Source organism: Saccopteryx leptura, chromosome 4 (genome assembly GCF_036850995.1).
Source record: "Saccopteryx leptura isolate mSacLep1 chromosome 4, mSacLep1_pri_phased_curated, whole genome shotgun sequence".
Classification (NCBI taxonomy): Eukaryota; Metazoa; Chordata; class Mammalia; order Chiroptera; family Emballonuridae; genus Saccopteryx; species Saccopteryx leptura.
Genome location: NC_089506.1, coordinates 165,009,799 through 166,163,231, shown reverse-complemented (window position 1 = coordinate 166,163,231; position 1,153,433 = coordinate 165,009,799). Strand labels below are relative to the sequence as shown.

At 38.1% G+C, this 1,153,433-nt stretch overlaps 1 protein-coding gene, 5 non-coding genes and 1 pseudogene across 6 annotated transcripts; 5 read left to right on the top strand and 2 right to left on the bottom strand.

Moving 5' to 3' along the window:
• The first annotated feature begins 93,317 nt into the window (after positions 1-93,317).
• TRNAG-GCC (transfer RNA glycine (anticodon GCC)) lies at positions 93,318-93,393 on the top strand. Its single transcript has one exon. It is a non-coding gene; the product is annotated as a tRNA-Gly (tRNA).
• Positions 93,394-262,903: 169,510 nt separating this feature from the next.
• LOC136404274 (synaptonemal complex protein 3-like) lies at positions 262,904-263,653 on the bottom strand (annotated as a pseudogene).
• Positions 263,654-269,270: 5,617 nt separating this feature from the next.
• Positions 269,271-269,376, bottom strand: LOC136404630 (U6 spliceosomal RNA). Its single transcript, XR_010751351.1, has one exon. It is a non-coding gene; the product is annotated as a U6 spliceosomal RNA (small nuclear RNA).
• An 11,755-nt stretch (positions 269,377-281,131) lies between these two features.
• FBXL17 (F-box and leucine rich repeat protein 17) lies at positions 281,132-966,730 on the top strand. The gene is made up of 9 exons (XM_066381970.1): positions 281,132-282,261; positions 298,939-299,061; positions 302,456-302,713; positions 328,595-328,726; positions 498,955-499,062; positions 548,507-548,637; positions 760,777-760,853; positions 942,997-943,139; positions 963,845-966,730. The coding sequence occupies exons 1-9, from the start codon at positions 281,266-281,268 to the stop codon at positions 963,983-963,985; spliced, it is 2,109 nt and encodes a 702-aa protein (XP_066238067.1). The 5' UTR covers positions 281,132-281,265; the 3' UTR covers positions 963,986-966,730.
• Positions 438,886-438,992, top strand: LOC136404614 (U6 spliceosomal RNA). Its single transcript, XR_010751335.1, has one exon. It is a non-coding gene; the product is annotated as a U6 spliceosomal RNA (small nuclear RNA).
• TRNAG-GCC (transfer RNA glycine (anticodon GCC)) lies at positions 690,949-691,024 on the top strand. The gene has a single exon. It is a non-coding gene; the product is annotated as a tRNA-Gly (tRNA).
• LOC136404666 (small nucleolar RNA SNORA71) lies at positions 754,784-754,915 on the top strand. The gene has a single exon (XR_010751381.1). It is a non-coding gene; the product is annotated as a small nucleolar RNA SNORA71 (small nucleolar RNA).
• Positions 966,731-1,153,433: the final 186,703 nt, after the last annotated feature.

Here is a 1,153,433-nt window from a genome sequence, read left to right as displayed (position 1 = left end):
AAAGTGCAAGGATTTACAAAAAGTCTTTAAAGCAGTGGTTCTCAAAGTGTGCGCCAGGGCACACTGGTGTGCCCTAGATTTCCAGGTGCGCCCTATGGTATTTCAGAAAATATGTGCCTGTTGGGGACTAAAAAACCAACAGGATTTTTGAAGTTTAGATTTTTGGGGGACAGAGGTGCGGGGAATTGGCTGTAAGCTGATAGTCTGCCCAACCCCCCACCTCACTTGCCTGATTAGATTGCAAAAGGCTGTTAAGCTGTGGTGCTGGATTGTTTACACTATCCCTCATGTGCCCCGGAAAGACTAGAGACAAGTTTCTTCTATCCTTTGTTTGGTGTAAAATTAAGATGATATGTATGGTGGGGATTTTCTGCACTCAACACAATTAAGAGTAAAAAGAGAGGAATTCTTCAATGTATTGACAGGGAAATGAGAGTTTGCCTTTCAAATATAAGCCCAAACATTGAAGAAGTTGCTAGGACATATTAGGCTCATGTTTCTCATAAACATAAGAATGAAAAAATACATTCACTCCAGGACCTGCTGAATTTACTAAATCTTACTAAGAATGTATCTATATATATAAGTATATATATATATATAAAGAAAACATTTTTGTCATTTTTTTTATTTTTTAACCTCTTTTTTATAAATTCTAAACAGCATAACTCAAAAAAATGTAACAAAAAATGTTTTTTAATGTCAGAATAAATTTAATTTTGTCATATTTATTTCATTTAATTACCATAAAAGCATGCTTGGACTTTATATTTTTTCTTTAATATTTGACTTAATTATTATAACATATTTCTCAGAAATTTGTATATAGTGCACCTACAATTATTTGTAGGATTTTAAATGCGCCCTGACTTCAAAAAGTTTGAGAACCACTGCTTTAGAGTATCCCTCCTGACAGACAGGTGGGGTGACCAATCATCCTAGCTTGCCCAAGGCAAGGAGGTTTCCCAGGATGTGGGACTTTCAGTTCTACAACCAGAGAAGAAGTCCTGGGAAAGCCAGGACTGGTTTGTCTCCTTAGTCACAGTTTCCCAAACTGCTCAATCCAAGAGCCACACCTGGGTTTCACTGAAAAAATGATTTGGGGAGCTAAAATATATTCATATTATTTTTTTGGTTCACTCTGTTTTCTTATTAAAATTTCTCTTGGAGCATTCCAAGCTGTATTTGCTCTGTTATGAAGGAATGAATTTTTCTACAATTTTTCAGCCATCAAAGGAAGCAGAAAGACTCAAGAGACTAGGTGGGGTGGCAGCTTCAGGAAACCCTTAGGAGGCAAAAAGAAAAGTTAAACTCAGTAAAGAGGGGCCCTTGTTGCCCAGGGATCCCCTATAGAAAGGTTATCCATTGGAATTTTTTTTAATTAAGGATTTAATTTTTTGATAAAGTTTACCACACAAATTCTTATTATCCTTATCCTCACTTTCAGTTTTCAAGATCTGTTGTCATGACCACATCATGAGCTGAGTACTCAACCTTAATTTTAACATAGGCCATTCATGTACAGAGATCATGTGCAAAACCATTCCTTGTTTTCACAGAATTATACAAATAGATGCCTTCTATGTAGTAGGTTATACACAACCCTCTTCTTTTTTAAATTTTAATGTTATTTTATATTAGTTTCGGGTGACAGCCTAGTGGTTAGGCAATGGTATACTTTACAGAATGTCCCCCCCTCCAATATTTCCATTACTTACCTGGCACCATGCATAGTTATTACAATGTTATTGACTATATTCCCTATACTATACATCCCTATGACTATTTTGTAACAACCAATCTGAACTTCCCAACCTTTTATCCTTTTCACCTAGTCCTTCAAACCTTCCAACCCTCTAGCAACCATCAGTCTGTTCTTTGTAGCTGTGAGTCTATTGTATTTGTTTATTTATTTTGTCTTTTAGATTCCACATATAAGGGAAATTATATAGCATTTATCTTTTTATCTGACTTATTTCACCCATGGTGTTTTACTGGTAAGAGTTCATTCTTTTTTACTGTACATAGCCCTATTCTTTTTCACGAAATGTGATTATCAGAAAAGTCAAGAAAAGAACTTCAAATGTGAAAATCCTTACATAGCTAACAATACCATATAATCACTTAAGAATATGACAAGTAAAAGATTTTTTATACATAATACAGAGAAACAGAGAACAGAACAGCAAATCCCAGAGGGAAGGGAGAAGGGAGTTAGGGGGATGGGGTAAAGGGGGTATAAATAGGAAGACAGGGGTGGGGGTTGAGGGAGTTATATTAGGTGGGACACTTGAATCCATGTAAACACAATAAATTAAAGTTAATAAAACTTTTAAAAAAGACAAAGCAAAAGAGAGAGCTGGTATACTAACATCAATATTTGCTTTGAAACAGTGACCAGATAGAAATATATAAGCAATAAATCTCATTATCTCTCTTCCCCCAAATAAAGTTCTGTTTCTAAAGTTGAAAAAAAGAAAGTGAATGAAAAAGGGGCCATATACTAAACTTGACAAGCTCAGGGGTGGGCCTTACAAACTCTGAGACCAAAAGCAACAGGTATAATGATCTGATCATAAAAATTCTTAACTAAAAGGAAGTCATGGCAGGTAATCCCATCCTAGGCCTTTTGCTTCCTTGACAAAGGTAATCTTCACCTTAATGAAACCTGTCTATTGTCTTTTTGCATCTAAGGTAACCTACTTTTGACATGTCAGAGTAATTTCCTTTTCAGACCCCGCAGGACACAGCACTGCACCAGAGCAGAGACCACAGACCCTTCCTTGTTATCTTGTTCCCTGAAAACCATCTCTCTGTGCTGTAAATCAGTGGTAGTCAGCCTGGTCCCTACTGCCCACTAGTGGGCATTCCAGCTTTCATGGTGGGCGGTAGCAGAGCAACCAAACAGCTCCATGATTACGTACTAATCGACTAACTGTTGACCAGTGAAGATCAGGACAGTGGTCAGACTCTGTTACAGGGCATTTGTATTGGGAACACACCCGACCTCTTTCGCGACCACCTGGCCTGCATCCGTGAGTGGCCAGGTACCTGATTCCAGGTCCACACCCGCCGCCAGATCCAGCGGGCAGTTTATGACCAATATTGTCGCCCAAAGACTAGCAGTTTGTTGTCTTATTACCTCATAGACAAAGACCTCCATAGTTCGACGCTTCTTTCTATGACAGAGACTGCCGGACAATGGAGATACCAATTAACTCATATTTTCATCTCGATTCCCGGATTTTAGGGTAATAGGGTGACATTCTAGAAACCCCCCCTTGGACTGCCAAAACTAGCCAATGTCTCGCTACTTTGCCCCGATCACAAAGAAGTGATGCTATTGGCCAACACCCGCTACATAAAATTTTATAAAACACACAACCACGGATACTCACTACTTATTCTCATCTGGACAAACTCTCACTCAACCACGACACTTGTAACATCGCAACCACGCAACAGACTTCAAGCGCATAAGTTTTGTTCACGTTACGTAAGTGAAGCTAAATTGTTACATAATCGAAACTAAAGTCAGTACATAGTTAGATTTCTGAGAACAAGCACGTGCTTACAGCTTCAAACAAAATATTGTGAAATATCCTGAGCCCATGTCTCAAAAAAAACCAAAAAACTCACGCGGCTATTCACCAGAGTATCTGAAGATGGGTTTCATAGACTCTGTTGCAAATAAACAACATCCAATGTATTTATTGTGCCATAAAATATTATCCAATGAGGCAATGAAGCCAAGTCGATTGCGAAAACATCTTTCTACAAATCATCCAAATGACAAGGACAAGCTCATTGAATATTTTCAGGAAATATATAAAAAATTTCAAAATCGTTCAACTATCGTCGCATCATTTAAGAAACAACATACAATGAAGGAAGATGGATTAATTGCCACTTATCGCATTTCACAAATAATTGCAAAAAGTGGTAAAAGCTATAATATTGGAGAAACTGTAATAATACCCTCTATAAAAGAATTTATCTCAACAGTAATGCATCAGGATATACCTCAAATTTTAAAAACGTTGCCCCTAAGCGATAGCACAGTAAAGTGACGAATTGATGAAATGGCAGTTAATGCTGAAAACAAACTTATAAGTATTCTCCAAACTCTTCATTTTCCATTCAATTGGACGAATCTACCATTGCAGATAATGATGCTTTATTAATGGCATATGTACGCTATTTTGATGAAAACAATATATTTCGAGAAGAAATGCTATTTGCAATAAATCTCATCACAGACACAAAAGGATTATCTATATTTAATACTGTGAGAACATACTTTACAAAAAATAATATTCCTTTGAATAATATTGTTGCATGCGCTACTGATGGAGCACCATCAATGGTAGGTCGCTATCGTGGATTTGTTGCTTATTTGAAGCAGGAAGTGCCAAATGTTTTATGTATTCATTGTGTGGTGCACAGACAACAGCTTGTAGGAAAACATCTAAGTACAAGTCTCCATTCATCATTAACTATAATAATTCAAGCCATAAACAAGATCCAATCCAATGCAAAGAATGATAGAATGTTTCAGTAGCTTTGCCAGGACAATAATGAAGATTTTATTAAGTTTCTTTTGCACACAGAAGTTCGGTGGCTGTCAAAGGGTGCATCTTTGGCTAGATTTGTAGCATTATATGATAGTGTCATACAATTTTTTGAAAGTAATAATGAGACCAATCTGTGTCAACAGTTAAAAATAGTAAAGAATGATGCCTTTTACTTGGCAGATATTTTCAAGAGATTTAATGATGTCAATTTGCAGCTTAAAGGAGCTAATAAAACTCTTATAGGTTGCCCAAGTATTATGCTATTATTTATTGACAAACTTGAACTACTTGTCATAATTTATTGAAGAGAGAATTTCATCAGTTTCCTCAATTATCATCTATAAAAGATGATGTAACTCCAGAGGATATTGACAGATTCAGTAGCCACCTCAACAAACTTAAATTGGTCATGGAAAAACGATTTGAAGATATTTTGAAATTGAAGGTATATGACTGGATAAAAAATCCTTTTACCGCAAATATTGAAGAGGCTGATACAACTTGCCAAGAAGAACTGTTAGAAATTAGATATGATGAAGAAAGTAAACATAAATTCGACAGTGGTGGATATGAAAACCTATGGCAAAAAAACAAAAACAAAAACGCCAGTCTTATATCCAAATATGTGGAAAATGGTATTCAGTTTATTAATACCTTTCCCTACCTCATATCTTGTGGAATCAGGATTTAATGCTGTTTATCATATTATGACGAAAGAAAGAAACTGCCTGAATATTTCCGAAAAAGGAGATCTTCATTTGTTCCTCACAAAAATTGAACTGGATATTCAATATTTAGTTTCCCAGCATCAGCCTCAGGGATCTCACTAATAATTCAATTAACTAATGTAATTTCTATGTATGCAAAGTATAAATGAAAAGATAGATTTAACTATAGTAAGTTGTTTTATAAAGATTTATTCTGCCAAACTTAGCAAAAATCCAACATAAAGTACTTGGTAAGTAATTATTATTATATGCTTTAACTTGCTGTAACTCTGCTTTATAAATTTTATAAAGTAAAGTTACTTCCCTACTTTATAAATCACCATTACTGTGGAACCAGTGGGCAGTTAGAAAATTTTACTACTAAAAGAGATATAAAAGTGGGCGGTTGGTATAAAAAGGTTGACTATCCCTGTTGTAAATGTTCATTACTCATTATCCTGTACCCACCAATGCAGAAGAAGTGTGTGTCTCTTCATCTTACTTCCCTTTTTTGGATTTAATTAATTAATTAATTTGTTTGTTTGTTTTTTGTGACAGGGATAGAGAGAGAAAGAGAGAGGGTCAGATAGGGACAGACAGGATGGGAGAGAGATATGAAGCATCAATTCTTCGTTGCAGCTCCTTAGTTGTTTAGTGATTGCTTTCTCATATGTGCCTTGACCAGGGGGCTACAGCAGGCTGAGTAACCCCTTGCTTGAGCCAGCGACCTTGGGTCCAAGCTGGTGAGCCTTGCTCAAACCAGATGAACCTGCACTCAAGCTGACAACCTCAGGGTCTCGAACCTGGGTCCTTCATGTCCCAGTCTAATGCTCTATCTACTGCACCACTGCCTGGTCAGGCTTATTTATTTATTTTTAATTTATTATGTTGACATGATTTTAAGTGCCCCACTCACTGTAACACTATCTACCCACTGCATTGTGTCTCTCACGCTCCATGCAAAGTATCTTTCTACCCCCATTTCCCCCTTTGCCCACCCCCCTCTATTTTCCTTCTCTCTCTTATTACCCTGTTATCTGTATATATGTAGGTGTTATATATATATATGCTTTTAGGCCAATCCCTTCACCTTCTTTAATCTAGTCCTGTAGTGGAATTCAAATAATTTAACAACTGGTTGTCTGCCCTAATAACCATTTTAAGTATAGAAAAACAATATACTGAAAGGTAGTTTATTATTTCATGCATTTAATACTTAAATAAAAACAATAAAAAAGGTACAGAAAACTAAATTATAAGAAAAAGTTTTAAAATATTAATAAAAATATTAAATAATATCTGAAAAAACAATAAAACTATTATTTAAGATATTTCCATATTGCTTCTTGATTGGTGTCCTCACTTGTAATTTTTTTCACCTATGGACAGAATGAACATTACTACCAGTGCTTAGAATACACTGTTGCGCAGATGAACATTAAAAAAGAATAAGGAATGTAAATTTGTGATTTCCACATTGGGTGGCTGCGTAGGCACCCACCTTAGAGAGAACCCTGTTTACAAGTGTCATTTTAACAATCGGTTTGGCAAACTCAAATAAAGTTAGGTATTGGTTCTGCTGAACAGGTGCAAACTAGCTGGATCCCACCACTGATCTAGTCTCCTCTTGTTCTTTCTGACAGCTTCTATCTGTTCCCTGTGACCCTGCCTCTGTTTCTATTTTGTTCTTCAGTTTATTGTGTTCATTAGATTCCACATTGAGATCATATGGTATTTGTGTTTCTCTGCCTGGCTTATTTCACTTAGTATAATAATCACCAGGTCCATCCATGCTGTTGCAAAAGGTAAGGTTTCTTTCTTTTTTTACAGCTGTATAGTATTCTATTGTGTAAATGTACCATAGCATATTTATCCACTCATCCACTCATGGACACTTGGACTGTTTCTAGATCTTGGCTATTGTAAAAAATGCTGCAATAAACGTAACTGTACATACCTTCTTTTGAATTAGTGTTTTGGAATTTTTAGGATATATTCCTAGAAGTGGGATAACTAAGTCATAAGGCAGTTTCATTTTTATTTTTTTGAAGAAGCATCATACTATTTTTCACTGTGGCTGTACCAGTTTGCATTCCCACCAGGACTGTAGGAGGGTTCCCGTTTCTCCACTTGACCACAATGGTATGAAACTAGAAATCAACTAGAATAGAAAAACTGAAAAACATCCATTTTACTTTTTATCTAATCTCACAGATTTTCACACGTGGCTTTCTCCTGCTTCCTTAATCTATCACCAGTGGATTTCATGTAACCCTCTTTATGTCTCCTCCTTTTTATTCTCATATATAAAATAAGTTATGAAACTGCCACTCTCTGGAGCATTTTCTCAATCCATTAAGATTTTGCTTCCCAGCAATTGTCATCAGTTTGACTCAAGTAAACTCATAAAAATTCTCTACAGGTTTGGATGTTTCTTACATTGACAACTATAATTTCCAATATTGGATGCTACTGAGAGAAAAAAATGTATTTATTTAGATTTACTGCTCCAATTCAGTCAACGACACTAAATGGATGGTTAAACTCAGACTCTAATGATTTGAACTAATGAGATGTATTTTTTGTTTTCTTGAATTAGCATGTAAATGCACATTCATTAGCATCATAAGGTTTTTCATGTTTGTTGAATGAATCAGCCTGTTCCTTAGGATGTGGAGCAGAAAAATATGTTTGAGAAATTAACCTATATTATATTTTTTCATTTTTATTTCTTCTACTCCCTTTCTGTCCATTGAGGCTAAGTATTAGTTTAATAAAATGAAGAATGTGACAGAGATAATTATTTGGATATTTAGGCAGACTGAGTAATAGAATAGAACAAAACTCCAGAAAAAGAACTAAACAATAGGGAGACAAGCAAACTTCTAGATGCAGAGTTAAAAACACAGGTTGTAAGGATGCCCAGTGAACTCAGTGAGAACATCAATAGCATAAAAAAAGGACCAATGAGAAATGAAGAATATACTAACGGAAATGAAAAATAATTTATAAGGAGTCAACAGTAGATGAAGTAAAAAATCAAGTCAGTGATTTGGAATACTGTATAAGGAAGCAAGAAACACCCAGTCAGAGCAGCAAAAAGAAAAAAGAATTTAAAAATATATCAGGATAGTATAAGGAGCTGCTGGGACAACTTCTGGCATACCAACATTTGCATGATGGAAAGAGAAGAGATAGAGCAAGAAATTGAAAACCTATTTGAAAAAATGACAGGAAACTTCCCTAAGCGAGGGAAGGAAATAGACATACAAATCCAGGAAGCACAGGAAGTCACAAGATAAACCCAAAGAGGCTCAAACCAAGACACATCATAATTAAAATGCAAAAGATAAAGATAAAGAGAGAATCTTAAAGCAGTCAGTTACACAAAGGAGCTCCCATAAGACTGTCAGCTAATTTCTTAACACAAACTTTGCAGGCTAGAAGGGAGTAGCAAGAAATATTCAAAGTGATGAAAAGCAAGATTATTCTACCCAGCAAAGCTATCATTCAGTATCAAAAGACAGATAAAGAGCTTCCCATATAAGAAAAAACTAAAGGAGTTCATCACCACCAAACCAGTATTACATGAAATGTTTAAGAGTCTTCTTTAAGTAGAAATATAAACAATAAAATGGCAATTAATATATATTTCTCAACAATTGAATCTATAAAACAAATAAGTGAACAAACAGAACAGAAACAGAATCATAGATACAGAGATCATTTTGAGAGTTGCCAGATATGAGGAGGGTTGGGGGAAGAGATGAAAAAGGTAAAATGATTAAGAAATACAAATTGTTTGTTACAGAATAGTCATGAAGATGTAATGTACAGCATAGGGAATATAGTCAATAATATTCTAAAAACTATGTATGCTGTTAGATGTGTACAAAATTTATTGGAACAATCACTTAATAAGTTATGTAATGTCTAATCACTGGGCATACACTTGAAACTAATATAATAATGTATGTCAACTCTAAATGAAATGTAAAAATGTCCTGGCCGGTTGGCTCAGTGGTAGAGCATCGTTCTGGAATATGGATGTCCCAGGTTCTATTTCTGGTCAGGGCACACAGGAGAAGCATTCATTTGCTTCTCCACCCTTCCCCTTCTCCCTTTTCTCTCTCTCTCTTCTCCTCTGCAGCCAAGGCTCCATTGGAGCAAAGTAGGCCGGGGCGCTGAGGACAGCTCCATGGTCTCTGCCTCAGGTCCTAGAATGGCTCCGGTTGCAATGAAACAAATGCCCCAGATGGGCGGAGCATTGCCCCCTAGTGGGCTTGCCAGGTGGATCCTGGTAAGGTGCATGTAGGAGTCTGTCTCTCTGCCTCCCCGCTTCTCACTTCAGAAAAATACAAAAAAAAAAAAAAAACCCAACAAAACAACAACCCAAAAAACCTAAAAATGATTTTAAAATGGAAAAAAAAAATGAAAGATAGAGATTCTGTATGGAAGTTTCTGGGGGAGAATAGTATCCTAATAATAAACAATTAATACTGACTGGGCTGCTATTGTGCTGGGGCTGGTCCTGCCCCAGCATGGTCTGAGATGCTTCAAATGTCAGGTGACTTCCAGGTTCTTGAGTGGCCCAGAAAAAAATTTTGAAAACAAGTTTGAGTGAGAACAAAGCAAGTTTTATTCAGGTAGAATAAAAGAAAGAGGCCGGGGTGCAGGTGCTACTGTAAAACGTGAAAAGTACCATCTGAGTGGATGTGGGCCAACTCACGAGTTAGTTGTGCACATGGTCTGTTATTTCTTAGAACTTTATGCATTTCCAAGGTGAGGGGTTGTCTCTAAGCATTGTGGCACCAAGCTCCACCGGCTGGTTGAGAGAAGGTCTGATTCCTAAAATGCTTTGTTCCATAAGTGTCAAGGTCCCCTTCTACTTGTGTCAATTTTCATTATAATGATGGTATAATGAGCTTTGGGATTGTCCTCTGATCAATTTTTCCTCCATCTTGGATTAGTCTGAATCTGTTTTTTTGTTGTTGTTGTTACCTATTTGCCCGACTAAGGTGATTTAAACCATCTGCTCTTAGGCATCTACAGTTAGGGAGGAGAGGCTGTTTTGATTTATTAGCTGGCTATTAATTGCTCAGTCATTCAGCCATTTGTTCCACTATTTGTTTTCTTATTTCTCTTGCCAGGGAATTTTCCCAGTTTTTTAGTGACCTGCCTCAGGATGACCTATTCGCATTGACCAACCTTTTTTTCTAAAGTTTTCCAGTAGTTTTTCATGAGCTCACCCAGCATTTAAAAATCTTGCTTTTTATTTCTATGGAGTTGAGTTTAGTTTTCTCCTCTATTTCAACAGTCTCTCTCCCCTATTGCAATGCTCTTGAATAGTTTTCCTTGCCTATTTAACTGGTCTGACACAATGTTTCTTTTCTAAGACTCAAAAGTAAATAATTTAGCTGTCATGTAAAATTTCTTTAATATTATTCATTTTATACTTCAATTTGTGGCCAGAAATTTATAATCCTTAAAAATGGAAACATTTCTATTCTGTAGCTGGTCTCTGAAATATTGAATATTTTGTACGTTGGAGTAAGATTAAAAAAATAAACTGATTCCTTGCATACCAGCTTTGTTTTTGAAATAATATTTCTTATTTTTCTTATCATCAGAAATGGTTACTTTTCTCCCCCAAATTTGATTATTTACATTTTCTCTGGGATAAAAAAATTGCTTTGAGTATTGCAATTAGGATCTGTAAACTGAATCACACAGATCCTAGCCCTTGACAGCCACTCAGCCAATGCAGAGAGTTGCTGTCTTTCATAGAATGCCAATACATTCAACAGCCCATCAGAAAAAAAGGGAAAGTTCTAATTTTTGGACTTATTTTTCACAGCTTGAGGAAATTTATCTTTTAATTATAAATAAGAGAAGAACTAAAATGAAAACAGCTTAAACAGTAAAGCCTTTTTAAAGTCCACACAACAAGAATAAATGGTGTAAAAGTTTACTGTTGCTGGAAATAGTTACCACAAACTCAGTTTCATGTGTCCGAAGTCTAGGCACAGCATCTCCTTCAGGGCCTCTGCTCAGGGCCTCACAAGAATAAAATTGGGGGATTAGCTGGACTGGGCTATTATCTGGAGGCTCTTGGAAATATTCTGTTTTCCAGCTCATTCAGTTTGTTGGCAGAATTCAGTTCCTTAGGGATTACAGGACTAGGCTTCTTATTTCCATGATATGGACCTCTTCATCTTCAAGCCAACAAAAGCACATCGAGTCCTCATGCTTTGAATATCTAACTTCATATTCTACCAGCTGGAGAGATATCTCTCCTTTTAAGTGCTCATATAGCGTGCTTTCCCTCCCAAGAGCAAGCTCATGCCTTTCTTCCCTCTTAGGCACGCATCTCCTAACCTCTAAGTATCCCCATGAGACTTGTAACCAGGGGAGCAATGAACAGCAGCATCATCCTGGTGCTTACCCGGATTCTGTCTCCAAGTTTCCCTTTCCTTTGTCTTTTCAGTGAGCTTACAAAAGCCCTGCCTTGACTCACTTCTTTCACTGTGACTTTTACTTCTCAGTCAATTCACATAGCTCAGCATGACTTACTTCTTTCCTATAACATTTCTAGGGAGCCAAAGCAGAGCCCCACCTAGGCTCTCTCCTGTGGCTTCTTCTACCCTAAAGCCCTTTCTTTGTTTCACTGTCCCCAGTTTTACTAAATGTACTCCCAAAATTTAAAAAAGAGAGAGAAAAAGAAGAGCTCATGTAATTATATTGAAAAATCCAGAATAATCTATTTTAAGGTCATGTGATTAGTAATCTTAATTACTAATGCAAAATCCATTGAGTCATGTAAAGTAACATATTCACAAGAGTAACACCAAAGTTCATGGTGACCTAACTTCTGCCTACTATAGAAGAATTTGGAATATATTTTGAACGTAAAAGTGAAAAGACTTGCTTTATTTTTATTTTTTATTCAGTAAGAGGAGAGGAGGCAGAGAGACAAAATCCCACATGCTCTCTGACCAGGATCCACCTGGCAAGCCCACTGGTGATGCTGTGCCCATCTAAAGTATTGCTCTATTGCTCAACAATCGAGCTCTTCTTAGCACCAGAGGCAGAGGCCATGGAGCCATCTTCATTGCTTGGGGCCAACTTGCTCCAATAGAGCCATGGCTGCAGGAGGAAAAGAGAGATAGAGAAAGAAAAGCGAGAGGAGGAGGGGTGGAGAGGCGGATGGGTGCTTTTCCTGTGTGCCCCGACTGGGAATTAAACCCGGGACATCCACAGGCTGAGCCAATGCTCTACCACTAGGCCAACTGGCTAGGGCCAAGACTTGCTTTAAAAAGTGTTTAACGTTTTATCTAATAAGATATGTATACCGTATCCAGAAACTAATTCAAGGCCCTCGCATTTTCCTTTAGCCTAACCTGTAGTGGTTCAGTGGATAGAGCATTGACCTGGGATGCAGAGGACCCAGGTTTGAAACCCTGAGGTTGTCAGTTTGTGCATGGGTTCATTCACTTTGAGCACAGGCTCACCAGCTTGAGTGTGGGATCAAGCCCAAGGTCACTGGTTTGAGCAAGGGGTCACCGGCTCAGTTTGAGCCACCCCCCCCCCCCACTATCAAGGCACATATGAGATGCAATTAATGAACAACTAAGGTTCCTCAAATATGAGTTGATGCTTCTCATCTCTCTCCCTTCCTGTCTGTCTATCTCTCTCAGTAAAAAAAAAAAAAAAAAAAAAAAAGAAAAACAACTCTCATTCAAGAAAAATTTAAATATGGTAATAAGAATTGTGGTTTTTGCCTGACCAGGCAGTGGTACAGTGGATAGAGTGTCAGCCTGGGATGCTGAGGACCCAGGTTTGATACCCTGAGGCTGCTGGCTTGAGTGTGGGCTCATCTGATTTGAGTGCAGGCTCACCAGCTTGAGCATGGGGTCACTGGCTTGAAGCTCAACGTTGCTGACTTGAGCCCAAGTTCATTGGCTTGAGCAAGGGGTTACTGGCTTGGCTGAAGCCTCCTGGTCAAGGCACATATGAGAAAGCAATCAATGAACAATGAGTTGACGCTTCTCATCTCTCTCTTTTCCTGTCTATCTGTCCTTGTCTATCTCTCTTGCTAAAAAATAAAAATAAAAAAGTACAGTATTGTGGTTTCTGAGGCAAACACATAATGAGATTAAGCAGGAATTTTTGAGTTTCTAAGTCATTTTTTCCACTGTCTCCTTCTATATGGGCATGCTGGCATGAAGAGAAGAAGAAATAAATGAAGAGGAAGATGATATGGGTCTTGGGAGTCACATATCATATGTGAGTAGGAGAAACCAGAAGTGTATTATATTAAAGAAGGTAAAATGGCAAAACAGACTCAGGAAGTCAAACAAAGACCAAACAAAAGTAGAAACAGTGTTAGGACCACAGGATATCATTAACTAGCTAAGCTCTTTGGAAGAAAATTTATTGAAATGTGTACATTTTAAAAAGAAACCATTTTCTCCTGACCAGGTGGTGGCGCAGTGGATAGAGCGTCCAACTGGGATGCAGAGGACCCAGGTTTGAGACCCCGAGGTCACCAGCTTGAGCACAGGCTCATCTGGTTTGAGCAAAGCTCACCAGCTTGGACCCAAGGTCGCTGGCTTGAGCAAGGGGTTACTAAGTCTGCTAAAGGCCCATGGTCAAGGCACATATGAGAAAGCAATCAATGAACAACTAAAGTGTCGCAACGAAAAACTACTGATTGATGCTTCTCATCTCTCTTCGTTCCTGTCTGTCTGTCCCTATCTATCCCTCTCTCTGACTTTGTCTCTGAAAAAATAAAAAAACAAACAAACAAAAAAACCCAAACAAAAAAAAAGAAACCGTTTTCATAAAAGACATAATCTTACTACTTAGAATCAACCTTATCATTCGGAATGATATTCAACTACTTAAAGAGATCCTTGTCAAGTACATTGCATACAAACATACATACATGCCTACACACATATTCTTTGCGGGGGACTACCATTTTGGGAAGGAGAAAGGCCAAGTAAAGACTGAGTGAACAGCTTGATAAACCTAACACAGGAAAATACCTTAAACCAAAGGGCCCCTTGCAGTGTGCTCTTTTCCACTAGAAGTCCGGAGCCTCTGCAGAAAATATCCACAACAACCATAGAAAATGCACATTTTATTTTGTTGCTCTTTCTAGCAGATACTGTTTTGTATTTTTATTTATTTATTTATTTATTTATTTATTTATTTGTATTTTTCTGAAGTTGGAAATGGGGAGGCAGTCAGACAGACTCCCACATGTGCCTGACCAGGATCCACCTGGCATGCCCACCAGGGGACGATGCTCTGCCCATCTGGGGCATTGCTCTGTTGCAACCACGGCCATTCTAGCACCTGAGGCAGAGGCCATAGAGCCATCCTCAGTGCCTGGGCCAACTTTGCTCCAATGGAGCCTTGGCTGCAGGAGGGGAAGAGAGAGACAGAGAGGAAGGAGAGGGGGAGGGGTGGAGAAGCAGATGGGCGCTTCTCCTGTGTGCCCTGGCCGGGAATCGAACCTGGGATTCCTGCACGCCAGGCCGACGCTCTACCACTGAGCCAACTGGCCAGGGCTTGTTTTGTATTTTTAATGAGAAACATGCATGCATTCATGATCCAAATTTAAAAACCTCTAGGTCACTGTAAAAACAGATTAAGAGATTTTGCTTTTCATCCCCTTGGTTTAGCTAAAACAAGTACGCCCCCTAGGCTCTGGAATCTGTACTGCAAAGGCCATTTCACAGCATTGGCTACAGCTTTATCCTCCTCAACTTTGGTTCTTAAAGTCAAAAGTCAGCAAAAACATGGTATGTATTCACAAGGACCCCTCCAGGTATAAGTAAAGCAATTAATCTCATTTACCTGCATTAATATGGCTATTTTCAGGCTAATTTGTTCTCTTAAATCTACCAGAAAAATAAATTTAATTGCTTTTATGCTACACTTTTGTACTCATAGTTTTAAAACTTTACACATTATAGCAAAAACTACTCCCTAAAATTTGCTAAGTAGAAAGTCATCCATCAAATCCTAATAAAGGCACATTTATAATGACAAATTATGGATGTTGTCTGCCTGACCTTCATCAACCATCTGACATTTAGGATGCTGATCTTTAAAAAGCCACCTCAGCGTCTTTTAGCAATGCTTTGATTTGATCTATTTCTACTTCTTTGAGACCATCAGTTGCAGAGTTCTGGAAACACATTCTGTTTGCTTATTTGTTCCTTTGATCCCTCTATGTCCTGTCTGATTGCTAGGGCAGATCTACCCTTGCAAGAACTCAGCAGCAATCTCAGGAACAAGAATTTCAATGCCTTCATCTTCATCTTTGTTTTTTTTTCTCTTTGATTTTCAACAGCTCATGTATTTGAACACACTGACAACGTTTTGGCCAAATCTCTTTCATGGAGGTTTTTGAGAATACCTTTCTACCTAAAATGGATTGCTGCTAATTGCTCTGATAAACTGTAACACATGGTTAAGAGAGAAAAAATATTGAAAATAAACCTTAGTCAACCTAATTATAGTTCATGGACAAAGACATATGACCGGTCTATTTTAATGAGGAAGACCAGGAAAGAAGAAGAGGCAACATTCTGGGTCTTAAACCCAAGTGACTGATCTCATTTGGTTATTTTAAAGGCAACCTGAAAATAAAAGGGGAATGGTTGGAGATCTCTTCTCTGGTAAACAGAGGTTCTGAGTCACAGCAACGGCTCTGCGTACCTGGACATTTAGTGTCACACAAACGTCTGCATTTGATGTCTTTACCAGAGAGAACAAGTAAACAAACAGAAATCACCTTGGAGCTCTAAAAGCTTAAACTACCCTGGAGCCTTGAAAGATCTTGTCACTTCAGAGCTGGAGGAAGAGGGGTGCTCATGAGCAAGAACAGTTTAAAGCCCAGATGCCTATCTGCCCATGACTTAATTTTTCTTACATTTTCATTTTTCTTACATTATCTAAAATGCTAAACAATGAGAAATTCACTTTTATTACTGTCAAAGCCTCTTATAAGGATAGCACCTCGGGATGGTTAAGGTAATTGCTATCATTTACAAATAGATGTGTGTATATAACTGGGCATGATAGATTTAATAAATCTTTGAGACAAGAAGGGACATTTTTTCTTAGGTTTTTAAAATCATACCACATGATAGAAAATTCAGTACCAGCCCGGTTTAGGAGGCTCTCCTCTTCTCTAGCATGATATAAGAATCCCAAGTAGCTTGTGCTACTCAAAAAACCTGGGGAGGAGAGTCGCATTGAGCTCATCATCGTTGACTTATTATGGTTTTCTGCTGATCATGGCATCGGCTGCCTCTGCTCAGTTGTCAGCCACTAAGCCCTACCACATTTCCACTTCAAAGTTCTGGAAGGATCCATTCTCATGACTGCATTCTTCCCTCTTGTTCAGTCAATATAGTGCACCCTCCACCCCCATCCTGCTATTTAAACAAACAAACAAAATAAGGCAGGCTTTTTAAAACAAAAGGTTCTTAACCTTCCCTAAGGAAAGAAGGCTCCAGACCTCCTGGGCACTTGCCCTTTTGAGAAAGAAAAGGCAAAAGCCTCTTTAATAGAGAGCTACTCAGTTCCGGCTATCCATTGCTAAGGTAACAACCCATACCAAGCTGGCTCAAAAACATAGCAATTCTTTACTTTGCATTCAAATATGGGAGTTGACAGCTCAAGCAGTTTTCACTTGGGACCTCTCCTGTGGTTGCAGTGAAGTGGGGGCTGGGCATGGGGTCTTTGTGAAGGCTTTGTCACTTACACAACTGATGCCTGGGATGGGAATACTCCAACAGCTGGGGCTAGAACGGTCTGACTCTGTGGGCATCTGTCTCCCTCTCTGTGGTCTCTCCATGTGGTGTAGGGTAGCCGACTTCTTACACGGTGGCAAAGCCTCCCAGAGAGAGTAGAGCGAGTACCCCAGAAATGTCAGCAGAAGTTGGGCTTTTCTAATCTGGCTGCAACAATGACTCATGTATGTATACTGTATTCTGTTCACAAAGATCCACTCAGGTTCAAGGGAAGGCTCTACAGACTTCCAGCGATGGGAAGAAAATGAAAGAATCTGTGGTCATGTTTAAAGAAATAACCTAAGATCTCATAAAAAGAAAATAAGATGAAATGATCTTTTTATCAATTAGTTCATCCTCCTCCCTTGTCTCCACCCATGACTACCAGGCTGCCGCAAACTCGGGCTTGGAATTCACCCATCTTCCATATCACAGCTCCTTTGAAGAGCTCTCAGTTTTGGAACTGCTGTTCCAAATCCTGATAATCTCTAGATTAAGGTGGGTTGGGTTCTATTTCTGCAGCTCTGTGTCCTGAAATTCACGGGCAAATACCATTTCCACACTTGAGCAGGCTTCTGCCCAGGTTCCAGTGTGGGCAAGAAACAGCTTTGGTTTTCTAGAAAAGAGATTGAGGAAGTGTTAGAGGCGCTGAGGTTTGAAGTGAGCAGGTCTGAAGAAAGGTGTGCATATGGAAATGGCAACAGCTCTCTGAACTTCCTCCTCTGTGACTAAGAATTGGGTAGAGTTTCTCTGAGCTTCACATCTTTCCTCACAACTGCCATGGCCCTCTCACAGGACACAGAGTGGAGACGGGCATGCTCATCTTGACGGGAGCTCCAGTCATTTCCTCTTAGAAAATGCACAACCTTGCAGGATTAGGTGCGTAAAGGATTAGGTATCTGAAATTCCCATGGTGATATGAGTCTGGCCCATATTGGTTCTGTAGAAGTATGTTTCTTTAGTAAGATGTATCCTAACCTGTGAACTACCAACTTACAAAATAAATGGAGACAGAAACCCACTGTAAATCGGGTATTACTTGTAATAATAAGTGAGGGTTTTATCACATTGTGATTCTGAGTCAACTTTCAGCACAAATTCTTTTTGGCACTTTTATTGAACTGTTTTTTTAAAACAATTCACAAAATTTTGTCAGCTTAGATTAATTTTGGATTTTAAAAAATTGTTTTTTTCCACTGATTGGAGAGATAGATGGGGGAAAGAAGAAAGAGAGAAGCATCAGCTCATTTCACTTAGTTGCTCCATTTAGCTGTGTGCTCATTGATTGCTTCTTGTATGTGCCCTGACTGGGAGCAGGGCTGTCAAACATGTGACCTCTGGTGTGCTGGGCCGGCACTTCCTCCACTGCACCTGGCCAGAGCCTAATTTGGGATTTTTGTGTGTGTGACAGGGAGAGGGACAGATAGGGACAGACAGACAAGAAGGGAGAGAGATGAGAAGCATCAATTATGCAGTGTGGCACCTTACTTGTTCATTGATTGCTTTTTCATATGTGCCTTGACTGGGGTGATAGCAGAGTGAGCGACCCCTTTTTCAATCCAGCAACCTTGGGCTTCAAGCCAGTGACCTTTGGGCTCACAGACAGACTCATGGGGTCATGTTTATGATCCTACACTCAAGCCAGCAACCCTGTTCTCAAACTGGTGAGCCTGTGCTCAAGCCAGCGAGCTCAAGATTTCAAACCTGGGTCCTCTGCATTCCTGTCTAATGCTCTATGTATTGTGCCACCATCTGGTTAGGCTTATTTTGGATTTTTAAAATATTATTTAAATAAAATTCCTCCTCAAAGAAGTGCTTATTCATTACACATAATTCAGTGAACTATTTTTTTAGAGCTCTATAAAACCTTGTAGATTTATTTATTTATTTATTTATTTTTTATAAATAAATTTTTATTTTAATGGGGTGACATCAATAAATCAGGGTACATATATTCAAAGAAAACATTTCCAGGTTATCTTGTCATTTAGTTCTGTTGCATACCCATCACCCAAAGAGAGATCGTCCTCCGTCACCCTCTATCCAGTTTTCTTTGTACCCCTCCCCCTCCCTCTCTCCCTTCTCCCCTCCCCCCACCCCCCGTAACCACCCCACTCCTGTCCATGTCTCTTAGTCTCATTTTTATGTCCCACCAATGTATGGAATCCTGCAGTTCTTGTTTTTTTCTGATTGTGAACTATTTTTTTAAGTGAATGATTTCTTTTAGCTTCAATAGGAAAAACACCAGAAAAGTAATTCTGTTACCTCTTATGTAATGTAATAAATCTGTTCATATTTCTTGCAGATAATTTATTTGATTTTTTTTAAGTGGGAGAGACAGAGAGAGAGAGAGACATATAGGGGCAGACAGACAGGAAGGGAGAGGGATGAGAAGCATCAATTCTTCATTGTAGCACCTTAGTTGTTCACTGATTGGTTTTTTTTCTTAAGATTTTATTTATCCATTTTAGAGGGGGGGGGTGAGAAAAGGGGAGAACAGCAGGAAGCATCAATTCCCATATGTGCCTACCAGGCAAGCCCAGGTTTTCAAACTGGTGACCTCAGCATTCCAGGTCGATGCTTTATCCATTACGCCACAATAGGTCAGGCTATTGATTGCTTTCTCATATGTGCCTTGACAGGGGGCTACAACCAAGCCAGCGACCTTGGGCTTCAAGCCAGTGACCTTTAGGCTCAAGCTAGTGATCATGGGGTCCTGTCTATGATCCCACACTCAAGGCAGCGATCCTGTGCTCAGGCTGGTGAGCCTGTCCTCAAGCCAGCAATCTTGGGGTTTCAAGTGTGGGTCCTCTGTATCTCAGGCCAATGCTCTAGCCACTGCACCACTGCCTGGCCAGGCTATAGCTAATTTATTTAAAAATAATTTTTTTTAATGATGGCCTTAGCTATGCTTCTCATTGTCTGGAATGTTGTATGGGTAATAGTCCAGTCTCACATTTGCATAGGGCCAGCTGTCAAAGATGGTACCACAGGGAGCCCACTATTTTTAAGACATGTTGCAGAGTCACATATGTCCATAAATTTAAAATCACTATAATGCTTATAGAAACACAGTCATTATCAAATTTGAAAGTAAATCCTTTATTTTTATTTTGAACTTCACCCTTTACTTGACTGAAATTATCTTTATCAGCTAATGAATGAGGGGCCTCATAATAAGTGAACAAGTTTCCAGGAGCAATCTCATTTGCAAAACTTAAAATTCCTGTCAGAGCCCATTTTGAACATAGTCAGAACAATTATAGCTAGTACCTTTAAGAAATATTAACCTTGCTAATATTTGTGATATGTTATGGTTAATATGTAATGAGAACAATAGTCAAAACCATAAACTTACGTAAGTGCAGATTTAAGAAATAAATCCACATATATTGCCAAACACACTATGAAAATATGGTCTTGTTCCACACATAGCAAAGATTGTTGTACCTACCTATAAAACTACCGGTACTTACTTGATAAAAATCATTTTTATTTCTATAAAAAATAGACTTAAGCTTATTAAAGGAGAAGGAAAAAGTGGAATTCAAGTATTTCTTCATCAGTTCTTGAGAAGTTGATATAGTTCCTATTCATTTATTTAATCACCTAGGATCATAACCATGTAAGTCATAGTCTACCTTACAGCTACTCAGCTGACTGTGGGCAATTTACTTAAGCTTTCTGAGCCTCAACGTCCTCTGTAAAACCTGGAAACAGTAAGCCCCTCTCATAGCATGGCGGTGAAGGTTGACTGAGAGAATGTATAGGAAGCATCGGATATTCTGTTCAGCACATTATGAGTTGGATGAAATGCAGAAATGACATTGAGTAGTTCATGTTCCTGTCTTAGATGAGGGTCTCTCTTTAGGACAGAGGAGTGTCATAGATGGTCAAGAATATATTCTAAGTGTGTTTCATGCCTCATGAGGTGAGCTGGTCTCCTTTGTCTTTAAAACTCTTAGCCTCCTTCTTCCCTGACTCTCTCCTGTGTATTCAGTGCTCCATTTCTTCCCAGATTGCTGAGCATAGTTCTCCCCAGCTTGTACCCAAAGCTTTGAATTTCATTTACTCTCTCATCTCATCAACATTTACCTGTTCTGTCTGCCACCCCTCCCCTCGCCTTTGATTAGGGCCTTGCTGGGGAGCTATTTAATTAATCTGGTGAAGCAATTAAGGTCAGGGCATTAGAGGATGATAATGCTGCATTCCTCCTAGGGAACTTGCTATATTGCTATAGGAATCTCTTTAACTTGATGCAAAGGAGTGACTAATGGGCTAATTTCAGGACCCTTGCAAGGTCAACATCACTGGGACAACCACCTACATAAAATCCAATTGGAGAATAGAATGGGAGAGTGAGTACCAGACACTGGCTGAGAGCAGGGCTCTCCTGTCCCTTGAAGTTGACCCATATTTGCTGAGGGAACAGAGCTGCTTCAAGGCACACACCAAGCTGAACTGTGCAGTAGAGAGGGCTCAGATAGGCGTGCTTTGGAGCCACTGCTTTATTCAGGTCTCCCTGGCTCCTTCAATAGGTCTCTTTCTAGTCTTTCTTCCATACTGTTGATGGGGGACATTATTTAAAAAAATTTTTTTTTAATTTATTATGTTGACATGGTTTCATGTGTCCCACTCAATATAACTTCCTCAACCCCCGCCCCGCATCGTGCACCCACGTCCCATGCATAGTCTCTTTCCATTCCCATTTCACCCCCTTGCCCCCACCCCCTTTCCCTTCCCTCTGGGACTTGCTGCCCTGTTGTCTGTATCTACGAATTATGTACATAGAATTTGACTAATCCCTTTACCTTCTTTGATCCAGTCCCCTCTTCCCCCTTACCTCTGACAGCTGTCCAACTGTTCCCTGTGACCCTGCCTTTGTTTCTATTTTGTTCCTCAGTTTACTGTGTTCGTTAGATTCTACATATAAGTGAGATCATATCATTTCTGTCGTTCTCTGCCTGGCTTACTTCACTTAGCATAATAATCTCCAGGTGATGGGGGATTCTTAGAAGATACCATTCTGAGGTTGTTATCCTTTTACTTAAAATCTATTAGGAGGTCCCTATTACCTTCAAGGTAAAGTCTAAACTCCTCAACCTGACACATAAGCCCTTCCTGCCTGGCCTCTACTCCCTTGTCCAGGCTCATTTCCTGCTACCCCCACCACACACCCACACCCAGACTAACCCCAGCTCCTCCTCCTCCAGCAGATTGCCCCATGGGCTCCTATTCATTTTTTTCAAGACTCATCTGTAATCACAGCCTGATGAAGTCTTCAGTATCCCTCCACCCTCACTTCACTCTGGCAAACTGAATCATTTTCTCTTTTGTCTTACCAAAAGTACCTCTGTTATAATAGTTCCTCTTTTAAAAAAATAACTTGTTTTCTACATCCCATCTCACATTAGGGGAAAGCTCTTTAAGCATGTGGAGCATGTCCTATTAGTTTGAATCCTCAGCCGTGGTGATTCAAGGCGACCAATAAACGTGTTCTGGGTGAAATGAATATGGCTATGAATGACTAGAATTTAACTTGCATTCTGTATCTACCACATATTATTGGCCAATTTATTTCATCTCGTGGTGCCTCCATTTCCTATTTTGGAAAATGGGAATAAAACACTTACCTATGAGGGTGAAAATGAGGCTTCACGTGCAGGAAGTGTCCTGCCATGCCAGGCACAGATGGATGTCACGTTGGGCGGCTGCCCCCATCTTTGCCCACCTCTGTGTATATTGGTCTAGTTACGCTACAATACTTTTGAAGACACATAACTAGAGTCACCAGAGAAAACAAGAAACTTGGGGTGGGGGAGCCTTCATTTGCTGAGCGCTTTCTGTGTGCTTCGCCTCATGCTTGACATTTTACACACTGTCCCCATTTACACCCTGTTCCAGCTTGGGTCTCTGACTTGCTGACTGCATATAGCTGCAGAGTAATAGTGCTTGCTCAATGAACATTTTTATTTAAATAAACTGTGCAGAATCATTTTTACATTGACGAAAGAGTTTGAGGACCATTTTCTTCTGCTATACCTTCTCAGTAATTAAATTACAAATGTTCCTTGGACAACCACTATTATGGTGACAAATATATGTGCTGTTACTGCTGATTGCTGAAGACAGACTAGTGTCTTTCAGACTGGAATACATGTATGTGGCTCCCAGTTTTTGCTAGCTTTGTGAGTAAAGAATTCAAAGAAATAAATTTCTCCTGTAAATTAACATATTCTCTACTAACAACAAAGAGAGGAAATAAGAGACAAAGAGAGAAAAAGAGAGGTTCTTATAGGTGTGTAAATATATAAAGAGATAAAGCTCTCTTCCATTTGATAGCTATTCAGAACATATTACCAGCCTAGTATCTTGGAATAGCTTATTTGTTAAATGGTGGGAGAATCAAGGAACTGTAAGGGATTCCAGTAGCGATGGAATGTCAGTCTTTGAGATGCACTGTCTGCTCAAAGGACCTGACAAAGAAATCTTTCAGGAACCAGAACCAGAAGACCTTCTAGATGTAAAAGGAAGAATACTACAACAAGATATTGACTACTGAACACTTTGAAAACAAATAGAAGTGACAATAAAACATTATTTCCTTGGTTTTGCACAAATTCAGTAGGTCAGTACCTGGGCAAGACTCTTCAAGTCATTCAGTATCAGATACGAGTTGTAATATATGCTTTTACGTATTGCATACAGAATATTGTCTCTTAAAAAATGTATACCCCCCCCAAGGGCACATATCTAATCAATTTTGCTGATGTTTACTTTGTATATGTTTATGATTAAGGAGTTATTTGTAGAGTGCCATATATATATATATATGCCATATAGTGTTTTAGGCACTGGGTATATAGCAATAAGTCAATGTCTATTCTCATGAAGCTCACATTTTGAAGGCTGGAGCTAGGTAGGGGTAGATGGAGAAAAGATGGCTGTTAAGTAATTGATGAACAAGAAAAATATCAGAGAGTGAAAAGTGTTATGCACAGGGGAACATAAAAGTCCCTACAGTGGGAATAGGTTTGGTCTGTTGAAGGAACAAAGGTGACACTGTTAGAGAAAAGTGATAAGTGTAGAGGCAGAAGGCAAGGTGAAACACTAGACATGAAAAGCCTAGATATTAAATTTGGATTTTATTCTCAGTGCAACGGGAAACTGTTGGAGGGATTTTACTCAAAGTAGTGACAGAATATGAAAAACATTTAGAAATGTGGGTGGAGAACAGATTCCTGTGAGTCAAGACTGAATTCAAGCCATATTGTATGTCAACTGTAACTGAAAAATAAATTTTAAATAAATAAGATCTCCAGTTAGAAGGTATGATTTCGGGTCAGGGAAAACAAGATGGTGGCACAGACCAGGACGATACCAGTGAAGATGGAGTCAGTGGAAAGAGTCTACATTTGATTCACGTTTGCCTTCTGTTTATTACTTGCTCATGAAACTTATCTAAATAAATTAAGCATGGGATCAAAATCCCATGAGACTGTTCCAACTCTGCCCAAGGGATAGCAAAATAACTAGAATGCCTTTGTCTTTTTGACTAAATATTAAATCTAAGCAAACCATGTGAATTATGCTTTATTTTTTCTAATCCTCACTACCACCCTATGCAGGAGATATTATAATTATTCCTATTTTATGAAATGGGGAAAATGAGGCTTAGAAGCCCATGGTCACACAGCTAAAACAGCTATAATTAGATTTGTTTCTATATAACCAAATAATTTAAATTTCAGTAACTTAAACTGCCTTTCAAGATCTAAATCTATAACTTATTTGCTGTATAAATCTAGGACATTTTCTTCCTGTCCATCATAATTTTACCAAGGACTCTAGATTCTACCTTGAATAAATATCAGGGTCAGGAGCATATAACTTGAGTCTGTGGCCATGACTTTGGCATGAAACATAACAAGGCGGAGCAAGAAGTTGTCAGGTGGACTGTATGTTTCTCATAGGCTCTAAAATGGGGGCAGGTACCTCACCAAGACCCTACAAGACAGTCTTCTTAAGTCAGGAATTGCTGAACAATCCATGTTTATGTTCTAATTTTAAAATCCTGCTGATTCTATGTCAGGGCCTCTTAGCCTTTCAGCCATTTTCTACAGCCTCTTCCAATACTCTGCTTCAGGCCCTTATCACCTGGTACCTAATCAGAATAATATTGGCATTGCTTTACAGTTTACAGTACACCTTCTTACATTATTACCTCAATTCTTACACCATCGGGAGATAGAGCTCAACATATTTTGTTAGTTCTTGATACATTTTTTTTCACATTTTAACATATGCATTTGCAAATAGAATATGGTTTACCTCAATGGCAACTTATAATTGCTCTTGGCCTGATAGCAGTTATCCCGTATTTGTTATTAACTATGTTAGCTCAGTATGATTTTTTTTTCTTGGTGTTATGATATTTTTTTTCTTGGTGTTATGCATCGAACTCACTGTTCTTAACTGCTAGCTCCCGACAGACTGTTTAAGGAAGAAATATGAGTCTTGGTTATTGCCTAAAAACCTTTTATTGAACAACTTGCGAAGTTTTCCACGAACAAAATTTTCAGAATGAATAAGGCTTGAAAAACATTACAGAGACAATAGTGGAGCATGCTTTAAAAAATGGCACATCAATGCATCTGCGGCACCAAGAATGATGCTATATGGATAAAACATGGGTGCAGGCTACTCTGAATCAGAAAGTGATTCAGAAGAGTTGCACTATGAATATAAAAATGTTCAGGAATACCTTAAAACTCAAAGTGTTTTGAGTGGCATTTTTAGGGTCTCAGTGTTTTTTACACAGCACTCCTAGGCCCCAAAACATATCAAACTGTTTCATTTATTAAAGACATAGGTCCAATAACTTAGTAATCATTTGAAAAATAAATGTTTATTTCATTCTTAAATACATAGAATTATCTCCTAATGGGATGGGTGAGCTTTTTGGGCACTACCCAACTTCCAATCCTTGGAATCGAATTGTACAATGAAACCCATCTCCCCTGTTCTACATTATTTTTTTAAGTACTTGCTTTTATATCAGAGCAATTCCCAATAGCACAGCTTCACGAAACACAATGTCATCGAAGGAAGTGTGGCCTGGGAATAGCCTGAAGCTCATAGTTTGTATGTCCAGCAGATCTCACGTTATCACTGTTTCTCTTGAAAATACGAAGTGTCCCACAGCATCCCTGTGAGTCGCTGTGGCTCCTTGAGGTCGCCTGGTGCATGTTTTCAGAACCAGGGCCTGAACCCTTTCATTTGGCTCATAGTTTAGTTTTATGAATGCCTAAGAGTCATATATGATAAAAAGTCAGGCCTAAATACGTATATAAGAGTAATTCAATAAGTATAAAGTAAAAATTCCAAAGTGATAAGAAATCATTTTGTCACAGTTATATTGACAGAAATTTTTCAGTCTTTGGGGTACATAGTGCTTTCTATAACAGATGGCATCTTAGAGTCTATTTTAGAGAGCAAGGTAATAAGGCATCCGAACCTGCACCGATCTCCTCGTTTCTAGGCACTTATGCTGTACTTTGGTGCCAGGTCAGTTGTCCTAACTCATAACTTTCATTATGATACTTCCCTTATCAAAATACTCAATAATTTTCCTTTGCCTACAATAAAATCTAGGTTTCTCAATGTGACAAGTAATGTTCTCTGTAGTGTCTTCTAATGTACTTACCTTTATAGCCTTAGCTGAGGGAGTCTGTCAACCTGCATCTTCTATTAAATGGTAAGTTATTTTTCTACTGTAGGTCTCAATTTCCCCATCTATAAAATTAGAGATTGGATTAGGTCAATGGTTTTTACTTTTTTAAAATTGAATTTATTGGTGTGACATAGGTTAGTAAAATTATATAGGTCTCAGGTGGACAATTCTGTAACACACCATCTGTATATTGTCTTGTGTGCTCACCACCTCCAGTCAAGTCTCCTTCCATCACCATTTATCCTCCCTACCCTTCTCCACCTCCCCCTCCACCCTTTCCCTCTTGGAATCACCATATTGTTGTCTATGTCTATTAGCTTTTTTTTTTCTTGTTTAATCCCTTTATCTTACCTTTTAAAAAAAATTTGGACACTAACTTTCAGTTGCCAGAGTTTTAGTCTATGATTAAATTTTAATATTGATGGAGTTGGTCTATCTTAATAGTATCATGTTGCTAATAAAGTGAATTACTGTACAATGACATAAATAATAAGAAAAAAACTCAAAAAACTTAACTGTATAAAAAATAAGTTTATTGTCTTCATTTAGCTCTGGACTTTATAGATTGCTGAGCCCTGGTTCTTACACCAGCATTTGGAACCAACGAACTAGGCAGACACTTAGTATTTAAAACGGAGCCTTGGACCAGGAGCACCATATCACTTGGAAGCTTGTTGGAAGTGCTAAATCTCAGGTCTACTGAATCCAGTTCTGCATTTTAACATGATTTCAGGTGATTCATGTGCACATTAAAGTGTGAGAAGCCTCAGACTAGATGCTTTCGAGCAAGAATATTCTCTTTTATCTCTTATCCTCTTGTACAGCCTTGACACAGCTGCCAAACCACGGCTTGCGCTATGATTGCATCCAACTAATCTTGGGCTTTCCTTCCTCATTTCTTACTGCTCGGCCACCTCCACACCCTCCTCCTGCCTATTCTTCAATGGTTGCTTTGGCTTCCATCTTTGCTTCTCTATCCTGCAGTTCTGTGGGACTTGAGGATAGTCTATTTTCCAAACTAAGTCACAATATCCTCAGCCATAAAATGGGATAAAAATATCTATTTTACAAGGCTGTTGAAAAGATTAAATGACCTAACAGATGTAAAGTTTGTACCATAGTGCTTGGTATAATAGGGCCTCAATAAGGGGCATGTGTTATTGTTGTCCTTGTTCTTACTGTAGCAGTAATACAACAGGGTCCCAAAAATACAAAATCCCCTGCCCTGTGGAGCTTACTTTCTAATGAGTGTTGCAAAACAAATGCTTGCTGGATGCTGTAGTCACATTTTGACTTGCCATACAGTCTTTCATAGGCCAAGTGAGTCCCGGAGATTGTCGGAAAGCTAGCTGTGAGATTTTTGTATGCTTGTGATATTTACCATATTATATTTTTCATTATGGTTATTTTTGTATTTCCTGGCTCATCAAACTCTAAGTGCCTTGCTTCTATGACTTGTCGCTTGGCACACAGTACATATACTCTGTGAATGAAAGAATGTTAGGAAGTCTCTGTTACAGCACTCTGTCTTCCAGCGTGACGCTGCCGAAATGAGAGCTAAGCAGCCATCTTCAATGAGGCTGTTCTTGGTTCCATTCAGATACTGTTCTCTCTGGATTACACTGCTTGTCCCAGCTGTTAAAGATGGACATCTATATTTCTAGCCTCACTATCTTTAAGTTGCCTAATCACGGACGCTAATGGCTCTAGTGCAGTGGTCGGCAAACTCATTAGTCAACAGAGGCAAATATCAACAGTACAACGACTGAAATTTCTTTTGACAGCCAAATTTTTTAAACTTAAACTATATAGGTAGGTACATTGCTATTAACTTAATTAGGGTACTCCTAAGCTGGCCAAAGAGCTGCATTCAAGGGGCCAAAGAGCCACATGTGGCTCACAAGTGGTGGTTTGCCGACCACTGCTCTAGGGAATACTTCCAGCTAGAAAAGAACAATGCCAACTACAGGCTGGTGTTGAGTGCACAGGCTTTTTGTCCATTACTGCATATCTCCATTCTCTCTGACTTTCTCATGTGACAGTTCCTGTAATGTCAGATGACTATCATGAAAAGATCTTGGAAGCTTTTGGTTTAAATAAAAAATGGTCTCTAAAGCAATTTCAGGGAAATAAAAAACTACCATATGGCTCCTTCTGGCCACGTCTGCCCCATGATATAATTAATGTCCATTCTTTTTCAATTAAATCACTAGATGTGTTTTGGCAAATCGAAGGTAAATTCAACTTTTCCTGTCTCTACTACCCAATTTGGTAAGGTCAGGGCTGGTGCTTCTGAGAATCAATTTCCTGAAACTAGGTCAACGCCAGCAGGGAGGGCTTGGAAACCAAGATTTGTCTGGTTCACTGGAACAGCTTAAAATCAGCCCCAGCTGGGGTCCCCCTCCTCACTGGCATCTCATTATCAATGTCCTGATGGCTTCTCTTTATATAACAAGCCCCAATAAAGCTGCGTCACTCAGAAAACCCCCATATTCTCCACATCCTCAGGTCCACCGTCATTAATCCAGACATTGACTGACAGTCATTTATTCTCCCCCGCCCACCCACAAGTAGCGAGTTATGCTAAGTGCAGGATAGGAAAACTCAATAACTCAGGAAACAGGCATTCATTTTACTTCTAAATTTCAATCACCAGGGCGAAGGGTCAGGAAAAGCTATGACAGAATTCTTGCAGAAGAAAATCCCCCTGTTGCCCGGCAGCTGGTCATCTTCCTGCTGCATAAATCATTGTATTCATTCTGTGGAATGTCAGCTCCGGCTGTAATCAGAGTGCCCAAGAGAAAAGCTTTCTTCAGGGTTTTCAACTGTGACAGTTGTAGCCTGACTGATGAACAGCCTTTTCAAAATAGCAAGGTTCATGAAAGTGTCGCTCCTCCTCACTGGCTGGGTGCCGGCCCGGCCCACTGTGGGGAGAGGGGACCCGCACTGCTGCACAGGAGCTCGTCCTGTGCACACGTGGAGCCCTGTTCCTGTCCGAGGCCACCGGCTGTGGCTGTCCACAGGCTCCTCCCTCATTTCCTCTGGCAAGATACCAAAGCATTTAAAAGACAAGGAGGGTGCAGATTGTTGACTCTAATCTGAAACAAATGAACCAGCAGAAAGTCCAACAAAGCTAATTTTTCTAAAACAGATATTTCTGGACTACTTTAACCCCTTCTGTTCTTTTCTGCCCTCTGTACCATCAGGAAGAAGGTTAATAGCCAGGCGGGAGGCTGGCCTCAGGTACACAGAGAAGGGCATGACATTTGACTTTGACAACACTGTCCTGCCTTTCACCCCTCTCGCATATGGCACTATTTTCTTTTCATCGTCTGTTTTCCCAACTCACCTGCAGGCCTATGCTCATAACCCCTCCCCCACTGCCCCAAGATTTCCACTCTTGCACCTGTCCCCTTTACTATAATGTGCCAGGCTCTCTCTCTCATTATTTCTAATGACAATACACCCCACACCTCTATGTCCCCACCTTGGTCAGAACTAATGCTAATGTAGGTTGATTCATGAAGGTTGAGAGGAGACAGCAGCTCAGGGGTTTGGAAACTCCTTTTACCCTTCTCTGCTTCTGCACACTCGAATCTGGGGAAGGCCCTCGCCATGACAACAGCCTCACTGCACACTCAGTGACGGTGAAGGGAGGTCACCTCATTCTTTTGTCTGTCAGGTGCTGTGATCCCAGAGCTTGGGAAAGAAGCCCCAGCGGGAATGAAGTCAGTCCACAGTGGTTTCAAACTGAGCTGCTCTAAGTGATTTATGCAAGGTGAGGACATAGCTGCCCCATTTCCCCAAAGTGAAAACTTAAAGCACAAGGCAGGACCTCATTTGGCTGCAGATGCTTTACTATCAGTATTGGACCCCATGGGGTTCCCACAGGTAGGCCAGAAGGAATCTCACTCCATGGTGCCTCTCCTGACAGGGGCAGTAAGGATTTGTTCTAACTTATTTATTTATTTTTTTTATTTTTGTATTTTTTCTGAAGTTGGAAACGGGGAGGCAGTCAGACAGACTCCCGCATGCGCCTGACCAGGATCCACCCAGCACACTCACCAGGGGGTGATGCTCTGCTCATCTGGGGCGTTGGGGCGTTGCTCTGTTGTAACCAGAGCCATTCTAGCGCCTGAGGCAGAGGCCACAGAGCCATCCTCAGCGCCCGGGCCAACTTTGCTCCCATGGAGCCTTGGCTGCGGGAGGGGAAGAGAGAAACAGAGAGGAAGGAGAGGGGGAGGGGTGGAGAAGCAGATGGGTGCTTCTCCTGTGTGCCCTAGCCAGGAATCAAACCCAGGACTCCTGTACTCCAGGCCGATGCTCTACCACTGAGCCAACTGGCCAGGGCCTGTTCTAACTTATTTTAACAGTGTTCGCCATGTCCTTGAAGCAGTCTGCCTTTGGCCACCAGCAGGCATCCATAATGGGCAGCCAGACCAGAGGCTTGCCTGTGGTGGGATCCGAGTGCTGCAGGGCAGGAAGTTCATCCCTCTCAAACCCTCTCAAACCATCCACAACCCTGAGAGAACTTTCCCCAGGTCAGCGGCTGTCAAATGTAAGCATGCGCCAGAATCAGGGGAGGGCTTGTCAAAACAGAGATCGTTGGCCCCACCCTTAGAAGTGTTAGGTCAGTAGGTCTGAGGTGGGGTCTCAGATTTTACATTTTTTCCTAATTCCCCAGAGGTGCTGATGCTGCTGGTGCTGGGACTACACTTTGAGAACTACCATTATAGGTAAATGTAACAGGTTAGTGTAATAAAATTAGAGACTAATCACCAGCAAGGTTCTGAGGAAAGCGAAGCCTGGAGGAGGCGAGAGGTCCGGTTGGCCTTGGGCATGAGCCTGTCCTCTGCCTCTTCGGCAGCTCAGACAGTACCTCCTGCTCCGGACAAGAGGGGGTGCCATAAAGGAGCCAGCTTGGTTTTCCGGGCTCCCTCTCTTCTTTCCATCCTTCCTTTTTTTAATTAAAAAAATTTTTTTTGTTCTATTTATTCATTTTAGAGGAGAGAGAGAGAGAGGAGAGAGAGGGGGGGAGAGAGAGAGAAAGAGACAGAGAGAAGGGGGAGGAGCAGGAAGAATCAACTCCCATATGTGCCCTGACCAGGCAAGCCCAAGGTTTTGAACCGGTGACTCCAGCATTCCAGGTCGATGCCCCATCCACTGCATCACCACAGGTCAGGCCCCATCTTTCCTTTTTTAACTTTGTTTTCCTTCTTTTCTCTCCCTTCCTCCTTTCCTTTCAAAGTCACTTTATTTGAAATATCTTGTAAAAGACATAATCTCAAAACTAGATTTACAAATAAATCAGAATGCCATTTCAGCAACACATTTCAACTGAGATTGGGGCCCTAGGGAGAATGGTATGGAGGAGGGCCCTACAAGGAGTGAAATGAAAAATTCAAGAACAGTAAGATTGGATCTTCCTCCAGATTCAAACTCCTCCCTTACCACTTCCTTTTCACTAGGAGACACAATTAGTCCTGTTAAACACAACGCCGTTGCTTCTGCACCACAGGTATTGGACTCAGTCTTCACGACAAGGAGGTATAGTTACTCTTTGTTTTCAGATGAGGAAAGTAAGGATTAAAAAGGCTAATAACAGGGCACAGTCAACCAGCAACTTTGACCTAGAGCAAAGATCTTAGTCCCATGTCTGAGATGGCTTTCTTCACAAGACTTCCTGGAATGAATGTGACAGATGTGGGTGTTGGGGGTGTTGATAATTCACAGAGGAGATATTTTGACAAATAATTAGAGACTAGAGAATGGGAGGATTCTGCAGACTACCTAACAAACTTAGAGGACTGAAATATACATGAGGAATGAAAAGGAAGAAAGGGAAAGGAAGGAATGAAAACTTCCTTTGAATTTGTCCCCCTTGAATTTCCAGTTAGGTGGGCCAATGCTTAGTCCAATTTTAACTGAGCTGCCATCACGTCAACCTAAAGAATCCTGACCAACACTGCTTTCATCTATAGGGGAGAGATCAAGAAAAGACTCAGCGAGCCACACAGGTTTCCCTGTACTCTCTCGTTACCTCTGTTACCTATTCACAAGAACCGGCTGGGCAAGAGCCCAGGCCCTCAACTGCACTCCAGTGCCTGCAGGGACCCCACACACACCTGCGGGGTGTGAATATAGAAACCAGGTGGGTGGGCACTCCTGCTCCAGGACTGCTCTTGCCCTAGTCCCACTTTTCTGGCCCCTGGGAGTACCTTGGCATTTCCCACTGTATCTGTTTGAACTTGGCTCTGCTTCTAGGACCAGATGTCACCTCTCAGCTGCCTGATGAAAATCTCTATCAGGAGCACCACCTATCCGCAAACTCAGCAGTGCTGAGCTAAACTAGCTTTACGGCCAAACTACTTCTCCTGACTCCGATTTCTGCATTTGACCAGATTTGAAAACAGTAATCATTTTAATGCTTCCTTTTCTGTTCCACAGAATTCAGCCAATAACCAATCCATCACCTCCCAAACATCAGGGCTGCAATTGTAGTTTAGACCATCACTTTCTGTTTCAAACATTATCACTGATTCTCACCACCTTCAGTCACTCCCAATTCTGATGTGGTCTCCATTTGGGACTGCCTCAATCTGAATAGCTCTAATTATGCTGGTTTTCCTCATTAAAAGGTTCAATGGCTCTCCATAGTTGAATCTGGTGCATATTCTTCATATTGGCTCAGAGCCCCCAAAATACAGTCCCTGGAGGGGACACTTGCCATTTGTCCACCCAGAATCTAGTTCTTTTTTCTGGTAGGTGCCTTTACAATTCTTTATGGGGACCCATACCCTCCTTCCTAATCCACATGGATTGGTCTGACATCTATCCCTTCTCTTGGCTGTAGGAGTGAAGACAGAACAATCCTTCTAGACTCAGTCATTTATTCAGGGATAGGCAGAAATGACTTAAGTCAGACCAATTAGTCTCTATCCTAAAGCTTTTGTCTGAACAGCTGAGAAAGAGAAGCTCATTTTCTGTTGAAACTGCTAGAAGTAACTATAATAAAAGACTGCAGCTGCCAGGAGTTAACAAGTATAACATGATAATGAAGCCAACCGAGAGAAGAGCGGAAAGGTTTAGAGAGCCAGACGGGAGTACCTGGACCCAGCTCTGATTCAAGCCAGAACATCCCCCTTGAATTTCCAGTTAAGTGTGCCAATGCTTAGTCCAGTTTTAATTGAGCTGCCATCACGTTAATCTAAAGAATCCTCACCAACACAGCTTTCATCTATCTTTTCAAACATCTCCTACTCTTCTACAGTTATACTGAACTGTTTGCTCTTGTCTCAAAAGCATAATGATTTTATTGAATACATATTTGTGCTTTTGCTTGTGCTGTTCTCTCTATCCGGAATACAGTCTGCAGCCATCTTCAACAGCCCAATTTTTAAGGTCTCCTTCAAATGTTATCTCCAAGCTGTTGTCTTTTCTGCCCTTCAACCACATAGAATCTTGCCCCCATTTGAATCCCTCCCCCCGTGGAGTCTTCTTTGCCATAAACACAACATATTTCACCTATGGTCCATATTAGATGCTCAGTAAACAGTGTAAACTGAACCAAAGGGAAAAAAAAGAAAAATGAAGAGTTTTACACATAGAAATGAAGCTAACACTTGTTGGGTTAAATTGACTTAAACCTGAGAAAAATAACAGAAAATAGCTTGTTATACTTTCTGGCTTTTATTTCTTCCAGCAGACAGGTAGGCATTGTCACTGTGACTTCCTTAATCACACATGCCACTGTAAACTATAATTTTACAGCACAAAAGCACTTTAGTTTGAACCTGTGGGATGCAACAGAACTGGTTACAAAAAGGTATTTTATTACTTTAATATTTGTGCTTCCTTTACATAGAGACTTTGTTGTTGTTGTTTCTGTATTTGGATTTTTTCCTCTAAGCCAATATTGTAATTTATTTTACTAGCCATGTCAGTATTTCTGAGACTACTGTCTTGCTTTCTTATTCTGAGTATTACAAATTCTTTCAACCTTGTTGGTTTTACTCTGACACTATTCAAAAGGAATGTTCAGTTGCATTCAGTGTTTATATAACAATTGCTATTTTATCTTCCGAGTAATTTACAGCTCCTTTATGGCAGAGGAAAGTAAGGACACTGCAGTTCTGAGACAAAAAGTCTCTTTCTATAAACACTGACCTGAGTGGTTAACAAGAAAAAGCTAAAAACACCTTGAGTTTCTTGTCTATGTAATGACAAAGGCCCACTTTCCCCCCCCCCCCCCCCCGTAAGTTAAAATAGTCAATTTGATGTCACATAAACACAACCTATGGAATCAGACACTGAATTCCAGAGAAATCCTAGGACTGAAATCCAGACCTTTTTTCATTTACTGCCACAAGCTTCATCTGCTTGAAGAGCTTCTTTATAATTTAGCAGGAAAAAAAAATTCAGGAAGGTTATATTTGTCTGGCCAGTAGCTTAGAAAAGGAACTCTAGATAGTCTATGCATTTTTTCAACTTTCTGCACTGATATTATTTAATATGGGACTTCAGGAAAGGCTAAATCAGGGGTCCCCAAACTTTTTACACAGGGGGCCAGTTCATTGTTCCTCAGACCATTGGAGGGCCGGACTATAAAAAACAAACAAACTATGAACAAATCCCTATGCACTCTGCACATATCTTATTTTAAAGTAAAAAACCAATACGGGAACAAATACAGTATTTAAAATAAAGAACAAGTAAATTTTAATCAACAAATTGACCAATATTTCAATGGAAACTATGGGCCTGCTTTTGGCTAATGAGATGGTCAATGTCCAGTTCTATATTTGTCACTGCTAGCCATAACAAGTGATATGACGCGCTTCCGGAGCCCTGATGCGTACATCCCGCGTCACCGGAAACAGTACTGTACGTGAGCAACACCACGCTTTTCAGTACTCTCACTGACCACCAATGAAACAGGTGCCCCTTCCGGAAGTGTGGTGGGGGCCAGATAAATGGCCTCAGGGGGCCGCATGCAGCCCATGGGCCATAGTTTGGGGACCCCTGGGCTAAACTAAAGGAGTATGCTGTCCTCTTAAAAAAGGATCCCCCAAAGCCCCATCTAGCTTCTACCAGACCATTTGTCTACTTCTTATTTCTGTTTTTACTACTCCTGCTGCTTCCCAACTTCTTTTTCCTTCTTTCTTTTACATGGCTTCTGTTTATGGCCTCTCATTAGTCCTGATCATTCATCATGGACTTCCATGTCTTACCCTCTCTTTGTGTATTTCACTCTGTTCCCAAAATGAATGGTTCATTATAATGACTTACCTTCAGAACCCCTTAAGAGAGATATATTTAGGCAAAGCTCACATGTTGAACCCTAAAGTGTCTCCAACTGATGAGTTTCTTGATTGACTGCCCTGGTTCATTCAGCTGGGAACACATGCAATGGTGAGACAACTTTGGGGAGGATCTCTTCTGAAAAGGGCTATGGGTATGGCAGATATTGCAAACCTTGGCTCATCCAGGACAAGTCAGTCCAGACTGTATAACTGTACACAGTCAGAAATATAGCCTGGAAGAACATATTAGTGATGAAAGAAAGATTTCTATATTCTTATGCTATCAAGGGGCATTATCAACTCTTTTTAGATAAATTTGTAAAGGATTCTTGAAGGAATTTCTTTCTTTTTTTTTAATAAAGGAGATGGGGAGAAATGAGGAATCTCACATATTATTGTGGATTTATCCCTCTTCATATATCTTTACTATCATTTCCACAAAACATGGAAGAGGAAAAATAATTGTAGGTTTTTAGTCAACTTCCTAAATGGGCCAGCACCTAGTTCTACATTTTGATGAGCTTAGACCACCTTAACACCATTTATATCCGTGAAAGTAATATATTTCACAAAATAAATCTTCTTACCACTCTGGTATTATCACAGCATCATAATGAACAAGGAACTCTAAAAGAGGTCAACTGCATTGGATTGTCTGGTGAGGACCATAAGTCTTAGAGATTGGTTCTCAACATTGGCAGAATAGTCACCTGGAGAACTTTTAAAAGTCTTTGCACCAGCTCAATAGGATCATAATTTCTGGGGATGTTACACAGCCATCAGTATCTCTTAAAGCTCTCTAGGATTGTGAACTACATCCTTGGAAAAAATTGTAGCAAGGGAAGAGAAATAATGTCTAGTATAGTCAAGAAAAGATCCCACAACGAAGAGCATAGGAAGAAGGAGATAGACTTACATGTGAGGAAAAGCCTGGACAAAGGCAAAAAGCTGGAACTGAGGCTGGTGGGAGGTCAGCCAGAACACAAGCTGAACAATAGAGGACACTCTTGTTTGAGAAAAGTGCAAACATTTGAAGAGATAAGGTGAGTTGAATTGAAACTGGGATTTAAAATCAGATTTCACACCTATTGGAATGATGAAAATCCAAAATACCGGCCACACCAAATGCCGGCAGTGATGTGAAGCAGTAGGAATTCTAATTTCTTGTGGAGGGAATGCAAAAAGGAACAGCCACTTTGGAAGAAATTTGGCAATTTTGTGGAAAACAAATTGTATCAACATTCAATCCAATAATTATGCTCCTTGGGATTTACCCAAATGAGATGAAAACTTACGTCTATCCAAAACCTGTGCATGGATGTTTATAGCAGTTTTATTCATAATTGCCAAATCTTGGAAGCAACCAAGAGGTCCTTTACTAGTGAGGTGATGAATAAAGCTAAAAATAAGGAAATGCCATAGAGGAATCTTAAATGAATATTACTAAGTGAAAAAAGCCAATTTGAAAAGGCTGTTTAATGGATGATACCAACTATACAACACTCTGGAAAAGGCAAAACAATGGAGATAGTAAAAAAAACAACTCAGTGGTTTCCAGGGGCTAGGGGGAAGGAGAGATGAACAAGAAAGACTGAGGATTTTGGGGCAGTGAAATCACTCTATACAATGCTACAATGGTAATATACATCAACGTACATCTGTCAAAATTCAAGTGCACAACACCAAGAGTGGATCCTAATGTAGACTATGGACTTTGGGTGATAATGGTGTCTCAATGTAGACTTATTAATTATAATAAAGGCATTACTATTACTCTAGTGCAAGATGTTGATAGTGTGGGAGGCTGGGTTTGTGTGGAAACTTCTTTATATTTTCATCTGACTTTTGCTGTGAACCTAAAGGTACTCTAAAACAAAAGTATATTTTTAAAAATGGGGGCAGGGAAAGCCAGGATGAAAACTTGAAAGTTTAGACTAGAGTGGTGATTTTCAACGTTTTTCATCTCATGGCTCACATAAACTAATTACTAAAATTTTGTGGCACACCAAAAATATATGTTTTGCCAATCTGACAAAAAAAATTAGGTATAATTTTGATTAATTCACACCAGACAGCTACTGTTGTGTTGGCTGCTGTAATTTTTTTTAAATTTGTCAATCTAAGGGAAAAGAGTCAGTGGCCCTGACTAAATAGTCAGGTATTGCACTGACAGAAAACAAAACAAAACAACAACAACGAAAATTCTTGCAGCATACCAGTTGAAAATCAGTGGACTAGCGGCAGCAGGATGCTACTGTATTTTTTGAACAGGGAATAATGTGGTATGAGCAATGTTTTAAGGACACCTTGGTCACAATTTTTTTTTTTTACAGAGACAGAGAGAGAGAGAGTCAGAGAGAGGGATAGACAGGGACAGACAGGAACAAAAAGATGAGAAGCATCAATCATTAGTTTTTCGTTGCGCATTGCGACACCTTAGTTGCTCATTGATTGCTTTCTCATATGTGCCTTGACCGCGGGCCTTTAACAGACCGAGTAACCCCTTGCTCAAGCCAGCGACCTTGGGTCCAAGCTGGTGAGCTTTTGCTCAAACCAGATGAGCCCGCATTCAAGCTGGCGACCTCAGGGTCTCGAACCTGGGTCCTCAGCATCCCAGTTTGACGCTCTATCCACTGCGCTACCGCCTGGTCAGGCCACCTTGGTCACAATTTATAGAGTGGATCAAAACAGCAAGAGACTGTGGCAACAATATAGATGCAAGATAAGAAAGGTTTGGTGTTTCGGTGATAATGTGAAACTCATTGTGAAGGAAGCTTTGATGATTGACATCTCATTTTGAGCTTTATGTTTTTTTTTGTTTTTATTTTTCATTATCCTGACAGAGTAAAGCATTATTGAAGTTTTCTAAAAAGGAAGGACAATAGTGTGGTGATTGCCAAGAGGAGGAGGGAGATGGAGGTGTATATCAGGGGATAAATGGTAATAAATGGAGACTTGACTTGGGGAGGATAAACACACAATACAATGCAAAAATGATGTGTTGTACAATTGTGCACCTGAAATCTGTATAATTTTTAACCAGTGTCACCACAATACATTCAGTAAAAAGAGAAGAAAAAAAATAAAAGGGAAAGAGAAAAGTATGAACAAAGAGTTGAAATGTGCACTAGGCTCTGCAAATCTATACTTCAGAATGAGGCTAGAAGGGGGCATGTGGGAAGCACTTGAGTACATTAAAAAGCCACCATGTGAATTATTTTTAAAATCTAATTTGCAAAGGCCATTGGCATTACTTGGGTGCATTTGTAAATCAGGCAGTCACTTAAGTCATCTTTAACAGCTAAAGCTATAATTTCCATGAAAAGGCTCAAAATATTAAAACATTAATTGAAAAAGAGCACTTTGAAAATCCTGTTTGCAGAGTTCATTCTTCTGGGGCAGGACAGGGTCAGACCAGTTTTTCATCAGCAGAATAGGCTAAGCCTTTTTGCATGATTGCCCTGGAAAACAAATCCTTCATATGGTAAATGAACGACTCCTTGGTCTGTTTGCTTTATTAAAGGCTATCGCAGTCCTTTTTATTTATTATGCTCTTAGTTTCTACTAAACTCTCAAACTTGAATATAAAATGTCCTGTGTTATTTAATCTGCTCGCTATTGTTTATTCCCTCATCTAATGGAGCCAGGGCTGGCAGACTCAGCTTTTATTAAAATGACTGTAAAGTGTCTGTGGAATCTGTGATGAGGACCAGCCTGGCAGGACAGGGGTCTGCTGTTACCCGCTTTTCTCCTGCGAGCTAGCAGTTTGGGGGAGTGGGCACAGAAGCTTCCCCAAGTATTCCCTCCCATCCCCCAGCAGCTCCTGCAAACCTTGGTTCTCCTTTAGAGAACAGAGGGTAACTCAATGTCAGCGACTCACACAAGCTAATCTTTCCTCTGAGGCAGTTGACAAAAGCTGCTGAGAACAGAAGAGTGATTCTGGGCTCCCTCTCTGAAAGTCTTTGCTGATTTCAAGGTCAGGTAGGCAATGCACATGGTGTTTTAATTAGAGCAGACATTACAGGGGCTGGTAGGAAATAGAGAAGAGGGAAGAAGAGAACTAACATGCTGTAAAGCCAGTAGCCACGGCCACCATCACAGCCGCCTGGCCCATGCAGGTTCACATTAGATTCGGACAGATAGTAATGAAACAACGGAGTCAAAAACCGGTGGGCCATCATCTTTAATTCTAGCTTGCACCTGGCGGACAAATAAGAACACACACTGGGCTCCAAAACTCACTCATTCAGTGCTCACAAAGCTACTGCCTTATCTGAGTTTTCTAGAATCAAAGGTTTCTAGCTCACCAGCCTTATTCACCTCTGTTCCCCTTCTCCTTCTCTCTGCACAAACTCTGCACAAACTGGCTTCTCCTTCAGCACTCCGCCATTTTGGCTACCTCTCCTCTCCTCCATGTGGCCTTTCTCTGCTCTCCTCTCTAATGCTAATCTCAGGAACCAAGAGAGAGCAAGCTCCCATTCTGCCCCACTTTATAGTGTAGAAACCAAAACCTTTAATCCAATATACAAACAAGGAAGTCTTTGATAAAAAGTCACTTATCTGAGGCATAATGAGATTCCTCATCAAAAAGGGTGGGAAAGGCTTAGTCCCAAAACCAAGCCCCAGGCTACAAGGATCCTGCCTGCCCACAACCCGCCCCCAACACACATTAATATAATCATGCCCATCCCAAGCAAGAAGGGCAACCAATACCATCACCTGGGCGACGGGCTTCCACGTGGGCAGCGCCATCTTTAACAAAGTGAGCATAATATATTTTATCTGCCCAACACATGCCTATTCTGGTCCAGGTAATTGACATGAGCACATTTTATTCTCCTACCATCTTAGGAGTGAAAAAAACAATACATTTTCTTCATTTTATAGTTTTAAAAATTTTTGAAAGCATAGGGAAATAAAATAACCTGCAGTCAGGCATGGAGGTAAGAATTTACTAGTCAGATACTGAGCGGGGGTGCTAACCCAGGTCTGCCCAACTTCAGAGCCTGAGTACTTTCAATACACTGGTCCTTGTCTTGATTCTGTTGCCAGCCCATTTAGAGCCCCAGGACTCTGTGCCTTCCCTGTCTGTGTGACTCGTTCCAGAATTACTTCTGAGGTCCTTGGCTGAGTGGTAGAGCTGAAGGGCTCACCCATTGAAAGTTATTTCTCTGATCCTCCCAAACTGCAAGTCAGCTGGGAAGTTCTCATTCTTCTTACACACGCACATTCTTGTCAGCGGTAGCATTAATTAGCCCATTAAGCACCTTCCCATTAGGCCTGTGGCTTAAGTGAGGTGTCAAAATTTGATGTGTAACATTTTGTGAATTCAACTGATGTGCTACTTCTTTGAACCCTTTTCATAGCCCATGTTATGACTGTCTGGACACTTCCTTCTCGTGGAGTTTTGGGATGGCAGCCAAAGCAAGTACTGAATACTGAACAGATCAATATAGTTAAGTGCATTACCATAATCCACAGACATTAAAACGTCAATACTCATTCCCCTGACAAAACTTGTATCAAACAGAAGGCGCCCTGGCACAGTAGATAGATTCATTAGACTTTCACCTCTGGGAATGGGTTTCAACACAGCTTAGGTCACTTGAAAAATGGGTTTGATGTTAACTTTGCCAAAGTTTGTTTATTGGCATTTGGGCTCCTGGCATAATCCAATCAGGTTAACAGCTTTTCTTTACAAAAGAGGCACTCTCCATATTTACCCCATGAAACACACAATGTAGAAACAGGAATCCATTTGAGCTCTGTATGTCTGGTGTCCTTTTCTATTTAAAACATCTTCAAACATTTGACTGCAAAGCTTCACCTATAACCACATTGGTGCTTTAAACCAAGACATGAAGGATTTTAAAACTCAGGCACCTACTGTGTGCCTAGGGCTGGAGATGGAGCAGGGGGTGGGGATGGGAACAGATACAACAGACTAGGGGCTTCCTCTCACAGAATGTATACTGTAGTCAGGGAGACAGACAAGCAATCATACACGTAAGGTAATTTCGGTGCCTGTAGATGCTACGAAGAAAGCAGACATGAATATGGAAAGCGGGGACACACAATGTAGAGTAGTAAAAAAAACCTATATGGAAGAGAGTAGCCATGCAGAAGTGAAGACGTTAGTGGGGATGCATCCTAGATAAAAAGAATAATAAATGCAGTGCCCTGAGTTGAGAATAGGCTTAACTTACATGAAGAGCAGAAATAAGGCCATTGAAGGACCTTAAAGTCACAGAAGTTGATAGAGCCTTCCTGGATGGGGTAAAAACTTGGGGGTCACTGAGAGGTTTAAAGTAGAAAAGTGACTTTATTTTTTTATATTTTATTTTAATATTTTTATTATTAATTATGACTCATCTTAAAAATAAATATTGTTCTGGCTATGACAGCAGTTCTCAGCTGGAGTGATTTTGTCTCACAGGGTTCATTTGTCGATGTCTAGAGGCCTTTGGTTGTCACAAGTAGGGTATGCTACTGACATCTAGTGGGTAGAGGCCAGGCATTCTGCTAAATTATAATGCTGGGGGTAGCTTCCTACAATAGCTAGCCAGTCTAAAATCCCAAGCTGTGGTATGGAGAATGAATTGTTGGGAAAGAGTCGAAGCAGGAAGCTGAGGCAGGAACCCTGGAGAAATTATGGTCATTTGGTCTAGAATGGCAGCAGTAGGGTTGGAGAGAGGTAGAGTGATTCAAGACATACTTTGGAGATAAACTTGATAAAACCAGCAATAAGTTGGTTATGGGAAGTAATGAAACAAGAGTCCAAGATGACTTCCATGTTTTTAGTTTGAGTAACTGGGTCTACAGTGAAGTCATTTACCAAGATGGGACAGAACAGGCAAGGAATTGGGTGAGAGGGGAAAGGCCCAGAGTCTTGTTTTAGGCATGTTAGACTTCCCGGTGGAGATATCAAGTGACTGAATAGATGCATCTGAAGCTAAAGGTAGAGGTTAGTTATGAGCATGTAGGTAGCATTTAAGGCAGTGGGAGTGGATAAGATCACCTAAGAGAGATGGCTGGGAAGAGCACAGGGGAGAGTGATCTGTCCAGTATTTAGGGGCCAAAACGAGGAAGAAGATCCAGCAGTGAGCACGATGAAAGATATGTTAGGGAAGCAGGAGGAAAACCAGGCAAAGATGGTCTCCTGGTAAAAATGTGGGAGAAAGGGTCGGATAACGGAGCTGTCAACTATCTTGAATGTTTCTGAGAGGTCACATGAAATAAAAGGGGAAAAATTGACTCCAAATTTCTCTGGTTCAGTTTGGCCAAGGCAGTGACATCATAGACTAGAGTAGTTTTGGTGTTGTGGACAGTATTAAACACTGGTTGGAATGGGTTGAAAAAGCATGAGGTTTTAGGAGATGTAATCACAGAACATGAATTCTTTCAATGAACACTGCTGAAAAAGAGAAGCAAAGAAAAGGGATGGATGACAGAATTCCAATCGTAGAACAAATCAAGGTGTGGTTTTTTCCTCTGCATTGCAAGACAATGTTCCAGCCAAGCGAGCCATTCAGCCAGGATTTTTTTTTTCCTTTAATAAATCTTTTCTTTTGTAATATTTACTTACAAAATTAACCAATGTGAATTTATATGAATATTTTCCTAGTTTCTGAGGGGATGGTATATAACACATGTATTTTACTAAAATTAAAACGATTTTATGAATGAATTTTTTTTTAATCCCAGAACCAGTAAAAACCACTAAAATTAAAAAAAATTTTTTTTTAAGAAAATATATTTGGAAAATCACTGCCAAAATTAATTCAATTTAAACACAATTTCATGTGCCAGTCAGTAGAGCAGTAATAAGTTCTTTCTTCTGAAATTACAACAAAAATTTAACCTTGGTGCTGTGGAAAAAAGAAAATGCTCCTGAATTAGGGTAGAGAATTGTCTTTGAGATTCTAATCTATGCCTAGTACCCTTCCTGGGGTAGCTTCCATGGTGGTTGAACCCTATCTTTGAATATGAAGCTCCCTTGAGCTTTTGAAAACATGAAAGGCTCTAAACCAGCAGTTCTCAACCTGTGGGTTGCGACATACTTAAAAATACATATTTATTATACAACACATTTTTAAATAAAATATGTATTTCCGATGGCTTTAGGCGACCCCTGTGTTTTGGTCGTTCGACCCCCGCCGGGGTCACGACCCACAGGTTGAGAACCGCTGCTCTAAACTATCACACCAAGTCAGTGTCAGTGAGGACTAACTAGTCTGGTGGTACTTTCTGGAATGCAAATGTCTTTTATAGAAATTATTTTATTGGGAGCTTCCAAACTCACTTGGGTGTAAGGGAGTGGTTAGAAAAAGTCCACAATCCTTCCACATTATCAACATCTTCAGTACAAGACTTCGGATACAGAAAAGCTTCCTAAAGCTACAAGAAAGATGATTCATTCTTCAGGGGATGTTTCTCCATTTTTGGCATATTCACTTTCTGTTAATATCATTTTATCTGCCTTGGCATACTTTAACTTTCTTTAAAACATATATATATTTAAAGTTTCAGGCTGTGTAATTTTTAGCCTTGAGATAAAATTCACTTCATAGCCATTTGGCAGTGTCTAGCTTAGTGTTTATTTGCCAAGTCAAAAATGTTTTCTTGTCCCCACTTTACAATAGCAAAACATTTAGTATCTATTGAGTGAGAAATTGCATAATGACAAAAGCAGAAACATTTGAACACTTTGCAATAGCAACTGAACAAACTCACAAGTTTGAAAGGTGCATAACACACACTGGTTTTGTACAGAATGCAAGATAAGGCTTCTTTTAGCTTGACTTAATGAGACCTTGAGTTAAACCCACAGAATTTTGGTACCAGGAGGGACAGTAGGGCGTCATCTAGTTTTACTACCTTAATTCCCAAATAAAAATCTTTGCCTGACTGGTTGGCTCAGCGGTAGAGTGTTGGTCTGGCATGTGGAAGTCTTGGGTTCGATTCCCGGTCACGGCACACAAGGAGAAGTGACTATCTGCTTCTCCACCATTCCCCCTTCTCTCTCTCTCTCTCTCTCTCTCTCTCTCTCTCTCTCTGTCTCTCTCTCTCTTCCTGCAGCCATGGCTTGAATGTTCATTCAAGTTGGCCCCAGGCGCTGAGTATGGCTTGATGGCCTCGCCTCAGGTGCTAAAATAGCTCAGTTGCCAGCAATAAAACAGCGGCCTCAGGTGGGCAGAGCATTGCCCCATAGGGGTTTCGCGGGGGTTGGGGGTGGGGATCCCGGTTGCGCATGAGGGAGTCTATCTCTCTGCCTCCCTACCTCTCACTTAATTTAAAAAAAAAAAAAAAAAAAGAAGAAGAAGAAGAAAATAAAGCTTAAGGCCAAGGCATAGGAGCATCTGGCTCAGGACAGAAGAGTCGGACGGAACCAGGTCCTCCTTAGTAGCATTCTCCCTGGGCTCTCTCCCCATCTCCCCTCCTGGCCTGGGACTTATGTGCAGGGCAGCCTCTCCCTATGGCTGAAAGATTCTCCAGTGTGTCAGGCTCTGTCTTCCTTTTAGCACCCTAGCCATGTAACTCCTCTTGCCCAGAATCTATTCCGCTCTGCAATTACCTGTCAGAAATTTAGTTCATTTTCAAGAGTCAGCTAGAGAAGGGCCTTTGCATGAAGCAGTTTTAGACCCTCACAAGTCAAATAAAACATTGCCTCTTTCTGTTTCTACTATAGAAAGAATAATAACAGCTAACATTTATTAAGCATTTACTATGTGCCAGTAATATTACAAGTTATGTCTTGACTAATTTTTATACTATGCAATAGGAGCTATTATTTGTCTCCTGATTAAAAGTGAGTAAATTGAAGCTCAGAAAGATTAGGTAATTTTTAAGAAGTGCCAAAAGTGGTGCTTCCCCTGGCAGTGTGAGTCAAGCATCCACACGCTTAGTCACTGTGCTGTGTTACTTATTGTATAGCAGCTGTGGTGCAGCACCCATAACACAGAAGCGAACTAAAGTTTGATGTATCTCTCTTTCCCACTAGACCAGGCATGGCCAACATACGGCCCATGGGCCAAATCCAGCCCGTGTAATGAGTTTATGTGGCCCGCGATTAAATTTTTAATATTCTTCGCTACTTTAAAATCTCAGCTACTCAGAAGTGGAAGCGCCTTTGATTATTGTAAATCGAGATATTTAAGAAGATAGTGATACGTGGAAAAGAATTCCGCATGTGACTAATCTAGGGTTAACTTCCAATAATTGGTTGAATGGATTCATGATACTTCTTTATTTTTTTAAAAAATTCCATTATAAAGATTTACAACTTTTGTACTCGTCTGTACTCGATATGAACTGTTTGACATTTAGCGGTGATGTGAAACCCACATTCTTTTAGGTGGAGTTTGCCAGTGCGCACCCAAGGTCAAACAATTCGTTATTTTTGTGGTCAAGTGTGCTGAATCAAGTGGCATTGTAGCATAGACAATAGCTGCAGTTGATAACTGAAAATGTGTCCAGGCTGTTTGTAAAACAAAATAATTGTTTTATTTGCACTATAACCCCTTCAAGCTCATTCTATTAGTTAAATATTGTTTCAATTGATTGTGATACAGTTTGGATATTTATACGGTATGTAATTATATTTTTATTAAAATATATTTTTATTAAAATAATATTGTAGGCCCTGGCCAGTTGGCTCAGTGGTAGAGCGTCGGCCTGGTGTGTGGGGGACCCGGGTTCGATTCCCGGCCAGGGCACATAGGAGAAGCGCCCATTTGCTTCTCCACCCCCCCCCTCCTTCCTCTCTGTCTCTCTCTTCCCCTCCCGCAGCCAAGGCTCCATTGGAGCAAAGATGGCCCGGGCGCTGGGGATGGCTCCTTGGCCTCTGCCCCAGGCGCTAGAGTGGCTCTGGTCGCGGCAGAGTGATGCCCCGGAGGGGCAGAGCATTGCCCCCTGGTGGGCAGAGCGTGCCCCTGGTGGGCGTGCCGGGTGGATCCCGGTCGGGCGCATGCGGGAGTCTGTCTGACTGTCCCCATTTCCAGCTTCAGAAAAATATAAAAAAATAATAATAATAATAATAATATTGTATATTAAAATTTTTTTCACTCACATTTATTCATAAACAAATTACATAATAAAATTTTGTTTACTTAAATGAATCGTTTTTGTATTTAACATTTTTTAATTTTAATATTTCGTCCAGCCCGTGAAAAAAGTTTTCTTTCTAACCTGGCTCGGGGACAAGAACTGTTGGCCTCGCCTGCACTAGACTGTAAGCTATTCAAGGGAAGGGCTTGCGTTTTGACTTTTTTCTCCACATACTTAGCAGTTTCTGGCAGAGAGTAAGTCCTCAATACACAGCTGCTGAACGAGGGCATGCATGCATGAATGAAAGTCATTTCTCAAAGGTAGTTCTTAAAGTGCAGTTCCAAAACAGTCCATGCATAATGATCATTTTGAAATGAGTAGGTCGGACTAGTGATTTATCTGCCTGAATGATGACTTCCCCAAATAAACACTACAGATCATTGGTAAAAATGTCAAACAACTAAAAGGTTTTATATGTTAGCAAAATAAAATATTTCTATAGGTCGATATGAGAACTTCAAATTCCTTTCTCTCTTTTTTTTTTATTTCTAAGGAAGAAACTGCGGGCAAGAGGAAGCAGGGAGCAGTAGAAGTAGTATTAGAGGAGAGGTCAGTAGAGCTGGGCCCTGTTCTGCAGCCTCTTGGCCTCAGGTGGCACTCTGGCAGGGGAGGCAGCCTGTGAAAACAGCCCCCTCCGTTTCTAAGCAGGAATATGCTTCCATATGTTCTCTAAGGCCTTTTAAATGCAAATATTCTGGGGTTCTCAAATTCACCAGGTGTTCTGTGGGCTGATTCCAAATATAAGTTGTATGAAAAAACTGTCACTTTGGATTTCCCCGAAGCATAGATTTTCTGTATTACAGATTTGAAGCTGCTTTATAAAAGAAACATGAAGATTTAAAAAACTGAAATGGAAGCTATATTTCTTTTCCAGAGGCAAGACCTTCAAAGATTTTGTGTTTGTGGTGGTGAGAACAGCTAGAGAAGCTCTCACCTACAGGTGGTTTTCAGCCAGAAGGAGCTTTAAAGATGCTGTGACCCTGAACTAATCCTGTATGTAGCCTGTCTTGTACTACTTGTCAAATGGAAGGGTGGGAGCTCACTGAACATCTCTTCTAGGGCAATAGTTCCATGGTTTATTCCACTTACTCCTGAAATCAACTCATTGCCTCTCATACCAGTGATATGGGTGGGCACTGGATCAGAAGCCTCTGTACGACTTGCTACCACTTCTTCCACTGCCTTTCTATTAATATTCCAGCTCTGGTCACATCTATCATCTCTTCATGATTATTGTCAGTTCAAAGTTATTGCTTCTGGGTTTATTTTGTGTTTTATGTTTGTTTTTTTGTTTGTTTTGTGAGAGGAGAGAGACAGAAAGGGAGAGTGGGGAGAGAAATGAGAAGCATCACCATGTAGTTACTTCACTTCAATTGTTTATTGATTGCTTCTTATACATGCCTTGAGAGTTGGATGGGGGCTCCAGTCGAGCCAGTGACCCCTCGCTCAAGCCAGCAACATTGGGCTCAAGCCAGCGACCTTGGGATCTTGTTGATGATCCCGCACTCAAGCTCGTGACCCCATGCTCTAGCTATACACCTGTGGGTTTCAAACCAAGGACCTCAACATCCCAGGCTGATGCTCTATCCACAGTGCAACCATCGGTCAGGCTGTCTACAATTTTTATTAGATGATTGTGAATCACCTGAGGAAATACTAGTGCTCATTATGCCATCTTCTAGCCATGAATCTTGGGATTTCACTCATCTCTTACAATAATAAAAATACAATCCTCATGCATTTAAAATGTGATACCCTTTAAAAGGAAATCCTTAATTTCATAAGTAAATAGTTTATTTGGTTCAACATTTGAAATTATCTTGATTTTTAATTTTCATGGTTTTCCCATGATATGTATTTTGTTTTAAAAATCACAAGTAATAAAAATTTAGTATTTGAAATTAATTATAAATGCCCACTATTTAATTATGAAGAGGCTATGACATTTTCTGTGATAAGCTATGAAGCTCACAGTGTACAAGTTTCTGATAGATATTTTTGGACAAAGCATGTCAGCTGTTCTTAATATGATAAGCTTCCTTTTATGCTCTAACACCTTTCTTTTTGGGTTTGCTAGATATATCTGCAGAACATCAAAGTTTCCCCACAAGCTGTTTCAATTGCATTTTTCTCAATGACTAATCTGACAGACCAGATAGGAGATTTTAATTTTTTTGCATCTTAGTAAATGCTAACCAAATTTTGTTTTGTTTTTGTGAATTCTGAGAAACCTAGCAATAACCGACAAGAGACAGACAAAGAGTCCAATGTCTACATGTTCTCATTCTCAAGATGGCCATATTTTTGAGATTATCTTTTTTTGCAAAGTGGCAGTCCATCTTTCCACTTCAGTAACTTTGCTGTAATGGAAAGTCATACGAGTGTTGCCAGAATCAATACTTTAGATCCTTGCGTCTGTTCCCGACAGCAGGATCCACGGTGGTAATGCTGTATACCATGTGTTTCCATTTGAAATTATCTGAGTTTCTTATTTGTAGTTATGCTGCAAGAGGGTGTGATTCTGAGTCTACTTTCTCCAAAAGTGTTAAGTTATTTCATTGCCTTGTTTTTTAGAAGAATGTACTTTTTGTTTCTAAGGCATTGAGAAAATTATTTTATTTCTCTGCATTTGTACCAAGAAGAAGGAAGCAATTATCTATTTCTATTTCTACTCTGTCACATCAGTTGCCAAGCTAATCTTCCTTGTACTTCCAGTGGACGTTTGTCTACCAGTTATTTATAGTCAACTAATGAGCACTCTTCAGGAACTCTTGTCTGTGTTCCACATTTTCGATGTAATAAAGCAGTCATCTGGCAAGGAAGTTCAATGAGGAAGCCCCTCAAAAACTGGCTTCAGGATTTTCCACATTTATAGCTATTTAGAAATAGGACTCGGGAAGTATTCATTCCATCCTTGTCAACAACAACACATCAGGGATTTACAGTAACTGGAGGCATCCCTGTGTGAGAGGCAGTCAAAGTTCCTAAACGTAGAAAGACCCTGTCTCTGTATGCAATGGACTTGTGCTTTAGTTTACATACCTTGAGTAAGTTTTACATCTGACTGACAGGCTGATTCTTCTAGGAAGCCTTCACTGCAACACTGTAACTAGCCTTGTAAATTCTAGGGTGTATGTGTAAGGAGGTTGATAACATTTTTCCAACAACTGTTTCTTCTTTGAAGGATGATTTGTTTTCTCTCTACTGACATCTCTAAAGCAGGAAGAGAGTCATAAAGAACGAAGTAACACAATAATGTGTTTTTTCCCAGCACAGCCCCTTATCCAAGGTTTTCCCATTATTATCAACAACCATGTATCCTTCTTACGCTCAGATGTCCATCTGGAAATAAGAAAATTGTTCACTTGAAGGCAAGAGGGCTCAGAGTTTGGTAAGAAAACAATCCACTTAACATGAAGTATTCTGAAATAAAATGCTCATGAACGTAGGTAAGTGAACTGAGATTTCCTATCTCCTAATTTTGTGAGGCATTACCATGTTTTTAAACTTAGAAATTAAGTTTAATTGGGTGACATTGATCAATAAGAGCACAAAGGTTTCAGATGACCATCTCCGTGGTCCCTGAACTGTTTATTGCATTGTGTGCCATCCCCAAAGTCCATTCATTTTCCATCACCCTATATTTGCCCCCACTGCTCCCCTCCTCTTGCCCCTCCCTGTGGTAATCTCTTCAGTTTTATCTATGTCCATGAGTCTCAGTTTTATATCCCACCTATGTGTGAAATCATATAGTTCTTAGCTTCTTCTTATTTACTTGTTTCACTTAGTATAATGCTCTCAAGGTCCATTCTTGTTGTCATAAATGTCACTGTGTCATAATTTCTTATGGCTGAGTAGTATTCCATTGTACCACATCTTCTTTATCCAATCCTCTATTGAAGGGCATTTTGGCTGTTTCCATGTCTTGGCCACTGTGAATAATGCTGCAATCAACATGGGGGTACATATGTCTTTGTGTACCAATGTTTTTGAGTTTTTTAAGTCAATACCCCGTAGAGGGATTGCTGGGTCATATACAATAGTAGTTCTATTCTTAATTTTTTGAGGAACCACCATACTTTCTTCTATAATAGCTATAACAGTTTACATTCTCACCAGCAGTGAATGAGGGTACCTTTTTCTCCACAGCCTCTCCAACACTTATTACCTGTCTTGTTAATAACAGCCAACCGAACAGGTGTGAGGTGGTATCTCATTATAGTTTTGATTTGCCTTTCTCTAATAGCTAGCAAAGATGAATATCTCTTTATATACCTGTTGGTCATTTGTATATCTTCTTAGGAGAAATGTCTGTTCAGGTTCTCTACCCATTTTTTAAATTGGATTATTTGCTTGTTTGTTTCTGAGCTTTGTGAGTTCTTCATATATACATATTTTGGATATTATCCTCTTATCAGAGCTGTTGTTTGTGAATATCACTTATTTGGCTAACTTTTTGTTTTGTTAGTTTTTTGTTTGTTTGTTTTTGCTTTGCAGAAACTTTTTAGTGTGATATAATCCCTTCCATTTATTTTTGAGGCATTGACATTTTGTTACTAGTACATGTTGAGTTAATACATGAAGACATAAAAACTATTAACTACAACCTAATTGCAAACTAGAGGTTTTGTGTCTACTAATGTGACAGAAAAACTCTGAAATTTAGAGATAGATTTATTTGTAATCAAGAACACCTAGCTTTGTTAGCCACTGGTGGCCATCTGGCTACCATGAAGGGAGCCAGCTGAGGACCAAACCAGCACAAGGAGGAAGGCAGAGCCTTGTACTACAGAGAAATGGAGTCAGAGCCCTGATCAAACCCACACTTGAAACCAATAAACTGTTTATGATACAAGCCAATAAAACACTTTTGATTCTTTTTTATTTTTTTTTTTTTATTTTTTTTTTTTACAGAGACAGAGAGAGTCAGAGAGAGGGATAGATAGGATAGACAGACAGGAATGGAGAGAGATGAGAAGCATCAATCATCAGTTTTTTGTTGCGACACCTTATTTGTTCATTGATTGCTTTCTCATATGTGCCTTGACCGTGGCCTTCAGCAGACCGAGTAACCCCTTGCTCAAGCCAGCGACTTTGGGTCCATGCTGGTGAGCTTTTGCTCAAACCAGATGAGCCCACGCTCAAACTGGCGACCTTGGGGTCTCGAACCTGGGTCTTTCCGCATCCCAGTCCGACGCTCTACCCACTGTGCCACCGCCTGGTCAGGCAACACTTTTGATTCTTAAGCCACTGTGCATATTCAGTTACTTCCAACCAAATATACCCTAATGGACTCAGAAATTTGATCCTAGGTTAAGGTATTAAAAGTAATAGACTAAGAAACGAGAAAGTTGCTGGATGGAAATTAGGTAGCAGACAGTGAACACACCTTTATTTTAGACTGAGAAGCTAGAAATCATTGTCATATGATAGCAAAATAATTGGTTAAATACAGAGATTGTTCGGATAATGGTACTACCTTCCTTACACATCCCCCCTGGAATTAAAGATCTCGCTGCATTGCTTTCACTTTTATGCCAGCTCTGCAGGGGAGCCCTGGACACCACTTCGAACCCAGCACAGTTGTGTTTGCAACTCACAGCTCTTCCTACTCTATTCCTTGTTTGTTAAGACATAGGCAGGCCCATTATGGTTTTCGAGTAGAATTCAAACCACTTCCTTCATGTATAAACCTGGGTTAACCTAGAATGTCCGAACACATATTCAACTAGAAAGAAAATAAAACAGAGTATGAGGAAGATGCAGTCAGAGTGGTACTAGAAACTTACCAAGGCAGAGGTTCAGTCCTCGGTTCTGGGTCAGCACAGTGTGGACAGATGTAAAGAAGAAGGCCTGTGGCACAGCAGGAGAAAATGTTTTCCTCCTTTCTTTTTTAAATTTTTATTTTTTAGCGAGGAGGGGGCAGACAGTGACAGACAGACAGGAAGGGAGAGAGATGAGAAGCATCAACTCATAGTTGCAGCACTTTAGTTGGTCATTGCTGTCTCATATGTATCTTGACTGGGGGGGAGGGGCTCCAGCCAAGCCAGTGACCCCTTCCTCAAGCCACCGACCTTGGGCTTAAACTAGTGACCTTGAGCTTCACTCCAGGGATCTTTGGGCTCAAGCCTGGGACCAAGGGGTCATGTCTACGATCCCACGCTCAAGCCAGCAACCCTGCACTGAAGCTGGTGACCTGGGGGTTTCAAACCTGGGTCCTCAGCATGCCAGGCCAACACTCTATCTACTGCACTATCATGTTTTCCTCCTTCTTAAAATAAGTTCAGGAAATTCCAAAAGAGAAAGAGCAGTAGGAGGGAAATTTGGAAAAGACAACATAAATAACTCAGAAGTCTCAGCAAACAGTATTCGATTGGGTGGTTCAAGCACATAATTCTCTCTCCAAATGCCATTATTTAGAACCATACATGAAGCTATCTCCTAAAACTTAGCCTTTTCTAATCACAATGCCTTTTTTTGGTTTAGATGTCACAACTGAGCAGAGTATAGTCCGACACCGCCACAGTCGTGGCAACAGATTAATGACCATTCCTGCTGGAGTGAACACAGCTGGAGTTAAGTTAGTGGACAACCACCTAACTTGCTCAAGGCTCTGGTCCAAGGGCATCCAGGGTGTCTCAGAACAGCTCTCATTTCTCACCCAGGCAGTTATCCTCGACCCAAGCTGCTTAACTGCCCAACAATTTCACTGTATGATAAATACAAATTAGACTTTAGCTGTCCCAAACTTTCTCTATTATGAGCACTGAGGTAGAGCCAACTTAAGGCAATAACATTCAAGGGAAGAAACAGTTCTTGTATTATCACTGTGCACAAAAACAGGTGGCTGCAAATTTCTCACTTTATTGCTTTGTTTCATTTTCCCTCATCCAGACCTCTCTCTTTCTATAACCTATTTTTGTATTCTGCTGGTAGATCCAGCTCCTCTTCCCCTAAGAAAGAAAGTTAAATTGTTCTAGATAAAAATGTCATCTGCCTCCCTCAGAATGGGAAATTCAATCATACAATGGATTGAATGAATGACTGTGGAGGCTGGAGCTCCATTTCCAATGTGGTGTCACTGAGAACGAGATGTTCTTCAGCAGCTGTTGTGCAGTCTGATGGAGCTGAAAGCCCATGCAATCGTGGCGGATGCACCAAAGTGGCTGCTCCCTCCCTCCAACAAATCTTGTCAGGCTGCAAACTCTTAATTGTTAAGAGCAGCAAAGAAAGCAGACTGCATTTGGCAAGTCCGGTGCTCCAAGCTTGAAGTACAGGCCAGAGACATAAAATAGAAATGGTGACTTGCTGTGGGGTCTAGAGATGAATATTAGAACATAAAGGGTCTGAGAGCCATCAGAGGGGAAGAGGCCACAAGGCTTGGTGACATTCCAGCTGGCTTTAATCAAGTTTCTACTACCTCATTCTCACCAAGGGTTTTCCTGGGATGACTGCTCTTCTTTGTCTGATATGGTTTTTCAGGTAAATTCTGAACATGTCTTTAAGATCCATCCTTTTAACAGATAAAGTTTAAAGGCAATTTTAGTTTATGAAATACTATACCCATATTATTCAGACTAATGATTGGAGGGAAAGGGACTAATTATTAAAAACACCCACCAAGGAAACATTTAGTGGGGATTTCAGAATAAACTTTCTAGTGTGCTTAGATAACTGTTTTCCCCACAAGAATGGGAGCAATGAATTAAGTGTGTTAACTTCCTCATTTGGCATCCACAAAGATGGTGAAAGGACCAGAAACTTAGTGTCCATTTGGGGCCAGGACTCAGTGTGAGGAATTTTCATATGCCTTATCTTTTATAGTCCTTCAAAACCCTGTTAGATAGGAGTCATTATTTCCATTTTCACAGGTATGGATATTAGGCTGACCATATTTAAAGTGCCCAAGTTTCTGCACAGAGAATGAGTGAACTAGAATTTAACCTATCTGACTCTATGCTCTTTTCATTACATATTTCAATTTGGGGTATATCACTTGAAGAAAGTAGATTTCTATAAACTTTTGCCACCTTGGACCTGCTCAATTTTTAGAGAAAGTAATATATGGGACTATTATGGCTTCACGAAGCAAATTACTTATACCACAAGAATGAAAATCTCTCTTGTACTTCTTCTTTTGCAGTTTTCTCTTCCTTTTTCTTATATGTATTAGCATGGGAATTTGTAATAGAGTAAGAAAGTAATCCTAAGAATAAATGTGATCATATCCTTCCAGAAAATGCTAAAGTGATAGTCCAGGAGATCTCATATAATTCTTTCCTTTATCAAAAGTCATCCTTCCAAAACACAAGAAAAAAAATCAAAACACACACACACCCTTTAGAAAATTTTTGCATGTGTCTTCTAGTCTGGCTGTTGAGCTCCTTATGGAAATAAATCTTCGGTTTTAGATCTCATCATGAAATAAAGTCCTCTAATGAGGAGTGAATTGTGGTTTGGCTGGCTTGGCTACTGCTGAGGTTGCTGGTGTGGGTCTGAAGGTTTGTCCTGAAGGAGGCCAGGGTTCAGAGGCCAAGGAACAAAGCATGCTAGCTGACATTCTGCAGGAATGGAGAGAAGGACCAGAAGTGGGTTTGAAATTGAAGGTACAGAGCCCAGAGGTTTGAATCTGTTGGAAGCAGAGATCTAGGCAAGAGAAAGGCAGAAACGAGAGAAGACAAATTGTTCTGGTGGGTGGTGCAATGGATAGAGTGTCCTCCTGGAGTGCCAAAGTTGCCTGTTCAAGCCCCAGTCAAGGGTGCATATGAGAAGCAATCAGTGGGTGTACAACCAAGTGGAACAATAAGTTCATGCTTCTCTTTCCCTCCCTCCCGCCCTCTCTCCCTCCTTCCCTTCCTCCTTCTCTCCCTCCCTCATACCACCTCATCCTTTCTCTCTCTCTCAAAAAAAAACAAGAAAGAAAGAAAGAAAGAAAGAAAGAAAGAAAGAAAGAAAGAAAGAAAGAAAGAAAGAAAGAAAGAAAGAAAGAAAGGAAGAAAGGAAGAAATGAAGGAAGAAGGAAGGAAGGAAGAGCGAGTGAAGGAAGAAGGAAGGAAGGAAGAGCGAGTGAAGGAAGAAGGAAGGAAGGAAGAGCGAGTGAAGGAAGAAGGAAGGAAGGAAGGAAGGAAGGAAGGAAGGAAGGAAGGAAGGAAGGAAGGAAGGAAGAAGGAAGGAAGGAAGGAAGGAAGGAAGGAAGGAAGGAAGGAAGGAAGGAAGGAAAGAAAGAAAGAGAGAGAGAGAGAGAGAGAGAAAAAGAGTGAAGACAATCCCTTACCCAACAATTAACAACTCTATTCTTTCTTCCAGAGAGAGCACTTTGTCCCTGTCCTTTCTGTGAGAACAATCTGATTGGACCCCTTCTTGATGCACTCGTGTTGTTGCACATTATACATTTTTTCTTCCCTCCCATTTCCTGCCACATTTTCTATTATATATATTATTTTATTCCAAGTGTGCCTTGCATGCTTTTTCATTTTCTACTTAGTTTTAAAGTTATTTATCTGCCTATTTTTCACACAGCTCTCTAAAAAAAACATTATGACTTGTGGAAATAGAGCACTACTGCTTCTAAAGTAAAATGAAGACACTCAGAACATCAGCATCTGGACACTCAGAACAGAACCCTCTGGACATGCAGCCCAGTGGAAACTTGTCTTCCATCACAAACATTTCCCTTTAGTGTTATACAAAGAAGAATCTGGTACATGAGAGTCCCCTGGTAAATAAAGAAGCACTACTATAAACTTGCTTTGCAATACTTACATTGAAGTAAAAACATTGTTGGGCCTGCTGTGGTACTTAAAATAAAACTGATGTAATTCTCAAGCTAAAACTGAGACAATAAGTTGTTATAATCTAATAGTGAACTTGGGTTGTGATGGAAACCCACCCAGGGTGGATCACCTGACTGTTCACCCTTCCCTAGAGAAGCTTAGCACTTGGAACTATTTTTTTCTTGGCCAACGCACTCACATTCTGCCAAGAGCGAACAACAAAAAAAGTGCTCTTCAAATAAAAGTACCCCAAAGGGAATATCATGGAGGCAGAGGAACAGTCTGACAATCCTACCTCCTCTGTGCATCCCTCTCCAGAGAATCAGGGAGAGGTGCTGAGACCCTGGGGTCTGCAACTAGGTTAGGTTAATGTCAGCAAATCTCTGGCCCAACTCTGCATCCCATTTATGGAGAAAACCAGGTGATGATATTTTCTTCCCTCTACAGCTCTGGAGCTTGCTTTAATCAAATATCTCAAATCAAAACAAGGCAGGTCAATCTCTAAGGCTAAAATATGCTTGAGTCAGGTTGCTAGCATCTAGCATATTGAACCAAAAATTTTTATTTTATTATTTTTTTAGATTTTATTTATTCATGTTAGGAAGAAGAGAGAGAGAAAGACAAAGTCAGGGGAGGAGTATGAAGCATCAACTTGTATTTGTTTCTCATATGTGCCTTGACCAGGCAAGCCCAAGGTTTTGAACCTTTGACCTCAGCATTCCAGGTTGACACTTTATCTACTGCACCACCACAGGTCTGGCTTAAGCCAGAATTTTTAGATATTTTCTTTTGAATTCAAGAAACCTCCTGTGGTCTTTTCATTACATTATCACACAATCCTCTTAGTGACTTGTGGTTGGGCTGGTTTAAAGCAAATCTGAACACTATTTCCCTTAATGTATATGCTCTAGGCTGAGAGATTCTAACTCAATATTTGCTTTATTTTCAGATCTTTTTGGTCTCTTATGATTTGAAAATGGGAATGCACAGCTGCAATGTGGCAATCAAAGTGGGGAAGGTGATCACTTACATTCTAACGCACACAGAGACTCCATAGTCAAGGTTACTGATAAATCAAATAGATGTCATTTTATAAACACCTCCAAACAACTGTACTCCATTAATGAAATGGGAAGAAGTGTTGTTAATGGGTATCTAAGGACTAAAATCGATTTAACTTACAGGCACTCAGCTGCTACAACAGTTGTGAACATGTCTGAATGTTAATAAATACGGATTAGTATTAATATCATACAAGTCTTTAAATGTGACTAGCATGAATTTCCCAATCTAATGGACAGAGGAGCCTGTTGACAAAGATTTATTCTCTTTATTCACTTGTCTAAAAAAATTTTCCTTAGGTTTGACAATATTAACATTAGTTTCACAAAGATATTAAGGCTATTTCTTGATTTAGACATTATAACTCTCATGGAAAGAGAGAAAGTCGAACACTCATTTGTCACTCATTGTAATGATACAGAGCAAATCCATGAGCAGCAAGTGGAATGTAAAAATTAGGAGGAAAGACAGAGTGTAGATATGCAGACTGTGATAATATAGAACAGCTGGGGAATGAGGCGCTGTTCCTCAGAGAAGCTGACAGTAGCCATGACCTGAATAACAAGTGATAATGCTGGGAAATAGCTCCACTTTTGTTTCCTTTCAACATAAGTGTAAAGGATCAAAGTGAAGGGAAGTGAAACATCTTAATCAGCATTGCAAGGACGTCCGATTTTAACAAGTTTCATGTGAGCTCTGAATTCTGACTTCTTTCTATTTTCTCAATCACCATTAATTGCCTTGACTCCCTTATGAAATGGGATGACCGAACTCAGAGTAAGGAGTTAAAGTTAAAATTAATATGGATCAGTGAGTTTTTCTTGAATAATATCTATTATCTAGTATAGTTATATATTTAATATCTTTATTGTGATATAATTGACAAAAATTGTATATATTTAAGATATGCAACCTGTTTTGACACATGTATACATTGTAAAATGATGATCACAATCAAACTAGTAAAATATCCATCACCTCATATAATCACCATTGTTTTATTTTTCTTTTTTTTTACATGGCACAAACACTTAAGCACATTTCAAATATATAATACAGGATTGTTGACTGCAGTCAACATGCTGTATTTAGATCTCCAGAACCCATTCATCACAAAGGTGATACTGAAGTGCAGTGGGTGAAAGGAAGACCTTTTTATTAGTATTGGGTAAACTGGATATACATATGAAGAAAAGAATCTATATGTCCCCTGACCATATATAAAAATAAAGTCTAAGAGAGCTGCAGATTCAAATGAGAAAAATTCAAGTTTCTAGAAAATAACACAGAAGAATATTTTCATGACTGTGGGTGGCAAGGGAAAAATTGTTAAACAAGACACAAAAAGCATTTAACTATAGAAAGAAAACAATGTATAAATTGGTCTGTAAGACTAAGAACTGTGTATCACAGCCCATGGTGTGAGAGAAGATACTTGTAATACAGATATCTAACCAAGACATGAAAACATGTTTCTGCACAGAAGAGGAAACAGTAAAACAAACAAGACAACTTACTGTATGGAAAAATATATCTGCAAATGATACATCCAATAAGATGTTAGTACCCAAAATATATAAGGAACTCATATAACTCAATAACAACTGCAACAACATAAATAAAAAATCTGATTAAAAAATGGGCAGAGGACATGAGTAGATATTTCTCCAAAGGGCACATACAGGTGGCCAATAGGCATATGAAAAGATGCTCAAAATCTCTAATTATCAGAAAAATTAAAATCATAATGAGATACCACCTCACACATGCTAGAATGGCTATTTTCAAAAAGTCAACAGATAAGCTTGGTAAAGATGTGGAAGAATCAGAAAACCTAAACAGATAATTACATCAAAAGAGATTGAAACAGTTATCAAAAAACTCCCAACAAACAAAAGTCCTGGAGCTGATGGCTTTACAGGCGAATTTTACCAAATATTCAAAGAAGAACTAACTGCTATCCTTCTCAAGCTATTTCAGAAACTTCAAGAGAAGGGAAAATTTCCAAACTCCTTTTATGAGGCAAACATAATCTTCATTCTAAAATTAGGCAAAGACTCTACAAAGAAAGAAAACTATAGGTCAATATCTCTGATGACCTTAGATGCTAAAACTCTTAACAAAATATTAGCAAACCAGATCCAGCATTACATGAAAAAATCATACATCATGATCAAGTGGGACTTATTCTGGAGAGGCAAGGCTGGTACAATATTCTCAAATCAATCAATGTGATACATCACATAAACAAAAGGAAGGGGAAAAACCACATGATAATATCAATAGATGCTCAGCAAAGTGGAAATATAGAAAACATACCTTAACATGATAAAGGCCATCTATGACAAACCCACAGCCAACATCATACTCAATGGGCAAAAATTAAAAGCAATCCCCTTAAGAACAGGAACAAAGCAGAATGCCCCCTTTCACCACTCTTATTAACATAGTTCTAGAAGTCATAGCCACAGCAATCAAACAAGAAGAAGAAATAAGAGGCATCCAAATTGGAAAAGAAGACATAAAACTTTCATTATTTGCTGCTGACTTGATACTGTACCCAGAAAACCCTAAAATTTTAGTCAAAAAACTACTGGAATTGATAAATGAATTCAGCAAGGTGGCAGGATATAAAATAAATATTCAAAAATCAGTGGCATTTATATACACCAACAATAAACTGTCAGAAAGAGAAATTAAGGAAACAATCCCTCTCAGTATTGCAACAACAACAACAACAACAACAAAATAAAGTACCTAGGAGGAAATTTAACCAATGAGGTTAAAGACCTGTACTTGGAAAATTATAAAACATTGATAAAAGAAATCAAGGAAAATACAAACAAGTAGAAGCACATACTGTGTTCATGGATAGAAATAATAAACATCATTAAAATGTGTATACTACCCAATGCAATATATAAATTCAATGCACTTACTATTAAAATACCAATGGCATACTTCAAAGATATAGGACAAATATTCCAAAAATTTATATGGAACCAAAAAAGAACATGAGTAGCCTCAGAAATCTTGAAAAAGAAAAATAAAGCCGGGGATATCACACTTCCTGATATCAAGTTATAATACAAAGCCATTGTAATCAAAACAACTTGGTACTGCCATAAGAACAGCTATAAAGATCAATGGAACAGACAGAGAACCCAGAAATAAGCCCATGCCTTTATGGTCAATTGATATTTGACAAAGGGGGTAAAAGAATACAATGGAGTAAAGACAGTCTCTTTAACAAATGGTGCTGGTAAAATTGGACAAATGCATGCAAAAAAATGAAATTAGACCACCAACTTACACCATTCACAAAAATAAATTCAAAATGGATAAAAGACTTGAATGTAAGTCGTGAAACCATAATCATCTTGGAAGAAAACATAGGCAGTAAGCTGTGCTATATCTCTCCCAGCAATATATATGCTGATTTAACTCCATGGGCAAGTGAAATAAAGGACAGGATGAACAAATGGGACTATATCAAACTAAAAAGCTTTCGCACAGCAAAAGACACCATGAACAAAATAAAAAGACAACCCACACAATGGGAGAACATATTTGCCAACACGTCCAATAAGGGGTTAATAACCAAAATTTACAAAGAACTTGTAAAACTCAACACCAGGAAAGTAAACAATCCAATCAAAAATTGGCCAAAAGAACTGAATAGACACTTCTCCAAAGAGGACATACAGATGACCAATAGGCATATGAAAAAATGTTCAACATCACTAATCATTAGAGAAATGCAAATTAAAACCACAATGAGATATCACCTCACACCTATTAGAGTGGCGCTCATTCACAAAACAACACATAACAAGTGTTGGTGATGGTGTGCAAAAAAGGGAACCCTCTTGCACTGCTGGTGGGAATGCAGACTGGTGCAGCCACTGTGGAAAACAATATGGAGATTCCTCAAAAAATTAAAAATCGAACTGCCTTTTGACCCAGCTATCCCATTTCTAGGAATATATCCTAAGAATAACAAATCACTGATTCAAAAGAAGAAATGCACCCCTATGTTCAGTGCAGCATTGTTTACAATAGCAAAGATCTGAAAACAGCCCAAGTGTCTGTCTGTAGATGAGTGGATTAAAAAGCTGTGGTACATATATACCATGGAATACTACTCAGCCATGAAAAAGAAGAAAATCTTACCCTTTGTGACAACATGGATGGACCTGGAGTCTATTATGCTAAGTGAAATAAGCCAGGCAGAGAAAGAAAAACATCATATGACCTCACTCATATGAGGAATCCAATGAACAGTATGAACTGAGGAACTGAAGAGAGGCAGAGAAGGGGTCAAAGAGTCCAGAGGGAGAGCGGGCAGAGGGAAAGGGGATGAGAGGAGGGGATCAAAGAAAGGAAAGACATTAGTAAAAGTATATACACATAACACAGAGAAATAGAGGGCAGGATAGTAAATCATGGAGGGAAGGGGGGAAGGCAGTGGGGAGGGGGCAAAGAGGGTATCGAGGAGAACAAGGGGGGAGGGAAGGAGATATATTCAGGGGTACACTTGTAACTATGTAAACACAACAAATTAAAATCAATTAAAAATTTTTTAAAAAGAAAAAAAAAGAATGAAATCTTGCCATTTGTAACAACATAGATGGACCAAGAGAGTATTGTGTTAAGTGAAATAAGTCAGACAAATATCATGATTTCACTTATATATGGAATCTAAAACAAAACAAAACAAACAAAACAAAAACACACTCAGAAACAAATGTGAAAATAAGTGTGCTTGCTACTATTGAAATATGAATTCAATGCAGAGATAAGCAAAGGTAGTTTAAAATCCTCAACTTTCCTTCATTGCATTTAGAGATTTGGTGACTATCTTAAAGGCTGAATGATTTTAATGTCAAGACATCTACTTTTAGAGCTGATTTTCAACCCTTCAGACCTTTTGAAGACTAACTGAATGTCCTTAAACTTTCAAATTACTATTTAAAGTTATCTATACAAACTGTTAAAAACAGTTTCAAAAACTGTTTTGACTACAGGAGATCTATCTATCTATCTATCTATCTATCTATCTATCTATCTATCTATCTATCTATCTATCATCTATCTATCTATCATTTATTGAGAGTGAAAGGTAGACAGAGAGAGAGACAGAAACACTGAGCTGCTCCTGTATGTGCCCCAACCAGAGAATCGGCAACTCTATATTCTGGGACAATATTCCAACTCAGCTATCCAGCCAGGGCTTAATTTCTTTTGATTTATTGTTTCAGAGACAGAGAGAGGAAAGGGGACTTCTAACTTACACAAATGACTAAAATTCAATGCTACTAGAAGATGTATTAATAACCTTTCCTTAAGTATATGTGTATGTATGTAACAGATTATTAATAATCTTCACATATATACTTTATACCTAAGTGCAATGAAGGAAAGATGAGCATTTTAAACTGCCTTTGCTTATCTTTGGATTGATTTCATGTTTCAATGGAAGTAAGCACAGTTATTTTTATATTTGTTGATTTGTGTGTTGTTTTGAGGAATAAGTGAACTGTATGTGAAAGCACTTAGCCCAAGGCGTAGCACACGGTTGGTCATCAATAAATAAATATGGTCTGATTTTGAGTCTAAGATTTGCTTAATCAGATGGAAATGTGTATTAATTTTTTTAAAGTATTAGAGAAATACTGCCTGTCATTTCACATACATATTTTACAACTCAGCTAAACTATCACACTCACACATTTGAGAATTGGTCACAGGGTCCCTTAAGTGGAGTCATACTCACTCAGGGGATAGGTTCTCAATTCAGTTTTAAAAATGCATCTGGACATAACTGAAGTATAAATATCTCCTTAGTTCAATGCACAATACACTATTCCCATATATCTCAGTCCCCCTTACCATTATTCTCCTGCATCCCTCTCATCGGAGCCCATGAAAACTTGCAGGATGCCCCTTGCTCAGTTTTCCTCAGTAAGAATGTGCAAATGTGCAATCTTGCTGGCTCAGCGGTTGAGCATCTTCTAGCATATGGAAGTCCAGGGTTTGAGTTCTGGGTTTGATTCCCAGCCAGAGTACACAGAAGAAGTGACCATCTGCTTCTCTACCCCTTCCTCTTCCCCTTCTCTCACTCTTTCTCTCTCTTTCCACCTCCTGCAGCCATGGCTTGAATGGTTTGAGCAATTTGGCCCTGGGAACTGAGGATGGCTCCATGGCCTCACCTCAGGTCGCTGAAACAGCTTTGTTGGAGCAATGGAGCGGTGGTCTCAGATGGGCAGAGCATAGCCCCCCAGTGGGCTTGCTGGGTGGATCCCTGTCTGGGCGCATGCAGGAGTCTCTCCTTCTGCCTCCCCATCTCTCACTTAACCAAAATCAAACAAACAACAACAACAAAAAGAATGTGCAGCCCTGGCCCGTTGGCTCAGTGGTGGAGCGTCGGCCTGGCGTGCAGGTGTCCCGGGTTCGATTCCCGGCCAGGGCACACAGGAGAAGCGCCATCTGCTTCTCCACCCTTCCCCCTCTCCTTCCTCTCTGTCTCTCTCTTCCCCTCCCGCAGCTAAGGCTCCATGGGAGCAAAGTTTGCCCGGGTGCTGAGGATGGCTCTGTGGCCTCTACCTCAGGCGCTAGAGTGGCTCTGGTCGCAACAGAGCGATGCCTGGAAGGGCAGAGCATCGCCCCCTGGTGGGCGTGCCGGGTGGATCCCAGTCGGGAGCATGTGGGAGTCTGTCTGACTGCCTCCCCGTTTCTGGCTTTGGAAAAAAAAAAAAGAATGTGCAATCTCTGAGAGAAATTCCTTGGAAATTATTTTAATTCTCAGTAATTAGATAGAAAAAATTAATATGCCTCTTTCTTAGTTTCACACACTTGGGTATTAGTTCATTTGGTAGTGTGTGTTTTTCTCTGTACCCCTAATAGGAAATATAGCCTCCTTAGAGAAATGTTCTTCTTAAGGTATTTTTATTATCCACTTTATAAGTAAATAGCAAACATATTCTCCTTTTTAAAAACATACATAATGCAGAAACATAACAGAAAAGATCATAATCATTACTACTTCCCCCAAATTATTCCAATCCACTCTCCAGGGACAACAAACTACTCTTAAAGTTTTCTGAGTATCTTTCTAAACCTTTACTTTTTGTGTGTATGTATCATATATATATATATATATATATATATATATATATATATATATATACACACACACACACACACACACACACACACACATTAAAAATATGGTATTGCTTTTGTCTTTCTATAACAATACTGGAGTTATATAACAATGGCTTGTAGTTCAATTTGATTTTTTCACTTACAGATGTATCTTGATTAAACTTTCCTTAACCATGTCCCACCTTGTTTTATCAATCTTTTGTTGTTGTTGTTGTTGTTGTTAAAATTTCTGGTTAAAATAAAACTCTTGTATTATTAATGGATTTCCTCCTGACCTGACTACCCAATTCATGGATAGCACAGGCCCTTTCATTACCTTCAAATGACTATAATGAAATAGTCTTATTTAAGCCATCAAAAAGAAAGAAAGAAAGAAAGAAAGAAAGAAAGAAAGAAAGAAAGAAAGAAAGAAAGAAAGAAAGAAAGAAAGAAAGAAAGAAAGAAAGAAAGAAAGAAAGAAAGAAAGAAAGAGGAATCAAGTTAGTAAGCTCTCTCAGGGAACTAATGTGGATATGGAAAGAGCACAACCTCACAGAGAATAATGCAGTTTCCTGAGTGGATAACAAAGTGCAGAATGTCTTGTCAAGAGATAACATGGCTTAGGTTAGCCCATGATTTAAAGGAGAGATTTTTAAAGAATCAGATTTTGAAAGGGGCACATAAGTAGTTAGGTCAAACAATATATACAGCTTATATATACACAAATATATATACAAGTTAACTGTCCAACTCATTGAATAAAGTGTCATACTTGAACTAAATTTATAGTATACTAGTATGCTAAATGTATATAAGAGACCAGAGCATAAATGTGGCCCCTGAGAAAGTAATTGTAACTAACATATAGAACAGGGCGGAGAGCTGTTTCACCTGTTCTTTCAGCAGAAAATATAGTAAAAAGGATTAGAAGAAAAAATGTTTTAGAGAAAGCCAGGGCTTGCAAAACAGACCAGGTGAAAAGAATATTAATTCTAATATACAGGGCAAGCATTCAAGGATGAAGGACTAGAGATTGTAATCCATCCTTTTCTATGCCAAATTGAGTGCCATCCATACCATGCCAAGAAAATGTTCCATTTAGAAACATGAACTCAGTGGAAAATTGAGTAGCATCTATAAATTTTATTCACTCCTTTTTCCAGATCATTAAAGGCATTAAACCAGACCAGACCCAACATGAACCCTTATAACACCCCAGTACACATTGCCCTAGAGTTAATTATGCTATCATTAATCATTTGCCCATTGTTTATAATCACCCAAGCATTTTTAATATAACTAGATTCTTATTCAAACTGGTTTTAAATTAATTTTTCAAATAAGATTTGTAGGATTCAGATATAATGATCCATTGACACCTACATCCATCAATTAGGTAGCGTTCTCTCTCTCTCCTCCTTGGAAGTTTTTCTGGTTGGATGTGCCCTCTCTGCAAATCCAGCTTTATGTTAGATGTAGCTCCTCTCTGCCCTAGTTGTTTACAACTTTTCTCTTTCAATAGCTGCACCATAACTTTTTAATCTGTTGGTATAAAGACAACCAGCTGACGCTGACCCAAATTACACTTGTTTCTTAAAAATTGATTACACATCTGTTTTGTTCCTTATTCACTTTTTACCCATGATGCTACCCTTGTTTCAGCAGTGTGCCTTAGTTCTTCACTGGAGGTAACTTGTGGTTGTATTTCTTTAACACCATTTAGGTCCTTATATGCTTGAATGTATGTCACATACATTGCCATTTTGGATGTATTAAATATTTATAATGTGCTGAGACTACATTTTTAAAAATGCTATTTTTCTTATTTTTTCTACAGACTCTGCAACAGTTCCATACCTCCCCTTTTAAATAAGTTACACATCTATACATTTATTACTGGTACTATTTTTCTAGATTCTATTGTTTTCTAGCTCTCTGTCTCTTTTCTCAATCTTTAACTAAAAACACCTAAGTTTTATATGCACATACTTTAGAATCAAGGTTCTCAAGGGTTTGTAATGAAAGAGTAGCCCCCATACTCACCCCAGTATTTACCTCTCCAAGAGACAACAGATTTCAACTCTTAGCTGAATATTTTGGTATTTACTCCCATGACTCAAAATAATAGGCTTGAATTTCTACTACTGATTTTTATTTTAGACATTATCTATTGTCTTCCCACTATGGAAGATGGGGGGGCTTCATTTTTCTCCCTTAGTCCTACCACAGATGTGTTCCCTTTTCTTTATCTCATCCTTCCAATATGATTTATCACAATTTGTATTAGGTTAATATCAGGATTTATTATGTAAGTGCTTTCCATAGCTGAAAAAAATGGTAAACTCTAATAACTTTCCCTTTCTGCCTAACTTTTGGTTTTCTCTGTTACTTCAATCATTTTTAAATAATTGCTCAGAGCATTTGACCAAATTGCATATTCCAAATAAATTGGATTTTCAGGGTTAAATTTATTTATGAGGAAAAATGTCAGAGGAAGACATGATTTATAAGAAGGACAGAATGATGAGCTTAATAAAAGGGTTGGCTGGGTCCTCTCTAATATCTTCTTAAATTATGAGATTTCTCAACCCAGTTATCCTAGAAATAATTCAAAACTATTTTTTCCTAGAGAAAATTAAAAACATTTTCCTCTAAAACTCTTCTCACTTACAAAATGGATTTGGATACTCTCAATTTGCAGAATTACTATTTTGGAAAAAAATCATTACCTTAGTCATATCCAAAGGATTCTTTTCAACCTGGCTTACAGCAGAGAATTAATTCTGAGTCTCATGGTGAATGGATTTTGGAATTTCTAAAGTAAACTGTGTGTGTGGAAGTAAAACTCTACTCAAGGGCATGCCAGTTTTCTGGCAGCTCCTAGTCATTATTTCAAATATCAAGTCAGAGTGATTCTTTCAGATTTTTCTTACGTTTTTCTTACTCCCTGATTTTGAATTTCAGTATTTCTCATTCACAGTCAATGCTTTGTCCCACCACTAAGCCAACTTAGAATCCTAAGCTTCACTGGGAACATTTACTAGTGTTTTTAAAAAATTTGTTAAAGATCTGTAGTTGGAAGTTCTTTCTTCCTCCATGCTGAGGTTGCTAAGTGACAGGGGAAGAAGCTACGTTAGCATTCATTGTATGCCAGCGCTTCTTTGCTGAGATGAATGTGAGTCTATTGGTATCATGACGATTTTATTGTAGGTACTTTTACCATCTGCATGGTTTTTGCACTCGTGCTGATTACTTTTCTCAGCTTGAAATTTCAGCCTTCATTTCAAATTGGCAATGCAAAGATGTGAGTCACTGTGGTTTAACAGTCTGAATAATAGCCCCTCACATAGACTCTCTGGTCACTTCATGCTTGAACAGGGACTTTCCTTGCCACAATGGTCATGTAGACTATGCTCTGTAGGAAGCCAAGAGAAGGAGTGGGGCTTTAGATTAGGAATCTTCTTTTAATTGGGGTTGCTACCTCATAAGGAGAATATTCTCAACCTGGTGTTTTGTGAGTCAATGCAGCTTTGCAGTCTTTTTGAATAATGCAATTGAGTTCAATACCAAGTATTTAATTCAATACATTGACTGAGCCCTCAATCTGTTCTAAGCACTGCAGACTTAGGATACTGTAAAGGAATGAAAATGATCCTCTGACTTGTGTTCATTCAGCTGACTAGGTAAACTCTTGCCTAAATTACAGATCTCTCTAGCTGTTCCGTCTTCTCATTTACAGCTGCCTTAGGACAATGAGGTGAGGTGGTTGGGGGACAAGCAAAAAAAAAGGTATGTGTCAGGCTATAAATAATTAACTTGGATCTTATTTTTTCTTCTTTAAAATATTTTCCACTATTTCTGGGGCAAGAGAGCATATTCTTTCATCTGTAGGCTCTGATGGTTTACATTTATGGTATGCTTGGGGGTTCAGACTATTTCTGAAGTTACTCTACATTAATGTCACTTGCAGTTAAATGATTTTATATATGACTAGTTCTCTCTTCCTCAAACCCTCTTGTTTTGCAGGCAGATAATTTCTGTGAGAAACATGTGCCATACTCAAAATCAGCCTTTAGTCTTCATAAATCCTACAGACACATTTCAAATGGGTACTGTGTCACTTCTTCAGAATTTGAAAATATCACAAAGGTATATAACATTTTTTCACAAGCTGCACCTTTTAAATATACTTTGGATCATATTCTGAAAACAGATTTAAAATATATTGTCTAAACAACTGACATTGGTAGGGAGGGTTGTAACATATACATTATTTGTATTCTTTAATTCTTTTCGCATACTGTACAAGTTGGAGCCTCGCTGGGGCTTCTCTCTTTCAATTTTGGTTGATCCATCTACTTTTCACTTTGGCTTAGTGATTACCTGATGGGCCCAGCAGCCATTACCACGTACCACACACCCTTTTCATATCAGCCAATGTCAAAAATACATCCACTCATGCCTGACCAGGCGGTGGCACAGTGGATAGAGCGTCAGACTGGGATGCGGAAGGACCCAGGTTCAAGACCCCGAGGTCACCAGCTTGAGCGCGGGATCATCTGGTTTGAGCAAAAGCTCACCAGCTTGGACACAAGGTCGCTGGCTCCAGCAAGGGTTACTTGGTCTGCTGAAGGCCCATGGTCAAAGCACATATGAGAAAGCAATCAATGAACAACTAAGGTGTCGCAAAGCGCAACGAAAAACTGATGATTGATGCTTCTCATCTCTCTCCGTTCCTGTCTGTCCCTGTCTATCCCTCTCTCTGACTCTGTCTCTGTCTCTGTGAAATAAATAAATAAATAAAAATTTAAAAAAAAATGCATCCACTCTTATGTGCACCAATAAATCTCATGTGTTTTTATTTATTCAACTTTTTAAACCAGAAATTACAATTATTCTCCTTTTGCTAAAATTGTATCAAATTTCCACTGGATGTCCCTACAAGCTGGTTCCAGTGTTCTTTTAATGTACCTCTGTTAATCTTTGACTATTTATTTGCTTTCTGGCAAAACAACTTGTACCTTCCGTGCCCAAAATTTAGAAATCAGCTATTTCTCCAATTCACCCTGATTCCTATAAGTGGGAAGTAATATAGAAACCAGGATCTGAGCACTAGACATACTCATTGATATACTCATTGATTCTGGTAATTTATTCTCAGTAAACCAAGCTAGAAATTATACATATTTTAAAATCCTGTTCACTTTAAAATTTCCAACTCAAATATAACATCACAGGACTTTTTCCTGAATTCATTTGACTTTTATAATTTGATTTATTTTCTTTTATAATGAAAATCATTGTTTGTAATTATATATAAATATATAAACTCATATATAAATATATAATAGTTTCAGAGATACAATACCAATACTACTCCTGACAATATAAATAAAAACAAGGTTTAAAATTATTTTGTAATTCCTTTTTCTATTCACCCTGTAAGAATGTACAGTAAGAGTGTTACATAAAATGCACTTAAATAGTTACTGATTTGACTTATAGTTAAGTTCATTTATTTCACTTATTTTTAATTTGGGGGCTTTCTTTTTATTAATTTTATTTTTAATATGTAAACATTTACTTGGTTTAAAAGTCAAAATAAGTAAGGTATATTAGAGGAATATCATTTTTTTCTTTATCCTGTCCAATTCATATTCTCCCCATTAAAAATAATTTATTAGTTTCTGATTTTTGCTAGCTTTCTAATATTTAGCAAATATATATGTGTATTGTTATGTATTATATTGGGTTTTTTTTTTTTTAGGTGAGAGGAGATAGTGAAGCAGATTCCCACATATGCCCCACCTGGATCGACCAGCAATCAGTTGAGCTATTTTTAGCACCTGAGGGTGATGCGCTGGAACCAGCCCAAGCTATTCTCAGCGTCCAGGGCCATGCTCAAACCAATTGAGCCATTGGCAGCAGGAGAGGAAGAAGGAGAAGGGGGGGATGGGGGAGAACCATATAGTAACTTCTCCTGTGTGCCCTGACCAGGGATTGAACCCAGGATGTCCATACGCCAGGATGATGTTCTATCCACTGAGCAACCAGCAAGGGCCATGTATTGTATTCTTTTTTGTTTTATTTTTCTGAAGTGAAAAGCAGGGAAGCACACTCCCACATGCACCGGACTGAGATCCACCAGGCAAGCCCACCAGGGGGCAATGCTCTGTCCATCTGGGCCATTGCTCTGTTGCAACCAGAGCCATTCTAGTGCCTGAGGTGGAGGCCATGGAGCCATCCTCTTTGCCCAGGCCAACTTTGCTCCAATGGAGCCTTGGCTGTGGGAAGGGAAGAGATAGAGAGAAGGAGATAGGGAAGGGTAGAGAAGCAGATGGGTGCTTTTCCTGTGTACCCTTGCTGGGAATCGAACCCAGGACTTCCACATGCCAGTCTGATGCTCTACTACTGTGCCAGCCACAGGGCTGTATTGTATTCTTATACAAAATGTAACACAGTATATATACACCCTGTTTTACAACTTTCTTTTTTTTCTTGATAACATATACTAGAGATCACTTTATATGAGTTACTACTGATCTTAATTGTTTTTTAATAGTGAGATAAATAATTCTTTTTTTAAAAAGATATACTATAGTTTATGAAACCAATACTCTATTGATGAACATCTGAATTGCTCCCAATATTTTGAGATTAAAAATAATGCTGCAGTTAATAACTTTGTGCATATATATGTATGTCTTATATTTATGGAGATGTAGCTTCAGGATAGATTTATTTTAAAAAATATTTTGTTGAACTTATTGGGGTGACATTGGTTAATAAGGTTATATAAGTTTCAATTCTATAATACATCAAGTGTACAATTCTATAATATATCACCTGTATATTGTATTGCGTGTTTACCACCCAAAGTCAAGTCTTTTTCTATCACTATACCCCCTTTACTTTCTCCTACCTCCCCTTCCCTCTGGCAATCCCCATAATGTTGTCAATGTCTATACATTTGGGGGTTTTTTGTTTTTTATTTATTAATCCCTTTACCGTTTTTACCCAGCTCCCATACCCTCTCCCCTCTGACAGCTGTAAGTCTGTTTCAGGATAGATTTCTTAAAGTGGGTTGATATTAGTAATGTATAAGAATGCCTATTTCTTCAAAGCCTTATGAATAACATATGTTGGCAACTTCTAGATTCTTACCCATTTAATTCATAAAGAAAAATTTCTCAGTTTTGAGTATCTACTCAAAATAGAGTAGATTGAACCTGACCAGTCGGTGATGGCACAGTGGATAGAGTATCAGACTGGATGCTGAGGACCCAGGTTGAAAACCCCAAAGTCACCTGCTTGAGCACAGGCTCATCCAGCCTGGGCATGGGCTCACCAGCTTGAGCATGGGTTTGCTGGCTTGAGCATGGGATCATAGATATGACCCTATGGTCACTGGCTTGAGCCCAAAGGTCGCTGGCTTGAAGCCCAAGATCACTGGCTTGAGGGAGGGATCACTGGCTCAGCTGGACACCCCCCCCCCCCAGTCAAGGCACAGGTAAGAAAGCAATCAATGGACAACTAAGATACCACAATGAAGAATCAATACTTCTCATCTCTCTCCCTTCCAGCCTGTCTGTCCCTGTCTGTCTCTCTCTTGCTAAAAAAAAAAAAAGTTAGATTGAGCATCTCTTTGAATCTACTTCTCAAAGCTCTCAACATATACACACAGAAAACCCACACATGTGCCTAGAATAGGGGGCCCTAAAAATGGGGTAATTAAATGACTGTTTACATAAAAAAAGCAAACATTTTCAGACTCCAAGGATAACTGATCATTATGGGAAAACCTCTAATATGAAAGAGAGAGTAAAACAAGGAATCAAAAGAAAACAACCTGCAGGAAACAGACTCTTTAAGAAGAAATTTCAAAAAACTGTGTGTGTGTGTGTGTGAGTGAGAGAGAGAGAGAGAGGGAGAGAGAGAAAATGGTGGTTACCTATTTTGGAATATCACTGCATAGCTTTTATAATAAAAGTATTCAGATTAACAAAGAGCAATAAAAGTTATCCATAGCACATACCTACATTATAACTAGTAAACTGAGAAAACTGTAAACTTCAATTTACATATAGGTGAAGAAATAAATATTCAAGACAAGCACAGACAGCTTCAGATCACACAAAAATGTTAATTATTTATTTAAATTAATTTTATTTAGAAATTACATTTAAATGGGTGACATTGATGAATAAGAGTACATAGGTTTCAGGTAAACATTTCTATAGCATTTGAACTGTTGATTATGTTTCATACCTATCATCCAAAGTCAAATTGTTTTCTGTCACCATATATTTGTCCCTCTTCACTGCCTTTCCCCTACTCCCAGATCCCAAAAAGATTTGATGGTCAGGCAAGGATCATATGAGAGAGAAGAGAGTTCACCTCAAAAAGGTGAGAGTTGTACTTGCATGGGAAAATACTAAGAGTAATTCTGAGACCCAACTCTTTAGGAGTCAAAAGAAAGGGGTTGGAAAGTATATTAAAAACCAGAGGTATCACCTGACCAGGCAGTGGCGCAGTGAATAGAGCGTCGGACTGGGACATTGAGGACCCAGGTTTGAGACCCTGAGGTCGCCAGCTTGAGCGCAGGCTCATCTGGTTTGAGCAAGGCTCACCAGCTTGAGCCCAAGGTCATTGGCTCAAGCAAGAGGTCATTCAGTCTGCAATAGCCCCACGGTCAAGGCACATATGAGAAATCAATCAATGAACAACTAAGGAGCCACAATGAAGAATTGATGTTTCTCATCTCTCTCCCTTCCTGTCTGTCTGTCCCTATCTGTCCCTCTCTCTGACTCTCTCTGTCTCTGCCAAAAAACAAACAAACAAAAAACCAGAGGTATCAGTCTTGGAAGGGCACCATTTCTGGTTGAGAAGGAGATAATGTTTCTCACAAGCTTAGTGGTAAGGGCAAAGAAGAAAGTGGCTAAATATAAAGACCTATTATAATAAAAGAGGCAAACAGATATTTTAAAAGCAAAAGCTAAGGGATGTTTATTTCGTTGTATCAACAAAAGAAGGTATCTTGAGCTAAGAAATAAAGTAAGCCACCAAATAATTTTTTCCTTGCTATAGGATTGCTCATTATTTCTGTACCCAGAAAACGCACAAAAAATAATCATTAAAAAAAGAGCTTAGGATGCATGCAAAGTTACTGGGGGGGGGGGGGGGGGAATGATAAAAAACTTTACCACAAATGAAAACACTGAAAAATGAGCAAAGCAAAATAAAAAAATCCATAACTATGAAAAAGAGGAAAACTGAAACAAAATACCCCCCTATAAACTAAATATAATGATAAAAACCATCATAGATGTGAAGGAACACCACAAATCAGAAATTAAAAATTCAGAACTGACTTCTTTTCAGTCAAGATGGAGGTATGGGTGAAAAGGTACTCGCACCCTCCCATAAGCACATCAAAATTACAACTACAGAACAACCATCATTCAAGACCACTTGACATCTGGCTGAATGGAAGTTCTACAACTAAGGAATTAAAGAACAAGCCACATTGAGACTGGTAGTAGAGGCAGAGATGTGGAACTTGTGGGTCCCAACCCATGTATGGCAGCTTAAAATTGGGAGGGAATTCTCAGCTGTGGAAGCTCCCCCTGAGGAGCAAAGAGTTCCAGCCCTACACCCGGTCCCCCCATCCCAGGGCTCCAGTGCCAGGAGGAGAAGTCCCCATAACTCCTGGCTATATAAACCACTGGTGATTGCAGCTGTAGCTGAATGAGATGGAATGCTACGGGGGTCCCAGGCAGCTCCTTTTAAAGGGCCTGAACGTGGACCTACTTGGACTCACTCCCTCTGAGCTCCAGCACTGAGGCAACAGCTTAAAAGCAACCAGGGACATACAGGGAGGAACTAGATTGTTGGGCATCAAGGCAAGAGCTGGAGAGGCAGCTTTCTGCCAGACAAAAGTGCTGGCAGCAGCCATTGTTCCTTTTCTTTGACACTCGCACACATACACAGAGCTGGCAAAAGAGGACCGTAGCTGAGTTTCCATCAACCTGGCTCACATTGTTCACTCTGCCCAGTGATTCCCTGAGACCCGCTTACCCAATTTGCAGGTCCACCCAAACTGTTTTCAGTGGCTTTTCCATACAAACTGTCTGTCTTGGCTCATGCTTTAAATTTTCTTAAAATCTTTCAAACAAGCAATATGTGGCCTCTGCATACCAGATACCTCTTGCTCAGTGGCCCTAGGTCTGACACTAGTGGCAACCAGCCTTGGGATAGAGCTTGGCCTCTCCTGGACATTTCCAAGCCCAGCACTGGTAGAAGCCATCTGCACAATGCTCTGTGGTTCATGCCAGGTGGCCCCAGGAAGGGCATAGGTAGTAGTTTACCATGCACCTCCTAGGAGGTCCCAAAGCCAGTGCACAAGATGGTTAGCATCAAGCCACGTCATAGGACAACCTGATCAGGTCTGAAAGTGACACACTTAAAGGGTGGACTCAGAGAGCAGCACAAAGCCCCACTAAAACAAGTCCCATGCCGTAGGGTCTACTGCTGCTCAGCAGCTCCTCCACTACAGTCACAAACAGTCTTCAAAGCAGACCAGACTGGGAGTCAATACCTCCCAGTGACACTAACAATGAACAAGGCTCACCTGCAACGAGACAGTTCATACAGCCCGTACAGGGGCACACCTGGAGCAAGAAGCTTGAATGACGGGGGTAGCAGTGTCACTGGGCCTTACAAGCCATTTACTAAACAAGACCACTCTACCAAGTCTGGGAGATGTGGCAGCTCTACCTAACACATAGAAACAAACACAGGGGAGCAGCCAAAAAATGAGACAAAGAAACATGTCCTAAATGAAAGAACAGGAGAAACCTCAAGAAGAATAACTAAACAAAATGGAGACAAGCAAACTACTAGACACAGAATTCAAAACCATGGCTATAAGGAGGCTCAAGGAACTTTTTGAGAACTTCAACAAACAAATAATAAGCATAAAAAAGGACACAGAAACCATAAAAAGAACCAGTAGAAATAAAGGATACACTAACTGACGTGAAGAATAATTTACAGGAAATCAATAGTAGAGTTTATCAAGCCAAGAATCAAGTCAGCAATTTGACATATACAGAAGCAAAAACAGCAAAAAGGAAAAATAATTCAAAAAATATTAGGATAGTATAAGGAGCTTCTGGGACAACTTCTGGTATACTGACATTAGTATCATGGGGGTGCTAGAGAGAGAAAAGAGAGCAAGAAATTGAAAATCTATTTGAAAAAAAAAATGACAGAAAACTTCCTTAACCTGGTGAAGGAAATAGACATACAAGTCCAGGAAGTACAGAGAGTCACAAACAAGATGAACCCAAAAAGGTCCATACTAAGACACATCATAATTAAAATGCAAAAGTTTAAAGACAAAGAGGGAATCTTAACAGCAGCTAGATAAAAGCAGTTAGTTATCTACAAGGGGGATCCCAGAAGCCTGTCAGCTGATTTCTCTACAGAAACTTTGTAACCCAGAAGGGAGTGGCAAGAAATATTCAAAGTGATGAAAAGCCAGAATCTACATCCAAGATTACTTTACCCAGCAAAGCTGTCATTTAGAATCAAAGGACATATAAAGAGCTTCCCAGGCCTGACCTGTGGTGGCACAGTGGATAAAGCGTCGACCTGGAAATGCTGAGGTCGCCGGTTCGAAACCCTGGGATTGCCTGGTCAAGGCACATATGGGAGTTGATGCTTCCAGCTCCTCCCCCCCCTGTCTCTCTCTCTCTCTCTCTCTCTCTCTCTCTCTCTCTCTCCCTCTCTCTCCTCTCTAAAATGAATAAATAAAAAAATTTAAAAAAAAAGAGCTTCCCAGACAAGAAAAAGCTAAAGGAGTTCATCACCACCAAACCAGTATTATATGAAATGTTAAAGGGTCTTCTTTAAAAAGAAGAAAAAATAAAGATAAAAAATATGAACAATAAAATGGTGATAAATACACATCTATCACAATTGAATCTAAAAAAAATAAATGAACAAGCAGAACAGAAACAGACTCATAGACACAAAGAACATTTTGATGGTTGCTAGGCAGATGGAAGGGGGGGTAGGGAAAAGGGTGAAAAAAGTGAAAAGATTAAGAAGTAGAAATTAGTTGGTACAGAATAGTCATGGGGATGGATGTAAATAAAGTTCAGCATAGGGGAAATAGTCAATAATATTCTAATAACTATATATGGTGTCAGATAGGCATGAGACTTATCAGGATGATCACTTAGTAAGTTATATAATGACTAATCACTGGGTTGTATACTTGAAACATATAGTATTGTATGTCAACTGTAATTGAAAAATTAAAAATGACTTAAAATTTCAGAATTAAAATGAACAAGCAATAAGAGGATATGAAATAGGATATGAATAAAGTCAGGGTAATTTTTTAAAGACAAAACTCTTTCAATAATGAAGACTAAATTACTAAGTGCCTAGATGTAGGATCGAGTACAGAAGGGTCATAGAGGACAGAAATTAGAAAAGCCCAAGAAAATTAAAAGAAAATAATAGATACTAAAAACAGAAAAAGAAGATCCAAAATACATTTAATTGAATTTCCAGAAGATGAAATACATCACAATGGAATAAAAATATACTTTTAAAATAATTCAAAAGTTTTCTAAAGAATAAAATCCTGAATCTACATATGAAAGAATCTACTGTGTACCTGGGGAAATTCTCTCAGGTTAGTCAACTTAAAGGTATAGATTACTAAAACTCTTAGACCTTAAGAAATAGACCCACCTAACCAGGCAGTGGCACAGTGAATAGAACATAAGTCTAGGATGCTGAAGACCCCGGTTCAAAACCCTGAGGTCACTAATCTGAGTGCAGGCTCATCTGGTTTGAACATGGGCTCACCACCAGCTTGAGTGTGAGGTTGCCAGCTTGAATGTAGGATCATAGACATGACCCCACGGTCGCTGGCTTGAGCTCAAAAGTTGCTGGCTTTAAAGCCCAAGGTCACTCGATTGAGCCCAAGGTTGCTGGCTTGAGCAAGGGGCCACTGGCTCAGCTGGAGCCACCCGATCAAGGCACATATGAGAAAGCAATCAATAAACAACAAAAGTGCAGCAATGAAGAATTGATGCCTCTCATCTCTCTCTCCCTTCTTGTCTGTCTGTGACTGTCTCCCCCCCTCCCCCACTCTTGCTAAAAAACAAAAGAAAAAAAGAAGAAGAAGAAATAGACCCTTTGGGTTTTCCAGTCATTTACAAAAGAAAACAAAGTTGGCATCAAAATTCCCAACAGCAATAAATAAAGCAAGACAGTAGTAGAGAAACATTTTCAAGAAACTTAAGGAAACTATAAACCAAAGATTTTATATCCGGCTAGGTCTATGGGAAAAGAATTTTTAAAATGCAATCATTCAGGGAATTTTTTTGTATTCAAGATGGTCACAAATCCTTTGACAATCCTCCCATTGAAAAGTATTCTAAGTCTCCTCTTCTTGAATCTGGGATCCATGACTACTTTGACAAACAGAATATTGTGAAAGTCATGCTGTGTTCATTTTTAGGTCCAGGCTTTAAGAAATTGGCAGCTTCAATTACCTATCTCTGGAAAACTAGCCATTGCAGCTTGGGAGTCAAGTGTAGGAAGTCTACTACCCTCTTGGGTACACCACATGAAGAAGCCCTGAAACTATATGGAGAGAAGGAGGCTGAGCCCAGCCCTGCAGTCATCCCTGCCAAGGCATTAGCCATGTAAACAAAGGCATCCTGGACCTTCAAAAACTAGCTCAGGTGCCAGCTGAATACCACATAGTGATATCAGTCAATGCCACATGGAGCAGAAAAATCACTCAGCCAAGCTCCATTTGAATTCTTGGTCTATAAAATCATGAGATATAATAAAAAAGATGAGTACTTTTTAGCTACTAGGTTTGGGCAAAGTTCTTTATACAAAAAAGTAATAGTTAACTAGAAAAATATAGAACTCTTCTTAAAGAGTATATAGGTAATGAGTTTCATTCAACTAAGAGGTAATTGGAGAAACTTTAAGTAAAGAACAGAGGGTGAGCTTTGAAAGGTTTAATTTAAGATCTAAGATTAAAACAAGATAAGGATAAGAGTATAAAAATAGTATAAAAATGTGATATGTCTGACAAATAGAAATAATACAACTAAAAAAATGTGAGGAAAGGGAGAAAGTAGAAAAGCTTGTTAACAGAAGCTTAAGTAAGAAATGGGGAGACTAAGGTCATTGTGTATTGCAGATCAACAACCTCCCAGGTTTAAGACAGAAAAAAAATGTATCTTCCTCTCAGCAGAGTAGCAAAAAGTCTGATTACATTACATTAGCTCTGATTGGGTGTGTGTCCATGTCTGAACCAGTTATGACAGATTGAATGCAATTCTCTGATTGGCTAGATGAGTCCCATGAATTTCCTTGAGGCACATGAAATAAAAATGAAGTTGATGATCTAAGAGGATATCAAGATTTAGTGATCAAAGAAGAATAAATAAGTGTGTAAAAATAACAATAGTACAGCAAAGTTAACTAAAATGCACATTACATACAGAGCAATGGATAAGCTGAAATTTTCTAGTACACACTAGCAAAACACCTTTTGTAATTTCTTTCCTCCTATTGCTTTCCATCAAAAGAACAAATACAGAGAGTATACTATTCATAGAGAATTTTTAGCAATTCCATTTCCAAAGACAATATTTCCCCTCAAAAATTCAAAGCTATTCACAGAAAGTATTATTCTACTACTTCCACTTTTAAATCGTCAAGAAAGACTAGATGTAAATTAGGACTCATTTGTCCATTTTATACACTACATATAGAGCTAGGTTGACAAAATGTACAAGGGACAATGGTGAATCTTGCCTCAGTATAAACACACTGGCACAGAGTTCTTTGTACTTCTTTCTCCTCCCCCCACCCCAAACCAGTGCACAAACACATGTGTACTGCTTAAAGAAGTGGCCTAGCCATTTCTCCCAGAAAACACTTCATCTGGATTTTATCAAAAAAATATTTACAAAACATGCTATTTAACTATCTAGATTTTTAAATATATCAAGCACTTCCAAACACTTAGAAAGACTAGATATTCAAAAAAGCACATAGCACTGTCAACTATATACAGTAATGAGAAATAAAATGCACACACAAAACAATGATTATAATATGAAAATGTCCTCCAAATACAGCCAGTCTGGCATAGAAGCTTTTTCTCTCCTCACACAAGCAACATGAACATTCTAACTCTCTGTCATGCCACTCCTTGATATTTGTCTGACCACATAACCTGCTTGTCATTGATATTATCAATAACACTGGGGAACAAAATTTTTGTTGCATCCACAAAAACACTTGTTCTTGACTAATTCAAGTGTGCTGATCTCAAATCTGACATTAGTTTTTCTCTGTAAGCCACAGTTTGTTTGTTTTTTCAATTCAAGATTTTAGGTTTTCATCTTATTGTAAAATTTTCAACATTTAGTTTAACATAATGAAGTAGAATGTCTTCTTGGGCATCATCTTTGTGAAAATATAATAATTTATATAATGCAGTAAATACACTAAAAGATATGATTGCATCAGAATTTGTCTACAATTTCAAAATAGAACATATTAAAACACTTATTTTAATCATAAAATTTGTGCAAAACTTATTTAAATTCTATTCAGGCAAAAATTTGCGTTTGTAGCTCTTGCATTTGTGTACTTGTTGGGGACAATCTCGCTTGATGCTCCAGCAGTAACAGCTCCAAGACTTTTGGGAAACTTATTAAGGTGACTGTTCAGGAAATGAATCTTAACACTCATGTTTCATCCAATGTCGCGGAAAGCCAACAGCATCTTTTGAACCAGAAATTCATAGTTTTCTGCTTTTTTGTTGCCAAGGAAGTTCTTTGTAACTGCCACAAAAGACTGCCATGCTGTTTTCTACTCCTTATTCATCTTCCTGGCAAATTCTTCATCACGTATGAGGGTTTGAATTTGAGGTCCATCGAATACACCTGCTTTTATCTTCTTGAAATATAAGGAAGGAAAAGCAGAAATATGTTGAAAGCATTTACTTTCTCTATTCAAAGCCTGAACAAACTGCTTCATTAATCCATTTTATGTGAAGTGGGGAAAAATGATCCTGTCTCGATTACAGGTTCATTCACAATATTTTGCATCCCTACTTCCAGAGCTTCAAGTTTCGGCCACTCCTTCTGTGTCCAGTGTTTCTCCCGAGCTCGGCTGTCCCACAAATACAGAAAGCAAGGATACTTCATGAAACCTCTCTGTTGTCCTAGCAGGAAATTTACCATTTTAAGATCCACACAAATTATCCAGTTATGCTCCTCATACTTCAGAAAGTCGAGGACAATTTTCACGTCATCATAATCTTCTCGCAGATGAGTTGAATAACCAATTGGAACCGCTGCATAAACATTACCATTGTGTAGGAGAACAAATTTCAGACTCCGTTTAGAGCTGTCAAGAAATAGCCACCATTCTGTTGGACTGTAAGTGGTAACACCTAGCTGGCTGAGAAGACTACTGATATCATTACAGTAAACAAAGTGTTTGTCTTCGGGAAAAAAAGCCCACAAAAACTTGTTCACGCTTCCTAAAATGGGATACTCTAGCTAACTGGTGAAGTACATTCTTTTCTTGAAGCCTGAAGGCTAATAACTCAGCTGCTTTCTCTGATAGGCCCAAATCCCTTACTAAGTCATTCAATTTGGGTTGGCTTAACTGCTGAGGAGTTAATGAAGTGTTTCTGTTGAGAAGTTGGAAGTCATCCTTATGGGGGCTCCTTTGTAGGTGATAGCCTTTTTTTCTCTAGCAGCTTTTAATATTTTCTCTTTATCACTAAGCTTTGGTATTTTAATTATGATGTGTCTTGGTGTAGATTTCTTTGGGTTTCCTTTTAATGGAGTTCTCTGTGCTTCTTGAACTTGTGAGATGTTTTCCTGCCTTAATTTAGGGAAGTTTTCAGCTATGATATGTTTGAACAAAGTCTCTATCCCTTGTTCTTTCTCTTTGTCTTCCGGAACCCCTATAATGCAGATGTTATTTCTCTTCATGTTGTCACAGAGCTCTCTTAGAGTTTCCTCAGACTTTTTGAGTTTCTTTTCTTTTTTCTGCTCTGCTTCTGTGCCTTCATTTATCTTGTCCTCTAACTCGTTGATTTGATTCTCAGCTTCATCCATCCTGCTTTTAATTCCTTCCATTGTGTTCTTCATTTCTGATGTTGTATTTTTCATTTCTGACTGACTCTTTTTTATTATTTCAATGTCCTTTTTTATATTTGCTATCTCTTTATTTAGGTGTTTTTAATGACCATCTGTTGTTGTTCTAAAATCTTTGAGCATCCTAAACTATTGTTATTTTAAACTCTGCATCTGGTAATTTGATTATATGTGACTCATTCAACTCCTTTTCTGGGGATTTCTCTTGATTCATTTGTGTTGCATTTCTCTGCCTTTTCATTTTGTCTGTGTAAAAGAAGGTTTTGGCCACTGGGGTCCACTGGGTGTGGCCTCTGTGTTCCTAGGTGTGGTCTGTCTGCAGGCTCACAATCCCCTCTGCTGTTGCTGCCTGGGGCGTTCGGGTATGGGCGTTGCTGGTGCCTGCCCACTGGGGCCGTTGCTGTGGTTTCCACCTCTCCTTCACAGGAGTGGCTGTGATCATGTGCTTGGTGTACAAGCCTCAGTGGCCTTGGCCTTTACCCTGCCCCCATGGGTGGCATTATGTTCAGCCCTGAGGGCATAAGGGAGTACCTTTGCTCAGCTGTGGGTCTCCGTCTGACTCCAGGCTTTTGCCCTGCCCCTGCAGGAAGAGCCTGCTTGTGGGACGGCTACAGTCCTTGGCTCCACAGGTTGGGTGGGACTGCGTGCCCATGCTCAGTAGCAGGACTCCACCGGTTCTGGGTTTTTGGCTCCACCCCCATGGGAAGAGCCAGCTCCCAAGTCAGGCCACAAGCCTGGGTTCCATTGGCAAGGCAAGGCTGTTCTCCTGTGCCCTTGCTCAAGGGTGGGTTTCCACCCCTTCTGGGGCTTCTGCCTTTCCCCCTCACAGGCTGGATTGCAGGCGGCCCGCAGCTGGGCTTGACCACTTTCGCACATCCCCTCCTCCCCAGCCAGGCAAGACTGAGCTCACACCTGGGCCTCAGTGGTGGCCAGCCAGCTTCCACCCTTGCCAACAGAACCATGCTTCTGTGTCCTGCCGCCACCCGCCTTCCGGGGAGCCCTCAGCCATGTAGGTGGGGGCGCTGCAGCTCAGACCTTAAGACTCACTACTGTAGTCCCAAAAGCTCCCTCCTTCTAAGCGACTCTGTTCTGAGTGCCGTGGGAGAGCTTGTTTGGCTGGTGTCCTGCTTCCCTTTGCTGGTATTGCTGTTTCCAGGGGAAATATTCACTTCAGATTTGGGAAGTGACTCATCCCAAGGGTTAGGGTGGCTGTCTCCCAAAATGTTTCTCCCTGTGCCTCCTAGATTACACTCTCTTCCTGCTACTCCAGTCCTCTCCTCTCTCCCCATCCCCTGGAGCCCCAGATGAGTGGTTGTGAGAGAGGTTTTCTGCGTGGTCCCTTTAAGAAGAATCCTGGGTCCGAGAAATCAGTCTCTTTCTCACAAACAGTATCCTGCCTTGTTTTCAGCTAAATACTGTCCTTACGTCTCTTCTAGGCTCTGGGGCTGCAGGCTGGGGCTTTGTTCCTGGGGCTCAGGACCCTCCCCTCTCTGCTAAACTCACCTCCCACCATGCGAGTCTCTCCCAGCTTCCATTCGCTCTGGGAAGCTGGGCAGCCCTCTTCGTGTTTCCGCTTTTCCTACCAGTCTGTGTGGCTTCTTCAGTGTTCCTTGGTTGAAGAGTCCTCTTAGTTTAGTCCAAAGTTGGTTTTTCCAGATGATGGTTCTTAAAATCAGTTTGTAATCCACTTTGGTTCTGGGAGGTGGAAGTTGGTACATCCGCCTACTCCATCGCCATCTTGTCTCCTATGATCACCTTTTGGAGAAACTAAAGTTTAGAGAGGTAAAGCAATTTGTTTAAATGCATGCAACTAGTAAATAAGGGGTTTGGATCTGGAATTCATACCTTTCTTCTCCAAAGACTTGAGCGTAGTGAGCTAACTAGGCTTTTGCCAGAAGTGGCTAACCTCAGCAAAGCTTTAGAGGAAAGAGCATTTGGCCAAGGGAAGAACAAGGGCCTCTAAGTCAGGTATGAAGGGAACAGGACTGGAAGATGGGAACCTCAGACTTTGCCTGCCTGCATCAGTACTAGAGGGTGGGGGTGATTACCTATTCCTTTTGTTAGAACAGAGAGAGCCTAAGCAGTTAATTGTCTCTACCATACTCACTTTCCACATTTACATTTGCTCTCCGTTTCACTGATGGTCTAATTATAGGAGTTACTTTAAGGGACAGAAAAATCTGCATTCTACAATTCAAATGCAAAGCCCTCAATTTCTTTTTGTAGAAGGGCATGTGGATATTAGCATTTCCAACAGTGCCCCAGAGCAAAGATGGAGACAAACACCTCAGAAAGTTGACTTTTCATGTCCTTGAGCATATCATTGCAATGAAAACTTCAGTCCAATTAGGGCTTTTGCCATAGATCTAAGGTTCCAAAAAAGCTACTCAATTTGTAAAGATACTAAATTTGTAAAGAAGGTTCTGTTTTAAACCTGGTAGAAATATCAAGCTGGTATCTCCTAGGGTTTCTACAATACAGTTGTCTCCAAATTGGCCCTCTGTATTGTGCCCTAGGGCAGCACAGCGGTGTTGCAATTGTGTCTAATTAACCTCCTGCTAAACGCAAAATTTCAGAAAGGCAAATCACCAAACTGGAGCGAGATGCTGGGTTGTTGTTATTTTCAACAACAATAGAATTAGCTGTTTTAGATTTTGAGGCAACTACTCTGAAATTTAGCATTATATTAGTACTTTCATATCAGGATATCTGTATGTCAAAGATGAGATTTGAATAGATTTTAACTTTGATGAAGTCACATTTTAAAAACAGGAGTAGAGACAGACAGAGATTACTATAGCTGAATATTAATTTTTTAACCAAATTTGGTTTGATGCAAAATTCTGTTCTATGCATAACTCCAGGTGACTGTTGTACCTGGACTTTTTTTTCTTTTCTCAGTCATGTGGTAGCAAGACAGGGAGAGCAAAAGATTGCATTATAATTCAGTTGGAATGGGTTAAACTATGCTGCAGTAACAACTCCAAAATCAGTGTTTCTAAGCTTTATTTTTCAATGATACTACACATTCATTGGGTTCACTGGGGCCTAGCCTGAAGGAGGTAACATCTCTGTGTTGTCAAAATTGCCAACTAGTTTTCTATTGCTGTATATCAAATTACCACACACCTAGCAGCTTAAATCAACACACACTATTATATTTCGGGTGCTGAGATCCAGAGATCCAGGCACAGCCTACCTGGGTCCTTGGCTCACTGTCTCTCACAGGGCTGCAGTTAAGGTTTTAGCTAGAGCTAGAAGTCTCATCTGACTGAAGAAGTATTTATTTCCAAGCTTATATGACCACCAGGAGGATTCAGGACCTTACAGTTTTTTGGAATGGGGGTCCAGTTTCTTTTTTGTGGGTTTCTTCCTACATTGCTTTGCTAAATTCAGCAAGGAAGAGAAAGGGTTAGTAAGACAGAATTTACAACCTTATATAAAATAGATGTGACATCCTATCACTTTTGCTATATTCTATTGGTTAATATCAAGTTACCAGAACAGCCCACACTCAAGAGGAGGGCACTGCAATTATAGGATGCTGGGATCATTGGAGGCTACCTTAGAATCAGTGCACCACACACCAAGACAGAAAAAAGTAAATATGAGGAACTTGCACTGGCTCTTTGTTTGTTTTTTTAGAGAGAGAGAGAGAGGGACAGGAAGGGTGAGACATGAGAAATATAAACTCAGAGTTGCAGCACTTTTACTTGTTCACTGATTGCTTCTCATACATGACCTGATTGGGGGGGAAGTGACCCCTTGCTGAAGACAGTGACCTTGGTATTCAAGCCAGCAACCTTTGAGCTCAAGATAGTGACCATGGGATGTCAATGATCCTGAGCTCAAGCCAGTGACACCACACTAAAGCTGGTGAACCTGTGATCTAGGGGTTTTGATCCTGGGACCTCAGCATCCCAGACTGACGCTCTATCCACTGCACCACCACTGGTCAGGCCATGCACTGGCTCTTAATGACACATCACTTTTACTTATATCTCCCATCCAAGTACTAACCAGGCCTGACCCTGCTTAGCTTCCAAGATCAGACGAGATCGGGAGCATTCAGGGTGGTATGGCCATAGACTCTACTTATATCTCATTGGTCATATCAAGTTATATAATTATATCTATCTTGGGACAGGGGATATGCAAACCCACTATATACTGAGAAAGAAGAAAAACAAAATTTTTGCCAACAACTCCTATGACTACCTATTTTGTCTATAAAATGAAATCACCTTTGTCTCCGTAGAGGGATTCACCAGTTATAAAAAGATTAATGTATAAAAGTAACAGGTGAAAAGCTACCAAGAAAATTATGCCATTGTCTTAAATTGAGTTCCCTTAGAAGCAGACCCTGAGTACAAGTAGTTTATTCTGGACGTGATCACAAGGGAGGAGTGTGCAAGAGAGGAAGGGAAGAAAGCTAAGAAAGGGCATGATAGGAGAAAAAGATGGCAGCGGAGTAGGCGGATGCACAGACGCCCAGCTCTCACCACCAAACTGGAATACAAATCAATTTTGGAAAAATCAGCATGAAAAACCAACTCTGAACTGCAAGAACGGCTCTCAAAAACCAAGGAGCAAAGAGGAAATCACAGGAGTCCTGGTAGGGAGTGCCAGAACCTCCTCTGCTTGCCGGAACGGAGGGTGGGGTGGGGCTGAGAGCCCAGAGAGGATCTCAGAGGGAGGGGAGCAGAAACTACTGCTCACAGCCACTTGCCTGGCGACCAGGGAGCGAGGTGCGTTGAAAGGACCAGCTTATCTCCCAGGTGGAGAGGACAGGGAGAGGGACAGACTGTGAGGGGATAAGGAATGCAGGAGATGAGCTAAAAGGGCTGACTCATTCGTGCTGGAGGCGGCCATAGCTGGGGGAGGGACTGAACCTTTCACAAAACAGAGCTGAAGTGCTTCCGGATCAGAGATCTCCGGACATCTCTCCAGCTCCAATCAGCGCAACAAGACACAGCTGAAAACAAGAAGTGGGGAGGAGGGGCAGTAACTCAGGTCTCCATGGAGATCTGAGATACACCTCCTCCTACTGAAACTGAGAAAACACCCTGCCCCCAGTGAGTCTAGGTGGCTAAAGAGGCTTTCAGAGTCTCAGGTTACACCCACTGCATTCCTGGATACAGTTTCAAGGAAGCCCTCTGCTGAGATCAGTAAACAAGACTATCACCTGTTAAGAAAACAAACAAATCAAGACTTCAAAGCTGCCCCAATCTGAAAGTGGATTACAGATAACAGCTGATACCAACTCAAGAAGACTTAGAAATAACACAAGTGAAAACTGGAGGCAGACAACACCAAGCCTAGACTCAACCAACTCTACAAATAAAACAAAAAAAAGAGGATGAGAAGACAAAGGAGTGCAATCCAAATGAAACCACAAGAGACACTTTCGAGAGATGAACTGAGTAATATGGAAATAATCAAACTTCCAGATGCGGAGTTCAAAATAATGATTTTAAGGAAGCTTAGGGATCTTAGAACAACAATGGAGGGGCAGTTTGAAAACCTAAATAAAGAAATAGCAAGTATAAAAAAGAATCAGTTGGAGACGACAAATACAATATCAGAAATAAAGACCACAATAGAAAGAATTAAAAACAGGATAGATAGAGCAGAAGATCGAATCAGCGAGTTAGAGGACAACTGGAATGAAGGCATGAAAGCAGAGAAGAAAAGAGAAAAAAAGACTCAAAAAGTCAGAGGAAACTCTTAGAGAGCTCTGTGACAACATAAAGAGAAATAACATCCGCATCATAGGGGTTTCTGAAGAAGAAAAAAAAGAACAAGGGATAGAGACGTTGTTCAATCATGTCATAGCTGAAAACTTCCCTAAATTAATGCAAGAGAAACTCTCACAAATCCAAGAAGCACAGAGGACTCCATTAAAGAGAAACCCAAAGAAACCTACACCAAGACACATCATAATTAAAATACCAAAGCTAAGCGATAAAGAGAAAATATTAAAAGCTGCAAGAGAAAAAAAAGTTATCACCTACAAAGGAGCCCCCCCATAAGGATGACATCTGACTTCTCAACAGAAACACTTGAGACTAGAAGGGAATGGCAAGAAATATTCAAAGTAATGCAAAACAAGAACCTACAACCAAGACTACTTTATCCAGCAAGGCTATCGTTTAAAATCGAAGGAGAAATAAAAAGCTCCCCAGACAAAAAACAACTCAAGGAATTCATTAAAACCAAACCAATGCTGCAGGAAATATTAAGGGGCTTGATGTAAACCGATCAAAGTGGGAAAAGAATACAGCAAAAAAAAAAGGAATACACCTTTAAAGAAGAAAATGGCAATAAACAACTACATATCAATAATAACCTTAAATGTAAATGGATTAAATGATCCAATCAAAAGACATAGGGTAGCTGTGTGGATAAGAAAACAGGACCCATACATATGTTGTCTACAAGAGACACACCTTAGAACCAAAGACACACATAGATTGAAGGTAAAAGGATGGAAAAAAGCGTTTCATGCAAACGGAAATGAAAAAAAAGCTGGGGTAGCAATACTTATATCAGACAAATTGGACTTTAAAACAAAGGATATAGTAAGAGATAAAAAAGGCCACTACATAATGATAAAGGGAGTAATCCAACAGGAAGATATAACTATTATAAATATCTATGCACCTAATATAGGAGCACCTAAATATATAAAGCAGACTTTGATGGATTTAAAGGGCGAGATCAACAGCAATACTATAATAGGAGGGATTTCAATACCCCACTAACATCACAAGATAGATCTTCAAGAAAGAAAATTAACAAAGTAACAGCAGACTTATTGGACACACTAGATCAACTCGATTTAATAGATATATTCAGAACCTTTCACCCTAAAGCAGCAGAATATACATTCTTTTCAAGTGCTCATGGTACATTCTCTAGGATAGACCACATGTTAGGGCACAAAAGTGCTCTCAACAAATTTAAGAAGACTGAAATCATATCAAGCACTTTCTCCGATCACAACGGCATGAAACTAGAAATGAATCACAACAGAAAAGCTCAAAAATTCTCAAACACATGGAAACTAAATAGCAGGTTGTTAAATAATGAATGGATTAAGAATGAGATCAAAGAAAAAATAAAAACATTCCTAGAAACGAATGACAATGAGCATATAACAACTCAAAATTTATGGGACACAGCGAAAGCAGTGCTGAGAGGGAAGTTCATAGCACTACAGGCACACTTTAAGAAGCTAGAAAAAGCACAAATAAACAACTTAACCCTGCATCTAAAAGAATTAGAAAAAGAACAGCAAGTAAAGCCCAAATGTAGTAGAAGGAAGGAAATAATAAAGATCAGAGCAGAAATAAATGACATAGAGGCTAAAGAAACAATACAGAGGATCAATGAAACTAGGAGCTGGTCCTTTGAAAAGGTAAACAAGATTGATGAACCTTTAACTAGACTCACCAAGAAAAAGAGAGAGAGGACTCCAATAAATAAAATTAGAAATGAGAGTGGAGAAATAACAACTGACATAACAGAAATACAAAATATTGTAAGAAAATACTATGAAGAATTGTATGCCAAAAAACTAGACAACCTAGATGAAATGGACAAATTCCTTGAAACATACAATCTTCCAAAAATCAATCTGGAAGAATCAGAAAACCTAAACAGACTGATTACAGCAAAGGAGATCGAAACAGTTATCAAAAAACTCCCAACAAAGAAAAGTCCAGGGCCCGATGGCTTCACAACAGAATTCTACCAAATATTCAAAGAAGAACTAACTCCTATCCTTCTCAAACTATTTCAAAAAATTCAAGAGGAAGGAAGACTTCCAAGCTCCTTTTATGAGGTGAGCATAATTCTGATTCCAAAACCAGGCAAAGACAACACAAAGAAAGAAAATTATAGGCCTATATCTCTGATGAATATAGATGCTAAAATCTTCAACAAAATATTAGCAAACCGGATCCAAAAATATATGGAAAAAATCATACACCATGATCTAGTGGGATTTATTCTGGGGAGGCAAGGCTGGTATAATATTCGTAAATCAATCAATGTGATTCATCATAAACATAAACAAAAAGAAGGAGAAAAACCATATGATAATTTCAATAGATGCAGAAAAAGCATTTGATAAAATCCAGCACCCATTCATAATCAAAACTCTCAGCAAAGTGGGAATACAGGGAACATACCTCAACATGATAAAAGCCATCTATGAGAAACCCACAGCCAACATCATACTCAATGGGCAAAAATTAAAAGCAATCCCCTTAAGATCAGGAACCAGGCAGGGGTGCCCCCTTTCACCACTCTTATTTAACATGGTACTGGAAGTCCTAGCCACAGCTATCAGACAAGAAGAAGAAATAAAAGGAATTCAAGTGGGAAAAGAAGAAGTAAAACTATCATTATTTTCAGATGATATGATATTGTATATAGAAAACCCTAAAGTTTCAGTAAAAAGTTACTGGACCTGATAAATGAATTCAGCAAAGTGGCAGGATATAAAATCAATACTCAGAAATCAGAGGCATTTTTATACACCAGCAATGAACAGTCAGAAAGAGAAATTAAGGAAACAATCCCCTTCACAATTACAACCAAAAAAATAAAGTACCTAGGAATAAACTTAACCAAGGAGACTAAAGACTTGTACTCGGAAAATTACAAAGCATTGATAAAAGAAATCAAGGAAGATACAAACAAGTGGAAGCATATACCGTGCTCATAGTTAGGAAGAATAAACATCATTAAAATGTCTATATTACCCAAAGCAATCTATAAATTCAATGCAATACCAATTAAAGTACCAATGACATACTTCAAAGATATAGAACACATATTCCAAAATTTATATGGAACCAAAAGAGAACACGAATAGCCTCAGCAATCTTAAAAAAGAAGAATAAAGTGGGAGGTATCACACTTCCTGATATCAAGTTATACTACAAGGCCATTGTACTCAAAACAGCCTCGTACTGGCATAAGAACAGGCATATAGATCAATGGAACAGAACAGAGAACCCAGAAAGAAACCCACAGTTCTATGGACAACTGATATTTGACAAAGGAGGCAAGGAAGTACAATGGAGTAAAGACAGCCTCTTTAACAAATGGTGTTGGGAAAATTGGACAGCTACCTGCAAAAAAATGAAACTAGATCACCAGCTTACACCACTCACAAAAATAAACTCAAAATGGATAAAAGACTTAAATATAGGCCGTGAAACCATAAGCATCTTAGAAGAAAACATAGGCAGTAAAGCTCTCCGACATCTCTCGGAGCAATATATTTGATGATTTATCTCCATGGGGAAGTGAAATAAAAGACAGGATAAACAAATGGGACTATATCAAACTAAAAAGATTTTGCACAGCTAAAGACAACAAGAACAGAATAAAAAGACAAACTACACAATGGGAGAACATATTTGACAATACGTCTGATAAGGGGTTAATAACCAAAATTTATAAAGAACTCGTAAATCTCAACACCAGGAAGACAAACAATCCAATGCAAAAATGGGCAAAAGAGATGAATAGACACTTCTCCAAAGAGGACATACAGATGGCCAACAGGCATATGAAAAAATGCTCAACATCACTAATCATTAGAGAAATGCAAATTAAAACCACAATGAGATATCACCTCACACCAGTCAGAATGGCGCTCATCATCAAAACAGCACAGAATAAGTACTGGCGAGGATGTGGAGAAAAGGGAACTCTCCTGCACTCCTGGTGGGAATGCAGACTGGTGCAGCCTCTGTGGAAAACAGTATGGAGATTCCTCAAAAAACTGAAAATCGAACTGCCTTTTGACCCAGCTATCCCCCTTTTAGGAATATACCCCAAGGACACCATAGAACAGCTCGAAAAGGAGAAATGCAACCCCCATGTTTGTGGCAGCATTGTTCACAATAGCGAAGATCTGGAAACAACTCAAGTGTCCGTCAGAGGACAAGTGGATTAAAAAGCTTTGGTACATATATACTCAGCCATAAGAAATGATGACATCGGATCCTTTACAATATCATGGATGGACCTTGATAACATTATACGGAGTGAAATAAGTAAATCAGAAAAAAAACTAAGAACTACATGAATCCATACATAGAAGGGACATAAAAATGAGACTCAGAGACATGAACAAGAATGTGATGGCAACAGGGGTGGGGGTGGGGGGAGGGGGGATGGGGTGAAGAAGGAGAGAGGGGTTTGGGGAGGGGAGGGGCACAAAGAAAACCAGATAGAAGGTGACAGAAGACAATTTAACTTTGGGGGAGGAGTATACAGCACAATCAAATGTCAAAATAATCTAGAGATGTTTTCTCTCAACATATGTACCCTGATTTATCAATGTCACTGCATTAAATTTAATAAATTAAAAAAAAAAAGGGCATGGTAACAGTTGCTACAGTGTGCAACTGGGGCTCAGATACACTGGGAATACTCCTTAGAGTTATCCCACCTGTGGGATGAGTAAAGTAGGATATTTTTCTCTTGGCTCCATCTGTCATTGGCTGAGGGCTGTTCCCAGGGGCATTGACTCCTGGACATTTCTGAAATGCCCTTGATTGGCCTGAGAGAAATCAAACAAGCAAAGATTTTCAAGTGCTTACGCTGTCCACATGCACCAGCATTGTGAGTGATGAAGCTTTTCATGGGGTAGGCCCAAAAGCATGTGCTATAATAATTAGCCATATAGTATGTGTGGACTGAAAGTCAAGGGAATTGGATGGATTTCAGAATCATGTTTTTATACTATTTATAATTTGATATCTGTGTCAATGAAACTCTGTGTTCCTCTCTTACCCTGAGCTCAACTCTTAAGTTTGTTTGAAAATAAATAGTAATAAAAAGTAAACTCGCCCTGGCTGGTTGGCTCAGTGGTAGAGCGTTGGCCTGCCGTGCGGAAGTCCCGAGTTCGATTCCCGGCCAGGGCACACAGGAGACGCACCCATCTGCTTCTCCACCCCTTCCCCTCTCCTTCCTCTCTGTCTCTCTCTTCCCCTCCCGCAGCCAAGGCTCCATTGGAGCAAAGATTGCCCGGGTGCTGGGGATGGCTCCATGGCCTCTGTCTCAGGTGCTAGAGTGGCTCTGGTGGCAACAGAGCGATGCCCCAGATAGGCAGAGCATTGCCCCCTGGTGGGCGGACCAGGTGGATCCTGGTCAGGTGCATGCGGGAGTCTGTCTGACTGCCTCCCCATTTCCAGCTTCAGAAAAATACAAAAAAAAAAAAGTAAACTCTCAGTTTAGTGTAGATAATCAATACAGCTTATCTCTTAGTATTATTAGTAGTAATAATCAATAATAATGAGACTGAAAGATTGTGCATACTCTTATCACCACGGGAATACATTGCAGGAGGGGGACAATTTATTATCATTACCAACAACTTTTCTGACTTTTCCATCACAGACACATGTCTGCTGTATCTTGTAAATATCTTTGCCATAATTATGTTCTCCACAAGCATTTTTGCTGTGTAACTAATTGGCCATAAGGCAATTCTGCTATAAATTATAAAATAACTGGTTGACAGTTTGGTTTATACTTTGAAGACTTAATGCATTCTGTGGGTTTGGTTTCATTTTTTTATTGACAAAGAAGTTCTCATAGCATTCCCATTTTTATATTATATAAATCTTGGCCCTCATAATAGTCTATATAATGACAAGTAAATAGTGGTAGTCTCAAAATAGTGGATGATAACAACTATGTGTAAAACTAGATCACATATTGTTCTAGAAAATGATAACACATCAGTTTGCAAATCCTTCAGTGATCAATTAAAACCAAAAAACTTGGTTCTCTAATCTGCTGCTTCATCCCATGAAGAGTTGGCTTCTGTTTGGGGATGTGTTTATTCAGAAAATGACCCAAGATTAGAAGATGGCAGTGGAGTAGGCAGACGCACAGACACCCAGCTCTCACCACCAAACTGGAATACAAATCAGTTTAGGAAAAATCAGTGTGAAAAACCAACTCTGGACTACAAGAACGGCTCTCAAAAACCAAGGAGCAAAAAAGAAGCCACAACAAACCTGGTAGGGAGCGCCTGAATCTCCCTTGCTTACAGAAACGGAGGGGAGGGGGAGGCTGAGAGCCCAGAGGGGATCTCACCCCAGGAAAAAGAGCAGAAAATACTGCTCACAGCCACTTGCCTGGCGACCAGGGAGTGAGTTGTGTTGAAAAGACCAGCTTATCTCCCAAGTGGAAAGGACAGAGAGAGGGACAGACTGTGAGGGGCTAGGAATGCAGGAGATGAACTAAAAAAGCTGACTAATACATGCTGGAGGCAGCCATAGCTGGGGGAAGGACTGAACCTTCCACAAAACAGTACTGAATTGCTTCCAGATCAGAGATCTCCGGACATCTCTCCAGCTCCAATCTGCGTAACAAGACACAGCTGAAAACAAGAAGTGAGGAGGAGGGGCAGTAACTCAGGTCTCCATGGAGATCTGAGATACACCTCCTCCTACTGAAGCTGAGAAAACACCCTGCCCCCACAGAGATTAGTTGGCGGAAGAGGCCTTCAGAGTCTCAGGTTACACCCATCACATTCCTGGATACAGTTTCAAGGAAGCTCCCTGCTGAGATCAATAAACAAGACTATCACCTGGTAAGAAAACAAACAAATCAAGACATCAAAGCTGCCCAAATCCTAAAGTGGATTACAAATAATAGCTGATACCAACCCAAGAAGACCTAGAAATAACACAACTGAAAACTGGAGGCAGACAACATCAAGCCTAGACTCAACCAACTCTACAAATAAAACACCCAAACACAATGAGAAGACAAAAAAGTGTAATCTAAATGAAACCACAAGAGATACCTTCAGGAGATGAACTGAGTGATATGGAAATAATCAAACTTCCAGATGCGGAGTTCAAAATAATGATTGTAAGGATGCTTAGGGATCTTAGAACAACAATGGATGGTCATTATGAACACCTAAATAAAGAAATAGCAAGTATAAAAAAGAATTAGTCAGAGATGACAAATACAATATCAGAAATAAAGACCACAATAGAAGGAATTAAAAACAGGATGGATAGAGCTGAGGATTGAATCAGTAAGTTGGAGGACAACTGGAATGAAGGCATGAAAGCAGAGAAGAAAAAAGAAAAGAGACTCAAAAAGTCTGAGGAAACTCTTACAGAGCTCTGTGACAACATGAAGAGAAATAACATCTGCATAGGGGTTCTGGAAGAAGAAAAGAAAGAACAAGAGATAGAGACTTTGTTCAATCATATCATAGCTGAAAACTTCCCTAAATTAATGCAGGAGAAACTCTCAAAAGTTCAAGAAGCACAGAGGACTCCATTAAAGAGAAACCCAAAGAAACCTACACCAAGACACATCATAATTAAAATACCAAAGCTAAGCAATAAAGAGAAAATATTAAAAGCTGCAAGAGAAAAAAAAGCTATCACCTACAAAGGAACCCCATAAGGATGACATCCAACTTCTCAACAGAAACACTTGAGGCCAGAAGGGAATGGCAAGAAATATTCAAAGTAGTACAGAACAAGAACCTACAACCAAGACTATTTTATCCAGCAAGGCTATCATTTAAAATCGAAGGAGAAATAAAAAGCTTCCCAGACAAAAAACAACTAAAGGAATTCATTACAACCAAACCAATGTTGCAGGAAATGTTAAGGGGCCTGCTGTAAACAGTTCAAAGTGGGAAAAGAATATAGCAAAAAAGGAATACAGCTTTAAAGAATAAAATGGCAATAAACAACTACATATCAATAATAACCATAAATGTAAATGGATTAAATTATCCAATCAAAAGACATAGGGTAGCTGCATGGATAAGAAAACAGGACCTGTACATATGCTATCTACAAGAGACACATCTTAGAACAAAAGATACACATAGATTGAAGGTAAAAGAATGGAAAAAAACATTTCATGCACATGGAAATGAAAAAAAGGCTGGGGTAGCAATACTTATATCAGACAAATTGGACTTTAAAACAAAGGATATAGTATGAGATAAAGAAGGCCACTACATAATGATAAAGGGAGCAATCCAACAAGAAAATATTACTATTATAAATATCTATGCACCTAATATAGGAGCACCTAAATATATAAAGCAGACTTTGATGGATTTAAAGGGCGAGATCCACAGCAATACTATAATAGTAGGGGATTTCAATACTCCACTAACATCACTAGATAGATCCTCAAGAAAGAAAATTAACAAAGAAACAGCAGACTTATTGGACACACTAGATCAACTCGATTTAATAGATATCTTCAGAACCTTTCACCCTAAAGCAGCAGAATATACATTCTTTTCAAGTGCTCATGGTACATTCTCTAGGATAGAACACATGTTAGGGCACAAAAGTGCTCTCAACAAATTTAAGAAGATTGAAATCATATCAAGCACTTTCTCCGATCACAATGGCATGAAACTAGAAATGAACCACAACAGAAAAGCTCAAAAATTCTCAAAAACATGGAAACTAAATAGCAGGTTGTTAAATAATGAATGGATTAAGAATGAGATCAAAGAAGAAATAAAAAATTCCTAGAAATGAATGACAATGAGCATACAACAACTCAAAATTTATGGGACACGGCAAAAGCAGTACTGAGAGGGAAGTTCATTGCACTACAGGCACACTTTAAGAAGCTAGAAAAAGCTCAAATAAACAACTTAACCCTGCATCTAAAAGAACTAGAAAAAGAACAGCAATTAAAGCCCAAATGTAGTAGAAGGAAGGAAATAATAAAGATCAGAACAGAAATAAATGACATAGAGGCTAAAGAAACAATACAGAGGATCAATGAAACTAGGAGCTGATTCTTTGAAAAGGTAAACAAGATTGATGAACCTTTAACTAGACTCACCAAGAAAAAGAGAAAGAGGACTCAAACAAATAAAATTAGAAATGAGAGTGGAGAAATAACAACTGACACAACAGAAATACAAAATATTGTAAGAAAATACTATGAAGAACTGTATGCAAAAAACTAGACAACCTAGATGAAATGGACAAATTCCTTGAAACATACAATCTTCCAAAAATCAATCTGGAAGAATCAGAAAACCTAAACAGACTGATTACAGCAAAGGAGGTCGAAACAGTTATCAAAAAACTCCCAGCAAAGAAAAGTCCGGGGCCTGATGGCTTCACAACAGAATTCTACCAAATATTCAAAGAAGAACTAACTCCTATCCTTCTCAAACTATTTCAAAAAATTCAAGAGGAAGGAAGACTTCCAAGCTCCTTTTATGAGGCGAGTATAATTCTGATTCCAAAACCAGGCAAAGACAACACAAAGAAAATTATAGGCCAATATCCTTGATGAATATAGATCCTAAAATCCTCAACAAAATATTAGCAAACCGGATCCAAAAATATATGGAAAAAATCATACACCATGATCAAGTGGGATTTATTCTGGGGAGGCAAGGCTGGTATAATATTCGTAAATCAATCAATGTGATTCATCATAAACATAAACAAAAAGAAGGAGAAAAACCATATGATAATTTCAATAGATGCAGAAAAAGCATTTGATAAAATCCAGCACCCATTCATGATCAAAACTCTCAGCAAAGTGGGAATACAGGGAACATACCTCAACATGATAAAAGCCATCTATAAGAAACCCACAGCCAACATCATACTCAATGGGCAAAAATTAAAAGCAATCCCCTTAAGATCAGGAACAAGCCAGGGGTGCCTCCTTTGACCACTCTTATTTAACATACTCCTGGAAGTCCTAGCCACAGCAATCAGATAAGAAGAAGAAATAAAAGGAATTCAAGTGGGAAAAGAAGAAGTAAAACTATCATTATTTTCAGATGATATGATATTGTATATAGAAAACCCTAAAGTCTCAGTCAAAAAGTTACTGGACCTGATAAATGAATTCAGCAAAGTGGCAGGATATAAAATCAATACTCAGAAATCAGAGGCATTTTTATACACCAGCAATGAACAGTCAGAAAGAGAAATTAAGGAAACAATCCCCTTCACAATTACAACCAAAAAAATAAAGTACCTAGGAGTAAACTTAACCAAGGAGACTAAAGACTTGTACTCGGAAAATTACAAAGCATTGATAAAAGAAATCAAGGAAGATACAGACTGGTGCAGCCACTGTAGAAGGCAGTATGGAGATTCCTCAAAAAACTAAAAATCGAACTGCCTTTTGACCCAGCTATCCCATTTTTAGGAATATACCCCAAGAACACCATAGAACGGCTTCAAAAGGAGAAATGCACCCCCATGTTTGTGGCAGCATTGTTCACAATAGCGAAGATCTGGAAACAGCCCAAGTGTCCGTCAGAGGACGAGTGGATAAAAAAGCTTTGGTACATATATACTATGGAATACTACTCAGCCATAAGAAATGATGACATCGGATCCTTTACAATAACATGGATGGACCTTGATAACATTATACGGAGTGAAATAAGTAAATCAGAAAAAAAACTAAGAACTAGGCCCTGGCCAGTTGGCTCAGCGGTAGAGCGTCGGCCTGGCGTGCGGGGGACCCGGGTTCGATTCCCGGCCAGGGCACATAAGAGAAGCGCCCATTTGCTTCTCCACCCCCCCCCCTCCTTCCTCTCTGTCTCTCTCTTCCCCTCCTGCAGCCAAGGCTCCATTGGAGCAAAGATGACCCGGGCACTTGGGATGGCTCCTTGGCCTCTGCTCCAGGCACTAGAGTGGCTCTGGTCGCGGCAGAGCGACGCCCCGGAGGGGCAGAGCGTTGCCCCCTGGTGGGCAGAGCATCGCCCCTGGTGGGCATGCTGGGTGGATCCCGGTCGGGCGCATGTGGGAGTCTGTCTGACTGTCTCTCCCCGTTTCCAGCTTCAGAAAAATACAAAAACAAAACAAAACAAAAAAAAACAACAACTAAGAACTATATGAATCCATACATAGATGGGACATAATGATGAGACTCAGAGACATGAACAAGAATGTGATGGCAATGGGGTGGGAGGGTGGGGGGAGGGGGAATGGGGTGAGGAAGGAGAGAGGGGTTGGGGAAGGGAGGGGCACAAAGAAAACCAGATAGAAGGTGACAGAAGACAATTTGACTTTGGGTGAGGGGTATACAGCATAATCAAATGTCAAAATAATCTGGAAATGTTTTCTCTCAACATATGTACCCTAATTTATCAATGTCACTGCATTAAATTTAATAAAAGATAAAAATAAATAAAAATAAAATAAAATGACCCAAAATTACCAAAAATGCTATTGATTTTAAATTGATATAGATTTTATCATTTAAGATTTATAATTTCTAATAGTTAATAAATAATTCTTTATTTAAAAAAAAAACTTTACCATGCTATGGCAAATATAAGAGAGGTGGCTACTAATTCACAATAGTCTTGAGGAGGATTAATTGTTGATTCTTTAGTTGGAAATTAATACCTCTCTTGATATACGAAGGAATTGTAGTGAAAAAAAGTGTGATGTCAAATTAATCAAAAATCAAAAAGTATTTTATAATACTACAAACAAAAGACTTTGAAGACAATGTATTTTCATTTGTTACAATCAAGTCTTTAATTTTGTTATATATTTTTTCACTTTTCATTATATCCTTTTTAATGTCCCTCTCTTATTTTTATTCTTTTACCTTTTTCTGCAAAATTACCTGTGGCCAGTTACATGGTAAAAATGTTTGCAGTGAAAATGCTTGTGGCAAAGATGTTTACAGCAAAATTACCCAGAGCATCACAGATGGATGCTACTGAAGCTGTGGAGATAGTGGAGGCAAAGGCATCTGAGGCTGGGAGTTCTGGAGGAGGTGGGGATACAGGAACAGAAAGATAACCTTATATCTATGGTAACTTACAAATTAGGTGGCATAATCAATAGAAATCTATTGTCTCACAGTTCTGGAAGCTAGAAGTTTGAGATTATGATGTTAGCAGGGTTGGTTCCTTCTGAAGGTTGTGAGAAAGATCCTGTTCCATGGTGGTTTGCTGGCAGTCTTTGGCATTTCTTGGCTTGTAGAAGCATTGCCTGAAGCTCTGTCTTCATCTTTACATGGTGTTCTCCTTATGTGCCTGTGTCCAAATTTCCCCTTTTTATGACACCAGTCATATTTGATAAACTCATCCAAACTAAGTTCTAGAAGGGCAATAGTTCACAGTCTTATAGAACTTAAAAACAATCTTGGGCCCCATGCACATCTAGAGAAAATGCATATTGGGGATATCAAGTCTAAAAATCTGCGTGTTCATAAGCTTCTTTAGTGATTTTGATGCAGTTCTACCTGGAGGCCAGTTTTGGGGACCTTTAGAGTAGAATTCACTTCCCATTGAGTCTTTGGCCTCTGCTTGCCAAGTCCATTGTCATTGTTACATATTTCTAGCTCTTCTGGGCATTATTTTTTAAAGATCCTAAGCATCATATTATACCCATGATCAAATATATTTGGGAAATGCTGAGTTAATCACAGTAAAATAAACTGTTGGACTTCTCAAAAACTTTAGTAGGATAATGTACATTCTAAATTAGGGGAGAGAAGAATAGTATGCAACATTTTCCTATTTTATTTTACTAAAGAAATTTAGAAAACTAGAGAACTTTCTAAAACCATTCTTCTCAAGAGAGATTTTGGGAAATAAAATGAAATCTGGAAACTTTTTTAGGAGGCCTGGTTTCTAGCTCCAACATATTATTCAAAGAAACTAAAATGTTTTTTGAATCTTATTATTTTCCTCATCTACAAAATTGAGAAAACTTGCTCCAAAATATTATTTAGGTCTTATAAACATAATTTACTTATTTCTTTATTTTTATTTATTTTTTTATTCATTTTAGAGAGGAGAGAGAAAGGGAGAGAGAGAGACAGAGAGGGAGAGAGAGAGGAGAGAGAGACAGAGAGAGAAGGTAGGGAGGAGCTGGAAGCATCAACTCCCATATGTGCCTTGACCAGGTAAGCCCAGGGTTTTGAACCAGCGACCTCAGCATTTCCAGGTTGACGCTTTATCCACTGCGCCACCACAGGTCAGGCCATAATTTACTTATTTCTGAGTCACATATGTCATGATATTATTTAATATAACATATACTTTACCTTCATGCCTTTGATCCTTCCTATCACATTAGGGAGAAACTGCATTTTCACCAAATGAAGTACTTACTATTCCAGGCACCTTTGGGGAGATGTATGAAAAAGAGTCGTGGCATCTCTCCTTGGGAAAGTTCTCAGTTATTCAGGAGAGACTGACATGAACATCATTATTTCTTTCTCTCTTTCTCTTCCCTCCTTCTCTCTCTTTTAATATCACCCATGTCTGGCTTTGGTATTCAGAAGAAATATGTGAAGCGAAAGATGCAATAAAGTGCTATGTTGTTCTCTATTTATCTTTATTACCTGCAGAGATATGATAAGCCAACATGCAAATCAACGAAAGATTAACTGAATTTCTTTCTCTCTTTCTCTTCCCTCCTTCTCTCTCTTTTAATATCACCCATGTCTGACTTTGGTATTCAGAAGAAATATGTTCAAGAAAGATGCAATAAAGTGCTATGTTGTTCTCTATTTGTCTTTATTACCTGCAGAGATATGATAAGCCAACATGCAAATCAACAAAAGATTAATTGACCCTTTCTCCTAATACAGAAAAAGTTTTAAATTGTTTCTTAGAAAAATTTGGCCTTGGATCCTTTTGTGACTTCCTTTAAATTAAAATTAGCATAGAGAACTGAATGACAAGGAACTGCAATGCCACAGGCAAGTTTGGACTGACCCTCCAAAAAACAGAGTTTGTGGTATTAGAGAACTTCTGGAGAGTGGGCAGTGGATGACACATAGGGTAAGTGGCTGTGTCCTCACACCCTGGTGCCTGTCTCTCTTGATGAGATAACCCAGTGTACCCTGGGGTGATGTTTCCAGATGTTGGGAGTTTGATTTGATGTCTTGAACCTCAGGTGACATCAGAGAAACAACAAATTTTTTTAGTGAAAGTATGTCTTAAATATTGCACAGGAAATATTTATAATAAAAAATTTTGTTTCTCTGAAATTCAACTATAACAAAGCATCCTGTATTTAATCTAACAATGCTACTCTAGGGAGCTATTTCATAATTTGTGGATGGAATTTTGTCATCACAGTGATGGAGGGAGCAGGGAATTGTCCCACAGCCACATAACCTTTGAATATCCCACTGGCCACTCCTGAAAACAAAGCTGGGATGGTTTTAATGTAGAATAGTTTAACATGCAGTAGAATCTTAAAAATCAGAATACAACAACTTTGTAAGTTAAGGGGTGATTTTACTTTGTTTTGTTCAGCATGTTACTAAGAGCTATTCATCATTCCTGAAAACCATGTTATCTGTGGAAACAATGTTTGTGGTATGAGTCACCAGTATACTAATCTGGGTTATCTGTAGCTGTCAGCACCATCCTGATTCCTACATGTGTGTGCAAACATCCAATTCTTTGTTCTTATATATTCTTGAGCCCAAGTTCTTACATATGAAAATATAGTATTATAAATTACCTTCTTTGTATCTTTCTTTTACATTAAAATTAGGGCATTATCCATTATGCATGTTCAAAATATTTGTGGAGATAAGATTATGTTACCTATGAATTTGACTTCAGAAGAATAGACGGGCTTGGGTCTGATAGTGTTGATACCCATTACTGGAGGGGCTTGGATCATCAGGTTTGTCTACCATGCACCATGGATAGACTCAGGTCAAAAAGAGAACTTTGAAGAAAAGTTCTAAAATTTTAGAAGAAAAATCAAAATGGTGTGACTATGCAAACATATTGCAACCTCTTTTCCTCTTCCTCTTTCATCTCTCTAAATCTCCCTGGGAAGCATAGAAATTTAATCTTGATTTTGCTTTGAACATTTGAAAAATGTTATTTTTTTCCCCCTAAGCTTCTGGACACTAATTATATGTTAGATATATTTCTTTTAATCAAAGTTGTGTTTTATGAATCCTGAAGGATCTAAATGGAAAAGAAATTCAAACCCAGAGGCTGCTTAAGCTTTATTAATACTAATATGTCTGTCGGTATAAGTAATGATAATGTTGATTAGGACATTTTAAAAATCTACTGCTGAGTGAATACCTTGTCTCGCTAAGCAGTGGACAGACCTAAATCCTGAAGACATCCAATATAATAATTAAAATTAAAATTCTAGGCTATTAAGCAATTTGTCTGGCCATTAACTTTCTATATGGTATTTTAAACCACTATTATCATAATATAAAAAGCATTTGGGGAAAACCAGTATTGGGGGTTGTTAGGAAGAGGAAGGAAGAAAACAGATGTTAGTGATAAAGAGCAAAGACAACAATGAGCTGAAATGTTCTGATTATCAAATGCTGTGTAATAAACTCCCCTCAAAATTAGCATCTAAAAACAATAGTCAATTTAATTATATCTCATGATTTTGCAGGAACAAGAACTTATGTAGGGCTTATCTGGGTAATTCTTCTGCATCTAGTGGCATCTACCAGAGTCACTCAAGTGTTCAGTGGAAGGATGAACTAGTCTGGAAGCATCAGGATGACTTTCTTACGTGCTCAATGCCTTGACAAGAAGAGTTAGAAGCCGAGGCTTGGCTGGACTCCTTACCCACTTCATCTCATCTTTTCTGCAGGGTGACTGGACTGATTACTTGGTGGCTCAGGGCTGCAAGAATGTTTCCTCTGAAGTGGAAGGAGCCAGTTTCTTTGAGCTTTGGCCAGAAACTAGAGCAGCGTTATTTCTGCTCTATTCTATTGGTCAGAGATGGTGCACAGATTCAGAAAGAAGGAAAATAGACCTCACTGCTCAACAGAAAAAGGATCATAGAATCTGTGACCACTTAACCAACCGGGATTGAAGAATATAAAGAAGATGAGTGGGTCGATGGACACACATTATATTATCCCAGGCTTCAAAGTAGCATGTCCCTGCAGGAAAGACACTGAAAAGAGACAGAGGTGAATGGCGCCGTACAGGATGAACAAGGTCAGCAGAGGTACTGCTACTATGGTTCTGAAGAAGCCTGGTAACAGGTTAAATTTACTATGTTGGGAAAAGTTACAGCATCATGTGACAATGTCATGTCGGCTAATACAAAAAAGTACAAGCTAATATTTTTAAATGTTATACAATGCATATTTTATTTTTGTAAGATTACTTCTTCAGAGTGAGGAAAGAACACAGCAAAGACACAAGACTAAATGTTCCCATTTGGACTTCCAAGTTAAGTTTGTGGCGTCCATTTCATAAAAGAGTGTGAAAGTCAGGTTGTTTAGAGGAAGGTTGTAGTTTTAAATGAGCCTGAATTTAGGGGAATCAAAAAATTGAGGTTATAAAATGTACCGCAGGATAAGAAGGATATAATTGTTTTGTCAAGAACTAGGACATGTTATGCCATGTGAACAGTTATTTATCGATACTTTTATATGTGAATGCTGCAGAGACATGAGACATCTGGGCCAGAGAAGAGTACTTTATTGATACAACCAGAACAACACTGTAGCATGGGTCCTCCCCACCTAGTCCCACAGGCTTCTTGATGAAAGCCATGGAATCTTTTAACTCAAGTGGTGGGGTGGAGAATAATGGGTTTTCTCTGTTTACACAGAGGAGAAAAGCAGCTGCCTTCATTCTCCTCCCAGAAGAAGAAAAAGGAAAAACCTTTTATTGTCTTAAGATGGGGATAGTATGGACCCTAACTATTTGGATTATAAACAAAATCTCTCCAGGAGTCAGATAGCCCTGAATTCCAACCTAGAGAGATCCTGGCTTCATCTCTTTTTATATATTTATATAAATCCCTGGGAGCTAACCTAGATGCCTATCACAGGATGTCTGGCTTTGGGGGAGAAAAGAGAAGTTACATTATTCTTTCGGATCAGAGCAGTTAGCTACATCATTAGGGACACAAACCGCTAAAGATCTCATCCTTATGGTATGTGGAAATGTGTCCAGGGGAAGTGAAAGCTAATATTCTCTGTCTTTATGATGTTTGCATTTCTGTGTCTCAGGAGGCTAGTGCTTTCTACAAGAGCACTGAGGAATCCAGGGAAGTTTTATTTCCCTGCAATGATGTAACAGTGGTTTCCTGACATGTAGGATGGCAATGAAAACATCCCTTTGCTGCACTGGGGGGTATGGTGGGGGATGTGGTATAAAAGTTGGGAGGCCACATATATTAAAAGGCAGCAAGTCTAGGATAAATATAGTGCCCACGTTCATCAATTTTTATTGCTTTTAGCTGCATGTACAAGTGACCTGATCCCAGTGACATAGGTAAATATGGATTTGTTTACTAACAAAAAGTCTGAAGGTAAGTAGTGCAGGTCTGTATTCACGTCATCGGTGACTGGGATTCCTCCCAGCTTCCTACTGCCACCTGAGTATATGGCTTGCTGATTACAAGAAGGCTACTCTCGCTCCTGCCATCATGTATGCATTCCAATCAGCAAAAAAGGGGGGGGGGGGACAAAGGCAAAAGGTCCATGTCAGGTTTTTTTTTTAATTTTTAAATTTTTTATTTTTTTTAAGTCATGAAAACAATAGCTTTTGAGAAGCTTACCCAGTAATTTCCATTTATATCTTACTGCTCATCCCTAGTGAAAATAAGTCTAATAATGTGAACACTAAAACTAATAACATTGGTACTTTGAAAAAATTATCAGTTTCTTTTAGCAAAAGGAAGAGCTTTCAAATGGCAACCAGTAATGCCCCCCATCCCCTGGTCCTCAGTCTAAGGAAGGAGTACATCCCAGGTGGTTTGGGAATAGGCTGCATGTGGAAGAGGTTTCTGCCCAGGTCCCATCTGGAACTATGAGAGGAGACTTCCCCTTAGGGTGCTGGAATTGTCACAGGGTGAATGGAGTAAGGCAGGAAGGATGGAGCGGCATGTTTGGGGCAGAGAGAAGACCTGGGCACAACATGGGGGTCACTAGAAGTTCATGCCTCCCCTGTATGCCAACTCACAAGGACCATAACGGCCAGAGGACCAAGAGGACCCAGTCAGGGCGAGAAGGATGCAGAAGACATGGACCAGGGGCTCTGGCAGAATGACAAACATCAGTCTCATATTGCTATCCACACCCCCCAAACAGCTGTGGGTAGACCACACACGCAGTTCCCCTGGACCCCAATACCACTAGGGGGGGTAGAAGGAAAAGCTACAAACTTTAAACTGTGTTGTGCTAAATCCTGAACTGAACATAATTAACCAAGAGACTAAATTTTAAACTGAAGGTGTCTTAATTACCTTTAATCTGCAAAATCAACATTATTTTTCCCACCATCTAAAAAATGACAGGTGGGATAAGATGGGGTCCTGAGTCAGTTGAATTCAACATGGAGACATAAAAAAGTTACATTTCTGCACACTTGAGAAGTATGTAAAGTTAAGAGCTCCAGTCACAGGTAAAGCTATGATTATGGTGTAAAAGTTATTAAAAGTTATAAATAAGTGATCATTTCTGATATCTAAGCAAAGTGTGATGAAAAAACTAATTCTTTTACTCTTCAGAGCACAAATATTAACTAAGCCTCCCACAAACAGATGCCACGCTTCATGTGGGTGACCATATTTTAACTGGTAAAGTGGAGGTAGAGACTGCATCTGGGGCTCTCTGAGTGGGAAGGGGGCCCCACAAAGGTGAGTAAAGGAAGACAGCTTCTGCGTGTTCAGCTTCTGAGACTTGAAGGGTGTGTGGTAAGCTGAGGAATTCTCAGCAGTTTGGGGTAAGTTGCAAGGGACATTGTGGACAATATTTCTGCCTTACTACCTAGTCCACTCCAGGAGAAAAACCTAGTTGTCACTAGGAGATTTATAAGGAATGTTTAGGAGCATGTGATAAAAGAAGGAGGTGATACGCTATCACAAATACTTATAATAACTATTATTGGCTATGAATTTCTATTCTGTGGGAAAGATAAAAATGATATTTGTTATCTTCAATTTTTACAATTCTGGCATATGAAGGGAGATTAAGGCATTTATCCAGGGTCACTCAGCTAGTGATGGTCAAGGCTTTAAGCACAGGCAGTGCGTCTAATGCCAAAACAGGGCTCTCTTCCAAGGGCTGTGCAGCCCCAGTACATGTGTCTATCACACAGAACCGGGGTAACAGTCTTTAGCTACTTACCCAAATCCTCTCACTCTGAAAATGGGGGGAGGATGCTAGAAACAAGGAGTGGGATTTTACCCGTTCCTAGATACCCACCTCTCATTCCTGCCAAAAAAACAGTGGCTGAAGGTCTTTACATTTAGGTCTGGGTTCCTAAGCAACAAGATCTGGGTGCATAAGCAGAAGGAACAGAATCTTCCACAGACAGTTCTGTGGTAACAGCAAAAAGACTCCTGATTCCTAAAAGATGCAGTCAGTCTTCTTGGTATAAACACAGTGAACTTCTGAAATTCATAACGAATTACATCTGCATTTGGGATTTTTCCATTACATTCTTTGAGCAACTTCCTCTCAACCTCACAAGTGATGTCACCCCTGGGGACCACTGGAGATCACAGGGATTTCATGTGTCTTAAATCTGTGTCCAGATTACAATGGTATTCATCCCATTATAATATTTGCGAGTTATTCAACTCATTATTTTCTTTGAGTCACCAGAGTGTAGCACTAAAAAACAAAAAAAACACAAAAATCCAAATTTTAATTTTTGGTTTATTTCCCAGAATAGAATTCATTATGTCCAGAGTTTTATGTGTCCCTTTAGGAAGGTAAGGGCATATCTCATCCTACTCACCACAAAGAAAACAACCACTGGAGACACTCTGTGGCTTGCATCTCTTATATCTAACTTCCTCCTTTTGTCCAAATTCCTAAGGATTCTGTGGGGTGAAAGATAGCAGAACTTGGACGGAAAGGAGAGAACGATAGTGCAGGATGAGTCACCAGCCAACACAATGTAAGAAGAGCTGATGCTTGAAAATTGATCTTCCAAATATTTTGAGCTTTTGATATAAAACAAAGATAGTGGGAATGTGGCATTTATTGACATGTTTCATTAATTAAATTTAAAACTTTGTCTTGAACTAATTTACAACTTGGCCTACATTTAAGTATCCAATTAAAGATTTATAACAGGCTAATGCCATCTCTTGTGTTGCCCAACAGATCCTTACAAGTGACCCTGCAAGAAGGGATTAGCCTAAAATGGCAGGATCAAGGCTGGCATGATTTCACAGCAGGACAAATTCTAATGTTTTAGGGGGTCAAGCACATCTGGGCTTGATCTGGATTGGATCTGGCAGGTAAAGTTTGCCAGAAAGAATTTCTGGAGGAGACTGAGGCAAACTTAGCTTGATAGGACAAGACTTAAACCAAGGTTGAGATAGAACCTAAGGGGTGGGTCCAAGAACAGATTTCAGTCCCTCCAAACGGAATGGGAAATATTAGGCCGGGTTAGGGGCAGGGTTCTAGTACCCCTAGGACAAAATACTTTAAGAACCAAAAATAAAAGCCAAGTTATAAAGCAGCTTATACAAACAAGCTGAAAGAAAAGTCTAAAGCCTGAGAAAGCCTAGAGGCCCCCCAAGAGACCTCAGACCATACCACAGGGGAGAAAGGGGCTTTTCATGGTTCATGAGGCTGCTCATGGGTGAGCAAAGAGGCCCCCATCCCACAACTCCGAGGCTCATGTAACAGGCACCCCTTTCCACTACCCAGAGGACGGAACTCAAAGGGAAGCCCGTGTGAACAGTGTCTGCCGCGGTTGTCTCATTCAATGGCCCCGAATGGGCCATGTTTAGTCTGCACATTTGAGTCTTCAGAACCTTTAGCCTGGTACAGATAGAGCAGAAGGCACTGGCTGCAAATTTCTATTTATTTGTGCACATTTAAGACTGATTTAGAAATAATTCTAAAATATCTTGCTCCAAGTTGAGCATAGCATATTGTTGAATGTGAAGAGCCAGGGAAACAGATCCGTTGAAGCAAAAATTATTTGTCAGAGGTAAAGATCACCGAGTTTCAAATACCAAAGTTACCTGATTCTGATCCTTTGGTTTATTTGTACAAGTTTTTCACACGAACCTGGAAATTTTTACACAAGAGAGATGAACAGCCGTCTAAGCTGTGAAGCCAAGCAGGGCCTGAAAATGTGAACCTATAGCCTTTCCTTGCCAGAGACAGCAATGTCTGGCCGATGGAGCACATTTATTTCCTCCATGCTATGTCTTCAGGGCATGCCTATCCACAACTCCTCACAACGATAAACTACTTTTTTACTCTGCTGTCCAACTCACCTTCACTAAGCATGGAGTGATAAACTGCAATCTGAAGAGTTGTAAAGGTTTGCCTAGAAAATAATTCTCACTCAGATTTTCTTCTGGCATCTCACTTGGCCCCATGTCTGAGGCTATGATTGATTAAGGTTGGTCATGATGGCACAAAGCTGGATTTGTGATCGCTCAATGTCCTTTCATCTGAGAAAAATAAATCAAGAGGAAGAGCACCATGTGGCTGGGAAGTGAGGCATCCCAGAGCTCTTTTTGTGGCAGGCTGGGGAACAAGTCAGAGTCTCCCAAAGAGCTCCCGAAGAGCCTTTCTACTTTATTTTCATGATCAGGTAGCTACTTTTCAAAGGCGCACTGTAACACTTACACAGGGGAAACTTGTGTTATTGGGCTCAGCTATCTATGCTGACAGTGAAAGGGTTAGGAATGCACTTCCCCTCTCTTCTCCCTTCGTGAATTGAAAGGCACTTTGAAATTATATTTAGTGTCTTTGAGCATTTCTGGTTCACTGCTGGTAGTAACATTTATAGAAGCCACATGGTGATATAGAAGCCTTACTCTCCAAAGCAAGCTGAGATGAGTGAAAATAATGAACCAAATATTCTGTTGTAGGTTGGGTGACAGGGCAGGCTGAAATGTCAGTGGATCCCAGTGACCAGAAACCTAGCACGTCCCTTGGCAGTCTTCCTCTCTCTCAGTACCCCTTACTAGCAATCACTCAGCCCTAGCAAGGTTACTTCCTAAATATCTCTCGAATCCATCTACTGTTTCCATCTCTACCACTACACCTACTACACCTGGCCTTCAACTTTCACTGGGATATATATATATACACACATACACACATACACACACACACACACACACACACACACACACACCACACACTGCCCCCAACCATGGTCTCCTTCCTCTCATTTCGGGGTTCACACAGCCCAGTCTCCTACACAGTAGCCAGAAAGGCCTTTTTATAACATCATTCAAGTTACACCTTTATTGGCTTCCTTTCACACTCCAAATAAAATCCAAACTACTTACCATGGCTTTCAAGGACCTAAATGATCAGACTTCTGCTTTTCCATTTTCATTTCCTACAACTCTCCCATCATTCATGGTCCTCTAAACACACTGCCCTTCTTCATACTTTGCACTTATTTCTTTCTCATTCTAGTATGTGTTTCCTTCTGATCCTGGCCCTTATGCACTAATTAAGTAAATGTGCTTCCTTCTGATCCTGGCCCTTATGCACTAATTAGGTAATCAGATTAAATGTCTACTCCATAGAGAGTTCTTCCTGACCACCAATAGATTTTCACTCCCTGTCAAATCTATTTTGTAAATTTCTTAATCATTTATCCATTTATTAATCTCCAACAGACTACAGAATCCATGAGAACAAGTGTCTCACCTTTATGCCTAGTAGTACCTGGCATGCAGTAGGCACTCAATAAATACAGACAGCCCTCCACATCCATGGTTTCTGCATCCACAGATTCAACCAAGCTCAGATAAAAAATATTTTTTAAATGTTACATTGTTAGTGATGTGTACTGTGTAGTTAGAGCTAAGATGTTTGCTGCTGTATTGAACATGTACAGACTTTTCTTGTCATTATTCCTAAACAACATAGTATAACAACTATTTACATAACATTTACATTGTATTAGGTATTGTAAGTAATCAGCAGATAGATGATTTAAAGCACATAGGATGATGTGCATAGGTTATATGCAAATTTACCATTTTATATAAAAGACTTGAGCATCCTCAGATTTTGGTATCCAATGCAGGGAGCAGTGGTGGAATTCTTCAACCAATCCTCCATAGATACAGAAGGACAACTGTATTTACTAAATGGAATGGAAATGAATGAATGAAAAAATGACATTCTGGCTCCAAATCCCAACTCCAAGTTGCTGAGGGATTGTTCCAGCTATTAGGCTAATCTTCTGCCCAATATTACACTGGTTAAAGGCACTCAAGAGAGTTTGATATTTCACCTTCTGACCTATTCTTTGATTGGGTTCTTCTCATAGCAGGGGCCTGAGCCTATCTATGGGACCCTGACAGTGAGTACCAATGATAGTTATTTAAGTTCACTAGCCAGTAATGGAAAAGGATGGTGCAAACAATTAAAGATGGTCATAAATTTACTGACCTCCTCAGTGTATGATCAGGAGTACAGAATATGTCCATCTGTCTTGAATCTGGGTGTGTTCTGGGACTGCTTTGGCTGACAGAATACATTGGGAGTGATGCTGTACCAGTAACTAGGTCCAGGCCTTAACAGACACTTCCTGCCTTCAGGAACATACTCTCTTAGAGCCCTCAGTCACCATGTAAGAAGTTCAGTTACCCTATAGAAAGACCACATAGAGAAGCTTTGAAACTATAGGAAAGGGAGAAGGGCCCAGCTGAGCCCAGACATCAGTCAATACAAATTAGGTACCAGACATAGGAATGAATCCTTTCTGGAGCCTCCAGATCTCCAACAGCCCCCAGATGAATACAATTGAATGGCTCCAATCAATGTCCCGTGTGGCAGAAGAATTGCCTTGTTGAGCCCTGCTCAAATTCCTAACCCACAGATTTTGAGCTTAATGAAATGACATTACATTTTGGGTTGATTGATAAGTGACAAGACAAGCAGGTAGATTGTTTTGTCCTTCAAAGAAGGCATAACCCTCTACTCCTTTGAAAAAAGATTGTTGTAATCACTTGGTGATATATTATGCAAATACACAATAATCAATACTTGGGAATGAGGGTAATGAATGGTGACTTCTCAGTTTCAGAACTAGATGCCTGGCTGTTTTCTAGAACAACCAATCTAAACCATAATAATATCAAGAATATCTCACCAGCACATCCCATAAATGAAAAATACTATAAAAAATATCCAGTTTAATTCCAATCCAATTGTCCTCCAGGTCTTTCTAATAAGTCTATCCAAGCAGCCTGTGCTGTGGTAATGACAGGTGCATTTTATCAGACGCTGATACAGGATTAGATCACAATTTTAGGGGTGGCATTCTCAGAAATAAATTTCAAAGAACCTTCTAGTACCTTCTACAAACCTATCTACCAAATCAACTAACAATTGATAAGATAAAATATCCAGTAATTTTTCCTAGGGTCCAGACTTTCTTGAGATTGTCTAAATCTAATATGCTAGTTTCTGTCTTTTTAAATTATTATTGTATCTCCAGCGACTACAACAGGGCCTGGACATAGTAGGTGTTCAAGAATTATTACAGCCCTGGCCGGTTGGCTCAGTGGTAGAGCGTTGGCCTAGCGTGCGGAGGACCCGGGTTCGATTCCCGGCCAGGGCACACAGGAGAAGCGCCCATTTGCTTCTCCACCCCTCCGCCGCGCTTTCCTCTCTGTCTCTCTCTTCCCCTCCCGCAGCCAAGGCTCCATTGGAGCAAAGATGGCCTGGGCGCTGGGGATGGCTCTGTGGCCTCTGCCTCAGGCGCTAGAGTGGCTCTGGTCACAACATGGCAACGCCCAGGATGGGCAGAGCGTCGCCCCTGGTGGGAGTGCCGGGTGGATCCCGGTCGGGCGCATGCGGGAGTCTGTCTGACTGTCTCTCCCTGTTTCCAGCTTCAGAAAAATGGAAAAGAAAAAAAAAAAAGAATTATTACAAATAAAATAAGTTGCTGCATCAGAAAAAAATAAAGAGGTAATTCTGGGAGAGGTGGCCATTTTCTGAAGGCATCAGGCTACCACACCTCTTCAGAGCCTCAGCGTGCCAATGTTGTTCAGATTATGTCATCAAAATATTTCATTAAAAAAAATTTAAGGTGTGTTTTATATCATTTAAGTGATAAAAAAGGGGAATAAAGAATAGCATAACTAATACCCATGTACTACCTCCCAGTATAATGAGACAATACAGTGCTGGTAATGTTCACTCCACCAAGTGTGGCCCTTCTCATGGACCTTCCCTACTGTCCCTCGAAATACAACCACTTCACTTGATTTGGTGTTTATCAATCTCATATGCAGGGGTGGGGAAAAGTAGGCTTATAGTATAGAAAAAGACATGCAGGTTATGATTATTACAATAGCTTAACTGTTTCGTGTACTTATTACAATAAATCCACTTTTGCCCACTCCTATATCTTTCTAAAGGTTCTATGCATATACATGACACACATATATACAGACACACAATACATATTACTCTGTAACCTTTTTTTCTTTACAGTTTCTCATCTTAAAATATTTTACAATAAGCCTTGGCAGTGGGTCAGTGGATAGAATGTTGGCCTGGTGTATGGATGTCCTGGGTTCAATTCTAAATCAGGGCACATATGAGAAGTAACCATCTGCTTCTCTCCCTCTTTCTCTCCTTCTCTCTCTCCCTCTCTTCTTTCCCTCCCACAACTCAATTAGTTCAAGCTTAGCCCCAGGCACTGAGGTTAGTTCAGTTGGTCCCAATGTGTCAGCCTTGGGTGCTAAAAATAACTCAATTGATTCAAGGATCAGCCACAGATGGGTGTTGCCAGGTGGATCCTGGTCAGGGCACATGTGGGGGTCTGCTTCACTACCGTCCTTCCTCTCACTAAAAATATATATATATATGTATGTTTTTTTTAGTATATATATATAATGCAAAAAGTAGTATAACATGCAGTTGGATACACCTCAAGAAGTAAAACACTGCAAATACACTAGAAGCCCTATGTATGCCCTTCTTCCATTGTATTCATCTCTTCACTATCTCTCCTCTCATCCTCCCAAAGCCAGAATTGGCATTTGCATTTTGTATCCCCCCAAATATTTAATACTATTTATATGGCATTATCTTGTAGAAAGAAAAATACTGACTTTTTGAAGGTCTGGTCTTTCTGCAGGGATATCAGGTCCAACTCCCCACCCGGTCAGGCCCCTACGCCTCGTCTTAGACCCCTCCACAGCCATTAAACCTCTTTGTTCCTTGATTCTTCATGACTTGGGATGTCCCGGGGCAGTCTGAGGGCATCACCACCACTTGGGTTTTATATTTCTCTTCATTTTTGACACTTATGTATTTCCATTGTTTTATTGTGATCTCATCTATGCATTTTAAAAGATGTTTATTAGATATTACCTCACACCAGCCAGAATGGCGCTCATCAACAAAACAACACAGAATAAGTGCTGGCGAGGATGTGGAGAAAAGGGAACCTTCCTGCACTGCTGGTGGGAATGCAGACTGGTGCAGCCACTGTGGAAAACAGTATGGAGATTCCTCAAAAAATTGAAAATCGAACTGCCTTTTGACCCAGCTATCCCACTTTTAGGAATATACCCCAAGAACACCATAAAACGGCTCCAAAAGGAGAAATGCACCCCATGTTTGTGGCAGCATTGTTCACAATAGCGAAGATCTGGAAACAGCCCAAGTGTCCATCAGAGGACGAGTGAATTAAAAAGCTTTGGTACATATATACTATGGAATACTACTCAGCCATAAGAAATGATGACATCGGATCATTTACAATAACATGGATGGGCCTTGATAACATTATATGGAGTGAAATAAGTAAATCAGAAAAAACTAAGAACTATATGAATTCATACATAGATGGGACATAAAAATGAGACTCAGAGACATGAACAAGAATGTGATGGTAACGGGGGTGGGGGGGAGGGAGGGAAGGAGGGGGCGAGGAAGGAGAGAGGGGGAGGGGGAGGGGGAGGGGAGGGGCACAAAGAAAACCAGATAGAAGGTGACAGAAGACAATTTGACTTTGGGTGAGAGGTATACAGCATAATCAAATGTCAAAATAATCTGGAGATGTTTTCTCTCAACATATGTACCCTGATTTATCAATGTCACTGCATTAAATTTAATTTTAAAAAATGATTAAAAAAATGTTTATTTTAGCTTTATTTAGCAGAATACATTTTCAGAGTATTTTAGCTGCCATATTTTTAAAAGTAAAAGTCTCAAAAATATTTCCTACATATTCTAAATACATTGTAGTCAGTACAGTCATTTCACATAAAAACCTCGCAATTTGAATGACTGAAAGATACTTATACAACACCTGGATTTTTTTTTTTTAGGTATGTCATTTTCATCTAAGCAACTGACTGTTTCAGTGTTAATGTATTTATATGATCATTTTTGTTTACATTTTTTATAGTTTTCAAATAGAGAATAACAATACATGCCTAACAGGTAGGTGAAAAAACTAACACTTTTTCATTTGTTAGGATAAAATCATAGTGAAATCTTTCACAGGGAATTAGTAGAGTGGTTAAAAAAACACATACACAGAAAAAGGAAAGGGAGAATCTCCAAAGTGGTTAGGCCAGGTTTAATGAGAGAGAACATTTCTGAAATGAGTTGACTAATACAGATCTGTCGAGGGGCCCACTGTCCAGTAAAGAAGGTTTTAGTGATGACAGTATTAGCAAATATAACTCTTGGTTATAGGTAATGAAAAAAGAAGCTATGTGTAGACCTAGGAACTCTTTTTTTTTTAATTTATTAATTGACTTTAGAGAGACAGACAGAGGAAGAAAAAGAGAGAGAGAGAGAGAGAGAGAGAGAGAGAGAGAGAGAAGCATTCATTTGTTGTTCCACTTAATTGTGCATTCATTGATTGCTTCTTGTACGTGTCCTGTCCAGGGATCCAACCTACAACCTAGGCATTTAGGGATAACACTCACCTGAGCTAACCTGCCAGGGCTTACCTTGGGAAGTCTTGCTCTAGAACTACACACAGCAGATCAAGTGGACTATTGTTTCATCTAAGGTTCAAGTTTTGTGGTTATGATTGTATTTTACCCATTGTTTGAGGTAGTTTTTATTTTGCTTTGATACTCCTTCTACATTAGAAAATTCCTCTTGATTTAGTAAGTATCCTGGCTATCTTCCCTTTGCCCCTTCCCCATTATCTAGCCTTCTCTGCCCTGCTCTGGCCCCCAGAAGCTGATGTACTACCATGATGGTCTTTTTTGGATTCTGACTTTCAGTTGACATCGAACAATGAGAGGCCCTGGGGATGGGTCAGGTTATTTATTTCCCCAGAAACTGCCCTGACAGTTAGTCATGAATTATCTGCATCCATCTACCTAAGGCCACAGCACTTGTCAGGTAACATTTTCATATAGTTATCATGTCTTGGTTATGGTATTTCTTCCCCTTCTCGCCCTCACACATTCGGTGGTCCTGGGACAACCATACTATTAGCATCATAGGCCACTGACACTGGCCATATATTTATTAAGCTATCCTAAAATTATCCAATTTGATTATACCATGTAATTCTTGCTGGAACCCTCATTGATAGAGCTGGATAAATCTGGTGTGAGATGAGACAGAGAAAGAATCTAATATTACCAGATATGTTTTTTAAATTTTTTCTGGCTGTAATATAAAAAGAATGTAAAGAAACCAGAATAAATATGTATATATCAATTGGGAGACTTTATTAATTGCCCAAGAAAGACTAATAGTATTTGTCATGGATTAGATGAGAAAATAATAAAGATTACTTCCAGGTTTCTAGCTTGTATAACTGGATGATGTAGTGGCTGTAACATGGAGATATAAGATAGATATCAGTATTCACTGTTTCTTCACCCATTGACATTTCCAGATGGAGTCAAGAGCAGGTGTTTTAGTAGAAGTGGCCCAAGGATCCTCGATGCTTTGGCTGGGTGTGAATGATAACAATGTGGGAAAGAGTGCAAAAAAGAAAGGGTTAAAAAAAACTGCCTGGTCTGGAATTCTGCTGAGACCTTGATCAAATCTGACTAAAAAAAAATGAGTTGGGCATTTTGAAATACTGAACTAGCCTCAAAAAAGCTGACGTGTGCTTCATTCCTACTGCAGTTTGCAAGATTCTCCAAGCCCTTCAGAGCACACATACAGAGCATGTATTTGAATATCGACTGTGAGGATAATGCTATTGTCCAGGGGTCGAACAGAGGATTCCTGGTTCCTGCTACTTCAAATTCTGCTTGTTACAAGCAGGTGAAATTCTCTCACAGCAGGTAAAGGTCTTTCCTTGTCAGTTGAAATTCTCATAGACATAGTGGCTCTAGTTATTCTCTTAATCTCTGTACCCTTGATTTTATCATTTCATGATATTTTCAGGGTAGTTTTTTTTACACAAAGGGCATCACCCATAATGACAGTTTAAAATAATGCAGAAAAAAAGTTTTTGGTGTGTTTGCTATGTAAATCAGGCTAAAAAAAAATAAAAATTTCAGAATTAATAATTTTTCTTTATGATTCCCCAGGGGTTCAGCCAAAGCCCCAAATTAGAGCTGATCAAATTTAGGCTGAAATACACTGTTTTTCTACCTACTGTCTGGCTGGACTGCCTGACTTTGGAGCTTTTCTGTTCCTCATTTGTGATTTTTATGAGCTAGAAAGCTGCTATAATTTTGAGTATTTTAAAATCTGAGATGGGTGTAGGTTTGAATGCTTGACATATCAGGACAATGCTCAACCAAAATGAACATCTGTAGATATTGAATAATAAAGTTAAAACAGAAAGACAAAACATAATTGCATAAATTTGAGATTATGGCAGAATCATATTTATTCAAAGAAGAGTTCTGTTATCATTTTTTAAATGTTATCATTCTTAATAGCTATTAATTTTGGTCTAGGGTCAAAATCAAAGCATGCCTTTTTAAAATCAAGATATTTGAGGCCCTGGCTGGTTGGTTCAGTGGCAGAGCATCAGCCTGGCAAGTGGATGTCTTGGGTTCAATTCCTGGTCAGGGCCCAGGAGAAGCACTCATCTGCTTCTCCACCCTTCCCCCTCTCCTTTCTCTCTCTATCTCTCTCTTCCCCTTCCACAGCCAAGGCTCCATTGGAGCGAAGTTGGCCCAGGTGCTGAGGATGGCTCCATGGCCTCCGCCTCAGGCGCTAGAATGGCTCCAGTTGCAGCAGAGCAATGCCCCAGATGGGCAGACCATCGCCCCCTAGTGGGCTTGTCAGGTGGATCCCGGTCGGGTGCATGTGGGAGTGTGTCTCTCTGCCTCCCCGCTTCTCACTTCAGAAAAAGAAAAGATATTTGAAAGACTCTTTTTTTTTTTTTACAGAGACAGAGAGAGAGTCAGAGTGAGGGATAGACAGGGACAGACAAACAGGAACAGAGAGATGAGAAGCATCAATCATCAGTTTTTTGTTGCGCATTGCAACACCTTAGTTGTTCATTGATTGCTTTCTCTTATGTGCCTTGACCATGGGCCTTCAGCAGATCGAATAACCCCTTGCTCGAGCCAGCGAACTTGGGTCCAAGCTGGAGAGCTTTTTGCTCAAGCCAGGCTCAAACTGGCAACCTCGGGGTCTCGAACCTGGGTCTTCTGCATCTCAGTCTGATGCTCTATCCACTGCGCCACCACCTGGTCAGGCTGAAAGAGGACTTTTTGATGCTGTGTGTGTTCAGCTTTTAAATTTTTTCTAGAGTGTTGCTACCACAGATTCTCAGTGCTGAACTTAGCTGTTTCAATGATCAGTCCTTTATAACAGAATACTAAGAGTAAATGAGTATTTGAATGAATCATAGGCCCAAACAAGAAAAGCCTTCATATTATTTAAAAGCCTAAAATAATTAGCAGCAAACTTGAGTACAGTGAAACATCCCTAGATCTTTGCTCTAAGTACAAACTGTGAAACAGCATCTTGGGGTCTACCTAAAATTAACATTGTTCAAAGCTTTCTTCATAACACCTCCTGTAGGGTATGTTTTACTTCATCAGAGAAGAATATGAGTAAATGGTGTTAAAATATGCAACTTAGCCGGAAAATAATCATTATTTCTTACAATTTTCTGCTATTCTACAAAACACAACCTTTTGATATCACTATCCAAACACTCCTTATAATAATGAAAATTAAATTTTTAATGTCTATAACCTCTAGTTTGCTAAAAATTATTTATCTGTTTGAAAGCTCTATTTTTATATGGTGAAAGAAAATGATTTGACTTTGGGTAATGGGAACACAACATAATCAACAGTTCAAATGTTATAGAACTATTTATCTGAAACCTATGTACTCTTATTGATCAATGTCACTCCATTAAATTTAATTTTCTAAATAAAAGAAAATAAAATAATCTATTTTTATATTTCTTAAAATTAATAATATAGCCATGAATGCTAAAAACATATTCTTGAACTAAAGGGTGATTACATGAGTATCATTACTTTATAAAACAAAAAAATTATTAGCAAGTATGTTTTGTGCATATGCTATACCTCAATAAAATGTTTTTTAAAACTAGGTACTATGAAAGCTTCTACAATACATTTGGAAAAAAATTCCCAGTTAATAAATATCCTAGACCAAAGGTTAATTTTCCTAATAGATGTTATTATTTTACAATAGAAACATTTTGTAATCATTTTGCAATACATATACATATATCAAACTTTAAAATAGTAAGAGTAATATATATTTGTGTGTGTATGTATGTAAAAAAATTTAAAAAAATCCATAACCCAAGAAAAGAATGTGCAAAATATATGAACTTCAGTGAATGAACAACATGGGTTTGAACTACATGGGGGCCATTTATATGCAGATCCTTTTCAATAAATAAAGTCAGCCCTTCTTTATCCGTGGGCCTTGCATTCAGGGATTCAACCACGGGCAAATCACAAACAGTATTTTTGTATTCTTCACCATAGATTTTCAACTGCAGATATAAAATATTGTTTTCAATCTGCAGTTGATTGAATCTGTGGATGCAAAGAGTCAAAAGTTATATATGGATTTTCAACTGTGTGGGGTGGGTGCCCCAACCCCTGAGTTCAAGTGTATAGTTCATAGGAAAAAAATACTTGTGGGTTTTACACATATAAGATAATATTAAATCTGCCATGGCCAGGTTGAGCATCATCTAGATATGCTAAGGTTGTGGGTTCAATCATCAGTTGGGGCACACACAAAAATCAACCAATAAATGCATAAATAAGTGGAACAAGAAATCTATGTTTCTTTCCCTCCTCCTCTCTCTCTAAAATCAGTCAATAAATTTTAAAAACATTTAAAGACAATCTTAAAGTTCATGTATAACGAGAAATGCAAATAAAACTTTATAGAAACATCACTCGTTTACTAGCCTGTCAAGGTCAAAAAAGGTGATAACACTATGTGGCAACATCAAGATGATAAAGAGACACATTTCTATATTATAGGCGAATGTTAATTGGTATCATTTTCATAAAGAATAATTTGATGGTGTCTATCACATTTATAAATGAATTTCTGACAAAACAATTACACTTCCAAATATTTAAACTACAGACATGTTCAAGAATGTTGAAACTGACATTTAAAAAAATATTTATGGCAGCACTGCTTGCAAGAACAGAAGATGGAAAACAATCTAAATGTCTAGTCACAGTAGACTGGTTAAATAATGGTACAGTCACATGATGAAATATTCTTAACCCCCAAAAAGAATAATATTCTTTATGAGCTAATATAGAAAAATCTCCAAGATCTACTGTGAGTGAAAAATAAAAAGTGTGCAGGACAGTATATATCAGGGGTTGGGAACCTATGGCTCGTGAGCCAGATGTGGCTCTTTTGATGGCTGCATCTGGCTCACAGACAAATCTTTAATAAAAAATAATAATAACATTAAAAATATAAAACATTCTCACGTATTGCAATCCATTCATTTCCTACCGCTCATGTTCATGGTTGTAGGTGGCTGGAGCCAATCACAGCTGTCCTCTGGGACAACACCAAATTTTTATTGGATAATGCATAACGTACATGGGTCGTTGTATGGCTCTCACAGAATTACATTTTAAAATATGTGGCGTTCATGGCTCTCTCAGCCAAAAAGGTTCCCAACCCCTGGTATATATAATACGCTATCATATACAGAAGAGGGGGATAATATGCATTACTATTTGCTTGTATGTGCACAAAATATGCCTGCAAAGATACACCAGAAATTCATTATCATTTATTGCCTAGGAAGGGGAACTGGATAGCTTGGAAACAAAGATTCAAGAAGGACTTTTCATTATATGGCCTTTTGTACCTTCTGAATATTAAACTAAGTAAATGTATTATTTCCAAAACAAAAGGATAAGTTTTTAAAAATATGTCCATGATTTTCTGTCCTTTCAAGTTATCCTGAGATGCCATGCAGATTGGAATTGATCAAAAGCCCTGAGGGTGCACAGGGTGATCTTAGGCTGCTTTTTGAGGTTAGTAGGAGAGAGTCAATGTACAGGGTACAGTTATTTGGAAGTTCTAGAGATTCTGTTTTGTTTTGTGCGGTGTGCTGATTTTTAGTGACATTTTGTGTTCCTAGTGTGCCATCTTTGTTATTGAATAGGCAAAGACTATGAAAAAGGTAAAAGTTGTGGTAGAGAATTATACAGTCTCTTTCAATGTTAGTTCTATCACTCTAAGAAATCTCAGGAATTGGTCCTGGCCTGGTCAGTGGTAGAGCGTTGGCCCAGCGTGTGGAAGTCCCGGGTTTGATTCCCAGTCAGGGCACACAGGAGAAGCGCCCAACTGCTTCTCCACCCTTCCCCCTCTCCTTCCTCTCTGTCTCTCTCTTCCCCTCCCACAGCCGAGGCTCCATTGGAGCAAAGTTGGCCCTGGCACTAAGGATGGCTCTACCGCCTCTGCCTCAGGCGCTAGAATGGCTCTGGCCACAATGGAGCAATGCTCCAGATCAGCAGAGCTTTGCCCCATGGTGGGCATGCTGGGTGGATCCTGGTCAGGCTCATGTGGGAGTCTGTCTGACTGCCTCCCCGCTTCTAACTTCAGAAAAGTGAAAAAAAAAGAAGAAATCCAAGGAATCAAAGAAAGTGGTTCAAGTTCTAATTTAATCCTATATTGATTGAAATTTTGCTTTCTGAAGAATGCCCCTTACAGACTGTCCTAAGCAGAAGTTATAAAACATAAAAATGACAATTTTGTCATTAAGACAACCAGCTTGCTGGATTGGTTTTATGTCTTATTTTTCATTCAGCAGGTGTCTATTATTTAAAATAATCAAAACTGGGTTTTGACAGTTAATTATCTGATAGCAGAGCAGCACAATCTGATCAACTGTGACAACACCAATCATTAAAATAACTGAAAAATATCACACCACCTGTAGCAATGGCTTTAATTACCCCATTGTGGTAAGATCTATGTGTAGGGAAATCAATTAAGATTTCTATAATATTAGGGTAGAAAAATCATTTCGTAGTGATCACTTGTAGTTTTCTCCATGGAAAAAACTAAGCAGGAAATTGTCAGTTGCTGAGCCTACTATAGAAGACAGGGCATTTATTGAAGGTCTTGGCTCTGCACCAGGCACTTAACTTCGGCTGAGTAACTTTTATGACTACATGAGGTAAGATTAGTTATCCCCATTTTTAGACAAGGAAACAAAAACACAGAAATAATACATTTAGGTGCAGTGGAGTTAGCATTCAAACCAATCTCTGGCCAACACAGAAGACCAATCTTTTTCCACCACCATACTTTTATGTAAGTTACTGCCTATATTTCAAGTGAGCCAGGGGACCTAGACCACTCTTTCTCCTCCAGTACAGAACTGAGTCTAAGGCTGAAAAATTACATGTAATTGTCATCTACTTTAGCCTCTTAATCCGGAACATCTCTACAGCTTTTTCTCTCTTTTGCAACATCGACATTTTAAGAGAATATTGTACCTCTAAACACTTTTTTTGAAAAATAAAGTTCCTCTTTTTGTTTGATGTTTCCTCTTGATTCGATTAAGGTTTTACTTTCTCAGCTGGAGTATTAAAAATGACAGTGATGTGTTCAATTCCAAACCACTGAAACTGGGAGATGTTTCTGTCCTAAGCTGCAATATTTAATACACTTGGTCATGCAGCAATAGATAACTAATATATACATATGTATATATATATACACATGCATATTTACATTTTAGAAACCATGAGTACACACTAAATCTCCCATTTTAATCCCTTTGCACATTTCATATTTGTATGCCCCCTCTTCCTTACTGTATATTGTTTTAGAAAGCATATTTATTCATTTCCTTAAACTGACTATACAACCAAAGTTATTTCAGAATTGCTTCACCATACCACTAGATAACAAACGTATCTAAAAGAGAGTGTAATTTGTGTGCAATTCTCCTCTCTGCTCCACTCTCTTCTCTACCCCCAACTGAGGGGGTATATAATTCAATTCCATGAGCATAAATTCTTTTTTTCTCTCTTGTATGTAGTTTTATATTTATTTCATATAAAATTATAATAGAACAGTTAACTCTGTTCTAAGTTTTTTTTCTGTGTAACCACACTTATTAATTTTACTTTTTGCATGTGTAGGATACTGACATGTTTAAAAAGCCAAAAGTAAAAAGTTACTCTCAGAGAAGTGTTACTTTCACCTATATTCATTTTGCTCTACCATCCACACCACCTTAACAGTAGCCACTTTTTTTGAATTGATTTTAATTTATTGTGTTTACATAGATTCAAGTGTCCCACTGAATACATCCAACCCACGCCCGTGTTCCCCTCAACATCCCCCTTGCACACCTCCCTCCAATGCCCTCCTCCCTTCTCTCCAGGATTAGCTTTACTGCTCTCTATAGCCCTGTGTTATGTGTATATAATTTCACCAATCTCTTTGCCTTCTCTGATCCCATCTTCTCATCCCCTTTTCCTATGTCCACTTTCCCTCTGGTCCCTTTGATCAGCCTCCGCCTCTGTCCCGTTCCTCAGTTCACATTGTTCATTGGATTCCTCATATATTTTTCTTTCTCTGCCTGGCTTATTTCACTTAACATAATAGTTTCCAGGTCCATCCATGTTGTCGCAAAAGGTAAGATTTCCATCTTTTTCATGGTCCTATATCCATTGTGTATAAGTACCACAGCTTTTTAATCTATCGTCCACTGATAGACACTTAGGCAGTTCCATTTTTAATTTTTCTAGGAATATCCATACTGTTTTCCACAGTGGCTGCACCAGTCTGCATTCCCACCAGCAGTGCAAGAGGGTTCCCTTTTCTCCACATCCTCGCCAGCACTTATTGTGTTGTTTTGTTAACGAGCGCCATTCTGACAGGTGTGAGGTGATATCTCCTTGTGGTTTTAATTTGCATTTCTCTAATGGTTAGTGGTGTTGAGCATTTTTTCATCTGCCTATTGGCTGTCTGTACTCTTTGAAGAAGTGTCTATTCATTTCTTTTGCCCATTTTTTGATTGGATTGTTTATCTTCCTGGTGTTGAGTTTTACAATTTCTTTTTTTTTCTATTATTATTAATTTTAATGGGGTGACATTGATAAATCAGGGTACATATGTTCAGAGAAAACATCTCCAGCTTATTTTGACATTTGATTATGTTGCATACCCCTCACCCAAAGTCAAATTGTCTTCTGTCACCTTCTATCTGGTTTTCTTTGTGCCCCTCCCCTCCACCCACCACCTCCCTCTCCTTCCTCTCCACCCCGCCCCCTATAACCATCACATTCTTGTCCATGTCTCTGAGTCTCAGTTTTATGTCTCATCTATGTATGGAATAATAAAGTTCTTATTTTTTTCTGATTTATTTATTTCACTCAGTATAATGTTATCAATGTCCATCCATGTTGTTGTAAATGATCCAATGTCATCATTTCTTATGGCTGAGTAGTATTCCATAGTATATATGTACAAAGTTTTTTAATCCACTTGTCCACTGATGGACACTTGGGCTGTTTTCAGATCTTCACTATTGTGAACAATGCTGCCATGAACATGGGGGTGCATTTCTCCTTTTGAAAAAGTGCTATGGTGTTCCTAGAAAAGTGGGATAGCTCGGTCAAAAGGCAGTTCGATTTTTAATTTTTTGAGGAATCTCCATACTGTTTTCCACAGTGGCTGCACCAGTCTGCATTCCCACCAGCAGTGCAGGAGGGTTCCCTTTACTCTACATCCTCGCCAGCACTTACTCTGTGTTGTTCTGTTGATGAGCGCCATTCTGACAGGAGTTTCACAAGTTCTTTATAAATTTTGGTTATTTACCCCTCATCACATGTATTGTCGGATATGTTCTCCCATTGCGTGGTTTTTTATTTTGTTCATATTGTCCTTAGCTGTGCAAAAGCTTTTTAGGTTGATATATATTCCATTTATTCATCCTGTCCTTTATTTCACTTGCCCGTGGAGATAAATCAGGAAATATATTGCTACAAGAGATGTCGGGAGAGTTTACTGCCTATGTTTTCTTCTAGGATCTTTATGGTTTCATGACTTACATTTAAGTCTTTTATCTATTTTAAGTTTATTTTTGTGAATGGTGTAAGTTTGTGGTCTAGTTTCATTTTTTTGCAGGTAGCTGTCCAATTTTCCCAACACCATTAGTTAAAGAGACAGTCTTAACCCCATTGTATGCCCTTACCTGCTTTGTCAAATATCAGTTGTCCATAAAGGTGTGGGTTTATTTCTGGGTTCTTTGTTCTGTACCATTGATCTATATGCCTGTTCTTATGCCAGTACCAGGCTGTTTTGAGTACAGTGGCCTTGTAGTATAACTTGATATCAGGAAGTGTGATACCACCCCCTTTATTTTTATTTTTCAAGATTGCTGAGGCTATTCATGTTCTTTTTTGGTTCAATATAAAGTTTTGGAATATTTGTTATATACCTTTGAAGTATGTCATTGGTATTTTAATAGGAATTGCATTGAATTTATAAATTGCTTTGGGTAATATATACATTTTAATGATGTTTATTCTTCTTATCCATGAACACGATATATGCTTCCACTTGTTTGTATCTTCCTTGATTTCTTTTATCAATGTTTTATAATTTTCTAGTACAAGTCTTTAACCGCCTTGGTTAAATTTACTCCTAAGTACTTTATTTTTTTTGTTGCAATAGTGAAGGGGATTGTTTTCTCAATTTTTCTTTCAGACAGTTCATTGTTGGTGTATAAAAAGCCTCTGAATTCTGAATATTAATTTTATATCCTGTCACCTTTCTGAATTCATCTATCAGGTCCAGTAGTGTTCTGACTGCAACTTTTGGGTTTTCTATGTATAGTATCATATCATCAGCAAATAATGATAGTTTTACTTCTTCCTTTCCAATTTGGATGCCTTTTATTTCTTCTTCTTGTCTGATTGCTGTGGCTAGGACTTCCAGAACTATGTTGAATAAGAGTGGTGAAAGGGGGCACCCCTGCCTTGTTCCTGATCTTAGGGGATTGCTTTTAATTTTTGCCCATTGAGTATGATGTTGGCTGTGGGTTTGTCATAGATGGCCTTTATCATGTTGAGGTATGTTCCCTGCATTCCCACTTTGCTGATAGTTTTGATCATAAATTGGTCAATATTTGGTAGAATTAGCCAGTGAAGCCATCTGGCCCAGGGCTTTTGTTGTTGAGAGTTTTTTTGTTTTGTTTTGTTTTGTTTTTTTTCTGAAGCTGGAAACAGGGAGAGACAGTCAGACAGACTCCCTCATGTGCCCGACTGGGATCCACCCAGCACACCCACCAGGGGCAACGCTCTGCCCACCAGGGGGCAATGCTCTGCCCCTCCGGGGTGTCGCTCTGTCGTGACCAGAGCCACTCTAGCGCCTGAGGCAGAGGCCACGGAGCCATCCCCAGCACCCGGGCCATCTTTGCGGGAGGGGAAGAGAGAGACAGAGAGGAAGGAGGGGGGGTGGAGAAGCAAATGGGCGCTTCTCCTATGTGCCCTGGCCAGGAATCGAACCCAGGTCCCCCACACGCCAGGCCGATGCTCTACCGCTGAGCCAACCGGCCAGGGCTTCGGAGGTTTTTTTATAACTGTTTCGATCTCATTTGTTGTAATCAGTCTGTTTAGGTTTTCTGATTCTTCCAGATTGATTTTTGAAAGATTATATTTTTCAAGGAATTTGTCCATTTCCCCTAGGTTGTCTAATTTTTTGGCATACAGTTGTTCATAGTATTTTCTTACAATCTTTTGTATTTCTGCTGTGTCAGTTGTTACCTCTCTACTCTCATTTCTAATTTTATTTGATTCTTCTCTCCTTTTTTCTGGTGAGTCTGGTTAAAGGTTCATCAATCTAGTTTACCTTTAAAAAGAACAAGGTCTTGGTTTCATTGATACTCTGTATTGTTTTTTAGCCTCTATGTCATTTATTTCAGCTCTGATCTTTATTATTTCCTTCCTTCTACTTCCTCTAGGCTTTACTTGCTGTTCTTTTTTAATTATTTTAGATGCAGGGTTAAGTTGTTTATTTGAGCTTTTTCTTGCTTCTTAAGGTATGCCTGTAATGCTATGAACTTTCCTCTTAGGACTGCTTTTGCTGTGTCCCATAAATTTTGAGTTGTTATTGTTATATATTCATTTTAATTTGTTTCAAGGAAATTTTTTATTTCTTCCTTGATCTCATTGTTAACTCATTCATTACAGTGGTACCTTGAGATACGAATTGACCAACATATGAATTTTTAAGATACGAGCTGCAACTCGATCCATATTTTTGTTTGAGATCCGAGAGAAATTCCGATATATGTGTTGTGATTCAAGAAGCTGCTGCTAATTGCTACTTTTGCACACGGGTCCAGTATCAGTAGTTTGATATATGAGTTGACTGACTTACGAGCTCGGTTACAGAATGAATTAAATCATGTCTCAAGGTACCACTGTGTTTAATAACATGCTATTTAGTTTCCAAGTGTTTTTCATTTTTTCTGTTGCAGTTGATTTCTAGTTTCATTTTCATTGTGATCAGAGAAGATGCTTGATATTATTTCAATCTTCTTAAATTTATTGAGACTCATTTTCTGTCCTAACATATGGTCTATCCAAGATAATGTACATTGCGCATTTGAAAAGAATGTATATTCTGCTTCTTTAGGGTGAAAGGTTCTGAAGATATCTATTAAATCCAGTTGATCTAGGGTGTCCTTTAAGTCTGCTGTTTCCTTGTTAATTTTCTTTCTTGAGGGTCTATCCAGTAAGGTTAGTGGGTTATTGAAATCCCCTACTATTGCTGTTGATCTCACCTTTTATGTCCATCAAAATCTGCTTTATAGATATATTTAGGTGCTCCTATATTAGTTGCATAGATAATTATAATGGTTATATCTTCCTGTTGGATTGCTCCCTCTATCATTATGTAGTGAACTTCTTTATCCCTTACTATAACCTTTGTTTTAAAATCTATTTTGTCAGATATAAGTATTGCTACACCAGCTTTTTTATTTCCATTTGCATGAAATATTTTTTTCCATCCCTTTACTTTCAATCTATGTGTACCTTTAATTTTGAGGTGGGTCTCTTATACACAGCATATGTATGGGTCCTGTTTTCTTATCCATGCAGCTACCCTATGTCTTTTGTTTGGAACATTTAATCCATTTACATTTAAGGTTATTATTGATATGTAGTTGTTTATTAGCATTTTATTCTTTAAATCTACATTCCTCTTTTACTAGATTTTTTTCCCCTTTGTTCTGTTTACAATAGGCCTGTTAACATTTCTTGCAGCATTAGTTTGGTTGTAATGGATTCCTTGAGCTCTTTTATGTCTGGGAAGCTTTTTATTTCTCCTTCAGTTTTAAATGATAGTCTTGTTGTATAAAGAAGTCTTGGTTGTAGACTCTTGTTCTGCATTACTTTGAATATTACTGGTCATTCTCTTCTGGCCTCAAGTGTTTCTGTTGAAAAGTTGGATGTCATCCTTATGGAGGCTCCTTTGTAGGTGATTGACTGCTTTTCTCTTGCAGCTTTTAGTATTCTTTCTTTATCTCTTAGCTATGGTATTTTATTCATTATATGTCTTCGTGTAGGTCTCTTTGGGTTCCTCTTTAATGGGATTCTCTGTGCTTCTTGAACTTGTGTGACCTTTTCCTGCATCCATTTAGGGAAGTTTTCAGCTATGGTTTCTTCTATCACATTCTCTACCCCTTGTCCTTTCTCTTCTCCTTCAGGAACCCCTATTATACAGATGTTGTTTCTCTTCATGTTGTCACAGAGCTCTCTTTTAGTTTCCTCAGCCTTTTTGGTCCCCTTTTCTTTTTGCTGTTATGCTTTTGCTTATCTTGTCCTCTGAATCACTCATTCGTCTTCTGCTTCATCCAGCCTGCTTTTAATTCCTTCTAGTGTGGTCTTCATTTCTAATATTGTGTTTGTTTTGTCATTTCTGTCTGATTCTTTTTTATGATTTCAGTGTCCTTTTTGATGCCTGTTATCTCTTTGTACAGGTGCTCATTTTGTCCATCTATTGTTGCTCTAAGATCCTTGAGCATCCTAACAATCTTTATTCTAAACTCTGCATCCAGTATCTTGGTTAGTTCCATCTCATTCAGTTCTTTTTCTGGGGATTTCTCTTGTTGACACATTTGAATTGCATTTCTTTGTCTTTCCATTTTGTCTCTGTATAGACTGTTCCTTTGGATGTGTTGTTTGTGTACCTAGCTCAGTATAGGGTTGGTGTTGTCTGCCTCCAGCTTTCAGTTGTGTTATTTCTAGATCTTCTTGGGCTACCTTCAGCTGTTTGTATTCTGCTGTGGGCTACTTGTCTTCTGCTACTGCTCTTTTTGCTGTTTGTGACAGTATTTTCTATGCCTTAGCTGGATCAGATGTGAGGAGCCTGTTGTTTGCAAATATCATTTCCCATTTAGTTGGCTGCCTGTTTGCTTTGCTGTTAGTTTCTTTTGCTGTGCAGAAGCTTTTTAGTTTGATATAGTCCCATTCATTTACTTTTTCTTTTACTTCCCCTGCCTTTTGGGTCAAATTCATAAATTTTTCTCTATGGCCAAGGTCCATGATTTAGTACCTATGTTTTCTTCTATGTAATTTATAGTTTCAGATCTTATGTTTAGGTCTTTGATCCATTTTGAATTAATTTTTGTGCAGGGGGACAAACTGTAGTCAAGTTTCATTCTTTTGCATGTAATTTTCCCAGCACCATTTATTGAAGAGACTTTCTTTTCTCTATTGTATGTTTTTGTCTCCTTTGTTGAAGATGATTTGTCCTTATATATGTGGTTTTATTACTGGGGTCTCAATTCTGTTCCATTGATCTGTGTGTCTGTTTTTCAGCCAATACCATGCTGTTTTGATTATCATGGCTCTATAGTATAATTTAAAGTCAGGTAGTGTGATACCTCCAGCTTCATTCTTTTTCCTCAGAATTGTTTTCACTATTTGGGTTTTTTTTTTTATGGTTCCATACAAATCTTCTAATTTTTTAAAATCTATTTCTTTAAAATTATATTGGGAGTCCTGGGTTTGATTCTGGGCCAAGGCACACAGGAAAGCTCCCATCTGTTTTTCCACCTTTCCTCCACTCTTTTCTATCTCTCTCTTCCCTTCCTGCAGCCACGACTCCATTGGAGCAAAGTTGGCCCAGGTGTTGAGGATGGCTCCATGGTCTGCCTCAGGTTCTACAATGGCTCCAGTTGCACTGGATCAATGCTCCTGATGGGCAGAGCATCATCCCCTAGTGGGCTTGCAGGGTGAATCCCAGTCAGGCATCTGAAGGAGTCTATCTCTCTGCCTCCCCCTTCTCACTTCAGGAAAAAAAATGACATTGGGATTTGATGAGGATTGCATTAAATTTGTCTAAAGTGGTCCCTCATCTATTGCAGGGGTTAGATTGCAGAACTCTGCCCACGATAGGTGAAAATCCACAAAGTAGCGACCTTATATTTATTTTATTATTTATAAATATTTTTAAGGCTTTATAAACCCTCTCCACACTCTTATAAACCTTTCCATGCTGTTATTAACTTTTCCCACACTCTTTTTATATTTTCCATTCTTTTAGGCTAGAAAAAGTTTTTATTACAAAATAATTAAAATAATAAATATATAGAAATACCTATATACCACAAAATCCCACAATATAGCAAAAAATTTATGTTACAAAATTAGATATATACAATTTAAAAATCCAAGATACAGTGAGATCACGAAAAATGAACCACAATATGGCAAGAGACAACTGTATTGCTTTATAGCCATATAAGTATGGCTACACCTGCTTTTCTTTGGATATTATTTGCTTGGAGAATCATTTTCCAACCTTTAACTTTGAATCTACCTTTATCCTTGCAATTTAGGTGTGTCTCTTGAAGGTAGCATATAGTTGGGTTTTGCTTTTTGACCTAATTTGCTACTCTGTGCCTCTTTATTGTTGAGTCCAGTCCATTTACACTTGGGGTAATAATTGACACTTGAGGATTTCCTAGAGCCATCTTCTGTTTTGTTTTCTGGTAGCTCTGTGTCTTCTTTGGTTCTTTTCTTTTTTATTTCTGTCAGTTGTTTTTGTTTGCTGGTATTCCTTACTTCTTTCCTCTGTTTCTTCTTTTTTTAAGCTGTGTTTTTTAGTAGTGGCTTTTTGTCAGTGGTTACCATTAGATTATTAAGAGAAAAATGTTTATATGTACCAGAGTCCTTTGTCTTATGAGTGCTTCTGCATTCCATCCTTCTTTGCTACTGAAGACTTTATTCTCTCCCCTTTTATGTTATTGTTGTCACAGATTATCTTTGTTTTTATTGTAACTTTGTTGGAGATCTTATTTATTTTTTGTATTTTTTCTTAAGTTAGAAGTGGGGAGGCAGTAAGACAAACTCCCACATACATCTGACCAGGATCCACACAGTATACCCTCCAGGGGGCGATGCTCTGCCCATCTGAAGCATTGCTTCGCTGCAATTGGAGCCATTTTAGCACCTGAGGTGGAGACCACATAGCCGTCCTCAGTGCCTGGGCCAACTTTGCTCCAGTGGAGCCTTGGCTGCAGGAGGGGAAGAGAGTGATAGAGAGGAATGAGAGGGGGGAGGGTGGAGAAGCAGAGGGATGCTTCTCCTGTGTGCCCTGGTCAGGAATTGAACCCGAGACTTCCACACGCTGGGCCTACACTCTACTGCTGAGCCAACTGGCCAGGGCCTTGTTGGAGCTTTTATGTGTAATTTTCACTTGTTTTGTTATTTGTGTCTGGTCAAATAACACCCTTGAGTATTTCCTACATTGGGAGTTTTCTGGCGATAAATTCCCTCAGCTTCTGTATGTCTGTAAAAAGTTTTTATTTCTCCTTTATATTTGAAGGATAATTTTGATGGATATAGTATTCTTTGCTGTCAATTTCTCTCTTTCAGTAATTTGAATGTTTGGGCCTACTCTCTTCTGGCTTATAGAGTTTCTGCTAGGAGTCTGAAGATAACCTAATAGGCTTTCTTTTATATGTTATGTTCTTCTTTTCCCTAGCTGCCTTGAGGATTCTTTCTTTATCATTAATTTTTGACAATTTTATTATGATGTGCCTTGGAGTAGGTCTGTTTGAGTTGAGGTAACTCGGTGTTCTGTTTTCTTCCTGGATTTGAGGTTCTAACTCTTTCTACAGGCTTGGGAAATTCTCATCAATTATTTGTTTGAATAGGCTCTCCATTCTCTTCTTCCTCTCTTCTTTTTCATATATACCCATTAGTCTTATATTGCTCTTTCTGATGAAGTCACACAATTCTTGTAGAGCTCTATCAGCTTTTTTAATTTGTGAGTCTCTCTCCTCTTTTCTCTGTAGCATCTCTAGTTGCCTGTCTTCAATGTCAATGATTCTTTCCTCTATCTGGTTTGTTCTGTTAACTACACTTGATACCTCAGTCTTCAATTCATGTATTGAGTTCGTCATCTCTTTTTTTTTTTAAGTTTTAATATCCTTCGTGAGGTGTTTGTTTTGTTTTCTGAGCTCATTAAGTTGCCTGTTGGTGTCTTCTCACATCTTGTTGAGTATTTTCAGAACTTCAATTTTGAATTCTTTATCACTTATCTCCAAGGTTTCCACAGGGTTGAGATTTTTTTCTCTGGACTTTTCATTTTCTTTCTAAACTACATTTCTGTCTTGTGTAGCCATGGTATTCTATTTCCTCTTTCTTAATGGCATTTAAGAGTGGTTTTGTTAACAACCCTAACAAAAAAACAACTAAATAAATGAAAAATTAAAAAATACAATAAAGCCCTGGCCAGTTGGCTCAGCAGTAGAACATTGGCCCAGCGTGTGAAAGTCCTGGGTCTGATTCCCGGCCAGGGCACACAGAAGAAGCTCCCATCTGCTTCTTCATTCCTCTCCCTCTGCTTTCTCTCTGCCTCTCTCTTCTACTCCCATAGCCAGGGCTCCATTGGAGCAAAGTTGGCCCAGGTGCTGAGGATGGCTCCATGGCCTTTGCTTTGGGTGCTGGAATGGCTCCAACTGCAGCAGAGCAACACCCCAGAGGGGCCGGGCATTGCCCCCTCTCGGCATGCCCAGTGGGTCCCAGTCCAGCGCATGCGAAGGTCTGTCTGTCTACCACCCCCACCCCACTTCTCACTTTGGAAAAATACAAAAAATAAAATAAAAAATATAAAAGTTTAGCAAATTATGACAATTAAAAAAAAAAAACAACATAAAAAATATTCAAAACCAAAAAAAAAAAAAAAAAAAAAAACCCACCAGAAATGAAACACCCAGAAAAAGGTAAGAATAAAATATATTTTAAAATTTTTTAATGTAATTCAAAAGGGAAAAAGAGAAAAGAGAATAAGAAGGAAAAAAGGAGAAAAGAAAAAAAAAGAAGGAAAAAAGAAAAAATAAATTTTGGTTTTGAGAGGTTTCACCTAGTAGGTGTTCCTGTATTACATGTTTTAGCTCTGTTAAGTTCCTGGGCTGTCCTCTGCAGAGATATTGCTATTGCAATGATTTTGACGGGACCACAGTCACATTGGTGGGTGGGGCATGTTGTGACGGATTTATGGCTTCAGCTTTCTGGCTTTATGGCTCTAGCAATGATAATATCAGGCTTCTGGGTGTTCCTCCCCATGTCTCCACAGCCCTGGGGACCAGATACAGAGCACCTCTGTTCTTTAAGGGAGATGGTGACTCTGGAGAGCTGGCTGTAGTGTTTGTCTCTGCCACTCTCCATACCACTAGGTGAGGGAGGCAGTATCTTGGAGGCTGGGGGGTACACTTTATTTTTCTCTGTCTCTTCCAAGTGCAGGCTGCAGGCAGGCCATGGGAACACTGGCCATGACCCCACACTCTGGCTGCTTTGGTTTATCTTCCCTTCTGCCCCTCTATCTCACTGCCCCTCCTGACAGAAGGAGACCTGGTTACTCCAGATTTCCCTCTCCATACCCCTCAGACAAAATCCAAAGAGCCTGTGCTTCCATCCTCCTTATAATACATCAAAGAAAAATAAAACCCAGTCACTCTGGGTTTGTCTACTCTCCAGAGTCCACTGTGAGTGCATTTTATCTTCTGCTCCGCTTTTCACCCTGTCCCACCTATAGTCCATTCAATGTGTGGATCTTTCAGGCATGCCTGTGAGCCCAGCTGGGGTTCCTTCACTGCATTATAGTTGTTAAATTTGTTGAAATTTCAAGGGGAAAGATCAGGAATATCTCTCACAGTGCCATTACTATGACAGCATTCCCACAATCTCCTTTTTAAGTTATAGTCAACTATTAAAGACCTTCATTGCACCTATAATATCTTTTGTCATATACAATAGCATAATCATGAGAGTAATGCTCATCATATTCACAGGTTCAGACATTCTTAAATGAGGGGATTATGCAGGAGTTGTACACTAGGGGCTAAGAATCTTGATGACTATCTTATAATCCTGCTATAGGTACCACAGATATTTTATTTATTTATTTATTTATTTATTTATTTATTTATTTATTTATTTTGACAGAGACAGAGAGAGGGACAGCTAGGGATAGACAGATAGGAAGGAGAGAGATGAGAAGCATCAATTATTTGTTGCAGCACCTTAGTTTTTTACTAATTGTTTTCTCATATGTGCCCTGATCAGGGAGCTACAGCTGAGTGAGTGTCCCCTTGCTCAAGCCAGCAACCTTGGGCTTCAAGCCAGTGACCTTTGGGTTCAAGCCAGTGAGCATGAGGTCATGTCTATGATCCCATGCTCAAGACAGCGACCCTGCACTCAGGCCAATAAACCCATGCTCAAGGTGGTGACCACAGGTTTCAAACTTGGGTCCTCTGCATCCCAGTCCAATGTGCTATCCACTGTGCTACTGTAACACAAATATTTTAGAAAAAAAAACAAAAATATTCTACTTTTTTGTTGTTGTAGCATACTACAGTGGCTACAGAATTTGGGGAAGTGACATAAATGAGTAACCTGAGCCAGGTATGACAAAGTATCATGCTTTGTGTAGCAGAATAAACAACTACTCACACCTAAACAAATGTCACTCAAGGACATAGACCACTTGCCAGATCACCTGATTTTCTCAAGAAAGGCTAGAAATCTGAATTTGTATTTGTAATCTGTCATTTAAAAACATATTGGAAACTAGCTCAAGTTAAATACATGTACATGCTGTGGGCCAAACAATTGATCATTAAGACTGTATTCAGGCAACTACCTATTAGTTCACGGAACTGACCTATTGTGACCTCATGACTGTATAAGTAAAATAAATGAGGTTAGAAGATTTGCCCAAGTATCACCAAAGTACTTACTGTCAGGGTTTGAATTAGAAACTCAATTCTTGTTGTTTCTAACACTATTTTTATCTTAAGTAATTATAGAACTTGTTCCACTATTATGTATTCAAACAACCCACTTGAAATTCAAGTGATTTAAATTGGTTAGTCATTTCACTAGACATTTGCCTTTCAACCTAAAAACAAAAATCTTTTTACCTTTCTTTTATCTTGAAATCAAATACCATACCACAGGGCAGATTTTTATTCATGATTCTACTAAGACAAGGTATAATTTATCAAATTCTAGTAACATTTTGATGTATTGCTTTTGAAAAAAAAAATGTGCCAAGAGATCAGTGATATGACATCAAGATAAACAGTTGCCTTCAAGTTGAAAAGCAAAGATTTTTAATCAATTAACTTATAGCATGTTAGACATTTGTGTCAAGTGGTTGCTTCATGAAATTTGACATCAGGACAAATATTATTAACAGTAAATCTATTTTTCATGTACATTGTAAAATACAATGTTACTGTCTGAAGAGTGCTTTGTATGTAGGAATTGCTTTACAAATCCCAAGTACAATTTCTCATTAATAACCCTAAATACATTTAACATGAAACAGAACCACCCATGACAGTTTTGTGGTATAAATGATGTAATTATACAACTCAACAATTTTAACCAAATTTATAGAAGGAATAAATAGTGTAAATAAATGTATTTTGGAAATAAACACTAATTCAAAATAATTTTTTAAAAGCCAAGGATAACTGTTGTACAGAGAAATAAAAAATTTGGAGGGAAACAATAAGATTTTACTATTTGACTACTGCTTTGGTATAAAGTGAGATTCTCTTCTTTTTTAGAATTGATCATTTGACTTCCTGTGAAAACCCCAAAAGAATGAAATCAGAAAATTAACTATACCCTATGAATCCTTGCTGTGTTGGGTGATTCATGAAAACATCCCAGTGGTTTTAATTGCTTCTTTTTTTTTTAAATATTTTATTTATTGATTTTTTAGAGAGAGAGGCGTGAGAGAGAGAGAGACAGAGAGAGAGAGAAGGGGGAGGAGCAGGAAGCTTCGACTCCCATATGTGTCTTGACCGGGCAAGCCCAAGGTTTCGAACCAGCGACCTTAGTGTTACAGGTCGACGCTTTATCCCCTGCGCCACCGCAGGTCAGGCCAATAATTTTTTTTTTAATTGCTTCTTTTTTTCCAGTGGTTTTAAATAGGCATCTCTTATTATTAGGATAAGAAAAAGCCCCTTTTCAAAATGTTGCTCAGTAGCTTGGAATTATAACCACTAGAACTGTTAAAACTTTTACAACTCGATAATAAAAAGACAAATAGCCAATTAAAAATGAACAAAGGATCTGGATATTTCTCCAAAGAAGAAACACATATGACCAATATACACATGAAAAGATACTCTATCCTTAGCCATTAAGGAAATGCTGCTTTGAATTACAATGAGATACCATTTCAGACAAATTAGGAAGGTTAGAATCAGAAAGTCAGATAATGCTTGACCAGGTGGTAGTGCAGAGACAGAGCACCAACCTGGGACTCTGAGGGCCTAGGTTCAATACCCCGAGGTTGCTGGCTTGAGTATGGGTTCATCTGGCTTGAGCACAGGGTTGCCGCCTTGAGCATGGGATCATAGACATGACCCCCATGGTCACTGGCTTGAGCGCAGTGGTTGCTGGCTTGAAGCCCAAGATCACCATCTTAGGTCCAAGGTCACTGGCTTGAGCAAGACGTCACTGGCTTGGCTGGAGTCCCCTGGTCAAGGAATGTATGAGAAACAATCAATGAACAACTAACATGCCAAAACTATGAGTTGATACTTCTCATCTCTCTCCCTTCTTGTTTGTCCCTCTCTCTCTCTCTCTCTCTCTTTCTTTCTCTCTCTCTCTCTTGTTCACTTGGAAAAAAAGTCAGATAATAACAAGTATTGGTGAGAATATGGAGAAATCAAAATCTTCATACACTGCTAGGGGAATGTAAAGAAGCCATTTTGGAAAACAGTCAGAAGTTTCTTCAAAAGTTAGTTAGAAATAGAATACAACTTCACACCTACTAGGAGGCTATAATTTTTTAAAAGTGATAATAACAAAGGGGGCAAAGCTGTAAAAAAATTGGAAGACTCATATGTCATGGATAGAAATGTAACATTGTGCACCCACTGTGGAAAACAATTTGGTGTTACTACAAAAGTTAGACATAGAAGTAAAATATGACCCAGCAATTCCAATCCTCGGTTTAATCTCAAAAGAATTAAAAACAGGGACTAAATAGGTACTTGTATACCAATGTGTACTGCAGTATTATTCATAATAGTCAAAAGGTGAAAATGACCCACCTTTCCATCAACAGATGAACCAATAAACAAAATGTGTTGTATATCGACACAGAATATTACACAGCTATAAAAATGAAGTTCTGATACATACTTAAACATTAATGAATTTTGAACACATCTAATTGAAATAAGCCAAACACAAAAAGACAAATATTAAATGATTCCACTTATAAGAGGTATCTAGAATAGGCAAATTTATAAAGAAAAATAGTAGAATAAAGGTTACCAGAGGTTGGAGGAAAGGAATTAGGAATTATTGTTTATCACATATAGAACTTTGGCTTGGAGTGACAAAACGTTTTGGCAACAGATAGTGGTAACAGTTGTATAATACTCAGACTATAATCAATATCACTGAATTGTATGATTTAAAACAGTGGTCCCCAACCCCCGGGCCGCGGACCGATACCAGTCCAGGGGCCATTTGGTACCGGTCCGCAGAGAAAGAATAAATAACTTACATTATTTCCGTTTTATTTATATTTAAGTCTGAATGATGTTTTATTTTTTTTAAATGACCAGATTCCTTCTGTTACATTCGTCAAAGACTCACTCTTGACACTTGTCTCAGTCACATGATACATTTATCTGTCCCACCCTAAAGGCCAGTCTGTGAAAATATTTTCTGACATTAAACCAGTCTGTGGCCCAAAAAAGGTTGGGGACCACTGATTTAAAGTAGTTAGAATGGCAAATGCTATATTATATATTTTATTACAGTTTTTAAAAATTAATAAAATAACTTATAAGAAACCACTGCATTGTATATTTTGAATGAGTGAATTCTGTTATGTGAAATATAGTTCAAGAAAGCTGCTATTTAAAACACCTATTGTTGCCCTGGCCAGTTGGCTCAGTGGATTGAGAGTTGGCCCGGCATGCTGAAGTTCCAGGTTCGATACCTGGGCAGGGCACACATCTGCTTCTCTCCCCCCTCCATCCTCCTTCTCTCTTTCTTCTTCTCTTACAGTCAGTTGCTTGACCAGTTCGAGTGTTAGCCCCAGGCACTGAGGATAGCTCAGTTGATTTCAGCATTGGCTCCAGATGAAGGTTGCCAGGTGGATCCCAGTCGGGCTAAATGTGGGAGTCTGTATCTCTATCACCCCTCCTCTCACTTAAAAAAATCATAATAAAAATAAATAAATAGAATTTCAAAAAATTTCAAAACTAAAAAGCAATTGTTGCTGAAACCCATATACTTTTTAAATATCACTTACACACATGCACACAAATAAGGATATCTGTATATTGCATCTCTGATCTCCATCAAGCTTTCCTGAATGCTTCTCATATCACCGGAGTTAATTCCACACTCTTCCTTCATTGCACTAACCACAGTTGATATTTTCTCCCTTACTAGGTTTCTAGCTCCACAAGGGCAGGGTCCAAGTTTTCATTTAATTCACTATTGCTTCATAGTATTTAGCATAGTATATGAAACATACTGGTGTTGAGTGAATGAACGACTGGGTTTAGAGTTTGCATGAATAGCTGTGGTCTTGTGTGCTGATACAGTTAACACTTACAGAATCTATGGGTAGAAACCAAAATAGAGTTTATATAAAACAATGAGTAACATATGACTTTCAAAATTGCCCTATGAGCCTAGCCCAAGAGACATATCTATAAGCACACTAAAATACAATAGGTAGGTGAATTTGTTAAAGAAAGGTTTACCTAATTGTGAGTTGAAAGGTGATGCAAGGGTTTTCACCACCCAATAGTTAGGGTACTATTTTGTATTTGGATAAAACAGTCCTTTATATGTATGTGAAAATTGATTTTTAGAGAGGGAGTATTAAGAGAAACTAATGCTAGAAACAAACATATAAGCTGCTGGTATGAGAGGAAAACTACCAAAAAGAAGTCAAGAGATATGATTTATTTATATTTCAGAAATGACATTTCAGGGAAGGAAGGAAAGGAAGGAAGGAAGGAAGGGAGGGAGGGAGGGAGGGAGGGAGGGAGGGAGGGAGGGAGGGAGGGAGGGAGGGAGGGAGGGAGGGAGAGTGAGAGAGAGAAAGAAAGAGAAAGAAAGAAAGAAAGAAAGAAAGAAAGAAAGAAAGAAAGAAAGAAAGAAAGAAAGAAAGAAAGAAAGAAAGAAAAGAAAAGAAAACCTTAAAAATAGTGTCTGATTTCATAGAAAAACAGACTTTATATTGAAAAGATCTGAAGAACAGTAAAGCAAGAGTAAAGGTCAAACTCGAATTGAAATTGTGAAAATATTCCTGGAGCTTATTATGGTCAGAAAGTGGAACCATTTCTCTAAAGAGGTAATTATAGTAAACTCAATAGTGATGTTCAAATGGAAATTAAATGTTTATGGAAAATGTGGTGTTCATTTTTCTGATACAGGAAGTTCTACTAGCTGACTCACGAATTCATTAGCCTATTCTGTCTTCTACTTCTATCCATTTGCTTCCTATGAAGTTTTGCATCTTATCTGAGACTAGGTCTGATTGAGTGTTTTACAAATGTGTGCTTAGTCAGCATTTTATATTTTATAGGAGGCATTTATCTGAATGCCATATTTAAAACTTCATCAAGGTTTTACAATATGATTTTCTCAGCTTGAGTTTAGTGCAAGAAATTCTATTTTAGGTCAAAATTTCCCAACCTAAATGACAATGTCCATTAGTAAAATATTCAAAATCTCTTATTCAAACAGTTAACATTCTATACAAATATATTTATTATATATTTCAAAATACATATTGGGAATTCTTGTTCAAGTAGTAAATTTAGAAATCCTCTCCTATACTCCAAAAATATGACAATAAATAAACCCACATTATACTAATGGAGGAGAAATTTTTAGAAATTTCTGAAAGATAAGAAAGGCAGAGAGCCTGTTGATAGACCAAAGACAGTATAAATCTATACATGCTGTGGAGTGAGAGGAGAATGCTGATCCTTCTGGCAGAAGTTGAGGGTGAAGGAAAAACAACTTATTTACCTCATGTTCTTTTCTTCAACTATTCCCCAACCCCCTCATCCAGTTTCATGCTATCCCCATCTCTACCTTCCCACCTTTTGAAGGCCATTTAAACTAGACAATCAGGAAAAAGTAAGATTGAAGATTGAACAGCCACCATCTTAGCCAATGGGGCAAGACCCAGCCCAGGGCCCGCATTAGGAATAAAAACAGAACCCACCCCCCTGACCACAAGCTTGCGGGCCGGGTTTCACTAGTGGCAACAGGCCCTTTTGCAGAAGTTATTAAAGTAGTCGTGCCAAGGTATTTAGTCTCCATGAGTCTTGCTTAATTGCAACTCTAACAAGGGGAAGCAAGTACTATGGGAAGGTGAGCAGGAACCAAAAAGAGAAAGGTTAATGGACTATCTCCCAAACAGATCCACTGGGCAGGCAGTCTCCTCCCCCAACTCTCTACTTTTCTATCCAGGACACCCAGAATGTTATACCTAGGCCATAATCAGGAAAGGTTTCTCTTAAAAATTTAGCCTGAGGAGAATAAGATTATTAGGATAGCCTAATAACTGCAGCCCTTACCATGTTGACATTTGGAGCCACCCCTGCCCCATCGCCAGCTCCCTCTCCGCCCCTATTCCCCATATCTGCAGAGCTCCTGGTCAGCCATGATGCTAGAGAACAAATGAAAAACAACAGCACAGGAGCTCCAGACCAGCTATCTGGCACAATCAATGGAGTCAAGCAAGATCACAGACATAGGGAGAAAACCATCAGCATGGAAGAGATAGAAGAAAATATTGTACAGATAAAACAAAAATCATATGAAAAAGAGACCATCAGAAATATTCTTAGGCAAAACAGAACGACTCAAGACAATAAATAGCAAAAGAGAAAGAGATGATATTTGTAAAATGTTTGTTTGTTTTTTTGAAGTAACTGTTTCCTTCCGCAAGAAAAAAACAATTTAAAACATCAGAAAGAAATATGTAAAAGTCCTGGTACAAAAAAGCAAATTAAGTTATGGCTGGATTTGATGCAAAATATGGACACAGAATTTATGTAAGAATACTCATTTTAGAAATATTAGTCTTTGAGTGGTCCATGGGTCATGACATAGGAATCCAGCTCACTCTTTTCCTATTCAATGTACCATATATACATAATGGTTAATAATGTAAATATTCACATCTAACCTAGCAGATGTAAATAAAAATTCTTTAAATAAACAAATACTTTAAAAGAGGAATAGACAAGAGGTAATTTTTAAATAAATGTTCATATTCAAATATAACCAATACAAGAACTAAAATAATAACCACCAAAAAATTACAAGAAGTAAAAAATAAGCTAAGGAAAAGAAGTGATCTAAGTCCTCATCTTTCAAGTCAGGAAGTAAAAGACAATGACTTAATTGACAAACAAGAAAGCATTTGAGCATATTTAATGGTATAGAGATAATCACCAGGAAAAAACAACAACAAAATGTTTAGTTGGCTACAGCTGGGGGAAATGGGCTGGGAGATAGTCACTTTTCATCACAAGTAGATATACGACCTTTTTTTTTTTGGAAGGGAAGGGATATTCTTACTGCTGCATAAATATATTGCTTTGATAAAATTAAACCTAAAATTCTTTTTCTGGAAGTCAGAGCAGAAAATAGATGTCAGCCACTATCTTTTCATTCATGTAAACATTAAGTGGTCAAATAAACTGGGGAAAATGAAATGACCTAACACATTCATTAGGGCTTGACCCTACCCCCCAAGAAAATCAAATGACCTTAGGTCTCAAAGAAAGATTAAAAAACAAACCAAAAAACCCCCCAAAAAACCATCCAAGGACAATACAATGACTTAGAAAAAAATATAGCCACTACTTCAAAGTGAAGCCATTGCTGAAGCAAGGGAACTGGGCAGGGAATGGCCGCCATGGATGAAGAGGGTGTCAGGAAACCATTAACTGGGACTGCCCACTCAAAGGTACCATAGCCCAGAGAAGGCAGAGGCCTCACCTTGGATGAGATACTAGAACACAGTGGTGGGGGCTGCTATTTTAGACAAAATGGCCTGCAAGCCCCCTTAGATAAGTTGACACTTGAACAGAGACCTGTTAAAATTAGGTAGCAAGTCATGAAGGTACCTAAAGAAAGAAAGTCTCAGACAAGGAAATCATCAAGTGAAAAGGCTGTAGGGTAGAACCCATGCTCATTGCAAGACTTCTCTTTTTTTTCCAGTGTCTCAAAGGTGTATCTAATTTATTATGTTCCAAACTAGATAATATTGCCCTCTCAAATCAGTCATCTTCTAGCACTTCCAAACTTAGTAAGTGGCACCAGTGCACTGCCGCAGACCAGGAAGCTAGCAGTCATCGCTGATAAGAGCCTCTTCCTGTTTGCAACATTGAATGCATCTAATGCAGGGGTCGGGAACCTTTATGGCTGAGAGAGCCATACACGCCACATATTTTAAAATGTAATTCTGTGAGAGCCATACAACGGCCCGTGTATGTTACACATTATCCGATAAAAATTTGGTGTTGTCCTGGAGGACAGCTGTGATTGGCTCCAGCCACCCACGACCATGAACATGAGTGGTAGGAAATGAATGGATTGTTATACATGAGAATGTTTTATATTTTTAACATTATTATTTTTTTTATTAAAGATCTGTCTGCGAGCCAGATGCAGCCATCAAAAGAGCCACATCTGGCTCACGAGCCATAGGTTCCCGAAACCTGATCTAATGTATACTAACTACTCCACAGCTCATCAATTTGGGGACTCCTTCTCCATCCACGCTCCGTACACTCTCTCCCCTGCAGCTTGTAAACTGCAAGTTAGGGCATGTCAATCTCTTAGTAAATTAGAGCCATCCAGTGACTTCCCAGTGCTCCTGGATAAAGACTAAAATAATTTGTTGGGCCTTCAATGGACTGCCTGGTCTGCCCCTGCTGACCTCTCCGATCTGTTCTTGCACACTCTTGTCTGCTCTCTGCACTCTATTCAGAATGGTTTTCCTTCAGGTCTGAGAACATTAGCCTCACTCCTGCCTCAGGTGTCTTGTACCAGCTGACCAGTGTGTGTACCCATGTCTTCAGAGAGGTCTATTTTATCGAAACTTTTCATTTCATTTCAAATGTCACTTTTTCAGAACTTTCCTAATTAGATTAGACCCTAGTTCTATTACTTCTTGTGCTCTTCCTTCCTCATCAATCTCTTAAGTTCTCGAAATGAAAGGAACAGTGTCTATTTTGCTTATATCCCAGCACTTATAACAGTGCTTAGAATATAATTGGTTCTCAATAAAGTAAACCTTCCCCTCCCTAGCCGCTGTCCTTTCCTCAGGGTCTCTAACTTCCTCTTTAGTTCAAGAGACAGGAAAAGCCACACCAAACTTCTTCCCAGATAGTGGAAGGAAGGTCACCATTCCCTAGAGTTGGAGTGAAGAGAAAAGATATGCTTGTTTCCTCTATATCATCCAAGTGGTATCTTGCACTGTCCCATCCAGACTCCTCTTATTGTCCTCTGCAGCACTGGTCTGCACCAGAGCTGGTAATAGCAAGGGCCAGAGAGAAGAGAGGTCTCCTGGGTGAGCAAACCCTGGATACTGATTCCTGACACCCCTGGTTCGCTGATGGTAGAAGACCACCAGTGAGGCAAGACTTCCAGCCCCAGAGACAGAGCTCTCACCACCCATAGCAGGGGGAGTAAAAGGTACCAGAGGTCATTCAGAAGTTTTTTAAATAACTACAACAAACAATGAAAATATATTATTTACCATGAGACAGGAACTGAGATAAGCATTTCAAAAGCATTACCTTATTTAATCCTATCAGCAACCTATAAACTAGGAACTATTATTTTGCTCAATTTACCAGTGAGGAACTCCATTTAGAGAAGTGTAGTAATTTGTCTGAATCTCACAGGTAAATAACTGGCAGAACCGACTTGCAATGCAAACCACTGTGCTATAATATCTTGGCAACATGAACCTTCTAATGGTAAGAGTGGTGTAAGCTACTACAAATTGCAAAGTCAGAACATTAACTTGGCAGTCAAAACATGCCATTAGGCAATTTTTCTAACAAATATAAACTAGTGTCACTTTAAAAGAAAAATCACAAACTCAGTACCTTTGCTTCAAATATATTCATGGTTATGTTCATTCAAACATATATATGAACATAATATACATGATTTTAGTGCAAGATACTTCCATAAGAATTGTTATTCTAAGGCACAGTAGTTGTAAATGTGTTAGAGAGGACATGGGCTATAAAATGTCCCATTACTGAAGAGCATCGTCTGTGTCAACAGGTCAGTAAGCCCTATAAGCTAAGTCAATACTGACTATTTGATTGGCTTGCCACCAAGAACTTTTCTTGTGTACTACAATGTGCTGGAACTCCCAACTATAGGTATGTGCAAAGTGTGGAAATGGGTATGTGTCTTGTAGCTACTGACACCCCAACTATAAGCAGGTGAGATGGCCCTACCACTCCCAGGTGGTCCCTACCACTCCCAGACTTCAGTAGTTTCAGGGAATATGGTCTTGGACAGCACAGAGAAGTAGAGGAGTTCATTTCTCTTTCCCATAGGGATTCTGCACAACAGAATTTGACTTGGGCTTCTTGTTTTTTTCCAGTTTTCTGTTTCATATGGGTCTGCCTTCAAGTAACAAGAGAGGTCTGGCAACATGCCCTTAAGTCTATATACAGATGATGCATGCCCTCTCCTGGATGCCAAGACGACAACATATATAGCTAAAGCGACTCTTCAGGAAAAGGAACACTGAACTCTACCAAAACAATACCCTAAGGATCTACATGACTAGTTGACAAATTAACAGGATTATGTACTGGTTATAAGGAATTACTCTGTTTTTACTACACCATGCAATGTAATAAGAACACTGCAAAATTAAAGTTTTCTGTTACAAGGTCTCTGAGTACAAACTAAGGTTATGAAAACAGTTCACCTTTGCTTCATAAATGAGAGAGTATAAAGTCCAAACCACTTGTATCAAGCCAGATATTAAAATTAAGGCTTTGACAGACCAAAAGAATAAAATGTATTTTATAGGTTCTGAAGCCAGCAGGTTCTGCCATTTACTTCCTGGGCAAGCTACTTTACCTGTCTGAGTTTCAAATTCTGTAAAATGGGATCACATACACCACCTACCTCTTAGATCAGTGGTTCTCAAAGTGTGCACCAGGGCAGAGGTGCGGGGAATTGGCTGTAAACTGACAGCCTGCCCAACCCCCCACCTCACTTGCCTGATTAGGTTGCAAAAGGCTGTTAAGCTGTGGTGCTGGATTGTCTACACTACCCCCCATGTTCCCCAGAAAGACTGGAGGCAAATTTCTTCTATCCTTTGGCGTAAGTTAAGATGATATGTATGGTGGGGGTTTTCTGCACTCAACACAATTAAGAGTAAAAAGAGAGGAATTCTTCAATGTATTGATGAGGAAATGAGAGTTTTCCTTTCAAATATATGCCCAAACATTGAAGAAATCACTAGGACACATCAGGTTCATGTTTCTCATAAACACAAGAATGAAAAAACTTAACACATTTGCACCGGGACCTGCTGAATTTACTAAATCTTATTAAAAATGTATCTATACAGTGGTACCTTGAGATACAAATTTAATTCGTTCTGTAACCAAGCTTGTAAGTCAGTCAACTCGTATATCAAACTGCCAATACTGGAGCTGTGCACCAACGTGCCAACTAGCAGCAGCTTCCCAAATCACTACTCGTATCTCAGAATTTCGCTCGAATCTCAAACAAAAATACAAACTGAGTTGCAGCTTGTATCTTAAAAAATTCATATGTTGGTCTGTTCATATCTCAAGGTACCACTGTATATATAAAAAAAAAACCTTTTTTTTTTTTTTTTTAACTCCTCTATTTTAAGAATTCTAAAACGCATAAGTCAAAAAATGTAACATAAAAATGTTTTTTAATGTCAGAATAAATTTAATTTTGTCATATTTATTTCATTTAATTACCATAAAAGCATGCTTGGACTTTTTTTTTCTTTAATATTTGACTTAATTATTATAACATATTTCTCAGAAATTTGTATATAGTGCACCTACAATTATTTGTAGGATTTTAAATGCGCCCTAACTTCAAAAAGTTTGAGAACCACTGTCTTTGACTATGGTGAAGGTTAAATGAAATAACTGTGTTACCTAAAGCACTATCACAGACCCTTGCAGTATTAAGTACTCAATAAATGGCAACAATTATTGTGGTAATAAAAGTGATGTGAAGCAATGATCTCCAAAGGTCTTTCATCATCTACTTCTATCAGAAAAAGAAAATTGCATAGTGCATCCCTATACATGTATATTTCTTTATAAATTACATCCATATATACCAGTGTGTTATGTATATTAGTTAATTAAAAAGTAGAACTGTTTAGATATTACCTCCTTATCATATGTATCATTAGCAAATATATTCTATTCAATGGGTTGTCTTTTTTTTTTTCTTTTTTACAGAGACAGAGAGTCAGAGAGAGGGATAGATAGGGACAGACAGACAGGAACAGAGAGAGATGAGAAGCATCAATCATCAGTTTTTCGTTGCGACACCTTAGTTGTTCATTGATTGCTTTCTCATATGTGCCTTGACCGTGGGCCTTCAGCAGACTGAGTAACCCCTTGCTTGAGCCAGTGACTTTGGGGCCTGGTAAGCTTTCTCAAACCAGATGCACCCACGCTCAAGCTGGCGACCTCAGGGTCTCGAACCTGGGTCCTCAGCATCCCAGTCCGATGCTCTATCCACTGCGCCACTGCCTGGTCAGGCTGTCTTTTCATTTTGTTGATGGTTTCCTTTGCTGGGCAAAAAAAATTTTCCCCCTTCTCTCCTTTTTTTACAGAGACAGAGAAAGAGTCAGAGGGATAGATAGGGACAGACAGACAGGAATGGAGTGAGATGAGAAGCATCAATCATCAGTTTTTCGTTGTGACACCTTAGTTGTTCATTGATTGCTTTCTCATATGTGCCTTGACCGTGGGCCTCAGCAGACTGAGTAACTCCTTGCTCAAGCCAGCAACCATGGGTCCAAGCTGGTGAGCTTTTGCTCAAACCAGATGAGCCCACGCTCAAGCTGGCGACCTCGGGGTCTCGAACCTGGGTCTCCGCATCCCCCAGTTCAATGCTCTATCCACTGTGCCACCGCCTGGTCAGGCCAAAAACTTTTTAGATCAATATAGTCCCATTTGTTTATTTTTTCTTTTGTTTCCTTTGCCACAGGAGACAATCAGAAAAATATTGCCACAAGAAAATGTCCAAGATTTTACTGCCTATGTCCCTCCATGGTTTTTATGGTTTTGAGTCTAACATTTAAGTCATTAACCTATTTTGAGTTTATTCCTGTGTATAGTATAAGATGGCCTGGGTTTATTTTTTGCATGTATCTGTCCCATTTTCTCAACACCATTTATTGAATAGACTATCTTTACCCTATTGTATATTCTTTCCTCTTTTGTCAAATATTAATTGACTATAAAAGTGTAGGTTTGTTTCTGGGTTCTCTCTTCTGTACCATTGATCTATATGTCTTTTTTATGCAAATATCATGCTACTTTGATTACTATGGCTTTGTTGTATGATATCAGGTAGTGTGATTCCTCCAACTTTGTTGTTCTTTCTCATGATCACTATTCCATTTAGGGTCTTTGTGGTTTCCCATAAATTTTTGGAATATTTGTTATAGTTCTGTGGAATACGCCATTGGTTTCTTGATAGGAATTGCACTGAATCTAAGGATTGCTTTGGGTAGTATGGACATTTTAATGGTGTTAACTCTTCCTATCCATGAACATGATATATACTTCCACTTATTTGTATCTTCTTCCAAGTTTTTCTTTAGTGTCTTATAATTTTCCAGCTACAGGTCATTTATATCCTTGATTAAATTTATTACTAGGTATTTTATTCTTTTTGAAGTAATTGTGAATAGCATTATTTTTTTGGTTCCTTTTCTCACAGTTCATTATTGGTGCATAAAAATGCAACTGATTTCTGGATGTTTATTCTGTATCCTGCTACTTTACTGAATTTATTTATCAGTTCTAATATGAAAAGATGCTTGACATCACTAATCATCATAGAAATGCAAATTATAAATAAAAGTACAGTGAGATATCACCTAATCCCTATCATGACTGACTATCATCAATAAATCAATAAACAAGAAGCTTTGGTGAGAATGTGGAGAAAGAAGAACCCTTGTGCCCTGTTGGTGGGAATGCAAATTGGTTCAGCCTCTGTGAAAAACAGTATGGAATCACTTTAAAAAATTAAAATAGGACAGCTATATGACCCAGAGGGTCCACTTCTGGAAATATATCTGAAAAAATCTGAAACAGTAATTTGAAAGAATATATGCACTGCTGGGTTTACTGCAGCACTGTTTACAGCAGCCAAAATTTGGAAACAGCCTGTGTCCATCAGTAGATAATTGGATAAAAAGCTGTGGTACAGTTACACAATAGAATACTACTTGGCTGAAAAAAAGAAAATTTTACCCTTTGTGACAGCATAGATAGACCTGGAAAGTATTATGGTTACTGATGTAAGCCAGTCAGAGAAGACATGTACCATATGATTTCACTTACATGTGGAATCTAACAAAATAAACTAACAAACAAAAGAGGAAGACTCACAGAGATAGAGAACAAACAGATAGCTGTCAGAGGAAAGGAGGTTGGGGGGTTGCGTGAAAAAGGTAAAAGATTAAGAAAAATGTATAGATATAGACAACAGAATGGTGATTATCAGAGGGAAGGGACGGTGGGAAGACACAGACGAGAGTAAACGGGGGATAAATAATGATGGAAACAGATGAGTTCAGCTGCTGAACCACAATACAATATACAGATCATGTATTATAGAATTGTACACACAAAATTTTTTAAAAATAGAACCATTTGAAAGATAAAACAGAATAAATATAAATAAAAATTCTACAGTTTTTTTCTAATGAATTGTCTTGTGCAACTACTAGTGTATGTGCAGCCTACTAGAGACTACTGCTCTAAAGGCTCAAAATGAAAGGCTTCACAAAGGATTTAGGTCCAAGTCCAAGCTCATATTTCTCCTCTCTAAGCTCTAACTGTCCCTCTCTCTAGATTTACCTTCAACTGCTCCGAAATGTTAAGTCCTATAGACCAGTGTGGGGAGCTTTCTTCATAAGCCACACTCACTGCACTTGACAGCTCAGCTTACTGTCCCACCTATTTCCCAACACATGCCCCATTTTAGTAGTCCTGCCTTGACTACTGTTAGCCCCACATAAATACATATGTGCTACTTTGGACTCTACTCATTTGATATTTCTACATACCTTGCGTCTCCAGCAAGGCTATGAGACCTTAAAACAGGAACCATATCTTAGGCTTCTGGTCATCGCTGGTGCCCAGACAGTCCTGATGCTGGTGAATAAGATCTTTAAAAATGCACCTGTTGAAACATTTATATGCAATGCATTTCTATTTTTTAAAAGTATCCTGATGGCTTCCTTGTCTAAAAGTTTGTTTTACAACATAAATTAATCATAAAATCAAAGTCTTTTGCTATATGTTATTTAAATCTACTTCTTAAAATTAAACATTCTGAGAAGTGAAAACCAAGATTTGGCAAGATAAAGTGAATTCACCTTTTTAAACATTTTCCAATATAAATTTTCAGAGTTTGAGATAATTCTTGGCCCTGGCTAGCTGGCTCAGTGGTAGAGCATTCGCCTGCCATGTGGATGTCCCAGGTTCAATTCCCAGTCAGGGCACACAGGAGAAACACCCGTTTACTTCTCCACTCCTCCCCCTTTCACTTTTCTCTCTCTCTCTCTCTCTCTCTCTCTCTCTCTCTCTCTTTCTCTCCCACTTCTCCTCCCCTCCTGCAGCCAAGGCTTGATTAGAGCGAATTGGCCCCAGGCACTGAGGATGACTCCATGGCCTCCTCCTCAGGTGCTCCAATTGCAATGGAGCAAGAGCTCCAAATGAGCAAAGCATCACCCTCTAGTGAGTTTGCCAAGTGGATCCCGGTCAGGGCGCATGCAGGAGTCTGTCTCTGCCTCCTCTCCTCTCACTAAAATAATAACAACAACAATAATAATAATTCTTAATATATCTGAATTAAAATGTTTGGCATGGATGGGGAAAGAATTTATACTTTCTTTTTACAGCTTGGTTCAAATGAGATCATTTAGAACAGGAGAACTTTTAGTCTTTCTTGTCTCTGTACTTCATTTTTTTATGGCTCTACATATTTTATGCTGTGCAAAAGAACTATGCTTCTAAAATACACCCCCCCAAAAAAAAAATCAACTGCCCTTCTTATATTAGATACCCTGAGAATTGAACATAAGCAATGTGAGGCAGTTAGATGACCTAAGTGTAAGATGATGACTATTGAAAAGAGAAAATCAATTGCCTTTTTTCCCCTCTTCAGATAGTACCCTGCAGGGGATAGATAAGTGCAGACTGTAAATAGTTTATTACTTGGTAGTTCTTCCTAATGGCCAGGCAGCACTGAAGTTGACAAGGTAACAAGTAGTCATTCAACCAAAGGTCACTTTCTCTGGCCCAGCAGCGTTTTCACTGGGAAATACAACCTGGGTCTAATGTTGGTTTGAAATGAGAGTTCATTATACCACCCAGCTCCAGGCATCAACCTTCTAAAGGTTTCTAAAGTGTGCTTCTTTTAAAAAAGAACTCAAACCTGTGATATTTGTGCTTTATTGCTAGTGAAAAGAACTGATTACCGTGGTTAGTGCAACTGCTTTTATTGAGAAGTAGAAGCCAAGTAGTGGAGAATAAATCTTGTGGCTCGGTGTAGGAAGTCTGAAATAAAATTCATCACTCCAGTTAACTTTCAGAAATAAAAAGGGTAAAGATGAGACTCTGGTTTCTTTTGATTACGACTGTCTGTGCAAGCCGATAGGGAGACTGTGGGGTCAAAGGGTGCTGCCCTGGAGAGGGACACTGGGGACTACTGAGCAAAGGGGAGGAACCTCCAGACAGTAGAGGCTCTTGTACAGTAGCAACATATTAGTTCTGCATCATCCTGTACTGTGCAGAAAGACTAGGGCCCCAAAGACAGCTAGAGTTACATTTTCAGTTAAAAAAATAAATAAAAAACTACCATTGAAGTTAAACCTGAGCAATTTTGCTGGGACGGGGAAGTGGAACCAACATTGAAGATGTAATTTCTATTTCCTTCAGGGAATAGTACCCTTCTACTTCTGTCTTTAGTAATGATATTAGCGATGTTGGCCACAGCAAGTTCAATTGAAGTCATTTGGCATTGATTCAAGTTTGTCTCTCTTGGGGCCAATTAGCTCCAAATGGAATAATACTGATTATTACATATGACATGTTTTTCCTAATTATGTTCCCTACTTAATCTCTTGCACTATTTATATTCATAAATTTTATAACACCTGCTTGAATATATCTTCCATATCTATGGGTCTTCATAGCCATTCTTTATTTCTTTTTTTTTCTTCTTTTCCAAGTGAGAGGAAGGGAGACAGACAGACTCCCACATGCGCCCCAACTAGGATACACCCAGCAACCCCAGACTGTGGCTGATGCTCTGCCCATCTGGGTCCATGCTCACAATCAAGCTATGTTTGGCACCTGAGGCCAGAGGCTCCAAAGAGCCATACTCAGCACCTGTGGCCGATGTGCTCGAACCAATTCGAGCCATGGCTGCAGGAGAGGAAGAGAGACAGAGAGAGAGAGAGACTGAGAGAGGGGGAGTGGGAGGAGTGGAGAAGCAAATGGTCACTTTTCCTGTGTGCTCTGACTGGGAATTGAACCAGGGACATCCACACGCCAGGATGACACTCTACCACTAAGCCAACTGTCCAGGGCTACAGCCATTCTTAAAATAAAGCCAGACTAAGTGTTTATTTCATAATCCAGATCATTTTACTTTCAGAGAAAAAAAATGACACAGCCTCAATATATGTGCATTTCTATAGTTTACATTCTGAAACCCAACTATGCACAGATTATTTGGCATGTCCAATAATTCCTTTGGGAATTTTTCTTGGTTATGTGAATATACTTCAGAAGTGAGTTATTTGAGCTAGCTTAGATTTGTGTGCTGATCTTGTAATAATTCCACAATAGATTGGCCATAATTCTTTCAGCTGGACAGCCCCTACTAGTCCCACACTGCAGCAATGTGGCTTTATCTTGTAGTCATCACCACTGTCATCTCCATTCCTCAGAGGTACAGTGCTACAGGCCATTTTGAATCACGTCAAGCTGAAATAAGCTGCAGTTTCTATGTCGCCACAGAAAAATATGTTCCTCAGTTTTAAGCTGACTAAAATGAGCAAAGGGTTGGTTTTGCTTCACGGAGAGTAAATGCATTCACAACAATTTATGGACTAATTAAACCACAGTCTGGGGGGGAAACTGCCACAAATATGACAATAGGTTTATATCAGTATTATGAAAGGAGTAATACACATCAATAAGAAAAACAGTACAGCTCTAATAAATGAAGTACAAACTGTATAAAGATACAATCCTCAAAAGAACAAATACAGCTAGTAAACAATGCAAAGAAATGTTCGGTCCTGCCAATAATCCAATAAATGCAAATTTTAAAAATAAGATATTATTTCATTCTTTAAATCAGCAAGAAAATAAAATTAAAATAATACCCAATTCTGCTGAAGTGTCAGAGTCTATCATGCTAATATAGGCTGCCAATCACATCTTAATTGGCTCATCCCTTTAAAGATCATTTTGACAAACAAGCATTGAGAATGTTAAAACCATGCATACTTTTGGTTCAATACTTCCAAAGAAATTAATCTGAAATGAAAAAAAAAAAACTTATGCATAAAGATCTTCATTTCAAAATTATTTACATTAGCTAAAATTTTCAAAAAACTCAGTAATCAAAAATAGGAAAATGCTAAATGGCATATTATATAGGCATAGATTAATGCAGCCATAAATATTTATTCATACCTAAGAAAACTGTTTAGATTTCTAGTCAGTCTGACAGTTTGAGCTGTGTGAAATAGTCCTCCTCTACCTGAAATACAATAAAATCTAATTAAAAAATTCTTTTTTTTTGTGACAGAGACAGAGAGAAGGACAGATAGGGATGGACACACAGGAAGGGAAAGAGATGAGAAGCATTAATTCTTCATTGAGGCGCCTTGACAGGGGGGCTACAGCAGATTGAGTGATCCTTTGCTCAAGCCAGTGACCTTGGGCTCAAGCTGGTGAGCCTTACTCAAACAAGATGAGTCCACGCTCAAGCCAGTGACCTCGGGGTTTTGAACCTGGGTCCTCTGCATCCCAGTTCGATGCTCTATCCACTGCGCCACCGTCTGGTCAGGCTAAAATGTTGAATTTAGAAATAAGCTTAATATTTTTTAAAGCCTCGATACACAAGTTGAACAAGTAGACTAAAAATACAGTAATTTTCTCTTTTATCCTCAGTTTCACTTTCCACAATTTGTTACTTGTGGTCAATCATGGTCTACAATTTTACATGGAAAATTCCACAAATAAATAATTCATAATTTTTAAATTGTGTGCCATTCTGAACAGTATGATGAAATCTTGCACCATCCTGCGCAGGACATGAAGCATCCCTTGTTCAGTGTCTCCATGCTGTGTGCACTCCCCAGTTGATTATCAGATCAACTGTTACAGTATCATAAGTGCTTGTATTCAAGTAATTTTTATTTTACTTAACAATGGCCCCAAAGTGCAAAAGTAGTGATGCTAGCAATTCAGATATGCCAAAGAGGAGACGTGAAGTGCGTCCTTTAAGTGAAAAGGTGAAAGTTCTCAACTTAATAAGAAAATAAATTATACACTGAGATTGCTAAGATCCACTTTAAGAACAAATCTTCTATTCATAAAATTGTGAAGAAGGAAAAAGAAATTGGTGTTAGTTTTGCTGTTGCACCTCAAACTGCAAAAGTTATGGCCATAGTGCATGATAAATGCTTGGTTAAGACGAAAAAAGAACTAACATTGAGGACAGAAAACATGTTCCCATTGATGGCAATGTGTTGCCGTAAAAAAGACTGAGGTTATACAAAGAACTTCAGAAATTAATCCCCTTAAATGAGTGACGCCGAGCCATTGACTGCACATAGTGATGGTTACACAGATTCAGGAACAGGTTTGAACTGAAAAATATAAAAATTACTAGAGAGGCTGTGCCTGCCAATGAAAATGCTGCTTCCACATTTCTGGTACAGTTGAAGAAGTTAATTATTGAAAAGATACCATCCAAAGCAAGTCTTCAATTGTGGTGAAACCAGATCTTCTTAAAGATACCCAACAGAATGTGAACTCAAAAAGTGCAAAGGAGGCTCCAGGGCATAAACCATATGGAAGAACAGATTCACTCTGCTACCATGTGGCAATGATACAGGGTATATGATAAAGCCAGTGTATTGTGCAGAGCGAAAAACCTACATTCTCTCAAAAGTAAAAACAAAATTAATCTGCCCTTGTTCTGGCAACATAATCAGAAAGTGTGGGTGGCGACCATCGTATTTATGAAATGCTTCCACCAATGCATCACAAGAATAAGAATAGTTGAGTACAAAACAATAAGATAATTTGAGAGAGAGAACACATTTTCATAATTTTCATTATAGCAAATTGCTATAACTTTTCTATTTATTATTAGTTATTATTGTTAATCTCTTTTTGTGCTTCATTTGTAAATTAAAGTTTAGCATAGGCATGTATGTATGGGAAAAAAACATAGTACATATAGATAGGGTTTCCTATGACCCACAGTTTCAAGCATCCACTGGGAGTCTTGGAATGTATGCCCTGTAGATAAGGGGGGACTACTATATAGTCAAAAAAGAAGTACTGAATTGGGAGACAGATCTAGGAAACCCACTGAGCAACATAAAAAAAGAGAAAATATAAGAGACATTAAAAGACAGGGGGGAGAAAGATCAGGTCCAATATATATATAATTGAAGTATCAGAAATAAAAAATAGAATGGGAAGAGGCAATATTTAAATAAAAATGGTTCAGATTCTCCACTTGTAAAGAGACATAAGGTCTCAAGTGAAAGAGGCCCATCAAGTCCTGAAGAAAGTAAAACCAACACACATCTAATGGCATCATGGTGGAGCTGAGAATATCAAAATCACAGAGAATACCCTAAAAGCTATCAGAGAGAAAAATCATATTATTTATAAAAAAACAAAAATGGGCTCAGGTAACTCACCTCTGAAGTGTATCCACATTAAAAAGAAAAAAAAAATCAGAAAGGTATTACTGAAAATACTGAAGCCCTCCTCTACCAGTAATCGGGTTCCTCAACATTGCTTATGTTTATCTATATCGGGCATTTATTTCCATACAATTTTATACCCTGCTGCCTTACTGAAGTCTCTCAGTGTTTACACAGTTTTTCATTGATTCTCTTGAGTTTTCCATGTATATGTCACCTAGAAATAACACCACATTTAACACCTTTTTACCCATGTTTATTTATCTGGTTTCTTGGTTTTGTCTAATTGTGTTGACCAGAACTTCTAGAACAATGTTCAATAGCCTTGTCTTGCTCATTACTTTATGGACCACTTCCAGAGTACCATCTTACATTAACATAACATTATCGGAGGGTGGAGATGGAGTCTTCTTTAATGTGATAAGACATATCTATTATTTCTTGTTTTATTTATAGATTATAAATAAAGAATGGATGTTGAGTATTATTAAATACATTCTCAGCTTCTATGAAGATGATCGTATACTTTTTCCAATTTGATTTATTAATATAGTAAATTATATTCATAGTTTTTTTCTGATGTTGAATTATTCCTGCACTCCCAGATAAATACCTCTTGGTCATGGTTTAGTATCCTTTTAACATGTTGCTGAGTTTTGTTTGTTGATGTTTTAACTAGATTTATTACATGGATTTTTTATTTTTTTAATTGTTTTGTATTTTTCAAAAGTTGGAAGTGGGGAGGCAGTCAGACAGACTCCCGCATGCACCTGACTGGGATCCACGCAGCATGCCCACCAGGGGGCGATGCTCTGCCCATCTGGGGCATTGCTCCAATGCGGCTAGAGCCATTCTAGTACCCGAGGTGGAGGCCATAGAGCCATTCTCAGTGCCCGGGCCAACTTTGCTCCAATGGAGCCTTGGCTGCAGGGGGGGAAGAGAGAGATAGAGAGGAAGAAGAGGGGGAAGGGTAGAGAAGCAGATGGGCGCTTCTCCTGTGTGCCCTGACCAGGGATCAAACCTGGCATTTCCACATACTGTGCCGACACTCTACCACTGGGCTAACTGGCCAGGGCCTACATGGATATTCATAAGAAAAGTTGATCTGTCTTTTTTTTTCCCTGTCATATTTGGGTTCTGGTATCAATGTTTTCTCACTTTATGAAAAGGATTTGGAAGCTTTAGTTCTTTTCCTATGATCTGTAACAATTTTGATAGCATTAAAACTGTCTTTTAGGAACTAAATAAAATTCTCCTGTGAAAATATCTGGACCTGGTGATATTTTAAGGATTTTATTTTGACACATTCCACATTTCTTCTCTGGTAATTCTGTTTGTATTTTTAAGTCTCTTTTGAGATCAATTTGGGTCATTTAATTTTTCCTGTGGCATTAATTTTATTTTGATAGTTTTATATACCTTATTTATTATAAAGTCTCAACTGGCAAGGCAGTGGTGCAGTGGATAGAGAGTCAGACTGGGATGCAGAGGATCCAGGTTTGAGACGCTGAGGTCGCTGGCTTGAACACAGACTCACCAGCTTGAGCGTGGGGTTGCTGGCTTGAGTGTGGGATCATAGGCATGATTCCATGGTTGCTGGTTTGAGCCCAAAGGTTGCTGGCTTGAAGCCCAAGATTGCTGGCATGAGCCCAAGGTCACTGGCTTGAACAAGGGGTCACTCACTCTGTGGCAGTCCCGCAGTTAAGGCACATATGAGAAAGCAATCAATAAACAGTTAAGGAACTGCAACAAAGAGCTACAACAAAGAATTGATGCTTCTCATCTCCCCCTTCCTGTCTGTCCCTATCTGTCCTTCTCTCTGTCTCTCTCTCTGTGTCTGTCACACACACAAAAATATGTGTGTGCGTGTGTGTAAAGTCTCAAACTTACCGAAAATAATACAATCCAAACCTGTTTTTTTTCCTCAAACCTTTTGAGTGACTTGTTGACCTGATGCACTGTCATCCCAAACTTAGTATCACTTTCCTACAAACAAGGAAAGTCTCCTTTCTAACCAAAACACAAGCATCAAATTCAGGAAACTAACATTGATATATTACTACCATTTAATTATCAAACCCCATTTAGGTTTCACCAATTGTACAAAGAATGTCCTTTCAGCAAAATGATCTAGTTCAGAATCACGTGTTCCATTTAGTTATCACATCCCTTTAGTTTCCTTCAGTGTGGAAAGAGATTCATTCTTTCAGTGACTTTCATGATCTTGGCCTTCATAACATTACAGACCAGTTATTTTGTATAATGTCCCACAATTTAGGTTTGTCTAATATTTCCTTATGTTTAGATTCAGAGTAAGTGGCTTTGGCAGGAATATCACAGAAGTGATGGAAAAAAATTTTTATTTTTGTGGTTAAATTATCTCTCTTTTTTTTATTGTCTCTGGAGTTTGAGTCATAAATCCAAAGCCTTCCCCACACTATGATTAAAGAGGTCTTCACTCTTTTTTTGTTGGTACTTAAATTGTTAAAATCTTGCCCTTAGATCTCAGATGAATTTGATGTTTATTCTTGTGTGTATTATGAGGTCTAATTTTATCTTTTCCCAAATGGCTACCCAAGTCCATCTTTGACTCAGTGATTCAAGATGCCCTCCTTATCATATACTGAATTTCTGTATCAAGTAGGATCTCTGTCTGGGATTTCTAATCTGTTCAATCTTAGAACAGTCTGTCTGTCTATTCATGTATCACCACCACACTGCTTTAATTATAGGGACTTCGGTGGTGTTGTTTTCTGGAAATTTCTGGCATGTTTGTTTTTCCAAGAAAACTTTAGAAGCAACTTTCCAAATTCCGTATTAAAGCTTCTTTGTGCTTCTATTAGGGTGGCATCATATTAAAATTTTCACTTAAATAAATGTTATGAGTTTTCTTCTTCAAGAATAAAGAGTATACTTTGTGTCCAGTCTTCGTGTCTTTCAGTAGTATTTTAAGGTTTACCTTGTATAGGTTTTAGACATTTCTTAACTTTATTCTTTTTTTATTTTTTTAAATTCAGTGAGAGGAAGGGAGACAGAGACTGACTCCTGCATGTCCCTTGACCAGGATCCACTCGGCAAGCCCACTAGGGGCCGATGTTCTGCTCATCTGGAGCATTGCTCCATTGCTCAACTGAGCTCTTCTTAGAGCCTGAGGTGGAGACCATGGAACCATCCTCAGCTCTCAGGGACAGCTCACTCCAATGGAGCCATGGCTGCAGGAGGGGAAGAGGGAGAGTGAGAAGGGGGAAGGGTAGAGAAGCAGATGGTCACTTCTTCTGTGTGCCCTGACCAGGAATCGAACTTGAGATATCCACATGCTGAGCCAACATTCTACCACTGAGCCAACTGGCCAGGGCCAACTTTATTCTTAAATATTTGCTGTATTTATAAATGGGGTTATTCTCTATCATTATGTAGAGGAGTTTATTTTGAAACGTAAATTTGCCTCATATCTATAGTTCCCTCTCTTTTTTGTTCTACCTAAGTTGTATACTCTTTAAGTCATCCCTCTACGTGTACATCCATTTATCTATTTCTTTAAACAAGCTGATGACCCAGCATGTGCTAGGCAGGGTCACCACCTATGGTCTATGAAGGTGGTATACTGCCTGTCTCCAGGGCATATCATGTGCATTGCAATCTATGGCCGTCTGCAAAGGTCTTGTCAGGAAGCCCAAAGCATTGTCTCTATTCAGCATACAGAAAGGTACAGCATACAGTAAGGTTGATAGAGTGTGCCTTATCATTGAATTACATCTGGTAATATCTAACAAACATTAGCCACTTTGTTCTCTGAGCAACTCATATAAGCAGTTGCTTATATCTTGTAGTAAAATTACTTGATTATATGTCCATCTTCCTTCATCTGAATCTTTCTTAAGAGAAATAATGATTTAATTATTTATAAATTAACAGTGTTTGGCACATCATACTGGATGTCCAATTAATGTTTACTGAATGAATGAATGAGTGAATTGTGTCCATCACAAGCAGGCTCTGCTCTATATAAGACATAGGTGTTATGTCTTCTTGTGGTTTTATTTTCTACTGCACACAAGTTCAAACTTGAGAATTTTTTTCTGAGTTAGAAGAGGATATAATATTTTTATAGTATTTTTAGACCACTATGGTATAAGATGCCATTAAAGTGATATTTTTCCCTAAAGTAGTTGTTAGAGTGTGGTTACTCTTCCATGAATTGTTAGATTCTCCCAGTGTCTCTCTTTAGCAGGCATCTCAAAATATCAAAGCTGCTGGATTCCTTAGAGTGCTTTGCATGTTTTCAGACATCACAGTTTGTAGATTTGCTGTCACTATGAAAAATCCTCGAGCTAAGTAAGAAAGATTTCTAAGTATAAAAATGAAGGATATTAGAAAAAAGTAACTTTTAGCTGAAATCCACTAAACACAGCCACATTCTCTCACCCTCGATTTTACTCCCTCTACAACCTTAAATTTAACTCACAGTGAGTTTTTAAAGCTTCAGACGAATACAGTGCTTTCTGACACTTTCCTGGTTTCCTTTTCCAGGCAGAGTTGTTCAATTTCATTCTAAGAGTCTTTCAATTTGGCAAACCTCTTCACATAAACTAAGAATAAATGCTTCATACTTTTTATAAGCACTTTTCTTTCAAGAATCCTCAAGTAGTAAGTAAACAAAATCAATATTCTTAGAACTGATTATGAGAGGAAATAGATGTTACCATCAAATCTCTTCTTTCTTGGTGAAAATGAGACAGGAGAAGTTGAAGCAAAAAAAAAATGTCAAAGATTAAGAACCACTAGATCATCTGATCAAATCTGAATCTCTCAAGAAAGTGCCATCAAACTTTCAGAATCAATATCCTAATGGTTATTCATCTTCTGATGGGCTTGGGTTTTCAGTGTGTGTGAAAGAAAAATGTAAAGAAAAAGTGTGTGATGTCTAAGGCCAGCTTGTTTACATGGGGCTAAGCAGGTGGTAGACCTTCATTTCTTCAAATTTGTTGGGTAAATCCAATGCTTCTCAGGAAGCACAAGGAAGGGATATTACCACAGTAATTCTTAAGTCAGGAAAGAGGAGACAGCATTCCACTTTGTTGTGCTATGAGAAAATGCTCTTAAAATCATGAGACAAGAGGCCCTGGCCGGTTGGCTCAGCGGTAGAGCGTCGGCCTGGCATGTGGGGGACCCGGGTTCGATTCTCGGCCAGGGCACATAGGAGAAGCGCCCATTTGCTTCTCCACCCTGCCCCCCTCCTTCCTCTCTGTCTCTCTCTTCCCCTCCCGCAGCCGAGGCTCCATTGGAGCAAAGATGGCCTGGGCGCTGGGGATGGCTCCTTGGCCTCTGCCCCAGGCGCTAGAGTGGCTCTGGTCGCAGCAGAGCGACGCCCCGGAGGGGCAGAGCATCGCCCCCTGGTGGGCAGAGCATCGCCCCTGGTGGGCGTGCCAGGTAGATCCTGGTCTGGCGCATGCGGGAGTCTGTCTGACTGTCTCTCCCCGTTTCCAGCTTCAGAAAAAAAAAATAATAATACAAAAAAAAAATCATGAGACAAGAAACATCTACAAAAAACAGTAGAAGACATGCTGTAGAAGGTGGCTAGAGCCAGATTGAATGCAACTAAAAAGTGGCCCTTGTGTCACTTTTAGCCATAAAAATATAGATTCTTATCTCTTGTCCTATATCAAAAAGGTTTTTAAAGAAATGTCACTTGACAGAGCTTGGGAGAGAATATAAATCTCAGACTTCCTAAATCAATTTTAGCTCTATTTATATTAAAAATACAATTAAGTCATGACAATTATCTCCAAATATTAGGATCTGGGTTTCCTGTTATTTCAGAAAAAAAAAAGTAGACAATTTAACAGGTGATCACAGTGTAGACATGATATGTTTGGATGTATAATTATCTCTACAACCATTCTTCGATCTAAATATATCATTTTAGTTTAAAATGTATGATATCAAGGTAAAAAATAATTTCTGTAATTTAAGATGTTTTAAATATTTCTATAATTCATGTGGAAGCTAAAACTTTTCTTCAGATTCACCTCAAAAATTCTTGAAAAACACACCTCATGAGACTCATTTCTTTCTTAGAGAGGTTTGCACAGTCTGAGATCACTAGATACTTTAGAGCTGTTATTTTCTAATTGCCTGAGACTCTATAATCTTGTTCATAAGATTAAACGTTATCATCATCTTAATATGAAAAATAGGGTTTTTCCACAAAGAATCCACAAAAAGACTACTAGAAACAATAAGCCAATACAGTAAGGTCACAGGATACAAAATTAACATACAGAAGTCAATAGCCTTTCTATATGCCAACAATGAAACATTTGAGAACGAACTCAAAAGAATAATCCCCTTCACGATTGCAACAAAAAAAAATAAAATACATAGGAATAAACATAACAAAGAATGTAAAGGACTTATATAATGAAAATTATAAACCATTGTTAAGGGAAATCGAAAAAGATATAATGAGATGGAAGAATATTCCTTGTTCTTGGTTAGGACAGATAAATATAATCAAGATGGCCATATTACTGAAAGCAATATACAAATTTAATGCAATTCCCATCAAAATTCCAATGACATCAGATTTATATGGAACTATAAAAAACCCCGAATAGCCAAAGCAATCCTAAAGAAAAAGAATGAAGCTGGGGGCATTACAATACCTGACTTCAAACTATATTATAGGGCCACGACAATCAAAACAGCATGGTATTGGCAGAAAAATAGACACTCAGACCAATGGAACAGAATAGAAAGTCCAGAAATAAAACCACATATATATAGTCAAATAATTTTTGATAAAGGGGCCAACAACACACAATGGAGAAAAGAAAGCCTCTTCAATAAATGGTGCTGGGAAAACTGGAAAGCCACATGCAAAAGAATGAAACTGGACTACAGTCTCTCCCCCTGTACAAAAATTAACTCAAAATGGATCAAAGATCTAAACATAAGACCTGAAACAATTAAGTACATAGAAGAAGACATAGGTACTCAACTCATAGACCTGGGTTTTAAAGAGCATTTTATGAATTTGACTCCAAAGGCAAGAGAAATGAAGGCAAAAATTAATGAATGGGACTACATCAGACTAAGAAGTTTTTGCTCAGCAAGAGAAATGGATAACAAAATAAACAGAAAGCCAACTAAATGGGAAATGATATTTTCAAACAACAGCTCAGATAAGGGCCTAATATCCAAAATATACAAAGAACTCATAAAACTCAACAACAAACAAACAAACAATCCAATAAAAAAATGGGAAGAGGATATGAACAGACACTTCTCTCAGAAAGAAATACAAATGGCCAACAGATATATGAAAAGATGCTCATCTTCTTTAGCTATTAGAGAAATGCAAATCAAAACTGCAATGAGATACCACCTCACACCTGTTCGATTAGCTATTATTAACAAGACAGGTAATAGCAAATGTTGGAGAGGCTGTGGAGAAAAAGGAACCCTCATACACTGTTGGTGGGAATGTAAAATAGTACAACCATTATGGAAGAAAGTATGGTGGTTCCTCAAAAAACTGAAAATAGAACTACCTTATGACCCAGTAATCCCTCTACTGGATATATACCCCAAAAACTCAGAAACATTGATACATAAAGACACATGCAGCCCCATGTTCATTGCAGCATTGTTCACAATGGCCAGGACATGGAAACAACCAAAAAGCCCATCAATAGATGACTGGATAAAGAAGGTGTGGCACATATACACTATGGAATACTACTCAGCCATAAGAAATGATGACATCGGATCATTTACAGCAAAATGGTAGGATCTTGATAACATTGTACGAAGTGAAATAAGTAAATCAGAAAAAAACAGGAACTGCATTATTCCATACGTAGGTGGGACATAAAAGTGAGACTAAGAGACATTGATAAGAGTGTGGTGGTTACAGGGGGCGGGGGGAGAGGGAGAGTGAAAGGGAGAGGGGGAGGGGCACAAAGAAAACTAGATAGAAGGTGACAGTGGACAATCTGACTTTGGGTGATGGGTATGCAACATAATTGATCGACAAGATAACCTGGACGTGTTATCTTTGAATATATGTATCCTGATTTATTGATGTCGCCCCATTAAAAAAATAAAATTATTAAAAAAAATAGGGTTTTTAATGTTAAAATTATATTGATACCTTTTGGTTAACTAAAAATAATTCACCATTATAATTGTCTTTTAAATTGTTACAACCATTATTTTGACTTTTCCTATAGCGACAGAATTTACGGTCTCACTAAAGGAATGGTCATTTTCTCTACTCTGGTCAACTTTGTTTTAAGACTGTAAAAACAGCCTGACCTGGTGGTGGTGCAGTGGATAGAGCGTCTGATTGGGATGCGGAAGGACCCAGGTTCGAGACCCCAAGGTCGCCAGCTTCAGTGCGGGCTCATCTGGTTTGAGCGAGGCCCACCAGCTTGAGCCCAAGGTCGCTGGCTCCAGCAAGGGGTTGCTCGGTCTGCTGAAGGCCCGCAGTCAAGGCACATGTGAGAAAGCAATCAATGAACAACTAAGGTGTTGCAACACGCAATGAAAAACTAATGATTGATGCTTCTCATCTCTCTCTGTTCCTGTCTGTCTGTCCCTGTCTATCCCTCTCTCTGACTCACTCTCTGTCTCTGTAAAAAATATATAAATAAATAAAATTTAAAAAAAAAAAGACTGTAAAAACAATAATTAAATGAGTCTATGTTATTTTACACAAAAGTGCCAACAATTTCAAAATAAGATTTATGGGAGATCCATAACTACTTCTCCTAGTAACTGGAAAAAAAAGCAGAACATACAAGATAACCATAGAAATTCTAGATTTAAAACCCCTGTGTAACTATTGATCAGCAAAAATTGAACAGGTTATTCTATGGTTAAATTCATGTGATTGTTATGGTTAGCAACTCTGATATTAAACTGTTTCTGTTTACCACTACAGAGCCAATATTCTTAGTTATAGGGAAACAGCTGAATGAATTTTGCCAACTTTAGAGACTCAACTTATGACTTAAGTTCAATTTAACTATCATGGTGTAACTAGTACCTCTTTATTAAAAGCAGGAAACAGAGGCCCTGGCTGGCTAGCTCAGTGGTAAAGCATCAGCTCAGCATGTGGAAGTACTGGGTTTGATTCCTGGCCAGGGCACACAAGAGAAGCATGCATCTGCTTCTCCACCCTTCCCCCTCTCCTTTCTTTTTCTCTCTTCCCCTCCCTCAACCAAGGCTCCATTGGAGCAAAGTTTGCCCGGGTGCTGAGGATGGCTCCATGGCCTCTGCCTCAGGTGCTAGAATGACTCCTGTTGCAACGGAGTAATGCCCCAGATGGGCAGAGCACTGCCCTGCTTTCCCCCTTACTCCCCCACCCCGCTTCTCACTTTAGAAGAAAAACAAAAAAAAGGGCAGGAAATAGAATGCTATCCTATAATAAATATTAACAAATGGTATAAATATTTCTGTTCTTCAGTGACTGTGTCAGTTTAATATAATTTTAGTTCAAAGTTCCATTCATCTCTTCTTCTGTGTCAGAAACAAAAATTACTTTATTTGATTAACTATGAGAACTGGGAAGAAGTCTTCCATATGTCTTAATATTCAATCCAATGCATTCATTAAGAAGAAACAATTCCATAACCTCAGAATTATCTCAAAACATAAATGTTAATATCCAAATAGAATTTAGTGTGTTACATAAGCATGTGAAATCATCTAAAATTAACACTAATCATTTTGTATCAGAGCAATAATAAAAGGCAAAGTTTTGTCTCATTGTTCTCTAATGAAGCGTGACTAATTTGTGATTCATGTAAGCTTTTCATCTCCGAGTCTTCCATAGATTTTACCAATTTCACTATTCAAATTATATTTTTTTAGAGCACTTTAGCTACCCCAGAACTGATGACACTTTATGTACTACCTTCTGATGTCACTATTTGTAGATCTCTCTGTGTCTGTCAGCCCTCAGGCAAAGCAGAGTTTGACAAGTCTTAAAGGACAAAGGAAGAACCCAGGGCCTAGCCTTGCTTCAGGGCTTCCCACTCCCTGAATCTGGCCTGGTTCGTCTCCATATTCTCTAACATTTTCCCTGGATTCAAATCTTTCCTTGTTCAGAAGCATCTAATTCCATCTAGTCTTTACAGAAAGCTGCCTAGAGGGAAAATTTTAAATTATTCTCTTTTATAGCTGAAAACACTTAATTTTGGGGGGCGACATTGGTTAATAAAATTGTACAGCTTTCAAGTGTGCAATTCTACAATAAATCATCTGTATATGGCATTGTGTGTTCACAACCCAAAGTCAAGGCTCTTTCCACCCCACATATTTGACACCCTTTACCTTTTTCTACTTCCCAACGCTCTCCCTTTCCTTCTGGTAACTACCATACTATTGTCGGTGTCTATGAGTTTTTGTTTGTTGCTTTCAGTTTTATAACCGACATAACTGAAATCATATGGTTCTTGACTTCTTCTATCTCACTTATTTAGCTTAGCATGATATTCTAAAGATCCATCCATGTTGTCACAAATGACAGTATTTCATCTTTTCTTAGGGCTGAGTAGTATTTCATTGTGTAAATGTACCATACCTTTTTTATCCAATCTTCTACTGAAGGACACTTCAGTTATTTTCAAACAACACCTCAGATAAGGGGTTACTATCCAAAATATATAAAGAACTCATACAACTTAACAATAACAAAAACAATCCAATTAAAAAGTGGGCAGAGGGGCCCTGGCAGGTTGGCTCAGTGGTAGAGCGTCGGCCTGGCATGTGGAAGTACCGGGTTCGATTCCCGGCCAGGGCACACAGGAGAAGTGCCCATCTGCTTCTCCACCCCTCCCCCTCTCCTTCCTCTCTGTCTCTCTCTTCCCCTCCCGCAGCCAAGGCTCCATTGGAGCAAAGTTTGTCCGGGCGCTGGGGATGGCTCTGTGGCCTCTGCCTCAGGCGCTGGAATGGCTCTGGTCGTGACAGAACGATGCCCCAGATGGGCAGAGCATTGCCCCCTGGTGGGCATGCCGGGTGGATCTCAGTCGGGCGCATGCGGGAATCTGTCTGACTGTTTCTCCTGTTTCCAACCTCAGAAAAATACAAAAAAAAAAAGTAGGCAGAGGATCTAAACAGACCCTTCTGCTAAGAAGACATACAAATAACCAACAGATATAAAGCAGAGAATCTCAACTTCACTAGCTATGCAAATCAAAACCACAATGAAATACCACCTAACATCTGTTAGAATGGCTATTACCAACAAGACAAAAACAAGTGCTATAGAGGTTGTGGTATAAAGGAACCCTCCTACACTGCTGGTAGAAATGTAATCTGGTATAACCATGATGGAAAACAGTATTTTTTTCTTTTTGTAAAGATATATGTACCCCATGTTTATTGTAGCATTATTCATGAGAACTCCTTTATTAATAGCACTTTTTACTTCACAATAAACGCCCCCATCAATAGTGCCATCACTTCCATCCATCCGATATACTCATTCAGCAGACATTATTGAGCTCCTACTGGGGGTGATGTGCTAAAATCAGAAAAAAACATTTGAAGTCTGCCTCCAAGAAAAGGCAAAGGACCAAATACTAAAAGACCAGTGATAAGAGGTACTATCCTACATGGACAGGACACGTGGAAAAGTTTCCTGGAGGAGCTCTTTCACTTGTTCTTGAATACCAAGTAGGAGTACCCAGGTGATTGCAGAGGAAAGAGAATGAGGAAAAGAACTCTAGGAAGGAGAGATGAACACCCTCAAAAGTGGAGAGCTGTGAAAAAGAACAGAGGTTCCAAATTCTAGGAGTCAGCGTGGATGAGCAGCATAGGCTGAGTGCAGAGCAGCAGGAACTGGTGGGCACTGAACTGACAGGAGAATACGGGCTATTTTGAAGGCACCAACCTATAGCAGCTACACAGAGTGCCGGCCACAGAGGTCTCAAAAGCCAGAAATCTGGATTTTCATATAATATCTTGAACTTTTTCATTGTCAGAGACAAGTTTTTAAACTTATCACTCTGTAGACCACATTCAACATGTCTTTTATGGTAGGCCACAAAGACATCCAGGTACTCTTCCCTGGTACTTATAAATATAAATATGTTACATTCCATAGCAAAGGGGACTTGGCAAATGTGATTAAAGATCTTGAGATCGGGAGATTATCCTGGATTATCTGAATGGTCTCTAACTGTAATCCCATGTGTCCACAGGAGAGAGAAGCAGAGAAAGATCTGACTGCAGAAAAGAGGAGACCATAGAAACAAGAGGCTGGAGTGATATGAGGATGGGGTCAGGAGCTCAGCAATACAGGTAGTCTCAGAGATAGAAAAAGCAAGAAAATGGATTCTGCCCTAGAGCCTCCAGGAGGAACAAGCCCTGATATTACCTTGATTTTATGCCAGTGAAACTGATTTTAAAATTATGGATTATAGAGAATAATCCCTTCATTATAATCTGGGTTGCATTAAGCCACCAAGTTCTTGGTAATTTATTACAGCAGCAGTAGAGCAATAGCAAACTAGGACATTGTGTCCTGATTCAGGGCTTTGAGTTGACGGTTGCATATGTGTTTATGCCCAAGTAGAAAATGGCTTAATGTTAGACTATAGAAGTGACCCTGGACTAAACGCCTGGTAGTCTTCCTCTATCCAATTTGGAAAATATTTGTTTTTATGTCATTCTACCTTACTAGACTGTGAGTTCCTCAGAACAAGGACTGCCTCTCATTCTCATTATGTCTCCATTGCATACCAGAGCACTTGGCACATATTCTTTGATTCTTAAATAAATGAAAGGCAAGGCAGAAAGGGAAATTGAAGCCAAATAACCAAGGCTTATTATTGCCATGCCAAGAAATGTGAATTTTATCCTGAAGGAGATAGAGAACAAATGAAACATTTTAAGAGTATGAAAGACATGATCAGTTTTGCTTCTTAGAAATGGACATTATCTTAAGGACAGTTTTGGTTTTGGTTTTTGATTTTGAGAGAGAGGATGGGAGAGAGAGACAGGATCATCGAGCTGCTTGCTCCTGTATGTGCCCTTACTGGGGAATTGAACCCGGCAACCTCCTTACTCAGGACAACACTCCAACCAACTGAGCTATCTGGCCAGGGTTTAAGGGTAGTTTTAAAAAGCACAACTAAATCAGGACATTGGTTTGAAAGCTGTTTAAGTAATACAATAATCTTATAAATCAGGACTAGGTCAGTGGCAGTAAGTATATAAAGAAAATTAATCAGATAATGGAGTTTAAATTGATGATAAGAAGACTGATTCAATATTATAAAAGAAGGCAAAGGAAAAGTCTTGGATGGCTCACTCAGCTGCAGTAACAAAAGTAAGGTGGAAAAAAGGAAGTTTGAGGAAGATCAGTTTCATTTGACAGGTTAAAATTGTAAATCCTATGGGACACCAAAATGAAAATGTTTGGTTGATTACATTTTCTTGAGTTTGGCAGGGAAGTTTGAGGTGGAAAAAGAGGTTTTGTCAATAATCACTAGTTGGAGGCCCTGGCCGGTTGGCTCAATGGTAGAGCGTCGGCTTGGCGTGCAGAAGTCCCGGGTTCGATTCCTGGCCAGGGCACACAGGAGAAGCACCCATCTGCTTCTCCACCCCTCCCCCTCTCCTTCCTCTGTCTCTCTCTTCCCCTCCCGCAGTGAGGCTCCATTGGAGCAAAGATGGCCCCGGGCGCTGGGGATGGCTCCTTGGCCTCTGCCCCAGGCACTAGAGTGGCTCTGGTTACCCCAGAGGGGCAGAGCATCGCCCCTTGATGGGCAGAGCGTCACCCCCTGGTGGGCATGCCGGGTGGATCCCGGTTGGGCGCATGCGGGAGTCTGTCTGACTGTCTCTCCCCATTTCCAGCTTCAGAAAAAAATAATAATAATAATCACTAGTTGGAGCCACTAGTTTTGATGACATCATACAGAGAATGTGCATAGATCAGAAAGAGCAAAAGAGAGAAAGAGAAGAATGGAGAGGAGAAGCTCAAGGACTAGTGCCATCTAAGAGGAGATTGCAGAAGAGTAGCTCCTAAAGTAAATAAAGGGGAATCAGTGTAAGGAAGATAAGTTTTTAAAAAGGCAAATCACCAAAACCAAAGATACAAAAAGTATCATAAACAGGGTGTGGTTATCATATCAAAGATAGAGAATAATTGAGATTAAAATGTTAAAATTTGTCCAAGAAATTTGGCAACTACAAGAATTTAAGTGCTCTTATCAAGACAAGTTTCAGTGGTAGGGCTAGGTGAGGACATCAGGCAGAATTCAGATTGTAACTGACCGAGTCATAAATGAAAGGCAGGGGTGTGAGAACAGTAAGTGGGGCGGGGGGGGTAGCTCTGGACACTGATTGCAATCGAATTGGTAAGCATCCTAGAGGAAATCAACTCTTCCTGCCTGATTAAGTCTATTTTGTTTGTGAGGTGGGTGTTGAGGTTCTTTCCTAAGAGTAATGTGAGTGGGAAGGTATGAGATTTAAAATAGTCACCAAAATGATGGATAAAAAGAACTGACTAGGATAATTAAAATAAATTCCAGACAGCATGGAAAACCGGCATACGTTGGAGGCCATTAATCTGTAGAGGTTCCATATGAATCTAGTATGATTTTTCTCCATGGCTGGTACAGTCAAAACAAGGGGCCAAAGAGTTAAGAGTACTGTATTTATGTGTCATGGATCTCTGCCAGAAGGAAGGAAGTGAAGCCAGCACAGCCTGATGGCCTGAGAGATGATGAAAGGATTAAGGGACAGGATGCAGGGGAGTAAGAGAACCAAAATGAAAAGATGTTCTAGTCATGTAACATGTATGGGTCTAATATTTCAGTTGGATCCTCTCTGGTTCAAGGATCAACGATGAAGCCGCTCACTAACTGGGAGCTGGCAAAAGATTTTAGAGCCAAGGGGGGAGGAATCCCAAGACAAACGTGATCCTGGAAGAGTAGACACTGACATCACACAGAAGGACTGCAGGGGGAGAAGAATGCTGCATTTCAAAAAGCTTTTATAAAGTCCCATTTAGTGTCAGATACTGTAGGTAATTAGCGATGTCAGACCTTATATAACTAGAAGAATACACGATATTGTTCAGAGTAAAACTGGTAAGTATATCCCATTTAGTACAGGATACAAAGTAATCGACATGAAATACCCAACTATAGTGTGCCTACAAAGGAGAAAGTATAGTCAACCACTTGGTAAGTTCAGAGAAGACTTCACTGCCAGTTAGTAAAGGAAGTGTACTAGGAAGCAGACAAATGACAGTGATGAAGAGTAGTTAAGTGCATCCGGTCCTTAGGATGTGCAAGTGAGAACTGCAAACATAAAAAGTGTACAAGAGTAAAATCACATTTCGCTTCCAACATCCCCAGCTGCCCTAAAACCCACCTAATCCATTCAGCACACCATCACCACACCTACTGGCCTTAAATACACTTTCAACACTTTGGTTTCCTTATTAAATCCTTCATTTCTTGCCAGTTTCTTCATCATTAAAATAAAAAGCATCAACTTTTACATCACAAAGAAAAGAATGTTGTGAAGGCTGTTTGTTTTACTTACCCCACACCCCCCTGCCCATCTAATTTTCTACCACTTACTTATCATGCACTTCCACAATATGTCATCAGATTCCTTTCTCTCTGATTCATAATCACTCATGCTCATTCCCATGTTTTCTCCACTTGTTTTCCTTATCTGTAATATTTCTCCCAAATTTCCCTTCCAGATGAAGTCATCCTTCATGTCTTGGATGATGTTCCATGGCTCCCATGATGGCTTTCCTCCACTATTTCTGCATTACTTTACTACCTGTTTCTTAGAACGATGCTATCTCCTGGAATTCTCTAATAGTTCATGTTTGACTCATCTCTTCAAATAAAGTCTCTCTCCTCAGGGACCTTGTTGCATACCCCTAGATTCCCACAGTGGTTTGTCAAATGTTGAGCCCATAGTAGGTGTCTGACAGGCAAATTAGTGTGGTAGAAAGTAACTGAGTCATTTTTAATTCAAGCTTTGCCCCTTAGGTTGAATTCTCTTTATTTGTGAATGAGGAGCATGAACCATGATCACTCAGCTCCCTTTCACCTGCTGCAATCTGATTCCAGCAAATGCTAATCATTTTATTTGACCAGAAGCTGTGATAGTACATGTCATGCATACCATATTACTTAGATTCTGAGGTTCTATCAGATAGCATGCATCCCATTTAATAAAATAAAAACCAAATATGCGATGTATACTTTCATTGTAAGAGTCAAGCTCAATGTAGGGTCTAATATAGATATTCAATAAGTATTTATTAAATTCATTCATTCACTCAGCAAATATTATTGACACAAATATCTATTATGTGTCAGGCACAATTCTAGGCTCTATAGGACACAGTGGTAAATAAGATAGGTCTTTGCTCTCTTGGACCAGATAGTAAATAAATGTATAGTATAATGTCAGGTGTGCTATGTTACTTATGTCAAGTGCTATGAAGAAAAAGCATAAATAGTGGATAGAAAGTCATGGAGGTGGTTATAGATAAGGTAGTCATCTTAATTTCAATTTTATACAGTAAAGATATGGGTATTCCTGTAGACAAGCACATTGATAAGTGCATATGTAAACACAGAAACATGTATAGATATACAGATAAATACACACATAAACATTTTAATGTAGCACTATATGCCACATACTGAGCTCAGGTATGTCATATTCACTAGTTTATTTCATCTTTCCCACAATTCTTTGAGATGTACTACCCCATTTTACAAAAAAACAAAAAAATTCATTGGGAGCGTTTAAATAACATATCCAAAGTCACCTAGCCAGAAAGTGTCAGTAAGAGAAACAAATTGCCCTTGCATATATTTGCATGAGCAACCATATGTTGAGTTTCTTACACAAAAATCTTCTTCTAAATTAGAAGAAGAAGATACGTTATCATATATTCTGATTACCAGGAAAGGAAATGTAGTTTCATCTTAAATATGTCTTAGAAGGTTAGAGGCCCTTTGTGCATTTAAGAATTGTAATGGAATATAATACTACCATAAAAGTTAATAAAATAGATGAATATGAAAAGATTGTCAAGAAATATTGTTATATGAAAGAGCAAGGTGTAAAAGATAATATATTGTGATGCCATTTGTGTGCAAAAGTGGATGGATTTTTTTTTACATGTGTGTATATACATAGGATAACTTTAAAAGGATATGAAAGTATTGATAATAGTGGTTGTGCTAGAAATGAGTATAGAAGGCTTACTTTTCAATGTATATATGTTGTATACTCTTAACACTTTTCCTATGTAATTGTATTGCTTATTTAAAAATAAATTTAAAACTTTTGAATTTTTTTCAAATGCATTAATGTCAACAAGACACCCCAAATTGAAAGAATAATCTCATGCAATAAATCCTTTTCTTAACAGCACAGAAATTTCCACAAGAAAGCTTTCATTAACATGTGGCCACAGTGAAAACTGATGTTATAATAAGCTTGACCTACTTTTTGATTGTTGACTCATAACCCTCTATAACCATAGAATAAATGAACAGTTGGACAACACCTGGAGAGCTGGAAGTGATGACATAAACAATCTAAGAACTTCAGTTTGAAAGAGTAATTCTCTATTAGACGTCTAAAAAATGATAGATCCAAAAAGTTGCTTATAAGTCTAAGGGAATAAAAATTTGGATTAGTTTTCAAACCTTTCCTTCTATATAACATTTTCCCTTCAAACTTTCAAATCTCCACTGAGAACCCGTGAAGGAACATACTATTCACAAGAAAGTGGGAGGTAAATAAGAAAATGTCAGAAATGTCTTTGTATAAAATTACAAGAATGCCAAACACCCATATTATCCTGTTATTTAATGTACTTTAAGTATAAAATGCAGTTTATAATGATCATTTACTGTTGCTGCAACAATAAACTACTCAGAGACCAGATGAAATGCTCTGAGGGGCCAAGAGTAGGCAACAGTCTGGGACAGCGTTTAGGATAGTTTTATACACTGCTCACAAAAATTAGGGGATATTTTATTGCTTCATATTCACTTTGAAATATCCCCTAATTCTGCTCACAAAAGTAGGGGATATTATATCACTTCATAATCATTTTGAAATATCCCTTAATTTTTATAAGCAGTATACTTTATAGTATTATTGATTATAGAGAAAGCAAGACTCTTTATTTGTCCTTGACAGCCTTCTAGGATGACTATAGAGAAGGAAGGGGGATGGGCTTCTAAGCCACTTGGATTTTAAAAGTGACTCCCTTTTATTCCCCTTTACATTAAGGTTGTAGTATTACCCCTTCCATCTTTACAGCCTGCCCAGGGTCCAGAGAAGTGTAAATTCTCTTATTCTCAGGATTACAATAGTTTCCAGGTCTCTGGGAGAAGGCTTTAAGATATTTAAATGATCTAGTTTCTCTTTTTTTCTTCCTAAAATTACCCTCAGTTTTTTTTAAGAGCCAAATTAAGATTATCCTAGTTACAGTATTAAATCTAGTTTTAACTTGGCCTGATAATTTGCATAAACACAACAAGAATAGTAATTGATCATATTGGCTTTTTACAATCTGCTTTGCTGGAACTTTATAAGGAATTTTTAGATTGAGTTTTAATTAGCCTCTCAGGGCACACACAAAAACCAAGCTATATAGTTGCTTTGAGGCTCTGCCTGTAATCTTTCTGAAAATGTCCTTTCTTCCCAGAGTTGTAATAGTTTTGTGGCCTTGGTCACAGACTGTCTCCCTTTCCCAACCCTCGGGTCCCCCCTGAAGGCCTTGTCCTAAGGACTCTTCCCAGGGTGGGGGGGGAGTTGTTTAAGGGGTAGGGAGGGTTGGGTGAGGAGAATTTGAGTTTTTTAAGGGGCTCTGATTTAAAGGAACCTGACCCAAACCTAACATTCCAGCCTTTTGTTGTTTAAGGAAAAGGGGTGAAGGTCTCTTCTGTTACTACTTCCTGCTGGTTAGGGCAGTGAAATATCAAGGGGCTGGGCTGGTCTGAGGCCCAGGCTAGGTGGTGAGAACAGTTTTTACAAGCCCTTCCCAATCCCAAGAGGTCATTTCATATCCCATCCCGGTTGCTTCAACCATCCCCTTGGTAAAAGTGCTTTCCCAATCTTCTAAGTCTAAACTTTCCTCCTCCAGATACCAAGGGCATTGTTTTCGGATAGTGAGCAAGAGGGCAGTTAAATTCCAATCTGACATCCTGCAGCTCAGAGGAGTCCCTGTAGCTGTAACTTGTGACTCCGCTGCTCAGGGGAAAGGGAAATCTCCTGGCCTGACCCCTAAAAGTGACCTGCCACAGCACTCAAGGGCTATTCCCCTGCTGCTTGTGTCCCTTACCAAACAAGATGAGTGGACATCCTTTTCCTTTGCTAAGTTTTGGGAGGTCATTTCATTTCCTCTGGTTCCTCACATGGGGAAGTACTTGTCACAATGTCAATGAACTACTCGAAGTAGCAAACCTTACATTTTGTTCCTGATCCTCAATGGGGCACCGCTTGTCACAGCAACAATGAACTACTCAGAGACCAGATGAAATGTTCCAAGGGGCCAAAGAGAGGCAACAGCCCAGTCAGCAGACTGAAGGACTGAAGCCCCGTCCCCAGCCTTACTCAGATATTTATTAGCCAGTACAAATAACTCAAGGAAGCAGATAGAAGAAGTTTTCAGGGGTGAAGTAAAGGACAAGGCACATGCTAACTTCTAATCTCTGTTCTGAGAGCCTAAACATTTCTTATTGCTGAATCTTAGCTGCTGTTTTGCTGTTTCCAGTACAGAGTCAGAGAGGCCCCTGGACTCTCATCCACTCAGGGTTTTGCCACAGGGTGCCTCGCTGTCTCTGATTGTTGTGCTAACTCTGCATATTTTCAGAGTTTATTTCTACACATCCCCCTTTTTGTTTCAGTAAAGATTAATAGAGAGTAAGATGGTTAGGTGGTCGTAGTGAAAGGTAAAGGGCAAGCATAGAGAGAAACAGGTTTTTAGGGGTTACAGGCATGTTTGTATTTTACAGAACTTCTTCAGTATACGTGGTTAGATGTCTTAAAATGCCCCAGGTGATGTCAGGCACTCCCTGAGTGCTTGGGAGCAAGTTAAGTGTCCTCTTCTTTTTGGGTTCATTTCTGGAGGTGGATTACTATCAGCTCCTGGGTCTCTGGAGTCGGGTTGCTTTCTAGGGGCTGATGCCAACTCATGATAAGGTTTCACGTTTTTTGCTGGTATCCAAAGAGGACTTGTTGGTGACAAAATTGAAACATATCTTCACCTCCAGGTTAGTAATTTGACTGGATTCTGCTACTCAGGGCCAGCTAATATATTCTGGTATAACACGAGAGGCCTAGGCTATTGCTCGGATGGTATAAACCACCCCTTGGCTATAGTAAGTCCTGATGAAGAAATGTTAAAAAAACTAAGAGTAAAAGAGCCTTATACAATTGTTCTTGTGGGGTGTCTCTCCTCCTGACTCCCCCTTATTTGTTTGTGTATTTGGGGCTTAAGAAGGCTATTGGGCCTGACCAGGTGGTGGCGCAATGGATAGAGCATCGGACTGGGATGCAGAGGACCCAGGTTCAAGATCCCGAGGTCGCCAGCTTGAGCGTGGACTAATCTGGTTTGAGCAAAGCTCACCAGCTTGGACCCAAGGTTGCTGGCTCGAGCAAGGGGTTCCTTGGTCTGCTGTAGCCCCACAGTCAAGGCACATATGAGAAAACAATCAATGAACAACTAAGGTGTCACAACAAAAAAGTAATAATTGATGCTTCTCACCTCTCTCTGTTCCTGTCTGTCTGTTCCTATCTATCCCTCTCTTTCTCTGTAAAAAAAAAAAAAAAAAAAAAAAAAAGTCTATTGGCTCCTCCTTCTGTAACACCTATAAGTTTGGGTGAATTTCTCAAGCTCCTGAAGCCTCTAAAAATGTTCTAATGTTCCATTTTATTTTCCTTTCACGACAATCTTTTTTCTAAAGTCCTTCCTTTTTTTCCTTTTCTCACCTTTGTCTACTTTCTCAGTTCCTTCTCTGTTTTTTCTCTGTATAAACCTTCTACAACCTGCACAAATCTTCTGCAACTTACACAAGCCTTCGCCAATCAGAAATAACCAGCTTTCAGAACAATTTACTTTCTTCCTTTTCCTTTCAAAGGTATCTCTATACCTTATACCTTTTATCATCAAAACCATAAATTTCTTTCTAATTAATTGGAATTCTCAACTTCTAAAAATCTTAACTTTCAGTGACAACTAAGTCAGTAATAAGCAATTTTAGATTGATACTTTTATGAACATATTTTATGACCCTTAGAAACAGATTCTTTTACTGACAAACAAACATATTTTAAAAGACATAACAGAGATAACAGGAACCTTTTGTAAACCTCGGCAAAACACCCATATTTTTAAGAACTTTAAAATGTATTAATTAAATTAAACTAATATTGATATCATATTCCTACAGTTTTCCCTTTTGAGTCATAAAATGTAAGTTTTAGATGTAATAGGTATGATAAGAAGTTTTACCTAATTCAAATTCATGTCTCTTCATTAAAATAGAAGGTACAGTCCAGTACAACCTCAGCATAATCCACTGTGAATTCAGATCTGTCATTAGCCACTTGTTAATAAGATTCAATAAAATTATAACTGAGAAAGCATTTATTTAGCAATAAAAGCTTTTTACATATTATATTTGTTAGCTTTGGGTAGTTAGTCAAATCTGTAACTCTCCTTTATAAATAAGTTTTTGGGAAATACTGAGACAGATAAGGAAATCATGGCAGGTTGATGTTTTATGTCATTTTGTGGGCTAGTTATAGCACCAGAATGAGAAAAGTGCTGGGTAAACACAAATTGGAAAACAGCATTACAGAGATCTTTCATCTGAGGTTATTTAGAAAAAAATAACTATGGTTTGACATATACTGACTGTGCATCTATAGAAATGTGGGCTCTTCACTTGGAAACTTCATTCACAGTAGTAAGGCTGCCGCTCAGTTTTTTTCCTTTCTAAAGGGCCAGATAGATTCTGAGGTGGCTGACTACACTAAAAGAGTAGTGTGCATATCTAGAGCAGAAATTTTATCAGCATAAAACTAACTGGGCTGAAATGAGGCTCTTTATGCCTTACTGTCATTAGCATCCTGCTGTAACCAAACAACCCAGACACCTTCGAATCCTTCACTGGGTTCCATGATTTATTAAGTAGAGATTCTGAAGGCCTGCTGAATTAGTGATATACAGTGTATATTTTATTTCCAGGAAATATTTCATTCATCTCTACTAAATGTTAATCATCTTTGTGAGGTTAAAAAAAAACAATAACTTAGAATTTGTGTCAAGGGAGTAATGTGACTCATTAACAAGTGGTTAGAATAAGAGCAAAACAAACTTCATCCAGAATTTACAAGAATAAATAGCATAAATTTTCCATTAGAGTGTTTTTAAAACAGAGAGGAAATATACTAAAAAAGATTCCCTTTGATTAAATATATAGATTCAGATGGGCCCTGGCCAGATAGCTTGGTTGGTTAGAGCAGGGGTCCCCAAACTACGGCCCGCGGGCCACATGCGGCCCCCTGAGGCCATTTATCCGGCCCCCGCCACACTTCTGGAAGGGTACCTCTTTCATTGGTGGTCAGTGAGAGGAGCATAGTTCCCATTGAAATATTGGTCAGTTTGTTGATTTAAATTTACTTGTTTTTTATTTTAAATATTGTATTTGTTCCCGTTTTGTTTTTTTATTTTAAAATAAGATATGTGCAGTGTGCATAGGAATTTGTTCACAGTTTTTTTATAGTCCGGCCCTCCAACGGTCTGAGGGACAGTGAACTGGCCCCCTGTGTAAAAAGTTTGGGGACCCCTGGGTTAGAGTTTCATCCCAAAGGGCAGAGGTAGCCAGTTCAATCCCCAGTCAGGGTGTCACTCTTCCTCTTCTCCTTCTCTCTCTCTCCCTCTTTCTCTTGCTCTCTCTTTCTGTTTCTCTCTCTCTCCCTTTCCCCCCTCTCTTCCTCTCTCTCTAAAGAAAATAAATTTTAAAAAAAACATTGAGATGGAAATAACAGAATTATAAAGAGATGTTCTTCTATAGTTGGAAATATAAAGGGTCTGTGATTGGAAAGCTGTATTAGTCATATATCTGGACCATATGCTCGAGACAAGAAATCCACTATCTGAAAAAATGCCTGAAACTTGAGCCCTGGCCAGTTGGCTCAGTGGTAGAGCATCGGCCTGGCGTGCAGGAGTCCCGGGTTCAATTCCCGGCCAGGGCACACAGGAGAAGCACCCATCTGCTTCTACACCCTCCCCCTCCTCTTCCTCTCTGCCTCTCTCTTCCCCTCCCGCAGCCAAGGCTCCACTGGAGCAAAGTTGGCCTGGACACTGAGGGTGGCTCTATGGCCTCTGCTAGAGTGGCTCTGGTTGCAACAGAGTGGCACCCTGGATGGGTGGAGTATCGCCCCTGGTGGGTATGCCGGGTGGATCCCGGTCGGGCACATGCGGGAGTCTGTCTGACTGCCTCCCTATTTCCAACTTCAGAAAAATACAAAAAAAAAAAAAATGCCTGAAACCACCTGTTTACAGGTGGACCTGATATCTCACCTTTTATATATGCAACTAGACCCTTTGAGCCCAAGTGGTCTTCAAATCCTTATCCAGATGTACACAAGTAATCCAATAATCACTTTTCCTACCCACTTCAATGGAGCAAGACAACATCCAGACAGCTTTATACAAAGAAGGCTTTGTCAGGGGAAACAAAGATATGTGTACAAAGAAGGGCAACCAGTTTTGCTCAAATAAGTAGCCTTCCTGTGCTACTCTGTAATCCTTGACGGAATAGATGTCATTTCCCTTCTAGAAACCAGACATAAGACAAGATAATGGGAGGAATATGAAAAAGTTACTAGTGAAAAATAAAAAAAATAAAAAACAACAAAAATTCACTCAGAGCAGAACCTAGCACACTTAGAGGTAATATGTTTATATACTCCCAAATACAGAACAATAAGTGATAATATTTGATGTGTTCTCCAAAGAATGGAAAAGACTATGCAGTTACAAGCAGTTAGAATGGGGAGTGATTCATGTGGGCCAGAGCTTGAATCATGGTAACATTAGACAATGAGATCATTTCTGAAACATGAGGTTAAGAGAGGTAGGGAAATGTGCCTTAACTCAAAGTAACAATTTAAATATTGTGTACAGGCGAGAGCAAGCAAGGTTTATTCAGGAAACAATGATGAGGCTAATGATTGTCTTGGATTGGCTAGAGAAGGCAGAGAGGGTCAACTTGGAAGAAGAACAACTGATATAAAATAATAAAATCTGGATTTGTTCCTCTTGACATTAAACACCCCCATTGGAATGTCATGAGCAAGGGAAATAAATTATGCATGAGTGCAGAGCTTAGCTATATAAAAATTCCCTGAAGATTTAAATTTGTTATAAAAGCACTTCACTTAGCCAAAGGTCGCATCCTCATCTGGATATGGTTGAGAAAACTAGAAGTAAGAAATAGCAGCTTTGAATATCTAGGGGGGAAAAATCACACACCCATATATTAGGGTCACCTAATTTGCCATTAGAAAACTGACTCTCGCTCAGAGCCTGTTCACTCTTATTTTAGAGAAAATCCAACTCCCCTTTCCATTGCAGATTAGAAGCAAAAAATTTAAATGGGTAGCTTCTAGACTCAGGCAGTCTGACAGTTGTAATATTTGATCACTGACAGTCTCACAATGAAGAAGGAGGTAAAAAAAGATACTAAAAGCAGCCGTAAGATAAGCAATTTGGATACGTAATTATTTACTTAAAACTAAGATCAATTTCCTCAATAAAATATCTTCATTAAATTATTTTAATGTTCACTTTTCACTCTCTAATAACTTTGTTCCTGTGACAGAAGCTCATATTGTATAATACAAGCTAAAAAAGAATAGCTTAAAATATGCAAGAAAAGCAACTTTCATTTTCTGACCAATTAAAGATGTTACATCCTTTTACTTAGTTTCCCATTATAACATGTGGTTGTACTTACACTCTAAATCTATAATATTTGCTTCAAAGGAGCCAAACGAAGGCTATTGTGTGACTACAATATCTTCTTCATAATGCTGTAATCACATCTTTGCAAGGAAATAACACATTTTTAAATAACAATGTTGAAAGCCATATGTAGTCCAAGAAAACACTTTTTTTCTGGGTAGAGTTCTTGCCAACACAGTTTTCTTCTCATTGATTTCATATCATACAAACTGGTCTAAGTGAACCTATAAAAATGGAAATTGCCTCAAGGCCGAATACAATCCTGATACAGCAGTCATACTTTGTTGCTTTTCTGTATTAATCATTAATGCACAAGAAACTGAAACCATGCAGATATTTATCCTAGAGTCGTGTGTTTGCACCTTGGGCTGCCAGACCCCTATCCAAATGTGCCTGGAGCAGATGAGGATAGTATCATGTTGTGCAAATCTGGGGTTCCTTTCTGGGGCTACACGTTATGATACCTAAAGTTAAGAGAGAATAATAATTAACCACTATATTTTGAGTACTTATTATGTCCAGGGACTGTTCTAAGTTGTTCCTTAAATTAAACCATTTAATCTTTTTTTTTTAAAGCTCTCTTAGGCAGGATCATTATTATTCCTATGCTAAACATAGCAACTGTGGCTGAAATTTTAAGTAACTTGGCCATAATCACAAAGCTGTAAATTAGAGCCTCAATCCAAAAGCATGTCCAGCATGTAGAAACTCTTCAGCAGCTCAACTGGGATTTCCCCTTCTATTTATTAATTACTACATCTTTCAAACAAACACTACAAGATCTGTCTTAAGATTATAGAGCTGACAAGATGATATGGTACCAGCATTTCCATAACTATTGCTCTCTGCCACTCCAGTTTGATGAAAAGGATAAAGAAGAGCAGAGCAAAATTCTAAAACAGAGCAACAGCAACTTGGAGCACAGTTGCAGATCTTCAGAAACATGTTAACAGTTGATTTTGTGGAACCTCTTCTTGATATTAACAGAAGTCTGCAATATGATTGTTTACAGCCTTGGAAAGGCAAATATTGCCACAGAACTGCTCTTGAGATTTGGTTTGTGGTCATTCCCATTAACTTATTCCAGATTCTTTTGGTTGCAAAGGGATGACTCAACTAATTTAAATTAATGTAATTTAAGCTAATGTATTATTAAGGGTTTACTAGTGGTTTCAGGTAAAGCTAGATCTAGTGATTCAAACCTGTAGTTTGTATGTTTTTCATCTCCAGCTTGGCTTACCCCCATGTTGCTTTCATTCTCAGGATGACCTCAATTGATGGTAAATGGCTATCAGAAGGTCTAGGCTTAGCCATCTCAGAAAACAAAAGAGAATTTCTCTTTCACAATTATTTCAGCATGAAGTACTAATCTGCTGTTTATTGCTGTGACTGACCTGCTTGAGCCACAGGCCTACCTCTGAACTAATCTCTATGGCCAAGGCATATATTGCTCTCATCTGTCATGTACAAACCACTGGCTCCAGAGAAAGGTCGGCCCCAGCTGAATCATAGTCCTCAACTGAATGAGTGGAGGAGAGTGTTCCCCAAAGGAGGATAGTTTCCCCTCAATATAGGGAAATGGATGCTGAACATGGATAAACCATATATGTCCATTGTATCTATCAGGCCAGAAGAATAAATTGTCATCTAATCATATCACTTTGAGGAGATTTGGGTTTTCCATCAAACTGATTTTCCTACAATGAATTAACCTGTGGTGAGTCAAGGCAAAAGAGAGCCAAAGAATACTAACAAGATTTCATTGAATCATGTCAGTGCAGATGTGTAGATACAGCAGCAGCAAACTTAGCTGATGGTAGTAGCAATCAGAGATGTTGTGGTTGTTTGGGCAAAGGCAACCTAAACATAGAAAATAGAGAAGCATTGCTACTAAAGTACTTTGCCACACCACAGTCAACAGATCAAATTCACATAAATGATGCATATTATAAAAGTAACTGCAAGTATATACGTATCAGATTTTGTAGCTTTGCAAATATTCAGAGAGCAATATTGTCAGCAGTAATATCTTTAAATGCCAAGAACACTTTTTGGAAATAACATATGAAAGAGCTTCAATATTCTCCTACACAGAAGAGTTTTTCTAATTTAATTCAATTTGTCATGCTACGTAGGTTTCCATTGATTTGAAGTTGCAGTCACCCAATTGAGACAGTTCTATTCCTGTAAATGTATAAAGAAATTTCACAAAAATTCTCAAACACATGGAAACTAAATAGCAGGGTGTTAAATAATGAATGGATTAAGAATGAGATCAAAGAAGAAATAAAAAAATTCCTAGAAACGAATGACAATGAGCATACAACAACTCAAAATTTATGGGACACAGCGAAAGCAGTGCTGAGAGAGAAGTTCATAGCACTACAGGCACACTTTCAGAAGCTAGAAAAAGCTCAAATAAACAACTTAACCCTGCATCTAAAAGAATTAGAAAAAGAACAGCAAGTAAAGCCCAAATGTAGTAGAAGGAAGGAAATAATAAAGATCAGAGCAGAAATAAATGACATAGAGGCTAAAGAAACAATACAGAGGATCAATGAAACTAGGAGCTGGTTCTTTGAAAAGGTAAACAAGATTGATGTACCTTTAAGTAGACTCACCAAGAAAAAGAGAGAGAGGACTCAAATAAATAAAATTAGAAATGAGAGAGGAGAAATAACAACTGACACAACAGAAATACAAAATATTGTAAGAAAATACTATGAAGAACTGTATGCCACAAAACTAGACAACCTAGATGAAATGGACAAATTCCTTGAAACATACAATCTTCCAAAAATCAATCTGGAAGAATCAGAAAACCTAAACAGACCGATTACACCAAATGAGATCAAAACAGTTATCAAAAAACTCCCAACAAAGTCCAGGCCCGATGGCTTCACAACGGAATTCTACCAAATATTCAAAGAAGAACTAACTCCTATCCTTCTCAAACTATTTCAAAAAATTCAAGAGGAAGGAAGACTTCCAAGCTCCTTTTATGAGGTGAGCATAATTCTGATTCCAAAACCAGGCAAAGACAACACAAAGAAAGAAAATTATAGGCCAATATCTCTGATGAATATAGATGCTAAAATCCTCAACAAAATATTAGCAAACCGGATCCAACAATATATGGAAAAAATCATACACCATGATCAAGTGGGATTTATTCTGGGGAGGCAAGGCTGGTACAATATTCGTAAATCAATCAATGTGACTCATCACATAAACAAAAAGAAGGAGAAAAACCATATGATAATTTCAATAGATGCAGAAAAAGCATTTGATAAAATCCAGCACCCATTCATGATCAAAACTCTCAGCAAAGTGGGAATACAGGGAACATACCTCAACATGATAAAAGCCATCTATGAGAAACCCACAGCCAACATCATACTCAATGGGAAAAAATTAAAAGCAATACCCTTAAGATCAGGAACAAGGCAGGGATGCCCCCTTTCACCACTCTTATTTAACATAGTCCTAAAAGTCCTAGCCACAGCAATCAGACAAGAAGAAGAAATAAAAGGCATTCAAGTTGGAAAAGAAGAAGTAAAGCTATCATTATTTGCAGATGATATGATATTGTATATAGAAAACCCTAAAGTCTCAGTCAAAAAACTACTGGACCTGATAAATAAATTCAGCAAAGTGGCAGGATATAAAATCAATACTCAGAAATCAGAAGCATTTTTATACACCAACAATGAACAGTCAGAAAGAGAAATTAAGGAAACAATCCCCTTCACAATTACAACCAAAAAAATAAAGTACCTAGGAGTAAACCTAACTAAGGAGACTAAAGACTTGTACTCGGAAAATTACAAAGCATTGATAAAAGAAATCAAGGAAGATACAAACAAGTGGAAGCATATACCGTGCTCATGGTTAGGAAGAATAAACATCATTAAAATGTCTATATTACCCAAAGCAATCTATAAATTCAATGCAATACCAATTAAAATAACAATGACATACTTCAAAGATATAGAACACATATTCCAAAAATTTATATGGAACCAAAAGAGGACACGAATAGCCTCAGCAATCTTAAAAAAGAAGAATAAAGTGGGAGGTATCACACTTCCTGATATCAAGTTATACTACAAGGCCGTTGTACTCAAAACAGCCTGGTACTGGCATAAGAACAGGCATATAGATCAATGGAACAGAACAGAGAACCCAGAAATAAACCCACAGTTCTATGGACAACTGATATTTGACAAAGGAGGTAAGGAAATACAATGGAGTAAAGACAGCCTCTTTAACAAATGGTGTTGGGAAAATTGGACAGCTACCTGCAAAAAAATGAAACTAGATCACCAGCTTACACCACTCACAAAAATAAACTCAAAATGGATAAAAGACTTAAATGTAGGCCGTGAAACCATAAGCATCTGAGAAGAAAACATAGGCAGTAAGCTCTCGGACATCTCTCGGAGCAATATATTTGCTGATTTATCTCCACGGGGAAGTGAAATAAAAGACAGGATAAACAAATGGGACTATATCAAACTAAAAAGATTTTGCACAGCTAAAGACAACAAGAACAGAATAAAAAGACAAACTACACAATGGGAGAACATATTTGACAATATGTCTGATAAGGGGTTAATAACCAAAATTTATAAAGAACTTGTAAAACTCAACACCAGAAAGACAAACAACCCAATCCAAAAATGGGCAAAAGAGATGAATAGACACTTCTCCAAAGAGGACATACAGATGGCCAATAGGCATATGAAAAAATGCTCAACATCATTAATCATTAGAGAAATGCAAATTAAAACCACAATGAGATATCACCTCACACCAGTCAGAATGGCACTTATCAACAAAACAACACAGAATAAGTGCTGGCGAGGATGTGGAGAAAAGGGAACCCTCCTGCACTGCTGGTGGGAATGCAGACTGGTGCAGCCACTGTGGAAAACTGTATGGAGATTCCTCAAAAATCTGAAAATCGAACTGCCTTTTGACCCAGCTATCCCACTTTTAGGAATATACCCCAAGGACACCATAGAACGGCTCGAAAAGGAGAAATGCACCCGCATGTTTGTGGCAGCATTGTTCACAATAGCGAAGATCTGGAAACAGCCCAAGTGTCCGTCAGAGGACGAGTGGATTAAAAAGCTTTGGTACATATATACTATGGAATACTACTCAGCCATAAGAAATGATGACATCGGATCATTTACAATAACATGGATGGACCTTGACAACATTGAAATAAGTAAATCAGAAAAAAAAAAAACTAAGATGAATCCATACATAGAAGGGACATAAAACTGAGACTCAGAGACATGAAGAAGAATGTGATGGCAAAAGGGGCGGGAGGTTGGGAGAGGGGGGAGGGGGTGAAGAAGGAGAGAGGGGTTAGGGGAGGGGAGGGGCACAAAGAAAACCAGATAGAAGGTGACAGAAGACAATTTAACTTTGGGGGAGGGGTATACAGCACAATCAAATGTCAAAATAATCTAGAGATATTTTCTCTCAACATATGTACCCTGATTTATCAATGTCACTGCATTAAATTTAATAAATAATAAAAAATAAAAAAAAAAGAAATTTCATTTGTGAGTTAGTGCTTTTAAAGTTGGAGTCCATTTTCCCATTGAAATTTTATTATAAATAGTGACTGGGTTCCAAACTAGCCCATGAGTATTAATAAAGTAATTTGAATGTGCTTGTACAGTGCCTAGAACATTGTAAACACTAATAGATTATAACTATTATTAGCCATAATATGGTAAGCTTGAACAAAATGACTTTTAAAATAACAAATAAGAACCTTACCAGTGGTGGCGCCAGTGGATAGAGCATCAGCCTGGGACCCTGAGGTCTCAGGTTCAAAACCCTAAGGTTGCCAGTTGGAGCATGGACTCATCCGGCTTGAGTGTGGATCACAGACATGACCCCATAATTGCTGGCTTGAACCCAAGGTCACTGGCTTGAAAGGGGGTCACTGGCTCAGCTGGAGCCCTGCCCCCAGTCAAGGCACATATGAGAGGCAATCAATGAACAACTAAAGTGCTACAACTACAAATTGATTCTTCTCATCTCTCTCCCTCCTCTCTGTGTCTGTCTCTGTCTTTCTCACTAAAAATAAATGAACTAACAAATAAGAATTAAACTAATGAGCATTTAGAAAATGACAAACAGGGTTACTTAGTAAGTTACTATAAAAAAAATAAGCCCTATTTGTTTTAATTCTTAATTCTACTTCAAAGAATTCAAATTTAATATATTTTAGCTTAAAAGCTGTTTATTATTACTAAAAAATTTTTAAGAAATTATCTTAATATTTTTAAGAATTTTAAAATTATTATATTATAATTTTAATTTTGGGATTCTATGTAGTTAAAAAATTGAATCAAATATTGTAAGTATAACTAGACCCATAGATATGGGAATAATATTTAATGAAGACTTTTGTTTACCAAGAACTTTTCAGAATTTCTCCTTCCACATTCTTATATTCAGATACAATTCAATTTATAAATTGAGGACACAGTACATTGCTTTTACCAAAAAAGTACTGAAATGGGGACATAGCTATAAATGAATTTATATCTTAATTATTTACACTTAACATTCTTTTATGCAGCCTGAATATTCTATCCCTCGGAGTTGTTCTGCAGACAAAATAAGAGTCAGAATTAATAATGCAGACACTCTTTAGATTTAGGCAACAAGTACTTTTTGGTAACTTGCATAACTTCTCAGTAAAATTAACTTTATTTAAGAATTAATACCACTGCCCTGGCTGGGTGGCTCGCTGGTCAAGTACCTTGACCCTGGTCAGGGTACTTAAAAGAAGCAATCAATGAGTGCACAACTAAATGGAACAACTAAGTGAAACGACTTGATGCTTGTCTCTTTCTTTCTCTCTCTCTTCTCCCTCCCCCATCTCAAATCATTGGAATTTTTTTTAAAGAGTTAATACTATTGATCTATTATAGGATGACCTGATGCTAACTTTGATGTTTTTTAAATTATATAAATGCTAAAGCTATCTAACTACTATCATTTATCTGACCACTTTTACTTCAGTGACAATTTGGGGGAGACTTTTAAAAATTAAATATCTAAAATATAAATAAACATAGAAAACCATGGATATCTAAAAACTTCATTGAATTAGTGTCAATGAGACTGCCTCATTAAGGCTTGAACTGCTGCTTTCCAAATATCTGGCACATTGCCACACACAAAAATAGATTTATAGAGACATCAGATTGACTGAAATTTGCTTCATTTTTTCATTCAGTCAACAGCCACCTAATATGTGTCAGGCATAATTCTAGGTTTAGGAAGATAAGAGTAAACAGGATAAAATCCCAGTACTCCATGGAACTTATATTCTGCTTGAGGAAGACAGACAATAAATTATAAGGGAGTCTTATTTTTCCACTGAAGAAAAATAAAGCAGGGTAAAGATAAGGTGGAAGAGAGGTGTGGTGATCAAGGTGACCTATCCAAAGCAGTGACACTTGAGAAGAGACTTGAATAAAGAAGTGAGCTATGCAAAGGTCAGAGATGACCGAGAAGTAGAAAGGCCCTATCGTGGAACAAGTTCACTGTGCTCAAGAAACAGCAAGACTCGCATGGCTAAGAGAAGAAAGCAGTCAAGAGCGATAATGATAGATGATGAGGCCACAGACATGGAGAAGGCCTGTCCCTGGAAGGCATGCAGGTCATGGTACTAGTTTGCATTTACTGTAGTTGCAATGGGAATAAAGACTAACAATGATATGAAGACACTCTAAGGAGACAGAAAAGAAGAAGACACTCTAAGGAGACAGAAAAGAAGCCAGCCATTTCAGCAGTCCGAGCAAGGGCTGATACTACTGCAATTTTATAATATTGATCCTTTACTGCCTAATTTTCAAGATGAAAAATAAAAACTGTTTCTGTGCAAGTGGTATGTTGGGAACAGAAAAATCAGCTATTTAGCTGAAGTGGTACAAATGCAGCTAGAATAAAATATCTCTTCTACAATGACTGTGGAAAAACTGCTTACCCTAACTGCCAATTTACAGAAGTTCTTTGTGGATGGTAAATTAGAGAAGAGTGTAAAAAGTCAGAGTATTTTGAAATGCATCTACCACCTTGTCTCTTCCCTCCCCGTAGCAACAGCCTGACTCCTGGGTGCTGTTATGACTAGAAAAGCAGGATGAATGGGTACTACAGGCACTGCACACTTTCTTCCAAAGTAAAATGCTGCCATCTTGAGGTTCCTAGAGTATGAAAATAACGCAGAGAGCAAAAACCTGTTTCTGTTTGACACTTCTGTATGCAAGGTATTTGATATGGAAAAGAGATATATATAATATATAGATATAGATGATATAGATATAGATAATTACTGCAAAAGAAACAGGAAGTAAACCTAACCAATCTTACTCTTTTGATTTGCTTGGCCCAACCTGTATTCTATTACATGGAACCTGTTTAATTTTTTTTGTTTGTTTTTGTTTTTATTTTGAGGGGTCTCTTTGGAACAGAGACAGAGAGAGACAGAGAGAGGGACAGATAGGGACAGACAGGAAGGGAGAGAGATGAGAAGCATCAAGTCTTCATTGTGGCACCCTAGTTGTTCATTGATTGCTTTCTCATATGTGCCTTGACCGTGGGGCTACAGCAGAGTGAGTGACCCCTTGCTTAAGCCAGTGACCTTGGGCTCAAGTCAGCGACCTTGGGCTTCAAGACAGCGACCTTTGAGTTCAAGCCAGCGACCATGGAGTCATGTCCAGGATCCCACACTCAAGCTGGCAACCCCACGCTCAAGCTGGTGAGCCCACACTCAAGCTGGCAACCTCAGGGTTTCAAATCTGGGTCCTCTGCATCCCAGTCCAATGCTCTACCCACTGCACCTCCGCCTGGTCAGGTCTAGTTGATTTTGAAAACTTTCTTTTTTAGTGGGCTATTTATTACAGATAGAGCAAGTGTTTGTTTGGGGCGGGGTCCCCTTTTCTATAGCAACTAACACTAAACCTGGTACCTTTTCAAATGGTAAATATTCTGCATCTCTTTCAAGATTATTGATCTATTCAGGTTTTTTATTAAATTTTTATAAATTATATTCTTCTAGGAAAACATCAACAGACAGTTCCTGGACTGTCAAATTCATTGCCATAGAGTTGTATATAATACTTTTCTATAAAAATTTTAGTCTCTCATCTACACATGGTTTTTATAATTTTTAATCATTAGTATATCGTTTTCCTTTCTTTTGTTATCACAAGATTTTAAGCAGGAGAATGACCTGCAAAGAAAGGACTGCCTGTAGTAGCCTACACAGAATTCCAACCCGAGCAGTCTGACACCAGAATGCTTTCTCTTTCTCAATATTGCCTCTTAGTATAGGTAGGTCAATAGGGAAGAAAAATGAATTGCTAACACATTAGAAGATGACCTGATTTTGTAAAAATAAATTATAAAAAAATTATCATTGGCCCTGGCCGGTTGGCTCAGTGGTAGAGCGTCGGCCTGGTGTGCGGGGGACCCGGGTTCGATTCCCGGCCAGGGCACATAGGAGAAGCGCCCATTTGCTTCTCCACTCCGCCCCCCTCTTTCCTCTCTGTGTCTCTCTTCCCCTCCCGCAGCCAAGGCTCCATTGGAGCAAAGATGGCCCGGGCGCTGGGGATGGCTCCTTGGCCTCTGCCCCAGGCACTAGAGTGGCTCTGGTCACGGCAGAGCGACGCTCCGGAGGGGCAGAGCATCGCCCCCTGGTGGGCAGAGCGTCGCCCCTGGTGGGCAGAGCGTTGCCCCTGGTGGGCGTGCCGGGTGGATCCCGGTCAGGTGCATGCGGGAGTCTGTCTGACTGCCTCCCTGTTTCCAACTTCAGAAAAATAAAAAATAAAAATAAAATTAAAAATAAAATAATTTAAAAAAATTATTGTGTTTGTAGTCACCTAGAAAAAAGCCTATAGAAATATTCACCAAATGTTGACAGTATTAGTTATCTCAGTGTTGGGGAGCAGATTGAGACCTTTATCTTTTATATTGCATATTCTCTCTAAATAGAGCCAGCATAAAATAGCAAGTCAATGAAAGGTATAAAGAAGAGGAGGTGAAGGACAAAGAGGAGGAAAAGTTGAAAGATGAAACTGTTGTCAATGTTGGAGGCTGTCCAACGCAAACAGGACAAGGCTTTTGACACGGAGAAGTCTCCCTCTCACAAATTTGCTCAAGTGTCCAGCATCTTTCCTCTTTCAGCTCCTCTTCTTTCTAATATTCTCAAGTATCCCTTATCTTGATTTAAAAACAAAAAAAAAATTCCTTTTCCCTATGAATTCCTCCAGTTCCCATTTGTTTCTATTTTTCTTTCCTTTTTCAAAATATGGCCCAAGATTTCAAGTGAATATTCTTTTTCTTGTTTCTATATTCTCTCTGCCCAATCTTCCTTAACATACCATAAGCTCACTGTGAAAGCAGTATCCATGCTGAAATTGCTCTCTCGAAGATGAGCATGGGTAGCAACACAGCCTCCTTGCTCCAAAGCCTGCGCCCGCCTGTGGCCCCCTGGCATGGTCGGAGCAGCGGTGAGGTACAGGGCGGTTTGCACTGCGCTGAGACCTCGCTGAGACCCTGAGTCTAAGCAGCTGGGGGTTGGGGTGGGGTGGAAGGCCCCCACCTCTGGACAGGAAACTGGATCTCTGAAGGGCACAGGGAAGCAGAGGGAGGGAGTGCAAAAGAAGAAACTCCTAACTCCTGCGTGCACCCCGGCCCTCAGCTTCTCCCTGTAGGACCTGGATGTTTTAAGTTGCAGGATTGTGACCCTGGAAGGGGATGGCAAACTGTGTGTTTAAAAAGCAGGAAAATCTTGCCCAGTTCTTCTGACCTGTGCCACAATCATTGCAGGCTGAGCTATGGCCTTATTAAAGGAATCGACAGCATTTCCTTCCAAAAATGACATCATTATTACCAAATTCAATGGACTGGTCCCATCCTGCCACCTCCCAATGTGTATTACCATGAGGTAATCAAAATTTCCCACAGGGAAGCGTGGTCAAGCAGATCCCCAGATCTTACACAGGCAGAACCTGACTCTCCTAATCCTCCGAAGGAAAAAGAAAGGAAGAGCCTGGTTTAAGGAAACCCCTGTCCTCTGGCTTCACAAGTTCTTTCTCATCCAAAGCTGTCCAGAGTAGCAGCCTAAAGAAGAAAGCAAGCCCCAGCCGGAAGCTCAGTGGATAGAACGTCGTCAGGGGCACCTAGGTTGTGGGTTCGATCCCAGGTCAGAGAAGCAATCAATGAGTGCCCAACTAAGTGGAACAACTAAGAGTAACAACAAGTTCATGCTCCTCTCTCTCTCTCAAATCAATGGGAAATTAAAAAGAAAAAAGCCAGAAGCCCTGGTAGTTGCAGCAGCCACTGGGTCTTCCCTCCTCTACCCAGCCTTCTGGAGACTACAAAAGGATGGGAGTAAGACCCTGCTGGCTCTCCGGGAAGGGAAGGGAAAGACAGCTATTTAGAGAAGGGGCAAAAATTGCACCCAAGGCCATTTACCACAGAGCCAGGGCTTTAGGCAGTGATCTTGGGAAAGCAGGGTTTCCCAGGTTACCCCAAATTGCCTGGGCCCAGAGCAGAAAGGCCCACCCCGCTCTACAGGCCCCTTCCCCCTCAGTGGATATTGCCTAGCTTTCAGGCTGTGGGATGGGGCAGCTCTGGAAAAGAAAAATATCTGAAATATCCCCAGAGACCTTGGGATTCTGATGAGGGAAAAAAGAGCTTCCTGGAAATGGGATTTCCACCCTAGCTCTTTACATACCTGGACCCTTCGTCTCAGACGTCAGTTCATAGGTCACCTCCTCACTGGGGCTCTCCATGCTCACCCTGATGAGAACTTTGTGCTCAAACTCCTCTAGAATCCTGATTGTTACCACCTTTGGGTTCTGATGATAATCAGAATAAATTATTTTGTATAATTCATTTATTTCACTCATTCATTGCCTTTCTTTCCCAAGTGACAAGTTCCACAAGAACAGAAACTTATCTGCCTTTTTCCCTGCTGTCTTAGCTTGGTTTACTTCCCAAAAAGAAAATATTTGGTGATTGAGGTGGTAAACCCAAGTAATACTGGGAAGGAAGGAGCAGGGGAGAGAGGGAAGGGAGAAAAGCCAATAAAATGAGCAGGCCACCACTGGGGTCTAAGCCCTCCAAGGGTAAGGAGCAACCGTTGCCCCAAGTAGGAACTGTGTGCAGGCAGCCTCCAGTGGAGGCTAAGCGGATGTGGGCTCTGCAAGAACAGGGTAGCCTATGCCTAGTGTAGTATCAGTTCCCAGATCAGGCACCTGGAACACGCTTCATCAACTACAGCTGCATAAAGGGAGGACGAGACATAAATAAATAAAGGGATGAATAGGATTCTAGTAATCATAACGCTAGAGAAGAATGGATTTTCTTTCTTGGTGTTGGCTTTAATTTTGACCCATATTCTTAGATTTTTACAACCTCTCTCTGCCAGGCTGAGAAAGGTCCATCAGATTTTTTTTTTTTTTTCATTTTTCTGAAGCTGGAAACAGGGAGAGACAGTCAGACAGACTCCCGCATGCGCCCGACCGGGATCCACCCGGCACGCCCACCAGGGGCGCGATGCTCTGCCCACCAGGGGGGCGATGCTCTGCCCATCCTGGGCATCGCCATATTGCGACCAGAGCCACTCTAGCGCCTGAGGCAGAGGCCACAGAGCCATCCCCAGCGCCCGGGCCATCTTTGCTCCAATGGAGCCTTGGCTGCGGGAGGGGAAGAGAGAGACAGAGAGGAAAGCGTGGCGGAGGGGTGGAGAAGCAAATGGGCGCTTCTCCTATGTGCCCTGGCCGGGAATCGAACCCGGGTCCTCCGCACGCTAGGCCGACGCTCTACCGCTGAGCCAACCGGCCAGGGCTCCATCAGATTTTTCCTGCCGCATTCTCCTTCTCTTCCTCTTTCTGTTCCTCTTTGGCTCCTTGACTGTTGCTTAATATTCCTCCTTCTTCATGCTCATCCCACTCTCAGGAAAAAAAAAAAAAGAGCACTTTCCAATTGACTTCATCCATCCTCACTTTTCAGTGCGAAAAATATTGCTAGGTTTCTTGGAAATAAATATAGCATTATTATTGATCCAGTTTTCCTGGTATGTAAGCTATTGCGTATAAATTAGTTGGCCTACTTTTAGAAGTTGCATTAATTCTTTCGGGCCAGTTGAGTACCCTTTTAGTGCGCAAACAGCAAGGGAAGTTAAATTTACAACATTGCACACTGCAACCATTAATCTAGATCAATGCATACTAGGAACTACTTCCTCCATTTCTTCTTTTTATATACATACTTTTCATCTGGGCTATGAATACGACATATATCTTGTCCTGAGAAAAATAGTATTATATCCTAGGGGTATTGTATTTAAATTCTTGATTAATAATAGTCAAAATCTTTTCACTTGAAATGAATATTGCTGATGTGCATTCTTTTTGTTTTTTTCCTGAGAGCTCTTGGTTCACATAAGCCTGGCTTAATTTTATTACATAGCAAGTTTTCTGCAAAAGTGTGCTTTTATAACCATGAAAATAATAGTAATGAATTTGAAGTTACTAAACACATCTGATTATATTTCTAATTGTTTTCAATAAAACATCCTCACTCACGACCTGGCTGGCTGGCTCAGTGGTAGAGCACCAGCCTGGTGTATGGAAGTCCCGGGTTTGATTACCAGCCAGGACACACAGGAGAAGCGCCCACCTGCTTCTCCACCCTTCCCCTTCTCCTTTCTCTCTCTCTTCCCACCCGCAGCCAGCCAAGGCTCCATTGGAGCAAAGTTGGACCGGGTGCTGAAGATGGCTCCAGAGTCTTCGCCTCAGGTGCTAGAACAGCTCCAGTTGCAATGGAACAGCACCCCAGATGGGCAGAGCATTTCCCCCTGGTGGGCTTGCCAGGTGGAACCCGGTCGGGCACATGTGGGAGTATGTTTCTCTGCCTCCCTGCTTTACACCTCAGAAAAATACAAAAAAAAACAACCAAAAAAACAAAGAACAAAAAACCCCAATGTCCTCACTCATTTGTCATAATGGATAGTTTTTTTCTGGCTTTATAGTTACCTGTTATAATACTGGCTAATAAGTGCTACTCTTAGGTCATCTAAATAGTATTATTTGAACTTAACAGTCTTCAATAAAAAACTTACTTCTCTTTATGGTTCCTGTGATGATTCATTTTGTTTCAAATTGTCTAGGCCATGGTGCCTCAGTTTTTGGTCAAACACCAGTCTAGATGCTGGTGTGAAGATATTGTTAAGGTATGATTAACATTGAAATCAATAAACTTTTGTAAAGCTGATTACCCTCCATAATGTGGGTGAGCATCGTCCAGTAAATTGAATGCCTTGAGAAAAAAAGACTCAGGTCCCCAAAGGAAGGACTTCTGCTAGTAGACTGCCTTCAAACTTGAGACTGCAACTCACCTCTTCCCTGGGTCCCAGCGGGCAACTTCAGACTTGCCAGCCCCAACAATTGCATTGGCCAATTCCTTAAAATAAATCTCTCCTTTTATATTTACATAACAGTATTAGTCAGGGTTCTCCAGAGAAACATAACCAATAGGATGGATGGATACTTATATATCCATATGAAGAACCCTGACTAATACAGTTCTTGAATTGCAAAGGAAGTAGATTTTTAGAGGAAAGCCCTATCTGAATTTTTTTATGTTTAGAAGAATTCCTTCCTTACTTCTCCTCCATTCTTCCAGACATAATGTTAGGTGTTAAGGACACAAAGAAGAAAAGTCATGACTATTTCTCTGAAATTTCAACATGAGTGATAACAGAATAGATGTAAGGGTGGGGGGAATACACTGAGACAGGTAGGCAGGTCCAATGCCAGAAGAAGCGGAGGAGGTTTGACAGAAAAGTCACACTAAAGCTGAGTCTTTTTTTTTAACTGCACTTTCTTTTTTTTTTAATTTATATTTTTATTTTTTTCAGAGACAGAGAGAGGGATAGACAGGGACAGACAGACAGAAACAGAGAGATGAGAAGCATCCATCATTAGCTTTTCATTGCGCGTTGCAACACCTTAGTTGTTCATTGATTGCTTTCTCATATGTGCCTTTACCATGGGCCTTCAGCAGACCGAGAAACCCCTTGCTCAAGCTAGCGACCTTGGGTCCAAGCTGGAGATGAGCCTGTGCTCAAGCTGGCAACCTTGGGGTCTCGAACCTGGGTCTTCCGCATCGCAGTCTGACGCTTTATCCACTGTGCCACCACCTGGTCAGGCAAAGCTGAGTCTTGAGAGTATAATAGGAGGTGTGGGAAGTAGGAAATCATCTAGACGGGTATAATATTTAGTTCAAAACCATGGCAGCCACCCCCAGTAACATTAATTCATTCAAAAAATATTGAGTGTCTATTTTGTGCCAGAGATGGCTTTTGTCTTTAATATTTTTTTTAATGTATGACTCTATAATTTTGGTGAACTCATTCTGGTCATATAGTCTGTTATTTTATCAAGCTAGGAATATTGCCTTTGCACTTTCTGAGTACTTAATATTTCTTTTTAGAAATAAATTATAATTAAATTAACATTTTTTTTTCTTTTTTAAGGTTTAAGATTATAACAGATTTCACCAGCCTAAGAGACAGGGACTGTGAGACCATCCTCAATGGAAAAGTTTTCTCGAAGGACTGCGAGAGTTGAGGCGGTGTGTATGTGAAAAAATGGCGGCCACAGTCCAGATAGAGAGACCCCTTTAGCTTCTCTGAACCATTACATGGAGGTGACTCACTCTCCAGCCACAACAAGAACTTCACACTCCCTTCACAGAAATTGAAGATCAGAACAAAAGTCATTCTCTTCATGTGCACTTGTAATAGTTTGGTTTCAAACTACTCTTTCATTTGATCCCTCTTTATGCCACAATCCAATAAAACATTTGAACCAAGCAAGGTCAATGCAAAGGATACTTGAGACATGGAGAAATGAAAAAAAGTCAGGAAAGGCAATCCTTCTTACTGGCACAAGAAGGATTTTCACGTTTCCTGCTCAAGATTACAGCACTTCTGAGCTTGGGAGTTCATGAACATATCTACCAGTCACAAGGAAGCCCTGATTAAGTATCACTAACTGGCCCCAGAAACCCATGAAGTTGTAATCTACATTATTAATTGTGAGATAATGTTCTAGTGTTCTGCCTTCTCAGCATCTAACCTCATTTCTCTGTTTTCATGTCTTCCTTAATATTTTTAGAGGAGTGAGAAACTTAAACAGAAGAAATAAATGTAACATTCTTTGCTTCAACAGTCAATTAGTCTATGAGAAAGTAGCAATCATTTCTTATACTATGCCACCAAATACACAACTAATTCATTTTGTTGTCTTTAATTTTGACTCATATTTAACACCCCTCTTCCATTTATCCTGCTAGATCGCTGCTTTGCATAGTTCTGTGCCTTTCAGGTTCTGTAGCAGATGTTGGGGATAAAACACTGACCAAAAACTAACAAATAGGTTATAAAGAGCACTTTATGAATTTGACTCCAAAGGCAAGGGAAGTGAAGGCAAAGATAAATGAATGGGACTACATCAGACTAAGAAGCTTTTGCACAGCAAGAGAAACTGACAACAAAACAAACAGACAGCCAACTAAATGGGAGATGATATTTTCAAACAACAGCTCAGATAAGGGCCTAATATCCAAAATATACAAAGAACTCACAAAACTCAACAACAAACAAACGAACAATCCAATAAAAAAATGGGAAGAGGACATGAACAGATACTTCTCCCAGGAAGAAATACAAATGGCCAACAGATATATGAAAAGATGCTCATCTTCATTAGCTATTAGAGAAATGCAAATCAAAACTACAATGAGATACCACCTCACACCTGTTAGATTAGCTATCATCAACAAGACAGGTAACAAGTGTGGGAGAGGCTGTGGAGAAAAAGGAACCCTCATCCACTGTTGGTGGGAATGTAAAGTAGTACAACCATTATGGAAGAAAGTATGGTGGTTCCTTAAAAAAGTTAAAATAGAACTACCATATGACCCAGCAGTTCCTCTACTGGGAATATACCCCCAAAACTCAAAAACACTAGTATGTAAAGACATATGCAGCCCCATGTTCATTGCAGCATTATTCACAGTGGCCAAGACATGGAAACAACCAAAAAGCCCTACAATGATTGGATAAAGAAGATGTGGTACATATATATTATAAAATCTACTCAGCCATAAGAAATGATGACATCGATCATTTACAACATGGATGGACCTTGAAACATTATACTGAGTGAAATAAGTAAATCAGAAAAAACTGAAAACTCTATGATTCCATATATAGGTGGGACATAAAAATGAGACACAGAGACATGGACAAGAAGGTAGTGGTTACCAAAGGGGGCGGAGGGAGGAGGAGGGGAGGGGCACAAAGAAAACCAGATAGAAGGTGACAGAAGACAATTTGACTTTGGGTGATGGGTATACAACATAATCAAATGTCAAAATAACCTGGAGATGTTTTCTCTGAACCTATGTACCCTGACTGATCTATATCACCCCATTAAAATTAATAATAAAAGAAAAAAACTAATAAATATAAAGAATATATTTAGGATTAGCTTTAGTGACTAGTGACAGAAATCTTGAAATAAAATGTATTGCCTAGCCCTGGCCGGATAACTCGGTTGATTTGAGTGTTACCCCAATATGCAAAGGTTGCTGGTTCAATTCTTAGGACACATACAGAAACAGGTCAGTGTTTGTGTCTCCTCTATTTCTAAAGTCAAAAATAAAAATTTTGTTTTAAAAATGGTGTGCATGACCTGTGGTGTCACAATGGGTAAAGGATTGACCTGAAATTCTGAGGTTGCTGATTTGAAACCCTGAGTTTGCCTGGTCAAGGCACATACAAATGCTTCTTGTCTCCATTCTCCTCTCTCCCTCACCCACTCTCTAAGATCAATAAATAAAAAATCTTAAAAAAAAAAAAAGAAAGCCTGACTTGTGATGGTACAGTGAATACAGTGTCAATCTGGAACACTAGGGTCTCAGGTTCAAAACCCCAAGGTCACCAGCTTGAGCACAGGATTGTTGACTTGATCATGGGATCATAGACATGACCCCACAGTCACTGGCTTAAGCCCAAAAGTTTCTGTCTTGGAGCCCAAGGTTGCTGGCTTGAGCACCCCCCCACTCCCCATTCCTGTCAGGGCACATATGGGAAGCAATCAAGGAACAACTAAAAGCGATGCAACTGAGAGTTGATGCTTTTCATCTCTCTCTCTCTCTCTCTTGAAGAAGAAGAAGAAGACTTAACCATGGTATAATTTTATTTCTCTCTCTCATCTAAATTTCCAGATCTGTGATCTTGAGTTGGGATGATGACATTAGGTTTCCTTCACATTTGGAATCTATTAACCTCCTCTTGCATCTATCGATGGTGCAAAATGGCTGCTCCAGCCCCAAGTCTCTTGTCTACATTAAGCCAGTAAGAAGGAGAAAATGAGGAGGAAGTGAGCACTCATCTTCTCTTTACAGTCAATAACAAGATTTCTCATGAACAGTAAAAGTCTGAAACATTTTTTGTTGCTTCAGATAGATAAACCATATATATTTGGTGTCAATGGAGGAGCAGTATAGTTAGACTTCACCCTCAAAGAACCTGCTGTGATTGACTCAGATTCTTGTAAGGTTCACACCGAGACCACAAAGCCTCCGGCTACTCCAAGTCCACGGCTGAGCACAGCAGTGGGCTAGGGGAGAACCTGTGGACTTCCAGGCCTGGCTCTCCAGCAGCCTTGCGGCTTATGCTCTCAGTCTTCACACACCAACACCCCATAAAGAAACCCAGTTACTCTCCTTGAGGATAAGGGACTAAGTGGAAGGGGTGGCTCCATCAACAGTTGAAAGTAACCACCAAACCTGTGAGGACATCTTGAACCATCTACCTCCAGCAGAACTGCCAGGTGACTTGCAACAACATGAAAATTCCACACAAGACCTGCAGAAGAACCACCCGAGTCCCACTTACATTGCTGCCACAGAATCATGAGCAAATCAAGTGGTTGTTGTAATCACCTACTAAATTTTGGAGTAGTATGTTAAGCAGCAACAGATAACTGATACACACCTAAAATATAAGGTACAGGGTGGCTAATGATTAAAAAACATTATATATTATAAAACATTTTATATATGTATAAATTTTATATATTTATATATTACATATATAATACTAACTTTCAGCTTTCTTAATTAATATCAAACAAAATAAGGTTTTTTTTTCTTTTTATAATAATTTTATTTTTTTAATGGGGTGACATCAATAAATCAGGATACATATATTCAAAGATAACAAGTCCAGGTTATCTTGTCGTTCAATTATGTTGCATACCCATCACCCAAAGTCAGATTGTCCTCTGTCACCTTCTATCTTGTTTTCTTTGTGCCCCTCCCCCTCCCACTTTCCCTCTCCCATTCCTCCCCCCCCCCCCCCCCGTAACCACCACACTCTTATAAATGTCTCTTAGTTTCACTTTTATGTCCCACCTACGTATGGAATAATGCAGTTCCTGGTTTTTTCTGATTTACTTATTTCGCTTCGTATCATGTTATCAAGATCCCACCATTTTGCTGTAAATATTCTGATGTCATCATTTCTTATGGCTGAGTAGTATTCCATAGTGTATATGTGCCACATCTTCTTTATCCAGTCATCTATTGACGGGCTTTTTGGTTGTTTCCATGTCCTGGCCACTGTGAACAATGCTGCAATAAACATGGGGCTGCATGTGTCTTTACGTATCAATGTTTCTGAGTTTTTGGGGTATATACCCAGTAGAGGGATTGCTGGGTCATAAGATAGTTCTATTTTCAGTTTTTTGAGGAACCACCATACTTTCTTCCATAATGGTTGTACTACTTTACATTCCCACCAACAGTGTATGAGGGTTCCTTTTTCTCCACAGCCTCTCCAACATTTGCTATTACCTGTCTTGCTAATAATAGCTAATCGAACAGGTGTGAGGTGTTATCTCATTGCAGTTTTGATTTGCATTTCTCTAATAGCTAAAGAAGATGAGCATCTTTTCATATATCTGTTGGCCATTTGTATTTCTTCCTGGGAGAAGTGTCTGTTCATGTCCTCTTCCCATTTTTTTATTGGATTGTTTGTTTGTTTGTTGTTGAGTTTTATGAGTTCTTTGTATATTTTGGATATTAGGCCCTTATCTGAGCTGTTGTTTGAAAATATCATTTCCCATTTAGTTGGCTTTCTGTTTATTTTGTTATCAGTTTCTCTTGCTGAGCAAAAACTTCTTAGTCTGATGTAGTCCCATTCATTAATTTTTGCCTTCACTTCTCTTGCCTGTGGAGTCAAATTCATAAAATGCTCTTTAAAACCCAGGTCCATGAGTTGAGTACCTATGTCTTCTTCTATGTACTTAATTGTTTCAGGTCTTATGTTCAGATCTTTGATCCATTTTGAGTTAATTTTTGTACAGGGGGACAAACTGTAGTCCAGTTTCATTCTTTTGCATGTGGCTTTCCAGTTTTCCCAGCACCATTTATTGAAGAGGCTTTCTTTTCTCCATTGTGTGTTGTTGGCCCCTTTATCAAAAATTATTTGACTATATATATGTGGTTTTATTTCTGGACTTTCTATTCTGTTCCATTGGTCTGAGTGTCTATTTTTCTGCCAATACCATGCTGTCAAACAAAATAAGTTTTAAGACAAAAGCCATTATTAGAAATTTAAAAGGATAAATATAATTCTTAATTGTATATACCTAATAAAATGTTCTCAAAATAAATAAAGTAGAAAAAAATGAAACTACAAGAAGAAATAAATAAATTTCCAATATCACTACTGTATTAGTGAATAAAGTAGGTCAAACCAACAAAAAAATAAGCATAAAGGATATTTGAATAACACAATTACAAAGCTGGATTTAATCAACACATGAAGAGCCTTATACTCTGAGGTAGAAAGAATCCTAAAGTGGTCCCCAAGATTCCCACTCTCTGATATACACACCCCATGTAATCCCTCTCTGGAGTGTGTGCAGGACCTGCGAACATGATGGGACAGATACATTATGTTATATATGACTATGTCTCATCAGACTGAGGAAGGATTTTCCTGTTGGCTTTAAAAAAGTAACCCGCCACATGTGAAGTTCCACATGGCTACGACCAGAGAGCTGACAGCAACCCCTAGCCAACAGCCAACAAGCAAATAAGGCCTCAGTTCTACAACTGCAAGGAACTAAACACTACCAGTCACCTGAATGAGCCGGGAAGCAGACACAGGGCTGCAGGTAAGAACACTGCTGGTGGATACTTTGATTTAACCTTCTAAGAGCCTGAGCAGAGAGCCTATACCCAGACTTCTGACTTTCAAAAACTGTAAAATAAAGAAAATGGATATGGTTGTAACCATCTAAGTTTATGCTAAATTGTTATACAGAAGTAAAAAAAAAATAACAAATATACACTCAACGATTAAAGAAGCATCTTCTCAATTGCACAAAACTAATTATTAAAATTGATTTTGCCTGGTCTGTGGTGTCACAGTGGATAAAGTGTTGACCTAGAATGCTGAGGTTGCTGGTTCAAAACCCTGGGCTTACCCAGTCAAGGCACAAATACAAGCAATCAATAAACAACTAAAGTGAAGCAACTATGAGTTGATACTTCTTGCTCTACCCCCACTCTCTGTAAAATCAATAAATAAAATCTTTAAAAAATTTAAAATAAAATTGATCTCAAACAAGATCATAGGGTAAGTTTCAACAAATTTTAAACAACTAATGCATATAAACTATGTTCTTTGATCCTGGTACAATTAACACAACAATCTGTTGAAGAGTTTCAGGGGATACAGGAGTCTGCCGTGCCACAGTTAGCCTGAAAGTGCTAAGAGGGTTGCTGTACAAGGAGAAAAAGGCCGCCAGGAGTACACATATTTGAGCTAGAGACAAATGACTTTGACCTTGAACTATCCAGTGGTGTCTGTGCTGAATAGTTTACAAAAGGCCAGGGAATAGCTGCCCTACCTTAGGCACCAGTTCAGGGGCAGTTGAGCAGTCACTGGGCAGTAGGGCCAGCCATGAGTCAGAAGATACTTCTTTTGCCACTATCTCAGAGTCATGAAAGCCACCTCCCTAACACACACACACACCCCTAACACTACCTAGAGAGAAGCAGGTCAGAATGAAGAGAAACAAAAGACTGAATACTAAGATCAAAGAGTATGAACATCCCCCAAAAGATCATTAAAATAGAAATACATTGAGATACTATTGATGAAAAATTTTTAAATTTGTTTATTTTCCATGTTATATAGCACAGGTGGCTGGTGATGTACCTTTACACACCTGAGAGGAATGTGATTTTAAATAAAAGGAAAGAAAGAAAGAAAGAAAGAAAGAAAGAAAGAAAGAAAGAAAGAAAGAAAGAAAGAAAGGAGGGAGGGAGGGAGGGAGGGAGGGAGGGAGGGAAGAAGGAAAGAAAGAAAGAAATTTTTAACACACCACAATTTTTTAAAACTAATTTAAAAGATTAGTAATTAAATTAAATTATAGCATTGCATCTCATAGTAGATGTCTGCTTCTTAGACCTGTCTGTGTACTAGGATCTCAACTCAAGTGCTTAACAAGGACCGGAAAGGTAACATAAATGAATAAAACAGACAAAGTTTAAAAGAATAAGATATGGTGGAGTCTTCGGTAACCTAAGGAGCATGTGCTCCAAATAAAAGCACCTCAAATTCTGTGATAGAGCATCGGCCCAGTATGTAGATGTCCTGGGTTCAATTCCCAGTCAGGGCACACAGGAGAAGTGACCATCTGCTTCTCCAGCCCTCTCCCTTCCCCTTCTCTCTCTCTCTGTCTTCCTCTCTGGTGGCCATGGCTTGATTGGTTGGAGCTCATTGGCCCTAGGCACTGCGGATGTCTCCAAGGAGCTTCCACCTAAGGCTCCAAAAATAGCTCGGTTATGAGCATGGTCCCAGACAGGCAGAGCTTTGATCCAGATAGGGGTTGCCAGGTGAATCCTGGTCAGGGCACATGCAGGAATCTGTCTCTCTATCTTCCCTCCTCTCACTTGGAAAAAGAAGAAAAAAAAATTCTGTGAACTGGTTCTGACCAATGGGCTGCCATTTTCCATAATATGCAATATATACATATATTTGTATCTCTATTACAGCTTGATCAAATTGTATCACAGCTAAATATTTTTATATCTGTTTCCCCCACAGTGAGAGCTTCTAAATGTTGGAACTGTGTCCTATTTGTTTTTATATCCCTAGGATAGATCCCCTAATGTATAGTAAACCTGCAATAAATGCTTGTGGCAGAAATGGTGAGTGAATGAATAAATGACTGGGGGCCCTTAGCAGCAAATCATCCAGACCATACATTAATTGAATCATGGCGAGAGTAATCAAATCATGGACGTGAGCATGAAGCGTCTCACAAAGGTCTGCCTCTTTGGGATGTGACACGCAGCCATCTGACAGCTCTCTGCGTAATGACAGTCTGTAACCTGAGATTCTAGAAGCTCAGTGTTTGGAAAAGGCGCCAATTTCTTTCTGTTTTAATTAGGTGACCACTGATGAGATTATTATTTCTAGAGACAGGCTGATTAAGAAGTCACTGAGTCATTTGGCCTCCTCGGAGGGCTGTCATTGGGGTACATTTACATAATGACAGCTTCCCAGCTGGAAACTACTGTCTGCTAGCGTCACTCTGGCAACAGATGCTGGTCCCTTATTGTTTGGGCCTTCGGTATATTTTTCCAAGCAGGCAGTTTTTTAGAGAAAGTTTTATTGAAAAACTTTAGATAGAGAAATACACAGAAAAGAAATTTGTTAAGGCTTTTAGGTTTCTCTCTTTTTTCTTTTTCCTAGAAAGTAAGCTTCCTAAGGTGGTGGTGGTAGGAGGGTAGAGAAAGGGGAGGGTGCATCAGTGTCACCTTAGGAAGAAGTTTTGGGGAATTGGTTAAAAAAATATCACCTTCGGGAGCATTTGAGATCTTGCTCCCGGCATATGTCATTGGTTTGGCTCAAATAAACTCTAATAAAAATTAAAAAAAAAAAAAGAATATCTTAAAGGGGATGAGGAGGCCCTGACCGGTTGGCTCAGCGGGAGAGCGTCAGCCTGGCGTGCGGGGGACCCGGGTTCGATTCCCGGCCAGGGCACATAAGAGAAGCGCCCATCTGCTTCTCCACCCTCCCCCCTCCTTCCTCTCTGTCTCTCTCTTCCCCTCCCGCAGCCAAGGCTCCATTGGAGCAAGGATGGCCCGGGCGCTGGGGATGGCTCCTTGGCCTCTGCCCCAGGCGCTAGAGTGGCTCTGGTCGCGGCAGAGCAACGCCCCAGAGGGGCAGAGCATCGCCCCCTGGTGGGCAGAGCGTCGCCCCTGGTGGGCGTGCCGGGTGGATCCCGGTCGGGCGCATGCGGGAGTCTGTCTGACTGTCTCTCCCCCGTTTCCAGCTTCAGGAAAAAAAAAGATTAAAAAAAAAAGGGGGAGGATGAGGAGTTATAGGGAAATGTGTGTTTATGTCTAGGATAGTCATTGGAGAGTGGGGGTAGAGAGGTTCTCTTTCCTAAATATTGCTGTACCTAAAAAGTAGAAAAAAAAATCTTTTCACATGATAAATTTTTCAAACTAGAGCAGTTTCAAGCCTCTAGACTGCCTTGCTACTTTTCACTTTCAAAAGCCTTTCAAGGCTCATTGTGTTTTTCCATTTCTACATAAATAGTTGATTACATTCATTACATGAAACATTCATTGAGACAAGAAAGAGACAGGGAAAGAGAGAAAGAACGACAGAGAAAATTCAGCCTCTGCTTATTTCAGATTAGTGAAGTCTCAGTTATTTTTTAAATGGAATACCATTAATCAAGTCCTTAAGTTGAATTATAAAAAAGATAAATGGAAAAAGGTTTCAAATTCAACCTTGAAAATAGCTAAAAAATATAGAAAAAACTAGCTCATTTGGATTGTGTTCCAAATTAAAGTCTAATTATGTAAAAGAGAGAGAGAGAGAGAGAGAGAGAGAACGAACTGGTTTTTACAGCATTGCTCGCCAGGAGTCCTTCTGGATTACTTATAGACTGAGAAAAGAAAAACATAGGAACATCATTTATTTATTTTGATCATGAACCTGTAATGTGGGTAGGACTAGGTAAAAATAATGCAGCTCTGCTCCACGCAGGTTTGGTTGGGGTGACTCAACTAAGGCTGGCAATTCAACTTCCAAGATAGTTCTGTTACAAGCAAGTTGATCCTAGCTGTTGTCTAGAAGCCTAGTCCAAATTTTAAGCGGAGGCTCAGTTCCTTTCCACTGTGCTGCTTGGGATTCTTTTCAGCATACAGCTGGGTTCCAAAAGCAAGTGCTCCAAAAGACCTAGATGAAAACTATAAGTCTGCTTAGGATTTCATCTTGGGAGTCTCAGGTCATGTCCGCTGCATTCCATTAGTTAAGCAAGTCTCTTAAGCCAGCCTAGATTCAGGTGGGGGCGGGGGACTACCCAGTCTGATTTGGAGGTGCCAATTTTCATAGGAGTTGTAGGAGAATACTATCTGTGTGCACCTGGAGATCCTGGGGTCTGTCGGAAGGTTCAGTGCCCTCTCTCCGACGGAACAGAAGTGTCACTGTTCCCATGGGAAGCTGACCCTGGGTGCAAACTCTCCAATAGGCAGAAAAAGTAAGCTGGGTCTTAGCTCATTGACCAACAATGGGCATCACAGTGAGCATTTTGGCGAATCCTTTCCTTGCACTCCAGATCTACTTGTCTATCTGCAACCATTGTGCGGGACACTTTCTGGGCCCCTTTACTCTGAAAACTCACATCCTTCATCCTTCGGTATTTGAATAATTTAAGTCTCTTTGTTCTCTCTTCTTGGTATTCCTCTTATTTAAACATTGAATTCTCTGGACTAGTCCTATAATTTCCTTATCTTTTTATTTCTATTTTCCATCTCTTTTTATATTTGCCCTGCTTACAGGGAGATTTTTCAATTTTATCTTCCAGTATTTTATTTATTTCCCACTGCTAACATGTTTTTAATTTCTAAAATTTCTTTTTGTTCTTTATAAAATTTTTAGCATCTTCTTCTTGTTTCATAGTCACAACATTTTATCTCTCTGAGGATATTAAAGGTAGTCTTGGGTTTTGGTTCTTTCTTGTTTTGTTTTGTTTTGTCTTATTTTGTTTTGTTTTGTTTTGTTTAATTCTACCTAGATTACTTCTGTTTCTTCCAAGCTTCTGTTTGTTCTTTCCTGGTGTTAGCTTTCCTCATTACCTGAAAATCCTTGGCTTTCTGCACTTGATAAAAAGTAGGGGACTAAACAGCAGGTGAGTAAGGTTTATCAACTCATAGCTTCTCTCTCTCTCTTTTTTAAGTGAAAGAGAGAGAGAGAGGGACAGAAGACAGAACAGACAGATAGGAAGGAAGAAAGTTGAGAAGCATCAACTTATAGTTGTGGTACCTTAGTTGCTCATTGATTGCTTTCTCACTCTGTGCCTTGACCAGGGTGCTCCAGCCAAGCCAGTGACTGCTTGCTCAAGCCAGAGAACTTGGTCTTCAAGCCAGCAATCTTTGGGCTCAAGCCAGCGATCATGGGGTTATATCTTGATTTCACACTGAAGCCAGCAATCCTGTGCTCAAGCTGGTGAGTCCACACTCAAGCCACATGAGCCTGTGCACAAGCTGAGAACCTCAGGCTTTCAAACAAAGTCCTCAGTGTCCCAAGTCGATGCTCAGAGCTCCATTTTAAAAGAAGATGAGCCGTTTATTGGGAAAGCCATAGTGTTCATATAGTTAGGCACTACTCTTGGACTGGCCATATTTCTAAGAGTCTCTGACCCTGACTGGAAGGCAAGTGCCTGGTTGATGGGGTCCTGAAAGCTAAATGAAGGAGGTAGGCTAGAGGTCTCTGCTTCAACCTTTAGTTCAATAGATGATCACTTTCCCCCATTTTTGGCATTGTGCCCATGTTCCCTCAACTGTGGATGGAATTCTCTTCCCTATTACCCCCTGTGAAGAAATCTTGTTTTGCTTTCTCCAGAAACAAACTTCCAGCCTTCTGCTTGGATGGATAATGGGCAGAGAAGAAGGGAATTTTAAAATTTAACCATTTCTCCAATAACATCTGCCCCATACTCTTTATTATAGCATGACCCCCCAACACATATCCATACAGAGACACACCTCACAACCAATTCCAAATTGACCTGAAGCTAACAATTCCTGAGACTTTTCAAAACTCTGGAGTAAATTGTGAATTGTATTCATTCTCAGCTTTCTCAGTTATTAGCTTGAGATCTGGTTTTGTAGTCAGTTTGCTCTCAACCACATGCTTTTACTCTTAGAGTTTGTTGCTGTTTTCTCTTCTCTGTCACCATGTTGAGAGTTTTTTACTTTTTAAATTATACTTTGTCTCTGGTTAAAAGGTAAAAATGTCCAGTTAAAAATAAGCAAGTCATGGAGATGTAATGTCCAGCATGGTGACTATAGTTAATAATAGTGTATCGTATATTTAAAAGTTGCTGAGAGAGTAGATCTTAAAAGTTCTCATTACAAGAAAAAAATTTTTGTGACCATATAAGGTGATTGATGTTACCAAAACTTACTGTGATGATCATTTTGCAAAATATACATATATCAAACCATTATGCCATACACTTGAACTAGTATAATGTTATATGTTGTTTGTATCGCAATAAAACTAAGAAAAAGAAAAAAACCTTATCTGTAGTTTTTGTATGGGTTGGGGAAGGAATAAAATTAGATGCACCATCATATCTTAGTCAGTATCTTAACTTAGAAGTCTTAATTGTCCTGTTTTCACAACATATATGCATATATACAGTTTTAGCAGCTAAACAGTATTTAAGATTTTTTCTTACTGGAAACATTAGCCTCTGAAAGTGAATAGGTAAGACAGACACAAAAGTAATCTAGTCTGTAAGCTGAGGTGCTATAGATTTCTGATCTATAACCATGCTTTTAAAACTATTCTACTCAAGGATGTTTCAACATAAGCAAATCAATCAATGTGATAGACCACATTAACAAAATAAGGATAAAAATTATATGATTATATCAATAAATGGAGGAAAAACACTTGCCAATACAATATCTATTTATAATTAAAACACTTGCCTGACCAGGCAGTGGTGCAGTGGATAGAGCATCAGACTGGGACCCAGATTCGAGACCCCGAGGTCGCCAGCTTGAGCGTGGGCTCATCTGGTTTGAACAAAGCTCACCAGCTTGGACCCAAGGTCGCTGGCTCGAGCAAGGGGTTATTTAGTCTGCTGAAGGCCCATGGTCAAGGCACATATGAGAGGGCAGTTAATGAACAACTAAGCTGTCGCAATGCACAATGAAAAACTAATGATTGATGCTTCTCATCTCTCCGTTCCTGTCTGTCTGTCCCTGTCTATCCCTCACTCTGACTCTCTCTCTGTCTCTGTAAAAAAAAAAAAATTAAATAATTAAAACAATAAAATAAAATAAACATAGAAGGAAAAAACCTCAATACAATAAAAGCCATATTTACAAACTCTCAGCTAATATCCTGTTCAATGGTGAAAATCTGAAAGCTTTTCCTCTAAGATCAGGAACAAGACAGAAACGCCAACTCTCACAACTGTTATTTAACATAGTACTGGAAATCCTAGCCACAGCAATCAGACATAAATAAATAAATAAAAGGCGTCCAAAATAAGAATGGGGTAAAATTGTCACTTTATGCAGATGACATTATCCTATATATAGAAAACCCAAAAAACTCCACCAGAAGACTATTGGAAATAATAAACAAATACAGTAAATTTTCAGGCTATAAAAAAGGGTACCCTAAAATAGCTAACTACTGTATATTCTCTATAGTTTAACTTCTATAAATTTTAAAGTTTATTGGTGTATAAAAGTTTATTAGATGACACAGAAGTAGGACTCAGCACCAGATTTTATTGGTTTGAAAACTAGACTTTGAGTAGTTTATTATACTCTTCTGAGACTCAGCTTGTTCAACTCTAAGTTCAATGAAAAGAATAAATGAGATAAAAATATATATATAAAGTGCTTTGAATAATACCAGGTATCTAGTAAGCATGCAATAAATTTTAAGAACAAGAATTGAAATGGAATTTAACATATTGACATTAAATTTTTTTAATATGCAGATTCTTAAGTTGACTTCTGTATAGCACTTATGAAATGGTATGTAAATCACCTTTCATACCATTGAAAAGAATGACCTTCAGTTAAGTTAACGTTTACTGTTTCATTAAAAGGAAAATTTAAAGTATGTATAATAATTTCTAGTTTGTACTTACTTTAACTTCATCAGTTCTACCATTTATTAGAATAAAATGATACTTTAAACTTCTATCATAATTATTCTGTCATAAAATAAACTATGAAAGAATCACTGTGTATATCAATTTAACAAAGCCAGAATATTCCTTCATTTTTTCATGACATGTTTTTAAAAATTACCTTTCTTTTGGTAATTAAATCCAATTAATTTTTTGTCTTTCTACTATCAAAATGAACTCCCTTTTATGTTTTATTGCTTAATAGAGGATATAAGTCTTCTATGCTGATAAAAATATTTCACCACTTGAAAACCAGCATCACAGTATTTGTACCATAAAGCAAGGGTGACATCTGGTGGTCATACAAGTTTATCACATACAACTGTACAAGGAATTATTTCATTCATTTGTGTTTTAAGGCGCCTTTTCATAAAAACAAAATATTATTCTGTTTCACCAGGTAGTAGTACAGTGGATAAAGTGTCAGCCTGGGATGCTGAGGACCTAGATTCAAAACTCCAAGGTCGCCAGCTTGAGTATGAGTTCATCTGGCTTGAGCATGGGCTCTCCAACAAAGGGTCGCTGGCTTGAGCATGGGATTACAGACATGACCCATGGTCACTGGCTTGAAGCCCAAGGTTTTTGGCTTGAGCCCAAGGCTGCTGGCTTTATCAAGGGGTCACTGGCTCAGCTGGAGCCCCCCAATCGAGGCACATATGAGAAAGCAATTGTATAGCCAGTAACCACGGCCACCATCAAAGCCACCTTGCCAACTCAGGTTCAGGTTTGATTCGGATCAATCTTAAAGAAACAATTGAGCTGAAAACTGGTAGTCTATTTTCCTTTATTTTAGAAATAAACCACTCGGCAATTGAGTAAATACACACAGCGGGAAACTTCCCGTTGCATTCAGGGCTCCCAAAGCCACTGCCTCATCCAAGTTTTCCTAGAATCAAAGGCTTCCATCTCACCAGTCTTACTCACCTCTGTTCCCATCTCCTTCTCCTCTGTGAACCGGCTTCTCCTCCCATTCCGCCAATTTAACTGCCTCCTTCACGTGGCTTCCCTGCCCTGCTCCACCAAGGGCTCTTCCTTCTACAAGAACTTGATCACTCTCCCCAAAATGGTCTCCTAGCTCCTCCTTTTAAAACCTTTTGATGCGAAAGCCCACCCCAACACACATTAGCTTATCTATGCCCCTTGCAAGAAAGGCATTCAGCTGCCCTACATGGGCAGCGGCCATCTTTAACAGGGTGAGCAAAATATATCTTATTTGCCTGACAGCAATCAATTAACAAAGTGCTGAGACTATGAGTTGATGTTTCTTATCTCTCTCCCTTCCTGTCTCTCTCTCTCTCTCTCTCTAAAATATATATATATATGCTAAGTGAAATAAGCCAGAGATAGACAAGTACCATATGATTTCACTATTATGTGTAATATAATGAACAAAATAAGCTAACAAACAAAAAAGAAACAGACTCATAGATACAGAGAACAGACTGGAGCTATCAGTAGGGATGGTAATTTGGGGAACCAAGTGAAAAAAATGAAGGGATTAAGCAAGGAGAAAAACTTATAGATACAGACAACAGTGTGGGAATTGCAGGAGGAAAAGAGGGAGGAAGTCGAGGAGAGTAGAGGGAAGATAGATGGTCATGGAGGAAGAATTGACTTGAGGTGGTAAACACACAATACAATATACAGATGATGTATTGTGGAACTGTGCACCTGAAACCTGTATAATTTTATTAACCAGGATCACCCTAATAAATTCAATAAAAAATAAAATACAAAATCAAAAACTTTTAAGTGAATACTTTCATATTCTATAAAGTTCAAAAATCATGTGAAAGATTACCCTACAAAAAAAAATGAGCAAATGACATTGAAACATATTTAAGATATCCACACAAAATAGAGAAAAAGGACAAAAGGATAATGATAATTTAGAAAAAAATGATGATATGCATCTACAAAAGAAAGATAATAGAAAGCCAAAATATAAATAATCAGTATTAATAAAAAGGACAGGTTCTATAGAACAAAATTTTTTAAACTTTCAAAAACTACAGATTTAAAGAGATCACTATATTAGTTAAAAATTAATTAACTAGAATTAACTCCTTTGCAAAATCATGTATAAATATGGTTATTATCTTCTTTATTCAATTTAATTGTTGAATTTCCCAACTGCTTTATTAACAAGAAAGTCAGTATCTCCCTCTTGAATCTCCATTCTCTCATAGATATCCAAGAATTCATATGGCCATTACAATTCCTAAAAGGTCAGAAGGAGGTTACTCAGGCCCCCTCAGGAATAGAACTGCTCCAGGATTAGCCCACTCCCATCATTAGTCCCCATTGAACCCAACAGATTAATGAAAATCAGTTCATATAAATGAGGGAAATAACGAATTACCCTTAGACAAAGAGCACAGTAATAATGTGGCAGGCAAGAACCATCAATAGACATTAAAATTAGTGGACAAAGTAATGTGAGAAATAGGATAGTCTCATAGAATCTACCTTGCCGGTATTTACTAATTGAAAGAGGAAAAAAATAGAAATGTCACATTGGTAAAACCCTGCAGACCTGACATCACTTCAACCAAATGATCAAGATTTAATGTCATCACCAGTAATATGACATATTGACATCATGTACCTCCTGTTATGATGCACTGAAAAGATCATCTTCACTTCTGTGGGGGAGGGGTGCTGACAAAAATATATAACTTTTATCTAATTATTCATGATAAAATACAAGATGTAGGGAATCACTCATCTAACGTTGAACCCTCTATGACTTGAATTGAGGAACTTTAGTTAAAAGCCCTGAGTGACTTGGATGCAAACACCAAGAAACTGTGTGAGTGAGTGACCTTTGTGCAAACACAAAGGAATGCATGTAAACAGGCTTTAGAAAACTAGCCTAGAGGTTCTAGATTGCCCCTTTCTTTGTGCTTGTTAATTAGTAAAAGTAAAAGAATGTACTGACCCAAATTAGCCCTTTCTTCATGTCAGCAAAATGGCCATTAGTCATTCTTTCCCTCATCACCTTGCCTCCCTCCTTTGTAATCCTGTTACCTCCGTTCTGCTTCTGATCAATAAAAGCTAAGGGAGAAGGAAATTCAGGAGGTCTTCTTTGCCCACATTGGCAGGCCTCCCCCTCTTCCTCCTGACATCAGTTTGTGTCTTGAGTAGGTTTCTTCCAAGCAACACCGGTAGTTTCCGGTGGGCTGGAGTACTACAACCAGACAAACCCAAATTGAATGGCATTCTGAAAAAGGTAACGGTCCAGTCAATACTCTTAAAACGTGTCAAGATTGGTCCTGGCCAGTGGCTCAGTAGATGGAGCATCTGCCTAGCATATGGAGTTCCACTTCAATTCCCAGTCTGACCACACAAGAGAAGTGACCATCTATTTCACCCTCTCCCTCTCTCCTTTCTCTCCCTCTTCCCATCCTACAGCCAGTGGCTCGATTGGTTTGAGTGTCAGCCCCAGGCACTGAGGATAGCTCAGTTGGTCTATAGATCACATCAGCCTCAGGTGCTAAAAATAGCTCAGTTGATTTGAGAATCATATAGGATTGCCAGGTGGATACCAGTGGGGGCACATGTGAGAGTCTCTCTCTCACTATTTCCCCTCCTCTTAATTAAAAAAAAAAAAAAGTGTTAAGATCATGGTAGACAAAAAGGAAGACAGAAAATTTCACTAAATGCAAGGTGGGTTCCTGAATGGAATCCTCAACTAGAAAAAGTCCACTACCGAAGTAACTGTAAAGATTTGAATAAGATCTGTACTTCAGTACATATTATTGTTTCAATGTTAATTTTCTGGTGTGATCATTATAATTATGTAGTTTGTTGCTAACATTAAGAAAAATATGGGATTTTCTATATTATTTTTGCAATGTTTCTGGAAGTCTAGGATTATTTCAAAATATAAAAGTTTTATTTAAATCCATATCATTCATTTAGTCTTGACATAGCTCCCTCCCCAGGGCACACTCTCCTTTGAAAGGGAGCGACCAGTCTCCTCAGTGCTGTGCCAGCCAAGTTTGTCCTACCCTTAGACTTCTTAGAGAGGAGCTTTATAAGTTCAGCATTTTCCACTAAAAAAAAAAGTAAAATATATTTATTGATTTTTAGAGAGAAAGAGAGAGAGGAACATCGATTTGTTGTTCCACTTATTTATTTATGCATTCCTTGGTTGATTCTTTTTTTGTGTGTGGCAGAGACAGAGAGAGTCAGAGAGAGGGACAGAGAGGGACAGACAGACAGGAAGGGAGAGAGATGAGAAACATCAATTCTTCGTTGCGGTTCCTTAGTTGTTCATTGATTGATTTCTCATATGTGCCTTGACTGGGAAGCTACAGCAGACCGAGTGATCCCTTGCTCGAGCCAGCAACCTTGGGCTCAAGCTGGTGAGCCTTGCTCAAGCCAGTGACCTCCGGGTCTCTAACCTGGGTCTTCCACATCCCAGTTCGACACTCTATTCACTGCGCCACTGCCTGGTCAGGCCTTGGTTGATTCTTGTATGTGCCCTAACCAGGGATCAAACTTGCAACCTTGGTGTATCAGAACTATACTCTAACCCAGTGATTTTCAACCATTTTTGAGCCGCAGCACATTTTTTACATTTACAAAATCCTGGGGCACACCACCTACCAAAATGATACAAAATGACACTCTAACACAGTACATATTGTACATATAGTTAATAATATAGTTTCTAAATGTATTTATACTCACTTAGTGTGAAACCTGGGCCTGTTTCAATGAACACAAAACAGATATCCTGGCAGGAATGGTAGAAAGACACACATGAAGCTCTTTCTCAACAGTTCTCAGTCTCTCTCTGTTTTTAGTTTTTATCACAGTCAAACTTGAGAAGCTCAGCTCACATAGATATGTGGTTGAAATCAGGAGCAATGTCAAAATAGCTTTGTTGGCCAGAATGGGGAACTCCTTGGCAACAGATAACCAATAACTGTCCAAAGGAAGATCAGCAAACTTTAGCTTTAAAGTTAGATAACATTGTAATGCATTGTGATGCATTGTATATCACCCTCTGCGGGGGCCTCTTTTAAAAAGAAAAAGGTCAAATATCTATATACACCATCAGGATAGACATAACCAGCTGAGGCTGAGGCTTCATCTAGTGGTGGCAACATTTACCTCCAGTCCTGACCAGGATTAGAAATCGGGACCATGGGGAGGAGTAGCAGCTTCAACTATTCGCAGCGGCCACACAATGACAAGTACACAGCAGCCTGAGCGGGGACCTTCCTGGGTGTGGATGAGAGGCGGCCTACTATTGGTTCATCGCTAGTGGTCGGGATGAATCCTAGAAGGTGATTGGTCAGTGAGCGTTCCCTGTGCCTCCACTCTTCCTGTTGCTGATAGCTGGAGGGATTGTGAGGGGAATGTTTATGTTCGGATGGAGGCAGCTGGCTGCGGGCCGGATAAATAGCCTCCACAGGCTGTATCCGGCACGTGGGCCGTAGTTTGGGGACCCATGTTTAATTTCTTCACAGCACACCTGACCATGCTTCACGGCACACTGGTTGAAAAACACTACTCTAACCAACTGAACTACCCAGTCAAGGCTCCACTTTTTATATATCCTAGGGTTTCTATTGGGCCAGAAGTGCTGGGGTGGAACTGGATTCTGGTTTTGGTCTTGTCATTAAGTATGCCTTTTACCACAGAGAATAATCCATAGGACAAGCAGCATTTTTAATTCTTAAAACATAAAGAGTCTGATTATTACCTTTTCCCTCTGCTATTCTCCCACTGCTTGAGTCCTACTACATGTAGCAGACATGGTTCTTCCCCAACCCATGTCCCCTCAACCCCATGAGTTCACTTGTACCTGCTGAGGTTTCTGCCTCTAGCGCTTCTCACTTCTTTACCTGAGAGCTCTTTGTGGCATTGAAGTACTTAGTCTTCAGGTTCAACCCACAGTGTGGAGGAGTGAAGATGCCCAAGGGCCAAACCAGGGGTAAGGAAGTGGATGAGCAAATGCTCCATCTCCCTCTCCTTCAAGGCTACTACTACTCAGAAGGCTGTCAGCAGGGCTGAGCCCCAGGTGCTCACGGTGCTGGCAGGTCCCTTAATGCACTCTGTAAGACTGTTCACCTTACCTGTCTCACTCTTATCATGTTTTTACTTGTGCTTCATGGTATCACCTCCTAAAAGAACAAAAACAACCTGCATCCAAACTGTCACAGAGATATTTAACATCATAGAAAAATGTTCTCGAATCGACCTGGAATGCTGAGGTTGCTGGTTCGAAACCCTGGGCTTGCCCATTCAAGGCACATAAGGAAGCAACTGTGAGCTGATGCTCCCTGCTCCTTCCCACTCATTCTCTCTATATATCTCTCTCTAAAATGAATAAATAAAATCTTTTTAAAAAATAAAATTGTAAAACAGATATTTCAAAATAAGGCAATATTTGTTGTACATGTATTCATTCACACACACATACATTAACATGTAGGATTATAATTTTTTTTTAATTTTATTATTTATTTATTTTTGAGAGGAGAGAGAGAGTGAGAAAGAGAGAGAGAAAGAAGGAGGGAGGGAGGAGCAGGAAGCATCAACTCCCACATGTGCCTTGACCAGGCAAGCCCAGGGTTTCGAACCGGCGACCTCAGTGTTCCAGGTCCACGCTTTATCCACTGCGCCACTACAGGTCAGGCCTAATTTTTTTTTTTAATGTTAAAAAAAATAATCCCCAGCCAGATGCTCAGTTGGTTAGGGCATAACCCCAAAGTGCAGAGGTTGCGGTTGGATTTGGTCAGGGCACATACAGGAACAGATGTTCCTTTCTCTTTCCTGCTCTCTCCCTTCCTCTCTCTAAAATCAATAAAATAAACATTTTTTTATAAATGTTCTCAAGATATTCTGAACTGAAAATAAAACACATTAGAAAACAGTTCCTGTCTTTTGTAGGCTAAGCTTCCTCCCCTACAACCAACCACAGACGTGGCGCTGAAGCTGGAGGAAGGAAGGCTTGTCCCAGTGCTAATCCCCAAACTATGGGAAGAATGGGGGGGCATGACCTGCGTGCCTGGAGGAGAGGGCCGTGTGGAAGGGAGGGAACTTATAAATTCAAGTAGATGAAGGCCAGACACCAGGCACAGACATGGGCTGGAAGGCTTCATTAGTCCCTCCCTTTTTCTCTTCACATTTCCTAGGCAAGCCCATAGGCTGTTGCAATACATTGTGCAGCAGCCCATCCAAGTGCCAGCCTGGCATCAGTTAACGCCAGAACTTGTTTACAGGCTGCGGCTGCGATCAGTGCAGCCCTTTACTGTCCCCTCTTTAGGGGATCTTTTTATGTCCACAAAGCTCTACCCAAACCCTCAACAACCATGACCTAAGCAGTTACACTAAGAGAGGCAGCCCTGTTCCCCAAGCAGCAGGCCTAGGCTAGAGATTAAGGGTAAAATGAATGAGTGGTTGAGCTCAGGTCTCTTTTTTTTTTATTAATTTTAATTTATTGTGTTAACATGGATTCTAGTATCCACTCAATATAATACCCTCACAACCCAAACACATGCCCCTCATTCTATTCCCTTTGTCCCCCTCCCCCGAACTCCTTCCTCCCCTTCCCTCTGGGGTTTGCTGTCCTGTTATCTGTATCTATTTGTTATGTATTCAATATATATAATTTCACTAATCCCTTCACCTTCTCTGTTTTCGTCCCCTTATCCACCTTCTCTCTGACAGCTGTCCCTATGCTCCCTGTGACCCCACCTCTGCCTCTATTCTGTTCCTCAATTACTTTGTTCCTTAGATTCCACACATAAGTGAGATCATATGATATATGTCTTTCTCTGCCTGGCTTATTTCACTTAGCATAGTAATTTCCAAGTCCATCCCTGCCATCGCAAAAGGTAAGATATCCTACTTTTCCACGGCCGCATAGTATTCCATTGTGTATAGGTACTATGGCTTTTTAATCCACTCATCCACTGATGGACACTTGGGCTGTTTCTATATCTTGGCTATTGTAAACAATGCTGCAATAAACATGGGGATGCATATCTTCTCTTGAATCAGTGATTTGGGATTCTTAGGATATATTCCTTAAAGTGGAATAGCTGGGTCAAACAGCAGTTTCATTTTTAATTTTTTGAGAAAACTCCATACTGTTTTACATAGTGGCAGCACAAGTCTGCATTCCCACCAGTAGTGCAGGAAGGTTCCCTTTTCTCCACACCCTCGCCAGCACTTGTGTGTTGACTTATTAATGAGCACCATTCTGACAGGTGTGAGGTGGTATCTCATTGTTTTTTGTTTGTTTGTTTTTGTTGGGATTTTTTTTTACAGACAGAGAGAGAGTCAGAGAGAGGGATAAATAGGGACAGACAGAAATGGAGAGAGATGAGAAGCATCAATCATAAGTTTTTCATTGCGACACCTTAGTTGTCCATTGATTGCTTTCTCATATGTGCCTTGACTGTGGGCCTTCAGCAGACCAAGTAACCCCTTGCTCAAGCTAACGACCTTGGGTCCAAACTGGTGAGCTTTGTTCAAACCAGATGAGCCAGTGCTAAAGCTGGTGACCTCAGGGTCTTGAACCTGGGTCCTCTGCATCCCAGTTCGATGCTCTATCCCAGGGGTCAGGAGACTTTTTGGCTGAGAGAGCCATGAACACCACATATTTTAAAATGTAATTCCGTGAGAGCCACACAATGACCTGTGTATGTTACGCATTATCCAATAAAAATTTGGTGTTGTCCCGGAAGACAGCTGTGATTGGCTCCAGCCACACGCAACAATGAACATGAGCAGTATGGATTGTAATACATGAGAATGTTTTATTATTTTTAACATTATTATTATTTTTATTAAAGATTTGTCTGCGAGCCAGATACATCCATCAAAAGAGCCACATCTGGCTCGCGAGCCATAGGTTCCTGATCCCTGCTCTATCCACTGTGCCACTGCTTAGTCAGGCTGTTTTTGTTGTTGTTTTTGACAGAGACAGGGAGAGTCAGAGAGAGGAACAGCTAGAGACAGACAGGAAGAGAGAGAGATGAGAAACATCAATTCTTTGTTGCAGCACCTTAGTTGTTCAATAATTGCTTTCTCATATGTGCCTTGATGGGGGAGGGGGTAACAGCAGAGCCAGTGACCCCTTGCTCAAGCCAGTGACATTCGGCTCAAGCCAGTGGCCATGAGGTCATGTCCATGATCCCACGCTTAAGCCAGTGACCCCATGCTCAAGCTGCTGAGCCCACACTCAAGCTGGATGAGCCAATGCTCAAGTTGGCGACCTCGGGATTTCAAACCTGGGTCCTCCATGTCCCAGTCCAATGCTCTATCCACTGTGCCACCGCCTGGTCAGTTTCATTGTGGTTTTAATTTGCATTTCTCTGATGATTAGTGATGTGGAACATTTTTTCATATGCGAATTGGCCATTTGTATGTCCTCTTTGGAGAAATGTCTATTCAGTTCCTTTGCCCATTTTTTAATTGTATTGTTTACCTTCTTGGTATTGAGTTTTAAAAGTTCTTTATAAATTTTGGTTATTAACCCCTTATCAGATGCATCAGTGAATATGTTCTCCCATTGTGTGGGTTGTCTGTTTATTTTGTTAATGGTGTTTTTTGCTCTACAAAAGTTTTTTAGTTTGATACAGTCTCATTTGTTTATTTTGTCCTTTATTTCACTTGCCCGTGAAGCTATGTCAGCAAAAATATTGCTACAAGAGATATTGAACAGTTTACTGCCTATGTTTTCTTCCAAAATGTTTATGATTTCATAACTTACATTTAAGTCTTTTATCTATTTTGAGTTTATTTTTGTGAATGGTATAAGTTGGTGGTCTAGTTTCTTTTTTTTTTTTTTTTTTTTTTTTTTTTGCATGTACCTGTCCAATTTTTCAACAGAACTTATTAAAGAGACTGTCTTTACTCCATTGTATATTCTTACCACCTTTGTCAAATATCAATTGACCATAAGGTGTGGGTTTATTTCAAGGTTCTCTGTAATGTTCCATTGATCTCTATGCCTGTTCTTATGCCAGTACCAGGCTGTTTTGATCACAATGCCCTCGTAGTATAACTTGATATCAGGAAGTGTGATACCTCCCACTTTATTATTTATTTCAAAAATTGCTGAGGCTATTTGGATTCTTTTTGGTTTTATATAAATTTTTGGAATATGTGTTCTATATCTCTGAAGTGTGCCATTGGTACTTTAATAGGAATTGCATTGAATTTATAGATTGCTTTCGGTAATATGGACATTTTAATGATGTTTATTCTTCCTAACCATGAACACGGTATATGCTTCTACTTGTTTGTATCTTCCTTGATTTCTTTTTTCAATGTCTTATAATTTTCTGAGTACAAATCTTTTACCTCCTTGGTTAAATTTATTCCTAAGTACTTTATTTTTTGTCTATCTGTTTCAATAGTGAAGGAAATTGTTTCCTTAATTTCTCTTTCAGACAGTTTATTGTTGGTGTATAAAAATCCCACTGATTTCTGAATATTAATTTTATATCCTACCACCTTGCCAAATTCATTTATCAGGTCTAGTAGTTTTTTGACTGAGAGTTTAGGGTTTTCTATGTACAGTACCATGTCATCAGCAAATAATGATAGTTTTACTTCTTTTCCAATTTGGATGCCTTTTCTTTCTTCTTCTTGTCTGATTGCTGTGGCTAGGACTTCCAGAACTATGTTGAATAAGAGTGGTTAAAGGGGGCACCCCTGCCTTGTTCCTGATCTTATGGGGATTGCTTTTAATTTTAGCCCACTGAGTATAATGTTAGCTGTCAGGTTGTCATATATGGCCTTTATTACATTGAGGTATGTTCCTTGTATTCCCAATTTGCTGAAGGTTTTGATCATAACTGGGGGCTTGATTTTATCAAATGCTTTTTCTGCATATATTGATATAATTATGTGATTTTTCTTTTTCCTTTTGTTTATGTGATGAATCACATTTATTGTTTTGCCAGCCATGCTTCCTTGGAATAAATCCCACTTGATCATTATGTATGATATTGTTTGATGTATTGCTGGCTCTGACTTGCTAATATTTTGTTGAGAATTTTAGCGTTTATGTTCACTTTTTTTTATTCTCATTTGCATGAAATACTTCTTTCCATCCCTTCACTTTCAGTCTATGTGTATCTTTTGTTCTGTGGTGGGTCTCTTGTAGACAGCATATGTATGGGTCTTGTTTTTTTATCCAATCACCTACCTTATGTCTTTTGATGAGAGTATTTAATCAATTTACCTTTAAGGTTATAATTGATATGTACTTATTTATTGCCATTTTATTCTTCAAATCTACAATCCGGCCCTGGCCGGTTGGCTCAGTGGTAGAGCATCGGCCTGGCGTGCAGGAGTCTCGGGTTCGATTCCTGGCCAGGGCACACGGGAGAAGCACCCATCTGCTTCTCACCCCTCACCCTCTCCTTCCTCTCTGTCTCTCTCTTCCCCTCCCGCAGCCGAGGCTCCATTGGAGCAAAGATGGCCCGGGCGCTGATGATGGCTCCATGGCCTCTGCCTCAGGCACTAGAATGGCTCTGGCCACAACAGAGCGACATCCCAGATGGGCAGAGCATCGCCCCCTGGTGGGCGTGCCAGGTGGATCCCGGTTGGGCGCATGCGAGAGTCTGTCTGACTGCCTCCCTGTTTCCAGCTTCGGAAAAATGCAAAAAAAAAAAAAAAAATCTACAATCCTCTTTCTCTCGATCTTTTTTTCTTTGCTTTTTTTTATAGCAGGCCTTTAACATTTCTTGTAGTACTGGTATGGTTAAAATAAATTCCTTGAGTCTTTTTTTTTTTTTTATAAACTGGTTTTATTTTATTTATTTATTTTTATTTTATTTTAACTTTATTCATTTTAGAAAGGAGAGAGAGAAGGAGAGAGAGAGAGAGGAGAGAGATAGAGAGAGAAGGGGGGAGGAGCAGGAAGCATCACTCCCATATGTGCCTTGACCAGGCAAGCCCAGGGTTTCGAACCGGCAATCTCAGCATTTCCAGGTCGACACTTTACCTACTGCACCACCACAGGTCAGGCAAGTCTTTTTTTTTTTTTAATCTGGGAAGCTTTTTATTCCTCCTTCAATTTTAAATGATAGCCTTGCTGGATAAGGTAGTCTTGGTTATAGGTTCTTTTTTTGCATATATATTCTTTGAATATTTCTTGCCTATCCCTTCTGGCCTCAAATGTTTCTGTTGAGCAGTCAGATGTCATACTTATGGAGCTTCTCTGTAGGTAATTAACCTCTTTTCTTTTGCAACTTTTTGTATTTTTTCTTTGTCTCTTAACTTTAGCATTTTAATTATGATGTGTCGTGGTGTAGGCCTCCTTAGGTTCCTCTTTAATGGGACTCTCGGTGCTTCTTGAACTTGTGTGACTTTTTTCTTTATCAATTTAGAGAAATTTTCAGCTATGATTTCTTCAAACAGGTTCTCTATCTCTTGTTCTTTCTCTTCTTCTTCAGGAATCCCTATGATGCAGATGTTGTTTCTCTTTATGTTGTCACAGAGCTTTCTTATAGTTTCCTCAGTCTTTTTGTGCCTCTTTTTGTTTTTCTGCTCTGCTTCTGTGCTATTGTTTATCTTGTCTTCTAAATCACTGATTTGATCCTCTGCTTCATACAGCCGGATGTTGATTCCTTCTAGTGCAGTCTTCATTTCTGAAACTGTATTTATCATTTCTGACTGTTTCTTTTCTATCATTTCAATGTTCTTTTTGATGCTTGCTATCTCTTTATTTGGGTGCTCATTATGACCATCCATTGTTGCTCTAACATCCTTGAGTGTCCTAAAAATCACTATTATAAACTCTGCATCTGGTAGTTTCGTTATTTCCATTTCATTTAGTTCTTTTTCTGGGGATTTCCCTTGTTGATTCATTTGGGTCACATTTCTTTGTTTGCCCATTTCATCTGTGTATTAAGTAGCACTGAATGACTTTGAACGTTTTGTGGTGTCTTTATGAGGAAGATGGGCTTGGTGGTACTGACCTCCAGACCACCTATTTTTCTTGTTCTAGGGATGCTTCTTGAGGGTACTATTTTTCCTCCTGTTGTATGTGAGTATTGAATGCCACTGGTCCTTTCATGGGTGTGGTTATACCTTCAGGCTGGCCACCTCTAAGGGTCAACCTTGATCATGTGTTTTACACACTGTGCGATGTCTGTCCTGTTGGGTGTATTTATTCTCCACAGTGTCTAGTGCCTACTAGACTCCTCCTTTGGGCATGCTGCTTGTGTGACTAGCTAAGTCTAGGGTTGGTGTTGTTTGCCACCCACTGCAAGTTGTGTTGGTTCTAGATCTTCTTGAATATGCATCAGCCATTGTTTGTAACCTGCCGTGGGCTACCTGTTTGGGGCTAAAACTCTGTTTGCTGTTTGTGTCTGCATTTTCTGTGTCTGGGTAGTGTGGGAAGGGCTAACCTGTGTATAAGGATGAGCTTCCTCTTGCTTAGAGATGACAGCAGCTCTGTAAAAATCACAAGCTTCATAAAATTTATCTCCACTTTTCAGTTAATCCACCTCCTCTTGCAGCTGCCTGGTCATCCCACAGATTCCTCTGTAGAAAGACTGTAGGCTGGGTTCAGACTGGCCTCATTCAACCAACCCCTCTACAGGTTGCAACTTTGGTGGGTTAGGGTACTTGAGGTTGGGAATACAATGTTAGTGGGATCCCCTACTTCAGGGGTATCCTGGTCAGAAGCTCAGTATGAGGAAAGTGGCACCTACTCCAGAGCCTAATCCCTCAGCCACTGCTGGATACTCAAATTTTATTTCTCCCCAGCAAGGTGAGCAGCAGGTTCAGATCAATTGAGGCTGACAGTCCCCTCTGCAGAAGTCCTTTCAGCTGGTGAGACCCTGGTCTCAGGGAGGAAGATTGAGAGAGTCCTCTCCTGGGGCTGACTGTGCACCCCCAGAAAGTGGCTAAGCCCCTCAACCAGACCCAACCATAGGCTTGTGGGAACCCACACTTTAAATGTCCATGTTCCAAGCCTCTCTCTACCTTCCCTCTGTGGAACCTAGCCCAGTTGGGCAAGATATCTAGCACCTGGGCTGGCTGACTATAAAGTTCCACCCTGTCCAATGCACATGAGCTGCTGTGCTGGTGCTGGTCACAGAAAGCAGAACTCACCTCAGCCGAGCCAGTTGTGAGGAACCCTTCTTTAGGACACACTACCAGCAAGGGTTGTTAGATCCTGAACCAATGCTCTCCACAGCTTCCCACTGAGTGTGCCTTCCCTGGGTCTCCCTGGAGGGAACCTGGCACAGACCAACCAGAGGGGGACACTGCCCGTGACTGGCCCTCAGCAACTTCTTGGAGCTACAAGCAATCCAGACTTTGTGGCTGCCTCTTTCCATGTGGACCCAGGTGCACATGGAAATATCAAGCTACAGACCTAGGCTGATTTTTACCCACCTGGGCCAGGGGGAAGGTCCCCAAAAGGCAAAGGTTCCCTGAGCTCTATCTCTTGCAGCCTCTGTCTGCTGGCTACTTGTTGGGGGCTTGGCCACTGAAATAAAACCTCAGGTGGAGTCTGGAGCTTGCAGCAATTCAGGGACTAGGAAGAGTGATAGGTGTAGCTCAGCCCCAGATGTCAGTCTGTCCAGACTTTTATCACAGACTTCAGTAAGGTGTGGCCTCTGAGACCCAGAGGTGTGGTCTGCCCACAGTCCAGACAGTTTCTACTGAATCTTTCATGAGGCGGAAGCATTGGTCATAGACTCGGGAACATGTGGAGGAAAGCTCCAGCCTCAACACCAGAAAACTGAGTCACGGAGGCACCTCTGATTTCTGGCTTCTCAGCATGACTCAGTCTCCAAGTTTGGGGCAGGACAGAGTCCTAAGAGTGGGACAGTTGCATTCCCTCAGGCTGATACCACTCAGAGTGGACTGCTCCACCCAAGAAAAATGGCGACTACAGTTTTAGAGAATGACTAAGCACAGGGATTTTGGTGTCCATCTCCCATGATGTCTCTCCCTGGACCACCAACTTCACACTTTCCTCACAACTCTAGTCCTCTCTGCCCTCCCCCACCAAGCCTTGGGTAAGTGGCTGTGAATGAGGTTTTCTGTGCTGGCCCTTTAAGATGGAGCCTGCATTTCCAAAAGGTCCGTCTCCTTCTCGCAGACAATAACCTTGGCTCTTTTCATGGCCAAAGGCTGTGTGCGTGCCTCTTCTCTTGGCTCTGGGGCTCTAGGCTGGGGATCCAGGCCTGGGGCTAAAGTCCTTCCCTTTTCAGGGCAAACCTCCCCACAGTCAGAGTTCCTCCAGACCCTCCACCTGGCTTGCTCCTGGGAGCCGGGCAGCCCTTTTCGTGTCTCTGCCCTTTCTACAAATCTTGGTGTGGCCTCTTCTGTGATCCTTGGTTATAGACTCCTCTTTGTTTAGTCCAAAGTTGGCTTTTCAAGATGACTGTTCTTAAATTAAGTTTTAATCCAATTTGGTCCAAGAGGTGGCAGTTGGAATGTCTGCCTACTCCGTCGCCATCTTGGAATCTTTCAGGCTCAGATTTGTTTATTACTAGACCTACAGCACCACTTCTAATTCATATAGAATGGCACAGGTAGGGGTCTAGGTTTTTACCCTACCCCCAGCTAAACATTCTCAGTCAGGAAGTCAGGCCCAAGGGAACATAAAGAGCTAAAAGGAGACCCTGAAAAATGCAAACACTATAAAAGAGATAATTTTTGTAATTAAAAAAAAAAAAAAAGTTAGTGAGGCCTGACCTGTGGTGGCGCAGTGGATAAAGCGTCGACCTGGAAATGCTGAGGTCGCCGGTTTGAAACCCTGGGCTTGCCTGGTCAAGGCACATATGGGAGTTGATGCTTCCAACTCCTCCCCCTTCTCTCTCTCTGTCTCTCCTCTCTCTCTCTCTCTCTCTGTCTGTCTCTCTCTCTCTCCCTCTCCTCTCTAAAATGAATAAAAAAAAATTTTTTTCATTAAAAAAAAAAGTTAGTGAAAGAACTGTTAAAAGCCACCTCACAAGGTTATTGAGGTGATTAAGTCTAATACATGGAGAGCCTTGCCCAGATGTAAATGTCTGTGCCTATGAGACAAGAGGGGTGCCAACCACTGTGGAGGAGGTAAGTTCATATGTTTGGACATAGGAAAACAAGGGAGTGTCCCCAATAGCTTCTAGTATTTCCTTTGTGTTGTAGGGTATGAGGTAATTCCTTAGAGCAATGGTTTCTAGGTGTTTGTGAGGATACAGAGGAGAAGCTTGGAAATTTGAGGAAATGGCCTCATGGAGACAAGACAGTGAACTGTCTAGAAGAATCCAGCATGTTTGATGGTCATGTGGGTAGTGGGGCCAGTCTTCTTAGTCGTGGACTTCTGTCATCAACACTCAGCTGTACCTTTGCAGACATGACCAGAGCAGACAGTTGAGTCTATCCAAGTGAGGCTCTGCCAGATGTGGCAGAAAGATAAGGAGCATAAGAACTCAGATCACTGGCAAAGATATCACTGGAATGATAAATCATTCACTGAAACTGGAAAATAGAATATGTAGAAAAATGGCTGGCCACAGAGAATGTGGAGAAACCAATGACCAAATGTATTTTTATACATTTTCATCTTTATGCAGATTTCCTACAGCTTGCTGAATAAACCAATTATGTTTCTTTTATGACAAGGACCCTTTTATTTTCTTCTTTATACTTTATACACATGTTATAGACTTCAGTGTATTATTTAATTTTAGCCATTTATATGGCTATTATACTTTATAAAGTATTTTATAAGAGGAGAATGCAGAGGCAAAATTGTACCATTTATTTTTTTAATTAATCTCTTTATAAGGTGGATTATAGAGTCAAGCTTTTTGTTACAGTAGATGAAACCCATGCTTTGTTTCTCAAACAGAGGATGTCTTTTTCTTCTGAAACAAATAAGCATCTTTAGTTGATAACAGATTAGAATTTCTGTATCTTCAGGTGCCTGTTCTCAAGGAGCTTCCAGCTGAAGGAAGAATTTAGTTGCAGATAGAATTGACAAAATGAACATGACAAGCCTTTAGGAAGGCTTCCTGATCACAAGCACCATATCCTAGGGTCTTCCTCACTGTGCCAAGTACCACCTGATTCATGCTAACTGCTTGGGTCTGTCCAGCGAGGCCAGGTGGGGTTACAGATGATGTCAAAATGGCTCTGACAACTTGGTATAACCCTGAGGCCACAAGAAAAATCCTCATAGAGATTCCCCAGACCCTACATGTGGAAACGACCTCAGCTGCAGTCAACACAGCTTGTTAGACCAACCAAGTGCGTAGATGTCATTATTATGCAGATTTAACCCCATCTTGTCAGACCCATGTCCTCTGCTGTCATCTAGTGACCACTGGTGAAAATGCAGACCCAAAGACTCCCTGAAAGACTGAAGGACCTTGGTGTGGTTCTGGGATAGAATTAGTCAAGAAAAATAGGGGAAATTTTGGAAATAGAAATGAAGAGGCAGCCATTGTTCTCTGAAGGTCGCTGTGATTAGAGGTGGTATGACAAATGGACACTGAGACACTGGAGGGTTCCAGTTTATACACATTCTTTCTGGCCACACTCCCAATGCTTCCTGACAGCTGACTGACCAACAGAAAAGCAACCCAAACCCACCATCAAATACTCTGCTGTAAACTCAGAGGCAACAACCAAGAAAAGGGAACAGCTTTCATAGACTTCAACACCACATTTCAGGGGTTCCGTCCAGCAGCCGATGTTCCTGACTTCCCTCGAGCCCTGGCTTGTCCACCAGTGTCAGAACAACAGGTACTTTCCCTGATGTTCCAACTCCTTTTTTTTTATTGCCCCAGCCCTTCTCCCAATTGTATGCTGTCCAATTCCTGTAATAAATCCTCGTCCATATATGTACTGAGTGATTCTGCTTCACTGAAACACTACCTCTGCTGTAATCCCAGGCAGCAAAATGGACGCCCTTTATACCTCACTTCTATCTCATATGCACACTCAGCTCCAAAGGCAAGTCACAAGAGATGGCATCTGATTGGTGGGATCTAATTCATGTTTGCATTCAAGAAAATAAGGAAATTAGGAGATGTATGATTTTGTTTTGTTTTTTAGTATTAAAATGTAAAGATGGTGTTTGTCAGGGTCCTGTTTGGAGCAGATGTCCTTAAATTGGGTAATTTGACAAGAATTTAAGATGTAGTATGGTTTAGAGAAAGTGGAGAGTGGTTAAAATTCCTTAGCCTGAGGGGTAAGTAAAGGGAACAGATAATACAATCAAAGAGAGGAGTTTGGAGAGGGCATCTGACAGGAACTAGGCCTGCTACAGAGGCACATAGCTAACCCACCTTCACTTTCCCTTCCTGCCCTCTGGGCCTGCTCTGGGCTCTCTGTAGGTGCTTCGGGGACTTTGCCCATGCTAAGTCCTCACTCTGCTGAGTAGTTCATTCCTGACCACCCTTCTGATAGTACATTAACTATTATGTCTAACAAGTAAAAGAAAGAACTTGCTCTTTCCACCACAAAAAGACTTTTCTGTATTTTCAGCAAAACCTTTAAAATCCATGTGGAAGCCTGATCAGGTGGTGGCACAGTAGACAGAGCATTGGCCTGGGATGCAGAGGACCTAGGTTCAAAACCCCGAGGTCGTTAGCTTGAGTGCAGGCTCACCAGCTTGAGCACAGGGTTGCCTGCCGGCTTGAGCATGGGGTCATAGACATGACTCTGTGGTTGCTGGCTTGAGCCCAAAGGTCGCTAGCTTGAAGCCCAAGGTCGCTGGCTTGAGCAAAGGGTAGCTGGTTCGGCTGGAGCTCCCTGGTCAAGGCACAGATGAGAAAGCAATCAATGAACAACTAAGGTGCCCCCATGCTTCTCATATCTCTCCCATTCTGTCTGTCCCTCTCTCTCTCCACTACAAAAATATATATATATATTTTCAAGATATTTAAGGCCCCGTGAAATTATTTACAATAGATTCTCAATTTTAAAATGCTACTTCATCATAAACCAATGTTTTAAAATTATATCAAACCAATTAATTAGAAGAAAGAAATTAAAATAAAAACAAACAAAATACAAGCCAAAATATCATACTGTTAGATTCAACAGTGTATGTCAAAGTGTCATTAAACATTTCTTGACACATAGCCTAAATTCTGTGCTACCTTTGATTCTCTAGGCTGGCTGCATTCATGAGGGTAATCTTAAAAAAGCATCTGGGGAGATTTTTTAAAAGACTTTTAATTTCTTACTGCAGACCAACTAAATCAAAACAGCTGGAGGATGAGGCCTGGCTTACATACAAGTATATATACTGTATATTTTTAGTTCTCCTATATGATTCTAATATGAAGCTATGGTTGAAAATCAATTACCCAAATAACTTAGTTAAAACAAAGAGAAACTATCTCCTTTCTCTTTGGTTGCTTAGTATAAAGTCTAGAATGGGTTTGTTTCTCATTATTAAATTATGTAATTTATTCAAAAAATATTTACATTGAAAAAGCTCTTTCTGCTAAGCATTTAGCTTGAGATAATATAAAATATAGTACATTTAGAAAACCTGCCATTTTGCAGAAGTTTTTTCTTCAATATTCTTTTTAAAAAACAACAACAACAACAACAACAACAACAAAAAAAAAAATATATATATATATATATATATATATATGGTTATAAAGTAACTAAATCCATAAATCCATGGGTTTTCATAGAGGCACGTAGTCCAAATAAGTTTTTGAAAAGTTTTATTAAAGGAGGAAATTTATTAAATATGCTGGCTGCATATGGCTGACACAGGGCAACAGACCCAAATTGTGCAGACCCTAAAAATAGTTCAGGGGCTGTTTATATACTCCTATTTATACGTGGGAGGGGAGAAAACCTGACATGGCATAAGTTTATACCTTTTGTTTAGAGATACATACATTAACCACATGCTTTCTGGAGAGGAGGGGTAGTTTCCATAAAGACAGATGCCTGTAAATGGTTCATCAGGATAAGAAAATATTTTAATTTAATCTTTTTCTTCCTGTACCTGGCTAGCTATTCACCCTTCCTCCCATAGGTATGGGGGAAGATCAGGGAATCCAAGTCTCCTTCCTCTTCTTCATTTACAACACAATGCCATTGGCCATCTTTAGTTTTGATGCTAATCACACAAGCATAGAAATCACACTTACAAAATCTTTCTGCAGGCCTAGCCCAAATTAATAAAATGTTCTTTAAACTTCCTAAAATATTAATATTAATTCTGTAGCTTTTGGCACTTTACAATATATATATAGAGAGATATATCCTCATATATATCTACATATACATATATCCTCAAAAGTACTAGTTTATCTTAATTATTGAAGGCACTGGGAAATTAATTATTTAGGGGACCTTGCATGAAGGGCTTTCTTCTTTTCTTTTCCTTTTTGTTCTTTTTCTCTTTCTTTCAATTTAACCACTTTTGTAAACATTTTCTGTTGTCATACCAACTCTGATGCCTCTTACCCTTCCAGCAGCCTAAACTGAAAACGTGAGGTTGGTCTAATTTATATCCTCAAATATCTCAGAAGATTTTTACATAAATTTACTCATTGCTATACCATTAAAATTATTCTCTTCGTGCGGGCTTTCTTACTCTGTTTCATTTGCGGCCGGGCCTCCACTGTTCTTTGTGAGAGTTTTCATGGAACATTTTTATCTATGTTCCCCAGACCCATTCTAGTTCCTTCTAGTCTTCAAGATCTAACACTGCACCATTTTCCTCATTTGAGCTTTAGAGATTCTAAAGCGTCTTTGTGAAGATTTCATGGATTCTGGAAAATTAATCAGGAGAAATTTTAAAAGATCTTTGTCTGCCAATTTTCTATTCTTAAATATCTTAGAGAATTTTTCTAAATGACAGGCTTCAATGTAGTTTGATATTTTTTCTCTTGATCCCTATTTTCTTCCTTGATGGCCTGACTGTGAAGACAGAGGTTGAAATTTTCAGATGAGACTTTGGGGAATACATTAGGAGGCTGTCCCTGAATCTGTTTCTTTCTCTTCTACTTAATAGAGTTTTTCCTCTCACCCCTCTGGGCTTGAAAGCGTTTTTAAAATGAAGCTTCCCCCACCCTCACCCAGTAACCTCCTTATAATGGTGAGGGTGAATTTCTTAAACTCGAAAATGTTCTGGAACTCATTTCTTCTCTTTTACCTTCAATAGTTGCTGGCTTCTTTAGGAAATCTCGGCTTTAGCAAATCTTAAAGGCACTGGGGGATTAATTATTGAGGATGTTTTGCATGAAGCTGTGGTTTTCCTTTCCCCTTCAAACACCCTGCTTTTTCTGTAAGCCTTAAGACAAGTGAAGGTGTTCTTTAATGAAAAACACTATGTAGTGAGAAGTGTTAACCAGGTGCTGCCTCGTGGCTGGGAAATTGAGGTGGAGATGAAAGAACATGGGTTTTAGAGTCAGAACACAGAGTTCATATTTTCTGTCACTACCACCTATTAACTGTGTATTTTTAAATGATTTGCTTGGTCTTGCTCTAACGTATTTCCTTTGTCCTTGAACAGACAATCATATTTACTTTTCTAGAGTTACTGAGAGAATTAAATTTGATAATATACAGAAAAGAGTGAAACACAGAACTTGGCATAAAAGCAGGCATTTTTAGGAAAAACAATCAGGTCTTAATATCCAAGAGAGCTGACCATGGAGCTGGGCTATCCACTGGTGGGGAAGGAGAATGTCAAACAAGCCCCGCTCTTCGAGTATCTTTGACTATGCCCTTTTTTTTTTTTTTTTTTTTTACAGAGACAGAGAGTCAGAGAGAGGGATAGACAGGGACAGGCAAACAGAACGGAGAGATGAGAAGCATCAATCATTAGTTTTTCCTTGCGCATTGCGACACCTTAGTTGTTCATTGATTGCTTTCTCATATGTGCCTTCACCGCGGGCCTCCAGCAGAGTGAGTAACCCCTTGCTCCAGCCAGCGCCTTGGCTCCAAGCTGGTGAGCCTTGCTCAAACCAGATGAGCCCGTGCTCAAGCTGGCGACCTCGGAATCTCAAACCTGGGTCCTCGACATCCCAGTCCGATGCTCTATCCACTGCACCACCACTTGGTCAGGCTATGCCTCTTTTTTTAAAGAATGTTTTTGTTCTTCTTTTTAATTTTTAAATATTTTATTTATTCATTTTAGAGAGGAGAGAGAGAGAGAGAAGGGAAGGAGCAGGAAGCATCAACTCCCATATGTGCCCTGACCAGGCAAGCCCAGGGTTTCCAAACAGCAAACTCAACATTCCTGGTCAATGGTTTATCTACTGTGCCACCACAGGTTGGGCTGACTATGCCTCTTGTTATGGGCTTTCCCTAACATGGTGGTTTCCAATCCTGGTTACACATTAGGATCACTTAAGGAACTTCAAAAAATATACATTGAAGGAAAGGGTGCAATGACAAGTTTAAATCAGAATCTCTGGAGGGGGCAGGCAAAGATATTTGTTTCTCAGGTGTTTCTAACATCTTATGTCAGGATTGCAAATCTCTGAAGTAAACAATTTATGTTAAGGAAAGGTATCATAGTAACTTTAAGAACAATTGTCTAACCATTAACAAAAAAACATGCCACAAACTGGGAGAACATACTTGCAAAAACATAAATCTGATAAAGGATTAATATCCAGAATTTACAAAGAACTCTTACAGCCCCAGTTAGAGCATCATCCTGAGCACAGAGTTGCTGGTCCCATCCCTGGTCAGGGCACATACGGAGAACAGATTGATGTTCCTGTTTCTCTGTCTCTGTCTCTTCCTCTTTCACTAAAATCAATAAATAAAAATTGAGGGGGAAATAAAAAACCCGACCTGTGGTGGCGCAGTGGATAAAACGTCAACCTGGAAACGCTGAGGTTACCGGTTCAAAACCCTGGGCTTGCCTGGTCAAGGCACATATGGGAGTTGATGCTTCTTGCTCCTCCCCCTTCTCTCTCTCTCTCTCTCTTCTCTCTATAATGAATAAATAAATAAAAATCAAAAAATAAAAATAAATATATAAAGCCCAGTAAAAGAATATTATCCTTTAAAAAAAAAAAACCCCAACTCCTACAGCTCAATAAGGAGACAACTCAATTAAAAAGTGGGCAGAAGATATGTATAGGTAATTTGTATTAATCATTTTATTAAATTTTCTGCATTTCATGATGTTTTAACATCTTATAAAACTTGCTGGCTGGGGAGAGACTGCCCTCCCAGAGCTAACCAATTCTTTAGGGATAGCAAAGACTGGGCTGGGAGCACATCTTTCATATGTAAACCGATTCCTCCCAAATCTATAGTCCAAATCCTTGTCTAATTCTCACACACCAAACCAATATTTCCTGTGTCTTAAATCATCCCAGGGCCAGGTACCCGACAACTGGAGACCACCCAATGACTCAAATTCCACTGGAGTTATTCAAACTAGCTCATCCTAACCTGATAGCCTGCCCACAGCAAAAACTCCAATAAAGCTGATTTCTCTTTCTTTTTCTTTTGCCCAGTCTCAAATGAAGGGGAAGGGGAGGAGGGGGGTCTAAGAAGTAGCATTAGGGTTACTCTAGGAAATCTCCAAAGTAGAGAGATGACGTCAGAGTAATGGCGCGGTAGGAAATCTCCAAAGTAGAAGCTAGTGCTGGGATTCCTCACCAACATTTTTGGGTTGTCCCTGGAATTCCCCAAGCCTTCTCACTGCCTCTGTCTTCTTGTTCTCCCTGCAGGAGTTGAGTGCCCCTTCCATGTCTCTAGGGCAATTGCCTTTACACATTGTTTTCCACTTAGCCCTTTAAATAAACAGGCAAATCTGTGTACCCTCATGCTCATTTTAAAGTTAATTAACATTATATCATATATTTAAATAGGTCTATTTCTTGTTAATATAGGATACAAAATAATAAATGTTTTATAAGTTGAAATGATTATAATTGAAATTACTGTCTCAAGATAAGATTTGATGAGAGAAGTCTAAACAAACTTTTTGAATACACATCTTCCACCTAAAGGAGTGATGTTATATTTTTTTTTATAATTTTTATTTATTTATTTATTCATTTTAGAGGGGGGGAGAGAGAGAGAAAGAGAGAGAGAGAGAAGGGGGAGGAGCAGGAAGCATCAACTCCCATATGTGCCTTGACCAGGCAAGCCAGGGTTTTGAACCGGCAACCTCAGTGTTTCCAGGTTGACGCCTTATCCACTGCACCACCACAGGTCAGGCTGATGTTATATTTTTATCTGGCAATTTTATCCAATACCCCTCAAATTTTTTGGTAGTCTCAAAAGTATTTTATCTGTATTTAAAGGAAAACGTTTCATCATTTCTTCTTCCTAGTCTGTCATGAACTCAGTGTTCCAAAATGTAACAAAAACACCCTGTTTCTCGAGCTGGCCTTCATCTTTAACAAAAATGTGTACAAGATATGTAGGCTTTAATTAATCATTGCAAAAGGTTTCCTTGAACAACAACAACAACAAAAAAAAACTTTGATATTTCTCTGACTCCTCAGAAGGATTTCTGTTCCAGAGCCAAGCATTGTGGTAAGATTTGGGAGATGGGTATGCTGTTCTGACTCAAATACTTCAGGCAGATCAATTTTAGGAAAGGATACATAAGGATGGTGACAACTCTTAACATTATTCATGTAACTGCACATTTGGAGATGTTTTCAGGTATCACTATGGGTGTGTATACTTATTGTAATCTTTTAAACCTTAACTTGATTTGAAACTTTGTATTTATGGAACAATATTCATAGTATTTTTAAAAACTTCAGGTATCATAAACCTGTGGTGAGAGTATTTGAGAAGTTGTTAGAACTGCTCCATTGCCCTAGAAATTACTTAGTGATGGTGGTCATCTATTGCCTAAAAGTAAAGTCTAGCCTGACCAGGTGGTGGCGCAGTGGATAGAGCGTTGGACTGGGATGCGGAAGGACCCAGGTTCGAGACCCTGAGGTCGCCAGCTTGAGCGCGGGCTCATCTGGCTTGAGAAAAGAGCTCACCAGCTTAGACCCAAGGTCGCTGGCTCCAGCAGGGGGTTACTTGGCCCGCGGTCAAGGCACATGTGAGAAAGCAATCAATGAACAACTAAGAAGTCGCAATGCGCAACGAGAAATTGATGATTGATGCTTTTCATCTCTCTCTGTTCCTGTCTGTCTGTCCCTGTCTATCTCTGCCTCTGTAAAAAAAAAAAAAAAATTCATAAAAGTAAAGTCTACTCTAGTTTTAGATTCTTGAGAAAATTCCATATTTAAAGCTTTAGTTCTGGATATACTTTTATTTTTTATTTCTAAGTTATTAAAATATAGATATCCTTTTCAGATTACTTGCAAAAGTTATTTTTTCTTTATTATATATATAATTATATTTATTTTTGACCTTAAGGACCAAAGACTGTATTCATTCAAGATTTCAGTACATTTTCATGTATTTGTTTGTCTTAATATATAAGTGAATATATTAATTGAGAAATTTCAGATGTGGTTAAACTATTTTTATGACATATAAAAACTGCATAAAATTCAAATTTCACCTGACCTGTGGTGGCGCACTGGATAGAGCAGGGGTCCCCAAACGTTTTACACAGGGGGCCAGTCACTAGCCCTCAGACCATTGGAGGGCCAGACTATAAAAAAAACTATGAACAAATCCCTATGCACACTGCACATACCTTATTTTAAAGTAAAAAAACAAAACGGTAACAAATACAATATTTAAAATAAAGAACAAGTAAATTTAAATCAACAAACTGACCAGTATTTCAATGGGAACTATAAGCCTGCTTTTGGCTAATGAGATGATCAATGTGCTCCTTTCACTGACCACCAATGAAAGAGGTGCCCCTTCCAGAAATGCGGCGGGGGGCCGGATAAACGGCCTCAGGGGGCCGCATGCAGCCCATGGGCCGTAGTTTGGGGACCCTTGGGATAAAGCATCAACCTGGAATGCTGAGGTCACTGGTTCGAAACCCCTGGCTTGCCCAGTCAAGGCACATATGAGAGTTGATGCTTCCTGTTCCTCCCCCCGCAAAAAAAATTTCAAATTTCATTGTCTATAAATAATGTTTTATTGGAACACAGCCATATTCTTTTGCCCATGGCTGTTTATGTGCTATAATGTTAAGTAGTGCACCAGAAACTACACAGACCCAAACCAAATGTCTAAAATGTTTACTGTATGATATGGTATTTTATTTATTTATTTATTTATTTATTTATTTATTTATTTATATTTTTCCAAAGTTAGAAGCGAGGAGGCAGTCAGACAGACTCCCACATGCGCCCAACCAGTATCCACCCAGCATGCCCACGAGGTGGCGATGCTCTTCCCATCTGGGGCATTGCTCTGCTGCAGCCAGAGCCATTCTAGTGCCTGAGGTGGAGGCCATGGAGCTGTCCTCATCACCCAGGCCAACTTTGCTCCAGTGGAGCCTTGGCTGCAGGAGGGGAAGAGAGAGACAGAGAGGAAGGAGAGGGGGAAGGGTGGAGAAACAGATGGGCACTCCTCCTGTGTGCCCTGGCAAGGAATTGAACCCAGGACTTCCACACACCAGTCCAACGCTCTACCGCTGAACTAACCGGCCAGAGTCTGATATGGATTTTTAAAGAAAATGTTTGCCAATTTCTGCATCAGGTAATTATCATACAATTAAGGTTATGTACCAGGGTAAGAACAAAAATGGTGTACAGACTGAGTTGATTTTCAGCATTACTTTTTTAAAAAGTAGATGTAAGGGAGAAACATTTTTCTATTCTTCTAGTTCTTTTGGCTGCTATATTAATTAAATTAACATATGACAAATTAACAAGAGAGAGACACATTATTTATTTATTTATTTATTTATTTTTTGAGAGAGAGACAAATTAACTTCATACTTACAGTAGCCTCACATAGACCTGAAAGACTCTCTGTCAATCAGGCAATTGAGGCTCATGTGGCATTTTGAGATAAGGAGCAGCAGGGCTGGGGGGTAGAGATCTGGGACTTCAAAGAGAAGGAAGACACTTCACAGGAAGATGGGAAGAGTAAAATGTCTGTTAAACAAATGTGCCATGAAGAAACAGTGGGACACAGAGAAGACTGTGAAACACTGCCAGGATTTCCCCAGCTCACCATATTTAGCCCATACTTTTCGCAGTTATCTCTGGTGATAACTCTTTTCTTGAACATGGCCCACTACAAGCATTCTTGTAGGCAGTTAATAGGGAGGTGAAAAGCTCTTCATGACTCTTTTGGGTCTTAATTGCCTTTAGTTCAAAATAATCCACACACCAAATTGTCACATTCTGGGAAGAATTTGAAATGAATTTTTTACTAGTGGTTTTCCAAATCATTCAGAGTGCAGTCCAAAACCATTATCACGGTAAACAAGATCATTCTTGATATTCCCCTTACGTCTGTAACTTCTGCTCTGCCTCAGTCACTCTGATCAGCAGCTGTTCTTGGACTCTGATCTCAGGACCTTTGCACTTACTGGCACTCTCTCTCTGTTTTCTCTCTCTGTCTCTCTCTGTCTCTCTCTCTCTCTCTCACACACACACACACACACACACACACACACACACACGCACACACACACAGATATCAGCATAACCTACTTGCTCATTGCCTTGTTTAAACGTTACCTCATCTAGAGGCTTTCCTTAACCATGTCATCTGAAATAGTTAACCACCTTATCTAAAATAGTCCCCAGTGCCACTCTTATTGAGTAGCTCAGTTGATTGGAGCATCATCCCAATATGCCAAGGTTGCAGGTTTGATCCCTGGTCAGGACACATGCAGAAAACAATCAATAGGTGCATAAATGAATGGACAACCACAAATTGAAGTGTTTTTTTTTTTTTCTCTCTCTCTCCTTTCCTCCCTCTAAAATAAGTCAATCAATAAGGTTTCTTTTTATTAATTTTAATGGGGTGACATCAATAAATCAGGGTACATATATTCAAAGAAAACATGTCCAGGTTATCCTGTCATTCAATTCTGTTGCATACCCATCACCCAAAGTCAGATTGTCCTCCATCATCCTCTATCTAGTTTTCTTTGTGCCCCTCCCCTTCTCCTTCTCCCTCCTTCGCACCCCCCCGCCCCCCATAACCACCACTCTCTTCTCCATGTCTCTTAGTCTTGTTTTTATGTCCCACCAATGTATGGAATCCTGCAGTTCTTGTTTTTTTCTGATTTACTTATTTCACTTCGTATATTATCACGATCACACCATTTTGTTGTAAGTGATCTGATGTCATCATTTCTTATGGCTGAATAGTATACCATGGTGTATATGTGCCACATCTTCTTTATCCAGTCTTCTATTTTTTTTTTACAGTGATTAAAGCCTTTAAGCAAACTCTTGGCCAATACAGCAAGAATCCATAAAAGAGTAGTGTCCTTAACATGTTCACCAAATCCAAGTTGGCCCCAACACCATGCCAAATCCCTGAAAAAATGCAATCCAACCCCAGATCAGTCTGTTAGGAGCTGTCACAAGGAGCAGGAGTCCAGGAAAAGTCCACATCCAGGAAAAGTCCGCATGGCACTGGAATTGTTGTCACAATTCTATACTATACTTTGCAGCTCACGACCAAGTCCCAATGACTGCTGCTTCTAGCTGGTAATGATTCAGGTAGACTGGAAAAGCCATCTGCAGCATGTGTGGAGATGAAGCTTCTGTTCTCCTCTGCCTGGAGAGATGAGACCAGGTTGCTTTCCCTGGAGCTCTGTGACTGTGGCTTGGTAAAGAGAACCTTGGGATACACTAAGCTGGGTGGCAAAGGTAGATTCATAATAGAAGTTGGCAAAAAGGGGGAAAGAGAACTCTAAATTAAGAGTAGGTCCCAAAGAGACATGGACAAGAGTGTGGTGGTTACCAGGGGTGGGGGGAGGGAGGATGCAGGAGGGAGGGAGGGAGAGAGTTAGGGGGAGGGGGAGGGGCACAGAGAAAACTAGATAGAGGGTGACGGAGGACAATCTGACTCTGGGCGAGGGCTATGCAACATAATTTAATGAAAAGATAACCTAGACATGTTTTCTTTGAATATATGTACCCTGATTTATTAACGTCATCCCATTAACATTAATAAAAATTTATTTAAAAAAAAAAAGAGTAGGTCCCAGCCTAAAATATGAGTGGGGCATTGAGGTAGGAGGAATAAAGGAAGCACTATATATTAAACAAAGCAGCAAAAAATAGGACTATCAACACCCACAACAGAGATCTTCGAGGGAAGAATAAAAAACCCGACTATTCAGGCAAGACATAGTTAAGTGGCCCTTGTGCAAATGAGATCAGTTTACCTGCTTCTTGGAAGAAATACCCTAGGCTCATCCACATCAATCAGTAAGTTTTAAAAATAATTTTAAAAATATTTTCTAGAGTGTAGGCCCCCTTTCAGCTACTTTAAGAAAGTTTTATTCAACACTAATTTTAGAAGTGTTTGATTCAAAGTAGATGCTCAATACTATTTGTTGATTGAATGAATAAGTGATTCCCTGAAAATGGATATATGGGAGTTCATTTATCAAAGAGAAATTTATATCTAAAATGCTGCAAATTTCATTGACAAAATATGTGTGTGCACATACATATTATCCTGCTTGGTTGATGAAAAGACTAAGGCGGGGGGGGGGGGAGTGAGTAAAAATGTGAACACTTTTGCAAATAAAATTGAACTGCGGTACTGGTGGCCAGACTGCATAAACCCGTGAAGGCTATGGACACTCTGAAACCAGTCACAAAAAAATCAGTGGTACATAGAAGAGGCGAGGCCTCTGAGCTGGGCTGGAACAGGGACAAGTGATTATGAACCTGCAGGCTGTGTGTTAGGGCCTCTCACTCATAATTGCTCCTTACTCCTTTGAGAGGCCTGTAATGCCCAGCTTTTTAGAGATAAGGAAATTGACTCCCAGTGAAGTAATTTGCCTTAACCTTCCCTCACTTTTTTATTCAACTAAGCTAGTGGGTTAATTAAGTGTTAAGGCTACCAATACAGAAAAATAATACATTGGTGGTGTTTTGCAAAATGAAATTATGCTTTATTGGAATTCAGCGAAGCGGGAAGTGTGGACACAGAGGACTAAGAATTGACATTATAGTTCTTCCTAACAATTCACTATGGAAATAAGACAGGGAAATAAAATGGGTGGGATTTGTCTAAAACTGAAAGTTGTCCTGCAGCTAGGAAACAAGTAGAGGAAATTAATGAAAGGTATGAAGGGTTGATTTCCTTTTTTGTGTGTATGTTTTTAAGATTTTACCTACTCATTTTAGAAGAGAGAGAGAGAGAGAAGGGAGAGGAGCAGGAAGCATCAATTCCCATATGTGCCTTGACCAGGCAAGCCCATGGTTTCGAACCAGCAACTTCAGTGTTCTAGATCGATGCTTTATTCACTGCACCACCACAGGTCAGGCTGGTTGATTTCCTAAGAATTAGTGGTAGAATCCCTTTTACTTCGCATCTTTTTAAATGATCTGGAGGAAATTCTATCAAAGAATTATTAGATTTAAATGGATTTTCCCTTCTAGAGCAGGAAAGATTTAGGTAAGAGATAGCAGTCATTGAGATGTTAATGAATCCTATCTCCACTTGAGGGATTTGAAGAGCTGACTTTGGGCCAATTAAAATGCACTATTACCAATTCCAAAAAGGTTGTGTCTGTGTGTATGTTGGGGGTTTAGGGGAAGTACCAATGACTAAAGTAGTGACTGAAAGTGGAATCAAAAATGAGAATTTTTGGAAGACATGAATGGAGCCAGAGTGAGCTTTGGGTAAAAAAAAACACAAAACCAAAAAAACTATTAATATTTTTCAAAGAGGTAACTGTAACCTACTTTAGGAAATTCTGATACCAACAACAACTACTACAAAAATAACAAAAACCCTTTCCCTATTCTTAGGTAAAAGTGTGGGGTTGATATAGTTGGAATATAGTGTATTTTTATTGTCACTTGTGAAAATTGGGTCTTTGAAGGACTGTTAAACTCACTGGAAAGATATGGGTAAGAAGTGGCTGCTTATAGCAACCGAGAGCGTGAGACTCCCAGGTTGAGAAGGAGAGAGGATTATAGGATATTGGGTGAGAATACAGTGGCTTTTGTTTGTTGGTTTTGCCTGTCAAGATCTGCTAAGATATGCGGATCTATTGCTGGTTTCCTGGGTGTAATTCAATACTTTACCTATTCCATGGACTCAAATTGCCTTCCCAAAATCATCTTTCATTCCAGCCTCTGACCACCAACTGGTAACACTGAAGTGCATCTAACAAATGTTAATGATTGTCATTATCATTAATGGTCCTTTAAAAACCCATCCATCTGCCATATTCTGTGAATCCATCATGAAATAGCTCTCTCTCCCATTTTAAGTTTCACCGATCCTTTGTTCTGGCCTTCCCAAAACCTTGCCATAGTCCTCCCCTCAGCACTTCATTTATTCTTGCTTATTTCATGAATTTGTTTATTCGTACTCCACACCCCCATTAGTACCTCACGTGAGGGAATCTTATTACACTGAACTTCAAATTTTGTTATGTATCTCCTTAAGATTTCTACCAGATTTATAAAAATATTTATGTTTTTCTAAGGTATAAGTTATGTTATAAGATTTGAGGAACATTTAAAGGATTTGGATGTGGTGTATATTGCTTATGACTTTTAGGCATAACTCATTAATCCCTGTAAGAAGAAAATGATTGTAAAATGATGAGAATTTGTTATGTTATGTTTTGACATATATCTTCACTACTTTCTCAAAATATTCTTAAAATTCAGCTTAGAGAAAAAAAATGAGAGCTCAGAACAAATTCTGACTGGAGACTACTGTCATAAAAGTTAGGATAGAAGAGCTGATAAGATTGTAAAGCCAGTATCCACGGACACCATCACAGCAGCCTGACCCATGCAGGTTCGCATTAGATTCAGACAGACGGTAACGAAACAACGGAGCCAGGAACTGGTCGGCCATTACCTTTAATCCTAGCTTGCATAGGCGGGCAAGTAAAAACACACACTGGGCTCCAAAACCCACTCATTCAGTGCTCACAAAGGTACTGACTTATCTGAGTTTCCTAGAATCAAAAGTTTCTAGCTCACTAGCCTTATTCACCTCTGTTCCCCATCTCCTTCTCTCTGCACAGACTCTGCATGAACTAGCTTCTCTGTCAGCATTCTGCCATCTTGGCTGCCTCTCCTCTCTTCCACGTGGACTTTCTCTGCTCTCCTTTCTCTGCTCTCTCCTCTAATGCTAATCTCTGGAACAGAGAGAGCGAGCTCCTGGTCTGCCCCATTTTATAGTGTAGAAATCAAAACCTTTAATCCAATATACAAACAAGGAAGTCTCTGATACCAAGTCATTTATCTGAGGCATAATGGAATTCCTCATGAGAGTGCACCACCCCACATTGTGCAGTCAGTCAAGGGTGTCGGGAAAAGCTTAGTCTTAAAACTAAGCCTTAGGCTACAATGACCCAGCCTGCTTACAGCCTGTCCCCCACACCCAATGCAAACTATAAGTAAGCAAATATATATCATATTTAAAAACTTATTTGACCGACAAAGATGAATATAAATTTTTATTGATTGCTTTCTCTAAAAAATAAGAACATTTGAGATACTTTTTCAAGATACCAGCTGTCATGACATCACTTTTTTTTCTTGTATTTCCTTAATTAATGAAAATCATTTACGTAATTTTTTCAATTTTTATCTAAGCCATTGTTAAAGAAAAGGATTCAATGACATTTGGTAAAGATGATGTGGGGCCTGACCAGGTGGTGGTGCAGTGGATAGAGCGTCAGACTGGGATGCAGAGGACCGGGTTCAAGACCCCAAGGTCACCAGCTTGAGTGCGGGCTCATCTGGTTTGAGGAAAAGCCCACCAGTTTGAACCCAAGATCGCTGGCTCCAGCAAGGGGTTGCTGGGTCTGCTGGAGGCCCGCGGTCAAGGCACATGTGAGAGAGCAGTCAATGAACAACTAAGGTGTGGCAACGCACAATGAAAAACTAATGATTGATGCTTCTCATCTCTCTCCGTTCCTGTCTGTCTGTCCCTGTTTATCCCTCTCTCTGACTCACTCTCTGTCTCTGTAAAATATAAATAAATAAATAAAAATTAAAAAAAAAACAAAAGATGATGTGGGGTAGATAAAGTTATTTTTTCTCACCCTTATTGTTAAAGATGGCGCTACCCACATGGATGGCTGTCACCTAGGTCAGTGGTTCCCAACCTTTTTTGGGCCACGGACCAGTTTAATGTCAGAAAATATTTTCACAGACCAGCCTTTAGGATGGGACGGATAAATGTATCATGAGACCGAGACAAGCGTCAAGAGTGAGTCTTAGATGGATGTAACAGAGGAAAGCTGGTCATTTTTTTAAAATAAAACATTGTTCGGACTTAAATATAAATAAAATGGAAATAATGTAAGTTATTTATTCTTTCTCTGCAGACCGGTACCAAATGGCCCACAGACCGGTACCGGTCCATGGTCCGGGGGTTGGGGACCTCTGACCTAGGTGATAATATTAATTGCCTTCATGCTTGAGAAGAGGTGTGGTTATGCTAATATATGTTGGGGGATGGCTTTCATGCCAAACGGTTTTAAAAGGAGGAGCTAAGAGGCCATTTGGAGGAGAGTGCCACGTTCTTGTAGAGAGAAAGAGCCCATGGAGACAGAGCAGGGAGGCCATGTGGAGGAGGCAGTCAAAATGGCAGAATGGGGAAGGAGAACCCAGTTCGTGGAGGAGAAGGAGATGGGGACCTGAGGTGAATAAGACTGGTGAGGTAGAAGCCTTTGATTCTAGGAAAACTTGGATGAGTCAGTAGCTTTGTGAGTGCTGAATAAGTGGGTTTTGGAGCCCAGTGTGTGTTTTTACTCACTTGCTGAGTACAAGTCTAGAATAAAGGAAAATGGACCACCAGTTTTCAGCTCTGTTGATTCCTTACCATCTGCCCGAATCAAACCTGAACCTGCATTGGTCAGGTGGCTTTGATGGTGACCGTGGTTACTGGCCATACTGATGGTAAGGCAGACTTATTTAGGACCATCAGGTTAGGTATAGAGATCACTGCAAAGATATATTACAGTAAGAAAGATTGAGTTCAACTCTGAATACAACATTGGCAAGTGCAAATTTATTGCTAAGGCAGAAGGGGAGTGGACGTGCGATGTCAATGGATGGAAAATTACTAAGAGGAAACAGAGATTCTAGCTAAACCAACCTAACAGGATTCTTGTTGAAGACAGGCTAGAGTGATCAGATATCTCCTGGTGGGTGGTGGAAAATAAGAAACCTAATCAAATATCCGTGACATATGGAACTCCCATGACCTTTGCTATGAGCTTTTCTGTGAAGTCAGAAATTATGAAGATCAAGAAAAGCCAGGTTGGGCTCCCAAGTGTAAGTCCCACATCAAAACTTGATCCCTATAAACTGTCTGCAGAACTTACTACCCATTAAAAACAGCTTCAGTTGGATATTTCATTTAGGATAACAAGTACAGTATTTCTACTATAGGTATTGTTATTCTTTTAGCAGACCCACACCTTTGTATAGATAAGGTGTATAGGGCTGATAGCTCCTTATTAAAAATTGCTTCTGGCCCTGGCCGGTTGGCTCAGTGGTAGAGCGTTGGCCTGGCGTGCAGAAGTCCCGGGTTCGATTTCCGGCCAGGGAACACAGGAGAAGCGCCCATCTGCTTCTCCACCCCCCCTCCTTCCTCTCTGTCTCTCTCTTCCCCTCCCGCAGCGAGGCTCCATTGGAGCAAAGATGGCCTGGGTGCTGGGGATGGCTCCTTGGCCTCTGCCCCAGATGCTAGAGTGGCTTTGGTCGCGACAGAGCTATGCCCCGGAGGGGCAGAGCATCGCCCCCTGGTTGGCGTGCTGGGTGGATCCCGGTCAGGCACATGAGGGAGTCTGTCTGACTGTCTATCCCCATTTCCAGCTTCAGAAAAATACAGGAAAAAAGGGGGAAAAAATTGCTTCTTTCCTGGTGTTTTCCTGAAAGTTAATAGAGATGACCTGGATGGGGCCACAGGTAGATGAAACTGAGATGAGGGAGGAGAGGATGGAGAAGGGCAAGGGCAAGCCTCATTGGGATGCCTGTGTGAAGACTGTGGGGAAGAGGCATGCTGAGAGGTGGGAGAAAATCATGTCAGGATCTACCATGGAAGACTTTAAAACGGAGAAAAAAGCCCGGGTCAGAAAGCTGGGTTGGTTGGAGTGTCATCCTGAAGCACAGAGGTTGCTGGTCCGATCCCTGGTCAAGGCACATACAGGAACAGCTTGATGTTTCTATCTCTCTGACTCTCTCCCCACTTCTCTCTTTAAAAAAAAGGAAAGGAAAGGAAAGGAAAGGAAAGGAAAGGAAAGGAAAGGAAAGGAAAGGAAAGGAAAGGAAAGGAAAGGAAAGGAAAGGAAAGGAAAGGGAGGGGAGGAGAGGGGAAAGGAAGGAGGGAGGGAGGGAAAGAAGGGAGGGAGGGTAAAAAGGGAGGGAGGGAGGGAGGAAGGAAGGAAGGAAGGAAGGAAGGAAGGAAGGAAGGAAGGCAAGAAGGAAGAGAGAAAGAGAGAAAACAACTACTGGGTGTTTTATGAAATGCTATGTGTTGTTTAGGGGACTGTAGCCCAAGCTTCTGGGGATACATGTTTCATTATCTCTGACAAGGAGAAAATTCTGAGATGTCCTAAATGAAATTACAGCAGGCCAGAGACAGAAAGGGATTAATTAGTTAACAACTGCAGTGCAAAACCAACAAAAGACTGCTCATACACCTTAGTGTTTGTTGGAATTATTAAATTAACTTCCCGTTGGCTATTTCTGAGATTGTCTAAATAAAATAGTCAGGGTCTGTGGAACTTCAGTTTGCACATGAGCTTTATGGACTCTGCTGCTCGTGTCCCAGAGCTAGCCCCCCTTCACCTCCTCCCACTCCCTTTGTCTAGAGCTAAATCTTTTCAGAATGGCTTACATCTTTCTCCCCCACCCTGGATGTATAAAAACACTTGCAAAACTCTTGGAAAACGGGTAGACTATGGTCTTTTTACCTGATTGACCCCTTTTTGTCTCTTTTACCCTCTGGCCGGCTGTAATTTGACTTTAGGACATCACAAGATGTTCTTCTTGTCATCTCAGAGCTATCTTATCTGTTAGCTGCAGTCAACAAATACTAATATGATGGGGTTCAGGACACACTACCCCAAAATATGGCAACTTGGGATACTGGATATTTTAAGCTGAAGGAGTGTGAGAAAACAGCAGAAGCAGGAAGGTATCTCTGACTTTCCCTCCTCTTGCTTTTCCCCTGAAGCAGGTAGTAAGACTCTCATAGGAGAGGTGCCCTCTCTTTATCCAGAAGAAAAGAACATCCTTATCTCTAAGACAAAAGGACATCAAGGATCCAAACAAACAAGTCTTGCTTAATTTCCTCCAGTTTATTACACTTGCTTCATATCCTTGGTCCTATCAATCATATTTTCCCATTACTATCCACTCTTCAGCAGTCCTAGCATGAAAACACTGGGGTTTAACTGTTTCTTTAGGTCTTCATTTCCCTAAGTTTCCCATATCACATGAAAGTTACATTAAGTTGTCCTGGCTGGATGGCTTGGTGTTCCCTAACCTTTTTTGGGCCACGGACTGGTTTAATGTCAGAAAATATTTTCACAGACCAGCCTTTAGGGTGGGACAGATAAATGTATCACGTGACTGAGACAAGTATCAAGAGTGAGTCTTAGACGGATGTAACAGAGGGAATCTGGTCATTTTTAAAAAATAAAACATCGTTCAGACTTAAATATAAATAAAACAGAAATAATGTAAGTTATTTATTCTTTCTCTGTGGACCAGTACCAAATGGCCCACGGACCGGTACAGGTCGCAGCCCAGGGGTTGGGGACCACTGGGTTAGAACATCATCCTGATAATCAAATTGCAGATTTGATCCCCCGTTCAGGGCACATATAGAAACAGATTGATGTTTGTCTGTCTGTCTCTCTTTCCCTTCCTCTTTCTTTAAAATCAACCAATGAAAAAAAAATTATTAAAAAAGGTTTCATTGCCTGACCAGGCTGTGTTGCAGTGGATGGAGCATCAAACAGGGTTGCGGAGGACCCAGGTTGAAAATCCCAAGGTTGCCAACTTGAGTGCAGGTGTATCCAGCTTGAGCATGGGCCCACCAGCTTGAGCCAGGGGTTGCTGGCTTGAGTGTGAGATCACAGACATGACCCCATGGTCCCTGGCTTGAGCCTGAAGGTCGCTGGCTTGAAGCCCAAGGTCCCTGGCTTGAGCAAGGGGTCACTCGCTCTGCTGTAGCCCCCAGTCAAGGCACATATGAGAAAGCAGTCAGTGAACAACTAAGGAGCTGCAATGAAGAATTGATGCTTCTCATCTCTCTCCCTTCCTGTCTGTCTGTCCTTATCTTTCTGCCTCTATGTCTCTCTGTCACCAAAAAAAAAGTTACATTAAATGAACTGTCATATTTTTCCACTGTTAATTTGTCTTTGCCAGTTTAATTTTCAGACCTCGTCAGGGACCCTAAGAGTGTACAGGAAAACTTTTTTTCTCTTCCACAAACATAATTTATTGTTCATAAAGTCACAAAGAAATTTTTGCTAGTGGGGATACAGTTGATTGTTGCCCTGTGAATATTGACCAGTTTGACATCTGTTGCTAAATTCATGTCAGCATACTTGATGGCCCATATCTTTGTCTGCTCTTTGATGTCTCCTTTGACCTGGTTTGTAACACGCTCATGGCCCCCTCATTAATTAATTAGTTTTTTAAAAGCCTTGATGTGTCTTTTGCATTTGTTTGACAGCTATGATTTTTCCTTTTAAAAAATTTAAACTTGGCCCTGGCCGGTTGGCTCAGTGGTAGAGCGTCGACCTGGTGTGCGGGAGTCCCGGGTTCGATTCCCGGCCAGGGCACACAGGAGAAGCACCCATCTGCTTCTCCACCCCTCCCCCTCTCCTTCCTCTCTGTCTCTCTCTTCCCTTACCGCAGCCAAGGCTCCATTGGAGCCAAGTTTGCCCGGGCGGTGGGGATGGCTCTGCGGCAGAGCGACGCCCCAGATGGGCAGAGCATCGCCCCCTGGTGGGCATGCCAGGTGGATCCTAGTCGGGCGCATGCTGGAGTCTGTCTGACTGCCTCCCCGTTTCCAACTTCAGAAAAATACAAAAATAAATTTAAAAAAAAATTAAACTTTGCCTGACCAGACGGTGGTGCAGTAGCTAGAGCATCGGACTGGGATGTGGAGAACTCAGGTTTGAGACTCGGAGGTCACTAGCTTGAGCGCGGGCTCATCTGGTTTGAGCAAGGCTCACCAGCTTGGACCCAAGGTCGTTGGCTCAAGCAAGGGGTTACTCGTTCTGCTGAAGGCCCATGGTCAAGGCACATATGAGAAAGTGATCAATGAACAACTAAGGTATCTCAATGAAAAACTGATGATTGATGCTTCTCATCTCTCTCTGTTCCTGTCTCTCTGTCCCTATCTATGCCTCTCTCTGACTCTCTCTCTTTGTAAAAAAAAAAATAAATTTTAAACTTTAATAATTTAAGAGATCATACTCCAAGATGCCCAATGGTTTTACCAGAGAACCAAGTGAACACATATGTTGGAAGAGGATACCTCCGAGGCAGCCCCAGCACATCTGCTGTAGCTCCCGGAGGCAAATATCTAAAACTAAGAGAACTTATATAGACCAGTGCATTGTGTTTCTTTTATTAATGTTGACCTGTGGTTGAATTGTAAACACTCTGTGTGTATGTATATGTGTTTATAATTCAGAAAGGCCTTTACCTATTTTTTTTTAATAATTCTTTTTTATATTTTATGTATTCATTTTTAGAGAGAGAGGAGTGAGAGACAGTGAGAGAGAAGGGGGGAGGAGCAAGAAGCATTAACTCCCATATGTGCCTTGACCAGGCAAGCCCAGGGTTTTGAACTGGTCACCTCAGCATTACAGGTTGATGCTTTTATCCACTGTGCCACCACAGATCAGGCAGGCCTTTACCTCTTGTTTCTTAACTGTAAAAAGCTTTTCGTCTTTGGAGAATATTATATACTAGTTAATAAAGTTTCTTAAACAACTCTGTTCTGATTAATTTATAAATAATTAAGTGGTTATATAATTGAATATTTCTAAATTCCCAGAAAAAAGGAAATCAAATATCTATTACTTAAAAACTTATATACTTACAAATAAACAGAAAGATATAAATAAAGAAATATTTTTAAAATTTAAATTTACATAATTAAGATGAATCTTCAGCCTGACCAGGTGGTGGCACAGTGGATGGAGCATTGGGCTGGGATGCTGAGGACCCAGGTTGAAACCCTGAGCCACTGGCTTGAGCATGGGGTCGCTGGCTTGAGCATGGGATGGTAGACATAACTCCATGGTTGTTGGCCTGAGCCCAAAGGTCACTGGCTTGAAGACTAAGGTCTCCGGCTTGAGCCTCAGATCACTGGCTTGACAAGAGGTCACTGGCTTGGCTGGAGCCCCCAGCTGCAGTCAAGGCACATATGAGAAAGCAATCCATAAACAACTAAGGTGCCACAACTATGAGTCGATGCTTCTTATCTCTCTTCCTGCCTGTCTGTATATCTCTCTCTCTGCTGGGGTCCAGCCCCGGGGGGAATCCAGGGGTCCCACAGGAAGAGACGTCGGCGCGAATTGAGTGAGAGAGCCGAATTCTTTTCTTTCTCTTTATTCTCTCGTTAGCATTTACTGCCAGGCATCTCTGCCAAATGCTGGTCTAGCTTTCTTTTTATGCACACACACTAAGTTACAATCACATGGTATTTTGAATACATTGATTAATCATTGTTTTTGTTTCACTATGGTTACATATTTCTAGATAAGAATTAATTCATATCTATAAGCAATAAATCAGGTGGTAAGTTATTCAAAGTACAGTTATACAATAACTTGAATAGCAATAACAATATTGGTACAAACTTCTAAAAGATTAGTACTAATTAATAACTCTACCTTACTGTTGTTGTGAGTCAAGGGCGCAGAGAGAGAGATTAGCAGACAAAATCATCAAGGACTAGCAAAGGACCACCGCTTGCTCAGGCAAATGGCCCTGAGTTCATGCAGTGTCCTAATTATTCACAAGACTACAAAAGGCTTGTTTACTGAGAAATTGGCATAACATCAAGAGTAACTTTTGCTTAAAGATACATAGAGTGCACCTGCCAGAGAGCTTAGTAGCAACATAATATCAGAAGGCATTAATTGCTATTGCTGCTATGGATCCCACCACATTCCTCTCCTTATTCTTGGAAAATACAAAAATCTCATGAGAATGTTTTACTGAGAAAAGCCCAGCAACTGCCTTCAGTCACAAAACAAGTCTCTTAACAAAACATTCTTTACTTGCCGGCTGTGCTCCCATCCAAGGCCACGCCGCTACACCTTACCTAAGATTCTATTGTCTAGTCAAATTTTATTTATTTACTATATTCATACACTAGTTAAGTTCTAACTTTATTCTTCTCAGAGTGTTCCACCATCTGTAGGTCAGGTATGCAAGAAGAAAGGAAAGTTTCTCTACTCTACCACATGAAAAGGCTAGGGAGGAAAAGTGATGAATTAAGTGAAGGCTGAAAGGTGCTCTGTGTATAGTTACTGTTTCCTACCTATTCATAAGTCACAATCTGTTCTTTCTAACATGATTAATAAGAAGAAATTCTCCTACAAACTTAACCCTTTACGAGGGATATCATAGCCAGCCTCTTATGTTTATGAGCCCAGTTCAAGGGGCTTACAGGCTTTTCTGTGGAACTCACACCCTCTGTCTCATTTCCAAAGAAATTACTATGAATCTACAGGGAAAGCACGGTACTATTATCCCTGTGCCATAAATAATAGCACACACCCAGAAAAGGGGGGATATAAGGCCAGATTAATTCAAAAGGTCAAAGGGGGAAGTATCGTTGTGCCTTTCCTGTGCAGTGACTTTGTCAACCCGCAGCCATTGGTCTTCACTGTGGTGACTTTGTCAACCAGCAGCTGTTGGTCTTCTCTGCTGTGACTTTGTCAATCAGCAGTTTTTGATCTTCTTCTGCTGTGACCTTGTCAGCCAGCAGTTGTGGTCTTCTCCTGCTGTGACCTTGTCAGCCAGCAGTTGTGGATCTTCTCTGCTGTGACCCTGTCAGCCAGCAGTTGTTGATCGGCTCCCGACATCAAGAAAGAAAGAAAGAAAAAGAAAGAAAGAAAGAAAGAAAGAAAGAAAGAAAGAAAGAAAGAAAGAAAGAAAGAGAGAAAGAGAGAAAGAGAGAGAGAAAGAGAGAAAGAGAGAGAAAGAAAGAAAGAGAAAGAAAGAAAGAAAAAGAAAAGAAAAGAAGAAGAGAAAGAGAGAAAGAGAGAGAAAGAAAAGAAAGAAAGAAAGAAAGAAAGAAAGAAAGAAAGAAAGAAAGAAAGAAAGAAAGAAAGAAAGGAAGAAAAGTATAAGAGTATATCAGGGAGTAAAAACTTTTTTTCTGGTCTCTTAGACTAAGGTTTTGGTGGCATTTGAATTAAACTGACAAAAGACAGATTAGCAAGAGGAAGACAGATTTTTATTCAAGAACATACATCTGGGAGGTCACAGATAAATGTGACTCAAAGGGGTGTTAGAATTTGGGTTTATATACCACTAGAAAGCCCGGCGGTCATATGAAATTACTTAATTACATTTTAAGTAATTAAAATGATTTGTGCAAAGGTGTCTGCTAATTCAAACTGAATTATCCAGGGCAGGCGGCAAGGACGCCCCTTTGCTTACTGCCCCACGGGGCTTCCCCCTTCTACTTGCTTAATTGCTTAAAGTAGAGTGCAATGAAGGAAACCACTGGCGGTACATTTCTTTTTTTTTTTGTATTTTTCTGAAGCTGGAAATGGGGAGAGACAGTCAGACAGACTCTTGCATGCGCCCGACCGGGATCCACCCGGCACGCCCACCAGGAGAGACGCTCTGCTCACCAGGGGGCGATGCTCTGCCCCTCCGGGGCATCGCTCTGTTGTGACCAGAGCCACTCTAGCGCCTGGGGCAGAGGCCAAGGAGCCATCCCCAGTGCCCGGGCCATCTTTGCTCCAATGGAGCCTCGCTGCGGGAGGGGAAGAGAGAGACAGAGAGGAAGGAGAGGGGGAGGGGTAGAGAAGCAGATGGACGCTTCTCCTGTGTGCCCTGGCCGGGAATCGAACCTGGGACTTCTGCACGCCAGGCCGACACTCTACCACTGAGCCAACCGGCCAGGGCACGGTACATTTCTTAAGAGCCACCACTAGCTCAATAAATAAAGGTGATTTAAATAATAAAATGTTAATTCACATGTCAAAGATCTCTTTGTACACAATATTTCTTGTGTAGATCTTTCCATCATTTTTAAGCTCGCCTTGCAGAGAGGACCATCAATTATTTTTAATTTTACGTCTGTTCTTTCACAAACTCTTGAACAGGCAACATAAAGTTGACCGTGTCCAAATGCAGGCTCAGGTAAAAAAAATGCCAACACGCTTAAACGTTTGGCCCTGAGACTTATTGATGGTCATAGCAAAGGCAAGTTTTACAGGAAATTGTCTACGTCTCAATTGAAACGGCAACCCTGTTTGAGATGGAGCCAAATCAATTCTTGGGAATGACATGTATTTCACCTTTAGAGGAGCCAGTCAAAGACTTAGCTATTATGACATTATTTTTCAATTGGAGAACCTCTAGTCTTGTACCATTGCAAAGACCCCTTCTGGTGTTAAGATTTCTTAACAGCATAATAATTGCTCCAATCTTTAACCTCAATTTGTGAGGTGGCATGCCAGAAAGCGGGACTATTTGAATGTTGTGGCAACTTCACCCCATAGTACAGTTACGCAAGCAACCAATAAGCTATCGGCGACAAACAGACACTTAAGCCGCATATAATAAAGATCTTAATAGGACAAAAGAGGGAGAGAAAGGCACTCATGGAAAAACAAGTGACTGCTTGGAAAGATAAATGGTCATAGACGGGAGATAGAGGTTTGTGACAATGTTTGTTTAGGGGTGATGTGGAGACTTCTCACCTCTAGAGAGAAGGGTTGATCTTTCCTGGTTTCTCCCAGGGAGATGATTTATAACAATTGTTTATTTTATTTTATTTTTGAATTCTTTTGAGAGATTCTGCTTTTAGGTAGATAGAGGATGTCAAGAACTCAAATGCCTTCTCAAAATAACTTTATGCCTGCCACAGCGACAGATTCTGGACCCCTTCATTTATGTTTTATTTTACTTGAAATTGTTTTTTCTAAACTACAATTTATTGGTCAAACAAGTTGATATTACTCCAATATGTTTAGGGTTTTGAAAAATATAAATTTTGTTCAATTAAATTGAATCATGAAACTTCAAATTTTAAGACTAATGATGTTTTGTAGTATGTCAACTTTGAGATAATTCCCAAGATCTTTAGGTAACTTAAAACTTTGGACTGTTACTAAGTTAATTAATAGGTCATCATTAAATAACAAGACTATTTCCAGGTAAATCAGAATTCTGAATCATTGATTATGAAGCAGAGCTTGAAATTGATCTCTTTCTATTTTATTTCTATGCTACAAAGAGGCTATTTATTTGGCCATGTTAAGAAATGTCTCTTTTTTGCCATTTTTATAAGCTATAATAGAGATGGGTGTTACTATAGAAAGTTGTGTTACATGTGTTCATATACTAGTTGCTCAAATACTTGTATATGACATAAATTTCAACAACGCATCCCTGATAGAAAAGAGTCAATTACTTTGTTAAAAGTTATAATTATTATAAGCGTTTGAGACTGTAATGGGAGCAAGAGTGACAGAAATAAACTGTGCATGTGCTTTGTTTGTTTAAGTAGTATTTTTTTGCCCTAAAATTATTATTGTTACTATTATTTTTAGTGAGAAAAGGAAAGGGAAACAGGAAGGGAGAGGGATGAGAAGCATTAACTTGTAGTTGCAGCACCTCCGTTGTTCATTGATTGCTTCTCATATGTGCCTTGACCAGAGGGTTCCAGCTGAGCCAGTGACCCCTTGCTCAAGCCAGTGACCTTGGGCTCAAGCCAGCGATCATAGGCTTCAAGCCAACAATCTTTGGACTCAAGCCAGTGACAATGGGGTCATGTTTATGATCCTACACTCAAGCCAAAGACCCAATGCTCAAGCTGGCGACCTCGGGGATTTCGAAACTGGGTCCTTAGCATCCCAGGTCAATGCTCTATCCACCACTTGCCACCACCAGTCAGGCTGAAAAATAATTTTTTTAAAATCTGTGATCTTTTTTACTTAAAAATTTGTAGAGACTCCATAGTTTTTGTTTGTGAGAGAAAAGTAAAAAATCATTTGTTTTTTGAATCATTGGAAAAGAACAATAATATATAAACTTATTGCATATTAAAATAATAAATAACATTTTTGTAAAATAATCTACTTTTATAAAACCAAAAATCTGAAAATTTTACATTTTTGGAAAATCTTTTAAATGTCTAACTTACTAGAAAATAACTGAATTCACATGTATGCTTTTGCATTTAATTTTCTAAAATTGATTTTTAGAGAGGAAGGAAAAGAGAGACAGAGAGAGAGAAACATCAGTTTGTTGTTCTACTTATTTATGCAGTCATTGGTTGATTCTTGTATGTGCTCTGACTGGGGATCAAACCTGCAATCTTGGTGTATCTGGGTGGTGCTCTAACCAGCTGAGCTGGGCTCTGCTTTTGCATTTAATCTGTTATAATATCCTTTTTACTACATTTGTGAGAGAAGAAGAATGAAAAGGACAAATAACATCTTAATATTATTACAAAAGTAGTTTTTCATTTGTGCATCCTCTGAGTTTTAGGAAATCTGGAAGTCCTGAGAGCACACTTTGTCCTTGACATTGACTGAATGTTTGTGCCCGCCAGATTCATATTTTGAAACCTAGTTCCCAATATGATGGCATTAGGAGGTGGTTTTTTTGGAAGTGATTAAGTCATAAGGGCAAAGTTCTCATAAATGGGATCAGTACTCTTATTAAATAGACCCCAGCCTGCTCCCTCATCCTTTTCTGGGCATGTGAGAGCACAACTAGAGTTAGCTGTCTATGAACCAAGAAGTCGGCCCTCACCAGACACTGAATCAGCCAGTGCCTTGATCTTGGATTTGCTGGTTTGCAGAACTAGAAGAAATAAATGTGTGTTGTTTTAAGCTGCCCAGTGTATAGTCATTTGTTATGGCAACCCAAACAAAGACAGTCCTTAAGAAAAGGGTCAGATTAGTCCAGATTATAAAATAATATAATGGCCTGACCAGGTGGTGGCATAGTAGATAAAGCTACTGGGGTGCTGAGACCCAGGTTCGAAATCCGAGGTCGTTGGCTTGCGCATGGGCTCACCAGCTTGAACTGGACCCCAAGGTCATGGGCTTTAGTCCAAGGTCTCTGGCTTGAGCAAGGGGTCACTGGCTCAGCTGGATCCCCCTGTCAAGGCACATATGAGAAAGCAATCAATGAACAACTAAGGTGCCGCAACAACGAGTTGATGCTTCTCATCTTTCTCCCTTCCTGTCTGTCCCTGTCTGTCTGTCTCTATCTTGCACTAATAATAATAATTATAATATAATAATAATAACAATAATAATAAAATGAAGAAAACTTAAAAAGTAAATTTTAAATTCTTTGTTTTTATATTATCTGAATTTTTAAAACGGCTTTAAAGTATGTTAAATTTTACCAAAGATTACTCAGTTTTCATGGCTCATTTCCTTGGTTCATTGATTAATAGCTTTCATTTATAATGTGAAAGCTCACTCTTTTGCTGTCATGTTATCTGCCTGTGTAGCAGAGATTCTGAGGCTTATCAGAATAGTTTTGTTTGTGCTTTATGTTGATTTTATTATGTTTTTAATTATTTAAGAAAAAAAGAACAAAGTCTTTTCTTGAGAGAGCTAGTTTTTTACAACCATGTTACCTTCTATGTTTACTTTAAAAACCTCTATTGACACTAGGATTAAATAAGTAAGCAAATATTGTTTCTTATGAACTTGTGATTCTATTTTAATTAAATGTTCACATATCCTCTGACAACTCTTTTAAAATTGCTGTCCCCACACCAGAATCCTAAATTCATTTATTTATTTATTTTAAAGATTTTATTTATTCATTTTAGGGAGGAGAGATAGAGAAGGGGGTGAGGAGCAAGAAGCATCAACTTCTATATGTGCCTTGACCAGGTAAGCCCAGGGGTTCAAACTGGCAACCTCAGGTCGACATTTTATCCACTGCGCCACCCCAGGTTAGGCCAGAATCCTAAATTTAGAAAAAAAAGAAAATAAAAATATCAAGGTACCTTTTACACCTAAAAGTATCTTTAATATTTTCAAAGGGACCCCAGGAAAAAAAAATGACAGAATTTGTTTTCTCATGTTACAAAAAGAGAGATGCTAGAAATAAGTTTGTTTGAGGTGTTTTTATGTGAGAATTAGCTAGGCAGTGTCGTCAGATCAGAAGAGATAGATGTTCACTCTTCCTTAGGATGGGCTTGTATTGATAAATGTTGTCAAGAGGTTTGCCAGTAACCTTGCTATCTAAAATAACTTTTTACTTTTATGGGAAATTGGATCAAAACTCATGAAACAGTAATGCATTTTACCCCAATAGAGGATTTTATTTTCTTCCATTCTGATAGTTTGAGTTAATAAACAAACCTCAGCCTTTGAGTTTTTGTAATCTACAATTGTTTTTTTCTTAATTTTTTATTCTGATATTCATCTCTTAAGGACTCTAATGTTATTCGTTAAAGCCCAGAGTTTATTTCTTCAGCAAAGAACAGTCTTAAAGACTAGTGAAAAAGGACATTTATAGGCATTAATTTATAATGCCTATAATGCCTATAATGTCCATACATTTATAGGACATTAATAGGCATTTCAATCAGCATTTTATTTTATTTTATTTTTTTATTCCTTTTTTTTTTTTTTTACAGAGAGAGTCAGAGAGAGGGATAGATAGGGACAGACAGACAGGAACAGAGAGAGATGAGAAGCATCAATCATTCGTTTTTTGTTGTGACACCTTAGTTATTCATTGATTGCTTTCTCATATGTGCCTTGACCACGGGCCTTCAGCAGACTGAGTAACCCCTTGCTCGAGCCAGCGACCTTGGGTCCAAGCTGGTGAGCTTTGCTCAAGCCAGATGAGCCGCGCTCAAGCTGGCGAGCTCGGGGTCTCGAACCTGGGTCCTTCCCCGTCCCAGTCTGATGCTCTATCCACTGCACCACCACCTGGTCAGGCTCAATCAGCATTTTAAAAACAGACTCTTGCTTAAGCTTCCAAATGGATACCACTTAGAAAAGTTTCAGACCTTACCAATGAACTGAATCAGAATTCCCAAACCTCTTTTTAGTGCAGAGATTGGTGTCTTTATAAGAGCAGAAAGCTAACAAAGATCTAGCACAGTAAAGTTATTTAGATAGGACTGAGTGGAGTGAAGAGGGAAATGTTGTTGTGGTTATTTGGAATATTGTTGATGTGTTTTTGTTCTATTCCTTGGATATATGAGGAAGCCATTTCTCTTTCTTCTTAAGCAATCTAACCCACAACAGTTAGTAGACTGAGTTTGTAAGCTGAAGTAAAACATTTTTACACGGCATTTGATTCTCACTGATCCTTTAAATTCACAAACTTATACTAAGTCTTATAGCTTTCTGTGACAATATATATCGTTATATGCATATATTGAATTAGAATCTGTCTGCCTTTATACCAGGATATAACTGGACAAATTGCTTGGAATGTATGATTTGAGAATGATACTTTTTAATCAGTTATGACAGGTCATTTTTATGGAAAACAAAAGCTGACTTCACATATGGAACCAATACCAACTAAGCCTGCCCAAGAAAATTGGCTTGCAGGGTCCCAAGCATACAAATGATAAAAGGAGTTTCACTTAGGCAAGCTGGGAAACAGCCAATTTTGAGGACCTCAAAAATAGAGGACACAATCAAATTAATAGATGCTGCAGAAAAAAATCTGTTAAAAAAGTTTTTCTACTTGATTTCTTACCCCCAGAATAGTAAATAATATAAGTTTTTAAGATGCCATTCCAAGCTTCCTTATGAAATATCCCAACCAGAACTATATTTTGGGGCCTTCATGCTCAGTGCTTAAGTTTATAGCAAACTCAAGGCAGCTGGTTAACACTGCTGCTCATAAGCTTTTCTCTAAGAGCCGGTAGTAAATATATACTTAAGGCTTTCAACAGGGCCAGGAAAGGCGAGTGAGATGTAGCAGTGCCATTCCAAGCGATATTGGAGCCTGAAGCAAAAGCAAAAATCACTAATGTCGATTCTGTCTTGCTATAATTTTTTTTTTTAAAGCTTAGTTTTATTCATTTTTTTTTTTTTTTTTTTTTTTTTTTTTTTTTGAGAAGAGAGAGAAAGAGAGACAGAGAGGGAGAGAGAGGAGAGAGAGAAGGGGGAAGGAGCTGGAAGCATCAACTCCCATATGTGCCTTGACCAGGCAAGCCCAGGGTTTCGAACCGACGACCTCAGTATTTCCAGGTCAACGCTTTATCCACTGTGCCACCACAGGTCAGGCATGTCTTGCTATAATTTTGACATTAGCCCTGTCTGGTTGGCTCAGTGGTGGAGTGTTGGCCCAGTGTTTGGATATCCTGAGTTCGATTTCTGGTCAGGGCACAAAGAGAAGCAACCATCTGCTTCTCCACCCTTCTCCTCCCCCTTCTCTCTCTCTCTGTCTTTCTTACTCCTGCAGCCATGGCTTGATTGGTTTGAGTGTATTGGTTCAGGACTCTGAGAATGACTCTGTGGAGCCTCCACCTCAGGAGCTAGAAATAGCTCAATTATGAGTCATGGCCCCAGATGCAGAGTATCGGCCCCAGATGGGGGTTACTGGGTGGATCCCAGTCTTGGCGCATGTGGGAGTCTGTCTCTGTTTCTTCTCCTCTTACTTGGAGAAGAAAAAAAAAATTTGACATTTTGTTCATTCTTTTGCATTTCATTTTTCTTTTTAAAAATATTGCTTCAAAGTATTATTCATTCATTATTTTCTTTGAAATTAAATCATCTTTATTGCTAATTGCCAAGTATTAGAAAAATTTACTATTGCTATTAAAAAGCAAAAAGCTTGATGCATACAATTTAGAAGTTGCTGCTACTCACATAACTGTTTAGATTTCATTTGGAGGTTGACAGAAAGAAGAGGCTTGCACTTAAATTCCAGATGGGTCATGAGAATTCTCGTGTTTTCTGTTCTAAGGCCTGTGGCCAATCATGAGAATTCTCGGGTTTTCATTGTTGTCATTTAGAGAGAAACACTGTAACAGAAAATGCTTTTGCTGAAGTTAAAAATTACAAAAGGAATTTAAAGTGATCCGTCTCTTGTTGTTTGTAATAGAACTGTTTTTATATCAATTTGATATTTTTAAAGTGCTCAGTAACCATGGATAGTGACGAAGAACATGATAAAATTCTGGATATATTTGCTGACAATTTATCAGCTATTCCAAGACAGTGGCAGTGATAAAATTATTCCTTCAAAAAGGTGAAAAATAGTAGTTTCAAGTGATTCCGAACCTGAAAATTTGAATAACTCCACATGTGATTTTGTTCTTCTTTTTTTTTTTTTTTTTTTTTTTTGTATTTTTCTGAAGCTGGAAATGGGGAGAGACAGTCAGATAGACTCCCGCATGCGCCCGACCGGGATCCACCCAGCACGCCCACCAGGGGCAACGCTCTACCCACCAGGGGGCGATGCTTTGCCCCTCTGGGGCGTCGCTCTGCCACGACCAGAGCCACTCTAGCGCCTGGGGCAGAGGCCAAGGAGCCATCCCCAGCGCCCGGGCCATCTTTGCTCCAATGGAGCCTTGGCTGCAGGAGGGGAAGAGAGAGAGACAGAAAGGAAGGGGGGGGGGTGGAGAAGCAAATGGGCGCTTCTCCTATGTGCCCTGGCCGGGAATTCGAACCTGGGTCGCCCGCACGCCAGGCCGACGCTCTACCGCTGAGCCAACCGGCCAGGGCCTCCACATGTGATTTTGAGTGTAATTTGCATTTTGGTTGCCGGGATAGTGATTGGTCAAAAAAGAACTTTCAACCTAATTTGGAAAAATTTGAAGGTAATTCTGGGGTTACAGCTATACCGTCTGATTCTAAGAACATCATTGAAGTCACCAACTTGATTTTTGATTACGATCTGTTTGAACTATTTTGCCATCAATCAAACATATATTATAACCAAAATTTGAAAAAGCACAAAAGTTTGAAAGCAATAAAGTAGTCTATTGTTATGCCAACAGCTATGAAAAAATTTTTAGGACTTAGTATTAATGGAGCATACTCGAAAGGATACTTGGAAAGAATATTGGTCTACAAATCCAGTTCTAGCTGTTCCAGTATTTCCTCAGATGGTGAGTCGAAATTGTTTCAAACAAATCTGGACTTATTGGCCCTTCAATGACAATGCAAACATGATGAAATCTTTATCCAGACTATTTAAAATTCAATCTGTACTCGACCACTTTATTAGTAAATTTCAAACAATATATAAACCCATGTGATAATTATTATTAGACAAAGGCATCATTCCCTGGAGGGGACGTCTTCTATTTCGAACTTGCAACCCAGGTAAAAGTACTAAATATGGTTTAACTATAAGAATGGTATGTGAGAACAAGACTGGGTATATTTGTAATACAGAAATTTACACAGGTAAAGGAAAATATTGAATGACTCTATTCTGTCACTACTTCCGCCGTATCTGGAATTGGGGCATCACATATACCAAGGTAACTATTACAATAGCGTTTCAATTGCAGAAACTTTATTACTACATAAAACAGGAGTTTGCAGAACAATTCGAACAAATAGAGGTTTGCCAAAATGTTTTAAAGATGAAGCATCTATGCTTAAATGAGACGAAATAGCCTTCCAAAGAAAAGGTGATGTTTTATTATTGATTTGGAAGGATAAAAGAGAAGTTCGAATTATTTCAACTATCCATGATGCTTCCTATTGTGAAATAGAAAAGACAAATTGTCATACTAGGGAGGAAAAAAGGAAGCCAGTTTCCATTGTGCAGTAAAATAACGATATGCAAGGTATTGATCTTGCCGACCAGTATCTTTCAACATGTAGTATCCTTAGAAAGATAAAATGGACAAAGAAAGTAGTGCTTTACCTGATTAATTGTGGACTATTCAATTCATTCAGGATTTATTGAGCACTCAATCCAGAAAGTCGAGCAAGATATAAAGACTTTCTTTTAATAAATAACTTCAAAATGCAATGGATATTTAATTTTAAAGCATGCCTTTAACATTTATGTAAAATGTTTTTTTTTGTTTTTGTTTTTATTTTTTCGAAGCTGGAAACGGGGAGGCAGTAAGACTCCCACATGCGCCCAACCGGGATCCACCTGGCATGCCCACCAGGGGGCGATGCTCTGCCCATCTTGGGCATCGCTCTACCGCAATCAGAGCCATTCTAGCGCCTGAGACAGAGGCCACAGAGCCATCCTCAGTGCCCGGGCAAACTTTGCTCCAATGGAGCCTTGGCTGCAGGAGGGGAAGAGAGAGACAGAGAGGAAGGAGAGTGGGAGGGGTGGAGAAGCAGATGGGCGCTTCTCCTGTGTGCCCTGGCAGGGAATCGAACCCGGGACCCCTGCACACCAGGCCGATGCTCTACCACTGAGCCAACTGGCCAGGGCCTGTAAAATGTTTTTTGTACTCGTTCAATTAAAACTGATCTGGCCACTGGGAAGTTAGCAATAAAGTTACTGGTCCACAATGTGTTAACACAATGATTAACATGATGTAATATTTTAAACACAAGTTTTTAAACTCTAAAGACTTACATGCCTCTTAGCTAATGTTATAATTGTAACATATTACTTTAGTTCAAAGAATCAAGAGAATAACGGATTGAAGAGACTTTCCTGCTCCTGCCATGGCCTGCTACTGCTGTTCTTGAAAGGAGATATTAAAACATTTGTTTGATTTTAAGATAAGTGTTATACACAGTTCAAGAAATAAAATATTTCAATGCTTATATTAATCCTTACTTTTTCAGTTTTTAATATCCTAACTTACAGTGTCCATCATTATTTGGTTTTGCAATATAGACATTTCTTTTTAAGTTCATTTTGTGCACCAGAACTGCTCATATAGTCGTTTGTTTTCCGTCTCTGACTCGGAACAACTCTAGATTGTTGAAAAACATTTTGTTACCATTGAAACAAATTAGCTAGTTTTTCTTCTTGTTCCCAAGCTTTCTGCACATCCATCTCCCACTGCTGAAACAAAGTCAGAAACTGCTGGGAATATTCTTGGTTAAGCTTCTACCTTTGATCTTGTTGGGTTTTCCAAATATGTTCAATGTTCTGGTTACTGGTTTTGAGGAAAACCTTGGTATACATTGTTAGTCTTTTTCTCTTTGCAAGAAGAGCATTGTTAATGTCAGCTCCAAAACTGCCCTGCACGTTCTGAACGTCACTTATCAATTACTGGAGTCTTCCCATTTAGTAATGTCCTCCTCTGAACCACTCAGATTTTTTGTATCTTCTTTCTCAAAGTCAAGGCTCTAAGGAATGGATCTTCCATTGATGTCTTCCCAGATTTCCTGATATGTTTTCTTCCACCCAACACCATATTGAGATGTTTTCTGAGGCATCCCCAATCATTTATCATTAAATAGTTTGAAGTTCCCCCCCCCCCCCCCCCCTTAAATTTCATGCCAGAGGCAACTACTTCATTTGCCTCACACTGGTTCTGGCTTTTTTGTGAGCCATAGGTTTTCTGTGACACTTTCTTAACTCTGCCATTATACTGATAAGGCAGCCACAAACAATATGTTAATGAGTGAGTATAGCTGTATTCCAATAAAGCTTTAATTATGAAGATTGAAATTTGATTTTGTGTCACAAAAAAATTACCCATCTTTTGATGTTTTTTAACCATGTTAAGAATGTAAAAACTATCCTTAGTTCACAGAAGATATAAAAAAGAGATATAGCGCTAAAACTGGCCCACAGGCTGTAGTTTATGGACTCCTCCCCTTGCCTCACCTATGTAAACAATCAGGCCAAACTTAATTAAACCAGGCTTTTTTGTGTGTGATTAAGAATAATCTTTGGCCCTGGCTGGTTGGCTCAGCGGTAGAGCGTCGGCCTGGCGTGCAGGGGACCCGGGTTCGATTCCCGGCCAGGGCACATAGGAGAAGCGCCCATTTGCTTCTCCACCCCCCCCTCCTTCCTCTCTGTCTCTCTCTCCCCTCCCGCAGCCAAGGCTCTATTTGGAGCAAAGAATGGCCCGGGCGCTGGGGATGGCTCCTTGGCCTCTGCCCCAGGCGCTAGAGTGGCTCTGGTCGCGGCAGAGCGATGCCCCAGAGGGGCAGAGCATCACCCCCTGGTGGGTAGAGCGTCGCCCCTGGTGGGCGTGCCGGGTGGATCCCGGTCGGGCGCATGCGGGAGTCTGTCTGTCTCTCCCTGTTTCTAGCTTCAGAAAAATACAAAAAAAAAAAAAAAAAAAAAAAAAAAGAATAATCTTTGAGGCCTTGGCCAGTGGCTCAGTGGACAGAGCACTATAGAGGTCCTGGGTTTGATTCCTGGTCAGGGCACACAGAAGAGGCACCCGTGGGCTTCTTCCTAGTCTACACTTTTTCTCCCACTTCCCTTCCCACAACCAGTGGCTTGACTGGTTCAAGTGTGGCCGTGGGCACTGAGGATAGCTCAGCTGGTTCAAGCCCATTAGCCTCAGGCACTAAATTAGCTCGGTACTTAAGCATAGACTTCAGGTGGGTTTGCCAGGTGGATTCTGGTCAGGACATAGATGGCAGTCTGCCTCACTATCTCCGCTCCTCTCATCTAAAAAAATAAATCTTTGATATGAAAAATAATAATATTTGAAATTATTATTACAAGGAGAAAAGATTGTCAGGAAAAATTGTAAAATACCTTGAAATGACAAAAGAAAAATTTTACTGGGTGTCACATGAAATGCTAGGTGTTGTCTAATCCACTCTTTAACATTACTTGTAACTTTCCTTGCTTGTGAGTCAGCTTACTACTGTATGACTTGTAGAATACTTATGGTAATACAAATGACTTTTGCTGCTGAAAATGCAATTGAACTGTTTCCTCATAAATTTTGACCATTTTTCAATCTGTTAACAAATTCATTTCAGTACTCCTGGTAGCCTCTATTTGTGTCTTATCTTTGGAATCTCCTTGAACTAGATTTTTACATTTCTCTAGTTCCCTCAATAATTGACTTAAAACATTCGTTAACACGTTTATTTTATTTTTGTATAAGGTTTTTGATTTTATCTCGCTCTCTTTTTTTTTTTTTGTATTTTTCTGAAGTGAGAAGTGGGGAGACAGAGAGACAGACTCCCGTGTGCGCCAGACTGGGGTCCACCATGCAAGCCACCTAGGGGGCAATGCTTTTCTCACCTGGGCCATTGCTCCGTTGCAACCAGAGCCATTCTAGCGCCTGAGGCAGAGGCCATGGAACCATCCTCAGTGCCTGGACCAACTTTGTTCCCATGGAGCCTTGGCTGCGATGTAACTTTGGCTTCAGGAGGGCAAGAGAAAGATAGAGAGAAAGGAAAGGGGCAAGGGTGGAGAAGCAGATGGGCTTCTCCTGTGTGCCATGGCCAGGAATCAAACCTAGGACTTCCACACACCAGGCCGGTCACCGAGCCAACCAGCTGGGTTAATTTTTTCTCTTAAAAAGTATCCTTTAACAATGGGTTAAGACAAACACAAATTATTATAAAAGTTTGGTTCCATATCTCCCAAAACTGAGGATAATTCTTGCATTATTGGTTTAACATTTACTGATTATCAACTATGTGACAGAGTGTTAGGGATACAAATATGAGTAAGGAAAACTAGTTCCTTCCTCCCAGAGTTCTTGATCTAATTCTGGTCCTTCCTATTGATTCATCTATTCATTCATTCTGTCCCACTACAAATTTTTCTTAAGACCTACTGTTAGTACTACAACTCAGTCACATTTGAGTTGAATCAACTTTTCTAATATGATCTTCATGTCTTACTAATATTTTTAACAATGTTGCTGTGGGGAAAATATATTTTGCATTTCAAGCAACTTATATAGATTAATTAAAAACCTTCATAACAGCCTGACCTGTGGTGGCGCAGTGGATAAAGCGTCGACCTGGAAATGCTAAGGTTGCCGGTTCGAAACCCTGGGCTTGCCTGGTCAAGGCACATATGGGAGTTGATGCTTCCAGCTCCTCTCCCCTTCTCTCTCTCTGTCTCTCCCCTCTCTCTCTCTGTCTCTCCCTCTCTTCTCTAAAATGAATAATAAATAAATAAAACCTTCATAACTTTTCGATAGTTTTCTCAAATGGAAGAGGAAAAGGTCCTACTTTCAAAACTTATCACTACAAGATTAGGAACAATTTACAAATAATTTTTAATTATTCTGTTATATTTGGAACTGACTATATAATCCATGGATTACGTATATTTTTCTAATGATGCTGTTATTGCTGGGAATGTTTCTCAAAATTCACTTCCGGAATTGTCTTCAAATGTAGTAGTGCACTATTATGAATACCTCAGTGTAGATATTCATCCATTTAAGGAAGATTTTTAAAAAATTTATTTTTATTTTATTGATTTCAGTGAGAGAGAAAGAGAGATAGGAACATTGAGCTGTTCCTGTATGTGCCCTCACTGGGGATCAAACTGGCAATTTCTGAGCTTTGGGACAATACTCTGACCAACCGAGCTACCTGGCCAGGGACATTTAAGGAGGATTTGATTTTGGAAAGAGTCAAAGTGTTCTGGAAAAAAATTTTGGTCTCATTGTACAGATATGAGGCTAAGGATCAAAAATGATACAATTTTAGAGGAATTCCTTTCCACCTTGACTCTTCTACCATAAGAAAAATAGAAATTATCCAAAAGCATTTTAGCACTTTTATGTAAAGTATTAAGTGTAGAGTACTGAATGAAATTTCCACTTAGGTCCTTCCAATCCTTGCTCCCTTACCTCATTTACCAGTGGGTACCACTATTAATAAATACGGGTGCAAATATTAACAAATCTCATTATTAATAATATAATGTATATAACACTAAATTATTTAAGAGATTCAAAAGATAGATCTATACACAATAATTACTCATATATTTTAAAAACTTAGAATCATGTGATACAAATTTGCCTATAATTTTTCTTTTACTCGTAATAAAGCTGATATTTTACATCAGGATATTATTACTGCCCCTAAAAGACATTATCTGGTGAGTGCTGCTCATTCCCGCAGAATTTCTCCTAGTTTCAATAATGTTCAGCATTTCTTATGTCTCCTTCTTGTCTTTTTTTACAGTACCATTTGATAAGTTGTAAATACCATATTTCACCTTAAATATTTTAGTATGCATCTCTGAACAAAAAAAAACAAGCTTCTATATAATCATGGTTCTTCTAATGGCTAAGAAAATTAACAGTAATTGTATAATATCATCTAATATTCAGTTCATATTCAAATAACCCCATTTGTACAAAGACTCTTTAGTTGTTTAATTAAATTATTTTATTATGGTGACAGAAAATGATTTGACTTTGGGTGATGGGTACACAACACAATCAACAGTTCAAATGCTATAGAAATGTTTACCTGAAACTTATGTACTCTTATTGATCAATGTCACCCCATTAAATTTTTTAAAATTATTTTAAACCAGAATCTACTCTAGGTTCACACATTTGACTTGGTATTTTTGTTTCTTCATTGTTTTTAGATCTAATTCAGATACACTACTTTTGTTTTCATGACATTGAATTTTTGAGGAGTTTAGGTTAGATGCTTTATGAGTTACTGTCCTATATCCCTTTCTTCTAAAGTCAGGTTTATTGTGATATAATTTATGCAGTGTGAAATTTATCCTTTTTACTGGATAGTTCTATGAGTTTGACAAGTACATTTAGTCATGTAACCACTACCACAGTTGAGATATGGAATACTTCTAACATCCTCAAAAGTTTCATTCTGCCTTTTTGCAGTAAGCCCCTCCCTGCACTGCTATATCCTGGCAACCACTGTTCTATTCCCTGTCCCTATAGTGTTGCCTTTTTGGAAAAGTCATATAAATGGAATCAGGCAGTATGTAGTATTTTGACTCTGACTTCTTTTGCTTAGCATAATGTGTTCAAGATTTAATGAATTTAATGAATAAATTGGGTATACCACAATTTATTCATTCACCGGTGGAAAAATGAGCAGTGTGTGGGTTTTGTCAATTATGAATAAAGTTGCTATAAATATTTGCATATAGGTTTTTGTGCAAACATACATTTTTATTTCTCTTTGGTAAACATCCAGGACTGAGATTGCTGGAGCACATGGTAACTGTGTGTTTAATTTCTTCAGTAGTTGTACCAATTTGCATTTCTATGATCAGTGTATGATAATACTGTTTTTTCCACATTTTTGTCAACACTTGCTATGTCATTTAAAAAAATAGCCACTCTGGTAAGTTTCTAATGGTATCTTATGAGTTTAATTTGAATTCCTTTAATGAATATTAACGTCTAGCTGTATGTTTTTGAGGGCAGTAACAGTTTCTGGACTGAGTGCCATTAGAAAGACCCTACCCCCAAAATATTAAAGTCATTTTTCTCTTGTTTTTTGTTTGTTTGTTCCCTCCTTTCAAGCGTTCTCTCTTTTTGGCTGAGATCATAAGGTAAGCCCTGCTGCCTGCCTCAGTCTAGTAAGAAGTCTGCTAGAGATTTTCCCAATCTTGAATTCTTTTACTTGTGTGAATTAAAGTTTCTCTACCAAAGGAAGAGAATAAGCTAGTTAGGAAGACAATAAGCTATTGTTGTTTCTTTCTTTTATTTTATTGATTTCAGCAAGACAGAAGAGAGAGAAAGACAGGAACATGGAGCTATTCCTGTATGTACCCTGACCAGGGATCAAACTGTCAACCTCTGAGCTTTGGGACAATGCTCTAATCAACCGAGTTATATATCTGGCCAGGGTGTTTTTTGTTTTTTTGTTTTTAATTAATTAAATATTGAGATAACATTGGTTCACAAAACTATACAGGTTTCAAGTGTACAACACAATAAAGCACCATCTGTACACCACATTGTGTGCTCATTACCCCAAGCAAAGTCTTTCCATCCCCATTAGGTTTTATATACTATATGTGTTTTGGCTAATCCCCTCACGTTCTTTCACCCAGATCCTCCCCTACTTCTCTCTGACAGCAGTCAGTCTGTTCCAAAACATATGGACTGCTTCGTGAATTTGGTGTCATCCTTGTGCAGGGGCCATGCTCATCTTCTCTGCATTAGTTCAATTTTAATATATGTGCTGCCAAAGCGAGTACCGTTTGGTGTTTCTTGAAAATTATTTTCAAAGGCAGCATATACAAGGAGAATCTTTAGTGCTGTCTCTCATTCTTACTCTCTTTAACACACCCATACCCCCATACACATTAATAAGTGCCTCCCAGATAAAGTATTCCATACTCATGTTTTATTTTAGAAACTATTATTTCCCCATAACTCACCCTTCAAAGTAATCATTTTCCAACATGATTTTATCAAATATTCCCTATAATATGCCTGAAAAGGATTATTAACTTTCTTCATAGACTATTCTCCAAAACTACATTTATAAGAAATCATGAAGCATATCTCAATACCACTGAGGTGTAGCCTGGAAATGGAAAGGCACAGATAGAAATGAGACGTTTCAGGGTGAGGGGAAGCTGGTTGGTAATGAGAGTGTATGAAACCGTATGAACTAAGCAATACAATTTAAAGTAGGTTTTAGAGTTAATTTCCCTTAGAATTAAAGTTCCTTTTGAAATGATAAATTTTCTTGCAGCTTTTTATAGATTCTTGTCACTTTTCAAGGACTGTGTGTTCCACATATCTTTTTAGTGATGATTCTAACACACTTTAGTTCTCTTAAGACTTCCAAAGTAAATTTTCTTCTTTGTTAAAAAAAGTGTGTGTGTGTGTGTGTGTGTGTGTGTGTGTGTGTGTATGTAGAATAGGTGATGCAGAGACTGTGTAGAATATTGGTGATGCAATATTTATAGGACTGTGCAGAATATTGGTGATGCAGAGAATATTATTTACCTTTTCATGGTTGATGTGGAAAACAATATTAATTTAAGAAATTAATTTAAGAAATTCTTCTAGACCTTCATCACATGAAAATGGCACCTATCATGGTCTGCAGTTGTGTTACCTGGTGACAAGTCAGCAGTGGACACCTTCAATTTGTAGTTTAATAAATATTCTTTTATTTCACTTTTTTTGTATTTTTTATTCAGTGAGAGGAAGGGAGGAAGAGACAGACTGCTGCATGTGCCCTGATTAGGGTCGACCTGGCAAGTCCACTAAGGGGTGATGTTCTCCTTATTTGGGGCATTGCTCCATTGCTCAGCAACCAAGCTCTTCTTAGTGCCTGAGGCAGCGGCCATGGAACCATTCTCAGTGCCCGGGGCCAACTCACTCCAATTGAGCCATGGCTGCAGGAGGGGGAGAGAGTGTGTGTGAGAGAGAGAGAAGCGAGAGGGAGAGGGGTGGAGAAACAGATGGGTGCTTTCCCTGTATGCCTTGACCAGGAATTGAATCTGGGACATTGACACACGGGGCTGATGCTCTACCACTAAGCCAACCAGCCAGGGCCAAAATAAATATTCAAATTAGACCTGATTCACTTGTATTTAGGGATATCAATTTTTACAAATGTGGAAGAAAATAGGAAGAAATACTATATTGATTTGTCAGGGAAAATCATAGGCAAAACAATAGGAATTGGGAAGAAGCCCAAGACACACACACACACTTCCAAAATAAGCTTGAAATGAATGAATCTATAAAGCAGCAGTGACAGGAAAAGAACTCACAAAGGACAGCATGGTTTCTGTAACAGTGGTTCTCAAGCTTTTTGAATCAATTCTCCTGGAGGGGGGGCAAAAGATCTTAACACTCATATACTGTATTACTTATTCCCATTTTTCAAGTGCGGGTGGGAGAGGTGACTCTTAACAAGTGTTGTTAGACTACCAAATTAGGAGAGATCATGTTTATGTTTACTTTAACAACTGGGTTTTAGACAATACAACTTAATCCTTGTACCTTTGTCTTAACGTAGTTAGTGGGAAATAACGAATCACAAATAGGGCTGCATTTGTATCACTGCATGCTGTAGGCATAACTGAACAAACATCAAACTAAATTAAAAATTATTTACAAACAGTAATGTATAATTAAAAAGCAAGAAAAAATTGAAACCCAAAGATACTCAAAATAACACAGGTGATAAAATGATAAAGTGTCCTTCCAGAAAGTTGAGGGATTTTATGTATTATAATTTATGAGATTAAAGAGAATTTCTTCCATTGCTTTCATAATAAGGTATGACTCTAACTTTGTATTTTTAGAAAGGAAAAGAACTTTTAAAAAATATTTTTTTCTGGCCCTGGCTGGTTGGCTCAGCGGTAGAGCGTCGGCCTAGCGTGCGGAGGACCCGGGTTCGATTCCCGGCCAAGGCACACAGGAGAAGCACCCATTTGCTTCTCCACCCCTCCGCCGCGCTTTCCTCTCTGTCTCTCTCTTCCCCTCCCGCAGCCGAGGCTCCATTGGAGCAAATATGGCCCGGGCGCTGGGGATGGCTCTGTGGCCTCTGCCTCAGGCGCTAGAGTGGCTCTGGTCGCAACATGGCGACGCCCAGGATGGGCAGAGCGTTGCCCCATGGTGGGCGTGCCGGGTGGATCCTGGTCGGGCGCATGCGGGAGTCTGTCTGATTGTCTCTCCGTTTCCAGCTTCAGAAAAATGAAAAAAAAAATATTTTTTTCTGCCTGACTAGGTGGTTGTGCAATGGATAGAGTGTCGAATTGGGATGTGGAGGACCCAGGTTTGAAACTCCAAGGTTGCCAGCTTGAGTGTGGGCTCATCTGGTTTGAGCAAGTCTCACTAGCTTGAGCCCAAGGTCGCTGGCTTGAGCAAGGGGTCACTTGGTCTGCTGTAGCCCCCGGGTCACATAGAGAAAGCAATCAATGAACAACTAAGGGGCTGCAATGAAGAATTGATGCTTCTTATCTCTCTCCCTTCCTGTTTGTCCCAATCTGTCCCTCTCTCTGTCACCAAAAAAAAAAAAAAAAAAAAAATTAAAGATTTATTGATTTTAGAGACAGGAGAGAGAGAGAGAGAGAGAGGTGGGGGAGGAGAGGGAAGCGTCAACTTGTAGTAGTTGCTTATCCTATGCGCTTTGACTAAGCAAGCCTGGGGTTTCGAACCAGTGTCCTCAGCATTCCAGCTCTGTGCTTTACCCACTGTGCCACCACGGGTCAGGCTAGAGAAGAAAATAACTTAACAAATAATTTATTATCCCTTTCTATACCCAAGGAGGATAATACATGCTGAGTAGTGACAAAGAAAAATGTCTGATCTCTTGGTGTAAGGAAGCAATAGAAGAGAGTCTCATCATCCAGGTATCAATAAAGCCAACTATTTCAGACACAAGATCAGAGGAGTGGTGACCCCTGTGTCACCACCATTCTGCCTCCCTTCTGTCCTCAATTTGTCCTAGGAGGGATTACATATGTAACGTAAGGTTCTTCAAATTCATCTAGTTTATGGATCCTGGTTATAATTGTTTTATTTCTAGAATGAGAGATAAAACCTGATTTTAAGAAGTGGCAACCTGCTACTGGTACTATAGTTGGGAGTAGAGCAAACAAACTTGGAGCACCAACATTTAGTTATTATAGCGATACTACAAATTTGCCAGTATGTGTACCTGCAGCTAGCCATTGGAGTCACTAAAAGTAATTTTAATTATCTGGCCTTAGTTTGTTTATTGTGAATCAGAATGAAACTATTTTAGAATTATATAAGAAACTCAATTGTTATTAAACTAAGGAGGAAAAATATGAAGTTGGTTATGAAGATACATGTAACAATTCTTTTTCCAAACGGCCCTGCTTTACCAGTTAAAAATGAGAGAATATCAGCCACTAGAGGATACAGCTGGGTACAGAATTAAGGGAATAGAAATGATAAAATCTTTGTGTTTTATTCATTTCATTTAAGTAAAAAAAAATATATATTGATATATATGAGTCTTAAGCAAAAAAAAAAAAGTAAACACCTTGGCCTCAATTATCCCATTAGTTTATATAAAAGTGAGAGAACTATAAATTCTCTGTATTAACCTTTGGTTAACTGTTCCTTTTCATGAGCTTGAATTAATCTTTGGAGAATTATAGATAATTGTTTTGCTTTCTTCTGTTAAACTACAACTCCTGGTTTCCACAGGACTGTGCTTGGTGGTTGAATACATTTTCTATTCCCTCAACTTATTAAAAATGTAGTGATTTGAAACAACATCCATTAATTATTTCTCTGTATTAGAAGTCCTGGTATAGGCTCATTTGGATTCTCTGCTTAGGTCTCACAAGGCTGAAATCAAGGTGTCAGTGGGGCAGTGCTTTCTTTTGTAGTTTGGGGTTATCTTCCAAGCTTAGGTATTTGTTGGCAGAATTCAGATTCTGTAGGACTGAAGGTTAGCCTATTACTGGCCAATAGCCAGGGACTAGCAGCCACCTACCATTCCTCGCCACATAGCTCTCTACAACATTCAAGGCCAACCACAAAGCATCTGCTACTTTGAATCTGACTTCTTAACCTTCTTTTAAAGAGCTCACTTGATTACATCAAGCCCACCCTGGATAATCTGCCTTTAAAATGCAGCTGATAAGCGATTTATAGGTGCTGGTGATTCCCAAGTAAACAACATAGGGGTTAATTTTGATGGAAGTGATAATACTGAAACAGTACAAATGCAGACTGTGGTAGCTGATGTGAAGGAAATGAACAGGGTGGTGTGAAGAGTAACTAGGGAGCACATGTGCTGAGGCGATGTTTGGGTTGAGACCTGGAAGTTGAGGATGCATCAATCATGAGAAGAGCTGAAGGAAGAACAGTCCAGGCTCATGATGGCGAACCTATACATGCTTGTCAGCACTGACACACAAAGCCATTTTCGATGACACGTGGCCACATGCAGCTGCATACCAGAGAAGGTATGGGGCTGCATGCCGAGAAGGATGTTTCATCCTCGGCTCCTGCACAGCCAGGTGCAGTAGCCGAGGATAAAACATTTGCTGTAGTGTAGACCACATACATATTTTATTTAAAAATGTATTGTATAATAAATATGTATTTTCTGATGGCTTTAGGCGACCCCTGTGTTTTGGTCGTTCGACCCCTGCCGGGGTCGTGACCCACAGGTTGAGAACCGCTGGTGTAGACACTCTATGCCAGAGGTCTGTAGGCCAAAACAACAGAACTCTGGCACAGAGCATCTAGTTCTGGGACTTCTGGTTAGGCCGTTAGGGGATCTTTGACCTCACTTCCCGCTGGCGGAGCAGGGAGCAGCGGAATGCTGTGGGGGACGCATCTCTGGGGGCCCTGTGATCGCCATTACCAGCAACCACATAACCACAGCAACCATCATCCAATCTACTGTTCTGGGGTGTCGTGGATTTCTAATTGACCATCATTACTGAGATAAGTGAGGGGGAGGCTGGGAGAGGCGAGGGTCTATGCTATGGGTGCCATTTCCCGCCATTATAAATAGCGGCAGCCATCTTAATTTACATAAGATGCAACTTGCAGAATTTCAAGACAGCATCTGGGCTCAGGTGTTTGTCAACTTGAGGTCAAAACTTGAGAATCTGGAAAGGTGCTGCTTGGAGAATCAAGAGGAGTGCCACTACGAACAGGAAATTTATAGTGCCTGGAACCGATTACCAGACACTTTTAGCACCCTGAAAAATATAGCAATGGCTTTACTCACAATTTTTCCTTCTACGTACTTTTGTGAGACCTTATTCTCAGTGTTAAATAATATCAAAACCAACAGAAGAAACAGATTGACAGATGAAGTTAGTAGCGCTTACTTGGGCTTGAAGTGTACAAAATACCAACCTTCAATTGAAGATTTAGCCAATGAAATTCAGCAACAAAAAGTCACTAATAGGCAGGTTAGTTAAAGAATTCCCCCTCCCCCTCACTTATCTTAGCTCACAGCACCCCACACAAGTTAAATGATATCAAGACCAACAAAAGAAACCGACTGACAGATGAACAAAGAAGTCACTAAGCAGTTAAGTTAAATAATTAGTTTATGGTTTATTAAATACAGTTATATATTACAATTATACATTTTTGTTATTTAAACTATAAATATCGCGAAATTATGGTTTTTTTTCTCGAAGTGACACACCACCTGAGTTATGCTGTTTTTTGGCGAATTTTGACACACCTCAAAAGATTGCCCATCACTGGTCTAGGCAGCAGCTGAACTTGTATGATATATGTCTGAAGCAAACTATTGAAGATGACAGATCATCCTCCTGAAGGGAATTCTCTGAAAGCTTGTTAATTGGCTTTGAGTATTTCAACAAAAATACAATTCAATAAAGAATTACATTTATTGAATACTTGTGGTGCTGCATGCTTTCTGGATGCATAAAATAATGTCTTCTGCCCCAAGAGTGTCTTTTTAGGACATTAATTGTATCTACCACAATCAGTGGGATCAAGGGTACATTAACTGTGCTCTACTTTTGTCATTGGTGCTATAGGATGTTTTAGCCACTTATAACAACCATGATTACCCATCTGCAAGCATTAGAACTTTTGATACATGGGTTTCATTTATAGGCAAATGTGAATTTCAAAGAGAAAATATCGTATATCCCCATGTATAAGACACACCTCTTAAAAAATTTGGAATCTAAAAACTGGGTGTGTCTTGTACAGTGATTGTAGATTTTTTTACTTGCATTTTCTGCTTTTTTGCACAGATGAGGAGTTGTCCAAAGTTTATGATGAGTAAAACTTGAGTTCAATAATTTTATGTAATACTTTTCTTTTTCAAATTTTGGGCCCCCAAATTACAGTGTGTCTTATGAGAGCATCTTATACATGGGGAAATACAGTATTCTATGTCAGAAAAGAAAGAAAAGGTCTTCCTTTTAAACTGTTTTCAACATTTTAATATACTGGCTTTTCAGTGTAAATCTATATCACAAAACAGGTCCACCTCAGGTTTGAATTATATTCAAATATGAAAATAAGTATTTTGGAGTTTTTTAAAAAACATATTATTTATTTATTTATTTTAGAGAAGAGAGACAGAGAGAGAGAGAGAGAAGGTGGGGAGGAGCAGGAAGCATCAACTCCCATATGTGCCTTGACTGGGCAGGCCCAGGGTTTTGAACAGGCAACCTCAGTGTTCCAGGTCAATGCTTTAACCACTGTACCACCACAGGTCAGGCTATTTTGGAGTTCTTTATTTCCTCCCTATCCATCATCTCTTCTCTACCTAAATCATAATAAATAAGTCACTAAGTCCTGAAAACGCCACATAAGAAATGTTTCTTGTCCTACCCCTATGTAAGGCTGGTGGCCATGGCCATGTAAGTTCACATTGGATTTGAGCAGATGGTAAAGAAACTGTAGAGATGGAATATGGTGGGCCATTTCGTTTATTAGTCTCGCAACAGTAAGCAAGCAGGCAGGGAAAACCGCTTCTCTCTCTCTGGACTAAAGATCAAACAGGCAGTGGGGGGGGGGGGGGCTTCTCTGGCAAACAATAGCAAAAATGGCCCCTCTTAATGGTGGCAGGCAATCTGCAATCTATAATCTGCTGCCCTGAAGGCAAGTACCTGCTGCCTTACATTTACACATGTGGTGCTGCCCTGTGGCCACGCACCAATCAGGCAAAGAACAAGCAAGCAAGCCTAACACACTTGTTTGCCCAACACCCTACTTCACTATCACTACTATGATTGCCTTAATTCATGCTTTTAAGGCTTCTCCACTGACCCTTTGAACAATCTTACTAGTCTTCCTGCTGTCTTTTTCTCCTCCAGTCCATCTTCCATAGAGTTGCCAGATGATGTTCCAAAAATTAAAGTCTCTGTCTTCATGAAGCTTACATTCTACTGTAAGAGACTGAAAGTAGAAAACAAACAAAACAAAAAAAGATAAAATAATGAGGTATAAAAAATATAAACAGAAGAGGAAAGAGTAAAGGAGGATGTCATTTTATTTTATTTCAGTTTTATTGAGATATTGATATACAGCACTTCCTAAGTTTAAGGTAGGTGTACAGCATAAGGAGGGAGGAAGTGTGGCGACATTTGACTATAACAGACATGGATACCCTCCAGCCTAAAACCAGCGGGAACACATCCAAAGACAAAACCAATTTGGGTTGTCTTGTCACAAGGAAGCAGGTAACACACACTGAGAAACTGTGGAAGGTCTCATTAAGGTGTTGTAAAACAGTGGTCCCCAACCTTTTTTGGGTCACGGACCGGTTTAATGTCAGAAAATATTTTCACGGACCGGCCTTTAGGTTGGGACGGATAAGTGTATCACATGACCGAGACAAGAGTCAAGAGTAAGTCTTAGACGGATGTAACAGAGGGAATCTGGTCATTTTTAAAAATAAAACGTCACTCAAGACTTAAATATAAATAAAATGAAAATAATGTAAGTTATTTATTCTTTCTCTGCGAACTGGTACCAAAATGGCCCACGGACCAGTACCGGTCCGCAGCTGGGGGTTGGGGACCACTGCTGTAAAAGACTTATAAGATTGGGCTTATGTTAGGTAATGAAAGGCTTTGCTCTGAAATGGATGCTGTCAGGAAGCAGAGGTAATTCTATGATTGGATATTTTAATAATTGTTATCCAGAGGTAGGAAGAGTGAAGCAAAGCTAAGGTTATAATTGGTCAAGAAAGAAGTCAGTTTATATTACCTAGAATGTTTGGTCATTTTGGTGGTTTGGAGAATATTCTTCTGTTTGCCGTGGTTAGACATGATTATGGAGGCATCTTATTTTTGTTGTCTATTATGGTCACAGTTGATGAAATTACGTTTAACAAAACACTCAGACCTATCTGAGAATAACAGTGACACATGGGCCTACTTTATAGTTCTAGGCCAGCTCCCCCTTGTTTGGGTTGCTTTTGATTTTGCAACAAAACTATCAAGTGCTACAATTATCTCTAAATAGCAATTTATCTTACTTCTAATTGTTTGTGAATATTAAGAATATCATCAGTATTATTATTTAGAGTAATGAGTTCTAGTACTCATTACAGCTCTGGTAACAATAGCAGTACCACATTTCCCCATGTAGAAGATGCACCTTAATTTTAGGGTCCAAAATTTGAAAAACAAAATGTATTACATAAAGTTATTGAACTCGTTTTATTCAACACAAAATTCATACAACTCATCACTGTCAAAAAAGCAGGAAATGCAAGTAAAAAATCTACAACCACTGTATAAGACACACCCAGTTTTTAGACCCCAAATTTTCCAAAAGCGAGTGCGTCTTATACATGGGGAAATACAGTAGTTTACTTAATCATTACTGTAATATACCACTCTTTGCTACATGATGTGGTAAAGGCTCTGGAATGGGAATGCTGTGAATTTCAGAAACCACTTCAAAAGTCTCAGAGTCACTTGCCTCACCTGTGAAACAAGAAGTTAAATTATATACCTAGTTCTCAAGAAGTCTGCAGGGTGTCAAGATGTCTGTGCTGTAATCACATGGGGAGTTTGAATTAGAAGTTTTAGGGCTCCAGTTCCAGAGTCTGATTCAGCCTAAGTTTCTAAGATTCAGCCATGTTGCTTTCTTTCTTTTCCTTTTTTTTTTTTTAAATTACTGATTAGGCCGTGGCTGGGTAGCTTGGTTGGTTCAGAGCATCGTTCCAATATGCAGAGATTGCTGGTTTGATTCCTAGTCAGAGCACATACAAAACCATACCGATGTTTCTCTCTCTCTCTCTCTCTTCCTTTCTCTAAAATCAATAAAAAAAAAATTCCTGATTAGTAGTGCATGAATGAGTATACCTGTTTATTTATGCATTCTCTACTGATAGACATCTGGGATGCTTGTAAATTTTGGTGATTATGAATAATGCTGCTATAAACATTTTTGTGCAAGTCTTTTTGTGGATATATGCTTTTATCTTTCTTGGGCCAATACCTATAAGTGAAATTGCTAGGTTATAGTGTATATTTAACTTACATGAAACTAATGGGTCCACAATTTTGATATAAAGTAATAAAGTTTAAACTACCTTCTCCTTTCATTTCAAGTGTGGCCCGGTAGAGATGGCAAGGATCTGTTTTAAGGTTTCAGGAACTCCTGGTCAATCCATACCTCCTGTCCTCAAGAATTAAACTCTGGGGTCCCGGAAGATCCCTCTACAGGTAGAGGGGTGAGAGCTGTGTGGATAGTATCTGTAGATCAATACTGGTTGGGAAGTGAAATTGACAGTAACAGGTATGTAAAACACTTTAATAAATCGTTGCCTCTAGGTTTCTTGTTCTTGCTTCTCATCGTGATAAAGCTCAGAAAGGGAGATCCCTGAATACTGGCAGACTGAAAAGTCATTCTTGACAAAGAGGCCATTATTAGCAAAGGTTTGACAGTATGTTTGGGTGAAGGCTGGGTGAGATTGGCCACTGTAGTGGGAAGGTTCAACAATGCTAAGCGGATGGACTTTGCATCTTGCAATACTGCTTTCTCAGTCAGTTCTCTTAAGTTATCCTTAGTAGCTTTTTAAAACATTCACCACTTTCCTTCCACCCTTCAGGAGGTAACCAGGATCCAACAGAGACCATTTGAAAGGAACCCTTTCACTTCCCTGCCATGACCATCAACCTACCTGAATCCATCCTTGACTTGTCCTTTCCTTATTCATTCCAATTACAGTGAGGATGGTATCCCTCCTACGGTACTTGCCATCCCATCTTCTCAAGGGCTTTGTTATATTATCTCTTATAATCTCCTTACCTCCTACTTTATACTGGTTTATTCCCATCACTAAGCCCCTTCCAATCTTCCTTGTTAAAGCTAACCATCTCTCAGCAAGTACAGCTCTACTTATTGCCCTATCTCTCTGGTAGCATTATAATCAAAGCTTCTAAAGGGTTGTCTGCGAAACCTAATTCCTTTTCATTTCTGTCACCAAGATCTATCGAGAACCATTTTATCATAGAGTAGGCACTGCACAATCATTTTTTAGGTATGTGATGGATAGATAAATGGGACTCCGAGGGTGCAGATGTATATAGCCTGGAATATTGGATGAATCACTCGGTTAAGAAACTGCCCTTTCTGATGTATATAAATAATCTGATATATGCTTTCATCCTGAAATAAAGTTATGATTTAGTCAGCCACAAGTAACAAAGTATGAAAACAAGTGGAGAAACCCAACAGTGTTGCACTATCAATTAACCCTTCACGGTAAAACACCGATGCGCACCATCCAAGGCCCACACATGTGCCATTCCTCCAAAAAAGCAGCCCGGGACACAGGTCCGCCATGCGGCGGAACCCTGTTGACCGCTCCTAAGTGGCCACGGTGTCCGAGTCGGGTGCTGGGGGTGAGCGGAAGAGCCGACAGGCTCCCGGCCAATGGCAGTTCTTGAACTTACACCTCCAGACGTCAGCGCAGCTTTGCTAACGGATGTCACACAGCTGGCTCGGAAGCGTCTCCTCCCGTCCCAGAAAAGGGGTGTGGGGCTCAGCTGCCTCCGCGAACCTCAGGCTACGGGAAGGAGGGGCGTGCGCCGTTACCCGCGAGCCCCGCACCCTGGCCGGCCAGCTTCCCAGCAGTCCCTGCCAGTGAGCAACCGGCGCCCGCATCCCCGTCCGGAGCGCGCCGCCGCCGCCGCCGCCGGCTCCGCCCCCTCTTCGAGCTGGCCGCGCGCTCCTGCGGCTCCGAGCTGTGTCGCGGGCGCGCGCGCCGCCGGCGGAGCCGCAGTTAAAATGGTCCGAGCGGGACCCTGCGTTCCCCCCGCCGCCGCAGTGACTGATTGAGCCGGCGGGTTAGGCTCGGACTGTCGCCCAGCCGGCAGGCTCGCTCTCTCCGTCGCGTCCCCTAAGCTCGCGCCCATCGTTCTCCCGGCTTCCCTGGGCAAAGCATGTAGCCCCCGACGGGCGCGAGGCGGCCCGCAGCTGACGCCCACCCCCACCGTCGCGTGTGTGTCCGTGTGTGTGTGTGTGTGTGTGTGTGTGTGTGTGCGCGCAGGGAGGGCGACCCTGCCGCGGGCCGGGGCCGAGCCAGCGAGCGGCCTGCCCCGCTGCCGGGAGCCCGCCTCGCCGGGCCTGCCCGCTTCCCCGTCCCGGTCCCCCTCCTCGGGACCTTCTATATGGGCCACCTTCTCTCGAAGGAGCCGCGTAACCGCCCGAGCCAGAAGAGGCCTCGCTGTTGCAGCTGGTGCCGCCGCCGCCGCCCTCTCCTCAGGCTGCCCCGCCGGACCCCGGCCAAGGCGCCCCCCCAGCCGGCGGCGCCCCGGAGCCGGGACTGCTTCTTCCGCGGGCCCTGCATGCTCTGCTTCATCGTGCACAGCCCCGGCGCTCCCGCCCCCGCCGGCCCAGAGGAGGAGCCGCCGCTCTCGCCGCCGCTGCCGCCGCCGCGGGACGGGGCCTACGCCGCGGCCGCCTCCTCTCAGCACCTGGCGCGGCGCTACGCGGCCCTGGCTGCCGAGGACTGCGCTGCCGCCGCCCGCCGCTTCCTGCTGTCCTCGGCCGCCGCCGCCGCCGCCGCCGCCGCCTCGGCCTCGTCGCCGGCCTCTTGCTGTAAAGAGCTGGGGCTGGCTGCGGCCGCCGCCTGGGAGCAGCAGGGCCGGAGTCTCTTCTTGGCCAGCGTGGGGCCCGTGCGCTTCCTGGGGCCGCCTGTCGCGGTGCAACTCTTCCGGGGGACAACGCCGCCGCCGGCCGAGCCCCCCACGCCCCCCGAGATGGTGTGCAAACGGAAGGGGGCAGGGGTTCCCGCCTGTACCCCCTGTAAGCAGCCCCGCTGCGGCGGCGGGGGCTGCGGCGGCGGGGGCGGCGGCGGCGGCGGGCCTGCGGGGGGAGGCGCCTCGCCTCCGCGGCCCCCCGATGCCGGCTGCTGCCAGGGCTCCGAGCAGCCACCGCAGCCTCTCTGCCCCGCGCCCTCCTCTCCCCCATCGGAAGGTGCCCCCACAGGGGCCGGCGGGGACGCTGTCCGAGCTGGGAGCACCGCCCCCTCGCCTGCCCAGCAGCAGCATGAATGCGGCGATGCCGACTGTCAGGAGCCCCGCGAAAACCCCTGCGACTGTCAGAGGGAGCCGCCCCCCGAAACCCCAGACATCAACCAGCTGCCGCCATCCATCCTGCTCAAGGTGGGTCTGGGCGAATGGCGCTGGGATGCGCGCTTTCCCCCAACCCCGGCCCCCCTCCGCGGAGGTTCTCTCTCTCCTCCCCTTAAGCGCGGAGGAGGGGGCTCCCTGACAGCCACGGACGGCCAAAGGGAAGGAAGATTGAAAACCAATGGGGAGGGTGCTTATTACGGCCCGTTTTTTTTAAGTGGAAAAACTTGAAGTCTACCGAATACCTTATTATAGCTTCTGTTTGTTATGCACGATTCAGCTATTATTAGATTCCCAGTCCAGTTGTTTAGATTCTAAACATCTAGAACTATTCGTAGGTTTTCTGTGACATACTTTAATTAATTGAGCAAATTGCACTTACCGGGTAAAGACTTTGCATATTAGTATTCGAAAGTAGTTCAGACTACTTTCAGGTTTGATAGCTGTTAGTTGGTATCAATAACAGTGAACTTCTTTTGAGCATTTACTATGATCAGGCACTGTGCCAGAGCTCTATATACATAATATCGAATCCTTTAATTATCGCTCTGACATATAACTATTGTTAACATTCTTACTTTACAGAAGAAGAAACTGCTATTTCAATATGATGTGCCTTCAGTACTAAGACAGGAATGGTATTTGCTCTACTTAGCCTACAGCCAAATGGGGCTTTAAGAGGTTGAATGACTTGTCCACGGTCACACATAGAAAGTAAGAGGCACATCTGGGGAATTTAGGCCTGCTTGACTTGAAAACCATTTTGTATATGCTATGTTGTGTTAGCTTCCTACATTTTAACCCTTACATAAAAGAAGACAGGTTACTAGAAGGTAAGGACAAATATTTTTGGGGAGGGATGGGTGAGCGGAGAAGAGGTAGGTGTCCTGTGGGAGCTTTTTCTCACTTCCAAGTACTAAGGAAAATGTGCAGTTTTGTCATTGCTAGTGATAAACTTAATTATGTGATTAAGTCTGTATTATTGTTAAGTTATTTCCTTCATTTTCTCTCTTTTTCCCTTTTCTCTCCCCCTTCTGAAGCTTAAAAAATGTAAACCTTCTTCAGTGTGGTTGATTCTTAAAAATAGCCACAAAATTAGATAAAAATTTGACTACTTTTATTGTTTCTGAAGCTCTTACTGTCACCAATATACTTTGTTTGATTAGACTTTTTGCATATTTATAATCCTGTTTTTTTTTTCATTTGTTTTATTGTTATAGTAGTGCTCTTGAAAATTAAAACAGCAAGAGTGGGTAAGCTTAGCCCTGGCCAGATAACTCGGTTTGTTAGAACATGGTCTTGAAGCACAGGGGTTGTCGGTTCGATCCCCAGTCGGGATACATACAAAAATAGATTGATGTTCCTGTCTCTCCCCCTCTTCCTCTCTCTAAAACCAGTAAAATAAACATTTAGAAAGGGAATGATTGTTGCATAGAAAAACACAAATCCATCACCTCCGTTGGGAAACATTCTTAGAAAGTATGCTCTGCTTGCTTGGTAATGGGTCATTAGCCTTCACAGTTGTATTTTTGTGCCTTTTGTACCAGAAGTTACTGTAGTTGTAAAAAAGGGGATGCAGAGCAGGGAGAGAAATGTGAGGAAATATGATTTAAAAGATGTTATTAGGGAAAGCTCTCATACTTGCCCATTATTTTTTTTTCAGGTATGGCAAAAGCAAAGGAGAAAAATTGAATTCTCTTGGTGATACTTCATAGGCAGACTTTTGGCTCAGTATTAAGAATGCATTTTAAAATTTTATTTTATGTAAATAATAGGTATCACTTGCTTTAAAACATTCAGATAATGCATGTAAAGCGAAAGTTTGCCTTGTTTACCCCTACCCTTCCATCTAGTTTCTCCTCCAGGGGGAACTAACCACTATTAACAGTGTAGATTGTTCTTCTAGGTCTGTGCTGTCAACTACAGTTAGCCACTGGCCACATCTGGCTATTTAAATTTAAAGTAGTTAAAATGAAATAAAATTCAGTTTCTCAGTCACAATAGTTATATTAATAGTAAAGGTTGACCGGCAGCTTTTTTTTTTTTTTTTTTTTTCATTTTTCTGAAGCTGGAAACAGGGAGAGACAGTCAGACAGACTCCCGCATGCGCCCGACCGGGATCCACCCGGCACGCCCACCATGGGGCGACGCTCTGCCCACCAGGGGGCGATGCTCTGCCCATCCTGGGCGTCGCTATGTTGCGACCAGAGCCACTCTAGCGCCTGGGGCAGAGGCCACAGAGCCATCCCCAGCGCCCGGGCCATCTTTGCTCCAATGGAGCCTTGGCTGCGGGAGGGGAAGAGAGAGACAGAGAGGAAAGCGCGGCGGAGGGGTGGAGAAGCAAATGGGCGCTTCTCCTGTGTGCCCTGGCCGGGAATCGAACCCGGGTCCTCCGCACGCTAGGCCGACGCTCTACCGCTGAGCCAACCGGCCAGGGCTTTTTTTTTTTTTTGACCGGCAGCTATTGTACTGGACCGTGCAGATTCAGAACACATCGTTGTAGAGTAAATCTTCATAGTTTTCTCATAAATGGAATCAAAATGTTCATGTTCTGCAATTATTTTTTGTTAGTTTACAGTATTGTTTGGAGGTCTTTCCATTAGAGAGTATAATGGTTTCCTTTATTCTTTTTAATTGCTGCATAGTATCCCGTAGTGTTATACCACACTGTATTTATTACCCTGGTAATGGATGTTTCTAATTAATTATTATTACAAACAATGCTAAGGCTTTTTTTTTTCCTTTTTCTGTTTTTCTTTGTACATGTAGTCATTTTTATCTTGGGTAGATTTCAAGAAGTGGAATTTCAGTGTTGAAGAATGTGCATATTTGGAAATTTAGAAAGTCCTAACAATAAGAGCTGTGTAAAAATGAAATGAGTTCTTTCTTGAAATAGTGAGCCTCACTAGAAATCATAATTAAGTAACTTCAGAACAGGAGGAGACCTTTGACAGCATCTGGTCTTTCGCCATGTTTTATGCATGAAGATACAGGCTTACTTAAGACATTTTAGATAGTGAATGGCAGACCCTGGAATGGAACCCAGCTTAGTGTTTCCAGGTCCAGAGATCTTTTCAATATTCTGTGTAAGAGGGCTTGAATAATCTTCTCTCAGAGGTTTTATGAAAGAGATTCCTGAATGGGGGTGGGGATGAAGGGGGAGGAGGAATTTATACCAAACCACTGACTTCTAAGCCTTTATGAGTCAGAGGCTAATTTAAAATTGGGTCTGTAGGGTTGAATTGTGGTCTTTAATATAAGAAATTTGAGAAGCAAGGAATAGCTCATCAAAGGTCAACTGAGGGAGTAGTATTTTCTTAAGCACTTAAGCCTGTTATAGTTGATCTTTGACTGGTTAATGGATTGTTTTGGATCCAATAAGCTAGCTTGGATCTTTGTTGCCTGTTGCCTTTATAACTAAGCAACCGTACCTACTGATAACCATAATTAGATATTTATATGGTAGAACCATTATGCAACAATTTAACCAAATGATAGCAGTGGAATATTTTTCTTTATAATTACTATTTGAGTAACTGGATATGCTGTGATCTATATTTAAATTTTAGAGACTTTATGTGCTATGTTTAGATATCTTGCTGTCAGCAGACCTATTTCTTATCAAAGGAATCTAGGTGAGAAATCCAAAATCCACCACCACCATTAAAAAACTGCTTCATCATGCATGTACCCTTGATAATGTGTCAGTAGGTGTTAAATCTTTATTTTTACAGCTTTATTATTACCAACAAGTTGCTTTAGTGTTTAAGGAAGAGTTTTATAAGAGAGAAATATGCTTTAGGAGGAAAGCATACATATCTGATTTATTATTTTTTCAGATGTGCTAACAAGGATGAAAGTGGTGAAAAGGAGTAAAAAAATAACCACTTTTTAAAGCTTTGAATGTAGATTACTAGTGGGTAAGAGGAACTGAATTATATGAAGCATTTCATGAATGCTTGATTTAAGGCTCCAGTACCAAATAACCTCTAGAACAGGCGTCCCCAAACTACGGCCCCCTGAGGCCATTTATCCAGCCCCCACTGCACTTCTGGAAGGGGCACCTCTTTCATTGGTGGTCAGTGAGAGGACCACCATATTTGGCAGCCCTCCAATGGTCTGAGGGACAGTGAACTGGCCCCCTGTGTAAAAAGTTTGGAGACCCCTGCTCTAGAAGGTATGTCTTTAGAATTCTAGGGATGGTTTTAATCAGCACTGAAATGAAGTATCCTTAGGAAGCCAGATTTAAGATTTTTCTTTGCTGAAGAATGCCAGGCAATCTTTATTAACTTAATTAGGCTACCAAAAGATGAGGTTTTGTTTTTTTTCTCATTTTAATAAGTCTATACATTTTGGTGCCTTGTTTTTTTGTTTTTTTTTCTTTTTGTATTTTTCTGAAGCTGGAAACAGGGAGAGACAGTCAGACAGACTCCCGCATGCGCCCGACCGGGATCCACCTGGCACGCCCACCAGGGGGCGATGCTCTGCCCCTCCGGGGCGTCGCTGTGCCGCGACCAGAGCCACTCTAGCGCCTGGGGCAGAGGCCACAGAGCCATCCCCAGCGCCCGGGCCATCTTTGCTCCAGTGGAGCCTTGGCTGCGGGAGGGGAAGAGAGAGACAGAGAGGAAGGAGGGGGTGGGGGTGGAGAAGCAAATGGGCGCTTCTCCTATGTGCCCTGGCCGGGAATCGAACCCGGGTCCCCCACATGCCAGGCCGACGCTCTACCGCTGAGCCAACCGGCCAGGGCCCATTTTGGTGCCTTGTAATGAGTCAAGGGGATAAACTTGAGTTTTTCTTTTCCAATTTGGATATCAGGTTGTATAAATGATAAGGAATGTAAGGGAAGGCAAGTAAAGGCATATATGAAAGCATTTACTGTTACCATAATAGTTGTTGAACTTTGGTGAAATATCCTATTTTATGATTATCAAGAGTCTTGCCCAAGTCTTGGCCTAAGCGGTGTCCAAGTGGTGTGGTAAAGGCATATATGTGGAGAAAGAAAATAGCAGCAGTAATGGAAGGTAGGTTACATCTATCATATATAAATACGTATTCTCTAGCTCTGCCACAGAGAGGGCCTTGGCGCAGCAATACCCAATAGTAATGAGTACATTTAGCATACACATTTTTGTTTCTGAATACCATTCTCCAATAAAAGGAATCAGTGCTCCATAGAGAAATAGCCAATTTCAGTGCTAGGACAAGGAAAGGACAAGATGAGCCTGAAATATTTTATGCCAGAACACAAAGAAGTCCTCAAAGAATAATGGAGATAATGTCAAAAGAACACATTGTTTTTCAGTATCTCCTCCTAAAATACTTTTAAAAATGTCTTTAGTGACTGGATTTAGAATAAAACTTATTCTTGTATAAATTTTATAATATCTGAGTTTGCTATAAAGTAACACTATGTAGTAATTGTTGGGATTTTATTAGTTTGTTGTGCTTTAAATTTTAGTAATTGTGAGAAATTATTTTAAATTTAGATGAGGAAATAATTTTATAGTCTGTGACTTCCCTATGTCTGGCTAGAAAAATACCAGGAGTATGTTTTGTGTTTCTGTTTTTCTGAAAGGAACTTTATTCAACAGATTAGTAGATTTTTAAAAAATTATTAATATTGGAGAGGGGAAAAACAGGTGAGAGAGAGAGAGGGAGAGAAATACTGATTTGTGGTCCTGCTTAGTTTGGTCCTGCATTTGTTGGTTGATTCTTGTATGTGCCCTGATTGGGATTGAACCCACAACTTGGTTATATTGGGATGACGCTCTAACCAACTGAGCTCTATCTGGCCAGGGTCTTTAGTAGGTTTTACTTCCAAGCTTTTGGCAGGCAATATAAGTTGAATATTTAAGAAAAAGGCAAGATGTGATATACATGGGAAAAAAAATTGAAAAGACCAGAGGAATTGAACTTAGTTTAAATAGTTAATTCTGAGACAATTTCAGAGGATATTATCTACTCAGTTTCCAACCAAAATGTGTGCTATGTGTGTATATGACTGTGTTTTTTTTCAAACAGTAATTTAAAGCTTCTGGGTAGACAGATGATAAAATAATGAAAATATAGAGCTTGTAGACTTTATAAAAAGCAGCTCTAGTGATATTTGATTTTCTCATATAAGTGTAGAATTTGAGTTTTAATAAATGTGTACAACTGTGCAGTCATCACTACAATTCAGTTTTAGAACACCCCACCACCTCAAATACTTTTCCTGTGCTTCTTTGCAGTCAGTTTCTGCTCCCAACCCTAGCCCATGGCAACCACTCACTGATTTGCTTTCTGTTTCTATACTTTTGCCAGTTTTCAAAATTTCATATAATTGGCATCATACAACATGTAGTCTGGAATATTGTGTTGCACATATAATACCTCTGTATTTCTCACGATACCTAGCAGAGCCCCTGACACGCAGGAAACAGTCAATGTAAAATAGCTCTACATTTACAGGGGTCTCAAACTCGCGGCCCGCCGAACAATTTTGTGCAGCCCACAGACTAATCCACGAAGTTCAAGAAAAGTGTTGCGTAACAGTTGCCTTTTGTAGACCTAGTGCGGCCCGCTGAATGGCTGTGATCTTGCTCTGCGGCCCACATGCTGAGTTAAGTTTGAGACCCCTGCTCTACAAGTTTAGTTTTCATAAACCTTAACTCTTTTTTGCAGTAGTATCTAATAACAAATAAGATTTCTTCATCAAGATGTGAAATGGTCAAAGGTAAGTATTGGTTTTGTTGATTTTTAAGATTGATATGGTTCTCTGAGATAGGTGTGATCAAGTGTTAAGCAACAGTGCATTCTGGAAGTTTTTTTTTCAGTCTGAAGTCTTTTCTAATACACTAAAGTCTCACTCAAAAATTGAATATTTTGATAGGTATAAACTTGCAGTTATGAAATAAATAAGCTATGGGGATGTAATGTGCAGCATAATGACTGAAGTTAATACTGTATTACATATCTGAAAGTTGCTAAGAGAGATTTTAAAAATCTTTATAAGAAAGAAAATTTTTTTCTGTTACAAGGTATGGTGATGGATAGTAACTAGAGTTAATTGTCATCATTTTGAAATGTATACAAATACTGAAGTATTATATTGTACCTGAAACTAATACAACATTATATACCAATTATACCTCAATAAAAAATAGATTAAAAAAAGAAAAACCATACCCCCTACCCCCAAGAATCTTTCAAGGCTTAGAAATATTTGGATGTCAGCCTGGTAGTGATTAATTCAGGTATGACATACATTTTCTGGTTTTTGATAGCTTAGTTGTATTGTACTATCCAGATATGCCACTAAAGATCAAGAATAATAAGTTTTTTTTCTTTTTCTTAAGTTGAAAACAGGGAGGCACACAGACTCCCGCATGTGCCAGAGCCATTCTAGCACCCGAGGCAGAGGCCACAGAGCCATCCTCAGTGCCCGGGCAAACTTTGCTCCAGTGGAGCCTCGGCTGCGGGAGGGGAAGAGAGAGACAGGGAGGAAGGAGAGGAGGAGGGGTGGAGAAGCAGATGGGTGCTTCTCCTGTGTGTCCTGGTCGGTAATCGAACCCGGGACTCCCGCACGCCAGGCCGACGCTCTACCACTGATCCAACCGGCCAGGGCATAAGTTTGTTTTTTAATCCAGTCACTGCTGTTTTCTAATATCCATTTCCCTTATATATTTTTTAGTAATACTATCCACTATGTTTTAGCTAGGCGCATTACCACCTAATTAGACACTTAGCCTCTCGTGGATAGGTGTGGTCCTGTGACTACACTAAGCTGTGAGTGAAAGCAATATGTACAACTTTCAAGTTATACCACAAAAGGCAGCTGCTTGTCCTTTAAAACTTCCTTTCCTTTTTTCATGGATAAATCACCTGGATTATAAAAGTAAGCCATCTTTCATTCTGTAAATGAAGGTAGTGATGGAAGCGCAACAAAATTTAAGATGCTAGATCCCTGGATTTTCTACATCCTTAGAATACTTAATTTAGTTTGGATTTCTGTCATGTTTGTGCCATAGGTGACATGCTTCTGTTAAACAAAGCAATTTCCTGGCTTGAGGTACATGCCATCTAGGTTTATTCCTGTGTAATTTCCCTCCTTTGTAGTTTTTATTCTACACACATGTTGTTCCAGGTCAGTCCTTTGCAGACCTATGTTCTCTTTTTTTCAAAGCGACCTTTGAAATGCTTTTTCTTGAATTTCAAATTATCCAAAGATAATTCAGAAATGCCTTTGACTATATAATATTAAAGGCAATGAACTAATTTCATGTCTTAGTACCTCCTATAGAAACCTCAGGACAAGTATGCAGATATTTGTTAAACCAGTTAAGAAGATAGTTTTGGCGAGAGTGGTTATTTTCTGACGAGTTAGGGTATAGGTGAGATAGTATTTTAATGACAGAGAAAGGCAGGAATCTTTCAACATAGTATCTATTTCTGTGTAACATACTATGCCAGGACTTAGTGGTTTAAAAACCACAAATATTTATTGTTTTATATTTTCTGTGGGTTTGGAATACCTGTGTGGCTTAGTTGGGTCCTTCTGATCCATGGTCTCTTGTGATTAGGTTGTTGACTGGGGCTTGAGAAGTCCCATCCAAGCTTACTTGCGTGGTTGTTGGCAGGCCTGTGGTCCTCAGTGGTTCTTGACCAAATGCCTAAATTTCTTATCATGCCATGTGGGCTTCTCTTATAGGGCTGCTTAAAACATGGCAGCTTGCTCCTTCAGAGCAACAGATCCGAGAATGCACAAACTGGAAGCCAGAGCCTTATTATTTATTTATTTATTTACTTAGACAGGCAGATAGAAAGACAGGGACAGATAGGAAGGGAGAGAGATGAGAAGCATCAACCGTAGTTGTGGCAGTTTAGTTTTTCATTAATTGATTCTCATACGTGCTGTTACTGGGGTGCTCCAGCTGAGCCAGTTATCCCTTGCTCGAGCCAGTGACCATGGGGTTCAAGCCAGTGACTTTTGGGCTCAAGCCATCGACCATGGAGTCATGTCCATTAATCTGTGCTCAAGCTGGGTGATCCCTCACTCAAGCCATTTAACTCAGGTTTTTTATTTTATTTATTTATTTTTATTCATTTTATTTTTTTACAGAGGCAGAGATAGACAGGGACAGACAGACAGGAATGGAGAGAGATGAGAAGCATCAATAATCAGTTTCTCGTTGCGCATTGCGACTTCTTAGTTGTTCATTGATTGCTTTCTCACATGTGCCTTGACCGCGGGCCTTCAGCAGACCGAGTAACCCCTTGCTGGAGCCAGCGACCTTGGGTCTAAGCTGGTGAGCTCTTTGCTCAAGCCAGATGAGCCTGCGCTCAAGCTGGCGACCTTGGGGTCTCGAACCTGGGTCCTTCCGCATCCCAGTCCGACACTCTATCCACTGCGCCACCACCTGGTCAGGCTGACCTCAGGTTTTGAACTTGGGTCCTAAGTGTCCCAGGGTGACACCAATATCCACTGAGCTACCACCTGGTCAGGCCAGGGTTTTGTTTTTAAGTTAATCTCAACAATAATATCCTATCATGTTTTCTGTTCTCTGTTCATTAGAAGTGAATCAGTAAATCCAGTTAATGTTCAAGAGGATAGGATTGCACAGATGTAAATACCAGGAAGTGGGATCATTGGGGGCCATTGTGCAGGTTGCCTGCCATAAACCATGTGGAAAGATCTATTATATATGCATAGATATGTAAACTTAGTATTTTGCCCTTTTACTTTTATCCATCTTCACTGGTACTGGTTTTATCTTTCCTTTACCCACTTACTGAATTTCCTTTGACCTGGATGAATAAGACTCATCTAGGTACACTTAGATATAGTCAATAACTTGTGGTTTATAATGATCATCTCACTTTTACAAGAGAGAAAACCAATGTTTAAAGAAGGTACTATCCAAAGGGATACTTTTTTATTTTTATTTTTTGAGTGAGAGGAAGGATGGGGGTTGAGGAGAAAGAGAGAGAGGCAGGGATGAGAGAGAGAGAAGCATCAACTTGTTCCATTTAGTTGTGCACCCATTGAAATCTTCTCATAAGAGCCCTGACCTCGGTTCGATCTGGTGAGTTTAGGGTTGAGCCAGCACCCTTGGGATCCAGCCAGCAATTCCAGGATTGAGTTTGCGACCTCAGTGCTCTGGGAGGATGCTCTGTTTACTGTGCCATTGACCAGAGCCACATTCAGACATACTTGAAACAAGATGCTTCTTGGTTATAATGACCATGCTGTCTGTCATATTTTCAATTTGTAAGGGATAACTAACCATTAAGACCATTTAGTGCTTTAATCTTAAACAGATGATGTAGTCTCCCTGAATCCTAGTTTTCTCATGTGTAAAATGAGGAGGACGAGCAAAAGAATACCCATAAGGAGACTTCCAGCTATGGCAGCATGAAGAGTTTGGTGACTCCTCTTCACGAGAAAACAAATTTAAAACTGGGTAAAATTGTCCCAAATTTTTTGGGCTTTGGAAACTTGCCAAAGGCACATCACAGATTCTTTAGAAAACTGCTAGAGCTTCAAGTGAGAAGAGTGGAGGTCTACAACATTTTTGCATGAGGCTTCTATTGTGGCCACCCTACCCCATTACTTTTGGCCAAAACTAGAGTTTAGAAAATCAGCAGCTTTGATGCCCAAGAGGCTAAGTCAGTTTGGGGCAATGAGTAAACCTGTATATCAACTAACAGTGATGAACTTGGTGGGCAGCAAACACAGAAGACCCACATATTTGTAAGACTCAGGTTGTGGTGCCAGTGGGATGGGCAAAGGACTTGCCAGGAATTTAACAGGCATACCTTGGAAATGAAACAATTATAAAAGGATAAGCTTTATTTCTTGCTTATTGTGAAACTATGCATGTATGCAGGTAGGACCTGAGAGAGGCTAGCAGAAAGAAAGGGTGAAGGCAGACTTGAAAATGGCTAAGCCTAAATGTGTTCTTCCCAGTTCACACGGAGATTGTGGATCTCCACAAATATACTGTATGTGTTTCATTTGCCAAGAGTATTCAGTACAGGTGGAGAAGTAGTCTATACCATATAGCCTAGTTTTGTACCATGTAGGCTTGTGCACTCCAATATCTATATGACAAAATCACCTTATGACACATTTCTCAGAATGTATTCCTATTGTTCAAGTGATACATACTGTACAGTGGTCTCTTGTCTATTGCAGGGGTTAGGTTCCAGAACCCCCCACAATAGGTGAAAATCCGTGAAGCAGCGACTTTATATTTATTTTATTATTTATATATATTTTAAGGCTTTATAAACCCTCCCCACACTCTTATAAACCTTTCCTACACTGTTTTGAACCTTTCCCACACTCTTATAAACATTTTCTATGCTCTTAAACACTTTCTACACTCTTAAACCTATGTAACTTTAACAGCATTTAAAATTTTATATGGGTGCTCACCAGTGAATAGATTGTATTCTTTTAATGTTTCTTTAAATATTTTTTAATATTGTTTCCATTTTGTAGGCTAGAAAATGCTTATTTTACTGCAAAATAATTAAAATAAGTATATTAAAATACCTATATCCTGCAGAGTCCCTCGATATAGTGAAAAATCTGCAATACAAAATTAAATATATTAGATATATATTTAAAAATTTGCAATACAGTGAGACCATGAAAAGTGAACCGCAATATAGTGAGGGATGACTGTATTTAATTATAACTATTTCCCTTTGATTAATACTGTTCTGTTGGCCTGGAGCCTATTGTTTGTAGTGTCCTTGGTCAGCAATGTCTACAGTGCTTGCCCAGGCACACCTCCCTCCTAGTGAGCTTCCCCAGCAGGGCTCTTGTTTATGGTTGAGCCTACTCTTTTGGTTCTTATTAGAATTAGAGGAACAATATTACTTGTAGACCCTGGAGAGTCTATAGCATGCTCAAGGGCTACACAGTCAGGTTGCAGGTAGAGAATGTGAACCTGGAACTCTGCCTTTAGTAGGGTCCAAAGGTGGTGTGTCGAGGGTTTTGCGGGTTTACTTTTTATTGGCATGAGCAGGAATTAGGGTACAGGAAGGGAAAAATGAGGTCATTTAAGTGGTCAGTTATCTAGGTAATCTAGGGCTTTCTGAAAGAGGGACCTTCATGGATAGTGGTGACCTAGATCCTGACCTGGTTGTTTTGCTAGTAGTTGGCAATATGTTTATTCAAGATTGATGTCTTTTGAAATAGATGTCTTGGCAATCAAAAACTCAATGTTAGACACACTACAATAAAAAAAACAACGACCTTGATGTCAAGCACTTAACACTATAGATACCAATTTAGTTTCAATGGCACTGCTCACAAAACTTAGGGGTTATTTTATAGCTTCATATTCATTTAGAAATATCCCCTATTTTTTGTGAGCAGTATATATTTATGTTGTGATTATCATGTATTACACCTGAACATGTTTGTGTCCATAAGTTTAACATAGGTTTATTATTTTTTATGTAGTTGTCTTTTCAGTTATCTAGAATTGGAATGTAAACCAAAAATACATTAATACTGAATTTTATATTTACTTGAATGGATATCTACCTTTATTGGTGTTCTTTATTTCTTTATGGGGTTTCATGTTACTGTGATTTCTTTTTTTTTTTAATTTTTATTTATTTATTTATTTATTTTTTACAGAGACAGAGAGTGAGTCAGAGAGAGGGATAGACAGGGACAGACAGAAACGGAGAGAGACAAGAAGCATCAATCATTAGTTCTTCATTGCGCGTTGCAACACCTCAGTTGTTCATTGACTGCCCTCCCATATGGGCCTTGACTGCGGGCCTTCAGCAGACCGAGTAACCCGCTGCTCGAGCCAGTGACCTTGGGTTCAAGCTGGTGGGCTTTTTGCTCAAACCAGATGAGCCTGCGCTCAAGCTGGCGACCTCGGGGTCCTGAACCTGGGTCCTCGGCATCCCAGTCCGATGTCTATCCACTGTGCCACCGCCCGGTCAGTGTGATTTCAAGTGCTCTTTTCATTTCAGCCCGAAGGACTCTGTTTAGCATTTTTTAAAAAAATTTATTTATTGATTTTAGGGAGAGGAAAGAGAGAGCGAGAAAAGGGAGGAGGAATGGGAAGCATCAGCTTGAAGTAGTTGCTTCTCGTATGTGCCTTGACCAGGAAACCTGGGTTTTTGAACTGGGGTCCTCAGTATTCCAGGTTGATGCCGAATCCACTGCACCACCTCAGGTCAGGCTGCTTTAGCATTTCTTGTAAGTAGGTATACTAGTGAAAAATTCCCTCAGTGTATATCTGGAAATATCTTAATTTTTCTTTCATTTAAAAAGTTATTTATTTATGAGAGAGAGAGAGAAACATCAACATCAATTTGTTGTTCCACTTATTTATGCATTCATTGGTTGATTATTATATGTGCCCTGACTGGGGATCAAACCTGCAACCTTGGTGTATTGGGATGACGCTCAAACCAACTGAACTACCCGGCCATGACCTGTCCTTTATTTTTGATGGATAGCTTTGCCAGATATAAAATTTCTGGTTGACAGTTTTTCTTTCAGTGCTTTAATTGTGTTACTCCATTGCCTGCTGGCCTACATGATTTCTGATGAGAAATCAGGTGTTAATCTGATTAATGATTCTTTGTATACGATGAGTTGCTTTTCTCTGTCTGTTTTTAGGATTCTCTGTCTTTGTCTTCTGACAATTTGGTTATAATGTGTCTTAGTGTAGATCTCTTTGAGTTAATCCTGTTGGAATTCATTGAGTTTTATGAATGTTTATATTCATCAGATTTCCCAGGGATCAGCTATGTTATGTTTAGACTGAAATTTCATCTTCTTTTCTTTGACCTGTGATTCTAATGTTAGCCCAGTTTTTAAAGACTTTGCTATGCTGTTTTGGGTTTCTTCTGTACATGTTAACTCAGTTTTTTTTTCACTTCATACACTGAATTAAGGGTGCTTTTTCCAGATCTCTTCTTTAATCCATTCTTTACACTGTTTGACTGAGAGGTCTCTTTTCCTGTTTCTCTGGATAGAAAGATGAAGTTTCTCTCAGAGTTATAGCCCATGGTATATGTCTGTTCTGCTGTCTAGCTTTTTAGAAGTTAGGCTGTTTTCATGATGAAGTGATAAGAAAAAGGTAATGGAGTTTCCTTGAACACTCTTTGGTCCACGGAGTTTCTTTCCTGGTTCTTCTGGTCAAAACAATCAGTTTACTTTCAGAATTTTAGGTTCCTGCACAGCTGCCACATTGCAGATCTGTGATTGAGGCTGCATTTGAGACATGGCCAGGAGTGAGAAAAAGGAAAAGGAAAAAAGAACCCAAATGGGGACTCCTCCACTTTTTCTGTTTTACATAAGCCAAAGCTTTGTCCAGAGAGATGATTTTTTCTCTGTATTTTTATTGGTTGTGTCTGCTGTGTAGTTCTGTACAGGAGCCATCCTCAGTTCCATGCTTGTAGAGAAAAGGGAAAATAACACAGGAAACTCATCTCTGTTATTGGCCATTCTTTAAGTTTTGGTTCACTTCCCAGTCCATCTGTCCTTCACCTTTTGGAGTCCTGAGGTAATTATTTTTAGTATGCTATGCAAAGGTTTTAGATGTCATGAATGGGAGTGAGAGACTGTAGTGGGCTTACCTACATCGATGCCAGTGATTTTTATGTGTAATTTTACTTCTCACTTAACGCTTGGAGGACAAACAATAGTTGTAAAGGAACAGCAGTTGGCAGTTGTTTTCCCAAGGCTCAAGATTTAAACATAGTAGAGATTCTAGCTTATATTTCTGCAACATTTGACTGTACAGAGGTAAATCATTTTAGGTCATATTGTGATAAGAATAATTTGTATACTATTTACTCTGTTCCAGACACATGTTCTCAAAATTTTGTGTATGCTTGTTTGGTTGTCACAATAACTCTTATTATGTAAAGACTGTATTATTCTGATTTTATAGATAAAGAAATTGAGGTACAGAGAAGTTAGGTGATTTGTCCAAGGTTATATAGATAATAAATGGTAAAGCCACGATTCAAACCTAGGATAAAACAATTTATTATGGAGCACATGTTCTTGTTAAAATTTTCACTTAATAATATGGAGTTTTCATGTATAGACCAAAGTAGAAAAACTCCCCATGTATCATTCAACCAAATTCAATAGTTTTTCAGTATTCTGACTTTTTTTAGTTTTATTTTTGTTTTTGATAAAGTATCTGAAAGCAAATTATAGATATCATTTCAGCCATAAACGCTAAAGTATATATCTAAAATGGATAGTAGCTTGTTAAAATTTATTTTTATTTATTTATTTTTAGTGAGAGGAGGGGGGATAAAGGGACGACTCCCACATGTACCCCAACCGGGATCCACCTGGCAACCCCCATGTGTGGCTGATGCTCAAATTAACTGAGCTATCCTCAGTGCCTGAGGTGACTGCTCAGACTAACCGAGCTATCCTCATTGTTTGGGGGTGATGCTCGAATCAGTGGAGCCACTGGCTGTGAGAGGGGAGGAAAGAGAGTAAGGTGAGAGGGAGCAGAAGAGAAGCAGATGGTCACTACTCTTATGTGCCCTGACTGGGCATCGAACTTGGGATGTGCACACACCAGGCTGATGCTCTGGCCACTGAGCCTACCAGGGCCAAGTGGATAATAGCTTTTGAAAAATACTATAGCCACAGTGTAATTGCAACCTAAAAAGTGAGAAGTAATTTTCTTTAAATCATTTAATATCTCTTTTATGTCCCATTTTATCTGATTGTCTCAGAAGTATCTTCTTATAGTTGGTTCATTGCAGGATCTCAATATGGTTCACATACTGTATTTGTAGCTTTGTCTCTTAATTTTTAAAAATCTATATTGGTCTTAACCCTGATGATTTTAAAAACAATTTTTACTTTTTAAAACTCTATTAAAAATAAGCCTTTTATTTTGGAATAATTTTAGACAGAAGAGTTGCAAAGATAGTACAAAGTCTCTATATACTCTTCATCCATTTTCAGTTTCCTCTAAATTGATTATTTTACATTACTCTGTTACATTTGCCAAACTGTGAAGCCGGCATTGGTACAGTTTTTCTGTTAATGGCCTTTGTCCAATTCAAGATTTCTCCTCTTGTCTCTGATACTCACTCAGCTTTTCTTTGTTTTTCATAATCTTAATTTTTGAGGAGTCCTAGTCACATATTCTGTGAGATGCCCCACAACTGGTGTATATGATACTTTTCTTGGAATTAGATTGGGTTTATGAATTTCTGGAAAGGAATATTGTAGAGATAAAATGTCCTTTTATGACATTTTAATTTTAAAAATTGTATAAAACATTCACCTGGTTCTAAGGTCAAAACTATAAAACTGGGTACCTGCGGAGTAGTTTCACTTTCATCACTTTCTCCTTAATCTTTTCTCTCTTCCTGTTAGGATGAGTATTTTTATTAATTTTTTGGCATATCCTTTTGGTTTTAAAAAAATATTGGCGCGTGCGCACGCGCGCGCGCGCACACACACACACACACACACCCTCTCCTGCTCTCCTTTTCTCCTTTTCTTACAGAAAATTTTACATTAGTCCATGTTCTTAACTCCCATACCATAATTTCTCTTTAGGACAGTTTCTACCAGTGATGTTTCTAATAATGACTAAATATATTCAACATGTTTTTATGCTTTAAAGCTAATTTTTTTTTTTAACAAAGGAGTACCTTTAAACTGTTTACCACATATCATATGGTTTCTTTTTTTATTCACAGATATTTTCTAATTTATCCCTGGATGAACGTTGCCTTTCTGCATCGTTGGTTTGCAAGTATTGGCGTGACCTTTGTTTAGATTTCCAGTTTTGGAAGCAGCTGGATCTTAGTAGTCGTCAGCAGGTATATGTAATCTAATTCTAAGAAGCACAAATTTTACCGATTCAAAAAAATCTATTTCTCTTCAGAAATCACTTCTCTGTTGTAGTTTCTCAAGATAGTTCAAATGACTATAATCCGTAATTCTGTTCTTTAGAATTCTTTGTGTATGAATTTAAGTTAAAGCTATGTTCTTATGGTTAAGAAGATATCTTTAAGGGTTGGTAATTTTGGGTTGCTTCTTAATTTTCTTTATATCCTGTTTGTCTTCCCCTTTTTACATTAAACTTAAACAAAATTAAACTTTCCTTTCCTGGAAGGGTCATATCATGCATATTATGTAGTTTCATAGTAGAACATGATGGCAAACACTTATATAGTACTGCTGATATGCCATGCACTGTTCTACAAGTTTTATACATACATATAATGCAGTTTGTCTTTCTAATAACCTTATGAGTTGATACTATTGTTATCCCTATTAACTTATTATTACAATATTAATAATACTGTACTTACACTATTACTATAGATGAAGTAATGGAAACAAAATGAGCTGAGATTACTTACTTTGTTTTAATTTTACTGTTGGTAAATTTTCTAATCCTTCCTATTTCCTGGTTGCCCAATATATATATTTATATGCTGGCATATTTGGAAAAAAAAGGACAGAGAAAATAGTGCTTATTGCAAACAGTTTGCAATTCTTCATTTATACTTGGTTGTCAATACTTGGCATGGAAATATATAAAAATATCCAATAAGATTAGGATTTTATTAGAGTACTAACATTGCTTTAAATCCTTTTGTGATGCTGTTAGTAGTGGTGTGCTGGTAAATGTGTAACAACTGGCTTTCAAAAACAAATGAACAAATAAAAAGCCTTGATTTGTATTATTTGCTGGTTTCTGTGGTATAAATATTTCCACTGTAGCTATTTTTAAACTACCAATGTGATGTCACTGAATGCAGTGATGTCACTGATTTAGAAAGAGGTACACATTATAGTCTTGTGAGTTGGTACAAGCCAACTCCAACATACCTCTGTTAGTGGTTATGCATGTGGTATGTACACTTTAAAACAAAATGAGCAAGGTTTACATGCCTGGGTTAGAGTAGTAATGTGAAATAATGTGAAATAATCCATTGGCTCTTTACTTCAATACTTTTGTATATCTGAGCTATTTGTTACAAACTCTGACTAAAAATAGTTTTTTCTCTCTGCTGGTAGTGAGGTTTATAAATGAAAAATACATTAAAGGATACTATGTTCAAGTTTTAGCTGTGAAACTTACTGTATTTGTGCTTTCCCAACAAACACAAACAAAGATAGTTTTTTTTGTTTGTTTTTTTTTTCATTTTTCTGAAGCTGGAAACAGAGAGAGACAGTCAGACAGACTCCCGCATGTGCCCGACCGGGATCCACCCGGCATGCCCACCATGGGGCCACGCTCTGCCCACCAGGGGGCGATGCTCTGCCCATCCTGGGTGTCACCATGTTGCGACCAGATCCACTCTAGCGCCTGAGGCAGAGGCCACAGAGCCATCCCCAGCACCCGGGCCATCTTTGCTCCAATGGAGCCTTGGCTGCGGGAGGGGAAGAGAGAGACAGAGAGGAAAGCGCGGCGGAGGGGTGGAGAAGCAAATGGGCACTTCTCCTGTGTGCCCTGGCCGGGAATTGATCCTGGGTCCTCCGCACGCTAGGCCGACACTCTACTGCTGAGCCAACCGGCCAGGGCCAACAAAGATAGTTTTAACCTTGGTTCTTATTCCTAGTGTCCCAAACACTCCAGTTCTTTCCTTCTGTTCTAAAGTTCATCATGTGTGTTTTCTCTTGCCATTACTTTTACTCAAAGGATCTGAATAATGCTAACTTTTTTTTTAATGTTGTTATTGAGCAGATGCTAAGTAGAGGTTGAGTCTTTAAAAATTATTTTTAAAATTCAGATGACCATGTGAGTTTTTCACCAGATGAATTTTAAGGTTACTCATATTTAGCTTTGAGTCTTCTGAGAAAAGCTATTTGATATGGACATTTACATATAATCTTTGGTGTGCTGATACACAAAATGAAATTAATTTTCAAGGCTATGAATTAGTTATATACAAAATAACACTGTGATAGAAATAGTAAAACAATTGAAATTTATATACTGTGGTATAACCTAATATTAATTTAAAAAGTCAAGATTCATACATCATGATCACTGATGTACACTATTGCTGGGTTAAAAAATAGGGAAAAAAACACTTAAAATTTCAATGTAGCCTTGTGGAAAGTTTTGGTGAGTTTGAAGGTTTAAATAAAATAAGTTTTCCTAAGAAGGATAGATTTTTAGGGTTTTAATGAAAACTAGTGTATATATTATTTCTTGGTGTTCTCTTACACCAAATATGTGAAGTTTTTTACATTCTAATAACAAATTCTCTGACAGCCAGCAATTCTGTGTCTGACAATTTTGTTCAGTTCTGACACTGACTTTTGAAGTTAGCACACAGACCTCACAGGTTAAGGGCTTAGTCCTGTAAGACTATCCCTACTTCATATATTTATATAAGGTGTGGCAAAAGTAGGTTTACAGTTGTGAGTATACAAAACAGAGTTTATTCTTGTATTATTATTTATTAATTATTGTATTATTTTCCATACAAACAACGGTGTCTACTTTTGCTCCACCTTGTACTAGTCACAAGTCCCAGGAATCACTTGTACTTCTACTGACCAGTTATATATTGGGGAGTTTTCCACCCCTTCCTCAGGTTTAATAATTTGCTAGAATGGCTTACAGAACTCAGAAAACTACTTATACTTAATGGTTGATTATAAAGGAGAAAATTCAGCCAAATGGAAAAGATATATAGGGTAAGGTGTTAGAGTGTGGAGTTTCCATACTCTCTCTAGGTGTATCACCTGCCCAGCATTTTGAAGCTCTTCAGATCACATTATTAAAGAGTTTTTATAACCCATTCTCCAGCTCTACATCTTTCCCAGATGTCATGGAGTGGAGTTAAAAGTTTCTACCATCTAGTTACGTGATATTTGTTCTTTCTGTTGACCCAGCTCATCATAAAGCTTTCTGGAGGCCCCAACTTCAGTCATTTCATTAGTATAAACTCATATGTGGTCAAAGGGGACTTGTTATGAAGAACAAAGGACACTGCTGTCACTCAGGAAATTCCAAGGGTTTTAGGAGCTCTGTTTAAGGAACCAGAGACAAAGATCAAACATATTTTTTTTTGGTATACCACATTTCTTGTTACACTTTAATATGATATTAAGTAGAAAAGTTTCCTTTTGATTGTGGTTTTCATGCAATAATTTAATTTTATTGTTTACTGGGGATAATTTAAAAAAGAATAGAAAAAAAGTTTGTACATTCAGCAAAAGTTTAAATTTATTGCTTTTTTTCTCTCATAGGTCACTGATGAACTATTGGAAAAAATTGCATCAAGAAGTCAAAATATAATTGAAATCAACATTTCTGATTGTCGCAGTATGTCTGATACTGGCGTGTGTGTTCTAGCGTTTAAGTGTCCTGGACTTCTTAGGTATACAGCTTACAGGTGTAAACAGCTTTCTGACACCTCTATTATTGCGGTTGCTTCTCACTGTCCTTTACTTCAGAAAGTTCATGTGGGCAACCAGGACAAACTAACCGATGAAGGACTCAAAGAGGTAAATTTTAGCATCTATAACATGATTTAACTCATATTAACTAAAAAATTTTTTTGTAGCAACACTTTAAAAAATTGTCATGTTAAAAATAATCTCCACAGACTAAAAGAAGTCATCTTTTTTTATGTATCCATGAATATTTCTTTGGGTTAGTGAACTAATGTGCTGTTGTTATAATTGATAAATTAACTTGGTTGTGTTTTGTAGTGAGTGGCTGAACTTCTGTGACCAGCCATTTTTTTAATTTTTTTTTTTTTTTTTTTTTTTTTTACAGAGGCAGAGATAGACAGGGACAGACAGACAGGAACAGAGAGAGATGAGAAGCATCAATCATTAGTTTCTCGTTGCAACTTCTTAGTTGTTCATTGATTGCTTTCTCATATGTGCCTTGACTGTGGGCCTTCAGCAGACCGAGTAACCCCCTGCAGGAGCCAGCGACCTTGGGTCCAAGCCGGTGAGCTTTTTGCTCAAACCAGATGAGCCCGCGCTCAAGCTGGCGACCTTGGGGTCTCGAACCTGGATCCTTCCGCATCCCAGTCCGATGCTCTATCTACTGCGCCACCGCCTGGTCAGGCTTTTATTTTATTTTATTTTATTTTTTTAGAAAGGAGAGAGAGAGGGAGAGAGAGAGAGAGAAGGGGGGGAGGAGCAGGAAGCATCAACTCCCATATGTGTCTTGACCAGGCAAGCCCAGGGTTTCGAACCGGCAACCTCAGCATTTCCAGGTGGATGCTTTATCCATTGCGCCACTACAAGTCAGGCTTATTTTTTTCTTAATTAAATTTTGTTCCAAATTTTGCTTTAGGTAACAAGATCTATGCAGTTTAGGTCAGCATGATGTTTTAAAAATTAACTTTTAATTTTTCTTTTATGTTATTAAATAACATGCTTACATGTTTTAAAATGTTTTAAGGCATAAATGAAAGTTTAAGTGAGAGAGTATAAAATAAAGAAAAAGGTGGTAATTATCTCTATTTAGCATAAAAATAGGATTAAAAATAGTATTATATATTGATTTGCTTCCTTTGGAAATGGTGTTTAAGGTTTCTTGTTTCAGAGTTGATTATTCATTTGATGTTATTAAACAGATTCTATGTGGCAGACCCTGAATTTGTGAATATTTTGAATATTTGATAATGTTTCTACTATTGTAGTAGGTGCTTGTTGTATTTTTACATTTAGCCTTTGAAATAACTTTGTGAAATAGTTGATATTAAACTCATTTTGTAAAGGAAGAAATTAGGCTTTAGAGAGATTGATGAATTGCCTAATGTTTAGCAGATAGTTGAGCTGAGAGTTGATGCCTGGATTTTCCAAAGCCATTATTGTCTTTCGACATTTCCAGGCCAATAAACTATATTCTTCTAGACCTCGAATAGAGACATTATTTTTTTTTAGATTTATTTATTTATTTATTCATTTTTAGAGGAGGGGAGAGGAAGAGCAGGAAGCATCAACTCCCATAAGTGTTTTGACCAGGCAAGCCCGGGGTTTTGAACCAGTGACCTTAGCATTCCAGGTTAATGCTTTATCCACTGCACCACCACAGGTCAGGCACAGGATTAATATTTAAATTTAGAATTGGGATGCAGTCTAAATACTTCCCGGTAAAACTGCAGAGTAAATTAAATTCCTAGATTTGAATCTGACCTGAGATGAAGTTAGAAATAAAATGAAGATCCCTAAATATAAAGATTGCCTATTAATTAACTGACAACTTTGAGACTAATTAAGTAAATCTTTTCTAGCATGTGAGTTATTTTGGAACCCATTAATTGATGATGGATTAGATGTTTGCTTCAGATTTGCATGATATCTGAATTATGAATTAGTTACATATAAAGTAATAACATGATAGAAGTAGTAAAACAATCTAAATTTTTTTCATCCTGAAGTAATCTTTTTAAGTGAGTATATTACATTAAATAATTACATAGGAACCTCATTGCAAAATAGCGAGTAATAATTTCCAATGCTTAAGTCTGTGCTATAGCAGGAGTATCCTATTTTAGCCTCTTTCTTCTGATAAAATGGTGTGGTATATTAGAAAGAGAATGCCTTTTCTATATATATAAGATAGAAATAAAAATTTTATGAAACAGTATGTAGCCTTCTGTCCAGTAAACATTGATATTTTCTATTCTACACTACGAGATGGGTAAAACTAGATTTACAGTTGTATTGTAACATTATTTTGAGTTAAAAAAGCTATTGTAATAATCATAACCTGAAGGTCTTTTCCCTTGTGAAACAACTATAAACCTACTTTTGCCTACCTCTGTATTATGTTAAATAAATGTTGACCTTGACACACTTAGTAAATAAATTTATGACCCAGAGATGTTTGATGAGTTCTGCTGTGGAAGTGTATTATAGTTTTAGTGACTTAACAACTCAAAAATGTATAATAAAGTTTTAAAAGGTCTAGCATGAACTATTTATAATTTCAGAATTTTCTTGGGATTATTATTTTTTTTACTCATAAACATACCAAATGATTGAATTGTTGATTCTGCAGATCAGGTTGCAAGGTATTTTATTTCCACTTCTGTTAGTAAAAACTCATAAATGTTTTAGAATGGTATACATGTATTTTACTAATAATTTCTTTAAAGTGTATTTCCATTCATAACTACTATAATTTTGATTGACTTTAGCAAATACCATATGGTTCTTGAGTTCTGTTTATAAAAGCATTTACATAAAGTATGTCTATTTGGAGTTCTAATAGATCTAAATATTTAATATTTTACTAATTGTATCTTAATAAGGTTTCTCAAACTTATGGTAAAACACTTAAAAGTCAGACTGTTTTTGGTTGAAACTTGTTTTTTTTGTAAAATCCCACCTTGAAATATTTTTTTTTCTTTTTTTTTAAAAGATAGTTTTGTTCATTATTTATTTATTTATTCATTTTAGAGAGGAGGAAGAGAGGGATAGAGAGAAAGAGAGAGAAGGGGGGAGGAGCAGGAAGCATCAACTCTCATATGTGCCTTGACCAGGCAGGCCCAGGGAAATATTTTTATTTTTGTATTTATTTTATTTTTTTTTTAGAAAGAGAGATGGGCAGAGAGGGACAGACAGGGGCAGACAGGAGAGGAGAGAGATGAGAAGAATCAACTCATAATTGCGACACCTTAGTTGTTCATTGATTGCTCTCTCTTATGTGCCTTTACCTGGAGCCTCCAGCCGAGCCAGTGATTCTTTGCTCAAGTCAGCAATCTTGGTCTTCAGGCCAGTGATTTTTGGGCTCATCCCAGCAACCATGGGTCATGACTATGATCACGCTCAAGCTGGGTGAGCCCATGCTCAAGCCAGGTGAGCCCATGCTTAAGCCGGGTGAGCCCACACTCAAGCTGGTGACCTTGGGGTTTCAAACTTGGGTCCTCAGTGTCCCAGGTGATGCTCTGTCCACTTCACCACTGCCTGGTCAGGCTAAAAATTATATTGATTGATTGATTGATTTTACAGAAGAAGGGAAAGAGAGAGAAACATTGACTTTTTTTCCCACCCATCCATACATTCATTGATTGATTCTTGTATGTGTCCTGACCTGGAATCAAGCCGACAACCTTGTCATTTTGGGACAATGACTGAGCTCCCTGATCAGGGCTTGAAATCTTGATACTTTTATTTTCATAAAAATAACTACAAATAATTGTACTGGTAGAATGTATGTTTATTATAGTCATCTCATAAAACTACAGTTATGTATTATGGGCAAAAAAGAACTAATTAATTAGGGACAGTAGGCTATTTCAGTTTTTCTAGTATTTTATTACCATCTGGCTTTTGCTACAAAACATGAAATAGCAGTGGCCAGAATATTCAGAGAAATCTAAGAAGTTATATCTTTTAAATTCACATTTTATGTGATTCTTTGTATTTTATTTTAGCACTATAATACCTCAATCTAATTCATGGATCTCAGTAGAAATTTCTGGATGTTTCTATATCACTGTAGTTATTATAGGCATCCTCTCAAATTAAAATAATGCAAAAATAAATGCATTAGTAAATTTCAGTCTTGTTACATTATGAGATTTTAGGTCTTTAAAAATAATATTTAGAATATCAGCAAAATCATTGGCAAAGCTGGCAACTCCAAAACCCCATTTCACCACAGAAAAACAAGCAGAAACTGTTAGAACCAACTTTGCCAGAATTCTGGGAAGCAGTTAGTGCTTTACAGCAACCCGGCGAATGCTGAACCAAGAAAATGGCAGTTAAAACGTGTGGGAAAGACTGTGGCATTTGTACTGTCAGTGCTCTATACCTTGCCCGGCTTGGCAACAGGTTTGAAGACAGCTGCTCATGTTCTCAGTATGGACAATTTTTCAGGGAGGAAAACCAGTAGGCATTATTAGAAAACAGTGTAAGACAAATGGGAAAAACCTGCAGATGTTGAGGCAAAAGATTGTGGCTGATTAATGTAATAGACCACCTAGGTCCTGAGAGGAAAAACCTGGGAGAGAATTTCTTTAGAGAATTGGGGCAGTAAGAACTGCCAAGACATATCTGGAGGGAATTTAGAAAGCCACATGCATATATGTTCCAGGGCAGGTTTCATGCCCTGGAAAACCTGAGGCAACCTTAAACTACCTTGGAAGTGAAGATCAAAGCAGAATTGTAAATGATGTTGCTAAGTGTTAAAGGAATACCCCAGTGCAGGACCTGTCTGTAAGAACTGGGAGAAATATTTTTCTTTTCTCTTTTATATTGTGTTGTTTTTAAGCTCTTGTCAGTCAAGAAAATATTTGTCAAAATACTGGCAAAACACAAGCTAAACCTTCTGTAATTAAAGAAAGCAATCCCTAGGGAAGGGAAGACTCTGATTTCCCAAGTTACCATATTAGAATACACTATAATATTTGGATGTACAGTTTTCAACAACAGAATCATCACAAGGCATGAAAAGAAACGGGGATGTATGGCCCACTCAAAGGGAAAAAAAATGACAGGACACAGTCTTGTGGAAGCCCAGACACTGGACTTAGTAAACAAAGAGTTTAAGTCAAGTATCTTTAATATGTTCAAAGAGCTAATAGAAAGCATGGACAAAAAAAACTAAAGGAATTAAGAAAAATTAAGAACAAAATGAGAATATTGATAGAGGACTAGAAATTATAAAGAGAAGTAAGTAGGAGTTGTGCAGTAGAGTAGGTAATTGATAGAAAAGTTTGTTAGAGTGATTCAGCATCAGCTATGAGCAGGCACAAGAAAGAATCAGTGAATTTGGCCATAGGATTATTGAAATTATTGAGTCTGAGAAGCAGAAAGAAAAAATAAAGAAATGTGAACAGAGTCTAAGGGACCTGTGAGACATAAATGATGGAAAACAACATTTGTATTATGGGAATCCCAGAAGAAGGGAGAGGGAAAGAGGCAGAAAGAATGTTCAAAGAAATAATGACCCAAACTTCTAAATTTGATGAAAGACATGGATCGCTACATCTAAGAAACTCAGGTCCTTACCAGTTGGCTCAGTGGTAGAGCATTGGCTTGGTGTGTTGATGTCCTGGGTTCAGTTCCTGGTCTGGACACACAGGGAAAGTGACCATCTGCTTCTCCACCTTTTCCCCTCCTTTCTTTCTCTCTCTTCTGCTCCTGCAGCCGTGGCTCAATTGCTTTTAGTGTATCAGCTCCGGGTGCTGAGAATGGCTCTGTGGAGCTTCTGTCTCAGGCACTAAAAATGTCTTGGTTGTGAGTATGGCCCCAAATGGGCAGAGCATCTGCCTCAGATGGAGATTGCTGGGTGGATCCTGGTTGGGGCACATGCGGGAGTCTATCTCGCCTCCTCTCACTTGTAAAAGAAGGAAGAAAAAAAAAGATAAACCCAATGAACTCCAAGCAGGATAATGCCAAAGAGGCATATACTGCTCACAAAAATTGGATATTTCAAAATGAATATGAAGCAATAAAATATCCCCTAATTTTTGTGAGCAGTGTACATTGAGAAACATAATAGTATAATTGTCCAAAGCCAAAAACTAAGTGTGAAATTCAAAAGCAGCAACAGAGAAGTGACTCACTGAATACAAAGGGTCTAGATACAGGCATCCCCAAACTACGTCCTGTGGGCCGCATATGGCCCCCTGAAACCATTTATACAGCTCCCGCCGCACTTCCGGAAAGGGGCACCTCTTTCACTGGTGGTCAGTGAGAGGAGCACTGTATGTGGCGGCCCCCCAACGGTCTGAGGGACAGTGAACTGGCCCCCTGTGTAAAAAGTTTGGGGACCCCTGGTAGAATAAGATTAAGAGGTGATTTCTTATTAGAAACCATGGAAGCCAGAAAGAAGTGGGCTGACACATTTAAAGTGCTGAAGGAAAGACTGTCAACCAAGAATTCTATATGTGGCAAACCTGTCCAAGAATGAAGAGGACATCAACATATTCCTAGATAAACAAATACCAAGGTAGTTCATTTTTAGTAGACTTGCCTCACAAGAAATGCTAAAAAGAGTTCTTCAAGTTGAAATAAAAGAACTCTGGACTGTAACAGAAAGCCATCTGAAGAAAAAAAGAACATGGGTATATGTAACTATATAGGTAAATTTAAAGAGTTTTATTATACATTTGGTTTGTAACTCCTTAATTTTTTTTTTGTTTGTTTTTTGGTGACAGAGAGAGACAGAGATGGGGACAGATAAGGACAGACAGACAGGAAGGGAGAGAGATGAGAAACATCAATTTCTTGTGTGGCACCTTAGTTGTTCATTGATTGCCTTCACATATGTTCCTTGACTGTGGGGCTACAGCAGACCGAGTGACCCCTTGCTCAAGCCAGTGACTTTGGGCCCAAGCTGGTGAGTTGTGCTCAAACCAGATGAGCCCACGCTAAAGCCGGCGACCTTGGAATTTTGAACCTGGGTCCTCCGCATCCCAGTCAATGCTGCATCCACAGTGCCACCACCTGGTCAGGCTCCTCATTTTTTTTCTATATGATTTAAAAGGCAGATATGTAGAACAATAATTATAAATCTCCATAATGGACACATAATGTATAAAATTGTACCTTGTGATAATAGCTGTATACAGTAAGAGAAATAAAGATGTACAGGAACAAAGTGTTTGTAAACCACTGAAACTAAGTTGGTATTATTCAAGTTAGGCGATTATATGTTTACAATGTTAATTGTAATTTACAGGGAAACTATTAAAAATAACTAAAATATATGCAGAAAGTAATGCGAAAAGAATCAAATGGTATACTGCATAAAATTTGCTAAATACAAAAAATTGAATAGTGGAGAGGCTGAGGAACAGAAAAACCTGCGACATATAGTAAGCAAATAGCTAAATGCAGAAACAAATCCCTATCAATAGTTACTTTCAATATTAATAGTTCAAACTCTGATTAAAAGGCAAAGATTGGTAGAATGGATAAAAAGTTAACCATGTGTATAAAGTCCGTAAAAGACTCATTTTAGATACAGACTCAATGAGGTTGAAAGTAAAAGAGTGAAATAGGTATTCCATTTAAATACTAATAACCAAAGCAAGCAGGAGTGGCTGTATTATTAGCAGAAAAAAATTAATTTTAAGTCAAAAAGGTTGCAGGAGACAAAGAAGATAATTACATACTGATTAAAGTTTTAATTTATCAGGACAATATGACAATTTAAATACACATGCACCTAACAACAGAGCTTCTAAATACATGAAGCAAAAATGGAGAGACTTGGTGGAAGGACAGTTCTACATTGACAATTGGAGATTTTAATATCCTACTTAGTGGATAAAACAACCTGAGAATATCAACAAGAAAATAGAGAACTTGATAATACTACAAACCAATTATACCTAACAGACATATATAATACATTACACTCAAAAAGAGAAGAAGACATTCTTTTTAGGTATTTGGAGCATTCTTTAAATTAGACCATATTTTGGACCAAAAACAAGTTTTAATAATTTTAAAAATTTGAAATTATATAAGTATCTTCTCTGACAACAATGAAACAAATCTAGAAATCAGTAACAAAGGAAAGTACACAAATGTGTGGAAATTAAACAGAGCACTCTTAAAAAATAGATCATAGGAGATATCACGGAAAATTAGAAAATATTTTGAAGTGGGTGAAAATGAAGACAACATACCAAAAGTTATGGAATGCAACAAAAGCAGTGCTCGGAGGAAGATTTTAGCTATAAAAGCTTACATACAACACACCAAAAATATGAAATTAGTAAACTAATTATGACACCTGAAGAACTTAAAAAAAAAGAGAAGAAAAAAATGATCAGAATAGAGATAAATGAAAAATGTATAGGGAAAATAAATGAAACCAAAACTAGTTTTTTTTTTAAATAGCAAAAATGACAAACCTTTAACTAAAATTAATTAGAAAAAAAGATTTAGTTTATTAAATCAGAAACTCAAGGGTGGACATTAACACCAACCTCATAGAAATAAAAAGATTATACATATAACAAAATTGTAAACAAGTATACACAACAAATTAGATAATGTCAAAAGGGGCAAAAAATTCTTAGAAATACACAAACTACAAAAACTGATCAAGAAAAAGTAGAAAATATGAAGACTTATAACAAGTAAGGAGATTGAATCAGTAATAAAAATCTTTCCAGCAAAGAAAATTGGGGGATCAGATAATTTCTTGGTTGAATTTTGCTAAAACATGTAAAGAAGAAGCCTGACCTGTGGTGGCGCAGTGGATAAAGCGTCGACCTGGAAATGCTGAGGTCGCTGGTTCGAAATCCTGGGCTTGCCTGGTCAAGGCACATATGGGAATTGATGCTTCCAGCTTCTCCCCACCTTCTCTCTGTGTCTCTCTCCTTCTCTGTGTCTCTTTCTTCCTTTTTCTCTTCTCTCTAAAGTGAATAAATAAAATTAAAAAAAAAAACCATGTAAAGAAGAATTAATATCAACCCTCCTCAAACTTTTCCTAAATAGAGGAGAAGATACTTCTAACACCTATGGGGCCAGCATTGCTCTTATTCTGAAGCCAGACAAAGACACTATAAGAAAAGACAACTACAGGCCAATATTATTAATCAATGTGGATGCAAAAATGCTCAACAAATACTAGCAAACAGAAGTCAGCAGCATATTAAAGAATTATATAGCATGACAAGTAAAATTTATTCTATGAATGAAAAAGTGGTTCAACATGAAAAAAATTAATCAGTGTAATACACCAGTGGTCTCCAACCTTTTTTGAGCCACGGACCGGTTTAATGTCAGAAAATATTTTCATGGACCGGCCTTTAGGGTGGAACGGATAAATGTATCACGTGACCGAGACAAGCGTCAAGAGTGAGTCTTAGACAGATATAACAGAGGGAATCTGTTTGTGGTGTTTTTTTTTTTTTTTTTTTTTTTTTTTTTTGTATTTTTCCGAAGCTGGAAACGGGGAGAGACAGACAGACTCCCGCATGCGCCTGACCAGGATCCACCCGGCACGCCCACCAGGGGGCGACGCTCTGCCCCTCCAGGGCATCGCTCTGCTGCGACCAGAGCCACTCCAGCGCCTGGGGTAGAGGCCAAGGAGCCATCCCCAGCGCCCGGGCCATCTTTGCTCCAATGGAGCCTTGGCTGCAGGAGGGGAAGAGAGAGACAGAGAGGAAGGGGGGGGGTGGAGAAGCAGATGGGCGCTTCTCCTGTGTGCCCTGGCCGGGAATCGAACCCGGGACCCCTTGCACGCCAGGCCAACGCTCTACCACTGAGCCAACCGGCCAGGGCCGGAATCTGTTTTTTTTAAAAAATAAAATATCGTTCATACTTAAATATAAATAAAACAGAAATAATGTAAGTTATTTATTCTTTCTCTGTGGACCGGTACCAAATGGCCCATGGACTGGTACCGGTCCACGGCCCGGGGTTTGGGGACCACTGTAATACACTACATTCCTTGAATTAAAAAAAAACAAAAAACACTCACATAATCATTTAATTAGAATAGGAAATGCATTTGTTGAAATCCAACACTTATCCATAAAAAAAAAAAGACAATAAACTAGGAATAGAAGTGTTCTTCACATAATAAAGGCAATATGTGACAGAACTACAGCTAATGTACTTGAAGCCCTAAGCCGGAACAATTAGCAAAGAAAAAGAACGCAAAGTCTTCCAAATTGCATAGGAACAAGTAAAACAATCTTTATCTGCAGATGATGTGGTTTTATATGTAGTAAAGCCTAAAGACTACATGAAGAAATCCTTAGAGCTAATAAAGGAATTCAGCAAAATGCCACATACAAAATCAATGTGAAAACAACTCAGTTGTATTTTTATACACTAACAATGAAAAATCCAAAAAGGAAATTAAGAAAATAATTACATTTAAAATAGCGTTGGAAACACTTAAATATATATATTTAAAATTTTTATTTAAAAAATTAGACTTGACAGGGTGACATTAATCAATAAGAGTACATAGGTTTCAGGTAAATGTTCTATAGCGTTTGAACTGTTGATTCTGTTGTATACCCATCACCCAAAGTCAGATAACTTTCCGTCACCATATATATTTGTCTCTCTTTACTTCCTTTCTGCACCCCGTACCACACATCTTCCTCCCCCTGGTAACCACTTCGCTGTTATCTAGGTCCTTGAGTCTCAGGAGTAAATTTAACTAAACAGATGTAAGACTTATATACTAAAAACTATAAGACATTTTTGAAAAAAATTGAAGAAGACCTAAATAAATGGAAAGATATCTTGAATTCATAAATTGGAATACTTTGTATTTTTAAGATGATAATACTACCTGAAGTGATCTACAGACTTAGTGCAACCCCTATTAAAATTCCAGTGGTGGCTTTTGCAGAAATGGAAAACTCCACTCTTCAGTTCATAAGGAATTTTAAGGAACCCAGAACTGCCACAAGAGTCTTTCTTGAATAGGAAGAGCAAAGTTCAGAGAATTTATAGTTCTCAATTTTAAAACATACTACTGATGTCCAGAAATCAAAATAGTGTTATATTAGCCTAAGAATAGATATAGATACCAATGGAATAAAATTGAAAGCCCAGAAGTAAAGCCTCGCACAGATGGTCAATTGATTTTTTTTTTTTTAAACCACAATGCCAAGACCATTTAGTGGGGAAAAGAACACTCTTCAAGAAATGGTGCTGGGATACAAAAGAATGAAATTAAACCCATACTTTATATCATTTGCAAAAATTAATGCAAAATGGATCAAAGATCTAAATTTAAGACTTAAAACTATAAAACTTTGAAGAAAGTATAGGTGTAAATATTCATAACTTTGGATTTGGTAATTTATTTATTTATTTGTTTGTTTATTTATTTAGCAAGAGAGACAGAGACAGACAGGAAGGGAGAGAGATGAGAAGCAGCAACTTATAGTTGTGGCACCTTAGTTGTTCATTTATTGCTTTCTCATATGTGCCTTGACTGGGGGTTTCCAGCCAAACCAGTGACCCCTTACTCAAGCCAGAGATCTTGGGCTTCAGTCCAGCAACCTTTGGACTCAAGCCAGTGACCATAGGGTCATCTGTATGATCCCATGTTCAAGCTGGATGAGCCTGTGCTTGAGCCAGCAGCCTCAGGATTTCAAACCTGGGTCCTCAGGATCCCAGGTTGACACTCTTATCTACTGCGCCACTCCTTGGTCAGGCTGGTAATTTCTTTACTATGTCATCAAAAGCACAGACACAAAATTTAAAAAAAAACTGATAAATTGGATGTGATTAAAATAAGAAGCTTGGGTGCTTCAAATGACATTCTTTTTTCTTTGCCTTTTTGAAAAAAAAGTTACTTAGTAATTGATTTTAGAGAGAAAGAAAGAAACATTGATTTGTTGTTCCACCCATCTATGCATCCATTGGCTAATTCCTGCATATGTCCTGACTGGCATTGAAACCGCAACCCTCACATATCAAGACCATGCTCCAGCCAACTGAGATCCCCAGGCAGGGCCAAAGGACATTTTTTCTTTCCTTTTTTCTTTATATAGGGAGAGGAGGGGAGGCAGAGACAGATTCTCACGTGCACCCTAACCAGAATCCACCTGGCAAGCCCACTAGGGATGATGCTGTCCCCATCTGAGGCGTTGCTCCGTTGCTCAGCAACTGAGCTCTTCTTAGTACCTTAGGCCATGGAGCCATCCTCAACTAGTGGGCTAACTCCAATTGAACTATGGCTGCAGAAGGGGAAGAGAGAGAGAGAGAAATAGAGAAATGAGAGGGGTGGGGAGAAGGATAGAGAAGCAGATGGGCACTTCTCTTGTGGGTTCTGACGGGGAATTGAACCTGGGACAACCACACTCTGGGCCAATGCTCTACCAATGAGCCAACCAGCCAGGGCTGAAAGGACATTTCTTAATGGAGTGAACAGAAAACACACAAAATAGGAGAAAATATTTGAAAACCAGATATATAATAAAGATTTAATACCCAGAATATATAAAGAACTCCTACAGCTTAACAGAAACAAACACTCCCCCCAAAAAACTCAATTGAAAAATGGACAAAATACTCTAACAGACATTTATCCAAAGGAGATATATAAATAGCTAAGAAGCACATGAAAAGATGCTCAACATTATTGATTGTCAGAGACTTGCACATCAAAAACCATAATGAGATACCATTTCATGGTATCACCTACTTCAATGGACGTTTAAAAAAACAACCAGAAAATAAATATTGCTTTGGATGTGAAAAAATTGGAACCTTGGTATATTGCTGGTGGGAATGTAAAATGGTGCACCTGATTTGGAAAATAGTTTGGTGGTTTCTCAAAAGAATAAACATAAATCATTTAAACCAACAGTTCTTCCATATTTATATACACACACATATACACACACTTTTTCTCTAATTGTTATAGCAACAATATTCTAATAGCTGAGAGGTGGAAACAACCGAAGTGTCCATTAAGAGATGAATGAATAGCGTCGACCTGGAAATGCTGAGGTCGCCGGTTCAAAACCCTGGGCTTGCCTGGTCAAGGCACATATGGGAGTTGATGCTTCCTGCTCCTCCCTCCCCCTTCTCTCTCTCTCTCTCCTCTCTCAAAATTAATAATAATAATAAAAAAAGTTTGTTAAAAAAAAGATGAATGAATAAACAAAATGTTACATGACAATAGAATATTATTAAGCTATATAATGGAATGAAATGCTGATATGTACTTGGTTACCACATGAAGGAATCTTGAAAACATACGAAAAGTTAAATAGTCCAAACCCAGAGAACAAATATTGTGTGATTCCACTTCTTTTATTTAAAAACAATTTTTTAAAATTTATTGATTTTAGAGTGAGAAGGAAGGGGAGAGAGAGACAGACAGACAGAAGCATCAATATGGTCCTGTATGTACCCTGACTGGGGATCAAACCCATAACCCTTGCACATCAAGACAATGCTCCAACCAACCAAGCCATCTGGCCAGGGATTTATGATTCTACTTATATAAAGTATGTAGCATAGGCAATTCATAGAGATAAACCATAAGTGTTTTCAGATGTTGGAAGAATGAGAAATGGATAATTGGTAGAGAGTTTCTGTTTGGGATGAGGGGAAAGTTTTGAAAGTGGATAGTGAGCGGTGATGGTTGCACAGCCCTATAAATAATTAATGTAACTGAATTGTATACCTAGCTATGGTTAAAATGGCAAATTTTATGTTACATATATTTTACCACTACAAAGGAAAATACCATCTATTGTTTTTAGATTCCGAATTTCTGTAAGATAAAGGAAAATGTTGTTTTCACCAACAGATACTAATCTGTTTTTACATGTTCCAGTGATATTCAGTTAACTAGGTAAAGAGTAGGTATATAATTTTTATTGAGCATTTACCATGTGTCAGGCATTGTTTATATATTTTAACTATATATTCATCTGTCTAATTTATTGATTCACAGTCACCCTGTGAGTTGGGTATTATTCTCTTTTTATAGATGAGAAAGCAATTACAGAGAAATTATAAGTAATTTATGTGAGGTAAAGTAGTAAGTGATAGAGCTGACATATCCAGGGGTGTCTAGGGTTCATACTCAGCATACTCAGCTCATTGCCCTCTTTTCAGATGACATGATGCTTGTTTATCCCTGTAATGATAATTGATGTTTATAATCTGAGAAACCAGAAGAGCCTTCTTTATCAAAATGTCTTTATCAAAATTTAGATAGTGCAAGAATGTATTAAGTATTCTCTTTCTAAATTAGCATCACAACGGGCAAAGGGAAATATATTTTGGGTGCTTTCCATATGATAGAGATTGTATTATGTGCTTTCATATATGTTATCCAGTTTACTCTTCACTACAACACTGATACGGTATTTCTAGATAAAAAATAGAATGTCTTGGAAGCTAAGTAACTTGTCCAAGTTTGTGCAGCTCAGGAGGTATGGAGCCAATATTTTGTTTCGATTCTGCTTGATCTCCAAATCTTAGGTATCATACCTAGGCTTTTAAGCTGGATATCCAATGACTAGAGAAAATATTCTCCATCTGTAATTAAACCAAGCAGTGATTTTTCAACCTTTTTCATTTCATGGCACATATAAACAATTACTAAAATTCTGTGGCACACCAAAAATATGTATATTTTGCTTATCTGACAAAATATTTGGTATAATTTTGATTAATTCATACAACTGGCTCTTTTGTGTTGCCTGTTATCTTTTTTTTATTTGACAACCTAAGGGAAAAGAGGTCAGTGCCTCTGAGTAAATAGTCAGATATTATGTGTCTTAAAAATTCTTGCCTGACCTGTGGTGGCGCAGTGGATAAAGCATCGACCTGGAAATGCTGAGGTCGCCGGTTTGAAACCCTGGGTTTGCCTGGTCAAGGCACATATGGGAGTTGATACTTCCAGCTCCTCCCCCCTGTCTCTCTCCTATCTCTCTCTCTCTCTCTCTCTCTCTCTGTCTCCCCCTGTCTCCTCTCTAAAATGAATGAATAATAAAAAAATTAAAAAAAATTCTTGCAGCACATCAGTTGAAAATTGCTGGTATAGAGCCTTCATTTAATACCTAGATGAATTTTATTCCCCCTGGAAATTTATCACTATAGCACTTCTAAAATGTTTTCTTCATATGAATCTTAATGAAAAGTGTTCCAATAGCTTCCTTCTTTACTCATTAATAATAATTAATACTGATATATAACATTTACTAAGTAGTTCTATACTTACAGTGTGCTAATAATAATTTCTACTTGCATTATTGTTTTTAATCTTCTTAACAATCCTGTGAGGTATAAGTAGGCATTGTTATGATTCTGCATAAATCTTCTTACTTGATGAGCCTGAGAATGGAAGTTGGTCAGTTAACTGAAAATCAGTTAAGTTATAGAATCACAAAAATCAACGTGTATTGTAAACATTTTAATTTAAAAATTGTATAAATGTAGATTTATTAGTGAGTAAGATGGCTAGAGTGAGCTTGACATACTATGCACTAGATTTAAGGTGGCATCCATGATTTTCAGTTGTTGTTTTTTCACTGAACGGGGCACAAACTCAAAACTATTTATGAAGCAGTAAGAGTGCAGCAGCTTCGTGTAGAATACGATTTTCCCAATATTTTATAGTTTTGTAGTTGTCTTACCCCAAACCAATTCCATAGCAGTTTTTTTGTGGCTTATTGAGTGCAAAACATTAAACCTAGTTTTTATAGAAGAGCTTTCTTATTCCTTCTTATTCAAATCAGTTTATTTAATATTTAATATAATTATGTTATAATTAAAATTAGAATAAAACAGGTCTGGGAACAAATATCACTCTCAGTTGGCAGTTTTTTTCTCATCAGGTTTTATTGACATTTGCTATTTCAGTGTGTTGATTTTTTCTGTGGTAAAATATACATATAATTTGTCATTTTAACCACTTTAAGTGTATAATTTAGTGATATTGCATACATTTATAATGTTATGTAATTATCACCAATATCTATTTCCAGAAATATTTCATCATTTCAAATAGTAACTTCATATCTATTAAGCAATTAATTTCTTTTTTAATTTAATTTTTATTTTAAAAAAAATTTTTATAAATAAATTTTTATTAATTTTAATGAGGTGACATCAATAAATCAGGGTACATATATTCAAAGAAAACGTCCAAGTTATCTTGTCATTCAATTATGTTGCATACCCATCACCCAAAGTCAGATTGTCCTCCATCACCTTCTATCTAGTTTTCTTTGTGCCCCTCCCCCTCCCCCTCTTTCTCCTTCCCTCCCCCCGTCTAACCACCACACTCCCATCCATGTCTCTTAGTCTCGTCCTTATGTCCCACCAATGTATGGAATCCTGTAGTTCCCGGTTTTTTCCGACCCACCCACCTCACTTCATACAGTGTTATCAAGATCCCACCATTTTGTTGTAAATGATCCGATGTCATCATTTCTTATGGCTGAACAGTACACCATGGTGTACATGCGCCACATCCTCTCCATCCAGTCTTCTATTTTTTTTTACAGTGATTAAAGCCTTTAAGCAAACTCTTGGCCAATACAGCAAGAATCCATAAAAGAGTGGTGTCCTTAACATGTTCACCAAGTGCAAGTTGGCACCATCACCATTCCAAATCCCTGCAAATGCAACCCAACCCCAGTTCAGTCTGTTAGGAGCTGTCACAAGGAGCAGGAGTCCAGGAAAAGTCCACATCCAGGAAAAGTCTGCATGGCACTGGAATTGTTGTCACATTCTATACTTTGCAGTTCACGTCCAAGCAATTAATTTCTATTCCTCTGGCCTTCTCCCCCCACTCCTTAGTAAACTCTATTCTCATTTCTTTGTGAATTCTAGGCCTATTCTGGCTCTATCATGTAGCTAGAATCATACAATATTAATTCTTTCATGTCTGCCTTATGTCATTTATAATGTTTCCAGGTTCATCAAAGTTTTAGCATTTAACTGAGTTTCATTCCTTTTTATGGCTGAATAGTATTGCATCGTTTGTATAAACCACATTTTCACCCTCTTCATTTGTTGATGGACACTTGATAGCTTCCTATGCTTTTAGTTAAGTTTCAGAAGTTTTTTCTTCTTCTTCTTTTCCAAGTGAGAGGAAGGGAGATAGAGAGACAAATTCTTGCATGCACCCTGACTGGGATCCACCCAGCAACCCCCATCTGGGGAAGATGCTCTGCCCATCTGGGGCCATGCTCGCAACTGAGCCATCTTTAGCTCCTGAAGCGGAGGCTCCATGGAGCCATCCTCAGTGCTCAGGGCTGATGCACTTGAACCAATCAGGCCATGGCTATGGGCGAGGAAGTTAGAGAGAGAAAGACAAGAGAGAGAAGGGGTAGGGGTGGAGAAGCCAATGGTCGCTTTTCCTGTGTGTCCTGACCAGGAATCAAACCTGGGACATCTTATGCTGGGCTGACGCTCTACCACTCAGCCAACTGGCCGGGGCCAAGTTGCAGAAATTTTGTCCACAGGATTTTCTTAGTTGAAACAGTAATAAGTATTTTATTTTTTTGTATATTGGTGTTACAATAGTATTTTTGCTGGTTTTCTAAAAAAAATTTTTTTTCAATGTGTAATCGATTCATCAAATGATTATTCTTTATGTGTTTAGAGTTTTCATTTACTCCCTTTTTAAATTATATACCATACCAATACAATTTAAAAAATAGAACTCGCACATATTTTGAGAGCTTATGTAGCATATTTTCATTGTATCAAATGGAAGTGTCTTTGCACAAGGCAAAGTTAAACAGTACAAGTTTAGGAAAAAGATTGAAATTGGAATCCTTAAAGTGGGTTAGGTTAGTGGCCATTTGAAAAATTTGCTTTGTTCTCTTCCATATCTTATAATACTGCTACACTACTACAAATGACAAATTAATCAAATTACAAAATTTTCATTTTTATAATCTTACAAGCATGAACAATTAACATACTTCTAGTGGAATAACTAGAAGATAAGGACTGTGGGTTTTATTCACTGCTCTCTTTTGCATGTCTGTAATAGGTACAGTGGTGATGGATTGGGAATGGAAAGTAGAAGGAACAACTTTCCTTTTTTTATTAAAAGCAGCACACCTGGTATTTTTAAAATAGTTTCTTAGTATTGGTTTTGAGCAGGTTTCATGTGACATTGAAAGACCAATTCTTGTTTTTATCCCAGTGGGTCTCATGTTGTGGTTTCAGTTGTCTAGCTTCTTTGTCAATTGAAGTATACTCTTTCTAAGTTGTTTGTTTTATTGTAAAAATAACCCAGTAACAGAAGGTGGCTTCTTAAAATGAATGATCTTTTATAAATTCTCAAGGGTAATATGTACAATTTTAATTAAAATTTGAAATGCTGGGAAAATCACCTCCCAATATTTAAAAGAAAAATTTGAAAAATACCTTTGAATGTTTTTAAGTAAATTTGTGAATAATCTTGAACAATTATTGTAAAAAAGAAAATGATGAATCAAGGATAATTCATTATATTTACTTACTCTTATTCACTTAAAGTTTAATTACTGTCAAAATGAACCATGGCTTACTGGGTGGATGGACTGGCTTCTTTTAAGTGAAGTAGCTATCAACACGCTTTACATTTAACACTTTCCTTCAGGGTTCATCTGTTTTTCAACATGAATTTATTTATTATTAATTTTTATTTATTGATTTTAGCCAGAGAGGAAGGGCAAGAGAGAGAGATGGGGACATCAATCTGTTCCTGTACATGCCCTGACCGGGGATCGAACCAGCACCCTCTGTGCTTTAGGCCGATGCTCTAACCAATGGAGCTATCTGGCCAGGGCCAGGGTTATTCTTCTTGAGTTAGAGGAAAGTTTCTATTTCTAGACAACTGACTTGTGTTTTTCCTGAGAAACCAGATACTAGACTGGTATTGATAAAAATGCAGAACATCTTAAATGACATGCTGGGCTCTATGTTTTAGGTCACTCATTTACTTGGGTGAAGAATGAGTTAGGATTGTGGAGTAGCAATGAAGTACAGGCTGGGTATGAATGGAGAGGTGCTGTTGGAGCTGAAATTCCACAAAGGTGATAACCTCCATTACCTAGCAGGGCCCTCAGGCAGCAGTTTTCCATTATCCAAGCAAGGTGAGTGGTCATACACATCCAGTCAACAGCAACCAGATAGGTGTTCTTATTTGATGATGACTTAGCATTTCAGAGTGTTCTTTGGTAAGGTGGAAAGTATAATGGAGGTAATTTTGAGGAATTTGTAAGTTCTTTAGTTACTGACATTTTGCTAGGATAAAATAAGAGTAAATTATTTATTTGATACAGGAAGAGATAAATTACAGTTTAGGGTTTCCTACCTTGGCACTGGTTTCCTGTGGAGGGAGGTTCTAGCTGGTTTCTGCTCCAGCAAGTTGTGATTCTGAGTATCCATTTTTTTGTCTCTCCAATTTTGGGGGCAATGGTGTTCCCTATAATCTGATTTTCTGATGTAATGTAAGAAAAGTTGTTGATTTTTTGGTTTGTTCAGCTTTTTAATTTGTTGTTAAGGTGGAGTGGCAACTTTCTAAGTTCTTTATATGCTGGTCTAGAAACCATATGTTGACTTTTTTTTAAAGGCATTGCAATTACTGGATCATCGTTGTGATCTTGTTTATACTCAGTTCTATGCTTCAGTGTGGTAGATCTGTGAAAAACCCCCAAGGTCTTTTCCAAATCCCTCTAACTTGGACAGTCTAGACTAGGCCTTACTTTAGGGCCTGATTCTTACTCCATGGTACCACCAGTTTGGTGTCTTACCTGGATACCAAGGCCCTTAACAAGATGTCTCCATTTTGGCAGGGCCAGAGCTACCGTGTGTTTAGCACTATCTTTGTGGATAGAGAATGCTGTATTTACAAGAGTTATACTACTACTATTACTGTTTTTAGATAATTGTGTTAAATCCAGGGCATGTTACCTTCAGAATGATTTTCTGTGAATGATACATGGTTGTAGCATTGAGAGATTTGAACATCTGCACAACTGGAAAATGCACTGGGTATAATGATTACTTGGATAGCCTGGAACATTAGGACCTTTATAGTTGGGGAAATGGTGATTAGTGCAGATAGGCACCGATGCATATTCCATCTTGCCTATTATGTCCTCTGTTGACGTCTAAAACAGAAGATCAGTTTCTGCAGTGTGACTAAATGACAGTAATTATAATTATAAATGAAGCAATTTTCCCTAATAAGTTGCTTGGGCTTCCATGCTGTGAATGTCTGGTGAGGCCAGCCACAGGGTCCTTAACTGTGTGTAGCCCTTCCTGTGGCCCCTATCTCTATGAAAAGTCATTTGTTTATAGATAAAGCCACTGAAACCACATGCTAAGGTCAAAACACGAGGTACTTAGCTTAAATGTCTTTCTCAGGCTGTAGCAGTATGCCTTTACCTGTCTTAATCTGAGACTCTACCAACCTGTTCACACAAATTGATGTCTAAGACCTTAAAAAATACTTGTTACTCCTTTTATGTAAATTATGTTCTTCCATCTCGATGAACCTGGCTTGTGCACTAAATATTGAGGTCTCTTTATTGCTTAGGCTCTGAACAGATTGACAAGATAAAGAAATACTGACAGAGGAAAAGTTATACCTTTATTATTCAGAAAGGCTAGATTGGAAAATGTTGCTTAGTAATAGAGTTAAATGGAATTGTTAACTCAGTGCTGGAGTTTGGCCATCTCACTCACTATCAGTTAGGCTAGACCAGCAGAGTGGCCTGTGTTTGTAGAAGTGGAGGTTGCTTGCTTCCTATGGGCAGTTTGTTCCTAAGATAAAGAAGGGTAGAAATTTAGAGGTGAAGCCAGTTTGTGCAGAGATGAGGAGGGAGAAGATGTGCAGATGGAGAACCAGAGGTGACTTAGACTAGTGGAGGCCTTTGATTCTAGGAAAAACCGGAAAAGATTCTCCTGGTGTGGAACCGGAGAACATGTGAGTGGGTTTTGGTACCCTCTGTGTGTTTGTTTTTACTCGCTGGCCGGTTGCGAGGCTAAAATATAGTCCACCAGTTTTTGGCTCCGCAGTATCTTTACCGTCTGTCCGAATCTAACGGGAACCTGCATGTGAATGGCCGTGATGGCGGCAGCGGCCCCTGACCTTACACTTTTTAAAGCAGATTTCCCTTGTATAGTCTGAAGGCTTCATGATGGACTTCTTGTATGTAAATGCTCTAGCATTAGTAGTCATCTTAGTATCTTACTGTCACCATTATCCTTAAGGCATTTCTCATCTTGCTGTTATATTAGATGTTCTGTTGCTCAGATGCTGTGTCTTCTTTGTCTTACTGTATTCTCATGTTTTGTAGAGCACAAATTCAAATAATTTCTTGATAAAGAATATTTGAGAAATCTTTAAGAAGTTGCATGTCTGCAATGTCTCTATTTAATTTTACCCTTACATTTAATTCATAGTCTGAATCCTGAGTATAGAATTCTAGGTTTGAAATAATTTTCCTTTACAATTTGATGGCATGAACCTATTGTTTTCTTTCAGTGTTGTGAAAAGTTTGATGCCTTTAAAAATATTCTTAATCATTTGTATGAAATCTGTTTCTCTCTGGAAGTCTGTAGATTCTTTTTTTATATTCATAATTCTGAAATTTATGATGATTTGCCTAGCCACTTTGTTGCTTGTGCTAGACACATGAGTCAGCCCTTTCATTCTGGAAGTCTGTAGCCTTTCATCATAGAACATTTTATAGAACTAATTCTTTGAATTCTTCCATATTCACTGTGTAAGCTTTCATATCATGCCCACATTTTCAGCAATGTGTTTCTGCTTTCAGGTGTGAATGGAGTACCCCAGTCCAAATACCCTCTGTTTTACTCTCCCTGGTGAACTCCAGTCTTTTGCTATTGTGGGAGAGTGAGCAAGGTCAGGCTGTGCAGTACTGGGAGATGATCTGAGTGCTTAACTACTTCTAAAAACAGAATTTAAAGAATCCTGTGTGTTTAGCACTAACCTCGTCCTCATGGCCAGACATATGTGAGCCTATTGGGAGTTCTGTAGTGATTAACAAGTTGCTTCTGTGCTTTTCCCACAATTGGCTTTGGATTAAGCTTTGTCAGGTTTAACTAATGTGCCATTATACATTTGTTCTAGAAATTTGTATGCTTTTTAATGCATTATAAGATGTGATAACAGATTTAAGGAACATGACGAATACAGATGAACAAAAATGTTATTTCATTGTATCTGCAATAGCAGTAATATTATATGAAATTATCTTGTTTTCTTTGTGACAGTGAGAGTGACAGAGAGAGGGACAGACAGGGACAGACAGACAGGAAGGGGGAGAGATGAGAAGCATCAGTTCTTTGTTGCGACTCCTTAGTTGTTCATTAATTACTTTCTTATATGCGCCTTGATTGGAGGGCTACAGCAGAGCGAGTGACCCCTTGCTGAAGCCAGCGACCTTGGGCTTCAAGCCAGTGACCTTTGGGCTCAAGCCAGCAACCCCGGGGTCATGTCTATGATCCCATGCTCAAGCCACCGACCCCACACTTGAGCTGGTAGCCCATGTTCAAGCTGGTAACCTTGGGGTTTTGAACCTGGGTCCTCTGTGTCCCAGTTCAACACTCGATCCACTGTACCACTGCCTGGTCAGGCTGTAATTATCTTTTATATCTGTTGTTTACCAAGTCCCATGTACTGCTAACTACTGTGATTTTTAAAATTTATTTTTTGCTTATATTAATAAGTACTGGAAAGGCTGAAATTCATTTAGAGGATAGTATGAAAATAAAAATGTACTATTTTTTCCTGGAATCTCTGAATTCTACCCATGAACCCAATTTAGAACTCCTGAATTAACTGAGACATGAAACCGTAATCATGGTTTCCTATTTTGTTCACATTTTTCAGAGTGGCTTCTACAGTGTATAACCCTTATTAAACTTTAATTCATTAGGCAATACTAACTGTCAACTAAGTGTAAGACACTAGGCAGGCACCAGGGATATATTAGTTAATGAAAAAAGTTTTATCTTCACGGAGTTTATATATGGAGTGGAATATATAATTGATTATAGTGTAGCCTACATTAAAATACATAGTATTACCATACCTAAAAAATATAACTGCAATCAGTTACATTTCTGATAATGTTAGTAATTAAAACAGAACTTGAAAGATTTTATTATAAAAGTAATTTTTTTTTTTAAACGGAGATTGACAGGCAGAAAACCAAAACAATATCTCCTATTATAGCACTAATTAGGTTAACCACTGTTAACACCTTATTGTATACTTTAGCTTCTTCTCTATATACATATACCAATAAGTATATTTATTTATTTTTTCTTTTCTTTTTTTTTTTCTGAAGTGAGAAGTAGGGAGCAGCAGACAGACAGACTCCAGCATGCCCACCTGGGGGCAATGTTCTGCCCATCTGGGCTGTTGCTCTGCTGCAACTAGAGCCATTCTAGTGCCTGAGGCAGAGGCCATGGAGCCATCCTCAGCACCTGGGCCAACTTTGCTCCTATGGAGCATTGGCTGCGGGAGGGGAAGAGAGAGATAGAGAGAAAGGAGAGGGGGAAGGGTGGAGAAGCAGATGGGCCCTTCTCCTGTGTGCCCTGACCGGGAATTGAACCCGGGACTTCCACACGCTGAGCCGATGCTACCCATATGTATTATATATTTAAATATGCACAATTAGTTTATGAAGTTGGAGTATATTATAAAAATATATGTAAAATTTTTATTTTTATTGTGTTTAATTCAATTTTAATGGCTATATAATAATTTTGTGAAAGCACCTTAATTTTTACCTTTAGGTTTTCTACTTTTTACTATTGAAAAAAATTTTTTTTTGCTATTTTTTTTTTTCTATTAAATGAGGAGTGGGGAGGCAGGGAGCAGCAAGACAGATTCCTGCATGTGCCCTGACTGGGATCCACCAGGCAAGCCTGCTACAAGGTGATGCTTGCCCTTCTGAGGCAGCTGCTCTGTTGTTTGGCAACTGAGCTATTTTAGTGCCTGAGGTGAGGCCATGGAGCCAGCATCAGCACTCGGGGTCAACTTGCTCATTTGAGCCATGGTTGCAGGGGTGATGAGAAAGAGAGAAGGAGAGAGAGAGAGAGAGAGAGACAGAGAGAGAGAGACAGAGAGAAGGGGAGAGGGAGAGGTGGAGAAGCAGATGGTTGCTTCTCCTGTGTGCCCTGACTGGGAATCGAATCTAGGGCTTCCATACGCCGGGCCAATGCTCTATCGCTGAGCCAACTGGCCAGGGTGCTAATTTCTTATAGCTAAATACCAACACACTGTTAGTTGATTATTATAATAGTTTATTATGAAAAAATTTCAATATATGGAAAATTTGAACTTTATAGTAAACACTTATATATCCACTACTTAGATTATATAATTAACATTTTAATATGCTTGCTTTGCTACGTGTCTATTCAGTTATATATCCTTCCTTAGTTAATTTTTTAGTAAATACTTAGAAGTGGAGTTATAAATTTTTCACACACATTTTTATAATTTTTAAAAATTATAGGGGCCCTGGCTGCTTGGCTCAGTGGTAGAACATTGGCCTGTTGTGTGGAAGTCCTGGGTTTGATTCCTGTTCAGGACACACAGGGGAAGCAACCAATTGCTTCTCCACCCTTCCCCCCCTTCTCTCTTTCTCTCTTCCCATCCCACATCCATGGCTTAAATGGTTCGGGCAAAGTTGGCCCCAAGCACTGAGGATGGCTCCAAGGGCCTCTCCTCAGGAACTAAAAATAGCTCAGTTGCTGAGCATCAGAACTGCAGCCCAGATAGGCAGAGCTTCTCCTGGTAGGGGGCCTGCCAGGTGGATCCTGGTTGGGGGGCATGCAGGAGTCTGTCTCTGCCACCCTCACCTCTCACTTCAAAAAAAAAATATGGGAAATAGCCTCTAGGAACATTTTTATTATTAATTTACGCTCTTACCAGTGGTTATTAGCATACTTTGAAACCTTGCCAACACTGGGTTTTATTTTATTTTATCTTCTTACGTAACTTTTTGGTAATTTTTAATCTATAGGTTGTTAATGAAGTAAGTTTCTTATTTTAGCTGGAAGATGACTCTCTTTATATTTAATACTTATAAAACAGCATTCATTTATAATTTGCTTTGGTGATCTTATCACTACTGTAGATTTGAAAATAAATAAATGTAATTTGTTCTTTATGATACTTAATGTTTTTAAATGGGAACATTGTACTTGTTCATTAATTACTTAAGGTACAATTGGGATTTCAATCAGGAAATCACTATTCCTTTTATTTTTTAATGTACCACAGTGTAACTATTCTAACTGGAATATTAGTTGTAGTATATTCAGACTCTTTTTATAGATTTTATTTATTCATTTTTAGAGAGAGAGAGCTAAAAGAGAGAGAAGGGGGAGGGGTAGAAAGCATCAACTCCCATATGTGCAATGACCAGGCAAGCCCAGGGTTTTGAATCTGCGATCTCAGCATTCCAGGTTGATGCTTTATCCACGGTGCCACCAGAGGTCAGGCCAGACTTTTTTCTTTTGCACAGAATAATTGAGCTGAAAGAGAGAAATGATTCATTGGGGCAATCAGAAGCAGAATTAGAATATCATGAATTGAATTCTTTCAGTCAATGTTTTTGTTTTATTTCTTGGACTGGCATCCTTCCTACTCACTGTAACACTATAACTGATATAAAGACTCAAGAGAAGTAAAGGTGTGTATTTGAAGTGTTAAGGTTAAGCAGTCTAGGCACTTAGGTAGGCGTATAGTGTGAAGTAGTTGAAGGAAGGAAGTAGATTAGAAGGTGGAAAGGCTTCACAATACTGTTTTAAATTATAAATTGCTTGTATAATATTTTATTTTAAAAGTAGTTTATAAACAATTAATTGACTTTGGTAGGCTATTTAAAAAAATTGTTTGGAAAATTTACCAGAAATATGTTATCTTTGTTATTTTCTAAACATTTAGCCAAATCTTTTTGTTCACAGCTGGGCTCAAAATGCAGAGAACTCAAAGATATTCATTTCGGCCAGTGTTACAAGATCTCAGATGAAGGCATGATCGTCATAGCTAAAGGCTGTCTGAAATTACAAAGAATATACATGCAGGAAAACAAATTAGTAAGTACTTACATCATTCTTATAGTTTCGATTTTGTTTCTAACCTTTGAATTCCTTATAACTTAGCTTATAAATTGTTTTCTACCTTTTTTTTTTTTGGTAGTTGAGAGGCAAATACTACTTGAAAGCAAGAATTCTCTCAAAACAACGATTTTACAAATTGATCCTCTAACTATATATGATCTTATATGTGGCACTTGCTTGATACTCAGATAACTCAGGTATATTGAAAAAAATTAAGTTTTAGTATCAGACTTTATTATGTGGTTGTAATTCCTTCTGATTTAGAGATTGTAGTAATTCTAGATAGGATTTTATTTTCATACTCAGTAAGATGTATGCTTGTGAAATGAAGCCTTTCATTTCACTAAGTGTGGTAAAAAAGGAGGTTCAATAAATTGAGGTAAATAATTGTAGTTACATAGGTTTTATATCTTAAGCACATACATGTGTGACTTATACTTAATATATTATATGTAATATATTTAAAGCCATTTAATTTTCTTTTATTGAGATATAATTCATATATAATAAAATTTACTCTTTTAAAGTGTACAATTCAGTGATTTTAGTATATTCTCGAAGTTGTGCAATCACTAATTCTAGAATATTTTCATTACCCCTGAAAGAAACTCTGTGCTCATTAGCAATTACTCCTCATTTCCCCCTTTCTTTAGCCCCTGGCAATTGGCAGTCTACTTTCTATCTCTATGGATTTACCTGTTTTAGACAGTTCACATACCTTTATTGGAATCACACAGTATGTGTTTTTTTGTGTCTGGCTTCTTTCACTTAGCATAATGTTTTTATGGTTCGTCCCTGTTGTAGCATGTGACAGAGCTTCATTTCTTTTTTAAGCCTTAATAATATTCCAAATCCATTAATTTTGATTTGATAGATCTATAATACAAATTAATAGAAAGGGTTATCACTAGGGAGGTACTAGTAGAGTTTTCAATGCTGAAAAGGGTGCACTTTAAAATAGGCAAGGTGTTCTTGAATATATAGCATATTTACAAAGAAGACTTGCTTTTTAATTATACCCCCATTGAGTTAGTTTATAAAATTTGATAAATACATTTCATATAGTAATGTAAATTTTTAAAAGTTTTTAGAAGCATCAGCAATTCAAGTAAGATAATACTTGAGTTATTATATATATAATATATATACACATATATATTTTTAAGTGATAGGAGAGGAGGTAGTGAGACAGACTCACATGCTAGAATCAAGCAAGCTATTTTTAGTGCCTGAGGCTGGCTCCACCAACCCAGCTATTCTCAGTGCCTGGGGTCAACACTCGGACCAGTCGAGCCACTTGCTGTGGGAGGGGAAAAGGGAGAGAAGGGGGAGAGTGAGGGGAAGAGAAGCCAATGGTCGCTTCTCCGTATGCCCTGACCAGAAATCGAACCTGGGACATCCAGAGGTTGGGCTGACGCTTTATCCACTGAACCAACAAGCCAGGGCCGATAATGCTATTTTTAAAAATAGTTAGAAAAATGGAAACACTGTAAGTTAAAAGTAAATGCCTTTATTACCACATAGAATCATATTTGTCTCTGAAATTATATAGTAAAAATATTTCTTTTTACTACATTTTTTTATAGAGACAGAGAGAGAGTCAGACAGATAGAGACAGACAGACAGGAAAGGAGAGAGATGAGAGGCATCAGTTCTTTGTTGCGGCACCTTACTTGTTCATTGATTGCTTTCTCATATGTGCCTTGACCTGGGGCCTACAGCAGAGCGAGTGACCCCTTGTTCAAGCCAGCGACCTTGGGCTTCAAGCCAGCGACCTTGGGCTTCAAGCCAGTGATCTTTGGGCTCACGCTGGCGACCCTGCGCTCAAGCTGGAGACCTCAGGGTTTCGAACCTGGGTCCTCCGCTTCCCAGTCTGTTGCTCTGCCAGGGGTCGTCAAACTTTTTATAAAAACCGCCCACTTTTGCAGTGCTGGTAGACCTGGTCCCTACGTGGGCGTTCCAGCTTTCATGATGGGCCAATCGTGGAGCTGTTTGGTTGCACGGTAGGGACCAGGTTGACCAGCACTGCAAAAGTGGGCGGTTTTTATAAAAAGTTTGACGACCCCTGCTGGCACTGTGCTACTGCCTGGTCAGGCTCTTTTTACTACATTTAAAATAAACTTAATTATCACTCCTGAGGCAGTATGGTCTTAAAGAGGGAATAAGGTCTTCCACAGTAGAGACCTGAATTTTTGAATCCTGGTATCCACTTACTGTCTTTGTGACTTTGGGAAAGTTCCTTAAACTCTCTGTGCCTCATTGGCAATTGAGTTAATTAATACTTGTCTTTTTGCACATTGTGGCTTTGAGGATTAAATGACATAAAGTCCTTAAATTGTCTAGTACAGACTCTGACCCATAAAAAAAACTATGAAAAAAGTAGTAGTGCTTATGAGATTATGAATATATTTGTTGCCTGTTGGTTTCCACTTTACACTCAAGATAAGTTAAAGGATGGTAATTCCAAGTTAAAATTTCTGTATGTATCACATAATGAGAATATTTGTTGAGTAATATGTATTTGTTTTTTTGTTGTTGAGTAAACACAGAGAAACATTATTTTGACACATTAAAAATTTTAGTCAGTTTCCCAAAGGAATTAACTCTCTCTCTCTCTCTCTCTACACACACACACACACACACACACACACACACACACACACACACACACACACATATGCACATATATATATATGTATGTATCTTTAAATTGTGTATGTTTTAAAGGTTCTAGTTATATTCACATTAGCTTTTCCCTAATATTTATGGTCCATTAAAATGTTGTTATGTACTTAAATGCCAAAGGAATTGGTTTTGTTTATATAATTATTCAATAAATATTTCATTTCATTGGAAATTTGAAGTAATTTTTCCAGATAAAGAAAGTTCAGTTTAACACATTTATTTTGTTTGTTCATTTGTTTTTTTAGTTTAAGGTTCTTAGGGAAGTTTAGAATAATTTGAACTCTTTATATTGGACAATTGAATTACTGATAGCTAACCTCCCATAGGAACTTTGCATTGTATTTTTGGAATTTATGAAATAAGGAGAAATATTTGGATGGCAAAACTACAGTTAGTAGTTGTTTTAACTCTGAGAAATGTTATTAGTCATTTAACAATGAGTATTTTAAATAGGGTAAGCAGGAATAGTCTGGTTAAAGGCAAATAGTGTTTGTGCAGATATATAATTTGTATTGTATTCGTAATTACAGACAGGAAATACAGATTTCATTAAATAGGACAGATATTTTAAATTAACAACTGATAGAAACACTGAGAGGAGAATACTGTGTCTGAAAGGATGCCAACAGAATTTGACCTGTGCAAATATTAATTATTAGCCAAATTATTTTGCTAACTTGCTTATTAGATTGAATTTTCTCAAAAGGAGTTTTAGAGCTTCATTATGTAATCTAAACTGTGTAGCATCATAACATAGTGTTTTAAGATATAAACTTTCTTGAATTTTATATATTGACAGTTTTTGACTGAGTATGCTTTTTTCATGTTGTAGCTTGGCCTTTAGATGGCAGCATTGTCTTTGTATAGTATTTCAGTGACAGCTTTTTGTGTGCTTGATATAACTATAAAGATACAATGCTTGTACACAGTTTTTGCAGACATTATGGTTTATTTAAAATTTTTGTTCTTTGGGTGGATTTAATGCTAAAATTTTTTGTTAAAATAATTAGAAGCTTTAGTTGCAGCTAGAATGTTAAAAGGTGAACTTGTTATTTTACACAAGATATTCAGACATCCTTATTTGTGGCACTGATTTAAGTATGATAAACTTTAGAATAGGGGAGAGATTCCTATGTTGACCAGAGAGAAAATTTTATTCAGGTGAAAACTGAGTGGCCTGACATCTTAAGACTCAGATGAATTATGGTAAGGCAAAGAATCAAACATTCACATCTAAAATCTTTCCAAAAGAGAATGAGTTTCTTTTTTAATCATTTTTGTGTTAGATGTCATACACATACGTGGATGTATTTTGCATTTGCCATAAAACTCTTGTGTACAATCTAGAAATAGATGTGAGGAATACAACTAGAGTGAGGGTCTAATATATTGTACACACTGTTTCCCTGCTGTGGCAATAGTTTTCATATCACTCTGTGTAATACTTGCTCCAAAGTTATTTTGAAAGCACATTTAATTTGTATGTATAGGTATTGATGATTTAGGAACTCATTAAGTTTATTCTCTTTGCTTCTTTACTTTCAGTTTCTGCTTCTCTACTCTTTGGATGGAGAAGCTCTTTGGGCAGATTTTATTCAATTTTAAAATGATGGGACTAGATAGATTATTTGTCATTTGTTATTCAGACTAATGTTTTAAAGCATTTCACTAGGATTTTATGAATTATTATGAAAATAGCTTTTATGATATTTTCCTCTGGTTATCATGTTTGATATTATTAGATATGTATGTGTTGTGTGTATCTGTTTTTTTAAAAAAATACCTTCTACTTTGTAGAGTTTGTGAATTAGTATAGATTTCTAAATTATCAAGAAAGTAGTTTTGTATTATAAATAGATTTTAGAAAGTTTTAGGGAAATGATAAATATTTTCTGATTAAAACTTGATTTCCTGAAAGTTGATTATAACCTTTTTTTAAATTTTATTTTATATTTCAGCCTTATGGTGGATTGTTATTTTACTAGTGTCATAAGTCTGACATCTCCTAGAGTTCTTTGACTGCTGCTGTAACATTATTTGTAACATTTTTTATTGTTTTTAATTTTATTATTCTTTGGAGGCTTACACAGATGAGGTAGGAGCTAAATTTACTTCCAGGCTGAAAGCATATAAGGGGTGATTGAGGCAAATGCAAAGTTTGTATCCAACTGAACTCAGTTTGTGCCCTGATCCTGTAGTTTCGTGATTTGGGTTCTTAAACTTGGTGCTTTCATTTCCGTGTTTGCAGAAAGGATATACTACTACTTCAGATTTGCTATTAGGAAGATCAGACTAAATGAGATTAAGAGGTAAAGTACCAAGTGTGTTTCATGGTCCCAGACTTAGGATATATTCAATAAAGGTTACTTTTCTTTCTCTCTCTACCAGTATATTTCTGGAGTTTAGCAATTTAAATTGGGCTGTTTCAGTGCTTATATGACCTACTATGTTCTTATTTCACCCATTAGCTACAGTATAATTCTTTTTTGCTGCTTGCAGAGGCTCTTGCAACAGTCAAGTAAGTAGACTGATAGTCATGTACTCATTAGCTGGGTTATGTAAGGTAAATATTTGCATCAGAGCTTAAATACCAGCAGTTAATTCAGTATTACATGAAGGCTTGTGTTTTCTTACTCTTTTTCTTTTCCATTTAGAGTTCATATATTAAAGGATTTGATCCTCCCTTCTCTTCAATTCTCCCATTACTGTACTCCAGATATCTTAGCAATCCTTGTGAAGTGAGTTCACTTCTAATGTCAGACATAAATAATTTACATTTGTGAGGGATTCATTTTCACTTCATCCTCCAGAATCGCCCAGGTAGATATTCGCCCTCATTGCCTTTTCCCCTCTTAATGTACGTGACATTTACTTGCACACAGGAATGGTAGTTTTCAGTAAACAGTGCTGCGTGAATGTGGCATTTTAAAAAAGAGGACCTAAAGATACTGACCTTCATTTTATTGTTGCATACTACATTTCAGGATTTTTCTGTCATTTTTTGATTTTTAAAAAATTTAATACAGTTATCTTTTATTGAGTATTTATAATGTACCAGGCACTGTGCAGTTTTATATAATTCTCACAATTACTCATCTCATTTTATAGATGAATAAATTGAGGCCTACAGAGGTTAAATAACAACAAATGAGTGTTAAAGTCAAGATTCTAACCTGAATCTGTTAGGTTCCCAAACTTTTGTCGACAGCCCTTTAGATTGCATGGATACATAACAGATGGGCTAATCCATATGTATTTGAATAAAGCAGAGATTTCCAAAAGGCATTATTTCCCTTTAAAACACTGACTAGTAGTGTGAGACATCAAAGGAAGAAGCTAATTACTAGCATGAGCAAAAGACTTTTTGCTAGGATGGTAACAGATTTCAGGGGAAGCTGTAAGTACCAGTGGAGATATATTTAAAATCTCTTCTGGGAAAATTAGTAATATTATCAAAGGAGAAAACTGTCTTCAAGATAGTGTTTAATGTTGATCTTAATCCTATACAATATGTGACCATAATTAACTGTAATAGTAGAATTAAATTATGTAGTATTTACTTTGCAAAATCACAGTATTTTATATTTTTTGTGAAATTTATATTCTGATGCTACCACCATTTCATTTTTGTTCAGCATATTTAACAGAAATTTTAATAGATTAAGGCAGAAATTTTCAACTGGTGTGCTACAAGAGTTTTTAAAACATGCAGTACCTGACTATTCAGTCAGGGGCACTGACCTCTTTTCTGTTAGATTGTCAGATAAAAAACAACAGCCAACACAGCAGCCACTGGTATGAATGAATCAAAATTGTCATATTGGCAAAAAATATATTTTTTGGTGTGCTGCAGAATTTCAGTAGTTTATATGTGCTATAAGATAAAAAAAGTTTGAAAATTACTGGATCAATGAACTGATAACTTTCTACTCTGTTCCTTAACACTATATCAAATGTTCAGTTTAATTAACATTTGAATAACTACTATGTTCAAGGCACATGTGAGAACTGTTGAGGAATTAAAACAAAGAATTATACTGACAAAGAGGAGATTTTGGTTTAGGCTTACATGCTATGCAAGTATTAATCATAAAAATTGTTACTTGTGTAAGAGATAAAGAAAGAATCAGGAATTCCTTTCAATAGTAAGTGATGTTTAAACTGGCTCTTGAATGATATATAGTGATGATTGTGAATCAAGCAATTATTTTTGGTTGGGGAAGTGATTACAATTGGTAGAAGCAGCATTAACAAAGACAGACATCAGGAAAATATGCGGAATGTTTAATAACTGCTGGCTGTTACAGTAAGATTAGCTTTACAGGCAGGGTGGATAGGGTAAGTGTTCATATTTGGGACTAAAAAGGGAAGGTAGGGACCAGATTATTAAGTTTCTTGGGTCCTATGCTAAGGAATTTGAATGTTTTTAGGTAATAGCATGGAATTCACCAAATATGAAACATGATCATATTTTTGGGTTTTTAGCATATTTTTTAAATTTTGAGAAAGCAGAAAAAATGCAGAATACTAACAGAGTAATTAAACCTGTATGCAGCCTGACCAGGCGGTGGCGCAGTGGATAGAGCGTCAGACTGGGATGCGGAGGACCCAGGTTTGGGACCCCGAGGTCACCAGCTTGAGCACAAGCTAATCTGGTTTGAGCAAAGCTCACCAGCTTGGACCCAAGGTCGCTGGCTTGAGCAAGGGGTTACTCGGTCTGCTGCAGCCCCATGGTCAAGGCACATATGAGAAAGCAGTCAATGAACAACTAAAGTGCTACAACGAAAAACTGATGATTGATGCTTCTCATCTCTCTCTATTCCTGTCTGTCTGTCCCTATCTATCCCTCTCTGTGACTCTCTCTCTGTAAAAAACAAAACAAAACAAAAAACCTGTATGCATATTAACCAGATGATAGAAATTACATTTTCGTAATTTCTTTCTTCTTCTTCTTCCCCTTCTCCTCCTCCTCCTCCTTCTCCTCCTCCTCCTCCTCCTCCTCCTCCTCCTCTTCTTCTTCCTCTTCTTCCTCTTCTTCTTCCTCCTCCTCCTCCTCCTCCTCCTCCTCTTCTTCTTCTTCTTCGGAAGGGAGAGAGATGAGAAGAATCAACCAATAGTTGCGGCACTTTAGTTGTTTATTGATTGCTTTCTCATATGTGCCTTGACTGAGGTGAGAGGGGTTCCAGCTGAGCCAGTGACCTTTGGGCTCAAGCCAGTGACCCCACACTCAAGCTGGTTAAGCTCGTGCTCGAGCTGAAGAAGACCTCAAGGTTTTGAACCTGGGACCTCAGCATCCCAGGTTGATGCTGTATCCACTGCACCACAACATGGTTAGGCTTCTTTCTTCTTCTTGAATTAATTAAGCAAATAAACTGTAAGTCTCTTGTTGTTTTGCATCCATTGTCATCTCACTGTATCTTTTTGGAGATAACTCCTATGATGACCCAGTATTCATTAAGCATTAAAAAAAGCTTAACATACATGATACCATGAACAATAATATGGTATTGTTTAGTTTGTAGCTACATATAGTTTATATCTGATGTCATCTATTAATATTTTAATATCTGGTCTCACAAAGTATATATCAATATATAATTTGCATTTTTTCCTTTTCACTTGTTTTTGAGATCTAGCAGTATGCATATGTAATTCATTGTTTTAATTTTAATTTATTGTGTTTACATAGATTCTAGTGTCTCCTGAACACATCCTCCCCTCCCCCATGTTCCCAGTACAGCCTCTTGTCCCCTTTGCATAACACCCTCCCCCCTCTCCTGGCCCTCCAGGATTTGCTTTTCTGCTCTCATCCTATCCTATCATCCTATCATCCCCTTTCCCTCTGAATCCTTTGATCCCGCCTCTGTCTCTATTCCGTTCCTCAGTTCATTCATATTGTTGTCAGATTCCTCAAATGAGTGAGGTCATATGATATTTTTCTTTCTCTGCCTGGCTTATTTCATTTAACATAATAGTTTCCAGTTCCATCCATGTTGTCGCCAAAAGTAATATCCTTCTCTTTCATGGCCCAATAGTATTCCATAGTATATATGTACCACTACTTTTTAATCCACTCGTCCACTGACAGACACTGGAGCTGTTTCCAGATCTTCGCTATTGTAAACAATGCTGCCATAAATATGAGGTGCATTTTTCCTTTTGAATCATTGATGTGGTGTTCTTGGGATATATTCCTAAAAGTGGGATGGCAGGGTCAAAAGGCAGTTTGATTTTTAATTTTTTGAGGAATCTCCACACTGTTTTCCACAGTGGCTGCACCAGTCTGCTTTCCCACCAGCAGTGCAAGAGGGTTTCCTTTTCTCCACATCCTTGCCAGCACTTATTCTGTGTTGTTTTGTTGATGAGCGCCATTCTGACTGGTGTGAGGTGATATCTCATTGTGGTTTCAATTTGCATTTCTCTAATGATTAGTGATGTTGAGCATTTTTTCATATGCCTATTGGCCATCTGTATGTTCTCTTTGGAGAAGTGTCTGTTCATTTCTTTTGCCCATTTTTTGATTGGATTATTTGTCTTCCTGGTGTTGAGTTTTAGAAGTTCTTTATAAATTTGGTTATTAATCCCTTATCAGATGTATTGTCGAATATGTTCTCCCATTGTGTGGTTTGCCTTTTTATTTTGTTCATATTGTCTTTAGCTGTGCAAAAGCTTTTTAGTTTGATATAGTCTCATTTGTTCATCCTGTCCTTTATTTCCCTAGCCCATGGAGATAAATCAGCAAATATATTGCTGCAAGTGATGTCAGAGAGCTTACTGCCTATGTTTTCTCTAGGATGCTTATGGTTTCATGGCTTAACTTTAAGTCTTTTATCCATTTTGAGTTTATTTTTGTAAAAGGTGTAACTTGGTGGTCTAGTTCCATTTTTTGTAGGTAGCTGTCCAATTTTTTTTTTTTAATTTATTCATTTTAGAGAGGAGAGACAGAGAGACAGAGACAGGGGGGAGGAGCTGGAAGCATCAACTCCCATATGTGCTTTGACCAAGCAAGCCCAAGGTTTTGAACCGGCGACCTCAGCATTTCTAGGTCGATGCTTTATCCACTGCGCCACCACAAGTCAGGCGGTAGCTGTCCAATTTTCCCAACACCATTTGTTAAAGAGACTGTCTTTACTCCATTGTATGCTCTACCACCCTTGTCAAATATCAATTGTCCATAAAGGTGTGGGTTTATTTCTGGGTTCTCTATTCTGTTCCATTGATCTATAAGCCTGTTCTAATGCCAGTACGAGGCTGTTTTGAGTACAGTGGCCTTGTAGTATAACTTGACATCAGGAAGTGTGATGCCTCCCACTTTATTCTTCCTTTTCAAGATTGCTGAGGCTATTCTTGTTCTTTTTTGGTTCCATATGAATTTTTGAATATTTGTTTTATATCTTTGAAGTATGCCAGTGGTATTTTAATAGGAATTGCATTGAATTTATAAATTGCTTTCGGTAATATGGACATTTTTTTTTTTTTTTTGGTATTTTTCTGAAGCTAGAAACGGGAGAGACAGTCAGACAGACTCCCGCATGCGCCCGACCAGGATCCACCTGGCACGCCCACCAGAGGGCGATGCTCTGCCCCTCCGGGGTGTCGCTCTGTTGCGACCAGAGCCACTCCAGCGCCTGGGGCAGAGGCCACAGAGCCATCCCCAGTGCCCGGCCCATCTTTGCTCCGATGGAGCCTCGCTGTGGGAGGGGAAGAGAGAGACAGAGAGGAAGGAGATGGGGAGGGGTGGAGAAGCAGATGGGCACTTCTCCTGTGTGCCCTGGTCGGGAATTGAACCTGGGACTTCTGCACGCCAGGCCGACGCTCTACCACTGAGCAAACCTGCCAGGGCCAATATGGACATTTTAATGATGTTTATTCTTCCTAACCATGAACACGGTATATGCTTTTATTTGTTTGTATCTTGATTTCTTTTATCAATGTTTTATAATTTTCTGAGTACAAGTCTTTAACCTCCTTGGTTAAATTTACTCCCAGGTACTTTATTATTTTTTTTGTAACAGTAAAGGGAATTGTTTTCTTAATTTCTTTCAGACAGATCATTGTTGGTGTATAAAAATACCTCTGATTTCTGAGTATTAATTTTATATTCTGCCACCTTGCTGAATTTATTTATCAGACCCAGTAGTTTTTTGATTGAGACTTTAGGGTTTTCTATGTATAGTATCATATCATCTGCAAATAATGATAGTTTTACTTCTTCTTTTCCAATTTGGATGCCATTTTCTTCTTGTCTGATTGCTGTGGCTAGGACTTCCAGGACTATGTTGAATAAGAGTGGTGAAAGGGGGCACCCCTGCTTTGTTCCTGATCTTAAGGGGATTGCTTTTAATTTTTGCCCATTGAGTATGATGTTGGCTGTGGGTTTGTCATAGATGGTCTTTATCTGTTGAGGTATGTTTCCTGTATTCCCACTTTGCTGAGGATTTTGATCATAAATGGGTGCTGGATTTTATCAAATGCTTTTTCTGCATCTGTTTATATTATCATATGGTTTTTGTCTTTCCTTTTGTTTATGTGATGAATTACATTGATTGATTTGCATATACTGTACCAGCCTTGCCTCCCAAGAATAAATCCCACTTGATCATGATGTATGATTTTTTTCATGTATTGCTGGATCCAGTTTGCTAATATTTTGTTAGGAATTTTAGCATCTAAATTCATCATGAATATTGGCCTATAGTTTTCTTTCTTTTGGTTGTCTTCATCTAGTTTGGAATCAGAATTATGCTCGCCTCATAAAAGGAGCTTAGAAGTTTTCCCTCTTCCTGAATTTTTTAAAGTAGCTTGAGAAGGAGAGGAGTTTAGTTTTTCTTTGAATGTTTGGTAGAATTCGCCTGTAAAGCCATCTGGCCCAGGGCCTTTGTTTGTTGGGAGTTTTTTGATAACTCTTTCAATCTCATTTGTTGTAATCAGTCTATTTAGGTTTTCTGATTCTTTCAGATTGATTTTTGAAAGATTATATATTTATAAGGAATTTGTTTCTCCTAAGTTGTTTAATTTTTGGCATACAGTTCTTCATAGTAATTTCTTACAATCCTTTGTATTTCTGCTGTGTCCATTGTTACTTCTCCACCCTCATTTCTAATTTTATTTACCTGTATTTGAGTACTTTCTGTTTTTTTCTTGGTGATTCTGGCTAAGGGTTCATCGATCTTGTTTACCTTTTCAAAGAACCAGCTCTTGGTTTCATTGATCCTCTGTATTTTTTTTTAGTCTTTTATGCCATTGATTTCCTCTCTGATCTTTTTTATTTCCTTCCTTCTACTTCCTCTAGGGTTTACTTGTTGTTCTTTTTCTAGTTCTTTCAGTTGTAGGGTTAAGTTTTTTATTTGAGCTTTTTCTAGCTTCTTAAGGTATGCCTGTAATGCTATGACCTTCCCTCTCAGGACTGCTTTTGCTCTGCCCCACAGATTTGGAGTTGTTCTTTGCACATTTTTATTTGTTTCAAGGAAATTTTTAATTTCTTCCTTGATCTCGTTGTTGACCCATTTGTTATTTAATAACATTTTGTTTATTTTCCAAGTGTTTGAGTGTTTCTCAGTTTTTCTGTTGTAGTTGATTTCTAGTTTTATGGCATTGTAGTCAGAGAAGATGCTTGATATGATTTCAATCTTCTTAAATTTGTTGAGACTTGTTTTATGCCCTAATATGTGGTCTATTCTAGAGAATGTACCATGTGTACTTGAAAAGAATGTATATTCTGCTGCTTTAGGGTGAAAGGTTCTGAAGACATCTATAAATATTAAATCCAGTTGATCTGGTTTGTCACTTAATTTTGCTGTTTCTTTGTTAATTTTCTTTCTTGAGGATCTATTCAGTGATGTTAGTGGGGTATTAAAGTCCCCTACTATTATGGTATTGCTGTAGATCTCGCCCTTTATGTCCATCAAAGTCTTCTTTATATATTTAGGTGCTCCTATATTAGGTGCATAGATATTTATAATGGTTATCTCTTCATGTTTGATTGTTCCCTTTATCATTATGTAGTGACCTTTATCCATTACTAAAGCCTTTGTTTTAAAGTCTGTTTTGTCAGATATAAGTATTGCTACCCCAGCTTTTTTTTTTTTCATTTCCATTTACATGACATTTTTTCCATCCTTTTACTTTCAGTCTGTGTATCTCTTTTGTTTTGAGGTGGGTTTCTTGTGGACAGCATATATTCGGGTTCTGTTTTATCCATTCGTCTACCCTCTGTCTTTCGATTAGAGCATTTTAATCTAGGGGTAGTCAACCTTTTTATACCTACCACCCACTTTTGTATCTCAGTAGTAAAATTTTCTAATCACCCACCAGTTCCACAGTAATGATGATTTATAAAGTAGGGAAGTAACTTTACTCTATAAAATTTATAAAGCAGAGTTACAGCAAATTAAAGCATATAATAATAATTACTTACCAAATACTTTTTGTCAAATTTTCGCTACGTTTGGCAGAATAAATCTTTATAAAACAACTTACTGTAGTTAAATCTATCTTTTTATTTATACTTTGGTTGCTCTGCTACTACCCACCATGAAAGCTGAAATGCCCACTAGTGGTCAGTAGGGACCAGGTTGACTACCACTGAAATCCATTTACAGTTAAGGTTATTATTGATATGTAGTTGTTTATTGCCATTTTTTTCTTTAAATCTATATTCCTCTTTTACTAGATTTTTTCCCCCACTTTGTTCTGTCTACATCTGGCTCCTTAACATTTATTGCAGCATTGATTTGGTTGTAATGAATTCCTTTAGTGTTTTTGTTTTTTTAGGAAGCTTTTTATTTCTTCTTCAATTTTAAATGATAGTCTTGCTGGATAAAGAAGTCTTGGTTGTAGGTTCTTGTTCTGCATTACTTTGAATATTTCTTGCCTTTCCCTTCTGGCCTCAAGTGTTTCTGTTGAGAAGTTGGATGTCATTCTTATGGGGTTCCTTTGTAGGTGATTGACAGTTTTTCTGTTACAGCTCTTAATATTCTTTTTTTATCTCTTAGCTTTGGTATTTTGATTATGATGTGTCTTGGGGTGGGTCTTTTTGGTTTTTTTTTTTAATGGGGTTCTCTCTGTTTCTTGAACCTGTGTAACTCTTTCTTGCATCAATTTAGGGAAATTTTTAGCTATAAATTCTTCAAACAGGATCTCTATTCCTTGTTCTTTCTCTTCTCCTTCAGTACCTGCTATTATGCGGATATTGTTTCTCTTCATGTTGTCACAGAGCTCTCTTAGAGTTTCCTCAGACTTTTTGATCCTCTTTTCTTTTTGCTCTTCTGCTTCCGTGCTTTTGCTTATCTTGTCTTCTAAGTCGCTGATTTGATCCTCTGCTTCATCCAGCTTGCTTTTAATTCATTCTTGTGTAGTCTTCATTTCTAATATTGTGTTTGTCATATTTGTCTGGTTCTTCTTTATGATTTCTGTGTCTGTTCTTTTTTATAATTTCTGTGTTCTTTTTGATGCTTACAATTTTTTTATTGAGGTGTTCATTAAATCCATCCATTGTAGCTTTGAGATCCTTAAGCATCCTAAAAATCATTATTTTATACTCTTCATCCTGTAATTTGATTACTTCCATTTCATCCAGATTTTTTTCTGGGGATTTGTCTTGTTGAATAATATGACTTATTTTTTTCTGTCTTACCATTGTTTCTGTGTGTGGCTTGCTGGCTTGTTCCAGTTGTGGTCTCTTTATCTAGTAGAGCCACTTTGAAGTCTTGATTTGTTTGTTTTCAGTTTACTTAACTCAGTGGTAGGCTTCTTTACTGATCTCTGCACGGGTCTTATTTGAACATATATTGAGGAATGTGGTGGGTGTGACCTTTGAGAATTTGAAGGTGGGTTCTGTCAGCTGCTCTTCAAGGCCAGGTGCTTTCTCAGCTTCACTAGGGGAGGTGTATCTCAGATCTCCCTGGAGACCTGAGTTACTGCCCCTCCACCCCACTTCCTGTTTTCAGCTATGTCTTTTGCACTGTTTGCAGCTGGAGAGCTTTCTGGAGGTGGATCACCTGGAACCACTTTAGGCTTGTGCTGTGTGGAGGGATCAACCCCTCCCCCTGCTATGGCTACCTCCACACTGGGTGAGTCAGTTTCTCAGGTCATCCCAGGCATTCCTCTGCCTGTCACCATCTGTCTTGCTCCCCCACTTTCTTTGTGGAAAACCAGTCCTCTCAGCCCTCCTTGCCCCCAGGGCCCCAGGCAAGTGGCTGTGAGTGATATTTTCTGCTTTGTTCCTTTAAGGCATCTCCACTGCTTCTCCCACACAGAACTTTGCTCTTCTCCCCTCTCAATGCTTTCTGTCTGTGTCCTCCAGTCCCTGGATTTCTAGGCTGGGTCTCCAGTTCTTAGACTGAGGACCCCCATCTCTCAGGGTCTTTCTCCATGTAATGAGAGCCCTTCTGGGCTCTTAGCCTCAGCCTCTCCTTGCTCCTGGAAGCAGGGGAGCTTGTAATTTATTGTTTTTAACTGTTAGTGTTCTGTATATGTATATATGTCCTGTTTATTCATTCCCTATTGAAGGACACTTAGATTGCTTCCAGTGTTTTACCATCACAAGCAGTGTCTCAATAAGAGTTCTGTGCTTATTAGTACGAATTTTTCTAGAATGAGTATCTAAAAATGTAATTATTGGGAGCTGAGATAGATATATTTTCAAATATTTCTAAATTATGACAGATTATTCTTCATGAGTAATTGAGATCATGATTCATAGATGTATCTTTCTGATAGATTGTCAATTCTTTTGAGATTAGGAAGGTATCTAGTTGTCTTTTTATCCCATCCGCCTTTCATGTTGGTACATAATAAATATTCAGTATATGTTAGTTTAGTGATAAATAGGTTACTAAAGAACTGACCATGCTTTTGTGTGTGTGTGTGTGTGTCAGAGACAGAGAAAGAGACAGAGAGAGGGACAGATAGGGACAGACAGACAGAAAAAGAGAGAGATGAGAAACATCACTTCTTCATTGTGGCTCCTTAGTCTCCTTAATTGTTCATTGATTGCTTTCTCATATGTGCCTTCACCGGGGGGCTGCAGCAGAGCGAGTGACCCCTTGCTCAAGCCAGTGACCTTGGGCTTCATTGCAGCATCCTTTGGGCTCAAGCCAGCGACCTTTGGGTCATGTCTGTGATCCCATGCTGAAGCCAGATGAGTCTGTGCTCAAGCTGGTGACCTCAGCATTTTGAACCTGGGTCCTCCATGTCCCAGTCCGACACTTCATCTACTGCACCACAGCCTGGTCAGGACTGACCGTACTTTTAAAAATGTATTCAAGTATTTTGGCAACTGCTTAGAAAAGATGTATTTGAATATGTAAATAAAAGCTTGAAAAATAGCTGAAGGGTGTAGGGTCAATAACTTTTTGAATAAATAATTTTTTGATTTAATTAACTGTGTGAATGCCATTTTTTATGTATCCATTAGTATTTATTAGTGCAATTGTTTTTTGTTTAAAAAAATTTTTTTTTCAATTCAGAGACAGAGAGAGTCAGAGAGAGGAATAGATAGGGACAGACAGGAACAGAGAGATGAGAAGCATCAATCAATAGTTTTTCATTGTGCATTGCGACACCTTAGTTGTTCATTGATTACTTTCTCATATGTTCCTTAACCGCAGGTCTTCAGCAGACCAAGCAACCCCTTGCTTGAGCCAGCGACCTTGGGTCCAAGCTGGTGAGCTTTTTTTTTTTTTTTTTTTTTGCTCAAGCCAGATGAACCCACACTCAAGCTGGCAACCTCAGGGTCTCGGACCTGGGTCCTCGGCATCCCAGTCCGATGCTCTATCCACTGCACCACTGCCTGGCCAGGCAGTGCAATTGTTTTTAACAACATGCAGTTCTGGTAAACTAGAATATAATTTTTATTGTCAGAATTACATTGACTTGTATTTTCTTATCTTTAATAAAATTTTTATTTTGCAATTTTGAAAGACCCACTTTAAAGAAAAATGTTATTTGGCAGACAAATATATTTAAACCATTGAAACACTGTTAAAATGTTATTTGTTAAATTTTTCAATTTGAAGAAGAGAGCTTGATCTCTCACTCTCTCTATTATCTATTGGTATCTTTTTCCTATGGATATCTTTTTTACCTATCAGGTGTCCTTTTTTAAAAAATGTTTTTACTTTTTTATTGTAATGAATTATATTCTATTATCTGAAAAGCATAGAAAACTATAAAGAAGGAGGAATGTGTGTATATTTTCTTCCCCTGTGTACCAGTGTGGTATGGCTGGCTGGCAATGACTTGGGTAATATCCAAATAATTTTGGAATACATAATTGCTTTACTCAGCATATTTACCTGCCTAATTATATTAGTTTAAAAATATTACAAGTAGTTCACAGACTTTTTGGGGACTGTCAACTGATGATAGATACTCAAATGCTAACAGAATCTCAGAAGGAAACTGGCCTAATACTATTAAAAGCTCTTATACAGATAATCCAATATTAATAATGTGGATTTATTATGGTTAAAATAGGAGACATCAAATAGTAATAATATAGTTTTCATTTTTTTCTGAATCAAATTCCATAGTACTAAGAATATCCAAATTATTTTGACTTTAACATTTCTAATTGTTAGGTTATTCCTGGTATTGGAATTTTTTGCAAGTGCTATTTTTAACTTATATAGTCTGTAGTTTACATCTCTTTTATAAAAAATATAATAAAAATTATATTTTTTATAATATAATATAATTGCATTTTTAAAAATTCAGGAAGAGATTTGAAGCAAATCAAATAATCTCTCAGATGTAAGTGTGAAAAAGCTCCTCTCTGGCTTTGTGCTCAAGTGTCAATAGGAGATGGTTTAGATAAAGAGCTGAATCATTAGACTTAACAGATGGAAATTTTATAAGGTTTGATGGTAGTGGGATGCTGGGAGTACATTAGACCTGTCATTTATGAGCACATAATCTTCAGCTATCTTTCCAAACTGTCAGTCACTAAGTAAGATGTATTATTTGAATCTAGGGAGATGTTTTAGCTTTTATTTTTCTCTATCTACAGTAATGAGTTATAGGGTTTAGCATAGCCAAGACTTAATCCGATTTATTATTTTTAGTGGTTAGGCTTAGAGGAGAGGTATTAGTTGTTTTGCTTCATTTTGTTTTTAAGATTTGCCTTTCTGGCCTGACCAGGCAGTGGCGCAGTGGGTAAAGCATCAGACTGGCATGCGGAAGACCCAGGTTCGAGACCCCGAGGTCGCCAGCTTGAGCGTGGGCTCATCTGGTTTGAGCAAAAGCTCACTAGCTTGAGCCCAAGGTCACTGGCTCAAGCAAGGGGTTACTTGGTCTGCTGAAGGCCCGCGGTCAAGGCACATATGAGAAAGCAATCAATGAACAACTAAGGTGTTGCAACGTGCAATGAAAAACTAATGATTGCCCTGGCCGGTTGGCTCAGCGGTAGAGCGTCGGCCTAGCGTGCGGAGGACCCGGGTTCGATTCCCGGCCAGGGCACACAGGAGAAGCGCCCATTTGCTTCTCCACCCCTCCGCCGCGCTTTCCTCTCTGTCTCTCTCTTCCCCTCCCGCAGCCAAGGCTCCATTGGAGCAAAGATGGCCCGGGCGCTGGGGATGGCTCTGTGGCCTCTGCCCCAGGCACTAGAATGACTCTGGTCGCGATATGGCGACGCCCAGGATGGGCAGAGCGTCGCCCCATGGTGGGCTTGCCGGGTGGATCCCGGTCGGGCGCATGCGGGAGTCTGTCTGACTGTCTCTCCCCGTTTCCAGCTTCAGAAAAATGAAAAAAAAAACAAAAAAAACAAAAAAAAACACTAATGATTGATGCTTCTCATCTCTCTGTTCCTGTCTGTCTGTCCCTGTCTATCCCTCTCTCTCTCTCTCTCTGTAAAAGAAAAAAAAAAAAAAAAAAAAAAAAAAAGATTTGCTTTTCTGAATATTATTTACACACTGTAGTTGAATCTGGCTTCCAGGTGATTGTATGCTTTTTTCCTACTATTTCCTTGTATTTATTATAAAAAAGATACATTATCATGAAAGTGCTCTGCCAGTTGGGTTTTCACAAGATGATCCTCTCTTCAGGCAAAAGCTATTCAGGTTATGCTCCAATGTAGGCAATGTTTTTAGTGCATACTGTTCCTATTCTTGCTCCAGATTTTGCTTATTTATATTACCTAGATGGTCTTTTTTTTTCTTTTCTTTTCTATTTTCCTTCAAATTTCTGTTAAAGGTCTGACATGACCTGGGCAGTAAGTAGAAGGATAAATAGTCATGAGAGTGTCGGGGAAAATTCTTTTCCTTAGATCACACCTTCTGGTTTTTAGTAGCTGAGATGTTGAAAAGCCATATGAAACATGAAGTCTGTTTTACTTTGATATTTGTTTTTAAACCCTCTATTGCAATTCTTTTGCATAGACAAATTTAATTTGTAGGCAAGATCAGTATAGTCTTTTTATTTATTTTTTATTTTTTTATTTTTTTTATTTTTTACAGAGACAGAGTCAGAGAGAGGGATAGACAGGGACAGACAGACAGGAACGGAGAGATGAGAAGCATCAATCATTAGTTTTTTGTTGCGCATTGCAACACCTTAATTGTTCGTTGATTGCTTTCTCATACGTGCCTTGACCCTGGGCCTTCAGTAGACCAAGTAACCCCTTGCTCGAGCCAGCGACCTTGGGTCCATGCTGGTGAGCTTTTGCTCAAACCAGATGAGTCCTCGCTCAAGCTGGCGACCTCAGGGTCTCGAACCTGGATCTTCCGCATCCTAGTCCGACGCTCTCTCCACTGCGCCACCGCCTGGTCAGGCAGTATAGTCTTTTTCTTTAGTGGGTGTTCCACTTTACTATTTTTGATTTTTAAAATATGATAGTGTTCTTGGGTTTAGAACATTTGAAGAGTCTATTACCAGGTTTTCATTGACTGCTTAGATTTAAGCATAAAATATAAGTAAGTTTATCCTTCACTTTAATATGATATCTAAAAGAATACACTGAGAATTTATAATCCAAAGAAAAATTAGTCCTTCTATTTTAACTATTTTTAGGGTGATTATTCTTACCTTTTGTTTTCCTCTTATTGAATATATCTTTAAGAAATAAAAAAAAAATTGTCAATTACAGTCGACATTCAGTATTATTGAATATGTCCTTGATAAAATAAAGAGGAAGATCTATATTTATATTCATTGTTTTTTAAATGCACATATGGATGCCTATAGATTATAAAATTATTTGCATCATGTTATGTTAGCTTTTCAATTTGACTCCCAAGAGCATGGTAGAGTTAAGTAAGCTGTGATTTGTAGTTTTCTGTATGAGGAATCAAAATATGTTTTCATGTCTTTTGACTAGGTTAATGTTATCTTTAAATATTTGAAGATAAATTTTAAGTAGTTTGATATTTTATGCTTTTGCAGGATACAATTTTATATATGCACATATATCAATAAGTATTATTACATATATCATATATAATTTTAGGTATTCTATTATATAATCTATTATACTTTCCATAAATTATAATTGTTTTAAGCTTATGAGTGAATAACTTAATGGAAAATAGTGTGGAAGTTAAAAATATATTGTATATTTTTCTAAATTCAGTCATGACCTAAGATATTTCCAAAATATTGACTTTTTATCTTGTCCACAATCCAGGATTGCTTTAGTATGAATCCTCTGCTAAAATACTTTTTCAGAAGGAGGGAGCTTTTGGGACTACAGTAGTGAGTGTTAGAGTCTGAGCTGCAGTGCCCACACCCCACATGCCTAAGGGATCACCGAGGGCGGGCGGCGGCGGGACGTGGCAGCTCAGTTCTGTCGGCAAGGGCGGAAGCCGGGTGGCTACCACTGGGCCTAGGTGTGAGTTCAGTCTTGCCCGGCTGGGGAGGAGGGGGCGTGCAAAAGTGGTCAAGCCCAGCTGCGGGCTGCCTGTAATCCAGCCAGCAGGGGAAAGACGGGAACCCCAGAAGGGGTGGAGACCAACCCTTGAGCAAGGGCACAGGAGCACAGCCTTGCCCTGCCCATGGAACCGAGGCTTGTGGCCTGACTTGGGAGCCAGCTCCTCTCGCAGGGGTGAGCCAAAAATCCAGAACAGGCAGAGTCCCACTACTGAGTGTGGGCACGGAGTCCCACCTGGCCTGGGGAGCCAAGGCTTGCAGCCATCCCACGAGCGGGCTCCTCCTGCAAGGGCGAGGCGGAAGCCCAGAAACAGGCGGAGACCCGCAGCTGAGCAAAGGTGCTTGCCACTGCCCTCAGGGCCAAGTATAACGCCACCCACAGGGCGGGGTGAAGGCCAAGGCCACCAAGGCTTGTACACCCGAGCACGTGATCACAGCCACTCCCGTGAAGGAAAGCCGGAAACCACAGCAACAGCACCAGTGGGTAGGCACTGGCAACGCCCATACCCAAATGCCCTAGGCAGCAACAGCAGAGGGGGTGGTGGGCCTGCAGACAGACCATACCTAGGGAACAGAGGCCACACCCAGTGGACTCCAGTGGCCAAGACCTTCTTTTATACAGAGAAGATGAGAAAGCAGAGAAATACAAGACAAATGAATCAAGATAAATCCCCAGGAAAGGACCTGAATAAATCAGATATAACCAAATTACCAGAGGCAGAGTTTAAAATAACGATTGTTAGGATGCTCAAAGATATTAGAACAACAATAGATGGTCATTACAAACACCTAAATAAAGAGATAGCAAATATAAAAGAGGACATTGAAATAATAAAAATCAGTCAGAAATGACAAATACAATATCAGAAATGAAGAACACAATGGAAGGAATTAAAAGCAGGATGGATGAAGCTGAGAATCAAATCAGCGAGTTAAAGGACACGATAAATAAAGGCATGGAAGCAGAGCAGATAAAAGAAAAGAGACTCGAAAAGTCTAAGGAAACTCTGAGAGAGCTCTATGACAACATGAAGAGAAATAACATCCGCATCATAGGGGTTCCTGAAGAAGAGAAAGAACAAGGGATAGAGACTTTGTTCAATCATATCATAGCTGAAAACTTCCCTCAATTAAGACAGGAAAACATCTCACATGTTCAGGAAGCACAGAGAACTCCATTAAAAAGAAACCCAAAGAAATCAACACCAAGACACATCATAATTAAAATACCAAAGCTAAGTGATAAAGAGAAAATATTAAAAGCTGCTAGAGAAAAAAAGACTATCACCTACAAAGGAGCCCCCATAAGGGTGACTTCCAACTTTTCAACAGAAACACTTGAGGCCAGAAGGGAATGGCAAGAAATATTCAAAGTAATGCAGAACAAGAGCCTACAACCAAGACTACTTTATCCAGCAAGGCTATCGTTTAAAACTGAAGGAGAAATAAAAAGCTTTCCAGACAAAAAAAACCTCAAGGAATTCACTACAACCAAACCAAGGCTGCAAGAAATGCTAAGGGGCCTGTTGTAAACAGATCAAAGGAGAAAAAGAATATAGCAAAAGAGGAATACAGCTTTAAAGAATAAAATGGCAATAAACAATTACATATCAATAATAACCTTAAATGTAAATGGATTAAATGATCCAATCAAAAGACATAGGGTAGCTGCATGGATAAGAAAACAGCACCCATACATATGCTGTCTACAAGAGACACACCTTAAAACAAAAGATGCACATAGACTGAAGATAAAAGGATGGAAAAAAATATTTCACGCAAATGGAAATGAAAAAAAAGCTGGGGCAGCAATACTTATATCAGACAAAATGGACTTTAAAACAAAGACTATAGTAGAGATAAAGAAGGTCACTACATAATGATAAAGGGAGAAATCCAACAGGATGATATAACCGTTATAAATATCTACACACCTAATATAGGAGCACCTAAATATATAAAGCAGACTTTGATGGATTTAAAGGGCGAGATCAACAGCAAAGCTATAATAGTAGGGGATTTCAATACTCCACTAACATCACTAGATAGATCCTCAAGAAAGAAAATTAACAAAGAAACAGTAGACTTAAAGGACATACTAGATCAACTCGATTTGATATCTTCAGAACCTTTCACCCTAAAGCAGCAGAATATACATTCTTTTCAAGTGCTCATGGTACATTCTCTAGAATAGACCACATGTTAGGGCACAAAAGCGGTCACAACAAATTTAAGAAGATTGGAATCATATTGAGCACTTTCTCTGATGACAATGGCATGAAACTAGAAAACAACCACAGCAGAAAAACTGAAAAATACTCAAACACTTGGAAATTAAATAGCGCGTTATTAAATAACGAATGCGTAAACAATGAGATCAAAGAAGAAATTAAAAATTTCTAGAAACGAACAATAATGAGCATATATCAACTCAAAATTTATGGGACACAGCAAAAGCCATCTTGAGAGGGAAGGTCACAGCATTACAGGCATACCTCAAGAAGCTAGAAAAAGCTCAAATAAACAACTTGACCCTACATCTAAAAGAACTAGAAAAAGAATAGCAAGTAAAGCCCAGAGCTAGGAGAAGGAAGGAAATAATAAAGATCAAAGTAGGAATGAATGACGTAGAGGCTAAAGAAACAATACAGAAGATCAATGAAACCAGGAGCTTGTTCTTTGAAAAGGTAAACAAGATTGATGAACCTTTAACCAGACTCACCAAGAAAAAAAGAGAGAGGACTCAAATAAATAAAATTAGAAACAAGAGTGGAGAAATAACAACTGACACAACAGAAATACAAAATATTGTAAGAAAATACTGTGAAGAACTGTACGCCAAAAAACTAGACAACCTAGATGAAATGGACAAATTCCTTGAAACATATAATCTTCCAAAAATCAATCTGGAAGATTCAGAAAACCTAAACAGACCAATTACAACAAATGAGATTCAAACAGCTATCAAAAAACTTCCAAAAAAGAAAAGTCCTGGGCCTGATGGCTTCACAAGTGAATTCTACCAAATATTCAAAGAAGAACTAATTCCTATCCTTCTCAAGCTATTTCAAAAAATTCAAGAGGAAGGAAGACTTCCAAGCTCCTTTTATGAGGCGAGCATAATTCTGATTCCAAAACTAGGCAAAGACAATACAAAGAAAGAAAATTATAGGCCAATATCCCTGATGAATTTAGATGCTAAAACCCTCAACAATATATTAGCAAACCGGATCTAGCAATATATGAAAAAGTCATACACCAGGATCAAGTGGGATTTATTCTTGGGAGGCAAGGCTGGTACAATTTTCACATATCAGTCAATGTGATTCATCATATAAACAAAAGAAAGGAGAAAAACCACATGATAATTACAATGGATGCAGAAAAAGCATTTGATAAAATCCAGTACCCATTCATGATCAAAACTTTCAGCAAAGTGGGAATACAGGGAACATACCTTAACATGATAAAGGCCATCTATGATAAACCCACAGCCAACATCATACTCAATGGGCAAAAATTAAAAGCAATCCCCTTAAGATCAGGAATAAGGCATGGGTGCCCCCTTTCACTACTCTTATTCAACATTGTTCTGGAAGACTTAGCCACAGCAATCAGACAAGAAAAAGAAATAAAAGGCATCCAAATTGGAAAGGAAGAAGTAAAACTATCATTATTTGTGGATGATATGATATTGTATATAGAAAACCCTAAAGTTGCAGTAAAAAAACTACGAGACCTGATAAATGAATTCAGCAAGGTGGCAGGATATAAAATTAATATTCAGAAATCAGAGGCATTTTTATATACTAACAATGAACTGTCAGAATGAGAAATTAAGGAATAAATCCCTTTACCATTGCAGCCAAAAAAATAAAGTACCTAGGAATAAATTTAACCAGGAGATTAAAGACTTGTACTCAGAAAATTATAAAACATTGATAATAGAAATCAAGGAAGATACAAACAAGTGGAAGCATATACCGTGCTCATGGTTAGGAAGAATAAATATCATTAAAATGTCTATATTACTCAAAGCAATTTATAAATTCAATGCAATACCGATTAAAATACCAATGAATTATTTCAAAAATATAGAACACATATTGCAAAAATTTATATGGAACCAAAAGAGAACACGAATAGCCTCAGCAATCTTGAAAAGGAAGAATAAAGTGGGAGGTATCACACTTCCTGATATCAAGCTATATTATAAGGTCACTGTACTCAAAACAGCCTGGTACTGGCATAATAACAGGCATATAAATCAATGGAACAGAACTGAGAACCCAGAAATAAACTCACACCTTTATGGACAACTGATATTTGACAAAGGAGGAAGAGCATACATTGGAGTAAAGACAGCCTCTTCCACAAATGGTGTTGGGAAAATTGGACAGCTACCTTCAAAAAAATGGAACTAGACTACCAACTTACACCATTCCCAACAATAAACTCAAAATGGATAAAAGTCATAAATGTAAGCCATGATTCCATAAGCATCTTAGAAGAAAACATAGGCAGTAAGCTCTCTGACATTTCTTGTAGCAATATATTTGCCGATTTGTCTCCACAGGAAAGTGAAATAAAAGACAGGATAAACAAATGGGACTATATCAAACTATAAAGCTTCTGCACAGCTAAAAACAATAAGAACAGAATAAAAAGACAAACTACACAATGGGAGAATATATTTGAGAATGCGTATGATAAGGGGTAATAACCAATATTTATAAAGAGCTTCTAAAACTTAATACCAGGAAAACAAACAATCCATTCCAAAAATGGGCAAAAGAAATGAATAGACACTTCTCCAAAGAGGACATACAAATGGCCAATAGGCATATGAAAAAATGCTCAACATCACTAATCATTAGAGAAATACAGATTAAAACCACAATGGGATATCACCTCACACCAGTCAGAATTGCGCTCATGAACAAAACAACACAGAATAAGTGCTGGCGAGAATGTGGAGAAAAGGGAACCGTCCTTCACTGCTGGTTAGGAATGTAGACTGGTGCAGCCACTGTGGAAAACAGTATGGAGATTCCTCAAAAAATTAAAAATCAAACTGCCTTTTGACCCAGCTATCCCACTGTTAGGAATATACCCCAAGAACACCATAGCTCTGTTTGAAAAGAAGAAATGCACCCCCATGTTTATGGCAGCATTGTTCACAATAGCGAAGATCTGGAAACAGCCCAAGTATCCATCAGAGGACGAGTGGATTAAAAAGCTTTGGTACATATATACTATGTACAATACTACTCAGCCATAAGAAATGATGACATCGGATCATTTAAAACTACATGGATCAACCTTGATAACATACTGAACAAAATAAGTAAATCAGAAAAAACTAAGAACTATATGATTCCATACATAGATGGGACATAAAATTGAGACTCAGAGACATGGACAAGAGTGTGGGGGTTATGGGGTGGAGGGGAAGAGAGGGAGGTGTTGGGGGAGGGGAGGGGTACAAAGAAAACTGTTAGAAGGTGACGGAAGACAATTGCACTTTGGGTGATGGGAATGCAGCATAAGCAAAGGTCAAAATAACCTGGAGCTGTTTTCTCTGAACATATGTACCCTGATTTATCAATGTCACCCCATTAAAATTAATTAAAAAATACTCTTTTTATCATTTCAGAACTCTGTAGTGGCTGACTTCAAAGATTTCTCTAATTACCAGTCTGTATTTTCGTTTTACTCTTAATTTGTGCGTTTACTCTTTATTTTCTCTTACTATCTTGCTTTCTTTCCAAAATGTATTCATTACCTTCAAGCTCAGCTAAATATTTTTTTTGTCAAATATTAAGAACCCTATGGCATTTATTACTTTCTCATATTCTATCAGCTTTCTGTTTTTTATTATTTCTTAATAACCCATTGATAGTTTTTTGTAGATTTTAAGGTTTCAGTTTAGTTGTGTAAGCTCCTTGAAATTGGAGATGATGTCCTTTTTTTTTCAAGTTACTAAATGTAGTAATGGATTTCAGTGGTTCTCAACCTGTGGGTCACGACCCCGGCGGGGGTCGAACGAGCAAAACACAGGGGTCGCCTCCTGTGTTTTAGTCTTTCGACCCCCGCCGGGGTCGCGACCCACAGGTTGACAACAGCTGGATTATATATTTGTCAGTGTTTTGAGTAAATGGACAGTTGTTGAGACATCATAATATTATTTTTTTCTAACAACAATTTTAAAGGTTCTGGAAAGGACTGTTAATGAAGATGGAGCACTCTATACTCATGTTATCATTTATTTGTGGAAAAATTATTTTTGTGATAAGGAAGACAGCTGTTAAAATTTAAGATTTTTTTTTTTGCAGGACAGACAGAGAGGGAGAGACAGAGAGAGACAGAGAGAGGGACATAGACAGGAAGGGAGAGAGATGAGAAGCATCAATTCTTCATTGTGGCACCTTAGTTGTTCATTGATTGCTTTCTCATATATGCCTTGACTGGGGGGTTACAACAGAGCAAATGAACTCTTGCTCAAGCCAGTGATCTTTGGGCTCAAGCCAGCAACCATGGGGTCAAGCCAGTGACTCTGCACTCAAACTGGTGAGCCCATACTCAAGCTGGTGAGCCTGTGCTCAAGCCTGCAACCTTGAGTTTTGAACCTGGGTCCTCTACATCCCTGACCAATGCTCTATTCGTTGTGCCACCCCCTGGTCAGGCAAAAAAATTTAAGATTTTTAATGAGACACATGCCAGTAGCTTAATACCGTTATTTAGACTTTGACATATACATACAATACAGCTTTTAGGACATGACATTTAAATTTTGGTAGCAACTGAATTGTTGAAATATGCTTCATTCTATAGCAGTGTCAAATAATTCTTTTTTTTTTTTTTGTATTTTTCTGTAGTATGAAGCAGGGAGGCAGAGAGACAGACTCCCGCATGTGCCTGACTTGGATACACCCAGCATGTCCACCAGGGGGCAATGCTCTGCCCATCAAGGGCATTGCTCCATTGCACCGGAACCATTCTAGCGCCTGAGGTAGAGGCCATGGAGCCATCCTCAGCGCCTGGGCCACCTTTGCTCCAATGGAGCCTTGTCTACGGGAGGGGAAGAGAGAGATAGAAAGAAATGAGGGGGGAATGGTGGAGAAGCAGATGGGCACTTCTCCTGTGTGCTCTGGCTGGAAATTGAACCTGGGACTTTCACATACCTGGCTGACACTCTACCACTGACTCAACTGGCCATGGTCTCAAGTGATTCTTTTTTTTTTTTTCTTTTTTTTTTTTTGAGACAGAGAGAGTCAGAGAGAGGGATAGATAGGGACATACAGACAAGAATAGAAAGAGATGAGAAGCTTCAATCATCAGTTTTTTGTTGTGACACCTTAGTTGTTCATTAATTGTTTTCTCATATGTGCCTTGACTGTGGGCTGTCAGCAGACCGAGTAACCCCTTGCTGAAGCCAGTGACCTTGGGTCCAAGCTGGTGAGCTTTGCTCAAACCAGATGAGCCCGCACTTGAGCTTGCGACCTCGGGGTCTCGAACATGGGTCCTCCGCATCCCAGTCTGACACTCTATCCACTGCACCACCACCTGATCATGCCCTCAAGTGATTCTTAATTAGTGTTCATACCAGAAGAATGGCAGTAATAGTTTGAGGAAGTAAAATCTCAAATAAGTCTGTCCTTCTCAAGAATTACGTAGTTTATATGAAATGATTTCTTAAAAGGGAATGTTGAAACTTGCAGCTTAAAATTTTTTTCATTAGAAATGACCTGTTATGTATTTTCATTTATTGGTTTGTATCCCGCTGAAGATATTAATTTGTTTAATTGCTTCCACCAATGCATTTTCTTCTGACTCTGCTTTCAGACAACCATAACAAAAAACCTTCAAGACTGCCAAGAATTATGGTCTTGTTTCTTTTGTCATACTTTAATCACTAATTCTCAGCTAAGACAGAAGAGATGATTTATTGTACACATTATATTCAGTCACAGCTGAGAGTAGAACCAGCCCAGAATGTCATAGGTCCAGGACAAAGGACCAAACGGGGCTGTCTTGTAAGAGCAGGATTGTATCTCAAAAGGCGATTGTGACAATCAGTTGACATGTATGTTCTAGATCCATCAAGAAGTTCTAGACAGCAGGTATTCAGTCCAACAATTTGTACCAGTGTCCCTGGTCTCTGGCTTCGCACCTCCTCCTGTGACTTCCATCACGCACAAGCTGGTGGTTTACTTGGACCTCCACCTCATCTTTCTTCTTTCTTTTGCGCTTCAGCCTGCATGTTTGTCCTTCCTCACTTGGCATTAAAGATTAAAGGTGCAGAGATTTCTAGAAAGATGGCACTAATGTCAAGAGAGCAATCAGTGATTCTTGTAAAGACAAAAGTTAACAGGTTGCTTTTATGGTTGAGTTTGTTTATAAGAGCTTGATTTTATTGTTGCAGTTTAGAAAGAGATAGTTAAGTATAATATTTGACACCTCTAGTTGCTTACTACCAACAGAATGCTTCAACCAGATCTGGCATAAAATTTAGTTAGAACACTGAAATTCATGCTTTGAGAATATTATGATATGCAGGAATTACACTGATAAGTCTTTTAAAAAATACTTTGAGTAAAATTCTTAGTTTTTTATTTATTTTTGTTTTTTAAAATATGTTCTAATAGTTTTATAAAATCAAAAATCGTGAAAAGAATATCTGAAAAGCATAAATATGTATAATAATGTTTGTTTTTTCATTTTCTTAGAAGATTAAATAGCATTTGGAAAATTTAGAGACAAAATATTAGGCAAGTGTTGGTTTAGCCAATTGTATTGCTTAACCTTGGGTTAATTTGTGTTCTTTCAATATGGAAGTAATTTTTTGTTCTTGTACACCTAGATGGCTTTTCTCTGTAGAGCCCAACTATATAGGAATCATATTTTTTTATATTACAGTCTACTTAAAACAATGTTTTTGAATATAATTTTTATATGACATTTTTGGATTGCAGAGTCAACAACAGTTTTTTAAAGGAGAGTATAATAATACTGATTGCTGATTTGGATTTGAATAGGAGCTATTTCACATATAGTGTTTTCCATAGTGGTAAATCATTTTCAGTCTAGTGTATGCATTTGCCTAGTGTCACAGGTTAATTCTTTAGACACGTGTGCCTTTCCTCATTCTTTCCCTCAAGGCATACCTTTTATCAGCTGTTTTTGAAACTTCTACACTTATTAGACTCGATATATAATAACCTTAATACTTACATCCCACCTTTGAGATTCTGTATTTGTACATGTCTAAGGTTAATAATGTACTTGTTTTTATGCATTATAATATTAAAGGTACATTGAATTTGAATTTGCTTACCTATCTTGTTGATTATGTACTTCCTTCTTTTAAAAAGTTAAGAAAAGTCATTTGTTTTTTAGATTTTATTTATTGACTTTAGAGAGAGGAGAAGAGGGGGGACAGAAAGTAAGACAGTGGGGGAGGAGTAGGTATGTGCCTTGACTGGGCAAGCCCAGGTTTTGAACCAGTGACTGCAGCATTCCAGGTCCACGCTTTGTCCATTGTACCACCACTGGTCAGGAAAAGTCCCATTTCTTAAAAGAAAAAAATGATAGTGACTTGAATTTGATTTTAGGAGGCCAGTAAACCGGCTTCCTGCAAATACCTGTACTGCATGCCTCATAATGAGACATCCATTATTATGGGTGTATGTATTTGGGGGATGGCTGTTAACAGAGAAATATTCAAGAGCCCATGCAGTATTTTGATTTCAGTTGAAAACTTACAAGTAAAAAGGTGCCAAAATAATCTTTGACCAGATTTTTTAGCATTTAAAAATGATTATTAAAAAAAAACTTAGATGTGCTCGCTACATTATTTATAAAAGACTAGAAAATCTTATTTTCAGTACTATCTTATTCTCACACTAAATTAGTGTAAGAATCTGTAATTTGACAATTGTAATGATTACCTCATGTGAATATGTACATTGTTTTAAGGAATGTTTCCATTTTAGACAGTGTATGGCAATACCCACTTTTGTGGTTTCATTTACTATTTGCATGCTCTTTGACAGCTGGCCTTTACTAATCTCACATCATGGGTTTTGAAACTTTTTCCTTAAAGCTTTATAGTTGAATTACAATACATTATGTTCTTTGTTTTCTCCTGGAAAAGGATTTAAACAAACTTTCTATTGCATTTGTTGAATATGTATTTCATAGTAACCACCATGAAGTTTGCAGCATTTAAGAAGATGAAAAAGCAAAGATAAAAGGTACACATTCAAGAAAGCTTGGTTTCACAGTTGGTGCATAATCCTTTCTGCTGTCATTGGTACCCTAACCCTGTACCTAAGAGAACAAAAGAAACTGAATTGGAAATTGTGGGAGCTGAAGAACATTCAGTTTGCAGCCCATCGCATGGCCCATAGGCGTTGTCAGGTCTCAGTTTGATGCCCTTTATTCTTTCTGACAGATGTGAGGTAGGGTCTATGAGGGGGAAGTCATTACTAGAGAGAGGGCAGTGTCAGATCAAAAGTAACCAGTGATCAAACAAGGTAAAGGGCTGTGGAAAATATGCTCTTTCTGGCCTCAACACCTGCCTGATCACTGAAGGGAATAGTCCTGTGTGTCAGGGCAAGTTGATTTTCTTTGATGAACAGTGAATTAAAGTCAGAATGGAAGCTTAAGTGGAGAACAGAAGACTTTTACTTCCTATTCTTGAGCAATTTGGATGTTTAAATTTTTTACTTTAATTATCTAGAAGTTATAGAAATCATTCTTTGTTGAATAAAATATTAAAGCTTACCCATACTAACTTTGCTATCACTATATACTTAGAGATAGTACTAATAAACAAATTTCCTTATAGAACAGCTTTAGAAGTCATCAAACTTCATTTCTTTCAAGCATCTAATTATATCTTTAATCAGAACATTTGTATATAATTATGATGGTGCATATGAAGTGGATTAGTGCTGAGTTTGGCACATAGTAGGTCTCTTTATTGTAAAATTTTAGAAATTAATTCACTAAGTATTTTCAAATAAATTTGAATTAACTCTTTTCCCCCAAGTGCTTGCTATATTTTCTGTAAAGGTAAACCTTTCTAATCAAGTCAGTTGGAAGAAAATTTAAGGAGACAACCTCATTGGGGTTTTTATGTATGTTTTTTTCTTTACCCTTTCATCTTTAGAGGTATGTGACTAAAGTCTAGCAGAGGAGTGATATTTTTATCTTTAATTAGCTTGCTGTGTGAATAAATTGACAATTGAGGCAATTTCTAAAAATTTCAATTCTGTTATTTTCCTTTATATTAAGAGCAGAGATTTGACTGCTACTAGATTTTACTGTCTCAAGTTTTGGCATTTTAAATACTCTTGAATAACATTCAGGTTCATAAGTAAGTCTATTGTCAGTTTTAGAGGGGGAAAGCATAATGAGAGTGATGTTTTAAGATTTTTGCAAACTATAGAGCAACTTGGTAAAGGAGTCACTAGAGGTAAGAAGAAAGGTCATAAATATGCTATTGAAGTAAATCTAGAGTGTGATAAGGACAGTGACATGTTGAGATAAAGTCCAGATATAAAAGTCCTCATTACTTCAAATGTTAAATATGTTGTTACTCAGTATACATTATTTAATTTTATTCACTTTTAAACTAAAGTGTCAATTTTATATGTATTATCAGTTCCAAATACTTATAATTTGAGTAGAATATGTTCTGATTGAGATGATGAAGCTTTCTAAATTTTTTGCCTATTTCTTCAATTATGATAAAAAGTATAAACTTTTTGTATCTGAAATCATGAAAAACTTGATATAGTTGAAAAATTAAATCATTGAATAAGTAGTTAGGCTTGACCAAGAACAACGTGTGTTGTGTTAGAGTCTAGAGTAGTGGTTCTCAAACTTTTAGAAGTCGGGGCACATTTAAAATTTTATAAATAATTGTAGGCACACTATGTACAAATTTCTGAGAAATATGTTATAATAATTAAGTCAAATATTAAAGAAAAAAATATAAAGTCCAAGTGTGCTTTTATGGTAATTAAACAAAATAAATATGACAAAATTAAATTTACTCTTGACATTAAAATACATTTTATGTTATATTTTTTGAGTTATGCTTTTAAGAATTCATAAAAAAGAGGGGTTAAAAATAAAAGAACGACAAAAATGTTTATCTTTATATATATAGATACATTCTTAGTAAGATTTAGTAAATTTGGCAGGTCCCAATGTGAATGTGTTTTCTCATTTTTGTGTTTATGAGAAACATGAACCTGATGTGTCCTAGTGATTTCTTCAGTGTTTGGGCATATATTTGAAAGACAAACTCTCATTTCCTTGTCAATACATTGAAGAATTCCTCTCTTTTAACTCTTAATTATGTTGAGTGCAGAAAACCCCCACCATACATATCATCTTAACTTTACGCCAAAGGATAGAAGAAACTTGCCTCCAGTCTTTCTGGGGAACATGGAGGGTAGTGTAAACAATCCAGCACCATAGTTTAACAGCCTTTTGCAACCTAATCAGGCAAGTGAGGTGGGGGGTTGGGCAGGCTGTCAGCTTACAGCCAATTCCCCGCACCTCTGTCCCCCAAAATCTAAACTCCAAAAACCCTGTTGGTTTTTTGGTCCCAACAGGCACATATTTCTCTGGAATTCCATAGGGCACACCTGGAAATCATCTAGGGCACACCAGTGTGCTCTGGTGCACACTTTGAGAACCACTGGTCTAGAGGCAAAATTTGTCAAGAACCAGAAGTTTTTTGTTTATGCATATATTGTTCAACTTGCAATCTAAAATACTTAAATGGAAAAAGGCAACTTTTTATATGTATTTGTCTATAATTAACAGCCATAAAAGTGTTATATACAGTGTGTCTGTAAAGTTATGGTGCACTTTTGACCGGTCACAAGAAAGCAACAAAAGACGATAGAAATGTGAACTCTGCATCAAATAAAAGGAAAACCCTCCTAGTTTCTGTAGGATGATGTGGGAGCATGTGCGCATGCGCAGTGATGACGTAACACCACGTATACAGCGGAGCAGCCCATGGCTATGCCAGTCGAGATATGGATGGTACAGAGGAAAGTTCAGTGTGTTCTGTGGCTCGCTAAATTCAAATCCGTGACCAAAGTGCAACGTGAATGTCGGTGCGTTTATAACAAAGCGCCACCACATAGGAATAACATTACTCAGTGGGATAAGCAGTTGAAGGAAACCGGCAATTTGATAGAGAAACCCCATTCTGGTAGCCCATCAGTCAGTGACAAGTCTGTAGAGGCTATACGGGATAGCTACCTAAGGAGCCCTAAAAAATCTGTGCGTGAGCCCACATTGAACTGCACCGAATAGGTATGAAACTGGGAGAGTTTTCCTTTTATTTGGTGCAGATTTCACATTTCTGTCGTCTTTTGTTGCTTTCCTGTGACCGGTTAAAAGTGCACCATGACTTTATGGACACTATATATATATAAATATATTTTTATATATATATATATAATGTATTTATATATATATATATACATACATATATGAAAATCTAGTAATTTTGTCCTCAAATTCTGAAAACAAGAATTTATTTGAAATTTTTGGTTTTCCTTAAGAAGGATAAAAGTATTATTACCACAGTCTTTTAAAAGTGATATTTAATCTAATAATTTGTCTATTATTCTTTGTGTGAAGTGACATATTTGTTTATTTTTGATGTTCTTATATAACCCAAATCTTCTTTCTTATACTCAGATATATGAATCTAAAAATAATATTATGTTGTATTTCCCTTATATTAAATTAGTATGAGACTTTGTGACTTTTGTTAGCTATAAATATATTTTATGCATAATTATAATTACAAAAATGATATGTATGGTTTGTCTTTTAAACAGATTTTGCTTGTAAATTGTCATAAATATATTTGTGTAGGGTGTCTTTAAAGTAGTTGACAGCCTGACCTGTGGTGGCACAGTGGGTAAAGTGTCGATCTGGAATGCTGAGGTCGCCAATTCAAAACCCCTGGCTTTCCTGGTCAAGGCACATATGGGAGTTGATGCTTTCTGCTCCTCCCCCTTTCCCTCTCTCTGTTTGTCTCTTTTCTCTAAAAAAAAAAATAATAATGTAGTTGACTGAGAAGTTCCTATGTAGGCATCGAGTTAGATGGGTTCAGTTTTTTTAATCTGGAATAAAATTCTAGTAAATTAAGATTCTGGCCTGACCTATGGTGGCGCAGTGGATAAAACGTCGACCTGGAAATGCTGAGGTCGCCGGTTCGAAACCCTGGGCTTGCCTGGTCAAGGCACATATGGGAGTTGATGCTTCCAGCTCCCCCCCCCCTTCTGTCTCTCCTCTGTCTCTCCCTCTCCTCTCTAAAATGAATTAAAAAAAAAAAAGATTCTGTAACTATTTCAGAAGCTTTTGAAATTTAGAAAATCATAATACAGAATCATTACACAATCTAAATAAATTAGAATCATTTTTTTGCTTTTGATTTTTTAATATGTTTGCCCTTAACCGTCTCAGAGTAATATTATTAAATTGATACCAATATAATAATATTACTCTGATTTAGGGAGGAGAATAATTTTGGTTTTTTTCTTGATTCTCTGAGGGCATCTTTCCAATTCTTCAATTTCTATATGTGCAAAAGGATTTAAGTTTTCTAACATTTTAATATTAATATTAAGAAGAAACATTGTGAAAGGTAAATTTCAGTTTTAAAAGTAAACATCAGCTGTTTTTCAAAATGACCTCAGCAGCATAAAATTTTAGTAGTAAAATTTTAGCATAAAATCTTTGGTTCATGGAATACTCTCATAATTGGTCCTTGAATAACCTTATTTTCTTATAAAAGCTTATTTATCTAAATATTTATATTATTTAACATTTACTCAAGAATCTTTTATCTAAATCAATAGCTAGAGTGTTACCAATAATTTTCTTCTACCCATGTATTCTTCCCTTCTCTCCTCTGACTCGCCTTCAGAGATAATCATAGGTAACCAGAATAACTACTGTCCTGAATGTTATGTTTATCCATTTCCTCCATTTCGTTACATATGTTCTTAAGCCTAAACAACAAATTGTTCAGTTTTTACTTTTTTTTGATACATTTCTAAGAGGTCATTGATGTGCTGGTAAACGTAGTGCTTTAGCAGATATTCTAATGTACAGGATGGGGCAAAAGTAGGTTTACAGCTGTGAGTATGGGAAAAACAGAATTAATTTTTGTATTATTAATTATTGTATTATTTGCCATATGAACAACTGTAAACCTACTTTTACCCTACCCTGTATTATTTAGTAGTGATATAATTTAGTAAAATAATCTAAAGGAAGTATGTTTCTGAACTTAATACAAGTGAGATTTAAGTTTAATTCTCTGCTATGTTTTCGTGTTTTTAGATTTTTGGGTTAAATACTACACATGTTGATCCCCCTTGCATTTTGCATCTTCCATTTATAAATTATGTTCATAAATATGGAGAATGAGGTCTTTCTTAGTTTTGATTTGCTGCAATTGTAACAATTTCTGTAATTTGATGTACAGGTTATAAAAGTTATTTTTTTAGGTAATGGATAGGGGTAGTTGGTCATGAATATTTAACTAATTACCAGTTTGATATGGAGGCAAGTGAGTTTTAAGCTTACCAAATGATGTTTATGGTTTCTTATCAGTTTAAAATAGCATCATTAGTAATTTAATAATCCAACCATTGTCATTTTATATAAGGATACAATGATTGTACTAAATATCTTTGATTGCTAGATGTTTTATTGATTTAATACAGACTCAGAGGGGAAAGAAGGAATACTACATTAAATATTTGTATTTATTTTAAGACTTTATGCTTCCTGTAATTTCAGAGCTATAAATTTATATATATAAATACATAAAATAATGTGGATGAAGTGATATCAGATCAATATAGTGTGAATTTAAAGGGGAGATCATTCTTTTCTTCTTTGTGAGGGAATCTGAGAAGTTCATATTATTTGTCTTTATCCTCGAATATATCTTGGTGAGATTGCTTATGAGTAATAAATACTGTTGGCATAAAGTGTTTAGGGTTGTAGTTTGAGAAGCTTCATATAATTCATTTATTGCAGTTTATTTAATGTTTTGTAATGTGAGGCACACCTGAAGAAGCAAAACAGTTAACTCCCAAGATTTTTTGTAAAATATTTTATTTATTCATTTTAGAGACAAGGGAGGGAAGGAGGGAGGGATAGGAAGAACAGTAAGCATCAACTCCCACATGTGCCTTGACCAGGCAAGTCTGAAGTTTCTAATGGGCAACCTCAGCGTTCCAGTTGGACACTCTTATCTACTTCACTACCACAGGTCAGGCTCCTTTAAGTTTTTTAAAAGTATCAAATGATTTTATAAAGATATAATGCTATGATTTCTTTTTTTTTTTTTTTCTTTACAGAGACACAGAGAGAGAGTCAGAGAGAGGGACAGATAGGGATAGACAGACAGGAACGGAGAGAGATGAGAAGCATTAATCATCAGTTTTTCGTTGCGACACCTTAGTTGTTCATTGATTGCTTTCTCATTATGTGCCTTGACCGCAGGCCTTCAGCAGACCGAGTAACCCCTTGCTTGAGCCAGCAATCTTGGGTCTAAGCTGGTGAGCATTTTTTTTTTTAAGATTTTATTTATTCATTTTAGAGAAGGGGGGTAGGGGGGAGGAGCAGGAAGCATCAACTTCCATATGTGCCTTGACTGGGCAAGCCCAGGGTTTCGAACCAGCGACCTCAGAGTTCCAGGTCCACGCTTTATCCACTGCGCCACCACAGGTCAGGCTGCTATGATTTCTTAACTTTTCTCCATGTACACTCATGATTTAGATAATTTAATAGAAAAAGTTATCACATGGTTTATAGCATTATTATATACTTTGATTTATAGTATTTGGGAGAATAGAAGTTAAGTTTAAAGGTAGAGATTAATGAGTAGAATTATATTTTATACCCTAGAAAATGATATTGAAAGCCTTGGAAATGAATGCTGCTGTAGTTATAGGTGGTATAATTCTGGAAAAAATATTCTCCTTGGCTTCTTTGTGGTTATGAGCTACAAGGATCAATTAAAAAAACTTTTTAAGTCCAAACTTCTACTATTTACTTATTCATTAAGCATTTATTGAGTACTAACCATATACCACTCTGTTTCTAGATCCATTTTTCTTGCGTGATGCCAGCTAACATTAGTAATTTTCTTTTATCTTGTATTTACGTATGTAAGAGTCTGCTGGGGAGGACAGTAACACCCCCTGTTATAGTCATTGTTCCAGAACCTGGACTCTTAATCTTTAATATATATATTGAATGCTGTATTTTAAGTGTAATAATTTGAAAATGATGGCATCTACATAATATTTTTTTGCTAATTGTAACTTCTAAGTTATTTCATCTTAGTTACTGAATCAAGATGAAATATTTGGAAGATTAAAATTAAAAGAGCTACTATATAGTATAAAACATTGTATGCTTATTACAATGACTGGTTCTTTATAAAGATTCTTTGATGTTAAAGAAAGACTTGTTCCATGAGCCATTGTAGAACTTGAGTAGTACATGATTAATAATACTTAAAGAATTAAATATAATGAATTGAGTTTTGATATTATTCCATTGGGTTAGTATTTTAGTTATAAGAATACTTATGAGGACATTGTCAACTACATATATCATACAGAGTCCTTCATTATGAGAAAGCTCAGTTAAATAGTCCCTCTGGTCATAGTAGTAGAGAAAGCCAGACTTCTAATCAGCTGTTTTCTTTTATTATTTCTCTACTGCAGATTTTATAAAAGAAGTTTTCATCATGCTTTCCTCTTTGCTTTAGCATCTTACAGGTGATGTGTTGTGGAATTGTGCACCAGAAACATGTATAATTTTGTTGACCAGCGTTATCCAATACATTCAATAAAAAAGAAACAAATTTGTAATTCATCTAAAATAAAGCATTCAGGACTTCTGTATTATCGAATAACTTTTCTTTTTAACTGTTATTTTCTCTTGTTTCAATTTTCATTTCTACTTGTGTTTCTCCAGTAGGGTGTATTTCCATGAACTACCTCAATTTCTTTTTGGAAGGAGGAGGTTTATGCCTAAATACAGACAGAAGAATTTACAAGGACATTTTAACTTTAAAACACCTTCTTCTTTGAACTGGCAATTGTGGTATGATGGGAAGTGCTTTAGAGCTTGAATTAGGAAGATATAGGTTTAGATATTAACCTCTGTCCCTTAGCTGAATAATCTTGGACAAGTGTCTCTGAGGTGGTTTTCTCATTTGTATCATGAAAAAATTTGCCTTGGGTAGTTTATATGAAAGTAGTAGTCTCATATTAAGTGATCAATAAGATTGTTCCTTTAGTAATTTCTCTGTTAGACTCTTGATAAATATTGAAATTAACCATAATTTAAAAATATTTGCGGCCTAGCGTGCGGAGGACCCGGGTTCGATTCCTGGCCAGGGCACACAGGAGAAGCGCCCATTTGCTTCTCCACCCCTCCGCCGCGCCTTCCTTTCTGTCTCTCTCTTCCCCTCCCGCAGCCAAGGCTCCATTGGAGCAAAGATGGCCCGGGCGCTGGGGATGGCTCTGTGGCCTCTGCCCCAGGCGCTAGAGTGGATCTGGTCGCAACATGGCGACGCCCAGGATGGGCAGAGCATCGCCCCCTGGTGGGCAGAGCGCCGCCCCATGGTGGGCGTGCCGGGTGGATCCCGGTCGGGCGCATGCGGGAGTCTGTCTGACTGTCTCTCCCTGTTTCCAGTTTCGGAAAAATGCAAAAAAAAAAAAAAAAAAAAAATATTTGGAAGGATTCTACAAAATACTGAGAAATATAACCCTGTTGTCATTAAAAAATACATCTGCACAGCTGTAACATTATACAGGTATAGAAAAGTAGAAAATGATAAGTGAAAGCCTCCTGCTCACACCTCTGGTAATTACTTTAGAAAACTTAATGCACATACCAACTTATACTCATGTGTCCTTATTAAAATATTATACTACATATTCTATTTTATAGCACTTTGTTATTGGTAATTATTTAGCTTCTTTTCTATTTTTTTGTTCCTGTAAGAAAGAATAATAAATTTTAAAATTCTAAAGTTTTTTATTAGAAGAATGTATTTTCACATGTGCCCTTTTTATGCTATCTTGTTAATTTTTATGAAACCAAGAAGCAGGTCTTCTCTATTCTTCATCTTCATTTCTAGTGTTTTTGTTTCTTTATCTTTTAAATTGTGATATAGTCTGCTTATGGAGTTTTCTGAGACCATCAAATAGTTTAACATCTAGACGCAAAGATACGAACAAACGGGGTGCTTTAAAAAATTTTTGATACTCTCTAATCAATCATATCATTAGGGAACATATTTTCTTTTATTAGAAGTAACTGATGCTTTCATTTGGGACAGTCTGCCAGGGGTCCCCAAACTTTTTATACAGGGGACCAGTTCACTGTCCCTCAGACCGTTGGAGGACCGCCACATACAGTGCTCCTCTCACTGACCACCAATGAAAGAGGTGCCCCTTCTGGAAGTGTGGCGGGGGGGGGGGGGGGGGGGGGGGGGGGGGGGGCTGGATAAACGGCCTCAGGGGGCGACATGCGGCCCGCGGTCCGGTCCATAGTTTGGGAACGCCTGGTAGACAAAAGGACATGCAGTGACAGACCTCTTGATACTTACTCTCACCTAGAGGTTGTAGAAAGGTAGCTTTTGTGTCAGATTGATATAGATGCCAATTCAAGAATTACCAGTTTAATTTACAAGTTGTGGGTTCCTTTTTAAGCCCTTAAAATTGAATTTCTTGGAGATTTGAGTTTTTATGTACAATTTGGAGATGATGCCATTTACTTTTCTTGGTCATTGAAGAAATTAAGTAGACTGAGATAGTATATGTAAATTGCCCAACAAAGCATTTTGGAAAATAGCACTTGTTCATAAAATGTTAGCTTTCCCTCTTTTCTTGGTAACTTCCCAACTGTCATTTCTTGTCTTTGTCTTCATGACCAAAGGAAACCTAGAAGTCACTGTCAGAGCTTTGCTGCTAGTGAATGCTTTTGTTATTGAGTACCTTGGTTGCCAATGGGGAGAAATAACTGATGGTTGCTTATGCATATGAGAGGGTCCAGTGAGCCTTTTATCTTGTGGGGAGTTTCTGAAAGAGTAATCTTTAACCTCTAGTGTTACTCCTAGTGACATAATCATAGTGGTTATTCTGGTTGATTAATTTTGTTTTTGATACCTGTTCTTTTTTTTTTTTTTTTGGCCACAAATCCTCATTCTTAGCAGTTAAATTTTCTTACTATTTAATCGGGAATACTGAAATCATTAATTATGAGCTACATCATATCAACTATAATATATTTGATTGCAAGTAACAGAAAATCTAGTTCAGCTTGCTTAAATAATAACTTTATTAACTTACAACTGGACTGTGTAGAGGTAGTTTAGGCTTTAGGGTTGATTTAATTGGTATCACAGTGTATTTATTTATGGAACTGGTTCTCTGACTCTTTGCTTAGCATTCTGTTATGTCATCTTAAATCAAAGTCTGACAATTTCTAAGTACATGTTGTGCTTGCTTCAGTTGAGTTCTTTTTATTGCTGAGTGTGTTGTACTCAAATTTATATTTGGTACAGAATGCTAAACATACAACAATTTGTTTATATGTTCACTTGTTAATGAATGTTTGGGCTGTTTCCGTTTTTTAAAACTATTACATATGAAGCTACTGTGAACATTCATGAACAAGTTTTTGAATAGTCCAAGGCTTTTATTTCTCTTGATTAAATACCTATGATTGTTATGGTTGGGTCACATGGTAAGTATTTATTAAAATTTTACTTTTTGGGAAAATGCCCAAGAATTTTACAAAATAGCTGTCCCATTATTTGCTCCTTCCAACAACGTTTGGTACTACATCTTCACAACAGATTGTAATGACAGATGTTTTAATTTTAGCCATTCTGTGTGGATGGATGTATAGTGGTACATTATTGTGGTTTTGCTTGCTTTTCTCTGATGTCTAATGAGGTCAGGCTCTTTTTATGTAGAATTAGCTAGCCATTCCTGTCTCTTTTGTGACATATCTATACAAATGCTTTGATTGTTTTTAAAAAATTCGGTTGTCTTCTTAGCAAGTTGTAAGAATTCTTTGTATGTTTTGGACTCAAGTTTTTCTATCAAGTATATTGCATTACAATTGTTTTTTCCTTGTCTATGTCTCTTCTTTTTATCTCCTTTCATTTTGAAGAGCAGAAAGTTTTAATTTTGATGATCTCAAATTTATAGTTTTATATATATAAAATTATATACTGTATATGATATTATATATATAATTATAACAGTAAGTGCTTTTGTCTAGTCTAAAATTGCTAGCTAGTGTCAGCTTTTTTTTTCCTTATTATTGTTTGTGTATCATGCTTCTGTATGAGTGTAAACTCAGTAGAATTAGGGAGCTTATCTTCCATATTCACTAATGTAGTCTCTGCCTAGAAGAGTGCCAGGCACATGACAGTCACTCACATGTAGTATTTGAATGAATGAATTGTTTGGTTTCATAAACTAGAACATTTTAGCCATTGTTTATGTTCTTTTTTGTGTGTGTGACAGGGACAGAGAGAGGAACAGAGAGAGGGACAGATAGGGACAGATAGACAGGAAGGGAGAGAGATGAGAAGCATCAACTATTTGTTGTGGCACCTTAGTTGTTCATTGATTGCTTTCTCATATGTGCCTTGATTGATGGGCTACAGCAGACCAAGTGACCCCTTGCTCAAGCCAGCGACCTTGGGTTCAAGCTGGTGAGCTGTGCTCAAAAAGATGAGCCCACACTTAAAGCTGGCAGCCTCGGGGTTTTGAACCTGGATCCTCTGAGTCCCAATCTGACGCTCTATCCACTGCACCACCACCTGGTCAGGCCATTGTGTATGTCTTGTTCTCTTTTGTCCTCTATTCACTCAGCATGAGATTGTCTTGCTTTTGATTCTTTGTTTCTCTATTCCTACTGCTAAATCTTTATTTAGTTCTAGCTCCTTTATTTTTGTGTTTGAATCGCAGTGCCTTCCTATGCTTGTCAGATGCCACTTATCACCTTTAGATTTACCTGTAAGTCAATTTCCAGCAAATGTAGTGTATTTGCTCTTTTCTCAATAATATTACTTTGTTGCTTAAAAAGCTGTAATATAGGATTATAAGGTGGAATGTGATCTTAATATTTCTTTTTTCTTTTATTCTTGTCTTCAGTGATTTTTATCCTTTTTTATTCTTCTTGGAATATTATCCTTTTCCTTCCTGTCAGAGTAAAGTGTCTCTCTCTCTCTCTCTCTCTTTTATTTTATCTTTTTAGTGAGGGAGAGAGGAGAGACAGAGACAGACAGGAAGGGAGATGAGAAGCATTAATTTGTAGTTGCAGCACTTTTGTGTTCATTGATTGCTTCTCATACGTGCCTTGACTCCAGCTGAGCCAGTGACCCCTTGCTCAAGTCAGTGAACTTTAGGCTCAAGCCAGAAAACTTGGGGCTCAAGCCAGTAACCATGGGGTCATGTCTGTGATCCCATGCTCAACTCAAGTCAGTGACCTGGGGGTTTTGAACCTGGAATCTCAGTGTCCCAGGTTGACACCTTATCCACTGCACCACTGCCTGGTCAGGCCCATCCTGTTTAAGTAAATCCCACTTGTTCTTCAGGACTCACTTATTTTTCACATCAGGTTTTTGCCTTATTCTGCTGAGTATTTGGTCTTCTGGATTCTTTCTTCCTGGAGGTAAGAAGTCATGCATTCTCCTTCTTTGGTAAGGATTTGGTTATAGAAGTTTTGCTTTTTGATTGATCACTCCTCTCTTCCTTGACTGAAGTTGATGGTGACACTACATGGGAAGGCAGTGAGTCCCTTTGTATCAGTTTTCCTCCTTTCAAAATTATTTTGCTTTTAATTGTGGGTAAAATACATATAACAAAATTTGCCATCTTAACCATTTTTTGTTGTACAGATCAGTCAAGTTAAATACACTCACATTGTTGTGCAACTATCTCCATCTTATAAAACTGAAACTTTATATCAGTTAAACAGCACAGCCCATTTTTCCTCCCCCAAGTCCCTGCCAACCTCCATTATACTTTATTTATGGATTTGATTTTTCTAAGTACCTCATGTAAGTGGAATATAGTATTTGTCTTTTTGTGTCTCACTTATTTTACTAAGCATAATGTGTGCAGAGTTCGTTCGTGTTACAGCATGTGCCAGAATTTTCTTCCTTTTTTGAGGCTAAATAATGTTTCATTATAGTATGTATTTTTCACATTTTGTTTATCCATTCGTCAACAGGACTTGGGTTGCTTCCATGTTTTAGCTATTGTCAGTAATGCTTCTATAAACATGGGTGTACAGGTCTCTCTTTGAGACCCCTGTTTTCAGTTCTTTTGGGTTTATAACCAGAAATGGAATTGCTAGATCATATAATAATTCTATTTTTAATTTAAAAAATATTTATTTATTTATTTTAGTGAGGGGAGAAATAAAGAGAGAAGGGGGGAGGAGCAGGAAGCATCAACTCCCATATGTGCCTTGACTGGGCAAGCCCAAGGTTTCAAACCTGTGATCTCAGCATTCCAGGTCAATGCTTTATCCACTGCGCCACCACAAGGCAGGCTATCTTTAATTTTTTGAGGAATCACCATACTGTTTTCCACAGTGGCTGTACCATTTTAGGTCTAACAGTGTGCAAGGGTTTTAATTTCTCCACATCTTCACCAAATACTGTTACTGGTGTTCTGATAGCTTCCATTTTAATGCATGTGAGATGTTATCTCATTGTGGTTTTGTATTTCCCTAATGATTAGTGATGTTGTGAGGTTGAGCATCTGTTCATATGCTTGTTGGTTATTTGTCTATCTTTGGAGAATTGTCTGTTCAAGTTCCTTGCCCATTTTATTTTATTAATTTTTTTTGTGACAGAGAGAAAGAGGGACAGACAGTAAGGGAGAGAGGTGAGAAGTATCAATTCTTCATTGCTACACTTTAGTTGCTCATTGATTGCTTTCTCATATGTGCTTTGACTGGGGGGCTACAGCAGAGTGAGTGACCCCTTGCTCAAGTCAGCGACCTTGGGCTCAAGCCAAGTGAACTTGGAATTTAAGTCAGCTACCTTTGGGCTCAAGCCAGTGACCTTGGGCTTCAAGCCAGCTAACTTTGGGCTCAAGCCAGATGAGCCTGTGCTCAAGCCGCCAGCAACCTTGGGGTTTCGAACCTGGCTCCTCTGCATTCCTGTCTGATGCTCTATCCACTGCACTACTGCCTAGTTAGGGAGTTCCCTGTCTGTTTGAAATTAGGTTATTTTGTTGCTGTTATTGAATTGTAGGAATTCTTTATATATTCTGAATTTTAACCTCTTATCAGATACATAATTCATAAGTATTTTCTTCCCTTTAATAGGTTGCCTTTATCCTGTGTTGATTGTGTCTTTTGATGCACATTTTAAAATTTGATATAGTTTAATTTATCTATTTTTTACTTTTATTGCCTGTGCTTTTGTGTCATATCGAAACGAGTCATTGCCAATTCCAATGTCAGGGAGCTTTTCCCTTTTATTTCTTTCTTTAAAGTTTTCTAGTTTTAGCTCTATGTTTAGATCTTTGGTCTGTTTTGAGTTAATTTTTATATGTGGTGTAGGGTAAGTGTCCATCTTCATTCTTTTGCATGTGGATACCCAGTTTTTCAAGTGCTGCTTGTTGAAAAGACTATTCTTTCCCCATTGCATGTTCTTGCTACCCTTGTTGAAAATGATTTGAGTATGTATACAAGGATTTATTTCAGGGCGGTCAATCCTGTTTTGTGGGTAGGTCTGTCTTTATGCCAGTACCAGCTTTGTAGTAAAATTTGCAGCCAGGAACTGCGAGACCTCCAACTTTGTTCTTTTTCAAGATTGTTTTGGCTAGTCAGCATCTCATTTTAGGCTAGATTTTTCCATTTCTGCCAAAATTGCCATTGGGATTTTGATAGGGATTACACTAAATTTGTGGATCACTTCATAACCGAAGTGATCTACATTTTAATAATATTAAATCTTCCGTGGTTTATCCACATGGATTTTTTTTATTTGTCTCTTTTTAAATTTCTTTCAGCAAGTTTTTAGTATACAGGTCTCTCACTTTTTGGTTAAGTTTGTTCTTTTCCTTTTGATGCTATTATAAATGTGATTGTTTTCTTAATGTCCTCAGATCATCTATTGTTAGTTAGTACAGAGAACCACAGCTTATTTTTTTTTTGTCAATTTTGTATCCTGCAACTTTATAAATTCACATTTTTTGCTAAGATTTTTTTTTGTATAATCTTTGGGTTAGTCTATATGTAAGATCCTATAATCTATGAATAGAGATGATTTTACTTCTTTCTTTTTTGTTTGAAAGCTTTTTATTTCTTTTTTTTTTCTTGCCTAATTGCTCTTGCTCTGATTTCCAGTAGTATATTAAATAGCAGTGGCAAAAAAGGAGGGCATACATGCTTTATGTCTGATCTCAGAAGAGCTTTTACTCATTCACCATTGAATATGATACTAACTGTGGGACCTATTGGATTTTATTGAACAATACTGGTCACATTCAATGTACACAGTATACTTTCTCTAGGTATAAACTGACCATAATATAGTGGCATTAAATAAAGTTTTGAAATGTGGTCTTTTTTCCCCAGGTGACTTGCATACAGTTAATTCTCAAGTAATATTTTTAATGACTATATTCGTATTAATATAGCACTTGCTATCTTATCACTCTGCTTGGGAACATCTGTCAAATATTTGATTACAGTTTTACAAATGATTTTAAAAAGCTAATGTCTTAGTTCTTACCTCTAATATTTAGCAAAAGCTAGTACTTTTGATATTATTTTTTAAATGATTACTGTTTCAAACAAATAACACATACCAAGAAGTCTTTCACATATTTTCATGTTCTCTCTTGTTCTCTTTAAGTAACAAGTATTTTCTTATGTAAATATGAGAGTAGAATCATATATTCTCATATTTTTCTTCTATACAAAATTTATAGTTTTGCACAAAAGTTAAATTTTTATGTATACTCCACTCTACTTTTCCACTTTATAAATTTCTTACAATAGATTCATAAGATCTCTTTTTTTAGCTCTTCTATAACTGTAATACAGTATTTTATTGTTTTGTGGTAGCATGATTTATTCAGTACTTGACTGTTGACATGTTGTGCCCACATTGTTGATACTACAAAAATTTTGTAAGTTATACATATGTTATTTTGTACAAATTTAAGTATATTTGTAGGAGAGATTCCCACAGTGGGATTGCAAGGTGAGAGGGTACAGGCATTGATAATATCAGTTTCTCTTCTCTAGGGCTTATCTCATTTTTTATACCTATAAGCAATGGAAATGGATTGAGAATGCTTGTTTCCCACAGCCTTGCCAATAGTGTGTTGCCAACTAGACTTTTGCCTTTTTGATAGGTAAGAAATGGTATCTTAGTTTTCATTTATGTTTCTTTTTTAATTGAATTTATTGAGATGACTTATTAACCAATCTCATTGGTTAATAGTGAGATTTCAAGTGTAAAATTCTACAATATATTGTCTGTATATTGTATTGTGTGTTGACCACCGTAAGTCAAGTCTTCTTTCCTCACTGTTTGTCCCCCTTTACCCTCTTCTACCTTCCCCACCTCCTTTCACTCTCATAATCAGCACATTATCATCTGTGTGTATTTTTTTTCTTTGCTTAATTCTTTCACCTTTTTCACCCAGCTCCCAACCCCCTTCTTCTCTGACATCTGTCAGTCTGTTCTCTGTTTCTATGAGTCTATTTCTGTTTTGTTTGTTCGTTTATTTTGTTCATTAGATTCCACACATGAGTGAAATCATATGAAACTTGTCTTTCTCTGACTGGCTTATTTCACTTAACATAATTATCTCAGGTCCACCCATGCTGTCGCAAAAGGTAAGATTTCCTTCTTTTTTATGGCTGAGTAGTAGTCCATTGTGTAAATCTACTACAGCTTTCTTTATCTACTCATCTACTGTTGGGCACTTGGGCTGTTTCCATATCTTGGCTGTTATAAATAATGCAACAAATATAGGGGTGCATATATTGTTTTGAATTAGTGTTTCAGATTTTTGGATATATTCCCAGAAGAGGAATTGCTGGGTCATGAGGTAGTTTCATTTTTAACTTTTTGAGGTAATACCATACTACTTTCCACGGTGGCTGCAACAGTCTGCATTTTCACCAAGTGTATGAGTGCCCCCTTTTCTCTACATCCTTGCAAACATTTGTTGTTTGTTGATATATTGATGATAACCATTCTGACAGGTGTGAGGTAATATCTCATTGTGGTTTTAATTTGCATTTCTCTGATGATTAGTGACATTGAGCATCTTTTCATAAGTCTATAGTTATCTATTCGCTGATATATCTGATAATGGTTTAATGCCCAAAATTTATAAGGAACTTAGAAAACTCACCACCAATAAAACCCGAACAGTCTAATCATGAAATGGGCAAAAGAGCTTCGGCCCAGCGTGTGAAGGTCTGGGTTCAATTCCCAGTTAGGGCACACAGGAGAAGTGACCATCTGCTTCTCCACCTCTGCCCCGTTCCTCTCCTGCACCCCTTCTCTCTCTGTCTCTCCCCTTCCTTCCCATAGCCATGGCTCAAATGGTTGAGCAAGTTGGCCCTGGGTGCTGAGGATGGCTCCATGGCTTCACCTCAGGTACTGAGATAGCTCGGTTGCCAAGCAACAGAGCAGCTGCCCCAGATGGGCAGAGAGCGTCACCCTGTAAGGGGTTTGCTGGGTAGATCCCGGTTGGGGAGCATGTGGGAGTCTGTCTCTCTGCCTCCCGACCTCCCCATCTCCCCCTTACTAAAAACAAACAAACAAACAAAAAAAGAAATGGTCAAAGGACCTGAATAGACACTTAACGTTTGTGTTTCTTTCATTATAAATCTGATTGGGTATTCTTTCTTATGTTTAAAAACCACTTTGGTTTCTTTTTGTGTGATTACTTATCCTTGGTTCATTTTCCAACCAAGTTGATGATCTTTCTTTTGTACATTACTAGGTACATTTTACATATTAGAGTTATTAGTAGTTCCTTGTATGTGATTAGAGTTCTAAATATTTTTTTCCAATTTGTCATTTATTTTAGCCTTTGCTTTTGCCTATAATACTTTTGCCTCACAGAGTTGTGTTTTAAAAATTTTTGTTTACAGTTACCATTTTTTCTTTTATCGCCTCTGAAGTTTGCGTTAGAAAGATAGAAGTAACGTTTTCTGAATGGACTGAAGTGTCCTCAGGATCATTAGCAACATAAATTGCTTAACTTGGTGTATGGCAGAGACATTGGAACATTTTCAGGACATCTTCATGCAGATGTGCTCTTAGATAATAGCATTCAACACCACTTATATTTCTATAAATTAGAGGTTTTTTTGTGTAGAAAGTGTGAAAAATGTGGAATTCTGTACCAATAAAAGACATGCATTTAATTTGTTCAGCACTTAAGAAGAAGTCTCTTTACACTTCTATCCTCAAAGAGGCAGAATAAATAGTTTTAAGTTATCACTATATCTCCAGCCATAGTCACTTTTAAGTTGTCACTATATCTCCAGCCATAGTCACTTTTAAGTTGTCACTATATCCCTAGCCATAGTCACTTTGATATTGGTTTCTTCCAAGTCAGTGCTCTATTAATAATATGTTCAATATTTAAGAATTTTAAATGTGAATATTTCTATAAATTTGAACATACAAGTACAAACATGCTATATGATAGGTAGGTAGTAATTAATAATGATTTTTTTTATAAGCAACAACTGTTAGGCATCATGATAATTATTCTTATTGGATATGTTATTGAATACACACTCTTAGGACACCCTCAGTTGGTGATCATTTATTTAACTTTGGGTATTGATCATAAAGCTACTTGTTTTTGAGATAGGCTTTAAACATGTTGTGTTCAAAAAATTAATTTATATGACTATTCTGAAATTAAAACAATCATAAATTGTTAAGAAGCTAATGTTTTTTAAAAACTTTGAAAATAGCCTCCTCAAATATAATAATATACTGAAAATTAAGTGTATTAAGGCTAGTGGAATTTATTTTTTTTCTAGTTGCAAAATGTAGGTTATTTTACTTTTATCTAGCAATTACATTTTTTATAATTGATACTCCTAAATTGGAACAAAAATTATAGGATGCAGAAAACAGAATTTAGCTTGCCTTCAGATTTAAGAGTTTAAATCAAATTAAAACTGTCAAAACATTTGAAATCCTCCTAACTTATAAAGATTTTATTGAAAACATTTTTGTGTTCAATAGACTTGTGAAATTGAATTATTATAGACCAATTATTTTCTTACTTGTCTTTTCTAGACAAGAGAGGAAACAAAAAAAATTGTTTTTGGATGCTTTCCAAGAGCTGTATGTGTGTGCATGAGAAGTTACAATCACTTGATTCAAGTCTGAGTTTTATTGGACAGGCTTGTCTGGTGGGTTAAAATCCCTTCATCCTCTTCCAGATGATAACTGGCTTGTTTTTTCCCCTTAAAAATAGTAAGAATTTATTTTTTATAGCTATCTCAGACTTGGTGACATAGACCACTTTCGCTTTATATGCTGCTTGTTTAAAGAAAGAATGAAATATGAAAAGACAAAAACAGGGAAGGTCATAAAAGAGAAGGTAAGGTAAGGAACAAAGCTCAAGGTGAAAGAAAAGGAGAATACTGAGGATTTACAATGATGGAATGGGTTCAAAATAGCGAGGAAGGGTAGTGTGCAATGCTAAATGTTCTAAAAGAGCATCTCAGAATATGCTTTTTGAGGTAAGAAATTTTCTAAAAATGAAATATCAAAATGAGTTTTTAAAAATTATGTATACGTAATATTCAAGGCCAATAGATCATTTTTGGACCTTAGGAAACAATATTAGATCATGTTTGATAAACTTATTTTTTACTGTACACATCTCAAATACACATATTTGAGAAAAATAGTTATTCACATTTTGGTGGTATCTAGAGGGAATTTACCTAGTTTTTATAGTAATATTAATTGAAGTTATATATTTAAAAATAAATAGTTAAATTTAAGTGAGTTATCAAAAATTTTAAATCATATTGTTTAATTAAATTACTTTTAGATTATTGATTTTTGTACATTTAAAGTATGTTATTCTTAGGGGTGTTTATAATTGTTTTCAAAATCATTTTGCATTTATTTAGAAATAAACTATTTCAAAATATTTAGGAAATATTAATTTAATGCTTATAGGAAAACATTACGATCTTCACATTATTTCAAATATCTTATGTAGTCTGTTGAAAAATATTAATTCAGGTTTCATTTGTTACTAATTCATTTAAGTTACAATCCATTAGATATAACCTTCCCCTGATGGTAATTGCTTCTTAACCAAATTGGAAATGCTTTAATTCAAGACATATGATATTTTGCTTTTGTTTTATCACAGGTGTAATGTTACGCTGATAATTTTCATATACAGAAAAATGTCAAAGAAAGTACATATTAATGTTTTTTAAAATTTCTAAATAAGGTTTGTTTGTTTATTTGCTTGCTTGCTTTTTCTTTGTTGCTAATTTTGCACATAGAATGGTCAGTTTCAAGAATTAGATTGGTTATATAATTCAACACTATTACATGAAAGAAAAGTTGGAATGGAATGCCTTACTTAAAATGTTTCTTTCATTGTCTGTATGTGTAGAATAAAACCATGGGAAGGCAGCGCTGTGTATCTCCACCATGTGTCTTTCAGAGGGTATAGAAAAAAGCAGAATGTACCAGCTGTGTCAAATCAGACATAGTGAGTCATGGTTGGCTTTGGCTCTTATTTGGGGATGTGTTATAACTTATTCTTAAATGAATATTTAATTTCTACTGTGAGTTTTAAACTGGAAAGTTAAAATTTGAGTTTTTAAATTACTAATTGCAATTGTCCTATCATAAACATAATGAACATTAGACAATTGTTTTTGTAACCATTGCTTGTTTTGCTTATAATTTTGTATGATGTGGATGGGAATGTTGAACATTTCACTGTTTGAGAGCACTTAAATTGTCTTTATTTTGTGTGCTGTTAACTTTGTGTACTCAAATTCTAAGTCTCTCAGGCTTATAAAATGGGCTATTGTTTGCTGTTTTTTGTTGCATTTTGTTACAGTGTCAGAAAAGCTTAATTAAACACAGTTTCGGTGAAGAAGAACTAAAATAATATTTCATATGTGAAAACATAATATACAAATAGTAAAGAGTATTAAATGCTATCAGTTTTTAAAACTATTTTTCACTTCCTGTATTGAAATTTCAAGGCCCTTTGCACATTGGTTATTGAGGAACATTTATTTTTGGAATACTTATATTTTTAGCAATATTGGATTTTTGGGATTTATAAAAAATCAAAATAAAAATGATTGCAAATATATTAACACATAGCACCGTAGAAAGCATATAATAGGAAGTCAGTAAATACAGTATTTTTGGTTGATGTTGTGCATCTTACTATTTCAGCAAAGCCGTAGGAAGTGTGAAAATCTAATAAGACTTTAAGTTACTGGATGTGTTATTTCATTTTGAGTGTAATATGGGGGGTATATCTCACTGCTATTTTTTTAAATAAACTAGTTGATAATTATTATCACAGGACATGTTTTTGTTATGTGCGTGGGTTTTTTCCCTCTATATTAGGAAACCTAACATTTATATGTTAGGAAAGAAAAATGTATACAGCCTTGATAGCTATCTATTACTATATTATTTTATTGTATTTACAAGCATTGAAATGTTAGACAAGAACCATATATTTAATTTGTTACTTAATGATCTATTAAAGTTTTTATTTTGGTAAATACAATTTCATTAAAAACAATTAAGTCTGATGTGACTGTTTATTTTCAGACAGATAGACTGAGAGATAGGATGTACACCTTAAATGTCTTTGCATTTAAGGTGCATGTACTTTTACGCTGAATTACACTGTTTCATTTGGTTGAAAGCTGAATTTCTGTGTGACAGCTGGATATTTAATCATATTGTTTTAAGATAATATTTTAATATGACTAAGTATTATATGCATATTGGTATATTAAGATGTATGGATATGTTTTTATATTATACTTGAGGTAGTTATGCTCCGTTGTAACATACCTTAATTTTTATGCTAAAATATTTAGTGTATAGTTAGAGTATTTTTTTTAGCAAATTGGAGAAAATTAGTGTTCATTAAAAATACTTTTTCTATCAGATTTTTAAAAAAATTATGATCAATATTTGGGAGTATGATTTCAACAAATACATAATATATATATTGGTTTAATTTTTTAAGAACTAATATATCAACTTTGTGTATGTCTTAAAAAACTTTGAATGAAAAATATAATACAGAAAAATATTAACATTTAACAGGCACCTGTTCCACTTAATTAATACCTGCATAGCACAGAACTAGAAATTAGGACCATTATGTACAATTTGAAATTATTACTATAAAGAATTTTAAGTGTGATAGAAACAAGTAATTTATTAAAAAGCTAATGTTGAGAAAATGTTATTGGCTTAATGTTATAGATGATATTTTATATAATTAGTTGGGTTTACAATAATTGTAAGTTCTCTAATGGTTTAATAATTTGGTGTGATTTAGTGATTACTGATCTCTAAAATATCAATAGCATAATTTCCAAAGTATACTATTTATTTTATGGTCTCTTCTGGTATGCTGCTATCTAATTCATGAGTTGTTTATTTTATTTAGAATGTTATCATACTGTTTATAAATGACTATACTTGATTGACAAAGCTAAACCAAGTATATTGAATCTACTTTGTCTAATAATAAATAGGCATCATTGAGCACAGGAAATAAGTATTGTCTTCTGACTTTGAAGATGTACCTTGCTTTTTTCTTTTCATATTTTAACATTAAAAATTTTTACATTTTATATTCAAAGACAGTGATCAGTTTATATGTATAAACTTTGAATGCCTGCTATATGAAAGCTTCTGTACAATGATCGCTTATGCTTATCTTTAAAAGATGGGATCATATATTAAATATATTTTAGGTTTAATTTGTAATAATGATAATTTATTGGAAGGAGGTATTTGTTGAGAGAATAGAATTTAAAAATGATATTGCTGTGTAAAATGGCTTACTTTTCAAATATAATTTTGGGTAATCTTTAAAAAATGTATTTGTCTAGCAAGTATTTTAATAATAGTATGTGTTTTTTCTCCCTTGAATTTTTAGAGGGTTAGGAAAGCAGGATGAATCTTATTCAGTCTTAATTTTTCTTAAGGATAGCATTTCATTTAATTCATAATATATTATATTTTATGAATCATAATACATAATATTCAGGATAGATCTGTGTGACTTCATTCAAAGAGCTTTCAATGCTGAAGACTGTTAAATAGATGAAAGGAGACAGCCTTATCAGCAAGGTGTGTGTGTTTTCAGTCCAGCATTGCAGTTAGACTCCTGTTAGATATTGTGTCTATTTTGGGATGTTTAAAATGAAGCTGCATACTTATTGGATTTATTCTACATATCAAAGTTAAATGTTTCCTGCATTATAAAATCTAAAGTATATATTTAGTGCTGTTCACTTGTTTCTAAATATATATTTTAAAATATTTGAAGGACATTAGATTTATTATCCTAATTGAATTACCAAATGATATAAATTTGCAAACATAATTTCAATTGTCTGAAAATTTTTGAGTTTTTATGAGATTGTAGTACTGAATTAAAGAAGTACATGCTTGACGCTTTGTTGCTTAAGGATATATTTTCCTTGACAAGGTTCCTATTTTTGTCTTTTGTAATTGGAAGAAAGTGAAAGAAAATTATGACTAAATTTGCTTAAAGTTGTGCTATTTTGCAGTAATTTTTAGTGTGTTGATTTCAGTTTATTAACATAAGAAAATATTTTGAAATATAATGTATTTAACACAATTTACGTTATTAAAAGTATAAATAAATGACATTTTCACTTCACCACTCAAAAGCACAAAATATTAAATTATAAGTGAGGTAATCTTTATGATCCCACTAAAGTATTTCTAACAGCAGGTTAAAAAAATCTAAAACAGAATGGACCATTCAAGCTGATTTTCTTCCCATCTCCTTCTTAAAATTTCATAGCTCTAGATAGATTTTAAAAAAGATACATAAGAATTCTTTTTTGAATGTGTTTATTTTCTTTTTACTTCAATAATAAAATGTCCTTATTGAGGTGTTGTTTTATTAAGTTTTTTATTTTCCCCTTTCTAATGAGCTGCATTTTTGCAGCCTTTTAGTTGATCAATTCTAAAAATAATTGATCTATCATTCTTGTTTGATTTTTATATATAGCCCTCCTAGTGAACATGATGATATATTACATGTTGAATATCCAGTTGTTCATAAATAATAATGGAAAAACATTTTTAAAATATGAAAATAAGATAATAAATTATCTAAATTTGGTATTATAGTAGGTTTTAAAACTTACCTGTCAAATTGGTATTAAGAGACCTGACTTTCTTAGCATGCTATGTTATGAGATTAAAATGATTTATAGACTTTAAAATCATCTTATAAAGTGTTAATGTTACACAAATTAAGTATTATTTCTTGAGACTGTCATGTGTTCCTTGCCTGGTTTTATTTTATTTACTTTTTTTCTTTTTAAATATTTTATTTGTTGATTTTAGAGAGAGGAAAAGAGAGAAAAAGGTAGTGGGGTAGGAGGAGCGGGAAGCATCAACTCATAGTTGCTTCTCGTATGTGCCTTGATCGGGCAAGCCTGCAGTTTCAAACTGGCAACCTGAGCGTTCCAGGTGGACACTTCATCAGTGCACCACAGATGAGACTTCTTGCTTGATTTTAAAATAATGAAATGGAATAGACGTATTTCATTACTCTTTTAAGTAGTAATTTCAGATACAGAATGTTAACATTTACTCGGGCTGCTTTTTGTTATTTTTTCCCCCTAATTTCTGAGCAGTATAGACAGACTAACTTTTGAACACTGATTAATCTGCATTAAATTTGTAACGTGGAAGAAGAAATACTATTCAGGCTAAGAACAAAATTTGGGGTTGAAATAAACATTAGTATGGCATTTGGAAGACAACATGGCCAACCATATGAATAAAATGTTAAATTATAAATTAGTTATCTTAATGTGCTAATTTCTGAACTCATTTATGGGATAATCTTAGGAATTTGCTGATTTGTACTGATTTTTTTTTAAAGTAAGTCTAGTCTTTGTAAACAATTTCAAAGCTTCTCAGTTATTCTATTTCAATATTGATAGGCCATGCAAAGTCTATGATTATTTTACAGAGTGTATTGAAGTTGTAGATATTTGTTTCTTTTACCACAGTAAGAAGAAAGTATATTCAGAAGAATGTGAGAAATGTTAGCAGTCAAAGCTGCATTATTATGCTTTCAATATTGGTAGTTTTAAATGATTTAAATATGGTCTTTCTTGCTTGCATTTTAAGTGTTTAAGTTGTTTTATGTTGACATATCAAAGTAGAAGTATTAGAAGAATAATTCAAAGAACTCTTATATCCTTTACCTAGATTTACTAACATTTTAACATTTTCCACCAAATATTATAGTCCCCGTCATCCTTTATGTTGATTGCAAAAGCATACATTTTCTTTATGGATACCATTCATATTACTAAGAATTTTATTTTTAGATTATTTTTATAAGGTTCTTTTTTACCTATGCTATGTAAACCTTTTGTCATAAGGTGCATACTATAACTATTGGATGTTCAAAAATGATTTTCAGATGTGCTTTGGGACTAAGGCTGAGAGGCATTAAATAATTGATATATAGAGTTGTAAATGGTGATGTTTATCACATTTTACAGATTATGTTGTTATTGTCATGAAGACTGATGAGTGAAATGATAATAACCCTTTTCTTAATAATGTTTAGAGGAATATTAGAAAAAAATATATATTTAAAAGAAATATATATATAAAAGACACCAGACTTGATACTGGCCTATGTTTGTTTAATCCTTCTTTTGCCACTGTCCAATTCTTAATGAAATAGAAATGAGCAAAGTAGGTTAGTATAGCTACTAAGGGTATATTTTATAGTTGTTAGCTTGCTATAAATGAATGACAGAACTAGGTCTGTTTTAATTCCTCTCTTACCAACACAGTGATGGAATTCTAGGTTGCAGAAGGTAATACTGAAATTAAATGACCTTAAGCCTCTTCTTTTTGAAGATACTTGGCCTGTTGTCCTCAAATGTAAATGTCTGTTCCCAAATGATATGTATCTAGACCAGGTGCCCAAGACAGGAAGTAAATATAAGTGGTAGGTAGGACTTATTTTGGAGGAATAGTGATCCTTTTAACAAATGAAACTTAATTTACGTTTTATCTTTTCTTAAAAATCTCCTTCTATTAAATGGTTAAGAAGTGAAGAAGAGCCAAAAGTGGAAGTTTGAAGGAGAAATAAAAGCAGTATTAGCATTTGACAATCATGTCTTTAGTAACTGAGATTTGGTTATATAGGAAATGTTTCCCTTCACTTAAAAATATGACAGAAATTATCAATTGGAATTTGTAGTGATTAAATTCAATTTCTGGTTTTATTTATATGAGTAACTTTGGTCAGACTTAAAAGCAAGAAGTCAAAGTCTCTGCCATTAGCTTATTATGGTGAAATGGGAGAAGAATATGTTTTAACTACTGAAATTAATTATGTGGTAATTTAGAAATTGTTAGCGTTGGAGCATTTTTTTTTTTTCTTTTCTTTTTTTTTTTCATTTTTCTGAAGCTGGAAACAGGGAGAGACAGTCAGACAGACTCCCGCATGCGCCCGACCGGGATCCACCCGGCACACCCACCAGGGGCGGTGCTCTGCTCCCCAGGGGGCGATGCTCTGCCCATCCTGGGCGTCGCCATATTGGGACCAGAGCCACTCTAGCGCCTGAGGCAGAGGCCACAGAGCCATGCCCAGCGCCCGGGCCATCTTTGCTCCAATGGAGCCTTGGCTGCGGGAGGGGAAGAGAGAGACAGAGAGGAAAGCGCGGCGGAGGGGTGGAGAAGCAAATGGGCGCTTCTCCTATGTGCCCTGGCCGGGAATCGAACCCGGGTCCTCCGCACGCTAGGCCGACGCTCTACCGCTGAGCCAACCGGCCAGGGCGCGTTGGAGCATTTTAATTAGAGTTCTAAAAAATGAATGCACCTTTGTGAATATGTTACATAAAACAAGAAGTTGATCTGCAAATAATGATAGAGTAAAAATCATCCCTTTGTTTTTCCTTAAGAGTATTGAAACATTTATAGTTAATTTCTAAGGGTAGAAAAATATTTTACTATATTACCTGTACTTTTGATAGTAACAAGTTTAGAATTAGAAAAGCAGACTTTTTCCCTTTATGTTTTGTAGGGTTCTTTGGCTGAAACTTAGGTTTATAGAAGTTTTTTTGCTCACACTTTGGCTTTTGGGCAGTGTCATAACATGTTTGATTGCTTAAATAAGAGATATGTGTGAAATTCTCCCATCCCAGGGTTGGGATGCCTTCCAGGAATGGCTTGGACTGCTATAAATAGGCTATCTGCTACTCAGGATATTTAAGTTTAGAAAAAGGAGATTCTTTTTATATATATATATATATATATATATATATATATATATATATATATATATATATATGAAGAAAGAAAATTGCTTTTTTACATGGAAATGCTGCTGTACTAGTTGTGGTTGCATTAGAAATATAGGTAGTTCACGACATACAAATGAGCAATGTTTCAAGAATTGATTTTTAAAAGTTGTACTTTTTAAGGTGTTGAGTAGAAAGAAGTAGGAACACTTTTTTTTCCCTAGGAGTGTTTTTGTAATGGGTCCCTAATTTAGTTTATTATAGCATTTACGTGAACTATAATGCTAATGGTATTATGAAATCTAGTCACCCTTAATAAAAATGTTTCTGTAGAAAAATATCTTCAGAGCACTAAACTAAGAGATCTAAAGGACACAATTTTGTCTTCTCATGGTCACTCCAATGACCTGAACAGCTAGAGGCAGAGGAGTGGGTGTTGGGGTCTGGAAAACAGGTTTTCTAGTTCAAAAGCTGAAGCATCTGACTAAAACTCCACCTGGAACACACTCAGCATTACCTGGCATCGGGCCTTCATCTCTTTTTCTTTCCTTCCGTAGGTTCATTTTTCTCCTCTTGCTATCACCTACTATTTTTTTTTTTTTTGTATTTTTCCGAAGTGAGAAGTGGGGTGGGAGGAGGCAGACAGACAGACTCCCGTATGTACCGGACCAGGATCCACCTGGCATGCCCACCAGAGGGCGATGCTCGGCCTCTCTGGAGCATTGCTTCTCTGCAATTAGAGCCATTCTAGCGCCTGAGGCGGAGGCCATGGAGCCATCCTCAGCGCTCGCGCGGGCCAGCTTTGCTCCAGGAGAGCCTTGGCTGCGGGAAGGAAGAGAGAGATAGAAACAAGAGGGGGAAGGGTGGAGAAGTAGATGGGCACTTCTCCTGTGTGCCCTAGCTGGAAATTGAACCTGGGACTTCCACATGCCAGGCCGACGTTCTACCACTGAGCCAACCATCCAGGGCTCACCTACTCTTTTTACTACTAGGTTTTATTTCCTCTTCAATGAAGACACAAGAGTATTAGCATTTTTTGTCTCTTGTTAATAGAGCAAATCTTTTTTTTTTTTTTTTTTTTTTGAGGTATTCTAAGAGTTGACACAAATAACAAATGGGGATTTGAAGAAGGAATAAAAGGACTCTTGGGGAAGCAAGGAAAGATATGAGTGGTGGATTTTTTTGGCCCAGAAGCTCAAAGTCATTTTCTGTATACAATGGTACCTTGACACACGAGTTTAATTCATTTCATGACAGAGCTTGTGACTCAATTTGCTTGTGTGAAAAATTGAATTTCCCCATTTAAATTAATGGATATGCAATTAATCTGTTCTGGCCCCCAAAAACCACATGAATATTTTGTTTTATATGCTTTTGTATAAGAAAATGCACTTTATAAATAAATATAAATATAAACATTATATATATATATAATAAGAGAGAATGTAAAGAAATAAACTGGTTTATGAAGTGTATCTACCTTCAAGGTCAGGCAAAGGTGCTGGCTGAGGGGGAGGAGACATTAACATAACAATGGCCCTTTCCAAGCAGGAAGGTAATTAGCAATTCCACAGACAGCTGCCCAGCACTATTTTTAACAATAAAAGTGAGCAAACTCAGAAAATACAAATTTTACAAACTCATTTGTCCAACAATCATCATTTTCTTCACTGACTTTTGGCTTTTTCGCCACACTTTCCTCGCTTTCATCTAGGGGCCGTTTCAACAAAAACCTTTCCATGGAAGTTTGTTTCTTCCTTCCTTTCAGAACATTCGGCAGGCTATCTAGTGGAGGGTGGTGGGAGCTCATGATTCAAATATCTGCTCATGACTTAAAGCAAAAAATCCTGCGAGTGATTGCTCATCTCTTAAATTGCTTGTGATTTAAAGTGCTTGTGTGTCAAGGTACCACTGTATTTGGAAAAACACTCAAGAGTTCCTTGGAGCATTTTCAAGAAAGAGCATGCAGAGAATTGATGATAAAAGGTATGTGAGGAAAGCTTAGATGAGTTAACTTCTCCAGTGGAGAACTGAAGGTAGAATGCAGTGATTTAGGTGGTGTATACCTTTCCCTCATTTCTTTTCCCCCTTCAGTTCCAAATTTAATTTCTGTTGATCTGGTCCTGAACTGTTCTCTACTTGAAGTCAGAATGGCAGTGACTGGTCTTATGTGAAGAAGTTTGCTGACAGTTTGGAGAGGAAAGGAGATTTTTGAGTCTCAACTGGCAGCAGCAATCATGAAGGCAAACCATCTTTAAACTTCAGCCTTGGACCATATAGAACATGTGTCAGTGAGGAGTACCTGAAAGTCATGCATTGCTTTTTGTTTAAAACAGAAGAAATTTAAATTATACACTATGATGATTAAGTAATGGTGTAATGGTTGTCTAACACAGCAACACACATTTCCTGACATACATAATTTATGAAATTTGGAGTAGATATCTCTAAATTGTTTTATTTGAGACACTTTAAAACATAGCTAAGTATTCTAATAGATAGCAATTTTTTAATGTAAACATCTGACAAATATTTAAAATTATACATATGATAAACACAGGTTATTTATTGAAACTATCTAGTTTAAGTGGGCAGTTTTGTTCTTTTTTTTTTCCATTTCAAAAGTATTTATTGAACTAGTCACTGGAACTACCACAAAAATGATTCATACACTTTAACAGTCTGTTATAAGGAAGGCTTATTAAGGAATCAAATTAAGTGGGCAGTTTCTGCCATAATTATGCGTTTGGAGATACAGGTAACCTAACAGGATTATTATATAGAACCAGGATGGGCACATTTGAGTCTTAAGGATTTTTAAAAAATGGTTTCTTAGAGCAAAATAGCTTTTGTTGTAACAAGTTGATGCTTGGGTAGAAAAGGAATGAATAGGTCGTATTTTTAAGGGTGAGGATAAGTTGATAATAGTGTGGTAAATGCTTTTTCTTAACCTCACTGTCCTTTTGCAGCTATTAAAGAACATAGTCTACCCAGAAATCTCACATGTTTTTTGAGACCTTGCAATTGTAAAACTGTGATCTTCTGTAGGAAATTGTATTCCAGAAAATTCTGGTGAGGTTTTAGGAAGACCTTGAATTATCCTCAAACAGAATTATTTAAAAGTAGCTCTTAATACACAGAAATTTACCAAAATACAAAAAAACCATACTTCTTTCAATATTTAACTTGTTGAATGATACTTTGCATTGTGGTAGAAATTTTTAATTTTAGAAAAAATTTTAGTGCTATTCAGTCATCTGTTATAATTATAAATAGAATATAATTTTCATTGAAGTGTTGAATACAGAATATTTATTGTCTTAAAAATAAGTAGATGAGAGGTAGAAAATACTTTTATTCATTTTGCTTTTTTTGTGGCAGAGACAGAGAGAGTCAGAGAGAGGGACAGATAGGGACAGACAGACAGGAAGGGAGAGAGATGAGAAACATCAATTCTTCGTTGCGGTTCCTTAGATGTTCATTGATTGATTTCTCATGAGTGCCTTGACCGGGGTGCTACAGCTGACTGAGTGACCCCTTGCTCGAGCCAGTGACCTTGTGCTCAAGGTGGTGAGCTTTGCTCAAACCAGATGAGCCCGCGCTCAAGCTGGCGTCCTCGAGGTCTCGAACCTGGGTCCTCTGCATCTCAGTCTGATGCTCTATCCACTACGCCACTGCCTGGTCAGGCTTCATTTTGCTTTTTGAAATTATAACATCAATACATCCTCACTAAAGAAAGTTTGGAAAACACAAAGCATAAATGACAGAAATCGCAAATTATCTGTAATTCACTACTCAAAACAGATCAATCACTGTTCTATACCTGAGTGAATGTTCTGATTATTTTCTATGTAAATATAATTTGTATTTTCCAAAAAACATGTTATACTTTATATGTGGCTTTACTAATTAATATATTTTGAATATTATTCCATAGCAAGAAATAATCTGATTGAATCTTAATGGCTGGGAAGTATGTATTGCTTAGTTCACTTGGTATTTATATTATTTCTGTTTTTTTTATGTTATGTTTTAATGAATATTTTTACATATACATCTTGTTATGGCTTCTTGATTTTTCTTTCATTCTAAAGGGTGAAAAACATCCCTTTACACGTTAAAACAGAAAATGACTCATACTAAGTATTTTTTGTGTTATCTTTTTTCAAAATACTTCATATGCATTATTCTGTATCAGTAAATGCAGACTATACCATTGTTTATAAAAGCTGTTTTGTGTTCCATTGTATTTATGTGCCATGATCTATATACTAGTACTTATTATTGCATATCTGGGTTATTACTGATATTTTAATTTAATTTCTTTTATTTTCCAAGTGAGAGGGTGGGAGATAGACTCCAGCACGTGCCCTGATCAGAATTTACCTGGCAACCTCCATCTAGGGCTGATACTCTGCCCATCAGGGGCCATGCTCCCAACCAAGCTACTTTTGGCACCTGAGGAAGGGGCTCTACAGAGCCATCCTCAGCACTTGGGGTCAATGCACTTGAATCAATCGAACCTTGGCTGTGGAGGCGGAGGGAGGAGAGAGAGAGAAGTATTGGGGGAGGGGTACAGAAGCAGATGGGTGCTTCTCCTATGTGCCCTGACCAGGAATTAAACCCAGGGCATCCACATGCCAGTCTGATGTGAGCCAATCGGCCAGGTCCTCTCATATTTTAGTATAAACATCCTTATAATAACCACCTATTGCCATGTCATTTTTTTTCTTTTTTTGTTTACTTCTACAATAATTTCCTGGGAGTATATTCTGAAAATGAAATTTTTGGGTCCAGAGGTTATTTGATTTTAAAATTTGTTGCTTTGGAAGATTAACCTTTGGGTGATGGTTGTGTTAATTTGTTCTACAATCCTTAGAATATATTAGTGTCCTTTTCCCTATACCTTCAAAACCATGTGTTATATATTTTTTAATTTCTTAAAATTAGTATATGAACAGTTTTGCTTTAAAAAATAAAAATACCTAATTTATTTCTTTTTCAAGTAAGTTTTCTCATTCATTGAGGTAAAGGATAGAAAAAGTGAGTACAATTGTGTTCTAAATAGCAGTTAGAGGTGTCACACTGCTCATTCAGATTCTCTTAGTTGTTAAACAGCTTTGTAGAATAATTGCTTATAGATAATCTACAAGGGAGGTTTCCTCCCAAATTAGATTAATATTTCTACCATAGTTTCATAAAACAGAACCTGTTTAAACTGCACAATATATTAGCAGGGCCTGACCTGTGGTGGCGCAGTGGATAAAGCGTCGACCTGGAAATGCTGAGGTTGCCGGTTCGAAACCCTGGGCTTGCCTGGTCAAGGCACATATGGGAGTTGATGCTTCCAGCTCCTACCCCCTGTCTCTCTCTCCTCTCTCTCCTCTCTAAAATGAATAAATAAAATAAAATAAAATAATTAAAAAAAAAACAAAACAATATATTAGCAGGAGTCAGGGTTGTGTGTAATATTAAGAAGTCTGACTTTGAATTTCTGTTTTACCTCTTACTAGCCATGTGATCTTGGGAAAGAACCTCAGTTTATCTAAACTGTAAATAGAGAACAATATTGTCCTCATAGGTTTGTTACAATGAGAAAAAAATATAATATGCTTAGCATAGTGCTTATACATTCCAGTCACTCAAGGAAATGAAAACCATTATTATTTGTTCTTGTTGTTGTTATTCTGTATACTATTACTGTTCTAGTACCACCATCATTATTATTTTTACTATTAATACAATAGTGTTCTTTCTTAGTTCTTAATTTTAGTTGTTAAAAAAATTTAAAAGAACAAGATAATGAGATACGGTGGTAGTAGTAGGAATTCCCTTAGGTAGATGGGGTAAAAGTAGGGTAAGGTCATGTGTCTGTCAATTGTAGGAACAAATACAACTGAGAACATGATTCCATAAAGCAGTTTCATTGATATCTGATATGTAAGCAATCATATCTTGTTATTTTTCCCATAACACACTAGTTAAATGAAATAGTTATATTGTAAACCACATACACATGTAGAGAAAACTTAAAGTAAACTGAAGATATTTATAAAACTTTGATGGTCTTTTCTTTAGTCCTTGATATTTTACAACAACATATCTCAAAAGAAGCAGTTTTTTTATTACAATGCAAATATCCTCATTGGTCATGATTAAATGTAATTTGTTATACAGAATTTTTAGTCCAACAGAATTTGTTGTCAGTATATCAGCCATTTTTTGCAAGGATCATCTTCCTCAAATGGAAATATGTATGTGAAATAGCATCAGAGGTTGATATAATGGATATGTCAACGAAAACAAAACTTCCAGACTTGTAAGAATTTTTTTTTAATTTATTCATTTTAGAGAGGAGAGGGAGAGAGAGAGAGAGAGAGAGAGAGAGGAGAGACAGAGAGAGAGAGAAGGGGGGAGGAGCTGGAAGCATCAACTCCCATATGTGCCTTGAGCAGGCAAGCCAGGGTTTCGAACCGGCGACCTTAGCATTTCCAGGTTGACGCTTTATCCCACTGCACCACCACTAGTCAGGCCTTGTAAGAATTTTTTATGAGTTTATTTGAGCCAAACTGTTGACAATTGCCAGGAAACAAAGTCTCAATGGATTGAGAAAAAGCTCCAGCAAATGGTGACTTCACCATTTATTTTATACATTAGAATCAAAAGAGAAGACATAAGGGGGCTACATGAAATTGATTGGTGATAGATTAGGGAGGTGGGGAAAAGGAAAGTGGGAAATCTCTGGGATTGGATAAACGTGAAAATGTGTATGTTGTTGAAACTTTTACATAGTCAGGAACGAGACATTTACCAGTTGATGGTTCATATAACAATAACAATGTTGGCTTCTGCTCTTGTGGGTTGTCTAGCTTGATGGAAAAAGGAAGACAACTCTTACATTCCAAAAGCATATTATCAGGTACATTATTATAGATGCAAAAGACAGCAGACAAACTTGAGTAAAAGCAAGCATTGACCTTTGTTTAGAAAAGTTCTTTCCTAGGACATGACTACCCACCATGAACTGCTTTTAGTTAGAAAGGTTTGATTTAGACCATCCTGTGTTTACCTTACTTCTCTGAGTTTGCAAGGCCATGGTGTAGGCATTCTCTGAGCCTGTCAGGTTCAGAGGTTTGTGGCCACATCTTGATTTATTAAAAAAATTTTTTTCATCCACAGGCAATAAAACAGGATTGTACTTATACTGCAAGAGAGTTAACACCCTAGCCTAGATAACTAAAAATCTCTTATTTGAATTTAAACTTTTTTTAAAAGGCAATCTTTCTAAAATCTCTTTTTAAAGAGAATATAGTAAGATAATTAGCTTTTTCTTGGTTGGCTCAAAAGGATGACTATAAATATTAAAACATTGCTATGTTATACACAGTGATACATCCAGGGATAATTGAGAGGTATAGGGTTACTTGACCTGCTAGTCAGTGGCTCCAGATTGTTACTTATTGGGTTTTTTGATGGATGCCTAAAAGCAATGTATATGGTAACAATAAATAGGTATAAGAACCTATGAATGACAGGTATTGAGGAAGGCATAATCATTAAAGTGAATTAAGTTTAATGTTATTAGGCAATTACTAGTGTCAGTATTTTGAAGTTTTTATATACTTACAAGTGATAATTAGAGAAGAGAGAGAGTGTGAAGGTTCATGTTCTTTAGTATATAAGACTTTCCAGTTGCACTCAATTTAAAATACTATGACTCAGCACTCTGTGGACAATGATGTGAAAATAGAAGCCCTATTCCCCCTACTGAGAATGATAAAAGACGGCAAACCATGTAGTGAAAGATCCTTTCACTTATAACAATCTGGGTGAAAAACATGTTGCAAGATAAATAATAATTCAAACATTAAATATTTGATTCCAGCACTCTGGAAAGCACTTTACATATTTTAACTAGTTTAATTTTCATACTTCTTATTATCTCCATTTTCCAAATAAGGAAATTTGAATCACAGAGAGATGACAGCTAGTAAATTTCAGGGCCAAGGTTAGAATCTGGGTAGTATGGCATTAAAATCCATGTTCTTAACCACTACTCTACTATATTCCATCTGTTATAGCAAATTATTATAAAACATTATAAACCTAATGTTTTAGACTTAACAGTAGTAAAAATTTTTCTTGGAGACCTATATCCTTTAGCAAGTTATATCAAAAGCATAACCACTAGTGTTTCTTTTGCATTCCCTTCACAGCATCACAAAATTAAATTTTCAGGACTACTTTAGGCACTGTGAAGTATATTTTTCCCTGTATAGCTAAATACATATATGTGCATATATATTTTTCAAGAAAATGGATAGAAATTGACCCTCAAAGTAAAAAGATCCTCTAAAATACATAAATTCATGTGTTTTTCTGTTTACGTAAACAATTATGGATGAGTTAAAAATCTAAATGTAATGGCTTTTGGATATTGGAGTATGCTCTTAGAATGACAGTGGTACCTTAGGTTAGCATTATTCTATCAGTAAAGGCTCTAATAGTAGGTTTTAATAAAAATTTATTGGACCCAAGCTGGCAGGTTATTTATTTATTTTATAGGAATGAAAACAGTCAGTTGAGTTACACAGTAAAGGTTAATACTGTTTTAAAGAACATTAGTTTTAGAAATATATGGGTAAAAGTATGGCTGTTCTTCTCTGTGAAAACTGAGCAGAATAGATGGAAAAGGACCATCTAAAACTGCTTGATTTCTTACTTCAGCTACTCCCTGTATACTGAGACTGCTGAATAATTCTCTTAGTTTTAGTCTTTATATATATATTTTTAGTTCAAACTGAGCATGACCAAAACTCAGTGGGACTGAGCTTGTAATCTTACCCCCATTCTCTCAATGTATTTTTCTTCTGTGTTCTCATTCTTGGATGAAACTTGTCAGTGGTTTTTCCACTCATACAGAGTAGGGACTCCACACTTCTTAGAATATTTGGCAATATCCCTCTTGTCCTGATTGCTGCTTAGCAAGCTTTGTTTCTACTGTGCCCCTGACAAACTTACTCTGTCTTAATGGAATTTACATGTAGTTTTCTGAACATGTCATTCATACTCACTTCTTCCTGCCCCGAATTCTCTTTTCCTTCTTCTCCACCAGGCTTATCTTTTTTTAAAAAAAAAATTTAATTTACTGGTTTTTAGATAGAGAGGAGAAGAAGGTAGCATCAACTCATAGAAGTTCCTTCCCTATATGTGCCCTGACTGGGGAAGCCCAGGGTCTCCAACTGGTGACCTCAGCATTCCAGGTTGATGCTCCATCCACTGTGCCACCACAGGTCAGGCCACCAGGCTTATCTTTTAAGACTTGTTGATTTATGACAGCTTTATGAGGATGTATTATCTCCCTATTTTTAGAAAGTTTACTTTTCTCTAGAACTGGTCATATTCCTCTCTTAGGAATTAAAAATTGGGAAAATGAATCAGTTGCTAATAGAAAGCTTTATTTTTATTTTATTGTAGAGAAAGATCAGGAAGAGGTCTCAAGACCTACCCCACAGGGGAAGTAATATTTTATTGAGTTAGCATAAGACTGACATATGAGGTATTATAAATGAAATATTGAGTGTGATAGATAGAAGTACCAAGTGAAGGAGAAAGGATAAGTGTTTTCTTGGTGCCTAGACCTTTCCTTTTCATTCTTGTGTTGATAATTAATTGTAAGAGATTTTCTTTCTCTGGAGTTCATTTGAATTGATTTTTTTTTTTTTTTTTGCATGTGCAAGAGAGAAAAAGAGAGAGAGAGAGAAGGATAGATAGGGATAGACAGACAGGAAAGAAGAGAGATGAGAAGCATCAACTTGTATTTGTGGCACCTTCATTGCTCGTTGATTGCTTTCTCACATGTACCTTGATGGGTGGTGGGGGGGTGGGCTACAGCAGAGTGAGTGACCCCTTGCTCAAGCCAGCGACCTTGGGCTTAAGCCAGCAAGCTTTGCGCTTAAGCCAGCGACCATGGGGTCATGTCTACGATCCCACACTCAAGCTGGCGACCTTGCCCTCAATCTGGTGATCCCTGCTCAAGCTGGATGAGCCCACACTCAAGCCAGAGACCGCAGGGATTTGAACCTGGGGCCTAAGCAACTCAAGCAGATGCTCTTTTCACTGCACCACCGCCTGATCAAGTGAAAGTTGATCTTTTGTTCTTGGTAACTCGAAGGGTAAAAGTAAAGCATATGTGTAGACTTGTATATATTTGCTCCCTTAGTTTTAACTTAGTAGAGGAAACTTTTGTTTACTAAAAGGTGATTATTCCACAGGTTTCTTTATGAATATGATTGAAATCTAGAAAATGGTTTCTCATGGAGACAATAATAAATGAAAATTTTGTTCCTTAGGTTAGATTATGTTGAGTTGAGCTGTTAGGTTGAACTATTAAATATTATAATTAATTAAAAATTGATAATGCCATTGAAATATAATTACTAAAGCAAAAATCAATAATTTAAATTAAGATTAAAAGTAATTTTCAAGCTGGTACTTGAAGGAAAACAGACTTAATTAAAGAAGCATAAGGTAGTAGATATAAATTTGCATGAATATTTTGGCTGCTTCATATTTATTTAATACAACTGTACTGGTGTTTAGTATCCATGATTTAAAACTATAATAAAATTAAAAGATATAGAGATACATGTCTTTCAGCTGTGAAAGATAAAAGAAAGGAAGATGGTATAAGACTCTCTACTTCATTAAAAGCAGGCAGGACCAAATTTCCTCTGGTAGTTTTCAGACTTTTTGGTCTCTGGATCCCTTTATACCCATAAGAATTATATAGGTCCCCAAAGAGCTTTTGTGTATGTTGTTGTATTTATTGGTATTTTTTGCATTTGAAATTAAAAATTAGAAATTTTTGAATATATAAGCATACATTCCATTAGTCATCAAAATGTTATTACAGGTCACACAGTTTCTGAAAAACTCCACTGTATGTATGGTCAGGGAATGAGAGTGGAAAAGGCAATTCACATTTTAGTATTATTATTAAAATAGTTTGACTTAGCAGATACCATCAACAGGTCCTTGGTGAGAATCCCTGGGCCAAACTTTGAAAACTGTTCTTGTTAAAATACTGCTGCTGTTTTGAAACTATTTTAAATGCAATAAGCCTTTAGTTGAATTAAAAAATAAACAATCTTAGGAATTCATACACTATTTTATTGTTGAGCAAACTCATCCCCTCTTTAGTTCAGAGTTACTGTTCTCCACAGTGAGAAAGGAATTTGACTTGACTTTGCAGTTAGTCTTACATTAGAAGACCAAATGTGAATAAAAGAAATGGGTAGTGTTGAGAGAGAGAGAGTGTGTGTGTGTGTGTTTGGGGATAGCATCTAGTCAACTGGAATTGGTCTGTTACTAGAAATGTGTTCTAGGTGGCTCATCTCGTGGTGGTCATTTGGCTTTCTGTTTTTACCATATGTTATGGTTCAATATATGGCTGTTATTTGAGACTTCTACCAGGCAATTTAGAGATTACAATTTGTAAAGGGACTACATTTTGAAACATTCATATATATGATAGAATCTCATAGTTTTTCTGAGCTTTAGGAAGAATGTTTTATTAAGACTTGAGCATTTTGTATTGCTGCTAACTCTTGCTGGATCTGAACCAGACACTTGAATATAATGGTGAAACTGAATATTTGTGTACAACTGATTTCTGAAAATGGTAGTACAGGTATTCGCTGATTTAAGTATTAGTTAATCTGTTTATAAAGTGAATGTAAATCACTTTTCTTTTTTTTTTTTTACAATGAATTACATGTTAATTTAGTTGTGACATTTTTGGCTTAAAGAAGTTCCGTGGCTTTTTTTTTGTTTTTGTATTTTTCTGAAGCTGGAAACGGGGAGGCAGTCAGACTCCCACATGTGCCCGACCGGGATCCACCCGGCATACCCACCAGGGGGCGATGCTCTGCCCATCTGGGGCGTTGCTCTGTTGCAACCAGAGCCATTCTAGCGCCTGAGGCAGAGGCCATAGAGCCATTCTCAGTGCCGAGGCCAACTTTGCTCCAATGGAGCCTTGGCTGCGGGAGCGGAAGAGAGAGACAGAGAGGAAGGAGAGTGGGAGGGGTGGAGAAGCAGATGGGCGCTTCTCCTGTGTGCCCTGGCCAGGAATCAAACCTGGAACTCCTGCACACCAGGCTGACGCTCTACAACTGAGCCAACCGGCCAGGGCTCCATGGCTTTTTTATAAAATGAAAAACTATTTTGAACTATGAATCACTGATTTGTCTTTCAACATAGGTTTTCCTTAAAAATGAAGTGTATTTATATTATGAATTCCATAGGTTATATTGTAGAAAAAACTACACACACACACACACACACACCTTTGCCTAAATAATTTGTAGTAAAATATGCCACAAAATATAAGCATTCTATTTTTAAAGTATTATTTAATATAGTAAAAAAAAGCTTAATATAGTGAACGTATTTCTTAAATGGTTAAATTAGCTTTAATGTTTTGAATAGGAAAATTATTATCTTAAAGTTGCTTTGTTGAAGAAAAATTTCAGATTTTACATAGAAACTTATATTTTTTAAGTATCTTAGTTTTCCAAGGCTGCTTTCAGGCCAAGACAAAGTAAGCTAATTCATTTTTTTTAAAGGGTTAATTTGAAAGTGATTATTTACTCAGATTAATGACTCATTTCGAGAGGCTTCTAAGTCTTAGTAGAGACAGGACACAATATATATTTATAACTTTCATTTTGGAATTTTGTTTGAAATAGTTATTTTATAAACCGAAGGTGAACCCTTCACCCACCTTTATGAGAAAAATTGCTCTTCAGTTATATTGTATTCATTTATTCATGTAAGTGTTTTTTGACTAGTGATGATTTTATTTTCCTATAGAGGTAATCAATATACTATCTTTGTCTCTTTTTTAGTATACTCTTGTTTTTCCTTGGATGTATCAAGTTAGTTACATTGATGACATCTGTATTTTCTATAAATTAGCCTTGACCACCTGATTTATTGATTAGTCCAAATTTGTGGCATGTTTTTCAGAGAGACTAGTGATGGGTTGGTGCACAGAAATGTCATATTCCAATCACGACATGAGAAATGGTTGGATTACCTGACCTACTAGGAGGTATTCTTAAAATTAGTTGTCCTGTTATAGTATGTCAATACTTATATATCCCATTAAGAATGAGAAATATTTGGATTTTGTTAAAAGCAGAGTTAAAAATCATGATAGATAATTATAATTTTATTGAAATTATCTTCTAGGCACTGGTGTGCCAAACTCTTTTGGATTCCACATTTTTGATCCTAAATAGAAATATTGTGTCTCTTATTAAATAATTATTAGCTTATCTACTTATACTAATAACCGATACACATTTTCCAGGAATAATAAAGTTTTCCAGTCACAATTAGTACAAGAATAAGTATTATTTATTCGGTGTATGTACTTATTTTTAAAAAGTTGGATCTATGATATTACAACTAAAAACAAAAATGCAAAGCTAGCCACAATAATTTCAGTTGCATTCAGATAGTATTTAAGATAGAATTTAAAATTTTTCACAAATATAACTTCAGTAGCTGCATAAGAAAAATCTGTGACACTTGTGGCATAGACAAAACTGCAATAATTGTATGCTGTAAAACACTTAGTAAAATTACTGGCTTAAAATTATTTTGCTATTCAAACAATGACAGCAGTGCTCTGTGAAAGATAACTTGTTTTATTTTGAAAATTTTCTTTATTAATATGCATTTGTAACATTCTTGACTCGTTATGTTTTGATCACTTAATTCATCTATATAAATATTATATGGCCCCTTTATTTTAAGACTGGGTATAGAAAATTGAGGAAAAATGAAAACCAAAGGTCACAGAATTAATAAGTGGTGGAAATAACAGAATTCAGAGATTCCTCAGTTGTATCTGTACCTTTTCTTAAATTTGAAAGTTACAAAATTGCAGTGAAAACCACAATTAAAATGCGATAGTGGTTACTCCATGAATCAATTTCATTTCATAGAAAAAGAAATTTAGAATGTCTGTTAGGTTTTATTATGTTCATGTATATGTATACTATATAATTATAGACCATATTTTAAGCTATTATTTTAAACTATAAACATATATACATATTTAATATTAATTTTATTTTACTATGATATTATAAATCATCTGAGTCATTAGTTTTTCGGAATTAGGAGAACTTTACCTACATGTATATAAAACAGTTTCATATAGACCTTTATTTACTATATATAAATTCTAGGTAATAAAAATGTGGCCAGAAATAATGCATGGGTTTTTTTTGCCGCTTTGTTGCCCCCTTTTTTGATGTAAAAGAAGCTAAGTGTGTTATTTTATACTGATGAATAATTTTTATGTCTAGGAGCTACTCTCCAGATTTTCTCAAATCACTATGATAGCAAAACAAAACTAAAAAACTCCATAGAATACATCTCTTCTGTGTATAGAAGATTAGTAAAAAATTTCCAAATGGAAATAAGAAATACAAAAGAAACCTTTTTTATAGACATTAATTTTTAACAATGATAAATAATTTGGTCCACACATTTAATTAAAACCATTATCTTTCTAAAAAGTAATTGCTATTTCCCAACATTAAATAGAGACATGGGTAAAAATTTCAAAGCATTTCTTAAAAACAAACAAACAAAAAACCATTATCTTTCTTTTTGGAAGCATTTATTACACAATACCAAAAAATGTACATGGTAAAAAAAATCACAAATCTGTTTTTCTCTAAATTGGGCCACTTAGAACAAGCAGAAAGTATGTGTCTTTGTGTGAAGAATCCTTCATTTTAGATATTTGACATAGTTGAATATTAAAGAAAATATATAATATAAATGATATATATGTGTGCATGTATATACATATATATGTATTTCCTGTTATAATTTCTTAAACTCAGGAGGAATTCTTTTATATCATTTGATTGGAACTTATGAAAATTAGTTTTTAGTCACTAAATATTTTGAATCAGAGATATAAATATTAAGTCATTTAATTAATAGAATCAACAATTAGTTTAAAATGTTTTTTAAAAATTTCAAGTGAGATACTGAATACGTGACTATATATTGGGTTAGGGAATAAGTTCGTAGCGTTTTTACCGAAGACTTTTATTTAAACAAAAAACAATAATTATATCAATAAGTTAATTATATATTCGCCGTTGCTGTTTACAACCTCTTCCCACCTCTCGACCAATTTGTTGATGCTGTTCTACCAAAAATCGCCTGGTCTGGTGTCAAAGAAGTTGTTGAGCCAGTTTTTAAGGACCTCTTTGTTATCAAAGGTAATGTCCTTCATATGGTTTGACAGGGAGCGGAAAAGATGGTAATCGGTCGGTGCAAGGTCCGGAGAATACGGCGGATGCTGAAGGACCTCCCATTCGAGCTCTTGGAGTGCAGCTTTGACGACTTGTGCAACATGGGGCCTGGCGTTGTTGTGAAGGAGTATGGTTTGACCATGTCGATCAGGTCTTTTCAGTCGAATAGCCTCATTCACGCGGTGTAGCTGGGCAATGTAGAGCTCCTTGTTGACTGTGGCATTCTTTTCGAGCATTTCCCAGTTCTTCATCGAATTCAGAAGGCCTTCCGCTGCGGCATGTGTCATCGACGTCAAAGTCGCCATTTTTGAACTTTGCAAACCATTTCTGTGCTGTAGAGTCTCCTATGACACCTTCTCCATACATGTCGCAAATGTCCCGGGCTGCTTCGGCAGCTTTTTGACCTCGATGAAAAGCAAAGAAGAGCAGGTGTGGAAAATGTTGATTTTTGCCTCCTGGGTATTCCATTTCTAAGCCTCAAAACTAATAAAAAATTAAATAACTCAAAAATACAATTAACATAGTTTTGTAGAGCAAAAAGAGTTTTATCGAATGAATACTTACCCTTTGCCAAACAGCAAACAAATCGTTGTAAAATAAAAGAAAATATAAAAACGCTACGAACTTATTCCCCAACCCAATATTTCTGGTTTTGAAAATTGTCTTGCTTTTTTTTTCCTTGTGAGTTAAAGAGGTAAGCAAGAGGTTGTTAGATATTTGCAACTTTTTTTTCTGTTGAAATTGTAAATGCCTGAATGTGGTGTCATTACATAATTCTAGTTGGTATATGAAGGAAGATTTACTCTAGAAAACATTTGGCTCTATAAACTTCAGTTGGTAGTTTTCAGGTGATGAACAGAATAAATACCATGACACTCTTATTGTCTAATAAAATATCACATGCTAAGAAAATTGCAGATTACATTGGGTGAAAAAGGTTAAGGGATTAAGAAGTACAAGTTGGTAATTACAGGATAGTCACAGAGATGTAAATTACAGCATGGGAAATACAGTCACTTGTTCTTGAAAAATCAGGGTGGCACGGACCACTCTGTAAAGTACATGATTGTCTGACCACTATACTATACATGTGAAACTAATACGCAATAATATTGAATATAAACTTTAACTGAAAATAAAATGCAATGTGATATCCTAGATGGGATCTTGGAACGGAAGAAAAAGGGCATTCGGGAAAAAATAAATAAGATCGATACCTTAGTTAATGATGTACCAATGCTAATTTTTAAGTTTTGAAAATTGTACTGTGGCTATGTACATTGTTAATATTAGAGAAAGTGGGGTTTGAAGATATAGGAAAACCATGTCCAAAAAAGAAAACTGTGTCTTGTTTTATCGTCTATATTTACTACAAAATAAAAGATTTTTTAAATAAAAAAAATACAGATTGCATAAACTCAAAACTAATCAGAATTCTCTGTGAGAACAGTCACATTCTTTTGGAGCAAGAAATTCATTTAATGAAACTTACCTGTAGGTCTAACACGTTCATTTTACCCATCATTTCAGATGTTCTAGGAAGAAATATTGAATATTTTTTCCATGACATCTACCCTTTCTTTCCAGATTCTTGACTGACATTTTATTGTATTATTGTGTTCCACGCTATTTAGTTCCTCTTGGATACTTCTGAATTTCACAAGCACTGCTTCAATCAGCTCCTGCAGAGTGGATGACTTACCTAGGGACCCAGGCCTTACTTGACAAGCAGCCAGTCACGAACAGTGGCAGACTAGCCTTACCTTTTAAAATTTTAATGTTTTTATATTTTTGTATTTCAAAATGTAGTTATTTATTTTAGCAATTCATTGCAAAGTGAAAGCCCCTGAGTTTCCTGTTGGAACTATATATTTTTACCTAAACTGTAAGGATTTTGTAGAAATGAGTTTACCTGCTGGTTTTTCTTTTCTTTTTCAATAACTTTTACAGTGTGACTTAAACATTTTCCTATCTCTAAAAACTAAGTATGCCTTTGTTTTTTTAGTACATATTTTTGCAATGTAAACCGCTGGAGTAGATATTTTAAAAAAACATAAACATTTGAAACTATTCTGTGTATGCACAAAATATGCTTTAGTAGTCTTTTGGGCAGGGATAAGAACCTCAGGTTTATTAAGGAAGTAGAAGAGAGGGATTTGCTTAAGGAGCTTTAAACTAGTTACAAATTAGGAATTTATCGTGTATGTCATAAAGATACAACTGTGCCATCAGTTTTAAAGAAAACAGTTTTGGTAGAATCTTGATGAAATGACTTTAAAAGTATTAAAGAATTTAAAAACTGTTATAAACCAAATGCTTTAGAATAGAAACAAAAATTTGGCACTACTTTTCCAGATACATATTCATTAAAATTAGTTGTCAATATTTGTAGTTAAGTAATAGAGGGAAAAGTATATAACATTATATTGTATTATAATGAAATATTGGCACTGTGTAAAACTATCAGTTAATTTTTAATATCATTATTTAAATCACTAAGCCCAAATTTCAATGTAGATATAGAAGAAAAGCCTCTCGTTTTATAAATTACAAGAATAAATATATGTATTTTAAATGCTAAATGTATATTATTTAAAGTATTGTTTTAAATTGTTTCATTTTAAAAATATATTAGAACTTAGATTTTAATTAATGACTAATAATGGAAGATATGAATATGGATCTGAAAATTAAATAGAATGAGTTGGGAATTGTAAGACTTAGATACTTTAAAATTCTTTTTGAAAGAAGAGCTTATATTTGGAATTCAGCAGCATTGGCTCTTAAGACGTTTTTACAAATGAAGAATATAATGTTTATAAAAATTTGAATTTTCAAAAATATCCTGATTCTGATTTAGCTGAATTTCATAGTTTTTGTTTTAAAACTGTCTAGCAAAGGATACAATATACTTAGTAAGAATTCTAAAGTATGAGTTAAGCTATAGTAATAAAAATGATTTAAATTATTTTTTAATTTATAGTGAACATTGGGATAATATTTTAAAGTTTATTTCTGAGTTTCTTAACATTTTTTGCAGTACTGAATGTTAATTTATAAATGTTTCAGTAATATTTAAAAAGCTGTCTTCTATATGAATGGGCAGTCAGTATCAGTCTTAAAAGTTTTTTTCAACATAACCAAAATTATTTTTCTTCAAAGTAGAAACAGTTAAAATAATGTTTATGCATTGGGTTTTCTGAGGTTAGAGTTTTAAAAATTGCCACATAGTCTGAAAAATGATTTTGTTGTACTGGAAACACTTTTGGGATATTTATTTTCTTTATAAATGGATATTGAGCACCACCTGTTGGTCAAACTAATGTATTTTAATTTGTGAATTCAAAAAATTCTGCTGTTGAAATGCTTGCATTCATTAACTACTGATGTTTTATATGATTTTGTCACAATATAGATTTATTTCTAAAAGCTGTATTTCGTAAAATTCACCAGAATGCCTTTGTTATTGTAGATTATAAAATGATTCATCATCACTCTTAAGTTTTTCTAAGACAGTGAATGGTTTTAACCCTGTTTTTATTTATGATGTTATTAAAAGAGGTGATTATTTTATTTGCATTATGTGGAAATTATCAAAATAAGGAAGGACAATTAGACATTTCATATGTTATTATGTGCTAGATTTAACTTTTAAGAAAAATGAAATCATTTTTATTTTTTCTTTAATAATTTGAAATAAAAAGTAACTGAATTCTTGTATTAAAAGCAGCAATTGCTGTTTTTATTGCAGTTATATATTTTTATAATTTTAGACTTATGTCAAATGTTTTATTTCATTTGAAATGGATACTTATAACTCAAGTAGGCATTAAAACATTAATTTTAATAATAGTTATGATTACAAGTATTACTAAAATAAGCTATCAATTATCTCAACACAAAGCAAACAATGTTTGAAGCGACAGTTGATGCTCTCAAGGTATTGAAATATATTTTCTTTAAGACTAGGGATAGAGGGCATCTGTAGTACTTCTTCCATTACTGACGTTAAAGTGAGTTCTACAGCTGTACCAAAGTCTTAACCCCCATATATTAATAATGTACAGTAAGTAAATCAGTGCTTTTGGGTTTTAGGGAGGTTGGTCTTCTTTTTGTAGGTCATACTTCCTAAGAAGAAATTACTCATGCTTAGTATTAGATGTATTCTTAGCCAGTAAAATATAGTATAAAGAAGGCTAAAAGAAACAAGTTTTAGAATCTTACATTGGTATTTTATATCTCATACCAGAAAGTAACAGATTTTTTAAATATAAAATCAAGACTAATAATGTCTGTTGTATTAAATTGTTTCAAATCATGAATCTTATCCCAATTCCCAGGAGTAGTCAACCTTTTTATACCTACCGCCCACTTTGTATCACTGTTAGTAGTAAAATTTTCTAACTGCCCACCGGTTCCACAGTAATGGTCATTTATAAAGTAGGGAAGTAACTTTACTTTATAAAATTTATAAAGCAGAGTTACAGCAAGTTAAAGCATATAATAATAATTACTTACCAAGTATTTTATGTCAGATTTTCGCAAAGTTTGGCAGAATAAATCTTTATAAAACAACTTACTATAGTTAAATCTATCTTTTTATTTATACTTTGTTTGCTCTGCTATCGCCCACCATGAAAGTTGGAACGCCCACAGTGGGCGGTAGGGACCAGGTTGACTACCACTGCCAATTTCCCTCAACTCCTGTTGCTTTTCCCTCTTATCTGTCTAATGTCATCTCCTCCCCCTACTCTTCTAAGCTAGAAATTTCAGACTCAGTCCTCTCCGCTCTTGTCAAATTCAGATTCTAAGCTTTGAAATCTGAAAACAGCTCTTCTTTCTTTTCTCCACATTCCTGCCTTATTTCAGTCTTCTTCATCTCTCTGATTTATTCCAGAAGCTTCCTGTTGTTTCCATTTTCTTTCCTCTTTTACTTTATTGTTAGCACTGAAAAATTTTTTGTTTTTCTGCTAAAAACATTTGACTGGTCATATTAAAAATTCTTTGTACCCAGTTGCCTACCACACAAATAAAAATTCCTTAGGATGGCAATCACTGGGGCCTTATAACCTAATTCCCATTGACCTTTATAGCCTCTCTTAGAAACCAAATATTATCTCCTTTGTGAAAGGTCACTTTTGTTCTACTAGCAATTGGATTATATTAGCAGAGGTCTCTTATCATTAGAAGGATCGTTGGTTTATATGTGTATAAGTAGTTAAGAACTCTTTGAAAGCAGTGACTGTGTTTTTTTTTTTTTTTTTTTTAACTTTTAATTTCAAGTACGAAGCATAGTCATGGGCATGAGAGAGGCTGTCAACTTAGAGTAAAGACTCCGGAGCAAGACTGCCTGGGTTGAAATTCCAGGTCTGCTACTTTGTCTCCTGGAGCTGTTTACTTAATTCCTCAGCCCTTGCATGTGTTTATACATGTAATATGCTTAGAACATTACCTAGTACATAGTAAATGCTCAATAAATGTTAACAGTTACTGTTTTAAAAATAAACTAAACTGTAATATTTTAAAATTTGTGGAAGTACACACATTTGAAGCAAACTTTTTAAGTACCATTTGTGCAGTAAAATAACACATTTTAGAACTAATTTGAAATATCTTCTTGAATATCTGAAAACCATTTGTTTAAAAGTTAAGTAACTGACAGTTGACATGTGAACTTTTAGTAAGTCTGTCCTTCACAGTTTAAAAGATATGTAGCCTGACAAGGCGGTGGTGCAGTGGATAGAACATTGGACTGGGACACGGAGGACCCAAGTTCGAAAACTCGAGGTTGCCAGCTTGAGTGCGGGCTTGTTTGGTTTGAGTAAGGCTCACCAGCTTGAGCCCAAGGTCACTGGCTTGAGCAAGGGGTCACTTGGTCTGCTGTAGTTTCCCAGTCAAGGCACATATGAGAAAGCAATCAATGAACAATTAAGGTGCTGCAACAAAGAATTGATGCTTCTCATCTCTTTCCCTTCCTGTTTATCTGTCCCTATCTTTCCCTCTCTCTGCCTCTATCACAAAAATAAATAAATAAATAAATAAATAAAGATAGGTACATGTATATGGTAATTATATAATCTTTTATTAAAGTTGTTGTTATAATATGTTAAAGTAATGTCACTACTGTTAACCAAAATTATTTTTGGGGATACAGATAAATATTGTTAAATAAATAAAATAAGAAATTGGTACTATATCTTTTTAGGTGGACTTAAATTTACTAATTTTTTAAAGATATGCTGAATATAGTAACATCAGAAGGTTTTTAAAGGACAACTGTGATTTTTTTCTCTTATTGAATTTATTGGGATGACATTGGTTAACAAAATTATATGGGATTCAGGTACACAATTCTACAACACATACTCTGTATACTGTACTGTGTGTTCACTACCCTGAGTGAAGTCTTCACCCATCACCATTTATCCCCCCATGTCCTTCTCCACCATCCCCTTCCCCCTGGCAGTCACCACACTATTTTCTGTGTTCATATGTTTTTTCTTTCTTTCTTTTTTTTATTTTGCTAAGTTCTTCTACCTTCCCTCTCACCCCCTGACAACTGTCAGTATGCCATCTTATCTATGAGTCTCTCTCTGTTTTGCTTGTTAGTTCATTTTGTTCATTAGGTTCCACACATGAGTGAAATGATATGGTACTTGTCTTTCTCTGACTGAATTATTTCACTTAGCATAATATGCTCCAGGTCCATTCATGCTGTCCCAAAGGGTAATATTTCCTTTTTTATGGCCAAGTACTATTCCATTGTGTAAATGTGTCCGTTTTTTAATCCACTCGTCCTCTGATGGGCACTTGGGCTGCTTCTGAATTCTGGCTATTGTAAATAACATTGCAGTGAACATAGGGTTGCCTGTCTTCTTTCAAATTAGTGTTTTGGGTTTCTTCAGATAAATTCCCAGAAGTGGAATCACTGGGTCATATGGCAGTTTCATTTATAAGTTTTTGAAGGAACTATATACTGTTTTCCACAGTGACTGCACCAATCTCCATTTCCACCAACAATGCATAAGGGTTTCCTTTTATCCACATCCTCACCAACATTTGTCATTTGTTGATCTATTGATGATAGCCATTCTGACAGGTGTGAGGTGATAGCTCATTGTGGTTTTAATTTGCATTTCTCTGATGTTTAGTGACATTGAACATTTTTTCATATGTCTATTGGCCATCTATATGTCCTCTTTGGAGAAGTGTCTGTTCAGATTTTTGCCCATTTTTAATTGGATTGTTTGGTTTTGGTGTTGAGTTGTATAAGTTCTTCATAAATTTTGTATACTAACCCCTCATCAGTTGTATCGGTGAATATGTTCTCCCTTATAGTGTGAGGTTGTCTTTTCATTTTGTTGATAGTTTCCTTTGCTATGCAAAAACTTTTTAGTTTGATTTAGTCCCATATGTTTGTTTATTTATTTTTCTTTCCTATACCCAAGGAGATATATCCAAAACAATATTGCTATGAGACATGTTTGAGATTTTACTTCTTGTTTTCTTTCAGGATTTTTATGGTTTCAAGTCTAACATTTAAATCTTTAATCCATTTTGAGTTTATTGTTGTGTATGGTGTGAGAAGATGGTCTTTTTTTTTTTTTGCATGTATCTGTCCAGCTTTCCCAGTTGTGGGACTCAGCTGGTTTGAACCAGTTTGGCAGAACCTATACCTAATCTTTTATTGAGTTCAGTGAACTGGTTGTTGAATTGGCATTTGTAATCAAAGTTCTCTCTAAGGTGGGCACCTGGGCAGCCGCCCAATGTGGAAATTAAAAATTTATATTCCTTACTACTTTTTAACGTTCATCTGTGCAACAGTCTATTCTTAGCAGTGTAGTAATGTTCATTCTGTCCATAGGTAAAAAAAAAAATTGGCCAAGTGAGGATGCCAATCAAGCATAATGGAAATATCTTAAATAATAGTTTTATTGGGGTTTTTTTGGTCAGGGATTATTTAATGATTTTTCACCAATATTTTAAAACTCTTATAATCTAGTTTTGTGTACCTCTTTTATTGTTTTTATTTAAGTATTAAATACATTAAATAAATTACCTTTGGTATATTGTTTTCTTGTAGTTAAAACAGTCATTAGAGTAGAGAACCAGTTGTTAAATTATTTGAATTCTACCACTGAACTTTCCCAACACTGTTTATTGAATAGACTACTTTTACCCCATTGTATATTTTTGCCTCCTTTGTCAAATATTAATGAATTATAAAGATGTTGGTTTATTTCTGGGCTCTGTGTTCTGTTCAGTGATCTATATATATCCAACTGGGATTTTTGAAGTATGTATATTTGTCACAAGGCTTATGGCAGAAATAGACTTGTTTGTGACTGACAGTATCTTGAATTTAATGTTTTCATTTTATTTTACTTTCATCATTTTAGCTTGATTAAGGTTTTCATTACTTTCAGTCATGTTCTGAGTGATCTCTCTTATTTTCTCTGAGTGGTTTTTGGAGGGAGAATTTCACAGGTTTTGGGTACCTGTGAAAATTGTCAAAAGAAAAAAATCTATATCTCTGTGTATGGTTAAATTTTTTTTTATCAGAGCTTTTTATATACCATTTGGCATTGGTAAGATGAAAGTTAAAAGTGTCCATTGGGATATATACTTCTTAATCTAGACAGTTCTTAAAAATTCATAAAACTTTCATAATGAATGAGAATCACTTAGTAATGTTAGTATTAGCATCTATTGTAAACATATTTTTAAGAAGCTCACAACCTTATGGAATTATAAAAAGTGTGGATTTTCTACAATAAAGTGAAAAGAAATTTGATCCTTTGTTGGGTTGGATGTTATATTTTGCAATCTAGTATCATTAAGAGTAAACATATTGCAGAAATTTCAATTGGCATTTCCTTTCAATGATTGAATACTAATGTTAGAAATAAGTACATATTTGATAGTTTGTGTTTGTGTAATATTTTGTGTGTCAGCTTTGATTTTTTTCCTTAATGTTTGACATACATTACTCCCGAGTGAGATCCTTAAATTATTTGTGCATTTGACAATTAATAATTTAACTTCAAAAGGGTCTCTATTTACTTTTGTTTGTTGTTTCATCTTATGACTGTAAAATGCACAATGCATTTTGCTTTACAAAACAAAGTATGATTTTGTTTATATTATATCCATATGGGCAATTTAGTTAAGGATAAGTATAGTTTGACATCTGTAATTTTAAAGTTATATTTTATTGGTGAGTAAATTTTATGCTATTCCCTAAAAGTTGTATGCTCAAAATCACATAGAAAGAGGAACCAAATATTTTAAAAATATTTTTTAGGAATAAATTTATGCTTGTTTTCATATTTGACTGTATCTTTAAATTATTAGAGTCACTATTTTTACACTTTTTGATTAGAATGTTTTCAATCATTTCTTAAAACTAGTATATAATATTTAAATTTTGTATTTAACTCATATAAATATGCAGTATTTTGCTTTATAATAATTACTCATTGTAAGATATAATGACTCATCAAGAAATATTTTAATTTTAAAAGTATCAGTGATAATGATATTTTCAGATTAATAAGGAGGTAATGGAACTATACAATGTTTATTTAACAGATTTATTTGGTGTCTAATAACTACTGGCACTATGTTTTAAGTTTGAATATTTCCCAGTTAAGTATTATTTAGGAATAAAAATACATATTAATAGAGAATTAAAATACAGTTATATGTGCTATAATAAGACATGATTTAAAATAAACTTAGAGCAGTGATCAAGTCTCCTGAGAGATTTAGAAGAGATTTTTGTGAGATGATGATGTTTCTTTTAGTTTATAGGGAATTAAAAAATATTTTCAGGCAGTAATAGAAAATAAAGAAGGGAATTTAGGTTGAGGAAGCAGTATGTGCAGAGGTGTGGAAGCATTTAGAAAGCAGGGCCAGAAAGTGAGGACTGTGGACTGTGAGGCTGACTAGAGATGTAGGCTATAAAAGCTTTCTGGTTGTTATGCTAAGAATGTTGGAATTTATCCTCTAAGCATTGGTGAGGCATTCAAGGATTTTAAGCAGGATAGTAACGTATCCATTTACATTTTTGGAAGATTATTCTGGTGATACTGTGAAGGATGAGGGTAGAAAGACAAAGAAATTACTGCTGTGGTATAGGAAAGAGATGATGAGTGCCTGATCCACAGCAGTGGTAATGAGAGTAGAAAAGAGGGGGTTAAGGAGGTAGACTCAGCCAACAAGGCTTGATGATTAATTCCATTTGGGGGTTTAGAATTTTTTTTTTGAGTAATCAAGATCAACCTCTAGGTTTCTAGTTTGAGCTGCTACTCACTGACATAGGGACTAATTGAAAAACACATAGTTTTAGAACTTGTGTGGACTTGAGTAGTGAACATGTCATGTTTAGGATGTGGGAGAACCCTAGTTTAGGAATGTCAGAGGAGGCAGTTAGAGATCTAATGATCTAAAACTCAAGAGATAGAGATTTGAAAAGTAAGCATACTGGTCCCAAACTTATTTTTTCAGTTTTATTTTATAGTTTGTTAATGACTTTCTAAGAAAAGGGTAAAGTAATGAGAGTAAAGAGAATTTAGAACTTGGGTTAGAGAAATTTTGAAAAAATAAAAATATCTACATATTGTCTATTTTGGATTTTAAGGAAGCTATCTAGGATTCATTTTTACTGTTAGTAAATCTCAGTTATCTGCCATTAGTTGTGCCATGTGATTTGTGAAGTTTCCTTAAAAAAAAAAAAAGCAGATGACGACCCAGCTGTTCTGGATAGTTACAAATTTAGGAGATGTCTACCTTATTAGTATATATACAGCTTATCAGGGTGGGTTATCTATAATTTTCTGTTGCACATTTTAATGTTTCTGTTGGTGTGGGCAATTGAGAGTTGACAGAATAAAATCAAAGTGAACGAGAGTGATTGTTTTGATATTCCACTCATCATTTATTGCAAAATGGAACTAACACAATATTTAATCCAATATTTTATATGTATTATATGACATATAAGTATGGTTTTTAAAATTTTTATTTATCAATTACATTTGACATATAGTTTTTATTATTTTCAGGTGTATAGCATAGTGGTTAGACATTTATATACCTTATGAAGTGCTCACCCAGATGTCTAGTACCCATTTGATATCATACATAGTTATTACGGTATTATTGAATATATTACCTATGTTGTCCTTTATATCCCTATGATGATTTTATAATTGGAGACCTCTAGTTTGTATCCTGTATCTATGAATTTGTTTTGTTCTTTAATTTTTTTTAGTTTTTAGGTTCCATGTATGAGCAAAATCATATTGAATTTGTCTTTCTGTGACTGACTTATTTCACTTGGCATAGTCCTTTCTTGTTCTTCTACCCAAGTTGTTACAGATTTCAAGATTCCTTTCTTTTTCTATGGCTGAGAAGATGTTTATATACCACATCTTCTTTATCCATTAGTCTATTGATGGATACTTAAGTTGTTTCATATCTTGGCTATTGTAAATAATGCTGAAATGAATATAAGGATGCATATATCTTTTCAAGTTTATGTTTTGGATTACTTTTGATAAGTACACAGAAGTGGAATTGCTAGGTTGTATAGTAGTTCTAATTTTAATTTTTTTAGGAACCGTCATACTGTTTTCCATAAATTGGTTGCACCAATTTATAGTCCCACTAACAAATTACAGCAGGGTTCCCTGTTCTTCGTATCCTTGCCAGCACTTATTGTTTGTTGATTTATTGATAATAACTATTCTGGCAGGTGTGAGGAGCTATCTCATTGTGGTTTTGATTTTTGTTTCTTTGAAGGTTAGTGATGTTGAACATCTTTTCATATATCTACTGGCTATCTGTACTCTTCGGGGAAAATGTTCCTCTGCTCGTTTTCAGTCAGGTTTATTTATTTAAATTTTTTTATTTTATTTATTTATTTTAGAGAGGAGAGGGAGAGATAGAGAGAGAGAGAGAGAGAGAGAGAGCGGAGAGACAGAGAGAGAGAGAGAGAAGGGAGGAGGAGCTAGAAGCATCAACTCCCATATGTGCCTTGACAGGCAAGCCCAGGGTTTCGAACCGGCAACCTCAGCATTTCCAGGTCAACGCTTTATCCACTGCGCCACCACAGGTCAGGCAGGTTTATTTTTTTGATGTTAAGTTATATGAGGTTTTTTTTATATAGTCTTGTCTCCTTTGTTATAGATTAATTGACCATATCTAGGTGTAGCCATATTTCTGGGCTCTCTATTCTGTACCATTGATCTATGTGTTTGTTTTTATGCCAGTACCATTCTATTTTGATTACTGTAGCCTTGTAGTATAGCTTGGTATCAGCTAGCATAATACCTCCTACTTTGTTCTTCTTTCTCAGGATTACTTTGCTTATTCAGGGTTTTTTGTACTTCCATATAAATATTAGGATTATTTGTTTAAGTTGTGTGAAAATTGTCATTGGTATTGAGATAGGGGAACATCGAATCTGTAGATTGCTATGGGTAGTATGGACATTTTAATGATATTAGTTCTTCCTATTCATGGATATGTGATATATGCTGCCTTATCTTTCATTTCTTTCTTAAGTGTTTTATAGTTTTCCAAGTATGAATCTTTGACCTCTTTGGTTAAATTTATTTCTAGTTATCTTATCTTATTTTATTTTTGATGCAATTGTAAATGGATTTTTTTTTCTCCTGGAAGTTCATTGTTGGTGTATAAAAATGTAAGAAATTTCTCTATATTAATTTTGTATCCTGCTACTTTACTGAATTTATCAGTTTTAATAGTTTTTTGGTGGGATCTGTAGGGTTCTCTATATATAGCATCATGCCATCTGCAAATTATGACAGTTTTACTGCTTCCTTTTTAATTAGGATGCTTTTATTTCTTGTCTATTTGCTGTGACTAGGACTTCTAATACTATATTGAATAAAAGTTGTGAAAGGGGACAACCTTGTCTTGTTCCTTATCTTACAGAAATGTTTTGAGCTTTTACCATTGGATATGATGTGAGCTGTGAGTTCATCATACATGGCTTTTATTATGTTGAGCTATGTTTCCTCTATTTCCATTTCGTGGAGAGTTTTTATCATAAATGGATGACTTGGTTAAAGGTTTATCGATTTTGTTTAATCAAAGAACCAGCTCTTGGTTCATTGATTTCTTGTTTTTTTTTAAAGACCCTATTTCATTTATTTCTGCTCGAATCTTTATTATTTTTTTCCTTGCACTCTGTTGTTGTTTTTTTCTAGTTTCTTTAGGTGTAAGAATGGATTGTTTATTTGAGACAGTTCTTGCTTCTTGAGGTAGGCCTGCATTGTGATGAATTTCCTTTTTGAAATTGCTTGGCTCTATCTCATGGATTTTGAGTCATTTTGTTTTCATTTGTCTCATTGTATTTTTTTATTTCTTCCTTGATCTCGTTATTAACCCATTCATTGTTTTGTAGCATTTTATTTAGTCTCCATGTGTTTGAGTGTTTTTCAGGTGTTTTTTTTTTCTGGTAATTGACTTTCTGGTTTTATACTACTGTGGTTGGAGAAGATTTCAGAGCCCTTAAATTTGTTGAGATTTGTTTTATGGCCTAATATGTGGTCTCTCATGAAAAATGTTCCACATATGCTTGAAAAGAATGTGTATTCTGCTGCTTGGGAGTGAAATGTTCTAAAAATATCAAATTCATCTGGTCTAATGTCTGGGTGATATAGCCATTGGTGTCGACAGGGTGTTAAAGTTCCCTGCTATGACTGTATTACTTTCAATCTTTTCCCTTTATGTTTGTCAGTGTTTGCTTTATATCAATATATTAAATGCTCCTATGTTAGGTGCGTAAATGTTCACAGGGTTTGTATCTTCTTGTTGGATTGATCCCTTTATCGTTATAAGATTGCCTTCTTTGTGTCTTCTCTAGCATTTAAGTCTATTTTGTCTGATATAAATATTGCCATCCCACATTTTTTTTTGGTTTTATTCACATGATATATCCTTTTTCATCCCTGTAGTTTCAGTCCCTGTGTGTCTTTCCTTCCAAAGTGGGTCTCTTGTAGGCAGCATATGTGTAGGTTGTCTTTTTTTATCCATTCAGTCACCTACATCTTTTGTTTAGATCATTTATTTCATTTACATTTTAAGTAATTAGTAATAAGTATGAAGTCATTACCATTTTATTGTTTTCTGATTGCTCACGTAGATCTTTGTTCCTTTCTTATTCTCTTGCTTTCTTTTATGTTGACAACTTTCTGTAGAATTATGTTTGGATTTCTTTCTCTTTAGTTATTGTATATCTCATATAGATATTTGATTTTTGGTTACCTGTGCCACACACACACCCACCCCAGCTTGGTTTATAACAGTGTATTTGAACTTGATGGTCACTTATTTTGAACACATTCTAAAGTAACTACAATTTTTACTCACCACCTCCAGTTTTACATTTTGTCATTATTTTTTATTTGTTTTGTGTGTATCCCTTAATTTATTGTTATAATTACATGTTATCTTTTTACTTTTGTATTAATTTTTGTATTAGCTTTATAGGTGATTGAGGCACTGCTGTTACAAAGTGTTCCTTTTTTTAAATAAGGATTTTATTCTTTCCTGTATTTTCTTATTTTTGTTTTTGATCATTTCCTGTTATAGAAGTCCTTGAACATTTCTTGCAATATTGGTTAATGGTGATGAACTCCTTTAGTGTTTTTGTTGTTGTTGTTGTTTGTTTGTTTGTTTTTTTGGTCTAGGAAACTCATTATTTCTCCTTCGTTTCTGAATTGTAACTTTGATGGCTCAAGAAATCTTGGTTGTAGGTTTTTGCTTTTCATCACTTAGAGTATTTCTTGTCAGTCCCTTCTGGCCTGTCAAGTTTCTGTTGAAAAAATTAGCTGACATATATGGGAGTTTTCTTGTAGGTAACTAACTGCTTTTCTCTTGTTGCCTTTAAGATTCTCTCTGTCTTTACTCTTTGGCTTTTTAAATATAATGCCCTTTGATGTGGGCCTTTTTGGGTTCATCTTGTTTGGGACTCTGCCCTTCCGGTGTGTGTATTTCCATTGCCATAATTGGGAAGTTTTCAATGATCATTTCTTCAAATAGATTTTTAATCCCTTGCACTCTCTTTTCTGCTGGTACCCCTATGATGTGAATGTTGGTATACTTGATTTTCTTCCAGTAGTTCTTTAAACTGCCCTCATTTTCTTTGATTTCTTCTTTTTTGTTTTTGTTGTGCTAATTGTGCGTTTTTCACTACCTTGTCTTCCAGATCACTGATTTGATTTTCTGTTTCACTCTTTCTGCTGCTGATGCATCCTTTACTATATTCTTCATTTCAGTTACTATAATCTTCATTTCTGATTGTTTTTTTAAATGTCTTTCATCTCTTTTTTTATGTTTTCTATTTCTTTTTTGAAGTTCTCCTTGGGTTCATCTATTCTGAAGTTCATTGAGTATCCTTATAAACAGTGCTTTGAACTCTGTATCTGGTAGATTGCTTGTTGTCATTTCATTTACAGTGGTACCTTGAGATACAAGTTTAATTTGTTCTGTAATCGAGCTTGTAGTTAGTCAACTCATATATCAAACAAATTTCTCCTACTTAAAATAACTGAAATAGATTTAATCTATTCCAGCCCTGTGAAACATCCCCAAACCATCCTAAATTATGAAAAAAGACATTTTTTAGTTAAGAAATACATATGTATACTTTACCAATGCATAAAAAAATATATAAAATAAAAGAAAAAAGTGTTATTTAGTACTGTATTCTTACCTTGGAGACAGACGAGTGTGGCTAACGGAGGTGAATGGCAGAGGAGGAGGGAGGGAGGAAGGGATGCAGGTACTGTAGACATGTAAACTAAATTTGCACTTTCTTAACATTAAATGTAAACTAAAACTGCACTTTCTTTACTTAAAATGAAACCACAAAAATTTAGTTGTAAAAAAATGCACTTTCTTAACTTTAAACTTAACCTAAGCTTAACATTATGTATTTTTCATTTAATCATCACCTGTTTTTGCCTTTTTGGCTGCACTTTCGGCACTTTCACTTGCAGGACTTTTGAATAAAAATCTATCCAAAGAAATTTGCTTTTGCCTGCCTTTAAAAATGTTATGGAAATGTGACAAACAAGTGTCATTAAAAAGTACTGAAGCACGACCAGTTGAAACTTTTTCTGGGTGTTTCTTTTCATTGAAACTTGAAAGCTTCTCCTCCATTGCCAGCATGTCTTTAATTTCACTTGTAGAAATCACATCCTCTGACTCTACCTCCTCCTCACTACTAATCTCTTGCAGAAGCTCCGTATGTTGCATCATCTGTAGCTTCTTCAACCCCTCGGTTGAGAGTTCCTCCTCATGGTCCTCGATGAGCTCATTTATGTCACCCTCATCTACCTCCAGATCCATCAACTTTCTGAGGGAAACAGTCTCCTCCAACACTTCTACCTCGGTCTCAGTCTCTGGTTCAGATCCTTTGAAGTCCCTGTCTGCAACATCATCAGGCCGTAACTTTTTCCATGCTGAGTTCAAGGTTCTTCTTGTAACCTCTTTCCATGCCAAGTCAATAATGCATAAACATATCACGATGTTGTAGTGACCTTTCCAAAACTCTCAAAGGGTTAGATTTGTATTCTCAGTCACCTCAAAGCAGCGGCGGAACAAGTGCTTTATATAAAACTTTTTAAAGTTGGAAATGACCTGCTGATCCATAGGTTGCAAGATTGAAGTTGTGTTGGGTGGGAGGTAGAGGACTTTCATGAATTTGAACTCATCGAGAATGTCATCTTCAAGACCAGGTGGGTGGGCTGGAGCATTTTCAAGGATTAGTAATGCTTTCATTGGAAATTTATTTTCTTGAAGATATTTCTTCACTGCATGACCAAAGACAAGATTTACCCATTCAATAAAAAACTGCCGCGTAACCCATGCCCTGGCATTGGCGCACCACATAACCTGCAGTTTTTCTTTAAGAGTCTTGTGAGTCTTAAAGGCTCAAGGATTTTCGGAATGATACACTGGCAGTGGCTTTACTTTACAGTCACCGCTAGCATTTGCATACAATGCAAGTGTCAGATGGACCTTCATGGGTTTATGGCCTGGCAGCTTCTTCTCCTCTGCTGTGATGAAAGTCCTCTGGGGCATTTTTTCCAAAATAATCCTGTTTTGTCACAGTTGAACACTTGTTGGGGGATGCAGCCTTACTTTGCAATAAGTGCAGCAAAATGTGCGATGTAATCTTCAGCTGCCTTAACGTCAGTACTCACAGCTTCACCATGTCTTACCACCGAGTGGATGCCAGATCTCTTCTTGAAATTTTTAAACCAGCCGTGACTTGCCTTAAACCGTATCTTCTGCTGCCTCTTTTGAGGTTGATGGTTCTTTCTTCTTCAAGTCACCGTAAATAACATATTACAGTCTCTGTCACTGTATCTCCTGCCAGCTCTTTCTCTTTCACCCACACCAGCAGAAGCATCTCCATTTCTTCATGGTTATTTGTTCTTAATTGGGACAGAATTGTAGTTCTTTTCACTGGATTTGCGCTTTTGATGGCATTCTTTTGTTTAAGGATGGTACAAATTATAGATGTATTGCGGTCATACAGTCTTGCCAGTTTAATCACTCGTACACCACGCTCATGTTTTTCTATTATTTCTTGCTTCTATCAACATCATTTTCTTCTTCTTCTCACCACTGTCTTTTACACTCACTTTCTTCGGCCCCATGATAGCACAAAAAAAATGTTAGTAAAAAATGCAAAAATGATGCAAGAACGAGTACAGCGCACGAGATTCGAATTGATTCAGTAGGTAACACATAATAAAGAACGAGATGCTGGTGTTGTGCTGCTGATACTGGAACCGTGTGCCAACGCACCAACTAGCAGCAGCTTCCCAAATCATGACTTGTATCTCAGAATTTTGCTCGGACCTCGAACAAAAATACAGTCCGAGTCGCAGCTCATATCTTAAAAAAATTGTATGCTGGTCTGCTTGTATCTCAAGGTACCACTGTAATTGGTTTTCTGGAGGTTTTTTTTTTTTTAAATCTTTTCATTTGATATACTTTTTTGTGTTCTCATTTGTCTGTGTCTATTTCTATGTATTAGGTAGATCTGCTGTGTCTCCTAGTCTTAACAGAATGGTCTTATGAAGATGTCTTGTAGGGCCCTGTGATGCAGTCTCCCTGGTCACCTGAATCAGGTGCCTTTGGGGTATCTCCTGTATGTGTTCTGTGTGCTCTCCTGTTTTAGTTAGACATCGATTGCTATTGACACATCAGTGGGTGTGTTTGGCTCTCAGGCTGACAGGTTGTGAAAGCTGGCCATGGCTATAGTAGATGTACTGTTTTGTGTGGCTTGAGTCCACAGAGGAGTGTTTGCGCTAGTTGGTCTCTGGTTCCAGCCAAGACTGCCCTTCAGATGTGTTGTTTGTGGAGATGGTTAGGTAGTGCTCTTGTGTGGTCTCAAACCTGCTACTGGGTGTGTTGTTTCTAGAGATTCTTGGACTGTGGTGAAGGTCAAGTTCAGTCACTCCTTTTGCCAGTCTTGGGCCTTCTTGGTAGGAACTACAAGGTGATTTTTGGTTGGTTGCTGCTTGTGTTAGACTTAAAGGTGCATGCGAGAGTTTATGTATCAAACTGGTCTGGATGCCACTATTATCAGGCTTGAGAGACTTTGGTGGCACTTAATCTGTGGCCAGGGCCACTTAGGATGAACTGCAAGGCACACTGAAATTGGTTGTTGCTTGTTTTGGAAGTGAACCTTTGAGAGATTTTGGAAAAGTCTGAAGTGTGAGCCAAGGCAGGACACTTGTGTGGAGGAGGTAGAAGAAGCTTGGGCTGGGCTGGAGAGTCTGATGGTATGGGGCTGTGGTCAGCAAACTCATTAGTCAACAGAGCCAAATATCAACAGTACAACGACTGAAATTTCTTTTGAGAGCCAAATTTTTTAAACTTAAACTATATAGGTAGGTACATTCCTTATTGAGGTAGCGCCCGCACGTGGTATTTTGTGGAAGAACCACACACTCAAGGGGCCAAAGAGCCGCATGTGGCTCGTGAGCCGCAGTTTGCTGACCAGGGGTGTGGGGTCTCAGGGAATCACCAGGCCTAGCTAAACAGTGTTAGCTAGGTTAGTGGAGAGCACAGATTTGGTGCCCACCTAAGCTGGCCAGCTGGGTAGGAGAGTTCAATAAAGGAACCAGTAGTGACTGCTAGCACTTCTGTTCCTGGAGACAGTTGTCCCAATCCCTTTCTCTCTAGTACTCCCCCTAGTCAGTTTATTTCTTCCCTCTGTGTTCCTGGTACTTTGAAGCTGCTGCCCCTGCACTGGATCTGAGATTGAGTCTGTATATGGTCGCTTTAAGTCCTGTAGTGGCTGGGTTTCTTGTTTCTCTCAGACGCAATCCCCACTGGTTTTCTCAGCCAGATGTAAAGGGGACTTCTCTTCCCAGTACTGATGCCATAGGTCTAGGAGCCCAATATTGGGCTGAGACCCTTTGTTCCTCAGGAAGGGCCTCTGCAGCTGAGATATCTCTTCTGATTCTTTATTGCCACACTGTGGGTGTGGGACCTGCTGATTCCATATCTCTGTCCCTCTTACCAGTCATGCAGTGGCTTTTTATATCCTTAATTATAGGAATGTTTTCCAGCTAGTCTTCAGGTGGTCCTCAGTGATGGTTGTTCTATGATTTAGTTATAATTTTGATGTGATTGTGGGATGAGGTGAGCACAGTTACCTTCCCCACCATTTTGGCCAGATGTCCTCTATTTGGATTATGGGTTTTGTATGCTATGATCTTTTTAGAACAATTCAAATCTATACCTTAATTTTTTTAAATGAAGTTGCATATAATGATTGTTTTATTTAGACTTTTGAAGTTTTAATATTCTGCATATCATGGAAATATTTTTGTTAATATAAAATTGTGATGTATATAAACAGAAAAGCAAGATTAGACATTATTCATATTTTATTTATATTTGAGGTTGCTAAAAACTCCATCAATTTAAAGAATGTAATTTAAACACCATTTACAATAACAAATTCCAAAAATAAATATCAGGGACTAAATCCAACAAACTATGTGCAAGATCTTTATGGAAACAATTATGCAACTTTATTGAAAGATGTAAGAGCTAAATAAATGAAGAGAGGTTCTATGCATTTGGATGGGAAAACATAATAATAGAACTCCTCCCAAAATGAATCCATTAAGTTCAATACAATTCTGATCAAAACCTCAAGTAGGATTTTTTTTTTTTTACAGCATTAGACAGTCTGATTTTAATATTGGCATGGAAGAGTAAGGGACAAGAACAGTCAAACAGTTTAGAACAGTATGGGTAGACTCTCTCTATCATATACCAAGATTTATACTTTGCCATATTAAAGCAATAGTAAATTAACTAGTATGTTAATGATACAGATAAACAAAATTAATGAAACAGTCTGCCTTTTAGGCTTCTTTTTCTGACTCCTCTTTTCATACAACTAAATGCAAGTCAACCCAAAGAAGACATGCCAACATTTATGCTCTCGGAATTCTAGTACTGTGCCTTTGGTATTGCCATTTTCTGCAGAATTCCCTTTATCCCTATCTACTGCACTTCACTGAATCTAAGCAGCATCACTATTTTATGTACCACTAAGAAAAACTGTTGCCAATTAAATTGACACATCATCATTGTTGGATACATTGTTTTAGAAATGTTAAAGGATGAAAAGGTTTGTCTTAGGATCTATGGAACATGTTTTTTCAAATGCTTGTTTCTCCACAAAAATATTCCCCGGTTTTCTCTTACCTAAAAGAAGTTCTCTCACAAGATTTTTCTCAGCATTTATTTTATTTTTTGTGCAAGATTTACAAAGTAACAAACATATGCAGGGCTTTTCCCCTCAATTTTTCCTTTCCGAGTATATATACAGGGGGTCCTTGGGTTACAACAGAGTTTCATTCTTAGGACAGTGACATAACCTGAATTTTGGTGTAAGTTGAAACACACCCTAGCCTAAGTCACTTACCTATCCTAACACAGTTGTAAAATCATAATCTAGAACATAAAAACACAACTAAGCCACAGAAAAAGGAAAAGGACATAAATATACTGTACTGTACTCAGTACTGTAGTAACAGAAAAAATGACAAAAAATGAGTATAAAAAAATCCTGACCTTTATTCCTGTGGTTGGCATGCACACTGGAAGGGGCATTGCAAGGTAGGAGAGAGTGAGGAAGCTGGAGAGGCAGGAGAATCTGCAGAAGGTGCTGGAGATACTGGGTCAGGTGAATCAGGATTCCTAATGAACATGCAGGAGATGCTAGAGATGATTCTACTTGTACTACAGGACTTTCATCTTAAGAAGCAGCTGATGTAGAGAGTACAGGATCAGTTGCAGGCTCTCTACCTTCTTAAAGAATATTTCCAGGCTAGTCTGGAAGGTTGATGACTTCTCTTCCAAAAATCTGCCTACAGCATTGCAAGGCACCCATAACAGCTCTGTAGACCTTACTGAATCTCTCATCGCTGGGATCCTCAGCCTGAAATTTTGCCAGTCCATCCTCTACCATAGAAAAACCTTCTGCCAAACCCTTGGTAATAAATCTCTTGGGTTCTGGGGTTTCTATCTCTTTCTCTTCAATCAGCTGCTGCTCCACCTGAATGAGGTCCTCAGCAGACAGTTCCTCTACATGTGATGCCAGTAGCTCTGTGACATCCTCAGCCTCCACCTCCAAATTAAGTTGTTCATCCATGGCAACCACCTCCTCTGTAACAGCCTCTACTGACTCCTTAAAGTCATGGAAGTCATACACAAACTGAGGAAACAAGTTTTTTCCACGTACCATATAAGTTTGTTCACCTCACTTCATCCCAGGCAAAAGCAGTGTTTTGTACAGCATTGTAAATATTATAAGGCTTCCTAAAGTCTTTGAGTGTCAGGTTCTTGTTCACAGTTGCATTAAGAGCCATAGCAAATGTCCTCTGGAGGTTGTAGGCCTTGAAAAACACAATGACACCTTGGTCCGTGGGCTGTAAAAGGGCAGTGGTATTAGGTGGAAGGTAAACCACCCTGACATTAGGGTTAAAGTCACTCAGTGGGTAGGGTGACCAGGGGCATTGTCCAGTACTGGCACTACCTATAAAGTAGCCTCTTGCTAACATAGTAGTCCTTCATTGCTGGCACAAAATGGATGGAAAACCACTCCTCAAAAATCTGAAGCATTACCCATACCTTTTTGTTAGACCTCCAGATGACAGGCAGTTGACCCTTCTAAATGTCCTTTAGTGCCCTTGGCATCTCAGCCTGGTACACCAACAGAGGCTTGAGTTTGAAGTCACCTACAACATTGCCCCAAGAAGTAGTCAGTCTTTCCTTGCCAGCTTTATGGCCTGATGTATTCTCCTCCTTGGAGATGTAGGTCCTGTTAGGCATATACTTCCAAAAAAGGCCTGTCTCGTCAACATTAAACACTTGTTCGGCACAGTAGCCCCCCTGTTTAAATAATTCAGCCAACCTATAGGAAATTTGCTGACTGCTTTCTCATCCCCAATGGCAGTTTCACCCTGCACCCTAAGGTTATGCAAGTTGGCACAAGCTTTGAAATGCATGAATCAACTGCTACCAGCCACAAACTCTTCACTCCCACCCTCCTTTTCACTTTTTATTGCCTCAAACAATCGTTTAGCCTTGCCCTGAATCAACATTAGACTAACTGGTATATGCTGCTGATGCTGGTCTTCCAGCCACAGAACTAACCATTGTGCCACTTCACTGTTTAGTAGTCACAGTTGACTTCATAGGGGCTGATCCCATTACTTCCTCTAAGATCCAGTCTTTATCCCTGATAGTTGTTGCTACAGGAGAGTGGCTAAGGCCTAGCATGTGGCTGATGTTCTTTGTCGACTTTCCTTTTTCTGATCTCATTATAATGTCTAATTTCACTTCCCTTGTAATGGCTTTTCTCTTTTTAAAGCACTACCATCAGAAGACTCACTCTGACTTTCATTGAGGAGCTATGATAAGGGCCAAAAAGTTGACAAAGCAACACAAACAGAACACTTGCACTTTTAACAGTCCAGAATGGCGTAGGTAAACGTACGGGGGACTCCAACTCCCTCACTCATATGCTGCGTTACTGTGTATTCTTAAGCTGCATGCAGCCAAACTAGTTCACACATGTAGTCCATAAGTATGACGCTAACAGCGTAAGCTGGAACACTCACGTCTCAATTTTTTAAAGTTTTTATGGGAGTGTTGTAAACTCAAAACATCATATGTCAAGACTGTTGTAACCCGAGGACCCCTGTATTATTTATAATAATTTTAATAAGACCAAGAGTTACCAAAATTTGAGCTCCTATTGTATGTCATAAGATAGTTGCTTTAGGAATATTATCTTGATCCTTAGGCAAAATTGCATGACAATTACTAAGTTTTTATGTAGGAAACTGGAGCTTTGAGTTTAAGAAACTTTTCCTGAAATACAATTGAAGAACCAGCATTGGAATCCCAGACTGTTTGACTTCAGAGCTATGACATGTCATACACACTGCATTTTACTGCCTCTGTGCTTCCCTATCTTTTTTTTTTTTTTTTTTTTTTTTTTTCATTTTTCCGAAGCTGGAAACAGGAGGCAGTCAGACAGACTCCTGCATGCGCCCGACCGGGATCCACCCGGCATGCCCACCAGGGGTCGATGCTCTGCCCCTCTGGGGCATCGCTCTGTTGCAATCAGAGCCATTCTAGCTCCTGAGGTAGAGGCCACAGAGCCATCCCCAGCGCCCGGGCCATCCTTGCTCCAATGGAGCCTTGCTGCGGGAGGGGAAGAGAGAGACAGAGAGGAAGGAGAGGGGGAGGGGTGGAGAAGCAGATGGGCGCCTCTCCTGTGTGCCCTGGCCTGGAATCGAACCCGGGACTTCTGCACGCCAGGCCGACGCTCTACCGCTGAGCCAACCAGCCAGGGCCTGTGCTTCCCTATCTTGATTACAGTAAGCAATTTGAGTGTAGAAACCATGTATTTTGCATATTTATATGCCCTGTACCTTCTTCTACATTCTTTTAACACAGTGAGTGGTTAATGTCTGTTGAATGAGTAAAAGAGGAGGAGGTTAGGTCACCCTACAAACCAGTAATTCTTTAAATAGTGTTTGTGGGATCAGCACAGGGCAGGGGTCATTGAGGCTGAGCTATATATCTTTTTACACCAATTAATAAATAATAAATGCTACATTGTAATTCAAGGATTTTTTTGAACATTTTAGGAAAAAAAATGACAGATTTACCTATTTCTTGACCTGGTGGTGGTGTAGCAGATAGATCATTGACCTGGAATTACATGGTCACTAATTTGAAACCTGAAGTTGCCAGATTGGTGTTGCTGACTTGATCCTGAGGTTGCCAGTTCGATCAAGGCACGTATGAGAAGTAAAGCACATCAGCCTGACCTGTGGTGGCGCAGTGGATAAAGCGTCGACCTGGAAATGCTGAGGTCTCCGGTTCAAAACCTGGGCTTGCTTGGTCAAGGCACATATGGGAGTTGATGCTTCCAGCTCCTCCCCCCTTCTCTCTTTCTGTCTCTCCTCTCTCTCTCTCTCTCTGTTTCTCCCTCTCCTCTCTAAAATGAATAAATTAAAAAAAAATTTAAAAGAGAAGTAAAGCACATCTAAGTGAAGCAACAACTTGATGCTTCTCTTTCTCTCTCTCCCTTCCTATTTCTGTAAAAATTTTTATGTATTTGTAAAAGGCGAAAGATTTATGCAATCTAAAGAGAAACCAGAGTTAAAAATTTATGTATTTGTTTATAAAAAAGTGAAGAGAAATAAAAGGACTAATACACATTTATCAAGCTTGACATGTGGTGGCACAGTAGATAAAGTGTTGACCTAGAATGCCGAGGTCGCTGGTTTGAAACCTCAGGCTTGCCTGGTCAAGGTGCATATGGGAGTCGATGTCCCCTTCTCTCTCTCTCTCTCTCTCTCTCTCTCTCTCCTCTCTCTAATGTGTCAGGCATTTCTTTTTTTTTTTTTTGCTTTTTTTTTTTTTTGCATTTTTTTGAAGTTGGAAACAGGGAGGCAGTCAGACAGACTCCGGCATGCGCCCGACCGGGATCCACCCAGCATGCCCACCAGGGGGCAATGCTCTGCCCATCCGGGGCATCACTCTGCCGCAATCAGAGTCATTCCAGCGCCTGAGGCAGAGGCCACAGAGCCATCCTCAGCGCCCGGGCAAACTTTGCTCCAATGGAGCCTTGGCTGTGGGAGGGGAAGAGAGAGACAGAGAGGAAGGAGATGGGGAGGGGTGGAGAAGCAGATGGGTGCTTCTTCTGTGTGCCCTGGCCAGGAATCGTACCTGGGACTCCTGCACGCCAGGCCGCCACTTTGCCACTGAGCTAACCGGCCAGGGCCTCTAATGTGTCAGACATTTCATGTGCATTATCTCAGTTGACTAAATAACAGTCATATAAATAATATTGTTACTTCTACATATTTTGCACATAGAAAAGTGAGGCTAAGATTCTGTAAATCATTTGCCCACAGAGTCAGTTCTGGTAAATAGAGGCGTTACAGTTTGCCTAACAAATCTATATCCTTCCCTCTCTGTTTTGATTTTCTGTTTCTAAACTTGATATAAAGGCATCAATAGTGAATTTAACAAACACTAATTTTTTGGGGCCTAATATTCTCTTTGAGATTTTGTCACTGTTGATTCATGCAGCTTCACTTTATTATTTTTAATTTATTTTATTTTTTTTGTGACAGAGACAGAGAGAGGCACAGATAGGGACAGACAGGAAGGAAGAGTTGAGAAGCATTAGTTTTTCTTTGTGGCACCTCATTTGTTCAGCAATTGCTTTCTCATATGTGCCTTGACCGGGGAACTACAGCAGAACAAGTGACCCCTTGCTCAAGCTAGTGACCTTGGGCTCAAGCCAGCGACCCCACCCTCAAGCTGGTGAGCCTGTGCTGAAGCCAGATGAGCCTCCCTCAAGTTGGTGACCTTGGGGTTTCTAACCTGGGTCCTCTTTGTCCCAGTTCAACGCTCTGTCCACTGTACCACTGCCTAGGCAGACTTCACTTTATTCATTTAATTTAATTTTTTTTGAAGCCATTAAAAGTACATTGAAGTACATTGTTTAAAAGGTCAAACTATGTTAGGCTCAGAGTGAAAAATGGGTGTTTCCCGCTTTGTTCCCTAGTCCTTTTCAACAGAGAGAACTACTTTCAACTTTTTGTTGTTTTCCCACTTTTATTTATCCCTAAATACCTTCATTCCTAATCCATACTACTATTTTTTGGCTTTTCAATTTTAATTACATAATGTCTTTCTGCTATGCAAGAATATAATTTAACATTCCCCCTCCTTTTCCACCACCAATTTCTGTTATCTTTTTCCCATCTTCAGTATCTTTATATCACATTAGTATGACTATATGAACTTTACAACAGAATTATATAATACACTATGTTCACTGTCTTTTTCCTTTGCATAATGTTTTTGAATTAACAACCCATCCCCCATTTGCTTAGTTTTCTTTGTACCAATTATTAATTCTTATCCTAAACTCTGATGAACTATAAATTATTTTCAGTGACTAAATAACATAATTAAGTGGTTTATTTTATTTTATTTTTATTTTGAGACCTTCTTTCTGGAATCCTAAGCCTCCTGTTTCAATTTAGATTGTTTTTGTTTCTTTTTCTGTTAGATCCTTTTTCTTGTGTCTTATTTTTATTCCCTCAAAGTTGAAGGTGATATTAATTTTTCTCTAAATGCATTAATCTGATATTTTTTCAAACTGCCTCGTAGTAAAAAGATTTTTTTCCTCATTCTGTAGCTAGATAATTTGTAAAGAAAACTATAGTGAGCTACTAGCTTGTTGAAACTTTCCCCCTCCAGTTTGGTGCTGTCAAAGATTTCAGGTTAGTTATTTACTAAATGATGAAATTCATGGAGATTTTGAGAAAGCATAGGAAATGTAACTCCTTATGTAAAAGAAGTTATGTCAATTGTAAAGCATTGTCATAGCTCTGTTTTCATTGATGTAATGGAATTATTTCAAAGAATTTTTAGTTTAAATGAAAACATCTAAATTGTAGTGTGTAAAGGCAATTATAATCTAATTTTTATATAAAGATGTCCAAGGTACAATCTAAATTTAGATTATGTGAAAAAAAAGTCTTTTTTAATTGCCTTTGGAAAAGAACCAGAATATGCTAGTTAGCTTATCTTTTATTGTTTTAAAGTGGAAGCTTTCTGTTTCTGACATTGCAGAGAAGCCTTTTTACACGAATAACCTCCTCATAAATCACTTGAAATGTCTAAGTAAGGGCCTGAATAATAATTTTTTTGAGTAGTTTACAAATGACATCTCAGTCATTAGCTACACTACTTTAGGATGATAAAAGCATTTTGCTAATATTGAGCTTCACTCAAAAGTCTTAACTTTAGATTGGCATATGCTGTTTATAGTATTGTATTTGCCTTGTTTGTTAGATGTCTTCTTTTTCCCTTAGTAAGGAAATTTACTGTTACTTAGTTTTTCAGACATCATTATAAATTGGGATAAAAATCTTGGTGGTAGATTACAGTGTTTTATACTGAGCATTATTGATCCAAAAAGACTTACAATATATTATTCTAAGGTTGTCAATTGCTAGAAAGGACTGAGGAAGGATTAAGAGACTGCATTGACAGAAGTCATCATTTTAATGACAGGCAATTTAGTTTGAGGTAACTGAAGCAGGGAAGAGTGCAATCAATCATCACAGCAAGGATTTTCACAAATGTTTACCAGTCTATAATGAATCTTGTGCAGATCAGAAAGGTCAGTTGCTAGCTTCTCTAAGAGTAATGTTTTCATATTCTAACAAAGCAATTCAAGTATTTTAAATAAACAATATGTTCATTTTCTAAAGTTCTGTGGCACAAACAGTGAAATACAAGGATTAAAAAGTTGAGAAACATTTTTAAAAATCCAGCTAATTCATTGTATCCTTGGAATTAGAAAGGTTTTCTTTCCAGTGATAGTTTCCTCAAGTGTGTGGCTAAAGAATACACAGAAAGGTTCCTGACCAGATAACTTGGTTGGCTAGAGCTTCCATGCTGAAAGACAGAGATTGTCAGTTCGATCCCCAGTCAGGATACATACCGGAACAGATCAATGTTCCTGTTGTTTCTTTCTGTCTGTCTGTCTTTAAAATCAGTAACATAAATTCTAAAAAATTTTAAAAAAGAATACATATAAAGGATACTTTAATATTGATAAAATTTACTTTTATTCTTTTCAGGTTTTTAATTTTTTAACTTTAATTGTTTTAAGTGAGAAGAGAGAAAGAGGAAATAGAGACAGTCTCTGCATATGACCCAGTGGGGATCCACATGGCAACCCTGTATGGGGTTGATGATCAAATCAACTGAGCTGTCCTCAGCGCCTGGATCCAATGCTCAGACCAACTGAGCTATCCTTAGTGCCCGAGGCCAATGCTCAAAGCAGTCAAACCAGTGGCTGTGGGAGGGGAAGAGAGAGAGAAGGAGAAGAGGGAGGGGGGAAATATGCAGATAACTGCTTCTTTTGTGGGCTTTGACTGGGAATTGAACACAGGATGTCCATACGTGGGGCTGACACTCTATTCACTGAACCAACTGATCAGGGCCTGTTTTTAAGTTTTAATAAGAGTGTTAAACATTTTATATTTAACATCTTTTTAAATTGTTTTCTCATGATTTTCCTTGAAGGGGAAATCTACATGCCATGTATAAATTTCTTTCTGCCCAGGTTCCCCCTTGGCTCTGGGCTAGTAAGTGTGGAGGAGTGCTGAGTTGGGATATTAGAGCTGGCGAGTAAAGAAGTGAGGCTATGTGTAGCGCATTGTCATGGCCAGGACTACTTCTGGAATTATCTGTTGAAGCTTTAGAGTTAGTTTTCAGTTTAAATTTAGGCTATATTCTTTAATGGATAGGTTATTTAATCAAGAGTCATAAATCTTTTTTTATCTCCATTTCCTTTTTTGTAGAATGGGAGTACTAATACCTTGCCCATGTGGTGGTTGTAAGGATTAATCTCACAGTTCTTGTAGTGCATTATAGTCTTAAAACAAAATAGCACTTAAAAGATATTAGTTCGTCCCTCTTCCCCATCTCTCCTGTCTGAGAGCAAAGGTAGTAAAACAGCTGATCTCTTTAATAGCAATAGTGGTAGTAGATGAGAGGCATGGCTCCTATTTTACATTCCAATGAAAATATACTCAGGGTATGTTACAGTAGGCTTACCATAGGCCAAGGCCGCCTAGAAGGTCAAAATTGTGCTGTTTTTGAAAAATTGTTTTAATGGTTTTGTGTAACTTCTGATTTAAATTACTAATCCTCTTTTTCTCAACTAAAACAACAAAATATGTGATATGGCTATTTATTTGACCACATGATTTATTGGAGTCTATTGTCATAGGCTCTACCTCAGTAAACCAGATTTCTCATTGTAGTACTTCTGTGGTGAAAAAAGGATCCTTGTTGTCTAATTTATGAGTTACACATTTGCATTTCTTTCACCATTCATAGAAAGTAATCTTAAAGGTAGTTAAGTTAGATATATTTATAAAGGTCATTAAATTATATATGTAGAATTCTGAGTGTGGTGATAATTATTGTGGATAATTATCTACAGTGTTCATACTGATGAGGAGCTCTGGTTTGGGGGTTATCTTGGTAAACCTAGATTTTAATAATGAATTGGTCACTTCCCTTTTGTGGACTTGCAGTTGTTTAAACTTGCTGCTGCTCAATTTTCTTATATCCTAAATCAAGATAATAATAGTACTGAATTGGTGGTTGTATGTTTCATTAAAGATAAAATTTTATCACAAAATTAGGGGATATTTCACAATGAATATGAAGTGATAAAAAAAGAAGCATTTTCTTTTTTTATTATTAAACAAGAACATCAGAATACCAAACAAGTCAAAGAAAGTTGTTCAATTATGCAAATGAGATGCAAAACCAACTTATAATTTATTGGTGAAAATGCACTATACAAAAGGCTGAAAGTACTGGAGTATCTGCACATTCCCTGATCTTAAAAGTGCACATCCTGCAATTTTCCAGCCCTTGTAATGACCCTGCAATACAATTTGCCCTAATGCAAAGCCTCGAGAGCCATAGGTTATCTTGAAGCTGGTCAAACACAAATGACAGGACAACAGCACTTGGAACATCCCAAATCGCGATTAGGAGACTCTGGAATCACTTTCAAGAGACTGACATAGTATGAAGACTAGAACAGAGTCGCTGATCTGCCACAACAGCAAGAGATGACTGCTACTTGACCTTATTGGCAGGAAGGAACAGGCGGAGCAATGTAACAGAGCTGCAGGGACAGTCTCTTACTGCCACTAGACGATGGATATGCACCTAGACCGAAATTGGCTCCATCATGTTGGACTGCATGCCCGGTGATCAATGGTATGCATTCCATTATCTGCTGAACACCATAGAACCTGGAGAAGGTGGGCTGGTGAGCATCGTCATTGGACCCGTGTTGAGTCATCAACTGTCCTCTTCTCTGATGAGTCATGGTTCAGTCTGCAGCCTGACAATCATAATGTCCTGATCTGGTGTGAATGAGGAACACTGGAGAATCCACGTTTAATGAAAGAAAAGGACTCCTTCGGTGATGGTAGAATCATGGTGTGGGCTGGCATCAGCATTGGTGGTCATACCAACCTCCACATCATCAGAAACAGATCGCTGACTACTGTCAGTTATCGAGATGAGGTCCTGAACCCTATAGTGGTACCCTATGCAAGAGCAGCTGGAAACAACTTTTCTTTTCATGGATGATAATGCAAGGCCCCACCAGGTGTATCTTGTCAACAACATGCTTCAGGAGGCAGGAATCAAACACATGGACTGGCCTTCATATTCTCCAGACCTGAATCCCATTGACCATGCTTGGGATGCACTGGGAAGACATCTGGGAAACCATCCAATGCCTCTCATAACACTTCTTGAGCTGGAAGTTGCCCTGTAGCAAGAGTGTCAGAGGATCCCACAAGAACTGCTGGACATTCTGATTCCGTCCATGCCCATTGCTGTCAGTGTGTTTTGGCAGTCTTGGGTGACCATACCCCCTACTGAACAGTCAATGTGTGGCACTCTGGTCCAGTATGACATGCTTTTGTTCACCCCCACCAATATGTTACTTGCTCGTCAATCACAATGATTGATTGCATCTCATTTTCATAATCAAACAACTTTCTTTGACTTGTCATTTGCTTTTCTGATGTTCTTGTTTAATAAAAAAAATCAAATGCTTTTTTTTATCGCTTCATATTCATTTTGTAATATCCTCTAATTTTTTGAGCAGTGTATATGCATCCTGAGACAGAAGAACAAAGTTGGAATCATCATGCTCTCTGATTTCAAACTATGTTACAAACTTGTAGTATTCAAAACATTTTTGTACTGGCATAAAAACAGACATATAAATCTATGGAACAGAATAGAGAGCCCAGAAAGAAACCCATGTCTGTATACATGGTCAATTAACATATGACAAAGGAGCCAAGAATATATGATACAATGGTGAAAGGACAGTCTTTCCAACAAATGGTTTTGGTGAAACTGGACCACTGTCTTATACCATACACACAAATTAACTCAAAATGGATAAAGTATTGAACATCAGTCCTGAAACCATAAAACCCCTGAAGGAAACAAGGTAAAGTTCTTTGACATTGATCTTGTGTGATTTTTTTTTGGACTTGACCCCAAAGCAGAGGCAACAGAGGCAAAAATAATCAAGTGGGACTATACCAAACTAAAATGCTCTGTATAGTGAAGGAAACCATCCATGAAATGAAAAGGCAACCTACTAATAGGAGGAAATATTTGCATATCAGATATTTGAAAAGGAGTTAATATCCAAAATATATAAAGCACTCATACAACTCACTAGCAAAAAACAAAAAATAAACCCCAATTTGATTAAACAATGGACAAAGGACCTGAATAGATCTTTTCCAAAAGAGGACATAGAGATGGCCAACAGGTACATGAAAAAATAATCGACATCATTAATCTTCAGGGAAATGCAAATCAAAACACAATAGGATATTACCTCATACCTGTTAGAATAGTTATCCAAAAGAGAAGACATAAGGAATGTTGGTAAGGATGTGGAGAAAAGGAGACTGTTGTATTGTTGGGAGCATGAATTGTAGCCACTATTGAAAACAATATGAAGGTTCCTCAAAAAAATAAAAAAGAACTATTTACCATATGATCCAGCAATTCCACATTTTGGTATTTATCCAAAGGGAACAAAAACACTAATTAGAAAAGATGTATGCATTCCCTTGTTTATTCAATGCAACATTATTTACAGTAGCCATTCAACCTTCACAATGAACCTCTGAAGTTCTTGCTATTATTAGCTACATTTCATAGATGGAGAAACTGAGGCACAGAGAGATTAATTTGCTTAAGGTCACTAGGTTATAATTGGTGGGGAGCCAAAAACCCATGTTCTGGAGATCTGTGGAGAGTTCTTAATTTATGCTTCATCACTAATTCTCTTAATGAGTCCTTGGAAAGTTTTTTCCACTGGGTCAAAGGAACTTTATGAAATATTAAGGTGCCACAAATAGATACATGGTGAAACCTTGCATTTATTACTGAGTCTCTAAGCATGTTATTTCGTAGTTGTCTCATAGTTATCCATTGGCAGTTATATCCCAACTCATAAACCTCGTACCAGTCCACAGATCTGTTGTCAAGAAATTGACTGTAAAAATAGTTTTCTTCAGGTTAGAGGCCCATCCTTCATAGTGTGTGGGCTGTAGTGCCTTTTGTTTTTTTTTTTGAGTTTGAATCTTAAGTTGTAATGAATAAAGAGAATTTTATGGCTTGGCCAGGTGTCAGGGATACAGCAGCTATTGTAACCTGCTTTGTTCTTTGTGCATGTGTTTGAGTGTGTGTGTATTCCTCTACCTCCTATCAGATTACTGAATGATTAGAGGAAGAATAGAAAAAGCATAGTAGAGCCAAGACATATTTCATGGAGTGTTGGCTTTGGAGCAGCTTCTCTCCTTCAGAGCAAGTGCTCCTTACTTCAGCAGTGATCCTTTTGCAGCCGAGCTTAGGGCCTGGAACTTAGAAGGTGCTTAATAAATGTGTGATAAATAAATATAAATGAATGGATGAAATAAATGTTCTCTTTGGCTTGCAGCTTTCTTTTCTGATCACGAACAGATTTTCAGTGGAAAGTGGGGGAAGGAGAAGTGGCTCCTACACATAAATGTGACTTGGACATCTGTAGAATTAGTAGAGAAGATAGACCTTAAACAGCAATGGAAGAACCTTAAGTTTTAGTGGTTTATTTCAATGGTTCTCTAGACTTCAGGTGTCATGATTTCTATATGATTTGCTTAGTTATAGGTACTGATTTTTATTAACTATGTTCTTACCTGTTACTATTATTGTTTTTTACATTGTCCGTTATCAGCAAATCACTTGTCTTCATCATTGCTACTCACTCCAGCTTGGATGTAATTATTGGAAAGAGAGGAGCATGCATGTGCATAGTAGGGTGGGTTGGAGAGGGATGAGTATCAATAATAAATATACTGAGGGGTGAATTTCAGCCATCTTTTTTTTTTTTTTTTTTTTGAGAGTGAGAGAGAGGGACATACAGGGATAGACAGACAGGAAGGGAGAGAGATGAGAGGCATCAACTCATAGTTGCAACACCTTAGTTGTTCACTGATTACTTTCTCATATGTGCCTTGACCAGGGGACTCCAACTGAGCCAGTGGCTCCTTGTTCAAGCCTTTGGGCTCACGCTAGTGACCATGGGGTCATGTGTATGATCCCATGCTCAAGGTGACGACCTCAGGATTTTGAACTTGGGTCCTCAGCATCTCAGGCCAAAGTGCTATCCAGTGCACTACAGGCCAAAGCTCTCTCCAGTGCACAACAGGCAGCAATTTATTGTTCTTTATTTTATGTGATTTCCCTCTTCTAGTAATATTAAAAGGGGGTATGAGAGAAATAATTTAATCAAATATTAACTAGAACTTTCTATAAACTTTATACTGAGAGATGAAGTTTTAAATAGCATTTATTCTCAAGGCTTATGGCTAATGAATGCTCTGTTCCTTGGTATTAGTAGATAAAAGAACCTTGGGAACATATAGTTTTTAAAAACAGTTCATCTAAAGTTCTACTCCTTTTTATTACCATGACTGTTAAATGCATGACTTAACTGTATTTGGAAATGTGCTAGGGATGCACCCTCATCCCAACCTACCACTGGAATTGAGTTAGAGAAGACCGTTATTATTTTATTGTACGGTGTCTACAGATATAGAGAGTTTCTCACTATTTAAAGCTCCCTTTCCATTCTTAAGAGCTTCTACTGTTTTCTTAGAATCTAACCCTTTATATGATACCGTGCCTAGCATTCGTCCTTTTCACTTTTCGTTGATGTCTTTCTTCTAGGTGCTTGGAGGTTGTTTACTTCGTTAATTTTTTTTTTTTTTACATTTCTATTTAGTGATTTTAGAGGGATGGAGGGTGAGAATGAGAGAGAGAGAGAGAGAGAGAGAGAGAGAGGGAGAGAGAAACATCGTTTTGTTGCTCTACTTATTTATGTATTCATTGGTTGATTCTTGTAAGTGCCCTGACTGGAATTGAACCTGCAACCTTGGCTTATGTGGATGATGCTCTAATCAACTGAGCTGTGTGTCCAGGGATAAGGTCTTTTTTTAAAGTTAAATCATTGGGATGACATTGGTTAATAAGATTATATAGGTTTCAAGTGTATATTTCCATGATATGTGATCTGTTGTATATTGCATTGCATGCCATCACCCAAAGTCATATCATTTTCCCCATTTCTAAAGATTTCATCTAACATTATTCTTTCAATATCTGCTTGTGGCAATACTATTATAGTGCTAGAGATTCACAGATAAATGCTCCTCTTTTTTGGGAGATCTTAGTCTGTGTGGGTGTTGGAAACAGGATGAGGGAGAGTGAGAGGAGATCCAGTAGCCATATTTTCATATTCTTGTTTCACCTCAGATAGCCAAATGTGTGTAGAATCAAGATTCTCCTTTTGTGTACCAGCTTTGTGATCATGTGGGTCAGTACTGATATGATATATAAATAAAAAAGAAGGAATTTGGTGAAGTAGGGATGAATAGGCAGATCACAGAGGATTTTTAGGACAGTTAAAATAATCTGTATGATACCTTGTGCAAATGCACAGAATGTACAAGTAGCAAGAGTAAACTTTCAGGTGAACTGGGGACTTTGGGTGACTATGGTGTATCAGTGCAGGTTCATCAGTTGTAGCACATGTACCACTCTAGTGGGGCGTGTTGATTATGGGGGAGGCTATGCATGTGTGGGGGCAGGAATGACTTGTGAAATCTCTGTACCTTCTTTTCAATTTTACTGTGAACCTAAATCTGTTCTTAAAAAGAAAAATTTTACAAAAATTGAAGGAAGTCACACAATTATTCATCTATATCCAGTATATCTAAGTTTGATGAAGTTAGAGCTATTGGGTACATTATTATTATTATTTTTTCTTTTTTTTATTCTTTCTTTTGAAGCTGGAAACGGGGAGAGACAGTCAGACAGACTCCCGCATTCGCCTGACTGGGATCCACCGGGCACGCCCACCAGGGGCGATGCTCTGCCCACCAGGGGGCGATGCTCTGCCCCTCCGGGGCGTTGCTCTGTTGCGACCAGAGCCACTCTAGCGCCTGGGGCAGAGGCCAAGGAGCCATTCCCAGCGCCCGGGCTATTTTTGCTCCAATGGAGCCTTGGCTGCGGGAGGGGAAGAGAGAGACAGAGAGGAAGGAGGGGGGGGGGTGGAGAAGCAAATGGGCGCTTCTCCCATGTGCCCTGGCCGGGAATCGAACCCGGGTCCCCCGCACGCCAGGCCGACGCTCTACCGCTGAGCCAACCAGCCAGGGCCTATTGGGTACATTATTTACATCAAATTCTTCAGATTATTTCTCTCTCAAATTAATTTAAAATAATGGTTTTAATACTTTTGCTCTGATTTCATGCACACTCAAGAGTGAAAGCTTTCATTACAGTATAAGGAAATACACATTCCAAGATAACTTAATTCATATTATCAATTTTAAAGTCTTTTAATTAAAAATCTATAAAAGATGTAGTAATTGATATAAACCTCTTTGAGTCGTGTTTTTATGTCTTTAAAGAAAGTGAATTTCTCTTCTTTACCATTTTCCTGGAGTTAAATTCTAGCTTTTTAGTTTGATACTTAAAAATAAATTCAACATAGTTCTGATTGAACAGTTTATCAGGGAAGGAGTGAAGAATCAGGCTCTCTGAAATGACTGAAGTATTGTGCCAAGTGCCCGATGCATCTCAGAAGAAAAACATGAGAATTTATATAATCTAGATTTCTGGTCCTTTTCTAATAACGTTGAACCAGAGCCATTTCATAGTTACAGATTTGCTTTCAAACCTTATATTTTGAGATAAAGTGCTATTAAAGTAAAAAAGGGAAAGTGCTAAGTAAATTTATATATGAAAGCCATGGTGCTTGTGCTTGCTTCGGCAGCACATATACTAAAATTGGAACAATACAGAGAAGATTAGCATGGCCCTTGCACAAGGATGACACGCAAATTCGTGAAGCATTCCATTAAAAATAAAAAAGCCATGGTGCTTTTGTGCTTGTGTGCATACACACACACCTCACTCCATTAAAATTGTTGCCTCTTTGGAATAACATGAAAATAGAAATGTCATTTATTTATGATTTACCGATGAGCTGCCTATCCAAGTTTTCCAGGTTTCCCCCCATCATCTGCCTACCTCCTATCTGTAAAGCTCCGGATTTTCTTTCTTGTTACCAACACTCTAGAGGGTGGAACGTGTCTAGGACACACAATAAATTAGCCAACTTTGTACCTTTTTAGCAGGTATCAAATGAAGAACCAAAATGAATTGGGAATTATCTTTGGCATATAATTGTTTATGCTATCCCTATTTATCATTATAATGTTGATTTAAAAAAAATAAAATTTAGAGCCCTGGCCAGATGGCTTTGTTGATGTGAACATTGTCCTGATGCACAGAGATTGCTGGTTTGATCCCCAGTCTGGGCACATGCAGGAGCTGATTTGTGTTCCTGTCTCTCTCTCCCCCTTTCTTTCACTCTAAAATCAATCAATAAAAATTTTTAGAAAACGTATTTGAAACAAAAAGGACACGGTTATTGGTTTTTGATAACATCTTAGAGTTTTCCACTCAAGTGTTATTTTCTAATATAATTCTACCTAGTAGAGCAGCCCTAGTCATTTTTTATCCTCTCATTCAACTTCATCAGTCTTTATAGATTTATTTATTCATACACCTATATATCCACCTGTATAATATGTTTGTCTTTTTGTTTAGATGACAAGTACTGTGATGGGTTATATTTACTCTAGCAAAGTGCCTGCCCCAGAGCAGGTACAAAATATTTGTTGAATAAACAATAGTTAGGGAAGACAATTTTCTTCATTTTATGGAAATGCAAATTAATTATGAAAGATAACATTATCAAGGTTACATTACTATTAGTAGGAGTAGGATTAAGTAACACCCTGAATCTTATAATGCACATCTTGAATATTGACAATAAACATAATTAAAAATTTAAACCATTTGAATTTGTTAATCTCTACAAGTTGAATACTTTGTGGTTATTTATCATGTCATGGTGATATTTTTAAAATTTGTGTCCAGTAGTAAAAATTTGGTTGGTTTTATAAATGTGTTCTAAAGCATGCTTGGAAATACTGTCTTTTGCTACGTTTGGGTAAAACCTTCTGACACACCCCCTCCTTCATCCATTGTGCCTATCTAACTCCTGCCTGTGGTAACCACCAATTTGTTCTCTTTATTGATGAGCTTGTTTTTTTCCCCTCCCTCTTTGGAGAAGCTTGTGCATAGATGTTTTATAAATGTTAGATTTTTTTGTTATGTATTAACAGAGAACTCTACTGAAAATAATAATTTAAAATATTTAGATATTTGTGTGTTAATTTAGAAACTTTAGAATAACAGTAAAGTGAACATTTTAGAAATCCAAACTAAAAAATATTTTCAAGGTGGCATTTGCAAGTGTTATCTAATAAATTTATAGTTCTTACCAAACTAGAAAAAGAAGATAAAATGTATACATTATTCAAAATTTTCTAGAAATACTTTGAATATACAAATGTAAGCACCTCTAGATGTTTGATATTTAGACTGTATAATATAATGCCAAAATATGCAAAGTATTGATAATAGCATTAGTTTTTATTAAGACAATTATTCATTATTTTAACCCAGAGAAACAGGTTTCCTAATGCCAGCTGGATTTTTAATGATTCCTTAAATAATTTTTATTGATATTTGTGATTGAAAAATTCTTTTTTTTTTTCATTCATCAAACATTTATTGAATATTTGCCAAAATTGTGCTACTTTCTGGTAACACAAAAATCTTTTTTTTTAATAATTTTATTTTTAATGGGGCAACATCAATAAATCAGGATACATATATTCAAAGATAACAAGTCCAGGTTATCTTGTTGTTCAATTATGTTGCATACCCATCACCCAAAGTCAGATTGTCCTCTGTCACCTTCTATCTAGTTTTCTTTGTGCCCCTCCCCCTCCCCCTTTCCCTCTCCCTTTCCCCCCTCCCCCCGTAACCACCACACTCTTATCAATGTCTCTTAGTCTCACTTTTATGTCCCACCTACGTATGGAATAATGCAGTTCCTATTTTTTTCTGATTTACTTATTTCACTTCGTATAATGTTACCAAGATCCCACCATTTTGCTGTAAATGATCCGATGTCATCATTTCTTATGGCTGAGTAGTATTCCATAGTGTATATGTGCCACATCTTCTTTATCCAGTCATCTATTGACGGGCTTTTTGGTTGTTTTCATGTCCTGGCCACTGTGAACAATGCTGCAATGAACATGGGGCTGCATGTGTCTTTACGTATCAATGTTTCTGAGTTTTTGGGGTATATACCCAGTAGAGGGATTGCTGGGTCATAAGGTAGTTCTATTTTCAGTTTTTTGAGGAACCACCATACTTTCTTCCATAATGGTTGTACTACTTTACATTCCCACCAACAGTGTATGAGGGTTCCTTTTTCTTCACAGCCTCTCCAACATTTGCTATTACCTGTCTTGTTAATAAAAGTATTATGCTAGACTTTTAAAAAGTTTACTAATATCTTAATGTTAAATATTTTAATAGTGAAAAACTGCCTTTTTATACACATTTTTTGTGGGAATCTTAAATAGTTGCCACTTATTATGCTATAAAATAAATCTAAGTTGCCCAACTATTAGAGTTATTAAACATTATTTTCAAGTTTTCAAACATTAAAGTTAGAAAGTAATACCTGTCAATAGTTGCATCTTACTTAAAGCTACAGTGTGAGATTTCAAGCAAATTTTGGTTCTTATTTTTAAATCTTGAAAAGATTCATATTTTTTAAAAAATATTTTATTCATTGATTATAGAGAGAAAAGAGAGAAAGGGAGAGAAAGGGACGGAGGAGCGGGAAGCATCCACTCATAGTATGTACAGGTAGTTGCTTCTTGTATGTGCCTTGACCCAGTAAGCTCGGGGTTTCAAAACACCAACCTCGGCCTGACCTGTGGTGGCGTAGTGGATAAAGCGTCGACCTGGAAATGCTGAGGTTGCCGGTTCGAAACCCTGGGCTTGCCTGGTCAAGGCACATATGGGAGTTGATGCTTCCAGCTCCTTCCCCCCTTCTCTCTCTCTGTCTCTCCTCTCCCTCTCTCTCTCTCTGTCTCTCCCTCTCCTCTCTAAAATGAATAAATTTAAAAAAAAAACAAAAAAACAAACAAAACCCCCCCCCCACCAACCTCAACATTCCAAGTCAGTGTTTTATCCACTGCACCATCACAGGTTAGGTGAAAAGATTCATATATTTTTTTTTATCTATGCCTCAATTATACCACACTAATCTATCAAATTCTAAAGTTTTGAAACTTAAAACTCTGTGAGAGAAAGTTAGAGCATAACTAAGTATCTATATATGAAGGAAAACATTGCATTTCTGTTGAAGTTAAACTTAATTTCAGTATTGAACCTGCTGCTTAAAGTCTGATGAGCAGTATACAGGCATCTCTTAAAAGTTTGTTAAAGATCAGAATCATCATTGTAATAAGATGTGATGTGTATGCACCTTAAAATTTGAAATGCTCTGGTTTAGAGTAATCTGATAAGCAAAAATGAAAACATTGCCTGGCTCTAAGGTTATTAAATATTGTTTTTCAGATATCTTTTTTTTTAGGATTTTTCTTATTACTAATTTTAATGGGGTGACATTGATAAATCAGGATACATATGTTCAGAGAAAACAAGTCTAGGTTATTTTGACATTTGATTATGCTGCATTCCCATCACCCAAAGTCCAATTGTCTTCTGTCACCTTCTAACTGATTTTCTTTGTGCCCCTCCCCTGCCCCAACTCCCTCCCCCTCCTATCCCCCCCCCCCCATAACCACCACACTCTTGTCCATGTCTCTGAGTCTCTTTTTTATGTCCCACCGATGTATGGAATCATATAGTTCTTAATTTTTTCTGATTTACTAATTTCGCTCAGTATAATGTGTTATCAAGGTCCATCCATGTTGTTGTAAATGATCCGACGTCATCATTTCTTATGGCTGAGTAGTATTCCATAGTATATATGTACCAAAGCTTTTTAATCCACTTGTCCACTGATGGACACTTGGACTCTTTCCAGATCTTCGCTATTGTGAACAATGCTGCCATAAACATGGGGGTGTTCTTGGGGTATATTCCTAAAAGTGGGATAGCTGGGTCAAAAGGCAGTTCGATTTTCAGTTTTTTGAGGAATCTCCATACTGTTTTCCACAGTAGCTGCACCAGTCTGCATTCCCACCAGCAGTGCAGGAGCGTTCCTTTTTCTCCACATCCTTGCCAGCACTTATTCTGTGTTTTGTTGATGAACGCCATTCTGACTGGTGTGAGGTGATATCTCATTGTGGTTTTAATTTGCATTTCTCTAATGATTAGTGATGTTGAGCATTTTTTTATATGCCTATTGGCCATCTGTATGTCCTCTTGGAGAAGTGTCTATTCATTTCTTTCACCCATTTTTTTTATTGGATTGTTTGTCTTCCTGGTATTGAGTTTTACAAGTTCTTTATAAATTTTGGTTATTAAGCCCTTATCAGACGTATTGTCGAATATGTTCTCCCATTGTGTAGTTTGTCTTTTTATTCTGCTCCTGTTGTCTTTAGCTGAGCAAAACCTTTTTAGTTTGATATAGTTCCATTTGTTTATCCTGTCTTTTATTTCACTTGCCCGTGGAGATAAGTAGGCAAATATATTGCTGCGAGAGATGTCAGAGATCTTACTGACTATGTTTTCTTCTAAGAGGCTTATGGTTTTACTGCTTACATTTAAGTCTTTTATCCATTTTGAGTTTATTTTTGTGAATGGTGTAAGTTGGTGGTCTAGTTCCATTTTTTTGCAGGTAGCTGTCCAATTTTCCCAACACCATTTGTTGAAGAGACTGTCTTTACTCCATTGTATGCTCTTACTTCCTTTGTCAAATATCAGTTGTCCATAGAGGTGTGGTTTTATTTCTGGGTTCTCTGTTCTGTTCCATTGATCTATATGCCTGTTCTTATGCCAGTACCAGGCTGTTTTGAGTACAATGGCCTTGTAGTATAACTTGATATCAGGAAGTGTGATACCTCCCACTTTATTCTTCCTTTTCAAGATTGCTGAGGCTCTTTGTGTTCTCTTTTGGTTCCATATAAAATTTTGGAATATGTGTTCTATATCTTTGAAGTATGTCGTTGGTATTTTAATTGGTATTGCATTGAATTTATAAATTGCTTTGGGTAATATAGACATTTTAATGATGTTTATTCTTCCTAACCATGAGCACAGTATATGCTTCCACTTGTTTGTATCTTCCCTGATTTCTTTTATCAATGTTTTATAATTTTTCGAGTCCAAGTCTTTAATCTCCTGGTTAAATTTATTCCTAGGTACTTTATTTTTTTGGTTGCAGTGGTGAAGGGGATTGCTTTCTTAATTTCTCTTTCTGACAGTTTATTGTTAGTATATAAAAGTGCTTCTGATTCTGAGTATTAATTTTATATCTTGCCACCTTGCTGAATTCATTTATCAGGTCCAGTAGTTTTTTGACTGAGACTTTATTATTTTCTATATACAATATCATATCATCTGCAAATAATAATAGTTTTACTTTTTCTTTTCCAATTTGGATGCCTTTTATTTCTTTTTCTCGTCTGATTGCTGTGGCTAGGACTTTCAGAACTATGTTGAATAAGAGTGGTGAAAGGGGGCACCCGTGCCTTGTTCCTGATCTTAAGGGGATTGCTTTTTATTTTTGTCCATTAAGTATGATGTTGGCTGTGGGTTTGTCATAAATGGCCTTTATCGTGTTGTTGAGGTATGTTCCCTGTATTCCTACTTTGCTGAGAGTTTTGATCATGAATGGGTGCTGGCTTTTATCAAATGCTTTTTCTGCATCTATTGAATTTATCATGTGGTTTTTCTCCTTCCTTTTGTTTATGTGATGAATCACATTGATGGATTTGCGAATACTGTACCAGCCTTGCCTCCCAAGAATAAATCCCACTTGATCTTGGTGTATGATTTTTTTTCATGTATTGTTGGATCCGGTTTGCTAATATTTTGTTGAGGATTTTAGCATCCAAATTCATCAGGGATATTGGCCTATAATTTTCTTTCTTTGTGTTGTCTTTCCCTGGTTTTGGAATCAGGATTATGCTTGCTTCATAAAAGGAACTTGGAAGTCTTCCTTCCTCTTGAATTTTTTGAAATAGCTTGAGAAGGATAGGAGTTAATTCTTCCTTGAATATTTGGTAGAATTCACTTGTGAAGCCATCAGACCCAGGACTTTTCTTTGTTGGGAGTTTTTTGATAACTGTTTCGATCTCATTTGTTGCAATTGGTCAGTTTAGGTTTTCTGATTCTTCCAGATTGAATTTTGGACGATTATATGTTTCAAGGAATTTGTCCATTTCATCTAGGTTGTCTAGTTTTTTGGCATACTGTTCTTCATAGTATTTTTTTACAATATTTTGTATTTCTGTTGTGTCAGTTGTTATTTCTCCACTCTTGTTTCTAATTTTATTTATTTGAGTCCTCTCTCTTTTTTTCTTGGTGAGTCTGGTTAAAGGTTCATCGATCTTGTTTACCTTTTCAAAGAACCACTTCCTGGTTTTATTGATCCTCTGTATTGTTTTTTTAGCCTCTATGTCATTTATTTCCACTCTATTCTTTATTATTTCCTTCCTTCTACTAGCTCTGGGCTTTACTTGCTGTTCTTTTTCTAGTTCTTTTAGAGGCAGGGTCAAATTGTTTATTTGAACTTTTTTTAGCTTCTGAAGGTATCCTGTAGTGCTATGAACTTCCCTCTCAGGACTGCTTTGCTGTGTCCCTTAAATTTGAGTTGATGTATGCTCATTATCGTTTGTTTCTAGTAATTTTTTTATTTCTTCTTTGATCTCATTGTAAACTCATTTGTTATTTAATATCATGCTATTTAGTTTCCAAATGTTTGAGTACTTTTTAGTTTTTCTGTTGTGCTTGATTTCTTTTTTCATGCCATTGTTATCATAGAAAGTGCTCGATATGTTTCAATCTTCTTAAATTTGTTGAGACCACTTTTGTGCCCTAATATATGGTCTATCCTTGAAAATGTACCATGGGCACTTGAAAAGAATGTATATTCTGCTGCTTTGGGGTGAAAGGTTCTGAAGATACCTATTAAATTGAGTTGATCTAGTGTGTCCTTTAAGTCTGCTGTTTCTTTGTTAATTTTCTTTCTTGAGGATCTATCTAGTGATGTTAGTGGGGTATTGAAATCCCCTACTATTGTAGTATTGCTGTTGATCTCACCCTTTGAATCCATCAAAGTCTATTTTATATATTTATGTGCTTCTATATTAGGTGAGTAGATATTTATAATGGTTATATCTTCCTGTTGGATTACTCCCTTTATCATCATGTAATGAACTTCTTTATCTCTTACTATAGCCTTTGTTTTAAAGTCCATTTTGTCTGATATAAGCATTGCTACCCCAGTTTTTTTTTTTCATTTCCATTTGCATGAAATATTTTTTTTCATCCTTTTATCTTTAGTCTGTGTGCCTCTTTTCTTTTAAGGTGTGTCTCTTGTAGACAGCATATGTATGGGTCCTGTTTTCTTATCCACGCTGCTACCCTACCTATATCTTTTGATCGGATCATTTAAACCATTTACATTTAAGGTTATTATTGATATGTAGTTGTTCATTGCCATTTTATTCATTACAACAGTATTCCTCTTTTGCTATGTTCTTTTTCCCCTTTGATCTGTTTACAACAGGCCCCTTAGCATTTCTTGCAGCCTTGGTTTGGTTGTAGTGAGTTCCTTAAGTTTTTTTTTGTCTGGAAAGCTTTTTATTTCTCCTTCAATTTTAAATGATAGCCTTGCTGGATAAAGTAGTTTTGGTTGTAGGTTCTTGTTCTGCATTACTTTGAATATTTCTTGCCATTCCCTTCTGGTCTCAAGTGTTTCTGTTGAGAAGTCAGAAGTCATCCTTATGGGGGCTCCTTTGTAGGTGATAGTCTTTTTTCTCCAGCAGCTTTTAATATTTTCTCTTTATCACTTAGCTTTGGTATTTTAATTATGATGTGTCTTGGTGTAGATTTCCTTTGATTTCTCTTTAATGGAGTTCTCTGTGCTTGAACATGTGAGATGTTTTTCTGCCTTAATTTAGGGAAGTTTTCAGCTATAATATATTTGAACAAAGTCTCTATTCCTTGTTCTTTCTCTTCTTTTTCAGGAACCCCTGTGATGCGGATGTTATTTCTCTTCATGTTGTCACTGAGCTCTCTTAGAGTTTCCTCAGACTTTTTGAGTCCCTTTGCTCTGCTTCCATGCCTTCATTTATCTTGTCCTCTAACTCACTGATTTGATTCTCAGCTTCATCCATCCTGCTTTTAATTTCTTTCATTCTGCTCTTTATTTCTGATATTGTATTTTTCATTTCGGACTGATTCTTTTTTATTATTTCAATGTCCTTTTTTATATTTGCTATCTCTTTATTTAGGTTTTTGTAATGACCATCTATTGTTGTTCTAAGATCTTTGAGCATCCTAACTATCATTACTTTAAACTCTCCATCTGGTAATTTGGTTATATCTGACTCATTCAGGTCCTTTTCTGGGGATTTCTCTTGATTCATTTGTGTTGTATTTCTCTGCTTCCCATTTTGTCTGTGTAAAATAAGGTTTTGTCTACTGGAGTCCACTGGGTGTGGCCTCTGTGTTCCCTAGGTGTAGTCTGTAGGCCCACCACCCCCTCTGCTGCTGCTGCCTAGGGTGTTCGGGTATGGGGTTCCTGGCACCAGCCCACTGGGGCTGTTTCTGTGGTTTCTGCCTCTCCTTAATGAGAAGGGCTGTGATCACGTGCTCTGGTGTACAAGCCTTAGGGGCCTCGGCTTTTGCCGATATGGGCAGCCCTCTCTGCATTTCTGCTTTTCCTACCAGTCTCAGTGTGGCTTCTTCAGTGTTCCTTGGTTGAAGAATCCTCTTAGTTTAGTTCAAAGTTTGTTTTTCCAAATGATGGTTCTAAAATTAAGTTGTAATCCACTTTGGTTCTGGGAAGTGGAAGTTGGTACGTCCACCTACTCCATCGCCATCTTGTCCTCCCAGAGATTATAATATATAATATTAGCACAAGTTCCATAAGTTCTGGTAGAAATAAGCATGCTACTGCCTGATCTGTGGTGGCATAGTGGATAAAGTGTTGAGCTGGAATCCTAAGGTCGTCGGTTCAAACCCTGGGCTTGCCTGGTGGAGGCACATATGGGAGTTGATACTTCCTGCTTCTCTTTCTTTCTCTGTCTCTGTCTCTCTCTCCCTCTCCTCTCTAAAATGAGTAAAGTCTTAAAAATTTTAAAAAATAAAGAAATAAGCACGCTACTGTATATGTGAATACTGAGAGCAATGACTGCTTTATTTATCTCTTAATGAATGATATGGAGAATGACAAAATACAGTTGAACATTGGGAAATCACGAGTAGAATCATTAGTATGTATTGATTTTATTCATTAAATTATTATAAAGTGATACTGGTTTGAATATACTCTGTATATGGAATAGTTGAGAAGAGTAAGTACTTTTTGGCTATGATTGCTTTTTATTTCTATCATTTGAAAATGTATATATGGCTAATTGAGTCAATTGTGTAGATTTAAGATTTGTTAATGTGTTTATTATTATTTTTTAAATTTTTATTTCGAAAATTACATTTAATAGGGTGACATTGATCAGTAAGAGTACATAGGTTTCAGGTAAACATCTGTATAGCATTTGAAGTGTTGATTATGTTGTGTACCCCTCACCCAAAGTCAAATCATTTTTCATCACCATATATTTGTCCCTCTTTACTCTCCTCCCCTATACCTTCCGCCTGGTAACCACTTCACTTTTTCTATGTCTGTAAGTCTCAGGTTTGTATCCCACCTATGTGTGAAATCATATAGTTCTTAGCTTTTTCTGATTTACTTATGTCACTTAGTATAATGTTTCATGGTCTGTCCATATTGTCATAAATGTCACTATGTCATCATTTCTTATGTCTGAGTAGTATTCAATTATATGTACATGTTTCATATTCCTACTTATGTACATGTTTATCCAATCTTCTGTGAGGAACACTTTAATTGTTTCCATATCTTGGGCACTGGGAATAATGCTGTGTTTATCATGGGGTTAGATATGTTTTTGCATACCAGTGTTTTGAGTTTTTGGTGGTAGATACCCGGTAGAGGGATTGCTGGGTTATTCAGTAGTTCTATTCTAAGTTATTTTTGAGGAACCACTTTACTTTCTTCCTTAATAGCTATACCAGTTTACATTCCCACCAGCAGTAAATGAGGGTACCTTTTCTTCGACAGCCTCTCCAACACTTGTTAGTAAGTATCTTGTTAATAACAGCCAATCTAACAGGTGTCAGGTGATATCTAATTGTAGTTTTGATTTGCTTTTCTCTTTTGTTTTTGTATTTTTGTATTTTTGTGAAGCTGGAAATGAGGAGAGACAGTCAGACAGACTCCCGCATGCGCCCGACCGGGATACACCCGGCATGCCCACCAGGGGCTACACTCTGCCCCACCAGGGGGCGATGTTCTGCCCCTCCGGGGCATCGCTCTGCCACGACCAGAGCCATTCTAGCGCCTGGGGCAGAGGCCAAGGAGCCATCCCCAGCGCCCAGGCCATCTTTGCTCCAATGGAGCCTTGGCTGCGGGAGGGGAAGAGAGAGACAGAGAGGAAGGAGGGGGGGGCAGGGGTGGAGAAGCAAATGGGCGCTTAACCTATGTGCCCTGGCCGGGAATCGAACCCGGGTCCCCCGCACGCCAGGCCGACACTCTACCGCTGAGCCAACTGGCCAGGGCCTGATTTGCTTTTCTCTAATAGCTAGCAATGATCAACATCATTTTTTTTTTTTTGTATTTTTCTGAAGTGAGAAGTGGAGAAGCAGAGAGACAGACTCCTTCATGCGCCCGACCAGGATCCACCCGGCATGCCCACCAGGGGGCGATATTCTGCCCATGTGGGACATTATTCCGTTGCAACCAGAGCCATTCTAGTGCCTGAGTCAGAGGCCATGGAACCATCCTCTGCACCTGGGCCAACTTTGCTCCAGTGGAGCCTTGGCTGTGGGAGAGGAAGAAAAAGATAGAAAGGAGAGGGGGAAGAGTGGAGAAGCAGATGGGTGCTTCTGTGTGCCCTGGCCAGGAATCAAACCTGGGACTTCCATACGCTAGGCTCTACCACTGAGCAAACCAGCCAGGGCTTACCATGAGCATCTTTTCATATATCTATTGGCCATTGGTCTGTTCTCTTGGAAGAAGTGTCTGTTTAGGTCCTCTCCCCATTTTTTAATTGGATTGTTTCCTTATTTGTTGTTGAGCTTTGTGAGTTCTTTAAATATTTTAGATATTAACCCCTTATTGGAGCTGTTGTTTGTAAATATCATCTCCCATTTTGTTGGCTTTTTATTTTGTTGTTGGTTTCCTTTGCTGTGCAGAAGCTTTCTAGTTTAATGTAGTCCCAATCATTTATTTTTGTATTTTCTTTCTTTGCCTTTAGGGTCACTTTTATAAAATGGTCTCTATGGCCAAGGTCTATAAGTTAAATACTTATTCTTTCTTCCATGTAATTTTTTGTTTCAGATCTTATATTTAGGTCTTTGATTCATTTTGAATTAATTTTTATGTAGGGAGACAAGGTGTAGTCAAGTTCCATTGTTTTGCATTTGGCTTTTCAATTTTCCAGTATCATTTATTGAAGAGGCTTTCTTTTTGCCATTGTGTGTCTTTGGTTCCTTTGTCAAAGATGATTTTTCCATTTATATGTGGTTTCATTTCAGGGCTCTCAATTCTGCTCCATTGATCTGTATGTCTGTTTTTCTGCCAATACTGTGCTGTTTTGATTATTGTGGCTCTGCAGTATAATTTGAAGTCAGGTAGTGTGGTACCTCCAGCTTCATTCTTTTTCCTCAGTATTGCTTTGGCTATATGGATTTTTTATGGTTCCATATAAACTTGGTGATTTTTTGTTCTATTTCTTTAAAGAATGATATTGCATTTTGATAGGGATTGCATTAAATTTGTATATTGCTTTGGGTAATATGGCCATTTTAATTATGTTGATTCTTCCAACCCAAGAACATGGAATATTTTTCCATTTCAATGTATCTTTTTCAATTTCTTTAAATAACGCTCTGTAGTTTTTATCATATAGGTTCTCAATATCCTTTGCTAAGTTTATTCCTGGGTATTGTATTTTATATTTTTGTTGCAATTGTCAAAGGAATTGTATTTTTTAATTCAGCCATATCACCCTAATGTTCTGGCCCTCATCTGTTCATGTCTTTGTCAAATTGAAAGTCCTTTGTTAAGGATGAATACAAATAGGTTGTTTTTTTTTTTCAAATAGTTTTGTTTTTGTCTCTGATTAGATAGAATGACTGGTAAATCAGTGTTTCAAGAAATAAAGGAATAATTGACTTAGTTTACTTATATCATCAAAGCAACTAAAAAAGCAATGAAATAATCAATATCCAAACATGGAAACAGAAAAAATCTTTTTAATGTAGACAAACTGATTAAAACTAAATTCTAAATTTTTTTTTTTGCTTTCTCTAAATATAGTTTTATATTCCAGACAGTATTAATTCATATAATAGTTTTTAAATATAGAAAAAACTTTTGGAAAATGGATAAAAGTAATATGGCTTTGACCTTGTGACAATGTCAGTAAAAATTGAAAAAATGTATTTCTCAACTATTGCTATAATTCTTTGTGATTTTCAATGTTTATTAATATTACACAGCATTAGAAAATATAAACTAGGAAAGTAGAACACCATTGATTTATTCCTCTTTCATTGAAATTAGAATAATTATAATTGGTACTTTGATCTAAGAGTTGTTCTGGTGGTTACAGTAATGGGTTAAAAGGGCTGGCGAGGCTTAGAGCGCTGCTCTCATCTCTTTACTCAGCCTTGAACATTTTCCAACAAATGAAGATGTTTATGAAGACATCCAGATGAAAATCTTAAATAGTTCCAAATTCACTTGTCAGAAAATTTCAACTTATTTTGCGTTGAAATTTCTTTATTTTAATTTTTTTATTCATTTTGAGAGAGAGAGAGAGAGAGAGAGAGAGAGAGAGAAGGGGGGGAAGGGAGAGAGAGAGAGAGAGAAGTATCAGCTTATTGTTTTACATAGTTATGTACTCTTTGATTGCCCTGACTGGAAGTTGAACCTGCAACCTCTGCCACTTCCATTAGACACTTTATCCACTGACACACCCAGCCAGCGTTGAAATCCCTTTAATTTTAAGCCTCCTTAGTTTTCAAAATTTAAAAACATTGAAACAAAGAACTAGCATAGAGACTTGGAATTTCTTGTTATCTTACTTTTTATAATGATTCATAAAGTTGACGATATTTTTGTTTACTCTCTCTTTACCAGTTTAAATAATTTCAGTTCTATCATTGGTTCTCTTACCTTTTGACCATTTTGATCATTTGGCACAGAGCACCTTTGCATGTTTTGGGTGCTCTTAACTATTTTGGAACAAAAATAACATGTCTTTCTGGTTCAGATAATACCAAATGAACTTGTGAACATTAATGCTATTTCAAGACATCCTACACAACTGTAGTGTGTGATATGGAAACAACTGTGATTGCTATTGGTCACAACTACTGTGGTTTGTTGCCTATATACATAATTGAAGTAAGTGCTAAGTGGAGGAAAGTGAAAGTAAAATGTAATAGAAGTTAAGGAAAGTAAATAAGTTTCTGAATGTAAAGTGTAATTTATTTTCCTGTTCAAATTTATGAATTCATTAGTTTATGGTTTCTATGATCCGAATCCTTTAATTTATCTGACAACTTTGCTGAACTCTCTCATTATGAAAATTTTGTTTTCTTCTAGGTGGATATTTCAATCATCTAAAAATTATAAGGTTTCCCCCCTCTTTCCAGTATAAAGAGAAAAAAATCTTCTACATTGATTATAATGTTTCACGTCAATTTTTGTTACACAAATATTCTTTGATAACCAAATATACTTATAGCCTAAATTCAAATAGTAAGTTGGTGGAGCAAGATAATTTTAGTTAGTTTGTTATATGTATATGGTTCATGAATTTTGGATTGTGATGAGAGCTAAGAGAGTGAGGAAAATTGAAAACTGAAAATTTATTTGAAATTATTTTGCTACTGAGTTTTACTAACAGATGTTTAACTAATTTCAGATTGAATAATATCCCTGTATAGCTTATACTAATTTAAGGAAGTTCTCTTCCATTTTTAATTTGTTAAGGCTTTTTGAAAAATTGTAAATAGGCAATAAAATTTATCAAGTGCTTTTCCTGTATTAATTGAGCTAATCATATGATATTTAAACACCTTTGCATTGCAGACCACGTCATTACATCATTGTATATTATTATTTTAAAATATAATCTTGGATGCAGTTAACTAATATTTTATTTGGGAGTTGTTTCTCCTCCCCTCCATTCATAAGTGAAATGGATTCATATTTTCTTTGTAATAATGTCTGAGTTTGGAATCAGGAGTCCATTAATTAGCCTCAGAAAATGAGCTGGGAATTTAAGCACTTTCTATTTGCTGGTACAAGCTATTAATATTTCTTAAAAGTTTATTAAAACCCCCTTGTGGGCCTTGAGTTTTAGGAGAGTTTTGACTACTATTTCAATTTATTTCATGCTTTATGGTATATTCAAGTCTCTATTTCAACTTTTGCCAATATTCTGGAGATATTTTTCTAGGAATTTATCCATTTTAATTTTCATTTTCAACTATTAGCCTATATTTGTAATGACACTTAAAAAAATCTATTTAATATTTAGTACTCCCCATATTCATTCTGTGTCTTTCTTCTTTGTTCTGTCCACCATTTTACCCCATCTTTGATGAAATGGTTGTCAATATTTATTAATATTCTTCATCTTTAGAAAAAGCAACCTTTGTTAATTTCTCATATTGCTTTTTGGGGTTTTGTTGTTGTTGTTGTTGATGTCTACTCTTTATTCTTTCCTAACTTTTTGTTCTTGTTAATATTGTTTTCTTATTATTTAGGGGTTTCCTTTTCTTTGTTTTAGTTAGTTTAGAAGGCAATAACAGATAAAATACTTGATAATGCTTTTATCCTGTATATTTGAATTATCTTCCTGATTTTTTTTCTTTTTATTTTTTATTTGAGTACCTCTCCAAGAAAGTTTTATGTTTGGGTCTTTGTGAGGCAAACCTTTTGTTAACTGGTATGCCTGAGTAATTTTTATTCTGCCTATACCTTTGAGAAACAATTGGACTTGATAACAAAATTCTACTGTACAGTTATTTTACTTCAGCACTTTAAAATGTTACTGTACTATATTGTGTATCCAGTTTTGTTCCAAAGATTACCTGCTTTCTTTCTGGAAGCTTTAGGATTTTTGTCCTTTTCTTTTTAATTTAAAATTTAACCATGATGTGTCATGATATAATTTTTCTTCTTTTGTTAGAGAACCCTTTTATTTTGAGATATTTTATCTTTCCTTAGTTCTGCAACATTTATTTTAAGTATTTCATCAGAGATTTACTCGGTCTCTGTCTTTATCTTCCTTCTATCACTATTTTTTCTGAGATGCCTATTATCTGGTGTTCACACATCTGTTCCCATTTATTGGTTTCTTTTTTCATGTTACTGTATCTTATCTTTTTCTATTGCCTTTTAGGAAAGGTCACCAGTCTGATTTGCTAAATCAGTAGTTAATCCTTTACTGTATCCATTCTGCTGTTTATTTTCTCAACTACAGCTTTTATTACAGCTGTTATATTTTACATCAATATTTTAAATAATGTCTTTTTGGTTTTTTATATTTTTATTTATTTACTTACTTACTTTACTTACTTCCTTATTTTTGTATTTTTCTGAAGTGAGAAGCAGGGAGGCAGAGAGACAGACTCCTGCATGCACTCGACCGGGATCTACTTGGCATGCCCACCAGGGGGTAATGCTCTGCCCACCTGGGGCGTTGCTCTGTTGTAACCAGAGCCATTCTATCACCTGAAGTGGAGGCCATGGAGCCATCCTCAGCGCCCGGGCCAACTTTGCTCCAATGGAGTCTTGGCGGTGGAAGGGGAAGAGAGAAATAGAGAGGAAGGAGAGGGGGAAGGTTGGAGAAGCAGATGGGTGCTTCTCCTGTGTGTCCTGGCCAGGAATTGAACCTGGGACATCCACATGCCAGGCCGATGCTCTACCACTGAGCATCTGGCCAGGGCCATATCTTATTCATGTTTTACATCGCTGATATCTTGTCATAGGTGTATTGTGTTTACTGTAAATTATTGGTACATCTGTTCCAGTAATTCTGCTTCAGCATATACATAAAAATCCTCCAAAATATAAAGGGAGCCCAAATATTTTAATTGTGTAAGTGCAAGAATGTGTGATATTGACATTGATGAAATGACTAGAGCAAATTTGTGTACCTGGCCAGGCAAGGTTTCTGGGCATTGGGCAGAGAGCCAAATCTGTCCTCATTCAGGCTGTGGTTTGGTGCCCCCTAGTGGTCATTGCCTTCTTTGGGTTAAATTTCCATGGGTACAATTTAGTTTATTTTGGTAAGCTTCAAAACAGAAGTGGCAATGCATTCTGGTTAGTTGTTTCTCATTTTGTGGGCCTGATTAGAATGATTAGTCTAGGAGAAACCTGGGAGTGTAGGAACCCATTCTCTTTCACCCTGCTAGTGACATGGCTTTGCCCTCCCTTCCATTTCTGATCAATGGAAAGGGAAAGCAGTGCTTTATGTTTAGATTTGTGTATTCATTTAATTGTTGGTGTTCTTCATAGTTGTCTAAGTACCTGAATTTCTGGATCTATTCTTATTCCAATGATGTAGCTACTCTGTCTCTTAATGTGAATCAGGAAGGTCTGAAGGTCAGCCTCTGGTCCTTGTGAATCTGGCATTGAACTTCAAGCACCACTGACTTCCTGTTGATCCCTCATTGCCTCTTCTCTACCTAGTGATTTTACCCATAACTCACACAAACCTGTAAGCTGCCTGTTGACATTAACAACCAGATCTCTGCTGCCCAGTTTATATGGTTTAGTGGTGGGTGAAAGTGTATGTTTTGCTTATCACACAGGGGAGGCAAGAGTAGCATCGGAAGGTTTTCCTAAAGTGTGTTTTCTCACAACCTAGGGTACAGCACTGTAAAGCCAGTAGCCACAGCCACCATCACAGCCACCTGGCCCGTGCAGGTTCGCATTAGATTCGGACAGATGGTAATGAAACAATGGAGCCAAAAACTTGGTGGGCCATCAACTTTAATCCTAGCTTGCAGCCGACGGGCAAGCAATACACACAGTGGGAAGACACTTCCCTTTCCATTCAGGGCTCCTAAAGCCACTGACTTATCCGAGTTTCCTAGAATCAAAGGTTTCTAGCTCACTAGCTTATTCACCTCTGTTCCCCATCTCCTTCTCTCTGCACAAACTCTGCACAAACTGGCTTCTCCTTCAGCATTCTGCCATCCTGGCTGCTTCTCCTCTCCTCCACGTGGCCTTTCTCTGCTCTCTTTTCTCTGCTCTCCTCTCTAATACTAATCTCAGGAACCGAGAGAGAGCAAGCTCCCAGTTTGCCCTATTTTATAGTGTAGAAATCAAAACCTTTAATTCAATATACAAACAAGGAAGTCTCTGATACAAAGTCATTTAGGGTGGGAAAGGCTTAGTCTTAAAACTAAGCCTTAGGGTATAACAACCCTGCCTGCTTACAGCCTGTCCCCCACACCCAATGCAAACTATAAGCGAGCAAACCTATATATCATATTTACAAACTTATTTGACCAACAAGCACCCTGACTCCAACATGCAGAGGTTTCTTTTTGTTTTTCTGTTTTCTGTGTGTGTGTTAAGTTCCTTGTAAGTACTTCCCTCATTAAACTACAGTGTCTCCAGGATTGATTTTTTTGGAGGAAGTCAGTAGTGGAGAGAGTTTTATCATCTTGATAGGAAGAAGAAAATATACTACCTTATAGGTTACTACAAAGCAAGTTTTGACCTATGGCCTGGGTTAAAATAGTCTCAAATTGGTAAATTTAAAAACAGAATTTGATTGCATTGCTTTCTGGTATTTAAATTTTGATTTCACTAGCTATTGAAAAAGTTTCCTTTTAGGGTGCTTTCATTATCCTTATATGATTCTTTTGTTTTGAGAATTCCTTTTGCCTTTTATGTTGTTTTTCTTTGTATTTTTTTACATTCCATTATCACATGGTGACACAGAAATTGAACATGCCTTGGACTTTCTAGATGCTCTCACTTTTTTAGCAACATTTTATAAAGCCCTTTTACATATCTTAGTCATATTCATTTCTGGCATTGTTTGAAGGAAGTTGTAAGGCTCATAGAGGTCGAGTTTATTAGACAAAATGACATAGCCCGTAAACAATGGCAGGCCAAGGATGTAAGGAGGACCAGCCTCAGTTCCAGGGCTTGGTCTGCTACCTCAGCTACATTGGGAATAAGTTTTTACATCAGAATCCTCTTAATTCTTTGAAACCACGTATGTTCAGTTCTAGTTTTTCAAGTAAAATGTTTCACAGTTTTATTGTTCAAAAATTTTTAAGTCAAGGATTTCCACAAACCCACATATTCCATATTCATAGGAATTTTTGATGGATTTTACTGTATCTTTTTTTTTTAAATCTTTTTTTAAACCAACATACTTGCTTTGTACCTGACTCCCTTCTAGATTGAATCTTTTCAATTACTGATTCTCACAGCCTGAAAAAACAGTGTCGTTTGTTCTTTCTTTTCTCCAGTTCAAATTATGATGTGAAAATAGCTGATAGCAGCCAAGGACTTATTGTTGGAGGGGGGGACCTGCCACATTTAAATCTCAGAAATGTGTTATTTAAATGTAAATTATGTAATTACTTTCATTATGATCTATAGACTGCTTTAGAAATATATAGGCTCTGGATATAGCATTTTATATTTAGTTTTTCCCTTGGTTCTTAGGATCTAATTTGTGCCATTGCAATTTCTTTTAACTTCTCTGTTGTTATCACTTTAAGAACATATTTTGAACAGACTCTTCTGTTGACTAGTTTTTTACCACCTCGATTATAGTATCCTAGAGTGTTTTAGTAGAAAAGAAATGAAAGGTTATTTAGACTTCCTTGATATTATATCTGGGCACATAGAAAGATTAAATGACTTGGCCAAAGCCTTCTTGCAAATAAGGGCCCATGCCTTCTTAGAGCTCAGATTTTCTGACTTCAACTCTTTAAGGTATACCACTTAATCTCTTAATAAATGGTAAATAGAAATTTTGTATTTTTTATTTGAAGCTATTTCTCTTGTGGGAATCTCACATTATTTTTCTTTTTAACAACTAACTGCCTCTTTGTTACGCTTTACTCCCTGCAACATATGAAAGGTTCAATTCCTGGCCAGGGCACACCAGAGAAGTGACCATCGGCTTCTCTCCCCTTTCCTCTTTCCTTTTTCTCTTTCTTCCTCTCCTGCAGCAGTGGCTCGATTGGTTCGATAATCAGCCCTGGTTGCTGAGGATAGCTCGGTTGGTCTGAGTGTTGGCCTCAGGTGCTAAAAATAGCTGAATTGAGTCGAGCATCTATCAATTCAACCACACAGATGTTGCTGGGTGGATCCTGGTTAGGGCACAGGCGGGGAGTCTGTCTCACGATCCCCCTCCTCTCACTTAAAAAAAAAAGATTGGTTAATCTCTTTGATGGAGATAATACTCAATACTCTGTTAAGTTGTACAAGGCCTTTATATACTCACTAAAGACACACTAAATCATTTCTAATATTATAGATATGTATATAAAGTAAAATATTTTGTTTGTAGGTTGCATAGTGCTCTATTGAAATAATCTGTGACCAAGTAGCATACGTATACATATATATGTAGCCTATTCTGATTAACTTAAACATCTATACTGAATGGTTTCTGAAGGGTGCATAATGCAGTGCCTCTGACAGCCCTATTGAGGAGAAAGCAGAGGATAGGTAGGGCTGTCCTTTGTTCTCACCATTATATTTAGTTCATCTTTGTGGGGTAAAAGTATATTTTTGTGAAAATATGGCTTATGTCAAATTATTAAATATTACTTTTACAAATTAACATACTATATCTTTCTTTGGAATAGGAATCTGTTGCTATTCTTTTTTTTTTTTCTTCAGTGAGAGGAGGGGAGGCAGAGAGATAGACTTCCACATGTACACCAATGGGGATACACCCGGCTCTTCTTTACGTCTAAGGCAGAGGCCATGGAGCCATCCTCAGCACCCAGGTCCAACTCGTTCCAATTGAGCCGTGGCTGCAGGAGGGAAAAGAGAGAGAGAAAAAAAAATGAGAGGGGGAGGGGTGTAGAAGCACATTGGCGCTTCTCCTGTGTGCCCTGACCAGGAATCAAACCTGGGACATCCACACACAAGACCAACATTCTACCACTGAGCCAATCGACCAGGGCTTGTCTCTCTTCAACATTACAAAATTAATGCTTGAGAAATTGGAGGCATTTATTATTTTTATTTTGTCTCAGTGTTCAACTCATCTCTTGGCAATAAGTGATGTCTTGGTGATTATTTCAGATTCTTATTGGGCCATAAATCTTAGTCATATCAGTAATTTAAACAGTGGAGAGAAGGACAGCAAGGAGGACAGAGTTTCCTTTCTATGTGGGTATTGAATTAGGGAAGACGCTATGTATAGGCAAAGCATTTTGAAAATTGGTAATTGCTTTCTTGTCTCCTTTTAAACAACAGAGAATATATACTTTAGCCAAATTCAAGCTCAACTGGAGATGTTGACTTAAATATGTTGCAATTTTGAAAACTTTATTCCTGGCCCTGGCTGGGTGTTCAGTGGATAGAGCGTTATCTTGGAGTGCCGAGTTTGATTCCTGGTGTGGGCATGTATGAGAAGCAACCAATGAGTGCATAAGCACAACTAAATGGAAGAACTAAGTGGAACGAGTTGATGCTTCTCTCTCTCTTCCTTCTCTTCCTTTCCCCTTTCTCAAATCAATGGATAAACTTTTTAAGAATTTAAAAAATTTATTCCTATTTCTTTCTAGAAGTATAGTTTAACACTTAAGAGATATTTTACCAGTAAGTTTCTCATTTACCAATAAGTTTCTGTATTCATGCTTAATTAGTTGTTTCTATGAGTTCAAAACAAAAATCTAGCTAAGGACTATATTGTAGGGAAAGATGCTTTCCCATTTATTACTTTTATGTGTATACTTCTTTACAGATTTGTTATTTTGCCTAATTTATTCTTAAATTATTTCTAGTTTTAATGGTGAGTGCTTGATATTAGAGCCAGGGGGAATGGACTAAGTAGGGGGTCAACTGGTGTCAGGATCTGACATACTTTATTTTTTTGCTTGTAAAGAAAACAAGGATAGAGAGAATGGAATAGAATTTTATGAGTGATATTGGTATTATGATGTTGCAACAACCATTAAGTGATAAGATAGTGTTTCTGCAATCCAAAGGACTTCGGAGAGGTGGCACTTTATGCTCTACTTTAACAAATATAAAAATATCAGCAAGAATTTAAAGTAATACATTTAATAGGTGTGAATCCTCTGAAGACACTCTTCACAAAACCATATTCACATGCTTAAATCCAGGAATTACCATTATAGAAAACCTGAGACACAGAAATGAAGATTTTTTAAAAATACCTCTTTCTAGAATAAAATGTTCTTTCTTTAATTCATATGACCTGTTTTTCTTTAAGGGAAATTTTATGTAAAGGTTGGTAAAGCTTTGCTTTTCCGTGTTAGCTTCAACAGTTGCTTTGATCATGCCATAACGATTTTGAATGTTTGTTCTGAGCACGTTTTATTGAAATGGTGATCTGCTTTTACTTGCTGAGATGATTTATGATTATAGTTCTTTGGAATCTCTTAGATCATTAATACAGAATATAAGTTAGTCCTTTAGAAATTCAGAGACTATTTAGGGGCCTTAGATCTTCACATTAGCTTGTACCATTTCTGAGGCTACGAGTGTAATGGATACATCTGGATGGTGGTCCAGATTTGTTATGCTTAATGCAAATTTGAGCATTTCTTAATTAGAACATAAGAACAGTAGCAGTACCTGTTACCCAGCTTTGTGTATGAAATAGTGTTTTCCTCTCTGCAACCAGGGAAACTCAATTTCTATGCTCTCTTTAGCCTAGAATTATTTCTGTGATTTTTTACCCTCATATCAAAGGAACACATAGTCTAATATGTGTTTCATGTATCTTTCTATATGTAGTAGAATATACTTGAATGGTATTGCATTCTCAGGGGTATGTGCATTGCCAGCTTTCAGTTAACAAATAACTGCATGAATCTACACTAAACATATTGCTATGATTCAGCTCATCTTAGTCATTTCATTTATTCTAGAAATTGTACAAGCAATTTGAAAATGAAGTTTTTTCAGAATTCTGGTTTGTTAGAATTTATCAACATGGTGTTCAGTCTTAATAAAAAGGTTGCTGATTTGATTTTGTACTCATGATGCATTTTTACTCTGTCAAGCTCTGTTCTTGAGTCATATTAGTATGTTTCGTATTGTTTTTTGTTGCTCTGAATACTCGACTCCTAAGCCAGTTTTATATCTGATAAAAAATCTCAGTTAAAGCCTGATGAGTGATGGCACAGTGAATAGAATGTCAACCCAGAAGGCAGAGGGTCCCAGTTTGAAACCTTAAGGTCACTGGTTGAGTATGGGCTCATTGGGTTGAGTACGGGCTTGCCAGCTTGAGCGCAGGGCTGCTGCTTGAGCAAGGGGTCCTGGCTCAGCTGGAGTCCCTGGTCAAGACACAAGAAGCAACCAGTGAACAACTAAAGTGAAGCAACTACAAGTTGATGCTTCTCACTCTCTTCTGTCTCTCTCTCCCCCCCTTCCTTTCTCTCTCTCTCTCTCCCTCCATCCCTAAAATCAATAAATAAAAATTAAAAAATAAACTTTTAGCATAATAAAAAAATATCTCAGTTATGAAATGACAAAAATGGGAAGGATCTTAGGAATAGACTAGTTCAAATAGATTAAACAACTTTTCAAGATAAGACCATAATGATCTCCGAAATGCTTATGCCAGTTTATGCTCTCACTTGTCATGTTCTCTTTTTTTTACATCCTAACACGTGCAAAATCTCCATTAAGCCTCAGCAATTCTACTGTTAGATACATGCATGTATACATAAACGTACCTTACAGAGACTGTTGTAGATGTGTTCAAAGATATGTACAATAATATTCATTGCAATATTGTTTGTATTAAGTAAAAACTAATAATTGTTAAATAAGTCATTGTATAGTAAAGAATTAGAAATGGTTAATTAATGGAGTATATCTACAAGTATCAGTATGTCTGTATCTTAGCAACATAATGTTGAATGAAAAGATAAAAGCAAATTGTAGAAGGATATATACAATATACTATTTATATAAAGAATAAAACTTGTAAAATACTCCTTATGTAGGATTGGTGAAATATTATTTAGCTTTACAAGTGGTTTATATAATGTAGAGAAATGTGTGTTATTTATCTATGATTATTTAAAATTATCTATGATTGTAGCTACAATAAAACAATTACAAAATACAGGGGTGGGCAAAAGTAGGTTTACAGTTCTAATACAAATGAATAATACAATAATTAAGAGTAAAAGAAACTCTTTTTGTGTGCTCACTACGTAAATCTACTTTTCCCTACCCCTGTATGTTTACTGTTCTATTTTCTTCTGTTTGTAGCCTGCTTGTCCTATAATTTTGCTAGTTTGTGTGTTTTGCTCCGTATTAAGGAATTTTGTGAGTTTTGAAAGCAGATATTAGATTTTATCAGAATAATAAAGTCTGACGGTAATGGGATTTTATTAAACCATTTTTGATTTATCTGATAAGGCACCAAGCATTTATTGAGAAGCTGTTATGTGTCAATTTCTAAACTCAAGGGATCAGAATGATTTTTCTGTTTTAACTAAATAAGAAAACAATAACTAAAAACAATTATATGTGATTAAACAGATGAGAAGATTTATATTCTTATTAATAACAAAAGAACTCCAAGTGATAACAATATTGGCTTTTTTTTACCTTGTAAGTTGACAAAAATAAGAAGTGTGCTAATGCCCTGTGTTGGCAAGGGTATAGAGAAAGGGACGTTCTCTTTTATGGCTGGTGTCAATCAGTGTAGTATTTCTGAAAGACCATGCAGCAAAATCTCTTAAAATTGAAAAGGCATATATTCTTTGACCCAGGAGTTGTAACACTTCAAAGAATAATTGCAGATGTTTTCCATAATATATGTATAAAAATATTCATGGACGTATTATTTGCAATAACAAAACAAAATAAACAGGACAAGAGATAACTTAGATATCCATCATTATGGGATTGGTTAAATAGATTTGTATTTTCACATGGTCGAATACTATGCAGCTAGCTATTAAATAATTGAGATAGACATATGCATGTTGGTATTGAAGGGCCTTTAAGATACTGTAAGTGAAAAAAGAAAGTTGCAGAACAAAGTATCGAATACATACATTGCATATATGTATTTATGTAAATATAAAATTCAAAGGAAAAATAACAATTGCTTATATTATAATATACACAAACACATACATGAAACATTTTTGTAAGCAATTTAAGAAATCTATGTGATTACCTTTGAAAGTAAAGAGATAGCTTTTACTTTTCATTTTGTACCTTTCAGTAGTACCCTTTCTATTTTCTAAACTAATACATATTTAGTATATATTTTTTAAATTTTTATTAATTTTAATGGGGTGACATCAATAAATCAGGGTACATATGTTCAAAGAAAACATGTCCAGGTTATCTTGTTAATCAATTATGTTGCATACCCATCACCCAAAGTGAGACTGTTCTCCGTCACCTTATATCTAGTTTTCTTTGTGCCCCTACCCCTTCCCCTTCCCTTCGCCCTCTCTCTCTTCCCCCCACCCCCAGTAACCACCACAATCTTGTCCATGTCTCTTAGTCTCGTTTTTATGTCCCACCTACGTATGGAATAATGCGGTTCTTGTTTTTTTCTGATTTACTTATTTCACTCTGTATAATGTTATCAAGATCCCACCACTTTGTTGTAAATGATCCGATGTCATCATTTCTTATGGCTGAGTAGTATTCCATAGTGTATGTGTGCCACATCTTCTTTATCCAGTCTTCTATTGAAGGGCTTTTTGGTTGCTTCATGTCTTGGCCACTGTGAACAATTCTGCAGTGAACATGGGGCTACATGTGTCTTTACGTATCAATGTTTCTGAGTTTTTGGGGTATATACCCAGTAGAGGGATTGCTGGGTCATAAGGTAGTTCTGTTTTCAGTTTTTTGAGGAACCACCATACTTTCTTCCATAATGGTTGTACTACTTTACATTCCCACCAACAGTGAATGAGGGTTCCTTTTTCTCCACAGCCTCTCCAACACTTGCTACTATTACCTGTCTTGTTAATAATAGCTAATCTAACAGGTGTGAGGTGATATCTCATTGCAGTTTTGATTTGCATTTCTCTAATTACTAAAGAAGATGAGCATCTTTTCATATATCTGTTGGCCATTTGTATTTCTTCCTGAGAGAAGTGTCTGTTCATGTCCTCTTCCCATTTTTTTATTGGATTGTTTGTTTGTTTGTTGTTGAGTTTTATGAGTTCTTTGTATATTTTGGATATTAGGCCCTTATCTGAGTTGTTGTTTGAAAATATCATCTCCCATTTAGTTGGCTGTTTGTTTATTTTGTTGTCAGCTTCTCTTGCTGAGCAAAAACTTTTTAGTCTGATGTAGTCCCATTCATTTATTTTTGCCTTCACTTCCTTTGCCTTTGGAGTTAAATTCATAAAATACTCTTTAAAACCAAGGTCCATGAGTTTAGAACCTATGTCTTCTTCTATGTACTTTATTGTTTCAGGTCTTATATTTAGGTCTTTGATCCATTTTGAATTAATTTTAGTACAAGGGGACAAACTGTAGTCGAGTTTCATTTTTTTTTTTCTTAAGTTGGAAACAGGGAGTCAGTCAGACAGACTCCCGCATGTGCCTGACCGGGATCCACCCGGCATGCCCACCAGGGGGCGATGCTCTGCCCATCTGGGGCGTTGCTCTGTTGCAACCAGGGCTATTCTAGCGCCTGAGGCAGAGGCCATGGAGCCATCCTCAGCGCCCAGGCCAACTTTGCTCCAATGGAACCTTGGCTGCAGGAGGGGAAGAGATAGATAGAGAAGAAGGAGAGGGGGAGGGGGGAGAAGCAGATGGGCGCTTCTCCTGTGTGCCCTGGCCGGGAATTGAACCCGGGACTCCTGCACGCCAGGCCAACGCTCTACCACTGAGCCAACCGGCCAGGGCGAGTTTCATTCTTTTGCCTGTAGCTTTTCAGTTTTCTCAGCACCATTTGTTGAAGAGGCTTTCTTTTCTCCATTGTGTGTGTTGGCCCCTTTATCAAAAATTATTTGACCATATATATATATGTGGTTTTATTTCTGGACTTTCTATTCTGTTTCATTGGTTTGAGTGTCTATTTTTCTGCTAATACCATGCTGTTTTGATTGTCGTGGCTCTATAATATAGTTTGAAGTCAGATATTTTAATGCCCCAGCTTCATTCTTTTTTAGGATTGCTTTGGCTATTCGGAGTTTTTTATAGTTCCATATAAATCTGATGATTTTTTGTTCCATTTCTTTAAAAAATGTCTTTGGAATTTTGATGGAAATTGCATTAAATTTGTATATTGCTTTGGGTAATATGGCCATTTTGATTATGTTTATTCTTTCTATCCAAGAACAGGAAATATTCTTCCATCTCATTGTATCTTTTTTGATTTCTCTTAACAATGCTTTGTAGTTTTCATTATCTAGATCCTTTACATTCTTTGTTATGTTTATTCCTAGGTATTTTTTTGTTGTTGTTGTTGTTGCAATCGTGTAGGGGATTATTTTTTTGAGTTTGTTCTCTAATGTTTCATTGTTGGCATATAGAAAGGCTATGGACTTTTGTATAAGGTCTACTGGAAAGTTCTGTTCGTTCCTATCACAACAAGTTTTGACACGTAAGCACATATTTATTTGGCGTATGTGTGCCTATTTTTATCACTTAATGTATACATACTGACATAGCAAATTAACTAAAACAAAGTTGATTCACGTTAGTCTGTGTGAAGTGATAGTGTACTCAAAGCTACTGATAAAGTTCATTTACTTCACTGTATTGTATACAAATTTCAACAAGGAAGAAATGCTACAGAAGCATGTAGAAATTTATTGAAAGTGTTTGGTGAAGGTACAGTTTCTGATAGGACATGCAGAAGATGGTTCGAAAAATTCGAAACAGGTGATTTCGACCTTTCTGATAAGCCACATTCTGGGCGACCATCTTTGATCGATGACGATGTTGTTAAGACCATGTTGGAGCAAGATCCTTTTCTGACAACATCGGAGATCGCAGAAAGGCTTAATTCAGCTCAGCAAACCATTTTGGACAATATTCGGAAGATAGGATTGGTGTGGAAATATATTATTTAATAAAGTTTATTGATGGTAAGAAAAATTTGTATTTTGTTTTATTTCAAAAACGGACAGAACTTTCTGGTAGACCTTATGTATTAATTTTGTATCTTGCGACCTTACTGTATTGGCTTATTGTTTCTAGTAATTTTTTTGTAGAGTCTTTGTGGTTTTTGATGTATAGGATCATATCATCTACAAAAAGTGATACCTTTACTTCTTTTCCGATACGGATGCCTTTTATTTCTTTATCTTCTCTGATTGCTCTGGCTAGAACCTCTAGCACCATGTTAAATAAGAGTGGAGAGAGTAGACAACCCTGTCTTGTTCCTGATTAAAGGGGGAAAGCCTTCAGTTTTACGCCATTTAATATGATGTTAGCTGATGGTTTATCATATATGGCCTTTATCACATTGAGATATTTTCCTTCTATAGCCATTTTGTTGAGTGTCTTAAACATAAAATTGTGTTGTATTTTATCAAATGCCTTTTCTGCGTCTATTGATAAGATCATGTGGTTTTTGTTCTTTGTTTTGTTGATATGGTGTATTACGTTAACCGTTTTACGTATGTTGAACCATCCTTGAGATTCTGGGATGAATCCCACTTGATCATGACGTATTATTTTTTTAATATGTTGTTGTATTCGATTTGCTAGTATTTTGTTTAGTATTTTAGGATCTGTATTCATTAGAGATATTGGTCTGTAGTTTTCTTTTTTTGTGCCATCCTTGCCTGGTTTTGGTATGAGGGTTATGTTGGCCTCATAAAATGTGTTTGGAAGTATTGCTTCTTCTTCAATTTTTGGGAAGACTTTGAGTAGAATAGGAACCAAGTCTTCTTTGAATGTTTGATAGAATTCACTAGTATAACTGTCTGAACCTGGATTTTTATTTTGGGGGAGGTTTTTAATAGTTTTTTTTCTATTTCTTCCCTGCTAATTGGTCTGTTTAGGCTTTCTGCTTCTTCTTGACTCAGTCCAGGAAGGTTGTATTGTTCTAGGAATTTATCCATTTCTTCTAGATTGTTGAATTTAGTGGCATATAGTTTTTTGTAGTGTTCTACAATAATTCTTTGTATATCTATGATATCTGTAGTGATTTCTCCTCTTTCATTTTGGATTTTGTTTATATAAGTTCGTTCTCTTTTTTCTTTGGTGAGTCTTGCCAAGGGTTTGTCAATTTTGTTGATCTTTTCAAAGAACCAGCTCCTTGTTCTATTAATTTTTTCTATAGTTTTTCTGTTCTCTATTTCATTTATTTCTGCTCTGATTTTTATTATCTCCTTTCTTCGGCTGGTTTTGGGTTGTCTTTGTTTTTCTTTTTCTAGTTCCTTATGGTATGAAGTTAAGAGGTTCACTTGGGCACTCTCTTGTTTGTTCATATGGGCCTGAAGTGATACGAACTTCTCTCTTATCACTGCTTTTGCTGCATTCATAGATTCTGATATGTTGTATTGTCATTTTCATTTGTCTGTATGTATCTTTTGATCTCTGCGCTTATTTCTTGTTTGACCCATTCATTTTTTAAAAGTATGTTGTTTAGTTTCCACATTTTTGTGGGTTCTTTTTCCTTTTTTTTGCAGTGGAATTCTAGTTTCAAGACTTTATGATCAGAAAATATGCTTGGTACAATTTCGATTTTTCTGAATTTGCTGATGTTATTTTTGTGGCCCAACATATTGTTAATTCTTGAGAATGTTCCATGTATGCTAGAGAAAAATGTATACTCTGTCACTTTGGGATTAAATGTCCTGTAAATGTCTATCATATTCAATTGCTCTAGTGTTTTGTTTAAGGCCAATATATCCTTATTGATTTTCTGTTTGAATGTATGATCTAGAGCTGTCAGTGGTATATTGAGGTCTCCAAGTATGATCGTATTTTTGTCAGTTTTTGTTTTAAAGTCAATAATTAGCTGTCTTATATATTTTGGTGGTCCTGGGTTTGGTGTATATATATTAAGAATTGTTATGTCTTCTTGATTCAGTGTCCCCTTATTCATTATGAAATGACCATTTTTGGCTCTGAGTACTTTTGCTGTCTTGTAGTCAGCATTATTAGATATGAGTATTGCTACGCCTGCTTTTTTTTTGAATGTTATTTGCTTGGAATATTGTTTGGAAAACAATACTTTCACTTTTAATTTTTTTTTTTTTGCATTTTTCCAAAGCTGGAAATAGGGAGGCAGTCAGACTCCCTCATGCGCCCGACTGGGATCCACCCAGCATGCCCACCAGGGGGTGATGCTCTGCCCATCTGGGGCGTCGCTCTGTTGCATCCAGAGCCATCCTAGCGCCTGAGGCAGAGGCCACAGAGCCATCCTCAGAGCCTGGGCCATCTTTGCTCCAATGGAGCCCGGCTGCGGGAGGGGAAGGGAGAGACAGAGAGGAAGGAGAGTGGGAGGGGTGGAGAAGCACCTGGGCTCTTCTCCTGTGTGCCCTGGCCGGGAATCAAACCCGGGACTCCTGCACGCCAGGCCGTGCTCTACCACTGAGCCAACTGGACAGGGCCTAAATTTGGTTTTATTATGTTCTTGGTGGAGCTTTTACTTTTGTTTTTGTTTTGTTTTATTCTTTGTATCTGGTTGGAAAACCCCCTTTAGTAATTCCTGGAGTAGGTGTTTTCTGATGATAAATTCCCTCATCTTTTCTGTATCTGTGAATGTTTTTATTTCTCCTTTGTATTTGAAGGATAGCTTTAATGGGTATATTATTCTTGGCTGGAAGTTCCTCCTTTTCAGGACTTTAAATATTGGGGTCCACTCTCTTCAGGGCCCACTCTCTTCTAGCTTGTAGAGTTTCTGCTGAGAAATTTGATGATAATCTAATAGGTCTTCCTTTATATGTTGTATTCTTCTTTTCCGTGGCTGCATTGAGAATTTTTTCTTTATCATTGGTTTGTGTCAAATTCATTATGATGTGCCTTGGAGTAGGTTTGTTGGGGTTAAGAAAACTCGGAGTTCTGTTTGCTTCTTGAATTTGAAGCTTTAGTTCTTTCCACAGGCTTGGGAAGTTCTCATCTATTATTTGTTTGAGTATGTTCTCCATTCCATTTTCTCTCTCTTCTCCCTCTGATGTACCTATTATTATGTTATTCTTTTTAATGGAGTCGGACAATTCCTGTAGGGCTTTCTCTTTTTTTTTTTTTTGAGTCCTTTTCTTCTTCTCTCTGTTGTGCCTCAAGTTGCTTGTCTTTTATTTCACTAATCCTACCTCTGTCTGGCTTGTTCTATTAGTTAAGCTTGTTACCTTGTTTTTCAGTTCGTGACTTTAGTTTTCCATCTCTGTTTGGTTTGTTTTTATAGTTTCAATATTCTTGGTAATATATTCTTAGTGTTCGTTGAGTTGTTTTATGAGCTCCCTAAATTGCCTTTCTGTGTTTTCTTGTATATCTCTGAGTATTTTTAGGATTTCTATTTTAAATTGTCTGTCATTTAGCTCCAAAGTTTCTGGTATGTTAAATTTTTTCTCCATTGATTTTTCCTCACATATCTCTGCTACATCTCTGTCTTTTGTATCCATGATAATCGATTTCCTTTCCCTTAATGGCATCTGAGGGCGGTTTTGTTGATAGTACTAATGAGAATTAATAAAGAATAAAAAGAAAAAAAAAGAAAATTTATTATTTCCCTTTTTTTTCTCTCCTTTCCTCTCCCCTTTTTCTTGAGAAAAAATTGTGATTAACTGTGAATTATATTGTGCTAAGTACAACAAAAAGTACCTATAACAGAGGGCCTGAGTTGGGGAGAAGTGATAAAGGGGCCAAAAATGAGGTATGGACCCACAAAATGCAAAAAGGAAATAATTTGGGTCAAGAATAAAATGATTTGCTTGTAAGTGATGGTCAACTAAGAGATATAATGAGAGGAATAAGGGGGAAAGAGGAAAAAGGGGGGGAAATTTAAAAATTACTATTGTATTAAGTGGAGCAAAAACTAGATAAAATGGAGAGCCAGGGTTGGGAACACTGCTAATGAGTTAAAAAGTGAAGTAAAAAGCACCCAAAGTGCCACAAAGAAAAATTTGAGTCCCAAATAAAATAATTTTTTAGTGATTGAGGATTGAATGAGAAGAAAAGTGAAGGAGAAAAGAAGAAACTAATATAGAGGGAGAAAAAAAGATAGAGGAAAAAACAGAAGAAAAAGAAACAAAGAGAGAGAGAGAGTGAGTTAAGGGTTTTGGAGTGCAACCCTCCTAGAGAGAAAGAAAGAAGAAAGGAAAGAAAATGGGAAATGTAACACTTATGGGTAGTGTTGTTCAAGAAGAGGAAAGAATAAGACCAGCAGAGAATAAAACAACCAAAGTGGAAGAAGAAGAAAATAATCAAGACAAGAGGATGAAAGAAACAAACAAAATAAAATGGAAAAATGTTATAAAGTCTGTGGATTTTTCTGATTTTGAGAGGTTATCTTCTTGCTTTTTTCTTTTCTCTCCTGCTTCCTGGTTAGTGACTGTACCCCAGGCTCTGCCCCTGTGGCACACTTAGGTAGAGGTTTGCAGTTGATAAGTCTCTATGGCGATGTCATATATCAGGCTTCAGTCTTGTTGGCAGTCGAGGCTCGTTAGCATTTGCAGGCTTCGACAATGAGAGAGTCCATTTTCCTGGAGCCTCTCTCCTAGTCTTTCCTTCCTGAATTAGCAGCCTGATGATCCAGCTATGGGGTTGCTGCTGCCTCTGCCTGGAGAGTAAGAGGCTCAAAGAGCTGGCAAATCCCCACTCTATCCCCACTCATCGGAGGGCTCTGGGTAAGGCTCTGTCAGTCAGAGCCGCCAACATAATCAGGCAGGGCTGTGAGCCAGTTTCTTTCAAGGTGCCTTTCCATGCTCCTCTAGGCATGTTCTGAATGCCTCAGCACTCTGTGGACCACTTTCCCCAAGCTTTTTGCACTTTGTAACCTGTTTTGGCTAGGTAGAAGATGCCCTAGTTGCTGTTTGCAAAACAGGAAGTCTTACAAGCTGCCAAATCCCTCTTTTTAACATATATCCCTGAGTATGAAAGCTCTGCCAATCAGAAGTTGCCCCCACCCCTATGTGCATAGCAAAAGGCACTAAAAAATATCCCCCCTCTTCTCTTAGATCGCTGAGCTGAGAGAGATCTTGTCAGTTAGAGTCGCATAGGTCAGTTGGGAGGTGAGCAGAATGTAGGTTAAGCTAATCCTTCCCGGGTCTGTTAGCTTGTATGGCTGGGTGAGGCGCCGCGCCTGCCTGGAGAAGTTTGGGTGTAGGGAAGTTCGCTTTTGTGCACTTCCACATGCCGTCTTCAGGGTGCAGAGGCCACACTGAGACTCTGGCCACAGCCCACGCAAAGGCCTCTGACTCTGCACCTCTGTCTGGGAACACAGGCGTCCACTCCTGGGGCGCTAGGAGGAAAGTCTCGCACACTTTCACGCTCGCTGACCAGGATATCAGGGCTAATGGCTGCCGCCACTTGCCCGTCTTTGGGTTTGGCGCAGGCATTAGCTTGCGTTGGCTGGGTCGCCACAGGCTCAGTCTTTCCTCGGCTTGGACATCTGTGCCACAGCCTGGCTCTATTCATCCCCTTTGCCTGCCTTAGTTCCTATTCTCTCAGTTCCAAGTGAAAGCAGCCTTTGCTTAGGTTAGTGAGGAAAGTGGAGTGTTCCTTTCTCCGTCTTATTTCCTTCAGGGTTGTTTATATATTTAGTCAATTTTTCACTCGATCATACCTTTGTGTTCAGTGTGGGACTTCTAGACACTCCAAGAATAGATTTTTCTGTCTCTGGTTGAAGAACTTGTTGAAATTTTGTGGAGATTTATCGGTATCGTTCCTCATGGCACCATTTCTCTGACATCACTCCTACATATTTAGTATATTTTTAATGCCAGTGGGGTTTGTCTCAGATTTTGTTTCCCCATCCTTCACTTATTCTTACTTTCATGATAGAATAACACCAGCTTCAACAAGGAAACAAGTAAAACTCAGCAAGTGACAGAGTGATTGCATAAAACACAAAAACAATTATGTTTTCAGTGAGCATAGATGATCACTGAAAAACACCCTTCAAAGTAGGTCATTATTAATAGTTATTTATTGTCTTGTTAGTTTAAAACATGATGTAAAGTTCAGGACAGTAATAGCTAATGCCAATTGGTCATTAACTGTGGTAATCATTGACCTTAAAAAGGAGAATTGGTCTTCCAAATGATTTCCTGCAGTTGTTAATAACTGTATTTGAAGATTAGCAATTATATTTTGATGGTGACAAGCATGCCAAAAGACATTGGCCCCATTCATATAAAAAATTATGTTTTTAGTGTGTAATTTGCAATAGCATTCATCAAAATTATTTGTTCTTTCTAAAAGGAAAAAATTGATTGGTAGCAGTCACAGTGCCAAGGTTAGCATTAATGGTGCTGAAACATCAAATTTCCTGACTTTTAAACCCTTTAAGAACATTTGAAGAGATTTATATGGCTTTTTGGATATGTAACAGTTCTTAAAAAAATAATAAAGTCACTTTTTTTCTTGAATGCAACAAATGTGTTTCCTAGATGTAAAGGAGGGTTTTCAGCTTTTTCTAACTATACAATCTCTTTATTCACTGGCTTTTAATTTTGGTTAAAGGAAAGAGGACTTTGTTTTCTTGCTCTACTGTGCTGACCTCCAGTTTGATTTTCGCAGCACTTATATTTTGTTAGTATAGGAAAATGTCTAATTGTGGGCAGGTGATCTCTAATAGCATGTTACAAATATTTTTGGTCACATATGTGTTGTTCTCAGCTCTGCACTGTTCTTCAGGGCATCTTGCTTGGAGTGGTGGATTTTGAACTGAGGCCAGAGTAGAGAGCATTTCTGAATGCAGGCTGCAATGCTCCCTTTTCTTTCTGTTTCTGTGTAAGTTGCACTCTTTTTGCAAGTGTATGCCCTTATTAAGGTAACAGACCAACCAGCTTCACTATTTGAATAAGTTAAATGTAGAATTCTTCTAATTTGTAATAAAATATGCATGGTGCTGTTTATATGACTGATTAGATATGTTCCTAGAAATTAACATGTTGATACAGAATAAAGCAGTGTATTTGATTGTTTGTTTATTGGCCAGATCATAAGTAGGAATCAGCTTTCACTTTTAAATATTTGTTCCTGCCATGGTTAGAAATCATGTTCAAAGGTTTTTTATCATTCAGGTGCATTCCTGGCTTGTCTCATACCCTGCTTTGTCTCACACTACCATTGCAATATAATGTCAAGAAGGGGTTAGACAGGTCTCTAGGCCCTTGGATCAAGATCAGTGTGTCCATTTGCTGGCTTAGAAAGGAAAAGGAGGGGAAAGGGAGCAGTATAATAGGCTGAAATGTGCTTTGAATATTTTTCAGCCTGTTCCTGCTTGAATGTTTCAATGATATATAAATTAGAAAATTCAAAAGAAAAAGGAAAGTGTATTATATTAATCCATATTTTTACTTTTTCTCTTCCTCCTTATTTTTCAATATTCTAAAAATCCTTTTTTCTATCCTGTCCTTTCCATTTTAAGAACTTCCTCTTTTTATTGTTTTAGGGTAGGTCTACTGGCAACAGATTTAATTTATTCATCTGTGAATGTCTAGGTTTCCTATTTACTTCTGAAGGATATTTTTGCTGGATATAGAATTCTGGTTTGACAGTTCTTTTCTTTTAGCACTTGAAAAATATAGGCCCATTTCTATCATGAAAAATATGCTATAATACTGAATTGTTTTTAAAATTACAACTGTAGACATTTTGCTGCTTTCAAGACTTTTTTTTGTCATGGCCTTCTCTGAATATAATGGAGTCTACAATATTAGGTAAGTATTAATTGTCCAAGATTTCAAGAGACTAAGACTCCTCAACTAACTAAACCAGAAACCTTTTTTTTTTTTTTTTTTTTTTCATTTCTGAAGCTGGAAACGGGGAGAGACAGTCAGACAGACTCCCGCATGCGCCCGACCAGGATCCACCCGGCACGCCCACCAGGGGCGATGCTCTGCCCACCAGGGGGCGATGCTCTGCCCATCCTGGGCGTCGCCATATTGCGACCAGAGCCACTCTAGCGCCTGAGGCAGAGGCCAAGGAGCCATCCCCAGCGCCCGGGCCATCTTTGCTCCAATGGAGCCTTGGCTGCGGGAGGGGAAGAGAGAGACAGAGAGGAAAGCGCGGCGGAGGGGTGGAGAAGCAAATGGGCGCTTCTCCTGTGTGCCCTGGCCGGGAATCGAACCCGGGTCCTCCGCACGCTAGGCCGACGCTCTACCGCTGAGCCAACCGGCCAGGGCCCAGAAACCTTTTTAACAAAGATATGTTTCTTTTGATGTTTAGTGGTTTTTGTTTTTACATGAAATTCTGAAAACTTAGTTTTTATCCCAGATTAACATAATATTTTTTATTGATTTTACCGAGCAAGGAGAGAGAGAATAGGGTGGAGCGAGAAGTATCAACTCATAGTTGCTTCACTTTAGTTGTACATTGGTTGCTTGTTGTATGTGCCTTGACTGGGCAAGCCCAGGGTTTTAAACCAGAGACCTCAGTATTTCAGGTTGATGCTTTATCCACTGTACCACCACAGGCCAGGCTAACAAATAATATTTTTTATATTTTGCTAAAGTAATTGATTTATTTGAAAAAAACTGTATTGAACTTATATGTATTATATATAAATGTATTGTTATCTTCTTTAATCCTCACAACAACTCAATGGGAGTAAGTACTATAGTAGCTCTTTTTAACATGAGAATATTAGGATTTTTAGAAGTTAAGTATGAATTTGACATTTGGTGAAATGAGTGATTCAATTTCAGTCATTTTTACTCCAGATCCAAGTCCTAACCATCTGATGTTGTAGAGATACCTACCTACCCTTTTCTTTTTATATATCTGCTTATATACATGGTGTTTGCTAGTGTTTGATGTATATATACTCTGAAAACACAAGGAAGAGGGAGATATTTGTGGTAGGGGGAGTAAGGAAAGGTGCAAGTTGTATGGCATCTCTTCTTCATTCACCCCTTGTACTTGGTTTTAACTCCTGTGGTTAGAAGGAGAGGTCCAGAAATGGAAGAAATTGTGTATGTAAAAGACAGATACTGTCAGATGGTGGACCCTGTGGAAAGTCTTTGGCAGTTCAGGTGATGAGGGAGGTTTCATGCCAAGTTGGGAAAAGGCCATTGGTTCCACCTCTGTAGTGTTCTGACAGACATTCCAGGCGGTGGAAGCTGTAGGAACTGCAGGAGATTGCCCTGTGACATTGGTGTCATCAAGAGAGGCAGAAGGAGGAATAAGATTCGCCCAGTGGCACTGCTGCAGCAGACATGGAAACAACAGGAACCAGAGCAGGAGGGTAGAACAAGTCAGCACCTTGTAGGGACAGCACCTAAAAGATGGCCATTTGGGCAGGAGTGAGACACTACTGCTGACATCTCAGAAAAGACTATGGAGAGTGTTTAGAGATGCTAATTTCTATTAGGTTAGTGGGGAAATTCTAGCTCCCTAATTAGGTCATTAAATGCAAATGTAACCTTATTTTGTAGTCTCATGCAAGTAAGGTGTGGGATACATTTGATTAATGTTTTAAGATAAAATATAGGTGATAAGCTATGTAGTAAAAGTGTATTTCCACGATGTTGAAGCAGTCGGCTATGAGAAATCCTGGAATGCATACCTCCACTAAACTGAATATTTGTGTACATAACACATACCTTATAATGCTGAGTTCTAACTATGTGTCTTGTTTGGTAATACAGATACACGTTGAAACACTGACTTGGTTTTTTAAAAATTTGATTTGTATTTTGATTCTAAACTAGTGAATTGATTCTATATAGTATTCTTAATATTTTTAATTTAACATTGTTTTCAATATGTAGGTAGAAATAGAAGCAGATGATGAAAAACTGTTGTTTTTGGCCAACCTAAATATACTTAAATATATTGTATATTGTGTTATCATACATTTTCTTTTTATTACCTAGTTTATAGAAGTTATCTTGAGAGAATAGAGGCCTGGTAGAAATATGGTACCAATTTATATTTGATGATTTATATGTTAAAATAATTTATATTCTATTTTTCAATTTATAAGAAAGTTTACATTTTATATCTTAAATTCTAAAGACTTGGTATACAATTATTTTTGTTAAATAAAGTTTAAAATCTGTCTCCCACATTTTCTCCCCCTTTTTAGCATTTGTTTTATGCGACTATAAGAGTATAAAAAATACTCATGTAGAACTTAGGAAAATAAGAAAAGCATAAAGAAAATTAAAATCATTGTTATAAAGGTTTACTACAAAGAAGTAGTTAACATTTTATTTCCTCAGTTTGTTTTTTCTTTGCATATATTCTTTATAGAATGATGTTTATATTCCTCAAAATGCTATATATCCCAGTGCTTTCAGCTGCCAGTCTGTGTACCGGTTGCCAGAAACTTCCTGCTGATCTGTGAAAGAGTCCACCACCCTGATGTTGTCTGAGAATTAGAGACCCAGTGACCTTGGTCAAATTGCTTATTCTCAGGGTGATTTCAGCCTTAGTGGTCCCTGAAATAATTCTCCTGTTTTCACCAGTCCACAAGTGTAAAAAGAGTGAAAACCACCACTTTTCTATTACATGGTATTTTCTTACTTTATAAATGTTTTAAGAAAATATGATTTTTCATGGCCACTTAGTACTCTATTAAAAATATACACCATCATTTTACCTTTATTCTACTTTATTATATTTGGGAGGTTTCTAAATTTTTATTACTATAAGTAGTGGTACAAGGAACATGCTGATCCACAAATCTGTCTGCTTTTCTGCTTAGCCTATTGCTTAGAAGTCCCCAGAAGTAATCTTCTCAGGTTAATATATGTAAACATCTTTTAAGATTTTGATACTACAGTGTAAATAAGTATAAATAAAAATCATCTAGTACAGTACCTGGACAATAGACACTGAAATACTGAGTCTTACTTAACAATAAAAATTTCTCATTGTACTTGTCATTTCATCCTGATAGGATTATAGGATTATAGGATTTTTCTAGTATCTACCTTTCTTGTACTTATCCCTTCCCTTCTCTTCCCTTCCCTTCCCTTCCCTTCCCTTCCTTTCCCCTTCCCTCTCCTCCCCTCCGCTCCCTTCCTGTCCACTCCCCTCCCCTCCCTTCTTCTCCCCTTCTCTCCCCTTACTTTTTCTTCCCTTTCTTTTCTACCCCTTCCCTCCTTCCATCCTTCGCTCCTTCCTTTCATCCTTCATGTAGTCAATAAATATTTATTGAGCACTTACTATCTGTGAGGCCCCTATACCACTTGTACATCCTAAGTTGGACTTGGGGAGTGTTATGAAAATACTTAAAAATCTCCTTTGACCCTATACCTGGAGAGTTGAATCTATGCCTTGATTTTTGTTGTGCAAAATGTGCTCTGCCTTTTCTGAGCTTCTAATTTAAAAAATAAAATGAAACTTTACTGTCAAAATTGACAAAGAAAATGCCTTTTTTACGTTTGTGTTACTTAGCACGGCGTACTTTGTGAAGGTGAAGTGTGCAGACCAAAGGGACTAGGTCAGGTGGATGACAAACTCACCATCTTCCAATTATTGTGGAACCTTATTAAAGAAAGTGGGATTTTATAAGGTGTTTGAAATGTAAGAACAAACATTTAGTGAGCTGTGAATGTATTTGTCTGACATGATGAAAAATGTATAACCTAATTTTAGGTTTTGTTTTTTATGATAGGTTTTCTTGTTTAAAGAGTGTTAAACATGAATATGTAAGAAATGTTCTATATTCATACATTAAGGTGTTTGTACTCTTCTTTTTACAGCAAGTTATTATTGTCTTTCATTTATGATTAAAACAAAGATTATTAGGGCTTTATACTTTGGTAGATATTATTCATCCTAGGAAGCATTTTCTTCTGTTAAAATATTAAAGCCAATTCTGAAATATTTTCACAAACACAAGTGACTTTTTTGAAGGTTGTACCTTTGCTTCTGTGCATTTTCTTTTTGCATATTATATACATCAGACATTCAGAGCGGGGTGTGTTCTTTATTATAAAATATTATACATTTAAGTCAAATCTAATATCTTCATGAGTTAAACACCTTAGTGGAAATCTTGTAACCACAGATAAGAAACTGTGCTATTCCACTTATTACCCAAGGCAGTATATTCTTAGAAGCACTACAAAACCTAATTTTAGGTGCTTATAGTTTATTGTGCTTTCTAAAGGCTTTAGCAGTAGGGATGTGCTGTTATATCTGAGTGCTGTTTGAGCAAAAGGATTTATCAAATTAGAACATTAAAATAAAATCAGTATATTCTAAAAAAATAGTACTTTCTTCTTTTATTACCTGTCATTTTAAATCATTTGCAAAATACAGGTTAACCAGTTGTGTATAGTTAATTAACTTGTTTTTCTAATTGAAAGTCTTATTTAACTTGCATTTCTCTTGCCCCGATGTATAACTTCAGCCTGGTGAACAAGTATAGATAGCACAGTTTATGTATTGTCATTTCTATTTCTACAGGCTTGGTGATGGGTTGTGGGACATATTGTAACAAAGATTTTTATTAAATGCTATTGTATCAAGTATAATAATAGGAATAAAAGTTAACTTTGTACAATAATGTTCAAAATGTCAGCTCCAGGGAATTCAGGAAAGGAAGTATATACTGAGTAATGTCTTACTCTTATTGGGCATTTTGTATATGGTCTGTGCCCAGGACATGGGATTCTATTGGAAAGTGCACAAGAACCCTGTTAGGTTTGTATCTCATTTTCTCACTTTTGGATAATAACCTCTTTAAGGTCACACAGCTAGTAAGATGTGAAGCAGGCTTACAACCGAGGCAGTCTGTGTATAGCAGTTTCATAGACTCATATTATTGTAATTTCTTTTTGTGATGAATAAAAGATTTAATATCATTGACTTGAAATTAGTACAATAATTATACTTATAATGTTTTTGTTCCATATTGTGACCACTCAGTTTTAAAAAGTGTGATGGTCGGCATAGAAGATTCAGAGGGAACATGAGGTAAAGGAGAGGAAAGAGTCAGAGAAAGGAGATAAGGTGACAGATGGAAAAGCAGGAAAGGGGAGAAGACAATAAATGGGTAGAAAGGAAGGAATGAATATTCAGGCAGAAATTGAAGAAGGAAGCAGAGAATACCTAGTTACATAAGTAAGGAAAAAATCATAGACAGTTTGGAAATGTAAGTAAATTACCTTTGTCATGTCTGGCTTTCCTCTTGCTTTGTGAATTTTAGCTTGCTTTTTGAAATACTAACTAGCTCTTCAGACTCCTTCCACTGTTCTATGTGTTAGTTTTCTGAGACTTAAATTCATTCCATCCTTTATGATAAAACTTCGTTCAAAGTTAGATGATTCAGAATTCAAGTTGTGTATACTACTTCTGTTTTTTCCCTATTACATAATGCATGATACAGCCACACAATCAAATTTTGATTTGTGTGGTGGATTTAATTTAGCTGTCAAAGTCTTGTGAATTTCTCTACAAACTCTTCAAAATAAATTCTCAAAATTACCGTATCTGTTAGTTTGAAGGTTTATTTGGAAATACAATAAAGTTTGACAGAATGGAAAGGTCTTTTCTTTCAGAGAATTAAGACATTTTTCTTATGATAAGACCAAAGACTTAACTGTATGTTTATAAAGTAACTACTGCATTATCAATTATGTTTACTTGTTACTTAATTGATCTCAAATTTAAATCTCAAGTAGATTCTTTGGTTGTATTTTAAGTATATTATTGAGTATGTTGTAATGAAATGAGTACTGGGCTCACATGTAAGCTTGGGCAGGTTACCTTTACTGCTCTGTTTCTTAATTTGTAAAATGGAGATTGCACCTGTTTATCTAACTGGGCAAGTGGACAATTGTATATGTGTAGTAGAAACTGCTTTATAAATATTTTTTCTAAATACAACTATGGTTGTTATATGAGTATATTACTTTTTAGACTACTACTTTCATAAGTTAAATGAAATAAAGAGATGCAGAATAGACTGATTATCCTGTTTCATTTAGATTATCCAAATATTGAATTTCAATGAACTAAAGCAGTATTAGTTAAAGAAACTTGGTCTCAGATGGAAAGAAAGTGGTTGACTCATACCTACTTATCATATATCTATTTAATAGGGACAAATATCTGTAACCAATGTCTTTCCCTTTCACAATACTTTAATGCACAACTTATAAATCTCTTTTTTATCAGACAATCTGACTTTTCCAAACTCGGATTAACATTAAGCAAGATAAAATGAACAAAAATCAAGAAAGGTCAAATAAGCCATCAAATGATCAGATTCTCATTGGACACTCACGGAATTTTAGACTTTTAGAAAATGATTTTGCCTAACCAGGCGCTGGCACAGTGGATAGAGTGTTGGACTGGGATGCGGAGGACCCAGGTTCGAGACCCAGAGGTCACCAGCTTGAGCACGGGATCATCTGGTTTGAGCAAAGCTCACCAGCTTGGACCCAAGGTCGCTGGCATGAGTAAGGGGTTACTCGGTCTGCTGAAGGCCCACGGTCAAGGCACATATAAGAAAGCAATCAATGAATAACTAAGGTGTCACAACGAAATCTGATGATTGATGCTTCTCATCTCTCTTTGTTCCTGTCTGTCCCTATCTATCCCTCTCTCTGACTCACTCTTGATTCTGTAAAAAAAAAAAAGAAAGAAAAAAGAAAATGATTCATTATTAATTGTAATGCTCTTGTTGACAAAGGGTCAGTTTTTGTAAAATTATGGTAGAAAAAAATTTTCTTTTATTCCAAAATGACAAATGGGGGGAGGCAGACAGACTCCGCATGCGGCCAACCAGGATCCACCCAGCATGCCCACTCGGGGGCAATGCTTGGCCCTTCTGGGGCATTGCTCCACTGCAACTGGAGCTATTCTAGCACCTAAGGCTGAGGTCATGGAGCCATCCTCAGCACCCGGGCCAACTTTTTGCTCCAGTGGAGCCTTGGCTGTAGGAGGGGAGAGAAAGACAGAGAGGAGGGAGAGGGGGAAGTGTGGAGAATCATATGGCTGTTTCTCCTGTGTGCCCTGACTGGGAATCGAACCCGGATGACACTCTACCACTGAGACAACCGGTCAGGGCAATATGGCAAATTTTTAATGAGACTTTGAAATTACTTTGTTAGATTACCTCCATAAAATCTGTGCATAGTTTATTTCTTGTATTAAGTCTCACATGAACATTTTGTTGAAATAATAATGGTAATAGGGATATGATTTTTAAAAGAGCCCTTTCCTTTAGAGATAGAGTGAAATATTTACTGATCAATGTGATGTTTGATAAATGGATGGGGCTATTGACGAAACAAGGTTGGCTGTGAGTTAGTAATTATCGAAGCTTGATAATTGGTTAATGAAGGTTTATTTTACTATTTTTGTCTACTTTTGTATATTTTTGAAAATTTTCATAATAAAAAGCTAAACAAATCAGATTTCACTGCTTTGTTTTTCTGATTTGCTAATGAAATAATTGTATCATGCTAATTTAAAGTCAAAGTCATTCATAAATATAAATTCTTAAGTACTTGTTTTCTTATGATATATGATAAGAATGTTTATTATGGTGCTCAACTAAAATAATAACAGGCATGTAATTGAGACTTACTTCAAAATGGTTTGGAAAAATCTAATTTTTAATAATTGAGTATATTTTTAGTCATATTTTTGGTTCCTTTTCATGTCAACTATGTAATTATGGCATATATAGGAAGAAATAATTAGCAACTGCACATGACTATATTAATATAGTGATAAAACTTGTTATTACTATTTTTTTTTTAGCATTTGCTTTTTTCACTAGGTTGTAAGTTCCATGAGGGTAGTCTGTTTTTCTTAATCATTATATGTAGCACAGTACTTGGCATATAACATGTATTCAATAAATACAGGTGTCTGACCATGGTTTAAAAGAAAACTATTTATGTGTACATGATCTTCTTTTAGATTTGTTTTTAAAATTTACTGAAGATACAGGTTTTTATTACTGAAATGATTCATAAGGCAAATTCATAAGAAGTATTGTTTTCTTTATATTTAACTATTTTCTTTTATGTGACAAATGCTCATTTATTTTGTGTTTTTGTGATACTATTTTAAATATGGAGGCCTTTGAGCACATTAATGGTAATGTACACAGTATACCCTGTGAAAAACAGAATACAGAAAAACAAAGGAATGTGAAAATGAAAAAGAACTTTTACATGGGTTTTGAAGAGCTGAATAAACAAATGAACAAATTTTATTGTGTTCCATTTTTAAAAAATTTATATTTGTTGATTTTAGAGAGAGGAGAGTGAGAGAGAGAAAAGCAGGGGGGATGGCAGAACAGGAAGCATCAACTTGCAGTAGCCTATGTGCCTTGACCAGGGAAGCCTGGGGTCTCAAACTGATGACCTTAGTGTTCCAGGTCAGTGCCTTACCTACTGCAGCACCACAGGTCAGGTCAGGCTGTTGTGTTCCATTTTTAAAGCTCCTGTAAGTTTAATGGTTAGTAACTGGATTGGTAAGTAAAATTACTTCTGCTTGGGATTTTTATCACCACAGTACTTCACATGCTTTGTGGGTGCTTCTGAGTCTGGCCTACGGGGATGTCTTACTGAGGTACCCCTTGGTGTGGTATACTGCTGTCTTCTAGGGGTCAGGGATCCTGCTGCAGGCATGGCCTCCTGGCCAACCTTTAACTTGTCCTGTATATACTTGCTGGACTTTGAAGTTCAATATTCCCTTATCACCCTTCCCTTAGAGCCTTTAATGAATGGATTCACCAGTTAAAGTCTTGTGATATGTTGGAACTTAAGGGACCTTATAGTTTTTTAAGCCCTTTATTTCTCATGTTACTGGTAAAATAGACTCACTCACTATGAAGTCATAATCATTCTGCCTGACTTTCAACACTCCCTAATCTGGTTCCTCCTCACCTTGGTTTCAGATCTAGTCAGAAGGCTTTGGGAAATTGAAATAAACTAAACTGGGATGCAGTGTTCAGACTAAACTATTCCCATAATCTCACTAGTATTTGTGGGAGTTTGACCTGTTCACATCCCAACCTGTAGCCTCTACACTTGGAGGTAGGGAATGTTCCTTGTTTTCATACTGCATTAGTATTTATATGAGGTGTTTGTTGTACATAATGTAGGTGCCTAAATATTTGTTTGATAAATGGATTTAAGAGGCTTCTCAACCCTCAGCAAAACAAGCCTTTTAGCAAGCATACACATTATAAATGTCACTTTTTTATTTTTAAAGATGTTGCTGAATCAGTGGACTGGGGTAGCCATTTACTACTAGGGTCACTTCTGTTTTCCTAAAACAGTGTCCCATTCATATGGTTCACACCTGCTCCATGTTAGAGAGGCTGCTTAGACAACTAAACTCTGTTCCCACTGACTCCTGCTCAGAATCCATGTAGTTCTTCTAGTCTGGTGAATCTCACTGAACTGAACTACATGAAAGTGTTTTTGCTGCTTGGCTCTAGAGCTCAGCTAGAACCCAGCCTAAGCAGCTTTCTTTATGCTTGCTTGCTTTTGCATTCAGAACGTGAGGGAACCCCATAGGCCCACTGACCACTCTGACTGCAAGACATGAAAAAAGTGATCCTCCTTGAAAATCCCCTAGGAAGTTGACTCACTATTCCCTTGATTCCTATTGCTTTGCTCTTTTTTCTTGGAGATAGAAAGAAGGCCTTGGATTGGTATGAGGTCCTGAGTGAGATTAAGTAGAAACTCCTTTAATTTCCTCACATTAGTTTTCTAGTTCATTCTACAAAGTGCTGCTGTTGTTTTCTTAGAAAATCCTGTCCTTACCTTCATGAAGACATTGATTTCATTCTTAGTTTCTTTGTGCCACTTGTAACCAATAAAATCAATGGCTTAAATTTTCTTCGCATTACAAAGGATTTCCCCCCAGTATTGAACCAACAAGTCATTAACATGCATGGAGACATTACTTCTATCTACTTACTCATTTTTATTTTTGAAGCTCCTATTGTATGCCAGGCCCTGTTGCAGGCACAGTGGTGAAGGAAATAGATGGGGAGATCATTACTTGGCGAGCAAGAGAGAAGATGGTGAGATGATATGAAGTGGAAGAGGTAGGGACCTTGTAAGTTATAGGAGTTTAGATTGTATTCATAGAGTAATTAGTACCATAGGAGGAATTTTTTTTTTTATGTAAAAGAAAGGGAGATATAGAGACAGATTCCCGCATGTACCCCCACTGGGATCCACCTGGCAACTCTTGTTTAGGGCCAGTGCTCAAATCAACTGAGCTGTTCTCAGCACCTAAGGCTGACATGCTCAGATGAACTGAGCTATCCTTAGTGCCTGGGCTGATACTTGAACAAATCAAGCTACCGAATGCGAGAGGGGAAGAGAGAGAGAAGGAGGAGAGGGAGGAGGGGAGAAGCAGATGGTTGCTCCTCATGTGTTCCCTGACCGGGAATTGAATGCAGCATGTCCACGTGCTGGGATGATGTTCTATCCACTGAGCAAACTGGCCAGGGCCATTGGAAGATTTTTAATAGCAGACTGACACGATCTGATATGTGCTTTTGGAAAGATCACTGTGGCTTGATGAGTGGAGAATAGAAATGTGAGGTTAAAAGTGTCAGAAAGAGGTCCGGTGTGCAGGCTATTGAAGATGATCATGAGAAGGATGATGGTTCTTGAACCAGGGTGGTCAGTGGTGACAGTAGAGGTGGCAAAGACCTAACTCCAATGTATACCCCAGGCCATCTTCAGTACTGATATTTGGAGCATCTAGTTAGCCATAGTGGTTAGATTTAGTAATGGGACTGTTTCTGGATTGATTCTATGGAAATATTAAGACAACTTAGTAAAAGTATATACTTCTGGATTCTGAATTAGTAGGTTTGGGGTGAAGTCTAGGGAGAAATATATTTTTTTAATGTTTTCTGAATAAGGCCAAGAAAGCCTTCTGTATTATTTAGTACACTCATGTAGGATTACATGGAACAACTCTCTAATGCCAGTACTGTAAAAATGTTCAAAGATTAATGTACATCAATTAATACTATGATTTCCTTTCCTTCCCATATATGTTACTACTAATTCCCAAAAGTTAATGTTTCAGTACAGATTCCAAAATCCTTTCATTGAGTTAATCTTATTTTGACAAAGATAGATCTTTCCTTCCATGTTCCAAGAAAATTTTGTCTTAAAATAAGAACAAATTGTATCTCTTTATTTAGAATCCTGAAATTTATGTAAAAGCTTCTCTTATCCTTACTTTTCTCATTTTTATTTTTAATGCTTTCTAGATAAAAGTGCTTTCTGAATTATCAGGGTCTACTTCTGTGGTTTCATAATTCACTACTATTAATCCAGCTTCCTCAGCACTTCTGCATTAGATTACAGCAGCCCTCTCCTATGCTTTCCTTCTTTGGGAGAGTTCTCAGGTTATACAACTTTTAGCATTGTAACCATAACCGTTCTGTCTGTAGCAGATGAGAAAAGTAATCAAGGGTAGCACTTCTTTTAGAAAATTCTTTAAAAAGTATACCCATTTTGCCTTGATTCCTGTATTCTTCTCTGGGGCTGAAGGTAGGGCCTTGAATTTTCATTTGCATTTAAGTGAGCTTAGCATGATGAAATGAATTACAGTGTAATTTATGTAAGACATGAATTTTAAAACCAGAAAAACCAATGCTTAAAGTTTACTTTGCCACTTGTTAGAGGTTTGATTTGGGGGAAGTCAGTTTCTCATAGGCTTATTTTAGTCATCTGTTAAATGGGGTTAACAATGCCTATCAAGGCTGTTATGAGGATCGATCCCAGATGATGCATAGAGAAGGGGAGTTCTTAGCTTAGCATACAGTAAAGCCTCAGTAAATATAGCCATTTTCTTACCTAGCTGTTTTTATTATCTATTACCTCTCAACTCTTTGGCTACTAGTACCCTAAACCTCGACAATTCCACAATTCAGAATCACATGAATAAATGGTAACTTTCCAAGCAAAACTAGTAACTCTGTACTGCTTGTCTTTTGCTCTTTGTCTTTCTTTTAACCAAGAATGTTTTAGTCATAGAAGGCCATTTCCACTATGGTGGCTATTACATTTGCCCCTATTTTAGAATTTTCTATGCCTATTATTTCTATGCTTAGAGAGATTTCTCTCCTATCCCTACATTTGACCTCATAAGAAACCACTTTTAAAAGATTTCTGGAGGAGGGAAAATGGAGATGGAGTAAGGTGGACATTACAATTCCTACCTGCCAGAACCAAAGTGGATTACAACTTAACTTAGGAACAGTCATCTTGAAAAACCAACTCTGGACTAAACTAAGAGGAATCTATAACCAAGCATCACTGAAGGAACCACACCGAGAATGGTAGGAAGGGCGCAGATGCGGAAAGGGCTGCCCCGCTCCCAGGAGCGAGAGGTAGCTGGAGGGTCTATCATGGCGGGGTGGGTTGCCTGGAGAGTTGTGGGTCCTCAGTCACAGGATCGGAACCCCAGCCTGGAGCCCCAGAGACTAGAGGAGACATACGGACAGTGTTTAGCTGAAAGAAGAGCTGAGTTACTGTTCACGAGAGGGAGAAAGAACTCTCAGACCCAGGCTCCATCTAATGGGACTGTGCAGAAAATTTCATTCACAGCCACTTACCTGGGCTCTGGAAACAGGGAGCACTGAGAGGACTGGAGTTGCGAGAGAAGAGTGTAGTCTTGGGGGCACAGGGAGAGGCTGTGGGGGGCAACCACCCTGACTCCTGTACTAGGTCACTCCACAAACCTAAAGTGGACATTCTTCCTGGGAGAACCAAGCCAGCAAAGGGAAGCAATTACCCCACCCACCAGAGGCTCTTCTGCTCTAGTAGTGCAGAGAGACATTAGAAGCAGGGGGCACATCAGGAATACTGGTTCTGAGTGCTGAGGTCTGGGCTACACGGCCCTTCAACCTGATGAGTACCCTCTAAAGGGTGGGAGGGCCCAGCTCTGGCACTTGACCCATACAGCAACATGAGCAGAGTCCAGCGATGCAGCCTGCACAGCAGGGACAGCAGGAGGTGGAACCCGGAGTGACCTCCCGCTCGTCCGCCGGGAGTTGGAACGCTGTGGGGCTGACCACAGCGGGTGAGGTAGACCGTGAGCCCACAGGGGGCGGAGGCTGGCTAGGAGTCCCGCGCACCCATGGGGGGCAGAGCCAGGTGGCCTGTGCAGCACCAGCGAAAGGCTGAGCATCCTGCATCTGGCGTCCACAGAGGGTGGAGCCGGGAGAGTCAGCCCACACAGCAAAGGTGAAGGGCAGATCCTGGAGAGGCGTTCCTCATGCCAGTGGGGGGTGGAGCCCAGCTAGGGGAGGAGTCCCCTATGCCTGCGGAGCAGCCTGAGCTGCAGCCTGCAAGACCGCGCCGGGCTCACCAGTTTCCAAGTGCCTGAGGAGGCGGAGGCAGCAGGGGACCAGCAGAAAGATCATACTTCAGGAATAGAGAGGCCACACACACAGGCCAAGAGTAGATAAAAGCCAGCCTAGAAGTGCAGCTGATATTTACAACAGCACCAGGACCCAGCAGAGGCAGCCACAAATTCTGGATCACCTGTAGCTCCAAGAAGGTTGCTAAGGACCAGTCAAAAGCAGTGACTCCATTGGTCTGCACCAAGTTCCGGCCAGGGATGTCCAGGGCTGGTACATCCAGTGGCCAGATAAGGAGAGCATCAGATCAGGACCTAACAACCCTAGTTAGAGTTGTACCTTAAGGAAAGGCTCCTCACACCTGACCCACCTAAGTCATAGAAAACACTGTCACTAACAGCAAAAAGAGCAATGGCAGCAAACAAGTAGCCCACAGCGGAACACAAACAGCTGAAGCCAACCCAAGAAGATCTAGAAACAACACAGCTGAAAGCTGAAGGCAGACAACACCAGCCCTATTCTCAGCTAGCTACACAAACCACAATCCAAAGGAACAAAATGGGAAGACAGAGAAATTCAATTCAACTGAATCAAAAAGAGAAATCTCCCAAAAAGAACTGAATGAGATGGAACTAATCAAGATACCAGATGCAGAGTTTAGAATAATGATTGTTAGGATGCTCAAGGATCTTAGAGCAACAATAGATAGACAAAATGAACACATAAACAAAGAGATGACAGGCATCAAAAAGGACACTGAAATCACAAAAAAGACAAATGAAAAACACAATATCAGAAATGAAGACTACACTAGAAGGAATTAAAAGCAGGCTGGATAAAGCAGAGGATCGAATCAGCGATTTAGAGGACAAGAAAACTGAAAGCATGGAAGCAGAACAGCAAAAAGAAAAGAGGACCAAAAGTCTGAGGAAACTAAGAGAGCTCTGTGACAACATGAAGAGAAACAACATCTGTATATTAGGGGTTCCTGAAGGAGAAGAGAAAGGACAAGCATTAGAGAACCTGATTGAAGAATTCATTGCCTAAAACTTTCCTAAATTGATTCAGGAAAAAGACACACAAGTTCAAGAACCACAGAGAATCCCATTAAAGAGGAACCCAAAGAGATCTACACCAAGACACATCATAATAAAAATACCAAAGCTAAGAGATAAAGAATACTAAAAGCTGCAAGAGAAAAGCAGTCATTTACCTACAAAGGAGCCCGCACAAGGATGACATCAGACTTTTCAACAGAAACAATTGAGGATAGAAGGGAATGGCAAGAAATATTCAAAGTAATAAAGAACAAGAGCCTACAACAAAGACTTCTTTATCCAGCAAGGCTATCATTTAAAATTGAAGGAGAAAAGAAGCTTCCAAGACAAAAAAGAGCTCAAGGAATTTATTGCAACCAAACTAATGCTGCAAGAAATGTTAAGGGGCCTGTTATAAATAGAACAAAGGGGGGGGGGAAATCTAGTAAAAGAAGAATGTAGATTTTTAAAGAATAAAATGGCAATAAACAACTACATATCAATAATAACCTTAAATGTAAATGGAATAACTGCTTCAATCAAAACACATAGGGTAGCTGCATGGATTAGAAAACAGGATGTACATATGCTGTCTACAAGAGACCCACCGCAAAACAAAAGATGCACATAGAACGAAAGTAAAGGGATGAAAAATAATATTTCATGCAAATGGAAGTGACAAAAAAGCTGGGGTAACAATACTTGTATCTGACAAAATAGACTTTCAAGCAAAGGCTTAAATAAGGGTTAAAGAAGGTCACTACATAATGATAAAGGGAGCAATCCAACAGGAAGATATAACCATTATAAAAATCTATGTACCTAATATAGGAGCACCTAAATATATAAATAAGATCTTGATGGACGTAAAGGGCGAAATCAGAAGCAAGACTGTAATAGTAGGGGATTTCAATACCCCACTAACATCACTGGATAGATCCTCAAGAAAGAAAATTAACAAAGAAGCAGCATAATTAAGGGACACCCTAGATCAACTCATTTTAATAGATATCTTCAGAACCTTTCACCCTAAAGCAGCAGAATATACATTCTTTTCAAGTGCTCATGGTACATTCTCTGGGATATACCACATGTTAGGACACAAAACAAGTTTCAGTAAATTTAAGAAGATTGAAATCATATCAAGCATCTTTTCTGATCACAACTAAAAATCAACTATAATAGAAAAACTGAAAAACAATCAAACACTTGGAAACTAAATAGCATGTTATCAAATAATGAATGGGTTACAATAAGATCAAGGAAGAAATAAAAAATTTCCTTGAAACAAATGAAAATGAAAATACAACAACTCAAAATTCATGGGACACAGCAAAAGCAATCCTGAGACGGGAAGTTCATAGCATTACAGGCCTCCCTTAAGAAGTAAGAAAAAGCTCAAATAAGCAACTTAACCATGCAACAAAAAGAACTCGAAAAAGAACAGCAAATAAAGCCTAGAGTAAGTAGAAGGAATGAAATAATAAATGTCAGAGAGGAAATAAATGACATAGAGGCTAAAGAAAGAATACAGAGGATCAGTGAAACCAAGAGCTGGTTTTTTGAAAAGGTAAACAAGATTGATTAACCTTTAACCAGACTCACCAAAGAAAAAAAAAGAGAGGACTCAAATAAATAAAATTAGAAATGAGTGAAGAAGTAACAACTGAAACAGAAATACAAAAGATTGTAAGGAAATACTATGAAGAACTGTATGCCAAAAAATTAGACCACCTAGGAGAAATTGACAAATTTCTTGAAACATATAATCTTTCAAAAATCAATCTGGAAGAAGAAGAAAACCTAAACAGACTGATTACAACAAATGAGATAGAAACAGTTATCAAAAAACTCCCAACAGACAAAAGCCCTGGGCCAGATGGCTTCACAGGCAAATTCTACCAAATATTCAAAGATTTAACTCCTATCCATCTCAAGCTATTTCAAAAATTCAAGTGAAGGGAATACTTCCAAGCTCCTTTTATGAGGCAAACATAATTCTGATTCCAAAATTAGGCAAAGACAACACAAAGAAAGAAAACTATAGGCCATTATCTCTGATGAATTTAGATACTGAAATCCTCAACAAAATATGAGTAAACCACATCCAGCAATACATGAAAAAAATCATATATCATGATCAAGTGGGATTTATTCTTGAGAGTCAAGGCTGGTACAATATTTGCAAATCAATCAATGTGATTCATCACATAAACAAAAGGAAGGAGAAAAATCACATTATAATATCAGTAGATGCAGAAAAAGCATTTGATAAAATCCAGTACCCATTTATAATCAAAACTCTCAGCAAAGTGGGAATACAGGGAACATATCTCAACATGATAAAGACCATCTATGACAAACCCACAGCCAACATCATACTCAATGGGCAAAAATTAAAAGCAATCCCTTAAGATCAGGAATAAGGCAGGGGTGCCCCCTTTAACCACTCTTATTCAACATTGTTCTGGAAGTTTTAGCCACAGCAATCAGAAAAGAAGAAGATATAAAATGCATCCAAATTGGAAAGGAAGATGTAAAACTATTATTATTTGCTGTTGATATAATACTGTACATAGAAAACCTGAAAGTCTCAGTCAAAAAACCACTGGATCTGATAAATGAATTTAGCAAGGTGGCAGGATATAAAATTAATATTCAGAAATCAGAGGCATTTTTATACACCAACAATGAACTTTCTGAAAGAGAAATAAGAAAACAATCCCCTTCTCTATTGCACCAAAAAAAATAAAGTCCCTAGGAGTAAATTTAACCAAGGAGGTTAGAGACTTGTACTTGGAAAATTATAAAACATTGATAAAAGAAATCAAAGAAGATACAAGCAAGTGGAAGCATATACCGTGTTCATGGATAGGAAGAATAAACATCATTAAAATGTCTATATTACCCAAAGCAATCTATAAATTCAATGCAATTCATATTAAAATACCAACGGCATACTTCAAAGATATAGAACAAGTATTTCAAAAATTTATATTGAACCAAAAAAGAAAACAAATAGCCTCAGCAGTCTTGAAAAAGAAGAATAAAGTGGGTGATATCACACTTTCTGATACCAAGTTATACTATAAGACCATTGTATTCAAAACAGCTTGGTACTGGCATAAGAACAGGCATACAGATTAACGGAACAGAACAGAAAGCCCAGAAATAAACCCACACCTTTATGGACAATTGAAATTTTTACAAAGGAGGTAAGAGCATACAGTGGAGTAAAGACAGCCTCTTTAACAAATGGTGTTGGGAAAATTGGACAGCTACCAGCAAAATAATGAAACTAGACCACCAACTTACACCATTCACAAATATAAACTCAAAATGGATAAAAGACTTAAATGTAAGTCATGAAACCATAAGCATCTTAGTAGAAAACATATGCGGTTAGCTCTCCGACATCTCTCACAGCAATATATTTGGTGATTTATCTCCACGGGCAAGTGAAATAAAGGACAGGACAGGATGAACAAATGGGACTATATCAAACTGAAAAGGTTTTGCACAGCTAGACAATATGAACAGAATAAAAAGACAAACCACACAGTGGGAGTATTTATTTGACAATTTGTCTGATAGGAGGTTAATAACCAAAAATTACAAAGAACTTGTAAAACTCAACACCAGGAAGATAAACAATCTAATCAAAAAATGGGAAAAAGGCCCTGGCCAGTTGGCTCAGTGGTAGAGCGTCGGCCTGGCATGTGGAAGTCCCAGATTCGATTCCTGGCCAGGTTACACAGGAGAAGCGCCCATTTGCTTCTCCACCCCTCCCCCTCTCCTTCCAATCTGTCTCTCTCTTCCCCTCCCGCAGCTGAGGCTCCATTGGAGCAAAAGATGGCCCGGGTGCTGGGGATGGCTCCTTGGCCTCTGCCCCAGGCGCTAGAATGGCTCTGGTCGTGACAGAGCGACGCCCTGGATGGACAGAGCATCGCCCCTGATGGGCGTTCCGCGTGGATCCCGGTCGGGCGCATGCGGGAGTCTGTCTGACTGCCTCCTCCTTGTTTCCAGCTTCAGAAAAATACAAAAAAAAAAAAAAAAACGGGAAAAAGAAATGAGTAGACACTTCTTCACGGAAGGCATACAGATGGCCAATAGGCAGATGAAAAAATGTTCAACATCACTAATCATTAGAAAAATGCAAATTAAAACCACAATGCGATATCACCTCACACCAGTCAGAACAGCGCTCATTAACAAAACAACACATACTAAGTGCTGGTGAGGATGTGGAGAAAAGAGAACCCTACTGTATGCACTGCTGGTGGAATTGCAGACTGGTGCAGCCACTGTGGAAAACAGTATAGAGATTCCTCAAAAAATTAAAAATGGAACTGCCTTTTGACCCAGCCATTTCACTTTTAGGAATATATCCTAAGAACACCAAATCACTGATTCCAAAGAGTAAATTCACTCCCATGTTTATGGCAGCATTGTTTACAATAGCCAAGATCTGGAAACAGCCTCAGTGTTTGTCAATGGGCAAGTGGATTAAAAAGCTATGGTACATACACACAGTGGAATACTATGTGGCTGTGAAAAAGAAGGAAATCTTACCTTTTGTGACAACATGGATTGACGTGGAAACTATTCTGCTAAGTGAAATAAGCCAAACAGAGAAAGAAAAATATCATATGACCTCACTCATTTGAGGAATCCAATGAACAATGTGAACTGAGGATCAGAATAGAGCCTGAGGCGGGATCAAAGTGACCTGAGGGAACGCGAACAAATGGAAAGGGGATGAGAGGATGGTATCAGAGAAGGGAAGGAGATTGGTGAAATTATATATATATATATACATAACAGTGTTATAGAGAGCAGAAAATCAAATCCTGGATGGAAAAGGGGAGGGTGTTGGGAAAAGGGGGGCTAGGGGGATGTTGAGGGGAACACGGGGGTGGGAGGATGTATTCGGTGAGACACTTGAATCTATGAAACAATAAATTAAAATCAATAAAGTATACAATTCAAAAAGATTTCTGATTTGAGTGTAGCTCTCAAGAGATTATGAAAACCAACATCCTCTTCCTTTTCTCCTTTGCCAATTGCATTTCTGGTTTACATTTCCTTCTTGTTTAGCAGCTAGAAAAGGCTTCAAGATTCAGGAACTGAAGCTCTACTAGAATCTTTATGTGTGTTTATATCATTCTGACTTTTCATGGTTCCCGTGACTGTGAGAGTATAACAGATATTCCTTATCCCAACACTTTTCCTCGGTGTCACATTAATGTATCTGCACCCTTTACATGCAGGTATAAAAGTGCAGCTTGGCTTTTTGAATGCAGCATGAGGAGATGGTCCTTTCTGCATCTTTTTCCTGTGAAGAGTAACACTCTTGATCTGAGGTTCCTTTTTCTATTACATCCTTGACTAATGCATCCAGATCTGCTCTGCTAGCTGGTCTTATTCCCCCCTCATTTTCTGATGCTTCTTTCCAAATTCCAAGCCACACTTCTGTTTGCATACTAACTTTTATCTACTGCATAATCTCTGAGTAAGTGTGATCCTTCAAGTCAAAGTATCCCAGGTTGGAACTTTAAAATTGCTCCATACTATGTAGCCCTTTCAACAAATGGTGCTGGGACAGTTGGACATTTGAATGCAAAAAGAATGAACCTTTTCCTTTATTTCACACTATTTACAGAATGAACTCCAAGAGCACTATAGACCCTAATGTTAGGGCAAAGACCATCATTAAGAAAATGAAAAGACAAGGTTCTGAATGGAAGAAAATATTTGTGAAACAAATATCTGATAAAAGGCTTGTATCCAAAATATATAAAGCACTCTTACAACTTAAGGCAAACAACCCAACCTTAAAAATATGTAAAAAGTTAAACATATTTATTATATGACTTTGTTATTTCACTCCTAGATACTTACCCAAGAAAAAGGAGAATATATGTCCATACAAAAATTTGTGTGTGAGGCCCTGGCCTGTTGGCTGAGTGGTAGAGCATTGGCTTGGTGTGTGGAAGTCCCAGGTTCAATTCCCAGCCCTGGCACACAGAAGAAATGCCCATCTGCTTCTCCACTCTTTTCCCCTCTCCTTTCTCTTGATCTCTGTCTTCCTCTCCCACAGCCAAGGCTCCATTGGAGCAAAGTTGGCCTGGGCACTGAGGATGGCTCCATGGCCTCTGCTTCAGGCTCTAGAATGGATACTGTTGCAATGGAGCAATGCCCCAGATGGGCAGAGCATCACCCTGTAGTGGGCATGCTGGGTGGATCCCAGTCGGGCGCATGCGAGAGTCTGTCTCTCTGCCTCCCTGCTTCTCACTTCAGAAAAATCCAAAAAAAAGGAGAAAATTTGTGTGTGAATGATCACAGCAGCATTATTTATTAAAGCCCCAAACTAGAAGCAATTCAAATGTTTATCAACTCGTGAATAGATAAACAAAATGTGGTATGGCTATACAATGGAATTCTACTTCATGATAAAATGAACCAACTATTGATACCTATAAGAGCAAGGGTGAATCTCAAAATTGGTAGGCTAGTGAAAGAAACTAGAAACAAAAGGGCAGTTATGAAACAATTCTATTTATATGAAATTTCTAGAAAGGAGAAAATTATTGAGATAGAAAGCAGATCAATGGTTGTCTATTGATGGGAGCTGTGATTAACTGCACATGGGCACAAAGGATAAAAGAAATTTGGGGGATGGTGCAATGGTTAAGTGTTCTAAAACTGCATTGTGGTGGTGATGGCAAAATTGTGTATGTTTACTAAAACTCAATGAAGTATTCTTTTAAAATGGTTGAATTTTATGCTGTATAAATTATACCAATAAAGCTGTTCAAAAAAATTTCTTCATAGTGCTTTGGTTATGACATCACCATCCAGTTTTTGCTTTATTTCACCCCAAGAAGATGACATAGTCCTTGTCTGTTCAGCAGTCTCTCTTAAGCTTTAAGGTGCATGAAAATCACCTGGGGCATCTTATTAAAATACAGATGAGAATTCAGGAGGTCTGGGATGGGGTCTGAGATTTTGCAGTTTAATCAGTCTTCAGGTTAACACCAGTGAGGACCATCCTTTGCATGAAAGGCCATAAAAATGAAAGGCCATAGAACTGGTTTATAACCCAGGGCACATGTTAGAGTCTCCTGGGAGAGCTTTTAATATTAACTTGATGCTGATCTTAACCCAGAAATTAAATCAGAAAACTTTGCAGGTGATTGTGATGTGCAGGTTAAGCTGAGAACCTTAACAGAATGGAATTCCTTTTACCATAGTGATTCAATGACGAACTTTCTCCTGTGTCTCCCTTACTCACACCTCACAGTTTGGGTCATAACCTAGCCCCCAAATTAAGGTCAGATCTCTTGGAGTAACTAGGAGAGTAAATTACCATGCTTAAATTACACACTTTAAAGATAACACAATATAACATTTTACATGTATTATTTACTGTCTACCCTGTGAGGTAGGTACTTTTATTTCCTCTGTATCATAGAAGGAATAGAGAATAGAGAGGTGAAGTGACTTGCTCAAAATCACACAGCCAGTAAGTGATGTACCTGGGATGTGAAGAGGCAATCAGATTCCAGGCCCTGGAGAAGCTAACACTCCCAGCTCCTGCCTCCTGTAGTGTTTGCTTCCATCAGACTTTCAGCCCAAAATTCCTGGCTGATTTTACATCTTTGTAAATGAAGCTGAATCCCACCCCCCAGGTCTTCAAGGTCCTTTAATTAGTCTCCAAAACACAGCCCACCCTGACTCTTAAGAGTGTCTCTGGACTCCAAGGACTTACTGTGCTCTTGTTTGGCTTGTGGGACCATTGATGCTGGAGGCTCCTCTGTGCTCTCCTGCTCTGATTGCTTCAGCTGAAAGAGAAAAAGTCACTAATCAAAATTTAATACCCTTTCTTCTTCTCTCCTAAAGCTCTATAGTACCTTGGACCTCAGCTTTCTTTTGCCCTTAATCCTTGGCTGAATTCCTTGAATATAGATATATGAAAGGCTTGATGGTAGAGTGAGATTGGACTAGGGTATTGAACCTTCTAACTATTTGTTATTTAAACTGTTAAATCCCCCACCCACTTTTTAAATTAGAATTCAGTTTTATTGAAGCTTCAGGCAATTTTAGTGTCTTAAATATTCTTTATTAGCATAATCTTTTTAGAAAGTTGAATGTCAGGAAGGCCCATTTTTAATTTATCAGTAGCACCCTTGGTCTTACGATGCTGAAACATACTTTACTTTGAGGGCAGAATTAATCTTTTATCAGGTATAGCATGGATGCTGTTGATTTCATTATTTTAGGAAAATGCACTTGTGGTGTTTTAGAATTAATTGTACCACATACCTTTATTTTCCAATATCTACTCAGAACAAGTAAGGAAGATTCAAAGAGTCACCAATGTTCAAGCTAATGCAAAGGAGTTGTAAGTTGCTGCTGTTTGAAAAACTAACAAAATGTTCAACTTGATTTCATCTTGACTATGATGAGAGTGAATCTGATATTAAGCCTATGATAGAGAATATTTGGATTTTCTTTTATGAGCTACAACTTTGTGCAACAGTGAAGAAAATGTTAGCACAATTATAAGAAGATAATTTTATACATGGAAAATTTTTGGAGGCAGAGATGAGGGTGGGGTGGGGACGACAAAGGAATTTCATCCTGCCCTTTGTTTAAATAAAGCAGGGCCAGGTACAGATGCCAAAAGCTGTCAATGTAATTTCTTTACAGCACTGAGGCTGCAAGCTTTCACCTACCTAAGAGTCACTTAGGGGCTTGTTAAAAATACAGATTCTTGGGCCTCACTGCTTTTGGCTCTGAGGTTTTAATGAATTCCTCAGGAGATTCTAATACATATTGCATTGGTCAGGGTTGTTCGGAGAAACAGAATTAGTATGAGATATGTGTGTATATCTGTTTATAAAAAGGTTAATGTAGGGAATTGATTCATGCAATTATAGAGGTTGAGATGACCCCAAATCTGCCGTTAATAATCTAGAGACACATGAAAGCTGGTGATGCTATATATGTAGTTTGAGTCTGAGTCCAAAGGTATAAGAACCAGGAGAGCTGATGGTGTAAATTCCAGCATGAGCCCCAGCTCAAAGATAGTTAGAGAGAGACAGAATGAGAGAGAGAGAGAGAACAAATTCTTCCTTATTCAGCCTTTTTTGTTCCATTTAAGCATTCGGTGGGTTGGATAAGACCCCCACGCACATTGGGTAAGGCAATCTGCTTTACTCTACCTTTTCAAGTATTAATCTCATCCAGAAACACCCTTACAGGCACACCCAGAATAATGTGTAACCAAATATCTGGGTATCTCATGGCACAGTCAAGTCGACAGATAAAGTTAACCATTATACTATCCAAGAATTTGAAACAAAGAGGAGCAAAACTGTATTTCTTGGAAGAAACACTTGAAGGGAGAAACCTAATAAAGGGATCATTGTTGCACTTTAGGAAGCAATTGTATAATTTGAATGATAAATAATGTCCAGACCAGGCAAATGCATAGAGACAGAAGATTGCCAGGCAGTGCGGGGCAGCAGGGGGATGGGGGAGCGACTGCTAGTATGCATGGGGTTCTTTGTGTGGTGATGAGCATGTTCGGAAACTGGATATTGGTGATGGTTGCACAACCTTGTGAATATACTAAAAACCTCTGAACACTACCCTTTGAAAGGTTAGTTTTCTAGTATGTGAGTCATAAGTCAATAAAAATATACCTGTTGATAGATGAAGAGGTGGAGATAGATAGTGTTGACATCTTTGAGATGTTTTCTATGAAAAAGTGGAAAAACATGGGGTGATAAAAGAGACATGGGATGAAGGGAGCATTTAAAAAAACCCCACAAGACATATTGCAGTGTGTTTGTAAACCTATTCAAATAATCTAATGGATAAGGAAATGTTAATGATGCGACTTGGTCACAGGCAATTTGAGGAGCCAAATACTTAAATTCACTGGAATGCCACCTTGAACACCTTTCTTCACATCTCTTCCCTAGGTGACAGATCAGTCAGTGAAAGCATTTGCTGAGCACTGTCCTGAACTTCAGTATGTTGGCTTCATGGGTTGTTCGGTTACTTCTAAAGGAGTCATTCACCTAACTAAGGTAGGTACTATGGCTGTTTTTCCTCAGTGTTTCCAATTATTCATATCAAAGCCTTAGCATTGTTAAATGTACTTGAGTGAGAAATAGACCATCATAGAAGTGTTGTACTAGTGTTTGATAAAGTTAAAACCAGTTTAAGGCAACAATACCAAACCTACCCTTTCAGAAATGGATCACTTATTTATTAAAAAAGCAGCTTACTTTTTTTTTTACTTTTTGTTGTTAATGACTATGAAATATATGCACTAAATAAACTGATATATATCCCAAGAATTATTTGAATGTCAACTTAATAATTGCATTTAGAAGATATTTTGATTGGAGTTTTAACTGCTCACATGCCATTCATTAGGTCCACTGAACATTTGACTTATAAGAAGGGAATATGGTCAGTGCATATTTTTAAGCTGAATATGTAAGGTGAAACAGATGACTGTATATTGAAAATTGATCCTGTAGCTTTCATATGTACCAAATATATGAAATCTCATATTTTAGCAATAATGAAAATGCTAGTTCTCTTATAATCTCTGACATAGGTGCTATCTCTGCTGCTCTCCAGAGCTCTAAAATAATGAGCAGTTAATTCTTAGATATAGGTAATAAAAAAAACTGGCTACTATAAAATTTACCCATGTATTACCTGAAATTTGTCACTACATAGATTTTAACTGTTATATAGTACTCGTGAGAATGGATGTGAGTCTTGCCTTTTCCACTTAATAGCTAAGTGACCTACCTAGTCATTCAAGCTTCCTTCAGTTTGCTACTGTTAGAAAACTGCTGTGTTAGCAGCATGATGCTGAAATACAACAAGTAAGATCCCAGGTCTGTTTGGGTTTGGTCTCTTCAGGGCTCTTCAAGCTTACAGCTTAGTAAAAAAATAATATTACTATTTTTTCTTTCTAGAAAAAGAGCACATGCTTATAAGCTACCTAGGACTACTGCTGTAAGATACAGTGAATAGGAGCCTGAGCTCTAGTGTCAGCTTGGGTTTGAATCTTGGCTATGCCACATATTAGCTAAGCAGGCAAATAACTTTTCAGAGTATTAATTGTAGTAATATATGCAAGGTGCTTGCCTCAGTGTCAAGATTGCAATAAGTGTTAAGGAAACATTAGTTATTAATATTAACATAGATGCACACTATCTAAATTGGCTGGAAAATCAGAGTAGGTTTTGAAAAAATAATACAATCACGGTTCTAGTCTAGTACATCTAAAACAGAGGCTGAGATTTTCTGTGTCTTAAATGACTGATCAGCTTTAATTTTGAGGATCAGAACCTAAAGCCAGTGGAGAGGATAGACACCTTATTCTCAATTATTGCTCTGTCAGAACATCTTATTATAACCATATGTAACTGTGATTTTTTATTCACTTCCTATAACCATGGCCTGAACATTTTGGTAGATGAATGTTTTTCCAGTCATATCTAATGCTGTTTACAATGTAGATCAGAAATGCCTTTGGATGAACAGATTGTGCACAAATGTTATAATGACCATATGTGGGATTTGTACGATCACTAGAAATTGTACTCATTAAAGACAAAACAAGACTTATTAGATCAGTAAGTGCTTCCTGAGCATTTTGAGATGGCCAGAATTTATGGTATACTGGTACTTAATAAATCAGAATTATTCTGTGAGACAAAATAGCAGCTATAGCAAATGTTTGCATTGGAAGCTCAATTTACTGAGAAGGTTCTTAAGATGCTAGACCAGGATTGGTGGTTTGTCCTCTCAGCAGTCAGAACCTACTGGATTCATATCAAGGCTGCTCCATGGATATTTGAGGATCATCTTTGTTATTCAACAAAGTCTTTGATGAAAAGACTGGTTTGTGGTATACTATTGTTTAGTTTCCTGGATTCAAGTGAAGGCAAGATAGCATTTTAAACATGTATAGCTTCTGTGAAGCAACTTTTAATTGTTTTACCTCTTGAAAACCAAGGATAGAACTCAGGATTAAATAAAATTAAAGTTTTTTTGTTAAAACGTCTGCATTCAGACAAAGTGTTTACATAGTAAGACATTACACAACATCTAATTTACATTCAAAAAATTTTGTAAATATAAAAAGGCTCCTAGAAAGTTGAGTTACTATTATTATCATCATGGTGTATAATTTCTAAATAATTTATGATCATCATGATATATAATTTTTACATGAATAATTAGGGAGATGTCAGACACATAGTCTTGAGAGCTGTAAATCTAACTACGTTTAATTTTATAAGATTTAGAAAAATCTCTTGAATTTATTACTTTACTACATCTCTGGTTCTCAGTTTGCTAATACGGGCAAATGCCATAAACCCTCTGTGCCTTAGTTTCCTATCTATGAAGAGATGTGTCTAGATTAGATGATTTGTTTTTAGAGTTTCTTGTACACAGACAAATCTAAAAATTTAAGTATCATTGACTGGAAAGGACTGTGGAGTTTCACAAAAACTAAGAAAATTGAAGTCTTTAGTGAATTAGAAAGGAAATTTGGGGATTTGTGACAACTTAGATTGTTAACTAAGGGCAAGAAGAAAGAAGATTGGGAAGAGATGTAGGAATATTGATAGGCTATTACAACAGTACCTTGGACTTTACCTTGATATTCTCAGTCTTGCCTGGATGCTAAATTACTTTGCAATATTTATTGATAACACACCCTAAGTCTTCAGATAGATTCTGCTAATATCAAACAATATTGGGGACGAGGCCTTCCTTCTAAGCTGCTGTGACTGTGTAAATGAGAGTCCACAAATAGCTAAGAATGAATGAACACAGGTTGAGGAGATAAAGTCAGGTTTAGTAGGTTATATTTAGAAACATGGAAATCCACATTTAGGAAGAAATAATAAGAACTTTTAAAGTCTTAGTTGAAGATGTTAGTGCCTTGTATGTAGCAGAATTGAGTCTCCTCCATCACAGGTATGTTCTTTTTATTGCAATGTACCACTTTATAAATATAAAACACCTCTATCTTGTTCTCCTTTTTTAAAATTTAATTTATTGTGTTTACATAGATTCTAGTGTCTCCCTGATTGAATCCCCACTCTCCCGTATTCCCTTCAACATATCCCTTGCCCTTCTCCCCACAGGTCCCTCCCCCCTTCCCTTCAGGTTTAATTTCATTCCTCAGTTGACATTGTTCCTTGGATTCCTCAAATGAGTGAGGTCATATGATATTTTTCTTTCTCTACCTGGCTTATTTCACTTAACATAATAGTTTTCAGGTCCATCCATGTTGTCGCAAAAGGTAATATTTCCTTCTTTTTCATGGCTCCATAGTATTCCATTGTATATATGTACCAATGCTTTTTAATCCACTCATCCACTGACAGACACTCGGGCTGTTTCCAGATCTTGGCTATTGTGAACAATGCTGCCAAAAACATGGGGGTGCATTTCTTTTTTTAAATCGTTGATGTGGTGTTCTTGGGATATATTCCTAAAAGTGGGATGGCTGGGTCAAAAGGCAGTTCCATTTTTAATTTTTTAGGAATCTCCATACTGTTTTCCACAGTGGCTGCACCAGTCTGCATTCCCACCAGCAGTGCAGGAGGATTCCCTTTCCCCCACATCCTTGCCAGCCCTTATCGTGTGTTCTTTTGTTAATGAGCACCATTCTGACTGGTGTGAGGTGATATCTCATTGTAGTTTTTATTTGCATTTTTCTAATGATTAGTGATGTTGAACATTTTTTCATCTGTCTATTGTCTGTATGTCCTCTTTGGAGAAGTGTCTATTCATTTCCTTTTCCCATTTTTTGATTGGATTGTTTGTCTTCCTGGTGTTGAGTTTTACAAGTTCTTAATAAATTTTGGTTATTAACCCCTTATCAGACGTATTGTCGAATATGTTCTCCCAATATGTGGTTTGTCTTTTTATTCTGTTCATATTATCTTTAGCTGTGCAAAACCTTTTTAGTTTGATATAGTCCCATTTGTTTATCCTGTCTTTTATTTCCCTTGCCTGTGGAGATAAATCAGCAAATATATTGCTGCAAGAGATGTCGGAGAGTTTACTGCCTATGTTTTCTTCTAAGATGCTTATGGTTTCACGACTTACATTTAAGTCTTTTATCCATTTTGAGTTTATTTTTGTGAATGGTGTAAGTTGGTGGTCTAGTTTTATTCTTTTGCAGGTAGCTGTCCAATTTACCTAACGCCATTTGTTAAAGAGACTGTCTTTACACCATTGTATGCTCTTACCTCCTTAGTCAAATATCAGTTGTCCATAAAGGTGTGGGTTTATTTCTGGGTTCTCTATTCTGTTCCATTGATCTGTATGCCTGTTCTTATGCCAGTACCAACTTGTTTTGAGTACAATGGCCTTGTAGTATAACTTGATATCAGGAAGTGTGATACTTCCCACTTCATTCTCCTTTTTCAAGATTGCTGAGGCTATTCGTGTTCTTTTCTGGTTCCATATAAATTTTTTGAATATGTGTTCTATATCTTTGAAGTATGTCATTGGTATTTTAATTGGCATTGCATTGAATTTATAAATTGCTTTGGGTAGTATAGACATTTTAATGATGTTTATTCTTCTTAACCATGAGCACAGTATATGCTTCCACTTGTTTGTATCTTCCTTGATTTCTTTTATCAATGTTTTGTAATTTTCCGAGTCCAAGTCTTTAACCTTGGTTAACTTTACTCCTAGGTACTTTATTTTTCTTTGTTGCAAAAGTGGGGGGGATTGTTTTCTTAAATTCTCTTTCTCACAGTTCATTGTTGTTGTATAAAAATACCTCTGATTTCTGTGTATTAATTTTATACTCTACCACCTTGCCAAATTCATTTATCAGGTCCAGTAGTTTTTTGACTGAGACTTTAGGGGTTTTTATATACAGTATCATATCATCTGCAAATAATGATAGTTTTACTTCTTCTTTTCCAATTTGGATGCCTTTTATTTGTTCTTCTCGTCTGATTGCTGTGGCTAGGACTTCCAGAACTATGTTGAATAAGAGTGGTAAAAGAGGGCACCCCTGCCTTGTTCCCGATCTTAAGGGGATTGCTTTTAATTTTTGCAGATTAATTATGATGTTGTCTGTGGGATTTTCATAGATGGCCTTTATCGTGTTGAGGTATGTTTCCTGTATTCCCACTTTGCTGAGAGTTTTGTTTGGTTTTTTTTTGTATTTTTCTGAAGCTGGAAACGGGGAGAGACAGACTCCTGCATGCGCCCGACCGGGATCCACCCGGCACGCCCACCAGGGGGCGACGCTCTGCCCCTCCGGGGCGTCTCTCCGTTGCGACCAGAGCCACTCTAGCGCCTGGGGCAGAGGCCAAGGAGCCATCCCCAGCACCCGGGCCATCTTTGCTCCAATGGAGCCTCGCTGCGGGAGAGGAAGAGAGAGACAGAGAGGAAGGAGAGGGGGAGGGGTGGAGAAGCAGATGGGCGCTTCTCCTGTGTGCCCTGGCGGGGAATCGAACCCGGGTCCTCCGCACGCTAGGCCGACGCTCTACTGCTGAGCCATCCTCAAACTTTTTGAGTTTCTTTTCTTTTGCTTCTCTGCTTTTGTGCCTTCATTTATCTTGTCCTCTAACTTGCTGATTTGATCCTCAGCTTCATCCATTCAGCTTTTAATTCCTTCCATTGTGGTCTTCATTTCTGATATTTTATTTGTCATTTCTGATTGATTCTTTTTTATTATTTCAGTCCTTTTTTGTATTTGCTATCTCTTTATTTAGGTGCTCATTATGTTCATCTATTGCTGTTCTTTGATTTTTAAGCATCTGACAATCATTATTTTAAACTCTGCATCCTGTAATTTGTTTATATCTTACTCGTTCAAGTCCTTTTCTTGGGATTTCTCTTGATTCATTTGGGTTGCCTTTCTCTGCCTTCCCATTCTGTCTGTGTATAAGAAAGATGGGCCACAGGAGTCCAATGGGTATGACCTCCGTGCTCCCTAGGTGTGGTCTGTCTGCAGGGTCCCCACCCCCTGTGCCACTGCCTCAGGCGTTCTGGTATGGGCATTTCTAGTGTGGGTCTGCTGTGGCAGTCACTGCGGTTTCCGCCTCTCCTCCTCAGGAGGGGCTATGTTCATGTGCTGGGCTATAAGCCTCGGCCAGCCCGACTTCGCTCCGTCCACTTCGTTGCGGCTGTGCTCCAAGCTGGGGCTGCAAGCCTTGTCACTGCAGGCGGGGCTGCACACTTATGCTCAGCTGCTGATCTTCACCGTTCCAGGCTTTCGCCCCACCCCTGCAGGTGAAGCTGTGTTCATCATGGCTGCAAGACCCGGCTCCAGGTGTTGGGCTGTGCACTCTCGCCCAGCTGTGGGTCTCCGCCTGCTCCCCGGCTTTTGCCCTGCCCCCAATGGCTGGGCTGCGCTTGCTTGTCTGGCCGCAAGCTGGGTCTCGGGTTCCCAGGCTCCCGGGCTGGGCTGCGCACCCATGCTCAGCCATGGCTCTCTGCCGGTTCTCTGGCTTTTGCCTTTCCTTTGCGGGCAGGATTGCAGGTTGGACTGCTCTTGCTCACCCGGCCTGCAGCCAGGCTGAACTGCTTTCTTGTGCCCCTTCTGCCCCCGCTTGGTGGGACTGAGCTCACACCCGGCCTCAGTCATGGCTGACCCAGCTTCCTGCCCCACTGACAGGGACCGCACTTCCACATCCCGCCGCCACTTACCCTCTAGCAAGCCCTCAGCAGTGTGGTTGGGATGCTGCAGCTCAGACTCTAGCACTCAATACTGGATTTCTGTTGGCTTCCACCTTCTAAGTGACTCTGCTCTGAGTGCCATGGAAGAGCTTGTTTGGCTTGTGTCCTGCTTCCCTTTGCTGGTATTGCTGGTTCCAGTGGAAATAACTCACCTTAGATTTGGGGATTGACTCAACCCAGGGGTTAGGGTGGCTGTCCCTCAAAGTGTTTCTCCCTGTGCCTCCTAGATTACTGTCTCTTCCTGCTACTTGAATCCCCTCATCTCTCCCCATCCCCCAGCGTCTTGGGTGAGTGTTTGTGAAAGAGGTTTTCTGCTCATACCTTTAAGAAGAATTCTGAATCTGAGAAATCTCTCTCTTTCTCTCAAACAGTATACTGGCTTGTTTTCCAGCTAAATACTGTCTCCATACTCCTCTTTTAGTCTCTGGGGCTACAGTCTGGGGTTTCGTTACTGGGGCCTCGTTACTGGGGCCCAGGACCCTCCCCTCTCTGCTAAACTCACTTCCCGCCACACAAGTCCCTCTGGGCTGCCGTTCACGCCCAGGAGCTGGGCAGCCCTCTCCACGTTTCTGCTTCTCCTACCAGTCTCAGTGTGGCTTCTTCAGTGTTCCTTGGTTAAAGAGTCCTCTTAGATTAGTCCAAAGTTGGTTTTTCCAGATGATCGTTCTTAATATTAAGTTGTAATTCACTTTAGCTCTGGGAGATGGAAGTTGGTATGTCTGCCTACTCCATCGCCATCTTCAGTAGGTCTGTCTTGTTCTCTTGCTCTCCCTCCTACTTAAAAAAAATTAGCAAATGCAAATAAATAATTAACTCCTAGTGCTCAAATATCATTTGCCACTAATGGAGCTAGTAGAAATGTCAAAAGAACCCAAAAGCCAATATGTAATGGCACACTGGACTAAGTTGGGATGCTTTCAGCCCCCAGAAGGAAAATGATTGCAATGGAGTAAAACAAACAAAATATATAAAAATCATGAGTGCATAGTATCATAAAGAACAAAACAAGCCTGACCAGGTGATGTCACAGTGTATAGAGCATTGAACTGGGACGTAGAGGACCCAGATTCAAAATCTTGAGGTCTCTGGCTTGAGCGCGGGCTCATCTGGCATGAGAGCAGGCTCACCAGCTTGAGCATGGGGTCGCTGGTCTGAGCGTGGGATTATAGACATGATCCCATGGTTGCTGGTTTGAGCCCAAAGGTCACTGGCTTGAAACCCAAGGTCGCTGGCTTGAGCCCTAAGGACACTGGCTTGAGGAAGGGGTTACTCACTCTGTTGTAGTCCCCCGGTCAAGGCACATATGAGAATCAATCAATGAACAACTAATGTGCCACAACAAAGAATTGATGCTTCTCATCTTTCTCCCTTCCTGTCTGTCCCTATCTATCCCTCTCTCTGACTCTCTTGTCTGTCAAAAAATTTTAAAAGAAAGAACAAAACAAAACTGAATTTCTTCTTCAATGGAATAATAAGGCCCAGTTCCCTGAAACAACCCAAAAAAGCAGACAAAATAACATGAAGCTGGCTTCATGTCTTTAAGACACTGGATATCAGGACAGTGACCCCGAATATGAGAAGCAAATGACAGGAGCCCTATGACTGCCTCTATCTAATGCACTGAAAGAATTTCGAACTCACAGTTCAGGGATGGGTGACCTAGGCAATACTCATTGGAGGAACAGAGTTGAGGCAGAACAGGAAGTCCAGGGATACCAAGGCAGCTAGAGTTCAGTGTACCAAGTACCAGAGTAAAGGGAAAGGCATTCTGAATCCCAGAGATGTGTGGATGATTTCTCTGATGCATCCAATCCTAAATAACCCACGAGTAAAGAAGAAATCAAAAGAGAAATTAGGAAGTATTTTGAATGGAAGAGAATAAAAACACAACACATTAGATTTAGTGTGATGCTGGTAAAGTATTCTTTAGGTACAATCACAATGGTCCTCCCACTGCCACCTCCACCCATCTGTGGTTTTGCTTTCTGTGGTTTCAGTTACCAGTGGTCAACCGGAGTCCAAAAATATTAGATGAAAAATTCCAGAAAGAAACAACTCACTGGTTTAAATTACGTATTGTTCTGAGCAGTGGGATGAAATCTCATGTCATCCTGCTCCCTCCTTTCTGGGATGTACATACAGTAGGATATTTTGAGAGGCAGAGAGACCATACTTATACAACTTTTATTACAGTTTATTATTATAATCGTTCTATGTTGTTAGTCTTTTCTAAGTTATAAATTAAATTTTATCAGAGGTATGTATGTATAGGAAAATAACCATATATACAGGGTTTGGTACTACCTACAGTTTCAGGCATTCTCTGGAGATCTTGAAATATATCCCATGCAGAAAGAATTGAGCCATTCAGATAAGGGTGGACTACTGTAATGGTACTGAACCCCTGTATAAGAAAAAGTAGCCTGACCTGTGGTGGTGCAGTGGATAAAGCGTCAATCTGGAACACTGAGGTCCCAGGTTCTAAATCCTGGGCATGCCTGGTCAAGGCATGTATGGTAGTTGTTGCTTCCTGCTCCTTCCCCCTTCTCTCTCTCTCTCTGTCTCTCCTCTCTTTGAAATAAATAAATAAAAAAAAACAAAAGAAAAAGAAAAAAAAAAAGAAAGATCTGAAAGTAATATTAGCTTCTACCTATGACACCTGAAAAAGAACAAATTAAACTAAAAGCAAGCCCAGGAAAATAAATAAAGTTCAAGTGGAAATAAATTATATGGAGAATAACAGAGGAAATTAATAAAACCAAAAGCTGGTTCTTTATAAAATAGATATAATTGATAAATCTCAATTCAGACTGATTAAGAAAAAGAGAGATAAAGAGAACACAAAATTGCCAATATAATGGCTCAGGGAAGTGACATAACTTACAGATTCTACAGATACTCAAAGTATAACAAGGGAAGATTATGAACATCTTTATCCCTATAAATTTAACAACTTTGATGAAATTTGTCAATTTATTTGAAAGATACAAACTACCAAAACTCACTCAAGGGAAAATAGATTATTTTAATACCTCTGCATTTCTGAAAGAAATTGTATTTGTAGTTAAAAACCTTCCCTCCAGTGCTACTGTAGGCCCAGATTGCTCATTGTTGAATTCTACCAAATATTTGTAATATATTAAAAACTTAATTAATAAGAGATATTAACTTGAGTGTCTACTAGTGATTAGGTTGAAAATATTACAAAATGGGTAAAAAGAAAAATGTGGATAGGTCAATAAAGGAGACAAAGATGGCAAAATACAGATAATTGAACTGGGTTATAGGGCATGGAGGTTCATTATACTACTCTTATTACTTTTGTTTATATTTTAAATTTTATTAAGAAAATAAGCCTGTAAGGGTTTAAAAAGTTTAAAATGTTACTGATGTAACGTGATAAAATCATACTAATCAATATCATTCTTTTTAAGAATGCATGGGAGAGCTCTGGCCAGGTAACTCTGTTGGCTATCATTCCAATACATCAAGGATACCACAGTTATGGATTTGATCCCTGGTAGGGGCATATACAAGAATCATTCAATGAATGTGTGGATAGATGGATTAACAAATTGATGTTTCTCTCTCTCCCTCTCTCTCTCTCTCACTCTCCCCCCCCCCCAATTCCTCTCTCTCTCTCTAAAATCAGTCAATAAAATTAAAGAAATTAGCCCTAGCTGGTTGGCTCAGCAGTAGAGTGTTGGCTCAGCATGTGGAAGTCCCCAGTTTGATTTCTGGCCAGGGCACACAGGAGAAGTGCCCATCTGCTTCTCCACCCTTCTCCCTTCCTTTGTCTCTCTCTCTTCTCCTCCCACAACCAAGGCTCCATTGGAGCAAATTTGGCCCAGGCACCGAGGATGGCCCCATAGCCTCTGCCTCAGGCTCTGATTGTAAAGGAGCAATGGCCCAGATGGGCAGAGCATTGCCCCCTAGTGGGCATGCTGGGTGGATCCCATTTGGGCACATGCAGGAGTCTGTCACTCTGCCTCCCCAGTTCTCACTTCAGAAAATAAAAAAAACAATAAATTAAAATAAGTAGGATAGAATTAAAAAAATAATAGGCCCTGGCTGGTTGGCTCTGCTCTAGAGTGTCAGCCAGGTGTGTGGAAGTTCCGGGTTCGATTCCTGGTCAGGGCACACAGGAGAAGTGACCATATGCTTCTACTCCTCTCCCTTCTCTCTCTCCATCTCTCTCTTCCCTCCACAGACATGGCTTAGTTGGAGCAAATTGATCCCAGGAGCTGAGGATGGCTCCATGGCCTCACCTCAGATGCTAAAATAGCTCGGTTGCTAAGCAATGGAGCAGTGGCCCCAGATGGGCAGAGCATTGCCCCATAGGGGGCTTGCCTGGTAAATCTTGGCTAGGGCACATGTGGGAGTCTGTCTCTTTACCTCCCTGTTTCCTCACTTAAGAGAAAAATGTAGTATGGGAGGGTCTCAGGATAATAGTAATAATTTAACATAATAGGCTTATAGAGTTGTTGTTTTTTAATGTGTAGTTGAAGTGCAAACTTCAGTAATGCTGTGGGTTTATGAAATGCCACATATCTGTTATGAATTGATTTATATCAGATCAGTTCAAATGATTTCAATCAGTAAGGAAGATCTTATTTTAAATGACTATTAAGGATGATAACATAAATAAAAGTGAAGTGGTTACCGGGGAGAGGTGTGGGAGAGAAGAAAATAAAGAGGGATAAATATACAGTGACAGGAAATGATTTGACTTTGGGTGATGGGCATACAATGCAATCAAAAATTCAAATGTTATAGAAATGTTTACCTGAAACCTGTGTACTCTTATTGATCAATGTCACCCCATTAAATTTAATTTCTAAATAAAAAAAGAAAGATGGCAAAGAATTAAAAGTTTATTTTTATTCTGTGCTATATAAAAGGTTATATTTTTCGTACTTTAGGATGTATATTTATAGATTTTTGATAAATTTTAAAGCTGTGACTGTTAATTAATAATATTTTGATACTACATTAAATCTCATTGTTACACCTGACCTGTGCTGGCACAGTGGATAAAGCGTCGACCTGGAACACTGAGGTCTCCGGTTCAAAACTCTGGGCTTGCTTAGCCAAAGCACATTTAGGAGTTAATGCTTCCTACTCCTCCTCCTCCTCCTCCCTTTCTCTCTCTCTCTCCATCTCTTTTTCTCTCCTTTCTCTAAAATGAATAAAATAAAAATCTAAAAAAGAAATCTCATTTTTGCCTCAGTTATTCAATTTGTAAACATGAACTGAAATCTTGGAATGTGGAGGATATTTATCTTTGCTAGTTTTATTTTTTTCCCTTTTTAAAGAAAATGTGGTTTAGAAAATTAAATTTAACAGGGTGACATTGATCAATAAGAGTACATAGGTTTCAAGTTATAGAATTTGAACTGTTGATTATGTTGTGTACCCATCACACAAAGTCAGATCATTTTCCGTCACCTTATATTTGACCCTCTTTACACTCATTCCCTCACCCCCTTCCTCTATCCCCCTTCCTTTATGCCCCCCCTTCCCTTGGTAACCACTTCACTTTTATCTGTGTCTATGAGTCTCAGTTTTATATCCCACCTATGTGTGAAGTTATACATTTCTTAGCTTTTTGTGATTTACCCATTTCACTCAGTATAATGTTATCAGGGTCCATCCACATTGTCATGTCACTATGTCACCATTTCCTGTGGCTGAGTAATATTGCATTGTATATACCATATCTTCTTTATCCAATCCTCTATTGAGGGACTCTATGGTTGTTTCCATGTTTTGGCCACTGTGAATAATCTATGATGAACATGGGGGTGCATATGTCTTTATGTACCAATGTTTTTGAGTTTTGGGGGTATTTACCCAGTAGAAGGATTGCCAGGTCATATGGTAGTTCTATTCTTAATATTTTGAGGAACCACCATACTTTCTTCTACCAGCAGTGAATGAGAGTTCCTTTTTCTTCATAGTCTTTCCAACACTTGTTATTACCTGTCTTGTTGATAATAGCCAATCTAACAGGTATGAGATGGTATCTCATTGTAGTTTTGATTTGCATTTTTTAAATAGCTAGTGAAGATGAGCATCTTTTCCTATACCTGTTGGCCATTTGCATGTCCTCTTGGGACAAGTGTTTATTCAGGTCCTCTCCCCATTTTTTAATTGGGTTGTTTGCTTGTTTGTTGCTGAGCTTTTGAGTTCTTTGTGTATTTTAGATATTAGCCCCTTATCAGAAGTGTTGTTTGCAAATATCATCTCCTATTTAGTTAGCTGCCTAATTGTTTTGTTGTCAGTTTCTTTTGCTGTGCAGAAGCTTTTTAGTTTGATATAGTCCCATTCATTTACTTTTGCCTTTACTTCCCTTGCCTTTGGGGTCAAATTCATAAATTGTTCTCTATAGCCAAGGTCTGTGAGTGTAGTACTTATGTTTTCTTCTAGGTAATTTATTGTTTCAGATCTTATATTTAGGTCTTTGATCCATTTTGAATTAATTTTTGTGCAGGGGGATAAACTGTAGTCAAGTTTCATTCTTTTGCATGTGGTTTTCCAATTTTCCCAGCACTATTTATTGAAAAGGCTTTCTTTTCTCCATTGTGTTTTTTTGGCTCCTTTGTTGAAGATTATTTGTCCATATATATGTGGTTGTATTTCTGGACTCTCAATTCTGTTCCATAAGTCTGTATGTCTGTGGTTCTGCCAGTACCATACTGTTTTGATTATTGTGGCTCTGTAGTATAATTTGAAGTCAGGTAATGTGATATACTTCCAGCTTCATTCTTTTTCCTTAGGATTGCTTTGGCTATTCAGAGTTTTTTATGGTTCCATACAAACCTGGTAATTTTTTGTTCCATTTCTTTAAAAAATGACTTTGGCATTTTGATGGTGATTGTATTAAATTTGTATATTGCTTTGGGTTATATGGCCATTTTACCTATGTTGATTCTTCTAATCCGTGAACATGGAATAGTTTTTCATTTCATTTTGTCTTTTACAATTTCTTTCAATAATGTTTTGTAGTTTTCAGTATATAGGTTCTTCACATCCTTTATTAAGTTTTACTTAGATACTGTATTTTTTTGTTGTTGCAGTTGTAAAAGGAACTGTTTTTTTTGTTTTTTTTTTTAGTTCGTTTTCCGAAAGTTTTGTTGTTGGCATATAGAAAAACAGTAGGCTTTTGCATATTGATTTTGTGTTCTGTGACTTTACTATATTGTTTCTACTAGTTTTTAGGTGGAGTCTTTGGGGTTTTCTATATACAGGATCATGTCATCTGCAAAAAGTGATATATTTCCTTCTTCGTTTCCAATATGAATGCCTTTTATTTCTTTTTTTGCCTGATTGCTCTGAATAAACCTTCCAGAACTATGTTAAATCAAAGTGGTGAAAGTGGGAAGCCTTGTCTTGTGCCTAATTTTAGAGGAAAAGCTTCATTTTTTTCACCATTTAGGTGATGGTTTGTCATATATGGCCTTTATTATGTTGAGGTACTTTTCTTCTATTCCAAATTTGATTGTTTTAAACATGAAGGGATGGTAAATCTTATCGAATGCCTTTTCTGCGTCTCTTGATAGGATCATATAGTTTATGTTCTTTGTTTTGTTGATGTCGTGTATTATGTTGATTGATTTCTGTGTGTTGAACCATCCTTGTGCTCTTGGAATGAACCCCACTAGATCATGATGTATTATTTTTTAAAATGTGTTCTTGTATTTGCTTAGCTAATATTTTGTTTAGAATTTTTGTATCTGTATTTATTAGAGATATTGGTGTGTAGTTTTCTTTTTTTTGTGTTGTCCTTGCCAGGTTTTGCTATGAGGGTTATGTGGCCTCATAAAATGTATTGGGGAGTATTGCTTCTTCTTCTCTTTTTTGGAGGACTTTGAGAAATCTTTTTTGAATGTGTGATAGAATTCACTATTGTAGCCATTTGGTCCTGGACTTTTATGTGGAGAGGTTTTTTATGTTTGTTGGTTGGTTTGTTTTTTGTGTGACAGAGAGAGAAACAGAGATAGATACAGATAGACAGGAAGGTAGAGAGATGAGAAGCATCAATTCTTCATTGCGACATCTTAGTTGTTCATTGATAGCTTTCTCATGTGTGTCTTGACCCAGGGGCTCCAGCAGAGCAAGTGAACCCATGCTCAAGCCAGCAACCTTTGGGCTCAAGCCAGTGACCATGGGGTCATGTGTATGATCCCATGCCGAAGCCAGCAATCCCTCGCTCAAGCTGGTGAGCTTGTTCTTAAGCTGGTGAGCTTGTTCTCAAGCTGGATGAGCCCACGCTCAAGCTGGTGACCTTGGGACTTCGAACCTGGGTCCTCCGCATTGCAGTCTGACACTCTATCCACTGTGCCACTGCCTGGTCAGGATGTTTTTGGGGAGGTTTTTGATAGTTGTTTATTTTCTCCCTGCTTATGGGTCTATTTAGGTTTTCCACTTCTGTTGCTCAGTCTAGGAAGATTGTATATTCTAGAAATTTATCCAATTCCTCAGGTTGTTGAATTTGTTGGCATATAATCTTTCATAATATTCTACTATGATCTTTTGTGTATTTATGTCTGTGGTAATTTCTTCTCTTTCATTTTGGATTTTGTTTATATGAGCCCTTCCTCTTTTTTCTTTAGTGAGTTTAGCAAGTGTTTTGTTGATTTTATTCATCATTTTAAAGAACCAACTCTTTGTTATATTAACTTTTTCTATAATTTTTTTTGTTCTCTATTTCATTTAGTTCTACTTTAACTTTTACTACTTCCTTTCTTCTGCTGACTTTGGGTTGCCTTTATTCTTCTTTTTCTAGTTCCTTAACTTGTGATGGTAGATTGTTTAGTTGGGTTCACTCTTGTTTCATGATATAAGCCTGTAGTGATATATACTTCTCTCTCTCTTTTTTTTTTTTTTTGTATTTTTCTGAAGTTGGAAACGGGGAGGCAGTCAGACAGACTCCCTCATGTGCCCGACCGGGATCCACCTGGCATGCCCACCAGGGGGCATTGCTCTGTTGCGACCAGAGCCATTCTAGTGCCTGAGGCAGAGGCATGGAGCTGTCCCCAGTGCCCGGGCCAACTTTGCTCCAGTGGAGCCTTGGCTGCGGGAGGGGAAGAGAGAGACAGAGAGGAAGGAGAGGGGGAGGGGTGGAGAAGCAGATGGGTGCTTCTGTATGCCCTGGCCAGGAATTGAACCTGGGACTCCTGCACGCCAGGCCAACGCTCTACCACTGAGCCAACCGGCCAGGACCTACTTCTCTCTTATTACTGCTTTCATTGCATCCCAGAAAATTTTTTTTTTTGACAGAGACAAAGAGAGAGTCAGAGAGAGGGGTAGATAGTGACAGACAGAAAGGGAGAGAGATGAGAAGCATCAATTCTTTGTTGCAGCTCCTTAGTTGTTCAGTCATTGCTTTCTCATATGTGCCTTTATGGGGGGGGATGTTTACAGCAGAGTGAGTGACCCTTTCCTCAAGCCATCAACCTTTGGGCTCAAGCCAGCGACCCTTTGCTCAAGCTGGTGAGCCCGTGCTCAAGCCGGTGACCTTGGGGTTTTGAACCTGGGTCCTCTGCATCCCTGTCCGTCGCTCTATCATCTGCACCACCGCCTGGTCAGGCCAGAAATTTTGATATGTTGTGTTGTCATTTTCATTTGTTTGTATATATCTTTTTATCTTTGCTTTTATTTCTTCTTTGACCCAGTCATTTTTTAGAAGTATGTTGTTTAATTTCCACATTTTTGTGGGTTTCTTTACTTTTTTACAGTTGAATTCTAATTTCAAAGCCTTATGTTCAGAAAATATGCATGGTATAATTTTAGTCTTCCTGAAATTGTTGATGTTAGTTTTGTGGCCCAACATATGGTCTATCCTTGAGACGTTTATTCACAGTTCATAAAAGATGAACTTTCTTGCTATTTCCAAAGAACTAATCAGTTTAGAATGTTTTAATCTAAAGGAAAACAAACTACTTATTTTGCGACTTTAGGGATGATATTGCTGTTTAGTCACAGATTATTTCATTCATTTCTGATTCATTACTTGAGTGATATTTTGATATGTGAACAATACATATTTATATTCACTCATCTCTGAATTATTCTGTAGTGAGTATGATCTAGTGGGTATTATAAAGGGTTTTTGCTGCATTACCATGTTTTTGGTTCTTTTAAAAGAGCCTTCTAGGAGTTAAGAGTTAAGCTAAAAACCAAATGTTGAGAATGTGTCTGGTCTGGTCCATTAATTTTTTATTTTTTTAAATTTGGAACAGCAAACCACTTACTGCTGTCATCATAGCAAATGGTATGACTATTGATTGTATGACCACTGATTGTAGACCTTGGGCAGATCACCTTATCTCTTTACCTCAATGTCCTTATCTGTAAAATGAGGATAATAATAGCATCTACCTCCTCTAGGGTTGTAGAGGCAGAGTGTTTTGCACATAACTAAAGAAATAGTTCAAATCAATTAATTCATTGAGAAAAATACTTATCATGGTACATGAAAGTTCTTTTGTCTTTAGTCAGAACCCACTTACATTCTTCCATTAAAATAAAAATGTAAAATAATTTTTATGAAAACAAATCTTTGAATCTTTATAAACCTTGTTTCTACTTGAGTGTCAATGCTGAATGCTAAGATGAATAACTTTTTGTCTGCTCTTTGTTTTTTTAATTATTTCCTGCTGAGGTTTCAAGGGTTATTTAATGATTTAAGTTAACACACCGAGTAACTAACATAGTATTTTTAGTAAAATTATTTTCAAAATTCTTATGTAGGAATACGCAGAATCAGGAGAATGTACTGTTCCTTATATTATTTTGCACAAATTAAGTGGTTTTGGTTTTTAGTTTTCTAAATTAGTATAGACAATGTCTATAACTATCAGTTCACTACATTTATTTTTTCATTTTGTTAAGTCAGTGATACCTGTTCATTGAGGCTACTTTTTTATATTTTATAACTATTACAAACACTCTAGTTAAAATGTATATGTGTTTGTCCTATATTTTCATTTTAGCAGCTACAATAACAGGATGTATCAATGCGACACTAGTAAAGTAAATTATTTCATCTTTCAAATGACTCAGTTTGTGGACATTCTAACAAGCAAAATGAACAAATCAGTTTCTGTGTTGCATTTATTATTTGATAAAGTGATTGCTTCAGGCTTTAATATAAATATATAAACATAAAATGAGGAAAGTTGGCAATTTTTTTGAAAGGGTCTTTCTTGGATCTTGGCTTTATATCTTAAATATTATTTTATTCTGATTATATTATCAGTTCACTCCTTGAATTTTTAGTTCACATTTGTTTATTCCACAAAACCCCATAAAATGTGGGGGGTTTTGCAAATATTCTTGTACAGATGGCTTTCAATTGTATGTATCTGGTCTTTTAACACATGAGGTCAGTCTTTATTCAAGAAAGATATTAGAGGTTGTTGCTTTCATGTTCTTTCAGATTTTCAAAGTCATTCATACTGTTACTTTATTTTATTTAAGAATTAGTATGAGTCTACCTTATTCAGTCTTATGCTTTTTTTGAAAAGTGATATTGGATACGAAGGGGTCCCAATCTCTTATAAATCAGCATAACAGTCTATATGAATTAGGAAAACCAGTCTTAGGGCTCAATGAGACTAAGTTATAGTGAGGAAATATACTACTGAGGAAGAAAACGAAAGCAGATCTCACTTATTAATTTAAAATAAAGTTATTGAGAATTATAGTTAATAGAATCTAATTAATTTTAAAAACATTCACTTGATAAACATTGACATTTATATTGACTTATTAGTTTTAAACATTTATAAAATATTTAACAGGTTTTTTTTTTAGTTAATTCAACTACCTTATTTAAGCACTATTTTCACTTGACCTAGGCAGATCAGCCATGGGAAATACCTGCGTGTATATATATTATGTATTGATTCACACACAGACATAGTACATGCCCATACTGTGTCAACTGGTGATTATATGGAATTCAAAAAATCTGATTTTTCTTTACAGTTTTGTTTACCATTGTGTGATGTTTATAATGATTGTACAGGGGCTCCTGAATATTGAAAGGAAGATTATGTTGTATCTTTATTGTAGTCATATTATTTGAAAATAGGAAATTCATTTCCATAGTAGCTTTGTATTAGTCAGAAGTTATTTATGCTGCAATAGGGGTGTGCATTCTGAAATTTTAGCTTGGAACCTCAATACAGTGTGTCCGTAAAGTCATGGTGCACTTTTGACCAGTCACAGGAAAGCAACAAAATACGATAGAAATGTGAAATCTGCACCAAATAAAAGGAAAACTCTCCCAGTTTCATACCTATTCAGTGCAGTTCGATGTGGGTTCACGCACAGATTTTTTAGGGCTCCTGTATAGCCTCTACAGACTTGTCACTGCCTGATGGCCTACCAGAACAGGATTTCTCCACCAAACTGCCAGTTTCCTTCAACTGCTTATCCCACCGAGTAATGTTATTCCTATGTGATGGCGCTTTGTTATAAATGCACCGATAATCACGTTGCACTTTGGTCACGGATTCGAATTTTTTATTTATTTATTTTTTGTATTTTTCTGAAGCTGGAAGCGGGGAGAGTCAGTCAGACAGACTCCCGCATGCGCCCAACCGGGATCCACCCGGCATGCCCACCAGGGGCGACGCTCTGCCCACCAGGGGGCGATGCTCTGCCCCTCCGGGGCGTCGCTCTGTTGCGACCAGAGCCACTCTAGCACCTGGGGCAGAGGCCAAGGAGCCATCCCCAGCGCCCGGGCCATCTTTGCTCCAATGGAGCCTTGGCTGCGGGAGGGGAAGAGAGAGACAGAGAGGAAGGAGAGGTGGAGGGGTGGAGAAGCAGATGGGTGCTTCTTCTGTGTGCCCTGGCCGGGAATCGAACCCGGACTTCTGCACACCAGGCCGACGCTCTACCACTGAGCCAACCGGCCAGGGCGGTCACGGATTCGAATTTAGCGAGCTACAGAACACACTGAACTTTTCTCTGTACCATCCACATCTCGACTGGCATGGCCGTGGGCTGCTCCACTGTATACACGATGTTACATCATCATCTGCGCATGTGCACATGCTGCCACATCATCCTACAGAAACTGGGAGGGTTTTCCTTTTACTTGGTGCAGATTTCACATTTCTATCATCTTTTGTTGTGACTGGTCAAAAGTGCACCATGACTTTATGGACACACTGTATTTAGCCAGAATTTGGGCCTACATATTATTACTCATTATTTTCCATAAGACTATTTGGAATAAAATTTGCTTTTGAGCTTTCTTTTCTCCAGACACACTGGCCCAGTAATAGAGTCCAATAGAGTCCATTGACTAAAGGCAATTGAGCTCCTCATGATTTTGCTTTCCAGCCCAGAGGTATCACAGGCATTTACACAAAAGTTGTTTATCACAGTGTATTCACAAAACCTTCAGAAGCATAGCTGCTTCCCCTACTGTAGATTTACTTTCAACTGATTGTATCCCAGTGGGATGATTGGCCAACAACATTATTTTTCCCCAAGAAAAAGTTCCCCACTGGAGCTTTCCCTGTTATATTCACTGGAGGAAATGCTTGGTTATTATGTTTGATCAGAGGCACTTTTTCAACTTGAAATTGGCTATCAATCTTGTATCTTCAAAAATGAAATAATATGCCTGTGCCTGAGAAAGCAGCTCAAGTTATTACTTTTACATCTTTCTTCTGGCTTGAAGAAGAAAACAAAGTGGGTCAGTACCCTGGGTTTCTCCGGCAAAGAACGGGTACCCTCTGGCAATTATTCCTGCTGGATTGTTACAAGGAACACCTATGAGATTGACTGCTTCTTTTGTTGTTGGACACTGGCTCCCCTTCTAACTTTTTCCTTTTGTTTTGTGCTGTATGTAGGTCTCTTTGTTCTCAGATCATATGGACTTCACTTTGCAGGCAGTATTTATTGGGACGCAGGAAGGCCAAAGGGAAGGCTAACAGAGTGATTCCCTCCCTCCCTCTCTCCTTCCCTCCTCTCTTCCTCCCCTCTCTCTCAGGTAGCAGTTTTGGTGACAGCTTTATCTACTCCTTGGTTCCAGCCCTGGATAGATCCCTTGCAGTTTCAGATTGTATTATATGAGCATGGCCTATGGGTTCCAATAACATTGACTCTTTCTTTTGTCCCTCTAGCCTTCAGGTGCTAGAGGCTTCCTCCTGTTGTGAAATCTCTGGGTTACACTAGCCCCTCCAGTTCATCTTATCAGCTTCTATTCATTAGCATAACCAATTTCCTTGATGTAATTCTCTTCATGTAATTTATTTTATTTTATTTATAAATTAATTTTTATTAATGTTAATGGGGTGACATCAATAAATCAGGGTACATATATTCAAAGAAAACATGTCCAGGTTATCTTGTCATTCTCAATTATGTTCCATACCCATCACACAAAGTCAGATTGTCCTCCGTCACCCTCTATCTAGTTTTCTTTGTGCCCCTCCCCTCCCCCTTCCCTTCTCCCTCCTTCCCTGCCACGCCCCCCCACACCCTCCCACCCCCGGTAACCACCACACTCTTGTCCATGTCTCTTAGTCCCGTTTTTATGTCCCACCAATGTATAGAATCATGTAGTTCTTGGTTTTTTCTGATTTATTTATTTCACTCCGTAAAATTTTATCAAGATCCCACCATTTTGTTGTAAATGATCCGATGTCATCATTTCTTATGGCCGAGTAATATTCCATAGTGTATATTTTCCACATCTTCTTTATCCAGTCATCTATTGAAGGGCTTTTTGGTTGTTTCCATGTCTTGGCCACTGTGAACAATGCTGCAGTGAACATGGGGCTACATGTGTCTTTACATATCAGTGTTTCTGAGTTTTTGGGGTATATACCCAGTAGAGGGATTACTGGGTCATAAGGTAGTTCTATTTTCAGTTTTTGAGGAACCACCATACTTTCTTCCATAATGGTTGTACTACTTTACATTCCCACCAACAGTGAATGAGGGTTCCTTTTTCTCCACAGCCTCTCCAACATTTGCTATTATCTGTCTTGTTGATAATAGGTAATCTAACAGGTGTAAGGTGGTATCTCATTGTAGTTTTGACTTGCATTTCTCTAACAACTAATGAAGATGAGCATCTTTTCATATATCTGTTGGCCATTTGTATTTCTTCTAGGGAGAAGTGTCTGTTCATGTCCTCTTCCCATTTTTTTATTGGATTGTTTGTTTGTTTGTTGTTGAGTTTTATGAGTTCTTTGTATATTTTGGGTATTAGGCCCTTATCTGAGCTGTTGTTTGAAAATATCATTTGCCATTTTGTTGCTCTCTGTTTATTTTGTTGTCAGTTTCTCTTGCTGAGCAAAAACTTCTTAGTCTGATGTAGTCCCATTCATTTATTTTTGCCTTCACTTCTCTTGCCTTTGGAGTCAAATTCATAAAATGCTCTTTAAAACCCAGGTCCATGAGTTTAGTACCTATGTCTTCTTCTCTGTACTTTATTGTTTCAGGTCCTATATTTAGGACTTTGATCCATTTTGAATTAATTTTAGTACAAGGGGACAATCTGTAGTTGAGTTTCATTCTTTTGCATGTGGCTTTCCAGTTTTCCCAGCACCATTTGTTGAAGAGGCTTTCTTTTCTCCATTGTGTGTTGTTGGCCCTTTTATTAAAAATTATTTGACCATATATATGTGGTTTTATATCTGGACTTTCTATTCTGTTCCATTGGTCCGAGTGTCTATTTTTCTGCCAATACAATGCTGTTTTGATTGTCGTGGCCCTATAATATAGTTTGAAGTCAGGTATTTTAATGCCCCCAGTTTCATTCTTTTTCCTTAGGATTGCTTTGGCTATTCGGGGTTTTTTATACTTCCATATAAATCTGATGATTTTTTGTTCCATTTCTTTAAAAAATGTCATAGGAATTTTGGTGGGAATTGTATTAAATTTATAAATTGCTTTGGGTAATATGACCATTTTGATTATATTCTTCCTATCCACGAACAAGGAATATTTTTCCAACTCACTGTATCTTTTTTGATTTCCCTTAACAATGCTTTCTAGTTTTCATTATATAGGTCCTTTACATTCTTTGTTATGTTTATTCCTAGGTATTTTTTTGTTGCAATCGTGAAGGGGATTATTTTTTTGAATTCATTTTCTAATATTTTATTGTTGGCATATAGAAAGACTATGGACTTTTGTATGTTAATTTTGTATCCTGCAACCTTACTGTATTGGTTTATTGTTTCTAGTAATCTTTTTGTGGAGTCTTTGGGGTTTTCAATGTATAGGATCATATCATCTGCAAAAAGTGATACCTTTACTTCTTCTTTTCCGATATGGATGCCTTTTATTTCTTTCTCTTGTCTGATTGCTCTGGCCAGAACTTCTAGCACCATGTTAAATAAGAGTGGAGAGAGTGGACAACCCTGTCTTGTTCCTGATTTAAGGTGGAACATCCTCAGTTTTATGCCATTTAATATGATGTTGGCTGATGATTTATCATATATGGCCTTTATCATGTTGAGATATTTTCATTCTATAGCAATTTTGTTGAGTGTCTTAAACATAAAGTTGTGTTGTATTTTATCAAATGCCTTTTCTTTTGTTCTTTGTTTTGTTGATATGGTGTATTACTTTAACCATTTTACATTTGTTGAACCATCCTTGAGATTCTGGGATGAATCCCACTTGATCATGATGTATTATTTTTTTAATATGTTGTTGTATTCGATTTGCTAGTATTTTGTTTAGTATTTTAGCATCTGTATTCATTAGAGATATTGGTCTGTAGTTTTCTTTTTTTGTGCCGTCCTTGCCTGGTTTCGGTATGAGGGTTATGTTGTCCTCATAAAATGTGTTTGGAAGTATTGCTTCTTCTTCAATTTTTGGGAAGACTTTGAGTAGAATAGGAACCAAGTCTTCTTTGAATGTTTGATAGAATTCACTAGTATAACTGTCTGGGCCTGGACTTTTATTTTTGGGGAGGTTTTTAATAGTTTTTTTCTATTTCCTCCCTGCTAATTTGTTTGCTTTGGCTTTCTGCTTCATGACTCAGTCTAGGAAGGTTGTACTGTTCTAGGAATTTATCCATTTCTTCTAGATTGTTGAATTTAGTGGCATATAGTTTTTTGTAGTATTCTACAATAATTCTTTGTATAGTTATGATATCCATGGTGATTTCTCCTCTTTCATTTTGGATTTTGTTTATATGAGTTCGTTCTCTTTTTTCCTTGGTGAGTCTTGCCAAGGGTTTGTCAATTTTGTTGATCTTTTCAAAGAACCAGCTCTTTGTTCTATTAATTTTTTCTATAGTTTTTCTGTTCTCTATTTCATTTATTTATACTCTGATTTTTTTAATTTCCTTTCTTCAGCTGGTTTTGGTTTGTCTTTGTTCTTCTTTTTCTAGTTCCTTATGGTGTGAAGTTAAGTGATTCACTTGGGCTCTCTCTTGTTTGTTCATATAGGCCTGAAGTGATATTTACTTCCCTCTTATTATTTCTTTTCCTGCATCCCAGAGATTCTGATATGTCATATTATCATTTTCATTTGTCTGTATATATCTTTTGATCTCTGTGCTTATTTCTTCTTTGAACCATTCATTTTTTAAAAGTATGTTGTTTAGTTTCTACATTTTTGTGGGGGGTTTTCCCTCTTTTTTGCAGTTGAATTCTAGTTTCAAGGCTTTATGATCAGAAAATATGCTTGGTACAATTTCAGTTTTTCTGAATTTGCTGATGTTATTTTTGTGGCCCAACATATGGTCAATTCTTGAGTATGTTCCATGTACACTAGAGGAAAATGTATACTTTGTCACTTTTGGATGAAGTGTCCTGTAGATGTCTATCATATCCAGGTGCTCTAGTGTTTTGTTTAACGCCAATATATCTTTATATAGATTTTCTGTTTGGATGACCGATCTAGAGCCGTGAGCAGTGTATTGAGGTCTCCAAGTATGATTGTATTTTTGTCAGTTTTTGTTTTAAGGTGAATAAGTAACTGTCATATATTTTGGTACTCCTTGGTTTGGTGCATATATATTAAGGATTGTTATGTCTTCTTGATTCAGTGTCCCCTTAATCATTATGAAATGACCATTTTTGTCTCTGAGTACTTTTTCTGTCTTGTAGTCAGCATTATTAGATATGAGTATTGCTACACCTGCTTTTTTTGGAATGTTATTTGCTTGGAGTATTGTTTTCCAGCCTTTTATTTGAATTTGTTTTTATCCTTGTTGCTAAGATGTGTTTCTTGTAGGCAACATACAGTTGGATTTTCTTTTTTAATCCATTCTGCTATTCTCTGTCTTTTTATTGGTGAGTTTAATCCATTTACATTTAGTGTAATTATTGAAACTTGTGGGTTCCCTGTTGCCATTTTATAAATTGCTTTCTGTTAGTTTTATATCTGGTTTGATTCTTCTCTTTTATTTTTCTATAATTTGTTTTTGTTTGTTTGTATTCCATACTTCTTTCCTCTGTTGCTACCTTTTTCAAGTTATGTGCTTCTGTGGATGTTTTTTCAAGGGTGGTCACCATTAAGTAATGAACAGGGTACCTACCATATTCATTGTAGTACCCTATCTTATGATTGTTTCTGCACTTCTTCATCCTTTGCTACTGTTAATCTTCTTCCTCTCCCCTTTTTTTGCTTTTGTTGTCACAGTTTAAATTTGGTTTTATTGTGTTCTTGGTGGAGCTTTTACTTGTGGTTTTGTTTTGTTTTGTTCTGTTCTTTGAATCTGGTTGGAAAACCCTCTTTAGTATTTCCTGGAATGGGGGTTTTCTGATGATAAATTCCCTCATCTTTTCTGTATTTGTGAATGTTTTTATTTCTCCTTCGTATTTGAAGGATAGCTTTGATGGGTATAGTATTCTTGGCTTAAAGTTCCTCTCTTTCAGGGCTTTAAATAATGGGGTCCCCTCTCTTTTAGCTTGTAGAGTTTCTGCTGAGAAATCTGATGATAATCTAATGGGCCTTTCTTTATATGTTCTATTCTTCTTTTCCCTGGCTGCCTTTAGAATTTTTTTTTTGTCATTGGTTTGTGCCATTTTCATTATGTGCCTTGGAGTAGGTTTGTTGTGGTTAAGAAAACTCAGTGTTCTGTTTTCTTCTTGAATTTGAGGCTTTAGTTCTTTCCACAGGCTTGGGAAGTTCTTGTCTATTATTTGTTTGAATATATTCTCCATTCCATTTTCTCTCTCTTCTCCCTCTGATATTCCTATTATTCTTATGGTTTTTGTTTTTTTTTTTTTTTGATGGAGTCAGACAATTCCTGTAGGGCTTTCTAATTTTTTTTAATTTTTGTGTTCTCTCTCTTCTTCTCTCTGTTGTGCCTGAAGTTGCTTATCTTCTAAGTCACTAATCCTACCTTCTATCTGGCCTGTTCTATTAGCTAAACTTGTTTCCTCATTTTTCAGTTCATGAATTGAGTTTTTCATCTCTATTTGATTTGGTTTTTATAGTTTCACTTTTCCTGGTAATATATTCTTTGTGTTCGTTGAGTTGTTTTCTCAGCTCCCTAAATTGCCTTTCTGTGTTTTCTTGTATATCTCTGAGTATTTTAAGATTTCTATTTTAAATTCTCTGTCATTTAGCTTCAAGGTTTTCAATATATTAAATTTTTTCTCCATAAATTTTTCCACATCTATCTGTGCTACTTCTCTATCATTTGTATCCATGATATTCGATTTCCTTTTTCTTAATGGCATCTGAGGGTTGTTTCATTGATAGTACTAATGAGAATTAATAAAGAATAAAAAGTAAAAAAAAAAATGGAAAAAAAATTTGGAGAAAACTCCAATAAAATTTTATTATTTCCCCCCCTTTTTTTCTTCTCTTCCCCTCCTCTCCCTTCCTCCTTAGGAAAATATTATGATGAACTGTGAATTATATTATTTTAAATGGATCAAAAACTACCTATAACATAATGCTTGAGTTGAGGGGAAGTGTTCAAGGGGCAAAAAAGGAAGTAGGGACCCACAAAATGCAAAAAAGAAAAAAAATGTGGGTCAAGAATAAAATGATTTGCTTGTAAGTGATGGTCGACTAAGAGATATAATGAGAGGGATAAGAGGGAAACAGGAAAAAGGATAAAAAAATAATTATTGTATTAAGTGGAGCAAAAACTAAATAGAATGGAGATCCTGGGTTGGGAGGAATGCTAATGAGTTAAAAAGCGAAGTAAAAAGCACCCAAAATGCCACAAAAAAATCGTTGAGTCCCAAATTAAGTAATTTGTTCGTGATTGAGGATTGAATGAGAGGAAAGTGAAAGGAGAAAAGAAGAAACTAATTGAGAGGGAGAAATAAGAAAAAGGGGAAAAGGAAAAAAAAGAAAAAAGAAAAAAAACAAAAAGAGAGAGAGAGTTAAGGGTTTTGGAGTGTAACCCTCATGGAGAGTAACGAAGAAGAAAAGAAATAAAATGTAACACTTATGGGTAGTGTAGTTCAAGAAGAGGAGAGAATAAGATGGGCAGAGAATAAAAGGACCAAGGTGGAGGAAATGGAAATAATAATAATAAAGGCAAGAAGATGAAAGAAACAAAAAAATAGTGGAATAAGTTATAAAGTCTGTGGATTTTTCTTGATTTTGAGAGGTTAACTTCTTCCCTTTTCTTTCCTCTCCCCCATCCTGGTCGGTGACTCTATACCCCAGGCTCTGCCTCTATGGCATGCTTAGGTAGAGATTTTCAGTTGATGATACTCTACAGCGATGTCATAAATTAGGCTTCAGTCTCGTTGGTAGTCAAGGCTTGTTAGCGTTTGCAGGCTCTGACAATGAGAGAGTTCGTTTTCCCGGAGCCTCTCTCTTAGTCTTTCCTTCCTGAATTAGCTGCCTGATGATCCAGATATGAGGTTGCCGCTGCCTCTGCCTGGGGAGTAAGAGGCTCAAAGAGCTGGCAAATCCCCACTCTATCCTCACTCAACACAGGGCTCTGGGTAAGGCTCTGGCAGTTGGAGCCGCCATCGTAATCAGGTGGGGCTGGGAGCCAGTTGCTCTCAAGGTGACTTTCAATGAGCCTCCAGGCCTTTTAAGCATGCCTAGCACTCTATGGGACCACTCTCCCCAGGCTTTTCACACTTTTTAACCTGTTTTGGCTGGGAAGAAGATGCCCCAGTTCCTGCCTGCAGTACAGGGGGTCTTAACGTCTGCCAAGTCCCTCTTTTTAGCGTATATCCCTGAGTATGAAAGCTCTGCCAGCCTGACTAGGTGGTGGCACAGTGGATAGAGCATCGGACTGGGATGCAGAAGGACCCAGGTTCGAGACCCCGAGGTCGCCAGCTTAAGCGCGGGCTCATCTGGCTTGAGCAAAAAGCTCACCAGCTTGGACCCAAGGTCACTGGCTCCAGCAAGGGGTTACTCACTCTGCTGAAGGCACGCGGTCAAGGCGCACATGAGAAAGCAATCAATGAACAACTAAGAAGTCGCAATGCGCAACGAAAAACTAATGATTGATGCTTCTCATCTCTCTCCATTCCTGTCTGTCTGTCCCTGTCTACCTCTGCCTCTGTAAAAAAAAAAAAAAAAAAGAAAGCTCTGCCAATCAGAAGTTGCCCCCACCCCTTTAGCAAGAGGCACTAAAAAATATCATGCCTCTTGTCTTAGATCGCTGAACTGAGAGAGATCTTGTCAATTAGAGCCGCATAGGTCAGTTGGGAGGTGAGTAGCCTGTGGGGTAAGCTAATTTCAGTGATTGGATCCACAGATCTGCTCCAGAAAGGACTGCAAGCTGCCCGCGCACCCCTCCCCTAATGCTTGATTGTTAGTTTGAATGGCTGGGTGAGGCGCCCCGCCGGCACAGAGAATCTGGGGCATAGGGAAGTTTGTTTTGGTGCACTCGCTGCGCCACTGGCAGCTGCTGCTCGCCGCACGCCAGCATTTGCTCGTGTTTGCTCGGGTGGGCTGATTCACCACAGGCACACTCTTTCCTCAGCTTGAACAAACATCCGTGCTGCAGCCTAGCTTCCTCCCCACCTTCAGCCCCCCCGACTCTCAGTTCCAAGTGAAAGCAGCCTTTGCTCAGGTTAATGAGGAAGGCAGAGTGTTCCTTTGTCCAACTTATTTCCTTCAGGGTTGATTATATATTTAATCAATTTTTTTGCTCGATCCTACCTTTGCCTACTTCGTGAAACTCCTGGACGCTCAAAGGATAGATTTTTCTGTCTCTGGTTGATGAACTTGTCGAAATTTTGGGGAGATTTGTCGGTTGCGCTCCTCACAGCACCATTTCTCTGATGTCACTCTCTTCATGTAATTTAATCAATACTTATAGTGGGTAGTGGTTTCTTTTTTTTTGCTTAGACCCAACATATCTTCTTTTCAATGTCATTTGTGTTACTTACAAGAGAACACATTTGAGAAAAAAGAACTAATATTTGTTTTCTCTCAGAGAAATCTTGTGACACTGGGAATCAAAACACACAAAGCAGAGATTTACACGTAACATAAGATTTAAATTACACTTGACCCTTTAAATTTTTCCTTTATTTACTGTTTTGAGAGAGAGAGAGGAAAGAGAAGAGAGATCGAGAAAGATAAAGAGCAAGAGAAAGAAACATCAATTTGTTGTTCCAACTGAGACAGGGCTGAATTGACCCCCTTTTTAGACTATCGGTAGTCATACTTCTGTCCCGGATGTAGACAAGCTATAACTGGAGACATAGGGGCAGCTAGCTATGTGACAATAAAATGAATGAAGCTACAAGGCATGGTGAGTTTCAAGAACCCGGTAGAAGTATTGATCAATGTCACATCATTAACTTAATTTTTAAAATAAAATTAAAAAAAGAACAGGGTAGAAGACTAGCTGCCTAATTATAGAAAGATAGTTTTTATACATGTTCCTCGGAAGAATGAAATTTAAATGTTTTTGGAGAGGTGTATAATGTCAATTCACAGAGGCAAATGTAAAGAAAAATATTTGACTGAATAAGAAGTTATGTAATTGTTGTGAACTAGTAATTTGAGTATTGCTTATTAGGTGCCAGTTAATTTAAATTATACCTTATGGTATTATTTAAGCTATCATGTCAGTATTCTGTTTATTCTGTAATTTTTAAAAATCAGATGATTTTCCTTGATGTAATAAAGGTATAAGTGACTCAAAGTATGTATATTAAAGTGAATCATAAATCAGTATTTCAAGTTTTGCCTTCAATGTACTGTAGATATTGTAATTTTTCTCAGTTAATTGAAGTTTTTCAACTCATAGATGGAAAGAATTGGTTGAGAGAACAGCATTATAGATGGACAATTTTTGGTATTAGAAGGTAGGGCTTTAATATATAAATTGAAGTTATAAAATTTCTTGCAGTTTATTTTGAAAAAATTTGTATTACCTACTTAATGATAATGTCATTTTATGTTTTGCATTATTTAATATCAAGGAAAACTTCATAGAGATGTTTTCTGATTACCATTTCATATTGATAATTGATACACTGCCTATAGCACAGTTGTTAATCATTCATTTTCAGCTCTTAATTCCAAATTTATGTATATTATAAATAAAATCCTGTTGCTTCCTGGAATTACTATTGTAGAACAAAGGTAAAACTAAGTAAATATAATGGGATCTGATTCAAGTTAGGAGAGTTCTTCATGTGGATTTGAGATATAAATCCTTACCTGCACTTTAAAAAGTTTGAGTCCTCTTATGCTTTTCTCACCTATAGAGTGTTCATGCTTTCATTTATCATAGTTGGTTGGGGCACTTGGATAATACCATGAATAATTAAATCAAGGAAAATGCCAGAAATAAAAATTATAGCAGAAATAGTATTTTTTCCAAACCTGCATTTTGATTTTTTTTCTAAGTTTTTTTGAGCCTGCTAGGTCTTGATTGCCTTTATTTATTTTTTAGATTTTATTTGTTCATTTTTATTAGAGAGGGAGGAGTGAGAGAGGAAAGACATAGAGAGAATGGGGGGGAGCAGGAAGCATCAACTCCCATATGTGCCTTGACCAGGCAAGTCTAGGGTTTTGAACCGGCGACCTCAGTATTCCAGGTCAACACTTTATCCACTGTGCCACCACGGCTCAGGCCATTCTGATTTTTTTTTTTAAGGATGAGAATATGTGACTACTACTTTCTCACTAATAGAAGTGATCTGACTGATTCATTTTTAGATTGTTAATATCAGACTTGTCTTTCAACTAGAAGGGGTATTTGGGACTTTATTTGGGGACTTTAGGGAATGACAATGGGAGGAATTACATACATGTTTTGGAATGTTCCTTCTCTTACAAATGGCTTAGACATTGAGGGGAAGGGAGCTACTGATGGATGCCTAGGCTAGCTGTTTTCTTCCTGGATGACAAAAGGCACTCTAGACCTATGGGGTAGTCGTCAAAGAGAAGCTGCAGGTACCTATTGGCAGGCATCTTTCTGTGAGGAAATCTTTTTTTGGGAGAAAGAAAGGCCTGAATGGCTCAGCTGGTGCTGATCATCCTGTGTGCCAGGACTTTTTGGCTCATTGTCTCTGAAACAACCTGGTCACAAAAGAGGGACTCTAATTTCTGAAATTAAGGTATAGGCACTTTTTAATCTGAGATTTGACTTAAGGCTGAGGCCAGAAGTGAGAGTGTAAGGCTGTGAGATTTTCAATGTGGAGGTGAGTCCCAGTTGCATATTCTAAACCAGGAAGAAAGAAAAAAAACACTATTTGATTTTAGAGAGTAGATACATTTTCAGAACATTTTTGGAATGACAAAATAAAAATAAATGCCAGAATATATTTTTACATTAATAATCATTAATGTTATACCTGTTTTTCAGCTTACACATTTAGAGATAATAAATGGAATACTTTGATTATATTGCTATAATATTATAATATCAAGAAGTCAATGTACAGGTCACCTGGTTGAGATATAAACTTTAGTGTTGGGCTGATGGCATTTTGATTATTTCACCACTTTTTTTTTAATCCAAAAAAATTTTTTTGTGTATGTGTATTTTTCTGAAGTAAGAAGTAGGGAGGCAGAGAGACAGACTCCCACATGCACCCAACTGGGATCCACCCAGCAAGCCCACCAGGGGGCGATGCTCTGCCCATCTGGGGCATTGCTCCATTGCAACTCAAGCTATTCTAGTGCCTGAGGCAGAGGCCATGGAGCCATCCTCAGCACCCAGGCCAACTTTGCTTTAATGGAGCCTTGGCTGTGGGAGGGGAAGAGAGAGACAGAGAGAAAGGAGAGGGAGAAGGTTGGAGAAGCAGATGGATGCTTCTGCTGTGTGCCCTGGCCAGGAATCAAACCCAGGACTTCCACATGCTGGCCGACGCTCTACCGCTGAGCCAACCGGGGAGGACCAATTTTGTACTTTTAAAAATAAAGTTGTATAACCTAATCGGTGGTGGCATACTGAATAGAGTTTTGGCCTGGGACTCAGAAGACCCAGGTTTGAAACCTTGAGGTCACCAGCTTGAGTACGGGGTCGCCGGCTGAGTGTAGGATCATAGACATGATCTGCTGGTCACTGGCCTGAGCCCAAAGCTTGCTGGCTTGAAGCCCAAAGGTCACTGGCTTGAGCCCAAGGTCTCTGGTTTGAGCAAGGGGTCACTGGCTCAGCTGAAGTCCCCCAGTCAAGGCACATATGAGGAGGAATCAATGAACAACTAAAGTGCTGCAACTATGAGTTGATACTTATCATCTCTCTCCCATCTGTTTCTCTCTCTCTCTCTCTTTCTCACACACACAAAATAATAAGGTTGCATGACTTTTATTTGGAATATAGTTCCAAAACTTTTAACACATCGTGGTGTGATATGTGAATACAAGTGACCAAAATGGGTTCAACATTCCATGAACTGTTTTTGTTCTTTTTTTCCTCAAATCTGTGAACCTGGTATGAGGAAAATGAAAGAAAAGTACACAACAGTCCAATTAAATGAAGTGTCCTCTCCTTGCTTGCATTTGTATTTGACTTAATTTACCCTTAATTTATTTGAGATTTGATTTATTTTTCTTATTTAAGTAAAACAGTGTGAATATTTTATTTGAAGAACAGTTCTGTTTGCAATATTTTATTTGCTAACAGTTCTGTTAGCTCCTTCTTTGCAATAAAAAGGACTGCTTAGTGCTGCTAAGTTTTAGTGCTGTTTGTAGTTTGTTATGAGCTCTAGAAATCTTATATGGGGAAAAGAAAGGAATTTGGTGGAAAGCAAAGTAGTAGGAAAAAGTCAATTAGGGCCTGTGCTGCCTGCCAGAGTGGATGAGGAGGAATAGAGCATCCATTCTGAATTGATGCAAAAGGCAGAAACCCAATTAACAAACTCCCATTTCTGTAGCAGAAGACAGTGATTACAATTTTGGTGAACTACTCAAAATTCATGCCACACACATCAAAACTCTGACAAACTACTGAGGCTTTTTAAAAATTATTTTTAATGTTCTCCATTTTAAGAACAAACATTTAAATAGAGAACTGATTATGCTTCTTATTCTAAAATGACCTTTAATTATGTGAAATGAGAATTTTTTTTATTACTTAATGCTTATGTCTCGGTGAAAGTTTATGGTTCAAATATATCACTTTTAAAAGCATGTTGTTTCAGAGCTGCAGATCCTGCATCTAATATAGATAAAAGATAGAATTTCTGGAAGCTTAAATAAATGAAATTGTCTTTAAAGTTTAGATCCTGGCTCACTTCTTCCTGAAAATGGCTTGAGGTGACCTCTGAAAATGGTTTGGTATTCAGTGGACTTAGAAAACCCCACAAAATCATGCAAATCAAGAGGTTCAAATTTTTGTGTTCACTTTAAGAATATTCATGAAACTGCCAAGGCTATCAAGGGTGTGCATATCTGAAAAACCTTCAAGTATATGAAGGATGTCACTTTACAGGAGCAGTAAGTGCCATTTTGTCATTACAATGGTGGAGTTGGTAGGTGCACCCAGGCCTAGCAGTGAGGCTGGATACAGGGTAAGTGGCCCAAAAAGAGTGCTGAATTTTTGCTGCATTTGCTTAAAAATACAGAGAGTAATAATTTAGATGTATATTCTCTGTCATTGAGCACATACCAGTGAACAAAGCTCCCAATATGCTATGCAGAACTTACACTGCTCACAGGTGGATGAACCTGTATGTGAGCTCTCCCTACCACGTCAAGAGGATTCTTACTGAAAAAGAGCAGATTGTTCCTGGAAGAGGAAATTACACAGAAGAAAAAGATATCCCAGAAGAAACTGAAGAAACAAGACTTATGGCCCAGGAGTAAATTTAGCATAAAATAAGTGCTAATAAAAGTTAAAAAAAGTTTACATCCTGCTTTCAGATGCACTCATTTAGTAATAAGCATTTAATAAATGTGTTTGATGCACCTGCTGCTGTGTTAGGCACTAGTGACACAAAAGTGAACAAGGCATGGTCCCTGGCCTTCAGTAGCTTGCCTTTGACTCTTGGGAGGAGCGTACACTTAATTAAACCAAGTTATAGAGCACTGTGTTTAAGGTTGTGGTGGAAAATGAGCAACATTGGTGGATGTATATTAGGCAGAGTCTCTTCCTCTGACTGTGGGCATCACAGGGGGTTTTAGCAAAGATGTATGCTGGAGTTGTGAAGGCTGAATTATGCTTTCATAGAAAATGAAGACAGCTTTGTGACTGTGTCAGGTGGCTCAGGACTCTGTACCTGTTAATGCATTAATTTTTTTAGAATCTTGTTAGCCCATGATATATTATAGATTATTACTAAGGATATGTATGCCTGCATATTAAATTAGTCAATTAATCAATGATTTTTATTTGATATAAATTTTAAGGTTACTATGATTGTACCTAGCTTAGCACATCTATATATAATAATTCCTTTATATTTTAAATTTAGAAAGGTAAATGCCATCTATGTGCTGATGACTCCAAAATTTATTTGACATCCCTCCTAGGATATTTTTTTTTTAAATAAATTTTTATTAATGGTAATGGGATGACATTAATAAATCAGGGTACATATATTCAAAGAAAACATGTCTAGGTTACCTTGTCATTAAATTATGTTGCATACCCCTCGCCCAAAGTCAGATTGTCCTTCGCCACCCTCTATCTAATTCTCTGTGCCCCTCCCCCTCCCCCTAACTCTCCCCCTGTCCTCCCTCCCCCCACCCCTGGTAACCACCACACTCTTGTCCATGTCTCTTAGTCTCATTTTTATGTTCCACCAATGTATGGAATCATGTAGTTCTTGTTTTTTTCTGATTTACTTATTTCACTCCTTATAATGTTATCAAGATCCCACCATTTTGCTGTAAATGATCTGATGTCATCATTTCTTATGGCTGAGTAGTATTCCATAGTGTATATGTGCCACATCTTCTTTATCCAGTCTTCTATTGAAGGGCTTTTTGGTTGTTTCCATGTCTTGGCCACTGTGAACAGTGCTGCAATGAACATGGGGCTACATGTGTCTTCACGTATCAATGTTTCTGAGGTTTTGGGGTATATACCCAGTAGAGGGATTGCTGGGTCATAAGGTAGTTCTATTTGCAGTTTTTTGAGGAACCACCATACTTTCCTCCATAATGGTTGTACTACTTTACAGTCCCACCAACAGTGAATGAGGGTTCCTTTTTCTCCACAGCCTCTCCAACATTTGCTATTACCTGTCTTGTTGATAATAGCTAATCTAACAGGGGTGAGGTGGTATCTCATTGTAGTTTTGATTTGCATTTCCCTAATAACTAATGAAGCTGAGCATCTTTTCATATATCTGTTGGCCATTTGTATCTCTTCCTGGGAGAAGTGTCTATTCATGTCTTCTTCCCATTTTTTTATTGGATTGTTTGTTTGTTTGTTGTTGAGTTTTATGAGTTCTTTGTAAATTTTGGAAATTAGGCCCTTATCTGAGCTGTTGTTTGAAAATATCATTTCCCATTTAGTTGGCTGTCTGTTTATTTTTATATCAGTTTCTCTTGCTGAGCAAAAACTTTTTATTCTGATGTAGTCCCATTCATTTATCTTTGCCTTCACTTCTCTTGCCATTGGAGTCAAGTTCATAAAATGTTCTTTAAAACCCAGGTCCATGAGTTTAGTACCTATGTCTTCTTCTATGTACTTTATTGTTTCAGGTCTTATATTTAGGTCTTTGATCCATTTTGAATTAATTATAGTACACGGGGACAGGCTGTAGTCGAGTTTCATTCTTTTGCATGTGGCTTTCCAGTTTTCCCAACACCATTTGTTGAAGAGGCTTTCTTTTCTCCATTGTGTGTTGTTGGCCCCTTTATCAAAGATTATTTGACCATATATATGTGGTTTTATTTCTGGGCTTTCTATTCTGTTCCATTGGTCTGAGTGTCTATTTTTCTGCCAATACCATGCTGTTTTGATTATTGTGGCCCTATAATATAGTTTAAAGTCAGGTATTGTAATGCCCCCAGCTTCATTCTTTTTCCTTAGGATTGTTTTGGCTATTCGGGGTTTTTTATAGTTCCATATAAATCTGATGATTTTTTGTTCCATTTCTTTAAAAAATCTCATAGGGATTTTGATGGGAATTGCATTAAATTTGTATATTGCTTTGGGTAATATGGCCATTTTGATTATATTTATTCTTCCTATCCAAGAACAAGGAATATTTTTCCATCTCATTGTATCTTTTTCGATTTCCCTTAACAATGCTTTGTAATTTTCATTATATAGGTCCTTTACATTCTTTGTTATGTTTATTCCTAGGTATTTTATTTTTTTTTGTTGCAATCGTGAAGGGGATTATTTTTTTAAGTTCGTTTTCTAATATTTCATTGTTGGCATAGAGAAAGGCTATGCACTTCTGTATGTTAATTTTGTATCCTGCGACCTTACTGTATTGGTTTATTGTTTCTAATAATCTTTTTGTGGAGTCCTTCGGGTTTTCGATGTATAGGATCATATCATCAGCAAAAAGTGATACCTTTACTTCTTCTTTTCCGATATAGATGCCTTTTATTTCTTTGTCTTGTCTGATTGCTCTGGCCAGAACTTCTAGCACCACGTTAAATAAGAGTGGAGAGAGTGGACAACCCTGTCTTGTTCCTGATTTAAGGTAGAAAGTCCTCAGTTTTATGCCGTTTAAAATGATGTTGGCTGATGGTTTATCATATATGGCCTTTATCATGTTGAGATATTTTCCTTCTATACCCATTTTGTTGAGAGTCTTAAACATAAAATTGTGTTGTATTTTATCAAAAGCCTTTTCTGCATCTATTGATAAGATCATGTGGTTTTTGTTCTTTGTTTTGTTGATATGGTGTATTATGTTAACCGTTTTGCGTATGTTGAACCATCCTTGAGATTCTGGGATGAATCCCACTTGATCGTGATGTATTATTTTTTTAATATGTTGTTGTATTCGGTTTCCCAGTATTTTGTTTAGAATTTTAGCATCTGTATTCATTAGAGATATTGGTCTGTAGTTTTCTTTCTTTGTGCCATCCTTGCCAGGTTTTGGTATGAGGGTTATGTTGGCCTCATAAAATGTGTTTGGAAGTATTGCTTCTTCTTCAATTTTTTGGAAGACTTTGAGTAGAATAGGAACCAAGTCTTCTTTGAATGTTTGATAGAATTCACTAGTATAACCGTCTGGGCCTGGACTTTTATTTTTGGGGAGGTTTTTAATAGTTTTTTCTATTTCCTCCCTGCTGATTGGTCTGTTTAGGCTTTCTGCTTCTTCTTGACTCAGTCTAGGAAGGTTGTATTGTTCTAGGAATTTATCCATTTCTTCTAGATTGTTGTATTTGGTGGCATATAATTTTTCATAGTATTCTACAATAATTCTTTGTATATCTATGATGTCTGTGGTGATCTCTCCTCTTTCATTTTGGATTTTATTTATTTGAGTCCTGTGCCTTTTTTCCTTGGTGAGTCTTGCCAAGGGTTTGTCAATTTTGTTGATCTTTTCAAAGAACCAGCTCCTTGTTTTATTGATTTTTTCTAAAGTTTTTCTGTTCTCTATTTCATTTATTTCTACTCTGATTTTTATTATCTCCTTTCTTCGGCTGGTTTTGGGTTGTCTTTGTTCTTCTTTTTCTAGTTCTTTAAGGTGTGAAGTTAAGTGGTTTACTTCGGCTCTCTCTTGTTTGTTCATATAGGCCTGAAGTGATATGAACTTTCCTCTTATTACTGCTTTTGCTGCATCCCAGAGATTCTGATATGTCGTATTTTCATTTTCATTTGTCTGTATGTATCTTTTGATCTCTGCGCTTATTTCTTCTTTGACCCATTCATTTTTTAGAAGTATGTTGTTTAGTTTCCACATTTTTGTGGGTTTTTCCCCCTCTTTTTTGCAGTTGAATTCTAGTTTCAAGGCTTTATGATCAGAAAATATGCTTGGTACAATTTCAATTTTTCTAAATTTGCTGATATTGTCTTTGTGGCCCAACATATGGTCAATTCTTGAGAATGTTCCATGTACACTAGAGAAAAATGTATACTCTGTCGCTTTGGGATGAAGTGTCCTGTAGATGTCTATCATATCCAGGTGTTCTAGTATTTCGTTTAAGGCCACTATATCTTTATTGATTCTCTGTTTGGATGACTGATCTAGAGCCGTCAGTGGAGTATTGAGGTCTCCAAGTATGATTGTATTTTTGTTAGTTTTTGTTTTAAGGTCAATAAGTAGCTGTCTTATATATTTTGGTGCTCCTTGGTTTGGTGCATATATATTAAGGATTGTTATGTCTTCTTGATTCAGTGTCCCCTTAATCATTATGAAGTGACCATTTTTGTCTCTGAGTACTTTTTCTGTCTTGTAGTCAACATTATCAGATATGAGTATTGCTACACCTGCTTTTTTTTGGGTGTTGTTTGCTTGGAGTATTGTTTTCCAGCCTTTCACTTTGAATTTGTTTTTATCCTTGTTGCTTAGATGTGTTTCTTGTAGGCAGCATATAGTTGGATTTTCTTTTTTAATCCATTCTGCTACTCTGTGTCTTTTTATTGGTAAGTTTAATCCATTTACATTTAGTGTAATTATTGACACTTGTGGGTTCCCTACTGCCATTTTATAAATTGCTTTCTGTTAGTTTTGTATCTAGTTTGATTCTTCTCTTTTGTTTTTCTATCATTTGTTTCTGTTTGTTTGTGTTCCATACTTCTTTCCTCTGTTGCTACCTTTTTTAAGTCATGTGTTTTTGTGGTGGTTTTTTCTAGGGTGGTTACCATTAAGTAATGAAAAGGGTACCTACCATATTCATTGTAGTACCCTATCTTATAAGTATTTCTGCACTTCATCGTCCTTTGCTACTGTTAATTTCCATTCTCTCCCCCCTTTTTTTCCTTTGTTGTCACAGTTTAAGTTTGGTTTAATTGTGTTCTTGGTGGAGCTGTTACTTGTGGTGTTGTTTTCTTTTGTTCTTTGAATCTGGTTGGAAAACCCCCTTTAGTATTTCCTGGAGTGGGGGCTTTCTCGTGATAAATTCTCTCATCTTTTCTGTATTTGTGAATGTTTTTATATCTCCTTCATACTTGAAGGATAGCTTTGATGGGTATAGTATTCTTGGCTGAAAGTTCCTCTCTTTCAGGGCTTTAAATATTGGGGTCCACTCTCTTCTAGCTTGTAGAGTTTCTGCTGAGAAATCTGATGATAATCTAATAGGCCTTCCTTTATATGTTGTACTCTTCTTTTCTCTGGCTGCCTTGAGAATTTTTTCTTTGTCATTGGTTTGTGTCAACTTTATTATGATGTGCCTTGGAGTGGGTTTGTTCGGGTTAAGAAAACTCGGTGTTCTGTTTGCTTCTTGAATTTGAGGCTTTAGTTCTTTCCACAGGCTTGGGAAGTTCTCGTCTATTATTTGTTTGAGTATATTCTCCATTCCATTTTCTTTCTCTTCTCCCTCTGATATACCTATTATTCTTATGTTATTCTTTCTGATGGAGTCAGATAATTCCTGTAGGGCTTTCTCATTTTTTATTATTTTTGAGTCTCTTTCTTCTTCTCTCTGTTGTGCCTCAAGTTGTTTGTCTTCTATTTCACTAATCCTATCTTCAATCTGGGTTGTTCTGCTAGCTAAGCTTGTTACCTCGTTTTTCAGCTCGTGAATTGAGTTTTTCATTTCTGTTTGATTTGTTTTTATAGTTTCAATTTCCTTGGTAATATATTCTTTGTGTTCATTGAGTTGTTTTCTGATCTCCCTATATTGCCTTTCTGTGTTTTCTTGTATATCTCTGAGTATTTTTAAGATTTCTATTTTAAATTCTCTGTCATTTAGCTCCAAGGCTTCCAATATGTTAAGTCTTTTCTCCATAGATTTTTCCACATCTATTTGTGTTACCTCTCTTTCTTTTGTATCCATAATATTCGATTTCCTCTTTCTTATTGGCATCTGAGGGTGGTCTTGTTGATAGCACTAATTAGAATTAATAAAGAGTAAAAAGTAAAAAAAACAAAAAACAAAAAACAAAAAAAAAAACCAAAGGGTAAAACACTCCACAAAAAAAAGCAGTAATAATTTATTATTTCCCCCTTTTTTTTCTTTCTTCTCCTTCCCTCCTCTCCCCTCCTCAGGGAAATATCGTGCCTATAATGGAGGGCCTGGTTTGCGGTGAAGAGTTCAAGGGGCAAAAAAAAAGGGGAGTAGGGACCTACTAAATGCAAAAAAAAAAAAAAAAAAGGAAGAAAATCTTAGACAAGCATAAGTTGATCTGCCTGCGGGTGATGGTCAACTAAGAGATATAATGAGAGGGATAAGAGGGAACCAGAAAAAAAGACAAAAAAAGGAATAATAAAGAAGAAAAAAATAAAAATAATAAGTAAAAATCTGTTGTATTAAGTGGAGCGAAGACCAAATACAATGGAGACCTTGGGTTGGGAGGACCCAAAATGCCACAAAAATAAACTAACAAGAAAAAAACAAAAGTGAAAAAGAAAAATAAAGCCAAAAAAAGCCTTGAGTCCCAAATTAACTAATTTGTTCGTGATTGAGGATTAAATGGGAGGAAAGTAAAACGAGAAAAGAAAAAACGAATAGAAAGGAAAAAATAAGAAAAAGAGAAAAACGAAGGAAGAAATAAAAAAGGAAGAGAAAAAAACAGAATAAAGCAAAAACAAACAAACAAACAAAAAAAAAAACAAAAGAGGAGAGAGTGAGAGTTAAGTGTCCTGGGGTATAACCCCAAAGGAGGGTGAGGATGAAGAAGAGAAATAAAATGTAACACTTATGGGTAGTGTAGTTCAAGAAAAGGGAAGCATAAGATGGGCAGAGAATAGAAGGACCGAGGTGGAGGAAATAGAAATAATAATAATAAAGGCAATAAGATAGAAGAAACAAACAACAGCAAAAAAAAAAAATTAGTGGAACAAGTTGTAAAGTCTGTGGATTTTTCTTGATTTTGAGAGGTTAACTTCTTCCTTTTTCTTTTCTCTCCCTCTTCCTGGTCGGTGACTCTGTACCCCAGGCTCTACCCCTGTGTCACACTTAGGTAGGGATTTGCAGTTGATGGGATTCTATGGCAATGTCATATAATTGGCTTTAGTCTTGCTGGTTGGTAGTCAAGGCTTGTTGGCATTTGCAGGGTCCAATGATGAGAGAGTTTGCTTTCCTGGAGTCTCTCTCCTAGTCCCCCCTTCCTGAATTAGCAGCCTGGTGATCCAGCTATAAGGCTGCTACTGCTTCTGCCTGGGGAGTAAGAGGCTCAAAGAGCTAGGAAATCCCCACTCTATCCCCACTCAGCGCAAGGCTTTGGGAAAGGCTCTGGCAGTCAGAGCCTCCAGTGTAATCAGGCGGGGGTGGGAGTCAATTGTTGTCAAGGTGACTATTCAGCGCCTAGCATTCAGTTGGACCACTCAACCCAGGCTTTCCACACTTTGTAGCCTGTTTTGGCTGGGAAGAAGAGGCACTAGTCTCTGCTTGCGACTAGTGTAGTAAAGATCTTATTTATCTGCCAAGTCCTTCTTGTTAGCGTTTATCCCTGAATATGGAGGCTCTATCAATCAGAAGTTGCCCCCGCCCCTTTAGCGAGAGGCACTAAAAAATATCACGCCTCTTGTCTTGGGTCAGTGAACTGAGAGAGATCTTATCAATTAGAACCGAGGGTGCGCAGATTTCACGGGTTAAGTTAATTTTAGTAATTGGGTCGCAGCTGTGCTCCTGAAGGTATTTCAGGCTGCCTGCGCGCGCCCCTCCCCCAACGTTTGATTGTTAGCTTGAATGGCTGGGTGAGGTGCCCCGCCCGCGGAGAGAATCTCCCAAGTAGGGAATACCGCTCTGGGGCCTCTCCTGCTCCCCGTGCGCGGGCCGCTGGGAACGTTAGCGGTGCTCAGTCTGCAATGCTCGGTTTGCAACCAGACTGGGCGCGCGCCAGCGGCTGCTCGCCGCTCCGGAGTGTGGGCGGTGCTCGCTCTGCAACCGACCCGGGCGCTGCTCGCGGCGGCGGCTGGCAGCGGCGGCTCGGCGGCTGGCGGGGGCGGCTGGCGGCAGCGGCTGGCGGCTGGCGGCGGCCGCTCGCGGCTGCTGCTCGCTGCTCCCGAGTGTGGGATGACTTACCACAGGCGCACTTCCTCGCGGCTTGAATGAACGTCCCTGTGGTAGCTTCCTCCGCACCCTCGTCTCTCAGATTCAAGTGATAACAGTCCTTTTGCTTTCAGTTTGTGTGGAACTCCGTAATGCTCCGAAGATAAATTTTCCTGTTTCTAGTTGATAAATTTGTTGAGATTTTGGGGAGATCTGTCGGACGCGCTGCTCACGGCGCCATTTCCGTGACGTCACTCCCTCCTAGGATATTTGATAGGCATTTCAGACATAATGTATTCAGAACCAAACTTTCTTTTCTTATCTGTCCCAAAACCATCTTAGTAAACTGCAACAATACCTACCAGTTGTTCAAACCCAAAACCTTGGAATCATCCTTGCTCCTTTTTCTTTCAAGCCCCATAAACTATTTGTCAAAAAATTCTTCAGATTCTAATTTCTAACTTTAAATATATTGAGAATCTGATCACTTCATGTCACCTCCAGCTACCCTTACTGTGCTGCAAATCACTGATATCTCTTGACTGGATTAATTCAGCAGTTTCTCTGCTTCCACCCTAGCTCCTATTCTAGACTCACACAGAAGCTAGAATGATTATTTATAGTGCAAGTTAAATCATGTCATACTCCAGCTTAAAACATCTAGGGGGTCCCCAGATTCCTCAGAGTAAAAGCTAAAAACCTTACTCTGGCCCACAAGGCTTCATAGAGTCTGCCCTACTTCAATCACCTTTTTAGTCGTGTCTCCTGTTAGTTGTCAGATCTGTTCATTCTGCTCCAGTATTTTTTGCTCCTGGCTAATTCTCCTGGACACTAGGGCCATACGTATTTGAGGGTTTTTTGCACAAACTGTTGCCTTAGACACCAGAATGGTTTTGTTTGGTCCCTCACCTCCTTGGAATCTTGGCTCTCATTATCTTTTCAGTGAGATCATCCTTGACTGCCTATTTAAATTTTTACCCTGTTTTTCTTCCCTCCACTGTTTTCCATCTGCCTTGCCTTGATTTATTTTTTCTTCTGTAGTATATAACACCATTCAACATACTATATAATTTTCTTATTTATTTATTGTTCCTCCTGTCCCCTTTCAGGTAGGGAATATAAGCACCCTGTGGACAGGATTTTTGTTTTGTTTACTATTGTATTTTGAGCAGCTGGAATATGTTCTGGTACATAATAGTTGTCCACTAGTCATTGTCTACATGAAGAACATCATCTGCATTCTTTTCTGAGTGATTGAAGAGACTGAGCGTTACAGATTATTTTTACACTTGAAGTAACTGAATATAAATATCTGTTGCTCTGTACTAGGGAAATGTTTCCTAGTCCAGGCTGGGGTCAAATGAGGATCTTTTTCAGAGATAGTAATGGCTGGCCTCACCCAAGTCAGTTAACTCAGAATTTCTAAGGTTGGGACCAGGTCATTAGTATTTTTTAAAAGATACCCATATGATACTAAAGTTTAGCCAAGTGTTCATGAAATATTTAAATAAACTAGAACGAATAAATGAACATGCATCACAACTGCAGCACCAGAAACCCAGATTGGGCCAGCTCAAACATTAAGATTTAATGTCAAAATTTGTAATGAGAGACTGGTCCTGAGGAACAGAGCCCTGGAAGGGCTGGTTGGGAAGAAGGAGGGAAGGGGAGAGTGGAGGGTGAAAGAGTTGGAGAAGAGGGGCCCCTCAAGGAGTTGTAGCAGGAAGGGAACTTTACTCCCATAGTCACTTGGCCGTTGTTACCAATTGATGTTTCCTGTCTAAAAGGCATAGTTATGTTGAGGATTGCCTAGTTAACCATTTGTGTTAAGGTAAGTGTATTATATTTCTCAGACTCACAAATGTTTCCTCTCTAAAGTAATAATGAAGTGAGATCCATTTTAAAATAATGAACACAGTTCTTGGAGCACAGTGAGACAACTTCTCAAAACTTGGATAAAGAGCTGTGAGCTAATTTAAAGATGTCAGCAATGATGAAGGGCCTTGATAGGCAAGCGCTGGCAGTCCTCTTGGCAGTTGAAATATTTTTGTTTCCTAAAGGTTTCAGAGAAGGTGGGAGATCTGATCCAAGGTATTTAAGAAATATTAACCTGGCGGTAATGTGGCAAGAAAGAATTAGAAGGGAGAAGCAGTGCAGAAAAGTACCCTTGAATGCAAACCAGTATGTGACGACAGTGGCAAAGGTGTCAGATCCAGTGGGAAGAACCAAACAGGCCTTGGATTTGGAAATAGAACAGAGACAGCAGCCCAGTGAGTCAGAAGAAACTCATAGAGAAGGTACCATAGAATGAATGTGGTCGTTATGGATATGATAGCATTTAAGACCCTGGTAGTCCTATTGTCATGATTAGAATTAGACATTTTTATTGTCTCTGCCAGGCTCTCTACTTAAAGGCTCTCAGTTCCCGTTAAGGTCCTCAATTCTGTGAGGTGCTGGAAAGGATTTGCCTGATGCCCTAAATGTGGTTTATTTAGCTTTTTTTGGTGTGTGTGTGTGTGTGACAGAGACAGAGACAGAGAGAGGGACAGATAGGGACAGACAGATAGGAAGGGAGAAAGATGAGAAGCATCAATTCTTTGTTTTGGCTGCTTAATTGTTCAGTGATTGCTTTTCATATGTGCCTTGACCCGGGGGCTGCAACAGAGCAAGTGACCCCTTCTCAAGCCAGTGACCTTGGGCTTCAAGCCAGCAACCTTGGGCTCAAGCCAGTGCCCGTGGGGTCATGTCTATGATCTCACGCTCAAGCCAGTGACCCCGCGCTCAAACTGATGAACCAGTGCTCAAGCCGGTTACCTTAGGGTGTAAGACCTGGGTCCTCTGCATCCCAGTCCAGTGCTTCATCACTGTGCCACCGCCTGGTCAGGGTATTTAGCTTTTATTACCATTTCTGCTTGAGTGCCAGCTTTAACCAAGCTGAGGTTCAGGCCTACTTAATGAACAGAAGGGATGCCCATTATGTTCTCGATTGGCCAACCAATTTTTTTCTGAATGTAGATATCTGACTCTGTTAAAGTGCGGAAGCCTTCCTATGCTCAGGAACACAAATTTTCTCTCTGCTTCTTTCCTTTCCATTCCAAGCAGTCTTAGTTTATTTAATTTTTTTCCCAGTTTTCCCATGCAAGGGTCCTCCCTTTCTCCTGTGTTTTCCTCCCTGCCCTTAATAGGAAGCTCTCCCCACTTTTTTAAAAAAATCTCTGTATCTAACCCTTGTCTCCCTAGCAGTCATCTTGGCAGCCTGACATGTGATTGGCAGATGAATGTGTGGTACTGATCTAAAGCCTCAGTTAACCTCATCAAGGCAGTCTGTCTTAACCCTTGACTTTGATCCCTAAATATTACAAATGATTGCTCTGAAACTCAGTCCCAAAGAAGCCAACATCTGCAGGACTGACAAGAAATAATCTAGGAACTAGTTGACATTTGAACATATTTAACTATACAGAAGACTTCAGTCTCAAAAATGATCACCTGCAACTGGTGTCACATAAATTATCCCCATTGCCTGAAACAGTGGAACATCCCTGCTGTTTTTGCTAACATTCTGTGAGTCCTCTTCTGTTGCTTCACCGACTTTAGTAAACCTGTATAATTGAGAATTTTGTTTCATTTTTCACTTTTCTAGAGTCTTAAGAAAATTTGGAAGCCATTTAAGGTCTTTTTATAATCTCTAAGCCTGTGTTGCCTAGGTAACATTTTAGTGACTCATTTTATACTTAAGTACATATATGGCCATACTAGTCATTGACTAATTTTAATCTTTAACCTGAATTAAAGTAATGTTTTTTCCCAATAAAAGTAGTGTTAAATTGGAAGTTGATTCCCTACATTCTGACTTGAATTTCACTTAAAATACTTTATTAAATGTGTAAAAATTAGAGTGAAGCATTTAGAAGATATTGGTTGTATGGCTTTGCTAATTCAAATCCTCTGTGATTTGTATAAACCAAGACTACCCGTAATTTTATAAGCAAAATAAGTTTACTTAAAATGTCAGTTTCCTAAATGCAGTTATTTGTTTCAGACTATGAAGGATTATTTTAGGTTGCTTTTTATGAAACACTGGAGGGCACTATTATGAAATGCCTATTAACAAGAGAAAGAATGTGATGAATTTGATGGTGCCATTTGTGGAGTTTTGAATGAAAATGCCAAGAAGTGTTCAGTATGTGTCTTGTAATGATGCAGGTCACCAGGAACTAGTTTCCTGAAACTGCCTTTGGATACTGTCATATTTCAATTTGAGTTGGCTAAAATGGTCATAAGGAAGAACATGTGAATGTAGTCAGTGACAACATGAAAAAATGAGCTGTAATTGAACCAAGAGTTAAAAACACTCGTCAAGATCTCGATAGAATGTTGGCATGTGAGAACTGAAGTAACTGTTTCCTCGGGTATGAGTTTGTGCTCCACTGAAAGAGTAAGAAATGTTCCCCTATGGACAATAAATACAGGCAGTATCAGCCACAAGGGGCCCAGAGTCATCATCTGACCCACCTTCACCGAAGCCTGGGCCTGGCTACAGATTTCTAACAGCCTTGGAGTCAGTCAACCGGAATTAGGGTGTTATCACATATCAGTAGTTGCTGGTATTGTTAGTCCTTGCTTTTCCATTGCTCTGGAAGATACCTTTAAAATTTTCCGAGTTTATAAGATAGTTTAAACTTGCTAACGTCTCTCTCCATATTATCTATATTTCATAAGCTTTTCAAGCCTCTTTGGGCCTCAGTTATCCTCCCTGAGGTGAGGGGACTGCAGTGGCACCAACAATTAACATTTTTCTTCTTTATGGAATTTTACTGTGTGTTCCTACCATGTCCTGTGTTTTTTGGGGTTTGTTTTTTTTTGTGGTAAAATGTACATAATGTAAAGTTTAACTTTTTAACCATTAAAAGTATTTAGTTCATTGGCATTAACTACATTTATACTATTGTGATAAAGAGATATTTTACAGTGAAGGAAGTTAAAAGATATGGATCTTAAAGATATGACATTAAATTTTGTGTCACAAGCTGTGCTACATCCCAAAATATATGTGTGTAGGAGATATTTGTGTGGCTGGATAGAATATTTTATGATTATATGACTTCCCAGTGACTATAATAAAGGATAATTGGGAAAATACCGTGACACTCTATGTGTATTGTATGTGACTGTATTTAACAGTTTACATATAAATGGTAATCTATAGCACGATTCATCCTTAACATTCAGAGGTTTAATAGTCATTCTTCAAAGTATTTTCAAGCATCCCTATAGGTCCCTTTCATATCTGATTTTTCAAAGGTTCAGACATGAGGCTGCTGTTAAGACATTAACCCAGCAAGCCGCCCAGCACTTGAAATTCAAAGAGGCTGTTTGGTTTTTCCCCATGTTCCCAGACAGTACACCACCAACAGCAACAATTTTTGGATGTTGGAATTAAAAATACTCTGTAAAAAGAGCTAAATGTAAAAATAGGGTGGTTTAAGAAAATGTTGGTTTTTATATAAAATATAAAAGTACAGGGTAGGGAACATTAATAAGAGGAATATCAAATTAAACAATGACTGTGATTCTTGACACCTGCAAGTTCATCTTTGCTTAATCAAGAGTAAGAAAACTTGACTAGTGAAACCAGTTTATCCACTTGTTTAGCCTCAATGTAAGATCCTGTGAAAAAGAACAGTTGAGCAAGTTTAAAAAGGTGGTTACCTTGTGGTATTGAGATATGTATAGGAAACATGTGACTGTTCACGAAGTATGATTGAGTACAAGTCAGGGATTGGTTTGAGAAATTTAGCAAGACTCCTCTGCCCCCACTGACAATATACAGCTAACAAGAATGGTCACATCAGAGTCATCTGTCTTCCCAGAAAGTACTTTTAGCAGCTGAAGATAACACTTAGAGGAGAAGGCTGAATGGGCCAAGCATCTCTCTCTAGGCTTTTTTGTTAGCATATGCATTTAAAGAAGGTCAGTGAGCCTGGTATCTAAAGTAATTAAGGATATTCTTCTTGTCTTAGGAGAGAGGCCTGCCTTATCTTCAGGGATGGAGTTCCCTACAGACCTTCTATATTAAAATTGTATTGCTGCAAAGGTTACTACAAACATAGCTGATTAAAACAACATACATTTATCATCTTACTATCTTCATGGGTCAGGAGTCCAGACACTACAAGGTGGTTTTTGCCCAGGGTTTTACAAGGCCATAATCAAGGTCTCAGTTGGAGTTGCATTTCTTTCTAGAGCTTAGATCCTCTTACTGGTTCATGTTATTAAGCAAAAATAGCTTATTTGAAATGTAGTTTATTTGAGGAGGATAATCAGGATCCTACCAACTTTGTGTAAATGATATTAATTTTTGTTATAGACTAAACATTAGGGAAGACATATAACATCAGGGAAAGAGTAGAGAAAATGAAGAACTGGGGTAAAGTGTTACCTGGAGAAAATCTTTACTTCTTAAACAGCATGTTATATTGCTTTCCACATGGTGAAACACACAACCCACAATAGTTTAATCTGGAGTACCGTAATAAAACAGTGCTAAGATACCTCTGAATTAACCACTTAATTCGTATTTCTTTTTTTTTAAATGAGAAAACCTATACAAAAGTGGCATTATAATCATGAAGATAAATATCTGAAATTGAACAATGTTAAAGAGACTAATTCTATCTAATTATGCTAAATATAAGCAGCTTCCCCACCTATTAGATTACTAACCTTTTATTTTTATTATGCTTCAATAAAATCTGTTTGATATTATTTATTTTATTTTATTTCATTTTTATTTTTTTGGTATTTTTCTAAAGTGAGAAGCAAGGAGGCAGAGAGACAAGACTCCTACATGTGCCTGGCTGGGATCCACTCGGCACGTCCACCAGGGGGTGATGCTCTGTCCATCTGGAGTGTTGCTCTATAGCAACCAGAGCCATTCTAGCACCTGAGGTGGAGGACATGGAGCCATCCTCAGTGCCCAGGCCAACTTTGCTCCAGTGGAACCTTGGCTGCGGGAGGGGAAGAGAGAGATAGAGAGAAAGGAGAGGGAGAAGGGTGGAGAAGCAGATTGGTGCTTCTCCTGTGTTCCCTAGCTCAGAATCGAACCCAGGACTTCCACACGCTGGGTCGACACTCTACCACAGAGCCAGCCGGTCGGGGCCAAATCTGTTTGATTTTAATATGTTGTCATTTATTTATTCACCATAGATTTCTGCCCTCATTTCTAATTTAATATGTTAAATATTTAAATGCAGTTTAATTAAATGATTCTGGACTATTATCTTTTAAATATTGTACAGTGATACTCTAATGTAATACATAACTTTAGAGAATGAATATAGCATTAACTTTTTCCATCTTTCATTTCATTTATCTCATTAGCTCAGACACCTTTCCAGCTTGGACCTACGTCATATCACTGAACTGGATAATGAGACTGTGATGGAAATTGTCAAGAGGTGCAAAAATCTTAGCTCTCTCAATCTCTGTCTGAACTGGATCATAAACGACAGGTAATGATGGTAACATTTTAAGGACAGTTTTCCAGAAGAAAACATGTTCTATGTATGAAATACTAATTATCGTTATAACAAGGCATGTCAACTTTAAGGATGATTTAATGTAGCTATACCTTTTTAAATAGATGTTTTTAAGTTTTGAAAACTCAGGTGTATACTTTTCTATCCATTGCGTATATTTTCAGCATGGTTTTTTGTGCTAAGATTCAAATGTTTGCTTAAACAGTTTTAACAACAGCAATCTATTGAAATTTTTTCTTTATCACCCACCTAGGCTATATTGCTTATTTGGCACTGTAATATTTTTGGAACTTTGTGGTTGGTTTTACTGTTCACTTATAAAGAAAAATGATGTTTAGAAACTATTTCAAGCATTATATATTTAGATACTTTTTCAGGGATGCCATTTTGTGCTCTCTATAAATATAATTTGTTTTGAAAGAGAAAGTCATATAATGGACGTGTAATAAATGGAGCAAAAGTGTGTAGAATGAGTAGGGTTTTTTTAATATAAACATTAATAAACCTGTATTTCTTTGAAATATTTCATGAAGGAAAAATAAAGTGGAAGAACCCTCGATAGTAGACCTTTTATTTATTTATTTGTTTGTTTGTTTGTTTGTTTATTTAAATAATGAAAACAACTGTGAGGTAGTACTACTGAACTCCTGATTTTTTTTTTCCCCTGACATAAGTAGCCGGGAGGCAGAAAGACAGACTCCTGCATGCGCCTGACTGGAATCCACCTGGGACACCCACCAGGGGGTGATGCTCTGCCCATCTGGGGCATTGCTCTGTTGCAACAGGAGCCATTCTGTCACCTTAGGTGGAGGCCATGGAGCCATCCTCAGTTCCCAGGCCAACTTTGCTCCAATGGAGCCTTGGCTGCAGGAGGGGAAGAGAGAGATAAAGAGAAAGGAGAGGGGGAAGGGTGGAGAAGCAGATGGACGCATCTCATGTGTACCCTGTCTGGGAATCCATAACGGGACATCCACATGCCGGGCGGATGCTCTACCACTGAATCAATCAGCTAGGGCTGAACTCTTGAGTTTTTTAGACAGATTCTTAAATATTAGAATGAGACATGGTTTTTGCCCAGTAACTTTTAAAGAATAAGTATTTTTTGAGAATAGACCACCAAAAATATTTTTTTTTCAAAACCAAAAACACTATGTCAGCTAAAATTAGAATGTATTTAGATTTTATTTTTTGACAAATAGCAATAATTTATTGTTTTGTCTGATAATGCTTTAATTTCAAGACATTTTCCCCTTGCACTTTTTAAAAATTAAATTTATTAGGCTGACAGTGGTTAATAAAATTATATAGGTTTCATTTCTCTTTCATTTTTCATTTTTTTATTATTTTAAAATAAAATCATGTCCATTTTTCCTAATTATGGCATATTCTAATGATATTTGCTTAAATTACCCCGTGTTACTATTTAAATTGTGTGGTAGCCTTTGACTTGGCTCCTATTTAGTAAGATTTTTTTTGAAAAATTTACTTATCTAGAATGGGCACATGGTCATCATTTATAAAAAGTGTTTATTGTTTTTGTATAATAATTATTATATGAAATATATTGAAATCTAAAGAAAATTGATAAAAAATTTTAAAAATAAAATTCTCTATAATTGACATTTTTCATAGTCAATTATATGGCAACTTTAAAGTAGTCTTTTAAATGTCTTTTATAACAACTAATAAAATGAATTACATGAAAAATGTTATCCTATTGTTTTTGGTGTTTAACATTAGCTTAATATTGAGATAAACTTCTTAGCAATGCATCAGATTAAAAGGAAAAAACTGTTTCTGCAACAGAATGATTATAAAAGTGATCAACTTTCATTCCACAAAAATTTTCTGTGTACCTACTGGGTAAAAGAGTCAGTACTTGGAGAGTAAATAGTACACAGTCCGTATATGATTATAAGAATTATCTCCTAAGGAAACAGTTTGCTTAGATTTGTATCATTTAAACAGTGGTACTCAGGGATTTCAAATCTTCAAGCTCTTCAAAAGCTTATTTATTTTGACTTGGTATTTACAAATGAAAAACTGGGCAGTTCTCACTTGGTGTTTTCTTCCCTTTGTTCGGTTCTATCTACTCAAACTTTTGCTATTTCAATCAGTTTTTTTCCTACTTAACTCTAATGGTTATGTGGTATTTGATTCTACATGTATGTACTGGAGAGATTTATTTGCAAGGAATGAAAGTGTATTTTTATGTTTTAATGAAAAAGTTTGGATTAATTGAGAAAACATGCATTTTAATGAGCTTGAGCAGTAGTGTTTTAAAGATGAGACTCTTAGGTTTTCATTACACTGTTTGCACTTATCCTGTGTACTGTAATAGAAGTTTCAAACATTAAAACCCACTTTGCAATATCATCTAAATTACTTATCTCATTGTTCTTGCCATACTGTTTCACTAAGCTAAGTAATATTTGTAATTATATTGTTATAAATCTAGGACTTCCCATCAGACTTAATTATAATTTTAGGACTCAGCCCAGATGGGTTAAGTAACCTTTCATATAGAGGGCACTGGGATGCACTAATGCATTTAGCCAATCAGTTAGCATCTCTTTTACGTTTGTCCATTATTATTACTCTCTAGTAAATCAGAAGCACTTATTAACCCCCTACTAAATGCTTGGTAGTATGTCTCAGATTGTGGCGCACTGAGTCCCTGCTGCTCTCAAGGGTTGCTCTCTAGGTGACATAAGACTTAATGAGTGAGATAATAGTGAGTCATGTAAGGATCAAAGGGAGAAAAGTAATCTTTACTACCCAGGTAATTGATAGGCATTATACATGTGTTCTCATTTCATTTCTTCAGTATCTTTTGTTCAGTGGAAGGTTAAGCTATTCCTGTTAAATTTAGACCAGTTACATGACTTTTCTTTGGCTTTTCTGACAGATGTATTTTTCCATCATTACAGCAGTAAAAGCTGGATGAGGACAAACAAGAAAAAGCAAATAGATAATGAGTCAATTTTTCCATTGTATAGTTGGGATTCACACACAAATGTTATTTATATGTAAATATTTTAGTTTTATTTTTCAAAACTACTCTAATTTTCTTTCATAATTAAAGTATGGTAGAACCTTTTCATTATATTTTGTACATAGTATACGTGAAAAGGCTCTGCATTTAATACTACTAGCCTTAATAAAGGACTCCTTGCATGGAGATAAACTTTGATACTCAGATTTTAGATATAAGATTTATCATGAACTTATAAGTTCTTATCTATAAACATATTTTTGAAGTTCAAAATTTTTAAATGTTGTAATTGAAGGTCTTTATTGTTATGCTCATGGTACTTTTAGCATTTTGTGGTTCCTGAATTGATCTGTGTGACTAAGACATGCTGTTCTTTATCTTTGTTTTTCTAAAAGACTCTTTATATTTAGAGAGTTAAACAGCATGATATTTTCCTGTATTGCGATTGATGGTCTAATAGTCATTTGACATTTACCATTGCTTTTGAATACAAATAAAATCCAAATGGCTTATGAAAAGAAGACACTGACTATTTCCATCAATGATTTAAATTAAACATCTGGTTGTTATGTCTCCTCCACTCTTCCTGACTCCAAGTTTATTGGAAGGTTTATTTGTATTTGATATAAATCTTTCGTTATTTCACATCCAATTTGGTCTTCATTGTTTTGGCACAGAGTCTAAAAGCAGCATGCTTTGGATGTAAAAAACTGATATGTAAAAACATTGAATGGTTCTGAACATTTTTATAGTGATATGCTTATAATGACTCTTTTTTGCCTATAAGAATTAAGTGAAACCTAATTGATTTTAATAGATCTTTATAAAAGATATTTTAATATTTAAATTGCCTATTAAAGGGGGAATTAATCTTCCTGTTTTCAATTTTTAACATTAATTCAGAAAATAAAGTTCAATCATAGGATCTATATACTCATTATTAAGTACATGATTCTTTTTTTTTTCAAGTACATGATTCTTTCATTGACAATTTACCATGCTTTTTTGTGAATTAAGATAACAGTAGAGGATAACAATACAAGAGAAATGAAAGATTCTCTAACACATATCAGCTAAAGTCATAAACTATAATAAAACTGAAGCTGGTTGTTAAATTAAATAATGTTGTCAATTATATACTTGATCTAGCCTAACTGGAGATTTATTCTTTGAATTTTAGTTTTTCTTTGAATGTGCTAAATTTATTGTACATTCTTTAAGGAGTTAATTTCCTGTGTGATTCTTGGATTTATGTAAAGTGAGCTGTGGCATCAGTGAACACTCTAAAATTTGGAGAATTTTAAGTCTTAGACTGTTCTAACCAGTTTCTTTCAAGTATGAAATAACATTTGCAATATGTTGCTATTTTACTTTCTGTATACTGGTATTTAGAATAGTAACTCTAGGTACTTTCTCTGTAGATAAAATTTCTAAGTCAGATAACTTCTTTCTAAGTCAGATAACTTCAAGTTGCAAACTTGTGGGCCAGAGTTCAGTCCACAGAGCTGATTTGGCCTATACAATATGTTAAAAATTGAATTGTTTGCTGCCTGGCCAGTTTGCTCAGTGGTAGAGTGTCGGCCTGGCGTGTGGATGTCCCAGATTCGATTCTGAGCCAGGGCACACAGGAGAAATGCCCATCTGCTTCTCCACCCTTTCACCTCTCCTGCCTCTCTATCTCGCTCTTCCCCTTCTGCAGCCAAGGCTCCACTGGAGCAAAGTAGGCCCCAGTGCTGAGGATGGCTCCATGGCTTCTACCTCAGGAGCTAGAATGGCTTGGGTTGCAACAGAGCAACACCCCAGATGAGCAGAGCATCGCCCCCTGTTGGGCATTCTGGGTAGATCCTGGTTGAGCACTTGAGCAAGTCCATCTCTCTGTTTCCCCGCTTCTCACTTCAGGGGGAAAAAATTGAATTATTTGTCAACGCTTTAATTGAATTAGTTTCCATAAAAATTCTGAAATTGGGCCTTCTCTTGGGAAGGTTGCAGACATAGCAACACTGGACCCACATTTTCTCATGTGAACAGTTTTTCCAGGATAAAGAAAGGGCTGTTCTCCTGGCCGTTTTCTGTCTCTTCACCCTTTCACCAGACACGGTCCATTATTTTATATTATCTGCCTGTCATGGCCCACTCTACAAATTGAATTCCCCTTTAGTAAAATTCAGAATGTAGAGATTTTTAGATGTTTCTGATTTTAAATCAAATAGTTTTAAAAATTGAGTCTGATAAAATATATTAACAGATAATAGAGAGCTAATCAGCCTACCAAATTAATGATGCCATTATTTCAGGTCTCAGAATTTAGACCAACAGGTGAGAAGTTATAGGGGGAAACAAAATTCAGCTTAAAATAAGTTAAAACCTTCACTTTCATTGACTACCTTAAAAAATGGAGAACTGACTTCCATTTATGGTTCAAACAAGAGAATTACAAAAAAGATCCCTGAAGTATAAAGAAAGTTGAACTATTTACTGAACTCCCTCTGACTTCAAGCCTGTGCTTTAAAATAAATTTATTTGTAGTGCTTAGTATTTGATCCATGATTCTTAGTTTATAATATCAAGAAAATTTTAATACTATTCTTTCTTTTTTGCTTTCCTGTGTAGAACCTTTTAGTCTGTTAGGTATACTCAGGTTGAATTTGTAGAGTGACAGATTACTTCACCACCCCTTCCAGGGGGACTGCCAGCACTCTGGCTCCTGTAAAACTCAATGAGGCATTCTATAAAGATTTTTTTCAACTCCCTTGATCTTCTCTGTATGTTTATTCTGTTTCTTCTTTGAAATTTCCGTTGATTGAATGAAAAACGGTGACATTTAGAAATAAAGTTCAGAGAGGATTTGAGCAGGTGTTGGTGATATAAAATATTTGCTGAGTGCCCATTGTGTTTTATTTCCAAGAATTGTTTTTGAACATATGCTATATATTGTATTTATAAGTGTTTGAAGACTGGGTGAATAATCTACCATCTTCTTGTGAATGTCATGTCACAATGGATTTAGAATTTTATTTCATTTCAATCCCCTAATATTACTTAATTCTCCTGGAGACTGGGGTTTAAAGATTGCCCAAGGGAACAGACCTGTCCATTAAATCGGCAAACATAGTTGAATTTGAGTTTGAGAATATTTTGCTTACTATTAAAATTTAGTGGTCTGGAGGAGAGGAATGCTTTTCAGCTTAGAATATTGAGTGTGATGTTTGAACAATTTTCTTTTATTAAAACCTGAAAACTGGAAATAAAGAAGCAGAAAAAATAAATGCTAACTATTGATGCAGCTCCTTGGTGGTATTTATAGTGCAACTTTCCTGCCCGTGTACTACACAGAATAAACTATCCGTATACTTTTGGTATCTAATAACGTGGCTGGGTTGGTTAGGTGGAGCTTTACCAAAGCTTAATTTTTGCTTATTTCTGTAATCTGCTGTGTAATTTTCTATATGTTCAGTTTTATTTATTTATGTTTTGCAAAAAGAATAAGAAATATATTATACTGAGTTCTGGGAGGGTTGTAGGAACAGAATGGAGTCTTTCTGAACTAGTGATACTTGTTTGAGGTTGGCCTATTTTTTGACACTTTTTTTTTTTACAGAGACAGAGAGAGTCAGAGAGAGGGATAGACAGACAGGAACGGAGAGATAAGAAGCATCAATCATTAGTTTTTCGTTGCGCGTTGTGACTTCTTAGTTGTTCATTGATTGCTTTCTTTTTTTTGTTTGTTTGTTTTTGTTTTTTCATTTTTCCGAAGCTGGAAACGGGGAGGCAGTCAGACAGACTCCCGCATGCGCCCGACCAGGATCCACCCAGCATGCCCCCCCAGGGGGCGATGTTCTGCCCCTCTGGGGCGTTGCTCTATTGCATCCAGAGCCATTCTAGCGCCTGAGGCAGAGGCCACAGAGCCATCCCCAGCGCCCGGGCCATCTTTGCTCCAATGGAGCCTCGGCTGCAGGAGGGGAAGAGAGAGACAGAGAGGAAGGAGAGGGGGAGGGATGGAGAAGCAGATGGGCTCTTCTCCTGTGTGCCCCGGCCAGGAATAGAACCCGGGACTCCTGCATGCCAGGCCAATGCTCTACCGCTGAGCCAACCGGCCAGGGCCCATTGATTGCTTTCTTATATGTGCCTTGACCGCAAGCCTTCAGCAGACTGAGTAACCCCTTGCTGGAGCCAGTGACCCTGGGTCCAAGCTGGTGAGCTTTTTGCTCAAGCCAGATGAGCCTGCACTCAAGTTGGCGACCTCGGGATCTCGAACCTGGGTCCTTCCACATCCCAGTCCAACGCTCTTATCCACTGCGCCACCGCCTGATCAGGTGACACTTTATTTTATATTCACAATTATTAGTAAGACCATCCCTAGAAGAATAGTATAGTATTGGAGTAACTACTCTCCAGGCTCCCAAACCACTTACAAAAAGGATGTCTTCTGTTTCCTTCTACTCATTCAACTAGACCCTCTCTGTGAGACCATGATTGGTTTTTGCCGTGCTACTGAGTTCAGAGTGTATATTTTCTCTCTTATTTGTGGAACAAATGTAATACCAACAACTAACAGTAGCCACCATTTATTATAATAGAATGTGTGAATTGTTTATATACAGTGTTTTATTTAACATTTACAATAACCCTGATGAAGAAAGTAATCTAATTTTCAAATGAAGGAATTAAGGCCCAGAGAGGTTAGACGGCTTACTAGTAGTGGTGGAACTGAGACTGGAATCCATGTTTGTCTGTCTTCAAAATCCAAGGTATAACTACAAGATGCTCACGGTCTCCCATACCTTATTTTGCCTCAGACCTACATTGATCTAATGCCCTGATTTGCTCAGGATCATTTCTGTTGTTTTGGAATTCTGTCAGGTTTAGCACTTCTACTGCTGCTGCCTTCTGTGTCCCACAGTGTCCTGGTTTCGATGTTAAATTACTTGGTTGTCGTGCCTCAGACCTCAGACTATGCTTGCTCATTCTGTACATCATTAGAATTTTATGTGTTTTTTTTATCCTTTGGGATATCAGAGAGGTGACAAGTTTTTGGATATCTCACTGCATACAGAGTTGTAAATTTTTTAAACAACTAATTTTGTAATAAAAATTATTTTTTCCCCAACATCACTATTTGTAAATACTGTTCATTTCCTTCTGAGTTACTTGTGGAAGAGTAGAAAGTTTTGTGTCTTGATCCACAACTGGCTCATAGTTGGTATAAAAAAAATTCACAAATGAAATTTGAACAGGTATTTATTTAAGCATGTGATGGTGCACACTTATTTTACAAATGTTTTAATATATAAAAATGCTCCCTGTCAGTTGTAGCAAAAAGCCATTTCCAAGTAAAGGAGAATACTGTATATATACTTTGAATTAGTTGTCACTGAGTTATAAAAAAATGAAGTTAACTTAATTAAATGTTTATGTGCCTTTGGTAAGAAATAATTGCCATAAGTAATCTGTATTATTTTTCTAGTATATATGACTTTTCAAATAACTAATGATATTTTCTACCGAAGATGAAGTTTCTCGGATAAAATGATTTATGCATATATCCTCAGATGAAATTCCTAGTGTATTCAAATTAAAAAAAACTTTTTTTTTTGTTATGTAGTGATATGGCTTATTAGTTCTGTATTGGTCCTTTTAATACCTCTAGTCACTAAATATCATTTTTAGGCCAGTATTAATATAACACTAGAGTATTTATTCTAGTAAAATCACTTGAAAGGAAAAATCCACATGAGATGTACTTGCTGGCTACTTTGATTTTTAACTCCAAATTCTGGAGATAGATGGAAACCAGATTTGATGTGGGTGAGTTTGTCCTCTTGATTCTCCATGTTCACATTATTTTGTCTTACAGAATAATCTGAATTTTTGTGATAACACTAACATAAAATGGTAATTTTAAGTTTGGGCTTTAGTCTTTGGTTCCTAACAAGCAATAATGCATAAGTAAACATTTCTGCAAAAAAATAGTAATTTAAGAAAAAGCTTCTATAAAATGACATTATTGGTATTTTTATGTATACTGAATGGTACTACTAGTTTTTTGTTTTTCATGCAATATAAAAAGATAAGTAACAGATATATTAATTTAATTGCAGGACTAAAAAACATGTTTTATGTGTTATGAAATCAGAATTTGTGATCAAATTATGGGAAAGAATAGGACACATTTGACATGATGATGAATGCAGTACTATTCACCCATGGATTTGGTGGCTTCCTAATCTTAAACCTGTTTTTAAATTCTGAACAATGAAAGAAATTTTCATTTATTGACGAAAATGATACTAGTTTATTGGCTGGACAAATTTATGACCATTTCTCCCACCCCTATTTTCCCCAGGAGTTGTCTTATTCTTAATTACCAACCAGAAATGATAATTAAAATAACTCACTGTTGTCAAAATTTTATAATGTGTGATAAATGAAGCCCAGTAAATAGTGAAAATATGAGAAAGGTGATTAAATCTGACAATTTTCTTGTTAAAGGCTTGAGATGATAAATATCTCCTGTGATTAGTTATTAATTTAGTGCAAGAGATTTTGCTTCAGCTTAAAATATTTTATGAATGGTGGCATTAAGAAATATTTTAGAGGATAGCCCTACACATGTTTAACCAGAGGAAAAGTTGCTGGAACTTGATTGGTGTTAATAAAAAATGGCAGACCTGACATGTATGCGCCTGGCCTGTTTTCTATGTGACAGATCTTTCAGAAATTAAGATAATACATGCAGACATGAAGAATGACAGTGCTTTCAACTTGAACCCTTTTGCTTCATGAAAAAGGAAAGGTGTTATATATATCATTTATCAACTAATAAAATATTTAAGGTATTAGAATAACTCCTCACTGAAGTTGAAAACAGCAGACTTGTTTCACTGACAATGATAGTTGCACTACTAATAATTTCTCTTAAAATGAATGTGATTTTTTTACATTTAAAGCAAAGATGAAAAAATAATGGTGTTTGTAATGAATTGCTGTATCATGTAACTGTCCAGCTGAATCCAGGGTACATCACTTTACTTACTGGTGGCATGTATCATTGTGGCTATATAATGTTTTGTTTATGAGTCTCTCTTCTTGTAAAGGGAACCAATGTCTTCCTCTTTGCTCCTCTAACCCCACCTAAGCCCCTTGTACAGGGCCCAGCTTAGAGAAGTAATTTAATATCTGTGAGTTGAGAGAATTATATAAGTGCTCCTTTTGTAGTATATATAAATCTACTTTTAAATATGGCTTCAACTTTGGCCAAAATCTAGGCAATTGATTCAAATGCTCTCTTTCTTCCAGATTTATTTATTTCTAAATAAAGTTGCTACTTAATAAAGTGAGGATTTCATGTCATTGTCTGGATTCAGATAGAGCAGTGATTTTCAACCTTTTTTGAGCCGTGGCACATTTTTTACATTTACAAAATCCTGGGGCACACCATCTACCAAAATGACACAAAATGACACTTTAACACAGTACATATTATACATATAGTTAATGATATAGTTTCTAAATGTATTTATACTCAGTGTGAAACCTCGGCCTGTTTCGATGAACACAAAAGGGATATCCTGGCAGGAATGGTAGAAAGACACACATGAAGCTCTTCCTCAACATTTCTCAGTCTCTCTCTGTTTTTAGTTTTTATCGCAGTCAAGCTTGAGAAGCTCAGCTCACATAGATATGTGGTTGAAAATGGGAGCAATGTCAAAATAGCTTTGTTGGCCAGAATGGGGAACTCCTTGGCAACAGATAACCAAAAACAGTCCAAAAGATCAGCAAACTTTAGCTTTAAAGTTAGATAACATTGTGATGCATTGTGATGTATTGTATATCACCCTCTGTGGGGGCCTCTTTTAAAGAGAAAAAGGTCAAATATCTATATACACCATCAGGATAGACATAACCAGCTGAGGCTCAGGCTTCATCTAGTGGTGGCAACATTTACCTCCAGTCCTGACCAGGATTAGAAATTGGGACCATGGGGAGGAGTAGCAACTTCAACTACTCTCCGCAGCCACACAATGACAAGTGCGCGGCAGCCCGAGCGGGGACCTTCCTGGGTGTGGATGAGAGGCGGCCTACTATTGGTTCATCGCTAGTGGTTGGGATGAATCCTAGAAGGTGATTGGTCAGTGAGCGTTCCCTGTGCCTCCACTCTTCCTGTCGCTGATAGCTGGAGGGATTGTGAGGGGAATGTTTATGTTCGGATGGAGGCGGCTGGCAGCGGGCCGGATAAATAGCCTCCGAGGGCCATATCCGGGCACGCAGGCCGTAGTTTGAGGACCCATGTTTAATTTCCCCATGGCACACCTGACCATGCCTTGCGGCACACTGGTTGAAAAACACTGAGATAGGGCTTGCTTTCTGTGCATTGCATGCTATTTATCTGAAAGTCTGAGCCTCGTTTTTTATTTTGTTTTTTAAACTATAAATAGGCTTTTAATGTTGAATTTTGGGGGTTGCCCTTTTAATTAGGTCTTTGGAATACTTTTAAATGAAGAACTACTTCTCTTGTTTTTCGTATGTAATGATACCTTGCACTAATTGAAACGAGGCAGACTTTTTTTTGCTTCTTGATGAGAAACTATGACTGTATGAGAAACAACATTGCAAATTTTTTCTTAACTCTTTGTAGCACTTTTAAGTGGTACTCTTTTAGCTGTGTCTTTAAAATTTGGTTATTTACCACTATGAACCTAAACATACTGATTAAGGCCACGTTCACATTAGAACAATTATCTGGTTAATTGCTCTGGTGCAAAAATAGGCTAAAAAATCATCAGAACATCAAGTTGTGAAAGCACTGGCAGGAGGTTCAAAACCACCAAGCATACCTACTACAAATCACATCAGCAGAGCAATTAATTTAGGCTAATTACTTTTTTGTTTATTCAAGATGCACTTTGGAACTGTTCTTTGAATTTGTGGCAGTTAAGATTAGTAAGCAATATAATTAAAGAATGTTAGAATAGTCACTATTTTTCAAAAGTGATAACTATTCCATGTGAACCTAATATAGTATATCTGTCAACCATGTAGGACTTTGAAATAATTAAAGCTAAATAAGAGTATTTTAGCGATTTATAAGATTTCCTTTAAGAATAAATTGAGTAGATTACCTATTATAGAACTGTAGTATGGGGTTATCTCTAATCCCTATTATCAAGTAGAATAATCTAATTTCAATAAATCATGTTAAAGTGCTCATTAAAGGAGAAATACCTAGCCACCAAAGATGATACTGGCTAGTGGCATTTTCTCTAGATAAATGTATATTTGGCTTTCTTTATAGCTTCTCATAACATAATTAGGATTTTTAAATGTCTTAAAAACCAGATTAAGCACACTTCATGTTATTGAAATTTTGTTATTCAGTATTATAATTTTGGCAGCACCAGTTTATCTAAAATTGAAAACTACTTGAGTTTCCAATTTTTTCTCTATGAAGCAAGTTTATAATAAATGGCAAGGTCAAGAATCAGTCGTGCATTGGAAAATGTAGACATGTTAGTAATTAGCCATTTCCCAAACTAGCTCCTCTGTTCATAGTATTGTCAAAGAGCAAGTAGCTTTCTTTCACCTCTTTCCTTCCATAAGGAACAATTCATATACAGTATGCTTAGTATATCCTGCCCCATGAAATTCTCCGAAGCAAATAGATTGTATTGTGTTGTATTAAAGACTGTGGCTCTTGAAATCAATCTTTTAGAGACAAACATGTTAAAGAAGTCCTGGTAGCAGTTATCATTTTGTGACTTTCTGGGCTGTAAAAGAAATTTAGAAAGCTATTTTTAAAATGAGATTTGATGCAGTAAATTAAAGATAATTTTCAAGTTTTGTTTTGGTATTCTACTGTTTTGTTCATAGATATAAAATTATTTTTTTTTATTTTTCTTTAGCTCTCCTTAAGTCAGTATGAATAGATCTCTGGGCCTATATAATTAATGGCATTGTAAAAGTAAATTTTTCTCTAAGAATTATTTTCATGGAGAAGAATAAAAGTCTATACTTTTTACAATGATATAATTTTCTTCTTTTTTGAACTTTGTAGTTTGTGAAAGTGCTTTATACTTGATCTAAGTTTCTTGATGATACTACTTGCTGTGGAATGTTTAATTAGAAAGCTACTTATTGAAGGTAAAAATATCAAAGCAAATATAAATAAAGTTATTGATCAGATGAAAAACAAAAGAGTCGAGGACTCTTAAAACACAGAAAAACAAAAACTTAAATGATGGTTGGTATCAGTCACTACATCTGGATGTTGGTCTTTTGAAATTAGTCATTGAATCAGCAGAACAGTGTTACTCATGTTCGCTGAAAACTATTAGTACTTCTTTTTTGCCTTCTAAACTTGAATTTTGCAATTACTTATAATTTGAAGATAGCGTAGGTTCTATAAAAATTCATCATTATGTTGCAGACTTTAGAAGATCACAAATTATAGCCACAAATTTTTCCCACCCCTATCTGTATGACTGTGTAATGTGACATCGCCTATTGTCGCATTTGTTTCTCTTTCCCCTTACTTGTAGGCTGCTTTTATGACTTGCTCTGACCCATAGGATGTGGTGAAAATTATGTGGAACTTCCAAACTTTGGCTCCAGAGGCCTTGCAACATCTGTTCTTGCCTTTCCAGAACACTGCTACCACCTGAAGTAGCCTAGACTAGTCTCCCTGGGGGTGAGAGTTTACACAGAGACAGAGATCTAGCCCACAGCCAGACTACCTGTCAGATATGTGAGTGAGGCTATCTTAGAGAGTCCAGCCCCAGTCCAGCCTCAGCTCCTGTGGATGAAACCAGCAGAACTGCTCAGCTAAACCCAGTCCAAATTCCTGGCCCACAGAGTTGTGAACAAATAAAAAGCTGTTTTTTTATTTTTAAGCTACTAAGTTTTGATGTGTTTTGTTATATACCTATCTAGGGTGGAGTCTGACCTTGTTCCTGCTTTATGTTGAGAATTTTATATTGTTAGGCTTAGGCAAGGTGGCAAAAGTATTTTATTCATTGTCTCATTTAATTATCACATCAAATCTGTGATATAAGGATCATTGCACCCTATTTTATAAATGAGGCTCAGAGAGGTCAAGTATCTTGCTGTCTGATGATCACAGCTCGTAAATGCAGAGTCACTATTGAATGTGGATCTGCATGGCCTCAGTCCCAGCTATCAAACTGCCTCCAACAACTTATTCTGTGTTTAAAAATACAGTTGGTTGCAAGAAGCAGTTAAATCTACCAACGGAGTCTATTAAATATAAGTGCTACATAAAAAGCATAATAATAACAGTATAATTAAATAAGTATCATTTTATAAAACAAATATTGATGGAATGACATCTATTTGCAGTGTTTAGTGTTATTTTTTAATCTTGAATATTTATCTAAAAAATACATGAGGAAAAAGGCAGCTCTTCTGGTCTGATAAGGACTTTCAATCTGAAAGGAATAATGCAAATACAAATTTAAAAATACAGAAATAAAAGGCCATGATTTTATATATATTGAAATAGTTTTTGATGTTTCATAGTATTAAGAGTACAACCTTTTCTAATTTATTGTTAAGTTAGGGAGAAATGGAATTCAGAAGACCCTCTTACAGAAGAGTTGTGACTGGCACTTAATCACCATTATGTTTTTGTCTCAACATCTATATTGTCTAATAATAAGTCTTGGAAGGACATAACTTCTATGGTATATAGGCAATAATGGTCCTTACACCTACCACGAAAATTCCACAGATAGAAATAGAGCCTTTTCCTTTTTAAAATGCTTTTATTTTTAATTTTCACGATCACACAGTAACCATGTATCAGCAAATTGGTTAATAGTAATAGGTGGTTCTGACCTATCTATCATACTCATCTTAGCATTTACCCTATCAGCATACTAACCAGACCTGCCTGGGGTTTGGGGGCCTGTTAAGTAAAGCCTGGGAGCATTTCCTTCATGACTTAGTTAAGTATTTACAGAACTGGCTTTATTTGGGAAATACAATTTCTATTTTTTCTGTTTACCTTACGTTTAAACTGAATTCTTATTTTTTATTTTGATTAATCTCTTTTTTCTGATCACTAAGTTACAAGTATTTTGATATTTTATTGTATTACACAGACATACACATGAATGCTTTGTGTGAATATATATCTGGAGACTATTATTTTATGTTTGGAGCAAGGAAAGAGAGTAAGTTTTATTTTATTTTTTAATTTTTTTTTGTAGACTTAGATGGATTATAAATTTCTTATAATGTTACATTGATAACAACTTAGAAGATAAAACTACCCCTGGGAATTGTGACTTTTTCACAATACTGGTCCCCTAACCAGAAGCTCAGCAAATGTGTGTTGATTGATACATGGCTATCAAACCTAGTGAAGGTAAACTTGTGTTCAAGGTAAGAAAGGAAAAACAAAAACTGCTCAAGTTAGTTAAAAAATAGCACAAAAAATAAGTCAAAATAGTCAAATTCATTTGTTCATTTAATAGGATAGACATAGCCTTTAAAAATTCTTTATAAATGTAATTAAAGCTTTAAAAAGGCACTCAATGAATTCTCTAACCTAGAGGGGTGTGTGAGGTACATGGATACTGTTTAGTCTAATTGTCAACATGGTAACCTTACTGGATTTAAAAAAAAACAGAATGAAGAGAAGGAGAAAAACTCTGGAGAAATATGATATGCTGTGGCAGCAATTTATTTAAAAAGGGGATGACAAAATATGTCAAGACAATGCCCAGGTTTTATTAAATTTAGTAATGAATTTGAAAAAAAAAAAGACTTCTGTAAAATTTTCAGTAGGTTTATAGTCATTTACAGAATAACTGTCTTTGAAGAGCTACAGATTACTTAACCATACAGTTAATATTTTGAGTATTATGGTCTTATTAGAATTAAAAATGCTTAATAATTTATGTCTTTAAATAGATGTTCATCTTTTTGTTTATAAGATGTTTTCTTTTACAAGTTTATTCCTAGTATCGACGCATGGAGATATCATTATGGTATAGAAGAGCTTTTTTGGGGGTGGGGTGGGGATGATAGCTCTTGGCAGCCATCCATCTCCAAGTAGGATGCAATAGTGAAGCTTGTTAGAGGCAGAGAAGGTTAAGGTGTCAGCCAGCAACCCTGACAGACATTTAGACAGCCACACAGATATTGCTGCCACTTGATGGCCATCTCCCATTTTGAAAATGTAGCTGTTTAAAAAGGGACAAGGTCACAATGACTTCACAATGCTACAGTCCAGTTGCTGATTGTGTATGCACATAAATTTTACTTGTGATTTTTTCCCATTAACACCAGTTTTCTAATGCTTAAATTGAATGGTTGCATTTATCTTTACTAACTTGTCACTGTTAGTTGTACACTACCTTTCACTGCACTTGGTATTTAGAGTTTGTGATGAATTCCACTGATGGGCTTGGGAGTATGTATAGGGGAGCATGGGCTATATACTCTGTGGTAGCAGGAAATCCTAAATTGCACTGCTCTATGTTTAATTAATGTTATATTAGCTTGGATTTCAGTTTATTGTTGGAAGAATGGTGTTCTTTAAACATTTAGCTGGACAAACTGCCTTGGTCTAAACCTGGATAATGGTAATCTTCAAATCTGTTTGTCCTCAGGCGGTAATCGGAAATATGCATGTGTTATGTTGAAAGTTCAAATGGGCATTTGAAAGTGCCAATCACATACAGATGAAAATTCTACAGTAATAAACTTCAGTCATTGAGTTCAATAATCACATTTGTACTCTAGCTCCATTTTAAATAAATATCCTAAGTCTTGATGTAAAAGTAATTTTCTCAGTATAATCTTAATTTTTAAAAAATTTTTAGACATATCCAACTGGGTTGTTTAATTTTAAGTATTTGTACAAATGAAACTTATTTCCAAAGACTTCAAAGTAAGAAAATCAACAGGTTTTGACTATGTCTTTTAAGGGTAACAAGAAGGAAATTTTTGTTCAATTTTTGTTTAATTTGCTGTGACTACTTTTGATATTTACAAAATATGTCCTTCATTTAGACATGCACATAAGAAAACTGGTGACTTTGGGATTCAGGGCTGAAGAGTTCTTACCGGTGCTTAGTTAGACACATGCCTCGTCTCCCACTCTCTCCTCCAGGAACAGGGTGCTTTCTATGTGAGATGTAGTTTTCCACAAGCCTTTGTGAAAGGAGGCTTACTTCACCTTCTGACCCATTACAGAGTGTTTTATTCTCAGGTAATGTTTCTCCCCTTTAATCTGTGTTTTCTTCCCTTACTTAAGCTGTTTATTTTACTTTTTTGTTGGTGTAGTCACTGGTGACATTTTCTCAGGTAATTTTTCCCCTTTTTTAAATTGGTAGAATATTTTCTTTTATTGTTGTCAGTGCCACCCATGACATTTTCATCTGATTCTTGACATATTCATTTTATTATACATAGCACTATAAGGAGTTTTTTGGCCAGTGACATTTTGGCAAACACTTGCCAGTGGCCACTAGAGAAGGTCATTTGTATACTCAGAGCAATGGAATGAATTACCCTGAAAGGCTTCTGTACTAATGAATAGGGACTCTTTTGTTGTTGTTCTAAACTTTTATCACTGAGTCATTCACAATATATAAACTTGATAACTTACTTAAGTTTTCTTAAAAGATTGGAGTAATGAGAGTGTACCTTAGTGAAATGTTTGGGGGATTTAGTCATGTTTCAAAAGCATCTTGGGTATGAATCATTAGTTCATTTTAGAATGGTGGCTTAGGTAGTACTATCCATCAGTGATGCTTTATGACCATTGTATCCACATGGTTTCCTGCAAATTGACAGCACATGTCCTAATCAAACTTTTTAAAAACACTGGAAGTTACTTATTGCTTTTTGTGTAGTTACACTGAAGCATTCACAATTATGTGAAGAAAATAAGACAGAATGTACTTATTATTATATATTTTCCTATATGTCTTCAAATAAGATCCCTTAATAAATGGCTGCTCTATCTTTTTGAAATGTTTTTACTTGCAGTTCTCATCCAAATATATTTTAATGAGTTACACTTTTCAAAATATTATTATATATTATCTACACACACATACATATACATGCACAATGGACTAATAGGAGATTAAATGAAATTCAGAATATTCTAGGAAGCAAAGCTCTTAATTGAGAAAATGTAATGACTGAAAATTAAGGAAAATTAACTATTGACTTGAATATTTGTATGTAATTCTGAGTTTGATATAGTCCATAGAATCCACTTTGGGAGTAGTTTGAAAAGACGTCTAATTCAGCCTTCAATTATAAGCTCCTGACCCTTCATCTTTTGCATCTTCCTGACCCTGCATCTTTTCCACCTTCCTACCACTTTTTCCTTTATCTATCATCTGGGTCCATTTAGTTACCCTATTAAATCACACTTTGACTATTTGACACTCAACAATGCTTCTTACAACTACAAGATCAGCACTTTTGTAAAGTATTTTTAAAATCAGGTTATTTATTATTAGTTTAAAAAAGATTACAACACATCCCCTTAACCTTAGAGCATGGGCAGGTCTATGAGAGGTCTTAAAATACAGAGAAGTCTCTCTGGAGAGTGTTTTGTGGGAATGGAGCAGGGAGGGCACGGTGGACTGCCAAAGGGCAAACAGCTAGAGGGAAGACATTGCACAGGCGGATTTCCCTTTGCTCTGTCTTGTTCTCTTTTCCAGCCCTGTGGCTTGCAGGTCTATTAAAATGCTAATAAGGTTTATTCTGTTTTTATTGGCAGCTCTCCAGATTTGATTATTGATATATCTGAATAACAGAGGAATGCAACATCAAAGTCTCACTTGACTCTTTTCCATAGATTTTTGTCAGTAGAAATATAAATACCACAATGTCAGATGGATCATATGTACTTTTTAAAAAATTTGTATAAAAGTGGAATGTTATAAGAGCTGTTAACTGTTTGGAAATGAGCTGTTACTGGGATGGTGATGGCTTTCCTGTGGGCTCCTTCCTTACGTGAGCATACTCGCCCACTCTGAAGAAGAACTATTTTTAAAAATGAGTGCCTGGATATCTTTGTGAGTTTCCATTGTTGTTCTCACTTTCTAGGTATTGATATTTTATATCTTGTACAAACTGACTAAAGTGTGGACTAATAAATTTAAGAAAAAATCCACTTGTGACTAGAAAGGGATTGAGGGATTGTCATATTCCTATTTATTCTTTCTGAAAATTTTAACCACAAGAGTCTTAAAATTGAAAAGAACTTCTGAGAACACCTTGTGTGACTCCTGCATTTTGCAATTTTGAAATGGAGTCGCAGAGATCATCTGTGACTTGTCTAGGTTCACAGAGCTTGCTAGTGGCCTAGGTGGAGCCTGACTGCTGCTTCCTCTTGACCCTGAAATTGCTTGGCTAAGCTGCCCCCTCACCTTTATTTACTAGACACTTATTTGCCACCAATACTTGTTTTCTTTCATGGCCCAGAATGGACTGGAATATCTCTGGATTGTAGGCTTTTGTATTTCTTTTATGCCCCTTTAAATGGCAAAACAACAACACACATGTAAGTAGGTTTTTAGTAAATATTTTTTTGAAAGATTGCCTGAAATCCTACTATCCATTTTCACTGTTTACATTTTGATGAGCATCTTTTCAGATGTGCTCAGATGTGTGTATTCCTACCTTCCTCCTTTTGAAATTACATTGTGCATACAATTTTGCAGTGTTTCTGTAAGTCAGTATACTATGGATTCGTTTTTTCTTTTAATAAATATATATCTCTGCCACCATTTCTCATGGATGTTTGGTAGTTTTTGCACATTGTATTTAACCAATCTCTTATTGATAGACATTTTAATTAGTTTCAATTTTTACTCATAAATAACTGTATGATGAACATTCTTATACCTATTTTTTGTATACTTTGAATTATGTCTCCTTAGTGATAAATGCTTGAAGTGGAATAAAAATAACTAAAATTTTATACATCTTAATTTCCTATAGAGAAGATTATATCAGTATAAGTCTACATAGCTGCAAAGAACATGTATTTGTTCATACCTAGCAACTATTTTGGAGCATTTAAGAATGACTTTAAGGTTTAACAGTTAAAAAAAAGACCTTGGAATAAATAATTTAGGCACAATTGTATTTTTCAATAAGAGACAGTTTAGCATAGTGGTTATAAGTCCAGGCTCTGGAAACAGCCTGGATTTGAATCTTGGCTCTGCCACTTCTTATTTTTCATTGGCAAGTTACTGAACCTCCCTCTGTCTCATTTTCTCATCTACAAAGTGGGGGTGGCAGTAGTACTTACTTTATAAAGTCTTTGTGTAACTCAAATGTGATTATACATGTGAAGCACTTAGAACTGTTTCTGGCACAGAGTTAACTACTCAGTATATTTCCCTTGTTAATTATTATTATTACTATTAGTGAGCATTTGATTTCTACCTACAGTTTATAGTGCATAATTCTGGCGTGTGGGGTTTAAAAAGAAACACAAGACATTATCATCGTGATCAAAAAGACCCCCCAAAACACTATATACCAGAAGAAATAAGTTATAAGTAAATGAAAAGTTACATAATAAGTTAAAAGACAACATGAAACTACATCATAAGAACAGACTTGGACTAAAACTTTATTAATTACCAAATGAATGGCATATTCATGAAACAGGGTCCCCTTATCATACTTGGAAGTTTGCTCTACTGTTTATATTCTTAGTTTCCAATAGGACCAATTTCTCTAATGATTTACAGTGCTCCTGTGTCTCCATTGGTGCAGCACAGTCCTGGTGTGTGTCTGGCTTAATGTCATGACTGTATGATAAATTGTGTGTTACGCTATTTCAGATTGGTATCTTCCTTCTGTGGATGTCACCGTAATGGTGACATGAAGTCACATTCTTGATTTAGCCTGGGAACTATTTCGACTATTATCTTGGCTTATTTGTTCTCTTTTGGATTGCTTCTGTAGTTTTTTTTTTTTTAATAATTTTATTTTTTTAATGGGGCGATATCAATAAATCAGGATACATATATTCAAAGATAACAAGTCCAGGTTATCTTGTCGTTCAATTTGGGTGCATACCCATCACCCAAAGTCAGATTGAGCTCTGTCACCTTCTATCTAGTTTTCTTTGTGCCCCTCCTCCTCCCCCTTTCCCTCTCCCTCTCCCCCTCCCCCCCCATAACCACCACACTCTTACCAATGTCTCTTAGTTTCACTTTTATGTCCCACCTATGTATGGAATAATGCAGTTCCTGTTTTTTTCTGATTTACTTAACTTCTGTAGTTTAATTAGAGGACAATCTTATTTCCAGGTGCTCAGTGGAAAACTCATTCTTACCTGTCACGTATTGTTTACAATTGTTAGGAGGCAGGCTGGAAAATAGTTTATTGCCAGGTTTCAGATGATATAGCAAGTTACATCACAGGACCTATTTTTTTCTGAATTTATAAATAGAACAAATCCACACTTTCTTAAGAATTCTTACATTATTTTGCCTACAAGTAATTCTAAACACATTTTGAGCAATGTAGTTCTTCATATCATCTGTACAGATTTTAAAAAATGTTTTAATGTCCTACATTGTTGACATCTTAGCCCATATCCCAATATTTGATTGTCAGTTGAAACTTCTGGTCTGTTTTCCTTACTGTTGATGTCATAATAATACATTTAAGGATTGAGAGTTTAGTTTCTGAATAATAAATAAATGGTAAAGAGGTTTATAAAGGAATAGAGATTGACTGTATGATGGGCCCTGGTAAAAATGAAACATTTTAAACTCTTTTATTATAACTATCTCTTAATTAGATATTATCAAATGTTAGAGAAAAAGGCTTGCCACATTTGGATTATTATCTAGGAAATTCATGTTTTGAATCATAATGATCCTAATGACTTTTTTTTCTGATCAAATGAGAACACTGTAATATTATTGTTTGATTCAACACAACTTATATTCCTTTGTGTGTGTGTGTGTGTGTGTGTGTGTGTGTGTGTGTGTGTGTGTGTGTGTATTTTTCTGAAGTTGGAAACAGGGAGGCAGTCAGACTCCCACATACACTCGACCGGGATCCACCCGGCATGCCCACCAGGGGGCGATGCTCTGCCCATCTGGGGCGTTGCTGTATTGCAACCAGAATCATTCTAGTGTCTGAGGCAGAGGCCACAGAGCCATCCTCAGTGCCCGGGCCAACTTTGCTCCAGTGGAGCCTTGGCTGTGGGAGGAGAAGAGAGAGACAGAGAAGAAGGAGAGGGGGAGGGTTGGAGAAGCAGATGGGCGCTTCTCCTGTGTGCCCTGGCCGAGAATTGAACCCAGGACTCCTCCATGCCAGGCCGACGCTCTACCACTGAGCCAACCGACCAGGGCCTATTCCTTTTTTTTTTAAATCATTTTTTATGTGCCAGGCACTATGCTTAGTACCTTAGTACTGGTAATACTTTGTTGAACAAGAACTGGTCGTTGCCCGGAGTTGGTAGAGAGGAGGGTCTAATAAGACCAGTGACTTGGTATAGGATTTTCCAGAACCCCTTGCTTATTATTCTGTCCAGAATGACAGCAGAAACTACTAACACAGGTATAACATTGACTCTGTTAGTCACTATTCTAAGTGCTTTTGAATATATTACATTACTAACAACCTGTGAAGTAGATACTATAATACTTGTTATTCATTTCCATTTTTTTTTTTTTAAGTGAGAGGAGGAAAGATATAGAGACAGACTCCTTAATGAGCCCTGACCAGGATCCACTTGGCAACCCCCCATCTGGGGCTGATGCTCAGACCAACTGAGCTATCCTCAGTGCCCAGGGCTGATGCTTGAACCAATCAAGCCACTGGTAGCAGGAGGTGAAAAGAGAGAGAAGTGAGGGGAGAAGCAGATGGTCACTTCTCATGTGTATCCTGGATGTGGATTGAACTTGGGGTATCCACATGCTGGGCTGACACTCTGTTCACTGAGCCAACCATCCAAGGCCTCATTTCCATTTTTTCAAATGAGAGACCCAAGGCACAAGAGATTCAGTTGTCCAACTGTCACATAGGTAGTATACTTCAAAGAAGCATTCGTGATTCATATATCTCTGTTTTATGTCTCATAAACATTATGAGTAGTTACTGGTGTGAGTCAAGAATATGTGAGAGAAATTTACTGAGTATGAGGTAATTTATTCTTCACGTATTCATTTACCAAATTTAGTGAAACACCTACCATGTCCAGGCCTTTGGGATGGGGCAGGGAGCAGAACATTTGTGTCTGCATTTACAGAGTTTGTAGTTTAGCAGCAGTATGTGCCTCTGACATAGGGGATTTCTGGATAATTGTATGATACTTTGGCCAATTTTTATTTTCATCATTTATATTAACTTCTTTTAAGTCACTGAGCATTCTGAAACCTAGTTTGATATTCCTATAATTGGGGAAATTAATGGTCTATAATTTGCATGTGTGGGTAGTTTTTAATTACTGTACATTATACTTTATATAACCTGGATTTTCAAATATTGTGCCATGACTTCCTTAAACTGCCTTTTTTTTTTTTTTTTTTTTTTTTTTTTTTCATTTTTCTGAAGCTGGAAACAGGGAGAGACAGTCTGACAGACTCCCGCATGCGCCCGACCGGGATCCACCCGGCACGCCCACCAGGGGCGACGCTCTGCCCACCAGGGGGCGATGCTCTGCCCATCCTGGGCGTCGCCATGTTGCGACCAGAGCCACTCCAGCGCCTGAGGCGGAGGCCACAGAGCCATCCCCAGCGCCCGGGCCATTTTTGCTCCAATGGAGCCTTGGCTGCGGGAGGGGAAGAGAGAGACAGAGAGGAAAGCACGGCGGAGGGGTGGAGAAGCAAATGGGCGCTTCTCCTGTGTGCCCTGGCCGGGAATCGAACCCGGGTCCTCCGCACGCTAGGCCGACGCTCTACCGCTGAGCCAACCGGCCAGGGCCTAAACTGCCTTTTATATACCAAATTCCATTGCTCTAGCTGACCAAAGATGGTCCCTGGCTCTCATAAATTTTTTAAAATTTATATTCAGTGACTAGTAGAGATAAGACAGTTTAACTAAATTCCTATTATAGTTAGATTTCTTTTTGCCTATAGGATAAATGAGTAAGATTTTCCTGTCCTAATAAGAAACTAATCCTGGGTCCTGAGTTGATTTATCATTTCCCGGTGGTGTGACTCCTTGCCAACCACTCCATTCAGCGGGTGGGTCTGACCTCTGTGGATGTCTTGGGATGCTAATTGTAGCAACTTTTGACAAGAACTGCCCCACTGGTTGAGTTTGCATTGGATGTCCTCTCCCCAGGGTCTCTCAGACAGGTGATCACTTATGCACAGTCTTTGCTGCTGAAAAGGAAATCTCTCCCACCTGTCCTCTAGGGAGCTAGTGGTTTCCGCAATGGAGGCTTCATGTCATGGGGGATGGCTGGCCTTCCCCTGAAGCCCAGAAACAGGGTGGAAAATGTGTGGTTCTCTCGGGTGAGACATTCGGCTCCCTTTGGAGCCCTAGCCAAGTGTCCTCTGGGATGACTGGCAGCTGACTTTTCCACAGGGTTCTGTCGTGACTGCGTTTGGATTATGCCTACCCAAGGAAGGGCTAGCTGTGTGGCCACAGTGAGGGACTTGATTATGTTTTATTTAGGTCTTTGGGAGTAAACCTTCTCTTTGCTCCTGCTCTCCCTCCAGCGGTCCCAAATAACATCTGAATTCATTTTTTTTCTTTTACTTTCAAACTTGTTTTTAGGGTCTCTTTTTCCCCATCCCTCGAATAGGGAGTCTGCCTCTCAGAATGTGAGAAAAGGCTTTCCTCAGGGATTTTTGTCTTTAGTTAGGACATTAGCCCTAACACAGAACATAATTTATGAAAAACTATTTTTCTTATTGATGGCTCATTTTTTCCCTAATAGAACTCCAAGCCGTATTTACTCTGCATTCTCAAAGCTAGTGACTGAGAGCCTTCTCCCTCTGTTCTTTTATGGGAAGCAAGTAGTGGTTTGTTTAATTATGGTACTGTAGTTACAATTACAGAGAAAAGGTCAGTCTAGTCATGGCCAATTAAAGTAGGGAAAAGCTACATTTATAACCACTAAGGGCCATTATGTCAACATAGTGCTGTTCACCACCAGCATGCAAGCCTTTTTCTAGGATATATAAATCTAATCTTGCTATTATGGTACACTCACTCTGTTAAAGGCCTTTTGGGCTGCAGAGAAGATATTATAGCAAGCAACTTATTTTAATTATATATCTCTTCACTGTGCCTCATCATGGATTTTAGGATCTGGATTTTGTAAAACCTGATTACCCTAATGAGTAGAAATGGGCACTCCAAGTCCCTGGTTGACTCTTTTATTTTTTAGGTATTTGACAAAGTAAAATAACCCCTGTTGAGATTTAAGTTTTCTAACTTTTTTTTTTTCAGTGACTAACAGAGATATACTATTTAACTAAAATTCTTATTGCAGTCATATTTTATTTTATATCTAGGAAAAATGTATAAACCATTTACTATCCTAATGAGAATATAATCCTGGGATCCCTGTTGTTTTAACATTGCCATTTTAACTTTTATATCTTAATGTAGTATGTGAGGATTTTTAACTTAAAAAAAGCATCATGGATTTAGAACAAGTTAAAAAATATAGAAAATGAAATATTTCTGTTAATATCACCCCCATCTGAAAATTCTGAACACTTCTTAATATACTTTATATGCTGTGTAGCATGTATCACACATCACTAGATTTTTATAAATCTGAAAGGTTGTCTTCATAAGAAATCCTTTTGCTTTAGTAGTTGTTTGAATCAAATTGCGTAGTGTTTTGAATCAGGAAAAAGGGATGGGAGAGTTGAGTTCATTTGACTTAGCTTTGTGAGGGATATTAGAACATACCTACAATTTGATATTCTAGAATAGATTTCTCTGTTCAGAGTAATTGTGTACAATATTAGGTCAAGGACATTCTGGTCTTTATTCTCTGAATCCTTTATAAATCCAAAAATATGGGGTTATTAATTAAAATACAACCATGTACTTGCTAGGGACCTCCCTATTATATTGAGTCCCTTTTCCTTGCTGTTGTAAGGTTCAGGATATAACTTTGGACCTTGGAAATTTCCCATAGCTATATTTGCCTCTTCCAGTATCTTCTACATCCAAGAGAAAAATGTAAAACTAAGAAGACTTGTCAAGGCTTTCTTTTATTTTAGGTCTTAGATGCTATCATCTTGAACTCCCTAAACTGGGTATGTCATGATTGATTGTGTTAACCTCCCCACTGAGTCTAGTTCACTCTACGTCAAGCTGGAGCTGAGATGTTCCATTTTATTACGCAGTCAGGGGCAGTGACTTTCTTCTTTAGAAGTCAATCAAGAGATTGATGAAATTATATATACATAACACAGCGTTATAGAGAGCAGGAAAGCAAATCCTGGAGGGAATGGGGGAGGGGGGCAAGGGGGATGTTGAGGGGAACACGGGGGTGGGGGGTGTATTCGGTGGGACACTTGAATCTATGTAAACACAATAAATTAAAATCAATAAAAAAATCAATCAAATTTCAGAGTGAATTGATTTTATACTTAATCTTTGGTCCATATGTCACGCTGGAATAGTCCCTGGCTCTGCCCTTTCTCCATCAGTCTCTCTACTTATTAATGTTTGAATGAAAATGCCACCTACTCCAGTGATCCCCCCCCACACACAGTATTAGAACTTGGATGTGACTGCTTTATAGTTAGTTTTACTTGTGGTAATTTGATGGTATCTTTAAATCTTATAAGATCTAGCACTTCCTATTCATTTGAGCCCTTCTTTTTTGAGGTTTATAATTTTCTTGTAGGTTCTATATTTTCATATTAAATTTATTTTTTATGTATTCAGTAATTTTATTGCTATAGTGAATTGTATCATTTCAGTGTTTTGTAACTGGTTATTGGTAAATGAGAGTTCACTTTTTGTATATTTTACATATATTTTTGTATCTAAATTTGTAAGATTTGTATCTGAATTTCTGATTTTTTATGGTTTCTAGTACTTTTATAGTTGATTATTTTGTATCTTAAATGTAAACAGTCACATCATTTGAAAATAATGATAATTTGTTCTCTCTTTTCCAAGACTTTGCCTTTTATTTCCTTCATATATTTAATTGCATTTTCTAGAAGATCAAGAGGGAGTTATAGTACTTAAACCTTAATTTAAAAAGTCTATTTTTTGCTTTTATTTTTTTTGTGACAGAGACAGAGAGAGAGAGAGACAAAGAGAGGGACAGATACAAACAGACAATCAGGAAAGGAGAGAGATGAGAAGCATCAATTCTTTGTTGCAGCACCTTAGTTGTTCATTGATTGCTTTCTCATATGTGCCTTGACTGGGGTGGGGGGGCTACAGCAGAGCTAGTGACCCCTTGTTCAAGCCAGCAACTTTGGGCTTAAGCCAGTGACCTTTAGGCTCAAGCCAGCGACCATGGAGTCATGTCTATAATCCTGCGCTCAAGCTGGAGACTTTGGGGTTTCAAACCTGGGTCTTCTGCATCCCAGTCCGATGCTCTATCCACTGCACCACCACCTGTTCAGGCTACTTCTTGCTTTTCTTAAACTTTCTCACCCTTTTTTTTCTTCCTTTCTTTTTAAAGGACATATATTTAATTTTAAAAATGGCAGGAAGTATTAATAGAAAGTTACCTTTGTCTCGGTAATTAGGATTGGAGGGTAGTTTACAGAAGGAATTAGTGCATTCATTTTACCTCAAATTGAACATTGAGAAAGCTAAAAGCTAAACTGAAGTACACTTTTGTTTTTAATTCCTGTCAATCATAAATTATTGGCTTTTAGAATTTTTAAAAATCTTTTCCACAGCCTCTCTAACATGTGCTATTACCTGTCTTGTTAATAATAGCTAATCTAACAGGTGTGAGGTGGTATCTCATTGCAGTTTTGATTTGCATTTTTCTAATAACTAAAGAAGATGAGCATTTATTCAAATATCTGTTGGCCATTTGTATTTCTTCCTGGGAGAAGTATCTGTTCATGTCCTCTTCCCATTTTTTTATTGGATTGTTTGTTTGTTGTTGAGTTTTATGAGTTCTTTGTATATTTTGGATATTAGGCCCTTATCTGAGCTGTTGTTTGAAAATATCATTTCCCATTTAGTTGCCTGTCTGTTTATTTTGTTGTCAGTTTCTCTTGCTGAGCAAAAACTTCTTAGTCTGTTGTAGTCCCATTCATTAATTTTTGCCTTCACTTCTCTTGCCTTTGGAGTCAAATTCATAAAATGCTCTTTAAAACCCAGGTCTATGAGTTTAGTACCTATGTCTTCTTCTATGTACTTTATTGTTTCAGGTCTTATACACTGTTGGTGGGAATGTAAAGTAGTACAACCATTATGGAAGAAAGTATGGTGGTTCCTCAAAAAACTGAAAATAGAACTACCTTATGACCCAGCAATCCCTCTACTGGGTATATACCCCCAAAACTCAGAAACATTGATATGTAAAGACACATGCAGCCCCATGTTTATTGCAGCATTGTTCACAGTGGCCAGGACATGGAAACAACCAAAAAGCCCATCAATAGATGACTGGATAAAGATGTGGCACATATACACTATGGAATACTACTCAGCCATAAGAAATGATGACATCGGAACATTTACAGCAAAATGGTGGGATCTTGATAACATGATACAAAGTGAAATAAGTAAATCAGAAAAAATCAGGAACTGCATTATTCCATACGTAGGTGGGACATAAAAATGAGACTAAGAGACATTGATAAGAGTGTGGTTGTTACGGGGGGAGGGGGGAGAGGGAAAGGGGAAGGGGAAGGGGGAAGGACACACAAAAAACTAGATAGAAGGTGACAGGTCAATCTGACTTTGGGTGATGGGTATGCAACATAATTTAACGACAAGATAACCTGGACATGTTATCTTTGAATATATGTATCCTGATTTATTGATGTCGCCCCATTAAAAAAATAAAATTATTAAAAAAGAAAAAAATATCTTTTCTTTTTCTTAAATAGCCTATAAAAATATGGCTCTTCTCAAATAGCATTATATGACTTTATATATTGTACATATATATATATTTTACTGAAACTAATAATTCATCTACATCTTTCCATTCTTTTTTAAAGAAAAAAATCAAAGTTGAATTCACTTGTTATTGAGTCTTCAAAGAACACAGCAAAAATGATCTTTTCAAATAAAAAAAGTATTGAATTGGATTTTGTTGCATTTTCTCTTTAAAAATTGGACCTTCCTGTAAGAGATACCTTGGCATGTTTCCATGATTAGGTCTATATAAAACATATGTTAATAGCGATTTATAATGCAGAATGTTTGTTGACAAAATGTACTTTAATTAATAAATTTATGTTGTACAACAAAATGAATTATTTAGGCTGCCTGGTGGATAGCTTGGTGGGTTTAGAGCATCATCCAAATACGCAAAGGTTGCAGGTTTGATCCCAAGTTAGGGCATATACAGGAACAGATTGATATTTCTGTCTGTCACTCTCCCTTCCTCTCACTCTGAAATCAATAAATACATTTTTAAAAAAGAAAAAGATGAATTACTGGAATAGAAAAGTCTTTTGGGGGATAAGACCCCTTCCTTCTTCATTTATTTACTTAGTAGAATTTTCCTAGCCATCTCTCATTTGTATGCTGTCCTAGTTTACTTTTTCTTTCCCAGTATCATTCATTCTATGTCATTCATAAGAGTTTGTGAGATGAAAAGTCAAATAATACATGGATCATATTAACAAATGGTGGAAATCTGTATATCTAACAGCCAGTTAGAATTATGTTTTGATTCATTATATAAAATAGATTTATTAAAACTTTTTAAAATTTAACTTATTGATTTTAGAGAGAAAGGAAGGAAGAGAGAGAGAGTTGGAAACATCGATCTGTTTCTGTATGTACCCTGACTAGGGATCAAACCTTCGGACTTTGCATATCATAACATTGCTCTAACCAACTGAGATGTCCAGCTAGGGCTAAAACCCTTGTTTTTAATTTGAATGATATGTTATTTCAAGAATAATTAAAAATAAATTAGATACTTTAATTTTAAAAGATTATTATTTAGTCCTTTATATTACTAATTATACTGGTTCCAAATACTTTAATTAAAAAAAATTTTTTTTGTTTTAGTGTTTGCATGTAAAATTTGTTGATATTAAGTGTTTTTATAATAACATAATTTTCCTCAGTTAGGAAAAATAAACAATAGTTATTGATTTAGAGTAGAGTGCTAAAATATCAGCAAGCTTTGACATTTTCTCTACTCTCGAAATTTTTTAAATCCTCAAATTGTGAAAAAGACAACTTCAATATAATATGTCTAGGATATACAAGTAGGATTTTGTAACTAGATTCATATTAATGTCCTTTTCTCTAGAAATTATTTATTGAATCAATAACATAGGTTTTGTTCCTAGGTTTACTATATTTGCATTTTATATTATATAGAGGATTTTGTCCTCTCATTTATTTTTATGAACTTAAATATATTTATAGTACATGATACATTTTGACACTATGCTGGGTGCTGGGTACAAAATGGCAGACCTGGAGATATTTCCGGTTTGATTCCAGAACACCACAGTAAAGAGAATATCTCATTAGCGAGTCATAAAAATGTTTTGGTTCCCAATGCATATAAAAGTTATGTTTACACTATAATCTCTTAAGTGTTCAATAGCATTATGTCTGTACATACCTTCATTAAAAATACTGTATTAGTAAAAAGCGCTAACCATCATCTGAACCTTTAGTGAGTTGGAATCTTTTTGCTGGTGGAGGGTCTTACCTTGATGTTGATGGCTGCTGACTAATCAGGGTGGTGGTAGCTGAAGGGTGGCGAAACGGCAGTCATTTCTTAAAATAAGACAACGATGATGTTTGCTGCATCAATTGTTCCACAAAGATTTCTCAGCATGCAATAAATACTGTTTTATAGCATTTTATGCACAGTAGGAATTCTTTCAAAATGGGAGTCAGTCCTTTTAAACTCTTCTGCTGCTTTATCAACTAAGTTTATATACTATTCTAAACCTTTTCTTGTCATTTCAACAATTTTTAAAGCAACTTCAGCAGGAGTAGATTTCATCTCAAGAAACCACTTTCTTTGCTAATCCAGAGAAGCAACTCCTCATTTGTTAAAATTTTATCATGAGGTTACAACAATTCAGTCATATCTTTAGGCTACATGTCTAATTATTTTAGTTCTTTTGCTAATTCCACGATATCTGCATAATATCCTATACTGAAATTTTGCACCCCTCAAAGTCATCCTTGAGGGTTGGGATCATCCAAACTCCTGTTGATGTTGATATCTGACCTCTTCCCATGCATCACAAATGTTCTTACTGGCATATAGAATGGTAAATTTTTTCAAGAAGGTTTTCAATTTACTCTGCACAGATTCATCAGAGGAATCACTATCTGTGGCAGCTATAACCTTATGAAATTCATTTCTTTTTTTAAATGATAAATTTATTTATTTATTTATTTTTAAGTGAGACAAGGAGAGATAATGACAGACTGCTGCATGCACCTGACCAGGATCCACCTGGCAACCCCTGTCTGGGGCTCATGCTCAAGTCAACTGAGCTATTCTCAGTGCCTGGGGCCAATGCTTGAACCAGTTGAGTCACTGGCTGTGAGAGGGGAAGAGTGTGAGAAGGCAGAGAGGGTGGGGGAAAGAAGCAGATGGTCACTTCTTCTCTGTGTCCTGACCATGAATCGAAACTGGGACATAGATGCTAGGCCAACACTCTTTCCACTGAGCCAACTGGCCAGGGCCAAAATTTATTTCTTAAATATTACTACTGAATCCATGCACTGAAGAAGTGGTATTGCATTAACAGGCATCAAAAAAACATTGACCTTGTTTTATGTCTTCATCAGAGCTCTTGGATGACCAGGTGCATTGTCCAAGATGAGACAAGATTGAGTACGTTTAGGGTGGTATGGCCATAGATCAGTTGCATTGTTAATTAGCAGTATTTTGAAAGAAATCCTTTTTCTGAGCAGTAGCTCTCAGCCATGGGCTTACTATATTCGGTAAAACATGTTATAATCATTAGGCTTTGTTGTTCCATGTATAGAACATAGGCAGAGTAGATTTAGCTTAAAGGCCCTATGATTTTCAAAATGGTAAATGAGCATTGGCTTCAACTTAAAGTCACCAATTGCATTAGTCCCTAGCAAGAGAGTTGGCCTGTTCTTTGAAACTTGGGAGACAGGTGTTGACCACCTGTCTCTTGTCTAGCTATGAAAGTCCTACATGGCATCTTTTTCCAAAATAAGGCTGTTTTACTGACATAGAAAATATGTTATTATTAATTATATGTATTAGGTAGATTTTCTAGACAACCTGCTACAGCTTCTATATCAACTTGCAGCTTCCCCTTGCACTTTTATATTATGGAGATGGCTGCTTTCCGTATACCTCATGAGTCAACCTTTGCTACGTTCAATCTTTTCTTCTACACCTTCCTCACCTTTCTTAACCTTCATAGAATTGAAGAGAGTTAAAACCTTGCTTGGATTAGATTTTGGTTTACGGGACTGTTACAGCTGGTTTGCTCTTTCCAGACCACTAGAACTTTCTCCATAGCAGTAACAAGGCTGTTCTGCTTTCTTATCATTCATGTGTTTACTGGAGTAGCACTTTTAATTCCTTTTAAGAACTTTTCCTTTGCATTCACAATTTGTTTGAAACATGAGGCCTAGCTTTCAGCCTATCTCCACTTTTGACATGCCTTCCTCACTAAGCTTAATCATTTTTAGCTTTGATTTAAAGTGAGAGATGTGCAATTTTTCTTTCTCCTTGAACACTTAGAGGTCATTGTGGGGTAATTAATTGGCCCAATTTCAGCATTGTTGTTTCTCAGGGTATAAGGGGGCTCAAGGTTAGGGAGAGCAAGTGGGGAATGGCTGGTCAGTGTGGCAGTCAGAACACAGACAACATTTCATTAAGTTTGCCATCTTATAGGGGTGTGGCTTGTGCTCCAAAATAGCTACAGTAGTAACATCACACATCTGATCACAGGTCACCATAACAAATATAATAGTAATGAAAAACTTTGAAGTATTGTGAAAATGACCAAAATGTGACACAGAGACATGAAGTGAACAAATGCTAGTGAACAAAAGGTGCTAATAGACTCGATGCAGGGCTGCCACAAACCTCCAGTTTGTGAAAAATGCAGTATCTGCAAATTACAGTAAAGTGAAACTCAACAGAATAAGGTATACCTATAGTGTGATGTCTTAAGTTGCATACAGGCATCAATAAGGGGAAAGACAGACTTATACATGAATCACTATAGCATGATATGATTCTTATTATAATAAAATTCCTTATTAGGATCACAGAAAATATTTACCATTAAGTTTTAATAGCTTATGAAGAGTAAGGCTGTATGTATGCAACTAATCACAACTATATATAAGGTGTTTCTATAACATTAAAATTGTTTTAATTAGTACTCCATTTTTGGCAAAAGGTAGCCCCCATTTATAATCTTCTAGCTTTCTAGGCAGTATTTAAGGATTATTTAATTTTAATATGTTATAAATTGAATTTAAAAAATGGAGAAAATGAAATATAATTACATTTGAAAATAACCCAAAAGTGTAAAGTATATATGGCAAGATGGATTCTTTCATAAAAACTTTTTGTTCTAAATCAGAATTTATTTCTTTTAATTTTTATTAATTCTTAATTTATTGTGTTTACATGAATTCAAGTGTCCCACTGAATATAACTCCCTTGCCCCTACCCCTGTGTCCCTTTTTATACCCCTTTGGCCCCTCTGCCACTAACTTCCTCCCCCCTTCCCTCTGGGATTTGCTGTCCTGTTATCTATATCTCTGTGTTATGTATATATAGTTTCACTAATCGCTTTACCTTCTCTGATCCCCCTCCTCATCCCCCTTCCCTCTGACAGCTGTCCCTCTGGTTTCTGTGACCCTATACCTCCCTCTATTCAAGGGGTCGGGAATCTTATTGGCTGAGAGAGCCATGAACACCACATATTTTAAAATGTAATTCAGTGAGAGCCATACAATGACCCATGTAGGTTACGCATTATCCAATAAAAATTTGGTGTTGTCCCGGAGTACAGCTGTGATTGGCTCCAGCCACTCGCAACCATGAACATGAGCTGTAGGGAATGAATGGATTGTAATACATGAGAATGTTTTATATTTTTAACATTATTTTTTTTATTAAAGATTTGTCTGTGAGCCAGATGCAGCCATCAAAAGAGCCACACCTGGCTCACGAGCCATAGGTTCCCGACCCCTGCTCTATTCCCTTCCTCAGTTCACTTTGTTCATTAGATTCCACATATATTTGAGATCATATATTTTTCTTTCTATGCCTGGCTTACTTTACTTAGCATAATAATCTCTACTTCCATTTATGCTGTCACAAAAGGTAAGATTTTCTTCTTTTTCCCAGCCATGTAGTATTCCACTATGTATCATAGCTTTTTAATCCACTTGTCCACTGATGGACACTTGGGCTGTTTCCAGATCTTGGCTATTGTAAACAATGCTGCAATAAACATGGGGGTGCATATCTTCTTTTGAATCATTGATTTGGTATTCTTAGGTTATATTCCTAAAAGTGGGGTAGCTGGGTCAAAAGGCAGTTTCATTTTTAATTTTTTGAGGAAAGCTCATACTGTTCTCCACAGTGGCTACAGAAATCTGCATTCCCACCAGCAGTGCAGGAGGGTCCCCTTTTCTCCATACCCTCATCAGCATTTATTGTCTGTTGTTTTGTTAATGAATGCCATTCTGACAGGTGTGAAGTGGCATCTCGTTGTGGTTTTAATTTGCATTTCTCTGATGATTAGTGACCTTGAACATTTTTTCATATGCCTATTGGCCATTTGCATGTCCTCTTTGGAGAAGTATCTATTAAGTTCTTTGCCCATTTTTAATTGAATTGTTTACCTTCCTGGTGTTGAGTTTTAGAAGTTCTTTTTTTTTTTTTTTAACAGAGACAGAGAGAGGGATAGACAGGGACAGACAGACTGGAACAGAGAGATGAGAAGCATCAATCATTAGTTTTTCATTGCAACACATAGTTGTGCATTGATTGCTTTCTCATATGTGCCTTGACCATGGGCCTTCAGCAGACCGAGTAACCCCTTGCTCAAGCCAGCAACATTTGGTCCAAGTTGGTGAGCTTTTTGCTCACACCAGATGAGCCCACGTTCAAGCTGACACCACGGGGTCTCGAACCTGGGTCCTCAGCATCCCAGTTCGACTCTCTATCCACTGTGCCACCGCCTGGTCAGGTGAGTTTTAGAAGTTCTTTATAAATTTTTCCCCTTATATAAATATTAACCCCTTATCAGACCTATTGACGAATATGTTCTCCCATTGTGTGGTTTGTCTTTCTATTTTGTTCATGGTGTCTTTTGCTGTCCAAAAGCTTTTCAGTTTGATACAGTCCCATTTGTTCATCCTGTCCTTTATTTCACTTGCATGTGGAGAAAAATCAGCAAAAATATTGCTATGAGAGATATCAGAGAGCTTACTGCCTATGTTTTCTTCCAAGATGTTTATGGTTTCAAGACTTACATTTGTAAGTCTTTTATCCATTTTGGGTTTACTTTTGTGAATTGTGTAAGTTGGTGGTCTAGTTTTATTTTTTTGCATGCACCTGTCCAATTTTCCCAACACCATTTATTAAAAAGACTGTCTTTACTCCATTGTAAGTTCTTACCTTCTTTGTCAAGTATCAATTGACCATAAAAACATGGGTTTATTTCTGGGTTCTCTGTTCTGTCTAATTGATCTGTATGCCTATTCTTATGCCAGTACCAAGCTGTTTTAAGTACAATGACCTTGTAGTATAACTTGATATCAGGAAGTGTGATATCAACATTTTATTCATTATTCTTCATTTTCAAGATTGCTGAGGCTATTCGTGTCCTTTTTTAGTTCAATATAAATTTTTGGAATATTTGTTCTATATCTTGGAAGTATGCCATTGGTATTTTAATAGGAGTTGCATTGAATGTATAGATTGCTTTGGGTAATATAGACATTTTAATGATGTTTATTCTTCCTATCCATGAACATGGTATATGCTTCTACATGTTTGTATCTTCCTTGATTTTTTTTTTTTTTTGTATTTTTCCGAAGCTGGAAACGGGGAGAGATAGTCAGACAGACTCCCGCATACGCCCGACCAGGATCCACCCGGCACGCCCACCAGGGGGCGACACTCCCCACCAGGGGGCGATGCTCTGCCCCTCTGGGGCATTGCTTTGTCGCGACCAGAGCCACTCTAGCACCTGGGGCAGAGGCCAAGGAGCCATCCCCAGTGCCCGGGCCATCTTTGCTCCAATGGAGCCTCGCTGCGGGAGGGGAAGAGAGAGTAAGAGAGGAAGGAGAGGGGGAGGGGTGGAGAAGCAGATGGGCGCTTCTCCTGTGTGCCCTGGCCGGAAATCGAACCCGGGACCCCTGTATGCCAGGCCGACGCTCTACCACTGAGCCAACCAGCCAGGGCCCTTGATTTTTTAGCTTTTTTTTTTTTTTTTTTTTTTTTACAGAGACAGAGAGAGAGTCAGAGAGAGGGATAGATAGGGACAGACAGACAGGAACAGAGAGAGATGAGAAGCATCAATCATCAGTTTTTCGTTGCGATACCTTAGTTGTTCATTGATTGCTTTCTCATATGTGCCTTGACTGTGGGCCTTCAGCAGACCGAATAACCCCTTAGTCAAGCCAGTGACCTTGGGTCCAAGCTGGTGAGCTTTTTTTTTTTTCTCAAGCCAGATGAGCCCACGCTCAAGCTGGCGACCTTGGGGTCTCGAACTTGGGTCCTTCCGCCCTTGATTTATTTTTAATCAATGTTTTATAATTTTCCTAGTACAAGTTCTTTACCTCCTTGGTTAAATTTACTCATATGTACTTTTTTGTTGTTGTTGCAATAGTGAAGGGGATTGTTTCCTTAATTTCTCTTTCAGACAACTTATTGTTGGTGTATAAAAATGCCACTGATTTCTGAATATTAATTTTATATCCTGCCACTTTCCCAAATTCATTTTTCAGGTCCAGTAGTTTTTTGACTGAGACTTCAGGGTTTTTTATGTACAGTATCATGTCATCAGCAAATAATGATAATTTTACTTCTTTTTTTCCAATTTGGATGTCTATTATTTCTTCTTGTTGTCTGATTGCTGTGGCTAGGACTTCAAGAACTATGTTGAATAAGAATGGTGAAAGGGGGCACCTCTGCCTGGTTCCTGATCATTAGGGGATTGCTTTTAATTTTTTTCCATTGAATATGATGTTGGTCGTGGGTTTGTCATGGATGCCCTTTATCATGTTGAGGTATGTTCTCTGTATTCCCACTTTGCTGAGAATTTTGGTCATAAATGGGTGCTGGATTTTATCAAATGCTTTTTCTGCATCTGTTGAAATTATCATGTGGTTTTTCTCCTTTCTTTTGTTTATGTGATGAATTACATCAGTTGATTTTTGAATATTGTACCAGCCTTGCCTCTCCAGAATAAATCCCACTTGATCATAATGTATGATTTTTTCCATGTATTGCTGGATCCAGTTTGCTCATATTTTGTTGAGAGTTTTAGCATCTAAGTTTATCAGGGATATTGATCTATAATTTTTTTCTTTGTAGTGTCTTTACCTGGTTTTGGAATGAGGATTATGCTTGCCTCATAAAAGGAGCTTGGAAGTCTTCCCTACTCTTGTATTTTTTTAATAGCTTGAGAAGGATAGGTGTTAGTTCTTTGAAAATTTGGTAAAATTTGCCCATGAAGCCATCTGGTCCAAGACTTTTGTTTGCTGGGAGTTTTTTGATAACTGTTTTAATTTAATTTGTTGTAATTGGTCTGTTTAAGTTTTCTGATTCTTCCAGATTGAGTTTTGGAAGATTATATGTTTCTAGGAATTTATCCATTTCACCTAGGTTGTCATATTTTTTGGCATACAGATCTTCATAGTATTTTCTTACAATAGTTTGTATTTCTGTGTTGTCTCTATTTACTTCTCCACTTTCACTTCTAATTTTATTTATTTGAGTCCTCTCTTATTTTCTTGATGAGTCTGGTTGAAGTTTCATCAATCTTGTTTACCTTTTTTAAAAACCTTGGCTTCATTGATCTTCTGTATTGTTTTTTTAGCCTCTATGTCATTTATTTCCACTCTGATCTTTATTATTTTCTTCCTTCGATTTCCTCTGGGCTTTATTTGTTGTTCTTTTTCTAGTTCTTTTAGATGCAGGGTTAAGTTCTTTATTTGAGCTTTTTCTTGCTTTTTAAGGTATGCCTGCAATGCTATGAACTTCACACTCAGGACTGCTTATGCTGTGTCTCATAAATTTTGAGTTGTTGTATGTGTATTTTCATTTGTTTCAAGGAAATTTTTTATTTCTTCCTTGATCTCCTTGTTAACCCATTCATTATTTAATAACATGCTATTTAGCTTCCAAGTGTTTGAATGTTTTTCAGTTTTTCTATTTTAGTTGATTTCTTGTTTCATGCCATTGTGATCAGAGAAGACACTTGATATGATTTCAGTCTTCTTAAATTTATTGAGACTCATTTTGTGTCCTGACATGTGGTCTATCCTAGAGATTGTACCATGAGTACTTGAAAAGAGTATATATTCTGCTGCTTTGGGGTGAAAGGTTCTGAAGATATCTATTAAATCCAGTTTATCTAGTGTGTCATTTAAGGCTGCTATTTCTTTGTTATTTTTCTATGTGGAGGATCTATCCATTGATGTTAGTGGGGTATTAAAATTCTCTACTCTTACAGTATTGCTGTTGATCTCGCCCTTTATGTTCATCAATACCTGTTTTATATAATTAGGTGCTCCTATATTAGGTGTATAGATATTTATAACGGTTATATCTTCCTGTTGTATTGCTCCCTTTATCATTATGTAGTGATTTTCTTTATCGCTTACTATAGCCTTTGTTTTAAAGTCTATTTTGTCAGATACAATTATTGCTACCCCAGCTTCTTTTTTTCATTTCCATTTGTGTGAAATACTTTCTTCCCTTCACTTTTAGTCTATGTGCGTCTTTTGTTCTGAGATGGGTCTTTTGTAGACAGTGTATGTACTGGTTCTGGTTTTTTTTATTCATGCAGCAACCCTAAATGTAAATGGAATAATTGGAGCATTTAATTCATTTACATTTAAGGTTATTGATATGTAGTTGTTTATTGCCATTTAATTCTTTAAATATACAATCCTTTTTTTTTTTTTTCAATTTTTTTATTTCCTTTGCTCTTTTAACAGCAGGCCCCTTAACATTTCTTGCAGTACTGGTTTGGTTGTAATGAATTCCTTGATTTTTTTTTTTCCCTCTGGAAAGCTTTTTATTTCTCTTTCAGTTTTAAATGATAGCCTTGCTTGATAAAGAAGTCTTAGTTGTAGGTTCTTGCTTTGCATCCCTTTGAATATTTCTTGCCTATCCCTTCTGGCTTCCAGTGTTTCTGTTAAGAAGTTAGATGCCATCCTTATCGGGTCTCTTCTGTAGGTAATTACCTGCTTTTCTCTTACAGCTTTTAGTATTCTTTTTCTCTGAACTTTGACACTTTAATTATGATGTGTTTTGCCATAGGCCTCCTTGGGTTTCTTTTTTTTTATTTTTTATTTTTTATAAATAAATTTTTATTTTAATGGGGTGACATCAATAAGTCAGGGTACATACATTCAAAGAAAACATTTCCAGGTTATCTTGTCATTTAGTTCTGTTGCATACCCATCACCCGAAGAGAGATCGTCCTCCGCCACCCTCCATCCAGTTCTCTCTGTACCCTTCCCCCTCCCCCTCTCCTTCCTTCCCTCCCCGCCCGTAACCACCACACTCCTGTCCATGCCTCTTAGTCTCGCTTTTATGTCCCACCAATGTATGGAATCCTGCAGTTCCTGTTTTTTTCTGATTCACTTATTTCACCCCGCACAATGCTACCAAGACTCCACCATTCCGCTGTAAGTGATCCGATGTCATCATTTCTCCTAGCTGAATAGTATACCATGGTGTATATGTGCCCCATCTTCTTCATCCAGTCCTCTATTTTTTTTACAGTGATTAAAAGCCTTTAAGCAAACTCTTAGCCAATATAGCAAGAATCCATAAAAGAGTAGTGTCCTTAACATGTTCACCAAGTCCAAGTTGGCCCCATCACCATGCCAAATCCCTGAAAAAAATGCAACCCAACCACAGTTCAGTCTGTTAGGAGCTGTCACAGGGAGCAGGAGTCCAGGAAAGTTCCCCACAGGAAAAGTCCGCATGGCACTGGAATTGCTGTCACCATTCTATACTTTGCAGCTCATGTCCAAGTCCCAATGACCGCTGCTTCTAGCTGGTAATGATTCAGGTAGACTGGAAAAAGCCATTTGCAGCATGCGTGGATATAGAGCTTCTGTTCTCCTCTGCCTGGAGAGTTGAGACCAGGTTGCTTTTTCCTGGAGCTCTGTGACTGTGGCATGGTAAAGAGAACCTTGGGATACACTAAGCTGGGTGGCAAAGGTAAATTCATAATACAAGTTGGCAAAAGGAGGAAAGAGAGCTCTAAATTAGTAGTAGGTCCCAGCCTGAAATATGAGTGGGGCATTGAGGTAGGAGGGATAAAGGAAACACTATATATTAAGCAAAGCAGCAGAAAATAGGACTATCAACACCCACAACAGAGATCTTTGAGGGAAGAATAAAAAACCTGACTATTCAGGCAAAACATAGTTAAGTGGCCCTTGTGCCAATGAGATCAGTTTACCTGCTTCTTGGAAGAAATACCCTAGGCTCGTCCACAGTGTCGTAGATGGGGCCGACGGCCCTGGGCACCTTCAGCCTTCAGTGGCAAACCCCAACTTTCTGGGCAAGGTTAGGTTATAGGTGGCTGGAGCAGGGCATATATCTGGAGCTATTTGGAAAAAGACAAAACAGTGTTATTAGCTAGATCTCATAAAGAAGGTAGTAGTTTGCAGGCGAAAAAGATTTGGTGTCTCCTGTTCATCAGCATTCAAAAGAAATGTAAAATTTTTTTTTAAAGTAAAAAGCATGATATGGTAGACCCGTCGGAGTCATTGGCCTGGTGTGCAGGATTCCCGGGTTCGATTCCTGGCCAGAGCATACAGGAGAAGCGCCCATCTACCTCTCCACCCCTCCCCCTCTCCTTCCTCTTCGTTTCTCTCCTCCTGCCCGCAGCCAAGGCTCCACCAGAGCAAAGCCACCCCGGGCACTAAGGATGGCCCCATGGCCTCCACCCCAGTCGCTAGAATGGCTCCGGTTGTAACAGAGCAACACCCCAGATGGGCAGAGCATTCCTCCCTGGTAGGCATGCCAGGTGGATCCCAGTCAGGCGCATGCAGGAGTCTGTCTGACTGCCTCCCCATCTCCATCCTCAGAAAAATACAAAAAATAAATAAATAAAAGAAAAAATACTACAAAAAAGGGGGGGGGGGCATTCCCTTGTGCTAAAGCTCCAGGGAGCATGGAGTGAGCTTGAGTATGTCCTATGAAACATGGAGCTCTATGTTGACATATAAGTCTTTGAAGAAGGAGGAACTGCTGAAATAGTTTTTTAGCATTTGTCCCTAAGACAGCAGTCTTTATAGTGGGAACACCATATGTAAATATTTGCTGTCTTTCTATAGATTAAGGGGGGAATATGGCAAATGCTGAAAAGCCATGATCTTTGTGCCCCTTCCCTCCCCCAACCCCCTTCCTCTCCTCCCCCCACCCTGTAACCCCAACACTGTTGTTCATGTCTCTGAGTCTCATCTTTATGTCCCACCTATGTATGGAATCATATAGTTCTTAGTTTTTTCTGATTTACTTCTTTCACTCAGTATAATGTTATCAAGGCCCATCCATGTTGTTGTAAAAGATCCTATGTCATCATTTCTTATGGCTGAGTAGTATTCCATAGTGTATATATACCAAAGCTTTTTAATCCACTCGTCCTCGGATGCACACTTGGGCTGTTTCCAAATCTTTGCTATTGTGAACAATGCTGCCATAAATATGGGGGTGCATTTCTTCTTTTCAAACAGTGCTATGTTGTTCTTGGGGTATATTCCTAACAGTGGTATAGCTGGGTCAAAAGGCAGTTCGATTTTTAATTTCTTGAGGAATCTCCATACTGTTTTCCACAGTGGCTGCACCAGTCTGCATTCCCACCAGCAGTGCAGGAGGGTTCCCTTTTCTCCACATCCTCGCCAGCACTTATTCTGTGTTGTTTTCTTGATGAGCACCATTCTGACTGGTGTGAGGTGATATCTCATTGTGGTTTTAATTTGCATTTCTCTAATCATTAGTGATGTTGAACATTTTTTCATATGCCTGTTGGCCATCTGTGTGTCCTCTTTGGAGAAGTGTCTATTCATTTCTTTTGCCCATTTTTGGATTGGATTGTTTGTCTTCCTCGTATTAAGTTTTACAAGTTCTTTATAAATTTTGGTTATTAACCCCTTATCAGACGCTATGTCAAATATATTCTCCCATTGTGTAGTTTGTCTTTTTATTCTGTTCTTATTGTCTTTAGCTGTGCAGAAGCTTTTTAGTTTGATAAAGTCCCATTTGTTTATCCTGTCTTTTATTTCACTTCCTGTGGAGACAAATCAGCAAATATATTGCTGCGAGAGATGTCAGAGAGCTTACTGCCTATGTTTTCTTCTAAGATGCTTATGGTTTCACAGCTTACATTCAGGTCTTTTATCCATTTTGAGTTTATTTTTGTGAGTGGTGTAAGTTGGTGGTCTAGTTTCATTTTTTTGCAGGTAGCTGTCCAGTTTTCCCAACACCATTTGTTGAAGAGGCTGTCTTTACTCCATTGTATTGTCTTACCTCCTTTGTCAAATATCAGTTGTCCATAGAGCTGTGGGTTTATTTCTGGGTTCTCTGTTCTGTTCCATTGACCTATGTGCCTGTTCTTATGCCAGTACCATGCTGTTTTGAGTACAATGGCCTTATAATATAACTTGATATCTGAAAGTGTGATACCTCCCGCTTTTTTCTTCCTTTTCAAGATTGCTGAGGCTATTCGTGTTCTTTTTTGGTTCCATATAAATTTTTGGAATATGTGTTCTATGTCTTTGAAGTATGTCATTGGTGTTTTAATCGGTATTGCATTGAATTTATAAATTGCTTTGGGTACTATAGACATTTTAATGATGTTTATTCTTCCTAACCATGAGCACAGTATATGCCTCCACTTATTCGTATCTTCCCTGATTTCTTTTATCAATGTTTTATAATTTTCCAAGTACAAGTCTTTAATCTCCTTGGTTAGATTTATTCCTAGGTACTTTATTTTTTTGGTTGCAATGGTAAAGGGGATTGATTCTTTGATTTCTCTTTCTGACAGTTCATTATTAGTGTATAAAAATGCCTCTGATTTCTGAGTATTGATTTTATATCCTGTTACCTTGCCAAATTCATTTATCAGGTCTAGTAGTTTTTGACTGAGACTTTAGGGTTTTCTATATACAATATCATGTCATCTGCAAATAATGATAGTTTTACTTCTTCTTTTCCAATTTGGATGCCTTTTATTTCTTTTTCTTGTCTGATTGCTGTGGCTAGGACTTCCAGAACTATGTTGAATAAGAGTGGTGAAAGGGGGCACCCGTGCCTTGTTCCTGATCTTAAGGGGATTGCTTTTAATTTTTTCCCATTGAGTATGATGTTGGCTGTGGGTTTGTCATAGATGGCCTTTATCATGTTGAGGTATGTTCCCTGTATTCCCACTTTGCTTAGAGTTTTGATCATGAATGGGTGCTGGACTTTATCAAATGCTTTTTCTGCATCTATTGAAATTATCATGTGGTTTTTCTCCTTTCTTTTGTTTATGTGATGAATCCCATTGATTGATTTGCAAATATTGTACCAGCCTTGCCTCCCAAGAATAGATCCTACTTGATCATGGTGTATGATTTTTTCCATATATTGCTGGATCCGGTTTGCTAATATTTTGTTGAGGATTTTTGCATCTAAGTTCATCAGGGATATTGGCCTATAATTTTCTTTTTTTGTGTTGTCCTTGCCTGGTTTTGGAATCAGAATTATGCTCGCCTCATAGAAGGAGTTTGGAAGTCTTCCTTCCTCTTGAATTTTTTGAAATAGCTTGAGAAGGATAGGTGTTAGTTCTTCTTTGAATATTTGGTAGAATTCACTTGTGAAGCCATCAGGCCCAGGACTTTTCTTTTTTGGGAGTTTTTTGATAGCTATTTCAATCTCATTTGTTGTAATTGGTCTGTTTAGGTTTTCTGATTCTTCCAGATTGATTTTTGGAAGATTATATGATTCAAGGAATTTGTCCATTTCATCTAGGTTGTCTAGTTTTTTGGCATACAGTTCTTCATAGTATTTTCTTACAATATTTTGTATTTCTGTTGTGTCAGTTGTTATTTCTCCCCTCTCGTTTCTAATTTTATTTATTTGAGTCCTCTCTTTTTTTTTCTTGGTGAGTCTCGTTAAAGGTTCATCGATCTTGTTTACCTTTTCAAAGAACCAGCTCCTAGTTTCATTGATCCTCTGTATTGTTTCTTTAGCCTCTATGTCATTTATTTCTGCTCTGATCTTTATTATTTTCTTCCTTCTAGTAGCTCTGGGCTTTACTTGCTGTTCTTTTTCTAGTTCTTTTAGATGCTGGGTTAAGTTGTTTATTTGAGCTTTTTCTAGCTTCTTGAGGTATGCCTGTAATGCTATAAACTTCCCTCTCAGGACTGCTTTTGCTGTGTCCCATAAATTTTAGTTGATGTATGCTCATTATCGTTTGTTTCTAGGAATTTTTAAATTTCTTCTTTGATCTCAATGTTTAATAACGTGCTATTTAGTTTCCAATGATTGAATTTTTTCAATTTTTCTATTGTGGTTGATTTCTAGTTTAATGCCATTGTGATCAGAGAAAGTGCTCGATATGATTTCAATCTTCTTAAATTTGTTGAGCCCTCTTTTGTGCCCTAACATGTGGTCTATTCTAGAGAATGTACCATGAGCGCTTGAAAAGAATGTATATTCTGCTGTTTTAGGGTGAAAGGTTCTGAAGATATCTATTAAATCGAGTTGATCTAATATGTCCTTTAAGTCTGCTGTTTCTTTGTTAATTTTCTTTCTTGAGGATCTATCTAATGATATTAATGGGGCATTGAAATCCCCTACTATTATAGTATTGCTGTTGATCTCACCCTTTAAGTCCATCAAAGTCTGCTTTATATATTTAGGTGCTCCTATATTAGGTGCGTAGATATTTATAATGGTTATATCTTCCTTTTGGATTGCTCCCTTTATCATTATGTAGTGACCTTCTTTATCTCTAACTATGGTCTTTGTTTTAAAATCCATTTTGTCTGATATAAGTATTGCTACCCCAGCTTTTTTTCATTTCCATTTGCGTGAAATATTTTTTTCCATCCTTTTATCTTCAGTCTGTGTGCATCTTTTGATTTAAGGTGTGTCTCTTGTAGACAGCATATGTATGGGTCCTGTTTTCTTATCCACGCAGCTACCCTATGTCTCTTGATCAGATCATTTAATCCATTAACATTTAAGGTTATTACTGATATGTAATTGTTTATTGCCATTTTTTTCTTTAAAACTGTATTTCTCTTTTGCTATATTCTCTTTTTCCTTTGATCTGTTTACAGCAGGTCCCTTAGCATTTCTTGCAGCCTTGGTTTTGGTTGCAGTGAAATCCTTGGGTTTTTTTTTTTGTCTGTAAAGCTTTTTATTTCTCCTTCAATTTTAAATGATAGCCTTGCTGGATAAAGTAGTCTTGGTTGTAGGTTCTTGTTCTGCATTACTTTGAATATTTCTTGCCATTCCCTTCTGGCCTCAAGTGTTTATGTTGAGAAGTCAGAAGTCATCCTTATGGGGGCTCCTTTGTAGGTGATAGTCTTTTTTTCTCTAGCAGCTTTTAATATTTTCTCTTTATCATTTAGCTTTGGTATTTTAATTATGATATGTCTTGGTGTTGGTTTCTTTGGGTTTCTCTTTAATGGAGTTCTCTGTGCTTCCTGAACATGTGAAATGTTTTTCTGCCTTAATTGGGGGAAGTTTTCTGCTATAATATGTTTGAACACAGTCTCTATCCCTTGTTCTTTCTCTTCTTCTTCAGGAACCCCTATGATGTGGATGTTATTTCTCTTCATGTTGTCACAGAGCTCACTTAGAGTTTCCTCAGACTTTTTGAGTCTCTTTTCTTTTTTCTGCTCTGCTTCCGTGCCTTTATTTATTGTGTCCTCTAACTCGCTGATTCGATTCTCTGCTTCATCCATCCTGCTTTTAATTCCTTCCATTGTGTTCTTCACTTCTGTTATTGTATTTCTCATTTCTGAGTGATTTCTTTTTTATTATTTCAATGTCCTTTTTTATATTTGTTATCTCTTTATTTAGGTTTTCGTAATGGCCATCTATGGTTGTTCTAATATCTTTGAGCATCCTAACAATCGTTATTTTAAACTCTGTATCTGGTAATTTGGTTATATCTGATTCACTTAGGTCCTTTTCTGGGGATTTCTCTTGGTTTATTTGTGTTGTATTTCTCTGCCTCTGCATTTTCTCTTCACGGGAGTGGCTGTGATCACGTGCTCGGGTGCACAAGGGTTGGTGGCCTTGGCCTTTGCCCCGCCCCCATGTGTGACATTATGCCCGGTTCTGAGGGCACTGGCGAGCACCTTTGCTCAGATGTGGGTCTCCTCCTGTTTCCGAGCTTTCGCCCTGCCCTTGCAGGAGTATCCCACTCAAGGAATAGCTGCTAGCCTTGGCTCTACCATCGGGCAGGGCTGCGTGCCCAAGCTCAGCTCCGTAGCGGAACTCCGCCTCTTCTGGGATTTTGGCTCCACCCCCGCCGGAGGAGCTGGCTACCAATTCAGACCTCAAGCCTGGGTTGCACGGGCGGGGCAGGGCTGTGCTCCTCTTCCCTTGCTCTGGGGCTGGTCTCCACCCTTTCCGGGGTTCCCGCCCTTCTGGAGGCTGGATTACAGGCTGCCGGCAGCTGAGCTTGACCGCTTTTGCACGCCTCCTTCTCCCCAGCCGGGCAAGATTGAGCTCACACCTGAACCCCATGGTGGCCAGCCGGCTTCCGCCCCTGCCAGCAGAACAGCGCTTTTTTCTCCCACTGCCGCCCGCTCTCCGGTGCACCCTCAGCCGTGTGGGTGGGGGCGTTACAGCTCGGACCCTAAGACTCACTACTGTAGACCTGAAAGCTCCCTCCTTCTATGCGACTCTGCTCTGAATGCCGCGGTGGAGCTTGTTTGGCTGCTCTCCCACCTCCCTTTGCTGGTGTTGCTGTTTCCGGGGGAAATATTCTCTTCAGCTTTGGGGAGTGACTCGTCCCAGGGGTTAGGGTGGCTATCTCCCAAAATGTTTCTCCCTATGCCTCCTAGATTACACTCTCTTCCTGTTACTGTGGTCCTCTCCTCTCTCCCCCCGTCCCCAGGAGCCCCAGGTGATTGTTTTTGAGAGAGATGTTCTGCGCGGTCTTTTTAAGAAGGATCTTGGGTCTGAGAAATCAGACTCTCACAAACAGTATCCTGACTTGTTTCCAGCTAAATACTGTCTCCACGCCTCTTCTGGGCTCTGGGGCTGCAGGCTGGGGCTTTGTTCCTGGGGCTCAGGACCCTTTCCCCTCTGCTAAACTCACTTCCCGCCACGCGAGTCTCTCCCTGCTGCCGTTCGCTCCGAGGAGCTGGGCAGCCCTCTCCGCGTTTCTGCGTTTCCACTTTTCCTACCAGTCTCGGTGTGGCTTCCTCAGTGTTCCTTGGTTGAAGAGACCTCTCTCTCTATTTTTTAAGGGGCCCAATATTTTCTTCTGCACCCGGGGCCTTAACCAACCTTAATCCACCTCTGCCTCCAGTATTTGTCTGGAGATACATCCAGGAGTCGGGTTTCTTTTTAATGGAACTCTCTGTGCTTCTTGAACTTGTGTGACTTTTTCCTTCATCAATTTAGGAAAATTTTTAGCTATGATTTCTTCAGGCAGATTTTCTATTCCTTGTTCATTCTTTTCTCTTCAGGAACCCCTGTGATGTGGATGTTGTTTCTCTTCATGTTGTCACAGAGCTCTCTTAGAGTTTCCTCAGACGTTTTGAGCCTCTTTTCTTTTTGCTGCTCTGCTTCCATGCTTATATTTGTCTTGGTCTCTAAATTGCTGATTCGATCCTCTGCTTCATTCAGCCTGCTGTTGATTCCTGCTAGTACAATCTTCATTTCTGATATTGTATTTGTCATTTCTGCCTTTTTTTAATGCTTTTAATGTCCTTTTTGATGCTTGCTATGTCTTTATTTAGATGCTTATTATATTCATCCATTGTTGCACTAAGATTCTTGAGCATCCTAAAAATCTTTGTTTTAAACTCTGCATCTGGTATTTTGGTTACTTCCATCTCATTCAGTTTTTTTTCTGGGGATTTCTCTTGTTGATTGATTTGGTTTATATTTCTCTGTCTGCTTATTTTGTCTATGTATTATGTAGTGCTGTCTGACTTTAAAATTTTTGCGTGGTCCTTATGAAGAAGATGGGTTCATTGATACTGTCCTCCAGGCCACTTGTTTTCCTTATTCTAGGAATTCTTCTTGAAGGTACTAATTTCACTTTGTTGAATATGAGTATTAGATGCAGTTGGTCTTTTCCTGGGTATGTTTATCCCTTTAGGCTGGCTGGCTCTAATGGTCAATCTTGATTGTGTGTATTACAAACTGTGCAATGTCTGTCCTGTGGGCATATTTATTCTCCACCATGTTTGGTGCCTGCTAGACTCCAATTTGGATGTGCTGCTTGTGTAGTAGTTGATTCTAGGGTTGGTGCTGTCTACCACCCGCTAACAGTAGTGTTGACTCTAGTTCTTCTTGGCTTGGTGTCAGCTGTTATTTGTAACCTGCTGTGGTCTACCAGTCAGCAGCTATCATACTTTTCACTGTGTGTGTCTGTGTTTTCTGTGTCTGGGTACTGTGGGAGGGGCCAATCTTTGTATAAGGATCAGCTTACTCCTGCTTAGAGATGACAAGAGCTTTGTAAAAGCCCCAAGTTCTGTAAGATTTGTCTCCACTTTTCAGCTGCTCCTCCTCCTCTTGCAGCTGCCTGGTCTTCCCACAGAGTCTTCTATAGTAAGACTGTAGTATTGGCTCAGATTAGCCTCAGCCAACCAACCCTTCCACAGGTTGCATGCTTGGTGGATTAGGACAGCTGAGGTTGTGATTACATCATTTTTGGGACCCCCTACTTAAGGAATCTCTTGGTTAGGAACTCAGTACAGGGAATGTGGACCATACTCCAGAGCTTGATCCCCCAGCCACTGCTGGATACTCAATTTGTATTTCTCCCCAACAAGGTAAGGGTTGTTAGGTACTGAACCAGTACTTTCCACAGCTGCCCCCTGGATGTGCCAGCCCTGGCCCTCCCAAGCAGGAACCCAGCACAGACCAGTGGGAGACACTTCCCGTGACTGGCCCTCAGCAACCTTCTTGGAGCTACAAGCAATTCAGAGTTTGTGGCTGTCTCTGCTGGGCCCAGGTGTACATGGAAATACCAAGCTGCACTCCTAGGCTGGCTTTTACCCACTCTGGTCCTCGGGAAAATCCGCTCAAAAGGCCAAGTTTCCCCAGGTCTTGCCTCGTGCAGCCTGTCTGTTGGCTGCTTGTTGGGCTCAGTTGCTTAAAAATCTCTGCTAGAGTCTAGAGCCTGCAGCAATTCAGTGATTAGGAAGGGTGGTTGTGGGTGTGGCTCTGCCCCTTGGCCCCTGGTGTCAGTCTGTCTAGACTTTTTTCACAGAGTTCAGTAGGGTGTGGCCCCAGGAGTCCTGTGGGTGTGCCTTTGAGACCCAGAGGTGTGGTCTTCCCCCTTTCCGGACAGTTTCAGCTGAGTCTCTTGTGAGGTGGAAGCATCCGTCATAGACTGAGGAGAGTGTGAGCAGGGGAGCTCCAGTCTCAACACCAGAAAACTGAGTCACTGATGCGTTCCTTGCTTCCTGGTCTCTCAGAATGACCTGTTGCCTTCCCTGGGGCAAGAGAGACTCCTGAGGGCAAAGCAGCTGCCTTCCTCTAGGCTGATGCTGCACAAAGGGGATGTTCCACCCAAGAAAGATGGCAACCGTGCTACTGGAGAATGATTCAGCACAGGAGTTCTTGTGGTTGTCCCCCACATTGTTTCTTCCTGGGCCTCCAACTTTACATTTTCCCCCTGAAACTCCAGTTCTCTCAGCTCTCCCCACCAGAGCCCCAGGTAAGTGGCTGAGAATGATGTTTTCTGCACAGGCCCTTTAAAACAGAGCCTGCTTCTGAGAGGTGTGTCTCCTTCTCGCGGACAGAAACTTGGCTCTTTTCACAGCTGAATGATGTCTGGGCGCCTCTTCTAGGCTCTGGGGCTCTAGGCTGGGGTTCTAGGCCTGGTCCTGAGGACCCACACCTCTCAGGGAAACCCACCCTGCGCTGTGAGAGTTCCTCTGGGCTGCCACTTGCTCCTGGGAGTGGGGCTGTCCTTTCTGTGTCTCTGCCCTTCCTATCAGTCTCAGTGTGGCTTCTTCTGTGATCCTTGGTTATAGATTCCTCTTCGTTTAGTCCAGTGGTAGTCAACCTGGTTCCTACTGCCCACTAGTGGGCGTTTCAGCTGCAGGGTGGACGGTAGCAGAGCAACCAAAGTATAAATAAAAAGATAGATTTAACTATAGTAAGTTGTTTTATAAAGATTTATTCTGCCAAACTTAGCGAAAATCTGACATAAAGTACTTGCTAAGTAATTATTATTATATGCTTTAACTTGCTGTAACTCTGCTTTATAAATTTTATAAAGTGAAGTTACTTCTCTACTTTATAAATCACCATTACTGTGGAACCAGTGGGCGGTTAGAAAATTTTATGACTAACAGAGATACAAAAGTGGGCGTTAGGTATAAAAAGGTTGACTACCCCTGGTTTAGTCCAAAGTTGGTTTTTCAAGATGATTGTTCTTAAATTAAGTTGTAATCCAATTTGGTCCTAGGAAGTGGCAATTGGAATGTCCTCCTACTCCATTGCCATCTTTCTTTCTCCTAAATCAGAATTTATTTTAAAACTAATTTATATATGAATTCTCATGGTATGTTAGATGTTATTTTCAAATAATCAGTTTATAGACTGAGAAATTAGGAAGGCACACTAGTAGTTTCATCAGAAATTTCTGGGATCTACTATCAGGATTTGTTTCATTGTTCAAACAGAAAGTCCTGTATACTTGGGGGTTAATTCCAGAGGCCAAGACTAAAATTTGTATTAATCTGTCTCTCATTAGAAACCACAAACAACTGCAGAAGTCAGCTTCATAAAGTATCTCAGGTTTTTTTAGTCTGAGAAACTTGATTTGAACACAACTTTAAAATGTGTGTATGGGTAATTTATTTTCCTACTTTATTTACAAAATGATTCAGTTAGCTTACCATGAATATTAGTTTTATTAGATCAACTTATTGGCAGCTAGTTAGTAGAAAGTAGCAAATCTAGATTTTTTCTTTTAAGTCTGAATGAACGCCTGTCCTTGTTTATCTCTGACACCTATTGCTTAAATTTATGGAAATCCCTTGGTTTCTTGACTCCAGTCTTTGTATTCTTGCTTTTAGAGCATCCTGAGGTTTAATGTCCTGCCTTATTTCTCTGATGTTGGTTGGTCTGCTCGGGGGTAATGATTGATAAATCTCCATGTTTCCCCTTTTCAGCCATTTCATTCAACTTGTTTCCCATCGTCCTTTGGCCTCTTTCTTTCATATCACCTCTTCTTTTTTAGCTCTCTTTTATTTCATCTTAGAGATTATAATTCTTTCCACCCCATTTTCTTCTTTCCTCTCTTGAATTTACCCATTTCTATTTCTGTATTTCCCTTTCCTTTGTCTCCCATCCTTCCATATTAAGCTACTAATCTGGCCTTCCAAATCAAGTGTTCACGTCTTTGGTGTTTGGTAGAAGGTGGAGCACAGTGGAGTAAATCACTTGTTACTGTTGTTACCCTGACATCCCATTAGGAGATTTGATTAGTGTGCCATTGGATATGTGGACATTTTTACCCAGCCTGAGAAGGAAACACTGCTTGCAAGAAGGAAATTTTACAAGTTGAGTGGGCTTTGGACACCTAATAGGTCACATAAGATGTCAATATCAAAGGTGTTTGAGTATGTTGGATTTAAATTTAAAAAAGTTCTTAAATACATTTTACACAATAATTAATTATCTTTAGACAGTACTGACAACAGTGGAAATGAGTGTTCTTAAGAATTTCACCCCTTATCATAGGGTAGCTCTAACTTTGGATACAATTTTATGTTCAGAAAGACAAGCTAGTCTTTGATATTTTTTAGTGAAATTTCTGCTTAGTCATATGTGCCACAATTCTTGGACCAGTTGCTGTTTCAGGGAACTATGGTGTTACTACCTATTTGATCAGCAGTATAGATGGTGGCTTCCACAAGAAAACAGTGCTTTGTCTTACATTCTTATTTCACTACTACTTATACCTCAAAAGGCATTTTCAGAAATATTAGCTTTCTTGAACCTACCAACTCTGCAAGATATGTAGGGCAGATAATATCATTATATTGAACGGAAAAATGGATGTTCACAGAAATAACTTACCCAGTGTTATCTAGCTAGTTGGTACCACAATTGAATTTGAATTCAATTTAGTGCATTGTATCATAATGGTTTCTATTTGTTGAATAGTAATTTCAAAACAGTAAATTAAAAAATTTGTATTTAGATCCATATTTTAAAATTCAACATATATGCTACCTACCACTTTAGGATTGCCAAATACAATACAGCATGCCAAGTTCCATTTGAATTTCAGATAAGAATAACAGATACTCTTTAGTGTAAACACAGTGGTGGGCATAAGTTGGGTTTACAATTAGTTGTTTGTATGGAAAATAATGTAATAATAAATAATAGCACAAAAACAAACTCTGTTTATGTCCTCACAACTGTAAACCTACTTTGCTCATCCCTGTATATCTCATGCATGTTTGTATTTTCATTTGCTAAGTCTGGTGCCCTACACTACTTCAGGGGTCTTTTCCTAATTCTCATTTTCCCCAACAGAGGAAGCTCTGATTTTTTTTGAACCCCAGGATTTTGGTTTTTTTCCTATGGTTCTTTGCATTTCACTTCAGTTGTTTGTAAAACTGACCCTTTATTTCTGTGAGGCTAAAAGCTCCTAGTGGTATTTAGTTTTCAACGTTTTGGTTCTTTACCCCTTGAAAGACTGAATCCTTAAATCCAGTGCCCTGCTGAGCCATACAATAGCCTGAGGCAAAAATATTTTAAGATGTATACTTCTATATGTACTTATTAAAATATCCTATCATATTTTGTACCAATGTAAAAATAAAATCTCTATGGTCAAAAAGTATCTTCCATAAAGCACATTGAACACTCTGTTGGACACTATTATCAACAATAATAAACTGTTGTGGTGGGGACACTCATGGACAGGGAGCTAGCAGCCAGCTAATTGGAAGTGGTGGTTTCTATTATAAGATAATGCAGGATCATAAAACAAACAACAATGACCCATCTTTGTTTAAAATTTGTTTTGTTCATCTTTGATTTTTTTCATTAATTTTTATTCTTTAACATATTACACTAAACTATTACCTTGATTGCTAAGTATTTTTTATTGCCTTTTTAAATCTTGTGCTTCCAGTTAAATCTTTGGGGGGATACAAGAAGTTATTTTATTTTAGTACCTACTTATTTTTTTATATCTTAGCTGCCTACCTGTATATTCCGGTTCATAGATGACCTTGAATATTAAATTTTTAGAACTCATTAAGTCTAATCCCTTATTTATAGATAAGAAACTGAACATAGTGTCAAAGTTGAGATTAGAATTCTTTGCTCAGGTGGTTTCTCTGGGCTATATAGGTTTCCCCATGAAAGAATGTATCATAAGTCATTTTATTTAACCTTTGATATTAAATTTCCAGAGAATTAAGAATGTCATTTGAGCATATTGAGTTCATTATTGGAGAGATTAATGCATATTGTTTATCTTTAGACCACTTATTTTTAAAAGTCTGCCAGGTTTTTCACAGAGGAAAACAATGTCCTTATTTAAATTGCCTTGCTATTTTGCGTAACAGAAAGATTGGTTTTGGTTTTTATGGGTAACATTTGAGTCTAGGCCATAGTTACATTCTCAAAAAGTTCCACTATTGTAATTATTTGCTTAAGCAAAGTCTCTTCTAGGTGTCTATAGATGGCTGTGTTCTTCCTAGGATTGCCCTCTTGACTTCTGATTTGGGAATTGTTTGATAGAAATGTTATCTCACCTTCTATGTAGCTTCATTAGAGCTGATGAAGTGAGATCCACAGCAAATACAGATTGTTGGAGAAATTACACACAACTCCGTACAAATCTTTTAGGAGACAAGCTGAAGACTTTGATTGACAGGTTGTCCTGTAATTTTGTGAAGCAAAGAGAGTTTTCTTTATTGACCATTGAGACAGATGGGCTGAAGTTTGATGGGCTTAGCTTAGTTATGTTTTTATTTGGATGACTTTTCATCCTTTTTATAGTAAGTAAGGCAAGTAGATCTACTTGAGTTTGTCCAGTATGAGTTATGAGGCAACTAGTATGTTAAGTAGAATATTTGATGCTCTTATTTGAAGAAAGTTCAAAGATTTAGAAAGAGAAGAAAGTACTCCACACTGAGGACTTCACCAAACTGTTATGCTAAAATTATAGACCTCACAAAGAACCTTACGGTATGTTAGTCGACATTCTGAGAAGGACAGATTTTGTTAATATAGCAACCATAAGGAGTGAGGTGCCCACATAAAAGTTAAAGTTGTCAGTTTCATCAATATGCTGAAATCATTGTGTGGAAAGTTATTCAGGAAAAGATCGATTTTTAAACTCACAGATTATTGATTGTGAAGGGCAAAAGCTACATTTACAATGGCGTAATCCACAGGCATTACCTAAATCAGTGATCAATTGTCAACATCAATAATGAGGAAAATGGACATTATGTGCTTAATCTAAACTTAATTACAAAGCAGTAATCAGACAAATTGAGATTTTAGGATATCCTATCAGATAATTGATATGGACTCTTTGAAATATATCAATGTGACGAAAGGCAAGAACAGAAGTTAAATGTGACAAGTACAATGCATAATACTTTGTTGGACTGAAAAAATGTATTAAAACATAATTGAGACAAGTGGAAATTGTGTAAGAGAAAAATATATGAAAGTTAAATTTATTGAGTGTGATAATGATACTGTGATTTAAGAGAGAATGTCCTCATTCTTTGAATATATATTTTGAAGTATTTTAAAATAAAATGTTAGATGTTTGAAACTTTCAAGTGATTCTGCAAAGAAAATATATGTTGAGAGAGCAATACAGCAAATATGGTGAAATATTAACAATTAATAAACCTATTTGATAGATTTATAGGTATATGTTTTACTCTTTTTTCTTTTCAGCATGTTTGAAAATTCTCAAAATTAAAAGTTAAAAGCAAACAAATCAGCATGAGATCCCTAACCATATGCAAGATTGAAAGTTAAGGGGCATAGGGTCAGAAGAAATCTCCCAAGAGTTCTGTCATTGGTTTTCTCTCTTCAATACATTGGATTTAGGAGCAGAAAAAAAATCAAGATAAAGAGGAGTATTTTTAAAACATAAGCCATACATAGTACATAAGAAAACTCTTAAGAAAATATGGGACATCTTAAAGTTAGGGTTATTTTTTTCCAATTCATAATAGATTAATCGATCATTAACTTTAACTTAATATGAAAAGGAATAAATGCGACTTCCTGAAAGTACAGAGTATGGGCTGTGATACTAGGGTCTATATTTGGAATGCTAAGCTACAGCCATTGTCATGGACTGTCCAAAGAGACTCGTGGGTCTAGGGTAGTTAATGAAGCTAGGACTAGAGCTCAGTGCTTTTATGCTTAACACATGCTTAACATAATTTAAAGTGGAGATTGAGCAAGCTTCAATGTAAGGTAGAGATTGACTTACATTTAAGTAATATAAATAAGTGAGATGTCAAAGTATTGAGAAACCAAGTGCCAATCAAAAACTATCTTTGAAGGAAAAAATATGTAGCTAAGACATTCTTATAATGACAGATTCTTTCTCTTAATGTTTATATGTAATAATTAATAGTCATTTATCTAGTTGTGCTATTTTGACTTTAATAAAAATGTCCTTTATAGTAAGTACACTGTTAAGTGACTTACCTGAAGGCTCAGGTCAATTAAGCATGGTGGTAATATGGTTGATTTTGAGCCTGGATCCTCTAAGCAGTCCTTTATTTCAGTATGTTATCTACGAACCTCTCTCAAATAATTTGTCAGAAGATTTAAATGATATCATGCATATGAAAAGGCTAGAGAAATTAAAGGGTTTACTCCATACATAATTCAGGTATTTTAAAATTGAATGTTTACTTTGAAGGCTGTAAGGACAAGAAATCAGATGTAGTTCCTACCCTCAGGAAATTTATATGTTGTTGAATGGGATATGATATGATATGATATGATATGATATGATATGATATGATATGATATGATATGATATGATATGATATAAGTTGCTGTCATCCTACAAACTGCACTGTGATCATGTACCACAAAACAGTGCTGGAAGAGAACAGATTTAGGAGTCACATAAGCAGAACCCTAGTATTTGCCACGTTCTATGTGACCCGAATCTTGTTTTTATAATGAAGAAAGTGAGAAACTTCTGCTTTGCTTATGAGTCATGAGGAATGATAATTTCGTAATATAGCACAGTAACTAACACATAGGTAACATTCCATAGGTAATAATAATGATACTGTTTGACCTATTTTTATTTAGTCCAACATTCTATATTTTCCTCAGAATTAATGTCACCACTTGGTGGCAGCCATCAGAATTGTACATGCTGATGTAGAAGATCAACTCACTTGGCCTGTTGTGCCCTTTGAGACCTCCATGAAGTATTACTCTGTAGTCTGGATGCATTTATTTATCTTTTTTTTGTATTATATTTTGTTTGTTTCCAGATTTTTGCTATTATGAGCAGTGCTGCTGATGTGAATTTTCTTTATACATATGTCTCAAGCTCATGTACAAGTTTCTTGAGGGCATATACCTAGGAGTGGAAAAGGTAAATTATAGGGTTGTGTATGTTCCACTGCTCATTTCCAAGTGGTCAACTAAATTTACACTCAAAACACCAGTGGATGAGAGGCCTTCTGTTCCATCTTCTCACAAATGCTTATGTGAGACCACCTTCTTATTTATTGCTCAAACTAGTGAAGTTTAAAAGAAAATCTCAGTGTAGTTTTATTTTCACTTACTGGATTAGATAGCATGCTTTTCAGTTTATTTAAGCCTTTTTTTGTCTTACAATAAGATTTCATAATTTTCCTCATTAAGAGCTAGTACATATTTTGTTAATTATTCCTAGACATGGTATTTCGATTGTAAATGGTATTTTTTTTTTAAAAGTTTTCTAACTCTTGCTGGTATGTAGAAATACAATAGGCTTTTTAATGTTAATTTTTGTATCAGACAACTTTGTTATTCTCTTACTAATTTAGCTGTAGATTATTTGGAGTTTTCTACATAGATAATCACAACATTTATAAACAATGACAATTTTGTTTCTTATCTGTTGTATAAGTTTTTTTTTGCTTTAGGCCACTTTCTTAGGTTCTTACAATTTTAGAATTTTTGTATTTCTTTTATTGAGAAAAATGGTTTATTATTCTGTCGTGACCTTTTTCTCTATTAATGCTTTTGTCTTAAGGTGTATTTAATATAGCACATAGCCTTTTTTTTTGCCTTTCTTTTAAAGAATATAATATTAGTTGCAGAGTTTAATTCATTTGCATTTATATGACTTCTAACATTGGAATTTTCAACCAACTTATTATTTTTTAAATTTATTTTACTCTTCTAAATGCCCCCCACCCTGCCCCATTTCCTCTTACCTTCTTTTGAATTCACTAGCATTTGTTTTATCTCTGTTTGGAAGATAAATGCTATGTGTTGGTTTTTTTAATGATCACCCTCATTATTTTAATATACATAATCAACAAAGTGTAAAGGTAATTGAATGTACTTTTTTGTCAAACTTACCTGTCCTTTTCCTATGAGAAATCATTATTGTTTTATACATTTGAGGTTTATTTAGATTACCCATATATTAGCCAGTATATTTGGTTACCATTTCTTCTAGCATTTCTGTCCTTACATTTGGGATTATATTTCATTCCTCCTCCATGGTGTTCATTAGAATATACTTTAATGACAGGCTCTTTCAATTTTTGTTTGAGTATGTTGATACTTTATCTTTGTTCTTTTGGAAGACAGTTTAGCTGAGTATGAAATTCTGTTTTATAAGTTATTCCTTTTTCTTAATGAAGATGTTTTAGTGTCTTCTGGCATCCTTTATTGCCATTAAGAAGTCATTATGAATATAAATATATGTGTGTATTATAGCTTGGCTATAAATAACCCTGGTTTACTCTCAGCAAAGTGGGAATACAGGGAACATACCTCAAAATGATAAAGGCCATCTATGACAAACCCATAACCAACATAATCAATGGGCAAAAATTAAAACCAATCCCCTTAAGATCAGGAACAAGGCAGGGGTGCCCCCTCTCATCATTCTTACTCAGCATAGTCCTGGAAGTCCTAGCCACAGCAATTAGACTAGAAGAAGAAATAAAAGGCATCCAAATTGGAAAAGAAGAAGTAAAACTATCATTTATTTACTGATGATATGACACTATACATAGAAAACCCTAAAATCTCAGTCAAAAAAACTACTGGACCTGATTGATAAATGAATTCAGCAAGGTGGCAGGATATAAAATTAGTATTCAGAAATCAGAGGCATTTTTATACACCAACAATGAAATCTCTGAAAGAGAAATTAAGAATACAATCCCTTTCACTATTACAACAACAACAAAAAAGTACCTAAGAGTAAATTTAACCAAAAAGGTTAAAGACTTATACTTGGAAAATTATAGAACATTGATAAAAGAAATCAAGGAAGATACAAGCAAGTGGAAGCATATACTGTGTTCTTGGATAGGAAGAATAAAATCATTAAAATGTCTATATTTTCCAAAGCAATCTATAAATTCAATGCAATTTCTATTAAAATACCAATTGCACACTTCAAAGATATAGAACAAATATTTCAAAAATTTATATTGAACCAAAAAAGAACACGAATAGCCTCAGCAATCTTGAAAAAGAAGAATAAAGTGGGAGGTATCGCACTTCCTGACATCAAGTTATACTACAAGGCCATTGTACTCAAAACAGCTTGGTACTGGCATAAGAACAGGCATATAGATCAATGGAACAGAACAGAGAACCCAGAAATAAACTCACACCTTTATGGACAATTGTTATTTGACAAATGAGGTAAGAGCATACAGTGGAGTAAAGACAGTCTAACAAATAGTTGTTGGGAAAATTGGACATGTACTTGTAAGAAAATGAAACTAGACTACCAACTTACACTATACACAAAAATAAACTCAAAATGGATAAAATATTTAAATGTAAATCGTGAAACCATAATTACCTTGGAAGAAAACAGGCAGTAAGCTCTCCAACATCTCTTGCAACAATATATTTGCTGATTTATCTCCACGGGCAAGTGAAATAAAGGACAGGACAAGATGAACAAATGGGACTATATCAAACTAAAAAGATTTTGCACAGCCTGACCAGGCAGTGGTGCAGTGGATAGAACATCAGACTGGGATGCGGAAGGACCTGGGATCAAGACCCTGACGTCACCAGCTTGAGCCAGGGCTCATCTGGCCTGAGCAAAAAGCTCACCACCTTGAACCCAAGGTAGCTGTCTCAAGCAAGGGGTTACTCAGTCTGCTGAAGGCCTGCGGTCAGGGCACATATGAGAAAGCAATCAATGAACAACTAAGGTGTCTCAACAAAAATCTGATGATTGATGCTTCTCATCTCTCTCCGTTCCTGTCTGTGTGTCCCTATCTATCCCTCTCTCTGACTCTCTCTCTGTCCCGGTAAAAAAACAAACAAAAAAACCCCACAGGTTTAAAAAGGTTTTGCACAGGTAAAGACAATATGAACAAAATAAAAAGATGAACCACACAATGGGAGAATATATTCGACAATATGTCTGATAAGCAGTTAATAACCAAAATTTATAAAGAACTTGTAAAACTCAACACCAGGAAGATAAACAATCCAATCAAAAAATGGGCAAAAGAAATGAAGAGACACTTCTCCAAAGAGGGAATACAGATGACCAATAGGCAGATGAAAAAATGTTCAAGGTCACTAATCATTACAAATTAAAACCACAGTGAGATACCACCTCACACCAGTCAGAATAGCACTCATTAACAAAACAACACATACTAAGTGCTGGTGAGGATGTGGATAAAAGGGAACCCTCCTGCACTACTGGTGGAATGCAGAATTCTGCAGCCATTGTGGAAAACAGTATGGAGATTTCTCAAAAAATTATAAATCGAACTGCCTTTTGACCCAGCCATCCCACTTTTAGGAATATATTCTAAGTATACCAAATTACTGATTCAAAAGAAGAAATGCACCCTTGTGTTTATTGCTGCATTGTTTAAAATAGCCAAGATCTGGAAACAGCCCCAGTGTTCATCAGTGGACGAGTGAATTAAAAAGCAGTGGTACATATACACAATGGAATACTACATGGCCATGAAAAAGAAGGAAATCATACCTTTTGCGACAACATGGATGGACCTGAAAACTATTATGCTAAGTGAAATAAGCCAAGCAGAGAAAAAATAAATCATATGACCTCACTCATTTGAGGAATCTAATGAACAGTGTGAACTGAGGAGTGGAATAGAGGCAGAGGCAGGATCAAAGAGGCCAGAGGGAAAGGGGATGAGAGGATGGGATCAGAGAAGGGAAAGAGATTAATGAAATTATATGTACATAACAGCATTGTTATAGAGAGCAGGAAAGCAAATCCTGGTGTGAAGGGAGGAAGGCGTTGGGGAAGGAGGGCAAGGGTTCTTCCAAGGAGTACATGGGGTGTGGGGGTCAATATAATTGGGCAGACACTTGAATCTATGTAAACAATAAATTAAAATCAATAAAAATTTAAAAGCCTGACCAGGAGGTGGTGCAGTGGATAAAGCGTTGGACTGGGATGCAGAAGGACCCAGGTTTGAGACCGTGAGGTTGCCAGCTTGAGCACGGGCTCATCTGACTTGAACAAAGCTCACCAGCTTGGACCCAAGGTCGCTGGCTCTAGCAAGGGGTAACTCGGTCTGCTGAAGACCTGCGGTCAAGGCACATATGAGAAAGTGATCAATGAACAACTAAGGAGTCCCAATGAAAAACTGATGATTGATACTTCTCATCTCTCTTCGTTCCTGTCTGTTCGTTCCTATCTGTTCCTCTCTCTGACACTCTCTCTGTCCCTATAAAAAAAAAAAATTAAAAAGGAATTGAAGAAAAAGTCTAAAAAAAGTCATGAGTCTGATTTTCTTTATAGATGATCAGTCTTTACTTTTGGGCTGGTATTAACATCACTGTCTTTTATATAATGCTGGTTTATGATGTATTGAGTGAGGTGTGGCTTTCTTTTTATTACTCTTATAATTTAGAGGGCTCTTTGAACTCCTAGGGCTTATAGTTCTGAGCATTAGTATTCATCAGTTCTCAATAATCTTGCCATTATCTCTTTGAAAATTTTCACTTTCTTATGTGCTGTGTTTTTTTCTGGAATCCTGATGACATATATGTTGTTATTTTCTCCTATTTAATACCTACTCAGTATCTTGTTACCTCTTATTCATAGTTTTCATCTCTTTTATCTCTCTGATCCACATTCTGGATGATTTTCTCAGATATATCTTAAGCTACTTGGTATTGGTACTGATTATTTCTAAATTATAAAATATATAAAGAAGACAACTGAGATTTAGAAATATATTCTATAAGAATTTTAGAAAGAATGTGAATTAATTTGCTCTTTTCTTCATGACTTATTCCAGTTGAATAATCACAACATCCTATAAATAAATGAAAAAAAAAGAATACATTCCTTACGTAAATAACTAGTGGATTGAGATTTATATTTATTGTATCTAAAAATTATTTCCTACTTTCACAGAAATGTCCAGTAACACTTCTTAAGTTGAAAAGTAAATCAAGTGCTTTTATTTTCTAAAATACAGTGTGACCGTAAAGTCATGGTGCACTTTTGACCGGTCACAGGAAAGCAACAAAAGACAATAGAAATGTGAAATCTGCACCAAATAAAAGGAAAACCCTCCCAGTTTCTGTAGGATCATGTAGCAGCATGTGCGCATGCGCAGATGATGACGTAACACCGTGTATACAGCGAAGCAGCCCACAGCCATGCCAATCAAGATGTGGACGGTACAGAGGAAAGTTCAGTGTGTTCTGTGGCTTGCTAAATTTGAATCTGTGACCAAAGTGCAACGTGTATATTGGCGCGTTTATAACGAAGTGCCACCACATAGGAATAACATTACTTGGTGGGATAAGCTGTTGAAGGAAACCGGCAGTTTGTTGGAGAAACCCCGTTCTGATAGGCCATCAGTCAGTGATGAGTCTGTAGAGGCTATATGGGATAGCTACCTAAGGAGCCCTAAAAAATCTGTGCGTGAGCCCACATCGAACTGCACTAAATAGGTATGAAACTGGGAGAGTTTTCCTTTTATTTGGTGCAGATTTCACATTTCTCTTGTCTTTTGTTGCTCTCCTGTGACCGGTCAAATTGCACCACGACTTTATGGACATACTGTATATATGTTAATAATTATAGATAGAATCAAGGATAATTTTAAGGTTTTATTTGTATCTATTAACTTTTACTTAGCTTTCATCCATATAAAATTTTTCTTTTCTTTTTTTTCTTTTTGTATTTTTCTGAAGCTGGAAACAGGGAGACAGTCAGACAGACTCCCGCATGCACCCGACCGGGATCCACCCAGCCGGGATCCACCCGGCACGCCCACCAGGGGGCGCTGCTCTGCCCATCCGGGGCATTGCTCTGTCATGACCAGAGCCACTCTAGCGCCTGGGGCAGAGGCCAAGGAGCCATCCCCAGCGCCCGGGCCATCTTTTGCTCCAGTGGAGCCTCGGCTGCGGGAGGGGAAGAGAGAGACAGAGAGGAAGGAGAGGGGGAGGGGTGGAGAAGCAAATGGGTGCCTCTCCTATGTGCCTTGGCCAGGAATCGAACCTGGGACTTCCGCACGCCAGGCCAATGCTCTACTACCGAGCCAACCGGCCAGGGCCCATATAAAATTTTTCTAGTGTGAGTTTAATAGAAATCTTTTTTTTTTTTTTTGTATTTTTCTGAAGTGAGATGTGTGGAAGCAGAGATAGACTCCCGCATGCTCCCAACCAGGATCCACCCGGCATACCCACCAGGGGGTGATGCTCTGCTCATCTGGGGTGTTGCTCCATTGCAATTAGAGCCATTCTAGCACCTGAGGCGGAGGCCATGGGGCCATCCTCAGCACCCAGGCCAACATTGCTCCAATGGTGCCTTGGCTGCAGGAGAGGAAGAGAGAGATCAAGAGAAAGGAGAGGGAGAAAGGGTGGAGAAGCAGATGGGCGCTTCTCCTGTGTGCCCTGGCCAGGAATCTAACCTGGGACTTCCACAAGCCAGGCTGACGCTCTACCACTGAGCGAACCGGCCAGGGCAGAAATCCTTATTTATTTATTTTTTTTAAAGGAAAGTTTATTTTAAAATTTTTTTATTTTTTATTTATTCATTTTAGAGAGCAGAGGGAGAGACAGATAGAGAGAGAGAGAGAGAGAGAGGAGAGACAGAGAGAGAGAAGGGGGGAGGAGCTGGAAGCATCAACTCCTATATGTGCCTTGACCAGGCAAGCCCAGGGTTTCGTACCGGTAACCTCAGCATTTCCAGGTCGACGCTTTATCCACTGCACCACCACAGGTCAGGCCAGAAATCCTTATTTTTTAAAGGGATCCTTTATCTAGAGGTGAACTTTATACATTTTTCTTACATCTTTTTTTTTATTTTCATTCAGAAATTTAAATGATTATTTTATAAGAAAGTAGCTAGATGTCAATTGATTTCTAAATCATTTATATGAAAATAAATGTATTAAAATTATTCTCTTTGATTTACTATTGTGACACCATTAAACCATAATTAATAATTTTGTTAAAATTGAAAACACTTATGTTTATTTGAATTTGAGTTGGTGAATTATTTATATTATTTTTTAATTAAATTAAATTGTAAGATGACACAAAATGAACAATACAAAAAAGATCTATAGGGGAAAATAAAACCATGCTTATAGATTTTATTTTATAGAACATTTTCCTGAAATGGAGAAAGAAATTTTAAAATGACTGCACTATAATGACACATTAATAAAAATTATATGAAAGTATATATATATATACACACACACAGATACACTATATAAAAGACACAGTAAGCCTTCAAAGTATGTTAATAGTTTAATAATTCTAAAAGAAGAGTATCTGTACAATATTAGCTCTATAAAAATAAGTGAAATGTGTAATTTGATAAATTAAAAATGTTTCCATTTTAATTTAAAAAGGTTGCAATTGTTTTTTGTTTTCCTGTGAAGAAAGGCCATCAAAATTATGTTCTTGCCAGTTTTCTCTAAACCAGGGGTAGTCAACCTTTTTATATCTACCGCCCACTTTTGTATCTCTGTTAGTAGTAAAATTTTCTAACCGCCCACCGGTTCCACAGTAATGGTGATTTATAAAGTAGAGAAGTAACTTTACTTTATAAAATTTATAAAGTAGAGTTACAGCAAGTTAAAGCATATAATAATAATTACTTACCAAGTACTTTATGTCAGATTTTTGCTAAGTTTGGCAGAATAAATCTTTATAAAACAACCTACTATAGTTAAATCTATCTTTTTATTTATACTTTGGTTGCTCTGCTACCGCCCACCATGAAAGCTGGAACGCCCACTAGTGGGCGGTAGGGACCAGGTTGACCAGCACTGCTCTAAACAAAATACTTTCAATTGACTGGATATGATGTATGGGGGAGGGTGTAGCAGACGAGAGAGAAGGGTGTTGTGTTAGCAGATTTTTATTCTGCTCGAACTTCATTCTAGATATTACAAACCTCTGAGTTCTTATTGTTTTTCTGGCTTTTGATAAGATTTTACAGATTTTAAGATTCTGGTTGCTTTGGTGTTAATGATAGGAAGCTTGATAGCCTATGCTTAATTACTCCTAGTATCTCTATACATTTCTCTATCTTGATAGTGATTGTCTCTGAATTGTAAAGATTTATTTATTTTTTTTAGACAACAGAAATGTAGTTATATTCTGTAAAGGTTCTTTCTCTGTACTTTAAAAATGATCTTTGGAAACTCACTGAGGCACCTAAAGTCCTGATTTCAAATAACTGTTTAAAACTGACATGTTTTAAATAATTCTCTTTCTTTATTTGCAGAATTCAGGCTAAAAATATAACCTGTTTCATCTTTGATTTCTCCACAGTAATAAACATTATAAGACATTTTTTAACATTTGTGAAAGTAAATGAAGGAAATTGATGAGTTTGTATATATTTAATGAAGTTAGTTTAGTATGTATTTAATGACAGAAAATTTTAAGTAAGCTGGTTTGGTGGTAAGATAAAATGGAACTTGTCTTGACCTATCTGATGTTGGGTTATACAAACTTTAAAGTTTGTTCTAGCTCTAACAGTTCCAAGAAAGGGGTGTGAGATGTTCATTTAGTAAAGAATAGAGCTCTGATTGTTGCCACCTGATCCCTACTCATTTGCTTTGGTTGAAAATGACCTGTCAGCCCTGGCCGGTTGGCTCAGTGGTAGAGCGTTGGCCTGGCATGCAGGAGTCCTGGGTTCGATTCCCGGCCCGGGCACACAGGAGAAGTGCCCAGCTGCTTCTCCACCCCTCCCCCTCTCCTTCCTCTCTGTCTCTCTCTTCCCCTCCCACAGCCAAGGCTCCATTGGAGCAAAGTTGGCCCAGGTGCTGAGGATGGCTCTGTGGCTTTTGCCTCAGGCGCTAGAATGGCTCTGGTTGCAACAGAGCGACTCCCCAGATTGGCAGAGCATTGCCCCTTGGTGGGCATGCCAGGTGGATCCCAGTCGGGCACATGCAGGAGTCTGTCTGTCTGCCTTCCCATTTCCAGCTTCAGAAAAATACAAAAAAAAAAGAAAAAAAGAAAATGACCTGTCAAGTAAACTTCATGCATATATTTAAAATCACAAATTATGTTTCTCAATTCATCATTGGCAAATGCCATAAACGTAGGCTATATTAAAGTATATGGAAAATTGGTTTCTATTTTACCATTAAAAAAGTTGTGAAACTCTGATAATGAACAATTATTTCCTCTAATGCCAATAACTTCTTGGTTCTGGTAGGTTTGGATTGAAAGTATGTAATTCTAAAACAGTGTGTTTAAAATGTTATTGTGTTTCTTTATTACATTTGCATTTTTAAATACAGAAAAATTTGGAAAATTATCAGTCTGTGGGTCTAAATTACTTGAATATTAAACATGTTTATTTTCAATATATATGAAGATCCAGAGTCAAGTTCTATTTTACTAGTTTCTCCAGGTAACATAGGCTAACTAAAAGATTTTTGTCAGTTTCACCCCTATAATGATTTAATTTAGTTTGAGAATTTCACTAGATTATATTAGTTAAAGAAGTTTCTGATAAGGAGTATGCTAGAGAGGCAAGATGGTGACAGAGTAGGTGGATGTAACAACTTCTACCTCCCAGAACCAAAGTGGATTACAACTAAATTTTAAGGACAATCATCTGGAAAAAACAACTTTGGACTAAACTAAGAAGACTCTTTAACCAAGGATCACTGTAGAAGCTACGCTGAGACTGGAAGGTGAAAAAATGGAAACTTTGGTGTCTTGTGTAAGGAACTGAGAGACAAGAGTTCAAAGAAAGGTGTCATGTATAAGAAAGTGAGAGGTAAGAGTTCAAAAAAAGTTCATTACTATACAAAGTGATCTAGTCAGATTCAATTTCTTGCTGTAGGCCATGGAAACAACCAGCAAACCTCTCTAAGCCCAAGAGGCTCAGGTAGATTGCAACAGCTATACCTCCCCTCTGATTATATCAAGCCATAGTAGAAACATTTCTCTAAAAAAGCTGTGTGTGTGTGTACGTGTGTTTTAGGAACTGGCTAGAAAAATTCAATATTGATAGTATTAATTCCTCACAGGTGTATTTTCTTCTTTCAAGTTTAGTACTTTGAAATCAGCAAATGGGTAAATGTTATATCAGAACCTGGCTTATTATTTGGATTTATATCTAGAACAAGTTAGGTTTGGCTTCCCACAAGAAAAACCCCTTACAAAAAAAAGGCTTAAAAAAGGATGCTAAATCTATTAGACATACTGTATGAGCAATATTTATGAAGTAGTTTAAAATATATTGGCAGTACAGAATTACTATGTATAGTATTTTGCTTATAGCAGTTGACTATCAAATGATTAGAAATGTTGGAATAATTGATATATATTTGAAAGAAAAATCTGCAAAAGTCCATAATCTACCTTTGGCAAATTGCCAAATCCATGCTGTATGGCATTTAAATTGTTTTATTTTTCTATCCATTTTTAAATATTTTTTGCTGTGGGAAATTGCTTTTTCCAGTTGACAAATTATTAAATGAGGGCCTTTTTATGTTAGAAATAGTTCTAGTGTATTTATATTGCTCCATGAAAGTGCATAAATATAACCCCAAATGATTTGATGTTTATCATATCATTTTAGGTCCATATAGTATTAATTCATTAAATACCTTTTAAGAATTATTATTCCCCAAAGCAGTCATTGGAATGTAAAGTGCAACATAGAAAATATAGTCAATAATATTTTAAGAACTATGAATGTTGCCAGATGGGTATTGGATATTGGGGGAATGCTTTTTAACCCTTTTAGTAGTGAGTTATTTTCATGCTTGCTGACCCCTGGGAGTGAGGTATTTTTTTCAAAAAATGAAATTAGTTCCAGTTACAGATTTATTAAATTAAAATCGTGTTTGTTTGATAACCATTTTATGGAAATAAGAACATATGTTTGCCTTTTTTTAATGTCCCTTACACATTTTTAAAATAAATCGATTGTACTCTGGACGGTCAGGAGGCATGAGCATGTACATGAACATTCATACTACTCAAAGATTAAGTATATGATTGTCTAACCACTATGCTCTACACCTGAAACTAACACAGGATTACATTGTATATAAAAAATCATTAAAAAAGAAATAAAACTAACTCATCAGTGGAAAAAAATGAAAAATTAACACTTGAACTCAATGAAAAGGCTAGATTGTCCTAATCAATAAATTCTACAAGAATAGTTTATTCTTAGCTAATATGTGTTTATGACTCTAATTTATTAACAACAATAAAAGCACTCTTTGTAAAAATTTGTTTTTCTAAGAAACATGAAATCTTAAAAAAATAATCATCTTTCCTAAAAGCAAGTACATTGACTCGTAGAGGGCATTAAAGTATAACTGAATGGGATAGATTATATTAATCTAATGAAATAGACAGTTTCCTCCTTTGTTTGAGAAATGGTTCAAATTTAAAAAAACTTTTCTTTAACTTTTGATTCTTTTTAATCTGGTCTAAGTGTATCGGAAATACCAAAGGCTTATAGAACCAAAGAAAGGTTTCCAGGGTTATCATGCATCCTTAGTTCTGCTATCATCTTAGAAACATTGGTTGCTAGTCTATTTTTTAATAGCTCCAGATGAAAAGATGTTATAACATCTCTCTATAATTTTTCAGTTATAAATTCTTTCCATTAGCTCAAGTTACTTAAAAATCAAGATCATCAGCTTCCTAGGACATATATTAAAGAATTAAGAACGTGAGTTATATTTTTCCTGCCAAAATGGAGTCTTCTCCCAAATTCACATGGAGATTAATTGCTGAAGCTCCCACAGGCAGGATGAGTATCCATCTAGGAAAACCACTGTACTTTTTTCTTTTCATGAAAGAATGCAAAGTAACAGGTACGAGGATCAGTAGAAACCCCTTTACTTTAGCTCAAGGACTCAATGAAAGTTTATTGTTTGTGACTTTGCTGGAGTGGTCTGGGCTTCAAAATGTATTTAAATACTCACATACATAAATGAGAATGGAGGTATTTTAGATGCTGATGTTGCTTAAGACAGAGGCAGGAGAAAGCAGGGTAGAGTCAGAAGACTGAGTATTTCATTGTTATTGAATGTCTATTGTAGAAAGTGTGGGCATAAAGAAGTGCCTGGGATTGTATTTGGATTCTTTATAAAATACTGCTACAGTGAATAAATATAGCAATAGTATTTTTTAAAATGTGTATGTGAATTCTATTCTTCTGGTAAACTGTATTAGTAGTTCATATTTTTTTATTGAAGAATATTTTTAACATCTTAGTAATTTTACCTGGTAGTACCTGTAATGTCATACATTTCTTTTAAAGCATTGGAATTCATTATGTAAGGACTTTTTACAGTTTAAAAGAAATCTTGTAAAATTTTTAATCTTTTTTTTACCTTATGTATTTCTTAATTTTTAATTAGTTTTTTTTTTTAATTTTTATTTCTTCATTTTTAGAGAGAGAGAGAACGGGGGTGGAGGTGGAGAAGCAGGAAGCATCAATTCTCATATGTATGTGCCTGACCAGGCAAGCCTAAGGTTTTGAACCCATGATCTCAGTGTTCCAGGTCAACACTTTATCCACTGTGCTACCGCAGGCCAGGCTCAATTAGTTAAGTGAAATAATTAGTATTGTTTAACAGTATTATGTAGGCTCCAGGGGTAAAAACAGATAAATTGATTTTTATTTGTAAAACAGATAGCATTTTTGGACATAGGTGCTCTTGTGATGCCAGTGTACTAATGTCTTGAGTTCATTAAGGAAATAATAAGCATCGGGGAATTCTACCCCAACTGACTTACCATTTACTGTATCATTTTGAGGTTGTACAGATTTAGCTCATTAAACACCTTTTGCAAGAAGTAGAGTGGGAAAAATTCCCAAAACAGTCTTTGAATAATTACTGTTTGCAGAAAAGATTATAGAGAAAGCAAAACATTGAATTCAAAATAATTATAATTAGAGCATAGCCTCTTACAGTTTCTAAAGCATCAGTGCAAAAATAGAGGAAAAATAGAGGAAGAGACTATTTTAGATGTAGAAAAATTAATGCCATCAAAAGTAAGTTAGAATGTGTTTGTATTTTTGTGTTTGTACATGCTTATCTTCTAACTTGTCCTGCTAGTACTTGAAACATAGGTGTTTGTTTATTTATTTATTTATTGATTGATTGATTTATGTTTTTCCAAAGTGAGAAAGGGCAGAGAGGCAGACAGACTTCCACATGCGCCGGACCTGGATCCGCCTGGCATGCTCACCAGCGGGCAGTGCTCAGCTCCTCTGGGGTGTTGCTCCACTGCGATCGGAGCCATTCTCGCACCTGAGGCAGAGGCTATGGAGCCATCCTCAGTGCCTGGACCAACTTTGCTCCGATGGAGCCTTGGCTGCGGAGGGAAGAGAGAGACAGAGAGGAAGGAGAGGGGGAGGGGTGGAGAAGCAGATGGGCGCTTCTCCTGTGTGCCCTGGCTGGGAATCAAACATAGGATTTCCACATGCTGAGCCGATGCTCTACCACTGAGACAGCCTGCCAGGGCTGAAATATAGGTTTTTATATGTCAGAGATTTAAAGATAAATGTAACAGTACCAACTCTGAAAGAACTGACATTTTAGTACAAGAAACAAACTTTTAAACAAATAAAGTACATGAAATAAAAATGTAAAATAATATTAGAGGTATGCCAGAGGACGAGTGTATCAATTCAGCCTGGGATGAGGGTGGTAGAGTCAGAAATGTTTCCTAGATGGCTGATGCCTAGATACTAAGTGCTTTGTAGAGGCGTAATGTCTTGAAGGATGAGGAGATTTCCCTCTGTGGACCCTGGTGGAATAGAGTACTCGTGTATGGGCCTGGAGGCATAAAACAACATATAGTCTGATATAACTGAAATGTCTGATTTTGAGGGTGAAGGGGAGAAAGTGACTATGGAGAAGCAAACAACATTCAAGTATGTCACATGGTTACTTGGACACATCTTGATGTATTTGAAAAGACCTTAAGAGATTCCTCATTACTTTCCGATTAATTAGGGGCATAACCTGATCAGATTTGTTTTTAGAAATATATATAATTTACAAAGATATGTGGAAGGAGAAAGGTAACTAGAAAGAGAAAAGACCAGTGCCCTCTTATCATTGAAAAAAAATACTGATTGGTCCTTCTAATGGCTTGAGCAAGGTTTGAGATCCTGGGATTACAAAGCAAAGAAATTCTTACCTGACCCTGCCCACAGAATAGCAAGCACACAGACATTTTAACCAATCAGAATATTGTGTGGAGAGGTCTATACTTGTAGCAGTTGCTTTGACAAAAGGGAAGTTAAATGTGAGAAACTACCAGGTCTATGTGTGTGTTAGGTATAGTAGGTCAGGGAAGGTAATATGGTTCATATGAAGAAAGGAGGAATACTTGACCCGAGACCTGGAAGTTGAGTGGAATTTTGTCAGGTAGGTGAGCCATTTTGCCAGGTAAAGAAGCCATTCTGGGCAGACAGAATTAGGCAATCAGAGGGAACACTATGTGTGGAGGAATAGAGGTAGTTCATTGTTCCTAGAGCAGAAAAGGTAGGAAATGAAACAAGAAAGATAGTTAAGGGCCAACCTGAAGAAAACTCTGAGAAGAGGAATCACATCTCATTTGCATGTTGGGACAGATAAAAGAAGTTCTAGGTCAGCATTCAGGAAAGTTGTTGTAGGGAGACAATTTGGATGGTCCAGGCAAGAGATGCTGATGCCTAGACTTACAGCACGGATTGGGGGAAAGTATTCTGGGAAATAAGTTCAAAAAATTGGTTAGGAGATGGAATTAATGAGTACTGGTATATGGTTTGATGTAGGGAGTGAAAAAAGGGATGACTTGATTTTCTTGTGGATGTCATTAGGTGGTGCCGTTCATTGAAAAGGTAAGTCACTCTTCATTTTGTGGGGTATCCTTGAGTTTATGTCTACTTGGCTATTGAATCTGGAGGTTAGAATTGGGAGAGAAATCTGAGTCAGATTTAGGGAAATGTCAGTATGGTGGCTGTTAAAGTCTTGGGTATGGACACCCTTTCTCAGAATTACTAGAATGTTAGGGCCCATATTGTCACCTCAGTGAACACTATTGGGAAGGGGTAGACAGAGGAAGTGGAAGCCCCAGAGAAAATGAAAAGGAGGAGTCAGAAAAAAAATGTTTTTTGTTACTTGAAACCAATGGAAGAGAAAATTCCAAGTAGTGTCAGATGCCTCAGAAATAGTTATGAAATTAAGAACTAAGGATTTAAGCATTTAGAATCATGCTGACTTTTGGAAAGCTGTTTAGCAAAGAAGTAGAGGGGTAAAACCCCAGATTACAGTGGATTGAGGAGTTTTTTCTAATTTTTTTTAAGGTGGGTTAGACATGAACAGTTTCAGAGGCTGAGGCAATGGAGGTAGAAGAATGAGAGAGATGGGAGACAAGGAAGAAATTCATGGAGTGAGGTCTAAGAGAAATTCAGGGGGCTTGGCTGGGAATAAGGCAGTGTCAGGAGGAATTAACCTTGAGAAAGAAAAAGAGAGCCTTAAGCTCTGAGAACAGAGGGTAGATGCTTATTAAACATTTGTAGGGTTTGTGGAATAAAAGAATTTGAAATGAGTGTGTGCTTGATGGCCTCTAATTGTTCTTTGAAGCCAAAGGAGCTGTGAGATAAAAGCCTGAGGCAAGGAAGGAATTGGGTAGGGCCCTTAAGACAGGAGCTGAAATTTGGAAGAGCTACTGTGGGAAGTGGCAGAGGGAGCTGACCAGCAGAATGTAGAATTGCTCAGTGGCTTTGAGAGCTTGGAAACCACAAATTTGTAATGGCACCAGTCCGCATGATTGTTGTGTTTCCTCCAGCAGAACTCAGCAGCTCAGTTATGAACCTGGGATGATATAAGACAGCTATCAAATTCCATAAATTCACATGTGTAGATGACAGAATAGGCTCAATAAGTCTGAATTTTAAAATTAGCAAATGCTTTATATCGCAGGTGCTAAATAGACGCAAGTTATACCCTACTTAATATTTCCAATTTCTGTTTAGGAATATTTTCAGTTATTTAAGCACTATGCATAATCACTGCAACCCCCCTCCCCAACACATACAGACACACACTAAGTATGATGCAATTTTAATTCTCTGAGTGCCTATTTTATGCCCGAAAGCTTTCTTATTTCAGTGAGATTATTTCATCTGAGTATTTAAGATTTGTAAATTGGTCATGTGAGAATACAAGTTTATTTCTTGATGAGTGACGTCACTTGAAGAAAGATAAATGCCCATTCCCAATGAATTAGTAAATCTGAGGTATTTCTTACCTGAGACTCTAGCTTTTATGTGATTCTCTTAATAAAACTTGCCCCCGGGTTTTTCTCTCTCTTAATTCAGTCACTTTATCTCCCCTGCCTGACTGTTATTGTAGCCTCTTTTTCATACCTTGACTACATAGTAGTTATCACAGAATTTCATGGCTTTTTCCATATAATATTGAGTTCTGTGAATGTGGGGACCGAGTCATATTTATCTTTGTGTTTCCAGTGTCTCCCTGTTGCCGGGCACAAATTAGACACTAAATCAGCGGTAAGTAAATAACAAATGCACTAATGTCTCGTTTACTCCCTCAGTGTAAAGGCCTTGAGTGAATGAAGAGTAAAACTCTATTTATAACTTCTCTTTGCCCCTCTTCCCCATTGCAGTATCAGCTGGTTTACCTTTGGCAATTTAAGATGAGGTGTTTGCTTGTGTGTTTGATATTAGGCCCAGTTATTCTAGGGACTGAAATAGTAGAAAAGCACAAAATCTACATATAATCCAAAAGCCCACACAAAATATTTCATTCACCACAGTTACTGATAGGCAAAAAATTGAGGTATTTACATTTTCTCTTCTGTCCTCTATGCTTAAGTTCTGTGGATAATGCATATTTAGAGTAAAACCAGTAAAACATTAGTCAGATATATTAAGGAGAAAGAGAAAAGGGGAAGCATAAAGGTTTTCTAAAAAATATCAGTAATTTTGATGTCTACAGTCTGAACATAGTCTCTTTGCTTGAACTTGTTTTACTTTTGCTCTTAGACTCTCCCAATTAGCTAGAGTCTGTTTTTAAAATAACTTTGGACAAATTACTGAATAATGTAATAATTTGCCAATAGTCTTGTTGTCTTTTTGGTTTAGGATCTTTAAGATATGTTTGCATTATAAATATCTTAGTCCTGAGAACTTTTATGGGTAGGGACAAAAAATAGGCATGAAGGTTCAAGAAAAATAAGACAAAGTAACTTAAAATTCAAGTAGTAAGCAGTTATAGTACTAATAGTTGTGGGGTTTTTTATCTTAGAACTGTACCTAGATTATCAATAGTTTAGGCATAGACAGTATGTTTTAGCTACTCATACAATTTTCACTGGACCTAAAGTTAAATGTGCTGTTCATCTTTCCCCCATAATCTGAAGCTTTCCCTTGTTCAGCAGATGAAGTCTGAAGTAAATGTGTAAGTGGTCATGTATAATGAGGAAGAGGGGCCACTCCTGAGACAGCTGTCCAGAAATTGTAGTTATCACACTAATTTCATAACTCTCACTAGAAATAGATGATTCACAAGTGTAGTGTATTTTCTGAAGCAGATAGTTGTTAGGCAGTGATAAGCTTTGGAATAATTAAATACTTTCATCAATGTGCAGTTATCATCTATGACAGCTTTTTCAAAAGTAGCATACTACTTTGCTCTCCTGCGTAAGATTACCAGCAGGTGATTGTGCCAGCTTTTAAAAACAAGAGGTTAAGGGTGATATTCCTGATTCTGTCAACATGGGTGGTAGGGAGATAAGGAGTGATATCATGGTATAGAGGCAAAAAGCAGGGAAGAGCCTATCCAAGTGATGCAAAGAGGGGAGCAGAGGGGTGATCTCCATACCCTTCCCTCCTCAAAAACAGCCTTAGGTGGCGAACATGTGCTCTATACCAGTGGTCCCCAACCCCCGTGCCATTTGGTGCCGGTCCGCAGAGAAAGAATAAATAACTTACATTATTTCCGTTTTATTTATATTTAAGTCTGAACGATGTTTTATTTTTAAAATATGACCAGATTCCCTCTGTTACATCTTAACGCTTGTCTCGGTCACGTGATACATTTATCCGTCTCACCCTAAAGGCCGGTTCGTGGAAATATTTTCTGACATTAAACTGGTCCGTGGCCCAAAAAAGGTTGGGACCACTATTCTATACCATGTACAGATTACCAGTTTCCATAGCATCGGAATGAAGTGCAGGACACTTATGAGAGCTTACCCTGAATGTAATTATCCTTCTATAAAAATAACAGACAGTTCAAGATTTTTTTTTCATACTTCACGATTAACCTTATGATTTTTATCATAGACAAGATATATTTTGTTCATAGAGAATTACAGTTAACGGCAACTTTTACAATACTACAGGTTAATGTAGAATTTCTGATAACTCTAGTTTTTAATTTTTATTATCTTTTGTTTAAAAAATTGGATGATATTATCTGACCATCCAAAATGAGTTTCTTGGAATTTAAAGGAAATGTTACCTTTTCTTATGTATAACTGTATTTTTAAGTTATGTGTTTTTTTGTTTTGTTTTTGTTTTTTGTTTTAAAGTTTTGACAGAGACAGAGAGAGAAGAGGGACAGATAGGGACAGACAGACAGGAAGGGAGAAAGATAAGATGCATTAATTCTTTGTTGTAGTTCCTTAGTTGTTCAGTGATTGCTTTCTCATATGTGCCTTGACCAGGGTACTACAGCAGAGTGAGTGACCCCTTGTACAAGCTAATGACCTTGGGCCAAGCCAGTGACCATGGGGTCATGTCTATGATCCCATGCTCAAGCCAGCGACGCTGCGCTGAAGCTGGTTAGCCTGTGCTCAAGCTGGGTGAGCCTGCACTGAAGCCAGTGAACTCGGGGTTTCATACCTGGGTCCTTTGCGTCCCAGTCCGACGCTCTAGTCATTGCGCCACCTCCTGGTCAGGCTAAGTTATGGTTTTAAAGTAATAAGTTAAAAGTGATTTCAAAATAACACCAACAATTCTGGATTCATTAACATTTCTTTTTTGATATATTAAGAAAAAGTGTAATGAAAAAAACAAATTTTCAGACTATCTTAGAAGCATGCAATTACCTCTGCATTTCAAGCATATTCCTAACAATAACCACTCACAGAAACTTCTGGGGTTACTAGGCCCTCTAAGTTTTCATTAGTTTGGGCTTTATTCACAGTGCAAATTTGTTATCATTTAAAAATTTATTTTGTGAAGGATCAGTTTTATGTATTTTTGGTGTGAGCAAAGACTACATTGTTTGTTTGCATAGACTGGCTGTGGAAATTCTTAGAGCTACTTCTTTGACCATATTTCTTTATAATGCTTGACTGGGCAAGAAAAACTAGTTCTTATGGTCATAACCCACTTTGGGGCAAGAAATACCATTGTTTAAGCTTGATTATAGCATACCAAAGAACATGTTACTGAAACTTGCTATCATTGCAAATTAGTGGTTTGGGATCTGATATTTGAATCTTTTTTTTGTATTCAACAAGCTTAAAATCTGTTAGTTAATTTTCCTTTTTGGGAAAATGAATGAGCCTTATTTAGAAGGAATGTATTATTGAGGAAACATTAACCAGTAGTAATATGAATTATTTTTAGAGGTAAGCTCACAGATAGATAAAAGGGGGTCTTCTCATTTCAAAATATCAGAAGTTTACCATATCTGCAAGATTTTTTCTTTTACATATACACAGTGTGCAAATATGTATATATATTTATTTTTTAATTTTTAATTTTTATTTTTTTACAGAGACAGAGAGAGAGTCGGAGAGAGAGGGATAGATAGGGACAAACAGGAATGAAGAGAGATGAGAAGCATCAATCATCAGCCTTTCATTATGGTACCTTAGTTGTTCATTGATTGCTTTCTCATATGTGCCCTAACCGTGGGGCTTCAGCAGACTGAGTAACCCCTTGCTTGAGCCAGTGAACTTGGGTCCAAGCTGGTGAGCTTTTGCTCAAACCAGATGAGCCCGCGCTCAAGCTGGCAACCTCGGGGTCTCGAACCTGGGTCCTCTGCATCCTAGTCCGATACTCTATCCACTGCACCACCTCGTGGTCAGGCTGTATATACATATTTTGAGATGAAGTAATTTATTCTTCAAAAGTAATAGTACTTTCCCCCCTATTTTGAAATAGCAACCATTATTGCTTTATTGATGATTGAAATACCCCTTATCTTTGCTATGTCTACAAAGGACTATGCTGGGGACATTACAATTGGATGGTGTGAGAGGAAGAGGTGAATATTTTATAACTTCTTTGTCTCCATCCTCCTGCCTTCTAAATACTTATCTGAAAAATTCCTTTTTGGGGGAGATCAGAGATATTCAACTTTCTCCAGAGATTAGAGGGATTAATTAGCAAAGAAATAACTATCTAATCCTTCTACCCCTGAACCCCATAAACCCCAAATCCAAAATAAAGATTTTTCCCTCCTACTTCCTGCCTCCGATTTTCTCTAAATTTCACATGTATGTAGCCCAAGTTCCTTGCTGTTTATTTGGAAAGGCATATTAAGGAGCATAAAGAATTGTGAAGGAGAATAGATGGTAGAAAAATCTAGATTTGTTCACTTCACTACTGGTGAATGCTTAAGGCATTAGTGGAGGACTGAATCTTTTACAACCATGGTTTGAAGTTAACTAAGGTCCTTTTCTCACCAAGATCCAGATAATTCATACTGCATAATTCTTACTCTCTTTAATGTCAGGGTACAATTACGAAGAACAAAAATAACACTGTGTAAGTATTTTGACTCCCACCTTCTCTCCTACTCTTCATTGAAACCATCCGCTTTAACCATGAAGGAGCTGTATCAAGGAGTGGTTTGTGTGGTTCTCAGCTCCCCTCAGAACCACCACCACCTTCTCCCTCAAAATCTATGCTAACTGAACAGAGAGTTTGTAAATGCTATGGACCAGTTATATAAACACCTTGTTAAGATTATTTTTATTGACGTTCCTCCTCCCATCTGCTCAATACTCCCAGGCTTCTTGTCTAATGACATTCTGAAGCTGCCGCTAAATATGGAATATATTAGATATAGGTGGTTGTTAACCTTATTAAGTCTGTCAGCTTCTGATCATAAAGCATTTACGTGAACCATAAGAGTAACAGTAATACTTTCTATCTAAACAGTATGACAAAAAATGTATTTAGATGATGTGATTACTAAAATATAAATTCATTACTAAATGTAGAGCAGTGTTTTTTATCGATAAGGAAGAGAAAGAAAAGGAAATACAGTGGAGCTTAATGTGTAGCAGAGTAGATGGTGCAAGGGATCATAATCTGAGGATTTCTACAGAAGAAACTGCTAACCTAAGGTGACTTCAGGAGCCAGGAGGATGTTGGAATTAGCATTGGAAATCAGTGGATACATCAGTACAGCACACATCTTACACATATGTAGGATTTTAAAATCTACTTCCAGTATTTACTCTTGTTACAATATAGTCCCATATGATATATCTGCAGATACAATTATGCTTTTCTTTTCTTCACTGTGCTATGCCAGACAGTCCTTGGAAAGAGACCTCTGCTATTATCCCAGAAAGAGTGGCTATAGTTCAGTTTTGTGGTTTGAGGAAAACATTAGTTGCATTTTTTTATCTGTGATTTTCTAAAAGTACATCTATCTGCTATTTTAAAACTTATGGGTGGACATACAGATATGTCCCAGTTTAGAAAAGCCATATATTAAATTATAAACTTAAAAATTAGATGAAGTTAAGAGGACATCATTTTTATTATAAATTGACATCTAAAAAGGACTGAGTCTGTGGCTCCCTGATACATTCCCTATATTTAATACCACATATAAATTTATATATTTTCTTCCAACTCAAATTTTTAGTTTTGGCCAGGGCCAAAAGAACCAAACTTAATGTAAAAAAAATTGTAGATATAGGAACAGATAGAAAGAGGAGAATTTAGAGAAGAGTTAAAATTTACTTTTTTTAATTCAGCCATGGCTGGTGGTTCAGTGGATAGTGTTGGCCTGGCAGGTAGACATCCTGGGTTCGATTCCCAGTCAGGGCACACAGCAGAAGCAATCATCTGCTTCTCTCCCATTTTCTCTCCCCTTCTCTCTCCCTCTTCCTCTCCTGCAGACAGTGGCTCAATTGGTCCAAGTGTGGCCCCAGGTACTGAAGATAGCTCCACTGAAGCATGTCATCCTCAGGCACTGAGAATAGCCCAGTACTTGAACATCGGCCCTTGATGGGATTGCCAGGTGGATCCCAGTTGGAGTGCATACAGGAATCTGCCCCAATATCTCTCTTCCTCTCACCTTACAAAAAAAAAAACAACACCATAATTCTGGGAGAAGTTTAATACCTACATTAAAATTTTTATAATTTTAATGTCTTCTCCAACCCTTTACTAATAGTACTTTTAAAAAAGTTTTACTATTTTATTGAGAAAATTAACTTTAACATGGTGACATTGATTAATAAGAGTACAAGGTTCAGGTAAACATTTCTATAGCATTTGAACTATTGATTATGTTCTATACCCATCACCCAAAGTCAAATAATTTTCTGTCACGTTATATTTGTCCTTCTTTGCACCTTTCCCCTCCCCCACATCCCCTTCCCTCTGGTAACCACTTTACTTATATCTATGTCCATGAGTCTTAGTTTTATATCTCACCTATGTGTGAAATCATCCAGTTCTTAAACTTTTTCTGATTTACTTATTTCACTCAGTATAATGTTCTCAAGGTCTATCCATGTTGTTGTAAATGTCACTGTCATCATTTCTTATTGCTGAGAAGTACTCCATTGTATATATGTACCACCTCTTCTTTATCCAATCCTCTATTGAGGGACACTTTGGTTGTTTTTATGTCTTGGTCACTGTGAATAATGCTGTGATGAACATGGTGGGGGAGTGTATGTGTCTTTATGTTCCAGTGCTTTTGAGTTTTGGGGTAGGTACCCATTAGAAGGATTTCTGGGTCACATGGTAAATCTTAATATTTTGAGGAACCACCATACTTTCTTAATGGTTGTACTAATTTGCATTCCCACCAACAGTGAATGAGGGTTCCTTTTTCTCCACAGCCTCTCCAACACTTGTTATTACCTGTCTTGTTGATAATAGGCAATTTAACAGGTGTAAGGTGGTATCTCATTGTAGTTTTGATTTGCATCTCTCAAATAACTAGTGAAGATGAGCATCTTTTCATATATCTGTTGGCCCTTTGTATGTCCTCTTGGGAGAAGTGTCTATTCAGGTCTTCTCCCCATTTTTTAATTGGATTGTACAAGCATTATGATTATAATTTTAATAATACTTTTAAAGTTATAATCATAATGCTTGTACAGTTTCACCAATGTTTGCTTCTGTTTTTCTCCAGAATTCTAAGAATCATCATATAAATGACTAGATTGCTGCCAAATGTGCTTATGATAATGTTTACCACAAGTTTCTTCAACCATTTCAATTTCCCTCTATGAAGGAAAAATTTATTAAAATTATTTCTAATTTTTATCCACTGCATATAATAATACTTCAGACAAGCTCTTTATGCATGTCACAGTCCTCTCTTTTAGTTTCATGTTTATGTGCTCAGTTTGAGGTAAACTAATTAATGTAGAACATCCAAAAAGAGATGTTGTATTCATATTAGGAATTATGGAGCATGGGTAAGGTTTGGCAAACTAAGCTTAAATAGTCTGTGGTGATGATCATATAGGCTGTCCTGGGGGTCCAAATAACTTTTGTACTTTAAGACCACCATTGTTAAAATAATAAATGAAGTGTTTGATAAAAGGCGGTAATAATGAAGCAAAAGTATTTTGTAGACTAGTCTTCACTTAAATGAAACACTACTGAAATATAAGCTTTTTTAAACTTGCCAATCAAATTAATTACAAAATGTAAATCCCTCTGAATTAATACTTAAAGAGGAAGATTGTTTATATAATTTTTGGATATTTATTAAATACAACATATTATATATAGAAAAGTCTTCATTTATAAAGAACAAACACAAGTAGTATTCTCAGGTAATGTGTTCACTTTGGCTAACATCTGTTTATAAGGAATAAAGAGTATATTAACTAATTAGGGTTGTCCATTGTTTTGTATTTAACATTAACTAGAGCTAACAAATTTGAGTCTATTTTAAGTATTGTTACTTTTATATGAGATGATTTTGAATTTTCAGAACTGTGTGTGAATTGTTTACTCTTTTGCATTTCTTAAAAGGAACTACTTTCAGTCAAAGTTAATATAAAATAATCTTTTTGGGAAAACACCTGATTATACTTCTAGTAAAATACCAGTTTGCATATGATTGTACATATAAATTTGAGTGCCACTTTAAAATGATTTAATGAAAAAAAATTCCTAAAATTCAGCCTGGACATTCACTGAAATAATTCTAGAAATTACAGGAGAGAACTAGAAGTTATAATGGAACCATAATTACTATAGCTATATAATAATTAATATTCCTAATTATAATAAACGGTATAATAATTATTTCTTTCTCACCGAACAGTGTTTTAAATTTCCTCTATAGTAAGGATTTATATTTTTATAAAAATGTGGTCTCTTGCTGCTCTGAGAATATAAGGAATATAAGGGAATTTGCAGTGGTGATTAGTTTATACAGGGTATATCCTCTCCCCCCACTTTTTTTTTCCTAATGGAATGCTTTATTAGAATTTTCCTTCAAAGGTGTGAGTTCTCGTTATTAAAACCAATAATGCCTATGTAAGTTGTCTTTCCATAGAAAGACCTGTCTCACTATAGTTTTAAATATTTTATAGCCATCCTATTAATGAGGACTCTGGGGGTCTCTTCATTTGTGATTTTGGTACCTGAATTCTTGGGCTGCATGCACATCCTTCACAAATTACTCCTATAGCAAAATATTATTACCACACAGTCATGCGTTTACTTATAATAGAATTCACAACTTCCAATGGTGAAGTAGTTGAAACATTTATTATTTAAGATTCATTAGATGCTCAAGAACCTTTTAATGTAACCAGGAGATAATAATTTAACTGGTGTAAAAAATATTGTGAACCAAGAAGTTTTTGTCAGAATAGACATAAAACAGAAGCAATTCTAACCCTGCAAAATTGTTCCTATTCCTGTTTGAAATATGTTATTATTTCAGTAGCAGAGTCAAGAATTGCAAAGAGATTTATGTTGATGGTATGTCTCCTGAGTTTTGCTGTTTTTCTAAAATTTAAGGTTTAGAAAGACAAAAAATCTGGAGTAATAAAAAATATTCTATCTTCATTTGTTTGAAACAAAATTAAATAAGAAATGTGTTACAAATGAGGGCTAGAACTTTAAATCCATCTTTTAAATCAGGTCCCAACAATATGGGGCTATTAATTGAACTTATAAGAGCTATTCTAATTTCAGCACACCTGGCTAATGTGGTGTGGTCACCTTTGAGCATATATGTACATCATATTGTTATGTAGTTAGAGCACAATTACCCACAGTTGAGATAAGTGCAATGGAATATTAAAGTAGATTTTAACACTTGAACCCTGGAAGTTGATAAACATGCCTATAATGTAGCAATAGAAAAGAATTGGTTTGAGAAATTTTCAGCAGCAGTCTTTATGTAGCAATTTGATCTAGGTTTTTACATTTTACCACCTGGCATAACATTTTGAACAGATAGCCATTTTTTTCTTTATCCATATAAATTGTGAGTGTGTGTATGTGTATAATCAGCTCCTGACACCCTATCCATAGACCTAATAATTATATTGACTCATAATCATTTTATTTTAGTTTTAAGAACATGTCCTCAAAATTATATGACTATATCTGGATATTTATTAACATTTTCTTTCCCACTCCCACCCTCAGCTCCTTGATTACTAAAATATGTGATTCTTTGTTAATTTTAAGTTTTGTGAATCTTAGGTTATGGCAAATTCATGTTTGTATGAGAGAGAAATATTTCTTCCTTTCAGTTTTTCCTATTCTGAGTCTCAGTTCTGACTTCACAAACCTTTTTAGTGTTTCTTTTCTCACTTAGAATAAAAATTGTATTTTAAAACTCAATTATGTTTATTATGTATACTGTTACAGAAATATGTGTGACAAAGTTAGAAAGAGACATGAAGAATATAAATAGTTTAAGTATAGTTATTCTTCCTTTGAAATAATTTTTCTCCTGTTAAAATGTTATATTTTTATAAACAAAATCATTAAAAAAAATAGAATTGTTTACATAGACTCCTCAGAACTTGTGTCAATTCTTACATTGCCTTGTAATTTTTATTAGATTAAGTGTTTGTAATTAAAAGGCATAATTTAGTTAGGAAAAAAAAGACTATGAAGCAGTCTCTTAACAAACTTGTTGAAAAGGTAATTTAACTTATGTTAAATTTAAAAATTTTAGTATACTAGCCAAAATTATTTTTATTTATTTTGAAAAATCTTTGTTCTAGTTAGATTTTGGAATAGATTTTAGCAGTCTATCATGGTAATGAATTACTTCTTTAAGGAATGATATATTCTCAGGAATTATGTGACTACCATGACATATTTTTACTCAATTTTCTTTTCAGTAGAGACATTTAAATAACTCATGTTATTCAAAACTGTTCATGAAATCTTTTGACTCCTTTTCACTGTATAGAAAATACTAAGGTAAAAACTGCAAAGTGATTGAAGCTAAATGGGAGCCTATTTTGATTATAAAGGAAAATTATATTCAATTAGATGATTTCATACCTGTGAGACTTCAACAGATAGTAGTAGGTTGTCTATTTTAAGAGCATAAATATGGCTGCAAATGGATTCCTTAGAAATGTGTGTATGCACCCCTGATTCAGGATGCATCCTCTTAATTTACAATAATGTCATCCATCCTGTGACTGACAACTAATGAATACATTGCATTGATTTCATAATACCTGACAGCCTATACAACTGCAGAACAAATTGGTAAAACTCTGCTTCATGAAAAGATGGTGTTACAAAAGCCTTTCCTTTGGTTTTCTCTTTCTTAACTCATATGCTCCATCAGGATACAATATAGGTAGATTGATTGCTTACAGTTGAAAGAAAATACTTAAATTCAGATTTCTGCTAACAATAATCGGCTTGAGTGCATTTTAAAGTCAGTCTATTTTTTACAATTTTCTGAAATTCAGATTTTCTGCTAACAATAATCTACTTGAGTGCACTTTTAAGTCAATCTATTTGATACAATTCTCTGAGAATGCAGTTCTCCATAGCAATTGGTATCACATCTACTTAAAAATCACATCAACTAGAAAATTCCATTTCAATAACAAGATGGGGAAATGAATTCTTACATACAATGAACACAAATGTAATAATTAAATTTGGTTGAGCTTGTTTTTATATTGTAGATATTTAAATAACCAGATGTTCCTGCTGAAATGATACATATATTTTTAAAAAGTTTATTTTCCTTATAGCTGGGATTATGTGCAGAAATATTCATTGGTAGCTGTACTCTAGCTAGTGTTGCACGATCTATATCCCATTAAAATTTTAAAGTACTTGAAAAAAATTCTGCAATGGATCTTCACATAATTTTTAACTATGCTTTGTAGACTCTTGTGGATTTTGTTATTTTAATCAGTTATCATGACAAGCCATCAGAACTGTATTTAGGGAAGGCTTTTTGGTTGTTTTTATCATAGAATTTTTGTGTGTCACAAGGCAAGTTATATAATAAGGTAATAAATTATTGTTGGTATATTAACCCTTTTGCTTTTCATCTGTTTGATATCCTTCTTATTGTAACATTTTTAGCGTTCAAGCAGTGCTAGGCTAATGACTGAAAAATTTGTAGTAACACAACTGACTATTAAAATGAAAGGAAACAATACTGGAAATGAAGAGCATAAAACAGTGGTCCCCATCACAAATGAAAATCTAGTGAAAAGCAAAGAATTGTGATTGGGTAATGATTAGATTGTCTGGCTAATGGAGGGTTATAGAGAAATTTTTCATAACTGGTCAGTAGAGAAAGCAGAAAAAAAATACTGTTTTATGAAAACTCAAAACCTTTATTTAAAAACCCCTGATGGGTTTATTATTCAAATATTTTTCAATATTTGAATGAATTTACACTTAACATATCTTAAAATCAAGTTTTAATTCATGCTTATTTTTTAATAGATTGATATCATTAAAAGAAATTGACAATAGGAAGAAGCTTTTTAAAAAGTGCATGCGTATTACATACAGTTTTTTGAAGCAGAATTTTTATGTTTTGCACAAAGATTTTTCTTACTGGAATCAATGGCCTACTATAGGATATCCTCCTTCCAAGTTTTTTATGTTTCCTAAACACCTCTTTCCTCCTCATTTTCTTAACAGTAAGGGAACAAGTGCGTGTCAATAACCTTTAAAACCCCAAGTTCTATTAGTTATGCTATCTGTGAGTTTTGCTTATATGAGTAGAGCAAATATTGATAGCACCTTTGAAAAAAGAAATCGTTGTATAACCCCCTTGTGCCTGCCCAGCTTTTTCTTCACTCTTTTCTTTCATATTATGTTTTGAACTGTACAATGACAGCATTTTTGTGTTAGTCATTCACTGGAGTTGAGTATCAGAATTTATCACCATGGCCTTACCTTAGCCAAAGTTCACAATGTAGTGAGGATAATAGGCCATTTGAAAGCTACTTTTACAAAGAAATAAATGTCTGAATCTTAGAAATTTTTAATTACTTTCTTAGATAAAAATTGCTTTTTAAATTTTGTATTTATATTTTCTTCTTAGTTACACTGGTACAAGCCAAACAACAAAGCATAATACAAAAACAAGATTGAAATTGTATTGATTTAAGGATTTTAGATACCCAAAGGCTTTAAATGAAATCTGTGTGATGTTTGTAATAATACTCTCTTCATGACCACTGAAATGTTTTCTTTCAACTTTTTGATATTCAATGACCTTTTCCCCTTCTAAATGTGTCTTTTAGTGAACTAAAAAATAAATTAAAATCTAATTATCTAAAATGTTGTGCTTTAATAGTGTTAAAGTCAGTAAACTTTGTCATCTGTCCCTTCTTTTAAAAAAAGAGGTCATTAGCTGACCAATGCTATATATTTGCTCTTAAGAATTAATGACATATATATTCATATATAAAAAATAAACTATGATTATGGTAAAAATATAAACTGGCTTCTCCTAAGGTGTTAGTGTCTAGAATGTTAAAATCATCTTAAATTTTGAAGTAAAAATAGTCTGATTTGCATTGGATGGAATTTCCAGGTGTATTACGGTACTTTAGCAGACAAAAAAATATTTAGTGGTATAACAAAACAAAGTCTTAAATGAAAAGAGATAAAAGTGAGTGAACTGTACTTAGTGTTACCTACAAAACTTCCAAAATAGTTTCTAAAAAATGTGTCTATAAGTTGATATCTCACATGCCATGTTCTAGTCTAGGGCCCAATTTGTTTTGCTACCTAATTTTTAAGCTGATTAAATTAGAGGCTAAATTATACTATTTTAGTGAAGCCATGTGCTATTAGCAGGGTACCCTAGGACTATCTCTGGTTTATAGCTAACCAGAAAATACTAGTCTCTGCACTTCTCATAACTGCACGTGATTGCTCTTGAGAAAATCTAAAAGGCCCCATTTCACCAGATTTTCCTACAAATAAGGAGTTGAGAAATTGAATTTTTACACTTGTGGGCTTTCAGAATTAATGTTGGCTTTTTGGACCCTTTGGACTGTGAGAATATACATGTGTTGTGTCTCACTTGGTTATATTTCTCAGGAAAATAGAAGAATATTTATGGACTAAGCAATGGTTTTCTAGTTCCTTTTCAGGTTTGGGTATTATTCAAACAGTAATACCATTGAAAGAATACCTCCCTCCCATGCATGAACCATAAAATAGTTCTGATCACACAGCGAAAATTATTTGGAAATAGCAACCAAAATATTCATGAACATAGGCAACTACAATAGAACTAGCACCATCAATCAAAACTATCTCTCATTTTTAAAAGGTCTCATAAAATTTCATCACCTCCCACTCTCCCTACCAAACCTATAGTGATTCATAGATGTAGATCTCATTTATGAAGTTTTTATTTCAGTCTAAGTTAAACTCTAATTGATGTTTAAATCTTACTGGTTTTGATCAATTTTGACTCTGACCTACATTCATTGACTTTTCTGAATCTTTTACAAAACTTTCAAGTTTTTAAATTTTATTTGTTTTTAAAGACTTTATTGATTTTGGAGAGAGAAGAGAAAGAGAGAAAGGGGGTGGTAGAGGAACAGGAAGCATCAAGTCGTATTGCTTCCCATATGTTCCTTGACCAGGCAAGCCTGGGGTTTCAAACTCAGCATTCCAGGTCAACACTTTATCCATTGCGTCACCACAGAGAAGGCTAAACTTTATTTTTTTTTATTTTTTATTTTTTATTTTTTTGTATTTTCCTGAACCTGGAAACGGGGAGAGACAGTCAGACAGACTCCCGCATGCGCCCGACCGGGATCCACCCAGCATGCCCACCAGGGGGCGACGCTCTGCCCACCAGGGGGCGATGCTCTGCCCCTCTGGGGCATCGCTCTGTTGAGACCAGAGCCACTCTAGCACCTGGGGCAGAGGCCAAGGAGCCATCCCCAGCGCCCGGGCCATCTCTGCTCCAATGGAGCCTCGTGCGTGTGGGAAGGGAAGAGAGAGACAGAGAGGAAGGAGAGGGGGAGGGGTGGAGAAGCAGATGGGCGCTTCTCCTGTGTGCCCTGGCTGGGAATCGAACCCGGGACTTCTGCACGCCAGGCCAACGCTCTACCACTGAGACAACTGGCCAGGGCCTAAACTTTATTTTTATGTATAAATTTACCTTGTCTTTCTGAATAATATAAGCTGAAAAAGCGCTAATGTTTAAGACTCCTTATCTGTGTTGCATTATATTTTTTTAGATATAATGTTTATTATTTTTAAAGCATTTCTTTTCTTTTTAATATAATGTAGGATTTTATAGCTTCTAGTACTTTGATAACAAGGAACACTGTCATTAGCCAGGTTTCCAACCTACAACCTCTTTTTTTTGGTAATTAGATAATTTCAGGGATGGTTTAAGTTTGACATGGAGTTTTGTTCTTAGGATATTGCCCTAGTTGTTTTTCTTTCTTGAAAAAGGGATATTTGATTGCAGTTAAATTGTGAAGTTCTAAAGCTATGTTAGCTAAATTTTTTACTATGTCAGCAAGCAGAATATTGTTTGCACTTCTTTGCTTTTTAAATGCTGCTCAGGGAGCTGCGTAAGTTATAATTGATGCACAGAAGAGATTTCGAATTTTATATGTCTATAAATTGGCACTGCTACATAGACTAGAAAGATGAGATTGGAGAAGTTATTTTCCCATGAGAATGATACAAATTACTGTCAAACTGTTTATGCTTGCTGTAAAAATATTTTCAATGTACAGGTGTTTGCTTACTAGCTGGGTAGAGTAGCACTCTTATTAAAATCGAATAACATTTTGAGCCAAAGTGAAGTATTTCAGTACCATTACATATTGTTGTAACAGGCCATGTTAGTTATTCCAGGGATAAAATACCTCTGATTGTGTTTGTTCTTTAAAGCTCAGATAAATCTGCTTAAAGTTGAGTTTAAATTTTTTAAGGAATCATAGTTTATCCAGTCTAGTATTCTCGTTTCACATATGAACAAACAGACCCAGAGGCGTTAAAGACTATACTAGAGTCAAAGATCTAGAAGTTTGCATGAATGGGACTCAAATTAAGTTTTCCTGGATCACTTTGGTTCTTTTCTGACATCTCATATCTAATGATATTGTTGTGCTTAGTGTGTGTTTATTTCAGGATTATAAATAGCTTATTTTTAATCAGCTTAACTTCTGAATTACCTGAACTTTATACAGTATTTAAAATGAATTTGTGGGATTTATTTGGTGAAGTTGTTCAAAACTTTAAAACCATTGACTCAAGTAGGCATAAGCAAATCTAGTGTTTATCTTACTTTGTCAAGGCAGGTGAGTATTGTCAGCATCAGGAGTGTGAAGTTAAGTCTTTACTCCAAGCAGTTAGCTGTCACTGACTCAAACTTAGTGCATGCTTTAATATATTGTAGTTTAAAAAAGAACACTAGTTTGGTAGGCACCCTGTTGTTGGGACACAGGAAAGGAACTCACAGCCTTAGGTACCCAGGAATTTCAATTCTCCATTTTGTGAGTGTTTGCTCCTAATAATACAGTGTTATGTTTTGTATACAAAGAAACTGTACTGATTTAACCAGCCATTTTGGAGTGTATGTTCTTGATTTTGTTTCTCTTTTACCCAATAGCAGACGCTAGGAGATCCTCTGTTTTGCAAATGAATTTTTTTATTGGTATGTAGAAGAGACACAGGGATAGGGGTCATCAACTAGCAGATGGAGTTGTGCTGAGATAGGCTGAAACTAGGGTTTGCTTTCACTCAGACTCTTTCTTCCATTCATTTTGGAAAGTAATCTCTAAGGAAAAGACTCAGTGATATATCTTTACTGAAAAGTCAATAATAAAAAACGCCAGAATGTAATTTGTTTACATTAAAGTTATCAAATGGAGATGTAAACACAGTAGCTGAATGTATTTCATTGCCCACATGATGCTTGTTTAAGGAATTGTCTTTGGGACTTGGCATACAGAATGATTGCTGAGCTTTAGGTAGCTTCCTTCAATTATTTTACGAGATGCTTGATGTTATGTTTTGGAGCTTTGCCTGTCTTGAGGGAGAAAAAAAAGAGGAGTGAGGTTGAGGGAAATTAACAGGCTCATACACTCTCCCAGGAGAAAGCTGTATTAAAAATAGAGATATTTGAATTATTCCTACAGAATATTGTGTTTCCTACAGAAGGTTTTGCCAAAACTATGTGGTGGCAGTTAAAAAAGAAAATGACAAAAAAACTCAATGAAGGACATGCACATAAGAAGCAGTACCAAAACAAAAGCACCCTTTCCTAAAAGCGCCAGCAAGATGCAGTAGGATATCTTATATGCTTCTGAAGAATAAAGAGTAAAATTCAGACTAGAAGATGAAAAATTAGAATGCCTGTAGCCCTCAGCCCAAATTAAGGCCATGTGTTGGCAAAATCAGAAGCAGATGCTCTAGTAAACTAAATGTTAGGCTAATGAATGTGATAGCCCTACCAATAGTCAGGAGTAATCGTGGGAACTCACTCTTTTCTTGTACATGCTTTTCTGAAAAGCTGTTGAAATGAGAGCACTCCATGGGAAGAAGCTGGGACAGCGTTGTCTGGGTGGCTCCCTGTGGGCTTATTCTGTAAAGCCTTTTGCTGACAAATAATGCAGTAGACACTATTGAGAATCACTTACATTTGCCTCACTGACTTTGAGTATATATTACTCAAAATATTCTTTTTGTATGAATACAAAAATGGGTTAGTTAAATTTATTGATTTTACAGAGAGGAGAGATAGACAGAAAGGTGGGAGAGGAGCAGGAGGCATCAACTCCCATATGTGCCTTGACCAGGCAAGCCCAGGATTTTGAACCAGCGACCTCAGCATTGCAGGTCGAAGTTTAATCTGCACTACCACAGATCAGATAGAGTGTTAAATAATGTTGATTTTTTTCTATTAGATAACTTTAGGTTTTTCTCCCTAAATTTTATTTTATTTTTTCTGTATGCATATACCTTCCTTTCATGGTAATATTAAGTTAGGTGTATATTTTAAGGGAAATTCATAGTAGCTTCATTAGAAGACATGGTAAGCACTTATCTTTATGATTTCTAACAATGTACTTAATTTATGATACTTTCACAAAAAATTAAAATTTATTTCTGGATGAAATATAGCATAATGATTAAGAACATGAACTCAGGAGCCAGATTGTTTGAATTTGGATAATAGCTCTGTTACTAGATATGTGACTTATTGGCAAGTTACATAACCTCTGTGTGCCTCAGTTTTCTTATGTTTAAAATGGAGGAAATGATGGTAATCTACTTCATAGGATTTTTGTAAGGACCAAATATTTATATATATATATTTGTGTGTGTGTATATATATATATGTGTGTGTGTGTGTGTGTGTGTATCTGTATATATTTACTTGATATTTTCTTTTATAAATTATACAAATTATATTGCAAACTATATTATATTAAGTACTTCCCTAATACATGATAAGCCTTTTATCAGATTTTGCTATTGCTATTGTTACATTTTTATTCTGAGGGCCAAATACATTTTCAGAATTTGACTTATAATTTAAAGAATGCTATTTCAGTTCCTTTCTAAGATATTTTTAGTATTTGTTAATTTGATTCCATCCACTTTTTTTGGGGGGGGGGATTTTTCTGAAGCTGGAAATGGGGAGGCAGTCAGACAGACTTCCGCAGGCGCCCGACCAGGATCCACCCGGCACGCCCACCAGGGGGCGATGCTTTGCCCATCCGGGGCGTCGCTCTGTCACGACCAGAGCCACTCTAGCGCCTGGGGCAGAGGCCAAGGAGCCATCCCCAGCGCCCAGGCCATATTTTGCTCCAATGGATCCTTGGCTGCGGGAGGGGAAGAGAGAGACAGAGAGGAAGGAGAGGGGGAAGGATGGAGAAGCAGATGGGCACCTCTCCTGTGTGCCCTGGCCGGGAATCGAACCCGGGACTTCCGCACGCCAGGCTGATGCTCTACCACTGAGCCAACCAGCCAGGGCCCCATCCACTTTCAATGCATGGAATTAGAGTATTAGTTATATAAATAAATGTAAAAATGTTTGGGATAGAATATAAAAATACAGAGTATAATAAAGTGTCTCTTTTCAAATCTTTAAAAATAAGATGAAGAAAACATTTGAAATTTAACCACATTTTTATGTCTGTTAGATTTATGTAGTCTTTTTCTTTTGTATAATGAACAGTTATATTAAAATATGCATCGAGTCATTTTGTATAACTTAGAAAATTTTCCTTTTATTCCATTTTTGTCAAGCCTTTGTATAAGCTTTGAATACACATGTGTGTCTGTTACAATTTTTTATATTCCACTGTCACAAAACATTTAAGACTTCTTAATGTTGTAGCTACGTACTTAGAAATTATTTTATGGTGATGGATTAATTTTAAACCTCTTTAGTCTTTTGAGCTTTTGGCTAATATAAAGAACATAATAAACATGGTGATAAGGATAGACTCATTTATGCATTCTCTCCATCCGTCAGTTAACCAATCAATCAAACAATCGATATTTGAGTGCCTACCATGCTGACAGGCATTACTTTAGGTACTGAGGATATATCAGTGAAAAATTTGATCGGACAGTTAACTGATAAGTTTTTTTTCTCCATGATATGTGAACTTCATGGTCATAATTGTTAATAACATCCAAGGACACATTCAGTACCGAGAGCTTTCCTTTATCTGAGCTATGTAGTTAAAATGGCTTTTTATTCTCTTCCATAAAATACTTTACTTATTATATGCTGTGGTTAAAGCAGAAGTGCCTCACAAAGGTGATATTCAACACAATGAAATTGTTCATAGAGCTTCCAACTTGATATAAGCTACCTTTTTCATAAATTTTGGTTAATAGGTGGTGTTTTGCTGCCTGATTTAAAGTAGTTTTATTTAGCCTGTGGTCCAGCCTTTATGCTCCTAAAGTCTAAAGAGCTGGAATAGGGGGAGTTTCTGCCCTCTCCCTATTCTATAGGGAACTTGTGTTTATTCTAATGAATCTAAGGTGATGCTCAACTAAATTTCCCTTCACCTACCTTTGGGACTGAGATGAAGGTAGATGAATGTAAATTGTAGAGGCAACACTAATAGCACAAACACAGCGTATGTTAGCACTGTAGCAGCTTAATGGCGAACACACAGTATGAAGCAAGGCTAGTGCCAGGGCCTGATCAACAGGGTCTTGGCGCCAGTCAGTGGCTCTTCAGATGCCATTATTTGTAGCCCATTTAATGTACTTCATGAAGTTTTTCTTTATCATGGAAATTCAGTTACAGATTAATTTTTATTAAATCTTGTTTTCTAGAATTATTTGAAAACAGAGTAATGATCAGGAGTTATTGTTATGATGTAGGGAGACTAAATAAATCTCAGAATTATAGATCATGCTGGCCTGTATTCTTGTTACATAGAAACTTCTGCAAAATGTCTTAAGTCACGTAACAAGGTACTATATAACCAGCTACCCTCTGTAATATTATATGTAATTATTTAATTTTCTGACAAAAATTTTAATGTTGTAATTTCAATGATCCTTATGGTCTACATTCTAGAACTTTCTTCACTGAGTTTTGGAGAGATAGGAAATACATTCTTTCTAAAGTTGAGACTTGATTTTCTCGGTGTTAACAGTTGGCCCTATTATGCTGCTTCCAACTGAGCAAGGCTAGGAAGAACTTCACAGCTGGCTGGGCACCTGACATGCCCAAGGCAGGTGCTCTGACCTGCTCATATAGCCCTGGTTCCTCCTGGGGAGAACAGCAGTTTCCATGGCCTGAAATGCCTGATTTATTTCAAGCTATGAATAGAATGAGCTTGTTGATCTGGGAGTAGTGGCCTTCCCCTTGCACAACCTCGGGACATGATTATCCATGCCAGGGTCAGGTGGGAGCTTCCCATCTCACCCTATGTAGTCCTCACCCTGGGCACTTAACAATAGAGGCTACTGGAATGTCACATTCTCTCGCATTTATTGCTGTTTTTAATATGGAACTGGCATCCTCTTTTGCTTTTTTCTGAGCCTGACTTTGTGGTATCTTGATTACAAAAAGTATGTTAACTCATTGAGTTGTTAGATGAAAGATTAATAAATGAATCAGGAAAATCATAACCTGAAATATTGTCTTGTAGAATCAGGTGTTTTTGAGTTCATAATGTGTGCATACCACTGTATTAGGTTCTATGAGCAACAACAGAAGTAAAACAGAAACAATGTTCCTACTTCGAAGAGAAGAAAAACCCTAGAGACAAAATGTTGAGAAACAAGTAGAAGGAAACATATTAATGAGTAAAATCTTATATACTGTTGTATAAATAACTAAGTTACCAGTATATTTAAACACAAAGAACAAATCACAGAGAGAAAATGACTAGAAAAGATTTCTTGTAGGTAATAAATTGTACTATAAGTCCTAGAGTGTTTGAACATGGTCCAAAAAAATGAAAGGCTAATAGTTTCTGCCAGGTAGGGAAACTGTTATCTTCTTAGCTGGGCTGCACCTCTCCTTACAGGATGACTTCTTGAGACTTGTTTGGAGGTTCTAGCAGGGGAGCGCAGCTACTCGTATACCCTTGACCGAAGAATGGTCTTCTCCTCTAGCGGGGAAGGTCGTCCTCTTCAACCGAGTGCGCAGCTTCGGGAGGGATGCACATGAAGCGGTGAGGGAGGAAGGGGACACCCGCCTAGCCAGCCAGATCAGCCAAATCAACCCTGGCGATCAATGGGGTGACAGATATCGCAGCCAGATCGCCCTCACATCCACAGGATGACTTCTAGTTAGTGGTTGTACAGTAAATATTTGTTTAATTGAATCAACTTTCTTCTTAGGGGAAGAGATACTGAGGTCTCTGATGCTGTCACCAGAATCAGCTCAAGCCATTCAGATCCTCACATCCTGCCAGCATATGGATTTGTGACCAAGAGAGACCTATATTAAAATTAAGATATTTAAAACTTCAGTATATTTTGTGCTTGAGTTGTAGAAGACAGAAGGGGACATTTATGTTTACTGTTGGGAAAGAAAGAAGGGAAGGACAAAGGGAAGGAGGTAGAGAAGGGAGGGAAGAAGGGAGGGAGAGAGGGAGGGAAGAAGGGAGGGAGGGAGGGAGGGAAGAAGGAAAGAAAGAAGGGAGAGAGGGAGGAAGGCAGGAAGGAAGGCAGAAAGGAAAGAAGACAGGAGGGAAGGAAGGCAAGAAGGAAGGAAGGGAAGGAGGAAGGAAAGTAGGAAGGAAGGAAGGAGGGAAGGGCATAAAAACAAACCAAAAAAATCAGTTGAAGTAATAGACAAGGATATGAGATTTCTGTTGGAGTTCCTAAGAGGGTTAAAACAAGGCAAGGATAGAAATTACAAATTTAAGATTTTAAACACTTATTTTAAGATGTATTACCTCAATTTAGGTACTGTACTAGGTATTTTTTTAAAATGTAAATATCTAGAAAATAATCTACGCCACCCAAGTCTTAGTGGGCAAGGCAGATATAGAAAGCAAATGACTGCAGCAGTTTGAAATGAATACCTTTTGCATATATGAATAAAGTACAGTGACTTAGCACAGAGAGATATGTGAAGGACAGGAAGGCTCCCAGAAGAGGTGATATTTCATTTGAGTCTTAATAGATGAGATAGGAGTTATTTATTTATTTATTTATGAAACAGGAGAGTAGTAAGGGCTTTCCAAACAGAGAAAACCACATATATTAAGATAGATTTGAACGGTCATAGCATATACTAGGAAGTGCAAGAAGTTGGAAATGTCTAAAACACAGGATAAGTGTGGATGCCAATAGTAAGAGAGGGATCTGGAAGGGGAATAGCACGCAAAGCATGAAGGACGATGGCTATCGCACTAAGATTTAGGAAATTATTATGTGTGTGTTAATGTACAGCCACATACTATACAGTGGATGAGAATACAGTCAGAAGCAGGGCTTTTTCCCTTAAGTACCTGATAGAAGACTACCGCAGTGATCCAAGATAATAATGATGACATCCGGCTGTCAAAAGTGGAGGGCAGAATGGAAAGGAAAGGAGAAATTGGAGTCTCGGGTCTTAGTGGTATTAAGGCTGAAGGAGATGAGGGACTCTAGAATTTACTTGTGTTTTTGGCTTGGACATCTGGGTAGGTGGGATGCTGGTAGTAAACTGTGGAAAATTGGAGTACACAAAATTTTGGGTGAAAAAGAATGAACTCAGTTTTATTTTTTTATTTATTTATTTTTTTTTCATTTTTCTGAAGCTGGAAACAGGGAGAGACAGTCAGACAGACTCCCGCATGCGCCCGACCGGGATCCACCCGGCACGCCCACCATGGGGCGGCGCTCTGCCCACCAGGGGGCGACGCTCTGCCCATCCTGGGCGTCGCCGTATTGCGACCAGAGCCACTCTAGCGCCTGGGGCAGAGGCCGAGGAGCCATCCCCAGCACCCGGGCCATCTTTGCTCCAATGGAGCCTCGGCTGCGGGAGGGGAAGAGAGAGACAGAGAGGAAAGCGCGGCGGAGGGGTGGAGAAGCAAATGGGCGCTTCTCCTGTGTGCCCTGGCCGGGAATCGAACCCGGGTCCTCCACACGCTAGGCCGACGCTCTACCGCTGAGCCAACCGGCCAGGGCCATGAACTCAGTTTTAGACATGTAGAATTTGAAGTTGACATTGGTCATCCCAGCAGAGCAGTTTCTTATGTACCTAGAATGTTGGACCTGAATCTGAGGATGTGAGTCAGGACTGGAGGTATTTTGGAGACATTAGGGTATAGATCATAGTAAAAATCATGTGTATGCATGGTGTTTAAAGAAAAGAAGGGGCTCAAGTTCAGTTCTCAAGAAAGTGCAGTCCTGGACCCTGGCAACATGTGAACAGTCCTGGGGAAAACTGTTTCATGTTATGAAGGCAGCCTGCATGCCAGCTGCTGTGTGGTACTACCAAATAATGGAAACTCCGATCCCCTGTAACTGCCTTTCGTTCCTTATGGCACAGCATTCTGACAAAGAATCCTTAGTTTTTTCATAACTACCTAAATAGGGTATCCCAAACTGTGTTCCGTGGAGCACCTCCCACAATTCTGTGAGATGTTAATAAGCATTAAATGAATTCCTATGTTAAAAAAAGTGAAACATTTATTTTTCAAAACCTTAATAATGTACACTAGAAATTTTCAGGAAGGGGATGTAGTTAGTAGCTCCTTCTTGAACTTTACTTTTCTTTTTAATTACAGACCCCTTTTCTTCATGGCAACCCTTTTGATAGCTCAAGGTATGCAAGAAATACTCATCTCTTGATTGAAGAAATTAGTGTCATCTTCATAGTCATTTGAGCTTTTAATCTTTGAGGGTCTTTTAGGTTTGAAGGGAATACTCATATTTCCTTGTATTTTAAATTAATGCTCATTTTTAAAAAGTTGTAAACCTTAAGGTTGAATTTTTATAAGCCTCTAAACTTAATTTACAATTCTTGTCATTTTTAAATCTAGTAATTTTAGATTGTATATAAACACTTTCATTTGTTTTTGATTAATGATTGATTAACTATAAATTTGACAGACTGAATTAATCTATACATTTCACACTTTTTCAAGCTGGATTAATTAAATTCCTATAGACATTTTAACCTATAACCCCAATAAACTTATTTTCCCTATGTAGTCTAAACACCTAGGCAAGATAGCTTTGCAGACATTACAGCACTCTTCCTCAGCACTTAATACAACTTACAGACTGAAAGCCCAATATATGTACTAGCCAATCAGTTTAAAAACACTGGGTGTAAATTTAGTCAATAAACTGTCCTTAAAAATTTCAAATTAAAATCTCAAGTTTACTAGTAGTCAACTTCTTTTAAGTATTTAAAATAAAAACCACAAGCCTAAAATGTCAGATTTCCTAATGTGTCAGATTTTCTTATATACTTCAAACACTCCTATAATATCATAAATATCAAACAACCATCCCTAATCCTAACAAAGTTTAAAAATCATTTTTTTCACTTCATTATTTTTGTATATATTTCTTCACTATTTGGAATTGCAGGACCACTTACCTGACAAAGTACAGAGAATTACCTACCATCTCAGCATTGCTGAGGCCGAGGATTCAGGGTTGCTGGCCACTCTGGGAATTAAAATCCCAGGTGTTTACTCCAGGATGGGTCCATCTGAGCTGGCTTATAGTGATGAATTTTTTTTGTGTCCGTAACTTCCTTGAAACCTGGGCCATGCATCCCTCATCCCATTTTTTTTTTATCTTAACCTCTTTTGCTATTTTAAACTGTATTTATGTATTCCAATCATAGTTGACATTCAATGTTATATTTGTTTTAGGGGTGCAGCATAGTGGTTAGACATTTATACAATTTTTTTTTTCTACAGAGACAGAGAGAGTCAGAGAGAGGGACAGACAGGAACAAAGAGAAATGAGAAGCATCAATCATTAGTTTTTTGTTGCAACACCTTAGTTGTTCATTGATTGCTTTCTCATATGTGCCTTGACCGTGGGCCTTCAGCAGACTGAGTAACCCCTTGCACAAGCCAGCGACTTTGGGTCCAAGCTGGTGAGCTTGCTCGAACCAGATGAGCCTGCACTCAAGCTGGCAACATTGGGGTCTCGAACCTGGGTCCTCCACATCCCAGTCTGATGCTCTATCCACTGTGCAACCGCCTGGTCAGGCCATTTATACAATTTATAAGTGATCCCCCAATAATTCTAGTACCTACCTGGCACCATATGTAGTCATTACAATGTTATTGACGATATTCCCCATGCTGTACTTTACCTCTTTTACTATTTTTAACTGTCTAATTTGGATTGATGCTATTATTTACTCCTCCATGGATTGCTGTTAATCTCTCATTACCTGATTTGATTCTGCACTCACTGTTTTGCTTCCCTTTCTACTAGCTCTTCCTTCTGGAGTCATTTTACTACTATCATACTGAGTGTTTTACTGCTTTCCAAGTTACTATATGTCCTTTAAGGGGATTTTCTTTACTGTCATCCTCATTTCAAAATTCCTGTTGTATCATTTTTCTTTTCAAGCACAGGATTTATTCAGTAACGTTGCTAAGGGATCGATGTCCAAAATTCATAAAGAATTTATAAAACTCAACACCAAAAAAACCAATGCAATTAAAAAACGGGCAGAGGACCTGAATAGACACTTTTCTAAGGAGGACATACAGAGTTGGCCAATAGGCATATGAAAAAATATTCAATATCACTGATCATCAGAACTTCAAATTAAAACCACAATGGGATATCACCTCACACCTGTCAGAATGGCTATCAATTAATCAGCAAACAAGTGCTGGCGAGGGTGTGGAGAAGAGGGAACCCTGTGCAATGTTGGTGGGAATGCAGACCGATGTGGCCACTGTGGAAAGCTGTATGGAGTTACCTCAAAAAATTAAAAATGGCACTTTCTTATAACCGAGCAATTTCAGTTCTGGGAATGTACCTTAAGAACCCCAAAGCACTAATTCAAAAGCATATACGTACCCCTATGTTCATTGCAGCATTATTTACAGTAGCCAAGATCTGGAAACAGTCCAAGTGGATCCAATGGTTATTTTGCTTAAAAACAAACAAACAATAGTTGTGGGAGTTGGTCAACCTAAGTTATATAATTTAATTTTAGTCAGATTGTGAACAGGTTTAATGTCTTTGAGTCTTGGCTGTCTGAGCTTTTGAAGTAGATGAACATCTTACTTTTCTGAAGGCGGGGGGCCTTCTCTTCCATTTCTGATGGCTTGAATTCTTACTGCTTTCATCTTGCTCAGTTACTCATGACTCACATGGTCTATATGTGTGGGTCATTTTGTAGAAGTATCCAGAGGAATAACTTTTTAAACTTTTGATTAGTTATAAAAATAGGAAGATGTTAAGTTTTTCTCTTAAAATTGGAAGATGTGGAAATATTGTGTCTTCATTCCCACTTCTCCCCCAGCAGTTTGAGATAAATATTGGTTACCACCTCTGGGAACTATGCTTATATATATGATAATATGTGCATTTTAAAGAAAAATATATTTTAAATTAACTATAAATATATATTTGTTTACCAGATTTAACATGCACATACACTAAATTCTGACATTCAGGTTTAAAAATTAATAAATAAAGGCCATGTTTTTCATGCTTTTGTGTCCCCCCCTCCTCTGTAAGTAAGAACTTTCTGATTCTTACCGTGGGTACTTGGAATGGACTCATTGTATGTTTGCATACCTAGAGTATTTATTATTCTATCAGGTTATTGTACTTGGATATATATTTTCTAGTGATAATTCCTCAGTTTTATCCAGTATGTCTTGAATTTGCCCAGTTGTCGGGTGATTGATGCATTCATTTAAAAAAGATGGTTGGGGATTACGATCATGTATACACACCATATTGAAATGGCTGCGTTTTTGGGACTGCAATTCTGTATAGGATTAGAGGTACTGTGTTAATATTCCAGATAAGAAAAGAAATCTGCAACCTGTTTGTCATTTACCGTGGTTCTCTGGACTTTGGACATGAAATTCTATCTAGCAGCTTGAGAGCAATATTAAAAAATGATGTAGCATCACAAGTCAATGGTAAATATGCTCACCATAAGAATTTAAATGCAGCAGTGTGATTAGCATTCAGTAGCCTATCTCTTAATTCCCTTTTCAAGCATTGAAAAGCCAACCAAGCTTGCAATATTTTTGCAAAGCTTTTGTGTGCTCCATTCAGTAATTTTGTCCATTTGAATGTCTTCCTTATATACATAGTTTGAAGAATAAATATCCACAAATAAGAATGTAAAAGTCACTTAGTATCCTACACCATCGCCAACAAAGAATGTTCGGCTACTGAATCTACAACTTTATTTTTCATTATTGGCTATAAAATTATTTTCTTGCCTAATTTGTTTCAATTGTTTCAATCAGACATTTAGTGATGTGTACCTAATTGTCTATCAATAACAATAACAGTCAATATAAATGATGGTTTATGCTCTGTATCATCCTGAATTTATAGTAATTTGGAAGCTAGGGACAACAACATATAGGGAATTGAATGAAACAAATTCACAAATATGCTAACAAATCAAAAATACTTTAAACAAATCATTACTATGCACAGTAGATTCATAATTGTGAAGTTCTAGGATTTGGAATAAAATCCATATATGTTATATTCACAAAATGGTGTATAAACTTTTAAGGGGGTTATTTTCTTGTTTATTTATTATAGAGAAGAATGCCTGAAATTAGCGTTATGACCTTCATATACAGCACTGATGTGTAATCCACACAGTTTTCACCAGAAGTCTAGTCCTGTAACTGGAAAAGATGTATGAAGGATTATTCTTTATCTGTCTCATAAAATTAATAATTATAATTTTCTTCTATATGCAAAACTTCTAAAAATTAGAAGAAAACAAAAAATATGTATTTTTATATTGTTTATGCCTTAAGTTTGTTGTACTTTTTCTTTTGAAAAGCCAGTTTTCTGAAGAACCGCTCACACAGCTGCATTCATGGGTGGCTCTTTCATGTGTAGTGTTCAAGGATGATTTCAAGGCAGAGAAAATACAATATAGAGATTCTGGAAACAGACTTTCCAGGTCCACAAGAAAGGAAGATTTAAAAATAGGCGTCCCTAAGTTGGATCATTTGTAAGGAGTGCTTACTTCTAAGGGGTTATTTCTCAGAAACTCATAGGTTTTTCATGGTGTCTTGGTGTCTGTTCTGAGAGTCCCTTAGCAGTTCTCCTGCCTCTGAAAGTAGTTTTTGCTTTCCACCTGCCGATATTTTTCATTTACTTTATTATATTAGTTCACATATATTACCCCTGTTCCTATTTCTTTCCATCCTTGATATATTGAAAGCCAAATTTAAGAAAATAGAATTTTCCCATTTTTGATTTTATATTCACTAGTTTTGGACTTTGTTCTTTATTCACGGATAGCAACTTTAGTCGTTTTAAAATTACTATGAGCCTGACCGGTGGTGGGACAGTGGATAGAGTGTTGGCTTGGGATGCTGAGGACCCAAGTTCAAAACCCCAAGGTTGCTGCCTTGAGCGAGTGCTCATCTGGCTTGAGTGCAGTCTCACTAGTTTGAGCACAGGGTAACCGGTTTGAGTGTGAAATCGTAGACATGACCCCATGGTTGCTGACTTGATCCCGAAGGTTGATGGCTTGAGCAAGGGGTCACTAGCTCAGCTGGAGCCCCCCCAGTTAAGGCATGTATGAGAAGTAATCAATGAACAACTAAAGCACTGCAACTATGAGTTAATGTTTCTCATCTCTTTCCCTTCCTGTCTGTCTCTCTCCTTCTTTCTCGCTAAAAACAAACAAAAAAACTATTATGACTATTAGTAACAAGTACTCTTTGCTAAACTTCTGACTTTATTAGCAGTAAACTAGCCTATGTATAGCATCTGCATTAGAACAATGCATAATATTTTTTCTGATTATCAAACATATAGCATATATTAATATTTGATACTATTAAATACTAGATCACACATACTCTAATAAAAAATACTAGGTGCCTCCTCTCCCCTTATCTTTCCCTGTAAAGCTCCTAATTTATCTACTGCCTTCTAGAGTTCTGTCCCCAGTGCCTCACCAAATAACTGACAAATAGTATATAATTAATAAATACTTATAAATAAATGAGTAAATAAATCTGACATTGGAGGTGACTGGTGTAGATAATTCAGTAGTTTTTATACTATTATAGATACCCAGGACAAGAAGGGATGGAATAGTGAAAGGGGATTTGTTTTATCCCTTCACCTGTGTTCCCCCTCCAATATATATAAATGTACTCACTCCAGGAGTAACATAGCATACTACATCTTTTTGTGCTTAAAGGGCTCAATGTTAAAAAGTCTTTAAAAATTGTCAATCCAGGATAAGATTTTAATCTTGATTAAAGATTATTTTGCCTTTAATTTAACGATATAGAGGCTGAGATCCAGCCACACGAGCTACATGCCATTGAGGTCTTCAGACAGAGGCAAAGCCCAGACAAGAGCTATGGTTTCCTGAAGTTTTTCCCAGGCCTTCTCTACAACACTGACACATCTGGAGGATAGAGGTCTAGATAAGGATAAAGTATGAGGAAGATAGAGTGAGGTGTTGACAAAATCTAGATTGCATTCAACTGTGTTACTACTGTATGTCCTGTGATTTTAGAGGAGTGTCTTTCTAACTATAAATGGGAACAGAATGATGAGAAATATTAGAAAGTTTGATTAAGACTATGAATGGCATATTAAGAAAAAATTTAGAACCAATGAGGTATGACATGAAAATTAGGGAATCAGGGAATGTGCAGATACTTCAATACTTTCAGCCTTTTGGATAGTGCATTTTCACCAATGAAATACAAGTTGGTTTTGTATCTCATTTGCATAAGCGAACAATTATGATTTGTTTGCTTTTCTGATGTTCTTGTTTAATAAAAAAAAATCAAATGCTTCTTTTTTATTGCTTAATATTCATTTTGAAATATCCCCTAAATTTTGTAAGCAATATAGTTATCTACTCCCATTTTACCCACTTTAGAGTTTAAATATCAGAGGAAATCAGAAGTTAAAGACTTATGAAAATATTTGTTAAATGTAGACTATTTTGACCTTGAAGTATATCAGCATACCATTTTCTCTCTCCAAAGTTGGATTTGGATCTTTGTACATCTCCCAGTTCTTTCCTAGTCATGCGCATGCTTTCCTTCTCCTCCTTGAGCAGCAGTGTATTTGTAATATCTGATTCACTAATTCTGTCATCTGTGCCAGTGGTCCCCAACCTTTTCTGGGCCATGGACTGGTTTAATGTCAGAAAATATTTTCATGGACCGGCCTTTAGGGCGGGACAGATAAATGTATCATGTGAGCGAGACAAGCATCAAGAGTGAGTCTTAGACGGATGTAACAGAGGGAATCTGGTCATTTTTAAAAAATAAAATATCGTTCAGACTTAAATATAAATAAAATGGCAATAATGTAAGTTATTTATTTTTTCTCTGTGGACCGGTACCAAATGGCCCACAAACCGGTACCAGTCCACGGCCCCAGGGGTTGGGACCACTGATCTATGCCATTTCTGTGTCTGTTTCTACGGATTGACTTTTCTTCTGGTTATGGGGATCCTCTTTCTTTCTATGTCTGATAATTTTTATTAGATGCCAGACATTGTGCATATTATGTTGTTGGATGTAGCTCTTTGACTTGATGCCCTACAGATTAGGAGATTTAGGAGAAATCTCATGGATTTCCAAGCCTTTCTGAGCCCAGATATTGTTCTACTTACTCCTAAATAATGATTCTTTCTTTAGCCTCAATTCTTCCTGTGGACAACCAGTCCAGTTATCAACCAAAGAATTGACTGGACTCCAATACGAATCTGCAGAGCTTGTTTATGTGCTCTTTCTGTGTGGCTCTATTCCTTTTAGTACTCTACCTAGCAGATCCTAGCCACCTTGGTGTTTTAGAACTCTTAACTCTGTTTGGGACCTTCTATTAGGCTTTCTTGGGGGGATCTTCTTCCTCCTGCAGTGATCTGCAAACTCTAGGCAGTGAGTATTTTATGTGTAGGGCTCACTTGTTTGTTTCTGTCCTCAGAGATCACTGTCATGCATTGCTTGCTGTTCAGTGTCTGAATACTGATTTTTAAAAAATGTAGTCTTTGTGAGTATCTGAGATAGTAGAGTAGGGTAAATTTGGTTCCTGTTTTCGTCATGGCCAGAAGCAGAAATTGCAGAATCCATTGAAAGTTCATTGTTATAACATTTAAAATATTTATCCTAGAGTTAATTATTTAAAAATTTTGGTCATTTAATCAAAGCCTTAAGTCAGAATCCTTTGCTTAGTTCAAGATGTTTTATAGGGTTCTAGATTATGACAAAGGACTCTGCCATGAGCCACGTGGTGGGTTCTCTGTGAGCAGTGCCTGAACTTTTTCTGTAAGCTCCTCAAGGGCTGGAACTAAGTAATCAATCCATTTGGCAAATATTCTTTAAGAGATCATTATTGTGAAAGGATTTTGTTAGTCATTGGAAATACAGAAATGAATAAAGCATGATTTCATAACCTACTGGAGAAAGTTGACATACACAATTCTATACATTGACCTGAAAGATTATGAGAATGGGGAAACTCTGAGAGACCAGAAGGTCTTAGAATGCTTTGTTTGCAGGATGTAGCATATAATTAGATCTTGTGCACAGTAGTGTTCAATAAATACTCATGGGTGAAGGATACTGCAGCTAATTTACAGGCATATCCTGCTCAGAAATATGTTAACTTGCTTTTTTTTAGTTGTCTATAAAAGTTTATATGACAAGTATATGTTATATGTTTTAAGAAAGCCTAACTTAGTCTACCTTGTACTATCATGAATATTAATTATTGACAATTTTAAAGACTTTAAATGTCACATTGTTATCTAAGTTATGTAGACCTTCTTTGTTTCTAAACTCTCATATCAAACATTTAAAAGTACCAATTCAATAAAACCTTCCTTTTTAACTTCTGCTCCCCCCCCCCTTTTTCTTCTTATTCCTGTTCATATTTGAAAAGCAGCATCTGCAGATAGTTATTTATATGTATGAATTCACCGGTTCATTCTAGTGCGAAATAGGTCATTCTGGAACAGTGAGAAATGTGATTGCTGAATTTTAAGCAGTTTTTGCTGCTCAGCTGGATCTGTAGAAAACGAAAAGGGGTCAGGCCAACAATTGAAGATTTCTTGTTGCCATTGTCCTAGTGAAAGAGACGTGATGCTGATGAATATGGACTCTGCAGTATATTGACAAGAGGGAGAAGGAGGCTTAGATCCCAGGTTTAATAACTATTGGGATATTTTATTGAACCACTAATTAGAATCAAAGAAACACAAAAAATGTCATTCTAATTAAAATGTGTGCGACTTTTTCCTCCTGAAAAAATTGAGGTACAGCTAATGGTAGTGTGATATTTTTCAGGCACATTTTTTTTCTAAGCATTCCAATGTACTTAAAAAGAAAGGAAGAATAATATCATAAGATTGACAAGTGATGTTTCTCATAAAAAATTAAATTCTTCTATGGTAAAGAATACTTTGAAAAAATTCTGCATTATTCATCATTTAAAAATTGAAGTCATTTAAAGCCTTTTTTCCCCATCTGTGTGGAAATTAGGGCTATAAAAAGGAAACTACTTTCAAGCAGTAAACTTTATTGACAAATTTAATAAAGGGCCCACTAATTAGAACCTGATTCCCAAAGTCAACTGGCAGATTTGTTTATGATACATGTATTAATTTGTTTCTTTTTTGAATGGCATAGTTATAATATGCACTATAATTACTTCTATTAATATCAATTAAGAAATGTCAAATTCTGTATTTGAAAATATATTTTAAAATTCATTTCAATTGTTAATATAAATAAATATCTTGGATTACTGGTGAATTTGTTTCAAGTTAAATTTAAAGGGAGGATCTTATAAGAGATTAATTCCAAAGTATGCTTCAGGTTTTGCTTGGGTGTTCTTGAATCTGCTGGCTTTCCTCACAGCCTTTTTAAAGCAAGTGAGGAGGAGAGCTGACAGAGCGGGGAGAGCTGTGCTGGACAGGCCGGGCGCAGGGGGAGCCAGGGCATCCCTCTCATTCAGGAGTTCTGTGAGGATCAACCACGCCTTAGTGTCTACAAATTGTGATCCCATTGCTTTATTGACCTGTTAGCTAGAATAGAATAAAGGCATTTGGCTCTGTCATAGGACAGATTTTTAAAAGAAATCTATTATAAAGAAAAGGAATTATTTCTCTAATTTTAACAGAGCAGATGTATTACCCCCTCTTTGCCACCCTACTTGCCATGGGTTTAATGTATTTGATGTGTGAAAAGTGATTCAGATATAATGTAAAATGTGATATTACTGTTAAAAATATCATAGACATCTTACTCATGTATTGTTCCTTATATATATTGTACATTTTAAGCATGTACAATAACATAATTAAGAATAATAGGTCTTACTTAGGAGCAGAACACAGCCAGGATTTCATATTCTCCATCACCCTTTTCCTTCCTTTTGCAAACTCCAGGTATTTCCCTGCTTACTTGCCCCTTTACTTTCTCAATCTGTTTGTCTGAGGTTGTGAGTCTTTTGGCCTACTGCAGAGCCAGACCTAATGAGTGTGCTTTCTCTCAAGTAGTCTTATTTTAAGTAAGGACACAGATCTGGGATATCTAAGAAGTGGCCTATTTAGTGTTGAAAAAATAGAGAAGACTTAAAAATCATTATTTTTGCAACAGGAAAGCCAAAGGAAAATTTTTTTTAATCTTTACTAGTAGCTACTCATGTCTTTATTTTAAAATATAGCTCTGTTGTTACCTGGTATCCTTAAACACAACTTCTTTTATTCACAAATCTATCTATCTATGCTTCAGACTTCCCAGGTACTCAGCCCTAAGGGTAAAAGATGATTACTATATCCAAAGAGCTCATAGTATTTTAGTTTTCTAAGCACTGAGGTTCATCTGATTATTTATTCATTTATTCCACAAATACTTGCTGAGCTCCCTGTTCTTAGAACTGGAGTTATAACAGTGAACAAAACAGACTGACCCTGTCTTTGTGGAGTTGCAGTCCAGTAGGAGGGATGGATAATGAACAAGTAAAAATATTCTTTATATCAGACAGTGGTAAGAACAGTATAAAAGCGTAAGTGGATGTAGGGGGTAGATTATGTGCCCAAGGTTATTCTCAGTTTTCCAAAAGATGGTGATGGGAAGACCTTATTGAGGAGCTAGGGTTGAAGTAGAGACTTAACTGAAGTCAGTGAGTGAACCACATGAATCAGTGAGGAAATAGCACTGGGTCTTTACAGCAGGACCACATCGGTGTATTTAAGAAACAGAAAGGAGGGTTGTATAGACAGAGCAAAAAGTCAGTGAAGGAAGGAGAAGTAAAAAATAAGGTTAGAGTCCTAAACAGTGGACAGATTATGTTGTACCTCATAGATCATGCAAAGGGGTCTGGATTTTCATTCATTCATTCATTCATTCATTCATTCATTCATTCATTCATTTTTTAATTGAATTTATTGGGATGACATTGGTTAATATAATTACATAGGTTTCAAGTGTACAGTTCTATAATAGTTATACATTGTGTTCACCACCTCCTGTCAAGTCTTTTTCCATCACCATTTATCACCTCTTTATTATCTCCTACCTCCTCTTACCCTACTTTCCCTCTGGTAATCACCATATTATTGTTTGTCTATGAGGGTTTTTTTTCTTTGCTTAATCCCTTCACCTTTTATTTTACCCAGTTCTTTAATCCCTCTCCTCTCTGACAGCTCTTAGTCTGTTCTCTGTATTTATGAGTCTGTTTTCATTTTGTTTGATAGTTCATTTTGTTCATTAGATTCCAGGTATGAGTGAAATCATATGGTATTTGTCCTGCTCTGACTGGCTTATTTCACTTAGTGTAATACTGTTCAAGTCCACCCACAATGTCACAAAGGGCAATATTTCTTTCTTTTTTATGGCTGAGTAGTAGTTCACTGTGTAAATATACCACACCTTTTTTTATCTACTCATCCACTGATGGACAGTTGGCCTGTTTCCAGATCTTGCTATTGTAAAAATCACTGCAGTGAACATAGGGATGCATATATTCTTTCAAATTAGTGTTTTGGGTTTCTTTGGCTATATTCCCAGAAGTGGAATTGCTGTGTCATAGGCATTTTAATTTTTAATATTTTGAGGTAACTCCAGTGGTGGCCCCAATCTGCATTCTCACCAACAGTATATGAAGGTTCCCTTTTCTCCACATCCTTGCTAACACTTGTATTTTTTCATTTACTGATGATAGCCATTCTGACAGGTGTGAGATGATCTCATTTTGGTTTTAATTTGTATTTCTCTCCTGGTTAATGACATTGAGCATGTTTTCATATGTCTATTGGCCATCTGTATGTCCTCTTTGGAGAAGTATCTATTCAGGTCTTTAGCCCATTTCTTAATTGGATTGTTCATCTTTTTAAGGTCTGGATTTTTAGATGTAATGGAAAATTGTTATAAGATTTTGAATGAGAAAATGACATGTTCTCATTTATAGATCAAAGGAATCATGCTTGCTCAGGTAGTGAATAAACAGAATCAGGGAAAGGATAGAAGCAGAGAAATTAGTTAGGTTGCCTGTATTAAATAACTTAAGTAAGATATCATGGTAGTATGGGCCTCAATGATAGGGATGGAGATTGTGGGAAGTGGTCAGATTTAATATAAATTTTAAGGCTAGACCCAGCAGTATTTACTGCTAGATTGTATGTGGGATATAAAGAGTAGAGTCGAAAATGACAGCATTTTTATTTTTAAAGATTTTATTTATTGATTTTAGAGAGAGGCTAGAGGAGAGAGAAAGAGAGAAAGTCAAGGCAAGTGGGAAGCATCAACTTGTAGTAGTTGCTGCTTCGTGTATTTGCTTTGACTGGGCAAGCCCAGGGTTTTGAATTGGCCACCTCAGCATTCCAGGTCAACGCTTTATCCACTGTGCCACCACAGGTCAGGGGAGCATGACCACTCTTGGTGACTGCTCTTGTTGCTCAACACCAACTCTGTGTTGCTGCTCTACACTACAGCTAAAGCTTGGAGTTTCCAAGATATTAAGTACTTTCCCAAAGCTTGTTATGTTCAGAACCTGGACTAGCTCTGAGAAAAAAAGTGTTAAACTCCTTCTAGTCCATTGTGTTTTTTTTCCATTTCCTCTTATTCAGAAAACTAAGACAAATCCATATTTAAGTAAGGAGGCAATAGACTGAAATCAGCATTATGAATATCCCGAGCACTTACCATATTTCCCCATTATTGGGCAAATGAGTTTGTAAAAATTGTATTATTTGAGTTTGCTCACTTTTAGTGTTAAAAAATGGCACTGGGCAGTGCCCATGTGATCTGTGAAATTGCAAATTACCTTCCTGCTTGGGGAAGGCCATTGTTATGTTAATGTGTGCTGGAGGCGAGTCTTTGGCACCAGAAAAGTTTTAAAAGGAGAGAAGGGGAAGGAGAGGAGGGAGGGAGGAGTCAAGATGGTAGGGAAAGAGAGAAAAGCCAGTTTTGCAGAGAAAGAAGCCATGCTGGCAGATGGGAACCAGAGGTGAGGGGCTTTGGGACTGGTGAGACCTTTGATTCTAGGAGGAACTAGAGAAGATTCTCCTGGTTGCGGAACCAGATAATATGTCAGTGGCTTTGTGAGCCCTGTGTGTTTTTTTGCTCATCAGCTAGTGCAAGTCTTGAATAAAGGAATGGCCTACCACTTTTTGGCTCCACTGTTTCTTTATTGTCTGCCTGAATCCAATGTGAACCTGCATGTGCATGGCCATGATGGCGATGGCCGTGACTACTGGCCATACACCCATGTATAAGACAAACATTTTTTTGAAAAAGTTGGGGTCTAAAAACTGAGTGCATCTTATACAATGGTTGTAGATTTTTTTTACTTGCATTTCCCACTTTTTTGCTCTTGTTTTGCGCTCCATGTTGAAGACAGTAATTCTTCATCAGACACAGATGAGGACAAGCTAATGGATGGGAGTTTTGACAGTAATGAATTGTATGAATAAAAATTGAGTTTAATAACTTTATGTAATACATTTTTTTTCACATTTCAGACTCCAAAATTAAGGTGCGTCCTATACATGGGAGCATCTTATACATGGGGAAATGCGGTATATTATTACTTTGTCATCATAAGGGAAACAGAAAATAAAAAAAGTTGTGCTTTTTTTAAATATTCTAAGTCAATTCAAAATTCTATGTGACCTTTTCTAAGTTGTACAGCAATGAATGACTGACATCCACATGTAATTTAGAGGAGGAAAGGAACATTTAGAAATCAGGAACTCATAAATCAGTAACAGAATAGAAAAAGGAGGCAATAAGTGAATAGTAAAAAGGAACATTGGGAATTAAAATAACTTATTTATGTGCAAATTACTTTGTTGTATATTGTTATCTCTCTATAGAGTTGGACCAAACATTTCTTCTTCTCTCTGATACGGACACCCTAGCAAAGGACGTTGTAAGCGTGGTTTTCAGTGAAGTGGGCAGGACAGGGAACAGAGGTAGCAATCCTGCTCCTTGTTCTGTGCTTTGTCAGCCAGGGTATCCAATGAGATTAAGGCTGACCCTAGGATGGCCCAGGCTGGTTGGCTTAGTTGATAGAGCCTCAGCCCAGCATGCAGACATACCAGGTTTGATTTCCGTTCGGGGCACACAGGAGACATGACCATCTGCTTCTCTACCATTTCCTCTCCCCCTTCTCTCTCCCCCCCCCCCCCTGCAGCCAGTAGTTCAGTTGGTTTGAGAGTTGGCCCTGGGCGCTGAGGATAACTCAGTTGATCTGAATGTCAGCCTTAAGCATTAAAAATAGTTCAGTTGACTTGAGCTTTGACCCTGGATGAGGGTTGCCATGTGGATCCCAGTCAGAGGGCATGTGGCAGCCTTTCTCATTATCTCAGACCCTCCTCTCACTTAAACAAATAAATAAATGAATGAATGAATAAGGCTGACCCTAGAACAGGCTGTAAATAAAGTAAGGACTACAGATTGTTCCTGTTTTCATTTTCAAGGAATTAGCTAAATCTATGCTTATATTATGCACATGGCACTGATCAAAGTGCTTTACAAATATTAGTTAATTTCATTATCACACAAGATTGCAAGGAAGTTACAATTATTTTTCTATTTTAAGGTGAGGAACCTGATTCCAGAAAGGTCCAGTGTCTTACCTGAGTTCCTAGAATTATAGCTAATGAGCAGCAGAGCTGGGATTAGAACCTAGGAAGTCTGGTTTCTCTGTTCTGCTCCTACCACTATGTAATACATCTCATGAGAAATAACCACATGTTGAATCAAATGGAAAGGGAGAATTTTATTTACATTCCATAGTATAGATTCTCAAGTTTAGAAAAATGAAGGGGAATATAGGGTTAGAAAAAAATGTCTAAGGTATTTACTTCACTTTCAATAAAAACAATAAAAAATAAGAATTAAAATCAGAAAGGGATGAGCAAAACAGTAACAGTGGAAGGGCTTAGTTAACCTTAAGGATATGGTGCCTGTCCTGACCTGTCAAAGTTCTTAAGGCTCCCATGAGGAATATTTATTTTAGGCATGTGTCATCTGTTCATTCAAAAATATCTTTTGCCTGCCTGACAAAGCAGTGGCACAGTGGGTAGAGAGCTGGAATGGGAAATGGAGGACCCAGGTTTGAAACCCCAAGGTCACAGGCTTGAGTGCAGGCTCATCAGCTTGAACGTGGGATCGCTGATTTAAGCGTGGGATCATAAATATGACTCCAAAGTCACTGAATTGAGCCCAAGGTCGCTGGCTTGAGCAATGTCATTCGCTCTGCTGTAGTCCCCCATCAAGGCACATATGTGAAAGCAATCAATGAACAACTAAGATGCTGCAATGAAGAATTGATGCTTCTCATCTCTCTCCCTTATTGTCTGTCTGTCCCTATCTGTCCCTCTCTCTGTCTCTCTTTCTCTGTCTGTCTCTCTCTCTTTCACACACACACAAATATATATGTATATTTTTTTACTTTATATATATATACACATATATGTGTGTGTGTGTGTATATATCTTTCACCTTATCGCTTCACATTCTATCAAACACAGTGTTTTATAAAAGCAGTTTGAATTTTGTAATTCATGTTCTTAGTCCTTATGGCTTTAAGACTTGTGGACAAAAAGAATCAAGTTTGCCTTAAAGGAGCCTATTTAAATGAGGTTTTCAGACTGCAAAATACTGAATAATAAAATAATGTTTATTCATAGTTTAAAAACTTTTATTTCTTTATCTCAGTTAACAAAAATGCTAAATAATGTACTTTCAACAGTTGTGCTTAAAACTCACTGGTTGTTACAAAAGAAATTCTGTCTAATTTATTTTTATAATGTTTTCTATTTAAAATTTTAAATCTTATATTTTTAAAATAGCTTTATTGAGATATATTTCATATACTGTAAAATTCAGTGTTGTAAAGTGTATAATTCATTGACGTTTACTATGTTCACAGAGTTGTGTGACTATTAGCATTAATTTTAGGGTATTTTCATCAGCCCCCAAAGAAACCTTGTAGCCAGTAACAGCCACTACTTATTACCCCCTTGCTGTAGCCCCTGCAACCACCAGTCTACTTTCTGTGTCTACAGATTTATCTATTTAGGGCATTTCATATCAATGGATTAATATAATATGTGCCCTTTTGTGTCTGGCTTCTTTTACTTAACACAACGTTCTTTCATGTTGTAGCATTTATCTTTACTTTATTCCTTTTTTTTTTTTTTCTGACAGACAGAATCAGAGAGGGACAGATAGGGACAGACAGACAGGAAGGGAGAGAGATGAGAAGCATCAACTCTTTTTTGCAGCTCCTTAGTTGTTCATTGATTGCTTTTTCATATGTGCCTTGGCCCAGGGGGCTACAGCAGAGTAAGTGACCCCTTGCTCAAGTCAACGACCTTGGGCTCAAGCCAACAACCTTTGGGCTCAAGCCAGTGATCATGAGGTCATGTCTATGACCTCATGCTCAAGCCAGTGACCCTGCCCTCAAGCTGGTAAACTCGTGCTCAAGCTAGATGAGCCCATGATCAAGCCGGCGACCTTGGGGTTTTGAACCTGGGTCTTCTGCGTCCCGGTCTGATGCCCTATCCACTGCGCGATTGCCTGGTCAGGCTACTTTATGTATCTATTCTTCCTGTCTATCTAGAAGTGGAATATCTGGGTCACACGATAACTTTGTGTATAATATTTTGAGGAACTCTAGATTCTTTTTCAAAGTGGCTGCACAATTTTACGGTCCCACCAGTTGTGAACGTGGATTCCAATTTAACCACATTTTTGCCAACACCTGTTTTTGTCTATCTTTTAAATTTCATTTCAATTTCCCATTTAGGAGGACTTGGTTTTTTTACCGTCTTAGTTTTCTTCTGCTATGTACAGTGGTAGAGTTGGTCACTATGATATAGGAGAAAGAGCCCTAACCTTAGCATTGGCTTTTAGGCCAGTCTTCTACTTCCTGTTTTAGGGATCTTGAATAAATCAGTCACTTTAGTTCTATCAGCCTCACTCAGTCAGCCTCTGTGCCCATCCGTGAATGTCCACGCCAGTTCTGTCTTTTCAAGAAGGCTTCTCTTTTCTTCATTCATCTCTATCAATTTTTAATACAAAAAGCAACTCATACTTTAAAAAAAATCAAGCATATCTGAATTGTTTGAAGAAAAAGGCAAAGTCCTATCTGGTACCAAGTTCCCTCTATCAGTTTCCCACTATTTCAAATAGGATTAGTCCCTTACTTTCTGGTAATGATCCAGTGAAGTAATATGTAAATTAATTTACAATATAATAATTTACAAATTGTAGAGCATCAGACTCATCTTCCTGGTCCTTCTGTCACTGTTCTTTTTACTCTCTCTTGAATGCATATTTCTTAAGTAAATAAATAGAGGGAAATATTAAGTATTTTTGCTTTAAGGGCATTTTAAAATAGAATATAAACCCTAAAAAAATCTTTTAAGTGTCTTTCTTATCTTTGTAATAGTTTGCTTTAGAAGTACTTATGTCAGCAAAAATTGTTGAAAGCAAAGCTTGTCTTCTGTTTTGGGAGAATTTTATAATTTATCTAGGATAAGGAATGAATACAGGTAATTAAAAGTTGGATATAGTTCTCTTTTCTAGTATTTAAAAAATATTTCCCACATTTTCCCTATCTGTTTATAATTTGGGGATGAATTAAAAAAAAGCTGTGTTTTCTCTAGGACCTTTGTAGTTAAAAGCAACTTTGAGAAATAAATGCAAGATCTAAGGTTATAATGACAACATTATGTCAAAGCCTTTACCAGTTTACAACATCCAGACTTTTCTAACAGAGTTTTACCTGAATCATACTCTGAAGCCAAACTGGCACAGTTACAGTCCTTTGCCAAGTGCCAGCAGCCATGCTTCCGTAGTGCTTTGCGCTCTCTCAGCCACAAGCCTGGCTCATTGCTCTGTGCCAGTCCGTGAATGTCCTCGCCAGTTCTGCCTTTTCAAGAAGGCTTCTCTTTTCTTCATTCATCTCTATCACTTTTTAATACAAAAAGCAACTCATACTTTAAAAAAAATCAAGCATATCTGAATTGTTTGAAGAAAAAGGCAAAGTCTGTCTGGTACCAAGTTCCCTGTGTTTATCCTTCCAGTCATTTATAATATATAGCCAAATACGTTTTTTAAAGAAATAGAAACATCATATACAAGTTGTTTTCTGACACTTGTTTGTTGCAAAGCTATGAATCATCTATTACATTCAGTTGAATGAACTTGTTAATCTCTACATTTGTTTTTATTTAATTTTTTAGTGTGTTAGTCTTACTCTTCCAACTAAAATAAGAAGCATCTTGGAGGACACAAGCTATAGCTTAAGCTTTTGTTCTTCCCCATCAGGGATGCACAGAGGTCCCTCCTATAAGAGGCACTTAATAAGTATTATTGGTTGAATTGGACATTTTGAGCCTATATCTTAGTGTGATCTTCTATAAATTCAGAAAAAGCCCTAGATAATTCATCAAGTTCTTCATTTCAATGTAGGTTATCTTTCTAATAAAAAATATTAGAAATGCAATTACCTGTAAAATTAATATTTGGGTGAGGGAAGAGAATAAAATTGGTGACCGAAATTTGAGAATGGCCAGCACAAGGCCTAGTGTCGAGGACAGTTTGGTTTGTGGAGGAAGAAGGAGAGCAGCTAAGGGTAATACAAAGAGTGGAAGCATAAGAGTGACTGGTGGTGGACTGAGAGAAAGGGTGAATGAAGGGAAACGTTTTAAGATGTAAAATAAATATAGTCGATACAAAAACTACAGAAGAGACCTGTTATCCTTTTAAGTATAAAATGAGAGCCCTACTGGCTTCAAAATACTTCTTCCATCAAAGTAAAAGAGAGACAAGCTTTTTGTGGTAAATGAAAGAGAAAATGTCCTATTTGTCCTGAAACAGTTGAAAAATGACAAGTTTTGCTGCAAGAGTATAAGAGCGCCTGCTAAAATACATGACATTACATAAAAGCTCAAGATTAATATCACAATTTTTTTAACTTTTGATGCTCACTTCACAAACCTTTGCTGAGCAATGCTTTATTTTATTTTTTTTAATTAGGTAAGTAGTGTCTCATATCAAAGGTTTATATTGAAGATATCAATGATACGATACACTGACCAAGTGATCATTTGAAACACCACAAAAACAACAAATGTACTGTTTTTGAAGCAGAGGCAATGGTCCAGCCCTGTGCATTTTTCTAAGGAATGCTGTTTGAATTTGAAAAGTTCTTCATGCCACCAGGAAGCTAAATGGCTGCAGCTTAACATTGTAAGCTGCAGGATGTTTTCTGAAGTTTTAGAAATTGAATTAGTGAATACAGGTTACCTTCTGCATAGTTGTATAAAGCTAGTGAAATGCTCTATTGCTTTCCAGATTCCACTCAAGTGAATTCACAGCTGATGGTTTTAAACAGAGTAAGGACAGATTAATTGGCTCCCATAATATTAAACTATTAAAGATAGAAAAATTAAGCAATCCTACAGCTTCAGAAGGTGTTATACATATTTGCAAAGTATCCAGTAATTTGTGTGGCAAATACCTTCTTTTCCTCCTTTGACTGGCTTCCTTGTGGCGTTTATAACATATTTACCTTTTCTTATTATTAGTCAGTATTGTCTTTTTTATTTAGTCTCTCAAGTCTGAGTTTACAATGTTTAGAATAGTAAATGTTACTGGCAGAAAATAGTGTCACGAAAAATAGCTTGGTCAGAAAATTTTCAATCTTATAAAAGGTGTGATTAAAAAATTTCTTCTGCCAGGAATTTTTTGACAATGAAGCATTGGTGAAACACAGGAAAAAATCATGCCTGTGTCGTGTTTACAGAAATGTCTTCTCATGAAGGTTTTTTTGTCTTGTGTTTTTGTTGGTACAGTATTCACAAGGGTGAATTTAAATGAGAAAGGGCCCACAGTGAAACTGTTGCTTTAGAGTGGAGCATTTCTGATAGCAGAGTGGACTAAAGTAAACAGGAAGATACTCTACTACCACACATACTCCAAATTCAAAGTAACAGTGTAAGCATTATTTCAACTTTACCAGGAAGGAACCAATGGCTAAGAAAGATGAACTAATTTGTCCAAGGTCTCAGTTAGTGCTGAAATCAGGATTAGAACTCAGATATATCTGACTCCAAATTCAATCTCTTTAAGCACTATACTCATGGTGTTATTCCTTAGTCTAAAAATGTGGTAGAAATAAAGCCATTTTCATTAAAGAAAATTAAAAATTTTAGGAAGTTTTTTTTTTTTCTAACTTGAGACTGAGCACTGCAACAATTTATCTTGTTTGAAAATAGTATTTCTGTTGTCTTCTGTATCTCTTTATTTCTCTGAATCTTACTCTTTAGAGAAAAGACCCTTGGTTTTATAGTGGCAGCCATTCTGGGGATGGGGAAGCTGTGTAATCTCCCCGTGAAGACAACTGCCAAAACTGATTCAACTCATATCATTTGAGCCCCAGCTGCCACTCACATTCCGTGTTGAATCAAGTGCTCTAACCCAGGAACACAGGGCCCTGAGAACTAGTGAACCCATTCACAAGATCTCTGTTAGCTACATCATTTTCTCAAGTGTTCTTTGTTGTTGTTGTTTGATTGGGTTTTTTTGTTTTCTTTTGTTGCTTCTGTGATGTCTTTTTTGAAATTTTTACAAAGTATATCCTTATCATTTCTCCCAGCTGAAGTGGCATCATTTGTATATTCAATTCTGTATTTTTAGTGGTTCTGAAAAGTTTTTGTTAGTTAAAATAAAAACAACAGATTAGTATTGGTAGTGATGATCGTCCAATTTCCCTGCCAATTGTGAAGTGTGGGAGAACTTTAGTTAGAAAATTACGATGGCAAAGTATATTTTAAAATGACTTATTATAAATATTTTCTCCTTGTTGTGTCAGTTAGTGCTAAAGTACAGCAGAGATAACTCAATTTAGTTCAAAAGCCATTTTCTAAAGGGAGAAAAATTAGCTGGGAATAGAGCTACATTAATAGACACTGCCAGCAGCTGGATTCTGCATACAAAACACTTGTTCCTGTTTTTCTTGAACTCCTTTGATTGGACCCAGCACTAAGTTTATACTGAATGGGATCAGTCTGGTCCTTGCCAAGCATCATGGAGTAATGAATAGTAGAACATCGAAAGGCTTAAATGTCCTGGCACAAGCCCTATGTCAGTATGATGAGCTAACCATGACATTGTTCAATGAGAAGGCCCTGTGTCCTTGTGGAAATAAAATCTTGGCCTGTGGACAAAGGTCTGTGTACACTCATTGAATTTCTCTGTTTTCCTGCTATACTATTCCATTCACAATTAATCTTTGAAAGCAAAGTTCTGAAGAGGTTCTTGAATGCCTTTCTTCCTATGCCCAGAAACATGTGGCTGATATAAAAATGACAGAGCCCTGCCCTTTTATTTGGTAGCTCTCCGAAATTTACATCAAAGACTTGAAGAACAAACTCTTTAAGCTAGAGAGCAGTGTAGACATTCACTGTTTTATTTCTACCCCAAAATGCCTTCCCTCCGAAAGCTTTGGTAGTGTAACAGATTTTTGCTCTGGAATTTCTGATGTTCTGATCTTTTATGTTTCTAGTTCCATCTGTATTTGTAATAAAATGTCTAAATTTGTCTCAGTACAACTAAATTCCAAGAATGAATTGATCTTCTTATGAGTATTTTTGCCTTGAAAACAAAGAAAAGAAGAAAAAGTAAGCTCTAGAAATTAAAACTATGACATTATAACTTGCTTTTCCTTTGTAATTTTTACTTTAAATCTGAGCCTGCCAGAAAGTAGCTAAGGAAGACAAGAATAGAAACTTCTTTGGTTGTTTTCAAACTGCTATTTATATTGTAAATTATCAAGAGCCTCCTAAGAGTCCATAAAGCATGTTTTAGTTCTATGTTTTAAAACCAGGCTTTCAATTGGGTATAAAGAGGTAAATAAAACCACAAAAAAACCTGCATTGGGAAAATATTAAAAATCTGAGGAGATATTAGAAATATGATTTGAAGTACTTACCAATATAACAACATAATATCTGAGATTTGCTTAAAAAACAATATGAAGTAAGGAAGGGAATTAAGGAGAAGTGGGTCAGTCTTCTTCAAATGGAGAAGACTGGCCATGAGTTGATCATTATTCACCTAGAGCAGTGGTTCTCAAACTTTTTGAAGTCGGGGCACATTTAAAATCCAACAAATAATTGTAGGCACACTATATACAAATTTCTGAGAAATATATTATAATAATTAAGTCAAATAAAAAATAATATAAAGTACAAGCATGCTTTTATGGTAATTAAACAAAATAAATATGACAAAATTAAATTTATTCTGACATTAAAAAACATTTTTATGTTAAATTTTTTGAGTTATGCTTTTTAGAATTTGTAAAAAAGAGGTTAAATAAAAAAAGACAAAGTTATCTTTTATATATATAGATACATTCTTAGTAATATTTAGTAAATTCAGCAGGTCCTGGCATGAATGTGTTAAGTTTTTTCATTCTTGTATTTATGAGAAACATGAGCCTGATGTGTGCTAGCCATTTCTTCAATGTTTGGGCATATATTTGAAAGGCAAACTCTCATTTCCTCATCAATACATTGAAGAATTCCTCTCTTGTCATTCTTAATTGTGTTGAGGGTAGAAAATCCTAATTCACATTAACAGGATGTTGAAAATTGTAGTAATATTAATTTTGTATCCTGCAACCTTACTGTATTGGTTTATTGTTTCTAATAATCTTTTTGTGGAGTCCTTCGGGTTTTCGATGTATAGGATCATATCATCAGCAAAAAGTGATACCTTTACTTCTTCTTTTCCGATATGGATGCCTTTTATTTCTTTGTCTTGTCTGATTGCTCTGGCCAGAACTTCTAGCACCACGTTAAATAAGAGTGGAGAGAGTGGACAACCCTGTCTTGTTTCTGACTTAAGGTAGAAAGTCCTCAGTTTTATGCCGTTTAATATGATGTTGGATGATGGTTTATCATATATGGCCTTTATCATGTTGAGAAATTTTCCTTCTATACCCATTTTGTTGAGAGTCTTAAACATAAAATTGTGTTGTATTTTATCAAAAGCCTTTTCTGCATCTATTGATAAGATCATGTGGTTTTTGTTCTTTGTTTTGTTGATATGGTGTATTACGTTAACCGTTTTACGTATGTTGAACCATCCTTGAGATTCTGGGATGAATCCCACTTGATCATGATGTATTATTTTTTTAATATGTTGTTGTATTCGGTTTGCCAGTATTTTGTTTAGTATTTTAGCATCTGTATTCATTAGAGATATTGGTCTGTAGTTTTCTTTCTTTGTGCCATCCTTGCCAGGTTTTGATATGAGGGTTATGTTGGCCTCATAAAATGTGTTTGGAAGTATTGCTTCTTCTTCAATTTTTTGGAAGACTTTGAGTAGAATAGGAACCAAGTCTTCTTTGAATGTTTGATAGAATTCACTAGTATAACCGTCTGGGCCTGGACTTTTATTTTTGGGGAGGTTTTTAATAGTTTTTTCTATTTCCTCTCTGCTGATTGGTCTGTTTAGGATTGCTGCTTCTTCTTGACTCAGTCTAGGAAGGTTGTATTGTTCTAGGAATTTATCCATTTCTTCTAGATTGTTGTATTTGGTGGCATATAATTTTTCATAGTATTCTACAATAATTCTTTGTATATCTATGATGTCTGTGGTGATCTCTCCTCTTTCATTTTGGATTTTATTTATTTGAGTGCTGTGCCTTTTTTCCTTGGTGAGTCTTGCCAAGGGTTTGTCAATTTTGTTGATCTTTTCAAAGAACCAGCTCCTTGTTTTATTGATTTTTTCTATAGTTTTTCTGTTCTCTATTTCATTTATTTCTGCTCTGATTTTTATTATCTCCTTTCTTCAGCTGGTTTTGGGTTGTCTTTGTTCTTCTTTTTCTAGTTCCTTAAGGTGTGAAGTTAAGTGGTTTACTTGGGTTCTTTCTTGTTTGTTCATATAGGCCTGAAGTGATATGAACTTTCCTCTTATTACTGCTTTTGCTGCATCCCAGAGATTCTGATATGTTGTATTTTCATTTTCAAAAGTCCATAGCCTTTCTATATGCCAACAATGAAATATTAGAAAATTAACTCAAAAAAATAATCCCCTTCACAATTGCAACAAAAAAAATAAAATACCTAGGAATAAACATAACAAAGAATGTAAAGGACCTATATAACAAAAACTACAAGGCATTATTAAGAGAAATAGAAAAAGACACAATGAGATGGAAAAATATTCCTTGTTCTTGGATAGGAAGAATAAATATAATTAAAATGGCCATATTACCCAAAGCAATATATAAATTTCATGCAATTCCCATCAAAATTCCTATGAGATTTTTTTAAAGAAATGGAACAAAAAATTAATATGGAACTATAAAAAACCCCGAATAGCCAAAACAATCCTAAGGAAAAAGAATGAAGCTGGGGGCATTACAATACCTGACTTTAAACTATATTATAGGGCCACAATAATCAAAACAGCATGGTATTGGCAGAAAAATAGACACTCAGACCAATGGAACAGAATAGAAAGCCCAGAAATAAAACCACATATATATGGTCAAATAATCTTTGATAAAGGGGCCAACAACACACAATGGAGAAAAGAAAGCCTCTTCAACAAATGGTGTTGGGAAAACTGGAAAGCCACATGCAAAAGAATGAAACTCGACTACAGCCTGTCCCCGTGTACTAAAATTAATTCAAAATGGATCAAAGACCTAAATATAAGACCTGAAACAATAAAGTACATAGAAGAAGACATAGGTACTAAACTCATGGACCTGGGTTTTAAAGAACATTTTATGAACTTGACTCCAATGGCAAGAGAAGTGAAGGCAAAGCTAAATGAATGGGACTACATCAGAATAAAAAGTTTTTGCTCAGCAAGAGAAACTGATATCAAAATAAACAGACAGCAAACTAAATGGGAAATGTTATTTTCAAACAACAGATCAGATAAAGGCCTAATATCCAAAATTTACAAAGAACTCATAAAACTCAACAACAAACAAACAAACAATCCAATAAAAAAATGGGAAGAGGACATGAACAGACACTTCTCCCAGGAAGAGATACAAATGGCCAACAGATATATGAAAAGATGCTCAGCTTCATTAGTTATTAGAGAAATGCAAATCAAAACTACAATGAGATACCACCTCACCCCTGTTAGATTAGCTATTATCAACAAGACGGGTAATAGCAAATGTTGGAGAGGCTGCGGAGAAAAGGGAACTCTCATCCACTGTTGGTGGGACTGTAAAGTAGTACAACCATTATGGAGGAAAGTATGGTGGTTTCTCAAAAAACTGCAAATAGAACTACCTTATGACCCAGCAATCCCTCTACTGGGTATATACCCCAAAACCTCAGAAACATTGATACGTAAAGACACATGTAGCCCAATGTTCATTGCAGCACTGTTCACAGTGGCCAAGACATGGAAACAACCAAAAAGCCCTTCAATAGAAGACTGGATAAAGAAGATGTGGCACATATACACTATGGAATACTACTCAGCCATAAGAAATGATGACATCAGATCATTTACAGCAAAATGGTGGGATCTTGATAACATTATACGGAGTGAAATAAGTAAATCAGAAAAAAACAAGAACTACATGATTCCATACATTGGTGTAACATAAAAACGAGACCAAGAGACATGGACAAGAGTGTGGTGGTTACCAGGGGTGGGGGGAGGGAGGACATAGGAGGGAGGGAGGGAGAGAGTTAGGGGGAGGGGGAGGGTCACAGAGAACTAGATAGAGGGTGACGGAGGACAATCTGACTATGGGCGAGGGGTATGCAACATAATTTAATGACAAAATAACCTAGATATGTTTTCTTTGAATATATGTACCCTGATTTATTAATGTCATCCCATTACCATTAATAAAAATTTATTAAAAAAAAAATTGTAGTAATATATTCAAAGCTTTTTTAGATATTGCCACGTATTCTTCTTTTATAGAAATTCAAAAGGCTTCAAGAGACAATTTCTTATATTTAATCATCAATCCAAAACCCCCTCCATACATATCATCTTCACTTTACACCAAACAAAGGATAGAAGAAACTTGTCTCCAGTCTTTCTGGGGGACATGGGTGGTAGTGTAAACAATCCAGCACCACAGCTTAACAGCCTTTTGCAACCTAATCAGGCAAGTGAGGTGGGGGGTTGAGCAGACTGTCAGTTTATAGCCAATTCCCCACACCTCTGTGTTGTTGTGAGTCGGGGGCACAGAGAGAGAGATCAGCAGATGAAATCATCAAGAACTAGCAAAGAACCACTGCTCACTCAGGCAAATGGCCCCGAGTTCACGCGTGTCCTAATTTTATTCACAAGACTTCAAAAAGCTTGTTTACTGAGAAATTGGCATAACATCAAGTGTAACTTTTACTTAAAGATACATGGAGTGCACCTGCAAGATAGCTTAGTAACAATATAATATCAGAAGGCATTAATTGCTATTGCTTCTATGGATCCCAAAACCTTCCTCTCCTTATCTCAAGGGATAACCTTGGAAAGTACAGAAATCTTATGAGAATGTTTTACTGAGAAAAGGCCCAGAAACTGCCTTCAGTCACGGAGACCTGTTTTAGTGACCCGCCTTCAAGTCACAAAACAATTTTCTTGGCAAAACATTCTTTTCTTGTTGGCTGTGTTCCCATCCAAGGCCATGCAATGGGTTATTCCACTACACCTCTGTTCCCCAAAAATCTAAACTCCAAAAACCCTGTTGGTTTTTTGATCCCCAACAGGCACATATTTCTCTGAAATACCATAGGGCGCACCTGGAAATCTTCTAGGGCACAACAGTGCACCCTGGCGTACACTTTGAGAACCACTGACCCTAGGGGGTTACATATATGGATGTTTGTTATATTATTTCCTTTGCTTTTTTACATGTTTGAGTTTTTCATAATACAAAGTAAAAATAAATTTTTTTCTGATGGTTTCAGAGAATGAAATGTGTTCTTGCTAAAGAAAATCCAAAAAGCTAAGATACTTTTGAAAACTTTAAAAAGTTTTATGATATGCAAATAATACTAGCATATATGAACAATTTTTCTTCAGTGATTGCATTTAGAATGGTAGTGGAGAATATGGACATTGAAAAATCGTGCTATAAATAATATGTTGACTGAAATGCTAGGATCCTTGAAATAATTAGGATAGTTAAATTAGTCCCTAAAATAGTTTATCCACATTGAACAATTTTCTAGAACATTATAATATTGCAATACTAGCAGTAAATTCATATAAGACATAATTTATTGTCTGTAAGGCAAGTAAGAAAATAGATGTATTTTTATGGGTATGACTTGTCATACTGTTATGGACATGGAAAAATGTACATGGTTAACAGAGTATCAATTAAAAAATATAAGATGTTCCATGTGCCAAAATGTAGCTGATAAGTATTTTAATGTCTATTATAGCACATAATAAACTATTTTATATTTTTTTGTTTGGCTTAGTTTGACCACTAATCAACCACATTAGAGTTCAGTTTTTAAAACTATGTTTAAAGTATTGCTTGATTGAGGGATTGGCATGGGTTGATGGGATTCTCAGTGACAAAGCTTTACTCCAATGAGGCCTATAATTTTGGTGTCTGAGGCAAAAGAAATATCAGGTAGATACTGATGACTGTCAAGTAAGCACAATGAGTCTTCTGATGTCTCTGTTTTGATCTGGTATCACTCTTAGTGTTTCCTTGAGTGAAATATTTAAGAGTCTGGTCATCTATTAACTGAATAATGGATTCATGTTTACAATCTTCTACTCCCTCCATATTAAAAAAAGTTATTTTCTTCAGCTTTGAATTTCTGACAGCACTCCATTTGAGAGATATTTAAAAAAAATACTGGTTTCTTTCACAGGTTAACTCCAAATTAAAATGGACAGGAGGTAAATGCTGAGAAATCAAAGCCATGTTTGTTTGTTTTTTCAAAAATACATCTACTTTATCATTGTGGACTTTTATAGATAGATAATGAAAATTGTCCATAGTACATGGTAGGCTGTATTAAATTCCTGGTCTTTAAAGACTACAATTAATCATCAAATATTTATTGAGGACCTACTAAAGCAGCAGTTCTCAACCTGTGGGTCGCTACCCCGGTGGGGGGAAATTTCCGATGGCTTTAGGCGACCCCTGTGTTTTGGTCGTTCGACCCCTGCTGGGGTCACGACCCACAGGTTGAGAACCGCTGTACTAAAGGAATTATGTTTCCATTCATCTGACCCTACACTTGTCCATTTGTTTACTCAACAAACATTCATTTAGTATCTACTACTAGTTTACTAAATTTGTAGTAGATCCAGTGGAGAATAAAATAGACAGCTTTCTTGTTGTTACAAACTTTTCATTTTAGAAGTTGTGGGTAGATAAATAAGTAAGAAGCCTTTTGGATAGTGTAAAATAGTATTCAGAGAATTAGAGTAGCATGATGCGATGGGGACAGTGTTGCATAGTGGGGGGGCACCTTTGAAGATAAAATCTTTAAACTAAGATCTGAATGTCACTAAGAGACATATAAGGATAAGTTGCTTAGTTTTTGTGTAAAAAACTGAAACCTTAAAGCTGTGCTTCATTTTCATAGTGGTAGGCTTTTATACAAATAATAGAAATACTTTGATTCTACTTGACCAGTTAGTAGACTAAAATGTTCCATAGGCATTTAATCCATGCCACTCTTTCGCTCATCAGCACAGTATATGCTGACGTTCTTTCTCACATGTTACAGAGCTCCTTAACTTCCAGTGCAGATGCTTATGTTAGGCATTCTTCTCTTGCCTTTCAGCCATTGTTGTGGGGCCTGCCCCCTCCACTCCCAGTCTTCATACTGCCTTCTGGTGGCTCAGACAGCTCCTTCCTTCATCTCTTTCCTTTTATACTGACTGGCCATCCCGGCCTTTTTTTGTGCTGCCTGAACCCCCACCTCCAAAATCAGGGAAACCTTTTTGTTGTCCTTTGCCTGCTCAATGCCAAACTCTTATTTTTCCAGAGATTACTCCTGGATAATCTGATGTCTGAATCTGGGCCAAAATGTGAATGCAAGAAAGCTTAACTATGTTCTCTTTCTCTGTCTTCCACTCCACCTTTCCCTGCTCTGTCACACTCAGGATGATGTATTGACATCAGCACATTTTCTGATGGTCTTTTGAGACAATAACTATAAGATTGGTGCTAATTTTGAATTGCTACCAAAAACACTATGGAGAAAATGGACCTTGTAACACTACGATTATCCTGTCTAAACTAAGAGCTGTTCTTGCTCATGTCTAAAAAATACTATATTTTCCATGCACAAGAACAGTGTTAGTGATAATGAATTAATGGTTTCTTACTGAATTGAAAAATAATTTTGCTAGTGCTTCATGGTGGGCTCTCCTTACCAAAATAAATTGTTATTTCAGTGCATATACAAAGGGTAATGAGCATTTATTAACAAATTTAGGTAGGCGATTTTGTGTTGCAGTAATCAATTATGTTTTCTTGGATTTCTTAACTTTTTGAATTGCTAACAGGCATAACAGTTTTTACATGCTGAGTATGTATCTAGGAAGATAACTAGGCTGATATGATAATTATTCTGTTTAAACAGACTGAGAATATTTTCAGCTCTTTAGAATTTTAAACTTTAAAACAAAAACAATTTTATCTATATTTGTAAAAGTTATGTTCTGGGGAGAGGAGGGGCACAAAGAAAACCAGATAGAAGGTGACGGAAGACAAGTTGACTTTGGGTGAGGGGTATACAGCATAATCAAATGTCAAAATAATCTGGAGATGTTTTCTCTCAACATATGTACCCTGATTTATCAATGTCACTGCATTAAATTTAATAAAAAAATTGTTTTCAAAAAAAAAGTTTTGGCATAGACAGCATGTCCATGTTCAGCATTGATTTTACCTGTCTAGGAAATTGATTTATCAGTTGGTGTTATTTTTAAGAAGACAGTTCTCTTTATAAAAATCCCTAGTCATTTTCAAACAATTGAATTTATGTCATTTTGTTCTGGCATCTGACTTAAAGATAAACTAGGAATGATGCCATTTATCATCACATTACCCCTTATTGTGAATAAAATGCAACTGTATTTGCCATTTATTACCTCTGGCCCAATGTTACCAGTTATAAATAAAGGTTTCTAACATATATGTTCCTAACAGAACAAATGTTACATATATCTGTTTAAGTTACAAAGAAATTATTTCAGTTGTCAGAAAATTATTTAATCAGATTCTAGATAACATTTTGTTAAATTGAATAGCTACTCAGTTGATTTATTCTATATAGTATACAGGGTTAAGCCTGGAGAAGATTTCTGTTCTTCAATTTCTTTGTTAATAGCTTACTAAAATAATTTATTTAAATTTTATGTATCTTGAGTTTTCCTACATAATGGGCATAAATATAATTTTCTCTCCTTCTTCCTAACACTGTGGTAAATGATAAATAAATACCATGTATTAAGCAAGAAAGCTTCTGAGGTTCCCATGGATTTCTATTCCTAGTTCTTTCATCATTTTCATATTTTAGATAAACAAACTTGCCAACTGATGGTATTTATTAAAAGTTCCTTAGAGATCTTCAAAAGTAGAATTCTGTAAAACACTATTAACAGGAAGAAAAATACATGACCCTGTCCCCCAATTGTAAACCCTATGACATATTATGATTTTTAAATGAATGTCATAAATGACACATTTGCTTTCTAATGGGACTCATAAAAGATGGAAAAGTTAAATATATCACTTATCATATTTGGCCAGAGAAGCAAGTTTTTTCCTTTTGTGTAAGGATCGGTAGTATTGCTTTTCTACCAATTTTGCAGTGCTATGATAAAATGTGTTAGAACTAGGCATGCTGACATGAACTTTAAGCTGAGTTTCCATAGAAGGTCACTCACTGGTTTACTTTTTTATTCCCTTGTTTCTATCGATGTTAATAAGAGCTTTTCAAAATTTAGGATTTTAAAATTATTTTCATTTTTGGTTTTGTTTCCATAAGGTTTCTAATCATATGAAATCATGTAATAATTAGTCCCCAGGAATGGGTTAGACAGTAACATTTTTAAAGCAGAATAAACTACAGATTTTGAAAGTAATACAGTATATCTTTAATTACAAAAAAAACCTTTTCTCTATTAAATAGTAGGAACACATTTGCAGCTTTTGTGTTATTTTTTTATACACAAATGAGAAACTGCTATTTATTGTAAAAAAAAAAAAGCAGAATGATGTTTAGAAATAGTTTTCTGTAAAAATATAGGAAAGAAATAGAATGAGTGAGTAGGGAAAAGCTTCCTGGATATTTTTCTCCAAATAGAATGCTGTTTACACAGTATTACATGTTTGTCCTGCTGGCATTTGTATTAAGGAAACTTGATCATAAAATTGCATAGCTTCCTCATAGAATCACTGAGTTTACCAGGGTTTGGACAAGTTTCAGGATATAAGATACACAGAGATACATAAATAACTTTATCCATTTTGTCAGAAAGATGATTTTAAAACTTGTTTATGCAATAGAGCTTTTCCATTGTGTTGTGCCCTTGCTTCTTGATTAACTGACTGGTTGCAGGGCGCTTAATTTGCACAAAGTAATGACTGAAAAGGCACATGCTGCTAAGTGCTACAGAATGTGTTTTATACCAGCACTTTAGTAATCATTTAAACTTTAAGAGCCCAAGGCTCGTACTGTGCAGCCTTCAGAGAGCATACTGTGTGCAAGTACAGATTTTGATGTTTAAACCATAGATTTTATGCTGCTCTTTTGGAACTCCGAGTGATACAAGGGTCTGCAACGGAGAATATGAACATTTAAAATTAAGGTCTGTAGTACCTGCGGATGGGTTCTGGCTCTAGCACCCTGAATCTGTGGCTTTCTAAGTATTTAATGGCTTTGATTTTTAAAAAAATAATGTAGAATCTGTTTCTTTCTACATTATCATACATTTTACATTATATCTTGAAATAAAGTTAGACATTAGAATAAAACATAGACAAGAGTTAAAGATTTTAAATCTTATTCTATTATCCTTGCCCTTAGACAGATACACCTACTTATCTTCAGGTGTGCATATCATCTTTGCAAACATAAATGCAGTAAAATTACTAAATCAAAAGGTGTTAAAAGCTGTCAGTGCAGGATTGTGAACATGAATGCATAGTAAAGGAAATTCTTCTAAGATGCTAAACACTGTATGATATAATATTTTTTCATTGGTAACTCTTAGGGACTAACTATCTAGTGATATAAATTACCTTTTCAGCTTTTGAATACATTTCAAGTTCCTTATTAGAAATTTAAGGAAATATTTTTTATTAATCAGTTTAATGCTCTTCATCAGCGGATTTGACTTTGTTTTCTCATGAACTTTTGATTTTCCTGAGTAAATCACTGACAAAATGCAGTGTGTGGGGGGAGGGGGAGGTGCGGAACTACTATATGTATACTAAACTACTGCGTTTTATTTCTTAAGGTAGATTAAAATTTTGAGTGGAATTACTATCATAAAGTTGACTATACATGTAAAATACAGGAAGGGGATTTCAACACTAAAATATTTACCAATTTTAATAAATTGTAAAAACCAATTTTAATTGACTCTTCCTAGAAGAACAATAGGAAATAGGCACGGATAGCATGGCATTGGGGTATAGGGGTTGGAGAGAGGGGCTGTGAAGAGGTCTCTATATATGTAAGGTTAAAAACTTAATTAATAACCATTTTATTATTTATCTTAGAAAATGGTTTAGAAATCTTTTATTTCCTGCTTCACTGTTGATTATCTGGGTAATTATCTCACAGTTTGATTATATATTTATTAAATTTGGGAATTGAGAAGAGCATACTCTAGTCCCTCCATGCATAGTTCTTTCTTTCTTTGAAATAAAACCAACATAACTAAATTTTCTAAAATACATAATACATCAACAGTATGCACAAACCCAATACTTCCTGCTTATTTTTATTCTGTTTCCTTTGCAAAACATTCATCCCTCTGGTATGTAATTGAAAAGACTTGTTTGTCTACTCATTTTGGGAAAGGCTTTAACAACGAATACAACTCCTAATTTTGTGTAAATTTTTGTGTTTATATAAATCTGCTCAGCTCCAGCCTCATCTAGTTTCTCAAGGCTGAGATGAGAGTATTGATCTCATTTAGCAACAGCCATTGTATCCAGCTTTCACTGGTCATTAGAAAAAGTTCAGCCTGACCAGGCAGTGGTGCAGTGGATAGAGTGTCAGCTTGGGACACTGAGGATCCAGATATGAAACCCGAGGGTTACTGGTTTGAGCACAAACTTATCCAGCTTGAGTGCAGGGTCATTGGCTTGAGCGTGAGATCATGGATGTGACCCCAAGGTCACTGGCTTGAGCAGGGAGACAGTAGCTCAGCTGAAGCCCCCTGGTCAAGGCATATAAGAAAACAATCAATGAACAACTAAGGTGCTGCAATTGTGAGTTGATGCTTCTCATCTCTCTCCTTTTCTGTCTGTCTGTGTCTGTCCATCTGTCTCTCTTCCTCTCGCTAAAAAAAAAAAAAAAAAAAAAAAAAAGGAAAGAGAAAGTCCAGATATGGACTGGTTCAAGTGTATGAACCAGAGGCTTTACAAAGATTCTCTGATCTTTAATCACAGCAAAGACTCTGGTTGGTATAGCCAAACAAATTTTAGTATGGAAAGTAATATATGGAACTGAAAAAGACTTGATGTCTGAAGTCACACTTTTTCTCAGCTGAGCAGATGACAGTATGGGTGCCAAAGCTAATGCCAGGACATAAACAGAAAAAAGATACTGGGTTTTGTGGACAGAGGAATGTGACATAAATAACCAAAGGAAAACGTGTTTTAGATTATTTTATACTGTTACTAAAACGAAATGTTATTTTCTACCCACATATTATTCTAAACTTCAATATAATGTAGGATTAAAGTTTATTAAAAATTTATAAGAATTCTTATATGCACCTCGATTTAGTTGGAATACATTTAGGCAAAATATAGATTTAAGGAATTCACAGATTAAGTTAAAACTTCACTTATATAGCAGCAGTCTATTTCTTTGGGACCTGCTGTGTGATAAACCCTGTTTTAGGGGAATATTTGGAATATATACATATGTGCTTTGTGTGTAAAGAGAGAAAGATATAAACAAAGAATGGGAGAAAAAGCTTAAGGTCTGCCTAACCAGGCAGTGGCGCAGTGGATAGACTATTGGACTGAGATGCAGAGGACCCAGGTTCGAAACCCTGAGGTCACAGGCTTGAGCGTGGGATCATAGACGTAACCCCTTGGTGGCTGGTTTGAGCCCAAAGGTCACTGGCTTGAAGCCCAAAGTCACTGGCTTGAGTCCAAGGTTGCTGGCTTGAGCAAGGGCTCCCTTGCTTTGCTGAACTTCTCCCCCCCAACCCGGTCAAGGCACATATGAGAAAGCAAACAGTGAACAACTAAGGTGCTACAGTGAAGAATTGGTGCTTCTCACCTCTCTCCCTTCTTATCTGTCTGTCCCTCTTTCTGTCTCTCTCTGTTTCTCTCTGTCTCTGTAATAAAATTTAAAAAAAGCTTAAAGTCTGATGCCTGTCCTCAAGGACTGTATTGAACAGCTTTCTCATAGAAGAAGTAAGGTTTATATAAGACAAACAGCAGAGCAGCAAACAATAATAAGAACATACAATGAAGTGAAAAAGTGGATGGCATATTAAAGGAAAAAATAAAGTAAGAGAGCAGACTTACCTTTCCAAATGAAGTTGTATGCAAAACATGAGCACAGAAAATAGAGAAACATGATTTTTTTAAAAATTACAACTTTGTCATACAAGTTAAAATACACATATTTATTCAAGAAGTTATTCAAAAGGCAAAGCCGGCCCTGGCCGGTTGGCTCAGCGGTAGAGCGTCGGCCTGGCGTGCAGGGGACCCGGGTTCGATTCCTGGCCAGGGCACATAGGAGAAGCGCCCATTTGCGTCTCCACCCCCACCCCCCTCCTTCCTCTCTGTTTCTCTCTTCCCCTCCTGCAGCCAAGGCTCCATTGGAGCAAAGATGGCCCGGGCGCTGGGGATGGCTCCTTGGCCTCTGCCCCAGGCGCTAGAGTGGCTCTGGTCGCGGCAGAGCGATGCCCCGGAGGGGCAGAGCATCGCCCCCTGGTGGGCAGAGCGTCGCCCCTGGTGAGCGTGCCGGGTGGATCCCGGTCGGGCGCATGTGGGAGTCTGTCTGACTGTCTCTCCCCGTTTCCAGCTTCAGAAAAATACAAAAAAAAAAAAAGGCAAAGCCATTTAAATGAACCAAAAAATAATTTTTTTCTTCCTTTCCAAGTGAGAGGAGGGGAGGTAGACTTCTGCATGCCCCTAACCAGGATCCACCCAGCAACCCCCATTTTGGGCTGATGCTCTGCCCATTTCGGGCCATGCTCACAACTGAACTATTTTTAATGCCTGAGGCAAAGGCTCCGCAAAGCCATTCTCATTGCTTGGGCCAATGTGCTTGATCCAGTTGAGCCATGGCTGCGGGAGAGGAAGAGAGAAAGTGAGAGAGAAAGAGGGAGGTGGGGGAGGGGTGGAGAAGTAGATGGTCGCTTCTCCTGTGTACCCAGATTGGGAATTGAACCTAGGGCATCTACATGCTGGGCTGATGCTCTACCACTGAACCAACTGTCCAGGGCCGAACTAAAAATTTTAAATTGGTAGCAAAGGGGCTGGTCTATAACTTTAATCCTACATTATATTGAAGATTAGAATAATATGTGGGTAGGAAATAACATATTTCGTTTTAAGGACTCAATAAATGTCAATTACTTTTGTTATTATTGCTGTTAGTTTTAAATTCTGTGCTTTGAATAACAGTTGCAATGCAAGATTAGCCTCAGCTTTCAACTTATTTCTGCATTTTGTTCATATTGTACATTTCAGAGAAAAATCTGAATTTACACAGAAAAGTAGTTGTACATGCTATGGTTTTGTTTGGTTTTAATAGCTTGCTTGGCTAATCTTACATGGTAGACTTCGATTAAATCAGGATGATAGGAGAAGAGATGCTTTTAAGCAGAGCCCACTCCCCAAATGGGGTGGCAGACAAAACATGGTGGCACAAGTTAATTCATTGGTTATTTTAGTTTAAAACAAAAAGGAAGTGTGTCTATGTGTGTTGTGTTAATGCATAACAACCTACAAAATAAAAGTAGATATTTGAGACCTCCTTCAAGTAGCCTCATGCGACACAAATTTATTAAGGTGTATGTAGTTTGGGAACCACTAGTGTATCTTAAAAGACCCTTATCAACAAATTATAGCTGTTGGTCAAATGTAGCTCACCACCTATTTTTGTGTGGCCCAGGAGCTAAAACAAGCTTCTACATTTTCAGTAGTTGAAAATGAATAGAAAATATTTATCATGTTACCTGAAAATTTCAGAGGTAGAAGCAATAGAACTTGATGATGCATTTGGATATGGGGAGACAAAATGGAGGAGAGAGAAATGTCACTAAGACTATTTGGCTTTGGGTTTTCATTGCAACATTAATAGTAGTACAATTCTCTGAGATAGGTGGCTTGGGAGAAGGCTGTTAAGAATTCAGCCTTTGACATGTGGAATTGAAGGTGCCTGAGGCATTTATCTGAAACATTCTGAGTGGTCTACACATAAGTGTTTGTGTCTGTGAATTAATAATCTGTGGATAGGTGCTTCTCTAGAGCCATCACTATGGATGTGAATTCTAGGAGTGCTTATAGGATGTGTAGGGGAAAAGGCCTTGGACCAGGCATTAAGGGATATAATGACTGGGTAAAAGAAAATGAGCCTGAAAAGTTTAGAGGAGAGGAAGAAAAGTTAGAGAAAACTAAGAGTGTTGTATGGTAGAAGTCAAAGGAAGAGAAGTGTCAAGGGAAAGATAATGCTTTAGAGAAGCCGACAGAAAGGAGAGTGCCCGTGGGTTTTGTGGTATGCATGTCTTTGTTGACTAGAGCAAGAATGTTTTGATGAGTCAATGAGAATAGAATCCCTAAATTATTGTTTCATTGAAGTTATACATTTAACTATATTAGTTTTAAAGAACACTTTTGTTTCCAGGTGTGATCTTTTTATTATTCAATTGATCTCCAACTAACTCTACAATGGTATTTAATTTAAAAAAATGGGATTCACTTAAGGAAAATGTGCTTCACAGCACATTTTGACTTGAAACAACTATATATTATCACCTACATACTTAAGTCTTACCCAGATTATACATCAAATCCCTTTCAATAAAAAGGGACATTAATGAGAAAAGAGTTATTCATGCAACATTCAAAATGACTTTTAAAAAAATAAGCAAAATTGGTGACTCATGGGAAATATCATACCTCTCATAGGCCTTGTCAATTTTAAGTTAGGTTCTAAGCTAAATTAATTGTGTTCCTCCAGTTTGTTAAATAATGCTTTCCTCCCTTTCCAAGATTTCTTCTTATATGGCTAAAGGAGACTGTATTATGATAGGAAGCTTGGAAAAGGGAGGAGTGCGGCAAGGCAAAAGAAAAACTATGTAATGCATTTTGTTTACAGGGGTGTGGCGAGGATTTTTCTTTCATGATTTTTCATAGCATTTAATTGCTTTTCTTCTGTTTCCTTAATTTTGTTATAATGTGAAAGTGGACAGAGACCATATCTGTCATTCAGTTCTTTGGAATCAGATACTGAGATGGAGGTTAGGGTCTAAGGTATTTATTAAGCAACAACTCCTGCTAAGGAAGAAGGACTGGGCAGAAGGAAAACCAAATTGTGATGCAGATAAAACAAGGCTTTGGCCAACCATGCAGGGAGTTGAGAAATGAGCAGGTGTCCTGCTTTGGGCTGAAATGGGTGGGTCTTCTCCTTTGCTCAGCCACTGTTGCAGGCTGTTGTTTGCTGAGATGGCTCTCTGTGGCCAAGGACAGACAACAGAGATTGGTGCTGCCTGCACCCTACACTTGACAGCAAGCCTTGCTTTAAGAGAGAATTGAGCAGCACATCTTGCCTCTACCATGCTGGTTTGTCTTTTTACTCATAATTGAGTTGAATACCTTGCACACATTTATGTTGGTTTGGATTCTTTATGTTACACCTAACAACATCCAATCATACTCAGTCAGGGACTTCACTTGCTTACATAAACAGAAGCCTGGAGGTTGGCTGGGTTTCCTTAAATCAGTAGCTCCAGCTCCATTCTCTGGGATTCTTTTGACTTTGTTGTCTTCAGTGTAGAGTCAGTTTCTAGAGCCCCATGGATTTTTAGAAGTCATGGGCTGTCAGAAAGGGAAGGAAGGCCACCGACAAATTATGAGACATGTATTGGTATTTAATAACTAGCCCTGCCTGTGCTGTTGCTGATAGTATTTGGTTTTCCTTACCTGTGTGGGCATAATTACAGACCAAGCTATATATTAAAAACTTAGTTACTGAAAACCCAACTCTCCTTGTTCTGTGAGCTCTTCTTGGGATAAATTAAACTTGTAAACACTAAAATTGTCAAAGAGTTTGAACATCCAGTGCAGGGGAGGAGGATGGAGGACCTGCACAAGGCAAGGTAGTCAGAATTTGTAGTTGGTATGTTTGAGTTTCATTTTGTCTTTTTGGCTCTGGTTCACCTCTGGGCGGGAATAATAATGAGGGACAAAAAGTAAAAGACTCAAGGAACTTAGATAATTTCAAAATGTAAATCCAAATTAAAACATTGAGCACTGATGTTTGGGTCAAGTTGAAATACTAAAAAGTAAAGAAAAATGAGTAATTCTAGAACATAAGAATTGTAAGTGTTAAAATATTTATCCACTTAATAAGTTTCTAGTCCCATCTGGGATACCTGTTGTATAGCTAGGAAGTAGACTCTATAAAAATTTCATTTTCTTAGAGATTTTATTGGAGTTTTTATAAAACATCAGCATTTAATTTCTCTGCCTTTACTAAGTGGTTGAGATTGCAGACTGACACTTATTAATTATACCAGATTTCTAGTTTTAATTAGAGAATCTCTTCTGAGACTAAACCTTTTTACCATTAGGCTGTTTGAAACCTATGAGATAAAAAGGGAGAGTTCTTTCAGAAAATTATTTACATGATTTTAATTAATGATTATAATCTCCATGGTCATTTTTGCAAAAGAGCATTTAATCCCTTAACCAGTTTTCATGATTTACATTTTGCAAAAACATGTCGGCCCTGCAGGCGTTATTATCTTAAGAGTCGTGGATTTTTTCCCCAGATGAAACTTATTTTGGGTGAGTTTTATTTTGCTACTGTTCTGAGCCTGTTTCATACATTAACACCTGTTTCTCATGCAGAGCAAACTGATTGGTAGAAAAGTAAAGTTTGCTTTCTTTTGCCAAGACAGAACATAGCCCTTGGCAAGGTTACCTTTGAAAACAGTTTTTCATGCAGAGACCGTATACAAGTAGCATTGCTGTTGCCAAGATCCTCTGACTAATGAAGGGTCGGAGTGATGGTGTATTCTTTTTCATTGCTCACGGCACATATATGTAGCATTTCTTTTGAGAAAAGGCACTCTAGCGTTTCAAACAGAAGCTAGAAGTTTAACCTTCCAAGAGGAAGGTCGTGTTAGTTTTTATTGATAACACAGAAGAAAGCCACTTTATAAGAATAAGAAAGATAAATTCTTTGCTAAGTAGAAACGATTAAACACAGTGAGTTTTTCACCTTTCTTATGAAAATCAGTCTGAAACTATTTTCCATTTTTAAAGTTGTTTTTTCCCCTCTTTTCTAGTTGAAGTCTCACGCAGAGTCTTTATAGTAGTGACACTAGGCACTGGTCTCCATACTGTGGAGCCTTGGTCAGAATTCAGGAACCAGGTTGCTGTATATGGCTGCCTGCTCTTTTGTGGTGTAGTTATGCCATATTATAGTGTCAGTTGCTTTTAATCATATTTTGTGAGCACATTATCATTTCTAGTATTCTTTAAGCTATCTATAGTTTAATGGTTTCACAGACTCTGAGACTGATTCTTTGTTTCACAAGTAGGAAAATCTTAGGGAGCAAAGTTTTGGGAGTATGCATGGAGCTGGGGAAGAGGAATAGAAAATGTTTATTCCTATATACGTGATCAAAATAGTTGCTATCTTAACATATGTGAGTATGGTATGTGTGTGTGTGTTTTGAGGTGAGGGTGAGGGAGAAGCCATGAAGAGAAATCTAATGTTTCTTGCTTTATTTTCCTTTTCAAAACATTAGGTGTTTAAAGATTTTCCAGATTTTATACCTTCTTAAACATTATTTGTGGGTTATATTTGTTACTGTTTTTCCTTAACTTCCCCTCTTCTCTTTTAGTCATGGGCAAGGACAAAGTAATCCATTAATTCCATAAAATTTCAGCAATATCAATGTACATTATTTCCTTCCAAAACAAATGTGACTAGCTGATTGACAAGTGTGACATTTCTTTAAATAACAGTTTGTTATACAAGCACTACTGAAAGGCCCCACGTACCCCTAGGTGTTGCAAGTATTATATTTAACTGCTTTCACTTAGAGTACGTTCCACAATCATTTCTTATTATTTTTGGCCAAGATGATCTAAACACAGCATAATTCAAACTATTCATCAAAGGTGGGGGAAAAAAGTTTACAAAAGGCATGGAAGACAAAACAATAATGATCTCATGACAATATTTTAGTTTTCGTTATTATTATTTTGATGTTTTGCAAGAAGAAGTTAGTAGGAGATCTCTCTGTGCTGTCCTTGCAGTTCATGTCCTAATGCACACTGCAGATTAGAAAGGACTGTTTCCACAACTGGAAATGAGAAGACCTGAAATAAGTAGAAGAGATGGCTACTATGTGAAGTTTTGTCTACTGTGAGACAGGCAGCATGGCAGGTGGCTCCAACACACCTGTCTGTGGTTGGAAATTTTAGAATAACTAACATATATTGGACATATGATATGTGTCAGGCATTATTCAGGGCCTGATACAAATTGATAGTATCGAGTAACTTAATTTTTTTTTTCATAACAATGCTATGAGGTATATCACCATTTTGGAAATGAGAAGCCAGACATTTATTGCTAGGGCTGAGATTTGAACCCAACAATTTGAGCCTACAGTCTGTGGTTAACAACTTCTCTTTCTTCATAACATTAGTGTTTGGGTACTTGAGTGGATTTTGAGAAATCCTCTGTCACCCTTCTTATTTTAAATATGTGACTGGCTCCAAGACACTAACTATCCAAAGGTCAAAGGTCAGAGAGTAGGGACAGGGATGGAATTGCATTTGAGCCTGTGTGCTTCCTTGTTCCAGGAGTTCTCATACCCTCAGGCTGCCCTGGTCAATCCTCCTTCCTCAAGAATTGAGAGTTGAGCTAAAGTTTTTTTCTTTTTGAGAAACTTGCAGTGTAGAAAGTGCTGGACTTTAGCTTAATAAGCAGAGAGGAGAGTTACTTGGAGAGGAGAAAAAAGGAAGGGAAACTGAATGGGCACATGTGGGCAGATAAAATGTATTATGCTCACTTTGTAAAAGATAATGTTGCTCACGTGGAGGCCGTTGCCCAGGTGATATTAATGTGTGCTGGGGGCAGGCAGGATCTTTGTAGCCTGGGGCTTGGTTTTGGGATTAAGCCTTTCCCACCCTTTTTGATGTAGGGCAGTACAATCCAATCATGCCTCAGAGAAGTGATTTTGTATTAGAGACTTCCCTGTTTTGTATATTGGATTAAGGGTTTGGATTTCTACACTACAAAATGGGGACGAAGCAGGAACTTGCGCTCTTGGTTCCTGAGATTATCATTAGAGGAGAGAGCAGAGGAGAGCAGAGAAAGGCCACGTGGAGGAGGCCAGGAGAAGCAGCCAAGATGGTGGAGTGCTGAGTGAGATGCCAGTTTGTGTAGAGTTTGTATCTGGGATAAGGAAGGAGATGGGGAACTGAGGAGAATAAGGCTGGTGAGCTAGAAACCTTTGATTCTAGGAAACTCGGATAAATCAGTAGCTTTGTGAGCACTGAACCGATTGGGTTTTGGAGCCCAGTGTGTGTTTTTACTTGCCCGCCGGGTGCAAGCTAGGATTAAAGACTATGGCCCACCAGTTTGTGGCTCCGTTGTTTCTTTACCGACTGTCCGAATCCAATGCGAACCTGCATGGGCTGGGCTGCTCTGATGGTGGCCCTGGCCGTGGCTCCTGGCTTTACAGCACACATACAGTATAGCCTAGGAAAATGACTTACTTGGATATTATTTGTTATGAAGCTTGGGTAATTATTTGAACATATGATTATAAGGAGTCCCTGTTACTGTCTGATGGCTTTTATCTTAAAGGTGGCAGTGTTGAGCAGGTAGGGCCCTAACTCAAAATGCAGATGTGTTCACATGGGCATTTGGTATCTGACTACTAATTCCAGATCTTGTCTCTACTAACAAAGTGGATGATTTCTCCTTAATGGAATGGGAAATGCAAATCCTCGTTGGAACATAAAAATTGTTTTCCTACACCAATTTGGTTGAAAACATCTAATTGCCGACGAAAATTCTACTTTCAGTGCAGACAGAAATAATCCATAGGCCAGATCATTATCCTTTGTGTTGGGCAGATAAAATGTATTATGCTCACTTTGTTAAAGAGGCCGTTGCCCAGGTGATATTAATGTGTGTTGGGGTGGGCTAAAGGCAGGCAGAATCCTTGTAGCCTGGGGCTTGGTTTTGGGATTAAGCCTTTCCTACCCTTTTTGGTGTAAGGTGGTACAATCCAATCATGCCTCAGAGAAGTGACTTTGTATTAGAGACTACCCTATTTTGTATATTGGATTAAAGGTTGTGAAGCTACACTATAAAATAGGGGTAGAACGGGAACTTGCCGCTTGGTTCCTGAGGTTAGCATGAGAGAGTGGAGAGAGTAGAGCCAGCAGCGGAAGGAGGCCACATGGAGGAGGCCAGGAGAAGCAGCCAAGATGGCGGAGTGCTGAGTGAGATGCCAGTTTGTGTAGAGTTTGTATCTGGGATAAGGATGCAGATGGGGAACTGAGGAGAAGGAGGCTGGTGAGCTAGAAACCTTTGATTCTAGGAAACTCGGATAAGTCAGTGGCTTTGTGAGCACTGAGTGTGACTGGGTTTTGGAGCCCAGTGTGTATTTTTACTTGCCCGCCGGGTGCAAGGTAGGATTAAAGGCTATGGCCCATCAGTTTTTGGCTCCGCTGTTTCTTTACCGACTGTCCGAATCCAAGGCGAACCTGCATGGACCAGGCTGCTCTGATGGTGGCTCTGGCCCTGGCTTCTGGCTTTACACTTTGTATTACTACGAGAAACGTAGACTTTTATTTTTTTTAAGTGCCTCTTAATAAGTTAAATTTATCTGTTTTTGATTTTCTTCTAAAATATTCACTTTAAATCTTCTCCCCACCAGCCATCCCCCCAGTGTCACAGGGATGCCCTGAATGAATTAAGTGCCTGCAGACAGTATGTGGTGGTATTCAATCCTTACAAAAGTGCTGTATAATACAGAAATACTATGCTTAATATCTGCCTCCCTGCCTTGTTTCTTAATTGGATCTGTGCTCTAGGGGGCATTAGGTTGAAGTGAACAACAGTATAGAAGCAACATTGCATTCCTGAAGCCAAGTCAATTAATCACACAATGCATTTCAAAGGAGTTACTTCTAAGTAATTGTTGTGTAAATTAGGCCCATTGCAATTGCTGGGTAGTAAACAAGAGACAAGCCTGTTTTATGCAATCTAAAATACATCACATTTTTGCTACTTCTAAATCCCCTTTGAGATGATCCTTAAAATCTCATTGTTCAAACCCACAAAATAACTATACAAATTTTTATAACCACATTGGTTATGTTTCCCCAGTAAGCTTAAAATTACACATTTAACTTTTTCAAGCAGAGGTTGTAAACGATGGGATTTTTGAGTTTGGGAGTATTTTTTAAATTTTCTCTAATGACTTTGGTCGTTGTATAAATGAAAGGATTAAAATGTAGATAAAAAAGGCCTTGTGTTTAAAAGTTTGACACACCACCTCATGGTATTTATCATGTTAAACAATATCAAATAATTATATTTTTGTTTCTCATTAGGAAGCAGCAATTATATCTCAAGAATATGTCTAAAATTCTGAAACACCCTTGTGGAGAGAGTTTCAGAATTACTTTGCCCCATCATTACATAAATTAGTTTTCAGCAGCATAGTCAAGGTGCTTAGTAAGTTTCCCACGGGTCTTGTTAGGAAGTATCCAGCTTTGTACTAAGCTTGCCCAGTAAGTACAGTTCCTGGTGAAGCGAGACAAACCATTTCAACTTTGCTGTTCATATTTCACCATCTTCTGAACATCAAATACATTTGGCTTTAAACCTGTAAGGTGGTGTTCTTGAAAGAATTTGTTTAGTGATTATCTAGGTCCACTGTAAACCTAGTTCAAGTTTACCAGTCCAGTGCAAAGTATGGGAGGGTAGGAACCCAGAGCTTACTCAACTTAGTTCTGAGTCTGAAGCCAATTTATAGAGAAAAGTGGAAAGAGTTGTAGGTAGCTAAGAAAGAATTTAGAGCTAAGAGAGAATGCAGAGTGCTGAAGAAGAAGCTATGTTTGGCAGAGAGAAAGAAGGTGTGCAGATGGGGAACCAAAGCTCAGGGGCTTTAGGAGCCCTACTGAGACTGGTGAGAGCCTTTGATTCTAGGAGGAACCAGGAGAAGATTCTCCTGGTTGTGAATCCGGAGAATATGTCAATGGCTTTGGGAGCTCTGAATGAGAGGGATGAGGTCTTCCCAGCCTGTTTTGCTCGTCGGCTGTTGCGAGACTAATAAAGGAATGACCTACCAAAAAAAAAAAGTCTCAAACTATAAGAAAAAGTTTACAGTGGTACCTTGAGATATGAGCAGACCAACATATAAAAAATTTTAAGATACGAGCTGCGACTCGGTCCGTATTTTTGTTTGAGATCCGAGTGAAATTCCGAGATATGAGTTGTGATTCGGGAAGCTGACGCTAGTTGGCGCATTGGTGCATGGGTCCAGTATCGGCGGCACAACACCAGCATCTCATTCTTTCTCATGTGTTACCTGCAAAATCAAGTCAAATCTCATTCGCTGTACTCGTTCTTGCATCATTTTTGCTTTTTTACTAACTTTTGTGTGTGCTATCATGGGGCTGAAGAAAGTAAGTGTAAAGGACAGTGGTGAGAAGAAGAAGAGAATGATATCGATAGAAGTAAAGCAAGAGGCCCTGGCCGGTTGGCTCAGTGGTAGAGCGTCGGCCTGCCGTGCGGGGGACCCGGGTTCGATTCCCGGCCAGGGCACATAGGAGAAGCGCCCATTTGCTTCTCCACGCCCCCCTCCTTCCTCTCTGTCTCTCTCTTCCCCTTCCGCAGCCAAGGCTCCATTGGAACAAAGATGGCCTGGGCGCTGGGGATGGCTCCTTGGCCTCTGCCCCAGGCGCTAGAGTGGCTCTGGTCGCGGCAGAGCAATGCCCCAGAGGGGCAGAGCATCGCCCCCTGGTGGGCAGAGCCTCGCCCCTGGTGGGCATGCCCGGTGGATCCTGGTCAGGCGCATGTGGGAGTCTGTCTGACTGTCTCTCCCCGTTTCCAGCTTCAGAAAAATACAAAAAAAAAAAAAAGAAAAGAAAAGAAGTAAAGCAAGAAATAATAGAAAAATATGAGCGTGGTGTATGAGTGATTGAATTGGCAAGGCTGTACGACTGCAATACATTTACAATTTGTACTATCGTTAAACAAAAGGATGCCTTCAAAAGCACAAATCCAGCAAAAGGAACTACAATTCTGTCCCAATTAAGGACAAATATCCATGAAGAAATGGAGAAGCTTCTGCTGGTGTGGGTGGAAGAGAAAAAGCTGACAGGAGATACAGTGATGGAGACTGTAATATGCAAAAAGGCACGTATTATTTACTATTTACGGCGACTTGAAGAAGAAAGAACCATCAACCTCAAAAGAGGCAGCAGAAGATATGTTTAAGGAAAGTCATGGCTGGTTTGAAAATTTCAAGAAAAGATCTGGCATCTACTCGGTGGTGAAGCTGCGAGTGCTGATGTTAAGGCAGCTGAGGAGTACATTGCACATTTTGCTGTGCTTATCGCAGAGGAAGGCTACATCCCCCAACAAGTGTTCAACTGTGACGAAACAGGATTGTTTTGGAAAAAAAATGCCCCAGAGACTTTCATCACTGCAGAGAAGAAGAAGCTGCCAGGCCATAAACCCATGAAGGACCGTCTGACCCTTGCATTGTGTGCAAATGCTAGTGGTGACTATAAAGTAAAGCCACTGCTAGTGTATCATTCCGAAAATCCTTGAGCCTTTAAAACTCACAAGATTCTTAAAGAAAAACTGCAGGTTATGTGGCGTGCCAATGCCAGGGCATGGGTTTCGCGGCAGTTTTTTATTGAATGGGTAAATCTTGTCTTTGGTCATGCAGTGAAGAAATATCTTCAAGAAAATAAATTCCCAATGAAAGCATTACTAATCCTTGAAAATGCTCCAGCCCACCCATCTGGTCTTGAAGATGACATTCTCGATGAGTTCAAATTCGTGAAAGTCCACTACCTCCCACCCAACACGACTTCAATCTTGCAACCTATGGATCAGTAGGTCATTTCCAACTTTAAAAAGCTTTACACAAAGCACTTGTTCCACCACTGCTTTGAGGTGACTGAAAATACAAATCTAACCCTTCGAGAGTTTTGGAAAGATCACTACAACATCGTGATATTTTTATGAATTGACTTGGCATGGCAAGAGGTTACAAGAAGAACCTTGAACTCAGCATGGAAAAAGTTATGGCCTGATGTTGTTGCAGACAGGGACTTCGAAGGATTTGAACCAGAGACTGAGACCGAGGTAGAAGCGTTGGAGGAAATTGTGTCCCTCAGAGAGTTGATGGGTCTGGAGGTAGATGAGGGTGAGGTAAACGGGCTTATGGAGGAAAAGGTGGAGGGACTCTCAACTGAGGGGTTGAAGGAGCTACAGATGATGCAACATGCAGAGCTTCTGCAGGAGATTAGTAGTGAGGAAAAGGTAGAGTCGGAGGAAGTGATTTCTACAAGTGAAATTAAAGACATGCTGGCAATGGAGGAGAAGCTTTCAAGTTTCATTGAAAAGAAACACCCAGAAAAAGTTCCAACTGATCGTGCTTCAGCACTGTTTAATGACACTTGTCACATTTCTATAACATTTTAAAAGGCAGACAAAAGCAAACCTCTTTGGATAGATTTTTATTCAAAAGTCCTGCAAGTGAAAGTGCCAAAAGTGCAGCCAAAAAGGCAAAAACAGGTGATGATTAAATGAAAAATACGTAATGTTAAGCTTAGGTTAAGTTTAAAGTTAAGAAAGTGCATTTTTATTTTTTAAAATTTTTTTTTTTTTTTTCCATTTTTCTGAAGCTGGAAAGAGGGAGAGACAGTTAGACAGACTCCCGCATGCGCCCGACCGGAATCCACCCGGCACGCCCACCAGGGGTGATGCTCTGCCCACCAGGGGGCGATGCTCTGCCCATCCTGGGCATCGCCTTGTTGCGACCAGAGCTACTCTAGTGCCTGAGGCAGAGGCCACAGAGCCATCCCCAGCGCCCGGGCCATCTTTGCTCCAATGGAGCCTCGGCTGCGGGAGGGGAAGAGAGAGACAGAGAGGAAAGCGCGGCGGAGGGGTGGAGAAGCAAATGGGCGCTTCTCCTGTGTGCCCTGACCGGGAATCGAACCCGGGTCCTCCGCACGCTAGGCCGACGCTCTACCGCTGAGCCAACCGGCCAGGGCAGAAAGTGCATTTTTTTACAATTAAGTTTTTGTGGTTTCATTTTAAGTAAAGAAAGTACAGTTTTAGTTTTGTTTAAAGTAAAGAAAATGCAGTTTTAGTTTACATTTAGTGTTAAGAAAGTGCGGTTTCAGTTTACAAGTCTACAGTGCCTGCATCCCTTCTTCCCTCCCTCCTCCTCCACCATTCACCTCCGTTAGCCGCACTCGTCTGTCTCCAAGGTAAGAATACAGTACTAAATAACACATTTTCTTTTATTTCATTTATTTTGTTATGCATTGGTAAAGTATACATGTGTGTTTCTTAATTAAAAATGTCATTTTTTATAATTTAGGATGGTTTGGAGATGTTTCACAGGGCTGGAACGGATTAAATCTATTTCAGTTATTTTAAATGGAGAAATTTGTTTGATATACTAGTTGACTGACTTACGAGCTCAGTTAGAGAACAAATTAAACTCGTATCTCAAGGTACCACTGTATTTAGATAGCCATAGATGTAGAAGAATTGAGCAATAAAAGAAATGAGCTCAGGAACCTAAGTTTCAGAGGCAAAAGAAGGGCTCTTTGAGCATAGGATAAAGAGAGAGGCAAGGAAAACACGCCTGGGGAAATTGAGTAGGGAAAGGTATGTGTGTGTGGCTGGGTAGTGCAGGAAAGAGAGGTGGGTAGAGAGGGAAAAGGGAAAGGAAAGGAGGAGGAGGGAGGGAGAGAGAGAGAGAGAGAGAGAGAGAGTGAGAACATGCGTATGTTGTACTGGGTTCTCTGTCCTAAGGACTTTTAAAGGTGGGGAATTTTAGAAGAGATCCCAGGGGAGGATCTCAATAAAATATTCATCAGCTTTCAGGGTCGTGGTCTCTATTGATAGGCTGGCAACAAGGTTATTAACCAATACAGCTTGTCCTGATGTCAACCATGGCATCACTTGTATGGTTTTGCTGCTTTTCTGGACTTGGAGCTGAAACACAACTGAGGCCTAGATGTTTTTTCTAGGGGTTAATGTTAAGGGAGTGGTCATGCAAGGTCTGGATTGAAGCCGCTCATTGGCCTTTTGTTCCTTCTCCAAGCCGGTGTACTGTATGACTAAGGACATGCCAGGGGAGGAAAGTCAGTGGAAGGTCCAAACCACGTGACCAGCAGCAATATGAAAGTTCAGGGCGTCTAAACCACCTGACCAGCAATATACTAGGGAAGAAAAGGATACCCTGGAGGCAAGGGCCTGATTTTTCCAGTCTTGCCCCTTGCTAGGCACTGGGGCTTTCTACCCTTGTGACCTTCTGTACCTGGCTCATCATCCTTGCCCTGCTCATGCCTAACTGCCTACCACATTGACACAGTAAAGGTAGGACTTAAGTGGCTCTACCTCCAGTTCTAACTGGGTTTCTTTCACATTAAACAAAAGAGACTTTCTGGGTTAGCTATCATACATCTTTCCTATGTTTTTACGGGACACTCACAAACCTCTGATTTCACTCACCATGTTGCTTGGTATGTGTTTGTTCTGTGAGGAGAGGTGCTGTCTTCATTATTACTTAACAGTCTGGTAGTTACTGGGTAATATGTAAATGTTGGATTAAGAATAAGTGAATGAGGATTCATATAGTTTTCAGTGCCCTACCCTTTTTCTAGTAAAAAAAAAATGATTTAAATCTACATAATTTTGAATGATCTGATCATATAATTGCTCATTATAAGACATGTATAGAAACTGTAAAAAATTTTTTTAATTAACCAATTTTTCTTATAGTATTTCTAATACCATAGAACTATAATAATGTACTCTCCCCCCCTTTTTCTTATTTCTTTTCTAACTAAATAGAGTTAACTCTGAGAGCCTGGTTGTATGAGATTAACCTAATCTTCAGTAAGAATTTATACCTATGTTATTTCAAGAATAGAAAATCCTGCCTGACCAGGCAGTGGCGCAGTGGGTAGAGCGTCAGACTAGGATGCAGAGGACCCAGGTTTGAAACCCCGAGATTGCCGGCTTTAGTGTGGGCTCATCTTGTTTGAGCACAGCTCACCAGCTTGGAGCCAAGGCTGCTGGCTTGAGCAAGGGGTCACTCAGTCTGCTGTAGCCCCCCCCCCCTCCGTCAAGGCACACAAAATAAAGCAATCAACGAACAACTGAGGTGCCACACATGGAAGAGTTGATGTTTCTCATCTCTCTCTCTTCCTATCTGTCCCTCTGTCTGTCTGTCTCTGTCACACACACACACACACACACACATACACACACACAGAATAGAAAATCCTTATAAATATGCACTGAACACCTTCCACAATAAGGGCCTTAACATGTTAGATTTTCGGAGAGCTTATGCTATAAAGCCTTGTTATATTTTGTTATATTGTTTTTTCATCTTCAACTGCTGAGCCTTTCAGGTAAAACAGGTTAATTACTTCTTTATTTTATCAGTGTTGATTATCTTTCATTTCCTCACGTAATATTTTATGTAGGTTTTGACTTCAATTTAGATCCTTGTAGACAATACGTTATAATTGGTAGTAATTAAATTAAATAACATTTTCTTTCATTTTATTTGTGTCTCAGTCTTCATAGGTTTTTCAGAAATTAATCAAGGTATTAATATTTAAAATAATGTTCTCTTCACCCATTGCCCCATTTTAGCTCTGAATTTTTAAACCAGTGCAGTTCACTTTTTATCCATTGAGTATTTTGCCCATATATTTGGTGTTGTAGAGACTACAAAAGTGTTAATATACTTTCTCCCACATTCTAAGTTCTTCTAGATTGGGCTAATAACAAAATCAACAGTAATAAATTAACACTAGAAATCAAGTTTAATACATGTGCATGGGGAATTCACATAGACATGATTTATAGCAGCGGTTCTCAACCTGTCGGTCGCGACCCCAGCAGGGGTCGAACGACCAAAACACAGGGGTCGCCTAAAGCCATCGGAAAATACATATTTCCGATGGCTTTAGCCGCTGAGAAGCCACGCTACCATTTGCAGCAGCGCTATTCAGCTTGAACGCATGCCGTTATGGACTTTCGTTCCAAACTAAATGCCTGCGGTCATGCGCAGATGTGATTGCATCATCCATCCGGGGCCTAAGGGGCGGGGGAAGCAGGGAGAACGCTCCACAGTCCATAGCAGCGTGGCTGCTCATCCATAGCAGTGCATTATGTGTGTCAGGCGCTTGCTGATGTCATCAGTGGGCGGGTGCAGCAAGCACCGGAGGACAGAAGCCTAGGAGGCGGAGAGGCAATGAGAATACATAATGCATATCAGGTTGGGGTCACCGCAACATGAGGAACTGTATTGCGGGGTCACGGCATTAGAAAGGTTGAGAACCACTGGTGTATAGCCAGTAATCGTGGGCACCATTACAGCCGCCTGGCCAACGCAGGTTCAGGTTTGATTCTTACAGACAGTAAGGAATCAACAGAGCCAAAAACTGGTGATCCATTTTTCTTTAATTCTGGTTTGCATCTGGTGGGCGAGAATATACACACAGCAGGAAACATTTCCCTTCCATTCAGGGTTCCCAAAGCCGCTGACTCATCTGAATTTTCCTAGAATCAAAGGCTAACACCTCGCCAGTCTTATTCACCTCTGTTCCTCATTTTGTCCTCCACAAACTGGCTTCTCCTTCCCCTAATCTGCTATTTTGGCTGACTACTTCAGTGGCTCCCCTGCCCTGCCTCCATGGGCTCTTCTTAGAACGTAATCACTCTCCCCTGGAACAACGTGATCTCTCCACAGATGGCCTCCTAGATCCTCCTTTTAAAATCTTTTGGCAGGAAAGCCCTCACCCAACACCTATTAGCATAACCATGCCCATCCCAAGCAAGAAGGGCATTAATATTATCACCTATTAATGGCCATCCACATGGGCAATGCCATCTTTAACAAAGTGAGCATAATATATCTTATCAGCCCAACACATGGTAAATCCATGAAAATTCCAAAGATAGTGAGGCAACATTAGGTACTGTATATAATACAGAAGGTGTGTGTGTGGGGGGGGGGGGGGTATTGCATTTCAGAAGTGAGAATGGGCCATTTACAGGTAATTGAGGAAATGCAAAACACACCTGGTAGGAAAATCCTTGCCATGCAACTCAGAAACAATGGGACATAATGAGTATCTAGCTAATAGGTGCACCTGTGAGGAAACCCTCTTGTTTACCAAACTTAATTAAAATTAGGCTCAGACAGCATCATAAGATCTTCTTCCTGAACCAGGTCTCTCGGTCTGAACCTCTTGGACAGGAAAAGGGGGAGCTTAAAAGCAGTATCCCAAAAGGGCAGCTTCAGGGTGGCAGAATTTTGTTCTCTTCAGTGTGAACACAGAGTTTTTCATTTTGACCTCTTTGCTCTGTCATTGAACCAGTGCTATTGTGGGAGGGAAGAAATATGCCTGCACCCTTTTTGTTCTTCTGGTTAGTCAAATACTTAAATTGACATGAGACAGATTATCAAGAAAAAATAACCAAACTTAATTATATACATACATATGGAAACCCCACATATATGAGAGAGTCAGAGAGTTCACAAATATTAGAGTTTTAGACACAGATGTAAAATTGGGTGTCTGACATTCTGAGCTAAGGAATGAGGCAGAGTGTCTGGGGCTTGATAGGGGACAAAGGTCATTCGCAGTGGGTTGAGAAGAACAGATGTTCAGTAATTAGAAGTTTGTCCTGCCCTAGGGATAGGTCGCAAAAGGCTATCTCTTATTATGGACAAGCTTCCCAATTTAGATTCTTCTAAGTAGTTAAAGGAGGAGCATAAATTTCTCCTGAACCCTCAGGGACTCAATTGCCTTTAGCTCAAAATAATCCACATTCCAAAGTAGTTTATTGTTGGGGAGGACTGTTCTGAACCACTTTATTATGAAATATCATTGAAATATACCTTATTGGCATTTCTAACTTTTGTTACTTGATATAGGACTAGTGGTATTTTTCCTTAAGCAAAAATATAAGTACCGGTAAGTGAAAATAGGCTATTATAAAATAAGCATATATTTTAATAATTTTTTGTACATGACCGCTATGCCTTTAGTCTTTTCACTTTAGATGTGGTGCCTTAATTGTTTAGCTCTTTAACATCTTTCTGCTAAGAGCAACTTATATTTCATGTTGAGAAGATTGAATGGCCCTTAGCTTGCCTCCAGGAATCTGAAATTAGTCTAATGCAAAAAGTTCATGAGGAATAAATTAAAAAGTGTTGTTAGTGGTTGAGTCAAGATATGACTGAGGACCTCTTTGTTATACTCTGTAGGAAAGTTTCTGCAGATGGTGACATTGTAACTGTTCTTGAGTTTGCCATTGCTCTTACTTGAATTTGTAATAATAATTCTCTCATTTATGCAATATAGTGTGACAGTTTGGGGGATGTTCCTAAGAATTTTGGGGAGATGTTATTAATTTATTTTTAAAGATTTTATTTATTGATTTTTAGAGAGAGGATTGAGAGAGAGAGAAAGAAAAATGAGTGGGAGGAGGAGTGGGAAGCATCAACTCATAGTAAGTTGCTTCTCATATGTGTCTTGACCGGACAAACCTCAGGCTTCGAACTGGTGACTTCAGCATTCCAGGTCAACACTGTATCCACTGTGCCACCACAGGGCAGGCTAATTAATTCTTTATATTTTATCAGATGAGCTCTCTAAAACGTTAGTAAGATATGAGGAGATAATAACTGTTTTTAGATGTGTTGCATCTCAGTTGAAGTCTATGAGACAAGTATTGCAGGAATAAAAGGTTAAAAATAAAGATCAGCCCTGGCCCAGTAGCTCAGTTGTTTAGAGCATTGTCCCAATAAGCCAAGGTTGCAGATTCGATCTCCAGTTAGGGCAATATACGACTCAACCAATGAATGCGTAAATAAGTGGAACAATAGATCGATGTTTCTCTCTGTTTCTCAAGTCAATATATTTTAAAAATATATTCTTTTAATCTCTTAAAATAAAAAAGAATAAAGATTAGGTCCTAGGATGCATTTGGGGAGTTATTCAGGCAGAGTAATAGAGTCATCACTTACAATAGATGAGGTTACCCTATTCCAGGGAGCTGAGGAAAGACCTCCAGCATCACATTATGAAACTAAAAGCAGTCAGGAGGATGGGGAAAGAAACAGTCTGATGCTTTCACAGAGAAGACTGTTTTATATGGGGTATTTGGCAAATACACATTTTTTGAAAGCTGTATAAAATGAAATCCTGAGCTAGACTTCTGTGACTTAGGCAGTTTTTCTGGAGTTGTACCAAAAATATAGGTGATAGAAACTATATTATAATGTACCAATGAGTAAATGACAGATGAGACAGAAGGAAGAGCAAGTAGCAAATTTAAATGATTTGGTCTGTATTCATGAGGGGAAGGGGAGGAACTTGAGCATGGAGAAACACTGAGAAAGAGACTGAATTTGGGAAAGAAGAAAGAGAGGGAAGAATAAAAATGAACAGGTCTGGAATGAGGGGTAAGGGTTCAGATTATATATTTCAATGTGTGAGAAGCACACCAACAAGCAGTTCTCTGGTACCAACTGGGTGTCCTGCAATTTAGATTAATTCTGAAACTATTTATCCAGAGATATGAGATTCCACAGTGAAGGGCTCAGTCCCACAAGACTGGCCTCCACTTCAGGTGCCAGTTGCACAAATTGAACTTTTATTTTGTGAAATTTTATCTTAAGGTGTATTGGATGCTAATTAGCTCAGACAGCTCATTCCCCATCAAGAAACTGCATTTGATTTGATTTTAAAAAGAAGTGTTATAGTAATACCTTATGTGCTGCATCTGCAAACCTACAGAATTTCTTTTTAAGGACTCCTTTTTATTTATACCAAAGAGTTTTCTTAAAATCCTGCTGCAAATTAAAATTGCATTTCCCAGTAGTTGTTACATGGTAGTGGGTGTTCTGGGTTTGGACCTCTCTATGTTAGAAGGTCTTTATGCTCTGCTGCACTCTGGAACTACTCAGCCCTAAATTATCTTAATCTCACTAGTCCAGATAATAAGGACCAGGGTTAGTAAAAAGTGTCCAAAGCAAACTATATATTTTTAATTAAGTGACATTAACGTGGATTTTTTTTATGTCTGTGTTTTCAGAAATGCTGAGATCCTTGCAGTTGAGTTTTGTCTAACCTAATGAGTTTACACTAATGAGTACTGTTTTGATATATGCAATATAAACGACAGTAGGAAAAGCAGATGTATCTTCTGAGATGAGTTCAGAGCATTTGTAGTGATACAGTATATCCTTGTTAAATAAACCCTGTTGGTGACTTGAAAAACAGCATAATTTTTCACTTTTTATTTTTTCGGTTTCTTTATGCTGTCATGAAAACCTCTTTGCATTTGCTAGCATGTAACATAAGATTTTTATTAATATGGAAGAACTGTTAAAAGTATTTTTAAAAGTTCATATCTCTGAAAAAAAAAAGTTCATATCTCTGAATCTAACTGACATCAGTTTTATAAAGACAACCATGCTTTGTGTAGATGAATGCAATTCTGAAGGAAACTATTGTAAACCTGATCAGAGCCTCAAGATGAGATGTGATTGAATCTTTTGCAGAATTTGACTTTGCAAAACCTTACTGGATGGAATGGAATGACATAGTGAACATACTCATTTGTGATGAGATTTCCAACTTTGATGCATTCATTTACAAATCTGTTACATGGAGAAATACTTGTACTTAATCTTCTGTTTTAATACTTAATATTTTAACTTGAAATGTATTCTGTGTGTTCAAAGAAATATCTTAAAATGGCCATAGAGAAAAAAAAATAACAAGCAAGTAACGCCGATGAGTAATTCTCTTTGTAAGAATATTCTACAGGTTAGTTTTATCTTTTGACCACTGCTGTCTAGCTTCAAAATAATTGTAGCTAGTAGTCTAGAATATAAAGAGAAAAAAAGTCAGTTGTACACTTGAAATCTGTACCCCAATAAATTCAATTAAAAACTCTTATCAGCACTATACAAATTGGTGTTAGGCATCTGCAAGAGGAAGATTTTGAAATTACAAATTTGTAAGCTCTAATTTCTTCCTTCACCTGTGTGAAGCATGACATCCTTTGTACCAAGAAAAGTAAGACAGCTTTCTTTTTTTTTTTTTTTTTTTTACAGAGACAGAGAGAGAGTCAGAGTGAGGGATAGACAGGGACAGACAGACAGGAACGGAGAGATGAGAAGCATCAATCATTAGTTTTTCGTTGTGCATTGCGACACCTTAGTTGTTCATTGATTGCTTTCTCATATGTGCTTTGACCATGGGCCTTCAGCAGACCGAATAACCCCTCGCTCGAGCCAGCAACCTTGGGTCCAAGCTGGCGAGCTTTTTGCTCAAGCCAGATGAGCCCGCGCTCAAACTGGCAACCTCGGGATCTCGAACCTGGGTCTTCCGCATCCCAGTCTGACGCTCTATCCACTGTGCCACCACCTGGTCAGGCTAAGACAGCTTTCTTTACTGACTAACCAATGAGGACTGGGGTGAGAGATGGGGGTAGGAAAAATAATTTTCCTTTCCTCAAATGGATCAGCAGGAAGTTTAGTTTACCTGTGATTTCCTGACCTATAGGTTATAGAATCTAGCTTTTTAAAATTTTTTATTTTTAATTATATTTATTGGGGTAACATTGGTTAATAAGATTATATAGTTTCAAGTTTACATTTCTGATACATGATCTGTAAATTATATTTGCGTGCCCACCACCTAAGTTGGATTATCTTCCCTCACCATTTATTTATTTTTTATTTTTTTTTATAATTTTATTTTTTTAATGGGTTGACATCAATAAATCAGGGTACATATATTCAAAGAAAACATGTCCAGGTTATCTTGTCATTCAATTATGTTGCATACCCATCACCCAAAGTCAGATTGTCCTCTGTCACCTTCTATCTAGTTTTCTTTGTGCCCCTCCCCCTCCCACTTTCCGTATCCCTCCCTCTCCTCCCCCCCCCCCCCCCCCCCCCCCCCCCGTAACCACCACACTCTTATCAATGTCTCTTAGTCTCGCTTTTGTATCCCACCTACGTATGGAATAATGCAGTTCCTGGTTTTTTCTGATTTACTTATTTAACTTCATATAATGTTATCAAGATCTCACCATTTTGCTGTAAATGATCCTATGTCATCATTTCTTATGGCTGAGTAGTATTCCATAGTGTATATGTGCCACATCTTCTTGATCCAGTCATCTATTGACGGGCTTTTTGGTTGTTTCCATGTCCTGGCCACTGTTCCCTCACCATTTATTTGCTCCCCTTTACCCTCTTCCATCTGGTAAACACCATACTGTTCTCTGTGTCTTTGAGATTCAATTTTATATCCCACATATGAATAAAATTATATGGTTCTTAGCTTTTTCTGATTTATTTCACTTAGCATAATATTCTCAAAGTCCATCCATACTGTCACAGATAACAGTATTTCATCTTTTCTTATGGCTGAGTAATAGTCTATTGTATGTATGTACCACATCTTCATTTTCTAATACTCTACTGAAGAACACTTGGGTTGATTCCATGATCTTGGCACCATGAATAGTGCTGCAATTAACATTGGGGTGCATATGTCTTTGTAAACAAATGTTTTCACATTTTTCAGGTAGATACCAAGAAGAGTGATTGCTGGATCATACGGTAACTCTAGTCTTAATTTTTGAGGAACCACCATACTGCTTTCCATAGTAGCTGTACCAGTTTACATTCCTACCAACAGGGAATGAGGGTTCTTTTTTCTCTTCCCTTCCAATACTTGTTATTATTTATCTTGTTGATGATAACAATTCTAGCAGGTATGAGGTGTTTCTCATTGTGGTTTTAATTTGCATTTCCCTAATAGTTAGTGAAGTTGAGCATCTTTTTATATATGTTGGTCGTTTGTATGTCTTCTTGGGAGAAATGTCTATAAAGGTCCTCTGTCCATTTTTTATTTCAAAATGAATATGAAGCAATAGAAAAAAGCATTTGACTTTTTTTATTAAACAAGAACATCAGAAAAGCAAATGACAAATCAAAGAAAGTTGTTTGATTATGCAAATGAGATGTAGACTCAATTGTTATGATTGAGTAGCAAGTGACGTATTGGTGGGGGTGAACAGAAGCATGTCAAGCAGGACAAGAATGTCACACATTGACTGTTCAGTAGGGTGTATGGTCACCCAAGACTGCCAAAACACACTGACAGCAATGGGCATGGATGGGATCAGATTGTCCAGCAGTTCTTGTGGGATCCTCTGCCACTCTTGCTACAGGGCAACTTCAAGCTCAAGTAGTGTTTTGGGAGCCATTGGATGGTTTCCCAGATGTCTTCCTAGTGCATCGCAAGCATGTTCAATGGGATTCAGGTCTGGAGAACGTGAAGGCCAGTCCATGTGTTTGATTCCTGCCTCCTGAGGCATGTTGTTGACAAGATACACATGGTGGGCCTTGCATTATCATCCATGAAAAGAAAGTTGTTTCCAACTGCTCCAGAATAGGGTACCACTATAGGGTTCCAGACCTCATCTCGATATCTGACAGCAGTCAGCAATCTGTTTCTGATGATGTGGAAGTCGGTACGACCACCAATGCTGATGCCAGCCCACACCATGATTCCACCCCCCCCCCCCAAGGAGTCCCTTTCTCACATGAAACATAGATTCTCCCATGTTCCTCATTCACACCAGATCAGGACACTGTGATTGTCAGGCTGCACACTGAACCATGACTCATCAGAAAAGAGGATAGTTGACCACTCATCACAGGTCCAATTATGATACTCAGCAGCCCACCTTCTCCAGGTTGTACGGTGTTCAGCAGATAACAGAATGCAACCATTGGTCGTCGGGCATGCAGTCCAACATGATGGAGATGATTTCATATGTTCTGGGTGCATATCCATTGTCTAGTGGCAGCAAGAAACTACCCCCACAGCTCTGTTGCATTGCACCTGTTTCTTCTTGCCAGTAAAGTCAAGTAGCGGTCATCTCTTGCTGTTGTGGCAGATAGGCGACCCTGCCTTTGTCTTTGTCATACTGTGCCAGTATCTTGAAAGCAATTCCACAATCTGCTAATCACACTTTGGGATATTCCAAGTGCTGTTGCCACTGTTGTCTGTGACCAGCTTCAAGACATCAGTTTGCTCCTCAGTGCCTTTTTTATTGGTGAATTTAGTCCATTTACATTTAGGGAAATTAATGATGTATGAGATTTTCTATAGCCATTTTTTTCTATTGTTTTCTGGTAGCTCTGTTCCTCCAGTGTTTTGTGGGATTTTTTTCCTTTATGTTTCTGTCAGTGTTTTTTGTTTGGTGGTATTCCATACTTTTATCTTGTTTCCTTTTGTTTTGTTTTGTTTTTTAAGTTTTATGAGTCTCAGTGTTGGGATTTTTGTGTGTGGTTACCATTAGGTTTATGAAAAATAAAGTTTTATATATATGCATCTAATCTCCTCTTCTGTAAATTCAGACCTTCACCCCTCCCCTTTTATGTTATTTTTTAATAGACTTTTTAAAAAAAATTTTAAAGACTTTATTCATTTTAGAGAGGAGAGAAAGAGGAAGAGAGAGAGAGAGAAGGGAGGAACAGGAAGCATAACTCCCACATGTGCCTTTGACCAGGCAAGCCCAGTGTTTTGAACCAGCGACCTCAGCATTCCAGGTTGACACTTTATCCACTGTGCCACCACAGGTCAGTCCCCTTTTATGTTTTGTTTGTCATAAATTATTCCTATTTATGCTGTAAATTTTCTGATAATCCTACTTGTAGTTTTGTGACCTTTTGTTTTTTGTTTCAGGTAGAATAACCCCCTTGAGTATTTCCTGCAATGAAAGTCTTTTGGTGATAAATTCCCTCAGCTTCTGTATGTCTGGAAAAGTTTTTATTTCTCCTTCATATCTAAAAGATAACTTTTCCGGATATATTATTTTTGGCTGGTAATTTCTCTCTTTTAGTAATTTTAATATTTGGGTGCATTCTCTTCTAGCTTGTAGATTTTTTTTGCTGAGAAGTCTGATGATAACCTAGTGGGCTTTCCTTGAGGGGTTACTTTCCTTTTGGGGGGTCTGCCTTGTAACATTTTTTTGTCATTAATTCTTCACAGTTTTAATACAGTATGTCTTGGAGATACTGGATTGAGGTAATTAAGTATTTGCTTCTTGGGTTTAGGATCTAGCTCTTTCTATAGATTTGAGAAGTTTTTACTAACCATTTGTTTGAGTAGGCTCTCTGTTCTCTTCTCCTCTCTTCTTTTGGTATGTCTAGTTTTCTTACATTGCCCTTTCTGGTAGAGTCAGATAGTTTTCAGGAGGTTTTTAATTTTATTTTTATGCTCAACTCTCTTTCTTCTTCCCTCTGCTTCATTTCTAGATTTCTATCTTTGATCACTAATTGTGTCTTCCATCTGGTCAGCTCCATTTCCTATGTTAGCTAGTTCATTCTTGATCTCTTTTACTGAGTTCTTCATCTCTGAAATTTCTATGTAGTTCTTTTTTAAAATTTCAATCTCTTTGGTAATGTACTCATTTTGTTTGTTGTTTTTATTTCTGAGTTTATAAACTGCCAATCTTTGTCCCATCTCATTGAGGGTTTTTTTTTTCCAGAATTGCAATCTTGAATTCTCTGTCATTAAAATCATGTATTTTCATGTCTTTAAGTTTATTTTCTGGAGATTTTTCATTTTCTTTCTTAGCTGCCTCATTACCTTGGTTATTCATGCCATTGATGAATTTCTTCTTTGTCTAGGCATCTATGTGTGAGTGGCACTTTTCTAGTAGATTGATAAGAAGTAGTCTTTCTACTGTTTTCCAGTAGCTGGTACTGAATCATTTTTTTAAACACTTTTGCATTTCTCTAATTTTCAGATATTTATGGGGGGTTGGGGAAAGGGGATGAAAATGGCCTGTGTTCCCTGGAAAGGCTGATACCTCCCCTATGATCCAGTAGCTTCAGTCCCAAGGGACCAACCCATAAGAGGACACTGAGGCTCCAAATCTATGAAATCCCAGTGATTCCCTCTGCAGCCAGATGCTGCCTGCAATGCAACCTCGATGATGGGACTAGGGTGAGCTGGGGAAACCTGGCAGCCTCCTCATTGCTTTGCCCTACCAGTGGTCGTGACCATTGGACCACCTGACATCTCCCCTGGGCCTCCACCTGACCCTGTGATAAGTTGTAGAGTGTGCTCTTTGCTCAGTGAATAAGTGTTTCTGTATTACCAATGATCAGTTTTACAGATAACGTGCTTTGCAACTGGACACAAAGGCTGATGGGAGGAGAGCCCTGGAAGGTTAAGGGAAGGTGGACAGGCTCCATAACTTCATTTCTCTCTACTGATTGCCAGACAACTGTAGCTGCACCTCTGTACTTCATCTCTGCACAGGTATCTGGGCTTAGTCTCAGCTTGTACTACTCGCTCATGCAGGAATACTCACTAAATCTCTTTGCTCTTCCTGGCTATAGGGAGTGCCAGCCACAACCAAATTTCTCTCCTCTCCAGGCTAAACCAGGCAGTGAGCTCCAGGCTGCAGGGCTATGCCTGTGGCCCTTTCGAACTTTTTTCCCTCTCAGATTTCCAAATTAGCTCTCACTTGCCCACCTCTAGCTATTTCAATGTGTGGATCTCTCTGATGTATTTATGTGTTGAACAGGGGATCTTTTGTTGAATTATAGCAGTTCAACTTGTTGAAACTTCAAGGGGAGAGACTTAGGTTATTTTTCATGTCACCATTCCTCTGACTATACACCTAGCTTTAATGAGGATAATTTCCTTTGCAACTTTTTCCTATGAGTTCTTACTTTCTATTTATACCTACTGTTGGCATGAACAGTATACACAAAAACATGTTAACAGACATTATTCTTTAAAATGATTTTCCCTTTCTCTTTGCACACAGTCATCACTCATGTTTCTTATCATCTTTGACTTAATAAAGATTTGTTCTTAATGTTTTAATTTTCAAAATAAAATAAGCATCCTTTTTAAAATTTGTAACTATTTATTGGTTTTATTCAGTAAAACATTCACATCATTTCAAAAGAATGGAATGATAGAGATGTAGCTGACTACCTTTAACTACCATATTTTTCTCTCCATAAGACGCACCTGACCATAAGACACACCTAGGGTTTTAAGGAGGAAAATAAGAAAAAAATATTCTGAACCAAATGGTGTGTTAAAATATTTAATAAAATACCATATTTTTCACTTCATAAAATGCACAGGCATTTCCCCCTCCACTTTTGGGGAGGAAAAGTGTGTCTTATGGAGTGAAAAATATGGTAATTTCACATAAATATATAAAATCTAAAACTTCAAATCCTCATCAGACTGAGTAGAAATATGATTGTTCAAAGCAAGTATTGCTTTACTGTTGTTGTTAATCCAATTAATAATATGACCAATAACCTGCATTGGTAAACAAAATACTCGCTGCGTTGTTTTTTAAAAGCATTCTAGAATCGTTTTACCATTAGCCAAACTGTTAAATTTAGTCTGTCTTTTAATCTTTAGTATCCACCTTTTAAAATACAAAATCTCTCATTTAATGTAGATATAACATAACACAAGAGGGGAAAGCAAATGGTGTTATAGTTGCAGTAAACACAATTCAGTTGTAAATTTTAGGGCATGTTCTCCATGTAGTTTTCCTTATTTCTCTTAGCCTCTGTTCCCCAAATAACAAAATATATTATGAAAAGGATCAGAATATTTTTTACTATAGACAGTGGTTTGTATTTGAGTGTAGTGTGTAATATCACATTCATGCCTTTAGTTGTCTGTTTTAACAAAAATATTTATGATCTTGTTTTCAGCAGAATCAGATGTTTCTTAAATACTTTTTAACATCATTCCAAGGCCAAGAGTGTTCTAATCATCCCCTTAGCTAGCACTCATGTACAAATTTGTTTTTATTTTTGTTCTTAAACTGTTTGCATTGTAAATACTGTTTTTCAGGCATCAGCATAGGCTGTAAACATTCATTATGGTTGACACTTGTCAGAAAATGTCTTTTAGCAATTAGGAGCATTTATATTTTATTGGTATAAAGAGAAGGTGTTTTTAAATTCTTGCTTTAACAATAACTTTGTTGACTCAAAGTATTTCATGGGTGCTTTCATGATAGTTAACCTTTGATATTTTAGCAGAATAGGTATATCAAACTATTTAACTGAAACTTGAATGTTATATGTATATATATACATTTCTTTTTCCCTGAAGTGAGAAGCAAGAAGACAGAGGGACAGACTCCTGCATGTGCCCGACTGGGATCCACCTGGCAAGCCCACTAGGGGGTGATGCTCTGCCCATCTGGGGTATTGCTCCATTCTAGCGCCTGAGGCAGAGGCCATGGAGTGATCCTCAGTGTCTGGGCCAACTTTGCTCCAATGAAGCCTTGACTGTGGGAGGGGAAGAGAGATATAGAGAGAAAGGGGAAGGGGAAGGGTGGAAAAGCAGATGGGTGCTTCTCTTGTGTGCCCTGGCCAGGAATCGAACCCAGAACTTCCACATGCCAGGCTGACGCTCTACTACTGAGCCAACCATACAGGGCCTATATGTATATTTTAATTACTGAATATTTTTAACAGGTAAAAATCACCAACTTTATGATATTGTCACATGCTGACTAAAACAAAGAATTTTAAAAGCTATATCAAATTGTCTCTTTTCTTCAAGTACCTTAGCCTATCTAAAAATATGAATAAATGTAAAATGTCAACACATGATGTAAAATAAATAATAGAGCAACTACTGTCAGTAAATATGTAAGCATAATTTTTAGAAAAGAAAACTGCAGTTTGAGATTTGCTAATATATAATCAAAATCTTACTACATGATTAATTAGATGATAAACTGTATTTCAGACTACTGTGTTAACCCGTAGTGTAAAATTGGCCATATTTTTATTTTCAACAAAAAATGACAGGTATTTATCAGTATAAACTAAATCTTAGTTACCCGCTGAAATATTGGTTTTGTTTCAGTTCTTGTGTTACAGTATACTCAGTGTATTAGGAAACTGTGGAGGACCAAATCCAAATCTATCTCTTTATAATTTTTCCTCTGCTCCTTTAAGAAATCAAGCACAAAATTACAAGTAAAAAATTAGGTTTTAGGCCCTGGCTGATATGCTCAGTGGTAGAGTGACGGCTGGCATGTGGATGTGCCAGGTTCAATTTCTGGTCAGGGCACCCAAGAGAAGTAACTATGTGTTTCGTCCCCCTTCTCTCTCTCCTTTCTCTCTCTTTCTTCCCCTCCTGTAGACATAGCTGTATTAGAGTGAGTTGGCCCAGAGCACTGAGATTGGCTCCAGTGGCCCCACCTCAGATGCTAAGAAGAGCTTGGTTGTTGAGTAATGTAGCAATGCCCCAGATGGGCAGATCATTGCCCCCTAGTGAGCTTGCTGGCTGGATCCCTGTCCAGGAGGATTCCTGTCCAGGCGCATGTGGGAGTCTGTCTCTCTGCCTCCTGTCCTCTCACTGAATGAATGAATGAGTGAATAAATAAATGGTTCTAAATGCATACTACTAAATGCATTTACTGTCTAAAGAAAAATTTATGAAAACGTATGACTGTGAATACAATGCTAGGTCCTCTTGTAGGTTCATGCAGTCTACAAAGCTTTCAAAATGGTATATTATAGAAACTAACATTCTGGTAAATATATAGTAGTTATTTAAGTTTTGTTTTCTAGTCCGGTATAATAGTATATTTTTCTCATTTTACCACTTACTTTAGGCATGATTTTCATGTATTAATTAGAAATTAAGTGTTACGGTAAATTCATTTCATATTCAATGAATGATTAAACTTCTAATAAATATGATGATTTGTGCTTACTAATAGGAATACCTGATATATATGTACCTAGAAAGAAGATAAAAGTGCACATATAACAAAATAGTATGAGGTAGATATTGTCTATTTTACCCAATTCAAATATGTCACATAGTTAGTGTAGTGCATTAAAAATCCATATTGTTATGAGAATGAGTTTTTCTCTGCTATGTAAATTATTAATATCCATCACATTTCTTTTAGATTATTCATTTAACAAACAGGAGATACAGTCCAGATTATACTTTTTAGTAATATATTTAAAACATTGTGTAGATTCAGTTATATATACTGTGACCTTGCTTTATTATAGATATAAGAAATTTAATAATTGAAGATAAACCTTATAATTTCATTTGTAAAATATTTAATTTTTTTAAACTGTTATTTAGCTTTTACGTTTAAATGTTGAATTTTCACTTTCAAGATCCAAATGTTTTAATTTTAGATATTATTATTTCATTTATTTTCATATATTAATACCCTAAATGTGGTATTATATATATATATAATACACACACACACACACACACACACACACAAATATATATATGTTCTGTTTTGAGTGATTAAAAATAAAAGAGAGAAATTCTTAAATCCTGCTCAGGTAAACATTATAATTATAAAACAAGTGGTAGTCTTGGTAAAAATATGCAAGTTTGTAAAAAAAATAATAAAATGTAAGGAAATTATAACTCCTTGCTTTCCAAAATAATATATAATATATAATATTTAGACACTGTCCTCAAATTTTAGATACAGATTATACTCTTGAAAATAATTTTAGATACAAAATATATTCTTTTATATATATATAGTTCATTTAAAGGATTGTATTATAGTTCTCAAGAATTATGTAAGTTGACATTACTTTAGAATGGAATTACAGTTATTATGATCAATCCTTTTACTTTAAGTCTTGTGAAAGGTAGTAGGGTCATACTCATGTATTAGGCCATGTAATCCCGGAGTGTAACCACCAAACTTTTTAAGTTAGAAAAAATTTAAAAGTCAATTGTGCGACATCACTTGCAGCAATATATTTGCTGATTTATTTCCACGTGCAAAGGAAATAAGTACAGGATAAACAAATGGGACTATATCAAACTAAAAAGCTTTTGCACAGCTAAAGACAATATGAACAAAATAAAAGGGCAAACCACACAATGGGAGAACATATTCTACAATACGTCTGATAAGGGGTTAATAACCAAAATTTATAAAGAATTTGTAAAACTCAACACCAGGAAGATAAACAGTCCAATCAAAAAATGGGCAAAAGAGGAGTAGGCTGATGCTCAGACTCCCAACTCACAGCACCAAACTGGATTACAAAATAATTTAGGAATAATCAGTGTGGAAAACCAACTCTGGACTACAAGAACAGCTCTCAAAAACCAAGGAGAAAAGAAGTCACAACAAACCTGGTAGGGAGCGCCTGAATCTCCCCTGCTTACAGAAACAGAGGGGCGTGGTGAGGCTGAGAGCTCAGAAAGGATCTCACCCCAAGGAAAAGAGGAGAAAATACTGCTCACAGCCACTTGCCTGGCGACCAGGGAACAAGGTGTGTTGAAAGGGCTGGCTTGTCTTCCAAAAAGAAAGGGGAGAGAGAGATATAGATGGTGAGGGGTAGAGGAATGCCGGGGACGACCTGAGAAGCTGACTCATCCAGTGCTAGAGGCGGCCATAGCTGGGGAGGGGCTGTTCCTTCCACAAAACAAAAGAATAAAGTACTTCCACATAACAGATCTCCAGACATCTCTCCAGCTCCAATCCGCGCAACAAAACACGGCTGTAAACAAGAAGTGGGGAGGAAGTGCAGTAACTCAGGTCTCCATGGAGATCTGAGATACACATCCCCCTACTGAAGCTGAGAAAATACCCTGACCCCAGAGTGAGCCACTGGCAGAAGAGGCCTTCAGAGTTTCAGGTTACACCCACCACATTACTGGATACAGTTTCAAATAAGCCCCTTGCTGAGATCAATAAACAAAACTATCACTGGTTAAGAAAACAAACAAATCAAGACTTCAAAGCGGCCCAAATCCAAAAGTGGATTACAAATAATAGCTGATGCCAACCCAGGAAAACCTAGAAATAACACAATTGAAAACTGGAGGCAGACAACACCAAGCCTACACTCAACCAGCTCTATAAACAAAACACCCAAACACACAGACATAATGAGAAGACAGAGAAGTGCAATCCAAATGAAACCACAAGAGAAACCTCCAGGAAATAAATTGAGTGATATGGGAATAACCCAACTTCCACATATGGAGTTCAAAACAATGATTGTGAGGATGCTTAGGGATCTTAGAATAATGGATGGTCATTAGGAACACCTATATAAAGAAATAGCAAGTATAAAAAAGGATATTGAAATATTTTTTTTAAAATTTTTTTATTCATTTTAGAGAGGAGGAGGGTAGAGAGAGAGAGAGTGAGAGAGAAGGGGGAGGAGCAGGAAGCATCAACTCCCATATGTGCTTTGACCAGGCAAGCCAGGGTTTTGAACCGGCAACCTCAGTGTTTCCAGGTTGACGCTTTATCCACTGCGCCACCACAGGTCAGGTGGATATAGAAATATTAAAAAAAAATCAGTCAGAGATGACAAATACAATATCAGAAATGAAGACCACAATGGAAGGAATAAAAAACAAGATGGATGGAGCTGAGGATTGAATCAGTGAGTTGGAGGACAAGTTGAATGAAGTCATGAAAGCAGAGAAGAAAAAAGAAAAGAGACTCAAAACGTCTGAGGAAACTCTTAGAGAGCTCTGTGAAAACCTGAAGAGAAATAATATCCGCATCATAGGAATTCCTGAAGAAGAAGAAGAGAAAGAACAAGGGATAGAGACGTTGTTCAATCATATCATACCTGAAAACTTCTGTAAATTAATGCAGGAGAAACTCTCACAAGTTCAAGAAGCACAGGGAACTCCATTAAAGAGAAACCCAAAGAAACCTACACCAAGACACATCATACTTAAAATACCAAAGCTAAGTGATAAAGTGAAATTATTAAAAGCTGCTAGAGAAAAAAAAGCTATCACCTACAAAGGAGCCCTCATAAGGATGATATCGGACTTCTCAACAGAAACACTTGAGGCCAGAAGGGAATGGCAAGAAATATTCAAAGTAATGCAGAACAAGAACCTACAACCAAGACTACTTTATCCAGCAAGGCTATCATTTAAAATTGAAGGAGAAATAAAAAGCTTCCAAGACAAAAAAAAAAAAAATTCAAAGAATTCAATACAACAAAACCAATGCTGCAGGAAATGTTAAGGGGCCTGTTTTAAACAGATCAAAGTGGGAAAAGAATATAGCAAAAGAGGAATACAGCTTTAAAGAATAAAATGGCAATAAACAACTACATATCAATAATAACCTTAAATGTAAATGGATTTAATGATCCAGTCAAAAGACATAGGGTAGCTGCATAAATAAGAAAACAGGATCCGTACATATAGAGTCTACAAGAGACACACCTTAAAACAAAAGATGCACATAGACTGAAGGTAAAAGGATGGAAAAAAATATTTCATGCAAATGGAAATGAAAAAAAAGCTGGGGTAGCAATACTGATATCAGACAAAATGGACTTTAAAACAAAGGATATAGTAAGAGGTAAAGAAGGATACTACATAATGATAAAGGGAACAATCCAACAGGAAGATATAACCATTATAAATATCTACGCACCTAATATAGGAGCACCTAAGTATATAAAGCAGACTTTGAAGGATATAAAGGGCGAGATCAACAGCAATACTATAATAGTAGGGGATTTCAATACCCCACTAACATCACTAGATAGATCCTCAAGAAGGAAAATTAACAAAGAAACAGCAGACTTAAAGGACACACTAGATCAACTCAATTTAATAGATATCTTCAGAACCTTTCACCCTAAAGAAGCAGAATATACATTCTTTCCAAGTGCTCATGGTACATTCTCTAGGATAGACCACATTTTAGGGCACAGAAGTGGTCTCAACAAATTTAAGAAGATTGAAATCATATTGAGCACTTTCTCTGATCACAATGGCATGAAACTAGAAATCAACCACAACAGAAAAGCTCAAAAATTCTCAAACACATGGAAACTAAATAGCAAGTTGTTAAATAATGAATGGATTAAGAATGAGATCAAAGAAGAAATAAAAAATTCCTAGAAACGAATGATAATGAGCTTACAACAACTCAAAATTTATTGGACACAGCAAAAGCAGTAATGAGAGGGAAGTTCATTGCACTTCAGGCACACATTAAGAAGCTAGAAAAAGCTCAAATAAACAACTTAACCCTGCATTTAAAAGAACTAGAAAAATAACAGCAAGTAAAGCCCAGAGCTAGTAGAAGGAAGGAAATAATAAAGATCAGAGCAGAAATAAATGACATAGAGGCTAAAGAAACAATACAGAGGATCAATGAAACTAGGAGCTGGTTCTTTGAAAGGGTAAACAAGATCGATGAACCTTTAACTAGACTCACAAAAAAAAAAGAGAGGACTCAAATAAAGAAAATTAGAAATGAGAGTGGAGAAATAACAACTGACACAACAGAAATACAAAATATTGTAAGAAAATACTATGAAGAACTGTATGCCAAAAAACTAGACAACCTAGATGAAATGGACAAATTCCATGAAACATACAATCTTCCAAAAATCAATCTTGAAGAATCAAAAAACCTAAACAGACCGATTACACCAAATGAGATCGAAACAGTTATCAAAAAACTCCCAAAAAGGAAAAGTCCTGGGCCTGATGGGAATGCAGACTGGTGCAGCCACTGTGGAAAACAGTATGGAGATTCCTCAAAAAAATTAAAAATTGAACTGCTTTTTGACCCAGCCATCCCACTTTTAGGAATATACCCCAAGAACACCATAGCACAGTTTGAAAAGGAGAAATGCACCCTCGTGTTTATGGCAGTATTGTTTACAATAGCCAAGACCTGGAAACAGCCCAAGTGTTCATCAGTAGACAAGTGGATTAAAAAGCAGTGGTACATATGCACAATGGAATACTATGGGGCCATGAAAAAGAAGGAAATATTATTTTTTGTGACAACATGGATGGAACTGGAAACTATTATGTTAAGTGAAATAAGCCAGGCAGATAAATAAAAATATCATATGACTTCACTCATATGAAGAATCCGACGAACAATATGAACTGAGGAACGGAATAGAGACAGAGACAGGATCAAAGGATCTAGAAGGAAAGCGGACAGAGGGAAAGGGAATGATAGGGGGATAGGATGGGATGAGAGCAAAAAAGCAAATCCTGGAGGAAAGAGGGGAGGGCATTATGGGGAGGGAGACAGGGGGGGATGTACTGGGGAACACGGATGACATTAAAATCTATGTAAACACAACAAATTAATAAAAAAAAGTCAATGTGTATTTAGTTTTTATGTGACATAAATTAAAGTTATTGTATGTTGGATATTTAAAATATATTTTTTACCCCAACACAATGACTTACTTAATAACAGCTCTAGTTAGCAAACTGAATTATCTCCAAGATTTCATAACCTTTTTTATAAATCCATGTCAATATCTCTGTTGTCCCTAATAAAGATGTTTTGGGGTTGCAGCCTGAAGTTTCAGAACCTTCATCTGCCCATTTTTTGTTGTTTTTTTTTTAGCCAGCAAGAGAGAGGATGGGGGACAAACAGACAGGAAGGGAGAGAAATGAGAAGCATCAATTCTTTGTTGTGGTTCCTTAGTTGTTCATTGACTGCTTTGACTGGGGGGCTACAGCAGAGTGTGTGACCCCTTGCTCAAGCCAGCGACCTTGGGCTCAAGCCAGACACCATGGGATCATGTCTGTGATCCCACGCAAGCTGGTGACCCCACACTCAACATCGTGAACCTGTGCTCAAGCCGGATGAGCTCGCACTGAAACCTGTGACCTCAGGGTTTTGAACCTGGTTCTCTGCATCCTAGGCTGATGCTCTGTCCACTGCGCCACCACCTGGTCAAGCTGCCTTGTTTTTGTTGTTGTTGCCTTCCCTTTCTTAGCATCTGGAAGAAGCTTTTTTCTGAAAGGGCGTGAGAGAAAAGACCTGCCAAAAACCTGATTTTTAATAGTCCCCTGCCTCCGTAGAAAGCTGTTTCCTTCCCCAGATGCCACCCTCAGTATTTTCTTTAGCAACCATTTCCAATTCAGACAGCCCTGGTGGGTTTTCACTTTTCTCTTTTTTTCATCACTTCTTGCATGGCAGAAATTTTCCCCTAAACCTCCAAGACTACTGGAAAAGGGGACTCTTTTAAATGTCAGGTTTAAAGTATGTCATGTTTGATCTAATTTTTTCTTGTTTCCTCATCTCTCAGGCATTATCGGGCAGTATGCCCATGTGATTTGTGGGTCGGTAATCAGTTATATACACCTTGAATTATTAGCTTTGAGAATAAGAGAGTAACTAGAAGCAGAATTTATTAATTTTGATGTGGATTCTCCTTCTTTAAAAATTAATAGAAAATCATTTTTTAGTCAGAGCATGAAAGGGGTTAATTGCCATGTTGGGTTTTCAAATTTCAGGTTTTGTTATTATAAAATATCTTTCTAAATAAAAATATATACACCTTTTGACCCAGAATTCTACTTCTAAGTATTTATTTAACAAATAAACCCCACATGAGTGAAAATAACGCTTAAGGATATTTACTGTATGTGTTATTTGTGTGTCCAATGTACATGTTAAAACTAAAAAGTTCTACATATGAAAGTTTAAAAGTAAGAAATAAAAGCAGCATGTATACTCCATTATAATTTATAGGGAGATTATATATACATGCCCACATACATGCATTCTAAGTGTATATAACATACACACACATATGTGACATATATTGGTAAATCCATTGCATAGGTTATCTCTGGAAGGCTACTCAAGAAATTGCTCATAGGCTAGCTAACTAGGTTCCAGAGAGAGAAATCAGGCATCTAGAGAGAGGAGGGAAGGAGGTGGGTTTTATGTTCACTGTCTTACTACTATATCATTTAAGTGTAACGACTATCTAAAAGTAAATAGAATGTATAAAGTTAAGTTTAAGATGTTAAAATGAAAAAGCAGTTCAGATGAGAACCTCTGACAGAAGGAAGCTATGGCAATGAAGACTGCTCTGAACTGGTGAATCCTAGGAGCCCTGAAATAGAATCACCAAGCCCTGGAGGTCTGCTCTGTCCATCATGCAAAGTCTGTAAATTTCTGTGTGGGTGGGAATGCACTAATCTGACATGGCCAGAGATCCATCTTGCATCACAGGACTGTGTTAGTCTAAATTCATAAATTAGCATTGGATAAAAGTTCAATTTTCATGAGTTTATCCCAGAGAGGCTTCTCAATATCCCTCTAAGCACAGAGTCATTTTTAGAGTGCTAAACCGGGGGACTAGGTCCCTACTGCAGTGACTCAGATTAAAGCATTGCCCTGAAGGGGCCTTCTAGGCCTTCACTCTGCTCCTTCAGATGCCACCTCTGCTCTGTGGCTGCGGCAGGGCTGGATGTACATGGGGCTCGCCCCACCCAGGGTCTCTTCTGCTTTGGATTTTAGTTTCAGTTCTTCAGTTTTTATTTCATAGAATAAAATGAGCTGAAAATCCCAAGATAAATGGAAATATGAGTACTTATCTATCTACATTACAAACAGTGAAATTATTTCTCAAAAGCGAAACTTGATGGACTTAATAAAAGAATATATCTCTATGCAAAATACCTCAGAATGGAATACAAAGCACCATAAGTGATTGATTGACTTAAATATAAGGTTGCCTGCAGTATAAATGAATAAACAGGGGCTATAATGTTAGGAGCCTGAAGCAATTTAGTTCATATTTAAAAATATCAAGTAAAAATTATCTTCACAATTATGAATACTTAGTATTATTGCTTCTCAATATGTAACACATGCAACCATACCACGATCATTTTAATTGCCAAAAAGGAAAAAATTAATTAAAACTATAAAAAGCTGTTCTTAGTGTCATTTTAATATGTCTTTGTTATTGCCATTTATTTCAAGAGATAATATGAAAAAAAGATAATATGAAATTGAGAAATAATGCATCAGTAGACAATCAGTTTTATTCATAGTAAACTTTACTCTTTTTTTTTTTAAATCTAAGAGAACATCAGAGAAAATAAATGTCTGGTGTATTTACATCACTTTAAAAATAAAGGTTTACTTTTGCCCTTTTTAATTTAGAATTTCTTTGTGTGGTTTTCATGTTACCTAATTTTCTTAAACATTAAGGAAGAATTTTAGTCATTTTAATGACTGCATATATAAAGAAACTTCTCTCCAGTACACACTTACATTATAGGTATATGTGCACACTGATCCTTCACTTGTGAGTCTGGCAAATTAGGAATAGTAGTTCAGAGATTGGGCTTATTTCTTTACACATTAATAGTACTAAGCCAAGGATCCCTGAGGATGGGAGTACTGGAGAAAAGAGATTGACAGTTCAGGTCTTTAAAAGCCAAGGTAAGCTAAGGTTACTGAATAGCTTTTATTTTTATACTTACCCTCATCTCAGGTTTTCCTATAACTGAGATATGAGGCTAAATTCTTGGATAGTTGACTAAGAGAAATTTTAGTCCTTTGCTGTTTAGATACCAGTGAACTGTGCCATCTGCCTTTTTCAGAGTGCTCCAGGTAAGACCATCATTATCGTTTCTCAATCCAATGTCAGCTTTCCACTGTGATAAATAAAGCAATTCTTTGAAAGGAAAGAATGAATTTTAAGTAAAAAGGAAACACATGGATATAAAATGCTTTTTTAACTGAAAAGAATATGAAATAACATTGTATCTCTACTGTAACATTGTATGAGATACAAGAAAGAAAACAAGCAAAAAACAAACTTAAAAACTGTATTGGAGCACAGTAAAAAGAAATATATAAGAAATGACTAATGACACATAGGAGTACTTTTCTTTTTTCTCTTTTCACTCTCCTGAACTTCAAATTTTCTTTTATGAACATTTATTGTTTACATAATAATGTGAAAGGAAAGATCTACCCTTTGGATATTTGATAATTTTATGTTGTTTATGTTTTTGCAACTGCTTCTTTGTGCATTCTGTTACTATTCTATAATTTACAATATTATATGTCAAAAAGAAAAATGGAGCATGGGATATAAGCCATAGAAGGAAATAAATACAACAAAAAATTCAATAAATGGTTTTTGCTCCCCAAAAACTGTTGGTGAGAATTACCTTAGTATTTTAAATCTTAGATTGAGAATTAAATTTTATTAGTCTAGGTAGTTTATCTATTTACTGTTTTCTGTAACACTTTTTTTTAGATTTTTATTTATTGATTTTTGGAGAGGGAGGGAGAGAGAAAGTAGAAGGAAGGGAGAAGAAGCAGGAAGCATCTACTCACAGTAGTAGCATCCTGTATATGCCTTGCCTGGGCAAGCCCAGGGATTTGAACTAGCAACCTCAGCATTCCAGGTAAACACTTTATCCACTGCACCACCACAGGTTAGGCTGTTTTCTGTAACTTAGAATCCAGCTAACTATCAGCCAACAAATAGCTTGTGATTATTATTTGTGGTTCTCTAGAGTGTTCCCATTTCTTTCTTTTCCATTCCTGATAGAATAGCTGACTTCACTGTTTAAAAAGTTATTTTTTTAAGACTTTATTTATTCATTTTAGAGAGAGGAGACAGAGAGAGAGAAGGGGGGCAGGAGCAGGAAGCATCAACTCCCATATGTGCCTTGACCAGGCAAATCCAGGGTTTCGGACCAGGCGACCTCAGTGTTCCAGGTCGACACTTTAGCCACTGCACCACCACAGGTCAGGCCTTGATATCAATCTTAAATAAAATTGTGGTCAGGCCAAAAGTTTGTTATTTTTAATTGATATCTATACTATTAAAAATGTGAATTTTGTATAGATTGATCTAGTTTTATTTTGGATCACCTGCATATCCTTGGCTCCATCAGCATGATGTCTATATGCTAATATACTTACTTAATCTTTAATACATAATATTTTAATAATATAGGAATGCCAAGCTATGGAAGAGCAAATGAAAAGGTCATTTTTTATTTATGTGCTACTGAATGTACCTTCTGCTTGTAGTTCATTATACATGCAGTTGGCACCAATTTTTTAAAAGTGGAAAGCATGCCAAATTAAACCACAAGGTTCGCAACTAATACTCCATTTGTAAAAGGAGTACTCTTCATCTTTTCAATTTTATTTATTCTGATTGCTGTTACTCATTTGCGCTTCTCTCTTCTCTGTTATAGTCAGAATTTCTAATCCCATTTCAAGCAGAAGGCTGACACTTTTCATCAGAGAAGAGGCAATAAACATGCATTGCACTATATATGCGGGCTTTCATCTGGGGAACTCAAAGTGTTTTATGCATAAGTAGCATTTCCCCTGGCTTTTTTTTTAAGTAGGAAAAATGAAGCCTAGAGATCTTGAATGACTGAAGGAAACTCATACCTGCAACAAAGAAACTTACGATTTTAATTAAATATATATCTGTGAAAATATTCAGGATTCCTTGACCTGGATATCAATTTATATGCTGTGCTTAAAGAGTAACAAAATTGTGAAGAGTAAAAAATTGGCACTAGCACATTCTTGTCATAGCCCAGTATGGAAAGTAGTGATATAATGAAAATGAGCTTTAATTTAGAGTAGCTTCATGAACCTAAATCATTCATTTATTGCCTTCAAATATCAAAATTATAAAAATAACTCAACTGTGAAGAAAATTGGTACCTAGGATGAAACTTGTGAGAGTTTTGTGACTGGTTCAGAAGGCCAGAGAAAGGGCGACCAAACCAGCCTGTGGGTAGCGTCTATGGAGGGCAGCAGGGAAGGCTGGTTCTCAGGAATGAGCTCTTCCCTCATTTAATTACTGTCAATCTCCCTCCCTCCCTTCACACCCCCTCTCTCTGCCAAAATCAACCATACTAATTCAAATGTGGATTATTAGTTGTAAAAGCACGGGTAAGAGATTAATAGAAAATAGAGAATTTTTAAAAATAAAAATAATGCTACTGCCCATAATAAAAGATTATCTTGTTCTGAGAACGTCTGGATATAGGTCTGTGATTCTCAACCTACCTTGCACTGGATCTGTGGATGGGGCCTTGGGGATGTAGAAAATCAAAGGAACAAGGACTCAAAATGCCCTTTTCTAACCTCCACTTTCGGTGGTGTTGTACCCACTAGTTTTATGCATATGTGTGTGGGAGAGGTAGGATAAAGGATAAAGGGTGTCTGGGAAGTTTGATTTACATTGGGAAGGGAGGCTTAGGGTGTAGAGGTGGGGATGGAATGAGAAAAATAGAAACTAAAAAAGGCTGTGTCTTTGGGAAGAGTTATAGGGAGATTTAGAGATTTGAATGTAGAAAGAGGTTAGAGGTTGTTGCTTTCTGTGATGGGTGGGTCTTTCGGAAGATAGATTTCTGGAAAACATTTTTGCAAGTGTAACTTGCACAGTATAGATAGGAGTATACTAGTGGCTGGATAAAGTACTATTGTCAGGGATCACTGAACTCTGCTGGCATGATACTTTTTGCCTGCTGAAAAAATATTTTTAAAAATGCTGTATGTCCCATATATTCATATTAGACATGAGTGACTGAGATCTTAGGATACCAAATAATGAGTTGTCCAAACAGCACAGGAATGCCACTTGATCTTACTGTACCTTTGCCACCTATAATGCAAAACAGATTAATTTCTTAAATAAAAAAAATAGTGAATCAGCTAAGAAACACTGGCATTTCCACTTAACCAAAAAATGGAATGAAGCAGAATTTTCTTATATCCAACAATATATTATTGAGCTGTAATATATCTATATAGACACATATATCGGTGTAGAGATATTTAGATAAAATGTAAGTATATACTTAGCATATTACTACATATATAGAAACTTAGAATTTTCTACTGAATTCCAAGATATATATGTATTTATTTCTGCTAGAAAACCACTTTAAAATCATTCCTGATGTAGATATGATGAAAAATACTTAATTTTTCCCATCAAATTATTTTTACAAAATTTAGAAATATTCTTGGTTGTTATAAATGTCCATCAATACAGTAGTGTGGGTGGGTGGGTGGGGACTGAGAGTATATTAGCCTAGAAACAAGCATTTCAGCATGTCAGACACATGCCTGATATTTTCCCTGCAGACATTTCATGCTCATAATTGCAATCTGACTGTGGTTGGGATGGTTCTTTTGCAGAACAAAACAGCAGAGCAGCAGCCTGAGCATGGTTCTGTGGTCCCCTATAGCTACTCCTCCTAAGCCCTCCACAGAGTGGTCTTGGACCAGGCCAGCAGGGAGGGACAGGATGTACTGGATAGGAAGACTGACATATCATCCTGCTAAGACACTGTGGCCTAACCTGGTGAAGAAAGGCCATCACTCATTAGCAGAGCACCCACTTTCCAAGATCCTGTGATCTTGGAGCAGGTTCTTAATCTCTTTAGGCTCTTGCTTCTTCATATGTAAAGAAGGGATAAGATCCTTAAAGTCCTGCCAGGTTTAATATCCAGAGATTGCACCATTTAGTCTCTTCTGCCCCGAAGCTATTCTTGGTCTATACCTTTAGAGTAATGCTCTGCAGGTCAGTACTTAGTGGAAAATGCACTATAAAAATGCCACTATGTAATATTTTTGTAAGAAAAAAAGCACAGTTAGATTCATACTCATACTTTCAGTCAAGTTTGAAATATCAGAAGTTGTTCGCTGGAATATTAGTAGGTTTTACACTTGGAAAACATTTAGTTAAGCCCAGTGAAGTGGGCTTGGGCTCTCCAGTACTGCTCAGGGATTTTCTGTATTTATTATAAACCTTGTGTGACCCAGGGGTCTGAGGATTCCAGAAATTCAATGTCTTCCTAATTGATTTGAGTATAGTCTCTCTTTTTGTCTGTATACTCTAGGAAATGATGCTTTTGCTTCGTCTCATTTTGTCCACAGACATATTCAGCCAATCATCAAATGGAGTGTTTCTTTTCCTAAAATCTGCCCTCCCTCCTACCTTGTATTAGCCTTCAGAGGCAACTTCTGCAGAAGGCCTCATGCTTTGGGCTCTTAGTTCAGTGTTAGGAGGAAGTGTCAGAGTATTAGAATGTATACTAAGAATCTGTAGAGCCAGCCCTAATTTACCAGAGGTTTGAGTTCATTTCCCTCTCGCCTTTCTCATATAAGAAAGCATTTGTATAGACATAGTAGTAGGGAAGGAAAGCATATTTTAGCTTCTGAATTATTTCTATCTCTAAGTTTATTCTCTTAGGGAAAAAGTATGAACTTTGTAATGATAATCATGCAGACCTCAGCGTAAAGCTTCCAGACTGAGCTCCTGTTTCTGCATTTGTAATATGGAGATGATAAATAGTAGAATGTGTAGTGTTTCCCAGAATTAAATCAGTAAATTTGCAAATTGCCAGCTATTGAGTGTTCATTAATATTAGCTACCTTTATTCTTTCATTGGTCTAGCTGAGGGATCCTAGGTCTAGGAGGGAGGAATCTGGTCTCATTCCATCACTAACTCAGTGCTAACTATCACAGCTTATACTATTATTGTTGGCCCCAGCACTTAATGTCTCTGTAACTCAGTCCTCTCACTTATCAAATGAAGATAAAATCACCTTACAGTGTTTTTTAAAGTATAAACTGAACTAATAGATGTGATTAATTTCAAAAGACTGATATAAAGTACCAATTAATAATACTTATCTTTTTCTTTTCTTTGTGACAGAGACAGAGAGAGACTGAGAGAGGAACAGATAGGACAGACAGACAGTAAGGGAGAGAGATGAGAAGCATCAATCTTTGTTGCAGCTTCTAAGTTGTTCATTGATTGCTTTCTCATATGTGCCTTGACCGAGGTGCTCCAGCAGAGCTAGTGACCCCTTGCTCAAGCCAGTGACCTTGGGCTCAAGCCAGAGACCTTGGGTGTCAAGCCAGTAACCTTTGGGCTCAAGCCAGCGTCCATGGAGTCAGGTCTATGATCCCATGCTCAAGCTGGTAACCCTGTGCTCAAGCCGGATGAGCCTGGGCTCAGACCAATGACCTTAGGGCAGCGGTTCCCAACCTGTGGGTCACGACCCTGGCGGGGGTCGAACGACCAAAACACAGGGGTCGCCTAAAGCCATCAGAAAATACATATTTATTATACATTTTTAAATGAAATATGTACTTCCGATGGCTTTAGGCGACCCCTGTGTTTTGGTCTTTCGACCCCCGCCGGGGTCGCGACCCACAGGTTGGGAACTGCTGCCTTAGGGTTTTGAACCTGAGTCCTCTGTGTCCCAGTCCAGTGCTCTGTCCACTGCACCACTGCCTGGTCAGGCTATAATACTTATCATTAGTAGTAGTAAAATTATTATTGGCTAGTAGTCTGATGGTGGACTTTTTTGTTTCCAGTGAGCTATCTGTTGTAATGGGATTTCTGGGAAAAAAAGCATACAATTTTAACAAAATCCCTTAGGACAGGTTTAAGATAACATACTGAGCCCCTTGTTTTCTGTTTTACATAGGAAGGCTTTGTACTTTTGAACATTTGTATACAAGTTCTTTTATCTTCAACTGCACAACTGTAAAAGATTTAGAATTTTTGAAGTTGTGCAGTTAATTTTTAGCCGAATTGTATATATATCAAATCCATGCATCATCAGAAAGACTCCAAAAAAGGAATTTATAGAGCTTGGGGAGATGGAGTTAAAAATTTATGTCTTTGGGAAACTTAAATTGGAAAGATGTGAAAAATGTGTTTTTGGTTTAAAAACTCCCTTTTAAAACTATGGGAAAATACTCTGTAAATTCTTACATGAATACTATACTATTTATTTCTTCTATCAAATTTAATGTATATCATATTAAGTCTATTAATTTCACAGTACAAAGATACTGTTGGCATTGAAATTTTTTTCAGACCTGGCCAGATAACTTGATTGGTTAGAGCATCATCCCAAGGTACAGAGGTTGCCAGTTCGAGTCCCAGTCAGGGCATAACAGGAACAGATCAGTGTTTCTGTCTCTGTCTCTCTTTCTAAAATCAATAAAATAAACATTAAGTATAAAGAAGGACTTTCTCTTCAAAATATTTTTTGTTCAAATTATCCTCAAATGCATTTTTTTGTTGAAATTCATTTCTGATGTTAAATTTTAATACCCTAGTACAAAATGGTTAGGCCTTTTTATAAAAACTAAATTTTTAAATTTATTCTAAGACATGTACTGTTTTTTTACAATTTTTATTAATTTTAATTCATTGTCTTAACATGGATTCAAGTATCCCACTCAATATAACACCCTCACTTCACACCCTCATGTGTCCCCTGTTACACTCTCTTTGTTCCCCACCCCCTCACTCCCTCCTCCCTTTCCTCTGGGATTGGCTGTCCTGTTGTCTATATCTATGTGTTATGTATATATCATCTTACTAACCCCTTCAACTTCTCTGATCCCATCCTCTCATCCCCCTTCCCTCTTACAGCTGTCCCTCTGCTCCCTGTGACCCCATCTCTGCCTCTATTCCATTCCTCAGTTCACTTTGTTCATTAGATTCCACATATAAGTGAGATCATATGATATTTGTCTTTCTCTGCCTGGCTTATTTCACTTAGCATAAATGATCTCCAGGTCCATCCATGCCATTGCAAAAGGTACAATTTCCTTGTTTTTCATGGCTATATAGTATTCCATTGTGTATGTGTACCACATTTATTTTTTGTTTGTTTGTTTTTTGTATTTTTCTGAAGTTGAAAATAGGGAGGCAATCAGACAGACTCCCACATGCGCCCGACTGGGATCCACCTGGCATGCTTGCCAGGGGGCAGCCATTCTAGCACCTGAGGCAGAAGCTACAGAGCCATCCTCAGCACCCGGGCCAACTTTGCTCCAGTGGAGCCTTGGCTGCAGGAGGGGAAGAGAGAGACAGAGAGGAAGGAGAGAGGGAGGGGTGGAGAAGCAGATGGGTGCTTCTCCTGTGTGCCCTGGCCGGGAATCAAACCCAGGACTCCTGCACGCCAGGCTGATGCTCTACCACTGAGCTGCCCAGCCAGGACCTGTACCACAGCTTTTTAATCTACTCTTCCACTGAAGGAACCTGAGCTGTTTCCAGCTCCTGGCTATTGTAAACAATGCTGCAATAAACATGAGGGTGAATATTTTCTTTTGAATCAGTGATTTGGTATTCTTTGGATATATTTCTAAAAGTAGGATAGCTGGGTCCAAAAGCATCTTTATTTTTAGTTTTTTGAGGAAACGCCATACTGTTCTCCTCAGTGGCTACACAAGTTTGCATTTCTACCAGCAGTGCAGGAGGGTTCCTTTTTCTCCACACCCTCTCCAGTATTTATTGTGTGTTGTTTTGTTAATGAGTGCCATTGTGACAGATGTGAGGTGGTATCTCATTGTGGTTTTAATTTGCATTTCTCTGATTATTAGTGACATTGAAACATGTTTTTATGTGCTTATTGGCCATCTGTTAGTCTTCTGTGGAGAAGTGTCTATTCAGTTCTTTTGTCCATTTTTTAATTAGATTGTGTTGAATTTTAGAAGTTCTTTATAAATTTTAGTTATTAACCTCTTATCAGACATATTGGCTAATATATTCTCATATTGTGTGGGTTGTCTTTTTATTTTGTTAATGGTGTCTTTTGCTGTACAAACGCTTTTTAGTTTGATACAGTCCTATTTGTTTATCTTGCCTTTATTTCACTCTCCCATGGAGATAAATTGGCAAAAATATTGCTACAAGAGATATTGGAGAGTTTACTGCTTATGTTTTCTTCCAAGATATGTATGGTTTTGTGACTCACATTTTATTAAGTCTTTTATACGTTTTGAGTTTATTTTTGTGAATGGTGTAAGTTGATGGTCTAGATCAGCGGTTCTCAACCTGTGGGTCGCGACCCCGGTGGGGTCACCTAAAGCCATCGGAAAATACATAATGCATATCAGGTATTTACATTCCAAATCATAACTGTAGCAAAATTACAGTTATGAAGTAGCCACCAAAATTATTTTTTGGTTTGGGGTCACCGCAACATGAGGAACTGTATTGCGGGGTCATGGCATTAGAAAGGTTGAGAACCACAGGTCTAGATTCTTTCTTTCTTTTTTTTTTTTTGCATGTACCTGTTTAATTTTCCCAACACCATTTATAGACTGTCTTTATTGCCCTAGTCGGCAAACTGTGGCTCTCAAGTTTTTGGCCCCTTGAGTGTGGCTTTTTCACAAAATACAACGTGTGGGTGCTACCTTGATAAGGAATGTACCTACCTATATAGTTTAAGTTTAAAAAATTTGGCTCTCAAAAGAAATTTCAATCGATGTATTGTTGATATTTGGCTCTGTTGATTAATGAATTTGCCAACCATTGCTCTATTCTATGCTCTTACCTCCTTTGTCAAATATCAATTGACCATAAAGACATGGGTTTATTTCTGGATTCTCTGTTCTGTCCCATTGATCTGTATGCCTGTTCTTGTGACAGTACTAAGCTGTTTTGACTAAAATAGCTTTGTAGTATAACTTGATATCAGGATGTGTGATAAATCCTACTTTATTCTTCATTTTCAAGATTGCTGATGCTATTTGTGTTCTTTTTTTGTTTCATATTAATTTTTGGAATATTTGTTCTGTATCTTTGAAGTATGCTACTTTTTTAATAGGAATTCCATTGTATTAATAGATTGCTTTGAGTAATATAGACATTTTAATGACTTCCATTCTTCCTATCCATGAACATGGTATATGCTTTCGCTTGTTTGTATCTTTCTTGATTTTCTTTTTCAATGTCTTATAATTTTCTGAGTACAAGTTTTTTAGCTTCTTGGTTAAATTTACTCCTAGGTACTTTATTTATTTATTTATGCAATAGTGAAAAGGATTGTTTTTTTAATTTCTCTTTCAGACAGTTCATTGTTCGTGTATGAAAATGCCACTGATTTCTGAATATTAATTTTATACCCTGCCACCTTGCCAAATTCATTTATGAGGTCTAGTAGTTTTTTTGACTGAGACTTTAAATTTTCTATGTACAGTATCATGTCATCAGCAAATAGTGATAGTTTTATTTCTTCTTTGCCCATTTGGATTCCTATATTTCTTCTTCTTGTCTGATTGCTATGGCTATGACTTCCAGAACTATGTTAATTATAGTAGTGAAAGGGGGCACCCCTGCATTGTTCCTGATCTTAAGGGAATTGCTCTTAATTTTTGCCCATGGAATATGATGTTGGCTGTTGGTTTATCATATTTATCATAGATGGCCTTTATAATGTTCAGGTATGTCCCCCATATTAATACTTTGCTGAGAGTTTTATCATAAATGGTGCTAGATTTTATCAAATGCTTTTCTCAGATTATTGATGTAATCATGTTATTTTTATCCTTACTTTTGTTTATGTGATGAATCACATTGTTTGATTTGGGAACATTGTACCAACCTTCCCTCTCCAGAATAAATCCCACTTGATCATGATGTATGACATTTTTAATGTATTGATGGATTCGATATGCTAATATTTAATTGAAAATTTTAGCATCTGTGGTCATCAGGGACATTGGCCTATAGTTTTCTTTCTTTGTAGTATCTTTACCTGGTTTTAGAATGAGGATAATGCTTGCCTCATAAAAAAAAATTTGGAAGTCCTCCTTCCACTTGAATATTTTGAAATAGCTTGAGAAGGGTAGGTGTTAGTTTTTCTTTGAATGTTTGGTAAAATTCGCCTGTGAAACCATCCTGTACAGGACTTCTGTTTGCTGGGAGTTTTTTTGGTGTTTGTTTTTTTTATATAACTGTTTCAGTTTCATTTGTTGTAATCCGTCTGTTTAGGTTTTCTGATTCTTCCAGATTGATTTTTGGAAGGTTGTATGTTTCTAGGAATTAATCCAATTCACCTAGGTTGTCCAATTTTTTGACATATACATCTTTATAATATTTTCTTACAATTTCTTGTATATCTGTGGTGTCAGTTGTTACTTTTCCACTTTCATTTCTAATTTTATTTGTTTGAGTGCTCTCTCTTTTTTTCTTGATGAGTCTGGTTAAAGGTTCATCAATCTTGTTTACCTTTTCAAAGAACTTGATCTAGCTTTCATTGATCTTTTGTTTTCTTAGCTTCTATGTCATTTATTTCCATTCTGATTTTTATTATGTTCTTCCTTCTACTTCTTCTGGGCTTTATTTGTTGTTCTTTTTCTAGTTCTTTTGGATGCAGGATTGAGTTGTTTACTTGAGCTTTTTCTTCTTAAGGTATGCCTTAAGAACTTCCCTCGCAGGACTGCTTTTGCTGTGTCATTTAAATTTTGAGTTGGTATATGCTTTTTTATTTTTTTTTTAATTTTTGCTGAAGTGAGAAGCAGGGAGACAATGAGACAGACTCCCTCATGCATCCAACCAGGATCCACCTGGCAAGCCTACTGAGGGTGATACTCTACCCATTTGGGGTGTTTCTTTGTTGCAACTGGAGCCATTCTAACACCTGAGGCGGAGGCCATGGAGCCATCCTCAGTGCCCGGGCCAACTTTGCTCCATTGGAGCCTTGGCTGCAGGAAGGGAAGAGAGAGACAGAGAGAAAGGAGATGGGAAAAGTGGAGAAGCAGATGAGCGCTTCTCCTGTGTGCCCTGGCTGGGAATCAAACCCGCCACTTCCATACGCTGGGCTGACACTCTACTCCTGAGCCAACCGGCCAGGGCCCATTTTCATTTGTTTCAAGGAAGTTTTTTATTTCTTTTTTGATGTCCTTGTTAAACCCATTAGTTATTTAATAGCATGCTATTTAGCCTCCAAGTGTTTGAATGTTTTTCAGTTTTTCTACTGTACTTGATTTCTAGTTTTCCATTGTTATCAGAGAAGATACTTGATATGATTTTAGTCTTCTTAAATTTATTGAAACTTGTTTTGTGTCCTAACATGTGATCTATCCTAGAGAATGTATCATGAGCACTTTAAAGAATGTATATTCTGCAGCTTTAAGGTGAAAAGTTGTGAAGATATCAGTTAAATCCAGTTGATCTAGTGTGTACTTTAAGGCCTCTATTTCTTTGTTCATTTTCTATCTGGAGGATATATCCATTGATGTTAGTGTGGTATTAAAACCCCCTGCTATTATTGTATTGCTGTCAGTCTCACCCTTTATGTACATCACAATCTGCTTTATATATTTAGGTGCTCTTATATTAGGCACATAAATATTTATAATTGTTATATCCTCCTGTTGGATTGCTCCCTTTATCATTATGTAATGACCTTCTTTATACCTTACGATAGCCTTTGTTTTAATGTCTATTTTGTCAGTTTAAGTATTGCTACCCCACCTTTTTTTTCATTTCCATTTGCACGAAATACATTTTTCTATTCTTTCACTTTCAGTCTATGTGCTGGCCAATAAAATGTTTCGTACATATTTATATATTTTGATATGTTTTGCAATTGGGAAAATGTTTCCTGTGGTATTTTTTACACCTGTATTTTGCATTTTTGTATGCACCTGTATTTTGTAATTTTATATGTTTTGCAAATATTAATCCAGTTGTACTAGTAATGCAGTGTTTTACTTAAACCTGACGAATATAAAAATAAGAAACAAAATGGTGTAGAGATGATACAAATGGCATAAATTGAACAAAGAAAATTATGATATATAACAATAATGAAAGAAAGTTATGATAAAATATGACTTTAAGATTTTTATAACATCATTTCACAGTAATGTACATATAGCCTGCTCAACTTACAACCACATTGTGTTATGGCCGGTCAGTCGGAACCAATCATGGTCGTAAGTTGAGCACTAGCTGTACTTATTTATTGCCATTTTATTATTTAAATTTACAAGCCTCTTTTTCTAGATTTTTTCTCCTTTGTTCTTTTTACAGCAGGCCCCTTATCATTTCTTGTAGTACTGGTTTGGTTGTAATGAATTCTTTGACTTTTTTTGTTTGTTTGTTTGTTTGTTTGTCTGTGAAGATTTTTATTTCTCCTTCAATTTTAAACAATAGCCTTGCTGGATAAAGAAGTCTTGGTTGTCTCCAAGCAAATAAAATCCAAAAAATAAAAAAGCAGGTGTAGCTATACTCATATCTGACAATGTTGACTACAAGACAGCAAAGGTAATCAGAGACAAAAATGATCATTTTACATAATGATTAAGGAGACACTGAATCAAGAAGATATAACACTTTTTAATATATATGCACCAAACCAAGGAGCACCAAAATATATAAGATAGCTACTGACTGACCTAAAACCAAAAACTGACAAAAATAAAATCATACTTGGAGACTTCAATACACCACTGAAGGCTCTAGATCACTCATCCAAATAGAAAATCAATAAAGAAATACTGGCCTTAATCGAAACACTAGAACAATTGGATATAATAGACATCTACAGGACATTTCATCCCTAAGTGCCAGAGTATACATTTTTCTCTAGTGTACATGGAACATTCTCAAGAATTGACCATATGTTGGGCCACAAAAATAACATCAGCAAATTTAGAAAAATTGAAGTTATACCAAGCATATTTTCTGATCATAAACCCTTGAAACTAGAAGTCAACTGGAAAAAAGAGGTAAATAAACCCACAAAAATTTGGAAACTAAACAACATACTTTTAAAAAATGAGTGGGCCAAAGAAGAAATAAGCACAGAGATCAAAAGATACATACAGACAAATGAAAATAACAATACTATATATCAGAATCTCTGAGATGCAGCAAAAGCAGTAATAAGAGGGAAGTTCATCTCACTATAGGCCTATATGAACAAATAAGAGAGAGCCCATGTAAACCACTTAAATTTACATCTTAAGGATCTAGAAAAAGAGGAAGAAAAACAACTGAAAAGCAGCAGAAGAAAGGAAATAATAAAAATCAGAGCAGAAATAAATGAAATAGAGAACGGAAAAACTATAGAAAAAATTAATAAAACAAGGAGCTGGTTTTTTGAAAAAAGATCAACAATATTTATAAACCATTGGCAAGAATCACTAAGGAAAAAAGAGAAAGGACTCATATAAACAAAATCCAAAATGAAAGAGGAGAAATCACCACAGATATCATAGATATACAAAGAATTATTGTAGAATACTATGAAAAACTATATGCCACCAAATTCAACAATCTAGAAGAAATGGATAAAGTCCTAGAACAATACAGTCTTCCTAGACTGAGTCATGAAGAAGCAGAAAGCCTAAACAGACCCATAAGCAGGGAGGAAATAGAAGAAACTATTAAAAACCTCCCCAAAAATAAAAGTCCAGGGCCAGACGGCTATACTAGTGAATTCTATCAAACATTCAAAGAAGACTTGGTTCCTACTCTACTCAAAGTCTTCCAAAAAATTGAAGAAGAAGCAATACTTCCAAATACATTTTATGAGGCCAACATAACCCTCATACCAAAACCTGGCAAGGAAGGCACAAAGAAAGAAAACTACAGACCAATATTTGTAATGAATACAGATGCTAAAATACTAAACAAAATACTAGCAAATGGAATACAACAGCATATTAAAAAAAATACACCATGATCAAGTAAGCTTCATCTCAGAATCACAAGGATGGTTCAACATACGTAAAATGGTTAACGTAATACACCATATCAACAAAACAAGGAACAAAAACCACATGATCTTATCAATAGATGCAGAAAAGGCATTCGATAAAATACAACACAATTTTATGTTTAAAACACTCAACAAAATGGGTATAGAAGGAAAACATCTCAACATAATAAAGGTTATTTATGATAAACCATCAGCTAACATCATATTAAATGGCATAAAACTGAGGACTTTTCTCCTTAAAGCAGGAACAAGACAAGGTTGTTCCGTCCCTCCACTCTTATTTAACATGGTGCTGGAAGTTTTAGCAAGAGTAATCAGACAAGAAAAAGAAATAAAAGGCATTCATATTGGAAAAGAAGTAAAGGTTTCACTTTTTGCTGATGATATGATCCTATACATCAAAAACCCCAATGACTCCACAAAAAGATTACTAGAAACAATAAACCAATACAGTAATGTCGCAGGATACAAAATTAATATACAAATGTCCATTGCCTTCCTATATGCCAACAATGAAACATCAGAAAACGAACTCAAAAAAATAATCCCCTTCATGGTTGCAACAAAAAAAAGTAATATACCTAGGAATAAATATAACAAAGAATGTAAAGAACCTATATAATGAAAACCACAAAGCATTGTTAAGGGAAATCAAAATTTCCTTTCGATAAAGGGACCAACAACACACAATGGATACAATGGCCCTGGCCGGTTGGCTCAGTGGTAGAGTGTCGGCCTGGTGTGCGGAAGTCCCAGGTTTGATTCCTGGCCAGGGCACACAGGAGAAGCGCCCATCTGCTTCTCCACCCCTCCCCCTCTCCTTCCTCTCTGTCTCTCTCTTCCCCTCTGGCAGCCAAGGCTCCATTGGAGCAAAAGATGGCCTGGGTGCTGGGGATGGCTCCATGGCCTCTGCCCCAGGTGCTAGAGTGGCTCTGGTCGCAACAGAGCGATGCCCCGGATGGGCAGAGCATAGCCCCCTGGTGGGCATGCCAGGTGGATCCCGTTCGGGCGCATGCGGGAGTCTGTCTGACTGCCTCCCCGTTTCCAGCTTCAGAAAAATACAAAAAAAAAAAAAAAAAAAAAAAAAAATATACAATGAAGTGGAAAAATATTCCTTGTTCTTGGAAAGGAAGAATATAATCAAAATGGCCATATTATCCAAAGCAATTTATAAATTTAATGTTATTCCCACCAAAATTCCTATGACATTTTTTAAAGAAATGGAACAAAAGAATCATCAGGTTTATATGGAACTATAAAAAACGCCAAATAGCCAAAGCAATCCTAAGGAAAAAGAACGAAGGTGGGAGCATTACAATACTTGACTTCAAATTATATTATAGAGCCACAATAATCAAAACAGCATGGTATTGGCAGAAAAATAGATACTTAGACCAATGGAACAGAATAGAAAGCCCAGAAATAAAACCACATGTATATGGTATAATAATTTTCGATTAAGGGACCAACAACACACAATGGAGAAAAGAAAGCCTCTTTAACAAATGGTGCTGGGAAAACTGGAAAGCCACATGCAAAAGAACGAAACTCAACTACGGTTTGTCCCCTTGTACTAAAATTATTTCAAAATGGATCAAAGACCTAAATATCATATAAGACCTGAAACAATAAAGTAAGTGGAAGAAAACATAGGTACTAAACTCATGGACCTTGGTTTTAAAGAGCCTTTATGAATTTGACTCCAAAGGCAAGGGAAGAGAGGCAAAGATAAATGAATAGGACCACATCAGACTAAGAAGATTTTGCACAGCAAGAGAAACTGACAACATAACAAACAGACAGCCAACTAAATGGGTGATGATATTTTCAAACAACAGCTCAGATAGGGCCTAATATCCAAAATATACAAAGAACTCATAAAACTCAACAACAAACAATCCCATAAAAAAAATGGGAAGAGGACATGAACAGACACTTCTTCCAGGAAGAAATACAAATGACCAACAGAGATATGAAAAGATACTCATCTTCATTAGTTATTAGAGAAATGCAAATCAAAACTACAATGAGAGACCACCTCACGCCTGTTAGATTACCTATTATCAACAAGACAGGTAATAACAAGTGTTGGAGAGGCTGTGGAGAAAAAGGAACCCTCATCCACTATTGGTGGGAATGTAAAGTAGTACAACCATTATGGAAGAAATTATAGTGGTACCTGAAAAAACTAAAAATAGAACTACCTTATGACCCAGCAATTTCTCTACTGGGTATATACCCCCAAAACTCAAATACACTGGTAGTAAAGATACATGCTGCCCCATGGTCATTGCAGCATTGTTCACAGTGGCCAAGACATGGAAATAACTAAAAAGCCCCTCAATAGGTGACTGGATAAAGAAAAAGTGGTACATATATACTATGAAATACTACTCAGCCATAAGAAATAATGACATCGGTTCATTTACAACATGGATGGACCTTGATAACATTATACTGAGTGAAATAAGTAAATCAGAAAAAAACTAAGAACTGTATGATTCCATACATAGGTGAGACTAAGAGACATGGACAAGAGTGTGGTGGTTACGGGGGCGGTGAGGGAGGAAAGGGAGTGTATGGGGGGAGGGGAAGGGCATAGAGAAAACCGGATAGAAGGTGACGGAAGACAATTTTACTTTTGGTGATGGGTATGCAACATAATAAATGTCAAAATAACCTGGAGATGTTTTCTCTGAACATATGTACCCTGATTTATTAATGTCACCGCATTAAAATTATAAAAAAAAAAAAAAAAGTCTTGGTTGTAGGTAGGTTCTTGTTTTGCATCACTTTGAATATTTCTTGCCAATAACCTTCTGGCCTCAAGTGTTTCTGTTGAGAAGTCATATGTCATCCTTATGGGGGCTCCTCTGTAGGTAATTAATTGCTTTTCTCTTGCAGCTTTTAGTATTCTTTCTTTGTCTTTTTACTTTGGCATTTTAATTATGATGTCTCTTGGTGTAGGCCTCCTTGGGTTCCTCTTTAATGGGACTCTCTGTGCTTCTTGAACTTGTGTGCCTTGAACTTGATGTCTGCAATATTGGAGAATGACTCAGCTCAGGGTATCTGGTGGCTGTTGTATTATGTTTTACCTTACACTTTTTTTTAAATCAAACTTTTTGTTATATTTTTATATGTATATTTGACCCCTTTTAATAGACAGCTTTGAAGCCATTTGCAAAATGTTTTGGGGTGGTAGATAGCTTATGTGTCTATTTTTATAAATCTTCATTTCTGCATTTTTGAGAAATCTAGATTACCTGGCACATCTTTAAAGCTTTGGAGGCTTATCCTGTCTATTGCAGCTATCTGTTCATAATTCACTTACTGAGTCCTGATAGTTAAGTGGGTCTTTTATAATTCCCTGTAGGACTTAAATGAATAGACAGAAAAAGTCTTAAAACTTTAATATTAAAAAAAGATTTCAAAACATGTAAGTTGTTGATAACATTGTGTTCTATCTAAAGTGTACTTAAATTGGTGACATTTCCAAACATCACAGGCCAGTTGTCTATGTTCATGACATAAATGATGGCAAAGAGTACCCTATAGATGTTTTTCTAGGACTTCATTGTAGAGTATATGAATCCATGAATTTCTGTATATAAAGTTCCATTTCTAGGTACAGCACTGTTTCAACATATTGGCATGAGAAATCCTTTCTACATTTAACACCCAATCGTGGAAATTTATTAAACATGGGCCTCTTTCTTTGGAAGGAAGAATATTTTCAGGTTGAGTATTTTAATATAAACTACTGAAGAAAAAAAAACTTAAAATATTTTACAAATATATATTTTCTGATATGGAAGTATTTAATAATAGCTACTGATGAAACTAATAATTGAGCACTTTTGAATATGAAGCACTATACATACATACATATACCATTTAATCCTCACAATAACCTTATGAAGTCATTATCATCAGTTTATTATTAAGGCAATAGCCCACAGAGGTTAAATTACCTGGTATGTGACCACACTCAAACCATGGTCTCTGATCAAAATCTTGTGCTACAATGTTTAACATTTATCATATTAATATATTATTACAATTTTTATATATTGCTCCAAATATCTAAACCAAATCACCACTTCATTACCAGATCTGCACTCTGTCTTTGAATTCTTACATATTTAATATCTGTTGGTTAACTTCATGGTTAAAAACCTCATGCCTAGAAAGCCTCAGAAATTATCTTTTTATTCCTACAAATCATTTGACAATTAATGTACTGTTTTGAAGAAAGATATTGAGTCCAAACCAATTTAAGAATATGTAAGAAATACAAAATAATCGTGTAGAAATGATTATGTTATTCATGCTGCTTTGTGACTTTCTTTTTTAGCAACACTATTTCTTGAAATCTTTATATGTCAAGGAACATATGTATTGTCCTATGACATACTTGTGTCTAGATACCATAATTTATTTAACCTATCTGAGTTTGCAGTGATAGGATTTCTGAGTCACAGGACAGTTTTGTTCATCCTGTACTGCTAGGACCTGGTATTTCTGTAGAACATGTATGATGATCCATAAGGATATAGATAAAAGAATGGTTTTGCTAATTTAGGCTTTTGCCATATGTATTCATTCTTATTCTTCCCACAGCAAGGTATGCAAGGTGACAACTAAGTTCCCCGTGTCTTTTTTATGTAAGTAAGCTGCTTCTAAAACAGGGGTAGAAGTTTCAAATGATCAGAGACTTACATTGGCAACTATGTTTGGAGTGGCTCCTAGACAGCAGCTCACTGCATTTTTGAAGATACAGTGTCAAATTTCCAAATACTTGTTCATAATTCAATATTTTATTATGCCCAAATATTTCATTCTTTTTTTTTAATTTAGAAAATTAAATTTAACAGGGTGACATTGATCAATAAGAGTACATGGTTTCATGTAAACATCTCTCTGACATTTAAACTGTTGATTGTGTTGTGTACCCATCACTCAAAGTTAGATCACTATCCGTCACCACATGCTTGTCCCTCTTTACTCTGCTCCCCACCTCTCACCCAACACCCCTGCCCCTGGTAAACATTTCACTTCTATCTATAACCATGAGTCTCAGTTTTATATCCCACCTATGTGTGAAATCATATAGTTCTTAGCTTTTTCTGCTTTACTTATCTGAGTATAGTGTTCTTAAGGTCCATCTATGTTGTTGTAAAGATCACTATGTTATCATTTCTTATGGTTGAGTAGTATTCCATTGTAATTTAATATTTTGAAAGTTTGGTTTAGAAAAACTATACTATAAACTTTTCTATTTTGTTTCCCAAAATAAAAAGTAATATGCTTCAACATTTTATAATTTTTAAAATAAACAACTCACCAATGTCATTTTTACATTTATAATGATGAAGAATTCTAGCATGAGGCTTTAGGAACTAATTTATTATGTATTTATTTTATGCTGATTTGCTGCTTTGTCAACTTTTTTTTCAACAGCTTTGTGATGGATGCTATAATTAAATCAAATCTGTAACAAAATATAATTTATTGAAATAAATTTTTTCCTACTTCTGTTTATTAGAACATATAAACCAGGATTTTGGTAGCTTTCTGTGATTATATATACTAATATCCTCAAAATGTATGAATGAAACTCAGAATTATGCTAGTGCTGATATTCAGCTGTTTTAATGAAGACTGATACTTTTTAACAGGAAAAGATATAAAAATTTGGGTACTTTATAATAGTGATTTTGAATATTTTATGTAGCTTGGCTTGGGAAAGAAGCTTCTTTTAAGCATTATTTTTCCATTTAGAACCAAGTTCAAAGTTATGTTCTTGTATAATAACTAAAATGAACATTTACTTTTATTTTAAGCTATTGTCAATTATCTTGTCAAGTAGTCAGAATATAATTTGTCACAACTATAGTATTTAATATGTTTTGTTGATATCAGTACATTTTATTGTATATTTTGTCTGTGTTCAAAGTACAAAGCACAGCATTTATTATTTAGAAAGGCCTGTAGCTTCTAGATTATATTTATTGAGGCTTTCGGGTTATTTTTTGTAAAGAATAGTAAATATGTTATTTTTTGTGTGATTTCCTTTGCTGTCCTTTACAATATAGAAAACTGTATTCTTTGACTAGCTCTTATAAATATAAACTTAATCTTTCTACTTTGGAGTGTAAGTAGAGCTAAAAAATTATATAACTACCCTCCCTAATTGTCTTTTAAAATTGTTGAATTAATGTGTATATTTATCTTATTCAGTAATTTGTTGCAAATGCCTAAGTACAAAAGTTGTTTAGTAAGTACTACACATGAAGGAAAAGCCTTAAAACTTGAGCTTCTTGAAAATCAGAAGAACTAGTAACATTTGATTGCACCTTCAAGTAGGCTATAATTGTGGTTATATGATATTCATTTTTAAAACTATAAACCATATTTCCTAGTTTATACCATTTTAATCATATACTATGAGTTAATTTAAATTGTTGAAACAATATTTTAAACAGGATTATAAAACAGAGATAATCCTTGGACTCATTAACTTAAAAAGGGTTCAAAGCTTTTATTAAAGAACAAGAAAACAAACATCCTCTGTAGAAACCCTTCTTTCCTGCCCTGATGTGTAGTATTTTTTTATTTAAAGAGTTGAGGGAGGGATTATAAAAGAAATATTTATAGAATTTGCATCATTTATAATGAAATAAGCACCATTATTCATGAGCTTTCTGCAAAGGACCAAAAACTATTATTTCTACAAGGGCATGCAGATGAGGAGTTCATGCCCTTTATCTTTCATTAACAACGTGGCAATTGCATTATCACTGATTCCTCAGTTTTTATACATTAAAGCAGTATGAGCACTGAACCACTTGTGAAGTGCGAAATAGGTAGAATTCTTCTAACTTTTACAGTCTTCTCCTGAAACTGTTGACTTCATCTCAGAACATAATTCAAAAGCAATTTTAGTGAATTGCCTTAATCAAATATATGCAAATACCTAAATTCAATGTAGTTTTATAAAAATAATGATTTTTTTCACTTTTACAACTTATAAATATATTTATTATAACATTTAATTAAATAACATTTAGAATAACATATGATTGACAAAACATTTGAGAACAAACACATGTTAAAGGCACAAAATATATATCTTTTCCTATGTTATATGATATATACATTGCATTGTGTGCCCACCACGCAAAATCAAATCATCTTCCATTTATTGTGGAAAGTTTCAAACAGTCAGAAATAGAGAATCATATAATGAACTTCCATGTACCCATCATCCAAACTCAACAATTGCTTACATTTTGCCATTCTTATTTCATTGATTGATTCCCCCAAGGTTTTTTTTCTAGAGTATTTTAAATTAAATTTGGACAAATTACCATTTGTAAATATTTTAGTTATTATCAACAGATAAAGTTTTTAAAATACACACCTATTACTATAACTAACAAACATAATAATAATTTAAAAAAAAATTTTTTTTAAATTAACTTTTAGAGAGAGAAAGAGAAACACTGATTTGTTATCTTGAGCATCTCATCAAAGATAAGTTAAACATGGGCCCTGTGTCAAGCCAGAACTGGAAGTCAGGTCAGGGTGATAACATACTTTATACAGTGGTCACAACAGAGAAGGTTCAGGAGCAACATCTGAAAAGAGACTGATACTGGGGTCTAAATTAAGGGTTTTAAACCCATGTGGATGTAATGTACTTGGTATTTTCAGGAGCTGCAAACTTAAATGTCTATAAAATCCAGACATAGAATGTCCTTGAGTGAAGTGGACCAAGTGTAATTATTAGGGAATGGACTATTAATGGGACTATTACAACTTGAAAGTGCAGGACTAAATATACAGGGTTTCATATTCAAATGTTTGTTTAAAACACTGCATCAGCCACATAAAATGTGTCTGGGCTGCCTATTTGTGACTCTGGTAAGGTCTAAGTACATAAAAGTTTAGTGTTTTGAGAAACCATCTATGTAATAAAATGTTAAGTAGACCAAGTCAGACATAGTTTTGCAGAATATATGGACCAGAAGTCAATATCTAGGGTTTTAATCTACATTGAAAGAAATAGATGGTGACTAAATTTGAACAAATAAAAAAAAAAAAGGCAAAACCATCTTCATCCATATGACAGGGTGATCGAATGTTCCCAGTGAAGTGGCAATCACTTGCTACAAGATCAGGCATTCTACTGAATTACTATTAAGCAGACCAAGCACATAGTGTGTCAAAACCACAAGCAGCATAAACAATCTGAAAAAAATTAGACTTTGATTTTTCTTTCATGAATTATATAGTTTAGTCGATTTTTAAATTATTATTTTGAAGATGAAGAAGAATCATATTTTTTTCCAGGACTTCGTGGCCCCTACATACCGTAATCTGGCCTAGATAAAACAGTAAAACGTAAAGGTCCAAGTATAGAGATGGTCGGTGTTCGACTGAAGGTTAGACTCAGAGTGACTGGACAGGGATGTTAGAAGCTAAGCTCAATAACAACTATGGCTGTATCCTGTTTGATTCAATATACAACCTACTGGCCATTAAAACTTCTTTTCCTCCAAATAATTCTGAATGTCTCTTTATAATTAATGTTTAACATTGGTTGTACTAGCTATTAAGAAAGATTTCCAAATTCATAGATTTGGGCTCTGTATTAATCTATTCAATAAACATGTATTTATATTTTCCTTGCAGAGACTTGTACACATTGACTCAAATCAGTGTTTAAGGTTTATAAAGAATTAGGTAGAGGTCCTGGCCGGTTGGCTCAGTGGTAGAGCGTTGGCCTAGCGTGCGGAGGACCCTGGTTCGATTCCCGGCCAGGGCACACAGGAGAAGCGCCCATTTGCTTCTCCACCCCTCCGCCGCGCTTTCCTCTCTGTCTCTCTCTTCCCCTCCTGCAGCCAAGGCTCCATTGGAGCAAAGATGGCCCGGGCGCTGGGGATGGCTCCTCGGCCTCTGCCCCAGGCGCTAGAGTGGCTCTGGTCGCAATATGGCGACGCCCAGGATGGGCAGAGTATCGCCCCCTGGTGGGCAGAGCGCCGCCCCATGGTGGGCGTGCCGGGTGGATCCCGGTCGGGCGCATGCGGGAGTCTGTCTGACTGTCTCTCCCTGTTTCCAGCTTCAGAAAAATGAAAAAAAAAAAAAAAAAAAAAGAATTAGGTAGAATGTTTTGATAGTCATATGGCATTGAATACTATGAAAGTGTAAAAATACTTTTAAAAGCTTTCATATAGTTAATAACTTTCCAATTATTTTTCAGGAGTTTTCATTTTTAAATATTAATGATATTAAAAATAATATGCAGCTCATTCTTATTGTATTTTTACATATTTGTGAAATAAAGATATAATATCTTTTCCTCTCATTTAATACCAGAGTTTGGTCATGTGAGGTATTTAGTAATATGCCTAAAGTTATTAATATCATCCAAGTTATTTTTATATTTTATATCAAACATCTTTCAGATGTAGTGGAAATCCTCAAATACAGAAACTTAAAAACTGTGCTTGACAGTCTTGATGGCTTATCACAGACTTTTGTGTGTGTCTTCAGCCTTAATTGAATACTTTAAAAAATCTGTAGCTCTTTCCTTGATTCTATTTGGAAGTTATGTTCACGGAGTTCTTGAAATACCTAGTGTTTGATTGCTTAACACAAATCATCTAGGTGAATCATTTCATGTGAGATAAAATTTATGATGAGTGAAAGAAGATAAGTTATCAGTTTAAATTTTCTCTAATCTTTTTTGTTGTGTTTACTTATGATTAGAAAAAAAATAGTCTCTTCTGCAGTACTAAGCACTTTTATGTTCATTTGAAAATTTTCATGGTTTTCAGCATGTTTTAGTGAAGATTTTTATTTTATGTGCAGTATATTTGGTATAAAAATCAGTAGACTGCATGTTTTTGAAATTGGGCAATTAAATAATTAGAAGTAATAAAAAAAGGAAAATTTTCTTTTTTTTTTAACCTTGTGATTGAAGAAAACTCTGCTGAGAGGGCCATTATCCAGCTTGTACTGCATATTTGCTTACTAATGCCAGAGTTCTAATCCTGTCTGTCAACACATTTTTTAAAATGCTCTTTGTGATATGAGAAACAGTCTACAGTGTAAGTCACAACATTATGTAATGTCTTCTACCAAATAATTCAGTTAAGGTAGAAACTTTAAATGAAAAGCTTCATGGTTAAAAGGAAGTTGTAGTTTGGGGCTCATTTTAAATTGGTTTCCAACTTCTAGTTGGAACTCATAAGAGATCATTTGGAAGGTGACTTATAATGCAATGTTAAGGGTTCTATAAAATGACTGTTTGCCAAAGTTATCTAGTTATTATTGGATAGTTAGGTTACTTGGAATATAGATGATGAAAGAAACAGAATTAGCCATAAAGATATCTCAAAAATTTGCAGATGGAATGTTGCAATTGGGCCAAAAAATTATTGCAAAAGAGGCTGCACCAAACAGTCTATAGAATTAATAAGATATATTTTATATATGTACTTTTATGTCATATGCACTTTTTTAAATTCTGGAAATATATTGCCTGATCTGTGGTGACACAGTGCATATAGCATTGATCTAGAACACTGAGCTTGCCGGTTCAAAACCCTGGGCTTGCCCGGTCAAGGCACATATGAAAAGCAGTAAGCAAGCAATGAACAAGTGAAGGAACTGATACTTCTCACTCCCAACTCCCTCTTTCTGTAAAATCAGTAAATAAAATCTTTTATAAATTTTGAAAGTACAGAAATTTTAAAATACTGATTACTGTTTAGTTATCTTTTGTCATTGTGTATTTTCTTAAAAGATAAAGTAGAACTATTATCATAATGGTATAATTAAATTTAAAAATTTAAATGTTCAACTGGCCTTCATTACATAGCCACCAGAATGGCTAAAAGTATGATAACATCAACAGTGGTGAGGAAGTAAAGGAACTACAACCTCCTGTAAGTGTTGGTTGAATGTACATAGAATGGTATAACTGCTTTGGAAGGAGATTTGGCAGTTTTCTTTTAAAACGAGTCATTATCTACTTACATACATACCACTAATAGTCTATGACTCAGCAATTCCACTCTTAGATTTTTACTCATGAGAAATCTAGCATATGTCCACAAAAAGATTGTACAAGAATGTTCTTAGCAGTATTATTTATAATTGCCCCTAAGTACAAACAATTTACATGCCCTTCAAGAGAAAAATGGGTAAAGAAATTGTGTTATAGTCTTATAATCAGGTACCCCTTGATAATTGAGAGGTAGGATCAGGAAAAACTACTGAAATATGAAACAATATAGATGACTGTCAAATTCTTACCTGAGTTTTTTTAAAAAAAGGCCTTATACAAAAGAGTATATATTGTATAATTCTATCTAATGAAGTTTTAGAACAGACAAAACTAGGCAAAATAGCAAATTTAAAAAAAAATAGTAATTGTTTTTGTGTGGGGTGTGGTCACGGATTTATAGGGGGCATGAGGGAAGTCACTAGGAATACTCTAGATCTTGATAGTGGTTCAAGGTGGCCAGATATATTCATTTGTCAAAACTGATTGCAGTTAAGATTTGTGCACTTCACAGTAGGTAAATCTTATTAAAAAAAGGAAACATTAGGATATTGAACTCTAGTTAATGATGTGTATACTAAAGTGTTAAGAGTGAAATGTACTGATGTCTGCACTTACTTTGAAATGCAACAAAAAATAAGATAAATTGACGATGGATGCCTGGATAGATGGAGAGATAGGTAGATACATCCGAGGTAATATAGATGCATAAAATGTTAATTAGAGAGTCGAGGTGATGGATAATGAAAAATTCTTTTAACTTTTTGTATGCTTGAAAATTTCCATAATATGTTGAAGAAAAATAGGTGTTTATTTTTAAAAAAAGTTTAGAAGACATACTTTTTTGGAACTTATTCTAATTTAGGCCAAGAGATGATAGCATTCTTTAACATCTCTTTTACAGCTTAAAATTTTATCTTATACAATGATATCATCTTAATTATTATTACTTTGTTACCTTTATAAATCATATTCTTTGGTGCCACATGTGTAATCCAGTGATTAGTTTAATAACATTTATTAGGCATTGTGTTTTTTGTGGCTACTATAAAAAATTGTCATAAACTTGATAGCTTAAAAACAACAAATATTTAGTCTCTCACAGTTTTGGAGGCCAGACATTGAAAATCAGTCTTACTGGGTCAGAATCAAGATGCCAGCCTCCCTCTGGAGGCTCTAGGGAAGAATCGTTCCTCTTTCTAGCATCTGGTGGCTGGAACATTCCTTATGTTGTAGCCACGTCATTCCAGGATCTGCCTTTGAGGTCATACTGCCTTTTCCTCTGTGTCAAATCTCCATCTGCATCTCTCTTGTAAGTATCCTTGGAATTGTAGTCAGGGGGCATCCAGATAATCCAAGATTATCTCCTCATCTCAAATTCCTTAACTTAATCATACCTGTAAAGTTTCTTTTTCCACATAAGGTAACATTTATAGGCTTGATGGATTAGGATTTATTATCTTTGGGGGCCTGTTATTCAGCCTACTACAGGCATCTTTTAAATGTGCTCAGTCCTGTGCTAGAGCCTAAGTAAAAATAATTAATATTTAATAGCTTACTTTGTAGCAGGTGTTCCTGTGTGCTTTACACTCATTTTTTTTCTTCTTTTACTAAGGAAAAATTTGATTTGATTTAATGTGAACTTATTGGCCCATACATTTCTTTCTTGCATATGTCAACTATTAAAGCCCTAAAGTACTAGTTTTCTGAGAAATGTACTTTAGGAAATTCTATTCTAAATAACCCTGTCTTATTTTTGTGGAGGATGTAAAAGTTGACAAGATGGTGAATTCCATTTGGGAAACAACTTGTCTTATTCATCTTTGTGTTCATTTAGTTAGGGGCATAATAAGGGTTAGTAAATATTTGTTGAATAACTAAAAGCACTTTTGCAAACATCATGAAATGTAACCTTTACAAAATCCTTGGAGGTAGATTTAGTAATTTCCATTTTACAGAAAAAATTTAGAGAAGTTGAATTATATTCCCAAGCCCCGACTGTCTTTCTCTCTCTCTCTTTCTCTCTCTCACACACACACACAATTTAACAATTTGAGCATTCAAAATGTATTTCCATTATCCATAACTAATTCTGTACATGATACATTAAAATTTAGAAAAATTCTGATGTAGCTAAGCATTATCTGTTTTGTTATTGTATTGTTTTTAATCATGTGAATATACGTTTCTGTTTCTTTTAAGTTTTTTGAGAAGCCAATTTCTCATGGTTTAAGTCCTCAATGATATTAAGAAATGAGAGAAAAGTTTCTACGTGCTGCAGAATATTTTGATATTTCTTGAGACTTCAGCCTTATCCCAGAAATGCCTCAAGTAAATCTAGTTTTTTAATAGCTTTTTTGAAGATTTTTAAAAATTTTGATATTTTGAATCTCATAAGTATACTTCCCTCTTAGATTCTTTGAAAGCTTATTCCAAAACTTATCCCACTTTTAGAAGCTTCTTAGTATTGACTCATGTGAATCTCCTGAGAGTGAATATATCTTTAAATTTATTATTTTACTATATATAGTTTACACCTTCCTTAACTCTCCCAAATATTCTTTTTATAGTTTTGTATGCATTCCTAGTGGAATAAAGCTGGATAGAGGTTAACAGATAAAATAAATTTAGGCCTCTGAATAATTATAAAATATATTAATATATTTATATATATTATGTTGTACATTGTTATATCATCTACATATCTTTTTTTTTTCCTCTTTACAATATTCTTTACACAATCTTCATTCAAGTCACATCTTCAACCAATGGTGTCCCTGAGTATATTACATGTTCACTGACTTGCTTATACTATTATCCTTAATAGATTTTTCTTCAGCTGTTTCAAAATATGACGTGACATTTAATTGCCGTTATTTTTCAAAAAGCCCCAAATTTTGTCAAGTGACCCAGGTGTGTTGTGTGTCTGATAACCTTTCAATAAAGTATCACAAAAGGAATTTGTGCTGTAAGTTTTTTTTATATAAAATTCTATTATTAACATGACAAAACTCATCACATGGAAGCACGAACCTGATCAATGGACTCCTGCACATTTACCCGACATTTCTTTCAAACACCTGGCGTTACTCTTTCCTCTTTATTCCACAAAAGACTTTTGAAAATAACTGTTTCTCCTCAATTTGCAATCTTACTTCTTCTTCAGAATACCAGATGAGTATTTACTGAGTTGGGTCCTTGAGAGAGGTGTTTATTGTATAGGACAAAAATATTACTACTGTTACTTCATGTTGCTACATGATTGGTTGATTATGCAGACATATCAGAACCTAAAATAATTGACAATAAAGCATTTAGAAATATACCAGAAATGTGCTGTTCATTTTGAATTTATCTTTTAAAATAACATAGGGCTGAGTCCTGGGGTTGGGAGGGTTGCTTGTTCCTGCTGGTTGCCAGACACGATGTTGCTGCAAGGTCCCACTGTCCTCCACAAATGGGAAAATATGCCTCATTTCTGTTCCGTGCTTGCTTACTGTCTTGCTTTTGAAACTTCCTGCAAGGAGAAAATGGGTAATGCTTACCCCCCACAGTTTCTATCTGTCTTACACACCGGTTTCATTAGCTTTCCGCCACTCTCCCTAAGAACAAAAAGATGTGTTTTCTCTTCAGAGGGGACAGACTTGATGGCTAGTCCAAGCAAAGCAACCTGGATTTTAGTGATTATGGCATTTCAGGGTGAGACTGCTAAAATTCCTTTCCTAGGTGTATTTACAACAATTATATTTTTGTTGATTTAATGACAGTATTGGTAATGGAAAAATGTATTTGTTAAGAATAATATTTATAGCCCTGGCCAGGTACTTCAGTTGGTTAGAACATTTTCCTGATGCACCAAGGTTGGAGGTTCAATCCCAGGTCGGGGCACATACAAGGACTTAACTAATCAATGCATGAATATGTGGAACAACAAATCAATGTTTCTCTCTAAAATTAATAAAGAAATAATTTTATTTAAAAATGTATATACGTACATGCACACATACACTATATATTCCTTTGAATATAAATTAGATTGTTGGTAATCAAGCTTTTGCCTTGGTGGATAAGGAGTTAGGCAGGAATCCTCTAGAAGTATTTTCCAGACAAATAGACTTTTAGAGTGAAGACTCATTGAATTGGCCTGGTAGCCAGAAAGCTAAGTATAGGATTCAATAGCCTCTTCTTGGGATTTCTAAATCTCATTCTATTAACTTGAATATTATTTGAGAAGAAAATAGGAAGGACGTTGTTTTCCTAGTCTTCAGATAAATAAAAATTAATTGAAGTTAGCTATCATCCTCTGTTAGGATTTTAAAGATTTTATCTATTGATTTTAGATAGAAGAACAGAGAAAGGGGAGGGGAAGGAGCAGGAAGCATCAACTTATAGTAGTTCAAGCCCAGGTTTTGGACCAGCGCCCTTAACATTTTAGGTCAATGCTTTCTTCACTGAGCCACCGCAGGTCAGGCCCCCATTAGGATTTTTTAAAATGTAAAATGCATATTTTTCATAGAATTCTTGGTTAATGCCTCTTATATTCATTTATAGAAATGTGACATTTTTTTAATAAAAAGTGTCAATGTTATTTCTTATTTTTAAGTAAAAAAGTTATCTCGGTATAAGCATTACATAATAAAACAACCAAATGTGATCTGCTTCTTTTCTTTCCTGTAAATGTTGGAGCAAAGATCATTTGACCTTTGACACAAACATGAATCTATAATGATATGGGAGAAAATAGGAGTCAAACAATGGCAGAACCATAGCCTTGTAAGAAGGTTTAATGAATTCAGCAGGGATGGCCCTTAAGCCTCAAATGGTTCACAGTTCAACCTAGCTAATTATCACTAAGGTCAGATTTATGTCGTGTCCCTGCTTTCATCAACCCATGTCATCTTTCTTCTTTCTGAATGAATATATGGGTCACTTTGTTCCCACTGCCTGTATTTTTTCCCTTCCCTAATCTAGAACTCCTTCCTCATGCTTTCTTTTTTAGGAACTAAAAGATGCCTTCACCTATTCTTTTCTCCCAGTTGTAGCATTAATTCATCTTATATAATTGCTATTTAAAATCACCTGTAAAAATTATTTTATTAGTTTTTGATAAAGCCAGAAAGTTGCTAAAATTAATGATAAAGTGCAAGTTTCCTGAGTATGGATACTTAAAGCATGTGGGAAATGCTTGGAATGGAGAATGTTGATTTATTTTCCTTCGTATCATATTATACTTATCTAATTATAAGCTTCCAAAGATATCAAATTAGGTGCTGTCTTCATATATATATAAAATTATTTCTCAAACAAAAATTTTAGTTAGTACATTGGGATGTTGAGAATCATTGTTAGCCAAAATAAAAACCATTCTTTTGACTTTTATAAATTGTCTTTACCTTCTGTAATTTATATAGCATCTTCTGAGAATTTGGCTTATCCAAAAAGAAATTCTGTGCCTTCCCAAGTGAGAAGGAGACCTTCTGTCAGCATCTTGTCTGAGTTCACTCCTTGGCTACGCAGGTCATGGGAGGTCTGTTGAACATCAGTCTTTGACTGAATCACAAAACTGGTATTGAGGGATAGGCAACTCCCAGAGTACAGAGGTTAAAGAGGCAATTAGTCACTACAAAGCTGAAATGTGGTGTCTTCTGGTAAGGAAATACTTAACTCTTTCCTGAACGCTGCCTGAAATCCCATCTTCTTGGTGCCTTTAAATCAGGGGTCGGGAACCTATGGCTCGCAAGCCAGACATGGCTATTTTGATGGCTGCATCTGGCTCACAGACAAATCTTTAATAAAAGAAATAATAACGTTAAAAATATAAAACAAGCCCTGGCTGGTTGGCTCAGTGGTAGAGCATTGGCCTGGCGTGCAGGAGTCCTGGGTTCGATTCCCAGCCAAGGCACACAGGAGGAGCACCCATCTGCTTCTCCACCCCTCCCCCTCTCCTTCCTCTCTGTCTCTCTCTTCCCCTCCCGCAGCCAAGGCTCCATTGGAGCAAAGTTGGCCTTGGCGCTGAGGATGGCTCCATGGCCTCTGCCTCAGGTGCTAGAATGGCTCTGGTTGCAACAGAGCAACGCCCCAGATGGGCAGAGCATTGCCTCCTGGTGGGCATGCCGGGTGGATCCCAGTCGGGCGCATGCGAGAGTCTGTCTGCCTCCTCGTTTTCAACTTCAGAAAAATACAAAAAAAATTAAATTAAATAAAACATTCTCATGTATTACAATCCATTCATTTCCTACCACTCATGTTCATGGTTGCAGGTGGCTGGAGCCAGTCACAGCTGTCCTCCGGGACAACACCAAATTTTTATTGGATAATGCGTAACATACACGGGTCATTGTATGGCTCTCACAGAATTACATTTTTAAATATGTGGTGTTCATGGCTCTCTCAGCCAAAAAGTTTCCCAACCCCTGCTTTATATTCCACTGAGATAATATTTTAAGCCATTTTAAAGTAAAGATGAGCTTAAAATGTCTATCTGATGTCTGTTGAATTAAAACTTTCTCATTAATGCTTACAGCAGTTAGGGTAAAAAGTGTGAGGATGGGCAGGGATATTATTATCAATTACATGTTTAATATTCCACCTAAATTTTATTTTAGTGGTTTGGGAGCTGTTGATCAAATAAGTTTGTAAATATGAGGTATATGTTTGTTAGCTTATATTTTGCATTGTGTATGGGAGACAGGCTGTACACTGGCAAGGTTTTATAGCCTAAAGCTTAGTTTTAAGACTAAACCTTTTCCACCCTTTTAATACTAAGATCTTTTCAAAACTAAGTTTTCCCCCACACCCTTGACTAAGTTTTTCCCCATGATGTGGGGTGGTGTACTCTTATAAGGAATCCCATTTATGCCTCAGATAAGTGACTTGTATCAGAGACTTCCTTATTTGTATATTGGCATAAAGGCTTTAATTTCTATACTATAAAATAAGGCAGACCAGGGACTTTCTCACTCCATTCCTGCCATCAGCATTGCAGAGGAGAGGCAGCCAAGATGGTGGAGTGCTGAAAAAGAAGCCAGTTTGTGCAGAGTTTGTGCAAAGAGAAGGAGATGGGGAGGCCCTGGCTGGTTGCCTCAGTGGTGGAGCATTGGCCTGGCGTGCAGGAGCCTGGGTTCGATTCCCGGCCAGGGCACACAGGAGAAGCGCCCATCTGCTTCTCCACCCCTCCCCCTCTCCTTCCTCTCTGTCTCTCTCTTCCCCTCCCGCAGCCAAGGCACCATTGGAGCAAAGTTGGCCCAGGCACTGAGGATGGCTCCATGGCCTCTGCCTCAGGTGCTAGAATGGCTCTGGTTGCAACAGAGCAACACCCCAGATGGGCAGAGCAGAGCCCCCTGGTGGGCATGCCGGGTGGATCCTGGTCGGGCACATGCAGGAGTCTGTCTGACTGCCTCCTGGTTTCCAACTTCAGAAAAATACAAAAAAAAAAAAGAGAGAGAGAGAGAGAAGGAGATGGGGAATGGAGGTAAATAAGGCTGGTGGGACCTTTGATTCTAGGAAACTCAGATGAGTCAGTGGCGTTAGGAGCCCTGAATGGAAAGGGAAGTGTTTTCCCACTGTGTGTATTTCTCACCCAACAGGTGCAAGCTAGAATTAAAGGTAATGACCCACCAGTTCTGGGCTCTATTGTTTCATTACCATCTGTTTGAATCTAATGCGAACCTGCGGGGTGGCGGGCGGCTGTAGTAGTGGCCGTGTCTACTGGCCATACCGGAGCTTAACAAGTCTTTTTGTCATATTTCTAGCTTTACCATTGAAGTTCTTATTTATTATATTATTGGCAGGGGGAAGGGCAGAGTGGGGTGGGGGGAGGTGTTTGTAGCTTGCCAGAATTTTGCCTTTGCCTTTTATGTATTTGCTGCTTTTACTCAGTAAATTCTTATTACATGTGGGATAATACAATATTTTCTTTTGCAATCTATTGTAAAATATGCCAGAATACTATAAAGATAGCGCCAGTCTTTACAGTATTGTCATTGTGCACTGCCTGGATTTCCCAAGAGTTGTTGGCTATAAATTGATGGAGCCCCCAAAAAGGCATAAGGAAAGAGGTGCTTTCTGAACTTTTCCCATTTAAAAGTAACTACATTTTTTTTCTTATTGAGAAATAAATACACTTCTAAATTCTGGAAGTCTTACACTTAATTTTTTTTTCTCTTTTTCTTCTAGCATTTCCTTTGGTCCTAAAATATAACTGTTTTTAGTTGACTTTCAATAAATATAGAGATAGTAATATGATTTTTCTGCTCTGAGGTGTCAACATTAATATCAACAGTAACAACTAAAATAAATAGTATTTGATTTGTAAAGGTCATAAGTATATTTTTATCATTTAATACCAATGTGGCTTTCTGATTATATCTTTTAACATTTTTAGTCCGGGTTGGTAGGTTTACTGGTAGAGCATCGGTGAGCATGTGGAAGTCCCGGGTTTGATTCCCAGTCAGGGCACACAGAAGCAACCATCTGCTTCTCCACCCCTCCCCCTCTCACTTCTCTCTTTCTCTCTCTCCCTCTTGCAGCCATGGTTCAACTGGAGCGAGTTGACCCCAGGCACTGAGAATGATTCCATGGCCTCACCTCAGACACTAAAATATATAGTTTGGAGCCACTGCCCAATGCCAGCATCGCCCAGTAGGGGGCTTGAGGGATAGATCCTGGTTGGTCAGGTTGCAGGCAGGAGTCAGTCTGACTCCCTGCCTCTCAATTAAAATAATTAGTTAAGGAAAGTTTTGGCTTTTTTTTTTTTTTTGCCTGTTGCATATTCTGAGGAATGCATAGACAATGTTAGCTTATGTTGTTATATAATGGTTCAGTGTAATTGTAAAAGGATGGAATGATAGCTAAAAATAAAAACAAGACTTTTGGATAAATATATCCAAAATATTAAAGCCAGAGCCAAGTTTATAACAAAAATGTTAGTTTGATCTTCCTTCCTCCCCTTTGGAAAAAACTTTAACCATCTTGTTTATTAGTAGCATAAAGAAAATGTGTATTTTTAAAATATTATAGGCTTTCTTCTATTTGAAAAACATTTTGAAAGTGCTCTAAGAAACATTTAAATTAAATTAAATTAAAACAGTTTGCTATATAAATGTATTTGCTAAATACAAAATATTTCTGTAAGAGCTAGCTTGTCTTAGTCCTAAGTATATTAGGAAATATTAGTTTGTTTTTGTATTAATCCTTTTTCAATGCTGACTCTTACTTTACTGTCCAGTCAGGAAACCTACTCATTGTTAGAGATGCTCAGGGGGATGATGGTCCAGAGAAAGCCAGCAGATGCCAATGTCTACTATGCCTTCCTCAGAGGTGGGACACCTCTGGTGGCAAAGATGCAAACTCATAAAATTTAAATTTCAATAACTTTTAAGTTTATAGGTCACTCATTGTGGTTTATCTCATTAAAAAAAAACTCTTCTCTTTTTGTATCTCTGTGCTAGAAAATGGGCATCAGTTTTCTACTGTTTATATAGCAAATACCTAAATTAATCTTAGATTCATTAATCGGGTATTGGCTTTCCAGAGACTAAAATTTGGTAATTGGTAAGTGAGAACTTAATGAGTGTCCCAAGATAATTATTGTTAACTGGTGGAGCTGGTGACATTTTTCATGTCTCTCCTAGTCTTTGCCCCATGGTAGATTAGAAGTATGGTTTGAGCAAATGCTTTAGTGCTTGAATTACAAGTCAACCTTTAAAAATAAAATCTCTATTGCAGTGAACATCTCTGTGAGATGTTCTATGAGAACATCTTTAGCAGTTTCCATAAAAATTGATTTAGTATATATTTGGTATTGTGTTAGTGAGATAGACAAACGTTTACAAGAAAATGTACCATAATACAAAGACCACAAAATATATCACTTAGATGGCATGTCTCACTTTCCCAAAGTAGTCTTTCATTTGTCGTTATGTGCAGTTGTTTAAGTTAAAGAATAAAAATAATTATTGCATGCTATTTCTATAAGGTTAAGGTGTTGTATTACTACAAAAAGTACCTATAAATAGAAAGTTCATAAATGAAACTATATTTACATGTTGTAAAGAGAAATGTAATATTAATGGATTCTTGAATTGATTAATCTTGTATTTGTTTACCTGGTAATCTATTATATATTTTCTGTACGTAGAAATCTTTTATACAGTTTGTTTTCTGAAAGCAGGGCATACCTGTAAAGCATGCCCATTCATTTGCTGCATTGGAATTGGATTATTCTTCAGTAAAACTTGATTTGAGGCTTTGGAAAAATCAGTCAGATATCATTATTCTTTTTGTAAGATGCCAAATTGCGTTTTGGTGACCTCTGCTATCATTTAAATGACCCGTATATGAGTTAGTCAGGAAGGGCTTACACAGCACGAATTAGACCGAATTTTTTCCCTTGTTGCTTTCTTGAGATCTTGTAAATCCTTTTTAATCTTTGTGTGTGTGTGTGTGTGTGTGTGTGTGTGTGTGTTGCCACTTCATATGCTTTTCCCCACTTACAATCTGTGTAACATGGGGGTGGCTCATTGCCTTGTTTAGCTTCAAGAAATGGTGAAAATGAAACTTTATTCCTGAAACCTCTGAATTGATCACTTTTACGATGCATTTGTATGTCAGGAGTTTTAAGGTCTGAGTTTCGTGTTTATTCAACCTTAAACATACCTAGCTCTCTCCCTGTTGCAATTATTTGCCAATTACTTTACAGCACTCTTTATACTTTTTGTTTTAAATCTATAGGGTTGTTTTGTCTTGTTGCATTTTTCCTTTGCTCAAAGATAGATCAATTATTCAAATATAAAAAAGACTTAGGCTCCTGCATCCAAAAATGATTGTGGGCTGCCTGTGCACGGATCATTCGTAATACAAAGAAAAAATTGCTGGAAGGCATCCCCCATGTTTTGAAGGGTCCAGCTGTCCCTTCCAAACACTGGAGTCTTCATATACTAGCTAAAAAATAAAAATAATTGTTTAAAGTGACTTGGAGAAGAACATCTTAAGGTTTATTTAGAAATTCACCAGGCCCCGTACTAATACATCTTTAATGGGGACATTTCTTTTCACACCTCTAAGGTGATTGAGCCTGTCCTTTCAAGTGAGATTTGCAAACCAGTGTCTGGCAGCTCCAATTAGCTTCTTTTGGGTTTGAAGCACATCACAAACAGTAACAAGGTCTCCTAGGACACTCCTTTTGCAAGCAATGTAGTCATATTTCCTCATTAGTTCTTTTCAATTGTCACTAATGCCATGTTCCTGCTTTTGAATAGGAAACTAAAAACATAAAATTTGGTATGTATGTTGAATGGGCCATTGTTTTCTATAATTCAAGGCTCTTTTGAATTCCTTTGATAGTTTTGAAGCTTACACAGCTTAATTCATTAACCTTTACCCTTCAAATAAATCAGGTGATTAGGAATCTTTTGCCAAGGAGACAGATTTTCCCTCCACTGAAACTAAGAAATACCTTCTCTTCTTTAAAATAAAAATACTACATAGCTCACAAAAAAAAACCTTTTTGTTGCTTTTCAGATTTCATCAAATGTTTCAGGTACATTTTAAAACATTATCAAAAGCAAGTGAGCACAAAATTATGTTATTACAAAAGATAATTCTGGATGCTTTGGAACAGGTTGGCCCTTTTTTGTACTCTAAAGGAGTGTATATAAATGTGCTCAACAGCTGTTACTCAAGAATTTACAATGGTTGCAATTTTTTTGTTCTCTTCAGAACCCTGCTGAAACATAAAATCAAGAAAATAATCTGAGGGGAGGCAATTCAGAATAAACTGCAATGTATTTAAATGAATCTAGGACATTTGATTTGGAGAAATTTTTCATATAGGCCCTCATTTATTAGAGAAGGCTGAGGGGGCTCCAAAGGTGGCTGCTCTGTGGTTCCACGGAGGTGAGACTGCAGTGTGTCTTCTGATTCCTTCTTTCCTCTTGTTAAGACATTTCCCTTTATTTCTCAGAACTCAGGAAGGTAGTGTAGTAGGCTTGTGTTTGATGTTCATGACTACTTTAACAGTATTTGATATTCTATATTTTTTTCTATGTCATTTTTCTATATTATGAATTTCCTTTTAATAATCTTATAGATTGTTACTCTCCCTAAGGGTATAGTTCTTTCCCAAAATTTTTTAATACCTTGGGTTGTCATGCAAGAAATGAGAAATCTTTAAATGTACTCACCCAATGAAAATGTCAGTCATATGTTATTCTGAGGTTTGTTCTTATGGATGGTGGGGAGAGGGAGGGGGAAGAATAGGAAATATTTGAATTCTGGATTATGAGTTTAGGGACTCATTGCTTGCCCCTAAGGATAAAACTATAGTTTATCACTGAAACTAATGAATGTTCTCCTATGTAATATCTGTGAATAGGAGAGAAGATGGAGAAGCAAAGGTTTTAAATGTGCTCTTTAGTTCTACCACTGACCTTTTTTTCTCTGACAGAGAGAGGGACAGACAGGGACAAAAGACAGGAAGGGAGAGAGATGGAAAGCATCAAGTCTTCATTGTAGCACCTTAGTTGTTCATTGATTGCTTTCTCATATGTGCCTTGATGGGGGGGGGAGTTAATGCAGAGCAAGTGACCTCTTGCTCGACCATGGGGGTCACGTCTGATCCCACACTCAATCCAGCGAACCTGTGTTCAAGCTGGTGAGCCCATTCTCAAGCCAGATGAGCCCACACTCAAGCTGGAGACCTCAGGGTTTTGAAACTGGGTCCTCTGTGTCCCAGTCTGACACTATCCAATGTGCCACTGCCTGGTCAGGCTATCACTCGCCTTCTTACTTAGTTTATTACTTTGCAAATATTTCTCTCTCTTATTGCTATGATTTTGAAAATACCTCTTTAAAAACTTATATGAACACCTGCAGTTTAAATAATTTTAAGTTTAAATGATCACTAAGCTTTAGTTTAAATAATTACTAAGCTTTACCACTTGTTTGTTGCCTGCATACAATATGTACAGTGAACTGAGAAATGCTCTGATGTTAATACACTAAAGGTCATGACTGCAGCCAAGACTCTTTCAAAACAGTAGAATTATGTAGAATAGATATGGTCCACAGACTCTTACTATGTTCGAGTATGTCTGTAAGTATATTTTAGAATAGACTATAAAAGTTTCAGGAGAAAAGGACGGTCACCAACCATGTTCCTTTCTTCATGACCTGCTGTCAGCACAGCCTGAACACCAGACCTAGACTGAACGCAGAGCTTCAGGCACTAGCCAGAGACCTGACATGAGCCTTCATTTCCACCAATTTGTAGTAATCAGTCAATACAAACCAGTTCCACTTTCAACTCTCAAAACAATAGCTTTCTTTGAGCCACTCAAATTAATACTAGTATTTTACTATTATATTAAGAGTGTCAGCCTGACCAGGCGGTGGTGCAGTGGATAGAGCATCGAACTGGGATGCAGAGGACCCAGGTTCGAAACCCTGAGGTCGCTAGCTTGAGTGTGGGGTTATCTGGTTTGAGCATAGCTTGCCAGCTTGAACCCAAGGTTGCTGGATTGAGCAAGAGGTCACTCAGTCTGCTGTAGCCCCCGAGTCAAGGCACATATGAGAAAGTAATCAATGAATAAATAAGGTGCCACAACAAAGAATTGATGCTTCTCATCTCTCTCCCTTCCTGTCTGCCCCTATCTGTCTCTCTCTCAATCTCTCTCTCTCTCTCTCTCTCTCTCTCTCTCTCTCTCTCTCTCACACACACACACACACACACACACACACACAGTTTAGATTCAGATTCACAGAGCCTGGAGTTTCTGTCCTTAAATATCACTTCAGTAAATAATGTGATATTTAAATTTAAAAAATTAAATTTTGCTACAAATCTCCCAAGAAATAGTGTTTTTCGCATGAATTCTGATTTGAAGAGTTTTGTGTTTTACATAACTTCTAGCATACTATAGTTAAAAATATTTGCAAAACTGTATGTAACTGAACTTTCAAAAACAGGAAAATCCTAGGTCAGGGGTCAGGAAACTTTTTGGCTGAGAGAGCCATGAACGCCACATATTTTAAAATGTAATTCCGTGAGAGCCATACAACGACCCATGTACGTTATGCATTATCCAATAAAAATTTGGTGTTGTCCCAGAGGACAGCTGTGATTGGCTCCAGCCACCATGAACATGAGCGGTAAGAAATGAATGGATTGTAATACATGAGAATGTTTTATATTTTTAACATTATTTTTTTTATTAAAGATTTGTCTGCGAGCCAGATGCAGCCATCAAAAGAGCCACATCTGGCTCGTGAGCACAGGTTCCCAAACCCTGTCCTAGGTGATCCTTTGTAAGAGCAAAAGATCTTAAATTTTTCTTTTTTTTATTGTTTTTTGGTCTAAAAGGTACTTTTTTTTTTTTACACAGAGACAGAGAGAGAGTCAGAGAGAGGGATAGATAGGGACAGACAGACAGGAACAGAGAGAGATGAGAAGCATCAATTATTAGTTTTTCGTTGCGACACCTTAGTTGTTTATTGATTGCTTTGCTTTCTCATATGTGCCTTGACCATGGGGCTACAATAGACTGAGTAACCCCTTGCTCGAGCCAGCAACCTTGGGTCCAAGCTGGTGAGCCTTGCTCAAACCAGATGAGCCCGTGCTCAAGCAGGCGACCTCGGGGTCTCGAACCTGGGTCCTCGGCATCCCAGTCCGACGCTCTATCCACTGCGCCACCGCCTGGTCAGGCTAAAAGGTACTTATTGCTTACTTCTAATTATGTCTTATCTCTCTGTTTATTGCCTCTTGAGTGAGCTAAATACGTTTGCAGTATCTATTTGAAACTTTTCTCTGTTGTGTAGGGAGGAAACCTCATGGCCTTCCATCAGTTTTAGGAGTTTTCATTCAGTGATCGATTCTTGTTTTATATGAAGACCAGTTCTTCTGGCCTATGAAATAGCATTTGATCTGATCTGGATTGTACAATAAATTCAATTTGTGTTATTTGCTGTTTGCAAATAGACTATTTTTTTCTGCTCTGTATGTCTTTGTGTTCAAATGTACTTATAACATAGTTAATATAGAATCAAGTGGCAGAAACATAAATTGGTTATTCAATTTGTTTAGAGTTTTTATTCATAATAATATATAAAATCAGGCATTTTGAACTACTTGAAGAGAACATGAGAACAAAATAAATGATATAAAGATTATTTCTGCACTAATTTATTTCCCTTTGTTTTAAGTTTTCTGTTTCCTTTTTTGGTAGATAATAGAGGACAGTGAGATATGTATCTTTGATATGACAAAAAGTAGTCAGACTGGCATTTTAACTACTAAAGATTTGTAAACATCTGGAGCCTTGATTTTTACCTTAGCATGTGAAAATTAATGTTTAAAGTTGTATGTAAAACATGGTTATTGCCTGTAATGTTTTATTTTTGCTTCTTTACTTTCTTTTTTCTGAGTTTATTCAAATGTTATGTTAAAGGCAAATTACATGGAATTAGATTTTTTAATTTCTCTTTATAAAAATCTGTATTGATCATCCTTACATTCTGTCAATGTTTTAAGTTTTCTTTTATAGCCATGGAAGTCCTTATCAATTTTAACATAAAATTTTTTTAAATAGCCAAAAGAGAATGTATATTCAGTTATTCTGAGGAACTTTGAAATTTTTATTATTCTATTCAAACAATATTTTCTAAAAATATATTTTAAAGAAAAATGTCCCTTTTTTATAATTTAACATTCAATATGAATTATGTGAAGTAAAATTGTATACAATTTCTTGACATTTTGAGAAGATACCTACAAATAAGCCGACTGCAAATAAAATATCTGAAAAGCAGAGACGGATACTCAGTAATCTTTTGATTGATTATACACATAAGCATCAAATTACTTGATCCTTACTTCCTAGAAAAGGTTAATGACTCTTTTTGCTTTTACCCTTTTACTTAACTGTTATTTATAAAGATTAGAACAGGGGCTGTGCTGAAGGGTGCATGTGCCTGTGTGTCACTATGATCGCACAGGTTTTTCTGAGATTGTGGGGAATGGAGCCACAAAATGGACAGTGTTGTTAATCATTATTTTTAAAGTTCATTCAATTCTGTACTACATGTTCCACTAAGGCTATTAAAGCAGAGTGCACCATTTGAAAACTTTTTAACTCAAACCAGAAAAGACTATAAATCTTCCATATCTCTATCAATATTATTTAAGTGACCTGTAGCTATGCAATAAGTGATTTAAAATATTAAGAGTAAACCATTTTAAATTAAAAGATTTTAAAGTTCTTATGTGTGCAGATTTTTCTTTCTATATTCAGTGTTACATATTTTTAAAACATTTTTATTTTAGGCTAAGTAAAAAATTCACAATAATTGTGTTTTGGTGTTACCAAACCTCATATTAATAATTGAACCATAACAGTATTACCATCCACCTATAATGACCATCTGTCTGTAGTCCACAGTTTCATTATAATCATTTTTATATTAATTTATTATATAAATGACATGTTCATTGTATAGCATGTGTCTATTAGTCTTTTATTACCAACCGTAACCATACTTTTTTAGGAATAGCTCTTTTTTCATCTCTTTGGTTTTAAAAAATGCACTAGTTGTAAATGTATTTAATTAAAGTCATTTAGAGCACTTGAGTTTAAAGCAGGGAATATAATACCTTTTCCTGAAACACCTTTAAAGAGGCTTGTTGAAAGAAGAGAGCTGTGGCAGTCATCTAATACTGACCTCTTCCTGTTATAGTCCTGGCCAACTCTTACCTATTTAACTTGTAACGCATTAGTGTAACTCACCACTTTTTTGTGTGTTTTAGGTGTGTGGAGGTCATTGCAAAGGAAGGACAGAACCTGAAAGAGCTGTATTTGGTGTCCTGTAAAATCACAGATTATGGTATGTAATCACAGCCATTGTTCTGATCCTTTTCAAGAATAAAAAGTTACAAAATTTTTGAAAGATTTTAAAAACAAATCAAGAGTACTATCTCATAGAGACTTTTTATCTTTATTTGAGCTAACCCTGAGCATTCAAAAACAATGTCCAGAAATCATGAGACTAAACCAGAGTGAAATGAACACGTTTATCAATTTACTGCATGTGAGTCACACCCATGTGCACATGCACACTCACATAGGATTGAAAATCTGGTAAAAGATCTTGAATCAATGAAAATAAATATGATATTTAAACATTTGAAATAATAAATACAACTAAAAATTATTACATTGAGTTGATTTGCTCAATTTAATGTCATGTCAGATGCATTCCTGCTGATGTTCCAAATGCCAGACTTAATGCTTTACAGTTTTGAAAGCATTGAAAATGTTTGGAAATGTAGAGAGTAAAAGAAAGGGTATACATTTGTATGCAGCGTGTGTTTTTATTTTTAATTTATTTATTTTAGAAAGTGGGGAGAGAGAGAGAGAAGGGAGGAGGAACAGGAAGCATCAGCTCCCATATGTGCTTTGACCAGGCCAGCCCAGGGTTTCAGACCGACAACGTCAGCGTTCCAGGTTGACGCTTTCTCCCCAGGCCACCACAGGCCAGGCCTGCAAGGTTTTAAGTTATCTTAATTTTTAATTCCCTGTAACATGGAGAAATTTCATGTTGTTTTATAAAAACATGAAAGTTATTAAATCATCCTGTAATAGAAATAGAGAAAAATAATCTAGTCTTTTCTTTTTTATTTAGGTTTATATATTTTCTTATAAATTTGTGTATTAATTTATAGAGTTTTAGCCAGATATTTGGTTTTATGGAGACAGAAATAGTTTCCTCTTCTCTTTTCTGATATTTTAATTTGTTCATTTATATTTGAGAATATGCTTTTACCTTAAGGGAAACTAATCTGTTAAATTTTTATTGTTAACTGTGACATAAGCCAATAAATTACTTCACTCCTAGGATGTCATGCTGACCAGCTGCTCTTAGTAGAAGGGTTGTATTTTATCAGCTACTAAATTTATCCTTTGGAAAAACCTATTAAAGCTATAATTTAAAAATAACATTAAAATTTTTTTACTTAAAAATAACCCTAATTTCTTTTCAGAGGGATTTTTTATTTTTTATTTATTTATTTTTTGAGAATGTTACACAGAATGTCTTACACAGATTTATCCATAATATTCCTAAGTTGTTGGTTTTTTCTTATACCATGCAAAAAGAGTGTGTCGGTATGTTTTTCTTTCCTTGTTAGTTTTCTGGTTTGGCATATTAGATTACAACTTGGATAGAATAACTCTCCAACCTCCGATACCTCCCTGTTATCTAGGCCTTAGGTGTTCTCCTCCCAATTTGAGGCATACTTCGGTATCTGTGGATCTGTTTATTAATTAACACGGTCATTCAAGGCCCTTTACCGTCAGTCTTCTATCTGCCCCTCCGACTTTATTTTAGATTTCTTCCCTTTATCTGCGCACCGCCAATGTCAGATTGCTAATAGCCAAGAGCTCTATGGCTCTATGGATTAAGTTCCTCAGAATGAACCCTTCTGAGTTCTGCGGTGGGAAAATGTTCCTGAAATGATACTCTGTCCCCACACTTGAGGCAGATCTGGGATCAAGTTCTGTTTTTGTTCTCTGGCTTCCACATCTCTAAGGCTTGTGTTTGATGAGGCTCCTGTATGTCCTGGGCATCCAGTTTAATGAACACAGAATGTTCCACTGATGAATGCTGCTTCCCTACAGGAGGGGGACAGAGAAAAGAGTCAAACAAAATTCTTCTAGCTTCTTTTTCTTCCCGTAGGTCTTAGAAGAGGTTTATTGTTGTTATTGCTATTGTTTATTGTTATTGTCTATTGTTAGTGATAGTCTCCTGTTCTGGTGTTTTGAGATTTTTCAGATTTCTTTTCTTCTGGTGATGTGAAAACTGTGTTAAAAGCTTGCCAATATACTTTACATTTATTCATATCTCTGAATTACTTAGTTCAGTGGTTCTCTCCCTCTGCACATCAGAGTCCTTTGAGAAATTTGGAAAGCATAGTGATAGATAAATGTTACTCAAGCATCAGAATATCTAGGAGGTAGGGCCCAGGCAACGGCTTTGTACAACCTACCTAAATGATGTTAGGGTCAGCCAAAGTTGCTAACAACTAGCCTAGTATAGGTAAGAGGAACCAGAAATGAATGTTTTGAGGATTTCCCCCTAGGATGACAAGAAACCTATCCCAATTTTCCTCATACCTCCATTCTTCCAGCATTCAAGCTCTGTGGCTCACCTTGTCTCTCCCCTTTCTTTCCTGAAGTTTTGGGCATTCAGAGAATTCGTGGTGGAAGTCTCTGCGCATTTTCTGGTTCTGTTGTTTAGAGTGTTGGGGCACAGTGAAGGGTGAAGGGGAAAGGTCGATAGTTTATGATTGTAATATAATTGCTATTTGATTGTAAAATTTAAACAAATTACTGAAAGCTCGCTCAGCTCATCTCGTTTTTCCTGGTACCATGCCAATAACACACAAGTAGTTTTTGTCAAAAGACAGGAAAAAGGATTATGCATTGTAACCAGAGAAACAACAGCATGTTATTCAGTAACTGCTCTGCTAGGTGAGACTGTCTGTGATCTCTTACGCTGTATTAATTATACATTTTGAGAAGAAAAAACACATGCCTTGTTCCTTATTTAACTGGATAAATAGAGATGTATTCTGTAGAACTTTACTGAGGCTACTTAGACATTGTAAAATTTGATCTTACCTGGTACTGGGAGAATTTCATCCTTCAACAGACTACTCCCTATTTCTGCTTCCTGTTGTCTACTCATATACCAGCTAGTTAGTCACTTCTCCTCCTCTCTCCATGGTACGTGGTTGTACATGCCTTCTGTACAGTATACAGTTTTAAATGTTTTTTGCAGGATGTAGTAATTTAGAAACAGCAGCTTGCCTGGTACATTATTTGTAATTTTTGTCAAGATTCTCACAGATGTTGAATGTAATATTGTAATACTTAGCAACACCTGGTCAGACTGTTAGGAAGTTATGTTCGTTTTAATTTATATATGATACAGTTCTCATGAAGAAAACTATCATTCCAATAGGCTTCTTATTTCCCATGTTGAACATAGATCTTTATGGTAAGGGATAGCAATTATAAACAAATGAATAATTCAGGCACAGTTCAATAGAAAATACTATCTTGGAATATTGTTCCCTGAAGAGAAATCTAATATTGTCACTCTTCCATGACTGAACAAATACTTGTTATAGGCAGTAAGGGAAGAACACAAACTTGCTAGTTAAAGATTAGGTTATAATTTCAGCTCTGCCTCTTCTTTCCTTCTTTGTAACTTGGAGCAAGTTACTTAACGTCCTAGTTTTGTCATCTGTTAGGCACATGATAATACTCACCATCAAAGGTAGTGAAAATGAATATAAAACATCTATGTCATTCCTGGTGGCATATGGATATTCATACCAGTTGGCAGGTCTTATAAGAAAATCATTTCTTTTTTAAGAAGAAGAATCAGCCCTCCAGAATCTGCCCTCCTCCTCCTCTAAGTGTGGCTTTTCTGTTTGTGGGAATCATTATTTAGAACTTTGACCTATATTAGCCTGTGCCTGTCTAGTTCACTTGTATTCCCAAACTATCTAAGTCAGGTTCTTATTAACAGGAAATAATGAGAAAATTATAGCAAAATGTCTAAATTTCTTAATTTGCTATGTGATATTTCTACCTAGTCTCTTGTTTATGTTTCCTTCATTTTTATTTGGATAATTTTCTCTTGGCTTTCCTAATGTTTTCCTTTGTTTCTATAATTATTTGGCAGCAAAGAGTCTTCAACTTACCTTTCCACTCTCCTTCAAACACTTTTCTGTTGAAAATCCTCCTTCTTGGAAAAGTGTACTTTTAGGATTGAAAGGAGGACAAGGAGTAGAAATCAGCCTGGATCATTCAGGCCTGTGGACGTCAGAACCAGTCTTCCCTTTGGGCTACCGGGCGCAGACTACGTGGTATAATAAATGAAATGGACGAATAAAGCACTTCTCTCTCCTAGTGGTCTCTGCAGAGTGAATTTTACCAATGTGACCCTGTATCAGAGGCAGATGTAAAAAGGACCCATATTTCTTTCTGGATTTTTGTTTGTTTGTTTGTTTGTTTTTTTACTTTAACACCCTTGATGGCCCTAGAAATACACTCTAGTGCACATCCTCTGGCTTTCCTTATCAAGCTGTCAAATCGCCTCTAATTAAAGAACATTGTAAACACTCAATTACTGATATTAATGTTTGGAGCTCATGAGGTCACTGACAGCTCATGGTCTCACTTTGTGCTGCTCCACATGTGCCCGTCACACCCAGCGCTTCTCTCCCTGGATGGTCTTCCACTAACTTTATTCTGCTTGGTTCAAGTGCTCTTCTTCCTAATCTGGGACTTGCAACCTAACCCAAAAGCTTGCCATCAAAACTTTTGGATTGCTCTGGACTAAAGGTCTTCTGAGTCAATGAAGTCACTGTTCCCATGGTTATCATTTGAGATATCACTGCAATTGGCTTTCCACAGTGGTAGTTGCAGGGTATATATAGTTTCTGCATTCCTGGAGCTTTCATTCTGGTGGGATCCAGAAGGCAGGGCTAGCCTGCTTATTTAAGAAAAGAAGAAAAAAAATAACGCATCTCCTCCCAGACAAGAAGAATTACAGAAAGCAGCCTGCTGACATTAGTCTTTGCGTTAGTGTAACCCATGCCTCACTCCAGCCTTATTGACCATCTAAGGCTATTACATTCCCAACCTCTTTTTGGGATACCATACCCCTTTAGCTGTTAGTTAACCCCAAATCAGGGCCCAGGATACATTATCAAAGTAAGTGCAATGGAGAAACAAAAAGAAATTCCAACAAGCTTTCAGGTTACAATAGCATCAAGAGTGCTTCATCTTTTCTTGCCAAGCCAACATTGATTAATCATTCAAGAAAAAACAATATTGTTCCAAAAGTAATTTTGTTCTTTATTATGTCATCCTATTTTTTTTATAATCTGAAGTTTACATTACATACAATGATAATTTGAAATTCAGTTCCTGTTTTTTTCCTTTTTATGTTTTGTTTCATTTTTAAGTTGCATTTCAAAGATTGCTGGGTAAGATTCAGCTCCTTTTGTCAGCAGGAATGATGCTAATAGTTATCAAATGGCAGAAAAAACTTTAGAAAATATATTTGCAAGTCAAAAGGAGTATCTTATTGTTTATTGTTGATTATTCGTGCTTTCCATTCTATCATTTAAATATAGATAGCTTGTATTGTTTCTCACAAAATAGTACTAAATTGCTAAATCTTCTGTTTTTTCAAATTTTCCTTCTTTTTATACCTATCTTAAAGTTATTTTTCTTTACTTCTACTTAATTTTATTTCTGGAGTTCCTCACTACTGAATTTACATCTCTACTGTTGTGCTTAGCAAGTATTATATTTTTTTCCCTTTCTTCTCAGTAATGATCGTGATTTTTCACCCAAAATTTGAATTTAATTATGTTTTTCTAAATACTTTTCTTTGGTCAACAGCAGAGAAACTGTGACTTGCTTTCCTGTTTCCTAGGTCATCCTAAAACTGCAACTATATAACCTTGAAAGAAAAGACTGAATAATAACAATGCTGATCAATGTGCTTTGCTATGATAGAGTCAAATCTATTCAGAAAGATTTTTAAAAGATATTTAAGAAAATAAAGTACTATGACCAATTCAAAGACCAGCTCTAGCTTTCTATATAAATATTTTTTTGATTAAGGAACTTTCTAACCTATATTTAAGAAACAGACTAATTTCTGGGTGCTTGCCCCTAAACTTTCTTATACCTCCAAATATATATATGTTATTACTCCAAATTAATTTTTATAACAATACTAGATTTCCATATTTAACTGAAATAGTAACTTTTCAACTTTCCTTTCCTCAATTATTTTTAGCATTTCTAAAATACAGTGTTTTATTTTCATTTTAATTAGCTGTTGTTATCATTAATCTTGTGAAGGAGTAATTTTATAGATAAAATAATTTGTTTCAATCACATTGTCATTTTTCAGTGTCCTATCTTTAACCCTAATTGTAGGACCCTTGTGTGTACAGCCTAAGCATTTGCTTTTCTTGGACTATGCTGTGGTAGCAATAGAATCGTTATTTATTATCATCAATATTACATCACTGATGAATAGAGTTAAAAGGGACTGCAGTGAACACCAAGATAATTGCAGTAATACAGGATTTCTAGAATTGCACACAAGAAACAACTTTCTCATGTTTAAAACTTCTTGAAATAGATGTCTTGAGTGGTAGTGAGTTCTTTATTACAGGGCTTATTCAAGCTGACGTAATCTCTTGAGGAGGATATAGAGGATGGAAGAAGCATTTGGATAAGGAATTGATCTGTATGATGTTTCATTTTTTTTTTCCTAATCCTGGGATTTATTCTGTAATGGTTTTATGTTTGTCTTATTTCACAAATGTTTGCTGTCTGTGTGCTGGCTGGGTGCTGTGGAGAATACAGAGAGGGTTGAGAAGTACGTACTCTGGTGTTGAGAAAGAAAATATAAGCACTGAAAAAGTTGTCTAACATATTAAGCAATATGATGGTGTCAAATTTTAAAGTGGCCCTCGTAGATGTAGGAACTCAGGATGGCAGGGTCATGGAGAGTAAAGTCACTGGAGAAGGATCTGTGTAGGAGGCATGGGTGGACAGAAATGAGAGGAAGTGCATCTGAGGTAATACTGCCCCTGAAATGGTGCAGATAAAGAACAGGTATCTGAATGGGTGAGTTTCTATGCACCGGTTCATCTAAGGAAACAACAGAAATCAGCCAAAGTGATTATATGCACGCACAGACAAATTTTGAAGAAACTTTATGAAAATATTCTAGTTGAAAATTCAGGGTAAGTTCCAACTTTCATCTCCACTTTTCCTGCCGTAGTCACTATTTCCATGGTAACAACTTCACTTAACATATATAAAAGGAAACACTACTTTCGGTTTTAACTACTAATTAAGTATCCAATTCAATTGAAAGAAGTCAAATGTAAAATGTTAAAACAATGATCATAATGATAAAATAGTTAACATTAATTGTATGTTTTCTGTGGGCATTATTCATGTAATTCCCTGAACAGCCCACTTTGATAGATACTATTAATATTCAAGCTTACAAATGTAGAAACTGAGGCCTGAGAAGGCTCAGGGTCACACAGTTTGTGAGTAATGGCATGGACTGGATCCCGTATTAAGTCAGTTCTCTTGCATTATCACTCACAGGTGAGTGAAGGGCTTCAGCTTATAACTAGAAATCTTTGTTGCATTTTTCCAATTGTCAGAGTTTTAAAAATATAAATTTTATATTACCATATTTGTCCATCTGCCTGTAAAAAAGCCAATGTCACAAAGTAGCTACCCCATGAGATCCAATTATATAGTTATAGTACATTAATGGATTTAATGTACTTACTCACATAACTTTGTTGTGCTGACAACAAATATCAGTTGAACACTTTGATTAAACAGTCCTTAGCCAGAAGCTAGAGATTCTCATTGATGTTCAATGTGTATTCATGTATTCAACAAATGTTCTCATAATAATTTCAAAACTGGTTGTAATTCTTCACAAGTTAAAATTTTTTCTTACATTCCTCTTTTAAATTATTGCCAAAAACTTATGAAGGAGGAGGAAATATTATTACTCTTTAATAGATGAGAAATTTGAGCACAGACAAGTTTTAATTAACTAGCAAAGCTGGAACTAAAATCTCCCCATTGCAAACTTTTTACTAAATTATGTGCAGATAACTTCTCAAATTTCTCTGCTTTTTATATAGAGATGATTTATTCATTTAAATTATCCTTTAAATGCAATTTTAGCCAATACTAAATGACATAATTTCATGGCAGTTTTATAAAGTACAAATATTTCTAGAGATACACAATTATAAACATAAGCAATTTATTGTTTTCAAACCTGGGCTCCAAAGTTCACTAGGCCTGGGTCATTCTGTGTCTCAGTTGCCCATTACGGGTCTTACCTTTGGAAAACCTCTTCCAAAAATGTTTTCTGCAAAGCCAAATTTGAATCTCTTGTCAGTGTAGCTTTGCTTTGTCTTCTCTATGCTCTTTAGCTTTACTTTTTTCCTTTTTATTGTATTTATTGAGGTGACAGTTGGTTAACAAAATTATACCGGTTTCAGGTACACAGTTCCACAGCACATCATCTGTCCACTGTATGGTGTGTTCACCACCCCAAGTCAGTCCAGCCTCTTTAACTTTAGTGCTCCTCATTTTCTGAGGTATCATGGAAAGTAGGAGTCCCAAAAAGGGAGGAAAAACCCAAGATCTACATGCCTTCCTTCTAAAGCATCAGACTATGTCTCCTGCACTTAAATGTGCTCTCCAGAGGTTTTACCCTCTTTTTGAGATAATTTTACCCTTCCCAGCTGATGTTTGACTAAATCTCCTGCACTATTTACTGGTTAATTAGCCTACTTAACACACTTGGCATCTGATTTATTTTGAGGGGAAAAAAAAACAAAAAACAAATAAACATCTGCCAAGATTCCCATTAAAAAGTGATAGAAACATTCATAACAAAATGTAAATTAAACATTAAAATAATTGATTCTACTTAATACCTATCATTATATCCACTAACATTGATGGGATCAAGTCTTATCAGAAGATATTTCTCTTTTCATTTATTAGCAGGAATTCCTTATATTTGAAGCAACTTTTCTGTATCAGTCTTTTGGTTTACTTGAGTTTAATTTATATAGGAAAGGAAGGAATAGTATATAAATTTTTCTCTTTATTTACCAGTTTTTGAAATATTGATTTGGTTTGTATCATCCTCCAGAAATGAGCAATGAGAAGTTATTGTTGTTGTTTTTTTAATTATCATCACAAATGCAACAATCCATTGCAGTCATTTTTCTTATTGATGTTCAGCTTGTCCTGTTTTTGGTAGTACAAGCTTCTTCAACTTGGTCCCCTACTTTTTGACAGAGACTGATTCTGTCAAGGTTCACCAGGCTTATCTTATGCGTGTCATGCTGGGGACATGGCATCAAACGTTTTTCTAAAGAACTCTGGTTCTTTGAGTGAATTAGAACTAAAAGAACTCTGGTTCTTTGAGTGAATTTTATTTTTTGGAAAACTGCATCTTCTACGTCTATGCTGCACTCTGAATCTTGTATCTCTTGTATTTCATTCCTCCCGCTTAAAGCCTATTATTCTATACCTCATCACAAGTGCAACCTGCCTGTTATAATCCAGCAACATCAGCCCCCTTTTTTTTAAATTTTATTTATTTTTTACAGAGACAGAGAGTGAGTCAGAGAGAGGGATAGACAGGGACAGAGAGACAGGAACGGAGAGAGATGAGAAGCATCAATCATTACTTTTTCATTGCGCGTTGCAGCACCTTAGTTGTTGTTCATTGATTGCTTTCTCACATGTGCCTTGACAGCGGGCCTTAGCAGACCGAGCAACCCCTTGCTGGAGCCAAGGACCCTGGGTCCAAGCTGGTGAGCCTCGCTCAAACCAGATGAGCCCGCACTCAAGCTGGCGACCTCGGGGTCTTGAACCTGGGTCCTTCCGCATCCCAGTCGGACGCTCTATCCACTGCGCCACCACCAGGTCAGGCTCAGCCCCTTTTTTAAAGCATCCTTATGTGGGCATTCCCAACACATTAGAAATTTCTAGTTTTTTTCCCCCAGTACTCTCTTAATCATACCCACATTTTCTGTTTTGGGAGAAGTTAGGGGTTGGGCATTGGAAGGAGAAATAATTTTACATTTCAGCTACTCCATCAACTTTCTGGAGATTTCCTTCTGATTTTGTTAAATCTCAGATTTTCTGCATTTGTTTTAAGTACGTGCTAAAATTGGACCTCTTGGACAATCTTTTTGGAAAGAAGAAAAGTGTTCAAACTATAAGATCTTATATAATCTCATTCAGAGCTTTCAAACTTCCTCGTATTACAGTGAAAAATACCGTTTTCATTTAATATGCTTGTTGGAGTTTCACTAAATTGATTTTATCACTTGCTAGAATGACCAGCAGTTTGAAAAATGCTGCTCTAGTTCCATTTCTGCTTCAGTGTTTAGGTGAGAACTAGATCGGTCTGTCAGTGACCTGCTAAACTGTAGAAAACTGGTAGATTTCCTTGGTGCAAAATACACAGTGTTCTTCTCAAGGTAGAAGGTGCCAACCCCACCCCCAAGCTTGTCAAGTCCCATATGTTGATCTTACGCCTATGAAACAAGGGGTTAATAGGCTCTCCATCTCATATTTTGGGGAATAAGAGAATTGAAAAGATTCTTTTTATGGTTTTACTTTAAAATCAACATTAAATGGAACTTTCTCCTTAGGCAAAAAGGTAGGTTTGTTAATTTAATTTCCTGCTTAAGTAAATCAAACTTACTTTTAACTTGAATATTGAACTATTCATTTTAACCCTTATCCTAAAATATTCCCTTGGGTTTGTAAGACTGACTCACCCAGAATTCATCTGTCAAATGTGTTCCTTTTCTTGGATTTATCTTCATGACATTAAATAAATAGTTTGAACTTTTCAACTTTCCAAACAATTGTGTGGAGCTGACGGGCTGCTGCAGCCTGGGTGCTTCCATGTGCAGTGTGTGCCGAGCGCCTGAAAGCACCTCGTCTGGTTTGGAGAGTGACTGAGTGTGGGCGGACAAAAGAAGGGTTTGAACATTAGAAAAAGGGAGTAAACAAAAGAAAATTATCTCTGTCTTCAGGGAGTCATGGTACTTTTCTATTTGCTATTATTTAGCCTTTTAAAATGAATTCCCTTCAAACAAATACAATTTTCCATATGCCAAGATACTTCTATATGATAAATAATTCTTAGAAGCAGAAAAAATATGTAGAAAACCACCTAAGGACTGTTTGATTTTTGCTATTGTCGCATGTTTTTAATCATCTCTGTCTCTTTATTAGATAAAATTTCTCATTTTCCCCCTTTCTACTATGCCTTTACTCACATACGGCTCTAGGATCTTCTCCAAGAAAGCAGGTTTGCTTTGAAGATATTTAATTCCTCTCCTTAAAGGATTCTTCTGTTCTTTAGATTTAAAACCACAATAATATCCTAGTAGAATCCAGCCCCTCCTGCCCTCTGTGTGTTTAAGAATCCCCATGGTCAGTCCTGGGAAGTCAGATTTGTGATTGGAAGTGCGGAGATGACTCTGTGGTGTGCTGAGGACAAGGCAGTCACGCAGGAAGCAGCTCGTGACCGAATCAAACCACCCAAAACGACACTCCAGGAACCTGCTTGAAGAATATAGACCCTTTAGTAAGCAAACACTTCCTGTGAATGAATGAGAATAATAGATATTATAATAAAACCTAATAGTTATAGTATATATACGTGATACACACACACACACACACACACACATAAAATAAATAAGATTCAAGTTAATTTTGAACAGAGAAAGAAATGACATTTCAGTTCTACAGAATAAATGAAGAGTTTGAAATTCAATCAGTCTTATTTTGTGTTGAGGCAAGTATACTTGGCTTTTTCTGAGAATCATACCTTCTGCTCTGGTTTACAAAAGAAATTGGATGAAATCCTTTAAAGCATTCATTTTCAACTTTGCCGTTACAACATACCTTGCAATCAAGGTTTGCAAATGATTTACTTCCTAAAAAATTATAAATTAGAAGAGTGTTAGTGATTTTTTTTCTCACTCACTTGGATTCTGATATCATTTTCTCATGGAGAGTCAGAAAGACGGGTAAGTTTAGCAAGCATGCTGAAATTTGCACATAAATTGTGTAGTCTTTGTTGTCACAGCTTTTGGTGTGTGGTACTTACCAGGATACTATTACTAATTACTTACATGCTTGTGAAATATGTTGTTATGAAGGCTAGTCTCCTACAACCCATGAGCATATTCCACCCAAATTTTTGCCATGCTCGTTTACTTCCACAGGATTGTGGGGGTAGAGCAAGCTCAGGGAGTGCTGCCCGTGTCAGTGGTATTCCTCACATTCATCACTATGGAAGAAAACCTAGGCTCTAGAGCTGAGGGCCTTTGAGGACAGACAGGCTACCAAACAGCACAAATCTGGAGGAACTTTCCTGTCTACACACAAAAAATTATGCTGCTTTTGTCATGCAGCTCATCCTTCATCTCTTTGCTAGATAGACTACTGACTTGGAATCTGTTCTGCTTTCTCAGATTTATGCAAAAATACAATTTTTAACATTTTATTTAGGCAAGTGGTCTTTATTTTTAATAGCCTACAAGGCATATACTTTTACATTAGTTATTTTAAGGTGCAACATTTAAATAAGACACGTACTATAATTTCTTAAGGTTTCCTGGTATATGATAAGGCTCTTTAAAACATTTTTATGTGCAGTGAGCTCTACAAACATTTACCTCTTTTTTTTTTTTAACTTTAGGAAACCAGTTGAAAATTTTAGAATTAGACTTTGGAGCTGTGTAGTGTATTTTTGGACTATTACAAATCTATCTAAATCTACAACCTGCTAGGAACGATCGAATCCCTTCCAGCTTGTGATGATAATATATGATTTGTGTGGACCCGAGTCTGTCTTGCAAATGCATTTAGTATTTTCTGAACCGAGCTTCTGTTCTACACCAGGCAGGTTTCTAGCTGTGTGTGCTTAGTCCCCTGACTAACTGACTGAGAGCCAAATTATTCTTGCTAACACATACTCAGTTCCCAGCTACTACAGAAAAGGTAGACTCCAGAGCCAAAATTGGACCCTCACTAACAAAGCTTGCTTTCTGCTGCTAGTAATACTTACACAGTGAATGAAAATTCAGTGACCTATATTCTTCCATTTAAATCTTTAAAAATTTAAATTAAAACTTTGTCAACAGTAATTCTAACCATACCGAGGCAAAAAAGAACATTCTCTGCAATCTGGCAGCATTAAATGTAATTCATAACTATCAAAAATCCTTTTTCTCTGCATAACTTTTAAGAATGCTCCTGATGTCTTGAAAATTCCATGCAATTTTCTTTAAAAGTTGGTTTGGAATGCCACTGTGCATCTTGAAGCCCACATACAGTGAGTTAAATTACAGCAATAGCATATTTCTCAAGCACCATATAGTTGCAAATCCTTTATCCTGAAGTACATAGTAAAGGATTTTCTCCTTGAACAGTGACGAAAGTTGAACTTTGGGGTTGTTTCAATTTAACACATGATGTGCTGCACACTTCAAACTGTGTTTTGCCTCTTCTACTTTTTCTTCTCTATTTATCACTGCCTCCCATAAAAGGAATTAAGTATGTAATGCTGACAACAGAGCTGGAGATATATTACCACTATTCCCAAATCATCCCTGCCCCACCCTGGCTTATGCAAGTGCTTACGTTTGAGTGGCTAATCTAAATGCAGAGTAAATGCCTGGTAGGTCTCTACCACCATGCCTCTCACTTCTTCATAACCATTACTGGTCTTCTCTGACTTAGTGAATGGTGTCACAATTCACCTGCTACTCCTGCCAAAACTTAGCTGTCCCTGATGCTTCACTATTCTTTCTAGGTCCGCTCTACCCTCCAAGTATATCTCATGTTAATGAATAGCTTCACTGACAACTGTATTAGCCACTTAATTGTATTCCCTATTTGTCTTCTTCTTACCTTACAGTCTACTTACCACAAAGTAGCTACAATGAACTTTCTAAAATATTATTAAATAAATGAATAAATTAAATAAATTAAAATGCTATAAAATTGATTTGAGACTTTAGCAATATGTTGTTTATCCTGAGTTACAAAAGAAATATTAAAAATTAAACATTTAAGTGCCTTGTCTACCATAAGATCTTATGAGTTCAACTAAATGTTCAGACATTTAGTCATCATAAGCCACACCATTGGCATGGTCTACACAGCAGGGTGAAGGATGGGAGTCTCACCCTGCAGACCAATGTCAGGCAGCCCTCTTCTGTCAGAACCTTTCAGTAGTCCATGCCACAGACCACCACCATCAGGGAGGAATCTTCTTTCATCCCCCAGATGAAGGCCAAAGTGTAAGGAGATGAGGTGCTCTGACCCTTGAGAACTATACTGCTCACAAAAATTAGAGGATATTTCAAAATGAATATGAAGCTATAAAATATCCCCTAATTTTTGTGAACAGTATAATATCTCTTAGAACGATCAATATACATAGCATCTAGCATCCCCAAAAGTGACATGTCCAGTTACAAGTTACAAGAATGACATCACTCAGTGAAGCTAAAGCAGTAGTGTCCCCGCTAGTATTGATAGTTCTCTCCCACCAGATAGATGCTATCAACTAGTCATTGTTACTGTAAGCAATGTGGATAGTAACATGCTTAAGGTACCATTTTACAGGAACATATCTAGAAAGTTAACCAACATATTCTCATTGAGAAAGGGAAATGGTTTTGTTACCTCTTTACCCACTGTAGGATTTTTAAATCAGCTTTAGATTTGAATTTAAATGTTAAAATTATTTTATGTTTTATTAGAGGTCAGACATTTAATCACCATCCATACCATATTTCTTGCCTCCTCTTCCCAGAAGTTATATGTTTGATTTTAATAAACAGATACTTTCCTCTTAATACTGAGATGGAGAGGGTTAGCCATTTGATATGATGGCACTGTGGCTTCTGAACCATCTGCTCCAGCCTCTGGACCAGCGGTTCTCAACCTGTGGGTCGCGACCCCAGTGGGGGTCAAATGACCAAAACACAGGGATCGCCTAAAGCCATCGGAAAATACATATTTTCCCGCCGGGGTCGCGACCCACAGGTTGAGAACCACTGCTCTAGACCAATCAGTCCCAGTCTGACCAGGAACTCTTGACACCTTATACACAGTCCAGACATAGCTGCAGGTACAAGCATCTTGAGATTTCCAATTTATTTTTTCATGAGGGAGAAAATCTAACTAATATCAGGCAACAGAATCACTAAGAATATTGCTTTGTGCCTAATGTATCAAACTGGTCCCTAACTGATATAACTAACATAAAAAAAAAATCTTTGAAAATTTGCTACTGTGGCAATTTCCTTTGCTACAATTGGGAAGACCTATAGACTAACATTTATATCCCCAGCTAGTGTCCTCTAACCAGCACAATGTTGTTGGGAAAAAAGCTTTCAGTTTCCAAACATCTTTTAAAGCGAGTGTTTTTATTATTAAATCTCCTGGGGCTAGGGAATGAGGAATCAAAATTGGAAACTTCCTAGCTGATACAATTACTAGTGGGAAAATATTGCAAGAATGTATTCTACAGTGTACCACATATTCTATTTAGAAATATTTCCAACTAGCTTGATTATTGATTCTGAGATTAGAGAAGACAGATATTTCAGGGGTATCCTGTAGGACTGGACTAAAAAGATTATCAGTCTTGAGAGTTGTAGGAACTATTAGAAAATGTTGATTCCTGTGAAACTCCTAATATGTATAGAAGAAGAAACTGAGGCTCAGTTTTTTCCCATCTACAGATACAGAATGAACCTGTCCTCTTTCCCTGTCTGGGGGACTTTTCCTCCCGCAACCTAACTAACTGGCACCAGCTCCCCGACCCCAGGCTTCTTTGTGAGACCAGCCAGCCTTACCTTTCCTCTGTAGAATTGCAAAAGGCAGTTTATTGATTGCTTGAGTTGAATCATTTTATGTGATAATAGAATATTATTTCTTTGGTGTAATGATCTTAGAAATACTTTTTTACTAACTTCTTATATAAACTTTTTAGAAATAATATATAATTTTGTACCTAATTGTTTAAATTAAGTAGGATAACATTGCTATTTGTCTATTTATTTAAGAATGGGAAAAGTTGTGTTCATTAAGAAAAATGTGTGAGGCTTTTATACACCAATATTTTAAAGATTTCAGATCACATTTTAGTTTAACTGTGTCCTTGACTGATATTTAGCTGGTATACAATTTTAAAAATTATGTTTTGGGTTTTTTTTTAGTTTTTAAAAAATATTATTCCACTTTCATCTGGCTTTCCATTGTGTTGAGAAAGCTGCAAATCATCATTCTTTTGTTAATTATTGTCTTTTTTCTTTTTATTTTATTTTTTATTATTATTATTTATTTTATTTTTTTGTATTTTTCTGAAGCTGGAAATGGGGAGAGACAGTCAGACAGACTCCCGCATGCGCCCGACCAGGATCCACCCGGCACACCCACCAGGGGGCGACGCTCTGCCCACCAGGGGGTGATCCTCTGCCCCTCCGGGGGCATCGTTCTGTTGCTTCCAGAGCCACTCTAGCGCCTGGGGCAGAGGCCAAGGAGCCATGCTCAGAGCCTGGGCCATCTTTGCTCCAATGGAGCCTCGCTGCAGAAGGGGAAGAGAGAGACAGAGAGGAAGGAGAGGGGGAGGGGTGAAGAAGCAGATGGGCACTTCTCCTGTGTGCCCTGGCCGGGAATCGAACCCGGGACTTCTGCACGCCAGGCCAATGCTCTACCACTGAGCCAACCGGCCAGGGCCTTATTGTCTTTTTTTCTTTTGACTGATGGTAATATTCTTTTTTAATTTTAGTGTTATACAGTTTTTCTGTGATAATTCTGTGTATTTTTTATTTATCCTGCTTAGAAATTATAGAGCATTCTGAATCTGAGGACTCAAGTTTTTTAATTAGTTTGGGGAAAGTTTCAATAATTTTCTCAGACATTAACTTTCCCTCATTATCACTATTATTTTCTTATGGACATTTATGTAATTAATCATATGTTAGACTTTGTCGTGCTATGTTTTCCAATCTCTTTTTGTGTTTTCTATCCTTGTGCTATAAAGGATGCTATCTTCAGATTTATTTTTCAATTTACTAATTTTTTTCTTTGGCTCTGTCTAATTATCACTTTTAGCTATCTATTGCATTTTGAGCTTGTGATCATATTTTTAATTTCTAGAAATTCTGATTTATTTTCATGTAGTATCTTGTATTTGTTCATGTTTTCAATTTTTTATTTGTTGAACAATTTAAATATACATTTACTACATTTATTTCTGATAATCTAAAATCTGAAGTTTTTTGGGTTTATATTCTTTTGTTTGTTCTTTTTGCTGGTTCTTATTTGTAGTGGCTTAGGTTTCTTGTTTTTGTTTTTTAATTTTGAGCTGTTATTTGGGCTTTATCTGTAGGAGTCTAGTGGGACCTGGATTCATGAATGTGCCTCTAAAGATCTGTTTTTGCTTTCACCAGGAACTCGAAGGCACTGTCAATCTACATCCTTTGAGCTTATTTCTCGGGTAGATGTTTATAAGAACAAAAAAGGAGAGTAATTCACACTCCAAAGTTATGTAAGAGATGGGCTATTGCTTTAATGCTTAGAGGAGATATTCTTCCCAACACTGTCTTACATAGGCCATTAAACTCAGGCTACCAAGATTAGCAAGTCTCCTCAAGGTAACTGTGCCATACCTCCTTCATTTGAAAAAACTTAAGTTTTTTCACTTGCTTTTTTTTAAAAAGAAGAACTTTATTTTACATATCCTAAAATTCAGCCTGACCTGTGGTGGCGCAGTGGATAAGTAGTCGACCCAGAACGCTGAGGTCACCTGTTCAAAACCCTGGGCTTGCCTGGTCAAGGCACATATGGGAGTTGATGCTTCCTGCTCCTTCCTCCCTTCTCTCTCTCTCTCCTCTCTAAAATGAATAAATAAAATCTTTAAAAAAGAAAAAAAAAAAAATTCACCCATTTTATGTATGCTATTCAATTATTTTAATGAACTAATAGAGTTGTACAATTATCACCACAATCTAGTTTTAGAATATTTCCAGCACCCTAACAAGATTCTTTTGTCTTTTTAAATTAATCCTTGCTCTCATTACCAACCTCAGGCAATTGCTTCAGTTTCTTTCTCTATGGAGTTGCCTTTTCTGGAAATTTCATATAAATTGAATAATATAAGATGTGATCCGCATCTGCCTTCTTTCACTTAGCATTATGTTTTTGAGATTGATCTATGTTGTGGTATGTATCAGTATTTCACACCTTTTTATTGCTGAACAGTATTCCATGGAATGTTCTATATTTTGTTTATCTATTTACCAGTTGATAGACATTTCAGGTTGCTTTTACATTTTTATGCATAACACTACTATGAGCATTCTTATGCAAGTCTTTGTATGGATGCAGGTTTCATTTATCTTGAGTGGATACTTAGGAGAGGAATTGCTGGGTCTAATGATTTTCTTTTATGTTCTTACAAAATCAGCTATGTGTTTGAAAGAATGCTTAATATATTTTACCCAGAATTTCTAGCTATTTTGTAGTAAAAAGATATTTTAGTATTTCTGGACCACAATAACATTTGAAACAGAAGTTTGTTTGTTTGGGCTTTTTCCCTAACAATTTGTGAGTTGAAATTTTTGTCATTTGAAAGTATTAGCTTGCAAGATGGTGATCATATCTGTGTGTCTCTGTTTCTCTCTCTCTTTTTCTCTTTCTATGTTTGTGTGTGTGTGTGTGTTATTAGAGTCATCAAGGACCTTTAAAGCACAAGAGAAAACACCAATAGAGTGTGAGAAGTATTAGCCATGGAATGTTTTGTTTGTAGTTTTTTTTATTCCAGGGCACAGGAGAGCTAACCCTAAGAAACTAAATTTCTCTTCTATACTTTCAGCCAAAGAATTAGGTTAAAAGAAATACGCTTTTAATTTTCTCAAATATTCAAATTCAGATTACTTAAATTCTACTTTTGTTATTGTAATGAGCATTAACTTAAAGATTTTGTAGTGATGATATCATTTAATTAGAAATTAATTCTGAATTGGAGACTTGGTTTTGACTTGTTATGCTTTTATTAAAAACATAAAAATATCCACACATACCATTTTTATTTCTCTGTTTGGGATTTTCTTTTCCCTAAATTGGATCATAACTATTAAATGGTTACAGTTGTTATATATATAAAAATATTGCAAAACTAGCAAAGTCTACTGCCATACATAAAGAGAATTTTTCTTCCCTCTACCTTTAAGTTATTTAGGATGATGAGGACTTTGAAGTCTTACATTTGCAGATCAGTTTAATGATTATGTGCATCAGTTATTTTACAGATTTCATGTGTCCTTGGTAAATGGAAGTGAGTTACAGGTGTTTTTGATTAACTGTCATCTATGAGCACTTTGTGATTCAAAGCCTTGTGTTATATTCCACCTAGTAGATGATGTTACTTCACTAGCCAAATGTTTTAAATAATTTATTGTGCTATGTTTCTCTTTTTCTTTACAACAAAATCATTTTTTAGTAAAAATCTTTCTAACTGGATTTTTTTTTGTCCACAGAAAATTTCAGGAACATAATGTTGATTTAAATGCTTTAGACCAGTCACTTATCTTTAATGCACTGAATCACCATGAAGATGCTGAGAGCAGTTTAAGGTGTCTGGTATATGATACTCTCTAGTGAGTTTACTGTCTTGAGATTCTGGCATGTCTCTCTTAATTGAAAGTTGAAATAGCATTTCTGTTCATTGTATGCATCACATTAGTATAGGGTGTAATGAAATTTACTTTTCCATCAAGTATAGGTATTAAATTTTAGCAGTAATCAGATACTCATTGTCATTTCTAAAATATTGTTATTGTGCTTCTGAATGTGCCATCTAAAGAAGAAACTTGATTTTTCTTGGTAAACTCTCTAAAACACACAAAAGAGATGACCGTCATACCTATGTAAGTAGAATTCTGCCTTTGTAGTGTTCCCAAAGGGAACCTGTTGTCATATCCAGCCCACATACTCCCTTTACCAAGTTTAAGCATTTCTTTTTTTTTCTACCCTAGCCTGGCGTAGCCTCAGCAGTAAGAATACAAGAATCTTCAATTTAGAAAGCCTCATTTTCAAGGTTGCCAGGATGATGTAGTCGTTATTGTTATTATTATTCCTATCTGCACTCACAATGATAATAAAGCAGCTTTCATTTATAGAGCATATGAGACATTTACTTAAAGAAAATCTGGAAGGGAGGGAGCATTATCCCCACTTTACAAATAAAACCGAAACCTAAGAAAGTCCTATAATTTGCCCAAGGTTATTCAAGTTGAATGCAAATCTAAAATAGCTGATTCTAAAACTCATTCATATAACCTTTAATCCTAGGCTACCTAACTGTTTTGGTTTGGAAGATTTTCTGGTTTCTGCTCACCTTTTCTTGACTTTCATCATTTCCTCCCTACTTATCCATAATTGGTACCCTATTTTAACTTGTTTATTGGCCTTGACTGTGGTATATGAATACATCTCCACCTCAGGACATTGAGTAGTGTGTGCTCAAGCACCAAAGAACATGGATATTCACTTATCTATTTATCCAGTCAACAAACCAACAAGTGTTTACTGAGGATCTACTAGTTATAAGGTGCTCTACAAGATATTTTAGGGAGCTGGAAGATTTGAGACAGAACCGTCTTTTGCCTGTGTCTGCCTTGAGAACATGGTCTGAGAAATAGAATAAAGGGAAGAATAAAAAGAAGTACTTAAAGGAGTTGGACATGGTTGAGCTTAGGAAGTACGTATTGGCAGTGGGGAAGTGTACAGCATAACACTGCTGGTTGTAGTGTTTTACTTTATTTTTAAAAACTTTTTTTAGTGAAAAAGAGAGAAAGAGACAGAAAGGAAGAGGGATGAGAAGCATCAACTTGTAGTTGTAGCACTTTAGTTGTTCATTGATTGCTTCTCATACATGCCTTGACCAGGGAGCTCCAGCCGAGCTAGTGACCCCACGCACAAGCTGGCAACCCTGCACTCAAGCTGGTGAGCTGGCGCTCAAGCTGGCGATGTTGCAGTTTGGAACCTGGGCCCTCAGCGCCCCAGGTTGACACTGTATCCACTGCACCACCACATGGTCAGAATAACTTTAAAATAAACAATATACATGTGTTGTTCTAATAAAAGTAAAATGAAAGTAAACATTTCAAGAAGAAAAGCATTCCAATCTGTGGTAGAACAATAGAAATATGGGTTATAGTTGCTGGAAAGTGATAGATGTTTCAGAATCATGGGAGTCTTGCATGGCTGGTGCTTAAGATGATAGAGAAAAGCACAGTTCTTAACCGTCAGTAAATATCTATTTGATCCAGTTCATGTCTGTCACTGACCAGGTACTAGAGACACAAAGGTGAAATACCAAAGCTCTTATCTTCATCCTGTCCCTGTCAAACTGATCTTGGGTGGGGCGATAGATCTCTCTGTACAATATATTTGGTGAGTGGGATAGATAATGATATCAACATATCAGATACCTGATGGGTGTAGAAAAAGCCATCCTAAGTCACCTGGGATATCACTGAAGGCAAGGAGAGACCCCCAGCTGACAAGGAGGAGCCAGGGCAGTAGAGCTGAGAGCGAGCTTGGCATGATTGAAATGGGCAAGGCATTTACTCACATTGGAGAGTTCTCAGGGATGAGAGTAGAAAGGAGTATGGAGTAAGATGTTGGCAAGCTTTAACTCAAAGAATTTGGACTTTATGCTGTAAAAGTTGAGAGTTATTGGAAGTGTTTGAGGAGGAATGTAACAAAGTCAAATTTATCTTCCAAAACAGAACTCAAAACAGTGGTGTGGGAGATGAGCTGCACTGAGATAGGTGAAGAGACCAATAAAATGGAAGATATTGGAGCAATTTAGAAAAGAGATAACAAGTCATAGGTTTCTTAAGGTTTTTGCTTTGGAATTTCTGACTTCAGAAATTTTTATCTTTGTCTTTGTCTATATCTATGTTGGTATATACTGAACTCTGGTGTTCTAGTGACTTTTTAAAAATTCTTTTTCCTACTGATTTGAGAGAGAGAGAGGAAGGAAGAGAGAGAAGCATCAACTCATTGTTTTATTTAGTTGTGCACTCATTGATTGCTTCTCCTACGTGCCCTGACTGGGGATCAAACCCATGACCTTGGTGCACTTGGATGATGCTTTATCCACTGAGCCACCTGGCCTGGGCTCTAGTGATATCTGTGTCACTATATATATTATATATTAGAATTCATTCAGACTATATATAGTAAATATATATATTCTACATTTAAAGTTCTTTAATTGTTACCTCTATAGATTGTAATCTTAAAAAGCAAAAGTAGGCCCTGGCTGGTTTGCTCAGTGGATAGAGCATTGGCCCAGCATGCAGAAGTTCCAGGTTTGATCCCTAGTCAGGGCACACTTGAAAAGTAACCATCTGCTTCTCTTCCCCTCCCTCTCCCCTGTCTCTCACTTCCCCTCTTTTAGCCAGTGGCTCAATTGGCCGGGCGCTGAGGATAACTCAGTTGATTCAGGCATGGGCCCCAGATGGCGGGGGGTGGGGTGGGGGGTTGCCTGGTGGATCCCTGGTTGGGCTCATTGGGGAGTTTATCTTCCCTTCTCTCATTTAAAGAAAAACAAAAGTGGCAATGTAACATTCTAAATACATGAGCATTTGTGATTCCTGAAACAGTTTGCAAGTGGAATTCTTAATGAAGTTCAGCCCCTCCTGCTTGAGCTGAAGAGAGTATTTCTCATATTTTGGCACTTGCCTGAGTATCAAAAATCTTTGATTCTCTTTTTCTGCCAGCACTGTCCAATAGGAAGTAACAAATGTGAGCTACAAATGCAGTTTTAATTTTTCTGTGCTACAATGAAAAAAGAGAAAAGTAACAGGCGAAATTTATTTAAATCTGTTTTATATATTTAATAATATTTCTAAAATTATCCAAAATGTCATTATTTCAGCATATAATCAATTAAAAATATTACTACTAAGATATTTTATGTTCATTTTTAATACTGCTGGTGTGTATTTTACATTTGCAGTGTATCTCAGTTTGGACTATTCATACTTGAAGTGCTCAATAGCTATGTGTGGCTACTGGCTACTGAATTGGAGAGCACAGCTCTAGATTAACCATCCTTAGTGTAAAACTTCATTTCAGGATTCATTCTAAATTTAGTGAAGTTTGAGAAAAATATATGTCAATGTGACCTCCATTTTTCTTTGTGGCAAATATGCAGTCATTGAATGGGATTTTATTCATCTTTTTGCCTTGGTGATTTGTCTTAATTCAGCCATCTAGTTAATAGACATTAAGTTTACTTTTTTCTTCAGTTTTCTGAGTCTTTTATATGCTTCTTATTATCTCCTTTTGTTCTTAGCTGTAGCATTATTTATAAATAAAGCAGACTATTAATCTGACATCTTGGAAGACAGATAGGAACAAATCAGACAGAAATAAAAAAGGAAACCATTTTGTAATGAAACCCTCTTTTACCCTCTTATAATGAGGCCTGCATTATTTGATATGATAATTTTTGAAATTGTTTTCAATATGTCATCTCCTTAAAACTCTTGGGTAATGAATAGCATGGAACAGTGTTCTCTCATTAGGATGCCTGGTGGGGTCATGGAAGCCCATGTGGATGGATCCCCTGTAGAGGACATAACATTCGATTTCTGGGCTGTGCAAATGATGAACCCCTGCAAATGATGCAGTGCCCGTAGACTACCAGCATTCAGCATTTCAGCATGAGGGAGCAAGAAGAGACTAGCTCTGAGGATTTTGTTAGCAATTTAACATATATTGGCTCCACTAGTTTTTACATTATAGTCCTCCAATATCCTGTATTCTTATTGTTATATTACTGATAAGGTAATATACTCAGAGTATTTACAAATGTTGCCTAACAATACAAAATAATGGTAGAGACCCAGATCTCTCTGACCCTCCATCTGGTACCCTTTGTACTGCAATATGCTGCCTGCTTAGATGTAATCTTTCATCCTTGAACACTCTGAGCTGTGACTGTTCTGTGGTGCATGATGTGAAGGAGCCAGGAGACAGTGTCTGGTCCCTGCTCTGCCACTAATGGCATGTACGAACATTTGCGAATTCTTTATCTTCCTTCTAATATTTCATATATCTTCATCTGTCTCAGGCAGTGTCCTAGGAGTAGTGAAGTTAGCAATGTAAGTCATTTTCTAGGAGTCACCATGGTGAAATACAATTCTCTCTATCCAACAAAATCTTCATCTGCCTGAAGGCAGAGGCTTGAATACTTTGGAGTCAAGCAGGCCCATCAATCTTGCTTCTTAATATCTGTGTGAAGACAGGAACATTATTTAGTCTTCCTGAATCTCAGTTTCTTCATCTGTGAAGATTCAGTGAAGAAATGTAATAGATAGAATTTGTTCTTTCTTCCCCATCCTAAAAGGCGGGGGGGGGGGGGGGGGGGGGGAGGGGGGGGTTTCATTCATAAAACACTTCTTACATAACAATTAAGTTCTTAATATGAGAGGAATTTGAAGAAAGAAAAAGATAATTGAGTATGATCGAGGAAGATTTCAGAAAGGATAAAGATTTATTAAGGCTGATGGAGGAAGGATTTGGACAGAAAAAGAGGGCAATATAATCAGCAGTGTTAAATGAAAAAGGTGAAAATCAGGCATGGGATATATAAGAACATTTAGAATTTGTAATGATTTATGTGCATTTCATTGTGGTTCCAGTTGTTGATCATATGCTAACCATAAAATTAAGTGACTTCTTCTGCGACTATTGTGGTGGGCTGTCTCTTCCAGACTTGGCTTTCCCCCTGAACTTCATCAGTGGTCGATTCCAATTTTTTGATGCCTTTAATGTCTGCATTTTTCCATGTCTGCATTTTTTCATTTCCTATGTTCCATGTCCAGAACTTTCGCCTTCTTTTAGGCCCTTTATGCCTTTATTAGGTTTCACAGAACTAATTTAAATACTCATTGATTTAATATTATTGACTTATTTAATTTATTTAATATTATTTATTTTATTTGATAATATTATTACATTAAAGTTTAAGTAAGACCAGACTACTTGAATTTCTCACTGCATAGCTCATCATTTTTCAAAAATAACTTTTTAAAGATCTTGAATAATTTATAAAAGCTCTCAGAAATTTGAGTTTATTGGGCTTTTGGTTACATGATAATATACATATGCAAACTCTTAACAGTCATATGATATTTTTTCCTTAAAAGTAAGGGAAAATTTATAGTCTCTAAAATAAGGCCTATTGGAATTGGTCAGAAATATATTCTTGCTTTTTGGTTCTCTTAATTCACCTTTTAGAAATAGTTTAAATATCCTATACTAAAGAGTTCATTTCACCACCTTGACTCTCAAAGGAAGCTAAGTCACATTCAAAATTACTGTATAGGTGATGTGTTGTAGCATTGTGCACCTGAAACCTGTAATATTTTCTTAACAACTATCACCCCAATAAATTCAATAAAAATATTTCTATTAATAATTCATCAAAGGAACACATATTTTTAAGTAAATCAGGTTAATTAGGAAATAATTGGTCTTGTTCAGCATTTAAATTAGAAGAACCACTTCTATGTTATATTGTATTACATGTATTTTGAATGTAAAAATATTTACTAATATATAAAAATTCAGAAGTAGCATAATGCTTCTGGTGTTACAGTATAAAATGGTCCAATACCATTTTAATTCGTTTTCTGCTTTAAAAAAACTTTTAAATATAAAAGACATAGAGAAAAGTACACATAAATCAGTGAACCTTCACAAACTAAATACACCTGGTAACCAGCATCTAGATGAGGAAACAGCATTTCTTGGACCCCACAGTTCTCACCCCCTGACGTTTTCCAGTCATTGTCTTAACCCAAGGGTAGTCAGTTACTTGTAGCAGTTGCCTCCTTGTCCTCTTAAAAATCTTTTTCTTTAAAAATATTTAACATTATAAAAATACTCAAATAGGTTTTATAGTACACTTATAGTCTTGCATGTTTAATATTTTAATTATGTAATTTTAACACCCTTTAGCCTGAAGATAAAATGTTCATAAATTCATTTCCGGTAACCTCAAAGCCTCAAAAGGATGGAGGAAGGCTAATAGATAGACACACACACACACACACACACACACACACACACACACACAGATTTTGCTCTGCCACTAATTCTTCTCACTCAAAGCAATATAATATTTTAAAAAATATATAATTTCCTTTAAAAAGTAATTTTTGTGATACCATGTCACTAGCTTTTATTGGAAATAATTTTGAAACCTCCTAGAATTATCAGATGAAACAATCCAGTTTTATGAATCAGTGTCATTCTGTCTCTTCCAAGCCTTCTTGGTTAATAAGACTCAAACTTTACCTTTAAAATTTGTTTTGAAGTATGTGGAATTAACCAAAATGATAATTCAATATGATTTTAATGTAATTTTGAAAATCCCTACTAGCTAATTCTCACCCTTCAGCCTCTGCACCACAGCTGTAACTGGGACACTGAAGGACATGGGTACTCTGGAGCTAAAGGGTGTTAGTCTGAAGTAAGCTTGATCTGGTAGGATGGGCTCTATTTGAAAATTGGTTGGCTGTGGCATTATCTGATATAAATTTAGATTTCCCACACATTATGTTTTGACATTTCCATGAATTAACTATTTGAGATAGCGCCACGATACAAAGAAGTATGATTTGAAGGGAGATTCCTAAAGGATGATAGCATATACCCTTTCTTTCAACATAAGCATTATTTAGAAGAAGACATCATAAGTAAAAATGGAACACTGTAGAGAAAATATTTATTAGATTAACTTGTTTAAGGAAAATATAAGAATTTTTCTATTTATGCAGGTGTTGTTGGCTTTAGAATCATGAAAAGCACCTGCCTAGAATATTTTTGCTGAGTCAAATGAATGTAGAAGTGGAGGCTGCTTTGACATTGAATTTTCCTGATGTATTAACAGTGTCAAAACACTACATATATTCAGTAGCTTTATGTAGAACATATTGGCTAATGGGGGTTTAATAAACCCATGCACCGCTAATTTCTTACCTGATGATATAGTACTGTATTTTAATAGAGTCACAGATTACATATCGGAAATACACATGGATGAAGAATGATTACTTATCACCTTACTATGCTAAGAAAATCTGTTGTTGTTTTTTTCCTAAGGGAAGCTAATAAGGGGAAATTTTTTAAGACTGAAAAAAGTATGAGAGGTATACCTTGAAAAAGAACACAAAATCCTAATTATTCAGAAGCTGGATAATGGCTTGATGACCACCCTTCCCCCAATGATATGTCATGCTGTTTGGCATTTCCCTTAAAATAGTCCAGTCAGTGTGCTCATTAGGTTGGGGGGATAAGTAGGAGTGCATACAAAACAAGTTTGCCTTTGTGTCAATAACTGAAGCTAGATGATGGATGCATGGAAGTACATTATACTTTTTTTTTCCGTACTTTGTATATGTTGTAAATTTTTCATGAAAAAAAAATTTAAACTTTGTCCACCAATGCGCACTTAGAACTAGTATAAGTTCTCCGTTTCAGTGGCACCAGGGCTGACGGTTATCTTTTTCATCATGTAGAAGGACAGAGAGGGAAATCTGCTTAGTAATGCCAAGGTTTTAACACTCAAAAATGATAAGAATGGGAAGAATCAGAGCCTTTCTTATGTCTTTCTCAAGACCAACAGTTTTTGGATTCTAGTTCCAGTCTCAAGGAGACAGAGTATACTTTGTCTGATGTGCGATAATAGAAAATTTTACTTTTATCTGTATTTAATACTGTATTTTTCATGTTAGTGCAGGATATTTGATATATGTTATACTTCCGTATAGAAAGTTAGTTCCTTCCTAGTCTGACTAAATCTATTGATCATTAAACTGTAAAAAGCAAGATGATTTGTACCTACTTCTTTGTAGCTGGATTTGTTGTAAGGAAAAATTCAACATTACATGGTCATAAAGCTACCCAATTTTATATCTTTAAAAGTCATTATATGTGTGTGTGTGTACATATATAATTTTTATCTTCATAATTTTAGTTGCAACAGGTGAAGTCAGATTTCACCATTCCTCTCACCTACTTTGAAAGAAATTCTGATTCAGGCAATTTATAATTTATTTCATTAATACTGTGGTTAAATCTCCCTGTTCTCATCAATGAAATATTATTCTTAAAGAATGTTTTACATAAGGTACTCCTGAAAATAAATTTTGTTGACTTCTCATTTTGCAAGCTGATGAAAGAACATTGTAAAATAGCAGATAAACAATGTCTGATTGTTTTTCTCTCAGTATAAGCAACATCTAAATACTCCAAATGGAAAGAGATAAAACAGTAAGAGTGTTTCTGGGGGCAGTAGATGGTCAGTTACATAGTACATTTGTCACCCTGGAATTTAATTTTTTAATTTTAGCTGTTGGAATATATACCCCTAGTTATATTTGTTCCTTCACTCAGTTCTATAGCTTATGCAGAGTAAGAGCTCAGGTAGCATCTGCTGGTAATGACAATAGCATATGGTCTTCACATGGAAGCACAGAAATGACATCCAGTTCTGTAATAAACTGCTCAGCAGGAAAGTGTTGAACTAGGGCCCGTGCTACATAGCTCTGTCTGTACCTTACAATCACTTGGACATGCTTTGTAAAGCACTAGTGCCAGGTCCCAACCCAGACCCATGAAAACCAGTCTCTGTTGAGATTGGGAGCTGGATGATTCTGAAGAGCAGATTGAGGTGAGTGCATCCAACCCTGAGACTGCCTTCCAATACTCTGAGCAGCTTGGGGGTTGGAAGGGAGAGTAAAATTACCATTTCTATATCAGACCTACTAAGTCTGACTCTTGGTAGGGGGTGATGGTGTCGGGGTGGTGGGCAGAGCTCTGTAGGTTTTTGCTAATATTATTTAGTGCTTCTCTGATGAGTTTTATAATTAGATTTAGGTATCAGTGCTCCAGAGAACACTATTCTCTTTAAATCAGAATGATGTAGATTTAAATATACATTATATATATTTGTCTGGCATTTGCTTTCCATGACACTTCCCAGGCCTGCAAACCATGAAGCATCAGCTTTGCTCCTTATACCCAGCCTTATGCTCTTGTCTCTACTTTTAGAAGGGCCGTCTACCTGCTCCACCTGTTCACACCACCAACACTGTTAATTCTTTAGTTAGGTTAGGTAAACTAGAGGCTTTTAGAAACAAGACAGACATAAGAAGCTGAGAAGAAAGGCTGGCATCCTCTGTGCATCTGGCTTCAGTTATTTGCAGTCGTGTACATTTTAATTCATCTTCAGGAAGTCTTACTTTCATGGGCCTATTAATACAACTCTTTACAATCCTTTGTTTATAAGTCAAGCTTGAAGTATAAAATTGGGCCTCTTCAAATATAAACAGTAAGTTAGCCAGTCAGCCTCAGATTTGGTCTGGGCCTCATTCTGATAGTGGGTGTCTGTTATAAGGATGAAATTAGACTGTTATGAAGATGGTCCATCACCTCAGGAAACCTGACACAGACAAATAAATCCTAATGGACTCTGAGAAGATGCCTGCGCATGCCATGAAACAGGTTCTCCGAAGGGGAGGACTTTTTTTTTTCTTGTTTATGTTTGTGTCCTACCTTGCTTAGCTGCTTGTTAAGCAATACTTGCATTATTAATATTTCTTACATTAGGTAATTATCAATAATATCTTATATTTATTGAGCACTTGCTATGTGTCAAGCCTATATTAAGGGTTTCCACATTTATTAATTTAATCAATTCTCACAGTGACCCTAATAGGGAGTTATTATTATTTTCATACTACAACTGAGAAAACTAAGATACATATAGAACTTGCCCCGGGTTATGCAGTTTTTAAGTGATGGAGTTAGAATTCAGATTTTCAGAGACTAACTCCATTGCTCATATCTTAATCATTACTCACCAAATAATTAATCATTGTTGAATACATGATGATGAACATCTAGGTCCCAAACCTGATAGAGAACCCCAATTTAAAAAAATGGAGTGTGCCTGGCCTGTGGTGGCGCAGTGGATAAAGCGTCGACCTGGAAATGCTGAGGTTGCCGGTTCGAAACCCTGGGCTTGCCTGGTCAGGGCACATATGGGAGTTGATGCTTCCAGCTCCTCCCCCCTGTCTCTCTCTCCTCTCTCTCTCTCTGTCTCTCTCTCTCCTCTCTAAAATGAATAAATAAAATAAAAATTAAAAAAAAAAAAAGATTTGTTTAAAAAAAAAAAAAGTGGAGTGTAACTTTTGTCCTGGCTGAAGTATCAAGTGCGTTCTTGGCCCCAAACACCAGTCTTAGAATTAGGAACTCCACTGCAACCAAAAGGCACATCTTGACGCACCCTTCCAAGCCTTTACTCTCTGGGCTATAGCTACAGTTTTTTTCTGCCCTTACTGGAAGTATGTCGGAGAGGGCTCTGGCTGGAGCCTCAGGGAAGGATGCCAGAGGAAAGTATGACCTCTACAGCAGGTCAAGAAAAGCTTTTTATCTCCTTCGGCATGTTGCTCAGTTGCTACCTGGGAATCCAACTTCAGATCCACACTTCTCCTCCATGGAGAGAAATGAAGAGCAGTTAGGGCAGGAACAGAAGGGAAATTCAAAGCTTTCTCCTGGAGCCCAGGTCTAGCAGTCCACCAGCAATTCCAATAGGGAAAACCTGGTGAAGAAATTGACCTATTTTTTAACTGGAAATATTACAAAATACAAATATATTGAATACACTTTTATTTAGATGATCAGATGACAACTCGCCCATGGGGAAATAGACCTGATATGAGGTTAAATGGCCATTTGGGATTGTCCTCTTCATTATCAGTGATAATTGAGAATTAACTTCTTTGCACAAAATTATTTCTTTGCCAAATTCTGTTGCTGTCTAAGAGAGAAAATTTAGCTTGAGGTTAAATTCCAGGTAGGCAGTTACCTACATTAAGCTAAACAAAAATCAGATTATCATGCTGTTTTTCACTTTTACATTTAATTAATGAAGCAAAACATTTAAATGTTGATGAGTAGTTTTATTCTTTTAAGCCACTGAAGCAAAATTTTCTCATTTAAAAACTGAACATCCAAATTTGGTCTATCGTTATTAGTACTAATTAACTGTGTATTTGATTATTTGTTCACATATAATAAAATATCTGTAATTTAAATGCATTGCTCTACTTTTATAAAAGCATTCTTTTGATCTTCTACAAGAATACTTCAAAAACTAAAATACTTAGAAAAAGGACTACTTATAATAGCCTGTATATTCATCTCATATCAGTTTTTCAGTTCTCTTCTGAGGGTGCTGATTTTTCTTACAAAAGCGTTAACACGCTGTATGACATATTCAAAAGAAAATGATTGAAAAAAATTTTTTAAATTACAAAAGTGGAGGAAAAGTGTTTGGCTAATAAGTTCTTAGATTAGTCTGTCTATGCAGTAGAAGAGAGTGGTAATGAGTTGAAAGATGATATCCTGCTAGACTCCTGGATATAGAATTACTTGGACTCAGACTAATCACAGAATTCAGGATGTTGTAGCAGTATTATATACAGCATATATTATAAAGAGAACTTCTGAATTTATTGTCATTTGATCTTTATATTTAAACTTTTTTTAAAAGACACATTTTAAAATTGGCCCTGTATGCTAAAGAAACCTGATAATCTTATTTGTGTTGGTGATTTTAAATTATCGTTAGATTTTTGTTTTCAAACATATATGTTCAAAATAATAAATCCAACAGTAAAAATTTCTTTTAGCCAATAATTCAACTATCAGCATCACTTCACTTTCCCCTAATACATCCAGGGTGAATTAAACACTATCAAAGTACATTGTCTTCTAGAATATTAATAGGTGTAGATTTATTCATTGCTTGACCTGAACAGAGCTTCTCATTCATTTTTAAGGACACTTACAACCCATTTTCCAATTTTCTCATATCCAGCCATGGTTGCAAAGCATCTCTTCAGCACATGCCAGATTACACTAAACTGTTTGGCTTTGAATATCTTTATTGTAGACCTTGGTTAAAAGCAATCAACAAGATGCCCACTGAAGACAGGTTTTATAGCTGGACACGCAGTATACAGAGAGTGTAAGCAGGCATCAGGCCAAGCTGCTACTACCATCTTACTAGACGTGTGTCTTGAGCTACTAAGTTTACATGGGTGCTTTTTCTTACTTGAAAAAAAAATGAAGCATTTAAGGAGGACATGAGAGAACTTATACAAACTACCTGGCTTATAAAAGGTTCCAGTCCATAACTAATAGCTATTCTTCTTTTTAAATAAAACTCTAATTTTTTTCAGGATAGGTTTTAGCACCTAGGGAGGGAAAACTTACTTACCTACCTGTGTGACCATTAAGAATCTGAATTATTTTTTAGGAAAGTGGAGTGTTTGTTAAAAAATTAAGCAATAGCAGATATAAGTAGCTGGAAGTCCACACTACTTTAATGGTTTTTGGTTTTAGTATATCAACATATTTTTTATTAATGACACTTTAAAAAAATAACCAAGGACTGTAAAGACAAAATACTTAATGTGTTTGAGCTACTATATATTTTAAATTCCTACTCCTGTGTTTCCCTGTCTCTTCTTAAAGGAGATTTTTTTCTAGTCATTCTTTTACTAAAAAATGTATTCAAGTTTCAATTGTGTTATTTTTTTGGCCTGAGTTTATTGGTAATTTTGAACTAAATATGTCAATAAATTTGTATAGACTTTTGGAAAATTTAGTATCATTAAAATTAGAAAAAAAACATTGCTCAGCCATATAAACAGAATTTTTCTACAGTGTATCTTACAGGTTAAAATTATATTATTTGTTAAATATTCCCCATTCTCAAGTCTGATTCTTGGACTATGTTGTTAAATTTTGAGTATACTGATAGTTTTTGAAATTACCATTATAAATAAGACTACTTACTTGTAAATGTGTTACTCTGTTACCTAAAAGTTCAGTGTGTTAATGTATTATGCTTTATTTTTTTAATGAGAATAACTATCAAGTTGACAAAATAATTTCCAACAAAATATAATTTAAAATACTATTCAACTTAAACTTACATTCTAAGTGATGTGACTTAGGTCTGTTTTTCAGTATGTGTTGCTGTTACATTTCAAAAGACAATCAAGATACCACATTGAGATTTGAGTTGTTTTAATGTAAAGGGCGATATTTCTTACAACCTGATTCACACTGAAAATAAAATGATAAATATATTTACATTAGAGTTAGGTTTGTGTTATGCTGTTCTAACATTTGAGTAAACTGGTTTTTTTACTTATATTTAACCTTATAATTTCTTAAGCCTTAAAAAAGTTTTAATTTGAAAGCATTGATATATTTTGTGATTAGAAGTTAAATATGCCAACAAAAATGTCTATGTTAAAATAATTGGTTATTTTAGGCTTTCTTATATTATTACCTTAGTAATGGTTGATTTGACAAGTAAAAAACTATATTGATTAATATAAAAAACATCTATATTAGACATTGAACTATTTACTCTAGCAACAGATATATTTTATTTCAAATTTGTTAGGGTTACTGTGCAAGGTAAATTAAATGCTGATGATTCAGTATATTATATTCCTAGTCTGTAAAATAAATTTACTTCAACCACATTAGATAATAACCTTCTAAAGTTGCTAGGTTTTATGTTTCTAAATGTTTTTATCATGGAAAAATTTAAACATTAACAAAAGTCTCTATAAAAAACTATAATCAAACCCTATGTACACATTACCCCACTTTAACTGTTACCAATAGACAGTTAAACTTCTTTCATCTACACTCTCATCTGCTGTACTCTCTTCTCACACACTGAATTATGTTGAAGCAAATCCACGAGAAATTATGATATATTTACAAGTAACAATATGTATGCTATTTAATCACTCAATTAACAGCATTTTTTACTGTGTTTAACACCTGGCTGTATTTTGGCTAGTTGCAAATTTATAGATGGTTGACCATTTACATCTTGCATAGTGTTATTGTTTTCAGACCAATGAAAAACATTAAGAGCTCCCTTAGGGATTAGTTGTCATTCTTTAGTACCAGAGCACTCTGACATGTATCAGTCGTAATAAAGGTGGGAACAGATTCGTGGATATAGATGACCTGATAGAATGCCCGAAGTTACTTTTATGTTTCTCAGCAGTATGGCAAAAATGGAAAAAACAAAAACAAGAGAGATCAATCTAAGGAGGCCCACTTCCAGCCGTTGGAAAACATCACAGGCACAAAGAGAATAGATATGAAACTGACAAGCTTTCAGCAGAAGAGCCAGAATGCTCTCTGAGGTGACCCTGGAATAGCTGCACAATCTGCAGCACCTCCACAAACTGTTAGCTTTCTCTTGAGACACTTGGCAGCTTGCCATATCAGCCACTGCCCCAGCACAAGGACTAATCATCCTCAAACGGGGCATGCTCTGAAGGTGCATATGATTCTTCCAAAACCTGAAATAGGATCACAAGGCTGAGGCATCTATTTCCAATTAATTTGGTCACAGGAGTTTATCTGTCATCTTTGTTCTGTCACAGCAGTTTGTGGTAAACCTGCTTCACATGGATTATCAAATATTAAGAACAGTGGATTGCAGAATTTTCCCCCCAGTCAATTCTTATTTTGTCACTTTTGGTTTAAAGTAGATGAAACTAGCCATGAATTTAAAAATGAACTTGACATTTTCAAACTTCCATGAAAAGGAATTGGTCAAACTTCTGGCATGATGACATAGTAGGTTATTGTGTACACCATACTAATTCATTCTGATTTTCTACAAAAGATTAATATAAAGTTTTTACTCTAGAAAAGTATATACAACTTCAGCAACAAAAAAATATTTTCTTGCTCTAGCACAGAAAGGCGTATGTGAGGATTCTATGCACAATACTCTTATTGTGTACTAAAATGAATACAAATTTTCTGAATAGTAACTCTCAATATTTGAATATCTTTTATCCACCTTAAAAGTATAACAAATTAGTTTTCTCTCTAGGGTCAGATAATTCCACAGAGGTAGAAATTTAGATGACATGATAAATATTTTTAATTTTTTATTTGACTTTGATTTAACTATTTTAGGCTATTTTGGTTGCAAGAAACAAAACCTCGCTTGGGTTTGAGCAGAGGAAAATGTCACTAAAAGGATGCAATGTGTTCCCACTATAGCAAGTGGGAACCGGGAACCTCCCGGGCGCCTGGCACCTAAAGTTGTGCGGCTTGTTCCTATACCCAGGAACTAAGTCCAGAGTACCTCTGGGGACTAGATCATTGTTGATATTGTTATTCCAACAACATGTGCTCACCTGTTAATTGTAAGATACCATGTCTGAATTTTGTAAAACTAAGAACTAAGTACAATTTTACGTTACAACTTTATCAAGTTAAATAGCTTGTAAATTCAAAATAGGAGATGGAAATGGGACCACAACTGTGGAGAGTGTTTCAAATATCTAACCTTGCCTTTATAATAGCTCAGGGTAGTTAATACTATTGTCTCTGAATAACTCATCCAATTTGATGCCAGCAGCTCATAAGGGGAAAAGCGGAGAATCAAAAACCCCACATGTACAAACTCCCAAGACTGTGCTTATTCACAAGAGCGCACAGTCTGCCTCTGATGGAAATAACAAGACTTCAAAATCGCTTATGTTTGAGGGGCAGCATTGGCTATTCCAATTCTTCTTTTGTACCTCAGTTCTTTTTGTTTACTTCAAAGCAGGTTGAACAAAAGCCAGAACACCCCTTCTGCCTTTCTTATCATGACTTGCTCTCCTTTCTGTCTCTCTCTACTGACTCCGCGCCCTGCCCACTCCCTTTCATTTCCATTTCGCATGTGTGTTCATGCAGCTGGGGTGTGATGCATCCACCCAAAATAATTTGGGGAACACAGCAAGGTGTCAGTTTTCAGTTCTACCCAGACTGTGCTCTCCTCTCCTTCCTGGCTTACTTGCTCTGACATTCTTACTGCTTAGAAGCGCTACTTTGTGATGGCCCTTAGAGGCTATAGTTTCTTCGCTGACTTCTCTGGTAAATTCATGTTTGTTTTGTGAAGAGAGGTTCCCCATCAACTGTACTCCCCTATCCCTTTGCCATCTCATGTTGGTTTTGTTTCTGAAATTCATTCATGGTTACTCACAAGGCAAAGAATCTTATACTTTGTGGCCCAGACACAGTGTGGCCAGGTTTCTCCTGGTGGACACAGCAGGGCAATGACTAGGTATGGGGAGGGAAATGGCCTTGAGGAGAAGCCCTTAGTTCTACTCCTGATGAAGGAGAATGGGGAGAAGCAGAGGCTGACAGCGGGGCAAGCAATCCAGAAAAAGAAAGGGAATGACTTGATAAAAAGAGAGGCTACTAATAATCTGACAGCCAATTTTCCAGATTTTTTTTTCCAAGTCTAGCATCATAGTTGTGTTCCCATGGCCCGAAGTGGCCATCGGGAATGAGGGGAGCACTGTGGTCAGAGCCAGGAAACAGGGAAACTACTCCTTTTGTTGCCAACCTCAGGTCCTTTTTCTTTCTTTTCTTTTCTTTCTTTCTTTCTTTCTTTCTTTCTTTCTTTCTTTCTTTCTTTCTTTCTTTCTTTCTTTCTTTCTTTTTTATGAGAGAGAGAGAGAAACTGACAGGAAGGGAGAGAGATGAGAAGCATCAACTCATAGTTGGGACACTATAATTGTTCATTGATTGCTTCTCATATGTGCCTTGACCAGGAGCACCAGCCAAGCTAGTGACTCCTTACTCAAGCCAGTAATCTTGGGCTCAAGCCAATGACCTTTGGGCTCAAGCCAGAGACCATGGAATCATGTCAATGATTCCACACTCATGCAGGCAACCTCACACTCAAGCTGAATGAGACTGCCTCAGGTTTTTGAACCTGGGACCTCAGCGTCCCAGGTTGCTTCTCTATCCACTGCACCACCACTTATCAGGCGCCAACCTCACGTCTTAATTATAATGAAAATGCTTCCAGACCCTTAATTATGAAAGTACAACACGGCATTGATATAATTCATAACCTTTTAGAAGAAGCACTTGTGGGCTATTTACTAGAAATCTATTAAATGTGACACGAATACAGATTGCACTCCATTTTTTAACATGACATTGTAATCAAGATGCATGTGCAGTAAAATGGTTTATAGCCCCTTGTCTGTGAGTCCTATCAGCCTAAAATCTGCATAAATGAAATGTCGCCAGGAAGCACCCTAAGCACTTGGATGTGTTTTTGCTCTGGTTCTCAGTAGAGGAAAGTTTCACTTTGAAATATTAGTGTTGTTTTTGTAGCCAGTTCATTGCTATGTATTATGAATTTGTCAGTGCATTGACTTTCAGGATTATAAAACAGAGTACTTACTACTTAGTTGTGTTACTGAATGTCAAAGGATTTGTTTTTATATGAACCTGGTACATTTCCTTGACATCTGAGTACAGATAAGGTCAATATTCATGGCCCAGTACTAGAATCATGTAAAGTATGCCCTGAGGTATATTAAAGTAAAAATATTATTTTAATCTTTTATGTTTACAAATGAAAGAATATCCATTCATGCATTATCTGTAGACCAGTTAAATTAAGAATCTCTCTGACTTTAAATGGAGAACCGAGTTATTTTCAGATATGTTTTGCCCTTGAGCTCAGGCTTCATCCTTTTTGTTTTCTTCACTTGAAGAATATTATGCAAAAGTCTCCTCATTAAGTTATTGTTATAGTCAGGACCCTCTCTATTACTGTAAAATTATATTAGAAATGTTGCACAGTGAAGAAGCAGACATGTTCATTGTTTTCATAATCGGACTTAGTTCGGATCTCTTGGTACAGATTTCTCTAGTAAGGTTAAATGCAAACATACCGTACCTTCTCCTTTGGGAGTCATTGTGTTTTTTGGCTGTAATTAAGGGAAGTGGGGAAGAGGTCAGCCAACAGAGTGGAGTATAAAAATCATCTGGGCGTGGCTGTAGAATAAATATTTGTTTATCCTAACTATATTTATACATTGGTTTTTCTCCCCTTCACAGGCTGGCAAGAATATCAACGAGAATGTTTTTCTTATATAAAGTCCCCTACCCTGGTGCCATATTATGTTATGCTTTAAAACAGAAGCTGCCACTGCCAACTCAGATTTCTTTAAAGAAAACATGCTTTCTTCTGGCTGGAGTAGAGTAAGAGTTCATTATGCCAGGGGGACATTCTAAGTTGAATGGAATGTGGAACGTAAGTCCTTCTTCCTCCACCATTCCCATACCCGCCAAGCAGCTTTCCACCCCCATTCATTCTGCTCTGCTCCTACAGAGGGCTTACTTCCCTCATCATCTGTCATGACTAGCACAGAGGTGCAGAAAGAATAAAGAAAAAAAAATGTTAAGATGACACCAGGTGTCTAGCAAGGCCTTTCCTGGACTGTGAGCAGGGCGATCAGGTCCATAGTATTCATTTTCACCCCGCAGGTCTCTTTTTATGTAGCCTTTTCTCTTCTCTCCAACACGAACTCCTACTCAAACTAAACTGGGCTTCTCTTTCACTCTGCCTCAAACATTTCATCCTCAGTCCAGTTTCTGTGACCTTGTCCACGCCCCAAGTGCTCTCTTTCCCCTCAAGACCCTTTCTCCCCTCCTCTGTGAATATCTGTTCCCTAAGGATAGCACAGTGCTTGTTCACTTGCTATGTCTCCCAGGATTGAGTGCAGGATATTTTACTAAGGAGACATAGTAAATGTCTGGTGAGTTAAAAATTTATTAAGTAAAGTTTCTGTGTAGTTGTAGACCTTTAATATCTTTAGAATTAAGGTTAAGGATGTGTGATGGCATGAAGATGCATTTACATTTTAAACTGTTCTTGTTAAAGATTATTTCTTTGTTTTTTACCTCTATTCCTTTTCTTTGTACATCTTAAATATAAATAAGCAGGCTATAGTTCTTGAAATCTAAAGGCATGAAAATAATTTTTTCATTGTATTCTAGTGTATACATGCCCCCAAGTTAATGTTCTCTGAAGGATAGTTTGGGGTTCATGATGAATACTTGTTTAAATGAACAATAAAAGGCCTAGTAGCTGGTAGTCCTGAAATAGAAATGGTCATTATCAGTAATCAAGTCCCTGTAATAGATTCTTACTCTTTATTGGAGACCACGATGTTTGCTGCCTCATTTCCAGAAGGGGCCTGCATGAGAATCAGTGCCTGAAGTCACAGCTGTCAGACTCCGGAGGCTCAGCAAGGCATGCTGGGTTGGAAAACCAGCTTTCCAAAGGGTCAAGGAAGCAGAAACTGATTTCTTACACATCATTACACAATTTAACTGGCATAACAAATGCCAAATAATTGCTGGCACTAATGGGTAGGTGGATGTTTACTTTGTGTGGTTGGTTACCATGGATTCCCTTAGCATTGATTGGCTTGCCATAATTGAAATGCTAGAAATTTAAGGAAATAGCAGTGATATGATTAGTTTTACTCAGTAATTTTAAAAGGGTTTATCTGAAAGACTATTACACTACAGTCATTCCTTAGTCCGCATGGGGGGATAGGTTCTAGGATGCTACCTCCCTCAGTTGCCGAAATCCAGATGCTAAAATGGTGTCGTATTTGCATATAATCTACTGACATCCTCCCATATACTTGAGATCATCTCTAAATTACCCATAATACCTAATATAATTTAAATGCTTTGTAAACAGTTGTATTGTTTAGATTATAATGGCAAGAAAAATCAGTCTGTACATATTTAGTATAGATGCAACCTTGTGGGCCTAATTACATAGTACCCTTAGGCAACAACATAAATTTCTTTTTTTTTAAAGAATAGTTTTGATTGAATCAGTGGATGCAGAAGCTGGGTATATGAAGAGCTGACTGTAAAGTATATGCAACTTGCTTTGATTTAATATGTTACCCTATCCAATGGGAGTTGTTTCCCTGTTATATAATTCTGTTAAATCCAAGGAAGCTTTATATATGTGTTTTACTTAGGCAAGGCTATAAAGAATTGCCAAGGCCCATAAATGCCCCTCACGCAACAATGATGAACAGTTCATCTTGGTTCATTAGTATTATTTCTTACTTTTATTTTGAGAGAGGAAGAGAGAGAGGGGAAGAGAGGGAGGAGATATGAAAGAGAGAGGGAGAAGCGTCAACTTGTTGCATCACTTTAGTAGTGCATCTATTGGCTACTTCTCATACGTGCCTTGATAGTACTTTGAGGATCAAATTAGCAACCAGTTGGACTCGGGGTTGAGCTGGAGACTGCAGGATCAAGCCAGCAACTTCAGATTTTGAACCGGCGACTTTAGCACGCTATCCACTGATTCACTACTGGCCAAGTAGTATTATTTCTTTGAAAAAAAAATTCTAACTTTTGACACTTAATTATCTTTGTTCAAACTTGAGTAAGACTAACTAAACTGAGCCTGTTTTTTTCCTCTGTAAGCTAGGGGTAATAATACCCACCTTGGTACAATCTTTGAAATTTAACAGTAATAAATTTAAAGCTCCTACCATTATAGTGGGGCATACTAAATTATGTGTGTGTATTCCTTATCATTTGCAAAATTCAGAAAATTACAAAGAAAATAACCCATAAATAAAATAAATCACTTAGAAATGATCATAGTTGCTTTTCATTTTTAAAACATGTTTGGGATATGCACAGTTTAGTAAACCCCATTTTTACTGAGCAGTATATTATGATTTTTTATAAACCTGCTTAGAAAGAATAATCTTTAATGAATAATTTAGTATAATAATGTGAATAAGACTTAGTCCCTTTCTATATACATCAACTATGTATTTTTGGTCCTATAATTGTGGCAGAGGATAAGCATTTTTAAATTTTAATTTAGTACTTTAATAGCAAACACCTTTGAAATTTCTAGACCCCATCTCTCATCAATTTCCCAGTGATTAGGAGCATGGAAAGAGGGAAGGGAGAGAAGGTGAGTGTGGATTTAAAATGCCTCTCATCCGCCTAGTATATTCTAATACTTATAATCTCCCCTGTGCGCCTAGAATCAATTGTGTTTTATCTTTAGACTTTACAGCTTTAGAGCTCAGTTAAAACACTATTCATACTGAAGTCTGTCCCATGATCTTTGTAACTGGCCTTTTATTCCCCTCTAATTGCTTGCCATAACACGAATTGTCTCAAAAACAGAAAAAATACCATTAAAGCATTTTTAAAAACTGAAATGTGTCCCTTTTTCCACACACATCTTATGTCCCATAATTTTTTCTTCCCTCTTGTCTGGAACAGGCATCCCAAATAATCAAACTGAAAGCCTAAACTGTAGAGTCTCATGAGATCATGGGCTGGCCCCTCTTGCCCTCAGAGCCTTGCCACCAATGTCACCACAACCTAATCTTTGAGCTTATACATCATGAACCCTGAGAAGGATAGTGTCTTTTTTAAGTCATTTTTGTTCAGTAGCTAATACTGAAAAAATTAATAATTTACCCAATAACTCTTTGTACAGAATATTATATATTAGCTTTAAATAAACATAAACAATTCAAATAGCTTTTTTCCATTCATTTCAGATATTCTTACATCAACTTCAGTAATCGTTTGAGGGAAACCCAGCAATGAGAAGAAAAAATGCAGAAAGAGAATCTTAGATTCTTCTGCTTCCTTAATACTGAAAATGTTCTTTTACTTGTTACCAGGGGAGATAAGATAGATTTTTAAAATGAAGTCGTGATTCTTCCAAGTGGCTATATATCAGCCTTAGTAGAAGTCATGGTGCATCATATATAACATCTGGAGATTTATGATCCCTTGGAGAATGCTAGCAGAATTCCAGTCTTCTCAGAATTGTATTTGGATTTTAAACTTTTTTTATATTAACATCTTTTTATCTGTTTATAAAAATAACAATTCATAGTCAAATATTTGAAAAATATAAAATTGTAAGGGGAAAAAATCATCATCACCATTATTCAAACATACAAATGTAACCATTCTAACTTTTTGTTAAATGTCCTGCTGTTATTATGTTCACATTTCTTAAATGCATTATAATACAAAAGTTGGAGTAAACTAACATTTTTGTTCATTATGATATTATACAACCATTTTACAACATTTCCAGTATTGGTATAATTATCTTCATATTGGAATATTAAACATATTCCCCATAAAACTTTGTTACCTATATTATTTCTGAAAATTCAGATTTAACTAGGCTTGGAAAAGCAAAACAATCTAGTGAGAGCAAGACTGACTCCTCATTGAACCTTATCCATGGAATCTTTGATATTATTTATAACTTGTTACTTCAAAAAATCCAATTATCATTGTAATAAAAAATGAACTGTCAAATTTACATCTAGATTGATTTAGATTCTATACATCCTTCTTTCTTTTGATTTCTAGAATTCCTTTTCCATTACTGAAGAAAATAGAAAGTTCTTTTTTTTCATTTCAATTTATAAGTCAAATTTCGCTAATCCTAATGCCATCACAGTGAAAAACACTGTAATAAAAAAGTCCAAATCTCTGGCAAAGACACATTTTTTTCAAGTACTTTTTAATGGAATTGATTGTACCAAAACAAATAAAAAACATGTATTAATTTTAAAAGATTTTATTACACCTCCATTCTTGAACATGTGTAAAATAAAAAAACAAATATCAGATAGTATTTAGCAAGAATACATTATATAAGCTGATGATATACTAGATGTGAAATTACATATTATATTATTTCTTAATATGTTTATTTGACCTTGGACTTAATCCCATTAATTAAACATATTTCAAGAACTGTAATGAAAAATAAGATTACCATAGGCAAATGAATTTTCATACATTTTTGGCAAGGCTTGTAAATTGATAAATTTGCATCACTCAGCCTGTCTTGTCCTGGATGTGCTAATGAGCAGTCAAAGCCGATACAGGGAGAAAAGGAAGGAAGAGGAAAAGTATTGGAGCATATTTATAGGCAATCCATAGCTCAGTGACTAGACACAGAGTATCTGAGAATTGATTTTATTTATAAAAAAGCAGGTTTTAAGAATGAGAATTTTCTCAAGTCCTTTTACTCCCAGAACAAAGCCTGTAATCTTACTATATTTTTAAGAGGCTTGTCTAGGGCAGGCTTTTGATATAAATAAATGATGCATTAACATTATATGCACAGTGTATATGCCAGTAGAAAACTAAATGGGGAGACATAATTCCAAGGTTAGCTCACTTACTGTTTGCTGAACATCACAGCTCAGATTTTTTTCTTCATTTGATATATGTTCATTTTTCTGTTAACAGCAGTTACCCCTTTCTCAAATATTCCATAAATCTGAGTTTAGTGAGATAATTTTTTATAATTCTCCCTTGACCCATTTCTGTGCAGTTTTGTAAACATCTAACAAACAGTTGCACAAAACAACCTAGTAGTCTGAAATAACTGAAACTGGAACTAAAACGAATTAGAAGTAATCAGACTGTATGGCAATCAAATTTTTAGTCAATAAATATTTTTGATTAACTGATTGAACACTGTTCTTTAATGGACATTGTTGTTAACTATCTCTAGGTGTACTGTTTAAATTTTTCGGAGATTGTAGTACCAGTGACAGAAATTTCTTTGATTGAAAATGCCCTAGGATTAAATATTTTTTTTAGAAATTAACTTAACTATGTAAAAATTGCCAATGAAGAAAACCTTTACAACTATTAAGACATAAATGCTTTACTTTTCTTTGTTTAACTGTACAAATAGAGTACCTAATTTTTACTTTAGAAGGTAATGGAGTTTTTTTAATTTTATGAATTTTTATTTTAAAGTTATTCTTCACTAGTTTTTGTCTCCACAGTTTGTATTTTGTTCAGTCATTCAGTAACTTGATCTCATGACAATATCACTATAACAGTCTCCTAATGGATAAGGTCCCCTCCTTTAAATTATAATGACTTAAAAATATTTTTATATTTTACATTTTAAATGGTCAAATAATTTGGTATTGATTTATTTTTAATTTCCACAATGACAAAGTATGGTAAAGATCACCAATACAAAACCTTGGTAAGAATTTTATCTTTCTGTTTGGAGGGTAGCAAATCCACCCTGAGTTATAGAAATTCCTCCTGTGATGAAATATTAACCCACACCAGCTAAAGGACAGCAACAGATGGAGTCATGATCAATTTACTGTCACCTTTAATTCTATCTCATAAATTGCTACCCTTTATCTAAAACTAAGATTTTGTCTAAGTAGATCTCATCACAATTAGCTACATGTGCATTTTTTACCCTCTAAAATTATTATCATAAGTCACAGGGGCCTCAGGATATTCAGGATTCAGTCTGATGCCCATGTTAGATTTCGTTCTGCATTTTCATTCTTTCCAGGGTAACAGACTAAAAGGCATACTGATTAAGTTTGGAGATTACACTAGCTAACAGGGGTTACAGACACTTGGAAAGCTAGAACCAGAATTCAAAATGATCTTAATAAATTATATAAATCACATTTCAAAAATAGGGAACAAAGTGAAGGTTATATCCCAAGAGAGAAAAGCAAACTATACTGTCAGCAGAGGAAGGAAGATTGTCTAAGCACGAATAAAACAAGAAAAGGACTGGGAGCTCAGTGTGATTCAGCAGAGTGGTGCCCACCCTAAAACAAAACAACAAAGGCCAGCTTTGCTCTGCAAAAGGCCCCTTTAACTCATTTGTGGCCAGATCTACAGAACATTAAGATGAGGCACATATGATCCATGCTTCACACCTGATTCATCAAGCTGCCGAGAGCAAATACAGAGGGTGCATGTGCTCAGAGCACCTTTGAACAGCCATTCACAGAGAGCATGGGTGCCAGACCCTCTCAGTCACTAGGCATTCAGAGACTGCATGAGGACGAACAGGCTCCAAGAGGGGGTCAGAGTTTGTTGGCTTTCGGTAGAGCATGCTATAAAACTCAAATGATACTGGGATTTAGGGAGTTAGGAAATAATCCTTTGTTATGTTTGGCGTTGCATAAGCTTTTATGAAACTATTTTGTCAACGTTGAGTTTCCACATTTTAAAAGGAAGTGTGAAAATTGGAGACAGTTTTTAGAAGAACAACAGAAATGCTTAATGGGATGTAAAATAGGTCATGGGGGAATGATTAAAGGAGTTTGGTTGCTTGGCCAGGAAAATAGAAAGCTAAGAGATGACTTAATAACTGTCTTGTAGTATTCAGAGGCTTTAGAAGAAGAATGCTGACCAGGTATCCACTTCTACAGAAAGAAGAACAAAAGAAAATTATTTTAAAGTAGCAAAGGAGAGCTTGCTTTTAGATTGGGAGGGATTTCTTCATTGTAAAATATTGTATCTTTAAGCATTGTCTCAGGCTACTAAGAGACAGTATAATCTTTGAAGATGTTTAAAATCAAGTGAACACCAACCTTGCTGGAAGGCTTAAGAGTTGGCTGCCTTTATGGTAGAACTGAGCCAGACAACATCCTGAGGAATTTAACAATTCTATCAAGGATATAAAATATCACAGTCGTCTTCCTTTCTTACCCATCTATAAAGATAAATTTACTTTTTTTTTTTTTTTTTGTATTTTTCTGAAGTTAGAAACAGGGAGGCAGTCAGACTCCCGCATGCGCCCGACCAGGATCCACCCGGTATGCCCACCAGGAGGCGATGCTCTGCCCATCTGGGGCGTTGCTCTGTTGCAACCAGGGCCATTCTAGTGCCTGAGGCAGAGGCCATGGAGCCATCCTCAGCGCCCAGACCAACTTTGCTCCAGTGGAGCCTTGGCTGAGGGAGGGGAAGAGAGAGACAGAGAGGAAGGAGAGGGGGAGGGATGGAGAAGCAGATGGGCGCTTCTCCTGTGTGCCCTGGCCAGGAATCGAACCCGGGACTCCTGCACTCCAGGCCGACGCTCTACCACTGAGCCAACTGGCCAGGGCCTAAATTTACATTATTGATATTAAGGCTTTATTTGACAATTTCAAGAGATGACTTGGCTATTTTCCTAACTATAAATAAAGATGCTTCTTATTTTCTGTTTTATTTATTCAACAAGTGTCTATTCATTTCTATCTCTGTGCAAAATACTATATGCTCAAGTCTGTGAGTGATACACTTAACTGGACATTCCTTTTTTCTTCCTTCACAAACATCTGCTGGGCAACTCCCTTGTGCTAGACACTATGCTACACACTCAGAACTAAAATACATGTGCAAAGATGCCTCTGAAGAGCTCACAATCTGGTGAATAAGTAAGCAGAATTGCAATATGTTATGATGAGTCCTTTGCCAAAGGTATGAGCAAGCAGCCTTGAAACACATGCGGTGTGGTGAATCCATCTTACACAGGTTGTGGTGGTTCCTAGAGTTTGGGAGGGTTTACTGGAAGAGCTGATGTCTGAGCTGAACTGGGGGTGTGGTAGGAAGGGAGTCCATTGTTCTCTAAAGAGCCAAGAGGACTGTTATATGAACCAATTGTTTCTACCTAGCAAGATATGTAAAAGTATTTGTTTCATTTTTATCAACTAAGATAGGAGTCGGGAATCTTTTTGGCTGAGAGAGCCATGAATGCCACATATTTTAAAATGTAATTCTGTGAGAGCCATACAATGACCCGTGTACATTATGCATTATCCAATAAAAATTTGGTGTTGTCTCGGAGGACAGCTGTGATTGGCTCCAGCCACCTGCAACCATGAACATGAGCGGTAGGAAATGAAGGGATTGTAATACATGAGAATGTTTTATATTTTTAACGTTATTATTTTTTTATTAAAGATTTGTCTGCAAGCCATCAAAAAAGCTACATCTGGCTTGCAAGCCATAGGTTCCCGACCCCTGAACTAAGATGTTATTGATTCTGGCCTCTGCCTTTTCTTTCACTCTTCAATAAAACAATGAAATCTAGCCTGACCTGTGGTGGCGCAGTGGATCAAGCACCGACCTGGAACACTGAGGTTGCTGGTTCGAAACCCTGGGCTTGCCTGGTCAAGGCACATAGGGGACTTGATGCTTCCTGCTCCTCCCACCTTCTCTCTCTCTCTCTCTCTCTCTTCTCTAAAATGAATAAATAATAAAAATAATTAAAAAAAATGAAATCTGATCTGCAGTCCACTCTGTTATAAGGTGACATACATGTTTCTAAATTTGTCATGCTGCAGAGAAAATTGTAGGGTTACGGGAAAATGGGGTTAGGAGCAAACACACAAAAACTTCATCGGGGACACTCAAAATTTTTAAAAGATAGGAACCTAATAAAAGTCGGTAGCACATGTTTATACATGTTAAATAAGGAAAACACACTGATATTACAATAGTGCATATAGACTACAATAAGTGGGAAAGAGTACCTTGAAAAAGATTTGTAGTTCACTTGTGAAAGTCAAAATCAGAGGGTGAAATGGTGGAAGAAGGTGACCTAGAACCCAAAGGAAAGTTGTGACCACAGCTGGGTATGACTGCAGCTCGTAATTGAGTCATAACACAGAAAGTGCAACAAGAAGTTTGAGATGTGTGCTTGTGTGCGCTCTGTAATTTTCTCCACAGATCACCTTAGCTGAGTACAGTTTTCTCTGCTCACCTGGTGTATCTTACTTACCAAAAACTGGGCATAAACAAACGTGAAATTTGCATTGTACTCAAATTGTTCCCCAATATGTCAGTCCTGTTGGAACAAATGTGTGATTCAAAAAAAGAATTGACCATATATGGTTGCAGGTGAAGTTCTTTATTTTATTTTATTTTTTTAACTTATTTCCTGAAATTTCCAGCATAATGCATTTCAATTCTATTGGACGTATCAGGATTCCTCATAAATCCACTTTTCTTCTTAACTGATGCTGACATAAGCGGCTTCCATTTCTTCCGTGGCAACATTTTCTCTTGGCTTCTCTAACAGGGCAGCATCCACGGGAACTGAACAAACAGGTGAAATAGCGTTTTGCAGTCAGAGCCTTCATGGCAGCAGCAATCCCTGGGGAAACTCGGTAACAGGACATCAGATGTTTCCACTCTGGTGCAGTAAATGGCCACAACCACCAAGGAAAAGCCATGGAAGTGTGCAGCTTTGGCCGTGGCTCAGCCTCCACTCCAGCACAGAGAGAGCGCAATGCCTATAGGAACTAAAGTTTTGCCTTTTAATGGAGAGTCAGTAAGGTCCAGAAACTGGTCTTTTCTTCCTATTCTCCCTTATTTGGCGGTGGACAGAGATTCTTGCCTTGGTGAAGAGGAAAACCCCACAGGAGGAAATTAAAGTTAAGGATAGAAGAGGTAGCAGCAGCTGAGGAGGCAAATCAGGTGTGTCCTTCATTGCACCTGTCTCTTTTTGAAGTCGTTTTCCCCACAAAAACTGTAAAAAGGATGTTTTGGTATCTATGCAATGTAGTGGACTATCTTTTCACCTAATGCATCTGTTTCTGCAAGAAGGCTACTCTTTGTTCTGTTATCTAAGCTAGAGGAGAGACAGTTTTGGATTTGGATTTGGTGGGCAGTTCATGCTGTGTTCTTAAAGTGGCCAGAGTCCCCTTGTTCATGCTGAACCCCTGGATCGCAGGCCTCGAGAGAGGAAAAGGTTTCGTCTTCCCAGTTAGACAGCCCCAGTATAAAAATTGGGAGCTGAATGGTTAAATTACACCAGATAATAAAACTCTTACATAGCCTCAAGCAAACATTCAGCTGACAAAAGTGTTATTGTATGTTCTATCTTGAAAGCCTTAAGATATGCTTGGGTTAATTAGATTTCCAAATATGCAAATATGCCTAGTGAGGTTTTTCTGAAACGCACCATTTTAAAATTATGTAGCATGGCATTAGTGTTCAAAATACAGAACTGTAAGACTTAGCCTGAATAGCTTACTAACATATCATATAAATTCATAATTGATCAAACTCATTTATTCCCCACTGTCCACATTATACTGTTCAAATTGGGTTAGAAAGTTTTATGGAAATTAGGTTCTCTAGCATGCTTTGGGGGAAGATCAAGGAATAGTTTAATTTACAGCAATAGTTCTTCAAAAAATGCCAATTCACTTGTCTGATATCAGCATTTCCAATGTGATCAGTTTAGGGAACAGGAGGCTTCTGTAGCCAAAACGTGGATCATCTGAAGGGAATTAAAACACAAACTTTCACCTTACAAGGGAAAATCATTTTAGAAAGGTCATTTGAAATGATTTCATATTGTTCACCAGCTAGTGCCAGTGAATAATTTTAAGAATTCAACTTCTGAATAGCTTTATTTTTTTATATTTTTCTTCTTTTCCAAGTGAGGAGGGGAGACAGACAGACTCGTATGTGCCCTGACTGAGATCCACCCAGCAACCCCTGTCTGGGGCTGATGCTCTACCCATCTGGGGTCATGCTTGCAACCAAGCAATTTTTAAAAAATTTTATTTAGAAAATCAACTTTAACAGGGTAACATTAATCAATAAGAGTACATAGGTTTCAGGAAAACATTTCTATAGCATTTGAACTGTTATGTTGTGTACCCATTACCCAAAGTCAAATCATTTTCCATTACCTTATATTTGTCCCTCTTTACAACCTTCCCTCACCCCATCCCCATCCCCATCTCCCTCTCCCTCCCCCATACTCCTTTCCCTCTCTCCCACACTCCCTTCACCTGGTAACCACTGTAATTTTATCTACATCTGTGAATCTCAGTTTGTATCCCACCTATGTGCGAAATCATATAGTTCTTTGCTTTTTCTGATATATTTATTTCACTCAGTATAATGTTATCAGGGTCCATCCATGTTGTCATAAATGTCTCCATGTCATCATTTCTTATGGCTGAGTAGTATTCCATTGTATATATGTACTACATCTTCTTTATCCAGTTCTCTATCAAGGGACATTGATTGTTTCCATGTCTTGCCACTGTGAATAATGATGCAATGAACATGGGGTTGCATGTGTCTTTGTGTTCCCGTGTTTTCAAGTTTTGGGGTAGATAAACAGTGGAGGGATTGCTGGGTCATACGGTAGTTCTATTCCTAATTATTTGAGGAACCACCATACTTTCTTCCACAATAGTTGTACTAATTTACATTCCCACCAGCAGTGAATGAGGGTTCTTTTTTTTCCACAGCCTCTCCAACACTTGTTATTACCTGTCTTGTTGATAATAGCCAATCTAATAGGTATGAGGTGGTATCTCATTATAGTTTAGATTTGCATTTCTCAAATAGCTAGTAAGGATGAGCATCTTTTCATATATCTCTGGGACATTTGTACGTCCTCTTGGGAGAAGTATCCGTTCTGGTTGTCTCCTCATTTTTTAATTGGATTGTTTGCTTGCTTGTTGCTGAGCTTTGTGAAATCTTTTATATATTTTGGGTATTAACCTCTTATCAGAGCTATTGTTTGCAAATATCATCTCCCATTTAGTTGGCTGCCTTTTTTTCTTTTAGGATTAATCAAAATTATATGTTATACTTGTGGGGTTTTTTCCCTCCTCTCGTCCCAACCCCCCTTTACTCCCCCCCCCCTCATAACCACCACACTCTTGTCCATGTCCCTGAGTTTCATTTTTATGTCCCACCTATGTATGGAATCATATAGTTCTTAGTTTTTTCTGATTTACTTATTTCACTCAGTATAATGTTTAAAGGTCCATCCATGTTGTTGTAAATGATCCGATGTCATCATTTCTTATGGCTGAGTAGTATTTCATAGTATATATGTACCACATCTTCTTTATCCAATCCTCTATTGAAGGGCTTTTTAGTTGTTTCCATGTCTTGGCCAATGTGAACAATGCTGCAATGAACATGGGGCTGCATGTATCTTTACGTACCAGTATTTTTGAGTTATGGGGGTATATTTCCAGTAGAGGGATTGCTAGGTCATATGATAGTTCTATTTTTAATTTTTTGAGGAACCACCATACTTTCTTCCATAATGGTTGTACTACTTTATATTTCCCCCAATAGTCGATGAGGGTTCCTTTTTCTCCACAGCCTCTCCAACACTTATTACCTGTCTTGTTGATAATAGCTAATCTAACAGGCATTAGGCGGTATCTCATTGTAGTTTTGATTTGCATTTCTCTAATAGCTAATGAAGATGAGCATCTTTTCATATATCTGTTGGCCATTTGTATTTCTTCCTGAAAAAAGTGTCTGTTCATGTCCTTTTCCCATTTTTTATGGGATTGTTTGCTTGTTTGTTGTTGAGTTTTATGAGTTCTTTGTATATTTTGGATATTAGGCCCTTATCTGAGCTGTTGTTTGAAAATATCATCTCCCATTTAGTTGGCTGTCTGTTTATTTTGTTGTCAGTTTCTCTTGCTGTGCAAAATCTTCTTAGTCTGATGTAGTCCCATTCATTTATCTTTGCCTTCCCTTCTCTTGCCTTTGGAGTCAAATCATAAAATGCTCTTTATAACCGAGGTCCATGAGGTTAGTACCTATGTTTTCTTCTATGTAATTTATTGTTTCAGGTCTTATATTTAGGTCTGTGATCCATTTTGAATTAATTTTAGTACAAGGGGACAAACTGTAGTTGAGTTTAATTTTTTTGCATGTGGCTTTCCAGTTTTCCCAGCATCATTTGTTGAAGAGACTTTCTTTTCTCCATTGTGTGCTGTTGGCCCCTTTATCAATAATTATATGACCATATACATGGGCTTTCTATTCTGTTCCATTGGTCTGAGTATCTATTTTTCTGCCAATACCATGCTGTTTTGATTATCTTGGCTCTATAATATAATTTGAAATCAGGTATTGTAATGCCCCCAGCTTTGTTCTTTTTCCTTAGGATTGCTTTGGCTATTTGGCGTTTTTTATAGTCCCATATAAACCTGATGATTTTTTGTTCCATTTCTTTAAAAAATGACATTGGAATTTTGATGGGAATTGCATTAAATTTGTATATTGCTTTGGGTAATATAGTCATTTTGACTATATTTATTCTTCCTATCCAAGAACAAGGAATATTTTTCCATTTCATTAAACCTTTTTTGATTTCCCTTAACAATGCTTTGTAGTTTTCATTATATAGGTCCTTTACATTCTTTGTTATGTTTATTCCTAGGTATTTTTGTTGTTGTTGCAACCATGAAGGGGATTGTTTTTTTTAGCTCATTTTCTGATGTTTTATTGTCGGCATATTGGAAGGCAATGGACTTTTCTATATTAATTTTGTATCCTGAGACCTTACTGTATTGGTTTATTGTTTCTAGTAGTCTTTTTGTGGATTCTTTGGGGTTTTCGATGTACAGGATCATATCATCTGCAAAAAGCGAAACCTTTACTTTTTCTTTTCCAATATGAATGCCTTTTATTTCTTTCTCTTGTCTGATTACTCTGGCTAGAACTTCCAGCACTACATTGAATAAGGGTGGAGAGAGTGGACAACCCTGTCCTGTTCCTGATTTTAGAGGAAAAGTCCTCAGTTTTATGCCATTTAATATGTTAGTTGATGGTTTATCATAGATGGCCTTTATTATGTTGAGACATTTTCCTTCTATACCCATTTTGTTAAATATTTTAAACATAAAATGATGTATTTTATCAAATGCCTTTTCTGCATCTATTGATAAGATCATATGGTTTTTGTTCTTTGTTTTGTTGGTATGGTTTATTACGATAACCGTTTTACATATGTTGAACCATCCTAGTGATTCTGGGATGAATCCCACTTGATCATGATGAATTATTTTTTTAATGTGTTGTTGTATTCAATTTGCTAGTATTTTGTTTAGTATTTAGCATCTGTATTCATTAGAGATAATGGTCTGTAGTTTTCTTTTTTTGTGCTGTCCTTGCCAGGTTTCGGTATGAGGGATATGTTGGCCTCATAAAATGTTTTTGGCAGTATTGCTTCTTCTTCAATTTTTTGGAAGACTTTAAGTAGAATAGGAACCAAGTCTTCTTTGAATGTTTGATAGAATTCACTAGTATAGCCGTCTGGCCCTGGATTTTTATTTGGGGGGAGGTTTTTAATAGTTGTTCTATTTCTTCCCTGCTTATGGTCATGCTTCTTAATGACTCAGTCTAGGAAGATTGTATTGTTCTAGGAATTTATCCATTTCTTCTAGATTGTTGAATTTGGTGGCATATAGTTTTTCATAGTATTCTACAATAATTCTTTGTATATCTATGATACTTGTGGTGATTTCTCCTCTTTCATTTTAGATTTTGTTTATATGAGTCCTTTCTCTTTTTTCCTTGGTGAGTCTTGCAAAGGGTTTATCAATTTTATTGATCTTTTCAAAGAACCAGCTCCTTGTTTTATTAAATTTTTCTATAGGTTTTCTGTTCTCTATTTTGTTTATTTCTGCTGTGATTTTTATTATTTCCTTTCTTCTGTTGGTTTTGGGTTGTCTTTGTTCTTCTTTTTCTAGTTGCTTAAGATGTGAAGTTAAGTGGTTTACTTGGGCTCTCTCTTGTTTGTTCATATGGGCCTATAGTGATATGAACTTCCCTCTTATTACTGCTTTTGCTGCATCCCAGAGATTCTGGTGCATTGTATTGTTATTTTCTTTTGCCTGTATTTATCTTTTTATCTCTGCACTTATTTTTTCTTTGACCCACTCATTTTTTAAAAGTATGTTGTTTAGTTTTCACATTTTTGTGGGTTCGTTTACCTCTTTTTTGCAGTTGACTTCTAGTTTCAAGGCTTTATGATCAGAACATATGCTTGTTATAATTTCAATCTTTCTGAATTTGTTCATATTATTTTTGTGGCCCAACATATGGTCAGTTCTTGAGAATGCTCCATGCACACTAGAGAAAAATGTATACTCTGGCACTTTGGGATGAAATGCCTGTAGATGTCTATCATATCCAATTGTTCTAGTGTTTCATTTAAGGCCAATATTTCTTTATTGACTTTCTGTTTGGATGAACGATCTAGAGCTGTCAGCGGTGTATTGAGGTCATCAAGTATGATTGTATTTTTGTCATTTTTTGTTTTTAGGTCTGTCAGTAGCTGTCTTATATATTTTGGTGCTCATTGGTTTGGTGCATATATACAGTGTGTCCATAAAGTCATGGTGGACTTTTGACCAGTCACAGGAAAGCAACAAAAGATGATAGAAATGTGAAGTCTGCACCAAATAAAAGGAAAACTCTCCCAGTTTCATACCTATTTAGTGCATTTCGATGTGAACTCACGCACAGATTTTTTAGGGCTCCTTAGGTAGCTATCCCGTATAGCCTCTACAGACTCGTCACTGACTGATGGCCTACCAGAACGGGGTTTCTCCATCAAACTACCAGTTTTCTTCAACCGTTTATCCCACCGAGTAATGTTATTCCTATGTGGCGGTGCTTCATTATAAACATGCCGATATTCATGTTGCACTTTGGTCATAGATTCAAATTTAGCGAGCCACAGAACACACTGAACTTTCATCTGTACCATCCACATCTCAACTGGCATGGCCGTGGGCTGCTCCTCTGTATACATGGTGTTACATCATCATCTGCACATGCACACATGCTGCCACATCATCCTACAGAAACTGGGAGGGTTTTCCTTTTATTTGGTGCAGATTTCACATTTCTATCATCTTTTGTTGCTTTTCTGTGACCAGTCAAAAGTGCATCATGACTTTACGGACACACTGTATTAAGAAGTGTTATGTCCTCTTGATTCAGTGTCCCCTTTATCATTAAGAAATGACCATTTTTGTCTCTGATTACCTTTGCTGTCTTTTAGTCAGCGTTGTTATATATGAGTATTGCTACACCTGCTTTTTTTTTGGATGTTATTTGCTTGGAATATTGTTTTCCAACCTTTCACTTTGAATTTGTTTTTATCCTTGTAGCTTAGATGTGTTGCTTGTAGGCAGCATACAGCTGGATTTTCTTTTTTAATCCATTCAGCTACTGTGTGTCTTTTTATTAGTGAGTTTAGTCCATTTCTGTTTAGTGTAATTATTGACATTTGAGGGTTTCCTATTGCCATTTTATATATTGCTTTCTGATTGTTTTGTATCTTGTTTGGTTCTTCTCTTTTATTTTTCTATCATTTGTTTTTGTTTGGTTGTAATCCATACTTCTTTTCTCTGTTACTTCTTTTTTCAAGCCATGTACTTCTGTGTTGGTTTTTTCAGGGGTGGTTACCATTAAGTAATGAAAAGCATACATATCATGTTCATTGTAGTACATTATGTCATGAGGGCTTCTGCACTCCATCCTCCTTTGCTACTGTTAATCTTTGTCCTCTCCCCTTTTTTGTTTCTTTGTCACAGATTAATCTTGTTTTTATTGTGATCATGATGGAGCTTTTACTTGTAGTTTTGTTTTGTTTTGTTCTTTGTATCTGGTCGGAAAACCTCATTTAGTATTTCCTGATACTACATTTAGTTTTCTGGTGATAAATTTCCCCATCTTTTCTGTATCTGTGAATGTTTTTATTTCTCCTTCATATTTGAAGGATAGCTTTGATGGGTATAGTATTCTTGGCTGGAATTTCCTCTCTTTCAGAACTTTAAATATTAGGGTCCACTCTCTTCTAGCTTGTAGAGTTTCTGCTGAGAAATCTGATGATAATCTAATGGGCCTTCCTTTATATGTTGTATTCTTCTTTTCCCTGGCTGCCTTGAGAATTTTTTTCCTTGTCGTTGGTTTGTGCCAATTTCCTTATGATGTGCCCTGGAGTAGGTTTGTTAGGGTTAAGATAACTCAGTGTTCTGAATTAACTGTTTGCTTCTTGAATTCGAGGCTTTAGTTCTTTCCACAGGCTTGGGAAGTTCTCGTCTATTATTTGTTTGTATATGTTCTCCATTCCATTTTCTCTCTCTTCTCCTTCTGATATACCCATTATTCTTATGTTGCTTTTTCTGATGGAGTCAGACAATTCCTGTAGGGCTATCTCATTTTTTTTTTTAATTCGTGAGTCTCTCTCTTCTTCTCTCTCTAGGACCTCTAGTTGCTTGTCTTCTATGTCACTAATTCTCTCCTCTTTCTGGCCTGTTCTATTGGCTAAGCTTGTTACCTCGTTTTTTAGTTCATGAATTGAGTTTTTCATCTCTGTTTGATTCGTTTTTCTAGTTTCAATTTCCTTGGTGAAGTATTCTTTCTGTTAATTGAATTGTTTTTTGAGCTCCCTAAATTGCCATTCTGTGCTTTCTTGTATATCTCTGAGTATTTTTAGGACTTCCATTTGAAATTCTCTGTCATTTAACTCCAAGGTTTCTAAGCTATTGAAATTTTTTTCTATAGATTTTTCCTTATCTATCTGAGCTACATCACTGTCTTTTTTATCCATGATATTTGATTTCTTTATTTTAATGGCATGTGAAAGTGGTATTGTTAATAACACTATTAAGAGCTTATAAAATTTTTTTTTGAGAAAATGCAGTGAAAAACTGAAAACTCTATTGTGCTAAGAGAAACAAAAATATGTAGAACGGATGGCCTGGGTTGGGGGGGGAGTGACGAAGAGGCAAAAAACGAGGCAAGAACTTACAAAATGCCACAAGGAAAAAAATTGGAACAAGAATAAAATAATTTGTTTGTAAATGATGGTCGAATGAGAGAAATAGTGTAAGAGAAAAGAAAAAGAGAAAAAAATGCAGTGAAACATGAAAATTCTATTGTATTAAGTGGCAGGCACAAAAACTATAGAATGGAGAGCGGAGTTGGGGAAAATGCTTTGTTTGATGTATGTGTATTTCAGATACTCCTGAGATTGTTTTTCTGTCTCTAGTTGTTGAATTTGTTGAAGTTTCAGGGAGAGATATCGGGAGCACTCCTCTCAGTGCCATTTCTCTGACATCGCCTCCTGCCTATTTGTTTTGTTGCCAGTTTCTTTTGCTGTGCAGAAGCTTTTTACTTTGATATAGTCCCACTCATTTATCTTTGCCTTTACTTCCTTTGCTTTTGGGGTCAAATTCATAAATTGTTCTATATGGCCTAAATCCATGAGTTTAGGACCTATGTTTTCTTCTATGTAATTTATTGTTTCAGATCTTATATTTAGGTCTATGGCCCATTTTGAATTAATTTTTGTGCAGGGGGACAAACTGTAATGAACTTTTATTCTTTTGCATGTGGCTTTCCAATTTTCCTAGCAGCATTTATTTCAAGAGGCTTTCTTTTCTCCATTGTGTGTTTTTGGCTCCTTTGTCAAAGATGATTTGTACATATATATGTGATTTTTTTTTTTGACAGAGAGTCAGAGAGAGGGACAGATAGGGGCAGACAGGAAGAAAGAGAGATGAGAAGCATCAATTCTTCATTGCAGTTCCTTAGTTGTTCAGTGATTGCTTTCTCATATGCACCTTGACTTGGGGGTGGGGGTTCCAGCAGAACAAGTGACCCCTTGCTCAATCCAGTGACCTTGGGCTCAAGCCAGCGACCTTGGGCTTCAAGCCAGTGACCTGGGGCTCAAGCCAGCGACCATGGGATCATGTCTATGATCCCACGTTCAAGCCAGTGACCCCTCAGTCAAGCTAGTGAGCCTTTGCTCAAGCCTGATAAGCCCACACTCAAGCTGGTGACCTTGAGGGTTTGAACCTGGGTCCTCCACATCCCAGTCTGACACTCTATTCACTTCACCACTGCCTGGTCAGGCCATTTATATGTAATTTTGTTTCTGGGCTCTCGGTTCTGTTCCATTGTTCTGTATGTCTCTGGTTTTGCCAATACCATGCTGTTTTGATTATCATGGCTCTATAGTATAATTTGAAGTTAGGTAGTGTGATACCTCTAGCTTCATTCTTTTTTTCTCAGGATTGCTTTGTCCATTTGGGTATTTTTAGGGTTCCATACAAACCTAGTAATTTTTTGTGCCATTTCTTTAAAAAATGAAATTGTGATTTTGATGAGGATTGCATTAAATGTGTATATTGCTTTGGGTAATATGGCCATTTTAACTATGTTGATTCTTCTAATCCATGAACATGGAATATTTTCCATTTCATTGTGTCTTTTTCAATTTCTTTCAATAATGTTTTGAAATATTCAGTGTATAGGTTCTTCACATTCTTTGTTAAGTTTATTCCTAGGTATTTTAATTTTTTTGTTGCAAGTGTAAAAGAAAATTTTTTTTAGTTCATTTTCCTGAGTTTCATCATTGGCATATAGGAAAGCAATGAACTTTTGTAAATTGATTTTGAATCCTGTGACTTGACTGTATATTCAACTGAGCTATTTTTAGCTCCTGTAATGGCTCCACAGAGCCCAGGGTGATGTGCTCGAACCAACTGAGCCATGTCTGTGGAAGGAGAAGAGAGAGAAAAAGAGAAGGGAAGAGCATAGGGCTGGAAAAGCAGGTAGTCACTTCTTCTGTGTGCCCTGACCAGAAATCAAACCCAGGACATTTACATGCTGGGTGACGCTCTACCAGTGAGCCAAGCGGCCAGGGCCCAGGTTTATTTTTTGAAATATTAGATTTTCCTTTAGAAACGTATCATGTATTTGGGTGTTCTCTAAAACAGTTTTCTGGTTAACTGAAATGTGTATGTTGTGTCAGTTAAATAATTAACCATTTTTCCTGGAAACTTTTCTAAAATGCCTTACGTCTTTCAGTGCTTTTATTTATTTATTTATTTATTTATTTATTTATTTATTTTTTTCATTTTTCTGAAGCTGGAAACAGGGAGAGACAGTCAGACAGACTCCCGCATGCGCCCGACCGGGATCCACCCGGCACGCCCACCATGGGGCGGCGCTCTGCCCACCAGGGGGCGATGCTCTGCCCATCCTGGGCGTCGCCATATTGCGACCAAAGCCACTCTAGCGCCTGGGGCAGAGGCCGAGGAGCCATCCCCAGCGCCCGGGCCATCTTTGCTCCAATGGAGCCTTGGCTGCGGGAAGGGAAGAGAGAGACAGAGAGGAAAGCGCGGCGGAGGGGTGGAGAAGCAAATGGGCGCTTCTCCTGTGTGCCCTGGCCGGGAATCGAACCCGGGTCCTCCGCACGCTAGGCCGACGCTCTACCGCTGAGCCAACCGGCCAGGGCCTCAGTGCTTTTATTAAACAATGTATATGTGCTAAAGTGTACTTAAACACAAGCCAACAATTTTTGTATAACTCAGATGTGCTGAGCCTGCAGAACCCAGGAAGGTATGGAAAGCTATTTATCCACACTTTTAATGAAGTAGAGCACTTGGTTGACAAACTTTTTTTGTAAAGGATTAGATAGTAAAAATTTAAGTTTAGTATGCCATGTGGTTTTTGCTGCTGCTACTAAACTCTGCCAGTGCACTGCTAAAGCAGCCTTGAATAGTATATGGTAAGTGAGCAAAACCTATTTCCAAGGAAGTGTTGGATTGAACAGGCTAAGGTTGAATTTAGGGTCTAGGCTGGTTGGACAGCCACTATCCTGAACTACCATGTTTCTTCAGTTATTTTTTTGAAGTTCCTCATGGTCATTTCTTGATGTTTTGATGTTTCTGTATTCTTTGTTTTAGCAGTATCTCACCCCTTTCTGTTTATTGCTTGTGAGGTGCTCTGGAATATACACAGAAAAATACACAGCTTGTTAGACTTGTACTTAAAATAAAATTTGCTAGACTCCAAGGGAGGCTCAAAAGATTTACAGTGAAGAAAGTACGTAGTGCATTTACTATGATTTTACTTCTGAATGCTTGCTTAGTGGCCATTTTTAATTGATTTATAGGTTCTTGATCAAATTGTTTCTGTTTGAAATAATTTTTGTGTTAAAGAATGAAGTTGTGGTTAGATGGGTTTTTGTAAGTATACATTTGCTTAAAAGTAAGAATGAGTTTTTCAACTTCATTTCCATGGGCCTAGTTTAGTGTGTCTTGTCCAGTGTTTTATATATATATTTATTTATGAATAGTTTATCAAGACTAACAAATGTTGGGAAGAGTTGGGGGCTGGATGAGGATTGGAGGGATGCAGCAAAAGAGAAAAAAAATCATGGTCACAGTTTAAAAAAAGAGTAGTATGTGTCTACTTTCAAAGAAGAGACTAAGTTGCCTTTTAGATGAGAAGAAATTGCCCTTCCCTCGACATGATGGGTGTACTAAAATGTTTTATGCTTACTCTTAGGTTTATTGTACTCAAATGACTAAACTTTGTTTTAGAGTTATTGGGAACTCTAATCTGCCCCCATAGCTGAGTTGTTGAGAGTACTGGACCTGGGTTCAAATAGAAGCTGTATTATTTATGGCTGTGTGATATTAGCCAAGTTACTTAACTTCTCTGAGCCTCAATTATCTCATCTATAAAACAGGGAGACAAGGGTACCTCCCTGAGAGCATAGTTCTGTTTTTTTGGTGTTCTTGCTCTTATTATTCCTCCTTTCTTTCCTGCTCCTTCCCCAAATCAGCTACAGGTTTAAAACTTAACATGCTATTTAAATTACACTATCCTTTTTCTTTCCAGTTCATCAATAAAACAGATAATACTTGATATTAGATGATGTAATTTGTCTCATTTTCAAATAGGTGGCCACAGTGATATGTGGAATATAGGCAGTAAGGATTTGTGACATAAAAAAGCTACATCCAAGTACAGAAAATATTCATTTATCACTTTTGATATTACATTATCAGCTGTTTAAGGTATTATTTACATCTCATTTTAGATGTGTACTAGGTGAAATAGTGAAAATATTGTGTTAAATAGTTCCTAAAATAAAGTCTGCCACCTCTAGGAGAAGGTGATAAGTTTAGTTGTCAACATTGGTCAGCAAGTTCTTCCATGCTTGTATATCTTAGAAGTTCCATAGATTTAATTCTATTATTTAGTTTCCTGGTTGCTGACACCATAAGACTCTGGAAAGATCTAGCTTACTAAGCACCAGTTATCCAACAGTTGCTGTTCTAATAATTCTTACAGAAACATCATCCTCAATCTCTTTCGTATACACCATTTGAAATGGTGTACCACAAAAAGATGATCTAACTCACAAGGCACCCAATACTGATATGAATAGTATAGTTAGTGGGAAATGCCCTGTGTGGGTAACGAGGTAAATCATGCCCTGTGTGGGTAACGAGATAAATCGTTTGTACCTAGAGCAAGTTGCTTAATCTTTCCAGACAAGAGTTCCATCTTTAAAACAAAAAAATGAGACTTTAGGTATTACGATAACAGAATAAAAACATTTCTGCCTCATCTTGATAATCACCCCCAAAACTAAGAAAAGAAGCTCAATTGTGATTATAGTAGGTGATCACCTTAGATTCCAAACAACTTGTGAAGCTGAAAAGCGAATGGAAAAGTAAGTAATCAGTAGAATGAAAAAGTCTTGGAAATAAATAGTGATGATGGACGTACAATAATGTGAGTATAATTGTTGCCACCAAATTGTACATTTAAAAATACTTAAAATGGCAGTTTTTAATATATATTTTATCACAATAAAATTTTTTTTAAAGGAATGAGACATGATTTAGTAGAGAGAAAGGAGGTCAAACAAAAATGCTTGCAGGTTGAGAGTACCAAAGGACAGCTAGCCAATTTGCCTTCCAGGCAAGTCTCAGAAACTGAAGACCAGATAGTAGGTAACTAAAGGAGTGAGTCCTGAAAGCAGAGATGACTTGAGAATGTAATACAAGTTACAGCCAGACCTCTTACCCTCCCTCCCCCAGTTCACTGTCCCTAGTCCTGTGACTTCACCACTACATCCTGTAAATGGTGCTCTGGAAGACTGAACTAGAGACTCTCAGGACTTCGAGACTGTGGAGACTGAAGAGAGTGAGGGACCATTCTAGAAACAAGGCTGAAAGTCTAGTCCTCCTCCACTGATAAGACCAAACTGAGGGTAGTCAAGGCTTATCCCTGTGTACTACCTTGCTGGAGGATTTGTAGCTGACTTGAAATCATGGAGATAAGGACCCAAAGCAATAGCCAAAAGGGCTGGAAGTTTCCTCTGGAGAGGAGGAGGAAGGAATGGGACCAGTACCCCTTTGGTTTTGTATGTTTGTTTGTTTGTTTTGTTTTTTGTATTTTTCCAAAGTTAGAAGCGAGGAGACAGTCAGACAGACTCCTGCATGCGCCCAACCGGGATCCACCCGGCATGCCCACCAGGGGGCGATGCTTGGCCCCTTTGGGTTATTGGTCAGCTGCAATCAGAGCCATTCTAGTGCTTGAGGCGGAGACCATGGAGCCATCCTCAGCGCCCGGCCCAACGTTGCTCCAATGGAGTCTTGGCTGTGGGAGGGGAAGAGAGAAATAGAAAAGAGAAGGGGAGCCTGACCTGTGGTGGCGCAGTGGATAAAGCATCAACCTGGAAATGCTGAGGTTGCCGGTTCAAAACCCTGGGCTTGCCTGGTCAAGGCACATATGGGAGTTGATGCTTTCTGCTCCTCCCCCCTTCTCTCTCTTTCTCTCTCTCTCTCCCCCCCCCTCTATAATGAATAAATAAAATCTTAAAAAAATAAATAAATAAAGAAAGAAAAAAGAAAAGAGAAGGGGAAGGGTAGAGAAACAAGATGGGTGCTTCTCCTGTGTGCCCTGGCCGGGAATCAAACCTAGGACTTCCACATGCCTGACTGACGCTCTGCCACTGAGCCAACCAGCCAGAGAAGTACCCCTGGGTTTTTTTAACAGGCTTTTTATTATTGTTTGATTCCTAAACTACATGCACGTAAAACTTTGGTTTATGAAATGATTAAAATAGATTTCAATGATATAATATGAGGGACAATTTCTAAGAGCCCATCCAGCCTTTAGTTTGTTTTAGTCACATTCAATCATATTTCCCTTTACAGAAAATACTATTTCTAGACTCTTGACCTTTTTTCCCTAAGGGCGAAAATTCACCAAAATAGCTATTTCTAAGGAGTGCTAATTGGTGTCATCATATATTATGTGGTGTATGTTTGTATTAAGATACATATTTTTCCCTCTAATAATTATGTCTGTACACTGGACTATCGTTACTTCAGTATCCTAATTCAGAATGTCTAATATGTAGTATAACCTGGACTGGGCATAGCTCCGTTTATAATTTCTTTTTCTATGAAGAAACCATTGACTAACTAATGAAATGGGTACATTTAAACACATATTTGAGGGAGAAATGTCCTCCTTGATCTTGCTTTGTATTTGCATAGAGGATGAGTGCTAATTACAAGCATCTTATCTATACATTCAAGAAGTCCTGGGGTTTTATGTTTTGCAGCATCTTATTCCCATGTAGAAACATCTCATTGGCCTACTCACTATTAGGCTGATGTTTTAATTCATCTTTATGCATCTAAACAATGAGTTGATTTACCAGACACTGCTGTAATAGGTATTTTTCAGCAGACTGCTACAGTTGATTTATGCAGCTCTTTATGTTTGCTCCTATGAAAAGACCATTTTCATCTTTTGTTTTTATTTTCCAAACATACAAGGGTCACTAAACCTCTTTAGAAAATGCTTCTGAATAGTCATTCTTTGTGTGGAAAAACTACAGTATATTTCTTAAGTGAATTTCAATCAACTGCTTTTATGGTAACAGGGCTTAAAAGACATCGGTGAAAATACCCACACAAGCTTTTAAGATTAAGGCATTTGTTTCAACTGACTTTAGTATGTACTTACTCATTGTGCATTAAATAATGAACAAAATAGCCAGATTTCTAATAAGTAAGTACAATATAGACAAAAGAGAACACTGATTTAAGGTCCCAGTGTCAAATGTGGTAAAACACTGTTTATAGCAGGTCAGGCTTGGGTTTACAATTAGCACTAATTACTGAGAAAAAAAATCAAAACCTCAGCTTTAAGGAAGAACACTTTCCACTGCAAGATCAAAGCCAGTCTCTACAGAATAGGGAAGCCTCTACCACTTAATTGCACTGAAGTGCTAATTGGATTGTAAGGAACTTTCATGAGTTCCTCCAATTAGCAGGCCATCCCTGACGAAATCAGAAAAGAAGAGATTATGAGTGCTTAGAGCTTTTGTCTATGTGGTTGCCTTTTGTATACCTGAATGAATGTAGCCTTGCCTTCTTTTTATGCAAATTGAGGTCTTTGGGGTCTCAGTTATAGCTTCCTAAAAATAGCCTTGAAGGTAAAACTATCCATTCTATATAAAGTCTTAAGTGTGTGCTAATGATAATGAGACAGCGTTTAAAGGAAACTGTCATTTTTATTACAATTCTTCATTTAAGATATAAGTTGGTGCAGCTTCTTGGCTCACAATTGTCACTCATGCAGTCAGGATCCAGTTAGGATATTTGTATTATGTTTAAGTAATTTTCACTTTGGGTAATTCTTTTGAAAGGAATAGGTAATCAGTAATTTTGTAGTGTTTATTCTCTAAGTAATAATTTTCATCCCTGAGAATTTTTCATGGCTCTCATTGTGCTCTGCCTGTACACTGCATCTCCTGTGATTTTTATTGTTGTTGTTTGGTCATATAAGGCAACAACAAATTTGCCAGTTCACCACATGAAAGCTCATATAACAAAGTGATCTCTTTGGGCAAAATTATTTATTTGAATCACGAAAATGGGAACGTTTGCTTGATGCCAGGCCATTCAGACAAGTAAAGTAAAGAATTGGCAGCTGTGTAGTGAATTCCCCTGTTCGATTGGGACCAGAGTAAATCTTAAAAAGCTCTTACATAAAAACTACTCCACTTTATTCAGATTCCTCAACCTTTGTTTATTTTGACATTTGCCTAGGTGATAGATATGCTATGTGTCTTCTTTGTACTGGCAAAGGAAGACAAAATTAAGCATTTATCCAGAATTTTTAGATGTTCTAAATTATCTGATGATTAACCTCATTAACTAGAAAAGCCATCTAGTTCCCATACTTTATTTTCTGTTATATAAACCCTCAAGTGAGTTTACAAATAATAAAATTGTTGATTTGTGCATCCAAAATTTGAGTATGCTAAAGATGACAGAAAACAGTGTCACAGAGCAGTAACATGATTGATTTTCCATGCTCTCACTGAGAAATGTTTTGTGCTAATTTTCTTTTATTTTATAATAAACGGAGATGTTATGATAATAATGGCACCTGCTATGTATACACTTGGCACTACTAGGCATTTTATATACTTTATCTCTCTTATAGTAAAATGCCTCGAAGTAAAAGTAGTGCTATCCTCATTTTATAGGTAAGAACACCAAAGCTTAGAAGGGTTCAGTAACACAGCTGTTAAGTAATACAACTAACTAGATAGAGAAGCCAGGATTAAAGTCCAGTTTTTTTTTTTCTGACTTCAAAGTCTTAGCTCTAAGCTCATTAAAATTACTGAACTAATTATCCCTCTCCACATGTTTAGTCTTAGCACCTTATACAAGGAGGGGCAAAAGTAGGTTTACAGTTGTTTGTATGGAGAATAATACAATAATAAATAATAATACAAGAATAAAGTCTGTTATACATACTAATAACTGTAAACCTACTTTTGCCCTACCTTGTACATATGTTATATAGTACTATAATTTATGTGTTGTTTTTGTTTAATTTCTCATTTCCCATTTTGAAAGTAAGGAACTCTGTCTGTCTAGTGCCTAATATGAGTACACAGCCCACATCAAGCCCACAGTTAATAGGTGAACGGGTGTGTCAGTACCAGAGCCATAAGCTTCTAACTCCCAAGCTAATCTTTTAAATATCCTGGTAAGGTTCTGAAATTTATAAAATTATGTTTAGTTTAGTAAAAGATCGAAGATCCTGTAAATAAAAATAACAAAATACATTAATCTTTGATAGTATGTGATTACCTCTTCCAAATATTTTAAGTGTCTTCTTTTCCTCATCATGAACATGTAATTTTCTATAACAAAATCTTTCTCTAAAGGAGGATGAGTTTTGTACCATGAAATTATTGAGATAAGCTTTTCAAAATTAGATTGTTGGGTAGTGTGCATTGCTTAAAATCATAGTGTCTCTATAAGATTTTATACTTTTACCAAATCCTGGCACATCTATAAGGCCTCTTATATAGATCTTGAAATTCCTAAAGTTGTTAAAAGAAATATATCAGTGATATAAATGTATTGATATCTACTTCTATTGTAATTATGAAGAAAATAATTAGCTTATTGTTAGACAACTTTCCTTAAAATAAAATGGAAAGTTCATTACAAAAAAAAAAAAAAACCCAAAAACTAACATTTGCTTTGTTTTTTAGTCTCAAAGAAACTGGCCTATAGATATATTCTAAAATGCATTTAAGAAACAAACAAAAAATCCCATTTTTCATGTGAAGTAATAGCAATGTAATGGTTTTCTAAATTTTGCATGTAAATGATATTTCCTATCCTGTTAATATATATTTCTTATCTTTGTAATGGGAAGAATACCAATATCAAAGGGCTAGTGTCATGTGTTCAACAGAGGCTTAACAGAGTAGATAGTTGATAGCTATTTATATAGTGGAATGTTAGTAATCACAGTGAAAGCATGTGTTATTAAATAATGTTAATGGTGTTTTATTCAACATAAAATGTTTTGTATTTTAAATCTTAACATATATACCTTTATGTATTTTTTAATTTCTTGGTAAAACATGCTTTACAAAAATTACCATTTTAACTATTTTTAAGTATGCAATTCAGTGGCATTAAATATGTTCATAGGCTTGTACAGGTATCACCACCATTGGTTTCCAGAACATTCCAAACAGAAATTGTGTATATGTTTTACTTTAAATTATTATCAATTTCTAAAGAATTAGATAACAGGCCCTGCTGGGTAGCTCAGTTACTGAGAATGTGGGCCCAACACACCAAGGTTGCCAAGGTCCAGTACCCAGTCAGGGCACATACAAGAATCAACCAATGAATGCATAAATGAGTGGAACAACAAACCGATGTTGCTCCCCTTCTCCCTCTCTCTCTTTTTCTCTTCCACTCTCCTCCTTTCACTCTCTGTAAAACTCAATAAATAAAAATTTTAGAAAAAGAATTAGACAACAAAAACAGATTTAACAGATCTATAGTGAATATTTACTGTATTCCCCTTCTTATTACAAAGGCATTTCACTCACTGTCTTGCAGGTCACATTTACCATAAGGAATTAATAAATAAAAGTTACCATACGCCTGACCTGTGGTGGCACAGTGGATCAAAGGTTGACCTGGAATGCTGAGGTCACTGGTTTAAATCCCTGGGCTTGTCCCGTCAAAGCACATATGGATAAGCAACTATGAGTTGATGCTTCTCGCTCCTCCCTGTCCCTCTTCTCTCTCTCTCTCTCTCTCTCTCTCTCTCTCTCTCTCCTCTCTAAAATCAAGAAGTAAAATCTTTCAAAGTTACCATTATAAAAAGCTTGATCTTTTCTTCCCCAAACTCCAAGAACCCGTCTACCCTTTGTTCCCTCTCACCTATTCCAAAATATGTATACCATAATCACTTGAAAGAAAAAATGTTTCTGAGAAAGCTGTGTAACTGAGATAGATTTCTCACATCCAAATGAAAGCATTCTCAAACCAGGTGTTTTTTAAGAAATAAATGTTTATCAGGAAAAACATTTTACATTAGCTTCATTTTACCAATTGTTTCAGATTTTGACTGATTCTGTTTTAACCATGAGTTTGAATTATTTATGACTATTTCCCCTGTCTTTGTCCCACTCTCAGTATCCATCCCCCACTGCCATTACCTTGATTAATTAGAAATTAACTGAACTGGAAGTTCCCATGTCTGTGCCTCTTGCATGTATTGCATGTTCTGCATGAAATATCCCTGGACCCTCACTTCTTTGAAGCCATGCTGGTTCTTACTATCACTTTGTGCTCAGCTCAGACTTGACCATCTTAAGAAAGCCTTCTCTGGTACCCAGCCAACCTGCCTTCCTCTGTACTCCCATAGCCTCCTGTGCATGCCCTCTTGTAGTGTGCATCTCTTCTACTGAGAAGAAATACTGTCCTCCTTTCTTCTAGATTGGGAACTCCCTAAGGTTTGGCATTGTGACTCGTAAATATTTGTGTCCCTATTTCCTAGCACAGTACCTGGCAGAGAGTCATTAAATAGTTGTTAAATAAGTGCTACAGTGTTTTTCTAATCATAGTTAACCTGTCAAACCCAAGAACAATGGATTGCTATACTTGTGTTTTGAGTCTACTGGGAACCGTTGGGGTTACTCTTGAGAGCAGATGAATGAACAACTGTGCATACCAAGAGACTTAAGAAAGGTGGAGTCCCAGAACCAAATGAATGAGTTCTGGTTCACTAGAAAAGCAAGACATCCAGATGAGCAAAAATAAAAAGAAAATGAGAACCAACAAAAAACACAAGTTCTCCAAATTTGCCCTCTGCTCATATTCCTTTTCTTGATTAATCTGAACATCAGTTTCCACAACAGAAGAAGACTCTAGGACTTGTGTGTCATGTGAGAAGGAAGGTACACATTAATTTTAGTCATTGAGAACAGAGCTACTAAAACTTTCCCTGAAGTAAGTATGGATTTTATTACAAAGTGTTGGATTAGCCTCCTAGAGCTTTTCTTGCCTTTGTGAGACTATGTTAATTTTCTAAAGGCAGAGAAACAAAATGTGAAAAAAAACAGGGAACTCAGAGATCATTTCTAGCCACAACTCAAGCAAATCACTTGAAGCTTTATTGTGTCAGTCAAGACCGCATTGGAATGGACCTGAAACTAATGTTTTCAGTAACAAGATGTAGTCATAGTCCTCAGTTATAACAATTACAACAAAACTTTGTACATTGGAAATGTGAACTTTTTTGCATAATAAAGCTACTATTAAAATATAACATAAGATGAGGCAATTAGCAAGTTCCTCACAGTGGCCATTGAAATATACAAAGCAAGTCAAAGTGGTGAATTGGTGAGTGGGTGACAGGCAGTATGAGGTTGATTAGAACCAGGTAAAAGACAGGTGAGGGACATTGTAAAATGCATACAGAAATAAAATCTACCTGAATAATGAAGAGGTGCCTGCATGTGGGTGAGTGAGGGGTTATATGGTACCTATATATTAAATAATGATCATAACTCAAACCACTTTAATTTTCTGTGTAACTGAATGAAAGTAAGTTGAAGGTTCTTCTAAATGATACCTGAACATTCTGCTTTATAGATGTAGTTCTGTACTCTGCTAGACTCAGGGTTCTGTGATTTGTAATTTCACCTTTAAGCATCCTTAAATTAAAGTCAATGATCAGCCCTGAATGCAGAAGGCCCCACCAATGAGGAAAACCATTCCATGGCCCAGGCACTCAGAAATATCATGGGATATTTATTGTGCATGTAAGAAAAAGCCCTTTGATGTCAGCACCAATGCTGTTACCATGGAGACCACATGACTCAAGTCACTTCCTAGTGCTAAAGCACCCAGTCTATCTCGCCACTAATTTCCATAGAACCTTGTCCATACTTGACATTTTAAATTCTAATATGGCAGAACTCATTTTAAGAAAATTTGTGATCTCCCCATAATTCATAAAACCGAAGATGCAAAATCTTGAAAGATGTGCAATAATTCCTATAAAATGTGCACTTGATGCAATTTTTCCTTCCTTTATTTTCTTATTTTTAGAATTATGTCAGGATTGTTTTCCATGTAATTTTGAACAGTATTATTTTAGTTCAAATACCTCTGAGAAAGCACAGGCCTGGCTGACATAAGGAAGAGTTATCACTTTGGGTCACAGGGTGTTAGCTGGTGCCACATACTACTCTGGGAAGAGACAAGGACTAGAAGAAGAAACTGTTGGTTGGGGCCATGCCAGGAGCATCCATCAAAGTGTTCATGTTATAGCTTTTGCACCATTTCTCGAAGAAGGGAGGCCGGAACTTCAGTGATCCCAAAACCTCCATTAGATTTATATTATACTTAGGCTGCTGCTGCAAAAGTCACAACTTGGTCATGAGCAGTAGTCATTGAAGAAGCATCTATTGAGTGATAGGGCAGGGGCTGATATCTTTTTATTTGGGAATGAGGATGGAAATTTTCAAAGTGTACAAAATACAAACATGCTACAGGTCTCATTTTTAAATAAAATAAAGAAACTGTGTGTTTTTTTAAATGCATTCTTTCTAGTTTGTCATGTTTCTACCTAACTCTAGTTGTGTAGCACCAGTTTAAAACAAAATTAAAGAGGAAGAGGATGACTTCTTTTTTAAATGAGGCTGTAAGATGAGTGCATAACGAGTGTCTCTACATTAAACAGCGAAGCCATTTATTTTGGTGTTTTAAGGACAGGTTAACTTGTGGCTGGTGTAACTAAACAGCAATAAATAATTTAGGCTTTCTTTCTTTTTTTATTTATTTATATTTTTACAGAGACAGAGAGTCAGAGAGAGGGGTAGATAGAGACAGATAGGAACAGAGAGAGATGAGAAGCATCAATCATTAGTTTTTTGTTGTGACAGCTTAGTTGTTCATTGATTGCTTTCTCATATGTGCCTTAACCGTGGGCCTTCAGCAGACTGAGTAACCCCTCACTCAAGCCAGCAACCGTAGGTCCAAGCTGGTGAGCTTTGCTCAAACCAGATGATCCCGCGCTCAAGCTTGCGACCTCAGGGTCTCAAACCTGGGTCCTCTGCATCCCAGTCCGATGCTCTCTCCACTGCGCCACTGCCTGGTCAGGCTAGGCTTTTCTTTCTTTAAAAAAGGAAGTAGGAAAAACTATGGGAGATGTTCATTATCAAATTTTGAGCTGGCCAAAATGCAGATCGCTCTGAGGTCTGTACAGTGTAACTTGAGTTCTGCAAGTGAAGGTTTTACATTAGTCCAGAGGAGTCTTAAAGCTGAATAAGGGGAAATGCTGATGGCTGACACAGGGAAAGGAGACATTTAAACTTACAAAACAGTAAAAGTAGTTTTATTTACTGAGAAAAACTGACAAAAAACAGAATCTGGGCTATCTTTTCTTCTATTTTTACTCAAGCCACTCCATGTGCCATAGTTGACTCTCGGTCATAAGGGAGAGGATCATGCTCTCTACCTGTCATTGCATGTTGACAGTTAGGAATTCATTATGTGAACAGAGGGCTTTGCCCCCTGCACAGGATGCCTGGGTCCCAAACTGCTGTTCAAGGGTATATTCTGCATGGTGATATCTCTCATTCCATAGAATCAACGAGGTCATCTTTAACTGCTCAGTGAAAATGGGAAATGAGGGTATTTATTTATTTATTTATTTATATTTTTCTGAAGTGAGAAGCAGGGAAGCAGAGAGACAGATTCCCACATGCGTCCAACGGGATCCACCCACTAGGGGGTGATGCTCTGCCCATCTGGGGAGTTGTTCTGCTGCAACCTGAGCCATTCTAGCACCTAAGGCTGAGGCCATGGAGCCACCCTCAGTGCCTGGGCCAACTTTGCTCCAGTGGGGCCTTGGCTGCAGGAGGGGAAGAGAGAGGTAGAGAGAAAGGAGAGAGGGAAGGGTAGAGAAGCAGATGGGTGCTTCTCCTGTGTGCCCTGGCCGAAAATAAAACCCAGGACTTCCACATGCCGGGCCTACGCTCTGCTACTGAGCCAACTGGCCTGGGCCAAAAGTTTATTTTCAATCATTTTTTTTTTCAGTCCAACTGAATTGCTAGGGAGTTTCTACCACAATTATATTTTAGATATTTGTCCTCTATAGTCAAAATATAATCAAAAGTGCTTTTTTTTGTTATATGTACCTGTGTACTTAACGCTGTTATGGGCACACAGAAGCAGCTTAGGCTCTACATGAGTTAGGTGGAAAACTGGAATGTTTTCCTATTTGAGGAGTCAGACATCATCAATGGCATAAAGTCTGTATGATGCTCTGAAAGATGACAGGTTACTTCTTCTTTAATGTCAGTGTTAAGTGTAGTACTTTTTATGTATTTCTAAATGTACAGTCTGAATAGGAATTAAAGATCCTCTTCTTCCTGAGTGATTTTTTTCATATAATTTGTCCTGAAGCTGTTTTTTTCTAACTAATGACAAAATCTTGTTTCCTTTCTCTTTTCTGCCAGTGTTAGAAATGTTTATTAGCATGTTACTTCCTGATCACGCTAATTGGCTGAGTATCGTGGAACAGTCGGGGAAACAGATGCTGTTTACACCTACTCTTCCTGGGTCTCTGTCCCCGTTACCCTCACCTGGGTCACTTATCAAGCCCGTGTTCTTTGTCCCCTTAGCTTTATACTTCTGGTGTAAATATTCTTAATTGGTGACACTAGAAGGTTGAGAAAACACAAAGGAAGGAAAGGAATAATCAAGGAGTGACTATATTAAGCAAAGCAGTGAAATTATGTAAATTCAAAATTAAAGGAATCAGCCTCACAGTCCTGAAGGTGATAAATTATGTACCAATTTTAAATGTGAAATAGATGCGAAGTTGCTTCCTACCTTCCTGACACTATCGGTGCCTTGATTTGGGCATAGAGAAAATCCAAAATTTATGTTTGTTTTAGAACCATTTCTTCCTAGTGATTTTCTTGACTTTTCCCTAAACTGTCTACTCCCACAAAATTAATTTTGTGATGTATAAGTAAAAATTTTCAGGATTTCATCAAATCACCTAGTCTTGGGGAGTTAGAAGCATACCACCCCAAAACAGTTAGTTGCTTTTTTATTGGCTGGTCATTTGAGGCACACTCTGTGGACCAGCTGCAGAACAAGTTAATCATCACTGTGGAAACTGAACTAACAATACTATCTTTGAGAGCCTCCTGAGTGCCAGACTCTTAACAGAAATGTGTTTTTTGCCCTGGCCAGTTGACTCAGTGGTACAGCATCGGCCTGCTGTGTGGATGTCCTGGCTTCAATTCCCAGTCAGGGCAAACAGGAGAAGTGCCATCTACTTCTCTTCCCCTCCCCTTCCCCTTCTTACTTCTCTCTCTCTCTCTCTCTCCTCTCCTGCAGCCATGGCTTGATTGTGGTAGAAACTCCCTAGCAATTCAGTTGTACTGAAAAAAAAATTATTAAAAGTAAACCTTCAGCCCAGGCCAGTTGGCTCAGTAGCAGAGCATCGGCCCGGCATGTGGAAGTCTTGGGTTTAATTTTCGACCAAGGCACACAGGAGAAGCGTCCATCTGCTTCTCCACCCTTCCCCCTGTCCTTTCTCTCTACCTCTTTCTTCCTCTCCTGCAGCCAAGGTCCCATTGGAGCAAAGTTGGCCCAGGCACTGAGAATGGCTTCATGGCCTCCACCTTAGGCACTAAGAAAAGCTTGGTTGCTGAGCAATAGAGCAATGGCTCTAGATGGGCAGAGCATCACTTGATTAGGGGGGCTTACCTGGTGGATCCCAGTTGGAGCGCATACCGGAGTGTGTCTCTCTGCCTTTCCACCTCTCACTGAATAAAAAAAATGTTTGTTTGTTTTTTAATCCCAAAAGCACCTCTATAAGGTACTAAAATTCTTATTTTCAGGATGAGAAGCCCAGCCTGACCAGGCAGTGGCACAGAGGATAGAGCATCAGACTGGGACGCAGAGGACCCAGGTTCAAAACCCCAAGGTCACTGGCTTGAGCGTGGGCTCATCTGGTTTGAGCTACCAGCTAGAGCCCAAGGTTGCTGGCTTGAGCAAGGGGTCATTCGGTCTGCTGTAGCCTCCCTGTCAAGGCACAGATGAGAAAGCAATCAATGAACAACTTAGGTGCCGCAACAAAGAATTGATGCTTCTCATCTCTCTCCCTTCCTGTCTGTCTGTCCCTATCTCTCTCCCTCTCTCTCTCTCTCTCTCTCTCTCTCTCTCTCTCTCTCTCTCTCTCTCTCTCTCTCTCTCTCTCTCTCTCTCTCTCTCTCTCTCTCTCTCACACACACACACACACACACAAAGATGAGAAGATGAGGAGCCCAAATATCAGGGAGTTCAAGTAACTTGCCCAAAGTTAAATTTGAAAGGGAAAGATGACAGTTGGAGCTTTTAGTCTACCTGACCTCTGACCATACATTTTGCCTTTGGAAAGAAGGCTGGAGATTTCCAGCAACAAGCAATCAAGTGTACTAGTGAGTGGCCAACTACATACTCTGCAATACTGGTTCTGAAGCTTTTGGTGTAAGATAAGTAAATGGGAAAAAGAGTAAAACTGTAAATTCCTTGCCATGACTGCAGAGATTCCAGGAATCTGAGTTGATAACAAGTACACCAGGTAATTCTGAAGTATATTTCCATTTTGAGAGTCACTTTTCTAAAGGTATTAGTAAAATTATCTGTAGTTATCTATCCATCCATCCGTCCATCCATCCATCCATTCATTGTGTGTATGTGTATCTGGAATAGTCATAATCATTTTTTTCTTGAAAGACAAAGAAATTTACTTCTCTTGTCACATGATGGTTGGTTAAATTTTAAAGTCAAGCCTTTGACAATCTAAGCATTTTTTCTCGTTCTACTTTCTTCCTCCCAAGAAAGCTGAAGGATGCTTTCTTCAGATTAAATCAAGAGGTCATTGGTTTTTTAATTAAGTCATTTCAACTATTGCTAAAGATATTTTAATTTTAATAAGATCACAATTTTATTTAAGATTGATATCAAGGCCTAACCTGTGATGGTGCAGTGGCTAAAGCATCAACCTGGAACACTGAGGTCGCCTGGTTCGAAACCCTGGGCTTGCCTGGTCAAGGCACATATGGGAGTTGATGCTTCCTGCTCCTTCACACTCTACTCTCTTTCTTCCTCTCTCTCTCCTCTCTCTATAAAAATGAATAAATAAAATCTAAAATAAGTTAACAAGTTTCCTTTAAAAAAAGATTGACAGTGGTAGAGCATCGGCCTGGCGTGCAGAAGTCCCGGGTTCGATTCCCGGCCAGGGCACACAGAAGCGCCCATCTGCTTCTCCACCCCTCCCCCTCTCCTTCCTCTCTGTCTCTCTCTTCCCCTCCCGCAGCCAAGGCTCCATTGGAGCAAAGATGGCCCGGGCGCTGGGGATGGCTCCTTGGCCTCTGCCCCAGGCGCTAGAGTGGCTCTGGTCGCAACAGAGCGACGCCCCAGAGGGGCAGAGCATCGCCCCCTGGTGGGCGTGCCAGGTGGATCCCGGTAGGGCGCATGCGGGAGTCTGTCTGACTGTCTCTCCCTGTTTCCAGCTTCAGAAAAATACAAAAAAAAAGATTGATATCAATTAGTGTTTTGAAGAACTTTTTTTTTGACACTTTTAGCCATAGCCATTGATTTTAATTAGTGGACACAACTTATTTCAAAATTTCTTTGAGAGGTGGGCTATTCTGAAACCAGATATAAGAGTATGTTACCTTGAGAATCTGTGTCTCTGAAATAATGAATTTTGGGGGGAAATAGGTATAGCAACACTTTTTTAATTTAAAAATTAGTTTTCCACAAGCCAGTGCATTTTTGAGAAAGGCTGTTGATGCCACTTACTGAAGTGCTGCAACATTTTGCTAATTTAAAAAAGGTCTGCTTCAGATCGATTGTGACCTTATCAATAGGATGATCCCATTCATCTCCTTTGGAGAGTCTTGTCACAGTGAGAGCTGCTGCGAGAGCTCCGAGCAGCCTCTTCTCTGATTGCAAAATCAACGTTAAAGAAGGTTTCAGTGTCAGTTTGTGGTAACGTGGAGCATCTTTGTGATCTTTCTTAGTTATTAGTTTTTAAAAAGTGAAATATCTTTGAATCTTAGTTATTTGTTTTTAAAAAAAATGAAACCACAAATGCAAAAAAACCCCACACAAACTTATGCGACTGATACTGCTCTAATTGTTTTTTTCTGAAGAGCTATAAAGGTAAGAGGGAGAATGAGTTTGTGATATGTATTGAATTTGTGGTTCTTTTGGACCAGTACTTTTTCCTGCTTAATGTACTAATTTTATTCATATAAATTATTCTATTTGTTGGAAACAACTTTCAAATATTAGCAAATATGATTAAAAAATGATATTCCTTGAAGGTCACTGGTTTTCAACTCTACTAAAAAGTTGTTTTATAATTTCTAAGAAAATTTTATTTCCTTAAAGTGAAGTAAAATTTTGAGTCAATTTTCAAAATGTATTACATGTTCATTACTTAAACTATCTAAGGTAGTCAGGAAATTAATGAGATTGGATTTGCTGCATGGCTTTTGGAGTAAATCTCCAGCTTTAGAGTCGCATATTGTATCTGAGCAGTAATTATGCAATTTATAGTTCCTTGAGCCTAATTTTATAGATAATAATAAAAATGAGAAAGTTTCCTTATAATTAACTTTCTTCCATTTCTTTTCTGCTTTTCAGATCTATTAATTTTATCCTAACCATTTCAACTTTCTCATATTAGTTTATCTCAATTTTCCTTCATTTCTAATCATCTGTGATCAAAACCATTTTCTCTCCATCTGCTATCTTTTCATTCATCTCTCCTTTTAAATTCTGTTTCCTCTTTTGTAGACTCATGAATATGCCATGGTATGTCAACTTTCTTTGACTAATTAAGAGGGGGAAGAAAATTTACTTTTGAGATTGTCATTCTCCCTGTGTACCAGTCTGAACAATTAAAATCAGCAGTCTTTGCCTACTAATGAGTCCCCAAGTTCAATGTGGGAAATTGAAGTAGGATGTGTTCCTTCTGAGGACTGCAGCATTCTGTAATAGTGCACTCTCCATTGCCCTGCAGGCCTGTTGACTGCTGTTCAGGGCATGGGATAACCTACTTTCTGAACCGATCTTTTCTAATGAGACTGCACTAACATCTTAAAGCTGTTGCTATTTTACATTTTTTCTGTGTGTTTTAAATATATTTCAGGAAAAATGTTTATTTAAATGGTCCTGTTTTGAAAATATCTATAATACTTGATAGAATATTTTATATCTATTTTATTTTGTACATAACTATTATTAACCTTCTCATTTGGAAATACTATATTAAATATGATACTATTCTAAAAAGAATATTTATTCAGAACTCAATTATTTTTGCTTTAATATGTAAAACTATCATAAAATATTTGCAAACGTCTTCATGTTTCAGAGATGTGTCAGCCAATAACAAGTTACAATGAAATATGAGTGAACACAATGAAAATTTATTGAATACCTATTATATGCATAAACTTTTCTACATCTTATGAGAAAAACAAAATAATTTAAAGTTTGGTAATTAGTGACACCATAAGATAAATGGTTAACTATTAAAATAATTGGTAGACTTAATCAGTGCTCTATGATTTTAGAAGAGAGAGAAATCAGTATGAATTGATGATTTCTCAGCATGAAAATCAGTATGAAAGTTTAGTAGAAGAGCTAGTATTTACTTTTGTTCTTGAAAGACGGGCATATTTTTATATAATTTCCATGCCAAAGGCCTTCTATCAATTAGAAGATAAAGGAAGGAGTCAGAGGTGATTTTGAGATTTCATGCTAGGATAACCTGTAGAGTGAGATGGCCTTAGTGAAGAAAGATGTCATAGGACCTGGCTTGAGAGAGAGAGTGAAGAATCTGGTTTTGGACATTCAAAGTGTGATGTCTAGCATTAAGGTAGAGGTACAAGAGACCAAATGAGACATCAAGGCCAGCAGTGGACACATAGTAGAGAGCTGACAACTGAAATTGTGCCCACCTGTGTTCCAGTGTCTAGTGCCCTCCTAGATGCCACATAGGTAGATAACTTTCATCCAGTGACTTCATGGCTTCTGCTTTCCTTTTTTTTTTTTTTTTTACAGAGAGGCCAGAGATTGCTTGCATTTTAACCTTCCATAAAGAAACATTTCAGAATTCCCTATACATAAGAAGTAATAGTACATCTGACCTCTGAGAAAATAGGAATATTTAGTGAAAGTAGGGGAGGAGGACTCAGTCTGGAGAAAAAATATATTTTCAAATTAGAAGAAAAAATAGAAGGGGATGCATTATCATGGGGCAGGTGATAGTGTGAAGGAAAAGAGGTAACCAGTGTGTGCTAGAACAGCTAAAGCAGAGTAAGGAGAATAACTGAAAGAGTGACAGTTTGTGTCCCTGACTTCCCGTGTAGTCTTTGTCTCTGAGGAGGTAGACATCATGCTGTGGCACTGGAGTAGTGTTTCTTAGAAAGCTGTAATCACAAATCACAAGACATACATATGGATTTCACCTTTTTCTATGTATTGAATATTTATATATTATGCATCAGGAAAGTCAAATTAACTTACTGTCTAAGAAAAGTTTTAATACTGTTTATGTCATTGAAACAGTTCAGATAACCCTGCCTTAATCTCTGATTACTTCCAGGTTTTTGTTTTGGAAACATGCCAATGTTTTAAGCAGAACCACTTAAAAGATAATTTGATTATCTAGGTTGTTTGATGGTGTCTTAAAATAACACAAACATATTTGAGAACCCCAAAATTTATGCACAGTGGAAAACCATAATTCAAAGATGTCCTTAAAACTTAACAGTACAGTACTTTCATTCAAATTTAACCAACTCTATGACTGGAGTCTACAAAAAAACTAATTAGGTTTATACCCAGAGGTGATACTAAGATCATTCCAGTAATGTTGCAGGCAGATGTGGAAAATTTCCAACACCTAAAATATCCACATTGATTTTAAGACTATTAGGAATGCAGAAAAAGGTCAAATTTATATCCTATCAAAAGAGATAAAAATCATAGAAAGGTCATTATAAAGAATGCAAAGAGTAAATATAAACATTTTGGAAAGAGAGGAGTCAATTATTTTATGATTCTACTCTTAAATTGGCAGATGTATCCATACTTACACCAATGATTAGAAGTAAAAAAGGAGTTTGTTTTTTTAATGTATGTATTTCCCTATCCTTGAGATTCTGTAAGTGTTAAAATAGTTAACTTTTAAGAAATTTGTTAAGCTAAAATGTAACAGGAAATATTTATTCAAACCAATATTTACTCTCATGAGAACTTATTGTTTTCATACTTTTATTGAACGATTGTTAAGAAAAAGATTAAAAAGCCAATTATATTTAAAAAGAAATTTGCTTTGGATGAGTACAGGTTATTTCTATTCACCACACAGAGTGCAATGCAGAGAACGTTTGCTGCCACATTTGATCCATGAGAAATGACTTTCTTGGACTTTTCTCTATCTTCCCTTACCTCATACTTCCTAGACAGCTTTCATCATAAAAATGTATTTGATGCAATCAACTGCCAATTTTATGCACACTAGATACTAAATACTTTAATACATTATTTAATTTAATCCTCACAGTTGTTTTTCTTTTTTCTTTCTTTTTTTTTTTTTCATTTTTCTGAAGCTGGAAACAGAGAGACAGTCAGACAGACTCCCGCATGCGCCCGACCGGGATCCACCCGGCACGCCCACCATGGGGCAACGCTCTGCCCACCAGGGGGCGATGCTCTGCCCATCCTGGGCGTCGCCATGTTGCGACCAGAGCCACTCTAGTGCCTGAGGCAGAGGCCACAGAGCCATCCCCAGCGCCCGGGCCATCTTTGCTCCAATGGAGCCTTGGCTACTGGAGGGGAAGAGAGACACAGAGAGGAAAGTGCAGCGGAGGGGTGGAGAAGCAAATGGGTGCTTCTCCTGTTTGCCCTGGCCGGGAATCGAACTTGGGTCCTCCGCACGCTAGGCCAACGCTCTACCGCTGAGCCAACCGGCCAGGGCTGTTTTTCATTTTTGAAGAGAGAAATTGAGACTTGACAAGTTGAAATAAGTTGTCTTGGGATCACATAGACTAGTCAGTGGCAGAACCAGAACTCTAAGCCTGTTTGCTTTTAACTCTTTTATATACTGTCCTGTATCTCTTGGCAGTCTACTACAGGTACCATGATTAGTACGTGTTTGTGAGGATGAAAAAGACCTCCCTTCTGGCCTCAGGGCACTCAGTCTAGCAGGGTGGGGTTATTGCCTTTCTTTTGTGGGTCACCTGGCTACTATCTGCTAGAATGGGTGTTCCCCTCCAGTAACACGTGACATCAGAAAAAGTCCCTGTTCTCACAGAATCTGCAGGTAGTTTTCTGTCTTAACTCCAATGTGACTTTTGCCTGAAATTAGCTCTTGCTGTGATACTACCCAATACTTTCCAAGTCTTCTGTTGTCCTCTCAAAAGAAAAACAGGGAAGTAATGTTGCACAAGACTAAAGGAGGAATATTAACTGTGTGTATGGAAAATGTGTTGATGCAGTGTGATCAGAATTCTCAGGCACATTGAGCACTGAGTCTGAGCCAGTACTTTTTCCCAGCACCCTGTGACCCATTGCCTGTCTAGTCCATTATGATAAGGGCAGCAGCCACTGTGCTCAGTTCACCACATGATGACAGCATTTCCAGTGTGTGCCTGCTATATATTAGGACATTAGTGGCTGGCCATTCTCAAGGTGCCCAGCTGTGACTATCACACAATGAAGACATTAGCTTTCTTGGATGTTGCTATTATAATTTGAAAATTAGCTTTAAATAATTGATGAGAACTTCCCAAGCCTATGGAAAAAGTTAGAGCTTCAAATCCAAGAAGCAAACAGAACCTCAAGTTACCTCAACCCAAACAGACCTACTTTAAGGCACATCATGATAAAATTGTCAAAAGTCAATGACAAAGAAAGGATTCTCAAAGCGGGTAGGGAAAAGAAGAACAAAATATATAAAGGACAGCCCATTAAGTTTCACTGGATTTCTCAACAGAATCTCTAGAAGCAGAAGAGAGTGGACCCAAACATTCAAAGTACTGAAAGAGAGGAATTGCCAGCCAAGAATAATATATCCATCAAAGTTATCTTTCAAATATGAAGGAAAAATAAAAACTTTTATAGACATACAGAAGCTGAGGGAATTGATCACCAGAAAACCTCCACTGCAAGAAATACTAAATAGGGTTCTTTGGCCAGGCACAAAGAACAAAACAAATCAAAACTACAAGTAAAAGCTCCAACAAAGTCACAATAAAAACAAGAATATGTGACAACAATAACACAAAAGGGGAGAGAATAAAGATCTGCAGTAGCAAAGTAGGATGGAGTACAGAAGCACTCATAAGACAAAGGACTCTTGTACATATGAACATTTTTTTCTTAGTTACCTAATAACCACCCACGAAAAAGCCATTACTGAAATACACAGCTTAAAAAAAAAGAAGAAATGGGAAATAAGTATGGAGTACCACCAAATAAAAACAAATGACAGAACCAAAAAAGAGAAGAACCAAACAAGACACAGTGCTACTAGAAAACAAAACAAAATAACTATAGGAAATCCTGAAGTGTCAATAATTACCCTAAATGTAAATGGACTGAACTCACCAATAAAGAGGCACAGAGTAGCAGATTGGATCAAAAAGCAAAACCTAACCATCTGCTGCCTTCAAGAGACACATCTAAGCTGCAAAGACAAAAGTAGACTCAAAGTGAAAAGTTGGAAAACAACTCTCCAATCAAATATCCAAAGAAAAGCAGATACTTATATCTGACAATGCTGACTTCAAGACAACAAAGGTAACAGAGACAAAGATGGACATTTCATAATGCTAAAGGGACATTGTATCAAGAAGACATAACACTTCTTAATATGTATGCACCAAACCAGGGAACACCGAATTAGATAAGACATCTACCAAGTGATCTAAAAGTAGAAGCAGACAAAAACACAGTCATACTTGGAGATTTCTACACACCATGGATGGCTTTAGATAGATCATCCAAAAACAAAATCATAAAGATCAGCCTTAAACAACACACTGGACCAAATGGACATAGTAGACTTTTACAGGACATTTCATCACAAAACATCAGATTATACATTCTTCTCTAGTGCACATGGAACACTCTCAGAATAGACTTATGTTGGGCCACAAAACTAACATCAACAATTTCAGGAAGATTGAAATTGAACCAAACATATTTTCTGATCATAAGGCTTTGAAATTAGAATTCAACTGTAAAAAGAAAGTAAAGAAATGCACAAAAATGTGGAAATTAAACAACATACTTCTAAAAATATAACTGAGTCAAAGAAGAAATTAAAGCAGAGATCAAAAGATATATACAGACAAATGAAAATGACAACACGACATACCAAAATTTCTGGGATGCAGCAAAAGCAGTAATAAGAAGGAAGTTTATATCATTACAGGCTTGTATCAAGAAACAAGAGAGATCCTAAGTAAACAACCTAACATCACATCTTAAGGACCTAGGAAAAGAAGAATAAAGGCAACCTAAAGTCAACAGAAGAAAAAAATAGTAAAAATCAGAGCAGAATTAAATGAAATAGAGAACAAAAAAATATAGAAAAAATTAATATGACAAAGACCTGGTTCTTTGAAAAGATCAATAAAATCAACAAACCACTGGATAGACTCACTAAGGAAAAAAGAGGAAGGACTCATATAAACCGAATTCAAAATGAAAGAGGAGAAATTACCACAGATATTATAGATATACAAAGGATCATAGTACAATATTATGAAAGACTATATACCACCAAATTCAACAACCTATAGGAGGTGACTAAATTCCTAGAAGTATACACTCTTCCTAGACTGAGTCATGAAGAAGTGGAAAACCTAAATAGACCTATAAGCAGGGAGGAAATAGAAACAACTATCAAAAACCTCCCCATAAATAAAAGTCCAGCACCAGATTGGTACACTAGTGAATTCTAACAAATATTCAAAGATTTAGTACCTATCCTTCTCAAAGTCTTCCAAAAAATAGAAGAAGAAGCAATATTCCCTAACAAATTTTATAAGGCCAACATAACCCTGATACCAAAACCTTGAAAGGACAACACAAAAAAATAAAAATACAGATCAATATCTCTCATGAATACAGATACAAAAGTGCTAAACAAAATACTAGCATATCGAATACAACAACACATTTAAAAAATAATACATCATAATCAGTGAGATTCATTCCAGTAGCACAAGGATGGTTCAACATATGGAAATCAGTCAACATAATACACCATATCATCAAAACAAAGAACAAAAACCATGTGATCCTATTAATCGATGCAGAAAAGCACTTGATAAGATATAACATCCTTTTATGTTTAAAACACTCAATAAAACCAAAATAGAAGGAAAGTACCTCAACATAATAAAGGCCATATATGACAAACCATCAGCTAATATACTAAATGGTGAAATAATGAAAGCTTTTCCTCTAAAATCAGGAACGAGACAAGGCTGCCCACTCTCTACAGTCTTATTCAACATAGTTCTGGAAGTTTCAGCCAGAGCAATCAGACAAGAGAAAGGAATAAAAAACATCTATATCAGGAAAGAAGAAGTAAAGGTATTACTTTTTGCGTATGACATGATCCTGTATATAGAAAACCTTAAAGACTCCACCAAAAAACTATTAGAAACAGTAAACCAGTACAATAAAGTCACAGGATACAATATCAATATACAAAAGTCTATTGCTTTTCTATATGCCAGTGATAAAACTTTGAAAAAAGAACCCCCCAAAACAATTTCTTTTATAATTGCAACCAAAAAATTAAATACATAGGAATAAACCTAACAAAGGATGTGAAGGACCTATATACTGAAAACTAAAAAACATTATTGAGGCCCTGGCCGGTTGGCTCAGTGGTAGAGCATTGACCTGGTGTGCGGAAGTCCCGGGTTTGATTCCCGGCCAGGGCACACAGGAGAGGCGCCCATTTGCTTCTCCACCCCTACCCCTCTCCTTCCTCTCTGTCTCTCTCTTCCCCTCCCGCAGCAAAGATGGCCCGGGCGCTGAGGATGGCTCCATGGCCTCTGCCTCAGGCACTAGAGTGGCTCTGGTCGCAACAGAGCAATACCCCGGATGGGCAGAGCATTGCCCCCGGGTGGGCGTGCCGGGTGGATCCCGGTCAGCAGCATGAGGGAGTCTGTCTGACTGCCTCCCCATTTCCAGCTTCAGAAAAATACAAAAAAAAATAAACCCCAAAAACAAAAAACATTATTGAAAGAAATTGAAAAGAAGAATCAACATAGTTAAAATGGCCATGTTACCCAAAGCAATATACACATTTAATGCAATCCCCATCAAAATCACAATGTCATTTTTTAAAGAAATGGAATAAAAAATTACCTGGTTTGTATGAATCTGTAAAAAAACCTGAATCGACAAAGCAATCCTGAGAAAAAAGAATGAAGCCATAGGTATCACACTACCTGATTTCATATTATATTACAGAGCCATGATAAAGCAGCATGGTTTTGGCAGAACCACAGACATACAGACCAATCAAACAGAATCAAGAACCCAGAAATAAAACCACATGTATATGGCCAAATCATCTTTGACAAAGGCATTTTCAAAAACACACAATGGAGAAAAGAAAGCCTCTTCAATAAATGGTGCTGGGAAAAATGGGAAGCCACGTGCAAAAGAATAAAACTTGTCTACAGCTCATCCCCCTGCACAATAATTAATTCAAAATGGGCTAAAGACCTAAATATAAGATCTGAATCAATAATTTACATAGAAGCCTGACCTGTGGTGGCACAGTGGATAAAGCGTCAACCTGGAATGCTGAGGTCACCGGTTCAAAACCCTGGGCTTGCCTGGTCAAGGCACATATGGGAGTTGATGCTTCCTGCTCCTCCCCCTGTTCTCTCTCTATCTCTCCTTCTCTCTCTCTCTCTCCCCTCTCTCTCTAATAAAAATGAATAAATAAAAATCTAAAAAAAACCCCAAAAAACCTAAACAAACAAAAAAATTTACATAGAAGAAAACATAAGTATTAAACTCATGGACTCTGGCTGTTGAGAACAATTTATGAATTTGACCCCAAAGGCAAGGGAAGTAAAGGCAAAAATAAATGAATGAAACTATATCAAACTAAAAGGCTTCTGCCTGACCGGGCGGTGGCACAGTGGATAGAGTGTCGAACTGGGATGCGGAAGACCCAGGTTCGAGACCCCGAGGTCACCAGCTTGAGCAAGGGCTCATCTGGTTTGAGCAAAAGCTTGAGCTCAAGCAAAGGATTACTCGGTCTGCTGAAGGCCCGCAGTCAAGGCACATATGAGAAAGCAATCAATAAACAATTAAGGTGTTGCAATGCGCAACGAAAAACTAATGATTGATGCTTCTCATCTCTTCGTTCCTGTCTGTCTGTCCCTGTCTATCCCTCTCTCTGACTCTCTCTCTGTCTCTGTAAAAAAAAAAACAACAAAAAAACTAAAAGGCTTCTGCACAGCAAAAGAAACTGGCAACAAAACAAATAGGCAGCCAACTAAATGGGAGATGATATTGGCAAATAACAGCTCTGATAAGGGGTTAATATCCAAAATATACAAAGAACTCACAAAGCTCAGCAACAAGCAAGCAAACAATGCAATTAAAAAATGAGGCGATGATCCGAACAGACATTTCTCCCAAGAGGACAAATAGCCAACAGATATATGAAAAGATGCTCATCCTCACTAGCTATTTGAGAACTACAAATCTAAACTACAGTAAGATACCACCTCATACCTGTTAGATTGGCTATTATCAACAAGACAGGTAATAACAAGTATTGGAGAGGCTATGGAGAAAAAGGAACCCTCATTCACTGCTGGTGGAAATGCAAATTAGTACAACCATTGTGGAAGAAAGTATGGTGGTTCCTCAAAAAATTAAGAATAGAATTACCATATGACCCAGCAATACCTCTACTGGTTATCTACACCAAAAACTTGAAAACATTGGTACGTAAAGACGCATGTACCCCCATGTTCATCACAGCATTATTCATAGTGGCTAAGACATGGAAACAGCCAAAATGTCCCTCGATAGAGGATTGGATAAAGATGATGTGTTACATATATATGATGGAATACTACTCAGCCATAAGAAATAATGACAGAGAGACATTTATGACAACATGAGGATAGACCTTGAGAACATTATACTGAATGAAATAAGTAAATCATAAAAAGCTAAAAACTGTATGATTTCACACATAGGTGGAATATAAAACTGAGACAGATGTAGATAAAAGTTAAATGGTTACCAGGGGGAGGGGGACAAAGGTGAGGGGGATAAGAGGGTTGGTCGAAAGGTGTAAAGAGGGACATGTACAAGGAGACGGAAAATGGTTTAGCTTTGAGTGATGGGTATACAACATAATCAATAGTTCTCAAGCTATAGAAAAGTTTACCTGAAACCTATTGTACTCTTATTGATCCATTTCACTCTGTTAAATTTAATAGTCTGTATAAAATTTTTTAAAAAAAGAAAGAAAATTAGTTTTGCCTTCCTGGCCGTATCGCATTTGAAATCTGTCTTCGATGTTATTTATTTGGGCCCATGGTGCTCATGGCAATTGTCAAACGTTAATCATGTCCATCATTTGATTCTTAATTTGCTTTATTATGACAAATGGGTTTAGACACAAACTTGCAGTTACCTATTTTGAGATTAATAGCAGATTTGAGGTTTTAATTTGTTCCCACATATTTAATTTAGGGAAGTTATTTCTCAGCCTGCTCTAAAACATGTTCTAAATGAGCAAATTCTATTTTTTACTATCACTTCGGAATTGTGCCAGATGAGACCATATGAGACAGCTAAGCATAGTAATACACCCAAAAATTTTCACCAGAACAGAATATCTTTGCATTATGTGGGGTGTTCTGCTCTTCACCAGTATCTCATCTACTCCATTTTTATCTGGGTCTGAAATACGTCAGAACATTTTATTTTATAACCTCTCCTTATGGGGAATATTTTATAGAGATCATTCTTTTTTCAGGATGTTAACATTTTAATAACTTCCTGTAATTATCATTTTTTAATCTAATGTCAGGAACATATTTTTTAAAGCTGATTTACCTTTTAATTTTCTTTTGAACCACTTTGTTAAGTATTGCATATTTTACATGATTGCATATCTAAAACCATCTCAGAAATTCTGAATGATCAAAGCCATCTCTTGCAGGATCCTTTTGGTTACAGAGACTTTTTTTGTTGGCGGACTTGCGTAGACTAATGCCCCCTTCTGCTACAACTTTCCTTACATATGAATTTCTATAGATCTCCTGGAAATGTTACACATTCATCTATTCCAGAAAAGGTTCCTCTTCTAACAAATCTTAATAACAGGAAATTACAGGCATATGGATGCCAGTCAACAGTGACTGCAGAAAGTTGTGAGATGAAAACAGGGAAATTAGAGGTGGAAAACATTCATAAATTGCCATAAATTGGCTAGTTTAGAAGTTGTGTAGCATGGGGGCTAGCAGTTTAAATTCTGGAGTTAAGCAGCCGAGATTTGACTCCTGTTTTAGACTATTTCCTGTTGGACCACGGGCAAATCACTTAACCTATATGAATTGTAGTCTGTCTCATAAAGTTGCTGTGAGGATTAAATGAGTAATTTTGTAAAGCTCTTAGCACGCCATTAAGTGCTTAGTAAATGTTAGCTATTATTATCTAGTCCCCACTCTTATCCAAAAAGGAAATTCTTTCCACATGGTTCTTAGAGGATGTTCATTCAGCCTGGACTTAAAACTTTTCCTGTGAAAAACCATTTGTTATTCTCCCAAGTGTTTTTCCTCCTATTTGTGAAAAGTTTTAATAAAGAAAATTGGTCTTCTTTCTTGTGGCTTCTATGTTTTAGGTCTATCTCTGCTCATTAGAACATATACAATATCTTTTGTTGTTGTTGTTTGTTTGTTTGTTTGTTGTTTTTAGAGAGAGGCAAAGAGAGAAAGACAGAAACATCGAGCTTTTCTGTATATGCCCTGACTTGGGATTGAACCAGCAACCTCTGTGCTTCTGGACGATGCTCCAACCAACCAAGTTATCTGGCCAGGGCTTACAATGTGTTTTTTTGTAAAGGCTTTTCAAGTATTTGAAGTCTTTTGTCTATCCTCTCTTCCAGGTTTTTTTCTTCCCAAGGCTAATTTACCCCTTAACTATCTCATATATTTTTTTTGTTTATAGGACCCTTATCTCCTTCTTTGTCCTAAATTAAGTAACTGACATGGTAATGTTGCTATTTAAAATATGATGCCTATAATCTTGTTTTAGATATAATATCATGGTCAGATCACTGTGTGTGTGTGTGTGTGTGTGTGTGTGTGTGTGTGTACATGTGTGTGTGCATTGTAGTAGAGAGGGTGTGTGGAAACCACTGCATTCTTTTCTCTTAGGTGCTCGCTTGCATTCTACTAAAATCCTTAAGAGCTTTTCACATTAACTGTGAAAGTGCTCTGAGCCATGTTTTGTGTGCTATTGATATTTTAACCCAAGTATAAGACTGTAATAGTTCGGTTAAATGTAGTAACCTCTTATTGATGTAGCATTGAGAAAGGGTGTATGTTGGTAGAAGTATTAAAAAGAGTTCACGGCCCTGGCCGGTTGGCTCAGCGGTAGAGCGTCGGCCTGGCGTGCGGGGGACCCGGGTTCGATTCCCGGCCAGGGCACATAGGAGAAGCGCCCATTTGCTTCTCCACCCCCTCCCCTCCTTCCTCTCTGTCTCTCTCTTCCCCTCCCGCAGCCAAGGCTCCATTGGAGCAAAGATGGCCCAGGCGCTGGGGATGGCTCCTTGGCCTCTGCCCCAGGTGCTAGAGTGGCTCTGGTCGCGGCAGAGCGACGCCCCGGAGGGGCAGAGCATCGCCCCCTGGTGGGCAGAGCTTCCCCCTGGTGGGCGTTCCGGGTGGATCCCGGTCGGGCGCATGTGGGAGTCTGTCTGACTGTCTCTCCCGGTTTCCAGCTTCAGAAAAGTACAAAAAAAAAAAAAAAAAGAGTTAACTAGTTTTTTGAAGTGCCTAGTATAGTACACAGAGTGGGCACTCTGTGAGTCTTTATTGACTATAAAATATTCAGATAGTTAATACTCGTTGAGTGCTTACTCTGTACCAAGAACTTTCATAAGCTCTTTATAGGCAGTTTCTACTTGTTAGCTGTATTTTATAGCATAAAATTTATAATGTAAAGAGATATTCTTTAACTTACTTGAGCTCACACAGCCAGTTAATGATAGAAACATAGACGGGAACCACATCCTGTATGCCTTGAAGACTAGGGAATGAGTGTAGATTTGATTCAGTAGCCATGAAGATGAAATTGAAGAGTGTTCCCTGCATAGTGGCTCAGCCAGGTTTGTGAGTTTAAAAATATTCCTCTGGCTGCCTGTGAAGAGGAGACTGGAGAATGGCCACAACGTACAGAGGCCACCAGAATGCTATTCAAAGAGTTTACCCAAGGTATTCCAGAGCAGAGGGAAGAACAGTGGTTGAAGGTGTTTTGGAGATTGAGTTCTTAGGATTTGGTGGTTGGTTGGATATTTGGTCAAGGAATAGGAGAACTCCCAGATTTCTAGCTTTAGCCACAAGATGATAGTGATATTAAAAGTACAGATAAGAACAAATTACTTACATGGTTAAGTGCTCAGAAAATAGTGGTTGACTAAATGAATGGGTGATATGTGTTAAAGTTAAAATAAGAGACTACATGCTTTCAAAAGATTAACTTCTTTATTACCTCATATTCTTAAGAAAAAATATATAAGACAGTGTCCTTAGGAGAAAATGGAGCCTTTTATTTTTTAGCCATAATTCCTCAAGGGACTTTTCTCTCTAGAAGACAGTGCATTTTTCCCATGAGGAAAGTTGGCAGGCAGCAATTCCCATTTGTTCCTATATGTTTCCAAGCTTTTTAGTCTTCTCTGATACATCTCAATGAGATTAAATCATGGGTACATGTGACTAAACATCTGTTCTGTTGAGTATGTTTGAAATGGCTAGGTGGGAGAGGAATAGAGCTGGAAGAAAGTAGAAAAAAATTATTTTAAAAGGAAAGCCATAGAATTTTAGCTCTGTAAGGAACCTTACAGATAATGTCTACTAAACCACTCATTTTATTATTTTATTCAGTGAGAAGAGGGGAGGCAGAGAGACAGACTCCTGCATGTGCCCCAACCAGGATCCACCCGGGGAAGCCCACTAGGGGGTGATGCTCTGCCCATCTAAGGCATTACCCCATTGCTCAGCAACTGAGCTCTTCTTTAGCACATGAGGCAGAGGCCATTGAGCCATCCTCAGCACCCAGGGCCAACTCACTTGAACCAGTTGAGCCATCGCTGAGGAAGGGGAAGATAGCGAGAAGAGCAGAGGGGGAAGGGTAGAGAATCAGATGGGCAGCTCTCCTATGTCCCCTGACTGGAAATCGAACCTGGGATCTCTACACACCAGGCTGATGCTCTACCATGGAGCCAACTGGCTAGGTCCTTAACCAGGGGTCGGAAACCTATGGCTCACGAGCCAGATGTGGCTCTTTTGATGGCTGCATCTGGCTCGCAGACAAATGTTTAATAAAAATAATTATAACGTTAAAAATATAAAAAATTCTTATGTATTACAATCCATTCATTTCCTACCGCTCATGTTCATGGTTGCAGGTGGCTGGAGCCAGTCACAGCTGTCCTCTGGGACAACACCAAATTTTTATTGGATAATGTGTAATGTACATGGGTCGTTGTATGGCTCTCACGGAATTACATTTTAAAATATGTGGTGTTCATGGCTCTCTCAGCCAAAAAAGTTCCCAACCCCTGTCCTAAACAATTCATTTTACAGTTGAGAAAATAAAGGACCAGCGAAGTTGTTTTTTTATTCAACCTGGAGCTGTAGGTCCTTATTTTAGGGTTCTCTCAACTGCCATGATTTTTTTTAAAGTTATGTTTTAGAACCTTGCTCTTTAGGAAGAAATTGAAGAGGAAGCCAAAATTTTAAGTTAAGGAAGAAGTAGCAGCCACCTGGTTGGTGGAAATGATCATAGCAGAAAAACACAGGAGTGAGCAAAAGTAGATTTATCATTGTTCATGTGGAAAATAATACAATAATCAGTAAATAATAATACAAGAATAAACTTTTCTGTACTTACAATTGTAAACCTACTTTTACTCACACCTGTGTATTAGTGAGAATTCAAGTTTTAAGGATCAGTAGGTGAGACAGGTGAGAAGAGAGGGGAAAGAAGCTTAGAGTGGATACCCTAGTGAGAATCAGCAGGACAGGGTCAAGGTCAGCCAAACTTGAGATAGGATAATGATAGCCCGTAAGCACCTAGAGCTAGGGGTCAAGATTTGATAAGGTTGCCAAGTGGACCGGCAGGCATGTTCCAGATACCAAAAGAAACTCGAGCACTTCACAGCCCAGGCAAGGTCTGAGCCTTGTTACCTATCAGGGCTTAAGGGCTATAGGCAGAAAGCAAAAGGCATGAGATATTTCAACTTGGGGATGAAAATCAAAATCTTACTACATAAGAAGCTGAGGTCTTGAAATTGAGTACCATAACAATGCCAAGTTACTGGCAATTAGGATTCCACCTGTCAGGCTTGACCCATAAGCCATTGGTTTCTTATCAGTCCATGAGAAGGGTCACATAGACACGATAAGAAGACACGGCACCTCACTATTTTTATTTAATAAATAATTATAAAGACTTATAATACAGAGCCATCTTAAATCCAAAATGTATCTAGTAGATCTGTCCCTAACAAGTTTCAAATATCACATTTGTTATTTAAGATTAAGTAAGATTATTATTGAATGTTGGACATTGTGCTTGAGAATACCTTTATTTGATTATACTCTCTGTCTCAGATTGTAGCAGAGAGGGTACAAACCCAACTCTCCTAACCCTATCAGTACCCAGTCGGATAATACCAAGTGACTGAGTTCTCCCTGCCATTTCTTATTTGTAAATAGGAGAGGGTTAGACTGGACAAACATTAAGGTTAATTCTAATTCTAGAACTGATAACACTGTCTGAGGAGCTTAAAATTACACCAGTTTCTTATCAGAGACTAAACTATGTCTGGCTGTTAGATTTATCATTATGGAGGTACCTATTATAGCAACTTTCTCCAAAAATAATTGTGTTTGGCCCTGGCCAGATGGCTCAGCAGTAGAGCATCATCCTGGCATATGGAAGTCTCGGGTTTGATTGTAGGTCAGGACACACAAGAGAAGTAACCATCTGCTCCTCCACCCCTTCTCCTCCTCTTTCTCTCTCTCCCAACTCCTGCAGCCATGGCTCAGTTGGAGCAAGTTGGCCTCGGGCACTGAGGATGGCCCCATGGCCTCTGCCTCAAGCACTAAAATAGCTCAGTTGCCAAGCAACAGAGCTCTGGTCCCCAATGGCAGAGCATTGCCCTGTAGGGGACCTGCTGGGTGGATCCTAGTCAGGGTGTATGTGGGAGTATGTCTGTCTGCCTCCCTGCCTCTCACATAATATGAAATAAAATAAAAATAATAATTGTCTTTAAATAAGTGGTTGTGAAAATTCCAGATATTAAAGAAAGCATAGAAAATAGTATACAAACATCAGTACACCTTAGCCTGAAAAACAAAATGATTACAGGTACATAAAAGTCCCTAATTAATACTTGCCTTTCTCCTCTAAAAGTAACCAGTTTCCTGATTTTGGTATTTATCATCCCATACACATCTATATACTTTGGCTTCATTTATAGGTTATCTCTGCACAATATAGATAATCTTTTTGCAGGCTTTAAAATTTCATATAAAATGGTACTTAACTATATACATTTTCGCTTCTTGATTTCCTTGTTGTTGTTCAGCATTATGCTTTTGAGACTTATCCATGTTGGTATATGTCCTAATTCATCTCTTTTCACCATTCTATAAACAATCCAAACTTAACTTTCCTTTCTCGAGTTGATGGATATTTAGGTGATTTTTACTTTTCTGTTACAAACAGTGCCACCATGAATGGCCTCATATATATCTCTTTGTATCTAAGAATAAATGTAAGAGTGCTTCATCAACTTTCACTAGATGTTGCCAATTTTTTCTCCAAAGTTGTGCTAATTTACACTGCCACCATCAGGTATAAGATTTCTCTCTTTGCTCAACATCTCTGTCAACACTTGGTGTTGCCAGCTTTAATGTTTGCCGATCTGATTGGTATGAAATGGTATCTCATTATGACTTTAATTTGTATTTACTTGATTTCTAATGAGGTAGAAAATTTTTAGATATGTTTATTGGACCTTCAAGTTTCATCTTTTTTTTTTTTTTATTACCTGTTCATATCTCTTTTTTTTTCTTGTTTAAGAGATTACTTCTATCCTATTGATTTATAGTCATTCTTAGACAGTCTGGATTTTAAGTTTTGTCAGTTATATGTTTCGCAAATAACTTCTCCAACTCTATGGCTTTACTTTGTTTATGGTATTATCTTGAAAAATGTTTTCACTTTAATGTAATTGTATTTATCACCTTTTGCTTTGTTTTGTTTCTTGTATTTTGCCTTTTAGAGGCCTTTCCTATTCAAAATTTATAAAGATCATTTTCTCCTAAAGTTTTGACTTTGTTTTTTATACTTAAATCTGTTATCCACCTGAATCCAGTTTTTTTAAAATGTGGTTAACCATTTATTGAGTATTCATTCTATCCTTTACATATGCCATTTATTTAATTAAATAAAAACACATTCTGGGCCATGGAGCATTCCCATCAAAGCCTGAAAGCATTTATTTCAATAGAGCTGTCACTGCTCAAAATGTTTTTGAAATTCCTCTTTTTCAAATTACATTAAAAGTCTACTATAAATTATTTAGCATTCACCATCATTAGTAAATTTTTTTTCTTTTAAGGGCAAATTTAATTTTTGGAAAAGATTAAAACTCCTTTAGAATAAGCTTGGGGATGAAGCTAGAGAGTTAATTGTCACTTAACATAAAATGCAGTGTAACTGAAAACTGTTAAGACTGCTTTTCTTGTATGAATATAAAGAGATTCTGAAGACAGAAATCTAAGAGAAATTGTCAAACTATTTTGAAGTAACAGTAACCTCAGTATGAATAAGGTCATAAAATCTTCATTAAGTTCATTTGGAGGCTTAATCCTGATATATTTAAACCAATTCCAGAGATGAATGAATGAAAAACTTAGTAAATGCAAAATAAAAACTCTATCAAGTGCTATGGAAATAAAGAAGGTGTGTAGGGAGGATCTGACCACTGAGAGGAGAAAAGGCGGCTGCATGGTAAAGGTGACATTTAACTGAACCTAAGAGGATAAGTATAATGCCGGGTGTGATGTGCAAGACACACAGCATGGGCACAGAAGGACAGAGTTAGCATTTATATGCAAGGGCCCTTCCAGACCCGGAGTTCATTTGATGTGACCAGAAATACTACATTTGGCAACTGCAGGTTGGTTCCTGAGCACCAAATGTAGCCACAAAAGTCTTATAAGCATGGAAGCAGTGTGCTCAGAGATTTACCTTTGATCATAATCCTCCCAGCAGTAGTTTGGTTGGTGCACTTTTTCTATAAAGGGCCAGATTGTAAGTAATTCCCATTTTGTGGGCTATACAGTCTCTTTCACCATTGTAACATGAAAGTGGCCATAAATCATAAATGAATGAATGTGAGTCTGTTCTGATTAAAAACATTATATACAAAATCAGAAGCAGTCAGGATTTGTCCCTTGGTCATAGTTTCCTGACCACTAGAATAGAGGATAGATTAAGGAGAAAATATACTGGAAACAGGAAGATCAATTAGAATGGTTGGACTGCATTGGGTTAAAAAATTTTTTTTTGAATGATGAGGTTCCAAACCAGGACTGTGGAAGTTAGGGAGGAAGGGGAAGGGATGGCAGAGGAAATGTTGCAGAAATATCCTTGACAAAGAGGTGGTGGTCTGGAATGGGTGGCGATGAGGGGAAAACGGCGGTGGGCCTTGCCTCTGGGGAGTCCTAAATGCCCATGGAAATCCCTCCCTGTCTTCTCTGAGCTCTCCAAGAAGACAGTTTTATTTGTTCTCTTAGAGCCTATCTTATGTGATTTGAGGGACCATGGCGATGGAGACAGTCTTTCTGAGGGAATATTAGGAGGGAGTTCAGGAGATTGGCTGGTGTTGCTTATATTCAGATAATAGCCCTGTGCCATGTGATAGAAGCTCCACACAGGAACGTCTGTGTACAGTGGCCTCCCATAGGCAGTGACTATTGTGGCCCTTTTGAGTTGACAGCAGACATTTTCACATGCAGCTGCAACTCTTAGCCATTTGAGAGGCAACGGTCAGAACTGCCAAGGGCCATGGGTCAGTAGTTCAGTAACAGGATTTACAGTCATGACTGAATGAGGCCCGCAGACTGTCTTCTTCTCTTCCAGCAGCAGAGATAATTTAGCTGTATTCTGCCACTTGAGCTCTTTTGGGGGAAGAGGGTATGTGTAAGGTGCTGAATTAGATTCCCCTTGAATTCTTTAGTCCTATCAACACTGAAAGGTTCTTATCTTTTGAAATGTGAGCGCTAACTTGAAGACAGGAAAGTATTTCTCTTTCTATATCTCTAGCATGGGATCAGGATTATATCCTTTCTCAGCCACCAAGTCTTGTGCTAATGGAACTAAAACTCTCTGGGGAAGCATCCCAAACCTATTTAATATTACCAAGCACTGAAGTTTGCATTAGGACTTTTACATTAGCTGAGGTGTCTATAAAAATATATGCTTGCAGCCAGGTCCCTAGTGGCTTTGCATCTGCAGAAACTGTGGAGCATCCATCATTCTACCCAAGAACTGGAATAACTTTCACTACTGCAGGTACTTCCATTACATAACTCAGCTAAGACTGTTCTGAAATTTCTGTGGCAGAGTTTAGTCAGGAATCTATAGAATAGTGTAAAGATATAATTAATTTTTAACTATTGTCACCTAATATGAATTGATAGAGGATCATAGAACTTTTTTAAATTGAATGTATTGGGGTAACAATGGTTAACAAAATTATACAGGTTTCAGGTGCCTTATTCTACAGTATATCTCTGTAAACCCATCAATGATATTCTGTGTTCACTCTCCCAAGTATTATATATTGTGTGTTCATTCCTCCAAGTCAAGTCTTTGTCCATCATCATTTATTCATCCCATCCCTTCCTCTACCTCCACCCCTCCACTGGCAATCACTGTGTTCATACATTTCTCTCTCTCTCTCTCTCTCTCTCTCTCTCTCTCTCTTTGTCCTTTTTTGCTCAGTCCCCCACCCTCCTTCCTTAGCCCCACTTCCCCTGACAGCTGTCAGCCTGCTCTCTGTGAGTCTGTCTCTATTTTGCTTGTTAGTTCACTTTGTTCATTAGATTCCACATATGAGTGAAAGCATATGGTATTTGTCTTTTCTGATTGGCTTATTCACTTAGCATAATGCTCTCCAGGTCTATCCATGCTGTCACAAAGGGTAAGATTTCCTTCTTTTTATGGCCATATAATATTCCACAGTGTAAATGTACCATAGCTTCTTTATCCACTCATCTACTGCTGGCCACTAGGGCTGCTTCCAAATCTTGACTATTGTAAATAAAGCTGCAGTGAACATCAGGGTGCATATATTTTTTCAGATAAATTCTCATAAGTATATGGACAAGTCCCATTGGGGTGAGGACGATGGAGACTCAAAGACCCGACTCTGGGGACCAGGTTCAGTGACGCAGATCCGCTTTATTCAGGAAGTAAGCTAGCTTATATACATGAGTTCAGCCAATAGGATGTTACAGTGTGTCCTTCATAGCCAATGGCTGAAAAGATCAGGGAGCTGCATGGTTGCCGCTGAGTCACTTCCTTATAGCGGGTGAGCTCCCTTCCTGGGTGTGCCCAGGAGGGTTCTGGGAGCTGGAGTATCCTCACACCATTGCATCAGTCACAGCTGCTAGGAATGCACTCTGCACTTCACCCACAGCTCCCCCTTCTCTTTTAATTAAGGCCAATTGAACTTGATGAATGACAGCTTGCTGTTGTTGTAGCTTCTGAATGCTACGCATTATGCAACAGAACCCTAGTAGAACTAAAACAACTATAATACCTATTATACTATATGCTAATAGACTAGCTGGATTAAACAATGAGGCAAGCATCTGTAATGTTTGACTAGTTAGGAAATAGAACAGGGTCTTAAACAGGGGATTCCACCTAGGGGTCGGGATGTCATTTCCCTCCCATTGTGTTACAGAGACCTTCCAGGTGCCGTTAAACACAGTTCCATTTTGATTGTAAAAAATGGACGTAGGTCCATGCACGCCCCCTTCCCACAAAGGTCCCAGCATCCAAACACGGAATGGATGGCTTGCTGCAGGCTGCATACTGCATTTGGTTGCATTCTGTCTCTCAGCTTCTGATGCCAAACTCTGAGGTTGATGGTCTGTGCATCCAGGCCAGAGGCAATGCGGCAGTCTCTCCAGGGAATTCCTTCTCTCGGGAGTGTTCTTAGATGTTCATCATACAGGAACAGGCAAAGAGGTGACCCTGGAAAGGCAAGGTTAGCGGGATGGGCCCAGCTGTTGGTAGCTAGGGGGAGGAGGGCTTGTAGGCCAAGTACTGAGCCTTAATTGGTAGTACCATTTTCAGCAAATTCCCCTGTAGTATGATTTCGAAGGAGGACCCACCCCTCTGAGGGGACGGTGTTATTATTCAGAGTAAACTTAAGTAGCATTGGGTCACTGAGGTTACCCCATATAGTGCCGTTCCACTGTTGGGATTCCTGGCCACTATTGTCACAAGGGAGACTAAGGGAGCAGTTACTGGAATATACTGCTGGAAACTGTGGGCTATTAACTTGAACAGGCATAATTATGCCAGGGTGGGAAATAGCCGTCCAGACGTGGGGGTCTGCCCGCGTCTGGGAGTCAGTGGTCACTATAGCACACACAAGCAAGAACAGAGCACCAGGGCCTGGGGGCCCATCAAGGGCCATTCTCTGGACCTGCCCCGCCAAAGCCTCCACATCCCCCCAGGTGATGGGGCGTGCACGCTGGCCACAAGGTCTTCTTCTGGAGCGCTGAGGACCTCCTCCCCTCAGGTGTAGTCTGTGTGGAGAAGGCCAGGGCTGTGGCTTTGGACAGGTGAAGACTGAACCACTTAGTGGGTGCCCAAGAAACCCTGTCAAGCAGGTTGGGGGATTCCTGGGATCCAAATTGGCTGAAAAACACAAGCATAACCTCTCCCTTGTGTTAGAAGATGGTGTGATCCCTGCCACTGTTCCACGGCTGGGTCCTTCCAGCATCATTTCAGAAAGAGGAGAAGGGGAGAGAGAGAGCGAGAGATACAGATAAATAGACAAGACAGATAGACAGACAAATGAGGGGGGAACACGTGTTGGAGTTAAAGCTGGGGTAGAAAATGGTGTCTGAGAGGCTGGGGTGAGGCATTGAGCCCCAGCAGGGAATGTGGAAGTAGTGACTTCTGCTTCTTCGGGTGGTGGAGCTGATGGCGCAGTTTCTAATGTATCTAGTTTTGTCTCTGCATGCTCGGCTGCAAGTTCATCAAACTCGGAGGCTAAACTACTTTCCTCCTCAGTGGAGGGGGGTGAATAGGAAGGTGGGGGCTCCCCAGAAAGAGGGATATCCTGTAATATCTTTGGCACTGGCGGAGGGTCCCCAGGAGGAGCACTGGTCAGGCAGGCGCATATCACTAGCAGGGCAAGAATGAGACCAAGAGGGAAGGTTTGTCCTTTATGTACTTTGGCCAAATGGACACGCCAGAAAGCTCGGGCCCAAGTATCAGGGTCCCAAAGAGATGCGTCCCGGAGCCAAGGGTTGAAACCTGAGAGGATTTCCCAGTAGGTACAAAGATCCTTTTCACTAACTTTAACTTGCCTACTCTGCAATAGGTCATAGAGGGCTCGAGCTTGCTGGGCTCGGGAGTAAGGGAGAAGGTTTCCCATTGCAGAGGGTCACTCACCCGTCCCTTGGATGCCAGTTAGGTCCCTGTTCGAGGAGCCAGTATGTGGACAAGGCCCACTGGAGGTGAGGACTACAGAGACGCAGAGACCCAACTCCAGAGACCAGGTTCAGTGACGCAGATTCGCTTTATTCAGGAAGTAAGCTAGCTTATATACACAGGTTTAGCCTATAGGGTGTTACAGCGTGTTCCTCAAAGCCAATAGCTGAAAAGATCAGGGAGCTGCGTGGTTGGCACTGAGTCACTTCCTTATAGCGGGCAAGCTCCCTTCCTGGGTGTGCTCAGGAGGGTTCTGGGAGCTGGAGTGTTCTCACAGCATTGCATCAGCCACAGCTGTTAAATGCACTCTGCACTCCACCCACATAAGTAGAATTGCTGGATCATAAGGCAGTTCTATTTTTAATTTTTTGAGCTAACTCCATATTGATTTCCAAAGTGACTGCACCAGTCTGCATTCCCACCAACAGGGAACAAGGGTTCCCTTTTCTCCACACCCTCACCAGCACTTGTTGTTTGTTGATTTATTGATGATAGCCATTCTGACAGGTGTGACATGATAGTTCATTGTAGTTTTAATTTGCATTTTTTTGGTGATTAGTGACATTATTATTATTAGATGCAAAACCATAAAAATCCTAGAAGAAAACGTAGGCAGTAAAATCTCAGACATTTCTTGTAGCAATATTTTTTTCTGATTTATCTCCCTGGGTAAGGGAAACAAAAGAGAAAAATGAACAAATGGGACTATATTAAACTAAAAAGTTTCTGCACATCAAAAAATATCATCAGCAAAATGAAAAGACAGCCCACTGAATGGAAGAACATGCTCACCAATTCACATCTGATAAGGGATTGATATCAAATTTTATAAAGAACTCAGAAAACTCAAAAAACAAAACAACCCAAACAATCTAATTTAAAAATGGGCTAAAGCTTTGAATAGATACTTCTCCAAAGAGGATATACAGAATTATGGAATTTTAAAGAAAGGGGGTTTTAAAGATGTGGCTGAGTTTCTTTTTACCCCTTTCAGTGTCATGGCTTTTCCACACTGTCTCATCACCTAGTGCTGTAATGTCACCCCTCAGCATGCGGGCATGCATCTTGCCAGCAAACCCTTACTATGTTCAGTAAGCAATCACAGCAACAGTGGGATTTTTTTCACCTGATTTGGCAATAATTTTGTTTGAGACCTTATTTAGAATCATATCATAGGCGAAATCTCTGAATTGGTGGCTATGTTTTGCTGTTTATGTGGCAAATGTTTACTAAACGTATATTTTTTACTTCATAAATTAGACACAGAACCTGAGACGCTGTGGTTCTCAGCCTTTGCTGCATGTTTGAATCATCTTGGGACCTTTTACAGATACTGTTGCCCAGGCCCTCTCTCAGATGAATAGAATTTGATTCTGTGGGATGAGGATGAGGCTCCAGTATTTCTTTCTTTTCTTTTCTTTTTTTTTTTTTTTTTTTTTGCATTTTTCCGAAGCTGGAAATGGGAAGGCAGTCAGACAGACTCCCGCATGCGCCCAACCGGGATCCACCCGGCATGCCCACCAGGGGGTGATGCTCTGCCCCTCTGGGTCGTCGCTCTGTTGCATCCAGAGCCATTCTAGTGCCTGAGGCAGAGGCCACAGAGCCATCCTCAGCACCCGGGCCATCTTTGCTCCAATGGAGCCTCGGCTGCAGGAGGGGAAGAGAGAGACAGAGAGGAAGGAGAGGGGGAGGGGTGGAGAAGCAGATGGGCGCTTCTCCTGTGTGCCCTGGCCTGGAATCAAACCCGGGACTCCTGCACGCCAGGCTGACGCTCTACCACTAAGCCAACTGGCCAGGGCGAGGCTCCAGTATTTCTTTAAAAGATCCCCTGATTATTCTAATGTGCAGCCAGGTTTGAGAACCGCTGCCCTTTAAAATACAAATCAAATTGTGTGCCTTCACAGTTTAAAAACCTTTGTCCACAGAAAACAGCTAACACCCTTAGCAGTTTCAGATCCTTCTCTAGTGGCTCTACCACTTGTCCAGATGAGGTCATGCTACTCTTCTGTCTGTACCCTCCAACTGCTCCATTTCTTGTCTAGTTTACTTGACATATAATTGAAATGACTCACTGTATAAAGTGTACAGCATAACAGTTTGAATTACATGTTCGGTGAAATGATCACTCCATTTTCCCAAACAGGCAGTTCTGTTTCCCATCGCCCTGTGTTAGCAAGTACTTTGGAGAAGGGACCCTATCCTTGTCCACCAAAGTCTTTCCATTTCTTAAAATGCCCTTGAACATCAGTACCCTGCTTAGCAAGCCTTCCCTGGGGCTCCCAGGCAGTGTCCTCCCCTCTCTGCACTGTGCCTCCTTGTCACCTTGCGTGCCCTCAGTGTCTCACTTATCACTGTCCTCCAAAACAAGGGATTACTGGATGGTTGGGCCATGCCTTACTATTTTTTGTGTAATTACACAGTGCCTGAAACGTAGTGAGTACTCATCACAGGGATAAATGAAATTTATTGTAAAAATTCATTTTATGAGTAATAATAGCAAGAGTTCCAGAGTCCGACTACCTAGAGTCAAATAACAGCTCTCCCACTTACTAGCTTTGTAATCTTGAGAAAGTTATTTGTTTCTAAACCTCAATTTCATTATCCATTCAGTGAGAATACTACTGTTTCCTACTTCTGGGCTTGTGAGAATTAAATGAAATACTATTTGTGGCTAGTGCAGTACCTAACAGATAGTACGCCTTAAAGAAATGTTCTCTGCTATTGTTCTTACTCCCTACTAATTGATTGTCAGTCTCCTGTTATCCAAAAGTAGAGCATTCCTATGAAACTTTTTGTAAATTGAAATGGCCTAAAGCAAAGAGGCAGTTAATGGATGCCAACAAAAAGTGAGAGAAAGCACAGGTGTTCCTAACAGTTCAAAGCTGTGGGGTTTGGTGCTGAGGTGCTTGTGTAGTTCTCCGGGAAGGAGCTTAGTGGTGCCCCTCCTGCTGCCCAGGGTATGAGCTGCCTTTGTAAAAGTTTGCTGCAAAACAAATGCTGAGGCCCTGGCCGGTTGGCTCAGTGGTAGAGCGTCCGCCTGGCGTGCGGGGGACCCGGATTCGATTCCCGGCCAGGGCACACAGGAGAAGCACCCATTTGCTTCTCCACCCCCCCCCTTCCTCTCTGTCTCTCTCTTCCCCTCCCGCAGCCAAGGCTCCATTGGAGCAAAGATGGCCCGGGCGCTGGGGGTGGCTCCTTGGCCTCTGCCCCAGGTGCTAGAGTGGCTCTGGTCGTGGCAGAGCGATGCCCCAGAGGGGCGGAGCATCTGCCCCCTGGTGGACAGAGCCTCGCCCCTGGTGGATGTGCCAGGTGGATCCTGGATCCTGGTCGGGCGCATGCGGGAGTCTGTCTGACTGTCTCTCCCGGTTTCCAGCTTCAGAAAAATACAAAAAAAAAAAACCCAAATGCTGAATGTTGTTTGTTGCTTTCCACCTTTATTCATTAAAGCAAAAATCCTGTTTGGAAATTTTTGGTTAACGAAAACAGTAACTAATATAGGTCTTTCATACAAGCAAGGTGGCATGAAGCAAACTTTCGAAAAGCAGGGATACGTGTCCAAGTACAGTATTTTCTGTGATAGAGAAAGAGCATGAGGCAGGTGAAACATGGTCAAGGAAGTCTGCGTGAGTCTGAGCGAGGCTGGTTGAGTCCTCCTGCTCTTCTCCTCCAAGGCCTTATTGGCTCACTGTGAGAGAGATGTTCACAGAGCTACATGGAATCATTTGGGAGAAGACTTTGAAATCTTGGAATTTGAAGGGATATGCTATAGCAAGAGAGTGAAGTAGTTGAGACTGAAAAGGAACAGAATTATTCTATACAATTTTATATGATTGGAAATAGAAAGTATTGGAAACAGGGTGATGCCTCCCCCCAGAAAACCTGCCGTGAAATAATGAGAATCTACCAAGGGTAGAGACTGACCCTGACTTTCCTACTCTAAAGCAGCCTGAAATGAGAAATTGTATGCACATTAATACTTCATGGCTATAGTCATCTACCCAAAGGCACTCACTGAAACCAGATCAGCATAGCCCTTCCTGACCCACTCTCTGTGCCTGTGGAGGCTCTGGTAGTTAGAAAGCTAGGGGAAAAGGTGGAGACTAAAGACAGAGAGCAAGCACTGAGTCAGATCATTCATTGAGTCATCTCATGCTGCATGTGCACGGATCACCAGGATTGTCAGGGCCTCACATGCACAGAATCACCCTTGTGGTGACTGAGAATATAATGAAGTACACCTGAAAATAGTGAAGCTGTAAACATCATTACTACATTTTTTTACCTATATTTTACTTGTAGGTAAAATGAAAAAAATGACATATGATGTCCTGTAGCACAAACCTGGTATATTGTCTGTACTCAGTAACTATGAACTGCTGTCGGTATCAGGAGGTTGATGGAGATGATTGGTGATGATTATCCATGACTCATTCAGCATAAGGAGAAAACCCTCCACTTTCTGAACATACTGAAGAACATTGTTTGGGATAATGCATTAAAATTCATGCAAATTTCTTTTGACCTAAATGTAAATAATAATACTATCCTGATACTCAAGCCTGAGAATTTTAGTATTATAGAAAATGAGTTTGTAGGTCATAGATCTGCAGTGTTATGAATAATAAGGATTACATTCAACTAATTTAAAAAATAATTCTTTGCATATTTAATTCCTATAAATATTTCAAAATTCACAGAAGAGATAATGACCAGAGGATAAAGAAGGGCCACTATTATTCAGGTATAAAAGTGAAGCATATGCCTGTTTTCTAGATAATATGCTTATAGTAATATAGCATATGGGTAACATATGGAGAAAAACAGGTTGGAAGCTCTCTGGAGAAAGACTAATATATCACCTCTAAGCAGATGGAAATTGCAGTGCCTTAGTTACCTACTAACTATCTCTCTTAAAATTACAGGTACTTTTTAATAGCTGGAAGTGAAGTTATTTGCAAAGGTAAAATTTATTCAGACACATATTTACGTACAGTGTATTTATTTTTGTCCTTAGTATTTAAAGACAGTACTACTGGTTCTGACTACCATTTATGAAGACGGATGTGGCTAAAAGACAGCTAAGTGACTAATAACCCTTTTTCACCTTAGATTCATAGAAACTAGGTTGATGCCTACAATCATGTTTTCCCACATAGTTTTTCTCAGTATGAGCTGTCTCATTTCTAGATTTTTGATACCTGATTCATCTCAGCGTCTCCGTTTTCCCAGGATTTTTTTTTTTTTAAACAGCGTGGCTACATCATTTTGAATGGTACTTCACTGAATGCTTTAAAGAATTTCTAACACTCATCCGGCTTATGTTAATCCCATTTCAGGTCACCATAAATCAGTTGTTTTCATGTCTCATCAGTAGGCTTGCATAATCCACAAGAAGCCTGTTGTCAAGGGCACTTTTTCAAGCTAGTGAACTTGCTGCAGTCTGGGATTGTGTTTTCTGTGCCCCTCTCTCGTTGTTTACTATTAGCTAAAGCATTACTCACAGGTGATACTGATGAAATTGCACAGATAACCAGAAGTGGTCAGTTCAGGTCTCTAGCCATGTATTAGAAGGTTGGACATTCGTCACTTTGATCTTGACCTTGTTGCTACAATGAGTGCGCACCCTGTCTGCCCGACTCAGAGGTCATGCTGGCCTTCTTGATTTGATTTTCTACCCTGTCAGTCAGCACACCATTAGGCAGAGTGCTGCCAGTGGCCTCTGTAATCTCAGCATTGCCAGTGAGCATTGTGTGGGGTTCTGCTGATGGGGACAAGTACGTGATCTCATGCTGTAATTCAATTCAAATTGTATTTGTTGCACACCTGCCATTCGCCCGGAAATACACATGGTGACACAGGCTAGAAAGAAGTACGGGCACTGTTTCTACCTCCAAGGAGCTCACAGTATTATTGCCTGATGATAAAAGTCCATCTCATGATTAGGAGGGACCGATATGTTGTTGGAGTAAGCTGGGCAGCATTTTGTTCACTGGACTTATTCTGAAAAAATATCTGTAACTATAAGCTGTCTTTCTGCATATGTTTTCTGAAAGCTCCCACATAGCCAGCAGCAGCCTTTGAAAGACTGTCTCACAGGCTTTTAATGATATTCAGAGCTGTTAAGTGGAGTTTCCCAGAAGACAAAAATCACAGCCTAACACTGGCCTCTGAGCCTTTTATTGTACTCTAGAGAATCACTGCACACAATGAATTCAATAAAACGGGACTGATTTGCATCCCTGCTTCACCGATTGGTGACTGAGTTTCTCAGCCTATTTATGTTCAGATGATTCTTGGTTGTTTCACAAACATTGTAGTTAAACCCCTATACTAACCCACTTAATATTATACAAAAATAAATGTTAAAGACAAGGTCATAATGAGTAAAGTTAATCACCTTGTTTCTGCTGCAATTCGTAACCTGGAGAGTTTACCGTTGTAAATATTTAGAAAAGTTGTCTTGCCACCTGGCCTATTTACACATGGGATTTACTGGTCCAATATTAAGTCAAAAGTCAATATAAAACAGAAATGAAGGCTCAGATGTCTTGTCCCTTGGAAATGTTTTCAGACAACTCCACAAGCAGATCACTGTACAGTGAAAATAATGGGCTGCTTAGTACATCTCTAGGCTTCACCTACACAGGGGCCTTTGTGTAACACATCAGTCATCCTTCTAACACAGAGTCATCAATAGCTTCGAATCCGAGCAAAATAGGACAAAAGAATACTTGTTAGATCTGCCAAGGTGGAAGGTGGCGCAAGGTGGGAGGAGTCGTTAGCCAGAAGGCAGAAGGAAAGCAGAGAACTTAAGAGGCTTCTCAGCCGCTGGGGATAATTTTAGAAGAAATAAATAGTAAATTAAGTGACTCACAAGCTTCTTTGACCCCATTCAACAAGAAGCTGAACAATCTTGCCACACAAAACAAATAAATCTTAGTAAAGCATTAACACTTTGACTTTTTAAGCTATTAAGAATTTGAATAGATTTAAGAGTATAAAATAGACAGTTATATAAACATTGCAGCTACAAGATGCCTTAATGAAAGATTATAAAATATTGCCTTGGAAAAAAATCAAACTCATTTTCAAACTCACCCAGTAGTGCAATTTAACACAAACTAAAAGGATATTATCAATGCAGCTTTTCTTAATAACTATGGTATGTACAGTTAGGGCATAAAAATAAGTTTTATGTGGAGTAGATGAAATACAGCAAAAAAACTAGTATGAGCTACAGTATTATTAATATACGGGTGTTAACAATATGACCGTTACAAGTAGAAAAGAGAATTCTCAATTAAATTTCTGTGTGTTACTGAACTCTTATCTATAGCAGCATCTCCAATCCTACCCAGATCCTCTAGGATTTCTTGAACTTGCAAACAGTTCTCCTAAATGATTACCAGGTGATATGCTTTTCCCTGCCTTCCTCTACCCCCTCATGTTGCTATGGTGATACAATCTTAGCTTCCCCTCCATTGCATCTTCCTTTCTTCAATCTGAACTGTGGAGTGAGATAGTGTGAACCTATTGGACAAACCCTGCTGGCATTTCTATTCAGATATGTGACCTAACATTTCTCTTTGGCTTAGTAATTGGAAAATGGTACTGTATGCCAGCTCATGTGTTTATACCTTGCAAAAATGTCTAAGAAAAAAATTATGCAATTTTTTTGATATACCTTTTATTTTATCATTATGTCTAAAATACTAGGGTATAAAATGGTTCTAAGGCAAACCGTAAAAGCACATTTATCTTCTTTCTTTTTTTTTTTAAGTTCTTTATTAAGTGAGATGCGGGGAGGCAGAGAGACGGACTCCTGCATGTACTCCTACTGGTATCTACCCAGCAAGCCCCCTACTGGGCTATGCTTGGCCTATGTGGGACTGCTGCTCCACTGCTGAGCAACTGAGCTATTTTAGCACCTGAGGTGAGGTCATGGAGCCATCCTCAGCATGCTGGGCGAACTTGCTCAACCATTAAACTATGGCTACAGCAGGAAGAGAGAGAGAGAGAGAGAGAGAGAAGAGGGAGGGGAAGGGATGGTGAAACAGATGGTTGCTTCTCCTGTGTGCACTGACCAGGAATCGAACCTGGAACTTCCACATACTGGGCCAACACTCTATTGCTGAGCCAACTGGCCAGGACCCATCTTCTTTCTTAAAGATTTCTAACAGTCACTTTGGAAAGTATTCTATTATCTGACAACACTTTTTGAAATGGATGTCTCCGATATTTTGAGATGAGGTATATATATCTATATGTCTATATGTATATCTAGATAGATAATAGATAGATAGATAGATAGATAGATAGATAGATAGATAGATAGATAGATAATGTGTGTGTGCCTCTTTTAAAGTCTATTTGTGAATCAAGAGGATTATTTTGTTTGCTTTAGTTTGGTTTTTGCAGAAAAGCTAAGGCAAGTCCATAATATTTATACACCTCTGCTAAGTCTCCAGCCAATGCAAAAGGGACAGCTATTACTTTTCAATCCATTCTTTAGAGTTCTTGATTTTTAAAGGCTTCTGTTCACTCGTGCCAGCCAAAGAGTCTTATTCAAGCACACTTTGTATCTTTCATAAAAAAAATACAGACATTTAAGTAATACATAAAAATAACACTTCTTATTTTAATAGCACCTTGTATGTACAAAGTACAATAAAATAAAACACATCGTCTTATTGGTCTACTGACTATTCTTTTCCGCAGACAGGTGACAATGATAACCTCCTTAGAACAACTCATTTCCCAGAACACCTGATGTGGTTTACATTTTTCAGACACATTTTATTTCCAATCACAAGAGTACTATGTTTTAGGCCAACATTTGGCACCTACCTTTTAAACATGATTTTAGGTACTTCACAGAGTACATTAAAGTATGTGATAAAATGTATATAAGTAGGGCAGTAGTTCAGAATGCATTCTCATACTTTTATAGGAAATACAATACACACTAAAAGATTTCAGCTCTTGAGACTCGTGAAGTCAGGAGCCTGTCTGAAATGCAGTCATATCAGTGGTTGGGATGCCTACTCCCCACCTCCCTCCAGTAAGGACCTTGGGCTGCATCTCAGATGTGGTAACCAGAGCCAGTCTGCAAAAACAAAGAGTGCCTAGTGAAAGAATGAGGAGAAAATGAAAGTATGAAAACAAAAGAAGAAAGTAAGAAAACGCCCTTTAACATTGGAAATATGTACCTGGTTTCAAAAACAAAAGAAAAGAAAAGAAAAGAAAAGAAAACAACATCTTTGGTAGTTTTCCTGCTTCAAAAAAGGGTTTAAGGCAGATAGCATTTTTGCTTAAACGTCATTTTTAGATTACTATTCTACAATGACAATAATTCCTCTCCCAAAGCCTTGATTATCATGGAAAGTGGAAGAGGTGAAGCAAATCTGAGTCAATTACAGAGAAAATAATTTTGGATAGCACAGAGGGTTACAGAGTTTTTCAAGTCTTACAGGGTAGCACCTATGATATCAAAAGGCAGGCCATACTTAAAGACTCCTTGACTGTGTTACATGGTAGCATAGTAACAGCCCCTCTGTTCAAAGGTAGCCACCATCCTCAACTCACTTGAGCAGTCCAGACCTCTTCCTTTGTATAATTCCTGTGTGAAGCTGAATAAGTGTGGTATGACTTCACCTCTTTTCCTCCTCTCCCCCAAGCCCCAGCTTTTTTTTTTAAGTCTCTTAAATGAAAAAAATGCAATGGTCAATGTCAGACAGGGAGTGATGTGCTTTGGAAGAATAAATCACAGATTTTTAACTCAGACTTTGCAAAAGAAGGAATAAATAGCAAGCCAAGATAAACATCCACAAGCAAAATCAAAGACAAATTAGTCAAAGTAAGAAAATAGAATTAGATACATTTCAGTGACCCCTTGCTGATCACTCCACAAATATCTCATATATATGAAATAATTAGGAAGACAAGAACAGATTTAGATTTTTCTATTAATTTGAGTTCCAGTTCTTGATGAGAAGCCTCTTAAGTCACATTATCTTAAGTGTAATTTAAATGACTATTTATTGTTGGTGAGTCAGTAGCTGTGATACTGCTTCCCAGACTGTGTGTGTGGAGTGATCAGCGAGAGGTGACTTTTGAGCAGACTGATGAAACTGGATAGAATGGCAAATGTCAGTATCTCCCAAGTTCCATCTCATTCTTTACCTATTGATGCTATTTCTGTGCCTCAGTAAAGGTAATCCAAATTATAATAGTTGGCCATTTACAAGACACTTAAACTATTTAGTACCATTTCGTATCTCAAATCAGACTTCTTGAACATGAGTTGGCCAAGGTTACATTGCTGTACCTTGAACTTTTATCTTCTGATTCTAAGTCCATACCTTTCTTTACTCTCTTTTATTCCTTTCATTCTTCTCTTTCTGTCTTCAGATATCATTCTGTTTTCTCTCTTCAACCACTTATCTTTCAATTTTCAGCTTCATAATAATCATGACCTTTTACCTAGTATCTAGAATTCCTAGTTTATGTCCACCATTGAACCAGACATGCTGTGTGTTGCTTAATATGCTCTTTGCTTTTGCTGGTGATAGATTCTTTTTTAGGCATAGAAGTCATTTGGGTTCTAAACACTGTTTGGGTAGTTTATGAGGGTTTTTTTTCCTCTCTGCTATTCTTTCTAGTTTCTCTTTAATCTTATTTTAACAAATATCTCTCATTTTGAAATAAATCATGTTCAGTTTGAATATTTTAAGATTGTCTTTGATACTTAAAAATCTTTTCACCATATGCTAAAGGAGAAAAAGACTTAGTCCAGTGATTTCAGATATGATAATGCTTTCAAAACAAATCAAATTTGTTTTATTAAATACATTTGGAGTTGAGAGTTCAGTAGACAACAACCAGCACTTTATTTCAGACCATTTAATGGAATTGCATAAAACAGATCAAATAGTAAAGAGCACTTTTCCATTCTTCACAGTAATTCCACCTGCTGCTAACCACATGGCAGTTATTAAAGTATCTAATTTCATTGTGTTCATAGAAACTCAAACATAAATATATTCCTTAAATGCAGTCCTTTTTTATTGAGATGTATCAGGACTTTAATATGTATTAATTTTTTAAAAATTTATTGATTTTAGAGAGATAAAGAAAGAGAGAGAGAGAGAGGAGATAGAAACATTGATTTGTTGTTCCACTCATACATGCATTCATTGGTTGATTCTTTTTTAATTTTTTTATTATTATTATTAATTTTAATGGGATGACATTGATAAATCAGGGTACATATGTTTAGAGAAAACATCCAGGTTATTTTGACATTTGATTATGTTGCATACCCATCACCCAAAGTCAAACTGTCTTCCATCACCTTCTATCTGGTTTTCTTTGTGTCCCTACCCTGCCCCCCTACCCCAATGCAGTCCTTTTTTTAAAAAAAAAAGATGACTATTAGTTAATATTAGTTATTTAAAAAGTAGATTATACCAGTGAAAATATTTCATTAGATATTTTTCTCATAAACTTTCTATTTTTGTGAATAACTTTTTCAGCAAATATTTACTGAGGCTTGTGAGATAGATGCCAGGTAAAGGGCTGAAGTATAGTGTTGGGTAGCCCTGGCTGGATAGCTCAGTTGGTTAGAATGACATCCCAATACACAAAGGTTGCAAGTTCAAACCCTGGTTAGGGCACATACAGGAACAGGTCAATGTTTCTGCCACTCTTTCTTTCCTTTCTCTCTCTCTAAAATCAATCAGTAAGTTGTATTTTTTAAGTGCTGGTTAGAGCCTGACTGGTGGTGGCACAGTGGATAGAGTGTCAACGTAGGACACTGAGGACCCAAGTCCAAAACCCCAAGGTCTCCGGCTTGAACACAAGCTCACCAACTTGAGTGTGGGGTCTCTGGCTTGAGCATGGGATCAACTTGGGGTAGCTGACTTGAGCCCAAGGTCACTGGCTTGAGCCATGGTCGGTGGCTTGAGCAAGGGGTCACTGGCTCGGACAGAGCTCCTGGTCAAGGCATATATAAGAAGCAATCAATGAACAACTAATGTGACGCAACTACGAGTTGATGCTTCTCATCTCTCTCCCTTCATGCCTCTCTTTCTCTCTCTCTTTCAAGAAAAAAATAAAGTAAAACAATTTTAAAAGTGCTGGGTAGAAATTCTACTGAGGAGAAAAGACTAGACCACTCTCTTTCGGTCAGTCTGCCTCTCCATCAGCATCCAATTCTCCTACAGAATTTGTTAAAAAAATGTAGACTCCTGGACCCCACCTCGGACTCACTAAATTATGATCTGCAGGTAGGTCCCAGGAATCTGCACTTTTAAATAAGGTATACAGTTATTTTGTGTTTGATGTTGGAGAGACATGTGTATGTCAAAATGACAGACACAAAAAGAAGTAAGTGTATCACCAAGTGATAATTATTCTAATAGGGTTGACATTGATAAACTTTTATTTAAATTTATATTTCTAATGAATGTAAAATGTGAATGTGTGACCTATCATGTGACCTGAGCACATAGATATATATTTATCTAGAATTCCATGCCTTAGTTTACTTTAAATTTTAACAGAAATTAAACTTATTGTTCTAGAGATTCTGTCTGTTTTGAACTACAAATGTCAGAATGAAGTCATGTTTATAAGGAGTAGGAATAAATCTGCCACATAATAAAGTAGAAAGATACTTGTTTAAATTGTTCAATTAAAAAAATCATAAATGCAAGGATTGCCAATTCCATCCTTGGTCAGGGCACATACCGAAACCTATTGATGTTTCTGTCTCTCCCTCTCCTTTCCTCTCTCTCTGAAGTCAATAAATAAAAATTAAAAAAAACAAAAAACCCCCAAAATCTCTTTAACACAAATAGCTGAAAAATGCTAAAGAGGTCTTAGTTTCTTACACATTTCAGAGTAAAAGCAGTGTCAGGTGACTCTGTTTGAGGTCAGTGCTACTGCCTGGTCTGTTTAGAAGTGCAGCTGGTGCAGTCTCAGATGCATCGTCCCTTGGGTTCCACTGTTCTGCTCAGTTCAACCAACTGCTCGGCTCAACCGAAAGAGGGAGTTTACAAGGGCTAGCCACAAAGGCTGTATAAATAACCCTCAGGAAAAATGTCATTATTTACTTTTTACCCAGCACTACGATGATAAATACAGCTAAATTCCAAAAGATGCTTGATCAATCAATAGAAAATGTCAAGGTAGAATATATTGACAAACTAGTATAAATAAAGCTTTTCAAAAAAAGGATATAGCTTTCCAATATTTATTAATAAGGCACTAATTCCTATTCATCAGTCACCTTTTATAGACAAACATGCAGTAACAGTTTGTACTACAGGTCAGAATTATACATAAATAGATAACACTGTGAAGTGAATTATAAAAGAACATGAGGATGCTGCTAGACCTCCTATTCACCTCACTTTTTTCTTTTGTGTTTATTCATTTAGCAAATGGTCCTTGAGTGTCAGTACCAGGCACTGTCCTAGGTACAAGGTTGTAGCCCAGAATAAGTACAGAATCACTCCTACCACTTGGTTTTGTATCCATATTGGAGTGTAGTCCATAAAAACATGAAGAAACGCAGACATAACATATTTCCTATGGGGATTTACAGTGTTCTATGACAGAAAAGAATAGGGTGGGGGTCCAGCTACTTTACACAGAATTATCAGAGAAGGCTACTCTTAGAAGGAAATACCTAAGCCCCAACCTGAAAGATAAAAAGGAACCAACCACAAGGAGAGTTGGAAAGAGAAACTGAGGAAATGACAGCCACTAAGGCCCTCCCCAGGGAAGTAGTTTGGTGAGTTGAAAAAAACTGAAGGAAGACCAATACAATGAGGATGACAGGGAGAATGCATGAGGAGTAAAACAAATAGGTGGCCTGTCCTATGTAGGTAGTAGCAATGCTCTTGGCTTTTATTCTAAATGCAGTGGGAAGTTACTGAGGAGTACTATGCAGAGAAATGTGATCGGCAATAGTTTTCAATTTTTACTTTGGCTGTTGTATGCAGAATGGATTATGGCAGGAGTGGAAAAATGACCAGTAAGGGGACAGTTGCTGCAGTGCAAAGAGAGATGACAGTGGCCATGTGGAGATGGATAAAAGTGAATGGATTCAAGGTCTGTTTTACAAGTAGAATGAACAGACTTTTCTGATAAATGGCTTTTCTCATGGAATATGCATGCAGTTGTTTGAGCACTATTTTCAGGAAGAATTTAGTATATAAATCCAGGCTTTGTAGGTATATAAATATAAGGAAATAGAGAATGAAATTTCACAACTGTGAGCTCCCAGCTTTGATCCCCTCTTCACCCTAGACTTGGTCCTCTTTTGAGTGGTCATCGCAGAAACATTTTGCCTTCGTATGCATAGAAGGGGGCGGAGATGGGACAGTCCGTCTCCTACAGCCCTTCCTCCTTGATTGCTCTCACAAGGAACTGTAACGTACGGGCCCTGTAATTATATCAGCAAACATTTCTTGGAACCATTATGTTTCATAGGTATATGATTCCAACTGCTATTTTTGCCTTTTACACCATGTTCATATATTTAATAAATCAACATTTTAGATTGAGAGTAAAATCTAAGAAAATCTGCTGAAGCATTTAGAAACTCAAAAATCAAAAAAATACATACATTTAAAATATTTTCAGTTTTACTAGTGTACATTTATATACCCTATCACAATTAAATATTATTGTGTATTAATTTAATAAGCTTCCCACTAAGTAGTAGTAAAAGTAATTTTAGAGGATTTAGGTTAATTTATCAGATTTAATAATGCCAAACAAATTGGGCTCATTTTAAGTAATGAGACTAGAGTAGGGAAAGAAACATCAGGAAAAATCAGAAACCACTGAATAATTAGATTTAGGCTTTCAAAAGCATTTGGCTCCATATCCTCCACCCCACCCCAAAGAAAATAAAAGGACAAGCCATTTAAAAATGAATTCTCTGAAGACTTTCCCTATTGTGTCTATTTAGTTTTCACAGTTTTCAGTATTAACAGTGAATCTCTTTTTACCGCCAATATGGCAAGTCCTTTTGAGGTAGAGAGAGATTTCACCTTTCATTGCCTTGTGCTATTTCCCCTCTACTGAACTATGTAAAGAAAGGTGAATGGTAAAGGCAGTGCGCCAGACGGAGAGTCTTAGATTTTTCACTTCTGCGCAAAGAGTTGTTTTCTTTTTTTTTTTAATCTGATGTCAGTGTAGGTTTGAAAAAAAAAAAAAAAAAAAAAACAGAAGAAAAAAAGAAAGTCTGCTTTAGCAAGAAATTCTTCTTCCAGAGAGGTGATTGGGAAATACATAGCTTCTGTTTTAACAGCACATCTTCCACAGCTGACTGCCTGCTCTGCAGTGATGACTGCATAATCATGGGCACGTCTACAGCTCAGTAACATGAGAGAGCGAACCTTACTCACAAGCGTAGGCATACATGTCTTTTGCTCTCCTAGTAATAATATGTTAAGTATTAATCCTTTTAAAACCACTACGTCTTTCTCTTCAGACTCTGTCCTTTTTGTAAATAAAATTTTGAAGCCACTGATCAGTGAACTAAAAGTGCAAATGACATCCCTTCCTTAAATTTGAGCCTGTAACATCATTTAGAAGTAATAATCATTGTCGGATTTCTGTATATAAAATTAAAATGCAGTATAACCTCTTCAAAAGGAATATCTAGGAATATTCTGTGAAGGTCATCTTTGCCGAGTTTTTAAAAATCAAAGTAGCTTTTTGTAGAATAAATCCTAGAACCAAAATCTCTTAAGTAAATAAAGGTTTAAAATAATAAATGTTTCACAACTAAGGGTCCGATGGCTTGCTACTGTATGTGTATTTTCCCTCAAAGCTAGTCAAAGCCCCCCTCTCCTCTTTAATCTTAGAGAAGAGCTGTCCTTAGAGCTTGAACAGGCCCCTAGGAGCCTGTTTTCTCTATGCTTCTGCTGCTGCTTCTCTTTACCGGTGGAAGATAGGCCCACATTTCATATGCCCGTGCTCCAAACGCTATCGTATTTTCTCATATTAATTATTATTCAGAATTTCCTTTGTTATGGTTGAGAGGAACTACTGAAGAACTTCTTTTCCCAGGGTAGCCTTTATATTTTTAAAGGCTCTGTAGATGGATGGTAAGAAATTAATCACTTTATAATATAATTTGCTGTCCTTGAAATATTTGGATACTTAATATCTAAATGCCCAATGAGATCAGTTATAAGAACCAGTGAATTTAAAAGAATAATTACTGATATGTTATGGAAAAAGTCATGTACCTCCTTAATTATTGCTTCTTAACTTCTTGGAATACATTTAGAATGCCAATTAGCATGAGTCAAGAAAAAAGATTGGTTATGTTGAATGTCAGTTATCATAAGTTTATTTTAAATTGAGGTGTTTCTTTCCTAAAAAGAATACTTCTCTGAAATTGAAGAATATTTTCTTCAGAAGAAAATGACTGTGTTAGTGAAAAATATAACCTTGTGTTAAGTAATTCATATTCAGTTTTATTTACCAAAGGATCATTATGTGTTTATAGTTAAAGTCTTATGAGAGTTCATTAACTGGAGAAATTCTTTTATGCATGTTTTGATTTTCACATTTGGCTTATAATCTTTTTATATAAAAGCAAGGTATTGTTCTCAGCTATGTAGCAGCAGATGGGATGCTCAAAAATCAAAGACTTTAATGCTTCCAAAGGATCCTAGGTACTCACTTGTTTCTCTCCAAAATTTGGGTCACATAACTGGAGTTGGATCTACCATTACCTTTTTTATTTCTCTCATAGGGCTAATTGCCCACAGCATGCAAGGTGGCTCTGAGCTGTTATTTAAATATTGTTATTATGTAATATAGTTACAGTTTTTATTAATAAAGGTTATTATTTACAGCATGTCACTCAGTCATGGCTAGTTCACCAAAATAAATCAATCTTCAACCTTTTAAATATTTAAAGGGGAATTGATTTAGTATTTATTTTTCTATCTAATATTTTAACATGCATCATTTTAATTACCACTAAGACCTGTTCTATAGATTGCTTGATGTTTAGCATATTTTTTGATTACTCATTCACCTGTGCAATTCACACTTACTGTTTTGATATATCATTTATTGTTTTGGGTTTTTTTTACATGTTTAAACAGTAATTTTATTGTGCTTTTTTTAGACAAATCTCAAGTCAGTAGTTCAACAAAATAAATAGGTTTCTAGCTGATGAACCAGCAAAATCATTAACTTAGAGAAATCAGATACAGATAGCTAAACAATGTATATTAATAACTGGCAAAATTTTTTCAAGTACTAGATGTTCCTAATTTATTTTGAAGCAGAAAATAAATATTGCCTTTAGGACCCTTGCTACCTGCTTCCCTCCATATCACTATCTTTTTTAATGACAATAATAATAATAATAATAATAATTTTTTTAAAAAAAGAGAGATTTACTTCTTTACCCAGCATTAACAAGCTGGTTACTCTGCCTTCCTAACTTTTGATCTAAGAAACAGTGATTAGACAAGCAGGACATTTGTCAGCAATCATAACGCATGCTAATCCCCCAATTAAACATCAGAATCGTCTTACCACACAAGAGGGGAGACACATGCCTTGACTTCAGGAGATGAAGGGAGAAAGATTAGGGGAAGGATGCAGGTAGCTGGAAGGATTATGACAACTATAATCAGTAAATGAAGATGCAAATAATGTAGATTTTTGTGTGTATGTGACAGCACCTATGTTAGCAACCCCACATATTACTTAATTTTTTTGCAAGCTCAGAGAAAATAAATATTCATTAAGTGGACTCCGTACTCCTCTTCCTCATCCAGGTCCTCCTGGAATATAGTGTGGAGTCAAGAGCTTGAACTCTGAAATCAACCGTGCCATTTACAGCTGCAGAACCATGAGCAGGTTACTTACCTTTCTAAGTCACTACTATATCATCTCTAAAATTGGGTTTATGCAACAGGTATTCAATGAGTGTGTTATGTTTTAGGTACTATTCTAGGAGCTGAATCTTGACAGTGAAACAGTGAACCAAATAAAGTCTTTGTCTTTAGTAGTAGTTCACAAGTCTGTTGAAAGAGTCAATAGGGTATAACGTGTAGTGCAGCGTATGACAGAGCATGTGCTAAATCGGCGTTAGATGCTTTCTTCTTCATCATCAATACCATGTTTTATGTAAAAAAAAAACACTGCATTAGGTATTATAAGGAATGAAAAAAAGAAGTCTTGCACTTAAGATAGATTACCTTAGGTTGTAATTCCTGAGAGTAGACGCTTTAGGAAATGATTTCAATGCAAATAATTTATTTGGGAGGTTATCCCAAGAAACACTGGTGAGAGAATGGAGTTGGGAAAGGGCAGGAAAAGAAAGACGTTAGAGTATATTATTAATGAACACATGACTTCAGTGGGTACCTGGGTCTCAATCCCCCCAGGGAGTCTCTGGAAGATGACACAGAACATGCCAGACGGAAGAGGAATTGGAGCACCTATTGCCTTTCTGTCATTGGCAAGCGATCCTTCTGACGAACGAAATCAGTGGCGTTTACAACCAGCACCATGTGCAGTGCAGGCCTGTGCCGTGGCCGGAGAGCGCTCTGCGGAGTCACAGGTGCTGGCACAGGAAGTGGCAGCCTTCTCAGAAACAGCGATCATTGCAGGGCTACGGGATGGCACCAGCAGCAGCTGCTACAGGGTTGTTTACCCCAGAACTACAACATAAGGCAATATGTGGCACGTACAAAATAATAAAAGGAGTGTGCTAACACTACATCTATCATTTCTTTTTTAAGAATAAGAGTGAGAATATTAATATGGAAACACAACACCTGACTTACATAAAGAAAGTACACTTAAGCATTTTTTTTTCTAAAACTATTACAGGTAATTGTTTCACACTGAGGAACATTTCAGAATGGTCACCACTTTTAGATCAGCTCTTTTATCAAATTGGAACTTAATTACATAACACATATTTGAAAAATCAATCCATCTTTTTTTTAGTTGCTGAAGTCCTTGACTCTCCAAGTAAATTGAATCTTTACATCAATTTTCCAGGAAAAGAAATGATAAAATCTTTGTCCTTGAGGTTCCACTTGACAGGGTCAAAGCAATTCTTTCATTGTGTTATCCCATAACACACATCAGAAAATGCAAAGATTTCAGAATTGCTCTATTTCACATATTATCTTCTTAGCTTGCCTCTGCAGCTGAGCAAGGGTGTTATTAGGCACAAGAAATTTTGTTGAATTCTTAAATTGGTTTCAAGAATTTTATGATGGATGGCTTACTCAATTTAAAACAGATCATCTGTTGAAATTGCTTTTAGGTTAAAAGGAGGATTCCTTAGATTCTTTTTAGGGAAGATCCTTTCCACTACCTGGTTAGGTTCAGAATTGCTAAACTGTAAAGTATGAAGACTGGGTATATTGGTGGTGAATGATAATAAGAGAATTCTGGAAGGAGAGTAGAAGCATCCATAAAGCCAAACCTTGTCTGCTTGAAACTTTTGTGGAGGGTTGGGATTGGCTTGACCATTTATTTTTCTTTTTTCAACCCTGTGTATGCCGAATAAGCTGAATCTTAATTAATGATTTTCAATTTGACATGAAGCTCTGTGTAAATGGCCAGATACCATCTGGAGTATTTTACCCAGCTACATGAAACAAATATTTCTCTAATAAGACTCCTTGTACTTAATTAGAAATGTATGTGGCTCTCTGCCATGAAGCTTAGCTTTTAGTGGAAATTAAGCCAAATAAATGCAGACAAATAAAAAGATATTTTACGCACTTTCTTCATATTTTTGGTATTTCCTGGTGTGGGTGACAAGCTCAAAGGAACGCTCTAAGTCTCACTGAGCTCAGATGTCACCTCCACAGGTAGAAGTTCTCTGGTTAGTTCATGTAAAATAGCCCCTCTCCCTGGTCCCTCATCTCCATCACCCCATCCTGTTTAATTTTCTTCAGCATACTCATCACCATCTTGTGGTCCTCATTTACTTGTGTTCCTCTGTTTGCTTTGTTTGTTTTTCTGACTTCTCCTATTGGAATGTTACTGCCATGGAGGAAAAGAATTTATCTGCCTGATTCATTGTTATACCCCAATGTTAAGGACAGTGCTTCTCACAGAGTAGGCATTCAAGACACTTTTGTTGAATGAATCAGTGAAAGATTGGATATTAAAAATCGGTGTCCTTGAAAATAAATGTAGCATATTAAGTACCATAGTGTTTTAGGGAAGAACCTTAACTCTTTCTAGTTTAAAAAAGATGCATTTTAGGCCCTGTCTGGTTAGCTCAGTGGTAGAGCATCAGCCTGGTGTGTGGAAGTCCTGCGTTCAATTCCCAGTCAGGGCATATAGAAGAAGTGACGATCTGCTTCTCCACCCACCCCACCCCCACCCCCACCCTCCTGTTTAGGAAATTTGTTCCCGGGTACTGAGGTTGGCTCCATGGCCTCACCTCAGATGCTAACATAGCTCAGTTGCCGAGCAACAGAGCAGCGGCCAGGACAGGCAGAACATCACCCGGTAGGAGGCTTGCTGGGTGGATCCCGGTTGGGCACAAGTGGGAGTCTATCTCTGCCTCCTTGACTCTCACTTAAGTAAAAATAAAAAATGTATTTTATATCACTGCAGCAATGATATAAAAGTCTGGAAAAAAGACAGCCTCTCAGTAATAGAAGCTGAGCTGTTGACCACTGACTTTCTGACAAAGGAACAGTAAGTGCAGAGGTCAAGGGGATGGCCAGGGGCAGACACTCATGGCCAGTGTACCAGGCAGCTGTGGAACTGTATTTGGGGAGTACCTGGGAGTCAATACGGCATGAATCAGTCAAGAAACAGGAGAAATCAAAGGCTCAATAAGTCCCCCCGTTCTCATGGCGCAAGCACCCCAGTCGTTTCCTGATTATGCAGTCTGCCAAGCAAGACCAGGAGTAAGATGAAAATGCCATAATAGGCCACCAGATGAAAGGACAAGCTGATTGTACTTGAAGTAAACATGCCATGAGACTTCAGAGCATTTCCTGAAATGATAGGTCATTTTTTCCTATAACATAACTTATCCAGCACCTCTGGTGCATTAATAGTATTGAGGCTCAACCCCATCCCTTCCCCCTCCTCCTGCCCCTTGTACACTACATAGTCACAGCTACAGAGGCATGCTGCTCTTGATTTTATTATTTACTGCCTTTGATGTAAAGTTTGGTTTGGCAAAAGGGCTTTGCCACTACAAGACTGACAAGGCTTCTCTGCACACCTTATGCATACTAGCAGGGAGTGCCTTAGGCACTAGATAGAATATACCGCTTTCCAAAACACAGAATGAATGCTTTATGCTATTCCTACTAGAATATTCCTTTCTGCCCCCAAGAAGTCGGGAAGTCTCCAAGCTTGTTCTTGAAATCACATCATATATGTGCAGGCCTATTTTTGTAAAGGCTGTAGATGGCCCTGTGCCATTTGAGTAATAGAGATGGAAGTTAGATTTCTGCCTGTTATCGCAGACTGACTCTGGTTTCTTATTTTACTGAATATGAAGAAACTGGAATTTTAGTATTACTTCTTTTTTATTTCTGAAGATGTGAGAGTGACAGGAAATTTTATTTTTAAACAATACCATAATACACATACTTACCGACAAAACATGTTGGTTTTAAAAAAAAGGACAATGTCCATTCTAAAGAAATTTGGTGCAGCCAGACTGTTAAACAGACAAGTCAATTGCTGAACTTATCTTATCCTCATTCACTGAGCTCTCAAGGAGAGTCTGAGTAACCTACTGTGTTTCCAGGGTTTGTATAGTCTTCTGCCCAGTGAGCTATCACCCAGTGGGATTGAACTGGGTGAGATACTGGCATAGCCTCAACATCTTCTTAACCATAATGAAAACAATATCATATTGCCTTTGAATCTGTTTGAAAGGAGAAATATTTATACATATAAAAAAAGATAATTGAAAATCTCTGTATTTATCTTTCTATGCCCTAGGACATTGATTTTTTTCAGACGTTGTAATGTATTACATGGTGAAATAGTCCCGTGGATTCTCATACGTATTAGTGACTCTAGTGCCTATAGCACACTGCAAACTTTCCACATTCAGAGATTCAGCATGCCTTGTGATATTTCTGTCTGACCTCAATCCATTCTGGAAATAAAATGTTTCATACTCTTAAGGGAAAGTAGATGTTACTGGCCTCTCTCTGGCTTTCCTGCTGTTTCTTGGTGCCTGTGTAGAGAAGCCATTAACAGGCATCCTTGCTCAAAATCTGTCTGGTGATACCCAGGTTCCTGCCCCGAGCTTCTGGACCCATGTTTCACTGTGCTGGCTCCCAGCGCTACTGTCCTACCTATGTGGTCACAGGAAATGTGAACTTTGTATTCAGAAGGTGCTCCATAGATATTGTAATTGAACTGAGTCAGGACTCAGTAAATCTGATCCAAACCAGGTTTGAGTTATGTGACTGTACAGTCCCTGAAAAACAAGAGGTGAAGGGAGGACCAGCAGCAGTAGAAGAAACGGAAAGAGAAATCAAGTGTTTTTTGTTTTATTTCTATTTCAGGCACAGGAGGCCCATGCATAAAAGAGAAGGGATTCTCTTTATGTGTAGATTGAAAAGGTGTCTCTCTCCCCCATTCTGGGCTATGAATGTTTGTCCCAGCCAAATCTGTGGCCCGCGACTGATTTCTGTTATCAGGTGCTTCTCTTCTGACCTTAAGGCTCAGTTGCCCTGCTTCCTGGCTGAGATCACAGATGTGATGCAGTGTTGACCCTGGGGCCCTTTCCTGGGTCATAAGAGACTGCCCCAGCCACCTTAACTCCTTGCGGGCATATGTTGGGCTCCTCGCCCTGACTACGCTCCATGCTCCATCCGATTTTTACTATCCATAATGACAGCCCATTCAAGTTCTATGCGGAGTTCTGTTTTGCATAATAAATAAGAAAATGTTGGTTTGCTGCCTCCATTTTCTCCATTCCATTCTATGGCCAGACCCCCCCTTCATGCCAACCCACCTGTGATGCCTTGCTCTTTGCCACACTGCTTTCTGCTTCTCAACTCTATTACTTTGAGCTATTAAAATCTATTCAAAGAGTTCATGAATACCAAGCTTTGTGTTACTGATGTTCTCGTATCAGACAGGAAAATATGTGGACTACATGGGGATGCATGAGTGTGGGAACGCAGCCTCTTCGCCCAGCTGCTACCCTCTGTGTCATATTTGGTACATAAAGCAAATCAAATTCCATTTCTCAACTGCAGACCCCCTGGCAAAAATTTGAAATTTTAATCAAACGTTGGGGGTAAATCTTTAGAATTTTCAAAAACTAGCACTAAGTCTCCTCCTAACACCTGACACTGAAAACTACCACAGGATGCTCTGAACTGACATCTGAGAAAGGTCCTAGTTTATCATTAATGATAGAAAACCCCTCAGCCCTTACCAGTACTCTTGTGATTATTAATAAATAATATTGTCATAAATTGATTTCTCTCTGAAAGTAGACCCCGGCATCAAATCACTTTGCTTGTGCATGTAGACTTGCACAATTGTTTAAATTGTTTTGTTTTTTAAAGCAGAATAAAAGAAAAATATGTAAGTCTTTACCAACTGTGTTTTTATATATTTGGCATATAAATACAAAAAAAATTCTCTTTAGATTTCTGCAATATTAAGTTTGAATACTATTGCACTTGGTAAATATAACACATTTTCTTTTCAAGTAGTATGATGCAAAGGACGCAGAGATGTTCAACTTTACAGAATTTCTGAATAAACCTCATGGACCATATAATGCAGTCACTGTGCTAAGAATGTGTAAATAAGTAATTTTTTTACTAGGTTGGAAATAAAAATTCTATAACCACTTACCTCATTCCCATTTAAATCTAAAAACTTCTATTTAAATTGTGCCTTCTCAGAAGAACAATATAGGTTTTTTTTTACTTAGTTTATTATAGTCATGCAGTATTAGTTTTAAAATATTTTTTCCTTTGAATATTCATATGCTGACCTATCATGGCACAGTGGATAAAATATCAACCTGGAATGCTGAGGTCACCAGTTCAAAACCCTGAGCTTGCCTTGGTCAAGGCACATATGGGAGCTGATACTTCCTGCTCCTCCCCCTTTCTCTCTTTCTCTCTCTCTAATATGAATAAATAAAAATCTTTAAAAAATAAAAAAAGAATATTCACGTGACTATATCCTGTAATTGTATACTATGGTCCTGACATGAGCAACTTAGTTTATAGTGGGATTGTGGAGCAATTTTCATGGCTTTTAAAGAAAAGCAGAAACTTGTAGTAGTGATAAATTATACCATGGAGACCTCTTAAACACTTAGCCTTGGTGAACATTAAACCTTTCTCTTCAACAGGTTTATTATAGGATTAGGCACTTCCTGCCGAAAGATTCACTCTGCCTTTGGTATTGATGTGAATTTGGTTTCTGCTAGAGTTATAAAAGGTGCTATATAGAAGTCATTCAATTTTCTCAAAATTTCACTTCAGAATTTGGGGTGTGAATTTATTCGTGTCCCCAGACATCACTCCATCCTTGAAAGTTGACTATCTGAAAAATCTTCTGAGATTCATTTTGAGCTAGGTTGTTCTAATCCTTTGTAGTGATTCCTATTCACCTAAAATTTATATTAACTCTTCCAGGCTACTAGAGTTTTGCTGACTAAGTGCAAAGTCAGTGCTGCTAAGACCTGTGAGCTGTATATTAAGATTCACATGCATAGTTTCGATATGAAGGTGGCCGGTTAAGTCACTTAATTTCTCAATATGCAAATTTGTCTAAAAAAGAACTAAGATGTTATTGTGAAATACCTAGTGGCTGAAGAGTCAAAACATTAACTTGACTGTTAAGTTTTGGGTGTATATTTTATAACTGTGGCATAATACAAAGTCTTTTTAAAAAAGATTTTATTAATTTTAGAGAGAGGTGAGAGAAAAAGAGAGAAAGAGCTGGGAGGGTAGTAGTTGCTTCTGGTATGTGCCTTGACCAGGCAAGCCCAGGGTTTCAAACTGGTGACCTCCAGGCTAATGCTTTATTCACTTTGCTACCACAGGCCAAGGTAAAATGAAATCTTAAATGTTTGTTGCCTGACTTGTGGTGGCGCAGTTGATAAAGCACCGACCTGGAACACTGAGGTTGCTGTTTCGAAACCCTGGGCTTGCCTGGTCAAGGCACATATGGGAGTTAATGCTTTCCGCTCCTCCCCCCCTCTCTCTTTCTCACTCTCTCTAAAAATGAATAAATAAATTCTAAAAATAAAATAAATCTGTGTAAGTAATCAAGGGATATCAAATATTTTCTTTAAAAAGTTTGTTTTGTTGCTCTATTTGTCCATCATTCAATTTATTCTTTAAGTGTTTATTGAGCACTGTACCACAGGCCCTGTTCTAGGTGCTGGAGAAAAAGCAGTGAAGAAAACAGGCAAAAATCCTTTCCCTCAGGGGATAAGTAAGTAAAATCAGATAAGAGCTCTAAAAACAAGTAAAGCAGGATAGGTGAGGGATAGGAGAGGGCTGTAAGAACTGCCATTTTACCAAGGGGAGTGAGGGATGCCTCACTGAGAAGGGAACTCTAAAAGAAAGATCTGGAAGAAATGAGAGGATGAACCATGAAGATTTGGATGAGGGGAGATGAGCATATCTAGGTGAAAGGAACAACAGGTGCAAAGGCCGTGAGATAGAAGGATGGTTTGTTTGTTGGAAGAAGGTGATGAAAGCAGTGTAGCTGGAATGGAGTAAGCAAGAGCAGTCAGAAGTAAGTCTGGGTGGTAAAGGGGGCCAGAATGTGTAAAGTCTTTATGGCATTTAGCATTATTCTGAATGGGGTGAGAACCCATAGGTGGCTCGTGCAAGGAGGAGGGACTTAAGCTGATTCGCTTTAAAAGGGACCCCTTGGTTGTTCGTGAGAATAGGTTCTAGGGAGACAAAGGCAGATGGCTAGGGACCAGTTTGGAGGCGGTTGGAATCATCAGTAATCCAGGCAGGAGAGGAAATTGGCTTGGACCCAGTGGTAGCAGAGGAGGTGGGAAGAAGAAGTTGGATTCTGGATTGATGAAGGGCATTGCCAACAGGACTTGCTAATGGAGCAGATGTAGTTGTGAGAGAATGAGAGGAGTCAAGACTGCCAGAGTTTTAATCTCAATTATTTGCTATGTAGGAGCCAATCTTCATTTAGTCAGGACACTACATATTTTTTCCTCTTTCTGACTCAGTGAAAAATCTGTTTCTCTGTCTATAAAAAGAACAACATGGTACAAATAGTATTTATTGCAAAGTAAACAAAGTTTTACTATGGTTTAAAAAAAAAATAAAGATTCAACTTGAAAATTAAGTTGCCAAATGCCCAGGTTCTGCTGTCTACCCCCTCCCCCAAAGTACCATTCACAAGTGATGCATTCAGAGAGAGGGTAAATTTGAAATATAAGTAGAACAAAAGGAAGAGCTGATGCATGAGTTTCCTGGATTAGTAGACTAAATCCTGAGGAGGGCCACACAAAGATTGGTTGGTATTGTCACTCACTCAGCAAGACTAAGCACTGGGAATCAACAAAGGAATATGACACAGTCCTGGTCTTTGAAAAACTTAAAGTCTAGTGGAAGACTTTGCTCCCATAACTCAGTGGAGCACTAGGATTTTATTTATGCCATTTACAGAGATATCTGTCAATAGTGTCACTATTTTAAAGTAAGTATAAAACTATATAGGTAGATAGTTCAGCATACATTTTCTATGTATATAGACTGGGACAAAAGTAGGTTCGTATGGAAAATAATACAATAACTAACAAATAATAATACAAGAATAAACTGTGTTTCACATGCTCACAACTGCAAACCTCCTTTGCCCCATCCTGTACATAGACCAGCAGTATCAGTATGTGAATGCAAACATCCATATTCTTGTTCCAAGCTTTTGTTCTCTGAAATGGATTGGCTCCTGGGACCAATAAGAGCAATAGCAAACTTAGAGTTCATATAAACTACTCAAAGTATTTTGTCAAAAAAAAAAAAAGACCTTTTTGAAAAGTTAAAGCCCAGATTAACAAGAAGATATTGGTCTAAATGCCTGCAGATATTGTGGGCATTGAGTCTCTTCTTAATGGGCAAGAGTCCCCAGCCAGCTCTGAACAGTGCCCCTGCCTGGGTAAAAGCCATTGGAGGAAGACGATGAACAATTGTGTGTATACTCTCTGCGCCATTCTGGCTTGGCCACCCTGAGGGCTCCCCACCAAAGGAGATCTGCCTCTCCTTCAGTGCAGCCACCCCCACCATTCCACCCCCACTCTCCTGCACCCATGCTTCTTCCCCCAAGGAGCTGAGGGAGGGAGCAGCTTGATCTGGTAGTAGATCAGTCTCTGCCCACACTGAAAGGCTTCCTGGGCACAGAATGAGGGCATGCTAAGCTGGCAAACCAAAGTGAGCAAGGTGGAAGGAGACCTTACCTGAGGGTCACCGTTCATGTTGCTATGATCCTGTGCTAACCTGAAATAAACATATCAACTCTTATTTCTCAGTTTTCCTAGTGGAAGGTAAAGTCAATAACCAACTTGTTTCTGAACTTTTCTTGTGAAATTTTACTTCTGTTTAACTCATCAAAATTCTTTTTTTTATTAATTTTAATGGGGTGACATTGATAAATCGGTACATATGTTCAGAGAAAACTTCTCTAGGTTATTTTGACATTTGATTATGCTGCATTCCCATCACCCAAAGTCCAATTGTCCTCCCTCATCTTCTAACTGGTTTTCTTTGTGCCCCTCCCCTCCTCCAACCCTCTCCCTCCCTCCCACCCTGTAACCCCCACACTCTTGTCCATGTCTCTGAGTCTCATTTTTATGTCCCACCTATGTATGGAATTATATAGTTCTTCGTTTTTTCTGATTTACTTATTCCACTCAGTATAATGTTATCAAGGTCCATCCATGTTGTAAATGATCTGATGCCATCATTTCTTACGGCTGAGTAGTATTCCATACTATATATGTACCAAAGCTTTTTTTTTTTTTTTTTCATTTTTCTGAAGCTGGAAACAGGGAGAGACAGTCAGACAGACTCCCGCATGCGCCCGACCGGGATCCACCCGGCACGCCCACCAGGGGCGATACTCTGCCCACCAGGGGGCGATGCTCTGCCCCTCTGGGGCGTCGCTCTGCCGTGACCAGAGCCACTCTAGCGCCTGGGGCAGAGGCCAAGGAGCCATCCCCAGCGCCCGGGCCATCTTTGCTCCAATGGAGCCTTGGCTGCAGGAGGGGAAGAGAGAGACAGAGAGGAAAGCGTGGCGGAGGGGTGGAGAAGCAAATGGGCGCTTCTCCTGTGTGCCCTGGCCGGGAATCGAACCCGGGTCCTCCGCACGCTAGGCTGACGCTCTACCGCTGAGCCAACCAACCAGGGCTGTACCGAAGCTTTTTAATCCACTCGTCCACTGACGGACACTTGGGCTGTTTCCAGATCTTCGCTATTGTAAACAATGCTGCCATAAACATGGGGGTGCATTTCTTCTTTTCAAACAGTGCTATGGTGTTCTTGGGGTATATTCTTAACAGTGGGATAGCTGGGTAAAAAGGCAGTTCGATCTTTAATTTCTTGAGGAATCTCCATACTGTTTTCCACAGTGGCTGCACCAGTCTGCATTCCCACCAGCAGTGCAGGAGGGTTCCCTTTTCTCCACATCCTCGCCAGCACTTATTCTGTGTTGTTTTCTTGATGAGCGCCATTCTGACTGGTGTGAGGTGATATCTCATTGTAGTTTTAATTTGCATTTCTCTAATGATTAGTGATATTGAACATTTTTTCATCAGTCTATTGGCCATTTGTATGTCCTCTTTGGAGAAGTGTCTATTCATTTCTTTTGCCCATTTTTGGATTGGATTGTTTGTCTTCCTGGTATTAAGTTTTACAAGTTCTTTATAAATTTTGGTTATTAACCCCTTATCAGATGCATTGTCAAATATATTCTCCCATTGTGTGTTTGTCTTTTTATTCTGTTCTTATTGTCTTTAGCTGTGCAGAAGATTTTTAGTTTGATAAAGTCCTATTTGTTTATCCTGTCTTTTATTTCACTTGCCTGTGGAGACAAATCGGCAAATATATTGCTGCGAGAGATGTCAGAGAGCTTACTGCCTATGTTTTCTTCTAAGATGCTTATGGTTTTATGGCTTACATTTAAGTCTTTTATCCATTTTGAGTTTATTTTTGTGAATGGTGTAAGTTGGTGCTCTAGTTTCATTTTTTTGGATGTAGCTGTCCAATTTTCCCAACACCATTTGTTGAAGAGGCTATCTTTACTCCAATGTATGCTCTTACCTCCTTTGTCAAATATCAGTTGTCCATAAAAGTGTGGGTTTATTTCTGTGTTCTCAGTTCTGTTCCATTGACTTATATGCCTGTTATTATGCCAGTACCAGGCTGTTTTGAGTACAGTGACCTTATAATATAACTTGATATCGGGAAGTGTGATACCTCCCGCTTTATTCTTCCTTTTCAAGATTGCTGAGGCTATTCGTGTTCTCTTTTGGTTCCATATAAATTTTTGGAATATGTGTTCTATGTCTTTGAAGTAAGTCATTGCTATTTTAATCGGTATTGCATTGAATTTATAAATTGCTTTGGGTAATATAGACATTTTAATGATGTTTATTCTTCCTAACCATGAGCACGGTATGTGCTTCCACTTGTTTGTATCTTCCCTGATTTCTTTTATCAATGTTTTATAATTTTCCGAGTACAAGTCTTTAATCTCCCTGGTAATTTATTCCTAGGTACTTTATTTTTTTGGCTGCTATGGTAAAGGGGTTTGCTTCCTTAATTTCTCTTTCTGACAGTTCATCGTTAGTGTATAAAAATGCCTCTGATTTCTGAGTATTAATTTTATATCCTGCTACCTTGCTGAATTCATTTATCAGGTCTAGTAGTTTTTTTGACTGAGACTTTAGGGTTTTCTATATACAATATCATATCATCTGCAAATAATTATAGTTTTACTTCTTCTTTCCCTATTTGAATGCCTTTTATTTCTTTTTCTTGTTTGATTGCTGTGGCTAGGACTTCCAGAACTATGTTGAATAAGAGTGGTAAAAGGGGGCACCCCTTCCTTGTTCCTGATCTTAAGGGGATTGCTTTTAATTTTTGCCCATTGAGTATGATGTTGGCTGTGGGTTTGTCATAAATGGCCTTTATTATGTTGAGGTATATTCCGTGTATTCCCACTTTGCTGAGAGTTTTGATCATGAATGGGTGCTGTATTTTATCAAATGCTTTTTCTGCATCTATTGAAATTATCATGTGGTTTTTCTCCTTCCTTTTGTTTATGTGATGAATCACATTGATTGATTTTCAAATACTGTACCAGCCTTGCCTCCCCAGAATAAATCCCACTTGATCATGATGTATGATTTGTTTCATATATTGCTGGATCCGGTTTGCTAATATTTTGTTGAGGATTTTAGCATCTAAATTCATCAGGGATATTGGCCTATAATTTTCTTTCTTTGTGTTGTCTTTGCCTGGTTTTAGAATCAGAATTATGCTTGCCTCATAAAAGGAGCTTGGAAGTCTTCCTGCCTCTTGAATTTTTTGAAATAATTTGAGAAAGATAGGAGTTAGTTCTTCTTTGAATATTTGGTAGAATTCACTTGTGAAGTCATCAGGCCCAGGACTTTTTTTTTGGGGGGGGGGGGATTTTTGATAACTGTTTCGATCTCATTTGTTGTAATTGGTCTGTTTGGTCTTCTGATTCTTCCAGATTAATTTTTGGAAGATTATATGTTTCAAGGAATTTGTCCGTTTCATCTAGGTTGTCTAGTTTTTTGGCATACAGTTCTTCATAGTATTTTCTTACAATATTTTGTATTTCTGTTGTGCCAGTTGTTATTTCTCCACTCTTGTTTCTAATTTTATTTATTTGAGTCCTCTCTCTTTTTTTCTTGGTGAGTCTGATTAAAGGTTCATCAATCTTGTTTACCTTTTCAAAGAACCAGCTCCTGGTTTCACTGATCCTCTGTATTGTTTCTTCATCCTCTATGTCATTTATTTCTGCTCTCATCTTTGTTATTTCCTTTCTTCTACTAGCTCTGGGCTTTACTTGCTGTTCTTTTTCTAGTTCTTTTAGATGTAGGGTCCAGTTGTTTATTTGAGCTTTTTCTAGTGTCTTGAGGTATGCCTGTAATGCTATGAACTTCCCTCCCAGGACCGCTTTTGCTGTGTCCCATAAATTTTGAGTTGATGTATGCTCATTATTGTTCGTTTCTAGGAAATTTTTAATTTCTTCTTTGATCTCTTTGTTATTTAATAACATGCTATTTAGTTTCCAAGTGTTTGAGTATTTTTCAGTTTTTATGTTGTGGTTGATTTCTAGTTTCATGCCATTGTGATCAGAGTAAGTGCTTGATATGATTTCAATCTTCTTAAATTTGTTGAGACCGCTTTTGTACCCTAACATGTGGTCTATTCTAAAGAATGTACCATGAGCACTTGAAAAGAATGTATATTCTGCTGTTTTAGGGTGAAAGGTTCTGAAGATATCTATTAAATTCAGTTGATCTAGTATGTCCTTTAAGTCTGCTGTGTCTTTGTTAATTTTCTTTCTTGAGGATTTATCTAGTGATGTTAGTGGGGTATTGAAATCCTCTACTATTATAGTATTGCTGTTGATCTCACCCTTTAAATCCATCAAAGTCTGCTTTATATATTTAGGTGCTCCTATATTAGGTGTGTAGATATTTATAACTGTTATATCTTCCTGTTGGTTTGCTCCCTTTATCATTATGTAGTGACCTTCTTTATCTCTTACTATAGTCCATTTTGTCTGATATAAGTATTGCTACCCCAGCTTTTTTTCATTTCCATTTGTGTGAAATATTTTTTTTATCCTTTTATCTTCAGTCTATGTGCATCTTTTGTTTTAAGGTGTGTCTTTTGTAGACAGCATATGTATGGGTCCTGTTTTCTTATCCACGCAGCTACCCTATGTCTTTTGATCGGATCATTTAATCCATTTACATTCAAGGTTATTATTGATATGTAATTTTTTATTGCCATTTTATTCTTTAAAACTGTATTCCTCTTTTGCTATATTCTTTTTCTCCTTTGATCTGTTTACAACAGGCTCCTTAGCATTTTTTGCATCCTTGGTTTGGTTGTATGAATTCCTTAAGTTTATTTTGTCTGGAAAGCTTTTTATTTCTCCTTCAATTTTAAATGATAGCCTTGCTGGATAAAGTTTGAGCATCCTAACAATCGTTATTTTAAACTCTACATCTGGTAATTTGGTTATATCTGATTCATTCAGGTCCTTTTCTGGGGATTTCTCTTGATTCATTTGTGTTGCATTTCTCTGCTTTCTCATTTTCTCTGTGTAAAGGAATGTTTTGGCCCCTGGAGTCCACTGAGTGTGGCCTCTGTTTCCTAGGTATGGTCTGTCTGCAGGCTCACCGCCCCCTCTGTTGTTGCTGCCTAGGGCGTTTGGGTATGGGCATTGCCAGTGCCTGCCCACTGGGGCTGTTTCTGTGGTTTCTGCCTCTCCTTAATGGGAAGGGCTGTGATCATGTGCTTGGGTATACAAGCCTTGGTGGCCTTGGCCTTTGCCCCGCCCCCATGGGTGGCGTTATGCTAGGCCCTGAGGGCAGTGGCAGTACCTTTGCTCAGCTGCGGGTCTCGCCTATTTCCGGGCTTTCGCCCCACCGTTGCAGGAGGAACCTACTCGTGGGACGGCTGCAAGCCTTGGCTCCACAGGCCCAGTGAGACTGCATGCCCACGCTCAGTAGCGGGACTCCGCCTGTTCTGGGTTTTTGGCTCCACCCCCGCGGGAGGAGCCGGCTCCCAAGTCAGGCCACAAACCTCGATTCCGCAGGTGCCCTTGCTCAAGGGTTGGTCTCCACCCCTTCCGGGCTTCCCGCCCTTCTCCCGCAGGCTGGATTGCAGGCTGCCCCACAGCTGGGCTTGACCACTTTTGCATGCCCCCTCCTCCCCAGCTGGGCAAGACTGAGCTCATATCTGGGCCTGGGTGGCCAGCCAGCTTCTGCCCTTGCCGACAGAACCGCGCTTCCATGTTCCGCCACCGCCCACCCTCGGGCGAGCCCTCAGCCGTGTGGGTTGGGGCGCTGCAGCTCAGACCCTAAGACTCACTACTGTAGTCCCAAAAGCTCCCTCCTTCTAAGCGACTCTGCTCTGAGTGCCGCAGGAGACCTTGTTTGGCTGGAGTCCTGCTTCCCTTTGTTGGTATTGCTGTTTCCAGGGAAAATATTCACTTCAGATTTGGGAAATGACTCATCCCAGAGGTTAGGGTGGCTGTCTCCCAAAATGTTTCTCCCTGTGCCTCCTAGATTACACTGTCTTCCTGCTACTCTGGTCCTCTCCTCTCTGCCCATCTCCTGGAGCCCCGGGTGAGTGGTTGTGAGAGAGGTGTTCTGTGCAGTCCCTTTAAGAAGAATCCTGGGTCTGAGAAATCAGTCTCTTTCTCATAAACAGTATCCTGTCTTGTTTCCAGCTAAATACTGTCCATACGCCTCTTCTAGGTTCTGGGGCTGCAGGCTGGGGCTTTGTTCCTGGGACTCAGGACCCTCCCCTCTCTGCTAAACTCACTTCCCGCCACACGAGTCTCTCCCAGCTGCCATTCGCTCTGGGGAGCTGGGAAGCCCTCTCCGCATTTCCGCTTTTCCTACCACTCTCGGTGTGGCTTCTTCAGTGTTCCTTGGTTGAAGAGTCCTCTTAGTTTAGTCTAGAGTTGTTTTTTTCAGATGATAGTTCTTAAAATTAGTTTGTAATGCACTTTGGTTCTGGGAGGTGGATGTTGGTATGTCCGCCTACTCCAGCACCATCTTGTCTTCCTTCATCTAAATTTTTGAGGGTTTTTTTCTTACCCCACCCCCCTCCTAGTTCTAAGCTTTAACCTGTTTTGAAATAAGGCAAAATGAAGCAAAATCACACATTCTAAACTGAGTACTTAAAACAGAACTGAGTTCATTGATTAAATGTGAAAGGGAGCATCTTTAGCAAAATGAAAGCCAAGCTTCTAAATCTTCACTGAACATTGGTTAATCTTAAACTGTCTTCGCACTAGTTTCATCATACAATTTTGCATATCAGGTGTTTACAGACTAAATAGTAGATGAGCTCCAAGTACACTGTCATTTAATGTCAGTGAGCTCACCCTCTTTATCCGCTCTGCACTTAGCAATTGAAATAATCTGCATGGAAGTGCTCACTATGCTACAATTAAGAGGCACGCTTGTGGAAGGCACAGTCTTAGTTCATTTTTTAAAAAGACCATCTGTTTCTTGGTATGCTACTTGAATGGGTTTTCCTTTCATCTTTCACCTTAAAAATAAAATCCACAACTTTCTAAAGCTTTTGATATTATTTTGTTCTTTGGTTTTACAAAATGCTCATTTTCTAGATTTTCAGCTGTGATTTTACCAGCAACCTCACAAATCATTTCAAACCCTCTGGTATCTTAGAAATTAAAATAGGAAAGTAGGGGAGCCTCTGCCCACCCAGTATTTGTTCACTTCCAGCAAGCAGACGGTTCTGTCAGCAACCAGCACTCAGAGCTGTAATAGTGGTGTTGGTGGTGGTGGTAATTTATTAATATTTGCAAGTTAACAGGGTAAAAGGTATTTAAGTCTTATATATTCAAGAGACTTTTACTTGTTTCTTTGGAGCGTCCTCAGGAAAGGATAGAAATACCCTGTCAGACTGTGAAATAATAAATCCTAAATAGGATTCTTGGACCAAAATTTCCTCTGTCTCAATGACACACCTTCTATCATGCTCAAAGATTAAATTTTTATCATGTTGAGAAAATGGCTTCTCATTCTGGCTATTTTTAATTCAGAAAACAAACTTCTTAAACTCTATGTTAGAGGCATTTTTTTCATCCAGTCTATTCTAAAAGTAAAGGATGGACCTTATTTTGTGGGAGATGAGCAGGATAAAGGGAAGAGGTGAAATACTCTTTAGCTAAGTGGCACATTTTATGTCCAGTAGCTGCAGGAAATAAGACAGCTTATTTAGGAAATTTATTTTCTCATATTAGAAAGAAGAAAGATGCTCGTATGCATGCGCTCTGGAATAAAAACAGCAAATTTTAGACTTGACTTCACATAAAATGATTAAACACAATGCCTCTATTTACTGTTGAATTTCTTAGAGGAAAAGACAGTCTTCTCAGAAGTTGTATACATCCAAATCTCTTTATTTGGTGTCATTTTTATCCAGTAAAACTACATTATAATAAGGTAAGCACAAAGGGATGTAGCTTTAAGGAAATTTACAATTTCAGAAGAGAGCATGGAGTGAGTACAATAACCCTACCTGCCGCTGTGCTCACCTGGGATATGGATAAAGTGGGGTTCTGACAGTGACTTTAGCCACAACCAAAAGCCTTCCCAGTCTCTGGTGTACATTTTGCTTTAGACTTTAAAAGCATGACCTTAAAACATGTTAAGGTGGTCTTACATTTTATAAAACCTTGTGAAAACAGGGGATTGATTATTATAGTCTCAACCCGCCTACTCTTTATTGAATAAATATGGACATAATCCCTGAGATCTGGACTTTGTTTACTGCCCCATCTACACTCCACAGAGGGGCTTAGGTGAGGTCTGCACTACACAGAAGATCTAATAAGCCGCCAGTTTAGGTTCTTATTAGACTGCCCCATCACACAAAGAAAAATCTATTGTCTGGAGCAAAGAAAATATTAAATGATCCTTTAAATAGTGAGAGAAAATAATCTGCAAAGTGACGGGGTGAGAAGTCCAGCAGTGCCTAGGGTTGAGCTCGGGGACTGGGCACCGAGTCTTTGCTGGCAGATGTGTAAGTTCCTTTAACCAGTAGTTGTCAGCCTGATTGCACACAGACGGGAGGCAGTGGGACCCAGCAATAATGATGAAAATAATGGTGAAATGGTTGAGAAGTCAAGCTTGGATTAAGGTATTTGGTACTAGCAGTTGAACAAGGCAGCAGGCAAGGCTAGAGTAAACACAGCTCTCCTGTTTGCTGCTGAATTATTATAAGTACCCAAATTACATTTATTTTTACATGCAAAAAGGTACATTCAGGTTCTAAAATTATATGTCCCAAGACTAGATTACGCAAGAACAACGTGGCTCACTGTAAACTTCTTAGAAGCAAATGGGGGGGGGGGGGGATCTCATTACTTTCATACGTTCTTGCAGAAAAGACTGTTGTATATTTTTTCCAGACTATTGGTGGAAATATATATAAAGAATAAACCATTCCACCACCCCAGCTTCTACCTAATCTGGGAAACTGCTTTTATGAAATAGCAGTTCTCTAAAATAAAAACACCAAAGGCATTTTAACTGGTTTTTTCCCCCCTTATTGTTGGCATTGACTACAAATCAACATTAAATCTGAGACCGTTTTTAGTGTCAGATTCCTGGATCTAAAATAGGGGATACAAATAAAAAAAAATTGGCAAAAATGTTTTACTTATGTTTTATGCAGCTTGTAATGGTTGAGACTTCTCATTTAGAATTCAAACATCCCCCTCCAGATTCCATATGGAATAAATTTTAGGAAGTGCCAAAAATAATGAAGGGATAGTTGGATCTAAGCAAATAATATATTATAAAATTTCAATTACAGTAAGAAAGTAGTTATTTTCTGTACAAAACTTCATTGATTAGTGTCTACCAAAACCGAAGACTGTAGTTCAGTGTTCTATCCATATTTATTTTAAAAAATTATCAATCAAATAAGTGGAATATTGTCAATTAGGTATCTTTTGGTTGTAATTAGTAAAAATACTAACTCAACTGATTTAAGCTAAAAAGGAGTGAAGTTAACTGACTCATGGAACTGAAGAGGGCCATGTGCGGTTTGGTCCACGTTTCTCGCGCTCGGCTCCTGCTCTGCTCTCCTGCCTCCCTCTGTGTATTGATGTCGTCCTTTGGCCAACTGTCCTTGTAGTGGCAAAAAGGGCTTACAGCTGTTCTAGACCTAAGTCCTGGAATTTGCTCTGGTGGGACTGGCTTATGTAAGGTGTCCACTCTGGGATGGGATTCACAGGTGTCCTTAAACTCTTCAAAGCCTCAACTCCTGCGTTGACGATGGGTTTAATCCCACTGAGTACAACTAAGCATTGGGGGTCGGATGATTCTTCAAAGAAGATCTGGTTGCTCTTTAAGACAAGGGAAGAGGGGTGGTGACTGAATAATTAGGTGGCAATCAGCAAATATCCTCTGCAACTGAGAACCTAAAAAAGATACAGACTTCGACGCCTAGGCTTAAATTGGTTGGGGGAAATTTATCTTGCCGATATTCCCTTTACCTCTCTCATCAGAGAGAACTAATCCAATCCCATTATTTGGGTATTTCCAGGAGGGCTGTTGCAATCTTATTTCAACATATTAACTCTTAATATCTTTTGGAAGCAAATGCACTTTTCAAAGGAGGAGTGTAATCAGAGATATAAATGGAGACCTCCCCCAGTGACTCTAGTACCACATCAGTCCTACTGAAACTGACTCGACTCTGGTTTGAAACACTCTTCTGATTTCAGTGAACTACTGTAGGGATTAGGCTAGATTGAACAGGAAACATTTCACTGGTTTTATGTTTAGATTTCCTACTAAATCTATAATAAAGTATTTTTATATAATAGAATGCTGAACTTTCATATGGTGGTCACCTAGTTGTACTTTATACTAATGTCATTGTATGAAGTTCCTCTTGTGAAAAAAAACAAACCTCATAGAGTGAAATCTAAAATCTTTTCCTCTGTTTTTTGTTCCATTGAAATGCCTATTAAATCTGGTGTAGCACATATCCTTGTGCTGTTCTTAATAGGCCTAAAATTGCCCTTGCTTGGCCCTCATTTGTATTTGAATTTCCATCTACTGTCAGTATTTGCAGAATGAGCAGTGATATACTGCTGCCCTTAGCGAACAGCATCCTCCCATGCTGAGTTTATGAAGCTAAGCCCTGAAGGCAGTTCTTAGATAGAAAAGTGGAGGATTCTAAGAATTAGAATGTGCCCTTCCATCTCTCCTGACCCGAAGCCCTGGTCTCCAGGATGCGACACAGTGAAAAGATAGTGAATATACCTCACTTAAGATTCAAAGAGCATCAGAGCAGCTGTAAACATTTTGAACCAATTAGTGTTCCCAGAGAATCAAGGGAGCCTACAAGATGACATTATCATCATTGTCCTAATCATCACCATCATTAGCATCACCACCATCTATCTCTTCACATCAGTCCCAGAAGAAAATGTTACTTCTCTTAACACAATGGTCAGCATCTGTGCACCTCTCCTTGCTCAACACTTGACATGATTTCCATACCCTCCTCTCAGCCTACTCAGAAGACAGTACAGCACACCTCGCTTTGATCTGTCAATTCCACAAAAATCCACTGTCTCTTTGTCCTTTATGGCTACTTTCTTGGCGGTCAGTATTTAGTCTATACCAGCTTCCTCATCTCCATCTACCCTCATCCCTCTTCAAAATACATATTATCCTAAAGCACCTAATAATTCAACACGTATATATCATGAGCCTATTGTGTAAAATTCTGGTTACTATTAAGATACAAAATAAATAAAATATAGTCTGTGCTTTGAGATCACTTACAATCTTGTGAGAGCTATTTCCCACCCTAGTCCAGCCACTGAAAATCCCTTTCTGAGTCCCAGTGCCCACCTAGGACTCAGACCTACTGTCTTCCCCTAAGTCTTTATGCTACACCTTTTTTACAATATTTAATCTCTCGGCCAAAAGTGAAAAATAAGTGACAAAGCTGGAAGTTGAACCCAAGTCTTTTGGGTGCCAAATTGTGAACCCTCTTTATTATTACATTTTATTTGCACTGATAATGCATGAATACTTTATCCTTTTAAAACATCTATAGTGTTATAGATAAAACTGAAATTCCTTTTAGCTACCAATAGTGGAAAACATTGGGACAGGTGGTATTCTTTCCAACCAATTTTATGCATATTCCTATGTATAAAATTTACCCATGGAAAACATATGGTATTGTTTTTGTTTTTGTATAAATGAATTATAACATAACTATCTTTTAACAACATGCCCCTTCACTCAACAGTATTCTTTTGAGATCTATTTATATTGATATATATAGATCTGTTTCCTTCCTTTAACCGCTTGTTAAATGCCATGAAATGAATATACATGTTGTGTTTATTCCCCATTTGATGAATATTTTAAGTTATTTTTCACTCTTCACTGTTATAAATTTTTTTTGGTGGACCTCCTTGTGTGCAGCAAAGCAATATATTTTACTGGTTGAATCCCAGCTCTCAACTTACTACCTATGGGGCCTCGAGTGAGTCACTGAAACATCCTGAGCATCATTCTCCTTATCATACAGTTGCTATAAATATTAGATGCGGTTTGTAAAGTGCTGAGTTACAGGCTTAGGCCATTGTGAGCACTCCATAAATTGAGCTGTTAGTTTTGTAAATGTCTAGATCCTACGTTGTGTTCATTTGCAGTTTAATTGGTACTGCTGACTTGCCCTTTGATATGACCACATTGATTTATAATTCCCTCAGCAGTATGAGTGTGTGTTCATTTTCCTAATTCTTTCCAACAACTAGTATTATCAAATCTTTTTATTTGCTTTCTATCTAAAAAGAAATGTTCTCTTAGTGATATTTTAATTTGTGTTTTTCTGATTACTGATATTGCATATTTTAATGTATCTATTAGCCAGTCATTTTCTTCTCTAAATTATTTATAGTCATTATTTCTGTTTTATAGGCTTTTGTCAAATTTTTAGAAATATATTTTTGATACTAATTCTTTGATGCATTCTACAAATATTTTCTCTCAATTTTCCACTTTCTTGCCTAGGCTTAAAATCTTAGTCTATAAAGAGATGAATTATGGAACCACATTTATCAATCTATTTTTTTATGTGCTTTATACCTTGACAATTGAGATTTGAATTCCAGCTCTGCCACTTACTGTTACTATTGTCATTGAGACCTATCTTCTCCTTAAAATTCTAACTGGTTTTTGTTACTATATTGTAATGTAGCCGATTTTATGGATCAAGTCATTGGCCAACCTACTAAACATTCTTAGTATTTATAATAGCTTACTAGTTTGAGGCTCTTGCATGATTGTTATTTTATTTTATTTTTTTTGGTAAGCAATCATGTCTTTTGAAAATCCTGATATTCTATTTCCTTCTAATTTTTATGCCTTATATTTTTTATTTTGGTTTTATTGCCTTTGGCTAAGATCATTGCTAGAAATGACAGACATCTCTTCCTTGTTCCTGGCTTTAATGGACATTTAGTTATATTATTGCACTATCTAGTCTGATGCTCATTATGGGTTTCAGATGGCAAAGTCATGTTGGCTCAATGTGTGTGACCCTCCAAGAATATTTAGTGATTTTGCTTTTCTAAAGCAGCAGATTCTTATAATGGAATCAATATATATCCTATACATTAAGCCATTTAGCATCAATTATCTTAGGGTAAAAGAAAACTTCTTTTTCTTATTTTATTTTATTTTTTACTTTCTTCAAGATTGACTTTTTTCCCTGAGTTGGTTAAACTCCCTGAAGTAGAGGACAGCTCTGATGGGTCCAGAGCCTCGAGCGTAAGGCTTATGAATTGGGAACGGGGAAGCCACAGTCACACTGGCTAACCTTCCCAGCCTTCCTCATCTTTGTGTGCAGAGCCTTTCCTTCCACTCACCTCTCTTGTCTCTGCATTCCAGCTTTATATTTTATTTAAACTCTCAGAATTCTATGGGCAAGGTTGAGAAGGAGACACTGCCATTTGTATTATGTTTTCTTGAACAATCCCTGAGGCAGAAAGGCCTTAATTAGTAAGAAAAGTAAGATTGTGCTACTTAAGCTTATGATGCAGGGTAGGCTGGAGAAATGTTTTAGGTCCAGAGGAAATATTTCAAAGGCCCACAGAACTAATAGCTATTCTTTGTGTTACCATCATTCACATTGCTACTTAAGGATTTTGAAGATTTCATCCAACCACCTTCCTAAAGGTCCATGTACTCATTAGGCAAGGCAGCTAATTATGGTTTGAAGCTCGGTTAGTCTAAAGAATACGCAAGGTATGTGTAGCCACTGAGCAATAAACATTGTTCGCATACAGTTGTTATCATTATTTGAAACTAATTTAACAGTCGTGAAGCTCTGTGCCCAAACTGTCGTTCTTTCCATGCAAGCTTGGTGCCATTGTTCTTTCTGAAGTACTCAGGATCTACTTAGCGTTAATAATAAATCTTCAGATGGTCTGACTGGAAATACTCTCTTCTCTGTGTTTTTACTCAGTCTACATTGATTCACAGTATAGAATTCTACTTAATTTTGCTCATTTTTCCCCCAGAATCACATAGATTGGTCTAAACATCTATTTTATTTTTGTTTAAATATGCAAGTGAGATTGTCATAGGTATGGCTAGTCATAATTAACATAGAGGCAGAGTCTATCACTGTGGCCGCTTGCTTGGCTGCAGCCAACAAAAGTTTGTATTGGCACAGCAGGAGAAAGCCATTTCAGAAGGGGATCGTTGTCCCAGATTCATAAGAGTAAGGCATTGGGGTGCTTTCAGTACAATTCAGCTTCCCAAACAAACATTTATGACCTTCCTAGAAAAACTCTAGTCTACAATTACTACTTTGATGCCCACTGTTTCTCTCCATAGATTCATATGCTCACAAATATGTTTGTTGAACTCCATGTCATCATGGGGGTTCCCAGCTAGAGCCTTTGCTTCCCTGTCCCTTTTCTAGAATGGCTTCTTATCACTTCTTAGCCCATTTCTGCTTCACGGCCCAGCTCACAGCCACTTCTACTAAGTCTTTCCTGATGACTCCAGCACACTAAAGAATATCCCTATCTTTGAACCCATGGTTCTTTATTTTATTTATTTTGTGTGTGTGTGTGTGTGTGTGTGTGTGACAGAGAGAGACAGAGAAAGGGACAGATAGGAAAAGGCAGACAGGAAGAGAGAGAGAGAGATGAGAAGCATCAATTCTTTGTTGCAGCACCTTAGTTGTTCAATGATTGCTTTCTCATATGTGCCTTGGCTGGGGTGCTACAGCTGACCAAGTGACCCCTTGCTCAAGCCAGCGACCTTAGGCTCAAAATGGTAAGCCTTGCTCAAACCAGATAAGCCCTGCACTCAAGCCAGCAACCTCGGTGTTTTGAACCTAGGTCCTCTGCATCTTAGTCCAGTGCTCTATCCACTGCGTCACCACCTGGTCATGCGAACTCATGGCTCTTTATAGGGAATTAAGTATATATAGGTTTTTGATCACAGATCTCAGTATATATATAGATATATCATTTTCCTGAATGGGCTAAAGATTCCTTTTAATTTGAACATATGAACATTTTGGATTTAAAATATATAAATTTGTTATCTGTCTTCTACCCAATTCATTTCTCATATTCCAATTCTTAATAACTGTACCTGGACTCTAGTACATACTTATAATATATATGTACTTGAATAAATAAATGGAATTCTCTGCATACAGAATGAGGTATTTGATTTTTTTAATTTTAATTTATTTGTTTATTTATTTATTTATTTTTAAGTGAGAGGAGAAGAGATAGTGAGACAGACTTCTACATACACCCCAAATAGGATCCACCTGGCAGGCAACCCCTGTGGAATCAACCAAGCTATCCTCAGCGCCTTAAATCATTAGAGCCACTGGCTGCAGGAGGGGAAAGGAGAGAAAAAGGGGAGAGGGAGAGGAGGAGAAGCAGATGGTTGCTTCTTATATGTCCCCTGACAGGGGATCAAACCTGGGACATCTGCACACCAGGCCACCATTCTGTCCACTGAGCCAACTGGCCAAGGCCAAGGTGTTTGAATATCAATGAAATTAATAAGAAAGTATAAGTATGACTAAATAGCCAAAATACTAGGAAATAACCAGAATTAGTTCTTAGCATATTACTAAATATAGGAGATACCAAATAAAATCCTTTTGGTTGTTTGTTTACTTGGTTGATTGCATTCTTTGTTTTGTTTTGCTGTGCTTTGCTCTGAGGGGAGATTCATTTGCAGCTATCCTGATTCAGGCACTGTGCTGAGATACACAGGTGTTTAGTACTGAGCTTGTGTGTACTTTTGTGGCTATTGCATATGGATTGCTTAGTAGCAAGGCACAAAGGTCATCTTTAAAGCAATGTGAAAGTCTCTGTTTAGATCACTGTTATCACCTTCAAATTAGTTATCTTTTAATACTCTTCCTTATTCATTACACTGTAGTCACACTTCATAGAGCTTTACAAGGTAAATGTGTGAAATGTAAATGGACAATATGGTCAAGGAGAGGTAGAGGACAATAGGTAGGAAGGTACAAATCCGCTACTAATATTTTGTTCCATTCATCAATGAATTAATGTACATGTCATGGGAATTTGATCTATTTTACTAACATTGTGATTCAAAAATTGTATTTATAAGTCTGACTAGGAAATGTCTATCCTTGTATCCCAGTATCACATTACTTTCAGTGTGGAATGGAAAGCACTTTAGAGATATGCCTAATTGAAAGAAAATTAAGTTAATGTAACAGTAGTATTATAAGCTAGCCAAATATTATATGTGTATGACTGTGTAATTTCTTTGTCTTCTCCATCCCATTTAAATGAAAGGTTATTTTACTCCTTAGTTGCCTTTGAGTCTCTTTGGTTACTTTAGTTTACTATTCAGAACAATGCACATTTATTAGCCATGCTCTGGACATGTTCTCCCCACTAAATCCTTTTGTCTTCATGCCTTTATGAGTTACATCAAATTATCCAGTGGTAGAAGATGAGATGTTAGAGCCTGGGGTAGTCAATAGACCGAGGCTCCAGACCCTGTCCCTGCTTATTAACTATGGTCCTTAAGTTGTTTAACCTCATATGACATGTAGCCTCCTCATTTATATGAGAAAAATAGCATCTGTATCACAGGAATAGGATGAGGATTAATTGAGTAAATGTATATAAAGGCACTTAACACAATGTTACCAGGTAGTGCATATTTATCCACTCATTCCACTTGTTGTTATGTCATTTGTAGTCTCTATAATGCTTTATCTTTTATTTTACCTCTATTTACAATAGGTTTTACCCATTATGGCTTAGCATATGAAGCTTAAAGCAATAAATTCTAGATATATTTTATTTTTATTTAGCCTGCAATGCTAAATATACCTTGAATACCTATGATGTTTAAGAAACATGCTTTCAAAAAATATGTATTAATAGAAATTATTCTCACTGTTTGACTTGTCATCTAGTTCCCAAGAAAAGGTCAAAATGTACATTTGGATATAGGGAATTTAACCAGCTCTGCTAGACTCCCTGAGAAAAAAAGGTGCATACGACGCATGAAGTCTGCCTCTCTTCCTTTTCAGTTCATTTGGGCATAATATCAGCTTGGTTCCCAGTGGGGCCGTGCCTTTATATTCTTGCTGAATTTGACTGCAGTCCCATATTTCATTCTCAAGAAATGTTGCCCAGAGGCACAAGGTAGACCCACAAATTACCCAGAGAGACCACAGCTGCCTGAAGCCGGTGAGGCCCAGAGAAAATATGAAACATGTAGAATTTATTAAAAGGCAAGTCTCCACCCCAAAAGTATGATATGAAATTCCATTATGAAAATAATTCCAGATGGACAAAGGCTTGAAAATGATCTTTTATTGTGACTGAGTTAGAGCCTCATCTATATATCCAGAGAAGATACACACACATACACATTATGATTTTATGTTCAAGTTTACCTATTACTGGCTGTATTTAACTACAAATGTCTGCAATTTTGTGTATTTGATATATTTTAATGTCTCGTTTTCACAGCCTATATTAAGTACTAGACATACATCATTGCACCAATAGTAAACACGTCATTTTAACATATAGAAGTCTACCAAGATACTCCACACACCCTGTGGGTTTTCTTGAAAATTTTCCATTGATTTGAGAGAGAGAGAGAAAGAGACAGAAAGAGAGAGAGAAGATGAAAAGATATTTTTAGATGGTCTTGAAAGAAAGAAAGAAAGAAAGAAAGAAAGAAAGAAAGAAAGAAAGAAAGAAAGAAAGAGAAAGAAAAAGAGAAAGAGAAAGAGAAAGAGAAAGGAAGAGAAAGAGAAGCATCAATTTGATCCAGTTAGTGGTGCACTCATTGGTTGCTTCTCGTATGAGCCCTAACTGGGGATCAAACCTGCAACCTTAGTATGCTGGGACGATGCTCTATCCACTCTGCCACTTGGCCAAGGCCTCCACATTCTTTGTTTTAAGGATACTCTTTCTTTCTCAATAATCAAAAGTAGATTATGTGAGAAATCAAAGCAAAAAGGAATTGATCAGAATAATATTGAATGATGAAATCTTGAGTTTGGGATAAAGTCCTTTTAGAAATATGTCAAGTATTCTGTTAACAGAAACTCTTTAAAACTGTCTTTAATTGACAGTTTTATATTTATAAAACAGAGATTTGTTTTGTGTTAATGATTATTTAATTAAAAGCTGCATTTTATGAAGAGCCACAATATACTTAGCAAAGATAGAGAGGGAGTTGAACAGCCCTGTTTGAGTAGATAGTGGAAAACCAAGAATCCAGTTTAACTTGAGATTTCCTTTTCCACTTCCTTCCGTTTCTCTCCTTCTCTCCTTCCCCCTCCTCTTCCTTCTGCCCCACCCTGAAATTGGTGGCTACAGAGGTTCCACAGCACAATTCAGTGTTCTTTAGCCATCTGCTGGGATGTGTCTCCTACAGTCTAATAGCAATTTAGCATATGTTATATTTTCTCAGAATGATAACATATAAACATTGAGGTTGTTATCGTTTTATACCTCTGATTCTTTAGTGATTTTATTTAGAAAAAATATGCTTTTAGCCTGACGTGTGGTGGCACAGTAGATAAGTTGTCAACCTGGAATGCTGAGGTCACTGGTTTGAAACCCTGGGCCTGCTTGGTCAAGGCACATATGGGAGTTGATGCTTCCTGCTCCTCCCCCTGTTCTCTATCTCTTTCCTCTCTCTCTCTCTCTCTCTCTCTCTCTCTCTCTCTCTCTCTCTCCTATCTCCCTCAAAATGAATAAATAAAATCTAAAAAATTAAATAATAATAATAATAAAGTGCTTGGTTTAAAAAAGAAAAAATATGCTTTTGTTGGGTTTTGTTATTTGGTTATTGTTATGAATAAACATTCCATTAAGAACCTGAGTATATAGGCCCAGTCTTGTCAGTGGATATTACTTAGCCTGGCAAAAAAATTGTTATCCAATGTTAATTATATGCCTGCCTTTGGGTTTAAGCCCAGAGCTAGGCTATGTAGTAAGGCAATTATATTTTTAGCTTTTAAATACGCTTGATATAACCAGAAACTAGAGAGTGAAAAATATCAAAAGCTTCTTTCCTGGGATGGCTTGACTAAAGTGGCGCAAGACTGGAAGCAAGAAAGCCAACTAGATTGCGTCACTGGTCAGCAAGAGATGAGGTCCCAAATTAGAGCAAAGGCAGTGGGGATAGAGGAATTGGGGGAAACTGAAGAGCTGTTTAAGGGATAGATCGATAATAAGGTACTGATTGAATATGAAGAGAAAAGGATGTTTGTCCTGGCTCGGTTCTGGGCAACTGATTGGTACCATCACCTGGTGGGGAATAGGAGGAGCCATAGGCCAAGAATGGAAGATTTATTTTTGGACATGTTGCCTTTGAGCACCTCTGGAGCATTGAGGTGAAGCCTCAGATGTGAAAATGCAGTATGGGGCTCTGGAGAGGGGTCTAGGCTTGGAGTCATTAATATTTAGAAGTTTATTCTTTTATAGTGAATTATACCAATATCAAAGTCAAAATGTTGTTCTTATAGATATGTGATGACAGGTTTATTAGAGAAAGCTACCCTTGTAGTCTTTGGGTCATAAGACCAAGGCTTTTCTTCTGCTAACTTGTGACATGATGCCCTAATGGCCCCAAAAAGTCAGTTCTGGAAATGAAGAGGGCAGAGAAAAATTGCTTCTGAGGTTGCAACAGGAAAGCTCAAATGAAAGTGTAAAAGCAAAGTTTTCCAGTTTGTGATATAATGGTTTCTGTTTCTTCTGATTGATTTTGATAGTATTATTTTCTCCCCAAACATGCTGAAATCACTTATAGTTAACAGGCCATCTTCACCTTTTCACTTTGTTCTGTCATCAGCTATGAGATGGATGCCCCACCATAGCTCTTTAATGTAGGAACACAGACGTGGGACCAGGTGGACCTGGGTGTGAACCCTAGCTTTGCTGTTAGCTAGCTACATGACTATGGATAGGTTGTTCTATCTGCTCAGTTTTTCTTCTGTAACATAAGGCTATGTTAATATTATGTAGTAGGTTGAGCTGTTTGCAATTGCTTATATTCAGTCTACAAAAACAGCGAGTCCATTTGGTTCAACCCAATACTGTGCAGTGGTCTAGTAAGGATGAGATACTGTACCTTGAAGGTACTAAAAAATAAATGTTGGATAATTAATATACAATTGACTCCTGGTACCACTATAAATATACATTAATTAACTTTTTAAAAATTTTTATTAATTTTAATGGGGTGACATCAATAAATCAGAGTACATATATTCAAAGAAAACATGTCCAGGTTATCTTGTCAATCAATTATGTTGCATACCCATCCCTCAAAGTCAGATTGTCCTCCATCACCTTCTATCTAGTTTTCTTTGTGCCCCTCCCCCTCCCCCTTCCCCTCTCCTTCCCTCTCCCCTCCCCCCCATAACCACCACACTCTTGTCCATGTCTCTTAGTCTCATTTTTATGTCCCACCTACATATGGAATAATGCAGTTCTTGGTTTATTCTGATTTACTTATTTCACTCCGTATAATGTTATAACTTTTTTTTTTTAAGGAGAGAGACAGACAGGAAGGGAGAGAGATGAGAAGTCTCAACTCATAGTTGTAGCATTTTAGTTGTTCATTGATTGCTTCTCATTCGTGCCTTGACAAAAGAAGCTCCAGCCACACCAGTGACCCCTTGCTCAAGTCAGCAACCTTGGGCTTAAAGCCAGTGACCATGGGATTATGTCTATGATCCTACACTAAAACTGGTGACCCTGTACTCAAGCTAGCTACCTCAGGGTTTTGAACCTGGGTCCTTAGTGTCCCAGGTCGATGCCCTATCCACTGAGCTACCACTGGTTAGGCATAATTAACTATTTTCAATGATAGTTTCTTTTAAATGTATAAATGTTAAGGAAAGCTAAAATTGCTTAAATTGAAAATCTAATGTAAAGAAATAAATGTAGGAGGAAATATCTCACTATAAGCATTATAAGGTCTATGAAATAGGTAGTAATTTCCAGAAGTATGTTGCCTAAATCTTTTTGTTTAAGCTTAGATTACAAATCAAGTACAATTATGAAGATAAAATCAAAATGACTTAATGGTTTTCAATTTTATTACATTGAAGTTGATGAAATATACAAGGAAAGTTTTTTCAGTTTTATGAATTAAGACATAAAACAAAATTTCTGTTCTCTTCACTTTTTAGTTAGTGCCATGAATGATGATTTTTATTATACAAACTAGAATAAAATTTCAATTGTCTGGAGATCAATTATCAGCCCACTTCAACTATAACACAAACCAAAACTATGCAATTTATTAAAAAAAATACTTTGTGCAATTAAAATAGATACCATAAAGTACATGCATAAAATCTTTGTACTTTTGTTTTTAAATTTCCATAATAAGAACTTTTAAAAACTAAAGGAAGATGATAAGAAATTATGAAAAGATATTTTTAGATGGTCTTTAAGAGTACATCACTCCAGATAGCTTTTTAAATTTTTGGAAGGAAGAATACAGACTTGGAGATACCCATGCTTTGCTTAGGTACCAAAGGATGATCCTAATTTAACTTTTGGAAATCTTACAGTGTTAACAATTTTAATCCCAACTTCTACCCTAACAGGGGGATGCTGTGATAAGGTAATAAAACATGGCATCTGCTCTTCTTGTCTATCCCTCTGGCACTCCTAGTTGCATTAGTACTGTACCAATAATATTTCTTTAAAACCTGCCCTGTGCTGTCATGTTGGAATCAATAAAGTTAATTAAAATAGTGAAAGAAACCTCTTGTCCTTTTCTCCTACAGAACCCATTTATTCAACTTTATATACTGTTGTGACAATTGAGATTATCTGATTTCTCAAGCTGTCCAACAACCTTAGGAGCCGGTGAAAAATAGGTGTGACAACAGGGGAGAGAGAGAAATACACAGAAAGACTTAAAACCACACAGCACAGTGTGGGAACAATTAGAGCAGAGATTCCAAACGACTGCTTCAGAGGCCATATTAATCACGAACAAGTTTTGTTTAGCTTCCATTATGTTGATGATGTACACAGTATTTTTGGGGGTTTTTTTTCATTGCTAAAACTTACATATAGGTGATTCACATTTTAAAAAATTATTTCAAGTCTTTCTTGGAGAATTGAAGATCTGGCCGCACTGCATCTGTCTTCCTTAAAGGCATTAGTTCTCGGGAGTTTGGATTGTTGGCTGTCCGTGGGGGATCCAGTTTGCCTCGTCCCTACTTTTAGGGAGGGTGTTTTAATATTTGCAGTCCCCACCCCCATTCTCTCACAAACACTGAGGCTTAGTGTTGGTTGCTATTTATCTTTATTTGTTGTCTTAACAGGCTGGCTTAAAAGAAACTGAACAAAATATCTGTTGCATCTGAGTCTCCATCAAAAATGATGAATGGGAGGGCAGGTGTAGTAGGCTGAATGGTGTGGAAAGAGGGAGCAAGTGCATTTTGTATGGAAGGGAAGAATATTTCTGCACGTGATATGCAAACAAAGTGTGTCTGTGTCAAAATAACACAATAAAGCAGCTTTCTCATTTACTTTACCTCTATGGCCCTTTAAGTGTGTAGGTTAAATATATACAGACACATTATATAGTTCTGAGCACAGCTTCTGATTATAGTAGAGTGAAATCATAATAATCAAGGATGTTTGACTAGGTCTAATAAGTGCTATTTAAAAGATAAAAAAGTGAGTAAAACTTTCAAGAAATATTTCTATCTAAAATTGTTAATATAAGAAACTTTTGGTATATTAATTGAACCACATTAAATTGCCAATATTTAATAAGTTTTGACCTACCAAAATGGCAACTTCATATTAATTAACCTACTATAAAAGAGTAAGCTTTCTACCTGTTTATTTCACTTAAATGGAACTCCTTTCCCACAATATCAAATAAATGAAACAGTGCTTTATCTGAGTTAATAAAATTCATAATATGCTGACAAATAGTTACAGATATTATGTGAATCTCCTAAAAGCAATTAAAATATAGAGTATCATGCTTCATTATAGTCTGCATTACAGCTTATGTTCATGGATATGATAATATACTCTGAGTCTAATGATTGAAAATATTTTGCAGTTGATAAGCCCTTCATAATGAGAGGATAGTAGCTTTACAAATCTTTTAATCCCCCAAATGTAATCCTCTCTCTGGAGAGGCTTACTCTATTTAGCATCTAATAAATATGTCCTAGAAATTAATGGCACTTAGTTAGTTCTCCTCTGTGGGTGCAACTTTCTGCTTTGATAGGGTTCACCTAAAAAAGAGATCATTACCTGAAATTCAGTTGCTTTCTTACAAAGCTTCAGGAAATATAAAGGATTTAAATAAAAACTTGGGGGGGATGCATTTTTATTTAAAATCTTTTATTTCTTGGTGTCAGAACAATTCTTTCAAGTAATATATTTAGTGCACACAAATACTTTGAAAGCACATAGTGGTTACTATATGCTGCATGCATATCTAAAATGAAATGATATGTAATAATTAATAGAGGACTACATTATCTGATATTCTTTAGTTGGAACAGTTTGTTTTTATTGAAAATATAAAAGTCCAGAGAACTAAAATATTGAAATTCTTCATTTTTACTTTCAAAGTTACTATCACTGAGGATAAATTGCATTTCTTAAACTAATAATAGGTTGTTTATAAATGTATATATAAATATTTATGATATTACTGATTTGAGAGAACTGTCAATCATACTCTACTTTCTTGAGGACATCTCTCTCTGGAGCTGAAAAATAGTTGGCAGGATTTAATGACTATTGCATATATTGTGGATAAATGATGGAATGAAGTAAATGGAAATAATACAATTTATCAAGATTTGCTATGATAACATTGAGTTAAATTCTCTTACTAAAAGACATGTACCAAATCAAGTCATGTTAATACACTTAACAAAAAGTCTCTTTACTGAACATATCCTTTTGCATAAAATACCAGATGTTTACTTGTTTGTTTTCAAATGTCTTAAAACAAAAATATTTAGTGTATTAAGGTGTTGGTGAAATCAGTAAAAGTGTTTCAAATGTGTTGTGACAGAAAGATTCAAATTGTAGAAACTATTCCTTGAGACTATGTGGAGAATTCTCAAGCACCTGGGACTTTTTATTTTACTCAGTCGTAAATATAGTATTCTAGTTCATAAAAATCCCATTGGTTTTTAAAATATTAAATTCACCCATGCGGACTAACCTAAATTTAGAGCAGAATAATATAAATGATAGAGCAGAGTAATAGCACAGGAACTAGGAATAACTAAAATATTATTTAATTATTAAGTTTACTTACATTTTTTAGGATATACTGCTCACTCTTAATGATAAGTTGTCCTGTTTTTACTCTGCCTTTGATTTTTGCCTTTAATAGACTGGGTATGTAATATACTCACATGTAGAGACTGACTTTTCCTTTAATTAAATATTTTAGGCAAGCCCCAAAGAAGTAATTTTTAGTGAATACCTAAAAATGGAACAATTAGGAAAGACCATAGATTTCCCATGCTCTTTCTCACCAGGTGAAATGGCTGAAAGACCACATGTGTTTATCTTCTCTCCCTTTGAATATCTTGCTAAAATGACATTAAAGGGAATAGGAAAGAAGGTAGCATGAAAGATATCAACACATTTTCAGAAAACAAATCAGAAGGATTTCTTAACAAAGCAGAGGAAATCATAAAATAAAACTTAAAAGAGAGGTATGAAAATAAACTGGAAAATGAGGTTAAGAGGAAATGGCGGCAATGCCAATAGCAGAAGAAAGCATCACAAAACCCTAAGTACCATTTTCATAGATAAGAAAAGCAATTGCATCCTTGAAAAAGAACAGGCCACTAAGAAAGGAAGAAGGACATGAGTTTCCAGATTGAATGTATCCACCAAGTACTCAGCCTCTTGTATGAAAATTGATCTACATGAAGGCATATCATCATGAAATTATGGATTTCCAAGGATACAAAGGAAATTTTAAAAGTTACCCAAGAAAGAAGACAGGATCCAAGCTTCAGCTCAGAAATAAAAGTGACCCCAAATCTCTTAAAAACAATATGGGTGGTAATCATTTTACAATATGTAAGTGTATCAAATCAATACATTGTATATCTTTAAATTTACAGAATGTGATATGTCAATTATCTTAATAAAGCTGGGAAAATAAAGCAATAGGGTAAGCTAGAAGACAATGAAGCAATACCTTCAAAACTAAGGAGAAATGGTTTCAAACTTAAAATTTTATACACTGCCCAACTAATAACTGTGAAAGTAAAATAAAGATGTTGCCTGACCTGTGGTGGCACGGTGGATGAAGCATCAACCTGGAATGCTGAGGTCACTGGTTTGAAACCTTAGGCTTGCCCAGTCAAGGCACATATGAGAAACAACTACAATGAGTTGATACTTCCTGCTCCTTCCCCCTTTCTCTTTCTCTCTGTCTCTCTCTCTAAAAATCAATCAATCAAAAATATTTTTTAAAAAGAAAGTAAAAAAGATGCTTTGAGACATTTAAGAAACCAAGTTTTATCTACTATTAACCCTTTAGAAAATGTGTTTCATCACAAAAGTGAATAAATTATGACAGTGGGAAGGCAGGGGATCCATCAGAGAGCTGACAAGGGAAATCTTAGGATTTCCGTGCTTTTAATGGCTTCCTGCTCAGCAAGGAACAGAAGTTTGAAGGACTTCAGAGGGAAGACATGGAAATAGGAAGGTGTGTTTGGGTAAGGGAACTAATAATTAATGTATTTGAGCTTTTGGGAAAATATTAATAGGGATTTGAACTATCTGTAGAAACATTTAAAAAATAATAATAGACAAAAAGCAAACAAAATATGAGGCAAATCTAAACTCCAGATAAACACTGAGAAATGAAGGTTGGCTATAGTACACTACTTGGCTTAGCACCAAACAGTATATTTCACATTATTTCTATTTGATTCTCCCTAAACACACTGAAAGCAAGGACAGGGACTTTCTTTGACTCATCTTTTTATACTCTGTTATTTTACATATGATAATTCTACAGTAAATATTAGTCCAATTAGCCTATAGTTCAAGAATTCTCTACATAATTTGTTATCTCCCAGCATTCCAAAAAAGTTGAGGGAAAGGTCACTACAGAAGAAACCATGTTGATGAACCATCCCCATCATCTGCAACCTTGCTTCAGCGTAGGGAAGACTGCGAGGCGTGAAGTGGCTGAAAGAGAAAGAGAAGCAGAAAGTGTCAGAATTCAACACAAAAACGACCCAAACAATTTTGTTATAGCAACACGTAACATCTTTTTTTTTTTTTTTAACACATAACGTCTTGAACATAGAAATCTCAGCGGTGAGGTGTGTCAGAATAAAGGAAATAACAGACAAGTAGGGGAGGATACTGAACACAGATGCCCAAGTAGTTGCAGACAGCTCTAGCTCATTACTTACCTCTCCGTATTCCCAACAGATAGCCAACCCCAGTCAAATGAGAAGAATTTGAAAGAAACAAACATAGGAACATTTAGAGTAGCTGTTCCTTACCATTTTATTTGAGTGCATCATTAGCAGCAGGGTGGGGAGAGAAGTAACATCAACAGAAGAAGAGAGAAACTTGTGTGTAAAGAGGTTTTATATATATATATAAGTGTCTGCATAAATTAAGAAAAAATATATATATATATATATATTTTTTTTTTTTTTTTTTTTTTTTTTTTTACAGACAGAGAGAGAGTCAGAGAGAGGGATAGACAGGGACGGAGAGATGAGAAGCATCAATCATTAGTTGTTTTTTAATTTATTTTTTTCTGTATTTTTCTGAAGCCGGAAACGAGGAGAGACAGTCAGACAGACTCCCGAATGCGCCCGACCAGGATCCACCCGGCACGCCCACCAGGGGGCGACGCTCTGCCCCTTCCGGGGTGTCGCTCTGTTGCGACCAGAGCCACTCTAGCGCCTGGGGCAGAGGCCGAGGAGCCATCCCCAGCACCCGGGCCATCTTTGCTCCAGTGAAGCCTTGGCTGCGGGAGGGGAAGAGAGAGACAGAGAGGAAGGAGAGGGGGAGGGGTGGAGAAGCAGATGGGCGCTTCTCCTGTGTGCCCTGGCCAGGTATCGAACCCGGGACCCCCACACGCCAGGCTGACGCTCTACCGCTGAGCCAACCGGCCAGGACCTAAAGAGTTTTGAATCTACAAAAGTCAAAATGGTCTGCCAAATTCCAGGAAAATAAATCACTACAGAATAATCAAGACACGTTCTGATAAAGATATTGATCCTAAGAGATAAAGGATGAATCATATGGCTTCCAGATATTAAAAGCAAGATACATATGAATGGGAAATAATCAGGTTGGACTTAGGTTTCTCTATGACAAAACTGTGTAGTGCCTATCTATAAAGCTCTGAAGGTAAAAATAAGTAGGACCCCAAAATGTAATACTTCACCACATTGTCCCTTAAACATAAGGGTAATAACCTTTTTCAAGCATTCAAGAACTTAGGGAATATAATGATAACTCACCCTTACACTACTTATAGAAGGTATCTAGCCACTCAAGAGATTAATTTTTTAAAAAATCACAGAACTGAAAAAAATCATAAAGAAATTCATGCATTTTAGCCCACTTCATATTCAAACAGTGCAAAACAAACACAAATATTGTGGTTACAAAGGCAGATGGTTACCAGACAGTGTAAAAATAATACTGTAGCTAACAAATATGAGAGGAGGAAGAGGGAGAAATACCTATCAGTTTTCTCATCTTTCCTAGAAGGGAATCAATAGACCTGTCTGAAGCCAAAGTGGAGGATTTTTTAAATGACTCCAAATTCTGAAAAGTTTTCATAAAATTTTTTCTTAATTTATGCAGACACTTTTGAGAATTTTATCTTTTGTGGTGAAAATTTAACTGAACATCAATTATTCTTTTATTTTTAGTTTCTTTATTTTGGGACAAATAAAATAAATTAATACTTTTCAAATAAAACAAATACTCTCTAAAAGCATCATTACATATTAGATTTCTGAAATTACTATTATTTTTCTTCTGCTCTATCTATATACAGAAGATGCTGAAAGAATCCTTATCAAGTGTTAGTGATGGTATTTTTAGATTGTGGTATTTGGGCTAATTTGAAAGCTTTTTGTACTTTCCTTTATTGATTTAATTTTTACATAAGTTGTACCATTTTTACACAATTAATAGAGTCATTGATTGAAAAAATTTTTTTTTCTGTATTTTTCTGAAGCCGGAAACGGGGAGAGACAGTCAGACAGACTCCCGCATGCGCCCGACCAGGATCCACCTGGCACGCCCACCAGGGGCTACGCTCTGCCCACCAGGGGGCGATGCTCTGCCCCTCCGGGGCGTCGCTCTGCTGCGACCAGAGCCACTCTAGCGCCTGGGGCAGAGGCCGAGGAGCCATCCCCAGCGCCCAGGCCATCTTTGCTCCAGTGGAGCCTCGGCAGCGGGAGGGGAATAGAGAGACAGAGAGGAAGGAGAGGGGAAGGGGTGGAGAAGCAGATGGGCGCTTCTCCTGTGTGCCCTGGCCGGGAATCAAACCCGGGACTTCTGCACGCCAGGCCGACGCTCTACCATTGAGCCAACCGGCCAGGGCAACTGAAAATTTTTAAAAGATATCTGAAGAGTTTTTTTTAATTTGACTACTAAAGTAGTGAGCATAGATATTTCAATATTATCTACCAATAAAACAAGTGTTTATTAGCTGAGCCATATTCATATTTTTTGCTGGTGTGACTTACCTGGGTATTGTCGAGAATCCTTTTGGGGTTTTATGTTATTGTAGAGAATAACTGAATTGTCATGTGCATAGTTTTCTGTATCAGTTAAGATTCTTTGGTTATTGCCTGACCTGTGGTGGCACAGTAGATAAAGTATCAACCTGGAATGCTGAGGTCACTGGTTCAAAATCCTGGGCTTGCCTGGTAAAGGCGCTTATGGGAGTTGATGCTTCCTGCTCCTTCCTCCCCCCCCCCCTTTCTCTTCTCTCTAAAATGAATAAATTTTTTAAAATCTTTAAAAACTAAAGAGTCTTTGGTTACAAGTAACAGAAATCAATAGCAGCTACTTTAGGTAAAAACAAAATCAAGAATAAAAGCAAAGAAAGTCTTGGAAGAAAATGAGATAACTTCCAGAATCAAAATCAAAAGTAGCCTGACCTGTGGTGGTGCAGTGGATAAAGCATTGACCTGGAATGCTGAGGTCACTTGTTTGAACCCCTGGGCTTACCTGGCCAAGGCACATATGGGAGCTTCCTGCTCCTCCCTTCCTCTCCCCCCCTCTAAAATAAATAAATAAAATAAAAAGGAAACAAAAAAGGAGATCTTAACCTTTTTAAAAAATTTATTTATTAAATTTAATGCAGTGACATTGATAAATCAGGGTACATATGTTGAAAGAAAACATCTCTAGATTATTTTGACATTTGATTGTGCTGTGTACCCCTCCCCCAAAGTTAAATTGTCTTCTGTCACCTTCTATCTGGTTTTCTTGTGCCTCTCCCCTCCCCCAACCGCTCTCTTCTTCTTCGCCCCCTCCCCCCTCCCCCCACCCCCCACCCCTGTTGCTATCACATTCATGTTCATGTCTCTGAGTCTCATTTTTATGTCCCTTCTATGTATGGATTCATATAGTTCTTAGTTTTTTTCTGATTTACTTATTTCACTCTGTATAATGTTATCAAGGTCCATCCATGTTATTGTAAATGATCCGATGTCATCATTTCTTATGGCTGAGTAGTATTCCATAGTATATATGTACCAAAGCTTTTTAATCCACTCGTCCTCTGACGGACACTTGGGCTATTTCCAGATCTTTGCTATTGTGAACAATGCTGCCACAAACATGGGGGTGCATTTCTCCTTTTGGAGCCATTCTATGGTGTCCTTGGGTATATTCCTAAAAGTGGGATAGCTGGGTCAAAAGGCAGTTCGATTTTCAGTTTTTTGAGGAATCTCCATACTGTTTTCCACAGTAGCTGCACCAGTCTGCATTCCCACCAGCAGTGCAGGAGGGTTCCCTTTTCTCCACATCCTCGCCAGCACTTATTCTGTGTTGTTTTGTTGATGAGCGCCATTCTGACTGGTGTGAGGTGATATCTCATTGTGGTTTTAATTTGCATTTCTCTAATGATTAGTGATGTTGAGCATTTTTTCATCTGCCTATTGGCCATCTGTATGTCCTCTTTGGAGAAGTGTCTATTCATCTCTTTTGCCCATTTTTGGATTGGATTGTTTGTCTTCCTGGTGTTGAGATTTACAAGTTCTTTATAAATTTTGGTTATTAACCCCTTATCAGATGTACTGTCAAATATGTTCTCCCATTGTGTAGTTTGTCTTTTTATTCTGTTCTTGTTGTCTTTAGCTGTGCAAAAGCTTTTTAGTTTGATATAGTCCCATTTGTTTATCCTGTCTTTTATTTCACTTCTCTGTGGAGATAAATCAGCAAATATATTGCTCCGAGAGATGTCGGAGAGCTTACTGCCTATGTTTTCTTCTAAGATGCTTATAGTTTCACGGCCTACCTTTAAGTCTTTTATCCATTTTGAGTTTATTTTTGTGAGTGGTGTAAGCTGGTGATCTAGTTTTATTTTTTTTCAGGTAGTTGTCCAATTTTCCCAACACCATTTGTTAAAGAGGCTGTCTTTACTCCATTGTATTTCCTTACCTCCTTTGTCAAATATCAGTTGTCCATAGAACTGTGGGTTTATTTCTGGGTTCTCTGTTCTGTTCCATTGATCTATATGCCTGTTCTTATGCCAGTACCAGGCTGTTTTGAGTACAATGGCCTTGTAGTATAACTTGATATCAGGAAGTGTGATACCTCCCACTTTATTATTCTTTTTTAAGATTGCTGAGGCTATTCGTGTTCTCTTTTGGTTCAAAAAAGATTTCCGTGCTTTTAATGGCTTCCTGCTCAGCAAGGAACAGAAGTTTGAAGGACTTCAGAGGGAAGACATGGAAATAGGAAGGTGTGTTTGGGTAAGGGAACTAATAATTAATGTATTTGAGCTTTTGGGAAAATATTAATAGGGATTTGAACTATCTGTAGAAACATTTAAAAAATAATAATAGACAAAAAGCAAACAAAATATGAGGCAAATCTAAACTGCAGATAAACACTGAGAAATGAAGGTTGGCTATAGTACACTACTTGGCTTAGCACCAAACAGTATATTTCACATTATTTCTATTTGATTCTCCCTAAACACACTGAAAGCAAGGACAGGGACTTTCTTTGACTCATCTTTTTATACTCTGTTATTTTACATATGATAATTCTACAGTAAATATTAGTCCAATTAGCCTATAGTTCAAGAATTCTCTACATAATTTGTTATCTCCCAGCATTCCAAAAAAGTTGAGGGAAAGGTCACTACAGAAGAAACCATGTTGATGAACCATCCCCATCATCTGCAACCTTGCTTCAGCGTAGGGAAGACTGCGAGGCGTGAAGTGGCTGAAAGAGAAAGAGAAGCAGAAAGTGTCAGAATTCAACACAAAAACGACCCAAACAATTTTGTTATAGCAACACGTAACATCTTTTTTTTTTTTTTTTTTAACACATAACGTCTTGAACATAGAAATCTCAGCGGTGAGGTGTGTCAGAATAAAGGAAATAACAGACAAGTAGGGGAGGATACTGAACACAGATGCCCAAGTAGTTGCAGACAGCTCTAGCTCATTACTTACCTCTCCGTATTCCCAACAGATAGCCAACCCCAGTCAAATGAGAAGAATTTGAAAGAAACAAACATAGGAACATTTAGAGTAGCTGTTCCTACCATTTTATTTGAGTGCATCATTAGCAGCAGGGTGGGGAGAGAAGTGACATCAACAGAAGAAGAGAGAAACTTGTGTGTAAAGAGGTTTTATATATATATAAAAGTGTCTGCATAAATTAAGAAAAAATATATATATATATTTTTTTTTTTTTTTTTTTTTTTTTTTTTTTTTACAGACAGAGAGAGAGTCAGAGAGAGGGATAGACAGGGACGGAGAGATGAGAAGCATCAATCATTAGTTGTTTTTTAATTTATTTTTTTCTGTATTTTTCTGAAGCCGGAAACGGGGAGAGACAGTCAGACAGACTCCCGCATGCGCCGGACCAGGATCCACCCGGCACGCCCACCAGGGGGCGACGCTCTGCCCCTTCCGGGGTGTCGCTCTGTTGCGACCAGAGCCACTCTAGCGCCTGGGGCAGAGGCCGAGGAGCCATCCCCAGCACCCGGGCCATCTTTGCTCCAGTGAAGCCTTGGCTGCGGGAGGGGAAGAGAGAGACAGAGAGGAAGGAGAGGGGGAGGGGTGGAGAAGCAGATGGGCGCTTCTCCTGTGTGCCCTGGCCAGGTATCGAACCCGGGACCCCCACACGCCAGGCTGACGCTCTACCGCTGAGCCAACCGGCCAGGACCTAAAGAGTTTTGAATCTACAAAAGTCAAAATGGTCTGCCAAATTCCAGGAAAATAAATCACTACAGAATAATCAAGACACGTTCTGATAAAGATATTGATCCTAAGAGATAAAGGATGAATCATATGGCTTCCAGATATTAAAAGCAAGATACATATGAATGGGAAATAATCAGGTTGGACTTAGGTTTCTCTATGACAAAACTGTGTAGTGCCTATCTATAAAGCTCTGAAGGTAAAAATAAGTAGGACCCCAAAATGTAATACTTCACCACATTGTCCCTTAAACATAAGGGTAATAACCTTTTTCAAGCATTCAAGAACTTAGGGAATATAATGATAACTCACCCTTACACTACTTATAGAAGGTATCTAGCCACTCAAGAGATTAATTTTTTAAAAAATCACAGAACTGAAAAAAATCATAAAGAAATTCATGCATTTTAGCCCACTTCATATTCAAACAGTGCAAAACAAACACAAATATTGTGGTTACAAAGGCAGATGGTTACCAGACAGTGTAAAAATAATACTGTAGCTAACAAATATGAGAGGAGGAAGAGGGAGAAATACCTATCAGTTTTCTCATCTTTCCTAGAAGGGAATCAATAGACCTGTCTGAAGCCAAAGTGGAGGATTTTTTAAATGACTCCAAATTCTGAAAAGTTTTCATAAAATTTTTTCTTAATTTATGCAGACACTTTTGAGAATTTTATCTTTTGTGGTGAAAATTTAACTGAACATCAATTATTCTTTTATTTTTAGTTTCTTTATTTTGGGACAAATAAAATAAATTAATACTTTTCAAATAAAACAAATACTCTCTAAAAGCATCATTACATATTAGATTTCTGAAATTACTATTATTTTTCTTCTGCTCTATCTATATACAGAAGATGCTGAAAGAATCCTTATCAAGTGTTAGTGATGGTATTTTTAGATTGTGGTATTTGGGCTAATTTGAAAGCTTTTTGTACTTTCCTTTATTGATTTAATTTTTACATAAGTTGTACCATTTTTACACAATTAATAGAGTCATTGACTGAAAAAATTTTTTTTTCTGTATTTTTCTGAAGCCAGAAACGGGGAGAGACAGTCAGACAGACTCCCGCATGCGCCTGACCAGGATCCACCTGGCACGCCCAGCAGGGGCGACGCTCTGCCCACCAGGGGGCGATGCTCTGCCCCTCCGGGGCGTCGCTCTGCCACGACCAGAGCCACTCTAGCGCCTGGGGCAGAGGCCGAAGAGCCATCCCTAGCGCCCAGGCCATCTTTGCTCCAGTGGAGCCTCGGCAGCGGGAGGGGAATAGAGAGACAGAGAGGAAGGAGAGGGGGAGGGGTGGAGAAGCAGATGGGCGCTTCTCCTGTGTGCCCTGGCCGGGAATCAAACCCAGGACTTCTGCACGCCAGGCCGACGCTCTACCATTGAGCCAACCGGCCAGGGCGACTGAAAATTTTTAAAAGATATCTGAAGAGTTTTTTTTAATTTGACTACTAAAGTAGTGAGCATAGATATTTCAATATTATCTACCAATAAAACAAGTGTTTATTAGCTGAGCCATATTCATATTTTTTGCTGGTGTGACTTACCTGCGTATTGTCGAGAATCCTTTTGGGGTTTTATGTTATTGTAGAGAATAACTGAATTGTCATGTGCATAGTTTTCTGTATCAGTTAAGATTCTTTGGTTATTGCCTGACCTGTGGTGGCACAGTAGATAAAGTATCAACCTGGAACGCTGAGGTCACTGGTTCAAAATCCTGGGCTTGCCTGGTAAAGGCGCTTATGGGAGTTGATGCTTCCTGCTCCTTCCTCCCCCCCCCCCTTTCTCTTCTCTCTAAAATGAATAAATTTTTTAAAATCTTTAAAAACTAAAGAGTCTTTGGTTACAAGTAACAGAAATCAATAGCAGCTACTTTAGGTAAAAACAAAATCAAGAATAAAAGCAAAGAAAGTCTTGGAAGAAAATGAGATAACTTCCAGAATCAAAATCAAAAGTAGCCTGACCTGTGGTGGTGCAGTGGATAAAGCATTGACCTGGAATGCTGAGGTCACTTGTTTGAACCCCTGGGCTTACCTGGCCAAGGCACATATGGGAGCTTCCTGCTCCTCCCTTCCTCTCCCCCCCTCTAAAATAAATAAATAAAATAAAAAGGAAACAAAAAAGGAGATCTTAACCTTTTTAAAAAATTTATTTATTAAATTTAATGCAGTGACATTGATAAATCAGGGTACATATGTTGAAAGAAAACATCTCTAGATTATTTTGACATTTGATTGTGCTGTGTACCCCTCCCCCAAAGTTAAATTGTCTTCTGTCACCTTCTATCTGGTTTTCTTGTGCCCCTCCCCTCCCCCAACCGCTCTCTTCTTCTTCGCCCCCTCCCCCCTCCCCCCACCCCCCACCCCTGTTGCTATCACATTCATGTTCATGTCTCTGAGTCTCATTTTTATGTCCCTTCTATGTATGGATTCATATAGTTCTTAGTTTTTTTCTGATTTACTTATTTCACTCTGTATAATGTTATCAAGGTCCATCCATGTTATTGTAAATGATCCGATGTCATCATTTCTTATGGCTGAGTAGTATTCCATAGTATATATGTACCAAAGCTTTTTAATCCACTCGTCCTCTGACGGACACTTGGGCTATTTCCAGATCTTTGCTATTGTGAACAATGCTGCCACAAACATGGGGGTGCATTTCTCCTTTTGGAGCCATTCTATGGTGTCCTTGGGTATATTCCTAAAAGTGGGATAGCTGGGTCAAAAGGCAGTTCGATTTTCAGTTTTTTGAGGAATCTCCATACTGTTTTCCACAGTAGCTGCACCAGTCTGCATTCCCACCAGCAGTGCAGGAGGGTTCCCTTTTCTCCACATCCTCGCCAGCACTTATTCTGTGTTGTTTTGTTGATGAGCGCCATTCTGACTGGTGTGAGGTGATATCTCATTGTGGTTTTAATTTGCATTTCTCTAATGATTAGTGATGTTGAGCATTTTTTCATCTGCCTATTGGCCATCTGTATGTCCTCTTTGGAGAAGTGTCTATTCATCTCTTTTGCCCATTTTTGGATTGGATTGTTTGTCTTCCTGGTGTTGAGATTTACAAGTTCTTTATAAATTTTGGTTATTAACCCCTTATCAGATGTACTGTCAAATATGTTCTCCCATTGTGTAGTTTGTCTTTTTATTCTGTTCTTGTTGTCTTTAGCTGTGCAAAAGCTTTTTAGTTTGATATAGTCCCATTTGTTTATCCTGTCTTTTATTTCACTTCTCTGTGGAGATAAATCAGCAAATATATTGCTCCGAGAGATGTCAGAGAGCTTACTGCCTATGTTTTCTTCTAAGATGCTTATGGTTTCACGGCCTACCTTTAAGTCTTTTATCCATTTTGAGTTTATTTTTGTGAGTGGTGTAAGCTGGTGATCTAGTTTCATTTTTTTCAGGTAGTTGTCCAATTTTCCCAACACCATTTGTTAAAGAGGCTGTCTTTACTCCATTGTATTTCCTTACCTCCTTTGTCAAATATCAGTTGTCCATAGAACTGTGGGTTTATTTCTGGGTTCTCTGTTCTGTTCCATTGATCTATATGCCTGTTCTTATGCCAGTACCAGGCTGTTTTGAGTACAATGGCCTTGTAGTATAACTTGATATCAGGAAGTGTGATACCTCCCACTTTATTATTCTTTTTTAAGATTGCTGAGGCTATTCGTGTTCTCTTTTGGTTCCATATAAATTTTTGGAATATGTGATCTATATCTTTAAAGTATGTCATTGGTATTTTAATTGGTATTGCATTGAATTTTTAGATTGCTTTGGGTAAAATAGACATTTTAATGATGTTTATTCTTCCTAACCATGAGCATGGTATATGCTTCCACTTGTTTGTATCTTCCTTGATTTCTTTTATCAATGCTTTGTAATTTTCCTAGTACAAGTCTTTAGTCTCCTTGGTTAAGTTTACTCCTAGGTACTTTATTTTTTTGGTTGTAATAGTGAAGGGGATTGTTTCCTTAATTTCTCTTTCTGACTGTTCATTGTTGGTGTATAAAAATGCCTCTGATTTCTGAGTATTGATTTTATATCCTGCCACTTTGCTGAATTCATTTATCAGATCCAGTAGCTTTTTGACTGAGACTTTTGGGTTTTCTATATACAATATCATATCATCTGCAAATAATGATAATTTTACTTCTTCTTTTCCAACTTGAATGCCTTTTATTTCTTCTTCTTGTCTGATTGCTGTGGCTAGGACTTCCAGAACTATGTTGAATAAGAGTGGTGAAAGGGGGCACCCCTGCCTTGTTCCTGATCTTAAGGGTATTGCTTTTAATTTTTGCCCATTGAGTATGATGTTGGCTGTGGGTTTCTCATAGATGGCTTTTATCATGTAAAGGTATGTTCCCTGTATTCCCACTTTGCTGAAAGTTTTGATCATGAATGGTTGCTGGATTTTATCAAATGCTTTTTCTGCATCTATTGAAATTATCATATGGTTTTTCTCCTTCCTTTTGTTTATGTGATGAATCACATTGATTGATTTATGAATATTGTACCATCCTTGCCTCCCCAGAATAAATCCCACTTGATCATGGTGTATGATTTTTTCCATATATTGTTGGATTCGGTTTGCTAATATTTTGTTGAGGATTTTAGCATCTATATTCATCAGAGATATTGGCCTATAATTTTCTTTGTGTTTTCTTTGCCTGGTTTTGGAATCAGAATTATGCTCGCCTCATAAAAGGAGCTTGGAAGTCTTCCTTCCTCTTGAATTTTTTGAAATAGTTTGAGAAGGATAGGAGTTAGTTCTTCTTTGAATATTTGGTAGAATTCCATTGTGAAGCCATCGGGCCCCAGACTTTTCTTTGTTGGGAGTTTTTTGATAACTGTTTCGATCTCATTTGTTGTAATCGGTCTGTTTAGGTTTTCTGATTCTTCCAGATTGATTTTTGGAAGATTGTATGTTTCAAGGAATTTGTCCATTTCATCTAGGTTGTCTAGTTTTTTTGGCATACAGTTCTTCATAGTATTTTCTTACAATATTTTGTATTTCTGTTGTGTCAGTTGTTATTTCTCCTCTCTCATTTCTAATTTTATTTATTTGAGTCCTCTCTCTCTTTTTCTTGGTGAGTTTAGTTAAAGGTTCATGAATCTTGTTTACCTTTTCAAAGAACCAGCTCCTAGTTTCATTGATCCTCTGTATTGTTTCTTTAGCCTCTATGTCATTTATTTCTCCTCTGACCTTTATTATTTTTCCTTCTACTACATTTGGGCTTTACTTGCTGTTCTTTTTCTAATTCTTTTAGATGCAGGGTTAAGTTGTTTATTTGAGCTTTTTCTAGCTTCTGAATGTGTGCCTGTAGTGCTATGAACTTCCCTCTCAGTACTGCTTTTGCTGTGTCCCATAAATTTTGAGTTGTTGTATGCTCATTGTCATTCATTTCTAGGAATTTTTTATTTCTTCTTTGATCTCATTCTTAATCCATTCATTATTTAACAACCTGCTATTTAGTTTCCATGTTTTTGAGAATTTTTGAGCTTTTCTGTTGTGGTTCATTTCTAGTTTCATGCCATTGTGATCGGAGAAAGTGCTTGATATGATTTCAGTCTTCTTAAATTTGTTGAGAGCACTTTTGTGCCCTAACATGTGGTCTATCCTAGAGAATGTACCATGAGCACTTGAAAAGAATGTATATTCTGCAGCTTTAGGGTGAAAGGTTCTGAAGATATCTATTAAATCGAGTTGATCTAGTGTTTCCAATAAGTCTGCTGTTTCTTTGTTAATTTTCTTTCTTGAGGATCTATCTAGTGATGTTAGTGGGGTATTGAAATCCCCTACTATTATAGTATTGCTGTTGATCTTGCCCTTTAAATCCATCAAAGTCTGCTTTATATATTTGGGTGCTCCTATATTAGGTGCATAGATATTTATAATAGTTATATCTTCCTGTTGGATTACTCCCTTTATCATTATGTAGTGGCCTTCTTTATCTCTTACTATATCCTTTGTTTTAAAGTCCAATTTGTCTGATATAAGTATTGGTACCCCAGCTTTTTTTTCATTTCCATTTGCATTAAATGTTTTTTTCCATCCTTTTACCTTCAATCTATGTGTATCTTTTTTTCTAAGGTGTGTCTCTTGTAGACAGCATATGTATGGGTCCTGTTTTCTTATCCATGCAGCTACCCTATGTCTTTTGATTGGATCATTTAATCCATTTACGTTTAAGGTTATTATTGATATGTAGTTGTTTATTGCCATTTTCTTCTTTAAAGGTGTATTCCTTTTTTGCTATATTCTTTTCCCACTTTGATCTGTTTACAACAGGCCCCTTAACATTTCCTGCAGCATTGGTTTGGTTGTAATGAATTCCTTGAGTTGTTTTTTGTCTGGGAAGTTTTTTATTTCTCCTTCAATTTTAAACCATAGCCTTACTGGATATAGTAGTCTTGGTTGTAGGTTCTTGTTCTGCATTACTTTGAATATTTCTTGCCATTCCCTTCTGGCCTCAAGTGTTTCTGTTGAGAAGTCGGATGTCATCCTTATGGGGGCTCCTTTGTAGGTGATAACTTTTTTTTCTCTTGCAGCTTTTAATATTTTCTCTTTATCGCTTAGCTTTGTTATTTTAATTATGATGTGTCTTGGTGTAGGTTTCTTTGGGTTTCTCTTTAATGGAGTCCTCTGTGCTTCTTGGACTTGTGAGAGTTTCTCTTGCATTAATTTAGGGAAGTTTTCAGCTATGATATGATTGAACAAAGTCTCTATCCCTTGTTCTTTTTCTTCTTCTTCAGGAACCCCTATGATGCAGATGTTATTTCTCTTCATGTGTCACAGAGCTCTCTAAGGGTTTCCTCTGACTTTTTGAGTCTTTTTTCTTCTCTGCTTTCATGCCTTCATCCAGTTGTCTTCCAACTCGCTGATTCGATCCTCAGCTCTATCTATCCTTTTTTTAAATCCTTCCATTGTGGTCTTTATTTCTGATATTGTATTTGTCATCTCCGACTGATTCTTTTTTATACTAGCTATTTCTTTATTTAGGTGTTCATAATGACCATACATTGTTGTTCTAAGATCCCTAATCATCCTTACAATCATTATTTTGAACTCCGCATCTGGAAGTTTGATTATTTCCATATCACTCAGTTCATCTCCTGAAGGTGTGTCTGTGGTTTCATTTGGATTGCACTTCTTTGTCTTCTCATTGTCTGTTTTTGGATTTTTTATTTGTAGAGTTGGTTCAGTCTAGGCTTGGTGTTGTCTGCCTCCAGTTTTCAGTTATTTCTAGGTCTTCTTGGGTTGGTATCAGCTGTTATCTGTAATCCACTTTCGGATTTGGGCAGCTTTGAAGTCTTGATTTGTTTGTTTTCTTAACAGGTGATAGTCTTTTTACTGATCTCAGCAAGGGGTTTCCTTGAAACTGTATCCAGGAATGCGGTAGGTATAACCTGAGACTCTGAAGGCCTCTTTAGCCAATTAATCTCTCTGGGGGCAGGGTGTTTTCTCAGCTTCAGTAGGGGGAGGTGTATCTCAGATCTCCATGGAGACCTGAGTTACTGCCCCTCCTCCCCACTTCTTGTTTTCAGCTGTGTCTTGTTGCGCTGATTGGAGCTGGATAGATGTCCAGAGATCTCTGATCTGGAAGCAATTCAGCTCTGTTTTGTGAAAGGGTCAGTCCCTCCCCCAGCTATAGCCACCTCCAGCACGGATGAGTCAGCTTTTTTAGGTCATCTCCTTCATTCCTTAGCCCCTCACAGTCTGTCCCTCTCTCTTTCCTTTCTGCTTGGGAGATAAGCTGGTCTTTTCAACACACCTTGCTCTCTGGTCGCCAGGCAAGTGGCTGTGAGCAGTAGCTTCTGCCCTTTTCCCTTGTGTGAGATCCCCTCTGGGCTCTCAGCCTCACGCCCCCCTCCGTTCCTGTAAGCAGGGGAGATTCAGGAGCTCCCTACCAGGTTTGTTGTGGCTTCTTCTTTGCTTCTTGGTTTTTGAAAGCTGTTCTTGTAGTTCGGAGTTGGTTTTTCATGCTGATTTTTCCTAAATTGATTTGTATTCCAGTTTGGTAGTGAGAGCTGGGCGTCTGTGCGTCTGCCTACTCTGCTGCCATCTTTTCAGAGTCCGAGATCTTAACCTTTTAAAAAGAAATCAAAAGTAAATAAGGTAGACCTTAGGAATAAGTTCAGACCCCTGTCAGATGAAACCTATTTTACATCTTTGATATCTGTGACTTTATGCAAATTTCTGTGCCTTTCTGTACTTCAGTTTCCTCATCTAAAAATTAGGCAAAATAATAGTGTCTGCTACATGAAACTAGAAGGTACTACATCTGATATTATAGGAAACATTTTGATATATTTAACTCAATAAATGTTAGTTGTAACTCACATTTGGAGTGGAGTATAATTTTAGTAGTCTTTGTGTTTAGAACTGTTTTAGATTTACAGGAAAGTGGCGAAGGTAGTACAGAGAATTTCCCATGTTCCTTGCATTTAGTTCCCCTGTTCTTCAGATCTTACCTTAGTGTGACACATTTGTTGCAGTCAAAGTATCTGTATTGATACATTATTATTAACCAAAGTTCATACCTATATTTTATTCCGATTTCCTTAATTTTCACCTAATATCTCTTTTGTGTTTCTGGATCCTATCCAGGACACATTACATTCAGTTGTCTTATCTCCTTAGGCTTCTCTTGACTGTGACAGTTTCTTAGACTCTCCTTATTTTTGACGACTTTGACAGTTTTCAGGAGTACTGGTGAGGCATTTTGTGGATTGTCTCTCAACTAGGATTTATCTGGTGTTTTTCTCATGATTAGAATGGGATTATGGAATTTGGGAAGGAAGATCCCAGAAATAAAGTACCCTTCTCAAAAAAATAAATAAAAATAAATTAAGGTAGGTCTTGGAAAAGAGAAGCATATGGGATTTAGTGGGAGCTGGGACTAATGGGAGTCTTGTGAACCTCCCCACAACAGATTGTCTTCTAGCTGTTTTCCTTAAATCATTCCAGGCAGAATTCAGACATCTGCCAGTGAGTAGTCAGGTTTGAGACACATGCCCACCTGCCGCCTGTAGGAGGGAGGGAACCTTTGTCTGCAGTCCCAAACAAAGGAAAGTTGAGGGTTTGCTACCAGAAAGTGGGAATGGATGCTGAGGAGGTAAGGACTACTGATGCCCCCTATTTTTGCCTCACGTTAAACTTGCACTAAAGTATGCCTCTCTGCCACTTAGCATGCCCCTGGAGGAATTAGCTGATTTCATTTTCTCTCTCAGATCTGTGCCTTCATTCCTTTCAAAGTAATTACAGGCTGCTTCTTCCCTGTCTCATGACGCTGATGATTAGCTAAAGCTAATTCATCAGCTAGATATAGGTGAAACACCTTTAGCTATATTTTAGAAAAAGCTTAGTAAATTATTTGTCATTCTCCAACCCAAGAAATGTTCTCCCTATAAGTAAAAGTTTATTAGATGCTGTGAGAGGTCTTTGGGTTCAGCCATTTTCTGTCCCAGCTATAATTAGAAAGCTAGACAAATTGTATTAACTCTCAGGGAAAAAATCCACACATACTCTGTTTAATAAATCCAATTTACTCTATTTGCTTGATATTAACAACTGTTATTGTTATATCCAAATTCCTTTCCTTCCTTGTTGAAAAGAACTCTATCACTGCAGCCAGTACATACAAATGGGTAGTTAATTACTCAGCACAGAGGGCTCTGTGATTCATCACAGCAATGTGGAAGTGACTGTTGCCAATTTTCCGCTTTTTCCAAACTACATAGTGTTATATGGTTTATGTCCTAATCAGTAGTGGCAAAACTCCAGAAAGAAATACCACCTAGATGTCAGGGACTCATTAAACTGATCATCAGCCTTTAGTCCTTTGTTAGTGATTTCCAAACCTGGCTGTGTGTCAAAATCACTTATTGACATTTTTAAAAAGAAGAAAGATAAAAAAAAGTTACAGCCTCCTGATATTCACCTCCAAAGTCACTGAATCAGAATATTCTGGGTTGGATCAGGGACACATTCAATATTTCCTCGGACCTGGGGTTTATATATTCGGGGTCTCCCTTTAAGAAAAAGAATACAAAAGTACCTTTTACAGATTTTACAAAAATGAATAGCTGTGTGAATACACTTCTCTGACCCAGACCCTTGTAATGGTCCATAAAAATGATGGACCCTGAAGCTTAACCTTCATTTAGGGTAAGTCTTCCTGTGGGTTGGGCCCAGGAATAGGTGTGTGTGTGTGTGTGTGTGTGTGTGTGTGTGGTGTGTATGTCATGGCTGTGTGTGCACATCTGAGCACTACACCTGTGTGCATGGTTCAAGCTCCCAGGTGAGAGGACCCAAAATGGGACTCTCCCTTCTCCCTTGAAAACAAAAACAGTGTACAAAGTTTTGTGTTCTCCAAATTTTAAGATAGTTCTCCACTAAACTTTAAAATCTCAAATTGAAATACTTTTATTTTCATGTCTTTATTTCCTTTGCCTTCTGATGGCAGAAAGGCCCATAAGCAGAAGTTATTGCCAGTGTCTCTGCTAAGCCAGGCTCCGGACAGCAGCCCCTAGCTGCGATTGCTTTGGTTACAGTCAGGGAGAAATAACAGCTTAACTCTCTGTGTTTAGTTTTAGTTTACAAATAGCTTTACACTTTTTTTTTTCATGATTTCACATGATTTTAGGTATTGAATTTTGGGAAGAGCAAATGTGTGCATTAGCCTTGAGGAGCATTAGGGAAAAACACCACTGTAGGAAAAATACTTTACTCTGGTAAAATTAAGTGATCTGTCCGGTAGCACCTTTTAGAAACATTTTTAATCCTTTGTAAAAGTACAACATGCCTGCCTTGGCCAGATAGCTTGGTTGGTTAGAGTGTACTGATCCCCAAAGGTTGCCAGTTTGATCCCTGGTCAGGGCACATAAAGGATTGATATGTGTGTGTCTCTCTCTCTTTCTCTTCCTCCCTCTCTTTTTAAAAATCAATCAAAAAATCTTTTAAAGTAAAACATGCCTAGTATTGAATTTTTAATGCAAAAACATGTATGGAAAATATACATATTACTTATAAACTCCCTTAAGATACCCTCTGATGATTGATGTACTGTGATTACTCGATAAAAACTTGTAGAATAAAAGAATGAATGTGAGCTCAGAGAGTACAAACGATCCTTTCCGAGCATTTCCCCTAAGTTCTTAGTTGTGTTATCTGAGATGCACATAGTTAAGTGAACATATCGTGAATACTAACAAGTAAAGACCCTATGCTAGATAATAATATAAAGATGAATAAAAGTGGTCTTTGCCCCTCTTAGTGGAATTTATATCTAGTAGATGAAACTAATATAATCCTACCAGTACAAGAGCACCTATGTAAAATTCCATGTAGGAAATTTCTTTCAAAACTCAATGCCAAAAATATATTCTTTTTCTCTTGACATCCTTGACTCCTCTCTTTCAGGCTACATCCAGTCTATCAGCAAATGTTCCTATTTGGGAAATCTATTCATAATTCTACTCCTTATCTTCATCTCTATTATGCATCCCTGGAACAAGCCACTGCCACTTGTCATTTGGATAATTGCAATGGCCTGATTATTGGTTTCTCTGCTGTTGTTCTTGCCCCTTTCAAGTCTGTTCTGAACTCAGGAGCAGAGAAGTCTTTTGACAACTTAAGTTAGATTGTATCGCACTTCTGTCCCCAAATCGTCAATGGAGTCCCATTTCATTTACAGTGAAAGCCAGTGCCCTTCAGTTGGCCTATAAAGTGATTTTGTCCACTCCCTTTCCTATTAATTCCCCAATCTCATCTTGATTAGGAGTTAATCCCTAATCTTCATCCTGCTCCTTTACTCATTCTAGAACACACCAGCACCCGTCCTTCATCATGGCCTTGGCATTAGGTTTTCACCACCCAGGACGCCTTTCCCTTACTAATCTGTATGGCTTTCCCTCCTGCCCCTTCAGATCTTGGTTCAAATGTCACTTTCTCCATCAAGCCTTTCCTGTCCACCATAATTAAAACTGCAGCAATCCCACCCCTGGTTCCTGCTTTAATTTGATTCAAATCATCATTGCCATCCAAAAAAATTATATATTACAATTCTTTATTTGTATTCATAACCCAGACTCCATGAAGGGAGGAATTAGATCTTTTTGTTCCTAAAACATCCTCTGGTTAAGAGGTATTCAACTAGTATTTGTTGAAAGAAGGTAAGAGATAATATATTCAGTCTGCTGACCTCCTCACCTGGTCTTCCCTCATCCTGTGCTGTCTTGCCCTTTCTGTCTTGAGATACTTTTACAGTGTTGACTAGGCAGTCTGACAGCAACATCCATTGTCACCAACCTTGGTGTCTTCTTAAGTGGTAGTCGCTGAAATTACACCTACTCTGCTGTTCACTGGGTGGGTTACATGCTTGTATCTGCCACCTGCTTGAGACATGCTCTGTCTTTATGGAGGTCAGGAAAGTTCAGTTCAGAAAGGGGGCAAAGGCAGATATACGACAGGGACACTCATGTCCTTTTCCATATCCAAGAGCTAGCATATTGAAGCCCAGAATTCACTTCTTATATAGTGAATAGGAAATCTAATGTTAGGATTTTGAAAAAGATGCATAATTCTTTGATAAGTAATATATGTATTTATGCAGGCTGGAATGAAAAAGAATCATTGAACCAGGGACTTAAGGTTCTCGGCTAATGTGAGAGTGGTAAGGCTTTTTTCTTCTTTCTCATCTTGAATTCTAAAATTTAATAAGGGGATTATCAGGGGAACCTAACTCTCCATTCAAAGGGTTGGTTACCACCAAACACAGCACCACTGAAAACTAAAGCAGGGGGTCAGACTCCTATTCAATGAAGGCTAGTTGTAAATACGTCCCTGTTCATTACATTTTTGGATGTCACACATTCAGAAATAGTTTCTACTTACCCTTTCAGATGTCTATCTTTCCACTATTAAAATAAAAATAATTAGGAAGGGGAAAAAGAAGGAAAATATTTATCCTTGCTCCTGATACATTTAAAGACCTTTAAAAAAGAATCCTTCAATTAAACTCTTAGTTCTCCACCAACATGTTTATTCATAGGAAGGAAAGCAGATGCAGCCTATAAATAATGCTTGCACTTCCGTTTCAGGATATATAGGGCAGGAGAGCCTCTTCCCCAGGAGGTCAGGCCTAGAGCTGCCTTGCTCCCATTGTGAGTCAGTACTTGTGTATTGCTCTTCTGAATGCAGTAAGCAGAGTTGTGTGAAATGAATGCCCTCACATGCAGCACAAAATTCTAGCACAATTCAAAGTTTTCACTGTAATGTTATCCACTATTATTGGACAATTTTTGTATTATATTTCTTTTTTACTTGATTTACGAAGAATTAGAGCTCCTAAATAAAGCATACTCCACAGTCTTTGAAATTTCCACAAATAAATGAGCATTTTGGAAAGTTTTTCTATAATTTTTTTCCCTTGAATTTACTTTCCTGTTTTAAGAAACTTTAAGATTTTTCATGTCTTCAAGGATAAACTTAAGTTTATTTTACTGTACAAAATTATCTGTTGTCTAGAAAGCTATTCTTTTTTATAGTCTAATAATAGAAAAATTATCTATGTTCCTTTCATTCTTCATCAGTTTAATTTAATAGATATCTACAGGTAGTAATCCACACTTTAAAAACCATCTATGACATCATGAAAAGAGGTACAGCATCATTAGTCTTCAGGGAAGGGAAAATTCAAACCCACTGTGAGATACCACTGCACACCCACTAGAATGGGTAGAATCAGAGAGACACACATTCACAAGTATTGGCAAGAATGTGGAGACACTGCAATCTTTATACATAAATGTAAAATGTAGGTACAGCCACTTTGAAAAACATTTTGGTAACTTCTCATGAAGTTAAACATACATCTATCATGCAACCCAGAACTCTCACTCCTAGATATTTACCTAAGTAAAATGCGAACATATATCCATCCACACAAAGGCAGGTATGCTAGTGCTCATAGCAGCATTGTACAGAGTGACCAAAAACTCAGGAGAACCCAAATGTTGATCTGCAGTAGAAGGGAATACTATAGAGCAGTGGTCCCCAAACCCCGGGCCGTGGACTGGTACCGGTCCGTGGGCTATTTGGTACCAGTCTGCAGAGAAAGAATAAATAAATAACTTAAATTATTTCTGTTTGATTTATATTTAAGTCTGAACGATGTTTTATTTTTTAAAAAAATGACCAGATTCCCTCTGCTACATCCGTCTAAGACTCACTCTTGATGCTTGTCTCGGTCACATGATACATTTATCCATCCCACCCTAAAGGCCAGTCCATGAAAATATTTTCTACATTAAACCGGTCCGTGGCCCAAAAAAGGTTGGGGACCACTGCTATACAGCATTGAGAATGACCGAACTGCCACGTAACAATGTAGATGAAGCTCATGAACACAATGGACTTCTGAAAACCAGGAACAAGAGTCTTGGGTCTTTGTCTCTATTCATATAAAGTTCAATTAAAAAACAAGAATACTTTGAGGAATCCAGTGAACAATGTGAACTGAGGAGCAGAATTGAGACAGAAGAGGGGTCAAAGTGAACAGAGGAAAAGAAGACAGAAGGAAAGTGGATGATAGGATGGGATAAAGCTGAAGGGAAGGGGGGAGGGCACGAGGCAGAAGGGGGGCAAGGGAGATGTTGAGGGGAATACGGGAGAGGGGGGATGCATTCCAGGCAACACTAGAATCTATGTAAACACAATAAATTAAAATTAAAAAAAAAACAAGAATACTAATCTGTGTGTCAAGACAGTGGTTTTGCTTTTTGAGGAATAGTAGTGACTAGAGCGGGGGATGAGAGGGCTTTGTGAGTACTGGTTATACTGTTTCTAATCTGGATACAGTTACACACTGTGTTAACTTTGTCAAAATTCATCCAGTACTACCTCTGGGATTCCTGCAATTTTTTGCATGTATGTTATACTTCCAAAAAATAAAACTAAAAAAAAAATGAGTGACACTTGATTTTCAGAGATTCAGGGGTACTAAGAAAGCATTTTTGTTGCTGCTTTGAAGACTTTGCAGTCTAGTAGCAAGACAGACATGTTGATAAATAGTTCTAATATGAAACAAACTCTGGTAAGCACTGCATTAGAAATATAAAAAGTGCAATGAAGTAAAGAAAAATATTTACAAAAAGGGACAGCCTGGAATAATATTACAGAGTGCAATCACTTTTTAGTTGACTACATAGTAATTAATAGGAGAAATATACTACTGTATAAAATGGAAGGAAGGGCTATAAATTAGAAATAAAGGGATTGTAAGGTATTGGGTTATATAACTAGAAGTCAGTACTGTTTGAGAGGCAGATCTGCTTTATAAGATCGGAACACATGAGCTATTTATATCCTTAAAAATGAGTTCTTTTGTTTTTAGTTGACTGACTTTGCCCGAGTTGTAGGTCATTCTGTTCTCAGCCCTGGCTGCACGTCAGGATCACAGGCGCTTTTACAGCTTCTCCCACGTCAGAACCTCCAGAGGTCGGATGTGTGCATCTGTACTTTCTCTGGGCACCTGTGATTCTCCTGAACTGCTAGGGCTAGGAGCCACTGCTGTAGTCCCTGCGGGGTGGCGGGGACCCTCACCGGCACCATCACACAACAACAAACGTCTCTGAAAGTGTCAGTTCTTTGTTTTTGGAGCTTCTGTGGTTTCCACAAAGAAGAGCACTTTTCATATTTGTCTCTTTGTATTCATGCCAAGAAATTTCTTTGTAAATGGCTTTTATCCAAGTATTACATGAAAGATGTTAATCCTACCGTTAAATTTTAACCCTAATTCTTTCAAGCACTAGGGCATGTCTTCTGATTTTATTACAGGTACTTAGATCCATAGCAGAAGATAGAACTGGAAAGGACAAAATGACACATGCAGGCCACTTGTTATTGCATTTGTATGACTAATCTTCCTATTCAAAAATGTATTTTTAGTCCTAACATTTATATATGAGATGTTTCAGTGTGGAAATAATACCTGCTTTCACTTACAAAATTTTAGTCCTCTACTTAGTTTATTCACTATTATTCCATGTTTTATTCTCTTTGTTTTGAAATAATTTTAGAATAACAGCAAAGTTGAAAAAATGATAGAGATATAGTCAGTGACCTCTGTTACAACTTATATAACTATAGTACAATTATCAAACCAGGAAGTTAACATTGAAACAATAAGATTGAGGTACACATCTTACATGAATTGCACCAGCTTTTTTATCCCTCTAATTTCTTTGTCTATTCCAGGTTCCAATCCAGAATACTACTTTGTATTTTTCATGTCGCTTAGACTCCTTCAGTCTGTACACTAACTTATTCTTTTCGTATATTCCATTACCCTTTCAATGAGTTCTGGTGAATTATTTTGAAGAATGTTTCTCAGTTTGGGTGTGTGTGGTGTTTTCTGATGAGTAAATTGACATTACTCATTTTGGCATAAATGTGTTACTGATAACATTAACCTTGATCATTTGGGTAAGGTACAGTCTGCTGGATCTCCCCACTATAAAGTTACGATTTTTGAAAATTGTTAAATATCTTTGGCACTCTACCCATATTCTGTTTTTCCTCAACCTTTCAAAGACAGATTTCAACATCCACTAGATCTTGCCTGCAACAGTTATAACTGTGGTATTTGCCTAGTGATGTTTTTGCATTTCCCTCATTCCTTATATGTACATTTAATTAGAATTCTTCTGTAAGGAAGAGCTTCCCTTACCTGGCTATTTATTTACTTATCATTTATATCAGTAGGGAATTATAGATGCTTTTTCAGTTTCTCAAAAAGAAACTCTTCTAAATTATCTCTTTCATGGAATAAGTAAAAAGAAAACAGACAACAAACAAAATAAAACAATATAAGCAAAGGAAAGCATCCTACCAAATATACTTAGATAAAAATTTTGAAAAATAAAAATATGGTTGGGAATTGGGTAGAATATGGACACCAATAGGAAGAATAGAATAGCAAATTGTGACTCAATAACAAAAAGATTGTGCCTGCTGAGTATCTGGGAAATTAAATTAGATTTAAACTGAAATTATGATGTTTATTAAAACATTCAGTTTTTCCTATTCTTGTTTTTGTTTTTAAAAGTCATGTCGTGATACATTTGAGTTTCATAATACTTTCATGTTTATTTGGCTTGATTCTGAAACGAAACATTTCCTTTTAAATAAAATTACAACTGAATGGGGGGTGGGAGTTGCACTGAAATGTTTTCATTTTTGGAATTACCACTTGATAATTTTTGGTCCACAGAGACTTCGAGGGAGGAGCAGTATGATTCGATTGCACTTAGAGCATTGGTTCTCAAAGTGTGCGCCAGGGCACACTAGTGCACCCTAGAAGATTTCCAGGTGTGCCCTATGGCAGTGGTCCCCAACCCCCAGGCCGCAGACCGGTACCGGTCCGTGGGCCATTTGGTACCGGTCCATAGAGAAAGAATAAATAACTTACATTATTTCCGTTTTATTTATATTTAAGTCTGAACAATGTTTTATTTTTTTTTAATGACCAGATTCTCTCTGTTACATCCATCTAAGACTCACTCTTGACTCTTGTCTCTGTCACATGATACATTTTTCCGTCCCACCCTAAAGACCGATCCGTGAAAATATTTTCTGACACTAAACCAGTCCGTGGCCCAAAAAAGGCTGGGGACCACTGCCCTATGGTATTCTGGAGAAATTTTTGGCCTGTTGGGGACCAAAAAATCAACAGGGTTTTTGGAGTTTAGATTTTGGGGGACAGAGGTGTGGGGAATTGGCTGTAAGCTGACAGTTTGCCCAACCCCCCACCTCACTTGCCTGATTAGGTTGCAAAAGGCTGTTAAGCTGTGGTGCTGGATTGTTTACACTACCCCCCCCCCCCCCCCCCCCGTGTTCCCCAGAAAGACTGGAGGCAAGTTTCTTCTATCCTTTGGCGTAAAGTTAAGATGATATGTGTGGCGGGGGTTTTCTGCACTCAACACAATTAAGAGTAAAAAGAGAGGAATTCTTCAATGTATTGATGAGGAAATGAGAGTTTGCCTTTCAATATATGCCCAAACATTGAAGAAATTGCTAGGACACATCAGGCTCATGTTTCTCATAAACACAAGAATGAAAAAACTTAACACATTTGCGCCAGGACCTGCCAAATTTAATAAATCTTACTAAGAATGTATCTATATATATAAAAAGATAACTTGTCGTATTTTTTATTTTTTAACCCCTCTTTTTTATGAATTCTAAAAAGCATAACTCAAAAAATGTAACATAAAAATGTTTTTTAATGTCAGAATAAATTTAATTTTGTCATATTTATTTTGTTTAATTACCATAAAAGCACGCTTGAACTTTATATATTTTTCTTTAATATTGACTTAATTATTATAACATATTCCCAGAAATTTGTATATAGTGTACCTACAATTATTTGTAGGATTTTAAATGCACCCCGACTTCAAAAAGTTTGATAACCACTGACTTAGAGAGACAGGAATTTTCTTTAAGTTAAACTCTAGTAGGAGTGCTCATCTTTGCAGAGCTGCAACACCTTTTCTTTTCTTTTTTTTGTGACAGAGACAGAGAGAGGGACAGATAGGGACAGACAGACAAGAATACTAATACTGTCATTATTGGATGCTTAAATTATTCCATGTGTGGCCATTGGCAACTCCTTTTGATTGTATCCTTTAGACATGCCCTCATTCCTTTTAACCACATTTGTTCTGAAGTCACAAGGTTTTCCAGCTTCATCTTGTATTTTCTCTGCCCTAGAATCAACCTGGAATCACCATTTCTCTAAGAAGCCCTGATTTCTTTTATTGGAGAATGGTGTTTTGAAATCAAGATCTGGGTACTAGTAGAACATTGCTTCTGGGGTGTCATTGCTCTAGTCCCTCTCAACAGAAAAAGCAAGGAAATACATGAATGTATACTAAACCATGATTGAACATATATCATATTGAATAGTTATTTCTATATATATGTATCTATCTATCTATGTATATTAAAAAATGAATTCATTTTAGTACTTCTGATTTCAGTTCAATACCACAACGTTCATTAAAGCTTCTCCTCTTTTCTTATTTGGTACTTATTTCTCTAACAATGGAGAGACTGGCTCTCAGAATTTATAATCCTAGATTATACATAAAGTAGTTACTAAATTGCCAACTCCTACCCCTGTGAGAAACAGGCTTACAGAGTACAATGTTTGCTGACCCTTCCGCTTGGTTTTTCACCTTATACTGCCTAGTCAAAATCATGATTTCCAAAGCAACTTCATTCCCATCCCCTTCAGTATGGTGGTATTATTTGGCAGGTTCATGCTGTTCATTTGTAATAAAATTCGTATCTATTTGTTGCTGTTTGTATTCTAGTTCAAGTTCCTCCACATTCTAGCTGGCTTTAAGTTTTGGGGGGTATATGAAGCATTACGCTGGTTCAGAGAGTCAGCGCTATGTATAGCCAAAGAGTTATTTCAAGAAGTGTCTATTCCTCCTCACACCCCACCCCCACATTTGTGTCTCCTTCTTCCCCCTTTCTGCTGCCAACCCCCTATAGTTAAATAGCTTCTGTACTTTTCAGTCTGTCTTTTCATATTCTTTTCAAAAAAGCAGATTCATCTTTTTTTATTGTATTCCTTTAATATGATGGTAGCATGCCGTAGAAGCTCTTTTGCACTTTGCTTTCTTTGCTGAATGATTTGGGAGTTCCTCGTGATCTTCCCCAATTTATTTATGTATTTATTTTTCAGCTGCATAGTGTTCAGTTGTGAAGGTGTAGCATAGTTTATTTAACCACTTCTGCTATGTATAGGCATCAAAGGCTGTTTCTGTTATTTTGCAAATACACTCGATGCTCTAATGAACAAATTTGTATAAATGTAATTTTGTATAATTAGAAGTATGTTTTCAGGGTAGATGCCTAGAAATGGAATTTCTTAGTCAAAGTTAAGTACATATGTGTTATGTACTCTGTATGCCTATGGGTATGCCTTTTAGTGGTTAATCTGTATCCTTCCTTGATCATTATTTAAGTTACTGAATCACAGTTTTTAAGTTGTGTAGCTTTTTAAAAATTAACTTTATTAGTTGCACTTAGCACATGAAAAAGTATATTAAAATTACATGGAGAATTAGGAATTAGTCTTGCATAATTTATCCCTTTCAAGGCTCTGTAATGTGTCTTCAGCCCCTACCAAAGGTAGTAATCACATGTTCATTTACTGCCCTGTCATCCCAGGTGCAGGCGACAGGGTCAGTGAACACCGATGGCGAGTGGGCAGGTCAAACACTCCCATAGTGACGTAGTGACTAAGTACTTTTGTAATGCTCTCATTTGCCCAGAGCTTTTTATTTTCTAAAAATCTTTCAAGTCTTTTCATCTTATATCAACTGCACTACTGTAGAATGCTTTGTGGAAATATCAAATAAATTATGACATTTATGTAGTGCAAAGTCCCTTATATGTCTTACTTCAAACCAATGCTATGAAGTAGGCAGGACATGAAGTCAACATCCCCATTGTCCACGTGAGGAAGCTGAGACTCAGAAAAGTTAAATATCACCCTGAGGTCAGACATTTACTATACTATGAGGCTACAAGTGAATTTGAAACCTCATTACATGTTTCACAGCTAGCTCATGAACAACAATGAATAACTAACCAATGATAGGATATAGTTACAGAGAGGTAAATTACTCAGTATGTGTTTTAGAATTTAAAGATTCTGTTGGAATCTTATAGTCACAGGGTGAATACTGGGATGCCTGTAAGCTGTAGTGTTTCACTCCAGAACCGTGGTAAAGGGAAATAGCTGCTGGACACTGTAGCCTCCTCCTGCCCTGGGTGCTGCTGATTTGGTGGAATGAACACTGGCCTTGGAACGAAACAGAGTATCTCAGTTTGCACCCTGACTCTGCCACTTACTAGGGATGGGGTCTTGGTGAGGTGTTTAACTTCAGGATTTTTACCTCTGAAGTGGGTATTGTTTTTGCAGGGCTATTGGGGGAATTAAAAATAACCTCATCAGTCACACTTTCCTCTGTGCCCCCCAAATGTTATTCTTACAATGTTCAGTCCATTTCCTTCAGAGTACTTCTGCAGTTTAGAATTATATATACTTTGTGTTTATTTGTTTCACATCTACTTCACCTATTAGGAGAACTCTTTTTATTTTTGCTACCCTTTGTATCTCTCATGCCAACCCCAGTGCTACCAATGTACTTGTTTTTATTTCAGGCACACATAAAAACCTGCAGCTCCCCTGTTCTTTCCTATCTCTCTACCCTGACATGTGCTTTTCCTAGCCCTATATACTTGCCCTCACTCCTTTGTTTTTCTGGAGAACCCTCACTCATCCCTCAAGACCTAACCTAGCTCTTCCATGAGGACTCCCATAGTATCTCTCGTCCATTGAAGAGTGAGGGGCTCCCAGACCCCCCTTGGCATGCCTGTTTAACTCACCTAAACATATTAAAGTCACTGGTGTGTTCAACTAATATTTTTAAGAACCACCTCTGTACCAGGCACGTGCTAGATGCTGGACATAATAAGAATTCTAATTAGGAGGTGAACCACAAAAAAGTAAATAACTAACTAAATAAATAAGTAACATTTCCAATAGCAGTAATAAATGATAGGCTGATCATTCTGAGTTGATCTTTGACTTGAGATCTGCAAAGTGAGAGGGAATTAGGAACAGGAAGAGATGGGACATAAGCATTGTATTATGACTGTTTACTTGGTTGTTCCTCATTTCTACCTAACCCTCCCAACCCCTACAATCACTGAACTGGCCTCTGAGCTCAGTGAATTGTTCTATCCCCAGTGTCCAGCACAGGCCCCTTTTGTCACACCCACAGTTCCACATGCTGGGTGCAGGAATTACAGTTCCTGCTGCCTGGCTCCGTGATTTATGAGGTCTGATGTGCACCCAGGGCTGAGAGCCAACTGTTAGCTTATTACCCATTCCCCCACTTAATGTCTTGTTATACTGGGGAAGTTATTCAATCTTTCTGGGATTCAGTTTCCTGATCTTTCATATGAAAATAACAGTAAGATTTCCTAACATTGCTATAAAGATTAAGTGGGATAATGCACTTTAAAGTCTTAGTCCAATGCCCAGTGATGGATAATCAATAAATACTGTAGTGAGGTGTTTGTTGAGTAAATGAATAAGTTAATCAGTTAATAAAGTTTAATTTTTACTTCAATAAGTAGAACTATGTCAAAACAAAAATTGAATACTTTGATTTATCTTCAGTTTTCTTATTTACTGTTTATTTTAATTTAGAGAAAAAAGAAAATACCAAACACTAGTGATTTTAGCACCTAGAATAAATAGCTCTTGATCCTTCATTTGCTTATAGAGCAGCCTCTGAAAATGCCTTTGATTATTTAGTTTATCTTTTTCTAGCTAATGCGGGTTTTGATATTCTAGCCTCAGACCTCAATAAAAGTGTACAGTCTGCTAACCTGGGGCCATCAACCTGTGCGTTGTGGTCTTTTGAAACCACAGTTTAAGCACTTTGTATTGAAAGGAGTTTCTTTTATATATTTTCTACTTCGTTCATCATAGAGCATCCTCAGGACATCATAACCAGTGAAAGTTATAGCAATACTAGAGATAACAACAATTTTCTCAGTTCAGGGACACCAATGAGATTAACCTGGGATATTGCTTCTACTACACAAAAATATCATGCAGACCATTCAATAGACCTTTCGCAGATTCCCCCCTGGCCCTGCCTTACCTCCTGAGAAACTAAACACCAAAATAGCATATGCAAGGATGAGAGCATTTGCAAATTAATGGCATGAAGAACTTCCAGGAAAAAAACTGTATTCTTTATATATTTTCAATGGAAAACACTGAGACCACAATTATTGTGTGTTTTTTAAGCTCTAAATATCTGTCTCTGATACGTGAATAAATGGGCATGAGTTTTCTAGTAAAAATAATATTACTGAGGTAATTAGCAAAGTAGTTTTTGCCAAGTGTATTCTTCTGTAAGCTGTAAGAATTAACATTTATTTACATGGGCAATTCACTCTGCTCTTATCCATCTTGTAATCCATTCCTCCTATCTGAGGATGATGAGTAATTAGCAAACAATTTCTTATTCCTTTTTAATATTGTGGCATTGTTTTCAGGGTTTTCATTCAATACCAAGCCACCATAAACATATTCTGGATGGAGTTATTGAAATCTGTTTTTCTGCTCCACAAATGTAGAGGCTTATATGTCTGTCAAATCAGAAGTCCATAGCAGAGAGCCACATTTAGTCATTAGTCACTCTGACAGGGTGATGGGTTATGAGTAGTGATAAGTAGTGCACATCAAAGACTATGGGATAAGCGCTTGCCCTTCAGTAGTGGTATGATGCTAAACAGTCAAGAAGACTAGAGGTACTGTCCCAGATTTCATTTTATATGTTAATAGAAGGAAGGCTTCTGAAGTGATGAAGAAATTCACCATAGCAAATGCGTTCCATTTACTGCACTCTAGCATGGCACCAATTAAGTTCAACTGTATTTATAATGTACTTTTAATTTCTAACAGTCCCAGGAAGGACTAATGTGAAAAACTATTATATATTCTTACATTTTAAAGATCATGAACACATGGAAAAAATTATGCCAGTCAGTAAAGAAATTCATATATGGTATAACACACCTCAAAATGGTGTTTATATGAGTTTTTCTTTTTAAAAATTATTAAAGTTATCTTGGGTAAAGTCTAGTTACAACTTGGGGTTTTCCCTAACATTTTATATGTAATTCATTTTAATATATTCCTTCTGCAGACCTGACTATTTGAAAGGACAGGTAACCTTGCAATGAGTAAAACTGATAAAAGGCTGTGTTCTAATGAAAGGGAAATTATAGAATGATTATTCACTCTGTCATAGGGCAAGCTTTTGTAAAGCATTTTAAAGTTAATTTTATTTTTACAACATTCATTTACACACAACATTTTAGGAACAAATTTAGTGATGAAATAGGGAAAATCGTCATAATAAGATAGGGATCCCTTGTATGACTGACATTTATTCTTGCTTGCTTTCTCCCTGTCCCTCCTTGCAGCACTGATAGCCATTGGGCGATACAGCATGACCATAGAGACTGTGGATGTTGGATGGTGTAAAGAAATCACAGACCAAGGAGCCACCCTGATTGCGCAGAGCAGCAAGTCCCTGAGGTATCTGGGGCTGATGAGATGCGATAAAGTAAGAATTACCTTTCAAGTTTGTTTCTTACATACCAGTGTAATTAACACTTTGATATCATACTCTCTCTCCATATATGTATGGAGGTATATGTGTGTATAGGTATGTGTATGTAGGTACACATGCACATATGGGTACTGTTAACAGCTATGCATTGCAACGTGCCTGTTTTTCTAAACTAATCAGATTATATTTGCATTTCTATGTTTAAAAATTAATTTTGTGCTTATGCAGAAAGAAAAAGCAGTCATACTCACAGTCAACTTAGATTTTGGCATCATACTCATAAAGTCCACAGACCAAAATTTACAGTGTTTCCATGGCAGGCTGCAATGTGCAGGGTCTAACAGTAAAATTCTGTTCTGGGTTCCAAGTTTCCTGCAACAGTAAGGGGGAAAGAAAGTGCCAGATTGGTTTTTTCCCAACTTGCAGTATGTGATTTCAGTGCTCAACATTCATGTATTGTGGCTATCCGGGGGCCAGAGGGCCAGCGTGGGGATGCTATGTGGGAATTGGCATCTTTCCACACCTAAGATGCCACTTTGAGCAGGGGTTAGGGAACTGGCCCAGAGGCCGGCAGGGCTACGGGGCCAGTCCAGAGCCATGGGTTTGGGAAATTGGACCACAATTAAAATGGGGCCCTTTGAAGCTTTTTTTTCTTATAAGAAATCTAAAAAAGAATTGTTTACACTGTGAAAAGGAGGAGAATATGGAGTCGCAGGAAGACCATGCACTGGCTCACAGCCACGCAGCCCAGATGTTACCCTCAGGAGTTTGTGTTCCATGCGTGTAGCACGTCCTCAGGCTTCTACAGGCACGGGGACTGTTTCCTTGGTAAGGATCCACCCCAAATACTTACCAGGAAAATGCTGGCATTTTATAATAATTTACACATATGCTACTTTTGTAAATGGTGAATGATTAGGGACATATCTAGCAAAAGAGAATGCAACTAAATATATATGCCTCTCAAAAGACAAGCATTTTCTAAATGTAGCAAATTTGGGGGCAAATAGAAGAATGGCCCAAATCCTTTGTGTGCTTTGTCATTTTTGTTAATTGACCTAGTTCTTGTCCCCAAATGCTTTAAAATCTCAACTTGTACTAGACCTTTGCCAATTAGTTATGTTTCAAGAGATTTTTATTATCTAGTCTCAGCTCAGCCTAGAGAGCTGACCGACTTTGTTACTAAGCAACAGCACTGAGACCCAAGGGTTGCAAGTCTCCCTCAAATATCACTACTAACTAATCTAACACTACCACAAACTCTGTCCTTTTGAAATGAAATTCTTTTAAAACAAATTAAAGGGCCCACAGTAGGCAGAGCGTTCTAGAAACATTAAACAATGACAGCAAAGCTCCCCAGCTCTGTCAAAAGGAACGCTTGCATGAGTGCTGCCTCACTAGGGACACCGCAAATGTATGCATTCGAAGTGGAGAGCTGGATCTACTGCCATGCCCGAAATCGCTGTGTCTCTAGTCTTTAAATTTGTTGAGATCAGTTTCACCTTCAGAGATGAACTGTAGAAATTCAGGTTCTAAACAAAGCAGAAGCAGACTACAGCGGTCAGAGGGGCGGGGTTGACAGGCTGGGGGGGAAGGGTGAAGGGACTGAGAAGTACAGGTCGGTGGTTACAGAACAGTCATGGGGATGTGAAGTACAGCAGAGGAAATACGGTCAGTGGTAGTGTGATAACTGTATGGAGCCGAGTGGGTACTGGAAATATCAGGGAGCACTGTGGAATGTATGAGTGTCTGCCCACTGTGCTGTACACCTGAAACTAACACGAAATGGTGGTGACTCTAACCTGGAATTGAAAATTAAAATTTAAAACAAAAATAAATTAAAATTTTTTTTAAAGTAATTTGTGTTCTGATTCATACAGAAGATTATTTCAGACATATTGGCAGACCAGCATTTTTTTCTAATTTTAAGTTTAAAAAATGGATCCTTTTCTACCCCAATGCGAGTTAGTTCAGATGAGAGGAGGGAAGCTTTTCTGTTTGGGGGTAGACCTGAGGGTTTTAGCCGGTTCCTCAGGCTGCCTCTGAACCCATTCTCCCACTGCGGGCTGCCCCAGAGCGCATGCGCTGGCTCCAGCACCACGTGTCTGACCACAGCCCCGCCAGCCCAGGCTGTGGGGCATAGTCTTGCTGCCTGCACCCTCCGGTTTAAGGCAGCTCAGAGGCAAACAGAAGTTCTGTGGAAGAGGGAAGAAGTGTTCGTAGAATACACAAAGTGCAAGTATAGTCTTGCACATAAAGGCCTGCTCATTGATTTAGTTGGATGGAGACCTAAAGCAGCTATTCAGCTCTCAAAATCTCTATTAAGCTATCATTCTCCAGATTTCAAGTTTTTATCAAGATTCAAAGAAAGATTTGAGTAGCAAAGGAAAGCAGTTAGTAGCTGAGGATATGGACTGTGGAGCCAGAGTTCAGGTTCAAAGTTGGGCTCAACACTTTGTTGTGTTGTCTTGAGCAGATACTTACATCTCAGCACCTCTGTTTCCTTGTTTGTATAATGAGCATCATATGGTACCTATCTTAAAGAATTGTGAGCATTTAAATGAGTGAGCATATATCAAGCCTTTAGAATAATGTGTGTTATATAAAAAATGCTCAGTGTTACTGATTATTCCTATCATCAATGTCATTCATCATATGTATTAACCTGTGGTTTAATATTTAAATTTCCAAATGAGAAAAAATAATGTTTTGCCTGCTATTCTATTTTGAAAGGAAATTAAAATGAGAGGAAAAAATAAACTCAGATTACAGAAGATTTTGCCCTTTTACTTTATCCTCATTTAAATTTAAAATTAAGATTCTCTTCTATACAAAGATACCAATAATCACATTTCTACATGTTTTACAAAGGAAAACTAAAGCATCCATGGGACATGCTGGATTTAGGGATCAATTTTCTAACGCAGGCATAAGAATGAAGAAATATGTGCAATGGGAGAAAAGGGTAAGTTGGGGATAAGACAGTTCAAATAGGTCAGGAAACAAAAAGAAAGTAATAAGAAAATAACGGAGAAAAATAAGAATAGAAACAGGAAACAGAAATTATGGTTAGGATGCGAAGACAAAGATGCACTACCTCACTGTGATCATCTGCGCCAACAAAGAATTAAAGGACAAAATTAAATTGGGTCTTTCACTCTTCTCCCTGTACTTTAACCAAATCTGCTAACCACTAATAACTTATAATATGAATTATCCTTCCTCTTTCTGGAGCCAAAGGAGTACTCAAGAGATCTCAATGGTTTGCACAGTTAACCCCCATGTCAGGAATGTTGTCGCTGGGGTCCCTGCACTGAGGAGAGATGGGGTTTGTGACATCTGTGTGTCCCAGGACTCATGTTCTGTGCAGTTTCATTTGGGGCCACTTATACTTAATTTGAAAGTTATACTTTACCAAACTTCTGCTGTTTTCCTCACTTGAGCTTTTGAGCAATTATAAGAATAACAAAATACATTGTATTTCTTGTAGGAAAGTGTTTTTCCTGTTTCTCTTTCTCTCATTAGGCAAATAAAGAACAGATGAAAAACATTAAACGTTTTCTTTGCAGATGAAAGCAACATGTGCTTAGTTTATCAGACAAAGTCTAAGCGAAACAGCAGTAAATTTGTTTGGCTGTGACATTGGTGACTCCTGTGGAGGAGTCCTCCAGCCATTTGACAAATGTGGCACCACCCCCCAAGCACTTGTAAAATTAGGAAGTGCATTAAGGAAGCCCCTGTTTGAGTAGCTTTTCTGATTGCTAGATGGATAAGCATGTTAGAGGCATTACTTTAAGTTTTGGAGGCATCACCACTTAATCTCCTAAACTTTAGTGCATTGTAAGAACCAAGAGAAGAAAACGCTGTGTGAGACGGCTTTGGTGAATTGAGGTGAACTTAGTATTGAATATATTCTTAAAGACTGTTCAAAGGCTTACTTGACCTTAGGAATTAGGGTTGACCCGAAATCACCTATCAACTTAACACACTTGGTGATTTTAGTAAAAACTACTTGTATATTCAATGGGAGTCTCTAATAAGAGCAATATGTTTATGCTTCTCTCCTTAATTACAGACAGTGGTTTTAGTTATAGAAATCATTTTCACAACTTGAGTGAATTCTGGATTCTATATAGATGTGTTTCTTCTAATATTTTCCTCATTCCTTACAAGGTAATTTGGGTGCAGAACAAAACTGAAAAAGACAAAAAAAGAATCAGAGAAAAGTTGTAGGGCAAATGGAAATACAGTGTCCAAAGTTAATGAAAAATGTTTGGGTAACAGGGTTGATGGAAAGGGAGGGAGCCAGTGGCATGGCGTTGGCCGAGAAAGCAGACCTCGCCAGAGGCAGCCTGGCTGATTTGGGAAACCTCGGTGATAAAATGTCGTAGTGGAAACCTCTGCAGTGCGTGTTAATACAGAAGTTTGGAGACAGAGGGCTTGAATTATGAGCAGTGAATAACATCATAAATGTAGCAATTCTCATATGCCAAACCCTTGTGAAAAGTAGTTGGATGGAGAAATGCTGGCGCTTTTAAAAGCTCCCTTTCACTTACTTTTTTTTTTTTTAACTTCATGCAGAACTAATTTTATACACTGTTCATTTGATTTGAAAATGCCAGCGTCTGGGGTATCATTAAAGAGCGTTATTGAGGGAACCACTCTTGGCAAAGCATTTCGCTTAAAATGCTTATTAGTTCCTATGTCCCTGTAGAGTTGTAGACAGGATGGAGAAAATGTACCTCCGTTTACCTAACGCCACTCTCGCTTTGTTTGGAGCAGGTAGCCACCCTCTGCTGGGAGGCTACTTCTCCCTAGCACGTAAAGGCGCCAGGAGGGCTGTGGGGGCCACTTACTTAAGAAATAGACATAAATAGATTTTGAAAGGTCCACCCCAATGTCCTATGACCAAAGCCTCTTGGAATTTCTTTGATTTCTAGTTGACGTAAATTAGAATTACACAGGCGTGAAGAGTCCGCCCAGCAAAGATCAGAGAGGCTGCTGGGGGCGGAGAGGGCTTCTGTGAGATCCCATTGATTGTCCAGCTGCCTGCAGGCCGGGCCCTGCAAAAGCTGGCTATTATTGATCCACACCAGGGAAGTAATCAAATTAATTCGTTTCTCATCAAACTGCCATTGCCAAGACCTTTCTCCTCATCTGCCCCAATTCCTGAAGTACTTAGCTGCGGAGTGAAATAGATGGGGTTTTTTTTTAATAAGAAATTCTTTCCTGAGGTCATATAAAATCTTTGTTCTCTCACAAGTTCCTCATTTAGCGGTAGAGATATTTCGTTTAATCAAGTCAATGAGAAGCCATACAGAAAACAAATAATAGAAACCAGTCAGCTCTTTAAAGCCAGTACTCTGCTTTACAACCTTAAAATACCAAGGGCCAAGTTTTGTGTGCCCAATTTAATGTAAAAATATTCAGGAAAAATTGACCACTGCATTTTTCAGGAAGTAATTATGGTAAGAGAAAGCCTCAACATCCTAAATATTTCTGTGAAGAAAATGGAGTTTTTATCAGCTTGTTTAAGAATCATAAGCAGGAAAGCCCTATGGGGAAAATAATATAGGACGCTGTAACTAATGTACAGAACAAACTGGAAAAATCAGTTTAAGGGAAAGTAATTTGCAGGGCACGGTGTCCAGGACTGTTTTGGTAGCAGTTCAGCCATGAAACAAAGTGTATACCTGCAGTGACTCCCATCTCCCCTGCCACATACCCACAGCTGTTTTCAGGTTGCCCAGAGCCAACATCTAAGGCCAAAAATGTATGCCTTATCAAAGAAAATAAAGTGGGAAAAAAATTTTTCTCGTATAAGGCAGGAGTGGTCTGACTGTATTGGACGTGCAGTCCTAGGTCGTGAGCAACGTAACCATCACATGAACTACCCACAACGCCCTGTGCTGCCAAGGAAAGGGGATACGAGAAGTGGCGACTGAGCGTGGCTGGGGCTCTAAAATCTGAACTTATGTCCTTCACCTGAAGTATCAGCATCTTGTTTCTTTTGCTGATAAAAACAGTTTCTCCAGGTGATTTTCAAATAGGAGCACTTTAAAACACATTCTTACAGCTCTCTCCTGATTATTCCTAGTAATTGAAACAGGGAAAAACACATCAGCTGAAATATAGAGGTTACCATTCAACCTATTCACCTGAACTGCCGTGAAGTGGTGGCTGTAAGGCCTTCCCTGTGCTTAAATATTAAATCAAGAAAACATTGGCATGGAGCTTTATGGCAGAAGTTTAATTGGTGAACACGAGTGTTTTCAAATTCTATTTCATCACTTTATCTGTGGGACTTTGCACAACTTCATCTCTAAAAGCTTCAGTTTCACCATCTGGAAAATGGGGTAATATTATAGACACCCCCCATAGGGTTGTTATGAGATTAAATGAGATAGTGCAATAAAGCACTTAACCCAAAACCATGCACACTAAAAGTGTTACCCAACTACAACCGGTCCGGGGTTCAGGTCACTTGCCACCACTAGCTGATAAACAGAGACTGGGTCTGAGAGGGAAACAGGTGTCTTTATTGAAGACTGCCAGCAACTTGAGAAGACAGGCAGCATCCCCAAAGCCTGCCTTACACTCTCAGTTGCAGGACTGATAATACACTTTTTCAGGTGAGGTTAGTACAGTGGGGGCATGCAGTTAGTCATAAAGTAGGATAGCTGGTTCCCAGCATTGTAAGAGGCATCAAGCAGGATGGCCAATTCTTGGGATCGTAATTTCTTCTCCATGGTGGTTCAGTATAATTGTGGTCTTTATTGCTTCTTGGGGTCAGTCATCTCTTCAGGGGTATGAGAATGTCCAGCTTCAGTAGTTCTCCTCAGGGCTGTGGGAGCGTCTGGCTCAGTAGTTCTCCTGCATTCTGGATAGGGGTGCTAAAGAAAATCTAGGAAATAGGTGATATGTGGTGCACTAGCAATCATATATATATAGTATTGATTGTATATTATATCTCAATACTCTATCAAACGTACTCAATAAATGTTAACTATTAACTATTATTATCATTATTATTTATTCATATAGTATACATACCTCCTCTGGAATCATGTACGTGAGATTTAACCATGATATGAACCATCTGGCTCATAAAAGTCTAGCCATTAATGTATACTTTATATGCTAAGATCTTACAAAGACTCCTTAGACTCGCACAACAATTCTAGAAAACGATAGAATCTATTGTCCTAAACTGTTTAGGACAGATTAAATTAAAGTTGGACTTACAGAGGAAGAAGAAACCTAGAGACCAACAGATCTCAGTTCTTTCTTGGGAACAGAGAGAGTAAAGGTTTGCCAAGGCAGACAGCCAGTCAGTGTCCAGACCGGGGCTTGTTTGCTTTGTTTCTTCAGGAAAATCAACATCTCCCTAGAACTTTCTAAGGGAGTGTGCTGCAAATAGCTGCTTTGTTTTGCTCACTTCAGTCATAGGATTGATGTGCAGTGAAATTGTTTTTTGCTTTTGTTTTAAAGCAGAAGGAAGGACGTGCCTGCTGCTCCCCGCGTGCTGCATGGTGGATAGGCTATCCTGTTGGCCTTTGCCTGAAGGCACCCGGGGGCATCACTGCTTTGCAGTAAATAATCTCCTTGGAACATTGATTTGGTTTAAGTGATTGTACAAAAGAATTAGGTTTCAGGGTCATATTCTTTTTTAACTTATAAATAGGAAAGGTAACGACAGTATCTTAACAGAGCTCAGATTAGATCCCAGAACACCTAAGGACCTGACTTCGCAGAGTAGAAGACAGGGTGGCCGCCTGGGCTCAGGAGAAGGCGGCCTGTTGCCTGCAGGGAGGGAACCGGTCGGCTCCTGCGGGAGGCCAGCCACACAGCTGCAGGGTGTTCAGCCTTCCATGCTGGGCCTCATGAAAATTTTGTTTGGCGAGTAGTTTTTCAAATAGAAATTCTAAACTTTCCTGCTGCCAATTTTTATTATATGTTTTATTCATTTATTCAGGAACTATCTATTGAGCTGCTTACTATGTTCCAGTCACTCTGATAGGTGACAGATCAGAAAAAAAACACAGCAAACAAGATAGAGTTCCTTCCCCATGGAGCCTGCAGCTTCCTGGGGCGGGCAGACAAGCAAATGGGCAACCACAGTGCTTGAAGACCATACATTAATTTTCAAAAAACAGCGCCCAGAATGATCTTTCTTCTGCATAAAGAGCTGCACTTCCTACCACGTCTGCTTTCAGTGATGGCTCTCTGGAGTCCCCGTTTTCTGCCACTCTGCTGTCCCATTCCTAAAGAGAATGAACTATGAACAGTTGTCTTTACTGTTTCACTGCTCCCCACAATCTATTTCCATCCTCATCATGCCACCACCTCTGTTCTTTTCAAAGTCACCAGAGACTTCCCTGTCACCAAATCCACTTCTCTGTCCACAACCCGCTTCATCTGTCAGCAGTTGCACCTGCAGGCTGCCTGCACCCTCCTTTGTGAGGACGCTTTCTCTCGTCTGCCACGGCACTGCGCTCCTGGCCTTTCTCCACATCGGCACTGCCTCTCTGTGCCTCCACTTCCTCGTCCTCAGTGGAAACAAACCAGCACCTATCTCATAGGCTGCTGAGACGTCTCAGTGCGTTAATATGTGTAAAGTTTCTTACATGAAATAAGTGATAATTGGTAGCTCTTATTTGTGGTGGTTCTTAGCGTTCTCATTCCCATCACTTTCCTTTTTAGAATGTAAGATCCATGAGTTTTTCCTTCTATGGTATATTGCCAAGCCCTAGCACCGTGGCTGGTATGGTATAGTTGCTAAACAAATATGAATTGGATGATGGACGGATGGATGGATGCCGGCTGGCTGGCTGGACAGATGACTTGGTTGGACTGTGTTTCCCATCTGTATTCTGTGTGATACCCAGTTTCCGAGGAGGTTCCGCAGAGCTTCAGGAATGACAGAATGTTTAAGAGGGTAGGGGCCTGGGCCTTGCTTGCACCTGTCAATCAGAGCAAACCCACTTTTACTGCTTGCTTAATTTATTTATTTATTTATTTGGTGACAGGGAGGGAGATAGAGACAGACAGACAGGAAGGAGAGATGAGAAGCATCAATTCTTCATTGAGGCACCTTAGTTGTTCATTGATTGCTTTCTCATATGTGCCTTGACTAGGGGGCTACAGCAAAGTGAGTGACCCCTTGCTCAAGCCAGTGATCTGGGACTCCAGCCAGCGACCTTGGGCTTCAAGCCAGTGACCATGGGGTCATGTCTATGATCCCACGCTCAAGGCAGTGACCTCGGGGTTTTAAACCTGGGTCCTCCGCATCTCAGTTTGACGCTTTATCCATGTGCCACTGCCTGGTCAGGCACTGCTTTATTTGTTTACTGTATTTATTTGATTTGCTTATTTATTATATTGGTTTGCAGAAGTATTGTATAGCTAAAAGCAAGTTTGAGAACCATTAGATCCCACTGCTTCTTAATAATTTGATTATAAAAAGCATCTAGGCAGAAAGGAATAGCTAATGAGTAAGAGGGACAACCCCTTGGATCTGGTGCCAGTTTCCTGTAGCTGGGGATTCTTAGTGTAGCTGAAGCTCTGGGCTCAGGACAGTCACCGAGTCAGCATCTGATGTGTGACTGGATGCAGCGTGCTCCAGAGGCTGACCTTGAAGTGCTCTGACTTATGCACTTTATTGTGAAAACAAAAAATATCACTTGTTTTATTTAGGGTTGTTGTTTTTTATGTATAGATTTACAGATGACTTGTATGCAGAATAAAATTTTGCCAATAATAATTTTGTTTTAGGAAACAGATCAATTTCATAAGTTCTGCCTGATGGAAACTGCAATTTTAGAGAGAAATTCTGTCATCAGGTGTCCAGTGGTGATTACCACTGCCATAAGCTTTCTGTAAGAAAATAAAAACTGAAATCAAGAAAGCCATTAAACACAAAAGAAAACACATCTTTTAGTTCTCAGAGTTTTCTCCCTCAATTGTGTTTTTCAGCTTAGTTTTGCAAGTTTAATTTAGAAACATCCAGATGTGTTCCATAAATACATTGCTCTTACCACTCACTTAGTGACTCCATTAATTATCTGAGTAGGGCTCAGGTTTTCTCAAGCACTCCATGGTTTGCTGAACTACTTGGAGCATGGCAGATGACTACCCAAGAGGCTCGCTCCATCCTGGTGTCCCACACATGTCTGTTTTGGCCTCCATCTTCACTGAACATGCAAATCTATTTTTAAAAATGTGCAGATCCGCATGATGGTTCAATTCCATGGCTGTCGGTGTGCGGCCATGGAGTGCCTATGCAGGCTGCACACCTTGAGCTTAGACTTGGCTTGAAATATTCTTTTTAGTGGAGGATCACTTGGTGAAACAGGGAATGAAAATGTCACTAATTTTTCTCTCTGACAGTGTGGTTGTTGGACTCCTGTCACACTAATCTCTAATTAGAGGCTTCAGGTTAGCCAGCCCGGAGCACCGGCTCTCACTTAACACTGCAGGTGCTTCTGTGATCCGCATCCTCTGGGTTCCTCGCTGCTTCCTCACTGTGCTAATTCAAGGGCAGAGAAGTGATGCTAGTGTTAACAGGCAACCCACATTTCGTGAAAAAGAGACAGCATGAAGCCAGGCCTGTTGTGATATTGACAGAGCATAGCACTTCCAATCATTGCAGATTCTGAAATGGAATGACTACATTTGACAAAACTGACTGAATTTTATGAGTCTGCCCTGTCAGGTTCATTGCATTCTCAGTTATCTGTCTCCTTCTATGTTTTCAGATTTTTAGATGAGCTTTTTTTTTTTTTTTTTTTTTTTTTTTTGCAACCCAGGAGTCATATCTCTTGCCTCTATATTTAAAAATACCTCTTTAAAGGCCTCAGGCTGTCAGTAGGAGGCTTATGTATGAAGCGTGGTGTATTATGGGTGGCCTGTAATCAGCTGACTCTCATAGTTAACAGGTGGCTTGTAGGCTCCAAAAAGATAATCCATTTTTTTCTTTAAGTTCATAACAAATCCATAGTCGTGTGTGTCCTCTACCATGTCATGAGTGGTCCACTGAGGAAGCACTAGGTTCATGTGAGAACTGGGTTTTGGGGAATTTTTTCTTCCCTTAGTTCTTGGGAAGGTCTGGTAGCTGTCTCCTCTGGCTACACCCAGCTAGAAATCTAACACTAATACTGAAGGAGAATAAACCAGCGTGGATTTATCATATTCAAAATATAAACATTTTGTTTCAGGCTGTGATTAATATTTGGGAGAAAAAATAGAGATGAGCCCGTTTCTTTCTCCAGAACCCCTGTCTCAGAGTTTAATGTGGGGGGGCATCCTAGGAAGTAAACTTGTTACCTTTCAGTGATCTTAGTTCAGATCTTGCCTTAGACTCCCAAGTGTAGAAATCATCAGCACCCTAGGGGATCTTTAGTTGGAAACTTTAGACCAGCAGTTCTCAATCTGAGCTGCACTTGGAAATCTCCTGGGCGCCTTAAAAAATACTGATGCCTGGGTCCCACCCCTACAGGATTCGGATACAGTTAGTCTGGGATATGGCCTGGGCACTGGAATTTTTAAATGATCCCCAGGTGATTTTAATGAGTAGTTGGGCTGAGAACCACTGTATTCTCTTTGTAGTTTTGGTTGCAGACACAGTTAATTCATCCCACATCCGTACACATGGACCAGACGTGTGTTTACACATGAGTCGCTGTGCGATGGGTGCAGAAGGCCTGGGTGTGGCTGAGGAAGGAAGGGAATGGGCAGCTGCCTGCAGGGGAGAGAAAGGAGCAGCCAGAGCACTCCAGTTCACATCCAGGATCTGTTTCACGCCCACATCAGGCTGGGGAAGACCCTTCCCCTCACCGTGGGCCCTGCCGGCAGCCTGTCCGTGCCTGCTTGGCCACGGCTTTGCCTCCTGCAGACTGCGAAGAAGTTTAGCCTTACTGCTGGAGAGAGAGAGAGGTGAGGTGAGAGATTATAGCAGTGGTGCTGAACTCCTGGTGCCCTGGGCCTCCCTGCTCTGACCATAGAGAAACATTACCAGGATGTAGCCCGTCACCCACACAGGGACGCGAGAAGCCCTGCCACAGAGGGAGGGGATAGAGTCATAAACGTCTGCCTGGGCCTGTGGAGTGCGTGTTGCTGGCTGAGCAGTGTCCTGGGAAATCAGTGCATTGTCTACTCTCTTTTTTTTTTTTTTTTTTGCTAGTGTTCTATTTAAAATATTTTAAACTGCACTTAGATGACTCATCTCATTTACATACAAATTTGAGCTATTACTAAAATTCACATTACCCTTATTTTATTTATTTTAATATGTACCCTTCACAGGGCCAGTGGGCACTTGCTGAAAGAACAGTTGGGTCTCATTAGAATAGACATTGTCCAGGATGACTTCTGCGGGCACTTGGTGAATGCCAGGTTCTGTAATAGCCAGTGCAGCTTTCCAGAGAGCCAAACCCAGAGACAGGCTCCTGAGGTGTATTGCCCGAGAGACAACACTCTGCCTCTGGGCCCCCAGGAGTCAGCCTCTGGGGCCGTTAGCAGTGAGTGACATTGCCCAGGGAGTCTGTGAAGAATGACAGACCACTGTGAGGGCAAGAGCCCTGAATTAGGAGGCAGGAGCTGAGTGTGCTATTTGCAAGACCTTCTCAGACACAGTGTGGGCTCCTGACTCTTCTCACCTGCAGAGGCGGGGGCATCCATTTTCTTCGCCAACTCCCCTGCTCAGAGAAGTGCTATTTGAAACAAGAACTCACTTCTGGTGTACACCAGAGTGTGCTTTAGGGACTGGAAGAACTCTGACTACAAAGCAAAGGACAGATCAGTTGTTTTATTTGCGCTTACTGGCAAGTTTCCTTTTTCCTGGAGTCATATGTGTATACGTAGTGCGTGCCGTACCCAGGATGGTGCCTCTGTGTCCCTCACAAGTCCAGTTGAGCGTCACTTCTTTTGCAAATCCCTCTCCACCCCCTGGAGAAGACCGGGTGCCGATCAGGTTGTCCTCCCCCAGCACCCTGCACTTCCCCTAGAAAACACTCCTCGGGTCTGCTGATCCTCGTTTAGTTTGCTCGTCTTCCCTGCTCTACGAGGGTAGCCATTCTGCTAAGGGTCTCAAAAAAACACTCTGCTGGGCAAGAGAGAGGAAAGACAGCGGTGCAGTTGGTGGCAGGGCAGCTGGTCCGGCCAGCAGGCCCCTGCTTGTCTTGCAGCTTCACCGTGTCCCCATCGTACTTGAAAGTCTCACACGACCACAGCCCACGACAGAGCATCCCGAGTCCCGTGATGCCCATATGCCCCCAGAGCAGCCATTCGGAAGAGGTTATAAAGGACTTGGAAATAAATTTATATGTAAACAATTATTTTTCTTAATTGTTGATGGAAAAAGGCTGTCAGTGAAGCTGTGTGACCCTGTGTGAGATGCTAATTCCCTCTGAGCCACAGTTTTCTGTAACGGGGGCATTAGTGCTGAGATGCCTGGGAAACAGTAGATGCCCACTGACTCTTTCCCTTCTCCTCCACTCTTACTGGGATGTGGATAGAGTTTTATTTTGCCCTATTAGTCATTTAGGTGAAAAAGCACATTACTTTCAAGCATTTCACCAAAATAAACCATGCTGAAGAAAAGAAATGAATTTGACTTATCCCTACTACATGAGAACCTGATACTAATAAGGAAATGTTTCTCAGGGAGGAGCCCAGGGCAAGTTTGTTTAGAGACTGTTTCCTCCCCGGGGACTGTGCCATCCTGTTGCAGTATTATCTACATGCTCCCTGGGACACCAAATGTCAAACACCACTGTGACAGTGAAACCAACAACAGCAAAAAGCCCTGCAGATTTCCAGTCATCCCCAGGTAGCGATGAAGTCACGTGGAATTGATGAAGCCCAAGAAATCACTGGGTGAAAATAGTGTTGTTTTGAGTCAGGAGATCTGTCCCCAGTTCCTGCTGTGTTCCAGATAACTGTGACATTACAAGGGACCTAAAATGTCACAGAATTTCTAAATCTTCTGTGGGGCCCTCCTGGGCCTGACACCCTGGGCAAACTGCTGATGCTCCAAAGGAAAGTATTAAATCTCCTGAACCATGTGGGGTTTTGCAGAGTTTTGGAAACCGTCTCCTGTCCAGTGACCATTAACCTGTTTCTCAGTCTTACCCAGCCAGTGTAACATACCACTGATCTCCAGTAGTAAGGCTGCCTCAATTAATCTGAAGTATAGCCTAGTCATTTCCTGAGTACTTCCCAATAGCTACATGACCCAGCTGAATCACCATCAGTGGCTACTTTGCTCTCCTGTGCAAAATTATTGGAAACCCCAGGGAAGGTGTATCGAGAAAGAGGCACCCAGAGAGTGGTACAGAGAATCACCCAGGGTATATGATTAAAGGAGCTTGGAGCTGCCATATCTCAAGGCTTTAGAGACTACCACCACTGTAGATGGAACCGTCTGGGCACCAAATGAGCTTATCTTTACAATTTCTGATGCAGTATTAATAGGTGGGGGGTTTTTTATTCAGTATGCATCAATCAACTACCATATTGATTTAGCCAACAAATATTTATTGAGTATCTACTATGTGCTGGGCATTCTCTAAGCGCTAGGGATTTTGCAGTGAACAGAAACAGCCAAAACTCCAGTCTTATGAGCTTATATTCTAGTGTATGTAGGTCTGAAAACAAAGGATTACAATACTCCTTGTTGTCAAGTAACTGATATTGCAGGAATAATGCAATACATTTTATTGTTGTTGGCATTGGTATTTTAAATAGTGCTCAGTTTTGCAGAGAAACTTTCTCCATGAAAAATAAAAAGTGACTCTAAGTGGTTTACAGGCATGCCTCAGAGGTATTATGGGTTCAGTTCCAGACCATTGCAATAAAGGGAGTCTTACAATAAAGCAAGTTGTAATCTTTCTGCTGGTGCGGGGTCTTGCCTTTAATTTGTGAAAAATGCAACATTTTGGATGCACAATAAAGTGAGGCTCGGTAAAACGAGGTGTGCCTATATTATGCTACTAAGTGTGATTTTCATATAGTCATGTGACAAATATTCCCCCAACAGTAAATATGCCCAATTTTATAACATGAGTCAATGAGGAAATAAGAATCTGTTAATATAAATGGATTATTCAGCAAATTTGATCAGAAATTCTGTTTTTTTAACAATAGGTGTCATTGGGAGGTAGCTCGGGCCTAGGCTTGCACTTACCTGGAACTTTCTGGGGAAAGGACTCATACAGAGGTGCAGAAACGTCCGCGGGCTGGATGGGAACCCTGAAGGGCCTTCTCATGCTTCCCCGGGAGCAGCAGTAACCGGATGAAATGGAGGGGGGGGCACCTTCAGTAGCACAGCAATTTGCCTCACATTTTCAAAAAGTGCTAATAGATGTTAACTCAAAATAAGTTAAAATACCAGACAAATTGCTACTACATTAAAAAGAGTTGTAATAATTTTGAAAATGTAAATTATGGTTATGCAGTCTTTGGAGAGAACTATAAAATTCAGTATTTCTTATACTTAAAAAACAACAACTCTGTGGCACAGGTTTTTTGTTTTGTTTTGTTTTTTTCACTTTAGTCACAGTAATTTCTTCAAATGACACCACTGCATATTTCTTTAGGAAGGTACTCTGCATTTTTCAAACTACATATGTAATATAGGAGTTGCCACTGATAGTTTTCAGCAAGAGGAAAAGAAATTGAATACCGAAAACCAGAGATCAAAGGGTAGTTTTTAAAAAATTTATCTTTATGTTTCTTTTTTTATATTTTGTACATTTTATGAGTCGGAACAGAAAACGGTTCTTTTGATTCTAGCAAAAGGAGTTGTGCGTGGCAAACCGTCTGCAGGCTTGTATGTTGGTGTAATTATCTGGAATAATGTGGACCCTCCTGGTGTCTCACACTGCACTCCTTTAAGGAGCCGAGACACTCCGTGAGTCTGTACAAAGAGGTGAACGTAATTTGTACTTCTGAGTAAATGAAAAGAACTTTAGTATAAAATTTGTCACACTGTGTCACCAGAAGACCCTGTAAGTAAAAGATAGAACTTTACCCAGTGGGACCACATGCATTTCCCTGAATAACTTCTACCAGACAAAGCTCTAAAACCGATTATTTGCATCCCCCCCACTGCTTTGTTTTCTAGAATTTACACAGCATAGTTAGCATAAAGGTTGCTTCGAAGACACATCATATTCACAGAGGAATTCCAGAACATTTTTCATGCAGCTCTACAAAGCCAAAGTGCTGTCTATTCTTGCCCGTGACCTGTGAAATCCAGAGAATTACCACAGGCTATATTTTCAACTCTAAGTGTATCTTACTTTATAGCAGAGAAATAGGTAAGTTGAATTTTGCTAAATAAAAGGATATATAAAACACATTAGGAGAGCTGACAAAATAGGTTAACTCTACCATGAAAGTCTTTACTGAAGTGAACAATTATTCTCTAATTTATATACTTCATGAATCCATGTCTTCATGTATCAAGTTTGCTTAAGGTGAATTATATCTCTTCCTACAAAACACCACATGGAGATTTTTTTTAATTGGATCTCTAAAATAAATTGCCCTTATCACAGACCCTTGTAGATTTTAGAGATGATGTATCATAGAAAACAGCCCTATCTTTCTGGTGGTTTTAAGCATTTTCTCTTCTCCATTCTTTTTCGTCTCTTTTCAGTTAGTTGTTCCCTGAATGCTAAGTGGCTCGGAGCACGTTACTTTCTTTGCAGTGTGATACAGATTGTCTGAGAGTCCTCTCTGACCAAGTGACTTCAGCTCTCCCTTAGTGAGATCTCATCCTGAGGGTTAGTTTATGGCAGGTGGGAGGCAAGTCTGACTGCAGCATGGGAGCCTCAGGTAAATAGAGAGTGTGCTATTGAGGGGAGTTCTGGGATCTCCTCCAGAGAGCGTTACGATAAAACAGATTTTTCTTCTATATTTAAAATTACTTCCTGCCCTGTGATTATTTTATTTTGAATATTATCATTAATGTTATAAATCTTCCTTTTATTGAAGATTTTTAAAAATTTATTGATTTTAGGGAGAGGAGAGAGAGAGAGAGAAGGAGGGGAGGAGCAGGAAGCATCAACTCATTGTAGTTGCTTCTTGCATGTGCCTTGACCAGGCAAGCTCGGGGTTTTGAACTAGTGACCTAAGTATTCCAGGTCGATGCTTAATCCACTGCACCATCACAGGTCAGGCCAAAGAATTATTTCTGAACTATCCCAGAAGTGGAACAATATTAAGCATTACTACAGAAAATTCATTGTCCTAACGTATTGCTAATTAACTCCTTCATTCAATAATCATGCCTGTGTAATATTAAGAGCTACAATTTGGGGGCTTTTTTTTAAGTCAGTCACAGTGTTAGGCATATTATTACAGTTTTTCCTTATAAAAGTTCTATGATGTAAGTACTTTTATCCTGTTTTTACAGTTGAGGACTTCAAATCTTAAAGAAGTAAAGTGGAACCCAGATACAAACCTGTTTCTGGTTGACTCTAAAGTCCATGGTATGAGCCACGGTGGCTATGTTTCTTCTCTGCACCTGCACAGCTGGGTAGCCTTAATAATACAAAGCAGAGGCTTTTGTTCATGTGGAAGAGATAGGCAAGTAAAGAGATGATGGCAATACAACTTGACAGTGCTTAAATAAAACCCAAATCTTACAGGTGCGCAAGATTTGGGTACCTAACTCAATCTTATGGGAAAATAGGATTGCTTAGAGAAGGCTGCCTGAAAGAGAGAATTCTTTTATTTTTTTAAATTTTTCTTAAGTGAGAAGTGGGGAGGCAGAGAGATTCCCATATGCACCCCAACTGGGATCCACCCGGGCAGGTCCCCTACCAGGCGATGCTCTACCCATCTGGGGCCTTGCTCCATTGCTCAGCACTGAGCTATTTTAGCACCTGAGGCATGGCCATGGAGCCATCCTCGGCACCCAGGGCCAACTTGCTCCAACCAAGCCTTGGCTGTGGGAGGGGAAGAAAGAGACAGAGAGAAGGGAGAGAGGGAGGGGTGTAGAAGCAGATGGTTGCTTCTCCTGTGTGCCCTGACCAGAAATCGAACCTGGGACATCCACATGCTAGGCCAATGCTCTACTACTGAGCCAACTGGCCAGGGCTGAAGGAGGGAATTTTTGAGTTTCTCAGGAAATTGTTGGTCTTTGTGATTATTAGTACATTAGTGTCTATCATTACCTTGCTCTTAGATTTCTATTTTTCATTTATAGTTTGCTATTATTTTATCATTCATTCACAAATAATTAGGCCTGGCTCATAGATACAAAAATTATCATGGCTCTTGTGGATCTTACATTGGAGCAGGAGAGACAGACACTAAACAAAGCAATCAGGCCCTGGCCGGTTGGCTCAGTGGTAGAGCGTCGGCCTGGCGTGTGGAAGTCCCAGGTTCGATTCCCGGCCAGGGCACACAGGAGAAGCACCCATCTGCTTCTCCACCCCTCCCCCTCTCCTTCCTCTCTGTCTTTCTCTTCCCCTCCTGCAGCCAAGGCTCCATTGGAGCAAAGATGGCCTGGGCACTGGGGATGGCTCCTTGGCCTCTGCCCCAGGCGCTGGAGTGGCTCTGGTCGCAACAGAGCGACGCCCCGGAGGGGCAGAGCATCGCCCCCTGGTGGGCGTGCCGGGTGGATCCCGGTCGGGTGCATGCGGAAGTCTGTCTGACTGTCTCTCCCCGTTTCCAGCTTCAGAAAAATACAAAAAATACAAAAAAAAAAAAAAAAAAGCAATCATAACCTAACTTTATAATATCAGTGCAGTGCAGTAAAAGTAGGCAATACTGGAAGAGTGAATAACCTGGAAACTTTACCTTATTTGGGGAGGAGAGCAGGGATGAGGCAATGGTCAGAGTTACTTGGAGAAATGGCATTAAAACTAAGAACTCAAGAATGAGTAGAGTGAAAAAGGTGAAAGGGAACATAATATTGTGATAACTTTGCATAGTAACAGATTACTAGACTTGTGATCACATCCTAAAGTATATAAATGTTGAATCACTATGCTACACACCTGAAACTAATACAATATTGTATGTCAAAAATAGTTTAATAATTTTTTTTAAAAAGGGTAGGTAGGAAGTAGGCATGATAAGGTGGTTTCGAGGGGGAAGTGTATTAAAAAGTATTTCAGGTAAAGAGACCATGTGCAAAGTCCTTGAGGCCAGACAGAACTTGGACAGCTTGATAATCTGCAACTATGTCAGGTAACGAGACAGTGTAAAAACATGCCTGAGAGGTAGGACTAGATGATGATGCATGACCTTCTAACTAGACTGTGATCAATTGCCTCAACTTAGGCAAGACTTAGAACATAAATTTAAATTTAAAAAAATTACGTTGCTTAAAAATCCTCTTAAGACCATGAGTTCATATTCTCAACTCTAATTTGTATATGTTTTTCTTTTTTATTCAAAATTATTTTCTTGTTTTTGAAAGCAAAATTTTATGTATCATATTTATATCACAATAAGAATTAACTGCCTGTTTTGTTTGAATTTAGAATAAAAGTTGATCTACTTACAATCAAAGTTTAAATATGGAAATATCCTGACAAAGATTAAGTATCATCAACCCAATGTGAAAACATCAACTTGCAAATTTAAAAAAAAAGAGAGATTATATAACTCAGTTTTCCAAATCACTCAGAAAACACCACATTATTTCAGAGCAGTACAGACAACTAAATGTCATGGCCATCATGCTTTGAAGCAGACTTTCAAAGGCAAACTACAAGAATTTAATGTTGTTTAGGTTTTCCCTGGTGGTCCTGATCTTTTCGATAACGGACAGACATGGAGTGGAGAGAGCACAGAAATATGTATCACTGCGCCTTCAGATCAGCTTACCCCGTATAAATGAAATATTGATGTATTTGAAAATGCCCAAGTGCTCAATAAAGATTTTAAATAAAGCTACCTAAAAGTTGTGGTTCTTAGGTTAATCGTTTATTTATCTAAAGGATGAAGGGAGCTGTCTACTTCTGTGATATGAACTGCAATCAGCTTAAAAATAATTGACAAATTAATCTCTTCACAGCACAGCAATTGTAAAGGTGTTGGTTTTAATTAGGCCTGTCTGATTGCCTTGTCTAATCAAAAATCAAGGTGGTGTCTTTGATGGTTAAGGTCTAGTGGGGCCATCCCTGCCCTGCCAGCCATGTAGGTTTTAATTATTGATTCTTCACATTTCAGCCCTTTTCACAAAGGGACTTGAAGTTTGCAGTACCTTAACATTTAAGGAAAGAAAAGTAAACGTTTTCCCCAACACTTCTATCTAGAATCTTGTGAATCCTCTCCACTGATCTACAGTTTTGTCTTAAAAAGCCTGTCAGGTTGATGATGACAAAGTCAGATGCACATTCAAAGGCTCTCTTACTGCAGCCTTACCCACCAAACCCAAGATCCTCCATGGTCACTGTTAGGATCTCGGCAAGTCAGAGGCACTTATGCTTCTAGAAAACACATTCAGTTTCTTCACACTGTATATCTTTTTAAAAGTCCATGAGGGCAAATACACTGCTTAGGAAGGCAGAGTGAGCTATCAGACGAAAAGGGACGTGTGTCTTCTCGCTCAGCACTTCCTCCCACCACTGAGGAGTGAGAGGAGGGCTCCTGGTGCCATTCTGCGCACACCAGCGAGCGTGGGGAGCAGGTGCTTTCAGTGGTCCGAGTGCATGACAGCAACTCTTCTTTGGTTACAGGTCAATGAAGTGACAGTGGAGCAGCTGGTACAGCAGTACCCCCACATCACCTTCAGCACCGTCCTCCAGGACTGCAAGAGGACCCTGGAGAGAGCCTATCAGATGGGCTGGACCCCCAACATGTCCGCCGCCTCTTCCTAACACCCCTGCCCAAGCTCAGGTCCCCTTGGATCATTCAGCGGGGTGAAGAGGAGTATAGATCTGGGGTGGCTGACCTCTTGGAAAGGTTTTAACTGTCACATGTCTGTGTGTACCTGAATGTGTATATTTGTGTCTCATTTGCATATTGCATAGCATAAGCGCAATTGCTGTGTATTCCCAGATGAGCTGGTTTTTATCTTAAAAGTTAAAGATTTTAAAAGCCACAAACCTTTTCATTTTTAAGTTCAAAGGCTTTTTTCTCTAAAAAAAACAGTTTCTATTATGGAATAAAAATAGTGAATCTATTATTTTGAGCTTCTAATTCCTGCTACTTGGTGATGTCCCATAATGAGGGCAGCCTCTCTCTTTTCCGATGACAGAAATTGTGCACTTCTGATGACAACCAGAACATGAGTGATGTACACTAGTTAGAAGCCTGGAAATCGGTACTTTTCGAAGTTTTAAGCGCACATGCGCGCGCGCGCGCGCGCACACACACACACACACACACACACACACACACACACAGGTTTTCTCTCTCTCTCTCTCATGCACATGCACACCAGGGCAGTTTCTTTCTAGGTCATTTTCTGACGTGGGGCATCTCTGAGACAGCGTGACGTCCACCCTGGCTCTGCCTGACTCTATACACACGTGGACAACTTGCTCTCTGGTAGGTAACTTAGGGACGAGAGAGGATAAAGCCTTTTGTGGAATTTTTATATGGAGATAACAATCCCCTGGCCAGCTCACAGAAGTTAATTACTCATTATTCTACAAATGCATTCTGTTGAGTACTAAATGTTTTAATGGAGTTTTACATTAACATTATGTTAGCTTTTATTTCATGGGTAGTAACTGGTCTGGATATGTTTTAATGATATTTGGAGCTAATCTTAGCATTATCCACATTAAAGCCACCAATATAATTAATAGTGTGAAGTTATTTTTAAAAAATCTACAGATCATTTAATTATTTTTGTTAATTTGGGTAATTATGAAATTATATTTCTGAGATTTGGGGGTAGTCATTAATAGAATATTAATGAAATGTAAGTAGACACGTTTTTGTTTTTTGGGTTTTTTGCTTTGCTTTGCTTTAGGCTTTAGAATAAGTTTTTTGGTTATATGCATGTTATTTTTTGAATAGTTCTTTTGCTCCTGCAAAGGTCTATTGCTGGTTGTTGTGTGTTAAAAAAAAAAGTTTAAAAATCTTTTCATTAAGATTGTTTACACTTGTCAGAAATAAGCATTTCTTTGTTTAAATAATGACACCTTTCAGTTAAGAAAATATCTATTAGTAAATGAATATGTGTTTTGATTTCACACATCTTTACAATGAATTCATAGTAGGGACTCAGGCTCCAACACCCTTTCCTGTGTCTAGATTTACAGTCAAGACAGCAGGGAGCCTTTCTATGCTAAAGAGATTATCTTTCCCTGTAGAGTGAGATACAAACCCTGACTTGTGAGTTTGCTATTTATTCTTCCCTAGTGTGGTCATAGCTCTTTTTTTCTTTTTTTGGTCTTAACAGATATACTAAGGTTTGAGTTTCACTTTCTGTAAGTCCCAGTATTGCTAAAATGAGTCTAGCTGTAAGAAACAAAAATACCTTTACATTCAAATGCCGTTCACTTATTTATAATGATTCCAAAAATATGTAAACAAATTGTTTCTTTTGATTATGTTAACATGTTTCTGTTGTGGCCTTTTTTTTTTTTTTTTTTTGCTTTTAATACAAATCAGTTAAAATCTAGTCAATACTCACCAAGGATACTTTTTCCATCACTAAGTGGATTACTAATTTAAATTGAAGGGAATAAAGTTTGTGTAAGAAAAAAAGGCTGTTAACTATTAATAAACTGCATTTCTTCTTACATATCAAACTGTATTGCTCTCATTTCCCCTCCACTGAAAACTATCTTAAATCATAATATTTTAACTGGTTTTTAATCCAAAACTAATTTATAAGTGTGTATAGTAATAGTAGCTTGAGTGAAAAAGCAAAAGTTTAATTTTTATATATGTCACACTATATTTTAAATAGTTAAAGAAAGGGTAAAGAAGGAAGAGCCACCGATGATAGAGACGGTGCCACTTCGGCTCAAAGTTGTGATGATCTTTGCAGTGTTACAGTGTGGTGGTCAGATGTTCTCAGAAGTGTGTAATTGATTTTTTTAAATGTTGCATTGTTTGAATCTAAAGTACGGCACTATAACATGCTTTCGCTTGGGGTGGGTGGGGTGGGGCCTGCACTTATACTCTAGGTGCTGACTAATCCAGAAAGCCTGATGCAGCATAACCTGGAACACTGCTTTGGTACATTTGTAGAAATCTGTAGACATATCCTATCCAGCCTCAAAGCATTAATCTCAAAAAACATCCAGAAAAAGCATTACCTTGAGTGATCCTGTGATGGTTGTTGAATGTGTTCTCATTAGATGCTTTGAAATGAGGCTTAAAATGATTTTTCTGGGCAATATAGAGTTTCTTTCTTTCTTTTTTGCTTAGAATGTCATAAATGTATGTGAACATGTTTAATGCAGGGCTTTTTATCCTCTCCAAAATGTCAACAGTATTTTCAGAATAAAGACTATGAAATATATTGCTGTAGTGGAAAATTCTGGTCATTTGTCTTTAATGTCTTTTTGAGTGGATAAAGGAAATTTACCCAGTTTGTAGTTTCTATATTTCTGTGAATCTTTTGACCTTGCAATGGGTTGCAATAAAAGAGAAACAAAACACTGTGTCTTTTGTTTTATTTAGGAAACAATGACTGGCCTCCATTGATGCTGGTTGGGGATGAGGCATGCAGTGTTCTGTGGGTCAGTGTCCTTGTGTGTTTCACTACAGACTTTCTATAGGTTTGACTAACTGAAAATAATAAAGGAGACTGAGTTTAGGAGTTTCTAATTTGTCTAGTGATTGCTGAGATAAGATTAAAACTCAAGGGTTTAAACAAGTGATTTGTTTAAAATCCCATTCCCTAAAAACTCATTCATTTACATAGCCATTTAAATTTTTTTTTTCAGAAGTAAATAAATACATCCATAGAGTAAAAAATACACACCAGGCACTGGGCATTTAAAGATCCCACCCTCAAGTTGCTCAGAGCCTCGCAAGGAGACATTCTTGGAAACTAGCACTAGTATTGGAGTACAACAGGTATAACAATGGTCACAATTAAAGGGAGCACAGATAGAACAGAGTAACAGCTTTGGGAAGGAACAGCTTCACAGAGGAGGAGATTTTTTTAATTAAATTTATTGTGGTAAGATTAATTAGGAACGTGTTTCAGGTGTATAGTGCTGGAATCCATCACCTGTATGTTGCCTAGCACCCCGAGTCTAGTCTCTTTCTGTCGCCCTCTTCATTCCCCCCACTCCCCTTTTCCTCTAGTAACCACTCTACTGTTGTCTGAGTTTGTTTGTTTTCTTTGTTTATTGCTTTCTGTTTTGTAGGAATATGGTATGAAAATATACAGAGTTAGAATAACAATCAGAGACAGAGGCGCCCTAGGGTGAAAACCCTGAGCAGACCAGACTCCAGGGGCCTCTCTGACCCTTTACTGGAAGCAGCAAAACAGCAGGGAAAGATTCAGGAACAGAAATGTTCAGGCTCTCAGAACAGATATTAGAAGTCAGCATGTTCCTTGTCCTTTTCTTCCCCCTCTGAAAATTTCTTCTATCTGCTCCTTGAGTTACTTGTACTGGCTAATAAATATCCGAGTAAGGCTGGGGACGGGGCTTCAGTCCTTTGGTCTGCTGACCGGGGCTGTTGCCTCCCCTCGGCTCTCAGAGCATTTCATCTGGTCTCTGGGTAGTTGGTTGTCGCTGCGACAGTTTCATATCCCACATACAATATGACTTTTGTCCTTTTCCTTCTGACTTAATTCATTTAACATGATACTCATGATCCATACATGTTGACACAAATGGCACATTTTGTGGTTCTTTCTATGGCTGAGTAGTATTCCATTGTAATATCACTCACAAAAATTAGGGGATATTTTAGAGCATCATACTTATTTTGAAATACCCCCTAATTTTTGTGAGCAGTACATATATGTACCATATCTTTCTCCAATTATCTGTTGAAGGACACTTAAGTTGTGGCCATGTTGTGGCTATTATGAATAATGTTACAATGAATATAGGGGTACATATATCTTTATAAATAAGGGTTTATGAGTTGTTTTGGGTACATACCCAACAGAGGGGTTGCTGCGTCATATAGTAGCTCTCTACTCAATTGGTTGAAGAACCTCCATACTGTTCTCCATAATGGCTGTACCGGTTTACATGGCCACCAGCAGTGAATGAGGGTTCCCTTTTCTCCACATCCTCTCCAACACTTGTTATTTCCTGTCTTATTGACAATAGCCATTTTAACAGGTCTGAAGTGGCATCTCATGTGGTTTTGATTTACATTTCCTTTATAGCTAATAAAGTTGAGCATCATAATGTCTGTTGGCTCCCTGTATGTCCCCCTGGGAGAAGTATTTGTTCAGGTCCTGATTGACTATCAAGCATTGCTAAACCTGAATGCCAGGCTCCTGACCAATAGGTAGTGGAGATTAGCTCTGTATGAAGCCAAGTTTACACAGGGCCATGTCTGCATAGGTGGCAGTGGTGAGAGAACACACTAGTGTCACCCTTCCCCTCTCCTGTGCTGGGAGCATCACTTTGCATAACTTCCTGGTGTCTACCTGCCCATCATTGGAATTTTAAGTGGAACAGCTATCTATGTGGTGCTGAGACAGCTATGAGAATTCTTGTGGAATATTTGTCATGTCATTACCACAGGAATCAAAGGACCAGTACCCTGTTTCGTAAAGCAATGGAGCCCTTTTATTATCACTTCATTTTTAATTATACTCGTAAGTCTAGTATCAAAACATTTGTGTAATACAAGAGACTTCTCAGATAATGTGACAATCTATAGCTGAAATAAATAGTAAGTTAGAGTCAAGCCTATCTATTTCATTATTTGAATAAACCACAATTTATTCACCCATTCTCCCAATGGTGGGTATTAGGTTGTTTCTTACTTAGGGCATTATTCTTATTAAAATGAGTCTCAGTTTCTTGAGGTATTTAGTAGATACAATTGTAGCAATATAGCTCCTTCAGTCCTTCCAATGCAACCAAGCCCAGGAAATAAACTTCAGAAAACTAGAATCTCAAAGAAGTAACCCAAATTAGCATCTCCTATGATTCTCCTTGGCTAATAAAACATTGTTTCGGTTCCAGCAGCCCAAGAAATGAGAAACATCTGAAGAACAAGCATTGATTTGGCTCTTTTGTTCACATTATAAACATAGATGGATGTTTCTTGTGCTTTTCCCACAGTTTGGCATCACTTGAGAGATCTGGTGATGAGAGGCATCAATGTAGAGTGGTCTGAGGATCCACGGCTAGACCAGGCTGGTGCGAACCACTGAGTGGCTTTCTCTAGCCTGAAATCTTCTCATACAGTGGCTGTGTGTGTATGCGTGCATGTGCGTGAGCACCTGTGTGTGCACATGCACGTTCAGGTGGTCACACACACTATTTAATCTTAAATGATGCCTACTGAATGCAGTCTATTCAGCCTTCTCTCTTACAGGTACCCTCATTATTACACAATTTCTGTCACTGGCTTTGCTCAACTGTACATTAATGGCATGTTTGGTCCACTTTCCTGCTCTTTTCCCGGGGCTGCCATTGAATGCTACTGTCTTCGTTTCTTCCTATCTACTTCATTCTTAAATTAACCAAAGAAGCCAAGAAAATTAGTGATCAGAATCTTCATGCCTGCAAGGATTAGTCATACATTTGAAAGTGATTCCCAAACACAGAATGGGGGGGGGGGGGGGGGAGATGGCGAGCAGAGAATTAAATGAATTATGTAAAATACTCCATGTTTTAAAACATTTTAAAACAGAAAAGCATATAATTCATATATGTACAGTGGTATGGTTGTGAAGCAAGCACTACTTAAATCAAGAAATACAGCATTACTGGCCCCTAGACAATCCCAATCCAATATCCTCTCAGGCACAGGCCTCTCCCTCCCTCCAGTGTAACCACTCTCCATTTTCTAAAGAAATAACATGTTTGTTGTACCTCCTATATGCATCCTTCAGAATGCAGTTTGGTTTTGCCTGGTTTTGAAGTTTATATGAAAGTGTTATACTGTATGTATTGTTCCGTGACTTTCCTTTTTTGCTTGATAGTGTTTTGTAGGATCCATCCCTTTTGTTGTGTGTAACTCTAGTTTGTACAGTTTCATTGCTACATAATATTCTGTTGTATGGATTACCATTATTTATCCACTCTATTATTGAAAGCACTTGGTTTTGTTTCCAGCTTGGGACAATTATGAATCCTGCTGCCCAAACACTCTTGTCCATGTGTCATTGTACTCAGAAGCACAGACCTCCTGGGTGCATATCTAGGAGGGAAAGTGCTAGTATCTGCGTATTTTTAATTTTATTAGGTGATGCCACATTGTTTTTCAGAGGCGTTGAATCAATCCACGTTTCCACCAGCCGAGTATGGAGGCCCTCACTGATCACCTATTGACTTCTGATTGCCACGTATGGTAATGTATCCTAGCTTTAGGAGACCTTCTTCAGAATATTTGAAAAGTAGCATTTTCTATGTTTATTGGCCACTTAGTAAATAATGGTTGTAAAGACCATTAAACCAACATTTGCCTTCTCACTTCAGAGAAAAGAAAGAACAGGGACAGGAAAGGGTTGAAGATTGCACAGGTGCAGAGTGGGTTTTACCGTTGGGGTAAAAGTTTTGCCAAGAGGACAAAGGATGTGAGGGGCCGTTTAAGAGGTTAACAGAATTTTAAAAGCAGAGCTTTCTTCCCCTTCCTGTGACTTTATTACATCTCGATGTATGGAAGGAGGCCATTATCTTGGATTAAATGAGAAGGGATTTGAGCAATGCCTAAATGAAAGATTTTTATGGTTATTGTGATGATGTAATTAAATATCATGTAAACTGATGAAATAAGAAAGGGAAAAAGTGAGTTGTCACTCTACTGCTATGAAAACTAAGTTGAATGCTTTGGAAATTCAGATGAAAGGAAGTAACAGAAAATCTTTCAAATTAGTTATAGGGCACAGAAATGCAGAATGTGGCAAAATGATAAAAACCCAGGAGGACTTTGCATTTAGATTGTTTCAAAAATGAATTTAATTTCTTACTCCTTTTTAAAGAAACTAAATGAGAAATGATAGATGATATGAAGATGGTTTATAAAAAAATGACAATGCACAATACAAATCAAAGAGAAAAGGCTTTGGCTATACATCCAAAGATTAGCAAATGAATATATATTATATATACATATTTGTGTTAAAAATAAAATATGTACATATATTTTAATTAATTTTTAGTAAACTTTTAATTAAGTAGCTAACTATCCTTACTGTGCTGATAAGAAGGCTTTCACTGTACTTGCTAAGACCAAAACAAATAAATACATATATATTAAAATACAGTTTTCTATATTTTGTAACAACCACCCAAAACAAGCTATACAATATAAACAACACAAGATAAGCAATGTATGTGTGTATATATATGTATAGAGATAGACACACATATGTGGGTGGTGAATATACAATTTCCCCAATCCCGTTATCCCACCATAGACAACCACTGTTAGAATTTCTACTACATGTTATCTTTGCCTGCTTTGAACATCTTATAAATAAAATCATATAGTCTATATTCTTTGTGTCTAATGTCTTTCTCTCATGTGACTGTTTTTTAGATTCATCCTTGCCACTGTGTGTATCAATCACTGCTGAGTAGTATTCCTTGGTATGAGTAGACCACTATTTATCCATTCTTCTGTTAATAAACATTTGAGTTACCAGTTTTTGACTATTATAAAGTAGCTAGAAATATTTTTTGTACAAATATTTTTATGAGATATAGTCCTAAGAGTGGAATTGCTGAGTCATAGGATATATGTATTTACTTTATAAGAAACTATCAAATTGTTTTCTAAAGCAGTTATGTTTTTCAATATACCAGTTTCATTGAAAGAGAGTTCCAATTATTCCACATCCTCACCAACATTTGATGTTGTCAGTCTTTTAAAATTAACCGTTTTAAGGGCCCATTAAAACTTTCATTGAGATTTTATTTCAATGTCTAGATAAATTTGAGGATAATTGACATCTTAATAATATTGAATCTTTAGTTCATAAACAAGATCTATTTCTCTATTGAAGTCTTCTTTAATTACTCTCTACAATGTTTTGTAGCTTTCAGAGGAGAGGTTTTATTAAATTATTACTATGTATTGTATGTACTTCAATCTACTGTAAATGTAACTTAATTCTTTTTTCCATTTTAAAATTGTTTGTGACTAATATATAGAAGTGCAGTTTATTTTGATATATTATGTTTTTATCCACAAACTTGCTAAATTCAACTACTAGTTCTTAGTAGTTGTTTGGCATGATAGGATTTTTTATTTTAAAAAATCCACAATAATAAGGATAATTCTTATTTCTTTCCAATCTGTATGTCTCTAATTTCTTTTACTTGATTTATTGCACTGGCTTATCACTTCCAGTACAATATTGAATAGACATAATGAGAGTTGACCTCCTTGGTCCTGATCTTAGGAAGAAGCATTTAATCTTTCACAATTATGATCTTAGTTGTAGGATTTGTAAGATCGTTTTTGGTAGGGTCCTTCATAAGATTGAAAGGATTCACTTTTGTTTTTAGTTTGCTAATAGCTTTATTACAAACAGGTATTGAATTTTGTCAAATGTTTTTCTGAACCTTTATTATAAACGGGTATTGAATTCTGTCAAATATTTTTCTGAATCTTTTCATATCTACCCTCACACCATTTCTAGTAGTTTTCATTACTTCACATTTATTAAGTTTTCTCTGATAGTTTTCTTTATCATGAAGTTCTTTTCAGTATTTTTTAAAATCAATTGACGTGATCATATAGAGTCTCTTATTTTCTTTTGTTATACTACAATCTCATAATACTCAGTTATTCTCTAAAAGAGCTTACGCAAAATTGGTATTATTTCATTTTTAACTGTATTAAAGAAATCACCCACTGAAATCACAGGGCCTGGAGTTTTTCTATAGGAAAGTTTTCTATTTGGGGTTACTTTTTCAACTATTTTGTATCAGAACAACACAAAGGATTTTTTTAAAAAGATTCATCTGAGTTATAGAATTTATTGGCATACAACTGTTCAGAAACCCTTGTTATCATTTTAATGTTTGTAGGATCTATAAAGATACCCCTTTTCTATCCTGCTATTGGTGATCAGTGTTTTCTCTCTAACCATGCCTCCACAAGTTCACCAGCAAATAATCTGCCTGCCTAATGGGAAAAAGTAAAAAATTGATAGAAGATAGCAGAAGCCAGAATCTTAGAACATATATATGCTCTACAAAGTCCCGGGTTAAATAGATAGATAGATAGATAGATAGATAGATAGATAGATAGATAGATAGATAAATGGGAAAGAAACATCTGACTCATACTCAAGGGAAAAAGTCAGTTAGTCATTTGAAATAGACCTGATATGATCCAGATAATATAATTAGCAGACAAGGACTTTAGAGAAACTATTATAAATATGCCCAAGTCCTGGGAAAAAAACTAGTCATAATGAGTGAACAGATGGGGAATCTCAGCAAAGAAATGGAAACTATATTTTTTAAAATGGAAATTCTAGAACTGAAAAGTACAATATCTGAAATAGAAAATTCATTGAATATGGGTTTAAGAACAAATGTGAGTGGCAGAAGAGTCCCAAGATGTGACTATATTGTGAGAGAAATGATCTAATCTGAAAAATGGAGAGAAAAAGAAAAAGTAGGGGGGAAAGGAACAAAGCCTCGCTAGCCTATAGTACAAGTGGCCTAATATACATGTGCAATTGAAAACCCAGACAAAGGGAAAGAAAATACACGGGAGAAAAGTATTTGAAAAAAAAATAGCCGAATCCCTTTAACTTGGAGAGACTTAAACTCCCAACTCTTTCTCACCTGCATTGGCAGAGCTGAAGTATCTTTTTAATCTCTTCAGCCTTCAGGTGGTTTTCATTGGGCTCCTTACAGCCTCCCCCAGGTGTGCACAGGCGTCAGCCAAGGATCGGCGAAGGGTTTATAAGCAGATTCTGATGGGTCTATCTTATTTCCAGGATTCCCCTCACTCAATCTTTCATCTCTCTGCCTCTTCACTCGCCCTGCTCTAGAGAGCAGCTTTCTGCTCAGCTTTCTGCTCAGGTTCTGACCTTCCCTGGTACCATGTAGACTTGGGGAGTCCCCTCAGGAGAAAAGTCATATTAAAGCGTATCTTGCCCAGTGTGTGTGGTTTCCTTCTTTACATGGTTAAATTCTTTTAATATCCACTAGGTTGTTCCACGGTGACTTCAAAAGGGTTTTTGTTTTTTTCCAGAGTTTATTATTTATGGGAGGGTTAGTGCAATTCAAGCTGCTCTACCACTACAAGAACCATAACTCCTAATGATGTATTGCTTTTAAAGAGGCCAAATTTAGGTGTACCAGAGGAATGCTTTTAGTGCTGCGTGGGCACTTTGTGCGTGACAGAGGCGGCTCTCTGCCTCCCAATACCCATGTTCTCTTTCTTCCTTGGGAATAGAGCTCCAACTTGATGTAGACTCACATCTCAGCCTCCCTCGCAACAAAGTAAGTTCTGGCTAGTGAAATATAAGCATCAACTTTGGTACAAAACTTGTCGACGTCTCCTTAAAAGATATAGACAGCCCTGGCCGGTAGCCCAGTTGATTAGAGTGTCATCCCAATACGCCAAGGTTGTGGGTTCGATCCCAGATCAGGGCACATACAGGAACAGATGGATATTTCTGTCTCTCCCTTCCTCTCTCTCTAAAATCAATAAATATTTTTTTTTAAAGACAGCAGAAGAAAAATCTCCCTTCCCCTCTATCTTTCTTTTCATTTTCCAGTATGTGGTATGGACATAATGGTTGGAATTACAACATCTATCTTGAATTGACAATCGAAAGATGAAGCAGAAAGTTAAAAAGAGACGCAGCCACAGATCTGTCCGCCAGGCTTCCTTCAAGTGAATGAGGTACAGATCTTTATTCTGTTTTAGTGATTGTTAGTGGTAGTCGATGCTGAACCTAACTGATACAAGTGCAGTGAGGCCCTCGTGTAAGTAATGTACCATTAAGTACGAGCATTTGCATTGAACAGGACTTTTATCAGGAAAGAAAATAGGTGAAGTGGAGAGACCATTAGCCTGCAAAGCAGGAGACTTGAATTCTAGTCCTACCTATTCTAACTATAGCTACATATTTTTGTGAAAATGTCTCATTAAATTAAACAGTCCCTAATTTTTCTTCCCCCATTTCACTGAAACTCTCCATGTTGTAGATCACATTTATGCTATTTTATTTTTTCACATTATGCTATTTTATGTTTATTTTATTGATTTTAGAGAGAAGAAGGTAGAGAGCAGGGAAGAGATAGGAATATCTGTTCCTGTATGTGCCCTGACTGGGGATCGAACTAGTGACCTCTGCGCTTTGGGACAACGTTCTAACCAACCAAACTATCTGGCCGGGGCACATTTTTACTATTTTAAAGAGTTGTGAAAATTTTATATTTTTTTCTTTAATTTGATTGTAAGTCTTTAGTTAAAAAAATATTCCCTTTATCCCTCAGTTTCCAAAAACATATTGTGAGCAAAATCAAAGTGGATATCCCATTGGTCTATGTCTCTTGATTTTATGTTTTAAATGGATAGAATACATTTTTGCAGGGTACCTCTTTGCTCACAAATATTTCCCTATTTTTAAAAGAGGCTAGAACCAGTCAGTAGTACAAATAAAACACATTTTTAACAGTACTGAGGCTCAGAATTGTGGTTGAGATGATTAAGTGGTTTTATTTTCTAGATGACTATTTTTCAAAATAGAAATATGTTTTGCATCAGTGATGTGTTAAGGTCAAGTCAAGAAAAGAGACAATGTGTCCCATGTCACGGAGACCAGGATAATGAGAGTGTTCTCTGAGAACTGGCTCAAAGGCTGTTCATTTCACCGGCAAAAGGTTATAGCAGACAGATTGTTTCTCATTTGATGTCTTAAATTAAACTGCTGACATGGCCTGCCTCAAAGCAAGAAACATACGTGTTTGCCAAACAGATCCTAAAGAAAATCCCTGTGTGAGAGAGTTGGTTGCTTTAGCTGCAGCCTTTGAGGTGCTTCTATTTTAAAGTAAGCTTAGGAATTGAACCAGGTTTTCAACTGCAGTGCGGCTCGTAAAGTGTTCATGAGGGTGGCCTGCTGGATCTGAGGCTTGGTGGTTTGTCAAAGTGCTACGAGATAGAAATCCGTAAGCACAATTTACAAAAATCACATACTCAAGATGCTCATGAGATCAAAGAGGAATTACTTAGGATAGTAAATTACCTGTAAGAGCATCTTTTTAACTATTCCACTTCATTCTGGTCCTGCCTTGCCCTCCTTTCTGACCTTTCACATTATGCTATTATATCTGTTTCTGTATGTGCCCTGATAGGGGATCGAACTAGTGACCTCTGCGTTTTGGGACAACATCCACCACCCAATCAGAGCTAAAAGGAGACCCAATGTCCTGCTTATAGGTCCCTAGACCAGCAACATCAGCATCACAGTTTCTACCCAAGGCATCAGAATCTGTATTTGACCAGATGTTTCAGAAGTCTTGCTCCACACATATCAATCAAATAGGATTAGACAAGGGTGATGGTCCAGGCACAGTTCTGTCTGGAGGACATAGTAGTGGGTATAACAGACAAGTTCTAGTCTCATAGAACTTATATTGTAATGGAGGAAGGGGGAAAGATCAATCAATAAACAAGCGGACAAGTATTTTGAGTTTGTAATGGAGATAAGTGTTAAAGCCAGGGAAGGGAATGAGGAGTATTAACGTGGAATGAGGATCAGGGAAACCATCACTGAGAGGTGAAATTTGAACAGAAATGTAAAGGAATCAAGGAAGCAAACCAGTGTGTGAGTGATCAGAGGACATGAATTCTAACCCTGGGTGTCCCCCTCTTGAGGAAATATAACATTTTGCAAGCTCCTTAAACTCATTAGTCCTGTTCTCATCTGCCAGCTAGGAGTGAAAATACATCACGTGTTGGAAGATTAGATATGATGCCTGTGAACACGAGTGCTGTTAACTCAAGTAGCCAGCAGGGGTCCCCAAACTTTTTACACAGGGGGTCAGTTCACTGTCCCTCAGACCGTTGGAGGGCCACCATATACAGTGCTCCTCTCACTGACCACCAATGAAAGAGGTGCCCCTTCCAGAAGTGTGGTGGGGGGCCAGATAAATGGCCTCAGGGGGCCGCATGCGGCCCGCGGGCCGTAGTTTGGGGATGCCTGATGCCAGGGTCTAGACTACTTGATCCTTTGCCTCAGCCTCACAGGGGGCCGCACTGGCGTGACTCGGAGTTGCAAACAGAAGTATAAGAGTTGAGCTTTGCGCAGTCACTCTAAGTCTTTCCTCAGTGCCTTATACAGCTGTGACATCACTTCTCAGAGCAGAGATACCTCCCATAACTCCCCATCACTGATTTCCTACCTGACATCCTCCCTCTACTCCCTTTTTCCCACACTCTCACCTCCATATCCAGATGTTTAATATGCATTCTCTGCTGACTTCTCCATGTTACCTTTCCCCCAGGCTCTGGGCCTTCCCTGGGATGAGGCCATTTCCACTTTCCTCTGGTGGGGATTGTTTTTCTCAACTCATGTCCTCCTTGCTGTGTCTACGTGTCCTCCTTACTTCCATTCATTTGGGGCTGTGGTATGTGTAGCCTCTGTCTGCTTTGGGACCCCTGGAGCTACAATATAAGCCCTCTTTTATGAACTTACACTTGGAATGCTCAGTCTCTTCATCCAGATTGCTGGGTCAGCAGAAGAAGGGATAGTAAAGCTGACTCACCTGGAAGAGCACCACTAACGTCCCATTTGGTAGAAGAGACCCCTAGGGAAGAACTGTGCTACAACTTACATCGTGGTGTTTATTTCTCACTACCAATCAGTTCTTTCTGGTTAATTTGAGAGAATGTCTGTATTTGCTGTTTCTGTCATTTTATTTTGTGTTTCAGTTGAGTAAGTGTTGCTGAATATCTGTAGAATGTGTGATAATTTTTTTTGTAAAAAACTCAATAAAAGAAACATTAGCATAAGAAAATATTTTATGTTGTGTAAAACACTTGGCTGAGGAAATGTTTTAATGCATTATATCAAAATGCTACAGACATTTAGAAACTAGATTACAGGAGTGAGCTGTGTCTGGCACTGAAGGAGACCCAACTCAGCATGGCCAGGTTGGGAGAAGGGCATGGGGGAGGTCTGGGTCAGAAAAGGAATTGTGGGTTGGAGGTTTCTCTCCAACTGAATCAGCGTTTATTCAACACCTTCACTATCAAACCCTATTCCAACTGAATCAGCATTTATTCAACACCTTCACTATCAAACCCTATTCCAACTGAATCAGCGTTTATTCAACACCTTCACTATCAAACCCTATTCCAGGCTCATTGGAAGACATATTGATGAAAGGCAAATCCAACCTATTTTCCTGGGGTTCACAAGCTAGAGATGGTCTAGGTATAAACATTAATTCAACTGGCCCGTCTTCATGGGAGTTACAAAGTAAAATGTGTGAACTTTGTCCTTGGTTCTAATAAGGGTAAGAAACCATGTTCACAAATGGTCACAAAAAAATATCAAATACAATGAATGGTAGATTTTGACATGAATGACTTTATATCATATTTTAATTGAATTTATTGGGGTGACATTTGTTCACAAACTTTGCAGGTTTCAAATGTACAGCTCAATAAATATCGTCTGCACACGGCATTATGTGCCCATCATTCCAAGCAAAGTCTCTTCCTATCCCCATTTTCTGCCCCACTTAACACACCTTTACCTCGTCTCCACCCTTCTTTCCCCCTGGCTATCACCACTGTGTTGTCTGTGTCTATGTGTTATGTATATATGTTTTTATGAACAAAATGAACTGACAGACAAAATAGAAACAGGCATGGATACATGGAACAGACTGACAGCTGTCAGAGGGGAGGGGGGCTGGGGAAGTGTAGGAAAGAAGGCGAAGGGATTAGCCAACACACACACACACACACATATATATATATATATTAAAAACAGTTCACAGTCCTGTGTGATAAGTTTGGTGATTTGTGGAGTAGCAAAGGTCATGCTTTCCCTCTGTTCATGCTTCCAATTCTCATTGAAATGCCTTTTTTACCCCATGCACCTCTCTTTTGATCTGACCTCATGGCATCTCCCATAATAAATGCTCAATAAATATGTGTGCAGTAAATGAACTGGACCTGCTGTGTGCTTGCTGGATATATCCTAGTATCCCAGCCCACTTAACACACATGTGGTATCCTGATCTTAATACTGGCTCAAGGCCCTGGCCGGTTGGCTCAGTGGTAGAGCGTCGGCCTGGCGTGCAGAAGTCCCGGGTTCGATTCCTGGCCAGGGCACACAGGAGAGGCGCCCATCTGCTTCTCCACCCCTCCCCCCTCCTTCCTCTCTGTCTCTCTCTTCCCCTCCTGCAGCGAGGCTCCATTGGAGCAAGGATGGCCCGGGCGCCGGGGATGGCTCCTTGGCCTCTGCCCCAGGCGCTAGAGTGGCTCTGGTCGCTGCAGAGCGACGCCCCAGAGGGGCAGAGCATCGCCCCCTGGTGGGCAGAGCTTTGTCCCTGGTGGCCGTGCGGGGTAGATCCCGGTCGGGCGCATGCGGGAGTCTGTCTGACTGTCTCTCCCCGTTTCCAGCTTCAGAAAAATACAAAAAAAGAAAAAGAAAAAAAAATACTGGCTCAAGCTGCCTACAGTCCATAGTATTGAAAAGAATTTAATAATAGCATTCTCTCCACCTAGGAGGACATATAGACCTATATTCAGACTTCAGTTGAAATCTCAAGGGTTCCTTTGCACAATTTGTAAACTTGCAGAATCCAGATCACAGAACATCAGGCATGTTCTGTTTCTTTGAAAACATTCGGCTTGGAATGGTTGAGGCATTTACCTTCAACTCCGCTTTTAGTGCTCTTGCCAGCCCTGCCCTTTCTTACATTACCTGACTGGAAACTTAACACACTTGAACTGTCCACCCCTGAGAGCCAGCCATCCCGGACTTAACCCATGTTGCTTCAATGTCTGAAATCTCAGGGAATGAGACCACTGTGGCTCTAAGTCTGTATCATTCCTAGACAATGAAATTCAGCGCTGCGATAACCTCTAGTACCAGCTCAGTGGAGAAGAAATCTGAACAACTTAGTCTACTTCTGAAAAGTTGCTGATCCCTTGACCTACACAAGGGCAGTAGTCTTGAGAAAACGCCAGGCAGAGACTCTAAGGGCCCTAAGGTACCAGAGCCTTAATAGGCTGCAACTGAGGCTTCAAAAAAAGAGAGTCCTATGACTTAAAAGCATCAATTTTTTTAATTTCACATAACAATAATCTAACTTTGGAGTAAAAGAAGTAGGAAGTAATCAATTTTTAATAAATACAAGCCACACAATAAATTTAATAAATTATAAATGAGAAAATTATTGAAAAATTAAATATTAAACAATCCCACATAAAAATGCAGAACATTTATTAATTAGGGAGCCTTTTCAGAGTAATACTTGCACTTTAAATTGCCCGTAACTTTTAAACAGTTGTGCAGCCCTATAAAGTGGTCTCACTACAAACGCTGGGCGGGACACACCCGGGGCTGACAGTCACCGGTGCTTGGCCGGAGGTCCGCGTGGCACGGCCACGAGAGCGCCGGGAGCGAGTGGGCAATGGGGCCCGAGGGGGATTTCTGGAACTGGCATTTGTGGAGAAAGATAAGAAACTTCTCTTTTCCAGTTTGGATTTCCAAATACAAGGCAGAGCAAACATTGTTTGCTTGGACATTTCTGGCAGAATTCTGGGAGAAAGGTGCACCCAGACATGTCTGCTTCTTTTCCAGGAGGCTCTGAGGCACTTTCCAGCCCGGGTGCCTTCGCCCCGTGTCTCGGGCCGGGAAGGACGGAGCAGACAGCGAGAGCGGGGGTCTGGGGAGGGCAGCGCCCACTGTTCTTTGCCTCCGATTGTTGTGGTGCTCTCTTCACTTTCTAAGAGATCCGCAATTACTTTGTGTCCCTCGCACCATCTCACCACGCCGGCCACAACGGGACAACCAAGGGCTCAGCTTGCCAGGCCCGGAGCCCGGCATCTCCTCGCGGCCCGGGCCCTGAGGGGAGGCGGCCGGGCGCCCGGAGCCAGGAATCTCCGCGCGGCCCGGGCCCTGAGGGGAGGCGGCCGCCCGGAGCCCGGCATCTCCGCGCGGCCCGGGCCCTGAGGGGAGGCGGCCGGGCGCGGACGTGCACAGCGCCCCGCCGCCCGGAGCCAGTGAGCCCGCGGCCCGCCGGCTCCCCCAGGGTCGGCCTCAGCCTCAGCCTCAGCCTCGGCCTCGGCCTCGGCCCCGGACGCCGCGGAGCCGCCACGCGCTCCCGGGCAGCCTGCCCTGCTCCACACAGCGCGCCTTGCGCGGCACCGCGCCAGGGGAGCCGAGCTCCGTCGGGCCGGCACTGCAGACCGGCCTCGGCCTGCCTCCTGCCCCTTCTGTTTCTGGGGACCAGTCCCTGACGCACACCTTGTCCCCCCAGCGTCTCGGGGACAGCTTCTGAAGGGACCCCTCGCCGTAGCTGGTGCTGAGAAAAGTCCGCGAAAGCGGGGGTGAGAAGGCGGAGTTGAACGGCCAAATCCCCCACCACCCGTCTAGCAATTAGGGCCCATTTTGTGGCCACAGGCGGTCCCTTGTTAAGACCTTCCTCGGTGCTGAACTGGTGGCTATTCCTCGCGGGGAGTGGATTGCCGAGAGCAGTACACAAGGCCCCGAAACTTCCTGCTAAGAGCTGCTGACCCTTCCTGGGGAGACCGTGAGCTGCTGACCCTTCCCGGGGAGACTGAACTGCTGACGAGGAGGAACGGCCACGAAAGCCAGGCCGAGGGGACCTCGGGCCGCACCCGGAGAGCCCTCCCTGCTCCGGCTCAGAGCGCAGCAAGCGGGGACCAAGCCCAGGACTTCAAGGCCGAGCGGCTCGACCAACAGACAGGCACCTGATAAGCCAAGGCCAGGGCCCTGGCTGTGACACCTGGGACCTTGACACATAGAATAAGAGCGTCTAGGTGGGTGCCCTCAAACGATTGATGGTAAGTCCCAGGGGGAGGACAGCAGTGTTCCTACGCCACATGATCTCTCGTGAAGAAATAGAGCTTCTAGCATCCTAACAGGGCTCGACTAGAGACAGAACGTCTGACTGGGAGTAGGATGGCCAACACAGCCCGGTTTGCCCAAGACTTCTAAAGCTTTTCTGTTTGAGCACTGAAATGACCTCATCCAGGGACACCCCTGAGTTCTATGCAAACTGGGCCACTGTCACCCTAAGCACAGGACACTAGGTACAGGTAGCCTGTTTGAGTCCTGTCAGATACCTCACGTCAGAGGTCAAGCGATGGTCCACTAATTTTCCGTTTCTAAAAGAGGCTCATGGGAATCCTGGAGGACTTGTTACTGACAAGAAGTGGGTCCAAGCCACCTACATGGTGGCCTTGGATGAGCCTCCCAGGACCCCTCCGGGGAGGGACATGCTGCCCAGCTGTGGAGGGCACAGTGGACAGTCAGCTCCAGCTGTCAGCTTTGTCATGGTCTGTCTCAGCAGCAGAGGGTGCCTTGCTAGAGGTCGCCCTGCTCCTACGGCAGCGCTCATGTGGTGAATGATTGAGGCAGAGCAGTGTGAAGACCTAGGCATCTCAGCCCAGCATAATATACACCATGAGAGGCAGTGCACCGGGCTGCCTGAGGCTGGTTGTTCTTGCATCATAGTTTCACTGCTTCCTATAATCCTGCTTTTTCTGCCTTCCATTCATAGCCATTATTCCCTAAGAATTATCTTGTATCCAAAACACCATGTAAGCACTGCTCCTGGATGGGTTCATTTCATTTCAGACTTTGAAAGGACACAGGTCCCAGAGACAGGCATCAAGAAAGGGAGCCAGCCTGATCAGGCGGTGGCGCAGTGGATAGAGCACCGGACTGGGATGCAGAGGACCCACTTTCAAAACCCCGAGCTCACCGGCTTGAGCATGGGCTTATCTGGCTTGACCGCGGGGTTCTTGGCTTGAGCGTGGGATCATAGACATGACCCCGTGTTTGCTGGCTTGAGCCCAAAGGTCACTGGCTTGAGTCCCAGGTCACTGGCTTGAGCAAGGGGTCACTTGCTTTGCTGTAGCCCCCCAGTCAAGGCACATATGAGAAAGCAATCAATGAACAACTAAGGTGCCTCAATGAAGAATTGATGCTTCTCATCTCTCTCCCTTCCTGTCTGTCTGTCCCTATCTGTCCCTCTCCCTGTCTCTCTGTCTCTGTCACAGAAAAGAAAGAAAAAAGGAGGAAGGGAGGAAGGGAGGGAGGGAGGGAGGGAGAGAGAAAGAGAGAGAGAGAGAGAGAGAGAGAGAGAACGAAAGAAAGAAAGAAAGAAAGAAAGAAAGAAAGAAAGAAAAAAGAAAGAAAGAAAGAAAGAAAGAAAGAAAGAAAGAAAGAAAGAAAGAAAGAAAGAAAGAAAGAAAAGGAAAAGAGAGAAAGAAATGGTGCTAAAGATGGCCTTCTAATCCTGGGATTGTTGCTTAGGAAGCCACCTTGCAGGAGAGAGACTGTCCCGAAACAGTCATAGGTTAGAGGTGGACAAAGCAGGGCTGCAAGGTGGGAAGTGGGGATTGAAAGACACGCTCTGAATCACCTCTGGCATCAGTGAGAGCAGAACCACTTTCAGGGCTTGACAGTCTTCTCTGTGAAGGTTTGGAGCCTATGGGACAGCACAGCCTGCTAATATGAGCAACAAGCATTGGACACGGATATGGTGGGCAGAGTGGGGTCCAAAGAGAAAGTGGTGAGAAGCTGCAGGGACCTGCAGATCGCAGTGGCTGGTCCTGTGTTCCAGGGGCCTATTACTTTGTCTCATCTTCCTTCCCAACTGCCCTGTCCCTTCTTCATGGCAGTGACAATGGGTCATTCCCTGTGGCCACTATAGTGCCCAGCATAGAGCCTATACACAGGAAACATATTTGTAGGACTAAATTTAAAAACTGAAAGTAGCCAACAGAGAGGCCTTGGGGCTCAGATGACCCTCAGCTTCCCAGCACTACCTTAAAAAGGTCAGTGTGGCTCCTGAAGTGGGTCTGGGTCCGTTATGAGGGCAGCACCAGTGATCACGAGGCTGGTTTGATGGAGCCAGAGCTCCAGGAAATCTGGGTATGGATTTAGTTAAAACTATGGGGGTCTTTTTGTTTTGTTTTATTTCCCATGGATGGCATGGCTGAAAAGTAAATATATCAATATATTTGTCACTTGGATGAATGGGTGGGTAAATGGATGGATAGATAGATGGGAACAAAGAAAGAAACAGAAGGAGAGAGGCAGAAAACTTCTTCTGTACCAGATGCTTTGGTTGCGGATAAGGGAAAATATGACTGAAAGTGACATACAAATTTGATGTCTGTTACCTCACATAAGAAGTTTGGCAATGGACTCTTCTAGGTTTAATTTTGTGGTTTAATGATATTATCAAGGGCTCAGTGTCTTTCTGTTTTTATGTGTTGGCTCCTTCTCTCCCCTGAGTTGATTCACAGTCTGTCTCCTCATGTTGCGAGATGGCAGCCGCAGTCCCAAGAGTCATATCCTCACAAAACAGTCTGCGGGGTAGGAAAGGGGGCTCTTCTTTCTGCATCTTAAGTCTATTTCTCAAGAGCAAGAAAAGCTGTAGCAGTCATGATAGAGTAGATTCTATTGTAGTAACAAGTAACCCTCCAAAGCTTCGTGGCTCAGAACAACAGATGTACACCCCCTGCCCATGCTCCAAGTCTTGAGCAGAACTGCTGGCTCTCCGTGCAGATCCAGGCTGATTGAGGCTCTCACCTTAACGAAGACCTTCAGGTGTTGTGGTGGCAAGGAAAGAGAAGGCTGGAGAAAGTCTAGTTCCTGTTGTTAAATCTTTTGGCCTGAAGTGATACATGTTGCTTCTGCTTAGATTTCACTGCCCACACCTCTCCACGGCCCTGCCTCACTTTGAGGGAGAAAGGAAGCACAATTTACCATGTTCTAGAAGGAGAGGAGAGTCAGATATTAGTGAACATTGACTATATCTTTGAAACCACCTTCTCCCTGGAGTCTCTCTCTGTCTAGAATTGGCTCACATGGTCATGACTAAATGAAAACCCAATCCAGCGGGCGTGGAATCACTCAGTCCTCTATGGCAGGGGACATTTGTGCCAGCAAGTCAGGAAGGGGCTTGATCTGGGGAGGCGAACAGCAGGACCCACTGCTTGCTATGAAAGGATTTGTTTAGCAATACCTGTGAGTCGATTAAAAACGTCCTCCATAAGAGGGTTTCCTTTTAGGTTTAGAAAATAACGACTGCCAGTGGTTAGCACCACACTCATTGACAATTCCTTAGTCACCTTGGTAGGACAAGACCAAAAGAGGCCCTACAGATGTTACTGTTAAGGATTCTACCTTCATTTTCTAACAACTCTGAAAGATGAATGATAAACTTCGGACAATAATTAAAGCTCAGTTTATTAGTTTTTCCAGAAAAATTAATTCAAGCAAACAACCAGACAAAAAAACTTCGAAAGAAGCTAGTTGTCATATTCAGAGTGAATAAAGGACAATTGAATTCAGACGGTTCTTTCCGTTTTCTTCTTTCTCCCCTTTCTCCCCACCCACCCATCCCTTTCATAAAACAGTGCCCTCGCCCTGCCTTGCAATGGTTTGGGGCCTCAGATGTTTGTGATTCTGGGGCAGCATGTGGGCTGTTTAAGTGGATGGCTGAAAGGGGAGGGGAGAATTGTAGCAGATGGTTGACATTCCAGAAAAGTCAGCAGCAGCACCCCCACTGAGATTAAAATTGCTCTGTTTCTGGGTAGGTCCAAACCTTGAAGCTTTTTACCTGGAGCCTCCTTGAAAGAAAAGGAGAGGGTTGGAAATGGAGTCTAAAGTCTATAGAGTACCAACTTGATTCCAACACCAAAACAGGCATGTACTGTGTGTGTGTGTGTGTGTGTATGTGTGTGTGTGTGTGTGTGTGTGTGTGTGTGTGTGTGTGTGTGTGTGACACATGGCAATTTGAAACAGTTAAACTTATGTAGAATGTTTTTCATTCACAGATGGTTAAAAAAAAAGCACTTATTTTTTCATAGAACACATTCCTGGCTTTTGGAGCCAATTGCCTCCAGGGAGTGTCACAAATCCAACGACTCAGTTTTATGTTTGAAGGTTGGCTTCAGCTGAGAGATGAGTGAGACTGTGGTTAAGTCAGACATTCCCTGGTGGCTTGGGGGGCCTCAGGGCACTGGTTATTTCAACAAGGCTATATGAAAAAGCCCCATTCGTAACATTTGCCTCGGATGGATCCACCTGCTGAGGGAACACAATTTATCCATTGGGCTAAATCCTTCCCACAGCATTTAGCTGGCACCTGGTGCCACAGCTCTTTGGAGAGGGCTTCTGGAGCTGTGAAGAGAGGGATGCAGGTGGTTCTCCCATGGCAACTATAGTCATACACCAGATACGGTCATTTCAGTCACTACAGACCACATATACGATGGTGATCGCATAAGATTATATTGGAGCTGAAAAATTCCTGTCACCTGGTGATGTCACAGCAGTCCTAACGTCAGAGTATGGTGTATTATTGGCATATTTGTGGTGATGCTGGTGTAAACAAGCCAACTGTGCTGCCATTCGTATAAAAGTATATGGCACATACAATTGCCATAGTAGGCTATAGCTCCTAGGTTTGTGTACGTGCACTCTGTGATGTTTGCACAACAGAATCACCCAATTACACATTTCTCAGAAGGAACCCCCCATTGTTGAGCAGCACTAACTGTACACTGTCCCTTTTCTCTAGTGAATAAAACATTGCTGCTTTCAAGGATTTTTCCTGTTGCTATAAGAGCAAATTGAGATCCCGATTGTCACATCAGGGCACCAAAGCTCTGTACGACTTGCAAATACAATTATTCCATTGGGGCCTTTGACAGTTGGAAAGGAGAATTAATTAAATCTTATTGTAAAATTAAATAGCATAGCTATATAGTTCATAGTAAGTGCAATTATGCCCTATCTTGTAGTGCTGTAAATTTCTCAGACTGTAAAGGATTAGCAGAAATTTTCATATAATTCTGTAACTCATGGGGCTTTAGAGATCACATACTTAAGCAACTTCCTTTTTTAAAGATGAGAATAAACCCAGAGAGGTTATGTGACAGACTAAAGCCTACAACAAATCTCCTGACCCAAAATCTAGTACCCTTGCTATTTCATTTGATTTACATTTTGCACAGAGATTCAGTCTATACCAGGTAAAAGTAGCAGGTGGACAAAATAGCCTCTCAAAATTTCTTAGGAGGAAATCATGCTAGAAACAAACACATGTCTTCTACTGAGTCCGACACAGTCAAGTTTACCTTAAGCATAGACCATTGTTCCTCAAGTTATGCACCAAATAAAGTAGTAGATTGGGGCTTCAAGGACCTGTTATATGAAAAAATGTGTCTTTAAAGTCGAGAATCACAATCTTTAAAAATCCTGTCACCATAAGAGGCACCTAGAACTGAGACCAACTCAGGGATCAAAGGAGTCCTTGGGTGAAGGAAGACTCAAGGGGAACACTGCAGTCTCTGAAGCTTGCTGTCTGAGAGCTCTATCCTCCCTGGTACTTTGCCCTGTGAAAGCGAACTTCCCTGGCCTCTCAGATTTCTAAACTCTGTATCCTCAACTTGGCAAGGCTGTAGACTCTTTGGAGTTTCCCTCTCTGGGCTATATAACCTTGAGACTCTAGGCAGTAGGTTGTGCCACCTATAGGCTTACTTTAGTATTCTCCAGAGAAACAGAACCAATAGGATATAGATACCTATCTATAGCTATCTATCTATCTATAGGTGTATATACAGTGGTGGGATTCAAATAATTTAACAACTGGTTCTCCACCCTAATGACTGTTTTAAGTATAAAAAATGATATGCTGAAAGGTAGCATATTATTTCATGCATTTAATACTCAAATAAGAACAATAAAAGAGATACACAAAACTGGATTATAAGAAAGAGTTTTAAAATATTAATTAAAAATATTAAATAATACCTGACAAAAAACAATAAAACTATTATTTAAGATATTTCCATATTGCTTCTTGATTGGCATCCTCACTTGCAATTTTTTTCACCTATGGATGGAATGAACATTACTACGTGAGCTTAAAATACACTGTTGAGCAGATGAGCGTTAAAAAGGAGTAAGGGGGCCCTGGCCGGTTGGCTCAGTGGTAGAGCGTCGGCCTGGCATGTGGAGGACCCGGGTTCGATTCCTGGCCAGGGCACATAGGAGAGGCGCCCATTTGCTTCTCCACCCCCCCCTTCCTCTCTGTCTCTCTCTTCCCCTCCCGCAGCCAAGGCTCCATTGGAGCAAAGATGGCCCGGGCGCTGGGGATGGCTCCTTGGCCTCTGCCCCAGGTGCTAGAGTGGCTCTGGTCGCGGCAGAGCGATGCCCCAGAGGGGCAGAGCATCGCCTCCTGGTGGGCAGAGCGTCGCCCCCTGGTGGGCGTGCTGGGTGGATCCCGGTCGGGCGCATGCGGGAGTCTGTCTGACTGTCTCTCCCCGTTTCCAGCTTCAGAAAAATACAAAAAAAAAAAAAAAGGAATAAGGAATGTAAATTTGTGATTTCCACATTGGGCTCACCTTAGAGAGAACCCTGATTACGAGGGCCATTTTAACAATGGGTTTGCTGAACTCATCAAAAAATTAGGTATCAGTTCTGCCAAACCGGTGCAAACTGGCTGAATCCAACCACTGGATGGTATATATGTCCAGTGTCAAGATACATATCCAGGCTGTCAAGAAGGAGGTGTTTCCTCTTACTTATGAGATCCTTTTTGTTCTTTCCAGGACTTAACTAACTGATTGTTTGAGTCCCACCCACTCTAGGGAGGGCAATCTGCTTTATTTAGTCAACTGATTCACATGTTAATCTCATCCAGAAACACCATCACAGACACCAAAATGTTTGATCGAATATCTGGGCACCCTATGGCCTAGTCAGGTTGATGCATAAAATTAACTTTCACAACTGTACTGTGCTACTTTTTTTTTTTTAATTTTATTTTTTTAATGGGGCGACATCAATAAATCAGGATACATATATTCAAAGATAACAAGTCCAGGTTATCTTGTCTTTCAATTATGTTGCATACCCATCACCCAAAGTCAGATTGTCCTCTGTCATCTTCTATCTAGTTTTCTTTGTGCCCCTCCCCCTCCTCCTTTACCTCTCCCTTTCCCCCCTCCCCCCGAAACCACCACACTCTTATCAATGTCTCTTAGTTTCACTTTTATGTCCCACCTACGTATGGAATAATGCAGGTCCTGGTTTTTTCTGATTTACTTATTTCACTTCATATAATGTTATCAAGATCCCACCATTTTGCTGTAAATGATCCGATGTCATCATTTCTTATGGCTGAGTAGTATTCCATAGTGTATATGTGCCACATCTTCTTTATCCAGTCATCTATTGATGGGCTTTTTGGTTGTTTCCATGTCCTGGCCACTGTGAACAATGCTGTAATGAACATGGGGCTGCATGTGTCTTTACGTATCAATGTTTCTGAGTTTTGGGGGTATATACCCAGTAGAGGGATTGGCTGGGTCATAAGGTAGTTCTATTTTCAGTTTTTTGAGGAACCACCATACTTTCTTCCATAATGGTTGTACTACTTTACATTCCCACCAACAGTGTATGAGGGTTCCTTTTTCTCCACAGCCTCTCCAACATTTGCTATTACCTGTCTTGTTAATAATAGCTAATCTAACAGGTGTGAGGTGGTATCTCATTGCAGTTTTGATTTGTATTTCTCTAATAACTAAAGAAGATGAGAGATGACGTCAGAGTAATGGCGGGATAGGAAGCGATACCGATAAATCTCCCCCAAAACTCAACAAGATCTTCAACCAGAAACAGAAAAACCTATACTTGGAGCCTCCAGATGCTTCGCAATACACCCAAAGGTATGGTCGAGTGAAAAATTGGCTAAATATATAACCAAACCCTGAAGGAAATAGGGAGTAAGAAATGCTCCGCCTTCCTCACTAACCTAAATAGGGCGGCTTTCTCTGGTAACTGTGAATATAGAAACTGAGGCGGGCAAAGGGGGTGAATAGATCCAGGCCGCGGCACAAATGGCCGAACCAGGCTGTGGCACGGAGATCCAAGCCGAGGAAAAACAGATCCTGTGGCAACCCGGGCAATACAAGCTAACACTCGCGCCAAACCCAAACAAAGAAAGACAAGCGGGGCGGCCATTTTACCCGGTCTCCTGATCGGCGTGCGTGCAGTTAGTGGGCGAGAGATTTCTTCCTAGGCCCCAGGAGTGGGTGCCCGTGTTGCCCCACGGAGAGGCAGGGTCAGAGGCCTTTCTGTGGGCTGAGGGCAGAGTCTCTGGGCAGCCCCAGCGCCCTGGGAAAGCCATGCACGGGAGGGAGTGAGAACTAATTCCAACGGTGGAGATTTTCCGTGCTGGAGGGGGTTTCACTCAGAGGGAAACATGTCCGGCCTCATATCCTGGTCTATGCACGCAGATAGTGAATGAGAGATTCCTCCGAGTGCCTCGGCAGTGTGCGCCCGTGTTATCGCACAGAGGGGCAGAGTCAGGGGCCTTTCTGTGGGCCAAAGCGGAATCTCGGGCCGCCCCAGCGCCTTGCAAAAGCCGCGCACGGGGACGGAGCGAGACTCAATTCCAACGCTGCAACTTTTCCCTGCGGTTGGGGGTTTCACTCAGAGCGTGAGACTGCTGGCCAGATATCCTGGTCTGCGCGCGCAGACAGTGAGTGAGAGTTTCCACCAAGCGCCCCGGAAGTGGGCGCCCGCCTGTGTTACCGGACAGAGTGGCAGAGCCAGAGGTCTTTGAGTGGGCAGAAAGCCCGCCTGATTATGCTAGCAGCTCTGACTGACTGAGCCTTACCCAGAGCCCTGTGCTGAGTGGAAATAGAGTGGGGAGTTGCCAGCTTTTTGAGCCTCTTACTGTCCAGGCAGAGGCAGCAGCAACCTCATAGCTGGATTATCAGGCTACTAATTGAGGAAGAAAAGACTAGGAGAAAGGCTCCAGGAACACGGACTCTCTCACAGTTGGAGCCTATAAATGCTAATGAGCCTCGACTGCCAACGAGACTGAAGCACAATACATGACATCGCCATAGAGACTTATCAACTGCAAACCTCTACCTGAGCGTGCCAAAGGGGCAGAACCCGGGGTACAGAGTCACCGACCAGGAAGAGGGAGAGAAAAGGAAAAGCAAGAAGATAACCTCTCAAAATCAAGAATAATCTGCAGACTTTATAACCTATCCCATTTTATTATATTTGTTCGTTTGTTTCTCTTATCTTCATTCTTGATACTTTTTTTCCTCCTCCAATTTGGCCGATTAACTCTCTGCTGGTCTTACTCTCTCCTCTCCTTGAACTACACTACCCATAAGTGTTACATCTCCCATTATCTTTTCTCTTCTCTTCCTTTCTCTCTATGAGGGTTGCACTCCAAAACCCTTAACTCTCTCTCTCTCTCTCTCCTTTCTTTTTTCTTCTTTTAGTGGTTCCCTCTTTTTCTCACTCTCTCTCTTTCTTTTCTCCCTCTATATTAGTTTCTTCTTTTCTCCTTTACATCTCCTCTCATTCAAACCTCAATAACAAACAAATTATCTTATCTGGGACTCAAACTTATGTTTGTGGCATTTTGGGGGGTTTTTACTTCACCTTTTTAACTCACTAGCAGTGCTCCCATCCCTGACTCTCCATTTTATCTAGTTCTTTTTCCACTAAATACAATAGTAATTTTTTAATTTGTCCCCCCATTTTTCCGTTTTCCTCTTATTCCTCTCATCATAACTCTTAGACAACCAACACCTAAAAGCAAATCATTTTATTCTTGACCCAAATTTTTTCTTATTTGCTTTTTGTGGGTCCATACGCTCATTTTTTTTCTTTTTTTTTTTTTCTTTCTTTTTTTTTTTTTTGCCCCCTTATTACTTTTCCCCAATTCAGGCCCTCCATCACAGGCATTGTTTGTTATAATTCACAGTTCACCACAAGATTTTCTCAAGAAAGACGGGAGAGGAGAGGAGAGGAAAAAAGGAGGGGGGAAATAATTACCTTTTTTTAAAATTTTTATTTTATTTTTCTTTATTTCATTATTAATTTTTTTAAAAAAAACCACAACTCTTTTTTATTTTTTATTTTTTTTATTTTTTTTAACTTTTTATTCTTTATTAAATCTCATTAATACTATCAACAAAACCACCCTCAAATGCCATTAAGGAAGAGAAAATCGAATATCATGGATACAAAAGAAAGAGGGGTAACACAGATAGATGAGGAAAAATCTATGGAGAAAAAATTTAATATATTGGAAACCTTGGAGCTAAATGACAGAGAATTCAAGATAGAAATCCTAAATGTACTCAGAGATATACAAGAAAACACAGAAAGGCAATTTAGGGAGCTCAGAAAACAACTCAATGAACACAAAAAATATATGTCCAAGGAAATTGAAACTATAAAAACAAATCAAACAGAGATGAAAAACTCAATTCATGAGCTGAAAAACGAAGTAACAAGCTTAGCTAATAGAACAGGTCAGATAGAAGAGAAGATTAGTGAAATAGAAGACAAGCAACAGAGAGAAGAAGAAAGAGACTCAAAAATTTAAAAAAATGAGAGAGCCCTACAAGAATTATCTGACTCCATCAGAAAGAATAACATAAGAATAATAGGTATATCAGAGGGAGAAGAGAGAGAAAATGGAATGGAGAACATAATCAAACAAATAATAGATGAGAACTTCCCAAGCCTGTGGAAAGAACTAAAGCCTCAAGTTCAAGAAGCAAACAGAACTCCGAGTTTTCTTAACCCCAACAAACCTACTCCAAGGCATATCATAATGAAATTGACACAAACCAACAGCAAAGAAAAAATTCTCAAGGCAGCCAGGGAAAAGAAGAATACAACATATAAAGGAAGGCCCATTAGATTATCATCAGATTTCTCAGCAGAAACTCTACAAGCTAGAAGAGAGTGGACCACAATATTTAAAGTCCTGAAGGAGAGGAACTTTCAGCCACAAATACTATACCCATCAAAGCTATCCTTCAAATATGAAGGAGAAATAAAAACATTCACAGATACAGAAAAGATGAGGGAATTTATCATCAGAAAACCCCCACTCCAGGAATTACTAAAGGGGGTTCTCCAATCAGAGACAAAGAACAAAAATAAAACAGAGCCACAAGTAAAAGCTCCGAGAAGAACACAATAAAACCAAATTTAAACTGTGACAACAACAAAAAGAAAGAGGGGGAGAAGATGGAGATTAACAGTAGCAAAGGATGATGGAGTGCAAAAGTACTCACAAAATAGTTTGCTACAATGAACAGGGTAGGGACCTTTTTCATTACTCAATGGTAACCACCATTGAAAAAACCACCACAGAAGCACATGAGATAAAAAAGATAGCAACAGAGGAAAGATGTATGGAATACAACCAAATAAAAACAAAAGATAGAAAAACGAAAGAGAAGGATCAAACAAGACACAAAACTAACAGAAAGCAAGATATAAAATGGCAATAGGGAACTCACAAGTATCAATAATTACACTAAATGTAAACGGATTAAACTCACCAATAAAAAGGCACAGAGTAGCAGAATGGATTAAAAAAGAAAATCCAACTGTATGCTGCGTACAGGAAACTCATCTAAGTAACAAGGATAAAAACAAATTCAAAGTGAAAGGCTGGAAAACAATACTCCAAGCAAATAACATCCAAAAAAAAGCAGGTGTAGCAATACCAATATCGGATAATGCTGACTACAAGACAGGAAAAGTACTCAGAGACAAAAATGGCCATTTCATAATGGCTAAGGGGACACTGAATCAAGAAGACATAACAATTCTTAATATATATGCACCAAACCAAGGAGCACCAAAATATATAAGACAGCTACTTATTGATCTTAAAACAAAAACTGACAAAAACACAATCATACTTGGAGACCTCAATACACCGCTGACGGCTCTAGATCGGTCATCCAAACAGAGAATCAACAAAGACATAGTGGCCTTAAACAAAACACTAGAGCACCTGGATATGATAGACATCTACAGGACACTTCATCCCAAAGTGACTGAGTATACATTTTCTCCAGTGTACATGGATCATTCTCAAGAATTGACCATATGTTGGGCCAAAAAACAACATCAGCAAATTCAGAAAAATTGAAGTTGTACCAAGCATATTTTCTGATCATAAAGCCTTGAAACTAGAATTCAACTGCAAAAAGGAGGAAAAAAATCTCACAAAAATGTGGAAACTAAACAACATACTTTTAAAAAATGAATGGGTCAAAGAAGAAATAAGTACAGAGATCAAAAGATATATACAGACTAATGAAAATGACAATACGACATATCAGAATCTATGGGATGCAGCAAAAGCAGTGATAAGAGGGAAGTTCATATCACTTCAGGCATATATGAACAAACAAGAGAGAGCCCAAGTGAACCACTTAACTTCACACCTTAAGGAACTAGAAAAAGAAGAACAAAAACAACCCAAAACCAGCCGAAGAAAGGAGATAATAAAAATCAGAGCAGAAATAAATGAATTAGAAAACCGAAAAACTATAGAAAAAATTAATAGAACAAAGAGCTGGTTCTCTGAAAAGATCAACAAAATTGACAAACCCTTGGCAAGACTTACCAAGGAAAAAAGAGAAAGAACTCATATAAACAAAATCCAAAATGAAAGAGGAGAAATCACCACGGACACCGTAGATATACAAAGAATTATTGTAGAATACTATGAAAAACTTTATGCCACTAAATTCAACAACCTAGAAGAAATGGATAAATTCCTAGAACAATACAACCTTCCTAGACTGAGTCAAGAAGAAGCAGAAAGCCTAAACAGACCTATCAGTAGAGAAGAAATAGAAAAAAACCATTAAAAACCTCCCCAAAAATAGAAGTCCAGGCCCTGACTGCTATACAAGCGAATTTTATCAAACATTCAAAGAAGACTTGGTTCCTATTCTACTGAATCTTCCAAAAAATTGAAGAAGAAGCAATACTTCCAAACACATTTTATGAGGCCAACATAACCCTCATATCAAAACCAGGCAAGGATGGCACAAAAAAAGAAAACTACAGACCAATATCTCTAATGAATACAGATGCTAAAATACTAAACAAAATACTAGCAAATCGAATACAACAACATATTAAAAAAATAATACATCATGATCAAGTGGGATTCATCCCAGAATCTCAAGGATGGTTCAACATACGTAAAACGGTTAACGTAATACACCATATCAACAAAACAAAGAACAAAAACCACATGATCTTATCAATAGACGCAGAAAAGGCTTTTGATAAAATACAACACAATTTTATGTTTAAGACTCTCAACAAAATGAGCATAGAAGGAAAATATCTCAACATGATAAAGGCCATATATGATAAACAATCAGCTAACATCATATTAAATGGCACTAAACTGAAGGCTTTCCTCCTTAAATCAGGAACAAGACAGGGTTGTCCACTCTCTCCACTCTTATTTAATGTGGTACTAGAGGTTCTAGCCAGAGCAATCAGACAAGACAAAGAAATAAAAGGCATCCATATCGGAAAAGAAGAAGTAAAGGTATCACTTTTTGCAGATGATATGATCCTATACATCGAAAACCCCAAAGAATCCAAAAAAAGACTACTAGAAACAATAAGCCAATACAGTAAGGTCTCAGGATACAAAATTAACATACAGAAGTCAATAGCCTTTCTATATGCCAACAATGAAACAATTGAGAATGAACTCAAAAGAATAATCCCCTTCACAATTGCAACAACAAAAAATAAAATACTTAGGAATAAACATAACAAAGAATGTAAAGGACTTATATAATGAAAACTATAAACCATTGTTAAGGGAAATCAAAAAAGATATAATGAGATGGAAGAATATTCCTTGTTCTTGGCTAGGAAGAATAAATATAATCAAGATGGCCATATTACCCAAAGCAATATACAAATTTAATGCAATTCCCATCAAACTTCCAATGACGTTTTTTAAAGAAATAGAGCAAAAAATCATCAGATTTATATGGAACTATAAAAAACCCCGAATAGCCAAAGCAATCCTAAAGAAAAAGAATGAAGCTGGGGGCATTACAATACCTGACTTCAAACTATATTATAGGGCCACGACAATCAAAACAGCATGGTATTGGCAGAAAAATAGACACTCAGACCAATGGAACAGAATAGAAAGTCCAGAAATAAAACCACATATATATAGTCAAATAATTTTTGATAAAGGGGCCAACAACACACAATGGAGAAAAGAAAGCCTCTTCAATAAATGGTGCTGGGAAAACTGGAAAGCCACATGCAAAAGAATGAAACTGGACTACAGTCTCTCCCCCTGTACAAAAATTAACTCAAAATGGATCAAAGATCTAAACATAAGACCTGAAACAATTAAGTACATAGAAGAAGACATAGGTACTCAACTCATGGACCTGGGTTTTAAACAGCATTTTATGAATTTGACTCCAATGGCAAGAGAAGTGAAGGCAAAAATTAATGAATGGGACTACATCAGACTAAGAAGTTTTTGCTCAGCAAGAGAAACTGATAACAAAATAAACAGAAAGCCAACTAAATGGGAAATGATATTTTCAAACAACAGCTCAGATAAGGGCCTAATATCCAAAATATACAAAGAACTCATAAAACTCAACAACAAACAAACAAACAATTCAATAAAAAAATGGGAAGAGGATATGAATAGACACTTCTCCCAGGAAGAAATACAAAACGCCAACAGATATATGAAAAGATGCTCATCTTCTTTAGCTATTAGAGAAATGCAAATCAAAACGGCAATGAGATACCACCTCACACCTGTTCGATTAGCTGTTATTAGCAAGAGAGGTAATAGCAAATGTTGGAGAGGCTGTGGAGAAAAAGGAACCCTCATTCACTGTTGGTGGGAATGTAAAGTAGTACAACCATTATGGAAGAAAGTATGGTGGTTCCTCAAAAAACTGAAAATAGAACTACCTTATGACCCAGCAATCCCTCTACTGGGTATATATCCCAAAAACTCAGAAACATTGATATGTAAAGACACATGCAGCCCCATGTTTATTGCAGCATTGTTCACAGTGGCCAGGACATGGAAACAACCAAAAAGCCCATCAATGGATGACTGGATAAAGAAGATGTGGCACATATACACTATGGAATACTACTCAGCCATAAGAAATGATGACATCGGAACATTTACAGCAAAATGATGGGATCTTGATAACATGATACGAAGCGAAATAAGTAAATCAGAAAAAAACAGGAACTGTATTATTCCATACGTAGGTGGGACATAATAGTGAAACTAAGAGACATTGATAAGAGTTTGGTGGTTACGGGGGGGAGGGGGGAATGGGAGAGGGAAAGGGGGTGGGGAGGGGCACAAAGAAAACAAGATAGAAGGTGACAGAGGACAATCTGACTTTGGATGGTGGGTATGCAACATAATTGAACGAAATGATAACCTGGACTTGTTATCATTGAATATATGTATCCTGATTTATTGATGTCACCCCATTAAAAAAATAAAATTATTTAAAAAAAAAAAAAAGAAGAAGAAGATGAGCATCTTTTCATATATCTGTTGGCCATTTGTACTTCCTCCTGGGAGAAGTGTCTGTTCATGTCCTCTTCCCATTTTTTTATTGAATTGTTTGTTTGTTTGAGTTTTATGAGTTCTTTGTATATTTTGGATATTAGGCCCTTATCTGAGCTGTTGTTTGAAAATATCATTTCCCATTTAGTTGGCTTTCTGTTTATTTTGTTATCAGTTTCTCTTGCTGAGCAAAAACTTCTTAGTCTGATGTAGTCCCATTCATTAATTTTTGCCTTCACTTCTCTTGCCATTGGAGTCAAATTCATAAAATGCTGTTTAAAACCCAGGTCCATGAGTTGAGTACCTATGTCTTCTTCTATGTACTTAATTGTTTCAGGTCTTATGTTTAGATCTTTGATCCATTTTGAGTTAATTTTTGTACAGGGGGAGAGACTGTAGTCCAGTTTCATTCTTTTGCATGTGGCTTTCCAGTTTTCCCAGCACCATTTATTGAAGAGGCTTTCTTTTCTCCATTGTGTGTTGTTGGCCCCTTTATCAAAAATTATTTGACTATATATATGTGGTTTTATTTCTGGACTTTCTATTCTGTTCCATTGGTCTGAGTGTCTATTTTTCTGCCAATACCATGCTGTTTTGATTGTCGTGGCCCTATAATATAGTTTGAAGTCAGGTATTGTAATGCCCCCAGCTTCATTCTTTTTCTTTAGGATTGCTTTGGCTATTCGGGGTTTTTTATAGTTGCATATAAATCTGATGATTTTTTGCTCTATTTCTTTAAAAAATGTCATTGGAATTTTGATGGGAATTGCATTAAATTTGTATATTGCTTTGGGTGATATGGCCATCTTGATTATATTTATTCTTCCTAACCAAGAACAAGGAATATTCTTCCATCTCATTATATCTTTCTCAATTTGTTTTAACAATGGTTTATAGTTTTCATTATATAAGTCCTTTACATTCTTTGTTATGTTTATTCCTAAGTATTTTATTTTTTGTTGTTGCAATTGTGAAGGGGATTATTCTTTTGAGTTCATTCTCAATTGTTTCATTGTTGGCATATAGAAAGGCTATTGACTTCTGTATGTTAATTTTGTATCCTGCGACCTTACTGTATTGGCTTATTGTTTCTAGTAGTCTTTTTTTGGATTCTTTGGGGTTTTCGATGTATAGGATCATATCATCTGCAAAAAGTGATACCTTTACTTCTTCTTTTCTGATATGGATGCCTTTTATTTGTCTTGTCTGATTGCTCTGGCTAGAACCTCTAGTACCACATTAAATTAGAGTGGAGAGAGTGGACAACCCTGTCTTGTTCCTGATTTAAGGGGGAAAGCCTTCAGTTTAGTGCCGTTTAATATGATGTTAGCTGATGGTTTATCATATATGGCCTTTATCATGTTGAGATATTTTCCTTCTATACCCATTTTGTTGAGAGTCTTAAACATAAAATTGTGTTGTATTTTATCAAAAGCCTTTTCTGCGTCTATTGATAAGATCATGTGGTTTTTGTTCTTTGTTTTGTTGATATGGTGTATTATGTTAACCGTTTTACATATGTTGAACCATCCTTGAGATTCTGGGATGAATCCCACTTGATTGTGATGTATTATTTTTTAATATGTTGTTGTATTCGATTTGCTAGTATTTTGTTTAGTATTTTAGCATCTGTATTCATTAGAGATATTGGTCTGTAGTTTTCTTTTTTTGTGCCATCCTTGCCTGGTTTTGGTATGAGGGTTATGTTGGCCTCATAAAATGTGTTTGGAAGTATTGCTTCTTCTTCAATTTTTTGGAAGGCTTTCAGTAGAATAGGAACCAAGTCTTCTCTGAATGTTTGATAAAATTCGCTGGTATAGCCGTCAGGTCCTGGACTTTTATTTTTGGGGAGGTTTTCAATGGTTTTTTCTATTTCTTCTCTACTGATAGGTCTGTTTAGGCTTTCTGCTTCTTCTTGACTCTGTCTAGGAAGGTTGTATTGTTCTAGGAATTTATCCATTTCTTATAGATTGTTGAATTTAGTGGCATAAAGTTTTTCATAGTATTCTACAATAATTCTTTGTATATCTATGGTGTCCGTGGTGATTTCTCCTCTTTCATTTTGGATTTTGTTTATATGAATTCTTTCTCTTTTTTCCTTGGTAAGTCTTGCCAAGGGTTTGTCAATTTTATTGATCTTGTCAAAGAACCAGCTCTTTGTTCTATTAATTTTTTCTATAGTTTTACTCTTCTCTATTTCATTTATTTCTGCTCTGATTTTTATTATCTTCTTTCTTCGGCTAGTTTTGGGTTGTTTTTGTTCTTCTTTTTCTAGTTCCTTAAGGTGTGAAGTTAAGTGGTTCACTTGGGCTCTCTCTTGTTTGTTCATATATGCCTGAAGTGATATGAACTTCCCTCTTATCACTGCTTTTGCTGCATCCCATAGATTCTGATATGTTGTATTGTCATTTTCATTAGTCTGTATATATCTTTTGATCTCTGCACTTATTTCTTCTTTGACCCATTCATTTTTTAAAAGTATGTTGTTTAGTTTCCACATTTTTGTGAGATTTTTTTCCTCCTTTTTGCAGTTGAATTCTAGTTTCAAGGCTTTATGATCAGAAAATATGCTTGGTACAACTTCGATTTTTCTGAATTTGCTGATGTTGTTTTTGTGGCCCAACATATGGTCAATTCTTGAGAATGATCCATGTACACTGGAGAAAAATGTATACTCAGTCACTTTGGGATGAAATGTCCTGTAGATGTCTATCATATCCAGGTGCTCTAGTGTTTTGTTTAAGGCCACTATATCTTTGTTGATCCTCTGTTTGGATGACCGATCTAGAGCCGTCAGCGGTGTATTGAGGTCTCCAAGTATGATTGTATTTTTGTCAGTTTTTGTTTTAAGGTCAATAAGTAGCTGTCATATATTTTGGTGCTCCTTGGTTTGGTGCATATAAATTAAGAATTGTTATGTCTTCTTGATTCAGTGTCCCCTTAGCCATTATGAAATGGCCATTTTTGTCTCTGAATACTTTTGTTGTCTTGTAGTCAGCATTATCAGATATGAGTATTGCTACGCCTGCTTTTTTTTGGATGTTATTTGCTTGGAGTATTGTTTTCCAGCCTTTCACTTTGAATTTGTTTTTATCCTTGTTACTTAGATGAGTTTCCTGTACGCAGCATACAGTTGGATTTTCTTTTTTAATCCATTCTGCTACTCTGTGTCTTTTTATTGGTGAGTTTAATCCGTTTACATTTAGTGTAAGTATTGACACTTGTGAGTTCCCTATTGCCATTTTGCTTTCTGTTAGTTTTGTGTCTTGTTTGATCCTTCTCTTTCGTTTTTCTATCTTTTGTTTTTATTTGGTTGTATTCCATACATCTTTCCTCTGTTGCTATCTTTTTTATCTCATGTGCTTCTGTGGTGGCTTTTTCAATGGTGGTTACCTTTAAGTAATGAAAAGGGTTCCTACCCTGTTCATTGTAGCGCACTATTTTGTGAGTACTTCTGCATTCCATCGTTGTTTGCTACTGTTAATCTCCATCTTCTCCCCCTCTTTCTTTTTGTTGTTTTCACAATTTAAATTTGGTTTTATTGTGTTCTTCTTGCAGCTTTTACTTGTGGCTTTATTATTATTATTATTATTATTTGTTCTTTGTATCTGATTGGAGAACCCCCTTTAGTAATTCCTGGAGTGGGGGTTTTCTGATGATAAATTCCCTCATCTTTTCTGTATCTGTGAATGTTTTATTTCTCCTTCATATTTGAAGGATAGCTTTGATGGGTATAGTATTCGTGGTTGAAAGTTCCTCTCTTTCAGGACTTTAAATATTGGGGTCCACTCTCTTCTAGCTTGTAGAGTTTCTGCTGAGAAATCTGATGATAATCTAATGGGCCTTCCTTTATATGTTGTATTCTTCTTTTCCCTGGCTGCCTTGAGAATTTTTTCTTTGCCATTGGTTTGTGCCAATTTCATTATGATGTGCCTTGGAGTAGGTTTGTTGGGGTTAAGAAAACTCGGAGTTCTGTTTGCTTCATGAATTTGAGGCTTTAGTTCTTTCCACAGGCTTAGGAAGTTCTCATCTATTATTTGTTTGATTATGTTCTCCATTCCATTTTCTCTCTCTTCTCCCTCTGATATACCTATTATTCTTATGTTATTCTTTCTGATGGAGTCAGATAATTCTTGTAGGGCTTTCTCATTTTTTTTTAATTTCTGAGTGTCTTTCTTCTTCTCTTTGTTGTGCCTCACGTTGCTTGTCTTCTATTTCACTAATCCTCTCTTCTATCTGACCTGTTCTATTAGCTAGGCTTGTTACCTCGTTTTTCAGCTCGTGAATTGAGTTTTTCATCTCTGTTTGATTTGTTTTTTTAGTTTCAATTTCCTTGGACATATATTCTTTGTGTTCATTGAGTTGTTTTCTGAGCTCCCTAAATTGCCTTTCTGTGTTTTCTTATATATCTCTGAGTATTTTTAGGATTTCTATCTTGAATTCTCTGTCATTTAGCTCCAAGGTTTCCAATATATTAAATTTTTTCTCCATAGATTTTTCCTCATCTATCTGTGTTACCCCTCTTTCTTTTGTATCCATGATATTCGATTTTCTCTTCCTTAATGGCATTTGAGGGTGGTTTTGTTGATAGTATTAATGAGATTTAATAAAGAATAAAAAGTTAAAAAAATAAATAAATCAAAAAAAGTTGTGTTTTTTTAAAAAATTAATAATGAAATAAAAATAAAATAAAAATTTAAAAAAATTTTTTAAAAAGGAAATTATTCCCCCCCTCCTTTTTTCCTCTCCTCTCCTCTCCCCTCTTTCTTGAGAAAATCTTGTGGTGAACTGTGATTTATATTGTATTTAATAGAACAAACAATGCCTGTAATGGAGGGCCTGAATTGGGGAAAAGTAATAAAGGGGCAAAAAATAAATAAATAAATAAATAAATAAATAAAAATTTTAAAAGGGGGGTATGGACCCACAAAAAGCAAATAATGAAAAATTTGGATCAAGAATAAAATGATTTGCATTTAGGTGTTGGTTGACTAAGAGTTATGATGAGAGGAATAAGAGGGAAACAGGAAAATGGGGGGACAAATTAAAAAATTACTATTGTATTTAGTGGAACAAGAGCTTGATAAAATGGAGAGCCAGGGATGGGAGCACTGCTAGTGAGTTAAAAAGATGAAGTAAAAAACCCCCAAAATGCCACAAACATAAGTTTGAGTCCCAGATAAGATAATTTGCTCATTATTGAGGTTTGATTGAGAGGAGACATAAAGGAGAAAGGAAGAAACTAATATAGAGGGAGAAAAGAAAGAGAGAGAGAGAGAAAAAAAGAGGGAACCACTAAAAGAAGAAAAAAGAAAAAAGAAGGGAGAGAGAGAGAGAGAGTTAAGGGTTTTGGAGTGCAACCCTCATAGAGAGAAAGGAAGAGAAGAGAAAAGATAATGGGAGATGTAACACTTATGGGTAGTGTAGTTCAAGGAGAGGAGAGAGTAAGACCAGTAGAGAGTTAAACGACCAAATTGGAGGAGGAAAGAAAAAAAAAAGATCAAGGATGAAGATAAGAGAAACAAACGAACAAATATAATAAAATGGGATAGGTTATAAAGTCTGCAGATTATTCTTGATTTTGAGAGGTTATCTTCTTGCTTTTTCTTTTCTCTCCCTCTTCCTGGTCGGTGACTCTGTACCCCGGGTTCTGCCCCTTTGGCACACTTAGGTAGAGGTTTGCAGTTGATAAGTCTCTATGGCGATGTCATGTATTGTGCTTCAGTCTCGTTGGCAGTCGAGGCTCATTAGCATTTATAGGCTCCGACAGTGAGAGAGTCCGTGTTCCTGGAGCCTCTCTCCTAGTCTTTTTTTCCTCAATTAGTAGCCTGATAATCCAGCTGTGGGGTTGCTGCTGCCTCTGCCTGGACAGTAAGAGGCTCAAAGAGCTGGCCACTCCCCACTCTATTCCCACTCAACACAGGGCTCTGAGTAAGGCTCAGTCAGTCAGAGCTACTAGGATAATCAGCTGGGGCTTCTGCCCACTCAAAGACCTCTGGCTCTGCCACTCTGTCCGGTAACACGGGCGGGCGCCCACTCCCAGGGCGCTTGGAGGAAACTCTCGCTCACTATCTGCGCGCAGACCAGGATGTCAGGCCGGAAGTCTCGCCCTCTGAGTGAAACCCTCCGCCCGCACTGAAAAGTTCCAGCATTGGAATTGGCTCTCACTCCGTCCCTGTGTGCGGCTTTTTCAAGGCGCTTGGGCGGCCTGAGATTCCGCTTTCGGCCCACACAAAGGCCCCTGACTCTGCCCCTCTGTGGGATAACACAGGCTCCCACTGCTGAGGTGCTGGGAGGAGTCTCTTGCCCACTCTCCGTGCGCACCGACCAGGATATCAGGCCAGCCGCCTCACCCTCTGAGTGAAACCCCTCCCACACGGACAAGTTCCAGTGTTGGAATTAGTTCTCGCTCCCTTCCCGTGCGCGGCTCCCTCAGGGCACTGGGGCGGCCCGAGATTCCGCTTTTTGGCCCACACAAAGGCCCCTGACTCTGCCCCTCTGTGGGATAACACGGGCAGGCACTGCCGAGGCACTCGGAGGAATCTCTTGCTCACTATCTGCGCGCGCCAACCAGGAGATCGGGTAAAATGGCTGCCCCGCTTGTCTTTCTTTGTCTGGGTTTAGCACGAGTGTTAGCTGTATTGCCCGGGTTGTCACAGGAACAGTTTTTCCTCAGCTTGGATCTCCGTGCCACAGCCTGGTTTGGCCGTTTGTGCTGCGGCCTGGATCTATTCACCCCCTTTGCCCACCTTAGTTTCTATATATTCTCAGTTTCCAGTGAAAGCCGCCCTGTTTAGGTTAGTGAGGAAGGTGGAGCATTTCTTACTCCCTATTTCCCCCCGGGTTTGGTTATATATTTAGCCAATTTTTTGCTCGATCAAACCTTCGGGTGTATTGCGCAACATCTGGAGGCTCCAAGGATAGGTTTTTCTGTTTCTGGTTGAAGATCTTGTTGAGTTTTGGGGGAGATTTATCGGTATTGCTTCCTACCCCGCCATTACTCTGACGTCATCCCTGTGCTACTTTTTGCTTCAAATATTTCATTTGTTGTTGTTTAAGTGAGAGAATACATTTAGTTTTTCTTACACTATTATGGCTGAAAGTGGAAATCTGGCAGATGCATTGTTATTTTAAAGAGGACTGTCAAATTGTCTGCCTTTAGAGTTTACCATTTTGCACTCTGACCAGTAGTCGTAAGAGCTCCGTTTTCCCTGCTCACCAAAAGAACGTGTCTAACCTTTTGGTTGTTGTCAGTCTCATAAGGAGAAATGGCTTCCCTGTATGGTTTTAGTTTGCTTTTATCTTATAATGAGTAATACTGATACTCTTGATATATGTTTGACATATGTGTTTCTTTTTCCACAAACTGTTCGCTCATGTCATTTGTTCACTTTTTTAAAATTTTGGTTTGTAGTCTTTTTTATTTTTCTTTTCTAGCACTTTGTCTATATATGAGCTGCAATTATTTATCCCTTTCACTTCCTATATGTTAATTTGCAAGGATAAGATTTTGTTTTTTAAAATGTCCCTGAATTTATCAATCTCTTCCTTTATGGATTCTGGATCTTTAAGCGTAGTTAGAAAGGCCTTTCCTATACCAGTATTATAAAACAATTCACCAATGTTTTCTTCTAGCACTTTGGGGGTTTCATTTTTCACATTTAAATAATCTGATGTATTGTGTAAAGTATGGATTCAATTTTATCCTTTAGCCTAGGATACTCAGTTATTCTAATACTCTGTATAAAAAGTCCATCTTTATCATATATTAAATTCTATATGTATTTTATTCTTCTTCTGTAATTTTTATTCTGTTCCATAGGTCTGTCTTTTTACGTGGCAGCACCACATTGTTTAAATATGGAGGCTTTTTAATTATTTTCTAATATCTACTAGAGCTGGTCTCTAACACCCCCTGTCTTGCGAATTGTTTTTCAGAAATTTTCAGGTTATTGTGATTGTTTACTTTTTTCATATGAACTTTGCAATTGGTTTGTTTAGGTCCAGAAAAGAGTTGTTGGTATTTTTCTTGAGGTCATGTTAAATTCATAACTTACCTGAGAATTGAGATGCTTATGATGAAAAGACTTTTTAAGAACTTTGAGCCCTGGAGGTTGGCTCAGTGGTAAAGCGTTGGCCTGGTGTATGGATGTCCTGGGTTCGATTCCTGGTCAGGGCACACAGGAGAAGTGACCATTTGCTTCTCTACCCCTCCCCCTTCTCTCTCTCTCTTTCTCTCTCTCACTTCCTGTCCCACAGCCATGGCTAGATTCTGGCTCCATGGAGTCTCTGCCTCAGGGACTAAAAATAATTCAGTTGTGAGCATGGCCCAAGATGGACAAAGCATCAGCTCCAGACAAGGGTAGGCAGGTGGATCCTGGTCAGGGTGCATGAGGGAGTCTGTCTCTCTATCTCCCTTCCTCTCACTTGGAAAAGAAGAAGGAAAAAAGAAGAACATTTTGAGTTTTTCATTTGTAAAAAGTCCGAGGGAATTCTGATGGTTTCCTAGAACTGTCCTCCAGACTCAGCAGTGAGCTCTGATGGACAGATATTGAGACTGATTTACTCAGAAGCTGAATAGACCAGAACGCCAGAGCTGGAGATGATCAAGTGTTCATAGAGTGTTTTGATGGGAATTCTATGTACCTACACTATTGTTTATAATGTGGAACATATTAAATCTCTCAACTGGTAGATTATTCTAAATGAGACCTGCACATGGCTCAGCAAAGCCATTTCATTACTTTTGGGTAAGACTGGTCCTATGAAAAATTATGAAGTGATCAACTTTTGGCAACCTTACTCTTCCCAGTTTTCATTATTTCCAACACAGCATCCCCTCTTTCCCCTAAGGCACTACATCAGCTGTCAATAATAACTCCATGTTTCCTCCTATTTTTCTATTATCAAAGCCTATCTTTGGGAAGGAAGTTGATATCAGTCATTTACACCTTAATGTGAAATTATCTCTAACAGTGGAAATAAAGACTTTATTTAGAAGATTTTGAGCATCTGGGAGCAATTGAAGGAAGCAGGCAAAGGAGCCTCCCAAGTGTCCCTGAAATATTACTGGGTAGATCTGCACCTTCTAAGACCCTGCTTTCAGGTGTAAGAGGACCCTGAAAACCCTAGAAGATGCGCTTGTCAGTTCTGAGAGGAATCCCCAGACAATGCAAATGATTTTATTGTGACCACAAACTGCAGAGAGGCTGTCCTGAAGGAACACGTTTCCCTTACTGCTGGGTCTGGCAGTGCACGTCTGGGATCAGAGTGCCCCTCGATAGGCCAGCCACGGCCTGGTTAGAAGCAAAAGTACAAAGTGCATTACATGCAAATTCTCTTATAACACATACAAAGTAATCAATCTTAACCTCTGGCAGACACACCAGGGAGCGTGTCTTTCCCTTTTTATTTATTGACTTGCCCTTGGCCAGCTCTTAACGTATTTGTTTTTGTAGTTTCAAGGTTTTTGCTTAAAATTCAGTCAGTCCTGTTTCTTTCCTGGGATATCGATGGCTCATCTGTCATCTATCTTCGGCATTAGCAACCAACACCCGTACCATATTGTAAAATAAAGCCTGCTTTATTCTTAGTGACACAGGGTCTTTTCAGCTCAGCTGTTCAGTGTTTGAATGAGCAAACAGTCTCAGCTGTGCACTCAGGCCCTGTCTGGCTCCCGTCAGAGGGGCCGGGTCCACAGCTCCTTGGAGACCACCTTCTGGGGAACCTGACTTTGGTTGAGACCCGGCGAAAAGCCTTGATGTGCCTTCGGCTCCACTCTCTGCTGCTACTGCTTTGGAATGGAAACTTTGTGCCCGACTCCAAACACTGCATTGGAACAGTTTAAAAACACACACACACACACACACACACACACACACACACACACACACACACACAGCTTCAGCCTCAGGTGTAAGGAACACATGTGAAAGGAGAGTGAGCTTACTGAAGTAAGGCACCACAGGCCAGAACTGCACTTCATTTTTGAACACCTCGGCACAGTTACTCTGCTTCAAGAACTCGCTGCAGTGCACAGAATGAAAGGCCCCAGTCCCTCTGACATGCCTTCTTTGCTCTTGGCTTCAAAACTGAGCTGTAGATGGGCCTCAGGACGAGAGCGAGGAGGACACGCTTCAACCCAAGGAGACATCGTGGCCGGTCCAGGCCCGGCCTTCCCTCCCCCACCCCCTTCTCTCTCGGCGGCCTATGCGGCTTCCTCTCTGGGCTTCCCTTTTGCTCTGAAAGGACTGCACACCGCAAATCAGGGCACAGGGGTGCTCATCGTTTGTTTTTCTTTAATCCTGGTTAATTTTGTATTAGGCTCTGTCTCTACTAAGGGGAAAGACATTTGCCTGTCATTAATCTCAGGTTCCGCCTTGCTTTTCTCCCAGGATGGCATCTGTGACCTCCCGAGGCCCAGAGCTGCGTGTGGAAAGACAGTGGGAGGGACTGCTTTGTCTTAGGCAAGTCTACCGCTCGGGTTCCTGCGAAGGAGTCTGTCAGCCCTCGACCTCTGTCCTCGGTCCTTCGCTCCTGTTCACCTGGACTGGAGCCCGGAGGTCAGATATCGCCCTCCACCTCTTGGAGCCATGCTGCTTTCATGCCACGTGCCGTGCTCAGACATCAAACTATGTGAAAGGCGCTCGTAGGTCCTGCCCTGTGTACCCAAATGCACTGAACAGCGACTTCACCCCTCGGGGAAAGGGCACAGCTGCCCTCTGGTCTCAGATTTTGGAAAGCTTCCTGGGCTCCCTGCTTCCAGGCGCCGGGGCCAGAAGGCCTTTCTGTCCGGGAGCACCACACTCTATAATCTTATGGATCCCTGCCCTTCTCTAGCCCGTCATCTCCAGCAGGGGGACTTTTTCTAGTCTAAGGAGTTAAGGGTGGAAAGGAATATACTGTATTTGTACTTTTTCCCTCTGACATCCACAGCTTTTTTTTTTCTTTCTTTCTTTCTTTTTTTGGTCACTTCCTCTCCTAAGGACACTCAAGGGTGCAGGCTTTTGGATGACGAAAAACAGGAGTGCAGTCTAGTTTCCACCCTGTGTAGTGTCTTTCCCTTGAAGCTGTGATGCTAACGCAGCCCAGCTGCTCAAATGGGCATAAGGTACTTCGATTAATATTTCCAAACAGTCTGCCACAAAGCTAAAACAGCTTAATGAACGGAAATCTCTCCTTGGTCGGTCTCTCGGACGCAGCCCGGGGCCGGGCTCCCAGGGCCAGGCCTGCTTGCTGCGGGACGAAGCGGAGCAGCGTGTTTGGAAGAAGGCCTGGGCACTCGTTTTCAAACCTGGCTGCTTTTCAGTTTACTAAAGTTTGTTTCTACTTTTTCAAATGCTTGTATTCTAACCTCCTGGCTTAAGGGCTGCAGGCATGTGATGGTGATGGACACCAGGGGTCCTTCTTCTGTCTGCTCCTGTGCTTCCTGGTACATCCTGAGGGCAAACAAAATTAATATGCAAATACAGAGTGTGACACACACACACACACACACACACACACACACACACACACACACACACCCGTGAGATGTTGCTCTTTTTTTTTTTTCTCTAAAATTCATTCCAAGTATTTTAAATTATTTTCCTACTTAAAATTTAATATTTACTTTAATATGTTTGAGTTTGTAATAGACGCTCTATTTTTTTTATCTACTTAACTTTTCAGCGTATTGTCAGATAAGCATCAAGTAAATGCAACTCCTTTTTACTTTCTTTTGTAATTACAAGTTCATTTTATATATATTATGAAGTCAGTACTCCATCTTAAAAGGAATATTTCTATTTATTGATTATACCAATTAGAAATAAAAATAGCTGTTAAATAACTTAAAATGACCTATGTTAAATAACATAAAAAGGGAAGTTATTTTGAAATTTCTAAAGGTAGTGCAGGGAAAATTGCTGTTGGGTTCAATATTCAATGGTAAGTGTTTAAGACATAAATCCACGTCCAGCACAAACACCTTTAATGTACAGACAGACCCAAAGGCTGTCATATAGAGATGAGATGTGGATGGATCATGAAGCAGGAAGGAGAATGGTGGCCCAGGAGGGAAGAAGAGAGAATAAATCATTGCATAGAGGGTGCCTGCTCTGTGTCCAGTCCTTCTCAGGTCTGTGGTGTACATGTTACTCCATTTTGTATAGAGAGGAACCAAGGATAAGAGGGTTAGGTAGTTTGCCCAAGGTCACATGTCTACTTAGCAACAGAGCTTGGCTTTGAATTTTGGTCTGTGGGACTCGATAACATCCTCTTTTCATAATAATATCTAGTTGTGGTCAGTTTAGTGCTCACAGAATGCCAACATAGATGTTTGGGTAAACTTACCTTGTGTTTTTTTGTTTGTTTGTTTGTTTTGGGGGTTTTTCTTGCTTATAAAAATCTATGCTAAAGGATTAGCTAGTAGGAATACAATAGAAGGGGGATAGCCCACTGTATGTTCTTAAACATACCATATCCATTACACACATTGAAACAGGGCTGGCTACAACAAATCTTGTTGAAGATATTGATTTGATCAGTGCAATCTTTCAAGATATGATCCAGGTCCTTAGCAAATGCTACACTATTTTTGCAATCCATTGAGTGGTGACAGGAGTTCACTTCACACCATCACAAATTTCCCACGGGAACTAACAAAAGCTTGCAGCTTGGTTACATGTGGGAAAGTGCAATATTCTACTTGCAAAGTAAAAGTAATATGTCATCATTGCCTGGTACAGTAATAAACTATGTGTGTATTATAAGTGAAACAGTTGGGTGGAAGGGGCAAGAGTAAGTCTTCATACAGAGGATGTATTGTGAACTTAGAAACATCAGGAGATACTGCATTTCTCACAACAGATTGGCTTCTGACACACTGTTTAGCAATTTATGCTCTAAATGCCTTTGTTTCTTTATCTTCAGCCTAAGAACTGGAATTCAAATGTTTTAATTTTAAAATCACTGTTCACAAGTGTCACTCATTTTGGTGACTCTTCTGATACCTTAGCAAAGAAATAAAATCTACTTAAGTCTGATTACCTTGAAAATCTAATCTTTTGCATAAAAAGCTTTATAAAATATATAATCCTTGTACAACTAATGCCTTAAAAACTGTCTTAGAATTTTTTTACTTTCATTTAAGAAACAAACAAAAATTGAAATGAATTATGTCCAAACCTGACAGGACCAGTCTTTAAGGAGCAGTTCCTCTAACTCTTTTCTTGATTAATCAGTATGTTGGTTTCCAAACCTGCGTATTGAAGAGAAGATTTTAAGAAACTGTCATTATTTAGAAGTAAAACCAAGAACTAGTAAACTTAGTACTCTATGGCTAACCAGCTGCTTACCCATGGCCAGAGAGAAAAATGCTTCAGGATAAATTTGTTCTTCTCCAAGGTAGCTACTCTTTGAAGTCACAAGGAAGAAATCAAGTTTTCCACGAACATTGGAAAGTTCTAGGTGGACATTTTATTTCTAATTTTAAATAAAATTTATTGCATTGATCCAATATCTTGTATTGCCACAAAGATATCCTGAGACGGTCCCAGGTAGAAGAAAGAACATGGACTCTTGAGTCAGAAGGAACCACCTCTTCCTAAGCAGACCATCCCCACTGAGTTGTTTGACCTCAATGAGCCGGTTTCCCAGCTTATAAAGACTGAGATCAATAAGCCTTTGATCTCCTGGAGTCAAACAGGGTAATATTTGTCTTATATACTCTGAAAGTTAGTATAGATTTTTTAAAATATGAAACATATCTGAAATGGCTCATGTTTATATCAGTGCCGTTTTCTTTCATTGCACTTCTCTTTGCTGTCATAGGAAATTTCAGAGACATTGGGAGTTGTATAAGTTTTCGTATGTCAAGACATGTAATCACCAACACCATTATGAACATTTTTTATATAGAAAACAAAAAGATGGAAATCAATTTCCAATTAAACAATAATCTTCCCTTCTTTCACATTTTTAATTTTAAACAAAGCCTACTTGTTAGTTGCAGATTCACCTATTTAATAAATATTCTGCTTGATGCTACCAGGAATACAGAGCCCTTCCATGAAGGAAATTTAAGGGACTCACTATTCCATGAATTTGTTGAGAGCAGGAACCATTTTTATAATAATTTTTAAACCTGTTTACTAATTTTTTTAAAGATTTTATTTATTTATTTATTACAGAATCAGAGAGAGGGATAGATAGGGACAGACAGACAGGAATGGAGAGAGATGAGAAGCATCAATCATCAGTTTTTTGTTGCGGCACCTTAGTTGTTCATTGATTGCTTTCTCATATGTGCCTTGACCGTGGGCTTTCAGCAGACCGAGTAACCCCTTGCTCAGGCCAGCGATTTTGGGTCCAAGCTGGTGAGCTTTTGCTCAAACCAGATGAGCCCATGCTCAAGCTGGCGGCCTCAAGGTCTTGAACCTGGGTCCTCTGCATTCCAGTCCGACACTCTATCCACTGCACCACCGCCTGGTCAGGAGCAGGGACCATTCTTGCTCTACACTGTATCACATTGCTTAGCCCAGAGAATGTTCAGGAAGTGTTGGTTGAACTGAATGGAACTGAAATGGCAGGTGCATGTGACAGTAAAGTGAGAGGAGGAGGTAGGAGTTAACAGGCATTGAATAAAAACTCTTGTAGCCTCAGCAATCTTGAAAATAAAGAATGAAGTGGGAGGTATCACACTTACTGATATCAAGTTATACTACAAGGCCATTGTAAACAAAACAGCTTGGTACTGACATAAGAACAGGCATATAGATCAATGGAACAGAACAGAGAACCCAGAAATAAACCCTTACCTTTATGATCAATTGATATGTGACAAAGGATGTAAGAGTATACAGTGGAGTTAAGACAGTCTCTTTAATAAATGATGTTGGGAAAATTGGACAGGTACATACAAAATAAACTCAAAATGGATAAAAGACTTAAATATCATTAGCAAAACCATAAACATCTTAGAAAAAAACATAGGCAGTAAACTCTCCAATATCTCTTGTAGCAATATTTTTGCCGATTTATCTCCATGGTCAAGTGAAATAAAGGACAAAATAAACAAATGGGACTATATCAAACTAAAAAGCTTTTGCACAGAAAAAGACACCATTAACAAAATAAAAAGACAACACACACAATGGGAGAACATATTCACCAATACGTTTGATAAGGGGTTAATAACCAAAATTTATAAAGAACTTGTCAAACTCAACACCAGTCAGGTAAACAATCCAATTGAAAAATCAGCAAAAAAACCTGAACAGACACTTCTCCAAAGAGGACTAACAGACGGCCAATAGGCATATGAAAAAATGTTCAACATCACTAATCATTAGAGAAATGCAAATTAAAACCACAATGAGATACCACCTCACACCTGTCAGAATAGCACTCTTTAAAAAAAAACAACATACAATAAGTGCTGGCGAGGATGTGGAGAAAAGGGAACCCTCCTGCACTGCTGGTGGGAATGCAGACTGGTGCAGCCACATGGTGTTTCCTCAAAAAATTAAAAATGGAACTGCCTTTTGACCCAGCTATCCCACTTTTAGGAATATATCCTAAGAATACCAAATCACTGATTCAAAAGAAGAAATGCACCCCCATGTTTATGGCAGCATTGTTTACAATAGGCAAGATCTGGAAACAACCCAAGTGTCTGTCAGTGGACGAGTGCTTTAAAAAGCTATGGTACATATACACAATGGAATACCATGCGACTGTGAAAAAGAAGGAAATCTTACCTTTTGCAATGGCATGGATGGATGTGGAGATCATTTATGCTAAGTGAAATAAGCCAGACAGAGAAAGACAAATATATGATCTCACTTATGTGGAATCTAATGAACAAAGTGAACTGAGGAAGAGAACAGAGGCAGAGCCTGGGTCACAGGGAGCGAGGGGACAGCTGTCAGAGGGAAGGGGGATGAGGGGATGAGATCAGAGAAGGTGAAGGGATTAGTGAAATTATGAATACTTAACACATAGATACAGAAAACAGGACAGCATATCCCAGAGGGAAAAGGGGGAGGGGGACAAAGGGGTATAATGTGGGACACGGGGGTGGGGGTGAGGGAGTTATATTCAGTGGGACACTTGAATCCATGTTAACACAATAAAATAAAATTAATAAAAATTAAAAAAAGAAATGAACCCTTGGCTTGGAGACTTTGCTCAGAGATTACCTATCAGAAGGCAACCAGTGTGTTTGTGTGTAAAAGCAGATAGAGTACAATTCCGCTTCCTCTGTGAGATTTATTTGTGTAAATGTGCAGATAGCTAGATGATGGTGAATGAAAAGTAGGCCGGTCAAAAATTTAATGGCTAGCTACACTTGCAGGTCTATTTATGTGACATTCTTAGTGAAATCTGTTCTTTATAAAATATTAAGTACCTCTTTCTCTAGTTGTAAAAGTTAATCTACTTTGTCTTTTCATTTTGACTTTCTAATTGGGCTTTCCAAATTAAAATCTAATTTTACTTATGTTATCATCTTACCATAGCTTATAAATATAAAAAAGAGAAACAAGATATAAATAAGGGAAAAAACCCAATTTATTTATAAATATGTGTGTTTCATTTTACTTAGATGTCTTCCTGGTCTGAATTAGGCTATAATGGGGCCAACACTGAGCTTAACTTTTGTTTCATGGGGAAAAGGCAAGTAGTCAATTTTAATCACTTGTTGCCATATCTTAAACAATGCACCACGCATGGAAATGTTCAAAATATCTTTCCTTCTGTCTGATTTCACTTTAGTCGATTCAACTTTGGCATCACTACTTTCTGAAATATTTTTGATTATAGAGCAGTTGGTGATTTTAATAATTTAGTATAGAGGAGAGAATGAAGAGAAAGAAGTTGGAATTTAAAGCACAATGGCAAAAAAGTTAATTTAAAGTGAAGTTTGTTTTTTTTTAATTAAAAAAAGCTTCCTTTTGGGATGCTGTTGTGTAATTAAATGGATTAAGGGAACTGCTGGGAACTTCACGGGTGTCGCAGTGACCCCTCTGGGTTCAGCCCTCAGCCCTGGTGCCTCACATTAAACAAGTTTGTCAGTTTTCCATCACACTGATTTTTCTTGCAGGTCTGAAGGTCTTGTCTTATTTCACCTCACTTCTTCAGGCATTCTTAGTATTGCAAAGTTCTATTTACTTTTGTTTTAAATGTGAAGAGTGATTTTTATGTCTGAGAGATAATCAAAGAAGAAACCTCTGGAATGTGCACACCTGCTTAATATATAGACAGTGTTGGTTGTCTACCATTTTCTTTCATTATTTTTTTTCTATTGGGATGGGTCACCTTTTACAGAAAATATGTTTATCTAGTATACCTAGCACTGTCTTTTGAATTTGAGTATTTTCAAATAGCCACATACAAAGTGGTTGTGAAGAAGATCAGATGGGTTGCCCCTTTCAAGACATGTTACATGACTCCGAACCAATTCAGAATGGACCCTAGGGAAATCCAGGGACTTACTAATATATCCGTGAGCTGAGCTCCTGGGCCCACGGGCATGTGTAAGAACTCAAGCACTGAGCAGAGAAGCTAGTTCCTGGCTCTTAATGTTTGTATCTTCGTGTTAAATTTGAATCTCTCAGGGTTTCTTTCATTGTTTTTTAAGTCACATTCTGTTAATTCCAAAAAGGAAAAATCACTTTTACTCCAATTAAAAAAAAAAGTTTCTTAAAATGACTTTTTAGTCTCATGACTTCCTTTTGAGTTTTTTGGAAAGCATATAAGAAAAACATCACATTTGCATAAGCAGAATCAATTATGACTTCCATTGCTGTCTTTACACGTGCTTGACTATCTCTTATTTAAATAGGAAACCCCAAAAATATACACATCATGCATTTCTGTTTTCTTAAACTTTCACACGTTGTCTTCATATGCATGAACCCATTTGCCCCCAGCCCTCCCAGGGATGTGAATTAGGGAGGATGGGTATTAGCAACCCCAGTTACAGATGGCATCAGTGTGCCCTGCCCTAACACACACCAGGAAATGCAGGGCCGGGTTTACACTCCCGTTGTTTAGACAGACTCCTCAGCCCCTGCCCCTCTGCTACAGCTGCTGCTTGAAGGAGCTTGTCAAAGATGACGGACCCCTCAAGTTGATTCCTTGGCACTTCTTTCAAAATGAAAGGAAATGATTTCTTTATCCTCAAGAGCCACCATCACTTTTCCACATTAATGGAGAAATCTTCTCATTTCCAGACTCTTGACAAATAGTTTCCAGTGAATAAATGAACCCTGTGCTCTCTCCCACTTGCCCTTTATTAGCTGTTTTCACATTAACAGAGCCAACCTGGATAGGAGGCAAAACAGGGTTCATGATGCCTGAAATTCTACCATTGTAACATTTGCCCTTTGCCTATCTTTGTTTCCAATGGAAATACAAATAATTCTCAGAGAATCATAACACACTAATCAAAATCTTGCTCTGTGCTAGTCTCTCTGGTTATAGATACAAATAATAATAACATATATTGAACTCTTAGTACTAGCAGACACCATACTGAACACTTTTTTTTTTTTCTAAAGATTTTATTTATTCATTATAGAGGGGGAGGGGGGAGGAGCAGGAAGCATCAACTCCCATATGTGCCTTGACCAGGCAAGCCCAGGGTTTTGAACCGGCAACCTCAGCGTTTCCAGGTTGATGCTTTATCCACTGCGCCACCACGGGTCAGGCCATGCTGAACAATTTTCATAACTCTCACTTAACTATAAAACAACTCAAGTTAGGTTCAATTAGTATCCTTATTTTACAGGTTAAGAAATTGAGATTTAGGTTAAAACTTGTCCAAAGCTCACAATTAAGTAGGAAGGGTCAGGACATTGAGCTCAGTCAGTTGGGCTCTCAGTCCTTTGTTGTTTTATAGATATACATATAATTTACTGGTTGATTTTAGAGAGAGAAGAGGGGGAAGAGAGAGAGTGAAACAGAACCATTGATCTGTTTCTGTGTGTGCCCTGACCGTGGATTGAACCAGCAGCCTCTGCACATCTAGGCAGTGTTCTAATTAACTGAGCTTTCTGCCAGGGCTCAGTCCTTTGCTTTCATAATCATACGCTAGGAATCAAGTTTCCTCCCTGCAGTCTAGTCAGAGAGAGAATGATGTCAGCGAGCAGAGAACCATGGGAACACAGAGGAGAGTGCCTCACTTTACCGTAACAGAGAAGGCTTTACAGAGAGGAAGGAACGTTGGGGCCTGGGGCCGGAAAGATGGGTGGCAGCTCTCCAGGAGGGTAAGGGGTGAGATGGAGAGGGCATTTTAGGAAGAGGGAACAGCCAGGACAAAACAGAAGAACATAAAAAATATGTGGTGTGTCTGGGAAATCCTAGTAATTTGGTGTAGTTAGAACAGAGACTTGTAGGAGTATGAGCACTGACAGAAAATAGGTTGAACAGCTGTAGGTAAATGCCATATTCCAAAACCTAGTATGTTCTATGCCGGATTTTGGAAATTTTTTTTTGGAGCCAAAAGGGCCCATAAAACATTTTTTAGTAAGGTGAGTATAATTGGATTTGTGGTGAGAAAAGAGTATAGAACAAGAATACCATTTATCAGACTGTTATAATACCCTACCTAGAAAACACAGGGCTGTCTGTATTAGTTATCTATGCTGTATAACAAATTGCCCCCAGATTTGTCAGCTTAAAACAACAAACATTTATTATCTGATAGTTTCTATGGGTTGGGAATCCAGGAATGGCTTAGCTCGTGTCTGACTCAAGGTCTCTAAAAGGTTGCAATCAAGGTATCAACTACAGTTATCTCTAAACTTGTCCGGGGGAGGATCCCCTTCTAAACTCACTCACTTTTGGAAAGCCTTAAAAGACCCATTTCAAAGTTCACTTGTATGGCTGTTGACAGGCCTCGGGTCCACAGTGATTGTTGCCCAAGACATTAGTTCATTGCCACGTGGCCTCTCCAGCAGGACTAAATACAACATCACAGCTGGCTTCACCCCAGAGCAAGGGATCAGAGAGAGATACAGAGAAAAAAGACAGAGGGAAAGACAGAGAGGGTGGAAGAGCAAGACAGGGCAAACAAGAAAGATACCAGTCTTTTGGAAACAAACTTCATACATAGTTAATATCTGATAACTTTTGTTACATTCTCTTTGTTGGAAGAAAGTTACAAGCTCTGGCCTCCTCAGAGGGTGCGGTTTACAAAGGGGCTGAATCCTAGGAGGCAGGATCGTTGGGAGCCCTTTTAGGCGCTGCCTACCACACTAATTTTTTAGAATGTTTGCTTTGAGCAGTCTGTGAGGTCTTAAGATACTGGCGTCAATTAGGTAGTTGAAAATACAGATTTTGAGCTGAAAAGAAAGATGAGTCAACTATAATTATGTGAGAAAAAAATTGTTTTAGTTGTCTCTGGTAGCTACATTTGAATACGGGGCATGCCATAGGTGCATTCTTATTTACTTAGCAAATATTCTAACACCTCTGTGTATAAGATACTATGCTAGGCCTCCAGATAACTTTGGTGTGTAGCTATTCTGTTTTTTAATGGGGCTCCACCTCTTGCGGCCTTGAATAATTAAAGCCTTTATAATGGTGTGCAAATATAAAGTCCCAAGACCTCATACCCTCCTGTAGTACTAAGCATGGCCAGAGGAAAGGCCAAGCCCCAGAAGCCATGACCTTGGCAAGTGAAACAGCTCATATAACCAGCCCACATGAAGGGCCAGGCTAAGGGAAGGCAATGCTAAGAAACAGTTGAACTGTGTGTACTGTGTGCAAGCTGATCTAAACAAGGAGCCGGGAATGCAGAACTGACTAGGACAGGGAGCACAGACTCACTGCTGCCTTCATTCTGGTGAATTCAGAATAAATTGTTTTGCAAAAACCATAATTTGTGGCAGCGTTCATTGTCTGCAAACCCAAATTCATTACTGATAGGAGTATTTTTCGCTTGTCTCTCTTTATAGTGGATTACATACTTAACAACAACAAAAATGAAGTGATCATTTAGGCCATTTTCTAGATAATTCAAGCAGGTTAAATCTGATTATAATAGACACTATTACAAGGATAACAACCTATACAACTGAGGTCTAATGCCCAAATGATGACTTGCTTCTTGCAAACAAGATTCAATATTTAACATAATTAGGACAGTGTCTGAAAGTTTGTTGAAATTGGATTTTACTTATATCCAGATAATTAAGATGAGTCAGTAGCTTTCCTGAACTCTCCAGATAATTGCTTCACTTATCCTCTTGGGTGTATCTGACTAGTTTAATCCCTGTGCAACTTAAGAAAGAGTCCCTGGTATCTCAGAGAAGCTGTAAGTACCTCTCACTTTGGTACAGAATCCAGTTCATTACCCAAAAAGCAAAGAAAGTACAACAATCCTCAGATAATTAAATGCCCAGTCTGTCAACACTCATTGTGATACATTAACACGTGAGAAACTACAGTGAATCATAACTTTCTGGAGAGATGTATGACTAAAGCTTACATGGCCAATCTTTAGGGAAAAAATATTGCTAGTGCCACGGAAGTAATATCACTATTCTACGCAAATATGCCTCAGACCCTTCCATGGTGCTAATTTAATTTCTATCCTGTTAAGTCAGTTTTTGTTTCCCCATTCACAACCATCGCATCATGGGGCAGGAAATGGAGCCATGGCTCCTGTGTGGGAAGTGGAAGCCCTGTCTATGGGGTGGTCTTCATCACCATTGTTTCTTTGGCTTTGCAGAACCATCCACATGTCTGGCCTTGCTTCTTCTAATCTATTCTCCTCTTCCTCCATGTACTTCTTCTTCCAACTTGACTTGCAACATGCCAGTGATTGAAGGTTTTGTTAGGACCAGTGCTCTGAATCAGTGTGTCTCACAAAAATCCAGTAAGGAGTCAAAGCTAGTGACCCATGTGTCTATATATATATTTACAACACTAGTGTATATGGAATATTTGAACTGAAATCCAGTCTAACTTAGTATATGATATCAAAACCATACCTTATATTTTCAAAGCTTCTTCCATATCTATCTATCTATCTATCTATCATCTATCTATCTATCTATCTATCTATCTATCTATCTATCTATCTATCATCTATTTTTTAGTGATACACAAGGCAAGTATTACTGAGTTTGTATTTTAAATGAATCAATGGGCAAAGAAAGTTGAGTCATTTGTCTAAGTTCATACATCTTTGTTGACATAACAGGGATGATATATTATTTCTTTCCAAGGAAACTTGTAAAAAATAAGCTCACAATACCTGTCCTCCCTGTTTCCATCAGTCAGTGCAGCAAGCACAAGCCCCATAGCACATGGATCCTCAACAAACTCAGGTCTTCGCCTCCTGCTGACCTGCTCCATCACCCATTTTCTTCCTGGCTCCTGACCCAGCTGGCACCATCAATGGTTCTACTTTGCTGTCTGGAATGACCAGATTCCAGGAAAACAGCTCTATAATCTTTTCTCAGCGTGTTCTTTAACTTTCTCCCTTATTTGAACCTGAGCTCGTCCCCAAGGATTTTGCATCCCCTGCAGCCCTTTCAAGTCTCAGCTACTAATTCTTTCCTGCCTGGTATGCCTCGTGGCTGGCGGAAGGGCTCACCATCAGTCCTCTTTGCCTCCTGCATTGCTCCATGACTGTAACTCCTCCACCTTCTTTACCTGCAAGCCAGCTTCACAGTGAAATATACCATTCAGCTCTCTCACCCTGTCTTGTTTTCAACTGTTTTTATCTACTGATTTATGACTTCCTCCCCGTTACCTTTCTTTAATTATTTTTTAGCCAACGTAAATTCCTTGATACATCTTTTTAAAATACTACAACCCTCAACTCTCCAATACCTTGATATTTTCTTTCATGATACCTTTTCTGACCATCTAAGCCCAAAGGCACTGTCCATTCCTGAACATTCATATCAATTACTATTACTGTTGTAACCACCACCTCTGGCATTACAACTACTGCACACGTTCCCACCGCCATCCACTCTTCAGTGAGTGGACGCTCTGTGCCAGCTGTGGTGCTTCACATGAATGATCTTTTCTAGTCTTCACAACCTGCAAGGCAGGGGCTAGTATCATCCCCATATCACAAATGGAGTCTGGAATTTAGCAAAACTAACTGTCCACAGCACTTAGTATGTATCTATATAAATCTTTAATATAGTGGCCCACCCTTAATAGCTCAATTAGTTGTCATCAATAAAGGTGACTTCAGTGAAATTCAACACATTTTTAGAATGATCAACTATCCATCAGGTTTATACCAAACACTGGAGATACAATGATAAACAAAGCAAGTAATTGTCTCTTTAAAGTTTAGGGTAACATGGTGATAATTAAACATGCAATTGCAATCAGGCCAGCTTATATTTCAGGGGTCAGACAAGAATACAAACAGAGGCCCACATACCATATGCCTAAATTTTTAAAGCTACTAAACTGTTAAACTGAATATGTTCTACTTTTCTTTCTTGGCAAATACATTTCAAAGAGACAAAAATTGAAAAAGATGAGTAAAATTATAGCCTTTATATGTCTAAAAGTTGACAAAATGTCAAAAAATGGCAATTAAATATCACATGTCTAGGTGTTCTGTTGATGAACTAAAGATGTTTGAATGAATAATAAAATGAAGACATACATAACTCATTAACTGTCATATATTTATTCCATAAATTTTTTGCCTTCATTTTAACAAAATCACTAATTAAGATGTTATATCAACATTTTTCATATAATTTGTGTTCTGTTGAGAGTAGTATCTAAAGAACTAAAATATTAAGACATAATTGTATTAAAATACATACAAAATTGGAATTTATCTTCACAAAAATATAAATAGAAGTAAAGCTTAAATTTTTTTAAAAATTAAATTGTCTTACATATTCAAATAATTTTTTCTTTTAACAGAAAATAGAATGATGGTTACCAGGGGCTGGAGAAAGGGCAAAGAGTGAATTGTTGTTGTTCAGTGGGTATAGAGATTCCGTTTGGCAAGATGAAAATGTGAAAATGTTCTAGAGTGCATATAGTAACATTACCATATACTTAAAATAGTTAAGATGGCAAATTTTATGTTGCATGTTTTTACAATAAAAAAGATTTCTTTTTTAAAATATTAAAAATAATCTTATTAAAATGAAAAGACACAATATAAATTATAATTGTCAAACTGTTAGATGTTATTTAAAGGCTAGAATTTTATTTAAATTTTAAACATACTTTTTATCATATGCTTTTATTTTAAAAAAGAATTTTCAGTCCTATGTTCAATTTCTACCCAGCTGTCAATGTAAAGAGTCAGTATCATGCTTCACTCATGTTACATGTTAGATAGACCTACGTATGTATACAAATTTCAGAGCAATACACAGCAGGACCCATGTGTAACTGTCATGAACGCCATGTTGGTGTGTGAGTACCCTGGGAATCCCAATTGGAGAAAGAGTAGTAAGCAAATGGACACCATCATCACTGAGGAGTGATGCTTTGTTGTGTCAGAATTCATTGCATTCAAGCTTCGTAAGAGAACAAATTTGACAAGTTATTTTGTCATTTTTCTTAGCTAATAGCTTCTGCTGGGGAAATTCTCCTTGTATTCTGAGGGAGAATCCATCCCCTTCATCTACTACCTTGCCAGAGACCTTCATGGCATTGTGATGTGGTGGCCATTTATTTTGAGGATGTGTGTTTCCCTGGAGTTTAAAGGTGTTATGCAGGAGAATGGATGCTCGGGATTACAGATAGCCATGTGTTCGCACTGAATTTAGAATCTGCATAAGAGAGGGGCAGGAGCTTTTTCCTTTCTTTCTCAAAGCACTAGGGATTGCACACTTGCCACTCACCAGTCACCGCAGCACCCGGTCTTGCTGAGGCCACAAATTCTCTCCCTTCCTCATCACTTTCCCCACAGAGTTTCTGCTACTTGTGGTACAAAACTTGTAGTTCACTCGTGACTTGTTCTCTACTAAGTGATGTGATAAGCACTTTTCCTGGGAGTGGAACATTTAAAGCAGGTTTCTTCCCAGATTACATTCTTGAGTTTGGCTGTGTCTTCTGGATCCAATGCCTTTCCCCCCAAAGATCATCTGCAACTTAGAATGTAAGTCACTGGAGACCACAGTTGAGGAACATATTTTGGGAAAGACAAGTGGGCCTTAGCATCTCTCAAACATTTGTTATAAAAATGTCACGAATGTGAATTCTTTTCTCCCAATTTAAATATTTGTAAGTCAGTTAATGAATTCCATTTTCATTCACCCATTTTCAATTCATTTTGGTCTTATTTTAGTCTACTTGTCAAAAGTCAGATTAATATTGTTTTTAACACCCCACAAGGAAGTTCCCTGTGTTTGGTACTTTTTTCTGTTTAACAGTCAATCCTTCAAAGATGTGAAGGAAGTCAAGAATCTGACTAGGTTTTTGATTTGCCCCTGCTTTCTGATATATGAATTTGATAAATCACACGGTGGGCAAGCCCAGACCATCACATGTCACATGTCCTTTAAAGTCAGGCTTTGTAAGAAACACTATCTTATATACTAGTGACCTTATGTGACAGCAACAGGAACATTACTGACTATTACAAATGCCACTTAAGGCCTGGCTGGGAATCTCAGTTGGCTGGAGCTATGTCCTGAAACTCCAAGACTGTGGTTTCAATCCTAGGTCAAGGCACATTCAGGAGTCAACCAGTGAATGAATAAACGAGTAGAACAAGAAATTGATCTTTTTTTCTCTCTCTCCAATCAATTAAAAAAAAATCTTAATGCCATTTAAGGATGGCAAGAAAACTAAAAATCTTTATAAAAGGTAATAAAAGTTCACTTCCATACACTCTTTTCAAAATTAAATAGTTGAGACACCTTACATTTTTCTCATAATTCTAAAAATAATTAGATCACAATGTGGATTAATTTCTTGTCACATTTAATTTTTCTAGACAAAGGCTGTTGTTCAGTTGAGCACCAAAAAAAAAAAAAAGTTTTTCCTAATGAAACCATTCAGACAGTGTTGCTCTCCCTCATTTTTCTCCCCCCCCCCCTTTCATCTTGTTCTAAGAAGATAAAGATTAGCCCTCCTAGAATTAGAACTACAGCTCATGATGGGGTTGTTAGTCTGGTTCCTTATTTTCTTTAATTAAAAAAAAAGTCACTAAACAATCAAATCATTGGTTAAAAAAGAATTTTTCATATTAATTCTTTACAGTGTTTCACTATTCAGCAATCTTATTACATGAGCCAAAAATGGGGGGGAAATTATACAAATTATATCCTGGCAGCCATAGTGGGCTATTAACCCAGAATACCCTAGCTGCCAAGATTTTTGACACTCTATTTAGAAAGATCTAGGTTCAGATCTCAGCTCCTCCGCTGACTCCCTTGTGACACTGAGTAAGACCCTTCACTCTCTGAGCTTAGGTTACTTCTTTTGTGAACATGAGATACTAAGACCTACTCATTGGATTAATGTGAGGATAAAATGTGATAATGGATGTAGAGCACTTGGCACAGATCAGTTCAGTTTATTGAAGAAAACTACTTTGAGGAAGTCATCTTGAATTTTAGGACATGAAAAAGTATTGTCTACTTGGTATCAAATTAAGACTCACAGGTAATGAAATGGCTTTGAAGTAGAGAATGAATTGGACTCCAGGAAACCTAAATCCCAGGCTCTGAGAAGTTACGGGACACTTCAGATTTAAGCATGTGGTGACAGTTTTAGTTAGCGTGGCCTCCTGTGTTTCTCAGGAACTATGTGAACCTTGAACTCCCAGCCACCTGGCCTCTCACCTGTTGTGCAGAAGCTCCCAAGAACAGGATCCAGGTCAGGGGTGACAGCAAGAATGCCGGCTTAGGGAGCTGGAGGGAACTGTTGAGGGGACACCTGAGGAAACATTCCACAGCTTGAACTCAGCAGTGCACGCTGAGGAGACCAGGCCAGGTGGGTGGGCAGCATTTGTTATGGATGACCAGACTCATTCCCCAGCTAATCAGTCTCTGAACAGCTGAGATGGAGGTAACGTAGTGGTGAAGCCAAAAATCTGGGCCCCAAAAGCCTAAATGAAAGACAGGGTTTTCATTCACCCTCTCACCCTTTATGCATCACCTCTCTGCCTTCCCTTCTCTGAGGCACTCTGCTTTTCTCTTCTGCGCCCAGACCCAGCCTGTGGCCTCTCCCGGCCGGTCAGGGTGGGAAAGCACGCGCTCTAGAGTCAGACCACCCGAGTTCAAATTCCAGCTCTGCGCTCATTAGCATGTGACAGCTTACTTCATCCTTCGAGTCTCTATTTACTCATCTCTGTAAGATGGGATCAATTAATATTATTTATTTCACAAGCGGCTGTTGAAGAAGTATGATACAAACTTCTCAGTAAGGACTAGCTCTTATAATCCTTCAAGAGTTATTCTGTGAGTGTGTAGTGTATGCCAGGCACGTGCTAGAAGAAGGAGATTCAGCAGGGAGGAAAGCAAATCTGCTGACGGTCCTCAAGGAGCTGAGGAGAGATTTCAATAAATAATCACACATTGACCACAGAGATGTGAAGAACAGATAGATATATGATGCAGTAAGAATATATAATGAAGGGCCAGGAGGACTTCCGAGAGAATGTGACAAGTGGCTGATACTACCAGCTTCCACCCAGCACTGTCCACCTGTCCCGCTGCTGGGCTTCCAGTCCTTCAGGACACAGCTGCCTTCCCCTCCCCAACATTCTCTGTCCTCCCTGTCTTTGGGCCTTTGCCCTGCCCAGGGAATAACCAAATGGTCTTTAGGTATGGGTTAATCCAGGAGGGAGTCCTCATCTGACATTAGCTGGGCCAGACCTTTGTTCCACTTTGTGAAGGGTGTCTCAGTGGCAGGCATTTCTATGTTTACAGTGAAATGTGTGAGTATTTTGGGAACATAATCTTGATGGGGCCATAGTTCAAGGATGACTCCTTAATAGGAGATTTAAACTATGAGAGGTTTAAATATTCACGTTAGTTGTTGTCAGGTGAACCAGAACGCGGATGGCTTCTTCAGGTAACAATCAAGATCAGTGATACAATACACTGTACACTGTCATGGAGGCAGTGACTACTCAGAGACCACGTACAGTGCACCAGGGGACCGGCGGGAGGCTGCCTCACAATCCCCTTTACAGATTTTATGAGATAGCCCCAACTCTCAGTCCTTATGGGTATTTATTGCTACACACGAATAGAAGCAGGGACAAGAATGAGGAAGTCAGGAAGGGGAACTTCTTTAGAGCAGACAGAGGGGCAAGGGAAGTAGCTCAAATGTCCCCGCCTATTGATTAATCAGAATCTCTAGTTCCATCCCTGTTGTGCTGCATTCAGCACAGTACTGTGTTCAAATACTTTCCGTCCGTGATGCCACTGTGGCTTTTGCCTCAGGGCACTGAACTCTGTCCCTGTTCTATGTTCCTATTCAGGGCCTCTACAGTATACTATTTCCTAGACCCTGTACCCTGGAACTGTGCACCCTCTGCCTGACCCTCTGCTTCCCCTAGATTACCCTGTATCCTTTCTGTGTGTATCCACAATTCTTGTTCCCCAAATTAAAACTGACCACTCTACCTTCTGCAGCCTCTTCTGACTCTAATTATCTGGCTGTTTTACCAGCTGGGGGCTAATTCAGGCCAAGGGATATCTTTTTACATTCCCTGTCCCTGACACATAGTGGCACTCGATTAGTCCTTGTAAAATGACTCTTTGAGACCATTTCTGAAGCTCTGATACCCTGTGAAGTAGAGCCAGAGTTTTCTTTAAAGCTAACAGTATTTAGAAAGAAACCACCAATTCTAACCAATTCTAGTATATCATCTCCTTACTACAAATTGTCTTTCAAATATTTAAATTTTAAAATATATTTTTCTTATCCTAAATCCTACCCTTATTTGAACTTGGTACTTTGGAAAGTTAGTAAAGAAAATTAATCTTATTCTATATTTATGTTTCCAGAAACTATTCTTGAATATGTACATATATAGAGAGAGGCATAACAGAGTCCTGTGGGTATTTATAGTGTTTGACGGCTTCTAGAATTTTTCTTAGGTGTTTCACTGTGGTATCTCCCAATGTTCCATCCTCTTGTTTAGTGGGGCGACAGCTTGCTTCAGTGGTCAAATTCAGTCCTCACTTCCTTAAGACCTTATCCCCAACAAGTCAATCTCTGCATAGTTATTCCAGCGGACATCACTGAGGTGGTGGCCACGTGTCTGAGGTGCAGGGTGCAGAGGGGAGAAGAAGGGAAATGGGGAGCTCCCAGCTGCATGACTGTCAGGGGCTCCTGGAGGAGGAATCTGATGAAGTCAGGAGGTGAGAGGAGGACCAGCTGCTTAGCAGCTATTTATAAGACTGTCATATGGGGAAGTGCGTCTGGCCGGCAGAAGCAAAGGAGGGTGGCGGGCTAAACTGGCTCCTTATTTAGCTTTATGACACACGCACAGCCCAACTGTGAGAACCCACTCTGTGTGGAGACACCTGGTCAAATCTGCCTCCGCCAGACGGTGGGAAAGAACATTGACATTTCTCAATGGAATTGAAAAGTGGCAGCGCAATTGAGTTTAAAAAAACAATAAACTTTTTCCAACTTCTTTCCTTTTCTTGCTTAATATTGGGCCTCCCATCAAGTGGACTTGTGTCACCCCAAGAGTCTGTACCCAGGAGTCCAGGGCCCGGTCTGATAGTCGTACACCATTAGCCAGGAAAAAACAGAAGTGGAGTTCGACTTTTCTTTAAGCTGAGCAGGAGCCATCGAAAGCTGGAGATTTTACAAAACCAGCTAAGCAGCAGACAACAGAGTGTCAGCTGGTCTCCTGAAGCGGAGGGTGGTTAATAGTGTGGTGCATTTGGGGTCCGTTGGGGAACCGATGTTATTTAATGTGTCTATTATTGATTTGGAGGAGTGAGTGGATAGTAAGTTAGTCAAGGCTGTGGAGGGCACTAAGTTATTCTACTTAGTAAACACCACAGAGAGTTGTGGAGAATTCAGGAAGGATTTTGTATGGAGTTAAAGAAATTAGAAATGAAAACATCTTGTTAGATGATGTACCCTGTCTCAGTGGGCCAGCGTAGAATTGTTGCTGACAATAGGAAATATTTCCTAGCGTTTAATTCAACCTCAATTTTTGAATGCCTTGAGTGTTCTCACCTTCCCCTGAGAATAGGGAAGTTATGTTTCTTTGCTAATGCCTGTGTCAGATTTTTTCTTTTTATACTCCTTCTGTTATGCCTCACAGTTACACCATGGGGATGAGTACTATTTATGGCTTTTCAGCATTCCACTTTCAGTACAACACCATAAAGGCAGACCATTAACATTTCCTCGAGCCAATTGTGCTCCTAAGTTATCCTTTTATCTTTCTTAAACTGTTTTGTCATTATTCGTTCTTCCTAGTCTCCAGATCCTGGGAGCTGCCCTACCTCCTGGGTTTCCTTTCTGGTCTCCAAACTAGTCCGGTTCCAGGTCTAGTGAGTTGTCATGATGGTCCCTTTTCTAGATCCGAAAGGAAGGGAATTCTGTAAGTGTTGTATAAACATGTATTGTGCAAATACTTATTTGTCTATCCATCTAATATGATGGCCTGTAGTTAAAGTACAAAGTCGTAAAATCCAGGTTCAAGTGAATTTATTGCAAACTCTTCCCACTTGCTCTCTCGGCTTCCTCCCAGCACTCTCGAGTTCCCAGTCACTGTCTAGCTCTGACCGCTTTTCCGCCTGCTACCCCCACCCCAGCAGATTGCTTTGCAGTTGGTTTGTGATTCTTAGATCAGGGAGTATGCAGCTCCAGTAAAGCTGCACGTAGCATTTCTTGTATAAAATGTTTTTGAACATGCTGAGTGATAGAGTACCTTGATGAGAGATGGCTCTTTAAATAAATGTAAAATTAAAAAAAATTTTTTACTTCTCATCCTGCATGCTTTACTACATTGGGAACATGGGTAGACATGATTTGAGGATGGAGTGTAACAAGTGTCCGGCCAAGACAATGAAGGAGCCTCCAACTTTTTACCTATTTTTAATCCGTTTTTTCTTTCCACTTGCGCCTCTCCCACAGTTGTGTATGACCTCTTATTGACCCTCCTATGCCACAGTATAGACAGGAAAGATGTCGCACTGGAGAAGCTATGTCGGAAAAAATCTCCTTCCAATGTGGTTATGATTTAGAGGAGTTTTATAACACTTCCTTTTCATAACTTTCTAATAATTCCTTTCTTATAATGTTGTTATTTCAAAACATGCTTCTACTTGGAGGTTTTCTTACATTGCCTATTCTAGTCTGGGAGAAATCTGGTAGTCACAGCCCCAGATAAGTACTTGGGGAATTGCAGAATGTTAGAACCAGAGAAAGCTTAAAGGTCATTTTAATTAACCCTTTCATTTCTATGCAGGGATGAAGAAACACAGGGTTCAAGACTTGGTTTGAATGCATACATAAAACAACTCCAGCATCTCATCCTTAGGAAGAACATCAAGAAAAATATTAAACAAATGTATACCAAAGAACCACCACTTTTTATGTATTTCAGTATGACTATAAGTGGAAACTGCAAGCTTGTTTAAAATGTGCAGTAAAAGAGCTCAGCCTCATACATGTCTCTTATCAACAGTCTGTCATCTGCTCCTTGGAAATGTACCTTCTTAGCTGAAGGGTGCGTGTTTGGGAGCTTCAGGGGGAGAAGAGCATACTTTTCTAGCTAGCCAGCTCAGCCTAGTCAACACTGGTAACAGTGGGGTGACATGTCACAGCCAGACCATTTTCACATCAAAAATAAATAAAATTCAAAAGCCATTGTCAAGAGCAAATCTATTTATGGGTTAATAATAGCAAATGAGTGACTTTTTATCTTTTGGAGTACTTCCCAATCTCCATTTCAATGTCTATACTGTAGTGCAGGGGTCGGGAACCTATGGCTCGTGAGCCAGATGTGGCTCTTTTGATGGCTGCATCTGGCTCACAGACAAATCTTTAATAAAAAAATAATGTTAAAAATATAAAACATTCTCATATATTACAATCCATTCATTTCCTACCGCTCATGTTCGTGGTTGCGTGTGGCTGGAGCCAATCACAGCTGTCCTCTGGGACAACACCAAATTTTTATTAGATAATGCATAACATACATGTGTTGTTGTATGGCTCTCACGGAATTACATTTTAAAATATGTGGCGTTTATGGCTCTCTCAGCCAAAAAGGTTCCCGACCCCTGCTGTAGTGGTTGCAGTGGCATGCCACCCAGCGCCCCCTGGAGGACTGAGGGCTTCATTCCGCCAGCTGGTGGCTGACAGCTTTCAGCTGACTCCCTCCAGGAATGGGCCTAAAACTTGAGAGAGCTGCTTTGCCCCAAGTTCCATCCTGACAGGGAGGAGCCACTGACTGGTCCATTTTACTCCCAACAATGGTTTAGCTCAGGGGTCTCAAACTCGCGGCCCGCGGGCTGCATGCGGCCCGCCGAACAATTTTGTGCGGCTGCAGACTAATCCACGAAGTTCAAAATATTTTGGATAAAATTAAGTAAGCCTAGGGGCCTACTTGTATTTTTCATTTCTCTAGCATCCTAGCTAGATATTAGCTTAGTTAACAGCAGTTGTGATGCGAACTACAGTTTCTGGTCGTTTTGTGACACTGAGTAAACTGCATGTACGATTGTGCTTGTTGTACTGATTTTTTTTGTTTTCAACTGCAGTGAGAAAAGTGTTGCGTAACAGTTGCCTTTTGTAGACCTAGTGCGGCCCGCCTAAGGGCTGTGATCTTGCTCTGCGGCCCACATGCTAGGTTGAGTTTGAGACCCCTGGATTAGCCCCAAGAGAATTCCCCAATAAACTCCCTACATGCTCCTACTCAGTCTGCTTCCTGCAGATCCTGACCTAAGCTAGATATGTAGGCTGGACATGAGAATCCCCACTATAAAAATACAGGACTGAAGGCTCAGCGCTGTCAGCACTTCCCTTTTCATAGTACCCATCATATTTTATTGTCTAATTATATCTCTCACATGCTCCAGTCAGAAGCCTCAAAATCACCGTGAGACTTTCTCAAAATTCATATGCCCCAGTCACACCCTAGAGATGCTCTCAGCTCTATTAAAGTCCAACCTGCGGTCTCAATGAACATGTTTTGAAAGACCTTGCAGGTGCCTCCGAGGGAAGTCCTTGTTTGAGAACCCCTGGGAGGAAGGGTCCAGTATTTCTTGCTCCTTATTTTACCCCAACCCCTAAGACAATGCCTGGCATATAGCAGCGCTCAATGAATGTTTAATAAGTGAATGAAGTCCCTAAAACCATAACAAAGCCTTAGAACTCCTGGCTCATTGCTCTCAGGGCTGGAGGTATTTTAACAAGAAAAAAGCAAAAAATAACATTCTTAGCAGTATCTTAATTATCACTCCTTTGGCAATTGTTTATTTAACTTTTTAAAACTCCTCTCAGCCGTGACAAGAGTAAAACCACAAAAAAGGCTGCATACTAATGGGCTCCCTTAATAATCTCACCAGGAAAATGCAGCATCCACTCTCCACCGCCGCCCCCACTTCAGAGTCGTCTGTGCTAGAAAGATGATGGATACGCATATTAGTCTCTGGTTGTAATGAACACATCCATTATAAAAGCAATAGTAGCTGCAAAGGGGATTATGTGCTGGGTGAAAACATCTCCAGTGCCTTGTAAACACCTCAGCCTTCTGGCAGCCCCCTCTGTGGGCCTATTTACTGCCTCAACAATGCAAGGTAGCTACTGTCTAATTATACACAACTGGCTTGGTTAATCCTGTGTAGTAATAATTAAAAACAATTCATATATTTTTTTTTCTTTTACTCTCTTTATTAACTTTAAACTTTTAAAAGCTTCAGAGGTCCCGGTAGAATCAAAAGCTTATTAAAATATCAAGACAGGCAAGCCTTTTCAAGTGCATATGATTACATTTGTTTTTGTTAACGTGACAAGGCCCGAAAGAAATTCAGCAGACTTTTCTAGATCAAAACAAAGGTGTTGTGAGAGAAGCCGGAGGCCTGTGCAATGTCACCGGAGTCCTGGAGGAAACAGCAGTGCCCCGGAGCCTCCCTGGGCAGCAGCCTCCACAGCCAGGCACCCTGGAGGGATAGAAGACACAGCAGGGAGAGGGTCCCACCTTGCTGACTCCTCAGGGAGCCCTGCCTGGGCTCTGGGCTCTCGGCAACTTTGCTCACCTGGCCCCGGAAGGCGAGGGAAGGCCAAGTATCAGATCCAGCCTTGGACAAGGTTGGAAAGAGGGTGGGGAAGGAGGAAAAGGTGATGTTCTAGACTTTAGACCGCTGAAATACTCTCCCAGTGAGCAGGTGAAGGATGTGGCTGCTTGGCTTGGGGAAAAATAGGAAAGTAAGCCTTACTTATACACACACACACACACACACACACAAACCCAGGTACACATCCTGGGAATGCACATGCAATGAATACTGCATTCCCTCCATGGGCATTCCCTACAGACCTGCTCTCCAGGCTGCAAGCTTCAGGCTTCTCTTCCTTGATTTCTTTCCTCTATTAGGACCTGCCTTTTGCCTTATTTCACTTCCTTCTAGGCTTGAGAAGTAGGGGGTTGGGGCTGAGTTGTGAGCGTGGTGTGATTGTCTTCTTGAAAAACCAGAACAAAGGCTGGAGACAGCATGACTGGAGTTGAAGTAGGGAAGAAAACATTTTAAAAAGATGAGGCCCAGAAGGTGGGGGGGGGGGGGGCAGGAGGCCATGTTGGGCACCGTAAGGTGCTGAAGGGTTTTTACTTTTCCTTACTCTGAGTGAAATAGCGCGCGTGCGTTGTAGGGATTCCCGCGAAGGAGCGGCAGGACCTCGCTGCAGTGTTAGGTGGGCGGGGCTAGAGGCAGGGAGTCCGGTTGGCTGCCGCAATAGTTCAGGCAAGAGCTATTGGAGGTCAGACTAGGATGTTAATCCCAGAGGACTGATAAGAGGTCTTTTTTGAAAATTTAATAATTTTGAAAAAAAAATTTATTGATTGATTTGAGAGAGAGGGGAAGGGAGAGACAGAAACACTGATCTGTTACTGTATGTGCCCTGACAGGGGATTGAACCCACAACTTCTGGGTATTGAGGTGATACTATAACCAACTGAGCTATCCAGCCAGGGTACAAGAGGTGTTTTGAAGATACAGAATGACAGGATGCAAGAGAAAGAGAGGAAGGAGCCAGGGATGGTGTCATTGTTTGGGCCTGAGCAACAGGAAGGATGGAGATGCTACCCCTGGACAGGGGAGGGCATCAGGCAAAGTTGAAGTGGTGAGGAAGAATCGGGAGCTTAATTCTCAACGTGTTGAGAAAGAAATATCCAGCAGACCTCTAAACAGAAGTGGGAGATGCTGGAAGGCAGCTGGATATACAAGTGTGAACTGTGGGTGAGACATAGGGGCTAAAAACATGAAGAGGGAATTGTCAGTATTTCAAGCCACGAGGTTCACCAAGGGAGTACATTTAGAGAAGTTACTCCAAAATTAAGAGATGAGGAAGAAGAGGAGGAAAGGGTGAAGGAGGGGTTGGACAGGAACAAGAGTATGGTAATCTGAAAACCAACGGAAGAAAGTGTTTGAAGCAAGGACTCGGGCAAAATGCCCAGCTTCATTTTCCGCACTTGTTAAATATGGATATTAAAGTCAGTCCACTTAATAAATATGTATTAAGTATCGTCACTATTCTACGTACTTGCATTTGAGTAACATGTAGTCCCTACCTCAAACAGGAGATTGCATAGTTGTAAAACACCTCGCTCAGTGCCAGATCTCAGAAGGGACTCAACAGATAATGTTACTTTTCTGCTCAGAATAGCAATTGCCTATGTGTGGTCTATGTGGATTCACACTCTCCTCCGCTACTTGAGACCAATTAAAATTATTTAGTGTTAATTAGTCAGTGTGGGTAAGCAAGGGAATCTTTCCTTTCCCCACTACTCCAACCATTTCAACCTACTGTTCTGATGCTCTGTATTTATTTCTTGGTTAGGGAGTAAGAAGTGCAACTTTGGGAATTAGTAACTAGCCCTGGGCTAGTAACTTTACCTGGGCTGTCCCGAGAGACATCAGGGCCTGAGGCCCCCCCAGGAGTCCAGCCGCCCAATCACTCCACCTACACAACTCTGCCCCAACTTCCCTTCCTCCAGAAATCTGCAAGGCATACATATCTTTGTGCAGGACAGCCTTTCTCAATGAGGCCTCAAGGACATTGTGGCTTAGTCAATGAGATAAATACAGAAATTAAGAGTATGTAAGAATTTCCACAGCAACTTGGTAGTGTGATATTGCCCCAACATCCAACCAACCATGCATGTGGTCTCTTAAGCAGGTCTGAGTATCGCTGAACTCAGGTGAGTCACATGTGGTGTGAGCTTACTTACTAGTTGTGCATAGTAGAACTGTTCACAACAGATTGGAACTTAAAAATCTGCTTCCTTGTCCCAGTAAGTTCTAGAAGAACTGACTGTTCTAGAAAGCATGTGAGTGTTGAAGAGATTGTTCAGTGTTAAACTGGGCCTTGGAGGGTGGGGAAGAATTCTTTCCATTTTTGCCAGCTAACCTGACACTCTCAAGCTCTTACAAGTTCATTTCTCCTTTCTTCTCTCACTTTATCCAAGTCCTTTATCCTCTTTGCCCCTTGAAGGTTGCATGTGATCCACTCAGTTAACTTAGAGAGAGAAGGGGGAGAGGTGGAGGCAGAGTAGCAGTGAACACAGCTGCCGACCTTGACAGAAGGGTTCTGTTCATGAAACTGGGAATTAACTGAATTGGAGAGATTGGATAGAATTAGCAAGCTGTTGGATGGCTCCGCTGGGAATTGGCTCCCTGGGAGCTGGTAGGAATCGGGATCTGGGGAGGAGAGGAGGGTGAGCAGCTCTCTGAAGACACCATGGTGAGTACTCCCCTGGGACCAGCGGGGGCTGCAGTTGGCCCTCCCCTGGGCTGAGGGCAGTTAGTTTCCCAGGTTTTGATCCTTCTCAGAACCATTACCTACCTTCCCCCACAGCAAACATTTTCGTCCTTTTCTTCCTGGTACTTGTGGTAAAGCAGTTATCTTGATCAGAGAAGCATGAAGGGCTCTGACATTTTAATTATCATCTGTCTCCTTGAACAACAAGAATAAGAGGAAAAACAAATCCCCTAAGAGTTACCTTCTGGAGGGTTTTGCCAGGTCTCATTTTACCCTACCTTTCGTTGTATTGTTAAGCAGAGTCTGGGCTGGGCATCACAGAAAGGGGGCTCTACAGAAATGCAAGGCTTTGAGCGACCCACAGAGCAGAGCTGAGGGGGAGCCTGGGAGATGGGGTGGCCTGGTATGAGGAAGACAGCGCCATTTTGGCTCCGTTGCTGAGCACTTCTATGGATCCTAAGCAAGACAGATCATTTATCTTTGCCTCTGTTGCCTAATCTGAAAATGGGGCTGATACTAATATCACTAGATGGACATGAGAATTGACTGCAGGAGCAAAATATACAAAAGGCCCTTAGCACACACCCAGACACCTTGTAAGTGCTCCAACAGTCGCAGTGGTGGTCAGTGCTTTTAGTGAGTTTTGGTTATATGTATTTTACCAATTGCTGGACACCTTTTACTCTCTGCCTCCACTGGTGTGGTAGTCAGAGTAATGTTCCCTTCCCCGCCTAGGAAGTCTATAGCCCAGCCCCTGAAAGCTGTGAATACGTTGTTACATGGCAAAGGGGAATTAAAGTTGTAGATGAAATTAAGATTGCTGGTCAGCTGACAGTACCATGAATTATCCAGGTGGACCCCATGTAATTACAGGGGCCATCCAACATGGAAAAGGGAGGCAGAGGGGCAGGTCACAGTGATGTCATTTGAGGACTCAATGTCCCTGTTGCTGGCTTCAAAGAGGGAAGAAAGGGGCCATGAGGCAAGGACTGCAGGCAGTCTGGAGAAGCTGGCGAAAGCAGGGGCAGGAACTCTTCCCCACAGCCTCCAGAAGGAATGCAGTCCTGCCCACTCCTAGGTTTTAGCCTCATGCAAGCCATTTCAAACTTCTGACCTTCAGAGCTGTAAGATAACAAATTTGTGTTGCTTTAAGCCACTAGACTTGTGGTCACGTGTTACCGCACAAGAGGAAACTAAAACACATCTCACTCCTGCCAGGTAGCTCAGTTGGTTGAAGCATCGACCCAATGCACTAGGGTTGGGGGTTCAATCCTCGGTCAGGGCACCTATAGAAATAAACTAATTGATGTATGATGGGTGGAGCAACAGAACAATGTTTCTTTCGCTCATTTTCTCTCCCCAAAATCAATCAATTAAAAAAAATTTTAAATAATAAAATAAAACACATCTCACTCCATCTGGTGTTTGTAGAGCTGCACGAAGCCTCAGTTCTTATGTAATAACCATATTTCTCCATGTATAAGATGCACCTTAATTTTGGAGCCCCAAATTTGAAATAAAAATATATTACATAAAGTTTTTGAACTCAAGATTTATTCATCATAAAATTCGTACAACTCCTCATCACTGTCAAAACTCCCATCCATTAGATTGTCCTCATCTGTGTCTGATGACGAATCACTGTCTTCATATATTACCTTGTCCTCAGTTCCATCTATGGCATTTGAAATGCTACACTTCTTAAATGACTTGACTATGATCTCAATCTTGATATTATCCCAGAATCTTTTCACCCAGGTACAAACTTTTCCTATAGTTGGTTTCTTCACTCTTCCTGCTGGTATCAAATTGTCATCAGCAGTTCCTCTTGCCTCATGCTGAACCATCTTTGTGGACACAGGAATTCCAATTGCCCTTTGCTCTTCAATCCATATCTTCAATTCTCTCTCTAAATCAGGCCATTTTGCTGACTTGCCTCTCATGGCCTTCTTCTGCCGTGGCGTTTTCAGTAGGGTTTCTTCTTCCCATAGCCAGTTTTGGATTGATTTCTCAGTTGGAGGAGGACCAAACTTACATTCAGCAGCACGATTTACAGTCAATTTTGCAAACTGGATCAGTTTTTCTTATATGTATATTTAATGTTTATTTTATTCATCTTAGAGATAGGAAGGGAGAAAGCAAGAAAAAGACAGGAACATCTGTTCTCTTATGTGACCTGACCAGGGATTGAACCGGCAACCTCTGCACTTTGGGACGATGCTCTAACCAACCAAGCGATCCAGCCAGGGCCAACTGGATCACTTTTAACTTGAATTCAGCACTGTATGAAAATCTTTTCTGAGCCATTTCTGGGCAGAACATGGCAAACCGTAACCTACCATAATATACCGGTAACAAATGCGAAACAATGAGCACAAAGACAACAAGTACGGAAAAAGCGGGAAATGCAAGTAAAAAAATCTGCGAGTGCAAAAACAAGCACGGAAAAGCAGGAAATGCAAGTTTAAAAAACTACAACTGCTGTTTAAGACGTACCCAGTTTTTAAATCTCAAATTTCTTGGAAAAGGGTGCGTCTTATCCATGGGAAAACACCGTAGTTACTGACCATTTTTCACATGCTCACTGAGGTTCTGCTATGTATATACAGCCTTGTTCTGGGGGCTCAGGGAGAATGGAAGGAATCCAAGACTGTCTGGTAGGACTTAATATTTGGAGAAAAAAAACACGTACCTGTGGAAATTTATGATACGAAGTAGTTGAAGAGCTACAAAAAAGAAAGGAGCATTCACTGGGGCATGAGTTTGAGGGGCTGGCTAGTGCCCATATATTTCACAGGCTTGACACTCAGATGTATGTATACAAGAATTATGTATGTTTCATGATGAACATATAAAGGAATGCAACTTTCTGCATTTCTTATTGGTAGAGATAGACAATGAGTAGAAGTGAGGACGTGTCCTAACTCCATTTCTTCTTAGCTGACAACCCTAAGTAAGATATGTTACTTTATCTTCTTCATCTATAGAACGCGGAATGAATATGCCTGGAGGTATTTTGCAAGCAGTAAGCAAAATGTGACCTGTGAAAGTACTTTGCAAACCATAAAGAATACATAAAAATAAGGTTTTTTTCCCCCTCTAATCTCTGTTGTAAAACTTGGTAGCCTGTATCTAACTGGCGTCCTCAACTGTTAAGCATAAAAGCTAATGCAAACAAACTCTGCCTTAATGCAGACAGTCAGATACATACTTAGCGGCAGTTTTGGAAACTTGCTCATTACAGATGAAGAGCTCCTCTCCCACATCTCTGTAAAGAGCAGAACAGGACGGCTTCTAGAAGAGCAGTTTTGGGAAGAAGAAACCCGTTGCTCTGCACATGGTGGGGCAGCGCAGCCCTTTCACGATTCTGTCCAGTTAGAAGGGACTGACTTCATGAATGCAGGGACTTCAGGACAGCAGTCATGGTGCATTGAAGCTTTCAGGATGAAAGGATGCACTGGGTTTTGTAGCCTCAGGGTTGTTCTTGACCAGGAAGTACAGATAAATCCCCAAGGACTGACTCCAAGGCCACGTCAGCCCTGACAGCCATTTTTATTTCTCCTCTGCTCTGAGACCATACAGCTCACAGGTCAGCAGTCACCCTCACACCCACACAGTGGTCCCAGCCCATTCCACAAGGTCATTATGTATGAGGGTCAGATGAGTTGAGGCCTGCAGAAGAGCTTCGCAAACTAGAAAACAGTGTCTTTCATAGTGTGATTCCGGAATGGCAGCAGCACCACCTGTTAAAATTGCAGTCAGCTTTCCCCCCACATCGGAAGCCTTTGGGATGGGGCCCAGCACTCTGTTTCAAAGCTCCAGGGGATTCTGATGCCTACAGCAGTCTGAGGGCCACTGCTGTCCAGTTATAACATTACTCCTTTTCCAAAGGGTTTCCCGGCACCTCTACTTCCACACCTTGAAATTTATGACTCCTCTGGGCTCCCAGTTAAGAGAACCGACAGTCCCAGTTTGCCTGAGACTGTCTCAGTTTTACTGCTGAAAGTTTCATACTCCCCATGCCCCTTAGTTTCAGGCCAATCAAGAGAGTCGGTCTCCCCAGTAAGGACTTCATTAATGTGTATGGCACTAGCTCAGCAGCTCTCACATGCTGGCCCTCCATTCACTCTGCATCACAACCCCATTTCAGACCTCTATCAAGCCTATTCTTGGCTATTGAGAAATCTTCAATCACTGGAAGGCAAAGGCCATTGGCTTAGTCTGAGGCAGAACTGATTTAGTACTGGCCCCATTTATCCATTTGTTCATTCATGTGTTCATTTTTGTCTACATTCATACGTGCTTATTGGGTGAGGCATTACGGATACAAAGAGCTTGGCAAGTTACTTAATCAGCTGTGTCTGAGCTCTTCCCTCTGCAATTAAAATGAAAATTCTAGCAACCTTGTAGTAAAGCTGTGAAAATAAAATAAAATCATAGATAAAAAGCATATACCACAGGTCTGGCGCATTCAACAAATGCTTGCTCCTTTTCACATTGTCTCTCTTCTTCAATTCCTCCTGCTTTGCCAACATAGTCCAGCACTGATTATGCCACTCTATCACTCAACGACCTCCAAGGACTCTCATTTACTTATCTGAGTGCCTGCTCCTCGGCCCGGCATTGATGGTCCTTCCCAGGCGCTAAGCACACCCGATAACCTCAATGATCCCTAAATGCTCCACCAGTTTCTGTCTCCCCCTCCTTGAACACATGCTGTGCCTCATCTTTCCTGACAGCTTTCACAAAGTATTTCAGATGTCAATTGCCCTGAGAAGCCCTTCCTGATCTCTCTCTCTTTTTTTTTTTTTTTTTTTTTTTTACAGAGACAGAGAGTCAGAGAGAGGGATAGACAGGGACAGACAGACAAGAATGGAGAGATGAGAAGCATCAATCATTAGTTTTTTGTTGCGCATTGCAACACCTTAGTTGTTCATTGATTGCCTTCTCATACATGCCTTGACCGCAGGCCTTCAGCAGACGGAGTAACCCCTTGCTCAAGCCAGCGACCTTGGGCTCAAGCTGGTGAGCTTTTGTTCAAACCAGATGAGCCCTCACTCAAGCTGGCGACCTTGGGGCCTCGAACCTGGGTTCTCTGCATCCCAGTGCGACGCTCTATCCACTGCACCACCCGGTCAGGCCATCCTGATCTCTTTAATGAAACATGAATATGGCCCTTATTCTATTCCATCTTGTATTTTTTCATGTCTTTGGGGAATATGTTATCCTAGGATTCCTGAGGGTCCTGGCAGAGAGTAGGGGCTATAGACAAACCTTTGGGTGGCAAGCACATGAAGCCACCTTTGTAATGAAAATGCAGTGACAGAGATGTGTATAGGGTCCTACAGAAATAAGGATACCAGATCATCTTTAGAGAATCAGGGAAGACTCTTAGGAGATGAGGACACCTAAAACTGGGTAGAATTTTGCAAGCTAAGGTCCACTGGGGTACGTTTTAGTTTTGGTATCATATGGTCAAGATATTTCACTTGTTCATGCCCAAATTAATGGATTGGGCCGTGTACTCTGTAAGCAAGAGTCCGGAAAATAACACAAATGAGACAGGCAGGGTGTGAGAGGTACTACAGATGGAACATATGCCTTCAGAGTCTAAAGGGGGCAGGGCTCTTCTGTTCCAGCCGAGAATTTCCTGGTAGGAATGGGTGCCCTGTGATGTCAGGTTGTCTAATTTTATAAGAGGAGCTAGCACTTCTGATTTTTAGGTAAAAACTGCTGCTTTTTACATGCTGGCTTCTCATTCACCTTGCCAGCCCCACCGGTAGACTTGACGCAGCCCATGGGCCTTAGCTCAACTCTCCCATTGGTCTTTGCCGGCCCGGGCTCACTGGTTTCCAGCGATGTCCTTCTCCACCTGCACGTCTGCCCCGTGGCTCCAGCACCTATCCCACTGATGCTGGTTACAGGGATCAGTGTGGCTGTTTATGGAGCCTCCAGAAGGATTCACTCTGACACCACAGGAATCGGGGGAAGCAGAGTGGATTTCATAGTCACGGGACTGTGAGTATCCAAATTCTTCTTACCACTTGTGATAACAATATATTTATTTCTTGATTTCTTGATTGTGGCAAACTATATGATGGTTTTGATGATCCTGATAGATGTATAAGTAATAGGTAAACTATGAATTTTAATTTAAAGATGATGTTAGAAGAATTCTTTTCTAAGCAACACACTCTGTTAAAAGGTGGTACTGTAATTACTGAAAAGTAGAATTACTGCTAAGACAAAATTTCTCAAATTCTTACCTTTATCTTGCTTTGTTTTTAAAGTGACATTTTGTGAGAATTAAAAATTGCTCTTTGTGCATCCTGGGTACACAAACACACACTCACAAACTTGCCCTTGTAAATGGAGAAGTCTCGAGATCTTTTTACCTGAGATTACTCTTCATTCTTTTTTTTTTTTTTTTGATTGGCTTGTCTTGCGATCGAAGGAAACACTCAACACCTTAAGTGATTAAAATGACTTCATAATAGAAATAGTACAGCCCTGGCTGGTTGGCTCAGTGGTAGAGCCTCGGCCTGGCGTGCAGAAGTCCCGGGTTCGATTCCCGGCCAGGGCACACAGGAGAAGCGCCCATCTGCTTCTCCACCCCTCCCCCTCTCCTTCCTCTCTGTCTCTCTCTTCCCCTCCCGCAGCCGAGGCTCCATTGGAGCAAAGATGGCCCGGGCACTGGGGATGGCTCCTTGGCCTCTGCCCCAGGCGCTAGAGTGACTCTGATCACAACAGAGCGAGGCCCCGGAGGGGCAGAGCATCACCCCCTGGTGGGCGTGCCGAGTGGATCCCGGTCGGGCGCATGCGGGAGTCTGTCTGACTGTCTCTCCCCGTTTCCAGCTTCAGAAAAAATACAAAAAAAATAATAATAATAGAAATAGTACAATTTTCACCTTGATGGCTGTGAATACTAATTAATGCAATTTGTGAGATGTTTGACAGTTTTTGATAGAGAATGTTACAAAAAGATGTTTATCTCCAAGAAAACTTTAGACCATGCTTACTGAAATCTCAGCCAGAAGTCATGTAAGCCTTATGAAAATAAAAGAGTTGCTTTAAATTATGGCCTGTTTATTTTTCTCAGCTAAATTACTTCTCTACAGAGAATGCTACTGACAAAAATAAATAAATAAAAATTATGGGCCAAGAAGCGCCATGGAACTTAATAAAAGCCCAGAGTCTCTTAATAGAGAGTATCCTCTGTGTGTCTAGGGTGTTCAAAAGCGAATCAATCTGGTATTGTATAAAATGCTCCCATGCAGTGTTTAACTTCAAGAGGATTTCTGCATAGCAAATGTTTTCTGATTCTTTTAGTGAAATTGTCACTCATGTAACAGCTTTGAACTGATAAACTCCTAGTTAGAAAAAACAACTGTGGTTTTTACATTGAAGGGGTCGGGGGTGGGGAGCCAAACTAGTTGTGAGCCATATTTACTTCTCTCTAGTTTTGAAAGATTTGTCAGGTTTTTAAGAAAAGAGAATTAGCATGAAGTATTTCCTGGGCATCTCTTATGGCAGAAAACTGAAGAAAATTGAAATAATGGCTCCTGTGTTTGGTTTCCTTCCTCCCTAACTGAAAACTCTTCCATATGTCTGCTGTCTTACCCCGCCTGACCCCCAGCTCGTCTCTTTGGGGTCCCTGAGATGGCTGGTCTTGTTTTCCTGTTTCCCCGCTCCTGCCACTATTGTTTGAGAACAGCAGGCTGTCCACAGGAATCACTCTGACTGAAGCAGAGTATCCTTCCTTGTTGGGATGTTGTGTCCTTGTGTTAGTGACTAGGACACTCAGAATTCCAGGGGTTCAAATTATTTAAAAAGGTACAAAGTTCGTTTTGCCATTCGCATCCTAGGGTTCAAATCCCTCTTCAGAGTTCAAAGGAATCAAGAAAAAAAAATAGTTCTTTGACTGTGGGCAGCAACCAATGTGGCTCCGTGCAGGAGAGAGGAGACAGCAGCAGACATATTCTGGGCCAGACCTCTGCAGGGCTGCTAATTACTGTTGGCAATAATGCACTGACTGCTGCTTTTTTGGGCTTAGAGAAATGGACATGCCGTTCAGGCACCAGCTCAGACTTAGTGGGGTGCAGGGAGTTGACCATGCTTGAGCACCTGGCTCAAATTAGAGCTTGTTAAGGGGCATCTGGGAACCACATTGAATGGACTTGCCTCATACCAGGAATAATTGAATGCTGAGACTGATTTGAGCTCCTTACTTCACCTAGAATCAGGACATGCATTAAAATTTAAGACCCTGTCATACTCGCTATGTAAGCTCCTTTGTGAGGGCAAAGATCACCCCTAAAACTCCATATCCCCAATGCACTTCAGACTCAAGTTTAATTCGTACGTCTAAAAGCAAACTGTTAAAATGCTATACCCCTGCATTTTCTGTGCCTATTACCTATTAACTTTTCTAGCTGGTTGATTTTCTTCTCTCCATTATGTTTATCTTTGCTCTTAGATTTGGTGTTGTCCTTCCTCCATTTAAAACTTTGTTCTTCAGGAGTGATCTAAGGCAATCATTTCTATGTTAGTGAGAATTAGATCATGTATATTACTTCTCCCAGATGTTTATATTTATCCATAACAATCAGTTAAACATGCAGAGGTAAATTTTAATGATAAGAAGTTCTAACATTGAAACAGGACTGAGGTGAACTTAGATGAGTTATAAACATTTTAGTCCTCTGACCTACTCCTTCTCAGTTAGGAGCCTGACATCTTCCTTCCGTGAAATAGCCTTGAGTGGTCAGTCATTAGCATGATGCCTCCCCTGCTATTTCCAGCTAACCATTTAGAAGTTCTATGCTATTTCCTCCTTCCCACCATAGGAAATCTTTCCCCTGTAATGTACAATGTAGGTAACTTATGCTTCTCAAAAGCACCAAATAAAACTTAAAGTGGTCTGAAGGTCAAGGAGCTTAGATTCATAAATCTCTTCTGCTTTTATAACACATGGGTTGCCATAGTGATGGGAGGATGGGATTTAGGAAAAGATGAGGAGATGCATAAAACTTTTGCGACTGTTTCCTTTTCTAAGTCCAGCCTGGGCCAAAATATTGCTTGATTGCCATTTTGTGATAAAAGGTAGTTCGTAACATACTGTACTTTGATTCTTATCATTTCTGCCTTCTCTGTGCTACGCTGCTGCCAGAGGGTGATGCTTATATGGTTTGCATTTTAAGATTTACTTTAAATTGTGAAATGAAAGACTGAAGTTTCAAGTCTCTTCCAGTTTGTGGATGATTTTTAATGGTCACAGAGGTGAGAGTGTGCTTGAAGTTGTATTGTAAAATGGGTAAGGTTGAGCTGGTCGCTCAGTCCTCAGTATTTGTAACAAGAGGGAAGAGGGGCACAGTCTTCCCTTGTCTTTTCCTATTATGTGCAAAAATAAAGCCTTTTGAAATATTTCTCTTTGACTAAGCACTCCCAGTTAAGGGCCTCACATCTCATATGTAGAGAGATGGCCAGAACTCCCAGCCACCATCTTTTTCACTATTTACAAACACTCCAGGTTCACAATGGTAACTCTAAATAAATGTACGTGTTTTATGTCTAGAGGTACTTGTCCCCAGAGGCCTCCATGGAGACCCTGACCCTAGAGAGTGGGAGAGCCCAAGGTCTATGACTCAAGTCTGCCAGTTTGAATCTTATACTAGTGTTGATCTTCCAGGTCTTACTAGTCAGAGAGCAAGAAAAGGCAGAAAACGGTAGAAAGAAGAGCAGGAGAAAGCAGTCTTCTCCCTAAAGTCTAGAGCTGTGGCCTCGGCCATTCACTCCATGGCTCCTAATACACAAAGCCTACCTTAGACCCACAGAGCTTTCTACAGGGGAGAGAGGAGGGGGGTGGTGAGCAGTCTTCTTCACAAGTTAGAAGAGATCTGGTTCTTTTCATCGTACTCACTGTATGAGAAGGGACAGAGGGACCAAGGGTAGGGAGACTAAGGTGCTTACAGAGAAAACCCAAAGAGGATATTTGTGTAGACAAATGAGCTTTAAGCTTCTTCTGCTTGGGTGTCCCATACTCCAGAGACTAATGGCCTAGTAGCATCTGTGGTCTTGACCCGCATCACTGCTTCTCCTCCTAAGAGCTCCTCCTGGACCCGGGCAGTTTCATGAATCCTGATGCTTCCGTGGTCCAGGCAGGCAATGTGAACATGGGAAAGTAAGCGAGTGGGGACTGAGGGGAACTGGGTGGCACATGGGAAGAGCCACTCGTTTCCGGCTAGAGGTGGTCATGAGAAAGTGCATTGCCAGAGATTCTAATTTTTTAAATGAAGCTAGAAATTCATATTTTTGTGTAAATCTAGAATGCTAGCTCAATTAAAAAAAAACAAACACAAAAAAACTTATACCAAATATAGCCTGTGGATAGCTAATTACCACTCTTTGCCCTGAGCCTTAGACATTAAGCAACATTTTCCAACGTTAATCCTGAGGAATGTTATATGAATTGTACATTTGGCTGATTGTTGCCAGAGGGGAGAAGGGTAGGGAGATGGGTGGAAAAGGGGAAGGGAGTTAAGAAGTACAAACTTCCAGTTATAAAGTAAGATATGGGGATGTAATGAACAGCATAGGGAATACAGTAAATATCCCAATAACTGTGTATAATGGCAGATGGTTACTAGACTTATTGTGGTGATTGCATCCTAAGGTATACATATAAATGTTGAATCACTATGTTACACACCTGAACTAATGTAAATCTACTTTTCAGCTATAATTTTTCAATGTTTTTTAAAGTACGTTTTGGAAATTCAAGATAGAGTGAGCCACTAATACGTAAGGCCACGCATGCAGTAGCTTATACTTCAGGGCACTCAAACATAACTGAAGATGAGGACAGTCTCAAAAGAATCCAACCACTTCCTCCTACCGTCACTGCTAATACCCTGCTCTAAGCCACCAGCATCTCTTGCTTTGACCTCTGCAGTAACCTCCTAAATCATCTCCCTGTATCTATAATTGCCCTTATCTCAACACTGCAGTCAGAGATACTTTTTATCATATTCCTCCTTTTCTGAAAATGCTGCAACGGCTCCCATTTCACTCAGACCCAAAGCCAAAGGCTGAACTTCCATTGGCTTCCAGGGTGCTTGATGCTCTGGCCCATTCTTCCCGTTTTCCATCCCCCCTCCCTTGCTCTTTCTGCCTATGCACTTTCAACTTTGGGCTTTTGCACTGGCTGTTCCCACAGCCTTGAATACTCTTCTCCTTAATATCCATGTGCTCTCTTTAATGAGGCCAGCTGTCCTGACCATTCCGTTTAAAACTGTCATTCAAGTCCACCCCTGTCACTCCCTGTTCCCTTTATCCTGCTTTACCTTTTCTTTTCATTTATAATACACACGTTCCTTCCAACATAATATATCATTTATGTATATTGTTTGTTGATTACCTCCCCCCATTGAAATGTAAGCTCCATGAGGGCTAAAACCTTCGTCTGTTTTGTTCACAGATAGGTCTCCAGTACACAGCAAGTATGCGCACAAAGCGCAGTGGGAGCAGTCACTAGGTCCTTGTTGTGAGTGGAAGAGTGAGTGAGTGCATTATGCACGGAAGCCTGTCTCTGCACACGCCCTGGTGCCCTAGCCTAGCAGATCGTACTGCTGTGAAGATGATGGGTGCAGCTTGACGCCTCGGTGTGGCTGGGTTGAATCTGGAGACCCGTAGCTCTTCAGTGTGTCAGGGACCATACATGAGAATGCCAATGAAACAACACACTGCTTGAGTTTTGCTTTCATGAAGGTGCTACAGGTGCACAGAAGCCTGGAAGGGGTTGGTCTGAAACTGCGCAAGTTACATGGCACTGCGCTTCCACTGCCTCTTTGAAATCTGGTCTAGAATAACGTCTCCTTGGCAAAAACTCAGTCCCCACAGACCTGACTAATGTTTCATTAAGACCTTAAGGTAGCGAAACCATTTCTCCCAGGAGCTCAGATTGAGCTCTGGCAGAAAGACAGGCAATCCATCCCTGTATGCTGGCAATTGGCCTCTCCTCAACATCTGTTCCCTACATTTTTCCTGTTACCACACACATGCCAATTAATTTTAAGTCCATTAACGCCGGCTTCCTGCCATACCACCCACCATTCCTGCCCCCTTCTTGGTGATCTCCCTTCAGACCTATTCTCAGGAGAAAGAACATTCTCAAGACATGATCCCAAGTGAAGTTTACTGAGAAAACTGATGTCTCACTGGAATCTTGTTTCAACCTCAGCCCACTATATGCTTTTTAAATAAAAATTGCATACAGCACAAGACAATACAGAGTTTATGGGCAACATTTTTAATGTGAAAACATGAATTGCTTACCAGAGGGAGGTCCTAATCCTGCTAAAATTCCCCTCCCATCACCAGCCCAATCTAGTCCATCTAGAGAAAGCCTAGGATTGATTACTTAGGGAAGCAGCCAGAAAGCCAGTCAGAGGCTAAAAAGCTTAGAAGGGAGTTTGCAGAGAATAGTCCTGTGGGGACTATGGATAGTCCTTAGTTACCTTGACAGATGGGGCCTGAGAGGACAGCTTTCAGCCTCTGGGGCTCCTGAAAGTTAAGAAAGGAACCAGATTGAATCACTTCAGTGGCCTAATGGGAGAGGAGGTTAAGAGCTTCATGGTTGGCCTCAGTAGGGTCTTCCATTGGGCTGGTTTCATATTCTCCCTAGTTGTGTGACATTGAATTCTCCCTGCAGGCTTTGGCTCACTTCTTGCTCCCATTGCCCAACTCAATTCCATCCATCTGTGAGGGCAGCCATATATTTTTCCCTTTTGTGGACAGTTCCTTACTCCTTATTGGGACAATAAATCCAACATCTGGAAATCGCCTTGAATTCCCAGTCCCCTTGCCTCACAGGTTAGCATTCCATTGCTTTGAGTTATTTCATTGACTCTTTCTCTTACTACCATACCAAATCATACTCTCCATAATTCTATGCTGTTACAATGATGAGACAATACTGAGGGTCTCAGAGAGGCCCAGACTAACCAGGATAATGTGACATAAAGAAATTGGGGTATAGTTCCAGTATGGAGAATAATGATGTTGACATTGGAGGTGTGTGCTCCAATGGATTCCCAAGATGATCCACTCAGTTATGGGAAGACAGTATTAGAATTTCTATCTATATTTACTTTTCAATTTCCTCCTTTTAAAATCTCCATTGAGTTGTATAATATTTTATATATGTGTTATATTAGCACAGTAGAATCGGTATGCATAATTTATAAATAAATACACATAAATTAGAAGGGCTAGGTCAAAATAAGTTTTGAGTTCAGTTGTGCAGTTTTAAAATCTTTGAGAATACTGTCAAAGTTGTCCAGAAAGAAAAACAACCATCTTGATTTATCTACATGTTCCTCAATAAAATGGAAAAAAAATCTGACTATTAAGGGAGACCGTCTAATTATTTATTATAGAGTGTAATCCTAAACCATTGTCATTTCTTGCTATTATAAGCACTATGACTTTTGAGGAATCATCCCTTTTAAAAATGTTTGGTTCTGCAATTCCAAAATATAGCAGTTCATTAATATTTGTGAATTGTGAGACCAGGAATAGTGAGTATTAGTATCTGGATAAGAGTAATCAATAGTTGAAACTAGATGAATCCTCTCAAGTCCTTAATTACTAACGCTGCCTTCTGGTTTTGTGGATGGAGGCAAAGGAGAGAGAACTGAGTGACTGCCATGAGACAGACTCAAGAGGTCAATCCGAGAATGGTTACATGTTTGAAGTAATCTGATGATACAGTAAAGAATTAAGCAGCAAGCCTGGGTTGTTCAAACCTTTGATGTTCCTAAGAAAGGACTGGCCCTTGACTGGCTTCTGGGAGATAACTTATAAATCCTTGACATATCCTGCTTGATAAGTGGCTTCGAATGCCTGGGGCTTTGGGCCATCCCAGATAATGATTGATGGTGAGGGCCTTGGACCAGGATGTGTCTGTTTAACCTTGGTAGGGGCAGAAGACTGAGTAACTATGATCAGCCATGTGGGTATTCCGTGCCTACATGGTGCACACCCATGGAGACTCTGGGCACCAAGGCAGTACTCTGTCCCTGTTGTCACACACACATTGTTGCTGGCAGAATTAAGCATTTTCAGCAGACTCCTCTGAGAGAGGAAAACTGCAAGTTTGTGCCTGAGATCCCCGGAAATATGCCCCATACTCTTTTCCCTTTTGCTGATTTTAATGTGTACCTGTTCACTATAATAAATTATAACCCAAATTAAAACAGCTTTTCTAAGTTCTGTGAGTCCTGCTAGTGAATTATTGAACCCAAGGGGTCATGTTGAGAACTCCAGCACAGTGATGAGCATATCTATGATGTGGATCATTGTTGGTCAAATAAGTTTTTAAATATGATATACGTTTGCTTGCTTATAGTTTGCATTGGGTGTGGGGGAGACAGGCTGTAAGCAGGCAGGATGGTTATAGCCTAAGGCTTAGTTTTAAGACTAAGCTTTTCCCCACACCCTTGACTGATTGCATGATGTGGGGTGGTGCACTCTCATGAGGAATCCCATTATGCCTCAGTTAAGTGACTTTGTATTAGAGACTTCCTTGTTTGTATATTAGATTAAAGGTTTTGATTTCTATACTATAAAGTGGGGCAAATCGGGAGCTTGCTCTCTCTGTTCCTGAGATTAGCATTAGAGAGCAGAGAAAGGCCACATGGAGAAGGCCAGGAGAGGTAGCCAACATGGTGGAGTGCTGAGTGAGAAGCGAGTTAGTGCAGAGTTTGTGCAGGGAGAAGGAAGGAGATGGGGAACAGAGGTGAATAAGTCTGGTGAGCTAGAAACCTTTGATTCTAGGAAACTCGGATAAGTCAGTGCTTTGTGAGCACTGAATGAGTGGGTTTGGAGCCCAGTGTGTGTTTTTACTTGCCCGCTGGGTGCAAGCTAGGATTAAAGATGATGGCCCACCAGTTCTTGGCTCCATTGTTTCATTATCGACTGTCCGAATCTAATGCAAACCTGCATGGGCCAGGCAGCTGTGACAGTGGCCGTGGCTACTGGTTTACAATCATTATCTATCCTATTCATGCTATTGCATGAATGAGGAACGTGCAACTCAGAAGTGAAGTGACTTGCCCAAGGTTGCACAGCTTGGAAATAACAGAGCCAGGGATCCAAATCCAGGACTGTTTGGTTCTAAAACTTGTATTCACTCTTCCTGCAGTAAAATACCAGCTCTGCCACTCACTAGCTGTGTTACTTTGTTCAAATTTCTTAACATTTCTGTGCCTTCAGTTGCTTCCTCCCAGGTTCAATTAAAAAAGCCTCAAAAGTCTGTTGCAAGGATTTAATGAGATAATGCATGTAAAGATAGAGTGACAAGCATGTGGTAAACACTCAGTAGTTACTAATGTATGTAATTACGACAAAAGCAGTACTTGAGACTAGATTTATTCTAAATTGAAGAAACCAGCCGCTTGCTACACAGATATGTGTGCATACACATGCACACGTGTATACACATCAGCTACTCCCACATCTCATCCCTGCCGCTCCTCCACACGGCCATTTGCTACAGGTGTTGTTGAGCCAGATTGACCCTATCAAACTGAAAGAACTGGGTTCTGTGCTTTTTCTGCCTCCTGCTGGGTGTAGCTTCTATTGCTAATGGCAGCCCTAGGCTGATGTTGATGCTGATGGCAGAGTGGAGAGACAGAAAGAATCTCAGGTTTTGAGCAGCTGAATCTTGGAGTCTGCCCTACTTTTACATTTCCAGTTATTTGAGTTAATATGTTTTTTATTGTTTAGTCTTTCTGAGTTAGGGGTTTTTGTTTTTTTGTTTGTAACTTACAACCAAAAGTATCTTAACTAATACCACCCAAGCCCCTCAGCTGATTTTCAACGTTGCTACTCTGTCTTGGACTGTTTAAAATCAAAGAAAGTTCTCTTTCCTTCAATCAGCTAGGAGTCTTTAGCTGTAGGAAAGAGAAAGCCAGTTCAAACTGCCTTGACCATCAAAGGGTCGGCCTGGTGCAGACGACAGAAAACTCCTTAGGCAGAGTGAGCTGCAAGTACATTTGATGGGAGCTCTGGCTTCGTTTCTCTCTCTCTTTCTTTTTCCAGCTCTAGCCTTTTCTCTTTGTGTCAGCTTCATCCTCAGGCTGGCCTTGTAAGATAACGAAGTGGCTGGTTCTGCTGTTGTCCTTCCATAGCTATTTCCCACCCCTTGGCCCCGCCACACTAGCTGGAATCCTAATTTTGTTTTGTGTGTAACAGTGATTCCTGACCTTAGAGAAGATGGGTCCTAGGTATGGTTCAGAAGTAGGTGTGTAACCCTGTTCTGGTTGGGGGGTGTCTGAGAATGACAGGTTTTCATCCCTAATGGATGGAAGGCATGGGGAGAGAAATCCTGCCCTCCCCGGTTCCCTGCTGCTGAGTAGGAATTGTGAGAATGAAGCTGCTGCAACAATGAGGCCGAGTGAATCATGGAGGTGTTGCCTTGAAACTACCGAACTGAAGTCAGCAAACATTCATCTTGGAGCTTTCCCTTGTTCATCAACAATAACTCTGTAATCAGAGTCGGTTGCTTTTAGCAGAATACATTCTTGACTCATACAGACTACCAGCATCAACCAGAGTTACATGCTCCCTTGTTCACATCCAAGGAGAGAGAGCCTACTACTAACTGTACCTGCTGAATGAAAATCCTAAACTTCATTCTGATTGAACCATCTGTGTACCCCAATCACTATGGCCTTGGAGATGACCTCCTCCTGACTGCCTTAGTCCAAACTGGACTCAATCTTTTCTAAGCCAAAAGTTGAGGTGTGTGACAATTTGGAGAAAATAACCACAACGTTACACCTGCAACTGGTCTATTGCCCCCTGACACACATGCACCTACTCCTACTCTTTCTTCCCTTTACTCTTCACAGGCATTTCCCTAATAATTCTATTGTGTATCTACTTCTTTCTTTGCATATATTCCTCACAGGCCTAAACTGACATAATCACCTAATGGTCAGTTCAGTGTTGCACACATTTGAGCATATTATTGCCCTGAGAGTTTGGGTCTCTTCTAGTGAGGGTGGCCTGGGGGTTTCATTGGCTGCCCTAGTCCAAGTCCTGTAACATGGCAATATGTTAGGCTTTGTGCATTATACAGTATCTGTCACAACTGCTCAACTTTATCACCATAGAGCAAAAGCAACCCTAGACATAAGAACAAATGGACAAAACTATGTTCTAATAAATTTTATTTATAAAAATGGGCAGCATTCTAATTGGACCTGTGGGCCATAGTCTGCTGACCTCTGATATAAAAGATTGATTGGAGGTAAAGAAAAAAAAAAAGTCAATTAAAATAGTTTAGATGAGAAATAATGATGGGTTAAAAATGCAATATGCAGAGTAAATGAAGTAAAGGGGAAAGCTTTAACTTTCTTATAATACAATTAATGCATGTTAATATTTAAAAAATAAAATTTATGGAAAAATACAAGGAAGAAAAAATTTATCCATGGCCATTTTTTTTCTCTGTGTGTATTTGCTTTTGGTAATTTTCAACAAATTTCCTGATAATTTTTGTAGAAAATTTTGTAGAAAAATTTTAAAATCTTATTATTTTTTTAAATCAAGTGAGAGGCAGGGAGACAGAGAAACAGACTCTTGCATAAGCCCTAACTGAGATTCACCTGGCAACCCAGTCTGGGGCTGATGTTCTGCCCATCGGGGGCCACTGCTCCATTGCTCAGTGATAGAACAATTTTAGTGCCTGAGGTGAGGCCATGGAGCCATCCTCAGTGTCTGGGCCAACTTGCTCATTTGAGCCATGGCTGCAGAAGGAGAAGGGGTGGAGGGTGGAGAAGCAGATGGTCGCTTCTTCTGTGTGTCCTGGCCAGGAATTGAATCCAGGACTTCCACACCCCTGGCCAAAGCTCTACGGCTAAACCAGCCAGTCAGGGCCCCATTAAAAAATCTTTAAAGAGACCCTGGCCTGTTGGCTCAGCGGTAGAGCGTCGGCCTGGCGTGCGGGGGACCCAGGTTCGATTCCCGGCCAGGGCACATAGGAGAAGCGCCCATTTGCTTCTCCACCCCCCCCCCTTCCTCTCTGTCTCTCTCTTCCCCTCCCGCAGCCGAAGCTCCAGTGGAGCAAAGATGGCCCGGGCGCTGGGGATGGCTCCTTGGCCTCTGCCCCAGGCGCTAGAGTGGCTCTGGTCGTGGCAGAGCATCGCCCCCTGGTGGGCAGAGCGTCACCCCTGGTGGGCGTGCCGGGTGGATCCCGGTCGGGCGCATGCGGGAGTCTGTCTGACTGTCTCTCCCTGTTTCCAGCTTCAGAAAAATACAAAAAAAAAAAAAATCTTTAAAGAATTATTTCTGATGGCTGTACAATATTCTATTGTATAGTCTGTAATTTTGTTATTCCTTAATTGATGTGTTTAAGATTGACTTCAATATCTCAACAGAAAGAAAACTTGAAGATTATACTAGTAAGACCTGTTTATATTTTTAAATAATAGTTTTAAGTGATTTTATGGTCTCCAATATTTGGGAAAAGTTTCTAGTTTATGACCTTTTTAGAAAGTCACAATATTCATTAGCATATCAAAACCCCACAGATTTCTGTAACAAAGGGGTGAAAATGTTTTACCTTGTGTTAACTCAGAATTTCCCAAATAGAGTTGCTCATTAAATTTTTTCTCTCTTTATTTTGGCTAAAAACTTATCATACCCTATATAATTCTAATACATCAAAAAATAGACTTTGGAAAAAGCTGCTGCAGGTTTTTTCCATCATAAAATGAAGCTAGAAGGAAAGGACTGTCAGCAGAATTCAGTTCTATTAAAAGTACAAATGACTTGGTGCCTTTAGTAGGTAATCCTGGACTATAATCAATGAATGTGAATATAACGCACTTGCTTTGTATTTATTATTTCTAAAGAACCTTTTATTGAAATTAGGGAGGGGATTAAAATACATCAAATAGAGATTATAGGGCAAGAAATTTATTAACTCTGCTATAATTACAGTCTCAAAGTAAGTGAAAGAGCTAAAACTCATTGGTTTAGTTATAGATTTCTATAGTTAGAAAAAAGTGATAAATGATAAGAATTGGTAAGATAATTTCATCATGGAATGTTAGCAGCTGAATATTATTTATATTTTATTATTTATCGAGAGTATCGCAGTGTTAAAATTTCATCTGGAAATATAAATCTAAAGACATATTAATCTGTACCTGTATTTCTGAAATAGTGAAATCCTCAGATGAAATTGGCACTCTGTGCCAATTCATTAATACTCTTTTCATTTTGTGGAAACAGTGAAAAGGGGAAAATCGTTTTGTTTTTCAAGGAGTTTGGCTTCATTTTTTTTTCCATGAACTTACATTAGCAAGAAAAAGTTGAATATTCTTTTGTTGGATATAGCTATTTCAGCAGCTGTAAAAGGAAAGTACTATCTTATAGCCACACAAAAATTAAGTTTGTATTTCTAAGCACAGGTAGACCATTCAAAACACCTTTCGTGCCATTACAAGAGGGCAAGGTCCAGGCTATATCCTATTTACACAACTTTTTGGATTGTCATATTAGGGAGACAAGGGAGGCGGTGTTATGCAGTTTGAATTAAATTCATAAGCCTTGCAGATGGGACCAAAAAGTTCATTACATGTATTTTTGAACTAGTCACTTTTACCATTGAAAGTTCTAAAGAAATAATAAATAAATAAAATTAGAGAGTTACTTATTCTTAATTCGTAGATATTATCCTTGGCCTACATTATTAGACAGGAAAACCACATGCATGTTTTACAGATAATATGCACTCATAATTCTGTACAAACATATAGCCACCAGATTTGTTGTATGGGGATAAAAAAATAAATATTAATATTTTTCTCCCACCTTCTAAGTTCTTCTGGCTGAGCTAATAACCAAGCTAAAAGAGAAGATTAAGAGGAGAGAAAGAAGTTTTTAATACATGGGCATGGCGAATTTATATAAGCATGAAAATTCCAAAGACAGTGAGGCAACATCGGCTATATAACATGTTTAGGAAAAGGAGAAAGGGGGGGAACGGATATTAGATTTTAGAAGTGAGAACAGGTGATTTACACGTAGTTGAGGGAGAGGGAAACATACACAATAGACATATCCTTGCTAAGCAACCCAGAAACAATGGGACTTGGCGGGGGGGGGGGGGGGGGTATCTAGCTAGCAGGCACCTGCCTGAAGTGCTCTATTTACCATACTTAATTCAAATTAGGCTCAGGTGACATCCTAACCTCTCTTTCCTGAAGTAGTTTCCTCTCTAAATCCCTTGGGCCAGAAAAGGGGGAGGGTTGGAAGTTCTTTCTGAGTCTTTTGTTTCTTATTAGAACAGCTTTAAAATCAATATCCCAAAAAGGCAGCTTCAAGGTGGCAAACCTTTGGTCCCTTATCTAGCAATGCTGTCCTATCACAATGTCATAGCGGTACACGTCCTGACATGATCTCAACTAAGACTGGAATACTCAGTGATAGTTAAATACACTGTGCTATACAGTCCTATTATCCACAGTAATTCACCACCCAACCTCTTCAGTACTGAAATTCTGAGCCTGTTCACATTTTATTAGTGACCAGGGGGATTTATCCCAGAAGTGCAATGTTGGTTTAACACCTAAAAATTTAGCAGTGTAATACTAATAAAGGGCAAAAGCCACATATCATCTCAATAGATACAGAAAAGGCATTTGGCAAAATTCAACACCATTTAATAACAAAAATGCTAAAATAACTAGGAATACAAGAAAACTTCCTCAACCTGATAAGGTTTTGAACCAAAGAAGGGCCACATACAGTGGTGGGATTCAGCTGGTTTGCACCAGTTTGGTAGAACCGATACCTAGTTTTTTGTTGAGTTTAGTGAACTAGTTGTTAAAATGGCACTTGGAATCAGGGTTCTCTCTAAGGTGGGCATCTGGGAAGCCGCCCAATGTGGAAATTACAAATTTACATTCCTTACTGTTTTCTAATGTTCATCTACATAACAGAGTACTCTAAGAGCCCATAGTAATGTTCATTCCTTCCATAGGTGAAAAAAAATTTGATGTAATTATGCTTATAGTACTTATTTATTTGTTTTGTAAAACACATTATACCTTTGATAAAATACTGCATTTTAATTCCCTCACATTTGTTACTTCAGTAAACAAGCATATAATGTAAAGAGAAAAAGTGCCAAATGACCAGGGGGTGACAAGCTGTCATTGGAAATATCTCAAATAACAGTTTTATTGTTCTTTGTCAGGTATTATTTAATATTTTTATTAATATTTTAAAACATAACATAATCTAGTTTGTGTACCTCTTTTCTTGTTCTTATTTAAGTATTAAATGCATGAAATACTAAACTACCTTTCAGTATATCATTTTTTATACTTAAAATGGTCATTAGGGCAGAGTACCAGTTCTTAAATTATTTGAACCTACCACTAGCCACATACTAAACCTGACAAGCTGAGATGCCTGCACGGTGGCCTTACAAACTCAGAGACCTGAAGTAACCACAAAGGATGGCCTGATATTAAAACTCTCTGCTAAAAGCAAGTCATGCTGGTAGTCATGTCCTAGACCAGTATCTTTCATGACAAGGGTCAATCTTTACCTTAACTGAGTCTGTTGTCTTTTTGCATCTACAATAACATACCTTTGGAATGTCAGGGTAATTTCCTTTTTCCAGACCCTCATACCACCAGAGCAGGAGGGCACAGAGCACCTCATTGATATTATCACGTTAATTGTTTTGTTTTGTTTTGTTTTTAAGATTGTATTTATTGATTTTACAGAGAGGAGAGAAAGAGAGAGAGGCCAGGAGGAGGAGCAGGAAGCAGGTGTTGCTTCTCGTATGTGCCTTGATCAGGTAAGCCCAGGGCTTCAAACCGGTGACCTCAGGTCGGCGTTCCAGGTCAATGATTTATACACTGCGCCACCACAGGTCAGGCTCGTGCTAATTGTTAACTGTTAACTATCCTATACCCACCTATGTAAAAATGTCTGTGTCTATTCATTTTACTTTCTATCCAATCCAGAGATTTCCTGCTTTGCTTTCCCCCGCCTCCCTAGTCTATCACCAGTGGGTTTTATGTAACCTCGTTTAGGCTTCCTCCTTTGGTTGTAATATACAAAATAAGGTGCAAAACTGCCGTTCTCTGGAGCATTTTCTCAATCCATTGAAATTTTGCTTCCCAGCAATTATTGTCAGTTTGGCTCCAACTCATAAAAATTCTCTACAGGTTTACACATTTCTTAGAATGACAAGGTCATCTATAAAAAAACCACATCTACCATCTTCATGGTAAAAGGCAAAATGCTTTTTCTCTGAAAACAGAAAGATGAGAAAGTCTGCTCTTGCCATTTGTGTTCAACGTTGTGAAGGAGATTAAAGCCAGGGCAATTAAGCAAGAAAAAGAAATAAAAGGTATCTAGATTGGAGAATAAACAGTAAAATTATCTCTATTTGCAGATGACATTATGTTGTATACAGAAAATCTTAATGAATACAAACACACACATACACACACACACACAAAATCTACTAGAACTATTAATTGAGTTCAGCAAGGTTGCAGTGTTGGTCAAATAAGTTTGTAAAATATAAGGTGACCAACTTTTTTACAATGAAAAGGAGAACTAAAATAAATTGAATAAAACAATACCATAAATAAAAGAAACATTTTATTCATTGCAGCAATAATACACTATAATATGATAAATGCTTAGTAAAAACATTTGTAATATTTTATTTTGTAATTATACTTACATGTCTATTAATTTTTAATAATAACTGTAAGAAAAAAGTACTCATTTAGATACAAATACATTACATCACACGCAATGGATCAACTGCATTGATGGAATATGGACATTTACAGATTAGTCTTCCAATATCAAAAAGGAGGACATGTAGTGTAAGGTATTTTTCCCCGCCGATGAAGAAAGAAGGGCATAGCCACGAAGTGTGGAATAGTAAAAGCTTTATTTAGTACATCACTTCTTGGACAATGTTCTCTGGTCCTGGGGACAGAGGTCAGAGAAGTTGTATGGACAAAACCGTGTGGGGGATATTTAAAGGGTCTGTAGGGTGGGCGAGTTGATATGACGTGGCAAAATCTCACTGGCTGGCAGTCCTCTTTTCCAAAGGACTCCTGGGAAGTTTCTTTTGGTGCGCATGAGTGTGGGCAGTTCTAGCCAAAGTTCCTCACCTGACCTTCCCCCAATGCCCACCGACCTTAAATGTAGGAGGACACTTTTTGAGGGAGGATGGAACTTACAAAAGAAGGATTTTCCTCCCTAAAGGAGGACGATTGGTCACCTTATATATGATTTTTATGTTTGCTCACTTATAGTTTGCTTTGAGGACTAGGCAGCACCAGGTATACGTGGTCTGTTAAATTGCATTACCTTCCTGCTTGGGAAGGGCTATTGTTTTGCTGATATTTGCTGGAGGAAAGGTTTTCATGCCAGAAAGTTTTGAAAAGAGAGAGAAGAAGAAGAGGCAGAATGAAGTCATGTTTGCAGAGTGAGAGAGCAGAGAGAATGCAGGGTGCTGAAGAAGAAGCCATGTTGGCAGGGAAAGAGGTGAGCAGATGAGGAACCAGAGCTGAGGGGCTTTGGGAGCCCTACTGAGGCTTGTGGGGGCCTTTGATTCAAGGAGGAACCAGAGAAGATTCTCCTGATTGTGGAACTGCAAAATGTGTCAGGGCTTCGGGAGCTCTGAATGAGAGGGAAGTGGTCTTCCCTGCCTGTTTGCTCGTTGGCTGGTGTGAGACGTTAATAAAGGAATGGCCCACCATTTTTTGACTCCACTGTTTCTTTACTGTCTGCCCAAATCCAGTGAGGACCTGCATGGCCATGATTGCAGTATATAAAAATCACTACATTTTAAAAAGATTTTATTTTATTGATATAAGAGGAAGGAGAGAGAGAGAGAGAGAGAGAGAGAGAGAGAGAGAGAGAGAAGGGGGGGCTGGAAAGAAAACTTATAGTATATAGTCGAGTCTCATATGTGCCTTGACCAGGCAAGCCTAGAGTTTCAAACCAGTGACCTCAGCACTCCAGGCCAATGATCAATCCACTGCACCATCACAGGTCAGGCAAAAAAAAAATCAACTATTCTTTTATGGACTAGCAATAAACAGTCACAATGAAATTAAGAAAATTATTCCATTTACAAAAGTATCAAAACGAAAAAAGTGTTTAGCAATAAATTAAACAAAAGAAATACAGTCTTTAGACACTGAAGACTACAAAATATTATTAAAATAACTTTTAAACACCTAAGTAAATAAGAAGACATCCCATGCTTATGGATCAGGAGATCTAAGACTGTTAAGATAGCAATAATCCCCAAATTCATTTACATATTAAATGCAATTCCTATCAAAATCCCCACTGCCTTTAGAGTTGAAACACACAAGCTGTTCCTAAAATTTATATGGAGTAAAAGGGACCCAGAATAGCTAATACAATTTTGAGAAAAAAGACTAAAATGGGTGGACTCACACATTCAATTTTAAAACTTACTGTAATGCCACAGTAACCAGGACAATATGATTCTGACCTAAGGATAAACATATAGCACAGGGGTCAGAAACTTTTTGGCCAAGAGAGCCATGAACGCCATGTATTTTAAAATGTAATTTCATGAGAGCCATACAGTGACCCGTGTACATTACGCATTATCCAATAAAAATTTGATGTTGTCCCGGAGGACAGCTGTGATTGTCTCCAGCCACCCACAACCATGAACATGAGCGGTAGGAAATGAATGGAATGTAATACATGAGAGTGGTTTATATTTTTAACGTTATTTTTTTATTAAAGATTTGTCTGTGAGCCAGATGCAGCCATCAAAAGAGCCACATCTGGCTCGCGAGCCATAGGTTTCTACCCCTGATACAGAGTAATGGAATTCGATTGAGATTCCAAAATAAAGTCTTACATTTGTGGTCAAATGACTTTTGACAAGGGTGTCCTAAACGTTTAATGTAGGAAAGAATAGTCTTTTAAACAAACAATGCTGATACAACTGGATATCCACATGTAGAAGAGTGAAGTTGGATTCTTACCTCACACCATATAAAAAATTAGCTTTTTTTTTTTTTTCATTTTAGAGAGGAGAGAGAAAGAGAGAAGAGTGGGAGGAGCAGGAAGAATCAATTCCCATATGTGCCTTGACCGGGCAAGCCCAAGGTTTCAAACCAGCAACCTTAGTGTTCCAGGTTGACACTTTATCCACTGCGCCACTGACATGGCTGTTACATTGCAATCCTGAAATCGACATTCGTTCTTCTCCTGAGGTGTCTGATGAAAGTGGTCTGGCTGATAGTGATGTATTGCTGACATGACTGTTCCTGATAAGGCTATTACTGATATGTCACAATGGTATGGCTGTTGGTATTGCTGACATGACTGTTCTGTTTCTGGCAATTCCGCTTTTGTGTTTTGTTTTTTTTCTTTCCTCTGTAAACTCACTTGCTTGCTTCTTGCAAGGCGACCATGTGACTATAAAAAGTCCCAAGAAACCACCAGTGCTGCTCAGACTTTCAGAGCACTAACACCTCTGAGCCTGCCAGCATAACACAGTGGTTCTCCAACTCTACGATGGTCGCTTGGCTTCTTGGACATTCCAGTCTGCCGTAGCACCACCATGGGTCAGGCCACAAAAATTAGCTGAAGAGGGGTCATAGATCTAAATGTAAGAGTTAAAACTATTAAATGCATCGGAAAACACTGGAGTAAATCCTTATGACCATGAGTTAGGCAAAAAATTCTTAATTAGGATATAACAGCACAAGAAATAACAGAAAAGAGAGATAAATTAGAAAAATTGGTCTTCATTTAAAATAAAACGTTTGTATCTCAAAAGATACCACCATTACAGGGGTGGGAGGCGGGGAGGGGCACAAAGAAACCGGATAGAAGGTGACAGACGGAAGACAATTTGACTTTGGGTGATGGGTATGCAACATAATCAAATGTCAAAATAATCTGGAGATGTTTTCTCTGAACATATGTACCCTAATTTATCAATGTCAATGCATTAAAATTAATAATAAAAAAAATTGCAAAAAAACCCTAAGAACAAAACCCTCAAATTTCAGGAAAATACTTGTAAATAAAATTATACACATTTGGAAATTATTAAATAGAGTTAATAAAACATGAATTATGCTTAAAAAAAGATATCACCATTACAGTGAAAGGATAACACATAATGGAAAAATTATTTGCAAATCACATATGTGATGCAGGAAATGTATAGAATATAAAAAGAATTACTAGAACTCAATAATAAAAAGACAACTCAAAATTTTAAAAGACAAAGGAGCTGAGTAGACATTTCTCCAAAGAAGATATACAAATGGCTGATGAGCACATGAAAAGATGTTCAAAACCATTAACCAGAAAGCAATGCATAGCAAAACCACAAGGATATGTAAAGAGAAATAGATAAAACTCTAAAGTTAGGAGATTTTAACTTATTTCTGAGTCTATGACAGATCAAGTGGGTCAAAAACTAATGAAAGAAAAACTTAAACATTATTAATACAGTTGATCCAATTGATAAGCAGTTTCACCTAAATTATTTTATTTTATTTTTGAGAGAGAGAGAGGAAGTAAGAGAGAAACGAAGGGAGAGGGAGGGAGGTAAAGAGGGAGAGAGAGAAGCATCAATTCATTGCTCCACTTAGTTGTACATTGATTGTTTCTCATATGTGCCTTGGACCAAGGGGATTGGACTGGCAGCCTCGACCTGGTGACCCTTGCTCAAGCTGGTGACCTCAGGCTCAAGGCAGCAGGCTTGGGATTGTGATGACAACTCTGAGCTCAAGCCAGTGCAACTTCGGGTTTCAAACCAGCAACCTCAGCATTCTGGGTTAACACTCTATCCCAGGGGTCAGGAACCTTTTTGGCTGAGAGAGCCATGAATGCCACATATTTTAAAATGTAATTCTGGGAGAGCCATACAACAACACATGTATGTTACGCATTATCCAATAAAAATTTGGTGTTGTCCCAGAGGACAGCTGTGATTGGCTCCAGCCACACGCAACCACAAACATGAGCAGTAGGAAATGAATGGATTGTAATACATGAGAATGTTTTATATTTTTAACATTATTATTTTTTTATTAAAACTTGTCTGCGAGCCAGATACAGCCATCAAAAGAGCCACATCTGGCTTGTGAGCCATAGGTTCCCAACCCCTGCTCTATCCACTATACCACCACCAGTCAAGCAAGCTGTTTCATCTTTAAGGAACTCTGTGGCCCTGTAATTAAAAGGACTTTTAATTTTCAAACACATAAAATTGATTAAAAAGTACACAGATGCTTCCTTCTTTCTGAATCTGGTGCTCAGCATTGATACACAGTGACTAGAAATCCTAAGCATCCATGTTTTCAATCACACTATTCAGGACCTGAGAAACACTTTTTGATATTGCTTGCCCTGTCTTTGAAACAAAAGGAGAACTACGTCCAAATGATCTGAAAGTTTGGGGACTGTGTTGCTGTCTACAAATGTAGACTGCTTCTGAGTGTGGGGAGAATTGAGCTGAAGATGCTTAATTATAAGAAAAAACACATAAAGTAATTTTTCATATTCTTCGTCTCAGCACGAATGTTACAGATTACTGCTTAAAGAAGTGTCATTTCCTAAGGTGCTAAGCAGTGATTTGTTGGGGCTAGCTCATACCCACAACTGTCAAAAACAGGAATTTTGCAAGCCAGTTTTTAAATCACTGGTAGCCTGAAATTAGCCATTGTGGGGGGTTTTACACCACAGAAATTTGTAAATATTACTGATCAGGGTGCTTTTTCTCCTTCCCTCTGCTGGGTTAGTGGGATAGCATTGGTTAGAAGTATCTAATTGTTTTCTTTAAGTCATTCACTGTCCTGGAGGCCCTGAACTTAGTTTCATGTGGTAGCTGAGGAATACTTCGCAATATTAAATAATTAGTATTACTGCTAAATTTGTATATTTATAGGACTTTATATTGCAAATGAAATTAGAATGTTAAAATTGTGTATATTTTTATTGTTGTAAAAATAATAAAACTTTAAAAGAGGAAACTAAAGAGTTTACTTTTAAAGTTTACTTAAGGCCCTGGCTGGTTGGCTTAGTGGTAGAGCATCAGCCTGGTGTGTGGATGTCCCGGGTATGATTCCTGGTCAGGGCACACAAGAGAAGCATCCATTTGCTTCTCCACCCCTCCCCCTCTTGTTTTTTTTTCTCTTTCTTCTCTCTCCAAAATGAATAAATAAAATTTTTTTAAAAGTTTACTTAAGATTTTATTTTTAGTAACTGTAATTTAAATTTTGTCTTTTACAAATGCAGATATGTGACAAGAAGCTCATCTTCACTAGTTGTTAGAGAAATACAAATCAAAACTACAGTGTGGCCCTGGCCAGGTAGTTCAGTTGATTGGAGCATCTTCCTGATGTGCCAAGGTTGCAGGTTCAATCCTGGGTCGGGTGCATATAACCAATGAATACATAAATGGGTGGAGCAGCAAATCGATATTTCTCAATAAGCTATCACCTCACACCTGTTAGACTGACTATTACCAACAAAACAGGTAATAACAAGTGTTGGAGAGATAGAGGAGAAAAATGAACCCTTGTTCACTACTGGTAAGAATGCAAACTGGTACAGCCACTACGGAAAAGAGTATGGTGGTTTCTCAAAAAATTAAGAAGAGAGTTACCACATAACCCAGCAATCCCTCTACTGGGTATCTACCCGAAAAACTTGAAAACATTGGTATGTAAAGACACATGCACCTCCATGTTCATCACAACATTATTCATGGTGGCCAAGACATGGAAACAACAAATGTGTCCCTCGATAGAGGATTGGATAAAGAAGAAAAAGCTAAGAATTTACAATTTTACTCATATGTAAGCTATAAAACTGAGATTCAGAGAAAAACAAAAGTGAAGTGGTTATGAGAGGGACAGGGTAAGAGGAGGGAAGTAAAGGGGGTCAAATATACAGCGACGGAAAGTGGTGTGACTTTGGGTGATGGGCACACAATATAGTGAATAATAGTTCACATGCTATGAAGATGTATACCTGAAACCTATATGTTTCTATGGACTAATGTCACCATTAAATTTAATTTCTAATTATAAAAAATACATATAAAATAAATATAAACAAAAAAAGAAATTTTCTTTTAATATAGTAAAAGAAAAATAACTTTAAAATATATAAAAACTAATATTAAATTTTAATGTTTGATTTAAAATTTTAATGAAAATATGTTCGAAAGCAGTCAATGAACAACTGAGGTACTGCAGCTACAAGCTGACGCTTCTCATCTCTCTCCCTTCCTGTCTGGCTGTCCCTCTCTCTCTCTCTTGCAAAAAAAAAAAAAAAAGAAAATGTGTTCAAATTTTATACAGTTTGATTGCTACTACCTTTTACAATTTAGCATGTTAGATGATTTTTAGAAATAGAATGAAAATTATGTGAAAATCTTAATTACTACAATATAATTCTCTTCATGATTGCCAGAGGTTGGGGTAGTGTTTAATGGGTTTGAGATTTCATTTTGCCATCATGAAAATATTTTGGAATTAGATAGATGTGATGGTTCTACAACATTGTGAATGTACATACTATAAGTGCCACTCATTGTTCACTTTAAAAATGGTTAAATTTATGTTATGCAAATTTTGCCTAAATACAATTTAAAAAAACACTATAATTTTTCTGAAAGGCAAGGAAAAATATAGGAGATAAATATATAATTTATGAATTACCCATATTTTGATTATTGATCCAAACATCAGCAGCATATCAATAAAACATCCAGATGTCTACAAGAGTAACTGAATTCTGTCATTTTTTATATTTTGCTTACTTTCAGTCATATCAAAACTATGCTTTTTTATATACTACACAATTTTATAATTATAAACATATTTATCAAGGTGGAAGAATAATCATATTTTTGAGTGCTAGTTTTTTTTGTTGTTTTTTTTTTGTATTTTTCTGAACCTGGAAACGGGGAGAGACAGTCAGACAGACTCCCGCATGCGCCCGACTGGGATCCACCCGGCACGCCCACCAGGGGCAACGCTCTGCCCACCTGGGGGCGATGCTCTGCCCCTCCGGGGTGTTGCTCTGCCGTGACCAGAGCCACTCTAGCGCCTGGGGCAGAGGCCAAGGAGCCATCCCCAGCGCCTGGGCCATCTTTGCTCCAATGGAGCCTTGGCTGCGGGAGGGGAAGAGAGAGACAGAGAGGAAGGAGGAGGGGGTGGAGAAGCAAATGGGCGCTTCTCCTATGTGCCCTGGCGGGGAATCAAACCTGGGTCCCCCGCACGCCAGGCCGACGCTCTACCACTGAGCCAACCAGCCAGGGCAAGTGCTAGTTTTAATGTGTAACTTTTGAAATTTTTAGACACATTATATAATTTTAAAATGATTTTTTTATTGATTTGAGAGGTAGAACTACCCATCCATTGCTCCACCCATTTATGCATTCATTGGTTAACTCCTGTATGTGCTCTTACCAGGGATTGTACCCACAACCTTGACATATTGGGATGATGCAACATACTAACCAACAGACTACCTGACCAGGGCAACATACTGAAATATTGTATAACTTTTAAATATTTAGACATATGACATTTTGGCCTACATTTGTGCTCCTGCATCAAATGTGATGTTGAACATCAAAAGAAAGTGAGAAAGTCAGAGTTTGGGGCAGTTCTTGAAGCAGTTCATCCAGTGATGTGTGAGAGAGTGTTACATAACAGGAGATACTTACCAAGCACTATTTTGGAGTTAATGATGCAACTCTCTATTATGGGTTAATTTTCCAGTCTGATTCCTGTATGTTTGATGTTCATGATTCATTTAGTGATATTTCAGAAGACAATTTACGGAGGATATTTCATTATTTATTTATTTTTAAAATTTATATTTAAATTACAGTTGACATACATTATTAGTTTCAGGTGCATAATGTAGTGATTAGATATTTACTAGTATATACTTTATGAAATACCCAATAAGTCTAGCCCTATCTAACACATGATTATTACAGTATTATTGACTATATTTCCTATGCTGTACTTTACATCCCCATTACTATTTTAATAACTGGCAATTAGTACTTCTTAATCCCCTTCATCTTTTTCACCTATCACCTATCCCCCCACCCCATCTTGTGACCACCAATTTGTTCTGTGTATTTATGAGTTTGTTTTTGTTTTGTTTATTTACTTATTTGGTTTTTAGGTTGCACATTATAAGTGAAATCATGTGGTATTTGACTGACTTATTTCACTTAGCATGATACCTTCTAGGTCCATTTCTGTTGTTGCAAATGGTAAGATTTTATTCTTTTTATGACTGAGTAATATTCCGTTGTATATATGTGCCACCTCTTCTTTGCCCATTTGTCTGTTGATGGGCACTTTGGTTGTTTCCAATGTAAATATTGCTGCAATGAACATAGGAATGCACATAGCTTTTTAAATTAGTGTTTTGGGTTTCTTTGGATAAATATTCAGAAGTGGAGTTGCCATGTCATGTGGTACTTCTATGTTTAACTTTTTAAGGAATCTCCACCCTTTTCCGGAGTGGCTACACCAAATTTCAGAAGGGTTTCTTTTTCTCTTCATCCTTACCAGCACTTCCTGTTAATTGATTTTTTTTTTTTATGATAGCCATTTTGAAAAGTTTGAGGTGATATCTCATTGTGGTTTTAATTTGCATTTCCCTGTTGATTTGTGATGTTGAACATCTTTTCATATGTCTGTTGGCCATCTGTGTGTTCTCTTTGAAGAAGTGTCTATTCATGTCTTTTGCCCAATAAAAAATTTTGTTTAATTTGAGAGAGAGAGAGAGAGAGAAACATCAATTTGTTGTTCCACTTAGTTATGCCTTCATTGGTTGATTCTTGTATGTGCCCTGACTGGGGATAGAACCCGCAACCTTGGTGGACTGGGATGATCTGGCCAGGGCTCTTCTGTCTACTTTTTAAACAGACTGTTTTGTTTTTTTGTTTGTTTGGTGTTAAGTTGTATGAGTTCCTTATACCTTTTAGATATTAATCCTTTATTAGATGTACCACTGGTAAATATTTAGAGAAGGATATTTTAAGAGCTTATTACATCAGTAAAACCATTCCAAAGAACTTTGCTGATCTTTTAAAAATGCACATATGATATATAGAATGTCTTTAATATCAGCACTTAAAATAGACAATTATTTATCAGTAAATAAAGTTTTACCTAGTCACTGATTTCTTAAGTATATCCAGTAAGATATGAAAAAAATATGAGAAAAATATGTATACCTTAAATTAATAGACATGGTAGAACAAAGGCCTAAATATTATATGGCTGCCATAGTAAAGCTAAATGATCAGTTGGTCAATTTCATCTAGAATTGTCAGTACTATATATTTAGAATCATACTTTAAAATGGTATTGATCAAAGTGTTTTTTGGGTTTATTTTTCCTGTGTGATTACACCCAGGTTTGCCATCATGAGATAACCTTAGGCACATGATAAACATCCTCTGGTAGCCCCAACTACAAAATAATGGTTCTTCTCAGTCATTTACAAAAAGTTATAGTCTGCTAACATTTTGAAAGTCAGGGGAGTGACCTTCATTTCCTTTGTAGCTAACTTTCATTACTCATGATTCAAGCTGTGCTGAGAGCTGATGTCACATTACAATTCTAGGAGGGTTTGATTGACAATGCTGCATGATAGCCCATCCAAAAAATTAATCTGTGTTGGAAACAGTGAGATGCCCTTAAGACACTCAGTCTTTTGGTTCTCTTTCACTTTTTTTAGAGATAGTAAGGATTATAGCGATTCCCCTCAGTCCTTGAGAAGAGATACCATGCAGACATCAAAGCAGAATCTTATGTCTGTATTTTCAGCAGGTCAGCCACCTGATCTGGAAGCTTTAGTCTTCTCCACAATCATACTGAAATGTCGGTTTTGTCACAAGATAACATCGCATCCATGTCAACTGTCCGGGTGGTGGGGCTGCACTGGGCCATGGCAACGCTACCTGTGATATGGAAGGGTTTGAAAGACTATCACAGAGGCGCTGTTGCTACATCCAGAGCATCTTCCTTTGTCAGCTCTTTGGAAACTCTTTCGTAACCAAGGAGTCCAAAATAATCTTTCATGTGAAACATTTCAAAATGTCACATTACAATTGTTATTCTTCCAGCAAAGGTTGAATTTTTGTGGAGCAAAAAGAGCAAAGAGGAGAAGCGCTTTTGAATATAAACCCTGAGAAGGCAGGGGCCAGCCTTCTCCATGATCTGAGAGCTATTTTAGCTCTCAAAGGGGCATAGAAAGATCCAAGCTGAGGCACGAAGTAACTTTGAAGTTCCCGTACACTAAACGATGGGAATAGCCTCAAAGGTGAAGTGTCGCCTCAAGCCCTCATGCCTCCTGTTTATTTTCTCCATTCCCTTGAACTGCAACTACAGTCCACACTCTGACTTGTCAGTGACCTTTGTAATCTGAGGAGAAATTGGGTCTTACATAAAACCAAAGTGACAACTCAGTGGTTCTACTTTTACCCCTCCCACCAGCTTAGACCTGGGAGAACGGCAGACTTGCCTTCACTTCTCTTTTGCAAAACAGAAAGAAAAATAACTTTTGAGAGGAGAAAAATATATATATTATAATAGCAATCGACTGTCAAAAAAGAGCACATGTGGAGAGGGTTTGTTCATTTCAATCCTGAATTATCAGAGAAATGAGAGGGAGCAGATCTCGAACACAATCCCTTTGGGTTGTGCCCTGTCTTGAAGGAAGATAGCGGAGCTCTGTGACTTAGCAAGAGATAAAAGTACCACGTGTAGCAGAGGTAGGCCTGAGAGCTATCATTTCCCTCTGACTTCTGCTGGCCGCAGTCTGCTGAGAGACGTCATGGCTGAATGATCCTCAAAAATAGATACTGTGATGGTGATATATTATGGCCTTGAAGAATTTAATTGTCAAATTGGCATTTATCAAAAGCTTTAGTGCATTTGAAAGATAAATTGTGCAAGTTTGGTTCAGATCAAAGAGCTCCTGTCTTTCCCCATTCATAGAGCAGGCTGGCTTCAGCTGGCAAGTCATGTGTGAAAAATGATCCCCCTCTACTCCCAACTCCTTTAAGCATTGCGCTGGTGACAGATAATCACAAATTTAAATGTTAGCCTCCTCTTCAGAAAGTTCTTAAAATAATGGAGAACCCATTGAGACCATTTGTATTTGAAAGGAATGCTAAGTAATTCAGTGTTCATGCGCAGGATGCGCTGTGCTGGGCAGATAAATGATGAAACCCCAGCACAAACTCTCTTCAGCAGTTGCCACACTAATTACAGATCAATTACTTCCCAGTTGTTTGTAACCTTATCAAAGAACGGTAAATTTACTGAGAGCAAAGTGTGATAAGGTGACTTTTCATTATTACAGTAGATTTGTTGAAACAGCTCTGACACTGAGATTAATAAGAGCTCTCCCAGAGGTAATTGGATCCGTGCGTATATAGGGAGAATTTAAGAGCCAAAAACCGGATGCTAGACGCTATCATAAAAACCCTTCCACTCATTAATTGTTATCACGAGTGTGTTCACACTGCAGAAGTAAGGCAGGGAAATGACCCATTCACTGAAACTCGCCTGAAACAATGTAGCTCTTTACTCCCCAAAAAGGCATGCTGAAGAATTAAAGGAAAGTAAAAGCATTTGCACTTAGAAGCAAGAGAAGAATGTGTGTGTGTGTGTGTGTGTGTGTGTGTGTGTGTGTGTGTGTGTGTGTTTTGGGGGGTGGTGAGTGTGTGTGTGTGTTGGGGGGGTGAGGAGTGTGTGTGTGTGTTTTAGATGAATTCTATTTTCATTACAACAATCGCAAAGAGATGGTCTGTCCAGTGTCATTATAAAAGGAAGTGTCAATGTTTTTGAGGTGGATGTCAGTAAAATCACTAAAAACTGAGGCTAATAAAGATTTGGGGTGGCTGCTAGGGTCACAAATAGCAAGACTCTTCCTGGGAGCAGAGGCCTGCGAGGAAAATGAAGGGTGTGTAGAGACCAGGTAATTTTCAGCTTGGAATAAGGAAAGCTTAATGTTCGTAACACCGTGTAAGGTAGCTATGGAACCCTGTTTGCATCTTGTTTTCCTAAATGGAGAAATAATTCATTGAGGAGCACTTACACTGGGTAATTGTGACACCAGTGCACCAGCCTACTAACCTTTCGAGGCCATCTTCACAGCTCCAGATAAGCCCAAGTCTGAGTGGGCGCTTGGAGCACCACGGAATTATTTATTCAAGTCTGGAAGATGTTGCTATTTTAAATACATGCTCTGGCTGGGGAAATCTATGGGTAAGGAAGAGAAACTTCTATCATGACTTGGGAAACTAGAGTCATGTTTCAGATCCCAGAGAAAATGGATGAAGAGAGAAGTTGGGAGGCAAGAGCCAGCTTTTGAGGAAGTATTTTATAAGACATTTTAATGAGGTCTTTCATAATTTTTTCTGACTTTTAAATGAAATAAGAAACCAGAGGGTAAAGGTCAGATCTATTTGTGAATTAAAAACTAGTTAGGAGCCTGACCTGTGGTGTTGTAGTGGATTAGGCATCGACCTGGAACACTGAGGTCACTGGTTCGAAACCCTGGGCCTACCTGGTCAAGGCACATATGGGAGTTGATTCGTCCTGTTCCTCCCTCCTTTCTCTCTCTCTCTCTCTCTCTCTCTCTCTTTCAGCTTGGAATAAGGAAAGCTTAGTGTTCGTAACACAAAAAACAAAAAACAAAACAACCCAAAAAACAAAAACAAAAAAAACTAGTTAGGAGCCCTGGCTGGATAGAGCTGTTAGTTAAAGCATAGTCCCAATATGCAGAGGTTGCCGGTTTGATCCTCAGTCAGGGAACATACAGAAACAGCTCAATGTTTTCTCTCTCTCTCTCTCTCTCTCTATCTCTCTCCCTCCCCATTCTTTCTTCTCCCTCTCCCTCTCTCCCTTCCTTCCTCTCTTCCTCTCTCTCAAAAATCAATAAACAAAATTTTAAAAATATTTAAATATCTAACTAAATAAATAAAGGACTAGATTTAAAAAAAAACTAGGAAAGTGAAGGAATTAGTGGATTTTGAGGCAGCATTTAGTGGTAGAATATTCATCCTGACCCTGGTTGAATGTTGCTTGTGGGAGTATAAACTGAATATGATTTTTCTTTTTTCTTTTTTTTTTAAAGGTGAATCAAAGGATGTAGTCTTTTTTTTAATTTTTATTTATTTATTCATTCATTTTAGAGAGGAGAAGGAGAGAGAGAGAGAGAGAGGAGAGACAGAGAGAGAGAGAAGGGGGGAGGAGCTGGAAGCATCAACTCCCATATGTACCTTGACCAGGCAAGCCCAGGGTTTCGAACCGGCGACCTCAGCACTTCCAGGTCATAAATATGATTTTTCATAAATGATGTTGAACTTTATTTTTTAGGAATTCTATTCAATTAAGTTCTATACAGTTATCTTTAATTTTTTGAACACTCACATAAACTGAGAACAAAGAGAAGATTTCTTTTAGATTCCTTACAGAACCACATTTGAAGCCTTGTTGTAGATGTACAAAGCCAGTGATTCTGTTCCTTTGAGGAAAAGCCATTGAAAGTTTGGAGACACAGAGAAAACTAAGATACAACCAACAAATTGGGGGTGGGGGGAAGCCAGGGGAAAACATATAGTATTTAATTTGGACAAATAAAAGGAAAGATAATAATGACAGAGGGAAGATGATATAAACTTTGCCTACTGTAAACTTAATTCATATATCATACAAACATAATTCAAACACATCCCTATGAAGAGGTCTTGGGAATAACTGTCAACTGATTGATAGATTTTTCTAGCAACTTGAGCCACAGACACCAAGAAAACAAAATGAAAAAGCCAGTGTGGCACCATTAATAGTTATGGTTGCTTTTGTGTGTTTACTTTGTGTCTTTTCACCACTACAAAGAAAAATAAACAAGAACTGTATGAGGGCCCTGACTAGTTGGCTCAGCAGTAGAGTGTCGGCCTGGATGTGGAAGTCCTGGTTCGATTCCCAGTCAGGGCACACAGGAGAAGCTCCCATCTGCTTCTCCACCGTTCCCTCTCCTCCCTTTCTCCCTCTCTCATCCCCTCCTGTAGCCGAGGCTCAAATGGTTCAAGCAAGTTGGCCCTAGGTGATGAGGATGGCTCCATGGCCTCACCTCAGGCACTGAGACGGCTCAGTTGCTGAGCAACTGAGCAGAGGCCCCAGATGGGCAGAGCAGGGTGGACCTGGTTGGGGGCGCATGCGGCAGTCTCTCTGCCTCCCCGCCTCTCCATTTCACTTCACTAAAATAAAATACCCCACAAAACATACAAGAATAATAACATATCTTCTTTAAAAATTTTCTCCAGCCTGACCTGTGATGGTGCAGTGGATAAAGCATCGACCTGGAACGCTGAGGTCACTGGTTCAAACCCTGAGCTTGCCTGGTCAAGGCACATATGGCAGTTGATGCTCCCTGATCCTCCCCCTTTCTCTCTCTCTCTCTCTCTCTCTCTCTCTCTCTCTCTCTCTCCCCCCTCTAAAATGAATAAATAGAAAAAAATTTCTCCATTACAGCTAGAAGATAAAAAAAAACACCCTAAAACAAATATTTGTGTCCTCTTCTCAATGAGCCTAAGTAAGGTTGTCTGTAAGGTGAGAGGAGAGAGATTTCAGAAAAGCCTTTGAAAACCCCACAATAGAATTTCTGGCCTAAGTCTCTCCCCTCTCCCCTCAGTCTCTGCCTTTACCATCTCCATCTCACTTGCTGAATTTGATTTATTTCACTCTTGATGGTTATTTGGACATAGCAGCATACTGCTTGCACATTCCTGTTGCAAATTTGTTTCTTTTCATTTTAAAAATCAGGCTGGGAAAACTAGTGTGCGTCTGTGTGAGGGGCTGTTACAGAAACAGGAGAAGAAAGGAAGGGAGCTGGCGTGGGATATGAATTACACATGTTGAGAATACTTAGCATGAACTGTCTTGAAGCAGATGTGTTTGATGTATTCAAACACGTGCATATTCAAAAATCACGAGAGGTGTTAGGAAAGATGATCAGTTCTCTCCCTACTTCCTGCCCGGGATGTCAGAACAAAGGATCACTTGATAAAACTGAAGGGAGAGATTTATTAGGGGAGGGTGTACCAAATGAAAGGAAATTCCACTTCACATTACATTCATTCAACCTTCTGAGGCTGCTGCCACGGAAATCCCTGATTTAATACCATAGTTGGATTTTAATAGGGTTAATTTCTGACTAATTGTGCCACTTGTATAAGGTTTAGCTGAGATTATGATAAAAATAAGAAAATTTCTTGCTTTGGGTTGTAAACCATGCTTGGAATGATTAACTTGATTCTGTGTACGGTGTTGGCAGAGTTGGGGTTGGATTTCTTTCCCCTCGTCAGAAGCAGAGCCTTTGGATCGTTATTGAGCTGGATGAAGCTTTGTGCTTTAGAAGATCCTGTTCATGACAACCTGAAATCCACTTTGATGAGGAGACTGCTTTATTTTGGCATTAGCTGTCATTCACGAAAGTATTAGGGCTAAGCCCCATTTAAAATTTTTATACTTCTTATTCTTTATAAAAGCAATATATCCACATTTATGAAAATGCAGAATATTAAGAAAAGAAGAGAAAAACTGATATCATGTACACACAGCTATTGTTAACTCTTCAGTAAAATTTTCCCTAATCCTGTATTTTCTATACAAAAGATTTTTTGCTTATTGGTTCACTGGCTTGTATAATATATAATCATGCTTATTTAGAATTTTTCACCTTGCCTTCCTGACAACATTTTAGCATACCTATTTTCTATATTACTGCATAATCTTTATAATCATTGCCGTGGTTGTATAACATTTCACTGAGATCATAAACTGTGGTTTACTTAACCATTCCACTATTATTGAATTTATTTATTTAACTTGTTTTAAATGTATTATTTAACTTGTTTTCTATTTTTTGCTGTCATTTAGGATTGTTTCCTTAAAATAACTTTCTGTAAGTGGTATTACCTAGTCAAAGAATGTAAATATTTTAAAAGATCTTACTAATTTGAAACGCAAATAACCAGGGGGAAATAGATCGATAAGTTTGTTAGATTCCATGTTTCAATATTCCAATGTGAAGGCACCCTATTAGGTAGGCAAACAGCAAAGACATCAACTGTAAGCCATTCTGAGTAAACTGATATCTGCTTCATCATAAAGATAGGACCTGAGGTCTCCGCTGTGTTCTAGCGCCCTTTACGGCAGCCATACTTGTTATGGGACATCAGCTTCAGAACCGGTTTGTTAACTCTTGTTAGCAACCTTTTGTCACTTTTACAAAGCACATTCTCAAATTCCCCTTGTGGAAAACATCTAGAAGTGCTGCCCTGAAGCTTCTTGATGGTATTTTTCTTTCACTACTTATGTAAAATTGAATTTGCTTTCTTTTTGCCTCTTAGGTGACAGAGTAAACACACCCAGGCACACTCAAGGGCAAATCTGCTAACACAAATAAAGGGAGTTGGGTTGGATTTCAGAAAGACTATTGCAGAATGGGGGAAAGGTTTTAGACCATCTGATATAGGTTTTTATTTAAAGGACCCCAGCCTTGGCCTGAGTGTTCCTGTCAAAGGAGCAAACATTGCACCAGGGAGGCACAGGGCAGGTGCTGTGGGGATGGGTACTGTCCCGGCCCTGCAGCCCTGTGGTCCCTTTACAGGATCGCAGTGACAGAAGCAGGAGGTCAAAACACCACTTTCAGTCTGCAGTTGAGACTTGGCTCATCTTTTGTCCTGGATGTGTTTCAACTTGCGCTACAATGCGATGTCGGGGTCTGTGCCCCTCACTGTGTGGCACAGGCTTCTTGCCAGGAAGATGGGTGGGGGCAGTCTGCTGCAGAGCTTAGAGATGCCACCAGGGCTTGGAGGTCAAGTTAAGAAAATGGTTGTCCTTTGCCTGGGGACTTTCATGACAGGAACATAGGCCACACTCTCAGGCAGCCTGGAGGCAGGGTTATTTAGTCCAGCATTTTCCAATTTTTAAATAAATTCCCAACCTTTAAAAATTGGACAAATCCACATGAAGGTTTAGTATCCTTATTGTTAAAACATCTAAAGAGTAACAGTAAGTTGTATTTCCATAGAGTACTAGTCAGAGTGGCATCTCCCCCCCCCCACCCCCCCTTCTATCCCCCACACATTTCCCATTTACTCCTCACACCTTCCCACTTCAGTCAGCCAGTTTCCTCTCCTGGCCAAGTAGGCACCTGAATCTGTGACTCTCAAGATATAAGAGAGAACTTTCAAGATATAAGAGCACGCTTGGGGAGAACTATGGAGTATTATATCCCATATCAGGCATGACACTATCCCGCCTGTCTCCTGGATGCCACCTTCCTCGCATTAGGAGCCAGTGTCACTGCTCCTCTGTCTCCTTTGACCATAGTAATACTTTCAGAGCTGTTAGCATTTACCTACAAAAATCCTTGGTTGTTCACCTGCACCATCACATAAACCATCCTGTTCACATACATTAACAATGGACTTGACTTCACACCATCTTAAAAATATAGCACGGGCCCCGGCTGAATAGCTCGGTTGGTTAGAGCGCCGTCCCGGTAGGCAGAGGTGTGGGTTTGACTCCCCGGTCAGGGCACACACAGGAATAGATCGATGTTTCTGTCTCTTTCTCTCTTTTAAAAATCAATAAATAAAATTTGAGAGAAAATACAGCATGGGAGCTTTCCCTTTTTTATTAACTAAAATTCTGTGGGATGTGCTCATTGCATTACTATGATGCTAATTAAGTAAGAAAGTATAGCCCATCACTAAAAACTGATGTCTACAAGAAACTGTTTAATCTGAAACTAATGCAAAATAACGTTGAAGACAACTCTGATTAAAAAATAAAATAAAATAAAAAACTGTTGGCTATGGTTCCTTAAACTTGGGGGATAAAACTGAGCTCTATGTGGGAGAGCTGCCTTTCAGTTCATCACATTTCACATTGTGTTGATTTTTCCCACTATAGAAAGGTGTCGTTTTCATTTACAAAATGCTGCTGTTAGTTTTCAAATAACATCTGATGCTGTAGAAGAAAAAGAGATCTAACTTTAGATGAGAAGTCAGGGTACAATATTAGATATACAGCAGGACTCCAATTTTATTAAAATGGCATTTTATATGCATATAAAAAGTCTGAAAGGGAATGATTCACAATGTTAATTGTGATTACCTCTAAGTAGTAGGAGACAAGTAAATTTAGTTCCCTAAACCATATTTTGTTTATTTATTTTGAGTCAGAGCTATTTTATGTGAGATTATTGTTTTAGAAACTCTTAGAATTATACAAATTGAAATAGCATTTTCAGATTTTTCTTTTAAAAATATCAGCTATTAGTACAATAAGACTATACTCTATAATGAAATTCAAGGTTCATATCAAGTAATTAAATACATCTGTTTTTCCCTTTATAACAAAAGGAATCATACTTCCTTTCAGATCTCCAGGTCTGATATGGGGCCAGCCCATTTCACAGACAACAAAAATGAGGAAATACCAGAGAACAGGGACAAGAGTGGAAGACAATATACAGTGTGTCCGTAAAGTCATGATGCACTTTTGACCGGTCACAGGAAAGCAACAAAAGACGATAGAAATGTGAAATCTGCACCAAATAAAAGGAAAACTCTCCCAGTTTTATACCTATTCAGTGCAGTTCGATGTGGGCTCACGCACAGATTCTTTAGGGCTCCTTAGGTAGCTATCCCGTTTAGCTTCTACAGACTCGTCACTGACTGATGGCCTACCAGAACGGGGTTTCTCCATCAAACTGCCGGTTTCCTTCAACTGCTTATCCCACCAAGTAATGTTATTCCTACGTGGTGGCGCTTCGTTATAAATGCGCCGATATTCACGTTGCACTTTGGTCACGGATTTGAATTTAGTGAGCCACAGAACACACTGAACTTTCCTCTGTACCATCCACATCTCGACTGGCATGGCCATGGGCTGCTCCGCTGTATACATGGTGGTACGTCATCATCTGCACATGCGCACATGCTGCCACATCACCCTACAGAAACTGGGAGGGTTTTCCTTTTATTTGGTGCAGATTTCACATTTCTATTGTCTTTTGTTGCTTTCCTGTGACCAGTCAAAAGTGCACCATGACTTTATGGACACATTGTACTATGTATCATGTTTATTAGCTTGTGATACTTTTCAGCTAAATAGTTATTCTACCTCACTCTTTCCCTCTGGGTCTCAGAGAACAGGGATGTGTAAAAATTGCAAAAAGGATTGCAGTAATTCATTCATTGGTATGGAAGGTAAATTTTTTCTCCTCTCTTTATTACTTGTGCCATGTGACTGAGCCTTGCTAACAATAAAGTGAGAGGCTTTACAATAAAAATAGTACCAAAGTGTGGACAGTCTTATTTAGAACACTTCTTTGCTTTCTTATATGTAAAAAAATAGGCGTTGCATTAATAAATTACCTTTTCACTTTGAACTCTTAGTAGTAGATATTAAATATGATTTATTAACAGGACAACCAGAACTGAGATTTTTAAAAATAAATATCACATTTAACAATATCCATTAAAATAATTCAGTTTGATATTAATGGGTAGGAATCTCAAAGGGTGGAATTTCCAGAACTTTTCAACAATTTATTTATTTTACCAAGAGAAAGCGCTGCACTGGATCAAAGTTGAGCTAATTACCAGAATGTATTTAGACATCCCCAAACAGAGGCTGGGATCTTTATAAACATCCCTTGCATTCTTGTCTGGAGATGAAACAGGAATATACCATTTAGAAGACCATGTAAATTATTCTTACCAAATCATGGAGCAAGTTTGAAAGGACTTTACAGAGAAGTTTCTCCCTCAGGAATCCATTGTGTCCTGCTGCCCAGGGCCCCGGGTCCTCTCCCTGGCTTGAGCTCCTTCTCAGCTTCTACTTCAAAAGCAGATGATAAAGACCATTCTCCCAGGCATATATTCTAGCTGCGACTATTCGCATTTTCCTCTCATTTTTTTTATAATTAGAAAAAAAAATAATTTTCCAAAATTATTGCATTCTTTTCAGCTGCAGATGGGGCCACCTGCAAGTCATTCTACTCACCCTCCATTTCTACGGGTGGGGGGGGAGACAGGCACTGTTTTCTACCCCATCACTTCTCGTCCTTGTGTCTACAGAAAGACAGTCCAGAAACACAATTGTCACATTTTAAGCAAGTGGGTAGAAAGTGAGAATTAGGAATTTCCAGCTTTTTTCTTCAGATCAAGGAGCATTCTGTTTTACCAGCTCCCTTCTGGTGGAAAAGGTGTTTTGCTCTGACAGGTGCCTCTGTCCCTCAGCGACAGGGAGGCCCATGGTGACACACAGACAGAGATGGACCACAGCTGGCTTGTTCCTTCATTACTTCAATGAGCACGAAAAGTAAACTTTCTTGACACAGTTTTGCGGTTCACTGCTTTTATTCCTTCTATTCTCTCTGAGCACAGAATAACTTTAACTTCACCTCAGTAATTAGCTTGCCTCAGACAGCTGAAATTTAAGTCCCTGTGAGAGGTGGTAAAAACATTTTAAAGAGCTATGGCTAAAAATGTTAGCCTACTCCCCGTTTTTAGAAGCCTCCAAAATCCCTTCTTTCAAAATGCTTCCACTTTGAATTTGAAGAAATTAGAACCTGGGCAGAATAACTAGATACTTAATTCTCCATAGATGGTTCCTAACTTGCTCGGGCCAGCTTGTGAATAATCTGGCCTACAAAGAAAAATGAACCACCTGATTCATCCACTGTGCCTGTTAACAGTCTGATTCCTAGAAACTTCAGACTTTCAATTCTTTACCCTAATAATCTTTTGCTCTCAGGCAAAATGCCAATCACCCTATTAAAAATTCTGAAAAATCCTGATTGGTGATCAAGACAAAAACCACACTCTACATTAGGGACTAGCATCTGACTTTCTTTCCGCTTGCCTCACAGGTGAAGGCTCGCTGCTCATGCAATCCATCAACCATGCTTTTAAACACACTGGTGCAACGCTGGTGAATTTCAAAATCACTAACAAAGCCAGCTTTGGAGAGAATTTATGGAGTAACCAATCCCCATGGATTTCTTCAGTACTCCATTTTTCTTTCTCAAAAGCTGATCTCCTGGGTCTCTTTCCTAAGTCAGCACCCCTCTGCCCAGGCCTCCTGTCACTCCGTCATCTGGTTCTGTCACCTTCTGCTACAGACCTCGGCTTCTCCCTCTTCCTGCTGCTGATCACCCAGCCTCCCTCGCCTCTTTTGAAACATACCCAGGATTCCTGCCACTCTCTCAGGACAAACTCCTCAACTAAGACACCATCCTAATTCAAGTTCTGGAAGAACATCTGAGAGACTCTGATGTTCTTCTCTATCTTCAAGAATATCTTGGAGAAGATACCTTTTGTTTACCTAAATCCTAGAAAGGAGTCCAACAGTAGAGATTCCTTACCAGCCCAGTCACAAGAAGAATGTGCCTGCCAATTTCTCCCATGTAGTGGGCTGGCCCTGGACATAAGTATATGTGTGGGAAGTAGAATTGAAGTTAGTAAACCTAATACTTACCCTGACCTAAAATTATTTACTTGGAGGTCTTGTTGATTCTTCTTCTCTGTCGTGCTTTATAAATACAACTCTCTACACTTATTTATGCTTGTCCTTTTCCAGCTACAAGAGCTGTTCTCAACTGCACTCTCACTCCATGCAGGTGTGTTGCAATCAGTGGTGAGGTGTCACATGAAATTTGTTACCACTATCAGTTTTGCTGAAGCCTGCAAAGCATTGTCTTTCTTTTCTAAGAAGAGAGTTTTCCAGGCTACAGCAACCATCTCACAGTCTTGTTTCAGCTGGAATAACCCTGACCACACCCTTGAGACTGTGCTGCACATGTGAAAGTCATCTACCATGGGTGATAGGATGGAAAAGCATTGACAAACTCCATGTTACAGCATTGGATCCAGTAATTGAATATAAGGGAGATTATTGGATCATTTATTCCAAGAGACTCCTATCCAATTAAACCATATGCCTAGAAGAGCAAGGCAGATAATTCACAGGAAGGAATAGACCACCACAGTGATTCCGTGACCTAGAGAACACATCAGATCAGAACCAGAACGGGCAGCTCAGCTCGGCTCTGGCCAGGTGCCACGGGAGAGCAAACCCAGTGTTGTCAGCACTCCCAGTTTTTTCAGTGAAACTGGGAATGCAGATTGTAATGCAGAATCTCTCTGTTTATAAATGTATGAATGTACATAAAACATAGAACCTATTCACAATTTGCTAAACACTACTATGTCAAGTGATACACAATCAACCAGATTGTTCTGCAGGCTGCAGTTTGCGATCTCTGGATTAAACAAAATATGAACTAACACAGCTCAGTTGGGTCCTATTTGGCTTTTAGAGATGAGTGAGATCCAGTCCCTAACTTCAAGGGACTGATAAGAGAGAGAAGGAAAGCATCAAACTTGAGTAACATTAGGCAAAATATGGTCAACTTCTTTGGGAGAAGCAGAAGGTACCATTTAGCTAGGAACTAGAGCAAACAGAGTCGAGAAGCATGCGTCTTATTCCAGTGTTTGCCTGCAACTTATTCAGGCTTCTGACAGGGGGCTGAAAAGTCCGAGTCCTCCTGAATAGAGAAATATCCTTCAACACACCCACTTCCGCTTGCTGGTTGAAAGCAAACACAGGGCTTCTTAGCCAGGGCCACCACTAGTCTATTAGTTGACTTGTGGACACAGCCCACATACTCAAGGATTACAAGTGGATGACATATTTACACAGAATAGGGAAAAGACCTCTTCCTCTAGGCAGTTTGCAACCCTATGACATGATTCTCCACTTAGCCAACAGATTATGAGATGGATTTCATCTATCAGCCATGTCCTTGGCTGAGTGCCCTTTTGCAAAATACAAAATGTAGGTCATGTTTGCCACATGGCCCAGCTTCTTACCAAGTGAGGTGTGCATCTCCAGATGTGCTTTTTTTGAGCCTCATAAAATGTAGACTGTTGAAAATTATTTTCCTGCAGCCTTCCTACCTGCCATGCGGATGGAAATCGGGAGCCTTTGGGATGTGGAGCTATTTAAAAATAAATGTGGCATATGTAACCATAGCAAGCGATTATATCAATTCTAAATGGACTTTGCCCTTAGAAAAATAAAAAACCAAGCTTTGGGGTTTTATTTCATTTACCAGAACCCAAGTGAATTGAGCATGATTGAAGTGCCTGTGTTTGGCTGGGCTCCTCTATGTAATGCTGGCATGTTAGACTGGTTTGAGTGGTCCCAGCTGTAAAACTAAGAAGCCCCTCTGGACACAATCTCTTCCCAGATGCCAAAAATACCTCCTCTTTGAGAGGCTGGAAGAATAATTCTGCTCCAACAATAGGACATTCTTTCTTCTAGTAGGTTTTATTTTTTCAGGGAACAGGAATGGAGCAGGAGGTTAGTCTCTGCCACAAGGCAATGCCCAGAGCAGAGACAAAGTCCTAACCTAGTTAAGAGACTGGGAATTTGATCCAGCATCCCAAAGAGAAAATTGTTCTGTGTTTCTCTTTAGACACAGCACCCTTGTCCCTGTGGCACATCTACGTGTGTGTGTGTGTGTGTGTGTGTGTGTGTGTGTGTGTGTGTGTGTGTTGCCATTTGAGAATGTAAATCACTGAGATTCTTGGTGACTAAATTTGTTTTTATTGTTAAAGACATCCCAGTTGCAGAGTTCTTGCAAAGCCTCAGTGCTGAAATATTTCTCAAAACCTTATTACAGCTGTGTGCCCGATGCTGTGGGAGGTATGTTCATTCTCTCCCTACACATTGTTTTATGGATTGTTGTGTAGCCAGTGCCTCTTATAGAAACCTACCCCTCCTTGATTTTTCTGTCAGGGTGTGCTCTACAGTTTTTGCATACAACCTTGTAAAATGGATGTTTCCCCATTTTATTTTACCTCACCACTTAGCTTTAAACTCTTGCTTCTTTTTTGTTGTTGTTGTATTTTTCTGAAGTTGGAAACGGGGAGGCAGTCAGACAGACTCCTGCATGTGCCTGACCGGGATCCACCCAGCACATCCACCAAGGGGCAATGCTCTGCCCATCTGGGGCGTTGCTCTGTTGCAACCAGAGCCATTCTAGCGCCTGAGGCAGAGGCCACAGAGCCATCCTCAACGCCCGGGCCAACTTTGCTCCAATGGAGCCTCAGCTGTGGGAGGGGCAGAGAGAGACAGAGAGGAAGGAGAGGGGGAGGGGTGGAAAAGCAGATGGGCGCTTCTCCTGTGTGCCCTGGCTGGGAGTCGAACTCGGGACTCCTGCACGCCAGGCCGACGCTCTATCACTGAGCCAACCGACCAGGGCCAAACTCTTGCTTCTTGATTCAATTTGAACAACTGTGAAAGTTCAGATTGAAACAAAACAAAAAAAGCATTACCTTTGTCTTAAGTTGACTTTTTATTTGTATTTTAAAAACTTTTTTTTTTAACGAGAGGAGGGGAGACAGAGAGACGGACTCCAGCATGTGCCTCAACTGCGATCCACTGGGCAAGCCCACTAGGGGGGTGATGCTCTGCCCATCTTGGGCCGTTGCTCCATTGCTTAGCAATGGAGCCATTTTTTACATCCTGTGGTGGAGGCCACAGAGCCATACTCAGCGCCTGAGGCCTATTTGCTGGAACCAATTGATCCATGGCTGTGGAAAGGGAAGAGAGAGAAAGAAGGGGAGAGGGAGGGGTGGAGAAGCAGATGGGCACTTCTCCTATGTGCCCTGACTGGGCATCAAACCCGGGACATCCACACGCCAGTCTGACCCTGGTCAGGGCCCTCTGATGTTGACCTTCAAATTGGCAAGAGGGCTCCTGGGATTAAATGGAAGATGTGTGGTATCTTCCTTTAAAAATCTTTTCCTTTTCTTTCTTTTTAATAGAAAATTTCTGACTGAGACAAAGAAGCCAAGAGTCTGTTGAAAAATTAGAATATCTCATGTGGCTATTCTAGTGGAAAATAAAAAGAAATATGGTGTGTACAGCACCTCAGTCCCAGGCAGGAAGCATGAACTTAGGAAGTAGGGAAAGGCAATTTACTTCCCTGGGGATCCAAAGGAATGAAATGGGTTTTGCAAAACCAAACTCTGAGGAGATTTAAGCCCTCACTAAAGATATGCCATCCTTTCCTTGGGAAGAAGGTGAGAATATACATTCTGATGGCAAACAAGAAAGCTTTCCATTTGATTCAGTACTTCTTTATAGCATTTGCTACTTTTTATCTGTCATGCTTGAGTTTGTCTTCCTATTTTATTTATTTATTTTTATTCAGTGAGAGGAGGGGAGGCAGAGTAACAGACTTCCGCATGTGCCCCCACTGGTGTTCACTTGGCAAGTCCACTTGGGGGTGATGCTCTGCCCATCTGGGGCACTGCTCCATTGCTCAGCAACTGAGCTCTTCTTAGCAAGTGAGGCAGAGGCCATGGAGCCATCCTCAGTGCCCAGGGCCAACTCACTCCCACTGAGCCATGGCTGCAGGAGGGAGAGAGAGTGGAGAAGTAGATGGGTGCTTCTCCTGTGTGCCCTGACGGGGAATTAAACCCAGGATATCCACACGCTGGGCCAATGCTCTACCACTGAGGCAACCAGCCAGGGCCGAGTTTGTCTTCCTTATTCTAGCAATAAGCAAGCAGTGTTACAGCTTGTTATGTTGAAGTTGTGAAGGAAGTACGTACCTAGCCAAAGAAGCATGTCGTTATTTTTCTTAATTATTTCAGAAATGTCATCTCTGATACCATCCAGTCTTTTGTAACTATAAAGAGAAAATTGAATAACCAGCCATTTCCCAGGAACCGCTTTTAAAAGTTTGCAGTCAATTTTTTCGGATGGCCATGAAACAATTCAATAATATGGGTAAGCTTGCAGAATGATAGGAGAGCCATTACATGTAATCAGGAAAAAAATATTATGGTGTATACAGGCAGACTGTTTCGCATAGTTCAGTTAGTTTAAGTTAAGAAATGTTTTCTCTCAGGAAATGCCTTTAAACCAGGGCTACATTTTATTTAATGATGTGGAAAAATTCCACAAAATATCCTTATGAGAAATGTATTTAATTTTCTCTTTTTAAGCCAGTCAGCAAGTAAAGTGAGCTGCATATTGCTCGCATTACTAACACGGCCTGGCAGAGCACATTGAAATATGCCTGGTCATGCACATTCAGAGGTAATGTTAGTTGGGAGCACTTGGTATAGTTGCTTAGCACTTTCCAGAAACTTGATTGACTTCAGCTGCTGAAAATTTCTGCCAGGATATTGACATGTTAAAACCCAGAGTCAACTCCCCTTGCCTTTCTCTGTCCCTCAGTACAAAGGAATAAACAGAAGTGCATCTTGGCACCACTGAACAAGATCCTTACCTTTGCCTGGGTTTAATGACTGGGCCGATGAAGGAGGAGTTGTGCCCTGATCTGAAAGAGCAGTTATCAGCCCTGGCATCTTCGGGGCAGGTGGGTGGAGAGGCTCGGGAGATGTGATTGTGCTTTAAACGTGCATGTTACTTCCCTCCCTCCCGGCTGCCATCCTAACACAATCGATCTTTCCCAGAGTTTAATCACAAACAGGTCCGCTCTGTCCTTCCCGGGGTCGTTTGGTTTCTCTCTCTGACCTTTGGTGGAGGTGGGCTTGCTCCACTCTGCCCTATAAACACTGCGAGGCAGTAATGACATTCTCAAAGTATGTAGGGTTCAGTTATGAAAACCACTGGTTTGACACTGATAAAACAGAGTGCTAAAATATCTTTCCCCTTATATAATATTTACAATTTGCAAAGTCTAATTTTTACTCCAGGTAAAAAGTAAATGGTAAAGATAGGCTGGTTTGTGATAGAGGTAAATGTGATAGAATGTAACTGATTCACTTAAGATTTCCTCTTTTATTTGACCTTCACTTTTGCTTCCAGCTCAAGGCTACTTTCTTGAACACTACAAAGAGAATGTGTGTCTTTCAGAAGTCATATACAGAAAGGGAGAATTGTATTGGCAGGGCTCCTTAGGCATTTTAATTCTATTAAAGCCATCATAGGATAGTGTTTTATTTATTCACTTACTATAGAATCAGCTTCTACAAATTTTAAATATATACAGTGAACCTGAAGTTCATACATGATCAGCAAACAAAAAAATCAATGTATTAACTAAGGGTGTGAGCACAATAAAATGGTAGTCTTTGACCTGGTAATGACCTTGAGCCTGGTAGAGACATTAATTGTAATTGTTATTGCCCCACCCTACCCCAGATTAATTGTTGGGAATTGTCAGTGTGCTAATAGTTCTTAAGGAAGATGTCGGCTATCAGTTAAAAATGAAGTGTTGTTACACAGAAACAGCTTCTGCCCTCTACACGGTTGATTTGACAGTAGACCATGGGTAAACTTTGGGGTATAAGACTGGTGCAGACAGTCACTTAAAGCCAAGTGTCTGACTTTATCTAATCCAATGGGAACGAAAAGGAACTGGTATCCTCCAACACAGTATATCATCTCTTTGAGCTGGAGACAGATGTTATCTCATGCTTAATAAAGGTTATTTTACACAGAGCTTTCAATTCCCTGGGAAATTGACTGGTTTTCCTGACCAAGGACTAGGGGCTTCTCTTAAAGAAACATCTTGCAGAGGAAATAAAGCTCTCCCATAAGTTAAATATTTCACCCTACTCACCAGACATCTAGTTTCATTAGTAGTCAATATTTGATAATTCCAAAATAAACTGGTTATTGGTCCTATAATACAGTAAGTAACCTATGGGTATATATGATGTTGCTGGGCAAGGGAAATGTATGTAATCTCTTCTGTATATAATTGATTAATGACCTGTTGCTTTTAATAACTTCAGATTACCTATAGGTGAGATTGCTAAAATATTTTTAAAATATTTTTATTTATTGATTCCAGATAGAAGGGAAGAGAGAGAGAGAGAGAAACATCAATCTGTTTCTGTATGTGCCCCAAACAGGGATTGAACGGGCAACATTTGCGTATCAGGATGATGCTCTAACCAACTGAGCTATCCGGCCAGGGCTAGAATAATATTTAATACTTGTAGCAACAAATATAATTAATGATCATAAAATATATGCTTCATGATTTTTCTATTATAATCTTTGACACAATATTCTATACTCTAGCTTTATGTAAAGTGAAATATTAACTTATGTTTTTACTAATTTTCCTGGTTATTCATTTCACACAGTACACCATATCCCCCCTTAGCATAGAGAGGTTAAAATATTGAGTGTTTTGGATAATATTGGGACTTAAATAGCTCAATAAGTCTCTAATAAATTTTTTCTACTCTTGAATAAAATAATGCTAAGTTATTCAATTTTATACTGAGTATATTGGACCATCCATCTTACAGTCTCTATCCAGAGTCTTGATCCAGAGCAGTAGCATTAACTCTTTTTTTTTTACAGAGACAGAGAGAATGTCAGAGGGATAGATAGGGACAGACAGACAGGAACGAAGAGAGATGAGAAGCATGAATCATTAATTTTTCATTGTGACACCTTAGTTGTTCATTGATTGCTTCCTCAAATGTGCCTTGATCATGGGACTACAGCAGACCGAGTGACCCCTTGCTCAAGCCAGAGACCTTGGGTCCAAGCTGGTGAGCTTTGCTCAAACCAGATGAGCCCATGCTCAAGCTGGCAACCTCGAACCTGGGTCCTCCGCATCCCAGTCCGAAGCTCTATCCACTGTGCCACCGCCTGGTCAGGCAGTAGCTTTAACTCTTATTACACTTGGCTATCCTGTATCTTTTTGAGTAAGCACACCACAATTAATTATACTCTTTGAGATGAATATTTTAAGAATGTTTTACTTTTGGTATACTATTTGTTTTAGCCATCTTTCCTGATTATAGGAATAATACATATTCTTGATAAAAAATTTGGAAAAAAATCCCAGAAAATATAAATCACTTTTAGAAAGTAGTGTTGGGTTAGTTATCTTCTCCCCATTTTGTTATCCTTTCCCAGAAAGAATTTAAATTGAGTATTGATTTAATTTTTTTTGCTTCAGAATATATCAAGATTATAACTACATATTGATTCAATTAGTCTTTGAAGCAAGTCTTTTAGAATTCAAGAGGCTTGGAGTTTTTTAATTTCTTGTATCTCCCGAGAACAGAACACCTTTGTAATTTCCAGAAATAATTTCTCTGCACTAATAGATGATAGGACCCAATTCTCCAATCTTTGTTTAAGAAAAAAAGAAAGTCCCAGTGAAGACTGATGTTTAGGTAAGAACGTCGCATTGAGGCTGTGTTTTATATCCTGACCAATACTATGGCCATTCACATGTGAGTCCTCCTGGGACCCCACAATGAATACCATCTGGCTTTGGAGACTTGAAACACTTACATGTCTTAAGTGCTACGTAATGACTTCCTGGAAGACTTTATTCTCCATCAACATTGTACTAAAAATGATTGCAGGAGAAATTTTTGTTTTACCTTAAACTTCTTTTGTGGAAACTGAATCTCTTAAATTCTTAGCTTTGTCTCATATTCTTTATGAAATGGATCTTTAACAACAGTGTTTCTTCCAGCTTTTAAACTACAATGTGTAGTTTTCAACAATTTATCTTTTGTACTATCTACTTACTGCATCCCATCTGAGTTCAATATATGTATTTAATACTTCAATGCCTGTAAATATACCCAGGCAGATTTTTATTTTCTACATTATATTTTATTTTAAAGAATTTCTGTTTTCTTTGTGAAGAAGTCATTTCTCTGCCTCATCACATGATCATTGCTCTTTCTTGCCCTTACACTTCACTTTTCAAAAGCATGGTGACCTCCAGCGCCTTTAACTCAACATGCTTATACAACCTCAAGGCTGACTCTAGGCTGCTGGGGTTGGGGGTGGGACGGTGTTTTTGTTTTTGTCTCTTCTCTGTACTAAATTTGTCCACTGGGCTGTTGCTGTTGCCAAAACTTGTTAGAATTGTAGACTCACTTGGTATTGAAAAGCTTCTCAGGTTCATTTCATGCCATGGTTCTTAATCTTTTGTATTTTATGTCTACCCAATGTGACTAAATACTGTAAATTCCTTAAAGGCAGGGACAGTAGCTTATTAATATTAGTCTAAATATCTCCAATGCTTAGCACAGTGCCTGACATATGAAGTACTCTATAAGTATTGAATGAAAGAAAGAATGAATGAATAGACATTATCATGATTCAAATGTTCACTTTTTCTCATGGTTGACTTTTATTATGAGAATAAATGTATTATCAATAGACAGTTTTAAAAATATTAAAATTGCAGAAGCATTTTTTGGAGTGAGCTTCAGTGCTTTTGTTAAGGCAAAACTCAAAATATTTTCATTCAGAATATAAAAGTAGTCACGTGATGTTGCAAGTGGAAATAGCGATTGCGGAGAATAAATTCCCTGTAGTTGTACTGAAGTCCTGTGTCCACCTATACTACATCTCCAGTCCACTGGAGGCAAGCAGCCCAGCAGTTAAAGCTTCTCAATCTGGTCCCATTGCCTTCCAACCATTGCTTACCCTCTACGTTCTTTCCTGCCTGGTATCTGCAGATCTCTGATAGGGCACACACCATCTCTCAAAGCCAATCTCCCATCATTAGCTCTATCAATAATAACAACAACTTTAATCACTGGTGTTTATTGTACAGTTAGCATGTGTCAGACAACGTCTAAGTGTTTTAGAAATAATTCCTTTAATCTCACAACACTTTTAGAAGATATCATTCTTAATGTCATTTTGCTGATTAGAAAACTAAGACACCAAGAGGATAAATCATTTGTCTAAGGTCCTAACAGGACTGGGAAGCCTGGGATTCAAACCCAAGCAGCTCTGCTCCAAAACTCACGCTCTTAGTCCTCATGCGGTTCCACATTCTAGAAAATTCCTTCTTATATCGCTGGCTCTAAAATCTATTTCCTGTAATATCTACCCATAAATATATTCAATAGTGAATATCACATTCTCTTGAGTTATCTTTTCCTGTGGCTAAGCATCATTTTTTTTTCTTATCAGATCACAGACTATGTGGGATAGGGCCCTTTCTTTAATTCTCTGAATTACCCCTTCCTACCACCCTTTAATATCTTTATCATAAACTGAACCTAGTTTGGCAGAGGACTGGGTTGGACAATATACACTTTATATTTTGTTAAATGTGTCTCTCTAATATTTGCTAGAATTGGGTCCCTTCATCTCTCTATTGGCCCAGTGTGAGTTGAATGCTTTCTAAAACTCTGAAGTGTTTTGCAAGTATATTCTAGTTTAGCCCTGTCTCTACCATTGTATATAATTCTCCCCATTTAAACTTTCTTACCTGGTGTCAACTCCTCTCTGGATTATGATCTGTCACCTCAAAAAGTCAGTTTCCCTCTTCCTTTGTCCTTTGTCATGGGTCCCACTGGTCACACCGTGTCCTTGCTGCAGAATAATGTTATCCTCTGATCCTTGCTCATCCTTTCCGTGAGCCTCTGTGGGCACAGGGACAGCCCAGCTCTCCACCTGCACCAGTCTTAAGGAAGCTTGGGGCTAGTTAAATTGACACTCACCTTGCTCACATATCAACTATGCTATTGCCATGCCATGGTGACGCTAGAGACCTTCCCAAAACCTCTGTAATCTCAAGGTTTGGGAGGAGGTAGGTGAGTTAAAAGCAGCTCCTTCCCTCAAAGTGATAGGCATTCTAAATTTAACTGCCATAAACCCCTGCTATCCAGGAGGAGGGAGGGCTACAATTCCTGGTTAGTTTTAGAATATTTGCATTCATCATGTTGTTCATAAGTTGTAGGCCTGTGGAAGAGATAAATTTGAAATGAAGAAAACTCCCCAGTTTCTAGTAGAGGCCGAGGTGTCGCTGGAATAACCACTAGCCCAGAAACTGTAGTTGATTGAGACTTGGACAGATCATCATTTTTTTTTTCTCATATGTTTTATCTAATAATACTGGCTTAGCAGGAAGATAAAATGTAAATATACTTAAATATGTACAAAACACCCAACAAATATTGTATCAGGTAGCCTCAGTATGGTTACTTCAACCAGCTGTCAGTTCTACAGGGTGGCCAAGGATAGGAGAAATGCAGGCCAGTCACTTTCTATTATCCGTGTCATCAGGGTCTATGTGGGCAGAGGAGGCCCTGGGATTCATTGTGAGTAATAGCCTGTTTTGTTGAAGAGACTTCAGCCTCAAAAATTTCTCCAATTCCTGTAAGTTGAAGTTTAATAAGAAGGCTCTGTCTTCCAAGGAAATGAGAAAGAAGTGAAAACGACGTGGCGGGAACTGTCCCTATCCCTACCATCACTCATTTCTTTTGACAGAGAAGGCCTGTCCTGTGAAGCTGATTCTGGAAGATTGTGCAGCATCTCTTCTTCCCAGAATTCTCAGTGGTTCTCAAAGTGGGGTACCGGACACGCGGCATCGGCGTCACCTGGGATCTTACTAAATTAGCGGCTGAATTACACCCCTTGTATCAGAAACTCTGAGTTTTAGCAAGCCCTCCAGGGGATTCTGACATGCACTACAGTTGAGAACTAGTGGCTTTTATCAGGCAGAGTACAGAGGCCACCCTTCCCTGTATTCTAGTTGTCTCATATTTGTGAAAAGGCCATATGGCAGTCCCCAACCTAGACTGAAAGCACCATGGCCTGGAGTTCTCTGAATACTCCTGGAAGCTTCTGGCCTATCATGTTGTCCTTCTACCCTTCTTTTACCACCCTTGTTTGGATAGAAAACCCCTATTCACCCTTTAAAGTCCTGTTCAAGTAACATTTCCTTTGCAAAAACTTTTCTGACTCCTCCGCTCACCAAAAAGCCCTGGCCGGGTTATTTGCACACTCCCTTTAAGAACTACAGACACTGATCACCTCAGCCTCATTGCCTGCTCCTCTTCCTCGGCTAATTCTTACAGTGTTGGTCACCTCAGGGCTCTCTCATTTACGCTCCCTCCCTGGACCATCTCATCCATTGACATGGCTTCAACTACTATCATTTAATTGATGGATTTTAAAATCCATTTCTCCAACCTGACTTGTATTACTTACTAATGCTACATGGATATCTTCACCTCCAAGAACCACAGTGACGCTCAAATTCAACATGTCTAATCTGAAATGAAACATCTTTTCTCAGACCCATCTCTGCTCTCCAACCCCTCATTTGCTTCATCTCTCTCCTCTCAGGCTGTCACTGCCGTTCACTCTGTGAACAGTGCCTGAAATGTGGGAGCCATCTGAACTCCTTCCAGACCCTCTCCCTCAATACCTAATCATTACCTACAATAATTCTAAAGACCTTACCCTGCTAAATCTCTCATGTGGATAACTGCAATAGTTTCCTATCTTCTCTCTTAGCCTAAAACTAGTTCCTACCCCCATGCCTACAATGCGCCCTGTATACGTGAGGCAGAGAGATCATTCTAATATGTAGTCAATCTGATGACAGCACTGCCTTGCTTAAACCCTTCATGGCTCTCATTCTATACTCAACAGGAGAAAGACCAAACTCACCCATCTGGGCTTTGGCTCCCCATTCAACCTTAATTCCTTTCCCAGCATTTTATTTTGAAAATGTTCAAACATACAGAAAAGTTGAATTTTACAGTGAATACCCAGATACCTTCTACCTAGAGTCATTAACATTTACTATACCTAATTTATCACATAACTAGTCATTCTTCCATGCATCTATCAAGCCATCTGGTTTCTTCTGACACATTTCAAAGCCAATTTAGACATCAGGACACTTCTCCCCAAACATTTCTGCATGCATATCATTCACTAGGGTTCAGTATTTATTTACATGGTTGTTTTTATTTGAGGTAAACTTTATATATAATAAAATGTACAACTGTTAAGGAAACATTCACTGAGTTTTAATAAATGGTTATAATCATTTTACTCAGACTCCCATGCAAATCAAGAACATTGCCAGCACTCCAGAAACTTCTCACCTGCCTCTTTCTAGTCAGCTGTAACCCCCCTCAGGTATTCACTGTTCTGACATTTTCCACCAGAATTAGTTTTACCTTTTCTAAAACTTTTACAAGTGGAATCTTTGTGTAAAGATTCTTTCCCTCGATATTATTTTTGATATTCATTCATATTGTTTTATGTAATCAGTAAGGTTTCCCCCCATTTTATTGTTGAGGACTATACCATTGTATGAATAAGGAAGAGTTTTTATACATTATGCTATTGTTGATGGATGTTTCTAGTTTTTAGCTATTGTGAAAAAATCTTTTATGACCATTATTGGATAAGCTTTTGTGGACATGTGATTTAATTTATTTTGGGTAAATACCTAGGAGTAGAATTTGCGGGGCAAAAAGTAGGCTGTACCTACTCTAGGTTATATCGTTTTTCACTCCTACCAATAACATTTGAGAGTCCTACTCACTCTACATCTTTGCCACCCTTGGTGTTGTCAGTCTTTTTAAATATTAGCCTTTATTGTGTATGTGTAATAGTATATCATTGTAGTTTTAATATGCATTTCACTGATGACTAATGATGTTAAACATCTTTCAATGTACTTATTGGCCATTCATAAATATTTTCTTTTGGAAAGTGTATGTTTAAATCTTTATTCCGCTTTCTTATTATTTGACTTTAAATTACTGAGTTGTAGAATTTCTTTATGTCCTAGATACCAGTCTTTGGCCAGATTGGTGTTTTGCAAATATTTTCTTCTAGTCTTCAGTTTGCCTAATCATTTTCTTATCAGTGCTTTGGTTTAATTTTTATGGGTATTTATTTATTTATTTATTGGTAATTTATTGATTTAGAGAGAGAGTAAAGGAGAGAGAGAGGAAAAAAAAGAAAGAGAAACATTGATTTGTTCCACTTATTTATGCATTCATTGGTTGATTCTTCTGTGTGCCCTGACCAGGGATCAAACCCACAACCTTGGCGTATCAAGATGACACTAACTGAACCACCTGGCCAGAACCTCTTAGCGGTGCTTTTTTTTTTAAACGTTCTTTTATTTATTCACTTTAGAGAGGGAACAGAGAGAGAAAGAGAGAGAGAACAGGGGGAGGGGCAGGAAGAATCAACTTCAATGTGTACCTTGACTGGGCAAGCCTAGGGTTTTGAACCAGCAACCTCAGTGCTCCAGTTCGATGCTTTATCCACTGTGCCACCACAAGTCAGGCTTAGCAGTGCTTTTTGATGAGAGAAGCTTTTCATTTGATGAAGTGAAATTTATCAATTTTATTTCTTGATGTTTAGTGTTTCTTTGTTCTATCATAGAAAAAAACCTTAGCCTACCCCCAAATCATAAAGATATTCTCCTATGTTTTTTAATAAAAGGTTATGGTGTTAGTCTTTATGTTTAGGTTTATTATTCATCTTGAATTAATTTATCTGTCTAGTGTGAGATAGAGGTCAAGGTTCACATTTTGCCATATGGATATTCAATTTTATCATATTTATTTCCTTTTATTATTGTACCATTTCTTCATAAGAATTTTATTTTTAGTTTTTGGGTTACTTGACACCTTTGTTGAAAATTGAATGATCACTTAGGAACTTTCTATTCTGTTCCACTGTTCTGCCAATCTTTATGCCAATATCACACTGTCTGGATTACTGTAGCTTCCCAGAATATTGAAATCAGGTAGTGTAAGTCATCTAATTTTGTTCTTTTTCAAGATTGCTTCAAATATTTTAAGTTTTTTGCATTTTCATACAAATTTTAGGATCAGCCTGGCAATATCAAGAAAGTCTGCATATGAAGCCTTAACTTTTGATGTGCCATCATACTCCATCCCCACTGTCTCTACAAACTAGGGAAAGTAAAGAAACTGCTCTCTTTAATAAACTCTTAGCTAGATAGGGTTTTAGCTAAAGGATAGAATTTTTTAATAGCATAGTTAAAGGTTTGTCCTTAATTCTAGGTTACATTTTTTTCCACTCTGACAAAAGGCATACAACTCTGTTTCAATTTTGCAATGAATATTCTTCAACAAGGACAAATAAACGAATGCATCTAAATGCTTTACTATAATATATTTTACCCTTGGAAGGAGAGAATTTTCCCATTTAATCACCAGATAATTGCTTCCTGTCAGGAGTCTCTTTTAACAAGCATTATAGATATAGAATCTGGCTGATTTTCTTCATTATTCTCTTTTTCCTTCTCATCTTCACCATTTTCACCCTTACCATTATCAATACATAGCTGACACATATTGGGCTTTTCCTCTGAGCACCCAACCATATGCTAAGGTCTTTATTCATATCTCGTTTAAGACCCATGCAGTCAGCTCATTCCTGTGCTCACTTCACAGAGGAAACTGGAGCTCAGTGAGGTGAAAGACATCCCTAAGGTGCAGTACAGAGTAAGAGGTGGTGCTGGGGCTCAAACTCAAGTGTATCTTTCAGCAAAGCCTGGCATTTTACACATCCTTTATTGCAGAATGAATTGTTAAATCTATGCAATAGGATTTCTTTTGTCCATCCTAACATCATTTAAAACTCGTATCACTGTTGTTGTTGTTGTTGTATTTGTTTCTGTAGCAGCGTATCTGGTATACCTTAAAATCAACTTCATATTCTCCTCTAACTTCTGCGTTATGCAGTTCTGAAGACATCTGGAAAATAACATTGGTTCAGTTGGTGTTCGCATCTCACTGGGTTTTATAGCCAAAGTAATTTAACCTCCCCCCTTTCTCTTCACAGTGGTAAACTATTTTCATAGTGTCTAAGGGTTCCTTTATACATCATGTATGTCTCACTCCAGTCCTAAGCTATCTTTATGTATAACTCAAAGGGAAGATTGTCATGCCTCACTGATTTCTATCATCTAAACATGTTGCCAAAATTCCAATTTTGATGACTCTTTCGATTTCTGACTCAACCATATAAATTTAACCCCACAGTTTGGATTTTTAAATTTCACTTTTAGTATAGAGATAGACATTAATATATTTTTGCATTAAACTATATATAGCACTTTGTACCGGACTCTTTGTTTTGCCAAGAGTGGATCTAATGCCTTGTTATCCTTCTGCTTGAGAATCCAAACTTTCCTTACAAAAGAAATATATATGTACCCCCCCACACACACACACAAACTTTAATACAACTACATAGATAACTTTAGTATTCTGTGCTTTTAAACTGACTCTCAAATGGGGAATTGAAAGCTTACCAGGTGTCTATATTGATATACAATAACTACTGTGAAGATCAGAATGATGATCTCTTCACTTCATATAAACAGAGAAGAGCTAAAGGATTCATACCCTGGGATCCTTGAGAAAATGGCTTTTTCTGAAGGTAAATGGTAAAGGAAGAAAAGAGCAATGAGCCAGAAGAAAATAAACTTTTTGTACTAACTACTGGCTACAGACAGACTCTCTATCACAAGTTCATCAGATGGTGAGAAATACATTATAGCTCAAATTGAACATGAATACATTAGGTGGTATAAATCTTATTTTGAAGATGCGACATTAATTACAGAAATTTTCTTTACTATACCCATTCATTTTATTAAACAAGCACCATGTTTGTAAGCTTACTGGCTCTGAGTTGAAAGCATACTGAAAAAAAATTGGTACATTCTCAATTTAATTTTATAAAGATCACATAATACTGGTGACAGGTGGAGCCACGAGGGGGTGGAGGCAAATTGGTCTTATGTCCCAGATGTCAAAGACATGCTGCAGACATCAGGGAAATGTCTCATGGCTGGGAAAGGTAAGGAAACTCAGCAGGCTGGTCTTTGATACCCAGGGCCTTCATTTTTAATTAAAGAATGTAACTGTGGTAAAAAGTCATCATATCATCCCATTTTATATAGGGCTTTGATGATTGCTCAGTAAAGGAAATAATGATTGGAAATATGTCTAACATAATACCTAGAAGGTGCTACATATCTAGTAAAATAATAAAAAGTACCATTTATTGAGCATCATCACAGTGACTACTCACATCGCTATAAAGGAGGCACAACTATTATGCCCACTTTGCAGATGAGAAAACTGATTGTTAGAGCAGTAAAATAACTTTCCAGGGTGACAAAACTAGGAAGCAAGTGATCTAGGAGAAGCAGCTGGAATGTCATTTTAAAGATTGTGCAGCTACCTACAATACCGTAGTCTCAGAACCTTCCTTTTTTCTTTGGGTATAGATTAGATTCCTAACTTATGTGGGGTTTTGTCCCCCCAGAGTTTTCTCCTCTACTGTGTGATAGAATTCTTTCTTTCCCTATATGTATGGCCTCATTAGAATAAAAAACCCTAAAAGAGCTTTATCTCCAGTATCTTATCATCCAGACCCTCTTGACCCCAGATGTCTCTTCTCCCTTTGACAACACTTTTTACCAACCTTAGAGTCTGGCGACTTTTCCCAACATCTCTTCATAATCTATCTCTCTTGCAACAGTCCAAAGCATTTGTCTTCCTCTGAGTAGGAACATGAAACAGCTGCTCACTGTTACTCATATAATAGTTTTTTTAGACACTCAGAAACTAATTGCTAACATTTCCTGCCCCTACCTTTTCTTTTCTGAATCAAATCATTCACCCTCCTCCTCCTCCTCCTCCTCCTCCATATATAAATTACTTCCACATAGGGCCTGTTTCCAAAATTGCTAATCATTTTAGTTCCTGTCCTCCAGACTCTCTCAGCATCTGGATGTTCAGAAAGTGTCATGAAGACATTGCCATACAATTCTGAAATTGTGGCATCTGGGAAAAATTTTAAACATATCCACAGGAATATTTTCTGTTGTTTTACAAATTACAGGCAAAACATTAAAGAAAATTATGGTTTTCCCAGTTCTCAGATGGTGTTTTGTTTAAACTAATGCAAGACAAGAGAGGTTTATATTGTGTACCTTGTGGTGGAAATATGTCATTTAGGAAAGATGTTATGCTCCTTTTATTTAGTAATTATTCACATTTGTGTATTTGAATGTATGGTGTGAGGTATGCCAATAGACTATAAGGAAAAGAAATTACTCAAATTATTCAAAGGAAAAAGAAATTACTCCTTTAAAGGAATCGGTCAAGGTACACAGAAGAGGTAGCATTTGTGATGGATCTTAAAGAATAAGGGATGCTATGACATAAGGAACTTGGAAAGGAAAGAACTCCAAAGAGGAAAAACAGCAAAATCAAACACTTGAAGAAATGAGACCAATTTGGAGAAGATATTGTTTTATTTTGTGTCATCCACTTTGGATGGTGTGTCAAGAAACAATACACAATAGGTTGGAAATGGAAATTGAGGCTACATAGAGCATTTAAGATATTTAACAAAGCTGATTTTCCTTTAGCAAAGTAATTCTGGCATAGGAATATACAATGAATAGAGAGATTAGCAGTAGGAAGATCAGTGCTGAAGCTGATGGAATTATGACAACTAGGACTGACATAAACTGAGGACTTGTCGTGTGCTCGGGGAAGACTCAGGAGTATAAGGTATAACATAAAAGGTTAGGGGTTCCAAAAAGATGAAAAATAAGAGAAGGCCTTTGGATTTGATGATAAGGAGATTGTTGACCATCTTTGGATGGAAAGTTACCAGGAGAATGGGGAATGTAAGCACAGATAGGTCAACAGGAGTGAAGCAAAGAAAAGCAGAATGATGGCAACTTGAGGGTCAAGGGATGTTTTCTTGTAGGTTGGTTTTTAGGATATGAGACTTAAATTTTTTAAAATCTAATGTCCAGGAGCTAATGGAGACAGAAACATTAAAGAGGCAAAATAAATAGAAGTCCCAAAGGGGATGAGAAAAGATGACAAAGATAAAGACATGGTCGTGGCAGGCAAAAGAGGGATATCTTCTGAGATAACATGGAGAGAATGAAAGAGTCAAAATGTGGAGAGATTTTGAGGTCAAGAAGAGAGAGTTTAGGGAGCTCAGTTGTCTGACATTAATTCTTTTAGTTAAATGGATGGGAAGTCATTTATGGAAAGTAATGGGAACCAATGGTGCCTGGACTCTTAGGGGGTAAAGAAGAGCCAGTGTAAATTCCTTGGAGAAGCAATAAAGAGCAGTTAAGAACTCAATTGTCAAGAAGCAGTGGGTACCCAGACAAGGAGAGTGAATAGTACATATGCATAATGAGCATCTATGGGATATTTAATACAATGACAGCAGAATATCCGATAAATTCTTCATTTGCCTTGATGATAATTTCATCTCTCAGATATAGAGGAATGGACCAAGGAATTAGGAATCTCTTCTTAATTTTGATCAACAAAAAGGGAAAATATTAGGAAAAGGGAAATGTTAACTGTGGTTATTTCACCTGAAAGTGTGTAATATAATCAGACAGCCTGTATACTGGGCAAGTCAATGTCTGGAAAGTTCCTTGAGCTCAGCAATGTATGAATGCAAGAAGGTAGGAGAGACATATAACCACGGTAAATATGGAAGAGAAGCATAAATCTACTTTTAAACTGGCACAAAGAACTAACTAAGAATAAATTTGGGAGGCGTGACTTAACAGGAGCATACGTGAAAATGGTTTAAGGGAATTGACAGTATATGCTTTATCTTATATCAATGACATGATGTGACTAATGTGAACTTGGACTACATGATCAAAAGCAGCAGACAGAACCAAGAACATCACCCTATAGGATTGAGTTCTGGGTGTCATGTCCAAGATGTGAAATATAAGGCTTCTGTTGTCTTGGATTTTTGAAACAGGCCCCAAAAGTTATAAATAATACAAGCGATATAAAGTCTTATATCCCAAAGAGGTATGCTAGATCACTTTTGTGGAACATGGCAACAGACTACAAATCCAGTTTTGTCAGCATCAGCTGATCACCCATCTCAATGGGAGATAAAAGAGAGGAGCATACTCCCCTTTTTGGGCCAATAGAGAAAGGTTTCAAGAGAACTCATTGAGAGTTTGGCCCATATCTCTTGAAGTTTGGGGCACAGAAACAAATCCTCATCTCCCCAAAAGTCTAAGAGGGACAGCCTAGGTGCAGGGACCTCTGAGGAACAGAGCAATGGTAAAGTGTGTTGGGAGGGACTGCACAGCCACTAACTGGAAAGAAAACCTAGTGTCCTGAGGTTGACCTATTGGCTCAATTCAGCAGGAGAACGTAATAAGCCTGGAGGTCCAAAGTGCCCAGGACTTGGGGCCTGACCGGGTAGTAACTGACCAACCTCTGTTTAGACCAGTTCTGCTCAGACTTTAGCCTGCATTAGAGTCACTCTGAGGACTTGTTAAAACAGATCCCAGGACCATATTTCTAGAGATTCTGATTCCTTACAACGGAGGGGTCCCAAAATCTGTATTTCTTCTCTTTTCTTTTAAAATGTATTTGTTGATTTTATAGTGAGAGAGAGAGAGAGAGTGAGACAGAAACGTTGATCTGTTCCTGTATGTGCCCTAAGTGGGGATTGAACCACCAACCTCTGCACATTAAAATGATGCTAAACAACTGAGCTATCTGGCCAGGGCCCAAAATGTGTATTTCTAACAACCTCCCAGGTGATAATAATTTGTTATTTGCGGACCACACTTGGACAAGCACTGGTTTAGACATCACCAGCAGGGCATCTCAGAGAAACATGCAAAAGTGTAACATAAGAATCAGCTTTTACAAACTTATTATGCCTAGAAGTCATCAACAGACATAACTGCATCAGCCAGTTTCCTCTGGTCTCTCCCAGCCCCACTCCACTCAGGAGTGGTTAGAAACAGCAGCTAGTTAGAAGAGGAAGAGCTATGAAATAGTAAAACAGGCAACCAGACTGTCCCCAACTCCAGGCTTCAGAGACTCGGTCAGATCTGAACAGGAACAGGGCATACGCCCTAAGCTGGACAGGTATTTGGAAGTTTGACCGAGGGTACTAGAGGGGAATTAGACAGTTATTAGATTTTTAGTGCCCAAAATAAGGAACTGATATTATTTCCAATAGTGGAAAAGCTTTGAGGCTCTGTTTCAAATTTTGTACATGGATGGAAAAAGAACTGGTTTGAAAAGAATGGATACAAGAATAAAATTGATCGAGCCCAGCTTGTTTAGTCAGCCAGTTACACATGTTTTAGAATAGTATTTATCAAACACTTAGCAGGTCCAAAAAAGCATAGCCAGGCAGCAGGGCCCTGGAAATCTCACCAGGGAAGCACCCAGGCAGGGAACAGGGAGCCTCAGGCAGGAGAAGGCTGAGGAGACATGACATGCTTAAAGTTACAAAAGGGCCCTCTTGTCAAGGAAGAATTAGCCTTCCATGTGGTGGCAGAGACCACAATTAAGCTTAAATTGGTGGAAGTTAAAGGGGTAGTCTGCTTGGGCTCCATATAAGGAAGTTATAACAAATAAAGCCATGTTATTGACACCAGGTGATGGTCACTTGCCTGGAATGTTGAAGAGAGTTTACACATGATGGAAGATAGATTTTTGGGTGCCACTTAAATACATTAGTGCTACAGCAACATTTTGCAGAAATATGGTAAAAGGTAGCTTCTCTGAGCTGGGGTCACCTGCAGTGAGCACCCACTGGGCCCCTGTCCCTGAGACCATCAACCCCGTACTGCAGCTCAGTCCTTCCCCAGGCACCAGGATACTTCCAAGGTAGCCTGGGGTCAACTCAGGGTTCTGATGAGGGCAGTTGCTCTTTCACTGTTTTCATCCTGATTAGTTAAAATTTGGTAAATTGGCCTTTGCAGTCGGGCCTTTCTAAAACAAAATGACAATCTAGTCAGGATGACTGGAACCTGCCTGGTGTCCACAAATCTGCTTTGCTCTCGTCAGTCCTTATCCCCCTCTCCCCAATCAGATATGGTGGCAAGAGCTCTGTTGAAGTAACTGACCAGTGTCTAGGCACGATGGGGAACCAGAAGTCAGGGACGGGGTAAGATTCATGGAGAGGCAAAGTGCAGACAGAAAAACCAGAAAGGGGGTGAATGTGTACAATGACAGAAGTGGAAGAAGGAGAAGGGTAATATGATATTCTGCCTGACTATAAAATGTGGAGGTTTGTTTGTTAGACTTTGTTTGTACTATCACTGACGAGAATGGTGATTACTTGTGCCAATCAAAACTTGGAGCAGACAGAAAGGCATTGTGTCTCTAGACCAAATGTTGACATAATCATACAATAATCTGGGATCAAGAAATTCTTAATCCTCCAACTGAAATAGCTTCCAAATGTCCTCAAGGGTGCAGAAAAATATTAGTAGGGTCAGGTGACCACAGGAAAGTAATTGTGACAGCTGCAGGCCTTAGCATTTACTCAGTGAAACAATGGTTTTTAGACAAGGTCTTTCCAATTTGTTTTCAACATTGCAGCCAGAGTGCTCTTTTCAAAGCACAGATCTGATCATGTCACTAACCTGCTTAAAACCCTTGAATGGCTTCCCACTGTTCTTGGAATAAAGACCAAATCCTTAACTAGGAGCTGCAGGGCTTGGCCCCTGTGGGGGGTTGAGCGTGGGGTTGGGGGGTGGGTTCACCTTTGCGCATGCTCTTCTCTGGGTCTACATGCTCCCCACCAGCCTTTCTCAATTAGCTTTACCTCAACCTTGTCCTTTAGATCTCAGCTCAAACGGCCCTTTCTCAGGGAAGCCTTCCTGCGTCTGCACCCCCACGTGGCGGCCTTTGTTCTTTGCTTTTTATAGGGCTTCATTCTTTTCTTTTAAAGCACTTTACTCAGTTTGTAATTATACATTAATCAGTGCCATTATTTGTTTACTGCTCTCACCACCCCCACTAGCTCTCAGGCCTGTGAATGATAAAGGTCTCCTTTTATTCAACATCTTATCCAGAGCCTAAGATTGTGCCTGGCTCATGGGAAACCTTTCTTGTTGAATAAGTGAATGGACTGTCTAAATTATGCTTTACATCCAAAATGCTGAATTCTAAAAAGTCAGGAAAGTGTTAACCAGACATCAGAGTAAAATTCTTTAGTACTATTTCTTCTGCTTCCTTACAGTGATTTATTTTAAAATTCAGAACCCTATGAACTCTAATCTTCCTTCATATTATATAGAAATCAGTTCATCAAAATAACCCTCTTACTCTACCTGGTATTCTCATTTATTCCTCATTTTCTCTGGAATGCATTTAAGTAGTCCTTCTTAGGGTTCATCTGCTTTTGGGAACTTGTATAGAGAACATTTATTTTAGGTTAATTCAGTTCATATTTTATATAAAGGCCCCCTAAGTTACAGACATTGACAGGTAAATGTTTTTGAAAAGATAGTATATATATATATATAGTCTGCATGTATGCATGTCTATCAACCCATCTAAAAATATGTGTTTTCATGACTTGAAATAGAAAAGATTGAATTTAGGCAAGAAAATCATTACAGTGTCAAAGTTTCCACCCCCAGACTGTTACTCTCTCCAGCTAAATTTTGAAGGATTTGGTGGAATAAGCAGGCAGTCGTGATTTCCTGATGACTGGCTGAAGGATGTGTACTTCCCCTTCTAATGAAATCCTCAAATAGTGAGTCATAATGCCAGTGGCACTGTTCTCCAAGACTCCATCTCTGCCTATTTCTAATCCAAATTCTGAAAAGAGCACAGTCTAGATCCAGCCCTTTAGATCTCTGTGTGGGACTGAAATATACATTTTCTTCCAACCTCTTATTCTCTTTCTTATTTCCTCAGCAGCAAGTAGACAGCCCTAGGCAGGAGTGGTCAACTTTAGTGACCATGATGGCAGCAAAGAATAAAGAATCCATTATCATTTGCTGATTGTGCCATGGTGGTAACTGTCTCTTTCAGAAAGCCACAAAAATGGACATTTCATCATTGACTGAGTCATGGTAGAGCTCAAGCCAAATGATCAAGATAAACAACTTCTGCTAGGACTAGCTACAAATGGCAAAATGTAGAAATCGGGTTATTTCCTTTACAGTAGCATTCTGATCCTTCTGCCCCTCAGAAAGATATTTTATTGAGGTTTATGGAGAGAGAAAACAACCCTGCATTTTGGTCTGCAACATCCTCTAGTTATTGTCACATTTCTCATCATATTTTCACTGCCAGATTTCTTAAAGAATGGCTCTATGAGCCCTGTCTCCTTTTCTTAACCTATTTTCCCCCTGAACTTCTCATTTGTCTACCCACTAAATTACAAATCTGTTCTCTTGGCTCAGCGGTAGAGCGTCGGCCTGGTGTGCGGGGGACCCGGGTTCGATTCCTGGCCAGGGCACATAGGAGAAGCGCCCATTTGCTTCTCCACCCCACCCCCTCCTTCCTCTCTGTCTCTCTCTTCCCCTCCCGCAGCCGAGGCTCCATTGGAGCAAAGATGGCCCGGGCGCTGGGGATGGCTCCTTAGCCTCTGCCCCAGGCGCTAGAGTGGCTCTGGTCGCGGCAGAGCAACGCCCCAGAGGGGCAGAGCATCGCCCCCTGGTGGGCAGAGCATCGCCCCTGGTGGGCGTGCCGGGTGGATCCCGGTCGGGCGCATGCGGGAGTCTGTCTGACTGTCTCTCCCCGTTTCCAGCTTCAGAAAAATACAAAAAAAAACAAACAAAAAAACCAAACAAATCTGTTCTCACAATGATTCTAGAAACCTGCTCTAATACTTTTTAATATTACTTCCCTAATTTAATTTTAGTGCCTTCACTGCTCTCATCCTTGCTGTCCTCCTTAAAGCTTCTAGTTTAACTCACCCTACCTTGACTCTGAGGCTTCAGGAACTGTACTTTGAGAAAATTCTTTTCTTTCTCATGAGACTGCTTTCTGGATTTTAGCCTGTGCCCAAACACCACTCAACTCCAAGGCTCAGCCTTGTCTTGAATTCCTTTCTTATTTGTCTTTACATTTTTAACTGTTACCTTTCTCAAGTGAGTCACAAAATTTTTCTGCCTTGAACTGAACTCTGTTTCAGAGCTTCAACCCCACAACTTTATCATCTAGCTAACTACTTCTGCATCAGTGAGTATCCTACTGAAACTCTCTTTTTATTTTTAAATATTTTTATTTATTGATTTTAGAAAAGAGGAAGGGAGAGAAAGACAGAAACATCAATCTGTTTCTGTATGTGCTCTGGCTGGGGATTGAACCCACAACTTCTGCGCATCAGGATGACATTCCAACCAACCAAGCTATCCGGCCAGGGCCCTGCTAACACTTTCATATCATCATATTCCCTTCCCATCCCTCTAAGCCAATGTCTTCCACTCACTGAGACTTGAAAATTCATCTTTGTCTTTTACTCTTCTCAATCTCTATATCTATCTAATCAGTTACTACAGTCTTCATATGCTTCTAATGTTTGTCCTGTATCCCATGTCCACTGCCACTACTAAGATCCAGGATCTTTCTCATTGTGTCTAGGTTTTTGCAATCAGCTTCTAACTGCTTTCCCAATGATACCTCCCCTTTTCAGTTCATCCTGTACTCTGCTGTGAGAAGAATCATTTCTCCACCTGAAAGCATTAATGTCTATAATAAATTTTCCAAATATCTAGGTGAGGCAGAAAAACACCTTGAGATATTAATTCATTGGGGGATCCCCCCATTTATTTTCCCCTACCCCATTTCACAAAGGCAGTCCAGCCTTGGGCTCTCTTCTTCCTTAGCAGGGAAGTTTGTATTAACTGGTGAGTGCAAGGCACTTCATTAAAACCTGCATTCCTTGAAGACTTTGAAGGTGACTAGAGGGGAGAGAAGGTGATCTATTCAGATTCAAAAAAGGGCTTAGAGGTTGCTGAGATCGGGAGTATAGTGTTTCCTCTCTGGCAGTGCCCCCCAAAGGAGGCAAGATATCAAAAGCATTGCCTCTAGGGTTACTCCAGGAAGTAAGACCATGTTCACAGTCTTAGCAAAAATTCCTATATGCTAGTGTGTCTCAAGAGAGCAGTTAGTCTTGGGATTTCAAGGGGCTCTTATGGGCACAGTGGATAAATATGGTCAGCATCTTTGGACTAGAATAGATAACAGAAATTTAATTATTTTTCCTGGGATCTCAATAAGCTTCCAAGATTCTGCTGTGATCCTAGAATGGGAGATAGCAAAATAACGACTGAAGTGAAGATTCCCACTAGTTTGGTAGAAATGTGCTCAGAGTCGGATTTAATTTAGAACAAGATCCATAACCTCTAAGCAACATGAAGGGCTCTCCGAGATCCACCTGCCTTCATTCACTCAACAAAAATATTTTCATTCATTCATTCATTCAACAAAAATATTCTTTGTATTTCGTGTGTTGCTAGGGAACACAAAGGCAAAATAGAATACTTTCTGTTCTTACGTTACAGTAGTGTGAGAGACAGACATATTTCCTCCTTTCTTTTTCAAGGAAACCTTCCGATGACTTCCTTAATCTTGGTCAAATGCCCTGTACACATTTTTTTTTTAATTTTTATTAATTGATTTTAGTGAGATAGAAGGGAGAGAGAGACAGAGACAAAGACAGGAACATTGAGCTGTTCTTGTACATGTCCTGATGGGGGATGGAACTGGCAGTCTCTGCACTTCGGGATGATGCTCTAACCAGCTGAGCTATCCAGGCAGGGCACCTTATTCATTCACATTTTTAATAAGATGTGTTAACTGTGTTAAGTGCTTCTAAGGATAGGTGGTTTTACATTTGATTTGTTATTTAATTAATTCAGTTACCCCTCTCTCCTCCAATAGACTGTAAGTTCTGTGAGAACAAAGAACATATCCGTTCTTGAGCAATGTTTGGAGAAGACGGTGTCTGTAGTGAACATTTCCTTTTCCCATGTTAATACCTTATGCCCTGCTCCTCACAGTCTCTGCCATAGATCTCCTTGCTATCTTGAGCACATGTCAATGGCTTTTTGCCTGTAAACCTTTCCTTCACCCTCCTCCCGCAACTGTATGCCCGCCTCAATGGAAACATCCTTCCCCGTTACTCTTGAGGCATAGGTTATGAAGAGTCTTACATTTTTTTGTTGTCTCTTTCTCTCTAATTGTCCTGTCTCTTCAACTTGTTAGAAAGCACCTCAGTTGACCAGACTGTATTTTATATTAGCCAAAAAGCAAGGCACACTTATTTGGCATTCGACCAGAAAGCTTGTGCTATGCATATCTCAAGAGCAGGTAGAGATTATATTCTCTGTGAGATCCATCTCTGAGTGCTGTTCAGTGTACAAACTGTAAGGCCATCTACATATATGACAGCTCTAATTAATCCACACTTATTGAATGAACACTGGCTAAAGCACGGAAAACAAAATAAAGAACTTTCACATCCTTGTCATTGCTATAACTAATAGCAATAGATTTGTTTCAACAAGTGTATTTTGAGGTCCTACTATGTGCAGAAACTTTTTTAGGCAATTGGGATGCATCCATGAATAAAAAATAAATCTTCTGGGCTTTATAATCTACTTGGACAAACATACAGTAAACTATAAATACCACAAATATAAAAATTAGAAGGTATAAAATTTTATAGGAGAAAAAGAAGAGCAAAGGATAAATGTTTGATTAAAAGTTAACCTCTTCCCTTCTGGTCTAGTCCAGTTTGTGTCATTCCAAAAATGAACCTGGGATAGGATCTTAAAAATCAGGTCAGGATCTTAATCAACCTCAGAAAATAACTCAGAAAAGACCTGAAACAATTTGGAAGCCCACCTGGAATTAGTTGTTGACCACAACTGGGGCAATTTGGGAAATATTCAATGATAATATTAAACCATAGCACTATATGTACAGTTAATTTTATATCCATCTTCATTAAAGTTAATATGATTATTTTTATTTTAATGATAATAATAGGAAAATATTTTAAAAAGCATATTGTAGACCAGAAATTGTGCTTCCATTATCACTGTTATGTTCACAATCATACATGAGTCATGATCTCTTATTACTTCTAGTTTACAAATAGGGAACCAGAGAGACAGACTTCTAAGTGGCCTAAGGTAAGCCAGATGCTAAATGATGGGGTCATGATTTGGAGATAGCAACCTGACTCCAAAGTCATACTGGTTGTCATACTGTCACTCTACAGCCCAATGGTGATAAGAGATTGCAGAGTCAATCACAGGGAGGCTTAAGTCTACAGGTGTGAAGTGATGAATAATTAAGAAAATTTCATGGTTGAAAGCAACTACAATATAAAGCCATAGTTTCTATCAGGCAGTAAAAGACATAGGAGAAAAGAAATTCTCAAAAACAAAGGCATTCACTATTCCAAAACCAGAGCCATAAATCAAAGTCAAGACTCTTCATTCAACATAGATTAAATGGCTCTTATTCAGATACAACCCAGAAGGGCTGACACTGATCAGGAAGAAATGCTTATTAATTTTAGTATGTAATCTTACGTAGCTATTTTTCTTAATTTCTTATTTTTATAACTGGCCATTTGTATTTCTTAGCCCCTGTCACCTTTTTCACCCTTCCCCCCAGCTCTCCTCTCATCTGATGACTATTAACTTGTTCTCTATGCATTTCTTTTTTGTTTGTTCATTTATTTTGTCTTTTAGATTCCACATGTAAATGAAACCGTGTAGTATTTGTCTTTCTATGTCTGGCTTATTTCACTTAACATATTACCCTCTAGGTCTATCTATCATGTTGCAAACGGTAAGATTTTATTCTTTTTATGGCTAAGAAATAATTTATTATATACATGTACCACCTCTTATACATTTATCTACTGATGGACACTTAGGTTGCTTTTGTATCTTGGCTATTATAAATAATGCTACAGTGAACATAGCGGTGCATATATCTTTTTGAATTAGTGTTTTGGATTTCTGTGGATAAATCCCCAGAAACAGAATGCTAAGTCAAATGGTAGTTCCGTTTTTAAAATTTTTTGAGGAAACTCCATACTGTTTTCTTACTGGCCACACCAAGTTACAAACCCACCAACAGTACATTAGGGTTCCCTTTTCTCCACATCCTTACCAGCACTTGTTTCTTGATTTATTGATGATAGCCATTCTGATAGATGTAAGGTGATGTTTTATTTGCATTTCTTTGATGATTAGTGATGTTGAGCGTCTTTCCATATGCCTGTTGACCATCTCTATGTCCTCTTTGGCAAAATGTCTAGCAGGTCCTCTACCCATTTCTTAATCAAATTGTTTGTTTTTTTAGTGTTAAGTTGCATGAGAAGTGATGAATATATTTGGATATTAACCTCTTATGGGATGCATCATTTGCAGATATCTTCTTTAATTCAGTAGAGTGCCTTTTTGTTTTGTTGATGGTTTTCTTTGTCTTACAAAAACGTTTGATGTGGTTCCATTTGTTTATTTTTTCTTTTGTTTCCACCACGTGATTTTTTTATATGAGTGAATTATCTTATTCCATCTCTGTTTGTGTTGCACAGACTGGGCTGCCCTCTAAGTGCCAATTATCCAGTTAGAAGTCATCTGGAAGTTGTATGGAATATCTCATTGACCTTTCTTTGAGCAGAGTTCTGCTGTAATCTCTAGAAAAATATGCACTTAAATCCAGAAAACATGTCCTTTTAACTTAACAAAAGCATTCTTCAGTGGCTTTCTTAATGTAAAGACAGTTTCTACTACACATTTGATTGGGACACTCTTTCAGTGATATTATATATGAGTACACACTAGATGGGACCAAAAAACGACCCTGTAATTTTCTTTACAGTTTAATCTAAAGTTCCAAAAATTTTTTAAGTTAATTTCATTCACTTAGCATATCTGCATGTGGCTTGATAAATATTATCATAACATATTGACCTTGACAATTTAGCTCATGTGTGTATATTTTGGATACCTCCTAGATGATAAACATCTACAGGACTGGAATCACTTCTTCTGCACCTTTTCTATCTCTGTCTTTCTCATTATACCCCTGTACTTTAAGTGCTCCATGAAAACTTGTTGAGCGGCAATGCATGGAACTGATCTCTAGTACTGGCAGCCATGCATCTGGATAGTTTTGTGTAGCGCTGTTGCAGATGGACATCTCAAGGCACTATTAGTGTCAGAACTCTGTAGTCTCTCCCTCTGCCAGTATCTAGAGCAGAGAGAATGTTCATAGCTTCAATGTGTTGAGAAAGCAGTAGGAGCAGAAACCGCTCAGCCAATCAGATTTTTTTTTATTCCTAATGGGCACTATTGACTGTTGGACCTCACCTAAAATACAGGTTTCAAGGCAGTTTTCTTATTTCATTTTTATTTGTACCAAAAGCAAGTTCCTCAAGATGGTTAATTTAGAATCTAGAAAGATTTATTAGGTATGTTTCAGTGTCAGAAAATTAAATTCTGAAGAACATTATACATTATTTAATATGAAAAAAGAACAACTCTGAAGACAAAAGTCAGCTGTATTTGAACATTCGTGTTGGGCTCTGTCTCTCTACTCTTCATTAAAAATTTATCATTTCTTAGAAGTAAAACCTACTATACAGTGGTTCATATCAAGATTTAATGTAATAGTGCCTGGAGCACTAGGTTGACTTTCTTATTGTAAAAATGGGAGATGAAATTAAGACTCTGCCCTATGTTTTAATGGTAGAGCCCTCAGATAAATTGCAATTTAGTTGTTCTTTACATCCTAAGAGTGATAACGATCAGGTTCTTTGTGTTTATTGATATGTTCTTGCTAGTTTCATTTTGTCAGACTTAACTGCAGCATTTAATGTTATCGATCAGTCTGGAAAGTGCTAGGATGCTATAACACCCCTGTGTTATATGGCCTGGCTTTACCGTGTCCAAAAAAAAAAAAGAAAAGTAACCTGTTGGTCGTCATTATTGTTCCCAAAATATCTGCTGGTTTTTCTATATTTTCCTATATTTTCATGTCCTAATATGCATAACATATTAACAAAAATTCCCAACAGATCTTTTGCTTTTATTTTTACATTGAGTATACATTTTAAAAAAGTTTAATATATTCCTGACAGTTGACAGTTCTCTTGTTATTTCTCTGCTGTCTGCCTATCGACCTTTCAGTAGAAGATATGGTAATTCATTTGCTGCCCAGATAGTGACTGATATAACATCAAATTCACCTAACACAAAACACAAGATATTCTGTATGATAAGAACAGGAAAGAGAGAGACACGATATATAGTTCAGGCCAAGGCCATATTGTATTGTTTGCAGTGGTCAAGCAAGGGGAGAACAGTCCTGCTTTTGTTGCTTTTGGCTTTCATTCCAGGGTGCCTAACAGCAGAGTCATGAGAAAGCTGTTTTCATCAGGCAGTTAAACCTGAAGTACCCTCACTTAGCCACTGAGTCTGGTTACAGGTGATTCTAGATCACCTTCATGATATGAAAGTTCTCCAATTTTCTCCACCAAGAGCATCCCCTTCAAGTGTTCTAAGAGCCTCTTCTTCAGTGTACACTGCTGTACTCTTTCATTAGAAGATTTGTACAAGGTAAGACTACTCTGTGGACTTGAATGCAGTTAGGATAGATAAAATCAAGTGCTTGGAAAAGTGCCTTGGTGACAAACCAATCAGACCATTAAGTACATTTGAGGAATCCATCTCTGAAAAAGTAATTTAGCTTCAGATTCTAATAGTTATATTAAAACCAAAATATAGCTCTTATATTTACAGCTTTCAACCCTGAAGTTTCCTTTTGCTTTAAGAAAACTGTAACTTGAATTGTTTATTACCATTGCCATCTGAATGAATCAGGATCAAGAAATTATCTCCTTGTAGCAGGACAGCTCACTATAAAATGTATACGTACTGCTCCTACTCTTCTTCTTCTTTTTTTTTTATAAATAAATTTTTATTTTAATGGGGTGATCAATAAATCAGGGTACATATATTCAAAGAAAACATTTCCAGGTTATCTTGTCATTTAGTTCTGTTGCATACCCATCACCCAAAGAGAGATCGTCCTCCGTCACCCTCTATCCAGTTTTCTTTGTACCCTCCCCCCTCCCCCTCTCCCTCCTCCCCTTCCCCCACCTCCCGTAACCACCCCACGCCTGTCCATGTCTCTTAGTCTCGTTTTTATGTCCCACTAATGTATGGAATCCTGCAGTTCTTGTTTTTTTCTGATTCACTTATTTCACTCCACATAATGTTATCAAGATTCCACCATTCTGCTGTAAGTGATCCGATGTCATCATTTCTTCTAGCTGAATAGTATACCATGGTGTATATGTGCCCCATCTTCTTTATCCAGTCTTCTATTTTTTTTACAGTGATTAAAAGCCTTTAAACAAACTCTTGGCCAATACAGCAAGAATCCATAAAAGAGTAGTGTCCTTAACATGTTCACCAAGTCCAAGTTGGCCCCATCACCATGCCAAATTCCAAAAAATGCAACCCAACCACAGTTCAGTCTATTAGGAGCTGTCACAGGGAGCAGGAGTCCAGGAAAAGTCCACATCCAGGAAAAGTCCTCATGGCACTGGAATTGTTGTCACCATTCTATACTTTGCAGCTCATGTCCAAGTCCCAATGACCGCTGCTTCTAGCTGGTAATGATTCAGGTAGACTGGAAAAGCCATTTGCAGCATGTGTGGATATGGAGCTTCTGTTCTCCTCTGCCTGGAGAGATGAGACCAGGTTGCTTTTCCCTGGAGCTCTGCGACTGTGGCCTGGTAAAGAGAACCTTGGGATACACTAAGCTGGGTGGCAAAGGTAGATTCATAACAGAAGTTGGCAAAAGGGGGAAAGAGAGCTCTAAATTAGGCCTACTCTTCTTCTGTACAGGACTCTCTTGCCCAGATTTCTGTGAAGCTGTGCAGCTGTGAAGTCAGTTGCACAGCTGCACAATAAAAAACACTCCTTAGCCACCTCTGTAGATATAAATGTCTGGTGATACATTGTTTATCCAAAAAGAGAATTGCTTCCACCTGCATAATTTTAATACATATATATTTAATTGGCTATACATAAATAGAATAATTGGTTATATAAATGTAGATATATGTGAATAATCCTTGAGTTGTGCATAAGAATATGTTCAAGAGACACTTTGAAACCTACACTGACAAATAAGACACTTTTTAGGGGATATAAAATACCCATTCATTTTTCTTGTGATAGCATTGTTATCTTTGAGGCTTTCACAGTTTATGTAAAGGTGAACAGTTGACCCATGGTTGGCCACCAAGATCATCCCTTTTCCATGGGTTTGGTTTAGAGGTAAGCTCATGATCCAGCCAGACACAATGAGACTCAGTTCTAGGATGTTAGAGGAATTGCTGGGGCGGGGGGAGCTCTCTAGCTGCTGGTAGCCATCTTGGTTCCAGGAGTGGAGAGACAGCATAAGGGTAGAGGATGGTGGAGCAGAAAGGTGGAAAGAACCAGTACTCTGATGGTACAGGTTGTACAATTAGGTAAACTTATAAATTATCTCTTTTGCTTCATCTAGTTTAAATTGAAATTCTGTCACTTGACACTGATGTAGAACTGAATAATACATAGGTTTACTAATCCAGTAGGCCAAGGAAATGCTGTCCACACAGTGTGTTTGTATTTCAGTAAGGAATCTGACAGCGTTTCTTATAAAATCTTTCTGGATAATGTGCAGAAATGTGGAGTGGAGTCAGGTGACCTCATCAATAATTGAAGAGTCATGTCTAAGAATGCTAATTCCATGTCAACCTGAAGGAAATGTTATAGTGGTGTGCCTCAGGGTTCTTTCCTGGCCCTGTCCTTTTAGACATATTTATTAAAGGTTTGGATGAGCACGCTGATGGCTTTCCTATCAAATTCTACAGATGACAAGATGATCAGAGCATTAGATAGTGTGTTGGATAACAGAGACGTGTTTCTAAAACTCTTCATCAGCTAGAGCATCAGAATAAAACTTTTCAAAGAACAAATGTAAAATCTTTGAATGCGATCCAAAAACTAATTATACACATAACTGAGTAATACTAGGAGCTTAGTTAAGTATAATTTCAAAATGGATCAGCAGTGTGATACAGCTGTTTAAATAAATAAATAAAGTTATATTAGATTACACAAATAAGACAATAATGTTGGAGGCAGATGTCATATTGAACCAATCATGGTTAGGCTGGTGAAGAAGAAAGATATAGTGCCAAAGGAACTCAAGTTTTCAGATATTTCTGCCTGAACACCTAGTGACACCCCAATGTGCCAAATCATGTAAGCAGAAAGGATAAAAATTATCAATGGGCATGTTCATATTCCTCTCTCTGGTCCCACTTGCTATTCGGATATTCTATTTCCCCCATCACAAAGAGGAAGGGTTATTTTTGTTTGGAAGAGAAGTTAAGTTACGTTATATAATAAAGTAGAAAAGGAGGATGGGTAGAGGAAGAGCTAGAAAAGCCAGTGAGCACATGTCATGGAAGACCTCGTGAACAGAGGATGTTCAGAGACAGAGGGGCTCCAGAGCACTTTGAAGGTGTGAGAGAATTGAGAGAAAAGAAAGGAAGGGGATTTAATTTGAATTGTAGTAATCACTCAAGTATAAACTCAGAATGTGTTTTTATAATTGTTATTTTTTTTGCCCAGATTTTGGTATAACAAGTCCCTGGCATGGTGTTACCTGAATTTTCATGTATTTCCTTTCAGCCAGGCTCTGCCCCCGATGCCGTTTCCACCACAGACAGATGAGAGCCTTTTGGGAAGGCTGCCGCATTCCTAACCAAGAAGGTATGTTTCATAAGCACAATATGATTGGGTCTGGAAGTAAACAAGGCTAACTTCTTTGAATGCTACTGATCAACATGGTACTGGAAGTTTTGGCCAATACAATCAGACAACAACTTGCAATAAGAGGAATAACATTTGGAAGGGAGGAGACGAAATTGCCATTGTCGATTATACAATAGTTATATAAAAATATAAGAGAATTGCTAAACTATGAAAAGTAGTAACAGAGTTGTAAGTCAGTAATGTTAAGAAGTAAAATATTATTTAAATAAAGACAACATTTTTAATCCAGCAATAACCAGTTAGAAAAGGCAATAGAAAATAAAACATCTTTTACAAAAGCTAAAAACTATCCAGGAGGTGACCTAATGAAAATCTTTATAGAGAAAATTTTCAAATTTTGTTAAGAGAAGTTTAAATAAATGTAAAGTCTAACCATGTAAATAGATATTATTTCTTTAGAATTTAAAGATTCAGATTTCCACATAATGACCTATAAATTCAATGCATTTTCAGTAAAAAATTCTGCAGAATATTTTAGGAGAAGTGGATAAACTCCTTCTAAGATTTAACAGGAACAATAATAAAGATCCATAAACAGCTAAGACAGTTTTCAAAAGAAAAAACAAGGAGCTTGACTTACATACTAGAAATACTACAGATAATGCCTGACCTGTGGTGGTGCAGTGGCTTAAGCGTTGGCTTGGAATGCTGAAATCACAGGTTCAAAACCTTGGGCTTGCTTGGTCAAGGCACATATGGAAGTTGGTGTCTCATGTTCCTTCCCCTCTTCTCTCTCTCTCTCTCTCTCTCTCTCTCTCTCTCTCCCCCCCCCCTCAGCAAAATAAATAAATAAAAGTTAAAAAAAAAGAAAACACGATGCATGATAAAAAAGAAATACTACAGATATTAAGAAAAACTATAAAAGTTAAAACAACATATTACTCATAAAAGAACAAATGACAAATAAGTAATAGAGTTATGAAACAGACCTTGCAAATTACAATTTCTAAGAGAGTAGAGATAAAGTTTGAGTTTCACTGCATCAAAATAATCCAAGGTTCCTACTGAACAAAGACAACTGTACACAATATTAAAAAGTGCCTCGCAGACTGGAAGATCTTCACAATATATATAATAGACATAACATTCGTTTCTAGGATATATGAGGAATTCTAAAAAATTTACAAGGAAAAGTGGGCAAGGACTGTAACTAGGCAATTCACTGAAAACTGAATAATGCAAACCATTATAACTGAGAAGTCCAATCTCACTTATAACCAGCGAATTTAACACTAAATAAATAAGTATTGAATATACTACCTCCTGGCAAGAAAATGAAGATCCTCTTGCAAATCAGTTAGGACCATAATCCGATGTAATCATTTTGGATTGCAATGTAGTGGGATTTAGTGATACTAAGTCATTTAGGGACTCCACTCCTGGTGCAATGATGAACCAGGAGGCAGGTAAGGAGGAGCACCGCACTATTATTTCTGGCAATAAGAGTTGGAGTTGGTGGCAACATGTGTGTCCCTCACTAGGGAAATAGGTAAGTATGATAGAGTACTGCCTAAGATGGAATAACATGCTGTGGTCAAAAGATATAAATTAGATCTTCATCTTCAATGGACAGATCTCACAATGATATATACATACAATGGAATACCATTCAGCCTTTTTTTAAAAAAAAAAAAAAAAAAAAAAAAGGAAATCTGTATTATGTGACAACATGGATGAAGCTTGATGACATTATGCTAAGTGAAATGAGTCAGTCATAAAGACAAATACTGAATGATCCCAAGTATATTAGGTATCTAAATTAATCAAATTTATAGACTCAAGAGTAGAGTGGTGGTAGGCAGGGACTGGTAAAACAGGAATATAGGGATTTATTAATCAACAGGCATAAGGTTTTAATTAAGTAAGATGAATAAGTTTTAAAGGTCTGCTGTACAACCTTCTACTACACGCAACAACAATGTATTATAAACCTAATATTTAAGAAGGTAGGTCTTGTATAAGTGGTCTTATCACTATAAAATAAAATAAAAACATACTGCTAAGCGAAATCAATCAATCAAATGTATTGCACAATAACTGTGTAAATTTCAAAAATTTCACACTTAGATACATATATACATATAGACAAGTGTATAGCAGATGGATTGAAAGTGTTCATTTTGCAAATATAAAATGGGGACCTATGAAAGGATGGGAAACGGGAGCAGGTTTGCAGAAGAAGGAGGAGAATAAATTAAAAGGAGATGCTGCCCTGGCCAGTTGGCTCAGTGGTAGAGCGTCAGCCTGGAGTGCAGGAGTCCCAGGTTCGATTCCCAGCCAGGGCACACAGGAGAAGCACCCATCTACTTCTCCACCCCCCCTCCTTCCTCTCTGTCTCTCTCTTCCCCTCCCGCAGCTGAGGCTCCATTGGAGCAAAGTTGGCCCGGGCACTGAGGATGGCTCCGTGGCCTCTGCCTCAGGTGCTAGAGTGGCTCTGGTTGCAACAGAGCAACGCCCCAGATGGGCAGAGCATCGCCCCCTGGTGGGCATGCCGGGTGGATCCCGGTCGGGCGCATGTGGGAGTCTGTCTCACTGCCTCCCATTTCCAACTTCAGAAAAATAAAAAAAAAAAAGGAGATGTTTTGCATGGTCCAGTTAAATGCTGTGAACTAAAGAGCATAATTAATTAACTCAATTCCGAATAGTCAAAGACCAAAAATAAAGGTGAAGAGCAAGGAAAGTTTTAAAAAATATCACTTAAAAAAGAAATGACTACCAACTAGGAATCTTCTTTCCTTGAAGCATTTAACTGAGGTTTCATTATCTAGATTTTAAGGAATAACTGTCTATTGAAGTCCTCTGTTCATTTTTAATTGGACTATTTGGGGGTTTTTTGGTGGTGACTGTATGAGTTCTTTATAAATTTTGGTTATTAACCCAGTAATAGAGACAGATATACAATGACAGAAAATGATCTGACTTTGGGTGATGGGCACACAATACAGTCAACAGTCCAAATGCTATAAAAATGTTTACCTGAAACCTATGTACTCTTACTGATCAATGTCACCCCAATACATTTAATTTTCTACATAAAATTTTAAAGAAATACCTAAGCAGATATTTAACAATTTATCAGCAGCTGCATCCAATTGAGGGTCCACTGTAGCCTCTACAACTCAGCTTCGGCTTGTAGGGAAACGCAGCAGGCAGCGCAGCCAGGCTCAGCACCCAGTCACCTCCACATCCATCTGTGACAGGCTCAGCACCCAGTCACCTCCAGGTCCATCTGTGACAGGCTCAGCGCCACAGTCACCTCCAGGTCCATCTGTGACAGGCTCAGCACCCAGTCACCTTCAGGTCCGTCTGTGACAGGCTCAGCGCCACAGTCACCTCCAGGTCCATCTGTGACAGGCTCGGCACCACACTCACCTCCAGGTCCATCTGTGACAGGCTCAGCACCACACTCACCTCCACGTCCATCTGTGACAGACTCAGCACCACAGTCACCTCCACGTCCACCTGTGACAGGCTGAGCACCCAGTCACCTCCAGGTCCATCTGTGACAGACTCAGCACCCAGTCACCTCCAGGTCCATCTGTGACAGGCTCAGCACCCAGTCACCTCCAGCTCCATCTGTGACAGGCTCAGCGCCACAGTCACCTCCAGGTCCATCTGTGACAGGCTCGGCACCACACTCACCTCCAGGTCCATCTGTGACAGGTTCAGCACCCAGTCACCTCCAGCTCCATCTGTGACAGACTCAGCACCCAGTCACCTCCAGCTCCATCTGTGACAGCCTCAGCACCCAGTCACCTCCAGGTCCATCTGTGACAGGCTCAGCACCACACTCACCTCCAGGTCCATCTGTGACAGGCTCAGCACCACACTCACCTCCAGGTCCATCTGTGACAGGCTCGGCACCACACTCACCTCCAGGTCCATCTGTGACAGACTCAGCACCCAGTCACCTCCAGCTCCATCTGTGACAGACTCAGCACCCAGTCACCTCCAGCTCCATCTGTGACAGGCTCAGCACCACACTCACCTTCAGGTCCATCTGTGACAGGCTCAGCACCCAGTCACCTCCAGGTCCATCTGTGACAGGCTCAGCACCCAGTCACCTCCAGGTCCATCTGTGACAGGCTCAGCACCACACTCACCTCCAGGTCCATCTGTGACAGGCTCAGCACCACACTCACCTCCAGGTCCATCTGTGACAGGCTCAGCACCACACTCACCTCCAGCTCCATCTGTGACAGGCTCAGCACCACAGTCACCTCCAGGTCCATCTGTGACAGGCTCAGCGCCACAGTCACCTCCAGGTCCATCTGTGACAGGCTTAGCACCACAGTCACCTCCAGCTCCATCTGTGACAGGCTCAGCACCCAGTCACCTCCAGGTCCATCTGTGACAGGCTCAGCACCACAGTCACCTCCAGCTCCATCTGTGACAGGCTCAGCACCCAGTCACCTCCAGGTCCATCTGTGACAGGCTCGGCACCACAGTCACCTCCAGGTCCATCTGTGACAGGCTCAGCGCCACAGTCACCTCCAGGTCCATCTTTGACAGGCTCGGCACCACAGTCACCTCCAGGTCCATCTGTGACAGGCTCGGCACCACACTCACCTCCAGGTCCATCTGTGACAGGCTCGGCACCACAGTCACCTCCAGGTCCACCTGTGAAAGGCCACCCAGCTTTCTGCTCTGGGAGCCATAAGTCAAGAGTGATGCTTCTATGTATTGTGATCGACCTAATTTAATGGACAGGCAAGAGTTTTGACAGAGAATGTGTACTCGTTTGTCTTTATTAACAACATCCCTGCGAGGGTCAGTGAAAGCGCCTAAATAAGTCTTAACTCCTAAAATACTCTTGGAAGGTCTGTAACTAAACTCAGAAGTTGTGGTCCTCAACCCTGGCTGGACATTAGATCACCTAAGACACTTAGTAACAACTTATGCCTTTCCCCACCTATCAGAGCTTTGTTTAAAATCTCCCTAGATAATAATTAAAATGTTCTAGAGTTTCATAGTAAGGATGGCTGTTAGAATAAATAACCACTGACTTGTACACTTTCAAAGGGTCATTTTTGCCCTGACTGGGTAATTCATTTGGTTAGCGCGTCATCCCGATACACCAAGGTTGTGGTGGGTTCATATAAGAATCAACCAATGAGTGCATAAATAAGTGGAACAACAAATCAATATTTCTCCCTCTTTCTCCCCCTCTCTCTTCCTCCTTCCCTCTTTCTAAAATCAGTAAATAAAATTAAAAAAAAAATAAAAGGGTCATTTTTATGGTATGCTAATTATATGTCAATTTTTAAAAATGCTTTCCCAGATTATTCCAACATGTAGCCTGGGCTGAGAATCACTTCAGCCTAATCAAGTGCATATAGTGTCTACCTGGGACACTGAGGACCCAAGTTTGAAACCCCGAGATCTCGGGCCTGAGCAAGGGATAACTGGCAGGGCTTCAGACACCCCCCCCCCCCATCAAGGCACAAATGAGAAAGCAATCAATGAACAACAAAAGTGCTGCAACTATGAGTTGATGCTTCTCATCTCTCTCACTTCCTGTCTGTCTGTTGATCTGTGTGTGTGTGTCTCTCTCTTTCTCCCTCCCTCCCTCTCTCTCTCTCTCTCTACTGGACAGTGTTTCTCAACCTGATCTCCTCCCCAAGTAATTATAATGTGCAACCAACACTGAGACCACTGGTCCAGAACAGCAGTTCTCAAGGAGCACCTGGAAAATTATTAGAAATGTAGGTTCTTAGTCCCACCCTAAACCTACGGGATCAAAAACTCTGTATGTGTGTGTGTGTGTGTGGGGGGGGAGTTCAGCAAACTCTATTTTAACAAGTCCTCCTTGTGATTCTGACAGGCTACAGTCTGAGAACCACTGCTCTAGCACTCAAGGAAATTACATCCCAGTCCAGTCACTATCCTTTGATGTTCCTAATCCCTAAATATTTGTGGAGATCCTGTTCCAAAGATAGAAAACCTAGTACCAGGTTAGACAAGAGGGTCCACAGGTGACCCACAAAGAACCAATTAGGAGGAAACTGTGTAAGATGCTGGGTTATAATGTTGTTCCTATATAAAAGAATGCAAATTTTAGTTGTCACAGCAGATCCTTGAAATCAGAATTACAACATACTACCTATGTAGTCTGTTAATATTTTACATTTTGAAACTCAAAATATAATTTGTAATCTCAAATCCTTTCTTAACTTTAGCCTTTAAGCCAGTGATTCTCTTTTTTCTTGGTTTTAATCAATAAATGATTCTTCTTTTCCCTGTCTGCAGACATTTGAGAACTTTATTGAAATGGCTTTGACATTTTAGAAAATACCATGTTTAGAATCTAAAAGTTTGTAATGAAAAACCAAGATTTAAATCTGTATTGAAGATTTCGGGATTTTTCTACATGCCAGCCAACAGTTGTGAAATGGTTACTATCCTATTAATCGTAGGCTCTTAATGAAGCATGTTTCTGTAGATTTTTAGCATTTTGGGGGATATTTAACAATATTGATCCAAAATGAGTCTATGAAGAAGTAGCTGGATTATATGTCCTGTGTTAGAGCACTTTGATAGAACATGGTTGCTAATAATTATTCCCCCTAACACTAATTACTCCTAAACTATCTCTACAAATAGAAGACTCAGAACCTAATGTTCGACTTACTTTAAGAACATTATAGTTTTTCTTTATATATATATATATATCTATTTCACATACACACACACACACACACACACACACACACACCCCTACCCCTCCAGGATCATTAACACAGAGATGACACAGTAATATTTCTGAGGCCTGAATTTTCACTACCCTTTCATTTGAATAGAGAGATAAGCTGGAAAAGCACATTTTGTTTTCTTGAAATGGTGAATTAAATTTGATTTCCAAGTCTTGTCAGCATCAGAAAGTAGTGTTATATACCTCTGTTTACCTCCTATTATCTCCCAACTACCAGCATTTAAACTCATTCTGCCAGACATATGCCTCAGCCCTTGAGGCATACATATCTCATTCCCAGTAGGGCCCTGACTAGTACCCCATCACCATGGTGACATTCAAACATACCTCAAGAGGCCTGAGCTAGTGAGTCAAAGCAGAGAGCTCATTATTCCTACAGAGTCAGAAGAGAGAGTAATGCATAGAAGAGTAGTTGCAAATTATGGAAAATAAGTAAAAGAAAGTTATTAGGACCATTTATTTATAAGAATTCTTTAGAGGATAGATGACTAAGTAAAATCAGAGAATAATGAGGTTGAAAATAATTGGAAGTAAGGTTAATAAACTTGATGAATGCTCTCTACTGGAGAATGAATTCTTGGAACATCAGCTAGTCATTTCCATAATACATTAGGGGTTAATTTTAAAGAATCAGGTATGAAAAACTTCTCAGTAAGTTGCTACCAACTTTATGCCTCGGGGACCTTTTAAATATGTTCCCAACTGGTTCTCAGGGCTCCCTGAGTCTTGAACATCAATTCTTACCCATTCTTCATGGAGTTCATTGTGCAAATATTATTAGTGACATTTTTTTAAAATTACAATCATAAATAGTGATTTAACTCATAACATATCAATAAAATTCCAAAGTAGATAATTATATAATTATATGCAACATGATCTCTAACTATAACAGGTACAACTAGAAGGGGGGCAGACTAGATGACAACAAGGATCTACTCAGGGATAAACACTTTAAAAATTTTTTTTGCCTAGTTCTTCATAAACATTGCCACCTGCAGATAATCAGAAAATATACCCAATAGCGTATACTTTGCACTGTTTTCCTTCTGGTTCTTGAATTACTCCTTCTGTAATAAAAAAAAAAAATCACAGTGAAAAAAATTTTTTAGCATTATATAACTAATCTAAACACATGTATTATGTATTAGTATTAAAGTGAAATTACATATACTTTTATATTCATGCTAGCCTAAGTAGGGTAATAATAAAATAATAATTAGCATATATTTTTAGAGCCATAGGAAAAATACCAAGGCAGCATTTTTTAAGACAGTTAATAAAATACTTTTCTCTAAAATTCTAAAAATCATAGAGGATTATATAAAAATAGGACATGGAAATTTGTGTTATACAAATATTATACATGGAAAAGGGTGTATATTAATTCTCAAATAGCATAAGAGAATTCCTCTATATTTCTGCCACGAAAATAAGCATTTCCTCAAGGCTCAAAAAATAAGAGAACTAAGTGGTGTTAATGATGCTGAAAGCAATTGAAAAAAAATCTCTCTCTAGTTTTCAGACAGTTCAGTGTAGAGGAAAGTTCTAAATGTGAATGTGAAAAAGTTTTCTGAACCTACTTTTTAAAAATAAATATTTTTTTAAAGCAGGTTTTTGATTCACAGTAAAATTGAGCAAAAAGCACAGAGTTTCAGTATACTTCTGGCCCCCACACAGGCCCAGCCGCCCCTTCTATCCACACCCTCCAACAGAGTGGAACATCTGTTACCCTTGATGACCCTACACTGACACATTATTATCACCTGAACTTCATAGCTGACGTGGTTCACTCTGTGTTGTGCATTGTATGGGTTTGGACAAATGTATCATGACACGTGTCTATTGCAGTATCATATAAAGTAGTTTTACTGCCCCTGAAATCCTCTGTGCTTGCTACATTCATTCCTCCCTCCTCCCTAACCCTTGGAACCACTGATCTTTTTTCTGACTCTATAGCATTGTATTTTGCTGAATGTCAATCATTTGATTGGAATCATACATTACGTAACCTTTTCAGATCAGCTGCTTTTAATTAGTAATAGACTTTTAAGTTTCCTCCACATCTTTTAATGGCTTGATAGCTCCTTTCTTTTTAGTGCTGAATAATATTTGACTGTTTGGATGTACCACAGTTTGTTTATCCATTCACCTACTGAAGGACGTCGTGCACACTTTCATGCTTTGACAATTCTGAATAAAGCTGTTGTAAACATCCATGTACAGGTATTTGTGAAAATATAAAGTTTCATTTCATTTGGGTAAATACCAATGAGAGCAATTGCTGGGTTGTATGGTAAAATACATTTATTTGTATGAGAAACTACCAAACTGTCTTACAAACTGTACTATTGTGCTTCTTCACCGGCAATGAATGAGAGCTCCTATTGCTCCAAGTCCTTGCCAACATCTGGTGTTAGCAGTGTTGCAGATTTTGGCCATTCTGATTGGTTTGTAGTGGTATCTTGTTGTTTTAACTTTAATTGTTTCTGATCTCAAAGTAGAAAAGCTTTGACTTCCTTACCAGTATCTTAGTTGGGAGTATTTTGCAGATATTCTTTACCAACTTGAGGAAAAATTCCTTCTCTATTTCTAGTTTGCTGAGAGTTTTTTGTTTTCTAATCATGAATTGGTGTTGGATTTTGTCAAGTGCTTTTTCTTGTTTAGCCTACTGATGAGATGAATGGCATCAGTTTATTTTTTAATGTTGAACCAAGCTCACATACATGGTATAAATCCCACTTGGTCTTGGTGTATTATTCATTTTTTTTTAACATTATTGGATTTGATTTGCTAATAATTTGTTGAGGATTTTTGCATCTATGTTCATGAAATCTATTGGTCTATAGTTTTATTTTGTAATGTCTTTGTCTGGTTTTCATATCAGAGTAATGCTGGCTTCACAGAATGAGTTAAGTACTCTTTCTGCTTTTTTCTTATGGAAGCAATTGTACAAAATTAGTATAGTTTCTTCCTTATGTCTGATACAATTTTTTTTTTTAAATTGATCTGTTTTTTTAATTAAAAACAATTTTTTTTAATACTCGATTCATTTTTTTTAGAGATGAATAACGGGGGTGGGGGGCAGCAAGAAGCTTCAACTCCCATATGTGCCTTGACCAGGCAAGCCTGGAGTTTCAAACCAGGAAGCTCAGTGTTCCAGGTTGACGCTTTTATCCACTGCGCCTCCACAGGTCAGGCCCACTTTCATTTCTGATATTTGTTATGTATGTATGTTCTCTCTTTTTTTTCTTAGTTAGCTTGGCTAAATGCTCACTGATTTTTAATGATTTTGTTGAAGAACCAGCTTTTGGTTTTGTTCATTTTCTCTATTGATTGTTTTGTTTTTCATTTCATTAATTTCTGCTCTAATTTTTATTATTTCCTTTCTGCTGCTTGCTTTGGATTTAGTTTGCTTTTTCCTTTTCTGTTTTCTAAGATAGAAGCTTAGAGTATAGATTTAAAGCTATCTTTACTAATATATGCATTCACTACTGAAAATTTCCCTTTTAGGACCGCTTTTACTGTAGCCCACAAATTTTTGTGAATTATATTTTAATTTTCATTTAAATTCACAGAAAATAGTGCACAGATCATAATTGCACAACTGAATGAATTTCCACAGAGTGAATATATGATTTTAATCAGCCTCAGATGAAGAAACAAAACATTACTGGAAACCCAGAAGCCCTCCTGTGTTTAGTTCCAGTCGTAGCCTCTTCTCCTTGTAATGCACTGTGGGGAAAATGGCCATGCGAGGCTTGCTCCCAGGTTTACCGGCCACAAGCCCTTTGGCAATTAGTGCAGGAGCAGGGACAGCACTCTTGTAAGGATATAAGTGCTTCCCCTCAGGGGGCGATGAGAGGAGATCCCGCCCTGCCACTGAGAGGTGTAGCTGGTTTCCCGATCCCTTGTCCTCCACTGCGAAAAGCAAGTTTTCCTTTCCCTTTGTATTTTTTCTTTTTCTTTCTTTTTTGGCTCACCTGTCTTTGTGAGCCTCCAATAAATTGGAATGACCCACCATCCTCCAGCTCCACGGTTCCTTGACCACCTGCCCAAATTCGATGAGAATCTGCATGGCTACAGCACCCGGTCTTACATGCACTGAATACTTATGTCCCCACAACATTTATGTTGAAATCCTAATCCCCAATGTGATGGTATCAGGAAGCAAAGCCTTTGGGAGGTGATTATGTCACAGGGTGAAGTCCTCATAAATGAGATTACGCCCGTACAGAAAAGACCTCATGAAGCCCCCTTTCCCTTTCCACCATGTGAAGACACAACAAAAAGACAGACTTCTGGCCTAACCAGGAGGTGGCGCAGTGGATAGAGTGTCGGACTGGGATGCAGAGGACCCAGGTTCGAGACGCTGAGGTCGCCAGCTTGAGCACGGGCTCATCTGGTTTGAGCAAAAGCTCACCAGCTTGGACCCAAGGTCACTGGCTCGAGCAAGGGGTTACTCGGTCTGCTGAAGGTCCGTGGTCGAGGCACATATAAGAAAGCAATCAACAAACAACTAAGGTGTTGCAGCAAAAAACTGATGATTGATGCTTCTCATCTCTCTTTGTTCCTGTCTGTCTGTCCCTATCTATCCCTCTCTCTGTAAAAAAAAAAAAAAAAAAAAAAAAAAAAAAAAAAAAAAAAAAAAAAAAAGACAGCCTTCTGTAAACCAGGAAACAGGACTTTGCTAGATACCAAATCTTCTGGTGCCTTGGTCTTGGACTTCCCAGGCTCCAGAACTGTGAGAAATAAATATTTCTTCTCTAAGCCACTCCATCTAAAGTATTTGTTGTTGTTGTTATTGTTTGTTATTGTTACAGTGGCCTGAACAGACTAAGACATCCTCCTTACTATAGTAACCACTATTCTGTCTTCTAATAGTTTTGGACTTGATATACTAGAAGTACACAAAAGCTAGCAAGGAAAAAACCCATCAGATGTGTTGGACAGATGTCCTACTTTCCAGGACCACGGAGGTGGTACTCTGCAAGGGCTCTCCCTGCCCTCTGAAACCACGGAGGAAACAGCCTTCTGCGATGAGAGTGGCAGGCCTGATGATCTCTCAAGTGCTTTGTGCTTTCAGGGTCATTCTTCCCTTTACTGAAGGGGTAACACTCATTCACAGCTGAATTCACAGAGCTCTGTGGTCTGGTCCTGTCGAATCCAAGTAGTCTGACAGCCTTTCTTCTTCCTGTCCCTCTTTCTCTGTTTAAGTTCAAACTGGCAGTGTCTCTGCTAGTCTATTCCTATCTCTATTTCTGACTTTTGCTGAGATCGCTGATGACTGCCGCAGACTTTGTTCAGTTTTTTACCAGTTTTTACATGCACTTAACCTGTATATGTGTGCATTCATATGCGTTGTTCTATGCAATTTTATTTCATGTATAGATTTCTGTAATTACTACCACAATTAAGATACAGAACTGTTTCAGCAACAACAACAAAAACTCCATTATGCTATTCCTTTATTAGTCACACCACCTCCACCCCATTCTCTGACAACTGCTAATCTCTTCTCCATCTCTATACTACTTTGTCATTTCAGGGATGTTATATAAAGAGAATAAAGAGAACCACAAAGTATATAACTTTCTAAGATTGGCTTTTTTTTTTTTTAAATCAGCGTAATACCCTTAAGGTCCATCCAAATAGTTGCATCTAATACTGTGTTTTTAAACCAGAAAATGCAAAAGAGATACAAATTGAGTTCTAAAATTTGGATGAAACTATTTTTATGTGAAATAAATTAACTTAGATCTTTTAAAAGGCCTCTGGGTTTATTTATGCTAGTTAATGATTAAAAGCATATTTTAAAATTCAGGTGATATTAATTTTGACATTGTTGGATAAATATTAATGAAGGTTTCAGGTATCATTGGAAGGAAATATAAACTCAGATTTTGTAGTTTTGAATTAATGCTTTGCAACTTGATGCATACTTTTAATATAAAAATTCACAAGGTAAATTCAATTTGCCATTGCTACAGACTATCAGGGCCAATAAATGGGTTTTGACTGTTTGGTGGAAATACAACACTGGTGAGACAGATTTGGGAGCTTATTTAATTTGAAGAAAGTTTTTTTGATTTTCCTATTTCTGAAAATTTTTCTTGTCTGCCATAACCTCTTATTATTGTCACCTCTCTACAAAATGCTATTATGGTTCCCATATTCAAATGCATTTTTGATTTTATTCATAATTTTGAGCAACTGAGAGCTATCAGTCTTGTGACAGGTAACATTTATGATAATACACTCAGAAATTGTTGGAAAGAAAAGTGAGTGATTTATGTCTTGGGTTTAAGAGGTTAAATTTGATTTTATTATAATAAGACACTTTGAGACAGACTTAGTTATGCTGTTGTGAGCCTACTGGAGTTAGTATGCTCTATTCAAACAAAAGCTTTTATCCATGTTTAGCCAAAAGACTTACTCATTCTGCAAAAGAAAGATTGCTATCATTGTTCAAAGAATTGACTTCTGAGTAGATTCTTGAGAGAGACTATACCCCCTAATTGTGTAATATAAACATATGGGGAACTCCCAAAGATATACCTTAACAATGAGAACCATTTTCTTCCAGCTTTCTCCCCTTTCTTGACTTGCTGAAGCCATTCAGCAATGTTTTCAAACATGGTGGTACGTAAGGCAGTATAAACTGTTAGTCCCCTTGACCCAGTTCTCCCACTTGTCTTCCCACTCACACTATTTCTTCATGTAGACATGCATAATTTGTCAAAAAAACAAGAACAACAAAAGAGAAAAGCTTTTGAAAACTGACTCACTAATAAAGAAAGAATAAAAACCCCAATTGAAACTTGGGGGAAATATCCTGAATGGACAATTCATTAAAAAAAAAAAAAGCCAATGATTATGTGAAGTTATGTTCAACAATATTAGAAACAGAGAATTCACATGTAAAATTAGGTGACATTACCATTTCCCCCCCTTTTGATTGTTGAGGATTTTATAAAAAGGAAAATTTCCAGATTTAACTTGAGCTCAGGGAAACAGACACTTCACTCAGCACCTCCTGATGTGAATGTAAATTTAGATAACGCTTCTAAAGGCAATGTGGAAATAAGAATCAGAATCTTTAAAGTGTGCAAATATTTTATATTTTTATCATAACATATCATTTATAGTGTTTTAAAATCTAAACAAACTAAATTTCCAACAATAAGATAATGGCAAATAAATTATAGACCATCTATATTATGCAATATTATGAATTAAAAATGGTTATATATATATATAGAAAGATGTTCACAATATATTATTAAGTGAAAAAAGATTCAAGCTTGTGTCTATAGTATGAGCCTCAATTTTTTCTCCCAAATATATATAAGAATTCTTAACTAACTAAATATCAGTAGGGATTATCTCCATGCAGAATAATCAAGGTGGATTTTTCTATTTGTGTCTTACTGTATTGTACAAAATTTCTACAATTACCTGATTTATGTAATAGATAAGTAGAAAATAGAATCTAACAGAAAAGTAGAAGTGACTTTGAAATGCAGTATTCTAAAATGAGTAAATAGGAAGGGCTAAATAATAAAAAGTACTGTGATACATTGAAAGGCTACTATTTCCATCTCTCTTGCTGTTTTGTTGTTGTTTTCGTTAAACCACTAGGGACCATATTTGCTATTCTTTCCCTCATATAGACCTTATGTGTTGAACTATTTCATTTACCAAACAAAATTAATTAAAGGTTAATTAATGTTTCCTCAATTTTTTAAAAAAAATTGTAGTTGTCAGTCATAGCTGAGGAAATGTTTGTTACCAAGTGGAATTAATACAGTTTTATAAAAAAATAGAAACTAGCCCTGGCCAGATAGCTTGGCTGGTTGGAGCTTCATCCTGATATACAAGAGGTTGCTGGTTCAACCCCTGGTCAGGGCACATACCTGACCCGATCGATGTTTCTGTCTCTCTCTCTCTTCCTTCCTCTCTTTAAAATCAATAAATAAATTTTAAAAAATAAAAAATACAGTGCTGCAGTCCCTGAGCAGCCCTGTTATAGGAAAATATGCCCAGGTCCTTCCGCAAGGAATAAAATCATGAAAGGCAAGGGCCACCATGGTCTTTGTGCAATGAGTGTGTTTGCCTGGAGTGACGAAGTTGTTTAAAAATCTTTGAATTTTTACTATCTCCCAATTATTTGTTCTACTTTCTAGAGAATTTCTTTAACTTTATTTTCTATGTAATTTTTGCATTTTAACTGTCTTTTTTCTCCTTTTTTGTTTTTCTGGGTTTTTGTTTTTGTTGTTGTTGTTTTAGTGCATGTGCACACAAGCAAGAAACAGACAGACTGGAAGGGAGGTGAGAAGCATCAACTCATAGTTGCAGCACCTTAGTTGTTCAGTGATTGCTTTCTCATATGTGCCTTGACAGGGTGGAGGGGCTCCAGCTGAGCCAGTGACCCTTTACTCAAACCAGTAACTTTGGGGTCATATCCATGATCCCACAGTCAAGCCAGCAACCCATGCCCCAGCTAGCGACTTTGGGGTTTCAAACCTGTGTCCTCAGCATCCCAGGTAAATGTTCTATTCACTGTGCTACATCCTGGTCAGGCTTGTTCTCTGTTTTTTGTTTTTAATTCCTTCTATTTTGTTGATACATATATATTTGTCCTGTCAATTTTCTAAGGAAAACGATGGTCTCTTCTTTCATATTTTTTTTTCTTCAAATATGTTGTGATACTAGCTGATCCTTTTTTGGCCTTTCAAAATTTTTCATTGAAAATAATGTATATTCAGTAATGTGAACTGATTTTTAATATACAACTTGATTAACTTTTTATACATGTATAAACTTATGTAACCAACATATAATCACAATAGAAAGCATTTTCAACCCCACAGATAAGATCAGTCCCCTCTATGAGGTAATCATTTTTCTAACTTCTAATACCATTGGTAGCTTGGCCTGTACTTAAACTTCATATAAATTAAATCATGTAGTGTATACATTTTTATATCTGCCTTTCACTAAAAATATTTCTATTTCCTGTGAGATTTATCCATATTATTGCATATAGTAGTATTTTATTCTTTTTTAAACTATTTTTTATAATTATTTATTTTTCCACCATATAAATATACTATACTTTCTTTATCCATTTTCTTGCTAATGGGAATTTTGATTATTTCCAATTCGGGGCTGATATGAATAAATACTATAAATATTCTTTTCCATGTGTTTTGGTAGACATAAATTCATTTCTCTTGGGTATATATCTAGAAGTAGAATTGCTGACTTGTAGAATAGGTATGTATTTAAATTTAGTACACATTGCCAGTTTCCTCAGGTGCTTGCTTCAATTTATACTCACATGAATTAGCAAAGTTTGAGAGTTCAAACTGCTCAAAATCCTAATTGAAACTTGATATGAACAGTCTTTTTTTTTTTCTTTTTGTATTTTTCTGAAGCTGGAAACGGGGAGAGACAGTCAGACAGACTCCCGCAGATGCCCGACCAGGATCCACCCGGCACGCCCACCAGGGGCGACGCTCTGCCCCTCCGGGGCGTCGCTCTGCAGCCACCAGAGCCATTCCAGTGCCTGGGGCAGAGGCCAAGGAGCCATCCCCAGCGCCCGGGCCATCTCTGCTCCAATGGAGCCTTGGCTGCGGGAGGGGAAGAGAGAGACAGAGAGGAAGGGGGGGTGGAGAAGCAAATGGGCGCCTCTCCTATGTGCCCTGGCCGGGAATCGAACCCGGGTCCCCCGCACGCCAGGTAGACGCTCTACCGCTGAGCCAACCGGCCAGGGCCATGAACAGTCTTTTTAATTTTAGCAGTTCTAGTGGTTTTACAGTTATATCCTATTGTCATTTTAAATTGTATATCCCTGTAGACTAGGGACATGGAGTATTTTTTTCTATGTTTAGTGGACATTTGCCTATACTTTTTTGTATTATTTGTTTTCAAACCTTTGGTTTAATTTTTACAAATTAAGTTGTCTTGTATTTACTTGAAGTAGTTCTTTGCATGTTCTCAGAAGTATTTTTCCTGTTTGGGCCTTTATCTTCCACTTTCTTAATGGTGTCTTTTCAAATTCCTTAATTTTAATAAAGTCCAATTTAGCAAGTTGTTCTTTTGTGATTAATGCCTTTTTTTTTTACACTTTTCCAACAAGTGTTTATTAGTTAAGCCATGATTCAGGATCTCAGGGTGGGATATACCCAGGCCCCCCTTCACCTCTCTGAAAGAACATAGAGAACGGGGAGAGGAGGGTGGTGCCAGTTCAGACCTTTCCACAAAACTACTTTCTGCCCAGTGGCTGTCCCAGGCCGACACCAAGATATGGGGCAGAGGGACTCGTACACACAGCAGTGCTATTGGCACACCAAGACATCACCCCCTTCAGTGGCCATTGTCTTCTCACAGCTGAGAAAATCTAGGTAGTTCTGCCAACAGTTTCTGGTCTGGTTCTGGTTGGGGAAGCATCAGTCAAAAGGGGCAGTCTGGTGGAACTAGATTTTGGTCTCAATGTCTTCTGCCATGTCGCTGACTCCTAAAGAGGCCTCGAAGCTGCTGGCAGCTCAATGTGACACTCTTTAACTGTGTATTTGGTATGAAGGAAGGGTCAAGGTTCATTTATTGTTCATATGGATAATCAAACAAAATTTTCCCCAGTCTCCATTGATCTTCTGTATTCAGTGAAAAATAAAACAAAAAAGCAAATGAGGCCCTGGTTGGGTAGCTCAGTTGATTGGAGCATCATCCTTATATGCCAGGGTTGCAGGTTTGATCCTCAATTGGGGCATATGCAGAAAGCAACCAGTGAATGCACAACTGGGTGGAACAAAAAATTGATGTTTCTCTGTCTCACTCTATCCCCTCCTCTCTAAAATCAATAAATTAAAAAAAAATTTAAACAAGGGAAAAACAATCTATTAATGAGAGAAAGCAGTTAACAGAAAGACATAAAAAATGAAAACGTAGCCTGACTGGGCGGTGGCGCAGTGGATAGAGCGTCGGACTGGGATGTGGAAGACCCAGGTTCGAGACTCTGAGGTCACCAGCTTGAGCACGACCTCATCTGGTTTGAGCAAAAGCTCACCAGCTTGAGCCCAAGGTCGCTGGCTCCAGCAAAAGGTTACTCAGTCTGCTGAAGGCCCGCGGTCAAGGCACATATGAGAAAGCAACCAATGAACAATTAAGGTGTTGTAATGCGCAATGAAAAACTAATGATTGATGCTTCTCATCTCTCCGTTCCTGTCTGTCTGTCCCTGTCTATCCCTCTCTTTGACTCTCTCTCTGTCTCTGTAAAAAATAAAAAAATAAAAAATGAAAACGTAAAACTCTTAGAAGAAAACATAAACAATAAAATCTTGGACATGTCTTGTAGCAATATTTTTTCTTATCTCTCTTCTTGGGCAAGGGAAACAAAAGAAAAAATAAACAGATGGGACTACATCAAACTAAAATGTTTTGTCTGACCTGCGGTGGCGCAGTGGATAAAGTGTCAATCTGGAACGCTAAGGTTGCTCATCTGAAACCTCAGGCTTGCCTGGTCATGGCACATATGAGAAGCAACTATGAGTTGATGCTTCCAACTCCTCCTCCATGCCTTTCTCTCTCTCCTCATTCTAAAATCTATTTTAAATATCTAAAAAATAAAAAGTTTTTATACACCAAAGGAAACCATCAACAAAATGAAGAAAACCCACTGAATGGGAGAATATATTTGCTGATACATCTGATAAGAGGTTAATATCCAAAAGTTATAAAGAACTTATAAAACTCAGCACCCCCCAAAAAAAAGTACAAAAAAAAAATAGTGGGCAAAGAACCTGAATAGACACTTCTCCAAAGAGGGCATACAAATGGCCAACAGACATATGAAAAGATGCTCAGTGTCACTAATCATCAGAAAAATGCAAGTTAAAACCAGAATGAACTATTACCTCACACCGGTCAGAGTTGCTACATAAGTAAATCAAAAAACAACAAGTGTTGGTAAGATTGTGGAGGAAAGAGAACCCACATGTACTGTTGTGGGAATGTAGATTAGTGTAGTCACTGGGAAAAGCACTGTGGAGTGATCTCAAAAAATTAAAAGTGAAATTGTCATATGACCCAGTGATTCCACTTCTGCAAATTTATCTGAAGAAACCTGAAACACTAATTCAAAAGAATATATGCACCCCTAAGTTCATTGTAGTGTTATTTACAGTCGCCAAGACTTGGAAGCAGTGCAAGTGCCCATTAGTAGATAAGTGGATAAAATAGCAATGGTACATCTACACAATAGAATATTACTTGGCCATAAAAAGGGAAATCTTACCATTTGTGACAGCATGCATAGACCTAGAAAGCAGTATGCTATGTGAAATAAACCAGTCAGAGAAAGACAAGTACCATATGATTTCTTTTGTATGTAGAATCTAATGAACAAAAACTAATGGATACAGACAACAGCGTGGTGATTGCCTGGGGGGTGGAGAGGAGGGGGAGGAAGGTATGAGGGATAAATGATGCTGGAGGAGACTTGACTTGGGGTAGTGAATACACAACACAGTGTACAGATGATGTGTTCTAGAATTGTGCACCTGAAGCCTGTTTCACTTTGTTAACCAGTGCCACTCCAATGAAATGAAAAAAAAAAAAACCCAAAAAACCAAAAACGGAATGATTCAGTAAAATCTGATTGGAAGCTCTCAGTATATGGGTGGGACTTTCAGACAGGCATCACAGAAGGGGTAGTTTGTGGCTATTGGCTTTTTATGGGAACCTACATGTCAGTTATAAGTATTTTTAAAAGAGAGTCAGTTCTGCCATAAAGACTCCTCCAATCTTGCAACCCACTTGAATGCTTAAAATTTTCTTCCATTTGGCAAGGTAAAGGGAGCTAGTGGTTTGGTATTATTCTATGGCCTTGCAACAAGTCGTTCAGCCCTACCCTCATTTCCTCTTTCACTGTGAAGGTACCTCCAAGTACTTAGCCTTTGAGGGTTTGGTGGGACGATGTGGTTTGCTTGTCATTAATATTTTCCTGTGCACAGATGTGAGAATAAGATACTCTGGATTTCTACCTCATAGCGACTTTCTTACTAACGAATCCACTCTACCTCAGAGTCATCACCTAATAATGGTACTTCACAGTGTTGTGAGGACTGAGTTAAATTATGTGAAGGTTTTATAACAATTCTTAGCATATAATAAGTACTCAAAACCATGCACTATTAATAGCTGCCTTCATCCAATTCATTCTGTTACCATTCCATTTACTTTCATCTTTTAAAAAAAGTGTGTAGACTTATCTCCTTGGCTACTCTCTTCTCTCATATTCTCTTTGTTCTTTTAAATGTCTTTGTTGTGATTTTTAAAAGATTTCTGGAGGAATTTGATGTAAAAAAAATATTCAATCCACATATTTAACTAAGATTTACCCAACTGACAAATTTAAAAGTTTAAATTGCTGCACAGACTCACTTTATAATTTTTTCAGATCATGACTGTGTAATCACTGAGCTAGATGATTCTAGCAAATCATGATGATGATGTAGCAAACATTCCTAGCTCTAAGATTTCCTCCAGCTCAAAAATTTTATGAACTGACATAAAAAATTATGCCTATGTAAATGGTGAATTCATCTCTTTAAAGAAAGCTCAAATTATTTACATTTTTACTCCTTTTCCAGGTCTCTCATTTCTCTACCTGATTAGATATTGGTTAGTTGATTGGCAGGTGTGAAAAACACTTTAGGGCAATTCTTTGGAAAGGACATGTAAAGCTATATTAATTCCTTGATCAAATTTAAATACCCTTCAGCAACCTCCATTAACCTGGAACACCCCAAGCTGCTCCCCAGGCTCTACAGCTTACTCAAAGCTCAAACCAAACTTAGCACAAGAATGAGTATGAATCTCTATTGTTTGAATAGATGCAAAAAAAAAGTTTGAATAAAATAATATCTATAAATATATTTATGGAATTTGTCCCATCTTGTATATCTATATTATTTATATTGAATAAGCTATAGTAAACACTACATTAAAAGGTTGTATTATTTTATTCATGTAAAATAAATGTAATATTCATAAAGTAAAATAACATTTAGGTTTATTGTTTGTTGTCTCTTTATCAGTTTAAAAACAGTAGGTTATTGATATTTAATGATTGTTTATATCAGTGAATGACCTAAACCTTAGGGGTCTTTATTAATTTTTCTCATAAACACATTGCAGCTATGTACTATTTTCTAATTGTGTGTATGTAAGTGCATGTGAGATGTGTCTATGTTTGTGTGTATGTCAGAGAGAGAGAAATGGAGAGACATTAGCCTATCCCAAAAGATTCAGACTCAGCTGGGTTTAATCATTTAAATGTAGATTGTACACATTTAAAATTAAATTTAGGTAGTTTTAAGGTAAAATGGAGAAATACAAAACAGAATAATGGAAATAAGGCAGAAAAAAACTATATATATATATATGAGGGCTCTCTCAGCAGTTAGCTATTTTAGACTGTGAAGTGATATCCCAAGAGAAGCCAAGGAGGCTCCATCACTTGAATCATTTAAAATTGGACTGGACTAAGCTCAGGAGAATATACCATTGGGAGTAATCATGCTTTGACAGAGAAAGACTCAGAGATCTTTTACAATTCTAATTGCCATGATCCTGTGTAATTCAATTTAAAATGGCCCTGCTATTCTAATTCACAAAGATCCTATTTTTACTAACTCTTTCTTTTTCATAATCCTGCTGCTGATATCACTTCTCCTTTAAAAAGAAACCCTCAAGCTTGGTTCCCCAGTATTCATTGAATTACATTCCTTATTTCCTTTTTTTTCTTCTTCCTCTTCTCCTTCTTCAGACAGACTGTTTTGCAGACTCAGGCACTGCTCCCAGGCTGGGCAGACAGCGATTATCATCGTCCCCTGCTTTCATCCATTAGAGCTGGGCGTTAGCAGGTAAGGGTGAGGGCTGACAAAGAGATTTTCAATACTGGTCAGCATAAGTGCTTCCAGGAGGCCAATTCAGGATAATCTATTGACATATGGATCAGAAATATTGCCAGCCAAGGCTTAATACCCCTATCTGTTGCATTTAAACCAAAGCCATAGAATACTTTCAAGGGGGAAAAATTACAAAAGCCATAATTACATGTGGAGAATTGTCTGTTCACATCGTTTGGGGGTTAATTTTGTGAAATGGTTGCCATTCTCTCTGGGTCCAGCTTCTGTCTCAGCCACTTTATTTGTTTTGAGATGCTTCAGGGGTACGGCCCCTAGAGACAGGAGTCCAGGAGGCCTTCTGGTTTTCAGGAGCCAATTTGCAACAAGATCAAAGGGGTCTACAGTCCCTAGAGTTACACTTTGGAATATGCAGGTGTACCTCATTTTACATAGTACTTCCCATGTTTGAACCATATTGGAAAGTAAATTTTAGTGAATTGAATTTTATTAACCCGTTAATATTATCAATTGATAGTGGACCATGATCATTTAATTCATGATCAAAATTGAAGTGGAGCCATGCAATAAATTTCTTTATAAGGTAATAATGCTTTGTGATATAATTATCAGTGTTGTATGGCAACTTTTCTTCCCTATGTAACTTTTATTCAACAATTTGGGGAACGAAGAACTAAAACCCTTCAAACAATCATTCTGAAAATGTGAAGTTTCCAAACACTCTCAAAACAATTATTATCATGGCTTACAATTTAAACAGTTATAATAGATAATATTTGAATTATTAGTGATGAAAATGTTCCTATGGCACCTTCTAAGGCTAATTCTTTATTTTGAAATATTTCAAATGTACGGAAAAATATAAAAAATAATTTCATACACATTTATTTCCCACAAATCAGAATCTTAACATACTAACAGATTTAAAAATATATATATATATTTTAAAAAGACTTAATTTATTCATTTTTAGAAAGGAAAGAGAGAGAAGTAGTGGAGAGCAGGAAGCATCAACTTCCATATGTGCTTTGACCAGAAAAGCCCAGGGTTTCAAACTGATGACCTCAGGGTTCCAAGTTGACACTTTATCCACTGTGCCATCACAAGTCAGGCCAGATTTTCTTTATTGTTAAAAAAATAAAATAGGCCCTAGCCGGTTGGCTCAGCGGTAGAGCGTCGGCCTGGCATGCGGGGGACCCGGGTTCGATTCCTGGCCAGGGTACATAGGAGAAGCGTCCATTTGCTTCTCCACCCCCCCCCCTCCTTCCTCTCTGTCTCTCTCTTCCCCTCCCGCAGCCGAGGCTCCATTGGAGCAAAGATGGCACGGGCGCTGGGGATGGCTCCTCGGCCTCTGCCCCAGGCGCTAGAGTGGCTCTGGTCACGGGGGAGCGACGCCCCGGAGGGGCAGAGCATCGCCCCTGGTGGGCGTGCCAGGTGGATCCCGGTCGGGCGCATGCGGGAGTCTGTCTGACTGTCTCTCCCCGTTTCCAGCTTCAGAAAAAAAAAAAAAATTAAAATTAAATAAACAGAGGTATATACAGTTGAAGAATCTTTAAACCCCTACCTGGTAATATTTCCCTTCCTCCCTCTCCATAATAACTTCTGTTGTAAAGTACCCTGCCCATGTATTATCTACATTTTTACTACATGTATATGAATTCATAATTGGTAAATGGTATTTTTGTGAGTTCTTAAAATATCCATAAATGATATCATATTCAATCTGGCTTAGTTCATTTAAAATTTTGTTAAATTCTGTCTGTTTCAATACATGTGGATCAAGGTTTAAGTAAACTTAGCAGATATTGGATTCACTTAATCCATTCTTCAAATGATATGCATTTAGGCTGCTTCCAATTTTTCATTGTAGACTATATAGCATCTCTCTTTATGTGTAAATGTTCAAATTTCTTTAAAATCTATAACAACAATTGGAGTTTCTGGGTCAAGAATATATTTTCTAGATACTACCAGATTGCTCTCCAAATTTATATTCTCATCCAAAATGATGTGGTCATATTAGTTTAAGAATTCCTTCCCTCTCAAAATTGTAAAAAGATTTTTGTTGTGTGTTCACAATTGCCTTTTAATTCATTTGGATTTTTTTTGAAGTATATATAATGTAAGGTAGGTTTTTAATTATAGTGTTTTTCATATGGATAGTGAAGCTACTTATAATGCCTGCTGGTTTTTAAGGTAATCTCTATATGTATTGATGTCTGAAGTAAGACTAGGCATTTCCATTTATTGATATGTTGACCTTCCCATAATATCACATTATTTTAGTTGATGTAGTGGTACATTAATTCATGATACCTAATGGGGCAAATCCTTCTTTCTTATTTTCTGTTTTCTGTCTTCAAATTTGTCTTGGCTATCCCTGGAACTTTATGTTCTCATGGGAATTCTATAACTGGCTTTTAGAAAATCTTTAATATGAGAGAGTGGTAGTAAAATGTGTAATATAATCTATTCTACTCATATCAAATCACTAAATTTAATTTATTGTTCATTAGTCAATATTAAAGATATCTTGCCATATCCTAACACAACTTTGAAAAATAAGTTGACTGACCAAGTGGTGGCACAGTGGGTAGAGTCTCGAACTGGGACATGGAGGCCCCAGGTTCAAAACACCAAGGTTACCAGCTTGAAGGTGGGCTCATCCAACTTGAGCGGGGTCTCACCAGCTTGAGTGCGGGGTCACTGGCTTGAGCATAAGATCATAGACTTGACCCCATGGTCGCTGGCTTGAGCCCAAAGGTTGCTGGCTTGAGCAAGTGGTCACTTGCTCAAGCTATTTGTGCCCAGGTCCAGGCACATATGAGAAAGCAATCAATGAACAACTAAGGAGCTGCAACAAAGAATTGATGCTTCTCATCTCTCTCTGTTCCTGTCTGTTCCTATCTGTCCCTCTCTCTGACTCTCTCTCAGTCTCTGTCAAAAAATAAAAAAGAAAGAAAGAAAGAAAGAAAGAAAGAAAGAAAGAAAGAAAGAAAGAAAGAAAGAAAGAAAAATAAGTTTATCATGTTCCCTTTTTCTACAAATATTATTCTCTCTCCATGTCAGTACTTTTTATGTCATTTCCATTCTCCTAACTCATAGCCCTTTTAATGTCTATTCCTGCACCAAGTTAACAGATTCAGTCATTCCTGTTGTCCTGTTGTGAGAGTATATTGTAGGGGTAACTGTTTCTCTATCTTGGCCCTCCTCTGTATAACTATTTCTCACTCCAACCAACTCTACAGAGCTCTTGTAGAGCAACTGTTTTCTTGTTTTAATCATGCCACTTTTATGCCCAAGAATCTAGACTCTTATTTGCCTTGCCCAGAGTCACACAGCTAAATTAGAAGGGAAGTTAGGACTCTGGAGGTAAAACCTAGTCTAGAACCCAGGTCTTCTGAATTTTGAACCAATTATCTTTCTCCCTTCTTTTTTCTCCACTAAATCCTCAGATATTATGTCCTAAATGATATCAGGACCGCATTGATTTTATTCCATATTAATCCCCCAAAGGAACTTCCCTTCCTTAGTCTTACCTAAAAGTGTCCCTTCCTACTGCTATGAGAACACAAGCTTTTATGTTGAAATTCAGTCTCCTTACTTTCCACCTTCTTGGAAACATGCACCTTTTACAAGATGTATGACTTCTGCTACTACTCTTAACAACAGTGATAAAACCACCACTAGTTGCACCCTGACTGTGAATCGAATTATTGAGGGCACGAACTCACCTTGCTTCACTCCACAGATATTAAATTTGAGACCAGAGAGGTGAAGGAACCTGTCCTGAGTTCTACTACCTAGAATAGAACGTGAGTCTCTAGGAGTCCAGAGCCCATGAATTTAATACTTCGTTCTGTGCCTCCTAACTGTGGATTTGGAACTTATCAGCAGTAGTTTACTCTTGAATTCAGTCACACTTACTCTTAGCTGCTTTTGGTGTATTCTTAACATTTGTCCTAAGTGTAGACTCTAGCCTTCCGACTAGACTGTATAACTTACGAACATAAGATCATTTAAACCTTTCTTTAGACTTCCCTCTCTCCTCAGACCATCTATTATGACGCTCTGCTCTGAGCCCTTCCATGACTGATGAGGGTCTTATTAGCCTGGAGAGTCTCCGACAACCATTCAGGAAGCTTCTGTGTTGAAAAATCTTCGTTGTGGCAGAGATTAAAACTAGAACAGATAATTTTTAGCAAATATTCTGTATTTCAGCACAATGACTTGTTTGCTGTTGTATAAATAAAGTCTAAGAAAAAGCTCTTTGATTTATCATAACTTAACTGTTTCTCTAGTGAATATTATATATTGTTAATTAGAAACACATTTGGCCTTTCATGTAGAATATATTGTAAACAATTCTGAGTGAGTTTTATTTCAAAGGTTATTTTTAAAGAGAAAACATTTTCATGTGAAATTGCTAAAATAGAGAAAGTGCATAAATGTAGTAAAATTGCGGGTCTACTATTCACAGAGCTTAAGTAGTATTTTCCAGAAGTCTGGATGAGAGTGGTCAGCAGCCAGGGCTGAACAATAAAAATAGTCCCATCTTCTGTCCAGTTCATCCTGAGCAATTCTCATTCAGCAATGGATAAGCAGGGAGTAGGTCAATCGTCAAAAGACCTATTTTAAAGACACGTAAAGAATTTTAACACTGTCAGCAATTTTTATTACCAAATTTACAAAATAGATTTTGAAAATAATAGACTTTATTTTTTTAGAGCACTTTAAGATTTATAGGAAAAGTGAAGAATAGAGTTCCAACTCTGCTTACCCCCCAAGATTCCCCTATTATTAGCATTTTGCATTAATGTAGTACATATTTTATAATTGAAGAATAGATATTGATACATTATTATTAACTAGAATTTATAGCTTACATCAGTAGTCATTCTTTGTGTTGTACATTAAATTTTTAAAAAATTTATTCATTGATTTCAGAAAGAGGAATGGAGAGAGAGAGAGAGAAACACTGATTTGTTGTTCTATGTATTTATGTATTTAATGGTTGGTTCTTGTATGTTCCCTGACCAGGGATTAAACCTGAAACCCAGGATATTGGGATGACATGGCAACCAGCTGAGCCACCCAGCCAGGGCTATTCAACGGGTTTTGACAAATGCATAATATATATCCATAATATATATCATCAAAACAGATTTTAAGGTAACAAAATATAGAATATAAAAAGACTAGACGATACCCTTTTGAAATATTTGATGTGGTAAAACAAGTTGAACTAAAACTCAACAAAAAAGTTAGCGAAGTTATTTTTTGTAGTTTCTAAAAAACAGAAAAGCAATATCATAAAAATTAAGTAGTCTTTTTTTTAATTGTAGTTATTTTGATAAACAGTGCTGTCAATACAGCAAATGTGAATACCACATTTTATAGCTCGTTCTCTTTTGTGTACTGTTCTCAAGGTTTAGTATGAATGCTTCATTGTGAAAGTATGTCTTCCCTTGAGGATCACACAGCCATTTAATTTCTGTTCTGGCATTTGGCCTATTGTGTTTATGAGGTTCTATTGAGAAACGGAATTGATGACTTCTTCTATAACCGCAAAGAAAAAATTGAGGGTTACTGATTTCAAACCACTATTACAACCTTTCATGTTTTACTGGAAAAATGTTTTCTTTCAAAAAGAAAAAGAACAACAACAAAAAAAACAGGATGCCCTATTAAATATCCAACTGGTATCATCCCATCCATCAATATGTTGAAAATTTACCTCAGACTTGACCAGAGGAAGGCTGGAGTTCCCCATCTGTAGTTTGGAATCTACCAGATGTTGCTGCCTGGCCTGATAGCTTTCTATTGGTTTCTGCTTGTCGGGCATTATTGTCAAGAAGAGTGAATTTTACATCTAGGGCTGACCCCACTGGTCCCCACAGCAACTTTCTTGTCAGCATACATTCACTGCTCTTGCCTCAAAGACCTCCCTCCTAACCCGCATGGTTCCCTGAGGACTTAAATAAAGTCAGCAGTGATGCTGACTTCTCCAATATCTTTTCCCACTTTAAGACATTTTTTGAGAATCAAAATCCAAGTTGTGATGTACAACATTTCCTTTAGAGCAGTGGTTCTCAGCAGAGGGCAGATGTGGTCCCCAGGCCTCATCTAGCAGTGTCTGGAGGTAATTTTTGGTTGTTACAAGCAGGGGAGAGTCCTGTTGGCATCTAGTGGGCAGAGGTCAGGGACCCTGCTAAACAGCCTGCTGTGCGCAGGACAGCCTTCACATCAAAAGTCCACCTAACTCAAAGGTCAGTAGTACTGAATTAGGGGTGACCTGCTCTAGAGCTTTATTTATTTGGCCATTTTTTGCTACCCCATGTTGAAATACATTGCATTTCAATGTATTGCGGTTGTTGAAATAGTGAAACATTGCATCCTGATTTTTTTTGTCCTGCACTTTTCTTTAGTTGGAAACAGGGAGGCAGTCAGACAGACTCCTGCATGCACCCGACCGGGACCCACCCAGCACGCCCACCAGGGGGGGATGCTCTGCCCATCTGGGGTGTCACTCTGTTGCAACCAGAGCCATTCTAGCGCCTGACGCAGAGGCCACAGAGCCATCCTCAGCACCCAGCCAAACTTGCTCCAGTGGAGCCTTGGCTGCGGGAGGGGAAGAGAGAGACAGAGAGGAAGGAGAGGAGGAGGGGTGGTAAAGCAGATGGGCACTTCTCCTGTGTGCCCTGGCCAGGAATCGAACCTGGGACTCCTGCACGCCAGGCCTACGCTCTACCACTGAGCCAACCGGCCAGGGCTGCATCCTGATTTTTTAATAGGATAATATCTAGTAATAGTGGAAAATGATTTGTTTTCCTATTACCTTGCTGAAAAGTAAAGTCCCAGCCTGACCAGGCAGTGGTGCAGTGGATAGAGCATTGGACTGGGACACAGAGGACCTAGGTTCAAAACCCAGATGTCACCAACTTGAATGTGGGCTCATCTGGCTTAAGTGTGGGATCACAGACATGACCCCATGGTTGCTGGCTTGAGCCCAAAGGTCACTGGCTTGAGCAAGGGGTCACTTGCTTTGCTGTAGCCCCCTGGTCAAGGCACATATGAGAAGGCAATCAATGAACAAGTAAGGTACCACAATGAAGAATTGATGCTCTCAACTCTCTCCCTTCCTGTCTGTCCTTCTCTCGCTTTCTCGTTAAAAATAAATAAATAAATAAATAAATAAAGCTACAGTACTTGTGAAATAGATAAACAGAGTTGTCACTCAGAATGTAAACTGTCGTGCCTGACCAGGCGGTGACGCAGTGGATAGAGCGTCAAACTGGGATACAGAGGACCTGGGTTCGAGACCCCGAGGTCGCCAGCTTGAGTGCAGGCTCATCTAGTTTGAGGAAAGGCCTACCAGCTTGAACCCAAGGTCGCTGGCTCCAGCAAGGGGTTACTCGGTCTGCTGAAGGCTCGCGGTCAAGGCATATATGGGAGGGCAATCAATGAACAACTAAGGTGTTGCAACGCGCAATGAAAAACTAATGATTGATGCTTCTCATCTCCCTCCGTTCCTGTCTGTCCGTCCCTGTCTATCCCTCTCTCTAACTCACTCTCTATCTCTGTAAAAAATAAATAAATAAAATTTTTTTTAAAAAATGTAAACTGTCGTAATGGATAAGAGATTAACTGATTTCACGGCCAACTTTTAGAGTGTCATTATTTTCCCCTCCAACTACCTTTGCAATGTTTTGCTGATAAAGATGTTTTAAAGATTTCTTTTTATAAAAATGATTTTGTATTTATTCATTTTAGAGAGGAGAGAGAGAGAGTGAGATAGATAGATAGAGAGGTTGAGGAGGAGCAGGAAGCATCAATTCCCGTATGTGCGTTGACCAGGCAAGCCCAGGATTTCAAACCAGTGATCTCAGTGTTCCAGGTCAACGCGTTATCCACTGTGCTACCACAGGTCAGGCCTACGATGTTTTAAAATAGAAGACAATTAGAAGTTATTATTTATGAAAAAAAAAGTGTTTAGCTGCAAAAGCATGCACAGTGGACCTCTTATAGAATGTTTCAAATCTCCTCTTATTAAAAGATTTTCTTAAGTGGCTATTTGTCACTTAATAGGAACTCCTACTGTTGCTACTGTTTTTATATATAAACACCATCATATGTAGAATGCTAGGATATCCTTTAGAATTTCACACTTCTTGATTTCATGTTGGGCTGCCTCAGATGATTTTTTCATCTAAAAATCACAGTATACAAAAGTTTACCAAAGAATATACGAGAAGGTGTCATACTTTATGCATGGCATGAGAAGGCAGAATTTTTGGAAAAGACATAATTCTGAGAATAATAGAAGGCAGCAGGAAAAAAGGAAGACCAAATATGAGATGAAGAGACTCCATAAAAGAAGCCACTGGCATGAGTCCACCAGAGCTGAGCAGGGCTATGGGGATAGGACATTGTGGCTATCATTCATTCATAGACTTGCCAGGAGTCACAGCCAACTCAAAGGCAAGGAACACACACATACATTAGAAAAGCCAATGAAAACCAGCAGCCAGAGAATTGAATCCTACTCAATTAAGTTATTTAGCCAGGATATAATTGAAAAATTTTAAAATTAGTTGCCAATATTTAAGCAATTAATAGATTGGTCGTGAGAATCTGGATATCTTTTTTTTTCCTTAAAAAAATGAAAAGAGGGCCTGACCTGTGGTGGCGCAGTGGATAAAGCATTGACCTGGAAATGCTGAGGTCGCCGGTTCGAAACCCTGGGCTTGCCTGGTCAAGGCACATATGGGAGTTGATGTTTCCTGCTCCTCCCCCTTCTCTCTCTCTCTTTCCTCTCTCTCTGTCTCTCTGTCTCTCCTCTCTAAAATGAATAAATAAATAAAAATAAATAAATAAATCTTTAAAAAAAAAAAATGAAAAGAGCTAGCATTTAGGGCCAGCATTCCTCCATGGCTACAGTTCATGACAAGAGAACAGAGCTGGACCTTGAAACAAGTCAGGCCATGCCAGCCAGCCCTGGCACCCAACCAGCCTGCTCCTCAGTCACCCTGTAGTCTATCCCCTGTGTGGTCATTTCAGTTTGTAACCTCTGCCCCATTACAATTGAGTTCTGTAACTGCAAATGTGGGTAGTTAGTATAACCCAATCTTTGGCTCATAAACTGATTTAGCAACTCACGTTTGAAATTAGCTGGAGAGCTGAGGCTATTTAGGAGAGTGGGAGAAAATATGAGGACAGAGAGCCTGAACTGTGACTGAGTGGAAGGGAAAGGGTCAGGAAAGGAACCAGACTTCATAGTGAAAACATTCTGAGTCTCCAGTCTGCTTCCCCGTGTCAGCCCTGCCAAGAAATCTGCTGAACTCTCGTGAAAGGGAGCAGGCCAGGTAGTAAAAATGAAGACAAATCAATGATGTCTATGACCTTGTCAGAGGCTCTCTGCCATTTAATTGGCCTGTGTATCATCCTTGCCCCAAGTGGTAGTTCCTAGTCCTGACCTGTGTTCTTGGAAATGGAATCTAGGAAGAGCTTTATGAGGTCAGAGTCAGCCCAAGGCTGCAGGGGTTATTTGGGAAAAGGGTGGTGGTGGTTGTAATGTGTTGGAATTAGAGTGCAAAGCAAAGAGTGGGGGGAGATGGAGGGGCAGGAACTAAGAAACTCAGTACCAGGATGCCGGTATTGGGATTCAAAGTTTAGCACCTAAATAAACCAGAAGATCAGGATAGGAAAGACGTAGATGCCTGTTACTGGCCTTTGCTTTGCTCTGTAGCAAACCTGTGATTTGGATGAATCTAGAATACCCACGTGTCTCCTCCTCCTTCTTCTGTCCATAGTGGTTTGCCGCCCAAAGTTTGGTTCCCTGACAGTGTCTCATTCGCTCTTCAGCTGCGATGATTTCCTTGTGGACACTGTACTTGGTAGAACATCTCTCCAGTCATTTCAGGTCTAGAGAAAAGCCACAAAGCTTCATGGTTATTTCCTTTTCTCCTTTCCCACAAACGGAACAAACAAGATAAAATCTTCTCTGAGCTACAGCCTTCACCTGCACTCTACAAATGTGGAAATGAAGGGGAAATTCTCTCAGGATGTGGAGAGGAGGGAGAGTGTGGGAATGGGTTGTCTGGAGGGTGTTTAAGCCTTATCTGATAAAAAAGAAGAAAGAATCTTGAAAGAAAGACATTTGAGGAGGCAAGAGAGTAAAAGAATATTAAAACTGCTTCTGGAAGTAATCCCAGGAAAATACTATGCTAGTCTAGGCTTGGCTGGACTTGGCTTTTCTTGTTTAATATGTATAGGACAACCATATTATTTACCATCCAAACCTGGACTATTCCAAGAATGAAAGTGGGAGCTACCAGTTATTATCCCAAGATAACAGCATGCCCCAGGACTGGCCCAGCAAACCAGAGCATCAGGTCTCAATAGTTGAGGACAAAGTCAAAAACCTCACTTCAGATTCATGGCTCCAGGCTACTGACTAAATTGTAGAGGACTGGGATTATGATGTAGATATTGAACATAGAAACTTGTTTAGGAGGCAGAGGAGTGTGCTTCATACCTCTGACTAAGCATCAGAATTTTTTTTACCCAGGGACTTAAAAAAAAAAATTACAGATGCCCAGGAAATCAATTTTAATTATTTTGGGTTGGGCTTAAACAGGGGTACTTTTAATTTTTAAAGCTGCTTTGTGATCCTAACATGCAACTACCCTAAGCTCTACAGTTCCCCCAGGCTTCAAGGGGACCACGGTCTTCCCTGCCCTGTCCCAGCATAGCCTGTGCTGACAAGGTGGGGAGGGTGCCTGCACTGGGGAATTTCCTCCCTGCTGGGCTCTCACGCCCATGCCAGGGCCAGAGGAAGTAGGGCTGCAGTCAAGTCAGCTGGTGTACTTAAGCTGAGACTATGTACTACTTGTCAAAAACAACTGAATATTAAAAAAATAAAACAAACAAAAACCTGAACAAACACCATAAAGCAAGCCCATTACAGCTTGGAAAAACAAACCCCATAAAGCAAGTCTGTTACAGACATGGAAAACGAAGATTTACACGTCATGCTTCAGTTCATCCTTCATCGTTGCCTAGAGCCACAGAGCCACTTACTAAATTGGTTGCCATACCTAGTTAGTGTACAGAGATACCAACATCAGCTTCGCCTTCAGACCCAAAATATTTCTCACTGAACCCGTATTTATGGAGCATCCATTGGGTTAGGAGCTAGAGATGGCCACAGTTGCTGTCGGGCTACCTAGGAGCTCTGCATAACCTCCACTTTTGAGACTGAGCTCCTGAAGAAACACAAGAAACTCAGAGAGAGCTGATTGCTCTGAACTTTGAGCTGATACACTGAGGAATATTAGACATTATAAGGGTTTGAGCGAAAATTAATTTGCACTGAGCAGCACCAAACTTGCAGAAGTTAGGAGCACCCTATTGGGCAAATGAGTGTAAAAGTTGTGTTTTCTGGGTTTGCTCACTTTTATTGTTAAAAATGATGCTCCCGCCCTGGCCGGTTGGCTCATTGGTAGAGCGTCAGCCTGGCGTGCAGGAGTCCCAGGTTCGATTCCCGGCCACGGCACACAGGAGAAGCACCTATCTGCTTCTCCACCCCTCCCCCTCTCCTTCCTCTCTGTCTCTCTCTTCCCCTCCTACAGTCGAGGCTCCATTGGAGCAAAGTTGGCCTGTGCGCTGAGGATGGCTCCATGGCCTCTGCCTCAGGTGCTAGAACGGCTCTGGTTGCAACAGAGCAACGCCCCAGATGGGCAGAGCCTCGCCCCCTGGTGGGCATGCCGGGTGGATCCCAGTCAGGCGCATGCAGGAGTCTGTCTGACTGCCTCCCCGTTTCCAACTTCAGAAAAATACAAAAAAAAAAAAAAAAAATGGTGCTCCCCACGTGAATGGGGCTGCCAGGTGAAACTGCTAATTACCTTCTGTAAGGTATTCCCCCCCCCCTCAGAAGGAAGGAACGGGGCTCATAGCCACAAAGTGTGGAAGAACAAAAGGTTTTATTGAGTACAGAGCGTGCATCCCGCCCGGCAAGGTTCCCTGGCCCCGAGGTAAGATGGAGGCCAGGGAAGTTGCAAGGATTAAACCGCGTGGGAGATATCCCTCTAGGGAAGTTGAGCTAATATGATGTGGTGAAATCTCACTGGCTGGTAGACGGTCACTTTTTTCCAAACGGTTCCTGTGAAGCCTTTTTTGGTGCGCTTGGTTGTGGGCGGTCCTAGCCAAAGTTCGTGGGTCTGAGTTCCCCACGTGACCATCCCCCATTATCCACCGACCTTACACCTTCCTGCTTGGGGAGGGGCTTTGTTATGCTAATATGTGCTAGAGGAGGGGTCTTTGTGGGTCCAGGTAGTTTTTTAGAGGGAGAAAGGCAGAGAAGAGGAAGAAGAAGCCAAGATGGAAGGGAAGGAGACAGAAGCCAGTTTTGCAGAGTAAGAAGCCATGTTGGGGCCAACAGATATATGAAAAGATGCTCATCTTCTTTAGTTATTAGAGAAATGCAAATCAAAACTGCAATGAGATACCGCCTCACACCTGTTATATTAGCTATTATTAACAAGACAGGTAATAGCAAATGTTGGAGAGGCTGTGGAGAAAAAGGAACCCTCATACACTATTGGTGGGAATGTAAAGTAGTACAACCATTATGGAAGAAAGTATGGTGGTTCCTCAAAAAACTGAAAATAGAACTACCTTATGACCCAGCAATCCCTCTACTGCGTATATACCCCCAAAACTCAGAAACATTGATACGTAAAGACACATGCAGCCCCATGTTTATTGCAGCATTGTTCACAGTGGCCAGGACATGGAAACAACCAAAAAGCCCGTCAATAGATGACTGGATAAGGAAGAAATACAAATGGCCAACAGATATATGAAAAGATGCTCATCTTCTTTAGCTATTAGAGAAATGCAAATCAAAACGGCAATGAGATACCACCTCACACCTGTTCGATTAGCTGTCATTAGCAAGACAGGTAATAGCAAATGTTGGAGAGGCTGTGGAGAAAAAGGAACCCTCATACACTGTTGGTGGGAATGTAAAGTAGTACAACCATCATGGAAGAAAGTATGGTGGTTCCTCAAAAAACTGAAAATAGAACTACCTTATGACCCAGCAATCCCTCTACTGGGTATATATCCCCAAAACTCAGAAACATTGATACATAAAGACACATGCAGCCCCATGTTTATTGCAGCATTGTTCACAGTGGCCAGGACATGGAAACAACCAAAAAGCCCATCAATAGATGACTGGATAAAGAAGATGTGGCACATATACACTATGGAATACTACTCAGCCATAAGAAATGATGACATCGGAACATTTACAGCAAAATGGTGGGATCTTGATAACATGATACGAAGCGAAATAAGTAAATCAGAAAAAACCAGGAACTGTATTATTCCATACGTAGGTGGGACATAATAGTGAAACTAAGAGACATTGATAAGAGTGTGGTGGTTACGGGGGGGAGGGGGGAATGGGAGAGGGAAAGGGGGTGGGGAGGGGCACAAAGAAAACAAGATAGAGGGTGACAGAGGACAATCTGACTTTGGGTGGTGGGTATGCAACATAATTGAACGACAAGATAACCTGGACTTGTTATCTTTGAATATATGTATCCTGATTTATTGATGTCACCCCATTAAAAAAATAAAATTATTTAAAAAAAAAATAGATGACTGAATAAAGAAGATGTGGCACATATACACTACGGAATACTACTCAGCCATAAGAAATGATGACATCGGATCATTTACAGCAAAATGGTGGGATCTTGATAACATTATACGAAGTGAAATAAGTAAATCAGAAAAAAACTGCATTATTCCATATGTAGGTGGGACATAAAAGTGAGACTAAGAGACATTGATAAGAGTGTGGTGGTTACGAGGAGGGGAGAGGGAGAGGGAAAGGGGGAGGGAGAGGGGCACAAAGAAAACTAGATAGGTGACAGAGGACAATCTGACTTTGGGTGATGGGTATGCAACATAATTGAACGACAAGATAACCTGGACATGTTATCTTTGAATATATGTATCCTGATTTATTGATGTCGCCCCATTAAAAAAATAAATTAATTAATTAAATTAAATTAAAAAAAAAAAAAGAAGCCATGTTGGCAGATGGGGAACCAGAGATGACTGAGGCTGGTGGGGGCCTTTGATTCTGGAAAATACCAGATGAGTCAGTGGTTTTTCGAGCCCTGAATGGAACGGAAGTGTTTTCTGACTATGTGTTTACTTGCTGGCCGGTTGCAAGGTTAGAATAAAGGAATGGCCCACCAATTTTTTGGCTCCGCTATTTCTTTACCATCTATCCGAATGTAACGGGAACCTGCACCTGCATGGCAGCGATGGTGGCAGCCCCTGGCCTTACACACCCCAACACAGAAGCTCGGGGAAAGACTTGTATAGAGAAAGTGTAAAAGCAAAGAAATGATATGATTGGCTCTAGTTTAAATTGGGTATCCTAATTTAAACTGTGTTGTGATTGGGTATCCTAAGCGTTTGGTTTCCTAACTTTGAGGCATTAATAGGCTTAGGTTTTGTTTTGCTTTCATAGACTGTCATGGCCTGAGAGCCACATCAGTTGAATGGCCTCCTTTTGAAATTAATTTAACAAAGCTGCTCTCACCACAGAGCCAATGGTCACATAGGCAGTAGATACACTAGTTGGATAGGCATTTAAATGAAAAGTATTTTAAATCCTCATTGCAGCCCCTTAGAAAATCACCAAGGGATTATAGACCCCTCATCAAGGTTTCCTGGGATCTTCTTGCCTCCACTCTGCCCTCCTTCTTCTTTCTTCTCTCTCAGGATCTCAGTGCCGCTTCATGCGTCATCCTTTATCAATAGCTCAGTACTTCATTCAGCTCAAGTCTCAATATCTTACACAGCTTGCCCAGGTAACTGTTGTCTCTCCTCTCTCTCTCTCTCTCTCTCTCTCTCTCTCTCTCCCTCTCTCTCTCTCTCTCTCTTCACTCCCCCAAACCCTAGCTCCCCCATAAACCTTTTCTTTTCTCTCCTCTGGCTTCTGGGATTGGATTCTAGGAACAGCCGGTTTCCTTTAAAATGTAAATCCTGCAGCTCAACACATATCCTAATTAGCATGACAAAAGGGCAGGCCTGGAGCTGCTGGGTGGCGAGGTTCCTTCCTTCCTGTTAGAGCCCGCAGGTGGGAGAGGGCAGTGGCTGCTGCGACTGCTCCAGAGTGAGCTATTTGCTGTGTGTATTTGCATGCAAAAGTATTTGTATATGCATATATACAGACATAACTACAGAGAGGACCATTAACAGATAGGAAATGTTGTGGAAAGAGACAATGATTTTATGTGAGAATATGTATGATATAGAAATAGATGCCAGATAAATGTTTCTACATTAGTTTTTTTGTTACCAGTCACCATTGCGATGTGTTAGGAAATTAAATTTTTGCAAAAGCGACCAAAAATGTCTTTCAGTATTCCACTGCTGTTCATTTTTACAGTAACAAAATAGAAATTATTGTTTATTGTGCTAAAAGGGCCAGATGTGGAGAGAGGTATGTGCAAACTCTTTGACAGAAAATTAAAACATCTTTTAGGTCCATAAGAGCAATATAAAATACAGAATATGAAAAGTTTGCAAACATTTTTGTCTGTCTTTCTCATTAGGTTGTGTACTTTGTGATAGACTGGATTGTTTTGTTCATCATGGTAACTAGTATCTAGTATGGCGCCTAAAATACGAGCGTTGATCATTAAATAAATAAATAAGACAAGCTGGCATTTGTTAAATTCCTGGGACAGTATCTCAGTCTCCTGTGTCTATGGCCATTCGATTATGCGTAGAAAGGATTATTCGATTATAAGATCTTTTAAGGTTTATATCTTCCAGTTCTTGAAGGTACTTTTCTTCTTTCCCCCCTTCTTTTCTTCTTTCCTCCCTCCCTCTCTTCCTTTCTTGTTATATCTAAATATATACTTAGACCCGTGCTGCCCAATAAAAACATAAGGCTAGCCACAAATGTGAGCAACACAATTATACTTTAAAACCTAAAAAGAAACAAATGAAATTCATTTTAATAATATATCTTACATAACCCAATATACACAAAATATTGTCATATTAACATACAATCAATATGAAAAAAATCTTAATGAGATATTTTGCAGTCATTTTTTTCGTACTGAGTTTTGAAAATCTGGAGTATATTTTACATATTCAGAATATCTCTGATTAAATAGTCACATTTCAAGTGTTCAATGGCCACATGCAGCTACTACTGCATTAGACAACACAGTTTTAGACTCTCTGAGTTAGAGATCAAAACTGGTAACTGGTCACTCTCAGCCTTTCTGAATACAGGGTGTCCTCAGGTTATGACACAGTTCCGTTCCTATGACAGTGACATCACCCAAATTTTGGTAGTGTAAGTTGAAACACACCCTACCCTGTCACTTTCCTATCCTAACACAATTGTAAAATCATCATCTAGAACATAAAAACACAAGTAGGCCACAGAAAAAGGAAAAGGACATAAATATACTGTACTGTACGACTGTAGTCCTCCCTTGCCATATTGTGGTTCACTTTTTGCGGTCTCACTGTATCACGGATATTAAATTGTATATATCTGATTTTGTATCGTGGATTTTTCGCTATATCGCGGGATTTGCGGTATATAGACATTTTTATATATTTATTATTTTAATTATTTTTGTGGTAAAATAAGCAAAATAAGTGAAGGAAAGTTTAATAACAGTGTGGGAAAGGTTTATGAGGGTGTGGTGAGTGTTTATAAAGTCTTAAAAAATATATATATATATATAAATAAAATAAATACGAGGTTGCTACTTTCTGGATTTTCACCTATTGCTGGGGGTCTGGAACCTAACCTTTGCAATAGACGAGGGACCACTGTGTAACAGAAAAAAATGACAAAAGATGAATGTAAACAAAATTCCTTACCTTGATTCCTGTGGTTGGCTTACACACTGGAAGGGGCATTGCAGGGTGAAAGAGAGTGACCTATTGGGAGAAGGAAGCTGGAGAGGCAGGAGAACCTGCAGAAAGTGCTGGAGATGATTCTACCTATACTATAGGTGTTTCAACTTGAGTAGCAGCTGATGTAGAGGGTACAGGATCAGTTGCAGGCTCTCTACCTTCTTAAAGAATTGTTCCAGGCTATTCTGGAAGGTTGATGACTTCTTCTCTTCCAAAATATGCCTATAGCATTGCAAGGCACCCATAACAGCTCTATAGACCCCACTGAATCTGTCATCACTAGTGTATTCAGCCTGAAATTTTGCCAACCCATCCTCTACCATAGAAACACCTTCTGTCAAACCCTTGGTAGTAAATCTCTTGGGTTCTGGGGTTTCTATCTCTTCCTCCTCAATCAGCTGCTTCTCCAGCTTAATGAGGTCCTCAGCAGAAAGCACCTCTCCATGTGATGCCAGTAGCTCTGACGTTGCCAAATAAAGCAATACAAATGGAACACTTGTGCTTTAAAAGTCCAAAATGGCGTAGGTAAGCATGCTGGGGGACTCCAAGTCCCTCACTCGTAGCAGCGTTACATGTATTCTTCCGCCACGCGCAACCAAACTAGTTCACCACGTAGTCCATAAGTATCATGCTAACAGCATAAGTTGAAACGCTTCTGTCTCCATTTTTTAAAGTTTTATGGGAGTGAGAATCATAAACTCAAAACATTGTATATCAAGACTGTCGTAACCTGAGAACTACCTGTAACTCATCCTTTCCTTATATCTAAAATGACTCATTTATTTATAGACAAATATCTTGTTTGTAGGCACGACACTCAGTTTACATTGGTAGAATAAGTGAGTGATAGAATGACATTATTGATTTATTTTAGAAGGACAAGATATTAAAGAACTGCAATGAGAGGAAGGAGTTAACATTAATAATACCTAGAGTAATGAACATGTGTTGAATCCCTGACATTAGACCAGATACTTGATAAACATTATTTCATGTACTGCTCATAGCATATTTTATGAGATTGACATGATTAGAATCACTTTTACAAAGAAATTGAGGTTTAGCAACATTTAGTGACTTGCTCAAGGTTAACATCATACTAAATTGCAAAGCCCAATTAGAAACTGTGTGTCTGATTCCAACCTGAACTCTTCACCACCCATACTGCCTTTGTAAGATCAGGCCCTCAGGCTTAAGAAATAGCAGAGAGAGTATGTTTATTCTATCAAGTCAGAAAAAAAGACCATTGTATACTGTAAAATTTTCTCTCTCATTTTAATAGAATAATAGAAAGTAGAAAATCTGTTTTTTTCACAAGTTTTTA

Coding starts and splice junctions, on each gene's coding strand:
- FBXL17 (XM_066381970.1), top strand. CDS start 281,266: ATGGGCCACCTTCTCTCGAAGGAGCCGCGTAACCGCCCGAGCCAGAAG. Junction 282,262..298,938: donor CGCCATCCATCCTGCTCAAG/GTGGGTCTGGGC, acceptor TTTTATTCACAG/ATATTTTCTAATTTATCCCT. Junction 499,063..548,506: donor GAGTCATTCACCTAACTAAG/GTAGGTACTATG, acceptor TTATCTCATTAG/CTCAGACACCTTTCCAGCTT.